The sequence below is a fragment of the Somniosus microcephalus genome, chromosome 15 (assembly GCF_052327205.1).
Source record: "Somniosus microcephalus isolate GS21.2 chromosome 15, FLI_Smic_1.0, whole genome shotgun sequence".
In the NCBI taxonomy this organism is placed as follows: domain Eukaryota; kingdom Metazoa; phylum Chordata; class Chondrichthyes; order Squaliformes; family Somniosidae; genus Somniosus; species Somniosus microcephalus.
In genome coordinates, this window is record NC_141001.1 from 116,187,011 (window position 1) to 117,257,392 (window position 1,070,382).

At 47.7% G+C, this 1,070,382-nt stretch overlaps 1 protein-coding gene across 1 annotated transcript; it reads left to right on the forward strand.

Annotated features, from left to right (window-relative positions):
• The first annotated feature begins 406,067 nt into the window (after nt 1–406,067).
• Nucleotides 406,068–973,759, forward strand: LOC147107169 (spondin-1-like). The gene is made up of 17 exons (XM_086008329.1): nt 406,068–406,085; nt 406,514–406,776; nt 407,017–407,123; nt 412,333–412,466; nt 417,711–417,784; nt 426,391–426,513; nt 446,458–446,606; nt 840,570–840,634; nt 882,590–882,791; nt 924,935–925,075; nt 928,149–928,224; nt 936,705–936,887; nt 959,356–959,526; nt 962,769–962,936; nt 967,677–967,841; nt 971,162–971,425; nt 972,812–973,759. The coding sequence occupies exons 2-17, from the start codon at nt 406,575–406,577 to the stop codon at nt 972,973–972,975; spliced, it is 2,388 nt and encodes a 795-aa protein (XP_085864455.1). The 5' UTR covers nt 406,068–406,085; nt 406,514–406,574; the 3' UTR covers nt 972,976–973,759.
• Nucleotides 973,760–1,070,382: the final 96,623 nt, after the last annotated feature.

The following is a 1,070,382-nucleotide window of genomic DNA, read 5'->3' on the forward strand; positions in this document are numbered from 1 at the left end:
AACCGCAATTGATTGACAGTCTTGAGTGCTTAGCAAACAAAGTTCCTTTGTTCATGCTGGCAGTTTCAAGCACTTGATCTTAGAGTCAACATTGTAGAACGTTCTGTAAACAGGCATCGATTGTCCTGCTGCAGGGCGGGGGAAACTCCCCTTTGATTGACAGATTTGACTGCCATTGAATCTTTCTTCACAGACACAGAAAGCTGTTTTCCAAGTCCTTTGTCTTCGGCCATGCAGTCTGATGGCCATTTTTGATCCCTGAAATTTTTAAAGGTGTATCACCCAGGGATTCTTTACTCAAAAAAATTAATCTTCGGAGTTGTAAATTATTGCGAATTCTTACACTCGGTAAAGATGAAAATCTACGCACTCCCCTATCAGTGTCTGAAACTTAAAAGCTTCATATTATTCTAAATACAGAAGCCTAGATTTCCCGTACAGCGGCATATTAACCGCCGATGGCAACCCAAGCAGGCTACAGCGGGTGTTAATTGAAAAATAAAGTGGTAAAAATGTATGGTAGCCTTTTGACAGCGCAACCAACCAATTTCCAGCGCGGGGGCGCTAATTTGTTAAGTTTTATTTAATGTTTTATTAATTTACAGTTGATTTGTTCAATCACCTCCACCAGAAAGAGTAGACTGGGCTTGTATTCCCTTGAATATAGAAGATTAAAGGGTAATCTAATCGAGGTGTTTAAGATAATTAAAGAAGTTGATAGGGTAGATAGAATGAAACTATTTCCTCTGGTGGGGGGAGTCCAGGACAAGGGGGCATAACCTTAAAATTGGAGCCAGGCCATTCAGGGGTGATGTCAGGAAGCATTTCTTCACACAAAGGGTGGTGGAAATCTGGAACTCTCTCCCCCAAAATCTACTGAGGCTGGGGGGCAATTGAAAAATTAGCTTGATAGATTTTTGTTAGGTAAGGATATTAAGGGGTGTGGAACCAAGGTGGGTAAATGGAGTTTACATACAGATCAGCTATAGTCTAATTGAATGCCGGAACAGGCTCGAGAGGCTGTATGACCTCATCCTGTTCCTAAGTTGATGAAGGGATATGGATCAAAGAAGGGTAAATGGAGTTGAGGTACAGATCAGCCATGATCTAATTAAATGGTGCAGAAGGCCTGAGGGGCTGAATGGCCACCTCCTGTTGCTGTAAAGGTATACAATTACTTCTCATAATTGGTGGAAGGGAAATAATCCCACCACTGCCCATGTGGTCCGTTAAAAGATCTGAACAGCTTTGCTTTGTGAAGAGAACACAAACAAGGAAAACATCATCAACCAGCAGATTAGACAGAATGTTGTGAACTTTGAAAGGTTTGTCTTAAGCTATTGATATTGTGTTATCATTAGTGAAAGTCATAAGGAGCAATATGAACAGTTTAACAGATACAGTAATATTGATGCACAGTCGGGGAGAATAGTTTATTTTGATGTCACGAGTAAGTCTTCCATGTCTTTGCTCATAGACAGTCTGGGGCCTGGAGCCTAGTTACTGATGGTCACTCTCAGGTCCCTCATTGTTGTCCCTGCTGCCAGCCCTTGAGTTTGGTGCTCACTCCCTGTTCTGTAAAAGTAGACAACTCATTATCATTGGTAGACCTCCCACGGCATTCACAGGCAGGCAAAGAGAGTCAGCGTGGATTTTTCAAGGGTCGGTCATGTCTGACTGATCTGATATGTTTGAGGAGGACACAAGCATGGTGGACAGGGAGTGTGTGCGGATGTTGTCTATATGGACTTCCAGAGGGGTTAAATTATGAGGACAGGTTGCACAGACCAGGCTTGTATTCCCTCGAGTATAGAAGATTAAGCAGTGACGCAATTCAGCTGTTTAGGTGATTAAAGGGGTTGATAGGGGGTAGCGAGAGAGAAATGATTTCTTCGGGAGGGGGAGTCCAGAACAAGGGGACAAAATGTTAAAATTAGAGCCAGGCCGTTCAGGGGTGATGTCAGGAAGCACTTCTTCACACAAAGGGGAGTGGAAATCTGGAACTCTCTCCCCCAAAAAGCTGTTGAGGCTGGGGGTCAATTTGAAAACTTCAAAACTGAGATTGGTAGATTTTTGTCAGGTTAGGATATGTAGGGATATCATAGAATCATAGCTTGTAAAGCACAGAAGGGGGCCTTTCACCCCATCGAATCTGCGCCGGCCCTTTCGAAGTTAGTCCCACTCCCCCGCTCTTTCCCCATATCCCTGCAATTTTTTCTCCTTCAAGTATTGATCCAATTCCCTTTTGAAGGCCTCTATTGAATCTGTATCCACCGCCCCATCAGGCAGCACATTCCAAATCCTAACCACTCGCTGCGGAAAACAGCCTCTGGTTCTTTTTCCAATCACCTTAAATCTGTGCCCTCAAGTATCGACCCCTCAGCCATCGGAAACAGTTTCTCTTTATTTACTCTATCTAAACCCTGTTCCTGGGACTAGGGACAGGGTCACTGGCTAAGGCTTGGAAACTAAGCAGAGCCAGACCTGGTTAGTACCTGGAGGGGTGACCATCAGGGATAAGACCTAGGTGCAGAAGGTCACGGAAGGAGCCCTGAGGAGGGGTGGTTGGTGAGAAGGTCACGGAAAGAGCCACGGGAGGAGTGGCTGGTGAGCAGGCCCGGGCGGTGGGCTGAAGATTGTCGGACAGGAGGAATGGTGGAAATGGAATGGCGGCGCGCACCGACGCAGCGGCTTTGCTTCTCCCAGTCATGGGAGCTTGCAAGATCACATTTTGTTGTTCATGTACTTGTGCAATGACAATAAAGTTGAATTATTATTATTATTCATGATTTTAAACACCACTATCAAATCTCTTCTTGTTCTTCTCTGCTCTAAGGGGAACAGAAAAGGCCCTGGATCAGAGATGGGGAAATGGAGTTAACATACAGGTCAGCCATGGTCTAATTGAATGCTGGAGCAGGCTCGAGGGCTGATTGGCCTACTCCTGTTGCTGTAAATGTATACAATTACTTAACATCATTGCCCATGTATCCTGTGCCCTGGGTTATAACCACATGGAAAGGGGTTATTGCATTCCTTACCTAAGGAAGGATATACTTGCCATAGAGGGAGTGCAGTGAAGGTTCACCAGACTGATTCCTGGGATGGGGGGATTGTCCTATGAGGAGAGATTGGGTCGACTAGGCCTGTATTCACTAGAGTTTAGAAGAATGAGAGGGGATCTCATGGAAATGTATAAAATTCTGACAGGGCTAGACAGACTGGATGAAGGGAGGATGTTTCCCCTGGCTGTGGGGGGTCTAGAACAAGGGGTCACAGTCTCGGGATACGGGGTAGGACGTTTGGGACTGAGATGAGGAGAAATTTCTTCACTCAGAGGGTGGTGAACCTGTGGAATTCTTTACCACAGAAAGCTGTGGAGGCCAAGTCACTGAATATATTTAAGAAGAAGATAGATAGATCTCTAGACACAAAAGGCATCAAGGGGTATGGGGAGAGAGCGGGAATATGGTATTGAGATAGAGAATCAGCCATGATCATATTGAATGGCGGTGCAGGTTCGAAGGGCCGAATGGCCGACTCCTGCTCCAATTTTTCTATGTTTCTATGCTTCTAACGCATCAAGTCATTTAAACCTAAAAGCGCAAGGTTTTACAAAACACTGTTTCAAGGTGAGGCCATTTTATCTGGATGAGTCACATCACAGGGAAACCTGACACTCACTGCCCATCACAATGAGATCAGGCATCACAATAGCTTTGTAAACTGGGTCAATTTGAGGCAGGGAGGCAGCACATCCAGTTTCAGTGCAGGAAAGGGAGCTGCACTGATCGTAACTAACTGGCTGATCTGCCTGGGAGTGAATGTAGTCGGTAACTTCAAAAATGAGATTGGTAGATTTTTGTCAGGTAAGGATATGTGGGGATATCATAGAATCATAGCTTGTAAAGCTCAGAAGGGGGCCTTTCATCCCATCAAATCTGCACCGGCCCTTTCGAAGAGCAATCCAGTTAGTGAATGTAGTCGGCTAGAACATCTCAACAGATGGGAGCGTGGAATGGAAATATCGCTGGCCAGCTGACACTCGGAAGGGTTGTTGCTGTAGAATGTTTGTTTAGATCTGTTATTCCAGCTTGTGTCATTCCCTGTGAGTAACAGCAAAATCCACCGGAGTGACCACGCAGATATAAAGGCTCAAATCCTGGAAACTGAAACCAGGTCAGTACACGCTGGTTGTTCTGATCAGCTTGTCCTGGAGCCGGGGATAGTCTGTGGGACAGCTCAGCCCGACCACTAAAACAGTACCTCCTGGGCTGCAATGCTCACTAGGCTGCATCCTTTGTTCCACCACGCAGATCGAGCGGATTCTACCGTGTGAACATTTGAACAGGTCCTGTAACACTGAGGCACAGCAGGGTCGAGTGCTTCACTTGTCACTGCCGGATCTCCTGTGACATTACCCACAGGTAGGCCGAGGCCTGGAATGCGGTTACTGTTATTTACTGGGGCCCCAATGGGCACTTAGGGCTTGGATGTTCCTCCTGGGCAGTAATGCCACTGGAGCTGCCTTGACCGAGCTTGGTACCCGCCCACACAGCTCGACGCTGGCCCAGGTGTTGACTTTTTAAAGGGAATTGGATAAACACCGTTACAGGTTATATGGTTTACTATACGAGGGGAGCGATAAAATGCATGTCGTTGTCCTTGTTGCAATCCAGTGATTTTTGTAATTTCTGATTTGGCCACAGGTACACGGTTGGTATCAGGACGAGTGAGAGGAAATGGACGGTTTCATCAAACTACCAACAGACTAAAGTTGTGAGTAACAAAACCACAAAGACAACTGGATCACACATCCTGACCAAACTCACATCAGCTGAAATACTCCTCACACCATCCCATCCATTTCTCAGTGCCCAACTCTACATCTTTTAATTTGTTTTTTATTTGACGGCCAATAACAGATCCATTTACACGCGCAGCCAGTGACTGGAGATGGTGTTAAACCAACTCACTCCCTTCTGGTGCATTTCTTTCCCATCCCACCAGGTCTGTCATCCCTACTAGCTCTGCCTGGACTTATTCTGACATCGATTAGTATTGTTAATTTAAAAAATTTCCCACGCCCCTCTCCCTCCTCCCTTGTTCTCCCCTGGGCTGGACCTTCACGTCCAGCCCTCAGGTCCCCACATGGGCATCAAGCACCAACCCTGCTCCAACTCCAGGCTCAGTTCGGCATTGCTCGGGGTTAACTGCACTGGCTCTGGATAGGGCCTAGTCCATACAGTCATCTCCGACCGATGTCGACCGGTGGTCCAAGTGTTGGGACTGAACAGGAAAGTCTCAAGGGTGGACGCTTCGGTTGTTGCCTCGATGATGTGGAATGGGACGAGCTGGTTAAAGCCAATCCATCCCAGTCCACAACATCGGGTGAAACCCCAGTACCACTTGTACCGAGGCCTCCCAGGATAGAGGAAGAGTCCTCCTCTGGCACCAGCTGGCTCGGAGGTGTCCGTGCCTACTGGGGCCAGAATCAGGCTGGTTCCCCCAAGCGCCACCAGCTACTGTTGGTGTGTCCTTCACCAGAGGCATCTGTCCCCTCTGGTGACACCAACGCAGCCCTGGGACATTGGTCTCCAGTTGGCACCAGCTCATTTGGGGGCACCACCCTCGGTGGACTCGACCCTACACAGCGTCATCTATGCTGCGGGTGATGTCCACTTTGGTGAGGGCAACCGCAGATCTCTATTTATAGATCTGTGGCTCCCACCCACCACTGTGGACCCACCTTCAGCCGCTCCCTACAACACTCAAGAGGCACTCCCAGGGAGGGTGCGTGCGCTCCAGAAACCAAACTGGGAGCCCAAGTCAACCACGGACTCCGTGTGTTGAGGCTTTTCCATGTATTCAACACAAGGGTGACTTGGGGCAGGATTTTCATTGGGCTGTGGAGGTGGGATTGGAGGCGTGTGGGGGGTTAAAATCTCGAAATCGAGGGGCACGAACCCATCCCGCCCCCAACCTGCCTCCATGCCAGTTTCAAAGGAGGCGGATACCCGACCTGCCTGTTAACAGGTAGTTAACAGACTGCTTTTAGCCTAATCCCTATTTTTATTGCTGAAGTGTAGGATTCCCAATGGCTCCAAACCACGCCAAGTTAGCGAGGCGGGCCGTCGGGCTGAAGGACTTGGAGGGTTCGAGATGTCCCGTGTTCAGGTGAGTGATGGGTGCATGAGTGCAGAGGTAAGTGTGTTTGGTGTGTGTAAAGTGTTTAAAGAAGTTTTACTTACATTTACTCACCTTTACAGCCTTCTTTCCTTCAGGTCACAGGAGTCCCTCATCTCACCGGCACAGAAAGCAGAATGGCCACGAGCTGTCAAAATCTGCAGCATTCAGCTTTCTGTTCTGGAGAGATCTCTAAATCAGCCTGAGAGGAAGGAATTAACTTGGATTAAAGATTGTCAGTGTTTGACAGCTTCAAAGAGCTGTCAAACGCTGATATTTCATCTGTCAAAAGCTCTTGACAGATGAAATGTCAATCTGTGACATCACCTGTTGCCGGGTGGCCCTTAATTGGCCTGCTGAGCCCACTGGGTGGGCTCAACAAGGTCAATCAGGGGAAAATCGCGTGGGTTGGCCACAACTCGATGGAGGCGGGACTACAAATCCGAAAGTTGTAGTCCCGCCTCCTACACGCCTCCTCAATCAAAATCCAGCCCATGGAGTCTGAAACTGTGAGTTCCGGAAGCCCCATCACTTGTGGGGGTTGAGTCTTTACCTGGGGTCTTACAAAGGCCTCAGGCACCGACCTTTGTTGGATTCCTCCGACCAATTTCCAGGGCAGTTTGGGCGGACTTGATACATGCCCCCCAGTTATGGCCAAGGTAGGTAATGTCCATACTGCCTCCGCCACCCTGCCTCACAACTTAAGGTTTACTGGTACAGCTGGCGAACTTCAGTCGTGAAAGCCTCAGAAGGAAGGGAACTGCCCAGGAAACTAGTTCTGTTCCACCCACCAGAATCCAAATGGTGGGATATGTGGGTCTGGCGGACCTTCCTGCAGGGTTTGGCGCATATCTCGAATTCCCCGCCAACAAATCCACTGGGGCTGGCTTCACTGACCTGTAGGTGAGTTGAGGGAGCAATCCCTGCCAGAGAGGACCACCTTCAGAGAGAATCTGCTGCAGCAGCAGCCTGTGTGGGTGCCCTCAATGTAGGAGCAGGATCTATCGTCCAGTGGATCTTGCATCGACACTTAGTTTGTCCTCACACCTTGGGGATCCTTCAGGTTCTGCAGATGCCCATTGGTGCCGAGGGCATCTTTGGTGAGCAAGTGGAGGAGCTGCTGTAGCAGAACCTTCAGGCATTCCCAAATTGTCACACAAGGGTGGGGGGGGGGGCACTGCTCACTTTGTAGCTTAGCCCACCCCATCTATAGGCCCCTTTCACTCACCACCACCTATCTACTAACCATCACCAATCCACTCACCACCACCAACTCATTCACCACCACCAACCCATTCACCACCACCAATCCTCTCACCACCACCAATCCTCTCACCACCACCAATCCTCTCACCACCACCAATCCTCTCACCACCACCAATCCTCTCACCACCACCAATCCTCTCACCACCACCAATCCGCTCACCACCACCAATCCGCTCACCATCACCAATCCATTCCAGTCCATTCACCACCTATCCACTCACCATCACTCATCCATTCACCACCACCAGCCTTTTCAAGGCTTTATCCGGAGCACGGTGTCCTTTGTATCTTGCTAGCCCGTCATTCCAGATTAGGACTTGGAATGCAGGGAGTTCACAACAAGTAACCTTCGAGACCCTGTCCAGCTCCACCTCCCCCAGTAGTGATCAAGCCTGGACAGCCCACCTCAGTGTTGTGTGGGTGGGCTATTTCCAGTACTTCCCTGTGGAAGTGGATCACTCTGGACGCTTAGGTCCGGGAGACCAGAAGTAGTGAGTATCCTCTACATTTGCATCTTGAGCCTCCATGTTTTTCACAACATGGTTTGGTTTGACCATCAAAGGAACCATCTACTAGTGGGCATACTGGTAGGTCTTCTACCATCCACACTGAGAGCGAGTGATCGTCATCCAGTTGAGCCTTCTGGATGACCACCACTTCGCCAGCAGTGTTTCCACAGGTCTCCTTTGTCGCAGCATCTGAACTAGAGCTGGCGGTCCTGGGAGCACAGTGTTCACCAGGGGTTGGTGCTACAGCCATCAGGCTCTTCAGCAATGCTTCGACATATGGGTGGAAGCCACATTCAGGATGAATGGGCTTCTAGGCCAGTGAGTTCACTTGGCATTTGAACAGGCTCGGGGTGTGAACGGTATAATAGGACATTTCCACTTTCAGACTCAGTGCGGGGTAAGTCAGTGTGTCTGCAGACAGACAATATGACAGTAGTCTGGTAAGTCAACAAAGAGGGTGGGTCTTGACAAAGGGTTTCGACCTGAAAAGTTGACTCTATTTCTCTCTCCACGGATGTTGCCTGGCCTGTTGAGTTTTTCCAGCATTTTCTGTTGTTATTTCGGATTTCCAGCATCTGCAGTATTTTGCTATCGAAAGAGGGTGGGACTCCTCCCTGAGTCCCTATGTCAAGGGGAAAAACATGTGGTTGTGCCCACCAATGGTAGGACATCTAACAAAAATGTCTTAAAAGCGAGGTCATGCCTTAAGAGATTTTCCCCAGGCAAATTGTGCCGATGCATCCTGGTAATTAGATCCACATTCCCCCCATTCAGCCCGTCAATATTTAGGAGCTGATGTTTCATCCAATCACTGCTGGCTCAGTAACTCAATTCCAATCCACTGAGCATGCCACAGCCTAAAGGAATGACATCATCTCCCAGCAAATTAAAGGGTGTCACAGTCAGCAATGTAAATAATGTTTGGGGGCAGTTTTCGTTCAAGCTGGAACGACACAGAAGTGGGAACTCTGGACAACCCGCCGACCGGTTTGATGTCATCGCTGAATGTGGGGGTTGTGGCTGCTGGTACAGAGCTGGAGTGGAGATCGTTGGAGACCAGGCTCCGAGGACTGTGTTCAGTTGATGTCAGCAGAGTAGAAGTGGAAATGCAATTGTCTTAGAAAGCATGGACTTATCAGGGCCAGAATGATCTCCTGGACGAGTTTCGATTGCCTAAGGGGGTTGGAGAGGAATTTCCCGGATTTTTTTTTCCCCAAATTGGCCTGGGTTTTTATGTCTGGTTTTTTGCCTCTCCCAGGAGATCACATGGTCTTGGGTGGGTGGGGAGATGATATATTGCGATGGAGAAGACAGCACAGCTGTGTGGGACAGGCGGGATGGACCAGCGAGTCTTTTCCTGTCCATCATGACTCCTTCCAGGGTCCCTCTGTCAAGAGGACGCATTGCTTCCCATTGGTGCTTGAACGACAGGGTGACACTCTTGGTGCCACATTTGGTCGCGGTGGACAACACAACAGTTGGCATAATCAGCTGCTCTGTAGTCCACCCTAACTAGTGGCTGATCCACACTGAGATAGACCAGAACATCTTCAGGACTTGGGGGGTTACCAGGTTAATGGACTTGCTCGCATCATCGGACAATCACCAATCTGCTGCAGAACCTCAGGCAGTCAGGGCGGAGGCCCGACAGTCTTGCGTTCTTTTGTTTCTGGATTCTGTTGCTCAGGGTTGCCTGATCTCAGACACCTCGGAGTTGAATACTGACAGTTTGACTTCAGGAGCCCACGGGAGAATGCCAAGACATTTGAAGAGTAAACACGACACTATTTTTTTTAGGGAATCTTTCATTCTGACATCCTCCACACACTGCTGAACACTGTCCAACTGGTACTCTGGGTGAGATGGGTGAACTCTGCAAACATCTTCAGTTCTTGGGGGCATTACCAGGTCGATCAACTTGCTCGCATCACCGGACAATTACCAATCTGCTCAAGGGCATCAGGCAATCAGGGCGGAGGCTGGATAGTCTTTCATTCTTTTGTTTCTGGATTCTGTTGCTCAGGGTTGCCTGATCTCCAGGATGCTACAGAAAATTGCAGCAGGTGGTGGTTCTGGTTAACCCTTTAGTTACCTCACAAACCGTGCTTCTCGGACACCCTAGAGTTGATTACTGACAGTTTGACTTCAGGAGCCCATGGGAGAATGCCAAGTCATTTGAAGAGTATAGACGACCCTACTTTTCTTTCAGGGAATCTTACATTCTGACATCCTCCACACATTGCTGGACACTGTCCAACTGGTACTCTTGATGAGAAGGGCTGACCCCGCAAGGGAACAGACTCTAGCTCCCATGGAGTGCAGCTTGGAACAGAGTGTAAACCTGCGAGTTTGGTGAGTAAGGGAGTTCGGCAAGGAGCGGAAGGAAGTGCTCCTTTCTTCTTTTTCTATCTCTGTCAGCCTCCAGAAGAGCAGGAGTTAAAAAGCGGCATGAGAGGAGACAGAGAACCAGTGGGAGTTCGGCTCTGTGAAACCCCCCAACCGCATTCGGAGAAAAATAAAAGCTGACATCACAGGGAAAAGGGTAAGTGATTGGTTGGTGAGTATTTTGCTCACTTATCTTATCTTTTAAAGCCCAGGAAATGTATTAGTAATTGTAAGGGTTTTATAGTATTAGTGAAGTTTACTAGCAGTAATAAATCTTATTGTGTGTAGCAGGGTTTATTAATTATTAATTAATAAAAATAAATTAATTAAGACACAATAAAGATGGCAGGGCAGGTGATGTGTTGCGACTGCAGGATGTGGGAGCTCATGGACACCAGTGTGATCTAGGACGAACATGTCTGCGGCTCAAGGAACTTCGGCTCAGAGTTGATGAGCTGGAGGCCGAGCTGCGGACTCTGTGATGCATCAGAGAGGAGGAAAGTTACCTGAACACTTTATTCCAGGAAGCAGTCACACCCCTTAGGATAGGGTCTTCTGATTTGGTCAGTGGTCAGGGACAAGAGGATGTGACTGCGAGTGAGGCAAGTATGGGGACCCAGGAGGTGGAGGAGCCTCAGCCTTTGCAATTGGTTTCAGCCTTTGCAATTGTCCAACAGGTTTGAGGTTCTTGCGGCCTGTATGAATGAAAGCGGTGGCTGCAGGGTGGATGAGCAAACTGACCATGGCACCATGGAACAGGAAGCCATTCAAGTGGGGGGAGTTAATAGGAATGTAGTGGTAATAGGGGGCAAGCATAGTCAGGGGGATAGTTGCAGTTCTCTGCGGCCAACAGCGAGAGTCCAGACGGCTGTGTTGCCTGCCCGGTGCCAGGGTTCGGGATATCTGCTCTTGGCTGGAGAGGAACTTGGAGTGGAAGTTGGAGGAGCCAGTGGTTATGGTCCACGTAGGTACCAACAACATAGGTAGAACTAGGAAAGAGGTTCTGCTGCGAGATTAGGAGCAGCTAGGGATTAAATTAAAAAGCAGAACCTCAAGGGCAATAATGTCTGCATTATTATGTGAGCCATGAGCAAATTAGCATAGGGTAAATGGAATTAGAGAAATGAACGAGTGGCTCAAAGACTGGTGTGGGAGAAATGGGTTTAGCTTCCTGGGGCACTGGCACCAGTACTGGGGAAAGTAGGATCTGTATTGTTGTGATGGTCTTCACCTGATCCATGCTGGGACCAGTGTTCTGGTGAGTCATATAACTAGGGAGGTAGAGAGGTCTTTAAACTAAATAGTGGGGGCAAGGGATCAAATTTCAGAAGATGTGGTAAATCAAAGAGTAGAGACAAGGCAATAGAGAAAGGTATTAATATGGGAAATGATAAACAGACTGTGACAGGAAGGGATAGAGAGCACAAATCTAAAAGTAAATCAACAGATAAGGCTGGAGGTTACATAAATAATAAAAGCACAAAACTAAAGACTCTGGGGGGGATTTTAACTCAGGTGCCGGATGGTGTCATGTTATCCGAATTTCGTGTTTCCCACACGAATCTAAATGGATGTGGGAGATTGATGCAATTTTAACTGAATTGGCCAATTGATTTCCAACGTGTGGGAAGCCTTTGCAAATGGTTTTTCATGACTGAAAGTCTCCTCCGATTATGTCATCATTGCTGCTGCATTTAAAGGGTTTTGACCCAAAACGTTGACTCTAATTTCTCTCCACAGATGTTGCCTGGCCTGCTGAGTTTTTCCAGCATTTTCTGTTGTTATTTCGGATTTCCAGCATCCGCAGTATTTTGCTATCGTACTAGTGTTTGCTTCTTCTGCAGACTGCCAAGCTTCTGGACTGTGCAGTGTGAGGGAGCTGCAGCAAATATGACAAGCGGGAGGGCCAGATCAGCTCCTCGCTTTGACGAGGTGGTACTGCAGGCATTGGTGGATGGGGCTAGGGCCAACAGGGAGGTGCTCTTCCCTTCATCAGGGAGGAAGAGGCTTCCCACTCAGACCAAGGCAGTGTGGATGCTGGTGGCTGAGGAGGTCAACTCCTTGGGAGTCACACACAGAACCTGGATACAGTGCAAGAAAAGATTTCATGACCTTCAGCACACTGGAAAAGTGAGTATGAATTTCCCATCACCCTCAATCTGATCCCCATTGCCTTTCCTCACCAGCACTCAGCTTTAGCAATCTCTTCCTCCACATCCCACTTGACACTGACATCCATGCACTCTTACCCATTCCCTCTCTCTCTATGCTCACATTCACATAACTATTCGACTATGCAGCCCTCACACTCCCTATCACCCTGATGCTTTGAACACAACTGACAATACACAGGGAGGGCCCTTGGTCTTGCAACCTCACTCCATCTTTGTCTCCTTCTAAGTATCTATGCTTTGCAACCTCTACACTCACTCCTTCATTCTCACTCAACCTCCACTTGTCTCCCTCATTGCAGGAAAAGAGAGCTCACAACAGGAGAGAGCAAGCCAGGACAGGAGGAGGGACAGCCTCAATAGCCCACCTTGACCCCCTGGGAGGAGGCCTTCCTGGAAATTATGGGAATAGAGGATGATTCGCGCGTGGGGGACGGACAGATGGGTGTAACACAGCAACCTCCGTGGAAAGGATTGCTACCTCCATGGTAAGGCTGGCTACCGTAGAGGAGAGGATGGCTATGGTAGAGGAGAGGAGGGTTACGGCCAAGGTGGAGCTTAGTCGCCAGGGTATGGAAAACATGGTCATTGTTCAGAATAGAATGACATCTCTTGAGGAGCGATAGGCATCAATTGAACAGAGAAACCAGACCTTCATGGAAGTCCTTCTGAGTAGGACTGCCATTGCAGATACGGGTCCCCATGGCCCCCCTGATGTGCAGCAAGGTGCTCTCCAGCCACTTGCAGGCACTGAGGGGGACCTGACCCATGAGAGGGAGGTTCGTGGCAGACCTCAAGGAAGTGGGGGCTCCTCTCCAAGCGCTTATACTTCCATGCCACTGCAGAGCCCTCAGTCAGGGTCCCACCGGAGTCCACACCCAAGTGAGATAGATGTCTCAACCCCTGCACAGCCGCAGGAGCAGCAGACTGTTGACGAGCCCTCATAGGCTCGCAACCCCAGAGGACGCCTGCCAACTTGCAACTGTCAGTATGGTGGTCAGAGTGCTAGGAATCCTCTGGTTCTTGGCCATTGTCAAAGCTCTGGTAAGAAGCAGCGAGGCAAAAGTGTTTCATTGACTAGGCTAAGCAAATCTGGCCAGGATGATTGCGTTCCTTGCACCCTGACAGCAATGTTCTCGCGTAATGCTGCCGCTGGTTGATGGGCCTCTGCAGGATGTTCGTTTTCGCACTCATCCTCCTCCTCCTCCTCCTCCTCATCTGAGGAAGATATGTGAGGAGCCACTTGGTCCTCAGGAACCTGCAAGCCACGACGCTGTGCCATGTTGTGAAGTGCACAGCAAACCACGACGATTCTGGAGACCCTGGCTGCTGAGTACTGCAGGGCTCCAACTGATCTATCCAGGCATCTGAAGCACATCTTCAGCAAACCGATGGTTTGCTCGATAATGGATCTGGTGGAAATGTGGCTGGAGTTGTAGCTCTCCTCAGCTTCGTTGGCTGGCCTCCTCAATGGCGTCATTAGCCACATCCTCAGGGGATAGCCCTTGTCTCTAAGTAGCCATCCATTAAGTTGGTCTGGCGGACTGAATAGCGGAGGCACACTAGACTGGCGCAGTATGAAGGAGTCATGGCAACTGTCAGGGTACATGGCACAAACATGCAAAATGTCCTTCTTGTGATCACACACCAGCTGAACGTTGAGGGAGTCGAAGCCCTTGCGGTTGACAAAAATACCTGGATTGTGATGGGGTGCCCTAAGGGCCACGTGTGCAGTCAACGACGCCCTGCACCCTTGGAAAGCCTGCCAGATTAGCTAATCCAACCGCTCGCACTGTGACACTTGCTCGATCCTTGGTGAAATGGATGTGATTGTGCGCGAGGGCAAAGAGGGCATCGGTTACCTGCGCGATGCAAGTGCGTGCGGCCGCCTGGGAGATGCCGCTGATGTTTGCTGCTGATCCCTGGAATGGGCCTGAGGCAAAAAATTTGAGTGCGGTGGTGACTTTGATGGCCACTGGTAATGCTTGTCCACCTGGTCCTCTGGGCTGCAGGTCTTGCTGTAGCATTGCGCAGATGTCAGTCACTACCTCTCGCAAAAGTCGGAGCCGCCTTTGGCACTGCTGCTCAGACATGTTGATGTAGCTGACCCTATGTCTGTAGACCCTGTTTGGGGGGTATCTCCTGCGCCGACGGGCTTCCAGGCGCTGACCCCTTCTGTCCTGTGTAGCTTCAGGTGGGTGAGCAGCAGCCTGGCACTCCTACTGCTGCTGCTGCTGTTGCTGATGCTGCTGCTGTTCCTGGTTCTGCTGGTGCCGCGTCTGGTGCTCGAGCTCCTCTAATGCCCAGATGGGAAGGAAATAGATGGCTCCCATGCTTCTGGTATATGCCTCTGTTGAGGACTGGTCGGGCCTCTGTTCAAGGAAGAAACGGAGCGCCCTCAGGCCATCCTGGTGGGGGATGGAGGTGTAGAGGGATTGTACGTCCATGGTGAAAAGGAGGCGGTTGGGGCCAGGAAACTGGAAACTGTTAAAGTGGCAGAGGGCGTCCGAAGAGTCGCCGATGTAGGTGGGAAGAGACTGGACAAGGGGAGAAAAGATAGAGTTGAGATAGGAAGAGATAAGTTCGGTGGGGCAAGAACAGGCTGAAACGATGGGTCTACCAGGGCAGTCCTGTTTGACTCGAAACATTGACTCTGTTTCTCTCTCCACGGATGTTGCCTGGCCTGCTGAGTTTTTCCAGCATTTTCTGTTGTTATTGAGGAGTTCATAGAATGTTTTCGGGATAGTTTCTTAGAACAGTACGTTCTGGAGCTAACCAAGGCATAAAAACTCAAAAGGAAAATTGATCCAACCATGACTAACAAATGAAATTAAAGCTAGTATTAAGTCAAAGGAGGAAGCTTATAAATTGCCAAAAAAAGCAGTCAGCCTGAGGATTGGGATCTTTTTAGAAATCAGCAAAGGGGGGCCAAGAAATTGATAAAGAAAGGGAAAATGGAATATGAGCACAAACTAGCGAAAAATATAAAAAAGGATTGTAAAAGCTTCTATAGGTATGTGAAAAGGAAAAGACTGGTGAAGGTAAATGTAGGTCCTTTATAGTCAGAGACGGGAGAATTTATAACGGGGAAAGCGGAAATGACAGAGAAATTAAATAAATCTGTTTTCACGGAAGAAGACACAGAAAATCTCCCAGAAATACGAGAAAACCAAGGGTGTGGCGAGAATGAGGAACTGAAATTATTATTAGTAAAAAAACAGTACTAGCAAAATTAATGGGACTAAAAGTCGATAAATCCCAAGGACCGGATGACCTACATCCTAGGGTTTTGAAAGAGGTGGCCATTGGGATAGTGAACGCATTGGTTGTCATCTTCCAAAATCCTATAGTTTCTGGAACGATTCCTGCAGATTCGAGGATAGCAAATGTAACTCCGCTATTTAAGAAAGGAGGGAGAGAGAAAACGGGGAACTACAGACCTGTTAGCCTGACATCAATAGTTGGGAAAATGCTGGAATCTATTATAAAGGATGTAATAACTGGGCACTTAGAAACTAATAGTAAGATTGGGCAGAGTCAACATGGATTTATGAGAGGGAAGTCCTGTTTGACAAACCTATTGATGTTCTTTGAGGATGTAACTAGTGGAGTAGACAAAGTGGAACCGGTAAATGTGGTGTATTTGGATTTTCAGCAGGCCTTCGATAAGGTCCCACACAAGAGGTTGGTGAACAAAATTAGGGCACATGGAATTGGGGGTAATATACTAGCATGGATTGAGAATTGGTTAACAGACAGAAAACAAAGAATAAGGATAAACGGGTCTTTTTAAGGATGGCAGGCTGTGACTAGTGGGGTGCCGCAAGGATCGGTGCTTGGGCCCCAGCTATTCACAATCTATATCAATGATTTGGATGAGGGGACTAAATGTAACATTTCCAAATTTGCTGATGACACAAAGCTAGGTGGCAGTGTCAGTTGTGAAGAGGATGTGAAGAGGCTTCAGAAAGGGGATCTCGACAGGCTCAGTGAGTGGGCAAGAACATGGCAGATGCAATATAATGTGGATAAATGTGAAGTTATCCACTTTGGTAGAAAAAACAGAAAGGCAGAGTATTTCCTAAATGATGAAAGATTTGGGAATGCAGATGCTCAAAGGGACCTGGGTGTCCTTGTACATGAGCCACTGAAAGTGAATGTGCAGGTGCAGCAAGCCATTAGGAAGGCAAGTGGTATGCTGGCCTTCTTTACAAGAGGATTTGAGTGCAGGAGTAAAAAAGTCTTACTCCAATTATATAGGGCCTTGGTGAGACCACACCTGGAGTACTGTGTACAATTTTGGTCTCCTTACCTAAGGAAGGATATACTTGCCATAGAGGGAGTGCAACGAAGGTTCACGAGATTGATTCCTGGGATGGCGGGACTGTCATATGAGAAGAGATTGAGTAAACTCGGCCTGTATTCTCTTGAATTCAGAAGAATGAGAGGGGATCTCATTGAAACATACAAAATTATTACAGGACTTGATAGGGTGGATGCTGGGAGAATGTATCCCTTGGCTGGGGAGTCTAAAACCAGGGGCCACAGCCTCAGGATAAAGGGTAGGCCATTCAGGACTGAGATGAGAAGAAATTTCTTCACACAGAGGGTGATGAATCTTTGGAATTCTCTACCCCAGAGGGCTGTGGAGGCTCAGTCATTGGGTTTACTCAAAACAGAAGTCGATAGATTTCTGACTAGTAAGGGCATCAAGTGATATGCCGATAAGGTCGGTGAATGGAATTGAGGCAGAAGATCAGCCATGAATGGCGGTGCTGGCTCGAAGGGCCGAATGGCCTACTCCTGCTCCTATTTGTTATGTTCTTATGTTCTTATGTTTAGAGCAGGCTATACTAGACCTGGTGTTATGCAATAAGATAGGATTAATTAATGACCTCATAGTGAAGTCACCCCTAGGTAGCAGCGATCATAATATGATGGAATTTTACATTCAGTTTGAGGGAGAGAAGAATGGGTGCAAAACTAGTATTTTAAACTTAAATAAGAGCAATTATGAGGTCATGAAAGCTGAGCTGGCTAAAGTGAGCTGGCAAATTAGGTTAAGGGATAGGTCAATAGAGTTGCAGTGGCAGACATTTAAGGGGATATTTAAGAATACACAGAATATATACATTCCAAAGAGAAAGAAAATTTCCAAGGGGTGGACCCATCATCCGTGCTTAACTAAAAAAGTTAAAGATAGTATTAAACTTAAAGAAAAAGCATATAAATGCGCAAAGATGGGTGGCAGGTCAGAAGATTGGACAGAATATAAAAAACAGCAAAGAATGACTAAACGATTAATAAGGAGAGAAAGATTAGAGTACGAGAGGAAAGCTAGCTAGAAATATAAAAACAGATAAGTAAGAGTTTTTATAGATATTTTAAAAAGAAAAGAGTTAACAAAGTGAGCGTTGGTCATATAGAAAGTGAGTCTGGGGAATTAATAATGGAAAATAAGGAGGTGGCAGTTGAATTGAACAGATGTTTTGCATCGGTCTTCACTATAGAGGATACAAGTAACATCCCAGAAATAGCTGTAGATCAGGAAATGGAAGGGAGGGAGGAACTCAAGAAAATTACAATCACCAGGGAAGTGGTACTGAGTAAATTGTTGGAGCTGCGGGCTGACAAGTCCCCAGGTCCTGAGGGACTTCATCCTAGGGTCTTAAAAGAAGTGGCTAGTGAGATAGTTGATGCGTTGGTTTTAATTTTCCAAAATTCCCTAGATTCGGGGAAGATGCCATTAGATTGGAAAATAGCAAATGTAACTCCTTTATTCAAAAAGGGAGGGAGACAAAAAGCAGGAAACTACAGGCCAGTTAGCTTAACATCTGTCATAGGGAAGATGTTAGAAGCTAGTATTAAAAACAGTAGAGCAGGGCACTTAGAAAAGTTCAAGGTAATCAGGCAGAGTCAACATGGTTTTGTGAAAGTGAAATCATGTTTAACCAATTTATTGGAGTTTTTTGAGGAAGTAATATGTGCTGTGGATAAAGGGGAACCGGTGGATGTACTGTACTTAGATTTCCAGAAGGTATTTGATAAGATGCCACATCAAAGGTTACTGCGGAAAATAAAAGCTCATGGCGTAGGGGGTGATATATTGGCATGGATAGAAGATTGGCTAGCGAACAGGAAACAGAATGTAGGCATTAATGGGACATTTTCTGGTTGACAAGATGTAACGAATGGTGTGCCACAGGGATCAGTGCTGGGGCCTCAACTTTTTACAATTTATATAAATGATTTGGATGAAGGGACCGAAGGTATGGTTGCTAAATTTACTGATGACACAAAGATAGGTAGGAAAGTAAATTGTGAAGGGGACATAAGGAGGCTACAAAGGAATATAGATAGGTTAAGTGAGTGGGCAAAAATCTGGCAAATGGAGTATAATGTGGGAAAATGTGAAATTGTCCATTTTGGCAGGAAGATAAAATAGAAGCATATTATCTAAATGGTGAGAGATTGCAGAGCTCTGAGATGCAGAGGGATCTGGGTGTCCTCGTGCATGAATCACAAAAGGTTAGTATGCAGGTACAGCAAGTAATTAGGAAAGCTAATACAATGTTATTGGCCCAGTAATTCTGGGCACAACGCGTGAGTAAGGACGGGGTACTCACGCGTGTGCCCGGAGGAATTGCCGGTTTTCAGCATGCACAGCGCATGCGCTGAAAACCGGCATTTCCTGTCCTCTGACCCAAGGGGTTAAGAGGCAGAACGCGCGTGACTGCACAGGCAGCGCGTGCGCAGTGAAATTCCTTTTTTTTTTCAGAGTTGCGCGCGTGTAAAGGCCCCCGGTCTTTACGCGTGGAAAAACAAGACGTAAGTATTTTGTTTTTCAGGTAAGTGGGCTTTTAGTACAATGTAGACATTTTTTTTCCACAGGTTTGTTATTTTTAAAGAATTTACAGGATGGTAAGTTTAGTTTTAGACCCTATTTTTTTTTAATTTTTTTTTTTCAAAAAATTGATTAATTGTTTAAAACATTTTTTTAAACTTATTTATAGTTAATATAATCAGTGGGATGTTTTTAAAATTTTATTTAAAGTTAAAGTAGTGTTTTGGCAGCCCATACTTTTCATGAGTTTGAGAGCTCTTGCTGTCAAACTCAAGAATGCGTTTCCCCTCCCCTGATTGGCTGCACAGTGCTCACCTGATCCCAGCCGGCACATCGCACTAACTACGCCGCTGGATCAGGTAAGCACAGCACGCTGATATCTGAACCAGGCCAGTAACAGGAAATGCGAGCAGGCCCGGGCTTCAGATGTCGGCGCGCAGGGTGAGTGCACATCGGGGGCTTACACGCGCGGCAAGCCCCCGATCCTAATTTCAGGGCCATTGTTTATTGCGAGGAGAACTGAATACAGAAGTAGGGAGGTTATGCTTCAGTTATACAGGGCATTGGTGAGACCACATCTGGAGTACTGTGTACAGTATTGGTCTCCTTATTTAAGGAAGGATGTAAATGCGTTGGAGGCAGTTCAGAGAAGGTTTACTAGACTAATACCTGGAATGGGCGGGTTGTCTTATGAGGAAAGGTTGGACAGGCTAGGCTTGTATCCGCTGGAGTTTAGAAGAGTAAGAGGTGACTTGATTGAAACATATAAGATCCTGAGGGGTCTGGACAGGGTGGATGTGGAGAGGATGTTTCCTCTTGTGGGAGAATCTAGAACTAGGGGTCACTGTTTAAAAAAAAGGGGTCGCCCATTTAAGACAGAGGTAAGGAGAAATCTTTTCTCACAGAGGGTCGTGAGTCATTGGAACTCTCTTCCTCAGAGGGCAGTGGAAGCAGAGTCTTTGAATATTTCTAAGGCAGAGGTCGATAGATTCTTGATAAGCAAGGGGGTGAAAGGTTATCGGGTGTAGGCGGGAATGTGGAGTCATCAGATCAGCCACGATCTTATTGAATGGCGGAGTAAGCTCGAGGGGCCAAGTGGCCTACTCCTGCTCCTTATTCGTATGTTCATATGTAAATTGATCAAAGTGGGTGTTATTCACGGGTGCCAGCACCAGATCCAAGCAGTAAGCTGAACCGTCAGGATCTGGATTTGGATCCTGCCAGCTTCTGATTGATGGCCTGGCTGTTGAGATGGAATGCCCATCAGATTAGGGTATACCAGCAGTGCGGCATTCGTGGGTAATGCTCACTTTATTGTGTCTGTCCTGGTCACTTCAGCCTCTGTTTCCATACAATTACCTCCACCCTCCTCATCCTCAGTACTACAGGTAGACTACCCTTTATCCGGACTCCCGAAAACCGAAACCCTCTAAAAACCGAAGGTTTTTTCGTTCAGCGTAAGTCGTGCGTACGAACGAAAAAACCATCGGTTTTTAGAGGGTTCCGGTTTCGGAAGTTCGGATAAAGGGTAAGTCGTGCACACGACCCCCCGCCGACCCCCCCGCGCCCCGATAACCGCCGACCCCCCCGCGGACCCCGCCGGCCCCGACAACCGCCGACCCCCCCCGCGGGCCCCGCCGGCCCCGACAACCGCCGACCCCGCCGACCCCCCCGCGGACCCCGCCGGCCCCGACAACCGCCGACCCCGCCAGCCCCGACAACCGCCGACCCCCCCGCGGACCCCGCCGGCCCCGACCCCCGCCGACCCCGACTGACTTACGCTGAGCGTCAGCGTAAGTCGTGCGCACGACCCCCCGCGGACCCCCGCCGACCCACCTTCCGAAATCCGAAATTCTCCTTTATCCGAAACTCGGCTGGTCCCGAGGTTTTCGGATAAAGGATAGTCTACCTGTACTTGGTTAGTCACCAACAGTGTGTGCAGAATGCCTGAATGAAGATCAGCTCCCTTGTCAGCTGCTCCCTTGTAAGCTCCTCTTCATTCATCAAGTGACGTTGCATTTTACACCCACTTGGTTGTCTCTTGAGTCTTGTGGGGAGTGTTTGATTTCTTTTCCTCATTCTGGGTTGTCTTTGGGTGTCAAAAAACTGAGTTCTGGGTTGCGCTAAAATTTAACACTGCACGGGAGTCGGGGAGGGAGGGGAAGAACAAGTGGGCGTGTCCTTCAAAGTTAGGGCATCTTAAAAGCGAGGTCTTGCGTTAAAAGATTTTCCCCAGGCAAATTGTGCTGATGCATCCCGATAATTAGATCCACATTCCCCCCCCCACCCCCCCATTCGTCCCTTCAATGTTTAGGAGCTGATGTTTCATCCAATCATTGCTGGCTCAGTAACTCAATTCTAATCCACTAAGCATGACACAGCCTAAAGGAATGACATCAGCTCCCAGCAAATTAAAGGGTGTCACAGTTAACAATTTAAATAAAGTTTGGGAACAGTTTTCGTTCAAGCTGGAACGACACAGAAGTGGGAACTCTGGACAACCCGCCGACCGGTTTCAAGTCAACGCTGAATGTTGGGGTTGCGGCTGCTGGTACAGAGCTGGAGTGGAGATCGGTGGAGACCAGGCTCTGGGAATTGTGTTCAGTTGATGTCAGCAGAGTAGAAGTAGAAAAGCAATTATTTTAAAATGCATGGACTTATTGAGGCCAGAATGATCTCCTGGACTAGTTTCGATCGCCTAAGGGGGTCGGAGAGGAATTTCCCAGATTTTTTTTCCCAAATTGGCCTGGGTTTTTATGTCTGGTTTTTCACCTCTCCCAGGAGATCACATGGTCTTGGATGGGGGGTTTATATATTGCGATGGACAAGGCATCACAGTTGTGTGGGCCAGGCTGAATGGACCAGAGAATCTTTTCCTCACCGTCATGTTTTGTATATTACAAGTCATGTTGTTTCAATGACTGAAATATGGAAAGTTTAATATCTGGAAATAAACGTGGATTGAAAATGAACAAACTTACTGTGTGTCTCCTGATTTGTGCATGGATCATTGAAGGGAACAGAAAGTGGAAGAGATAATTTCTCCCATGGGGGATTGCAGACTGGGGATTGTCCCTGGGCTCACTCACTGACTGGTGAACTCTCTGAGCCACTCACTAGGCTGGACCCAGATTGATTCCCCAGTCTGCACATACAAAAAGACATACAAAAGTAGATGAAGACTATCAGGCCCATCAAGCTCACCCCATCCAGTAGACAGTATGACCTCACACACTGCCCTTCGACCTACCAGTTACGCTATCTCTTGGAACAGCCAAGGAAATGTGGCCAATTCAGGAACAACCTCTGGCCAATTGCTCTCCAACTCCCTGAGACTCCGGGAGAGCACTGTTGATCCCAACACATGACAATCTAAACTAACCACTAACTGGCTGTAACTGGCAATGTCCTCTCAGGGACTGGTGTAAGAGGTTTTCTCCGATACTGGTCCCCCATTACACACAGTTCTTGGACATCAGAATTTATAAGAACAAAATGCACACGGCCCAGGGTTTTGGCTCAGCCTTTGATTTGTTCGTTTATTGAACGCACACACACAATTACTTCCCCAGTATAAATCCTTACGATTTATATCAGACTGACAACCCCAAAATACAAACCCCTATGCAAGGGTCATTTGCATCAACACAATATGACACAATTAAACCCGACCGCGATTTGACTGCTACATATAAAGTTACCCAGACTCAATCACAAAACTCTTTGTGATCTGACTGAATCTCACAAGCTTACTCAGACTCAATCACAAAAGCCCCCTCTATGATTTGACTGAAATATACAATCTCCACTCCCGACTGGCTGTCTCCTGTTGATTGTCGGCCCGAATCTTTCTGCTCGCTGTTCTTCCGATGGCTTCCCACACCGACTCTCTTCGAAGCGTGCCTTACTTTAAACCAAAACCAACTTGCAGTATCTTGAAACACATATCCTGGCCTTCAAAATGTGTGAATGTCTCGAGCAGAGAACTCTTGATGGCTAATTGTCCCTCGTATTGTCCATTGATTAGAGATACCTTTCTGACAATGCAACTCTCCCAAGGTGATTGCATATACTAGTTGTTGGTTTCTGTTAGCATTCACTTTCAAATGGTTCAAGGCCTGGCCCATTGTCTCGGCCTGTACTGGGGCCATGGTCTTCTTTAACAATGTAACCCCTTAAGGTAAATGATTATGCGAATGTTCTTGTTCAGAAGCATTCGTATTTTAGATTGTCTGTGATCATTTATATCCCGTCTCTTGATGGTTCGTCTGCAATGTCTGAATTAACCCTTTATTGCCCATCTCTTTTTGTGGGCTGTGCAGTTCCGGGTTTTTATATTTCATAGTCCAATTTTTACCGTTGGGGGGGAGGAATGGATCGTACACTGTTCAAGATACCTTTAAACATCTGTAGTGACCCCACCCTCACCATCTGTTGCACACGTTTGTTCCAGAGGGTGAGTTCTGTGTGACAAGTCATAGAATCATACAGCACAGAAGGAGGCCATTCGGCCCATCGTGCCTCTGCCAGCTCTTTGAATGCATTATCCAATTCAATTTCAATTTCAATTTTATTTGTCACATAAACAAATACAACAAGTGAAATCCAGTCAGTGAAATGCTTTTTTCTTAACGAACCGAGCGCACCAAGCAGCAAAGGACACTTAGCTGCCTGGTACGCACGGAGCCCGCAAGGACGGCAGCCATCTTCATCGGCGCCATCACAATAGGGTCCGCTCTCGCCTCGCTCCGCCTTTCCCGCACTCCTGCCCGACAATCTTCAGCCGCCGTGGTACCGACGTCCCGGGGCCTGCTTCTCCCTGGCTCTCCTTCCACCCGGTCTGACCTCCGAGCCTCCCGCGGTGTTCGACCTTCCAGGGCCTGCTTTTCCCGCCCTCGGTCCACTGGCCGCCTCCCCTCCTACCGGTTCGACCTCCGAGCCTCCCGCCGAGGAGCTGCCAGCCGCCGTGCTGCAGTGGGTCGTCGTGGCCTCCATCGCTGCTTCTGCTGCCTCCCCGCCGACTCGCTGACCTCATCAGCGCCGACACACAGCGTCTGTAGCGGGAGTGGGCCGACCGACTCAGGGAGAGCGCTTACCCTGCGACCGCCACGGACACCACAGATGCCATCTTGCTGCAATTTTAGATCTGGCGTGGTGTCCAGACATCAGGAAACCCCAATTAGCCCCACTCTCCTGCTCTTTCCCCGTAGCCCAGCAATTTTTTCCTTTTCAAGTATTTTCCCAATTCCCTTCTGAAAGTTACAGTGGATGGAATTATAAGTTGGTGGAATTCTGTCATGTGGTACCCAAAGTTCCAGTAACTAACTCGGCAAATCCTCCATCAGTAAAACCTGGACTGGGCTTATTCAGTCACTAAAGCACCAGTGGCACTTTCAAAGTCCCAGGCCATGTCAAGGAACTCCTCCAAACACAATTAAACAACAAAGTTGTGACTTGGTACAAAAACAAATACTAGTGAGGATCCCCCCCCCAACATGGCAGCTGTCTTTCATTCTGCCAGCACAATTCACACTTCATCTAGAGCCATCCTTTCTTTCTTAACCTGTCTCATTACCATCTCCTTTTGCCTTGAATATCTCTTAATGTCTCTTAACTTCTCCCGCCTTCTATCCTATCATAGACCTTCACTTTTGTTCTTTCATCCCCTCCCTCATTTCCCAGCCCCTACACTTGCTTAAAAATCTGTTCCACTTCCTGCTTTTTTCCAGTTCTGACGAAAGGTCATCGACCTGAAACGTTAACTCTGTTTCTCTCTTCACAGATGCTGCCTGACCTGCTGAGTAGCTCCAGCATTTTCTGTTTTTATACCAGTGAAGAAGGGCTGGGGGGTGAAGAATTGAGTGGGTGAAACAAGACAAGGCAAGACTGGCATCCTTATCCAACCATGTACTGAGAGGCAGTGCAGGATAGGATGTACCTGTAGGAGTTAGTAAACATTAAGGGCTGGATTTTGATGCTGGAGATGTGTAGGAGGCGGGACTGCAACTTTCAGGGTTGTAGTCCCGCCTCCATCGAGTTGTGGCCAACCCACGCGATTTTCACTTGATTGACCTTGTTGAGCCCGCCCAGTGGGCTCAGCAGGCCAATTAAGGGCCACTCGGCAACAGGTGATGTCACAGATTGACATTTCATCTGTCAAGAGCTTTTGACAGATGAAATATCAGCGTTTGACAGCTCTGTGAAGCTGTCAAACACTGACAATCTGTACTCCAAGTTAATTCCTTCCTCTCAGGTTGATTTAGAGATCTCTCCAGAACAGAAAGCTGAATGCTGCAACTTTTGACAGCTCGCGGCCATTCTGCTTTCTGTGCTGGTGAGATGAGGGACTCCCGAGACCTGAAGGAAGGAAGGCTGTAAAGGTAAGTAAAACTTCTTTAAACACTTTACACACACCAAACACACTTACCTCTGCACTCATGCACCCATCACTCACCTGAACACCGGACATCTCAAACCCTCCAAGTCCTTCAGCCTGACGGTCCGCCTCGCTAACTTGCCGTGGTTTGGAGCCGTCGGGAATCCCACAATTCAGGGATAAAAATAGGGATTAGGCCAAAAACTGCCTGTTAACTACCTGTTAACAGGCAATTAATTAGCACTAATCCCCTTCCCGCCTCGGGGAGGCGGCTCCCAGCACAGGTCGGGTACCCGCCTCCTTTGAAACTTGCATGGAGGCGGGTTGGGGGCGGGATGGGTTCGTGCCCCCAGATTTCGAGATTTTAACACCCCACACGCCTCCAATCCCACCTCCACGGCCCAATGAAAATCCTGTCCTAAGATTCTATTGTGGCGGAGCCACCAAAGGACTCAGGTCATTTGTATATAATTCCTTTAACAACATGTTAGCTACAGTCTGAGTCTGTGGCCTAGAAATTGAGTTGGCGCCGCGCCAGGGCTTTAGCGCCGGAAATTTAGCGCCGGCGCTAAGTCCCCCTGCGCGCGCCAAAAATTCAGTAGCGACGCGCCCAGACAGCTGCCGGCGCTACTGGAGGGTGTCAGCGCCTCGCAATGGGCGCTGACTGCCGCATTGCGGCGCTAATCCGCCGCTGCGGCACCCGATGCGGTGCGGCAGGCTGGGGAAGTGCAGGCCTCCTCCTTCCGTTAAGGAGGAGCTGCCTGCACCCGACCGCTGGCCGTTGATCTGTGGAGAAAAATGAGCCCGGCACCTCGGAGAAGTGCTGGGCTCGCGGCCCACACGCATCTGTGCCGCGGGGGGGTGTTGGAGGAGTCCGGGGAGGGAGGTGCGGGCAGGCGGCCGCCGGGAAAGCGGCCGGCCGCCGCGCGACCTTAATGCGCCGGCGCTAAGACCCGTAGTGAACTTTTGAAAAATCATTGGTTGCGGCTGCCACGGGCGAGGCGGCCGCAACTCAATTTCGGCGTTCGGGCGCGTTGCCACGGCAACCGGGACGCTGCGCACACCGATGACGTCATCGGTGCCGGCGCAGCGCAACCGGCTAACGCCGATGGCAGCGCCCAAGTGAATTTCTCAATCGGCTGTACTTGCGGCGCTAGGCCCTCTAGCGCCTCAAAATGGGCGCTAACCCCACTCAATTTCTAGGCCTGTATCTTTATTTATGCTGTTTAACTGTACAGAATGTGGTTACTTTAACAGCGCGGCTAAAACGTGATGACGTCACGCCATTCATCACGTGATTCCCCACTGGCGGGAAAACGTGATGACGTCATGACGTCAGCCACGGGACTGCAGGGGCAGTCCTCGTGGAGCCTCCAGAGAGAGCAGACCTACATTCGATGTTATCCTGCAGTTTCTTGTTAAAACCTGTTTGTTTCATTAAAGTTCGTTTTGTTTGATTGCCTGAGTAGAACTCAGTCTTTTAGTTAGGAACCCACGTTCCTACATTGGTGACCCCGACTTTCGTGAACGGTTTTCGCGGAAGATCTTCAGCATGGACACGAACGCCGTGACTCTGAAACTGCCACAGTTCTGGAAGCAACAACAAGCCGCGTGGTTTATCCAGGCTGAAGCCCAGTTCGCCATCAGGAACATCGTCACGGATCAGACCCGTTATTACTACGTGGTCTCCGCCCTCGATAGCGCCACTGCCTCGCGGATCATCAGCCTCCTCGGTAGTCCTCCTACTGACCGCAAGTATGATACGTTAAAGGCGCGGTTGCTACAAGTCTTCGGGCTCTCGAAGTCAGAACGCGCTCACCGGCTTCTCGCTATGCCCGGCCTCGGGGAATCCAAACCGTCCGAGCTCATGAGCCAAATGCTCACGCTCTTAGGTGCCGAACCGGAATGTTTCCTCTTCCGGGAGCTATTCCTCTGCCAACTGCCGGAGTAGGTGCAGGCTGCCCTAGCCAGGTCCGAGATCACAGACTGCGCCGAGCTTGCTGCCGAAGCAGATAAGATTTTCACAGTAACCCAGCAGTACTGCGCGGCCATGAGGCACCCATCCCCCACAGACGCGGCTCCAGCTCCTCCTGCAGCGGGCTGGTGATCCTACCACGCCTGTTTTGGCGTGAAAGCACAATGCTGCCGCTCTCCCTGCAGCTTTTTGCCCCCCAAAAAAACAAAGCTCCTGCAGCGTTCCTGGCGAAGGAGGACCGGGCCTAATGGGCGCTCCACGGCTGCGATGGCCATCGGATCCACGGGGAAACTTCTTTACATCACCGATTCCCTATCGGGTCGACATTTCCTTTTTGACACCGGGGCGCAGTGTAGCATCCTATCTGCGTCGAATCTCGAAATGCAAGCTGGGAAACATGGCTTTTCCCTCATGGCGGCTGATGACGCAGCCATTCTAACTTTCTGAAAGCGGCGGGTCCAAGTCTGTTTCGGCGGTCAGCGCTTCCATTGGGAATTCGTCACGGCCACAGTCTCGTAGGCCATCCTAGGGGCGGATTTTCTGTGTGCCAACGGCCTCCTCGTCGATGTCCGGCACCGCCGGTTGATCAACGCGGCCACCTTCCACTCGATTCCGTGCCACCACGGTACCACCGTGGCGTGCTCTATCGCCTGCGCGTTCCCTTCTCCGGATGACTTCACTCGGCTCTTCAGAGAGTTCCCGGAGCTGACAAGGCCCACTTTCTCCTCCTCGGCCATGAAGCATGGTGTTGAACATCATATCACCACTACTGGCTCCCCGGTTTGTGCACGGGCTAGAAGGCTTGAACCCGGCAAGCTCGCGGCTGTGAAAGCGGAGTTCGACACGATGGAGCGGCTTGGGATTATTCGCCAGTCGAATAGTCCCTGGTCTTCGCCTCTCCACATTGTTCCGAAACTGGGCGGCGGCTGGTGGCCATGCGGTGACTACCGACGCCTGAACGACGCCACTACTCCTGAACGGTACCCGATCCCGCATATTCAGGATTTCTCGGCCCATTTGGCGGGAAATTCTATCTTTTCTAAAGTCGACCTCGTCCGGGGGTATCACCAGGTTCCCGTGCACCCGCAAGACGTCCCGAAAACCGCAGTCATCACCCCTTTCGGCCTTTTTGAGTTCCTGCAGATGCCGTTTGGCTTGAAGAACGCGGCACAGGCTTTCCAGCGCTTAATGGACTCCGTGCTCCGAGACCTAAACTTCATCTTTGCCTACCTTGATGACATTCTCATCGCCAGCGCTAGCAAGGAAGAGCACATCTGCCATTTGCGTACCCTCTTTACACGCCTCAGCCAGCACGGTTTGATCATCAACCCGGCCAAGTGCCAGTTCGGCCTGCAGCGGATCGATTTCTTGGGACACCGCATAACATCAGACGGCGCCGTTCCCTTACTGACAAAGGTGGAAGCTGTTACCTCTTTCCCGCGCCTGCCAACCATCAAGGCCCTACAAGAGTTCCTGGGGATGGTCAATTTCTATCACCGATTCGTCCCTAAGGCGGCTCAGTTAATGCAGCCTTTGTACGGGGCCCTCAAGGGCAAGTCCGGTAAGGATCCAATCAGCTGGACGGCCGAGATGAACCAGGCATTCGTCAACACCAAGAGCGCTTTGGCCAACGCAACCATGCTGGCGCACCCACTTCCAGGTGCCACCATCGCCCTTACCACAGATGCATCAGACTACACCATCGGCACAGTGCAGGAGCAGTGGGTGAACGGCACGTGGCAACCGCTGGCATTTTTCAGCCGTCAACTACGGTAAAATGAAAGAAAATACAGCACCTTCGATCGAGAGTTGCTGGCCCTTTTTCTAGCCATTCGCCATTTCCGGTTCTTATTAGAAGGACGTCCCTTCATGGCTTTTGTCGACCACAAGCCTCTAACGTTCGCCATGGCCAAGACCGCCGAACCGTGGTCAGCTCGTCAACAACGTCACCTGACGTTTATTTCTGAATTTACCACGGACATTCAACATGTGTCTGGTAAAGACAACCTGGTGGCGGATTGCCTCTCCCGCGCGACGGTCCATGCGGTTCACCTTGGGATTGACCACGCCCTCATGGCTGCGGATCAGGCCTCGGACCCAGAGGTCCAATCATACAGAACCGTCCCCTCTAGTTTCCAAGCGACCGACGTCAGTTTCCAGGCGGCAGGCACCACGCTCCTTTGCGACGTCTCCATGGGCGTTCCCCGACCTATCGTGCCAGTCGCATGGTGTCGGAAGGTGTTTGACGCCATACACAGGTTGTCGCACCCTGGTATGAAGGCTTCACAATGGCTAATGTCAGCGAAGTTCGTCTGGAAGGGTATGCACCTCAACGTCCGTGACTGGGCCAACACCTGCGTGGTCTGCCAGAAGGCCAAGGTCCAGCGTCATGTAAAAGCTCCAGTGGCTACGTTCGCTGTTCCGGAGTGTCGTTTCCACCATATGCATGTGGACCTTGTGGGGCCACTTCCGCCTTCTCATGGTTATACGCATCTCCTCACCATGGTGGACTGCACCACTAGGTGGCCAGAGGCAATTCCTTTGGTTTCCACCACTTCGGCAGATGTCGCTAGAGCTTTCATCTCCTGTTGGGTTGCTCGTTTCTGGGTACCGGCGGACATCTCTTCCGATCGTGGACCACAATTTTCCACGGAGCTCTGGAACGCTGTAGCTCAGGGGCTCGGCACCAAACTTCATCGCACAACCGCCTATCATCCACAGGCGAATGGCCTTTGCGAGCGATTCCACAGGTCGCTTAAAGCTGCCCTATGGGCCAGTCTTCAAGGTGTGGGATGGGTGGACAGACTCCCATGGGTCCTTTTGGGTCTTCGTACGGCACCCAAAGAAGACCTGCAATCGTCCTCGGCCGAACTCGTTTATGGCCAGCTGCTCCGAGTACCAGGGAATTTCCTCCCTTCTCCCACAGAGCCATGGTCCGCCTCCCAGCAACTCGTCAGCCACCAGGAAGCGGCCAGATGCTTTGCTCCGGTGCCTACATCAAATCACGGCCTACAGAGCTCCCACGTGCCAGCGGAGCTGAAGAACGCCGAGTACATATTTATCTGCCACGACGCTCACCGGGATCCGCTCAAGCCCCCTTACACTGGTCCTTTCCGCGTCATCGAAATCAGGAGACAAATCCTTTTCGGTCGACATCGGAGGAAAGCCGGATCACATCTCAGTGGACCGGTTGAAGCTGGCTCACCTGGACCTGGACCGCCCAGTCGTCATCGCTCAACTGCCAAAACGTGGCCGACCGCCCGCAGCCGCCGTGCCAGATCAACCACAGCCGCCCGCCAGCTCGACCACACTCGCCGCGCCAGCACAACCACAACCGCCCGCCAGCTCGACCACCATCCATCAGCTTCCGCTGCAAGGATACCGAAGTCGCTCGGACAGACTTGTCAGGCCTCCTCGACGTCTCACTTTTGCTGTTAAAGACAATTCTGGGGGGGCGCATGTGGCGGAGCCACCAAAGGATTCAGATCGTTTGTATATAATTCCTTTAACAACATGTTAGCTACAGCCTGAGTCTGTATCTTTATTTATGCTGTTTAACTGTACAGAGCGTGGTTACTTTAACAGCGCGGTTAAAACGTGATGACATCACGCCGTTCATCACCTGATTCCCCACTGACGGGAAAATGTGATGACGTCATGACATCAGCCACAGGACTGCAGGGGCAGTCCTCGTGGAGCCTCCAGAGAGAGCAGACTTACATTCGATGTTATCCTGCAGTTTCTTGTTAAAGCCTGTTTGTTTCATTAAAGTTCGTTTTGTTTGATCGCCTGAGTAGAACTCAGTCTGTTAGTTAGGAACCCACGTTAACCATTTTTATATAACTATGATATGTGAAATTATATGTTAAAAGCCTAAAAGCCTGTATAAAATGGTGAATGGCTGAGAGCAAAGCAGGATGGGATATCATGCCAACCTGACTAAAAACCTCTGTTTTAAATTACTGAAGTAATGGAATGTAGTGCAAAGTTTATGGAGACGAGGAATTCAGCAATATTATGCTTAAAGAGATAAGAGCTAGAGAGAGAGCTAGGAGTTGGAGACATCCTTCATTGGTACAGCTATAGGATGGACAGACTATTTAGAAAACATTGTAGGAAATGTTCTGTGAAAAGTGAAGATCTGAGATAAGGGTACTTTGTTATGCATAGAGAAGAACCTAGTGGGATCAACAAGGTAATAAGATGACTAACAAGGGAAGCAAGACTTTTTACCAGGTGTCAGAGGGTTAATTACTGCCACGTAGGCAAAACGAGAGGAAAAAGGGTATAAAGATACAAGTTCTGAACATCGAAAGCGCGCACCGTGTAACCAGAGATTGATAGGAGCTTCGGTCAACAGAACACAGCGAGATCCCAAGGAAGAGAGCTTCGGTCAACAGAACACAGCAAGATCCCAAGGAAGTGAGCTTCGGTCAACGGAACACAGCAAATCCCAAGGAAGCGCGCTTCGGTCAACAGAACACAGCAAGATCCCAAGTAAGCGAGCTTCGGTCAACGGAACACAGCAACATACATCAGGAGACTGTGCCGCAGTCACTCGGAAGGAATGCCGGGGTTCGAGCGAACAGACTGTGACTATCTTCTTGTTAAGTATTACTTCTTTGTCCTGGATGTTTAATGTTTAATAAACCTGTTTTACTGATACACAATATACCTGAACCCGGAGTGGTTTGTGTAGTCACGGACACATTAATATAAAGAGCTTTTGAAAGCTACAGCAGAGTCGTGTGTTGGGTTTCCAACTCTACAGAATGTCCTGGAGTCTCCAGGAATTTAATTTCCTGGATGCTGTTATGAGCAAAATGGGAGAAAAATCAACAAGGCATTAAAGAAAATGGGGAATTCAACTATTAGTTATAAAAATATTGGAGAGGGGGGAAAAAGGCGGTTGGAGCCAGCAGGTCACATGATGAAAGCTTCAGGAATACGTCCAATCAGAGACGGCGACCCGCGTTGTGTGACTTACGCCACGACAAAATAAAATAAGAATAGCACGCGTTGATAATTGTGGGTGGCACCAAGCCACACACGTGCAGAATGTGAAACCTGTTGAATAATCACTGACTACTGAGGCACAAGTGGGTCTAAATAACACTTTAACAAACAGAAAGGCTGTACATTAATAGCACAGTAATTGGGATATAATATTTTGCGATAGCAGGGCATCTAGCTGCACCCGCCGTTAACTAGTCTTGCCCTTGCCCGTTTAATGGCACTGATATTTTTGGCGCGGAGTGTTGCTGGCAGCGCGAGCTGGTAACGTCGCAGTGAGGGGAAACCGGGGGTCTGGGACCTGAGTGTGAGCAGGTCAAGCAACAGGGTCTCTCCTTCCCCAATCAGACTGAAGGATTGAGAAATAAACAGCGCAAGGACTGAGAAGGAGGGTGAATTAGAGTGGGTGAATTCAATGTCACATCAGGTACAGAAAGAGAAATAAAGAGAAGGAAAGAAAGATTGGATTAGGGGAGCCTATCGGGAGAACCATGAGTGGCATATACCAAAGAGAGGGAAAATGTCACCTCATAGTTAGTGCAGAGTGGAACGGCGCGGCTGGTGGTTAGTGTAAGTATTTAGTTTATTGGATAGTGAAATGAGAGGGGATCTCATTGAAACTTATAAAATTCTAACAGGCTAGACAGACTAGATGCAGGAAGGATGTTCCCGATGGCCGGGGAGTCCAGAACGCGGGTCGCAATCTAAGGATAAGGGGTAAACCATTTAGGACAGAAATGAGGAGGAATTCCTTCACCCAGAGAGTGGTGAACCTGTGGAATTCTCTACCACAGAAGGCAGTAGAGACCAATTCATTAAATATATTCAAGAAGGAGTTAGATATATTTCTTAAGGCTAAAGGGATCAAGCGATATGGGGAGAAAGCAGGGACAGGGTACTGAATTTGGATGATCAGCCATGATCTCATTGAATGGTGGCGCAGGCTCGAGGGGCCGAATGGCCTACTCCTGATCCTATCTTCTATGTTCTATGGCCTAGAAATTGGGTTTTGGTCTTGCCAGGGCTGTAGCGCCAGAAAGTTTGCGCCAGCGGTAATGCGGCAGCGCGTGACGAAAATTCGGGTGCGCCGGGCCCAGACGGCGGTGGGCGCTAAAACCCTCCTTTAGCACCTCAAAACGGGCGTGAACTTGGGTTTCCCGGCGCTAATCCCCCGCTGCGGCACCCGATGCGGTGCGGCAGGCGGGGGAACTGCAGGCCTCCTCCTCCTGTTAAGGAGGAGCTGCCTGCAGCCGACAACTGTCCGGCGGATTGACCCGACATCTGAGCCCGGCACCTCGGGGAAGTGCCGGGCTCGCATCAGACACTGATCAGGGCCGCGGGGGGGGAATGCAGGAGTCCGGGAAGGGAGGTGCGGGCAGGCGGCCGCCAGGAACGCGGCCGGCTGCCGCTCCACCTTTATGCGCCGGCGCACACTGGGGGAAGACTCTGTTGCCAGAGTCTTAGTTGCGCCTGCCATGGGCAAGGCGGGCGCAACTGAATTTCGGCTTGGGGCCGGGTTACCACGGCAACCGGGATGCTGCGCACACCGATGACGTCATCGGTGCCGGCGCAGCGCTACCGGTGCAACGCCGATTTAGGGCCCCAGGGAATTTCTCAACTGGCCATAACTCCGGCGCTAGGCCCTCTAGCGCCTCAAATGCGGCGCGAAGCCTACCGAATTTCTAGGCCTATGTTTCTATGGTGTTTAGTTATTTTTTAGTGGTTAGTGCTTTCATGCTTTAGTGTTCGCTAAACAGTAAAATAGCTTTAAAGCTAATAAAAACGAATTTGGAATAACTTATCTAACACAGCAGAACAGCTAGGGCCCATTGCACGCACATCCTCTGCTAGGTGGGAACTCCAGAACAATTTTGTGTGTCAGCCGTGGCTCAGTGGGCGGAACCCTCTAGGTGGGAGGGGCTAGGAGTGAGCAGGTGCTGCTGGAGGCTTGATTACTGCAGAGAGTTGGAGTGAGTTTGGCAAAAGTTGTTGGTGGGTTTTTTTAATAGGTTTTGGAGCATATTTTTGGTCCATAAACAGCAGCCAGATGGCTGCTGAGGGGCCCGGATTGCCGGGAACCGCAGAGCACAATGTTCCCAGAGTGAATTTATTCAGGGGAAAAAATGTTGGGGGAAGGGAGAATAAAAGACCCAAAGATTGGGGCCGGGACCCCAAGAGGTTTGGAAAATAAAACACGGTGGTTGTTCCGTGTGAGGATAAGGAGATACGAGCTTGGGATATTATCCAGGCGGTACATGAGGATTGCGGCAAGGGAAGCTGCTTTGCCAGCCGACCAAAACCGAATGTTGGATTCGAGGTGACGGTCACTGGCCGAGAGGAGGTGGAAAAACTTTTACTGAGTTTGAAGGTTGGAGATAAGTTCCTAAAGGTATCTCTGCTATATTCGGAAGAGGTGGTGGTTGTTGTGTATGTACCTTTAAGGGAATAACTGGTCTCAGACTGCAGTACCGGCAGTGACCACCCCTATATAAAAGGCCCTAGCAGGCTTCTGTAGTTTCAGTTTCCAGGTTGTCTCCGTTCAGTAAAGACTTGTTATAATCAACTCCTGCAGTCCGTGTCTCAATTATACACGGACATAATACTGGCGACGAGTAAGAAACGAACTTACCTGCAACTCGGCAGCACCTCAGACGACGTTACTGAAGGTCGGAGCCAGAAGAAAGAAAAAAAAAAAATCCAAAGAAACTCGAGAAACGGGCGTCGACCGTGGGCAACCGCCCTCCAAATCATCGAATTGAAAAGTTGCAGGAGAGACTGTCGAGAGCCAGGCTTGGTTCGCCAGTCTGTGGTTTCCCAGCTAATCGGGCTGGTGGCAGGCAGTGCACTGATCCTTCCTGGGCTGCGGCGGGCTAGAGCTCGATTGGGTGGCTCTGCAACGGGGCCGGGCAGCGAGTCGGGAAGCAAAGAGAGAGAGAGAGGGTGGAGCACTCAGGGCGCGGCCGGTGCTTCGAAGCCGGGCAGCGTTCGGACCTAAGAAGAGGGAGGGAAGTGTCCCAGAGGGTCCGCTCCACGACGGGAATGGTTCTTCAATTAACGGAGCAAATATTGAAGCGCGATAGAAAAATAAAAATACCGCGGAGAGCGGCGTTGGCAGCAGCGATCGGGGAGGCGTGAAGACCATAGGGCGTCGCCATTACAGGATAGTAAAATAAATATAATCACCAGCAACAGCGTTGGCAGCAGCGGCAGTGGCGGGAAAGCGTGGGAGGCACCATCTTCACTCGGCGGGGAAGAAGGAAAAGCGCGGGAGGCGCCATCTTAGATTTTCAAGATGCCAAAGACTGGCGACATCACTGCCTTCAATAATGCAATAGAAGACTGGACCATGTATGTGGAAAGAGTCGAGGTATATTGCGAGGCAAACGAAATAGCCGATGAGAAAAAGGCATCGGTATTGCTAAATTTAATGGGCGCAAGAATGTACGGCCTATTGCGGGACCTGATTACTCCAGCCAAACCGAAGGCGAAGAGTTTTAACGAAATTGTTGCTATCCTACAGGAACACCTAAATCCTACACTGCTGATAGCAGAAAGATTTAAATTCCACAGGAGAAATCAGCATAAAAATGAGAGCAATGCTGATTACCTTACAGAACTACGCAAGCTTTCAAAGCACTGCCAGTTCGGAGCAGGACTGGCAGATACCTTACGGGACAAATTTGTCTGTGGACTCCTGAGTGAAGGAACACAGAAGAGGTTACTCTCAGAGAAAGAGCTGACGCTAGATAAGGCTTTCAGCGTGGCAGTATCGTACGAAGTAGCAGCAAGGGGAGCTGCGGAAATACAACAAAAGCCATAGGAATATGGCACCCACGAAATGACACGGGGATTTGCAAAATGTTATCGCTGCGGCAGAACAAACCATGACCAGAAGGACTGCTGGTCCAAGGACAAAATATGCAGGCAATGCGGAAAGATGGGACACATTGCACGAGTTTGCAGGTCTGGGAAGAAGACCAACGACAACAAAAAGGCTGCTAAGGAACCGTACAGTAAAGTACAAAAGATGACGGACAGTAGTTCCGAAGACCAGATGAGCGATAGTGAATCCGGGAACAAGAGACTAAGCTGTCTCAAACTTCACAACATAATCACAAAAGAGGATCACCGAACCATTTGGGTCACCCTCACGATAGCAGGGTCCCAAGTCAAAATGGAATTGGATACAGGATCAGCTCTAACCGTCATGAATCGACGAGACTACGAGCGGCTATTCTCACACATACCCTTGAGAGAGACATCCATTGTCTTGAGGACGTATACGGGGCAAAAAGTATACCCCAGAGGAAAAATAAGGGTGCCTGTCGAATACAACGGCAAGAAAATACGGAAATTGTATCTCTACATTCTGCAAGATGGTGGACCACCGTTATTGGGATGTGAATGGATCAGAAAGATAAGTTTCGACTGGCACTCCATTCAGGCACTGACGGTGGCTGGTAAAAAGGATGACGACGTCACTCCTGGACGATTGTCAACAATCTTAGCTGACGCCAAAGAGGTATTTCAACAAGAACTGGGCACTCTTAAAGGCGTAACCGCCTCGATAAAAATAGAGGAGAATGCAATTCCCAAGTTTTTCAAAGCAAGACCGGTACCATATGCAATTCGCCCAGCTGTCGAGGCAGAGCTGGAGAATCTGGAGAATGCAGACGTGTTATCTAAGGTAGACTGGAGCGAGTGGGTGACACCCATCGTTCCTGTCATGAAAAAAACGTTAAACAATACGTCTGAGGAGCCAAGGAAGGTTCGCATCTGTAGGGACTTCAAGGTGATGGTGAACCCAGTCCTTCACACAGTACAATATCCTCTTCCAAGGATAGAAGATATCTCCGCCTCACTATCTGGAGGGAAGCATTTTACAAAAATTGACCTAGCACAAGCATATTTGCAGATGGAGGTTGAAGAATCCTCTAGGAAGTATCTCACGATAAACACTCACAAAGGTCTTTACCAGTATAATCGACTGGTATTCGGAGTAGCATCAGCTCCGGCGATATGGCAAAGAGCGATGGAACAAGTCCTGCAAGGGGTTCCGGGGACTCAGTGTTACTTAGACGACATCCTAGTAACAGGTGAAGATGACAGTGAACACCTTGCCAACCTAGAGCAGGTGCTCACTAGACTACGTGAACATGGGCTACGAGCCAATCGCCCCAAGTGCGAGTTTTTTAAGAAACAGATATCGTATTGTGGCCACGTGATTGATAAAGAGAGGCTGCATAAGTCCCCTGACAAAATAGAAGCGGTAGTTAAGGCTCCAGCGCCTGAAAATGTGTCGCAACTGAGGTCATTCCTCGGATTGGTGAATTACTACCATAAGTTTTGCCGAATTTGTCCACAATTCTGCATCCACTGAACGCCCTACTATGAACGGGAGTAGCATGGAAATGGAGTGATGAATGCAAGCGGGCCTTTCAGAAGAGTAAGGACCTAATCACTTCAAGAGAAGTATTGGCTCACTACATCGCATCACTACCGATAAGGCTGGCGTGTGATGCGTCTCCCTACGGCATTGGGGCGGTACTGTCACATAAATTCCTTGATGGTTCAGAGAGGCCGATAGCTTTTGCGTCACGCTCGTTAACTTCAGCCAAGCATAACTACGCCCAGATTGACAGAGAGGCCCTCAGCCTGGTGTGGGGGGTGAAGAAGTTCAATCACTACCTGCACGGTCAGAAATTTACTCTACTAACTGATCATCAACCTCTCGTCTCCATTTTCAACCCTCAGAAGGGCGTACCGATAATGACGGCACAACGGCTACAGAGGTGGTCCCTTTTCCTAGGGGCTCACCAATATGACATCGAGTATAAAGGAACTGAACAGCATGGGAATGCTGATGGATTGTCGCGCCTACCATTGCCGACGGTGGAAGAAGAACTGGCAGTGGATCCTGTGGAGTTATTCCACTCGACTATAGTCGAATGTCTCCCTGTGACGAATGCAAACATAGAAAAGGGAACACAAAATGATCCGACACTCTCCTGGGTCTATGATTTAACGGTGAAGGGATGGCCAGCACATGGCGAACCACTGCTGCCAGCATTCTCGCCGAGAAGAGAACAGCTGTCAGTGTGCAGAGGAACCTTGATGTGTGGATCCAGAGTGGTAATTCCACCCAAATTGAAGGATAGAGTGCTCAATGAGCTTCATGAGGGTCATCTGGGAGGGGTAAAAATGAAGAACTTAGCCAGAGCGTTTGTGTGGTGGCCGGGAATCGATAGAGAAATCGAAGAGATGACCAAGAGCTGTACAGGATGCCAGAAGGTCCAAAACGCCCCACCACAAGCCCCTCTACATCCATGGGAGTGGCCCTCATCTCCATGGCAAAGGGTGCACATTGATTTTGCTGGTCCCTTTATGGACTCGATGTTTTTAATTGCGGTGGATGCACATTCAAAGTGGCCAGAGGTAATAAAAATGTCCTCAACCACCACAGAAAAAACTATCGCAGTCTTACGAACCATATTCGCCAGGAATGGGCTGCCTGAACAGATTTGCTCTGACAATGGACCACAGTTTGTGTCTGAAGAGTTCCGGAGGTTCTTAAAGAACAATGGTGTTAAGCATTACACATCCGCTCCATATCATCCAGCCACTAATGGATTGGCCGAGAGGTTTGTTCAAACATTCAAGAAGGCTATCAAGGCAATGTGTAATGAAGATATACCCCTACAACACAAGGTGGATAACTTCTTGTTTGTCTACCGGAATGCGACACATGCAGTTACCAACCAAACTCCAGCCATGATGTTCTTCAATCCAAGACTACGATGCCACTTGGATTTGGTTAAGCCAAACGTCAGAAGAGATGTGGAGAACAGGCAGTTTCAGAATATGAATGTAAGGCCGACCAGGAGTTTTAAGATAGGTCAACCAATTTTGGCCCGGGACTACCGCACAGAGGACTGGCAGCCAGGAACGATCTGTACACGGCAAGGACCTCTAATGTATACCGTGGACGTTGGGGAGAGCATTGTAAGACGCCATGCTGACCAGATTCTAGAGTCACTGGAAAACGTCAACTCCACACCACGACCTGATACACCCGACGATGAAACCGAAGTACCAATTGCATCTACCGCAGAATCGGTGATATTGGAAGCAGACGAACCAAACAACGACATTGATCCCGACTCAACCTTGCCAGAAGAACCTGATGTCCCAAAGAGGCGTTATCCAGACGGAATCAGGAAGCCTCCTCAAAGACTGAACTTATAATTGCTTAACTTCAACCAATGTATCTAGCAACCGTAATTGTAATTGTAATTAGTTATTATTTAGTTGTTAAATGAATGTTATGTACTGTTTATCTAAAAGGGGAGGAATTGTTGTGTATGTACCTTTAAGGGAATAACTGGTCTCAGACTGCAGTACCGGCAGTGACCACCCCTCTATAAAAGGCCCTAGCAGGCTTCTGTAGTTTCAGTTTCCAGGTTGTCTCCATTCAGTAAAGACTTGTTATAATCAACTCCTGTAGTCCGTGTCTCAATTATACACGGACATAATAGTGGTCTCATTCTTAAACCTGTTGGTTTATTTTGAGGACGAAGTGCTAATAAAAAGTTGGAGTCGTGGTACATTAAAATTTGCTCGGCAATAAAGAGGAGATACTATCCAGGAATGCGGGTAGCAGATGGAACCCGTTATGTAAAGGTGCAGTTCCCAGAGGGGGCGAGGTCATTGCTGTATAGCATGAAATTCGAGACAATGGAAGGGGTTGTTATTATTGTCTTGGACACGACCATCTTATAAGAAGCTATCCAGACTTGTACTGTTATAACTGCGGTGAGTCTGGACACATCGCTCGGAGCTGCAAGGCGGCGAGCTGTGGGGTGTGTCACAAAGGCCCCACCCGCTGTGAGTGTGAGGCAGAAGGAAGCTCTATGAGTGACGAGGAGATGGGAGAAGGAGCAGGAGGTGTGAGTGGAGTGTCTGGAGGAGCGAAGCAGGCAGAGGACACAGCTGGTGAATGGAAGGAGAAAAGAGCGCAGGAAGAGGCAGAAAATTGCGGAGCAGTGAACAGGATGGAGATGGTGGAAAACACACCAAGCACAGTGGAAAAGGACAAAGGCAGTGGACAGCAGCATGGGTCGAGGGCAGAGTGCAGCCAGAATACGGCTCGGCTCTCGCTGAAGAATCTGGCGTCCACAGGGGGAGCGGAGGCAGGAGCCGGGTGCAGGGTAAATGTAAGTACTCCAAAGAAAGATGGGGAGTTGGATATCTCGGGGCCAGGAGGGGGAAAGGCAAGGAGAGGGCGCAAGAGGCAGGAGTCTTAAACGGGCGGCAGGATGGGAGCGGGAAGACAAATATGCCAGAACAGAGCAAGTTAGGTGCAGACGCGCCATTGTCCCAGAGAGAGGAGAAACGGGGAGCAAGGGTCAGCGGTGAAGATGAGGCAGAAGGAATGGCATTGTTGGGGAAACCGTGATAGCAGGAAGACTCTCTAAGGGAGATTATGGACTCGATTTTGCCATTGGTGCGGGCTGGGGGCGTGTCAGCTGCTTTTCGTGTTAGCCACCTGACTCCAATTTGATGTGGGAAAAATATGGGATTTTCCCCTAATTGGGCAATTGGTTTCCAGCGTGTGGGAACCCCGGGCCCACTTAGTCTTTCCATCCTGAAAGTCGCCTCCGATGACATCATCAATGCTGTTGGATTTTAGGCCTGCAAGCAGCCTTGATTCTTCTGGAGACTGCAAAGGCTTTGCAATTTATATGAAGGCATTGAATTGTGGAAAATGTCAATGATCAAGCAAAAGTGTGCTCCTCGGTTTGATGAGCCCTCCCGCCAAGCTCTGGTGCACGGAGCCAGCTGTAATAAGGAGGTGCTGTTCCCTTCCTCAGGGAGAAAAAACCACCCCAGCAGACAAAAGCTGTGTGGCTAAAAGTGACCCAAGGAGGTCAACTCTATTCCGCTGAGCCGCAGAACCTGGCTGCAATGCAGGAAGAGGTTTCATGACCTTCTCCGCACCAGAAAAGTGAGTGTGACTTTCCCATCACCCTCAATCTGATCCCCATCACCTCTCCTCACCAGCACTCTGCTTTGCCAACCTCTTCCTCCACATCCCACTTGACACTTACATCCCTGCACCCTTACCCATTTGCGCTCTCTATGGTCACATTCACTTAACTATTCGACCATGCAGCCCTCACACTTCCTATCACTGTGATGACATGACAGCAACTACTTACAACGCACAGGGACGGTCCTTTGTATTCTTCTAAACATCTATGCTATGCATTCACTACACTCACTCCTTCCATGATCCATGGAGGAGCTTAGTCACAAGGGTATTGAAAACATGGTCATTGTTCAGAATAGAATGACATCTCTTGAGGAGTGATGGTCAGCTATTGGGCAAACAAAGTAGACCTTCATGCAAGTCCTCTGGAGTAGGACTTCCAGTGCAGAAATGGGTCCTCATGGCCCCCCTGCAGTGCAGCAAGGCGCTTCAAGCCACTTGCTACCTCTGAAGTGGGGCTGACCCATGAGAGGGATATTGGTGGCAGACAACAAGGAAGTGGGGCCTCCTCTCCAAGCGCTCACATGACCATGCCACAGCAAAGCCCTCGGTCAGAGCCCCACCAGAGTCCTCACCCAACTGAGATGGGCGCCTCAGCCCCTGCACAGCCGCAGGAGCAGCAGACTGTTGGCGAGCCCGCACAGGTTCACCACCCCAGAGGATGCCCGCCAAAGGCGTCGAGACAGGAGCAGCAAGAGAGCGAGCAAGGGGCCTCCACACCTGCTGAAGCCACAGGGGAAGCACCACATAGAAGCATGCGTAAGAGGAAGGTAATGCACAAGTAGTCACAAGGGTAGTCACTTGGGGGCTGTGTGGTTTTGTTTTTGGACCAGCAATCATTGTAATTGTATCATAAAGTGTTTTGATGGCAAACTGTTGAAGTTGTGGCCTGTGTTATTTCGCAAATGGGACTTTCACATTGAGGGCTTAGGGTGCCTTGCGATTATCAGAACGGTGGTCAGAGTGACATGATTTCGTAGGTTCTTCTCCATTGTCAATGATCTGTTAAGAAGGAGTGAGACTAAAGTGTGTGATTGTGCAGGCTAAGCAAATCTGGCCAGGATGAGTGCGTCTCTTGCATCCCGGGAAGCAATATGGTGGCGCTCTGGTGCCTTCTGGCCTGTGCATCTTCAGATGGGTGACTAGCAGCTTTGCGCTCCTGTTGATGCTCCTGCTGTTGGTGCTGCTGTTGCTCATGGTTCTGCTGCTGCCATGGCTGGTTTTCGTCCGAATCTGACATCCAGGAGGAAAGGAATTAAATGTTCGCTATGCTTCTGGTATATGCCTCAGTTGAGGAAGCGCTCAGTCAATGTGGTGAGAGGGGTTTCCCAGGAGGTCACACTGGAGATGGGTATTAGGCTTCAAACTTCCACAACACTGAGTGTGCCTGCAAAAAGCTCCCCCAGACCTGAAACAACAAAGTTCTGCCACCTGCAAATGATCATCAGTGAAAACTCCTTTGTAATGGTGGAGCTGCAGCTGTTCATAAGCAATCCACTAGTGAGGCCGCCAGGATTACCTGGCATGTTCCAGAGGAGGCGTGTAGGATGGGGGAAACGTGTTAAAATCGGAAAGGCCTTTCAAAATGGGATTATAAAGGCAATTAAGTGGTTGTTAAGGGCCTCTTGGAGGCGGGATAGAATGCGGGTCAGAAAACATGCACTTGGGAAAATTGCTAGGAGGCGGGATGGAAGCGGGAACGGGCCCGCCCACCAGTTTTGACGATTTTAACAACTCGCACGCCTCCAAACCCGCCTCCTCGGGGCTGGGAAAATTTAGCCCTATGTATCTGACGGGGAGCAGGGACAGAAGGTTACAGAAGAGCTCGAGAGTGAGGAATTAGAGGGGGACAGAGACATGGAAGTGGGGGGTGGGGTGGCATCGTGTGGAAAGGGAAAGGTTAGTGAGGGGCAGAAGGAGGGAGAAAGGGCAGCTCCTGGGCCCAAACCTAACGTAAGGAAGAGGCTGAAACAGCAGGGAAGGTTCAAACAGGAGGGGAAAAAGAGTCGGAGGCTGCAGGAAAAAGCAACAGCTGCCCGAAAAGTTAGGAAGGAGCATGAGAGGAGAGAAGAGTCAGAGATTAAATGATGGGGAGATTATCAGGCACACATCCCTTATTCGGAGCCATTGGTCTCGATTAATGTGAACGGACTGAGGGGTGAGAAGAAATTGCAGCAGTTGTTGCAGGGTTTTAAAGGTATGGACTTGTCGTGTCTGCAAAAAACCTTTTGGGATGAGGATATCCTAGAAAGAGTTCGGAAGGTTTGGGAGGGAGAGGTGTTTGCAAGTTGTGAAAACAATAACCGTAGAGGGGTGGCTGTTTTGGTGAGTCCACCCATAAAATAGAACATTGCCTTGGTAGACAGGGACACTGAGGGGAGATTTTTACAGCTAAAGGTAAAAACGGAGGAATTTAATTGCGATCTCTTTAATATCTATGCACCGAACGACCGTTGCAAGCGTCGCGAGTTTTTTCGGTGGTTATTCACTGAAGTGGCAGAGGTGGAAAACCCTTGTATAGTGGGGGATTTTAATGTATTTTTTCTCTCGGATGGACATTTCAGCCCAGATGACCTTTAAGGATGATGGCCTAGAAATTCAGTTGCGTTCGCCAGCCATTAGCGCCATAAGAGGGGTAGATTTCGAGCGCTAGGCACTTAGCGCCCGGGCGCAGACCGATCTACGCCTACGCCCAACTTCAGTTGACATTTAGCGCCGGCGCAAAGTGTTTGCGCGCGCTCAGCTGCGCGCGCAGCTTATGACGTCATTTCGTCGTGCAACGCCGTTTGTGCGCCCCCAAACCGGAACTTCAGTGGCGCCCGCCCAATGTGGGCATGGCGCTGTTAAGAACTGTGAAGTGGAACGCAGCAGAGGCCCTGCGGGCCTCGGGGAGCGCTAATTAAAGGGCACTTAGACTGAACTATAAAGGGCAGCCATTTTGCTGCAATGACTTTAGTGCTATGGATTTCTGGACAGAGACCAAGGAAGAGACCTTACTGAATTGGGCCAACATAGGAGAGGTATTTTTGGCTTCTGGCCAGAGCTTGCAAATTTGTCTCATTGTGATTTCACTGTTTGCAAGTATATTATGGGGGCTGCATGGGGTTCCAACCCTCAGTTCCAGCATTATGTGCGAAGGGCTCGCAGACGCTGTGTGAGAGGGGCAGCCATGCCTAGACGCAGAGGGGCCATCAGGCGTCGGCAACGTAGGCCTTACCCACTCAGGAAATACCGCCAGCAGGTGTCCTATCTCACCATGACTGCCGCGCATTGTGTTAAGAGGCTGCGCTTCAGAAGGGAGGTGGTTGCAGAGATCTGCCAGCTGCTTCACAGAGATCTGCGTCCACAGCTGATGTGCAGGACGTCTCTGTCGGTGGAAGTGAAGGTCACGGTGGCTCTGAACTTTTATGCAAGCGGCTCCTTCCAAGCCGCTGCTGGGGACATAGCGAACATCTCCCAGTTCGCCGTGCATCGCTGCATCCGGCAGGTCACCGATGCCCTTTTCGCAAGGAGACACCAATTCATCTCCTTCCCCATGACCCTAGAGAGGCAGGAGCAGCGTGCAGTCGGATTAGCGAGGATCGCCGACTTCCCCATGGTGCAGGGCGCCATTGACTGCACGCATGTGGCTATGCGGGCACCTATCGACAATGCCGAGGATTACCGCAACCGGAAGGGCTACCATTCCCTCAACGTACAGCTGGTGTGTGACCACAGGCAGCGCATCCTAGCTGTCAATGCCCGCTTTCCAGGAAGCAGCCACGATGCATTTATCCTGTGCCAGACTACTGTGGCTGACATGTTCCAGGCACAGCCTCCCCCAAGAGGATGGCTTATCGGGGACAAAGGCTATCCTTTGTGTACATGGCTCATGACCCCGCTCCGCGCGCCCAGGACCCCTGCTGAGGAGGCATACAACGAAAGCCATCAAGCCACAAGGAACATCATAGAGCAAACGATTGGCGTCCTCAAGCAACAGTTCCGCTGCCTGGATCGTTCTGGCGGATCTCTACAGTATTCGCTGGATAGAGTCTCCCAGTTCGTCGTCGTTTGCTGCATGCTGCACAACCTGGCTATCCGCAGGACTCGGGCACTGCCACCTCACGTTGGACCACCACCTCAGGAGGACGAGCAGGAGGACCATGAGGAGGAGGAGGAGGAGGAGGAGGAGTACCAGCCCAGGAGGGAGCCACAAGGTCCAAGGGCCGTCCGTCGGCGGCTTATTGAACGACACTTCTAGGCCCCCTGTCAGGGAATGGCTTGTGGCAATGAACGCACCTGAATGCAGCCGCTCCGCAAGCCCTCAGCCGGTTAACGCAACAACCACTTGAAACATCACACATGGACAAGCTGAATAAATAAAAAGCTTTATTTAACAAACTCAGGGCCCTTCCCACATGAAACCCAAAAACAGACAAGACCCCCAAAAAACAGTCAAAAACATATCTCACTCCCACAACCTGGGGAGGAATAACAAAACTTGTCCATCCAAATGGCCTTCATCCTCGGCCTTACCAAGACAAACCCCCCCATACAGAACACAAACACCCCCATATAAAAAAACATTTGCCTTCATCTTCGGCCTTACCAAAATAAACCTCCCCCATATAGAACACAAACACCCCCATATAAAAAAACATTTGGCAACACACTCTACTTTGTGTGCCGAGAGGGCGAGTCCTTGTCCAGGCTTTTCCGGCCCCTGGCCGACCTGCTGCTCCGCCTCAACCTGGGCCCTGTGGGTGTTGCAAGGCTGGGGGAAGGCTCCTGAGGGGCACAAAGCGTGACGGCAGATGCCCTTGGGGGTCGGCCTAGACGAGGTCCGGCCCTGGAGGGGCCGGCTGCTGACTGCTGCAGCTGTGGCTGGGCAGCATCAGTCTCTCCAGCAGCTCGTCGCAGCTTTGCTGGGGGAGTGGCAGTGGCGGCTGCAGCAATGGGGGCAAGCTGGCTGATGCCAGGCGCTCGCTGGTCGCCAGAGACACTGGCAGTCGGCCGGGCTGGCACTGCAGCAAGCGCAGCAATCTGGTGAAGGCCAGACCGCTGTGCTGCAGCAGCGCGGCGGGTGCCCTGGCGATGCGTGCGTGACACAGCGAGTGTGGCAGCAGTGAGTGCCCGTACTGCCCTGGTCTGTGCCCGCATCAGACCAGCCAGTGACTGCACGGCACCACTCATCAACTCTGCATTCGTTGCCTGTGCTGCCCTGAAATCGGCCCGACTCGCGTCCTGTGATGCCCTGAATTCTTCGTGACCCCTGGCCTGTGCTGCCCCGAATTGTTCGTGACCCCTGGCCTGTGCTGCCGCGAGTTCTTCTAAACCCCTGGCCTGTGAGGCCCCGAAATTGGCCACACTATGAGCCAGGGATTCAATGGCCTCAGGCAACCGTCCCACAACCCCCATGAACTCGGTGTGCCGACGATCCGAGTCCGCGGACATTTGATCAAGGAGGTGCACCTCCTGGGCGAGGACCGTCTCCGGACTGGAGGCCGGACTCTCCCTCTGGGGAGAAGGCTGCCGAGCTGCCCGACCCTTCCCGCGTGGCTGGACGCCACTGGGCCCAGCAACTGCACTCCCCTGCAACACTTCCCCCCTTTGGGGAGAAGGCCGCCGAGCTGGCCAACCCTTCCCGCGTGGCAGGATGCCACTGGGCACAGGAGCTACACTCCCCTGCAACACTTCCCCCCTCTGGGGAGAAGGCCGCCGAGCTGGCCGACCCTTCCCGCGTGGCTGGACGCCACTGGGCACAGGAGCTACACCCCCCTGCAACACTTCCCCCTGGCTCTCCTCCAGGCAAGACGTGTCCCCTCCATTGCCATCCCCTGGCGCGGATGAGGGTTCCCCCGATGTGCCGCCTTCCTCTTGCTCCTCGTCGTCCTCCTCTTCCGAGGGACTGACACTCGCAGCCTCAGGGACCTCCTCCTCACCAGCTGAAAGCAGGAAGGCACAAGAGTAGCTTTAGAGTGAGGACAGGGCGTCAGCGAGGGAGGCATGAGTGGTGGCATTATGCGCATTGGTCGGACAGTGGCAAAGGATGTAGATCTGAAGCGCAAGGGGAACGAGAGAGGTCCAAACGCTCATGTCCTTACCATTGGGGCCCAGCACAGGGTCGGCATCTCCAATTGCAACGGGGCCAATCACCCGGGCACCCATGAGTCGACCCATGCGCTCCTCCAGGTCACTGAGCTCCTGGAACTGGGCACGGCCTCCCCCGGTGACAGTCCGGCTCTTCAGATTCTGGGCCAGCTTGGCCTGCAAGAGAAAGGACGGCCTCTAAGTACAGTGTGGTGCCCTGTTGTTGTGTGCACTGCCTCCCATGGTGGAATAGCTTGGCCAGTGTGGTGCCCTGTTGTTGTGTGCACTGCCTCCCATGGTCGAATAGCTTGGCCAGTGTGTAAAGTGCAGAAAGTGCTATTGATGTTCATGCCAGTGCCATAGCTGCTGGAGGAGGGCTGGCCATTAGGCCTTTGAGGTCCCTTTGCCCATAATGTGAGGTGCACATGCAAGGATGAGGAGGACAATGGAAAGGGTACTCACCCTGACCAACCGAGTGAGGTCGTTAAACTTTTTCCGGCATTGGTCACCAGTCCTGGGGACATCGCTGTTGGCTGTGACCCTCTGGGCGATTTCCCTCCAGGCTCTCCTGTACAGCCTCTTGGGAGCCTTCTTGCCACTGTCCGGGCACAAGATATCTCTTCTCTTCTCCAAACCCCTAAGCAGCACCTTCAAATCATGGGCAGAGAAGCGCTGCGCTCGCTCACGGGCCCTCTGCATCCTTGCTGGCGCTATTTCTCTCCAGCAGCAGTGTTTAGGCCTAGCTGGAGGGCTGCAGTATCCAGGGCGTGGCAGCAGACCAAGTCGACCCTTCCCCCTTTAAGAGCTGGCCGGCGCCAGGGTGTCTGCTGTCAATCAAAACATGACCGCACCTGCGCTGCGCCCGGCCTCGGCGGTATCAGTCTGCACCGCCGGCTTAGCGCCTAAAGATAGGGGTGCAACGCCAGTTTTAGCGCTCGAGCACACTCCTTGGCCAAAGCTACTGAATATTGGCGAAGTGGCCTCCACTTTCCGACGGGCGCAAACTTTAGCGCCCGCCCGACTTTACCGCCCCAAAAGTGGCTATACTGAATTTCTATGCCGATAACTCTAGAGGGATGATTGTAAAAATGATGGCAAATTTATGGAGGGATCAGAACCGCATAAAAAGGGAATTCTCCAGAAGAGGTTGGGTGGGTGATGTAACATTTGCATATTGAATTATCATTGGCCCGCAGGCATCTGTAAGGAATACCTATTATATTCACATGTGATCACATGCTGAGTTGTCATTGGCCTGCAGGCACCTGTAAGGACTGCTATTGTTTTGGAAGACCCAGGGTCCTAACTCCATCTTGTCTCCACTGTGCTGTATGATTGAGATCACAGACCTGATGCTTCATAAAAGAGTTTAAACAGTAATACTCCGTTGTCCTGCAATTTATTATTTTTGTACAAAGTGTGCAAAACAAGACATGGTGTCAGAACAGGGATTTGAAATGGACATCGTTGGAGTTCCCTTACCCCGGATGAATTGGGAATCTTTGAACTTACCTAGAGAATGGAGCAAGTTCAAGCAACACGTGGAGTTAATGTTCTCGGGTCCGTTGAAAAGCAAAGGGGAGGAAGAAAGATGCAGCTACCTACTCCTGTGGATCAGAGAAAAAGGGAGAGACATTTTTAACACATGGGTCGAGAAATTCAATATATCCACGTTTGGGGCGCTACAGCTGGGCGTTCGCTAAATTTAACGCCTGGCGCAACTTAGCGCCACGTTTGCCGATATTCAGTTGCATCGCCCCAAGAGGTTGCTGCTGCGCTAATGCAGGCGATGCACGACTATCATAAGGCACTAAGCCAGCGAGCCGGGGCGCTATCACCGAGGGCGGGAGCAGCGCAGGTGCGGCGAGTTGCTGATTGAAGGCAGACACGCTGGCGCCGGTCAGCTCTTAAAGGGGGAGGGTGGATTTGTTTGGCTGCCACGCCCTGCACACTGCAGCCCTGAAGCAAGGCCTGACCATTGCTGCTTGAACAGTTCAACGCCCAGGACAATGGAGAAGGCCAGGGAGCGAGCGCAGCGCTTCAGCGAGGGTGACCTGAAGGTACTAGTTGGCGCAGTGGAGCGCAGGCGCCTTGTCCTCTTCCCTGAAGGTGGCAGGAGGCCGCTGCCCAACGAGTATCGAAAAGCCTGGAGGGAGGTGGCGAACAGGGTGACCTCCAACAGCGTGGTTGGCAGTACTCTTGTCCAATGCTAAAAAAAAGTTCAACAACCTCACTCGGGTTGTCAGGGTGAGTACCCTTTCCAGTATCCTCCTCATCCCTGCATGTGCACCTCGCTTTGTGGCCAAAGGGACCTGAAAGCCCTAATGCCCAGCCCTCATCCAGCAGCTATGGGACTGTCATGAAAATCACTTGCACATTCAGGACTTTACACACTGTCAGGGCTATTCCACCATGGGAGGCAGTGCAGACAAGATGAGGGTTTCACACTGTCAGGGCTATTCCACCATGGGAGGCAGTGCAGGCAAGATCAGGGCTTCACACTGTACTTAGAGGCCGTCCTTTCTCTTGCAGGGCAAGCTGGCCCACAACCGAAGGCAGCAGCGACAGACCGGGGGAGGCCGTCCTGACCTCAAACAGCTCAGCGACCTGGAGCAGCGTGTGGAGCGCATTATGTCAGGCTGGCTGATTGGCCCCATCGCCAGTGGAGATGCCAACCCTGTTCTGGGCCCCAATGGTAAGGGCATCACCTTTTTGACCTCTCTCTTTCCACTTGCGACTCACACCAGCATCTTTTGCCACTATCGAACCAATGCAGTGCATAGCAGCACACATGCCTCCCTCACTGCCGCCCTGTCCTCACTCTAAAGCAACTCTTGTGCCTCCCTACTTTCAGATGGTGAATTGCCAGGTGAGGAGGCGGGCCCTCAAGCTGGCACTGTGTCTGAATCGGAAATCGAGGAGGAGGAAGAGGAAGCCGGCCCATCAGTGACACCCTCAGCCGAGGCAGCCCATGGCCATGATGGGGACACGTCTTCCCTGGAGGGGAGCGTTGGGAAGGGTCTGAGGAGAGTGAAGCTCCGGGGCCCAGCGGGCTGCAGCAACGCGGGAGGGGTGGGGAAGCTCGGCGGCCTTCTCCCCGGAGGGTGAGTGCGGCCTCCAGTCCTGCTACGGTGAGCGCAGAGGAGGTGCGGCTCCTTGCTGAAATTGGCAAGGAGTGTACAGGAATTCGGGGCAGCACAGGCCAGGAGTCTGCAAGAATTCAGTGCAGCACAGGCCAGGAGTCTGCAGGACTTTGCGGCAGCACAGGCTAGGAGTCAGCAGGACTTCGCTGCATCACAGGCGGCTTCCAGTCAAGTGCTCAGTCGTGCCGTGCATTCACTGGCTGGTGTCATGCAGACACAGACCAGAGCCACATGGGCACTAACTTCTGCCACCCTTGCTGGATCGGCCTGGCATCGCCAGGGCACTCGCCGTGCCGCAGCAGCCCAGCATTCTGTGCTTCAGCAGATTGCTGCGCATGCTGCAGTGCTGGCCTGTGCGAGTGCCAGTGTATCAGCCGACCAGGGAGTGCCTGTGCTCTCTCAGGTTGGCAGCATTCCTGCAGCCAACACTGTCACTCCTCCACTGCAGCTGCCACCACCCGTAGGACAGACTGCTGCTGCCCAAGCAGAGTTGGAGCAGTCAGCAGCCGGCCACTCCAGGCCCAGAGCTGGTCCAGGCTGACCCCCAAGGGCACCTGCCGTCTCACCATTTGACCCTCAGCAGCCTTCCCCCAGCCTTGCTGCAGCCACTGGGGTCCCATTGAGGAGGAGCTGCAGGGCGGGAAGGGGCCACTCGCGGAAGCGAGACGGATCACCCTCGCAGGGAAAAAAGTAGAAGGTGTGGCCAAATGATTTTTTTATATATGAGGCTGAGAGGGTTTTTTTATATATGAAGGCCGAGACTGTTGTGTTCTTTTATATATGAAGGCCGAGACTGTTGTGTTCTTTTACATATGAAGGCCGAGACTGTTGTGTTCTTTTATGTATGAAGGCCGAGACTGTTGTGTTCTTTTATATATGAAGGCCGAAACTGTTGTGTTCTTTTATATATGAAGGCCGAGACTGTTGTGTTCTTTTATATATGAAGGCCGAGACGGTTGTGTTTGTTTTTTATAAAGGCCGAGGATCATGGTCATTTTTGTTTAACTGCTTTTTGCATTTTCTGAAGGTTGTGAGAGCCAGTTATGTCTCTGACTGTTTTTTGGGGGGTTTCTCTGAATTAGTTTGTCATGCGGGAAGGGCACAGAGTTTGCACAGTAAAAAATGTTCTTTAATCGCACTGTCCATGTTTGCTTTTGGAAGTATTTGTTGCCTTGACCGGCTGAGGGCTTACGGAGCGACTACATTCATCTTCTTTCATTGGCACAAGCCATTCCCTGAGAGGGGGCCTAGAACTGAGTTGCAATAAGCCGCTGACGGACGGCCCTTGCAATTTGTGCCTCCCTCCCGTGCTGGTGCTCCTCCTCCTCCTCCTCCTCCTCCTCCTCCTCTGGTGGTCCTCCAATGTCTACTGGCAGTGGCTGAGTCCTGCGGATAGCCAGGTTGTGCAGCATGCAGCACACTACAATGAAATGGGAGACTCGCTCAGGTGAGTACTGTAGGGCTCCCCCAGAATGGTCCAGACAGCGGAACCGTTGCTTGAGCATGCCGAATGTGTGCTCAATCATGTTCCTGGTTGCTTGATGGCTGTCATTGTGTCGCTCTTCAGTAGGGGTGCTGGGCGCACGGAGCGGGGTCATCAGCCAGGTGCACAAAGGATAGCCTTTGTCCCCGAGAAGCTATCCTCGTGGGTGAGGCTGGGCTTCGAAAATATCTGCCACAGAAGTCTGGCGCAGGATGAAGGCATCATGGCTGCTGCCTGGAAAGCGGGCATTGACAGCTAGTATGAGCTGCCTGTGGTCACACACCAACTGCACATTGAGCGAATGGTAGCCCTTCCGGTTGCGGTAATCCTCTGCATTCTGTAGAGGTGCCCGCAAAGCCACATGTGTGCAGTCAATGGCGCCCTGCACCATGGGGAAGCCCGCTAATGCTGCAAATCCCATTGCACGCTCTTGCTGCTTGTCCAGGGTCATGGGGAAGGAGATGAACTGACGTCTCCTTCTGAAAAGGGAATTGGTCACCTGGCGGATGCAGCAATGTACCGCAAACTGGGAGATGTTGGCAATGTCCCCAGTAGCGGATTGGAAGGAGCCGGTGGCATAGAAGTTGAGAGCCACCGTCACCTTCACTGCCACCGACAGAGACGTCCTGCTCCTCAGCTGTGGCTGCAGATCTCTGCGAAGCAGGTGGCAGATCTCATTGACCACCTCCATTCTGAATCGCAGCCTCCAAACACACTGCTCCTCAGACATGTTCAGATATGAGAACTGCTGGCGGTATACCGTGGGTGGGTAAGGCCTCCTGTGCCGATGCCTGTTGGCCTTTCTCCATCTGGCCACAACTGGCACTCTCTCATGGCGTCTCTGAGCCCTTTGAATGCAATGCAGTAAGCCAACGTTTCCACCCATTGCAGCCCCCATTATATGTGGCAACTCAAGGCACTGAAAGTTAAATCCAAGTGCAAAGCTCTGGCCTGAAGGCACAAGTACCTGTGCGAGCGTTGAGTCAAACCAGAAAGCTCACTCCCTTTGTCTCTCTCCAAATATCCATCTCTCACAAAGAAGGAGTGGAGCAAAATGGCTGCCACTTATAATGCAGGACGAGTCCCCTTTAATTAGCGCACCCCGTGCCCTGCAGCGACTGGGAACCATTCCCCTCTACGAGTTGCTGGGGGCGCCAGGTGCACAGAAGGGCGGTGCCACTGAAGTTCCGGTTCGGGGCGCACCAAGGGCGTTGCACCATGAAATGACGTCAGGATCTGCGCGCGCAGCTGAGCAGGCGCTGCAGTTTTGCGCTGCCGCTAAATCTTAAGTGAAGTTCACGAGAGGCGCAGATCGCGCCGCGCCCGGGCGCTATCCGCTTAGCGCCCCACTTCTCCTCCTCCTAAGGCGCTAGCAGCTGGCGCTAACAACTGAATTTCTAGGCCATGGTCTCTCACCGCGGATGAAGCAAAGGTGCTGAAAAGTTATTTTGACCGTTTTGAAGCATATGTGATGCCCAAGACAAATACGATATTCACTAGGTACAAGTTTCAGGAGAAAGTACAAGGAGCTAGTGAGTCGTTTGAACAGTTCGTGACTGAGTTAAAACTGCTGGTAAAAGACTGTGGCCTAGAAATTGAGTTTTGGCGCAGCCAGGGCTTTAGCGCCGGAAGTTAGTGCCGGAGCTAAGTCGCGCTGGTCGGGCCCAAAATTCACCAATTCTGCGCCCAAACGGCTGCCGGCGCTGCTGAGAGCTGTTTGCGCCTGAAAACTGGCGCTACACGCTGAATATCGGCGCTATTCCGGCGCTGCGGCGCCCGCTGCGGTGCGGCAGGTTCGGGAAGTGCAGGCCTCCTCCCCTTAAGGAGGAGCTGCCTGCACCCGGCCGCGGCCCGCGAAAATCTTTTTAAAAATGAGCCCGGCACCTCGGACAAGTGCCGGGCTTGCTTCTGTTCCGGGGGGGGGGGGGAAGTCCGGGGAGGGAGCTGCGGCCAGGCGGCCGGCGGGAAAGCGGCCGGCCGCCGCGGTGCCTTTAATGCGCCGGCGCAAAGTCATGTAAGACTCTGTTGCCAGAGTCTTAGTTGCGGCTGCCACGGGCGAGGCGGCCGCAACTGAATTTCGGCGCTGGGGCCCGTCGGCATGGCAACCGGGACGCTGCGCACACCGATGACGTCATCGGTGCCGGCGCAGCGCTACCGGTCTACCGCGGCGGAAGGGCCCCAGGCAATTTCGGCGCCGGCGCCAATTGCAGCGCTAGGCCCTCTAGCGCCGCAAAATCGGCGCTAAGGGCACTGAATTTCTAGCCCTGTGTATATGCAGATAAAGATGAGATGGTCAGAGACCGCATCGTGTTTGGAATACATTCAGCTAAAGTGAGAGAGAAACTTTTGAATGTTGGGTCCGGGCTAACGCTGGACAAAGCTATGGACATAGCTAGATCGCACGAGATAGCCCAAGCACAGTTGAAAACCATAACCGCCGCCACGAGCAGCTCGAGTGAACAGACAGTGCACGCAGTGAATAGACACACACCAAAGAACACCGCCCAGAGAGCGTGTTTCAGAGTTCTAAAAATGAGCGACACAGACATAAAATGCTTCAAAAACTGTGGATATTGTGGAAACAAGATGCATGGGGAAAAGGTGCATTGCCCTGCCAAAGGAAGGCAATGTGCTAAATGTGGTAAACGGAACCACTTTGCTAAAGTTTGCAGGACTGTTTTCAGAAAAACAGTACACACAGTGAGTGACAGCCAAATGCCAGATAGAGAGCCAAATGCAGAGGAACTGTTTATTGAGTCTGTGTCACAGAAAAAACAGATTACAGGGACTGAGCAAGCCTATGCCGATATTGAGATAGGAAAACAGGGTAAAGAGATTGGCCTAGAAATTGGATTGGTAGCACCGGCGCTGAGCGCCTAAAGAGACCTAGAATTGGGGCGAAGCCCTATGTTGGGGCAGACGCTATGAAGATAGCGCCAACTCAGATATTGACTATACATTTAGCGCCTGCGCTAAGTGTTTGCGCGCGCCCGCGAGCGCAAGCAGCTCATGATGTCATTTCAGTGTGCAACACCTTTTAGGAGCGCCTGAGTGCATATTGGGTGGCGCCCGGAGCCTTCGCGCCCAGCGCTATTAGTGACAGTTCGAGGGAGGGCTAACAGGCCCTTCTCGGAGTAGGGGGCGCTATTTAAAGGGGACAGCTCTAGTGCAGAACCTTCTGCCACTTGGCCTGCTCATTGCGATCGCTGCTAGAGAGAGTTGGCGAGCTAATGTGGAGCGGAGTTCTGGGCATTTAGCTTTACAGTACTTGGGACCTTCAACCCTGTCCGAAGCACTTGCAGCACTACACCTAAAAGCCTTTTGACCAACTGGCATCGGAATGGGAGCTTGTTTGGAGGGCGACGGCCTCATCGCCCAACACTGTGAAGGGGCAGAGAGACGGCGGGAGAGAGGGCCGGGATTGGCCAGAAGGAGGAGGGGCAATGGAGGTCGGCCAATCCGACGGGATGCTGCGAGGGTCTTTAGGCAGCAGGTGACAAGCCTTGACATGTCGGAGGAGCAGTGTTTGGCAAGGCTCCAAATCTGGAGGGACATTGTTACTGACCTGTGCCACCTGCTTGGTCAGGATCTGCAGCCGCGTGAACGCTGCAGAACCTCTCTGTCCGTGATGGCGAAACTGACTGATGGCCTCCATTTTTATGCCAACGGATCCTTTCAGTCAGCCATTGGGGACAATGCGACTGTCGCTCAGGCTGCAGTCCACTGTTGCATCCGGCAAGTGACAGATGCCCTTTATAGGCGAACGCGTCAATTCATTACCTTCCCTCGGACCCTGCACAAGCAGGCGGAGGAGGAGGAGTATGAGGAGGAGGAGGAGGAGGAGGAAGAGCAGGCGGAGGAGGAGGAGGAGGAGGAGGAAGATGGAAGGGCTGCTGAAAGTGGAACGTCCATACGTCAGAGGCTCCTCTGGACTCCTGTCGAGACCCCTGTGGCGGAATGATGAGAGTCTTAACTCATGCGCACTTTGGATGTTTGAGGGTCTCTGAATGCCAGCGTCACTGAAAGTAGTCACATGCACCATGCTACATTGAAACTTCTGTTTATTGGCACAAAAGTCTTTCATTACAGCTAAACAACTTAATGTCAGCAGAAACCATAACTTTCAAAATAACTGTGAACTGTTCGGCAAAGCCGCAAAACTCAACAAACCTTCTGCAACTATAACAGCAGCTGAGGGTGTCCTTGAATTTGGACAAACAAACGTCGCAGCACCTCCCTCTACAACTGGCCCCTTGAGGGAGAACGACTTCTCTTTCGCGCCCGGCCCCTCCCCTCCCTGCTGCTCCTACGTAATTGGACCCCAGTGGCGGGCTCAAGGCTGGGGGACGCCTCCTGACTGTCTGGAAGCGCAGAAGCCCCTGAGGGACGGCCTGGCCGACCTCTGGGCTTGGAGGGTGCGGACGCAGGATGCTTGCTGTGACCATGGCTGGAAGCAGTGTGGCCTGCAGGTGGTGGCAGCTGCAATGCAGGCGTCCCAGCACTGGCATGTGCAATGGTCTCCTGCCGAGAGAGGGCACCTGCACCATGGTCGGACGACACACTGGCTATCTGAGGGGAGCGGCTCGGCTCATCCGCCACAATCGCATGCTCCACTGATTCCTGGCCTTGTACGGGAGTGGAAGGGCCCAGGGTGATCCTAGCTGATGCAGAGAGGGTGGCTGCAGTGAGAGATCGCGTTGCATCAATCTGGCTGTGGAGGAGCCCAGCAAGTGACTGCGTGGCAACAGTGAGGACCTGTGTGCCAGGTGCCAGTGCTTCGGAGAAGGCCTGGACAGTTTTTCCCATTGCTTCGGACAACGCAGGTGCCGACCGCTCCACTGCCTCGGTCAAGCCCTGCACAGACCTTTCCAGGGATTGTCCGAAGCCCTGAACAGTCCTTTCCATAGCCGTCTCAAAGCCATGGACAGTCCTCTCTCCATTGTTGGGCTGAAGCCCTGGATAGTCCTGTCTATTGTTGCCCCGAACACCTGGAGAGTCCTCTCCATTGTTGCCCCTGTTAAGTCTGTGTGTTATAGTGATAATTACTACACAGACTACAAGAGTAAATTCAACAGGTCTTTACTGGTTGGAGGTAGGGACTATACTGAATACAATATTACTACACAGTGCTTATATACCGGTGTGGTCACCACCGGTATTACGTATACAGCAGCCAGAGAAAGTAGTACATCTCTTAAGGTGGAACAGGCTTAAGTTCTCTTAAGGTGGAACAGGTTACATACACCACAATCCTCCCTTTTTAGCTTAACAGTCATATCCCCATTTAACATAACATAATAACATATATACATATATAACTTCAGGTATAACAGTTCAAAGGTTCAGTCTCTCAGGAGGCTTTCTGATGCGGCTTGGATAATGCCTCTCAGTAGTCTCTGATTCTTGTTGTTGAGGTGCCTCCTCTATTTGGTTTCCAATGTATTGGGTGTCATCATCATCAAGTACATTCCCTGCCGAGGTAGATGCTTCAGGTTCATTAACATCTTCCACAGTTGTCTCTGTCACAACCATGGGTTCGACCCTTGCTCTCGACTCTACCAGTTGATCCGCATGACGCCTTATCACATTATGACCAATATCTACTGTATACATCAGAGGTCCTTGTCTGGCCCGAATTGTTCCGGACTGCCATTTTTCGTTTCCATAGCCCCTTGCCAACACTGGTTGTCCTACGTCGAAAGTTCGAGTGGTCTTGTTGTTAATATGCCGAAACTGTTTGTTTTCCACTTCCCTGGATCTCCTGGCTTGTTGCTCGCAGGACGTTTCATAACGGGAACAATGGGCGTAGCCCACTCACTCCAATCTACCTTAGACAGTACACCTGAACGTTCTAGTGCTTCCAGTTCCGCTTCAACAGTAGGTCGTATTGCATAGGGTACCGGTCTGGCTTTAAAAATTTTTGGTTGTGCATGTTCATCAATCTTGATGTTTGCCGTAATTCCTCTCAGTGTTCCCAGTCCCTGCTGGAACACCTCTTTAGCATCATCCAATATTCTGGACAATCGTTTAGGTTTGACATCTGTTTCCCCGGAATCTACCGTTAGTGCCTTCAAGGAGTGCCAGTCCATATTCATTTTCCTAATCCACTCCCGTCCTAGTAGTGGTGGACCTCCTTCAGGTAGCACATATAAGTCCATTACTTGGCTTTCTTCGCCCTTGTGGACCACTTCTACCTCTATTTTTCCGATGGGGTACACTCTTTGCCCCGTGTATGTTTTCAATATAATCTCCGTATCCTGTAGGGGAATATGTTGGAATAACCTTCTGTAATCTTTCTTATTCATGACCGTCAATGCCGGTCCAGTGTCCAATTCCATTTTTACTTGGACTCCTGCTATCTGAAGAGTGACCCAAATTGTCTGGAGATCTGCATCCTTACCAACGTTGTGTACTCTTAAGCTATCCAGTTCATTACTGCTAGCGTCTGAATCTGACTTCTGTTCGGTCAAACTGTTCTTTGTCACCTTGTGTACCTTTGCGTATTTTCCTTGCGGTGACTTTTTGTTGCTGGTCTTCTTTCCTGACCGGCATACTTTAGCTATGTGGCCAAGCCTGCCACACATTCTGCATTCTTGGTTTTTAAACCAACACTGGTTCTGATCGTGCGTTGTCTTTCCACAACGATAACATTTGACAGAACTCAAACCCAATTTGTTTGTACCGAGTTCCGGTGACCGTAGCTGCATTACTGCCGTGCCTCTCGCTGCGGCTTCGTGTGCTGCTGCCATAGTGACCGCCTTCTCAAGCGTCAGCTCATTCTCCTCGAGCAGTCGCTTTTGTGTATCCTGTTTAAATAAACCACACACAAATTTATCTCGTAGTGCCTCTGTCAGTCCCGTTCCAAACTGACAATATTTTGCTAGCTTACGCAATTCCATCAAATATTCAGCATTGCTTTCATTCTGCAGCTGCCTTCTGTCGTAAAATTTAAATCGTTCCGCTAGCATCAGCGGCGTGGGGTTTAGATGATTTTTCAGGACAGTAACAATCTCATCGAACGTCTTATCCGCCGGTTCATCTGGTGATAACAGGTGTTTCAATTGCCCGTATGTCTTCGCACCCATTAAATTTAATAATGTTAGTGCTTTATCTGCATCAGGAATTTTATTTGCCTTACAATAATTTTGTATGCCTTCTACATACATGGCCCAATCTTCGATGTCACTATCAAAGGTATTAATGTTCCCATGTTTAGGCATCGTTGCAATTTATTGTATTTTTATGTTATCCAAGATGGCGGCTTCCCGGTCTTGTCGTCGTCCTCCGCCCACAAAATGGCGGTTTTCCCGCGCTTGGCGGTCTTCAACCGTCCCCCGACGCTGTCTCCGCTTCACCGCGGCTCTCGCGCCTTCAGTTTCCCCAGACGCTGCGCCTTTTAGCCCGAATGCGGCCCTTATCTCCGGTCGCGATCGATGTCCCCGCGCTGCGCATCTCGCTCGAAAGCGGCCCGGCCCTTATCTCCGGTCGCGATCGATCTCACCGCCCTTATTCCTCCGTCTTCCCAGCCCCGTCTGTACAACCAACGCGGTTGACTTTCTGTCGCGTCGCTGCCCGGCTTACCCACCACCGAGGTAGAAGGAAGAAAGCTGACAGTCGCTGACGGAGGCTTCGAGGTCAGGATGTCTTCTGCACTCCGGTTTCTCGATGCCTGCCGCTCGACGTGTCTTCCAGTAGGGTGATGAGGGTGGAAACCTCTCTTCGACGTCCTGTCTGTGGACGAAGCCGCCGTGGAAATAACTGCCGCAGGGTAAGAATCGGACTCGTCGCCACTGTTAAGTCTGTGTGTTATAGTGATAATGACTACACAGACTACAAGAGTAAATTCAACAGGTCTTTACTGGTTGGAGGTCGGGACTATACTGAATACAATATTACTACACAGTGCTTATATACCGGTGTGGTCACCACCGGTATTACGTATACAGCAGCCAGAGAAAGTAGTACATCTCTTAAGGTGGAACAGGCTTAAGTTCTCTTAAGGTGGAACAGGTTACATACACCACAGCCCCAAAGCCCTGCAGAGTCCTCTCCATTGTTGCCCCGAAGTCCAACATACTCCTAGCCAATGAATCTATTGACTCAGGCATCTTCTCCACTGCGGCCATCAGCTCCGTGTGTCTGAGCCGGGCCTGTTTGCTCATCTCAGCCAGGCGACGGACCTCATCTACACTCTGTGCAGCAGTCATGATGACCTGCCTTGCCCTGCGGGGAGACGATGGCCACACTTGCCTATCCCCCGTGCGTGGCTGCATGCCACTTAGTCCGGCAACTGGTTCATCCTCAGAGCACCCTCCCCTCGCCTCCAGGGGACTACTATCCCCAGTCTGTAGATGTGTCAGCTCCCCGGATTCTGCAACGGCTGGTCCGGATTCCTCCTGGTCCTCGCCTCCAGTGGCACTGGCACTGGCAGCTTCAGCGCGTTGAGCCCGAGTTGTTGCTGCTTCATCTGAAAGTGGGAGGTGGAAGAGTGGCTTTAGCAAAAGGACAGCTTTGCTGAAAGGCATGCCAGCTTGCGGCAAGGCTCTGACATGGCTGCACACTGAGGATGCATGCTGGCGGGGGGACCAAGTGGAAGGCAACAGGTGAAAAAGGTGAGAGTCTTACCCTCGCTGTCGGTAATGGGGTTGGCAGATGCAGTGGTCACAGGACCAGACAGACGTCCTCCAAGTATCTGGTGCACTCTCTCCTCCAGATCCGTGAGAGTGACCACTTGTGGAGCTCCACCACCGGTTCAACGCTGCTCCTTTTGAATCATCGCCAGCTTGGACTGCAGGGGAAAGAAGGGGAAGTTCTGTAACATGATGCCTTGAGACCTCATCGCATGCCCCCCATGGTGCAAGAGCCCTTACATGATGCCTTGAGACCTCATCGCATGCCCCCCATGGTGCAAGAGCCCTTACATGATGCCTTGAGACCTCATCGCATGCCCCCCATGGTGCAAGAGCCCTTACATGAGGCCTTGAGACATCTGTCCATGTGTGTGGCCAGAAAGGGCCATGGGTGCTTGCTGACAGATGGCCATTGGGGCATCATGGCAACAGGGTGCCCGAAGTCAGCTGCAGATGGAGGGAAGCACAAGTTTGGTAAACCATCACTCACCCTAACGATCCGTGTGAGGTCGTTGAATTTCTTCCTGCACTGAACAGGGGTCCTGGTCGCCATGCTGCTGGAGTTGACCCTCACAGCAACCTCCCCCCAAGATCATCGGTAAGCCTTCTGATTCGGCCTCTTGCCATTATCCGGATACAGGACCTCTCGACGGTGTTCAACTGCAGCCACCAAGTGGTCCAGAGCCTCAGTGCTGAAGCGCTCTGCTCTCTGCCTAACCTTCTCCATGATGAACAAGTTTGTACCGCCAGACAAGGGCGAGCGCCGAATCTGAGGCCTACAGGGCGTTGGGTGTTGAAGCTCAGGCTGACTGACCCACCCCTTTAAGAGCCAGCCGGCGCCTGGAGGTCTCGTGCTTTCCCGTAATTGAGTTCACCTGCGCTGCGCCCGTCCGCGTCGATATTGAGTAGCGCCTGACCTTTTGCGCCTTAAAAGCATCGTGCAACGGCTGATTTAGTGCCTCAATCCCCTTTGGGGGCGATGCAACCCAATATCACGCCAGGCGGTGATATGTTTCGTCTGGCTATAAACTTTGCACATCGCCCGTTCTAACGCCTCAAGCGGGGCTATACCCAATTTCTAGGCCATTAAGTTTAAACTAGACACTGGAGCTCAGGTTAATGTAATTCCTCTGAGTGAGTATCACAGCTTGAAGGATGAGTGTGAGCTACAGCCGACCTCACGCAGACTGACCAGCTATGGGGGTGAGCAGCTCATTGTAAAAGACACATGCGTGATGAAATGCAAGTACAAAGAAAGCGACATGATGTTGGACTTTTAAATTATTGACACTCAAGCACCTCCAGTGCTAGGTCTAAAGGCATGTTTAGACATGGACCTCGTCAAGCTAGTACTATCATTGACAGCACCAGTTGAGAAGCAGACAGTCATGGAGGAGTTTGCTGATGTTTTCAAAGGAATCGGACTATTCCCAGGTGAATGCACTATTCACCTTGACCCAGCAGCAACCCCAGTGGTTTGCCCACCAAGAAGGACACCCCTTGCTCTATGTAGTCGCCTGAAGGAGGAGCTGCAGAGCATGGAGAATACAGAAATCATAGTCCGGAAAACAGAACCGACAGAGTGATTCAACGCGTTAGTAGTGGTTGAGAAACCACGTACAGGCAAGCTCAGAGTCTGTCTCGACCACAGAGATTTGAACAAGGCTATCAAATGCCCTCACTACCCTCTACCAACGCTAGATGACATCACACCCAAGCTAGTAGGAGCACGTTACTTCAGTATAATGGACGCACGATCAGGTTACTGGACTATCAAGCTCATGGAAGGGTCATCTAAGCTAACAACGTTCAACACACCATTTGGACGCTACCAATTTCTGCGTTTACCATTTGGTTTTATCTCAGCTCAGGATGAATTCCAGCGGAAGATCGACGAATTCTATGAAGGCCTCGACGGAGTAGTTGCAATCGTAGATGACATCCTCATCTATGGCAGGAATAGAGAGGAACATGACAGGAACCTCCGTGCGATGCTACAAAGATCACGGGAGAAAGGTATCCAGCTCAACCCCGAGAAAAGCATAATCGGATCTACCGAGATCAGTTATTTCGGGCATCGCCTCTCAACTGATGGCATTAAGCCGGATCCAGAGAATATCGCCGCCATCAAGAAGATGGAGCCGCCGAAGAACCGCGCAGAGCTGGAGACAGTACTAGGCATGGTTAACTATTAGTCAAGTTTGCCCCGAGTCTCTCCAAAATCAACGCACCCATGCGTCAATTGCTCAAACAATCCAATGAGTTCCTGTGGGACAAACATCATGACACAGCATTTCAGAAAATGAAAGACCTAATCACCAGAGAACCAGGACCAGTTCTTGCCTACTTTGACCCCAACAAAGAGCTCAGACTACAAGTGGACCCGTCAAAGTACGGACTAGGTGCAGTATTACTGCAAGAAGGAAAGCCCATCGGCTACGCTTCCAGATCTCTCACAGACAGTGAAATCAACTATGCCCAAATCGAGAAAGAGCTATATGCAATTCTGTTTGGATGTAAGCGTTTCCACCAGTACGTTTATGGCCGACAAGTCATTGTGGAATCCGACCACAAGCCCCTCGAGTCAATCATGAGGAAACCACTAGCCGCAGCCCCACCAAAGCTACAGAGAATGATCCTTCAGCTACAGAAGTACGACTTCACAATCATTCACCGTCCAGGCAAAGACATTCCTGTCATAGACACGCTCTCCAGAAAGTCTCTTAGCTACCAGGACAGCAGCCTCGGTGAAGGCATGGATGTGCAGGTGCACATGGTGTACAACAGCTTACCTGTGAGTGACTCAAAACTGAAGGAGATCTGAGCAGGAACAGAGAAAGATGCACAACTCACACTGCTGAGCAAAGTCATACATGAAGGATGGTCTGAGGAAAGGAGGAAATGGCCTCAGAGCATATCTGAATTCTGGAACCACAGAGACGAACTATCACAAATCAACGGAATCGTCTTCAAAGGGGAGAAAATCATCATTCCTACCAGTCTCAAAGAAGAGATGTTGACAAAAATTCATGCTGGACATATGGGCATGGAAAAATGCAAACAAAGAGCATGTGACATTATGTTTTGTCCCAGAATGTGCAAACACATTGAGGACATTGTCGAAAAATGTTCCATTTGTCTAGAACGCCACCCATCAAATGTCAAAGAGCCCATGATACCTCACCGTATCCCAGACAGGCCCTGGCAGGTCGCACATGCAAAACGTGTACAGAGACAGCAACACCAAAAGAGATACTATGACAGGTCAGCTAGACTACTGCCACCGCTGCACAATGGAGAATCCGTCAGAATCCAGGAGCATGACTACTGGAAGCCAGCAGTCGTCATCCAGCCAGCTGACACTGAGCGATCGTATCACGTCCGCACCCCAGAAGGACAGGTGTGCCGCCGCAATCGCAGGCACCTCCTGAACACCAAGGAACAACACCGTCATTCCGATGAGAGGATCAGTGCAACAGAGTGTGATGAACAGAGCAATACACAAAACACATCATACTTACCTGAACCTAAACCTGAACCTGAATTGTTGACCAATTCAGGAGCATGCTCAGTTCCATACCACACAAGGTCAGGACGAGAGGTCAAGCCTAGAGTTATCCTTGACTTGTGAACTGTCAAAGGGTGTAGGCGGATCGCTGCCCTAAAAAAAAACTGCACATCGTTATTGAAACGTTGAGATGTTTTCAGTGCTAGTTAAATGCTGAGTTTACTTATATGTTTATGCTACCGAGAATATTAGGTAGAAGAAAGGTTTGAAAGTAATGCATAACATTTTTCTTTTTAAAAAGGAAGGGGATGTAACATTTGCATATTGAATTATCATTGGCCCGCAGGCATCTGTAAGGAATACCTATTATATTCACATGTGATCACATGCTGAGTTGTCATTGGCCTGCAGGCATCTGTAAGGACTGCTATTGTTTTGGAAGACCCAGGGTCCTAACTCCATCTTGTCTCCACTGTGCTGTATGATTGAGATCACAGACCTGATGCTTCATAAAAGAGTTTAAACTGTAATACACCGTTGTCCTGCAATTTATTATTTTTGTACAAAGTGTGCAAAACAAGACAGGTGATGTTTTAATACAGAGCCGAATAGATTTTGTGTTAATGCGGGAAGGGTTAAGTTCTGAGGTGATGGAGATTTATTACAAAAATGTATTTTTGGTGACCACTCGGCTTTGGTTCTTAGAATTAGGGGTCTAGGGTTGTGGATTTTAAACAATCAATACCTGAAAGAAATTGCTTATAAAGGAGGGATTTTAAATATAATAAAGAATGCTTGGAAAGAACCTTTGTTCTTGAAAGAAAGAAGAGTTTGGTAGGACAATTTCAATTTGAGGTAAATGTTTTTTCGGAACGTTATGGGAAAAAGAGAGCGGCAGCTAACCGGCGTCAAGAAGAGAATATAAACAAAAGGTTTATGGATGTCTGGAAAGCAGTTGACGGAGGGGATAAGGGAGCAGAGACCAAGTGGGTGCTTTTAAAGGAAGAGTGGGAATTATTGCAAGCTGAAAAATGCAAGGGGGCCATTCTCTGTGCAAAGGCTAGAGATACATTGGAGGGCGATAGATGCACTAGATATTTTCTAGAGCAAGAGAAGCTGCGACAGAGATTATCATTAATTGGAGATTTGAAGGTTGGGGAGAAGATCATTAAATTTAACTGGGGAGATTTTAGAGGCGGCTAGCAGCTTTTATCAAGCGTTATATACAAAAGAAGACATTCCCAAATTGGTGATGGAGAAGGTTAGTGCTTTTATTGAAGAGGGTTTAAAGGAGGATGAGAGAAGCATGTGTGACAAAGAAGTAGGATTAGCGGAAGTAAAAGTAGCAATAAGTGGAATGAACAGGGGGAAAAGCCCAGGGACCAATGGGCTAAGTGCAGAATTTTACAAAGAATTTTTAGATATTTTAAGTCCATTGCTCTTAGAGGTTTTTAAGGAGATTAAAATTGAGGGAAGCCTGGCCCCATCTATGAGGAGAGGTATCATAAGCTTAGCTTATAAAAATAAAGGGGATAGACGGGATCTGAAGAATTGGAGGCCCATCACATTATTAAATGTGGATTATAAGATCTTGGCGAGTGTTATGGCAAATCGTATGAAGGAGGTGTTACCGCAGATAGTTTGGCCCTCTCAGTCCTATGGAGTCATAGGCCGGGACATCGCAGACTCTGTGGCCTCAATCCGAGATGCGATAGAGCTCATGGAATGAAGCGGGTGAAAGGCTTATGTGTTAAAGATAGATCAAGAGAAAGCCTTTGGTAGGGTCTCTCTTGAGTTTTTATTGATGATTTTGGAAGCATTTGGTTTTGGGAAAAATTTCTTTGAGTGGATACGGATTTTTTATTCAAACATATTTAGCTGTGTTAGATGTAATGGTTTTTTATACAAGTATTTTCCGATACAGAGGTCAGTAAGACAGGGTTGTCCCCTGTCCCCATTGTTGTACACATTGGTAGCAGACCATTAGTTTATATGATGCAAAAGCAATAAGGTGTAGTTGGGATTGTGGTTCCCAGTTCCGGGCGGGTGTCGGTGATACACCAATATGCAGTTGTCGCAACCTTAACATTGAGAAATGGAGAGTCGGTGAGGAAAGCTATGGATGTAGTGGAGGAATATTGTAGAGCTTCAGGAGCCAGAGTGAATTATAGCAAGTCCCAATGCCTGGTTTTGCAGCATCAATAAAATTATAAATGGCGGTCACTTTGCACAAATCAGTCGATGACATTTGAACCAGAATGAAAAAGTAACAGAAGAAAACTTAATTCCAACATCACAGTCTTTAATTGTATGAGAGAGCGAAGGATAGAGAGTTGGTTGGGCCTGTCTTGCAGTGATAAGGTTTAAAGGCAAGGAGGCCACAGTGAGGTGATCGTGACATTCATTTGTTCTTTCTTGGTAAGTTCGTGCCTTTTCTCTCCATTCCTTTCCGTGGAAAAAGGGTGGGCACCCCTAAAATCAGTATGGCCCCCTTTCACTTAGTGTGAAAAGAGAGTGGAACTTCCATTAGCCACGCTCCAATATCCCACCTTCCCGATTAACCGCCAGGGCATGTCCATGCACTAGACAGGAACATGGGAGTGGCTGGACAAAAACAGATTATCTGGTCTTCATTACATTGCTGTTTGTGGGACCTTGCTGTGCGCAAATTGGCTGCCGTATTTCCTACATTACAACAGTGACTAGAGGGGAGCTGAGGAGGACTTTTTTCACCTAAAGGGTGGTGGGGGTCTGGAACTCACTGCCTGAAAGGGTGGTAGAGGCAGAAACCCTCAACGCGTTTAAAAAGTACTTGGATATGCGCTTGAAGTGCCGTAACCTGCAGGGCTACGGACCAAGAGCTGGAAAGTGGGATTACCTGGAGAGCTCTTTTTCGGCCGGGAAGGGGATTAGTGCCAATTAACTGCCTGTTAACAGGTAGTTAACAGGCAGTTTTTAGCCTAATCCCTATTTTTATTGCTGAAGTGTGGGATTCCCGACGGCTCCAAACCACGCCAAGATAGCGAGGTGGACCGTCGGGCTGAAGGGCTTGGAGGGTTCGAGGTGTCCGGTGTTCAGGTGAGTGATGGGTGCATGAGTGCAGAGGTAAGTGTGTTTGGTGTGTGTAAAGTGTTTAAAGAAATTTAATTACCTTTACTTACCCTTACAGCTTTTCTTCCTTCAGGTCTCGGGGGCCCCTCACCTCACTGGCACAGAAAGCGGAATGGCCGCGAGCTATCAAAAGTAGCAGCATTCAGCTTTCTGTTCTGGAGAGATCTCTAAATCAGCCTGAGAGGAAGGAATTAACTTGGAGTACAGATTGTCAGTGTTTGACAGCTTCAAAGAGCTGTCAAACACTGATATTTCATCTGTCAAAAGCTCTTGACAGATGAAATGTCAACCTGAGATGTCATCTGTTGCTGGGTGGCCCTTAATTGGCCTGCTGAGCCCGCTGGGTGGGTTCAACAAGGTCAATCAAGGGAAAATCGCGTGGGTTGGCCACAACTCGATGGAGGCGGGACTACAACCCCGAAAGTTATAGTCCCGCTTCCTACACGCCTTCAGTATCAAAATCCAACCCAATGAGTCTACAACAGACCCAGGCATGAGGCGAGGAATACCCCCAGTGGTGGAGAGCTTTGTGAACCAGAGGTCCAAAGTCACCTGTTAATCCCGAGCTCACTGCACTCGCCACACGTCACGCCTCACATTACTCAGATACTGCGTCCCAAAATGTTATGGATGTTGCCTCACCGCACAGTAGCACCAATCTCCTGTCTGACATGCAGTGACCTTGCAGCCTAGTACAAGCAACCTGTGTAGTGCGGAGCTAATCTTCATTCCTGGAGCTAGGGCACTGCTGCACCAAAGCTGTTTGTCATCGGAACACAGGAACAGGCGGAGGCCATTTAGCCCCCTTGGGCCTGTTCCGCCATTCAATGAGATCATGGCTGATCTGCCACCTAACTCCATATTACCCGCCTTTGCCCCATATCCCTTAATACCTTTGGTTAACAAAAAGCTATCAATCTCCGATTTAAAATGAACAATCGACCCAGCATCAATTGCCGTTTGCAGAAGAGAGTTCCAAACTTCTACCGCCCTTTGTGTGTAGAAGTGTTTCCTAATTTCACCCCTGAAAGGTCTGGCTCTAATATTTAGACTATGCCCCCTAGTCCTAGACTCCCCAACCAGCGGAAATAGTTTCTCCCGATCTACCCTATCTGTTCCCTTTGTTGTCGCACACTTTTAGTGCACCTGATTGATTATAAATGAATACACGTTAATAGGACACTGAGATTTCCCACTAATTGTATTGACCATTCAGGCAATGTACTATCACTACTTCAACAGAGGGAAGCTGGAGCGAAATAATTGAAGCCGTAAATAAATGGGTAAAATGTTAAAGCGAACACTATCTCATTTAAAACGACATAAAGATGTATGCCACCGGGGAGGAAAATAAATTGGAAATAAAAAGGGAAGAAAGGACAAATGCTGGAAATCAGAAAGGTTAACTAAATCTACTGAAAATGCACAGCAGTCTTGCTGCAGTTGTACAGGGCCTTGGTGAGACCACACCTTGAGTATTGTGTGCAGTTTTGGTCGCCTTATCTGAGGAAGGATGTTTTTGCCATGGAAGGAGTGCAGCGAAGATTCACCAGGCTGATACCTGGGATGGCAGGAATGATGTATGAAGAGAGATTGGGTCGATTGAGCTTGTACTCGCTGGAGTTTAGAAGAATGAGAGGGGATCTCATTGAAACTTATAAAATTCTGACAGGACTGGACAGACTAGATGCAGGAAGGATGTTCCCGATGGTCGGGGAGTCCAGAACCAGGGGTCACAGTCTAAGGATAAGGGGTAAGCCATTTAGGACAGAGATGAGGAGGAATTTCTTCACCCAGAGAGTGGCGAACCTGTGGAATTCTCTACCACAGAAAGCAGTAGAGGCCAATTCATTAAATATATTCAAGAAGGAGTTAGATATATTTCGTAAGGCTAAAGGGATCAAGGGATATGGGGAGAAGGCAGGGACAGGGTACTGAATTTGGATGATCAGCCATGATCGCATTGAATGGCAGAGCAGGCTCGAGGAGCCGAATGGCCTACTCCTGCTCTGATCTTCTATGTTTCTATGTTTAGCAGGCCAATTTGCTAATAACAAACCGGTCGGTCTCAGTAAAAGTGACCATGCAGCCGTCAGATAGAAACCCGACTGGTTCACTGCCGTCCTTAGCCGGTCTGGGCCTATTTGTGACTCCAGTCCCCCACCAACCTGGTTGACTCATAGCTGCCCTCTGGGGTGGCCGAGCGAGACTCTGGGCTGTATCGAATGCTGCGAACACGGACCGCCGCGGTTCAAGAAGAAGGCCCACCGCCCCCGTCACCTTCTCAGGGTCAACAAGGGGTGGCCAATAACCGCCGGCCTTTTCCACTGACGCCCACATCCCGAGAATTAATTTTTTTTAAACTCTCCATCTGTAAAGAGTAATCTTAGGTTAGTTGTCTGGTGTGTCAAACCCTTCAGGACAACTGGGCACACCGCCTTAGAAAAAAAGCAAAGAAACACCCTCAGGTCTTTGAACAGGAACTGTGGGTCTGGAGAGCAGGACGTGCAAATGATGCCAAAACACACCATTGACTTTGGATTTCAAAGATAAGAGAATGATGGATAAAAGGGGCTGCTTTCACTGCAAGCAAGAATAAAAGAACTTGCATTTATACAGCGTCCTTCACGACCTCGGGACGTCCCAACGCACTTTACAACCAGTGAAGTACTATTTGAAGTGTAGCCACTTTTGTAATGCAGGAAATGCAGCAGCCAATTTGTGCACAGCAAGCTCCCACAAACAGCAATGTGATAACGACCAGATCATTTGTTTTATTGATGTTGACTGAGGGATAAATATTGACCAGAAATAGTGGCCGTGGGATCTTTTACATCCACCTGAGAGAGCAGACAGGGGCCTCGGTTTAACATCTCAGCCAAAAGACGGCACCTCCGACAGTGCTGCGCTCCCTCAGTACCACACTGGGAGTGTCAGCCGAGATTTTGTGCTCGAGCCTCTGGAGCGGGACTTGAACACACAACCTTCTGACTCAAAGGCGAGGGTGCTGCCCACGGAGCCATGTCTGACACCTTGGGCAGGATTTTCATTGGGCCATGGAGGTGGGATTGGAGGCGTGTGGGGGGGTTAAAATCCCAAAATCGGGGGGCACGAACCCATCCCGTCCCCAACCCGCCTCCATGCCAGTTTCAAAGGAGGCGGGTACCTGACCCGCACTGGGACCCGCCTCCCCGAGGCGGGAAGGGGATTAGTGCCAATTAACTGCCTGTTAACAGGTAGTTAACAGGCAGTTTTTAGCCTAATCCCTATTTTCATTGGTGAAATGTGGGATTCCCGATGGCTCCAAACCACGACAAGTTAGCGAGGCGGGCCGTCGGGATGAAGGGCTTGGAGGGGTCGAGATGTCCGGTGTTCAGGTGCGTGATGGGTGCATGAGTGCAGAGGTAAGTGTGTTTGGTGTGTCTAAAGTGTTTAAAGAAGTTTTACTTACATGTACTTACCTTTACAGCCTTCCTTCCTTCAGGTCTCGGGAGTCCCTCATCTCACCGGCATAGAAAGCAGAATGGCCGCGAGCTGTCAAAAGTTCCAGCATTCAGCTTTCTGTTCCGGAGAGATCTCTAAATCATCCTGAGAGGAAGGAATTAACTTAGAGTACAGATTGTCAGTGTTTGACAGCTTCAAACAGCTGTGAAACGCTGATATTTCATCTGTCAAAAGGTCTTGACAGATGAAATGTCAATCTGTGACGTCACCTGTTGCCGGGTGGCCCTTAATTGGCCTGCTGAGCCCGCTGGGCAGGCTCAACAGGGTCAATCAAGTCAAAATAACGTGGGTTGGCTAGAACTCGATGGAGGCAGGACTACTACCCCGAAAGTTGTAGTCCCGCCTCCTACCCGCCTCCTCAATGAAAATCCAGCCCCTTGAATGGGCAGCTACTAGCCTACAACCTATGTGGCAACTTCTGAAGGTCTCCGGACATCATCCCGCAGCTCTTCAAGGCTTGAAGGTCTGAACCTATGAGCATGGTGAACAACCGTGGAGCCATTCCGAAGTGTGGTGACTGACGTGTCCTTGCAAAAGGTCGCAATGCCTCTTCCAAGACCAAGTTCTACATGGAGTAGGAACTGGGAGTGACTGAAGAAAACCTAGATCTATTTGCGATTTTTAGCTTCTTTAGGTAGGTTTAAATTGGGGAAAATGGGTGAGTTGATAGAAATAAAATTGGAGAGACTTGTAAAATTGGCTGCCAACCAATGTTTCCTGTAAGCTGCTCAGCTGCGCAGTGCTCCAGGGGTCCCACGCAGCTGGCTTGCCGGCTTTTCAATAGTTAAACCGCGCCTGCGCGGTGTTCTGAATGATACGCGCAGCCCCTTAAAGGGGTTGCACGGCTCGCGAATAAAATGCAGGGAGCATTGCTGCCAACTCGCTATCACCATCAAACGACATCAAGATCTATCCCCAAAGGTTTGGCTTTAAAAGACAATTTGAGTTTTATCGGCCTCTAATGCTATTTTTAGCAAAACATTAATGCCTTCGCATAAATTCCGATCTGCACTCCATTATTGAATTCTCTAACCTGTGCGGGCAGGAATTTATGCGAATGCATTAGCTGGTACACTGACACTACCACACAAAGGGAATTAAACAGACGAGTGCCTTTTAATATTGAAGGGGTCTCCTAGCACTGCCCTTCACTTTATATATAGCTTTAATTGAAAGGCTGAAGATGATGAGCAGAAAAATTGCATGTCGAAATCTAACTTTAAATGGTAAACAATATTTATAGTGTGCCATATCAATGTTGGTTAAGAATATAAGAGCACAAGAATCAAGAGCAGGAGTAGGCCATATGGCCCCTCAAGCCTGCTCCATCAATCAATAAGATCATGGCTGATCTTCGGCCCCAACTCCACTTTCCCACCCGATCGATAAGAACATAACTTTCACAAACTTCTTAAAAATCCCAATGCTGATCTTGTTCACGTGACTGTCTCCCTCCATCTTTCAGATGAGACGGTAAACCCAGGCTCCATCTGCTCTCTCAAGTGGATGTAAAAGATCCCATGGCCACTATTTGAAGAAGAGCAGGGGGAGTTATCCCCGGTGTCCTGGCCAATATTTATCCCTCAATCAACATCGCTAAAAAAAACAGATGATCTGGTCATTATCACATTGCTGTTTGTGGGACCTTGCTGTGCGCAAATTGGCTGCCGCGTTTCCTACGGTACAGCAGTGACTACACTTCAAAAGGACTTCATTCACTGTGAAGCCCTTTGGCTTTCCCTGAGATTCGGAAAGGCTCGGTATAAATGCAAGTTCTTTCTTTCTTATACTTAATCACTGCGTGTCACAACATTCCATTACAACTTACATTGAAAATTCCTGTCAGGCTTAGTGAACATTTACTTGTAGCACTAGTTATGACTGTAGGTGTTGCTGTGATTGGTAGTTATAAGTCCTGTCATGTAACGTTACGCCTTTGAAATTAATATGTGTGTATGCATGCAGTTCCATTACTGATCCATTGAGTGGCAAAGTACAATAAAGATTTATATGAAAGCATCTCTCACCTGCAACATAAAGTTACTCCATAAACTTGAGGCCATCCAAAACTCTGTTGCCCATATCCTAACTTGCACGAAGTCCTGTTCACCCTTCACCCGCTGACCGACATTGGCTCCAAGTCCAACAATGCCTTAAAATAAAAATAATTATCCTTGTATTCAAATCCCTCCATGTCCTCGCCCCTTCCTATCTCTGTAACCATTTCCAGCCCCACAAACCTCCGAGATCTCTGCGCTCCTCGAATTCTGGCCTCTTGTGCATTCCCGACTTTAATCGCTCCACCATTGGCAGCCATGCCTTCAGTTGCCGAGGCCTCAAGCTCTGGAATTGCCTCCCTAAACCTCTCTGCCTCTCATAGATAGAGTCATAGAGTTATACAGCACAGAAAGAGACCCTTCAGCCCATCGTGTCTGTGCCGGCCATCAAGCCCTGTCTATTCTAATCCCATTTTCCAGCACTTGGTCCATAGCCTTGTATGCTGTGGCGCTTCAAGTGCTCATCTAAATGCATCTTGAATATAGTGAGGGTTCCTGCCTCTACCACCCTTTCAGGCAGTGAGTTCCAGATTCCAACCACCCTCTGGGTGAAAAGGTTTTTTCTCAAATCCCCTCTAAACCTCCTGCCCCTTACCGTGATACTATGCCCCCTGGTTATTGACCCCTCTACTAAGGGGAAAAGTTCCTTTCTATCTACCCTATCGATGCCCCTCATAATTTTGTACACCTCAATCAGGTTCCCCCTCAGTCTTCTCTGCTCTAAGGAAAACAACCCCAGCCAGTCTCTCTTCATAGCTGAAACACTCCAGTCCATGTAACATCCTGGTGAATCTCCAATGCAATCACATCCTTCCTATAGTGTGGTGACCAGAACTGCACACAGTATTCTAGCTGTGGCCTAACTAGCGTTTCGTACAGCTCCATCATAACCTCCCTGCTTTTATATTCTATGCCTCGGCTAATGAATGCAAGTATCCCAAATGCCTTTCTAACCACCTTATCTACCTGTCCTGCTGCCTTCAGGGATCTATGGACATGCACACCAAGGTCCCTCTGATCCTCTGTCCTTCCTATGGTCCTACCATTCATTGTGTATTCCCTTGCCTTGTTAGTCCTCCCAAAATGCATCACCTCACACTTTTCAGGGTTAAATTCCATTTGCCACTGTTCTGCCCATCTGACCAACCCGTCTATATCGTCCCTCCTCGCTATTTACCACTCCACCAATTTTCGTGTCATCTGCGAACTTACTGATCATACCTCCTACATTCATATCTAAATCATTAATGTACACTACAAACAGCAAAGGACCCAGCACCGATTCCTGCGGTACGCCACTGGACACAGGCTTCCAGTCACAAAAACAACTTCGACCATCTCCCTCTGCCTCCTGCCACTAAGCCAGTTTTGGATCCAATGTGCCAAATTGTCCTGGATTCCATGGGCTCTTACCTTCTTGACCAGTCTCCCATGCGGGACTTTGTCAAAAGCCTTACTGAAGTCCATGTGGACTACATCAACTGCAGTACCCTCATCCACACACCTAGTCATCCTCTCGAAAAATTCAATCAAATTGGTTAGACATGATTTCCCCCTGACAAAGCCATGCTGACCATCCTTGATTAATCCTTGCCTCTCCAAGTGGAGACTAATTCTGTCCCTCAGGATTTTTTCCAATAATTTCCCTACCACTGATGTTAGGCTCACTGGCCTGTAATTCCCTGGTTTATCCCTACTACCCTTCTTGAATAATGGTACTACGTTAGCTGTCCTCCTGTCCTCTGGCACCTCCCCTGTGGCCAGAGAGGTTCTGAAAATTTGTGTCAGAGCCCCTGCAATCTCCTCCCTTGCCTCACAGAGCAGCCTGGGATGCATCTCGTCTGGGCCTGGGGATTTATCCATGTTTAAACCCGCTAAAACCACTAGTACCTCCTCCCTCTCAATGCTAATTTGTTCAAGTATATCACAATCCCCCTGCCTGATTTCTATGCCTACATCGTCCTTCTCCATAGTGAACACAGATGCAAACTATTCATTTAAAACCTCACCTACATCTTCCGGCTCTACACACAGATTGCCACTTTGGTCCGTAATGGGCCCTACTCGTTCCCTGGTTATCCTCTTGCCCTTAATATACTTATAAAACACCTTGGAATTTTGCTGTATTTTGCCCGCCAGTGTTTTTTCATGCCCCCTCTTCGCTCTCCTTATTTCTTTTTTAAGTACCCCCCTGCACTTTCTATACTCCTCTAGGGCTTCCACTGTTTTTAGTCCTTTGCATCTGCCAAAAGCCTCCCTTTTTCTCCTAATCAATTCTAGTATATCCGTGGATATCCAGGGTTCCCTGGACTTGTTGGTCCCACCCTTGACCTATACAGGAATATGTTGGCACTGTACTCTCTCTATTTCCTTTCTGAATGACTCCCACTGCTCTGATGAGGACTGTCCTACAAGTAGCTGATCACAGTCCATTTTGGCCAGATCCTGCCTTATCATATTAAAATCAGCCTTCCCCCAATTTAGAACCTTTATTTCCGGTCCATCTTTGTCCTTTTCCATGACTACCTTAAATCTCACCGAATTATGGTCACTGTCACTAAAATGCTCTCCTACTGACACTTCTACCACTTGCCCAGCTACATTCCCTAGAATTAGGTCCAGTACCGCCCCCTCTCTTGTAGGACTTTCTACATGCTGGCTCAAAAGGCTCTCTTGGATGCACTTTAAGAATTCTGCACCCTCTAAGCCTTTCACACTCTGACGATCCCAGTTAATATTGGGGAAGTTGAAATCCCCTATTATTATTACCCTATTATTTCTACACTTCTCTCAGATTTGCCTACATATCTGTTCCTCTATCTCCCCCTGACTGTTTGGGGGCCTATAGTACACTCCCAGCAAAGTGCTTGCCCCCTTTTTGTTTTTAAGTTCTACCCATATGGCCTCATTAGAAGAATCTGCTAAGATATCATCCCTCCTTACTGCAGCAATTGACTCCTTGATTAATATTACGACACCCCCTCCTCTTTTACATCCCCTTTGTCTCGCCTACCAGTCCTGCCCCTCCCTCAACCATGTCTCTGTGATAGTAACAATATCATACTCCCATGTGTTCAACAACACCTTCAATTCATCTGCCTTACTCGCAAGACTCCTTGCATTAAAATAAATGCCATCCAGCCTTGCCATACTCCCCTGTGCCATTACATATTTGCTCTGCCTTCCAGACTGACTTGTTTTTTCCTCTATATTTGGCTGTGCATCACCCCCTACTATAGCTCCACTCCGTATTCCATCCCCCTGCCAAGTTAGTTTAAACCCCCCCGCAACAGCACTAGCAAACCTCCCCGCAAGGATGTTGGTCTCGTTCTGGCTCAGGTGCAACCTGTCCAACTTGTACAAGTCCCACTTTTCTGCCCTTGCAGCGTGTTCCTATGCAGAGCTGGACAGGTAGCTAACAACTTGATATCTTCCCATAAAAATCACAAGGCTTGACTTTTCTTGTAAACTTTACTGAAAGATTCTTATTGTGAAACTGAAATACAATACAGAAATGGAAGCACACATTAGTACACAAACACATAACTGATATGCATACACAAATTTAGGTAAGCCTGAGCAACACAGTACATTTGGCATGTAACTTACCAAAACACGTGGAAACACAACTTACTGTGAATATACGTTTAGCAAACTGAAAGGCATTCTCTTACATTCACTTTAAATTAGTCCTGTACATAGTGCATCAAATACAGCTACAAGTTAACCAGCTAGACAGAGAGCGAGCACTTCACGGCTAGCTGTGTAAGTTTGCTTACAGAGAAAAGTTACAAACTAAACATTTTCTGCAAAATATAGTGTACACTAATCATCTATAACATTCTCAAGTACTTACAGACAAATAGTGTCCAAGGCCGGAGCGTAACAAGAAAATAACTTCCCAGACCAGGTGTCGAGCTGCAGGTCTTGTGCTATACAGTAGTTTACTTTACTGCACTTTACTGCGCTTTACTGCACTTGCTAGGTACCAAATATCCACTAGGTGGCGGCACACAATGGAAATCGACCCAAATTACTCAAACCCCTGAATTAACTGGAAAACTAACATAAATTCCTAAAGGAAGGCAGCACACTCCTCGCTTGGTACAATGGAATTGTACCACTACAGATACAAAATAAAACCTGAAGAAAACGTCCTTTGGCTGCAAACATACTCAGAATCCTTTATCTAGGTTTCTTCAGTAAGGAGTACTATGATCTCTGAGACTGGCCTCAGAAACACTTTGACAGTACCCTCCTTGACAATCTTCACCTCCACCTTGCGGACCCTCTTGTCCCTGCTCGGCAGAGTTTTGACAACCAGTCCCACTGGCCATTCATTTCTGTGTGCTTGGCTGTCTTTCAGCAAGACAACATCTCCCACTTTGACATTTGGCTTGTCTTCTGTCCATTTCCTATGGCTCTGTAGGGTGGACAAATACTCTCCTCTCCATCTCTTCCAAAAAGTGTCTGCAAAACACTGGACTTGCTTCCACTGCTTCCCGTGCAGCTCAGCCATGTTGAAGTTTCCAGAGGGGGCTGAAATAGCTTTCATCTTTTGAGTCAGGAGCATCGCTGGGGTGAGGACTGCAGGCATGTCTGGGTCGGTGGACACCGGCACCAGGGGTCTTGCATTCATGATCGCCATGACTTCAGCCATGAGAGTGCTCAAGACATTGTGTGTGAGACAAGTGAATCCCGCCCACAGCAGCATAGCATCCAGAATACACCTGGCAACACCGATGAGCCTCTCCCATGAACCACCCATGTGGGATGAATGCGGGGGGTTAAACACCCACGTGCATCCTTTCTTTTGGAGGTAGCTTCTTACCACTGCATCGTCTGTGTGGATGTCCAACTCCTTACAGGCACCCACAAAGTTAGTCCCTCTGTCGGAGCGGAGAAGTTTTGCTGGACCACGGATTGAGAAAAACCTCCTCAGGGCATTGATGGTTAGGAAAGCTTTGCCGTCCATGGATAGTGCTGGCTTGACATCATCCTTGGACATTTCAAACACTGAGCATCCTAGGCTATCTGTGCTCACAGTGAGGCCTGCCTCTTCCTCACAGGCAGAGGAGGTTGACCTATGATGCTGCGTCATGCCATCGTAGTCTTCCTTTACCTGGATCCTGTTTGGGCATGGGCTGAGACAGGATGTGCGACCGTTGTGCAACACGTTTGCTTTATAGACGTTGACATCCGTTGGTTTGTGGACTGTTCCCAGGCAAACTCCACCCACGAGGACCCATCCCAGGTCAAGCCGCTGCGCATAAGGAGCATTGTGGGGCCCGTTGATTTGCTCACGCACCTTGTGCACCCTTAAGATGTCTCTTCCCAAGAGCAGGAGGATTGGAGTGTCCGGGTCCACAGCTGGAATCTTGTTGGCAACTGTGGGGCTGATGGCGTGCGACCTCTGGGGAGGGAATTTCCGTCCTATCATCTGGCATCATGTCACACTCAATTAAGGTGGGGAGGGGAAGCTGTAGTTTCCCATCCATGGACTCGATCATGAAGTTGCCAACTCTCCTACCCGTAGTCTCTGTTGTCCCTGAACAGGTTTTTAGCGTGTACGGAGCTGCGCTGGCCTTGACTTCAAAGAGATTGAAGAATTCTGTCTTCGCTAGAGACTTGTTACTTTGCTCATCAAGCACTGCATACATCTTGATTGCCTTCTCCTTTCTCCCTGCAGGATATGCTTTAACCAAGCAGATTTTGGAGCATGAGCGTGGGCTGCTTGCATTTCCACAAACCTCTGTACACTTGGAGGTGACTGAAGAAGATGCGCTTTCGCTTTACTCCCCGCTATCCTCTTTGTCAACCGCAGCACTCTCGGTGTTCAAAGGAGGAGGACCTGGATGCAGGGCTGCGATGTGTTTTTCACTGTTGCACTCGAAGCACTTGATTGTCGCCTTGCAGTCTTTTGCCATGTGCATAGTCGACCCACAACACCTGAAGCAGATGTGATTCTCTTTCAGGTATGATTTGCGCTCATCAATAGGCTTGCCTCTAAAGCTTCGACACTTTTTGAGTGGGTGGGGCTTCTTGTGTATTGGACACTGACGATCTGGGTCATCCACTTTATTCCCAGCAGAACTGGATTGGTTGACTGAGGGTTCGGCTGGAACATCTGTTTTGTGCATGCTCACAGAGGCTTTGTTGCTGTACTTTGTGGGTTTCTCTCTTCTCGAAGGCGCGTGACTGCTGGAGGTGGAGAAAGTGAAACTTGGATCATTCCTCACCTTTGCCTGTTGTTGGACGAACCTGGAGAAGAGAGAGAAGGGAGGAAATGCCACTCCGTAGTCCTCCTTGTATTTGGATCCCTTAGCTATCCATTTCTCTTGAAGGTTGTAGGGGAGCTTTTCCACTATTGGGTTTACCCCACGAGCTGTATCCAAATACGAGAGGCCTGTCAGGTAACCTTCTCCCTTAACACACTCCAGTTCGAGGAGAATGTCACCCAGTTCTCGAAGCTCGACATTATCTTTGTTGGTCAGCTTCGGAAAGTCCTCAATCTTCTTAAGCAGTGTGTGTTCAATGACTTCTGGTGTCCCATAACAGTCTTCGAGACGTTGCCAAACCGGTTGAGGCCTGCTGTGGGATTGTGGACGTGCGCTGAGCGAATTCTCCTCGCCTGTTCTGATGACTCAGCTCCGAGCCACTTTGTCATCAAATCTAGTTCTTCTCTGGCTGACAGATTCAAGTCCTTGGTGGTACTCAAGAAGGATGCTTTCCATGACCAATAATTTTCAGGACGGTCATCAAATTCTAGAAGACCTGAACTTAACAATTCTCGGCGGATGAGGTACCTAGCAAGGTCTTGTGCACCTTATGGCTCGGGTGAGGACTGCTTGGCTGGATTGGCCGAGTGCTGTGGAGGTCTCTGCAGGTAAGTCTTACTTGTTTCTTCTCTTCACATATCTATAAAAGCTTTTACAGTCAGTTTTTATGTTCCCTGCAAGTTTACTCTCAAATTCTATTTTCCCTTTCTTAATTAATCCCTTTGTCCTCCTTTGTTGAATTCTAAACTGCTCCCAATCCTCTGGTTTACTGCTTTTTCTAGCCAATTTATATGTCCTCTCCTTGGATCTTATGCTATACCTAATTTCCCTTGTTAGCCACGGTTGAGTCACCTTTTTTGTTTTATTTTTATGCCAAACTGGGATGAACAAATTCTGTAGTTCATCCATGCAGTCTTTGAATGTTTGCCATTGCCTATCCACCATCAACCCTTTGAGTGACATTCCCCAATCAATCCTACCCAACTCGCGCCTCAGACCATCATAGTTTCCTTTATTTAAATTCAGGTCCCTAGTCTCTGAGTCAACTATTTCATTCCCCATCTTAATGAAGAATTCGATCATATTATGATCGCTCCGACCCAAGGGGCCTCGTACAACAAGATTGCTAATTAATCCTTTCTCATTACATAATACCCAGCCTAAGATGGCCTGGTCTCTGGTTGGTTCCTCGACATATTGGTCCAGGAAACCATCCCGTAAACACTCCAGGAATTCCTCCTCCACAGTATTGTTACTAATTTGGTTAGCACAATCCATATGTAGATTAAAGTCACCCATGATGACTGCTTTGCCCTTATTGCACGCTTCTCTAATTTCCCTTTTAATGCCATCCCCAACCTCCGCATTACTGTCTGGAGGTCTATATACCACTCCCACTAACGTTTTCTGCCCCTTGGTATTTCTCAGTTCTACCCATACAGATTCCACATCATCAGAGTTAATATCCATCCTTACAATTGTGTTAATCCCTTCTTTAACCAGCAATGCTACCCCACCTCCCTTCCCTTTTTGCCTATCTTTCCTGAATATTGAATACCCTTGGATGTTGAGTTCCCAGCTTTGGCCACCCTGGAGCCATGTTTCCATAATCCCAATCAAATCATATTCGTTTACCTCTATTTGCGCTGCTAATTCATCCACCTTATTACGAATGCTCCTCGCATTAAGACATGTGTGTATGTGAGTGTGTGCTTGTGTGTGTGTCCGTGTGTATGTGTGTGTGTGTGTGAGTGTGTGTGTCCATGGGTGTGTGTGTGTGTGTGTGTGATAGAGTGTGTGTGTCTGTGTTCATGTGTGTGTGTGAGAGTGTGTGTGTTAGAGTGTGTGTGTGTGTGTGAGTGTGTGTGTGTGTGTGTGAGATTGTGTGTGTGAGTGTGTGTGTGTGTCCGTGTGTGTGAGATTGTGTGTGTGAGAGAGTGTGTGTGTGTGTGTGTGTGTGTGTGTGTGTGAGATTGTGTGTGTGAGAGTGTGTGTCTGTGTGTGTCCATATGTGTCCATAACATGGTTGAATTCCATATTCAGTTAGAGGGTGAGGAGGCTGTATCTCAAACAAGCGTGCTAAGCTTGAATAAAGGAGACTATGAAGGTATGAGAGCGGAATTGAGTAAAGTGGATTGGGAAAATAGGTTAAAGGATAAGACGATACATGATCAGTGGTGTACATTTAAGGAGTTATTTTACAAATTCCAAAAAAAGTATATTCCACTGAGAAAAAAAGGGTGTAAAAGAAAAGACAGCCATCCGTGGCTAAGTAAAGAAATTAAGGAGAGTATTCGACTAAAAACAAGGGCATATAAGGTAGCCAAATCTAGTGGGAGGATAGAGGATTGGGAAAACTTTAAAAGACAGCAAAAAATAACAAAAAGATTGATTAAGAAAGGGAAGATACATTATGAAAGTAAATTAGCAAAAAATATAAAGACAGATAGTAAGAGTTTTTATAGTTATATAAAAAGAAAAAGGGTGGCTAAAGTAAATGTTGGTCCCTTAGAGGATGAGACCGGGAAATTAATGGTGGGAAATATGGAGATGGCAAAAACACTGAATGAATATTTTACATCAGTCTTTACAGTAGAGGACACCAAGAATATCCCAACACTTGACAAGCAGGGGGCTATAGGGGGGGAGGAGCTAAATACGATTAAAATCACTAAGGAAGTAGTACTTGGTAAAATAATGGGACTCAAGGCGGATAAATCACCTGGACCTGATGGCTTACATCCCAGGGTTTTGAGGGAAGTGGCGGTAGGGATTGTGGATGCATTGGTAATAATCTTCCAAAACTCCCTGGACTCAGCAAAGGTCCCGGCAGACTGGAAAACTGCTAATGTAACACCCTTATTTAAAAAGGGCAGTAGACAGAAGGCTGGAAACTATAGATCGGTTAGCCTAACATCTGTGGTAGGTAAAATTTTGGAGTCCATTATTAAGGAGACAGTAACAGGACATTTGGACAATCATAATTTAATAAGACAAAGTCAGCATGGTTTTATGAAGGGGAAGTCATGTTTGACAAATTTGCTGGAGTTCTTTGAGGAAGTAACATATAGGGTGGATAAAGGTGAACCAGTGGACGTAGTGTATTTAGACTTCCAAAAGGCATTTGACAAGGTGCCACACAAAAGATTATTGCTTAAGATAAAAAATCACGGGATTGGGGGTAATATTCTGGCATGGATAGAGGATTGGCTATCTAACAGAAGGCAGAGAGTTGGGATAAATGGTTCATATTCAGACTGGCAATCAGTAACCAGTGGTGTTCCGCAGGGGTCAGTGCTGGGTCCCCAACTCTTTACAATCTATATTAACGATTTGGAGGAGGGGACCGAGTGTAACACGTCAAAGTTTGCAGATGATACTAAGATGGGAGGGAAAGTAGTGAGTGAGGAGGACATAAAAAACCTGCAAGGGGACATAGACAGGCTAAGTAATTGGGCAGAGATTTGGCAGATGGAATACAATACTGGAAAGTGTGAGGTTATGCACTTTGGCAGGAAAAATCGTAGAGCAAGTTATTATCTTAATGGCAAGAAACTGGAAAGTACTGAAGTACAAAGGGATCTGGGGGTCCTGGTGCACGAAACTCAAAAGGTTAGTATGCAGGTGCAGCAAGTGATTAAGAAGGCCAATGGAATGTTGGCTTTCATTGCTAGGGGGATAGAATATAAAAATAGGGAGGTATTGCTTCAGTTGTACAAGGTATTGGTGAGACCGCACCTGGAATACTGCATACAGTTTTGGTGTCCATACTTAAGAAAGGACATACTTGCTCTCGAGTCAGTACAAAGAAGGTTCACTTGATTAATCCCGGGGATGAGGGGATGGACATATGAGGAGAGGTTGAGTAGATTGGGACTCTACTCATTGGAGTTCAGAAGAATGAGAGGCGATCTTATTGAAACATATAAGATTATGAAGGGGTTGGATCGGGTGGATGCAGGGAGGATGTTCCAGATGATGGGTGAAACTAGAACTAGGGGGCATAGTCTTAGAATAAGGGGCTGCTCTTTCAAAACTGAGATGAGGAGGAACTACTTCACTCAGAGGGTGGTAGGTCCATGGAATATGCTGCCCCAAAAAGCTGTCGAAGCTACATCATTACATAAATTTAAAACAGAAATAGACAGTTTCCTAGTAGAAAAGGGAATTAAGGGTTACGGGGAGCGGGCAGGAATTTGGACATGAGTCTAGGTTCGGATAGGTCATGGCCCTGTGGGTAGCGGAGCGGGCCCAGGGGCCGTGTAGCCTGATCCTGCTCCTGTTTTCGTGTGTCTAATGCTGTTAGATTCAGGAGATAGTCCTGTCATAGTGGATTGGCGGTTAGGATCAGATCAGCCATGATCTTATTGAATGGCGGAGCAGGCTCGAGGGGCCAATTGGCCTACTCCTGCTCCTATTTCTTATGTTCTTATGTTCTTATGTGTGTGTGTGTGTGTGTGTCTGTGAACATGTGGTCGGAATTTTCCCATTGCCGAGCGTGCGGGTTTGCGGGCAGGCTGGCAGTAAAAATCCCGTAAACAGTGAGCGCATCGGGAATCTGCCATCATCCCGCTGCCTCGCACATTTAACTCAGCCGGCTTTCAAGGCGTGACACGGACCCAATCGGCAGAGGCAGGTGACCTCATTGAAGTCATTAAATGCTTGTTGAGAGACTCTTAAGAGGATTTTTAATGCCAGCTTTTGATTTTTAATGCATGGGGTTCACAGAGCTCGAGTACCTCGCCTAAGAAGGGGAGGCGGAAGCTCAGTGGCCATTGTCGAATTTATTCATTGAGAGCTGGGAAAAGCACATGAATACTGTAATATTACAATTCATTACTTGTTTCATGGAAAGGCTCTTGCTCGCTCCATATTGTCCATAGATTTGGGTGTCAGTAGTTTGCCAGTCATTGCCTGGATGAGTGCAACTCCAACAACACTCAAGAAGCTCAACACCATCCAGGACAAAGCAGCCCACTTGATTGGCACCCATCCACCACCTTAAACATTCACTCCCTCCACCACCAGCGTACCATGGCTGCAGTGTGTACCATCTACAAGATGCACTGCAGCAACTCGCCAATGCTTTTTCGGCAGCACCTCCCAAACCCGCGACCTTTTCCACCTAGAAGGACGAGGGCTGCAGACGCATGGGAACACCACCACCTCCAAGTTCCCCTCCAAGTTGCACACCATCCCGACTTGGAAGTCCTTCATCATCGCTGGATCAAAATCCTGGAACTCCCTCCCTAACAGCACTGTGGGAGCACCTTCACCACATGGACTGCAGCGGTTCAAGGCGGCGGCTCACCACCACCTTCGAGGGCAATTAGGGATGGGCAGTAAATGCTGGCCTTGCCAGCGACACCCACATCCCATAAACGAATAAAAAAAAAATTTAAATTCTGAAACCTCGGAAGCCACTCTCACCACATTGCTACTCACTATCAGATCATTGAGGGATTGGTCCTCTGATCTCAACTTTACCTGCCATCTACTACATCAGTATGGGTGCCGCTTATACTGTCTCACCTTGGTCCTCAGAATCAGACCAAGAGGAGCCCCAACACCAGCAGCAGCAGCAACCACAACAGCAGCCTTCTCCTCAACGGCCTGATGCTCCACAGCAGAGAGGGGGGCACCACAGGGCTGCAGCGTGCCAGAGGTGATACCCCCAACACAGGGTATACAGGCAGAGGATGAGCTTCCTCAACATGACTGAGCAGCAGTGCTACAGGAGGCATAGGCTATCGCGCCTTGTCGTCGCAGACATTTGTGGATTGTTGGAACAAGACCTGCTGCCCAGAGGACCTGGTGGACACTCCTTACCAGTGGCTGTGAAAGTCACCACCATCCTCAACTTCTTCGCCTCAGGCTCCTTCCAGGGATCTGCAGCAGACATTTGCAGCATCTCGCAGTCGGCCGCCCACAGATGCATCACGCAGGTCACCGATGCCATGTTTCACAAGTCAGCCAATTATATCAACTTTGCCACTGATGAGGCCAGTGTTACTGAGTGGGCGCTCGGCTTTGCGGCTCTAGCTGGCTTCCCACAGGTGCAGGGCGTCATCGACTGCACACACGTGGCCATCAGGGCACCCCTATCATCACCCTGGAGTGTTTGTGAACCGCTAGGACTTCTACTCCCTCAATGTGCAGCTCGTCTGCAACCATAGAAAGGTCATCATGCATGTGTGCGCCAGATTCCCTGGCAGCTGTCATGGCTCTTTCGTGCTGCGCCAGTCCACCCTCCTTCAGCTCCTCGCATCTCCAAACAGACTTACTGGCTGGCTGCTTGGAGACAAGGGCTATCCACTGAAGATGTGGCTCATGACATCCTTGAGGAGGCCAAGTACTGAGGCCCAGGAGAGATATAATGAAAGCCACATCTCCACCAGATGTGTCATAGAGCAAACAATAGGCATGCTGAAGATGCGCTTCAGATGCCGCAACAAATCTGGAGGAGACCTTCAGTACGCGCCAGCCAGGGTCTCCCGAATCATCGTCATCTGCTGCGTGCTACACAACATAGAGCAGCAGCGAGGATTGGAGCTGCAGGAGGAGCAAGGCACAGAGCGCACAGCCTCTTCAGAGAAGGAGGAGGAGGAGGATGAACTGGAGGTGGAGATGGCACCAGCAGCGGCGCACATTGCTGCCCAGGAGGCCCGGGATGGCCTCATCATGTCCAGGTTTACATAACCTGCTCCAATACAGCCACATGCCTGTCACATGCTATACTAAGATTCCCCCCCCCCACACCAACAACACCATAAAGCATCTCTACAATGACCAAGCCATTCCTCTCACCCAAAGCCCCAGTGCTTGTGGTTAAGTAATGTCTCACCATTCACTCCAAGCGACAAAGGCACTTCCCAGGTTTGAGGCAAAAATGGACAAGACCCGAGAGTGGTGCAAAGAAAAACATTTATGTGTGTCATCAAAATAACTGAAACTTAACAATAAAATGTTTTCATACACCCACGTACATACCCTTGTGCATCTACTTTGGTGTCATTTTTCTTTTCCGAGTGCTTCTACGAGGTGCAACCCCTGTGGCTTCAGCAGAGGTAGAGGCAGGCTGCTCACTTCCCTGCTGTGACTGGGTAGACACTTTTGACGGAGGTCCTCTGAGTTTTGGAGCCTGTGATGGCCCCGCCAAAGTCTACTCCTCCTGCAGCTGTGCAGGGGCAGACTCGGCCATCGGGATCCGAGGAAGCACGTGGGGTTCTGCCTGATGGGGGAGAAGTGGGAGCACTCTGAGAGGAGCCCCCACTTCCATGTCCCTCTCACTGTCATCCCTCTCATGGGCCACCCGCACCTCCCTGCTAGCAAGGATCTGGAGAGTACCTTGCTGCACAGCAGTGGGGCGATGACGGCCCAAGTCTACCTTTACATCCCTCCGAGAGATGAGGTGTGTGAGCGTCTGCCATCTGTTGTCCACAGCTAGCGTGTGCTCCTGTGAGTGGCACATTTGCTGCTCCATGCAGGTGGCCATCCTTTCCATGGAGCAGCACATTGTCGCCATCGCCTGCGACACGGTGGTTCTCGTGTTGGAGATGGACTCCTCCATTCCCTGCACATTTGCAGACATCGTGGCTGCAAAAGATGCCAGAGCCTCGTGCAATTGTTGCTGCCTCTCCAGGATCGCCCTCTTCCTGGATGGCCCCCCCGAGGCTCAGCGTCTGCATGCAGCTGAGCAGAGCTGGGAACGCTCTGCGCCCTCCGGCGAGGAGTCTCTACTGTTGTCCCTGTCAACACCATCTGCTCTTCCTCACTTGTGAATTGTGAGACGCCAGGTGACAACTCTGCTCTATGGCGCAAAGGACCTATCGAGGTGTGCGTATCTGTGCTGGTGCTGGATGCACTTGGGTCTGCCGATGGTGCACCCACAGAGGCTGGAAGCTCCTCTGAGGAGTTGTCTTCCTCCTCTGGCTGAACAGTGGAGGGGGTGGGGGGGCACTTGATGAACCTGTGGAAGAGTAAAGAGATGATTTAGAATGTTTATATTAAGAATGTGTTACATTACTATTATGCATGTGATGGCATTTCACTGGCTGCTGACATCAGTCACCATATGAGTGACTGCTGTGTGCCATGTGGCTTTATGAGATGCGATTCCGTCACCAGGTGGCTGGGATGTCCCCCTCTCTCCATTTCCCACCACCAGCATCTCTCCAACTCCCGAGATCTCCAGAGCCCCCTCCTCTGCTGCTGTTAGCTAGGTGAAGACTGGGGGGCCACCTCCGGTTCTCTGTCTTTCCTGCATGTTCTGGGCTCTTTTCTCCTGCAAGGAGGGAAAGAAGAGAAGTTTGAGTGAGAGTGATGGAATGAGTGTAAGGAATGGATGGGTTACATCTGTAGAGGGTGACAATGAGGGAGTGGGGTGCCAATGCCACATGGCCTCCTTGTGTGTTGTTACTTGCTATGATTGTATTAGGATGAGGGTGAGTGTGAGGGGTGGTTAGTCCGAAGGGGATGTGAGTGCGTAGATTGAGAAAGAGGAATGGGTGGATCTGCAAGGCATGTTGGTGTGAGGAATGATGTGCAGGAGCGGGCTTGGGACAACAGAGTGATGGGTTGTGGTGACAGGCAGGTCAGGGTGAGGGTGAGTGTGGCTTTGCACTCACCTTTCCTGACCTCATGAGATCATTTCCTGCATTGGATCCAGGTTCTCCTCACCACATCCCTGCTGCTGACCGCCTCAGCTATATCCAGCCAGGCTCGTTTGGTTTCTTGTGGAGGTCTCCTTCGCCTATCAGCAGGGAAGAGGACCTCCCTGCGTGCTCTGACTGCCTCCACCAGAGTACAGGTATGTAGGGATGCTTTTGAACACCGTTGTGCAGGCCTCTGCCTTTGACTGTCCATCATTGCTGCTTTAGAAGAGTGTTCAGCCCTTTGTATGTCTGGTTCCACCCTCCTCCAGCAACCTTCAAATGACTCGAGTGCAAGGCTGCTTTAAATATCGGCGCTGGAAATGAGTTGTTCATGGCGTCATCAGACCCGCTCCATTTAATTGGGCGGGGAAACGCGCATGACTGCTTTAAGTGGGGCCGTTAAGTTAAAGTCGCACTGATGGACGCGCTGAGCAGAACAGCGCATTCCTGACCCGCTGCACGGCCCACACGCACCCGACCCAACTCCACGATAAAAATTCTGGCCAGTGTGTGTGCTTCTGGGTGTGTGTGTGTGTGAGTGTGTGTGTGTGTGTGTTGCTGTCTGTGTGTGTGTGTTTCTGTCTGTGTGTGTGTGTCTGTGTCTGTGTGTGTGTGTGTTTCAGTGTGTGTCAGTGTCAGTGTGTCAGTGTCAGTGTGTGTGTGTCAGTGTGTGTGTGTCAGTGTGTGTGTGTGTCAGTGTCAGTGTGTGTGTATGTCAGTGTGTGTTGCTGTGTGTGTGTCAGTGTGTGTGTGTCAGTGTGTGTGTCAGTGTGTGTGTGTCAGTGTGTGTGTGTGTCAGTGTGTGTGTGTGTCAGTGTGTGTGTGTCAGTGTGTGTGTGTGTCAGTGTCAGTGTGTGTGTATGTCAGTGTGTGTTGCTGTGTGTGTGTCAGTGTGTGTGTGTCAGTGTGTGTGTCAGTGTGTGTGTGTCAGTGTGTGTGTCAGTGTGTGTGTGTCAGTGTGTGTGTGTCAGTGTGTGTGTCAGTGTGTGTGTCAGTGTGTGTGTGTCAGTGTGTGTGTGTCAGTGTGTGTGTCAGTGTGTGTGTGTCAGTGTGTGTGTGTCAGTGTGTGTGTCAGTGTATGTGTGTCAGTGTGTGTGTGTCAGTGTGTGTCAGTGTGTGTCAGTGTCAGTGTGTGTGTCAGTGTGTGTGTGTCAGTGTGTGTGTGTCAATGTGTGTGTCAGTGTGTGTGTGTCAGTGTGTGTGTGTCAGTGTCAGTGTGTGTGTGTGTTTGCAGCCTCCAAGACAGTACTTTATACTCCACAGTTTATGCCTCCCATGGACTGCCTCAAAAATGAAGACACTGCATTTGTCAAATGTGCCACGTCCATAAACGTCAATCATCTTGTGAAAAACTCACATTACAGCCAACTCAAACGAGATTATCATGTACAAACTCCACAGTCAATCAAATCCATAGTTTCCCTGTCACTTATTCTGCCACCAACTCCAGCCTCTGACCAACGGAGAGAACAAATGGAGCGCATCGCAACGACATTTCTCCACAGTCCAAGCGGAAAGTGAATTCAAAAATGACATTTATATTTACTTATGTCTATTTCTAATTTATTAAAAATTGTACATCTTGCCGCCGAACATCACACGCCACACATCACGCTCTGTCACAGATGCACGATGATGCTTCTGACCTGGACTTGGAATTAGAGGACATCTGCCCTCTCGGGTGGACGTAAAAGATCCCACGGCCACTATTTGGAAGAAGTGCACGGGAGAGCTTCCCGGTGTCCTGGACAATATTTATCCCTCAACCTACGTCACTAAAACAGATTATCCGGCCATTACCACGTTGCTACATTCCAAACACTGCAAAAGAAAGTCATTGGCTGTAAAGCGCTTTGGGACGTCCTGAGGTTGTGGAAGATGCTATGTAAATACAAGTCTTCCTTTCTTTCTTTTGCTGTTTGTGGGAGCTTGCTATGCGCAATTTGGCTGCCGCGTTTCCTACATTACAACAGTGACTGCACTTCAAAAAGTACTTCATTGGCTGTAAAGCATTTTGGGATGTCCTGAGGTCCTGAAAGGCGCTATAGAAATGCAAAGTGTTTCTTTTTCTTTCATTGGTGACTTTAGCAGAATTATACATTGTCCATTACAAATCAATTGAGGGATAACGGTGCTGAACTTTGTGTTTGATTATTTGATCTCTGGGACAATGGACACAAGCGGTCCATTTTTTTTGGACCCTTTAAGGGAGGTAGGAGGCACAGTAAGTTATGGGGATGGGAGCAGGCTCATTGCAAAGGAACATTGGACTGATCAAGTGAGGGGGCAAAACTGCAGCGTTCAATGTGGGGAAGTGTGAGGTCATCCACTTTGGAGCCAAGAAAAATCAAATCAAAATATTTTCTTAGTGGTGAGAGACTAGGGGGGAAAAATTTGGTATCACCCCATTTGGGGCTCCATTAGCGGCCGTGTGCAAAGTTTAGTGCCTGGCGCTAATTATCGCCTCTGACAGCAAACTTGGCCTCTATCGCCCCTGGAGGTGATTGGAGCGCTAAATCAGGCGCTACACACCTCTCTTAAGGCGCTAAGGCCGAGGAGCGAGGCACTACCTCAGAGGGCGGGCGAAGCTCATGTGATGTCAGTCAGCAATGGAACACAGACACACTGGCGCGGCCAGTTCTTAAAGGGGAGGGTTGATCTTGCTCTCCATCCACACCCTGCTCATTGCAGCCTTGAATCTCGGCCTGGAGAGACCTGTACATCAAACCTGCTGGAAAGAACAATGGAGAGGCCCAGGGAAAGAGCTCAGAGTGCAGCCCCCATAGTCTCTTCTAAATCGATACACGGAAGGGCAAATCAAAATGAACCTGCAAAGAGCTGCTCAGTACCCAAAACTCCTTCACACAGCGTTGAATCTCTCCAGAAGTCTCTCTCTCTCTCCCAGAATGCGTGGTGCAAAAATGTCACCAGCAAAAAAAGGCAGGAAGCGGTCACCTTTAAATAGCACTCCCCAAGTCTCTTTCTGACTGAAAAACGCTCCCCTCAACCTGTCGTTGCTAGCGGCAGGCGGTAAGGCAGGGGGAGCCACTCAATTTCCGGTCCGGGGCGCTACCGGGGCGTTGCGCACTCGACTGTCGTCACGATCTGCCGGCGCAGGGAGATCGTGGTGCTAGTGTTTAGCGCAAAATGTCTAGTTAATTTCGCAAGTGGCGCAAACATTGCCGCGCCCGAGCGCTAGTTGCTTTGCGCCCCACTTGGCACCCTCTTAAGGTGCTAACGGGAGGCGCAAACAACTGAATTTTTCCAGCTGTGGAGGTGCAAAGGGATTTGGGTGTCTATGTTACACAAATCACTAAAATCTGGCGCACAGGTACAAAAAGAAATCAAAAAAAGCGAATGGAATGTTGGCCTTTATCTCAAGGGAGCTGGAATACAAAAGGGAGGAAGCGATACTCCAGCTGAACAGAGCCTTAGTCAGACTCCATCTGGAGCAGCTCATTCAATTTTGGACACCGTACCTCAGGAAGGATATATTGGCCTTGGGAGAAGGTGCAGTTTAGATTCACCAGAACCATACCAGGGCCCACAAAAATAATTCGACCCTTACCATTGCCGAACCACTTCGGTTCCATCGCCCATGCGCCTGTTCATAGTGTGAGCACGGCACAGGTTCCAATCAGTTCCGAACTAAAATGGCAATCAGGGTCCTATTTACGTCACAGGACCCCGGTTTCCACATTAAGAACATAAGAACATAAGAAATAGGAGCAGGAGTCGGCCGTACGGCCCCTTGAGCCTGCTCCACCATTCAATAAGATCACGGCTGATCTTCGACCTCAACTCCACTTTCCCGCCCGATCTCCATATCCCTTGATTCCCCAAGTGCCCAAAAATCTATCGATCCCAGCCTTGAATATACTCAATGACTGAGCATCCACAGCCCTCTGGGGCAGAGAATTCCAAAGATTCACCACCCTCTGAGTGAAGAAATTCCTCCCTCATCTCAGTCTTCAATGGCCGACCCCTTATCCTGAAACTATGCCCCTAGCTCTAGACTCTCCAGCCAGGGGAAACAACCTCTCAGCATCTACCCTGTCAATCCCCTTCAGAATCTTATCTGTTTCAATGAGATCACCTCTCATTCTTCTAAACTCCAGAGAGTATCGGCCCAATCTACTCAATCTCTCATCATAGGACAGCCCTCTCATCCCAGGAATCAATCCAGTGAACCTAAAAGAGGCCCATCTAGTACCTGAAACAGGCGGGCACTTTGGCTGCTGGCGGGAGGCCCCTTTCAAAATGGAGTTGGCCGCGTCGCCGGTGTTAAGAGGGTGGGGAAGACTAATCCACCCCACTTTGAGGCCGTTACCCACCCACCTCCCCGCACCCCGTTAACACCAGGGGAAGGGAGTGAAAATCAACCCCAAGGCGTTAACTCCCTCATCAGAAGGGGACGTAGTCTATTGTTCCCACTCTCTGGGAAAATTGCTGAAGTTTGTCTTTATCGGATTGAGTGGCAGAAGGCTGCAGCGAGTTGGGAAATGAGCGTTCTTCCACCTGGAGCAGTAAAATAAGATTTAAATTGTATTCTACTCCACAGCAGGCCAGCTCTCTCGGAGAGGGGGGAAATTTGCCCGAAGCGTTTGCAAATTATAGTAAGAAATTCAGTTGCTCAGCTCCGGGCATGGTTGTTTCAATATCAATGTTTATTTGATTCTGCAAGTTCCAAGGTTAGTACACCCTCCTGTAAATTACCAGTTGGTGGTTGTTACCAAGATGTTATAATCTTTACAGACTCCCTGTCAAGAAATCGGAGATTTCCTCTGGTGGGGGGAGTCCAGAACAAGGGGGCATAATCTTAAAATTAGAGCCAGGCCGTTCAGAGGTGATGTCAGGAAGCACTTCTTCACACAAAGGGTAGAGGAAATCTGGAACTCCCTCCCCCCTCAAATGGTGGGGTCAATTAAAAATTTCAAAACCAAGATTGATAGATTTTTATTAGGCAAGTATTGCATTAAGGGAAAAAAAAGAAAGACTTGCATTTCTATAGCGCCTTTCACGACCACTGGACATCCCAAAGTGCTTTACAGCCAGTGAAGTACTTTTGAAATATAGTCACTGTTGTAATGTAGCAGCCAATTTGCACACAGCAAGCTCCCACAAACAGCAAAGTCCCACAAACAGCAAAGTCCCAAAAACAGCAATGTGATAATGACCAGATCATCTGTTTTTGTTATGTTGGTTGAGGGATAAATATTGGCCTTCCTTGCACCACCTCCAAGGCAAGTATGTCCTTCCTTAGATAAGGAGACCAAAACTGTGCACAGTACTCCAGGTGTGGTCTTACCAAGGCCCTGTACAATTGTAGCAAGACTTCCTTACTCTTATACTCCAACCCCCTTGCAATATTGGCCAGGACATTGGGAATAACTCCCCCGCTCTTCGAAATAGTGCCATGAGATCTTTTACATCCACCTGAGAGAGCAGGCAGGGCCTCGGTTTAACTTCTGATCCGAAAGACGCACCTCCGACAGTGCAGCACTCCCTCAGCACTGCACTGGAGCGTCAGCCTAGATTTTCGTGCTCAAGTCTCTGGAGTGGGACTCGAACCCACAACCGAGGCGAGAGTGCTACCCACTGAGCCACGGCTGACTCACGTGGAACCAACACAGGCAAAATGGAGTTAAGGTACGGATCAGCCATGATCTCATTGAATGGCGGTACAGGCTCGAGGGACTGAATGGCCTCCTCCGGTTCCTACATTTCTGAAGACTGAAGGGATTTTTTCGTGGGCTCTCTATACTTAAATAATTGATGCCTTTCAGGATCAGTTAGAAAAAGTCAATTTGCATAAATAATATACATCCGTGATATAGTATACAACCTGACAACTGTCCCACGAGGCTTCAAGCTATTTATATAGTGAAGGTCTCGCATCGACTATGAACATTAATGAGAAGACAGCGAGCATTTCCTGAATCAGGGCCTCGTAAAAGATGGATTTTATTAACAGATATATATTATCCCATGCCATCTGACACAAAAGTTTCACTTTGCTTATAAATTTCTGAATGCTGAGAAGTATTTAATTGCTGTTTTGACAGGTGCTTTTCCAACATTGAAAATCAAATATTGTGTTTAATACGGTAAAAAGAAATATATTTTTGATTTTGTCATTTTTTTTCCTTCTGTGCCAATTCTCAATGTTGACCCGCAATGTGTCTGAAATCCCCTGGATATATTTCCTGGATGCGGACAGCGCTTGAGTTCGGCCTGAGAAATACAATTTTTACGTCTCCTTTGTGAGGCCGGCTGACTGGAGAAAATTGGAAAGGGATAAAGAAGAGAGAACAATCATTAAATAAAGGCAGCTTTCTGTCTGTATCGAGCTGTGGATTTATTACGGAGCTGCCCGCTCGTCTGGCTGTGTCAGGGTGTAATAAGTGCAACTAGCTGGTCTATTAAATAAATTGGAGTGCAAGGTTGAGACGTGGAGGACTTAGACCGCAGAAGGATGATGCCCCTTCGGTGCAGTTTGTCCAGGAATCCACATCTCTCCTAGGTTCTAGAATCGTAGAATCAGCACAGAAGGATGCCATTCGGCCCGTCGAGCCCGTGCCAGCTCTCTGCAAGATCACTTCAGCTGGTCCCTCTCCCCCTCCCTTTCCCCGTAGCCCTGCAATTTTTTTTCCTTCAGGTACTTATCCAATTCCCTTTTGAAAGCCACGATTGAGTCTGCCTCTACCACCCTCTCAGGCAGTGCATTCCAGATCCTAACCACTCGCTGCATAAAAAAGATTTTCCTCATGTCGCCTTTGGTTCTGTTGCCAATCACCTTGAATCTGTGTCCTCAGGTTCTCGACCCTTCCGCCAATGGGAACAGTTTCTCTCGATCTACTCTGTCTGGCCCCCAAATTTCTGGGCCATTGTTTTTCAAATCTTTACCTTACCAATCTCCTGACTGTATCCTAACAACTATCATTTTCCAATTCCTGGCTCTATATGGATCTTAGAATTTGCAACAACAAACAACTTTTTTTAAATTCATTTATGGGATCTGGGCGTCACTGGCAAGGCCAGCATTTATTGCCCATCCCTAATTGCCCATGAGAAGGTGGTGGTGAGCCGCTCTTCTTGAACCGCTGCAGTCCGTGTGGTGAAGGTGCTCCCACAGTGCTGCTAGGGAGGGAGTTCCAGGATTTTGACCCAGCGACAATGAAGGAACAGCCGATGTATTTCCAAGTCAGGATGGTGTGTGACTTGGAGGGGAACTTGGAGGTGGTGGTGTTCCCATGCGCCTGCTACCCTTGTCCTTCGAGGTGGAAGAGGTTGCGGGTTTGGAAGGTGCTGCCGAAGAAGCCTTGGTGAGTTGCTGCAGTGCATCTTGTAGATGGTACACACTGCAGGCAAGTATTCCATCACACTCCTGGCTTGTGCCTTGTAGATGGTAGAAAGGCTTTGGGGAGTCAGGAGGTGAGACACTCGCCGCAGAATACCTTGCCTCTGACCTGCTCTTGTTGCCACAGTATTTATGTGGATGGTCCAGTTAAGTTTCTGGTCAATGGTGACCCCCAGGATGTTGATGGTGGGGGATTCGGTGATTGTAATGCCGTTGAATGTCAAGGGGCAGTGGTTAGACTCTCGCTTGTTGGAGATAGTCATTGCCTGGCACTTCTGTGGTGCGAATGCTACCTGCCACTTATCAGCCCAATCCTGAATGTCGTCCAGGTCTTGTTGCATGCAGGCATGGACTGCTTCATTATCTGAGGAGTTGTGAATGGCGCTGAACACTGTGCAATCATCAACGAACATCCCCATTTCTAACCTTATGTTGGAGGGAAGGTCATTGATGAAGCAACTGAAGATGGTTGGGGCTGGGACATTGCCCTGAGGAACTCCTGCAGCGATGTCCTGGGGCTGTGATGCTTGACCTTCAACCACCACAACCATCTTCCTTTGTGCTAGGTATGACTCCAGCCAGTGGAGAGTTTTCCCCCTGATTCTCATTGACTTCATTTTACGAGGGCTTCTTGATGCCACACTCAGTCAAATGCTACCTTGATGTCAAGGGCAGTCACTCTCACCTCACCTCTGGAATTCAGCTCCATTGTCCATGTTTGGACCAAGGCTGTAATGAGGTCAGGAGCTGAGTGGTCTTGGTGGAACCCAAACTGGGCATCAGTGAGCAGGATTTTGGTGAGTAAGTGCCGCTTGATAGCACTGTTGATGACACCTTCCATCACTTTGCTGATGATTGAGAGTAGACTGATAGGGTGGTAATTGGCCAGGTTGGATTTGTCCTGCTTTATATGGACAGGACATACCTGGGCAGTTTTCCACATTTTCGGGTAGATGCCAGTGTTGTAGCTGTACTGGAACAGCTTTGCTAGAGGCGTGGCTAGTTTTGGAGCACAAGTCTTCAGCACGATAGCCGGAATGTTGTCGGGGCCCATAGCCTTTGCTGTATCCAGTGCGCTCAGCCGTTTCTTGATATCACGTGGTGTGAATCGAATTAGCTGAAGACTGGCTTCTGTGGTGGTGGGGACCTCAGGAGGAGGCCGTTATGGATCATCCACTCGGCACTTCTGGCTGAAGATAGTTGCACTCACGTGCTGGGCTCCACCATCATTGAGGATGGGGATATTCATGGGGCCTCCTCCTCCCATTAGTTGTTTAATGACCCCCCAACATTCACTTGCATTATATACACTCCCAGCCACCAGCTCCTCAAAGTCGACCTCCAAGTGCCCCCACTGAGCATCAGCAGCCTTCCACCAGCCATGCTGCAGCCACTGGGGTAGCACTGCGTGACATCAGTAGGATAGGCAAAGACACACACAAGACGAATGAGATGTGCCGCATGAAATGGAACCTCTCTTTCCCACACCACTCTATCAGCCACATGTTTACTATGGAATGAGTTGATTTCTTGATGTCATATTGGATGGATAGATGTATAAAGTTGGATTGGAAACTTTGCTTTGTGGTGGCTTTTATATCAGCATTGTGGCCAAGAGGACGCTGTGATGGTGCTAAGCAACGGCAGCACCGAGGAGGTGGCAGAGAAAGCAGCGGGAGACCAAGGCGGTGTGGGTCTAAGCGGAGGCAGCGCCGAGGAGGCGGCAGAGAAAGCAGCAGGAGACCACGGCGGTGTGGATCTAAGTGGCGGCAACACCGAGGAGGCGGCACCTCCGACGATTTCAATAACAACCAAAAAAAAAGGAGTGACGTCACCGGACAGCAGGTCGGTGATTGGTGGGTGAGTATTAACATTTTTTCTCTCTAAGCTAGGAGAGTGGTTTAAACTAGGAGCAGGGAACTATAACGTACTTTATTAAATTTACAACTTAACTAGTTAAACTAATTAATATAACTATAAAGAGTTGTTGAATAAAGACTTTAGCTAATTAAATAAATTAAATAAGATTAGACCAAGACATGGTAGAGCAGGTTGAGTGTCTGGACTGCAGTCTGTAGGAGTTTGTGGATGGCGAAACTGTCCCGAGCGTAATAGATGTCTCCATCTCGAATCTCTCCGGCTCAGTCATTGAGCTGGAGTGCTGGTTGGAGACAAATTAGGGAGGGGGAGGAGTATCTGGAAAGTTTGCTCCAGCCTTCAGTCACACCTCGTAGAGAGGTGCAGGATCAGAATGGGGTTGGTGTGACCGATAGTGTGCAGAGAAAGGGAAACCCAGGTAAGAAAGGGAATGAGGATCCACAGAGACTGATATTATCCAACAGGAACAATGTACTTGCTACCTATGAGGATAAGGATAAAGGCTACTGGAAAGACAGCCAGAATGTGGACCATGGCACTTTATTGGAGCAGGAGGCTGTCCTAAGGGGGGAATAGGAGGAGGAGAGGAAGCGTAATGTGGTAGTTACCATAGAAACATAGAAGATAGGAGCAGGAGTAGGCCATTTGGCCCCTCGAGCCTGCTCCGCCATTCAATGCGATCATGGCTGATCATCCAAATTCAGTTCCCTGTCCCTGCTTTCTCCCAATAACCCTTGATCCCTTTAGCCTTAAGAACTATATCCAACTCCTTCTTGAATATATTTAATGAACTGGCCTCCACCGCCTTCTGTGGTAGAGAGTTCCACAGGTTCACCACTCTCTGGGTGAAGAAATTCCTCCTCATTTCTGTCCTAAATGGCCTACCCTTTATCCTTAGACTGTGTCCCCTGGTTCTGGACTCCCCGATCATCAGGAACATCCTTCCTGCATCTAGTCTGTCCAGTCCTGTCAGAATTTTATAAGTTTCAATGAGGTCACCTCTCATTCTTCTAAACTCCAGCGAGCACAAGTCCAATCGACCCAATCTCTCCTCATACGTCATTCCTGCCATTCCAGGTATCAGCCTGGTGAACCTTCGCTGAACTCCCTCCATGGCAAGAACATCCTTCCTCAGATAAGGCGACCAAAACTGCATACAATACTCAAGATGTGGTCTCACCAAGGCCCTGTACAACTGCAGCAAGACATCCTTGTTCCTGTATTGGGGGCAAGGTATTGACTTGGATAGAGAACTGGTTGGTGGACAGAAAGCAAAGAGTTCGAATAAACGGGTCATTTTCCAAGTGGCAGGCAGTGACTAGTGGGGTACCGCAAGGATCGGTCCTAGGACCCCAGCTGTTCACAATATATATTAATGATCTGGACGAGGGAATTGGGTGTAATATCTCCAAATTTGCAGACGACACAAAGCTGGGTGGGAGGGTAAGCTGTGAGGAGGATGTCGTGAAACTCCAGTACGATTTGGACAGGTTGGGTGATTGGGCAGAAACATGGCAAATGCACTATAATGTGGATAAATGTGAGGTTATCCACTTTGGTGACAAAAACAGGAAGGCAGATTATTATTTGAATGGCAATAGATTGGGAGAAGGGGAAGTGCAAAGAGACCTGGGTGTTATTGTGCACCAGTCGCTGAAGGTAAGCATGCAAGTGCAGCAGGCGGTTAAGAAGGCAAATGGTATGCTGGCCTTTGTAGCAAGAGGGTTCGAGTACAGGAACAAGGGTGTCTTGCTACAGTTGTACAGGGCCTTGGTGAGACCGCACCTTGAGTATTGTGTGCAGTTTTGGTCACCTTACCTGAGGAAGGACGTTCTTGCCATGGAGGGAGTGCAGCGAAGATTCACCAGGCTGATACCTGGGATGGCAGGAATGACGTATGAGGAGAGATTGTGTCAATTGGGCTTATACTCACTGAAGTTTAGAAGATTGAGAGGGGATCTCATCGAAACTTATAAAATTCTGTCAGGTCTGGACAGACTAGAAGCAGGAAGGATGTTTTGGATGGCCGGGGAGTCTAGAACCAGGGGTCATAGTCTAAGGATAAGGGGTAAGCCATTTAGGACTGAAATGAGGAGGAACTTCTTCACCCAGAGAGTGGTGAACCTGTGGAATTCTCTGCCACAGAGGGCTGTGGAGGCCAGTTCATTAAATATATTCAAGAAAGAGTTGGATATATTTCTTGAGGCTCAAGGGATCAAGGGATATGGGGAGTGATGTGCCTCAATGAATCCGAGACTTGACGTTAACGGAGCAAAGCAAGGCTTTTATTAACTCAGAAAGTAATACACATTGGAGAAGTGTCTCTCATCCAGAGATCTGCTGTACTCCTGTGAGACACGCTGGGGCTTCCTTAAGTCGGGGCCAGGTATCGGCGGAGCCCTACACACAGTACAATACAGGTAAGGAAATGAAACTGAAACTAAACTAAACACAGGGAATACAGTGCCTGATGAATGGCATATTTCATCACATTCACCCCTTCCACAGATTTAGTCTGTTCGGGGGTTTGATAGTCCTCTGTGACCGACGTAGCTGTTGTGGTGCCGTGGGTGTTGGCTGGGTGTCCCCGGTGGCCTCCTGGGTCTCTGCCGGGGACGCCGCCAGGGTTGTTGAAGGGGTAGTTGGTGGGGGCACCGTTGGTCGATGTTCTTCCGGGGGTGGTGAAAGGATAGTGGGTGGGTAAGAATTGCTGTGATCGTTGTTGCTGTTGTTGTCATGGTTGTTGTCGTTACCGGCTGGGGCGACGTCTTTTATGGACACGGTGTCCTCCCTTCCGTCGGCGTGCCGGACATACGCGTATTGGGGGTTGGCGTGGAGTAGGTGCACTGGCTCCATGAGGGGGTCCGTCTTGTGGCCCCTCACATGCCTTCGTACAAATACCGGACCTGGGGTGGAGAGCCATGACGGCATGGATACGCCTGAGGTGGATTTCCAGGGAAAGACAAACATTCGTTCATGAGGTGTGGCATTAGTGGCAGTACACAATAGCGACCGTATCGAATGGAGCACATCTGGGAGGACTTCCTGCCAGCGGGAGATAGGGAGGCCCTTGGTCCTTAGAGCTAGAGTGACTGCTTTCCATACTGTCCCGTTCTCTCGCTCCACCTGGCCGTTACCCTGGGGATTGTAGCTGGTGGTACGGCTCGTGGCGATCCCCCTGGACAGCATGTACTGGCGTAGCTCTTCACTCATGAAGGACGCCCCCCTATCCGTATGGATGTAGCTTGGCATACCGAACAGGCAGAACAGGCTGTTGAGGCATTTAATGACCGTGGCGCTGGTCATGTCTGGGCAGGGGAAGGCGAATGGGAAACGGGAGTATTCGTCCACAATGTTCAGGAAGTAAACATTGCGGTCGACTGACGGGAGGGGGCCCTTGAAATCTAAGCTGAGCCGCTCAAAGGGCCGTGTAGCTTTGATTAAGTGGGCTCTATCTGGGCGGTAGAACCGAGGCTTGCACTCAGCGCAGGTGCGGCAGTTCCTGGTCAGAGACCGAACTTCCTCAATCGAGTAGGGTAAGTTGCGGGACTTTATGAAGTGGAACAGCCGTGTGACCCCTGGGTGGCAGAGGTCGTTGTGGAGGGTCTGTAGCTGATCCCCGGTGGCGCTGGCACACATCCCTCGTGAGAGGGCGTCGGGGGATTCGTTAAGGGCCCCTGGCCGGTAAATGATGTCATACTTGAAGGTGGAGAGCTCGATCCGTCACCTAAGAATCTTATCATTTTTAATCTTCCCCCTCTGTTTATTATTGAACATAAACGCTACCGACCGCTGGTCGGTAAGTAGGGTGAAGCGTTTGCCGGCTAGATAGTGCCGCCAGTGGCGCACTGCCTCCACGATGGCTTGGGCCTCCTTTTCCACGGAGGAGTGTCTGATCTCGGGCCCTTGGAGGGTCCTCGAGAAGAAAGCTACGGGACGCCCCGCCTGGTTGAGGGTGGCCGCCAAGGCAAAGTCAGACGCATCACTTTCCACTTGAAAGGGAGTGTTCTCGTCCACTGCCTGTAGCGTGGCCCGCTCAATATCCCGCTTAATGCTTTTGAAGGTGGCGTGGGCCTCAGCAGAGAGCGGAAAAGAGGATGCTTTTAAGAGGGGGCGGGCTTTGTCGGAGTAGTTGGGGACCCATTGGGCATAATAAAAAAATAACCCTGTGATAAAAATGATAACTTCCGGGAAGTTATGTCATCACTTCCTGTGAACTATGAACTATGAACTGTGTACATACCTCACTTCCTGTCATATGTCACTTCCTGTTGGACTGGTATAAATACTGGTCTGTTCAGTATTGTAAGAGGCTTCTACCAGAGGCATGGTAAAGACCTCTCGTGTATATAGTGTGTTTATAAGTTACTTAAAGCTTACTTTAAAGTTACTTGATGGTAAGTCTCCTTTTTCTTACATCAATTTAAGTAACTTAGTATTTACACTGACAAATACTAGACCTTCAGACAAACTCGGAAGTTAAGGATCCAGGGAACCACCCATCATGGAGAAAATCCTTAGACCTATTCGTCTGGACTTGGACCCGAATACACCAGCAGCTGGCAGGGTATGGAAGCATTGGTATCGTACTTTTGAGAATTTTCTGGATGAATGTAAAGCGGATGCTCCTGCTAAATTGAAGATACTTGTCAATTATGTGACCCCAAAAGTGTTCGAATATGTTGATGACTGGGATAATTACGAAGAGGTGATTCGGGCACTTAAGAAACTGTATGCGAAGACCCCAAATGAGGTCTATGCTAGACATCTACTGGCCACAGCCCGACAAGGGCCAGGGGAATCAATTGACGAATTCCTGCAAGAACTTCGCAGGCTCAGCGTAGATTGTAACTTTCAGGCAGCCTCAGCTGAGCTGTACCGCCAAGAAATGATTCGTGATGCTTTCATCTGCGGGATTGCCTCTCCATTTATACGCCAGCGTCTACTAGAAAGTAAAACACTTGAGCTACAAAAAGCTTTTGACCAAGCTTGTTCACTGGATTTGGCAAAGAGAAATGCAGACCTCTATCAGCTGCCCAGATCTCGATCTGCTGCTGTAGCTGCAACCAGACAATTCAAGCGGTCTCAGGTGAACCCTATCATGGGGGAATCTAATTCTGATAATTCTGATGAAGAAGAGGAGGACGACCCCACTTTAGCAGCCTCTTGGCAATCTAGGAAGGAATGCTTCTTTTGTGGAGATGCTTTTCACCCTAGGAAAACCTGCCCTGCTCGCAATGCAATCTGCAGTTATTGCGGGAAAAAAGGACACTTTGCTAAAGTTTGCCTATCAAGGGCCTCTACGAGGGCCAATCCAGCTAAGGCCTACCGAACTGCCCCAATTAGGGCCTATCAAGATGCTCCAGCTAGGACCTATCAAGCTTCCTCTCGAGCTCTCTCCCGAAGAAGCACACCGAGAGTTTTAGCCACTCTCTGTGCAACGACACCAATTACAGCTGCTTGCCCACAGAACCTGTCTCATGCAGCCACAAAAATTTCAATTAAAGGGCATACCTTAGATGCCTTAATTGATTCAGGAAGTACTGATAGTTTCATTAAGGAACAGATTGTTGCGAAATTGAAACTACATGTCTTCCCATCGGACCAGGCAATTGCGATGGCCCAGTCATCACTTAATACCAGAATCTCCGGCTTTTGTGTTGTTGATATGACACTTCATGGTCGTATGTATCCCTCCACCCGACTTTCGGTGCTCAAGGACTTATGTAGTGATCTCCTCTTAGGGCTGGACTTCCAAAAACAGCATAAGAAACTCACCATTGAGTTTGGTGGATCCAAACCCGGACTTACTATTTCTAATATACCGTCTAAATTACCATTTTGTGCATTATCAGCAGCTTCACTTGATGAACCCTCATTATTCGCCAGTATTCCGCCTCAATGCCAACCGATAATAACGAAATCGCGGCGCTTTAATCAGGAAGACCAATCTTTTATTGCGGCTGAAATCTCTCGACTTCTAGCAGAGGATATCATTGAACCATGTTCGTCGCCCTGGCGGGCTCAAGTCGTCATTGTCAAGAACCCTCTAAAACCTCACAAACAGCGACTATGCATCGATTATTCGCAAACCATCAATCAATATACTGACTTGGACGCCTACCCATTGCCATGCATTGATGATATGGTTAATAAACTGGCCGAATACAAAGTGTTCTCAACTTATGATTTAAAAAGTGCCTATCATCAGTTACCCTTGAAGGTCTCAGATAAGCAGTACACAGCCTTTGAGGCTAATGGACGGCTGTACCGCCTCCCATTCGGGGTTACTAATGGAGTGGCTGTCTTTCAACGGGCAATGGATGGCCTGGTTAAGCAGGAAAACCTAAGGGACACTTTTCCCCATCTTGATAACATTACCATTGCAGGTCACGATCAACAGGAACACGACTCCAACCTCCAAAAATTTCGGGATGCCCTCCATCGCCGTAATTTGACCCTGAATGAATCCAAATCTGTTGAGTCGCAACCGACCATCAACATCCTTGGCTACTGCGTAGGCAATGGTATCATTAAGCCAGACCCAGAAAGACTTCGCCCGCTCCAAGAGCTCCCGTCACCTAAGAATCTGGCTTCTTTACGTCGGGCTCTCGGTCTGTTTGCATACTACGCTAAATGGATTCCTCATTTTTCGGACAAAATCCAACCCTTGCTGCATGCTAGATCATTTCCACTGGGAACAGCGGCTGTTGCAGCCTTTAACCTTCTCAAAAAACAGTTGGAGAAAGCGGCTCTTCACTCCATTGATGAGAATCTCCCTTTCGTGGTTGAATGTGATGCCTCGGAGGTGGCGATCTCGGCTACTCTGAATCAGGAAGGTCGTCCTGTAGCATTTATGTCCAGGACCTTACAAGGTGCCGAGCTACATTATCCTCTGGTTGAGAAAGAAGCCACAGCCATCATAGAGGCAGTACGGAAGTGGAACCATTTTCTAGCTCGCCAGCACTTTACATTGATCACGGACCAACGATCAGTCGCCTTCATGCTCGATAATCGAAAACGAACCAAAATTAAGAATAATAAAATACAACTTTGGAGGATGGAACTGGCCTCTTTTGGTTATACCATTCTCTATCGGCCTGGCAAGGAGAATGTGGCCCCGGACACCCTCACACGGGCATTCTGCTCCACTATGTCATCCTCCACTCTCATGGATGTCCACAATGGTTTGTGTCATCCTGGCGTTACGCGCATGCTACATTTCGTACGATCACGGAATCTCCCTTTTTCCACTGGAGATGTAAAGAAAATATGCTCAGAATGCCGGCTTTGTGCGGAATTAAAACCTCAGTTCTTCCGCCCCTCAGATGGTATACTCATACATGCAACCCAACCGATGCAACGACTTAGCATCGATTTTAAGGGCCCAGTGCCCTCTTCAACTCGGAACACATATTTGCTCACCATGATCGACGAATATTCACGTTTTCCGTTTGCCTTCCCCTGCTCCAATATGCTGGCGTCCACAGTAATCTGCTGCCTTGAGCAGGTATTTTCTCTCTGTGGCATGCCGGCTTATATTCACTCAGATCGGGGTCCATCCTTTATGTCAAGGGAACTCAAGGACTACCTCTCAGAACGGGGAATTGCTACAAGCAAAACAACACCATACCATCCCATCGGAAATGGGCAGGTAGAGAGGTATAACGGTATCATCTGGAATTCCGTACGTCTCGCTTTAAGATCTCGGGGCCTACCAGACCAGCAATGGGAAACAGTGCTTCCGGATGCATTGCACTCTATACGGTCCCTGCTTTCTACAGCCACAAATACTACACCTCATGAGCGGTTCTTTGGATTCCAGCGTCGCTCATCTCATGGGACATCACTCCCGTCATGGCTAACTACTCCTGGACCTGTATTACTCCAAAGATACGTTCGGACGTCTAAAAATGACCCTCTTGTAGACGAGGTCGAACTAACCGATGCCAACCCCACCTATGCAAACATACGATATTCCGACGGCCGAGAATCTACCGTATCATTACGGGATCTGGCTCCCTGCCCACCAGGACCTAGTGGGACATCGGGTGATGGCATTTCACCAGGAAACTCTTGGGACCTATCAGGTACCCCTCTCCAGGATCCTGATCGGACACCAACTAGCTTGGTGCTGGTAGAACCCCGTGCTCAAGTTTGCGACCCTCCCAGTACCGCGCATGAAAGTACTGACCCGCCACAGACCAGCTCTGCACCTCCCTCTGAACAGAGGCAGTCCGACTTTGAACCTATTGGGGCTCATACTCGAAGCCATGATCTCCCCGACCCTTCACAGGGCAATCCAGGCCACACAGACTCTGACCAATGGCCAACCGCATGTAAGCGGACCAGCGACCCTCTACGACGGGAATCCAAACGGGTGCGACTCTTCCTTGTTCAGCGGCTGTGGACCAAAAGGTAGACCACAGCCTCCTAATCCTGCAGGAGGGAAGAATGTGATAAAAATGATAACTTCCAGGAAGTTATGTCATCACTTCCTGTGAACTATGAACTATGAACTGTGTACATACCTCACTTCCTGTCATATGTCACTTCCTGTTGGACTGGTATAAATACTGGTCTGTTCAGTATTGTAAGAGGCTTCTACCAGAGGCATGGTAAAGACCTCTCGTGTATATAGTGTGTTTATAAGTTACTTAAAGCTTACTTTAAAGTTACTTGATGGTAAGTCTCCTTTTTCTTACATCAAACCCCAGGCACCTTTTCAGGGCTTTGGGAGTGTTGGGCAGGGGGAGCTCCCGTAGGGGGCGCAATCGGTCGGGGTCTGGTCCGATTTCCCCATTCTCCACCACGCTGCCTAGTATGCAGAGGCGCGTGGTGTTGAAAACACACTTGTCCTCGTTGTAAGTGAGGTTGAGTTTTTGTGCGGTTTTCAGGAACCTCTCGAGGTTCGAGTCATGATCCTGCTGGTTGTGACCGCAGATGGTGATGTTGTCGAGGTAGGGGAAGGTTGCCTGCAAGTGGTGGTCATCCATGCGGTCTATCTCCCTCTGGAAGACCGAGACCCCATTCGTCACCCCAAAGGGGACTCTGAGGAATTGGTAGAGGCGTCCGTTCGCCTCGAAGGCGGTGTACGGGCGGTCCTCTGGTCTGATAGGGAGCTGGTGGTACGCTGACTTGAGGTCGATGGTGGAGAACACCCGGTATTGGGCGATTTGGTTCACCATCTCGGATATGCGGGGTAGCGGGTAGGAGTCTAGCTGGGTGTATAGATTAACCGTCTGGCTATAATCTATCACCATCCGCTTCTTCTCGCTACCCCTCACCACCACCACTTGGGCGCGCCACGGGCTGTTGCTGCGTTCGATAATGCGCTCCTTCAGGAGACTGTCTACCTCGGTCGCGATAAACCGCCTGTCCTCCCAGCTGTACCTCCTGTTTTTGGTCGCTATTGGCCGACAGTTGGGAGTAAGGTTCGCGAATAGTGAAGGCGGCTTTACCTTCAGGGTAGCCAGACCACACACTGTGAGGGGCGGCTGGGACCCACCGTAATTGAGCCTGATGCTTTGGTGGTGGCACTGGAAATCCAGGCCCAAGATCACGCTCGCACATAGATTCTTCATGATTAGTAATTTAAAATTATCGTATACAGTTCCGTTAACGGACAATTGTACCGCGCAGTAAGCCATAATGGTCGATGTCTGGGTTTTATCAGCCATAGAGATGGTGCCCCGAGCAGGGACCACCATTAGAGAGAGTTGCTGTGCTAGTTCAGGGTGGATAAAACTCTCCGTGCTTCCACTGTCAATTAAACATTTAACCCCGCACCCGTTTACCTCGATGTCCACCATTGATTTGGATAGCGGGTGCGGTCTGGTCTGGTCCACTGTGACCGATGCCACTGTAGGGCCCTGATCGAGACAAGATGGCGTCCATGTTGTCTGCTCACAAGATGGCGGACCCCACGAGGTCGGGCAAGATGGCGTCCAAGATGGCCGCTCCCACGGCGCACACGCGGCGGTGGCGGGTTTTCCAGCAGGGTTCCCTCTGCACACCTTCCCGAAGTGCCCCTTCTTACCGCACTTAAAGCAGGTGGTGCCTTTCGCCGGGCACAGGTTTCTGATGTGCTTCGGCTGCCCGCAGAAGTAGCAGTTGGGGCCCCGACGCGTCGCGGCTGTCGTAGGGCTTCTGGGGGGAGAGCGGGGCCCCGACGATGTCGGGCTGCCGGGCGGGGAAGATGCCTTCCAAGATGGCAGTGCCCTTGGTGCACACGTGGCGGCGTGGGCGGCGCGGGCCGAAGAGTAGGCGTCCGAGTTTCTCTGGGCCACATCCAGGGATCGCGCTGTGTCCACAGCCTGTTTCAGGTCCAATCCCGTTTTTTCCAGTAGTCTCTGCCGGATGTAAGTGGAGCTGAGGCCTGCGATAAAGGCATCACGAACAAGCTCGTCAGTGTACACTGCGGCTTTTACATCTTGGCACTTGCAGTCTTTGCCAAGCATTTTCAGGGTGACTAGGAACTCATCCAGCGATTCCCCAGGTCGCTGTGTGCGAGTAGCGAGCAGATGCCTAGCGTACACCTCGTTCATAGGCTGCTGGTAATGCGCCTTTAGGATGTCGCAGGTGGCCGGGTATGTGTCGGCGTCTTGGATGAGGGGGTAAACCCGGTGGCTTACCCAATTCCGCAGGATTCCGAGTTTCATACTCTCAGCGTCCGTAGCGCCTGTGATGGCTGTGGAATTGTCCAGGAAGAATTCCATACACTTAAACCAGTGTCTGAATTGTGCCGATGCGTCCGAAGCATGCGGGTCCAAATCCAAACGTTCGGGTTTCAAGAGTTGGTCCATTGCGTTGAAAATTGAGTTAATAAAATTGATGTGCCTCAATGAATCCGAGACTCGACGTTAACGGAGCAAAGCAAGGCTTTTATTAACTCAGAAAGTAATACACATTGGAGAAGTGTCTCTCATCCAGAGATCTGCTGTACTCCTGTGAGACACGCTGGGGCTTGCTTAAGTAGGGGCCAGGTATGGGCGGAGCCCTACACACAATACAATACAGGTAAGGAAATGAAACTGAAACTAAACTAAACACAGGGAATACAGTGCCTGATGAATGGCATATTTCATCACAGGGAGAAAGCAGGGACAAGGTACTGAATTTGGATGATCAGCCATGATCTCATTGAATGGCGGAGCAGGCTCGAAGGGCCGAATGGCCTACTCCTGCTCCTATCTTCTATGTTTCTGTGTTTCTATGTACTCAAACCCTCTCGCTACGAAGGCCAACATACCATTTGCCTTCTTAACGGCCTGCTGCACCTGCATGCTTACCATCAGCGACTGGTGCACAAGGACACCCAGGTCTCGTTGCACTTCCCCTTCTCACAATCTATTGCCATTTAGATAATAATCTGCCTTCCTGTTTTTGCCACTAAAGTGGATAACATCACATTTATCCACGTTATATTGCATCTGCCATGTTTCTGCCCAATCACCCAACATGTCCAAACCATACTGGAATTTCACAACATCCTCCTCACAGCACACACGCCCACCCAGCTTTCTGTCGTCTGCAAATTTGGAGATATTACATCTAGTTCCCTTGAACAGATCATTTATATATATTGTGAATAGCTGGGGTCCAAGGACCGATCCCTGCAGTACCCCACTAGTCACTGCCTGCCATTTGGAAAAAGACCCGTTTATTCCAACTCTTTGCTTTCTGTGTGCCAACCAGTTCTCTATCCAAGTCAATACCTTGCCCCCAATCCCATGTGCCTTAAATTTACACGCTAATCACTTATGCAGGACCTTATCGGATGCCTTCTGAAAGTCCAGATACAACACATCCACTGGTTCTCCCTTATCTATTTTTCCAGTTACATCCTCCAAAAATTCCAGTAGATTCCAGTTCCAGGGAGCAGCGGCAGCAGAGAGGAGGTGAGCCCGGTATAAAAACCGGCGCGAAGACCGAGGCCCGACCAGTTCCAGGGAGCAGCGGCAGCAGAGAGGAGGTGAGCCTGGTATAAAAACCGGCGCGAAGACCGAGGCCCGACCAGTTCCAGGGAGCAGCGGCAGCAGAGAGGAGGTGAGCCCGGTATAAAAACCGGCGCGAAGACCGAGGCCCGACCAGTTCCAGGGAGCAGCGGCAACAGAGAGGAGGTGAGCCCGGTATAAAAACCGGCGCGAAGAACGAGGCCCGACCAGTTCCAGGGAGCAGCGGCAGCAGAGAGGAGGTGAGCCCGGTATAAAAACCGGCGAGAAGACCGAGGCCCGACCAGTTCCAGGGAGCAGTGGCAGCAGAGAGGAGGTGAGCCCGGTATAAAAACCGGCGCGAAGACCGAGGCCCGACCAAATCAACAGCAGAGGAGAGAGGTAAAAAGTAATCAGAGAGTGACATCACCAGGGAACAGGTAAGTGATTGGCTGGTGAGTATTTCTCTCTTTTCAATACAAGCTTGACTTCTGTAGTGTTAAATTTCTAGGGTCTCTGGTGTAGTGGGGACAGTTGGTAAATAAAGCGCCCTAGAGTATACCTGTAACTGGGGTATTGAATACATTTTTTAATTAATTAAAGGAGTAAGTCATGGCAGGAGAGCTCAGACCCGTGTTCTGCTCCTCTTGCTCCATGTGGGAAATCAGGGACGCTGCCAGTGTCCCTGACGACCATGTGTGCGGGAAATGCATCCAGCTGCAGCTACTTGTAGACCGCATTGCGGCGCTCGAGCTGCGGGTGGATGAATTTTGGAGCATGCGCGATGCTGAGAGGGTCGTGGAGAGCACGTTTAGTGAGTTGTTCACGCCTCAGGGTAGGGCTGCACAGGGGGTGACCATCAGGCGGAGCAACAGAGGCAGGCAGGAAGTGCAGGGAACCCCTGCGGACATCCCCCTTTCAAACAAGTATACCAAGTTGGATACTGTTGAGGGGGATGACTCACCAGGGGAAGGCAGCAGCAGCCAGCTTCCTGGCACCAGGGACGCTTCTGCTGCTCAGAAAGGGAGGAAAAAGAGTGGGAGAGCAATAGTGGTAGGGGATTCTATCGTAAGGGGAACAGATAGGCGTTTCTGTGGCCGCAAACGTGACTCCAGGATGGTTTGTTGCCTCCCTGGGGCCAGGGTCTGGGATGTCACTGAGCGGCTACAGGGCATTCTTAAGGGGGAGGGTGAGCAGGCAGAGGTCATGGTCCACATTGGGACCAACGACATAGGAAGGAAGGGGGATGAGGTCCTGCATCAAGAATTTAGGGAGCTAGGTAACAGATTAAAGAGCAGGACCTCAAAGGTTGTAATCTCTGGATTACTCCCAGTGCCACGTGCTAGTGAGTATAGGAATGGGAGGATAGAGCAGATGAATGCGTGGCTAAAGAGTTGGTGTAGGGGGGAGGGTTTTACTTTCCTGGATCACTGGGCCTGCTTCTGGGAAAGGAGGGACTTGTACAAGTCGGACGGGTTGCACCTGAACCAGAGCGGGACAAATATCCTTGCGGGGAGGTTTGCTAGCACTGTTGGGGGGGGTTTAAACTAACTTGGCAGGGGGATGGGATACAGAGGGGAGCTGAAATAGGAGGTGATGTGCTGCCAATTATAGAGAAAAAAGCAAGTCAGCTTGGTAGACAGGGCAAATATATAAGGGCAAGGCTGGATGGCATCTATTTTAATGCAAGGAGTCTTGCAAATAAGGTGGATGAACTGAAGGTGTTGATAAACACATGGGAGTATGATATTGTTGCTATCACGGAGACATGGCTGAGGGAGGGGCAAGACTGGCAGCTCAATATTGTGGGGTACAGAATCTTCAGGCGAGACAGAGGGGGAGGTATAAGAGGAGGGGGTGTCGCAATATTAATTAAGGAGTCAATTACTGCAGTAAGGAGGGATGATATATTAGCAGGTTCCTCTAATGAGGCCATATGGGTGGAGCTTAAAAACAAAAAGGGGGCAAGCACTTTGCTGGGAGTGTACTATAGGCCTCCAAACAGTCAGGGGGAGATAGAGGAACAGATATGTAGGCAAACCTCAGAGAAATGTGCAAATAATAGGGTAATAATAATGGGGGATTTCAACTTCCCCAATATTAACTGGGATAGTCAAAGTGTGAAAGGCTCAGAGGGTGTAGAATTCTTAAAGTGCATCCAGGAGAGCTTTTGGAGCTAGCATGTAGAAAGTCCTACAAGAGAGGGGGCGGTAGTGGACCTAATTCTAGGGAATGTGGCCGGCCAAGTGGAAAAAGTGCTAGTAGGTGAGCACTTTGGTGATAGTGACCATAATATGGTAAGATTTAAGGTGGTCATGGAAAAGGACAGGGATGGGCCGGAAATAAAGGTTCTAAATTGGGGGAAGGCCGATTTTAATAGGATAAGGCAGGATCTGGCCAAAATGGACTGGGATCAGCTACTTGTAGGAAAATCCGCATCGGAGCAATGGGAGGCTTTCAGAAGGGAGATTGAGATCATACAATGGCAACATGTTCCCGTAAAGGTCAAGAGTGGTTCCAAAAACCATAGGGAACCTTGGATGTCAGGGGATATACGAGAATGGATTAGGAAAAAAAGGAGGGCTTTTGGTAGATACAAAAGGCTAAAGACGGAGGAAGCCCTAGAGGAGTACAAAGAATGCAGGGGGATACTTAAAAAAGAAATTAGGAGATCAAGGAGGGGCCATGAAATAACACTGGCGAGCAAAATAAAGGAAAATCCTAAGATGTTTTATAAGTATATTAAGGGTAAGAGGATAACTAGGGAAAAAATAGGGCCCATTAGGGACAAAAGTGGCAATCTGTGTGTGGAGCCGGAAGATGTAGGAGGGGTTCTAAATGAATTTTTTGCATCTGTTTTCACTATGGAGAAGGACGATGTAGACATAGAAATAGGGCGGGGGGACTGTGATATGCTCGAACATATTAACATCGAGAGGGAGGAGGTATTGGCGGTTTTAGCTGGCCTAAAAATGGATAAATCCCCAGGCCCAGATGAAATGTATCCCAGGCTGCTGTGTGAGGCAAAGGAAGAGATTGCGGAGGCTCTAACACATATATTCAGGACCTCTCTGGCCACAGGGGATGTGCCAGAGGACTGGAGAACCGCTAATGTAGTACCATTATTCAAGAAGGGTAGTAGGGAAAAACCGGGGAACTACAGGCCAGTGAGCCTAACATCAGTGGTAGGAAAATTATTGGAAAAAATTCTGAGGGACAAAATTTGTCTCCACTTGGAGAGGCAAGGATTAATCAGGGATAGTCAACATGGCTTTGTCAAGGGAAGATCATGTCTGACTAATTTGATTGAATTTTTTGAGGGGTGACCAGGTGTGTGGATGAGGGTAACGCAGTGGATGTGGTATACATGGATTTCAGTAAGGCCTTCGATAAAGTCCCGCACAGGAGACTGGTCAAGAAGGTAAGAGCCCATGGAATCCAGGGTGCCTTGGCACATTGGATACAAAACTGGCTTAGTGGCAGAAGGCAGAGGGTGATGGTCGAAGGTTGTTTTTGTGACTGGAAGCCTGTGGCCAGTGGGGTACCACAGGGATCGGTGCTGGGTCCCTTGCTGTTTGTGGTCTACATTAATGACTTGGATATGAATGTAAAAGGTACGATCAGTAAGTTCGCGGATGATACAAAAATTGGTAGGGTGGTAAATAGCGAGGAGGGTAGCCTCAGTCTGCAGGACGATATAGATGGGTTGGTCAGATGGGCGGAACAGTGGCAAATGGAATTTAACCCGGAAAAGTGCGAGGTGATGCACTTTGGGGGGACTAACAAGGCAAGGGAATACACAATGAATGGAAAGACCCTAGGCAAGACGGAGGGTCAGAGGGATCTGGGTGTGCAAGTACACAGATCCCTGAAGGCGGCAGAACAGGTGGATAAGGTGGTAAAAAAGGCATATGGGATACTTGCCTTCATTAGCCGAGGCATTGAATATAAGAGCAAGGAGGTTATGATGGAGCTGTATAAAACACTGGTTAGGCCACAGCTGGAATACTGTGTGCAGTTCTGGTCGCCACACTACAGGAAGGATGTGATTGCGTTAGAGAGGGTGCAGAGGAGGTTCACCAGGATGTTACCAGGGCTGGAGCGCTTCAGCTATGAAGAGAGACTGGGCAGATTGGGTTTGTTTTCCTTGGAGCAGAGGAGGCTGAGGGGGGACATGATTGAGGTGTACAAAATTATGAGGGGCATAGATAGGATGGATGCTGAGGAGCTTTTTCCCTTAGTAGAGGGGTCAATAACTAGGGGGCATAGATTCAAGGTAAAGGGCAGGAGGTTTAGAGGGGATTTGAGAAAGAACTTTTTCACCCAGAGGGTGGTTGGAGTCTGGAACTCACTGCCTGAAAGGGTTGTGGAGGCAGAAATCCTCACAACATTTAAGAAGCATTTGGATGAGCACTTGAAATGCCATAGCTTACAAGGCTACGGACCAAATGCTGCAATATGGGATTAGATTAGACAGGGCTTGATGGCCGGCACGGACACGATGGGCCGAAGGGCCTCTATCCGTACTGTATTACTCTATGACTCTATGACTCTATTAGTCAAGCACGATTTACCTTTTGTGAATCCATGTTGAATTTGTCCGATCCTGTCACTGTTTTCCAAGTGCTCTGCTATTACATCTTTTAGAATGGACTCTAGAATTTTCCCCACTTCCGATGTAATTCCCCGTTTTCTCTCTACCACCTTTTTTGAATAGTGGGGTAATATTAGCTACCCTCCAATCCATGGGTACTGTTCCAGATTCCATCGAATGTTGGAAGATGATCAGCAATGCATCTACTATTTCTAGGGCCACTTCCTTAAGTTCCCTAGGATGTAGACTATCAGGCCCTGGGGATTTATCGGCCTTCAGTCCCATCAATTTCCCTAACACCATTTCCCTACAAATACTGATTTCTTTCAGTTCCACCCTTTCATCAGACCCTATGTTCCCCGGCATCTCTTGGAGGTTATTTGTGTCCTCCTTTGTGAAGACAGAACCAAAATATGTATTTAGTTGGGCTGCCATTTCTTTGTTCCCCATTATAAATTCCCCTGATTCTGACTGCAAGGGACCTACGCTTGATTTCACCAATCTTTTTCTCTTCACATATCTATAGCAGCTTTTACAGTCAGTTTTTATGTTCCCTGCAAGCTTACTCTCATATTCTATTCTCCCCTTCTTAATTAATCCCTTTGACCTCCTTTGTTGAATCCTAAACTGCTCCCAATCCTCAGGATTATTGCTTTTTCTGGCAAATTTATATGTCCTCTCCTTGGATCTTATGCTATCCCTAATTCCCCTTGATGACTGCTGTGCCCTTATTGCACGCTTCTCTAATTTCCCTTTTAATGCCATTCCCAACCTCCGCCTTACTGGTTGGAAGTCTCTATACCACTCCCACTAACGTTTTCTGCCCCTTGGTATTCCTCAATTCTACCCATACAGATTCCACATCATCAGAGCTAGTATCCTTCTTTACAATTGTGTTAATCCCTTCTTTAACCAGTAATGCTACCCCACCTCCCTTTCCTTTTTGCCTATCGTTCCTGAATATCGAATACCCCTGGATGTTGAGTTCCCAGTCTTGGCCATCCTTGAGCCACGTTTCCGTAATCCCAAACAAATCATATTCGTTTACCTCTATTTGTGGAGCCAATTCATCCTCCTTATTACGAATGATCCTCGCATTAAGACACAAAGCCTTCAGGCTTGTTTTTTTAACACTCTTTGACCTATTAGAATTATTATTTACTGTGGCCACATTTGATTTAAACCGTTGATTTCTCTGACTGCCACTTTTGTTTTTCTCCTTCCCATCTTTTGCTTTTATCCTTGTTTCCCTTCCCTCTGTCTCCCTGCTCAGGTTCCCATCCCCCTGCAATTTTAGTTTAAACCCTCCCCCAGAGCACTAGCAAACACTCCTCCTAGGACATCGGTTCCAGCCCTGCCCAGGTGCAAACCGTCTGGTTTGAACTGGTCCCACCTCCCCCAGAACCGGTTCCAATGTCCCAGGAACTTGAATCCCTCCCCGTTGCACCATTCCTCTAACCACGTATCCATCTGAAATATCCTTCTATTTCTACTTTGACTAGCACGTGGCACTGGTAGCAATCCTGAGATTACTACCTTTGAGGTCCTATTTTTTAATTTACCTCCTAACTCCCTATATTCAGCTTTTAGGACCTCATCCCGGTTTTTATCTATATCGTTGGTACCTATATGCACCACGACAACTGGCTGTTCACCCTCCCCTTCCAAAATGTTCTGCAGCCGCTCTGAGACATCCTTGACCCTTGCACCAGGGAGGCAACACACCATCCTGGAGTCTCGTTTGCAGCCTCAGAAATGCCTATCTATTCCCCTTACAATAGAATCCTCTATTACTATAGCTCTACCCCTCTTTTTCCTCCTGTTCTGTGCAGCAGAGCCACCCCTGGTGCCAGGAAGTTGGCTGCTGCTGCTTTCCTCTGATAAGCCATCCCCCCCAAAAGTACTCAAAGTGGTGTATCTGTTTGAGACGGGGATGTCCACAGGGGACCCCTGCACTACCTGCCTGCGCTTAGTACTCTGCCTGTTGGTCACCCCTTCCCTTTCTGCCTGTCCAACCTCTATCTGCGGTGTGTCCAGCTCCGTAAATGTGTTATTCACGACGTCCCGAGCATCGCAAATGCTCCAGTATGCATCCAATCGCAGCTCCAGCACCGCAATGCGGTCTGTCAGTAGCTGCAGCTGGATGCACTTCCTGCGCACGTAGTTGTCAGGGACACAGGAAGTGTCCCTGAGTTCCCACATATCGCAGGAGGAGCATACCACGTGGCCGGGCTGTCCTGACATGACTTACCCTTTAATTAATTGAAATTAAATTAAATCAATCAATGCCACTAATTACACTACAGTTAAATGGTTTACCAACAGTCCCCGTTACACCAGAGAGACCTTAGTAACTACAACCCACAGAGTTAAAGTTTAAAAAGAGAGAAATACTCACCAACCAATTTCTGCTTTCTGGTGACATCACACTTCAATTACTTTTTACTTCTCTCCCTCCCTCTGAGCTCGGAGACTGGAGACTGGTACGCTTCACCTGAACTCTGGTGCCCTTTTTAAACCGCCGCTCAGCCTCGTCCCTTGCAGGTCCGCACCGCCGCCGCCGCCTCCGCTGCTGCTAGTTGTAGGAGATTCTATAATTAGGGGGACAGATAGCATCCTTTATAAGCAGGATTAAGTGTCCCACACGATATGTTGCCTACCTGGTGCCAGGGTAAGGGACATCTCGAACTGGCTTGAAAGGATGTTGGAGAGGGAGGGGGAGGATCCAGTCATTGTGGTCCATGTTGGAACCAACAACATAGGGAAGAGTTGGCTAGAGGTCCTGTTTGGGGAGTACCAGGAACTGGAAACTAAATTAAAGAACAGGACCTCAAGGGTTACAATGTCTGAATTATTACCTGAACCTTGTGCAAATTGGTGTAGAGATAAGCTGATTATGGTAGTAAACACGGGGCTAAAGGAGTGGTGTGGGAAAGAGGGATTCCATTTCATGGGGCACTGGCATCAGTATTGGGACAGGAAGGAACTGTATCATTGGGACGGGCTCCACCTGAACCGGTCTGGCACCAGGGTCCTAGCGGAAAGGTTAAATAGGGCGGTCACAAGGTCAAAACTAGTAAATGGGGGGAGGGCTCAGGGGGAAATTGCAGTACAAATAGTAGTTTAATAACAAACGAAAGGGAAGAGAGTAGACTAGCAGTCAGAAGTTGTGCTTTAGGCACCTCAGGTAATGGGAAAACTAAAAGATGTAAAGCGATTAAACCAGGAGAGAGAAATAAGAAACATGTGAATAAAGCATCAGAGCTGAAGGACGGCTAGGATGTGTGGCTCGAATAAGCATTCTTTAGACAAACGCACGGAGTATAAGGAATAAATTGAATGAACCGCAGGCATGAATTCAAATTGGAGGGTATGATGTGGTAGCCATTACTGAGACATGGCTGCAAGGTGGTCAGGACTGGGAACTAAATATACCAGGTTATAAGGTGTACAGGACAGATAGGGAAAAAGGCAGAGGGGGAGGAGCAGCCTTAGTGATTAAGGATGAAACCACTTCAATGATAAGAGAGGATTTAAAGAGAGGTAAGCAGCCAGTGGAGACCTTATGGGCTGAATTAAGCAATAGGAAAGGATTTAAGACTAGTGGGAGTTATGTATAGGTCCCCTGGTAGTAGCTCTGAAGTGCTAGATTGTATAAATGCAGAGATTGGACAAGCATGTAGCAAAGGCAGGGTGGTTTTAATGGGGGATTTTAACTTTCATATAGATTGGGATAAGCAGACTCGCACCTGTCATAAAGCTAGAGAATTTCTTGAGTATGTCTGGGATAGTTTTCTACAACAACATGTCCTAGACGCAACAAGGGGGCAAGCCATATTAGATTTAGTAATGAGTAATGAGCCAGATTTAGTTAACAGCTTAACTGTGCATGAACATTTATACAATAGCGATCATAAAATGATCGAGTTCAACGTAACGTTTAAAAGGGAGAAACGCGAAACAGCTACTAAGATTCTAGGTTTGGGTAAGGCTGACTTCAACAGGATGAGGCAGAGACTGGCCACAGTAAACTGGGCAAATCTGTTAATGGGTAAAATGACAGAAGATCAGTGGGAGATGTTTAAAAAAGTATTTAATGTGATACAGAATCAGTTTATACCCCTGAGGGGCAAGAGCTGTACTTGCCAAAAAAAAACAGCCATGGGTGACTAAAGAGGTGAGGGACAGCATAAAACTAAAGGAAAGGGCACACAAAAATGCAAAAATTAGCACAAATCCTGGTGAATGGGAAAGATACAAAGAACAGCAAAGGGTCACAAAACAGATAGTAAGAGCTACAAAAAGGGAATATGAGAAGAAACTTGCAAGAGATATCAAAATCAATACAGAGAATTTTTACAATTACATTCGAAAAAGAGAGGGTGGTCAGGAGCAACGTTGGCCCCTTAAAAGCTGAAAGCGGTGATATTGTCAATGACAATGGGGAAATGGCGGACATGTTGAATAATTACTTGGCGTCAGTATTTACAGTATAAGAGGGCAGCATGCCGGAAATCCCAAAGAAACTAATATTGAATCAGGGACAGGGACTCAATAAAATTAACATAAGTAAATTAACAGTAATGAAGAGAATAATGGCACTAATCAGTGACAAAACCCCAGGACCAGATGTTTTCCATCCCAGGGTATTAAAGGAAGTCGGTGAGCACATTGCAGATGCCCTGACTATAATCTTCCAAAGTCCTCTAGGTTCAGGACGGTTCCTTTAGATTGGACAATTGCTCATGTCACTCCGCTTTTTAAGACTGGCGAGAGAGGGAAACCAGGGAATTATAGATCTGTTGTTGGGAAATTGCTAGAGTCTATAATTAAGGATAGGGTGACTGAAGACCTGATGACACAAAGATAGGCGGCACTGTAGTGTTGGAGGTTTTCTCTCTGCCCTAAAGCAGACAGAGACGAGCATGTGCTGGTTTCAAGCGATCTTTATTCAAGCACGTGCAGGGAGAGGCTCTCTCAGCTGCAGCTGAGAAGAGAGTCTAATTTTTACATTTGAGCAGTTGACTTATATATAATCTTACATCTTGTTTCCTTCACATGTTTGGGACTTGGCCAATTAATTGTCACTTGTACACTTAATCACATCTCCACAAAACACATCGGGCAGGATTTTCATTGGGCCGTGGAGGCGGGATTGGAGGTGTGTGGGGGCTTAAAATTGCAAAAAAACTGGAGGGTGGGCCCAACCCCGCCTCCATCCCGCCTCCAAGCAATTTTAATTAAATCATGTCTAATGGTCCCGTCTCCGTCCCACCTCCAAGAGGCGGGATAGGCCGTTAAGGCCCTTAACAAGCACTAAATTGCCTCTATAATGCTATTTTGAAAGGCCTTTGTGATTTTAACCCTTTTCCCGCGTGAAACATGCCTGTTCTGAAACACGATGGTGAAACCTGGCGGGAGCACTATTGGATTGCTGACTAACAGCTGCAGGTCAACCATTAAAGAGGAGATTTGATCAGCCATCATTTGCAGGTAGCAGGACTTTGTAGTCTCAGGTCTGGGGGAACTTTTAGAAGGCATAACCACAGCTGTGGAAGTTTGGAGCCTGACACCCATCTCCAGTGTGATCTCCTGGGAAACCCCTCTCGCCACCTTCACTGAGCGCTTCCTCAACTGAGGCATATACCAGAAGCATGGGAGCCATTTATTTCCTTCCCTTCTGGACATTAGATGAGGATGTAGACCAGCAGCTGCAACAGCAGAACCAGGAACAACAGCAGCACCAACAGCAGCAGCACCAACAGCAGCAGCAACAACAGGAGCGCCAAGCTGCTGCTCACCCACCTGAAGCTGCACAGGCCAGAAGGGGCCAACGCATGGAAGCCCGTCGGTGCAAGAGATACCCCGCAAACAGGGTCTACAGACAGAGGATCAGCTACCTCAACATATCTGAGCAGCAGGTAGTGGGTGACATTTGCACAATGCTGCAACAAGACTTGCAGGCCAGAGGACCAGGTGGACAAGCATTACCAGTGGCCATCAAAGTCACCACCGCACTCAACTTTTTTGCTTCAGGCTCATTCCAGGGGTCAGCAGCAGACATCAGCGGCATCTCCCAGGTAGCCGCACACACTTGCATTACGCGGGTAACCGATGCCCTCTTTGCCATCGCGCACAATCACATCCATTTCACCAAGGATGAAGCAAGTGTCACGGCGCGTGCAGTTGGATTAGCTAATCTGGCAGGCTTTCCAAGGGTGCAGGGCAGATTTGCTTAGCCTAGCCAATCAAGCACTTTTGCCTCGCAGCTTCTTACCTGAGCATCGACAATGGCCAAGGACCAGCGGATTCCCAATTTGACCACCATACTGAAAATTGCAAGTAATCCTAAGCACTCAATATGAAAGTCCCATTCGCGAAATGACACATGCCACAACTACAGCAGTAGCCATCAGATTTTTTACTTACATTATTCATCTGATGGCTTTTTCACAGAAAACATCAAATTTCACCCAAGTGACTACCCTTGTGACTATTTGTGTAGTATCTTTCTCTTACGCGTGCTCCTACATGGTGCTTCCCCTGTGGCTTCAGCAGATGTGGAGGCCCCTTGCTCGCTTTCCTGCTGCTCGTCTCGACACCTTTGGCGGGCGTCCTTTGGGGTTGCGAACCTGTGAGGGCTCGGCAACAGTCTGCTGCTCCTGCGGCTGTGTAGGGGTTGAGACGCTGATCTCAGTTGGGTGTGGACTCTGGTGGGCCTCTGACTGAGGGCTCTGCAGTGGCATGGAAGTGTGAGCGCTTGGAGAGGAGCCCCCACTTCCTTGATGTCTGCCACCAACTTCCCTCTCATGGGTCAGGTCCCTCTCAGCACTTGCAAGTGGCTTGAGAGCACCTTGCTGCATATCAGGGGGGCCATGGGGACCCGTATCTGCACTGGCAGTCCTACTCAGAAGGACTTCCATGAAGGTCTGGTTTCTCTGTTCAATAGATGACCATCGCTCCTCCAGAGATGTTATTCTATTCTGAACACTCACCATGTTTTCTGCACTCTGGCGGCTTATCACCTCCTTAGAGGTTTCCATCCTTTCCATGGTGATGCGTTCATGCACCAATGACTCCACAAAGGCTCTGCTCATGTTCGCTATGGACTCTTCCATTCGCTCCACACTCACAACGACCCTGGAGACAAAACCTGCCAGAGACTCCTGCATCTGTTCCTGGAGTTCCAGCACCGCTGATCTTATGGATGGACCCAGAGGCAGAAGGTTGACATGCAGCTGAGCTGAGCTGGCAGAGTCCTGCGCCCTCCGACTAGGACTCTCCACTGCTGTCCCTGTCTCCACAATCTGCTGCTGCTCACTTGTGAACTGTGATACACCAGGTGACAACTCTAATCTATGTCCCGAAGGTCCCCCTGAGGTGTGAGTGTCTGCGCTGGTGCTGGGTGCACTGAATTCTGCTGACGCTGCGCCCTCAGAGGTTGCAGCTTCCTCTGAGGAGTCTTGAGGTTCATGCTGTTCCTCCTGGCTAGTGGGGACGGGTGCTTGCGATGGTCCTGTGGGGGAGTAAAGGAAAGAGTCAGAGATATGATGCCAAGGTTACATGCACATTGCATATTGCAGATGATCATAAGTCCATCTGTTAGAGCTTCAGAATCATTATCAGCGACTCATGCAATGTCAATGAGAGAGAAGGAAAACTATTCTGTCACCAGCTTGCTGTGATGCACCCCTCTGTCCGTCCCCCACTTGCGCATCTTCCTCCACTCCTATGATCTCCAGGACCGCCTCCTCCCAGGGGGTGAGGTGGGCTACTGAGGGTGGCCCTCCTCCTGTCCTCGCTCTTTCCCTCTTATTGTGAGCTCTCTTTTCCTGCAATGAGGGAGACAAGTGGAGGTTGAGTGAGAATGAAGGAGTGAGTGTAGAGAATCCATAGCATAGATGCTTAGAAGGAGACAAAGATGGAGTGAGGTGGCAAGACCAAGGGCCCTCCCTGTGTGTTGTCAGTTGTTTTCATAGCATCACAGTGATAGGGAGTGTGAGGGCTGCATAGTCGACTAGTTAGGTGAATGTGAGCATAGAGAGAGAGGGAATGGGTAAGGGTGCATGGATGTCAGTGTCAAGTGGGATGTGGAGGAAGAGATTGCTAAAGCTGAGTGCTGGTGAGGAAAGGCAATGGGGATCAGATAGAGGGTGATGGGAAATTCATACTCACTTTTCCAGTGCGCAGAAGGTCATGAAATCTCTTCCCTCACTGAATCCAGGTTCTGCAGGTTACTGATAATGAGTTGACCTCCTCTGCCACCTGGACCCACACAGCCTTGGTCTGCTGGGGAGGCTTCTTCCTCCCTGAAGAAGGGAAGAGCACCTCTTTATGATCTCTTGATCCATCAACTGAAGCCTGCGAGGCAACGTCATCAAACCTGGGAGCAGCCCTAGCTCTCTCGCTGGCCATTCTTCCTCCAGGTCCCTGTAGCATGAAAGGCCAAAAGGTTGGCAGTCTGCAGAAGAAGCAAGGCTTGTTGCAGACCTTAAATGCAGCAGCAATGATGACGTCATCGGAGGCGACTTTCAGACTGGAAAAACTCATTGGCCATGGGTTCCCACACGTTGGAACTCAATTGGCCAATTAAGTTAAAATCGCATCAATCTCCTACATCGATTTAGATTCAGGTGGATAACACGAAATGCGGATTACACGACCCCAGCCCGTCCCTGAATTAAAATCCAGCCCATCTTGTTTATCTCATTTGCCCTGTTTCCACATCTGCCATTGTTCTACTCTTTAGCTCTTATCCAATTTCGCACACTTAACCACATCTTCGCAAATCACATCTTGTTTATCTCATTTATTCTCCTTCCATTCCAAGTATTGACCGCACGTCCTTGATTGGTGGCCCATTGTTCAATGCATGGCCCCCTCGCCTTCTTTCACTCCCCCAGTCATCGTGTAATTTGCTTTTACCAACTGTCAGTAACTGTCTTTGTTCTGCCAGATTTCTCCTTTATTACATCAGCCAGCTAGTCAGTTATGCCGCTAATCTAACTTTTTACCCCTTCAGTAGGCAGTGTAGATGAATGCATAAATTTACAAAGGGATATTGATAGATTAATTGAATGGGCAAAACTGTCGCAAATGGATTTCAATGTAAGCAAATATGAGGTCATCCACTTTGGACCTAAAAAGGATAGAACAGGGTACTTTCTAAATGGTGAAAGGCTAAAAACAGTGGAGGTCCATAGAGACTTGAAGGTTCAGGTACATAGATCATTAAAATGTCATGAACAGGTACAGAAAATAATCAAAAAGGCTAATGGAATGCTGGCCTTTATATCCAGAGGACTAGAATACAAGGGGGTAGAAGTTATGCTGCAGCTATACAAAACCCTGGTTAGACCACACCTGGAGTACTGTGAGCAGTTCTGGGCACCACACCTTAGGAAGGATATATTGGCCTTGGAGGAAATGCAGCGTAAGTTTACCAGAATGATACCCGGACTTCAAGGGTTAAGTTACGAGGAGGGTTGTATTCCCTAGAATTTAGAAGGTTAATGGGTGATCTGATCGAAGTTTTCAGGATATTAAAGGGTACCGGACAGGGTAGATGGAGAGAAACTATTTCCGCTGGTTGGGGAGTCTAGGACTAGGGGGCAGAGTCTAAAAATTAGAGCCAGACCTTTCAGGAGTGAAATTAAGAAATACTTCTACACACAAAGGGTGGTAGAAGTTTGGAACTCTCTTCCACAAACGGCAATGATGCTAGATCAATTGTTAATTTTAAATCAGAGAGTGATAGCTTTTTGCTAACCAAAGGTATTAAGGGATATGGGCCAAAGGCGGGTATATGGAGTTAGGTCGCAGATCAGCCATGCTCTCATTAGATGGCAGAACAGGCTCAAGGGGCTGAATGGCCTATGTTCATATGTTCCTATGGTCAGTAACAGAGGGAAGGTAAGGTGTGGGACTAATGTTGAAAGGGGAATTGGTTTGTGCTCACTGGTACCGCAGGTGGATGATTCGATCCCGGATATTCCGGCAAGAAAGGGGCTGTCTGGGTTACATCCTTCCTTCTGCTTCCTCCTCTTCTGCTTCTGCCTCATCTGCATCTTACACTTCTGCGTGTTTCTTTTCTACATCTTCCACGAGCAGATGCTGTAAATCTGAAATAAAAGCAGAAAATGCTGGAAATACTCAGCAGGTCAGGCGGCATCTTGACCAAAGACATGGACTCTATTTCTCTCTCCACGTATGCTGCCTGACCTGCTGAGTATTTGCAGCATTTTCTCTGTTCTCAGAGGCCTTCCTTCACCATCCGAGGCCTTGCAAGCATCCAGCAGCATTCCTTGCACTTCCTGCACACTTAAAAAAACTTTTAACATGTATTGCACCAAACCACTACTTCAACAATAATAAAAAATATTCAGTCCAAAAGCTTAAATGCAAACTTACCTGAAAGATGTGAGTGTCCCTTTCAGAAGTGCTGACAGCGCCTCTGTCGGTCTGCTGAACTCTCACTTTTCAGGGTGAGCTTAGGGCCCAGCACTGAACTCAGCGCTAAGGTTGAATTTTGGAGATCATGACGTTAAGTCGGCTTAGCATGCCGACTGATGTCACGCTCTCTTTATTTACATCTCCAGGGCCAGCGCTGCGCTAAGCCCCTCACCAAAATGGCGTCCGCCGAGTCCCCCGCCAGAGAACGGCGCTAGATTGGCGGCTGCCATTTTTCACCACGATTCCAGTGCTAACGGGTGGCGTTAAGGTAGGGAATTTCTAGGCCAATCTCTCCTCATAGGACAATCCCCTCAACCCAGGAATCAGTCTGGTGAACCTTTGTTGCACTCCCTCGGAGCCAAGTATATCCTTCCTTAGGTAAGGAGACCAAAACTGTACACAGTAAAGGGGCTTGATGTCTTGCTCTTGGCTGACGTGCCATGGGACAGCGAGTATTGTATCTTCCGAACACTGCGTCTTCCTTCCCCTGACCAGTTCACCCAAACTCTCCCCCTTTGTCTTTCATTATTCAAAGCATGCGTTCGGAGACTTAGAACAATGGGTTGGGTGAACCCAGCTTAATAATTCACAGGCCAGCGATTCAGTCATTTTTGTGGAAGAAAGCAATTACTGCACTTGAGTTAGCAACTGAGACATTCTTATTAAAACAGGTCAACAAGTCACTCGATAGAAGAACGAGTTCCGAGTTGACTCGCTGAAAGCTTTGTAACCTTTCATTATTGACGGGAGCTGAATGGCAAGACAAGCAACGTGACGGTTCCTCGCTGTAATGTTCGATTAAGAATATGTTTGTGTATCACATGCACAGCACGACAGAACTCTCTCAAGTTAATAAACTTTTTCTTTAGGGAAGGCATTTAACAGCTTTTCCTCCATTACAACAGTACCTATACTTAAAAAAAAATCAACTTGACTGGCTGTAAAGCGCTTTGTGATATCCTGAGGTCGTGAAAGGCGCTATATAAATGCAAGTCTTCTTCTTCTTTCGTCCTTCTTTCGTATCAAAAGTTTTTTTTTCTTCAGATTGACATCCTGAAGTAGATTAGAATTTCAAATCCCTCCACGACCTCACCCCTTCCTATCTCGGTAACCTCCTCAAGCCCCCCAACCCCCCAAGATATCTGCGCTCCTCTAATTCGGGGTTGTAGTCCCACCTCCATCGAGTTCTAGCCAACCCATGCTATTTTGACTTGGTTGACCGTGTTGAGCCCGCCCAGCGGGCTCAGCAGGCCAATTAAGGGCCACCCGGCAACAGGTGACGTCACAGATTGATATTTCATCTGTCAAGACCTTTTGACAGATGAAATATCAGTGTTTCACAGCTGTTTGAAGCTGTCAAAACACTGACAATCTGTACTCTAAGTTAATTCCTTCCTCTCAGGAAGATTTAGAGATCTCCCTGGAACAGAAAGCTGAATGCTGCGATTTTTGACAGCTCGCGGCCATTCTGCTTTCAGTGCCGGTGAGATGAGGGACTCCCGAGACCTGAAGGAAGGAAGGCTGTAAAGGTAAGTAAAGGTTAGTAGAACTTCTTTAAACACTTTACACACACCAAACACACTTACCTCTGCACTCATGCACCCATAACTCACCTGAACACCGGACATCTCGACCCCTCCAAGCCCTTCATCCCGACGGTCCGCCTCCTCTAACTTGGCGTGGTTTGGAGCCGTCGGGAATCCCACACTTCAACATTAAAAATAGGGATAAGGCTAAAAGCTGCCTGTTAACTATCTGTTAACAGGCAGTTAATTAGCACTAATTCCCTTCCCGCCTCGGGGAGGCGGGTCCCAGTGCAGGGCGGGTACCCGCCTCCTTTGAAACTGGCATGGAGACGGGTTGGGTGCGGGATGGGGTCGGGACCCCCGATTTCGGGATTTTAACCCCCCACACACCTCCAATCCCGCCTCCACGGCCCAATGAATGTCCTGCCCTATGAGTCTGTGACTTATTTCATTGCTGTTTGTGGGCGCTTGCTGTGCGCATATCGGCTGCCGCGTTTCCTACATTACAACAGTGACTGCACTCCAAAAAGCATTTCATTGGCTGGGAAGTGCTTTGGGATGTCTTGAGGTCGTGTAAGGCGCTACAGAAATGCAAGTTCTTTCTTTATTAAATAGAATAAATGAAACGACACAACATTTTACGCATATATTTGTCTCGGTCCATTGGGTTTCTATAACCATGGGACTATTCCAGCATAAGTTTCACCAACCGACAGCAGGTATCCCCGCTCCACCTAGGCAGTTGTCCTTCAGCGGGATTACCCTGGCTAAGATCTTGACAGGATCCTTACATTGGACCTCCACCTTACATAGAAACACAGGAAAATAGGAGCAGGAGTCGGCCATTCGGCCCTTCGAGCCTGCTCCGCCATTCAATATGATCATGGCGGATCCTCTATCTCAATACCATATTCCCGCTCTCTCCTCCTACCCCTTGATGACTTTTGTGTCTAGAAATCTATCGATCTCCTTCTTAAATATATTCAGTGACTTGGCTTCCACAGCCTTCTGTGGTAGAGAATTCCACAGGTTCACCGCCCTCTGAGTGAAGACATTTCTCCTCATCTCAGTCCTAAATGTCCTACCCCGTATCCTGAGACAGTGACCCCTCGTCCTAGACCCCCCAGCCAGTGTGGCACATGGTAAGCTAGCATCTGTGCGCTGCAGAACATGTTCTCCGTGAGGGGCAAATGCACTGAAGCACAAAATATCAATAATTCACAACTATCTGAGGAAGGATGTTCTTGCCATGGAAGGAGTTCAGCGAAGATTCACCAGGCTGATACCTGGGATGGCAGGAATGACATATGAGGAGAGATTGGGTCGATTGGGCTTGTACTCGCTGGAGTTTAGAAGAATGTGAGGGGATCTCATTGAAACTTATAAAATTCTGACAGGACTGGACAGACTAGATGCAGGAAGGATGTTCCCGATGGTCAGGGAGTCCAGAACCAGGGGTCACAGTCTAAGGATAAGGGGTAAGCCATTTAGGACAGAGATGAGGAGGAATTTCTTCACCCAGAGAGTGGTGAACCTGTGGAATTCTCTACCACAGAAGGCAGTAGAGGCCAATTCATTAAATATATTCAAGAAGGAGTTAGATATATTTCTTAAGGCTAAAGGGATCAAGGGATATGGGGAGAAAGCAGGGGCAGGGTACTGAATTTGGGTGATCAGCCATGATCGCATTAAATGGCGGAGCAGGCTCGAGGGGCCGAATGGCCTACTCCTGCTCCTATCTTCTATGTTTCTATGTTTCTATCCTACTCGTTGTTGAAGGAAAGTTTCAAGAATTGGGGAGAAAGCTCTGGAGTTGTTGCTTACTGGAGTGATTTACAAGTTTCAGTAGAAAAGGTCATCTCTTACACAGAATAACGTAATAGAGTCGACAGCTCAGAAACAGGCCATTCGGCCCCACTGGTCCGTGCCGGTGTTTATGCTCCACACTAGCCTCCTCCCACCCTTCCTCATCTCACCCTATCAGCATATCCTTCTATTCCTTTCTCCCTCATGTACTTATCTCGCTTCTGCTTGAATGCATCTCTGCTATTCTCCTGAATTCTTTACAGGATGAAGGGTTTTACATCAGATATAAATTGCAAAAAATAGGGTTTGAGGACCAATTCAACAAAAGCAATAACAACAACAACGACCTGCATTTATATAGCGTCTTTAATGTAGTACAACGTCCCAAGGAGCTTCACAGGAGTATTATAGGATAAAAATTTGACACCGAGCCACATAAGGAGAAATTAAGACAGGTGACCAAAGGCTTGATCAAAGAGGTAGGTTTTAAGGGGTGTCTTAAAGGAGGAGAGAGAGGTATGGAGAGGCGGAGAGGTTTAGGGAGGGAATTCCAGAGCGTAGGGCCTCTGCAGCTGAAGGCACGGCCACCAATGGTTGAGTGATTATAATCAGGCATGCTCAAGAGGGTAGAATTAGAGGAGTGCAGATATCTCAGGGGCGCTGTGGGGCTGAGAGGAGATTACAGAGATAGAGAGGGGATGCAGCCCTGGAGGCACTTTGAAACAAGGATGAGAATTTTAAAATTGAGGCGCTGCTTAACCAATGTAGTTCAGCGAGCACAAGGGGGTGATGGGTGAACGGGACTTGGTGTGAGTTAGGACACGGGCAGCCGAGTTTTGGATGACCTCAAGTTTATGGAGCGTGTGTTAGATCCGTGTATTTTTGATGTTGTGTGTCCTTCAATAACTGGACACGAGACTGCAGGAACAATCAACAGGTATTTACTGGATGAGGGTTACTTTAAAACTAAACGTACAGATCCCTACTCAGGGTTTATATACAGGTGTGGTCACTGCCGGTACTACAGTATACAGGAGCTGTAAAAAGTAGTTCTCCCCTTAAAGGTACATACACTACAGCGTGGAATATGGGAGGCCAGCCAGGAGTACGTTCGAATTGTCCAGTCTAGAGGTAACAAAGGCATGGACGAGGGTTTCAGCAGCGGATGAGCTGAGGCAGGGGCGGAGATGGGCGATGTTATGGAGGTGGAAATAGGCGGTTTTAGTGATGGCACGACTATGTCGCCGGAAGCTCATTTCGGGGTCACATACGACATCAAGATTTTAAGATCGAGGCGCTTCGTGATCAGTTCTTTGTCAGCGGCAACCTCAGTGCTTTGGATGTAGAACGATTTATTTTTCCAGCCCTCCTAAGCGCTGTTGTCACTGCTGAAACGCAGTATTTTTCCAGGTAGCTCGGGTAATTAACATATATATTAAAGCTGTAAACCAGCTTTACACGGGAGGCTCGTATCGAATGATGCTGGTGCAATGTCCTGGCAATCATCAGTGATGGGGAAAAATGTGTCCTTGCAATTCTTTCACCATCAGTTCAGGTGGAAAACTGACGACCATTATTGCCTCAGATAAATGAAACTTTAATCCACTTTATAAGGGGTTTAATATATCCGAATCTGGTCTGACATGTCTCAAGAAATAGTCATGACAACTCATGGAAGTTACACATTTGTGTTTCCTTTTTTTATTAATAAAATCACTACAGCTTTCTGTAAAAATGACAGAATATGTTGTAATTGTATTTGGAGATCAAATAAGGTATGAAAAAAAACCTGCATTTATATAGCGCCTTTCACGACCACGGGATGTCTCAAAGCGCTTTACAGCCAATGAGGTACTTTTTTGAAGTGTAGTCACTGTTGTAATGTGGGAAACGCGGCAGCCAATTTGAACACAGCAAGCTCCCACGAACAGCAATGTGATAATGACCAGATCATCAGATTTTAGTTGAGGGATAAATATTGACCAGGACACTGGGGAGAACTCGCCAGCTCTTCTTTGAAATAGCAACTGTGGGATCTTTTAGGTTCACTTGAGAGAGCCGATGGGGCCTCGGTTTAATGTCTTCACCTGAAAGACGGCACTCCCTCAATACCGGCACTGGAGTGTCGGCCTAGATTTTTGCGCTCAAAGTTTCATGGAGTGGGAGTTGAACCCACGACCTTCTGACTCAGAGCCACTGAGCCACTGTAGCTTTAATAACCTCGCCGGCTCTTGATTGAGGCAGACTGCGGGTTAATTGTATTTAATTTTACAGATATTTTCTTTCTCCTTGAATGACCCTGGGATTTTTGTCTGATTTTATGTTTTTTTTTGCCTCTCCTAGAAGATTACTTGACAAGGTTTGTGGGCCTGTGAGCTGCTTGGTACGGGTGCCTAATCGTGATGCCCCAGGTGCCCAGGTTGCCCAGAGCAGGCTCCGTGGACCATAGAAACATAGAAGATAGGAGCAGGAGTAGGCCATTCGGCCCCTCGAGCCTGCTCCACCATTCAATGAGATCATGGCTGATCATCCAAATTCAGTAACCTGTCCCTGCTTTCTCCCCATATCCCTTGATCCCTTTAGCCTCAAGAAATATATCTAACTCCTTCTTGAATATATTTAATGAATTGGCCTCAACTGCCTTCTGTGGTAGAGAATTCCACAGGTTCACCACTCTCTGGGTGAAGAAATTCCTCCTCATCTCTGTCCTAAATGGTTTACCCCTTATCCTTAGACCAGCTGGTCTTTCCCTGCCCCGTTGATTTTGCATGCCCGTAAAAATGCTTTTCTCACTTGCCCGTTGCTCATTACGCTGGCATATGTGGCAAGGTGCATGCAAGGCTGCCAACCCTCCAGGGTTGGCCTGGAGCCTCCAGGAATTAAAGATTAATCTCCAGGAAACTGCTGGCAGCAAAAACCCAGGGGGAGAAAATAAATCATGGGGGCGTTAGAAAATTGTATGTCGTTGTTTAATTTTTCTTTAAACAATTTTGTTCACTGGTTATTAAAATATTGGGCTGTTTGACTGACAGTCAAGAGTAATCCAATTGGGTAATGAAGAAAATAACAACTTTCCAATTGGCCGTGCACCACGCGTATGGACATGGTGAGCGACAAATGGCAGGAGTGTGGGGGGCAGGAAGTCATGTGATGACACCTCCAGCAACATGTCCACCCAGAGTTGGCGATGAGTGCGTGCGATGAGTTAAAGGTCGGTGGCAACGTTAAACTGTGCGTAGGATATCTGACCCTGAAATGAGCTTCCGACCACATATCCGCGCCATCACTAAGACCGCCTACTTCCACCTCCGTAACATCGCCCGACTCCGCCCCTGCCTCAGCTCACCTGCTGCTGAAACCCTCATCCATGCCTTTGTTACCTCTAGACTCGACTATTCCAACGCACTCCTGTCCGGCCTCCCACATTCCACCCTACGTAAACTTGAGGTCATCCAAAACTCTGCTGCCCGTGTCCTAACTCGCACCAAGTCCCGTTCACCCATCACCCCCTGTGCTCGCTGACCTACATTGGCCCCCGGTTAAGCAACGCCTCGATTTTAAAACTCTCGTGCTTGTTTTCAAATCCCTCCAGGGCCTCGCCCCTTCCTATCTCTGTAATCTCTTCTTGCCAAACAACCCTCCGAGATCTGTATGCTCATCTAATTCTGCCCTCTTGAGCATCCCTGATTTAAATCGCTCCGCCATTGGCGGCCGTGCCTTCAGCTGCCAAGGCCCTAAGCTCTGGAATTCCCTCCCTAAACCTCTCTGCCTCTCTTTCCTCCTTTAAGATGCTCCTTAAAACCATAAAACCTACCACTTTGACCATGCCCTAATTTCTCCTTATGTGGCTCGGTGTCAAATTTTGTTTGATAACGCTCCTGTGAAGCGCCTTGTGATGTTTTACTGCTTAAAGGGGATATATAAATACAAGTTGTTGTTGTTGAGCCTTCTGGACTCAACTTTGAGTTCAACAATTTCAGACCATAACCTCGGCCCCTATTTTTTCAGGCGACAGCTGTTGATGATTCTGCCATCCACATTTGCAACATTTAATCTCTCCTGCCTTCCACCGTGTCACAGACTGTCCCGTTAGTTCCTCCCTCCCCTCCCTCCCTTTCCCTGTCGCTGCACTTGCTTAAAAACCTGTCACATCTCTAACTTTTTCCAGTTCTGATGAAGGGTCACAGACCTGAAACGTTGACTCTGTTTCTCTCTCCACGGATGCTGCCCGGCCCGGCTGAGCATTTTCTGTTGTTATTTCAGGTTTCCAGCACCCCGCAGTATTTTGCTATTACATTGTTGTTGCTGTTATTCTCAGGAGTTATCAACATAAGTTCCATGGTCTTTACCTGGACCCAGGTCTGTTATTTGTGCATCTCCACTTTGCGCTGACCTTCGAATGTATTGGAGGGTATTGTATTTTTACTTCTAATTGTCCTTTATTCTCTAGGTTCCACCACTAAACATGAGGCATAATGCAGAATACCTGCGCACACTGCACCAGCCTCTGTACCCCCTCTGTGATGCCCAGACAGTTTTTGGGCACATCCCAAATCTCCCAGGTGTTTCTCCCAGATGATTCCAGTGAGGAATACATGAAACACATGCAGGTGCAGCAAGTAATGAGGAAGGCAAATGAAATGTTGGCCTTTATTGCAAGGGCTGGGGGTTGGAGTATTAAAGCAGGGATGTCCTGCTGCAACTGTACAGGGTGCTGGTGAGACCACACCTTGAGTAGGTCTCCTTCTTTAAGGAGGGATATACTTGCATTGGAGGCAGTTCAGAGAAGGTTCACGTGGTTGATTCCTGAGATGAGGGGGTTGACATATGAGGAAAGGTTGAGCAGGTTGGGCCTATACTCATTGGAATTTAGAAGAATGAGAGGTGATCTTATTGAAACATATAAGATACTGAGGGGGCTCGACAAGGTAGATGCAGAGAGGATGTTTCCCCTCATGGGGGAATCTAGAACTGGGGGCATAGTTTCAGAATAAGGGGGCACCCATTTAAAACTGAGATGAGGAGGAATTTCTTCTCTCAGAGGGTCGTGAATCTGTGGAATTCTCTTCCCCAGAGAGCTGTGGAGGCGGAGTCATCATTGAATACATTTAAGGTGGAGATAGACAGATATTTGAACAATAAGGGAGTGAAGGGTTATGGGGAATGGGCAGGGAAATGGAGCTGAGCCCAAGATAAGATCAGCCATGATCTCATTGAATGGTGCAGCAGGCTCGAAGGGCCAAATGGCCGACTCCTGCTCCTGTGTCTTATGTTCTTATGAAAGATGTATCGGTGAAAGGAAACCAGCGGGAAGCGTGTCACCACCCGACAGCGGAGCGGGGCGGACTTTATCTCCCAGGAACACTCAGTCACGGCACCCCGGGGCCACCACTCCTGAACCCCGAAAAGCGAAATTGCCTCCAGCTTCTTTCATCTCGGTCTTTCAGAAGAAAGGGTCCTGCATCCATTCCTGGATCTGCTCAAAGGAAAGCAACTGTAAAGGACCCTTTGACTGGTGGCTTTTCTATTGAAGAAACACCACAAGTGCAACAACATGACTGCGCACCCCCATGGACCAAGGAAAATGAAAAGTTCCACCACACTTCCTACCAGCTGGGAAAAAAAGTCGGAAGATTATGCTGCACAGACTTAAGTATCATAAGTATATACTTCATAAGTATCCACTGAAAAAAAGAAAGAACTTGCATTTATATAGCGCCTTTCACAACCTCAGGGTATCCCCAAACACATTCCAGCCACTGAAGTACTTTATTTGTACAGTAGAACTGTAATCATTGTAGTAATGTAGGAAACTCGGCAGCTAATTTGCACACAGCAAGGTCCCACAACCAGCAAAGTGATGATAACCAGATAACCAGATAATCTGTTTTCAGCTGTTGCCTTTCGCCTCTGAGCCGGAAGCTCGTGGGTTCAAGTCCCACTCCAGAGACTTGAGCACATGACCCAGGCTGACACTCCCAGTGCATTACTGCCCTCTTAATATACGTAAAAGATCCCGTGGCACTATTTTCGAAGAAGAGCGGGGGGGAGTTATCCCCAGCGTCCTGGCCAATATTTATTGCTTAACCAACATCTAGAAACAGATTATCCGGTCATTATCTCATTGCTGTTTGTGGGAGCTTGCTGTGCGCGATTTGGCTGCCCCGTTTCCTACATTGCAACAGTGACTACACTTCAAAAGTACTTAACTGGCTGTAAAGCACTTTGGGATGTCCTGAGCTCGTGATAGGTGCTGTATAAATGCAAGTTATTCCTTTTTCTATGCATTGATGTTCTAATTCTCAACATCATCTGAATGTTCTCTCTTTAATCGGAAATGGGTACGATAGGAATAACTTTTCTTAATTTTGGTGGTTTCCCCCTTCCTTCCAAACCTGCTTACCTGCCTTGCTATTTCCCACAGTCAGCAGAGAGAAGAATAGACTATTGATATTCCAGGAGTCCCTTGGTTTAATTGGTGGGATGCGACCTGCCATGAGGTGAGATGGGCACGGCTGACAGCTTTTCTCTTGGCAGGACAGATGTTTAACTGAGATTCACTTTGTCTCGTCCACTTGATTGAGTGGTGATGGGTCAAAGTTTTACTAGCTGCCAGAATCTGTACACAAAGGAGTGTGAACTAACATTCAGACTGATCGCGCATCAAATCTACTTGCTTATTAGTGTCTGAGAAACATGACTCTTCCCGTGAACTGTTAGATCCTTCCTCCATAGCTGTATGTTCGTCAGGGACACGTAGTGTGGGTCCTTGAGAATGTTTCTGACACAATGAATTTCTCTCTCTTTTCTTTGGTTGCCCTGTAAAGCAAAAAGTTTCTGAACTGTGAGTGAGGGGAGAAACCATCATTTACATAGAATTACATAGAATATACGGCACAAGAACAGGACAGTCGGCTCAACCAGTCCATGCCGGCGTTGATGCTCCGCTCGAGCCTCCTCCCGTCCTTCCTGATCTAACTCTATCAGCGTAACCCTCTATTCCCTTCTCCCTCATATGCTTATCTCTCTTCCCCTTAATTGCATCTATACTATTCGCTTCAACCACTCCCTGTGGTAGCGAGTTCCACATTCTCACCACTCTCTGGGTAAAGAGGTTTCTTCTGAATCCCTTATTTGATTTCTTGGTGACTACCTTTTATTGGTGGCCTCTAGTTTTGCTCTTCCCCACAAGTGGAAATACTCTTTCTGTATCCACTCTATCAAACCCTTTCATAATTTTAAAGACCTCTATTAGGTCACCCCTCAGCCTTCTCATTTCAAGAGAAAAGAGACCCAGCCTGTTCATCCTTTCCCGATAGGTATAAGCTCGCATTTCTGGTATCATCCTTGTAAATCTTTTTTGCACCCTCTCCATAGTAACTCTATTATTTAAGTATTTGAAAAATTAATCAATTGTCCTCCTCCGTTAGTTTTACTTTGTACTTAATCATTAATCTGTCCTCATTCTGTCATTAGACTCAAGTTCCAACCAAGCAAACACAGATGTTGCTCTTGTTCACATTTTAGGTGTACAATTTTGTTTCTATTCCACGGGGACTCAATGACCTTCATCAGGCTTAACGCTGAGGTTTATCACACCCTCTTCCTTTTCTTCTGGTGTGCTCCCTCCTTATGTTGACTGCAGTTTGTCATGAAACCGTGGCTCAGTGGGGAGCACTCTTACCTCTAAGTCAGAAGGTTATGGGTTCAAGTCCCACTCCAGAAACATGTAACACATAATCTAGGCTGACACTTCCAGCGCAGGGCAGAGGGAGTATCACATGAGACGTTAAACTGAGGCCTCTGTCTGCCCTGTTGGTAGGACATAAAAGATCCCATGGCACAATATCGAGTAAGAGCAGAGGAATTCTCCCGATGTCCTGGCCAATATCTTTCTCTCAACCAACATCACTAAAACAGATGATCTGGTCATTATCGCATTGCTTTTTGTGGGAGCTTGTTGTGTGCAAATTTTGGCTGTTGAGTTTCCTAAATTACAACAGTGACTACATTTCCAAATCTTCCAAAGCTTTCGCGATTTAGGAATTGTCCTTTAGATTGGAAAATTGCAAATGTAACTCCATTATTTAAGAAAACATGAGGTAGAAACCACAAAATTATAGACCTGTTAGTCTAACATCTGTTGTGTGGAAGTTATTGGAATCTATAATTAAGGACAGAGTGACTGAGCACTTAGAGACATTTGGGCTGATTAGAGAGAGCCAACATGGATTTGTAAAGGGTAGGTCATGTCTAACGAACCTAATTGATTTTTTTGAGGAAGTAACTAAAGTAATAGAGAGAGGAATGTCTATGGATGCAGTTTATATGGACTTCAAGAAGGCATTCGATGAGGTTCCACATAAAAGACTTTTAGCTAAAAGTAAAGCTCATGCAATTGAAGGCAAATTATAGACCTGGTTAGGTGATTGCTGAGGCAATAGTAAACGAAGAGTAGGGATAATGGGTATGTACTCGAATTGGAAGGAAATGACTAGTGGTGTCTCACAGGGGTCTGTGTTGGAGCCGCAACCATTCACTATATTTATTAATGACTTAGAAAACACAATAGAGAGCCATATATCCAAGTTTGCTGCTGGCACAAAGATTGGCGGCATAGTAAGTAGTGTAGACCAGAACATAAAATTACAGAAAGGCGTTGATAGATTAAGTGAGTGGGCAAAACTTGATTGAGTTTTTTGAGGAGGTAACAAGGAGGGTAGATGAGGGTAGTGCATTTGATGTAGTGTATATGGACTTTAGCAAGGCTTTTGATAAGGTTCCACATGGCTGACTGGTCACGAAGTTAAAAGCCCATGGGATCCAGGGCAAAGTGTCAAGTTGGATTCAAAACTGGCTCGGAGACAGGATGCAGAGGGTAATGGTTGATGGGTGTTTTTGTGACTGGAAGGCTGTTTCCAGTGGGGTTCTGCAGGGCTCAGTACTAGATCCCTTGCTTTTTGTGGTATATATCAATGATCTAGACTTGAATATAGGGGGTATGATTAAGGAGTTTGCAGATGATACTGAAATCGGCTGTGTGGTTGATACTGAAGAAGGAAGCTATAGACTGCAGGAAGATATCAATAAATTGGTCAGGTGGGCAGAGCAGTGGCAAATGGAAATCAATCCGGAAAAGTGTGAGGTAATGCATTTGGGGAGGGCTAACAAGGAAAGGGAATACAGATTAAATGCTAGGACACTGAGTAGTGTAGAGGAACAAAGGGACCTTGGAGTGCATGTCCACAGATCCCTGAAGGTAGCAGGCCAGGTAGATAAGGTGGTTAAGAAGGCATACGGAATGCTTGCCTTTATTAGCTGTGGCATAGAATACAAGAGCAGGGGGTTTATGCTTCAACTGTATAAAACACTAGTTAGGCCTCAGCTAGAGTACTGCGTGCAGTTCTGGTCACCACATTACAGGAAAGATGTGATTGCACTAGAGAGGGTACAGAGGAGATTTACAAGGATGTTGCCGGGTGTAGAGAATCTTAGCTATGAGGAAAGACTGGATAGGCTGGGTATGTTTTTCTTGGAACAGGGGAGGCTGAGGGGAGACATTACTGAGGTGTATAAAATTTTAGGGGGGCCTAGATAAAGTGGATAGAAAGGACCTATTTCCCTTAGCAGGGGGGTCAAAAACCAGGGGGCACAGATTTAAAGTAATTGGTGGAAGGTTTAGAAGGGATTTGAGGGGAAATGTCTTCACCCGGAGAGTTGTGGGGGTCTGGAACTCACTGCCTGAAAGGGTGGTAGAGGCAGGAACCCTAACCACATTTAAAAAGTACTTGGATGTGCACTTGGGACGCTCTAACCTGCAGGGCTACGGACCAAGAGCTGGGAAGTGGGATTAGGCTGGATAGCTCTTTATTGCCCAGCGTGGACATGATGGGCCAAATTGGCCTCCTTCCGAGCTGTAACTTTCTATGATTCTATGATTCTATGAGATGGATTTCAATGCAGGTAAGTGTGAGGTCATCCATTCTGGACCAAAAAAGCAAAGATCTGGGTATTTTTTAAATGGTGAAAAGCTAGGATCAGTGGAGGTCCAATGCGATTTAGGGCTCCATGTTAACAGATCACTAAACTGTAGTGGTCAGGTACAAAAGAATAATCAAAAATCCTAATGGAATGTTAGCCTTTATAACTAGAGGGCTAGAATATAAAGGGGAGGAAGTCTGTTACAGCTCTACCTAGCCCTGGTTAGACTACATCTGGATACTGTGTACAGTTCTGGGCACCACACCTTAGGAAGGATATACCGGCCTTGGAGGGAGTGCAGCGCAGTTTCACCAGAATGTTACCGGGGCTCCAAGGGTTAGATGAGGAGAGATTACATAAACTGAGCTGTATTCCCCAGAGTATAGAAGGTTAAGGGGTGATTTGATTGAAGTTTTGGGGATTTTGAAAGGAATTGGTCAGGTAGATAGAGAGGAACTTTTTCTGCTGGTGAGGGGAGTCTCGGACAAGGGGACAGGACCTTAAAATCAGAGCCAGGCCGTTCAGGAGAGAAGTTCGGAAACACTTCTTCACACAAAGGGCGGTAGAAGTGTGGAACTTTCTGCCACAAAAAACAGTAGATGCAAGCGCAATTAATCATTTTAAATCTGAGATCAATATATTTTTGCTAACCAAGGTTATTATGGTACAGGTAGACTATCCTTTATCCGAAAACCTCGGGACCAGCCGTGTTTCGGTTTTCGGAAAATTTCGGATTTCGGAAGGTATTTTATAAGACTGGGAAGTTTGTCGGGGGTGGGTCGGCGGGGGTCGGCGGGGGTCGGCGGGGGGGTCGGCGGGGGTCGGCGGGGGGGTCGGCGGGAGTCGGGGTTGGCGGGGGGGTCGGCGGGGGTCCGCAGGGGGGTCGGCGGGGGTCGGGGTCGGCGGGGGGGTCGGCGGGGGGGTCGGTGGGGGTCGGGGTCGGCGGGGGGGTCAGCGGGGGTCCGCGGGGGGGTCGGCGGGGGGGGTCGGCGGGGGTCGGGGTCGGCGGGGGGGTCGGCGGGGGGGTCCACGGGGGGGTCCGCGGGGGGTCGTCGGCGGGGGTCGGGGTCGTGCGCACGACTTACGCTGACCCTCTGCTCAGCGTAAGTCGTGCGCCACTCTGGTCATGTCGTGCGCACGACTTACGCTGAACGAAAAAACCTTCGGTTTTTAGAGGGTTTCGGTTTTCGGAAGTTCGGATAAAAGGTAGTCTACCTGTATATGGAACCAAGGCAGATGAATGGAGTTAAGATACAGATCAGCCCTGATCTCATTAAATAGTGGAACAGACTCAAGGGGCTGAATGGCCCACTCATGTTCCTATGTTCCTACTTCAATGGGATGCCCTGAGGTCGTGTCAGGTGCTATACAAATGTAAGTTCTTTCTTTCCTTCTTTATGTAGACGTCTCCACACACTGTCCCGATTTGAAGGGACAAAAGTCTATAATCCTGTAGGGTTTCCCCATAGTTCAAAGACGCTTAGAAGAAATCATTTACACACCCACTGTAACATTTTACTAAAGCTGAGGAACACAAGAGCATAAGAAACAGGAGCAGGAGTCAGCCATTTGGTCCTTCGAGCCTGCTCCGCCATTCAATAAGATCATGGTTGACCTTCTACCTCAACTCCACCTTCCCGCAGGAACAGAAACCCTTGCTCCCACCTCTGTGCTTTCAAGTACGGCAAACATTTTTGCTAATGAATGTCGTTTGGTTAAAAAGAAAATGGTGGTGCCTCGGCTGTAAAGCAACTCCCTTGTTCCTTCCCTGAAAGGTTTCAGGGGCTCTATGATAAAGATACTTTAATTCGTGGTTCCTAAGATGAATTTATGATTTATTTTGGCTCCGGCATTGTAAATACTAAAAAAAAAAATTCCCCGCAAAGTATTCCAATAGCTAATTCAGCAATAGTGTGCTCACAGGAAGTGGATCACAGGATGTTGTGCATTATGATGGACTTCCTGGGAGCGCAGGAAGTGCTGGTTTGCCGAATCGGCCCTTTGAATTTTCACAATGTGGAACATGACAAGCAACAACAACAACAATAACAACTTGCATTTATACGGTGACTTTAATGTTGAAAAACTTCCAAAGGTGTTTCACAGAGGTAAGAGGAAAAGCTGGATGCTGAGACAAAGGAAAGGTTAGAAGGGGTAATCTAAAGCTTGGTCAAAGAGTTGGGTTCTAAGGAGGGTCTTAAAGGAGGAGCGAATTCTAGAGTGTAGGGCCCAGACAGCTGAACGAACAGCCACCAATGGTGGAGCAAAGGGAGGGAGTTGGATGGGTTGCACAGGAAAGAAAGCAAGAAAGACTTGCATTTATATAGCATCTTTCATGACCACCGGACGTCTTAAAGTGCTTGACAGCCAATGAGGTACTTTTTGAAGCGGAGTCACTGTTGCAATGTAGCAAGAATCAAGAATGAGAGGCAAGAATCAGAGGAACAGAAAGTATGAGGGAAGGTTTTGGGGCTGGGCGGAGATTACAGTGATAGAAAGGGGCGAGGCCACAGAGCGTTTTACAGACAAGGATCAGAATTTTAAGTTTGGGGGTGTTGGGGGGAACCAGTGTAGGCCAGCGACGACAGGGGTGATCGGCGAGTGGGATTTTTGCGGCAGCAGCAGAATGTTGGATGAGCTTAGGTTTAGGGAGGGTGGAAGATAGGAGGTTTGCCAGGAGAGCATTAGGGTAAAACATTGCTACTCTCTAGGGTCTTGGCTTACTATCAATCAGACCAATTTGAGCTTGTTCTAATAACACCCTGCAGTTCCCACATTGGATTCTCGTAGGAATTAGAGGGAAGGAAGGGAGAACCTGCTGAGGTTGAATGGACCAAGCTTCTGCTGCCAATTATTTTTTTTATAAATAGTCATACTCATAAAAAAATGCATGTGCAAGCTCACAAGGGTTGCAGAGAAATGAAAAGGCAGCAGTTTTACCTGGTTCCTCACAATGGGATTCCTGGTTTAATCTGTTCTTGCAGGACCTATCCAACGCTGAGGTGCTTTATCTTCATAAGTAGCAGCAGTGAGTGTGGTCTTGCAAATTCTGTGCTCTATTCTGCTACCCCAGATGCCTTTGAACAACAACAACTTGTATTTGTGTAGCGCCTTTAACGTAGTAAAACGTCCCAAGGCGTTTCACAGGAGCGATTATGAAACAAAATTTGACATCGAGCCACATAAGGAGATATATGGACAGACGACCAAAAGCTTGGTCAAAGAGGTAGGTTTTAAGGGGCATCTTAAAGGAGGAGAGAGAGGTGGAGAGGTTCAGGGATGGAATTCCAGAGCTTAGGGCCTTGGCAGCTGAAGGCACGGCCACCAATGGTGGAGCGATTAAAATCGGGGATGCTCAAGAGGCCAGAATTGGAGGAGCACAGAGATCTCGGAGGCTTGTAGAGCTAGAGGAGGTTACAGAAATAGGGAGGGGCCAGGTCACGGAGGAATTTGAAAACGAGGGTGAGAATTTTAGCGGATGAATCGTTAACAAATTCGCCAAGAGTAGTCTGACACCCATTTTAACTGACGCATTAACCCACGAAAGGGAACGATCCTGCGTTTAATATATCAGGACATCAGAACATGTCCATTAAGTGTTGGTCCACTTATCTGGCAATCAGTCATTTCTGAGCTAATATTTTAAAATGATTATAAATTATATTTAGGCTAACATGGTTGCATACTTTGATAGTTAAGTTACCTGGATTTCTATATTTAAAAGCTGTTTTGTAGAGTACAATGATATTCAGTGTGTATATGATTAGTCATGTTCTTATATGATGTTCTGCGATACTCGTGTATCATTCTGTTTGTTCAAGGTGTAGCCATTTAAGAACATAAGAATATAAGAAATAGGAGCAGGAGTCGGCCATTTGGCCCGTCGAACCTGCTCCGCCATTCAATAAGATCATGGCTGATCTTCTACCTCATCTATTCACAGTCTAAGGATAAGGGGTAAGCCATTTAGGACAGAGATGAGGAGGAATTTCTTCACCCAGAGAGTGGTGAACCTGTGGAATTCTCTACCACAGAAGGCAGTGGAGGCCAATTCATTAAATATATTCAAGAAGGAGTTAGATATATTTCTTAAGGCTAAAGGGATCAAGGGATATGGGGAGAAAGCAGGAACTGGGTACTGAATTTGGATGATCAGCCATGATCTCATTGAATGGCGGAGCAGGCTCGAGGGGCCGAATGGCCTACTCCTGCTCCTATCTTCTATGTATCTCCACTTTCCTGAGCTATCCCCATATCCCTTGATTCCCTTAGTTCCCAAAAATCTATCGATCTCAGCCTTGAATATACTCAACGACTGAGCCTCCACAGCCCTCTGGGGTAGAGAATTCCAAAGATTCACCACCCTCTGAGTGAAGAAATTCCTCCTCATCTTAATCCTAAATGGCCGACCCCTTATTCTGAGACTGTCACCCCTAGTTCTAGACTCCCCAGCCAGGGGAAACATCCTCCCTGCATCTACCCTGTCACGCCCCTTAAGAATTTTACATGTTTCAATGAGATCACCTCTCATTCTTCTAAACTCTAGCGAATATAGGCCCAACCTACTCAATCTCTCCTCATAGGACAGCCCTCTCATCCCAGGAACCAGTCTGGTGAACATTCGTTGCACTCCTTCTAAGGCAAGTATATCTTCCCTTAGGTAAGGAGACCAAGGGGGAAAAATTGAGTCGCGCCCCCTTTGGGGCGCTACTTTTATAATTATAATAATTAGCACCCCCACTGCCGAAATTGAGTGGTAGCGCCCAAGAGGGAAGCAGGGCGCTTCCAGAGCACCCCACTTCTCTCTTGGGGTGCGGCGAGGGAATATCGCGACGCTACGTGCTAATATTCGCACTACACAGGTGTCAGGCCACGAGAGCAGGTCAGAGGCTGGGTGTTCTGTGGTGAATAGCTCACCTCCTGACTCCCCAAAACCTCTCCACCGCCTGCAAGGCACACGTCAGGAGTGCGATGCAATACACTCCACTTGCCTGGATGTGTGACGCTGCAACAGCACTGAAGAAGTTCGACACCATCCAGTAAAAAGCAGCCCGCTTTATCAGCAGCCCATCCACCAGCTTAGTCTACAGGATGCACTGCAGCAACTCGCCAAGGCTTCTTTGGCAGCACCTCCCAAACCCGCGACCTCCACCATCTATAAGAACAAGGCAGCAGATGCATGGGAACACCACCACCTCCACACGGACTGCAGCTGTTCAAGAAGAAGGCTCCAGCACCACCTTCTCAAAGCACAACTAGCGTTGGCCAATATTATTACAATTAGCCTCTATTACAAATGGAATGCAATATAAAATTAAAGAAGTCTTACTACAATTATACAGGGCCTTGGTGAGACCACACCTGGCGTACTGTGTAAAGTTTTGCTCTCCTTATCTAAGGGAGGATATACTTGCCTTAGAGGGAGTGCAATGAAGGTTCACCAGACTGGTTCCTGCGATGAGAGGGTTGTCCTATGAGGAAAGATTGAGTATGTTGTGTATGTACCTTTAAGGGAATAACTGGTCTCAGACTGCAGTACCGGCAGTGACCACCCCTGTATAAAAGGCCCTAGCAGGCTTCTGTAGTTTCAGTTTCCAGGTTGTCTCCATTCAGTAAAGACTTGTTATAATCAACTCCTGCAGTCCGTGTCTCAATTATACACGGACATAATACTGGCGACGAGTAAGAAACGAACTTACCTGCAACTCGGCAGCACCTCAGATGACATTATTGAAGGTCGAAGCCAGAAGAAAAAAAAAAATAATCCAAAGAAACTCGAGAAACGGGCGTCGACCATGGGCAACCGCCCTCCAAATCATCAAATTGAAAAGTGCAGGAGAGACTGTCGAGAGCCAGGCTTGCTTCTCCAGTCTGTGGTTTCCCAGCTAATCGGGCTGGTGGCAGGCAGTGCACTGATCCTTCCTGGGCTGCGGCGGGCTAGAGCTCGATCGGGTGGCTCTGCAATGGGGCCGGGCAGCGAGTCGGGAAGCAGAGAGAGAGAGAGGGTAGAGCACACAGGGCGCGGCCGGTGCTTCGAAGCCGGGCAGCGTCGGACCTAAGAAGAGGGAGGGAAGTGTCCCAGAGGGTCCGCTCCACGACGGGAACGGTTCTTCAATTAACGGAGCAAATATTGAAGCGCGATAGAAAAATTAAAATACCGCGGAGCGCGGCGTTGGCAGCGTTGGCAGCGGCGGGAAAGCGCGGGAGGCGCCATCTTAACTCGGCGGGGAAGAAGGAAAAGCGCGGGAGGCGCCATTTTGATCCATCGGGGAAGAAGGCAAAGCGTGGGAGGCGCCATCTTAGATTTTCAAGATGCCAAAGACTGGCGATATCACTGCCTTCGATAATGCAATAGAAGACTGGACCAAGTATGTGGAAAGAGTCGAGGTATATTGCGAGGCAAACGAAATAGCCGATGAGAAAAAGGCATCGGTATTGCTAAATTTAATGGGCGCAAGAACATACGGCCTATTGCGGGACCTGATTACTCCAGCCAAACTGAAGGCGAAGAGTTTTAACGAAATTGTTGCTATCCTACAGGAGTACCTAAATCCTACACGGCTGCTGATAGCAGAAAGATTTAAATTCCACAGGAGAAATCAGCATAAAAATGAGAGCAATGCTGATTACCTTAAGGAACTACGCAAGCTATCAAAGCACTGCCAGTTCGGAGCAGGACTGGCAGATACCTTACGGGACAAATTTGTCTGTGGACTCCTGAGTGAAGGAACACAGAAGAGGTTACTCTCAGAGAAAGAGCTGACGCTAGATAAGGCTTTCAGCGTGGCAGTATCGTACGAAGCAGCAGCAAGGGGAGCTGTGGAAATACAACAAAAGCCACAGGAATACGGCACCCACGAAATGACACGGGGATTTGCAAAATGTTATCGCTGCGGCAGAACAAACCATGACCAGAAGGACTGCTGGTCCAAGGACAAAATATGCAGGCAATGCGGAAAGATGGGACACATTGCACGAGTTTGCAGGTCTGGGAAGAAGACCAACGACAACAAAAAGGCTACTAAGGAACCATACAGTAAAGTACAAAAGATGACGGACAGTAGTTCCGAAGACCAGATGAGCGATAGTGAATCCGGGAACAAGAGACTAAGCTGTCTCAAACTTCACAACATAATCGCAAAAGAGGATCTCTGAACCATTTGGGTCACCCTCACGATAGCAGGGTCCCAAGTCAAAATGGAATTGGATACAGGATCAGCTCTAACCATCATGAATCGACGAGACTACGAGCGGCTATTCTCACACATACCCTTGAGAGAGACATCTATTGTCTTGAGGACGTATACGGGGCAAAAAGTATGCCCCAGAGGAAAAATAAGGGTGCCTGTTGAATACAACGGCAAGAAATACGGAAATTTTATCTCTACATTCTGCAAGATGGTGGACCACCGTTATTGGGACGTGAATGGATCAGAAAGATAAGTTTAGACTGGCACTCCATTCAAGCACTGGCTGGTAAAAAGGATGACGACGTCACTCCTGGTCGATTATCAACAACCTTAGCTGACGCCAAAGAGGTATTTCAACAAGAACTGGGCACTCTTAAAGGCGTAACCGCCTCAATAAAAATAGAAGAGAATGCAATTCCCAAGTTTTTCAAAGCAAGACCGGTACCACATGCAATTCGCCCAGCCGTCGAGGCAGAGCTGGAGAATCTGGAGAATGCAGGCGTGTTATCTAAGGTAGACTGGAGCGAGTGGGCGACACCCATCGTTCCTGTCATGAAGAAAACGTTAAACAATAAGTCTGAGGAGCCAAGGAAGGTTCGCATCTGTGGGGACTTCAAGGTGACGGTGAACCCAGTCCTTCACACATTACAATATCCTCTTCCAAGGATAGAAGATATCTTCACCTCACTATCTGGAGGGAAGCGTTTTACAAAAATTGACCTAGCACAAGCATATTTGCAGATGGAGGTTGAAGAATCCTCTAGGAAGTATCTCACGATAAACACTCACAAAGGTCTTTACCAGTATAATCGACTGGTATTCAGAGTAGCATCAGCTCCGGCGATATGGCAAAGAGCGATGGAACAAGTCCTGCAAGGGATTCCGGGCACTCAGTGTTACTTAGACGACATCCTAGTGACAGGTGAAGATGACAGTGAACACCTTGCCAACCTAGAGCAGGTGCTCACTAGACTACGTGAACATGGGCTACGAGCCAATCGCCCCAAGTGCGAGTTTTTTAAGAAACAGATATCGTATTGTGGCCACGTGATTGATAAAGAGGGGTTGCATAAGTCCCCTGACAAAATTGAAGTGGTAGTTAAGGCTCCAGCGCCTGAAAATGTGTCGCAACTGAGGTCATTCCTCGGATTGGTGAATTACTACCATAAGTTTTTGCCGAATTTGTCCACAATTCTGCATCCACTGAACGCCCTACTATGAACGGGAGTAGCATGGAAATGGAACGATGAATGTAAGCGGGCCTTTCAGAAGAGTAAGGACCTAATCACTTCAAGAGAAGCATTGGCTCACTACAACCCATCACTACCGATAAGACTGGCATGTGATGCGTCTCCCTACGGCATTGGGGCGGTACTGTCACATAAATTCCTTGATGGTTCAGAGAGGCCGATAGCATTTGCGTCACGCTCGTTAAATTCAGCCGAGCGTAACTACGCCCAGATTGACAGAGAGGCCCTCAGCCTGGTGTGGGGGGTGAAGAAGTTCAATCACTACCTGCACGGTCAGAAATTTACTCTACTAACTGATCATCAACCTCTCGTCTCCATTTTCAACCCTCAGAAGGGCGTACCGATAATGACGGCACAACGGCTACAGAGGTGGTCCCTTTTCCTAGGGGCACACCAATATGACATCGAGTACAAAGGAACTAAACAGCATGAGAATGCTGATGGATTGTCGTGCCTACCGTTGCCGACGGTGGAAGAAGAACTGGCAGTGGATCCAGTGGAGTTATTCCACTCGACTATAGTCGAATGTCTCCCTGTGACGAATGCAAACATAGAAAAGGAAACACGAAATGACCCGACACTCTCCTGGGTCTATGACTTAACGGTGAAGGGATGGCCAGCACATGGCGAACCACTGCTGCCAGCATTCTCGCCGAGAAGAGAACAGCTGTCAGTGTGCAGAGGAACCTTGATGTGTGGATCCAGAGTAGTAATTCCACCCAAATTGAAGGATAGAGTGCTCAATGAGCTTCATGAGGGTCATCTGGGAGGGGTAAAAATGAAGAACTTAGCCAGAGCGTTTGTGTGGTGGCCGGGAATCGATAGGGAAATCGAAGAGATGACCAAGAGCTGTACAGGATGCCAGAAGGTCCAAAACGCCCCACCACAAGCCCCTCTACATCCATGGGAGTGGCCCTCATCTCCATGGCAAAGGGTGCACATTGATTTTGCTGGTCCCTTTATGGACTCGATGTTTTTAATTGCGGTGGATGCACATTCAAAGTGTCCAGAGGTAATGAAAATGTCCTCAACCACCACAGAAAAAACTATCGCAGTCTTATGAACCATATTCGCCAGGAATGGGCTGCCTGAACAGATTTGCTCTGACAATGGACCACAGTTTGTGTCTGAAGAGTTCCGGAGGTTCTTAAAGAACAATGGTGTTAAGCATTACACATCCACCCCATATCATCCAGCCACTAATGGATTGGCCGAGAGGTTTGTTCAAACATTCAAGAAGGCTATCAAGGCAATGTGTAATGAAGATATACCCCTACAACACAAGGTGGATAACTTCTTGTTTGCCTACCAGAATGCGACACATGCGGTTACCAACCAAACTCCAGCCATGATGTTCTTCAATCGAAGACTACGATGCCGCTTGGATTTGGTTAAGCCAAACGTCAGCAGAGATGTGGAGAACAGGCAGTTTCAGAATATGAATGAAAGGCCGACCAGGAGTTTTAAGATAGGTCAACCAGTTTTGGCCCGGGACTACTGCACAGAGAAATGGCAGCCAGGAACGATCTGTACACGGCAAGGACCTCTAATGTATACCGTGGACATTGGAGAGAGCATTGTAAGACGCCATGCTGACCAGATTCTAGAGTCACTGGAAAACATCAACTCCACACCACGATCTGATACACCTGGCGATGAAACCGAAGTACCAATTGCATCTACCGCAGAATCGGTGATATTGGAAGCAGACGAACCAAACAACGACATTGATCCTGATGCAACCTTGCCAGAAGAACCTGATATCCCAAAGAGGCAGAATCAAGAAGCCTCCTCAAAGACTGAACTTATAATTGCTTAACTTCAACCAATGTATCTAGCAACCGTAATTGTAATTGTAATTAGTTATTATTTAGTTGTTAAATGAATGTTATGTACTGTTTATCTAAAAGGGGAGGAATTGTTGTGTATGTACCTTTAAGGGAATAATTGGTCTCAGACTGCAGTACCGGCAGTGACCACCTCTCTATAAAAGGCCCTAGCAGGCTTCTGTAGTTTCAGTTTCCAGGTTGTCTCCATTCAGTAAAGACTTGTTATAATCAACTCCTGCAGTCCTTGTCTCAATTATACACGGACATAATAGAGTAGACTAAGCCTATATTCTCTAGAGTTTAGAAGAATGAAAGGTGATTTCATTGAAACATACAAAATTCTTAAGGGGCTTGACAGGGTAGATGCAGGGAGGATGTTTCCCCTGGCTGGGGAGTCTAGAACCAGGGGTCACAGTCTCAGAATAAGGGGTCGGTCATTTAGGACTGAGATGAGGAGAAATTTATTTTCTCAGTAAGGGGTGAATCTTTGGAGTTCTCTGCCCCAGAGGGCTGTAGAGGCTCAGTCGTTGAGTATATTCAAGACAGAGATCAATAGATTTTTGAATATTATGGGAATCAAGGGATATGGAGATTGGGCGGGAAAGTGGAGTTGAAGTAGAAGATCAGCCATTGAATGGCGGAGCAGGCTCGAGGGGCCGAATGGCCGACTCCTGCTCCTATTTCTTATGTTCTTGTGTTCTTCAAATACAAATAAATCACATAGCCTTAGGGCAGACATAAAGGAGGATGCAGCCACAACAGTTTAACAAATATATAGTCAATCTGCGGTCGAGATTTGAAGCGTTGTTGACCTCGCATCATTTTCTCTGACACACTAACGCAGTTGCATCAGTTGGTGGGGAAATTGCTCCTAATGCACTCATAGAGGATTTAAGTTTGAGGAATGTTATAATCAACCAAAAAAAAATAACAAATGGAGCAACTTAGACGTGTCAGATAAAAGCTACAGCACTTGGAAATCAAAGGTTCTGTGAGCAATGCCTGCTTGAATTTGCTCCATTTGTGCCTTTTAATATCTACAACAGTTAAGTCCCCGACGAGAATAAGTCATTCTGCTTTTTGCACAACTTTTGATTCCTGCTGCAATGCACCAGCGGTGATGGACGGTGTTGTGTTTATCTCTGTCGCGTAGGCTGCCCAATTAATCGCCAGTTAAAGGCTTGTTTAACTTTCTCGTCCATGAAAAGGCCTCTTATCACCCGCTGGGTTCAGTCGAACGTGGAGTTTGTCTTCTCAGCTCAGTCATAAGGTTTGACTTTTTTTGGGGGGCGGGGAATTGTAGACATTCCAAGTATGTGGCGGTGGGTCAGCTCAGATATGAGTCCAAAGCTTTGCATCAGTTTGGAAATCATGTAGACTTGAATTCCTGATGGGAGCAATATGAGTAATTGTTTTGCTAGGATGATCAACTCGGCTTAATGAGGAATTGACTGAAAATTGACGGGAAAATTCAATCAGGAGAGGCCCACTCAAATGGAATGGGGGCCAGAGGTACAACAACAACTAGAACTTGCATTTATATAGCACCTTTAAAATAGTAAAACGTCCCAAGGCGCTTCACAGGAACGTAAATCAGACAAAATTTGACACCGAGCCACATAAGGAGATATTAGGAGAGGAAGAGGTAGGTTTTAAGGAGTGTCTTAAAGGAGGAGAGAGGTAGAGCGGCAGAGAGATTTAGGGAGGGAATTCCAGAGCTTAGGGCCCAGGCAGCTGAAGGCACGGCCGCCAGTGGTGGAGCGAAGGAAAAACGGGGATGTGCAAGAGGCCAGAATTGGAGGAGGGCAGAGATCTCGGAGGATTTTAGGGCTGGAGGAGGCTACAGAGATAGGGCAGGCCGAGGCCCTGGAGTTATTTGAAAACAAGGATGAGAATTTTTAAATCGAGGCGATACACAGGATTACATTGGATATACGGCACCGGAACAGGCCATTCGGCCCAACCAGTCCATGACGGCGTTTATGTTCCACTCGAGCCTCCTCCCGTCTTTCCTCATCTAAATATATCAGCCTAACACTCTATTCCCTTCTCCCTCATATGCTTATCTAACCGCCCCTTAAATGCATCGATACTATTCACCTCAACCACTCCCTGTGGTAGCGAGTTCCACATCCTCACCACTCTCTGGGTAAAGAAGTTTCTCCTGAATTAACTGTTGGATTTCTTGATGACTATCTTATATTGATGGCCTCTAGTTATGCTCTTTCCCATAAGTGGAAACATTGAGGGGTGTGGGGTATATCAGAGTGTTACAGTGAGGGGTGTGGGGTATATCAGAGTGTTACAGTGAGGGGTGTGGTGTATATCAGATTGTTACAGTGAGGGGTGTGGGGTATATCAGATTGCTACAGTGAGGGGTGTGGGGTATATCAGATTGTTACAGTGAGGGGTGTGGGGTATATCAGAGTGTTACAGTGAGGGGTGTGGTGTATATCAGATTGTTACAGTGAGGGGTGTGGGGTATATCAGAGTGTTACAGTGAGGGGTGTGGAGTATATCAGATTGTTACAGTGAGGGGTGTGGTGTATATCAGATTGTTACAGTGAGGGGTGTGGGGTATATCAGATTGTTACAGTGAGGGGTGTGGGGTATATCAGAGTGTTACAGTGAGGGGTGTGGGGTATATCAGATTGTTACAGTGAGGGGTGTGGGGTATATCACATTGTTACAGTGAGGGGTGTGGGGTATATCAGAGTGTTACAGTGAGGGGTGTGGTGTAGATCAGATTGTTACAGTGAGGGGTGTGGGGTATATCAGATTGTTACAGTGAGGGGTGTGGGGTATATCAGAGTGTTACAGTGAGGGGTGTGGTGTATATCACATTGTTACAGTGAGGGGTGTGGGGTGTATCAGATTGTTACAGTGAGGGGTGTGGGGTGTATCAGAGTGTTACAGTGAGGGGTGTGGGGTATATCAGAGTGTTACAGTGAGGGGTGTGGGGTATATCAGAGTGTTACAGTGAGGGTTGTGGGGTATATCAAAGTGTTACAGCGAGGAGTGTGGGGTATATCAGAGTGTTACAGTGAGGGGTGTGGGGTATATCAGAGTGTTACAGTGAGGGGTGTGGGGAATATCAGATTGTTACAGTGAGGGGTGTGGGGTATATCAGAGTGTTACAGTGAGGGGTGTGGAGTATATCAGATTGTTACAGTTAGGGGCGTGGTGTATATCAGATTGTTACAGTGAGGGGTGTGGGGTATATCAGATTGTTACAGTGAGGGGTGTGGGGTATATCAGAGTGTTACAGTGAGGGGTGTGGTGTATATCAGATTGTTACAGTGAGGGGTGTGGGGTATATCACATTGTTACAGTGAGGGGTGTGGGGTATATCAGAGTGTTACAGTGAGGGGTGTGGTGTATATCAGATTGTTACAGTGAGGGGTGTGGTGTATATCAGATTGTTACAGTGAGGGGTGTGGGGTATATCAGAGTGTTACAGTGAGGGGTGTGGTGTATATCAGATTGTTACAGTGAGGGGTGTGGGGTGTATCAGATTGTTACAGTGAGGGGTGTGGGGTATATCAGATTGTTACCGTGAGGGGTGTGGGGTATATCAGATTGTTACAGTGAGGGGTGTGGTGTATATCAGATTGTTACAGCAAGGGGTGTGGGATATATCAGATTGTTACAGTGAGGGGTGTGGGGTATATCAGATTGTTACAGTGAGGGGTGTGGGGTATATCAGATTGTTACAGTGAGGGGTGTGGGGTGTATCAGAGTGTTACAGTGAGGGGTGTGGTGTATATTAGATTGTTACAGTGAGGGGTGTGGGGTATATCAGATTGTTACAGTGAGGGGTGTGGGGTATATCAGATTGTTACAGTGAGGGGTGTGGGGTATATCAGAGTGTTACAGTGAGGGATGTGGTGTATATCAGATTGTTAAAGTGAGGGGTGTGGGGTATATCAGATTGTTACAGTGAGGGGTGTGGTGTATATCAGATTGTTAAAGTGAGGGGTGTGGGGTATATCAGATTGTTACAGTGAGGGGTGTGGTGTATATCAGATTGTTACAGTGAGGGGTGTGGGGGGTATCAGATTGTTACAGTGAGGGGTGTGGGGTGTATCAGAGTGTTACAGTGAGGGGTGTGGTGTATATCAGAGTGTTACAGTGAGGGGTGTGGGGTATATCAGAGTGTTACAGTGAGGGGTGTGGGGTATATCAAAGTGTTACAGTGAGGGGTGTGGGGTATATCAAAGTGTTACAGTGAGGGGTGTGGGGTATATCAGAGTGTTACAGTGAGGGGTGTGGGGTATATCAGAGTGTTACGGTGAGGGGTGTGGGGAATATCAGATTGTTACAGTGAGGGGTGTGGGGTATATCAGAGTGTTACAGTGAGGGGTGTGGAGTATATCAGATTGTTATTGTGAGGGGTGTGGTGTATATCAGATTGTTACAGTGAGGGGTGTGGGGTATATCAGATTGTTACAGTGAGGGGTGTGGGGTGTATCAGAGTGTTACAGTGAGAGGTGTGGTGTATATCAGAGTGTTACAGTGAGGTGTGTGGGGTATATCAGAGTGTTACAGTGAGGGGTGTGGGGTATATCAGAGTGTTACAGTGAGGGGTGTGCAGTATATCAGATTGTTACAGTGAGGGGTGTGGTTTATATCAGATTGTTACAGTGAGCGGTGTGGGGTATATCAGATTGTTACAGTGAGAGGTGTGGGGTATATCAGAGTGTTACAGTGAGGGGTGTGGTGTATATCAGATTGTTACAGTGAGGGGTGTGGGGTCTATCAGATTGTTACAGTGAGGGGTGTGGGGTATATCAGAGTGTTACAGTGAGGGGTGTGGTGTATATCAGATTGTTACAGTGAGGGGTGTGCTGTATATCAGATTGTTACAGTGAGGGGTGTGGGGTATATCAGATTGTTACAGTGAGAGGTGTGGGGTATATCAGAGTGTTACAGTGAGGGGTGTGGTGTATATCAGATTGTTACAGTGAGGGGTGTGGGGTATATCAGATTGTTACAGTGAGGGGTGTGGGGTATATCAGAGTGTTACAGTGAGGGGTGTGGTGTATATCAGATTGTTACACTGAGGGGTGTGGTGTATATCAGATTGTTACAGTGAGGGGTGTGGGGTATATCGGAGTGTTACAGTGAGGGGTGTGGTGTATATCAGATTGTTACAGTGAGGGGTGTGGGGTGTATCAGATTGTTACAGTGAGGGGTGTGGGGTATATCAGATTGTTACAGTGAGGGGTGTGGGGTATATCAGAGTGTTACAGTGAGTGATGTGGTGTATATCAGATTGTTACAGTGAGGGGTGTGGGGTGTATCAGAGTGTTACAGTGAGGGGTGTGGTGTATATCAGATTGTTAAAGTGAGGGGTGTGGGGTATATCAGATTGTTACAGTGAGGGGTGTGGTGTATATCAGATTGTTACAGTGAGGGGTGTGGGGGGTATCAGATTGTTACAGTGAGGGGTGTGGGGTGTATCAGAGTGTTACAGTGAGGGGTGTGGTGTATATCAGAGTGTTACAGTGAGGGGTGTGGGGTATATCAGAGTGTTACAGTGAGGGGTGTGGGGTATATCAAAGTGTTACAGTGAGGGGTGTGGGGTATATCAAAGTGTTACAGTGAGGGGTGTGGGGTATATCAGAGTGTTACAGTGAGGGGTGTGGGGTATATCAGAGTGTTACAGTGAGGGGTGTGGGGAATATCAGATTGTTACAGTGAGGGGTGTGGGGTATATCAGAGTGTTACAGTGAGGGGTGTGGAGTATATCAGATTGTTACAGTGAGGGGTGTGGTGTATATCAGATTGTTACAGTGAGGGGTGTGGGGTATATCAGATTGTTACAGTGAGGGGTGTGGGGTGTATCAGAGTGTTACAGTGAGAGGTGTGGTGTATATCAGAGTGTTACAGTGAGGTGTGTGGGGTATATCAGAGTGTTACAGTGAGGGGTGTGGGGTATATCAGAGTGTTACAGTGAGGGGTGTGCAGTATATCAGATTGTTACAGTGAGGGGTGTGGTTTATATCAGATTGTTACAGTGAGCGGTGTGGGGTATATCAGATTGTTACAGTGAGAGGTGTGGGGTATATCAGAGTGTTACAGTGAGGGGTGTGGCGTATATCAGATTGTTACAGTGAGGGGTGTGGGGTCTATCAGATTGTTACAGTGAGGGGTGTGGGGTATATCAGAGTGTTACAGTGAGGGGTGTGGTGTATATCAGATTGTTACAGTGAGGGGTGTGCTGTATATCAGATTGTTACAGTGAGGGGTGTGGGGTATATCAGATTGTTACAGTGAGAGGTGTGGGGTATATCAGAGTGTTACAGTGAGGGGTGTGGTGTATATCAGATTGTTACAGTGAGGGGTGTGGGGTATATCAGATTGTTACAGTGAGGGGTGTGGGGTATATCAGAGTGTTACAGTGAGGGGTGTGGTGTATATCAGATTGTTACACTGAGGGGTGTGGTGTATATCAGATTGTTACAGTGAGGGGTGTGGGGTATATCGGAGTGTTACAGTGAGAGGTGTGTATATCAGATTGTTACAGTGAGGGGTGTGGGGTGTATCAGATTGTTACAGTGAGGGGTGTGGGGTATATCAGATTGTTACAGTGAGGGGTGTGGGGTATATCAGAGTGTTACAGTGAGTGATGTGGTGTATATCAGATTGTTACAGTGAGGGGTGTGGGGTGTATCAGAGTGTTACAGTGAGGGGTGTGGTGTATATCAGAGTGTTACAGTGAGGGGTGTGGGGTATATCAGAGTGTTACAGTGAGGGGTGTGGGGTATATCAGAGTGTTACAGTGAGTGATGTGGTGTATATCAGATTGTTACAGTGAGGGGTGTGGGGTGTATCAGAGTGTTACAGTGAGGGGTGTGGGGTATATCAGAGTGTTACAGTGAGGGGTGTGCAGTGTATCAGATTGTTACAGTGAGGGGTGTGGTTTATATCAGATTGTTACAGTGAGGGGTGTGGGGTATATCAGAGTGTTACAGTGAGGGGTGTGGTGTATATCAGATTGTTACAGTGAGGGGTGTGGGGTCTATCAGATTGTTACAGTGAGGGGTGTGGGGTATATCAGAGTGTTACAGTGAGGGGTGTGGTGTATATCAGATTGTTACAGTGAGGGGTGTGCTGTATATCAGATTGTTACAGTGAGGGGTGTGGGGTATATCAGATTGTTACAGTGAGAGGTGTGGGGTATATCAGAGTGTTACAGTGAGGGGTGTGGTGTATATCAGATTGTTACAGTGAGGGGTGTGGGGTATATCAGATTGTTACAGTGAGAGGTGTGGGGTATATCAGAGTGTTACAGTGAGGGGTGTGGTGTATATCAGATTGTTACACTGAGGGGTGTGGTGTATATCAGATTGTTACAGTGAGGGGTGTGGGGTATATCGGAGTGTTACAGTGAGGGGTGTGGTGTATATCAGATTGTTACAGTGAGGGGTGTGGGGTGTATCAGATTGTTACAGTGAGGGGTGTGGGGTATATCAGATTGTTACAGTGAGGGGTGTGGGGTATATCAGAGTGTTACAGTGAGTGATGTGGTGTATATCAGATTGTTACAGTGAGGGGTGTGGGGTATATCAGATTGTTACAGTGAGGGGTGTGGGGTATATCAGAGTGTTACAGTGAGGGGTGTGGTATATATCAGATTGTTACAGTGAGGGGTGTGGGGTGTATCAGATTGTTACAGTGAAGGGTGTGGGGTGTATCAGAGTGTTACAGTCAGGGGTGTGGTGTATATCAGAGTGTTACAGTGAGGGGTGTGGGGTATATCAGAGTGTTACAGTGAGGGGTGTGGGGTATATCAAAGTGTTACAGTGAGGGGTGTGGGGTATATCAGAGTGTTACAGTGAGGGGTGTGGGGTATATCAGAGTGTTACAGTGAGGGGTGTGGTGTATATCAGATTGTTACAGTGAGGGGTGTGGGGTATATCAGATTGTTACAGTGAGGGGTGTGGGGTATATCAGAGTGTTACAGTGAGGGGTGTGGTGTATATCAGATTGTTACAGTGAGGGGTGTGTGGTATATCAGATTGTTACAGCGAGGGGTGTGGGGTATATCAGAGTGTTACAGTGAGGGGTGTGGTGTATGTCAGATTGTTACAGTGAGGGGTGTGGTGTATATCAGATTGTTACAGTGAGGGGTGTGGGGTATATCAGAGTGTTACAGTGAGGGGTGTGGTATATATCAGATTGTTACAGTGAGGGGTGTGGGGTGTATCAGATTGTTACAGTGAGGGGTGTGGGGTATATCAGATTGTTACAGTGAGGGGTGTGGGGTATATCAGATTGTTACAGTGAGGGGTGTGGTGTATATCAGATTGTTACAGTGAGGGGTGTGGGGTATATCAGAGTGTTACAGTGAGGGGTGTGGTGTCTATCAGATTGTTACAGTGAGAGGAGTGGGGTATATCAGAGTGTTACAGTGAGGGGTGTGGTGTATATCAGATTGTTACAGTGAGGGGTGTGGGGTATATCAGAGTGTTACAGTGAGGGGTGTGGGGTATATCAGATTGTTACCGTGAGGGGTGTGGGGTATATCAGATTGTTACAGTGAGGGGTTTGGGGTATATCAGAGTGTTACAGTGAGGGGTGTGGGGTATATCAGAGTGTTACAGTGAGGGGTGTGGGGTATATCAGGTTGTTACACTGAGGGGTGTGGGGTATATCAGATTGTTACAGTGAGGGGTGTGGGGTATATCAGAGTGTTACAGTGAGGGGTGTGGGGTATATCAGAGTGTTACAGTGAGGGGTGTGTGGTATATCAGATTATTACAGTGAGGGGTGTGGTGTGTTACAGTGATGGGTGTGGGGTATATTAGAGTGTTTTAGTGAGGGGTGTGGGGCATATGAGTGATTTACAGTGAGGGGTGTGGGGTATAAAGATTGTTACAGTGAGAGGTGTGGGGTATATTGGAGTGTTACTGTGAGGGGTGTGTGGTATATCGGAGTGTTACACTGAGGTGTGTGGAGTATATCAGAGTGTTACAGTGAGGGGTTTGGGGTATATCAGAGTGTTACAGTGAGGGGTGTAGGGTATATCAGAGTTTTACAGTGAGGGGTGTGGGGTATATCAGAGTTTTACAGTGAGGGGTGTGGGTTATATCAGATTGTTACATTGATGGGTGTGGGGTATATCGGAGCGTTACAGTGAGGGGTGTGGGGTATATAAGATTGTTACAGTGAGGGTTGTGGGGTATTTCTGAATGTTACAGTGAGAGGTGTGGGATATATCGAAGTGTTACTGTGAGAGGTGTGGGGTAGTTCTGAGTGTTACTGTGAGGGATGTGGGGTATATCAGAGTGTTACAGTGAGGGGTGTGGTGCACATCAGAGTGATACAGTGAGGGGTATATCAGAGTGTTACAGTGAGAGGTGTGGTGTATATCGGAGTGTTACATTGAGGGGCGTGGTGTATATCAGACAGTTAGAGTGAGGGGTGTGGGCTATATCGGAGTGTTGCATTGAGGGGTGTGGTGTATATCAGATTGTTGCAGTGACGGGTGTGCGGTATATAAGAGTGTTACATTGAGGAGTGTGGTATATGTCAGAGTGTTAGAGTCAGGGGTGTGGTGTATATCAGATTGTTACAGTGAAGGGTGTGAGGTATATCAGAGTGTTACATTGGGGGGTGGGGGGTATATCAGATTGTTACAGTGAGGGGTGTGGAGTAAATCAGAGTGTTACAGTGAGGGGCGTGGGGTATATCAGAGTGTTACAGTGAGGGGTGTGGTGTATACCAGGAGACAGTTCAACTACGACGGTCAACGCGTACAATACCGGGACAATATTAGTGCAAGGCAACCTCGACAAATTTGCAACGGCCTTCAGGACACTGAAAAAATTAACTAAGGGGGGAAGGAACAGCCCCAGAGTGGCCCGCACTCCCCCCAACATTGACAACTTACCAGGAGAAAATCTGCCTGGTCAGGAGGTGAACGAGCCACACAGTTCAAACCAGACACTAACCCCGGGGAACCACAGCCACACGATACAACTGACAAACCCCAGCATAACTACCAGGGAGGAAGCCACACATAGTCCCCCTACCATTCCCAGCTCACCAAGAGAAGAGCAGCATAACCAGGAAGTGAGTGAGCCCTCCAGGGCCGACCAGCCTAGCCAGGAAGTGAGTGAGCCTACCAGGGCCGACCAGACACATACCCCGGGATCACACAGCCAGATACAACCAAAAGATAAATTTAATCAATTAGAGATAGAGATGGTTAAACTTAGAGAGGACTTCCTCAAAATGAATGACAATCAAAATCAGGAGAGGGAGAGACACAAGAGAGAGCTGAAGCTACTTGAGAACCAGGTGAATCTACTTAGGAATCAGGTGAAAGAGCTGCAGGAAAAAGAAGAGAGCCATAGAGGAGAGAAAACACCATTAGACCAGCAACCAGAGGCTAGAGATAAGACAAGGCAGAGCCGGACGGAACGGCTGCACTCCCACACGGAACAAAAGCAACAGACACACAATACAAGGGGTGCCACACAGACCGACCAGCATACTGATTCGCAATCTTCCCCCACCACCGTGGAACCACAAGCGGGCCGCTCACAAGAGGTACGCACACACCAGACACCCCAGCCCAGCACACACACTATGAGTCCAAGCGAAAGCCACCAGACAGTAAACACAAACAAGGCTGACGTCATAATACTCATAGACTCAAATGGGAAATTTCTATGGGAGAAAAAGCTATTCCCTAGAAGTAAAGTAGAAAAGATCTGGTGCCCAACAACAAACAGAGCCATGGGATGGCTGACCAAAGCCAGATTAGGCTCCCCCCAACACATAATAATACACACGGGCACAAATGACCTAAAGACCCAACAGAAAGAAGTAGCAACATCGCTCAGAGCAATGATTAGGAAAGCAAGCAGTACATTTCCAAACACTAGAATCACTGTTTCCACAATATTGCCGAGAACAGACTTCAACAACAACACAATTCATGAGATAAATGCCAGCATAGCAAGAGACTGCGAATCAAACCACAACGTACACCTGGCCCAACACCCCACCCTCGATGAGGAATGTCTTTACGACCACGTCCACATCCAAAGGCAAAGAATATCGATCCTTGCTAAAGCCCTGAAGGACGTCGCTTTTAACCGGGTCCATACCCAGACTCCAAGAGGACCCCCCCCCGACCACCAGAGATCAGCGGGGTACATATCAGGAACACTACAAGGACCACCAACACACCAACCGAGACCAGAGAGGATCCCCATGCAAAACAACAATGTCAGACCTGCACCACTCCTGTCCCACAGGGGAATAGGACTGCTCCCAGCCAGACAGAGGGAGAGATGCACAGGACGTACGCAATACCTCAGACAGAAACAATCCATTAAGAGACAATAAGCAGATGTGCAGCAGCATCTACTTCCGCCTTATGGATCAAGGACTAATTAATAGAAAGAACTGTAACCAAATTGTATTAACTTTTGTAGACAACTGATGTGATCTTTTTTTTTCCCACACTTAGACACGACAAACACGTACCACTCTTTAACCTATCATAGTAAAAGATCAAACTTAACATGAAATCCTTATATATTTCGACCTGGAATATCCAAGGTCTACGCTCTTCACTGCGAGAAGTGAAAAGTAGGACCCCAGAGTTCATAGATGAAACTAAAGACCTAGATATTATCATTTTACAGGAAACTTGGTATAAAGGAAAAGGACACACTGGCTGTCCCCAAGGGTACACTGAGCTGGTGGTGCCCTCCAATAAATTACCAAGTGTAACCCAAGGCAGAGACTCCGGAGGCATACTGATCTGGTTTAAAACAGAACTTAAGAATTACATCAAATTTATAAAAAAGGGCGAAAACCATATGTGGCTCAAACTTGAGAGGGAGATTATCTCAAACACCCAAGATGTTTACATTTGCGCACTTTATATCCCTCCAATCGATTCCCCGTACTTTAAAGAGGACACCTTCTCCAACATGGAGGGGGAAATTATCCAATACCAGGCCCAGGGGAACGTGTTGATCTGTGGGGACCTCAATTCAAGAACGGGCGAAGAACCAGACTTCACCAATAATCAGGGAAACAATTATGTTTTCGGGAATAACCACTTTGACATCCCTTCCCTTCCATACAGGCATAACTGCGACAAGCAGTCAAATACCAACGGAAAACAGCTACTACAGCTCTGTCGAAACCTGGGTCTGTACATTGTCAACGGTAGGTTCATAGGAGACCTCCTAGGAAGATCGACCTATTGCTCACCTCTTGGCTGCAGCACAGTAGACTATATGATTACAGACTTAGACCCATCCTCTTTCAGAGCATTCACAGTCAAACCACAAACAACACTGTCAGATCACAGTCAAATTACTATGTTCCTCAAAAAGACAGAAACAAACAACATAGAAACACAACCCAGTAAACTGTACAACACCAAAAAATCGTACAGATGGGCCAAAAACGACACGGAAAAATACCAGAAAACAATTAGCAATGCATCAACTCAAGCTCTCTTAGACACCTTTCTGGATAACATATACACTCACAATAAAGAAGGCGTAAACCGGGCAGTTAGTAAACTAAACAATATTTTTGATAATTTGGCAACAAATGCAAACTTGAAAGCTCGCAAGAACAAACCCAAAACAAAAAACTATGAAAAATGGTTTGACCGAGATTGCCATAACATGAGGAAAAAACTTAGAAAAATATCAAACCAAAAACACAGACATCCAGAAAACGAGGAACTACGCCTTACTTATTGTCAGACACTAACACAATACAGAAACACACTCAGAACCAAAAAAGAGCAATATATTAAGAATACACTCAGCTCCATGGAGGAATCCATTGATTCCAATTGTTTCTGGGAAAACTTGAAAACACTACACAAAAAACAACACGACGATTTGGCCATTCAAAATGGGGACACATGGGTAAACCACTTTGAAAAATTATACCAGAAAAAAACACTAAGACCAGAGCAACACCAAATATGCAAAAAACTGGAAAAGCTAGAAATGGCCATAAAAGATAACCAAAACCCGCTGGACGCCATAATAGCAGAAAAAGAACTTCTTGAAAAACTCAAGGACCTGCGACCAGGAAAAGCCTGCGGGACAGATGGCATACTAAACGAGATGATTAAACACACAGACAACAAAATGAAACTGGCTATCCTAAAACTCTTCAACTTGGTTCTGAGTGTCGGTTATTTCCCTGATATCTGGAACAAAGGACTCATAACGCCCATATACAAAAGTGGGGACAAAATCGACCCAAACAACTATCGAGGCATCTGTGTAAACAGTAACCTGGGGAAGGTATTCTGTAGCATCATAAACAAAAGACTTATAAACTTTCTTGAGGAGCACAATGTCTTGAGTAAAAGCCAAATTGGATTCCTGCCAAACTATAGAACATCCGATCATATCTTCACCCTACAGACCCTAATTGACAAACACGTTCACAATAACAAAAGCAAAATCTACGCATGCTTTGTAGATTTCCAGAAGGCTTTCGACTCCATCTGGCATGACGGTTTATTCCTGAAACTTATCGAAAGTGGGGTAGGAGGGAAAACATATGATGTAATTAAATCAATGTATACAAACAACAAATGTGCAGTTAAAATTGGAGACAAACAAACAAAATACTTCCCACAGGGGCGGGGGGTGACGCAGGGCTCGCCAATCTCACCGACACTCTTTAATATTTACATAAATGGATTGGCAAAACTACTTGAACAATCTACAGCACCCGGCCTCACCCTATATGAATCCAAGGTTAAATTCCTCCTCTATGCAGACGACCTGGTTCTGCTGTCACCTACTAAAGAGGGGCTACAGCAAAACCTGGACCTGCTGGAGTCGTACTGCCAGACTTGGGCCCTGACAATAAATCCCCAAAAAACCAAAGTCCTTGTGTTCCAGCAAAGATCCAAACATCAGGGACCCAAAATAAATTTCACAGTAGGAACAACCAAAATTGAACAAACCACTAACTACACATACTTGGGCTTAAAAATCAGTTCTACGGGAAACTTCAAACTGGCTGTGAATGAACTGAAAGAGAAAGCAAGAAGGGCTTTCTATGCCATCAAAAAATCAATCCAAATAGAAATCCCAATTAGCATTTGGCTCAAAATTTTCAAATCAGTAATTGAACCAATTGCACTCTATGGCAGTGAGGTATGGGGACCGCTAACTCAACAAGAATTTGCAAAATGGGACAAACACCCAATTGAGATCCTACATGCAGAATTCTGTAAAAGTATCCTCCGGACTCAAAGGAAAACAGTAAACAATGCATGCAGGGCGGAACTAGGCCAATATCCATTAATAATCACTATCCAAAAAAGAGCCACCAAATTTTGGAATCACCGACAAATGAGCAATCCCCAATGCTATCACTACGACGCCCTGAAATGCCAAGAGCTGACCATAAAGAAGAATACCCTCAGTCAACTAGTCCTGGGACTCAGTGAAGTAACTACTAACAATACTAACAATAACCAGCCCCAGGACAGTGACAGGGTAACACAAAGAATTCGACCCAACACAATCGTCGCTAAGCAAAAGGAAAAATATCTGACATATTGGGCAGAAACAACAAAAACCCAAAGCAAACTCAATTGCTACTTGGCCCTAAACAGACAATACAACATAGCTGATTACCTGACCATGGTAAAGGATAACAAACTGAGAAGAACCTTGACAAGGTACAGACTTAGCGAACATAGCCTAGCGATCGAAAAAGGCAGACACAGGCAGACCAGGCTGCCAAGAGAGGACAGGATATGCTCTCACTGCAGTCAGGGAGTGGTGGAGACAGAGATGCACTTCCTCACAGCTTGTGGAAAATATCAGGGCATCAGGGAGAATTTCTACCAAAAATTCTCACAAATATGCCCTGATTTCAGAAATCTGAATGACAACCAAAAACTCCCATTCCTACTGGGAGAGGAGAGAAGCTGTATAACACTGGCGGCGCACTATGTTACAGCTTGCCATGAACAGAGGGACAACCAGTAAACTAAGAAAAAAATATATATAAACAATGCGAATGTATATTTATACACTCAGGGATATACCTGTTTATACACTGTATGAATAGAACTGCGTTTATGTGCTAAACCATAAATGTATTTTGATGCTTTGGCAACATAAGATGTAACTTATCATGCCAATAAAGCGATTTAAATTGTAAATTGTAAAATTGAGTGTTACAGTGAGGGGTGTGAGGTATATCAGAGTGTTAAAGTGAGAGGTGTGGGGTATATCGGAGTGTTACATTGAGGGGCGTGGTGTATATCAGACTGTTAGAGAGAGTGGTGTGGGATATATCGGCGTGTTACATTGAGGGGTGTGCTGTATATCAAATTGTTACAGTGAGGGGTGTGGGGTATATCAGAGTGTTACATTGAGGGGTGTGGTATATATCAGAGTGTTACAGTGAGGGCTGTGGTGTATATCAGATTGTTACAGTGAGGGGTGTAGGGTATATCAGATTGTTACAGTGAGGGGTGTGGGGTATATCAGAGTGTTACAGTGAGAGGTGTCGGGTGTATCAGTGTGTTACAGTGAGGGGTGTGGGGTATATTAGAGTGTTACAGTGAGCGCTGTGGGGTATATTAGAGTGATACAGTGAGGGGTGTTGTGTATATCAGTGTGTTACAGTGAGGGGTGTGTGGTATATTGGAGTGTTACAGTGAGGGGTGTGGGGTATATCAGAGTGTTATTGTGAGGTGTGTGGGGTATACCAGTGTGTTACAGTGAGGGGTGTGTGGTATATTGGAGTGTTACAGTGAAGTGTGTGGGGTATATCAGAGTGTTACAGTGAGGGGTATGGGGTATATCAGAGTGTTATTGTGAGGTGTGTGGGGTATATCAGAGTGTTACAGTGAGGGGTGTGGGGTATATCAGAGTGTTACTGTGAGGGGTGTGGGTTATATCAGAGTGTTACTGTGAGGGGTGTGGGGTATATCAGAGTGTTACTGTGAGGTGTGTGGGGTATATCAGAGTGTTAAAGTGAGGGGTGTGTGGTATATTGGAGTGTTACAGTGAAGTGTGTGGGGTATATTAGAGTGTTACAGTGAGGGGTATGGGGTATATCAGAGTGTTATTGTGAGGTGTGTGGGGTATATCAGAGTGTTACAGTGAGGGGTGTGGGGTATATCAAAGTGATACAGTGAGGGGTGTGGGGTATATCAGAGTATTACAGGGAGGGGTGTAGGGTATATCGGAAATTTACAGTGAGGGGTGTGGGGTATATCAGATTATTACAGTGAGGGGTGTGGGGTATATCAGATTGTTACAGTGAGAGGTGTGGGGTATATCAGAGTGTTACAGTGAGGGGTGTGGTGTATATCAGATTGTTACAGTGAGGGGTGTGGGGTATATCAGATTGTTACAGTGAGGGGTGTGGGGTATATCAGAGTGTTACAGTGAGGGGTGTGGTGTATATCAGATTGTTACACTGAGGGGTGTGGTGTATATCAGATTGTTACAGTGAGGGGTGTGGGGTATATCGGAGTGTTACAGTGAGGGGTGTGGTGTATATCAGATTGTTACAGTGAGGGGTGTGGGGTGTATCAGATTGTTACAGTGAGGGGTGTGGGGTATATCAGATTGTTACAGTGAGGGGTGTGGGGTATATCAGAGTGTTACAGTGAGTGATGTGGTGTATATCAGATTGTTACAGTGAGGGGTGTGGGGTGTATCAGAGTGTTACAGTGAGGGGTGTGGTGTATATCAGAGTGTTACAGTGAGGGGTGTGGGGTATATCAGAGTGTTACAGTGAGGGGTGTGGGGTATATCAGAGTGTTACAGTGAGTGATGTGGTGTATATCAGATTGTTACAGTGAGGGGTGTGGGGTGTATCAGAGTGTTACAGTGAGGGGTGTGGGGTATATCAGAGTGTTACAGTGAGGGGTGTGCAGTATATCAGATTGTTACAGTGAGGGGTGTGGTTTATATCAGATTGTTACAGTGAGGGGTGTGGGGTATATCAGAGTGTTACAGTGAGGGGTGTGGTGTATATCAGATTGTTACAGTGAGGGGTGTGGGGTCTATCAGATTGTTACAGTGAGGGGTGTGGGGTATATCAGAGTGTTACAGTGAGGGGTGTGGTGTATATCAGATTGTTACAGTGAGGGGTGTGCTGTATATCAGATTGTTACAGTGAGGGGTGTGGGGTATATCAGATTGTTACAGTGAGAGGTGTGGGGTATATCAGAGTGTTACAGTGAGGGGTGTGGTGTATATCAGATTGTTACAGTGAGGGGTGTGGGGTATATCAGATTGTTACAGTGAGAGGTGTGGGGTATATCAGAGTGTTACAGTGAGGGGTGTGGTGTATATCAGATTGTTACACTGAGGGGTGTGGTGTATATCAGATTGTTACAGTGAGGGGTGTGGGGTATATCGGAGTGTTACAGTGAGGGGTGTGGTGTATATCAGATTGTTACAGTGAGGGGTGTGGGGTGTATCAGATTGTTACAGTGAGGGGTGTGGGGTATATCAGATTGTTACAGTGAGGGGTGTGGGGTATATCAGAGTGTTACAGTGAGTGATGTGGTGTATATCAGATTGTTACAGTGAGGGGTGTGGGGTATATCAGATTGTTACAGTGAGGGGTGTGGGGTATATCAGAGTGTTACAGTGAGGGGTGTGGTATATATCAGATTGTTACAGTGAGGGGTGTGGGGTGTATCAGATTGTTACAGTGAAGGGTGTGGGGTGTATCAGAGTGTTACAGTCAGGGGTGTGGTGTATATCAGAGTGTTACAGTGAGGGGTGTGGGGTATATCAGAGTGTTACAGTGAGGGGTGTGGGGTATATCAAAGTGTTACAGTGAGGGGTGTGGGGTATATCAGAGTGTTACAGTGAGGGGTGTGGGGTATATCAGAGTGTTACAGTGAGGGGTGTGGGGAATATCAGATTGTTACAGTGAGGGGTGTGGAGTATATCAGAGTGTTACAGTGAGGGGTGTGGAGTATTTCAGATTGTTACAGTGAGGGGTGTGGTGTATATCAGATTGTTACAGTGAGGGGTGTGGGGTATATCAGATTGTTACAGTGAGGGGTGTGGGGTATATCAGAGTGTTACAGTGAGGGGTGTGGTGTATATCAGATTGTTACAGTGAGGGGTGTGTGGTATATCAGATTGTTACAGCGAGGGGTGTGGGGTATATCAGAGTGTTACAGTGAGGGGTGTGGTGTATGTCAGATTGTTACAGTGAGGGGTGTGGTGTATATCAGATTGTTACAGTGAGGGGTGTGGGGTATATCAGAGTGTTACAGTGAGGGGTGTGGTATATATCAGATTGTTACAGTGAGGGGTGTGGGGTGTATCAGATTGTTACAGTGAGGGGTGTGGGGTATATCAGATTGTTACAGTGAGGGGTGTGGGGTATATCAGATTGTTACAGTGAGGGGTGTGGTGTATATCAGATTGTTACAGTGAGGGGTGTGGGGTATATCAGAGTGTTACAGTGAGGGGTGTGGTGTCTATCAGATTGTTACAGTGAGAGGAGTGGGGTATATCAGAGTGTTACAGTGAGGGGTGTGGTGTATATCAGATTGTTACAGTGAGGGGTGTGGGGTATATCAGAGTGTTACAGTGAGGGGTGTGAGGTATATCAGATTGTTACCGTGAGGGGTGTGGGGTATATCAGATTGTTACAGTGAGGGGTGTGGGGTATATCAGAGTGTTACAGTGAGGGGTGTGGGGTATATCAGAGTGTTACAGTGAGGGGTGTGGGGTATATCAGGTTGTTACACTGAGGGGTGTGGGGTATATCAGATTGTTACAGTGAGGGGTGTGGGGTATATCAGAGTGTTACAGTGAGGGGTGTGGGGTATATCAGAGTGTTACAGTGAGGGGTGTGTGGTATATCAGATTATTACAGTGAGGGGTGTGGTGTGTTACAGTGATGGGTGTGGGGTATATTAGAGTGTTTTAGTGAGGGGTGTGGGGCATATGAGTGTGTTACAGTGAGGGGTGTGGGGTATAAAGATTGTTACAGTGAGAGGTGTGGGGTATATTGGAGTGTTACTGTGAGGGGTGTGTGGTATATCGGAGTGTTACACTGAGGTGTGTGGAGTATATCAGAGTGTTACAGTGAGGGGTTTGGGGTATATCAGAGTGTTACAGTGAGGGGTGTAGGGTATATCAGAGTTTTACAGTGAGGGGTGTGGGGTATATCAGAGTTTTACAGTGAGGGGTGTGGGTTATATCAGATTGTTACATTGATGGGTGTGGGGTATATCGGAGCGTTACAGTGAGGGGTGTGGGGTATATAAGATTGTTACAGTGAGGGTTGTGGGGTATTTCTGAATGTTACAGTGAGAGGTGTGGGATATATCGAAGTGTTACTGTGAGAGGTGTGGGGTAGTTCTGAGTGTTACTGTGAGGGATGTGGGGTATATCAGAGTGTTACAGTGAGGGGTGTGGTGCACATCAGAGTGATACAGTGAGGGGTATATCAGAGTGTTACAGTGAGAGGTGTGGTGTATATCGGAGTGTTACATTGAGGGGCGTGGTGTATATCAGACAGTTAGAGTGAGGGGTGTGGGCTATATCGGAGTGTTGCATTGAGGGGTGTGGTGTATATCAGATTGTTGCAGTGACGGGTGTGCGGTATATAAGAGTGTTACATTGAGGAGTGTGGTATATGTCAGAGTGTTAGAGTCAGGGGTGTGGTGTATATCAGATTGTTACAGTGAAGGGTGTGAGGTATATCAGAGTGTTACATTGGGGGGTGGGGGGTATATCAGATTGTTACAGTGAGGGGTGTGGAGTAAATCAGAGTGTTACAGTGAGGGGCGTGGGGTATATCAGAGTGTTACAGTGAGGGGTGTGGTGTATATCAGAGAGTGTTACAGTGAGGGGTGTGAGGTATATCAGAGTGTTAAAGTGAGAGGTGTGGGGTATATCGGAGTGTTACATTGAGGGGCGTGGTGTATATCAGACTGTTAGAGAGAGTGGTGTGGGATATATCGGCGTGTTACATTGAGGGGTGTGCTGTATATCAAATTGTTACAGTGAGGGGTGTGGGGTATATCAGAGTGTTACATTGAGGGGTGTGGTATATATCAGAGTGTTACAGTGAGGGCTGTGGTGTATATCAGATTGTTACAGTGAGGGGTGTAGGGTATATCAGATTGTTACAGTGAGGGGTGTGGGGTATATCAGAGTGTTACAGTGAGAGGTGTCGGGTGTATCAGTGTGTTACAGTGAGGGGTGTGGGGTATATTAGAGTGTTACAGTGAGCGCTGTGGGGTATATTAGAGTGATACAGTGAGGGGTGTTGTGTATATCAGTGTGTTACAGTGAGGGGTGTGTGGTATATTGGAGTGTTACAGTGAGGGGTGTGGGGTATATCAGAGTGTTATTGTGAGATGTGTGGGGTATACCAGTGTGTTACAGTGAGGGGTGTGTGGTATATTGGAGTGTTACAGTGAAGTGTGTGGGGTATATCAGAGTGTTACAGTGAGGGGTATGGGGTATATCAGAGTGTTATTGTGAGGTGTGTGGGGTATATCAGAGTGTTACAGTGAGGGGTGTGGGGTATATCAGAGTGTTACTGTGAGGGGTGTGGGTTATATCAGAGTGTTACTGTGAGGGGTGTGGGGTATATCAGAGTGTTACTGTGAGGTGTGTGGGGTATATCAGAGTGTTACAGTGAGGGGTGTGTGGTATATTGGAGTGTTACAGTGAAGTGTGTGGGGTATATTAGAGTGTTACAGTGAGGGGTATGGGGTATATCAGAGTGTTATTGTGAGGTGTGTGGGGTATATCAGAGTGTTACAGTGAGGGGTGTGGGGTATATCAAAGTGATACAGTGAGGGGTGTGGGGTATATCAGAGTGTTACAGGGAGGGGTGTAGGGTATATCGGAAATTTACAGTGAGGGGTGTGGGGTATATCAGATTATTACAGTGAGAGTTGTGGGGTATTTCTGAATGTTACAGTAAGGGGTGTGGTGTCTATCAGAGTGTTACAGTGAGGGGTGTGGGGTATATCAGATTGTTACAGTGAGGACTGTGGTGTATATCAGAGTGTTGCAGTGAGAGGTGTGGGGTATATCGGAGTGTTACAGTGAGGGGTGTGGGGTGTATCAGTGTGTTATAGTGAGGGGTGTGGGGTATATTATAGTGTTACTGTGAGGGATGTGGGGTATATCAGTGTGTTACAGTGAGGGGTGTGGGGTATAACAGGTTGTTACAGTGAGAGGTGTGGGGTGTTTCAGCGTGTTACTGTGAGGAATGTGGGGCATATCAGAGTGTTACAGTGAGGGGTGTGTGGTCTATCGGCGTGTTACAGTGAGGTGTGTGGGGTATATCAGAGTGTCACAGTGAGGGGTGTGGGGTATATCAGAGTGTTATTGTGAGGTGTGTGCGGTATATCAGAGTGTTACAGAGCGGGGTGTGGGGTATAACAGAGGGTTACTGTGAGGGGTGTGGGTTATATCGGAGTGTTACTGTGAGGGGTGTGGGGTGTATCAGAGTGTTACAGTGAGGCGTGTGTGGTATTTCAGGGTGTTACAGGAAGGGGTTTGAGGAATATTAGAGTGTTACAGTGAGGGGTGTGGGGAATATCATAATGCTACCGTAAGTGGTATGGGGTATATCGGAGTGTTACATTGAGGGATGTGGGGTATATCATTGTTACAGTGAGGGCTGTGCGGTATATCAGAGTGTTACAGTGAGGGGTGTGGGGTATATCAGAGTGTTACAGGGAGGGGTGTGAGGAATATCAGAGTGTTACAGTGAGGGGTGTAGGGTATATCGGAGTTTTACAGTGAGGGGTGTGGGGTATATCAGATTGTTACATTGATGAGTGTGGGGTATATCGGAGTGTTACAGTGAGGGGTGTGGGGTATTTCTGAATGTTACAGTGAGGGGTGTGGTGTACACTAGAGTGTTACAGTGAGGGGTGTGGGGTATACCTGAGTGTTACAGTGAGAGGTGTGGGGTATATCGGAGTGTTACTGTGAGAGGTGTGGGGTATATCGGAGTGTTACTGTGAGAGGTGTGGGGTATATCGTAGTGTTACATTGAGGGGTGTGCTGTATATCGCATTGTTACATTGAAGGGTGTGGGGTATATCAGAGCGTTACATTGAGGGGTGTGGTATATATTAGAGTGTTACAGTGAGGGGTGTGGTGTATATCAGACTGTTACAGTGAAGGGTGTGGGGTATATCAGAGTATTACAGTGGGGGGTGGGGGGTATATCAGATTGTTACAGTGAGGGGTGTGGTGTATATCAGAGAGTGTTACAGTGAGGGGTGTGAGGTATATCAGAGTGTTAAAGTGAGAGGTGTGGGGTATATCGGAGTGTTACATTGAGGGGCGTGGTGTATATCAGACTGTTAGAGAGAGTGGTGTGGGATATATCGGCGTGTTACTTTGAGGGGTGTGCTGTATATCAAATTGTTACAGTGAGGGGTGTGGGGTATATCAGAGTGTTACATTGAGGGGTGTGGTATATATCAGTGTGTTACAGTGAGGGCTGTGGTGTATATCAGATTGTTACAGTGAGGGGTGTAGGGTATAGCAGATTGTTACAGTGAGGGCTGTGGTGTATATCAGATTGTTACAGTGAGGGGTGTGAGGTATATCAGACTGTTACAGTGAGGTGTGTGGGGTATATCGGAGTGTTACATTGAGGGGTGTGGGGTATATCAGTGTTACAGTGAGGGCTGTGCGGTATACCAGAGTGTTACATTGAGGGATGTGGTGTATACCAGAGTGTTACATTGAGGGGTGTAGTGTATATCAGTGTGTTACTGTGAGGGGTGTGGTGTATATCAGCTTCTTACAGTGAGGTGTGTGAGGAGTAACAGAGTGTTACATTGAGGGGTGTGTGGTATATCAGATTGTTACAGTGAGGGGTGTGGAGTATATCGTAGTGCTATATTGAGGGGTGTGATGTATATCAGAGTGTTACAATGAAGTGTGTGGGGTATATCGGAGTGTTATATTGAGGGGTGTGATGTATATCAGAGTTTTACAGTGAGGGGTGTGGGGTATATTGGAGTTCTATATTGAGGGGTGTGATGTATATCAGAGTGTTACAATGAGTGGTGTGGGGTATATCGGAGTGTTACATTGAGGGGCGTGGTTTATATCAGACTGTTAGAGTGAGGGGTGTGTGCTATATCTGAGTGTTACATTGAGGGGTGTGGTTTATATCAGATTGTTACAGTGAGGGGTGTAGGGTATATCGGAGTTTTACAGTGAGGGGTGTGGGGTATATCAGATTGTTACATTGATGGGTGTGGAGTATATCGGAGCATTACAGTGAGGGGTGTGGGATATTTCTGAATGTTACAGTGAGAGGTGTGGGGTATTTCTTAGTGTTACTGTGAGGGATGTGGGGTATATCAGAGTGTTATAGTGAGGGGAGTGGTGTACACCAGAGTGATACAGTGAGGGGTGTGGGGTATATCAGCGTGTTAAAGTGAGAGGTGTGGGGTATATTGGAGTGTTACATTGAGGGGCGTGGTGAATATCAGACTGTTAGAGAGAGGGGTGTGGGCTATATCGGAGTGTTACAGTGAGGGGTGTTGTGTATATCAGATTGTTGCACTGAGGGGTGTGGGGTATATCAGAGTGTTACAGTGAGGGGTGTGGGGTATGTAATGATATCAGCAAATAGTGATGGCATTTGCCTGTTTGATTATGATGCCTTACCAGCATATTTGCCTGTTTGATTACTTATGCCTGACCAGCAGAGGGCATGTGAGAGACAAGCAGTTTAGTTTTAGTTTCGTTTTAGATGGATCACTAACATGGTGTCTCCTGTAATGCTGTTAACAGATTTGAACAAACTTTAGATTAAAAGACATTCTCTTTCATAAATGAGTCGTCATTGAACCCACAATACAAATCGATACATGGTGTCAGAAGTGATTGAAAGAGATGACGAGGAAAAATCTGAAGTTAAATCAGCTCTCCACATATTAGCAAGCCAAAAGAGAACATCGTTACTTACCATTGGAGAATAGCTAACGAAGTGAAAAAATGGAAGGTTTACACCCACCGGCGAAGCTTCAGTTGACACGTAATGTGGCTGAAAATTGGAGAAGGTTCAAACAACGTTTGGAGTTGTATTTATCAGCAATCGGAGCTGACGAGAAAAGTGATAAAATGAAAGCGTCAGTGTTCTTACATGTCGTGGGTGATGAAGCGCTGGAGGTGTATAATAACTTTACATTCGCTGCTGATGGAGACAAAATGAAGTTGGATAAAATAATGGAACAGTTTGAGGCCTACTGCATACCTAAACGTAACGTGACGTTTGAGAGGCGCAGATTTTTCACATGTGTACAGAAACCGGGTGAGACTATTGATCAGTATGTGACTGAACTGAGAAACCGAAGCAAAACATGTGAATTTGGGGGACTGACAGACTCGCTGATAAAAGACAGACTGGTGTGTGGTATTCCAGATAATAGTCTAAGGGAAAGACTGCTAAGAGAGCAAGATCTAGACCTGGGAAAAGCCATAGCACTGTGTAGGGCTACAGAGACTGTGAGGTCGCAGGCAAAGGAGCTGTTCAGTGACAGTAGCTGCAACGTGGATGCAGTGAGTAAGAACGGACACAAACCGTTTAACAAAAAGAGCGCCAATGTGAAAAAAGAGGCGTGGCCAGCGAACAAAAATGAAAGGGGCAATCGAATGTCATGTAGTCGATGCGGTACACAGCATACACCAAAAAAGTGTCCAGCATATGGTAAAACATGCAATAGTTGCAACAAAAACAACCATTATGCCCGTTGCTGTAAGAACCAAGCGCAACAAAGTAAAGTCCATACAGTAGATGAAAGCGAGATAGAGGAATTCTATGTAGATGTTGTGTCTGAAAACAAAAAAGAAAAAAGAGACTGGATGTTGACACTAAAAGTGAATGACATACATATTCCATTTAAATTGGATACTGGAGCACAAGTTCATGTGATATCAGAGACTGATTTTAAGAAAATTAGACCCAGACCAAAGATACATGGAATAAAAGTGAAAGTGACAGGATACTCAGGTACTGATATACCAGTGAAAGGAAAATGCATTGTCAAATTAACACACAAGGACAGAGGGCACACGTTAGCATTGATCGTGGTGCCAAAGGATGTGCAGGCCATACTAAGTTTAAAAGCCTGTGAGAGACTGAACCTGGTAAAGAGAGTCCTCGTTGTGGAAAGCGAAGGAGAGACAGTCTATGATGAACTCATGAAAGAGTACAAAGACCAATTTCAGGGTCTAGGCTGCATTCCAGGAGAACACACGATCAGAGTAGATAAAAGTATGCCAACGGTCATACATCCATGCAGAAAAGTTCCGTTTGCTCTTCAAAAGCAACTGAAGGCAGAGTTGGACAGGATGGAAAGCCTGAACGTGATTCAGAAGATAGATGAGCCAACTGAGTGGGTGAGTTCCCTCGTCGTAGTGGACAAAAAGAATGGAAAGCTCAGAATTTGCCTGGATCCAAGAGATCTAAACAGAGCAATAAAGAGAGAGCACTTCAAGCTTCCGACACGTGAGGAAATCATGTCACAGTTTGCAAATGCAAAGTATTTCAGCAAGTTAGATGCATCATCAGGATTTTGGCAGATAAAACTGGACAAAGCAAGTTCAAAACTGTGCACGTTCAACAGTCCATTTGGCAGATACAGATTCCTAAGGTTACCATTTGGCATTGCCTCAGCTCCTGAAGTGTATCACAAAACTATCCATATGATCTATGAGCACCTGGAGGGAGTTGATACATCAATGGATGACATCATAGTATGGGGAACCACGAGAACTGAGCATGACGAGAGACTGAAAAAAGTGCTGGAAGCAACAAGGAAAACAAACCTGAAGCTGAATAGAGAGAAATGCCAGCTCGGGGTGACAGAACTGACATTCGTGGGAGATATCCTTAGCAGTGAGGGCATCAGACCAGATCCCAGAAAGGTGTCCGCCATTGAGAATATGCCAAAGCCACAATGCAAAAAGGACGTGCAGAGGTTTAATGGAATGATCAACTACATGGGTACATTCATATCCAACCTCTCAGAAAAGATGGCGCCACTGAGAAGACTAACTGAAAAGAACATAGAATGGGAATGGAATCATGAGCATGAGAAGTCATGGAGCGATCTAAAGAAACTGCTCACAGAGGAACCAGTTCTGAGGTTTTATGACCCAGCGAGACCCATCAAGATATCATCAGATGCGTCACAGAGTGGGCTCGGTGCCGTTCTTCTGCAAAAATATGACTACTGGCAACCTATTGCATATGCATCGCGCTCAATGACAGACGCGGAGACGCGATATGCTCAAATAGAAAAGGAGCTGCTCAGCATCACATACGCCTGTGAAAGATTTCACCAGTTTGTGGCAGGACAAGCAATCAGTGTAGAGACTGACCATAAGCCCTTGATTGCATTGTTCCAGAAGCCACTAAATAGCTGTCCGCTTAGAATACAAAGAATGATGATCAGGCTGCAACGCTATACACTGAATGTTGCGTACACACCGGGTAAGCTGATGTATACAGCAGACACGTTGTCCAGAGCTGTTGACCCAAGTGAGCCCACAAACACCAAAATGGATGAAAAAGTGAACGCCTACATGGACATGATCACAAATGCACTGCCCATAGCAGATGCAAAAATGGAGCTCATAAAGACTGAGACAAACAAAGATGAAACAATGAGACGACTGAGGAAAAGCATCTTGGATGGATGGCCCAACATGAAGCAAGACTGTACACCTGACATGGCAGAGCACTGGAACTGCAGGGCGGAACTATCAGTGGTCGAAGACATCATCTACAAAGGAAGTAAAATAGTTGTCCCAAAGAGTCTGAGAAGAGAAATGCTAAAAAGGACCCATGGAGGACATCTGGGAATCGAAAAGTGTAAGAAAAGAGCACGAGAGGTGATGTACTGGCCACGAATCAACCAAGATGTGACAAATGAGGTGTCAAACTGCACAATATGCCTGAAATATCGAGCAAGCAATCCGGTAGAACCACTAAAGCCACACCCAGCGCCAGACAGACCTTACCAGAAGGTAGGCGCTGACCTATTCGTATGTCAAGGGAAGGACTATCTTGTAGTCACAGACTATTACTCCCTGTATCCAGAGGTTTGTAGACTGTACACCACCACTGCAGATGCTGTGATAACATGTATGAAAGCCATATTCTCCAGGCATGGCGTGGCAAGCGAGGTCTTCACAGACAACGGACCCCAGTTTTACAATGCAAGTTTCCGACACTTTGCCAAAGAGTGGGACTTTGTCCACACAACGTCAAGTCCTCACTTTCCACAATCCAATGGACTAGTGGAAAAATCGGTCCAGACAGTGAAAAGACTGATGTACAATGCAAAAGACAGTGGAACTGACTTCTACCAAAGCATGCTTGTATACTGCACAATGCCGCTCGAGTGTGGTATGTCACCAGCCCAACTCCTTATGGGACGTCGGCTAAGGTCAAACCTACCCATCCCGGAGAACCTCCTGAAAACAAAAGAGGGGGAGAAAGTGAGGAAGTTCAAAGAACAACAGAAAGAAAAGCAAAAGTACTACTATGACAGAGGAACACAAAACCTACCTGAACTCCACACTGGTGACCAAGTAAGGTTCAAAGACAAAACAAACATATGGACTCAGAAGGGAACTGTCCTGAGTGAAGTTCAACCAAGATCATACACCATTCAGACAGATGAGGGTGCTGTTCTGCGAAGAAATCGTCGAGATCTTCTCATGGGACCAGCCACAGCAAGTCAAAAGACTGATACTGTTGAACAACCTGATCACACAGCAGGTCAAAAGACTGATACTGTTGAACAACCTGGTCACACAGCTGAGAAATCATCATCTGAGGCAACAACTCAGATTCAAGGACAATCAATCAGAAAATCCTCAAGACACGTGAAGCCTCCTGAGAGACTCATTGAGCAAATTTAAGGACTCTTGTTATAGAAGGAAGTAATGTTATCTTATTCTTTCTTCAAGTTCTAGTGTATTTACATATTTCATGTGAACACACAAAGCAAGGTTAAAAAACCTTGATCATGATAATGATAATGTAAGTTCATTAAGTGTTACAGTTAAAATGCAGGTTAATACAAAGAAAACATGTTGTTAGTTAAAAGTAAAATACTTTTGTTTTAAGAAAGGGAGATGTAATGATATCAGCAAATAGTGATGGTGTTTGCCTGTTTGATTATGATGCCTTACCAGGATATTTGCCTGTTTGATTACTTATGACTGACCAACAGAGGGCATGTGAGAGACAAGCAGTTTAGTTTTAGTTTCATTTGAGATGGATCACTAACATGGTGTCTCCTGTAATGCTGGTAACAGAGTTGAACAAACTTTAGATTAAAAGACATTGGCCTAGAAATTGAGTGCCCTTAGCGCCGATTTTGCGGCGCTAGAGGGCCTAGCGCTGCATTTGGTGCCGGCGCCGAAATTGCCTGGGGCCCTTACGCCGCGGTAGACCGGTAGCGCTGCGCCGGCACCGATGACATCATCGGTGTGCGCAGCGTCCCGGTTGCCATGCCGACGGGCCCCAGCGCCAAAATTCAGTTGCGGCCGCCTCGCCCGTGACAGCCGCAACTAAGACTCTGGCAACAGAGTCTTACGAGTCTTTGCGCCGGCGCATTAAAGGCCCCGCGGCGGCCGGCCGCTTTTCCGCCGGCTGCCTGGCCGCAGCTCCCTCCCCGGACTTCCCCCCCCCCCCCGGAACAGAAGCAAGCCCGGCACTTGTCCAAGTTGCCGGGCTCATTTTTTAAAAGATTTTCGCGGGCCGCGATCGGGTGCAGGCAGCTCCTCCTTAAGGGAAAGAGGAGGCCTGCACTTCCCGAGCCTGCCGCACCGCATTGGGTGCCGCAGCGCCGGAATTGCGGCGCGAAACGGCAGTTAGTGCCGATTTACCGCCGCAAAGACCCTTCAGTAGCGCCGGCAGCCGTTTGGGCGCGGCCCTGCTGAATTTTTGGCGCGCGCAGGGGGACTTAGCGCCGGCACTAACTTCCGGCGCTAAAGCCCTGGCTAAGCCAAAACTCAATTTCTAGGCCAATCTCTTTCATAAATGAGTCGTCATTGAACCCACAATACAAATCGATACAGGGTATATCAGATTGTTACAGTGAGGGGTGTGGGGTATATCTGAGTGTTACAGTGAGGGGTGTGAGGTATATCAGAGTGTTAAAGTGAGAGGTGTGGGCTATATCGGAGTGTTGCATTGAGGGGTGTGCTGTATATCAAATTGTTACAGTGAGGGGTGTGGGGTATATCAGAGTGTTACATTCAGGGGTGTGGTATATATCAGAGTGTTACAGTGAGGGGTGTGGTGTATATCAGATTGTTACAGTGAGGGGTGTGGGGTATATCAGAGTGTTACAGTGAGGTGTGTGGGGTATATCAGATTGTTGCAGTGAGGGGTGTGATGTATATCAGAGAGTGTTACAGTGAGGGGTGTTGTGAGGTATATCAGAGTGTTACAGAGAGGGGTGTGGGGTATATCGGAGCGTTACATTGAGGGGTGTGGTGTATATCAGTGTGTTACAGTGAGGGGTGTGGGGTATATCAGAGTGTTACATTGAGGGGTGTGGTGTATATCAGAGTGTTACAGTGAGGGGTATGGGGTATATCAGATTGTTACATTGAGGTGTGTGGGGTATATCAGTGTTACAGTGAGGGCTGTGGTGTATATCAGAGTGTTACAGTGAGGGGTATGGGGTATATCGGAGTGTTACATTGAGGGGTGTGGGGTATATCAGTGTTACAGTGAGGGCTGTGCGGTATATCAGAGTGTTACAGTGAGGGATGTGGGGTATACCAGAGTGTTACATTGAGGGGTGCAGTGTATATCAGAGTGTTACTGTGAGGGGTGTGGTGTATATCAGCTTGTTACAGTGAGGTGTGTGGGATATATCAGAGTGTTACAGTGAGGGGTGTGGTGTATATCAGAGTGTTACAGGGAGGGGTGTGATGTATATCAGAGTGTTACAGTGAGGGTTGTGGGGTATTTCTGAATGTTACAGTGAGGGGTGTGGGGTATATCAGAGTGTTACAGTGAGGGGTGTGGTGTATGTCAGAGTGGTACAGTGAGGGGTTTGGGGTATATCAGAGTGTTACAGTGAGAGGTGTGTGGTATATCGGAGTGTTACATTGAGGGGCGTGGTGTATATCAGACTGTTAGAGTGAGGGGTGTGGGCTATATCGGTGTGTTACATTGAGGGGCGTGGTGTATATCAGATTGTTGCAATGAGGGGTGTGGGGTATATCAGTGTGTTACAGTGAGGGGTGTGGGGTATATCAGAGTGTTACATTGAGGGGTGTGGTATATATCAGAGAGTTACAGTGAGGGGTGTGGTCCATATCAGATTGTTACAGTGAGGGTTGTGCGGTATATCAGTCTGTTACAGTGAGGGGTGTGGGGTATATCAGAGTGTTACAGTGAGGGGTGTGGTGTATATCAGAGAGTGTTACAGTGAGGGGTGTGGGATATATCAGAGAGTTACAGTGAGAGGTGTGGAGTATTTCGGAATGTTACGGTGAGAGGTGTGGGGTATAACAGATTGTTACAGTGAGGGGTGTGGGGTATATCAGAGTGTTACAGTGAGGGGTGTGGGGTATATCAAGGTGTTACAGTGAGGGGTGTGGGGTATATCAAGGTGTTACAGTGAGGGGTGTGGGGTATATCGGAGTGTTACAGTGAGGGGTGTGGAGTATTACAGATTGTTACAGTGAGAGGTGTGGGGTATATCAGATTGTTGCAGTGAGGAGTGTGGGTTGTAACATAATGTTACAGTGAGAGGTGTGGGGTATAACGGAGTGTTACATTGAGGGGTGTGGGGTATTACCGATTGTTACAGTGAGAAGTGTGGTGTATATCAGATTGTTGCAGTGAGGGGTGTGGGGTAATCGAAGTGTTACCGTGAGGGATGTGAGGTATTACAGATTGTTACAGTGAGGGGTGTGGGGTTTATCGGAGTCTTACATTGAGGGGTGTGGGGTATATCAGATTGTTGCAGTGAGAGGTGTGCGGTATATCGGAGTGTTACATTGAGGGGCGTGGTGTATATCAGATTGTTGCAATGAGGGGTGTGGCATATATCTGAGAGTTACAGTGAGGGGTGTGGTCCATATCAGATTGTTACAGTGAGGGTTGTGCGGTATATCATTGTGTTACAGTGAGGGGTGTGGGGTATATCAGAGTGTTACAGTGAGGGGTGTGGTGTATATTACATTGTTACAGTGAGGGGTGTGGTGTATGTCATAGAGTGTTACATTGAGGAGTGTGGGGTTTATCGGAGTGTTACTGTGAGAGGTGTGGGGTATTTTGGAGTGTTACTCTGAGGGATGTGGGGTATATCAGCGTGTTACAGTGAGGGGTGTGGGATATATCAGAGTGTTACAGTGAGGGGTGTGGTGTATATCAGAGTGTTACAGGGAGGGGTGTGATGTATATCAGAGTGTTACAGTGAGGGTTGTGGGGTATTTCTGAATGTTACAGTGAGGGGTGTGGGGTATATCAGAGTGTTACAGTGAGGGGTGTGGTGTATGTCAGAGTGGTACAGTGAGGGGTTTGGGGTATATCAGAGTGTTACAGTGAGAGGTGTGCGGTATATCGGAGTGTTACATTGAGGGGGGTGGTGTATATCAGACTGTTAGAGTGAGGGGTGTGGGCTATATCGGTGTGTTACATTGAGGGGCGTGGTGTATATCAGATTGTTGCAATGAGGGGTGTGGGGTATATCAGTGTGTTACAGTGAGGGGTGTGGGGTATATCAGAGTGTTACATTGAGGGGTGTGGTATATATCAGAGAGTTACAGTGAGGGGTGTGGTCCATATCAGATTGTCACAGTGAGGGTTGTGCGGTATATCAGTCTGTTACAGTGAGGGGTGTGGGGTATATCAGAGTGTTACAGTGAGGGGTGTGGTGTATATCACATTGTTACAGTGAGGGGTGTGGTGTATATCAGAGAGTGTTACAGTGAGGGGTGTGGGATATATCAGAGAGTTACAGTGAGAGGTGTGGAGTATTTCGGAATGTTACGGTGAGAGGTGTGGGGTATAACAGATTGTTACAGTGAGGGGTGTGGGGTATATCGGAGTGTTACAGTGAGGGGTGTGGGGTATATCAAGGTGTTACAGTGAGGGGTGTGGGGTATATCAAGGTGTTACAGTGAGGGGTGTGGGGTATATCGGAGTGTTACAGTGAGGGGTGTGGGGTATTACAGATTGTTACAGTGAGAGGTGTGGGGTATATCAGATTGTTGCAGTGAGGAGTGTGGGTTATAACATAATGTTACAGTGAGAGGTGTGGGGTATAACGGAGTGTTACATTGAGAGGTGTGGGGTATTACCGATTGTTACAGTGAGAAGTGTGGTGTATATCAGATTGTTGCAGTGAGGGGTGTGGGGTAATCGGAGTGTTACCGTGAGGGATGTGAGGTATTACAGATTGTTACAGTGAGGGGTGTGGGGTTTATCGGAGTCTTACATTGAGGGGTGTGGGGTATATCAGATTGTTGCAGTGAGAGGTGTGCGGTATATCGGAGTGTTACATTGAGGGGCGTGGTGTATATCAGATTGTTGCAATGAGGGGTGTGGTATATATCTGAGAGTTACAGTGAGGGGTGTGGTCCATATCAGATTGTTACAGTGAGGGTTGTGCGGTATATCATTGTGTTACAGTGAGGGGTGTGGGGTATATCAGAGTGTTACAGTGAGGGGTGTGGTGTATATTACATTGTTACAGTGAGGGGTGTGGTGTATATCATAGAGTGTTACATTGAGGAGTGTGGGGTTTATCGGAGTGTTACTGTGAGAGGTGTGGGGTATTTTGGAGTGTTACTCTGAGGGATGTGGGGTATATCAGCGTGTTACAGTGAGGGGTGTGGTGTACATCAGAGTGTTAAAGTGAGGGGTATTGGGTATATCAGAGTGTTACAGTGAAAGGTGTGGGGTATATCAAAGTGTTACAGTGAGGTGTGTGGGGTATATCAGATTGTTACAGTGAGGGGTGTGGCTATATCGGAGTGTTACAGTGAGAGGTGTGGGGTATATTGGAGTGTTAATGTGAGTGGTGTGGGGTATAACAGATTGTTACAGTGAGGGGTGTGGGGTATATCAGATTGTTACAGCGAGATTTGTGCGGTGTTTCAGAATGTCACAGTGAGGGGTGTGGTGTATATCAGAGTGTTACAGTGAGAGGTGTGGTGTATATCGGTGTGTTACAGTGAGATGTGTGAGGTATAACAGATTGTTACAATGAGAGGTGTGGGGTATATCAGAGTGTTACAGTGAGGGGCATTGGGTATATCGGAATGTTACAGTGAGAGGTGTGGGGTATATCGGAGTGTTACAGTGAGGGGTGTGGGGTATAACAGATTGTTACAGTGAGGGGTGTGGGGTACATCAGAGTGTTACAGGGAGGGGTGTGAGAAATATCTGAGTGTTACTGTGAGGGGTGTGGGCTATTACAGATTGTTACAGTGAGAGGTGTGGGGTATATCAGATTGTTGCAGTGAGAGGTGTGGGGTATAACAGATTGTTACAGTGAGGGGTGTGGGGTATATCTGAGTGTTACAGTGAGGGGTGTGGGGTATATCAGGGTGTTACAGTGAGGGGTGTGGGGTATATCGGAGTGTTACAGTGAGGGGTGTGGGGTATTACAGATTGTTACAGTGAGAGGTGTGGGGTATATCAGATTGTTGCAGTGAGGGGTGTGGGTTATAACATAATGTTACAGTGAGAGGTGTGGGGTATATTGGAGTGTTACAGTGAGGGGTGTGTGGTATTACAGATTGTTACAGTGAGAGGTGTGGGGTATATCAGATTGTTGCAGTGAGGGGTGTGGGTTATAACATAATTTTACAGTGAGAGGTGTAGGGTATATCAAAGTGTTACACTGAGGGGTGTGGGGTATATCGGAGTGTTACAGTGAGGGGTGTGGGATATATCAGAGAGTTACAGTGAGAGGTGTGGAGTATTTCGGAATGTTACGGTGAGAGGTGTGGGGTATAACAGATTGTTACAGTGAGGGGTGTGGGGTATATCGGAGTGTTACAGTGAGGGGTGTGAGGTATATCAAGGTGTTACAGTGAGGGGTGTGGGGTATAGCGGAGTGTTACAGTGAGGGGTGTGGGGTATTACAGATTGTTACAGTGAGAGGTGTGGGGTATATCGGAGTGTTACAGTGAGGGGTGTGGGGTATTACAGATTGTTACAGTGAGAGGTGTGGGGTATATCAGATTGTTGCAATGAGGAGTGTGGGTTATAACATAATGTTACAGTGAGAGGTGTGGGGTATATCGGAGTGTTACATTGAGGGGTGTGGGGTATTACCGATTGTTACAGTGAGAAGTGTGGTGTATATCAGATTGTTGCAGTGAGGGGTGTGGGGTAATCGGAGTGTTACCGTGAGGGATGTGAGGTATTACAGATTGTTACAGTGAGGGGTGTGGGGTTTATCGGAATCTTACATTGAGGGGTGTGGGGTATATCAGATTGTTGCAGTGAGGGGTGTGCGGTATATCGGAGTGTTACCGTGAGGGATGTGAGGTATTACAGATTGTTACAGTGAGGGGTGTGGGGTTTATCGGAGTCTTACATTGAGGGGTGTGGGATATATCAGATTGTTGCAGTGAGGGGTGTGGGTTATAACATAGTGTTACAGTGAGAAGTGTGGGGTATATCGGAGTGTTACTGTGAGGGATGTGGGGTATATCAGAGTGTTACAGTGAGGGGCGCTGCCAGATGGGAACCAATGTCAGTCAGTGAGGACAACGATACTGTGGAAAAGATCTTTGATCCATGCTGGAGGTTCAAGATTGATCAATGTAATATATTATCACATGGTTTTGTCACATGGTTTAGTATGAGCATGCTCAGTTCGCTCTGGCCTAGTGAAGTGAGCACATGGACTAGCATCTCATCCTGTCTCTGTCCTTCATTTGTTCTACCCATATAGAATGGCCCAGTAATTCCTGTCACAACGCGTGAGTACGGACGGGGTACTCACGCGTGTGCCCAGAGGAATTGCCGGTTTTCAGCATGCACAGCGCATGCGCTGAAAACTGGCATTTCCTGTCCTCTGACCCAAGGGGTTAAGAGGCAGAACGCGTGCGACTTGTGATGCAGCACGTGCGCAGTGAAATTCCTTTTTTTCTCCAGAGTTGCCCGAGTGTAAAGGCCTCCGGTTTTTACGCGTGGAAAAACCAGACGTAAGTATTTAGTTTTTCAGGTAAGTGGGCTTTTAGTACAATGTAGAAATTTTTTTTCCACAGGTTTGTTATTTTTAAAGAATTTACAGGATGGTAAGTTTAGTTTTAGAGCCTATTTTTTAAAAATTTATTTTTTTCAAAAAATTGATCAATTGTTTAAAACATTTTTTAAAACTTATTTATAGTTAATATAATCAGTGGGATGTTTTTTTTAATTTTATTTAAAGTTAAAGTAGTGTTTTGGCAGCCCATACTTTTCATGAGTTTGAGAGCTCTTACTGTCAAACTCATGAATGAGTTTCCCCTCCCTTGATTGGCTGCACAGTGCTCACCTGATCCCAGCCAGCACATCGCACTAACTACGCCGTTGGATCAGGTTAGCACAGCGCGCCGACAGCTGAACCGGGCCAGTGACAGGAAATGCGAGCAGGCCCGGGCTTCAGATGTCGGCGCAGGGTGAGTGCACATCGGGGGCATGCACGCGCGGCAAGCCCCCGATCCTAATTTCAGGGCCATTACATTTTTGGCGACGAGGATGGGATCCCAAAGCCATTTTTAGGGATCATGGAAGGACACAGTGCTCAACCTTAGAGTGGACAAGTTTAAGGTGAATTTGTGACACCTAAACTGAATTTCTGTGATGTTTTACTGTTAATGCTGATGCAGAATTGCCTGTGCTTTGCCTTCGTGTGTATGTATACACAGCTACAGCGGCGCTGATTCTCACAGGTACACAGGTAGCGGCTGAGTCACTGTTTAACAGGATAGGGACAATCATGGCCGCACCTATGGGATTCATCGGAAGCCTCGGCCTGTATGACCGAGCTCGCGAACCATTCCGTTCTTACATTGAGCGGATGGAGATGTTTTTTAGGGCCAATAGCATTATTGAGACCGAAGGTGCCGGTGAGAATGTTCAAGCTCAAAATAAAATAATTTGTGAATGTAAAAAAGCAATTTTTCTAACGGAGATCAGGCCAGATGTCTACGGAATGTTGACAAGCCTACTCGCGCCAGGGAAAGCGAAGGACGCGTCATTTGAAGACATTGTCGAGAAACTCGAGGACTATTTCAACCCAAAGCCATTAGAAATATCAGAGAGCTAGAAGATTAGTACCAGAAACCAAAAACAAAGTGAAACCATCAGTGAGGACATTGTAGCTCTTAAGAACCTGTCTTTTCATTGTAACTTCGACACATTGTTGGATCGTGCGTTGAGATAGTTTGTGTGTGGACTGGTGGATGAGCGCACACAGTCCCAGTTACTGAACACTCCGAGCCTAACGTTTGACACAGCATGCAACATCGCCCTCTCTATGGAGATGGCATCTAAGAATGCTCGGGAGCTCCGTCCAACTCAAGTGACCAGTGCAGCTGATGTCTACAGTCACAAAGTCACCGCCAAACCTAAAGCTGTGAGACCGAGTCCAAAGCATATCGGTGAGAGCAGTTCAGTGAATTGTTATCGCTGCAATGGAAATCACTCACCACAGTCCTGCCATTACAGAAATGCGACGTGTTTTCACTGCCAGAAGCAAGGCCATATTCCAACAGCTTGCAGAGCTAGATCGAAAGGAGGAAGTAAGAACCATTCTAGTGGCAATGCAAAGCAGCAACAACAAAAGGAAGGAGTTCACAATATTGAAGTGAACACGCCTGATGTTAAAGAACTCGGCATCTACAGTATCTATGTCACTAGCGGCAATGCTAACAGTCGTAAGAAAGACTTCTGTACAAAACCTTTGATCAACCTTTGATATGTGTATCGACACGGTGGCGGACTGCTCTACCTTGAGTAAGGACACATATGAGAGTAAGTTTAATCAAATACCACTTACAAAGAGTACCATAAAGTTAAAAACCTACTCTGGAGAAATCCTAGAGGCATGTGGACAAATGGAATGTACAGTTCAACACAATGGCCGGTCAGTAAAGCTACCTATTATTGTAGCGAGCTACAACAAGCAGTTGACGATGAGCAGTACCCATTACCTACATCGCAAGAGTTGTATGCAGCACTCTCTGGGTCAAAGGTTTTCTCCAAGCTTGACCTGTCGCACGCTTACACTCAGCTGAATGTTGCCGAAGAGACTCAACAGTACCTCACCATCAACACACACAGGGACTGTACTCATACACCAAGCTGCCGTATGCTGTAAAGTCCTCCCCCAAAATCTTCCAGGCTATGATGGATAAGATTTTACAAGGAGTTCCAAATTGCTTATGCAAACAAGACAATGTGCTGATCGCAACAAGCAGCGAGGAAGAAAGTCTAGAAGTGTTAGATTTAGTGCTTCAAAGGTTGAATTCACACAATGTCAAATTGAAAAGGAGCAAATGTGCTTTTGTGCAGCCCGAGGTTGTGTACCTTGGTCTGAAAGTTGATAAAAATGGCTCGCAACCAGTGAAGGAAAAGGTTGATGCTGTCATCAATGCTCCAAAGTCACAGAACGTGTCTGAGTTAAGATCTTTTCTTGGGATGGTCCAGTACTGCGCACGTTTCTTCGGGGAGACCGGGCGTGAGAGATCGTGAGTCCAATTTCTCCCCCAGAGTCTCTTAATTCTTCCTTACATTTCCCTGGGGATCCCTGGCTGTAACGGATGCAGCCAGTGCCTGTTGGGAAATTACGGGCATGCGGTCTGTGCTTTAGTATTGGACTTTTCAAGGGATAGAAAATGCATTTTCCAATTTGTATTGGTGGTGTGGGGCCTGGCAAAGTTTATCCTTTATAACAGCAACTATGGCACCAAGTGAAATGGCTTTCCACCAATGCTACTGTTGTAGTATAAATCCCCCCGCCCCCCGACAAAGGACATATCGGCCTTGGAGGGGGTGCAGCACAGATTCAGCAGAATAATACTGGGGTTAAAAGCGTTAAATTATGTTGCATAAACTGGGCTTGTATTCCCTCGAGTCCAGAAGATTAAGGGGTGATCTAATTGAGGTGTTTAAGATGATTAAAGGAGTTGATAGGGTAGAGAGAGAGAAACTGTTTCCTCTGGTGGGGGGAGTCCAGAACAAGGGGGGCATAACCTTAAAATTAGAGCCAGGCCGTTCAGGGGTGATGTCAGGAAGCACTTCTTCACACAAAGGGTTGTGGAGATCTGGAACTCTCTCCCCCAAAAAGCTGTTGAAAATTTCAAAACTGAGATTGATAGATTTTTGTTCGACAATGGCATGTTCCCTCCCTGAACCTTTCCGCCTCTCCACCTCTCCCTCCTCCTTTAAGACGCTCCTTAAAACCTACCTCTTTGACCAAGCTTTTGGTCACCTGTCCTGATATCTCCTTTTGTGGCTCGGTGTCAAATTGTGATAGATAACCCTTCTGTGAAGCCCCTTGGGACATTTGGCTACATTAAAGGCGCTATATAAATGCAAGTTAGAATCATAGAATCGTAGAATGGTCACTGCACAGAAGGAGGCAATTCGGCCCGTCGAGCCCGCGCTCTCTGCAAGAGCACCTCAGCTAGTCCCACTAGTCCGCCCTTTCCCCGTAGCCCTGCAAATTTATTTTTTTCCTTCCGGTACTTATTCAACTTCCTTTTGAAAGCCGTGATTGAATCTACCTCCACCACCCTCTCAGGCAATGCATTCCAGATCATAACCACTCGCTGCGTAAAAAAGGTTTCCCTCATGTCGCCTTTGGTTCTTCTGCCAATCATATCTTGATTGTTGTGTTTGTAGTTTTCCTTTTAAGTCAAGCTTTACACGTCACTTCCTCACATCTTCCCAGCATATATTTTGCACTGCTTGCCTGACCTGGCTTGCCTTAAGGAGGAGGGAATCCTATTTGCTTTTGTACAGTCACTTGCTGAACGCAATTCAAATACCGCTGAGCAGCTTCCGAGAGTTGAGGAATATCGACTATTCATTTTGAAATTGGTTTGGTTTCCAGAATTCCCATGTATCCAACATGGCCGTTGGTGAATAAACATTCCGCGATTGCCTCCCTAAATCCAACCTGCTGGCGAGGCTGTAATTGTAAGTTTTAGAGAAAGCTGTGAAAGGCAAAACACCACAATTTAATTAAAGAAGTCAGCGACACAGAAATCTTTATAAAAAATTGAACATTTATTGTCACCGCGCAGCCCAGCACTTGAACTATAAAATCATGATATATTTTAATGTGCTCATCCTATCTCAGTCTCTAGTTTCTAGTGTGTCTGTCAAATTATTTCTTTCTGCTTTGTGGAGTTTACGCTAAGGCTGTCAAAATGGTCATGTCCCTCTGAGTCTGTAACCTATCCAGCAAATCCAATTATTATGTTCTATTCCATTTATTTTACAGCACTGGAACTGAGTGTTCACTTTACTGAGTGGCTTGATATCAGACGAGGGCGCATCCTGTCTCCGCCATTACTCTAGGTAGATGTCGACTGGCTGTTGCAGTTAGATTCTAATCGCACAGCACAGGAGGAGGCCATTCGGCCCATCGTGCCTGTGCCGGCTCTTTGAAAGAGCTCTCCAATTAGTCCCACTCTCACCCCGCTCATTTCCCAATATCCCTGCAAATTTGACACCTTCAAGAATTTATCCAATTCCCTTTTGAAAGTTACTATTGAATCTGCTTCCACCACCCTTTCAGGCGGTGAATTCCAGACCATAGCAACTCGCTGTGTAAAAAAAAAAATCTCCTCATCTCCTTCCTCTGGTTCTTTTGTCCAATCACCTTAAATCTGTGTCCTCTGATTATCGACCCTCCTGCCAGTGGAAACAGTTTCTCCTTATTTACTCCGTCATAACCCCTCATGATTTTGAACGCCTCTATTAAATCTCCCCTTAACCTTCTCTGCTCTAAAGGAGAACAACCCCAGCTTCTCCAGTCTCTCCATATCACTGAAGTTCCTGATCCCTGATACCATGCTGGTAGATCTCCTCTGCACCCTCTTCCCAAGGCCCTGACATCCTAGATGGGGAGAGTATAAGGTAAAGTCACACGGTGCGGTGTGCTTGAAGAGTTAAGCCTCAAATATAACCACCCTGACAAGAATGGGAAGGGATTTAAAACCGCGGCAGTCTACAACTCACCGGGTCTGTGCTAACCTCACACCATGCGTCAGTTTAGCGGGGGCATTTTGGCTAGCCAGCGAGAACCTCATTGAGATTCAAAAGTCAGGATCTGATTTAACGTCAGTCAGACCGCGATGCTATTCATTTAATTTATTCGTTCACGGAATGTGGGCGTCGCTGGCCAGGCCCAGCATTTATTGCCCATCCCCTAGTTGCCCTGGAGGACGTGGTGGTGAGCCGCCTTCTTGAACCGCAGCAGTCCGTGTGCTGAAGGTTCTTGAACCGCAGCAGTCCCTGTGCTGAAGGTTCTTGAACCGCAGCAGTCCGTGTGCTGAAGGTTCTTGAACCACAGAAATCTGTGTGCTGAAGGTTCTTGAACCGCAGCAGTCCCTGTGCTGAAGGTTCTTGAACCACAGCAGACCCTGTGCTGAAGGTTCTTGAACCGCAGCAGTCCCTGTGCTGAAGGTTCTTGAACCGCAGCAGTCCCTGTGCTGAAGGTTCTTGAACTGCAGCAGTCCCTGTGCTGAAGGTACTTGAACCACAGCAGACCCTGTGCTGAAGGTTCTTGAACCGCAGCAGTCCCTGTGCTGAAGGTTCTTGAACCGCAGCAGTCCCTGTGCTGAAGGTTCTTGAACTGCAGCAGTCCCTGTGCTGAAGGTACTTGAACCGCAGCAGTCCGTGTGCTGAAGGTTCTTGAACTGCAGCAGTCCCTGTGCTGAAGGTTCTTGAACTGCAGCAGTCCCTGTGCTGAAGGTACTTGAACCGCAGCAGTCCGTGTGCTGAAGGTACTCCCACAGCGCTGATTTTGTCGTAGCGGTTTGGTACAACTGAGTGTGTTGCCGGGCCATTTCAGAGGGCAGATTAAGACTGGAGGTCTGGAGTCACCTATAGGCCAGACCAGGTAAGGACGGCAGATTTCCTTCCCTAAACGACATTAGTGAATCAGATGGGTTTTTACAACAATCCGGTAGTTTCATGGTCACCATTACTGATACTAGCTTTTCATTCCAGATTTATTTAGTTAACGGGGGATGGTGGCGTAGTGGTAATGTCATTGGGCTAGTAATCCAGAGGCCAGCGATACCAGTTCAACTCCCACCACGGCAGCTGGGGAATTTAAATTCAGTTAATTAAATAAATCTGGAATAATTACTAGTATCAGTAATGGTAACCATGAAACTATTGGTTAAAAACCCATCTGGTTCACTGATGTCCTTTAGGGAAGGAAATCTGCCGTCCTTACCCAGTCTGGCCTATATGTGACTCCAGACCCACAGCAATGTGGTTGACTCTTAACTGCCCTCTGAAATGGCCCAGCAAGCCACTCAGTTGTAACAAACCACTACGAAACAAAATAATAAGAAAGAAACTGGATGAACCCCTCAGTACAGACATGGCAATGGCACACCCAGCCCAGTCAACCCTGCAAAGTCCTCCTCACCAATATCTGGGGAATTGTGCCAAAATTGGGAGAGCTGCCCCACAGACTAGTCAAGCAACAGCCTGACATAGTCATACGTTTCAGCCAATGTCTCAAACTCTTCCATCCCTGGGTATGTCCTGTCCCACCGGCAGGACAGACCAACCAGGGGTGGCGGCACAGTGGTATACAGTCGGGAAGAAGTGGCCTTGGGAGACCTCAACATTGACTCCGGATCCCATGAGGTCTCATGGCTTCAGGTTAAGCATGGCCAAGAAAACCACCTACCGCCCTCCCTCAGTTGATGAATCAATAGCCCAACAATTTGAAGAACACTTGGAAGAAGCACTGAGAGTAGCAAAGGCACAGAATGTACTCTGGTTGGGGGACTTCAATGTCCATCACCAAGAGCGGCTCGGTAGCACCACTACTGACCGAGCTGGCAGAGTTCTGAAGGACATAACTGCCAGTCTGGGCCTGCGACAGGTGGTGAGAGAACCAACACGAGGGAAAAACCTACTTGACCTCGTCCTCATCAATCTACCTGTCGCAGATGCATCTGCCCATGACAGCATTGGCAGCAGTGACTACCGCACAGTCCTTGTGGAGACGAAGTCCCGTCTTCACACTGAGGACACCCTCCATCGTGTTGTGTGGCATTACCACCATGCTAAATGGGATAGATTCAGAACAGATCTAGCAGCTCAAAAGTGGGCATCCATGAGGTGCTGTGCGGCAGCAGCAGAATTGTATTCTACCACAATCTATAACCTCATGTCCCGGCATCGCCCTCACTCTACCATTGCCAAGGAGCCGAACCCTGGTTCAAAAGGAGTGTAGAAGAGCATGCCAGGCGTACCTAAAAATGGGAAGCTGCAACACAGGACTACATGCATGCTAAAAAGTGGAAGCAGCATGGTATATGTGGTGTATGTAACCTGTTCCACCTTAAGAGAACTTAAGCCTGTTCCACCTTAAGAGATGTACTACTTTCTCTGGCTGCTGTATACGTAGTACCGGTGGTGACCACCGGTATATAAGCACTGTGTAGTAAGATTGTATTTCATATAGTCCTGACCTCCAACCAGTAAAGACCTGTTGAACTTTAATCTTGTAGTCTGTGTGTTATTAATTACAACTAGAACACACAGACTGTACAGTGGCGACGAGGATAGGATTCTTACCCTGCGGCAGTTATATCCACGGCGGCTTCGTCCACAGAACGGACGTTGAAGAGAGGTTTCCACCCTCATCACCCTGCTGGAAGACACGTCGCGCGGCAGACATCGAGAAACCAGAGTGCAGAAGACATCCTGAACTCGAAGCCTCCATCAGCGGCTGTCAGCTATCTTCTTTCTACCTCGGTAGTGGGTAAGCCGGGCAGCGACGCGACCAGAAAATCGGCCGCGTTGGCTGTACAGACGGGGAGGGAAGACGGAGGAATAAGGGCGGTGAGATCGATCGCGACCGGAGATAAGGGCCAGGCCGCATTCGGGCCGAAAGGCACAGCGCGGGGACATCGATCGCGGCTGGTGATAAGGGCCGGGCCGCATTCGGGCAAAAAAGGCACAGCGTCTGGGGACAACTGAAGGCGCGAGAGCCGCGGTGAAGCGGAGACAGCGTCGGGGGAAGGGTGAAGACCGCCAAGCACGGGAAAACCACCATTTTGTAGGCGGAGGACGAAGACAAGAGCGCGGAAGCCGCCATCTTGGATAAAAATAAAAATAAATTAAATTGCAACGATGCCTAAACATGGGAAAATTAATACCTTTGCTAGCGACATCGAAGATTGGGCTATGTATGTAGAACGCATACAAAATTATTGTAAAGCAAATAAAATCCCAGATGCAGAGAAAGCACGAACATTATTAAACTTAATGGGTGCGAAGACATACGGGCAATTAAAACACCTTTTATCACCAGATGAACCGGCGGATAAGACGTTTGGGGAGATTGTTACTGTCCTGAAAAATCACCAAAACCCCACGCCGCTGATGCTAGCGGAACGATTTAAATTTTACAGCAGAAGGCAGCTGAAGGATGAAAGCAATGCTGAATATTTAATGGAATTGCGTAAGCTAGCAAAGTACTGTCAATTCGGAACGAGATTGACAGAGGCGCTACGAGATAAATTTGTGTGTGGTTTATTAAAAGAAGATACACAAAAGCGATTACTCGAGGAGAATGAGCTGACGCTTGAGAAAGCGGTCACTATGGCAGCAGCACACGAAGCCGCAGCGAGAGGCACGGCAGTAATGCAGCTACGGTCACCGGAACTCAGTACAAATAAATTGGGTTTGAGTTCTGTCAAATGTTATCGTTGTGGAAAGACAACGCACGATCAGAACCAGTGTTGGTTTAAAAACCAAGAATGCAGAACGTGTGGCAGGCTTGGCCACATAGCTAAAATATGCCGGTCAGGAAAGAAGACCAGCAACAAAAAGTCACCACAAGGAAAATACATAAAGGTACACAAGGTGACAAAGAACAGTTCGACCGAACAGAAGTCAGATTCAGACGTTAGCAGTAATGAACTGGGTAGCTTAAGAGTACACAACGTTGGTAAGGATGCATATCTCCAGACAATTTGGGTCACCCTTCAGATAGCAGGAGTCCAAGTAAAGATGGAATTGGACACTGGATCGGCATTGACGGTCATGAATAAGAAAGATTACAAAAGGTTATTCCAACATATTCCCCTATGGGATACGGAGATTATATTGAAAACATACACGGGGCAAAGAGTGTACCCCGTCAGAAAGATAGAGGTAAAAGTGGTCCACAAGGGCGAAGAAAGCCAAGTAATGGACTTATATGTGCTACCTGAAGGAGGTCCACCACTACTGGGACGGCAGTGGATTAGGAGAATGAATATGGACTGGCACTCCTTGAAGGCACTAACGGTAGATTCCGGGGAAACAGATGTCAAACCTAAATGATTGTCCAGAATATTGGATGATGCTAAAGAGGTGTTCCAGCAGGGATTGGGAACACTGAGAGGAATTACGGCAAACATCAAGATTGATGAACATGCACAACCAAAATTTTTTTAAGCCAGACCGGTACCCTATGCAATACGACCTACTGTAGAAGCGGAACTGGAAGCGCTAGAACGTTCAGGTGTACTGTCTAAGGTAGATTGGAGTGAGTGGGCTACGCCCATTGTTCCAGTTATGAAACGTCCTTCGAGCAACAAGCCAGGAGAACAAGGGAAGGTTCGCATCTGTGGAGATTTCAAAATCACCGTTAATCCGATGCTTCACACGGTGCAGTATCCGCTTCCGCGGATTGAGGATATTTTTGCTTCGTTGTCTGGCGGGAAACACTTCACCAAGATAGACCTGGCGCAGGCGTACTTGCAGATGGAGGTTGAAGAAGAGTCACGCCAATACCTCACGATCAACATGCATCGAGGTTTGTACCGGTACAATAGGCTGGTTTTTGGAGTGGCATCGGCTCCAGCAATTTGGCAGAGGGCCATGGAGCAGGTATTACAGGGAATTCCAGGCACACAATGTTACCTGGACGATATTCTGATTACAGGTGATGGTGATGAAGAACACCTCGCAAACTTGGAACTGGTGCTCAACAGACTGAAAGAGTATGGACTTAGAGTTAATCGGCAGAAATGTGAGGTCTTCCAGAAGCGGATCTCGTACTGTGGTCATGTCATTGACCGGGAGGGGCTTCATAAGTCTCCTGACAAGATAGAGGCAGTTGTAAAGGCTCCCGCTCCGGATAATGTCTCTCAGTTGAGGTCGTTTCTAGGATTGATTAACTATTACCATAAATTTCTACCAAATCTATCCACGGTACTGCACCCGCTAAACGCTCTTTTACAGAAGGGGGTACCATGGGAATGGAGCGAAAACTGTAAGAAGGCATTTCGCAAAAGCAAAGAATTGATCACCTCAGAGGAAGTGTTGGCTCACTTCAACCCGACACTGCCTATTCGGTTGGCTTGTGATGCTTCTCCATATGGTATTGGGGCAGTACTCTCACACAAGTTGCCAAATGGCACGGAAAGGCCAGTCGCGTTTGCATCCAGATCATTGACCTCCGCTGAGTGCAACTATGCGCAGATCGATAGGGAGGCTCTCAGCCTTGTATGGGGAGTGAAGAAGTTTAATCATTACCTGCAGGGCCAAAAATTCACACTTCTGACAGACCATCAGCCGTTGGTATCCATTTTTAACCCTAAGAAAGGTGTTTCAGTGATGACAGCACAGCATCTCCAGAGATGGTCCCTTTTCCTAGGGGCACATCAATACCAAATAGAATTCAAAGGTACGAAGCAGCATGGCAATGCTGATGGGCTGTCGCGCCTGCCACTACCTGAAGAAGAAGAAACGATGAAAGTTGACCCTGTTGAGTTATTTCATTCGACCATCATCGAGTGTTTACCAGTCACCAACGCAAGTATTGAAAGAGAAACCAGGAATGACCCGACACTGTCCAGAATCTACGAGGTGACAGTGAAAGGATGGCCAACACGTGGTGATCCTCTGTTACCGGCATTCTCGGCAAGGCGAGACCAGCTGTCCGTCTGCCATGGTACTTTGATGTACGGGGCAAGAGTGATTATTCCTCCCAAGTTAAGGGAAAGAGTTCTAAAAGAACTGCATGAAGGTCATCTGGGGGGAGTTAAGATGAAAAGTCTTGCTAGGGCTTATGTATGGTGGCCGGGTATTGACCAACAGATAGAGTAGTTGACGAAAAGCTGCGCTGGGTGCCAAAAAGTGCAAAATGCACCTCCGATCGCAACACTACACCCATGGGAATGGCCTTCAGCCCCATGGCAACGCGTACATATTGACTTTGCTGGTCCATTCATGGACTCCATGTTCCTAATTGCAGTGGACGCACATTCCAAATGGCCAGAAGTGATCAAGATGAATATCACTACTTCAGAAAAGACAATTGCGGTGTTAAGAACAATATTCGCAAGGAACGGATTGCCAGAACAGATCTGTTCGGACAACGGACCACAGTTCGTGTCGGAAGAATTCCAAAAATTCTTAAAGAAGAATGGGGTGAAACATTATACCTCTGCCCCATATCATCCGGCGACAAACGGGTTGGCCGAGAGATTTGTCCAAACATTCAAAAAGGCAATAAAGGCCATGAACGATGACCAGATTCCGCTACAGCACAAGGTGGACAATTTCCTAATGGCGTATCGAAACGCCGCTCATGCAGTGACTAACCAAAGTCCTGCCATGATGTTTTATAACAGGAGGTTGCGGTCCAGGTTGGACTTGTTAAAACCAAATGTGCGGAGGGAAGTGGAAAACAAACAGTTCCGGCATATTAATAACAAGTCCACTCGAAGTTTCGAAGTAGGACAACCAGTGTTGGCAAGGGGCTATGGAAACGAAAAATGGCAGTCCGGAACAATTCGGGCCAGACAAGGACCTCTGATGTACACAGTAGATATTGGTAACAATGTGATAAGGCGTCATGCGGATCAACTGGTAGAATCAAGAGCAAGGGTCGAACCCGTGGTTGCGACAGAGACAACTGTGGAAGACGTTAATGAACCTGAAGCATCTACCTCGGCAGGGACTGTACCTGATGATGACGTCCAATACATAGGAAACCAACAAGAAGAGTCACCTCAGCAACAAGAATCAGAGACCACTGAAAGGCGTTATCCAAACCGAATCAGAAGGCCTCCTGAGAGACTGAACCTTTGAACTGTTTATACCTGAAGTTATAGATGTATATATGTTATGATGTTATGTTAAATGGGGATATGACTATTAAGCTAAAAAGGGAGGATTGTGGTGTATGTAACCTGTTCCACCTTAAGAGAACTTAAGCCTGTTCCACCTTAAGAGATGTACTACTTTCTCTGGCTGCTGTATACGTAGTACCGGTGGTGACCACCGGTATATAAGCACTGTGTAGTAAGATTGTATTTCATATGGTCCTGACCTCCAACCAGTAAAGACCTGTTGAACTTTAATCTTGTAGTCTGTGTATTATTAATTACAACTAGAACACACAGACTTTACAGTATAGACAGGGTTAAGCGATCCCACAATCAACGGATCAGATCAAAGTCCTGCCACATCCAATCGTGAATGGTGGTGGACAACTAACGGGAGGAGGAGGCGGATCCATGAATATCCCCATCCTCAATGATGGTGGAGCCCAGCACGTGAGTGCATAAGACAAGGCTGAAGCATTTGCAACCACCTTCAGCCAGAAGTGCCAAGTGGATGATCCATAACGGCCTACTCCAGAGATCCCCACCATCACAGAATCCAGTCTCCAGCCAATTCGATTCACTCCATGTGATATCAAGAAACGGCTGAGCGCACTGGATACAGCAAAGGCTATTGGCCCCGACAACATCCCGGCTATCGTGCTGAAGACTTGTGCTCCAGAACTAGCCACGCCTCTAGCCAAGCTGTTCCAGTATGGCTACAACACTGGCATCTATCCGACAGTGTGGAAAACTGCCCAGGTATGTCCTGTCCACAAAAAGCAGGACAAATCCAACCCGGCGAATTACTGCCCCAACAGTCTATTCTCAATCATCAGCAAAGTGATGGAAGGTGTCATCAACAGTGCTATCAAGTGGCACTTATTCACCAATAACCTGCTCACCGATGCTCAGTTTGGGTTCTGCCAAGACCACTCGGCTCCCGACCTCATTACAGCCTTGGTCCAAACATGGACAATGGAGCTGAATTCCAGAGGAGTGGTGAGAGTGACTGCCCTTGACATCAAGGCAGCATTTGACCGAGTGTGGCATCAAGGAGCCCTAGTAAAACTGAAGTCAATGGGAATCGGAGGAAAAAGTCTCCACTGGCTGGAGTCATACCTAGCACAAAGGAAGATGGTTGTGGCGATTGAAAGTCAATCATCACAGCCCCAGGACATCGCTGCAGGAGTTCCTCAGGGCAGTGACCTAGACCCAACCATCTTCAGCTGATTCATCAATGACCCTCCCTCCAACATAAGGTCAGAAATGGGGATGTTCACTGATGACTGCACAGTGTTCAGTGCCATTCACAACTCCTCAGTTAATGAAGCAGTCTATGCCTGTATGCAACAAGACCTGGACGACGTTCAGGCTTGGGCTGATAAGTGGCAGGTAACATTTGCACCACAGAAGTGCCAGGCAATGATTATCTTGAACAAGCGAGAGTCTAACCACCGCCCCTTGACATTCAATGGCATTACCATCGCCAAATCCCCCATCATCAACATCCTGGGGGTCACCATTGACCAGAAACTTAACTGGACCAGCCACATAAATACTGTGGCAACAAGAGCAGGTCAGAAGCTAGGTATTCTGCATTGAATGTCTCACCTCCTGACTCCCAAAGCCTTTCCACCATCTACAAGGCACAAGTAAGGAGTGTGATGGAATACTCTCCACTTACCTGGATGAGTGCAGCTCCAACAACTCTCAAGAAGCTCGACACCATCCAGGACAAAGCAGCCCACTTGATTGGCACCCCATCCACCACCTTAAACATTCACACCCTCCACCACCGGCGTACTGTGGCTGCAGTGAGTACCATCTACAAGATGCACTGCAGCAACTCACCAAGGCTTCTTCGGCAGCATCTCCAAGACCCGCGACCTCTACCACCTAGAAGGACAAGGGCAGCAGACGCATGGGAACAGCACCACCTCCAAGTTCCCCTCCAAATCACACACCATCCTGACTTAGAAGTATATCGCGGCTCCTTCATCGTCGCTGGGTCAAAATCCTGGAACTCCCTCCCTAACAGCACTGTGGGAGCACCTTCACCACATGGACTGCAGCGGTTCAAGGCAGCTCACCACCACTTTTAAAAAGGGCAATTAGGGATGGGCAATAAATGCTGGCCTTGCCAGCGACGCCCACATCCCGTGAACAAATTAAAAAAAACTGAATTTAAATTCCCCAGCTTCCATGGTGAGATTTTAACTCACGTCTCTGGGTCATTAGTCCAGGCCTCTGGATTACTAGTCCAGTAACATAACCTTTATGCTATTGTTCTCTAAGATGTAGTTACAGTGAATTTATTATTTTGCACAGTATTTTATGGGCCAGAAATGCAGGACCCCACGGGTGAGTACGCACTGGGTGCAAGGCCTGCTTTTAACAAGGTAAGTGGTGAATTAAGTAAAATTAAAACATTTTTTCCACAGGCTTATTATTTTTAAATACTTTAAAGAAAGGTAAGTTTATTTTTTGCCCTGTTAAAAACTGTAATTAATTTTTTCAAGAATTTAAATTATTGTTTAAAATAGTTATTTTATGTAATTTATAGTTATTTTATAAATGTGATTTAACAAAAAAATTATTTGAAGTTATAGTTAGGTTTTGGGGCTGATCTCTATTCATAGATTTGACAGCTCTTCCTGTCAAATCTATGAAGAGAGATTCCGTGCTACGATTGGCTCCCCATGGCCCACGTGATCCAAGGGGACGCTTCGAACTAACTGCACCCCTGGGATACGCAAGCACTGCGTGCCAGCAGTTGGAGGAGGCCCAGGATCGGAATTCCACGCGGGCCCACAGCTCAACGGCCGGAGCGCAAGGTAAGTGCAGGTCGGGGGCTTGCACCCGCGGGAAGCCTCCGACCCAAATTTCTGGCCCAATGTGTTTTTGCGGCTGCACTCTACCCCAACTATGTCTTGAACCTCTACCTGCTGCTTGTGGTGCTACAAGCTCCCTTAAGAAGCAACACCAATGGATCACTACCTAGTCCACTGTGGAGCTACAGGCCATGGAAAAGATCTCTTTCTGAGGATGTAACTGGTAAAATAGATAAGGGAGAACCAGTGGATGTGGTATATTTGGACTTTCAAAAGGCTTTCGATAAGGTCCCGCATAAGAGATTAGCGTGTAAAGTTAAGGCACATGGGATTGGGGGCAAGGTTTTGACTTGGATAGAGAACTGGTTGGCAGACAGGAAGCAATGAGTTGGAATAAATGGCTTTTTCCGAGAGGCAGGCAGTGACTAGTGGGGTACTGCAGGGATCGGTCCTAAGACCCCAGCTATTCACAATATATATTAATGATCTAGACGAGGGAACTAAATGTAATATCTCCAATTTTGCAGACGACACAAAGCTGGGTGGGCATGTGTGCTGTGAGGAGGATGCCAAGAAACTCCAGTATGATTTGGACAGTTTGGGCGATTGGGCAGATGCATGGCAGATGCAGTATAATGTGGATAAATGCGAGGTTATCCACTTTGGTGACAAAAACAGGAAGGCAGATTATTATCTGAACAGCAATAGATTGGGAGAAGGGGAAGTGCAACGAGACTTGGGTGTCGCTGTTGTAATGATATCTGCAAATAGTGATGGTATTTGCCTGTTTGATTATGATGCCTTACCAGCATGTTTGCATGTATTGATTACTTATGCCTGACCAGCAGAGGGCATGTGACAGAGACAAGCAGAGGAGTTTAGTTTCAGTTTCGTTCTAGATGGATCTCTAGCATGGTGTCTCCTGTAAATGCTGTTAAAAAGAGTTGAACATACTTTAGATTAAAAGACATTCTTATTCATAAATGTCTCGTCATTGAACCCACAAAGAAATCAATACATGGTGTCAGAAGTGATTGAAAGAGATGAAGAGGAAAAATCTGAAGTTAAATCAGCTCTCCACAGATTAGCAAGCCAAAAGAGAACATCGTTACTTACCATTAGAGAATAGCTAACGAAGTGAAAAATGGAAGGTTTACTCCCACTGGCGAAGCTTCAGTTGACAGGTAATGTGGCTGAAAATTGGAGACGGTTCAAACAATGTGTGGGGTTGTATTTATCAGCAATCGGAGCTGACGAGAAAAGTAATAAAAGGAAATCGTCACTGTTCTTACATGTCGTGGGTGATGAAGCGCTGGAGGTGTATAATAACTTCACATTCACTGCTGATGGAGACAAAATGAAGCTAGATAAAATAATGGAACAGTTTGAGGCCTACTGCATACCTAAATGTAAAGTGACATTTGAGAGGCACAGATTTTTCACATGTGTACAGAAAACGGGAGAGACTATTGATCAGTATGTGACTGAACTGAGAAACAGAAGCAAATCGTGTGAATTTGGGGGACTGACAGACTCGCTGATAAAAGACAGACTGGTGTGTGGTATTCCAGATAATGGTCTAAGGGAAAGACTGCTAAGAGAGCAAGATCTAGACCTGGGAAAAGCCATAGCACTGTGTAGGGCTACAGAGACTGTGAAGTCGCAAGCAAAAGAGCTGTTCAGTGACAGTAGCTGCAACGTGGATGCAGTGAGTAAGAACGGACACAAACCGTTTAACAAAAAGGGCGCCAATGTGAAAAAAGAGGTGTGGCCAGCGAACAAAAATGAAAGGGACAATTGAAAGTCATGTAGTCGATGCGGTACACAGCATCCACCAAGAAAGTGTCCAGCATATGGTAAAACATGCAATAGTTGCAACAAAAACAACCATTATGCCCGTTGCTGTAAGAACCAAGCGCAACAAAGCAAGGTCCATACAGTAGATGAAAGCGAGATAGAGGAGTTCTATGTAGATGTTGTGTCTGAAAACAAAAAAGAAGAAAGAGACTGGATGTTGACACTAAAAGTGAATGACATACACATTCCATTTAAATTGGATACTGGAGCACAAGTTAATGTGATATCAGAGACTGATTTTAAGAAAATTAGACCCAGACCAAAGATACATGGAATCAAAGTGAAAGTGACAGGATACTCAGGTACTGATATATCAGTGAAAGGAAGATGCATTGTCAAAGTCACACACAAGGACAGAGAGCACACGCTAGCATTAATCGTGGTGCCAAAGGATGTGCAAGCCATACTAGGTTTAAAAGCCTGTGAGAGACTGAACCTGGTAAAGAGAGTCCTCGTTGTGGAAAGCGAAGGAGAGACAGTCTATGATGAACTGAATGTTGCGTACACACCGGGTAAGCTGATGTATACAGCAGGCACGTTGTCCAGAGCTGTTGACCCAGGAGAGCCCGCAAACACGTGAAAAGACTGATGTACAAGGCAAAAGACAGTGGAACTGACTTCTACCAGAGCATGCTTGTATACCGCACAACGCCGCTTGAGTGTGGTATGTCACCAGCCCAACTCCTTATGGGACGTATGCTAAGGTCAAACCTACCCATCCCGGAGAACCTCCTGAAAACAAAAGAGGGGGAGAAAGTGAGGAAGTTCAAAGAGCAACAGAAAGAAAAGCAAAAGTACTACTATGACAGAGGAACACAAAACCTACCTGAACTCCACACTGGTGACCAAATAAGGTTCAAAGGCAAAACAAACACATGGACTCAGAAGGGAACTGTCCTGAGTGAAGTTCAACCAAGATCATACACCATTCAGACAGATGAGGGTGCTGTTCTGAGAAGAAATCATCGAGATCTTCTCATGGGACCAGCCACAGCAAGTCAAAAGGCTGATACTGTTGAACAACCTGATCACACAGCTGAGAACACATCATCTGAGGCAACAACTCAGATTCAAGGACAATCAATCAGAAAATCCTCATGACGCGTGAAGCCTCCTGAGAGACTCATTGAGCAAATTTAAGGACTATTGTTATAGAAGGAAGTAATGTTATCTTATTCTTTCTTCAAGTTCTAGTGTATTTACATATTTCATGTGAACACACAAAGCAAGGTTAAAAAACCTTGATCATGATAATGATAATGTAAGTTCATTAAGTGTTACAGTTAAAATGCAGATTAATACAAAGAAAACATGTTGTTAGTTAAAAGTAAAATACTTTTGTTTTAAGAAAGGGAGATGTAATGATATCAGCAAATAGTGATGGTATTTGCCTGTTTGATTATGATGCCTTACCAGCATGTTTGCATGTATTGATTACTTATGCCTGACCAGCAGAGGGCATGTGACAGAGACAAGCAGAGGAGTTTAGTTTCAGTTTCGTTCTAGATGGATCTCTAGCATGGTGTCTCCTGTAAATGCTGTTAAAAAGAGTTGAACATACTTTAGATTAAAAGACATTCTCTTTCATAAATGTCTCGTCATTGAACCCACAAAGAAATCAATACAGCTGTCGCACCAGTCGCTGAAGGTAAGCATGCAGGTGCAGCAGGCAGTTAAGAAGGCAAATGGTATGTTGGCCTTCGTAGCGAGAGGGTTTGAGTACAGGAGCAAGGATGTCTTGCTGCAGTTGTACAGGGCGTTGGTGAGACCATACCTTGAGTATTGTGTGCAGTTTTGGTCGCCTTATCTGAGGAAGGATGTTCTTGCCATGGAGGGAGTGCAGCAAAGATTCACCAGGCTGATACCTGGGATGCCAGGAATGATGTATGAGGAGAGATTGGGTCGATTAGGCTTATACTCGCTGGAGTTTAGAAGAATGAGAGGGGATCTCATTGAAACTTATAAAATTCTAACAGGACTAGACAGACTAGATGCAGGAAGGATGTTCCCGATGGCTGGGGAGTCCAGAACCAGGGGTCACAGTCTAAGGATAAGGGGTAAGCCATTTTGGACAGAGATGAGGAGGAATTTCTTCACCCAGAGAGTGGTGAACCTGTGGAATTCTCTACCACACAAGGCAGTTGAGGCCAATCCATTAAATATATTCAAGAAGGAGTTGGATATATTTCTTAAGGCTAAAGGGATCAAGGGATATGGGGAGAAGGCAGGGACAGGGTACTGAGTTTGAATGATCAGCTATGATCTCATTGAATGGCGGAGCAGGCTCGAGGGGCCGAATGGCCTACTCCTGCTCCTATCTTCTATGTTTCTATGCAACACCGTGGCTACCATTGCTGCTAACCTCCCGCTGAATTTCGCAGGAGGCGTTAGCGGCACCGCGCCCAGGCGCTAGGCACTTTGCACCCCGTTAGCGCCCACTCGGGAGCTAACAGGAGGCATAAAGCAACTGAATTTTTCCCTGTTACAGTTTCTTACAGGAGCGCGTCTCCCCCCAGCTATTTCATCAAAGTTCATTAAAGACCTGACAAATGGGCTTTACGTCTGGCTTTTGCTGGATCAAGGAATGAGAATTTCAGTCCGCTAGTGCATGACTGTCAATCAGCCATGACATAAAAAGTAATCATTGCAAATATCTCATCATTGTATCATACTCATCATTCAAACTTCCTCTGGTGGGGTAATCAAGAACAAGGGGGGCATAACCTTAAAATTAGAGCCAGGCCATTCAGGGGTGATGTCAGGAAGCACTTCTTCACACAAAGGGTAGTGGAAATCTGAAACTCTCCCCCCCAAAAAAGCTGTTGAGGCTGGGGGTCAATTGATCATTTCAAAACTGAGGTTGATAGGTTATTGTTAGGTAAGGGTATTAAAGTTTACGGAACCAAGACGGGTAGATGGAGTTAAGATGCAGATCAGCCACGATCTAACTGAATGGTGGAACAGGCTCGAGGGGGCTGAATGGCCTCCTCCTGTTCCTATATTTCTACGTTTAATAATTTAGGACATTATGAGGTGATTTTTTGACTGCACACTTCTGTCCGGGAGCTTCGCCTGTTGGGAACATATGTTGTAAATTGGCCTGTGATTCATCAACCCTCTCCTACCAGCCTTGCAAATCCAGAAAACTACCCCGAGCAGGCAATTTGCAGACAAAACAGCCTTTCCTTCAGGCACGAAGTTCATATTTAGATGACTTCAGGAGCATTGTCAAGTCTGCATTTACAAAAGCAAAGTGAGGCAACAATGAAGCAGCTGCGAGAACAGCAAGCCAGTCATGTCTAGTCCACCCCTGCAGAACAATTCACTTGGAAACTCGACGGTATTCCTCATGGATGCAAATAACGAGCTCAGCTCATTAAGCGATGCATCATAAATCACCGGTCAGACCCACAGAAAACATATTTTGTCTCAGACGACTGTTCCTTGTAGTTACCGCTGCTCCGTGGCCAGTGCTGTCGCTGTGCTCTGTTGTCCCATTTGGAAAGTCGCTGAGATTGGATGTGTTCGTCTCCAAGGGGTGGTGGGGGGGGGAATGGGGTGGAGTTGGGCGGAAGGGGCAGAGAGGGGGGAGGGGTTCTTGAAGTTGCTTCGAGAGCTGAATTTGACCATGGTCGAAGCTCCGTGTTCTTATGGTAAACAAAATCACTATTTCTTTTCATTTTCTATCAAGAAGCTTCATAAAGCTCGCTGCTGCTCGTCGCTGCCCCCTCCAGTTGTTGCTGAGGTGGTAAACATGCTGCAGGATGAGCACAGTATCGAGTTGGAGTATTACCAGGGTCGGGCTTGACTTATTTCACACAGATGGGCTTCGGGGCGACGGCTGTTTATGTTCAAAGGCCACCAGTAATGACTAATTTGAGAGGAATCAGAGCTTAATAGCTGATGCCGTTTGTTGAGTTTTCCAATACACAGTACTGGTAACCAAAGCAGACATTTATCCAGATTCTCCATTATAACAGTACTGGCACCAAGTGGTTATTATTATTTAAATTACAATGGATTTTCTGCTCAGTTAAGGAATCTATTTTGAAAGCTCTCTCACTCATTCTCTCTCACTCTCAATCTCTGCCATTTTCTCATTCAGTCACTTTCTCTCTCTTTGTCTCTCACTATCTCTCATTCTCTCTCATTCTGTCTCCTCTGTCACTAATGCCCTGCCTTTCTCTCTCTCATTGTGTCTCTCTTGTTCTTTCTCTCTCGCTCTGTAGCTCTTGCCTTGTCTCTCATTCTCTCACTGTCTCTCTCTCTCTCTCTCTGTCTGTTTTTCTCATCTGTCTCTCTCTCCGTCTCTCTTTCTTTGTGTCTCTGTCTCTGTCTGTCTCTCCCTCTGTCTGTCTGTCTTTCTCTCTGTTTTTCCTCACTCTGTGTGTCTCTGTCTCTCTCTCTGTCTCTCTCTCTCTGTTTCTCACTATCTCTCTCTCTCTGTCTCTCACTGTCTCTGTCTCTCTCTCTGTCTCTCACTGTCTTGCTCTCTGTCTCTCTCTGTCTCTGTCTGTCTCTTGCTTTGTCTCTTGCCTTGCTTCCTTCTGTCACTTGTGCTCATGCTCTGTCTCTCTGCCTCTCTATCTCACAATCTCTCTTGTGCTTGCTCTGTCTCTATTGCCCTATCTCTCTCCTTCTGCCTCTCACTCCATCTCTCGTCTCTGTCACTTGCTCTCATGCCCTGTCTCTCTGCCTCTCTCCCTTTATCTTGCCCTTGCTCTACCCCACTTTCTCCCTCGGTCTCTTTCTCTCTCGGTCTCTTTCTTTCTCGGTCTCTTTCTCTCTCGGTCTCTTTCTCTGTCTCTTTCTCTCTCTGTCTCTTTCTCTCTCTGTCTCTTTCTCTCTCTGTCTCTTTCTCTCTCTGTCTCTTTCTCTCTCGGTCTCTTTCTTTCTCGGTCTCTTTCTCTCTCGGTCTCTTCTCTCTCGGTCTCTTTCTCTCTCTGTCTCTTTCTCTCTCTGTCTCTTTCTCTCTCTGTCTCTTTCTCTCTCTGTCTCTTTCTCTCTCGGTCTCTTTCTCTCTCTCTATGTTTCTCTGGCCAGGACTTCATGCTGATGATTTCCACTGGCAAGTGATGACTGAGAATCATACTTAGCTTATGTTTAATGTCAAGTAATAGATATTATTAGTACTTATTTTTCATCTTTTACTCTGTCAGCATTAAAGAGGACACTGGGGATAGGCAAATGATAGAATTTTATCTGTTAATTGGAACTCCCAAAAATCAATACATTTGAGATTACGATGATGTGGGGAGATAGTAGAGATAAGCTATATAGGGACCTGGGGGTCTTGTATTCCCTCAATGATAGAAGATTAAGGGATTGATCTAATCGAGGTGTTTAAGTTGATTAAAGGATTTGTTAGGGTAGATAGAGTGAAACTCTTTCCTCTGGTGGGGGGAGTCCAGAACAAGGGGGGCATAACCTTAAAATTAGAGCCAGGCCGTTCAGGGGTGATGTCAGGAAGCACTTCTTCACACAAAGGGTAGTGGAAATCTGGAACTCTCTCCCCAAAAAGCTGTCAAGGCTGGAGGGTCAATTGAAAATTTCAGAACTGAGATCGATAGATTTTTATTAGGCAAGGGTATTAAGGGTTATGGAACCAAGGCAGGTAGATGGAGTTAAGATACAGATCAGCCATGATGTAAATGAATGGCGCAACAGGCTCGAGGGCTGAATGGCCTCCTCCTGTTCCTATGATTCTGCTTCTAAAGATTGTGTCTCTCATTAAAGCACTTCTAACATTTACTACAACAGGCACAGGATGACCATTTGGTTCATCTTCAATCTCCTGCTAATCATGATCTCCATCCATCGGACCATAGGAACAGGAGGAGGCCATTCAGCCCCTCCAGCCTGTTCTGCCATTCAATTAGATCATGGCTGATCTGCACCTCAACTACAGTTTCACGCCTTGGCCAATTGGAAGTCCCAAAAATCCCTTGATAGCCCTAGCTAACAAAAATCTATCGATCTTAGTCTTGAAATATCCAATTGATCCCCAGCATCTGCAGCCTTCTGGGGGAGACAGTTCCAGATTTCCACCACCCTTTGTGTGAAAAAGTGCTTCCTGATTTCGCCCCTGAACGGCCGGGCTCTAATTTTATGGTTACGCCCCTTTGTTCTGGACTCCCCCCACCAGAGGAAATAGTTTCTCTCTGTCTTCCCTATCAACTCCTTTTAACATTTTAAACACCTCAATCAGATCACCTCTCAATCTTCTATACTTGAGGGAATACAAGCCAAGATTACACACCCTCTCCTCATAATTTAACCCGCTAAGCCCCGATCCAGATCCTCCTCCTCCTTCTTCTAGATGACTAGTGTGTGGTTTTGCAGGTTGCAGCGGCTGAGGACGATTCTGGAAACTTGTGCTGCAACATATTGGCCCTGAATTTCCGATCGGAGGCTTCCTGCGGGCGGATGCCGCCGATCGGAAAAAATCTACGCACAGGGAGCAGCGGCAGCAGAGAGGAGGTGAGCCCGGTATAAAAACCGGCGCGAAGACCGAGGTCCGACCAGTTCCAGGGAGCAGCGGCAGCAGAGAGGAGGTGAGCCCGGTATAAAAACCGGCGCGAAGACCGAGGCCCGACCAGTTCCAGGGAGCAGCGGCAGCAGAGAGGAGGTGAGCCCGGTATAAAAACCGGAGAGCAGCGATGCCCGACCAGTTCCAGGGAGCAGCAGCAGCAGAGAGGAGGTGAGCCCGGTATAAAAACCGGCGCGAAGACCGAGGCCCGACCAAATCAACAGCAGAGGAGAGAGGTAAAAAGTAATCAGAGTGTGACGTCACCAGGGAGCAGGTAAGTGATTGGTTGGTGAGTATTTCTCTCTTTTCAATACAAGCTTGACTTCTGTGGTGTTAAATTTCTAGGGTCTCTGGTGTAGTGGGGACAGTTGGTAAATAAAGCGCCCTAGAGTATACCTGTAACTGGGGTATTGAATAAATTAATTAATTAATTAAAGGAGTAAGTCATGGCAGGAGAGTTCAGACCCGTGTTCTGCTCCTCTTGCTCCATGTGGGAAATCAGGGATGCTGCCAGTGTCCCTGACGACCATGTGTGCGGGAAATGCATCCAGCTGCAGCTACTTGTAGACCGCATTGCGGCGCTTGAGCTGCGGGTGGATGAATTTTGGAGCATGCGCGATGCTGAGAGGGTCGTGGATAGCACGTTTAGTGAGTTGTTCACGCCTCAGGGTAGGGCTGCACAGGGGGTGACCATCAGGTGGAGCAACAGAGGCAGGCAGGAAGTGCAGGGAACCCCTGCGGACATCCCCCTTTCAAACAAGTATACCAAGTTGGATACTGTTGAGGGGGATGACTCACCAGGGGAAGGCAGCAGCAGCCAGCTTCCTGGCACCAGGGACGCTTCTGCTGCTCAGAAAGGGAGGAAAAAGAGTGGGAGAGCAATAGTGGTAGGGGATTCTATCATAAGGGGAACAGATAGGCGTTTCTGTGGCCGCAAACGTGACTCCAGGATGGTTTGTTGCCTCCCTGGGGCCAGGGTCTGGGATGTCACTGAGCGGCTACAGGGCATTCTTAAGGGGGAGGGTGAGCAGGCAGAGGTCGTGGTCCACATTGGGACCAACGACATAGGAAGGAAGGGGGATGAGGTCCTGCATCAAGAATTTAGGGAGCTAGGTAACAGATTAAAGAGCAGGACCTCAAAGGTTGTAATCTCTGGATTACTCCCAGTGCCACGTGCTAGTAAGTATAGGAATGGGAGGATAGAGCAGATGAATGCATGGCTAAAGAGTTGGTGTAGGGGGGAGGGTTTTACTTTCCTGGATCACTGGGCCTGCTTCTGGGAAAGGTGGGACTTGTACAAGTCGGACGGGTTGCACCTGAACCAGAGCGGGACAAATATCCTTGCGGGGAGGTTTGCTAGCACTGTTGGGGGGGGGTTTAAACTAACTTGGCAGGGGGATGGGATACAGAGGGGAGCTGAAATAGGGGGTGATGTGCTGCCAATTATAGAGAAAAAAACAAGTCAGCTTGGTAGACAGGGCAAATATATAAGGGCAAGGCTGGATGGCATCTATTTTAATGCAAGGAGTCTTGCAAATAAGGTGGATGAGCTGAAGGTGTTGATAAACACATGGGAGTATGATATTGTTGCTATCACGGAGACATGGTTGAGGGAGGGGCAAGACTGGCAGCTCAATATTCCGGGGTACAGAATCTTCAGGCGAGACAGAGGGGGAGGTATAAGAGGAGGGGGTGTCGCAACATTAATTAAGGAGTCAATTACTGCAGTAAGGAGGGATGATATATTAGCAGGTTCCTCTAATGAGGCCATATGGGTGGAGCTTAAAAACAAAAAGGGGGCAAGCACTTTGCTGGGAGTGTACTATAGGCCTCCAAACAGTCAGGGGGAGATAGAGGAACAGATATGTAGGCAAATCTCAGAGAAATGTGCAAATAATAGGGTAATAATAATGGGGGATTTCAACTTCCCCAATATTAACTGGGATAGTCAGAGTGTAAAAGGCTCAGAGGGTGTAGAATTCTTAAAGTGCATCCAGGAGAGCTTTTTGAGCCAGCATGTAGAAAGTCCTACAAGAGAGGGGGCGGTACTGGACCTAATTCTAGGGAATGTGGCCGGCCAAGTGGAAAAAGTGCTAGTAGGTGAGCACTTTGGTGATAGTGACCATAATATAGTAAGATTTAAGGTGGTCATGGAAAAGGACAGGGATGGGCCGGAAATAAAGGTTCTAAATTGGGGGAAGGCCGATTTTAATAGGATAAGGCAGGATCTGGCCAAAATGGACTGGGATCAGCTACTTGTAGGAAAATCCGCATCGGAGCAATGGGAGGCTTTCAGAAGGGAGATTGAGATCATACAATGGCAACATGTTCCCGTAAAGGTCAAGAGTGGTTCCAAAAACCACAGGGAACCTTGGATGTCAGGGGATATACGAGAATGGATTAGGAAAAAAAGGAGGGCTTTTGGTAGATACAAAAGGCTAAAGACGGAGGAAGCCCTAGAGGAGTACAAAAAGTGCAGGGGGATACTTAAAAAAGAAATTAGGAGATCAAGGAGGGGCCATGAAATAACACTGGCGAGCAAAATAAAGGAAAATCCTAAGATGTTTTATAAGTATATTAAGGGTAAGAGGATAACTAGGGAAAAAATAGGGCCCATTTGGGACAAAAGTGGCAATCTGTGTGTGGAGCCGGAAGATGTAGGAGGGTTTCTAAATGAATTTTTTGCATCTGTTTTCAATATGGAGAAGGACGATGTAGACATAGAAATAGGGCGGGGGGACTGTGATATGCTCGAACATATTAACATCGAGAAGGAGGAGGTATTGGCGGTTTTAGCTGGCCTAAAAATGGATAAATCCCCAGGCCCGGGTGAAATGTATCCCAGGCTGCTGTGTGAGGCAAAGGAAGAGATTGCGGGGGCTCTAACACATATATTCAGGACCTCTCTGGCCACAGGGGATGTGCCAGAGGACTGGAGAACCGCTAATGTAGTACCATTATTCAAGAAGGGTAGTAGGGAAAAACCGGGGAACTACAGGCCAGTGAGCCTAACATCAGTGGTAGGAAAATTATTGGAAAAAATTCTGAGGGACAAAATTTGTCTCCACTTGGAGAGGCAAGGATTAATCAAGGATAGTCAACATGGCTTTGTCAAGGGAAGATCATATCTGACTAATTTGATTGAATTTTTTGAGGGGGTGACTAGGTGTGTGGATGAGGGAAACGCAGTGGATGTGGTATACATGGATTTCAGTAAGGCCTTCGATAAAGTCCTGCACAGGAGACTGGTCAAGAAGGTAAGAGCCCATGGAATCCAGGGTGCCTTGGCACATTGGATACAAAACTGGCTTAGTGGCAGAAGGCAGAGGGTGATGGTCGAAGGTTGTTTTTGTGACTGGAAGCCTGTGGCCAGTGGGGTACCACAGGGATCGGTGCTGGGTCCCTTGCTGTTTGTGGTCTACATTAATGACTTGGACATGAATGTAAAAGGTACGATCAGTAAGTTCGCGGATGATACAAAAATTGGTAGGGTGGTAAATAGCGAGGAGGGTAGCCTCAGTCTGCAGGACGATATAGATGGGTTGGTCAGATGGGCGGAACAGTGGCAAATGGAATTTAACCCGGAAAAGTGCGAGGTGATGCACTTTGGGGGGACTAACAAGGCAAGGGAATACACAATGAATGGAAATACCCTAGGCAAGACGGAGGGTCAGAGGGATCTGGGTGTGCAAGTACACAGATCCCTGAAGGCGGCGGAACAGGTGGATAAGGTGGTAAAAAAGGCATATGGGATACTTGCCTTCATTAGCCGAGGCATTGAATATAAGAGCAAGGAGGTTATGATGGAGCTGTATAAAACACTGGTTGGGCCACAGCTGGAATACTGTGTGCAGTTCTGGTCGCCACACTACAGGAAGGGTGTGATCGCGTTAGAGAGGGTGCAGAGGAGGTTCACCAGGATGTTACCAGGGCTGGAGCGCTTCAGCTATGAAGAGAGACTGGGCAGATTGGGTTTGTTTTCCTTGGAGCAGAGGAGGCTGAGGGGGGACATGATTGAGGTGTACAAAATTATGAGGGGCATAGATAGGATGGATGCTGAGGAGCTTTTTCCCTTAGTAATGGGGTCAATAACTAGGGGGCATAGATTCAAGGTAAAGGGCGGGAGGTTTAGAGGGGATTTGAGAAAGAACTTTTTCACCCAGAGGGTGGTTGGAGTCTGGAACTCTCTGCCTGAAAGGGTTGTGGAGGCAGAAACCCTCACAACATTTAAGAAGCATTTGGATGAGCACTTGAAATGCCATAGCATACAAGGCTACGGACCAAATGCTGGAACATGGGATTAGATTAGACAGGGCTTGATGGCCGCGCGGACACGATGGGCCCAATGGCCTCTATCCGTGCTGTATTACTGTATGACTCTATGACTTACCTGCTGGCTCCGTAGGTCCCGAGGCTTCTGATCCTGGGCCTCTGCTCTTCGAAATGTGTAGAGGCCCAGGTATCCCAGGGGGTGCAGGTGGTTCGCAAGTGCTCCTGGGCTCACATGGGCCAGGCGAACAAATGAAAGAAGGGAATCACCCTTCACACTTTTGACAGGTCCGTACGCACAGAACTGTCAAAAGTATGAAAGGGGATCACATTTTAAAACACACTAAAACATTAAATACATTTTTTTTTAATTACACATTTAAAATTAATTAAAAAGACATTTAATTTAATATTTTTTTTAAAAAATTATATTTTTTGAAAAAAACATTACGGGCTGGATTTTCATTGAGGAGGCGGGACTACAACTTTCGGGGTTGTCGTCCCGCCTCCATTGAGTTCTAGCCAACTCACGCGATTTTGACTTGATTGACCTTGTTGAGCCCGCCCAGCGGGCTCAGCAGGCCAATTAAGGGCCACCCGGCAACAGGTGACGTCACAGATTGATATTTCATCTGTCAAGACCTTTTGACAGATGAAATATCAGCGTTTCACAGCTCTTTGAAGCTGTCAAACACTGACAATCTGTACTCCAGGTTAATTCCTTCCTCTCAGAATGATTTAGAGATCTCCCCGGAACAGAAAGCTGAATGCTGGAACTTTTGACAGCTCGCGGCCATTCTGCTTTCTGTGCCGGTGAGATGAGGGACTCCCGAGACCTGAAGGAAGGAAGGCTGTAAAGGTAAGTAAAGGTAAGTAAAACTTCTTTAAACACTTTACACACACCAAACACACTTACCTCTGCACTTATGCACCCATCACTCACCTGAACACCGGACATCTCGACCCCTCCAAGTCCTTCATCCCGACGGCCCGCCTCGCTAACTTGGTGTGGTTTGGAGCCGTTGGGAATCCCACATTTCACCAATGAAAATAGGGATTAGGCTAAAAACTGCCTGTTAACTACCTGTTAACAGGCAATTAATTGGCACTAATCCCCTTCCCGCCTCGGGGAGGCGGGTCCCAATGTGGGTCACGTACCCGCCTCCTTTGAAACTGGCATGGAGGCGGGCTGGGGGCGGGATGGGGCCGGGACCCCTGATTTCGGGATTTTAACCCCCCACACCCCTCCAATCCCACCTCAACGGCCCGATGAAAATCCTGCCCTACATGTTTATACGAGGCTAAAAATGAACTTACCTTTTTGAAGAGTATTTTTAATTTATAAATGAGTTATCAAATTTCATTTTTCTATTTTTTTAAACTCTTAAACTGGTAAAAGCAGGCCTTACACGCGCTTCAACCAGGCGCAAGAATTTGACAGGCATTCAGCAGGTGGAAGTTGTGCAAAAAGCCCCAACTCTCCACCCGCGGAGGCCCTTCTCCCGGGCAGGCGGAGGATCTGTTAGATCATGACTGATCGCAAGTGCCGGGTTTTAGTGCATGCGCTTTGCACGCCTGAAACCGACACTTGCGCGGCCCCTATGGGCGCATAACACACCTCGTACGCACCCGCAGTGGTCGCAAAATATGGCCCATTGTAAGGAACCAGCCAGATCAATCAGGCTTTTAGGGGGAAAAATTCGGTATCGCCCATTTCAGGGCGCTAATATCGGCCAGATGCAAAGTTTAGCGCCCGGCGCTAATTATCGCTTCCGACTGCAAAATTCGCTTCTATCGCCCCTGGAGGTGATTGGAGCATTAAATCGGGCGCTACACACCTCTCTTAAGGCGCTAACGTCAGGGACCGAGGTGCTACCTCAGAACGCTACCGAAGCTCAGGCGATGCCACTTACCATGGAAACCAGACAGACTGGTGCCATCCAGTTCTGAAAGGGGAGGGGCCATCTTGCTGGCCAGCCACTCCCTGCTCATTGCAGCCTTGAATCTCGGCCTGGAGAGAACTCGAAAGCAATTGTGTTGGAGGCACTAATGGATAGGCCCAGGGAAAGAGCTCGGCGCTTAGGAACCTCAAAAGTGGTGCTGAGGGCCAAAACTCCTTAGGACAGCATTAAATCTCTCTGGACATCTCTCTCCCTCTCAACCTGCGTGTACCAAAAATTTTGCAGACAAGTAAAGGCAGGAAGCGCCCGCCTTTAAATAGCACTCCCCCCAGCCCCTTTCAGACTTGAAAACGTTCCCCACCAGCTGTCGTTCCTAGCAGCAGGCGCTAAGGCAGGGGGTGTGACTCAATATCGGGATCGGGGCGCTGCCGGGCCATTGCACACTCGACTGACGTCGCAATCTGCGGGCGCAGGAGATCGTGGCGGTCGTGTTTAGTGCCGCCGCAAAATGACTGGTCAATTTTGGGAGCGGCGCTAAAATTGCCGCGCTCGGGCGCTAAGTTCCTAGCGCTAACGGGAGGCGCTAACCAACCAAATCTTCCCCCCTTAGCATTCCAAAAGTGTGCTCTATGGTGACTCCGTTGGTCAAATGGGCCTCATTGTATCTCTCCTCAACATCGCGGTGAGGAATCCTGACTGGGGTCAGGAGTGATGACTTATTGGCCGGAATTTTCTTTACCTGGGCGGGTCCGGTGCGGGCGGTGACCATGGCGGGTCGCGAGCCCCTTGCTGGCTCCATCCCACTCCACAGAACGACTTTATGTTAATAGGCCCAATTAAATGGTGCGGGTCGGATGATGTCATTCATGACGTCTTTTCAGCCGAGATGTTTTAAAGGGGCCATGGCCACATTACATTTGAAGGTTAATGTAACATCCCCAGCATACCTTGCACGACACCAACATACCTTGCACATCAGTGCTACATTCACCTTCAAATGGGGAAGAAATCTCCCCAGGAGAACAAAACAGCCTGGTTGGAGATTGCAGAGGAGGTCACCAGCAGGGATATGGTCCGGAGAACCTGGGTGCAGTTCCGTGAACATTTCAATGATCCCATCAGATCAGGAAATGTGAGTACAAAGCCACACTCAACTTCATCCTGCTGTGCCACTCATCACATCCCCATCACTCTGCTTGTAATGATCAATAACATGTCATTCTATAGTGGACACTAGGTGGAGCCGTAGAGCTGTGTAGAGCTGTATATAGCTGTATGTATATAAGACTACACAACCCAGCTGTATAGATATTAAGACTACATTACCCATGAGGCACTAGGCTACCCACAAGGCAATAGTCAAGATGGCAGCCTGCACACAGGAACACACATGCTGCATCTCTACAGATACTGTACCTAGAGAACGTGTACTGAATAAATGACTAGCTAGAAGCTAGCTGTGTTCATAATAAGAATGTCTAGTTATTAATGAACATAAGATGGTACCAGGATGGTGAAGATCTGCTGAAAATTGTGAAAAGCGACATGGAGAATTTGAAGCCACCAGAGCGTTTGAAACTCACAGGAAACATCAACTACAATTGGCAGACTCTTAAACAACAATTCGAACTCTACATTGCAGCCATCGGATTCGGTACGAAGCCAGCCGCAAGGAAGATAGCGTTGCTGCTTACAGTTGCAGGCCCACAGGCGATAGAGGTATTTAATACATTTGTATTTAATCCAGCGGAGAACAGAGACAAATTAGACGATGTGCTAAAGAAATTTGATGCAAATTGTTCTCTCAAAAAGAATGAGACCTATGAAAGATACATGTTCTGTTCAAGGACACAGCAGCAAATTGAGACTTTTGATAGCTTTATAACTGATCTGAAACTGAAAGCACAAACATGTAATTTCTCTGAGCTCAAAGCATCCATGATTCGTGACCAGATTGTGTTTGGTATTCATGATAAAAAAAGTCAGGGAACGTCTGTTGAGAGAAACTGAAATAAATTTGGAAAATGCTGTGAAAATATGTCAAGCCAGCGAGCTAGCTCAAAAGCACGCGAAGACTTTCAGTGAAATCAATAATGATGCGATTGTAATGAGTGATAATGCTGCTGTCGGTGCTGTGTCCTACAAGGGGAAGAAACGTGGACAGAACAGAAATGAAAAGCAATCGGAGGATGAAATTTTTAATTGTAAACGCTGTGGTTACAAACACCAGTTAAGACAATGCCCAGCATTTGGAAAAATGTGCACAAAGTGTAATGGAAAGAATCACTTTGCCAAACAATGCTTTTCAAAAGTAAAAACTAAGAAAGGGCAACGAGTTAATGTAATTGAGGACACTGATTTAAGTGAGACATTTTTTGTAGGAATGGTGTCATGTGACAATATCAAAAAGGATACAGAAAATGTGCAGCCCTCAGAAATGCACAATGTTGAACATAAAGTTAATGCAGTAAAAGAGGACAACTGGATGATCCCACTGCAGGTAAATGGAGCATTAGTTACCTTGAAACTAGACACTGGGGCAAAAGCAAACTTAATCAGTATGAGTGACATTAACAATATGAAAGAAAAGCCCAAAATACAGAAAAAGTCAGTACTACTGAAGGACTATAATGGACAAAAAATAGATAGCTTAGGTGTATGCAGACTTAAAGTGACAGTCAAAGACAAAGTGCATCATCTCATGTTTTCTGTTGTGGCTGAAAGACTTGATTCACTGCTGGGTGACAAAGCTTGTGAGGACTTAGAACTGGTCAAGAGAGTCTACCGTATAAACTGTGCCATAAGCAGACCAGATGACTCGGTGGATTCTGTAGTGAGTAATTTCCAGGATGTGTTCAAAGGATTTGGAGTTCTACCATTCACTTACAAGATCCAGCTAAAGGAGGATGCTCAGCCAATGGTACATGCTCCACGAAGAGTTCCAGCACCCCTGCGTGACCGGCTCAAGAATGAACTGGACAGAATGACCACACTAGGAGTCATCAGGAAAGTCGAAGAGCCAACAGACTGGGTTAACTCGATGGTATGTGTAAAGAAAAAGAACAATGATCTAAGAATATGCATGGATCCAAAGGACTTAAATGCAAACATAAAACGTGAACACTACCAGATTCCCAAGCGAGAAGAAATCACCAGTGAAATTTCAGGTGCCAGATACTTTACAAAGCTCGATGCCTCACAAGGATTTTGGCAACTAAAACTGGATGAAGACAGCACCAAATACTGTACCTTCAACACACCATTTGGCAGGTATTGTTTCCTCAGAATGCCTTTCGGGATAATATCTGCATCTGAAATCTTTCATAGAGCGATGGAACACATAATTAAAGGTCTGGAAGGAGTTCGGGTCTATGTTGATGACATCATCATCTGGGGCTCCACACTGGGGATCCTAAACTGGCTGAGTGGCAGGAGGCAGAGGGTGATGTTCGAAGGTTGCTTTTGTGACTGGAAGCCTGTGTCCAGTGGGGTACCTCAGGGATCGGTGCTGGGTCCCTTGTTGTTTGTGATCTACATAAATGATTTGGATGAGAATGTAAAAGGTATGATCAGTAAGTTCGCAGATGACACGAAAATTGGTGGGGTGGTAAATTGCGAGGAGGAAAGCCTCAGGCTACAGGACGATATAAACGGGTTGGTCAGATGGGCGGAAAAGTGGCAAATGGAATTTAACCCTGAAAAGTGCGAGGTGATGCATTTTGGACAGACAAATAAGGCAAGGGAATACACAATGAGTGGTAGGACCCTAGGAAGTACAGAGGGTCAGAGGGACCTTGGTGTACATGTACATAGATCCCTGAAGGCAGCGGAACAGGTAGATAAGGTGGTTAAAAAGGCATATGGGATACTTGCCTTCATTAGCCGAGGCATAGAATATAAGAGCAGGGAGGTTATGATGGAGCTGTACAAAACGCTGGTGAGGCCACAGCTGGAGTACTGTGTGCAGTTCTGGTCACCTCATTATAGGAAGGATGTGATTGCTTTGGAGAGGGTGCAGAGAAGATTCACCAGGATGTTACCTGGGATGGAGCGCCTCAGCTATGAAGAAAGACTAAACAGGCTGGGGTTGTTTTCCTTGGAGCAAAGAAGGCTGAGGGGGGACCTGATTGAGGTGTACAAAATGATGAGGGGCATAGATAGGGTAGACAAAGAGGAACTTTTCCCCTTAGTAGGGGGGTCAATAACAAGGGGGCATAGATTCAGGGTAAGGGGCAGGAGATTTAGAGGGGATTTGAGGAGGAACCTTTTCACCCAGAGGGTGGTTGGAATGTGGAACTCAATGCCTAAAAGGATGGTAGAGGCAGGAACCCTCACAACATTCAAGAAGCATTTGGATGAGCACTTGAAATGCCATTGCATACAAGGCTATGGACCAAATGCTGGAGAATGGGATTAGACTGGACAGGGATGGATGGGCGGCGCAGACACGATGGGCTGAAGGGCCTCTTTCTGTGCTGTAGAACTCTATGACTCTATGACTCTATGACTGAAAGAACACAATGAGAGACTGACTAAAGTGCTACAGAGCATACGCCGGAATCGACTGAAGCTCAACAAAGCCAAGTGTCAGTTTGGCATCCAGGAAGTCACTTTCCTAGGAGATAATCTATCTGGTAAAGTAATAGAGCCAGATATGGAAAAAGTAAACACCATACTCAAAATGCCCCGACCCACTGACAAAAAAGGAGTGCTACGCATCATGAGGATGATAAACATCATTGGAAAGTTCATTCCTAACTTGTCAGCCAAGACAGCCTGTCTGCGAGACCTGCCACATAAAACAAATAAGTTTGCATGGACAGAAAGACAAGAACAAGAGTGGATAAACCTCAAAACAGTGCTGACAACCACACCTGTACTCACCTTCTTTGACCCAACGAAAAGAATCAAAGTGTCAACAGATGCATCAAAAATGGCCTAGGTGTGGTCTTGCTACAAGCAGAGGGTGAAGATTGGAAGCCTGTTGCCTATGCCTCCAGGTCTATGACTGATACTGAGTGTCGATACGCCCAGATTGAAAAGGAATGTCTAGGCTTGGTAGTTGGACTCGAAAAATTTCATGGCTACATATATGGACTTCCCACCTTCACAGTTGAGACTGACCACAGCCCTCTGGTTGCCATCATACAAAAGAACCTGAATGAGATGTCTCCAAGGATTCAACGACTCATGATGAAGCTGCAAAGATATGACTTTGAACTGATCTACACACCAGGCAAATACATAGTGTTAGCAGATGCACTATCCCGAGCACCCACAATGAGTCATGTGAGCTCTACTGAAGAAGACGTGGATGTTCATGTGAGTATGGTCACTGCTGCGCTGCCCGTGTCAGACACAAAATCAAAGCAAATAGCAGAAGAAACAGTAAAAGATACAGTATTACAAACAGTAATAGAGAACATTCATCATGGTTGGCCAAAAGGTTCCTGTCCAAAATATTTTCACATAAGGTCAGAATTGAGTGTCGCAAGTGGACTATTACTAAAACAGAACAGAATAGTCATTCCACAGGCTCTATGTCAAGACATGCTCAAAAGGATTCATGAGGGACACCTCGGAATTGAAAAATGCAAAAGGAGGGCAAGAGACACTGTTTATTGGCCTGGCATAAATAAGGACATTGAGAACATGATAGGTAAATGTGAGACATGTCAGAAACACCAAAACAAACAAGCAAAGGAACCAATGATAGTAGCTGACATACCAACAGCACCATGGCAAAAGGTTGGTATGGACCTTTTTCATTTAAATGGTAAAGACTACCTAATAGTGATTGACTACTATTCTAACTATCCTGAGATGGCGCTGCTCTCAAGCATGTGAAATCCATCTTCGCCAGACATGGAATTCCCAGGATTGCCGTTAGCGACAATGGTCCGTGCTTCAACTGTAAGGAGTGGCAACATGGGCAGCACGGTGGCATAGTGGTTAGCACTGTTGTCTCACAGCACCAGGGACCCGGGTTCGAATCCGGCCTCGGGCGACTGTCTGTGTGGAGTTTGCACATTCTCCCCGTGTTTGCGTGGGTTTTCTCCGGGTGCTCCGGTTTCCTCCCACAGTCCAAAGATGTGCAGGTTAGGTTGATTGGCTATGATAAATTGACCCTTAGTGTTAGGGGGATTAAATACGTGGGGTTACGGGGATAGGGTGGGATATGTGTTGGTGTAGGGGTTACGGGGATCGGGTGGGATATGTGTCGGTGCAGGCTCGATGGGCCGAAATGTCCTCTATCTGCACTGTGGGGTTTCTGTGAGTTCTGTGAGTTCTGTGAGTTTGCAGCACATTATGACTTTCAGTACATCACATCCAGTCCTTTGTATGCTCAGTCAAATGGTAAGGCAGAGAAAGGTGTTCAAGTTCTCAAGCAGCTACTGAAGAAAGCGACAGAAAGCAAGTCTGATCCTTATCTCGCCCTGCTGAGCTACCGAGCCTCACCTTTAGACTGTGGTTCTTCACCTGCTGAACTACTAATGGGTCGCAAGTTGCGCACCACGCTACCCTGCTGTGCAAAAGAACAGCAAAGTGAGGAACTGAGACAGAGACTTCAACTGTTAAAGCTGAAACAGAAATCATACTATGACAAGTCATCCAAAACTCTAAAACCATTGACAAGGGATGATGTTGTCAGGATTGAGGATCCAGATGCATGGAACAGGAAAGCTACAGTTCTTGAGGAAGTAGGACCAAGGTCATACACTGTTAGAACTGAGGAAGGACAGATTCTCAGGAGGAACCGCCGTTCCCTCCTAAAAACACAAGAGACTATGCAAGACCAGATTGATGATAATGCCGCAACTGCATCTTGTCATTCACCACCAGAACAATCTCATGAAGACACATCAGACTTACCCGTGTTGAGAAGATCCACACGTGAAGTAAAAAAGCCTGATAGACTTAATCTTTGAGTACAATGTAAAGCTTTGAAAATGTGTTGACTGTTTTGAAAATGTTTATGTTTATAGAGCACTAACAAAAGTGTTACTGATATTATCTTTATTGTTTTCTTGAAAGTTGATTGATATTGATTTTATTAAACCTCAAAGAAAGGGGGATGTAATGATCAATAACATGTCATTCTATAGTGGACACTAGGTGGAGCCGTAGAGCTGTGTAGAGCTGTATATAGCTGTATGTATATAAGACTACACTACCCAGCTGTATAGATTTTAAGACTACATTACCCATGAGACACTAGGCTACCCACAAGGCAACAGTCAAGATGGCAGCCCGCACACAGGAGCACACATGCTGCATCTCTACAGATACTGTACCTAGAGAACGTGTACTGAATAAATGACTAGCTAGAAGCTAGCTGTGTTCATAATAAGAATGTTTAGTTATTAATGAACATAAAACTGGCTTCCCTACCCTACTCCTGCACCTCCTTACTCACACCAACTTACCTTGCACCTCCACCCATCCCTCTCTATCTATCTACCTTATCACATCCCCATCTCAATAGCACCCATGACACTCACCTTCATCGTAGTGCAATCATACCAACTAGCAACACAGAAGGAGGCCACTTGGCTTTGGCACCCCACTCCCTCATAGTCTCCCTCTAAAGATCTAACCCATCCATTCCTTAGACTCATTCCATCACTCTCACTCAACCTTCTCTTCCTTCCCTCCTTGCAAGAAAAGACAGCCCAAAATAAGAGGGAGAGGGGGAGAACTGGAGGTGGCCCTCCATCATTTGCCACACTTGTAACAGCAGAGGAGGCTGCTTTAGAAATATTTGGAGTTGCCGAGCAGCTGGAGGTAGGAGACGGAGAGAGGGGGACATCTCGGCAACCTGGTGTCAGAATTACATATCATACAGCTACATGGCATAAGTCAGTCACTCATATGGGTGCTGATGTCAGCAACCACTGAATGTTCATCATGTGCATAATGGTATCTGTATCCATTCTTCATATGACATATCTAACTCATCCCTTTACTATCTCACAGGTCCATTAAGAGGCCCCTCCCCCACCCACTCTCCAGCAGGAAGAGGAAGATGACTCCTCAGAGGAGCCTCCAGCCTCTGAGGGTGCACCGTCACCAGAAATAAGCACACCCAGCACCAGCGCAGATACGCACACCTCGGTGGGTCCCATGCGAACTAGAGTAGTGTTGTCACCTGGTGTCTCAACTCACAAGTGAGCAAGAGGAGATGGTGGAGACAGGGACAGCAGTGGAGAGTCCTTGCCGGAGGGCGCAAGACACTCCTCACTCGGCTAAGCTGCATGCAGACGCTGAGCCTCAGGGGCCATCCAGAAAGAGGGCGATCCTGGAGGTGCAGGAAGAAGACAGGCAGAATGGAAAAGGAGGGGTGGGGTAGCCCTGATAATAAAGAAGGGGATAAAGACAGTAGAGAGAAAGGATCTTGGCTCGGAAAAACAAAATGTAAAATCAGTTTGGGTGGAGCTAAGAAACAACAAGGGACATAAAACACAAGTGGGAGTAGTTTATATGCCCCCTGACAGTAGTTGGCGTGTCAGGCAGAGTATAAATCGGGAAATTAGAGATGCATGTAACGGGTAATACGGTAATTATGGGGGGACTTTAACTTTCATATAGTCTGGGCAAACCAAATTTGCAGCAATAGTGCAGAGGAAGAGTTCATGGAATGCATTCAAGATAGTTTTCTAGATCAGTATGTCGAGCAACCTACTAGGGAATTGGTTACTTTAAATGTAGTATTGTGCAATGAGACAGGGTTAATTAATAGCCATGTAGTAAAGGGGCCTCTGGGGAGCAGTGATTATTATCTGATAGAATTTTATGTTGCATTTCAAAGTGATTTAGTTAAGTCCAAAACTAGAGTCCTAAATCTGAACAAAGGAAACTATGGGCTGGATTTTGATTCTGGAGGCGTGTAGGAGGCGGGACTACAACTTTCGGGGAACCCACGCGATTTTCACTTGATTGACCTTGTTGAGCCCACTCAGCAGGCTCAGCAGGCCAATTAAGGGCCACCCGGCAACAGGTGACATCACAGATTGACATTTCATCTGTCAAGAGCTTTTGACAGATGAAATATCAGCGTTTGACAGCTCTTTGAAGCTGTCAAACACTGACAACCTGTGCATTAAGTTAATTCCTTCCTCTCAGGCTGATTTAGAGATCTCTCCAGAACAGAAAGCTGAATGCTGCAACTTTTGACAGCTTGCGGCCATTCTGCGTTCTGTGCCGGTGAGATGAGGGACTCCCGAGACCTGAAGGAAGGAAGGCTGTAAAGGTAAGTAAAGGTAAGTAAAACTTCTTTAAACACTTTACACACACCAAACACACTTACCTCTTCACTCATGCACCCATCACTCATCTGAACACCGGACATCTCGAACCCTCCAAGTCCTTCAGCCCGACAGCCCGCCTCGCTAACTTGGCGTGGTTTGGAGCCGTCGGGAATCCCACACTTCAGGAATAAAAATAGGGATTAGGCTATAAACTGCCTGTTAACTACCTGTTAACAGGCAGTTAATTGGCACTAATCCCCTTCCCGCCTCGGGGAGGTGGGTCCCAGCACAGGTCGGGTATCTGCCTCCTTTGAAACTGTCATGGAGGCAGGTTGGGGGCGGGATGGGTTCATGCCCCTCAATTTCGAGATTTTAACACCCCACATGCCTCCAATCATGTCTCCACAGCCCAATGAAAATCCTGCCCTATAGGTACGTAGGTATGAGAGGCAAGTTGGCTAAAGTAGGTTGGGGAACTTGATTAATAAATATGACTGTAGAAAAGCAATGGCAAACATTTAAAGAAATAATTCATAATTCGCAACGAAAATACATTCCCTTAAGGAATACCAACAACTCAGGAAAAATGGTCCAACCGTGGCTAACAAGATCAATTAAAGATAGTATTAGATCAAAGGAAGAGGCCTATAATGTTGCCAAAAAGAGCAGTAAGCCTGAGGATTGGGAGGATTTTAGAAGTCAGCAAAGGAGGACCAAGAAATTGATAAAGAAACGGAAAAAAGATTATGGCCTAGAAATTGGGTTTTGGCTTAGCCAGGGCTTTAGCGCCGGAAGTTAGTGCCGGCGCTAAGTCCCCTGCGCGCGCCAAAAATTCAGTGGCGCCGCGCCCAAACGGCTGCCGGCGCTACTGAAGTGTCTTAGCGCCTGGAAAAGGGCGCTAACTGCCGTTTCGCGCCGCAATTCCGGCGCTGCGGCACCCGATGCGGTGCGGCAGGCTGGGGAAGTGCAGGCCTCCTCCTTCCATTAAGGAGGAGCTGCCTGCACCCGGCCGCGGCCCGCGCAAATCTGCTTAAAAATGAGCCCGGCACCTCGGACAAGTGCCGGGCTTGCATCTGTTCTGGGGGGGGGCGGGAGAGAAGTCCGGGGAGGGAGCTGCGGGCAGGCGGCCGGCGGGAAAGCGGCCGGCCGCCGCGGGGCCTTTAATGCGCCGGCGCTAACTGCAGTAAGGCACCTCTGACAAAACGCTGGTTGCGGCTGCCACGGGCGAGGCGGCCGCAACTCAATTTCAGAGTTCGGGCGGGTTACCACGGCAACCGGGACGCTGCGCACACCGATGACGTCATCGGTGCCGGCGCAGCGCTACCGGAGCAACGCCGATTTAGGGCCCCAGGGAATTTCACTACTGGCCATAACTCCGGCGCAAGGCCCTCTAGCGCCTCAAATGAGGCGCTAAGGCTACTGAATTTTCAGCCGTATGAGAGAAAACTACCAAGAGACATAAAAGCAGATTGTAAACGTTTCTATTGGTATGTAAAAAGAAAAAGATAAGTGAAAGTAAAAGTGGGTCCCTTACAGGCTGAGACAGGAGAAATTATAATGGGGAATAAAGAAACGGCAGAGAAATTAAACGAACACTTTGGGCTGGGTTTTACCAGCCCTGAGGAGGCAGGTTTGGAGGCGGGACTGCTGGGAAAGTCAAAAAGAATGGGAGCGGGCCCCAAACCCACTCCCAACCCGCCTCCAACCAATCTTCCCAGGAGTTCGGTCCCCAATTTGCACAGGGACCTGACTCATAGCGGTGGGAAGATGATTATAGCTACTTAACTGCCTGTTTACAGGTGGTGAACAGGCAGTTAAGAGGCTTTTTCCAATTTTTAGACTTCTGCTATGGGCTTCCCGACATCGGGGAACTCCGCCAGGGTAAGTGAGGCATGCTGTAGGTCTGTTGTTATGTTGGTGTATAGATGACAGCTACAGAAGTGGTGTGAATGATGCAATGGGACACTGGTGAGTATCAGAGGTAAGGAAATGTTGGGAAAGTCATTTTTAATGTGTTTAGATTTTTCTGTAGCTGACAAGCTTTGAAGTGTTTGTGGTTTGTGTGACCTCCCCTCAATGGGAGAACTGACAGATCGCTTCTGTGCCCTCACCTGCAGCTGCCATCTGTTTTATCCTAAGGTGAGAGTCACTGGAGAGCCTGGGTGAAAGGGCTCACCTGTGTACAGTGATGATTGTCAGTGTTTGACAGCACCTCAATAATGTAAAACACTTTCAAATCATCTGTCAAAAATTTATGGTTCATGTGCCTTCAAGAAAACCGGCAGATGAAGCGTCATCAACTGACGTCATCTGACACCAGCTTTCACTTAATTGGCCAGTAAGCCTGCAGGGCGGGGCTTAACAAGGCCAATCAGGGGAAAATAGTGTATGTGCATCGGACGTCGCGGGGGGCGGGACTAGAACCCGGAAGGCAGCAGTCCCGACCCAACACATCTTGTTGAGTAAAATCCAACCCTTTGTGTCTGTCTTCACGGAAGAAGACGGAAATAGTGGAGAACCAAGTGTCTAGTGAGAATGGGGAACTGAAAGAAATTAGTATTAGTGAGAAAATAGTACTGGAGAAATTAATGGGATGGAAAGCCAATAAATCCCCTGGATCTGATGTCCTACATCCTAGGGTTTAAAAAGAGGTGGCTATAGAGATAATGGATGCATTTGTTGTCATCTTCAAAAATTCCATAGATTCTGGAATGGATCCTGCGGATTGGAAGGCAGCAAATGTAATCCCACTACTTAAGAAAGGAGGGAGAGAGAAAACAGGGAACTACAGACCGGTTAGCCTGACATCATTAGTAGGGAACATGCTAGAATCTAATATAAAGGACGTGGTAACAGGGCACGTAGAAAGTAATAATAGGATTGGGCAGAGTCAATACGGATTTATAAAAGGGAAATTGTGTTTGACGAATCTATTAGAGTTTTTGATGTTGTAACTAGCAGGATAGATAAGGGGGCGCCAGTGGATGTGGTGTATTTGGATTTACAGAAGGCATTCGCTAAGGTGCCACACAAGAGGTTATTAAACAAAATTAGGGCTCATGGGACTGGGGGTAATATACTAGCATGGATTGAGGATTGGTTAACAGACAGAAATCAGAGAGTAGGAATAAACAGGTCATTTTCTCGTTGGCAGGCTGTAACTAGTTGGGTACCACAAGGATCAGTGCTTGGGCCTCAGCTATTCACAATCTATATCAATGATTTGGATGAGGGGACCAAATGTAATATATCCAAGTTTGCTGATGATACAAAGCTGGGTGGGAATGTAAGTTCTGACGAGGATGCAAGGAGGCTCCAAGGGGATATAGACAGGTTAAGTGAGTGGGCAAGAACATGGCAAATGGAATATAAAGTGGAGAAATGTGAAGTTATCCACTTTGGTAGGAAAAATAGAAAAGCAGAGTATTTTTAAATGGTGAGAGATTGGGAAATGTTGGTGTTCAGAGGGACCTGAGTGTCCTTGTACATGAATCGCTGAAAGTTAACATACAGGTAAAGCAGGCAATTAGGAAAGCAAATGGTATGTTGGCCTTTATTACAAGAGGATTTGAGTATAAGAGTAAAGACGTCTTACTGTAATTATGTAGGGCCCTGGTGAGACTGTGTAGGAATAAGCCATATTTCAGAAAAATACACCATCCTATGAAAATTCTGATATTATTAAAACATGAGAAACTGGGTTTAAAAATCTAAAAAACCTCAGAAACACAAGCTGTAAACAGAAATACAGGCTTCTGAGATAAAGATCAGTTGTTAACAAAGTTGTAAAAACCACAAGCTTTTGAAATGGGAATGGGTTATTGACCAATGGCCCTATTGAAATAGTAGTTTGGCACTTCCAAAAGGTCTGGAGTTTTGGAGAAACACAATGGAATGACCCAAGTAAAGTGTTAAAAACCAACATGTTGAACAGAAACACAGAAACATTAAAAGAGGCATGTGCCTTTGGAAAAAATGACATCAAGTAAAAGAAACACCTGCTGGTCAAATAGTTTTATGTTAAACTTGGAAGACAGGAAACATAAGATTAAATATGCAACCAATTGAGATAGCTAGAAATGCATGAAACACCCTGGTTAAAGTGGTTTTAATTTATATATAGTAAATATGATACATACAGAACACTTTGACGATCTGACTTCAATAGATGCACCAATTAATTATGTTGTTTTAGTACTGAACTTGGAATGCCACGGAGACACAACGTCTGTGGTTATAACAAGTTAAGCCAATATTAAGAATTGAATGAAAGTGCTTCGATAAGAATGGCATCAAATAAAGACGACTGTCATATTGTTTTTATTATAACTATTGACCATCTAAAGGTAGAGACAGAAGTCTGAGAGTTGGCAACTAAATTGACAGTAAGAATAGAAAGTCAACAGAAGGAATGACTTAGAGATAATTAGCTTACTTCAGCAGAAAACTTCAAGAATATACCATTCAAAAAAGGTATAAAAGTATGAGCTTTTCAAACAGAAAGTCGGAAGTCACTGGAAACGGGCAAGTGATTCTCGGCTTCAGGACCACTCTGTAAGCCTACAACTCTGAGTCTCGGGTAATCAAGGTATTTGATTTTGGTGGATATTCTGAATTAAGAATAAGTAGAAGTGTGGAAATGTAATGAAGTTAAGATTTCAGAATAAGGATCTCTGATAAGAAATGTAAGCTATTTGTATTTTGAATTGTTAATGTTGCGATTGACTGAACAACTGTTAACTGAATGTCGGCTCTTAAATAAAACGATATATTTTTAGAATTGCCTCACAGAGTATTTCTGTATCAATCTCGTGAACCCAATTTCTGTACACTCTTTTGTAAGGAGTTGCAGAATTCTGGGGGGTATTCTGGACCCACATAATATCCGGAAGGTTACAGTCTAGTTAAACTTATTAAAAGTGCTATCCGGAGGACGGTAACAACTTCAGTCATTCCTTTCCTTTAGGGAGAGATAGCCTGAACCTTTAGACCCATTTAAGCGTCTTATAGAATTCAGCTATCTCTAACTTTAGTTGAAGGTGAACGTCTGGGGAATACGCCTGATCTGGAGAAGCCCAAAAAGGGCTAGGACTAGTAATTATCCCTTCAGTTGGCGCCCAACGAGTGTGTTAATGAGTTGATACAGAACCTATACTTATATTTATATCTATATCCATCTTGTAGATTGTTAAGTATAGAAGGAGTGTTTTACTGACAGTGGTTCTAAGACCCAGATTTAAGTCTCCAGAGATGACAAGACCCTGATCAGGCCTTGTAGAACTTACATCAGGACTCCCTCAATATACCATTGAGGTCTAGAAATTTCTTGTAATGTTCATATTAAATCCTAACCGAGGTTAGGTCCTGGCGAAATATTAAACCCTAACCGAGGTTAGGTCCTGATGAAATGGCAAACCCTGTCAGAATTGGCCAAGTTTTTTTATTAGAAAGTTTAAACGATTGCTTTATTAGGGGAAACAATCCAATCCCTGTACCTCCACAAAACCAAGTGATAATTTTTGAAATAGAAGGCTTTGATGCCGAAGGAGCCGTTAGAACTAATGTTGATCTCCAGAACCAGGGGATACAGAATATCCTGTGGGATAATCAAACGAATACTCCAAATCCACTAAATTCCTTAATGATAAGTGTGATGAAATAACTCTGTGTTCTGGCATTTGTATTGTTGTTGTTGTTGTTGTTGTACATGTTAATGTCTGGAATGTTCCACCGGTGTAACCACTAATGCTCCTCCCTAGCCCCGCCCCTCTTCCCCTCTTCTCGAATGTTCTACCAAGGGCTGGGTCGGTGATGAATGATGGCTGCCCTGTGTTAACTTGATGCCATGTTCTTACTTAATAAAAGCCTTTAGTTTTAAGCTTTAACCTCATGGATTCAGGCAGTTATTTGGCACATCAATTTTATTAAGTAACAACTTTTGGAAGATGGATCGATTTTTGAAACGGAAGCATCTGGATATCGATCCCCATTCGGCAGACGTGTCGAAGAAATTTACGCATTGGCTTCGATGTTTTGAACACTTCATCGCATCGGTCGATTCGACGGTTAACAAGTTGGGTCTTCTAACCAACTTGGTAAGTCATCAAACTTACTCGATAATTGAAGCTATTACTACATATGAAGAGGCCCTCGCAGCCCTTAAGGCCCAGTACCTTAAGTCGGTTAATGAAGTATACGCCAGGTATCTTTTGTCTACTCGCAGGCAATTACCCGAGGAATCTCTGGACAATTTCCTGCAGGACCTTAAGGCTTTGGCTAAGGATTGCAACTACAAGGCTGTCTCTGCCATAGTGTATCAGGAAGACGCCATCTGCAATTCTTTCATATCTGGCCTCCGATCTAATTGTATTAGACAGAGACTTCTCGAGAACGACTCGTTAGTTTTAAAAACGGTCGTCGCTACTGCTCGATCATTAGATGTAGCCCAGAAGAATTTAGAAGTGTATGCATCAGCCCATGCGTCTCTCTCAGCCTCGTGTGTTCTGAGTATGGAGGCATCCATAACACCAATGGAGCCTCCACTTAATCCTATTGTTGTGGCTGTACCCCATGGGTCTAAGTGTTATTTTTGTGGCCAATCTAAACACCCCAGGCAAAGATGCCCAGCCAGAGAGGCTACCTGTTTTAAATGTAAGAAACGGGGACATTTTAGTAAAGTGTGTAAGGGTAATCCTGTACCCGATGTCTTCTCTGCTGCCGCCTATCGTTTTACTCTAGCCTCGGCTATGGTTGACCAGACCATACTGTGTTCCTTGTCGAAATCTATGATGGACATCAAGATTAATGGTCGTCCTACTAGGTGTTTGATAGACTATGGCAGTACTGAAAGTTTTATACACCCCAACCTTGTTAACTCCTGTTCATTGAAGGTGTATCCTACGCGAAGTGAAATTGTGATGGCGTCCAAGTCCCTTACTTCGGATGTAACTGGATATTGTTAAGTCACATTGACCATTAAGGATACGGAGTATAAAGACTTTAAACTCCTCATATTACTTCAGTTGTGTGTGAACTTAATTTTAGGCTTGGACTTCCAGTGTCAGCATGAGAGCGTTACCCTTAAGTATGGTGGATCTCAGCCTCCACTCAGTCTGCAGCCTTTCTACTTGTGATGAAATATTCCATTCATCACTCATCAGTATTTCTCTGCCTGTGACTGTGGTTGGTTTCAGTTTCATTTCCATTGTATTGTACTGTGTGTGTAGGGCTCCGCCCATACCTGGCTCCTATGTAAGCTGGCCCAGCCTGCAGCACATCCAGTACGGCAGACCTCTGGATGGAAGATACATTCTCCTCTGTGTGTTACCTTCTAAGTCAATAAAAGCCTTGTTTTGTTTCGCTAACATCGAGTCTCGGATTTATTGAGGCACATCACTACTTTAAAAGTAAGTCCGCCTTCTTTGTTCGCGAACCTTGCTCCTAATTGTAGACCTATAGCGACTAAGAGTCGACGGTATAGTTCAGAAGATAAAACATTTATAAAAGAGGAAGTGGAAAGGCTTCAACGGGAGGGAATCATCGAACACAGTAATAGCCCGTGGCGTGCCCAGGTGGCGGTGGTTAAAACTAATGAAAAGAAAAGACTTGTGGTCAATTATAGCCAGACTATAAACTTGTATACCCAATTAGACGCCTATCCTTTGCCTCGTATTTCTGAGATGGTGAACCAGATAGCTCAGTATCGCGTGATCTCCACCATTGATTTAAAGTCTGCCTACCATCAACTCCCCATTAATATAGAAGAGCGACCTTATACGGCCTTCGAAGCTAATGGGCGCCTGTACCAATTCCTTATCGTGCCCTTTGGAGTGACAAATGGGGTATCCGTCTTCCAACGGGAGATGGATCGTATGGTGGATGAATATGCGTTGGAAGCAATGTTACTATCTGTGGGCGCGACCAACGGGAGCATGATCAAAATCTCGCGAATTTCCTAGAGACTGCAAAGAGGTTAAACCTGACCTACAACGAAAACAAGTGTACCCTCAATACTACACGTTTGTGTATTCTTGGTTGCGTTGTGGAGAATGGGGTAATTGGGCCAGATCCTAAAAGATTATGCCCACTTAAGGAATTACCTTTACCTCACACTGTAAAAGCTTTAAGAAGGTGTCTGGGATTCTTCTCGTACTATGCCCAGTGGGTGGCTAACTACTCAGATAAAGTCCGACCTCTTATTAAGTCGACGTCTTTTCCGCCATTGGCGGAAGCTCAGGAGGCTTTCCTTAATATCAAACGGGACATTGAGAAGGCAGTGGTATGTGCCGTGGATGAGAAGATCCCTTTTCAAGTGGAAAGTGATGCATCTGATTTTGCGTTGGCAGCAACTCTTAACCAAGCTGGTAGACCAGTAGCTTTCTTCTCTCGTACATTGCAAGGACCAGAAGTTTGACATTCTTTCGTGGAAAAGGAGGCACAGGCAATTATCGAAGCAGTCAGGCATTGGAGACATTATCTCGCTGGCCAACGTTTTACGCTCATTACTGACCAGCGATCCGTGGCCTTTACGTTCAACACTAAGCAGAGAGGCAAGATCAAAAATGATAAGATTTTAAGATGGCGAATAGAACTGTCAACATATGACTATGATATTCAGTACAGGCCTGGAGTATTTAATGAGCCATCGGATGCTTTGTCACGAGGAGTATGTGCTAGTCTAGGTATAGATAAGCTTCAAAGTCTCCATGACGCACTCTGCCACCCTGGGGTTACCAGAATGAACCACTTCATTAAGTCCCACAATCTACCCTACTCTATTGAGGAGGTCCGGACTGAATGCAAACCCCGCTTCTATAAGCCGTCCGAGCCAGCTCATCTTATTAAAGCAACTCGACCATTTGAGCGTTTGAGTCTCGATTTTAAAGGTCCCCTTCCATCGAGCGACCTTAATGTCTATTTTATTAATATTATAGACGAGTACTCTCGGTTCCCTTTTGTTATCCCCTGTCCAGATGTGACTCGTGCTGTTGTAATTAAATGCCTCTGCCAACTGTTTTCCTTGTTTGGCATGCCTAACTATATACATAGTGATAGGGGTTCTTCCTTTATGAGCGAAGAATTGCGACAGTTTTTGCTATCGAAAGGGATTGCAACGAGTAGAACTACCAGCTATAACCCTCGTGGTAATGGGCAGGCCGAGAAAGAAAATACGACAGTGTGGAAGGCTATCGTACTGTCTCTGAAGTCGCGAGGCCTGCCGACCTCTCGCTGGCAGGATGTCCTGCCAGACATGCTGCATTCCATAAGGTCTCTTTTGTGTACAGCGACGAATGCCACCCCTCATGAAAGGATGTTTAGTTTTACAAGAAAAGCTACTAATGGAGTAATGTTACCCACATGGTTGACGACCACGGGCCCTGTGTTGTTGCACAGACATGTGAGAGGCCACAAGACTGATCCACTGGTGGAGGAAGTACAACTCCTCCATGCTAATCCCCAGTATGCATATATTCAATATCCGGATGGGCGAGAGGATACGGTCTCTATTAAAGATCTTGCACCTGCTGGAGCTTGAAAAGAGTTCGACTCTGAGAGTAGAGTTTTCAATCGTGGTATTGGACCTTCAGAGGCACAAACCCTCAGTGTGGAAAATACTGATGATTCTGGGAATTCGAATGAACCGGAGTTAGTACTCCGGGAGGAGCCTCAGCAAGAGTTACATCGTTCCCAGAGGATTATCAGACCTCCTGACAGACTGAATCTATAGCAGGGGGTGAATGTGATGAAATAATTCTGTGTTCTGGCATTTGTATTGCTGTTGTTGTTGTTGTACTTGTTAAATCTGGAATGTTCCACTGGTGCAACCACTAATGCTCCTCCCTAGCCCCACCCCTCTTCTGGAATGTTCTACCAAGGGTTGGGTCGGTGATGAATGATGGCTGCCCTGTGTTAACTTGATGCCATGTTCTTACTTAATAAAAGCCTTTAGTTTTAAGCTTCAACCTCTTGGATTCAGGCAGTTATTTGGCACATCAATAAGGTGCACACCTGCACAATTGGGACGCCTAATGAACGGTGCCCAACAAGGTGGTGGCAACCATGGCCAAATAGCAGGACCCGGAGCAGCCTATGCTACTGGGGGCCATGGATTCCAGTTAAGGTGGCAAGCTCATGATGAAATAAATGACAACAATCTTTGAGAAAACTATAGACAGCTTAGAATCCATTATAATCAATGCCGACAGGTATTAGCTCACTCTTATCTAAATGCTGAAGGCGCAATGATTAATGATCCAGTAAACCAACCCCAGCAACCACAAATTGCGCCCCTAGGCCAAGTAAACCTAAGCTCTATCTACACAATGTGTGGTAGACCAGGAAACACCAGCCAGGAAAAAACCTGCTGAATTCTAACTAACCTTGATAAATTGGAAACCTGTTACCAAGATTGGAATGTGCAACACCTGAGACAACTAATGACGATTAAAAAAGAGACATCCCAACAATCCTCAGCTAGGATGGGGATAGTAGTAGGGACTTTTGAGATTCCTATTCTTTTTATCCAGAAGAATTAATGTTTATACCCCTTGACCATAAGACAGCGTAATATGCTGAAGCCGTAGCATTATGGTATGTTTTAAAGAAAGCAGACCTTATTAAACCCACACAGTGGGAAGATATTCTCCGTTCGAGAATGGAGAAAAAGAATTGTCAGGTGATTCATGTAAACGGGCATACCACTGGAACAGTACACTCAAAAGGAAACAGCCTTGCAGACGAACAAGCGAAACATTTGGTCTGCATGACACCTCCTCGAGAGGTGTCTGCCAATGTTAGTGTAATCACTAGGGCAGAATGGGCAGCTAATCAGGATGAGGAACTGATTCAGCTATTAGATCCAACAAAAGAGAATCCACCAGGATATCCACCAAGGTACTCTTACTCAGAAACCTCTACGGGTATTGTACTAGCTAAGTTGCTCAAAGGAAACTGAGAAGTATTCCCGAGCCACAAACGAGAACAGCTTGTAAAAGAAGTTCACGAGGGCATAGGTCAATCATATTGTAGTGCCAGAATAACATTCTGCAAACTGACCCCCTTATATTGGTGGCCAGGCATGCTTAAAGCCAGTAAAACATACGTGGCAAATTGTGAGCCATGCTATTCGATCAATAAGTCATCACTAATTAAGCCACCACCATTGGCTCCTGTGAAAGCTGATGAGCCAATGGGAAAATACTTTATTTACTTTATTGGACTACTTCCCCCATCTTTGGGATATAGACATGTTCTCGTTTGAGTGGATGGATGCACTTCCTTCTGCTGGTTGGTCCCCACAAAAACTGTTTTGGAAAACACACTCGCCAGGGCTATTTCTGATATAATTACAGTCGCTAGTGCACCCAAAATCTTACACTCCGATCAAGGCGGAGCCTTTGTCTCTAAGGTCTTCAAAGATTATTGTAAACAAAGGGGGATTGGGTTAGAGCACAGCACACCACGTCATCCGCAATCAGCAGAGCTGGTGGAACGTAAAAACCAGGAAGTAAAAAAGCTATTGGTCAAACTGTTGAGAATCAGGGGAATAAGTGGACCACCATCATTCCGGAAGTACAGCTATCTCTCAATAATGTGCCCACATCTGCATCAGGGACAGTGTCCCCTAAAACTCCATATTATTTGATGTATAGGGTTGAGATGCATACACCGCTTACCCATAGTCCTTTTATTGCCTCTACACACTCTGAGTCCTTGACCTAACAGTGATAGTTAGATTTTTTCTTAAAAGAAGTAACAGAGGAGATTCATCGAATTGATCAGAGGATAAGGGAAGCAAATAGGCAGAAAAAATTGACAAATAAAGCATGGCAACCCATAGTAGGAGAATGGGTACAGGAAAAGCAGTTCGGGCAAAAACCTGGTTTAAGACCGAAGTGGAAAAAACCTGCTCAAGTACATTCTGTTATTAACGAAAGAACAGTTCAAAAACATATTAACCAGTCAAATGGCAAGTCTATTTTTAAAACTGTCTCCATAGATAATATCAAAAGATGTCCTGCAGGATACCAAAAACGAGGAACAATACAAGGTGCAGTCGTACACTGCCTTTCAAGACCCAGCTTGGAGCACGACACAGGAAATGTTTGCGATCAAATTACTGATGACGGGAAGTCAGAAGGTGTCACGGACACTTCCACATGCGCCCAAGGGAAAGGTGCATGAGGGCGGGATGACGGCGGGTGTAATGATCAGTAACCTGTCATTCTGGAATGGTACACTAGGTGGTGCTGTATGTATATAAGAGTGGGCTACCCACGATGCACCAGGCTACCCACAAGGCAGCAGTCAAGATGGAGGCCTCTACAGATACTGTACCTAGTCCACATGTGCTCAATAAAGTGTCTAGCAAAAGCTAGCTGTTCTTAATAAAAACAACTAGTTATTAATGAACATAACATGGTACCAGGATTGGTAAGATCTGCTGAATAGTGTGCAATGCGACATGGAGAATTTGAAGCCACCAGAGCGTTTGAAACTCACAGGAAATGTCGACTACAATTGGCAGACTTTTAAACAACAATTCGAACTCTACATTGCTGCCATCAGGTACGGTACGAAGCCAGACGCAAGGAAAATAGCGTTGCTGCTCACGGTTACAGGCCCACAGGCGATAGAGGTATTTAATACATTTGTATTTAGTCCAGAGGAGAACATAGAAAAATTAGACGATGTGCTAAAGAAGTTTGATACACATTGTTCTCCCAAAAAGAATGAAACCTATGAGAGGTACATCTTCCATTCTCGGACACAGCAGCAAAATGAGACTTTTGATAGCTTTTTGACTGATCTGAAACTGAAAGCACAGACATGTAATTTCTCTGAGCTCAAAGCATCCATGATTCGTGACCAGATTGTGTTTGGTATTCATGATAAAAAAAGTCAGGGAACGTCTGTTGAGAGAAACCGAAATAACATTGGAAAATGCTGTGAAAATATGCCAAGCTAGCGAGGTAGCTCAAAAGCATGCCAAGACTTTAAGTGAAATCAATGATGATGCAATTGTAGTAAGTGCTGCTGGTGGTGCTGTGTCCTACAAGGGGAAGAAACATGGGCAGAACAGAAGTGAAAAGCAATCGGAGGAAGGAATTTTTAATTGTAAACGCTGTGGTTACAAACACCAGTTAAAACAATGTCCAGCATTTGGAAAAATATGCACAAAATGTCATGGAAAGAATCACTTTGCCAAACAATGCTTTTCAAAAGTAGAAACTAAGAAAAGGCAACGAGTTAATGTAATTGAGGACACTGATTTAAGTGAGATATGTTTTGTAGGAATGGTGTCATGTGACAATATCAAAAAGGATACAGAAAATGTGCAGCCCTCAGGAATTAACAATGCTGAACATAAAGTTAATGCAGTAAAAGAGGACAAATGGATGATCCAACTGCAGGTAAATGGAGTATTAGTTACATTGAAACTAGACACTGGGGCAAAAGCAAACTTAATCAGTATGAGTGACATTAACAATATGAAAGAAAAGCCCAAAATACAGAAAAGGTCAGTACTACTGAAGGACTATAATGGACAGAAAATAGATAACTTAGGTGTATGCAGACTTAAAGTGACAGTCAAAGACAAAGTGCATTATCTCATGTTTTCTGTTGTGGCTGAAGGACTTGATTCACTACTGGGTGACAAAGCTTGTGAGGACTTAGAACTGGTCCAGAGAGTCTACCGTATAAACTGTGCCATAAGCAGACCAGATGACTCGGTGGATTCTGTAGTGAATAATTTCCAGGATGTGTTCAAAGGTTTTGGAGTTCTACCATTCACTTACAAGATCCAGCTAAAGGAGGATGCTCAGCCAGTGGTACATGCTCCACGAAGAGTTCCAGCACCCCTGTGTGGCCGGCTCAAGAATGAACTGGACAGAATGACCACACTAGGAGTCATCAGGAAAGTTGAAGAGCCAACAGACTGGGTTAACTCCATGGTATGTGTAAAGAAAAAGAATAATGATCTAAGAATATGCACGGATCCAAAGGACTTAAATGCAAACATAAAACGTGAACACTACCAGATTCCCAAGCGAGAAGAAATCACCAGTGAAATGTCAGGTGCCAGATACTTTACAAAGCTCGATGCCTCACAAGGATTTTGGCAACTAAAACTGGATGAAGAGAGCACCAAATACTATACCTTCAACACACCATTTGGCAGGTTGTGTTTCCTCAGAATGCCTTTCGGGATAATATCTGCATCTTAAATTTTTCATAGAGCGATGGAACACATAATTGAAGGTCTGGAAGGAGTTCGGGTCTATGTTGATGACATCATCATCTGGGGCTCCACATTGAAAGAACACAATGAGAGTCTGACTAAAGTGCTACAGAGCATACGCCGGAATGGACTGAAGCTCAACAAAGCCAAGTGTCAGTTTGGCGTCCAGGAAGCCACTTTCCTAGGAGATAATCTATCTGGTAAAGGAATAGAGCCAGATATGGAAAAAGTAAACGCCATACTCAAAATGCCCTGACCCACTGACAAAAAAGGAGTGCTACGTATCATGGGGATGATAAACTTCATTGGAAAGTTCATTCCTAACTTGTCAGCCAAGACAGCCTGTCTGCGAGACCTGCTACGTAAAACAAATGAGTTCGCATGGACAGAAAGACATGAACAAGAGTGGATCATCCTCAAAACAGTGCTGACAACCACACCTGTACTCACCTTCTTTGACCCAACAAAAAGAATCAAAGTGTCAACGGATGCATCAAAAATGGCCTACGTGCGGTCTTGCTACAAGCAGAGGGTGAAGATTGGAAGCCTGTTGCCTATGCCTCCAGGTCTATGACTGATACTGAGTGTCGATACGCCCAGATTGAAAAGGAATGTCTAGGCTTGGTAGCTGGACTAGAAAAGTTTCATGGCTACATATATGGACTTCCCACCTTCACAGTTGAGACAGACCACTGCCCATTGGTTGCCATCATAAAAAAGAACCTGAATGAGATGTCTCCAAGGATTCAACGACTCATGATGAAGCTGCAAAGATATGACTTTGAACTGATCTACACACCAGGCAAATACATAGTGTTAGCAGATGCACTATCCCGAGCACCCACAATGAGTCATGTGAGCTCTACTGAAGAAGACGTGGATGTTCATGTGAATATGCTCACTGCTGCGCTGCCCGTGTCAGACACAAAATCAAAGCAAATAGCAGAAGAAACAGTAAAAGATACAATATTACAAACAGTAATAGAGAACATTCATCATGGTTGGCCAAAATGTTCCTGTCCAAAATATTTTCACATAAGGTCAGAATTGAGTGTCGCAAGTGGACTATTACTAAAACAGAACAGAATAGTCATTCCACAGGCTCTACGTCAAGACATGCTCAAAAGGATTCATGAGGGACACCTCGGAATTGAAAAATGCAAAAGGAGAGCAAGAGACGCTGTTTATTGGCCTGGCATAAATAAGGACATTGAGAACATGATAGGCAAATGTGAGACATGTCAGAAACACCAAAACAAACAAGCAAAGGAACCAATGATAATAGCTGACATACCAACAGCACCATGGCAAAAGGTTGGTATGGACCTTTTTCATTTGAATGGTAAAGACTATCTAATAGTGATTGACTACTATTCTAACTATCCTGAGATGGCGCTGCTCTCAAGCACCACAGCAAGCAGTGTCATAATGCATGTGAAATCCATCTTCGCCAGACATGGAATTCCCAGGATTGCCATTAGCGACAATGGTCCGTGCTTCAACTGTAAGGAGTGGCAACAGTTTGCACCACATTATGACTTTCAACACATCACATCCAGTCCTTTGTATGCTCAGTCGAATGGTAAGGCAGAGAAAGGTGTTCAAGTTCTCAAGCAGCTACTGAAGAAAGCGACAGAAAGCAAGTCTGATCCTTATCTCGCCCTGCTGAGCTACCGAGCCTCACCTTTAGATTCTGGTTCTTCACCTGCTGAACTCCTAATGGGTCGCAAGTTGCGTACCATGCTACCCTGCTGTGCAAAAGAAAAGCAGAGTAAGGAACTGAGACAGAGACTTCAACTGTTAAAGCTGAAACAGAAATCATACTTTGACAAGTCATCCAAAACTCTGAAACAATTGACAAGGGATGATGTTGTCAGGATTGAGGATCCAGATGCATGGAACAGGAAAGCTACAGTTCTTGAGGAAGTAGGACCTAGGTCATACACTGTTAGAACTGAGGAAGGACAGATTCTCAGGAGGAACCGCCGTTCCTTCCTAAAAACACAAGAGACTATCGAAGAGCAAATCAATGACAATGCCACAACTGAATCTTGTCACTCACCACCAGAACAATCTAACACAAACACACATACAGGCTCTCATGAAAACACATCAGACTTACTTGTGCTGAGAAGATCCACACGTGAAGTAAAAAAGCCTGATAGACTTAATCTTTGAGTACAAAGAAAACGACATTGAAAATGTATTGACTGTTGAAGATATTTATGTTGTTATTGATTGATATTGATTGATACTGATTTTGTTTAACCTCAAAGAAAGGGGGATGTAATGATCAGTAACCTGTCATTCTGGAATGGTACACTAGGTGGTGCTGTATATATATAAAAGAGTGGGCTACCCACGATGCACCAGGCTACCCACAAGGCAGCAGTCAAGATGGAGGCCTCTACAGATACAGTACCTAGTCCACATGTGCTCAATAAAGTGTCTAGCAAAAGCTAGCTGTTCTTAATAAAAACGACTAGTTATTAATGAACATAACAGCGGGTTCCTGACCCGCTCCCACTTTTTTCAAATTTCCCATCCGCTCCGCCTCCATTCCCGCCCGCACGGACCCCAGAGAATTCCGTCTGTTATCTTTCCCCAGTAATGTATGCATAGCATCCTCAGTTGGCACTGTGGTGCCCACTTCCATGTAGTCTACAGCCCCTTAAAGAAAGAAGAAAGAAATACTTGCATTTATATAGCATCTTTCACAACCTCAGGATGTCGCAAACCACTTCACAGCTTCTGAAGTGCAGTCACTGTTGTACTGTGGGAAACGCAGCAGCCGATTTGCGAACAGCAAACTCCCACAAACAGCAATGTGATAATGACCAGATTATCTGTTTTAGTGATGTTGGTTGAGGGATAAATATTGGCCCCAGGACACCAGGGATAACACCCCTGCTCTTCTTTGAAAAATGCTACGGGATCTTTTACGTCCACCTGAGAGAGCAGACAGGGCCTCGGTTTAACGTCTCCTCCGAAAGATGGCACTTCTGACAGCGCGGCGCTCTCAATACTGCCCCTCCGACAGTGCGGCGCACCCTCCTCAGTACTGTCCCTCCGACAATGCGGCGCTCCCTCAGTACTGCCCCTCCGACAGTGCAGCACTCCCTCAGTACTGCCCCTCCGACAGTGCAGTGCTCCCTCAGTACTGCACTGGGAATGTCAGCCTGGATTTGAGCGAAAGACGAAGGAAAGGGTAGGATGATGGGGAATCTCCCAGAGGATGTTACTGCATCATTCTGCCCTCATTTAAATGCTGAGTTACTGGGAGTGCACCTCCGTCCAGCGGTGGCATGGTGTCCTGGCTGCCACATTGGGGCCTTAGGAGAGCCAGGAGGTTAAATTACGCCCATTTTTCAAGCGCTATGTTGCACTTCACAGGAGCGATTAGCCGTGGAACCAGCAAGTAGCAGGCGGCAAGATGACAGGAAGCCAGAAAGATTGCCTCAAGGTGCTTTGGGAATGAGTTGATTGCATTCATTTATACAGCGACAGTCCACGTAAGCGGGCAGATGGCATTACACGAGGGTACAGCACCATGCAGCACATTGGATGTAAACATAAATTTGTTGTCTGCAATATTGAGTTGTTTACTTTAGTAGATGTGATTTTCTAGAAATTACTCAAGTCTCCTAAGGCTCGTAGAAACATAGAAACATAGAAGATAGGAGCAGGAGTAGGCCATTCGGCCCTTCGAGCCTGCTCCGCCATTCAACGAGATCATGGCTGATCATCCAAACCCTAGCACCCGGTCCCTACACCGACAGCCATCCCACCCAAGCCCTATCCCCGTAACCCCGTAACCCCACGTATTTAATCCCCCCCTAACACTAAGGGCCAATTTTTTTATCATGGCCAATCAACCTAACCCGCACATCTTAGGACTCAATGCAGACTATCGACATCTACACTTCTTCGGTTTTCTTCTTTCCATCTCTCCACCATTGGCGGCCATGCTTTCAGCTGCCGAGGCCTAATATCTCCTTATGGGGCTCGGTGTCAAATTTTGTTTGATATCCGCTCCTGTGAAGCGCCTTGGGATGTTTTTACTAGATTAAAGGTGCTATATGTAATGTATGTACCTTTAAGGGGGGAACTACTTTCTACAGCTCATGTATACTGTAGTACCGGCAGTGACCACACCTGTATATAACGCTGAGTAGTAATCTGTTGTTTCAGTTGCAGTTTCAACCACGTTGAGTAAACATCTGTTGTACCGTTCTCTGCAGTCCTTTTCTTATTATTACATGGACGTAACATTGGCGACGACGCAGATTCGAACCTACCTGCAACTCTGCATCACCTCCCAGGGATTCGCTCCTGGAGAACAGTGGAAGAAGGTCGAGTCCAGAAGCACGGGCGTCGACCACGGGCAACTGCCCAGTCATCCAGCGGAGATTTGAGCATCGCAGGGGAGGCTGTCGAGAGCCAGGCTTGGCTTTCCAGACACGGTGGTCCAGCGAAACGGGCTGGCAACAGGTACTGCGCAGACCCTTCCTGGACAGCAATGGGCTAGAGCCCGACCGAGCGGCACAGAAAAAGGCCGAGCAGCATCGACGGGGGAGAGAGAGAGGGCAGAGTGCACAGGGCGCAGCCGGTGTTCAGGACCGAGCGGCGTCAACGGGGGAGAGAGGCGAGAGAGAGCAGACGCAGCCGGTGTTCAAGGGCCGAGCAGCGTCAACAGGGGAGAGAGGCGCGCAGGAAAATGCGAGGTGCTGCCATTGTCACGAGGACCGCAGAGAGCAGCGTTGGCAGCAGCACAGGAGCAGCACGCGAAACCCACAGGGGGTCGCCATTTGCCACGAGGACCGCCGAGAGCGGCGTTGGCAGCAGAGCGGGAGATGCCATTTTAAGCCGCAGCGGGGAAGAAAGGAAAGCACGGGAGATGCCATTTTAAGCCAGTCTAACCACACCCAAAAATGCCGAAGAGTGGCAGTATCACAGCGTTCGACAATGAAGTCGAAGATTGGACGACATATGTCGAACGCATAGAAGTATACTGCAAGGCGAATGAAGTGCCAGATGACAAGAAAGCGCTGGTATTGTTGAATTCAATGGGTGCAAAAACGTATGGCTTACTACGAAACCTAGTAACCCCAGAGAAGCCAGTAGAAAAGGATTTTGAAAACATAGTGTCAATCCTACAGGACCACTTAAACCCCACACCGCTGCTGATAGCAGAAAGATTTAAGTTTCACAAAAGGAACCAGCATAAAGATGAAAGTAATGCTGAGTATTTAACGGAACTGCGCAAGCTATCGAAACACTGCCAGTTTGGAACGGGACTAGCAGATACTTTAAGGGACAAGTTTGTGTGTGGGCTTCAAAGTGAAGGGACCCAGAAACGGCTTCTATCAGAAAAGGATCTTACGCTGGACAAGGCTTTCAGCATTGCAGTATCACACGAAGCAGCAGCACGGGGCGCTGCAGAGATACAACGGAGACCGCAAGAATATGGCACAAATGAAATGTCATATGGAACAGTGAAGTGCTATCGCTGCGGCAGAACAACACACGACCATAATGATTGCTGGTTCAAGGACAAAGTGTGCAGACAGTGTGGAAAAGTAGGACACATAGCACGAGTCTGCAGGTCGGGAAAGAAAACCAGCAATAAGAAACCGACCAAAGGGAAGTACAAGAAGGTACATAAGATAACGGAGAATAGTTCAGACGAACAAAAGAGTGATAACAACTCCGAAAGCAGGGAACTGAGTTGTCTGAAACTATATAATGTGATCACAACGGAGGATCACCGAACCATTTGGGTCACTCTCAAGATAGCAGGAGTCCAGGTAAAGATGGTATGGGACACAGGATCAGCTCTAACAGTCATAAACTGACAGGACTACGAGCGGCTATTCTCACACATACCCTTGAGAGACACAAAAATTATTTTGAAGACGTACACGGGGCAAAAAGTCTACCCCAAGGAAAAATAAGGGTGACCGTTGTATATAACGGTAAGGAAACACCAAAACTAGACCTGTATGTATTGCAAGATGGAGGACCACCATTACTGGGACGTGAATGGATCCGGAAAATACAACTGGATTGGCATTCCATACAGGCACTGATTGTGGCTGACAAAAATGATGACGACATCACACCTGGGCGACTGTCAAAGATCCTAACCGACGCGAAAGAAATGTTCCAACAAGGACTCGGAACACTAAAAGGCATGACAGCGACAATTAAAATTGAAGAAAACGCAAGCCCAAAATTTTTTAAGGCCAGACCGGTACCTTATGCGATCCGCCCAGCCGTCAAAGCAGAGCTGGAGAGTCTGGAACGTTCAGGTGTACTGTCCAAGGTAGACTGAAGCGAGTGGGCTACACCCATCGTCCCTGTGATGAAAAAGACGTTGAGCAGCACACCTGGGGAACCAAGGAAGGTTCGCATCCGTGGGGACTTTAAGGTAACAGTGAACCCAGTCCTTCACACCGTGCAATATCCACTTCCACGGATTGAAGATATTTTTGCCTCGCTATCTGGAGGGAAACGCTTCACTAAGATTGATCTGGCCCAGGCGTATCTGCAAATGGAGGTAGAAGAAGCATCAAAAAAATACCTCACAATCAACACCCATAAAGGTCTCTACCAATACAACCGGCTGGTATTCGGGGTAGCATCAGCTCCGGCTATTTGGCAGAGGGCAATGGAACAAGTCCTGCAAGGGATCCCAGGGACCCAATGCTATTTGGACGACATCCTGGTCACGGGCGAAAATGACAGTGATCACCTTGCCAACCTGGAGCAGGTGCTCACTAGATTGCAGGAATATGGGCTCCGAGCTAACCGCCCCAAATGCGAGTTTTTTAGAAAACAGATCTCGTATTGTGGCCACGCTATCGATAAAGAGGGGTTACATAAGTCCCCAGAGAAGATTGAGACAGTAGTCAAGGCTCCAGCACCGGAAAATGTGTCACAACTGAGGTCATTCCTCGGGCTGGTAAACTACTACCATAAGTTCTTGCCAAATTTGTCTACAATACTACACCCACTGAACACCCTACTGCAAACTGGGGTGCCATGGAAGTGGAATGACGAATGTAGACGAGCTTTCCAGAAGAGCAAAACACTAATCACATCGAAAGAGGTATTGGCCCATTACAACCCAGCGTTAACAATTCGGTTGGCTTGTGATGCGTCACCCTACGGCATTGGAGCGGTGCTGTCGCACAAATTCTCGGATGGCTCAGAGAGGCCAATAGCCTTTGCGTCATGATCACTAACCTCAGCCGAGCGTAACTACTCCCAGATTGACAGGGAGGCACTGAGCCTAGTGTGGGGAGTGAAAAAGTTCAATCACTACCTGCACGGGCAGAAATTCACCTTGCTGACTGATCACCAGCCTCTTGTCTCCATTTTTAATCCGAAGAAGGGTGTTCCGGTGATGACTGCGCAACGAAGACAAAGATGGTCACTTTTTCTAGGGGCGCACCACTATGAGATTGAATATAAGGGCACGAAACAGCATGGAAATGCTGATGGGCTATCACGCCTGCCACTGCCTACTGCGGAGGAAGAACCAGCAGTGGATCCTGTTGAAATATTCCATTCGACTATAGTTGAATACCTACCGGTAACTAACGCTTGTATCGAAAAGGAAACCCGAAATGACCCGACACTGTCTCGGGTATATGATTTGACGGTGAAGGGATGGCCAGCATATGGTGACTCACTGTTGCCAGCATTCTCAACAAGGAGAGAACAGCTGTCAGTGCGCCGGGGGACCTTGATGTGTGGATCCCGAGTGGTAATTCCACCCAAGTTAAGGGATCGAGTGCTCAATGAGCTTCATGAGGGTCATCTGGGAGGGGTAAAAATGAAAAGCCTAGCCAGGGCTTATGTGTGGTGGCCGGGAATCGATAAACAAATCGAGGACCTGACCAAGAGCTTCTCAGGATGCCAGAAAGTCCAAAATGCACCACCACAGGCCCCTCTACACCCATGGGAGTGGCCCTCATCTCCATGGCAATGGGTGCATATTGATTTTGCTGGTCCATTCATGGACTCAATGTTTTTAATAGCCGTGGATGTGCACTTGAAATGGCCTGAGGTCATCAAAATGTCCTCCACCACCACGGAGAAAACTATTGCAGTCCTACGGACCATTTTTGTCAGGAATGGCTTGCCAGAACAGATTTGCTCTGACAACGGACCACAGTTTGTGCCCGAAGAGTTCCGGAGGTTCTTGAAAAAGAATGGGGTAAGGCATTACACATCCGTCCCGTATCATCCAGCCACAAATGGATTGGCTGAGAGGTTTGTACAAACCTTTAAGAAGGCAATAAAGGCTATGTACAATGACAACATTCCGCTGCAGCACAAGGTGGGCAATTTCCTGTTCGCCTACCGGAATGCGACACATGCAGTCACCAACCAGGCCCCAGCCATGATGTTCTTTAACCGAAGGTTAAGATCTCGCCTGGATTTGCTCAGACCAAACGTACGAAAAGATGTTGAGAGTAAGCAATTCCAGCACATCCATGAGAAGCCAACAAGGAGCTTCAATGTAGGGCAGTCTTGGCCCGCGACTACCGAACAGAAAAATGGCAGCCAGGAATGATATGCACACGGCAGGGCCCACTAATGTACACAGTGGACGTTGGGGAGAGCATCGTGAGACGCCATGCTGACCAGATCCTAGAGTCACAGGAACAAGTCAACCCCATGCCTCGCCCATACGTACCTGGTGATGAACCCGACGTACAGGTAGCATCTACCCCAGAAACAGTAGCATCGGAAGCTGACGAACCAACCGACGACAGGGGGCCAGAATCGCCTCCGCACCAAGAGCAAGACACTCGGGAAAGGCGCTATCCAGAAAGGATCAGGAAGCCTCCCCAAAGACTGAATTTATAAATAGACTATTTTCAGCTAATGTTGCATGTTAAAAGTGTTAATTGTAATTAGTTTGATGTTTAATTGTTAAATGAGTGTTATGGTACTGTTAATCTAAAAGGGGAGGAATTGTAATGTATGTACCTTTAAGGGGGGAACTACTTTCTACAGCTCATGTATACTGTAGTACCGGCAGTGACCATACCTGTATATAACGCTGAGTAGTAATCTGTTGTTTCAGTTGCAGTTTGAACCACGTCGAGTAAATACCTGTTGTACCGTTCTCTGCAGTCCTTTTCTTATTATTACACGGACGTAACACTATATAAATGCAAGTTGTTGTTATCCTAACCCCAGTAAGTTCTGATCACCCATCGGCCTTGTGCTCACTGACATACATTGGTTCCCAGTCCACCAATGCCTCAATTTTTAAAATTCTCATAATATGTTCTATTCCCTCCATGGCCTTGCCCCTCATTATCTCTGTAACCTCTTCCAGCCCCACAACCCTCCAAAAAAAAAACTGCACTCCTCCATCTTTGGCCTCTTGTGCATCCTTTGCCCCATGATCGCCATTTGTGCCTTCAGCTGCCTGGGCCCTAAGCTCTGGAATTCCCTCCCTAAACCTTTCCGCCTCTCTACCTCTCTCTCCTCCTTTAAGATGCTCCTTAAAACCTACCTCTTGGACCCAGCTTTTAGTCACGTAACATCTCCTTCATTGGTTGGGTATCTGATTAAGCTCCCGTGAAGCTTCTTGAAATGTTTTCCGACACCGATCCCCGGCCCCTGATCCCGACCCCGACCCAGGACCCCATGCCCGACAACATTTAACTGAGGCCCACTGAATGCTAGCAGTGGCCCAAACTTCGGAACATAGGAACAGGAGTAGGTCATTCAGCCCCTCGACCCTTCAATTAGTTCATGGCTAATCTGCAGCTTTACTCCAGCTTCTTCTTCATCCGTACGGCAGTAGCTAAGCAAATCAAATGTCAATACCTAAGTCAGATATCCAGGCCAAAGCTTCCGGTGTAACAGCGTCGATATCTTGTAGGCTGCCTGTGAATTTCCTCTGAGGGCAGTGCTCAATGATGTGCTCCAGGGTCTGATTAGGAGCTTCACAGTCGTATGATGGGGATGCTTTTAATCTTCCATCTATGGAGAAGGTGGCAGCATCTACCATGACCGGTTCTGAGGCGGTTGATGGTTGTCCACTGATTGCGAGGAAGGTTTGATCCTTCAGGTTGTACTGTGGGGTCCTCTATAAGGAATCCATTCCGTATGTTGCAGTTCTTCCAAGCATTTCGCCATTGGCTATCAAGGCTATGGGGAGATCGCTGAAGGGCTTCGCGACGGTCCAAAATGGCCTTCTAGATTTGAGGCGGGTTGGTGGTAGGTTGTTCAAGTCGGCCTGGATCGGCGTGTCTTTGCTGGTGTAGCGGTTGTATTCTCTGGAGACTGCATATTCGCGGCATAGGTGAGGTGGTGCGATGTTTGCAAGCACGGGCAGCCAAGGTGTTGGTGTCGATAAAAGCGAACCGGTGATAATTCTCATAGCAGAGTTCAGCTGGAAATCAACGGATTTGACATAACTCGATAGCCATGCCGGAGAGCAGTACTCCGCTGCAGAGTACACCAGGGCGAGTGCTGCCATACGGAGGGTTTGAGCGTCTGCTCCCCATGTGGATCCGGCCAGTTTCTGGATCAGCTTGACCTTGCTCTTTCGTTTCAGCTACCTGTCTACTTGGACTCCTCGTCACTTGCGGGCTCTTCACACTGCACCGGCAATATTGAAATGAGGCTCAATGTCCAATATCGGGAGAGACTCGGGCCTCACCATTCATAGATTGCCCGCTCACTCTTGAGTCTGCCCTTTCTTGATAGCCCTGTGATTTGTTTTCGCAGGCATGGTGGCTTAAGGTCAATATCTCACTTACTTTGGTATTGTGGAGCAGTCGTGTTTCACTGGAATAGACCAATCAGGAATCTGTGCAAAGGAACTTTTAATTTTATTGATATATTGTTTCTAGTCCAAAGTCTCTTGCTTAGGTATTTTGTCCATGAGTGCCATTACAAATTAAATTTCCTTCATCTTTTACCTTATCTATTACGTTTTAATTCAGTAAATTCATGCACAATACAACAGCATAAACTTCATTTATATAGTGTTAATTATCACTCCATCTCTCTCTCTCTCTCGCTATCTCTCTCTCTCTATCTATATCTCTATCTGTCTCTCTGTCTCTGTCTGTCTCTCTGTCTGTCTGTCTGTCTCTCTCTCTCTCTGTCTGTCTCTCTGTCTGTCTCTCTCTTTCTCCATCTATCTATCTCTATCTCTCTGTCTGTCTGTCTCACTCTCTGTCTCACGCTCTCTCTCTGTCTCACTCTGTCTGTCTCTCTCTCTCTCTCTCTCTGTCTCTCTCTGTCTATCTTTCTGTCTCTCTCTCTATCTATCTCTCTCCACCTCTCCATCTCTCCATCCCTCTCTGTCTCTATCTATCTCCCTCTCTCTATCTATAAAAATCGCAAGTTGCTTCACAAATGTGTAAGAAAAAAATGGGTGCTGAGCTTAATTGAGATATTGGGAGGGGTGAGCAAAGCTTGATCAAAATGGAAGGTTTTAGGGAGGGTCTTAAAGCAGGGGAGAGGAAGCTGGAGAGACAGGGAGGTCTGAAGAATTCTTTGAAGCAAAATTACGAATGACCTAAATGAAGATTTACAACTTGGTCAAAGAGGTAGGTTTTAAGGAGCGTCTTAAAGGAGGAGAGAGAGGCGGAGAGGTTTAGGGAGGGAATCCAGAGCTTAGGGCCTCGGCAGCTGAAGGCACGGCCACCGATGGTGGAGCGATTAAAATCAGGGATGCGCAAGAGGCCAGAATTGGAGGAGTGCGGAGATCTCAAGGGGGTTGTAGGGCTGGAGAAGGTTACAGAGATAGGGAGGGGATGAGGTCATGGAGGGATTTGAAAACAAGGATGACAATTTTAAAACATAGGCATTGCTGGACCGGAACCCAATGTAGGTCAGCGAGCACAGGGGTGATGGGTGAACGGGACTTGGTACAGCCTTGCTAGAGACCTACCTGGCATTTATATCAGTAACTGAGTTTGGTGTCTGGATAGAATGAACCAGCTGTATTTTCTTGCAAACTCTTCGTTCGGCACAACCCCGATTTCCATCGCTCCACCATTGGCACCGGTGTCTTCAGCTGCCTGGGCCCTAAGCTCGGGAATTCCCTTCCTAAACCTCTTCGCCTCTTTACCCCTCCTTCCTCCATTGAGAAGCTCCTTAAAACCTACCTCGTTAAAGGCGCTTTATAAATGTATATGCGCGGTTGATACTGAAGAAGGAAGCTGTAGACTGCAGGAAGATATCAATAAATTGGTCAGGTGGGCAGAACAGTGGCAAATGGAATTCAATCCGGAGAAGTGTGAGGTAATGCATTTGGGGAGGGTTAACAAGGCAAGGGAATACACATTCAATGGTAGGACACTGAGTAGTGTAGAGGTACAAAGGGACCTTGGAGTGCATGTCCACAGATCCCTGAAGGTAGCAGGCCAGGTAGATAAGGTGGTTAAGAAGGCATACGGAATGCTTGCCTTTATTAGCCGTGGCATAGAATACAAGAGCAGGGGGGTTATGCTTCAACTGTATAAAACACTAGTTAGGCCTCAGCTAGAGTACTGCGTGCAGTTCTGGTCACCACATTACAGGAAAGATGTGATTGCACTAGAGAGGGTATGTAGTGTATGTACCCGTCTACCTTTAAGAGAACTATTGTATGTAACCGTCCACCTTTAAAAGAACTACTTTAGGTGTTGCACTACTTTGTTGGCTTCTGTATACTGTAATACCGACGGCGACCACACCGGTATATAAGTGCTGTGTCAGGATTTATTGGGCAGATTCGCCCTGACTTTCGAATAGTAAAGTCCTGTTTTAAGTTACTCTGGTAGTCTGTGTATTAATTAACTAAACAACCCACAGACTTTACAGTGGCGACGAGTCCGATCGTACCCTGCGGCAACAATACTTCTGAAGCAGTTAACGAGCGTCGAGAAGAGGCAACCGCCCTCGTCATTCTGCTGGGAGAAAACTCGAGTCTGCAGAGCTGGAAAGGAGGAAGAATTCAGAGACAAAGACTTCCATCAGCAACAGGCACTGACTATCCCTTCTGCCACGGTGAGGAGTGAGCCGATCAGCACGAGAAGCAAGCCGGCCACGGTGACTGTGAGTAAGGGAAAAGTAAAAAGAATAACCGGAGGATAAGGGCGGTGCACTCGACCACGGTCGAGGGGGAAAGGAGCCGGACAGAAGTCGGGCCCAGAGGCGCTGAGACTGGGGCAGCGTGGAGCAAGGAAGCCGCGGTACAGACAGGCTGGGGACGCAACGGCGTCGTGAGACAGCTAGACCGCGACCGGCGAAAAAGGCCGGGCAGCGACCGATGCCACGAAGCGCTGCGACCGGGAGCGTAGGCGCGGGAAGATATAAAAACTCAGCCGCAGCCGGGGAGGGAAGCACCGGACTGCGAGAGGGCTGGGAGGCGCGATTGGGAGCCGAGCGAGCGGGAGAGGCAGAGCCGACCAAGGGAGACTGAGCGAGAGCCAGTCCAGCGGCTGAAACTGTTCGCCGTCAACGGGGTGTACCCAGCGCCGGTAGAGCCGAGCGAGCGGGAGAGAGACAGAGCCCGAGCAAGGGGAACTGAGCGAGAGCCAGCCCAGCGGCTGAAACTGTTTGCCGTCAACGGGGTGTACCCAGCGCCGGTTGCCCTGCCGAGAAAAGGGAAAGCACTGAAGCCGACGAGCAGGCTGTGAACCTGAAAGCCAGCGGCCGTCGCCCGTGGGGAAAGTGTACCCCTCCCGCCAGGGGAAGAAACGCGGGAAGCCGCCATTAGGCGGAGAAGAAGACAGAAGCGGGGAACCGCCATTGAAGTGGGCGGGGAGAGAAGATAAGCGCGGGTAACCGCCATTTTCGCGGGAACCGCCATCTTGAAGAAAAAAAAAAGAAAATTTAAAGAAATAATCCGTGGTGTTATCAGGAAGAGAGGAAGATGCCTAAGCGTGGTAACATCAACGATTTTAATTCCGAGGTAGAAGACTGGGACACGTATGTGGAACGCATTGAGATCTATGGTGAGGCCAATAAAATAGATGAAGATGACAAAGCTATAACCTTGCTAAACTCGATGGGCGCGAAGACATACGGGCTCTTGAAGCATCTACTAGCACCAGCTAAACCGGCGGATCAGACTTTCGATGATATTGTTGCTGTCCTGAAGGATCATTTTAACCCCGCACCACTGATGTTAGTGGAACGATCCAAATTTTACGCGAGAACGCAACGGAAAGAGGAAAGCAACGCGGAGTACCTGATTGAACTGCATAGGCTAGCGAAACACTGTCAGTTTAGGGAAAATCTGGCAGAGGCACTCAGAGACAAATTCGTGTGCGGAATGTCGAAGGGAGAAACACAAAAACGACTGCTCAAAGAGAACGATCTTACACTTGATAAGGCTGTCCTTATTGCTGCATCGAACGAAGCCGCAGCGAAAGGAACGGTGGAAATGCAGCTAAAGGCAGCAGCACTCAGGGTGCAGCAAATTACTTCGGGTACAACGAAATGCTATCGTTGTGGGAAGACAACACATGACCAGTACCAATGCTGGTTTAAAAACCAGGAATGTAGGAAATGTGGCAAGCTCGGTCACATAGCTAAGGTATGCCGGTCAGGAAAGAAGACCAACAATAATGAGTCACCACAAAAGAGGTACAGAAAGGTACATGAGGTGACTAGGAAGAGTCCGGAAGAACAGAATTCGGACTCACACTCCAACTGCAAGGAACTGGATAGTCTGAGAATTCACAATGTGAGTAATGAAGCTGACCGACAAGCTATCTGGATCACACTACAGATTGCAAAAGTCCAAGTGAAAATGAAAGTGGACACCGGATCGGCGTTGACGGTTATGAATAAGCATGATTATAAAAAGTTATTCAAGCATATTCCCCTACGGGATACGGAACTAGTATTGCAGACATACACGGGGCACAAAGTATACCCCATCGGAAAGATAGAAGTCAAGGTGAGATACAAGGACAAAGATCACCAAAGGATGGACCTGTATGTGTTGCCTGAGGGAGGTCCACCACTTCTGGGACGGGAGTGGATCAGGAAAATAAAGATAGACTGGCATTCACTAAACACCATGACGGTAGATTCCGGAAAGGAAGATGTCAAACCTGAACGGTTGTCCAGAATATTGGACGAAGCTAAAGAGGTATTCCAGCAAGGACTGGGAACACTGCGAGGAATTAAAGCAAAGGTTAAGATTGCAGAACATGCAAGCCCAAAATTTTTCAAAGCCAGATCGGTACCTTACGCGATACGACCTGCTGTGGAGGCAGAACTGGAAGAACTTGAACGATCAGGGGTACTGTCAAAAGTGGACTGGAGTGAGTGGGCCACGCCCATTGTTCCCGTCATGAAGTCTTCACCAAGTAACAAGCCAGGGGGACCGGGGAAGCTCCGCATCTGCAGAGACTTCAAGATCACAGTGAATCCGGTGCTTCACACGGTACAATACCCGCTTCCGCGGATTGAAGATATCTTTGCTTCGTTGGCTGGAGGGAAACACTTCACCAAGATAGACCTGGCACAGGCATACTTACAAATGGAAGTCGAGGAAGAGTCGCGTCAGTACCTCACCGTCAACACACACAGAGGCTTGTATCGTTATAATAGACTGGTTTTTGGGGTAGCTTCGGCTCCAGCAATTTGGCAGAGGGCCATGGAGCAGGTATTACAAGGAATTCCAAGCACGCAGTGTTACTTAGACGATATCCTGATTACGGGAGAAGACGAGGAAGAACACCTCACAAATTTGAAACTGGTGCTCACTAGGTTGAAGGAATATGGCCTTCGAGTTAATCGCAAGAAATGTGAGTTCTTCCAAAAACGGATCTCGTACTGCGGTCATGTCATTGACCGAGAGGGGCTGCACAAGTCACCTGACAAGATAGAAGCTGTCGTGAAGGCCCCCGCTCCGGAAAACGTATCACAGTTAAGATCATTCTTGGGGTTGATTAATTATTATCACAAGTTTCTGCCGAATCTATCCACGGTGCTGCATCCGCTGAATGCTCTGTTGCGGAAAGAAGTACCATGGAAGTGGAGTGAGGAATGTAAAAAGGCCTTTCGCAGAAGCAAGGCGTTGATTACCTCTGAAGAAGTGTTGGCTCATTTCAACCCAACGTTACCTCTTCGTCGAGCTTGTGATGCTTCCCCCTATGGAATTAGAGCAATACTTTCACACAAGTTACCAAATGGCTCGGAAAGGCCAGTGGCATTCGCGTCCCGATCATTGACCTCCGTGGAGCGAAATTATGCTCAAATAGATAGGGAGGCCCTCAGCCTTGTGTGGGGCGTAAAGAAATTCAATCATTACCTGCAGGGCAAGAAGTTCACATTACTGACAGACCACCAGCCGTTGGTGTCCATATTCAACCCTAACAAGGCCGTTTCCACCATGACAGCGCAAAGGTTACAGAGGTGGTCCGTGTTACTTGGGGCACACCAATATGACATCGAATACAAAAGGTCCAAACAGCATGGAAATGCTGATGGGTTATCGCGCTTGCCAGTGCCGATAGTAGAAGAAGCGACTACAGTGGACCCGGTAGAGATGTTCCACTCATCCATAGTGGAATGTCTACCAGTAACAAATTCGATGATCGAAAACGAAACAAGAAATGACCCGACTCTCTCATGAGTCTATGATTTAACGGTGGAGGGATGGCCAGCACAGGGCGAACCAACGCTGCCAGCATTTTCGCAGAGAAAAGAACAGCTGTCAGTGTGTCGAGGAACCGTGATGTGTGGATCTAGAGTGGTGATTCCACCCAAACTTCAACAGAAGGTGTTAAAGGAGCTGCACGAGGGACATCTGGGTGGAGTGAAAATGAAGAACCTAGCAAGAGCGTTTGTGTGGTGGCCAGGCATTGATGGGGACATCGAAGAAATCACTAAGAGCTGTCTAGGATGCCAGAAGGTCCAAAACGCGCCACCACAGGCTCCTCTGCATCCATGGGAGTGGCCCTCATCTCCTTGGCAAAGGGTACACATCGACTTTGCTGGTCCATTTATGGACTCAATGTTTCTAATAGTGGTGGATGCACACTCCAAGTGGCCAGAGGTAATAAAGATGTCCACCACCACCACGGAAAAAACCATCACAGTGTTAAGGACCATGTTTGCTAGGAATGGGCTGCCGGAACAGATCTGTTCTGATAATGGACCGCAATTTGTGTCCGAAGAATTCAAGAAATTCTTAAAGAGCAATGGGGTTAAGCACTACACGTCAGCCCCATACCATCCCGCCTCCAATGGATTGGCTGAAAGGTTTGTCCAGACCTTCAAGAAGGCCATAAAGGCCATGGGTAATGAAGCCATTAACTTACAACATAAGGTGGATAGCTTCTTGTTGGCGTACAGGAATGCAACACATGCGGTCACAAATCAAACTCCCGCCATGATGTTTTTTAATAGACGACTAAGATGCCGGCTGGATTTGCTTAAGCCAAACGTCAGAAGGGACGTAGAGAACTGGCAATTCCAGGGCATGAATGAAAGGCCAACTGGATCTTTTCAGATAGGTCAACAAGTTTTGGCCCGGGACTACCGTACCGAGAAATGGCAGCCTGGAACTATTGGAAAAAGGCTAGGGCCATTGATGTATACGGTGGACATTGGGGACAGTATAATAAGGCGCCATGTTGACCAGATCATAAGGTCAGCCACAAATGGCCAACCTACTCCACCACCTTACACGGTTAATGTTGAGACAGAGATACCCAGAACACCTACCTCCGATCTGGTAATACTGGAATCAGATGAACCTGACACTGTCCTTCAAGCCGAATCGACCTTGCCAGAAGCACCTATTACCCCGCCGGGAGTTACGACACCACCGAGGCGTTATCCGGACAGAGTCCGGAAACCTCCAGAGAGACTGAATCTGTGAACTGTCTTGCATAAAGTTGTATATATGTTATAATGTATGTTTAATGGGGAATCAGTATGTTGTAAGCTAAAAAGGGAGGATTGTAGTGTATGTACCCGTCTACCTTTAAGAGAACTATTGTATGTAACCGTCCACCTTTAAGAGAACTACTTTAGGTGTTGCACTACTTTGTTGGCTTCTGTATACTGTAATACCGACGGTGACCACACCGCTATATAAGTGCTGTGTCAGGATTTATTGGGCAGATTCGCCCTGACCTTCGAATAGTAAAGTCCTGTTTTAAGTTACTCTGGTAGTCTGTGTATTAATTAACTAAACAACCCACAGACTTTACAGGGTACAGAGGAGATTTACAAGGATGTTGCCGGGAGTAGAGAATCTTAGCTATGAGGAAAGACTGGTCTGTTTTCCTTGGAACAGAGGAGGCTGAGGGGAGACCTTATTGAGGTGTATAAAATTATGAGGGGCCTAGATAAAGTGGATAGAAAGGTCCTATTTCCCTTAGCAGAGGGGTCAAAAACCAGGGGGCACAGATTTAAAGTAATTGGTGGAAGGTTTACAGGGAATTTGAGGGGAAATTTCTTCACCCAGAGTGTGGCGGGGGTCTGGAACTCACTGCCTGAAAGGGTGGGAGAGGCAGGAACCCTAACCACATTTAAAAAGTACTTGGATGTGCACTTGGGATGCTGTAACCTGCAGGGCTACGGACCAAGAGCTGGGAAGTGGGTAAAAAACAGAAAATGCTGGAGATACTCAGCAGGTCAGGCAGCATCTGTGAAGGGAGAAACAGAGTTAACGTTTCAGGTCGATGTCCTTTTGTCAGTGGGATTAGGCTGGATAGCTCTTTGTTGGCCGGCGCGGACACAATGGGCCGAAATGGCCTCCTTCCGTGCTGTAACTTTCTATGATTCTATGATTCTATATTGTCAGGTTGTTAGCATTGATCACAGGCATTGGCTGGTCTCACAGCAGGATGCTTCTGTAACAAAATGCAGCTGCCTCACACAATTGGTGCCTGTGGTTTGCTGGAAGCTCATAAATGGTACTGATCCAGTAGGAGAGTCAGCGAGTTCTCAGGTCCCAGTACATGCTCCAGCAAGCCTGAATCAGCAAGTGACACAATTTAGCTCAGCGCTTAAGATTCTGCATTCAGACGTCATGGTTCAAGCGATGGTCGGGAGCTGGTGGTGGGCGGATAATGGGAGATCTCCAAGGTAGGAGATCAATGTGTGAAACCTCACTGATGTTACAGTTCGGCTCGCCATATTGGCCCAGAACTTGGTGTCGGGGGCTTGCCGCGCGTGCAAGCCCCCGATGTGCACTTACCCGACGCGCCGACATCTGAAACCTGGCCCGCAGTGGATTTCCTGTCAGTGGCCCAGTTCTGATGTCAGCGCGCTGTGCTAACCTGACCCAGCGGCGTAGTTAGTGCGATGTGCCGGCTGGGATCAGGTGAGCACTGTTCAGCCAATCAGGGGAGGGGAAACTTCATTCATAAGTTTGAGAGTAAGAACTGTCAAACTCATGAGAAGTACTGCACCCCAAAACACTACTTAAACTTTAAATAAAATTTTAAAAAACATCCCAATCATTAAATTAAGTATAAATAAGTTTAAAAAAATAATTTAAACAATAATTTTTTTTTTTGAAAAAAATAAATTTTTAATAAAAAGGGTCTAAAACTAAACTTACCTTATTGTAGATTCTTTAAAATAATAAACCTGTGGAAAGAAAATTCTAAATTGCACTAAAACACCACTTACCTGTAAAAATAAATACTTACGTGTGCTTTTTACAAGCGTAAAGACCGGAGGCCTTTACACATGCGCAAATCCCCCAAAACAGAGGAAATCCAAGACGCACGCGCTGCCCCCTACAGCGCACGCGCTAGCCTCTTCACCTCTTGGGTTAGAGGAGAGGAAATGCCGGTTTTCAGCGCATGCGCTGTGCATGCTGAAAACCAGCATTTCCTCCGGCCAGACGCGTGAGTACCCCTTCCGTACTCACGCGTTTGGGGAGGAATTACTGCCCCATTATAAAATGGATATAGAGGCACTGGAGAGGGTGTAGAGTAGATTTACAAGGATGATACCAGAAATGCGAGGGTATACCAATCAGGAAAGGATGAACAGGCTGGGTCTCTTTTCTCTTGAAAAAAGAAGTGACCTAATAGAGGTTTTGATAGAGTGGATACAGAAAGAATGTTTCCAATTGTGGGGAAGAGCAAAACTAGAGGCCATCAATCTCTGTTCTGGGAGCTATGATGGGTGATGCTCGGTCGGAGCGTGGCATCTCTCTCCTCTTCACCTTCCTCTTTCTTTCTGCCTTCACTGTGGGTTTTTTTCCTTGTTTCTGAAATGTGGGTTAGTTAGAAAGGAGGATGTAAGGGATACAGTTGGGGTTCATTTGAATATAAAATAGTCACCAAGAAATCCAATAGGGAATTCAGAAGGAACTTCTTCACCCAAAGAGTGGTGAGAATGTGGAACTCGCTACCACAGGGAGTGGTTGAGGCAAATAGCATAGATGCATTTAAGGGGAGGCTGGACAAACATATGAGGGAGAAGGGAATAGAGGGTTATGCTGATAGAAACATAGAAACATGGAAGATAGGAGCAGGAGTAGGCCATTCGGCTCCTCGAGCCTGCTCCGCCATTCAATGAGATCATGGCTGATCATCCAAATTCAGTACCCTGTCCCTGCTTTCTCCCCATATCCCTTGATCCCTTTAGCCTTAAGAAATATATCCAACTCGGTAGCATAGTGGTTAGCACTGTTGCCTCACAGCGCCAGGGACACGGGTTCGAATCCGGCCTCGGGTGACTGTTTGTGTGGAGTTTGCACATTCTCCCCGTGTTTGCGTGGGTTTCCTCCGGGTGCTCCGGTTTCCTCCCACAGTCCAAAGATGTGCGGGTTAGGCTGATTGGCTATGATAAATTGACCCTTAGTGTTAGGGGGATTAAATACGTGTGGTTACGGGGATAGGGTGGGATATGTGTTGGTGTAGGGGTTACGGGGATCGGGTGGGATATGTGTCGGTGCAGGCTCGATGGGCCGAAATGGCCTCTATCTGCACTGTGGGGTTTCTGTGATTTCTGTGATTCTGTGATTCTGGAATATATTTAATGAATTGGCCTCTACTGCCTTCTGTGGTAGAGAATTCCACAGGTTCACCACACTCTGGGTGAAGAAATTCCTCCTCATCCCTTAATCCCTTATCCTTAGACTGTGACCCCTGGTTCTGGACTCCCCGACCATCAGGAACATCCTTCCTGTATCTAGTCTGTCCAGTCCTGTCAGAATTTTATAAGTTTCAATGAGATCCCCTCTCATTCTTCGAAGCTCCAGCGAGTATAAGCCCAATCGACACAAACTCTCCTCATACGTCATTCCTGCCATCCCAGGTATCAGCCTGGTGAATCTTCACTGCACTCCTTCCATGGCAAGAACATCCTTCCTCAGATAAGGCGACTAAAACTGCACACAATACTCAAGATGTGGTCTCACCAAGGCCCTGTACAACTGCAACAAGACATCCTTGTTCCTGTACTCGAACCCTCTCGCTACGAAGGCCAACATACGATTTGCCTTCTTAACCGCCTGCTGCACCTGCATGCTTACCTTCAGCGACTGGTGCACAAGGACACCCAGGTCTCGTTGCACTTCTCCTTCTCCCAATCTATTGCCATTCAGATAATAATCTGCCTTCCTGTTTTTGACACCAAAGTGGATAACCTCGCATTTATCCACATTATATTGCATCTGCCATGCTTCTGCCCAATCACCCAACCTGTCCAAATCATACTGGAGTTTCTCGGCATCCTCCTCACAGCACACACGCCCACCCAGCTTTGTGTCATCTGCAAACTTGGAGATATTACATCTAGTTCCCTTGTCTAGATCATTAATATATATTGTGAATAGCTGGGGTCCAAGGACTGATCCCTGCAGTACCCCACTAGTCACTGCCTACCACTCGGGAAAAGACCCGTTTATTCCAACTCTTTGCTTTCTGTCTGCCAACCAGTTCTCTATCCAAGTCAATACCTTGCCCCCAATCCCATGTGCCTTAACTTTACACGCTAATCTCTTATGCGGGACCTTATCGAAAGCCTTTTGAAAGTCCAAATATGCCACACCCACTGGTTCTCCCTTATCTATTTTACCAGTTACATCCTCAAAAAATTCCAGTAGATTAGACAAGCACGATTTACCTTTTGTAAATCCATGTTGACTTTGTCCGATCCTGTCACTGTTTTCCAAGTGCTCTGCTATTACATATTTTATAATGGACTCTAGCATTTTCCCCACTACCGATGTCAGGCTTAACAGTCTGTAATTCCCCGTTTTCTCTCTACCACCTTTTTTGAATAGTGGGTTAACATTAGCTACCCTCCAATCCATGGGTACTGTTCCAGATGCTATTGAATGTTGGAAGATGATCAGCAATGCATCTACTATTTCTAGGGCCACTTCCTTAAGTACCCTAGGATGTAGATTATCAGGCCCTGGGGATTTATCGGCCTACAATCCCGTCAATTTCCCTTACACCATTTCCCTACAAATACTGATTTCTTTCAGTTCCTCCCTTTCATCAGACCCTATGTTCCCCGACATCTCTGGGAGGTTATTTGTGTCCTCCTTTGTGAAGACAGATAGATTTAGATGAGGAAAGACGGGACGAGGCTCGAGTGGAGCATAAACGCTAGCATGGACTGGTTGGGCTGAATGGCCTGTTTCTGTGCTGTATATCCGATGTAACCCTATGACTGGAGAAGGAGATCCAGCCCGGTCAATCTCTTTGACTTCTTTGAGGAAGTAACATCCCAAGTGGACGTAGGAAAACCACATGATATAGTGCTCTTAGACTTCAAGAAAGCCTTCGATAAAGTTCAAAAAAAGCTGCTAAAGGCTTGTGGATATTCCAGATAAAACTTTGGAGATGGATAAGGAATTGGCAGAGACAGAGGAAACAGCAGGTGAAAACAAATCTAAATCCAATAGGGAATTCAGGAGAAACTTCTTTACCCAGAGAGTGGTGAGGATGTGGAACTCGCTACCATAGTGAGTGGTTCAGGTGAATAGTATAGATGCATTTAAGGGGAGGCTGGACAAACATATGATGGAGAAGGGACTAGAGGGTTACGCTGATAGATTTAGATGAGGAAAGACGGGAGGAGGCTTGAGTGGAGCATAAACGCCGGCATGGACTGGTTGGGCCGAACGGCCTGTTTCTGTGCCGTACATCCTGTGTAATCCTATGTAATTTGAGGAACTCCATCCCTCTCCCTGGCCATTGTCCAAGACCGTTCGCAACCTTAGTGTCCTATTTGAATCTGAGCTGAGCTCCGACCCCATATCCTCTCCAACACCAAGACAGCCTACTTCCACCACCATAATACCCACCCCAGCTGCTGCTGAAACCCTCATCCATGCCTTTCTTACCCCTGGATTCAACCATTCCAACACTCTCCTGGCCAGCCCCCCACCTTACACCCCCTGAAAACTTGAGCTCATCCAAAGCTCTGCTGCCCCGTGTCCTAACTCGCACCAAGTCCCCATGACTCACAATGTGTGCTCACTCACCTACATTGGCTGCCGGTCCAGCAATGCCTCAATTGTTCTGATATCTTCTTGTGTGCTAGTTTCACACTGCTCTCATAGTCCAACTTCGCCCCCAGAATGCTGATAGAGCTCTAGTGCCCCTGGCATAAGCATAAAGGTTTTTTCTGAAACACTAGCCACTCTTGTGTTGCCGTTACTTTCATCAGTTTGTGTAGAGGACTGGCGGATATCCATAATGGCCCAATATTGTCGAGCATGGGCTCTCCAAAGGGTGAGGTCATCCTCACCCAGTCCATTGTTCTGCAAGGGTCTGGATTACACTGAATAGAGGATCAAGAGGAGGGTTTTCACTGCATTCATCCTCCCCATTTGTTTGTTTCAAGAGCGTTTGGATGCGAGTGCCAAGCCATGGCGCTGAGTGTTCTTAACTGAACAGAGCTTGGACCATGCCTGTTTTTCAGATGAGAAGTTACCCATTGTGAGGAGGGTCATGTCATCGGCAGGGAGAACCACAACAACCAGGTTGCAAATGAGGATCAGAAAGAGAAGATTTCTTTTGTTACCAAAGAGCTTTTGTCAGTAGAGTCTGTAAGACGGTAAGCAATCCCTTCCTGTTCCTTTTTTATTACTCGTATTGATTCACCGATGAGGATCTTTACGACTGTGAACTTTATGTTCCACAGCGGTTGTCTAGGTTCCAGAGCTGGCACATTGCAGTTTCAGGAGAAGTGGGTTAGAAGATATAGGTCCGGGAGGAGGCTGGTGTGGGGCATAAACGCCGGCACGGATCAGTTGGGGTCGAATGGCCTGTTTCTGTGTTGTGCATTCTATATAATTCCATGCAAGTGCAATCCATACAAGGCAGGTTTTTTTTTGCACGACTTAACATTTTGAGGCAAGGAAATGTAATCTTAACAGAACACTCGTTTTCATGACAGCAAGTTTCCACTAAAAAAAACAAAAAAGTCAAAACAAAAATATTGCTCAGCTCCACACTGTGTTTATTTTCAGCTGCAGTACAAGATTGAAACCTGCTAGGTGGAGCCAATATGCAGATCATAGAATCATAGAGTCATAGAAAGTTACAGCACGTAAGGAGGCCATTTCGGCCCAGCGTGTCCACGCCGGCCAACAAAGAGCTATCCAGCCTAATCCCACTTCCCAGCTCTTGGTCCGTAGCCCTGCAGGTTAGAGCATCCCAAGTGCACATCCAAGTACTTTTTAAATGTGATTAGAGTTCCTGCCTCTACCATCCTCTGGGTGAAGAAATTGCCCCTTAAATCCCCTCTAAACCTTCCACCAACTACTTTAAACCTGTGCCCCCTGGTTGTTGACCCCTCTGCTAAGGTCCTTTCTATCCACTTTATCTAGGCCCCTCATAATTTTATACACCTCAATAAGGTCTCCCCTCAGCCTCCTCTGTTCCAAGGAAAACAGACCCAGCCTATCCAGTCTTTCCTCATAGCTAAGATTCTCTACTCCCGGCAACATCCTTGTAAATCTCCTCTGTACCCTCTCTAGTGCAATCACATCTTTCCTGTAATGTGGTGACCAGAACTGCAGGCAGTACTCTAGCTGAGGCCTAACTAGTGTTTTATACAGTTGAAGCATAACCTCCCTGCTCTTGTATTCTATGCCACGGCTAATAAAGGCAAGCATTCCGTATGCCCTCTTAACCATCTTATCTACCTGGCCTGCTACCTTCAGGGGTCTGTGGACATGCTCTCCAAGGTCCCTTTGTTCCTCTACGCTACTCAGTGTCCTACCATTTAATGTGTATTCCCTTTCCTTGTTAGCCCTCCCCAATTGCATTAACTCACACTTCTCTGGATTGAATTCCATTTGCCATTGTTCTGCCCACCTGACCAATTTATTGATATCTTCCTGCAGTCTACAGCTTCCTTCTTCAGTATCAACCACACAGCCGATTTTAGTATCAACTGCAAATTTCTTAATCATACCCCCTATATTCAAGTCTAGATCATTGATATATACCACAAAAAGCAAGGGACCTAGTACTGAGCCCTGCAGAACCCCACTGGAAACAGCCTTCCAGTCGTAAAAACACCCATCAACCATTACCGATAGCAAAATACTGCAGATGTTGGAAATCCGAAATAACAACAGAAAATGCTGGAAAAACTCAGCAGGTCAGGCAACATCCATGGAGAGAAATTTGAGTTGACGTTTCGGGTCGAACCCTTCCTCAAAACTGGAAAGAAAAGAAAATAAATCGAAGGCAGGGCTGCGATCGGACAAAAGAAGTGAAAGAAACAAAAGAGCTAGACGAGATGGTAATAGGCTGAGATTAGGTGTGAAGTGTACTGGCAGGGCAAGAGATAGCTGCCAGGTGTGAGAGAGAAACAAAAGGAAAGGGGGGAGCGGGGGAAAAGGAGTGGAAAAATTACAAGAAAAAATCTGTAATAGGGGCCGAGGTTATGATCTGAAATTGTTGAACTCGATATTGAGTCCGGAAGACTGCAGAGTGCCCAATCGGAAGATGAGGTGCTGTTCCTCGAGTTTACGTTGAGCTTCCGTGGAACAATACAAGAGGCAAAGGACGGTGAGGTCCGAGTGGGAATGGAGCGGTGAATTAAAGTGACAGGCGACCGGAGGCTCAGGGTCCACCTTACGGACTGAACGGAGGTGTTCCGCAAAGCGGTCACCCAATCTGCGTTTGGTCTCCCCAATGTAGAGGAGACCGCATCGTGAGCAGCGAATACAGTATACTAGATTGCGAGAAGTACAAGTAAATCGCTGTTTCACCTGGAAGGGGTGTTTGGGGCCCTGGACAGTGGGAAGCGGGGAGGTATAGGGGCAGGTGTTACGTCTCTTCCGCTTGCACGGGAAGGTGCCAGGCGAAGGGGAAGGGCTGTTTGGGGTGATTACCCTCTGCTTCCTGTCTCTGAGCCAGTTTTGAATCCAACTTGACACTTTGCCCTTGATCCCATGGGCTTTTAACTTCGTGACCAGTCTGCCATGTGGAACCTTATCAAAAGCCTTGCTAAAGTCCATATACACTACATCAAATGCACTACCCTCATCTACCCTCCTTGTTACCTCCTCAAAAAATTCAATCAAGTTTGTCAGCCATGACCTTCCCTTAACAAATCCGTGCTGACTATCCTTGATTATCTGTGTCTTTCTAAATGAAGATTTATCCTGTCCTTCAGAATTCTTTCCAATAATTTTTCCACCACTGAGGTTAGGCTGACTGGCCTGTAATTACTCGGTCTATCTTTTTCTCTCTTTTTAAACAAGGGTACCACATTAGCAGTCCTCCAGTCCTCCGGCACCACAGCTGAAGCCAGAGAGGAAAGAAGATCACCTGGGCCGGATGGCTTACATCCTAGGGTCTTGAGGGTCGTGGCGGTAGGGATTGTGGATGCATTGGTAATAATTTTCCAAAACTCCCTGGACTCGGCAAAGGTCCCGGCAGACTGGAAAACTGCTAATGTAACACCCTTATTTAAAAAGGGCAGTAGACAGAAGGCTGGAAACTATAGACCGGTTAGCCTAACATCTGTGGTAGGTAAAATTTTGGAGTCCATTATTAAGGAGACAGTAACAGGACATTTGGATAATCATAATTTAATAGGACAAAGTCAGCATGGTTTTATGAAGGGGAAGTCATGTTTGACAAATTTGCTGGAGTTCTTTGAGGAAGTAACATATAGGGTGGATAAAGGGGAACCAGTGGACGTAGTGTATTTAGACTTCCAAAAGGCATTTGACAAGGTGCCACACAAAAGATTATTGCTTAAGATAAAAAATCACGGGATTGGGGGTAATATTCTGGCATGGATAGAGGGTTGGCTATCTAACAGAAGGCAGAGAGTTGGGATAAATGGTTCATTCTCAGACTGGCAATCAGTAACTAGTGGTGTTCCGCAGGGGTCAGTGCTGGGTCCCCAACTCTTTACAATCTATATTAATGATTTGGAGGAGGGGACCAAGTGTAACATATCAAAGTTTGCAGATGATACTAAGATGGGGAGGAAAGTAGTGAGTGAGGAGGACATAAAAAACCTGCAAGGGGACATAGACAGGCTAAGTAAGTGGGCAGAGATTTGGCAGATGGAATACAATACTGGAAAGTGTGAGGTTATGCACTTTGGCAGGAAAAATCGTAGAACAAGTTATTATCTTAATGGCAAGAAACTGGAAAGTACTGAAGTACAAAGGGATCTGGGGGTCCTGGTGCACGAAACACAAAAGGTTAGTATACAGGTGCAGCAAGTGATTAAGAAGGCCAATGGAATGTTGGCTTTCATTGCTAGGGGGATAGAATATAAAAATAGGGAGGTATTGCTTCAGTTGTACAAGGTATTGGTGAGACCGCACCTGGAATACTGCATACAGTTTTGGTGTCCATACTTAAGAAAAGACATACTTGCTCTCGAGTCAGTACAAAGAAGGTTCACTCGGTTAATCCCGGGGATGAGGGGATGGACATATGAGGAGAGGTTGAGTAGATTGGGACTCTACTCATTGGAGTTCAGAAGAATGAGAGGCGATCTTATTGAAACATATAAGATTGTGAAGGGGTTGGATCGGGTGGATGCGGGGAGGATGTTCCCGATGATGGGTGAAACTAGAACTAGGGGGCATAGTCTTAGAATAAGCGGCTGCTCTTTCAAAACTGAGATGAGGAGGAACTACTTCACTCAGAGGGTGGTAGGTCCATGGAATATGCTGCCCCAAAAAGCTGTAGAAGCTACATCATTACATAAATTTAAAACAGAAATAGACAGTTTCCTAGAAGTAAAGGGAATTAAGGGTTACGGGGAGCAGGCAGGAATTTGGACATGAGTCTAGGTTCGGATCGGTCATGGCCCTGTGGGTAGCGGAGCGGGCCCAGGGGCCGTGTAGCCTGATCCTGCTCCTATTTCATGTGTCTAATTCTGTTAGATTCAGGAGATGGTTCTGTGATAGTAGATTGGCGGTTAGGATCAGATCAGCCATGATCTTATTGAATGGCGGAGCAGGCTTGAGGGGCCGATTGGCCTACTCCTGCTCCTATTTCTTATGTTCTTATGTTCTTATGTAAGATATCTCAGCCTGTTATGGGTAGCGCAGTCAATGTAACCCACTGATGGACTTTAGGTATAATTCTGCCTTCGATGGCCACGCAAAAAGGATTTCAAAACCAACTGTGTACTGCGGAGAATTTGCTTTGCCTGGGTTCTCCCATTTTGAGCCCATGCCTTTGCACTTGATCAAGAACACTGATCGAGAGCCTCTCTCGCCTCCTTTAAGCTGCCCCTTAAAACCTACCTCGTTGACCAAGCTTTTGGTCACCACTCCTTGTGTCTCAGTGTCAAATTTTGTTGTTGATCACTCCTGTGAAGCACCTTGGGACGTTTTACTGTGATTATACAGGGCCCTGGTGAGGCCACACCTGGAGTACTGTGCACAGTTTTGGTCTCCTTACCCAAGGAAGGATATACTTGCCTTAGAGGGAGTGCAATGAAGTTTCACTTGACTGATTCCTGGGAAGGGGGGGATTGTCCTCGGAGGAGAGATTCAGTAGACTAGCCTATATTCATTAAATATATTCAAGAAGGAGTTGGATATATTTCTTAAAGCTAAAGGGATCAAGGGATATGGAGAGAAAGCAGGGACAGGGTACTGAATTTGGATGATCAGCCATGATCTCATTGAATGGCGGAGCAGGCTCGAGGGGCCGAATGGCCTACTCCTGCTCCTATCTTCTATGTTTCTATGTTTTTATGTATATTCTCAAGAGTTTAGAAGAATGAGAGGTGATCTCATTGAAACATTTAAAATTCTTACAGGGCTTGACAGGGTAGATGCTGAGAGGCTGTTTCCCCCTGACTGGAGAGTCTAGAACTAGGGTGTCACAGTCTCAGAATAAGGGGTCGGCCATTTAGGACTGGGATGAGGAGAAATTTCTTCACTCAGAGGGTTGTGAATCTTTGGAATTCTCTGCCCCAGAGGGCTGTGGACGCTCAGTCGTTGAGTATATTCAAGGCAGAGATCAATAAATTTTTGGATACTACAGAAATCAAGGGATATGGGGATAGTGCAGGAAAGTGGAGATGAGGTAGAAGATCAGCCCTGATCTTATTGAATGGCGGAGCAGCCTCGAAGGGCCGTATGGCCGACTCCTGCTCCTAATTCTTATGTTCTTAAGTTCACTGCGTTAAAGACATTATGTAAATACAAGTTGTTGCTGTTGTGATCTAGAACCAAATCAAGAACATGATTCATTTCCTTCTGAAAAGAATGTGCAATGGAGAATGGGGACATCATCCTTAAGAAGTAGCTACCATGATTATTCAAAGTAGAACCCAAGATCTATCTTTACACTCAACGTGATGGGGTTTTGCCATGAAAGAATTTCCACCAAATGCCATGAATGCAAAATCAGGGGGTCCTCCAGTGGGTGCTGGATGTATCCCTGGTTCAAGGGACGGGAGGTGCATAGAATTAGAGCAGAGAGATGAAACCGGTTGATCCCTTTTTCTGGATAACCTTTCCCCATTGTTCTTTACTTCTAATATATTGTCAAATATAAATGAAAATGCAGACCTAGGTTTTCCTTTTTTAAAAATAAATGAGCTTGCGTGTGGAGTAATACAGTTTAAGCACCGATTTATCATGATAGTGTAGGAACGGAGGTTCCTATCAAAAAGACTGAGTTCGACTCAGGTAATTAAATCAATGAACTTTAATGAAAACAAACGAGTTTAAACTGGAAACTGCTAGGACACATCAATAACAGGTCTATTCTCCTTGAGGGCTCCACGAGGACTGATCCCCTGATCAGGAAAGTGACGTCATGACGTCATGACGTTCTTCCCGCCATTGGGGCATCACGTGACTAACGGCATGACGTCATCACGTGCTGTAAAGGTAACTGGCATTGTACAGTCAAACAGTGTAATTAAAGGTACAGGCACAGACAGTAACTACATTGCTGTTAAAGGAATTATGTACAACCGCTCTGAGCCCTTTGGTGGCTCCGCCACAATAGCTTCAGACTCTAACCCTGTAATCCTGAAATGATTAACTTTCAAAGTTAATTCAATAGTATTAAGGTTTTGCGGGCAGAATTTTTCAAAAATGTGACGTTAGGTCACATTTACCGCTATGATGTTTGGGGTCGGTGGCAATTGTGCAACGAGGTTTTCAGGTCAAGTGAATCTTGAGCCTACCTGCAGTTCACTTACAAGTTACATTCTGGAGTACTGTTTCATTCAGCACAACAGCTTCTGGGGAAATCCACTTAACCCTTTTGTGTACAGAATGGCAATCCTACATTTTTATCAGTTTGTTGAGATATTCCATAGACCAGCTGAGCTAATTCACGAAGCGTGCACCAAACTCTGCATTAAAACGTAGTCCAGCTCACTGGGGACTCCAGACTTACCTCTGAAGAGCCAGAAGGCAGTAAAAGCCATTTAGGTGCCAGCCCTGGCCCAGTGGGCCGCACTCTTGAACTCTGAGTCAGGAGATTGTGAGTTCAAAGTCCCACTCCCAGAAACCTGAGCACAACACTCTAGAGCTGACACTCCCACTGCGAGTGCTGAGGGAGTGCTGCACTGTCGGAGGTGCCGTCTTTCAGATGAGACATTAAACCCAGGCCCCGTCTGCTTTCTCAGGTGGACGTAAAAGATCCCACGGCCACTATTTTGAAGAAGAGCTCGGGGGAGTTCTTCTTTCGACCAACATCGCTAAATTGATTATCCGGTCGTTATCACATTGCTGTTTGTGGGAGCTTGCTGTGCACAAATTGGTTGCTGCGTTTCTGACATTACAACAGTGACTCCACTTCATTGGCTGTAAAGCGCTTTAGATCGTCCTGAGGTTGTGAAAGATGCTGCATGAATGCAAGCCTTTTCTTTCTTTTCATACGCCTGGAAGCAGAGGATTCCCTACAGAACATTATGAAGTCCTTCTTGTCAAGAGAAGAACTCTTCTCCTCTGAGCTGTCCCAGAGGAAAGAGAAAGGGATGAAAGTTAGGATGGCATTGCGAGGCTGGACAGTAGCAGTTGACAGCTATATAACCTGCCTCAGAACCCGCCTCAGAATGTCCTGTCCTGCCCAGCCAGAATGGAGATGATTGGGTAATTCCGCTGTCAATCACGCCTGGAGACCGCACTGTTGTAAGTGACTGAGATCGATTTTACGCACACATCATTTGTAATATGTAACTATCCTCCACATCTATAGAACCATAGACTAGCACAGCACAGAAGGAGGCCATTCGGCCCGTCGAGTCTATGCCGGCACTTTCGAAGAGCATTCAAGTTAGTCCCACTCCCCCCTGCTTTTTCCCCATATCCCCGCAATATTTTCTCCTTCAAGTATTTATTCAATTCCCTTTTGAAGGCTGCTATTGAATCTGTGTCCACCGCCCTATCAGGCAGTGAATTCCAAAGCCTAACCACTCGTTACGTAAAAAAGGTTTTTCCTCATGTCGTCCTTGCCAATCACCTTAAACCTTTTTTTTTCCCTGGGGAAATCATCCTGTTTTTATCGGGAGATGTCGCTGGAGTTCGTGGCAAATCTGTTTGATGAGTAAATAGACTCTGTTTGCCGCACTCTCACAAATGCCATTAATCTCGATTGCTTGCTGTTCCAGCTCCAATGTATATATTGTTTTTTATTCGTTCATGGTAAATGTGAGGTTATCCACTTTGGTGGCAAGAACAGGAAGGCAGATTATTATTTGAATGGCAATAGATTGGGAGAAGGGGGAAGTGCAAAGAGACCTGGGTGTTCTTGTGCACCAGTCGCTGAAGGTAAGCATGCAGGTGCAGCAGGCAGTTAAGAAGGCAAATGGTATGTTGGCCTTCGTAGCAAGAGGGTTCGAGTACAGGAACAAGGATGTCTTGCTACAGTTGTACAGGGCCTTGGTGAGACCACACCTTGAGTATTGTGTGCAGTTTTGGTCGCCTTACCTGAGGAAGGACGTTCTTGCCATGGAAGGAGTGCAGCGAAGATTCACCAAGCTGATACCTTGGATGGCAGGAATGATGTATGAGGAGAGATTGTGTCGATTGGGCTTATACTCACTGGAGGTTAGAAGATTGAGAGGGGATCTCATTGAAACTTATACAATTCTGTCAGGCCTGGACAGACTAGATCCAGGAAGGATGTTTATGATGGCCGGGGAGTCCAGAACCAGGGGTCACAGTCTAAGGATAAGGGGTAAGCCATTTAGAACTGAAATGAGGAGGAATTTCTTCACCCAGAGAGTGGTGAACCTGTGGAATTCTCTGCCACAGAGGGCAGTGGAGGCCAGTTCATTAAATATATTCAAGAAAGAGTTGGATATATTTCTTAAGGCTAAATGGATCAAGGGATATGGGGAGAAGGCAGGGACAGGGTACTGAATTTGGATGATCAGCCATGATCTCATTGAATGGCGGAGCAGGCTCGAAGGGCTGAATGGTCTACTCCTGCTCCTATCTTCTATGTTTCTATGTGGGTATTGCTGGCAAGGCTAATTGCCCTTGAGAAGGTGGTGGTGAGCCACTCCCTTGAATGGCAGAGGGCAGTTAAGAGTCAACCACATTGCTGGGTCTGAGTCACAACTGCAGATTTCCTTCCCTGAAGGACATTAGTGAACCAGATGGGTTTTTATAACAATCCAGTAGTTTGATCACCATTACTGATTCTAGCTTTTATTTAATTAATTGAATTTAAATTCCCCAGCTGCCATGTGGTGGGATTTAAACTCACGTTTCTTGGGCCATTAATTCAGGTTTACTAGTCCAGTAACATAAGCACTATACTACCGGACCTGCTAGGTAGAATTATTGAGTGGTCCTCCCACCAAGTGCCTGGTGGAAAATAACAACAGAGAATGCTGGAAAAACTCAGCAGGTCAGGCAACATCCGTGGAGAGAAATTTGAGTTGACGTTTCGGGTTGAAACCCTTCTTCAAAACTGGAAAGAAAATAAAAAGATCGAAGGCAAAGCTGCGATCGAAGAAAAGAAGAGAAGGAGACAATAAAAGGTATTAGAAGCCAGATGAGATGGTAATGGGCCCGTGGAGACAAAAGGCAGCTGAGATTAGATGTGAAGTGTACTGGCAGGATAAGGACAGCTGCCAGGTGAGAGAGAGAAACAAAAGGAAAGGGGGGGGGGGGTGGGGGGGAAAGGGGGACCCAAAACAAAGGGGTGGAAAAAATTAAAAGGAAAAAAGTAATAGAGGCCGAGGTTATGATCTGAAATTATTGAACTCGATATTGAGTCCGGAAGGCTGCAAAGTGCCTAATCGGAAGAGGAACAGCACCTCATCTCCCAATTGGGCACTTTGCAGCCTCCCGGACTCAATATCGAGTTCAATAATTTCAGATCATAACCTCGGCCTCTATTACTTTTTTCCTTTTAATTTTTTCCACCCCTTTGTTTTGGGTCCCCCTTTCCACTCCCCCCCCCTTTCCTTTTGTTTCTCTCTCTCACCTGGCAGCTGTCCTTATCCTGCCAGTACACTTCACATCTAATCTCAGCTGCCTTTTGTCTCCACGGGCCCATTACCATCTCATCTGGCTTCTAATACCTTTTATTGTCTCCTTTTCTTCTTTTGTTTGATCGCAGCTTTGCCTTCGATCTTTTTATTTTCTTTCCAGTTTTGAAGAAGGGTTTCAACCCGAAACGTCAACTCAAATTTCTCTCCACGGATGTTGCCTGACCTGCTGAGTTTTTCCAGCATTCTCTGTTGTTATTTTGGATTTCCAGCATCTGCAGTATTTTGCTATCGTACAAGTGCCTGGTGGACCTGTTTTTTTGGGTTCCTCCTGGCGCTTCTTTATTTGATCCCTCATGCCACATAGTTTTTATTTCCTCTTTTAATCTGGTGCTGTATAACTATTCATAATTATAAACTTCTATCCACAGGTAATAGGTTTCCACCCACATTCTAAGCCTTCATTCAGCAGAGGTTAACTTATCTCATTTGATTACTGTCAGATCCTCTCTTAAACTCAATACTGCCACTTCTGATAACAACACGTAAGAAGCAATTTACCAAAATCCTTCAATTGTTACCACTATTTAGGTCTTCTCACATGAGTAATATATTGTGTTAACTGTAATGAAATTACTGTATGTGAGGTGCATCTTTATTGAGACCTTTTCATATCTTTTTTCCTATATGTTCCATAGCCTCACCCCTCCCTTTCTCTTCAACCTCCTCCAGCCCTACAACACTCTGAGATCTCTGCCCTCCTCCACTTCTGGCCTCTTGCACATCCCCGATTTCCATCGCTCCACCATTGGCGGCCGTGCTTTCAGCTGCCTAGGCCCGAAGCTTTGGAATTCCCTCCCTAAACCTCTCCGCCTCTCTACCTCTCTCTCCTCCTTTAAGTCGCTCCTTAAAACCTACCTATTTGACTAAGCTTTTGGTCATTTGCCCTAATATCTCCTTATGAGGCTCGGTGTCAAATTTTGTCTGATAATCGCTCCCGTGAAGCACCTTGGGATGTTTTACCGTGTTAAAGGTGCTATATAAATGCAAAGACACTGAGGAGAACTCCCCTGCTCATCTTCGAATAGTGCATTGGGATCCTTTACATCCACCTGAAGGGCAGATGGAGCCTCAGTTTAACGTCTCATCCAAAAGACGGCACCTCCGACAGTGCAGCACTCCCTCAATACTGCACTGGGAGTGTCAGCCTGGATTATATGCCGAGGTCTGTAGGGCGTGGCGGGTGTGGCGCGTGCGCCCAGTCAGTTATGCCCCTGACTGTTTGTGAGCGGTTCGAATCGCTCCCACACCCCTGGGTTCTAGACACCGGACTTAGGTACAGGCGGTGGTACAGAAAGACTCGAGTAGACAGGTGGTTGGATGTAAACATAACCAAGATTTTATTGAAGAGGAAAAGTTGATACAATCTTATGGAAAATTACTAGTGTACACTTCTACAGGCAAAAATACAAAAGAATAACTATACTTATACAGGGAATGGGGAACACACGGCACATCGAGGGAAAACAACTATCTTAACAATCCCCTTATCCTTATCCCACCCCCTATACCTAACTAGATTAAGCTATGAGGGGTCAGAACTTCATGCTCACCAATCAAAGGATTTGTGGGACTCAAAACACCGGTGGGGTTCGGGGTTCGCTCTTGGTGCTCTCTGGAGCCTGCCGTCGTCACGTGGTCTCCGGGCGCTGCAAGGGCGTTGTCCAGGTTCAAGTACCCCAAAGTTAAAGTCTCTGTTTGGGTACTTTACCTTGCAGGGATGATTCTTCGTCGCCAGCTGACAGTTTGAGTTGGTGTGCAGATATTCAAAGGTCGGCTGAGGCTGAAGGCCCGATAATTCGAAGTCCATTGTAAAAGATGTAATAGCAGAGCACTTGGAAAACACTGACAGGATCGGACAAAGTCAACATGGATTTACAAAAGGTAAATCATGCTTGACTGATCTACTGGAATTTTTTGAGGATGTAACTGGTAAAATAGATAAGGGAGAACCAGTGGATGTGGTGAATTTGGACTTTCAGAAGGCTTTTGATAAGGTCCCGCATAAGAGATTAGTGATGTAATAAAGACTCACTACGCACTTGGTTGTACATAAAGCAAGGCTTTAATCGACTTGTAACAAAACATGGAGGTCTAGTTAGTAGTCACTAGCTTCCTGTTTCCAGATTGTCTCTGGTCAAGGTGGGCCCACGCCCGAGTATTTATACTCCTCGGACGGCACCCTCAGCTGGCCATTCAGTAGTACTTCCAGAGTTACTTCTTGTAGAAGTTGCAAATTATGACAATTAGCGTGTAAAGTTAAGGCACATGGGATTGGGGGCAGGGTATTGACTTGGATAGAGAACTGGTTGGCAGACAGAAAGCAAAGAGTTGTAATAAACGGGTCTTTTTCCGAGTGGCAAGCAGTGGCTAATGGGGTACCGCAGGGATCGGTCCTTGGGCCCCAGCTATTCACAATATATATTAATGATCTAGACAAGGGAACTAGATGTAATATCTCCAAATTTGCAGACGACACAAAGCTGGGTGGGCGTGTGTGCTGTGAGGAGGATGCCGAGAAACTCCAGGATGATTTGGACAGGTTGGGTGATTGGGAAAAAGCATGGCAGATGCAATATAACATGGATAAATGCAAGGTTATCCACTTTGGTGGCAAAAACAGGAAGGCAGATTGTTATCTGAATGGCAATAGATTGGGAGAAGGGGAAGTGCAACGAGACCTGGGTGTCCTTGTGCACCAGTCGCTGAAGGTAAGCATGCAGGTGCAGCAGGCAGTTACGAAGGCAAATGGCATGTTGGCCTTCGTAGCGAGAGGGTTTGAGTACAGGAACAAGGATGTCTTGCTGCAGTTGTACAGGGCCTTGGTGAGACCACATCTTGAGTATTGTGTGCAGTTTTGGTCGCCTTATTTGAGGAAGGATGTTCTCGCCATGGAAGGAGTTCAGCGAAGATTCACCAGGCTGATACCTGGGATGGCAGGAATGACGTATGAGGAGAGATTGGGTCGATTGGGCTTGTACTCGCTGGAGTTTAGAAGAATGAGAGGGGATCTCATTGAAACTTATAAAATTCTGACAGGACTGGACAGACTAGATGCAAGAAGGATGTTCCCGATGGTCGGGGAGTCCAGAACCAGGGGACACAGTTTAAGGATAAAGGGTAGGCCATTTAGGACAGAAATGAGGAGGAATTTCTTCACCCAAAGAGTGGTGAACCTGTGGAATTCTCTACCACAGAAGGCAGTAGAGGCCAATTCATTAAATATATTGAAGAAGGAGTTGGATATATTTCTTAAGGCTAAAGAGATCAAGGGGTATGGGGAGAAAGCAGTGACCGGGTGCTGAATTTGGATGATCAGCCATGATCGCATTGAATGGCGGAGCAGGCTCGAGGGGCCGAATAGCCTACTCCTGCTCCTATCTTCTATGTTTCTATGTTTCTATGACGCCTCCCCTCAGTTCGTCTCCTCAGTTGGTCTTCTTCAGTCGGTCTTCCTCAGGTGGTCTTCCCCCCTCCCCTCGTCACGTCCCGCCTCGCCTGGTCTGAATTGTCCGTGTCCGCCCGATGCAATGCCGGGGCTAGTTTTCAGATGGAGTGGCAAAAGGCACGGGCAAAGGCCAAGGGATAAGCGCGGGATGGGGAAAGAGCGGCAGCCACGAGGGCGGGCAGAGGGAGAAGAGAAGAGCAGAGAGCCCGCGATTGCTACCCGGGGGCCTTCAATTATACTGCTTTCGAAAACCCTTATTTGTGCGCCAAATCAGGTTAGTTCTTTGTCTTAATTTTGACAGACTATTTTAAATAATGGTAGCAATCCATACTCACTGTGTTTAGATGGCCGGTAATCGCATCTACCGGCCCGATAATTGACTTGTATTCTCATGAATGTTCCTTGATGGGCCTGTCCACCCTCGATGGTTCTCTTAATCTGTTTCCGATTATATATGTCGACTGCTTGATGGCCTTAACTATAGGCCTAAACTGAATTTAGATTTGTCTCCAATTCGGTCTAATACATAATTCAGAGTCCTGTCTGGTTTCAAAATACAAAGGGCTGGATTTTCCTAAGCCCCTGGAGTCGGGTTGGAGGCGTGCGGGCGATAAAAATCGGAGATCCGGGGGTCCCGACCCCATCCCGCCTCCAACCCGCCTCCATGTCAATTTCATAGGAGTCGGGTTGCCGACAAGTGCTGGAACCCGACTCCCAGAGGCGGGAAGGGATTAAAGGCAATTAAACTGCCTGTTAACAGCTAGTTAACAGGTAGTTTTTTGCCTATTCGCGATTTTTATTCCTGGTTTGTGGGCTTCCCGACAGCTCCAAACCACGAAAAGTTTTCGAGGCGGGACGTGGGTCTGAGGTCTTGGAGGGGTCGAGATGCCCAGTGTTCAGGTGAGTGAGGGGTGCAGGAGTGCAAAGGTAAGTGTTTTGCAAGTGTTTAAAGTGTTTAAATAAGTTTAACTTACTTTTACTTATCTTTACAGGAGTCCTGCATTCCGGTGTCGGGAGTCGGCTGCAAGAACCACAGAAGCTCCGATTTTTAAAAAAATATCAGCTTCTTGGTTTCTGCAGCAAAATGATTTTAAAGTTATCCTGAGAAAGGACTGAGGCTGAATTAGCAGTTTTTCAGTGCTTGACAGCTTCAAACAGCTGTTAAACACTGATATTTCATCTGCCAAAAGCTTTTGACAGATGAAATGTCAATCTCTGACGTCACCTGTTGCCGGGTGGCCCTTAATTGGCCTGCTGAGCCCACAGGGCGGGCTCAACAAGGTCAATCAGAGGAAAATCCAGTGGGTTGGCCACATCTCCATGGAGGCGGGACAACAAGCCCGAATGTGGGTTTCCCACCTCCAACCCGCCCCCGTAGCAAAATCCAGCCCAAAGTCTCTCTTCACAGAAAACTGCAGCTTGGGTTTCGATCCACAAGCTGTCTGCGTTGCAGAGTCCATTTTGAAATCCCACAGGCTTTCTGCCACGAGGCACGGACGCCATCTTGGGTACCCTTTTTGATTTAATAATGTTCACGCAAGGTCCCGTTTATTAATAACAGCCTTCAGGGAAATGCAGAAATTTTGCAAATCTTACAGGTCCCAGGACCTTCTGAGTCAGAGGTGAGAGTGCTACTCACTGAGCCACAGTTAAGAATAAAGACAATGGGGAAGATTGTCAACTGCTAACCACCCATTGCTTGGACAATCATAAGGGTATCGCAAACCTATTAACACTGCTTTCATTGTTTGTTCATGAGGCTTTCAACCTAGTGCCTAATGTGACCCTTATAAAGATGCTGGGAATTATTGGCGTACATGGCCCAGTCTTGGCATTTACTTGAGATGTGTATTCTAGATCCAGAGACTTGAGCACAAAATCTAGGCCGACACTCCCAGTGCCAGTGCTGAGGGAGTGCTGCACTGTCGGAGGTGCCGTCTTTTGGATGAAACGTTAAACCGAGGCCCTGTCTGCTCTCTCAGGTTGACGTAAAAGATCCCATGGCCACTATTTTGAAGAACAGCAGGGGAGATATCCACGGTGTCCTGGGCCAATATTTATCCCTCAATCAACATCACTTAAAAAAAACAGATTATCTGGTCATTTATCACACTGCTGTTTGTGGGAGCTTGCTGTGCGCAAATTGGCTGCCGTGTTTCCTACATTACAACACTTCAAAAAGCACTTCATTGGCTGTAAAGCGCTTTGGGACGTCCGGTGATTGTCTGGCTATATAAATGCAAATCGTTCTTTCTTTTGCAAGATCTGCATACAGGTAAAGGAGAGATTCAATGAACGCATCTACACCCAATTAGTGTGGTCCTCTGCATCTTAGAGACTCATCAGGTCAAAAAATCAATGTGGTGGAATTACCTATTGTCCATGAAATGACAAGTGAAGTAAAATCTCCTCCAGACCATGGCATTCTTGGAACCAAGACCTGTGTTGTTCTGGAACTCACTACTGCAAGGAGTAGTTGAGGCAAATAGCATGGATACATTTAAGGGGAAGGTGGATAAACACGAGGGAGAAAGGAACAGAAGGATATGTTGATAGGGTGAGATGAAGAGGGGCAGGATGAGGCTCGTGTGGAGCACAAACACCGGCACGGACCAGTTTGGCCGAATGGGCAGTTTCTGTGCTATAAATATTTTGTAACTTTGTGGGGTTTTTTTATTCATTCATGGGATGTGGGCATCGCTGGCAAATCCAGCATTTATTGCCCATCCCTAATTGCCCTTGAGAAGGTGGTGGTGACCCGCCTTCTTGAACCGCTGCAGTCCGTGTGGTGAAGGTGCTCCCACAGCGCTGTTTTATATAAAGGGATACATTTTATATTGAATATTGGCCGTATTTAAAATATATGTTCTATCTCAGTTGCTAGGCGTCGCTGGCAAGGCCTGCATCAATTAAGAAGGTGGTGGTGAGCCGCTTTCTTGAACCGCTGCAGTCTGTGAGGTGAAGGTACTCCCACAGTGCTGTTAGCAAGGGAGTTCCAGATTTTGACATAGAAACATAGAAGATAGGAGCAGGAGTAGGCCATTTGGCCCTTCGAGCCTGTTCCGCCATTTAATGAGATCATGGCTGATCATTCAAATTCAGTACCCTGTCCCTGCCTTCTCCCCATAACCCTTGATCCCTTTAGCCTTAAGAAATATATCCAACTCTTTCTTGAATATATTTAATGAACTGGCCTCCACCGCCCTCTGTGGCAGAGAATTCCACAGGTTCACCACTCTCTGGGTGAAGAAATTCTTCCTCATTTCAGTCCTAAATGGCTTACCCCTTATCCTTAGACTATAACCCCCTGGTTCTGGACTCCCCAGCCATCAGAAACATCCTTCCTGCATCTAGTCTGTCCAGGCATGACAGAATTTTATAGGTTTCGATGAGCTCCCCTCTCAATCTTCTAAACTCCAGTGAGTATAAGCCCAATCGACACAATCTCTCCTCATACGTCTTTCCTGCCATCCCAGGTATCAGCCTGGTGAATCTTCGCTGCACTCCTTCCATGGCAAAAACGTCCTTCCTCAGGTAAGGCGACCAAAACTGCACACAATACTCAAGGTGCGGTCTCACCAAGGTCCTGTACAACTGTAGCAAGACATCCTTGTTCCTGTACTCGAACCCTCTTGCTACGAAGGCCAACATATCATTTGCCTTCCTAACCGCCTGCTGCACCTGCATGCTTACCTTCAGCGACTGGTGCACAAGAACACCCAGGTCTCTTTGCACTTCCCCTTCTCCCAATCTATTGCCATTCAAATAATAATCTGCCTTCCTGTTTTTGCCACCAAAGTGGATAACCTCACATTTATCCACATTATAGTGCATTTGCCATGTTTCTGCCCAATCACCCAACCTGTCCAAATCGTACTGGAGTTTCACGACATCCTCCTCACAGCATACCCTCCCACCCAGCTTTGTGTCGTCTGCAAATTTGGAGATATTACATCCAATTCCCTCGTCCAGATCATTAATATATATTGTGAACAGCTTGGGTCCTCGGGCCGATCCTTGCGGTACCCCACTAGTCACTGCCTGCCAGCGACGATGAAGGAACGGCCGATATATTTCCAAGTCAGGATGTTGTGTGACTTGGAGGGGAACTTGGAGGTGGTGGTGTTCCCATGCGTCTGCTGCCCTTGTCCTTCGAGGTGGTAGAGATCGCGGGTTTGGGAGGTGCTGCCGAAGAAGCCTTGGCGAGCTGCTGCAGTGCATCTTGTAGACAGTACACACTGCAGCCACGGTGCGCCGGTGGTGGAGGGAGTGAATGTTTACTCTATAGATATGGATATTATGCAGTTAGATAGACCAGTGTAACTTTTTAAAATCTGTTTATCATGTCATATTTTTACACAGAATTTACAGCACAGAAACAGGCCATTTGGCCCCACTGGTCCGTGCCGGTGTTTCTGCTCCACACGAGCCTCCTCCTGTAGTGTATGTACCCGTCTACCTTTAAGGGAACTATTGAATGTAACCGTTCACCTTTAAGGGAACTACTTTAGGTGTGGCACTATTTGTTTGGCTTCTGTATACTGTAATACCGGTAGTGACCACACCAGTATATAAGTGTTGTAGCAGGATTTCTGGGGCAGATTCGCCCGGACCTTCGAATAGTAAAGACCTGTTTGTTTGTTACTTCTGAAGTCTGTGTATTTATTAACTGCACAACCCACAGACTTTACAGTGGTGACGAGTCCGATCGTACCCTGCGGCAAGATTACCATAAGCAACGAAGAGCGTCGAAGAGAGACAACCGCCCTCGTCGTGCTACCAAAAGAAAACACGAGGCTGCAACAACAGAAAGCTGGAAGACTAACAACAAGAGCTGTATCAGCAACAGGCACTGACTACCCTTCTGCCACGGTGCGGAGTGAGCCGACCAACAAGAAACAAGGTGGCCGAAGAGACTGTGAGTAGGGGAAGGTGTAGAAACATCCGGAGGATAAGGGCAGAGCACTCGACCTCGGTCGAGGGGGAGCTGTGCCGGCCAAAAGTCGGGTCCAACGGCGTCGGGTGACAGCCGGACCGCGATCGGCGGGACAATCGGGGCAGCTACGCAGCCACAAAGCGCTGAGCCTGCGAGCAGACGCGGGAAGAGAAACCCAGCTGCAGCCGGGGAGGGAAACACCGGTCTGCGAGAGGGCTGGGGAGGCGAACGGTAACCGTGTGGGTGAGAGCCAGGTGCGGAGAGAGAGACTACGAGGAGCCGGTCCAGCAGCTGAACTGTTCTCCACCAACGGGGTACTCAGAGCCGGCAAAACCGAACGTGTGGGAGTGGGTGAGAGACACAGCCGAAAACGGGGTGAGAGACTGCGCGAGAGCCAGTCCAGCGGTGAGCTGTTCTCCACCAATGGGGTACCCAGGGCTGGTAGCATCGAACGTGCGGGTGAGAGAGACAGAGCCGGGTACGGAGAGAGACACTGCGCGGGAGCCAGTCCAGCGGCTGAACTGTCCTCCGCTAACGGGGTGTACCCAGCGCCGGTAGAGCCGTGTGGGCGGGAGGAAAAGACATAGCCGAGTAAGGGGAGCTGTGCGGTAGCCAGCCAGCGGCTGAACCTGTCCGCTGAGGGGGAAGCGTACCCCTTCCACCGGGAAGAAACGCGGGAAGCCGCCATTAGACGGAGAAGACGCCAGAGGCGGGAAACCGCCATTGAAGTGGGCGGGGTGAGAAAGGAAGAGCGGGAAACCGCCATTTTCGCGGGAAAACCGCCGTCTTGATTGACATACCGCCATTGAAGTGGGCGGGGAGAGAAGGAAAGAGCGGGAAACCGCCGATTTCGCGGGAAAACCGCCATCTTGGAAACAAATAAATAAATAAGAAATACTGGTGCTGCTCCCAAGGGAAGAAAGATGCCTAAGCGAGGGAATATTAACGACTTTAATGCTGAAATAGAAGACTGGGCCACGTACGTGGAACGCATAGAGATCTATTGCGAAGCCAACAAAATAGAGGAAGACGACAAGGCGATAACATTGCTAAACTCGATGGGGGCAAAAACATACGGGCTCTTGAAGCATCTAATAGCACCAGCTAAACCAGCGGATCAGACCTTCGAAGAAATTGTGGCTGTGCTGAAGGACCACTTGAACCCCACACCGTTGATGCTGGCTGAACGATTCAAATTCTACGCAAGAACGCAGAGGAAAGACGAAAGCAATGCGGAATACTTGGTCGAGCTGCGTAGGCTGGCGAAATACTGCCAGTTCAGAGGGAATCTGACAGAGGCACTGCGGGACAAGTTCGTATGCGGATTGTCCAAAGAAGGAACGCAGAAGCGACTACTGGAAGAAAACGACCTCACACTGGACAGGGCTGTCCTCATAGCTGCATCACACGAAGCCGCAGCGAAAGGGACGGCGGAAATGCAGCTAAAGGCGGCGGCACTCGGGGTGGACCAAATTACTGCGAGCACAACAAAATGCTACCGTTGTGGGAAGACAACGCATGACCAGAATCAATGCTGGGTTAAGAACCAAGAGTGTAGGAAATGTGGCAAACTGGGTCACATCGCGAAGGTATGCCGGTCCGGGAAAAAGACCAACAAGCAAAGGAAGCCACCACCAGAAAAGTACAACAAGGTACACAAGGTGGCTGAGAAGAGTTCAGACGAACAGAATTCAGACTCAGACCCAAACAACCAGGAGCTGGGTAGTCTGAGAATCCACAATGTGGGTAAAGAAACGGATCTACAGGCCATCTGGGTCATACTAAAAATAGCTGGAGTCCAAATAAGAATGGAGCTGGACACTGGATCAGCTCTATCAGTCATCAACCGAAGGGACTACCACCGGCTATTCTCTCACATACCTTTAAGAAATACCAAGTTCATATTACAGACATACACGGGGCATAACGTATACCCCGTGGGGAAAATAAGAGTCAAGGTGAGAGATAGGGGTAAAGAACACCCAAGAATGAGCTTGTACGTATTACCTGAGGGAGGACCACCACTTCTAGGACGGGAGTGGATTAAGAAAATAGGCATGGAATGGCATTACCTAAAAGCCATAATGAGGGAGGACTCGGTGCAAGCTATTAGCTCAGATTCTGAAATGGATGATGGTAAGACCAAGTCGAAAACGAAGACAGGCAGAAGGACTTATGGTACCAAGAAGAATAAAGCTGCAGAGCAGAACTCCAGGTTGACAGAGAATTCTGAGCCTGTTCAAGCAAAGGATTCATCCATGACGGAAGAACACCGAGCTCGGACGCAAACTTATGTCAAAGTACGACAACAATTAGAACAGTTGAGTGATCGTCTCGTACAGGAGATGAAAAATATGGAAAAGTTCTGGGACACCGAATGGGGGAACCTGGAAAGACTACAGAGACAGCTAGCTCTAGCAGAGAGCGACCATAGAGCCATCATGGTCAAATTCCAATCACATTCCCCTGATGCTGTTCAGGAACTGGAATATTTACAGAATGAACCAAAGGAAGAGGAATCTTCAGGGAGCCAGGATTTTATTCCAGTTCTTCTTTACGACTCCTTACAAGCAGAGTGTGAGAAGTTGAAAGAACAGTATGAACAGGCCCAGGCTACAATTCAGAAGGGGGTTACCTCGGCAGCCTCCGAAAAGCTAGTTTCAGTAGAAGCCTATGAACAACTAAAGGTTGAACATGAGCAAGAAGTCCAAAGGCTGCAGGAAATTCTTGATGAGCTCAAGGCCAAGACAGACTCCTCGATAGAAGCTCCATCCATAGATGAGCAATTAGAGGTGAAAATCATGGCAGAGCATGAAAGACAGGATGTCCAAGAACTTATAAAAACATTGAAGGACACCCAAGACAAATATGAGGCGGCAATGTCGGAGGTTCAACAACTTAAAGAACAGATTCAACTGGGAATCCTTGCAGTGGAAGAACAGGACAATGTAAGAATGGTCCCGGAACATGAACTAGAGAGCATCAGGGCGCAACTTGTCCGAGCGCTGAAAGCCAAAGTTCAAGAGGAACGTAAGGTGGAAGTATTGGAGAAAGAGGTGGAGGAAATGGAGAAGACTCTGATCCACCGTGTTCCCAGGGAAGAGTTAACGGTCGGCCAACTCCTTCATATGCTGAAGGACAAGACTCTACAAGGGGAACAATCTGAACACGAGCTTCAATCTTCAGGGGGAACGAGTTCGGAGCTCTCAAAAGTCACGGAGATAGCTGAGGTGACAACACAAATTTTACAAGGGTGCCAAAAGTACGTTGAATCACATCAAGGTGAACAGAAGAAGGTGGAAACCGTTACTTTAGTAGAAGGGTTAAATAGCCTGATAACGCAATTACCAGTGGAAAGGAAGGTATGGAACTCACAAATGAGGTCCGTCGTGAAGGAATGGCAGATAACCCAGGAAGAGCGGGATGAATATGAATGCATGAAGAAGGCTTTTCAAGGAAGATGTTTAGGGAAGGAACCACCGTCAGCTAACGTCCAGACGGGTGAGGAGGAAGAAGAAGTCTCTCTCGCTGGCCTAACTCAGGACGAACCTGAATATTACCATGACCTGTTGAGTGACACTGAATATTATGAGGATGTGGTCTGCCCAGCTTGTGATGAAAACTCTCAAAGTGCTGAAATCCGGATGAAGCACTTAAGGTCTAAGGAACATAGAGAGTTGGTGGCGCTACAGCTGGCAGCCGAGAAAGGAGCTCCGAGAGTTTCAAAAAGGCAGAAAAGAAAAAGAAGAAGCAGAAGATAATAACTGTCTAAAATATTAGCACTTCTACCATTCCAGGCGGGACATTACGAAAGGAGCTAAATTAGTTGAAAAACGGGAAAATGTCAAGACAGCCAGTTGGTTGTCAAAGTCCGCACTGCTGGTTCAACAGGACGAAAGTTCAAGCTGCTACGTCCAGAAAAAGGCTATGGAGGAGTCACGCTAGCCAGGTGAACCGACTACCCCAAAGAAATGTTGTTCGGAACGAGTCAAGATCAGAGACTGAATCTATGAACTGTTTCCGCAGAGACGGAACCTGTGAACTGTTTCCACCAAGATTATATTTGTAAATTGTTTTATATGACATTGACTCCACCGAGATTATAGCTGTAATTTGTTTTATAGGAAGTTGAAGATATGTATGTTTAACGGGGACTCTGTAAGTAATAAGCTAAAAAGGGAGGATTGTAGTGTATGTACCCGTCTACCTTTAAGGGAACTATTGAATGTAACCGTTCACCTTTAAGGGAACTACTTTAGGTGTGGCACTATTTGTTTGGCTTCTGTATACTGTAATACCGATAGTGACCACACCAGTATATAAGTGTTGTAGCAGGATTTCTGGGGCAGATTCGCCCGGACCTTCGAATAGTAAAGACCTGTTTGTTTGTTACTTCTGAAGTCTGTGTATTTATTAACTGCACAACCCACAGATTTTACACCTCCCACCCCTCTTCATCAAACCCCAGCAACATATCCTTCTATTCCCTTCTCCCTCATGTGTTTATCCAGCTTCCTCTAAAATGCATCTGTGCTATTCACCTCAACCACTCCCTGTGGTAGCGAGTTCCACATTCTCACCATTCTCTGGGTAAAGAAGTTTCTCCTGAATTCCCTATTGGATTTATTAGTTACTGTCTTATATTTATGGCCTCTTGTTTTCATCTCCCCCACAAATAGAAACTTTTTCTCTATGATTACCCTATCAAACCCTTTCACAATTTTAAAGACCTCTATCAGGTCGCCTCTCAGCCTTCGCTTTCCTAGAGAAAAGAGCCCCAGCCTGTTCAGCCTTTCCTGATAGTTATAACTGTTCACTTCTGGTATCATCCTTGTCAATCTTTTTTGCACCTTCTCCAGTGCCTCCCTTTCTTTAATATGGAGACCAGAACTGTGCAAAGTATGCTTACGAGTGGTCGATCCAAGGTTCTATATAAGTTTAACATCACTTCTCTGCTTCTCTACTCTGTTTCTGTAGAAATGAACCCCAGTGCTCGGTTTGCTTTTTTTAAAGGCCTTCTTAACCTGCGTCGCTACTTTTACTGATTTGTGTATCTGTACCCCCAGATCCCTTTGTTCTTCGACCCCATTTAAACTCTTAGGGGGAAAAATTCAGTTCTTTGCGCCTCCCGTTTGCTCCTTAAGAGGGCGCTAATGGGGCGCAAAGCAACTAGTGCCCGGGCGCGGCGATGTTTGCGCCGCTCGCAAAATTAACTAGACATTTTGCGGCGGCGCTAAACACTACCGCCACGATCACCTGCGCCGGCAGATCGTGACGTCAGTCGAGTGCACAACGCCCCAGTAGCGCCCCGGACTGGATATTGAGTGGCGCCCCCTGCCTTACCGCCTGCCGCTAGCAACGACAGGTTGAGGGGAGTGTTATGCTGTCAGGAAGGGACTGGGGGAGCGCTATTTAAAGGCAACCGCTTCCTGCCTTTTTTTATCGGTGACATTTTTGCACCACGCATTCTGAGAGAGAGAGAGAGAGACTTCTGGAGAGATTCAACGCTGTGTGAAGGAGTTTTGAGTACTGAGCAGCACTTTGCAGGTTGATTTTGATTTGCCCTTCCTTGCGTCGCCAGCACTCTGAGGTAGCGCCTCGCTCCTCGGACTTTGCGCCTTAAGAGAGGTGTGTAGCACCTGATTTAACGCTCCAATCACCTCCAGGGGCGATAAAAGCCAAGTTTGCCGTCAGAGGCGATAATTCCTACCAAAATGCACCACCTCACACTTATCTATACTGAAACTCAATTGCCAATTACACGGCAATTCTGCAAGTTTATTAATGTCTTCTTGTATTTTGTCTCAGTCCTCCTCAGTATTAACTACACCCCCTGTTGGTTATGTCAAGATTTTACGTCATTAGTTAATCATTCCTGGGCCAGGTTACAAATAGACTTCCCTCTTAATCAATCGAGTTGTCAAGGCACTTTATCTTCTTCCATTTTTTTTAGACATCCAATTAACTGCAGCCAAAATTTCCTTGCACAAAGTTGGGACACTATTAACACTCAATTTTGAAAACAAATGGCCATAAAGGTACTTAGAGTTCAGTCTCATGATTGAAGAAATAGCCCTTTGCACAAGGAGCTGTTGTTGGGGGGAGGGGGGTGGGCGGTAGTGTTAGTTTAGAAGAATGAGAGGGGATCTCATTGAAACTTATAAAATTCTGACAGGACTGGACAGACTAGATGCGGGAAGGATGTTCCCGATGGTCGGGGAGTCCAGAACCAGGGGTCACAGTCTAAGGATAAGGGGTAGGCCACAGAAGGCAGTAGAGGCCAATTCATTAAATATATTCAAGAAGGAGTTGGATATATTTCTTAAGGCTAAAGGGATCAAGGGGTATGGGGAGAAGGCAGGGACAGGGTACTGAATTTGGATGATCAGCCATGATCGCATTGAATAGCGGTGCAGGCTCGAGGGGCCGAATGGCCGACTCCTGCTCCTTTCTTCTATGTTTCCATGTTTCTATGTTTGGCTGCATTGAACTTGACGACTGTTCACTTGCAGATGATGCTGGAAAAGCCTCGGAAGTTGCTCAGCCTTATTAAGAGTGGCATTGGCAGAATGTTCGGGACAGGATGCCAGTGACTATCCTGGCTGAGGTATGGCGTACAGCAGCAGAGGGTGACCTAACAGGCGAAAGAAAAGAAAATAATAATGAGAGAACATAAACCAATAATGAGATGAAAGAAAGGATGACCTTGCATTTCTGTAGCGCCTTTCACGACCTCAGGACATCTCAAAGCGCTTTACAGCCAATGAAGTACTTTTTGAAGTGTAGTCACTGTTGTAATGTGGGAAACGTGGCAGCCAATTTGCGCACAGCAAATAATAACCAGGTAATCTGTTTTTAGTGAAGTTAGTTGAGGGATAAATATTGGCCAGGACTCTGGGGATAACTCCCCTGCTCTCATTCAAAATATTGCCAATGGGAACTCTTGAATCTACCTGAATGGGCCTCGGTTTAACATCCAAATTTAGGCAGGACAGGAGTGACTCTCTCCTCAAATGTTACTGATGGATTACCATGACACGGCTACGGTTTAACGTCTCCTCCGAAAGACGGCGCCTCCGACAGTGCAGCACTCCCTCAGTACGGCACTGGGAGTGTCAGCCTGGATTTGTGTGCTCGGATCTCTGGAGTGGGGATTATGAACCTCACAACCATTACTGACTCAGAGGCGGGGGTGCTGCCCACTGAGCCACTGACTGGCATGCAAAGTTTTGATATGCAAGTGATTAGCACCCAAATCTTCACCACGACACTAAGCTCTCAGCTCAGCCAATATATTTCCCCCTCACATTTTCCCTGACAGGTCAAACTGTGGTAAGCTGAAAATGATAAAAGTTCGACTTTATCGGCAACGTATGTTCTGTTAAGATGAAGCGTTTTGCCAATCCAATTAACATAGTGTGTGGAGAAACACTTACAATCCTGAGTAACATTCTCTAATGTCTGTGTAAATGCAAATATTAATTCGATTACTGGGTACATATTTAGAACAAATATTAGTCATCAGTAGAGTTGCAGCCCTCCTTTCTTCGTTCTTTAATGGGAATACATTATTAACAGAAATTAAAATGTCAGTACAAGCTCTGTGTAATAAGTCATCTTTATAATTTAATATTTAACCAGCAATTCAAACATTCTTGGAATCTGTACTGGCAACAACTGTTGCTATAAAAGATTATGTTTACGCTGTTTGAAATGTTGTGCCCTGCACTGCGACAGCTGTCTTTGTTAAGCTTTGCAAGGTAGTTTCAAGGGATTGTCTATAATTCACATGGACCGTCAGAAAGTCTATAAAATTCTGCAATTTTCCTCTTGGCTTTTAGACAAAGAGAAGTGCTGGCTTGACTGCACTAAGAGAAAGTGTTGTTTCACAATATTGCAATGGACAGCGAACATACAGCTGAGGATCAGTAACCTGAGGTTGTGGAGGGAATTAAAAAGGCCTGTTGGAAGGGCAAATTTCAGCGACTGAATTCAGGTTCCCGACTCTGGCTGGCCATATTCCGGGAGGTGTCATCGCGTGACCTCTCGCCTCCAACCGCCCCGCCCCCACGCTCCCGCCATTGGTCACCCAACACGGCCATACTCCCACACCACTCGGAAAGCGAACAGACTCTTCATTACCTGATTGGATGGTTTTTGACCGTCAAACAGCCTTTCATAGACTCATAGATATTTACGGCACAGAAGGAGGCCATTTGGCCCATCGTGTCTGCACCGGCCGAAAGAGAGCTCTCCAGCCTAATCCCACTGTCCAGCTCCTGGTCCGTAGCCCTGCAGGTTACGACACTTCAAGTGCATATCCAAGTACTGTTTAAATGTGATGAGAGTTTCTGCCTCGACCACCCTTTCAGGCAGTGAGTTCCAGACCCCCACCACCCTCTGGGTGAAAGAAATTCTCTCAACTCCCCTCTAATCCTCCTACCAATTACTTTAAATCTATGCCCCCTGGTTATTGACCTCCCTGCCAAGGGAAATAGGTCCTTCCTATCCACTCTATCTCAGCCCCTCATAATATTATACACCTCAATTAAATCTCCCCTCAGCCTCCTCTGCTCCAAAGGAAACAACCCCAGCCTTTTTACAGCATCTCAGAGTTTTTTATATAACTAATATCCCTAATAAATATAACTTTTAATATCCCAATGATTATTCTCCCATGTGTTGCTTGCTGCATTGTCCTGGAGATTAGTTTTTAATTCCTGGAGACTCCTGCGCAATCCTGGCGGGTCGGCAGTCCCGGTCTGAATGGAAGTGCTAAGAGTGCTCAATACCCACTGAAACAAAACCTGCCACGATATTAACATGACAAAGTCAAATGTTCAGCATCCTCCAAGGCAACCAGACACCGCAACATTGAAAGCAAAGTCTACAAGGCTCCACTTCAGGACATGAGCACATAAGCAAGGCCGACACGCCAATGCAGTGCTGAGGGGACTGCTGCGTCATCTGAGATGGTTACCCTTGGATAAGGTGTGAAACCAAGGCCCCAGCCTGCCTGTTCAAGTGGATGCAGAAGATCCCCACTGCACTCTTTGAAGGAGAGCATGAAGTGCTCCCAATGACCTCCCTCAAGCAACACCACCAGAGGAGGTTAACTGGTCGTACATCTCATTTACTCTTTGCGGGGTCTTGTTGTGTGAAAAATGGCACGCTGCATGAGCCTACATAACAGCAGTGACTGGACTTCTAAGTGGTTGTACATGAAGCGCTTTGTCACGTTCCAGAGAAACATGATAATGCGCTACAAGTCTTTTTCTATACCGCCATCAGCGGTTTGAGTGGACTTGCCTCGTAGCTGTGTGCTGCCTTTATATTCAAGGTGGCTGGCAGATAGATGGAGAATATGGTCACTCTTCACTTCAAGGCATGCTGAGTATGGGATCTTGGGTCCAACCAGCACTGAGAATATTAACTCGTAAACATAGAAGGTGCAATTCTGGCCTCTTCCTCATCCTCGATTCTCATCCGTCCACCATTGGCGGCCGTGCCTTCAGCTGCCTGGGCCCCAAGCTCTGGAATTCCCTCCCTAAACCTCTCCGCCTCTCGCCCCTCCTTTAAGATGCTCCTTAAACTCTACCTCTTTGACCAAGCTTTTGGTCACCTGTCCTAATATCTCCTCATGTGGCTTGGTGTCAAATTTTGTTTGGTAATCGCCCCTGTGAAGCGCCTTGGGAAGTTTAACTACATTAAAGGCGCTATATAAATGCAAATAAAAACAGAAAATGCTGGAAATACTCAGCAGGTCAGGCAGCCTCCATGGAGAGAGAAACAGAGTTAACGTTTCAGGTCAATGGCCTTTTGTCAGAACTGGTAAAATATATATTTAAAATATATAAATGCAAATTGCTGTTGTTTGCAAAGGGACAGGCAGCATTCAGAAGCTCATCTTGGTTCAAGAAGTTATGCGGACAGCCTTAAAATTAGCCAATGGCTGCTGGGAAAATGCCAGCATCAGGGTTTGATCACCGACCAATTTAATAAAGCTTTCTTCTCTCTGGCTTTGTGATGAATTGGCTGCAGTGCTGGCTTGATAATGGAGGGCTTCCTGACCCAAACTTCACTTCATTGTTGCTGCTGTGTGGAAAATACGCACCCAGCCAGCTCAGTCGAGGGTTGAACAATCACAAGCTGGCCACAGGAAATCACCAGTTCATGGTTACTGGACCAGCGGCCCCAGTGGTTTGAGAGTTAAATTCCCACCACGGCAAGTTGGGAAATTGAACTCGGTAAATTTGGTACATTTATGGGCTGGCATCAGATATAAAAAAATGAGCATAAAATATTCTGAATTTTTGTAAAAACTGAAACTGGTTCACTAATATTCTTCAGGGAGGGGAGCAGTAATGGTGACCATGTAACTCCCGGATTGTCGTAAAAACCCATCTGGTTCACTAATGTCCTTTAGAGAAGGAAATCTACTGCCCTTACCCGGTCTGGCCTAGATGTGACTGCAGACCCACAGCAATGTGGTTGACTCTGTAAGGGGTGGTGTGTGGGTTCAGTCAGCTTCACCTCTGACTCCCTTGAGTGGTTCGAATCGCTCCCACTCCTTTTGGTTCTAGACTTTGGACTTATTTGGGGGTTGTAATGAATTGCAACGGGCACCTGGGTTGGTCAATAAGAATTGAGATTTTTATTTTGAGACAGGAAAATATACAATACAATAAAACTTATGCTCGAAAAGGGTGGGGAACACTCAGAATAAGCGAGGGAGAATTACAATAGACAAAAATCCCTTACCCTCCCAACCCCACTATCCTAGCTAGGTTGAAATCCAGAGGACCAGGAAATAGAAGCATCGAAACATAGAAGATAGGAGCAGGAGTAGGCCATTCTGCCCCTCGAGCCTGCTCCACCATTCAATGCGATCATGGCTGATCATCCAAATTCAGTACCCGGTCCCTGCTTTTGCCCCATACCCCTTGATCCCTTTAGCCTTAAGAAATATATCCAACTCCTTCTTGAATATATTTAATGTATTGGCCTCTACTGCCTTCTGTGGTAGAGAATTCCACAGGTTCACCACTCTCTGGGTGAAGAAATTCCTCCTCATTTCTGTCCTAAGTGGTCTACCCCTTATCCTTAGACTGTGACCCCTGGTTCTGGACTCCCCAAACATCGGGAACATCCTTCCTGCATCTAGTCTGTCCGTAACATCCTTCCTGCATCTAGTCTGTCCACCAAATGCTCACCAAATGACTTTCTTGACAGATTGTAGAGGTTCGCGATTTCGGGGTTCTCCTTAGTTGGGGCGGTTCGGGCCTGCCATACCCCAGATGTGGTAGAAGACTGCACCTGCGTTGGGTCTTCAGTTTGGGTTTGTCCGCTGATGCGGTTAGTCATGCTGTTGGATGTATCGGGTAAGTGTGGTAAACCACTGTTAACCTGTACATGCCTGTGTGGTAAACCACTGTTAACCCTGTACAAGTCCAGGCATGTCTCAGCCCCTGGCTCCACCCCTAAGCCCGGGTATAAAGGTGACTCACCACCCTTCCCCCGGGAGCTCTTAGGATGGATTCACTAGCAGAGGCATGCTCTAGTTCTTAGTCAATAAAAGCCTACTTCATATAAGTCCATTTCGTAGTCTTTGGTATTGTTGATAGCGCATCAATTTTATTGACTAATTTTCAACATGGAGCAAATCTTGAAGCCGGAACATTTAGACCTGGATCCTCAAGCAGCAGATGCAGCCAATAACTTTGAACACTGGCTGAGCTGTTTCGAAGCCTTCCTGGAGGCCTCCAGCACTACTGTCACTACAGATGACGCGAAACGGCTTGTCTTGAACTCACGGGTGAGCCACCGAGTCTACTCGATCATCCGAGACGCCACTACTTACGCGGCCGCCATCGCGACGCTAAAGGAACAATACGTGAGGCCTGTTAACGAGGTCTACGCCAGACACCTCCTGGCTACCCGAAATCAGCGCCCCGGGGAATCGGGCGCTGAATATTTACTGGCACTGAGAGTCCTTGGCCGGGACTGTAATTGCAAAGCGGTGACGGCCAAGGAATGCACGGAAGACCTGATCCGAGATGCCTACGTAGCCGGCATCAGGTCCAACTATACTCGGCAGAGGCTGCTGGAACAGAAGGGGCTCGACCTGCAGAAGACAGTGGCCCTCGCTAACTCATTAGACGTGACCCTCCAGAACATGGACGCCTACCCCCCTGACCGGATGGCCACGTGGATGCCACGGGAGCAGCCATCTTGGGACCCGGTAAGGCCACAAGCCGCCAGCAGCCCAACTACAGCTGCAATGACCAGAGGCCAGAAATGCTACTTCTGCGGCCAGGCCAAGCACCCCAGACAGCAATGCCCAGCAAAGGACGCGACCTGCTCCAAATGCGGCAAGAAAGGCCAAGAAAGGCCACTACGCGAGAGTGTGCAAGGCGAAATCGACCCCCAATTCCAGCAGCGCCGCGTGTGAACCGTACAGGCCGTCATTTTGGACCCCACCAACCACGTGTGAGCCGTGCGGGCCGCCATTTTGGACACCACCAGCCGAGGGGGAGCCGCCATTTTGGACACCATCTCGGGACCAGGCCCTCGGCGCGGGCGAATACTACAGCGACCCACCGACCTCGACGATGGCCTCCATCACCCTGGACCAATCTAGGCCCCATCAACTAGCCAGGCCCATGATGAACGTAAAGGTAAATGGCCATGCCACAAATTGCCTTTTCGACTGCGGAAGCACGGAGAGCTTCATCCACCCCGACACGGTGCGACGCTACTCCCTATCGGTTATGCGCACACGCCACCAGGTCTTTATGGCCTCAAAGTCCCATACAGTGGACGTCGGCGGCTACTGTGTAGCGACTCTGACAGTGAACGGCATGGAGTACAGAGAGTTTAAATTCCTCGTCCTGCCACAGCTCTGCGCTCCCGTACTGCTAGGATTAGACTTCCAGTGCCATCTGGAGAGCGTCACGATGGCATATGGCGGGCCCCTGCCCCCACTTACAGTCTGCAGCCAGCAGAATTTAAACACGGCGCCGCGCAAAGTATGCAGCCTGTCCACCCTGAAGGTCAAACCCCCCCCCGTTGTTCGCTAACCTCGCCAAAGACTGCAAGCCAATTGCTACTAAAAGCAGGCGGTACAGTGCTGGGGATAGGAGCTTTATTAAATCAGAAGTACAAAGACTCCTGAGGGAAGGGATTATCGAGGGCAGCACTAGCCCATGGCGAGCCCAAGTGGTGGTAGTAAAGACCGGCGAAAAACAGCGCCTGGTTATTGATTACAGCCAGACGATCAATCGATACACGCAATTAGACGCATACCCACTTCCCCGCATATCTTATATGGTCAACCAGATAGCACAATACCGGGTATTCTCGACGATTGATCTGAAGTCGGCATACCACCAGCTCCCCATCAGGCCTGAGGACCGCCAGTACACGGTCTTCGAGGCTGACGGTCGCCTCTACCACTTCCTCCGAGTCCCCTTTGGCGTCACCAACGGGGTCTCGGTCTTCCAAAGGGAGATGGACCAGATGGTTGACCAGAACGCGCTGCAGGCCACCTTCCCCTATCTAGACAACGTCACCATCTGCGGCCATGACCGGCAGGACCACGACGCCAACCTAGAAAAATTCCTCCGTACGGCCCAACGGCTGAATCTGACATACAACAGAGAAAAATGTATGTTCCGCACCGCGCGCCTCGCTATTCTTGGCTGCGTGGTGGAACTGCCTAAAAGCCCTGAAGAGGTGCCTAGGATTCTTCTCTTACTACGCCCAGTGGGTGCCCAACTATGCGGACAAAGCCCGGCCCCTCATCAAGTCAACCTCCTTCCCCCTGACGGCAGAGGCCCGTGCGGCCTTCACCCTCATAAAAGAGGACATTGCGAAGGCCAGAATGCACGCAGTGGATGAGTCCATCCCTTTCCAAGTGGAGAGCGATGCATCCGACTTCGCCCTAGCCGCAACCCTTAACCAGGCGGGGAGACCCGTGGCCTTCTTTTCACAGACCCTCCAGGGCCCCGAAATTCGACACTCCTCAGTCGAGAAGGAGGCCCAGGCGATAGTGGAGGCTGTACGGCACTGGAGGCATTACCTGGCCGGTAAACGTTTCACCCTGCTCACTGACCAACGGTCAGTAGCATTTATGTTTAACAACAGACAAAGGGGGAAAATCAAAAATGATAAGATATTGCGGTGGAGGATCGAGTTATCCACCTACAACTACGATATCTTATACCGGCCCGGGAAACTTAATGAGCCCCCAGACGCCCTATCCCGTGGGACATGTGCCAACGCACAAGTCGATAGGCTACGGACCCTCCACAATGATCTCTGCCACCCGGGGGTCACCAGGTTCTTCCACTTTATTAAAGCTCGCAACCTGCCTTACTCCATCGAGGAGGTCAGGACCATGACCAGGAACTGCCAGGTCTGCGCCGAATGCAAACCGCATTTTTATAGGCCAAACAGGGCACACCTGATTAAAGCCACCCGCCCCTTTGAACGTCTCAGTGTCGATTTCAAGGGGCCCCTTCCCTCCTCTGACCGCAACACGTACTTCCTCAATATTATTGACGAGTACTCCCGTTTCCCCTTCACCATCCCCTGCCCGGACATGACCAGCGCCACAGTCATCAGGTGCCTCCATGACCTGTTCGCCATATTTGGCTTCCCCAATTACATCCACAGCGGCAGGGGCTCGTCGTTCATGAGCGACGAGCTGCGCCAGTACCTGCTCGAGAAGGGCATAGCCACGAGCAGGACTACCAGCTACAACCCCCGGGGTAACGGACAGGCAGAGAGGGAGAACGCAACGGTGTGGAAGACCGCCATGCTCGCCCTAAAATCCAAGGGCCTCCCAATCTCCCGCTGGCAAGATGTCCTCCCCGATGCGCTCCACTCCATACGATCACTGCTCTGTACTGCCACAAACGCCACCCCTCACGAGAAGATGTTCGTCTTCCCCAGGAAATCCACCTCGGGGACATCACTACCGCCATGGCTGACGTCTCCGGGACCCGTCCTGCTCAGGAAACACGTGAGGAGCCATAAGACGAACCCCCTGGTCGAAAAGGTTCACCTCCTCCACGCCAACCCACAGTACGCCTACGTGGCGTATCCTGACGGGCGGGAGGACACAGTCTCAATTCGAGACCTCGCACCCTCAGGTACCACCCGAAACACCATCGATCACCATCCACTACCTCCACCCACCACCACTACCCACGACGCACCACCGGGGTGTCTACCACGAACTGACGACATGCCGGTGCCATCCCTACCCCGAGAGGACGACACGCCAGTGCTCCGTCCCACGTGAGAAGCGGCCGCGGGCAAAGAACCGCCGCAACCAGCACCACGAAGATCATTACGGCAGACAAGACCCCCGGAGAGACTTTCGTATACGAACTTTTGAAACACTTCACCCCGCTGGACTCTTTTTTAAACGAGGGGTGACTGTGGTAAACCATTGTTAACCTGTACATGCCTGTGTGGTAAACCACTGTTAACCCTGTACAAGTCCAGGCATGTCTCAGCCCCTGGCTCCACCCCTAAGCCCGGGTATAAAGGTGACTCACCACCCTTCCCCCGGGAGCTCTTAGGATGGATTCACTAGCAGAGGCATGCTCTAGTTCTTAGTCAATAAAAGCCTACTTCATATAAGTCCATTTCGTAGTCTTTGGTATTGTTGATAGCGCATCAGTAAGTACCCAATTTTCTTTGGTTGGGGCAAGTTTTAGAGTCTTTTGTGTCCAAATCTTACCCAGGGGTAAGTCAGACTAGCCTGTAGAGTGGAATCAAGTCTTTGGTTTGTGAATTTTCAGCGGTTGGTTTCTTGTTGGTCGCAGTGGCCCAATATTACCTGGTTGGTGGTAATATTAGTGGTGGTTGTTTTTTGTAGGCCTTTGGTTGCCGCGATCTCCATTTCTTCTTCCTTCCTTCAAGTGTCCGATCTGGTCTTGGTGATATGTTGAACTGTACTGTGCTGTTTCTCAAACTCTCGCTGTCTGAACTGGACCATTTCTTGAACTGTTTCTCGGAAAAAGCAGGCCTCAATTATACTAGTTTGAGGCCAGGCTTATCTGACCACCAAATCTCAGGTTTCCTTGTTAAATTTGGCAGGCTTGTTATTTTTAATGGGTTTTAAAACTTTAACGAGCTTCGGGGATGGCCCATCTGAACTTAACGAGTTTCAGGGATGGTCCATCTAACCCTTAATTGACTTTTAACTGGTTTCGGGATTGCCTTGAAACTAGTTTAAAAATGTAAATCGTTTGGAAATCGCTTTGATTGGTTTTGGACTGCGGTTTGATTGTTGTATCCTATGTTCTTTTCTTTTGTGTTGCTGCGAGCATGTACTGTTTTATTCATGTACCTTGGCTCTGTGTTTTTTGGCGGGAGACAGGTTTTATTGTCCTTATGTAAAAGCTGAGGTGGCCCAAGACATTCCCAGACTGTCCAATATCCAAACTCGGGGGCCCACCCCACCTTCCATGTGTCACAGCCTTTTGCAAGTCTGAACATGCCTTTTAAACCAGCCAAATCTTCCTGGGATTTTTATTTTTAAATGCCTTTGGCCCAATAATTCCTTAAAACAGTCCAAAATCTCTTCCTTCCTTACATTTAGGGAAAATGTGTAATTTAACTCTTTGAATTCTTCTGTTAGGCCCAATCATACATTTTATCCTTTTTACAGGTTTCTCCTGTAATGGTCCAAAATCGTTTTAAATAAGGTTATTCTTCTGTTTTGGGGTTTTGCAGAATTTTGCGAACCTTACAACTCTGAACTGCCCCTCTGAAATGGTCTAGCGGGCCAGTTGGTTGGATAGGGATGGGCAGTGAATGCTGGGCTTGCCAGCGACACCCACACCCCGCGAATGAATATGAAAAAAATATGATTCCAGCCCCATGTGATATTCATTGGCTGTAAAGCACTTTGAGATGTCCTGAGGTCATGAGAGGTGCAATATAAATCCAAGTTTTTCTTATATATGTCAACGGATGGGTCTGTTTTCAGTTTCCTAACTGATGGCTATGGTCACGTAGGACAAGGGTTATTGCTCAACAAGTGTTTGAAGGTGCAACGCAGCCCATTTGATGGAAGCAATTAACATAGATCAGTGGGTTGCCAAACGCCCACGTTCACAGCCTGTGGCATTCACCATGGTTCCAAGCCTCTGAGAAGTTAAATACAAACACTCCTGCGGCCTCACATTGATGGCTGCTGATTGAAAACAGCCCAAGCCATTATCTGCAACGGCTCCTTCAGCAGCGAGTCCAGCCGGAAAGACTCTTGCGATGCCACTGTCGCCCACATCCCGAGAAGAAATACAAAACAAAGCATCTTGCACTAAGTTCGAATGATGGGGAGGGAGGATTTCCACGCGTAACGGGCGTGAGGTCGGCCGAGTGGCCCCACTGCCCACCCAAAGCCGGTGTTGGGGGCACCGAACCTCAACGCACCTTGTGATCTGTGGGTGTCAAACTGTCGTGAAAGGAGCTATATAAATGCAATTTCTTTCTTTCTTTTCATTTAACCATTATTGGGGCACTGCTATTAATGTGCTGAATAGCTCCCCATGCAGGGCCACACTGTACTGCAAGATTTCTTTTCAATTTTTACATAACCGCCTGCTTCTTGTGTTTGTATCCAAACTGAAAGAAAGGTTTGTTTCCTAGAATTAAACGGGGCTCAAATAAAGGGGACGTTTCAATGGAAAAGGAGAGAATGGTCATCTATATATATAAATCGGTCGATCTGTCTGTCCTTCTGTCTGTCTGTCCTTCTGTCTGTCCTTCTGTCTGTCCTTCTGTCTGTCTGCAGGTGCGCGTCTGGGCGGCTATGCGCTCGAAAGTTACAGGGCGTACCTACGCGTGCGTTACGTCGAAAGAAAGCTTACCTTTCCAAAATGGTTTTAAGCGTATTTACGTTTCGGCCGGGCTAAAATCGCACCCGCGGTATCCGAAAAACCTTAACATTCCACTCATTAGCATCGCATTATCCGCTCATTAGCGACAGAGTGACCTCGAGCTCGACCAATCGTACGCCGGGTTGCTGGCGTGTGCCGCCGGGCCAATTGGTGCGTGTGTGGGCAGGCCTTATCGTTCTGAACCGAGGTGAGTCGCCGCCATCTTGATTCCAAACTTTTCCTTTCTTTTTCCCGCTTTCTGCGTCTTTAAAAAAAACGTTGCTTTTAAAACACATATTGTTTTTTAAAAAAATGATTTAGAAAGTCATTAACTTATCTAATCTCATTAATTTTCCTACCTTTCCCCGTTTTTCCAGGTAGGCCTCGAAGCCTCGGCCTCTCCTCCGCACCCACGCCCGAGCTAGGCACCTCCCGGCCCCACTCGAAGGCTGGAGGGGCGGGCCTCAGCCCAGCGCCGCTACCTTACTAAAGGGTGCACGCGCAGCAGGAGCAGCTGAGACGCGGCATCTCTCTCTCTCTGGCTCGGCCGGGGGGCGGGGCTTGGTGAGCGTCAAGGGTTACCCTGGCAACCGGGCCCCGCCAGCCGTCTCGCACAACCGCAATCTTGAAGCCAGCTCGGGAGGCCGGTGCTCGGAACATCGCGCCTCCGGAGTTCGGTGCTTGGTTGGTGGGGGGGGCGAGCCTCGGGGGGGGGCGAGTCTCGGGGGGGCCAACCTCGGGAGTTCGGGGGGTGGGGATCAGGGGGCTCGGGAGTTTGGGGGGACGGGGATCAGGGGGCTCGGGGACCTCTCCTCCTCCCTCCTCCCCCCCTCCTCCCCTCCCTCCCCCCCTCTCTCCTCCTCCCTCCTCCCCCCTCCTCCCCTCCCTCCCCTCCCCCCTCCCTCCCCTCCCCCACCCTTCCCTCCCCCCGCCCCGCCCTCCCCCCCTCCCCTCCCCCCCGCCCTCCCCTCCCCTCCTCCCCTCCCCTCCCCCCTCCCCTCCCCCCCTCCCCTCCCCTCCCCCTCCCCTCCCCTCCCCTCCCTCTCTTCCCCCAGTCGCTCTCTCTCTTCCCCCCAGTCGCTCTCTCTCTTCCCCCCCAGTCGCTCTCTCTCTTCCCCCCCAGTCTCTCTCTCTCTCTCTCTCTCTCCCCCCCCCCAGTCACTCTCTCTCTCTCTCTTCCAACAACAACATGCCCTCGAAAAAGCCTCGGCACCGCCGGGCACTTCAGCTAGTATGACATAAAGGAAAGGGTACAGAGGGAGAGATGAAGGGAAAGAGAGAGGAAGAGAGGAAGGGAGAGGGAGACTGGGGGAGGGAGGGAGAGCGAAAGAGGGAAAGAGAGAGGTGGAGGGAGAGCAAGAGAGAGAGAGGAGAGAGCGAGGGGGAGCAAGAGAGACTGAGATCAGGAGGGCGAGCAGGAGGGAGAGGGGGAGGGAGGGAGAGTGAGAGGGAGGGAGAATGAGAGAGAGAGAGAGGGGAGAGCAAGAGATTGCTCACCATCTTCAATTCTGCAGGTATGGAATTAGCAAAGTAAATTTGAAGAGATTTCAGAGGAGAATCAATTTTTACATAATTGTTCTCACTGAGTCATTGCTACTTTATGTATTTGAATAAATATTTATATTCTCTATGGTTTGGACAAAGCAAGTGTGGCTTTTGAATTTTTAATAAAACACCAAAATGTTGTGTGAATAAATAGAATGTGCAGCATATTTGTGTTCGCTTATGAGAAACCTCACTTGATGTTGCTGGGTTATTTTCTAATTTACTTTTCAGAAATCAGTGTTCCCCATGGTGCACCTTTTATTTGGTAAAGACAGTATACTAAACAAGCACATTTCTTAGAAAGAGCCTGTTCTCCCTGTATCTCAAAATAAATCTAATTTTATTCTAATTTGCAGGGAGTTTAATCTTATCTCCAACTCCCATCTGGAAGTGGCTTTGCCAAGGAAAGAGGTTATGTTCAATCTGTAGACTAGGAAAAAAGACTTGCATTTCTATAGCGTCTTTCACGAGCTAAGAACGTCCCAAAGTGCTCTACAGTCAATTAAGTGCTTTTGAAGACTCACATTTTCACCTTTGCACCCTCATCATTGGCAAGCTCAAGGGATGACACTGACGAGGTGGTGGGCCTTTACGTGCCCCCGTTACCCTTTTGGATCCTTGTCCTCGTCTCCAAATCCTGCTGCTCCCCACCCCTGCATTCTCCTCTACCGGTATGTTCCTTTGTGCGCCCTCTACTCCTCTAATGCTGGCCTATTTCTCGTTGCCGCTCCAACACTGGTGCCTGATCAGTCAGCCATTGTGTCCCTCAGCACCTCCACACTGTCACTTCCATCTTCACGTTCAAAAGCCTCTCAAAGCTACTTCCAATCCTCCTTAGTTACGGGGGTGGTGCCAGAGGACTGGAGAATTGTAAATGTTACACCCTTGTTCAAAAAAAGGGTGTAAAGATAAACCCAGCAACTACAGGCCAGTCAGTTTAACCTCAGTGTTGGGGAAGCTTTTGGAAACGATAATCAGGGACAAAGTTAACAGTCACTTGAACAAGTGTGGATTAATTAAGGAAAGCCAGCACGGATTTGTTAAAGGCAAATCGTGTTTAACCAACTTGATCGAGTTTTTTGATGAGGTAACAGAGAGGGTTGATGAGGGTAATGCGATTGACGTGGTGTACATGGACTTCCAAAAGGCGTTTGATAAAGTGCCACATAATAGGCTTACCAGCAAAGTTGAAACCCATGGAATAAAAGGGACAGTGGCAGCATGGATACGAAATTGGCTAAGTGACAGGAAAAAGAGTAGTGGTGAACGGTTGTTTTTCGGACTGGAGGAAGGTATACAGTGGTGTTCCCCAGGGGTCAGTACTAGGACCACTGCTTTTCTTGATATATATTAATGACTTGGACTTGGGAGTACAGGGCACAATTTCAAAATTTGCAGATGGCACTAAACTTGGAGGTATAGTGAACACTGAGGAGGATGGTGATAGACTTCAGGAAGACATAGACAGGCTGGTGAAATGGGCGGCCACGTGGCAGATGAAATTTATCATAGTAAAGTGTTACATTTTGGTAGGAAGAATGAGGAAAGGCAATATAATCTAAAAGGTACAATTCTAAAGGGGGTGCATGAACTGAGAGTTCTGGGGGTATATATGCACAAATCGTTGAAGGTGGCAGGGCAAGTAGAGAAAGTGGTTAAAAAAGCATACGGGACCCTGGGCTTCATAAATAGAGGCATTGGGCTCGATTTTGCCATTGGGGGCGGGCTGGGGGTGTGTCAGCCGCGTTTCGTGTTAGCCACCCGACTCCAATTTGATGTGGGAAAAATCTGCGATTTTCCCCTAATTGGGCAATTGATTTTCAGCGTGTGGGAACCCCTGGCCCACTTAATCTTTCCATCCTGAAAATCGCCTCCGATGATGTCATTTAAGGCCTGCAAGCAGCCTTGCTTCTACTGCAGGCTGCAAACCTTATGCCCTTTGCTGTGATAGATTCCTCCAGCCAATATGTCCAGCAGTAGGCCAACGTCTGCACCAAGGTTCGATGATGCCGCCCTACAAGCTCTGGTGGAGGGAGCAAGAGGAAATAAGGAGGTGCTCTTCCCTTCCTCAGGGAGGAAGAAGCCTCCCCAGCAGACGAAAGCAGTGTGGATGCAAGTGGCCCAGGAGGTCAACTCTTTGTCTATCGCAGAATCTGGCTGCAGTGCAGGAAGAGGTTTCATGACCTTCTGCACACTGGAAAAGTGAGTATGACTTTCCCATCACCCTCAATCTGATCCTCATCGCCTCTCCTCACCAGCGCTGAGCTTTGACAACCTCTTCCTCCACATCCCACTTGAAACTGACATCCCTGCACCCTTACCCATTCCCTCTCTCTCTATGGTCACATTCACCTAACTATTCGACTATGCAGCCCTCACACTCCCTATCGCTGTGATGCTATGAAAACAACTGACAACACACAGGGAGGGCCCTTGGTCTTGCCATCTCACTCCGTCTTTGTCTCCTTCTAAGCATCTATGCTATGGATTCTCTACACTATCATCTCTCTCATTGACATTGCATGAGTCACTGATAATGATTCTGATGCTCTAACAGATTGACTTTTGATCATCTGCAATATTCAATGTGCATGTAACCTTGACCTCACATCTCTGACTCTTTCCTTTACTCCCCCACAGGACCATCACAAGCACATGTCCCAGCACGGTGGCATAGTGGTTAGCACTGTTGCCTCACAGCGCCAGGGACCCGGGTTCGAATCCGGCCTCGGGTGACTGTCTGTGTGGAGTTTGCACATTCTCCCCGTGTTTGCGTGGGTTTCCTCCGGGTGCTCCGGTTTCCTCCCACAGTCCAAAGATGTGCGGGTTAGGTTGATTGGCTATGATAAATTGACACTCAGTGTTAGGGGGATTAAATACGTGGGGTTACGGGGATAGGGTGGGATATGTGTTGGTGTAGGGGTTACGGGGATTGGGTGGGATATGTGTTGATGCAGGCTCGATGGGCCGAAATGGCCTCTATCTGCACTGTGGGGTTTCTGTGATTCTGTGATTTCTGTGATATCCAGGAGGAACAGCCTGACCCTCCAGACTCCTCAGAGGAAGCTGCAACCTCTGAGGGTGCAGCGTCAGCAGAATTCAGCGCACACATCACCAGCACAGATACTCACACCTCGCTGGGACCATCGTGAGATAGTGCAGTGTTGTCACCTGGTGTATCACAGCTCACAAGTGAGCATCAGCAGATGGTGGAGACAGGGACAGCAGTGGAGTGTCCTAGTCGGAGGGTGCAGGACTCTGCCAGCTCGGCTCAGCTGCATGTCGACCCTCTGCCTCCGGGTCCATCCAGAAGAAGAGCGGTGCTGGAACTCCAGGAAGAGGTGCAGGAGTCTCTGGCAGGTTTTGTCTCCAGGGTCGCTGCTAGTGTGGAGCGAATGGAGCAGTCCATCGCTAACACGAGCAGAGCCTTTGTGGAGGCATTGGCGCATGAACGCATCACCACGGAAAGGATGGCAATCTCTGTGGAAAGGATGGCTAACATAGAGGAGAGGATGGCTATGGCCATGGAGGAGCTTAGTCGCCAGGGTCGTAAAAACATGGCCATTGTTCAGAATAGACTGACATCTCTTGAGGAGCGATGGTCAGCTATTGAGCAAACAAACCAGACCTTCAGGCAAGTCCTCGGGAGTAGGACTTCCAGTACAGAAACGGGTCCTCATGGCCCCCCTGAATTGCAGCAAGGTGCTGTCAAGCCACTTGCTAGCTCTGAAGTGGGGCTGACCCATGAGTGGGATGTTGGTGGCATACAACTAGGAAGTGGGGGCTCCCCTCCAAGTGCTCAAGATAAAAAATCACGGGATTGGGGGTAATATTCTGGCATGGGTGGAGGATTGGCTCTCTAACAGAAAGCAGAGAGTTGGGATAAATGGTTCATTCTCAGATTGGCAACCAGTAACTAGTGGTGTTCCGCAGGGGTCAGTGCTGGGTCCCCAACTCTTTACAATCTATATTAACGATTTGGAGGAGGGGACCGAGTGTAACATATCAAAGTTTGCAGATGATACAAAGATGGGACGGAAAGTAGTGAGTGAGGAGGACATAAAAAACCTGCAAAGGGACATAGACAGGCTAAGTAAGTGGGCAGAGATTTGGCAGATGGAATACAATACTGGAAAGTGTGAAGTTATGCACTTTGGCAGGAAAAATCATAGAGCAAGTTATTATCTTAATGGCAAGAAACTGGAAAGTACTGTAGTACAAAGGGATCTGGGGGTCCTGGTGCACGAAACTCAAAAAGTTAGTATGCAGGTGCAGCAAGTGATCAAGAAGGCCAATGGAATGTTGGCGTTTATTGCTAGGGGGTTGGAATATAAAAACAGGGAGGTATTGCTGCAGTTGTACAAGGTATTGGTGAGGCCGCACCTGGAATACTGCATACAGTTTTGGTGTCCATACTTAAGAAAAGACATACTTGCTCTCGAGTCAGTACAAAGAAGGTTCACTCGGTTAATCCCGGGGATGAGGGGGTGGTCATATGAGGAGAGGTTGAGTAGATTGGGACTCTACTCATTGGAGTTCAGAAGAATGAGAGGCGATCTTATTGAAACATATAAGATTGTGAAGGGGCTTGATCGGGTGGATGCGGTGAGGATGTTCCCAATGATGAGTGAAACTAGAACTAGGGGGCATAATCTTAAAATAAGGGGCTGCTCATTCAAAACTGAGATGAGGAGAAACTTCTTCACTCAGAGGGTGGTAGGTTTGTGGAATTTGCTGCCCCAAAAAGCTGTGGAAGCTACATCATTAAATAAATTTAAAACAGAAATAGATAGTTTCCTAGAAGTAAAGGGAATAAAGGGTTACGGGGAGCGGGCAGGAAATTGGACATGAGTCTGGGTTCGGAATGGTCATGGCCCTGTGGGTAGTGGAGCGGGCCCAGGGGCCGTGTAGCCTTGTTCTGCTCCTACTGTGTTCTAATTCTGTTAGATTTCAGGAGATGGTTTTATTCCTGTTCCTGGCTGGGGTGGAGATCGCCTTTACAGAAGGTAAGTACTGTAGAAAATATAGGGACAGAGTGATCTCCTGGAAGAATTTCGATCGCCTAGATGGGTCGGAGAGGAATTTCCCAGATTTTTTTCTCCCAAATTGGCCATTGGGTCTTTATCTGGTTTTTCGCCTCTCCCGGGAGATCACATGGGTTTGGGTGGATGCAGAGTGATAGAAGATTTGAGGTTAGGATCAGATCAGCCATGATCTTATTGAATGGTGGAGCAGGCTCGAGGGGCCGATTGGCCTACTCCTGCTCCTATTTCTTATGTTCTTATGTTCTTATGCTCACACGACCATGCCACAGCAGAGCCCTCGGTCAGAGCCCCACCAGAGTCCCCACCCAACTGAGATCGGCGTCTCAACCCCTGCACAGCCGCAGCAGCAGCAGACTGTTGCTGAGCCCTCATAGGTTCGCAAACCCAGAGGACGCCTGCCAAAGGTGTCGAGACAGGAGCAGCAAGAAAGTGAGCAAGGGGCCTCCACATCTGCTGAAGCCACAGGGGAAGCACCACGTAGGAGCATGCCTAAGAGGAAGATAATGCACAAGTAGTCACAAGGGTAGTCACTTGGGTGTAATGTTGCGTTTATTTTTTAAATGCCATCACTTGCTTATTGTCATAAAAAATTCTGATGGCAAACTGTTGCAGTTGTGGCGTGTGTCATTTCACAAATGGGACTTCCACATTGAGGGCTTAGGGCAACTTGCAATTGTCAGTATGGTGGTCAGCGTGATAGGAATCCGCAAGTTCTTGGCCATTGTCGATGGTCTGATAAGAATGTGTGAGGCAAAAGTGTTTGATTGTGCAGGCTAAGCAAATCTGGCCAAGATGAGTGCTTCCCTTGCATTCCGGGCAGCAATGTGGTCATGCGCTGGTGCCTTCTGGCCTGTGCAGCTTCAGGTGGGTGAGCAGCAGCTTGGCGCTCCTGCTGTTGCTCCTGTAGTTGGTGCTGCTGTTGTTTAGGGTTCTGCTGCTGCCACGGCTGGTCTTCGTCCGAATCTGATGTCCAGGAGGAAAGGAATTAAATGGTTCCCATGCTTCTGGTATATGCCTCAGTTGAGGAAGCGCTCATTCAAGGTGGGGAGAGGGGTTTCCCAGGAGGTCACAGTGGAGATGGGTGTCAGGCTCCAAACTTCCACAACAATGAGTAGGCCTTTTAAAAGTTCCCCCAGACCTGAGACAACAAAGTTCTGCCACCTGCAAATGATGATTGGTGAAAACTCCTTTTTAATAGTAGAGCTGCAGCTGTTTGTAAGCCATCCACTTGTGAGGCCGCCAGGATTCACTGGCGTGTTTCAGAGGAGACGTGCAGCATGTGGGAAAACTGTTGAAATCAGAAAGGCCTCTCAAAATGGGATTATAGTGGCACTTAACTGGTTGTTAAGGGCCTTAAGGGCCTATCCTGCCTCTTGGAGGCGGGATGGAGACGGGGTCAGGCTGGATGGAGGCGGGATTGGGCCCGCCCGCCAGTTTTTCCGATTTTAACACCTCACATGCCTCCAATCCCGCCTCTTCGGGCCTGGCAAAATGGAGCCCATAGAGTACAAAAGCAAGGAAGTTATGATGAACCTTTACAAAACACTGGTTGGGCCTTAACTGGAGTATTGTGTCCAATTCTGGGCACCGCACTTTAGAGAGGATGTGAAGGCATTAGAGAGGGTGCAGGTACGGATATGGTAGCATAGCGGTTATGTTACACTGGGCTAATAATCCAGAGGCCTGGACTAATGATCTGGAGACGTGAGTTCAAATCCCACCACGGCAGCTGGAGCATTTAAAATTCACTTAATTAAATAAATCTGGAATAAAAAGCTAGTATCAGTGACCATGAAACTACTGGATTGTCATAAAAATGTATCTGGTTCACTCATGTCCTTTAGGGAAGGAAATCTGTCCATCCTTACCTGATCTGGCCTATATGTGACTCCAGACCCACAGCAATGTAGTTGATTCTTAACTGCCCTCTGAAATGGCCCAGCAAGCCACTCAGTTGTAACAAACTGCTAGCAAAGAAGTACCCCCACTGTGGGAGTACCTTCACCTCATGGGCTGCAGCGGTTCAAGAAGGTGGTTCACCACCACCCTCTCTAAGGGCAATTAGGGATGGGCAATAAATGAATGAATTAAAAAAAAGAAAAGGTTTACAAGAATGGTTCCAGGGTTGAGGGACTTCAGCTATGTGGATAGACTGGAGAAGCTGGGGTTGTTCTCCTTAGAGCAGAGGAGATTTGATAGAGGTATTCCAAATCATGAGGGGTCTAGATAGAGAGAAACTGTTCCCATTGGTGGAAGGGTTGTGAACCAGAGGACACAGATTTAAGGTGATTGGCAAAAGAACCAAAGGCGACATGAGGAAAGACTTTTTCGTGCAACAAGTGGTTAGGACCTGGAATGCACTGCCTGAAAGGGTGGTCAAATGTAAGAAGTCACACAACACCAGGTTATAGTCCAACAGCTTTATTTGAAATCACAAGCTTTCGGAGCGCTGCTCCTTCATCAGGTGAAGTGGAGAAATGCATAAAGACACAGCTTATATAGTCAGAGAATAATGTCAGATGTTTACAGGTAATCTTTCCAACTGCCATTTATCACACCTCAGCAGAGAGATAATCACAGCAATCAAAGGTGTGAATGGTGTCCAAACAGGTCAGTCAGGAAAACATTACATCAAAGAACAATGAGGTGGGGTCACAAGGGTCTCAACCGAGATCTTGGGTTCATGTCACGCTACATGTAACCCCACCTGACGCTGGGTCATCCAGACTCGAGTCGACATTGGCTTGTTCTCCCTACACAGAGGCGGCCGGACCTGCTGTGATTTCCAGCAAAAACAATGATTTTTGTCTTTTTTTGTTTTTCATACAGACCCCAGCATCTGCAATATTTGACCCCTTGTGACCCCACCTCATTGTTCATTGATGTAATGTTTTCCTGACTGACCTGTTTGGACACCATTCACACCTTTGATTGCTGTGATTATCTCTCTGCCGAGGTGTGATAAATGGCAGTTGGAAAGATTACCTGTAAACATCTGACATTATTCTCTGACTATATAAGCTGTGTCTTTATGCATTTCTCCACTTCACCTGAAGAAGGAGCAGCGCTCCGAAAGCTTGTGATTTCAAATAAAGCTGTTGGACTATAACCTGGTGTTGTGTGACTTCTTACATTTGTCCACCCCAGTCCAACTCCGGCATCTCCACACCATGAAAGGGTGGTGGAAGCAGACTCAATCGGGGCTTTCAAAAGGGAGTTGGATAAGTACCTGAAGGAAAAAATTTGCAGGGCTACGGGGAAAGGGCGGCGGGAGTGGGAGTAGCTGAAGTGCTCTTGCAGAGAGCTGGCACGGGCTTGACGGGCTGAATGGCCTCCTTCTGTGCTGTAACCATTCTATGATTCTAAGACCTTTCTCTTGGCTTGTACTTTGGCCCTTTCTTAATCTCTCGCTTCCATTCCTCCCTCCTGCGTGATGTCCATTCATTGTCCACTGCCCTGTTAACAACATAAGAATTAGGAGCAAGAGTAGGCCACATGGCCCCTCGAGCTTGCTCTGCCATTCAATAAGGTCATAGCTGAACTTCTACCTCATCTCCACTTTCCCGCCCGATCCCCAGATCCCCAGATCCCTTGATTCTCTTAGTCTCCAAAAATCTATTGATTTCAGTCTTGAATATACTCAATGACTGTGCATGCACAAACTCACAATTCCAAAGCTTCACAACCCTTTGAGTGAAGAAATTCCTCCTCATCTCGGTCCTAAATGGCCGACCCCTTATCCTGAGACTGTAATAACCTGGGAGGTTATGAGTAACCTGATCCACCAGGTGGTGCTGTGGCAATTGCTCTCCTGAGTTAAGTCTGATCTGTACTGTTGTACTCTTTGTTTATGCTGCCTCATGGCAGAAGCTTTTATGTGCAAGGGTTGATTAAACCATGTTAAGGAGTTAACCTGTGTCTGTCTCCATCTATGGCCAGCTCAAGATACCACATATGGCGACGAGAATTAAGGACGGAAGAGTTTTGGAGTATTCGGAAGAGGTGCTCGGGTTGGTTAGCAAACTAGTCGGAAAAGCACGAGGCTAGGCCGCGGGAGTCGAAACGGAGTTTGATTTTTTGGCTGAAGTGACCGGACTCCAAGGATGGCAGGAACGGTAGGCTCCGTGGTACCTTTTGACAGCAAGTCGCAGTCTTGGGAGGAGTATATTGAAATACTGAGCCATTTTTTTATGGCAAACGAGGTGGACAGTGCTGAAAAGAAAAGGGCCATTTTACTGAGTTGTGTGGGAGCGCAAACCTATACACAGGTGAGGAATCTGCTGAGCCCGGAGCGGCCAGGAGAAAAATCTTTTGACGAGTTGGTGAGTCTACTAAAGAATCATTTCAATCCAAAACCTAGTGAAATAGTACAGAGATGGAAATTCAATTCGAGGATTAGGAGGCCGGAAGAAAGCGTTACTGAGTATGTGGAGGAGCTTCGGAAGCTCGCACAGGACTGTAATTTTGGAAATGCGCTCACAGTCATGTTAAGGGACAGACTAGTATGCGGAGTTAATGACAACAGTATACAGCAAAGGTTGCTGTCAGAAGAAGGATTAACGTTTGAGACGGCACTTAAAAAAGCACAAGCCATGGAGACGGCTAACAAGGACATTAAAGACTTAAACAGTATGAGCAAGGAGAAATGGAGTAAACCAGGGGGAGGAGTTGTTTTCAAGATGGAAGCTGGCACGAAAAGTCCACCAGTCGGGGTTGGGGATTGCTACCGATGTGGCGGGACGAGCCATTATGCAAAGGACTGCAGGTTTGCAAAGGCAAAGTGCCACAATTGTGGAAAAATAGGGCACTTAAAGAAAGTCTGTAAAAGGGCAGTGAGTGAGAGAAGCAGTGCTAAAGGGGCAAAGCATGCATAAGGGGGGAGGGAGAAGTACACAAAGCAGGCAAATTACGTACAAGAGGAGGAAGAGTCTAGTGAGTCTAGTGAGGAGGTTTTCACTATATACAGTATAGACACTACAAGGCCCAATGTACCCCCTCTCACTCAGTATTTGATAGTGAACGGAGGTCAAGTAAAGTTTGAGATTGACACCGGGTGTAGTGTAACCATAATGTCGCAGACTGAGTACGCCAAGCTATGGGGGGAAGTAAAAGTACCAGAGCTAGGTACATGCCCCATTCGTCTCAAAACCTACACAGGACAGAAGGTGGACATTTTGGGGGCGGCCGAAGTACAAGTGGAACACAAAGGAGTCACCAAAGAGCTTACGGTGGTAGTGGTAGCAGGGTCAGGGCCAAACCTGTTAGGGCGAGGGTGGATCAGTGAGTTGAGTGTGTACTGGCAGTCAATGAATAAAATGGAGGACAGTACAGAAGCACTGCAAGAAGTGCTGATGAAGCATGAGTTAGTGTTCAAGGACAAACTGGGCACTTTAAGGGGAGCCACAGCCAAGATTCATGTAGCCAGTGATGCCACGCCTCGTTTCTTTAAACCAAGGTCGGTACCTTTTGCAATGAAAACCAAGGTTGAGGCGGAACTAGATCAGCGGACGGGCTTTGTCTGCATAGTAGGGGACCCACTGAGCGTAGTAGGAAAAAAACCCTAGGCACCTCTTCAGAGCTTTTATGCAGTGGGGCAGTGGGAGTTCCATAAGGGGACGCATCCGGTCCGGGTCGGGACCGATGATCCCGTGTTCTACAACACAGCCAAGGATGGCGAGGCGGTCTGTGCGGAATATGCACTTCTCCTTGTTATATGTCAGGTTCAGGAGTTGGGCGGTGCGGAGGAATTTCTCGAGGTTTGCGTCATGGTCCTGCAAGTCATGGCCGCAGATGATCACATTATCTAGGTAAGGGAAAGTGGCCTGCAGCTCGTTTTGATCGACCATCCGGTCCATCTCCCTTTGGAAGACGGAGACCCCGTTGGTAACGCCGAAGGGAACCCTAAGGAAATGATAGAGGCGGCCGTTTGCCTCAAAAGCAGTATACTGGCGGTCTTCAGGGCTGATGGGGAGCTGGTGGTACGCTGATTTCAGGTCAATGGTCGAAAAGACGCGGTACTGCGCGATCTGGTTGACCATGTCAGCTATGCGGGGGAGTGGGTAGGCGTCCAGCAGGGTGTAGCGGTTTATTGTTTGGCTGTAGTCGATGACCAGGCGTTGTTTCTCGCCGGTCTTAACGACCACAACCTGGGCTCGCCAGGGGCTGGAGCTGCCCTCAATAATCCCCTCCTTCAGGAGCCGTTCCACTTCGGTTTTGATGAAAACCCTGTCCCCGGCACTGTATCGCCTGCTCTTTGTGGCGATGGGCTTACAGTCGGGGGTGAGGTTAGCAAACAGTGGGGGGGGGTGGGACTCTGAGTGTGGAGAGGTTGCATCTAGTGCGCGGCGGGCAATTTGGAGGCTGCTGGCTGCGGACTGTGAGTGGGGGGAGGGGGCCACCGTACGCCATCGTAACGCTTTTGAGGTGGCACTGGAAATCCAACCCCAGTAGAACGGCAGCGCAGAGGTCGGGCAGGACCAGGAGTTTAAAATTATTGAACACAGTCCCGTCTACTACTAGTGTCACCACGCAGTAGCCGCCAATGTCCGCTGACTGGGACTCGGAGGCCATAGAAATCCGCTGGTGCGCAGGCAGGACTGGGAGAGAGCAACGCCGCACCGTGTCGGGGTGGGTGAAGCTCTCTGTGCTCCCGGAGTCAAAAAGGCAGTTTATTGCATGGCCGTTTACCTTAACGTCCATTTTGGACCGAGCTAGCTGGTGCGGTCTCGTTTGGTCCAGCGTCACAGAGGCCAGCGTAGGGGTCGGTGTGTCGCTGCGAGTATCAGATGGGGGGGGGTTGGCGGTCTGCTGCGTCCCGGCTTGTGTCCAAGATGGCGGCGCCCATGATTCCCATGTGGCTGGAGTCGTCCAAGATGGCTGCTGCTGCGGTGGTTCGCACATGGCTGGGGAGGCCCAAGATGGCGGCTCGCACGGCCCACACGCGGCGCTGCTGGCGTTCGGGGTGGCTTTGGCCTTGCAGACGCTGGCGTAGTGTCCCTTTTTCCCGCAGCCCGAGCAGGTTGCATTCTTCGCCGGGCAGCGCGCTCTGGGGTGTTTGGCCTGGCCACAGAAGTAGCATTTCTGGCCTTGGGATACTGCTGTCTGGCTTTGGGACACTGCTACGGTAGTTGGGCCGTTGTTGGGCTGTGGCTGGGGTGGCACGGTGCTATGGGGCTGTCCTACCGTGTCCCAGGTTGTCGTTCCCCGCGGCGTCCACGGTGCAGAGGAGTAGGCATCCATGCCCTGGAAGGCTGCGTCCAGCGTTAGTGCGATGTCGGAGGCTTTGTCGAGGGTGAGGTCACTCTGCTCCAGTAGTCGCTGTCGGGTGTAGTTGGACCTGTGGCCCGCTACGAAGGCATCCCGGATCAGTTCCTCCGTGTACTTAGTGGGCGTTACCGCCTTACACCCACAGGCCCGGCCAAGCATGGACAGTGCTTGGAGGTATTCCTCAGTCGATTCCTCAGGTTGTTGCTTGCGACTCCCCAGAAGGTGCCTAGCGTATACTTCGTTCACAGGGCGCGTGTACTGGGTCTTGAGGAGCTGGAGGGCGGCTGTGTACGAGGTCGCGTCCCGGATGACTGAGTACACTCGGTGGTTCACCTTGGAGAACAGGACAGACAGTTTGTCCGCATCCGTTTCGACCGCAGTGGAGGCAGTCAGGAATGTCTCGAAGCACGTGAGCCAGTGAGCAAACTTGGTGGAAGCGTCCGCTTCCCGACTGTCCAGGTCCAGGCATGCTGGTGTGAGGATCTTCTCCATTATAAAAAATTTAGTTAATAAAATTGATGCGCCATCAATTACTCAAAAGACTGAAGTTGAGCGAGTAACAATCAGGCTTTTATTAACTAAAGAATGAAGGTCTTGTCTCGAGTGGTCGACCCGTCCAGAATACTAAGGGACTGGGAGGTAGTCACTTATATACCTGGAATAGTGGGAGGAGTCAGCCGAGGCATGTCCAGACCTGTACCTAGTGGAATACACATACAGACACAGACAGGTATGACAGTGGTTTACCACACCTACTAAGGGACAAAGTAATAGAACCAGTGAAATTTTCAGACTGGGCGGCACCAATAGTCCCGGCATTGAAGCCCGACGGTAACGTAAGGGTGTGTGGTGACTATAAGTTAACAGTGAACAGAGTATCATCACTGGAACAGTACCCGATTCCGAGAATGGAGGACATGTTAACATCGCTCGCTGGGGGAGAAAGATTCAGCAAACTGGACATGAGTCATGCATATCAGCAGATATTGCTAGATGAAGAATCAAAAAAGTTTGTCACAGTGAACACGCACAAGGGGCTGTTCACGTATGCCAGGTTACCATTTGGTGTCAGTTCTACCCCAGCAATATTCCAACGGACTATGGAGGGCATTCTGCAGGGCATTCCAAAGGTGGCCGTGTACTTAGATGATATTCTGCTAACAGGAAGTGATGATCAGGATCACTTAAAAACACTGGACAAAGTGCTACAACGGCTGGAAGAGGCGGGGCTACACCTGAAACGGAGTAAGTGTAGTTTCATGGAGAAGGAAGTTACATTCCTGGGACATCGGGTGGATGCCACAGGTCTCCATCCATTACCAGGGAAAGTGCGGGTAGTGCAGGATGCACCTGCACCCACCTCAGTGACTGAACTGAAAGCCTATCTAGGGCTCCTGAATTATTATAACCGGTTTCTTCCAAACTTATCGATGCTGCTGGCACCCCTGCACAAACTGCTGAGAAAGGAGGAGCCATGGCGTTGGGGGCCAGAGCAAGCGAAAGCGTTTCAGCAGTCAAAGGAGCTACTTCAGTCCAGCAGGGTGTTGGTGCATTATGATGAGAAGAAGGAGCTGATAATGTCCTGCGACGCAGCACCCTATGGAGTGGGGGCAGTGTTGGCCCACCGCATGCCAGATGGAGCAGAAAGGCCCATCGGGTTTGTTTCACGCACGCTCACAGCTGCAGAAAATAACTATTCACAGCTTGATAAAGAGGGGTTGGCCATTATATTTGGAGTAAAGAAATTCCATAAGTACATATATGGGAGGAAGTTTGTAATCAGTACTGACCACAAGCCTCTTATTAGCTTACTGAATGAGATGAAAGCGGTGCCTCAAATGGCATCACAGAGAATAATGAGATGGGCAGTAATACTAAGAGCCTATGAATATGTGATCACGTACAGAGCCGGCAAGGAAAACGGGAACGCGGATGCTCTCAGCCGCCTGCCCCTCTCAAAATCTCCTCGCAGTACTTCCCCTGAGGAACACGTCCTGATGCTGGATCAGGAGATCAGTCCCCTGATGACTTCAGCGCAAATCCAGGGCTGGACAGCCAAGGGGCAGCACGGTGGCATAGTGGTTAGCACTGTTGCATCACAGCGCCAAGGACCCGGGTTCGAATCCGGCCTCGGGTGACTGTCTGTGTGGAGTTTGCACATTCTCCCCGTGTTTGCGTGGGTTTCCTCCGGGTGCTCCGGTTTCCTCCCACAGTCCAAAAATGTGCGGGTTAGGTTGATTGGCTATAATAAATTGACCCTTAGTGTTAGGGGGATTAAATATGTGGGGTTACAGGGATCGGGTGGGATATGTGTCGGTGCAGGCTCGATGGGCCGAAATGGCCTCTATCTGCACTGTGGGGTTTCTGTGATTCTGTGATTCTGTGACCCCATTCTGTCAAGGGTCCGTGAGTATGTGTTGAAAGGCTGGCCAGATCACCATGAGGGACTGGAGTTTGCGCCGTACAGACAGAGACAGCACGAGCTCAGTGTCCAAGATGGATGTGTGCTATGGGGAGCACGCATCATAGTCCTAGAGCGGGGACGCTCTACTTTGATGGAACAGTTGCATCAATCGCACCCAGGAATGACTAGAATGAAAGGACTGGCTAGGAGCTACCTGTGATGGCCTAACTTGGATGCTGAAATTGAGTCAAAGGTAAAGTTATGCACTATATGTCAGGAACAGAGGAAAGCGCCTGCTGGGGCACCACTCCATCCCTGGGAGTGGCCCAGCAAACCCTGGAGGAGAATTCACATAGACTATGCGGGACCTTTTATGGGCAAAATGTTTTTGGTGCTGGTTGACGCTCACTCAAAGTGGATCGACGTTTATCCAGTGAGCTCTGCAACGACTGATGCCACAGTGAATTGTCTCAGGAACAGCTTCAGCACGCATGGTATTCCAGAAATGATTGTATCCGACAATGCACAGTGTTTTGTTAGTGAAGGCAGCAAAGAATTCATGGTAAGGAATGGAATCACACATGTCACCTCGGCTCCATATCACCCAGCCTCAAATGGGTTAGCCGAGCGAGCCGTGCAGACTTTTAAGGAGCTCATGAGGAAGAGCTCAGGTGACACCCTGGAGACCAAGCTCAATAGAGCCTTGTTTAGTTATCGTATAACACCCCAAGCTACCACGGGGCTTTCTCCGGCTGAGTTGATGATGGGGAGAAAGTTGCGGTGCACGTTAGACCTGACACACCCAGATCTCAAAAGCAAGGTGGAAACAAAACAAACAAACCAAAAAGCGTACCATGACAAACATACTAAAGCTCGCCATTTCGCCATAGGGGGCTCTGTGTACACCCGGAACTTCGGTTATGGACCTAAATGGATACCAGGACTAATCCAGGACATTACAGGACCTGTGTCGTACTCCGTGTTACTAGGGGATGGTCGAGGGGTTTGTCGGCATGTGGATCAGCTTTTCAGCCGGCAGCAGGGGGAACTGCCTCAGATGGAACAAAGGGCAGTAGAGGAGGCTGTTCCAGGACCCAGCACGGCTTATAAGGTGCCAGTGGACACTGGTACTGCCAGGCCACAGCGGGACAGAGTAAAACCAACATCAGAGACTACTCCAATCTCAAGTGTGAATGAATCTGAGAATCCACCACAAGTGGAATTAAGACGTTCACAAAGGATTCGCAAGCAACCAGAAAGACTTATACAAACCTGTTAAATTAGTCAGGGGTTAACCATGGTTAGGGCATACTGGTTAATTAAAACGTAGTACCTAGTAAGGGTTATTGTTTAAGAATTGCATACGGCAATCTTAAGGGGGGAGGAGTGTAGTAACCTGGGAGGTTATGAGTAACCTGATCCACCAAGGTGGTGCTGTGGCAATTGCTCTCCTGAGTTAAGTCTGATCTGTACTGTTGTACTCTTTGTTTATGCTACCTCATGGCAGAAGCTTTTATGTGCAAGGGTTGATTAAACCATGTTAAGGAGTTAACCTGTGTCTGTCTCCATCTATGGCCAGCTCAAGATACCACAGAGACTATGCCCCCTAGTTCCAGATTCTCCAGCCAGGGGATACAACCTCTCGGCATCTACCCTGTCAATCCCCCTCAGAATTTTATACGTTTCAGTGAGATCACCTCTCATTCTCCTAAACTCCAAAGAGTAAAAGCCCATTCTACTCAATCTTTCCTCGTAGGACAATCCTCTCATCCCAGGAATCAATGTAACTGATAGTCTTAAGGGTATGCTATAATTAAAGGACAGGCAATTCAAATATCTGAAAGTAAACTTTTACAGAACTACTTAGCTGGTAATTTCAGGAGCTTGGTTTATTTCTGGCCATTCATTTCCACTATTCCTTGGATTGCCTTTTAATTAACGAAACTGGGAATAGTTCATGCTGTCCCCCTCCCCCTGTCTGATGACTATCATTGTGCTCTTCTCTATTTACTAACTCATGCATTAAATTCTTTGTGTTTGCCAGCACTTTGCCCAAATATTTAATCTGAAAGCGAAACTGGAAATTGCAGCGGGCCATTTCATTCATCAAAGAGCTGGGACTCTTTGCATTGTCTTTGGGGGAGGGCTGCAATAACTTGGAGTTGTTTGCCCTTGTCTGTCATGCTTTGTGTTGAAGTTTGCAGAAGGAGAGCGGTGGCCTGTATTAAAAAATGATTTCAGACTCCTGCCCAAAGTCATTCAGGTCATGGGGCCCTGTCTCTCTGTGCCAAGTATTCAAGGGAAGAGGCAGAGCCAAGGGGAACGGTTTCAATAGAAGATGTGTAATAAATCTGCTGCTCAGGAAACCTGCTCTGCCTGTTGCCGGGTTCACACTTTTACTGGATCCTTGGGATTACAGCTCTAGAGAGAATGCTGGAAATTGGCGATCAGGATCCCGGTTTCTAGGACGTTCGAGCTGGAAAAAGTCAGAAGCCGATGACAATTCGCCCTTAATAGAAAATGGCAATCCTGCAAAAGTGACACCTCATAACAATACGTAGGGACAGGGGTATCCCATTCTGCATCTTCTGGCAGTGTCTTAAATAAATCTGACCCCATTCTGAACAGATGTCATGGAGAGGCCATCTGGAATGACTGGGGAAAACAGTGCTCTCATTCCAAAAGCCATACTCTTCCGTTCATCGTTGAATCCCGCACAATGGATCACTGCTTAGTAGAACCAAGAATAGCCAGGCTACTGCACTTCTTAACAGCATGAAGAATAAAAGTCTAGCTCATAGTTAAGGGAAGAAATGCTAGCTGTCATGAATAAATATGGAATGGGGAATAGGTTGAGGTATGTGATTAAAATTGCATCAACGTCTCAATGCTTTAAAATTAGGCTATTCTAATGTTAGTGTAAGAGAGACTTTAATTTACACAGCACTTTATCATGTCTCTCCACATCATTTCCCACATTACAACAGTGGCTACATTCCAATAAAGTTCTTCATTGGCTGTAAAGTGCTTTGAGATGTCTGGTGCTCGTGAAAGGTGCTATATAAATGTAAGTCTTTCTTTTCCCTCACAACCATCCCAATGAAATGCACTGGCATTTAGGAAGGACGTGAAGGCTTTGGAGAGGGTACAGAAGAAATTTACTGGAATGGTTCCAGGGATGAGGGATTACAGTTACACAGAGAGACCGGAGAAGCTGGGATTTTTTCTCCTTAGAGCAGAGAAGGCTAAGAGGAGATTTGATAGAGGCGTTTAAAATCATGAAGGATTTCGATAGAATAACTGAAGAGAAACTGTTCCCAATGGCGGAAGGGTCGATAACCAGAGGACCCAGATTTAAGTTGATTGGCAAAAGAACCAGAAGCGACATGAGGAAAAACTTTTTTACACAACGAGTGGTTAGGAATTGGAATGCACTGCCTGATAGGGTGGTGGACACAGATTCAATAGTAGCCTTCAAAAGGGAATTGGATAAATACTTGAAGGAGAAAAAATTGCAGGGATACGGGGAAAGACCGGGGGAGTGGGACTAACTGGTTTGCTCTTCGAAAGAGCCGGCGCAGACTCGATGGGCCGAATGGCCTCCTTCTGTGCTGTGCTGTTCCATGATTCTATGGCAGTTGCAGCTATTAAGTGGGTAAATACAGTAGGCATTTTCCGCACACAACAAACAACTATACGACGAATGACCAGTTAACCTCTTTTTGATAGTGATTGAAGAAAGAATGTTGACTCAGACGCCGGTAGAACCCCCTTTTATTTAGTAACATGGGGGTCTTCAGCCTCCACCTTGGACCCTCATGGAAGACAGACGGGACCTCGGATTCACATCTCATCTGAAGAGTTGCATCTTCAACAATGTGGCACTCCCTCAGTACGGCACTGACTTGTCAGCTCGATCCCTAGAGTTGAACCTGAGCCCCTTGCTCTGGAATGAGATCAGTCTTAGTTTTAATCATAAGAGATAAACATGATAGCTTAAATTTTCCAAGTTTGGGCCGGCGGTAAAGTATCTCACTGCGACCAACGTGCAGCCGATATTTTTCCGATATGTGTTGGCGATGGACACAGGAAATTTAACGCTCGATCTTTTTACAAACCGTTTTGGCTCGGTCAAAATGGGTGAAAGTAATTTGGTTTCTGTAAATTGCTAACTGAAAGTGTTTTCTCCAGCTTCTTGCTGTATCTACCTCTGCTGGATGCACTGCAGCAACTCGCCAAGACTTCTTCAGCAGCACCTGTCAAACCCTCGACCTACACCACCTAGAAGACAAGGGCAGCAGGTGCATGGGAACACCGCCACCTCCCATTTCCCCTCCAAGTCACAACAATGTAGTAAAATATCCCAAGGTGCTTCACAGGAGAGATAATCAAACAAAATTTGACACCGAGCCACAGAAGGAGCTAATAGGGCAGTATGAGTAGGGTTTAATGAGCGGCAAAAAGGAGGAGAGAGAGGTAGATTGGTGGAGCGGTTTAGGAAGAGAATTACGGAGCTTAGGTCCCAGGCAGCTGAAGGCACGGCTGCCAATGGTGGAGCGATTAAAATCGGGGATACACAAGAGTCCAGAATTGGAGGAGCGTCGAGATCACGGAGGGTTGTAGGGCTGGAGGAGGTTACAGAGATAGGGAGGAGCGAGGCCATGGAGAGATTGAAAACAAGAATGAGAATTTTATACTCACACACCATCCTGACTTGGAAATATATCGATCGTTCCGTCGTCGTCGCTGGGTCAAAATCCTGGAACTCCCGCCCTAACAGCACTGTGGGAGCACCTTCACCACAAGGACTGCAGTAGTTCAAGAAGGCGGCTCACCACCACCTTCTCAAAGGCAAGTAGGGGTGGGCAATAAATGCCAGCTTTGCCAGCAACGCCCACATTCCTTGAGTATAGAAGGGTTGATCTAATTGAGGTGTGTAAGATGCTTAAAGGGTAGATAGAGAGAAACAACTTCCTTTGTGGGGGGTGCGGTCAGTGGGGGGGAGTCCAGAACAAGGGGGCATAACCTTAAAATTAGAGCTAGGCCGTTCGGGGGTGATGTCAGGAAGCACTTCTTCACACAAAGGGTGGTGGAAATCTGCAACTCTCTCCCCCAAAAAGCTGTTGAGGCTGGTGGGGGGGGGGCTCAATTGAAAATATCAAAACTGAGATTGATAGAGATTTGTTAAGCAAGGGTATTAAGGGTTATGGAACCAAGGTGGGTAGATGGAGTTAACATACAGATCAGCCGTGATCAAATTGAATGGTGGAACAGGATCGAGGGGCTGAATGGCCTCCTCCTGTTCCTATCGTTCCGAAAGAGAAACTCGCCCTGCTCTATCAGAGTGCAACGCAATGTTAAGTTGCACTCAAAGTTTGTTCCTGGCTGCGAACACTTCGGATTGCCCCAGTAATTGTTGGGCCTTGCTGATTTAAGCAATGGATGCTCTATTACTGATGGCTATGGCCACTGATGACAAGAGATGTTGCTCCACAAGTGTGCGAAGGTGCAACGCAGCCCAGTTGATGGAAGCAATTAACATAGATCAGTGGGGTTGCCAAACGCCCACGTTCACAGCCTGTGGCATTCACCAACAGCTCCCGGCCTCTGAGAAGTTAAATACGAAGGCTCCTGCAGCCTCACATTCATGGCTGCTGATTGGAAACAGCCCAAGCCATTATCGGCAGTGACTCCTTAAGCAGCGAGCCCAGCCGGAAGGACTCCTGCAGTTCGGCTTTCTCCTGGAGACGTGAGAATTGCTTCATTCTGGCCTCAGAGGCGTTTCTCTAAACCCAACACCGCCAACAAAAATGGATTAACTCTGGTCTCATTGCTGTTTAGGGGACCTTGCTGTGCAATAATTGAGTGCTGCCTTTCCTACATAAACAACAGCGATGACACGTGAAAAGTAATTCATTCATTATGAAGCACTTTGGGGTGTATTAAAGAGACTATGAAAGCAAATTCTTTCTTTTGTCTTTTATTGATAGTTCTGCAACCAGAATCTGGACATAAATATAACTATTTCTCACTCTCTTTAGTTTAGTTTATGCAGTACCATTGCACATACAAGTTGTTGCATTGAGGACAAGGTACTTTTAAAAGCTTCTGTATAACTTTACCTGTTAGCAATAAATACCGTTAATGTTTTTTTAGCCTCAGCCATATGATTTGTCAGCATTATGTTTTCAGCCATGGAGAGAGCTGGAGGACAGGGTGGGTAAAGGGACGATCTTCCCAGTGTCCTGGGCCAGCGGTTATCCCTCAACCAACATCATTAAACAGGCTATCTGGTCATTATCACATTGCTGTTTATGGGGCCTTGCTGTGCACAAATTGGCTGTTGCATTTCCAAAATGACAACGGTGACTGCACTTCAAAAGTACTCCTTTGGCTGTAAATTGGCATTGGGGCATCCTGAGGTCATGAAAGAGCTATATAAATGCAAGTTCTTTCTTTCTAAAGCCACACTCTTTACAGTGTATACTCCAATGACATAACAGTTTATTGTTTGTCTTGTGGCAGCACTTTCCTGGATAACTCAACCACAAGGTTAAGTTTCAATTGATGGGAAGATTGCCTACGGACATGTAGTTTTAGCATTGAGCATGAGTGAAAGATAATGGGAAGTAGCTAGAGTTGTATTGGCCACAACCTTCTGATTCAGGCTAGCGTTCCATCAACTGAGTCAAGCTGACCTCAATAGAGTGGAGCTCATACGATTAGCATTATTAACAAGGTATAAATTGGGTAAATATGGTCTTTAAATTTAAGAAGGGGTTCGATAGGGTAGATGTAGAGAAGATGTTTCCACTTGTGGAGGGATTCCAAAACTAGAGGTCATTAATATAAGATAGTCACTGATAAATCCAATAGGGAATTCAGGAGAAACTTCTTTACCCAGAGAGTGGTGAGAATGTGGAACTCGCTACTGCAGGGAGTGGTTGAGGCGAATAGTATAGATGCATTTAAGGGGAAGCTAGATAAGTACATGAGGGAGAAAGGAATAGAAGGATATGCTGATGGGGTGAGATGATGTAGGGTGGGAGGAGGCTCGTATGGAGCATAAACACCGGCACAGACCAGTTGGGCCGAATGGCCTGTTTCTGGGCTGTAAATTCTATGCAATTTCATGAGTAGCTGAGGCTTGGAAATAGGAATTTTCTTGACGATAAAAAGACCAAGGTCCTCTAGTTCACCTTCTGCCATCCTGATAGTCACATGATACAACCATAATGGAGTTGTTGACCAATCATAGCACTCAATCGCTTATCAATTAATCTGCAGCAGATGCCGTCATGAGGCGAGGAAAACCTCCAGTGGTGGAGAGCTTAGGTCCAAAGTCACCTGTTCCTCCCGAGCTCGCCACACTCACCACACGTCACCTCTCACATTACTCAGAGACTGTGTCCCACAATGTTATTTTCTGGAAGAAATCTATCTAATTTTGCATTTGAATAAATCAATACTTAACTACTTCCACCGTTTCCCGAGGGGGCTTCTTCCATAGATTGACCACTCAAAATATTGTTTCTGCAGATTAGTTTTGAATTAAAGTGCAGGTCGTGCCCGTTGGTTCCAACGTTCTGCGTTGATTGAAATAAAAATGGACAAACAGTTGAAGTCGAGGATGTGGTTGGGTGATGGGAGAGAAAGCAGGGTAGTGGGGTTAATTCTGAATTGCTCCAGTAAAGAGCCAGGACAAACACAATGAGCTGAATGATCTCCTTCGGTGCTGTAAACCTCGACGGTTCCATTATAGCCCGATAAACAGTCTATTAAATTGGTGCCTGCTACTTCAATGCAGTGCTGCATTGCAATTCGTAACCACGGCCTTGGAGATGTGTTTAAGCTTCCATCACTTGTCTGCTATTCAAGTTACACTTATTCATTAAAGAAGGATTGCAGACAATAAATAGACTGAAAGCAGCTCCCATTCAAACCTCCAGATTCTAGCAAGATTCTCCGTGTGCAGGACCCCTCCTTGCAAAGATCGCCCACTCCAGCGGACACATGCACAGACATCGACGCGTTCCATCTGTCCTAAATTGTAAAGGACTCTATCAGCAACTGTTATGTATTGATTGCGAGTTTGACACCAGTAAATACAGTAATGTAATGTGCATTGCATTATGGGAATTACCCGGAAAAAACGGCAGTCGGCCATTTTACACAATAAAGAGAACATCGCAGTTAGAAGCCTGTCTGCCTGATTCTATGCTTTAATGCGTTCATATAACATTGGCGACGAGAATAACGAATGGAATCATTTTAGATAGGTAGTTGCCCAAGTTTTAGTTAGCTAGGATGGAGAAGACCGGCATTCAAAATTTTGCATGCTTCACCAAGCCAGCCACGTTGGGTCCAAGATGGACGAGGTGGTTAACGTCTTTTGAGCTTTATGCCAATGGCAAAGAACTCATTATCGACGATACCGCTACAGGTGCCACAAAGCAGAGGAGAAGAGCTCTACTTCTACACCTAGCAGGACCAGATGTCCAGGATATCTTTTCGACTCTACCGGACACAGGAGAACCAGCAGACTACACGGCGGCGGTTAGTGCTTTGAATCACTACTTCGTGCCCCAGGTCAATGCAGCATTTGCTAGACAGACTTTTCATAACTTGTCCCAGAAGACAGGTGAGACTGTGCAACAATTTGCTACTCGCTTGCGGCAGGCTGCTAAAGACTGTGCTTTTGGGGGGGATGCGGATAATCAAATAAGAGACGCTATCCTGAGTAGGTGCACATCAGCCTATGAGTGGAGGAAATTGCTAGAGGAAGGGCATGGTCTAACGCTCGCCCGCACGTTACAATTGGCCTCACAATGTGAAAACATCGAGGAGCAGATGTCAGCCATGCCATGTACAGAGAAGGCGGAGACAGATACTGTTCGTCGTGTTACACAGAAAAGAGGGTATTATGCGAAAAGATCGACAGAGAAACCAAAGGGAAATGGCAATAGGAACGAAAGGAAATGTTACAGATGTGGACACACAGACCACATGGGCAGTGATCCGAAATGCCCAGCACGCGGACAAACGTGTCATAAGTACAGGGGAAAGGATCATTTCTCCAAAGTATGCCGCACAAAGGGTACAAAGAAACACAGTGTGAACAATGTAGAGGAAAAAAATTACTTTGCATTTGCTGTTACTGGAAATAACGTGACAGAGAGACTTACCTTTTGTGTGGGGGGAGTAAACCTGAGAATGTTAATTGATTCGGGTGCACCTAATAATGTGATAGATGAGAATACATGGGAAGGATTAAAGTCAGAACACATTAAGTGTCAGTCACATGTCCCTAAGACAGGGAGAAAGTTATTCTCTTATGCTTCTAGCTGACCACTGTCAGTTAAAGGTGTATTCACATGTGGGATTACAATAGGTAAGAGAACTGAGCAGGCGGAGTTCATTGTGGTTAAAGGCCATGGAGAGCCGTTGCTAGGAAGGGAGACAGCCATGAAACTGGGAGTTTTAAAAATAGGCGCAGATGTCTCAGCTGTGGTAGATGTAAGACAGCTACTAGAACAGCAGTATCCAAAGATGTTCCAGTGAGTAGGAAGGCTGAACACAAAACAGATCAGTTTGTATATCGACCCACAAGTGAAGCCTGTGGCCCAGCCACTCAGGCGTATACCATTCAACTTATGGGGGGCAGTAGAGGCCAAAATAAAACAATTGAGGGACATGGACATTATCGAACCTGTAACTGGTCCCACCCCATGGGTAAATCCTGTGGTTATTGTACCAAAAGCGGATAAGGATGTAAGGTTATGCCTAGACATGAGACGAGCAAACCAGGCAATAGTGAGGGAACGATATCCAATCCCCATCGTTGATGAGATACTCCAAGGTATGAACGGCTCGACGGTGTTTAGTAAGCTAGACCTGAAATGGGGTTATCAACAGCTAGAACTGACCTGAGTCACGAGAAATCACAACGTTTGCAGTACATAACGGAGTATACAGGTACAAGAGGCTGATATTCGGTGTATCTTCAGCTAGTGAGCAATATCAGCACGAGATAACTAATGCCTTAGCTGGAATAGAGGGTGTTGAAAACATCTCAGACGACATTATCGTGCATGCACACGACCAGGAAACGCACAACAGACGCCTGCACGCTGTCATGACCAGACTAATGGAAAGTGGACTGACACTAAACTCAGAGAAGTGCAAATTCAACATGGACCGATTGATTTTCATGGGAATCCTGTTGTCTGAAAAGGGCATCAGACCAACAGCAGACAGAGTGCAAGCGGTGGCAGAAGCTCGGGAACCAGAGAATGCTACAGAGGTGAGGAGTTTCTTGGGACTCGTTGGGTACAGTAGCAGATTCATCCTGCAGTTTGCAATGCTATCAGAGCCACTGCGACGCCTGACGAGAAAGGACACACCATTTAAATTTGGATCACAACAGAGACAGTCATTCAGTGCACTCAAGGAAGAGTTGGCCAGAGCCGACACTTTAGCATATTTTGATAAGGACGCACCAACCAAGGTGATAGCAGGTGCCAGTCCTGTAGGTTTAGGCGCAGTACTAGTGCAGGACCAACACGGACAAGAGGTGCCAATATGCTATGTAAGTCGTAGTTTAACAGACTGTGAGAGGAAATACTCTCAAACAGAGAGAGAGGCCTTAGCTCTTGTATGGGCTTGTGAGATGCTGCATCCATATGTGTATGGCCAAAAATTTAACTTGGTAACTGACCATAAGCCATTACAAGTGATATACGGCCCACACTCTAAACCCTGTGCCCGTATAGAGAGATGGGTACTTAGATTACAGCTGTACGATTTTAAGGTGATACACATTCCAGGCAAGCAAAACATTGCAGACCCATTGTCACGATTGCTGGGGGAGACAGCAAAACAGGAGAGACATTCTCATGGCTCAGATGAATACGTGAGATTTGTAGCTGTGAGTGCGACACCAAAAGCACTCACTACTAGAGAGGTGGAGGAAGCCTCTGCTCAGAGCTGATTGAGGTACGGAAGGCAATCACAAACGGACATTTTGAGAACTGTAAAGCTTATGCAGCAATTGCAAACGAGCTGTGCGTAGTGGGGTACCTAGTTCTTTGGGGAACACGCATCGTGCTACCCACAGTGTTACACGCACAAGCCCTGGTGTTAGCACATGAAGGACACTTGGGAATAGTTGGAACAAAGCAACATCTCAGAACCAAGGTTTGGTGGCCTGGCATGGACAAGGCAGCTGAAAAACACTGTAAAGCGTGCCACGGCTGTCAGATAGTAGCCAGACCCGACCCACCTGAACCGTTGAGACCAACACCATTACCGGAGGGCCCCTGGCAGGATGTAGCTATAGACTTACTGGGACCCTTGCCATCCAACCACTCCATTCTTGTGGTAGTTGATTATTATAGTCGCTACTATGAATACGACATCATGACCTCCCATAACAACAGAGAAGGTTATTGATAGTTTAGAGTCAATCTTCAGCCGTCATGGTTTGCCAATCACCTGCAAATCTGATAATGGTCCCCAATTCAGATCTGAATTATTCAAAAAATACTGTGAAAACAACAGGATCAAACACCTGAAAACGACAGCAAAATGGGCTCAGGCTAACGGAGAAGTCGAACGCCAGAATGCATCGCTGATGAAGAGAATCAGAATTGCTCAGTCAGAAGGACTAGATTGGAAACGTGAACTTAGAAAATATGTGACTGTGTACAGGAGCATTGACCATGCCACGACAGGAAAGAGCCCGGCAGAGCTGCTCTTTAAACGGAAAATGAGAGGAAAGCTGCCAGACATCAGAGTCGCGCGCAGACATGGAAGTACGTGACCGGGACGCAGAACAAAAAGGCAAGTCCAAACTTTACGCAGATGAACAGCGGAGAACACAATACTCAGAGGTGGAAGTTAGCGACACGGTGCTGCTACGGCAGGACAAAGTGGACAAGTTCACCACTCCTTTTAATGCCACACCCCACAAAGTTTTGAGTAAAACAGGGAGTCAAGTAGTTGTAGCATCTCCAGACAGAGCATGCTACTCGAGAAACACTACGTTTGTGAAGAAATACAGAACCAATGGACCAAAGGAGACACTCCATGAGCAGGAGGAAACACAAGGGACTGAGGACAGTATAGTAGACCCTGACACACATACCACTGTGACACAGGCAATACCCACTGACACCAACATGTCAGACATACCCAATACAGCCAGACCTCAAAGGGTTAAAAGAAAACCCCAAAGACTGTCTGATTATTTCACAACATAAACTGTGCGAGAACTGTAATGGGTGATGTTAAATGTTTAAACCTGGGAATTATTTAGTTGTGTGGTAAGACACAAGTTTGTAAAAAGTTTATAAATCAAATAAGTTATGCAGTGCTATCGTAAGCAACTGTTTGTAAACTGCAAGTTTGTTTCCAAGGAAAAGGGGGATGTCGTGTATTGATTGCGAGTTTGACACCAGTCAATACGGTAATGTAATGTGCGAGTTTGACACCAGTAAATACGGTAATGTAATGTGCATTGCATTATGGGAATTACCCAGGAAAAACAGCAGTCAGCCATTTTACACAATAAAGAGAACATCGCAGTTAGAAGCCTGTCTGCCTGATTCTATGCTTTAATGCATTCATACAACAGTGACCAGAAAGAAAGCAGAGCTATCATTGCAGCAACTATCTGACTGAAAGTCACCAAACTTCAAAAGATGTTGAGCACCAGCCGTGGCTTAGTGGGTAGTGTAACATTTGCATATTGAATTATCATTGGCCCGCAGGCATCTGTAAGGAATACCTATTATATTCACATGTGATCACATGCTGAGTTGTCATTGGCCTGCAGGCATCTGTAAGGACTGCTATTGTTTAGAAGACCCACGGGGCCCTGACTCCATCTTGTCCACACGGTGCTGTACTGATATGAGTAAGCACAGACCTGATGCTTCATTAAAGAGTTTAAACTGTAATACTCTGTTGTCCTGCAATTTATTATTTTTGTACAAAGTGTGCAAAACAAGACATGGTGCCAGAACAGGGATTTGAAATGGACATTGTTGGAGCTCCCTTGCCTCGAATGAATTGGGAATCTTTGAACTTACCTAGAGAATGGAGCAAGTTCAAGCAACACGTGGAGTTGATGTTCTCGGGTCCGTTGAAAAGAAAAGGAGAGGAAGAAAAATGCAGATACCTACTCCTGTGGATCGAAGAAAAAGGGAGAGACATTTTTAACACATGGTCTCTCACCGCGGATGAAGCAAAGGCACTGAAAAGTTATTTTGACCGTTTTGAAGCATATGTGATGCCCAAGACAAATACGATATTCACTAGGTACAAGTTTCACGAGAAAGTACAAGGAGCTAGTGAGTCGTTTGAACAGTTCGTGACTGAGTTAAAACTGTTGGTAAAAGACTGTGTCTATGAAGATAAAGATGAGATGGTCAGAGACCGCATCGTGTTTGGAATATATTCAGCTAAAGTGAGAGAGAAACTTTTGAATGTTGGGTCCGGGCTAACGCTGGACAGAGCTATGGACATAGCTAGATCGCACGAGATAGCCCAAGCACAGTTGAAAACCATAACCGGCGCCACGAGCAGCTCGAGTGAACATATAGTGCATGCAGTTAATAGACACACACCAAAGAACACTGCCCAGAGAGCGTGTTTCAGAACAGAAAGAACAGAGAGAGTTCTAAAAATGGGTGACACAGACAAAAAACGCTTCAAAAACTGTGGATATTGTGGAAACCAGATGCATGGGAAAAAGGAGTACTGCCCTGCCAAAGGAAGACAATGTGCTAAATGTGGTAAACGGAACCACTTTGCTAAAGTCTGCAGGACTGTTTTCGGAACAGCAGTACACACAGTGAGTGACAGCCAAATGCCAGATAGAGAGCCAAATGCAGAGGAACTGTTTATTGATTCTGTGTCACAGAATAAACAGATTTCAGAGACTGAGCAAGCCTATGCCGATATTGAGATAGGAAAACAGGGCAAAGAGCTTAAGTGTAAACTAGACACTGGATCTCAGGTTAACGTAATTCCTCTGAGTGAGTATCACAGCTTGAAGGATGAGTGTGAGCTACAGCCCACCTCACGCAGACTGACTGGCTATGGGGGTGAGCAGCTCATTGTAAAAGGCACATGCGTGATGAAATGCAAGTACAAAGAAAGTGACATGATGCTGGACTTTTACATTATTGACACTCAAGCACCTCCAGTGCTACATCTAAAGACATGTTTAGACATGGACCTCGTCAAGCTAGTGCTATCATTGACAGCACCAGTTGAGAAGCAGACAGTCATGGAGGAGTTTACTGACGTTTTCAAAGGAATCGGACTATTCCCAGGTGAATGCACTATTCACCTTCCAGCAACAACCCCTGTGGTTTGCCCGCCGAGAAGGATACCCCTTGCTCTACATAGTCGCCTGAAGGAGGAGCTGCAGAGCATGGAGAATACAGAAATCATCGTCCGGGTAACAGAACCGACAGAGTAGGTCAACGCATTAGTAGTGATTGAGAAATCGCGTACAGGCAAGCTCAGAGTCTGTCTCGACCCCAGAGATTTGAACAAGGCTATCAAACGCCCTCACTACCCTCTACCAACACTAGATAACATCACACCCAAGCTAGTGGGAGCACGTTACTTCAGTGTAATGGACGTACGATCAGGACACTGGACTATCAAGCTCACGGAAGAGTCATCTAAGCTAACAACATTCAACACACCATTTGGACGCTACCGATTTCTGCGTTTATCATTTGGTCTTACCTCAGCTCAGGATGAATTCCAGCAGAAGATCGACGGAACCTATGAAGGCCTCGATGGAGTAGTCGCAATCGTAGACGACATCCTCATCTATGGCAGGAATAAAGAGGAACATGACAGGAACCTCCGTGCGATGCTACAAAGATCACGGGAGAAAGGTATCCGGCTCAACCCCGAGAAAAGCATAATCGGATCCACCGAGATCAGTTATTTCGGGCATCGCCTCTCAACTGATGGAATTAAGCCAGATCCAGAGAAAATCTCCACCATCAAGAAGATGGAGCCGCCAAAGAACCGCGCAGAGCTAGAGACAGTATTAGGCATGGTTAACTACTTAGCCAAGTTTGCCCTGAGCCTCTCCGAAATCAACGCACCCATGCGTCAGTTGCTCAAACAATCCAATGAGTTCCTGTGGGACAAACAACATGACACAGCATTTCAGAAAATGAAAGACCTAATCACCAGAGAACCAGGACCAGTTTTTGCTTACTTCTGTGAGGGTGCCGGTCAGTTCCTTCAGTAATCCCTAGATGGCACCTTCACTTGTTTGTTTCCCTTTGTTAATTGTTAATTGTTTCTCCTGTTTATTACTTAACTGCCTTTCATCTGGTTTATTGGTTTCACCTGTTTTTGCTTTTATTTAAGTTCTGTGGTTTCTTCCCTCTGGGCTCAGTCCTGACAAGGGAGTCAGTCTTGACAAGGTGCTCTGTCTTGACTAGGTGCTCAGTTTTGGACAAGCCGGTTGCCCTGTGGTAGCTTGTATTGAGCTCAGTTTGGACAAGCCGGTTGCCTCATGGTAGCTTGTCTTGCGTTCCTATCTTGACAAGCCAGTTGCCCTGGGGTAGCTTGTCTTGAGCTCAGTCTTGACAAGCCGGTTGCCTCACGGTAGCTTGTCTTGAGTTCCTATCTTGACTAGCCATTTGCCTATGTGGTAGCTTGTCTTGAGCTCCTATGTTTTGTAACTGTTTACTTGTGTGATTCTACTAAAGTACTGTTATTTAAGACTGCATATCTGCTTCTCGCCTCGTCTGTCTGCACTTGGGTCCAGAACCAGCCTCGCCTGGACAGCATGGCCCCGTGTCTACACGGCCCCGTGACAGCAACCCTGACAACTTCGACCACAGCAAAGAGCTCAGACTACAAGTGGATGCATCAAAGTACGGACTAGGCGCAGTATTACTGCAAGAAGGAAAGCCCATCGGCTACGCTTCCAGATCTCTCACAGACAGTGAAATCAACTATGCTCAAATCGAGAAAGAGCTATATGCAATTCTGTTCAGATGTAAGCGTTTCCACCAGTACGTCTATGGACGACAAGTCATTGTGGAATCCGACCACAAGCCCCTCGAGTCAATCATGAGGAAACCACTAGCCGCACCCCCACCAAGGCTACAGAGAATGATCCTTCAGCTACAGAAGTACGACTTCACAATCATTCACCGTCCAGGCAAAGACATTCCTGTCGCAGACACGCTCTCCAGAAAGTCTCTTAGCTACCAGGACAGCAGCCTCGGTGAAGGCATGGATGTGCAGGTGCACATGGTGTACAACAGCTTAACTGTGAGTGACTCAAAACTGAAGGAGATCCGAGCAGGAACAGAGAAAGATGCACAACTCACAATGCTGAGCAAAGTCATACATGAAGGATGGCCTGAGGAAAGGAGGAAATGCCCTCAGAGCATATCTGAATTCTGGAACCACAGAGACGAACTGTCACAAATCAACAGAATCGTCTTCAAAGGGGAGAAAATCATCATTCCTACCAGTCTCAGAGAAAAGATGTTGACAAAAATTCATGCTGGACATATGGGCATGGAAAAATGCAAACAAAGAGCACATGACATTATGTTTTGGCCCGGAATGTTCAAACACATTGAGGACATTGTCAGAAAATGTTCCATTTGTCTAGAACGCCGCCCATCAAATGTCAAAGAGCCCCTGATACTTCACCGTATCCCAGACAGGCCCTGGCAGGTCGTCAGCTGCAAGCAAGTGCATGCAAAATGTGTACAGAGACAGCAACACCAAAAGAGATACTATGACAGGTCAGCTAGACTACTGCCGCTGCTGCACAATGGAGAATCCGTCAGAATCCAGGAGCATGACTACTGGAAGCCAGCAGTCGTCATCCAACCAGCTGACACTGAGCGATCGTATCACGTCCGCACCACAGAAAGACAGGTGTACCGCCGCAATCACAGGCACCTCCTGAACACCAAGGAACAACACCGTCATTCCGACGAGAGGATCAGTGCAACAGAGTTTGATGAACAGAGCAATACACAAAACACATCATACTTACCTGAACCTAAACCTGAACCTGATTTGTTGACCGATTCAGGAGCATGCTCAGTTCCATACCACACAAGGTCGGGATGAGAGGTCAAGCCTAGAGTTATCCTTGACTTGTGAACTGTCAAAGAGTGTAGGCGGATTGCTGCCCTAAAAAAATCTGTACATCGTTATTGAAACGTTGAGATGTTTTCAGTGCTAGTTAAATGTTGAGTTTACTTATATGTTGATGTTACTGAGAACATTATGTAGAAGAAAGGTTCAAAAGTAATGCATAACATTTTTCTTTTAAAAGAAAGGGGATGTAACATTTGCATATTGATTTATCATTGGCCCGCAGGCATCTGTAAGGAATACCTATTATATTCACCTGTGATCACATGCTGAGTTGTCATTGGCCTGCAGGCATCTGTAAGGACTGCTATTGTTTAGAAGACCCAGGGGGTCCTGACTCCATCTTGTCCACACGGTGCTGTACTGATATGAGTAAGCACAGACCTGATGCTTCATTAAAAGAGTTTAAACTGTAATACTCTGTTGTCCTGCAATTTATTATTTTTGTACAAAGTGTGCAAAACAAGACAGGTAGCACCCTCGTCCCTGAGTCGGAAGGTTTGTGGGTTCACATCTCCCTCCAGAGACTTGAGCACAAAATCCATGCTGACACTCCCAGTGAGGGAGCGCAGCACTGTTGGAGGTGTGTCTTTCAGATGAGATGTTAAACCAAGGCCCCGTCTGCCCTCTCAGGTGGATGTAAACGATCCTTTGGCACTATTCGAAGAAGAGCAGGGGAGTTCTCCCCGGTGTCCTGGGCCAATAATTATCCCTCAGTCAACATCACTAAAAAAACAGATTATCTGGTCATTATCACATTGCTTTTTGTGGGAGCTTGCTGTGCACAGGTTGGCTGCCGTGTTTCCTCCATTGCAACAGTGACTACACTTCAAAAAGTACTTCATTGGCTGTAAAGCGCTTTGGGACGTCTGGTGGTCGTGAAAGGCGCTATAGAAATGCAAGTCTTTCTTTGTTTATAAACTGTTTATAAACCGTCCCCTGGGATATCATGAAAGAAATAGAAGGATATGTTGATAGGGTGAGATGAAGATAAAAAAGAAAGAAAGACTTGCATTTCTGTAGCGCATTTCATGATCACCGGATGTCGCAGAGCGCTTTACAGCCAATGAAGCACTTTTTGAGTGGAGTCACTGTTGTTGTAATGTAGGAAACGCGGCAGCCAATTTGTGCACAGCAAGGTCCCACAAACAGCAATGTGATAATGACCAGATAATCTTTTTTTTTGTTGTAATGTTGGTTGAGGGATAAATATTGGCCCAGGACACTGGGGAGAACTCCCCTGCTCTTCTTTGAATAGTGCCATAGGATCGTTTACATCCACCTGAGAGGGCAGACGGGGCCTTGGTTTAACATCTCATCTGAAAGATACACCTCCAACAGTGCAGCACTCCCTCAGCACCGCACTGGAGTGAAGAGGGGTGGGAGGAGGTTTGAGTGGAGCATAAATACCGGCATGGACCAGTTGGGCCGAATGGCCTGTCTGTGTGCTGTACATTCTATGTGATTCTATGTAATGTAATGAAACTAGTCCGCCTGATCAAATTACGTCTTCAAAATCTACAACAAAGATAAAAGGGGTTCTCAAGGTAAAGATCAAGGGAGAACGATTACTGAGATTGATTCTGTACGGACTGTTAATGAGACTATGAGCCAGTTAGTTGTGAAAGTTTCACTGATAATGTTGGGCATTAACTTTTTGGCAGGTTAGATTTCCATGTGAAAGAACAGGAAGCTTGCAATAGTCTCCCTCAGATAAAGAAGATGTGTACGGCATTAAGTCTGAAAAAAGGTTTTTACAAAGACAAGCATTAATGATTCAATTAATTATTACAAGGAACAAAATTAGTATTGAGTGCGTGTCCTTCGAGCCATAATCCCATTCTCCCCATGCATTCCTTTCATGTATTCTTTTCCTTATTTTTTTAATGGAAATACATGTTGTGAAACAGACTGAATCATCTGTGTAAGGGCTGTGCTTGGGAACCATACCAAAATCTGTTTGGCAAAGGTTGTGTTTTATGCTCCTCTATTAATGATTGAGTCAGAGCCATTGCACACCAGGTCTGGGGAGTGTTTGTGGTGCATCGGAGTACAGGGAAAGAAAGAACTTGCATTTATATAGCGTCTTTCACGACCCCAGGACGTCCCACAGCCAATTAAGTTGAAGCCACTGTTGTACTGTAGGAAACGTGGCAGCCAATTTGCGCACAGCAAGCTCCCACAAATAGCAACGAGATAATGCGCAGATAATCTGGTTTTTTTAGTGATGTTGCTGGAGGGATAAATATTGGCCCCAGGACACCGGGGAGAACTCCCCACTGTTCTTCTTCGAAATAGTGGCCACAGGATCTTTTACATCCATCTGAGAGGGGTGGACGGGGCCTCAATTTAACGTCAGATCCGAAAAACGGCACCTCTGACAGTGCAGCGCTCTCCCTCAGTACTGGCACTGGGAGTGTCGGCCTGGATTATGTGCTCGGGAGTGGGAGCTTGAACCCACGACCTTCTGATTTGGATGCGATGAGTGCCAACCCTGAGCCATGGCATGACCTCATTAAATGATCTCATTAAATGGCGGAGCAGGCTCGAATGGCCTACTCCTGCTCCTATCTTCTATGTTTCTATGTTTCTATGACACAGCTAAAAGTATTGGATAATGAAGATTTAAGCCTTTTCAGTTCAGTAACGTTGAATGATTATTAGCTATTTATAATTATTTTATTACAGGGTTTTGGCAAATGCAGATATTAACATTATGCGTGCGGTTCTTATTTTCTCACTAACTGTTCGTTGTTCTGTCTCTGGGATAACAGTGCAAACTTTATTAATGTCATTTCAGTATATCTTTCAGTTTTGCTTACTTGCTAGCAGTCTCAGCTCTAGACCAGAAGGTAGTAGGGGTTTGAAATTACAATACAGGCTGATGCTTCCGTGCAGCAGTGAGAGAATGCTCCGTTGTCAGAGGTACCACCCCTCAGATGAGAGACTAAACTGAGGCCCCTCCCCGCACCCCTGTCTTCACACTCAGTTGGACGCTTATGATACCAAGGCATCACTCAAAGATGAGCAAGCTCTCCTGGTGTCCTGGCCAGATTTTCTCCCCCAACCAACACCAAAAAACATTGCTGTTTGTGGGATCTTGCTGCACACAAAATGGCTGCCACTTTTGCTCAGTAATTCATTCTATGCGAAGTATTTCAAAGTCTGAGTGAGATGATGAGGTGTATATGGTTTTTGGTTTTGTAATGTTTGATAAACGTCAGAAAACCATTAATCTGCACTGTTTCCCCCAATGGTGCAGCCACTCCCTCAGCATCGCACTGGGCGAGTCAGCTTAGATTTTGTGCTCAAATCTCTGGAGTGGGACTTGAACCCACAACCTTCTGACTCAGAGATGGGGGTGCTGCCCACTGAGTCATGGCTGAGACTAACGCTCCGATTTCCTTTGGGTCCAATAGCTCACCATCTTGTTTGGTAATCTCGCAGTATTAAAACTGCTCCGATACCAGGAATAGCTTTGTTCTGATAATATCACCCCGATGCAACACACATACAATCGAAAAATCAATCGAGTTCAGCTACATTGACGTTGGGATTGCGTTGTGCAATTATTAGTGCACGAGTGCTTCGTAAGTTCCTTTTCAGTGTGAGCTGGGCTCTGTCAGTGGAACTTGCACCTGAGTCACTGTGGGTTCAAACTCGAGCATGTAATCTTGGCTGCTACTTCGATGCAGTACTGAGGGAGTGCTGCACTGTCGGAGGTAGAATCAGAGAATGGTTACAGCACAGCAGGAGGCCATTCGGCCCGTCGAGCCCGTGCCAGCTCTCTGAAAGAGCACTTCAGTTAGTCCCACTCCCCCGCCCTTTCCCCGTAGCCCTGCAAATTTTTCCCTTCAGGTTCTTCTCCAACTCCCTTTTGAAAGCCATGATTGAGTCTGCCTCCACCACCCTTTCAGTCAGTGCATTCCAGATCCTAACCACTCGCTGCGTAAAAAAGTTTTTCCTCATGTCGTCTTTGGTTCTTTTGCCAATCACCTTAAATCTGTGTCCTCTGGTTCTCGACCCTTCCACCAATGGGAACAGTTTCTCTCTATCTACTCTGTCTGGATCCCTCATGATTTTCAACACCTCTATCAAATCTCCACTCAACCTTCTCTGCTCCAAAGAGAACAACCCCAGCTTCTCCAGTCTATCCGCGTAACTGAAGCAACGCCTTTCGGATGAAAAGTTAAATCGAGACGCAGCCTACCTGCTCAGTTGGATGTGAAAGATCCTGTGATGTGATTTGAAGAGTTCTACTGGAGATCTGACCTCCCAGTCAGCACCACCACAACAGATTAACTCCTCCCTTATCTCATTGCTGTTTGCGGGACTTTGCTAAGTGCAAACTGGCTACAAAAACAACAGTGACTGCACTTCAAAAGGAATTCACCGGCCCAGACCTTGCTGGAGCGGGGCCTCTCGCGGCGTGTCCCGTTAGTTAGACATTTTCCGCACCCTTCAACTCAAATGTAATTTGCTCTGTAACTCGCCGGGAGCGCGAGCTGATAAGGGCACGGCGAGAGCAACGAGGCATCTGGGACCACGGTGAACAACGGGACCAACAGTCTGTCTCCTTAACCAATGAGATTTAAGGATTGAGAAAGAAACAGAGGAATGACGGAAAAGGAAATCAGGTGATTTGGAAAGAGAAATAAAGAGAGGGAAATAAAGAAAGGAAAAGTAAGAAAATGAATTACAAATTTTGAATTAAAATATTTCTAAAAGCAATTTACTACCTGCAGGAATGCGACTCCAGAATTTATATTGTGCCTTTACTGGGCTGGAGAGGTTGAGTGGCGTTGCAGGAACACAAATCTTCATCGATAAAAGGGTCCTTACGCTGTGAAGTAGCAGCCCTAACTTTCCGCGGCGAGTGTAATGGGTAATTGATGCGCAAGTGCAGCAATTTCTTGAAACACCCCCTCCCCCCATGAGGGAGGATGAGGGCGAGCTGCCGTTTTCGGGAGGCTAACGGCAGAGCGGCGCAAATGGTCCAGAAATTTGTGGTGATTCACCACTCACGGGACGAATCTCCCTCGCCACAATTTGTGGGGTGATTTACACACTAATAACGCCGTTAAACGCTCCCTTATTTTGCCAGTAAAATCTGGTCCACTGTCTGTGATGCATTCTGGGACATTCTGAAGACAAGACATGTGCGATATGAGGGCAAGATTCTTCTTCCATTGCCACCATTTCAACCAATCAGCGACCAATTTTTTGCAATGTGGGTCACACCCCACAGTGGACAGGGAGTGCAGCACAGATTCGTTTTTTTAATTCATTTTTATGGGATGCGGGCGTCGCTGGCAAGGCCAGCATTTATTGCCCATCCCTAGTTGCCCTTGAGAAGGTGGTGGTGAGCCGCCTTCTTGAACCGCTGCAGTCCGTGTGGTGAAGGTGCTCCCACAGTGCTGTTAGTGAGGGAGTTCCAGGATTTTGACCCAGCGACGATGAAGGAATGGTGATATACTTCTAAGTCAGGATGGTGTGTGTGACTTGGAGGGGAACTTGGAGGTGTTGGGTTTCCCATGCGGCTGCTGCCCTCGACCTTCTAGGTGGAAGAGGTCGCGGGTTTGGGAGGTGCTGCCAAAGAAGCCTTGGCGAGTTGCTGCAGTGCATCTTGTAGATGGTACACACTGCAGCCACAGTACGCCAGTGGTGGAGGGAGTGGATGTTTAAGGTGGTGGATGGGGTGCCAATCAAGCGGGCTGCTTTGTCCTGGATGGTGTTGAGCTTCTTGAGTGTTGTTGGAACTGCACCCATCCAGGCAAGTGGAGTGTATTCCATCACACTCCTTACTTGTGCCTTGTAGATGGTGGAAAGGCTTTGGGGAGTCAGGAGGTGAGACACTCGGCACAGAATACCTAGCCTCTGACCTGCTCTTGTTGCCACAGTATTTATGTGGCTGGTCCAGTTAAGTTTCTGGTCAATGGTGACCCCCAGGGTGTTGATGATGGGGGATTTGGCAATGGTAATGCCATTGAATGTCAAGGGGAGGTGGTTAGACTCTCGCTTGTTGGAGATAATAATTGTCTGGCACTTCTGTGGCGCGAATGTTACCTGCCACTTATCAGCCCAAGCCGGAACGTCATCCAGATTCACCAGAACTATACCAGGGCTTTAACGGGTTAAATTATGAGGGCAAGTTGCCTAAACTTGGTTTGTATTCCCTTGCGTTTAGAAGGTTGAGGTGTCATCTGATTGAGGACTTTAAAGTGTTAAAGGGATTCTCAAGGGTAGATACAGAGAAACTATTTCCTCTGGCGGAGGGATTCCAGAACAAGAGGGGCATAACCTTAAAATTAGAGCTGGGCTGTTCAGGAGTGAAGTCAAGGAGCATAAATTCACACAAAGGGCAGTGGAATTCTGGACCTCTCGTCCCCCAAAAGGCTGTGGATGCTGGGGGAGAATTGGAGCGATCTTTGTTTGTTAGGTATGGGTAACAAGCTAAATGGGGAAAGGCGGGTTAATGGAGTTGAGGTGCAGATCAGCCAGGATCTAATTGAATGGCGGAACAGGCTCGACGGGCTGAATGGCCTCCTCCTGTTCCTACATTCCTATTATTTGGAGTTTGTTCACGCTTCTGCTAAAATAACTGACAAAGGAAATTCACAAGAACCAAGCATTTGCATGCGGATACTTGCACAGTGCAAATTCAAGGTCCTTCTGCTTGCCTTGCTTCACTACCCTCGCATTTTCTTCTTCCCCATTCTCTCCTTTTTTCGACAACATCAACTTGCATTTACGGTGCCTTTAACGTAGTAAAACATCCCAGCGTGCTTCTCAGGAGCGATTATCAAACAAAACTCAACACCGAGCCACATAAGGAGAAATTAGGGCAGATGACCAAAAGCTTGGTCAAAGAGGTAGGTTTTAAGGAGCATCTTAAAGGAGGAGAGAGGTGGAGAGGCAGAGAGGTTTAGGGAGGGAATTCCAGAGCTTAGGGCCCAGGCAGCTGAAGGCACGGCCCGCCAATGGTGGAGCGATGAAAATCGGGGATGCTCAAGGGGCCAGAATTGGAGGAGCGTAGATATCTGAGGGTTGTGGGGCTGGAGGAGGTTACAGAGATAGGGAGGGGCGAGGCCATGGAGGGATTTGAAAACCAGCCTGAGAATTTTAAAAGCAAGGCATTGCTTAACCAGGAGCCAATGTAGGTCAGCGAGCACAGGGGTGAACGGGACTTTTGGATGACCTCGAGTTTATGTAAGGTAGAACGTGGGAAGCCAGCCAGAAGTGCATTTGAATAGTCAAGTCTAGAGGTACTAAAGGCATGGATGAGGGTTTCAACAGCAAATGAGCTGAGGCAGTGTGGAGTCGGGAGATTTCCGCAAGTGGAAATAGGCGGTCTTACTGATGGCCCGGGTAACTGCAATTTTACTTTATTTCCAGCTGACAAAACCCATTCTGACGAAGGGTCATCGACCTGAAACGTTAACTCTGTTTCTCTCTCCACAGATGCTGCCTGACCTGCTGAGTATTTCCAGCATTTTCTGTTTTTATTTCAGATTTCCAGCATCCGCAGTATTTTGCTTTTGTAAAACCCATTCTTACTGTGCTGTGAATATATTTTCTTAACTTTAAAGTTTTTCGTGTCTTTGTGGTCCCACTGTCCGTTTTGGGCAGTGGGACCCACGTTATAAAAACGATTGACTTAAAAAAAATGCTTATTTAAGATACAATTTTCACACAATCTAGGCTCAGAACACTAAAGGGTGACATATAGAAACATAGAAACATAGAAGATAAGAGCAGGAGTAGGCCATTCGGCCCCTCAAGCCTGTTCCGCCATTCAATGAGATCATGGCTGATCATCCAAACTCAGTACCCTGTCCCTGCCTTCTCCTCATATCCCTTGATCACTTTAGCCTTAAGAAATATATCCAACTCCTTCTTGAATATATTTAATGAATTGGCCTCTCCTGCCTTCTGTGGTAGAGAATTCCACAGGTTCACCACTCTCTGGGTGAAGAAATGCCTCCTCATCTCAGTCCTAAATGGCTTACCCCTTATCCTTAGACTGTGACCCCTGGTTCTGGACTCCCCGCCATCGGGAACATCCTTCCTACATCCAGTCTGTCTAGTCCTGTTAGAGTTTTATAAGTTTCAATGAGATCCCCTCTCATTCTTCTAAACTCCAGCGAGTATAAACCCAATCGACCCAATCTCTCCTCATACGTCATTCCTGCCATCCCAGGTATCAGTCTGGTGAATCTTCGCTGCACTCCCTCCATGGCAAGACCATCCTCCCTCAGATAAGGCGACCAAAACTGCACACAATACTCAAGGTATGGTCTCACCAAGGGCCTGTACAACTGCAGCAAGACATCCTTGTTCTTGTACTCAAACCCTCTCGCTACGAAGGCCAACACACCATTTGCCTTCTTAACCGCCTGCTGCACCTGCATGCTTACCTTCAGCGACTGGTGCACAAGGACACCCAGGTCTCGTTGCACTTCCCCTTTTCCCAATCTATTGCCATTCAGATAATAATCTGCCTTCCTGTTTTTGCCACCAAAGTGGATAACCTTGCATTTATCCACTTTATACTGCATCTGCCATGCATCTGCAAATCACCCAACCTGTCTAAATCGAGTTTATGGCGTATCCGAAAGGAAGCCCTCCCACTTGACTTCTTGACAATGGCTCCAATGGGACAACTTGGCCAAGAGGAAAATTATTGGAAATGTGTCAAGGCTTAAAGCATTTGCTGAGCTATTCCTTGTGAAACACAGGAACAGGAGGAGGCCAATTGGCCCCTCGAGTGTTAGTGGGGGGAGGGAGTTCCAAATTTCCACCATTCTTGGTGTGAAGAAACCCAAAGCCAGATTATTATCCATTAGTTGACATTACATAGGACTGAGAATGATTAATAAAAATTGTCTTCCGCTGCAGAACTTGGCTCCAGAGCATAAAGTCCCAACACACGTCACTGAAGCTCTGTGATGGTTGATCATTGTTTGGCGCTGAAAATCGTGTACAAAAATGCTTTCTTTCCTTATCCTGCAATAACTTTACTAACGAGGCATTGCATGCTGACCTTTGAATGGAATATTCCGGGAATGCCATGTGTACAGAGAACTTTTGACCTCAACAAAAGGGTTTGAGACTCTTAATCTGAAATAATGAACAATATTGGATGAGAAAAGACGGTGGTGGAAATCTCAACCCTCTTGTGACATAGAATAACATAGCCTTTACAGCACAGAAACAGGCCATTCGGCCCAACTGGTCCGTGTCGGTGTTTATGCTCCACAAGAACCTCCTCCCACCCTTCTTCATCTCACCCCATCAGCATATCATTCTATTCCTTTCTCCCTCATGTGTTTATCTAACTTCCCCTTAAATGTATCTATACTATTCGCCTCAACCACTCCCTGTGGTAGCGAGTTCCACATTCTCACCACTCTCTGGGTAAAGAAGTTTCTCCTGAATTCCCTATTGGATTTTTTAGTGACTAATTGGGTTTATTCCAGTTAGTGTGTGAAAAGTAATATTTAACTCAAATTAAATTCCACATTCTAACCACTCCCTGGGTAAAGAAGTTCCTCCTGAATTCTTTATTGGATTTTTTCGTGTCTATCTTATATTTGTGGCCATTAGTTTTGGTCTCCATCGCAAGTGGAAGCATCTTCTCTACATCTAGCCTCTCGAACCCCTTCATAATTTTAAAGACACTCTATCAGGTCACCCCTCAGCCTTCTCTTTTCTAGCAAATTGAGACCCGGCCTGTTCAGCTTTTCCTGACAGCTCTAACCTCTAATTCCTGGTAAATCAGCCTTGTAAATCTTCTTTCCACTTTTTCCAGTGCCTCTATATCCATTTTGTAATATGGTGACCAGAACTGTGCACAGTACTCCCAAGTGTGGCCTAACTAAGGTTCTTGATTAATAAGCCTGGTCAGCGCAGGTTTTAAATGCTCCTGCTGCCTAGCTGCGGCTAAGCTGACATTTCTTGTTGGCTTTTAAGAACAGCTGGGATCATTTTACTCTGCAAAAAACAATTGGCATCTATTGGTCCCTTGCTAAATTCAGCATTTCCTGTGTACTGCTCCCTGTGCAACCACTCTCTCTGTGTCCCAGTGTTTTCCTTATCTGAGCTGATGATTATTTTCCCTTTAAAATAGATCATCGTGGTTACCGCAATTATTTAAAGTAACCAAGGCAGATACTTTGACCGGAGATATTGGGCTGGATTTTCATTGGGCCATGGAGGCAGGATTGGAGGCGTGTGGAGGGTTAAAATCCCAAAATCTGGGGGCACAAACCATGCCAGATTCAAAGGAGGCGGGTACCCAACCCGCACTGGGACCCGCCTCCCCGAGACGGGAAGGGGATTAGTGCCAATTAACTACCTGTTAACAGGTAGTTAACAGGCAGTTTTTAGCCTAATCCCTATTTTCATTGGTGAAATGTGGGATTCCCGACGGCTCCAAACCACGCCAAGTTAGCGAGGCGAGCCGTCGGGCTGAAGGGCTTGGAAGGTTCGAGATGTCCGGTGTTCAGGTGAGTGATGGGTGCATGAGTGCAGAGGTAAGTGTGTGTTGTGTGTGTAAAGTGTTTAAAGAAGTTCTACTAACCTTTAGTTACCTTTACAGCCTTCCTTCCTTCAGGTCTCGGGAGTCACTCATCTCACCGGCACAGAAAGCAGAATGGCTGCCAGCTGTCAAAATCTGCAGCCTCTGCTTTCTGTTCCGGGGAGATCTTTAAATCATCCTGAGAGGAAGGAATTAACCTGGAGTACAGATTGTCAGTGTTTGACAGCTTCGAACAGCTGTGAAATGCTGATATTTCATCTGTCAAAAGGTCTTGACAGATGAAATATCAATCTGTGACGTCACCTGTTGCTGGGTGACCCTTAATTGGCCTGCTGAGCCCGCTGGGTGGGATCAACAAGGTCAATCAAGTCAAAATCGCGTGGGTTGGCTAGAACTCGATGGAGGCGGGACTACAACCCCAAAAGTTGTAGTCCCGCCTCCTACCCGCCTCCTCAATGAAAACCCAGCCCTTAGTGTCAGCTGTGGCTCTCTGGGTAGCACTCTCTCTCACCTCTGAGTCAGAAGGTTGTGGGTTCAAGTCCCACTCCAGAGTCTTGAGTGCAAAAATGTGGGCTGACGCTCCAGTGCAGAGCTGAGGGAGTGCTGCACTGTCGGAGGTGTAGTGTATGTACCTTTAAGGGGAGAACTACTTTTTACAGCTCCTGTATACTGTAGTACCGGCAGTGACCACACCTGTATATAAACCCTGAGTAGGGATCTGTATAGTTAGTTTTAGAGTAACCCTCATCCAGTAAACACCTGTTGATTGTCCCCTGCAGTCGCTTGTCTAATTATTGAAGGACACAACATCAAGATACACGGATCTAACAGGAGGTGCCGTCTTTCGGATGAGATGTTAAACCGAGGCCCCCGTCTGTGCTCTCAGGTGGATGTAAAAGATCCCATGGCCACTATTTTGAAGAAGAGCAGGTGAGCTCTCCCCGGTGTCCTGGGGCCAATATTTATCCCTCAATCAACATCACTAAAACAGATGATCGGGTCATTATCAAATTGCTGTTTATGGGAGCTTGCTGTGCGCAAATTGGCTGCTGCGTTTCCTACATTACAACAGTGACTACACTTCAGAAGTACTTCATTGGCTGTAAAGCGCTTTGGGACATCCGGTGGTAGTGAAAGGTGTTATATAAATGCAAGTCTTTCTTTTTTTTCTTTTATGTTACATCAATCTAAAGGAGCTGTCTTGCAATGGCTCAGTGTAGAAATGCACTGCCCACTGGGATGTCGATCCATAAAGATCAGGAAGATCCCAGGTTCATTCCCTGAAGTAATTTATCTAGATTTTCAAAAGGCCTTCGATAAAGTACCACATAATAGATGGATGAATAAGGTCAGAGAATGCAGAGTCAGGGGATAGGCAGCAGAATAGATAACTAGCTGACTTCAAGACAGGAAGCAGAGAGTGGGAGTAAAGGGTAGCTATTCACAGTGGCAGAAGGTGGGTAGTGGTGTTCCACCAAGATCGGCGCTGGGACCACTGTTGCTTTTTTAAAATTTGTTTATGGGATGTGGGCATCGCTGGCAAGGCCGGCATTTATTGCCCATCCCTAATTGCACTTGAGAAGGTGGTGGTGAGCTGCCTTCTTGAACCGCTGCAGTCCGTGTGGTGAAGGTACTCCCACAGTGCTGTTAGGGAGGGAGTTCCAAGATTTTGACCCAGCGACGATGAAGGATCGGCGATATACTTCTAAGTCTGGATGGGTGTGACTTGGAGGGGAACTTGGAGGTGTTCCCATGCATCTGCTGCCCTTGTCCTTCTAGGTGGAAGAGGTCGCGGGTTTGAGAGGTGCTGCCAAAGAAGCCTTGATGAGTTAACAGGCAGCTAAGAGGCTTTTTCCAATTTTTAGACTTCTGCTGCGGGCTTCCCGATGTCAGGGAACTCCACCAGGGTAAGTAAGGCATGCTGTGGGTCTGTTGTTATGTTGGTGTATAGATGACAGCTGCAGGAGCGATGTGAAGGATACAATGGGACACTGGTTAGTATCAGAAGTAAGGAAATGTTGGGAAAATCATTTTTAATGTGTTTAGATTTTTCTGTAGGTGACAAGCTTTGAAGTGTTTGTGTGGCCTCACCTCAATGGGAGGAGTGACAGATCGCTTCTGTACCTTCACCTGCAACTGCCATCTGTTTCATCCTAAGGAGAGAGTCACTGGAGAGCCTTGGTGCAAGGGCTCACCTGTGTACAGTGATTGTCAGTGTTTGACAGCACCTCAATGCTATCAAACACTGTCAAATCATCTGTCAAAAATTTATGGTTCATGGGCCTTCAAGAAAACCGGCAGATGAAGCATCATCAACTGACGTCATCTGACACCGGCTTTCCATTAATTGGCCAGCAAGCCCGCAGGGTGGGCTTAACAAGGCCAATCAGGGGAAAATAGCATCTATGCGTCGGACGTCACTGGGGGCGGGACTAGAACCTGGAAGGCAGCAGTCCCGCCCCCAACTCGTCTCGGTGAGTAAAATCCAGCCCAACATTTCAGGTCGATGACCCTTCATCACTCTTCCTAGTTGTGTAAGGGCAGAACTAAGTTGGACGTTAAGCAGTCCTTCTATTCTCAGAGAATAGTGGACCTGTGGAAGAGGCTGCCATCTTGATTCGCTGAATTCCTTCCAGCGAGAGCTGGATCTGTTTCTGGCTGGGATGAAGATCACCTCGCACAAGAGGTAGCCACCTTGTATCGCTAATGAAGGCCAGGGCAGACTCCTGGACTAATTTTGGCCGCTTAAGTGGATCAGAGAGGAATTTCCCAGATCTTTTCCCCCTAATTGGCCTGGGTATTTTCACCTCACCCAGGAATATGGGAATGGGAGGAGGCCATTCAGCCCCTCGAGCCTGTCCTGCCATTTGATGAGATCATGGCTGATCTGTATCTTAACTCCATTTACCCGCCTTGGTCCTATAACCCAATTACATGACCCTGGGTGGGGTGGGAAGTGTCTGTATCATGATGCACAGGGCATCACAACTGTTTTACTATTTTATCTGGAGTTAAGATACAGATCAGCCATGATCTCATCGAATGGCAGGACAGGCTCGAGGGGTTGAATGGCCTCCTCCTGTTCCTATGATCCTGGGTGAGGTCAAAATACCTAGGGCCACATCCACCTCTGTAACATTGCCTCAGCACATCCGCTGTTGAAACCCTCATCCATGCCTTTGTTACCTCTAGACTTGACTATTCCAATACACTCCTGGCTGGCCTCCCACATTCCACCTTACGGAAAGTTGAGGTCATCCAAAACTCTGCTGCCCGTGTCCTAACTCACACCAAGTCCTGTTCTCGCTGACCTACATTGGCTCCCGGTTAAGCAGCACCTTGATTTCAGAATTCTCATCCTTGTTTTCAAATCCCTCCATGGCCTCGCCCCTCCCTATCTCTGTAATCTCCTCCAGCCCCACAACCCCCCGAGATATCTGTATTCCTCTAATTCTGCCCTCTTGAGCATCCCTGATTATAATCGCTCAACCTTTGGTGGCCGCGCCTTCTGTTGCCTGGGCCCTAAGCTCTGGAATTCCCTGCCTAAACCTCTCCGCCTCTCTACCTCTCTTTCCTCCTTTAAGATGCTCCTTAAACCTACCTCTTTGACCAAGCTTTTGGTCACCTACCATAATTTCTCCTTATGTGGCTCGGTGTCAAATTTTTTGTCTTAAAATACTCCTGTGCAGCGCCTTGGGATGTTTTACTACATTAAAGGCGCTATATAAATACAAGTTGTTGTTGTTGTTGTATGTTGCATGCTAATCTACAGAACAAACGGGAAACTGTTCAACCTCCGTCACCTGCAGTCCAGATCCAAGGTCGTCCCATCCTCTGTCATCGAATTACAGTATGCAGACGACACTTGCGTCTGCGCACATTCTGAGGCCGAACTCCAAACCATCGTTAACACCTTCACTGAAGCATACGAGAACATGGGCCTTACACTAAACATCCGTAAGACAAAGGTCCTCTACCAACCTGCCCCCACCACACAGTACTGCCCCTCGATTATCAAAATCCATGACGAGGCCTTGGACAACATGGACCACTTTCCATACCTCGGGAGCCTACTGTCAACAAGGGCAGACGTCAATGAGGAAGTCCAACACCGCCTTCAGTGTGCCAGTGCAGCCTTCGGTCGCCTGAGGAAGAGAGTGTTTGAAGACCAGGACCTCAAACTCAGCAGCAAGCTCATGGTCTACAGAGCAGTAGTGATACCCGCCCTGCTGTATGCCTCAGAGACATGGACCATGTACAGCAGGCACCTCAAAGCCACCACCAACGCTGCTTCCGCAAGATCCTGCAAATTCATTGGCAGGATAGGCGCACCAACATCTGCAGCATCGAAGCTTTGACCACGCTTGATCAACTCCAATGGACGGGTCACATCGTCCACATGCCCAATACGAAACTCCCAAAACAAGCGCTCTATTCGGAGCTCTGACACGGCAAGAGAGCCCCAGGTGGGCAGAGGAAACGCTTCAAGGACACCCTCAAATCCTCCTTGAAAAAGTGCAACATCCCCACCGACACATGGGAATCCCTGGCCCAAGATAATAATAATAATAATAATAATAATCAACTTTATTGTCATTGTTAGTGCCCAAGTGCAGTACAATGAAACGTAGGCTTGCGGCTCCCGAGAGTGTACATTTAGATTAAGACATTTAAACATTCAACATTCATTTGGCTTGTAATACATTAACATAAACATAATAAAGTGCATTGGCAGATGTGCAGGCTTTAGAGTTTATTTGTGGAGTTCAGTAGGATGACAGCCCTGGGAAAGAAGCTGTTCCTAAATCTGGTCGTTCGGGTGCGAATGCATCTGTAGCGTCTCCCAGATGGCAGGGGGGCGAACAGACTGTGGCTGGGGTGGGTAGGGTCTTTGATGATGGTCAGTGACCTCCGTAAACAGCGTTTCTGGTAGATGTTCTCTGTGGTCGGTAGCCGGGTGCCGGTAATGCGTTGGGCAGTTTTGACTACCCGCTGCAGGGCTTTCCGGTCATAGGAGCTACAGCTGCCATACCATACTGTGATACAGTTCGTCAGGATGCTCTCTATTGTGCAGTGGTAAAAGTTAGAGAGGATCAGGGGTGACAGGTTACATCCCTTCAGCCTCCTTAGGAAATATAGGCGCTGCTGGGCCTTCTTCACCAAAGAGGAGGTATTGAGGGACCAGGAGAGGTCTTCCGTGATGTGGACCCCGAGGAACTTAAAGCTGTCCACCCTTTCCACCACAGCCCCATGGATGCACAAAGTGGAGGAGAAGCACCCGGGAAGGCGTCGAACACCTCGAGTCTCTTCGCTGGGAGCAAGCGGAAGCCAAGCGCAAACAGCGGAAGGAGCGCACGTCAACTCAAGCACCCCACCCACCCCTTCAACCACCGTCTGCCCCACCTGTGACAGAGACTGCAGGTCCCGCATTGGACTCATCAGTCACCTGAGAACTCATTTTTAGTGTGGAAGCAAGTCATCCTCGGTTCCGAGGGACTGCCTAAGAAGAAGAAGATGAAGTATGGGACAGGCTGGATGGACCATTTCCTGGGCATCATTTTTTTGTACGTGTAGTAAAATCGGGCGGCGGACAAAATGGTGTCTGTTTCTCACTGGGCGGGTTGGGGTAGAATGAACCCTCAGTCTTCATGGTCTGAGTGTTTGCCTATCGTGGAGTCTCGAGGGGGCCATACATAACATTTGAATCCAGGAGAGTGTCCGCCCCCGCCCCCCCACCCGACCTCTCTCGCCGCGCTGGCATGGCTTTGGCGGATGTTCAGCAGAAGTCCTCGTTTATACACGCTGAGGAGTTCTCCGCCATGGTTACGGAGGAGCAGCAGGAGACCCGAGTGCCCACTGATCTACAAATATGAGTATCTGGTCATTTATCACATTGCTATTTTGTAGGATCTTGCTGTGCCTAATTGGTTGCCACGTTTCCGAAATTACAACAGTGAGCACACTTCAAAAAGCACTTCATACGCTGTAAAGCGCTTTGGGACGTCCTGAGGTCATGAAAGGTGCTATATAAACGCAAGTCTACCTTTCTTTCATCTAGATATGACTGATGGTTCCTATTTGTTTGATGCATAGATTATAAAGTAGGTGAACGGCCTCAGGCACGTCATGTTCCAGCTCTAGTCACCTCCAGCATATAATTGAGGCATTACATAGACTGAGAGGCAAGACAGATACTGTTCACTGATGACACGACTGAACTGATAGAATCCAAAGTCATAGTAAATGGATTCTCGCCCACCTCAATAACCAGATAACAAATTAAAGGTGAACCTAGGCTGTGCTACGTGCAGTGCGTGGAGTACCGCGTACAGAACTGGTCACCACATTACAGGAAGGATGTGATCGCACTAGAGAGGGTACAGAGGAGATATACGAGGATATTGTTAAGTCTGTGTGTTCCAGTTGTATTAAGATTAATTACTGACACAGACTACAAGAATAAAGTTCAACAGGTCTTTACTAGTTGGAGGTCAGGACTATACTAAATACAATTTCACTACACAGTACTTATATACCGGTGGTCACCACCGGTATTACGTATACAGCAGCCAGAGAAAGTAGTACATCTCTTAAGGTGGAACAGGCTTAAGTTCTCTTAAGGTGGAACAGGTTACATACACCACAATCCTCCCTTTTTAGCTTAACAGTCATACCCCCATTTAACATAACATCATAACATATATAACTTCAGGTATAAACAGTTCAAAGGTTCAGTCTCTCAGGAGGCCTTCTGATTGGGTTTGGATAACGCCTTTCAGTGGTCTCTGATCCTTGTTGCTGAGGTGACTCTTCTTGTTGGTTTCCTATGTATTGGACGTCATCATCAGGTACAGTCCCTGCCGAGGTAGATGCTTCAGGTTCATTAACGTCTTCCACAGTTGTCTCTGTCGCAACCACGGGTTCGACCCTTGCTCTTGATTCTACCAGTTGATCCGCATGACGCCTTATCACATTGTTACCAATATCTACTGTGTACATCAGAGGTCCTTGTCTGGCCCGAATTGTTCCGGACTGCAATTTTTCGTTTCCATAGCCCCTTGCCAACACTGGTTGTCCTACGTCGAAACTTCGAGTGGACTTGTTATTAATATGCCGGAACTGTTTGTTTTCCACTTCCCTCCGCACATTTGGTTTTAACAAGTCCAACCTGGACCGCAACCTCCTGTTATAAAACATCATGGCAGGACTTTGGTTAGTCACTGCATGAGCGGCGTTTCGATATGCCATTAGGAAATTGTCCACCTTGTGTTGTAACGGAATCTGATCATCGTTCATGGCCTTTATTGCCTTTTTGAATGTTTGGACAAATCTCTCGGCCAACCCGTTTGTCGCCGGATGATATGGGGCAGAGGTATAATGTTTCACCCCATTCTTCTTTAAGAATTTTTGGAATTCTTCCGACACGAACTGTGGTCCGTTGTCCGAACATATCTGTTCTGGCAATCCGTTCCTTGTGAATATTGTCCTTAACACCGCAATTGTCTTTTCTGAAGTAGTGGTATTCATCTTGATCACTTCTGGCCATTTGGAATGTGCGTCCACCGCAATTAGGAACATGGAGTCCATGAATGGACCAGCAAAGTCAATATGTACGCGTTGCCATGGGGCTGAAGGCCATTCCCATGGGTGTAGCGGTGCGATCGCAGGTGCATTTTGCACTTTTTGGCACCCAGCGCAGCTTTCTGTCAACTCCTCTATCTGTTGGTCAATGCCCGGCCACCATACATAAGCCCTAGCAAGACTTTTCATCTTAACTCCCCCCAGATGACCTTCATGCAGTTCCTTTAGAACTCTTTCCCGTAACTTGGGAGGAATAATCACTCTTGTCCCGTACATCAAAGTACCATGGCAGACGGACAGCTGGTCTCGCCTTGCCGAGAATGCCGGTAACAGAGGATCACCATGTGTTGGCCATCCCTTCACTGTCACCTCGTAAACTCGGGACAGTGTCGGGTCGTTCCTGGTTTCTCTTTCAATACTTGCATTGGTGACTGGTAAACACTCGATGATGGTCGAATGAAATAACTCAACAGGGTCAACTTTCGTCGTCTCTTCTGCTTCAGGTAGTGGCAGGCGCGACAGCCCATCAGCATTGCCATGCTGCTTTGTACCTTTGAATTCTATTTGATATTGATGTGCCCCTAGGAAAAGGGACCATCTCTGGAGTCACTGTGCTGTCATCACCGAAACACACTTCTTAGGGTTAAAAATGGATGCCAACGGCTGATGGTCTGTCAGAAGTGTGAATTTTTGGCCCTGCAGGTAATGATTAAACTTCTTCACTCCCCATACAAGGCTGAGAGCCTCCCCATCGATCTGCGCATAGTTGCGCTCAGCGGAGGTCAATGATCTGGATGCAAACGCGACTGGCCTTTCCGTGCCATTTGGCAACTTGTGTGAGAGTACTGCCCCAATACCATATGGAGAAGCATCACAAGCCAACCGAATAGGCAGTGTCGGGTTGAAGTGAGCCAACACTTCCTCTGAGTGATCAATTCTTTGCTTTTGCGAAATGCCTTCTTACAGTTTTCGCTCCATTCCCATGGTACCCCCTTCTGTAAAAGAGCGTTCAGCGGGTACAGTACCGTGGATAGATTCGGTAGAAACTTATGGTAATAGTTAATCAATCCCAGAAACGACCTCAACTGAGAGACATTATCCGGAGCGGGAGCCTTTACAACTGCCTCTATCTTGTCAGGAGACTTATGAAGCCCCTCCCGGTCAATGACATGACCACAGTACGAGATCCGCTTCTGAAAGAACTCACATTTCTGCCGATTAACTCTAAGTCCATACTCTTTCAGTCTGTTGAGCACCAGTTCCAAGTTTGCGAGGTGTTCTTCATCACCATCACCTGTAATCAGAATATCGTCCAGGTAACATTGTGTGCCTGGAATTCCCTGTAATACCTGCTCCATGGCCCTCTGCCAAATTGCCAGAGCCGATGCCACTCCAAAAACCAACCTATTATACCGGTACTAACCTCTATGCGTGTTGATCGTGAGGTACTGCCGTGACTCCTCATCAACCTCCATCTGCAAGTACGCCTGCGCCAGGTCTATCTTGGTGAAGTGTTTCCCGCCAGACAACGAAGCAAAAATATCCTCATTCCGCGGAAGCGGATACTGCACCGTGTGAAGCACCGGATTAACGGTGATCTTGAAATCTCCACAGATGCGAACCTTCCCTGGTTCTCCTGGCTTGTTGCTCGACGGACGTTTCATAACGGGAACAATGGGCGTAGCCCACTCACTCCAATCTACCTTAGACAGTACACCTGAACGTTCTAGCGCTTCCAGTTCCGCTTCTACAGTAGGTCGTATTGCATAGGGTACCGGTCTGGCTTTGAAAAATTTTGGTTGTGCATGTTCATCAATCTTGATGTTTGCCGTAATTCCTTTCAGTGTTCCCAGTCCTTGCTGGAACACCTCTTTAGCATCATCCAATATTTTGGACAATCGTTTAGGTTTGACATCTGTTTCCCCGGAATCTACCGTTAGTGCTTTTAAGGAGTGCCAGTCCATATTCATTTTCCTAATCCACTCCCGTCCCAGTAGTGGTGGACCTCCTTCAGGTAGCACATATAAGTCCATTACTTGGCTTTCTTCGCCCTTGTGGACCACTTTTACCTCTATCTTTCCGATGGGGTACACTCTTTGCCCCGTGTATGTTTTCAATATAATCTCCGTATCCCGTAGGGGAATATGTTGGAATAACCTTTTGTAATCTTTCTAATTCATGACCGTCAATGCCGATCCAGTGTCCAATTCCATCTTTACTTGGACTCCTGCTATCTGAAGAGTGACCCAAATTGTCTGGAGATCTGCATCCTTACCAACGTTGTGTACTCTTAAGCTACCCAGTTCATTACTGCTAGCGTCTGAATCTGACTTCTGTTCGTTCGAACTGGTCTTTGTCACCTTGTGCACCTTTATGTATTTTCCTTGCGGTGACTTTTTGTTGCTGGTCTTCTTTCCTGACCGGCATACTTTAGCTATGTGGCCAAGCCTGCCACACGTTCTGCATTCTTGGTTTTTAAACCAACACTGGTTCTGATCGTGTGTTGTCTTTCCACAACAATAACATTTTACAGTACTCAAACCCAATTTATTTGTACTGTGTTCCGGTGACCGTAGCTGCATTACTGCCGTGCCTCTCGCTGCGGCTTCGTGTGCTGCTGCCATAGTGACCGCTTTCTCAAGCGTCAGCTCATTCTCCTCGAGCAGTCGCTTTTGTGTATCTTCTTTTAATAATCCACACACAAATTTATCTCTTAGCGCGTCTGTTAGTCCCGTTCCAAACTGACAGTACTTTGCTAGCTTACGCAATTCCATTAAATATTCAGCATTGCTTTCATCCTTCCGCTGCCTTCTGCTGTAAAATTTAAATCGTTCCGCTAGCATCAGCGGCGTGGGGTTTAGATGATTTTTCAGGACAGTAACAATCTCCTCGAACGTCTTATCCGCCGGTTCATCTGGTGATAAAAGGTGTTTCAATTGCCCGTATGTCTTCGCACCCATTAAGTTCAATAACGTTAGTGCTTTCTCTGCATCTGGGATTTTATTTGCTTTACAATAATTTTGTATGCGTTCTACATACATGGCCCAATCTTCGATGTCGCCATCAAAGGTATCAATGTTCCCATGTTTAGGCATCGTTGCAATTTATTTTATCCCAAGATGGCGGCTTCCCGCTCTTGTCTTCGTCCTCCGCCTACAAAATGGCGGTTTTCCCGCGCTTGGTGGTCTTCACCCACTGGCTGCAATGGCGTTTGGTGTGCCGCTGCTGCTCCCCTTTCCCAGCGGTTAGTAACTCCCCCGACACTGTCTTCGCTTCACCGCGGCTCCCTCGGGCATTCGCGCTTCCCCGATGTCGCGCCTCGCAGCCCTTCTTGCAGCCCGGTTATTAGCACCGGCTGCGTTCGCCTTCACTGCGGCTCTCGCGCCTTCAGTCGCCCCAGACGCTGCGCCTTTTTGGCCCGAAAGCGGCCCGGCCCTTATCACCAGCCGCGATCGATGTCCCCGTGCTGCGCCTTTCGGCCCGAATGCGGCCCGGCCCTTATCTCCGGTCGCGATCGATCTCACCGCCCTTATTCCTCTGTCTTCCTCCCCCCGTCTGTACAGCCAACGCGGCCGACTTTCTGCCCACATCGCTGACCGGCTTACCCACCACTGAGGTAGAAAGAAGATAGCTGACTGCCGCTGATGGAGGCTTCGAGTTCAGGATGTCTTCTGCACTCCGGGTTCTCGATGCCTGCCACGCGACGTGTCTTCCAGCAGGGTGATGAGGGTGGATGCCTCTCTTCGACGCCCGTTCTGTGGACGAAGCCGCCGTGGATATAAACTGCCGCAGGGTAAGAATCGGACTCGTCGCCACTGTTAAATCTGTGTGTTCCAGTTGCATTAAGATTAATTACTGACACAGACTACAAGAATAAAGTTCAACAGGTCTTTACTAGTTGGAGGTCAGGACTATACTAAATACAATATCACTACACAGTACTTATATACCGGTGGTCACCACCGGTATTACGTATACAGCAGCCAGAGAAAGTAGTACATCTCTTAAGGTGGAACAGGCTTAAGTTCTCTTAAGGTGGAACAGGTTACATACACCACAGATATAATAGCAAAATACTGCGGATGCCACTCCCATTTGCAACATTTTATCTTTCCTGCCTCTTACAAAAGTACAGGATGTTCTTTCAATTCCTTCCTCCCCTCCTAACCCCGCCCCCCCGCCCCCGTCTCTGCACCTGCTTAATATCTGTTACATCTCCAGCTTTTTCCAGTTCTGATGAAGGGTCCCAGACCAGAACCGTTAACTCTGTTTCTCTCTCCGCGGATGCTGCCTGGCCTGCTGAGTATTTCCAGCATTTTCTGTTGTTATTTTGGAGATTTACGAGGATGTTGCCAGGACTGGAGAATTTTAGCAATGAGGAAAGATTGGATAGGCTGGGGTTGTTTTCTTTGGAACAGAGGAGGCTGAGGGGAGACTTAATTGAGGTGTATAAAATTATGAGGGGCCCAGATAGAGTGGATAGGAAGGACCTGTTTCCCTCAGCAGAGGGGTCAATAACCAGGGGGCAGAGATTTAAAGTAATTGGTAGAAGGATTAGAGGGGAGTTGGGGAGAACTTTTTTTACCCAGAGGGTGGTGGGGGTCTGGAACTCACTGCCTGAAAGGGTGGTCGAGGCAGAAACCCTCATCACATTTAAAAAGTACTTGAATATGCACTTGAAGTGCCGTAACCTGCAGGGCTACGGACCAAGAGCTGGACAGTGGGATTAGGCTGGAGAGCTCTTTTTCGAACAGCGCAGACACGATGGGCCGAATGGCCTCCTTCTGTGCCGTAAATTTCTATGATTGTATGATCAAGCGATCGTCAATTTATGGTAACTGTTGAGTCTGTGTGTCCCAGTTATGTTTAGGATCAATCACTGAACACAGACAACAAGAATAACTTTTAACAGGTCTTTACTATTCGGAGGTCAGGGCTGAACTGCCCAGCAAATCCCTACACAACGTTTATATACCGGTGTGGTCACCACCGGTATTACAGTATACAGCAGCCAAGAGAAAGTAGTACATCTCTTAAAGTAGTTCTCTTAAGGTGGAACAGGTTACATACACCACAATCCTCCCTTTTTAGCTTAACAGTTATATCCCCATTTAACATAACATAGTAACATATATACAACTTCATGCAAAACAGTTCAAAGATTCAGTCTCTGAGGAGGCCTCCTGATTCGAGTTGGATAACGCCTTTCAGGGGTCTCTGATTCTCGTTGTTGGGGTGACTCATCTAGTTGGTCTCTTATGGATTGGGCATCATCATCAGGTACATTCACTTCTGAGGTAGATGCTTCAGGTTCACTAACTTCTTCCACGGTTGTCTCTGCCGTAACCATGGGTTCGACCCTTGTTCTCGATTCTACCAGTTGGTCAGCATGACGCCGTATTACATTTTCACCAACATCTACCGTGTACATCAGGGGTCCTTGTCTGGCCCGAATTGTTCCAGATTGCCATTTCTCGTTTTTATAATCCCGGGCTAACACTGGTTGTCCTATTTCAAAACTCCGAGTGGTCTTGTTATTTATATGCTGGAACTGTTTGTTTTCAACTTCCCTCCGCACATTTGGTTTTAACAAGTCCAACCTGGACCGCAACCTCCTGTTATAGAACATCATGGCAGGACTTTGGTTTGTCACTGCATGGGTGGCGTTTCGATATGCCAGTAGGAATTTGTCCACCTTGTGTTGTAGTGGAATCTGATCTTCGCTCATGGCCTTTATCGCTTTTTTGAAAGTTTGTACAAATCTCTCGGCCAACCCGTTTGTAGCCGGATGATATGGGGCAGAGGTATAATGTTTCACCCCATTCTTCTTCATGAATCTCTGGAATTCTTCTGACACGAGCTGCGGTCCGTTATCTGAACATATTTGTTCTGGCAATCCATTTCTTTCAAATATCGTTCTTAACACCGCGATCGTCTTTTCCGAGGTAGTGGTAGTCATCTTAATCACTTCTGGCCATTTAGAATGTGCGTCCACCGCAATTAAAAACATGGAGTCCATGAAATGACCAGCAAAGTCAATATGTACACGTTGCCATGGGGTTGAAGGCCATTCCCATGGATGCAGCGGTGCAATCAGAGGTGCATTTTGCACTTTTTGGCACCCTGAGCAGCTTTTCGTCAGCTCCTCTATCTGTTGGTCGATACCCGGCCACCACACATAAGCCCTAGCAAGGCTTTTCATCTTGACTCCCCCCAGATGACCTTCATGCAGTTCCTTTAGAACTCTCTCTCTTAACTTAGGAGGAATAATCACCCTTGTTCCATACATCAATGTTCCTTGACAGACGGACAGCTGTTCTCGTCTTGCTGAGAATGCCGGTAACAGTGGATCACCATGTGCTGGCCATCCCTTCACTGTCACTTCGTAGACCCTGGACAGTGTCGGGTCGTTCCTGGTTTCTCTTTCAATACTTGCATTGGTGACTGGTAAACATTCTGTAGTGTATGTAACCGTTCTACCTTTAAGAGAACTATTTTAGTAACCGTTCCACCTTTAAGAGAACTATTTTAAGAGTTGCACTACTTTATCTTGGCTGCTGTATACTGTAATACCGGCGGTGACCACACCGGTATACAAGTGCTGTGTAATGATTTATTGGGCAGTTCCGCCCTGACCTTCAACCAGTAAAGACCTGTTAAATTTTACTCTTGTGGTCTGTATAGTAATTCTCAATATAACACACAGACTTAACAGTGGCGACGAGTTCGATCTTACCCTGCGGCAGAGATACATCCAAGGCAGTCTAACGGGCGTTGAGAAGAGGCATCCGCCCTCATCATTCTGCTGAGAGAAGACTCGGGTCTGCAGAGCAAAGGAAGAAGGAAGAATTCTGACACGAAGCCTTCCATCAGCAACAGGCAGTGATCATCCCTCCTATCATGGTGGTGGGTAAGCCGATCAGCGACGAGAGCAAGTCGGCCACGTTGACTGTGAGTAGCGGAGAAAATAACAAAAAAAACGGAGGATATAAGGGCGGAGAACTCGACCACGGCCGGGGAAAAGAGCCGGACAGGAGTCGGGGCCAGAGGCGCTGAGACTGGGGCAGCGTAAGGCACGGAAGCCGCGGTGAATGCAAACGCAGCCGGTGTGAGAGACCGCAGCGAATGCAAACGCAGCCGGAGTGAGAGACCGGGCTGCAAGCGGGCTGGGAGACGCAACAGCGTCGAGAGCAAGCTCGACCGCGACCGGTGAAAAAGGCCAGGCAGCTACCGAGACCGCGAGGCGCAGCGACCGGGACAGCGAAAGGCGCGGGAGAAAAGAAATTTTAAAAAAAACGCGGAGAACTCAGCCGCAGCCTGGGGGGGAAAGGACCGGACTGCAAGAGGGGCTGGGAGCCACGAATTAAAAAAACCGCTGGGGAGGGCGAACGCAGCAATACGGCCAGCGGGAGAGACAGAGCCCGAGCGAGCGGGAGAGACAGAGCCCGAGCGAGAGAGTGAGACCGAGCGAGCGGGAGAGAGAAGAGACCGAGCGAGCGAGGGAGACCGAGCGAGGGAGAATGAGACCGAGCGAGCGAGCGAGACCGAGCGAGCGAGAGAGAGAAGAGACCGAGCGAACGAGGGAGACCGAGCGAGGGAGAACGAGACCGAGCGAGCGAGGGAGACCGTGCGAGCGAGGGAGACCGAGCGAGCGAGGGAGACCGAGACCGAGCGAGCGGGAGTGACAAGAGACAGCCAGCGGGGGTGAAAGGCAAGAGCGGGAAACCGCCATTTTAAAAAGGCGGGGAAGAAGACAAGCGCGGGAAACCGCCATTTTAAAAAAGGCGGGGAAGAAGACAAGCGCGGGAAACCGCCATTTTGTAAAAGGAAAAAAAAAAAAATAATTCTTTTGTTTCTCAAGAAGATCGCGAGGATGCCTAAGCGTGGTAACATCAATGATTTCGATCCCGATGTTGAAGATTGGGCCACGTATGTAGAACGCATAGAGATATATTGTAAGGCAAATAAAATATCAAATGAAGATAAAGCATTAACCTTACTAAACTCAATGGGTGCGAAGACATACGGGCTATTGAAGCATCTTCTATCATCAGCTAAACCGGCGGATCAGACTTTCGCTAATATTGTTGCTGTCCTGAAGGATCATTTGAACCCTACACCGCTGATGTTAGCGGAACGGTTTAAATTTTATGCGAGAACGCAACTGAAAGAGGAAAGCAACGTGGAGTACTTAATTGAACTGCGTAAGCTAGTGAAATACTGTCAGTTTGTGGAAAGTCTGACAGAGGCACTGAGAGACAAATTCGTGTGCGGATTGTCGAAAGAAGGAACACAAAAGCGGCTGCTTGAAGAGAATGATCTTACACTGGATAAGGCTGTCTCTATTGCAGCATCGCACGAAGCCGCAGCGAGAGGCACTACGGAAATGCAGCTGAAGGCAACGGTACTCAGCGTAGATCAAATGGCTTTGGGTACAACGAAATGTTATCGTTGTGGGAAGACAACACACGATCAGAACCAATGCTGGTTTAAAAACCAGGAATGTAGAAAATGTGGCAAGCTTGGTCACATAGCTAAAGTATGCCGGTCAGGAAAGAAGACCAGCAACAAAAAGTCACCGCAGGAAAAGTGCAGCAAGGTACACAAGGTGGCTGAGAAGAGTTCGGATGAACAGAATTTGGATTCAGACTCCAACAGCAAGGAACTGGGTAGTCTGAGAATTCACAATGTGAGTAAGGAAGCTGACCGACAAACTATCTGGGTCACACTTCAGATAGCAAGGGTCCAGGTGAAGATGGAAGTGGACACCGGATCGGCGTTGACGGTCATGAATAAGCAAGATTACAAAAGGTTATTCACACATATTCCCCTACGGAATACGAAGATAGTATTAAAGACATACACAGGGCAAAGAGTATACCCCATCGGAAAGATAAAAGTCAAGGTGAGACACAAGGGCAAAGAACACCAAGGAATGGACTTATATGTACTACCGGAGGGAGGTCCACCACTTCTGGGACGGGAGTGGATCAGGAAAATAAATATGGACTGGCACCCCCTAAAAGCAATGACGGTAGATTCCGGAAAAAGAAAAGATGTCAAACCTGAACGATTGTCCAGAATATTGGATGAGGGCATATGCAGCAGTGACAGTGACAAAGCAGAGAGTGAGAACTCGGTGAAGACAATCAGCTCAGACTCTGGAACTGATGATGGTAGGACCAGCCCATGTGCAAAAGACAAGTCTAAAATGGACTTGCAGACTAATGATGGAAAAACGAAGGAGTGCATAAATGACAAAGTATCAGAACAGAATTCCACTGAACAACAACAACATAATACCTTTAAAAGGTGCTCACAGCACACATGACATGTCCCTATTATCTGCTGAGAAGCAGCTTGAACTGCGATTGAAGGATCTGCTGCTGGACATTGAAGATCGAACCTGGCAAACAGCGCTGGAAACTGGACAGTATGAATTATTGAGTGAAGCACGTCCGACACAAAATGGTATTCAATTACTGGAAAATGATGTGAAGGAAAACGGAACTGTTAAAATTGAAGGGGAGGAGGCCAAGGAACTTGATGGCATGAACAATAGATATAACTCTAAAGACAGGCCTTTGGAACCCAAGACTGAAACGAGAAGTTCTGTGTCTACCAGTGCTAGTACTCCACAACATGTAAACTCTGTGGTGCGTTACCTGGCTGTTGCTTTGCTTCAGTTGGAACAGGGAATTGAACGCAAGTTCCCGAAGCCCCCTTTGGATAAAGCTCCAGTGGAGAGCAAGCCTACTCGAAGTTTGACAGAGAATTCTGCGTCTGTCCAGTCTACAGATATGCACATTTCTGAGGAACACCGGGCTCGAACTCAACTCAATTTCAAACTACAACAGCAATTAGAACAAATGATTTGCCGTTTTGAGCAAGAGATGAATGCAAAGAAAAAGTTCTTTGACACAGAGTGGGAGAATCTGGAAAGACAGCAGAAGCAGCTGATTGAGAAAATGGAGCAGGAACACACAAACCGTCTGCGCGATGAGGCCAAACGAATCAAAGCTGAGCAAGAAAGGGAATATGTCAAATTCATCGATCAGTTGAAAGCTAAGAAGAAAGAACACCCTTTTGTGAGCAGTGTCAGCAGTACTAAGCCACTCAGGGGATTGGTGGCAGAGGCAAAAGCTGAAGTGATGGAGGAAATAGAAGACAATAGAGAAGAAGCAGAAGATGATGACTCATCTGAACCATTATCACCCCTACCAGGTCACGCAGGTGGTCCCTCTGAACTGAGCCAAATCAGTCTGGAAGCAGAAAAACTTCCCAAGGTACTCGAGCCTTTAGAAGTCAACAATGCTGGTTCTGAAGTTACGAAAGTTCAAGCTGTCAAGTCCAGTGAAGGACCATTAGATGAGTCACCCCAGCAACGAGAACCAGAGATCCCTGAAAGGCGCCATGCTGACCAGATCATAGAGTCATCCGAAAAGGGACAACCTACACCACAACTTTATACGCCTAATGATGAAGCAGAGATACCCATAGTACCTACCTCCGATCCGGTGATACTGCAACCAGATGAACCCGACACTGGCATTCAAGCCGAATCGACCTTGCCAAAAGAACCTACTACACCACCGAAAACTACTACACCACCGAGAACTACTACACCACCGAGGCGTTATCCGGACCGAGTCAGGAAGCGCAGGAGGCGCCTCCGCAGAGACTGAATCTGTGAACTGTTTGACATGAAGTTGTATACATATGTTATGATGTTATGTTTAATGGGGAATATATATACTGTTAAGCTAAAAAGGGAGGATTGTAGTGTATGTAACCGTGCTACCTTTAAGAGAACTATTTTAGTAACCGTTCCACCTTTAAGAGAACTATTTTAAGAGTTGCACTACTTTATCTTGGCTGCTGTATACTGTAATACCGGCGGTGACCACACCGGTATACAAGTGCTGTGTAATGATTTATTGGGCAGTTCCGCCCTGACCTTCAACCAGTAAAGACCTGTTAAATTTTACTCTTGTGGTCTGTGTGGTAATTCTCAATATAACACACAGACTTAACACATTCGATGATGGTCGAGTGAAATAACTCAACAGGGTCGACCGTCGGTGCCTCCTCCTCTGTAGGTAGTGGCAGGCGCGACAGCCCATCAGCATTACCATGCTGCTTTGTACCTTTGAATTCTATCTGATATTGATGTGCCCCTAGGAAAAGTGACCATCTCTCGAGTCTCTGTGCTGTCATCACCGAAACACCCTTCTTAGGGTTAAAAATGGATACCAACGGCTGGTGGTCTGTCAGAAGCGTAAACTTTTGGCCCTGCAGGTAATGATTAAACTTCTTTACTCCCCATACAAGGCTGAGAGCCTCCCTATCTATCTGAGCATAGTTGCACTCAGCGGAGGTCAATGATCTAGATGCGAACGCAACTGGCCTCTCCTGGCCATTTGGCAACTTGTGTGAGAGTACTGCCCCAATACCATATGGAGAAGCATCACAAGCCAAATGAATAGGCAGCGTTGGGTTGAAGTGAGCCAACACTTCCTCTGAGGTGATCAATGCCTTGCTTTCGCGAAAGGCCCTCTTACAGTCCTCGCTCCACTTCCATGGTACTCCCTTTTGCAAAAGAGCGTTCAGCGGGTGCAGCACCGTGGATAAATTTGGCAGAAACTTATGGTGATAGTTAATCAACCCTAGAAACGACCTCAATTGGGATACATTATCCGGAGCGGGAGCCTTCACAACAGCTTTGATCTTGTCAGGAGACTTATGAAGCCCCTCCTGGTCAATGACATGACCACAGTATGAGATCCGCTTCTGAAAGAATTCACATTTCTGGCGATTAACTTGAAGACCATATTCTTTCAATCTGGTGAGCACCAGTTCCAAGTTTGCAAGGTGTTCCTCGTCATCATATCCTGTAATCAGAATATCATCCAGGTAACATTGTGTACCTGGAATTCCCTGTAATACCTGCTCCATGGCCCTCTGCCAAATTGCTGGAGCCGATGCCACTCCAAAAACCAGTCTATTATACCGGTACAAGCCTCTATGCGTGTTGATCGTGAGATACTGGCGTGACTCTTCCTCAACTTCCATCTGTAAGTACGCCTGCGCCAGGTCTATCTTGGTGAAGTGTTTCCCGCCAGACAACGAAGCGAAGATATCCTCAATCCGCGGAAGCGGATACTGCACCGTGTGAAGCACCGGATTAACAGTGATCTTGAAATCTCCACAGATGCGAACCTTCCCCGGTTCCCCCGGCTTGTTGCTCGATGAACGCTTCATGACGGGGACAATGGGCGTGGCCCACTCACTCCAGTCTACCTTAGACAGTACTCCTGAACATTCTAGCCCTTCCAGCTCAGCTTCCACAGCAGGTCGTATAGCCTAAGGTACCGGTCTGGCTTTGAAAAATTTCGGGTTTGCATGTTCTTCAACCTTGATGTTTGCCGTAATTCCTCTCAGTGTTCCCAGTCCCTGTTGGAACACCTCTTTAGCATCGTCCAATATTCTGGACAATCGTTTAGGTTTGACATCTTTTGTACCGGAATCTACCGTTAGTGCTTTTAAGGAATGCCAGTCCATATTTATTTTCCTAATCCACTCCCGTCCCAGTAGTGGTGGACCTCCCTCAGGTAGCACATATAAGTCCATTCCTCGGCTTTCTTTGCCCTTGTGGACTACCTTTACCTCTATCTTCCCGATGGGGTATACTCTTTGCCCCGTGTATGTTTTCAATACAATCTCCGTATCCCGTAGGGGAATATGTGGGAATAACCTTTTGTAATCTTTCTTATTCATGACCGCCAATGCCGATCCAGTGTCCAATTCCATCTTCACTTGGACTCCTGCTATCTGAAGTGTGACCCAAATTGTTTGGAGGTCTGCTTCCTTACCAACATTGTGTACTCTTAGACTACCCAGTTCATTACTGCTGGAGTCTGAATCTGACTTCTGTTCGTTCGAACTGTTCTCTGTCACCTTGTGTACCTTTCTGTACTTTTCCTGCGGTGACTTTTTGTTGCTGGTCTTCTTTCTTGACCGGCATACTTTAGCTATGTGACCAAGCCTGCCACATTTTCTGCATTCCTGATTTTTGAACCAGCACTGGTTCTGATCGTGCGTTGTCTTTCCACAACGATAACATTTTACTGTACTCAAGACCATTCGATTGGTGCAGAGTTCCGGTGACCGTAGCTGCATTTCCGCAGTGCCTCTCGCTGCGGCTTCTTGCGATGCTGCAATAGTGACAGCTTTATCAAGCGTAAGATCATTCTCCTCAAGCAGTCGCTTTTGTGTTCCTTCTTTTAACAATCCACACACAAATTTATCTCTCAGCGCATCTGCTAGTCCTGTTCCAAACTGACAGTACTTCGATAGCTTATGTAGTTCAATTAAAAATTCAGCGTTGCTTTCGTCTTTCAACTGCATTCTCCTGTAAAATTTAAATCGTTCTGCTATCATCAGCGGCGTGGGGTTTAAATGATTTTTCAGGACAGTAACAATATTCGCGAAAGTCTGATCCGCCGGTTTATTTGATGGTAGAAGGTGCTTCAATAGCCCGTATGTCTTCGCACCCATTGAGCTTAATAAGGTGAGTGCTTTCTCATCATCTGGTACCTTATTTGCTTTACAATAAACTTCCATGCGTTCTACATACGTGGTCCAATCTTCGATATCACTATCAAAGGTATTAATGCTCCCATGTTTAGGCATCCTTGCAAGTTTAAAATTTTTTTTTTCTTTTTCTCAATATGGCGGCTTCCCGCGCTTGCCTTCTTCCCCGCTTACTAAAATGGTGGCTTCCCGCGCTTGGCGGTCTTTCCCGCGCTCATCTTCTTCCCCCGCCGACTACAACGGTGGATTCCCGCGTTTGCCTTCTTCCCCCGCTGGCTGCAATGGCGATTGCCTTGCTGCTGCCATTCTCGCCTCCCCAGCGGTTCTCACTCCCCGACGCTGCTTTGCCTCGCAGCCCCGCTTGCAGCCCGGTCCTTTACACCGGCTGTGTTTGAATTCTCCGCGGCTCTCGTGCCTTAAGCTTCTCAACTCCACGACGCTGCTTTGCCTCGCAGCCCCGCTTGCAGCCCGGTCCTGTACACCGGCTGCGTTTGAGTTCTCCGCGGCTCTCGAGCCTTAAGCTGCCCCAGTCGCTGTGCCTCTCGGCCTTGATTGCAGACCGGCCCTTTCTACCGGCCGTGGTCGAGCTCTCTGCCCTTATTCCTCCATTTTCCCTCCCCTACTCCACAGTCAACGCGGCCGACTTTCTGCTCGTGTCGCTGATCGGCTTACCCACCACCGTGGTAGAAGGGATGATCACTGCCTGTCGCTGATGGAGGGCTTCGTGGTCAGAATTCTTTTTCTTTTTAACCCAGGTTCTCGATGCCTCCCGTGCAATGGTGCTCAGCAGGATGATGAGGGCGGATGCCTCTTCTCGACGCCCGTTTTGAGGACAAAGCTGCCTTGGATGTAAAATTGCCGCAGGGTAAGATCGGACTCGTCGCCACTGTTGAGTCTGTGTGTCCCAGTTATGTTTAGGATCAATCACTGAACACAGACAACAAGAATAACTTTTAACAGGTCTTTACTATTCGGAGGTCAGGGCTGAACTGCCCAGCAGATCCTTACACAACACTTATATACCGGTGTGGTCACCACCGGTATTACAGTATACAGCAGCCAAGAGAAAGTAGTACATCTCTTAAAGTAGTTCTCTTAAGGTGGAACAGGTTACATACACCACAGTAACAATGGACATTCTTCATATATTGGCAAATTACACTTCCTGTAGCCAGCCAGCCCAAGTATTGTCCTTGATTTAGAGGGCTCCAACCAGGTTGCACCTATTTATTGTTGCAGCTTCAATTATTGCAGTGGATGGCTTCTGATAAATGTTTTGTAATCCTTCCCTGTTGACGAGCTGTAACTTGGATGGATGCTGATGAGCTGTTGGAACATCTCCGATCTCAATATGACTGCAATTAGTTACGCCCGACTGCATTTCTGTTGTTGTTTTAAACACCTAATTTAGTAACACTTTAATTATAGTAAAAACACAAATTCAGTGATAATAATGTCAAGGACGTGAATATAACTGAATTAAGTGGAGACTCTCTAAAGAATTTGTGATACCGTGTAAGAGTTTGAAATTCTTGAGCCAAGATTTCTATTCATTTATTTATATGGAAAGAAAAATGAACTTGCATTTATACAGCGCCTTTCACAACCTCAGGACGTCCCAAAGCGCTTTACAGCCAATGAAGTACTTTTTTGAAGTGTAGGCATTGTTGTAATGTTGGAAACACGGCAGCCAATTTGCGCCCAGCAAGCTCCCACAAACAACAATGTGATAACGACCGGATAATCTGTTTTAGTGATGTTGGTTGAGGGATAAATATTGGCCAGGACACCGGGGAGAACTCCCCTGCTCTTCTTCAAAATAGTGGCCATGGGGTCTGTAACGTCCGTGTGTAATTGAGACACGGACTGCAGGAGTTGGTTATAACAGGCGTTTACTGAATGGAGACAAAACTGGAACTACTATACAAAGTTACTTCACAGGCTTATATACCGGGGTGGTCACTACTGGTACTGCAGTATACAGGGGCTGCAGAATATAGTTCCTTCTTCAAAGTACATACACTACAATTCCTCCCCTTTTAGCTAAACAGTACATAACATTCGATTAATAATTAAATAACATATTTACAATTACAGTTGCTATATACATTAGCTGAAGTTAAGCAATTATAAATTCAGTCTTTGAGGAGGCTTCCTGATTCTGTCCGGATAACGCCTCTTTGGGGTATCAGGTTCTTCTGGCAAAGTTGATTCGGGATCAAACATAGAAACATAGAGATAGGAACAGGAGTAGGCCATTCGGCCCTTCGAGCCTGCTCCGCCATTCAATGAGATCATGGCTGATCTTCATCTGAGATCTTAGCTGATCTTACCAGTTCAGTACCCCGTCCCCGCCTTTTCTCCGTAACCCTTAATCCCCTTAGCCTTCAGAAATATATCCAATTCTCTCTTGAAAATATTTATTGAATTAGCCTTCACAGCCCTCTGTGGCAGGGAATTCCACAGGCTCACCACTTTTTGAGTGAAGAAATTCTTCCTCATCTCTGTTTTAAATGATTTGCCCGCTATTTTTAGACTGTGGCCCCTGGTTCTGTGCTCCCCTGCCATTGGAAACATTCTCTCTGAATTCAGCCTGTCCAGGCCTGCCATAATTTTATATGTTTCGATGAGATCCCCTCTCAATCTTCTAAACTCCAGTGAGTACAAGCCCAAACTATTCAATCTCTCCTCGTAGGTCATTCCCGCCATTCCAGGTATCAGCCTGGTGAATCGCCGCTGCACTCTTTCCATGGCAAGAACATCCTTCCGCAGATGGGGCGACCAAAACTGTACACAATACTCCAGATGCGGTCTCACCAGCACCTTGTACAGCTGTAGTAAGGTATCCCTATTCCTATACTCGAACCCCCTTGATATGAAGGCCAACATACCATTTGCCTTCTTAATCGCCTGTTGCACCTGCATGCTCTCCTTCAGTGACTGGTGCACAAGAACACCCAGGTCCCTCTGCACTTCCCCATCTCCCAATCTATTGCCATTTAGATAATAATCTACCCTCCTGTTTTTACCCCCAAAGTGGATAACCTCGCATTTATCCAACGTCGTTGTTTGGTTCGTCTGCTTCCAATATCACCGATTCTGAGGTAGATGCAATTGGTACTTCGGTTTCATCACCAGGTGTATCGGATCGTGGTGTGGATTTGACGTTTTCCAGTGACTCTAGAATCTGGTCAGCATGGCGTCTTACAATGCTCTCTCCAACGTCCACGGTATACATTAGAGGTCCTTGCCGTGTGCAGATCGTTCCTGGCTGCCATTTCTCTGTGCAGTAGTCCCGGGCCAAAACTGGTTGACCTATCTTAAAACTCCTGGTTGGCCTTTCATTCATATTCTGAAACTGCCTGTTCTCCACATCTCTTCTGATGTTTGGCTTAACCAAATCCAAGCGGCATCTTAGTCTTCGATTGAAGAACATCATGGCTGGAGTTTGGTTGGTAACCGCATGTGTCGCATTCCGGTAGGCAAACAGAAGTTATCCACCTTGTGTTGTAGGGGTATGTCTTCATTACACATTGCCTTGATAGCCTTCTTGAATGTTTGAACGAACCTCTCAGCCAATCCATTGGTGGCTGGATGATATGGGGCGGATGTGTAATGCTTAACACCATTGTTCTTTAAGAACCTCCGGAACTCTTCAGACACAAACTGTGGTCCATTGTTGGAGCAAATCTGTTCAGGCAGCCCATTTCTAGCGAATATGGTTCGTAAGACTGTGATGGTTTTTTCTGTGGTGGTTGAGGACATTTTTATTACCTCTGGCCACTTTGAATGTGCATCCACCGCAATTAAAAACATCGAGTCCATAAATGGACCAGCAAAATCAATGTGTACCCTTTGCCATGGAGATGAGGGCCACTCCCATGGATCTAGAGGGGCTTGTGGTGGGGCGTTTTGGACCTTCTGGCATCCTGTACAGCTCTTGGTCATCTCTTCAATTTCTCTATCGATTCCCGGCCAGCACACAAACGCTCTGGCTAAGTTCTTCATTTTTACCCCTCCCAGATGACCCTCATGAAGCTCATTGAGCACTCTATCCTTCAATTTGGGTGGAATTACTACTCTGGATCCACACATCAAGGTTCCTCGGCACACTGACAGCTGTTCTCTTCTCGGCGAGAATGCTGGCAACAGTGGTTCGCCGTGTGCTGGCCATCCCTTCACCGTTAAATCATAGACCCAGGAGAGTGTCGGGTCATTTCGTGTTTCCTTTTCTATGTTTGCATTCGTCACAGGTAGACATTCGACTATGGTCGAGTGGAATATCTCCACAGGATCCACTGCAGGTGCTTCTTCCACCATCGGCAACGGTAGGCGCGACAATCCATTAGCATTCCCATGCTGTTTAGTTCCTTTGTACTCGATGTCATATTGGTGTGCCCCTAGGAAAAGGGACCACCTCTGTAGCCGTTGTGCTGTCATTACCGGGACGCCCTTCTTAGGGTTGAAAATGGAGACAAGAGGTTGATGATCAGTTAGTAGAGTAAATTTCTGTCCGTGCAGGTAGTGATTGAACTTTTTCACCCCCCACACCAGGCTGAGGGCCTCTCTGTCAATCTGGGCGTAGTTACGCTCGGCTGCAGTTAATGAGCGTGACGCAAAAGCTATCGGTCTCTCTGAACCATCAAGGGATTTATGTGACAGTACCGCTCTAACGCCGTAGGGAGACGCATCACACGCCAGTCTTATCGGTAGTGATGGGTTGTAGTGAGCCAATACTTCTCTTGAAGTGATCAGGCCTTTACACTTCTGAAAGGCCCGCTTACATTCATCGCTCCATTTCCATGCTACTCCAGTTTGTAGCAGGGCGTTCAGTGGGTGCAGAATTGTGGACAAATTCGGCAAAAACTTATGGTAGTAATTCACCAATCCGAGGAATTACCTCAGTTGCGACACATTTTCAGGCGCTGGAGCCTTAACTACAGCTTCAATTTTGTCAGGGGACTTATGTAACCCCTCTTCATCAATCACGTGGCCACAATATGATATTTGTTTCTTAAAAAACTCGCACTTGGGGCGATTGGCTCGTAGCCCATGTTCTCTTAGTCTAGTGAGCACCTGCTCTAGGTTGGCAAGGTGTTCACTGTCATTTTCACCTGTCACTAGGATGTCGTCCAAGTAACACTGAGTCCCCGGAATCCCTTGCAGGACTTGTTCCACCACTCTTTGCCATATAGCCGGAGTTGATGCAACTCCGAATACCAGTCAATTATACTGGTAAAGACCTTTGTGAGTGTTTATCGTGAGATATTTCCTAGAGGATTCTTCAACCTCCATCTGCAAATATGCTTGCGCTAGGTCAATTTTTGTAAAACGTTTCCCTCCAGATAGTGAGGCGAAAATATCTTCTATCCTCGGAAGAGGATACTGTACTGTGTGAAGGACTGGGTTCACAGTCACCTTGAAGTCCCCACAGATGTGAACCTTCCTTGGCTCCTCAGACTTATTGTTTAACGTTTTCTTCATGACAGGAACGATGGGTGTCGCCCACTCACTCCAGTCTACCTTAGTTAGCACGCCTGCATTCTCCAGATTCTCCAGCTCTGCCTCGACGGCTGGGCGAATTGCATACGGTACCGGTCTTGCTTTGAAAAACTTGGGAATTGCATTCTCTTCTATTTTTATTGAGGCGGTTACGCCTTTAAGAGTTTCCAGTTCTTGTTGAAATACCTCGTTAGCGTTAGCCAAGATTTTTGACAATTGTCCAGGTGTGACATCGTCATCCTTTTTACCAGCCACCGTCAGTGCCTGAATGGAGTGCCAGTCTAAACTTATCTTTCTGATCCATTCACGTCCCAATAACGGTGGTCCACCATCTTGCAGAATGTACAGATACAATTTCTGCATTTCCTTGCCGTTGTATTCGACAAGCACCCTTATTTTCCCTCTCGGGTATACTTTCTGCCCTGTATATGTCTTCAAGACAATGGATGTGTCTTTCAAGGGTATGTGTGAGAATAGCCGCTCGTAGTCTCATCGATTCATGATGGTCAGGGCTGATCCTGTATCCAATTCCATTTTGACTTGGGACCCTGCTATCGTGAGGGTGACCCAAATGGTTCGGTGATCCTCTTTTGCGATTACATTGTGTAGTTTGAGACAGCTTAGTCTCTTGTTCCCGGATTCACTATCGCTCTTCTGGTCTTCGGAACTACTGTCCGTCATCTTATGTACTTTCCTGTACTTTTCCTTAGTAGTCTTTTTGTTGTCGTTAGTCTTCTTCCCGGACCTGCAAACTCATGCAATGTGTCACATCTTTCTGCATTGCCTGCATGTTTTGTCCTTGGACCAGCAGTCCTTCTGGTCATGGGTTGTTCTGCTGCAGCGATAACATTTTTCAAATCCCCGTGTCATTTCATGGGTGCCGTATTCCTGTGGCTTTTGCTGTATTTCCGCAGCTCCCCTTGCTGCTGCTTCGTACGATACTGCCACGCTGAAAGCTTTATCTAGCGTCAGCTCTTTCTCTGAGAGTAACGTCTTCTGGGTTCCTTCACTCAGGAGTCCACAGACAAATTTGTCCCGTAGGGTATCTGCCAGTCCTGCTCCGAACTGGCAGTGCTTTGATAGCTTGCGTAGTTCCGTAAGATAATCAGCATTGCTCTCATCTTTATGCTGATTTTTCTTGTGGAATTTAAATCTTTCTGCTATCAGCAGCGGTGTAGGATTTAGGTGTTCCTGTAGGATATCAACAATTTCGTTAAAACTCTTCGCCATCGGTTTGGCTGGAGTGATCAGGTTCCGCAATAGGCCGTACGTTCTTTCGCCCATTAAGTTTAGTAGTACCGATGCCTTTTTCTCATCGGCTACTTCATTTGCCCTGCAATATACTTCGACTCTTTCCACATACGTGGTCCAGTCTTCTATTGCATTATCGAAGGCAGTGATATTGCCAGTCTTCGACATCTTGGAGATCTAAGATGGCGCCTCCCGCGCTTTCTGTCTTTTCCGCTGCTGCTAGCGCTGTTGCTGGCATTTTTATGCCTTGATGGCGACGCCCTATGATCTTCGCGCACTTCCCCCCCGCGCTGCTGCCAACGCCGCTCTCCGCGGTCCCTGTGGCAAACTGCAGCTCCTCGTGGCTTTCTGCGCTTCTAATTTCTTTTATTTTAATTACTGTTCCCTTCGTCAGAGCAGACCCTATGGGACACTTTCCTCCCTCTTCTCGGGTCTGTACGCTGCCCGGCTTCGTAGCACCGGCCGCGCCCTGTGTGCTCCACCCTCTCTCTCTCTCTCCTCTTCCCGACAACGCTGCTCGGCCCCGTTGAAAAGCCACCCGATTGAGCTCTAGCCCGCCGCAGCCCACGAAAGATCAGTGTACTACCTGCCACCAGCCCGATTAGCTGGAACACCATAGACTGGATAACCAAGCCCAGCTCTCGACAGCCTCTCCTGCAAATCTTCGAATTCGATGAATCAGAGGGCGGTTGCCCACGGTCGACGCCCGTTTCTTCTGTTTGTTTTTTTTTTCTTTTTGGATTTCTTCCTTCTGGCCTCGACCTCTAACAACTTCGCTTCAGGGATGGATCCCCGTGAGGTGGTGCAGAACTGTAGGTAAGTTCGGATCTGTTCGTCGCCAGTGTAACGTCCGTGTGTAATTGAGACACGGACTGCAGGAGTTGGTTATAACAGGCGTTTACTGAATGGAGACAAAACTGGAACTACTATACAAAGTTACTACACAGGCTTATATACCGGGGTGGCCACTACTGGTACTGCAGTATACAGGGCCTGCAGAATATAGTTCCTTCTTCAAAGTACATACACTACAGGGTCTTTTACATTCACCTGAGAGAGCAGACGGGGCCTCGGTTTAACGTCTCATCTGAAAGACGGCACCTCCGACAGTGCAGCACTCCCTCAGTACTGGCACTGAAGAAGGTCCCAACGTGCTTTACGACCAATGGATTACATTTGGAGGGCAGGCACTGTTGCAATGTTGCAAACCTGGCAGATAATTGGTGTACAGCAAGCTCCCACAGACAGCTAATGAACGAGTGACCGGTTAATCTGCTTTTCTGTGGTGTTGGCTGAGGGAGGAATGCTGGCCAGAACAGCGGGACAACTCCTCAGCTCTTCGTTGAACAGCTGGGGACTCCAGACTGAACGTTCAAAATTGAGGGCAGACTCCAGACTGAAAGTTCAAGTTTGGCAATGGTGTGAAGTGGAACTCACTTTGTGCCGATAATGTAAATCTGTCTTCAAGAACTCTGAGCTGCTGCTGCTGCTGAGAATTTCTATTCGCTGTGAAAGGTAACCTTATAATACAATCAGATTCCAACTGAGAAAACATGAGCACATATTGAGTACTGAACCAATCCTTCCATAGGCGAGGATTGCCATTGAAGAACGCTGCTGGGAACACCAACAACAACAACTTGGATTTCTATAGCGCCTTCAACATGGTAAAACATCCCAAGGCGTTTCACAGGAGCGTTATCAGTCAAGAGTTGACACCGAGCCACAGAAGGAGATATTAGGATAGGTGAACAAAAGCTTGCTCAAGGAGGTAGGTTTTAAGGAGCGTCTTAAAGGAGGAGAGAGAGAGGTGGAGAGGTTTAGGGAGGGAATCCCAGAGCTTAGGGCCTTGGCAGCTGAAGGCACGGCCGCCAATGCTGGAGCGATTAAAATCAGGGGATGCGCAAGAGACCAGAATTGGCGGAGCGCAGAGATCTCGGAGGGTTGTAGGGCTGGAGGAGGTTACAGAGATAGACCATAACTGATATTCACGGAACACTAATGTAAACATTTACAGTCGTTCTAAGGGTCATTATGTCACTGTGTAATCCTCTATAACTAAAAGCTAAATTGGTTAATATGTGTTAAAGACCACAACAATCCCACAGACAATGGGAAATGAGAGAACAGAAGTTAAATAATGCGGATGCTGGAAATCTGAAATAAAAACAGAAACTGCTGGAAAACACTCTGCAGGCCAGGCAGCATCGGTGGAAAGAGAAATAGAGTTAACGTTTCAGGCCAGTGGCCTTTCACCAGAACTGGAAGATATTAAGAAATGAAAAGCTTTTAAGCAAGTACAGAGCCAGGGAAAAGGGGGGGCAGGGAAAGCACAAAACAAAAAATAAAAGGTCTGTGATGGGTTGGAGCCTCGGAGGGCACGAGTGCTTATTAAATGACAAAAACGTGATAGTGCAGGGCAAAAGGAGACGATAATGAGACTAGCATTAAAGATGGGTCCAGAGGAGGTGTAAATGGTTGCAGCAGAAAAGAGGCCATCTAGCTCATTCCAGCTCAAACCTATGATCCTTCATTAACTACCTCTCGAATGGCTACTGTTTCTGCCTCCACTTCCCTACCATTTCAAGCATTAGAAACATAGAAACATAGAAGATAGGAGCAGGAGTAGGCCATTCGGCCCCTCGAGACTGTTCTGCCATTCAATGCGATCATGGCTGATCATCCAAACTCAGTACCCTGTCCCTGCTTTCTCCCCATATCCCTTGATCCCTTTAGCCTTAAGAAATATATCCAACTCTTTCTTGAATATATTTAATGAATTGGCCTCAACTGCCTTGTGTGGTAGAGAATTCCACAGGTTCAACACTCTCTGGGTGAAGAAATTCCTCCTCATCTCTGTCCTAAATGGCTTACGCCTTATCCTTAGACTGTGACCCCTGGTTCTGGACTCCCCGCCATTGGGAACATCCTTCCTGCATTTAGTCTGTCTAGTCCTGTTAGAATTTTATAAGTTTCAATGAGATCCCCTCTTATTCTTCTAAACTCCAGTGAGCATAAGCCTAATCGACCCAATCTCTCCTCATACGTCATTCCTGCCATCCCTTAATCACTCTCTACTTCACTCTCTACTTGAAGAAGTGCTTCCTGACGCCAGCCCTGAACCTGCTTCCCCTGGGTTTCTGCAGCTGGGTCTCCTCATCCTCCAGTCATAGCTCAACTTAAAATAATGCCCAGAATCCACCTTTCCTTTCTGGTATCGGAAGAAGGAAGGCCATGCTCAGCAACTTCATTAATTCCTTCCATTAATTTCAAGCCAAATTCAAAACTGTTGATAAAATGTGTCGCCTCAGTCTAATTGCAGTGAGTTTTGCAGGTAAGTTGACCAGTCAAAATGATTCTCATCAAACTTGTAAACGGGACATGATTTACACTAGCTCATCACCAGTTACTGGCCTCCATGACCTATGGAGTCAATATCTGGAAAGGTTCCTTGGGTTATATTTTGATAACTTTGAATGATGTCCCCGCCAATCCATATTAAAATACAGTGCTAATGTAATGGGTATGTGCAAAGTGCATTCAGCTTTCAATCTGTTTCCATTTAAATTTGGCTTTTTATTCCTTTGACCTCGGACTTTTGTGTGGCGTCTGTTTCTGTCCATCATTGGCTTGTCTTACTGAAATTCCAGTGAGTCACTTTGTTTTTTGGAAGGAAGCCTGAATATTCCACCTATTGATTGCAGCCTATCGCCGACAATCCAATACTCGGAGCCAGCAATCACAGACAGGTATCCGTGAGGTGCAAAAAAAAGATTTCCGAGGATGATACCAGAACTGAGAGGTTATAACTGTCAACATTACACTCCAAAAGTGCTTCATTGGCTGTAAAGCGCTTTGGGACGTCCGGTGGTCATGAAAGGCGCTGGAGAATTCCAAGTCTTTCTTTCTTCTTCTTTCTTTCTAACTATCAGGAAAGACTGAACAGGTTGGGGCTCTTTTCTCTAGAAAAGCGAAGGCTGAGGGATGACCGGATACAGGTCTTTAAAACGATGAAGGGGTTCCATAGGGTCGATGTGGAGAAAATGTTTCCATTTGTGGGGGTGGGGGGGATGATAAACTAAAGACCATGGCCCACAAATTCGGGTCGGGGGCTTCCCGCGGGTGCAAGACCCCGATCTGCACTTAACTTGCACGCCGGCCGTTGAGCTGTGGGCCCCCGTGGAATTCCGATCCGGGGCCTGCTCCAGCTGCCGGCGCGCAGTGCTTGCGTATCCCAGGGGCGCAGTTAGTTTGATGCGTCCCCTGGGATCACGTGGGCCATGGAGAGCCAATCGGAGCAGGGAATGCTCCATTCATAAGTCTGACAGGAAGTGCTGTCAAGACTTATAAATACTACGGCCCTAAAACAGCACTGAATCTTCAAATAATTTTTTTTTAAATCACATTTTTTAAATAAACTGTAAATTACATGAAATAACTATTTGAAACAATAATTTACATTTTTGAAAAAAATAATTTTATTTTCTAACGGGGCTAAAAATAAACTTACCTTGCTTTAAAGTATTTAAAAATAATAAACCTGTGGAAAAAATGTTTTAATTTTAATGAATTCACCACTTACCTTGTAAAAAGCAGGCCTTATGCCTGCTTTTTACATTTCTAAATTCTGGAGAACTCCCGGGAAAACCTGCAAAGAAAACTGAAGTTCGATGTGCACTCGCTGCCTCTCCTGCGCACGCGTTCGACCTCTGAACCCCTTAGTTCAGGGGAACAGAAGTGCCGGTTTCCCACGCATGCGCAGTGCATGCAGGAAACCGGCACTTCCATTGGGCCTACGGGTGAGTACCCCGTGTGTACTCACCCATGGGGACCCGAAGTTCTGGGCCATTAAATATAAGATAGCCACTAATAAATCCAATAGGGAATCCAGGAGATTTAACAGGATGGTTCCAGGGATGAGGGACTTCAGTTATGCGGAGAGACTGGAGAAGCTGGGGTTGTTCTTCTTGGAGCAGAGCAGATGAAGGGGAGTTTTAATAGAGGTGGTCAAAATCATGAAGGGTTTTGACAGAGTGAGTAGGGAGAAACCGTTTCCACTGGCAGAAGCATTGGTAGTCAGAGGACACAGATTTAAGATAATTGGCAAAAGAACCTGAGTGGGAGATGAGGAGAATTTTTTTTAATGAGCGAGTTGTTGTGATCTGGAATGTGCTGCCTGACAGGACGGTGGAGCAGATTCAATAGTAACTTTCAAAAGGATATCGGATATATACTTGGAAATGAAAAGTTTACAGGGCTATAGGGAAAGAGCAAGGGGGAGTGGGACTAATTGGAGAGCTCTTTCAAAGAGCCAGCACAGGCACGATGGGCCGAATGGCCTCCTTCTGTGCTGTATCAGGACAGGCTGGGGTTGTTTTCCTTAGAGCAGAGAAGGCTGAGGGGGGACCTGATTGATGTGTACAAAATTGAGGGGCATAGATAGGGTAGATAGAAAGGAACTTTTCCCCTTAGTAGAGGGGCCAATAGCCAGGGGGCATAGTTTCAAGGTAAGGGGCAGGAGGTTTAGAGGGGATTTGAGGAAAAACTTTTTCACCCAGAAGGTGGCTGGGATCTGGAACTCACTGCCTGAAAGGCTGGTAGAGGCAAGAACCCTCACACCATTCAAGAAGCATTTAGATGAGCACTTGAAACGCCATAGCTTACAAGGCTACGGACCAAGTGCTGGAAAATGGGATTAGAATAGACAGGGCTTGTTGGCCGGCACGGACACGATGGGCTGAAGGGCCTCTTTCTGTGCTGTATAACTCTATGGCCTAGAAATTCAGTTGTTAGCGCCAGCCGCTAGCGCCTTAGGAGGAGGAGAAGTGGGGCGCTAAGTGGCTAGCGCCCGGGCGCGGCGCAATCTGCGCCTCTCGCGAACTTCACTCAAGATTTAGCAGCGGCGTAAAACCGCAGTGCCCGCTCAGCTGCGTGCGCAGATCCTGATGTCATTTCATGGTGCAACGCCCTTGGTGCGCCCCGAACCGGAACTTCAGTGGCGCCGCCCTTCTGTGCGCCTGGCGCCCCCAGCGACTGGTGGAGGGGAACGGTTCCCAGTCGCTGCGGGGCGCGGGGGGCATTATTTAAAGGGGACTCATCCTGCATTATAAGTGGCAGCCATTTAATGGCAATCCTTCTGTGTGAGAGACGGATATTTGGAGAGAGACAAAGGGAGAAAGCTTTCTGGTTTGACTCAGCACTCGCACAGGTACTTCTGGCTTCAGGCCAGAGCTTTGCACTTGGATTTAACTTTCAGTGCCATAGCCTTGAGTCGCCACATATAATGGGGGCTGCAATGGGTGGAAACGTTGGCTTACTGCATTGCATTCAAAGGGCTCAGAGACACAGTGAGAGATTGCCAGTCATGGCCAGATGGAGAAGGGCCAACAGGCGTCGGCACAGGAGGCCTTACCCACCCAGCAGTTCTCATATCTGAACATGTCTGAGGAGCAGTGTGTTTGAAGGCTGCGATTCAGAAGGGAGGTGGTCACTGAGATCTGCCACCTGCTTCACAGAGATCTGCAGCCACAGCTGAGGAGCAGGATGTCTCTGTCGGTGGCAGTGAAGGTGACGGTGGCTCTCAACTTCTATGCCACTGGCTCCTTCCAATCCGCTACTGCGGACATTGCCAACATCTCCCAGTTCGCGGTACATTGCTGCATCTGCCAGGTGACCAATGCCCTTTTCAGAAGGAGACGTCAGTACATCTCCTTCCCCATGACCCGGGACAAGCAGCAAGAGCCTGCAATGGGATTTGGAGGAATAGCGGGCTTCCCCATGGTCCAGGGCGCCATTGACTGCATGCATGTGGCTTTGCGGGCACCTCTAGAGAATGCCGAGGATTACCGCAACCGGAAGGGCTACCATTCGCTCAACGTCCAGTTGGTGTGTGACCACAGGCAGCTCATACTAGCTGTCAATGCCCATTTTCCAGGCAGCAGCCACGATGCCTTCATCCTGCACCAGACTTCTGTGGCAGACATTTTCGAAGCCCAGCCTCACCCACGAGGATGGCTTCTCGGGGACAAAGGCTATCCTTTGTGCACCTGGCTGATGACCCCGCTCCGTGCGCCCAGCACCCCTGCTGAAGAGCGATACAATGACAGCCATCAAGCTACCAGGAACATCATTGAGGACACAATCGGCGTGCTCAAGCAACGGTTCCGCTGTCTGGATCGTTCCGGAGGAGCCCTACAGTACTTGCCTGAGCGAGTCTCCCATTTCGTTGTAGTGTGCTGCTTCCTGCACAACCTGGCTATCATCAGGACTCAGCCACTGCCAGCAGACATTGGAGGACCACCAGAGGAGGAGGAGGAGGAGGAGGAGGGGGAGGAGGAGCACCAAGACGGGAGGGAGGCACAAAGTGCAAGGGCCGTCCGTCGGCGGCTTATTGCAACTCGGTTCTAGGCCCCCTCTCAGGGAATGGCTTGTGCCAATGAAAGAAGATGAATGGAGCCGCTCCGCGAGCCCTCAGCCGGTCAAGGCAACAAATAGTTCAAAATGCAAACATGGGCAATGTGATTGAAGAAACATTTTTACTGTGCAAACTCTGTGCCCTTCCCGCATGACAAACTAATTCAGATAAATCCCCCAAAAAACAGTCAGAGGCATAACTGGCTCTCACAACCTTCAGAAAATGAAAAAAACAGTTAAACAAAATTACCATGTGTGGTAAACCACTGTTTGTATTCCACTGTGTACATGCCTGGACATGCCTCGGCTGACTCCTCCCACAAGTCCTAGTATAAAGGTGACTGCTCCCCAGCCCCCTTTGTATTCTGGACCGGTCGACCACTCGAGGATGACCTTCATTCTTTTGTTGATAAAAGCCTTTAGTTACTCTCTTAACTCTCAGGCCTAGAAATTGGGTTCTGGTCTTGCCAGGGCTGTAGCGCCAGAAAGTTTGCGCCAGCGGTAATGCGGCAGCGCCCGACGAAGATTCGGGTGCGCCGGGCCCAGACGGCGGCGGGCGCTAAAACCCTCCTTTAGCGCCTCAAAACGGGCGTGAACTTGGGTTTCCCGGCGCTAATCCCCCGCTGCGGCACCCGATGCGGTGCGGCAGGCGGGGGAACTGCAGGCCTCCTCCTCCTGTTAAGGAGGAGCTGCCTGCAGCCGACAACTGTCCGGCGGATTGACCCGACATCTGAGCCCGGCAGCTCGGGGAAGTGCCGGTCTCGCATGAGACACTGATCAGGGCCGCGGGGGGGGAATGCAGGAGTCCGGGAAGGGAGGTGCGGGCAGGCGGCCGCCGGGAACGCGGCCGGCCGCCGCTCCACCTTTATGCGCCGGCGCACACTGGGGGAAGACTCTGTTGCCAGAGTCTTAGTTGCGCCTGCCACGGGCGAGGCGGGCGCAACTGAATTTCGGCTTGGGGCCGGGTTACCACGGCAACCGGGACGCTGCGCACACCGATGACGTCATCGGTGCCGGCGCAGTGCTACCGGTCTACCGCCGCGGAAGGGCCCCAGGCAATTTAGGAACCGGCGCCAATTGCAGCGCTAGGCCCTCTAGCGCCGCAAAATCGGTGCTAAGGGCACTGAATTTCTAGGCCTCAGTCTTTTATGAGTAATTGATAGCGCATCAATTTTATTAACAAATTTTTATAATGGAGAAGATCCTCACACCAGCATGCCTGGACTTAGATCATCGGGAGGCGGACTCATCCACCAAGTTTACTCACTGGCTTAAGTGTTTCGAAAAATTCCTGACCGCCTCCGCAGCAATCAAATCGGACGAGGACAAACTGGATGTCCTGACCTCCAAAGTGAACCACCGAGTGTACTCGGTCATCCAAGACGCGACCTCGTACGCGGACGCTATCAAGCTCCTCAAGGACCAGTACACGCGCCCAGTGAACGAAGTGTACGCCAGGCACCTTCTGGGGAGTCGTAAACAACAACCTGGGGAATCGACCGTGGAATACCTTCAGGCACTGTCTGTGCTTGGCCGGGCCTGTGGTTGTAAGGATGTAAAGGCCGCCGTGTACACAGAGGAACTTATCCGGGACGCTTTTGTAGCGGGCCACAGATCCAATTACACCCGACAGCGACTGTTGGAGCAGAGTGACCTCGACCTCAACAAGGCCTCTGAACTCGCACTACCACTGGATGCAGCCTACCGGGGCATGGATGCCTACTCCTCTGCACCGTGGACGCCGCGGGGAATGACAGCCTGGGACACGGTAGGACCGCCTCATAGCGCCGTGCCACCCCAGCCACACCCCAGCAACGGCCCAACTACCGCAGCAGTGTCCCAAGGCCAGACAGCAGTGCCCCAAGGCCAGAAATGCTACTTCTGTGGCCAGGCAAAACACCCCAGAGCGCGCTGCCCGGCGAAAAACACGATCTGCTCAGGCTGCGGGAAGAAGGGACACTACGCTAACGTCTGCAGGGCCAAAGCCACCCCGAACACCAGCAGCGCCGCGTGTGGGCCATGCGGGCCGCCATCTTGGGCCTCCCCGGCCATGTGTGAACCACCGGTACAGCAGCCATTTTGGACGCCTCCAGCCACATGGGGATCATGCACGCCGCCATCTTGGACGACAGCCGGAACGCAGCAGGCCCCCAACACCGCATCATCTGATACCCGCAGCGACACACCGACCCCTACGCTGGCATCCATTACACTGGACCAAGCGAGACCGCACCAGCTGGCCAGCTCCACAATGGACATTAAGGTAAATGGCCACGATACAATCTGCCTTTTTGACTCTGGGAGCATGGAGAGCTTCATCCACCCCGACACGGTGCGGCGTTGCTCTCTCCCAGTCCTGCCTGCGCACCAGCGGATTTCTATGGCCTCCGAGTCCCAGTCGGCGGACATCGGCGGCTACTGCATAGTGACACTCGTAGTAGACGGGACCGTGTACGATCATTTTAAACTTCTGGTCCTGCCCGACCTCTGCGCTGCCGTCCTGCTGGGGTTAGGTTTCCAGTGCCACCTTAAAAGTGTTACGATGGCGTACGGTGGACCCCTACCCCCACTCACAGTCCGCAGCCAGCAGCTCCCAAATTGCCCGCCGCGCACCAGGTGCAACCTCTCCACACTCAGAGTCACCGCCCCCCCCCACTGTTTGCTAACCTCACCCCCGACTGTAAGCCCATCGCCACAAAGAGCAGGCGATACAGTGCCGGGGACAGGGTTTTCATTAAAACCGAAGTGGAGCGGTTCCTGAAGGAAGGGATTATTGAGGGCAGCACCAGCCCCTGGCGAGCCCAGGTTGTGGTCGTTAAGACCGGCGAGAAGCAGCGCCTGGTCATCGACTACAGCCAGACAATAAATCGCTACACCCTGCTGGACGCCTACCCACTCCCCCGCATAGCTGATATGGTCAACCAGATCGCGCAGTACCGCGTCTTCTCGACCATTCACCTGAAATCAGCATACCACCAGCTCCCTATCCGCCCTGAGGACCGCCAGTATACTGCCTTTGAGGCAAACGGCCGCCTCTATCACTTCCTTAGGGTTCCCTTTGGCGTCACCAATGGGGTCTCCGTCTTCCAAAGGGAGATGGACCGGATGGTAGATCAAAATGCGTTGCAGGCCACTTTCCCATATCTGGACAATGTGACCATCTGCGGCCGTGACTTGCAGGACCATGACGCAAACCTCGAAAAATTCCTCCGCACCACCCAACTCCTGAACCTGACATATAACAAGGAGAAGTGCATATTCCGCACAAACTGCCTCGCCATCCTTGGCTGTGTTGTGGAACACGGAGTCATCGGCCCCGACCCCGACCGGATGCGTCCCCTTATGGAACTCCCACTGCCCCACTGCCTCAAGGCCCTGAAGAGGTGCCTAGGGTTTTTCTCCTATTATGCCCAGTGGGTCCCCTACTATGCGGACAAGGCCCATCCGCTGATCAAGTCCACCTCTTTTCCCTTGACGGCAGAGGCCCGCTTAGCCTTCCACCGTATCAAGGAAGACATTGCCAAAGCCACCATGCACGCAGTGGACGAATCCATCCCCTTCCAGGTGGAAAGCGACGCGTCCGACTTTGCCCTGGCCGCTACCCTCAATCAGGCGGGGAGACCCGTGGCCTTCTTTTCACGAACCCTCCAAGGCCCGGAGACCAGACACTCCGCTGTTGAGAAGGAGGCCCAGGCGATTGTGGAGGCTGTGCGTCATTGGAGGCACTACCTGGCTGGAAAACGATTTACCCTGCTCACTGACCAACGTTCAGTTGCTTTCATGTTTAACAACAAGCAGAGGGGCAAAATCAAAAATGACAAGATCTTGAGGTGGAGAATCGAACTTTCCACCTACAATTACGAGATCTTGTACCGGCCCGGGAAGCTCAATGAACCCCCGGATGCGCTATCGCGTGGCACCTGCGCCTGCGCGCAGATCGATAGACTGCGGGCCCTCCACAATGACCTCTGCCACCCGGGGGTCACCAGGTTCTTCCACTTCATCAAGGCCCGCAACCTGCCTTACTCTATTGAGGAGGTCAGGACCATGACCAGGGACTGCCAAGTCTGCGCTGAGTGCAAACCGCATTTTTATAGACCAGACAGGGCCCACCTGATAAAAGCCACTCGCCCCTTCGAGCGCCTGAGCGTTGATTTTAAAGGGCCTCTCCCCTCCTCCGACCGCAATGTGTACTTCCTCAATATTATTGATGAGTACTCCCGTTTCCCGTTCGCCATCCCCTGCCCGGACATGACCAGTGCCACGGTCATTAAATGTCTGAACGACCTCTTCACCCTGTTCGGTTTCCCCAGCTATATCCATAGCGACCGGGGCTCATCGTTTATGAGCGACGAACTCCGTCAGTGCCTGCTAACTAGGGGTATTGCCACAAGCAGGACCACCAGTTACAACCCCCGGGGGAACGGACAGGTGGAAAGAGAAAATGTGACAGTTTGGAAGGCTGCCCTGCTAGCCTTAAAGTCTAGGGGCCTTCCAACCTCCCGCTGGCAGGATGTGCTCCCCGATGCGCTCCACTCTATTCGGTCACTGCTCTGCACTGCCACTAACGCCACCCCTCATGAGAAAATGTTTGTCTTCCCAAGGAAGTCCACATCGGGGACATCGCTACCACTATAGCTGATGTCCCCAGGGCCGGTCCTACTGAGAAGGCACGTGAGGACCCATAAAACGGACCCCCTGGTCGAGAGGGTCGACCTCCTCCACGTCAACCCCCAGTATGCTTACATTGCATACCCGGACGGGCGGGAGGACACAGTCTCCATAAGAGACCTTGCACCCTCGGGGGCCGCAGTAACCCACTACTCACTACCACCCCCCCCCACGATCCGATATCCAGCCCCAGCAGACGGCAGGCCTGGGCCCAGCGACCCGCTCGACACCTACGAGGACGACACGCCTGTGCCACAGCCTACGCGGGACTCGACGCCGGAAGCTCCACTACCCCTGCCGTCGCCATGCCGATCACAGCGGCAGACAAGATCTCCGGAGAGACTCCAATACACTAACTTTTAATACACTTCACCCCGCCTGACTCAATTTTAAACAAGGGGTGAATGTGGTAAACCACTGTTTGTATTCCACTGTGTACATGCCTGGACATGCCTCGGCTGACTCCTCCCACAAGTCCCAGTATAAAGGTGACTGCTCCCCAGCCCCCTTTGTATTCTGGACCGGTCGACCACTCGAGGCAGACCTTCATTCTTTTGTTAATAAAAGCCTTTAGTTACTCTCTTAACTCTCAGTCTTTTATGAGTAATTGATAGTGCATCACCATGATCCTCGGCCTTCATATAAAAAACAAACACAACAATTTTGGCCTTCATAAAAAACAAACACAACAATCTCGGCCTTCATAAAAAACAAACACAACAGTCTCGGCCTTCATATATAAAAAAAACATTTGGCCACACCTTTTACTTTTTCCTCTGCGAGGGTGATCCGCCTCGCTGCCGCGAGTGGCCCCTTCCCGCCCTGCAGCTCCTCCTCAATGGGACCCCAGTGGCTGCAGCAAGGCTGGGGGAAGGCTGCTGAGGGTCAGATGGTGAGACGGCAGATGCCCTTGGGGGAGGGCCTGGACCAGCTCTGGGCCTGGAGGGCCCGGCTGCTGACTGCTCCAACTCTGCTTGGGCGGCAGCAGTCTGTCCTACGGGTGGTGGCAGCTGCAGTGGAGGAGTGACAGTGTTGGCTGCAGGAATGCTGCCAACCTGACAGAGCACAGGCACTCCCTGGTTGGCTGATACACTGGCACTCGCACGGGCCAGCACTGCAGCATGCGCAGCAATCTGCTGAAGCAAGACTGCTGGGCTGCTGCGGCACGGCGAGGGCCCCGGCGATGCCTGGCCGATCCAGCGAGGGTGGCAGCAGTTAGTGCCCGTGTGGCCCTGGTCTGTGTCTGCATCAGACCAGCCAGTGAATGCACAGCACGACTGAGCACTTGGCTAGAAGACGCCTGTGCTGCCGCGAAGTCCTGCAGACTCCTTGCCTGTACTGCACTGAATTCTTGCAGACTCCTGGCCTGTGCTGCCCTGAATTCCTGAGCACTCCTTGCCAGTGACTCTATGGAGTCAGGCATCCTTGCCACTGCAGCCATGAGCTCAGTGTGCCTGCGCTCAGCCTGGGCACCCATTTCAGCAAGGAGCCGCACCTCCTCTGCACTCACCGTAGCAGGACTGGAGGCCGCACTCACCCTCCGGGGAGAAGGCTGCCGAGCTTCCCCACCCCTCCCACGTTGCTGCAGCCCGCTGGGCCCCGGAGCTTCACTCTCCTCAGACCCTTCCCCCCTGCTCCCCTCCAGGGAGGACGTGTCTCCATCATGGCCATGGGCTGCCTCGGCTGAGGGTGGCACTGATGGGCCAGCATCCTCTTCCTCCTCCTCGAATTCAGAATCAGACACAGTGCCAGCTTGAGGGCCCACCTCCTCACCTGGCGATTCAGCATTTGAAAGCAGGGGGGCACAAGAGTTGCTTTAGAGTGAGGACAGGGCGGCAGCGAGGGAGGCATGAGTTCTGCTATGCACTGCATTGGTTCGATAGTGGCAAAGGATGCTGGTGTGAGGCACAAGTGGAAAGAGAGAGGTTAAAAAGGTGATGACCTTACCATTGCTGCCCAGAACAGGGTCGGCATCTCCACTGGCAACGGGGCCAATCAGCCGGCCTGCCATAATGCGCTCCACGCGCTGCTCCAGGTCGCTGAGCTCTTTGAGGTCAGGACGGCCTCCCCCAGTCCGTCGCTGCTGCCTGCGATTGTGGGCCAGCTTGCCCTGCAAGAGAAAGGACGGCCTCTAAATACAGTGTCAAGCCCTGATCTTGCCTGCACTGCCTCCCATGGTGGAATAGCCCTGACAGTGTCAAGCCCTGATCTTGCCTGCACTGCCTCCCATGGTGGAATAGCCCTGACAGTGTCAAGCCCTCATCTTGTCTGCACTGCCTCCCATGGTGGAATAGCCCTGATAGTGTCAAGCCCTCATCTTGCCTGCACTGCCTCCCATGGTGGAATAGCCCTGACAGTGTCAAGCCCACATCTTGCCTACACTGCCTCCCATGGTGGAATAGCCCTGACAGTGTCAAGCCCTCATCTTGCCTGCACTGCCTCCCATGGTGGAATAGCCCTGACAGTGTCAAGCCCTCATCTTGCCTGCACTGCCTCCCATGGTGGACTAGCCCTGACAGTGTCAAGCCCTCATCTTGCCTGCACTGCCTCCCATGGTGGACCAGCCCTGACAGTGTCAAGCCCTCATCTTGCCTGCACTGCCTCCCATGGTGGAATGGCCCTGACAGTGTCAAGCCCTCATCTTGCTTGCACTGCCTCCCATGGTGGAATAGCCCTGACAGTGTCAAGCCCTCATCTTGCCTGCACTGCCTCCCATGGTGGAATAGCCCTGACAGTGTCAAGCCCTCATCTTGCTTGCACTGTCTCCCATGGTGGAATAGCCCTGACAGTGTGTAAAGTGCTGAATGTGCAAGTGATTTTCATGAGAGTCCCATAGCTGCTGGATGAGGGCTGGGCATTGGGGCTTTCAGGTCCCTTTGGCCATAAAGTGAGGTGCACATGCAGGGATGAGGAGGATACTGGAAAGGGTACTTACCCTGACAATCCGAGTGAGGTCGTTGAACTTTTTTCTGCATTGCACAGGAGTCCTGGCAACCATGCTGTTGGAGGTCACCCTGTTTGCCACCTCCCTCCAGGCTTTTCTATACTCGCTGGGCAGCGGCCTCCTGCCACTATCAGGGAAGAGGACAAGTTGCCTGCGCTCCACTGCGCCAACCAGTACCTTCAGGGCACCCTCGCTGAAGCGCTGCGCTCGCTCCCTAGCCTTCTCCATAGTCGTGGACGTTGAACTGTTGAAGCAGCTATGTTCAGGCCTTGATTCAGGGCTGCAGTGTGCAGGGCGTGGCAGCCAAACAAGTCCACCCTCCCCCTTTAAGAGCTGACCGGCGCCAGCGTGTCTGCCTTCAATCAGCAACTCGCCGCACCTGCGCTGCGCCCGCCCTCGGTGTTAGCGCCTCGGCACGCCGGCTTAGCGCCTTATGATAGTCGTGCATCGCCTGCTTTAGCGCAGCAGCAACCTCTTGGGGCGATGCAACTGAATATCGGTGAAGGTGGCGCTAAGTTGCGCTGGGCGCTAAATTTAGCGAACACCCGGCTGTAGCGCCCCAAACGTGGCTACACTGAATTTCTAGGCCAAGACTCTATGGACAAGAATTTAACTCAGGAGTTGGGTAGGAGGCGGGACTACAACTTTCGGGGCTGTAGTCCCGCCTTCATCGAGATGCGGCCAATCCACGCAATTTTAACTTGATTGACCTTGTTGAGCCCACCCAGCGGGCTCAGCAGGCCAATTAAGGGCCACCCGGCAACAGGTGATGTCACAGACTGAAATTTCATCTGTCAAGAGGTTTTGACAGATGAAATATCAGTGTTTCACAGCTGTTTGAAGCTGTCAAACACTGACAGTCTTACTTTTAACCTGAGTCCTTCTCCACAGACTCAGTTAGAAATCTCTCCTGCACAGAAAGCTGCAAGCTGTCACTTTTGACAGTTCGCAGCCATTCTGCTTTCTGTGCCGGTGAGATGAGGGACTCCCGGAACCTAAAGGAAGGAAGGCTGAAAAGGTAAGAAAAGGTATGTAAAACTTCTTTAATCACTTTAGACACACCAAACACACTTACCTTTGCACTCATGCACACATCACTCACCTGAACACCAACATCTCGACTCCTCCAAGTCCTTCAGCCCGACGGCCCGCCTCCTCTAACTTGGCATGGTTTGGAGCCATCGGGAATCCCACACTTCAACATCAAAAATAGGGATTAGGCTAAAAACTGCCTGTTAACAACAGTTAATTGGCACTAATCCCTTCCCGCCTCGGGTAGGCGGGTCCCAGTGCGGGGCAGGTACCAGCCTCCTTTGAAACTGGCATGGAGGCGGGTTTGGGTGTGGGAAGGGGTCGGGACCCCTGATTTCGGGATTTTAACCCCCCCACGCCTCCAATCCCGACTCCACGGCACAATGAAAATCCTGCCCTATGACTCTATAGGGGAAAAATTCAGTATCGCCCCGTTTGGGGGCGCCATTATCGGCCTTGCGCAAAGTTTAGCGCCTGGCACTCATTAACGCCTCCGACGGCAAACTTGGCTTTTATCGCACCTGGAGGTGATTGGAGCGCTAAATCAGGCGCGACACACCTCCCTTAAGGCGCAAAGTCCGAGGAGCGAGGCGCTACCTCAGAGCGCTGGTGAAGCAAGGAAGGGCAAATCAAAATCAACCTGCAAAGTGCTGCTCAGTACCCAAAACTCCTTCACACAGCGTTGAATCTCTCCAGAAGTCTCTCTCTCTCTCTCTCAGAATGCGTGGTGCAAAAATGTCACCAACAAAAAAAGGCAGGAAGCGGTCGCCTTTAAATAGCGCTCCCCCAGTCACTTTCTGACTGCAAAACGTTCCCCTCAACCTGTCGTTGCTAGCGGCAGGCGGTAAGGCAGGGGGCGCCACTCAATATCCAGTCCGGGGCGCTACCGGGATGTTGCGCACTCGACTGACGTCACAATCTGCCGGCACAAGAGATCGTGGCGGTAGTGTTTAGCGCAGCCGCAAAATGTCTAGTTAATTTTGCGAGCCGCGCCTGGGCGCTTGTTGTTTTGCACCCCATTAGCGCCCTCTTAAGGCGCTAACGGGAGGCGCAAACAACTGAATTTTTCCCCCTATGTATGTATCATTCTGTGATTTTAAGAGGTACTTCAAAATCCAAGGGGTAAACCTTCACCTTCACGACTTGACACGTTTTATAATGGAGCAGATTGTTGGCTCATTTTAGAGGCTGTCTGATTTTCATTCCATTTATTTCACACTGGTTCATCACTAACAGAGAGTCTCCAGTCAAAACGTTCACCAGTGTGGGGTTATTTTTTTCCACTTTGCCTGGATGCTGAGCATTTCCAGCATTTGATGATTGTTATCTTAATTGCAGCAATTCAAAACGAATCTCGGCCTCCTTTTATCCCCGAAAGAGTATCAGTTGTTCAGGATTATTATTTGGTATCTCTAACCGTCTGTCCTCCTCCTCTCACCGAGGCACTGGCTCATACTCAGATGTGAGAGTAAATGGCGCGAGGCGCCCGCAACTGGTAAAATCTTGCACATCGCTTAATCACGGCCTCACGACTTCCCATCCATTGGTTTCCACAGATGCCGGCTATCCTTGAGGAAAGAAAATAGCTGCATTTTAGCACTTAAAAAATCCTCAGTATGCCCCGAAGCATTTTACAAGTAATTAATTATTTTTGAAATGTTCTGCAGGCAAAGACGGCGGCTAATTACCACATGCTCAGCAAGGTTCCACTAACAGCAAATGACCAGTTAATGTATTATTGGGTGGCGATGAATGACCAAATGGGTCAGGCCACCAGGAGAACTCCCTGCCCTTCCTCAGTATCGAAACATTGGCCTAGATTACCAGCACAGTATCTGGAGTGGGTCTTGAACTCACGACCATCTGACTCCAAGGTGAGAGTGCTATCAACTGAGCAAAATTGACAGTTTCTTTCATCCAGCTGCCCAATCTTCATAGAAAGACTTGCATTTCTATAGCGCCTTTCACGACCTCAAGGTGTCCCAAAGCACTTTACAGCCAATGAACAACACGGACTCGACGGGACTTATGACTCTATAAGTACTTTTTTGAAGTGTAGTCACTGTTGTAATGTAGGAAACGTGGCAGCCAATTTGCGCACAGCAAGCTCCCACAAACAGCAATCAGATAATCTGTTTTAGTGATGTTGGTTGAGGGATAAATATTAGCCCAGGACACTGGGGACAAATCTTCTTCTAAATAGTGGCTGTGGCATCTTTTATGCCCGCTTGACAGGGCAGACGAGGCCTCGGTTTAACGTCTCATCCAAAAGGCGGCACTTCCGACAGTGCAGCACTCCCTCAGTACTGCACAGGAATACCAGCCTAATTTTGCGCTCAAGTCTCTGGAGTGTGACTGGAACCGACATCCTTCTGACTCAGTGAGCCACGGCTGACACCACATTTATCCCATTTACCTGCAGGTCTACACAAGATCAGTTAGTGTGTGCATGTATTTCATATATTGAAAGTCTTACACCCGCGTGTACTTCCTGTTGTGCAACACTTACTGTAAATCTCAGGGTTTTTTCCTGTGACAACCAATCTTCCCTCTAATTTTTTCGTGCGCGGTCCATTTAACAGGCCGCGCGGCCCATTCAAATTTTCGCGCATGCGCGGTTTCTTCCAGGTGAATGGCCTGCACGGGACCTCCAGACCGCTGCGCGGCCACACAGCTTGACGGGTACATGGGCCAATGTTCCCTTTGAGCTGTGCAGCCGCACAGCACTCTGGGGATCCCGCGCAGCTGGCTTGCAGGCCTTTCAATGCAAAAACCGCGCATGCACAGTATTTCGAATGGCCTGCGCAGCCCCTTGAATGGTAGCCACGCGACGCCAAAAGAAAATCAGCGACTATCATACTTTTTCCATCACACTTTTGCTGTCAAACTTTGTTAATTGGCACAAAGTGCAAAAGCAGCAAGTCAGAACTGAAGAGACGGGAAACGTACAAACAAAAAGTTAGGAGGGTGGCTAGGAAATAGCCAATAAGAAATTACAAAAGATTAATGGAAACAAATATTTCAGAATATCAATCAGGAGAACCTGCCAATAAATAAAGAAAATGGTGAACCAATCAAATCACCCAAAAAAGAAAAAAATAGAATCATCGGCCATTTTTTCCCAGTAACTGAAATTTCTAATTATCAAAAAAAAAATTAGAAACAAAATAAAAACATCAAAAAAATTACATATTTCACATAACATGATTACAGTTACCTACTGAATCATCTTTGAATATGTTTTCTTTATTTAAAGCCTCAACATTTCCCCAAAAGTCTGTATTTCAATTTGATATTTTGCCCAGAGCTACAACTCTAGTGGATGAAGCTATACCCGGGTGCTGGAAATCCCAGATAAAATCAGAAAATGCTGTATTAAATGGAGTTTTATGGGGTGCATCAGTAGCATTTAGTCAGCGTCACTGGCAAAAATGTTTCTTTTCAGCTTCCAACACTATCTGACAAAAAGCTAAGAGTGTAAATTTCAAAAGGTTTATTCAGGGAACGTTTATTCAGGTTTTTTGTTAAAACTGTGTGGGAAACAGATCTCAAATATGACAGACTTTAGTGATTATAAGAACATAGGAAATAGGAGCAGGAGTCAGCCGTTTGGACCCTCGAGCCTGCCCCACCATTCAATAAGATCATGGCTGATCTTTGACCTCAACTCCACTTTCCCGCCCGATCTCCATATCCCTTGATTCCCCTAGAGCCCAAAAATCTATCGATCACAGCCTTGAATATACTCAAAGACTCAGCATCCACAGCCCTCTGGGGCAGAGAATTCCAAAGATTCACAACCCTCTGAGTGAAGAAATTCCTCCTCATCTCAGCCCTAAATGGCCGACCCCTTATCCTGAGAATGTGACCCCTGGTTCTAGACACTCCAGCCACTGTCGCTTTTGTTTATTTTCGAAGTGTTTCTGCTTGTGTGGGGAATCCAAAACCAGGGGCCATAAATATGAGACAGTCACTATTAAATCCAATAGGGAATTCAGGAGAAACTTCTTTACCCGGAGAGTGGTTAGAATGTGGAACTCGCTACCACAGGGAGTATTTGAGGTGAATAGCGTAGATGCATTTAAGGAGAAGCTGGGAAAACACATGAGGGAGAAAGGAACAGAGGGTTTTGTTGATGGGGTGAGATGAAGAGGGGTGGGAGGAGGCTCGTGTGGAGCATAAACACCGGCACGGACCAGTTGGGCCGAATGGCCTGTTTCTTTGCTATTTCTATTTAATTCTATTTTTCTTAGTGGAAAAGATAAATTTTGACTCCGTGTACAACAACATTTCAATTTGTGTGTCTTTTTAAAGTTCTTTGAACGCAAACTGTTTGAGTCTGTTTTCAATTAAATACTTAAATAAAAGTTATTAACTTCATTTTATTGATTTAGGAATCATGTCAACTTGAAAGAGATAGATAGAGAGTGAGATAGACAGACGCTGCCTCGCTGTTTACATCTAAGCAGGATTTATATAAAAGCAGAATACTGCGGGTGCTGGAAATCCCAGATAAAATCAGAAAATGCTGGCAACACTCAGCAGGCCAGGCAGCATTTGTGCAGGGAAAGAAGAAGGAAAGGGAGACTTGCATTTCTATAGCGCCTTTCATGACCACCGGACATCTCGAAGCGCTTTACAGTCAATGAAGTATTTTTTTTGAAGTGTAATCACTGTTGTAATGTAGGAAAACAAGGCAGCCAATTACGCACAGCAAGCTCCCACAAACAGCAATGTGATAATGACCAGATAATCTGTTTTAGTGATGTTGGTTGCGAGATCAATATTGGCCCCAAAGACACCGGGGAGAACTCCCCTGTTCTTCTTTGAAATAGTGCCGTGGGATCTTTTACATCCACCTGAGAGGACAGACGGGGCCTCAGTTTAACGCCTCATCCGAAAGACGGCACCTCTGACAGTGCAGCACTCTCTCAGCACTGCACTGGGAGTGTCAGCCTAGATTCTGTGCTCAAGTCCCTGGAGTGGGGCTTGAACCCATGACCTTCTGACTCAGAAGAAGTGAAGGTGTTGCCCACTGAGCCACAGCTCAGAGAAAAACAAAAGTCAACGTTTCAGGTCAATGGCCTTTCATCAGAACTGGAAGAAGCTAGAGATATTTCAGATTTGCAGCATCCGCAGTACAGGAAACTCTTTTTTTATCCGGCACCGACGGGACCGGCGTGGTGCCGGTTGATCAAAAAGTCCGGATTACAGAGAGGTATACTTACCAAGGTACGAGAGCCCCGTACACGGCCACAGGTGCAGGAGGCCCAGTTACACTGCACTTGTGCAGGAGTTCCGGTTACATGGCCACAGATCCAGGAGTGCCTGTTGCACGGCCACAGGTCCAGGGATCCCAGTTACACGGCCACAGGTGCAGGAACCCCGGTTACACGGCCACTAATGTATAGTAAAACTTACCTGAACCTACGCCTGAATTTTGCCGTTTAAGAGAGATTTCTGGATATTTAGGTGCCGGTTAAAAGGGAGTTTCCTTTATTTTGCTTTTGTTGAAGCTGGTGATGTAACAAGTTTTAAGCAAGTACAGAGGCAGGGAAAGAGGGGCAAGGGGAGTAAGGAACAAAAATGCAAGGTCTGTGATAGGGTGAAAGGCAGGAGAGATTAAATGACAAAAGGGATGACGGTGCGAGGCGAAAGGAGTTGGCAATGGGACAAGTAAAGAAACAAAAGCTGGGTCTAGAGGAGGTGTAAACGGCAACAGCAGAACCACTACCAGCACCTGCTCTCTGAAAGAATGAGAGCAGCGGTTATGATCTTATGATTTACATAAGATTTGTTAATATTACTGGTGTAGACCAATTAAATTCTAATAACTTATTGAGTGGAAATTGAGTGTGAGGTGATTTAAAAAAAAAATTAACTCAATGACAACACAAACCATTTTGTTGTTCTCAGTTTTTATTAAGAATACAAGTGTTTTGGGACTCTCATCAACGATAAACAAATGCGTTTGAGATCATTCCTGAAAGTGTTGCTATTTGACAAGAAGACTGGACATTTACACAGGAGGTGGGTCACAAGTCCCGCCCCCACCCCGAGATTCGAGAGAGGCTGGGGGTGGAGGGGGAAGTTTCTGCTAGTTTTGCGCCCAGATTCCAGCGTGAGCCAGGCGCAATCGTCCGAACCAGCGCAAAAAACATTGGGGGATTTTAAAATACAAGTGAGCTGCGGCCAAAAAACCACTCACGTTCGTGTTTCCCGCGATCTTTTCTGCTGGATCAAGATTCGATTTGCCCGGATCAGGCCCTGCCCACAACACTGGCCCCGCGCCTTTGTCGACATTGTGAGATTCCGCCGATCGCGCTGGGTCGGGAAGGCTCTTCAAATCACGCTCGATGTCCTACAGGCTCTGGTCGGCGCGTTTTTTCATATCAAAAACTATTTAATTTATTAAGAAATTGACTCGGGTACACCAGTGAAACTACAAAATGGTTCAGTGCAGTTTTTTAGGTGATGTAGGTGATGGACTGGGCACCCTGATTAAAAATGTTTATTTTCGGTGATAAACCCTGTGATGAAATATATGCCTTCATCAGCCCATGTGTTTTACCTGCTTGTATTGTGTGAACCGCCCCCTTTTGTTCCTATTGTGTGTATTGGCTACGCCCCTGTCTTTTGCCATATAAAGGTCTCAAGAGCTGTATGAGTCATTCCTACCAGACGAACCCGATGTGGGAAGACCTGCAATGCTGCAATGTTCTTAGTGATTAAAAGCCTTCAGTTGAATCCTTGTCTTTGAGTTATTGATGGCACATCAATTTTAATCACTAAAATACCAAGATGGATCGACTCCTGAAACCAGAGAGCTTGGATCTGGACCCCCATGCCTCAGACGCAGCCACACAGTTCGGACACTGGTTCCAATGCTTCGAATTTTTCATTGCAAACTCATCCACCGCCATAGCAGCCGCAACCGCTACCGGAGACATGAAACTGGGAATCCTGCGAAACTGGGTGAGCCATCGGGTCTCCCCTCTCATCCAAGATGCCACCAGCTATGGGGATGCCTGCACCATTCTGAAGGCCCACTACGTGCGGCCAATAAACGAGGTGTACGCCAGGCATCTTCTGACTACTCGCACACAGCGGCATGGTGAGTCACTAGAGGACTTTATACTAAGCCTAAAAGTACTGGGCAGAGACTGTAACTGTAAGGCCGTGTCTGCCATCGTGTACACGGAGGAGCTGATTCGAGACTCCCTTATTGCGGGCCTCAGTTCAAATTACATTTGGCAGAAACTGTTTGAAAAGGAGGGACTGGACTTAAAACAAGCTATAGATATAGCGCGATCGCTGGATATGGCCCAGAAGAACTCTGAATCCTGTTCCCCAGGCCACGTGGCCTACTCCGCCTCGTGCGCGCTGTGGGGGCCACCATCTTGGAAGCCATCTTCACCTCCCAGGTCTCAGGCCAGCCCAGCACCATCGGAGCCCCAGCCTCCACCCAGGAGCCCCACTACTGCCGCGATGCATCGGGGCCCGAAATGCTACTTCTGCGGCCAGGACAAACACTCCAGGCATCTGTGCCCAGTGAAGGGCACCACCTGTTTTAAATGCGGGAAGAAAGGACATTTCAGCAAAGTCTGCAGAGGGAACCCCGCCTCCAACTCCACCACCGCCGCGTGCGCGCCGTGGGAGCGGCCATCTTGGAAGCCATCTTGTCCACCCTCATGGAGTCCACCATCTTGCCCCGACTACACGGACCTCCAGGACCCACTGGTGGCCTCGATCACAGTGGATCAATCCAGGCCGCATCCGTTGTCTAAATCGATGATGGACATAGAGGTAAACGGGAACAAGGTTAAATGCTTGATTGACCGCGGGAGCACCAAAAGCTTTATTCATCCTAGCCTGGTAAAACGACTTTCACTAATGATAGTCCCCACACAGGGCAAAATCGCCATGGCCGATAAGACTCATACCTCAAAAATTACAGGTTTCTGCGCGGTTATGTTGTCGGTAAAAGGCAATGACTACAGAGATTTTAAACTATTGATAATGCCAGATCTCTGTGTGAGCGTGATCTTGGGTCTGGACTTCCAGTGCCACCACCAAAGTATCACGCTTACCTACGGTGGGTCCCAGCCGCCCCTCACAGTGTGCGGTCTGGCTACCCTGAAGGTCAAGCCGCCCTCTCTGTTCGCCAACCTCGCACCCAACTGTCGACCCATAGCGACCAAGAGTAGGCGGTACAGCTGGGAGGATAGACGGTTCATTGCATCGGAAGTAGAAAGACTCAAGCGGGAGGGTATCATCGAATGCAGTACCAGCCCGTGGCGCGCCCAGGTAGTAGTAGTTAAGGGTAGCGAAAAGAAGCGGATGGTGATAGATTATAGCCAGACGGTTAATCTATACACCCAGCTAGACACCTACCCTCTGCCCTGCATAGCGGATATGGTTAACCAAATCGCGCAATACCGGGTGTTTTCCACCATCGACCTAAAATCGGCATACCACCAGCTCCCCATTAGGCCGGAGGACCGTCCATACACCGCCTTCGAGGCGAACGGACGTCTCTACCACTTCCTCAGAGTCCCCTTTGGGGTAACGAACGGGGTCTCGGTCTTCCAGCGGGAGATGGACCGCATGGTCGATGAGAACCAGTTAACAGCCACCTACCCATACCTAGACAACGTCACCATCTGCGGCCACGACCAGCAAGACCACGACTCGAACCTCGCGAGATTTCTGAAAACCGCCCTCAGACTCAATCTCACCTACAACGAGGATAAGTGTGTCTTTAGCACCACGCGCCTCTGTATCCTGGGCTGCGTGGTGGAAAACGGGGAAATCGGTCCGGACCCCAACCGATTGCGCCCCCTACGGGAGCTACCCCTACCAAACACTCCCAAGGCCCTGAAAAGGTGCCTGGGGTTCTTCTCTTATTACGCCCAATGGGTCCCCAATTATTCCGACAAGGCCCGTCCCCTCCTGAAATCAACGCCCTTCCCGCTCACGGCCGAGGCCCACGCCGCCTTCAACAGCATTAAACACGACATTGAGAAGGCCGCGCTGCGGGCAGTGGACGAAAACATCCCTTTCCAGGTCGAAAGCGATGCGTCCGACTTCGCTTTAGCAGCCACCCTCAACCAGGATGGGCGGCCCGTAGCCTTTTTCTCAAGAACCCTCCAAGGGCCCGAGATCAGGCACTCCTCGGTAGAGAAGGAGGCCCAGGCCATAGTGGAGGCAGTGCGGCACTGGAGGCACTGCCTAGCCGGCAAACGCTTCACCCTGCTTACCGACCAGCGGTCGGTAGCCTTCATGTTTAACAACAAACAGAGGGGGAAGATCAAGAACGACAAAATTCTCAGGTGGCGGATTGAACTCTCCACGTTTGAGTATGACATAATATATAGGCCGGGGGCCCTCAACGAATCCCCCGACGCCCTATCACGAGGGATGTGTGCCAGCATCCAGGGGGACAGGCTACAGGGCCTCCACAATGGCCTCTGCCACCCGGGGGTCACCCGGCTATTCCACTTTATAAAATCCCGTAACCTGCCCTATTCCATCGAGGAGGTCCGGTCTATGACCAGGGACTGCCGCGCCTGTGCGGAATGCAAGCCCCGTTTTTTCAGGCCCGACCGAGCCCACCTGATCAAGCTACACGGCCATTCGAGCGCCTGAGCTTAGATTTCAAGGGACCACTCCCCTCCACCGACCGCAATGTGTACTTTCTCAACATTGTGGACGAGTACTCCCGCTTCCCATTCGCCTACCACTGCCCAGATATGACCAGTGCCACGGTCATCAAGTGCCTCGGCAACCTGTTTTGCATGTTCGGCATGCCTAACTACATCCACGCTGACAGGGGGGCGTCGTTCATGAGCGATGAACTGCGCCAATACCTGCTGTCGAAGGGGATAGCCACGAGTCGGACCACTAGTTATAACCCCCGGGGTAATGGGCAAGTGGAGAGGGAGAACGCGACAGTGTGGAAGGCGGTCACCTTAGCACTAAGGTCTAAAGGCCTCCCCACCTCCCGCTGGCAGGAGGTCCTCCCAGACGTACTCCACTCGATAAGGTCGCTACTGTGTACTGCTACTAATGCCACTCCTCACGAGAAGATGTTTGTTTTTCCCCGCAAATCAACCTCAGGAGTATCCCTACCCTCGTGGCTCTCCACCCCAGGGACAGTCCTGTTACGGAAGCATGTGAGGGGCCACAAAACGGATCCCCTCGTGGAGGCAGTACACCTACTCCACGCAAACCCACAGTACGCGTACGTCAAGCACGCCGACGGGTGTGAAGACACCGTGTCCATAAAGGACCTCGCCTCGGCAGGAAGCGACGACGACGACCCATCACCACCACCCCCAGAAGAACCTCCACCATCCCCAGAGGTATCCTCACCACCCCCAGAAGTACCTGCAACACCCCCAGCACATGGGTATGCCCAGGAGGGCACCACGGACCCACGGTCGGAACCCGAGGTACTGTTGCGACGTTCAGGAAGGACTATCACACCCCCGGACAGACTAAATCTGTAGAAGGGGTGAATGTGATGAAATATATGCCTTCATCAGCCCATGTGTTTTACCTGCTTGTATTGTGTGAACCGCCCCCTTTTGTTCCTATTGTGTGTATTGGCTACGCCCCTGTCTTTTGCCATATAAAGGTCTTAAGAGCTGTATGAGTCATTCCTACCAGACGAACCCGATGTGGGAAGACCTGCAATGCTGCAATGTTCTTAGTGATTAAAAGCCTTCAGTTGAATCCTTGTCTTTGAGTTATTGATGGCATATCAAACCCATTTTCAGCCGGATTAATCAAACTACACCAGGTTACCGCTCTCGAACACATCAAGGAATGCTTTTTAATGGAAAGAGTAAAAGGTGAACGATTCCGTTCTATTACGCTGCCCGATGGCGCTGGTTCATGGAAGAGTTTACGTTTGTGCTTATGCAAATGAATTTTAACGGAAGCTTGAACTGTGACCTCGCCAGCGCAATTTCAAGCGCGTTTGGACGCAAATTTCCTGACTGCGCCCAAAGCAGAAACTCTAACCCCGAGAAGTGCTGACTGAATTTTAGCCGGTTAAAAATGAAATTGTATTAAAGCAGCCACGTGTTTGTTTATCTGTGGTTCCAAGTAGGCGGGGAGAGTGAAATCTGTATATATTTCTACGCAGCTTTGATAGTTATTTAGCTGCAGAAAACTGTGCTTCTCCAGAAACCAATCACAAAAAACAATTAACTCAATGTTTGCAGAAAACTATTATAAGCAGTGGTGTCGGGTCAGGTGTTGGAACCTGCAGTGTCAACAACAACAACTTGCATTTATATCGCGCCTTTAGCGTAGTAAAATGTTCCAAAGCGCTTCACAGGACATATTATTAAACAAAATTTGACACCGATCCATATAAGGAGATATTAGGGCAGATGAGATAAAGCTCGGTCAAAGAGGTAGGTTTTAAGGAGTGTCTTAAAGGAGAGGGAGGTAGAGAGGTTTAAGGAGGGAATTCCAGAGCTTAGGGCCCAGGCAGCTGAAGGCATGGCCGCCAATGGTGAACGATTCTGGTCTCTTGCGCATCCCCTGGATTGCCTGCTCCAGTCTCTGGAGTGGGATTTGAAGCCGCAACTTTCTGACTCAGAGAGCTCTCGGAGGCTTGTAAGGCTGGAGAAGGTTACAGAGATGGGGAGGGGGCGAGGCCATGTGCACACCAGTGCCCTCCCTCCCCTCTCCGACATCTGACAGACCCCACCAGAGCCAACCAGCGAGCCAAGTGCCACATTTATCCGTTCCCCGCCCGACGATTCTTCCTTCTTCCACAGAGCAGCCAAAGCAGGGACACCACTCCCCCGCCCCTCCACCCACGCTTCAGTTCCACCATGTAGCCCACAACTTGTCAGCCCTGGCTCAGTGGGTAGCGCCCTCGCCTCTGAGTCAGAAGGTTGTGGGTTCAAATCGCACTCCAGAGACTGGAGCAAGCAATCCAGCCTGACACTCCCAGCGCAGTGCTGAGGGAGCACTGCACTGTCGAAGGTGCTGTCTTTCGGATAGAAACATAAAAACATAGAAGATAGGTGCAGGAGTAGGCCATTCGGCCCCTCGAGCCTGCTCCGCCATTCAATGTGATCATGGCTGATCATCCAAGTTCAGTACCCTGTCCCTGCTTTCTCCCCATACCCCTTGATCCCTTTAGCCTTAAGAAATATATCCAATTCCTTCTTGAATATATTTAATGTATTGGCCTCTGCTGCCTTCTGTGGTAGAGAATTCCACAGGTTCACCACTCTCTGGGTGAAGAAATTCCAATTCATTTCTGTCCTAAATGGCCTACCCCTTATCCTTAGACTGTGACCCCTGGTTCTGGACTCCCCCGCCATCGGGAACATCCTTCCTGCATCTAGTCTGTCCAGTCCTGTCAGAATTTTATAAGTTTCAATGAAATCCCCTCTCATTCTTCTAAACTCCAGCGAGTATAAGCCCAATCGACCCAATCTCTCCTCATACGTCATTCCTGCCATCCCAGGTATCAGTCTGGTGAATCTTCGCTGAACTCTTTCCATGGCAAGAACATCCTTCCTCAGATAAGGCGACCAAAACTGCACACAATACTCAAGATGTGGTCTCACCAAGGCCCTGTACAACTGCAGCAAGACATCCTTGTTCCTGTACTCAAACCCTCTCGCTATGAAGGCCAACATACCATTTGCCTTCTTAACAACCTGCTGCACCTGCATGCTTACCTTCAGCGACTGGTGCACAAGGACACCCAGGTCTCATTGCACTTCCCCTTCTCCCAATCTATTGCCATTCATATAATAATCTGCTTTCCTGTTTTTGCCACCAAAGTGGATAACCTCACATTTATCCACGTTATATTGCATCTGCCATGCTTCTGCCCAATCACCCAACCTGTCCAAATTATCCTGGAGTTTCTCGGCATCCTCCTCACAGCACACACGCCCACCCAGCTTTGTGTCATCTGCAAATTGATGAGATGTTAATCTGAGGCCCCGCCTGCTCTCTCAGGTGGGCGTAAAAGATCCCATGGCGCTATTCCAAAGCAGAGCAGGGGAGTTCTCCCTGGTGTACTGGCCAATATTTATCCCTCAACCAATGTCATAAAAAATAGATCATCTGGTCATTTGTTACATTGCTGTTTGTGGGAGCTTGCTGTGTGCAAATTGGCTGCCATGTTTCCTACATTACAACAGTGACTCCACTTCAAAAGTACTTCATTGACACCCTAAGGTTGTGAAAGGTCTTATATAAATCCAAGTTCTTTCTTTCTTTGGGTTCAATGGCCTGTTTCTATGTTATAATTTCTGTGTAATTTTTTCTGACACCTAACACTGATAAAAGAGGGTCTCTCACACTGTAAGCATTGCCAGAGAGATATCTGTGCTTACGTGTGTATACACACAGCCTATAGATATATCAATACACACACTATAGATAGATAAATACCAACACACACAAAACAACAACAACTTGTATTTATATAGCGCCTATAACATAGTAAAATGTCCCAAGGCGCTTCACAGGAGTGATTATCAGACAAAATTTGACACCGAGCCACATAAGGAGAAATTAGGGCAGATGACCAAAAGCTTGGTCAAAGAGGTAGGTTTTAAGGAGATGCTTAAAGGAGGAAAGAGAGGTAGAGAGGCGGAGAGGTTTAGAGAGGGAAATCCAAAGCTTAGGGCCTTGGCAGCTGAAGGCACAGCCACCAATGGTGGAGCGATTAAAATCAGGAATGCTCAAGGGGCCAGAGTTGGAGGAGCGCAGATATCTCTGAGGTTTGCAGGGCTGGCGTAGACAATAGAGATAGGGAGGGGCGAGGCCATGGAGGGATTTGAAAACATGGATGAGAATTTTAAGATTGAGGGGTTGCCAGACCTATGGAGGGTAGAATGTGGGCAGCCAGCCAGGAGTGCGTTGGAATAGTCAAGTCCGGAGGTACAGGAAACTCTTTGGTATCCGGCACCGATGGGACCGCCGTGTTGCCGGTTGGTTAAAAATTCCGGATGACGGAGAGGGTTATCTACCGAGGCTATTTTTAACAAACAAAAATTTAAAAATCAAGAAATGTGCAGTATACAGTAATTGGGTGCTCACCTACAGAATGTTGCGTTAAATGGATGGTGGAAGATGCTTGATTAAGTACAGTACTGCCAGTTGAGGGTAATCCATAACTCTTTAATTACTTAACAGTAAAACAAAACTTATACAGTAAACGACTGTATACAGTACTGTAGTTGACTGTACACTTATTCCAAGTCCTTTTGCTTGAACCAACTTTTGGGAATTCCATAATGCAAGATGGGGAGATAATTCACGATAAAGATGGAGCGACACACAGAAAAATGACGGATCGGAAGAGACTACTGGCAGCACGGGAGAATCAGACTCCTGTTATTGAGGTGTTCGGACTTCCGACAGCGCCAAGAAGCCGAGTAGTGGCAGTTTGGAGAACTACCCCCACTGACTAACTCGGCCACTGCGGGAAACTCAGACTCGGCAACATTTCCGGTTATTGAGGTGTTGTTTTCGGAGTATGAATTTTGCCGGTTAATAGAGAATTCCGGATATTTAGGTGCCGCTTAAATGAGAGTTTCCTGTAATAAAGGCATGGCTGAGGGTTTCAACAGCGGACGAGCTGAGGCAGGGGCAGAGACGGGCGATGTTACGGAGGTGGGAATAGGCGGTCTTAGTTATGCCACGGATGTGTGGTTGAATGCTCATTTCAGAGTCAAATACGACACCAAGGTTGTGAACAGACTGGTATATATAGATACCAATACACACACACTATATAAAGTTGAAATTTGTTTCGTGCTCCAGCGCCACGTTCCTGCAATGTAAATTTGGAGTCAGAGGCAGAGCAGTGAGGTGGAATGAAGCTCACTGCAGTTACAGGGTCTGGGATAATTGGGAACCTTTACTGAACATTCAATACCTGTTTATTTGCACTGTAAACACAAAGCAATCTTTAAAAATAAATAATTGATGATATGATTTTAATTTATTATCTTTAATCTGGAGGCAAATTTTTGCAACAAGTGATTGTACACTGCAGACAAGTTGCTTGGAAATCTCAGTCTGAAACCAAATTAAATCTGTTCCCCCACCCCACCTAGCCTGTTCCCAAAGTCTGATTTAGCAACCTTTTTCCCTCCCCCAAAGTACTGCGTAAAACAAGTTCCCAATATCGCTGGATTAAATACGGCATCATCGCATCTTCGTCCTTTCTGTCATTTTATTTTAATATGTGTTGGCTACCCCAGGTTTGCAATGTAGAATCATAGGGGGAAAAATTTGTCTCCTTAGCGCCTCCCATTAGCGCCAGCAGATGGCACTAATGGGGCGCTGCAGCAGTATCGCTGAGCTGAGGCGAATCCAGCGCCCCACGCCAAATCCCGCACTCCCGTAGCACCGCCGGAAAAAGGTATCACTGGGAATGTCAATGCCAGGTGGATCGTGACGTCAGTGAGTGTGCAACGCTCACTGACCACCCAATCTGCTAAATTGATTGTCGCCACCTACATTAGCACCTGGAGTAAACACCGACAGGGAGAGCTGGTGTGAAGCAGCAGGTAGCCGGCTCCAGGGACATTATTTAAAGGGATCATCAGTAATGACTCGCAGCTGTCAGGTTCATGCAGTTTCAGTGGTCTCTTGTCAGTTTCACATACTCCAACAGTTTCATTCAGTAATTTCAAGGTTCTTTAGTAACAGGAGTGCTGTGGCAACTAAAAAGTAACTACATTTATTCCAAAAAAAATCAAAGTGCTGCACTTGGTAACATTAATGGGGGCTGTAGTGGCAGTCGACCTCACCCTCCAGGATCTACGGCGGAGGGAGCGCAGGCAGCAAGAAAGACTGGAACACATGACCAGAGGGAGGAGGAGGGCCATCAGGGCTCTCAACAGGAGGCCTTACCCTCCGAGGGTATTCCGACAGCAATTCTTCTACCTCCATTTTAAGCAAGGAGCAGTGTATTAGAAGGCTCTGTTTCACCAAGGAGGTGGTCACAGAACTCTGCCACCTCCTGAAACCAGACCTGGAGCCTCAGATCAGGGTGACCATGGCTCTCAATGGCAGTCCAGGTCACCGTTGTCCCTAATTTCTTCACCAGCAGATCCTAACAGTCTGCAACACGAGACATAGCTAACATCTTGCAATTTGCCATCCATCGCTGCATCTGTAGGTCACAGAGGCTCTCTACAGTAGGAGAATCGACTACATTTACTTCCCCATCACCAGAGAGAAGCAGGACGAGCGTGCATGTTGCTTTGCCAGGATAGCGGGATTCCCCATGGTGCAGGGCGCCATTGACTGCACCCACATGGCTTTGTGGGTGCCGCATAACAATCCTGAGGTCTTCCGTAACCGCAAAGGCTACCACTCACTTAATGTGCAGTTGGTGTGCGACCACAGACAGTGAATCCTCAATGTCAATGTCCGCTATCCTGATAGTAGCCATGATGCCTTCATCCTGCGCCAGACCGGTGTGCCAGCACTCTTCCAGCCAACACGTCAAGCTCCCGGCTGGCTGCTCAGAGACAAGCACTATCCACTCTCCACCTGGCTCATGACTCCCCTCCGCAGCCCCAACACTCCTGGCCAGCACTCATATAAAGAGAGCCATGCCGCCACCAAGAACATCTTCGAGCAGACCATCAGCCTGCTGAAGCAACGGTTCCACTGCCTTGACTGCTCGAGAGGAGCCCTCCAGTATTCGGCTGAGCAACTGTCCCATTTCATGGTTGTCGGCTGCATGCTCCACAACTTGGCCATCATGAGGTCTCGAGCCTTGCCAACAGGGACTGCGGGACCACCTCAGGAGGAGGAAGAGGGAGAGGAAGATGAGGAGGATGATGAGGAGAAACAGGAGTGATGGAGGAGGTAGCCACTCAATCGGCCTTCTGGAAGGGTGGTCTGTGACCGCCTCATCAGACTGTGGTTTGAATGAATTAAACCCCAGATCCTCGTTGCTCACCACATCCCCATCATTCCATCTCTGTCACAGGCCATATCACAGCGCAAAGCTGAAATGAGAGACACAACAAAAGAATCTAAACTGAATTAATAAATTTATCAAAAATCAGTGAACACATATTTACACCAAAAATATTAACTATTCACCCTTGTGCAGTCTCCTAGTGCCTCTCGTTACTGTGCCTTTCCCGACTCTAGTACTCCTACAAAGTGTTGGCCCTGTGGCTGCAGCACGGTGGGTGGAAGGCTGCAGAGTGTCCGTGCGGGAGACTTCAGAAACATAGAAACATAGAAGATAGGAGCAGGAGTAGGCCATTCGGCCCCTCGAGCCTGCTCCGCCATTCAATGCGATCATGGCTGATCATCCAAATTCAGTACCCTATCCCTGCTTTCTCCCCATACCCCTGGATCCATTTAGCCTTAAGAAATATATCCAACTCCTTCTTGAATATATTTAATGAATTGGCTTCTACTGCCTTCTGTGGTAGAGAATTCCACAGGTTCACCACTCTCTGGGTGAAGAAATTCCAACTAATTTCTGTCCTAAATGGCTTACCCCTTATCCTTAGACTGTGACCCCTGGTTCTGGAATCCCCGACCATCGGGAACATCCTTCCTGCATCTAGTCTGTCCAGTCCTGTCAGAATTTTATAAGTTTCAATGAGATCCCCTCTCATTCTTCTAAATTCCAGCGAGTATAAGCCCAATCGACCCAATCTCTCCTCATACATCATTCCTGCCATCCCAGGTATCAGCCTGGTGAATCTTCGCTGCACTCCTTCCATGGCAAGAACATCCTTCCTCAGATGAGGCGACCAAAACTGCACATAATACTGAAGATGTGGTCTCACCAAGGCCCTGTAAAACTGCAGCAAGACATCCTTGTTCCTGTACTCAAACCCTCTCGCTACGAAGGCCAACATACCATTTGCCTTCTTAACCGCCTGCTGCGCCTGCATGCTTACCTTCAGTGACTGGCGCACAAGGACACCCAGGTCTCATTGCACTTCTCCTTCTCCCAATCTATTGCCATTCAGATAATAATCTGCCTTCCTGTTTTTGCCACCAAAGTGGATAACCTCACATTTATCCACATTATATTGCATCTGCCATGCTTTTGCCCAATCACCCAACCTGTCCAAATCATCCTGGAGTTTCTCGGCATCCTCCTCACAGCACACACGCCCACCCAGCTTTGTATCGTCTACAAATTTGGAGATATTACATCTAGTTCCCTTGTCTAGATCATTAATATATGTTGTGAATAGCTGGGGTCCAAGGACTGATCCCTGCGGTACCCCACTAGTCACTGCCTGCCACTCGGAAAAAGACCCATTTATTCCAACTCTTTGCTTTCTGTCTGCCAACCAGTTCTCTATCCAAGTCAATACCTTGCCCCCAATCCCATGTGCCTTAACTTTACATGCTAATCTCTTATGCAGGACCTTATCGAAAGCCTTCTGAAAGTCCAAATACACCACATCCACTGGTTCTCCCTCATCTATTTTACCAGTTACATCCTCAAAAAATTCCAGTAGATTATTCAAGCACGATTTACCTTTTGTAAATCCATGTTGACTTTGTCTGATCCTGTCACTTTTTTCCAAGTGCTCTGCTATTACATCTTTTATAATGGACTTTAGCATTTTCCCCACTACCGATGTCAGGCTTACCGGTCTGTAATTCCCCATTTTCTCTCTACCACCTTGCAGGCCTTGCAGGACATCCTCAACCAGCTCTGGGCCTGGAAGGTCTGGCTGGAGGCTGCACCACATCAGAATGGACGGCAGCAGTCTGGGCTGGCTGGGTGACAGGCAGCAACAAGGGCAATGGCGGAATGGCAGTGGTGGGAGCAGGAATGCTGTCATCCTGAAAGAGGACAGCAGGTTCCTGCTCCACTGGCCCACTGCCACTCCCCCTCAGCATCCCTACCAATCTGTTGCAGCACAGGTTGCTGGCCTGCTGCGACACCGTGAAAGCCCTGGTCGATGGTGGTAGACCCAGCCACGATGGCAGCAGTCAGAGCTTGCGTGGCATCAAGCTGAGACTGCATGAGAGCAGTCTGAGATTGGATGCCACCAAGCATAGACTGCATTTCACTTCCGCCTGTGCTGTAATGGAAGCTGCCAGATTGCCCATCACATGCGGCATCAGGTCTGGGTCGCCACGGTCTCTCTGGGAGTCTACCATCTTTTTCAGGCTGCAAATGATGGGCTCCATGGTGTGTGCAGAGCTCTGTGCAATGTTGGATGCGGACTCCTCCACGCTCCTTACCATTGCTGAGAGGCTCTTGGGCACCCTTGCCATTGCACCTATGTTCTCCGTGTGCATGCCCATCACCCTTCTTCTAAAAGCCTCGCCATCGAGGTCCTCATCTGAGTCCTGTGCAGCAGAACTCGCCCTCCGGGGAGCTGGCCCCCGAGCAACCCTTTCCCCCTGGCCTTGCTGCAGCCCGCTCATTCCCGGTGCATCAACCTGTGCAGCTCCCACTACTATACTAGCCTCTAAGGAACACGTAGTGCCAGTATCTGAGCTGGTGCCTGCGGGTGAGATGTGCAGTGACGCGGTGTGTTCTTCCTCCTCTTCTTCTCCCACCTCGCTCACTACGGTGCCGTAAGGGACAGGCTGCTCAGGTGCTTGCTCATTATCTGAAAGCATAAAGGCACAAGAGTTGGGTTAAGGTGAGGGGAGCAGGAAGGGAGAAATGCATGCATACAGCATGATTAGCTGGAAAGTGTGAAAGGCTTGTGGGGTGAGGGGGAAGTGGGATGTGAGAAGAAGGAGTAGAGATGATCATACCATTGCTGTCCACAAGGTGGCCAATGTTGCCGGTGGTCACGGCACCCACCATCTGGCACCCTTTAATCTGCAGCTCTTGATTCTCCAGCGCAGAAAGTGGTTGGGTGTCGGCTTGCCCCCCACCTGTGTGCACCTGCTCCCTCCTGTTGTGAGCCATCTTGGCCTGCAAGAGAAAAGAAAGTGTGTGAATGAGTGTGGAGCAATGTGTTTGGGTGATGTGACTGCCATAGTTGAATAGCTGTCATTGTGTGCAAGGTGTGAGATGTGAGTGTGAGTATTGGTAGGTAGAGATTGTTGGTGGGTGAGTGCTGGGGGTGTGGTGCTCTGGGCAATGTGTGCAGACTGAGGCTCAGATGGTGGTATGTAGCATTTGTTGAAGCATTCACTCACCTTGACCACCCAAGTGAGGTCATTAAATTTCTTCCTGCACTGTGTGTGGGTCCTGGGGACCACAGTGCTGCACAAGACGTGCTGCGCTACCTCCATCCACATGATGCGGAAGACTTATGGTGAGGACCTCCTGCCTCTAGCCAGGTAGAGCACTGTCCTCCGTCTCTCCACAGCAAAAACCAACGCCTCCAATGCTTCATCACAGAATCTGCAGGCTCTCTCCCTGGGGTGTGGATCTGCCATGAGTACAGCTGCTTCAGTCCTCTGGCTCCTGCTCCTTGACCTGCTTCTACTTGCTGAGACAGCTGCACAGCCAGCAATGCTGAGAATGAGGTGCTGCAGCATCAATGAACCTCCCCTTGAAGAACTGGAAATAGCCTGTGGCAATGATGACTTGCAGTTACACTGTACCTGATATTGGTCCACCCTTTGTGTGTAACACCAGTGAGCTTGGGCTTTAAGACTTGAATTAGGACTTTTGAGCAGTGACCACGAATTTTGTGTGCAGTCGAAAGCATTAGCACCTGGCGCTAATTATCCAACTTTTCTACTGACACTGCCCATGCCTTGGCTAGAATCATAGAATCATAGAATGGTTAACAGCACAGAAGGAGGCCATTCGGCCCGTCGAGCCTGTGCCGGCTCTTTGCAAGAGCACTTCAGCTAGTCCCACTCCCCTGCCCTTTCCCCGTAGCCCTGCACATTTTCCCCCAGGTATTTATCCAACTCCCTTTTGAAGGCCACAAATTTCTAGCCCATAGAATGTTACAGCGCAGGAGGAGGCCATTGTGCCTGCGCGGCTCTTTGAAAGAACTCTCCAATTAGTCCCACTCCAAGGGTCATGGACCTGAAATGTTAACTCTGTTTCTCTCTCTCTACACCGAAGCTGCCTGACCTGCTGGAGTATTTCCAGCATTTTCTGTTTTTATTTCAGATTTCCAGCAGCTGCAGTATTTTGCTTTTGTATTAGTTCCACTCCCCCCCCCCCAAGCCCTCCAAATGTCCTGCCCTTCAAGTATTTAACCAATTCACTTTTGAAAGTTACTATTGAATCTGCTTCCACCGCCCTTTCAGACAGCGCGTTCCAGATCACAACAACTCGCTGTGTTAAAAAAAAATTCTCATCTCATCTCTGTCTTATAGTTTGTGCAATTCGCTGACATTCTGAGTTAAAATATGCCTCGACCCCGGAGCGTTTTGTGGACAATTCTTTTGCAAAAAAAAAAGCCGAAAATAGCGTCTCACAATTGGCAAGTAACTTTTAAAATAAAAAAAAACACAAAATTGTGCCTCTTTACCACTCTCCCTCCAGTCTGCACCTCAGCCCGACTTCCTTTTAATGTTAAATGTAATTACAGACATCTTTGTCTCTAAACTCCCCTCAGCTTGTGGAAAAGTTTCTGTGTTTGTGGAAGGAACGTGCGGTTCGAAATCTTTTAAACAGCGTTTTGGAAACGGGAAGCAGAACTGTGGACGAGCTGATCCTCCTCGCCTTGTGTGTGCGTTGGCTGTCTTGATTATATTCTTCTCAATCACCTCCCTTTCGTCTTTTGGAGAAAAAAAAGAGAAAAATCCCCTCCCATTCCCCTCCCTCTCTGTGTGAATCACCAGGGCTAATTGTCAACACGGGGCTGTCCAGGGCGACAGACCCTGCCCTGGGAGGTAAACCAGCGCTGGGCTCTGCCAGACAACTGGCTTTTTTCTCCGATGTGTTGCGCCACTGCTGAGAGAGGGATGGCAGTCTGAGCTTGTGGGGGGGGTGGGTGGGCTGGTGTCAGTCAGTTACAAGTGAAACCCGACTTGAAATTGACGGGGTCTGGTCAATTTCACCAGATTTGGAACATTCCAAAAAGCAGCACTTTCTAATATATATAGATATTTACATATATATATATATATATACTGTGCGCGTGTCTCTCTGTTTCAGTCTGTAGATAAGAAGCGAGGCACTGGAGTCAGAGTAACAGGGAACAACACACACACACAGGATGGACTTCACTCTGCGCTTCCTCGCTCTGTTCCTCGCCTTCCCAGCGACCGTCCCCTCCTTTTACGACGAGAGCCCGGTGACGGACGGATACTGCAGCCGCATCGTGAGGTCCCAGGGCAGCCGGAGGGACGGTAACACCGCCTTCAGTCTGCGGATCGAAGGCAGCCCCGAGTTCTACACTGCGGGCAGCACCTACCGGGGTAAGTGGGGCATGTTTCTGCCTTTTTCTCTCTCTCTGGGATTGTTTGAAGGGGTGTCCTGCCAAGAGATTCCTCTACAAACATACATCCCATCATGTTAAGTTTAAATGGGCTTTAGCTTTTGAGTGCACGCCCTCCAAACTCTATGTGAAATTTGAAATCTGTGTACTAACTTTACAGATGCATCTGGTGTGCTTTGCCTCCTCTTGCTGATTTATTTTGTCCCTCTCTCATCTCCAGTCACCCTCTCGGCCACAGTCCCCTCCTATTTCCGTGGATTCACCCTCATAGCTCTCAGGGACGGAGAGGACGGCGACAGGGAAGAGGAATACGCCGGGAACTTCCAGGTGGGCAGTCAACACCAGCCCTCCTCCTGCTCTAACTCCTTCTCCTCTTCTTCCTTCTCCCCCACCCCCCTCCCCCAGCACATCCCATAATGGAAAAGGTAAACTCATAAAGGGCTAAAGCTTTCAGTCACCTTTCAGGTGGAGGTGAAGATTTGTCTGCGAGGCAGGCGCGATGATAAGGGAGACTGTGTGACTCTGAGAACAACTATTATTTCCTAATGATGACACAGAGAGAACCGTCAGTCTGCAGCTCACAGTGCAGAGTGTGTGTGTGGGGCTCACTGACAATCTCTTGCGAATTCATTCTGATAGATGTTTTTTGATGAGTGTATGTGGATGAGCGTGTGTGAGAGAGAGTGTATGTGTGTGTGTGCTCCCTTAACCTCTCCGCCTCTCTACCTCTCTTTCTTCCTTCAAGACACTCCTTAAAACCTACCTCATCGACCAAGCTTTTGGTCACCTGCCCTAATTCCTTCTTATGTGGCTCGCTGTCAAATTTTTTGTCTTATAACACTCCTGTGAAGCACCTTGGGGCGTTTTACTATGTTAAAGGCGCTATATAAATACAAGTTGTTGCGTGTGTGTGTGAGTGTGAGTATTATATATATATGTGTGTGTTTGTGTGTGTTATATATGTCTGTGTTTGTGAGTATATGTGTATGTGTGTGTGTATATATATATATATGTGTGTGTATATAGTCTGTGTGTGTGTGTGTGTGTGTGTGTGTATATAGTCTGTGTGTGTCTGTGAAGAGGACCGAATGCAAAAAATCCTGTAATCAAAATTGTTTCTAAATCGAGCTTCCAAACTGGAGCCAACGTATAATCTGTGTCCACACTTAACCTGCAGATTCACTTCCTTGAATCACCATTCAGTAACATGTCTGGTTTGCGGAGTCGTTATTGGGAGAGATTAAATAATTTCAAAATTATCTTTGCGCAAACACAAAAAGAAAAAACCCAATCCTGTCTTTATGTAGATTGTTTTTCTTCCATTGTCGTTTCCCATATATTATACATCAAACAACACTGTAAGTCTGCGCTGTGCTCTTTTGTAGACTGTAATAGTCTAATCTTGCTTAGTTCAAATGATCTGGTAATTCATTTTTAAAGGATTACATTCCCTTTTTTCTGTGTTATTTATTTTGTTTAATTAAAATGACTGGATAATTCAAAAAACATTTTAGCGCAAGAACTGACTTTGAATTGTCAGGATTTCAAATGGATTCAGACCTTCTCAGACTTCTGTGTGTCTCATTTTATTTTTTTCCTTTCTATGCAGTGCTGCTACTTTCTAATTTACCTCAAATCAGAATAAGGGATTAAGACATCCATATAGCTCTGAAAGTTTTGTAAGACTGCGATGCATCTTAGAACATATCAGTGCTCAATGAGACAGCAGTGTTGCAATCAATGTTACAGTTATATAAAGCTTCGGTCAGATCCCATCTGGAGTAACTCTGTTCAGCTCCGGGCCCCGCACCTCAGGAAGGATATATTATCCTTGGAGGGGGAGCAGCGTAGATTCACCAGAATGATACCGGGGCTAAAAGGGTTAAATTATGAGGACAGGCTCCATAGACTAGCCTTGTACTCCCTCGAGTATAGAAGATTAAGGGGTGATCTAATTGAGGTGTTTATGATGATTAAAGGAGTTGGTAGGATAGAGAGAGAGAAACTATTTCCTCTGGTGGGGGGAGTCCAAAACAAGGGGGCGTGACCTTAAAATTAGAGCCAGGCCGTTCAGGGGTGATGTCAGGAAGCACTTCTTCACACAAAGGGTGGTGGAAATCTGGAACTCTCTCCCCCAAAAAGCTGTTGAGGCCGGGGGTCAATTCAAAATGTCAAAACTGAGATTAATAGATTTTTGTTGAGTAAGGGCATTAAGGGTTACGGAACCACAGCGGATAAATGGAGTAAAGATGCAGATCAGCCCAATCTAATTGAATGGCGGAACAGGCTTGAGGGGGCTGTATGGCCTCCTCCTGTTCCTATATGGTGACGGGCACATACTGATTTGTTCAAGTCTGTGTTGGGATTTGTTGAGGTGGCTGGAGAATTTAAGTTATAACTTCAATCGTGTGAATGCTGTTATCATATACATATTTGCATGGAATACATTTAGCCTGTGCTGTGGGATGTTAGTGTATGGATGATAAAAGCATTCTCTCTCTCTTCGCTCTACCAGAGCAGAGGCGCTACCTGATTTATTTTAAATGGGTTAACACCTCTGCTAAAATTGCAAATGATCTTGTTAAGTGTCCTTGTGCTAGTATGTCGTGTGCAATTTTTTCTTTAATCATTCTCGGGGTGTGGGCGTCGCTGGCAAGGCTCAGCATTTGTTGGCCCTTGTGAAGGTGGTGGTGAGCCGTCTTCTTGAACCGCTGCAGTCCGTGTGGGGTAGGTACTCCGACAGTGCTGTTAGGGAGCGAGTTCCAGGATTCCATCTCAGCGACGATGAAGAAACGGCCGATATACGCCCAAGTCAGGCTGGTGTGTGACTTGGAGGGGAACTTGCAGGTGGTGGTCTTCCCATGCGCCTGCTGCCCTTGTCCGTCTAGGTGGTGGAGGTTTGGAAGGTGCTGTCGAAGAAGCCCAAGATTTCAGGGCAATTGTATATACTATGCAAGTCTATATGAGAACAGCAGTCAACTGGTCAATGTTACATGATTTCTACCCTCCATTCACCCTAAGTGCACCTTTAAAGATATAATTAGGTTCACCAGCAAAGTTGAAGCCCATGGAATAAAAGGGACAGTGATAGCATGGATACGAAATTGGCTAAGCGACAGGAAACAGAGAGTAGTGGTGAACGGTTGTTTTTCGGACTGGAGGAAGGTATACAGTGGTGTTCCCCAGGGGTCGGTTCTAGGACCACTGCTTTTCTTGATATATATTAATGACTTGGATGTGGGTGTACAGGGCACAATTTCAAAATTTTCAGATGACACAAAACTTGGAAGTATAGTGAACAGTGCGGAGGAGAGTGACAGACTTCAAGAAGACATAGACAGGCTGGTGGAATGGGCGGTCATGTGGCAGATTAAATTTAACGCAGAAAAGTGCGAAGCGATACATTTCAGTAGGAAGAACGAGGGGAGGCAATATAAACTAAATGGTACAATTCTAAAAGGGGTGCATGAACAGAGAGACCTGGGGGTATATGTGCACAAATCGTTGAAGGTGTCAGGGCAGGTTGAGAAAGCGGTTAAAAAAGCATACGTGATCCTGGGCTTCATGAATAGAGGCATAGACTACAAAATCAAGGAAGTTATGATGAACCTTTATAAAACATTGGTTCGGCCTCAACTGGAGTATTGTGTCCAATTCTGGGCACCGCACTTTAGGAAGGATGTGAAGGCCTTAGAGAGGGTGCAGGAAAGATTTACGAGAATGGTTCCAGGGATGAGGGACTTCAGTTACGTGGATAGACTGGAGAAGCTGGGGTTGTTCTCCTTAGAGTAGAGAAGGTTGAGAGGAGATTTGATCGAGGTGTTCAAAATCATGAGGGGTCTGGACAGAGTAGATAGAGAGAAACTGTTCCCATTGGTGGAAGGGTCGAGAACCAGAGGACACAGATTTAAGGTGATTATCAAAAGAACCAAAGGCGACATGAGGAAAAACTTTTTTACGCAGCGAGTGGTTATGACCTGGAATGCACTGCCTGAGAGGGTGGCAGAGGCAGATTTAATCGCAGCTTTCAAAAGGGAATTGGATAAATACCTGAAGGGAAAAATATTCACAGGGCTACGGGGAAAGGGCGGGGGAGTGGGACTAGCTGAGGTGCTATTGCAGAGAGCCGGCACGGGCTCAATGGGCCGAATGGCCTCCTACTGTGCTGTAACCATTCTATGATTCTAATTATGTGTCTACAACAATATTTTGTTGGCTTTATTCCATTTTAATTGCTGATACACAACGACAACTCTAATTAGAGGATGGATGTTGAATCTATCAATCATTTAATCTTGCTAGAAATATGAATGATTACACTCCTTCAAAATCTATTCATTGATCCTGCACGAATACTGCACAACACCTGAGAATATATAATGCAGTTGCTGCAGTGTGTATTGTTGCAGTTTGTGCCTGTATGTTGATTTGTAATCTGGCGTGACTACAGTTTGTTCCTACAAGCTCATTACCTAAGCCTTCCAGAAATAAGTTATTACTTAACAAATGCTATTAACTGGTGTCAGCCGTGGCTCAGTGGGCAGCACCCTCGCCTGCTGAGTCAGAAGGTTGTGGGTTCAAGGTCCCACTCCAGAGACTTGAGCACAAAAATCTAGGCTGACACTCCCAGTGCAATACTCGAGGGAGCGCCGCACTGTCGGAGGTGCCATGAGATGTTAAGCCGAGGCCCCGTCTGTCCCCTTGGGTGGATGTAAAAGATCGCATGGCACTATTTCGAAGATCCCATTGTCCTTGGCCAATATTAATCCCTCAACCAGCAGTTTATCTGATAATTATCAACAAAGCTATTTGTGGGATCTTGCTGTGCTCAAATTGGCCGCCGTGTTTCCTACAATACAAAAGTACTTAATTGGCTGTAAAGCGCTTTGGGATGCCCCAAGGTCGTGAAAGGCACCTTATCTGAGGAAGGATGTTCTTGCCATGGAGGGAGTGCAGCGAAGATTCACCAGACTGATACCTGGGATGGCAGGAATGACGTATGAGGAGAGATTGGGTCGATTGGGCTTATACTCGCTGGAGTTTAGAAGAATGAGAGGGGATCTCATTGAAACTTATAAAATTCTAACAGGACTGGACAGACTAGATGCAGGAAGGATGTTCCCGATGGCAGGGGAATCCAAAACCAGGGGTCACAGTCTAAGGATAAGGGGTAAGTCATTTAGGACAGAGATGAGGAGGAATTTCTTCACCCAGAGAGTGGTGAACCTGTGGAATTCTCTACCACAGAAGGCAGTTGAGGCCAATTCATTAAATATATTCAAGAAGGAGTTAGATATATTTCTTAAGGCTAAAGGGATCAAGGGATATGGGGAGATAGCAGGGACAGGGTACTGAATTTGGATGATCAGCCATGATCGCATTAAATGGCGGAACAGGCTCGAGGGGCCGAATGGCCGACTCCTGCTCCTATCTTCTATGTTTCTATGTTTCTATGTTTCTATGTATAGATGCAAGTTTTCCTTTTTTTCCCGTACTATTAACAAATGTCTATCTTCTCCCCGCTCTCTTTTTCCAGATAATTGACCACGAGGACACACAGTTTATGACGAACTGCCCATACGCCGTCACGGAGAGCACCCCCAGGAGACGGACTCGCATCCAGGTCTTTTGGACGGCGCCCTCTGCTGGTTCAGGCTGCGTTACGTTGAAGTGAGTTAGGTCGCACGCCGGAGAAGGATTGGGGGGCTTCCAGAGGGGGCGGGAATCCAAGCTTGAGGTCACGCAACATAAACTGGCCAATGATACATTGACATAGGAATAACGAGACAAAAAAACAAAGGCCAAGGTCCATCAAGTTCGACTTCTACCAGCCTGGTAGTCGCAAAGCAAGCTGTACCGTACCTGAGGCACCTCTGGGTGTTATGTATTAGACCAGTTGGTGACAATCATGGCAATCGTTCTCTTATAAGTTAGCCACAACAGACCCAGATATGTTTAAAGGAAGAAAGAACTTGAATTTCTATAGCGCCTTTCACAACCTCAGGATGTCCCAAAGCGCTTTACAGCCAATGAAGTACTTTTTTTGAAGTGTAGTCACTGTTGTAATGTAGGAAACGCAGCAGCCAATCTGCACACAGCAAGATCCCACAAACAGCAATGTGATAATGACCAGATAATCTGTTTTCAGTGATGTTGATTGAGGGATAAATATTGGCCCCAGGACACCGGGGATAACTCCCCCTGCTCTTCTTCGAAATAGTGGCCATGGGATCTTTTAAATCCACTTGAGAGAGCAGGCGGGGGCCTCGGTTTGACGTCTCATCCAAAAGACGGTCCGACAGTGCGGCACTCCCTCAGTACCACACTGGAGCCTCAGCCTCGATTCTGTGCTCAAGTCTCCGATGTGGGACTTGAACCCACTGAGCCATGGCTGACACCCAGTCCTAATGTTTTCGCTCATTGACTAAGATGTTTGCGATTTTATTGCCCACTTTTCTCTCGCCGAGCAAGCTGTGCAGTTCTGTTATCTTGCACAGTGCCCCCCGCGCCCCCCCCCCCACCCCGCCACCTTGGCATTATGTGTGAGACGAGTACTTTGTTGTACTGTTTTGACTGGGTTAGAATGTGGTTGGATTGAACAAGATAAGTGAGATTAACTTTCTGCAGTGCACACAGGGAGGGTGTGAATTTAAAATGAAATGAAGGAGTGTGTTGCTCCATTGTAATAGATGCAGTGGAAAGCCACAGATTCACAGCCATTTGATGCATTTTTTTAATGGCTGGTGCACAGGAACATAAAACAACATAATTTGTGCAGAGCAAGATGCACAGTATGCGATGACTGACTTATAAATGGATATAGCTTACACTGTAATGAAAGGAGCACAAAAAGTAGGAGTAAAGAAGATTAGATTAGATTTAGAGCCTCTTGAGTTTCAATTTATTTTCTCTAAGGGAAAGATTATTTCATCCTTGTCCGTTACATATAGTTTGGTCTCTATTCACCCTGAATATTCTTAAAGTTGTAAAAGAAAGAGCGACTGCTATTTATACCCTGAGCTGAGCTTCAGATTCCACATCCTCTCCATCACCAAGGGCGCCTACTTCCACCTCCGTAATATCGCCCGTCTCCGCCCCTGCTTCAGCTCATCTGCTGCTGAAACCTTCATCCGTGCTTTTTGCTATCTCCAGACTCGACTATTCGAACACACTCCTGGCCGGCCTCCCACCTTCCACCCTCCGTAAACTTGAGCTCATCCAAAACTCCGCCTCCCGTGTCCTAACTCACACCGAGTCCCCTTCACCCATCACCCACTGTGCTCACTGCCCCGTGTCCTAACTCACACCCAGTCCCGTTCACCCATCACCCCCTGTGCTCACTGCCCCGTGTCCTAACTCACACCCAGTCCCGTTCACCCATCACCCCCTGTGCTCACTGCCCTGTGCCCTAACTCACACCCAGTCCCGTTCACCCATCACCCACTGTGCTCACTGCCCTGTGCCCTAACTCACACCCAGTCCCGTTCACCCATCACCCACTGTGCTCACTGCCCCGTGTCCTAACTCACACCCAGTCCCGTTCACCCATCACCCCCTGTGCTCACTGCCCTGTGCCCTAACTCGCACCGAGTCCCCTTCACCCATCACCCCCTGTGCTCACTGCCCCGTGTCCTAACTCACACCGAGTCCCGTTCACCCATCACCCCCTGTGCTCACTGCCCCGTGTCCTAACTCGCACCCAGTCCCGTTCACCCATCACCCCCTGTGCTCACTGCCCCGTGTCCTAACTCACACCCAGTCCTGTTCACCATCACCCCCTGTGCTCACTGCCCCGTGTCCTAACTCACACCGAGTCCCGTTCACCCATCACCCACTGTGCTCACTGCCCTGTGCCCGAACTCACACCCAGTCCCGTTCACCCATCACGCCCTGTGCTCACTGCCCCGTGTCCTAACTCGCACCGAGTCCCCTTCACCCATCACCCCCTGTGCTCACTGCCCCGTGTCCTAACTCGCACCCAGTCCCGTTCACCCATCATCCCCTGTGCTCACTGCCCCATGTCCTAACTCGCACCGAGTCCCGTTCACCCATCACCCCCTGTGCTCACTGCCCCGTGTCCTAACTCGCACCCAGTCCCGTTCACCGATCACCCCCTGTGCTCACTGCCCCGTGTCCTAACTCACACCCAGTCCCGTTCACCCATCGCCCCCTGTGCTCACTGCCCCATGTCCTAACTCACACCCAGTCCCGTTCACCCATCACCCCCTGTGCTCACTGCCCCGTGTCCTAACTCACACCCAGTCCCGTTCACCCATCACCCCCTGTGCTCACTGCCCCGTGTCCTAACTCACACCAAGTCCTGTTCACCCATCACCCCCTGTGCTCACTGCCCCGTGTCCTAACTCACACCCAGTCCCGTTCACCCATCACCCCCTGTGCTCACTGCCCCGTGTCCTAACTCGCACCCAGTCCCGTTCACCCATCACCCCCTGTGCTCACTGCCCCGTGTCCTAACTCACACCCAGTCCCGTTCACCCATCACCCCCTGTGCTCACTGCCCCGTGTCCTAACTCGCACCCAGTCCCGTTCACCCATCACCCCCTGTGCTCACTGCCCCGTGTCCTAACTCACACCCAGTCCCGTTCACCCATCACCCCCTGTGCTCACTGCCCCGTGTCCTAACTCACACCCAGTCCCGTTCACCCATCACCCCCTGTGCTCGCTGCCCCATGTCCTAACTCACACCCAGTCCCGTTCACCCATCAACCCCTGTGCTCACTGCCCCGTGTCCTGACTCGCACCAAGTCCCATTCACCCATCACCCCCTGTGCTCACTGCCCCGTGTCCTAACTCACACCCAGTCCCGTTCACCCATCACCCCCTGTGCTCACTGCCCCGTGTCCTAACTTGCACCAAGTCCTGTTCACCCATCACCCCCTGTGCTCACTGCCCCGTGTCCTAACTCACATCAAGTCCCGTTCACCCATCACCCCCTGTGCTCACTGCCCCGTGTCCTAACTCACACCCAGTCCCGTTCACCCATCACCCCCTGTGCTCACTGCCCCATGTCCTAACTCACACCCAGTCCCGTTCACCCATCACCCCCTGTGCTCACTGCCCCATGTCCTAACTCGCACCCAGTCCCGTTCACCCATCACCCCCTGTGCTCACTGCCCCATGTCCTAACTCACACCCAGTCCCGTTCACCCATCACCCCCTGTGCTCGCTGACCTACATTGGCTCCCGCTCCGGCAACGCCTCGATTTTAAAATTCTCACCCTTGTTTTCAAATCCCTCCATGGCTTCGCCCCCTCCTCCCTATCTCTGTAACCTCCTCCAGCCCCTACAACCCCCCCGAGATCTCTGCGCTCCTCCAATTCTGGCCTCTTGCACATCCCCGATTTTCTTCACTCCACCATTGGCGGCCATGTCTTCAGCTGCCTGGGCTCTAAGCTCTGGAATTCCCTCCCTAAACCTCTCCGCCTCTCTACCTCTTTCCTCCTTTGGCGACACTCCTTAAAACCTACCTCTCACTTGTCCTAATATCTCCTTATGTGGCTCAGTGTCAAATTTTGTTTGGTAATGCTCCCGTGAAGCACCTTGGGATGTTTTACTGTGTTAAAGGTGCTATATAAATGCAAGTAATTGTTGTTGACGTAGCTGATGGCATGTCTTTATATCAAGTGATTGTATTCAGTTATTTTGCCTGTCAATCACTCCTCACACCAGGTTGGCTGAACGCACTGCTCAGCCTTATTATCATGCTCCCTGCTTTGCCATTCTCATTGCTGTCTGCCAATTGTCAATCTTTTACTTTTCGCCTTCGTGTACACAGTCCCATCATCTCTGCTTAGGTATTTCATGTGATCTTTTCCCAGCTGGGATCCATGGAGATCAGGCGGGAAAGTGGAGTTGAGTTCGAAGATCAGCCATGACCTTATTGAATGGCGGAGCAGGCCCGAGGGGCCATATGGCCTACTCTTGCTCCTAATTCTTTTAAAATTATGAGGGGTCTAGATAGAGTGGATAGGAAGGACCTATTTCCCTTAGCAAAGAGGTCAATAACCAGGGGGCACAGATTTAAAGTAATTGGTCGAAGGATTAGAGGGGAGTTGAGGAGAACTTTTTTCACCCAGAGGGTGGTGGGGGTCTGGAACTCACTGCCTGAAAGGGTGGTAGAGGCAGAAACCCTCATCGCATTTAAAAAGTACTTGGATATGCGCTTGAAGTGCTGTCACCTACAGGGCTACGGACCAAGAGCTGGACAGGGATTAGGCTGGAGAGCTCTTTGTCGGCCGGCACAGACACGATGGGCCGAATGGCCTCCTTCTGTGCCGGAAATTTCTATGATTCCATTGCTCTCTGAGGGTACTGATCTTCAGCCGCGAGGCACATGTGGAATCTTCTTACCGTGAAACACTCTGGTACTGCACACGGAGCACTCCTTCCTCTCCCTATCACTCCGTCCTTCCAACATTGTCCTTCGACCGCACGTTCCAAAAGAATTCAGCTTCTGATTTTGTACCTTCCCAGTCCAGGAAGTGCTGGCCAACATTATCCCTCGACCAGCATCACTGAAACAGATTACACGCGGTCATTTACCTCATCGGTGCTTGTTGGGACCTGGCTGTGCACAAATTCGCGCCCAGTGTTTAGCTACATTACAAGGAGTGACCACATTTCCAAAGTACCTCATTGGCTGTGAGGTGCTTTTGGGACATCCCTGAGAACATGAAAGACATTATATAAATCCAATTTTGTTCTTTCTTGAACTCAGACGGTCTCCTTTTCACACCCCATGCTATATTACTCCTGCTCAAGAGGTTTCCATTGTGGATTCAAAACCACATCCAGGCAAAGCAACACATCACTTTGCCTCTTTCTTGCATTCCGCTGTGCTGCCCGTTACAACTCCCAAGCTATAGGAAACTCATCGACCATTTTATTTTGCAGAGCCAGCATTGTGCAGAAGCGGATAATCTGGTTCCAGGATGACGGGGCGCTTACTAAGAGACTGTGTGAAAAAGGTAAGTGCAAGATCTTGTGTGATTATCTGACATTCCCACAAAACATTTTCCTTGTGTAATTGTCTGTTGTTGTGGTCGTCTGATTTAGTTTTGGTACTTTTTTGTTTGCCTTATAATGAAGCATGTTTTGGTGTTGCCTCAGCTTAAATACAGCTTGTTGTAAGGAGCCGTTTTAACTCCAAATCGTGGGCAGGTGGGGGTCATTTTGAACTTGTGTGATAGTGAAAAGCAGGTGATAGCGAGTTGGCCTAGAATCATTGAATCATAGAACAGTACAGCACAGTAGGAGGCCATTCGGCCCATCGAGTCTGCGCCGGCTCTTTCGAAGAGCAATCCAGTCAGTCCCACTCCCACGCTCTTTCCCCAAATCCCTGCAATTTTCTCTCCTTCGAGCATTTATCCAATTCCCTTTTGAAGGCTCCTATTGAATCTGTATCCACCACCCTTTCAGGCAGCACATTCCAAATCCTAACCACTCGCTGCGTAAAGAAGCTTTTCCTCATGTCGCCTCTGGTTCATTTGCCAATTACCTTAAATCTGGGCCCTCTGGTTAGCGACCCTCCAGTCATTGGAAACAGTGTCTCTTTATTTACTCGATCTAAACCCTTCATGATTTTAAACACCTCTATCAAATCTCCCCTTAGCCTTCCCTCCTCTGAGGAGAACAACCCCAGCTTCTCCAGCCTATCCATGTAACTGAAGTCCCTCATCCCTGGAACCATAATCTCTCCTGATTTTTATTTGCTATTGACTTCAACGGAAATATAAAATCGGGGGAGAGATGTACAACGGGCTGCCGAATCGCTATCACCCATTTTACACTATCGCACAAAGTCAAAATCTAACCCACCCAATATTATTTATAACCTGGTGGATTAGGGCCTAAGCTGCAATTCAACCACTTGATCATATGCCATAGTTATTGATCAACGTGATCTGTTCACCGTGTTCTCGACCAAGGCTCAGCATGAGATCTTCTTTCATCTCTGAGAACTCGGGTTCAATCCAGTCCAGAGCGACCGATTAAAAAGTCTCCTTTTCTTTTCACCAGCCGTGAGGGTCCTAAGTGGCATGAAATTGGGAAGTCCTAACCCAGTTATCCGTGGTTACAAGTCCACAATTCAAAGCTGCCCTTAAATCGACACCAATTGACATTGAATTGTCAGTCTTGCTCAGAGAAACCGCAAGCACGGCTGTTATGGCAACAGGAATACGTGCAGCAGGAGGTTCTTGTCTGAAGCTGGGGTCAAAGTGCATCATTGGGCACAATGGAGAGAGCTGTACTCTTTATCTCGCCATTGCTAAACCTGACTAGGAGTGCTTGACGCTGACACTGGGTGTCGAAATTGCTACTGCATTCCTTTTCTGGGCATTTACCTTCCTGTATCTTTTAGCACCTTGAATTAAAAAATCTGCTAAAATGTGAGCATAAGTATGTTCGACTCCAGCAAACGCAACGCTGACTCAAATGTAGAATTACCCCAAATCAATAACCACTCGCTCCCATTATACAACATTCCTAATTCAAGCCTGCCGTTGAATGAAACATTATCTGGCATTTGCTTTTTAGCACATCAAATCTCGTCAAATATTTCATCCTTTGTCTAAACACTTGTGCAAGGAGGTTTCGGTTAGTGCTTTATGGTTGCACGGGGCTTCAGATTGCAGGGCTATGGGGCAAGAGCCGGGGAGCAGGAATAATTGGATCGCTCGTTCAAAGAGCCAGCACTGGCACGATGGGCCGAATGGCCTCCTTCTGTGCTGTAGGTTTCGGTTAGTGCTTTATCATTGCACAGGGCCTTATATTGCAAGGTTATGGGGAAAAGAGCTAGGGAGCGAGGCTAATTGGACAGCTCTTTCAAAGAGCCAGCACTAGCACAATGGGCCGAATGGCCTCCTTCTGTGCTGTATGTGTGAATCTGTGATATTTTTGCATGGATCCAATGAGTTGAATGAGGTTAAGATACAAAATTACCGTTGGTGACATTTGTGGATGAACACTTAACGCGTTCATGTGAAGTTCCTCTGTTATAGGTGAGCTGTTAGCATACCTAACTCAATAGAATTCTTTTGAGGTAATGGAAAGAGTAGACAAGGGTAATGTAGTAGATGTCATATACTTGGATTTTCAAAAGGCCTTTGGTAAGGTAGCACATGATAGGCTCATGACAGAGGTTGGGGCACATGGAGTCAGGAGACAAATAGCTGAATGGCAAGCAAAAAAAAATAGAAAGCAGAGAGTGGGGGTAAAGGGTAGTTATTCAGATTGGAGGAAGGTAGAAAGCAGTGTTCTACAAGAATCAGTGCTGGGACCATAACGTAAGAACATAAGAACATAAGAAGTAGGAGCAGGAGTAGGCCATACGGCCCCTCGGGCCTGCTCCGCCATTCAATAGGATCATGGCTGATCCGAACCTAGACTCACATCCACTTCCCTGCCCGCTCCTCGTAACCCCTAATTCCCTTATCAGCTAGGAAACTGTCTATCTCCGTTTTAAATTTATTTAATGTCGCAGCTTCCACAGCTCTCTGAGGTAGCAAATTCCATAGATTTACTACCCTCTGAGTGAAGAAGTTTCTCCTCATCTCAGTTTTGAAACAGCAGCCCCTTATTCTTAGATTATGCCCCCTAGTTCTAGTCTCACCCATCAGTGGAAACATCCTCCCCGCATCTACACGATCAAGCCCCCTCACAATCTTACATGTTTCGATAAGATCGCCTCTCATTCTTCTGAACTCCAACGAGTAGAGGCCCAACCTACTCAACCTTTCCTCATAAGTCAACCCCCTCATCTCCGGAATCAACTGAGTGAACCTTCTCTGAACTGCCTCGAGAGCAAGTATATCTTTTCTTAAATTTGGAAACCAAAACTGTACGCAATATTCAAGGTGTGGCCTCACCAGTACCCTGAATAACTGAAGCAAGACTTCCCTGCTTTTATACTCCATCCCCCTTGCAATAAAAGCCAAGATTCCATTGGCCTTCCTGATCACCTGCTGTACCTGCATACTAACCTGTGTTTCATGCACCAGGACCCCCAGATCCCTTTGTACTGTAGCACTTTGCAGTTTCTCTCCACTTAGATAATAACTTGCTCTTTGATTTTTTCTGCCAAAGTGCATAACCTCACACTTTCCAACATTATATTCCATCTGCCAAATTTCTGCCCACTCACCTAGCCTGTCTATGTCCTTTTGCAGGTTTTTTATGTCCTCCTCACTCACTGCTTTCCCTCCCATCTTTGTATCGTCGGCAAACTTGGATACGTTGCACTTGGTCCCCTCCTCCAAATCGTTAATATAGATTGTAAAGAGTTGGGGTCCCAGCACTGACCCCTGCGGAACACCACTAGTTACTGATTGCCAACCCGAGAATGAACCATTTATCCCAGCTCTCTGTTTTCTGTTAGATAGCCAATCTTCCACCCACGCCAGTATATTACCCCCAATCCCGTGATTTTTTATCTTGTGCAGTAATCTTTTGTGTGGCACCTTGTCAAATGCCTTTTGGAAGTCCAAATACACTACATCCACTGGTTCCCCTTTATCCACCCTGTTTGTTACATCCTCAAAGAATTCGAGCAAATTTGTCAAACATGACTTCCCCTTCATAAAACTATGCTGACTCTGCCCGATTAAATTATGCTTATCCAAATGTCCTGTTACTGCTTCCTTAATAATGGACTCCAACACTTTACCAACCACAGATGTTAGGCTAACTGGTCTATAGTTTCCAGCCTTTTGTCTACCTCCCTTTTTAAATAAGGGCATTACATTAGCAGTTTTCCAATCTGCTGGGACCTTTCCTGAATCCAGGGAGTTTTGGAAAATTACCACCAATGCATCTGCAATCCCTACCGCTACTTCTCTCAAGACCCTAGGATGTAAGCCATCAGGTCCAGGGTATTTATCCACCTTAAGTCCCATTATCTTACCGAGTACCATCTCCTTAGTGATTTTAATCGTGTTTAGCTCCTCCCCCCCTATAGCCCCCTGTTTGACCAGTGTTTGGATATTTTTAGTGTCCTCTACTGTAAAGACTGATACAAAATATTTGCTCAGCGTTTTTGCCATCTCCATGTTCCCCACTACAAATTTCCCGGTCTCGTCCTCTAAGGGACCAACATTCACTTTAGCCAAAATAACAACAGAAAATGCTGGAAAAACTCAGCAGGTCAGGCAACATCCGTGGAGAGAAATTTGAGTTGACGTTTCAGGTTTGACCCTTCTTCAAAACTGGAGAGAAAAGGAACTAGATCGAAGGCAGGGCTGCGATCGGACAAAAGAATAAAAGAACCAAAAGAAGTAAAAGAGATTAGAAGCTAGACGAGATGGTAATAGGCTGGGATTAGGTGTAAAGAGGCCCGACCAGTCCCCATCCACCACGACCCTCCTCCGCCTGGCTGAACTTGTTCTCACATTGAACAACTTCTCCTTTAACTCCACTCATTTCCTCCAAATCAAAGGCGTTGCCATGGGTACCCGCATGGGTCCTAGCTATGCCTGCCTTTTCGTGGGCTATGTGGAACAATCTTTGTTCCAGTCCTACTCGGGTCCCCTCCCTCACCTCTTTTTCCGATACATTGATGACTGTATCGGTGCCGTTTCCTGCTCTCGCCCCGAACTTGACAATTTCATTCACTTTGCCTCCAATTTCCACCCTTCCCTCACCTTCACATGGTCCATCTCTGACTCTTCCCTTCCCTTCCTCGACTTCTCCGTCTCCATCTCTGGGGATAGGTTATCGACCAATATTTACTACAAGCCCACTGACTCCCACAGCTACCTGGACTACACTTCCTCCCACCCCGCTTCCTGTAAGGACTCTATTCCATTCTCCCAGTTTCTCCGCCTCCGCCGTATCTGCTCCGACGATGCCACCTTCCACACCAGTGCTTCAGACATGTCTTCCTTTTTCCGCAACCGAGGATTCCCCTCTACCGTGGTGGACACTGCCCTCGACCGTGTCAGTTCTATCTCCCGCACCTCTGCCCTCACCCCTGCCCCTCCCTCCCGGAACCACGATAGGGTTCCCCTTGTCCTCACCTTTCACCCCACCAGCCTCCACATTCAACGGATCATCCTCCGGCATTTCCGCTACCTCCAAAGTGATCCCACCACCAAACGTATCTTCCCCTCCCCTCCCCTTTCAGCATTCCGCAGGGACCGCTCTCTCCGAGACACCCTAGTCCACTCCTCTATCACCCCAAACAGCCCTTCCCCTTCGCCTGGCACCTTCCCGTGCAAGCGGAGGAGGTGTAACACCTGCCCCTATACCTCCCCCCTCCCCACTGTCCAGGGCCCCAAACACCCCTTCCAGGTGAAACAGCGATTTACTTGTACTTCTCGCAATCTAGTATACTGTATTCGCTGCTCACGATGCGGTCTCCTCTACATTGGGGAGACCAAACGCAGATTGGGTGACCGCTTTGCGGAACACCTCCGTTCAGTCCGTAAGGGTGACCCCGAGCTTCCGGTCGCCTGTCATTTCAATTCACCGCTCCATTCCCACTCGGACCTCACCGTCCTTGGCCTCTTGTACTGTTCCACGGAAGCTCAACGTAAACTCGAGGAACAGCACCTCATCTTCCGATTAGGCACTCTGCAGCCTTCCGGTCTCAATATCGAGTTCAACAATTTCAGATCATAACCTCGGCCACTATTTCATTTTTACTTATATTTTTCCACTCCTTTCCTCCCCCCCCCTTTCCTTTTGTTTCTCTCTCACACCTGGCAGCTATCTTTTGCCCTGCCAGTACACTTTACACCTAATCCCAGCCTATTACCATCTCGTCTAGCTTCTAATCTCTTTTACTTCTTTTGGTTCTTTTATTCTTTTGTCCGATCGCAGCCCTGCCTTCGATCTAGTTCCTTTTCTCTTCAGTTTTGAAGAAGGGTCAAACCCGAAACGTCAACTCAAATTTCTCTCCACGGATGTTGCCTGACCTGCTGAGTTTTTCCAGCATTTTCTGTTGTTATTTCGGATTTCCAACATCTGCAGTATTTTGCTATCATTCACTTTAGCCACCCTTTTTCTTTTTATATAACTGTAGAAACTCTTGCAATCTGTTTTTACATTTTTTGCTAGTTTACTTTCATAATCTATCTTCCCTTTCTTAATTAATCTTTTAGTTATTCTTTGCTGGCTTTTAAATGCTTCCCAATCTTCTATCCTCCCACTAGATTTGGCTACTTTATATGCCCTTGTTTTCAGTCGGATACTATCCTTTATTACTTTACTTAGCCATGGATGGCTGCCTTTTCTTTTACGCCCCTTTTTCCTCAGTGGAATATATTTTTCTTGAAAGTTGTGAAATATCTCCTTGAATGTACACCACTGCTCATGTACTGTCTTACACCTTAATCTATTTTCCCAGTTCACTTTAGTCAACTCTGCTCTCATACCTTCATAGTCTTCTTTATTTAAGCTTAGTACACTGGTTTGAGATCCAACTCTCTCACCCTCCAACTGAATTTGGAATTCAACCATGTTATGGTCACTCATTCCAAGGGGATCCTTTACTAGGACATTTTTTATTAATCCTGTCTCATTACACAGGACCAGATCTAAGATTGCCTGCCCCCTGGTTGGTTCAGTTACATACTGCTCAAGGAACCCATCCCTACTGCACTCTATGAACTCTTCCTCAAGGCTGCCCTGCCCAATTTGATTTGTCCAGTCAATATGAAAGTTAAAATCTCCCATGATTATAGCTGTTCCCTTATTACAAGCTCCAACTATTTCCTGATTTATACTCCGACCCATAGAGTTGCAACTGTTAGGAGGCCTATAGACTACGCCCACTAGTGACTTTTTCCCCTTATTATTCCTGTTGTTCATAATTTACATGAATGATTTCGACTTAAAAGAAAGACTTGCATTTATATAGCGGTTTCATGACCACTAGACATCTCAAAGTGCTTTACAGCCAATGAAGGACTTTTGAAGTGTAGTCACTGTTGTAATGTGGGAAACGAGGCAGCCAATTTGCACACAGCAAGCTCCCACAAACAGCAATGTGATGATAACCAAATAATCTGTTTTAGTGATGTTGGTTGAGGAGCAAGTATTGGCCCCAGGACACCAGGGAGAACTCCCCTGCTCTTCTGTTGAAATAGTGCCGTGGGATCTTTTACGTCCACCTGAGAGAGAAGACGGGCCCTCGGTTTAACGTCTTTACCAAAAGACAGCACCTCCGACAGTGCAGCAGTCCCTCAGCACTGCACTGGGAGTCTCAGCCTAGATTTTGTGCTTGGGACCCTGGAGTGGAACTTGAACCTCACAACCTTCTGACTCAGAGGCAAGTTGTGCTACCCACTGAGCCACAGCTGACACTTAGGAACAAGTAACGCAAATCAACATTTTCAGATGATGCCAAGCTGTGGGGTGGGGGGCGGGCAATGTTCCCCCTAAGGTGCGTGGCCGTGCACCGATTGCAAGGTCCCGCCCAGGTCGCGCACCAGCGCTGCCGCTGGGAGAGATACTGCGCATGCGCGGCTGCGTAGCAAATTTAACGGGCCCGCACAAGGAGGTGGTGTATATCTAAATACTGAGGAAGAATGCAACATAATACAAGAAAACATGAGAAAACTTGCAGTCAAGTGACAAATGAATTTTAACATCGATAAATGTGAGTGATGCAGAAAAACCAGAAACTTCACCTACACCTTAGGAAATAAGAAACTCACTGGCATAGAAGAGCCAAGCGATCTAGCGATACAGGTGAACAAATCATCAAAAACAGCACCGCAGGTCCGCAAAGCAGTGCCGGGAATACTACCATGAAGCCAAAGGCTAATAAAATCAACAGTGATTTCTAGACTACAATGAATTACCTGTTCATTTTGTCTCGGGGGTGGGGGGGAGGGGAAGAAAGACTTGCATTTCTATAGCGCCTTTCATGACTAACGGACGTCCCAAAGCGCTTTACAGCCAATGAAATACTTTTGGAGTGTAGTCACTGTTGTAATGTGGGAAACACGGCAGCCAATTTGTGCACAGCAAGCCCCCACAAGCAGCACTGTGATAATGACCAAATAAACTGTTTTAGTGCTGTTGATTGACGGATAAATATTGGCCCAGGACACCGGGGATAACTCTCCCCTGCTCTTCTTCGAAATAGTGCCATGGGATCTTTTATATCCACCTGAGAGGGACAGGGGCCTCGGTTTAACGTCTCATCCGAAAGATGGCATCTCCGATAGTGCGGCGCTCCCTCAGCACTGCACTGGGAGTGTCAGCCTGGATTTTTGTGCTTAATGTCTCTGGAGTGGGACTTGAACCTTCTGACTCAGAGGCGAGGGTGCTGCCCACTGAGGCACATGTGAAATTCTGGGAGTCCTGAAATAGTCGCAACAATTCTTGATTAGGTTTCAGCTCCGGGATATAACGTCTTTTTTCAGCTGCCCGCATTAGGCTGCTGCTGTGAGTCAGACCTACAGGGAACAAGTAAACCCTGGTTATTATTGAGTCCGTGGGGGACTGTAAATGTGTAATATTCCATTTCTGACCCGAAGAGGACTCTACTTCTGATCCAAAATGTAGTCGGCTCTGAATAAGTGGACATTTCTCCGTTCATTCCCTCCCACCCCCCTTTCCTTTACAGAGCTGAACAAAGAATACACCACTGAAAGACCCATTCAGGACTGCTGTGCCTGCGGTACTGCAAAATACCGGATAACCTTTTACGGAAATTGGTCGGAGAAGACTCACCCGAAGGATTATCCAAGTAAGACGCGAGCCTTTTGTCGATAAGCTTTTTTTTTTTACCATATATTGAACATCATTCGGATCTCAAGCTTCAATAGACTGTGAATTAATCTTAAGGATTGCGCTTAAATCAATTTAAGGAATGTCCCCCACCCACATTCAAGTGAATCTGACAGTTTCTGAAAGTTAGTATGAAAGGGAGGGCGAAAGCAAACACCGGAAGAATTAAAATGAAACATGAGAGAAGAACAGTAACTTTGAACTAATATTTCGGTCAACTCCTGCATGTTAATTAAAAGGGGAAAGAAAGAGAATCTACTGAAATTAATGAGATTTTAAGAAAAGTATTGCATAGAATTACAAAGCATTTACAGCACTGAAACAGGCCATTCGGCCCAACTGGTCCGTGCCGGTGTTTATGCTCCACACGAGCCTCCTCCCACCCCTCTTCATCAAACCCTATCAGCATATCCTTCCTCCCTCATGTGTTTATCCAGCTTCCCCTTAAATGTATCTATGTTATTCGCCTCAAAAAGAAAGACTTGCACTGCACTAATATAGCGCCTTTCACGACCACCGGACGTCTCAAAGCGCTTTACAGCCAATGAAGTAATTTTGAAGTGTAGTCACTGTTGTAATGTAGGAAATGCGGCAGCCAATGTGCGCACAGCAAGCTCCCACAAACAGCAATGCGATAATGACCAGATAATCTGTTGTAGTGATGTTGATTGAGGGATAACTATTGGCCCCAGGACACCGGGGAATAACTCCCCTGCTCTTCTTTGAAATAATGCCTTGGGATCTTTTACATCCACCTGAGAGAGCAGACGGGGCCTCGGTTTAACATCTCATCTGAAAGACGGCACCTTCGACAGTGCAGCGCTCCCTCAGCACTGCACTGGAGCATCAGCCTAGATTTATGGTGCTCAAGCCTCATGGAGTGGGAGCTGAACCCACAACTTTCTGACTCCGAATCGAGAGCGTTACCCACTGAGCCACAGCTGACACCCTTGACACAACTACTCCTTGTCTCACATTCCACATTCTCACCACTCTCTGGGTAAAGAGGTTTCCTCTGAATTCCCTGTTGGATTTGTTAGTGACTATCTTATATTTATGACCCCTAGTTTTCGGTTTCTCCACAAGTGGGAACATCTTCTCTACGTCTACCCTATCAAACCCCTTCATAATCTTAAAGCCCTCTGTCAGGTCACCCCGCAGCCTTCTCTTTTCTAGAGAAAAGAGCCCCAGCCTGTTCAATCTTTCCTGGTTAAGTATAACCCCTCAAGTTCTGATATTATCCTTGTAAATCTTTTTTCCACCTTCTCCAGCGCCTCTATATCGTCTTCAGATGGATTAAAGGAATAGTCTCGCCACACACAGATTATTTAATCTACAGAACAACTACCGCCTTTAAAAAATGTTGTTTGTTTTCCAACTTTTTGATATATGCTTACATTTATATGCAAATCATTTAAAATCTGTTTAATTCTGGCTAATACCTTGATCACTGATTAGCAGATTCTTCACAGTGAAAGAACCATCTAATCACAATGGACGTGATGGTGTCACTTGGCTAGGAGCAGGATCTGGCCAAATATTATACGTGCCATTTCACGTGACACAATGTTTGGATGGAGGGAAGGCAGAAGTATGTAACATGCATTTAAGAGAATGAAAGGAATCTAGTATAAAGTGCAGATACTCGGTCTGTCTATCACTGTTGAAGCAAAGGGCTGTGGTGTTGATTATTTCCGATGACACAGTTTCAATATTCAGTTTTAATAGCCTGAGATAGTAACAGATGAACGTTTAGAAGCTTGGTGTGATGGTCCCCTTTCTGCTATTTTAACATAGGCCATATCCTGTTTGTTTCAAATGCCCCACTAGACATCACTTGTGGAAATACCCCAATCTTCAACAGCACCTCCCAAACCCGCGACCTCTACCACCTAGAAGGACAAGGGCGGCAGGCGTATGGGACAACCGCCACCTCCAAGTTCCCCTCCAAGTCACACACCATCCTGACTTGGAAATATATCGGCCGTTCCTTCATCGTCGCTGGGTCAAAACCCTGGAACTCCCTCCCTAGCAGCACTGTGGGAGCACCTTCACCACACGGACTGCAGCGGTTCAAGAAGGCGGCTCACCACCACCTTCTCGAGGGCAACTAGGGACGGGCAATAAATGCTGGCCTTGCCAACGACGCCCACATTCCGTGAATGAGTAATAAAAAAAAAGCCATCACTTGTGTAAATCGCCCTATAGATATGAATCCTTATTGACCACACACCACAGCGCAATATTGAAGCTCTAACGCCCTGCTCATTTCTTTCAAATATTTTCTCTACATACAGAATAACGATACTGATTTCGAACAGCGTCACACTGCATGGTCTCATCGAATCATCAACAGTTGCACTGGTCAATGCTGGTGCTCGCTCTGGCTGGAGTTGGCTGACAGAATCCCATTACCCCATTATACTTATACATTGCTCCTTCTTTCAACATTTGTCTGTATTCCAAGTGTACACACCGAGCAAGTTATTTTTTGCGAGCGACAAATGTTGGGAATATCAGAAGCCAGGAAGCTTTGCATTTCTATAGCGCCTTTCACGACCACCGGACGTCCCAAAGCGGTTTACAACCAATGAAGTACTTTTTGAAGTGTAGTCACTGTTGTAATGTGGGAAACGCGGCAGCCAATTTGCACACAGCAAGCTCCCACAAACAGCAATGTGATAATGACCAGATCATCTGTTTTTTTGTGATGTTGATTGAGGGAAAAATATTGGCCCCAGGACACAACTCCCCTGCTCCTCTTCGAAATAGTGGCTGTGGGATCTTTTACTTCCACCTGAGAGGGCAGACGGGCCTTGGTTTAGCGTCTCATCCAAAAGACGGCACCTCCGACAGTGCAGCGCTCCCTCAGTACTGCACTGGGAGTGTCAGCTCCAGATTTTTGTGCTCAAGTCTCTGGAGTGGGATTTAAACCCACAACCTTCTGACTCAGAGGTGAGAGAGTGCTACCCAGAGAGCCATAGCTGACACACTGAAGCGAAATGAGATAAATCACACAAATTTGAACAAGAAAAACTCGCGAGTAATTAGTTTCTGTTGCGTGGGTTGTTTAACATATTTCGTAAGATGGATTATCCTTTAAATTCGTGTGTATGCTTTCCATCATTTTTAGAAAATATAATTGATGGTGTTTTGTATATAATACATGCGCTGCTCTGCCCTAAAGCAGGCTTGTAAGCTATGCCTGTTTGTCTCGCAGGTGACAGTAATATGCCCAACAATTGCTGAGAAAACAATTTCTCACTGTTGCTAACCTTTAGTTGGTTTACTTCTTTCCTTTGCCTTCGATTTCCCTCTGATCCTACTCCACTCCCCTCCCACCAATCCTGCTGAAATTCCCAGATGTTGCACGGCCCTCCGATACCTTGTCCGAGTGATCCATCAGGACAGGACGGGTCCCCGTTTTTTTTTCCTCTTCCCCGAAATGCATCAGGCACTTGGCTCCTCCCCCCCACCCCCCCCGTCCAATTATTGCAGGTCAGGGGTGGCCAACTGCGGTTGGACATTTTCCTGGAGGTGTCATCACGTGACTTCCTGCCTCCCACCGCCATTGGTCCCCCCCCCCACATGTCCATCCTCGCTGTGCCCTCGCCTTCCCATGGCCAATCTGAAAGCGAACGCTCTTCATTGGCCGATTGGATGATTCTTGATTATCATTCGAAAAGGTTCGTCCAATATTTTTAGAACCAATAAAAAAAAACGTTAAAAGAAACTTAAAAAAACCCCCACATAATTTCTATTATTTTTAAACTTGGGTTTTTCTCAGAACAGTGTCCTGGAGTTAGTCTTTAATTCCTGGAGATTACAGGGCAATCTTGGCAGATTGGAAACCCTATTGGAGGAGGAGGCCAGAGGTCTACGCTGCATCCAATTTGCTTCGCATGTCCTGCTGTGATTGGCCAGAATCTAGGGCCGTGGGAGCCTGCACCCCCAACAGTGTGCTAGACCCCTATAGGCCCTAAGCTAATGAGGGTGGCTCCCTGCAGTGCTGGCTTGAGAGCCTGAGCAGGCACCGAAGGAAGTTTATTTCTCCCTAGGTGTGCCCTGACCTGCCTCCAGTGCCACAAAAGGCCATTCCATCTCTGCCCATCCATCTTTCTTGATGTTCCAACGACTCCTTACGTGCTGATGGTGTCTAAAATCCTGTCCCCACGAGCTGGGTGTACTCCCAGTACTCCCAGTACCACACATGCAAGGAGCAAGATGTTCCTTGTGCACCAGTCGCTGAAGGTAAGCATGCAGGTGCAGCAGGCGGTTAAGAAGGCAAATGGTATGTTGGCCTTCATAGCGAGAGGATTCGAGTACAGGAGCAAGGATGTCTTGCTGCAGTTGTACAGGGCCTTGGTGAGACCACACCTTGAGTATTGTGTGCAGTTTTGGTCGCCTTATCTGAGGAAGGATGTTCTTGCCATGGAAGGAGTGCAGCGAAGATTCACCAGACTGATACCTGGGATGGCAGGAATGACGTATGAGGAGAGATTGGGTCGATTAGGCTTGTACTCGCTGGAGTTTAGAAGAATAAGAGGGGATCTCATTGAAACTTATAAAATTCTAACAGGACTAGACAGACTAAATGCAGGAAGGATGTTCCCGATGGCCGGGGGAGTCCAGAGCCAGGGGTCACAGTCTAAAGATAAGGGGTAAGCCATTTAGGACAGAGATGAGGAGGAATTTCTTCACCCAGAGAGTGGCGAACCTGTGGAATTCTCTACCACAGAAGGCAGTTGAGGCCAATTCATTAAATATATTCAAGAAGGAGTTAGATATATTTCTTAAGGCTAAAGGGATCAAGGGATATGGGGAGAAAGCAGGGACAGGGTACTGAATTTGGATGATCAGCCATGATCGCATTGAATGGCGGAGCAGGCTCGAGGGGCCGAATGGCCTACTCCTTTGGAATTCTCTGCCCCAGAGGGCTGTGGATGCTGAGTCGTTGAGTATATTCCAGGCTGAGATAGATAGATTTTTGGACTCTCGGGGAATCAAGGGATATGGAGATCGGGCAGGAAAGTGGAATTGAGGTCAATGATCAGCCGTGATCTCATGAATGGCGGAGCAGGCTCGAGGGGCCGAGTGGCCTACTCCTGCTCCTATCTTCTATGTTTCTAATATTAAAGGAGCTGACTTTGGACTGTGGGGTTTACTCACCGCATGCAGGGCTAGTGCCTTGGGAGCAGCTATTCCAGCAACGTTCAAGAACAAGGCCCACCACCACCTTCTCGAGGGCAACTAGGGGTGGCCAATAAATGCCAGCCTTGCCAGCAATGCCCACACAAATGAGGTTGACTCTCAACTGCCCAATAATGAATAGAATAAAAAGGTGCAAATTCTGCTGGCTATTAGACTATGAAAGACCTCACCTTTTTTTAAATTATGTGCATCGCTGGCAACGTATCACTGATCGCCCATTCTTAGTTGCCCTGTGAAGGTAGTGATGGGCCTTCTTCTTGAACCGCTGATAGTGATTTGACGTAATTGAGTGGTTTGCTCGGCCAATTCGGAGGGTGGTTGAGAATCAACTGCGTTGGTGTGGGACTGGAGTCACGTGTAGGCCCAGGCCATGTTGGGATGGCAGGTCGCCTTCCCTAAAGGGCATCAGTGGCTTTTTACAACAATCTGGCAGCTTTCACGGTCACTTATTTCCAGATTATTTTAAATAACTGAACTCAAATTCTCACACCGATGCGGTGGGATTTGGTCTTCGGATTACTGGTCCGATAACTTCTTCTTCTTAGGCAGTCCCTCGGAACCGAGGATGACTTGCTTCCACATTAAAAACGAGTTCTCAGGTGACTGATGAGTCCAATGTGGGACCTACAGTCTCTGTCACAGGTGGGGCAGACGGTGGTTGAAGGGGCGGGTGGGTGGGGTGCTTCGGTTGACGTGCGCTCCTTGCGCTGCCTGCGCTTGGCTTCCGCTTGGTCCCGGCGAAGAAACTCGAGGTGTTCGGCGCCTTCCCGGATGCTTCTCCTCCACTTTGTGCGGTCTTGGGCCAGGGATTCCCAGGTGTCGGTGGGGATGTTGCACTTTTTCAAGGAGGCTTTGAGGGTGTCCTTGAAGTGTTTCCTCTGCCCACCTGGGGCTCTCTTGCCGTGTTGGAGCTCCGAGTAGAGCGCTTGTTTTGGGAGTCTCGTATCGGGCATGCAGACGATGTGGCCCGTCCATCGGAGCTATCGAACGTGGTCAAAGCTTTGATGCTGGGGATGTTGGCCTGAGCGAGAACACTGACGTTGGTGCGCCAATCCTGCCAATGGATTTGCAGGATCTTGCAGAGGCTGCGTTGGTGGTACCTCTCCAGTGCTTTGAGGTGCCTGTTGTACATGGTCCATGTCTCTGAGGCATACAAGAGGGCGGGTATCACTGCTGCTCTGTAGACCATGAGCTTAGTGCCGGGTTTGAGGTCCTGGTCTTCAAACACTCTCTTCCTCAGGTGACCGAAGGCTGCACTGGCACACTGAAGGCGGTGTTGGACTTCGTCGTCGACATCTGCCCTTGTTGACAGTAGGCTCCCGAGGTATGGAAAGTGGTCCACGTTTTCCAAGGCCTTGTCATGGATTTTGATAATCAGGGGGCAGTACTGTGTGACGGGGGCAGGTTGGTAGAGGACCTTTGTCTTACGGATGTTTAGTGTAAGGCCCATGCTCTCGTATGCTTCGGTGAAGGTGTTAACGATGGTTTGGAGTTCGGCCTCCGAGTGTGCGCAGATGCAAGCATCGTCTGCATACTGTAATTCGACGACAGAGGATGGGACGACCTTGGATGTGGACTGGAGATGATGGAGGTTGAACAGTTTCCCGTTTATTCTGTAAATTAGCTCCACTCCAGCGGGGAGCTTACTGAGGGTGAGATGGAGCATTGCCGCAAGGAAGGTCGAGAAGAGCGTTGGTGCGATGACACAGCCTTGCTTGACCCCGGTCCGTACATGAATTGGGTCTGTGGTGGAACCGTTGGTCAGGATCACGACTTGCATGTTGTCGTGAAGCAGGCAGAGGATGGTTACAAACTTTTGAGGGCAGCCAAATTTGAGGAGGACACTCCATAATCCCTCACGGTTGATAGTGTCAAAGGCCGTTGTGAGGTCAAAGAAGGCCGTGTACAGCGGTTGGCGCTGTTCCCTGCATTTCTCTTGTAATTGGCGCGTGGTGAAGATCATGTCCATTGTGCCCCTTAGTGGGCAGAATCTGCATTGCGACTCTTGGAGGAGCTCTTCAGCCACTGGGAGAAGGTGATTGAGGAGGATTCTTGCGATGACTTGCCCTGTGGCAGACAGCAGGGAAACTCCTCTGTAATTACCGCAATCGGACTTGTCACCTTTCTTGAAGATGGTCACAATTACGGCGTCTCTGGGATCCCCTGGCATGCACTCCTCCTTTCAGATAAGAGAAATTAGTTCATGAATTCGAGCCAGTAGTGCTTCTCCGCCATGATTTAGCGCCTCGGCAGGGATTCCATCTGCCCCTGAGGCCTTGTTGTTCTTCAGTTGTCGGATGGCCTTTTCAACCTCATGCTGGGCTGGGGTTGTGCTGAGGTGGTGGCGGGTAGCATGCTGCGGGATGGAGTTGAGGACACTTGCGTCGAAGACAAAGTCTCGGTTAAGGAGATCTTCGAAGTGCTCCTTCCAGCGGGCACTGACTGCCTCCCTGTCCTTGATGAGTACCTCTCCGTTCTTGGCCTGCAGTGGGGTAGGACCTTGGGTGCTTGGGCCATAGGCGGTCTTGACTGCGCTAAAGAATCCACGCACGTCGTGGTTGTTGGCTAGCTGCTGGATCTCCTGCGCTTTCTCCACCCACCACCTCTTCTTTAGGTCGCGAGTTTTTTGTTGGACCTCGGCCTACAGGCGTCTGCAGAGCTGCTTTCTTGCTCTCGAGTTATGTTGCTGTTTCCAGATCAGGAATGCCTTGCGCTTGCGACTTATTAGCTCCTGGATCTCCTGGTCGATCTCGTCGAACCAGTCTTGGTGTTTCCTGGTCGAGTGACTGAGCGTCTCTTCGCAGGTGTTGATTATGGAGGCATTGAGTGCAGACCAGGCGTTGTGGACACTCTGTGTCTCTGCATCACTGGAGTCGTCAGGTTGTTTGTGAGGTGCAGGCTGAATAGGGCTTTCTTAGCAGGGTCTTTGAGTGCTCCAGCGTTGATTTTACATAGAAACGTAGAAACATAGAAGATAGGAGCAGGAGTAGGCCATTCGGCCCTTCGAGCCTGCTCCGCCATTCAATGAGATCATGGCTGATCATCCAAATTCAGTACCCTGTCCCTGCCTTCTCCCCATATCCCTTGATCCCTTTAGCCTTAAGAAATATATCCAACTCTTTTTTGAATATATTTAATGAACTGGCCTCCACCGCCCTCTGTGGCAGAGAATTCCACAGGTTCACCACTCTCTGGGTGAAGAAATTCCTCCTCATTTCAGTCCTAAATGGCTTACCCCTTATCCTTAGACTATGACCCCTGGTTCTGGACTCCCCGGCCATCATAAACATCCTTCCTGCATCTAGTCTGTCCAAGCCTGACAGAATTTTATAGGTTTCGATGAGCTCCCCTCTTAATCTTCTAAACTCCAGCGAATATAAGCCCAATCGACACAATCTCTCCTCATACGTCATTCCTGCCATCCCAGGTATCAGCCTGGTGAATCTTCGCTGCACTCCTTCCATGGCAAGAACGTCCTTCCTCAGATAAGGCGACCAAAACTGCACACAATACTCAAGGTGCGGTCTCACCAAGGCCCTGTACAACTGCAGCAAGACATCCTTGTTCCTGTACCCGAACCCTCTTGCTACGAAGGCCAACATACCATTTGCCTTCTTAACCGCCTGCTGCACCTGCATGCTTACCTTCAGCGACTGGTGCACAAGAACACCCAGGTCTCTTTGCTCTTCCCCTTCTCCCAATCTATTGCCATTCAAATAATAATCTGCCTTCCTGTTTTTGCCACCAAAGTGGATAACCTCACATTTATCCACATTATAGTGCATTTGCCATGTTTCTGCCCAATCACCCAATCTGTCCAAATCGTACTGGAGTTTCACGACATCCTCCTCACAGCTTACCCTCCCACCCAGCTTTGTGTCATCTGCAAATTTGGAGATATTACATCCAATTCCCTCGTCCAGATCATTAATATATATTGTGAACAGCTGGGGTCCTAGGACCGATCCTTGCGGTACCCCACTAGTCACTGCCTGCCACTCGGAAAACGACCCATTTATTCCAACTCTTTGCTTTCTGTCCGCCAACCAGTTCTCTATCCAAGTCAATACCTTGCCCCAATCCCATGTGCCTTAATTTTGCACGCTAATCTCTTATGTGGGACCTTATCGAAAGCCTTCTGAAAGTCCAAATACACCACATCCACTGGTTCTCCCTTATCTATTTTACCAGTTACATCCTCAAAAAATTCCACTAATTAGTCAAGCATGATTTACCTTTTGTAAATCCATGTTGACTTTTTCCGATCCTGTCACTGCTTACCAAGTGCTCTGCTATTACATCTTTTATAATAGATTCTAGCATTTTCCCCGCTACCGATGTCAGGCTTACCGGTCTATAATTCCGCGCTTTTTCTCGACCACCTTTTTTGAATAGTGGGGTAACATTAGCTACCCTCCAATCCATGGGTACTGTTCCAGAGTCTATCGAGTTTTGGAAGATGACCAGCAATGCATCTATTATTTCTAGGGCCACTTCCTTAAGTACCCTGGGATGTAGATTATCAGGCCCTGGGGATTTATCGGCCTTTAGTCCCATCAATTTTCCTAACACCATTTCCCTACAAATACTGATTTCTTTCAGTTCCACCCTTTCATCAGGCCCTATGTTCCCCGGCATCTCTGGGAGGTTATTTGTGTCCTCCTTTGTTAAGACAGAACCAAAGTATGAATTTAGTTGGCCTGCCATTTCTTTGTTCCCCATTATAAATTCCCCTGATTCTGACTGTAAGGGACCTACGCTTGACTTCACCAATCTTTTTTTCTTCACATATCTATAAAAGCTTTTACAGTCAGTTTTTATGTTACCTGCTAGCTTACTCTCATATTCTATTTTCTCTTTCTTAATTAATCCCTTTGTCCTCCTTTGTTGAATCCTAAACTGCTCCCAATCCTCAGGATTATTGCTTTTTCTGGCCAATTTATATGTCGTCTCCTTGGATCTTATGCTATCCCTAATTTCCCTTGTTAGCCACGGTTGAGTCACCTTTTTTGTTTTATTTTTATGCCAAACTGGGATGAACAAATTCTGTAGCTCATCCATTCGGTCTTTGAATGTTTGCCATTGCCTATCCACCGTCAACCCTTTGAGTGCCATTCCCCAATCAATCCTACCCAACTCGCTCCTCAGACCATCGTAGTTTCCTTTATTTAAATTGAGGACCCTAGTCTCTGAGTCAACTTCTTCATTCTCCATCTTAATGAAGAATTCGATCATATTATGATCGCTCAGACCCAAGGGGCCTCATACAACAAGATTGCTAATTAATCCTTTGTCGTTACATAATACCCAGTCTAAGATGGCCTGATCTCTGGTTGGTTCCTCGACATATTGGTCCAGGAAACCATCCTGTAAACACTCCAGGAATTCCTCCTCCACAGTATTGTTACTAATTTGGTTGGCCCAATCTATATGTAGATTAAAGTCACCCATGATGACTGCTGTGCCCTTATTGCACGCTTCTTTAATTTCCCTTTTAATGCCATCCCCAACCTCCGCCTTACTGTTGGGAGGTCTATATACCACTCTCACTAATGTTTTTTTCCCCTTAGTATTTCTCAATTCTACCCATACAGATCCCACATCATCAGAGCTAATATCCTTCATTACAATTGTATTAATCCCTTCCTTAACCAGTAATGCTATCCCACCTCCCTTTCCTTTTTGCCTATCTTTCCTGAATATCGAATACCCCTGGATGTTGAGTTCCCAGTCTTGGCCATCCTTGAGCCACGTTTCCGTAATCCCAACCAAATCATATTCGTTTACCTCTATTTGCGCAGCCAGTTCATCCACCTTATTACAAATGCTCCTCGCATTAAGACACAAAGCCTTCAGGCTTGTTTTTTTAACGCTCTTAGACCTATTCGAATTATTATTTACTGTGGCCACGTTTGATTTAAACCGTTGATTTCTCTGACTGCCACTTTTGTTTTTCTCCTTCCTATCTTTTGCTTTTATCCCTGTTTCCCTTTCCTCTGTCTCCCTGCTCAGGTTCCCAACCCCCTGCCATTTTAGTTTAAACCCCCCCGAACAGTGCTAGCAAACCTCCCCGCAAGGATATTTGTCCCGCTCTGGTTCAGGTGCAACCCGTCCGACTTGTACAAGTCCCACCTTCCCCAGAAGCAGGCCCAGTGATCCAGGAAACTAAAGCCCTCCCTCCTGCACCAACTCTTTAGCCACGCATTCATCTGCTCTATCCTCCTATTCCTATACTCACTAGCACGTGGCACTGGGAGTAATCCAGAGATTACAACCTTTGAGGTCCTGCTCTTTAATCTGCTACCTAGCTCCCTAAATTCTTGCTGCAGGACCTCATCCCTCTTCCTACCCATGTCATTGGTCCCAATGTGAACCACGACCTCTGACTGTTCACCCTCCCCCTTCAGAATGCCCTGCAGCCGTTCAGTGACATCCTTGACCCTGGCACCAGGGAGGTAACAAACCATCCTGGAGTCACGTCTACAGCCACAGAAATGCCTATCTGTACCCCTTATGATAGAATCCCCTACCACTATTGCTCTCCCACTCTTTTTCCTCCCTTCCTGAGCAGCAGAAGCACCCCTGGTGCCGGGAATTTGGATGCTGCTGCCTTCCTCTGGTAAGTCATCCCCCTCAACAGCATCCAAATCGGTATACCTGTTTGAGAGGGGGATGACCACAGGGGTCCCCTGCACTACCTGCCTGCCTCTACTACTCTGCCTGATGGTCACCCATTTCCCTTCTGCCTGTGCAGCCCTTACCTGCGGTGTGACCAACTCACTAAACGTGTTATCCACGACCCTCTCAGCATTCCTGCGGCATTGTTTCTGTTGCCATCGCTGTTTTGAGGCGACATTGATGGAGATGACAGAGTGGATTAGGCGGTGGTTTGTCCAGCAGTCGTCAGCTCCTGTCATGACGCAGGTGATGCGGACGTCCTTGCGGTCCCTCGCTCAGACGATGACGTAGTCCAGCAGATGCCAGTGCTGGGAGCGAGGGTGCTGCCACGAAGCCTTGTACTTGTCTCTCTGACGGAGCAAGGTGTTGGTTATGACATGGCCATGTTCTAAGCATTCCGTCAGGAGGAGGATACCATTGGAGCTGACTTTCCCTACCCCCTCTCTGCCAATCACACCTTCCCAGAGGTCTGTGTCCTTTCCAACTCTGGCGTTGAAGTCGCCAAGGAGGATCAGCTTGTCGCCCGTTGGGACTCGGGACAGGGATTGTTCGAGGCTGGAGTAGAATTCCTCGGCCACTTCGGAGGGTGGTTGAGAATCAACTGCGTTGGTGTAGGACTGGAGTCACGTGTAGGCCCAGACCATGTTGGGATGGCAGGTCGCCTTCCCTAAAGGGCATCAGTGGCTTTTTATGACAATCTGGCAGCTTTCACGGTCACTTACTTCCAGATTATTTTAAATAACTGAACTCAAATTCTCAAACTGCTGTGGTGGGATTTGGCCTTCGGATTACTGGTCCGATAACACAACCACCACAACCACTGTAGTTTTTCTGGCACCTGTGGACCCACGCTTTCATGGCGGAGTACTTGCTACTTTAAGGTTAAACTTGATGTCAAACTGAGAAACTGCATAGCACCAAATAGTCAAAATCCATCAATGAGGGCAAAGTGCTTACAATGTGATTGGATCAATGCTGATCTAATTACCATTGAAAGCGTTCAGAGTGTGTATTACTGGATTGGAAGGGCTAAAATTAGTCTTTGCCTTTGAAACTGAGAAATAGATAAAGAAGAAAAAAAAAGAAAGACTTGCATTTATATAGCGCCTTTCCTGACCTCAGGACACCCCAAAGCGCTTTACAGCCAATGAAGAACTTTTGGAGTGTAGTCACTGTTGTACTGTAGGAAACATGGCAGCCAATTTGCGCACAGCAAGCTCCCACAAACAGCAATGAGATAAATCCCCAGGGTCTGATAATCTGCATCCCAGAGTACTAAAAGAGGTAGCCATGGAAATAGTGGATGCATTGGTTGTCATCTTCCAAAATTCTATCGATTATGGAACAGTTCCTGCCGATTGGAGGGTGGCAAATGTAAGCCCACTATTTAAAAAAGGAGGGAGAGAGAAAATGGGGAACTACAGATCGGTTAGCCTAACATCAGTAGTAGGGAAAATGCTGGAGTCTATTATAAAGGACGTGATAAGAGGACACTTAGAAAATTTCAATGGGTTGGACAAAATCAACATGGATTTATGAAAGGGAAATCGTGTTTGACAAACCTACTAGAGTTTTTTGAGGATGTAACTGCTGGAATAGATAATGGAGAACCAGTGGATGTGGTGTATTTGGATTTTCAGAAGGCCTTTGATAAAGTCCCACATAAGAGGTTAGTGTGCAAAATTAAAGCGCATGGGATTGGGGGTAATGTACTGTCATGGATTGAAAATTGGTTAACAGACAGGAAACAGAGAGTAGGAATAAATGGGTCTTTTTCGGGGTGGCAGGCGGTGACTAGTGGGTTACCGCAGGGATCAGTGCTTGGGCTCCAGCTATTCACAATATATATATCAATGATTTGGATGAGGGAACCAAATGTAATATTTTCAAGTTTGCTGATGACATGAAACTAGGTGGGATTGTGAGTTGTGAGGAGGATGCAAAGAGGCTACAAAGCGATTTAGACAAGTTGAGGGAGTGGGCAAATACATGGCAGATGCAGTATAATGTGGATAAATGTGAAGTTGTCCAGTTCAGTAGGAAAAATAGAAAGGTAGTGTATTATTTAAATGGTGCTAGATTGGGAAATGCTGATGTACAAAGGGACCTGGGTGTCCTTGTACACCAGTCACTGAAAGCAAACATGCAGGTGCAGCAAGCAGTTAGGAAGGCAAATGGTATGTTGGCCTTCATTGCAAGAGGATTTGAGTACAGGAGCAAGGATGTCTTACTACAATTATACAGGGCCTTGGTGAGACCACACCTGGAGTACTGTGTGCAGTACTGGAGTGCTCGAGGAACAGCACCTCATCTTCCAATTAGGCACTTTGCAGCCTTCCGGACTCAATATCGAGTTCAACAATTTCAGATCATAACCTCGGCCCCTATTACATTTTTACTTATTTTTTTTCCCACCCCTTTGTTTTGGGTTTCCCCCCCCCCCCCCCTTTCCTTTTTTTTTTCTCTCTCCCACATGGCAGCTGTCTCTCTGCCAGTACACTTCACACCTAATCTGAGCTGTCTTTTGTCTCCACTTGTCCTATTACCATCTCGTCTGGTTTTGAATACCTCTTCATGTCTCTTCACTTCTTTTGTTCTATCGCAGCCCTGCCTTCGATCTATTTCATTTCCTTTCCAGTTTTGAAAAAGGGTTAGACCCGAAACGTCGACTCTAATTTCTCTCCACGGATGTTGCCTGGCCTGCTGAGTTTTTCCAGCATTTTCTGCTGTTATTTCAGATTTCCAGCATCTGGAGTATTTTGCTATCGTACTGTGTGCAGTTTTGGTCTCCTTACCTAAGAAAGGATATACTTGCCACAGAGGGAGTGCAGCGAAGGTTCACCAGACTGATTCCTGGGATGGCAGGACTGTTGTATGAGGAGAGATTGGGTTGACTAGGCCTGTATTCACTAGAGTTTAGAAGAATGAGAGGGGATCTCATTGAAACTTATAACATTCTGACAGGGCTAGACAGACTGGAGGCAGGGAGGATGTTTCCGCTGGCTGGGAGGTCTAGAACGAGGGGTCACAGTCTCAGGATATGGGGTAAGACATTTAGGATTGAGATGAGGAGAAATTTCTTCACTCAGAGGGTAGTGAACCTGTGGGATTCTCTACCACAGAAGGCTGTGGAGGCCAAGTCACTGAATATATTTAAGAAGGAGATAGATAGATTTCTAGACACAAAAGGCATCAAGGGGTATGGGGAGAGAGCGGGAATATGGTATTGAGATAGAGGATCAGCCATGATCATATTGAATGGTGGAGCAGGCTCGAAGGGCAGAATGGCCTACTCCTGCTCCTATTTTTCTATGTTCTAAATGACCAGATAATCTATTTTCCTTAAATTTTGGAGAGAACTCGCCAGCTCCTTTTTTGAAACAGTGCCAAGGGATCTTTTACGCCTAGACTTTGTGAAGTGATCGATAAGGCTGTTGATATTTGAGAATGATACGGTTAACGTGCTTGTTTGACATTCCACTCTCCGCTACCTTAACACAGATAGTAATCAGCTACACGCCTGTGTTAAAATAACACAGGGAGGAATGTCATTCGAACGTGTTAAATGTTTGTCCGCTAATATTGCCAGGAGTGATTCCTAGACTATTTGAGCTTATTGCTTTTTTAGCTAACTAATCTCGTGCAAATAGAAAACAATGAATGAGCAAGCGATTGTCAGCTGTGGCTCAGTGGGTAGTACTCGTGCCGCTGAATGAGAAAGTTGTGGGTTCAAGTCCCACCCCAACAAGACTTGAGCACAAAAATCAGGCTGACACTCCAGTGCAGTACTGAGGGAGCGCTGCACTGTCGGAGGTGCCGTCTTTCGGATGAGACGTTAAACCGAGACCCCCGTCTGCCCTCTCAGGTGGACGTAAAAGATCCCACGGCCACTATTTTGATGAAGAGTAGGAGAGTTCTCCCCGGTGTCCTGGGCAAATAATTATCCGTCAATCAACATCACTAAAACAGATAATCTGGTCATTATCACATTGCTGTTTGTGGGAGCTTGCTGTGCGCAAATTGGCTGCCGCGTTTCCTACATTACAACAGTGACTGCACTTCAAAAATGTATTTCATTGGCTGTAAAGTGCTTTGGGGCATCCTGAGGTCGTGAATGGCGCTATAGAAATGCAAGTCTTTTATTTCAAAATCGGAGATAAAAACAGAAACCCCTGGAAACGCACAGCACCTGACATACAAAGCTCAACAATTTGGATAGGACCCTGCATCAGAACTCTCAACTTTTTCTTTCAGGTGCTGACTGACCTGACTGACGTTTCCAGCATCTATTCTGGAGTGTAGTGGTTATAGTATCAGCCCTGGCTCACTGGGTAGCACTCTCGCCTCTGGTTAGTAGGAAGTTTGTGGCTTCGAGTCCTACTCCAGAGATTTTGAGCACAAAACTCTAGAGCTGACACTCCCAGTGCAGTGCTGAGGGAGTGCCGCACTGTCAGAGGTGCCGTCTTTCGGATGAGACGTTAAACCGAGGCTCTGTCTGCCCTCTCAGGTGGATGTAAAAGATCCCACGGCCACTATTTCAAAAAAGAGCGGGGGAGTTCTCCCCAAAATTTAAGGAAAACAGACTATCTGGTCATTTATCTCATTGCTGTTTGTGGGAGCTTGCTGTGCGCAGATTGGCTGCCGAGTTTCCTACATTACAGCAGTGACTACACTTCAAAAAGTACTTAATTGGCTGTAAAGTGCTTTGGGACGTCCGGTGGTGGTGAAAGGCGCGATAGAAATGCAAGTCTTTCTTTCTTTATGTTACTGGACTTGGAATCCAGAGGCCTGGACTAATGATCCAAGGCATAGTTGAAATCCCACGATAGCAGTTTGAGAATTTGAATTCAGTTTCTTAAAAAAAAAATTTAAACTCAGTAAAAGTGTCCATGAAGAGCTGTCGGGTTGCCGTTAAATACCCAACTTGTTCACTGCCGTCCTTACCCGGTCCGGGCCTACACGTGACTCCAGTCCCGCACCAACGTGATCGACTCTTAACTGCCTTCTGAAGTGACCCAGCGAGCCACCCAGTCGTATCAAACTGCTGCAAAGTTCTGCAGGGCAACTGGGGATGGGCAGTAAGTGCCGGCCTTGCCATTAAAGCCCACATCCTGAGAATAAATCATTTAGAAAAAAAAACTGAACTTGACCTTCGAACTTTGCTAGCAGTGCCGGAGTATCCGAACTTCTCTTTATGTGGGCTGTGTTTCAAGGTTCATTTACTGTGGACAGTAGTTTGGGCATTCTTGGTGTCGCATGGAGCCTTTGCCTGGAATCTATAAGAGGTAGAATAAGTGATTTTTTTTTTCAAAGTAGTGATCACTAATTAAAACCAGCTTTTTTACACAGCAAAGGTCTGTGAACGGGTTTGATAAGGTAGACATAGAGAAGATCTTTCCACTTGTGGGGAGTCCAAAACTAGGGGCCATCAATATAAGATAGTCACTTATAAATCCATGGTGTGGAGATGCCGGTGTTGGACTGGGGTGGACAAATGTAAGAAGTCACACAATACCAGACTTCACCTGACAAAGGAGCAGCACTCCGAAAGCTTGTGATTTCAAATAAAACTGTTGGACTATAACCTGGTGTTGTGTGACTTCTTACACTTATAAATCCAACAGGGAATTCAGGAGAAACTTCTTTCCCCAGAGAATGTGGAACTCGCTGCCACAGGGAGTGGTTGAGGCGAATAGCAGAGATACATTTAAGGAGAAGCTGGATAAACACATGAAGGAGAAAGGAATAGAAGGATCTGCTGATGGGGTTTGATGAAGTGGGGTGGGAGGAGGCTCGTGTGGAGCATAAACACCAGCACGGATCAGTTGGGCCGAATGGCCTGGTACATTCAGTGTAATTCTATGTAATGAGTCACAACCCTAAGTAGCAAGGACAAAGTTCCTTTCCCTTTCTAATCGAGCTCACCCCTCAAGCAGCCCGGCTACGAAATCACCTCATGCTCCGAGGTTACATGTTTAATAAGGTATGCATTGACATTTCACAAAGTCAAGCTTCTCCGATTCGACCGATCTGTAAAGTCGATTCTGTGACTGGCGTAATTACTCTTCTTTCACCTCTGATCCAAAGCTTTGAATCCGGTCCGGACACATTAATTGGATGAACGGCGTCTTTCTATGTTGCCCTTAAGTCTGGAGCAAAAAAAATAAGACGGACTTGGATTACCTCAGCCACGTTGCTGCTGGGTGTTAATCCACTGCAGACAAATCTCACGCCAAGCAAGATGAACCTGCATTAAAATGCCCAACAGTCCCCTCTTCAAAAAAAATCCCCACTTTCTAAAGGATCAGAAGTGAGTCTCCCTGTAGCAGCACATCTGTTCCTCATTGTCCCACCCAGAGATTGGAGCACAGGCCGTCATTTAATCCCCGGGCGTTAATGATATGCATGGTGATTTCATAGCCGAGCTGCTTGAAGGGGTTGTTTGATTCGAAAGAAAAATGAAACTTTGTCCTTGCTACCTAGGGTTGTGACTCATTACATAGAATTACACTGAATGTACCAGGCCATTCGGCCCAACTGGTCTACGCCAGTGTTTCTGCTCCACATGAGCCTCCTCCCACCCCTCTTCATCTCACCCCATCAGCATATCCTTCTATTCCTTTCTCCCCCATATGTTTATCTAGCCTCCCCTTAAATGCATCTGTTATTCGCCTCAACCACTCCCTGTGGTAGCGAATTCCACATTCTCACCACTCTCTGGGTAAAGAAGTTTCTCCTGAATTCCCTATTGGATTTATTATTGACTATTTTATATTTTGAATATAATATAATATAGTTTTGAACTCCCCCCACAAGTGGAAGCATCTTATTTACGTCTATCTTATCAAACACTTTCATAATCTTAAAGACCTTTATCAGGTCATGCCTCAGTCTTCTCCTTTGTCATGCCCCAATCTTGTTCAACCTTTCCAGATTGTTACAACCTCTCAATTCTGGTACAAACATACAAAAAGTGACAGACTGGTAAAGACCATTTGGCTCATCCAGCCTGTCCCACAGAATTGGGATGCCTTGTGCATCGCAATATATACACTCCCTATCCCACCTGATCTTCTGGGAAAGATGAAAAAGCAGCACGGTGGCATAGTGGTTAGCACTGTTGCCTCACAGCGCCAGGGACCCGGGTTCAAATCCGGCCTCGGGTGACTGTCTGTGTGGAGTTTGCACATTCTCCCCGTGTTTGCGTGGGTTTTCTCCGGGTGCTCTGGTTTCCTCCCACAGTCCAAAGATGTGCGGGTTAGGTTGATTGGCCATGATAAAAATTGACCCTTAGTGTTAGGGGGGATTAAATACATGGGGTTACGGGGATAGGGCTTGGGTGGGATGGCTGTCGGTGTAGGGACCGGGTGCTAGGGTTTGGATGATCAGCCATGATCTCGTTGAATGGCGGAGCAGGCTCGAGGGGCCGAATGGCCTACTCCTGCTCCTAGTTTCTATGTTTAAAAACTCAGGCCAGTTATCATCCTTGTAAATTGTTATTGCGCTTTCTCCAGTGCCTTTATATGCTTTTTATAATATGGAGACCGTCGGTGGCTGAGCAACAGACAGCCGTTAATCCCACTCACTCTTTCGTCTTTCTCGTCCTCAACAGGTTGGCTTGGGTCGGCCATTGAAGACTGAGATGAGGAGGAATTCCTTCACTCAGAGGGTGGTGAACATTTGGAATTCTCTGCCCCAGAGGGCTGTGGATGTTCAGTCGTTGAGTATATTTCAGGCTGAGATAGATAGATTTTTGGACTCTCGGGGAATCAAGGGATATGGAGATCGGGCAGGAAAGTGGAGTTGAGGTCGATGATCAGCCATGATCTTACTGAATGGCAGAGCAGGCTCGAGGGGCTGTATGGCCGACTCCTGCTCCTAATTCTTAGGTTATTCTGCAGCATCCGTAAAAGTGCGGGAGCTTAAAGCTAGTGTGCGGAAATGTTCAATAACAACGCTGTTGAAAGGTTGAATATATTCTTTCCTCTCTTTTTTGTTTTTTTTGCACCAAAAGAATTTGCAACTCACTGGTCTGCCATCATCGGAGCATCTCACTCCAAGTCTTACAGGCTATGGGAGTACGGAGGATATGCCAGCGATGGAGTAAAACAGGTCGCCGAGTGGGGCTCCCCAGTGAAGATGGAAGAAGAAATCCGGCAGAAGGTAAGCCAGAAACGGGGCAGGGATTACGGCGTGGTGGGAGAGCCGAACCACATGTCCACCTGGATTGCTCAGCTGGCAGATGCAGCCGCGCCCAGCTGAGCAGCTGATTTTACTACGACGCCCACTCGGCAGTTTCCATCGTGAGCCGCATCGTACTTGCACGTTGCATAACGGAACACTAGAGGGCCTCCCTGCTGGGAGCAGGCAAGTCGTGGCGCTACTGCACCCCCCCAGGGTCTGCTCATGTGCTTTTGTTGTATCTAGAGAGATGTCGAGAGGTTCTGAAGTAAAAGCAGCCTTTACATGACCGCACCAAGAACTTGAGTGTTTATTGGACATAGCGAGTGGCAGAGCCTGAAGGCTTATTGTACTGTCCTCCCTACGTGTATGTGTCTGTACACAGTTAGACAGCCAGCCAAACTCCTTTCAATAACGACATGGGAGTCAGGATGTAGCGTCCAAGCTCCGGTGTTTAATAATGCCACACTTGCATGAGGTCAATGAAACAATACAAATCAGTTGCATTGGGTTGGAGTAAAACTGAGAAAGAAAAAAGAAAGAAATGCACCTTGTTACATACAGGAGATATAACTAACATCTAAACATGAATATGTAATGAAACCATTCAACTCACAGGCAATGCTTTCGAAGGCGTAACAATGTAAGATTACAGCAGATTAACTTGCAGCACGCTCCATGCTGGTGTGACCTCTTTGTTTGCTATCACTATACTACTTCCTGTTGAGTGACCCTACTGGCCATTTCCATTTACTGCCACCTACTGGCGGCAACAAAACGAAACTCCTGCAATTATAAGGCAGAACACTTATCATTCCAGCTGTGTGAGTTAGAAACATGAACTTAAAGATGAAAATGTAATTTTACCTCTGTTTGTATGGAGATAATAATCATATCATTCAACTCTCACCATTCAGTCCTGGTGGTGGTGGTGGTGGGAGGGCAGCAGTATATATTAATTCGAGTTATTTTGGAAAGAGAACACTGAAATGTTCAATCTCCGGAGTTTTAATGAAATGCAGGAATGGAGAGATGGTAGAGCCAGCAGCAAAACTGATTGAATTCTGAGCACAATTGGAAAGGTAACATTTCCTACCATCACTAGTTGTCTTACAGCAACACACCACTACATAGAACACTTAACACAGAGGGACCTTTTTATTTATTCATTCCTGGGATGTGGGCGTTGCTGGCAAGGCCAGCATTTATTGCCCATCCCTAGTTGCCCTCGAGAAGGTGGTGGTGAGCCTCCTTCTTGAACCGCTGCAGTCCGTGTGGTGAAGGTGCTCCCACAGTGCTGTTAGGGAGGGAGCTCCAGGATTTTGACCCAGCAACGATGAAGGAACGGCCGATATATTTCCAAGTCGGGATGGTGTGTGACTTGGAGGGGAACTTGGAGGTGGTGGTGTTCCCATGCGTCTGCTGCCCTTGTCGTTCTAGGTGGTAGAGGTCGTGGGTTTGGGAGGTGCTGCCGAAGAAGCCTTGGCGAGTTGCTGCAGTGCATCTTGTAGATGGTACACACTGCAGCCACGGTACGCCGGTGGTGGAGGGAGTGAATGTTTAAGGTGGTGGATGGGGTGCCAATCAAGCGGGCTGCTTTGTCCTGGATGGTGTTGAGCTTCTTGAGCGTTGTTGTAGCTGCACTCATCCAGGCAAGTGGAGAATATTCCATCACACTCCTTACTTGTGCCTTGTAGATGGTGGAAAGGCTTTGGGGGGTCGGGTAGTGAGACACCTGTTGCAAAATACCCAGCCTCTGACACGCTCTTGCTGCCACAGTAGTTATGTGGCTGGTCCAGTTAAGTTTCTGGTCAATGCTGACCCCCAGGATGTTGATGTTGGGAGATTCAGTGATGGTAATACCATTGAATGTTGGAGATGGTCATTGCCTGACACTTCTGTGGTGCGAATATTACTTGCCACTTATCAGCCCAAGCCTGAATGTCATCCAGGTCTTGCTGCATTCGGGCATGGACTGCTTCATTATCTGAGGAGTTGCGAATGGAACTGAACACTGTGCAGTCATCAACAACTATCTCCACTTCTGATGTTACGATGGGGAAAGGTCATTGATAAATCAGCTGAAGATGGTTGGGCCTAGGACACTGCCCTGTGGAACTCCTGGAGTGATATCCTGGGGCTCAGCTGATTGATCTTCAATCACCACAACCATCTTCCTTTGTGCTAGGTATGACTCCAGCCAGTGGAGAGCTTCCCCCCTGATTCCCATTGACATCAGTTTTACTAGGGCTCCTTGATGCCACACTCGGTCAAATGCTGCCTTGATGTCAAGGGCAGTCACTCTCACCTCACCTCTAGACTTCAGCTCTTTTGTCCATTTTTGGACCAAGGCTGCAATGAGGTCGGGGGCCGAGTGGTTCTGGCGGAACCCAAACTGAGCATCGGTGAGCAGGCTAATGGTGAATAAGTGCCGCTTGATAGCACCGTCGACGACACCTGGGATGTTGTCAGGGCCAATAGCCTTTGCTGTATCCAGTGCGCTGAGCCTTTTCTTGATATCACGTGGCGTGAATCGAATTGGCTGAAGACTGGCTTCTGTGGTGGTGGGAACCTCAGGAGGAGGCCAATATGGATCATCCACTCTGCACTTCTGGCTGAAGATGGTTGCAAACACTTCAGCCTTGTCATTTGCACTCGCATGCTGGGCTCCAACATCATTGAGGATGGGAATACAGGTAGACTACCTTTTATCCGAACTTCCGAAAACCGAAACCCTCTAAAAACCGAAGGTTTTTTCGTTCAGCGTAAGTCGTGCGCACGACCCCGACCCCCTGCGACAACCCCCCACGGACCCCCTCGCGGACCCCCCCCGCCGACCCCGACCCCCGCGGACCCCCGCCGCCCTCCCCGCCGACCCCGACTCCCGCCGACCCCCCCGCGGACCCCCGCCGACCCCGACTCCTGCCGACCCCCCCGCGGACCCCCGCCGACCCCGACCCCCGCTGACCCCCCTGCCGACCCCCACCGCCGACCCCGACGACCCCCCCCCCGTGGACCCCCGCTGACCCATCCCCGACAAATTTCCCAGTCTTATAAAATACCTTCCGAAATCCGAAATTTTCCGAAAACCGAAACACGGCTGGTCCCGAGGTTTTCGGATAAAGGACAGTCTACCTGTATTCATTGATCCTCCTCCATGGAGTGCATGTCCACAGATCCCTGAAGGTAGCAGGACAGGTAGATAAGGTGGTTAAGAAGGCATACGGGATACTTTCCTTTATTAGCCGAGGCGTAGAATACAACAGCAGGGAGGTTGTGCTTGAACTGTATAAAACACTAGTTAGGCCACAGCTAGAATACTGCGTACAGTTCTGGTCACCACATTACAGAAAAGATGTGATTGCACTTGAGAGGGTGCAGAGGAGATTTACGAAGAGGTTGCCAAAACTGGAGAATATTAGCTATGGCGAAAGATTAGATAGGCTAGTTCTTTGGAACAGAGGAGGCTGAGGGGAGATTTAATTGAGGTATATAAAATTATGAGGGGCCCAGATAGAGTGGATAGGAAGGATCTGTTTCCCTTAGCAGAGAGGTCAATAACCAGGGGGCATAGATTTAAAGTAATTGGTAGAAGGATTAGAGGGGAGTTGAGAACTTTTTTCCCCCAGAGGGTGGTGGGGGTCTGGAACTCACTGCCTGAAAGGGTGGTAGAGGCAGAAATCCTCATCACACTTGGATATGCACTTAAAGTGCCGTAATTTAAAAGGCTATGGACCAAGAGCTGGAAAGTGCGATTAGGCTGGTTAGCTCTTTGTCGGCTGACACAGACATGATGGGCTGAATGGCCTCCTTCTGTGCTGTAAACATCTATGATTCTATGGTTAAAAGACCAGAGCCTAGAAATCCGCCCTTGACAAATTTTAACAGATGCACGCTTGATGAGGCTCAGGCTCGAGGGGCCGTATGGCCTACGACTGTTCTCATTTCTTATGTTCTTATGACATTGTACCATGTTCCCTTGTCTTTTTTCTGAGTGTAGCGAGATTATTGGCCCTTAAATTGCGGTGTGTATGATGGCGTATTCTCGGAGTACGCCATCGTATTCCATTTGAAATCCACCACAAGTTCGGAGCCCGTGCGCGAACCTACGACCTGTCAACTTGCGTGTTGACAGTCCATCTGCAGGGGTCACGAAAAAGTAGAGTTTGGCTATTTGCCCATCGACTGACCAGCAATTGTGCAGGTAAACAGGTGCAGGGCCTGTTTACATCAGCGTAAGGGGATATCTAAACCATTAATTAAACATTTTTATATCGTACATTATGCACATACACTGTATGAAATGAGTTTATGCAAATATTGGCCCGGATTACAGTCTTAATGATGTCTAAAATTATTGTTTAGTGAGGTTGGTGGAATGAAGGTAATTATGAATAAAATTCCAATGCTGTAAATTGTAATTAGATGATAGTTCGGGATTCCGTTACATCTCATTACGGGATTCCCTTCGGAAATGATTAAAATGGAATTCTGCTTTTGATTGGAGGACCAGGCCCACCTGATCCCAGGTAGGCTTCCACACGGCCTGGGGTCCCTGGTCCGTTACACGGCCCTCCGCCTCGCAGCCTCGCCGCCAGCAGGTAGGTTCATGATTCTTTTGTGGGTCAGAGGCGTACTCCAGAGTTACGCCTCCGACCGCTATTTCAGGGCCATTGTTTCCATTACAGCAGCGAACAGACAAAGCAACAAAACAGACATCGCCAGTAGTCATTTCCAGGCCTTGGAATCTCTCTTGTACTCCCACAGCGGAATGGAAAATTCTGAATAACTTTTCTCAAGTTGCTTAAAAAACAACTTCATGTAAACCGAGTCACAGGTATACTGATGTTGATTCAAAAATCTACACAGATTTTCGATCTAAGTTGATACCTATTTTTTTTTTTATATCATTCGTTCATGGGATGTGGGTGTCGCTGGCAAGGCCAGCATTTATTTGCCTTCCCTGGTTGTCCTTGAGAAGGTGGTGGTGAGCCGCTGCCTTGTACCGCTGCAGTCCGTGTGGTGAAGGTGCTCCCACAGTGCTGTTAGGGAGGGAGTTCCAGGATTATGACCCAGCGACAATGAAGGATCGGTGATATATTTCCAAGTCAGGATGGTGTGTGACTTGGACGGGAACTTGGAGGTGGTGGTGTTCCCATGCGCCTTCGGCCCTTGCCCTTCTAGGTGGACGAGGTCGCGGGTTTGGGAGGTGCTGCTGAAGAAGCCTTGGCCAGTTGCTGCAGTGCATCTTGTAGATGGTACACACTGCAGCCACGGTACTCCGGTGGTGGGTGGAGTGGATGTTTAAGGTGGTGGATTTGGTACCAATCAAGCGGGCTGCTTTGTCCTGGATGGTGTCGAGCTTCTTGAGTGTTGTTGGAGCTGCACTCATCCAGGCAAGTGGAGAGTATTCCATCACACTCCTGACTTGTGCCTTGTAGATGGTGGAAAGGCTTTGAGGAGTCAGGAGGTGAGACACTCGCCACAGAATACCCAGCCTCTGACCTGCTCTTGTTGCTACAGTAGTTATGTGGCTGTTTCTGACAAAAATGGAATGGACTGCCTGAAAGGGTGGAATTAGATTCAGTAATAAGGGGAAACATTTGCAGGGATATGGCGAAAGAGCAAGGGGAGTGGGATTAATTGGAGAGCCCTCTCAAACAGCCAGCACAGGCATGATGGGCCGAATGGTCTCCTGTGCTGTATCATTCTATGAACCTGAGAGTCAATGATTCTCATTGACTGTGAAGCACTTTGGGATGTCCAGAGGATGTGAAAGGTGCGATATAAACGCAAGTTCCTTCTCAGTCAACCCAAAGAGATTCTGGGGTGCAATTACCGGCCGGGTTCAAAGTTTAGCAACTGGCGCTAAGTATCGCCTCTGACTGCAAACTTGGCTTCTATCGCCCCTGGAGGTGATTGGAGCGCTAAATCAGGCGCTACACACCTCTCTTAAGGCGTTAACGCTGAGGAGCGAGGCGCTACCTCAGAGCGCTGGCGAAGCTCATGTGATGCCAGTCAGCAATGGAACATAGACACACTGGCGCCAGCCAGTTCTTAAAGGGGAGGGTCGATCTTGCTCTCCATCCACACCCTGCTCATTGCAGCCTTGAATCTTGGCCTGGAGAGACCTGTACGTCAAATTTGCTGGAAAGAACAATGGAGAGGCCCAGGGAAAAAGCTCAGAGTGCAGCCCCCACAGTCTCTTCTAAATCGATGCAAGGAAGGTCAAATCAAAATGAACCTGCAAAGTGCTGCTCAGCACCCAAAACTCCTTCATACAGCGTTGAATCTCTCCAGAAGTTTCTCTCTCTCTCTCTCAGAATGCGTGGTGCAAAAATGTCACCGACAAAAAAAGGCAGGAAGCGGTCGCCTTTAAATAGCGCTCCCCGCCGTCCCTTCCCGACTGCAAAACGCTCCCCTCAACCTGTCATTGCTAGCGGCAGGTGGAAAGTCAGGGGGCGCCACTCAATACCTGGTCCGGGGCGCTACCGGGGCGTTGGAAGCTTGACTGACATCACGCTCTGCGGGCGCAGGAGACCGTGGTGGTAGTGCGTCACCGCAAAATGTCTGGTCAATTTTGTGAGTGGCGCAAACATCGCCGCGCCCGGGCGCCAGTTGCTTTGCATCCCATTAACGGGAGGCGCAAAGCAACCAAACTTTTCCCCCTCTGAGCTTTTAAGCATTCGAAGCATTCGAAGCTGTGTAAAGTAACAGGGAACACTGGTTGATTGTGTGGAGCACAGCATGGATTGGTTATTCCTAAAGCAAAATACTGCAGATGTTGGAAATCTGAAATAAAAACAGAAAATTCTGGAAACACTCAGCCGGTAAGGGAGCATCTGTGGAGAGAGAAACAGAGTCAGCGTTTCAGCTCGGTAACCTTGTGTCAGAACTGGAAGATAGTTAGAGATATAATGGGTTTTAAGCAAGGGAAAGGGGGAGAAGGGGAGGAAAGAACAAAGGGGAAGGTCTGTGATAGGGTGGAAGGCAGGAGAGATTAAATGACAGAAGGGATGATGGTGCGAGGCAACAGGAGATGGGTTGATTATTTATCTCTTTGTTTATTTCGTCCAGCTATTTAAAACCTGAAGGAACTCGAGTAACCCATTTATCCAGCGGCTTTGTAAGAAATTAAAAATAGATCTTCAGTACTAATGAAGACTTTCTGGCAGACTTTCTGGGATTTATTTACTGTGCAATGAATTGAAATCCTGGGGATATTGAAAGTCAACATCTACAATCTGAATAGTTTTGCAGTTGGAGTCTTTAGGACTAAGGATGACTCTACTCTGAAATCCCGGCTAATCCCCCTACACTTGATTAAATTGGGCCACAGCAACGCAAGGGTGTTCTTGCTTGGGAATCGAGTGAAGTCGGAACTTGTTGAACTAAAACAACAGACTTGCTGTTTTGTTTTAGTTTTTGCAAGGACCTCGCTCTTTGAACTTGCAAGCCCCACAAGAGTGATTGAATGGGCCTGGACTTCAGTCACATGTAAACAGAGTGCCGTGTGTAAAGGCCTGTGATTCTTTTATATCAGTGTCAGCTGTGGCTCAGTGGGTAGCACCCGCGCCTCTGAGTCAGAAGGTTGCGGGTTCATAGTCTCACTCCAGGGACTTGAGCACAAAAAGCTAGTCTGACACTCCCAGTGCAGTACTGAGGGAGTGCTGCACTGTCGGAGGTGCCGTCTTTCGGATGAGACGTTAAACCGAAGCCCCGTCTGCTCTCTCAGGTGGATGTGAAAGATCCCATGGCCACTATTTTGAAGAAGAGCAGGGGGAGTTCTCCCCGGTGTCCTGGGGCCAATATTTATCCCTCAACCAACATCACTAAAAACAGATGATCTGGTCATTATCACATTGCTGGTTTGTGGGAGCTTGCTTTGCGCAATTAGCTGCCGTGTTTCCTACATTACAACAGTGACTACACTTCCAAAAAGTACTTCATTGGCTGTAAAACGCTTTGGAACATCCTGGGGTCATGAAAGGCGCTATATAAATGAAAGTCTTTTCTATTCTTTACTATAGGGCCCCTGACCCATTCTGTGCTCTTGGACTCTCCAGCCGTTTTGCAGTCTCCCAGGCTACTTTACATACCTAAGCTGGGTTTATATCAGACCCAACTAACGGAACTATGGTTCAGCGCTGGTCTGCTACCCTTGTCTCTTCAACAACCACAAATTACATTTATATAGCACCTTTAACATAGTAAAACATCCCAGGGTGCTTCACAGGAGCGATTATCAAACAAAATTTGACCCTGAGCCACATAAAGAGATATTTGGACATGTGACCAAAAGCTTGGTCAAAGAGGTCGGTTTTAAGGAGCGTCTTAAAGGAGGAAAGAGAGGTAGAGAGGCGGAGAGGTTTAGGGAGGGAATTCCAGAGCTTAGGACCTAGGCAGCAGAAGGCGGAGAGAGAGGCGAAGAGGTTTAGGGAAGGAATTCCAGGCATTAGGGCCTAGGTGGCTAAAGGCACGGCCGCTATTGGTGGGGTAAAGGAAGTAAGGGATAGGCAAGAGGCCAGAATTGGAGGAACGCAGAGATCTTCAACTGCTAGCCAACCACAGCACGGGCAGCATGAGACCAGGAGTTGAAACAGTCGGCTCAATTCCTGTCAATGATGTCCTGTCTTTCTGTTTGAATTTGGAGAGCCCAGTATGCTAGGAAATGTCTGAACTCGGTGCGGCTCCCTCAGTGGGGAATTTATCAACTGGCATCACACCCGTGAGTGATGACATTCCCTCAACTTTAGACATGTAGGCCTAGAAATTAGTTTGGGCCTGTTTTCGGTGTGACCAGCGAGCGCCTGAACTGAGAGGACCGACAATTAATGGAAATTGGTTAATATGAGACTGAGCCAGTAGATATAATCCCGATTATTTCAAGAAGTCTGAATTTTACAGGCTAACTCAAAGTGGCAGTCATGGTAACTTTTGTTTTACAAAGAGCAGATGATTCAATATTTAAGATTAGAAAGAATCATTTTTTTTAGATAAAAGTTAATGTCATTGAAATGTATAAAATTCTTAGAGGGTTTGACAGGGGAGATGCTGAGAGGCTGTTTCCCCTGGCTGGAGAGACTAGGGGGTCGATTTTCCTGGAGCCGTCAGGTGGGGTTTCCGGCGTGTGGGGGGGAAAATTCCGAATTCGGGGGTCCCGACACCATCCCGCCCAAAACCCCGCTCCACGCAAGTTTCAGAGGTGGCGGGTACCCGCCCCGCACTGGGACCCGCCGACCCCAGGCGGGAAGGGATTAGTGCCAATTAACTGCCTGTTAACAGATAGTTAACAGGCAGTTTTTAGCCTAATCCCTATTTTGAGGGGTTTCGTGTGGGATTCCCGATGGCTCCAAACCACGCCAGGTTAGAGCAGGCGGGCCGTCGGGTTGAAGGACTTGGAGGGGTCGCGATGTCGGTGTTCAGGTGAGTGATGGGTGCATGAGTGCAAAGGTAAGTGTGTTTGGTGTGCCTAAAGTGTGTAAAGTACTTTTACTTACCTGTACTTATCTTAACAGCCTTTCTTCCTGTAGCCGTCGGGAGCCCATCACTCAGCCGGCACTTAAAGCTGAACGGCTGCGATCTGTGAAAAGTGACAGCCTTCAGCTTTGAGTGCTGCTGAGAGTTCTAACTAAGTCTGTGCAGAAGGACTCATGGTAGAACTCAGACTGTCAGTGTTTCACAGCTTCAAACAGCTGTGAAACACTGATATTTCATCTGTCAAAGAACTCTTGACAGATGAAATTGCAGTCTGTGACGTCACCTGTTGCCGGGTGGCCCTTAATTGGCCTGCTGAGCCCGCTGGGCTGGCTCAACAAGGTCAATCAAGGGAAAATCGCGCGGATTGGCCGGACGTCGATGTAGGCGGGTCTAAAACCCGAAAGTTGTAGTCCCGCCTTCTTCCCGACAGCTTCGGGAAAATCGACCCCCAGGGGTCATAGTTTCAGGATAAGGGGTCGGCAATTTCAGACTGAGATGAGGAGGAATTTCTTCATTCAGAGGGTGGTGAATCTTTGGAATTCTCTACCGCAAAGGGCTGTGGAGGCTCAGTCGTTGAGTATATTCAAGGCTGAGATCGATAGATTTTTGGACTTTAGGGGAATCAAGGGATATGGGGGTCGGGCGGGAAAGTAGAGTTGAGGTCGAAGATCAGCCATGATCTCATTGAATGGCGGAGCAGGCTTGAGGGGCCATATGGCCGACTCCTGCTCCTATTACTACCTGAGCCACATGCAAATTTGGCTAGGGTAAATAAAATTAGAGAGTTAAATGCGTGGCTCAAAGACTGGTGTGGGAGAAATGGGTTTTGCTTCTTGGGACCCTGGCATCAGTACTGGGACAGGAGAGAGTTGTTCCGTTGGGACGGACTTCACTCGGCCAGTGCTGGGACTAGAATCTTGGTGAATCGAGTAACTAGGGCTTTAAACTAATTAGTGGGGGGGAGGTTTTAAGAGAGCGAAAAATAAAAATGACAGCGGAGAAGGCAATAGAGCAAGGTAGCAGTGGGGGAATTAAAAACCAGAGCATGTCAGGAAGGGACAGAATGTATAATGATAAAGGTAAAGTAGTAAAAGGGGTAAAAGCAGGAATAAATTGTCAGAAAACATATTTGAAAGTGCTTTATCTGAATGCACGCAGCATTCGTAACAAAATAGACGAGTTGACGGTACAAATAACTACACATGGGTATGATCTGGTGGCCATTACGGAAACATGGCTGCAAGATGATCATGACTGGGAACTAAACATACAAGGGTATTTGACAATTAGGAAGGACAGACAGGAAGGAAAGGGAGGTGGGGTTGCTACGTTAGTCAAGGATGGAATCACTGCAATAGTCAGAAATGATATTGGGTCAAAGGATCAGGATTGTGAAACAGTTTGGGTGGAAATAAGGAATAATAAGGGGAAAAAGTCACTAGTGGGCGTAGTCTATAGGCCTCCTAACAGTTGCAACTCTGTTGGTCGGAGCATAAATCAGGAAATAGTTGGGGCTTCTAATAAGTGAACAGCTATAATCATGGGGGATTTTAACTTTCATATTGACTGGACTAATCAAATTGGGCATGGCAACCTTGAGGAAGAGTTCATAGAGTGTATTAGGGATGGGTTCCTTGAGCAGTATGTAACTGAACCAACCAGGGGGCAGGCAATCTTAGATCTGGTCCTGTGTAATGAGACAGGATTCATAAAAAATGTCCTAGTAAAGGATCTCCTTGGAATGAGTGACCATAATATAGTTGAATTCCAAATTCAGTTTGAGGGTGAGAGAGTTGGATCTCAAACCAGCGTACTGAGCTTAAATAAAGGAGACTATGGAGGTATGAGAGTAGAATTGACTAAAGTGGACTGGGAAAACAGATTAAAGTGTAAGATGGTACAAGAGCAGTGGTCTACATTCAAGGAGATATTTCACATCTTTCAAGATAAATATATTCCACTGAGGAAAAAGGTGAGTAAAAGAAAAGACAGCCATCCGTGGCTTAGTAAAGTAATAAAGGATAGTATCCGACTGAAAATAAGGGCATATAAAGTAGCCAAATCTAGTGGGAGGATAGAAGATTGGGAAGCATTTAAAAGCCAGCAAACAATAACTAAAAGATTAATTAAAAAAGGGAAGATAGATTATGAAAGTAAACTAGCAAAAAATATAAAAACAGATAGCAAGAGTTTCTACAGCTATATAAAAAGAAAAAGGGTGGCTAAAGTGAACGTTGGTCCCTTAGAAGATGAGACCGGGAAACTAATGGTGGGGAATATGGAGATGGCAAAAACGCTGAACAAATATTTTGTATCAGTCTTTACAGTAGAGAACACTAAAAATATCCCAACACTGGACAAACAAGGGGCAATGGGGGGGGGGGGGGAGGAGCTAAACATGATTAAAATCACTAAGGAGATGGTACTCGGTAAAATAATGGGACTTAAGGCAGATAAATCCCCCGGACCTGATGGCCTATATCCTAGGGTCTTGAGAGAAGTGGCGGTAGGGATTTTGGATGCATTAGTGATTATTTTCCAAAACTCCCTGGACTCAGGAAAGGTCCCGGCAGATTGGAAAACTGCTAATGTAACACCCTTATTTAAGAAGGGAAGTAGACAAAAAGCTGGAAACTATAGACCAGTTAGCCTAACATCTGTGGTTGGCAAAATGTTGGAGTCCATTATTAAGGAAACAGTAACAGAGCATTTGGATAAACATAATTTAATAGGACAGAGTCAGCATGGTTTTATGAAGGGGAAGTCATGTTTGACAAATTTGCTCGAATTCTTTGAGGACGTAACATACAGGGTGGATAAAAGGGAACCAGTGGATGTAGTGTATCTGGACTTCCAAAAGGCATTTGACAAGGTTCCACACAAAAGATTACTGATCAAGATAAAAAATCACTGGATTGGGGGTCATATACTGGCATGGGTGGAAGATTGGCTATCTAACAGAAAACAAAGAGTTGGGATAAATGGCTCATTCTCAGGATGGCAATCAGTAACTAGTGGTGTTCCGCAAGGGTCAGTGCTGGGACCCCAACTCTTTACAACCTGTATTAACGATTTGGAGGAAGGGACCGAGTGCAACGTATCCAAGTTTGCCGACGATACAAAGATGGGAGGGAAAGCAGTGAGTGAGGAGGACATAAAAAACCTGCAAAAGGACATAGACAGGCTAAGTGAGTGGGCAGAGATTTGGCAGATGGAATATAATATTGGAAAGTGTGAGGTTATGCACTTTGGCAGAAAAAATCAAAGAGCAAGTTATTATCTAATTGGAGAGAAACTGCAAAGTGCTACATTACAAAGGGATCTGGGGGTCCTGGTGCATGAAACACAAAAAGTTAGTATGCAGGTGCAGCAGGTGATCAGGAAGGCCAATGGAATCTTGGCTTTTATTGCAAGGGGGATGGAGTATAAAAACAGGGAGGTCTTGCTGCAGTTATACAGGGTATTGGTGAGGCCACACCTGGAATACTGCATGCAGTTTTGGTTTCCATATTTAAGAAAAGATATACTTGCTCTCGAGGCGGTTCAGAGAAGGTTCACTCGGTTGATTCCGGAGATGAGGGGGTTGATGTATGAGGAAAGGTTGAGTAGGTTGGGCCTCTACTCATTGGAGTTCAGAAGAATGAGAGGCGATCTTATCGAAACATATAAGATTGTGAGGGGGCTTGATCGGGTGGATGCGGTGAGGATGTTTCCACTGATGGGTGAGACTAGAACTAGGGTGCATAATCTTAGAATAAGGGGCTGCCCTTTCAAAACTGAGATGAGGAGAAACTTCTTCACTCCGAGGGTGGTAAATCTATGGAATTTGCTACCTCAGAGAGCTGTGGAAGCTGCGACATTAAATAAATTGAAAATGGAGATAGACAGTTTCCTAGCAGACAAGGGAATTAGGGGTTACGGGGAGAGGGCAGGGAAGTGGACGTGAGTCTAGAATCGGATCAGCCATGATCCTATTGAATGGCGGAGCAGGCCCGAGGGGCCGTATGGGCTACTTCTGCTCCTACTTCTTATGTTCTTATGTAATAGCCGTTGGATTTTGCCACTCTTCCATTTGCTAAATTCTGTAGAACATTCCTCCAGGGTATGATTCCTGATACGCAGACCATTTGTTTAAAATTGTTGATGGCTAAATAAAAGATTGCATAGGTTTGTAAAACTACTTCATGCATTAAACTCAAACCTTGATTGTTTTTTTAGCGGATATTGACCTGAGTGGAACATTTGCAAAAATATGCTAACTTCCTATAAAAATCTATATTAACTAAAAGTCTCGTGAATAACGTGTGTTCCTAACATCCCATCTATCATCAAATTCACACTTCTTGAGGTAATCGGGGTTATATCTACTGGCTCAATCTCATATATAATGTTCCGAACAGCCCATCTATCTTTGATGGTGGCAGGACAAGCTGAGCAGGCTGTTAAATAAGCTTAAGGGAACCTGGGCTTTATTAATAGAGGAATAGAGTGCAAGAGCAAGGAGGTTTCGCTAAACATTTATAAAACATTGGTTAGGCTTCAGTTGGAGTATTACATTCAATTCTGGGCACCACACTGTAGGAAGGATGCCAAAGCCTTGGAGAGGATGCAGAGGAGGAATGGAACCAGGGATGAGGAATTTTAGTTATGTGGAGAGGCTAGGGTTGTTCTCCTTAGAGCAGGGAAGGTTAAGACACTTGTCGATGGAATAAGGTTAAGACACCTGTCGATGGAATAAAAGTGGTCTTTATGAATAGAAATTAGTTGGCAGTAGAACGTAAAGCCGTTATATTCTGTAGAAAAATATGTTCCCACATAACCAGGGGGCATAGATTTGAAGTAATTGGCAGAAGGATTAGAGGGGACTTGAGGAGAATTTTTTTTCACCCAGAGGGTGGTGGGGGTCTGGGACTCACTGCCTGAAAGGGTGATAGAGGCAGAAACCCTCATCACATTTAAAAAGTACTTGGATATGCACTTGAAGCGCCGTAACCTGCAGGGCTACGGACCAAGAGCTGGACAGTGGGATTAGGCTGGAGAGCTCTTTTTCGACCGTCACCGACACAATGGGCCGAATAGCCTCCTTCTGTGCCGTTAATTTTTATGATTCTATAGTCAGTCAGCCTCTATTACCAAAATATTGCAAGAGATAAAATGTTCTTCTGTTTTACTTTGGTGTCCACCATTCACCAACGCACTTGTGATGTGTGGTGTTGTTTTCTTTAGAGCACAGAAGGTTAAAGGGAGATTTAATAGAGGTTTTCAAAATTATGAAGGGTTTCAATAGAGTAGATAAGGAGAAACTCTTTCCAGTGGCTTGAGGGTCAGTAACCAGAGGACACAGATTTATGATCATTAGCAAAAGAACCAGCGAGGGAGATGAGAATTTTTTTTATGCAGCAATTGTTATGGTCTGGAATGTGCTGCCTGAATGGGTGGTGGAAGCAGATACAATAGTAAATTTCAAAAAGGAATTGGATATGAATTTGCAGGGCTATGGTGAAAGTGCGGGGGAGTGCGGCTCTTTCAAAGAGCTAGTACAAGCACGATGGTCTGAATGGCCCCCTTCTATGCTATATGATTCTATGACTGGGAGTAAGAGAGATCGAAGGGATGGTGTGCGTGCCTCAGAACTTGCTTCCATGTCATAACGATAATGAAAAGGATACCAGTACTGTATTGATTTCTTTGTGGGTTCAATGATGAGACATTTATGAAAGAGAATGACTTTTAATCTAAAGTCTGTTCAACTCTTTATACAGCTTTACAGGAGACACGATGCTTGTGATGCATCTAGAACGAAACTGAAACTAAAACCACTGCCTTGCTTCTCTCGGTCACATGCCCTCTGCTGGTCAGGCACAAGCAATCAATACATGCAAACATGCTATTAAGGCATCATAATCGAACAGGCAAATACCATCTCTATTTGCTGATATCATTACATCTCCTTTTCTTAAAACAAAAGTATTTTACTTTTAACTAACAACATGTTTTCTTTGTATTAATCTGCATTTTAACTGTAACACTTAATGAACTTACATTATCATTATCATGATCAAGGTTTTTTAACCTTGCTTTGTGTGTTCACATGAAATATGTCAATACACTAGAACTTGAAGAAAGAATAAGATAACATTACTTCCTTCTATAACAATAGTCCTTAAATTTGCTCAATGAGTCTCTCAGGAGGCTTCACGTGTCTTGAGGATTTTCTGATTGATTGTCCTTGAATCTGAGTTGTTGCCTCAGATGATTGGTTCTCAGCTGTGTGATCAGGTTGTTCAACAGTATCAGTCTCTTGACCTGCTGTGGCTGGTCCCATGAGAAGATCTCGACGATTTCTTCTCAGAACAGCACCCTCATCTGTCTGAATGGTGTATGATCTTGGTTGAACTTTACTCAGGACAGTTCCCTTCTGAGTCCATGTGTTTGTTTTGTCTTTCAACCTTACTTGGTCACCAGTGTGGAGTTCAGGTAGGTTTTGTGTTCCTCTGTCATAGTAGTACTTTTGCTTTTCTTTCTGTTCTTTGAACTTCCTCACTTTCTCCCCCTCTTTTGTTTTCAGGAGGTTCTCCGGGATGGGTAGGTTTGACCTTAGCATACGTCCCATAAGGAGTTGGGCTGGTGACATACCACACTCGAGCGGCGTTGTGCAGTATACAAGCATGCTCTGGTAGAAGTCAGTTCCACTGTCTTTTGCCTTGTACATCAGTCTTTTCACTGTGTTTGCGAGCTCTCCTGGGTCAACAGCGCTGGACAACGTGTCTGCTGTATACCTCAGCTTACCCGGTGTGTACGCAACATTCAGTTCATCATAGACTGTCTCTCCTTCGCTTTCCACAATGAGGACTCTCTTTACCAGGTTCAGTCTCTCACAGGCTTTTAAACCTAGTATGGCTTGCACATCCTTTGGCACCACGATTAATGCTAGCGTGTGCTCTCTGTCCTTGTGTGTCACTTTGACAATGCATCTTCCTTTCACTGGTATTTCAGTACCTGAGTATCCTGTCACTTTCACTTTGATTCCATGGTATCTTTGGTCTGGGTCTAATTTTCTTAAAATCAGTCTCTGATATCACATTAACTTGTGCTCCAGTATCCAATTTAAATGGAATGTGTATGTCATTCACTTTTAGTGTCAACATCCAGTCTCTTTCTTCTTTTTTGTTTTCAGACACAACATCTACATAGAACTCCTCTATGTCGCTTTCATCTACTGCATGGACCTTGCTTTGTTGCGCTTGGTTCTTACAGCAACGGGCATAATGGTTGTTCTTGTTGCAACTATTGCATGTTTTACCATATGCTGGACACTTTCTTGGTGGATGCTGTGTACCGCATCGACTACATGACTTTCGATTGTCCCTTTCATTTTCGTTCGCTGGCCACGCCTCTTTTTTCACATTGGCGCTCTTTTTGTTAAACAGTTTGTGTCCGTTCTTTCTCACTGCATCCACGTTGCAGCTATTGTCACTGAACAGCTCCTTTGCCTGCAACTTCACAGTCTCTGTAGTCCTACACAGTGCTATGGCTTTTCCCAGGTCTAGATCTTGCTCTCTTAGCAGTCTTTCCCTTAGACCATTATCTGGAATACCACACACCAGTCTGTCTTTTATCAGCGAGTCTGTCAGTCCCCCAAATTCACACGATTTGCTTCTGTTTCTCAGTTCAGTCACATACTGATCAATAGTCTCACCCGTTTTCTGAACACGTGAAAAATCTGTGCCTCTCAAACGTCACGTTACGTTTAGGTATGCAGTAGGCCTCAAACTGTTCCATTATTTTATCTAGCTTCATTTTGTCTCCATTAGCAGCGAATGTGAAGTTATTATACACCTCCAGCGCTTCATCACCCACGACATGTAAGAACAGTGACGATTTCCTTTTATTACTTTTCTCGTCAGCTCCGATTGCTGATAAATACAACCCCACACGTTGTTTGAACCTTCTCCAATTTTCAGCCACATTACCTGTCAACTGAAGCGTCGCCGGTGGGAGTAAACCTTCCATTTTTCACTTCGTTAGCTATTCTCTAATGGTAAGTAACGATGTTCTCTTTTGGCTTGCTAATCTGTGGAGAGCTGATTTAACTTCAGATTTTTTCTCTTCTCTTTCAATCACTTCTGACACCATGTATTGATTTCTTTGTGGGTTCAATGATGAGACATTTATGAAAGAGAATGACTTTTAATCTAAAGTCTGTTCAACTCTTTATACAGCTTTACAGGAGACACGATGCTTGTGATGCATCTAGAACGAAACTGAAACTAAAACCAACTGCCTTGCTTCTCTCGGTCACATGCCCTCTGCTGGTCAGGCACAAGCAATCAATACATGCAAACATGCTATTAAGGCATCAAAATCGAACAGGCAAATACCATCTCTATTTGCTGATATCATTACAAGTACAACCTTGTTAGAGTCCAGAAAGCAGAAGATCTCGCAGACCGAGCTGGGATAAAGGTTAATAGGAGTCGATGGAAGTGGAACAGAATATAGAGCAATGAAGAGATGTTCTTCACCAACGCCATCAAGGTTAGAGTTGGAGTAGAAACTGGACCAAAGGTGTACTGGGTGGTGCAGAGTAATAGACATTGACCTTTCCCTGCTGGAACCTCAGTCTGCTTCTGTTTCTGCTGGCTGCAAGTGTCTTGTGTGAAGTTATTTTGGGCGTTCAATCCAATTCTTAATGGTCATAACTGTCCCTAGTTTGGCCCTAATTCAGAATCGCACTCAAAGTGGCTGACTGTGGGAAATGGAAACATGTTACACTTCTGCCAATGCTGAATCCTCCTCCTCATTGTGGAGACAAAGTAGAGGGAGCTTTACTCCGCCACTGGGTGTGCCATACCTTGACCGAGGAGCGCTTGATGCCGACACTGGGTGTCCTGAAATGGGAAGAGTTCCATTTGCCAGCAATGACATCTTTCACTTTGATGCTCGCTCACACGCTCACTCACTCGCACACACATGCACAGACACAGACAGATACAGACAGACAGACAGACACGAACAGGCACACACATAATTTACAAAGTCAGGCTTTTTGATTGGTTGGATTGGATGGTTACATAAAGCAGTCTATAAATTTTCTTTAATAACAACAGAAAATGCTGGAAATACTCAGCAGGCCAGGCAGCATCCGTGGAGAGAGAAACAGAGTTAACGTTTCAAGTCTGGGACCCCTCATCAGTTCTGATGAAGGGTCCCAGACCTGAAACGTAACTCTGTTTCTCTCTCCACGGATGCTGCCTGGCCTGCTGAGTATTTCCAGCATTTTCTGTTGTTATTTCAGATTTCCAGCATCCGCAGTATTTTGCTATTATATAAATTTTCTTTACTGCTGGAACTAGAATCATAGGCTTAGAAATTCAACTCGGGCGGTGTTGGATTGGCCGCCCGTTACACGTAGCGCCTGATAACATATACTGGGCGGCCAATCCGACACCGGCCGTTTGGTGCCAGCGCCGGTGTTGAATTTCTAGGCCATGGAATCTTACAGCACAGCAGGAGGCCACTCGGCCCATCGTGCCTGTGCCGGCTCTTGGAAAGAGCGATCCAATTAGTCCCACTCCCCCCGCCCCCCGCCCCGCTCTTTCCCCACAGATCTGCAAATTTCTCCTTATGAGAATTTTCTTTGCATAACTTTAAATTTCTCATTAATGTTTTCTTAAAATACTTTGCTTCGGGGTAATTTGTCATTTAAATCAAACTTATTAGATTGTTTTCCAGAAATGATATAAATATAATCTCAAATCAAAGTGAAGTAGTTAATGAACTACTCTGCATGAATTCTAATTGCTTCATTAAACTTTGCTTGCCCGGTGACTTATTTTCCACCAGTTTTTTTGCTTCTACAAGCAGGAAGGATGTTTGATGCAGTTCTGTATCATTTGCAAACATCATGAAAATAAACAAAATGATCTCTTATAGGTTGTTTGCTTTGGTGGTTCGAGTCACCCCTCCTACTTAGTTCTAGACGCCAGGAATTATGGTGAACAGGATTGGGACACAGACAAGCATTTCAGACTCAACCGTATGGTGTTTAATGAAGTTAACACACACACCCACCTCCAGTAGGTAAAATGCCTGGTGGCGTAAAACAAACAGTACAACAATACAACTTGGCCCGTCGAACAGGCCCCTGTCTCGTATTAAGATGCCTAAAATCACACTGCGTTGCATACACAGTATAAAATACACACAGAACCGCCCCACTAAACCCCTCTGGCTTGGCTGGGACACACAACACCCCCTCGCACAGTACCGGTGGTCTGAAGGATGCGTAGGCTTGGACAATGCTCACCTCGATTGTCCATTTTCTTGCTCGCTGCTCCCCTGTGTAGAATGTGTCTCCTGGTTCCGTATCGCTGATGCAGTATCCAAGCCCCAGTTTCGAGGTTGGTTCCTACAGTCGAAGAGCAAGGCGAGGCTCTTGTCGCTGGTGGTGGTTTCGAGCAAGCGAGAGAGAGAGAGAGAGAAAATGACCAAAGCTACCTACTTTATATTCTTCCAGCCCTGTGTCGTTGCAGTGATGTCTTTTTAATCACCCTTCCTTGTCTTCTTTGTCTGGTGTCCCGCCTTTTTGGGTTATCCCATCTAGGTGCTCGTCTTTGTGCATTGAGTGCTGCTGGAGTTTTGGTAAGTGGGAGAAAAATCATTTAAGTGTATTTTGTGAATTTTAGTGTGTTAAGAAGTCAATTATTTGAAGTAAGTTTAATTTTTTAAGGGTATATTAAACTATTGGGCAGTTTAAACCGGAAGTAGAATCCGGGTATAAAAGGGGAGGGGCTAGTGCTGTGCACGGAGTACTTTGTGCATTGAGTGCTGCTGGAGTTTTGGTAAGTGGGAGAGTTCGGGCAAGTGGGAGGTGAGGGTGTGTTTTTTGCTCTGTTTTTCCCCCACTCCCAGGCTTAGACAGCACTGCGGAGGCGGAGCAGCGAGATGAGTCAACCAAACAGGCCCCACAGACAGTATTCAAGGAGGAGGTTGGTGATCAGCTGGTTGGTTGGTTTTCTTCCTTCTCTTCTCTTTTATACCTTTAAGTTGGTAAGTCCTATTGAATAGTGGTGTGATATTATCATCTATATCCGGGCAGGGTCTTCATAACTAATAATAAGAAATTTAATTAATTATATAGAATGGAGCAGGTGATGTGTTACTGTTGCGAGATGTGGGAGCCGGTGGACCCCATTGAGGCTCACGGTGATTACATCTGCAACAAGTGTTTGCTGCTAGAGGAACTCAAGTTCCATGTTATGGAGCTTGAGACTGAGCTTCAGACACTGCGACACATCAGGGAGGGGGAGAAGTTCCTGGACTCTATGTTTCAGGAGATGGTCACACCTATGAAGTTAATGACTGCAGATGTAATCCGTGGTCAGGGACAGGACGGTGTGACTACGAGTGAGGAAGGTACAGGGATCCAGGATGTAGTGTTGAAGGAGACGCAGCCCTTGCTCTTGTCCAGCGGGATCGAGGTTTTTACTCCCTGTGAGGGCGGGAGCGGGGACTGCAGGGAGGATGAGCAACCTGGCCACAGCACCATGGTACAGGGGACCATTCAAGTGAAGGGAGTAAAAAGAAATGTTGTCGTCGTAGGGGATAGTATCATTAGGGGGATAGATAGAGTTCTCTGCAGTCAAGAGCGGGAGTCCCGAAGGCTGTGTTGCCTGCCCGGTGCCAGGGTTAAGGACATCTCTTCTGGGCTGGAAAGAAACTTGGAGTGGGAGGGGGAGGATCCAGTTGTCATGGTCCATGTTGGTACAAACGACGTAGATAGGACAAGGAAGACAGTTCTGTTAAAGGAGTATGAGCAGCTAGGGGTCAAATTAAAAAACAGAACCTCAAGGGTAATAATCTCTGGGTTATTACCTGAGCCATGAGCGAATTTGGCTCGGATAAATCAAATTAAATAGTTAAATGCGTGGCTCAAAGACTGGTGTGGGAGAAATGGGTTTTGCTTCTTGGGACACTGGCACCAGTACTGGGACAGGAGGGAGCTGTTCCGTTGGGACAGACTCCACTTGGCTAGTGCTGGGACTAGAGTCCTGGCGAATCATATAACTAGGGCTGTAGAGAGGGCTTTAAACTAATTAGTGGGGGGGAGGTTTCTAGAGAGCAAATAATAGAAATGACAACAGAGAAGGTCATAGACTTAGGTAGCAGTGGGGGAATTAAAAAACAGAACATGTCAGGAAAGGACAGAAGGTATGGAGTAAAAAGTAAAGTATTAAAAAGGGAAAAAACAGGAACTAAGTTTACAAAACATATTTGAAAGTTCTTTATCTGAATGCACGTAGCATTCGTAACAAAATGAATGAGTTCACGGCACAAATAACGACATATGGGTATGATCTTGTGACCATTACAGAAACATGGCTGCAGGGTGACCATGACTGGGAATTAAACATACCAGGTTATTTAACAATCAGGAAGGACAGGCAGGAAGGGAGAGGAGGTGGGTTGGCTATGTTAATAAAGGAAGGAATCACTATAATACAGAGAAATGATATTGGGTCAAAGGAGCAGGATAGTGAAACAGTTTGGGTGGAGATAAGGAATAATAAGGGGGAAAAAACCACGAGTGGGTGTAGTCTATAAGCCTCCGAACAGTTGCAACTCTGTTGGACGGAGTATTAATCAGGAAATAGTTGAGGCTTGTTATAAGGGAACAGCTATAATTATGGGGGATTTTAATTGTCATATTAACTGGACAAATCAAATTGGGCAGAACAGCCTTGAGGATGAGTTCATTGAGTGTATTAGGGATGGGTTTCTTGAGCAGTATGCCACATGCTAGTGAGTATAGGAATAGGAGGATAGTGCAGATGAATGCATGGCTAAAGAGTTGGTGTAGGAGGGAGGGTTTTAGTTTCCTGGATCACTGGGCCTGCTTCTGGGAAAGGTGGGACTTGTACAAGTCAGACGGGTTGCACCTGAACCAGAGCGGGACAAATATCCTTGCGGGGAGGTTTGCTAGCACTGTTGGGGGGGGTTTAAACTAACTTGGCAGGGGGATGGGATACAGAGGGGAGCTGAAATAGGGGGTGATGTGCTGCCAATTATAGAGAAAAAAACAAGTCAGCTTGGTAGACAGGGCAAATATATAAGGGCAAGGCTGGATGGCATCTATTTTAATGCAAGGAGTCTTGCAAATAAGGTGGATGAACTGAAGGTGTTGATAAACACATGGGAGTATGATATTGTTGCTATCACGGAGACATGGTTGAGGGAGGGGCAAGACTGGCAGCTCAATATTCCGGGGTACAGAATCTTCAGGCGAGACAGAGGGGGAGGTAAAAGAGGAGGGGGTGTCGCAATATTAATTAAGGAGTCAATTACTGCAGTAAGGAGGGATGATATATTAGCAGGTTCCTCTAATGAGGCCATATGGGTGGAGCATAAAAACAAAAAGGGGGCAAGCACTTAGCTGGGAGTGTACTATAGGCCTCCAAACAGTCAGGGGGAGATAGAGGAACACATATGTAGGCAAATCTCAGAGAAATGTGCAAATAATAGGGTAATAATAATGGGGGATTTCAACTTCCCCAATATTAACTGGGATAGTCAAAGTGTGAAAGGCTCAGAGGGTGTAGAATTCTTAAAGTGCATCCAGGAGAGCTTTTTGAGCCAGCATGTAGAAAGTCCTACAAGAGAGGGGGCAGTACTGGACCTAATTCTAGGGAAAGTGGCCGGCCAAGTGGAAAAAGTGCTAGTAGGTGAGCACTTTGGTGACAGTGACCATAATATGGTAAGATTTAAGGTGGTCATGGAAAAGGACAGGGATGGGCCGGAAATAAAGGTTCTAAATTGGGGGAAGGCCGATTTTAATAGGATAAGGCAGGATCTGGCCAAAAGGGACTGGGATCAGCTACTTGTAGGAAAATCCGCATCGGAGCAATGGGAGGCTTTCAGAAGGGAGATTGAGATCATACAATGGCAACATGTTCCCGTAAAGGTCAAGGGTGGTTCCAAAAACCACAGGGAACCTTGGATGTCAGGGGATATACGAGAATGGATTAGGAAAAAAAGGAGGGCTTTTGGTAGATACAAAAGGCTAAAGACGGAGGAAGCCCTAGAGGAGTACAAAAAGTGCAGGGGGATACTTAAAAAAGAAATTAGGAGATCAAGGAGGGGCCATGAAATAACACTGGCGAGCAAAATAAAGGAAAATCCTAAGATGTTTTATAAGTATATTAAGGGTAAAAGGATAACTAGGGAAAAAATAGGGCCCATTAGGGACAAAAATGGCAATCTGTGTGTGGAGCCGGAATATGTAGGAGGGGTTCTAAATGAATTTTTTGCATCTGTTTTCACTATGGAGGAGGACGATGTAGACATAGAAATAGGGCAGGGGGACTGTGATATGCTCGAACATATTAACATCGAGAGGGAGGAGGTATTGGTGGTTTTAGCAGGCCTAAAAATGGATAAATCCCCAGGCCCGGATGAAATGTATCCCAGGCTGCTGTGTGAGGCAAAGGAAGAGGTTGCGGGGGCTCTAACACATATATTCAGGACCTCTCTGGCCACAGGGGATGTGCCAGAGGACTGGAGAACCGCAAATGTAGTACCATTATTCAAGAAGGGAAGTAGGGAAAAACCGGGGAACTACAGGCCAGTGAGCCTAACATCAGTGGTAGGAAAATTATTGGAAAAAATTCTGAGGGACAAAATTAGTCTCCACTTTTGGGGGACTAACAAGGCAAGGGAATACACAATGAATGGTAAGACCCTAGGCAAGACGGAGGTGCAGAGGGATCTGGGTGTGCAAGGAAAACAAACCCAATCTGCCCAGTCTTTCTTCATAGCTGAAGCGCTCCAGCCCTGGTAACATCCTAGTGAATCTCCTCTGCACCCTCTCCAAAGCAATCACATCCTTCCTGTAGTGTGGCGACCAGAACTGCACACAGTATTCCAGCTGTGGCCTAACCAGTGTTTTATGCAGCTCCATCATAACCTCCTTGCTCTTATATTCCATGCCTCGGCTAATGAAGGCAAGTATCCCATATGCCTTTTTTACCACCTTATCCACCTGTTCCGCCGCCTTCAGGGATCTGTGTACTTGCACACCCAGATCCCTCTGCACCTCTGCCTTGCCTAGGGTCTTACCATTCATTGTGTATTCCCTTGCCTTGTTAGTCCCCCAAAAGTGCATCACCTCGCACTTTTCTGGGTTAAATTCCATTTGCCACTTTTCCGCCCATCTGACCAACCCATCTATATCGTCCTGCAGACTGAGGCTACCCTCCTCGCTATTTACCACCCTACCAATTTTTGTATCATCCGCGAACTTACTGATCATACCTTTTACATTCATATCCAAGTCATTAATGTAGACCACAAACAGCAAGGGACCCAGCACCGATCCCTGTGGCACCCCACTGGCCACAGGCTTCCAGCCACAAAAACAACCTTCGACCATCACCCTCTGCCTTCTGCCACTAAGCCAGTTTTGTATCCAATGTGCCAAGGCACCCTGGATTCCATGGGCTCTTACCTTCTTGACCAGTCTCCTGTGCGGGACTTTATCGAAGGCCTTACTGAAATCCATGTATACCACATCCACTGCGTTATCCTCACCCGCACACCTCGTCACTCCCTCAAAAAATTCAATCAAATTAGTCAGACATGATCTTCCCTTGACAAAGCCATGTTGACTATCCCTGATTAATCCTTGTCTCTCCAAGTGGAGACTAATTTTGTCCCTCAGAATTTTTTCCAATAATTTTCCTACCACTGATGTTAGGCTCACTGGCCTGTAGTTCCCCGGTTTTTCCCTACTTCCCTTCTTGAATAATGGTACTACATTAGCGGTTCTCCAGTCCTCTGGCACATCCCCTGTGGCCAGAGAGGTCCTAAATATATGTGTTAGAGCCCCCGCAATCTCTTCCTTTGCCTCACACAGCAGCCTGGGATACATTTCATCCGGGCCTGGGGATTTATCCATTTTTAGGCCTGCTAAAACCGCCAATACCTCCTCCCTCTCGATGTTAATATGTTCGAGCATATCACAGTCCCCCCCGCCCTATTTCTATGTCTACATCGTCCTCCTCCATAGTGAAAACAGATGCAAAAAATTCATTTAGAACCCCTCCTACATCTTCCGGCTCCACACACAGATTGCTACTTTTGTCCCTAATGGGCCCTATTTTTTCCCTAGTTATCCTCTTACCCTTAATATACTTATAAAACATCTTAGGATTTTCCTTTATTTAGCTCGCCAGTGTTATTTCATGGCCCTCCTTGATCTCCTAATTTCTTTTTTAAGTATCCCCCTGCACTTTTTGTACTCCTCTAGGGCTTCCTCCGTCTTTAGCCTTTTGTATCTGCCAAAAGCCCTCCTTTTTTTCCTAATCCATTCTCGTATATCCCCTGACATCCAAGGTTCCCTGTGGTTTTTGGAACCACCCTTGACCTTTACGGGAACATGTTGCCATTGTATGATCTCAATCTCCCTTCTGAAAGCCTCCCATTGCTCCGATGCAGATTTTCCTACAAGTAGCTGATCCCAGTCCATTTTGGCCAGATCCTGCCTTATCCTTTAAAATCGGCCTTCCCCCAATGAGTGACCATAACATGGTTGAATTCCATATTCATTTAGAGGGTGAGAAGGTTGGATCTCAAACAAGCGTGCTCAGCTTGAATAAAGGAGACTATGAAGGTATGAGAGTGGAATTGATTAGAGTGGACTGGGAAAATATATTAAAGGGTAAGACAGTACATGATCAGTGGTGTACATTTAAAGAGTTATTTTACAACTTCCAAAAAATATATATTCCACTGAGGAAAAAAGGGTGTAAAAGAACAGATAGCCATCCGTGGCTAAGTAAAGTAATTAAGGATAGTATCCGACTAAAAATAAGGGCATATAAGGTAGCCAAATCTAGTGGGAGGATGGAAGATTGGGAAGTCTTTAAAAGACAGCAAAAAATAACTAAAAGATTGATTAAGAAAGCGAAGATAGATTATGAAAGTAAATTAGCAAAAAATATAAAAACAGACAGCAAAAGTTTCTATAGTTATATAAAAAGAAAAAGGGTGGCTAAAGTAAATGTTGGTCCCTTAGAGGATGAGACCGGGAAATTAATGGTGGGAAACATGGAGATGGCAAAAACACTGAACAATTATTTTGTATCAGTCTTTACAGTAGAGGACACTAAGAATATCCCAACACTGGACAAACAGGGGGCTCTAGCGGGGGAGGAACTAAATACGATTAAAATCACTAAGGAAGTGGTACTTGGTAAAATAATGGGACTCAAGGCGGATAAATCCCCTGGACCTGATGGCTTGCATCCTAGGGTCTTGAGGGAAGTGGCGGTCGGGATTGTGGATGCATTGGTAATAATTTTCCAAAACTCACTGGACTCAGCAAAGGTCCCGGCAGATTGGAAAACTGCTAATGTAATACCCTTATTTAAAAAGGGTAGTAGGCAGAAGGCTGGAAACTATAGACCTGTTAGCCTAACATCTGTGGTTGGTAAAATGTTAGAGTCCATTATTAAGGAGACAGTAACGGGACATTTGGATAAACATAATTTAATAGGACAAACTCAGCATGGTTTCATGAAGGGGAAGCCATGTTTGACAAATTTGCTTGAGTTTTTTGAGGATGTAACATACAGGGTGGATAAAGGTGAACCAGTGGACGTAGTGTATTTAGACTTCCAAAAGGCATTTGACAAGGTGCCACACAAAAGATTATTGCTCAAGATAAAAAATCACGGGATTGGGGGTAATATTCTGGCGTGGGTGGAGGATTGGCTCTCTAACAGAAAGCAGAGAGTTGTGATAAATGGTTCGTTCTCAGATTGGCAACCAGTAACTAGTGGTGTTCCGCAGGGGTCTGTGCTGGGTCCCCAACTCTTTACAATCTATATTAACGATTTGGAGGAGGGGACCGAGTGTAACATATCAAAGTTTGCAGATGATACAAAGATGGGAGGGAAAGTAGTGAGTGAGGAGGACATAAAAAACCTACAAAGGGACATAGACATGCTAAGTAAGTGGGCAGAGATTTGGCAGATGGAATGCAATACTGGAAAGTGTGAGGTTATGCACTTTGGCAGGAAAAATCATAGAGCAAGTTATTATCTTAATGGCAAGAAACTGGAAAGTACTGTAGTACAAAGGGATCTGGGGGTCCTGGTGCACGAAACTCAAAAAGTTAGTATGCAGATGCAGCAAGTGATCAAGAAGGCCAATGGAATGTTGGCTTTTATTGCTAGAGGGATGGAATATAAAAACAGGGAGGTATTACTGCAGTTGTACAAGGTATTGGTGAGACCGCACCTGGAATACTGCATACAATTTTGGTGTCCATACTTAAGAAAAGACATACTTGCTCTCGAGTCAGTACAAAGAAGGTTCACTTGGTTAAGCCCGGGGATGAGGGGGTGGTCATATGAGGAGAGGTTGAGTAGATTGGGACTCTACTCATTGGAGTTCAGAAGAATGAGAGGCGATCTTATTGAAACATATAAGATTGTGAAGGGGCTTGATCGGGTGGATGCGGTGAGGATGTTCCCAATGAAGGGTGAAACTAGAACTAGGGGGCATAATCTTAGAATAAGGGGCTGCTCTTTCAAAACTGAGATGAAGAGAAACTTCTTCACTCAGAGGGTGGTAGGTTTGTGGAATTTGCTGCCCCAGCAAGCTGTGGAAGCTACATCATTAAATAAATTTAAAACAGAAATAGATAGTTTCCTAGAAGTAAAGGGAATTAAGGGTTACGGGGAGCGGGCAGGAAATTGGACATGAGTCTCGGTTCGGAATGGTCATGGCCCTGTGGGTAGTGGAGTGGGCTCAGGGGCCATGTAGCCTGGTTCTGCTCCTAGTGTGTTCTAATTCTGTGTTAGATTTCAGGAGATGGTTTTATTCCTGTTCCTGGCTGGGGTGGAGATCGCCTTTACAGAAGGTAAGTACTGTAGAAAATATAGGGACAGAGTGATCTCCTGGAAGAATTTCGATCGCCTAGATGGGTCGGAGAGGAATTTCCCAGATTTTTTTCTCCCAAATTGGCCATTGGGTCTTTATCTGGTTTTTCACCTCTCCCGGGAGATCACATGGGTTCGGGTGGATGCAGAGTGATAGAAGATTTGAGGTTAGGATCAGATCAGCCATGATCTTATTGAATGGTGGAGCAGGCTCGAGGGGCCGATTGGCCTACTCCTGCTCCTATTTCTTATGTTCTTATGTTCTTATGTCTTAATGGCAGATGAAGGGCCGCACTTCTCACCTGATCCTGGGTTAAGCGGCTTCTCATTAATTTACAATGGCCCTCTTTTGTCCGGTTCCTGCCTTCGGAGCTATCTCATCTAGGTGCTCGTCACTGTATGAGTCACCTAGCCCGGGCCCATTGTCTTCCCAGAGAATTCTGTCTGCCCAGAGATTCTCCCATAATTAGTTAGTAGGCCTGGCTGGAATCTCCTGTCCACGAACACCTGGGTCCCTCCCATCTTCTCCAAACAGGCAGTTGGTAACAATCATTCAAAAAGTCTGAAATGAACTTAGGGCCTGCGTACGATGCTTACACTAATGTCTGCTTTTAATAATTTTTAAAAAAAATGCGTGACACTGGCAAGGCGCAGTTACTGCAGCCTTAAGAAGGTGCCGTCTTTCAGATGAGACGTTAAACTGAGTCCCCGTCTGCTCTCTCAGGTTGACGTAAAAGATCCCATGACCACTATTTCGAAGAAGAGCAGGGGAGTTCTCCCCGGTGTCCTGGGCCAATATTTATCCCTCAATCAACATCACTTAGAAACAGATTATCTGGTCTTTATCACATTGCTGTTTTTGGGAGCTTGCTGTGCGCAAATTGGCTGCCGCGTTTCCTTCATTACGAACAGCGACTACACTTCAAAAGCACTTCATTGGCTGTAAAGCGCTTTGGGACGTCCTGAGGTCATGAAAGGCGCTATATAAATGCAAGTCTTTCTTTACTTTTTCTTCCCCCGACTCCTCTGCTACCTTCGCTTCGAGCACCTCATCTTTGTTGCACCCCTCTTGCCATTCCTTTTACTCCCTTGTACTCTGCTGTACCCTCCCAAGTGCCCACCCTGAGTTTCTCACTGGGCTCTCCTGCCTCCGCCTCTGCACTGAGTGATGACACACCATTGGTGTATCTCAGTCTTCATCTCCACTTGCCTTGCCCTCTGTCCTCTGATGCCACTGTCTTCCATATAAACTCACTGCCCCATATTCGCAGCCACCCCCTCGACCTTGCCATTTCCTGTGGCCTCTCTACTCCCATGGTCTCGACCATAGACAAGGCCACCTCTGACCACTTCCTTGTATCTGTCACTGCCCTATTGCAACCCCACTTCCTTCTGCAACCCTACCCTGGCAATAAAACTACCCCAAATCACTCATAAATGCATTTCAAGCTACCAACTGCCTAGCCTTTGCCTTTCATAGGAACATCGGAACAGGAGGAGGCCATTTAGCCCTTCGAGCTTGTTCAGCCAGTCAATGAGATCATGGCTGATCTGCGACCTAACTCCATATACCCACTGTTGTGTTTGTACCGCTATACACAACTACATAAAATAATAAAGCAGCAGAGACTGAGAGTAACTTCAAGTGATCTTTACTGGGTAACTGGAACTTCGGCACTGACTGTACAAATCGATACGCGTCTGTTATATACGCTCGCAACTAAGGATGTACATCCGCAATACAAAGTAGTCCCTTCAATGTTGTATACATTACACCCGCCTTTGCCCCATGTCCCTTAATACCTTTGGTTAACAAAAAGCTATCAATCTCAGATTTAAAATTAACAATTGATCTAGCATCAATTGCCGTTTGCAGAAGAGAGTTCCAAACTGCTACGACCCTTTGTGTGTAGAAGTGTTTCCTAATTTCACTCCTGAAAGGTCTGGCTCTAATTTTTAGACTCTGCCCCCTAGTCCTAGACTCCCCAACCAGCGGAAATAGTTTCTCTCTATCTACCCTATCTGTTCCCTTTAATATCTTGACAACTTTGATCAGATCAACCCTTAACCTTCTAAATTCCAGGGAATATAACTTTAGTTTCTGTAATCTCTTCTCGTAATTTAACCCTTGGAGTCCGGGTAAAATTCTGGTAAATCTACGCTGCACTTCCTCCAAGACCATTATATCCTTCCTAAGGTGTGGTGCCCAGAATTGCTCACAGTGCTCCAGGTGTGGTCTAACCAGGGTTTTGTACAGCTGCAGCATAACCTCTAGCTCCTTGTATCTATTTGTCATCATACCTCTGCAGCTGCCCATCTGCTCAACAATTCCCTCACCTCCACCTTTGATGCTTTTGTCCCTGGTACAACCTTTACTCTCTCTTGCATCCAACTCATTCCCATGGTATGGTCACCATCTTCACACTCTCAAATCCAAGGGATGGAGATTTGAGCATATCTGGTGCACAACTGCTTTAGTCATCCATTAGCAGATCTGGCTGGGCCACATCAAGCACCATTAGGCTTCACTCCCCGCGGCCAACATTGACCACTAATCCAGGATCATTTGCCTTCCTAATTGCTTGCTGTACCTGCATGCTAGCTTTCTGTGTTTCTTGTACTTGGACACTTAAGTCTCTCTGAACACCAACACTTAATAGTTTGTCACCATTTAAAAAATATTCTGTTTTTCCATTCTTCCTACCAAAGTGAATAACCTCACATTTCCCCACATTATATTCCATCTGCCATCTTATTGCCCACTCACTTAACCTGTCTATATCCCTTTGCAGGCTCATTGTGTCCTTCTCACAGCTTACTTTCCCACCTAGCTTTGTATCATCAGCAAACTTGGATACATTACACTCGGTCCCTTCATCGAAGTCATTAATATAGATTGTAAATAGCTGAGGCCCAAGCACTGATCCTTGTGGCACCCCACTAGTTACAGCCTGCCAACCCAAAATTGGTCCGTTTATCCCTACTCTCTGTTTTCTGTCCTCAATCCATGTTACTATATTACCCCCAACCCCACGAACCCTTATCTAGCATAACAACCTTTTATGTGGCACCTTAGCGAACGCCTTTTGGAAATCTAAATATACTGCATCCACTGGTTCCGCTTTATCTCCCCTGCTAGTTACATCCTCAAAAACCTCTAGTAAATTTGTCAAACATGATTCCCCTCTCATAAAACAGTGTTGACTCTGCCTAGTCATATTGTAAATTTCTAAGTGCCCTGTTACCACTTCCTTAATAATGGATTCCAGCATTTTCCCGACAACTGATGTCAGGCTAACTGGCCTGTAGTCCCCTGTTTTCCCTTTCCCTCCTTTCTTGAATAGCAGGGTTACATTTGCTACTGGGACCATTCCAGAATCTAGGGAATTTTGGAAGATTACAACCAATGCATCCACTATCTCTGCAGCCACCTCTTTTAGAACCCTAGGATGTAGGCCGTCAGGTCCAGGGGATTTGTCGGCTTTTAGTCCCATTTGTTTCTCAAGTACTTTTTCTCTACTGATATTAATTACTTTAAGTACCTCGCTCTCATTAGCCCCTTGGTTTCCCATTATTTTTGGTGTGATTTTTGTGTCTTCTATTGTGAAGACGGTTACAAAATATTTGTTCAGCCATTTCCTTGTTCCCCAATATAATTTCTCCTGTCTCAGCCTCTAAGGGACCAACACTTACTTTTGCTGCTCTCTCCCTTTTAGCATACCACCCTTTCAGGCAGTGAGTTCCAGACCCCCACCATGAGGAAATAAGTTCTCCTCAACTCCCCTCTAATCCTTCTACCAATTACTTTAAATCTCTGCCCCCTGGTTATTGACCTCTCTGCTAAGGGAAATAGGTCCTTCCTACCCACTCTATCTAGGTCCCTCATAATTTTATACGCCTCAATTAAATCTCCGCTCCGCCTCCTCTGTTCCAAAGAAAACAACCCCAGCCTATCCAATGAGGTACTTTTGAAGTGTAGTCACTGTTGTAATGTAGCAAACGGACTTGTTTCTGTCTTCCTCATTCCTTTGCAACTCAGCACATATTGATGGTAAATTATCTCGGTCTTCGACAGGAATCGGATATTATTAACATCATTTTGCTGATTCTGCAGCCCGTTGCCAAGATGCGAACTGTTGCACTTGTGCAAGAGAAATAATGTGATCAACTCATAAAACTCAACAAACTGCTGAAAAACCAACCGGATAAAACCTGTTTATATTGAATTCTAACCCACCGCCGCTCCATTTATAATTGAAAAATCCATTAACCCAATTCACTTATGATGGAATAACGTTCCTCTTATAATGAAATTACTAACCACTTGCAGTGAATGCCTAAGTAATACACATACTCAATGCCAGAGTTGATTCATACTTGCCGGAGCTGAATAGTACCACTTTGGTTCTACTTAGAAACCTTTTTTTTTCCTTTTAAAGCGTTCTTTTCATTTTTTAAATGACTTTCCCCTTACAGTTTGTCTTCTGTAATTACAACTGACGGGTGAGATATCAGATTCATTTTACTTTGAGTTTAGAAGGTTGAAGGGGTCGATCTAATTGACGGGCTTATAACATGATAAAGGGACTCGACAGAGTAGACAGAGAGAAGCTATTTCCTCTGATGGGGGGCGTCCAGAACAAAGGGGGCCACAATCTTAAAAGTAGAGAGCCAGGCCGTTCTGAAGTGAATTCGGGAAGCATTTCTTCACACAAAGGATAGCGGATATGTGGAATTCTCTTCCCCCCCACCCCCCCCTGCACCCTGCAAAAAGGCTGTGGATGCTAGATGAATTGAAATTATGTTGTTTTGTGGCGGAGCCACTAAGGAACTCCAATCAATCAATTGTACATAATTCCCTTTAATAATATGTTGGCTACAGCCTGAGTCTGTATCTTTGTTTTCACTGTTTACATGTACAGAGCGTGATCACTTTAATAGCGCGGGCAAACGCGATGACGTCATGCTGTTCATCACGTGATCCCCCACCGGCGGGAAAAACGTGATGAGGTCATGACATCAGCCATGGGACCGCCCTAGCAGTCCTCGTGGAGCCTCCGAACTGACTAGACCTATATTCGATGTTCTCCTGTAGTTATCTGTTAAATTCTGTTACTTTTCATTAAACCTCGTTGATTTGATCGCCTGAGTGGACCTCAGTCTTTTGGATAGGAACTAGACATTCCTACAGTTTGTTAAAAACCTAAATTCAGCCCACCAATGGTTACCCTCTGTAAGGGATGTGGATCCGATCCACCAGCTGAAGCCAGATGAAATAGATGATAGATTGGCAGCTCGTGTATTCCACATCAATGTGGGGTTTTCTTAGTAACAACACTTGCTTTTATACAATACCTTTAATGTAGTAAAACGTCCCAAGGCGCTTCACAGGAGCGATTATCAAACAAAATTGGACATCAAGCCACATAAGGAGATATTAGGACAGATGACCAATAGCTTGGTCAAAGTCCTAGATTTTAAGGAGCGTCTTAAAGAAAGGGAGAGAGAGGTAGAGAGGCGGAGATGTTTAGGGAGGGAATTCCAGAGCTTGGAGCCTAGGTAGCTGAAGACACGGCCACCAATGGTGGAGCGATTAAAATCGGGGGATGATTGAGACCAGAATTGGAGGAGCACAGAGAGCTCTGAGGATTTTAGAGACATTGGCCGTGAAAATCAGTGAGGGCTGCTTCCTGGTATAATTGTTGGGTTGGGCAATAGGGTAGAATTAGAGGAGCGCAGATATCTTGAGGGTGGGGGGTGGGGGGGGTGGTTGTTGGGCTGGAGGAGATTACAGAGATAGGGAGGGGTGAGGCCATAGAGGGATTTGAAAGCAAGAATGAGAATTTTGAAATCAAGACATTGCTTAACCAGGAGCCAATGTAGGTCAGCAAGCACAGGGGGTGATGGGTGAATGGGCCTTGGTGCGAGTTAGGACTCGTCAGCAGAGTTTTGGATGACCACAAGTTTACGTAGTGCAGAACGTGGGAGGCCAGCCAGGAGTGCGTAGGAATAGTTAAGTCCAGGGGTAACAAAGGCATGGATGAGGGTTTCAGCAGCAGATGAGCTGAGGCAGGGGCGGAGACGGGCGATGTTACAGAGGTGGAAGTAGGCGGTCTTAGTTATGCCATGGATATGTGGTCGGAAGCTCATTTCAGGGTCAACTATGACACCAAGGTTACGGGATGGAGTCAGTGGCTAGGGAACGGAATTTGTGACGGGGACCGAAAACAATGGCTTCGGTCTTCCCGATATTTAATTGGAGAAAATTTCTGCTCATCCAGAACTGGATGTTGGGCAAACAGTCTGACTATTTAGAAACCGTGAAGGGGTCGCGAGAAGTGGTGGTGAGGTAAAGCTGGGAGACGTCAGCGTACATGTGGAAACTGACGTCATGTTTTCGGATGATGTCGCCAAGGGGCAACATGTAGATGAGAAATAGGAGGGGCCCAAGGATAGATCCTTGGGGGACACCAGAGGTAATGATGCCGGAGCGGGAAGAGAAACCATTGCAGGTGATTCTCTGGCTACGATTAGATAGATAAGAGTGGAACCAGGCGGATCTCTGATTATAATCGCTCAACCATTGGTGGCCGTGCCTTCTGTTGCCTAGGCCCTAAGCTCTGGAATTCCCTGCCTAAACCTCTCCGCCTCGTTATCTCTCTTTCCTCCTTTAAGATGCTCCTTGAAACCTACCTCTTTAACCAAGCTTTTGGTCACCTGCCCTAATTTCTCCCTATTTGGCACGATGTTAAATTTTTTTGTTTTATGACACTCCTGTGAAGCGCCTTGGGACGTTTTACTACATTAAAGGCGCAATATAAATAAAAGTTGTTGTTGCTGTTGCCTGTCCATGGCCATTGCCAGCGATTCCACCAAGGTTTGTGAGCCAGGAAACTACAGCCATGAGGAGTCACTCGAGATAGTGGGACTTTTCCACTTAAGCAGAGAAGGCCAAGTGAAGATATAATGGAGGTTTTAAAAACTGTCGAAGGGTTTTTACAGTGAATCAGCTGTGGCTCAGTGGGCAGCACTCTCGCCTCTGGGTCTGAAGGTTGTGGGTTTAAGTCCCACTCCCGGGACTTGAGCACAAAAATCTAGGCTGACACTCCCAGTGCAGTACTGAGGGAGTGCTGCACTGTTGGAGGTGCCGCCTTTCAGATGAGACGTTAAACCGAGACCCCGTCTGCTCTCGCAGGTGGACGTAAAAGATTCTGTGGCACTATTTTGAAGAAGAGCAGGGGAGCTACCCCCGGTGGCCTGGCCAATATTTATCCCTCAATCAACATCACTAAAACAGATGATCTGGTCATTATCACATTGCTGTTTGTGGGAGCTTGCTGTGCGCAAATTGGCTGCCGCGTTTCTCACGTTACAACAGTGACTACACTTCAAGTAGTACTTCATTGGCTGTAAAGTGCTTTGGGACGTCCTGAGTTCATGAAAGGCGCTATAGAAATGCAAGTCTTTTTTTCTTTCTGTATAGGGAAAGACTATTTCCTCTGGTTGGGAAATCAATGATGGGGCATTGGATTGCCCTAACAAAGAGCTGGCACAGAAATGACGGGCCAAACGGTCTCTCTCGGTGCTGTAAACCTCTATGATCCTAAAGGTCTGTCGAGCTCAGCAAGATTCTCAGCTGCCCCTGTGATGTCATGAATGTCACACTGTTGCGTGGGGAGGGGGTGGTGGCGGCGGGGAGGGCGGTGGGGTGGTAGTAATAGTTTGATTGGACAGTGCAATGAGCCAAAGCTCAACATAGAGAGCTGAAGCAAGAGTCAGAGTTCAAGTTCTTGGCATCCTCTCGTAAGCTATTGCCAGTCAATTCAGCGAACACTGACCAGCGCGGTGAGATTAGCCTGTTAGCAGAGTTAGAGTGGTGCACATTATTTTTCAGGTTTAAAGGAGCGATATGAAATGAATTCAGTTTGATTGAAGACTATGTACTGAAACCCCTTCCTCCCGCACCACTCTTTGAGCCACACATTTAAACCTCTAATCTGTTTGTCCCTGTGCCAATTTGCACGTGGCTCCGGTAACAATCCAGTGGGACAGGACATACCCAGGGATGGTGATGGAGGAGTTTGGGACATTGGCTGAAAGGTATGATTCTGTGCGTATGACTAGGTCAGGCTGTTGCTTGACTAGTCTGTAGGACAGCTCTCCTAATTTTGGCACATGTCCCCAGATGTTGGTGAGGAGGACTTTGCAGTGTCGACTGGGCTGGGTGTGCCGTTGTCGCGTCCATAGCCGGTGCCGAGATCGATGCCGGGTGGTCCATCCGGTTTTATTCTTATTGTTTTTCGTAGCTTTTTTTTTTACAACTGAGTAGCTTGCTAGGCCATTTCAGAGAGCAGTTAAGAGTCAACCATATTGTGCCTGGAGTCACATATAGGCCAGACCAGGTAAGGATGGTAGATTTCCTTCCTTACAGGACATTAGGGAACCAGATGAGTTTTTACGACAATCCGATAGTTTCATGGCCACCATTACTGACACTAGCTTTTTATTCCAGATTTATTTAATTAACTGAATTTAAATTCCCCAGCTGCCGTGGTGGGATTTGAACTCACGTCTCCAGATCATTAGTCCAGGCCTCTGGATTACTAATCCAGTAACATAACCACTATGCTACCGTTTCCGTTAATTAAATGTAAATACATTTGTAATTCGGTAACTCAGTTTACAGTGTAGTTTCTTGACTACTTACTTGATCTAGATTAAGTTATGGGTACTGAAATTAAATATCTACTTGTAACACAAAGCACTACAAGTAGTGTCGGCAAAAAGTAGCAACTCCTTCCCCCTCTTCTCCGAGTTCCTACTCTTTCCAAATTCCCAAATGAAACACTCTGTTTAAGTACACTCCATTTTTAATCACGCTCTGTGCAGACCGCTGCGTGCTCTGCAGGCCTGTTTACTCTTATACTCTAGGAGCCTCACCCAATTTACATAAGAACATAAGAACATAAGAAATAGGAGCAGGAGTAGGCCAATCAGCCCCTCGAGCCTGCTCCGCCATTCAATAAGATCATGGCTGATCTGATCCTAACCGCCAATCCACTATTACAGAACCATCTCCTGAATCTAACAGAATTAGACACACGAAATAGGAGCAGGATTAGGCTACATGGCCCCTGGGCCCGCTCCGCTACCCACAGGGCCATGACCGATCCGAACCTAGACTCATGTCCAAATTCCTGCCCGTTCCCCGTAACCCTTAATTCCCTTTACTTCTAGGAAACTGTCTATTTCTGTGTTGACTTGCAAGTGACTTCAATTTGCAAGTGTTGACTTGGCTCTGCTTCTCCCGGTGATTCGAGCCTATTCAAGACAAGCACTCACAGCTGACTGACAATTAACTACCTCTGGCAGGCAGCTTCTGTTCGCTACAGTTTTTAAGGGTCTAAGTTAAAATCAAAATCGTAAACTAAATTTCACTTTTTACATGTACTAACTACCCAATATTTAGAATTCCCACTCTTTCCAAATTCCCAAATAAAACACTCTGTTTAAGTATACTTGAGTGCAAGTAAACAAGCATTATGGCCCTGAAAAACTAATTTTATATTTGTGGAGTGTCAAATTTCTCCCTGATGATTAAAAATTACAATTTTTAAAAAGGTAACTTTTTTTTTTACAAGTTTGATCATGATCTTTTAGCTTGTTGACATCCCAGCAGCATCGCACTAGGAATCCTCATTACAGAGCGCTGTAATTACAGAGCATGTTCCACCACAGACCCAATTCACGTACGAACCGGGGTCAAGCAAGGCTGTGTCATCGCACCAACGCTCTTCTCAATCTTTCTTGCTGCAATGCTCCATCTCACCCTCAGTAAGCTCCCCGCTGGAGTGGAGCTAATTTACAGAACAAACGGGAAACTGTTCAACCTCCGTCGCCTCCAGTCCAGATCCAAGGTCGTCCCATCCTCTGTCGTCGAATTACTGTATGCAGACGATGCTTGCGTCTGCGCTCACTCGGAGGTCGAACTCCAAACCATCATCAACACCTTCACCGAAGCGTACGAGAGCATGGGCCTTACACTAAACATCCGTAAGACAAAGGTCCTCTACCAACTTGACCCTGCCACACAGTGCTGTCCCCCGATTATCAAAATCCACGACAAGGCCTTGGACAATGTGGACCGCTTTCCATACCTCGGGAGCCTACTGTCAACAAGGGCAGACGTCGACAACGAAGTCCAACACTGCCTTCAGTGTGTCAGTGCAGCCTTCGGTCACCTGAGGAAGAGAATGTTTGAAGACCAGGACCTCAAACCCGGCACTAAGCTCATGGTCTACAGGGCAGCAGTGATACCCGCGCTGCTGTATGCCTGAGAGACATGGACCATGTACAGCAGGCACCTCAAAGTACTGGAGAGGTACCACCAACGCTGCCTCCGCAAGATCCTGCAGGATAGGCGCACCAACATCAGTGTTCTTGCTCAGGCCAACATCCCCAGCATCAAAGCTTTGACCACGCTCAATCAGCTCCGATGGACGGGTCACATTGTCCGCATGCCCTATACGAGACTCCCAAAACAAGCGCTCTACTTGGAGCTCCGGCACAGCAAGAGAGCCCCAGGTGGCCAGAGGAAATGCTTCAAGGACACCCTCAAAGCCTCCTTGAAAAAGTGTAACATCCCCACCGACACCTGGGAATCCCTGGCTCAAGACCGCACAAAGTGGAGGAGATGCATCCGGGAAGGCGCTGAACACCTCGAGCCTCTTCGCCGGGAGCAAGCGGAAGTCAAGCGCAGGCAGCGGAAGGAGCGCACGTCAACACAAGTACCTCACCCACCCGCACTTTCAACCACCGTCTGCCCCACCTGTGACAGAGACTGTAGGTCCCGCATTGGACTCATCAGTCACCTGCAAACTCATTTTTAATGTGGAAGCAAGTCATCTTCGGTTCCGAGGGACTGCCTAAGAAGAAATCGATTGAACGTCAATAAAGGCAAAATTGTCGGCAGCTTTCTTCAGGGCCAGCGGTGAGCGCCTTCGCTTCGCCACTGACTGTTAATTACGGGGCATATGTTTTGGGTGGAGTCCATGATTGAATGGATTGGACATGGTCTGTTGGAGGAATCAGCTTGGCTGCCTGATGCTCATTTTCAGTACATCCACACAACTAAAAGGAGTTATTAACCTGCTTCATTTACATATCAATGAAAGAAAGAAAGACTTGCATTTCTATTGCGCCTTTCACGACCTCAGGACATCCCAAAGCGCTTTACAGCCAATGAAGTACTTTTTGAAGTGTAGTCACTGTGCGCACAGCAAGCTCTGGCATCAGTTGTCAGGAAAATGCTGGAATCCATTATTAAGGAAGTGGTAACAAGGCACTTAGAAAATCATCATATGATTAGGCAGAGTCAACATGGTTTTATGAAAGGGAAATCATGTTTAACAAATTTACTAGACGTTTTTGAGGATGTAACTAGCAGGGTAGATAAAGGGAAACCAGTGGATGTAGTACATTTGGATTTCTAAATGGCATTCGATAAGGTGCCACATAAAAGGTTGCCACGCAAGATAAGAGCTCATGGGGTTGGGGGTGATATATTAGCATGGATAGAGGATTGATTAACAAACAGAAGAAAGAGAGTAGGGATAAATGGGCCATTTTCAGATTGGCAGGCTGTGACTAGTGGGGTGCTGCAAGGATCAGTGCTGGGGCCTCAGCTATTTACAATCTATTTTAATGACCTAGATGAAGGGACCGAGTGTAATGTATCCAAGTTTGCTGATGATGCAAAGCTCGGTGGGACAGTAAGCTGTGAGGAGAACACAGAGTCTGCAAAGGGATATAGATAGACTAAGTGAGTGGGCAGTAAGGTGGCAGATGGAGTATAATGTAGGGAAATGTGAGGTTATTCAATTTGGTAGGAAGAATAGAAAAAGAGAATATTTTTTAAATGGTGAGAAACTTTTAAATGTTGGTGTTCAGAAAGATTTGGGTGACTTAGTACAACAAACACAGAAAGCCAGCATGCAGGTACAGCAAGCAATTAGGAAGGCAAATGGCATGTTGGCCTTTATTGCAAGGGGGTTGGAGTATAAGAGTAAGGAAGTCTTGCTACAATTGTACAGGGCTTCGGTGAGACCACACCTGGAGTACTGTGCACAGTTTTGGTTTCCTTATCTAAGGAAGGATATACGTGCCTTAGAGGTGACGCAACAAAGGTTCACTAGGTTGGTTCCTGGGATGAGAGGGTTGTCCTATGAGGAGAGATTGAGTAGATTGGGCCGATACTCTCTGGGGATTAGAAGAATGAGAGGTGATCTCATTGAAATATATCAAATTCTGAGGGCGATTGACAGGGTAGATGCTGAGATGTAGTTTCCCCTGGCTGGAGAGTCTAGAACCAGAGGGCATAGTCTCTGGATAAGGGGTCATCCATTTAAGACCAAGATGAGGAGGAATTTTTTCACTCAGAGGGTTGTGAATCTTTGGATTTCTCTGCCCCAGAGGGCTGTGGATGCTGAGTCTTTCAGTATATTCAAGGCTGAGACTGAAAGATTTTTGGACTCGTGGGGAATCAAGGGATATGGGGATCGGGCGGGAAAGTGAAGTTGAGGTCAAAGATCAGCTATGATCTTATTGAATGGTGGAGCAGGCTCGAGGGGCCGTATGTTCGAATGGGCGAACATGAAGCAGATGAAATTTAACGCAGAGAAATGCAAAGTGATACATTTTGGTGGTAGAAAGAATGAAGAGAGGAAATATAAATTAAAGGGTACAATCCTAAAGGGGGTCCATGAACAGAGAGACCTAGGGGTATGTGTGCACAAATTGTTGAAGGTGGCAGGGCAGGTTGAAAAAGCAGTTAAAAAAGCTTACAGGATCCTGGGCTTCATAAATAGAGTTATTGAGTACAAAAGCGTGGAAATTATGATGAACGTGTATAAAACACTGGTTCGGCCTCAACTGGAGTATTGTGTCCAATTCTGGGCACCGCATTTTAAGAAGGATATGAAGACCTAAGAGAGGATGCAGAAAAGATTTATGAGAATGATTCCAGGGATGAGGGACTTCAGTTATGGGGATAGACTGGAGAAGCTGGGGTTGTTCTCCTTAGTGCAGAGAAGGTTGAGAGGAGATTTGATAGAGGTGTTCAAAATCATGAGGGGCCTGGACAGAGTAGATAGAGAGAAACTGTTCCCATTGGCAGAAGGGTCGAGAACCAGAGGTGACATGAGGAAAAACTTTTTTACGCAGCGAGTGGTTATAATCTGGAATGCACTGCCTGAAAGTGTGGTGGAGGCAGACTCAATCGTGGCTTTCAAAAGGGAGTTAGATAAGTACCTGAAAGAAAAAAAAATTGCAGGGCTACAGGGAAAGGGCAGGGGACTGGGACTAGCTGAAGTGCTCTTTCAGAGAGCTGGCATGGGCTCGAAGGGCCGAATGGCCTCCTTCCGTGCTGTAACCATTCTATGATTCTATGACCTATTCCTGCTCCTCATTCTTATGTTCTTGTGTTCTCCCACAAACAACAATGTGATTATGTCGCGATAATCTATTTTTGTTATGTTGATTGAGGGATAATTATTGGCCCAGTACACCGGGGATAACTCCCCTGCTCTTAACAACATAAGAACATAAGAAATAGGAGCAGCTGTAGGTAATTCGGCCCCTCGAGCACGCCCCGTCATTCAATTACATCATGGCTGATCTGATCTTGACCTCAACTCCACTTCCCTGCCCGCTCCCCATAACCCTTGACTCCCCTGTTTTTTAAAAATCTGTCTATCTCCATCTTGAATATATTCAATGACTCCGCCTCCACAGCTCTCTGGGGAAGAGAATTCCAAAGATTCTCGACCCTCAGAGAGAAGAAATTCCACCTTATCTCCGTCTTAAATGGGCGACCCCTTATTCTGAAACAATGCCCCCGAGTTCTAGATTCCCCCACGAGAGGAAACATCCTCCCCACATCTACCTTGTCGAGCCCCCTCAGAATATTATATGTTTCAATAAGATCACCTCTCATTCTCCTAAACTCCAATGAGTATAGGCCTAACCTGCTCAACCTTTCCTTATAAGACAACCCCTTCAACTCAGGAATCAACCTAGTGAACCTTCTCTGAACTGTCTCCAATGCAAGTATATCCCTCCCTAAATAAGGAGACCAAAATTGTACGCAGTCTTATGTTCATTAATAAATAGACATTCTTATTATGAACACAGCTAGCTTTTGCTAGACACTTTTATTGAGCACATGTGGACTAGGTACAGTATCTGTAGAGGCTTCCATCTTGACTGCTGCCTTGTGGGTAGCCTAGTGCCTCATGGGTAATGTAGTCTTAATATACATACAGCTGGGTAGTGTAGTCTTGTACATACAGCTATATACAGCTCTACGGCTCCACCTAGTGTCCACTATAGAATGACATGTTATTGATCGTTACACACAGTACTCCAGGTGTGGCCTCACCAACGCCCTCTACAGTTGTAGCAAGACCTTTATACTCCATCCCTTTGCAATAAAGGCCAACATTCCATTTGCCTTCCTAATTACTTGCTGTACCTGCATGCTAACTTTTTGCTTCATGGACGAGGACCCCCAGATCCCTCTGTACCACAGCATTCTATAGTGTCTCTCCATTTAAATAATATTTTGGTTTTTTATTCTTCCTACCAAAGTAGATAACCTCACATTTTCCCATATTAAACTCCATCTGCCAGATTTTTGCCCACTCACTTAGCCTATCTATATCCCTTTGCAGACTCTGTGTCCTCCTTACAACTTGCTTTCCCACCTATCCTTGTATCATCAGCAAATTTGGCTATAGTGCAATCGGTCCCTTCATCCAAGTCATTAATATAGATTGTAAATAGTTGAGGCCCCAGCACTGATCCCTGTGGCACCCTACTAGTTACAATTTGCCAACTTGAAAATGACCCATTTATCACAACTCTCTGTTTTCTGTTAGTTAGCCAGTCCCCTATCCATGCTAATATATCACCTCCAACACCGTGAGTTCTTATCTTGTGCAGTAACCTTTTATTGGGCACCTTATTGAATGCCGTCTGGAAATCTAAATACACTACATCTACTGATTCCCCTTTATGCACCCTGCATGTTACATTCTCAAAGAACTCTAGTAAATTTGTCAAACACGATTTCCCTTTCATAAAACTCTGCTTGATTGTATTATGATTTTCTAAATGTCCTGCTACTACATCCTTAATAATGGACTCCAGCATTTTCCCAATGACAGATGTTAGGCTAACTGGCCTATAGTTTCCTGCTTTCTGTCTCCCTCCTTTCTTGAATAGGGGCGTTACATTTGCAGTTTTCCAATCCGCTGGGACCATTCCAGAATCTTCATCAAAATAGCACCATGGGATCCTTTACTTCCACCCGAGAGAGCAGACGGGGCCTCGGTTTAACGTCTCATCCGAAAGACGGCACCTCCGACAGTGCGTACAGTTTTGGTGTCCATACTTAAGAAAGGACATACTTGCTCTCGAGTCAGTACAAAGAAGGTTCACTCGGTTAATCCCGGGGATGAGGGGATGGACACATGAGGAGAGGTTGAGTAGATTGGGACTCTACTCATTGGAGTTCAGAAGAATGAGAGGCGATCTTATTGATTGTGGGAGCTTGCTGTGCGCAAATTGGCTGCTGCATTTCCTACATTCCAAGTGACTACACTTCAAAAGTACTTCATTGGCTGTAAAGCGCTTTGGGATGTCCTGATGTCGCGAAAGGTGCTGTATACACAACAAATTACTTTGATGTGCAGCTACTGTTAAGTCCGTAATTATGGTAGCCATTTTGTGCACAGAAAGATCCCACAGATACAATTAGATTAATTTCTTGTATATCTTCCCTTCAGCAAGCACCGAGAGGGGGAATATCTAAGATGGAGAGCAGATGCTGACCTACTCTGGGGCCCTCTCAGAGCAGCCGTGAGTGGAGTCCTGGGAGTAGACGGTTTTCCCTTGTCTACAATTGGTGTTTGGTCCAGGAAGATAGGAAAGCTAGGGATTTGTCAGTGCCATTGTAATGTGGAGACTGTTTTATTCAGTGTCACTGAACAGTGACAACTATATCCACTTACTGCACTGTGGAAAGATAGACAAGTTTCATATAGATATATACAGGTAGACTATCCTTTATCCGCACTTCCGAAAACCGAAAACCTCTAAAAACCGAAAGTTTTTTCGTGGAGCGTAAGTCGTGCGCACGACATGACCCGAGTGGCGCCAAACATGACAGGAGTGGTCCGGGAGCTCTGCCTTTCCCTGTGAGCAGGGCAGAGGGTCACAGAGTTCCCTCCTGGGTAGGAGATTGCAGGCCGAGCCGGGCAGTGTGAAGGAGGTACCGGGAGAGTGAACCCAACAATACAGCGGCCCGTCCGATAGCTGCAGCGGCCCGTCCGATAGCCTTTTCTTCCCCCACCCCCCGACCTGATTTGCGGGCCAGCTTAGTGTAGGAGTCAGCCGAAATCCGGCTTTCCCACAACTGGCGGCGGCAGTCGAGCCCCAGACCCCCGCTAAGTCAAGGAATTCAGATACGGAGCAGGGGGAGCCGGAAACCTCGATCTAACGGCAGAAATCAGCAGCCGTTTTGTTAGGTTTTTTTTCTGCCCCTAGGTTTTATTTAAACAGTCAGGCTGTGGAAAGAGTCTCTGTAGCTTAGCAACAGCTTCAGAGACGCTTCCAAGGCAGGGCCCGAGTGTTTACAAGCTGTTGCTAAGCAACAGTGTTTGTTGTCAGATACGGAGATGAGAACCTTCTGAAATCCAAAAAATTCCGAAAACCGAAACACAGTTGGTCCCAAGGTTTTCGGATAAAGGATAGTCTACCTGTACTTTGAGCAAAATAAACGCACATAGCAAACCCATTTTAGAAACTGAAGTCTTATTATTGCATGCTACAGTCTTTTTGCTAATTTGTTGTCAACTGTGGCTCTGGTGTTATGCGTCAGGAGAGCATTCATGCCTCAATATCATAGTTAGGATATCCGTGGATGAACATATAAGGTGACATTCCATTGTCTGCTGTGGCTATGGAGGTTTAAACCCATTTAAGCACTAATAACTTGCATTTATATAGCACCTTTAACATAGTAAAACGTCCCAAGGCGCTGCACAGGAGTGATTATCAAACAAAATTTGATATCGAGACACATAAGGAGGTATTAGAGCAACTTGGTCAAAGAGGTATGTTTTGAGGAGAGGGAGGTTTAGGGAGGGAATTCTAGAGCTTAGGGCCCAGGCGGCTGAAGGCACGGCCACCATTGGTGGCGCGATGACAATCTGTGTTTAAAATACAGGTTCATACACGCATTAAAATACAGGACTGGGGAACATCACGAGGGCGGGCTAAGTGTGCGTCCGCTGGTATCACCGACATTATTTCTTTGCTTCACTGCTTGTAAACCTAGATTGTACTCGAGCCTTTGGATTGGTGCTTGAGCCCATGACCTTCTGACTTAAAGACGAGTGTGGAACCAGCTAAGTGAAACTGAGCCTCGCGTCCTCATATAATCGGAATCGGACCATTGGGTTGAAATCTCGCTGCACATTATCAGTAACAAATGCTTTAAGATGGTTGGATTAAATTCCTTTGTCTGTTACTTCAATTAGATGTTGGCCCGTTTGGGTTGATGACGTCATTAGAATAGCAGAAAGCTTTCACTTAAAGACTGTAACGTACTTGTTCCCAATTTTCTACAGTGTGATTTTTGAACCCATATCTCGTCCGTGCATTGTTAGATAAGATGATTGGAAATAGGCTGTACGAGACAGCACTATATCATTATAAAGTAGTTTCTGCCTTGTGTCAGAAGGGTGAGGTGCAGCAGAGAGGGCAAATGCCTAAGCATTCCTCCGACCCCCTCATAGAAAATCTCATCTTTGTTCATCCCTCAATGGCAGTCTCCTGGATATTCAGCACATTAGGTCCAAGAGACAGGGAATTACATTGCCATTTAGCCCAACTGTTTTGTGCTGGTGTTTATGCTCCACACGAGCCTCCTCCCACCCTTCACCTCACTCTATCAGCATATCCTTCTATTCCTTTCTCCCTCATGTACTTAACTAGCTTCCCCTTAAAGTCATCCATGCTATTCACCTCAACTATTCCCTGTGGTAGCGAGTTCCACATTCTAACCACTCTTTGGGTAAAGAAATTTCTCCTGAATTCCCTATTGGATTTATTAGTGACTATCTTATATTTACGGCCCCTAGTTTTGGACTTGCCCTGCCCCCCACAAGTGGAAACATCTTCTACGTCTACCCAATCAAAACTATTCTTAATTTTAAAGACCTCTATCAGGTCATCCCTCAGCTTTCTCTTCTCTAGAGAAAAGAGCCCCAGCCTGTTCAATTCAATTCAATTCAATTCAATTCAATTCAATTCAATTCAATTCAAATCGCTTTATTGGCATGACAAGTTACATCTTATGTTGCCAAAGCATCGGAAAACATTCATGTTTGTTCACAAAAATACAGATCTATCCATACAGTGTATAAACAGATATATCCCTGAGTGCATAAATATACTTTCATATAATTTATATATACTCTTTTCTTATATTTAGTGGTTGTCCCTCTGTTTATGGCAAGCTGTAACATAGTGTGCCACTAGTGTTACGCAATTTCTCTCTTCCCCTAGTGGGTATGGGAGTTTTTGGTCGTCATTCAAATTTCTGAATTCCGGGCATATTTTTTGTGAATTTTGGGTAGAAATTCTCCCTTATGCCCTGATATTTTCTACAAGCTGTGAGGAAGTGCAACTCTGTCTCCACCACTCCCTGACTGCAGTGAGAGCATATCCTGTCCTCTCTTGGTAGCCGGGTCTGCCTGTGTCTACCTTTTTCGATCGCCAGGTTATGTTCACTAAGTCTGTACATTGTCAAAGTTTTTCTCAGTTTGCTATCCTTTACCATGGTCAGGTAATCAGCCATGTTGTATTGTCTGTTTAGGGCCAAGTAGCAATTGAGTTTGCTTTGGGTTTTTGTTGTTTCTGCCCAATATGACAGATATTTTTCCTTTTGCTTAGCGACGATTGTGTTGGGTCGAATTCTTTGTGTTACGCTGTCACTGTCCTGGGGCTGGTTATTGTTAGTAGTGTTAGTAGTTACTTCACTGAGTCCCAGGACTAGTTGACTGAGGGTATTCTTCTTTATGGTCCTCTCTTGGCATTTCATGACTTCGTAATGGTAGCATTGGGGGTTGCTCATTTCTAGGTGTTTCCAAAATTTGGTGGCTCTTTTTTGGATAGTGATTATTAATGGATATTGGCCTAGTTCTGCCCTGCATGCATTGTTTACGGTTTTCCTTTGAGTCCGGAGGATACTTTTACAGAATTCTGCATGTAGGATCTCAATTGGGTGTTTGTCCCATTTTGCAAATTCTTGTTGTGTTAGCGGTCCCCACACCTCACTGCCATAGAGTGCAATTGGTTCAATTACTGATTTGAAAATTTTGAGCCAAATGCTAATTGGGATTTCTATTTGGATTGATTTTTTAATGGCATAGAAAACCCTTCTTGCTTTCTCTTTCAGTTCATTCACAGCCAGTTTGAAATTTCCCGTAGAACTGATTTTTAAGCCCAAGTATGTGTAGTTAGTTGTTTGTTCAATTTTGGTTGTTCCTAGTGTGAAATTTATTTTGGGTCCCTGATGTCTGGATCTTTGCTGGAACACAAGGACTTTGGTTTTTTGGGGATTTATTGTCAGGGCCCAAGTCTGGCAGTACGACTCCAGCAGATCCAGGTTCTGCTGTAGACCCTCCTTAGTTGGTGACAGCAGAACCAGGTCGTCTGCATAGAGGAGGAATTTAACCTTGGATTCATATAGGGTGAGGCCGGGTGCTGTAGATTGTTCAAGTAGTTTTGCCAATTCATTTATGTAAATATTAAAGAGTGTTGGTGAGATTGGCGAGCCCTGCGTCACCCCCCGCCCCTGTGGGAAGTATTTTGTTTGTTTGTCTCTAATTTTAACTGCACATTTGTTGTTTGTATACATTGATTTAATTACATCATATGTTTTTCCCCCTACCCCGCTTTCAATAAGTTGCAGGAATAAACCGTCATGCCAGATGGAGTCGAAAGCCTTCTGGAAATCTATAAAGCATGCGTAGATTTTGCTTTTGTTTTGATGAACGTGTTTGTCAATTAGGGTCTGTAGATATGATCTGATGTTCTATAGTTTGGCAGGAATCCAATTTGGCTTTTACTCAAGACATTGTGCTCCTCAAGGAAGTTTATAAGTCTTTTGTTTATGATGCTACAGAATACCTTCCCCAGGTTACTGTTTACACAGATGCCTCGATAGTTATTTGGGTCGACTTTGTCCCCACTTTTGTATATGGGCGTTATGAGTCCTTTGTTCCAGATATCAGGGAAGTAACCGACACTCAGAGCCACGTTGAAGAGTTTTAGGATAGCCAGTTTCATTTTATCGTCTGTGTGTTTAATCATCTCACTTAGTATGCCGTCTGCCCCGCAAGCTTTTCCTGGTCACAGGTCCTTGAGTTTTTCAAAAAGTTATTTTTCTGTTATTATGGAGTCTAGCGGGTTTTGGTTATCTTTTATGGCCATTTTGAGCTTTTCCAGTTTTTTGCATATTTGGTGTTGCTCTGGCCTTAGTGTGTTTTTCTGGTATAATTTTTCAAAGTGGTTTTCCCATGTGTCTCCATTTTGAATGGTCAATTCGTCGTGTTGTTTTTTGTGTAATGTATTCCAGTTGTCCCAGAAACAATTGGAATCAATGGATTCCTCAATGGAGCTGAGTGTATTCTTAATATATTGCTCTTTTTTGGTTCTGAGTGTGTTTCTGTATTGTGTTAGTGTCTGACAATAAGTAAGGCGTAATTCCTCGTTTTCTGGATGTCTGTGTTTTTGGTTTGATATTTTTCTAAGTTTTTTCCTCATGTTATGGCAATCTGGGTCAAACCATTTTTCATAGTTTTTTGTTTTGGGTTTGTTCTTGCGAGCTTTCAAGTTTGACCTTGTTGCCAAATTATCAAAAATATTGTTTAGGTTATTCACTGCCCGGTTTACGCCTTCTTTATTGTGAGTGTATATGTTATCCAGAAAGGTGTCCAAGAGAGCTTGAGTTGATTCATTGCTAATTGCTTTCTGGTATTTTTCCGTGTCGTTTTTGGCCCATCTGTATGATTTTTTGGTGTTGTACAGTTTACTGGGTTGTGTTTCTGTGTTGTTTGTTTCTGTCTTTTTAAGATACATAGTAATTTGACTGTGATCTGACAGTGTTGTTTGTGGTTTGACTGTGAATGCTCTGAAAGAGGATGGGTCCAAATCCGTAATCATATAGTCTACGGTGTCCTTGTAAATCGTTTTTGCACATTCTCCAGTGCCTCTATATCCTGTTCAGCCCAATTGCACAGATAATGGTGGGAAGTGGTGAAGAGTCAATATTTCCAGGTTAGCTGAAATGTTCAGCAAAAATTATGTTTTTTTTATTCCTCAAACTATATGTGTGACTACTTTCCATTGAAAGGCACCATCCCCAGAACATTTTTAAAATTCATTCTCAGGATGCCGTCGCTGGCAAGGTCTGGATTTATTGCCCATCCATAGTTGTCCCTTGAGAAGGTGGTGGTGAGCCGTCTTCTTAAACCGCTGCAGTCCGTGTGGTGAAGGTGCTCCCACAGTGCTGTTAGGGAGGGAGTTACATAAGAACATAAGAACATAAGAAATAGGAGCAGGAGTAGGCCAATCTGCCCCTCGAGCCTGCTCCACCATTCAATAAGATCATGGCTGATCTGATCCTAACCTCAAATCTTCTATCACTCTCCATCCCACCCGAACCCATGTGATCTCCCGGGAGAGGCGAAAAACCAGATAACCAGTTCCAGGATTTTGACCCAGCGACGATGAAGGAACAGCCGATATATTTCCAAGTCGGGATGATGTGTAACTCGGAGGGGAACTTGGAGGTGGCGGTGTTCCCGTACATCTGCTGACCTGATCCTTCTAGGTGGGGGAGGTCGCTGGTTTGGGAGGTGCTGGAATCAGTGCTTGCTTGGTTTCGCAACCCAGATTTCCATATACAGACTTGCAACGTTTCAAAGCAATGTTGAGGTTAAATGTCCTCAAGCGAGAACGTAGAGAAAGGGTGTTGGTAGGGGTGTGCAGATAGCTACATTCCTTATTATCTCAGCTTGTGTCAACAACATTCCAAACAGGGTGAATCATTAATTCCTCATTCACCTACTTTGGAGAAGGCAGGCTTCACCCAGTCACTCTTGCCTGGATGCATTGCAGGGGATTAAAGTCGAGTCATTCTAAACTGCGTTGCTGTCAACAATCCCGGCTGCGAATCCCGCCTTGGAAAACCAAAAAAAAAACTACAGGAAAAGACAGCTCTGTAAATTGAAAGACTCAGACAGTCCCAATCTGCCAACATAGATTCATCATCCTAATCTCTAACTATCCGTATGAATTATTGAGGCTTGCTGGAATGCGAGTGAGGTGAAGGCGGTCACAGCTGTTGAGTTTGAGGGGCGCTGAGGAAACTTGTAACAAGTGGAGGTTGATGGGTCACATCAGGCTGCATTAACTTCACAATTGCCGAGGAAGATGTGGGAAAAACACTTTCCCCCACCACCCCCCGCCTCCCCCCCCAATCCCTAAGCTTCGTTTTAGTAACATGGGCCATAAAAATTGGCTTTCATCTGTTTCTTCCCACTGATGTTTTCATTTGAAGTCCCTTTCTGGCCGGCCATATTAAAACTTAAGTGAGAAAATATAAGAAATCAAGTGGGGAGAAAACAATCACTTGCAACCTGACAGAGCCGAGAAAAATAATATTAAACCAACAAATGAATAGACAACATCACAGTTTTAGTGAGTTTAGAACCAGTACCATTTTACTGTGATTCACAGGCTGGTACTGTGTTAATATTCTTCATATTGGTCCCTAAGGGTGTTGAGCACTGATTATTTTTTTCATTCGTTTATGAGATGTGGACGTTGCTGGCAAGGCCAGCATTTATTGCCCATCCCTAGTTGCCCTTGAGAAGGTGGTGGTGAGCTGCCTTCTTGAATCGCCACAGTCCGTGTGGTGAAGGTACTCCCACAGTGCTGTTAGGGAGGGAGTTCCAGGATTTTGACTCAGCAACAATGAAGGATCGGCCGATATACTTCTAAGTCAGGATGGTGTGTGACTTGGAGGGGAACTTGGAGGTGGTGGTGTTCCCATGAACCTGCTGCCTTTGCCCTTTTAGGTGGAAGAGGTCGCGGGTTTGGGAGGTGCTGTCGAAGAGGCCTTGGCGAGTTGCTGCAGTGCATCTTGTAGATGGTGCACACTGCAGCCACGGTACGCCGGTGGTGGAGGGAGTGAATGCTTAAGGTGGCGGATGGGGTGCCAATCAAGCGGGCTGCTTTGTTCTGGATAGTGTCAAGCTTCTTGAGTGTTGTTGGAGTTGCACTCGTCCAGGCAAGTGGAGAGTATTCCATCACACTCCTTACTTGTGCCTTGTAGATGGTGGAAAGGCTTTGGGGACATAGGAACCATAATTTATTTAAAGGTTGAAGGTTCAGGTCCCACTCCAGAGACTTGAAAACACAATCTAGGCTAACACTCCCAGTGCAGTGCTGAGGGAGTGCTGCACTGTTGGAGATGCCGTTAAACCGAGGCCCCGTCTGTATTGATTTCTTTGTGGGTTCAATGATGAGACATTTATGAAAGAGAATGAGTTTTAATCTAAAGTCTGTTCAACTCTTTATACAGCATTCAGGAGACACCATTATGCTAGTGATGCATCTAGAACGAAACTGAAACTAAACCGAGCTGCCTTGCTTGTCTCGGTCACATGACCTCTGCTGGTCAGGCATAAGTAATCAATACCTGCAAACATGCTATTAAGGCATCATAATCGAACAGGCAAATACCATCTCTATTTGCTGATATCATTACACCGTCTGCCCTCTTGAGTGGACGTAAAAGATCCCTTGGCACTATTTTGAAGAAGAGCAGGGGATTTATCCCTGGTGTCTTGGCCAATATTTATCCCTCAACAGACACCTAAAAACAGATTATCTGATCATTATCATGTTGCTGCTTGTGGAAGCTTGCTGTGCGCAAATTGGCTGCCGCGTTTCCGACATTACAACAGTGACTACGCTTCAAAAAGTACTTCATTGGCTGTAAAGCTCCTTGAGAGGTCCTGAGGTCGTGCAAGGCGCTATAGAAGTGAAAATCTTTCTTTTATCTTCTTTGGTTTGGGATCCATTTTATGTCTGATCACCTCTGTGAAGCACCTTGGGGCATTTTGCCATCTTAAAGGCGCTATTTAAATTCAAGTAGTTGTTGTAAGCAACTCTCTTAATGCATTGAATCTGAAATCTTTGTCTTCACTTACAAATCTTCCTGTGGTCTTACCTCCCCTACCTTTTCAATTCCTGGAGTCTTGCATCACTTCCTCCTCCCTCTACTCCACCACTGACGGCGGTGACGTTAACCGTCGCCGCCCTACTTCCTAGAAATCCCTCCCTAACTCTCTCCCTCCGCCTCTCCACCTCTTTCTCTCTCCACCTTTACAAGCCATCTCTTCAACCCCAGCTTTCAGCCATCTCTCCTAACTCTCCCATTGATGCTCAGTGGCTGTTCTTTTGTCCCAAGGTGAAACATCTTGGGACATTTATTATGCAAAAACTGGAGAGAGAAAGAACTTGCTTTTCTACAGCGCCTTTCACAACCTCAGAACGTCCCAAAGTGCTTTACAACCAATGAAGTACTTTAGTGTGGTCATTGTAATGTGGGAAACGCGGCAGCCAATTTGCACACAGCAAGCTCTCACAAACACCAATGCGATAATGACCAGATAAACTGTTTTAGGGATGTTGATTGAGGGATAAATATTGGCCCAGGACACTGGGGAGAACTCCCCTGCTCTTCTTCGAAATAGTGGCCGTGGGATCTTTTACGTCCACCTGCGAGAGCAGACGAGACCTCGGTTTAACGTCTCCTCCGAAAGACGGCACCTCCGACAGTGCGGCACTCCTTCAGTACTGCACTGGGAGTGCTATCTAAATGTGAGGTGTTATTCTGAAGTAATTTTTGCAAGTAACACGACACTGACGTCAGTATTTTCGATTGTCAACTCAAGAACATAAGCATCTGTCCCTTTTTTAAAATAAAATGCAGCCTTAATCATACCGATGATAATTGTGTCCTATTGAACACGCACATTCTGATCAAAAGGACCTTTGAGCCATTTTGTATGGAGTCACCAGATTAAACGTCAATAGGTTTCATTGAGCTTCTTGAGCAGGTTTTTGAAATACATTTTGTGATCCCTGCAGTCCTCTTACAGAGAATGTACACACAGAAACAGGCCATTCGGCCCACTGCTCCGTGCTGTCTTTCTGCTCCACACCAGCCTCCTCCCACCCCTACTTCATCAAACCCTATCAGCATATGCTTCTATTCCTTTCTTAACTTCTCCTGCCCTGGCCTCATTTCTTGCGATACAGTTCACAAGATCATTACAAATGAAGGAAGGCCATTCGGCCCATCTTAATTCCCCTCATTGCTGCATCTAATTGTTTTTCTAATAATTCAAGGGTTTTTGCCTCTGGGATTCCATTCCACATGTTGATCAATCTTTGTCTGAATAAGAATTATATAGAATTACGTAGAATTTATAGGCCATTTGACCCAACTGGTTTATGCTCCACACGAGCCTCCTGCCACCCTACTTCATAACTCTATTAGCATATCCTTCTATTCCTTTCTCCCTCATGTGTTTATCTAGCCTCCCCTTAAATGCATCGATGTTATTCGCCTCAACCACTCCCTGTGGCAGCGAGTTCCACATTCTCACCACTCTCTGGGTAAAGAAGTTTCTCCTAAATTCTCCTATTGGATTTATTAGTAACTATCTTATATTGATGGCCCCTAGTTCTGGTTGCCCCCACAAGTGGAAACATCTTCTCTACGTCTACCCTATCAAACTCTTTCATAATATTAAAGACCTCGATCAGGTCGCCCCTCAGCCTTCCCGTTTCTAGAGAAAAGAGACCCGGCCGGTTACATAAGAACATAAGACGTAGGAGCAGGAGTCGGACATTCGGCCCCTCGAGCCTGCTCCGCCATTCAATAAGATCATGGCTGATCTGATCTTGGCCTCAACTCCACTTCCCTGCCTGCTCCCCATTACCCTTCACTCCTTTACCATTCAAAAATCTCTCTATCTCCACCTTAAATATATTCAATGACCCAGCCTCCACAGCTCTCTGCAGAAGAGAATTTCAAAGGTTCACAACCCTCTGAGAGAAGAAATTCCTCCTCATTTTTGTTTTAAATGGGTGCCCCCTTATTCTGAAACTATGCCCCCTAGTTCTAGATTCCCCCACGAGGGGAAACATCCTCTCTGCATCTACCCTGTCAAGCCCTTTCAGATTTATATATGTTTCAATAAGATCCCCTCTCATTCTTCTAAACTCCAATGAGTATAGGCCCAACCTGCTTAACCTTTCTTCATAAGACAACCCCTTCATCTCCGGAATCAACCTCGTGAACCTTCTCTGAACTGCCTCCAATGCAAGAATATCCTTCCTTAAATAAGGAGACCAAAACTGTACGCAGTACTCCAGGTATGGTCTCACCAACGCCCTGTACGGTTGTAACAGGACTTCCCTACTTTTATACTCCATTCCCCTTACAATAAATGCCAACACTCCATTTGCCTTCCTAATTACTTACTGTACCTGCATGCTAACTTTTTGTGATTCATGTACAAGGACCCCCTGATCCCTCTGTACCTCAACATTTTGTAATCTCTCCCCATTTAAATAATAATTTGCTTTTTTATTTTTCCTACCAAAGTGGATAACCTCGCATTTTCCCACATTATACTCCATCTGCCAGATTTTTGCCCACTCACTTAACCTATCTATATCCCTTTGGAGATTCTTTGTGTCTTCCCCACAGTTTGCTTTCCCACCTATCTTTGTATCATCAGCAAATTTGGCTACATTACACTCAGTCCCTTCATCCAAGTCATTAATATAGATTATAAATAGTTGCGGTCCCAGCACTGATCCCTGTGGCACCCCACTAGTTACAGTTTGCCAACCTGAAAATGACCCATTCAATCTTTCCTGAACGGTACATCCTCTTGGTTCTCTACTGTTTCAAGTTACTGAGTGATTGTGGTAAACCACTGTTATACCTGCCTGTGTGTGTGTTTGTATTCCACTGTGTACATGTCTGTACATGCCTCGGCTGACTCCTCCCACGAGTCCAGGTATAAAGGTGACTGCTCCACAGTCCCTCTGTATTCTGGACTGGTCGACCACTTGAGGCACACCTTCATTCTCTTGTTAATAAAAGCCTGTTAGTTACTCGCTTAACCTCAGTCTTTTGAGTAATTGACAGCGCATCAGTGATTTTAACCAAGAGTGTCATAATTGAAATTTTTCCATGGTGATGCACTCGTGTGCTTGCTGTTTGTTTGGATTGGGCAGCTGATCAGATCCATTGAAGGTTTTTTTTGCAGTTCTCTGCGCCTGTCACACTGTGTTTCCGCTTCACGCTTTTTAAATCAAAGTGGAGACAAGGCGGCATGAGCTTGTCAATGGAGCAGTGTAAACAAAGGGAGAGCCTGTCATAATTACCTGGGAGAGAGTATTTACTTCTGTTTTACATAACGTGTGCTGCAGAGCATAGATCTCTCTTCAGTCACTGGGGGGCTAACTTGTTTAATGTTAATCTGCCAGAACTTAACTGGGAGACAAATGATGCCATTCTTCAGTGAGTCCAGTTGACAATGTTTGGAAAGGATATTGGCTGCCTGATGGTGCCTGCGATTGAAGGACTGAATCTCAATAATAGGAAAAGGAAAAGGCCTGTTTATGGCTCAGTGCTTTAACTGAAAAAAAAAACAAATGAGGTAAGCCCTCGATTATGTCGGATACCAGTGGATAGCACTTGGAGAAAATTGGGTTCTGTAGTCTTGAGTCAACCAAGCAGCAAGTCAGCTCTTGTTCGAACTGCAGGTAGCCCATCACACTTGACAGCGGTGGTGTAGTTAGCTAGTGAGAAATCTCATTCTTCTGTGAGGCATTGGATTGTGTGCACAGACAGGGCATTGGGGTCTGAATATGTTCGCTTGTAAACCATTTTTAAGTGCTTGCCGCCGTTTGTGACGGAACCCTATTGTGCCTGCGCTGCGATGAAGCTTTCGTACATTGATTGCTTTCTCACATAGCCAAGATCACACGGCTTAAGTCCATGGCCCAGAAATTCGGGTCTCCACGGGTGAGTATGCACAGGGTACTCACCCGTAGGCCGAATGGAAGTGCCGGCGCATGCACTGCGCATGCGCGGGAAACCGGCACATCCGATCCTCTGAACGAAGAGGTTCAGAGGTCGAATGCATGCGCAGGAGAAGCTGCGCATGCACATCGAACGTAGGTTTTTTTTTCAGGTTTTCCCGGGATCGTAAGCCTGCAGGATTTAGAAATGTAAAAAGCATGCATAAGGCCTGCTTTTTACAAGGTAAGTGGTCAATTAATTAAAATTTAAACATTTTTTCCACAGGTTTATTATTTTTAAATACTTTAAAGCAAGGTAAGTTTATTTTTAGCCCCGTTAGAATATAAAATTATTTTTTTCAAAAATTTAAATTATTGTTTAAAATAGTTGTTTAATGTAATTTATAGTTTATTTAAAAAGTGTGATTTTTTAAAAATTTATTTGAAGGTTTACTGCTATTTTGGGGCCGTAGTATTTATAAGTCTTGACAGGTCTTCCTGTCAATACTTATGAATGGCCTTTTCCCTCCTCCGATTGGCTGCCCATGGCCCATGTGATCCCAGGGGACGCATCGAACTAACTGCGCCCCTGGGACACGCAAGCACTGCGCGCCGGCAGCTGGGCCAGGCCCCGGAGCGGAATTCCACTGGGCCCTACAGCTCAACTGCTGGTGCGCAAGGTAAGTGCAGGTCGGGGGCTTACACCCGCAGGAAGCCCCCGACCCGAATTTCTGGGCCCATATCTTAGACATGCGTTTTCCTAAGAAACATTAAAAAAAATTCTGTTTAATTATTTACAGCGACAATTCTTATCATTTTCCACAAAGTTTCAATCTCCTTTAAGGGGTCGGCCATTTAGGACTGAGATGAGGAAGAATTTCTTCACTCAGAGGGTTGTGAATCTTTGGAATTCTCTGCCCCAGAGGGCAGTGGATGCTGAGTCGTTGAGTATATTCAAGGCTGAGATCGGTAGATTTTTGGACTCTCGGGGAATCAAGGGATATGGGGATTGGGCAGGAAGGTGTAGTTGATGCCGAAGATCAGCTTTGATCTTACTGAATGGCGGAGCAGGCTCGAGGGGCCGAATGGATCAACTCCTGTTCTTACTTCTAATGTTCTTGAAGCTGTCAATTATATTAATGCATCAGCCCATCTCAAGACCATGGCTGAGTGGCTCATTGTTTGCCTGCACCCCCACCTCCCCGCCCCCCCACCCGCCCCATCATAGAGGGGCAGGAAAAGGTGAGGCAACGGGTTGAAATCTTGAAAATCACAATCCTGCCATAATATTAACATGCTGGAACCCTCCCCCCCACCACCCTCATTCACTGATCCCCAATCGCCTCCAGACCTGACTGCCGGGGGCTGTTCCCGCGGGTCCCTGGCTGCGGACTCCTGCCACCAAGCTCCCGCTTCTGCCCACCCACACCCACCTCGGGCAACTAGAGAAGCTGGCCGGGTGTAGGGTGGGGCTCCAGGAAGTTTTATTTAACTGAGGTCCTACCTCGCACCAAGTCCCAGTCACCCATTTCCACAATCTGTGCTCGCTGAACTACATTGGCTCCCGGTCCGGCAACACCTCAATTTTAAAATTCTCATCCTCGTTTTCAAAACCCTCCATGGCCTCACCCCCCTTTCCCTATCTCTCTGCCTTCCTCCAGCCCCACAACCCTCCGAGATCTCAGCGCTCCTCCAATTGTGGCCTCTTGAGCATCCCCGATTTTTATCGCTCCACCATTGGCGGCCGTGCCTTCAGCTGCTGAGGACCTACACTCTGGAATTCCCTCCCTAAACCTCTCCGCCTTTGTCGCCTCTTTAAAGATGCTCCTTAAAACCTACCTCTTTAACCGAGCTAATGGTCATCGGCCCTAATGTCTCCTTATGTGGCTCGGTGCCAAATTCTCATTGATATTCGCTCCTGTGAAGCACCTTGGGACGTTTTACTACGTTAAAGGCGCTATATAAATACAAGTTGTTGTTTTGTTGTTAACTGCCATCTGAAGTGGCCTCGCAAGCCACTCAGTCAGAGCAACTAGGGATGAGTAAAAGGATTGAAATGTTAGGAGAAATCTTTTTATGAGAGGGTTGTTTGGACCCAGAAACAATGGTGGCAACAGCATCCATAATAGCTTTAAGAAGGGAAATGGATAAATACTTGCACGAAAAAAATGTAAAGGGAATTGAGAAAGGACAGGGGAATGGGACAGAGTGGGCAGCACGGGTGCAATGGTCCAAATGGCTTCCTTTGGCGCTGTTAAATCCTGTATTGGTGTTTTTACTATATTCCTCTGCAGCCTGTTTTTAATGGGAGTGTTAACACATTTATTTTAAATGGTGAATGACCCCATTAAAACAGACAGACAGAGAGGAACGTCACTGGAACAAATTGTAGGTTGGATTTTCAGCTCCATGGATGTGGGCTGGTGGGAATCTGATTTTTTTCAATTCCCGGCGGCCATAGATGATGTTCACCCAGATTTGCCCAGGTGTATTCAATTAATTTTTAAAATTTCTTTTTGGACCATAAGGGAATCGAAGGATAGGGCGGGAAAGTGGAGATTTTTAAAAAATTCATTCACGGGATGTGGGCGTCGCTGGCAAGGCCCAGCATTTATCGCCCATCCCTAATCGCCCCTTGAGAAGGTGGTGGTGAGCCGCCTTCTTGAACCGCTGCAGTCCGTGTGGTGAAGGTGCTCCCACAGTGCTGTTAGGGAGGGAGTTCCAGGATTTTGACCCAGTGACGATGAAGGATCGGCCGATGTGTTTCCAAGTCAGGATGGTGTGTGAGTTGGAGGGGAACTTGGAGGTGGTGGTGTTCCCATGCGCCTGCTGCCCTTGTCCTTCTAGGCCACGGGTTTGGGAGGTGCTGTCAATGAAGTTGAGGTAGAAGATCAGCCATGATCTTATTGAATGGCAGAACAGGCTTGGGGGGGGGTGGGGGGATGACGTATGACTACCGAGTGTTGTAAAAGCCAAACTAGTTAAATAACGTCCTTCACTCTACCCATTTGATTCCAGCTACATGGTTGAACTTGAATGCCCTCTGAAGTGGTCCAGCTGGCTACTCAATTGTACAAACAAATCAGAAGACCATCGCAACCTTTTCAGGGCAACAAGGGATGGGCAACAAACGCGGCCTTGGCACATGCCGAGAACTAATGTTAAACATTGAAATTGCGAGGCATGGCGGAGGGATGGCAGGTGCCATTCTTCCAGCCTCATCCACATGGGGTGCCTTCACCTTGACCCCACTTGAGGGTCGGGGTCTGGAGGGTGCCGGGGTCGCAGCCAGCGGTGCTTTCACAAAATGGTGGCAAAATTCAGAAGGCGGGGATTTGGAGATGAGTACAAGGTGGTGACTGATTGCCAGATTAAGTGAATGGGCAAAGCTGTAGCAAATGGATTTCAATGTAAGCAAATGTGAGGTCATCCACTTTGGACATAAAAAGGATAGAACAGGCTACTTTCTAAATGATGTAAAGCTAAAAACAGTGGACGTCCAAAGAGACTTGGGGGTTCAGGTACATAGATCATTAAAGTATCATGAACAGGTACAGAAAATAACCAAAAAGGCTAATGGAATGCTGGCCTTTATATCTCGAGGACTAGAATACAAGCGGGTACAAGTTATGCTGCAGCTGTACAAAGCCCTGGTTAGACCACACCTGGAGCACTGTGAGCAGTTCTGGGCACCACACCTTAGGAAGGATATATTGGCCTTGGAGGGAGTGCAGGGCAGGTTTACCAGAATGATACCCAGACTTCAAGGGTTAAGTTACGAGGAGAGATTAAACAAATTAAGGTTATATTCCCTAGAATTTAGAAGGTTAAGGGATGATCTGATCAAAATTTTCAAGATATTAAGGGGATCTGATGGGGTAGATAGTGTGGTGTATGTGCCTTTAAGAGCAATTGTGGTGTATGTGCCTTTAAGAGCCCCAGGTGTGCGTAATGCCGGTAATTGCCACTTGGGCTATATAAGCCTGTGTATTGTGTATATCCTTTAGAACCCCCCCCAGACTTGCTTAGTAAATACCTATGAACCAACTCCTGTCTTCATCTACACACGGACACTACAGTGGCGACGAGGTGGAAACGGACTTACCTGCAATTTGGCAGCACCTCAAGGACATCGATTCCTCCAGCGTCCAGAAGACTCAAGGAAGTAATAGAAACTGTGGTTTCACCAGCTGGCCAAGCTGGTGGCAGGTACTGCGCTAATCCTTCCTGGGCGTCAGGCTGGGGCTCCAGCGGCGGGCTCTACAGCTGAGACAGGTAGCGAAATCGGAGGCAAGCAATAACGGACTGGGAGGGTGCACTCGGGAGACGGCCGGCGCGGCAAGCAGGTCAGCGTTTAGACCTCCGTCGGGAACGAGTCTCCAACAGTGAATAGACGGAAACCACAGTAAAACAGCGTTGTTATCGGTAGCAGTGGCGGGAAAGCGCAGGAAGCGCCATATCGTTGCTACAGAGAGAAAAAAAAAGCGCGGGAAGCGCCATATCTTTTTTGAAATGCCTAAGTCTGGCAATATTGATGCTTTTGATAACGAAACAGAGCCTAACTTTGGCAATATTGATGTTTTTGATAACAAGATAGAGGATTGGACCACATATGTAGAAAGAGTGGAGGTGTTTTGCACCGCAAATGGAATAGATGAAAAAAAAGCTTCAGTGCTTCTGGATCTAATGGGCGCAGAAACATACAAGCTGTTACGCAACTTAATCACTCCAGCCGAACCGATGGACAAGAATTTTGAGGAGATTGTTGATACCCTACACTGCCAATTCGAGGCAGGACTGGCAGATTCTCTGCAAGACAAATTCATCTGCGATCCCCTAAGTGTAGAAACACAAAAAAAGGTATCTTCTGGAAAAGATTTAACACTGGACAAGGCTTTCAGTGCAATAGGAGCGGCAAAGATACAGCAAAGGCCACAGGACTTCGGCACCCATGAAATGACACGGAGTTTCGAGAGATGTTATCGCTGCGGCAGATCCAACCATGACCAGAGGGATTGCTGGTTCAAAGAAAAAGCATGCAGGCGATGCGGAAAGATGGGACACATTCCACGTGTATGCCGATCTGAAAATAAAAAATCCACTAACGGGAAAAGAATCAATAAGGAAAAGCACAGAAAGGTACAAATGATGACGGACAGTAGCTCCAAAGACCAGAAGAGCGATAGCGACTCCGGGAACAAGAGACTAAGCGCTCTCAAATTACATAATGTAATTGCCAATGAAGATTACCAGACCATTTGGGTTACCCTCATAATAGCAGGGTCCCCAGTTAAAATGGAGCTAGATACAGGATCAGCTCTAACCGTAATAAATCGACGAGATTACGAGAGGCTATTTTCGCATATACCTCTAAAAGACACATCCATTATCTTAAAAACATATACGGGGCAGAAAGTATACCCCAAAGGAAAAATAAAGGTGCCTGTGGTATACAACGGCAAAGAAATACAAAAGTTGTATTTATACATTCTACAAGATGGTGGTCCACCGTTGTTGGGACGTGAATGGATAAGGAAGATACGTTTAGACTGGCACTCCATTCAGGCACTGACGGTGACCAGTAAGGAAAAAAACAATGATGACATCATACCTGAACGATTAAAAGACATCTTGGCCAACGCCAAAGAAGTGTTTCAAGAGAAACTAGGAACCTTGAAAGGCATCACCGCCTCAATAAAAGTGGAAGATGCAGCAATTCCAAAATTTTTTAAGGCAAGACCGGTGCCATACGCAATACGTCCGGCAGTCGAGGCAGAGCTGGAGAATTTGGAAGAGGCAGGCGTATTATCCAAAATAGATTGGAGCGAATGGGCAACACCCATCGTTCCAGTCATGAAAAAAGCATTGAAAAATAACTCTGAGGAACAGAGAAAAATTCGCATCTGTGGGGACTTTAAGGTGACTGTAAACCCGATCCTTCACACGGTACAGTATCCTCTTCCGAGGATAGAAGGTATTTTCGCCTCACTATCCGGAGGAAAACGTTTCACAAAAATTGACTTGGCACAGGCATATCTACAGATGGAGGTTGAGGAGACCTCTAAAAAGTATCTCACAATAAACACACACAAAGGCCTGTACCAGTACAATCGACTGGTTTTTGGAGTAGCATCAGCTCCAGCTATCTGGCAAAGAGCTATGGAGCAAGTCTTGCAAGGGATTCCGGGGACTCAGTGTTACCTAGACGACATCCTTATAACAGGAGAAAACGACAACGAGCACCTTGCCAATTTGGAGCAGGTGCTCACTAGGCTGAAAGAACGGGGCCTACGAGCAAATCTCCCCAAGTGCGAATTTTTCCAAAATCAGATATCATATTGTGGCCACATAATTAATAAGGAAGGGTTGCATAAGTCACCTGAAAAAATTGAAGCAGTTATAAAAGCCCCAGCACCTGAAAATGTTTCACAATTGAGGTCATTCCTGGGATTAATAAATTACTATCATAAATTTTTACCGAACTTATCAACTATTCTACACCCTCTTAATGATCTTCTACACACAGGAGTGATTTGGAAATGGAACGAAGACTGTAAACGTGCCTTCCATAAATGTAAAGACTTAATCACATCCGAGAAAGTTTTGGCTCATTACAACCCATCACTACCAATCAGACTGGCATGCGATGCATCCCCTTACGGCATAGGAGCGGTATTGTCCCATAGATTCCCTGATGGCTCGGAACGGCCGATAGCTTTTGCGTCACGCTCATTGAACTCAGCTGAGCGTAACTATTCCCAGATAGACAGGGAAGCACTCAGCCTGGTATGGGGAGTGAAGAAGTTCAACCATTACCTACACGGACAAAAATTTACCTTGCTGACTGACCATCAACCCCTCATCTCCATATTCAACCCTAAGAAAGGTGTCCCCATTATGACAGCACAAAGACTACAGAGGTGGTTCCTTTTTCTAGGGGCACACCAATACAACATTGAATACAAAGGGTCAAAACAGCATGGGAATGCTGACGGTTTATCGCGCCTGCCGTTGCCAACGATAGAAGTGGCACCTACAGTAGACCCAGTAGAGATATTCCACTCTACCATAGTGGAATGTCTACCAGTGACAAATTCTGCCATTGAAAGGGAGACCAGAAATGACCCTACTCTCTCACGGGTCTACGATTTGACAATGAAGGGATGGCCAGCACATGGCGAACCACTGTTGCCAGCATTCTCGCAAAGAAGAGAACAGCTGTCAGTGTGCCGAGGAACCTTGATGTGTGGATCCAGAGTGGTGATTCCACCCAAACTCCAGGATAAAGTGCTAAAGGAGCTTCACGAGGGGCAGCTGGGTGGAGTGAAAATGAAGAACCTAGCTAGGGCGTTTGTATGGTGGCCAGGTATCGATGGAGACATCGAAGACATGACCAAGAGCTGCCTAGGATGCCAGAAGGTCCAAAATGCTCCGCCACAGGCCCCTCTACATCCATGGGAGTGGCCCTCATCTCCCTGGCAAAGGGTGCACATCGACTTTGCTGGTCCATTTATGGACTCAATGTTCTTAATCGCAGTTGATGCACACTCCAAGTGGCCGGAGGTAATAAAGATGTCCTCCACCACCACGGAAAAAACCATCACAGTATTAAGGACCATATTTGCCAGGAATGGGCTGCCGGAACAGATATGTTCTGATAATGGACCGCAATTTGTGTCCGAAGAATTCAGAAAGTTCTTAAAGAACAATGGGGTAAAGCACTACACGTCCGCCCCATACCATCCCGCCACCAATGGATTGGCTGAAAGGTTTGTCCAGACCTTTAAGAAGGCCATAAAGGCCATGGGTAATGAAGACATAAAACTTCAGCACAAGGTGGATAATTTCTTATTTGCATATAGGAATGCAACACATATGGTTACAAACCAAACTCCCGCCATGATGTTCTACAATAGAAACCTAAGATGCCGGCTGGATTTGGTCAAGCCCAACATCCGAAGGGACGTGGAGAACCGGCAGTTTCAGGGCATGAATGAAAGGCCAACTAGGGCCTTCCAGATAGGCCAACCGGTTTTGGCCCGGGACTACCGTACTGAGAAATGGCAGCCTGGAACTATCTGCACACGACTAGGACCACTGATGTATACCGTGGACATCGGAGAAAGCATAATAAGGCGCCATGCTGACCAAATCATCAAGTCATCCGAAAAGGGACAACCTACACCACCACGCTATACATCTAACGATGAAGTAGAGATACACATATCTACCTCCGATCCGGTGATACTGGAACCCGATGAACCCGACACTGGCCTTCAAGCCGAATCAGCCTTGCCAGAAGAACCTACTACACCACCAGAAACTACTACACCCCCGAGGCGTTATCCGGACCGAGTCAGGAAGCCTCCTGAGAGACTAACTTATAATTAATTAATACAGCAATGTATATTATTTTGCATATAACATGTAATTAATAATTACTTAAAATATGATGTACTAGTTAGCTAGAAGGGGAGGAATTGTGGTGTATGTGCCTTTAAGAGCAATTGTGGTGTATGTGCCTTTAAGAGCCCCAGGTGTGCGTAATGCCGGTAATTGCCACTTGGGCTATATAAGCCTGTGTATTGTGTATATCCTTTAGAACCCACCCCCAGACTTGCTTAGTAAATACCTATGAACCAACTCCTGTCTTCAGTGTCTTTATCTACACACGGACACTACAGATAGAGAGAAGCTATTTCCGCTGGTTGGATAGTCTCGGGCTAGGGGGCAGAGTCTAAAAATTAGAGCCAGACCTTTCAGTAGTGAAATTAGGAAATACTTCTACACACAAAGGGTGGTAGAAGTTTGGAACTCTCTTCCACAAATCGCAATTGATGCTAAATCAATTGTTCATTTTAAATCGGAGATTGATAGCTTTTTGTCAACCAAAGGTATTAAGGGATATGGGGCAAAGGCGGATAATATGGAGTTAGACTGCAGATCAGCTATGATCTTATTGAATGGCGGAACAGGCCCGAGTGGTTGAATGGCCTAATCTATGTTCCGCTGAAGAGTTAGGAGTTGAGGAGCCTGTTGAACAAGCTCCTGGGAGCATGGGATCTTCGACGTCCACCTGAGAGTACAGACGGGGCCTCAGTTTAAGGTCTCGTCTGAAAGACGACACTTTCGACAGTGCAGCACTCTCTCAGTACTGCATTGGGAGTGTCAGCCTAGATTTTGTGCTCAAGTCTCTGGAGTGGGACTTAAACCCACAATCTTCTGACTCAAAGGTAAGGGTGCTGCCCACTGAGCCACAGCTGACACTCTGATGCACAGAGTCAGTCGAACTCACAAGAGTGGAAGGTGTGGGGTGATATCTAGGGTTGGAGGAAGTTGCATTATGGAGCGTGGAGCAAGGCCATGGTCAGATTTAAAGATGTGGATCATGAATTTGACACTTTGGGAGATGGAAAGCGGATGTAGGTAGGCTAAAACAGTGGTGATAGATAAGCGGGATGTAAGTGCCTGATAACCACGAAGCAGTTTACTATCTGACACTTCGAAAGGTTAAGAAAGTCTCGGATAATTTGAAGGAAGTTCCTGAGGCTATATTTATTTATTTAAAGATTATTCTGATTTCCAATTGAATTCTTCATTCTTTGTGACTGTGATGTGTCTTCGAGCTTATTAAAGAATGATAGAATGGTTACAGCACAGAAGGAGGCCATTCGGCCCGTCGAGCCCGTGCCGGCTCTCTGCAAGAGCACTTCAGCTAGTCCCGTAGCCCTGCAAATTATTTTCCTTCATGCCCTCTGCCTCCATGTGTAGGCCTCCTTTTTGGTCCCTAATCAGCCCACCCCTTCTTCTACTACCCGTTTATGATTTATAAGCCAATAGAAGACTTTTGGATTCCCTTTTATGGTAGCCGCTAGTCTATTCTCATACGCTCTTTGCCCCTCTTATTTCCTTTTTCACTTCCCTTCTGAACTTTCTACATTCAGCCTGGTTCTCACTTGTATTCTCAACCTGACATCTGTCACATGCCCCCTTTTTCTGCTTCATCTTACTCTCTATCTCTTTCGTCATCCAGGGAGCTCTGGCTTTGGTTGCCCGACCTTTCCCCCTCGTGGGAATGTACCTCGACTGTACCCAAACCATCTCTTTAAAGGCAGCCCATTGTTTGATTACAGTTTTACCTGCCGATCTTTGATTCCAATTTACCCGGGCCAGATCCGTTCTCAACCCACTAAAATTGGCCTTCCTCCAATTAAGTATTTTTACCCTAGATTGATCCCTGTCTTTTTCCATAGCTAATCTAAACCTTATAATTATTATGATCACTGTTCCCTAAATGTTCCCCTACTGACACTTGCTCCACTTGACCCACCTCATTCCCTAGAACCAGATCCAACAATGCCTCCTTTCTTGTTGGGCTGGAAACGTACTGCCCCTCTCTGCCCTTTACACTATTACTATCGCAGTCTATATTAGGATCATTGAAGTTCCCCCATTATTAGTACTCTATAGTTCCTGCACCTCTCTGTAATTTCCCTGCAAATTTGCTCCTCTATATCTTTCCCACTAGTTGGTGGCCTATAGAATATACCTAGTAGTGTAATGACACCTCTATTTTTTTTAACTCTAACCAAATAGGTTCCGTCCTTGACCCCTCCATGACATCCTCTCTCTCCAGCACTGTAATATTCTCCTTAACCAATATTGACACTCCACCTCCTTTCTTTCCTTCCCTATATTTCATGAACACCTTATATCCAGGAATATTTAAAACCCAATCCTGACCTTTTTTGAGCCAGGTCTCCGTTATCGCCATGACATCATATTCCCATGTGGTTATTTGCGCCTGCAGCTCACCAACATTATTTACCATGCTTCGTGCGTTTACACACATGCCCTGTAAAACTATCTTAGATCTTCTTGTATTCTCTCTTAGTCTGACCCTATCTAATATCTTACTATTTCTTACTCTAGCGCTATCTGTCTCACCCAATCCTTTGTGCACCTTGTTTCTCCTTTCTAATGTTACATCCTGGTGCCCATCCCCCTGCCAAATTAGTTTAAACCTTCCAAAACAGCACCAGCAAATCCGTCCCCACCCCCCTGTGAGGACATTGGTCCTGGTTCTGTTGAGGTGCAATTCGTCCGTCCTGTACAGGTCCCACCTCCCCCAGAACCGGTCCCAATATCCCAATATTATATTGCAGCCCTACAGGACAGCTTTTTAAAATGATTGTTCTCATTCCTCCTGAGCAGGAATTCACTATTAGAAAGAGAAAGAAAGACTTGCATTTATGTAGTGCCTTTCACCACCTCAGGACGTCCCAAAGCGCTTTACAGCCAATGAAGTCCTTTTTGAAGTGGAGTCACTGTTGTTGTAATGTGAGAAACGCGGCAGCCAATATGCGCTCAGCAAGCTCCCACAAACAGCAATGTGATAATGACCAGATAATCTGTTTTAGTAATGTTGGTTGAGGGATAGATATTGGGGTGAAGTCTCGATTGGCGCTGTATAAACTTTCTTTCTTTTTAATCACCTTTCATGTCCGCTGGATGCCCCAGAACACATCACAGCCAATGAATTACTTTTCAAGTTTAGTTCTGTTGTTGTGCAAAGCAAATGCGAGCAGCAATTTGTACACAACAAGGTCCTACAGGTCGCAATTGGGGTGAATGCCCAGTTAATCTTGTTTAGTGGTGATGATTAAGGAATGAATGTTGGCCTGGACGCTGGCAGAGCTCTCTCTGCTCGCCGTCGGATGGTACCCCGGGATGGTTTACGGCCTCCTGAACCTGGCAAACGGGGACCACGGCTTTAGCGTCCCATCCGAAAGATGGCGTTGCTGATAAATGCAGCACCTCCCCATTACTGCGACCAGATAAATGTCAGCCGAGATTAAGTGCTCAGATCTGCTCGAGCCCACAACCTCCTGACTGCGAGCCAAGAGTGCCATCGATCAGTCACACTCTGACACTTGGAAGCAAACTTGTGGCCCTCGGGTCTTAGAATCAGTCAACTCAGTGCTCCCTATATCTAGCTCGTTGGTTTAGCCTGCTTGGATTTAGTGGGCACTTGGGTTTTTGGATAAGAGGCTTTTTGTTTTGCACTTGTGGAAAATTCGTAGCAACAAGATCCGTTGGTATCGTCAGCTAAAGGGATCTGAATATTAATGGGAATGTGGAACAAACGTTAACACGTGGCCCTGGGGGATTATATTGCCAGAGCTTCGGGTCTCCACGGGTGAGTACGCGCTGGGTACTCACGTGTAGCCCCAACGAAAGTGCCGGTTTCGGGCATGCACTGCGCATGCACGGGAAACCGGAACTTCCATTCCCTTGAAGTAAGGGGTTCACAGGTCGAACGCGTGCGCCGGAGAGGCAGCGCGTATGCCTGGAACTTTCGTTTTTTTACAGCTTTCTCCGGGAGGGTAAGTCTCCAAGAGCTATTTTTTCCACAGGTTTATCATTTTTAAATACTTTAAAGAAATGTAGGTTTATTTTTAGCCCTGTTAGAAACTGTAATTAATTTTTTTCAAAAATTTAAATCATCATTTAAAATAGTTATTTTATGTAATTTATAGTTATTTTAAAAATGTGATGTTTTTAAAAAAATGTATTTGAAGTTTTGGTTAGGTTTTGGGGCTGAATTATATTCATAGATTTGACAGCTCTTCCTGTCAAATCTATGAATACAGATTCCCTGCTACCATTGGCTCTCCATGGCCCACGTGATCCCAGGGGACGCTTCGAACTAACTGCGCCCCTGGGATACGCAAGCACTGCGCGCCGGCAGTTGGAGCAGGCCCAGGATCAGAATCCCACGCGGGCCCACAGCTTAACGGCCGGCGCGCTAGGTAAGTGCAGGTCGGGGGCTTGCGCCCACAGGAAGCCTCCAACCCGAATTTCTGGCCCAATTAATTGTATCCACCTAAGCTGCTTGGACACTCACGATGTACATTATGTAGGAAAGGACAGACAGGACTAGGAAAGAAAGACTTGCATTTCTATAGCGCCTTTCGTGAACTTCGAACTTTCAAAAAACTTTACAGCCAATGAAATACTTTTGAAGCGTAGTCACTGTTGTAATGTGGGAAACGCGGCACTAATGTGTGCACAGCAAGCTCCCACAAACAGGAAAGGTCAGCTGTGGCTCAGTAGGTAGCACTCTTTTAAAGTAATTGGTAGAAGGATTAGAGGGGAGTTGAGGGAACTTTTTTCACCCAGAGAGTGGTGGGGGTCTGGAACTCACTGCCTGAAAATGTGGGAGAGGCAGAAACCCTCATCACATTTAAAAAGTATTTGGGTATGCACTTGAAGTGCCGTAACCTACAGGGCTATGGACCAAGAGCTGGAAAGTGGGATTAGGCTGGAGAGCTCTTTGTCGACCGGCACAGACACAGTGGGAGGAGTTTTTTGGGGGGGAATCAGTGGGTGCGTTTGGTGGCGGGACGGCTGGGAATTTCTTTTGAGAGTGGGTAGGGAATCCGCTGTCAAACCGCCTCCACACTAGTCTCCCAGGTGTCGGGTCTGTCATCGCTGAACGGACTTGACACCAAGTGGCGGGGGAGGCAATTTAGATTATTAAGAGCTTGTTGACAGGCACTTAAAACTATTTTAAGCTCACCTTTAGATTTTAAGAATTCGCCCACTGCTTCCCTGCTGCTTGGGGATCACATCAGGTAAGCAGGTCGGGTGTTGTGTCAGCATGGGATGATTTCTTAACAGCTGCAAATGTTCTATAAAAGCTCCCATTTCATGGCTGAGCACTTTCCAAGGTTAGAAGCTGTTGCTTACTGCATTTGAAAGACAGATTGAGCTTTATGCAGCTTGCAAGTGTTTGGAGCAAACTCTCTATCCACTGTCACCTCATTGGAACGACCTATCTCAACATTGACAGGTTGCTTCTGTCATCTCAACCTCACCTGCCATCTATTGCATCAGCATCGGTGCCCTTGAAAAAATCTCACCTTGATCCTCAGAATCCCAACACAATCAGCCCCAACACCAGCAGCACCAGGCACACCAGCAGCACCAACAACAACACCAAACTTCTCCGCAATCACCTGATGCTGCACAGGACAGAGGGCATCAGCACCTGACCACATTGCTGCCCGGGACGCCAGGGATGGCCTCACCATAGCCAGATTTACTTCACTTGATGCTGTACACCCTGGCTGCCACATGATGCACCAAGTTGGCACCACCCCACACCAACACCATAATGCATCCCTACAATGCCCAAGCCATTCCTTTCACACTCATCAACATTGCGGGGGATACCATTATGTCTCACCATTCACTGCAACTCACTAAGCCACTTACAAAGGTGCACACGAATCTGTCCAAGAATGCAAAGTGTTGAAAATAAAGAATTCAATGTTTGGCAGCACATTAACAGAAACTTTACATGGACATTGGCCAAAACACTCAGGTGCCTACCCTTGTGTATTGTTAGTTAGTATGATTGGACTAGGATGAGGATGAGTGTGAGGGGTGGCTAGTGAGATGGGGAAATGATAATGTAGATAGAGAGGAATGGGTGGAGGTGCAAGGTAAGTTGGTGTGAGTAAGGATGTGCAGGAGTAGGGTAGGGAAGGCAGAGTGATGGGGATGTGATGAGAGGCAAAGCAGGATGAGGTTGAGCGTGGCTTTGCAGTAACGTTTCGTGATCTACTGAGATCATTGAAAGGTTGCCGCCACTGCAGCCAGGTCCTCCTAACGACATCCCTGCTTGTGTCCTCCTGTGCTATGTGCAACCGGACTGTGTTGATCTCCTGGGAGGTCTCTTCCGCCCATGGGAAGTGAAGAGAATCTCCCTGCGTGCTGTGACTCCCTCAATGCTGCAGAACACTGACTCTCCTTCTTCGTAGGCAGTCCCTCGGAACCGAGGATGACTTGCTTCCACATGAAAAATGAATTCTCAGGTGACTGATGAGTCCAATGCGGGGCCTACAGTCTCTGTCACAGGTGGGGCAGACGATGGTTGAAGGGGCGGGTGGGTGGGGTGCTTGGGTTGACGTGCGCTCCTTGCGCTGCTTATGCTTGGCTTCCGCTTGCTCCCGGCGAAGAGACTTAAGGTGTTCGGCGCCATCTCGGATGCTTCTTCTCCACTTTATGCGATCTTGGGCCAGGGATTCCCAGGTGTCAGTGGGGATGTTGCACTTTTTCAAGGAGGCTTTGAGGGTGTCCTTGAAGCATTTCCTCTGCCCACCTGGGGCTCTCTTGATGTGCCGGAGCTCCGAGTAGAGCGCTTGTTTTGTGAGTCTCGTATCGGACATGCGGACGATGTGACCCATCCATCGGAGCTGATCGAGCGTGGTCAAAGCTTCAATGCTGGGGATGTTGGCCTGAGCAAGAACACTGACATTGGTGCGCCTATCCTGCCAATGAATTTGCAGGATCTTGCGGAGGCAGCATTGGTGGTACCTCTCCAGTGCTTTGAGGTGCCTGCTGTACATGGTCCATGTCTCTGAGGCATACAGGAGGGCGGGTATCACTGCTGCTCTGTAGACCATGAGCTTGGTGCCGGGTTTGAGGTCCTGGTCTTCAAGCACTCTTCCTCGGCGACCGAAGGCTGCACTGGCACACTGAAGGCGGTGTTGGACTTCGTCATCAACGTCTGCCCTTGTTGACAGTAGGCTCCTGAGGTATGGAAAGTGGTCCACACTGTCCAAGGCCTTGTTGTGGATTTTGATAATCGGGGGGCAGTACTGTGTGGTGGGGGCAGGTTGGTAGAGGACCTTTGTCTTACGGATGTTTAGTGTAAGGCCCATGCTCTCATACGCTTCGGTAAAGATATTGACGATGGTTTGGAGTTCGACCTCCGAGTGAGCACAGACGCAAGCGTCTTTCGGAAGAGACATTAAACCGAGGGCCCATCTGCTCTCTCAGGTGGACGTAAAAGATCCCAGGGCCACTATTTCGAAGAAGATCAGGGAAGTTCAACTGTCAAAGTCAATTTGCGCATGGTCCCTTTAAGGAAACCGGCTGATGGCGCATCATCAAGTGACATCATCAGACCTGCTTCCTTCAATTGGCAGGGAAACGCGCTGGGCGGGCTTAACAAGCCCAATCAACGTTAAATCATTTCACAGAGCGGGCTGGAGCCGGCAGCGGGGTCGCACCCCCGGCCGCACCGGACCCACGTCGGTAGGTGAAATCGCGGTCGATGGGCCAAATGGCCTCCTTCTGTGCCATAAATTTCTATGATTCTATGAATGTGATAATGACCAGTTAATCTGTTTTTTAACGATGTTGGCTGAGAGATAAATATTGGCCAAGGCACCGGGGAGAACTCCCCTGATCTTTTTCGAAATAGTGGCCCTGGGACCTTTTATGTCCAACTGAGAGGTCAGATGGGCCCTGGGTTTAACGTCTGTTCCGAGAGACGGCACCTCTGACAGCGCAGCACCTCCTCAGTAATTGGAAAGGGGCAGGACAATAGGACAGAATGGGCTGGATTTTGTCAATGGGGACATAATGGAGGCGGGTCTCCCACTTTTTGGGTTGTAGTCCCACCTCCATCGATTTGTGGCCAACCCACACGATTTTCCCTTTATTGACCTTGTTGAGCCCGCCCAGCAGGCTCAGCAGGCCAATTAAGGGACACCCGGTTACAGGTGACGTCAGGATTGTCATTTCATCTGTCAAGAGCTTTTGACAGATGAAATATCAGCGTTTGACAGCTCTGTGAAGCTGTCAAACACTGACAATCTGACTTCTAACTTGACTCCTTCTTCACAGACTCAGTTAGAAATCTCTCCAGACCAGAAAGCAGAGGCTGCAACTTTTGACAGATCGCGGCCATTCTGCTTTCTGTGCCAGTGAGATGAGCGACTCCCGAGACCTGAAGGAAGGAAGCCTGCTTTGATAAGTAAACTTATTTAAACACTTTACACACACCAAACACACTTACCTCTGCACTAATGCACCCATCACTCACCTGAACACCGGACATCTCGAACCCTCCAAGCCCTTCAGCCCGATGGTCCGCCTCACTAACTTGGCATGGTTTGGAGCCGTCGGGCAGCCCACACCTCAGGGCTAAAAATAGGGATTAGGCTATAAACTGCCTGTTAACTACCTGTTAACAGGCAGTTAATTGGCACTAATCCCCTTCCCGCCTCAGGGAGGCAGCTCCCAGCACAGGTCGGGTACCCGCCTCCTGGGAAACGGGCATGGAGGCGGGTTGGGGGCGGGAAGTGTTCGTGCCCCCTGATTCTGCAATTTTCCCCCCACTCCTGCCTCCAAACCTGCCTCGACGGGGCTTGGAAAATCCAACCCAATGAGTTCCCAATGTAAGAGCAGATTTTATTTTTTGTTGTGGTTAGAAGTCCTTGCCTCCCCCTCCCTGCACAGTTGGGGATCTTCAGAAAACCTCCCTGAGCATCATAAAATGTTAGAGTTCGTCGAGCAACGACTTAGCTTCCAAGTCGGGGGTTCCATTTACTTTGGCTAATCCAACAAACCACTGGCTTGTTTTTTTTTTGCGCAAACAGATGTTCAGAATGTAACGAGCCAGACATCTGCTCCTGCTTTGCTTCCCGCTGCCAGAACCAAATCCAACGCAGCCGTTAAAAAGTCCACAGTGATGTTCAATTGCAAATACTTGGGAAAAATCTACTGCCCTGTGCTAAACACACTCTTCTCCGTACACGCACAGAATCAACAGTTGACCGCGGCAGGAAGTCTACAGTATAATTTTTTTTTCATTGCGAAATCCATTTGTTTTTGTATCTGCACAAATGAGATTAAATCAGTGAGGAGCCAACTGGTCGAAGGACTGATCTTGCGCTTAATTTGGTTCCACTGTGAGCTTAAAGAAAGCTTGAACGCCTTTTACCATAAAAGAAAATTTGTCCATTGACGGACAGGAAAAGACCCTTCGCTCCATCCAGTCTGTCCCGGACAGCTACGGCGCCTTGGGCATGACATTACAGACATAGAAACATAAAAACATAGAAGATAGGAGTAGGAGTAGGCCATTCGGCCCCTCGAGCCTGTTCCGCCATTTAATGAGATCATGGTTGATCATCCAATTTCAGTACCCTGTCCCTGCCTTCTCCCCATATCCATTGATCCCTTTAGCCTTAAGAAATATATGTAACTCCTTCTTGAATATATTTAATATAAGTTGGCCTCAACTGCCCTCTGTGGTAGAGAATTCCACAGGTTCACCACTCTCTGGGTGAAGAAATTCCTCCTCATCTCAGTCCTAAATGGCTTACACCTTATCCTTAGACTGTGACCCCTGGTTCTGGACTCCCCCGCCATCGGGAACATCCTTCCTGCATCTAGTCTAGTCCTGTTAGAATTTTATAAGTTTCAATGAGATCCCCTCTCATTCTTCTAAACTCTAGCGAATATAAGCCTAATCAACTCAATCTCTCTTCATACGTCATTCCTGCCAGACACTCCCCTCGCCCCACCCAAAAGCCACGGGATGTCCTGGGAGAGGCGAAAAACCATATTCGAAAACCCAGGCCAATTAGGGGAAGAAAAAGATCTGGAAAATGCGCAACGATTAATATATAAAGTCTTGAAATTAAGAATTTGTGATTTTTTTTTTCTCTTCAAAACGATTCTTTACATTAAAGAGCTTGAATTGACTTGTGTACAGTTACACCCTAACACGAGCTCTAAACTCAATCCAGGCAAGGTTGGATTTCCAGTTCAGACTCGGACTCATTTTTACACGTAACCATTGCCATTACGACACGTTGCTGTAAGAGGTGTGGCATGACCACTCGCCCCGTCCAACAGGTTAGAGAGTTCGGACTTGAGACTTATGAGAAATTACACCAGACACGCGGGTTCTGTCTTTAACCTTTAATTGTTCCTAAGACAGATTGAAAACCCCAACCACTATTCGAGCAGTCCACCAATAACGTTAGAGGAAATCATACATACAATCACCCGCTGATGATCAGTCCGGCGTTGATTGTAGGTCCTCGTGAGCGAAAAGACCGACCAGGCCCCTCCTTCCCACTGCAGCCTGATCCTCGTAGGCGAGATGATGGGCCACACTACCTTCTTCTGACTGCGGCGCCGATATTCTTTAGCCGTTGTGTTTTATACAGCTTTCCTTGCCTTTTGCAGTAAATCAATCCTTCAGAGATAGTGAAATGTTCCTCTAATGTTCGGTCTGAACTGTTTGGGCAGTCAAACTTTCACACTCACACATCCTGTGAGGCTATCCATTCGTTGTCTTTATCACAGCCCAAAATTGTTCCTTCACTCCTAAAGTTTATAAAAGTGGCAGAAAACCACTTGGTTTGGTTCATGTGTTACCTGATATTCTGCATTTCAAAACTTCAAAGCTTTGACTTCTCCCCTTTAGCCACAAAGAAGTCATTAGAGACACAGGGCAGGATTTTCATTCAGGAGTCGGGTTGGAGGCGGGACTGCAACTTTTGGGGATGTAGTCCCGCCTCCATCGAGATGCGGCCAATCCACGCGATTTTAACTTGATTGACCTTGTTGAGCACGCCCAGCGGGCTCAGCAGGCCAACTAAGGGCCACCCGGCAACAGGTGACATCACAGACTGAAATTTCATCTGTCAAGAGGTTTTGACAGATGAAATATCAGTGTTTGAAAGCTGTTTGAAGCTGTCAAACACTGACAGTCTTACTCCTAACCTGAGTCCTTCTCCACAGACTCAGTTAGAAATCTCTCCTGCACAGAAAGCTGAAGGCTGTCACTTTTGACAGTTTGCAGCCATTCTGCTTTCTGTGCCGATGAGATGAGGGACTCCCGGGACCTAAAGGAAGGAAGGCTGAAAAGGTAAGAAAAGGTAATTTACACTTCTTTAATCACTTTAGACACACCAAACACACTTACCTTTGCGCTCATGCACACATCACTCACCTGAACACTGACATCTTGACCCCTCCAAGTCCTTCAACCCGACGGCCCGCCTCTTTTAACTTGGCGTGGTTTGGAGCCGTTGGGAATCCCACACTTCAACATCAAAAATAGGGATTAGGCTAAAAACTGCCTGTTAACTACCTGTTAACAGGCAGTTAATTGGCACTAATCCCTTTCCGCCTCGGGTAGGCGGGTCCCAGTGCGGGGTGGGTATCCGCTTCCTTTGAAACTGGCATGGAGGCGGGTGTGGGTGCGGGATGGGGTCGGGACCCCTGATTTCGGGATTTTAATCCCCCACACACCTCCAATCCCGACTCCACGGCCCAATGAAAATCCTGCCCACGATGTCTGCAAAACTAAGGGGGTTTGTTTATCTCTGTTGTCTATCAAAGCAAATTCTATGTCCCTTATCAGTGACAACTCTATATTTCACTTTGAAAAAAACCTTTTGGCCTGGCAAAGCATTTCAATATATATCAAAATAATAAATTAAGGGTCTGTATATACTTTCTACATTGCCCGCAATTTCGCCTACCGAGGTGGGTCCAGTGCGGTTGGGATCAGTGGAGGGGTACAATCCTGCTATTGGCTCCACACCGCTCTGTGAAAAACTTTTACGTTGTTTGGGCTTGTTAAGCCCGCCCAGCGCGTTTCCTGGCCCAATTGAAGGAAGCGGGTCTGATGCCGTCGCTTGATGATGTGGCATCAGCTGGTTTCCTTAAAGGGACCATGCGCAAATTGATTTTGACAGTTGTGCTGTCAGTGTTCTACAGCATTGAGGTGCTGAAAACACTGACAAGCACTGCACAGAGGTGCAGAGCTGCACCCAGGCTCTCCCATGACTCCCTGCATATGCTTCTGGAGGGAGTCACAGCACACAGGAAGGTCCTCTTCCCTTCCAATGGGTGGAAGAGACCACCCCAGGAGATCAAAGCAGCCTGGTTGCACATTGCACAGGAGGACACAAGCAGGGATGTCATTAGGAGGACCAGGCTGCAGTGGCGCGAACCTTTCAATGATCTCAGTAGATCACGAAATGTTACTGCAAAGCCACATTCAACCTCATCCTGCTGTGCCATTTATCACATCCCCATCTCTGCCTTCCCTACCCTACTCCTGCACATCCTTACTCACACCAACTTACCTTGCACCTCCACCCATCCCTCTCTATCTACATTATCATTTCCCCATCTCACTAGCCACCCCTCACACTCACCCTCATCCTAGTCCAATCACACCTACTGACAAAACACAAGGGTAGGCACTTGGGTGTTTTAGCCAATGTTCATGTCAAGTTTCTGTTAATGTGCTGTCAAACATTGAAATCTTTATTTGCAACACTTTGCGTTCTTGGACAGATTTGTGTGCACCTTTGGAAGTGATTTAGTGAGTTGCAGTGAATGGTGAGCCATCCCAGCAATGGCGGAGTGTGAAAGGAATGAGTTGGGCATTATAGGGATGCTTTATGGTGTTGGTGTGGGGTGGTGCCAACCTGACACATCATGTGGCAGCCAGGGTGTACAGCATCAAGTGAATTAAATCTGGCCATGGTGCGACCAGCCCTGGCGTCCCGGGCAGCAATGTGGTCAAGTACTGATGCCCTCTGTCCTGTGCAGCATCAGTTGATTGTGGAGAAGGTTGGTGGTGTTGTTGGTGCTGCTGGTGTGCCTGGTGCAGCTGGTATTGGGGTTGATCGTGGTCGGATTCTGAGGACCAAGGTGAGAGAGTTTCAAATGCACCGATGCTGATGTAATAGATGGCAGGTGAACTTGAGATGACAGGAGCGATCTGTCAGTGGTGGGAAAGGTTGTTCCAATGAGGTGACACTGGATGGAGAGTTGGCTCCAAACACTTGCAACCTGCATAAAGCTCAATCTGTCTTCCAAATGCAGTAAGCAATGGTTTCTGAGCTTGGAATGTGAACAGCTGTGAGACGGGAGCTTTTATAGCACATTTGCAGCTGTCAAGTAATGAGATGATTCAGTGTTGAATCCACTCACGACCTGCTCAGCTGACGTGATTCCCGAGCAGCGTGGCAACCCTGTGGGGGACGGTGTAAAATTGAAAGGTAAGCGTAACATTCTTTTTAAGTGCCTGTTAACAATCTCTCTAATGATCTAACTTGCCTCCCCCGCCGCTTGGTGTCGGGTCTGTTCAGCGCTGACAGACTCGACACCTGGGAGACTAGCGTGAAGGCGGCTTGACAGCGGGTTCCTCACCCGCAGACAAAAAAAGAATTCCCACCCGACCCGCCTCCAAACGTGCCCACTGACCGCCCCCCCAACCCACTCCGAAAAATTCCCCCCCCCGTTATCTTTTACAACGTTCACTTTGTCATTATTAATAAGGTTTGGAGGCAGAGTTCCCAACTGTGGGTGGACATATTCCTGGAGGTGTCATCACTTGACCTGCCTCCACCAGCCCCGCACCCACACTCCCGCCATTGGTCGCCCGACATGTCCACACTTGCCGTGCACGGAGAATTGGAATGTGAACGGACTCGCCGTTACCTCATTGGATGATTCTTGACTGTCAGTCGAACAACCTCCCCCCATGTCCAATACTTGTAACTAATAAACAAAAATGTTCAAAGGAAATTATTTTTTAAAAACACAATTTCCTATTGCCCCCTATGATTTTTCTCCTGGGTGTTTGTTCCCAGCAGTGTCTTGGGGATTAGTCTTTAATTCCTAGAGACTCCAGGGCAATCCTGCATGGTTGGCGACCCTTCATGAAGGACACTGGCCTTGCACTCGCTCGTTTTCACAGTTTGCAAAGAGCTGCAGTTGAATTGGGTCAAATTTTCTCTTTCGTACAAACAGATAAAACAGCAAAGGCCAGTCTGCAAAATTGAATCCACAAATAATCCCTTTGTAGATCTGACTTGTGTCAGCTGTGGCTCAGTGGGTTGCACGCATGCCTCTGAGTCAGAAGGTTGATAATTCATAGTCCCACTCCAGAGACTTGAACACAAAAATCTAAGCTGACACTCTAGTGTTGTACTGAGGGAGTGCTGCACTGTCGGAAGTGCTGTCTTTCAGATGAGATGTTAAAGTGAAGCCTCAGGTGGATGTAAAAGGTCCCATGGTACTATTTTGAAGTAGAGCAAGGGAGTTATCCCAGGTGTCCTGGCCAATATTTTTCCCTCAATCAACATCACTAAAAACAGATTAATGGCCCAGAAATTCGGGTCCCAATGTGTGAGTGCGCACGAGGTACTCACGCGTAGGCCCAACGAAAGTGCCGGTTTCGTGCATGCACTGTGCATGTGCGGGAAACCGGCACTTCCGTTCCCCTGAAAGAAGGGGTTGCCAGGTGGAACGCGTGCGGCGGAGAGGCAGCGCGTGCGCATCGAACTTAAGTTTTTTTTCCAGGTTTTTCCAGGAGGGTAAGTCTCCAGCAGTTACACTTTTAAAAAGCAGGCGCAAGGCCTGCTTTTAACAAGGTAAGTGGCGAATTAATTAAAATTAAAACATTTTTTCCACAGGTTTATTATTTTTAAATATTTTAAAGAAAGGTAAGTTTATTTTTAGCCCCGTTAGAAAATGTAATTAATTTTTTCAAAAATTTAAATTATTGTTTAAAATAGTTATTTCATGTAATTTATAATTATTTTAAAAATGTGATTTAAAAAAAATGTATTTGAAGATTTAGTGATGTTTTGGGGCTTATAGTATTTATAGGTTTGACAGCTCTTCCTGTCAAACTTATGAATGAAGCATTTCCTGCTACCATTGGCTCTCCATGGCCCACGTGATCCCAGGGGACGCTTCGAACTAACTGCGCCCCTGGGATACGCAAGCACTGCGCGCCGGCAGTTGGAGGAGGCCCAGGATCGGAATCCCACGCGGGCCCACAGCTCAACGGCCGGCGCGCTAGGTAAGTGCAGGTCGGGGGCTTGCACCCGCGGGAAGCCTCCGACCCGAATTTCTGGGCCAATATCTCTTCATTATCACGTTGTTGTTTATGGGAGCTTGCTGTGCACAAATTGGCTGCTGCGTTTCCCACGTTACAACACTGGCCATATTTTAAAAGTACTTCATTGGCTGTGAAGTGCTTTGGGACATTCTGAGGTCGCGAAAGGCGCGGTAGAAATTGCAAGTCTTGCTTTCCTTTCTTTTTATTCTCCTGGTTGCGACAGGCCTTCTTGGGAATGCACGGGAGCAGGTACCTGGATTACAACCAAGGCTAGTAAAAAAATGATGTTTCTGAACTGCAGCGCAAACTCAAATAAATATTCCATCACAGCAACAAACAGCTAGTGAGACACTTGGCTGGCAAACTAGGATGGAGTGAGTTTGTGTTTTAAAGATAGAAAGACTTGCACTTCTATAGCACCTTTCACGACCACCGGACGTCCCAAAGTGCTTCACAGCCAATGAAGTACTTTTGAAGTGTAGTCAGTGTTGTGATGTAGGAAGCGCAGCAGCCAATTTGCACACAGCAAGATCCCACAAACAGCGATGTGATAATGACCAGATAATCTGTTTTAGTGATGTTGATTGAGGGATAAATATTGGCCCAGGACACCGGGGAGAACGCCCCTGCTCTTCTTCAAAATAGTGCCATGGGATCTTTTACGTCCACCTGAGAGAGCAGACGGGGCCTTGGTATGATGTCTCATCCGAAAGACGGCACCTCCGACAGTGCATTACTGAGAGAGTGTCAGCCTAGATTTTTTAGCCATCAGGAGATGAGAAAGTGTTCCTCAGACTGCTATTTTAACTCGCACAACCGGTTTGTTTTAATGACTTTTGTGTAATATTACTGACTGTAATTTCTGGGGCTTATCACAAAGTATGCTTTCTTTTTCCATTCAAGGGATGTGGGCATCACTGACAAGGCCAACATTTATTGCCCATCCCTAATTGCCCTTGAGAAGGTGGTGGTGAGCTGCCTTCTTGAACCGCTGCAGTCCGTGTGGTGAAGGTACTCCCACAGCGCTGTTAGGGAGGGAGTTCTCAGATGCCCTCAGGTGAAGGATGGTCGCTCTTTGAGGGCAGTCAGTAGGACGGAACTGAGTCCAGGTGTTGGCTCTGGCTCAGTGGGTATCAGTCCCGCCTCTGAGGCAGAAGGTCGCGTGTTCACTCCCGAGACTTCAGCACAAAATCTAGGCTGACACTCCCAGTGCAGTACCAGAGGGAGTGCTGCACTGTCAGAGGTGCTGTCTTTCGGATGAGACGTTAAATTGAGGGCCCGTCTGCCCTCTCGGGTGGATGTAAAAGATCCCGTGAAGTCTGTAAAGCCTGTAGCTTTTAACTGCTTTCTCAGCGAGTGGGTCCGAGTGCAGTGAAACACTACAGTGCATTGGCCCCTGTCATGAATCTTATCATGACTCATGAAGTAACACTGGGCAGCCAGCTGGTGGTGCCGTCCAAGGAGTATAAATACTCGGGCGTGGGCCCAGCTTGCCCAGGATGTTTCTGTAACTAGGAACTAGTGATGTAACTAGAATCTCATGGTTTTGAAATGATTAAAGCCTTGTTTTATACTCAAACCAAGTGCGCAGTAGTCTTTTTACATCCGTCCCTGTGCGGTGCACCATTTGAATGAATGAATGAACTTGCATTTATGTTACATAGAAATACATAGAATATGCAGCACAGAAACAGGCCATTCGGCCCAACTAGGAAGGGGGACCCCGACCCCGAGCTTCCGGTCACCTGTCACTTTAATTCACCGCTCCACTCCCACTCCGACCTCACCGTCCTCGGCCTCTTGCATTGTTCCACGGAAGCTCAGCGTAAGCTCGAGGAACAGCACCTTATCTTTCGATTAGGTACTTTACAGCCTTCTGGACTCAACATAGAGTTCAACAATTTCAGATCATTACCTCGGCCTCTATCACATATATACTTTTTATCCACACTTTTTGTCTGTGTCTTTTGTTCTTCTCTCCCACATGGCAGCTGTCCTTCATTCTGCCAGCGTAATTTACACTTCATCCAGAGCCATCCTTTGTTTCTTAACCTGTCCCATTACCATCTCCGCTCGCCTTGAATATCTCTTAATGTCTCTCAATCTCTTCTGTCTTCCATCCTATCACCGACCTTCCCTTTTGTTCTTTCATCCCCTCCCCCATTTCCCAGCCCCTACACTTGCTTAAAAATCTGTTCCAATTCCTGCTTTTTTCCAGTTCTGACGAAAGGTCATCGACCTGAAACGTTAACTCTGTTTCTCTCTTCACAGATGCTGCCTGACCTGCTGAGTAGCTCCAGCATTTTCTGCTTTTATTTCAGATTTCCAGCATCTGCAGTATTTTCTTTTTGTATTAGTCTACACTGATATTTATGCTCCACACCAGCCTCCTCCCACCCCTCTTCACCTCACCCGATCAGCCTATCCTTCTATTCCTTCCTCCCTCATGTGTTTATCCAGCTTCCCCTTAAATGCATCTATTGCTATTCGCCTCAACTACTGTCTGTGGTAGCGAGTTCCACATTCTAACCACTCTCTGAGTGAAGAAATTTCCCCTTATTTCCCTGTTGGATTAATTGGTAACTATCTTGCGCTCATGGGCCCGTGTATCACACTTTTCATGACCTCGGGGTGTCCCAAAGTGCTTTAGAGCCAATGATGTATTTTATTTTTTGAAGTTTCGTCACTGCTGTAATGTAGGAAACATTTCATTTGCACAGTGAGAGCATTAACGCAGTTCAGCAATTCCTTTGCAATGCAAGACACTGGACATCACTCTGTGAATTGTAGGACTGTGTTCTAACCAAGGGTTTCAAATGGCACGGAGTGGAGCAACATTTCAACAATGTTATTTTTATGAATATTAAGTAACTTTTATAACTGAGGGCTTCCAGTATTAAAGTTATTTTTTGATAATGAATATTTCTATAATTAACTATGGTGTATATTATATGAATGTGTTAAGTATAATTTAAATTTGAAAGTAGGTCATCATTCTTGCGGAAGAAGAGAATTACCTCAAGATTATTCCACATTCATAGACATTAAAATTAGAGGCAAAATGTAATTACATTTTAGCCTTGGTGATTAATCTGAATTAATCCAAGCAGCATTTCTTTTTTTAAAATGTGTTTTTGATTCCTCATTTTGGTCTAGAAATTGGGTTGTGTAGCGCCGGTTTTTCAGGCGCTACGAGGCCTGCTAAGTCCCCAAAATGGCAGGTAGGCGGCGCGTGCACTTCTGACTGGAAGAGCACTGTCCGCCATATTGGGTAAGGACAACTGAGAGGTGTCCTTTACCCACGCCTGCTAATGAGGGGCCTAACCCTTGCTTCGGGACCCCACTGCAACATTGGCTTGCCCTGAGGCGGTCAGAATACCATTGCAGACAACACTCGGGGAAAGCAACCGTAAAGATCGCCTGCTGAGAAAAAGTAAGTTACTCATCTATAAACCACCCTCCCGATCGCTGTCGCTCCCATATCCCCCACCCCCACCCCCCGCCTGCCCCATGGCCTCGAGATTCCTGACGTCCGACCTCCCCATCCCCCTCCCAGCCATCGATCGCTCCCCAACAAGACCCGTCATGCACCCGCCCCCGCTCCCTCTCCAAGACCCGCCATACCCCCGCGGCCTCCGGCCACTTTCCTGGGGCTCCTCGGATCCCACCATTGGTGCGGAGGGCAAGTACCAATGTCCCCTCTCAGCCGTGTGGCCACACAGCTGTCTGCTGGTCCCGTGCAGCCCCGGCACGGGCTTTTCCAATGTGAAATTTGTGCACATATCAGTTAAAGGGGTCACGAACCACCCCCCCCTGCAAAGAAAATCCTGAATTTCTAGGCCACAGTGGCCACATGCAATGTTGACGTGTGAGATGGGTTTTCCCATCAGCTGAGCACCGCACCTCTCCCCAGAGCCACATGTTGGAGAAGCTCACTGTCTCCAAGAAGCAAAGAGCACGCTCGACGGGGAAAGCTGGAATTCAAAGCCCATGTGTTTTTATTTAGAGAGAGAATCCGAGAGCACTCGGCTGCACAGGGAAAGAGCAATTCTAAAGTCTTAAATGGGATGGAACCATCAGATGGGTTTGAGATAAAGCTGCATTGTCTGCATACCTGGAGGTCTAACATGCTGAAAAATGCTCATAAAATTGGAGACCTCCTCATGCAATATGTTTACCTCAGATAAACATAATCTCTCTCACAGACATGAAGGATTGAAGTTGAAATGCGCTGTTTGCACGCTGTGCTGATGTATGTCTTAGAGTTGCTCTCATCTCCCTTGGAGATTTCTCAAGCCGTTTCTGCCTCTCGTGTTTGCTCAAACCATGGGGGTGTCTGCATGGGTTTTCCTTTCAGATTCTTCTCTTTTTTTTTATTACGCGGTCTCATTGATTGGTCGTCCCTATTTTCCGGGCAGACAATGAGACCAGGGTAAATAAATTCTGGCCCTCCCCAGTGAATCCCGCTTGACGCACATTCCTGCTAAGTGGACTAACGCTCTGCTGCCCTGTTTAGAAGATAGGAGCAGGAGTAGGCCATTCGGCCCCTCAAGCCTGTTCCGCCATTTAATGAGATCATGGCTGATCATCCAAATTCAGTACCCTGTCCCTGCTTTCTCCCCATATCCCTTGATCCCTTTAGCCTTAAGAAATACTTCAAACTCTTTCTTGAATATATTTAATGAATTGGCCTCAACTGCCTTGTGTGGTAGAGAATTCCACAGGTTCACCACTCTCTGGGTGAAGAAATTCCTCCTCATCTCAGTCCTAAATGGCTTACCCCTTATCCTAAGACTGTGACCCCTGGTTCTGGAACCCCCCGCCATCAGGAACATTCTTCCTGCATCTAGTCTGTCTCGTCCTGTTAGAATTTTATAAGTTTCAATGAGATCCCCTTTCATTCTTCTAAACTCTAGCGAATATAAGCCTAATCGACCCATACGTCATTCCCGCCATCCCAGGTATCAGTCTGGTGAATCTTCGCTGCACTTTCTCCATGGCAAGAACATCCTTCCTCAGATAAGGCGGCCAAAACTGCACACAATACTCAAGGTGTGTTCTCACCAAGGCCCTGTACAACTACAGCAAGACATCCTTGCTCCTGTACTTGAATCCTCTTGCTATGAAGGCCAACATACCATTTGCCTTCTTAACCGCCTGCTGCACCTGCATGCTTACCTTCAGCGACTGGTGCACAAGGACACCCAGGTCTCGTTGCACTTCCCCTTTTCCCAATCTGTTGCCGTTCAGACAATAATCTATCTTCCTGTTTTTCCCACCGAAGTGGATAACCTCGCATTTATTCACATTATACTGCATTTGCCATGCATCTGCCCAATCACCCAACCTATCCAAATCATACTGGAGTTTCTCTGCATCCTCCACACAGCACACTCACATGTTTATTCCAACTCTCTGCTTCCTGTCTGCCAACCAGTTCTCTATCCAAGAAAGTACCTTACCCCCAATCCCATGTGCTTTAACTTGGCACGCCAATCTCTTATGCGGGACCTTATCGAAAGCCTTCTGAAAGTCCAAATACACCACATCCACTGGTTCTCCCTTATCTATTCTACCAGTTATATCCACAAAAAATTCCAGTAGATTAGTCAAGCATGATTTTCCTTTTGTAAATCCATGTTGACTTTGTCCGATCCTGTCACTGTTTTCCAAGTGCTCTGTTATTACATCTTTTATAATGGACTCTAGCATTTTCCCCACGACCAATGTCAGGCTTACCGGTCTATAATTCCCCATTTTCTCTCTACCACCTCTTTTAAATAGTGAGTTTACTTTAGCTATCCTCCAATCCATGGGTACTGTTCCAGAGTCTATAGAATTTTGGAAGATGACGAGCAATGCATCTACTATTTCTAGGGCCACTTCTTTAAGTACCCTAGGATGTAGATTATCAGGCCCTGGAGATTTATCTCATTTCATGCCAATAAAGCATTTGAATTGGAATTGGAATTGGAATTTATCGGCCTTCAATCCCGTCAGTTTCCCTAACACCATTTCCCTACAAATACTGATTTCATTCAATTCCTCCCTCTCATTAGACCCTATGTTCCCCGACATCTCTGGAAGATTATTTGGCCTAGAAAGTCAGTGTGCTGCGCCACCTGTTAAGCGCCTTAAGAGAGCGCTAAGTGGGTCGGAAGCCACTGGCCACGCCTCCCGCTAACTTTAGCGGGACGCTAATGGTGGTGCTAGCCGTTAGCGCTGCGCCGCTACCGATGACATCATCGGTGTGCACAGCACCCCGCTGACGCCCCGGCCACGATATTAGGAAGCGCCCCCTGATTTACCGCCGAACGCTATGTGTGACCGGTTCAGGGGGGCCTTCCTGCGCCGGTAGAGGCGCAAATTAAAGGAGAGGTGCGGGGCGGCCAGCTTTGTAACTGGCCGCCTGCCAGCACCTCTCCGCGCTGCCGTCCCCGGCCTCCTGATCCCCCCCCCACCGCGGAGTGCCAGCTGCGTTCCAAGAGCCCGGCACTTCTCCTCGGTGCTGGGCTCATTTGCCGGCACTCGCGATCCTCGGGGGCCCAGCTGGGCCCCAGATTGCGCAGAACAAGGCCCCTCCCCTTTAAGTAGGGGAGGAAGGCCTGCAGTACCGCAGCGCGATGTGCCGCAGCATGTGGCATTGCAGTACGTTGCGCTACGATATTCAGTTGCAGCGCCCCAAGAGGGATGCGGGGCACCTCTAGTAGCGCCGCGCTTCCCTCTGGGGCGCTCCAACTGAATTTCCGGCAGGCGGCCGCGAATGCTTTCGGGGTGCTACTTTTAGCGCCCTGGCGAGGCTGGCGCCCCAAACAGGGCTATAGTGAATTTCTAGGCCTTTGTGTCCTCCTGCAGGTGCAGCAGGCGGTTAAGAAGGCAAATGGTATGTTGGCCTTCGTAGCAAGAGGGTTCGAGTACAAGAACAAGGATGTCTTGCTGCAGTTGTACAGGGCCTTGGTGAGACCACACCTTGAGTATTGTGTGCAGTTTTGGTCGCCTTATCTGAGGAAGGATGTTCTTGCCATGGAAGGAGTGCAGCGAAGATTCACCAGGCTGATACCTGGGATGGCAGGAATGACGTATGAGGAGAGATTGTGTCTATTGGGCTTATACTCACTGGAGTTTAGAAGGTTGAGAGGGGATCTCATCGAAACCTATAAAATTCTGTCAGGCCTGGACAGACTAGATGCAGGAAGGATGTTTATGATGGCCGGGGAGTCCAGAACCAGGGGTCATAGTCTAAGGATAAGGGGTAAGCCATTTAGGACTGAAATGAGGAGGAATTTCTTCACCCAGAGAGTGGTGAACCTGTGGAATTCTCTGCCACAGAGGGCGGTGGAGGCCAGTTCATTAAGTATATTCAAGAAAGAGTTGGATATATTTCTTAAGGCTAAAGGGATCAAGGGATATGGGGAGAAGGCAGGGACCGGGTACTGAATTTGGATGATCAGCCATGATCTCATTGAATGGCGGAGCAGGCTCGAAGGGCCGACTGGCCTACTCCTGCTCCTATCTTCTATGTTTCTATGTTTCTATGTTTGTGAAGACAGAACCAAAGTATGTATTTAATTGGTCTGCCATTTCTTTGTTCCCCATTATAAATTCCCCTGATTCTGACTTCAAGGGACCTATGCTTGACTTCACCAATCTTTTTCTCTTCACATATCTATAGAAGTTTTTACAGTCAGTTTTTATGTTCCATGCAAGCTTACTCTCATAATCTATTATCCCCCTCTTAATTAATCCCTTTGTCCTCCTTTGCTGAATCCTAAACTGCTCCCAATCGTCAGGTTTGCTGCTTTTTCTGTCCAAATTATATGTCCTCTCCTTGGATCTTATGCTATCCCTAATTTTCCATGTTAGCCATGGTTGAGTCACCTTTTTTGTTTTATTTTTATGCCAAATAGGGATGAACAAATTGTGTAGTTCATCCATGCGATCTTTAAATGTTTGCCATTGCCTATCCACCATCAACCCTTTAAGTAACGTTCCCCAATCCATCCTAGCCAGCTCATGCCTCATACCATTGTAGTTTCCTTCATTTAAATTCAGGACCCTTGTCTCTGAGTCAAATACTTCACTCTCCATTTTAATGAAGAATTCTTTCATTTTATGATCACTCCTCCCCAAGGGGCCTCGCACAACAAGATTGCTAATTAATCCTTTCTCATTACATAATACCCAGTCTAAGATGGCCTGATCTCTAGTTGGTTCCTCGACATATTGGTCCAGGAAACCATCCCGTATATACTCTAGGAATCCCTCCTCCACAGTATTGTTACTAATTTGGTTAGCCTAATCTATATGTAGATTAAAGTCACCCATGATAGCTGCTGTGCCCTTATTGCACGCATCTCCATTTTCCCGTTTAATGCCATCTCCAACCTCAGCATTACTGTTTGGGGTCTGTATACAACTCCCACTAACGTTTTCTGCCCCTTGGTATTTCTCAGCTCTGCCCATACAGATTCCACATCATCAGAGCTAATATCCTTCCTTACTATTGTGTTAATAGCCTCTTTTACCAGCAATGCTACCCCACCTCCTTTTCTTTTTCTCTTGTCCTTCCTGAACATTGAATACCCCTGGATGTTGAATTCCCAGTCTTGGTCACCCTGGAGCCATGTCTCCGTAATCCCAATTATATCATATCCATTTATATCTATTTGTGCAGCTAATTCATCCACCTTATTACGAATGCTCCTTGCATTGAGACACAAAGGCCTAGAAATTGAGTTTGCGCTGCGCCAGGGCTTTAGCGCCGGAAGTTAGCGCCGGCGCTAAGTCCCTTTGCGCACACCAAAAATTCAGTAGCGCCGCGCCCAAACGGCTGCCGGCGCTACTGAAGGGTTTTAGCGCCTGAAAACTGGCGCAACGCACCGCATTGCGGCGCTATTCCGGCGCTGCGGCGCCCGCTGCGGTGCGGCAGGCTCGGGAAGTGCAGGCCTCCTCCTTCCGTTAAGGAGGAGCTGCCTGCACCCGGCCGCGGCCCGCGCAAATCTCTGCAAAAATGAGCCCGGCACCTCGGACAAGTGCCGGGCTTGCATCTGTTCCGGTGGGGGGGGGGGAGAAGTCCGGGGAGGGAGCTGCGGGCAGGCGGCCGGCGGGAAAGCGGCCGGCCGCCGCGCCTCCTTAAAGCGCCGGCGCAGACTCCGGCAACACTCGTTTGCCGGAGTCTTAGTTGCGGCTGCCACTGGCGAGGCGGCCGCAACTGAATTTCGGCTTGGGGCCGGGTTACCACGGCAACCGGGACACTGCGCACACCGATGACGTCATCGGTGCCGGCGCAGCGCTACCGGTCTACCGCCGCGGAAGGGCCCCAGGCAATTTAGGAACCGGCGCCAATTGCAGCGCTAGGCCCTCTAGCGCCGCAAAATCGGTGCTAAGGGCACTGAATTTCTAGGCCAAAGCCTTTAGGCTTGATTTTTTAACACTCTTAAGGCTAAAAATTGAGTAGCGCCCCAATTGAGGCGCTAACTTCACCGGGGTGCTTAAAGTAGCACCCCCGCATCAGAAATTGAGTGGTTGCACCCCAAGAGGGAAGCGAGGTGCTACTGGAAGTGCCCCGCCTCCCTCTTGGGGTGCTGCGAGTGAATATCGTGGTGCTACATACCATCGCGCCGCAGTATTGCAGGCCTTCCTCCCCTTCTTAAAGGAGAGGGGCCTTGTGCAGCGCAACCTGGGGCCCAGCTGGGCCCCCGGGGATCGGGAGTGCAGGCAAAAGAGCCCGGCACCCAAGAGAAGTGCCGGGCTCTTGGAGCACAGCCGGCACTCCGCGGGGAGGTGGGTGCTTAGGAGGCCGGGGACGGGAGCGCAGGCAGGTGCTGGCAGGCGGCCAGCAAAAAAAATGGCCGCCCCGCACCTCCTTTAAATTGCGCCTCCCCAGCCGCAGGTACGCCCCCTTACCCTGTTGGACATAGCATCTGGCGGTAAATCAGGGGGCGCTCTAGAAGATCGTGGCCGGGGTGCGAGCAGGGCGCTGCGCACACCAATGACGTCATCGCCAGTAGCACAGCGCCGCAGGGCGCTACCGGTTAGCACCACCACTAACCTCACGCTGAATTTTGCGGGAGGCGTGGGCAGTGCCGCGCCCGGGCGCTAGTTGGTTTGCGCCCCACTGAGCGCCCTCTTAAGGCACTAATGGGTGGCGCTACCAACTGAAATTTTCCCCCTTAGTCCTTTTAGAATTACTATTTACTGTGATCCTGTTTGAGTTACATCCTTGATTTCTTTACCTTCCACTTTTGCTTTTCTCCTTCCTGTCTTTTGTTTCTATCCTTGCTTCCCTTTCCTCTGTCTCCCTGCACAGGTTCCCAACCCCCGTTTGAACATTTCCATTCAAGGTCCCAGCTGGGAAATGAGCAACAACTTGGAAAAGGTTTTGCCCATACTTGAAACCATTTGGACAATTGGGAAACGCATGGCAGCTATTATAAATCACTTTCAAGATTGTAGTTTTTATTTCATTGTCATATCTATGGTGTCTGTAGTTCTGTTTGGAGCAACCTTTCATAGATTTGAGTGCTTCGTAGAATCGTAGAAATTTACGGCACAGAAGGAAGCCATTTGGCCCATCATGTCCGTGCCAACCAAATAAAAGCTATCCAGCTTAATCCCACTTCCCAGCTCTTGGTCCATAACCCTTGCAGGTTACAGCACTTCAGGTGCATATCCAAATACTTGTTAAATGTGATGAGGGTTTCTGCCTCTACCACCTGTTCAGTCAGTGAGTTCCAAACCCCCACCACCCTCTGGGCTTGCGTCTGCTTCCTAACCGCATGCAAATCTGTGTTTGCTTTTTTACTCCGTGGATTATGAGCTATTTCTACCCGCAGGCATCGCCTTTTCACTGGCTACTCCATCTCTGCCTCAATTTATATCTGCAGGAGCATGGAGCAGGGAAGCTCCTGGTTTTCCTTATTGTTCACGCTTGCTCTTGGAGCCCTTGACACTGAGATCTTGGCTGTCTTCGGGGAGTGCTGGTGCTGCGGGTTGTATGAAATCTCTCCCTGTGCAGCGAACATATTATCCTCGTATTATTTCCCTTTGAAGGTGAAATCCCATCTCGTGGGACTGCCTGTCTAGTTAACAAATTCATTCTGCCAAAAGGCATAATAATCTCAAGGAACGACTTTATTCCCAACTTTCCTTTCATCCCTTTTCCAATGGCCTAAAATAGCTGGAGGTTAGAAGTTGCTATTGGTGATAGTAGAAAGCAAACACTTAGCATTTTCGAATCACATACCTGGATCCACTTTTCTGTGTGTCAGCTGTGGCTCAGTGGGTAGCACTCTCTCACCTCCGAGTCAGAAGGTTTGTGTGTTCAAGTCCCCACCCCAGCGACTTGAGCACATAAATCTAGAACTGACACTCCCAGTGCAGTGCTGAGGGAGTGCTGCGCTGTCGGAGGTGCCGTCTTTCAGATGAGACGTCAAACCGAGGCCCTTGTCTGCTCCCTCAGGTGGACGTAAAAGATCCCATGACATCATATCGAAGAAGAGCAGGGGAATTATACCCTGCCGATATCCTGGGGCCAATATCTATCCCTCAATCAATATGAGTAAAACAGATTATCTGGTCATTAGCACACTGCTGTTTGTGGGAGCTTGCTTCTTCTTCTTAGGCAGTCCCTCGGAACCGAGGATGACTTGCTTCCACACTAAAAATGAGTTCTCGGGTGACTGATGAGTCCAATGCAGGACCTACAGTCTTTGTCACTGTTGGGGTTGTCCATGAGGGTCCTGACGTTCCAGGTGCCGAACTTCATTTTAAAGGGTGGAAGATGCCTGTGCGTGAAATCTTTTAACGTGGGGTGGCCGTTGCACACCAGCTACCACACGGGCTTGACAGAGCAAGGTCTTGGTCCAATGGCAAGAGGATCCAAGACGATTGGAGACCAGGCTCTGCTGCAGTGGCCTAGCACACACACACACAAACATACTCCTACTGTCCTCCTCCCTCCTTCCCACAGGTCCTCTCTGCCTGGGTTGAGCACTTCTTCACGCCAAGGGTAGCGGCAATCTGGAACTCTCCCCCGCAAAAAAATCTGTCAAGGCTGGGGTCAATTGAAAACAACTCCACTATTGTTGGATCGTGCAACTACCTGGATGGTAGAAGGTTGTCTAGCAATTCCTATTTGGGTGCAACTGGCAAGGCCAGCGTTTATTGCCCATCCCTAGGGGGCATTAGGAGTCACATGCAGGCCAGACCAGGCAGGGGCGGCTGGTGCCTTTCTCTGAAGCACACGAGACGGGTTTTTAGGACAATCCAGCTGCTTTCATGGCCACTTTGTCCAGTTCTACCCCACAAATAGTTCAATTCATGACTGGCCATTGTGGCATTTGAACTCATGACCTCTGGGCTACTAGCCCAGTACCTAAACCATTGGGAAATGTGGCAGCCAATTTGCGCACAGCAAACTCCCTCAAAACAGCAATGTCACAATGATCAGGTCATCTGCCCTTAGTGGCGTTAGTTGAGGGATAAATATTGACCAGGACACCGGGGTGAACTCCTCGGCTCCTCTTCGAAATAGTGGCCGTGGAATCTTTTACATCCACCTGAGAGAGTAGACGGGGCCTCGGTTTAACGTTCCCTCCGAAAGACAGCCCCTCCGACAGTGCGGCGCTCCCTCAGTACTGCCCCTCCGACATAGAAACATAGAAACATAGAGATAGGAACAGGAGTAGGCCATTCGGCCCTTCGAGCCTGCTCCGCCATTCAATGAGATCATGGCTGATCTTCCTCTGAGATCTTAGCTGATCTTACCAGTTCAGTACCCCGTCCCCGCCTTTTCTCCGTAACCCTTAATCCCCTTAGCCTTCAGAAATATATCCAATTCTCTCTTGAAAATATTTATTGAATTAGCCTTCACAGCCCTCTGTGGCAGGGAATTCCACAGGCTCACCACTCTTTGAGTGAAGAAATTCTTCCTCATCTCTGTTTTAAATGATTTGCCCGCTATTTTTAGACTGTGGCCCCTGGTTCTGTGCTCCCCTGCCATTGGAAACATTCTCTCTGAATTCAGCCTGTCCAGGCCTGCCATAATTTTATATGTTTCGATGAGATCCCCTCTCAATCTTCTAAACTCCAGTGAGTACAAGCCCAAACTATTCAATCTCTCCTCGTAGGTCATTCCCGCCATTCCAGGTATCAGCCTGGTGAATCGCCGCTGCACTCTTTCCATGGCAAGAACATCCTTCCGCAGATGGGGCGACCAAAACTGTACACAATACTCCAGATGCGGTCTCACCAGCACCTTGTACAGCTGTAGTAAGGTATCCCTATTCCTATACTCGAACCCCCTTGATATGAAGGCCAACATACCATTTGCCTTCTTAATCGCCTGTTGCACCTGCATGCTCTCCTTCAGTGACTGGTGCACAAGAACACCCAGGTCCCTCTGCACTTCCCCATCTCCCAATCTATTGCCATTTAGATAATAATCTACCCTCCTGTTTTTACCCCCAAAGTGGATAACCTCGCATTTATCCACATTATAGTGCATCTGCCACGTATCCGCCCATTCTCCCAACCTGTCCAAATCACACTGTAGCCTCCTGACATCCTCATCAGAGCCCACCCCTCCTCCTAGTTTAGTGTCGTCAGCGAATTTGGAAATATTGCATCCAATTCCCTGATCTAGATCATTTATATATATTGTGAACAGCTGGGGTCCCAGGACAGATCCTTGCGGCACCCCGCTGGTCACTGCCTGCCACTCCGAAAACGAGCCGTTTATTCCAACTCTCTGTTTTCTATCCGCCAGCCAGTTCTCTATCCACGTTAATACTTTGCCCCCAATCCCATGAGCCTTAATTTTGCATGATAATCTTTTGTGTGGAACCTTATCGAAGGCTTTCTGGAAGTCAAGGTACACCACATCCACTGGCTCTCCCCCATCTATTTTACCAGTTACTTCCTCAAAAAATTCCAGCAGATTAGTCAAACACGATTTACCCTTTGTAAATCCATGTTGACTCTGTCCGATCCTTTCCCCATTTGTCAAGTGCTCCGCTATTTTATCCTTAATAATGGACTCTAGCATTTTGCCCACAACCGATGTAAGGCTTACTGGTCTATAATTCCCTGCTTTCTCTCTACCCCCCTTTTTAAATATTGGGGTAACATTAGCTACCCTCCAATCCACGGGTACTGTTCCCGAGTCAATGGAGTTCCGGAAGATGATCCTTAGAGCATCTGCTATCTCCAGGGCCACCTCCTTAAGTACCCTAGGATGTAGTTTATCAGGCCCCGGGGATTTGTCGGCCTTCAGTCCCCTCAACTTACCCAACACCATATCCCTAGAGATACTAATTTCTGTCAGCTCCTCCCTCTCATTAGTCCCTATGTTTGCCGATATTCCTGGGAGGTTATTTGTGTCCTCCTTTGTGAATACAGAACCAAAGTATGAGTTTAATTGGTCTGCCATTTCCTTATTCTCCATTATATATTCTCCCGAATCGGACTGCAAGGGACCGACTTGGGATTTTACCAGTCTTTTCCTCCTGATATACCGATAAAAGCTTTTGCAGTCTGTCTTTATGTTTGCTGCAAGTTTACTTTCGTATTCTATTTTCCCCTTCCTGATTAATCCCTTTGTCCTCTTTTGCTGTATCCTGTACTGCCCCCAATCTTCCGGTCTGGTGCTTTTTTTTGCCAGTTGATATGCCCTTTTTTTTGATTTTATGCTGTCCCTAATTTCCCTCGTTATCCACGGTTGAGCCACCTTTTTAGGTTTATTTTTATGCCAAACCGGTATAAACATGTTCTGGAATTCTTCCATTCTATCTTTGAATGCTTGCCATTGTCTATCCACTGTCAATCCCCCCAGAAACACCACCCAATCAATCTTACCCAATTCCCGTCTCATACCCTCGTAATTCCCTTTATTTAAGTTCTGGACCTTAGTCTCTGATTCAATTTCCTCACTCTCCATCTCGACTGAGAGCTCGATCATATTATGATCGCTCTGACCCAAGGGGCCAGTGCGGCGCTCCCTCAGTACTGCCCCTCCGACAGTGCAGCACTCCCTCAGTACTGTCCCTCCGACAGTGCGGCGCTCCCTCAGTACTGCCCCTCCGACAGTGCGGCGCTCCCTCAGTACTGCCCCTCCGACAGTGCGGCGCTCCCTCAGTACTGCCCCTCCGACAGTGCGGCGCTCCCTCAGTACTGCCCCTCCGACAGTGCGGCGCTCCCTCAGTACTGCCCCTCCGACAGTGCGACGCTCCCTCAGTACTGCCCCTCCGACAGTGCTTGCTGTGCGCAAATTGGCTGCTGCGTTTCCTACATTACACCAGTGACTCCACTTCAAAAGCACTTCATTGGCTGTAAAGCGCTTTGGGACGTCCTGAGGTGGTGAAAGGCGCTATAGAAATGCAAGTCTTTTACTATTCTAATGGAAGTGTTTTCAGTTTTAATATAAATGAAATAACACCAGAGGAATATCGTACGGATCTGTTAAATGTCGATTCTTCTGTTTTTATCACCATCATTACTTCCTAGCCTCCCAGGTTATCTTGCTGTCACTGAGGCTAAATTTGCTTTCTCTACACAGGTGTTGAAGATTCTTTCTTAAAATAGAAAACTCAGATCTATATCGCAAGACTAAAAATAGAGTCAAAAATTACATTTTGCTTGCCGCATCCTTAACGGGTTATAAGCACCTGTTATCAACATAGGAGCAGGAGGAGGTCCATTCAGCCCCTCGAGCCTGTCCCACCATTCAATTCAATCATGGTGGATCTGCACCTCAACTCCATTTACCCGCCTTTGTTCCGTAACCGTTAATACCCTCGCCAAACAAAAATCTATCAATCGCAGTTTTAACATTTTCAATTGCCCCCCAGCCTCAACAGCTTTTTGGGGGGTGAGAGAGTTCCAGATTTCCACCACCCTTTGTGTGAAGAAGTGCTTCCTGACATCACCCCTGAACGACCTGGCCAGTTATCCCGCTTTGTTCTGAGCTCTGTATCTACTCTATCAAATCCTTTGATCATATTAAACATCAACAATTAGATCACCCCTTAATCTTCTATACTCAAGGGAATACAAGCCTAGTCTATGCAACAACAATAGCCCCAACTAATAAGCCTGGGGCTGGTAGACTTATTTTTCTTTTATTGTTTTACATCTCCTTTTCTCAACTGGGGGGGTCTCCGAAACCAGTACCACTGTTAGCTGTGAAAAACACAACAGGGTAAAAATTGGGTAGCGCCCTCCCTTGGGGGCCCCTGCTGCCGATTTTCCCAGGTAGTGCCCCGAGAGGGAGGAGGGGCATTATTGGAAGCACCCCGCGTCCCTCTTGGGGTGCTGCGAGGTGGCGCTGCGGCACGTCGCATCGCGGTACTGCGGGCCTTCCTCCCCTTATTAAAGGGGAGGGGCCTGGCACAGCACGTCCCAGCGCCCAGCTGGGCCACCCGGGATCGGGGTGCCGACTGCTCTCCGTGAGCCCGGCACTCCTCTGCGCCGGGCTCACGAAGAGCAGCCGACACCCCGGGGGGGAGGGGGACTTCACGGGGGCCGGGAACAGCAACGGGGGGCAGGTGCTGGCAGGCGGCCAGCAACAAAATTAGCCGCCCGCCACCTCCCCTTTAACTAGTGCCGCCCCGGCTGCAGGTAGGCCCCCCTGACCCCAGCGGACATAGTGTCCAGCGGTAAGTTGGGGGGCGCCACCCAATATTACAGCCGGGGCGCGAACGGGGCGCTGCGCACGGTGATGACATCATCGCCGGTGGCGCTAACAGTTAGCACCACCGCTAACTTCCTGCTGAATTTCGCTGGAGGCGTTAGCGGCGCCGCGCCCAGGCGGTAGTTGATTTGCGCCCCGTTCGCGCCCTAAGGGGGCACTAACGGGAGGCACAAATCAACCAAATTTAGCCCCCAACAGGTTTAACGCGAGAGATTGGATTGTTGTTCCCGGACAGACTGTGAGCTAGTTACCATTGGGCTACTTGATGGCAACACTTAAATGGTTTTGCTTTGAGTCCACTGTGGCTGAGTATTGTCCCTTCAGCACAAGCTTAGGAAATCAGGAAGTAGAAAAGAAAGCTTTGTTTCGAAGTGGTCAAGTACTTTTTGTACATCTGACTGTAATGGTTTCTCTTGAAGTGCCGTAGCCTACAGGGCTACGGACCAAGAGCTGGACAGTGGGATTAGGCTGGATAGCTCTCTTTGTCGGCCGACACAGACACGATGGGCCGAATGGCCTCCTTCTGAGCCGTGAATTTCTGATTCTATGATTCTTCTCCTCAAGACGCACTGAGACGAGAGGAAACATACAAGCCAATGAAATGATATCTTTCCAATCTTGATGAGCTTAATGAGTGACTCCTTGGTAGATACAGAGAAAGCAGCCGTGCCACCCTCAAACCTTTCCAATGAAGGCTCTTGTTTGAGAACAACCAAAAAAAGAGCAATTCCGTTTTGCAGTCATGCACACGTTTAATTGATGACCTGAAGCTTTTGTGTTTCTGCTGTATAGTTCTGGTGGGACACCTGGAGATATTCATGCCCGTGTGTACTTGGGTGTTTGCTGATGCACAAGCTTTGTTGCTTCCAATGCAGAATTGTTATTTACTATACCCGTGAGACCACACCTGGAGTACTGTGCACAGGTCTGGTCTCCTTATCTGAGGAAGGATATACTTGCCTTGGAGGCGGAGCAACCAAGGTTCACCAGACTGATTCCTGGGATGAGAGGGTTGTCGTTTGTGGAGAGATTGAGTAGGTTGGGCCTATATTCTCTGGGGTTTAGGAGAATTAGAGGTGATCTCATTGAAACATATAAGATTTTGAGTGGCTTGATAGGGTACATGCTGAGAGGCTGTTTCCCCTGGCTGGAGAGTCTAGAACTAGGGGGCATAGTCTCAGGGTAAGGGGTCGGCCATTTAAGACTGAGGTGAGGAGGAATTTTGTCGCTCAGAGGGCTGTGAATCTTTGGAATTCTCTACCCCAGAGGGCTGTGGATGCTGAATTGTTGAGCATATTCAAAGCTGCGTCAGATAGATTTTTGGACTCATGGGGAATCCAGGGATCTGGGGATCAGGGAGGGGGCAAGTTGAGGTTGAAGATCACCCATAATCTTACTGAGTTGCGGAGCAGGCTCAAGGGGCCGTATGGCTGACTCCTGCTCCTAATTCTTACGTCCTTATACCCAATGTCAGTCTCTAGGACTTTCACAAGGTGTTGATTATGGGACACATGGGAGGGCATTTGGTGCATAGGAAGATAATTGGGGTGGGAGGGGGATCATGTACACCCCATAATTTTGTTGGTATGGACTATGTTTCCCCCGTTTCTCCCCCATCCCTCCTCTAAATCCCAAATTGTCTCAATATCTCCGCCAACTGTGTATATTTGGTTGTACCTTCACCTTTGTTTGCCTTCCCTGCTTGTTTCTCAGCATTGCACAGCCAGTTTTTTTTTTTCAATTTCCTATGGATTTCATGCAAATGTCTTGACTTTCCGGGATCCTCAGAGGAACATAGGAACAGGAGGAGCAGGCTATTGAGCCCTTTGAGCCTATTCCGCCATTCAGTTAGATTATGGCTGAACTGTTCGTCAACTCCATTTACCCACCTTGGCTCCATATCCCTTGACATTTACGAAGGACGTAAAAGCCTTAGAGAGGGTGCGGAGGAGATTTACTGGAATAGTACCAGGATTTAAGACTTCAGTTAATGTGGAGAGACTGGAGCGGCTGGGGTTGTTCTCCTTCGAGCAGAGAAGGTTAAGGGGAGATATGGTGGAGGCGTTCAAAATCATGAAGTGTTTTGATAGAGTAAATAAACTGATTCCAGTGGCAGGAGGGTCGGGAACCAGAGGCCACAGATTGAAGGTAATTGGCAAAAGAACCAGAGATGACATTTTTTACGCAGCGAGTTGTTGTGATCTGGAACGCGCTGCCTGAAAGGGCGGTGGAAGCAGATTCAATAGTAACTTTCAAAAAGTAATTGGATAAATACTTGAAGGGGAAAAATTTGCAGGGCAATGGGACTAATTGGAGAGCTCTTTCAAAGAGCCGGCACAGGCATGATGGGCCAAATGGCCTCCTTCTGTGCTGTATGTCTATGATACCCTTACCCAAGAAAAACCTATCAACCTCAGTCTTGAAAGCTCTAATTGACCCCCAGCAGGTGAGAGTTCCAGATTTCCATGACCTTTTATGTGTAAAAAGTGCTTCCTGATTTCCCTCCTGAATGGGCCTGGCTCTAATTTTAAGATTACATCCCCTTGTTCTCGATTCCCCCACCTGAGGAAATAGTTTCTCCATATCTACCCTCTTGAATCCTTTTAACATTTTAAACACCTCGATCGGATCACCCCTCAATCTTCGAAACTCAAGAGGGAATACAAGCCAAGTTTCGACAAGTTCATGAGACTCCCAGGTAAACCCATGACTCGTAGCCATCACACATTTCTAACTTTGCAAGCCTCATGGATAATGGATCCATTGACATAGGAAAAGCTGATGGGAATTGAATGAATCCCTGTTGGCACAAGAAAGTGTTGAACATCACTTGCGCTGAAAGCATTTCGCACAGGAAGAAAAAATAGCAGACAATGATATTAGGTCAAAAGATCTGGATAATGAAACAGTTTGGGTGGAGGTAAGGAATAATAAGGGGAAAAAAACACTAGTGGGCGTAGTGTATAGGCCTCCGAACAGTGGCAACTCTGTTGGACGGAGTATCAATCAGGAAATAGTTGAGGCTTGTAATAAGGGAACATCTATAATTATGGGGGATTTTAACTATCATATTAATTGGACAAATCAAATTGGACAGGGCTGCCTTGAGGATGAGTCCATTGAGTGTATTAGGGATGGGTTTCTTGAGCAGTATGTAACTGAACCGACCAGGGGGCAAGCAGCCTTAGATCTGGTCCTGTGTAACGAGACGGGATTAATTAAAAATGTCCTACTAAAGGATCCCCTTGGAATGAGTGACCATAACATGGTTGAATTCCATATTCAATTAGAGGGTGAGAAGGTTGGATCTCAAACAAGCGCGCTAAGCTTGAATAAAGGAGACTATGAAGGTATGAGAGCGGAATTGAGTAGAGTGGATTGGGAAAATAGATTAAAGGGTAAGACGATACATGATCAGTGGTGTACATTTAAGGAGTTATTTTACAACTTCCAAAAAAAATATATTCCACTGAGAAGAAAAGGGTGTAAAAGAAAAGACAGCCATCCGTGGCTAAGTAAAGAAATTAAGGATAGTATTCGACTAAAAACAAGGGCATATAAGGTAGCCAAATCTAGTGGGAGGATAGAGGATTGGGAAAACTTTAAAAGACAGCAAAAAATAACAAAAAGATTGATTAAGAAAGGGAAGATAGATTATGAAAGTAAATTAGCAAAAAATATAAAAACAGATAGTAAGAGTTTTTATAGTTATATAAAAAGAAAAAGGGTGGCTAAAGTAAATGTTGGTCCCTTAGAGGATGAGACCGGGAAATTAATGGTGGGAAATATGAAGATGGCAAAAACACTGAATGAATATTTTACATCAGTCTTTACAGTAGAAGACACTAAGAATATCCCAACACTGGACAAACAGGGGGCTAAAGGGGGGAGGAGCTAAACACGATCAAAATCACTAAGGAAGTGGTACTCGGTAAAATAATGGGACTCAAGGCGGATAAATCACCTGGACCTGATGGCTTACATCCTAGGGTCTTGAGGGAAGTGGCGGTAGGGATTGTGGATGCATTGGTAATAATTTTCCAAAACTCCCTGGACTCGGCAAAGGTCCCGGCAGACTGGAAAACTGCAAATGTAACACCCTTATTTAAAAAGGGCAGTAGACAGAAGGCTGGAAACTATAGACCGGTTAGCCTAACATCTGTGGTAGGTAAAATTTCAGAGTCCATTATTAAGGAGACAGTAACAGGACATTTGGATAATCATAATTTAATAGGACAAAGTCAGCATGGTTTTATGAAGGGGAAGTCATGTTTGACAAATTTGCTGGAGTTCTTTGAGGAAGTAACGTATAGGGTGGATAAAGGGGAACCAGTGGACGTAGTGTATTTAGACTTCCAAAAGGCATTTGACAAGGTGCCACACAAAAGATTATTGCTTAAGATAAAAAATCACGGGATTGGGGGTAATATTCTGGCATGGATAGAGGATTGGCTATCTAACAGAAGGCAGAGAGTTGGGATAAATGGTTCATTCTCAGACTGGCAATCAGTAACTAGTGGTGTTCCGCAGGGGTCAGTGCTGGGTCCCCAACTCTTTACAATCTATATTAACGATTTGGAGGAGGGGACCGAGTGTAACATATCAAAGTTTGCAGATGATACTAAGATGGGAGGGAAAGTAGTGAGTGAGGAGGACATAAAAAACCTGCAAGGGGACATAGACAGGCTAAGTAAGTGGGCAGAGATTTGGCAGATGGAATACAATACTGGAAAGTGTGAGGTTATGCACTTTGGCAGGAAAAATCGTAGAGCAAGTTATTATCTTAATGGCAAGAAACTGGAAAGTACTGAAGTACAAAGGGATCTGGGGGTCCTGGTGCACGAAACTCAAAAGGTTAGTATGCAGGTGCAGCAAGTGATTAAGAAGGCCAATGGAATGTTGGCTTTCATTGCTAGGGGGATAGAATATAAAAATAGGGAGGTATTGCTTCAGTTGTACAAGGTATTGGTGAGACCGCACCTGGAATACTGCGTACAGTTTTGGTGTCCATACTTAAGAAAGGACATACTTGCTCTCGAGTCAGTACAAAGAAGGTTCACTCAGTTAATCCCGGGGATGAGGGGATGGACATATGAGGAGAGGTTGAGTAGATTGGGACTCTACTCATTGGAGTTCAGAAGAATGAGAGGCGATCTTATTGAAACATATAAGATTGTGAAGGGGTTGGATCGGGTGGATGCGGGGAAGATGTTCCTGATGATGGGTGAAACTAGAACTAGGGGGCATAGTCTTAGAATAAGGGGCTGCTCTTTCAAAACTGAGATGAGGAGGAACTACTTCACTCAGAGGGTGGTAGGTCCATGGAATATGCTGCCCCAAAAAGCTGTAGAAGCTGCATCATTACATAAATTTAAAACAGAAATAGACAGTTTCCTAGAAGTAAAGGGAATTAAAGGTTACGGGGAGCGGGCAGGAATTTGGACATGAGTCTAGGTTCGGATCGGTCATGGCCCTGTGGGTAGCGGAGCGGGCCCAGGGGCCGTGTAGCCTGATCCTGCTCCTATTTCGTGTGTCTAATTCTGTTAGATTCAGGAGATGGTTCTGTGATAGTGGATTGGCGGTTAGGATCAGATCAGCCATGATCTTATTGAATGGCGGAGCAGGCTCGAGGGGCCGATTGGCCTACTCCTGCTCCTATTTCTTATGTTCTTATGTTCTTATTGCAGAGGTGAAGATTAATGGGTTAGCATTGTGCCTACAGGAATTTCCTGGGTGGCTGCTTCACCCACCCGCCCCAAGCTGACTCCTTATTTGCAGATTGTTTTAAGATCCTCATCCTTGTTTTCAAATCCCTCCATGGCCCTCACCTCCTCCCTATCTCTCTAACCTCTTCCCAGCCCCACAAACCTCCGCAATCTTTGCGCTCCTCCAACTCTGGCCTCTTGCGCATCCCCCGATTTTAATCACTCCACCATTGGCGGCCGTGCCTTCAGCTGCCCGGGCCGTATGCTCTGGAACTCCCTCCCTAAACCTCTCCGCCTCTCCACCTCTCTCCTCCTTTATGACGCTCCTTAAAACCTACCTCTTTGACCAAGCTTTTGGTCATCTGCCCTAATTTCTCCTGATGTGGCTCGGTGTTGAGTTTTGTTTGATAATCGCTCCTGTGAAGCACGCTGGGATGTTTTACTGCGTTAAAGGCGCTATAGAAATAAAAGTTATTTTTGTTGTTGTATGCTCAACATCACTCCAGTTCTTGGGATCTCCTGTGGAATCAGACAATGGCTCATTGGGCAGCACTCTCTCTCGCCTCTGAGTCAGAAGGCTGTGGGTTCAAGGCTCCCACTCCAGGGCCTTGAGCATGAAATCTAGGTAGACTCGCCAGTGCAGTACGGAGGTGCCATCTTTCGGCTAAGACGTTAAACCGAGGGGCCCGCTGTCAGTTGGCGTAAAAGATCCCATGGCCACGATTTTGAAGAAGAGCAGGGGAGTTCTCCCCCGTTCTTGTGGCTGTGTTGTGGCAGTCGGGGTCTTGCTCCAGCTGCAACTCGGAGTCGGGGGGTCTGGCGGCACGGAGGGGGGCCATTCGGCCCGTCGTGGCTGTGCCGGCTTTTCTGGGGGTGCTGTCCGATTGGTCGTGCTCCCCTGCTCCTTCCCCATGGCCCTGCAGTTTTCTCCTCTTCGAGCATTTGTCCAGGTCCCATTTCAAGGTTGTTGTTGAGTCTGCTTCCACCACCCTTTCGGGCAGTGCCGTGGTGGCTTGCTGCGTAAGGAAATTCTCCTCATCTCACCTCTGTTGGGTGGCTTTGAGCCCAAGATCAGCCATGATCTTATTGAATGGCGCAGCAAGCTCGAGGGGCCAAGTGACCTATTCCTGCTCCTATTTCTTATGCTGAATGCGCAAGAGGACAGAATTGAAGGAGCGCAGAGGTCTGGGAAGGTTGTGGGGCTGGAGGTGGTTCCAGAAATACAAACCTCAGCACTGACACCACTCGCATGAGCCCAAAAATATGGAAGAAAAGATAATCCTAGCAATTTAAAGTACAGCAGCTTCTGATTTTCGTTCTGCTACTATACTGGAGTGTGGAACTTGGTGTCACTTGGCTGTGAACTGCACACCTCACTCAAGCTTCCATCATGATCCCAGTTAAACATTGAGGGGATTTGATCCGTATTTGGTTGGAAGTACATGAGGGGGTGTGTGTGCCAGATCCCACATGGAGCCTGCAGTTGTTGCATGTGAAGTGCATCTGGAACTGCACAAAAGATCGTTTATTGCTTTCGAGCAGTGAACCAGCTGGCATGGAATGGCTTGTGAGATTAGATAAAGGCATTTGTTGTTTATTCGAAACATAAGAAATAAAATCGGAACGAGATTTACTCTTGCTGAGAGGTAATGTCAACTGAATATTTAGAACGTCATGTTTAAGATATTCAATTGAGGAGATCCCCAGTGGCTTGGTGGTTCAGTCTGCTTCTTGATTACAAATCCCACCATGGCCTCTCCCCTCGCCCCTCGCCCTATCTCTGTCACCTTCTCCAGCCCCACCACCCCTCCGAGATCTCTGCATTCCTCCAATTCTGGCCTCTTGCGCAGCCCCGATTTTTATCGCTCCACCATTGGCGGCCGTGCCTTCAGCTGCCGAGGCCCTAAGCTCTGGAATTCCCTCCCTAAACCTCCCCCTCCTTTATAAAGCTCCTTGAAACCTACCTCTTTGGCCAAGCTTTTCGTCACCTGGCCTAATTTATCCTTACGTGGCTCGGTGTCAAATTGTTTTTCGATAATCGCTCTTGTGAAGTGCCTTGGGACGTTTCACTACGTTAAAGGTGCTACATAAATGCAAGTTGTTGTTGTTGGTGGGGTGGTTTTAGGTCGCGAACGTCCCAGGCTCAATCCACAGTCTGTGTCGAGTTGCTCTCATTAGTTAGAGCAGGAGGATGGATGCTACAGTTGGTCTTCCTGGCCCTGGTGCGAGGAATAGGGAAATCAGCCTGGCATGACCAGTGTTTTTTTAATTAATTCCTGGGATGTGGGCATCGCTGGCAAAGCCGGCATTTATTGCCCATCCCTAGTTGCCGTTGAGAAGGTGGTGGTGAGCCGCCTTCTTGAACCGCTGCAGTCCGTGTGGTGAAGGTGCTCCCACAGTGCTGTTAGGGAGGGAATTCCAGGATTTTGACCCAGCGACAATGAAGGAATGACGATATACTTCCAAGTCAAATTGGTGTGTAACTTGGAGGGGAATTTGCAGGTGATGGTGTTCCCATGCACCTGCTGCCCTTGTCCTTCTAGGTGTTAGAGTTCACGGGTTTGGGAGGTGCTGCCGAAGAAGCCTTGGCGAGTTGCTGCAGTGCATCTTGTAGATGGTACACACTGCAGCCACGGTACGCCGGTGGTGGAGGGAGTGAATGTTTAAGGTGGTGGATGGAGTGCCAATCAAGCAAGCTGCTTTATCCTGGATGATTTCAAGCTTCTTGAGTGTTGTTGGGGCTGCACTTATCCAGGCAAGTGGAGAGTATTCCATCACACTCCTGACTTGCGCCTTGTACATGGTGGGAAGGCTTTGGGGAGTCAGGAGGTGAGACACTCATCGCAGAATACCCAGCCTCTGACCCGCTCTTGTTGTCACAGTATTTGTGTGGCTGGTCCAGTTAAGTTTCTGGTCAATGGTGACCCCCCAGGATGTTGATGGTGGGGGATTCGGCGATGGTATTGCCGTTCAATGTCAAGGGGTGGTGGTTAGATTCTCTTTTGTTGGAGATAGTCGTTGCCTGGCACCTGTGTGGCGCGAATGTTACCTGCCACTTATCAGCCCAAGCCTGAATGTCATCCAGGTCTTGCTGCATTCAAGAGTGGACTGCTTCATTATCTGAGGAGTTGCGAATGGAACTGAACAGTCTGCAATCATCAGCGAACATCCCCACTTCTGACCTTATGATGGAGGGAAGATCATTGATGAAGCAGCTGAACATATTTTGGTTCTGTCTTCACAATGAAGGACACAAATAACCTCCCAGAGATGCCCGGAAACATAGGGTCTGATGAAAGGGTGGAACTGAAAGAAATCAGTATTTGTAGGGAAATGGTGTTAGGAAAATTGATGGGACTGAAGGCCGATAAATCCCCTGGGCCTGATAATCTACATCCTAGGGTACTTAAGGAAGTGGCCCTAGAAATAGTAGATGCATTGCTGATCATCTTCCAGAACTCGATAGACTCTGGTACAGTACCCATGGATTGGGGGGTAGTTAATGTTACCCCACTATTCAAAAAAGGTGGTAGAGAAAAAGCAGGGAATTATAGACCAGTAAGCCTGACATCGGTAGTGGGGAAAATGCTAGAGTCCATTATAAAAGATGTAATAGCAGAGCACTTGGAAAGCAGTGACAGGATCGGACAAAGTCAACATGGATTTACAAAAGGTAAATCGTGCTTAACTAATCTACTGGAGTTTTTTGAGGATGTAACTGGTAAAATAGATAAGGGAGAACCAGTGGATGTGGTGTATTTGGACTTTCAGAAGGCTTTCGATAAGGTCCCGCATAAGAGATTAGTGTGCAAAATTAAGGCACATGGGATAGGGGGATCAAGGGATATGGGGAGAAGGCAGGAACAGGGTACTGAATTTGGACGATCAGCCATGATCTCATTGAATGGTGGAGCAGGCTCGAGGGGCCGAATGGCCTACTCCTGCTCCTATCGTCTATGTTTCTATGTTTCTAGTGTATTGACTTGGATAGAGAACTGGTTGGCGGATAGAAAGCAAAGAGTTGGAATAAACGAGTCGTTTTCCGAGTGGCAGGCAGTGACTAGTGGGGTACCGCAAGGATCGGTCCTAGGACCCCAGCTGTTCACAATATATATTAATGATCTGGACGAGGGAGTTGAATGTAATAGCTCCAAATTTGCAGACAACACAAAGCTGGGTGGGCGGGTATGCTGTGAGGAGGATGTCGTGAAACTCCAGTATGATTTGGACAGGTTGGGTGATTGGGCAGAAACATGGCAAATGCACTATAATGTGGATAAATGTGAGGTTATCCACTTTGGTGGCAAAAACAGGAAGGCAGATTATTATTTGAATGGCAATAGATTGGGAGAAGGGGAAGTGCAAAGAGACCTGGGTGTTCTTGTGCACCAGTCGCTGAAGGTAAGCATGCAGGTGCAGCAGGCGGTTACAAAGGCAAATGGTATGTTGGCCTTCGTAGCAAGAGGGTTCGAGTACAGGAACAAGGATGTCTTGCTGCAATTGTACAGGGCCTTGGTGAGACCACACCTTGAGTATTGCGTGCAGTTTTGGTCGCCTTATCTGAGGAAGGACGTTCTTGCCATGGAAGGAGTGCAGCGAAGATTCACCAGGCTGATACCTGGGATGGCAGGAACGACGTATGAGGAGAGATTGTTTCGATTGGGCTTATACTCACTGGAGTTTAGAAGATTGAGAGGGGATCTCATCGAAACCTATAAAATTCTGTCAGGCCTGGACAGACTAGATGCAGGAAGGATGTTTCCGATGGCCGGGGAGTCCAGAACCAGGGGTCACAGTCTAAGGATAAGGGGTAAGCCATTTAAGACTGAGATGAGGAGGAATTTCTTCACCCAGAGAGTGGTGAACCTATGGAATTCTCTGCCACAGAGGGCGGTGGAGGCCAGTTCATTAAATATATTCAAGAAGGAGTTGGATATATTTCTTAAGGCTAAAGGGATCAAGGGATATGGGGAGAAGGCAGGGACAGGGTACTGAATTTGGATGATCAGCCATGATCTCATTGAATGGTAGAGCAGGCTCGAGGGGCTGAATGACCTACTCCTGCTCCTATCTTCTATGTTTCTATGTAAGATGGTTGGGCCTAAGACACTGCCCTGAGGAACTCCTGCAGCAATGTCCTGGGGCTGAGATGATTGACCTCCAACCACCACAACCATCTTCCTTTGTGCTAGGTATAACTCCAGCCAGTAGAGAGTCTTTCCCCTGATTCCCATTGACTTCAATTTTGCTAGGGCTTCTTAATGCCACACTCAGTCTGCCTTGATGGCAAGGTCAGTCACTCTCACTTCACCTCTGGAATTCAGCTCTTTTGTCCATGTTTAGACCAAGGCTGTAATGAGATCTGGAGCCAAGTGGTCCTGGCAGAACCCGAACTGAGCATCAGTGAGCAGGTTATTGGTGAGTAACTGCTGCTTGAGAGCACTGTCGACACCACCTTCCATCACTTTGCAGTTGATTGAGAGTAGACTGATGGGTGGTAATTGGCCGGATTGAATTTGTCCTTCTCTTTGTGGACAGGACGTACCTGGGCAGTTTTCCAGATTGTCGGTCAGATGCCAGTGTTGTAGCTGTACTGGAACAGCTTGGCTGGAGGCACGGCTAGTTCTGGAGTACAAGTCTTCAGCACAATAGCCAGCATGTTGTCAGGGCCTAGAGCCTTTGCTGTATCCAGTGCACTCAGACGTTTTTTGATATCACGTGGAGTGAATCGATTTGGCTGAAGACTGGCTTCTGTGATGGTGGGGACCTCAGGAGGAGGCCAATATGGATCATTCACTCGACACTTCTGGCTGAAGATGGTTGCAAATGCTTCAGTCTTGTCTTTTGCACTTGCGTGCTGGGCTCTGTCATCATTGAGGATGGGGATATTCATCGTGCCTCCTCCTCCCGTTAGTTGTTTAATTGTCCACCACCATTCACGACTGGATGTGGCAGGACTGCAGAGCTTTGATCTGATCCGTTGATCGTGGGATCGCTTAGCTCTGTCTATAGCATGCTGCTTCCGCTTTTTAGCATGCATGTAGTCCTGTGTTGCAGCTTCCCCAGGTTGGCACCGCATTTTTAGGTACGCCTGCTGCTGCTCCTGGCATGCTCTTCTACACTCCTTATTGAACCAGGATTGGTCCCCTGGTTTGATGGTAATGGTAGAGTGAGGGATATGCTGGGCCAGGGGGTTACAGATTGTGGTGAAATACAATGCTGCTGCTGCTGACAGCCCACAGTGCCTCATGGATGCCCAATTTTGAGCTGCTAAATCTGTTCTGACTCTATCGAATTTAGCATGGTGATAGTGCCACACAACAGGATGGACAGTGTCCTCAGTGTGAAGACGGTACTTCGTCTCCACAAGGACTGTGTGTTGGTCACTGCTAGCAATATGACAGGTAGATTGGTGTGGACGAGGTCAAGTAGTTTTGTCCCTTGTGTTGGTTCTCTCACCACCTATGACAGGCCCAGACTGGCAGTTATGTCCTTCAGGACCCGGCCAGCTCGGTGTGTAGTGGCACTACCGAGGCACTCTTGGTGACGGACATTGAAGTCCCTCACCCAGAGTACACTCTGTGCCCTTGCTAATCTCAGTGCTTCTTCCAAGTGGTGTTCAACATGGAGGAGTACTGATTCATCAGCAGGAGGTTTCCTTGTCCATGTTTGACCTGAAGCCATGAGACTTCATGGGGTCCAGAGTCAATGTTGAGGACTCCCAGGGCCACTCCAGCCCGACTGTATACCACTGTGCCACCACATCTGTGTTGGTCTGTCCTGCCGGTGGGACAGGACATACCCAGGGATGGTGATGGAGGAGTTTGGGACATTGGCTGAAAGGTATGATTCTGTGAGTATGACTATGTCAGGCTGTTGCTTGACCAGTCTGTGGGACAGCTCTCCCAATTTTGGCACAAGTCCCCAGATGTTGGTGAAGAGGACTTTGCAGGGTCGACTGGGCTGGGTGTGTCGAGGTCGATACCGGGTGGTCCGTCCGGTTTTATTATTATTGTTTGTCGTAGCGGTTTGTTACAACTGAGTGTCTTGCTAGGCCATTTCAGAGGGCAGTTAAGAGTCAACCACATTGCTCTGGGTTTGAAGTCACATATAGGCCAGACCAGGTAAGGACAGCAGATTTCCATTAGTGAACCAGATAGATTTTTATGAGTCACCTTTACTGAAACTGGTGTTTTTTTAAAAAATTCCAGATTTATTTCATTAACTGAACTTAAATTCCCCAGCTGCTGTGGCGGGATTTGAATTTGTGTCCTCTTGATCATTAGTCCAGGCCTCTGATTACTAGTCCAGTAACATATTACTATGCTAGCGTTCCCGTAATACCAGGTGCTAACTTAAAAATGTTCTCCATAATCATCGAATTCAAGCAAGATTGGTTACAAGTGAATACAGGCAAAACCTCTTTGTACAAACAAAAGATTGTGAGCATGTGCAATTCACTGCCACAGAAGGCTATAAGTGTAAAGTCAAGAAGGTCTTTAAAAACTAGATAGACACTTACGACTGGATTTTACCTACCGAGACAAGTTGGGGGCGGGACTGCTGCCTTCCGGGTTCTAGTCCCGCCCCCAGTGACGTCCAACACACAGATGCTATTTTCCCCTGATTGGCCTTATTAAGCCCGCCTTGTGGGCTTGCCGGCCAATTAAGGGAAAGCCGGTGTCAGATGACGCTTCATCAGCTGGTTTTCTTAAAGGGACATGAACTATTTATTTTTGACAGATGATTTGACGGTGTTTGACAGCATTGAGGTGCTGTCAAACATTGACAATCACTGTACAAAGGTGAGCCCTTGCACCTGGGCTCTCCAGTGACTCTCTCCTTAGGATAAAACAGGTGGCAGCTGCAGGTGAGGGTACAAAAGCAATCTGTCACTTCTCCCAATGAGGTGAAGCCACACAAACACTTCAAAGCTTGTCACCTACAGAAAAATCTAAACACATTAAAAATGACTTTCCCAACATTTCCCTACCTCTGATACTCACCAGTGTCCCATTGCATCCTTCACACCAATTCTGCAGCTGTCATCTATAAACAAACATTACAACAGACCCACAGCACACCTCATTTACCCTGGCGGGGTTCCCCGATGTTGGGAAGCCCGCAGCAGAAGTCTCAAAATGGGAAAAAGCCTCTTAACTGCCTGTTCACTACCTGTTAACAGGCAGTTAAGTGGCTATAATCCTCTTCCCGCCGCTAGGAGTCGGGTCCCTGTGCAAATCGGGTATCTGACTCCCGGGAAGATTGGTTGGAGGTGGGTTGGGAGCAGGTTCGGGATCCGCTCCCATTCTTTTTGATTTTCCCAGCAGTCCTGCCTCCAGATCCGCCTCCTCAGTGCTGGTAAAATCCAACCCATAGAACCATAAAGAAAAACTTGCATTTATATAGCACCTTGTACAACCTCAAGATGTCCCAAAGCGCTTTACAGCTAATGAAGTACTTTTGAAGTATAGTCACTGTTGTAATTTAGGAAATGTGGCAGCCAATTTGCACACAGCAAGCTCCCACAAACAGCACTGCGATAATGACCAGATAATATGTTTTAGTGATGTTGATTGAGGGATAAATATTGGCCATGACACCGGGGAGAACTCCCCTGCTCCTCTTTGAAATAGTGCCATAGGATCTTTTACATCCACCTGCAAGAGCAGACAGGGCCTCGGTTTAACGTCTCATCTGAAACACAGCACCTCCGACAGTGCAGCACTCCCTCAGTACTGCACTGGGAGTGTCAACCTAGATTTTTGTGCTCAAGTCTCTGGCATGGGACTGGAACTTACAACCATTCTGACTCAAAGTTGAGAGTGCTACCCACTGAGCCACAGCTGACACTACTAATGCAGCACAGAAAGAGGCCATTCAGTCCATCATTCCTGTGCCAGCTCTTTGGTAAAGCTTACAATCTATATATTAAGGGTTCTGGAACTGGGATTAAAACAATAGAGTTGACAAATGACCTACTCCTGTTCCCATATCCAGAACTCTGACCTTTCAGTTGTGTTAAGGCCAGATTTGAAGCATGGGTCGCCATTCTCTGGGAACTGCAACGGGCCAAGGAACTGGGCCAGGTTCAGTCCAGGCTCCTGTGGAAATTAATCCCATGCAAGGAATTGTTCTCCAACTCAGAACAATTAACAGCCGGTGAACATTTTCAGAGGCATAGAAGGATGGACAATGTTAGAACTATAAGTCATGATAGTTGGGCATTGGTGGTGATGACTCGGATCCTTCTCAGAAGTTAACCTTAGGTCTGTTGTTGATCTTTCTCAGTTGCGTGCGCTCGCCCACTTTACTCCATCTGTTCCCCATTATTTCTGATGTGGGAGTGCTTAATTTTGTAAAATAAGACCGATTTCCATCATTGGTGGCCGTGCCTTCAGCTGCCTTGGCCCTAAGCGTTGGAATTCCCTCCCGAAACCTCTCCGCCTCGGCACCTCCCTCTCCTCCTTTAAGACGCTCCTTAAAACCTGCCTCTTAGACCAAGCTTTTGGTCACCTGTCCTCATATCTCCTTATGTGCCAAACAATAGAGTTGACAAGTGACCTACTCGGTGCCAAATTTTGTTCGATTACGCTCCTGTGAAGCGCCTTGGGACGTCTTACCACATTAAAGGCGCTGTATAAATGAAAGTTGTTGTTGTTCCCCGGCACTTGATGATCGTGCCATTAAACACTGGAATTTACTGAGTAACCTAAGTGGAAATTTATGTTAGGACACACATGTTGTTTCACAGGGAACTTGCGTTCCAAAGAAGTGACTGCTTCATGGGAGAAAGCTCTCGATGGTTCATGGCATGTGAAGCCGGTGTGACTTACACACGAACATCTTAGGCTGTCAGTGGGGACCTTTCGTGAGGGCGTGAGGAGACAGCTTGAAGCTGACAACGCACTGGAACACAGCCACGCAATGGGGGTTATGTGGTCACTGTTCACTGGACCTTTTAGTTATACTGGGGCCAGTCCAAGATTCAGGGCTGCCTCAATCTTGCTGCTTGAAAGAGTTTGTCGAAGATTTATTGAGGCCGTTTCAGGAAAAATAAAAGCAGCCAGTGCTTCACAAGCTTCAAAGAGAGTTGGCTGAAAACAAAAATAAAATACAGATTTTTTTTTACCCTAGTTAAATTATCAGAATGAATGCGCGTGCTGAATATTTTCTAAGTGTTAGTCTGCGTAATGCCTTTCATCACGTGTGCCCCGATCTGCAGATACCCAGGCCACTGGCAAAGTCCCACGGTTTGTGCAATGCAACTCATAAATGATTCAGGGTGACAGTCTCTTCACTCACAGTTTGGGAACTTTTAACTCTTGCATTACACATTGAGCCATCCCATTATTTGCTGCAGGTTGTTTTTCTGATTTTCTTTCCTGACGTGTGCTGATTCCCGATCGGATGCGGTATCGCACATAGACACATAGAAGGTAGGAGCAGGAGTAGGCCATTCGGCCCCTCGAGCCTGCTCCGCCATTCAATGAGATCATGGCTAATCATCCAAATTCAGTACCCTGTCCCTGCCTTCTCCCCATATCCCTTGATCCCTTTAGCCTTAAGAAATGTATCCAACTCTTTCTTGAATATATTTAATGAACTGGCCTCCACCGCCCTCTGTGGCAGAGAATTCCACAGGTTCACCACTCTCTGGGTGAAGAAATTCCTCCTCATTTCAGTCCTAAATGGCTTACCCCTTATCCTTAGACTATGACCCCTGGTTCTGGACACCCCGGCCATCAGAAACATCCTTCCTGCATCTAGTCTGTCCAGGCCTGACAGAATTTTATAGGTTTCGATGAGATCCCCTCTCAATCTTCTAAACTCCAGTGAGTATAAGCCCAATCGACACAACCTCGCCTCATACGTCATTCCTGCCATCCCAGGTATCAGCCTGGTGAATCTTCGCTGCACTCCTTCCATGGCAAGAACGTCCTTCCTCAGGTAAGGCGACCAAAACTGCACACAATACTCAAGGTGCGGTCTCACCAAGGCCCTGTACAACTGTAGCAAGACATCCTTGTTCCTGTACTCGAACCCTCTTGCTACGAAGGCCAACATACCATTTGCCTTCTTAACCGCCTGCTGCACCTGCATGCTTACCTTCAGCGACTGGTGCACAATAACACCCAGGTCTCTTTGCACTTCCCCTTCTCCCAATCTATTGCCATTCAAATAATAATCTGCCTTCCTGTTTTTGCCACCAAAGTGGATAACCTCACATTTATCCACATTATAGTGCATTTGCCATGTTTCTGCCCAATCACCCAACCTGTCCAAATCATCTTGGAGTTTCATCACAGAATCACAGAAACCCCACAGTGCAGATAGAGGCCATTTCGGCCCATCGAGCCTGCACCGACACATATCCCACCCGATCCCCGTAACCCCTACACCAACACATATCCCACCCTATCCACGTAACCCCACGTATTTAATCCCCCTAACACTAAGGGTCAATTTATCATAGCCAATCAACCTAACCCGCACATCTTTTGGACTGTGGGAGGAAACCGGAGCACCCGGAGGAAACCCACGCAAACACGGGGAGAATGTGCAAACTCCACACAGACGGTCACCCGAGGCCGGATTCGAACCCGGGTCCCTGGCGCTGTGAGGCAACAGTGCTAACCACTATGCCACCGTGCTGCCCTCCTCCTCACAGCTTACCCTCCCACCCAGCTTTGTGTCGTCTGCAAATTTGGAGATATTACATCCAATTCCCTCGTCCAGATCATTAATATATATTGTGAACAGCTGGAGTCCTAGGACCGATCCTTGCGGTACCCCACTAGTCACTGCCTGCCACTCAGAAAACGACCCGTTTATTCCAACTCTTTGCTTTCTGTCCGCCAACCAGTTCTCTATCCAAGTCAATACCTTGCCCCAATCCCATGTGCCTTAATTTTGCACGCTAATCTCTTATGTGGGACCTTATCGAAAGCCTTCTGAAAGTCCAAATACACCACATCCACTGGTTCTCCCTTATCTATTTTACCAGTTACATCCTCAAAAAATTCCAGTAATTAGTCAAGCATGATTTACCTTTTGTAAATCCATGTTGACTTTGTCCGATCCTGTCACTGCTTACCAAGTGCTCTGCTATTACATCTTGTATAATAGATTCTAGCATTTTCCCCACTACCGATGTCAGGCTTATAATTCCCCGCTTTTTCTCTACCATCTTTTTTGAATAGTGGGGTAACATTAGCTACCCTCCAATCCATGGGTACTGTTCCAGCATCTATCGAGTTCTGGAAGATGACCAGCAATGCATCTACTATTTCTAGGGCCACTTCCTTAAGTACCCTGGGATGTAGATTATCAGGCCCTGGGGATTTATCGGCCTTCAGTCCCATCAATTTACGGAACACCATTTCCCTACAAATACTGATTTCTTTCAGTTCCACCCTTTCATCAGACCCTATGTTCCCCGGCATCTCTGGGAGATTATTTGTGTCCTCCTTTGTGAAGACAGAACCAAAGTATGAATTTAGTTGGTCTGCCATTTCTTTGTTTCCCATTATAAATTCCCCTGATTCTGACTTCAAGGGACCTACGCTTGACTTCACTAATCTTTTTCTCTTCACATATCTATAAAAGCTTTTACAGTCAGTTTTTATGTTCCCTGATAGCTTACTCTCATATTCTATTTTCCCTTTCTTAATTAATCCGTTTGTCCTCCTTTGTTGAGTCCTAAACTGCTCCCAATCCTCAGGATTATTGCTTTTTCTGGTCAATTTATATGTCGTCTCCTTGGATCTTATGCTATCCCTAATTTCCCTTGTTAGCCACGGTTGAGTCACCTTTTTTGTTTTATTTTTATGCCAAACTGGGATGAACAAATTCTGTAGCTCATCCATTCGGTCTTTGAATGTTTGCCATTGCCTATCCACCGTCAACCCTTTGAGTGCATTTCCCCAATCAATCCTACCCAACTCGCTCCTCAGACCATCGTAGTTTCCTTTATTTAAATTGAGGACCCTTGTCTCTGAGTCAACTACTTCATTCTCCATCTTAATGAAGAATTCGATCATATTATGATCGCTCCGACCCAAGGGGCCTCGTACAACAAGATTGCTAATTAATACTTTTTCGTTACATAATACCCAGTCTAAGATGGCCTGATCTCTGGTTGGTTCCTCGACATATTGGTCCAGGAAACCATCCCGTAAACACTCCAGGAATTCCTCCTCCACAGTATTGTTACTAATTTGGTTGGCCCAATCTATATGTAGATTAAAGTCACCCATGATGACTGCTGTGCCCTTATCAAATCAAATCAAATCAACTTTTATTGTCATTGTTAGTGCACAAGTGCAGTACAACGAAATGTAGGCTTGCGGCTCCCGAGAGTGTACTTTTAGATTAAGACATTTAAACATTCAACATACATTTGGCTTGTAGTATATTAACATAAACATAACCATAATAAAGTGCATTGGCAGATGTGCAGGCTTTAGAGTTTATTTGTGGAGTTCAGTAGGATGACAGCCCTGGGAAAGAAGCTGTTCCTAAATCTGGCCGTACGGGTGCGAATGCATCTGTAGCATCTCCCAGATGGCAGGAGCATGAACAGACTGTGGCTGGGGTGGGTAGGGTCTTTGATGATGGACCGTGACCTCCGTAGACAGCGTTTCTGGTATATGTGCTCTATGGTCGGTAGCCGGGTGCCGGTAATGCATTGGGCAGTTTTGACTACCCGCTGCAGGGCTTTCTGGTCATAGTAGCTACAGCTGCCATACCATACTGTGATACAGTTTGTCAGGATGCTCTTTATGGCACGCTTCTTTAATTTCCATTTTCATGCCATCCCCAACCTCCGCCTTACTGTTGGGAGGTCTATATACCACTCTCACTAATGTTTTTTTCCCCTTAGTATTTCTCAATTCTACCCATACAGATCCCACATCATCAGAGCTAATATCCTTCATTACAATTGTGTTAATCCCTTCTTTAACCAGTAATGCTACCCCACCTCCCTTTCTTTTTTGCCTATCTTTCCTGAATATCGAATATCCCTGGATGTTGAGTTCCCAGTCTTGGCCATCCTTGAGCCACGTTTCCGTAATCCCAACCAAATCATATTCGTTTACCTCTATTTGCGCAGCCAATTCATCCACCTTATTACAAATGCTCCTCGCATTAAGACACAAAGCCTTCAGGCTTGTTTTTTTAACGCTCTTAGACCTATTAGAATTATTATTTACTGTGGCCACGTTTGATTTAAACCGTTGATTTCTCTGACTGCCACTTTTGTTTTTCTCCTTCCAATCTTTTGCTTTTATCCCTGTTTCCCTTTCCTCTGTCTCCCTGCTCAGGTTCCCAACCCCCTGCCGTTTTAGTTTAAACCCCCCCGAACAATGCTAGCAAACCTCCCCGCAAGGATATTTGTCCCGCTCTGGTTCAGGTGCAACTCGTCCGACTTGTACAAGTCCCACCTTCCCCAGAAGCAGGCCCAGTGATCCAGGAAACTAAAGCCCTCCCTCCTGCACCAACTCTTTAGTCACGCATTCATCTGCTCTATCCTCCTATTCCTATACTCACTAGCACGTGGCACCGGGAGTAATCCAGAGATTACAACTTTTGAGGTCCTGCGCTTTAATCTGCTACCTAGCTCCCTAAATTCTTGCTGCAGGACGTCATCCCTCTTCCTACCCATGTCATTGGTCCCAATGTGAACCATGACCTCTGACTGTTCACCCTCCCCCTTCAGAATGCCCTGCAGCCGTTCAGTGACATCCTTGACCCTGGCACCAGGGAGGCAACAAACCATCCTGGAGTCAGATCTACAGCCACAGAAACTGTTAGATCCGTGGTTCAATGGATAAATAATCACACGGATGCTGTACATTAACAAATAACAGGTCTTTACTGGAGGAGGGTAATCTCTAGACTGGGGGTACAGAGGCATGCGCAAAGCTTATATACAGGTGTGGTCACTGCCGGTACTACAGTATACAGGAGCTGTAAAATTACTTCTGACTTAAAGGCACATACACTACAGAAACGCCTATCTGTTCCCCTTGCGATAGAATCCCCTGCCACTATTGCTCTCCCACTATTTTTCCTCCCTTCCTGAGCAGCAGAAGCACCCCTGGTGCCGAGAAGTTGGCTGCTGCTGCCTTCCTCTGGTAAGTCATCCCCCTCAACAGTATCCAAATTGGTATACCTGTTTGAGAGGGGGATGGCCACAGGGGTCCCCTGCACTACCTGCCTGCCTCTACTGCTCTGCCTGATGGTCACCCATTTCCCGTCTGCCTGTGCAGCCCTTACCTGTGGTTTGACCACCTCACTAAACGTGTTATCCACGACCCTCTCAGCATCGTGCATGCTCCAAAGCCCATCCATCTGCTGCTCCAGCACCGCAAAGCGGTCTGCTAGTAGCCGCAGCTGAATGCATTTCTGGCACACGTGGTCGTCAGGGACACCGGCAGTGTCCCTGAATTCCCACATAGAGCAAGAGGAGCATAACACGGGGCTGGGCTCTCCTGGCATGACTTCCCCTTTAATTAATTTTAATTAATTCACTATCACCAATTAAAGATAAACTCTAAGGCGCTTGCATGGTTCACCAACAGTCCCCGCTACACCAGAAAAGACCTTAGCAACTATAAACCGGAGAGTTAAAGTTTAAAAAAGAGAAATACTCACCAACCAATCACTTACCTGCTCCCTGGTGACGTCACACTCTGATTACTTTTTACCTCTCTCCCCGCTGCTGAGTTGGTGTGCCTCGCTACTCCCTGGTCCAAACTGGTCGGGCCTCGGTACTCGCGCCGGTTTTTATACCGGGCTCCTCCTCGCCTCGCTACTCCCTGGTCCAAACTGGTCGGGCCTCGGTACTCGCGCCGGTTTTTATACCGGGCTCCTCCTCACCTCGCTGCTCCCTGGTCTGAACTGGTTGGGCCTCAGTACTAGCGCCGGTTTTTATACCGGGCTCCTCCTCGCCTCGCTGCTCCCTGGTCTGAACTGGTCGGGTCTCGGTACTAGCGCCGGTTTTTATACTGGGCTCCTCCTCGCCTCGCTGCTCCCTGGTCCGAACTGGTCGGGCCTCGGTACTCGCGCCGGTTTTTATACCGGGCTCCTCCTCGCCTCGCTGCTCCCTGGTCCGAACTGGTCGGGCCTCGGTACTCGCGCCGGTTTTTATACCGGGCTCCTCCTCGCCTCGCTGCTCCCTGGTCTGAATCACACAGCACAGGAGGAGGGCCATTCGGCCCATCGTGCCTGTGCCGGCTCTTTGAAAGAGCTCTCCAATTAGTCCCACTCCCCCCCCCCCCCACCACCCCAGCTCTTGCCCCATCGTCCTGCAATGTTTCCTTTTGAAGTATTGATCCAATTCCCCTTTCCAAAGTTATTGTTGAATCTGCTTCCACCGCCCTTTCAGGCAGCGCATTCCAGGTTGCAATGAATCACTGCGTAAAGAGAGTTTTTTCCTCATCTCCCCCTCTGGTTCTTTTGTCAACTATCTTCAATCTGTGTCCTCTGGTTACCGACCCTCCTGCCACTGGAAACAGTTTCTCCCTCTTTACTCTATCAAGATTCTTCATATAGTTTCCACTTTGGGAGTGTGTGTGCCATTTAGAAAGAATTGGCCTTGGAGAGGGTGCAGAAGAGATTTACTGGGATGGTACCAGGGATGCAGGACTTCAGTTACATGGAAAGGCTAGATAAGCTGGGGTTGTTCTCCTTGGAGCAGAGAAGTTTAAGGGGAGATTTAATCGAGGTGTTCAAAATCATGAGGGGCTTTGATAGAGTAAATAAGGAGGAACTGTTTCCAGTGGCAGGAGGGTCGGTAACCAGAGGACACAGATTTAAGGCAATTGGCAAAAGAACCAAAGTTGAGATGAGGAGAGTTTTTTTACGCAGTGAGTTGTTGTGATCTGGAACGCGCTGCCTGAAAGGGCGGTGGAAGCAGATTCAATAGTAACTTTCAAAAGGGAATTGGATAAATACTTGAAACTGAAAAAATTGGCAGGGCTCTGGGGAAAGAGCAGGGGGGAGTGGGACTAATTGGAGAGCTCTTTCAAAGAGCCGGCACAGGCACGATGGGCCGAATAGCCTCCTTCTGAGCTGTATCACTGTAAGAGTGCTTGCGATAGACGTGATGGTGAAGCACTATTGCATTTGTTCGAATGCCGATGACCCGTAAAGACAACACTGCTGGTGGACGAAAGCTTTTGCTTCAGCAGAATTAATGTTCCACAGTCCTATTGATCTCATTAACATAAGGTGATTGGCTTCCGAAGTGATGTGGGCACTGATTAACGATCCATCGCTGTGTATTCTGTTGTCGTTAATAGCTTTAACCTGAGGATATATTAATTTTATATGACTGTATATTAGCACATCCATTCATTAATCAAGAGAAGACACGTTCTAGAGTGTTCTTTCCCTTTGTTTGAAATATTGTTACGCTGGAAGTGATTTTGTTTCAGCCAAGTCTTGGCAGTGGGTTTCTAAACAGAGTGAGGTTAGAAATGGATTAAAATGCCGACTGATCCATAATAACTAACGTCAAATAAGACATCGTCGTCTCTGTAGTTTTCAACCGTGGAGGCACTAAAACAATCTTTACACTGTCTTCATGATAAGATTAAGATATGGATCATCACAGTAATGCTTGGTGTGTGAGCTGTATTCAACATGATCAGGGCGCTGTGTGTGCAAGACAAGCCTCAATCAGTAAGGGGGGAAATAAAATAAAGCGGAGGTAAATATTTGATACTTATTATGTTGGAAGAACAGCTACATCTCGATAATCTGCTTATTAACAGCTTTATGTCAACAGGTGTTAGCGGCTACCCGTTGTTGGATGGTATACCAACAAAAGAAAGACAGACTTGTATTTCTACAGCGCCTTTCGTGACCGCCGGACGTCCCAAAACGCTTTGCAGCCAATGAAGTACTTTCTTTTTTAAGTGTTGTCACTGTTGTAATGTAGGAAATGGGGCAGCCAATTTGCGCACAGCAAGCTCCCACAAACAGCAATGTGATAATGAGCAGATCATCTGTTTTAGCGATGTTGATTGAGGGATAAATATTGGCCCCAGGACACTGGGGAGAACTCCCATTGCTCTTCTTCAAAATAGTGCCATGGGATCTTTTACATCCACCCGAGAGAGCAGGCAATGACTGGGTAAGGTTTGGCAATTATATCTGGCTCTTTGGATTCATTTAGAGATAGAAAGCAGAAACCTCAAGTTCGTGGGTTCACAATATCGGTATGGAATTGCTTCTGTATTAAGAGAGTTCCTAGACTCATTGAATCATAGAATCTTAGAGCACAGAAGGAGGCCATTCGGCCCGTCGTGCCTGTGCCGGCTCTTTGAAAGAGTTAAGTCCAATTGATCATTTTGTTATTGGTTTAAGGACAGGAATTTTCTGGTTGTGGAAATACTGTCCTGTGATGTCGACGCCAGTTCTCTACTGAGAGGAGAAAAAGGTTAAAATTGGTTCCGTTTCCTCTCACTTGCCCCAAGCAGAGAATCTCCTCTTGGTTTTTATGTCACAGCCAGTGGCACCAAACACCCAGACACCACCTGGTGACAGAAGGTTGGGAGGAGACATCGACTGCCCTGCAGGGGATTGTTCTGAGTGAAACTAGATGAAGCTCTGGAAATTATTATAGTCTTATTTTCCCCTCCCCTTTTGCAAGATATTTTGTATCTTAAATAAAAAATGAAAATGCTAGAATTACAGACTGGGTGTGGCAGAACATGAAAAGGGAAGAGACAGAGTAACACCTTAGCTGTAGTCCTTTCCTCAGAACCCCTTTCTCTTCCTTTTTGGGCATTACCCAGCCAAATACCGCCTCTCCCAAAAAAACCTGATGGACGAGCGTTTTGGAAAAATATATTCTGTTGCCTGTTCCCCGCCTAAACAAATCTTCTGACTTTACTCCATGGTGGATTTGTATGGGTGCTTCTTAAAACGAATTCCCTGCACTGGCGCAAGGGGCGATGCTTGTAGTAATTAACTTCAAGGTCACAAGAGTCAACTGCCGACACTTTATTCCGTAAACCAGTGCTTGCGCTCTGAGATTCCAATCTCCAAGTCCCGTTGATGAATGTTTCCACAATAAAATATTGCTGCTGGGAATGGCACTCCTGTTAGGTACTTAGGAACAGGAGGAGGCTATTCAGCCCCTCAAGCCTATTCCGCCATTCAATTAGATCATGGCTGATCTGTATCTTAAACTTTATTTTACCCACCTTGGTTCCGTAACCCTTAATATCCTTACCTAACAAAAATCTACCAACTTCAGTTTTTAAATTTTCAACTGACCCCCCAGCCTTAACCGCTTTTTGGGGGAGAGAGTTCCAGATTTCCACCACCCTTTGTGTGAAGAAGTGCTTCCTGACATCACCCCTGAACGGCCTGGCTCTAATTTTAAGGTTCTGCCCCCTTGTCCTGGACTCCCCCCACCAGAGGAAATAGTTTCTCTCTCCCTACCCTATCAAAGCCTTCAATATTCATAAACACCTCAATTCGATCACCCTGTAATCTTCTAGGCTCAAGATTGTTTGTTAGCAATACCTATTGTGGGCTTGGTTCCCTGTTGGTTTTAGTGGGGACATCAGCATCTTGTAAAGTAATTCAGGGGCCAGCTGTTCTACACAGATCAATGAACCTTCAACAATGAAAGGACAGTGAAGTCTCAGCTGGCAGAATTTGTTTTTCTATTATTCATTCACAGGATGTGGGCATCGCTGGCAAGGCCAGCATTTATTGCCCATCCCTAGTTGCCCTCGAGTAGGTGGTGGTGAGCCACCTTCTTGAACCATTGCAGTCCGTGTGGTGAAGGTGCTCCCACAGTGCTGTTAGGGAGGGAGTTCCAGGATTTTGACCCAGCGACGATGAAGGAACGACGATATATTTCCAAGTCAGCATGGTGTGTGACTTGGAGGGGAACTTGGAGGTGGTAGTGTTCCCATGCGCCTGCTGCCCTTGTCCTTCTGGGTGGTAGAGGTTACGGGCTTGGGAGGTACTGCCGAAGAAGCCTTGGCGAGTTGCTGCAGTGCATCTTGTAGATGGTAGACACTGCAGCCATGGTACGCCAGTGGTGGAGGGAGTGAATGTTTAAGGTGGTGGATGGGGTGCCAATCAAGTAGGCTGCTTTGTCCTGGATGGTATCAAGCTTCTTGAGTGTTGTTGGAACTGCACTCATCCAGGCAAGTGGAGAGTTTTCCATCACATTCCTGGCTTGTGCCTTATAGATGGTGGAAAGGCTTTGGGGAGTCAGGAGGTGAGACACTCGCCGCAGAGTACCCAGCCTCTGACCTGCTCTTGTAGCCACAGTATTTATGTGGCTGGTCCACTTAAGTTTGAAATATAGTTGTTGCGTATGTGGAGGACGTCTAGAGTTGGAAATCCAATACCATATTCTGTGCTAGACACAAGATTAAGCAATTCAATCACTCGGTTATCCTAGATTTCTATGAGCTAAGAGTCAGAGCTTTAATGACCATGATTGCTTTATTCAGCACTTATTGGCAGTTGTGCCTCAAGTTGAACAACGTGGGAGAGCAGTCACTTGGGGGAGGCTTGTATATTTCGAACATACGAAATTGATGGGCAGGACAAGACCAGCTGGTCCATCAAGCCTGCTGCACACCTCATGATGGCCGGACCAAACACTTCCCCTCCCTGTTGCCCCTCCTCCCCCCGCCACCTCTCGCAGACATGTAGGGCTGGATTTTGTCAATGGGGAGTTTTGGAGGCGGGACCCCCACTTGTCGGGTTTTAGTCCCGCCTCCATCGACTTGTGGCCAACCCACGCTATTTTCCCTTGATTGACCTTGTTAAGCCCACCCAGTGAGTTTAGCAGGCCAATTAAGGGAAAGCCAGTTACAGTTGACATTAGTGAGTGACGTTTCATCTGTCAAGAGCTTTTGACAGATGAAATGTCATCGTTTGACGGCTCTGTGAAGCTGTCAAACACTGACAATCTGTCTTCTAAGTTGTGTCTTTACTCAAGACTCAATTAGAAAGCCTTCCTGACCAGAAAGCAGAAGACTGCAGCTTTTCACAGTTCAGCGGCCATTCTGCTTTCTGTGCCGGTGAGCTGAGGGACTCCCGAGACCTGAAGGGAGGAAGCCTGCAGGAAGAAGTAAAGGTAAGTAAAACTTATTAAAACACTTTACACACACCTCACACACCTACCTCTGCACACATACACCCATCACTCACCTGCACACCGGACATCTCGGCCCCTCTGACCCCCCCGAAGACCGACGGCCCACCTCAGTGACCCTGGCGAGGTTCGGAGCCGTCGGGAAGCCCACACTTCAGGGCTCAAAATAGGGATTAGCCAAAAAACTGCAGTTAATTGGCACTAATCCCCTTCCCGCCTCGACCCGGCGCGGGTCGGGTACCCACCTCCTGGGAAGATGGCACAGAGGCAGGTTGGGGGCAGGATGGGTACCCGCTCCTAGATTCTGCCATTTTCCTGGCAGTCCCACCTGCAAACCCGCCTCCCCAGGGCTGGCAAGATCGCCCCTGTAATTTCCTGGGGTGGGGGGGGGAAAGGAAAACAAATAATGGAAGTAGAGGGTGTTCTCCTGGAGCAGAGAAGGCTAAGAGGAGATTTGATAGAGGTCATAGAGTCATAGAGTCATAGAGTTTTACAGCACAGAAAGAGGCCCTTCGGCCCATCGTGTCTGCGCCGCCCATCCATCCCTGTCCAGTCTAATCCCATTTTCCAGCATTTGGTCCATAGCCCTGTATGCAATGGCATTTCAAGTGCTCATCCAAATGCTTCTTGAATGTTGTGAGGGTTCCTGCCTCTACCACCCTTTTAGGCATTGAGTTCCACATTCCAACCACCCTCTGGGTGAAAAAGTTCCTCCTCAAATCCCCTCTAAATCTCCTGCCCCTTACCCTGAATCTATGCCCCCTTGTTATTGACCCCCCTACTAAGGGGAAAAGTTCCTCTTTGTCTACCCTATCTATGCCCCTCATCATTTTGTACACCTCAATCAGGTCCCCCCTCAGCCTTCTTTGCTCCAAGGAAAACAACCCCAGCCTGTTTAGTCTTTCTTCATAGCTGAGGCGCTCCATCCCAGGTAACATCCTGGTGAATCTTCTCTGCACCCTCTCCAAAGCAATCACATCCTTCCTATAGTGAGGCGACCAGAACTGCACACAGTACTCCAGCTGTGGCCTCACCAGCATTTTGTACAGCTCCATCATAACCTCCCTGCTCTTATATTCTATGCCTCGGCTAATGAAGGCAAGTATCCCATATGCCTTTTTAACCACCTTATCTACCTGTTCCGCTGCCTTCAGAGATCTATGTACATGTACACCAAGGTCCCTCTGACCCTCTGTACTTCCTAGGGTCCTACCACTCATTGTGTATTCCCTTGCCTTATTTGTCCGTCCAAAATGCATCACCTCACACTTTTCAGGGTTAAATTCCATTTGCCACTTTTGCGCCCAACTGACCAACCCGTCTATATCGTCCTGTAGCCTGAGGCTTTCCTCCTTGCAATTTACCACCCCACCAATTTTTGTGTCATCTGCAAACTTACTGATCATCCCTTTTACATTCTCATCCAAATCATTTATGTAGATCACAAACAACAAGGGACCCAGCACCGATCCCTGAGGTACCCCACTGGACACAGGCTTCCAGTCACAAAAGCAACCTTCGACCATCACCCTCTGCCTCCTGCCACTCAGCCAGTTTAGGATCCAACGCGCCAAGGCACCCTGGATCCCATGGGCTCTTACCTTCTTGACCAGTCTCCTATGCGGGACTTTGTCAAAAGCTTTACTGAAGTCCATGTAAACCACATCCACAGCATTTCCCTCATCCACCTCCCTAGTCACCCCCTCGAAAAATTCAATCAGATTTGTCAGACATGATTTACCCTTGACAAAGCCATGCTGACCATCCCCGATTAATCCTTGCCTCGCCAAGTGGAGAATAATTTTGTCCCTCAGAATTTTTTCCAATAATTTCCCCACCACAGATGTTAGACTCACTGGCCTGTAATTCCCTGGTTTATCCCTGCTACCCTTCTTGAATAATGGTACTACATTAGCTGTTCTCCAGTCCTCTGGTACATCCCCTGTGGCCAGAGAGGTTCTGAAAATTTGTGTCAGAGCCCCTGCAATCTCCTCCTTTGCCTCCCACAGCAGCCTGGGATACATCTCGTCCGGGCCTGGGGATTTATCCACTTTTTGGCCTGCTAAAACCACTAGCACCTCCTCCCTCTCGATGCTAATATGTTCAAGTATGTCACAGTCCCCTTGCCCGATTTCTATGTCTGCATCGTCTTTCTCCATAGTGAACACAGATGCAAAAAATTCATTTAAAACCCCGCCTACATCATCTGGCTCTACACACAGATTGCCACTTTGGTCCCTAATGGGCCCTACCCTTTCCCTGGTTATCCTCTTGCCCTTAATATACTTATAAAACATCTTAGGATTTTCCTTTATTTTGCTCGCCAGTGTTATTTCATGGCCCCTCCTCGCCCTCCTAATTTCTTTTTTAAGTATGCCCCTGCACTTTTTATACTCCTCTAGGGCTTCTTCCATCTTTAGTCTTTTGTAACTGCCAAAAGCCCCCCTTTTATTTCTAATGCATTTTTGTATCTCCCTTGTCATCCAAGGTTCCCTTTGCTTGTTGGTCCCACCCTTGACCTTTACAGGAACATGTTGGCGCTGTACTCTCTCTATTTCCCTTCTGAAAGTCTCCCACTGTTTTGATGTGGATTTTCCTATAAGTAGCTGCTCCCAGTCCACTTTGGCCAGATCCTGCCTTATCATATTAAAATCGGCCTTCCCCCAATTTAGAACCCTTATTTCCGGGCCGTCTTTGTCTTTTTCCATGACCACCTTAAATTTCACTGAATTATGGTCACTGTCGCCAAAATGCTCTCCTACTGATACTTCCACCACTTGCCCGGCTACATTCCCCAGAATTAGGTCCAGTACCGCCCCCTCTCTTGTAGGACTTTCTACATGTTGGCTCAAAAAGCTCTCCTGGATGCACTTTAAGAATTCTGCACCCTCTAAGCCTTTCACACTCTGACTATCCCAATTTATATTGGGGAAGTTGAAATCCCCCACTATTATTACCCTATTATTTTCACACTTCTCTGAGATTTGCCTACATATCTGTTCCTCTATCTCCCCCTGACTGTTTGGGGGCCTATAGTGCACTCCCAGCAAAGTGCTTGCCCCCTTTTTGTTTTTAAGTTCTACCCATATGGCCTCATTTGAGGAACCCGCTAATATATCATCCCTCCTTACAGCAGTAATTGACTCCTTAATTAATATTGCAACACCCCCTCCCCTTTTACACCCCCCTCTGTCTCGCCTGAAGATTCTATACCCCGGAATATTGAGCTGCCAGTCCTGACCCTCCCTCAACCATGTCTCCGTGATGGCAACAATATCGTACTCCCATGTGTTCAACAACAACTTCAGTTCATCCACCTTATTTGCAAGACTCCTTGCATTAAAATAAATGCCTTCCAGCCCTGCCATATTCCCTTTTGCCTTCACATATTTGCTCTGCCTTCCCAGCTGACTTGTTTTTTCCTCTGTATTTGGCTGTAAATCACCCCCTACTATAGCTCCACTCTGTACCCCATCCCCCTGCCAAGTTAGTTTAAACCCCCCCCAGCAGTGCTAGCAAACCTCCCCGCAAGGATATTGGTTCCCCTCTGGTTCAGGTGTAAACCGTCCGACTTGTATAAGTCCCACCTTTCCCAGAAGCAGACCCAATGATCCAGGAAACTAAAGCCCTCCCTCCTGCACCATCCCTTTAGCCACGCAATCATCTGTTCTATCTTCCTATTTCTATACTCACTAGCACGTGGCACCGGGAGTAATCCAGAGATTACAACCTTTGAGGTCCTGCTCTTTAATCCTTCACCTAGCTCCCTAAATTCTTGCTGCAGGACCTCATCCCTCTTTTTACCTATGTCGTTGGTACCAATGTGGACCACGACCTCTGGCTGTTCACCCTCCCCCTCCAGAATGCCCTGCAGCCGCTCAGTGATATCCTTGACCCTGGCACCAGGGAGGCAACAAACCATCCTGGATTCACGTCTACGGCCACAGAAACGCCTGTCTGTTCCCCTTACTATAGAATCCCCTACCACTATTGCTCTCCCACTCTTTTTCCCCCCTTCCTGGGCAGCAGGAGCACCCCCAGTGCCAGGAAGTTGGCTGCTGCTGCCTTCCCCTGGTGAGTCATCCCCCTCAACAGTATCCAAAGCGGTATACTTGTTTGAGAGGGGAATGGTCACAGGGGTCTCCTGCACTACCTGCCTGCTTCTATTGCTCCGCCTGGTGGTCACCCATTTCCTGTCTTCCTGTGCAGCCCTTCCCTGCGGTGTGTCCAACTCACTAAACGTGCTATCCATGACCCGCTCAGCATCGTGAATGCTCAACAACCCATCCACCCGCAGCTCCAGCGCCTCAATGCGGTCTGCTAGTAGCTGCAGATGGATGCATCTCTGGCACACGTGGTCATCAGGGGCACCGGGGTCCCTGAATTCCCACATAGAGCAAGAGGAGCATATCATGGGGCTGGGCTCACCTGGCATGACCTTCCCTTTACTTAATTTAAATTTATTTACTATCACCAATTAAAATTATCTCTAAGGCACTTGTAGTCTACCAACAGTCCCTGCTATACCAGAAAAGACCCTAGTAACTCTAAACTACAGAGTTAAAGTTTAAAAAAGAGAAATACTCACCAACCAATCACTTACCTGCTCCCTGGTGACGTCACACACTGATTACTTTTTACCTCTCTCCCCGCTGCTGAGTTGGTATGCCTTGTAGCTGCCGCCGGTTTTCAAGCCGGGCTCCTCCTCCGCTGCTGCTCTCCCCCGAACTGGTCGGGCCTTGTAGCTGCCGCCGGTTTTCAAGCCGGGCTCCTCCTCCGCTGCTGCTCTCCCCCGAACTGGTGTTCAAAATCATGAAGGGTTTTGATGGAGTAAATAAGGAGAAACTGTTTCCACTGGTAGAAGGGTCAGTAAGCAGAGGACACAGATTTAGGGAGCTTGGCAAAAGAACCAGAGGCGACATGAGGAACTTTTTTTTATATGCAGCGTGTTGTTATGATCTGGAATGCGCTGCCTGAAAGCGTGGGAACAAATTCACTTTCAATAGTAACTTTCAGAAAGGGAACTGGATAAATACTTGAAAAGGAAACATTTGCAGGGCTGTGGGGAAAGAGCAGGGGGGAGTGGGACTAATTGGAGAGCTTTTCAAAGAGCCGGCACAGACCCGATGGGCCGAATGGCCTCCTTCTGTGCTGTAAGATTCACAAACGGCCACAGCCATAGGATTGAAGTGTACAGGAGGGGCTATAAGGCCAGCGCTGGTTGCAGAAATAGGGGTGGGATCAGGCTGTGGAGTTACCGGTAAATAACGATTTTGAATTTTAACGTGTTGGGGACAGGGAACCAGTGAGGAGGAGGTGATGGGTGAGCTGGCCTCCGTGTGGGGCAAGACAGTCAATTTTTGGACAAGTTCGAGGTTGAGAGGCCAGCGAGGAGGGAATTGGAGAAAGGAAGTCTGGAGGTAACAAAGGCATGGATGAGGGTTTAAGTAGCTATGGTGGGGTGAGGCAGGCAGTGTGGCGGAGGTTGACATAAGTGGTCTTGACAACAGTTAGGATGTCAGGTTTGAAGCTCAGCTCTGGGTTGAACAGGATTCAGAGGTTTTGCTGATTCAGCCCGAGAAAATGGCCGGGGAGAGGGACAGCGTCAGTGGGAAGGGGGTGGAGTTGATGCAGGGGACCTGAAACAATGGCTTTGGTCCTTCTGACGTTCAGTTTGGAGAAAGTTGTCACTCATCCATCACTTGACTCCAACACCACGTAAAGTATCCGGAGAAATTCTCACTCCGTGCTACCTTATTCTTTTGTGCTCAATATATTTGAATGAACTTCCGTGAAAGGGACAGCTTGAATTTATATAGCGCCTTATACGTCAGAAATGGCCTAAAGCACTTCACATACAATGAATTGGTTTCAAGTGTTATTTAATTTAACAAGAAAGCCATTTTGCGCAAAGCAATATCCCATAATCAGCAATCAGGTGAATAATGACCAGTTAATCTCATTTTGGTTATAGTGGTTGAGGGATATTTAGAGCAACTGATGTACTTTATGATTTACAATTTGCTTCCAGTGAAACATTAAGGACTCACTACTGCAGCACAGTGAAATGTGTGTGTCCATAATGAGTGTTTTCGTTACTCAAATACCTATATTTTATCTTTTTACCTCATTCTATCCTTGAAGAAAGACTTGCATTTATAAAGCACCTTTCACAACCTGAGGATGTCATAAGAACATAAGAATTAGGAGCAGGAGTCGGCCATAAGACCCCTCGAGCCTGCTCCGCCATTCAATAAGATCATGGCTGATCTTCGACCTCCACTCCATTTTCCCGCCCGATCCCCATATCCCTTGATTCCCCGAGAGTCCAAAAATCTATCGATCTCAGCCTTGAATATACTCAACGACTGAGCCTCCACAGCCCTCTGGGGTAGAGAATTCCAAAGATTCACCACCCTCTGAGTGAAGAAATTCCTCTGCATCTCAGTCCTAAATGGCTGACCATTTATCCTGAGACTATGCCCCCTAGTTCTAGACTCTCCAGCCAGGGGAAGCAACCTCTCAGCGTCTACCCTGTCAATCCCCCTCAGAATCTTGTATGTTTCAATGAGATCACCACTCATTCTTCTAAACTCCAGAGACTATAGGCCCATTCTACACAATCTCTCATCATAGGACAACCCTCTCATCCCAGGAATCAATCCAGTGAACCTTCGTTGCACCGTCTCCAAGGCAAGTATATCCTTCCTCAGATAAGGAGACCAAAACTGTGCACAGTACTCCAGGTGTGGTCTCACCAAGGCCCTGTACAATTGTAGCAAGACTTCCTTACTCTTATACTCCAACCCCCCTTACAATAAAGGCCAACATACCATTTGCCTTCCTCATTGCTTGCTGTACCTGCATGCTAACTCTGTGTTTCTTGTACGAGGACAGCCACAGCTCTCTGAACACCAACATTTAATGGTTTCTCACCATTTTAAAAAATATTCCGTTTTTCCATTCTTCCTACCAAAGTGAGTAAGCTCACATTTCCCTACATTATACTCCATCTGCCACCTTATTGCCCACTCACTTAACCTGTCTACATCTGTTTGCCGGCTATTTGCGTCCTCCTCACAGCTTACTTTTCCAACTAGCTTTGTATCATCAGCAAACTTGGATGCATTGCACTCAGTCCCTTCATCTAAGCGTTTTACAGCCAATTAAGTACTTTTTGAAGTGTAGTCACTGTAGGAAATGCGGCAGCCAATTTGTGCACAGTAAACTCCCACAAAAAGCAACAACAGCAACTTGTATTTATATAGATCCTTTAACATAGTAAAACGTCCCAAGGTGCTTCACTGTAGTGTTAGCAGACTAAATTTGACACCGAGCCACATAAAGGGATATTAGGACAGGTGACCAAAAGCTTGGTCAAAGAGGTAGGTTTTAAGGAGGAGCAAGAGAGGTTTAGGGAGGGAATTCCAGAGCTTGTGGCCAGCGAGATAAAGACCAGGTGGGATAAAGACCAGGTAATTTGTTTTAGGTCTTGGCGGAGCGATAAATATTGGCCCCAGGAGACCAGGGAGAACTCTCCTGCTCTTCTTCGAAATAGTGCCGTGGGATCTTTTACATCCACCCGAGAGAGCAGACGTGGCCTCGGTTTAACGTCTCATCCGAAAGATGCCGCCTCCACACCGAGAGTGTCCGCCTAGGTTTTTGTGCTTAATTCCGTTGGAGTGGGACTTGAACCCACTATTTTCTGACTCAGGGGTGGAAGCGCTGTCTGTGGAGACACAGCTATGAGCAATGCTGTACATTTGTGAGTGTTAAATTCAACTTGCCCTATTAGGTCTTAAAATCCTTTTCAATAAGAACATAAGAAATAGGAGCAGGAGTAGGCCAATCGGCCCCTCGAGCCTGCTCCGCCATTCAATAAGATCATGGCTGATCTGATCCTAACCGCCAATCTACTATCACAGAACCATCTCCTGAATCTAACAGAATTAGACACATGAAATAGGAGCAGGATCAGGCTACTTGGCACCTGGGCCTGCTCCGCCACCCACAGGGCCATGTCCGATCCGAACCTAGACTCATGTCCAAATTCCTGCCCACTCCCCGTAACCCTTAATTCCCTTTACTTCTAGGAAACTGTCTATTTCTGTTTTAAATTTATGTAATGATGTAGCTTCTACAGCTTTTTGGGGCAGCATATTCCATGGACCTACCACCATCTGAGTGAAGTAGTTCTTCCTCATCTCAGTTTTGAAAGAGCAGCCCCTTATTCTAAGACTATGCCCCCTAGTTCTAGTTTCACCCATCATCGGGAACATCCTCACCACATCCACCCAATCCAACCCCTTCACAATCTTATATGTTTCAATAAGATCGCCTCTCATTCTTCTGAACTCCAATGAGCAGAGTCCCAATCTACTCAACCTCTCCTCATATGTCCATCCCCTCATCCCCGGGATTAACCGAGTGAACCTTCTTTGTACTGACTCGAGAGCAAGTATGTCTTTTCTTAAGTATGTCTTTTCTTAAATAATCATCCTCTGCTGTGACTGCATGCTCTGTTTCTGTGCTACCAGCACTCTGACCAGTTTACAGTTGGATTGGGTATCCTTGGCCCTTTTATGTAGGTTAGAAGCAACTGGAATGGATGCCCTGCTCTTTGTGACCTCTAACCCCTCTCCCACTCCCCATCTAACACTCTTCACGAGTTGCCTAATTTTTTCAAACCAGTTTCTTGTTCAGTCGCATGCTCTACCACGAGCTCCCATGGCTTTTAGTATATTTAGAAGTCTTTCATGTGGAACTTTTTCAAAAGTTTTCTGACAGTCTACATGAACCATTATCCACGGATTCTGTAACATTCTTTAAGCAGACAAGAAGATTTGTCACAGCAGTGTATTCCCCTTCTTGATGCATCCCTGCCTTTTCATCTTACGTTATTGGTATTACAATACATTCCTCCAGCCTTTCCCTTAGGATAGATTGCATTATTCATTTTTTATTGATCTTAGACTGTAGTTGCCTAGATCCGCTTTGCCACTGTTTTTAAATACACTTGGTTGCTTCCAGTCCTGAGAAATTTCACCAGCCTTATCAATGCCTCTGATAATAAGCAGAGGCTCATAAATGTCCCCTTGTCTAATCAAGGTATGTACAACCTACCAGCCTGAAACCCCCCCTTAGATTGTCAAACACCTCTGCTACACTGACTTCAAAATCCTCCAGGATACAGAGTGGAATACATGAAATGGATGGCCAGTTACTAATATCCCCTCTCGTGAATACTCCTAGAAAATATTCGTTTCATATTTCAACTCTCTTATCTTTAACTTCGCTGTCATTTTGATCTTCTAACTTGTTTTGTATCTGAAATAAAGTATGTGCCATTTTGATTTTTTTCCCCCCTGTTGAAAGGATTTTGGGATTGAGTTGTGTTTAAGTATTAAAGCAAAGTGAATTTGTACATTAAAAAAAAGCCATAAGCTGCTGGAATTGAAGCTGTGTTTTGAAGCCAGACCAGCCAGTTTGTGGAATGTCCCAACATGATGTGACACGGGTCAGCTGTAGCATCACATGCCCACTGGTCAGGATAGCCCCCTGCGTTTATTTAAACCACAGAAGCTGCACTCTTTAAGTACTCGAGAGGAGGACAAGTCAACGGTTTTTATTGGCAGATCTACTGAGGAATCACTGACCTGGGAGGAATTAAGCTGTCGCAATCCTCCGCTGTGACTGGGAACACACCAAGGAGAGAGACAAAGGGTCACACGGACAGTGAGGATTTAAACAAGAGACTGAAGCCTACAGTTGGAAGCAAAAATGCACGAGGTAGGGTTTTTTCAGATGGAAGAAATTTGAAAAGGAAGGTGATACCAAAAACAAGTCAGACTGCTTACGAAAGGGACAGGGTGCTTGGTTAATTAGGGTGCAATTTCAAAGATCCCGTGGAAATTTTTTGAAGAAGAGCACGGGAGTTCTGCCCGATAGTTATCCCTCGACCAACAGATTACCTGACCATTATCACATTGCTGGCTGTGGGAGCTTGCTGTGCACAAATTGGTTGCCGAGTTTCCTGCATTACAACAGTGACTACACTTCAAAATATTATTGAATTGGCTGTATAGCGCTTTGGAACCTCGGTTTAACGTCTCATCCAACAGTGCAGCACTCCCTCAGTACTGCACTGGGAGTGTCAGCCCAGATTTTTGTGCTCAGGTCTCCGGAGTGGGCCTTGAATCCGCAATCTTCTGACTGAGAAGCGAGACAGCTACCCGCTGAGCCACAGCGACGCTCCGGTGCAATCAGGAAGCACTTTTTCGTGCAATGGTAGTGGAAATCTGGAACTCTTTCCCCCCAGAAGACTGTGGATGCTGGAGGTCAATTGTAATTTTCAAGACTGAGATCGATAGATTTTTGTTGGGTAAGGGTCTTGAGGGATATGGAGCAAAGACGGCTAAATGGAGTTGAGGTACAGGTCAGCCATGATTATAATAGAATGGCGGAACAGGCTCGAGGGGCTGAGTGGTCTCCTCCTGTTCCCATGCAGCTTAGGTGCAGTGACTAAAATTTTCTCTCTTTTGTGCAGCTCTAAACAAACAGCAAGAATTGTAACGTGATTTGACAGCAACATTGTCTGCTTAGTTTTACCAGATTACCAACTGTGATAATCCAAGGCTTCAATTCAGGCAGAAAATGTGGAGTCAATTAGTATCCACAAGGCCAATGGGCCACCAATTAAATGTGATGACAGGGAGCAGAATGAGGAGAAACTGAACAGTGAAGCAGAGCAGCAAGTGTGATAACGTTGAGTGTTTAGGAGAGATGTTGCTTTAAATCACTGCACTGGCATAAGATGCAGCAAGACCTGGATGACATTCAGGCTTGGGCTGATAAGTGGCAGGTAACATTCGCGCCACACAAGTGCCAGGCAATGATTATCTCCAACAAGCGAGAGTCTAACCATCGCCCCATGACATACAACGGCATTGCCATTGCCAAATCCCCCACCATCAACACCCTGGAGGTCACCATTGACCAGAAACTTAACTGGACCAGCCACATAAATACTGTGGCAACAATAGCAGGTCAGAGGCTGGGTATTCTGCAGCGAGTGTCTCACCTCCTGACTCCCCAAAGCCTTTCCACCATCTACAAGGCACAAGTCAGGAGTGTGATGGAATACTCTCCACTTGCCTGGATGAGTGTAGCTCCAACAACACTCAAGAAGCTCGACACCACCCAGGACAAAGCAGCCCGCTTGATTGGCACCCCATCCACCACCTTAAATATCCAATCCCTCCACTACCAGCGTACCGTGGCTGCAGTGTGTACCATCTACAAGGTGCACTGCAGCAACTCGCCAAGACTCCTTCGGCAGCATCTCCCAAACCTGCGACCTCTTCCACCTAGAAGGACAAGGGCAGCAGGCGCATGGGAACACCACCACCTCCAAATTCCCCGCCAAGTCACACACCATCCTGACTTAGAAGTATATCGCCGTTCCTTCATCGTCGCTGGGTCAAAATCCTGGAACTCCCTCCCTAACAGCACTGTGGGAGTACCTTCACCACACGGACTGCAGCGGTTCAAGAAGGAGGCTCACCACCACCTTCTCAAGGGCAATTAGGGATGGGCAATAAATGCCGGCCTTGCCAGCAATGCCCACATCCCATGAATTAATAAACAAAATAAAACTGAGCCAGGCGATCATTTAGCTCCCGCGAGGGTGTTTATGCCTCCAGCAGAAAGAGAGGTTGAGAATAACTGGAAAGCTGATCCACAAATCCAGCTCTTTCACAAATGAAATAGAATCATAGAATAGTACAGCACAGAAAGAGGCCATTCGGCCCATCGCCGGCTTTTTCGAAGAGCAATCCAGTGAATCCCACTGCCCCGCTCTTTCCCCATGAATAAACAGCAAAACAACTTTTTTAATAATGTTAAGAGTGAAAAAAAAAATGAGACCTTATGAATTGAAGTAATTCTAATTTATCAGCTCTCTCGAACAAATTATTAAAGGTACTGAAGACGAAGGAATCTCTGAGGTAGCAAATCATAGAAAGTTATGTGGAGCAGATAAGAACAGAAGAATTAGGAGCAGGAGTTGGCCATACGACCCCTCGAGCCTGCTCTGCCATTCAAGAAGATCATGGCTGATCTTCGACCTCAACTCTCCTTTCCCGCCCGATCCCCAGATCCCTCGATTCCCCTAGAGTCCAAAAATCTATCGATCTCAGCCTTGAATATACTCAACGACTCAGCATCCACAGCCCTCTGGGGTAGAGAATACCAAAGATTCACCACCCTCTGAGTGAAGAAATTTCTCCTCATCTCAGTCCTAAATGGCTGACCCCTTATTCTGAGACTGACCCCCCCTGGTTCTAGACTCCCCAGCCAGGGGAAAGAGCCTCTCAACATCAAAATTGGAATGGAAGAAAGGAAAAGGGAATTTCAATGACAACAAAAAAATCTAAGATTAAGCTTGTAACTGATGTGCAGCCTTGGAAGGAGCAGGATAGAGATGAACGCCATGAATTTCAAGTGAATGCCTTAATCAATCGCCCACTAATATCCCAAAGTGTAATTTCAAGGCCTGAGTATAATTAGGAAGGAATTACACGACTGAAGGATTTTAACAGGAGACTGAAAGGAAATGAATAATTGAAAATCCAGTCACAAATATCAAAATGTATAAGGTAAACCCAACTCTTTATCCAAGCGTTTGGCCAGCCCTCCTAATCTCCCACCCTGGCTCGCCAACCATTCCTATGAGCCTCTGTGAAGGGCCTTGGAACGTTTCTTTATGTTACAATGTAAATGCAAAATGTTGTTGGACAAGCTGGCAATTGGAAAAAAAATTCTCAGGATGTGGGCATAGCTGGCTAACTGCCCTTGAGAAGGTGGTGGTGAACCGCCTTCTTGAACCGCTGCAGTCCGTGTGGTGAAGGTACTCCCACAGTGCTGTTAGGGAGAGAGTTCCAGGATTTTGACCCAGCGTCGGTGAAGGAATGGCCGATATATGTCGAAGTGGGGATGGTGTGTGTGTGACTCGGAGCAGAACTTGGAGGTGCTGGTGTTCCCATTCGCCTGCTGCCCTTGTCCTTCTAGGTGGTGGTGGTCGCGGGTTTGGGAGGTTGAAGAAGAGGGTAAAAGCTGTTGTGGGATGATGCAACAGATGATACCGAGTGTAATGATATCAGCAAATAGTGATGGTATTTGCCTGTTTGATTATTATGCCTTACCAGCATATTTGCCTGTTTGATTATTTATACCTTACCAGCAGAGGGCATGTGAGAGAGGCAAAGTAGTTTTAGTTTCATTTTAGATGGATCTCTAAGATGGTGTCTCCTGTAGAGCTGTTAACTTAGTTGAAAATACTTTAGATTAAAAGGCATTCTCTTTCATCAATGTGTCGTCATTGAACCCACATAGAAAACAATACATGGTGTCAGAAGTGATTGAAAGAGATGAAGAGGAAAAATCTGAAGTTAGCAACTCGACGAGACAGTGGACGGAGTCGTAGCAAGTAAGCTACCCAGCGAAATCAGCTCTTCACATATTAGCAAGCCAAAAGAGAACATCGTTACTTACCTTTGGAGAATAGCTAACGAAGTGAAAAATGGTAGGATTACACCCGCCGGCGAAGCTTCAGTTGACAGGTAATGTGGCTGAAAGTTGGAGGAGATTCAAACAACGTTCGGAGTTGTATTTAGCAGCAATCGGAGCTGACGAGAAAAGTGATAAAATGAAAGCGTCAGTGTTCTTACATGTCGTGGGTGATGAAGCGCTGGAGGTGTATAATAACTTCACATTCGCTGCTGATGGACACAAAATGAAGCTGGATAAAATAATGGAACAGTTTGAGGCCTACTGCATAACTAAACGTAACGTGACGTTTGAGAGGCACAGATTTTTCACATGTGTACAGAAAAAGGGAGAGACTATTGATCAGTATGTGACTGAACTGAGAAACCGAAGCAAAACGTGTGAATTTGGGGGACTGACAGACTCGCTGATAAAAGACAGACTAGTGTGTGGTATTCCAGATAATGGTCTAAGGGAAAGACTGCTAAGAGAGCAAAATCTAGACCTGGGAAAAGCCATAGCACTGTGTAGGGCTACAGAGACTGTGAAGCCGCAGGCAAAGGAGCTGTTCAGTGACAGTAGCTGCAACGTGGATGCAGTGAGAAAGAACGGACACAAACCGTTTAACAAAAAGAGCGCCAATGTGAAAAAAGAGGCGTGGCCAGCGAACAAAAATAAAAGGGGCTATCAAAAGTCATGTAATCGATGCGGTACACAGCATCCACCAAAAAAGTGTCCAGCATATGGTAAAACATGCAATAATTGCAACAAAAACAACCATTATGCCCGTTGCTGTAAGAACCAAGCGCAACAAAGCAAGGTCCATACAGTAGATGAAAGCGAGATAGAGGAGTTCTATGTGGATGTTGTGTCTGAAAACAAAAAAGATAAAAGAGACTGGATGTTGACACTAAAAGTGAATGACATACACATTCCATTTAAATTGGATACTGGAGCACAAGTTAATGTGATATCAGAGACTGATTTTAAGAAAATTAGACCCAGACCAAAGATACATGGAATAAAAGTGAAGGTGACAGGATACTCAGGTACTGATATACCAGTGAAAGGAAAATGCATTGTCAAAGTGACACACAAGGACAGAGAGCACACGCTAGCATTAATCGTGGTGCCAAAGGATGTGCAAGCCAAACGAGGTTTAATAGCCTGTGAGAGACTGAACCTGGTAAAGAGAGTCCTCGTTGTGGAAAGCGAAGGAGAGACAGTCTATGATGAACTCATGAAAGAGTACAATGACCTATTTCAGGGTCTAGGCTGCCTTCCAGGAGACCACACGATCAGAGTAGATAAAAGTATGACACCGGTCATACATCCATGCAGAAAAGTTCCGTTTGCTCTTCAAAAGCAACTGAAGGCAGAGTTGGACAGGAAGGAAAGCCTGAACGTGATTCAGAAGATAGATGAGCCAACTGAGTGGGTGAGTTCCCTTGTCGTTGTGGACAAAAAGAATGGAAAGCTCAGAATTTGCCTGGATCCAAGAGATCTAAACAGAGCAATAAAGAGAGAGCACTTCAAGCTTCCTACACGTGAGGAAATCATGTCACAGTTTGCAAATGCAAAGTATTTCAGCAAGTTAGATGCATCATCAGGATTTTGGCAGATGAAACTGGACGAGGCAAGTTCAAGACTGTGCATGTTCAACAGTCCATTTGGCAGATACAGATTCCTAAGGTTACCATTTGGCATTGCCTCAGCTCCTGAAGTGTATCACAAAACTATCCATATGATCTATGAGCACCTGGAGGGAGTTGATACATCAATGGATGACATCATAGTATGGGGAACCACGAGAACTGAGCATGACGAGAGACTGAAAAAAGTGCTGGAAGCAACAAGGAAAACAAACCTGAAGCTGAATAGAGAGAAATGCCAGCTCGGGGTGACAGAACTGACATTCGTGGGAGATATCCTTAGCAGTGAGGGTATCAGACCAGATCCCAGAAAGGTGTCCGCCATTGAGAATATGCCAAAGCCACAATGCAAAAAGGACGTGCAGAGGTTTAATGGAATGATCAACTACATGGGTAAATTCATATCCAACCTCTCAGAAAAGATGGCGCCACTGAGATGACTAACTGAAAAGAACATAGAATGGGAATGGAATCATGAGCATGAGAAGTCATGGAGCGATCTAAAGAAACTGCTCACAGAGGAACCAGTTCTGAGGTTTTATGACCCAGCGAGACCCATCAAGATATCATCAGATGCATCACAGAGTGGGCTCGGTGCCGTTCTTCTGCAAAAATATGACGACTGGCAAACTATTGCATATGCATCGCGCTCAATGATAGACGCGGAGACGCGATATGCTCAAATAGAAAAGGAACTGCTCAGCATCACATACGCCTGTGAAAGATTTCACCAGTTTGTGTCAGGACAAGCAATCAGTGTAGAGACTGACCATAAGCCCTTGATTGCATTGTTCCAAAAGCCACTAAATGTCTGTCTGCTTAGAATACAAAGAATGATGATCAGGCTGCAACGCTATACACTGAATGTTGCGTACACCCTGGGTAAGCTGATGTATACAGCAGACACGTTGTCCAGAGCTGTTGACCCAAGAGAGCCCGCAAACACCAAAATGGATGAAAAAGTGAACGCCTACGTGGACATGATCACAAGTGCACTGCCCATAGCAGATGCAAAAATGGAGCTCATAAAGACTGAGACAAACAAAGATGAAACACTGAGACGACTGAGGAAAAGCATCTTGGATGGATGGCCCAACATGAAGCACGGTGGCATAGTGGTTAGCACTGTTGCCTCACAGCGCCAGGGACCTGGGTTCGAATCCGGCCTCGGGTGACTGTCTGTGTGGAGTTTGCACATTCTCCCCGTGTTTGCGTGGGTTTTCTCCGGGTGCTCCGGTTTCCTCCCACAGTCCAAAGATGTGCAGGTTAGGTTGATTGGCTGTGATAAAAATTGACCCTTAGTGTTAGGGGGATTAAATATGTGGGGTTATGGGGATAGGGTGGGATATGTGTTGGTGTTGGTGTAGGGGTTCCGGGGATTGGCAGGGATATGTGTCGGTGCAGGCTCGATGGGCTGAAATGGCCTCTATCTGTACTGTGAGGTTTCTGTGATTTCTGTGATTTCTGTGACTGCTCACCTGACATGGCAGAGTACTGGAACTGCAGGGCGGAACTATCAGTGGTCAAAGACATCATCTACAAAGGAAGTAAAATAGTTATCCCAAAGAGTCTGAGAAAAGAGGTGCTAAAAAGGATCCATGGAGGACATCTGGGAATCGAAAAGTGTAAGAAAAGAGCACGAGAGGTGATGTACTGGCCACGAATCAACCAAGATGTGACAAATGAGGTGTCAAACTGCACAATATGCCTGAAATATCGAGCAAGCAATCCGGTAGAACCACTAAAGCCACACCCAGCGCCAGACAGACCTTACCAGAAGGTAGGCACTGACCTATTCGTATGTCAAGGGAAGGACTATCTTGTAGTCACAGACTATTACTCCCTGTATCCAGAGGTTTGTAGACTGTACACCATCACTGCAGAAGCTGTGATAACATGTATGAAAGCCATATTTTCCAGACATGGCGTGGCAAGCGAGGTCTTCACAGACAACGGACCCCAGTTTTACAATGCAAGTTTCTGACACTTTGCCAAAGAGTGGGACTTTGTCCACACAACGTCAAGTCCTCACTTTCCACAGTCCAATGGACTAGTGGAAAAATCGGTCCAGACAGTGAAAAGACTGATGTACAAGGCAAAAGACAGTGGAACTGACTTCTACCAGAGCATGCTTGTATACCGCACAACGCCGCTCGAGTGTGGTATGTCACCGGCCCAACTCCTTATGGGACGTCTGCTAAGGTCAAACCTACCCATCCCGGAGAACCTCCTAAAAACAAAAGTGGGGGAGAAAGTGAGGAAGTTCAAAGAACAACAGAAAGAAAAGCAAAAGTACTACTATGACAGAGGAACACAAAACCTACCTGAACTCCACACTGGTGACCAAGTAAGGTTCAAAGACAAAGCAAACATATGGACTCAGAAGGGAACTGTCCTGAGTGAAGTCCAACCAAGATCATACACCATTCAGACAGATGAGGGTGCTGTTCTGCGAAGAAATCGTCGGGATCTTCTCATGGGACCAGCCACAGCAGGTCAAAAGACTGATACTGTTGAACAACCTGATCACACAGCAGGCCAAAAGACTGATACTGTTGAACAACCTGATCACACAGCTGAGAAACCATCATCTGAGGCAACAACTCAGATTCAAGGACAATCAATCAGAAAATCCTCAAGACATGTGAAGCCTCCTGAGAGACTCATTGAGCAAGTTTAAGGACTCTTGTTATAGAAGGAAGTAATGTTATCTTATTCTCTCTTCAAGTTCTAGTGTATTTACATATTTCATGTGAACACACAAAACAAGGTTAAAAAACCTTGATAATGATAATGATAATGTAAGTTCATTAAGTGTTACAGTTAAAATGCAGAGTAATACAAAGAAAACATGTTGTTAGATAAAAGTAAAATACTTTTGTTTTAAGAAAGGGAGATGTAATGATATCAGCAAATAGTGATGGTATTTGCCTGTTTGATTATTATGCCTTACCAGCATATTTGCCTGTTTGATTATTTATGCCTTACCAGCAGAGGGCATGTGAGAGAGGCAAAGTAGTTTTAGTTTCGTTTTAGATGGATCTCTAAGATGGTGTCTCCTGTAGAGCTGTTAACTTCGTTGAACATACTTTAGATTAAAAGACATTGGGCTAGATTTTCAGTATAGACAGTTTTGGGGCGCTAACCTTAGCGCCCGCCCGAAGTTAGCGCCCGCCCCAAAGTAGCGCCCCGTTGCCGGAAATTCAGTGGCTTCGCCCTAAGAGGTTGGTGGAGCGCTAAAAGAGGCGTTCCACTACTATCTTTAGGCGCTAAGCCGGCGGTGCAGAGCGCAGCGCCCGAGCTCGGGCGTAGCGCACGGCAGACACTCTGGTGCCAGTGAGCTCTTAAAGGGGAAGGGTGCATGTGTTTTTTTAGGAGGAGGAGGAGGAGGAGGAGGAGGTGGTGGTGGTGGTAGTAAACATAAATACACCGTTCACAACAACACACTGGATCCTTCCACACAACACATGCAGACTGCCGTTTATAGTGCAGGAGGAGTGCCCTTTAATTTGCGCTCCCCAGGGTGTGTAGCGTTCCATTTTACAAATGCTCTGGACGCCAGCCGCAGAATGGGGCGGTCCGACTGAAGTTTGGATTCGGGGCGGCCAAAGGGCGTTGCACGAGGATGTGACGTCATTTTCTGCGCGCGCATCCGGGCGGCCGCTAAACTTTGCGCCGGCGCTAACGGGCAACTTAATTTGGGGCGGGGCGCAAACTGCGCTGCGCCCGGGCGCTACACGAATAGCGCCCGAAAATCACTTCTCTTAAGGCGCTAACTGCTGGCGCAAGCAACTGAAAATCTAGCCCATTCTCTTTCATCAATGTGTCGTCATTGAACCCACATAGAAAACAATACACCGAGGAGAGTCAGAATCCGAGTGTTAGCCGTGCCTCAGTGGCGTAGCCCTCTCGCCTCTCAGTCAGGAGATCATGGTTTCAAGTCTCACTCCAGAGACTTAAACACAAAAATCTAGGCTGACACTCCAGTGACACACTGTCGGAGGTGCTGTCTTTCGGATGAGACGTTAAACCACGGCCCGTCTGTCCTCCCAGGTGGCTGTAGAAGATCCCGAGACACTATTTCAAAGAAGAGCAGGGGAATTCTCCCTGGTGTCCTGGGGCCAATATTTATCCCTCAACCACCATAACAAAAACAGATGATCTGGTCATTATCACATTGCTGTTTGTGGGAGCTTGCTGTGTGAAAATTAGCTGCCACGTTTCCTACATTACAACAGTGACTACACTCCAAAAGTATTTCATTGGCTGTAAAGCACTTTGAGACATCCTAAGGTCTTGCAAGATGCTATAGAAATGCAAGTCTTTTTTTTTTACAGTGAGCACATAACTGACAAAAACATTTTCTCCAGGAAGGTAAAGGTTTTATGGACAGAAACTCCCTAATTACCAAATCTTTTATTCATGAATTTGAGAGTTGAAATATACATTGATCTATCTTTATATTATCAAAGAGCCACCAGGGGCAGTAGTTCCAGAGGAAAAGAATGAGGAGTTTGTTCACAACATCAACTCCTTGCCAGCTTCGACACTTGCACTCATCTCATGGGATGAGCGATGCCATTAATGGACACGGATAATCGCTCAGCCTGTACAATAGATGGCGCTGTCTGGGGAAATCTGTAAGCCAGCTGATAGGTCAGAATCGGGGGCGCGGGTCCAAGCTGGCTGGCCCTGAATCCCCGGTTGAAATGGTTTCCATTTGCTCTTCTATTTGTTGCTCAGAACTGTGGCAGATGGGGTTCAAGGTGGGGAAGGGTGAGGTCATCCACTTTGGCCCGAAGAAAGATACATCAGAGTACTTGCTAGATGGTGAGAAGCTGGGAACTGTGGCGGGGCCAAGAGATGTCGGGGTCCAAGTACAGAAATCAATTAAAAAAACAGGCTCATAGATTTTTGATAGGCGAGGGTATTAAGGGATACGGAACCAAATTGAGTAGATGGAGTTGAGGTGTAGATCAGCCATGGTCCAATTGAATGATGGAACAGGCGCAAGGGGTGAAAGGCCAATTCCTGTTCCTATGGTTCCTACATTTCTTAAATTTGCCACTTTGAATTTGAGGCAGTTTGGAAAAAGTCAGTTCTCACTCACACAACCTGGTCGGTGTAACATTCACTAATCCATCTGTAATTTAGCTTTGGTGGGGCGGGTGGGTGCTTTTGTGTGAATTCAATGACACCTTTATTTTTTAATGTGACAGTGATGGTTGGTGGGTGTTTGTATTGTCTATATGAGGCTGCTGACCTCTACGATTTTCAACTAAGCGGCCCGAAAGATAAAAAGCCGTTGATCGCTGGTGCCTCCGGTCAGTGTTGCCTTGCTACATACACTCTGGGCTTCTAAGCTGCTCAGTTCATAGAATCAAAGAAATTTACGGCACAGAGGGAGGCCATTCGGCCCATCGTGTCCGTGCCGGCTGACAAAGAGCTCTCCAGCCTAATCCCACTTTCCAGCTCTTGGTCCATAGCCCTGTAGGTTACGGCACTTCAAGTGTATATCCAAGTCCTTTTTAAATGTGATGAGGGTTTCTGCCTCGACCACCCTTTCAGGCAGTGAGTTCCAGACCCCCACCACCCTCTGGATGAAAGAAATTCTCTCAACTCCCCTCTAATCCTTCTACCAATTACTTTAAATCTATGCCCCCTGGTTAGTGACCCTTCTGCTGAGGGAAATGGGTCCTTTATATCCACTCTGTCTGGGCCCCTCATAATTTTATACACCTCAATTAAATCTTCCCTCAGCCTCCTCTGTTCCAAAGAAAACAACCCCAGCCGATCCAATCTTTCCTCATAGCTAAAATCCTCCAGTCCTGGCAACATCCTGGTAAATCTCCTCTGTACCCGCTCTAGTGTAATCACATCCTTCCTGTAATGTGGTGACCAGAACTGTACGCAATACTCTAGCTAACTAGTGTTTTATACAGTTCAAGCATAACCCCCCTGCTCTTATATTCTGTGCCTTGGCTAATAAAGGAAAGTATCCCGTGTGCCGCCTTAACCACCTTATCTACCTGTCCTGCTACCTTCAGGGATCTGTGGACATGCACCCCAAGGTCTCTCTGTTCCTCCAAACTTCTCAGTATCAGTTTTTTGTGTAAAACACGAGGAGGGTCCACCACACCAGTTTACTAGGTTTTCCAAAGAATGAACAATTTTATTTCAGCAGCAAAATACTGCAGATGCTGGAAATCTGAAATAACAACAGAAAATGCTGGAACCGCTCAGCAGGCCAGGCAGCATCTGTGGAGAGAGAAACAGAGTCAACGGGTTCAGGTCTGTGACCCTTCGTCTGACATTAACTCTGTTTCTCTCTCCATGGAGGCTGCCTGGCCTGCTGAGTGTTTCCAATTTTATTTCGGGGTTTGATTTAATTGATCCTCCTTCTTAAAAAAAAAGGATCCATTTGTGCCGGCAGCTGAAAGATCACATCTGTCATTTTTGTTCCGCGTTTTGGCATCGCTGGACTGGTGTAGACCTCCCCGCACCCCCCCACATCCCCCCTTCAGCATCAGGAGAAGGTCCTGGCCAGACTGGAAAAGTCACAAACATACTCTATCTAATACGTGTGAATCATGCATGTTCTTTCTTTATTGTCGGGATGTGGGCATCGCTGGCAAGGCTGGCATTTATTGCCCATCGTAGTTGCCCCTTGAGCAGGTGGTGGTGGCCTTTATTGCAAGGGGCATGGAGTATAAAAGTAGGGAAGTTTTGATGCAACTATTCAGGGCGCTGGTGAGACCGCGCCTGGAGTACTGCGTACAGTTTTGGTCTCCATATTTCAGGAAGGATATACTTGCATTGGAGGCAGTTCAGAGAAGGTTCACTAGGTTAATTCCTGGGATGGAAGGGTTGTCTTATGAGGAAAGGTTGAGCAGGTTGGGCCTATACTCATTGGAGTTTAGAAGAATGAGAGGTGATCTTATTGAAACATAAGATTCTGAGGGGGATTGACAGGGTGGATGCTGAGAGGATGTTTCCCCTCGTGGGGGAATCTAGAACTAGGGGGCATAGTTTCAGAATAAGGGGTCGCCCATTTAAGACAGAGATGAGGAGGAATTTCTTCTCTCAGAGGGTCGTGAATCTTTGGAATTCTCTACCCCAGAGAGCTGTGGAGGCGGAGTCATTGAATATATTCAAGGTGGAGATTGACACACATTGGAACTACAGGGGAGTCGAGGGGTATGGGGAGTGATGTGCCTCAATAATTCCGAGACTCGATGTTAGCGAAACAAAACAAGGCTTTTATTAACTTAGAAAGTAACACGTAAGAGAGAGAGGTATCTTCCTTCTGGAGACTGAGGCCAGACTGAGCTAGCTTACAAAAGGGGCCAGGTATGGGCGGAGCCCTACACACAGCACATTCCAGCACATTCCAATAAACAATACAATGAGGACTGGGGGAAGGGAAATGACACTGAAACCGACCACAGTCACAGGCAGTGATGAATGGAATATTTCATCACATTCACCCCTTCTATAGATTTAGTCTGTTCGGGGGTTTGATAGTCCTCTGCGACCGACGTGGCTGTTGTGGTGCCGCGGGTGTCGGCTGGGTGTTCCCGGTAGCCTCCTGGGCCTCTGCCGGGGGTGCCGCCAGGGTTGTTGAAGGGGTAGTTGGTGGGGGTGCCGTTGGTCGATGTTCTTCCGGGGGTGATGAAAGAGTAGTGGGTGGGTAAGAGTTGCTGTGATCGTTGTTGCTGCTATTGCCGTGGTTGTTGTCGATGCCGGCTGGGGCGACGTCTTTTATGGACACGGTGTCCTCCCTTCCGTCGGCGTGCCGGACATATGCGTATTGGGGGTTGGCGTGGAGTAGGTGTACTGGCTCCACGAGGGGGTCCGTCTTGTGGCCCCTCACATGCCTTCACACGAGTACCGGACCTGGGGTGGAGAGCCATGACGGCATGGATACGCCTGAGGTGGATTTCTGGGGAAAGACAAACATTCGTTCATGAGGCGTGGCATTAGTGGCCGTACACAATAGCGACCGTATCGAATGGAGCACATCCGAGAGGACTTCCTGCCAGCGGGAGATAGGGAGGCCCTTGGTCCTTAGAGCTAGAGTGACTGCTTTCCATACTGTCCCGTTCTCTCGCTCCACTTGGCCGTTACCCCGGGGGTTGTAGCTGGTGGTACGGCTCGTGGCGATCCCCTTGGACAGCATGTACTGGCGTAGCTCTTCACTCATGAAGGATGCCCCCCTATCCGTATGGATGTAGCTCGGCATACCGAACAGGCAGAACAGGCTGTTGAGGCATTTAATGACCGTGGTGCTGGTCATGTCTGGGCAGGGGAAGGCGAATGGGAACCGGGAGTATTCGTCCACAATGTTCAGGAAGTAAACATTGCGGTCGACAGACGGGAGGGGGCCCTTGAAATCTAAGCTGAGCCGCTCAAAGGGCCGTGTAGCTTTGATTAAGTGGGCTCTATCTGGGCGGTAGAACCGAGGCTTGCACTCAGCGCAAGTGCGGCAGTTCCTGGTCAGAGACCGAACTTCCTCAATCGAGTAGGGTAAGTTACGGGACTTTATGAAGTGGAACAGCCGCGTGACCCCTGAGTGGCAGAGGTCGTTGTGGAGGGTCTGTAGCCGATCCCCGGTGGCGCTGGCACACATCCCTCGTGAGAGGGCGTCAGCGGATTCGTTAAGGGCCCCTGGCCGGTAAATGATGTCGTACTCGAAGGTGGAGAGCTCGATCCGCCACCTAAGAATCTTATCATTTTTAATCTTCCCCCTCTGTTTATTATTGAACATAAACGCTACCGACCGCTGGTCGGTAAGTAGGGTGAAGCGTTTGCCGGCTAGGTAGTGGCGCCAGTGGCGCACTGCCTCCACGATGGCTTGGGCCTCCTTTTCCACGGAGGAGTGTCTGATCTCGGGCCCTTGGAGGGTCCTTGAGAAGAAAGCTACGGGCCGCCCCGCCTGGTTGAGGGTGGCCGCCAAGGCGAAGTCAGACGCATCACTTTCCACTTGAAATGGAGTGTTCTCGTCCACTGCCTGTAGCGTGGCCCGCTCAATATCCTGCTTAATGCTTTTGAAGGCGGCGTGGGCCTCAGCAGAGAGCAGAAAAGAGGATGCTTTCAAGAGGGGGCGGGCTTTGTCGGAGTAGTTGGGGACCCATTGGGAATAATAAGAAAATAACCCCAGGCACCTTTTCAGGGCTTTGGGAGTGTTGGGCAGGGGCAGCTCCCGTAGGGGGCGCAATCGGTCGGGGTCTGGTCCGATTTCCCCATTCTCCACCACACTGCCTAGTATGCAGAGGCGCGTGGTGTTGAAAACGCACTTGTCCTCGTTGTAGGTGAGGTTGAGTTTTTGTGCGGTTTCCAGGAACCTCTCGAGGTTCGAGTCGTGATCCTGCTGATTGTGGCCGCAGATGGTGACGTTGTTGAGGTAGGGGAAGGTTGCCTGCAAGTGGTGGTCCATCTCCCTCTGAAAGACCGAGACCCCATTCGTCACCCCAAAGGGGACTCTGAGGAATTGGTAGAGGCGTCCGTTCGCCTCAAAGGCGGTGTACGGGCGGTCCTCTGGTCTGATAGGGAGCTGGTGGTACGCTGACTTGAGGTCGATGGTGGAGAACACCCGGTATTGGGCAATTTGGTTCACCATTTCTGATATGCGGGGTAGCGGGTAGGCGTCTAGTTGGGTGTACCTGTTGATCGTTTGACTATAGTCGATCACCATCCGTTTCTTCTCGCTACCCCTTACCACTACCACTTGGGCGCGCCACGGGCTGTTGCTGCGTTCAATAATGCGCTCTTTCAGGAGCCTGTCTACCTCAGTCGCGATAAACCGCCTGTCCTCCCAGCTGTACCTCCTGCTTTTGGTCGCTATTGGCCGGCAGTTAGGGGTAAGGTTCGCGAATAGCGAAGGCGGCTTTACCTTCAGGGTAGCCAGACCGCACACTGTGAGGGGCGGCTGGGACCCACCGTACTTGAGCGTGATGCTTTGGTGGTTGCACTGGAAATCCAGGCCCAAGATCACGCTCGTACATAGGTTCTTCATGATTAATACTTTAAAATTATCGTATACAGTTCCGTTAACGCCCAATTGTACCGTGCAGTAACCCAGAATGGTCGATGTCTGGGTTTTATCAGCCATAGAGATGGTACCCTGAGCAGGGACCACCTTTAGGGAGAGTTGTTGTGCCAGTTCAGGGTGGATAAAACTCTCCGTGCTTCCACTGTCAATTAAACATTTAACCCGGCACCCGTTTACCTCGATGTCCACCATTGATTTGGATAGCGGGTGCGGCCTGGTCTGGTCCACTGTGACCGATGCCACTGTACGGCCCTGATCGATACAAGATGGCGTCCACGCTGTCTGCTCATAAGATGGCAGACCCCACGAGGTCGGGCAAGATGGCGTCCAAGATGGCCGCTCCCACGGCGCACACGCGGCGGTGGCGGGTTTTCCGGCGGTTGGTTTTCCGGCGGGGTTCCCTCTGCACACCTTCCCGAAGTGCCCCTTCTTACCGCACTTAAAGCAGGTGGTGCCTTTCGCCGGGCACAGGTTTCTGGTGTGTTTTGGCTGCCCGCAGAAGTAGCAGTTGGGTCCCTGACGCGTCGCGGTTGTCGTAGGGCTTCTGGGGGGAGAGCGGGGCCCCGCCGGTGTCGGGCTGCCGGGCGGGGAAGATGCCTTCCAAGATGGCGGCACCCTCGGTGCACACGTGGTGGCGTGGACGGCGCGGGCTGAAGAGTAGGCGTCCGAGTTTCTCTGGGCCACATCCAGGGATCGCGCGGTGTCCGCAGCCTGTTTCAGGTCCAACCCCGTTTTTTCCAGCAGTCTTTGCCGGATGTAAGTGGAGCTGAGGCCTGTGATAAAGGCATCGCGAACAAGCTCGTCAGTGTACACTGCGGCTTTTACATCTCGGCACTTGCAGTCTTTGCCAAGCATTTTCAGGGTGCTTAGGAACTCCTCCACCGATTCCCCAGGTCGCTGTGCGCGAGTAGCGAGCAGATGCCTAGCATACACCTCATTCGTAGGCTGCTGGTAATGCGCCTTTAAGATGTCGCAGGCGGCCAGGTACGTATTGGCGTCTTGGATGAGGGGGTAAACCCGGTGGCTTACCCAATTCCGCAGAATTCTGAGTCTCATCCTCACAGCGTCCGTAGCGTCTTTGACGGCTGCGGAATTGTCCAGGAAGAATTCCATACACTCAAACCAGTGTCCGAAGCGTGCTGATGCGTCCGGAGCATGTTGATCCAAATCCAAACGTTCGGGTTTCAGGAGTTGATCCATAGTGTTGAAAAATAAGTTAATAAAATTGATGTGCCTCAATAATTCCGAGACTCGATGTTAGCGAAACAAAACAAGGCTTTTATTAACTTAGAAAGTAACACGTAAGAGAGAGAGGTATCTTCCTTCTGGAGACTGAGGCCAGACTGAGCTAGCTTACAAAAGGGGCTAGGTATGGGCGGAGCCCTACACACAGCACATTCCAGCACATTCCAATAAACAATACAATGAGGACTGGGGGAAGGGAAATGACACTGAAACCGACCACAGTCACAGGCAGTGATGAATGGAATATTTCATCACAGGGAGAGAGCGGGAAAGTGGTGTTGAGGCCAAGATTGGATCAACCATGATCTTATTGAACGGCGGAGCAGGCTCGAGGGGCCGATTGGCCGACTCCTGCTCCTATTTCTTATGTTCTTATGGTGGCTTCCCTCTTGAACCGGTGCAGTCTGTGGGGTGAAGGTGTTCCCACAGTGCTGTTTTTCTTTGTAGCTGTTCTGCTGCCAGACCACGTCAGAGGGGCAGTTAAGAGTCAACCGTTGGTGTGGGACTGGAGTCACGTATAGGCCCAGGCTGGGTCAGGATGGCAGTTGTGAACCAGTTGGGTTTTTATGACCATCTGACAGCTTCATGGTCACTTTTTTTTTAATATCCAGATTTCTTTTTAAACTGAATTCAAATTCTCAAACTGCCCTGGTGGCATTTTGAACTCCTGTTGTCTGGATTATTAGACCAATAAACACTACATAGAATGTACAGCACAGAAACAGGCCATTCAGCCCAATTGGGCATGTTGGCGTGTCTGCTCCACACGAGCCTCCTCCCATCCCTCTTCTGGATATAGAAGTGACCATGAAGCTGTTGGATTGTCATATAAACCCAGCTGGTTCACTGATGTCCTTTAGGGAAGGAAACCTGCCGTCCTGACCCGGCCTGGGCCCTCTAAGTGGCTCCAGTCCCCACACCGACCTGGTTGACTCTACCAGCATAACCTTCCAATTCCTTTTTCCCTCATGTTGTTTTTTTAAAAATCTGGCTTCCCCTGAAATGCATCTCTGCCGTTCACCTCAACCGTTTCAGTGCGGTAGGGAGTTCCACACTCTCACCACTCTCTCTGGGTACAGAAGTTTCTCCGGAATCCCCCTCCTGGATTCGTTATGTGACTGGTTACACTAATAACACAACCGCAACACTTGGTTCTTAAGTAGCCTTTATGAAATAGCAGCAAATTTGCATGTTTGAGTCTCTCAGATATGCGGTTGTCCTTCATTGTCTGATCTGCCGCTCATTATAAATGAAGCAGCTAAGAAAATTAGATTAATATAAATAGGGTTTGAGACTGCCTTGTCTCCCTGGGCTGACTTGACTTTATTTGCTTTCATCTCATGCACTGTGACACAGAAATAAGTATTAATATTGCAGTAATAAAATGATTCCAGCTCTATTACTGTAATACTAACCTCATACTACGACACTAAACATGTAGAAGCTCATTTTATATAGAAGTAAACATTTAGCCTACGCTCACATGCTCGTTTGTTTTATCCTTGCCCCTTTTTGCTGACTTTTAATTTTAGTCTTTCTGAACTACGTCAACATTTAACCAAGTCCAATCCTTTTTTTTTACAAAGTTTTAAATTGCTTTCCTCACACTTCTTCATCGTCTCTCCTGGTGCCGTCACCCCTGTATCGCGCCTTTGACGCAGTAAAAGGTCCCGAGGCGCTTCATGGGAGCGATTATCAAACAAGATTTGATGCCGAGTCTCACAAGGAGACATTAGGGCAGGTGGCCAAAAATCTTGGGCCGCGAATTTAAAGGAGGAGGCGGGATGGGGGCGGGAGAGCTAGTTTCCTGGTTCCGGTCCCGCTCCCGGCTGCAGCAGCTCTGTAGACGTGATTGTGCCTTGATTGGCCTTGTTAACCCCCCCCCCCCCCGCAGGCTTCCCGGCCAATTAACAGGAAGCAGGTCTGATGATGTCATTTGTGGACGTGTCATCAGCCGGTTATCTTAAAGGGACCATGTCCATATGGAGTTTGCCAGTTGTTTTGCCAGTGTTCTATAGCATTGAGGTGCTGCAAACACTGACAAGCACTGCATAAAGGTGGGCGCTTGCACCCAGGCTCTCCAATGACTCCCTCCATATACTTATGGTGGGAATCACAGCACGCAGGGAGGTTCTCTTCCCTTCCAATGGTGGAAGAGACCTCCCCAGGACACCAATGCAGCCTGGTTGCACATTGCACAGGAGGACAAAAGCAGGGGTGTCATCAGGAGGACCTGGCTGCAGCGGCGCCAACCTTTCAATGATCTCAGTGGATCACGAAACGTTACTGCAAAGCCACACTCAACCTCATCCTGCTGTGCCACTCAACACATCCCCATCACTCTGCCTTCCCTACCCTACTCCTGCACATCCTTACTCACACCAACTTACATTGCACCTCCACCCAACCCTCTCTATCTACATTATCACTTCCCCATCTCACTAGCCACCCCTCACAGTCACCCTCATCCTACTGCAAGCATACCAACTAACAACACACAAGGGTAGGCACATGAGAGGTTTAGCCAATGTCCATGTGAAATTTCTGGTAATGTGTTGTCATACAGTGAAATCTATTTTTCCAAAAATGCCCCTTATTGGACAGAACTGAGCGCACCTTGAGAAGTGTCTTACTGAGTTCCAGTGAATGTTCAGACATAACTTCCCCCCTCTGACCACCCCCCTCCCCCGCCCAGCTATAGTGATGTGTGTGCATGGAATGGTTTGAACATTATAAGGATGTTTCATGGTGCTGGTGTGGGATGGTGTTAACCTGGTGCATCGTGTGGCAGCCAGGGTTAACAGCGTTAAGTGAAGTAAATCTGGCCATGGTGATGCCATCACTGGCCTCCCTGGCAGCAATGTTGTCAGGGGCTGATGCCCTGTGTCCAGTGCAGCATCAGGTGATGGCGGAGAAGTTTGGTGATGTTGTTGGTGCTGTTGGTGTGCCTGTTGATGTTGGTGTTGGGGCTGATCGTGGAAGGATTCAGAGGACCAAGTTCTGATTGTTTCATTGGCTCCGATGTTGCTGCAATAGATGGCAGCTGCAGGTGAGATGACAGAAGCGATCTGTCAACGGTGAGAGAGGTGCTCCCAATGAGGTGGCACTGGACATACAGTTAGATCTAAAAACTTGTAAGCTAAAGAAATCGCTATACAGGAAACTTTGTGCTATCCGGCACCGACGGGACCGAGCTGTTGCCGTTCCCTCAAAACTGCCGGACAAACCAGCGCTAATGTTGAAAGATACGGAAGCTTTTGAGCTCCGTATCTGCCAACAAACCCTGTTGCTTAGCAACAGCTTCTAAACAGTCCAAGCGTCTCTGTAGCGTCTCTGTAGCTTAGCAACAGCTTCAGCAGACCTTGCAGAGCTTGACTGTTGAGAAAAAAGCAACAAGAAGAAAAAAAAACTAACAAAAACGGCTCCTGATTTTTGCCAGTGACTCGAGCATTCCGGACAGTTAGCCTCCGGATAACACAAAGTTTCCTGTATATTAAAAATGCAGTAACCAACATTTTCTGCGCCCTGAAACTGACCATCTGCAACATGGCATCCTTTACACCACTTCTGCAGCTGTCAGCTTTTCACAAATATCAGAGCAGAGTCACAACATGCCAGGGTGAGCTGGTGTGTTCCCCGAACAGCGGGTAACCCGTGGGGGAGAACGTAAAATTGGAAGGAAGCCTCAAAATAGTCTTAAATTGGCTCTTAACAAGCCCTTTAACAAGTTGAATTGCCTCTCCCGCTGCTTGGTGTCGGGTCATTTCTCCGCTGACAGGCCCGACACCTGGGAGACTCGTGTGGAGGTGGGTTGAAAGCGGACCAACCTCCAAACCCGCCCCCCAAGCGCTATTTAATTCACGACCTTGGTCAAAGAGGTAGGCTTTGAGGAGTGCCTTAAAGGAGGAGAGAGAGATAGAGAGACGGAGAGGTTTAGGAAGGGAATTCCAGAGCCTCGGCAGCTGAAGGCACGGCCGCCAATGGTGGAGTGATTAAAATCAAGGATGTTCAAGAGGCCAGAGTTGGAGGAGCACAGAGATCTAGGAGGGCTGTAGGGCTGGAGGAGATTACAGAAATAGGGAGGGGCATGTCCATGGAGGGATTTGGACACAAGGATGAGAATTTTAAAATTGAAGCGTTGCTGGACCGGGAGCCAGTGTAGGTCAGCAAGCACAGGGGGTGATGGGTGAATGGGACTTGGTGCGAGTTAGGACACGGGGCAGTCTTGACTGGCTGAAAACCAATTTTAACAGCTTGTTTTCCTGCTAATGAAAAGGCTTGTTCCAAAAGGTTGGGATGCTTACATCACAGATGCGGCCATTTCAATCTTTGACTCGAAAATTGTGTCAAACACGGAAATGGTCATCGCCAATGAGTTACCCTGATGAGTCAACATTCGTAGCGCCTAAAAGTTTCCTCAATGTGATATTTGTAGAGAAATCTTCCATTCATTTAGAAAGGATTCATTTATATCTCGTCTTTCGCGACACCACAAAGCGTTTCATAGAATTATAGAATCATAGGATGGTTACAACAATGAAGGAGCCCGTCGAGCCCGTGCCAGCTCTCTGCAATAGCACTTCAGCTAGTCCCACTCCCCCACCCTTTCCCCGTAGCCCTGCTAACTTTTTCCCTTCAGGTACTTATCCAACTCCCTTTTGAAAGCCATGATTGAGTCTGCCTCCACCACCCTTTCAGGCTGTGAATTCCAAGATCATAACCACTCGCTGCATGAAAAAGTTTTCCCTCATGTTAACTTTGGTTCTTTTTTTAAATTTGTTTATGGGATGTGGGCATCGCTGGCAAGGCCAGCATTTATTGCCCATCCTTAATTGCCCTTGATAAGGTGGTGGTGAGCCGCCTTCTTGAACTGCTGCACTCCGTGTGGTGAAGGTGCTCCCACAGTGCTGTTAGGGAGGGAGTTCCAGGATTTTGACCCAGCGACGATGAAGGATCGGCCGATATACTTCTAAGTCAGGATGGTGTGTGACTTGGAGGGGAACTTGGAGGTGGTGGTGTTCTCAGGCGCCTGCTGCCCTTGTCCTTCTAGGTGGTAGAGGTTGCGGGTTTGGGAGGTGCTGCCGAAGAAGCCTTGGCGAGTTTCTGCAGTGCATCTTGTAGATGGTACACACTGCAGCCACAGTGCGCCGGTGGTGGAGGGGGTGAATGTTTTAGGTGGTGGATGGGGTGCCAATCAAGTGGCTGCTTTGTCCTGGATGGTGTCGAGCTTCTTGAGTGTTCTTCTGCCAATCACCTTAAATCTGTGTCCTCTGGTTCTCGACCCTTCCACCAATGGGAACAGTTTCTCTCTATCTACTCTGTCTAGACCCCTCAAGATTTTGAACACCTCGATCAAATCTCCTCTCAACCTTCTCTGCTCCAAGGAGAACAACCCCAGCTTCTCCAGTCTATCCACATAACTGAAGTCCCTCATCCCTGGAACCGTTCTTGTAAATCTTTTCTGCACCCTCTCTAAGGCCTTCACATCCTTCCTAAAGTGCGGTGCCTAGAATTGGACACAATACTCCAGTTAAGGCCGAACCAGTGTTTTATAAAGGTTCATCATATCTTCCTTGCTTTTGTTCTCTATTCCTCTATTTATGAAGCTCAGGATCCCGTAGGCTTTTTTAACCGCTTTCTCAACCTGCCACCTTCAACGATTTGTGCACATATACCCCCAGGTCTCTCTGTTCATGCACCCCCTTTAGAATTATACCCTTTAGTTTATATTGCCTCTTCTCATTCTTCCTACCAAAATGTATCACTTTGCACTTTTCTATGTTAAATTTCATCTGCCACGTGTTCACCCATTCCACCAGCCTGTCTATGTCCTCTTGAAGTCTATCACTATCCTCCTCACTGTTCACTATACTTTCAAGTTTTGTTTAAAAAGAAAATGAAGTCATTTTCGAAGCTGGTGTAATGTGGGAAACACGGCAGCCAATTTGCGCACAGCAAGCTCCCACAAACAGCAATGTGATAATGACCAGATAATCTGATATTGTTATGTTGATTGAGGAATAAGTATTGGCCAGGACACCGGGGAGAAATGTTTTAATCTAAATGTACACTCTCAGGAGCCGCAAGCCTACATTTCGTTGTACTGCACTTGTGCACTAACAATGACAATAAAAGTTGATTTGATTTGATTTGATTTGACCTCCCCTTCTTCAGAATTGTGCCATGGGATCTTTTATGTCCACCTGAAAGAGCAGACGGGGCCTCTGTTTAACGTCTCATCTGAAAGACGGCACCTCTGACAGTGCGGCGCTCCCTCAGCACTGGCACTGGGAGTGCCAGCCTGGATTTTTGTGCTCGAGTCTCTGGAGTGGGGACTGTGAACCCACAGCCCTTTGACTCAGAGGCGAGGGTGCTGCCGACTGAGCCATGGCTCCTCAGTTATTAAAAAAAAACTTAACGGCTTGGCCGCATACGAGGCGGAGAGGAAATCTCTGCAGTCCTGAATAATTAAGACCACTCACCATAATAATAATAGTGAATGTGTTAAAATAGCAAGGCTCTAGGAAAACATTAAATATTTGTTTGCTGATATTTCCAACAGTAATTTCTAGGCTACATGAGAAAAAAGCATCAGTATGTGTATATATATATTTATATAAGTTTAAGCATCTCTTGGTCCCCAGACAACACTGGCTAGATGCGAGTAGTTAGAGTTTGCTGAGTATAATAATTACCTGGTAAAATGCTCAAATAACATTGGCACTTTATTTATGGCAGAGGACTGTCGTTTATCCACTCCTTAAGTGGTTATAGATTGTTAAACCATACAACTCAAATGAGATTACTCTTCCTCTCGTAGTAAACAAAGTAATTTATTTAGAGGCGTGCTGCTTTATTCTTCAATATAATGGGGTGTTTAGGACAGCTTAAAGAATTTGGCCCATTAATCTGTTTGCTGACTGCATGTTGTGTGTATGGACTGAAAAATGAGATTGTTTCAATATTCTACGCTGTTGGGGCCAAAGAAACTGCTCGCACAAACTGTGTTGCTGTACATAGAAGTACGTGGACGTTACAACGTAGAGAGAGGCCATTCGGCCCAACCAGCCCCTGTTGGCGTTTAACCCCCATGTTTCAATTACATTTATGCATTCTGCTCCCATTATGTCTGCCATGGCCCAGTTGGTAGCTCGCACTCCTCTGAGTCACAAGGTTGTGGGTTCAAGTCCCACTCCAGAGACTTCAGCACAAAAATCTAGGCTGACACTCCCAGTGCAGTGCTGAGGGAGTGCTACTCTGTCGGAGGTGCCGTCTTACGGATGAGACGTTAAGCTGAGGCCCCATCTGCTCTCTCAGGTGGATGTAAAAGATCCCATGGCCACTATTACGAAGAAGACCAGGGGGTGTTCTCCCTGGTGTCCTGGTCAATATTTATCCTTCAATCAACATCACAAAAAAAACAGATGATCTGGTCATTATCACATTGCTGTTTGTGGGACCTTGCTGTGCGCAAATTGGCTGCCGCGTTTCCCACATTATAACAGTGACTACACTTCAAAAAGTACTTCATTGGCTGTAATGCACTTAGGGACATCCGGTGGTCGTGAAAGGCGCTGTATAAATGTGAGTCTTATTATTGTTATCCCTTCAACCACATTAATTTCATCCACCTGAAAAAAAACAAAGATCTCGGATTTATATGGTGTATTTCTTTAGCACCTTTCGTAAGTTCAGGATGTCCCAAAGTGCTTCTCAGCCAATGAAATACTTTTGAATTGTAGTCATTGTTGTAATTCAGGAAACACAGTAGCCAATTTGCGCACAGCAAGGTCCCACAAACAGCAATGTGATAATGACCAGATCATCTGTTTCAAATAACCAACCTTTGACCCCACCGTCCTTGCAAACTACCGCCCCACCTCCAACCTCCCTTTCCTCTCCAAAGTCCTTGAACGTGTTGTCACCTCCCAAATCCGTGCCCATCTTTCCCGCAACTCCGTGTTTGAATCCCTCCAATCTGGTTTCTGCCCCTGCCACAGTAACGAAACAGCTCTCCTCAAAGTCACAAATGACATCCTTTGTGACTGTGAAAAAGGCAAACTATCCCTCCTCATCCTTCTCGACCTGTCTGCAGCCTTTGACACGGTTGACCACTCCATCCTCCTCCAACGCCTCGCCACTGTCGTAGAAACATAGAAACATAGAAACATAGAAGATAGGAGCAGGAGTAGGCCATTCGGCCCCTCGAGCCTGCTCCGCCATTCAATGTGATCATGGCTGATCATCCAAATTCAGTACCCTATCCCTGCTTTCTCCCCATACCCCTTGATCCCTTTAGCCTTAAGAAATATATCCAACTCCTTCTTGAATATCTTTAATGAACTGGCCTCCACCGCCTTCTGTGGTAGAGAATTCCACAGATTCACAACTCTCTGGGTGAAGAAATTCCTCCTCATTTCTGTCCTAAATGGCCTACCCTTTATCCTTAAACTGTGTCCCCTGGTTCTGGACTCCCCGACCATCGGGAACATCCTTCCTGCATCTAGTCTGTCCAGTCCTGTTAGAATTTTATAAGTTTCAATGAGATCACCTCTCATTCTTCTAAACTCCAACAAGTACAAGCCCAATCAACCCAATCTCTCCTCATATGTCATTCCTGCCATCCCAGGTATCAGCCTGGTGAATCTTCGCTGAACTCCTTCCATGACAAGAACATCCTTCCTCAGATAAGGCGACCAAAACTGCACACAATACTCAAGATGTGGTCTCACCAAGGCCCTGTACAACTGCAGCAAGACATCCTTGTTCCTGTACTCAAACCCTCTCGCTACAAAGGCCAACATACCATTTGCCTTCTTAACCGCCTGCTGCACCTGCATGCTTACCTTCAACGACTGGTGCACAAGGACGCCCAGGTCTCGTTGCACTTCCCCTTTTCCCAATCTATTGCCATTTAGATAATAATCTGCCTTCCTGTTTTTGCCACCAAAGTGGACAACCTCACATTTATCCACGTTATATTGCATCTGCCATGTTTCTGCCCAATCACCCAACATGTCCAAATCATCCTGGAGTTTCTCGACATCCTCCTCACAGCACACACGCCCACCCAGTTTTGTGTCGTCTGCAAATTTGGAGATATTACATCTAGTTCCCTTGTCTAGATCATTAATAATATTGTGAATAGCTGGGGTCCAAGGACCGATCCCTGCGGTACCCCACTAGTCACTGCCTGCCACTCGGAAAAGGACCCGTTTATTCCAACTCTTTGCTTTCTGTCTGCAACCAGTTCTCTATCCAAGTCCATACTTTGCCCCCAATCCCATGTGCCTTAACTTTACAGGCTAATCTCTTATGCGGGACCTTATCGGAGGCCTTCTGAAAGTCCAGATACACCACGTCCACTGGTTCTCCCTTATCAATTTTACCAGTTACATCCTCAAAAAATTCCAGTAGATTAGTCAAGCACGATTTACCTTTTGTGAATCCTTGTTGACTTTGTCCAATCCTGTCACTGTTTTCCAAGTGCTCTGCTATTACATCTTTTATAATGGACTCTAGCATTTTCCCCACTACCGATGTCAGGCTTACCGGTCTGTAATTCCCCGTTTTCTCTCTACCACCTTTTTTGAATAGTGGGGTAACATTAGCTATCCTACAATCCATGGGTACTGTTCCAGATTCCATCGAATGTTGGAAGATGACCAGCAATGCATCTACTATTTCCAGGGCGTCGTCCAGCTGGGTGGGACTGCACTCACCTGGTTCCATTCTTATCTATCTAATTGTAGCCAGAAAATCAACTGCAATGGCTTCTCTTCCCTCTCCTGCATCGTTACCTCTGGTGTCCCCCAAGGATCTATCGTTGGCCCCCTCCTATTTCTCATCTACATGTTGCCCCTTGGTGAGATCATCTGAAAATACAGTGTCAGCTCTACCTCAGCACCACTTCTCTCGACCCCTCCACTGTCTCTGAATTGTCAGACTGCTTGTCCGACATCCAGTACTGGATGAGCAGAAAGTTTCTCCAATTAAATATTGGGAAGACCAAAGCCATGTCTTCGGGCCCAGCCACAAACTCTGTTCCCTAGCCACTTACGCCATCCCTTTCCCTAGCACCTGTCTGAGGCTGAACCACACAGTTCGCAACCTTGGTGTCATATTTGACCCTGAAGTGAGCTTCCGACCACATATCCACAGCATAACTAGACCGCCTATTTCCACCTCCGTAACATCGCCCATCTCCACCACTGCTTCAGCTCATCTGCTGCTGAAACCCTCATCCATGCCTTTGTTACCTCTAGACTTGACTATTCCAACGCACTCCTGGATGGCCTCCCACATTCCACCCTACGTAAACTTGAGGTCATCCAAAACTCGGCTGCCCGTGTCCTAACTCGCACCAAGTCCCGTTCACCCATCACCCCTGTGCTCGCTGACCTACATTGGCTCCCGGTTAAGCAACGCCTTGATTTCAAAGTTCTTATCCTTGTTTCCAATCCCTCCAAGGCCTCGCCCCTCCCTATCTCTGTGATCTCCTTCAGCCCCACAAACCCCCAAGATATCTGCGCTCCTCTAATTCTGCCCTCTTGAGCATCCTTGATTATAACCGCTCAACCTTTGGTGGCTTAGCCTTCAGCTTCCTAGGTCCTAAGCTCTGGAATTCCCTCCCTAAACCTCTCCGCCTCTCTACCTCATTTTCCTCCTTTCAGACGCTCCTTAAAACCTATCTCTTTGACCAAGCTTTTATGCATCTGCCTTAATTTCTTATGTGGCTCGGTGTCAATTTTTTGTCATATAATACTCCTGAGAAGCGCCTTGGGACGTTTTACTACATTGAAGGCATTATATGAATACAAGTTGTTGTTGTTTAATAGGGATTCCATTATTTTTCCTACCACCGATGTTAAGCTGACTGGTGTATAGTTTGCTGGATATGTTCTATCCCCCTTTATAAATATAGGTATTATGTTAGGTATCCACCAGTCCTCTGGTACTACACCTTCTTCTAACAAATTACTAAATATGTGTAGTAATGCCTCTGCTATGTCTTCCCTAGACTCCGTTAAAATGCGCGGATGTAATCTATCTGGACCAGGGGTTTTATCCTCTTTGAGTTTCATTGGTTTATTTAATATAAATCCGCGATTTATTTTAAATACAGTTATCTCATTACTAATCTCATCATCTGATCACATCTCCACCTGTTCTATCTCCCTGGTAAATACTGAAGGAAAGTAATTATTTAATATCTCTGCCATCTCTATCGCTGCCTGTGGGATTATCCTATCCAGCCCCTAGTGGCCCTATTCCCATCCCAGCCTTCCTTTTTTTATTTTCATGCCTGTAAAATGTTTTACTATTTTGTTTTATGTTCCTTGATAATTTAATTTCATAGTTCCTCTATGCCTCCCTAATTGTTTTTTTGATGTCTCTCCTAATCTCTTTGTAGTCTCCCTTATCACGCTCTCCTCTGCTGCCCATGTCCATGTATGCCTCTTTATTCATGGCTTTATTCATCCACGGTGTCTCATTAGTGTTTAGCTTGTTCTTGTTTTTTAGCAGATTATATTTTGCCTGGACTCTGCTGAACACCATTTTAAATGTTTCCCATTGCTGTTCTATGTCACTGTTTGCCAATACTGTTGTTGGATTTCTGTAGCACCTTTCCCGACCTCAGGGCTTCCCAAAGTGCTTTACAACCGATGAAGTACCTTGGAAGTGCAGTCACTGTGGTAATTATTGGAAAAGGCAGCAGCCAATTTGTGCACAGCAAGACCCCACAAACAGCGATGATATAAATGACACCGGGGAGAACTCCCCTGCTCTCCTTCAGAATAGTGGCCGTGGGATCTTTTACATCCACCCGAGAGGGGCAGACGGGGCCTCGGTTTAACGTCTCATCCGAAAGACGGATCTAGAAGTTGAATCAATATGAATGGAAAAGTTAGGTAACCAGGGATCCAATTTAAAAAGAAAGAAAGACTTGCATTTCTATAGCGCCTTTCACGACCTCAGGACACCCAAAGCGCTGTACGGCCAATGAAGCACTTTTTTTTAAGTGTAGTTGCTGTGGTAATGTAGGAAACAGATTTAACCAAACACACGCAAGTTAAGTGACCATAGTGCTCATGATTTTGTGCGATTAATATTTTTTAGTTGTTCACATACTTTGGGTTATCATTTAAACAACAGCAACTCATGCATTTCCGTAAATATTTTTGCTGAAATGTGAGTTTTCTGAAAAGAAGTACCAAAGGCCATGCAAATAAATGGAAATATCAAGGGAATTTGAAGTCCCATTGTGTCCTTTCTTTGATGAAATCAGCAAAAAGCGTTGCTGAATGTAGAAAACCAAAACATGAATATTTAAGCAGCGATGAAAGCTTTTGAGATCACTAGGTACAGCCCTTGCAGGTGGTGCTACCTCAGCTCATTCCAGGGAGCCACTGATAAAACTGTGATGGGTTTCCCCCAAAGACCAATGTTTTTGCTATGTAGCCAACCAAGTACAGGTGACCTGAAGTGGCAAACGGAGGAAATAATGACCCCGAAAATGCTGGAAATACTCAGCAGGGCAGGCAGCATCTATGGAGAGACAAACGGAGACTGGAGCCGAGTGGTCCTGGCGGAACACAAACAGGTTATTGGTGAGCAAGTGCTGCTTGATAGCACTGTTGATGACACCTTCCATCACTTTGCTGATGATTGAGAGTAGATTGATGGGGCGGTAATTGGCTGGATTGGATTTGTCCTGCTTTTTGTGGACAGGACATACCTGGGCAGTTTCCCACATTGTCGGATAGATGCCAGTGTTGTAGCTGTACTGGAACAGCTTGGCTAGAGGCGCAGCTAGTTCTGGAGCACAAGTCTTCAGCACGACAGCCAGCATGTTGTCAGGGCCCATAGCTTTTACTGTATCCAGTGTGGTCAGTCGTTTCTTGATATCACATGGAGTGAATCGAATTGGCTGAAGACTGGCCTCTGTGATGGTGGGGACCTCAGGAGTAGGCTGATATGGATCATCCACTCGGCACTTCTGGCTGAAGATGGCTGTAAACTCTTCAGTCTTGTCTTTTCCACTCACGTGCTGGGCTCCACCATCATTGAGGATGGGGATATTCTTGGAGCCTCCTCCTCCCATTAGTTAATTGTCCACCACCATTCAGGACTGGATGTGGCAGGACTGCAGAGCTTTGATCTGATCCGTTGATTGTGGGATCGCTTAGCCCTGTCTATAGCATGCTGCTTCCGCTGTTTAGCATGCATGTAGTCCTGTGTTGCAGCTTCCCCAGGTTGGCACCTCATTTTTAGGTACGCCTGGTGCTGCTCCTGGCATGCTCTTCTGCACTCCTCATTGAACCAGGGTTGGTCCCCTGGCTTGGTGGTCATGGTAGAGTGAGGGAGATGCCGGGCCATGAGGTTACAGATTGTGGTGGAGTACAATTCTGCTGCTGCTGATGGCCCACAGCCTCATGGATGCCAGTTTTGAGCTGCTAGATTTGTTCTGAATCTATCCCATTTAGCATGGTGTTAGTACCACACAACACGATGGAGGGTGTCCTTAGTGTGAAGACGGGCGTCCGTCTCCACAATGACTGTGCGGTGGTCACTGCTACCAATGCTGTCATGGACAGGTGCATCTGCAATAGGTAGATTGGTAAGGACGAGGTCAAGTAGGTTTTTCCCTCGTGTTGGTTCTCTCACCACCTGTCGCAGGCCCAGACTGGCAGCTATGTCCTTCAGAACTCAGCCGGCTCGGTGAGTAGTGGTGCTACCGAGCCACTCTTGGTGACGGACATTGAAGTCCCCCACCCAGAGTGCATTCTGTGCCCTTGCTACTCTCAGTCCTTCTTCCTTCTCAGTCCTTCTTCCAAGTGGTGTTCAACATGGAGGAGTACTGATTCATCAGCTGAGGGAGGGCAGTAGGTGGTAATCAGCAGGAGGTTTCCTTGTCCATGCTTGACCTGAAGCCATGAGACTTCATGGGGTCCAGAGACAAGGTTGAGGACTCCCAGGGCCACTCCCTCCTGACTGTATACCACTGTGCTGCCACCCCTGGTGGGTCTGTCCTGCCGGTGGGACAGGACATACCCGGGGTGGTGATGGAGGAGTCTGGGACATTGGCTGAAAGGTATGATTCTGTGAGTATGACTATGTCAGGCTGTTGCTTGACTAGTCTGTGGGACAGCTCTCCCAATTTTGGCACAAGTCCCCCGATGTTCATGAGGAGGACTTTGCAGGGTCGATTGGGCTGGGCGTGCCATTGTCGTGTCGGTAGCCGGTGCCAAGTTCGATGCCGGGTGGTCCGTCCGGTTTTATTATTATTACTGTGTTTCGTAGCGGTTTGTTACAATTGTGAATGTCTTGCTCGGCCATTTCAGAGGGCAGTTAAGAGTCAACCAGATTGCTGTGGGTCTAGAGTCAGATATAGGCCAGACCGGGTAAGGGCAGCAGATTTCCTTCCCTAAAGGACATTAGTGAACCAGATGTGTTTTTACGACAATCCGGTAGTTTCATGATCACAATTTCTGATACTAGCTTTTTAATTCCAGATTTATTTATTTAATTAACTGAATTTTAATTCCCAGCTGCCATGGTGGGATTATGAACTCATGTCTCTGGATCATTAGTCCAAACCTGTGGATTATTAGTTTAGTAACATGACAACTATGCTACCATTCCCAACAAAGACAGAAGGGATATAATGGTGCAAGGCGAAAGCGGGTGGTAATGGGAGAAGTAAAGATACAAAAGATGGGTCTACAGGAGTTGTAAATGGCAACAGCAGAACCACTACCAATACCTAAAACAAAATACTGCAGATGCTGAGTATTTCCAGCATTTTCTGTTTATAATGCAGATTTCCAGCATCCACCGTGTTTTGCTTTAGAAATAATGACGCAGCCTGTGATCAGGAAGGTGCAGAACGACTTGCAGACTTCAACCGTTGGAGTTCGCGAACCTCATTTCAGACTTGGCATCCCTTTCAAAGAGCTTAGCGACCTTTATTTCTGAAAGAATCCCTCCTAATGGGCAGGTGGGAACAGTTTGCTCTCTCTCGAGATTTGGAAATGTCTTGCTGCTGTTGGTTCAAGCTGTGTTCATTGTGCCTCACTCCAGAGACTGGAGCACAAGCTAGGCTGAGGCTTGACTGCGGTGCTGAGGGAGTGCGGCATTTTCAGAGGAGACTAAAATCAAGGCCATTTATGCCTGCTCAGGTGGGTGTTAAAGCTCCAAAAACAACAGGTCACTCGTCTCATCTGCTGCTTTTGTGCAAAAATTGGCTGCTGCGTTTATCAGAAACACTTTGTTTGAGAAGATTCAGGCATAACAAAAAGAAGATGAAACACTGGCTATAAATTATGAAAAAGATTCAAAAGGAATTCATTAGCTGTGAAGCCTTTTGGGAGATCCTGAGGACATGATTGGCCAAATGAATCCAGGTCATTGTTTTTTTCAATGGACTCATTAAGGTAATTGACAAAAGAACCAGAGTCGAGATTCGGAAAACATTTATTTTTCCACAGCGAGTTGTTGTGATCTGGAATGCGCTGCCTGAAAGGGTGATGGAAGCAGATTCAATAGTACTTTCAAACAGGAATTGGATAAATACCTGAAGGGGGAAAAATTTGCAGGGCTACAGGGAAAGAGCAGGGGGAGTGGGATTAATTGGATAGCTCTTTCAAAGAGCTGGCACAGGCACGATGGGCCGAATAGCCTCCTTCTGTGCTATATTATTCTATGATTCTATGATTAGAGAGATGCAACTCTACCAGATTTGTTAACCAGAACCTTAAGATCCATCCATGATTCTGGTATCCTATTAATGGCTCAAAATTGAAGAATGTTTGAACCTCCCTCAGCCTTTCCTTCTTCAGTCTTTCTTTCCTTCCTCCTGCAGGCTTGTTAAGACCTAAGCATAGCATCACCCAGCCACTATCTTAACTCTGAATTCTTTTCAACAATGCTGGTGTCAAAGTTTAGTAGTAGAATTGAGTAGATAAATAGCAAGTAGCAAATTGAGTAGATTAAGCCTCTACTCTGTGGAGTTTAGAAGAATGAGAGGTGATCTCATTGAAACATACAGGCCTAGAAATTCAGTATAGCCACGTTTGGGGCACTACAGCCGGGCGTTCGCTAAATTTAGCGCCCTGCGCAACTTAGCGCCACCCTCACCGATATTCAGTTGCATCGCCCCAAGAAATTGCTGCTGCGCTAAAGCAGGCGATGCATGACTATCATAAGGCGCTAAGCCGGCGTGCCGAGGCGCTAACACCGAGGGCGGGTGCAGCGCAGGTGTGGCGAGTTTCGGAATGAAGGCAGACACGCTGGCGCCGGTCAGCTCTTAAAGGGGGAGGGTCGACTTGTTTGGCTGCCATGCCCTGCACACTGCAGCCCTGAAGCAAGGCCTGACCATTGTTGGTTCATCAGTTCTATGCCCTGGACCATGGGGAAGCCCGCTATTCTTCCAAAGCCGTTGCACGCTCTTGCTGCTTGTCCAGGGCCATGGGGAAGGAGATGTACTGACGTCTCCTTCTGAAAAGGGCATTGTTCACCTGGCAGATGCAGCAATGTACCGCGAACTGGGAGATGTTGGCAATGTCCCCAGTAGTGGATTGGAAGGAGCCGGTGGCATAGAAGTTGAGAGCCACAGTCACCTTCACTGCCACCGACAGAAACGTCCTGCTCCTCAGCTGTGGCTGCAGATCTCTGCGAAGCAGGTGGCAGATCTCAGTGACCACCTCCCTTCTGAATTGCAGCCTCCGAACACACTGCTCCTCAGACATGTTCAGATATGAGAACTGCTGGCGGTATACCCTGGGTGGGTAAGGCCTCCTGTGCCGATGCCTGTTGGCCCTTCTCCATCTGGCCATGACTGGCACTCTCTCACGGTGTCTCTGATCCCTTTGAATGCAATGCAGAAAGCCAACGTTTCCACCCATTGCAGCCCCCTTTATATGTGGCGACTCAAGGCTATGGCACTGAAAGTGAAATCCAAGTGCAAAGCTCTGGCCTGAAGCCAGAAGTACCTGTGCAAGCACTGAGTCAAAGCAGAAAGCTCTGCCTTTGTCTCTCTCCAAATATCCATCTCTCACACAGAAGGATTGGCACAAAATGGCTGCCACTTATAATGCAGGAGGAGTCCCCTTTAAATAGCGCCCCCCGCACCCCACAGTGACTGGGAACCGTTCCCCTCTACCAGTCGCTGGGGGCGCCAGGTGCAAAGAAGGGCGGCGCCACTGAAGTTCCGGTTCAGGGCGCACCAAGGGCGTTGCACCATGAAATGACGTCACGATCTGCGCGCGCAGCTGAGCGGGCGCTACGGTTTAGCGCCGCCGCTAAATCTTGAGTGAAGTTCGCGAGAAGCGCAGATCGCGCCGTGCCCAGGCGCTAGCTGCTTAGCGCCCCACTTCTTCTCCTCCTAAAGTGCTAGTGGCTGGCGCTAAGAGCCACAAGACTCTGATGGGGATTGACAGAGTAGATGCTGAGAGGTTGTTTCCCATGGCTGGAGAGTCTGGAACCAGGGGGCATAGTCTCAGGATAAGGGGTCGGCCATTTAAGACTGAGATGAGGAGGAATTTCTTCACTGAGGGTTGTGAAGCTTTGGAATTCTCTACCCCAGAGGGCTGTGGATGCTGAGTCCTTGAGTATATTCAAGGCTGAGAGCGATAGATTTTTGGACTCTAGGGGAATCGAGGGATACGGAGATCTGGTGGGAAAGTGGAGTTGCGGTCGATGATCAGCCATGATCTCATTGAATGGCGGAGCGGGCTCGAGGGTCGTATGGCCGACTCCTGCTCCTATTTCTTAGGTCCTTATGTTAGGCTTTGGCCCTGTAACATTGTTGCTGAGCGAGAGAAATAGCCCCCTCTCGCAGGAAAAGCGTCCCAACTTTTGTAGACTTATCTGCAGCAGGTACATCATTGTAAATTTAATTAGCGTTACTGCTCTGCGGTTTCAACATGTTCACGGATAATTAGCAGGAGTTGGAGGCTCTTATAATTCGATTATGGACTAATTGCCATTTTACTGGTCTACAGAGCTGTTGTGATTCTACATGCATGCTAATCTGTGGGGGGAAACATTCTCGAGTGGATGGTAAAGACAAGATTCATCAAAGATTCCACAGCCCAGTAAGTTCTCTTCCTACGTGATTTGAGCAAATCCCAATTGCAAATTCACTTTTAACAGGAAGTTTGTTTGCTGTAAACTATGCAGAATCTGCAAAAAGTTTCGGATCAAAGTTGCAGTCAATAACAATGTGGATTGTAGAATCTTACAAGATTACAAGTGTGGACCATCTGGGTTTAAAGCACAGGAAGAAGACTCCCAACCCATCATCCCTGTCTCCGGCTCTCTGCAAACAGCTATCCATACATTGCCATTCCCCTTCCCCTTTTCTCGATCTAACGCTTGTGGCTCGGAGCGTTTGGTTGGATGTGGGTCCTCTGCGCTCGAATACCTGATGTGCATTCTTGTCGCATGTACCTTCATGGCCTGGAGTGCTAAATCAGTTGAGGGAATGGTAGCATAGTGGTTATGTCACTGGACTAGTAATCCAGTAGGCCTGGACTATTAATCTGGAGTTGTAGGGGGGAGTTTTCCCAGCCCTGGGGTGGCGGGTGTGGAGGTGGGAGTGCCGGAAAAATGGCCTCCGTGTCATCTTCCCAGGAGGTGGGTCCCCGACTTGCGCAGGGACCCGCCTCCTTGAGGCGGGAAGGGAATTAGAGCCATTTAACTGCCTGTTAACAGGCAGTTTTGAGGCTTATCCCCATTTTACCCCTGCAAGTGCGGGCTTCCCGACAGCTGCGAACCTCGCCAGGGTCGGCAAGAGCAGCAGTGGGTCTGCGGGGGTGAGAGGGATCGAAAAGTCCACTGTAGAGGTGAGTGATGGGTGCAAGTGTGGAGAGGTAAGTATGAGAGGTGAGTGTAAAGTGTTGGAAAAAGTTTCCTTACCTTTGCTTCTTCCTGCAGGCTTCAACCCTTGGGGATCCGGAGGTGTCTCATCTCAACGGCAGAGATAACAGAATAGCTGCTGCATTCTCAGATGCTGCAACCATCTGCTTTCTGCTGAGGAGAGAGGTTTTGATGAGCCTTCAGTGCAAGGGCTCACCTTAGAACAGAGATTGTCAGTGATTGACAGCTTCTCAAAGCTGTCAAACGCTGACAATTCATCTGTCAAAAATTTTTCGACGGATGAACGTCATACGCTGACATCCTCTGTCACCGGCTTTCCCTTAATTGGCCAGTAAGCCCGTTGGGCGAGCTTAACAAGGTCAATCAAGGGAAAATAGCGTGGGTTGGCTAGATGTCGCTGGGGGCGGGACTGAAGCCCGACAACCAGCAGTCGCGGCCCCATTGACAAAATCCAGCCCATGAGTTCAAATAAAAGCTGGGGAACTTAAATTTAGTTCATTAAATAAATCTGGAATAAGAAGCTAGTATCAGTAACGGTGACCATGTAACTACCGGATTGTCATAAAAACCCATCTGGTTCACTAATGTCCTTTAGGGAAGGAAATCTGCCGTCCTTACCCGATCTGGCCTATATGTGACTCCAGACCCACAGCAATGTGGTTGACCCTTAACTGCTCTTCTGAAATGGCCGAGCGAGACACTCAGTTGTACCAAACCACTGCGACAAAGTCACTGTGGGAGTACCTTCGCCACACGGACTGCAGCGGTTCAAAAAGGCGGCTCACCGCCACTTTCTCGAGACCAGTTTGGGATGGGCAATAAATGCCGGCCTTGCCAGTGACGCCCACGTCCCGTAAATAATTTTTTTTTTTAAATCGTAGAATTTACTCCATTAAGATTGAAGTGGATCAGGAGATTTGCTCCAAAATGAGGCTGATTCATTGGCGCGGATCTTGCTGGAGTGGGGCATCTTGCGCCGTGCCCCGTTAGTTAGACTTTTTCTCTCCTTCTTCAGCTCAAAAATGTTTTACACCGCAGCTTGCCGGGAGTGCCAGCTGATAACGGGGCATCGGGCCACCTGGGACCTCGGTGAATGATGGGACCAACAGTCTATCTCCTGAACCAATTTTAAGGAGATAAGACTATCGGGGATTTAAGGATTGAGAAGGAAGCAGAGGAACGATGGAGAAGCAAATTGGGTGAATTAGAGTCCAGTCAGGTCCAGAAAGAGAAATAAAATGAGGAGAAGAAAGCAGAATACTGCGGATGCCGGAAATCTGAAATAAAAACAGAAAATGCTGGAAACACTCAGTAGATCAGGCAGCATCTGTGGAAAAGAAAGAAAGACCTGCATTTATATAGCGCCTTTTGCGACCACCGGACATCTCAAAGCGCTTTACAGCCCATTAAGTACTTTTTGAAGTGCAGTCACTGTTGTAATGTGGGAAACGCGGCAGCCAATTCATGCATAGCAAGCTCCCATGAACAGCAATGTGATAATGACCAGATAATCTGTTTTAGTGATGTTGATTGAGGGATAAATATTGGCCCAGGTTACCGGGGAGAACTCCCCCTGCTCTTCTTTGAAATAGTGTCATGAGATCTTTTACGGTGGAGAGAGAAACAGAGTTATCGCTTCAGGTCGATGACCTTTCATCAGAACCTGATCAGTCCACCCATGAGTCCACCATCCCAACTCATCCAGATCCCTTTTGTATTTGGTTTGACTCTACCCAGTCCTTTCAGCCTCTACTGCCAATCGCATGTCAGCCACGAAGTTTGACATCTTTTTCAGCCCTGTTAGCGAATTTCCCGTGGTTACAGTCACAACAAATTGTTGTCAGTCCTACAACAATAACCTCCACGTAACTCAGGCCCGAGTGATTTTGAACAACAAGCTTTAATATTCAGTGACTAATAACAGTATGGTTCTTATACAACTGTGCTACAGTATTACATTAAATGGTGAGCAGTTAATACAACCCATTTCCTCCACAAAGTCCTGTTCAAGCTGATCAGACCTATTACCTTTTGCGCGTTACCATTATAGCGAAAGGACTTTCAACTGTCCTGAGAGCGCTCTAACTTTTGGAGGGGCCAGGGCCCACCCTTATAGTATTCGGCTACCTTGGGCTGTGACATGAATCAGTCATTCATGAAAGAAAGACTTATGAAATAATACTGAGCGGCCTACGGGTGGCACTGTCCAGGGAGAGAATAAATACTCGGGCACGGGCCCAGCTTGCGCAGGACATTCTTAACAGGAACTAGTGAAGACAGAACTAGACCTCCATGTTGTAAAACAGTTGATTAAAGCTTTGTTAACGCTTAGACCAAGTGCCAAGTAGTTTTCTTACGTCAGGCTGCACATACTCCTAACAGTATCCCACCACGCTTGAGGTGTTTACACCATGTTCTAATCTTTCCAGACTCCAACTCTGTCCCACAAGCTTTCTTTATTGTACTGTAATGCGTAGGCCAATCTTTATCTTTTACTGTGGTATGTGGTGTCTTATTCTCATGGCTCAGCTCGTTTTGTTCACACAGAAACAAAGAGCTTCCCCTTTTCTCCACATTCGACTTGACCATTTAAACCACTTTAAAATATTCTAACAGGTCTCCTAACTGCAAGTCTTTCGCACAGACTCCACACAGCAGTGGCTCAGCACTGACCCCTGTGGCGCCCACAAGTGTCCCCTTGCCTTGTCAACACAGCTCCATTCACAAAAACTCTTTGCCTCCGACCGCATACCTTTCTTCCTTTGTGGACTAGTTGCTTGTGCATTTTTTTTTTGTCCATTTGGATTGTACCTAAAACACTTCCTCCCGGGTTTCCACTAATGCTGCTTCTAAGAAAGCCGTAATCAAGTAGTGGTGACTTCCACTCTAATTTACGCCCCTTTCTGTGAAGATGCCACTGGGCTCTCCTGGGTTTGTGCAGGGCTGATATCAACTCTTGGGGATAGGCGATAGATCTCATATCTATTCACCCCAAGGAAGAAAGAACTACATTCATATAGCACCTAGCAACCAATGGATTTCTTTTTGAAGTGTTGTCACTGTAACAAAAGAAAGACTTGCATTTCTATAGTGCCTTTCAGGACCTCAGAACATCCAAAAACGCTTCACAGCCAATTAAGTACTTTTGAAGTGTAGTCACTGTTGTAATGTAGGAAGTGCCACTTATATAGGGAAATGTGGCATCCAATTTGTGCATATCAAGATCCCACAAGCACCAAACAAATAAACGACCAGTTAATCTGCTTTTGGTGGTGTTGGCTGAGGGAGGATCATTGGGCAGGACAACAAGAGAACGTCCCTGCTCTTCTTCAAATAAAATCATAGAATCATAGTATAGTACAGCACAGAAGGAGGCCATTCGGCCCATCGAAGAGCTCTTTCGAAGAGCAATCCAGTTAGTCCCACTCCCCTGCTCTTTCCCCATATCCCTGCAATTTTTTCTCCTTCAAGTATTTGTCCAATTCCCCTTTGAAAGCTGCTGTTGAATCAGCCTCCACTGCCCTTTCAGGCTGTACATTTTTGAAGTGTGGTCACTGTTGTAATGTAGGAAACATGGCGTCAATTTGCGCACAGCAAGCTCCCACAAACAGCACTGTGATAATGACCCGATCATCTGTTTTTCACTGATGTTGTTTGAGGGATAACTATTGGCCCAGGACACCGGGGAAAACTCCCCCTGCTCTTCTTCAAAATAGTGGCCGTGGGATCTTTTACATCCACCTGAGAGAGCAGACAGGGCCTCGGTTTAACGTCTCATCCGAAAGACGGCACCTCCGACAGTGCAGTACTCCCCCTCTGACAGTGCAGCACTCCCTCAGCACTACAGTGGGAGCATCAGCCTAGATGCTAGCAAGGCGACAGAAACATTGAACGTTTTAGCCGATCTGAGATGTTTAGAGTGAGGGACTGGGTGTGCGGGAATATGCATTTTATGATCAAGCTGAAAGTGGACCTATTTTAAAAAAAAAATAGAAACAGAGTTAACGTTTCAGGTCGATGATCTGAAATGTTAACTCTGTTTCTCTCTTCACAGAAGCTGCCCGACCTGCTGAGTTTCTCCAGCATTTCCTGTTTTTATTTCAGATTTCCAGCATCTGCAGTATTTTCTTTAAAAAAAAAAATAATAATTGCACGTTGCTGAGAAATCTGTCCCGGCTGAGTTAATGAATAGAAGGAAAATAGTCAGGCTTTGGCTCCCTCAAGCAAGAACATAATTTCATTGATGCACTATTATCCTAGCAATGAGGGGTACGGGGGAGGTGGAAGGAGACAACAGTCCTAATCAACATAGTTACTGCCTGCATAATAAACAGATAGGACAAAAGAACCAGAGGCTGTCACTTCAAACCCAGAAGATTTAGCGCACAGCTAAAAAACGTAATGCAAAATTTATCGGGAGGGCTTGTGCAATTATTGGTGTCAGCACACATTACATTAGACATACGTTTAAAGCTTCATTGTGTTCCCAAAGAATCGAAGAAGATTCTCGAGCCAAAGTGATCTGCTTGTCGGATTTGTGAATATAAATGGCTCCCTTTCCTTGTTTCTGACTAAATTCCAATCTAGCCTTCGTGATGTTTCATTGACTGCAGGCTTGGATCTGTTGGGGGCTGGGGGGGGTGGTATTTACAAAAAGAAAATCATTTCTGAGCACGAGACACATTGGGATGTACTTGAGAGGAAATGCAATATAATTGAGGGCAAATAAAAAAGCAGAAAGGTTCCAAACTCAACGTTGTTTAATTTAGCTCCTCTCTCTCTCTCTCTCTGCAGGAGGTAAATGCAAAGTAAACACTGCAAAGGAGTTCTTCAATATTTTTTACTGTAAGCCAAATAGCTCCTTGACATTGATACACAAACAGTGGTTAGAGCTGTGTAAGGAAGAGAGCAGAATATAGATGTGTGCTTAGAGAACTCTTTGAGTTAGCATGTCAAATCATTGAATCTTGTAGAACAGAAGGAGGACATTCGGCCCATGATTGCATAGAATGGCAGAGCAGGCTCGAGGGGCCGAATGGTCTACTCCTGCTCCTATCTTCTATGTTTCTATGTGCCTGCACCGGCTCTTTGAAAGAGCGATCCAATCAGTCCCACTCCCCCCTGCTCTTTCCCCATTGGCTCAGTGGGTAGCACTCTTGCCTCTGAGACAGAAGGTTGCGGGTTCAAGTCCCACTCCAGAGCCTTGAACACAAAAATCTAGGTTGACACTTCAGTGGAGTGCTGCACTGTTGGAGGTGCCGTCTTTTGGATGAGAAGGCTGTCATCTCAGGCGGAGGTAAGAGATCCCATGGCACTATTTTGGAGAAGAGCAGGGGATTTCTCCCCAGGGTCCTGGCCAATATTTATCCCTCAATCAACATAGATGATCTGGTCATTTATCACATTGCTGATTGTGGGAACTTGCTGTGCGCAAATTTGCAGCCGTGTTTCCTACATCTCCAACAAGCGAGAGTCTAACCACCGCCCCTTGATATTCAACGGCATTACCATCGCCGAATCCCCCACCATCAACATCCTGGGGGTCACCATTGACCAGAAACTTAACTGGACCAGCCACATAAATACTGTGGCAACAAGAGCAGGTCAGAGGCTGGGTATTCTGCAACGAGTGTCTCACCACCTGACTCCGCAAAGCCTTCCCACCATCTACAAGGCACAAGTCAGGAGTGTGATGGAATACTCTCCACTTGCCTGGATGAGTGCAGCTCCAACAACACTCAAGAAGCTCAACACCATCCAGGACAAAGCAGCCTGCTTGATTGGCACCCCATCCACCACCTAAAATATTCACTCCCTCCACCACCGGCGCACCGTGGCTGCAGTGTGTACCATCTACAAGATGCACTGCAGCAACTCGCCAAGGCTTCTTCGGCAGCACCTCCCAAACCTGCGACCTCTTCCACTTAGAAGGACAAGGGCAGCAGGTGCATGGGAACACCACCCCCAGCAAATTCCCCTCCAAGTCGAACACCATCCTGACATAGAAGTATATCGCCGTTCCTTCATTGTCGCTGGGTCAAAATCCTGGAACTCCCTCCCTAACAGCACTGTGGGAGCACCTTCACCACACGGACTGCAGCGGTTCAAGAAGACGGCTCACCACCACCTTCTCAAGGGCAATTAGGGATGGGCAATAAATGCTGGCCTTGCCAGCGACACCCACATCCCATAAACAAATTTAAAAAAAATTAAAATTACAACAGTGACTACACTTCAAAAGTACTTCATTGGCTGTAAAGTGCTTTGGGACAGCCTGAGTTTATGAAAGGTGCTGTAGAAATGCAAGCCTTTCTTTTCCTCCTTTTCATAGCCCTGCAATTTTCTCCCCTTCAAGTATTTATTCATAGAAACATAGAAACATAGAAGATAGGAGCAGGAGTAGGCCATTCGGCCCCTCGAGCCTGCTCCTCCATTCAATGCTATCATGGCTGATCATCCAAATTCAATACCCTGTCCCAGCTTTCTCCCCATATCCCTTGATCCCTTTAGCCTTAAGAAATATATCTAACTCCTTCTTGAATATATTTAATGAATTGGCCTCTACTGCCTTCTGTGGTAGAGAATTCCACAGGTTCAGCACTCTCTGGGTGAAGAAATTCCTCCTCATCTCTGTCCTAAATGGCTTACCCCTTATCCTTAGACTGTGACCCCTGATTCTGGACTCCCCCGCCATCGGGAACATCCTTCCTGCATCTAGTCTGTCCAGTCCTGTTAGAATTTTATAAGTTTCAATGAGCTCCCCTCTCATTCTTCTAAACTCCAGCGAGTACAAGCCCAATCGACACAATCTCTCCTCATACATCATTCCTGCCATCCCAGGTATCAGCCTGGTGAATCTTCGCTGCACTCCTTCCATGGCAAGAACATCCTTCCTCAGATAAGGCGACCAAAACTGCACACAATACTCAAGATGTGGTCTCACCAAGGCCCTGTACAACTGCAGCAAGACACCCTTGTTCCTGTACTCAAACCCTCTCGCTACGAAGGCCAACATACCATTTGCCTTCTTAACCGTCTGCTGCACCTGCATGCTTACCTTCAGCGACTGGTGCACAAGGACACCCAGGTCTCATTGCACTTCCCCTTCTCCCAATCTATTGCCATTCAGATAATAGTCTGCCTTCTTGTTTTTGACACCAAAGTGGATAACCTCGCATTTATCCACATTATATTGCATCTGCCATGCTTCTGCCCAATCACCCAACCTGTCCAAATCATACTGGAGTTTCTCGGCATCCTCCCACCCAGCACACACGCCCACCCAGCTTTGTGTCGTTTGCAAACTTGGAGATATTACATCTAATTCCCTCATCCAGATCATTAATATTCAATTCCCGTTTGAAAATTACTACTTTGAATCTGCTTCCAGCACACTGGTACAGATCAGTCATGCTCTCATTGGGTGGCGGAACAGGCTCGCGGGGTTGAATGGCCAACTCCTGTTCCTGTGATACTTCCACACATCCCCTTTAAGCCACTGCTGGAGGCCCATCGAGATCAGATGCCCCACCAGAATTCCCACCCTCCCAGTCGGCGAGCAGGGTTGCCAACTCTGGTCGAACCATGTTCCGGGCAGTTCATCACATGACCAACCCAACCGCCCCCACCCCCCTCTCTCCCGCCATTGGGCACATGATCGTTATAGTGGTTTCTGCAGCGCGGAGAACTGCGGGTATTACAGATGCCATTATTTACCGATTGGCGTGTCGTGCTAATGCTGGGAGCGTCAGGCACTGCTGCTGCCAATGACTTTTCTCGGTACTGTCAAGTGTATTCTCCTGTTCGTATACACTCGAAGGAAAAAGTTGTACGTTGGGACCGGGACAGGTAACTTATGTTTATCTGGGAGAAGACTCGCCTGGTGTATAAACACCAGCACAAACTAGTTGGGCCGAATGGTCTGTTTCTGCGCTGTTTATCCTATATACAGGAAACTCTCTTTTTATCGGCACCTAAATAACTGGAAATCTCTCTTAACCGGCAAAATTCAGGAGTAGGTTCAGGTAAGTTTTACTTCATATTAGTGGCCGTGTAACCGGGGTTCCTGGATCTGTAGCCCTGTAACCGGGGTTCCTGCACCTGTTGCCATGCAACAGGGACGCCTGGATCTGTGGCCGTGTACGGGGCTCTTGTACCTTAGTAAGTATACCTCTCTGTAATCCGGACTTTTTGATCGTCGGTGCCGGATAAAACAGAGTTTCCTGTATTTCTATGCTCTCTCGGATGTAGAGGGCAGGAAAGGGCTCATCACTGGGGAAAGTGTTTGTTGTTGAGAGTGTCGCACAGTGAGCAGGACTCATTTGAAGCCTCTTCATTTTCACATCACCACTCCAACTAAAGTGGAAGCGCTGACTGAATAAATGAAGCTCATTACAGAAAGACACCTGTGTCGAAGCCTTCGAGAGGCTGCAGAGGGAGATCTACCAGACTGGTACCAGGGATCAAAGACATGGAGAGGCTGGGGTTGTTCTCGTTGAAACAGAGAAGGTGAAGCGGAGATTTGACAGAGGTGTTCAAAATCATGAAGGGTTTTGACAGTAAATAAGGAGAAACCGTTTCCAGTGGCAGAAGGGTTGATAACCAGAGGACACAGATATAAGGCAATTGGCAAAAGAATCAGAGACGGCATGAGGAAAACAAATTTTAGGCAGTGAGTTGTTATGATCTTGAATGCGTTGCCTGAATGGTGGTGGAGGCAGATCCAATAATGGCCCAGAAATTTGGGTCGGAGGCTTCCCGCGGGTGCAAGCCTCCGACCTGCACTTACCTTGCGTGCCTGCCGTTGTCCTGTGGGCCCGCGTGGGATTCCGATCCTGGGCCTGCTCCAGTTGCCGGCGCGCAGTGCTTGCGTATCCCAGGGGCACAGTTAGTTCGAAGCGTGCCCTGGGATCACGTGGGCCATGGAGAGCCAATGGTAGCAGGGAATGCTTCATTCATAAGTTTGACAAAAAGAGCTGTCAAACCTATAAATACTATAAGCCCCAAAACATCACTAAAACTTCAAATAAATTTTTAAAAAACATCACATTTTTAAAATAACTATAAATTACATGAAATAACTATTTTAAACAATAATTTAAATTTTTGAAAAAATTAATTACATTTTCTAACAGGGCTAAAAATAAACTTACCTTTCTTTAAAGTATTTAAAAATAATAAACCTGTGGAAAAAATGATTTAATTTTAATTAATTCACCACTTACCTTGTTAAAAGCAGGCCTTGCGACTGCTTTTTAAAAGCGTAGCTCCTGGAGACTTACCACAATAATGGCCGCCCTTCACCTCGCCTTTAAATTGCGCCTCCCCGGCCGCAGGTAGGCCCTCCTGACCCCATTGGACATAACGTCCAGTGCTAAGTCAGGGGGCACTCCCGAAGATCGCGGCCGGGGCGCTGCACACGGCGAGGACATCATTGCTGGCGGCGCAGCACCGCAGGGCACTACTGGGTCGCGCCGCCACCAACCTCCCGCTGAATTTCGCAGGAGGTATGGGCGGTGCTGTGCCCGGGCTCTATTTCCTTTGCGCCCCGTTAACGCCCTCTTAGGGCGCTAATGAGAGGCGCCAAGCAACCCAATTTTTCACCCATAGATTTATAACGGCACAGAAGGAGACCATTCGGCCCATCGAGTCCATGCCGGCTCTCTGTGGAGCAATCCAGTCAGTCCCATTCCCCCGCTCTATCCCGGTATCCCTACAAGTTTATTTCCCTCAAGTGCCTATCCAATCTCCCCTTGAAAACATTGAGTGTCTCCGCTTCCGCCACTTCCGTCGACAGCGAGTTCCAGGTCCTCACCACTCGCTGTGTAAAAAAGTTTTTCCTCACATCCCCCCTGTATCTCTTGCCCAAAACCTTAAATCTGTGTCCCCTAGTCCTTGTGCCATCAACTAGTGGGAACAGCCTTTCCCCGTCTAGCCTAATCAAACCCGTCATAACCTTGTACACCTCTATCAAATCACCCCTCAACCTCCTTTGCAATAATGAAAACAAATCCAGCTTCTCCAACCTGTCCTTATAGCTAAGATTCCTCATCCCCAGAACCATTCTGGTAAATCTCCTCTGCACCCTCTCAAGGGCCTTCACATCCTTCCTAAAGTGTGGTGACCAGAACTGGATGCAATACTCCAGTTGTGGCCTAACCAGCGCTTTATAAAGGTTCAGCATAACGTCTCTACTTTAGTACTCAGTACCTCTATTTATGAAGCCCAAGATCCCATATGCTTTGCTAACCACTCTTTCAATATGTCCTGCCACCTACAGGGACCTATGCACATTAACTCCCAACTCCAGTGTAATCCTCCACTCTCAATCGGCTGCAGTGCACGGATCCCACTCACTGTGAATGGATTCTTCAGAAGATCCTCTTCAAACTAATTAAGAAATTCTAATATCCCAGCATTCTAGCTTTTTGGTTCCAAGACAGTGCCCATTAACAAGTCACATGCTCCCCTGGCTGGCCCCCCCACCGACCACATCGCCTGCCTCCGCCCTTGCTTCAGCTCATCTGTTTCTGAAACCCTCATCCATGCCTTTGTTACCTCTAGACTTGACTATTCCAACGCACTCCTGGCCGGCCTCCCACCTACCACATTCCGTAAACTTGAACTGATCTAAAACGTTGCAGCCCGTATCCTAACTCGCACCCAGTCCCATTCACCCATCAACCCCCCTGTACTCGCTGACCTACATTGGCTCCTCGTCCCACAATGCCTCAAATTTAAAATCCTCGTCCCTGTTTTCAAATCCTTCCATGGCCTTGCTTCTCTTCCAGCCCCTACAACCCTCCGAGATCTCTGCACTCCTCCAACTCTGGCCTCTTGTGGATCCCCGATTTTAATCGCTCCACCATTGGCGGCCGTGCCTTCAGCTGCCTGGGCCCTAAGCTCTGGAATTCCCTCCCTAAACCTCTCCGCCTCGCTACCTCTCTTTCTCCCTTTAAGACGCTCCTTAAAACCTACCTCGTTGACTAAGCTTCTGGTCAGTTGCATTAATGTCTCTTTATGTGGCTCGGTGTCAAATTTTGTCTGATAATCGCTCCTGTGAAGCCCCTTGGGACGTTTTACTACTTTAAAAGGCGCTGCAAAAATGCAAATTGTTGTTGACTTATTGAGAAGGTAAAACCAAAGAGAGTGGCAGAAAGACTATTGGGCTAGGTGTACTCAACCCATGGCCAAGAAACTGGGCATGGTTTGAACCTCGCTATATCCTACGTGGTCACAGTTGCCTAATAACAGCTGCAAACCCCTCAGGCTCAGTGTTAAAGGGAAACTAGACCATCTAGTACAATATCAATGAAATTACGTGAGTTATGCAGACAAGAGTCTCAATTCTTTGCCAACAAGGTGAGACCTTCTATTAAGACAACAGGGAGAGTTAGCACTCCAAATCAGTGATAATATTCCAAAGAAAGTCACACTTCAGCCAGAAATGAAGATACACAAAGTGTCTAGATTCCCAAGTAATTAATATCCTAATTTAATTGGACATATTTAACAGACGCTTAGCTAAGCATCCCCAGTGCAATGTGGACAAATGTTTGTCATATATCTAAATGACAAGTGTGCATTTGAAAGCCCAGAGATGACAAATTACTTTACATAGGTTTACATAGGATATACGGCACAGAAACAGGCCATTCGGCCCAACCAGTCCATGCCGGCCTTTATGCTCCACTCGAGCCGCCTCCCATCCTTCCACATCTAACTCTATCAGCGTAACCCTCTATTCCCTTCTCCCTTGTGTTTATCTAGCCTCCCCTTAAATTCATCTCTGCTATTCGCCTCAACCACTCCCTGTGGTAGTGAGTTCCACATTCTCACCACTCTCTGGGTAAAGGGAGTTCTCTATTGGATTTCTTGGTGACTATCTTACATTGATGGCCTTTAGTTTTGCTTTTCCTCACAGGTGGAAACACTCTGGGCAGGGTTTTGTCAATGGGGAGCTTTTGGAGGCGGGGCTCCCACTTGTTGGGTTTTAGTCCCACTTTCATCGACTTGTGGCCAACCCACGCTATTTTCCCTTGATTGACCAGCGGGCTTAGCAGGCCAATTAAGGGAAAGCCAGTTACAGGTGACGGTGATGTCAGCGAGTGCCGTTTCATCTGTCAAGAGCTTTTGACAGATGAAATGTCATCGTTTGACGGCTCTGTGAAGCTGTCAAACACTGACAGTCTGTCTTCTAAGTTGTGTCTTTACTCAAGACGCAATTAGAAAGTCTTCCTCACCAGAAAGCAGAAGGCTGCAGCTTTTGACAGTTCAGCGGCCATTCTGCTTTCTGTGCCAGTGAGCTGAGGGACTCCCGAGACCTAAAGGGAGGAAGCCTGCAGGAAGAAGTAAAGATAAGTAAAACTTATTAAAACACTTTACACACACCTCACACATGCACCCATCACTCACCTGCACAACGGATATCTCGGCCCCTCTGACCCCCGCAGACCGACGGCCCGCCTCGCTGACCCTGGCGAGGTTTGGAGCCATTGGGAAGCCCACACTTCAGGGCTCAAAATAGGGATTAGCCAAAAAACTGCCTGTTAACTACCTGTTCTGGTCGCCATATTATAAAAAGGATATAGAAGCACTGGAGAGGGTGCAGAGACGATTTAAAACAATGATACCAGAAATGTGAGAGTACACCTATCAGGAAAGGATGAGCAGGCTGGGTCTCTTTCTTCTTGAAAAGAGAAGGCTGAGGGGTGACCTGATGCAGGTCTTTAAAATTATGAAAGGTTTTGATAGAGTGGAGACAAAGGGCTGGATTTTGCCTGTTAACTACCTGTTAACAGGCAGTTAATTGGCATTGATCCCCTTCCCGCCTCAAGGAGGCGGGACCCAGCGCGGGTCGGCTACCCGCCTCCTGGCAAGATGGCATGGCAGTGGGTTGATGGGCGGGTTGGGCACTCGCCCCCAAATTCTGCCATTTTCCTGGCAGTCCCGCCTCCAAACACGCCTCCCCAGGGCTGGCAAAATCCAGCCCTCGGTCTCCACTCTATCAAAACCTTTCATAAGTTTAAAGACCTGCATCAGGTCACCCCTCAGCCTTCTCTTTTCAAGAGAAAAGAGAACCAGCATGTTCATCCTTTCCTGATAGGTATATCCTCACATTTCTGGTATCATCCTTGTAAATCTTCTCTGCACCCTCTCCAGTGCCTCTATATCCTTTTTATAATATGGTGACCAGAACTGTACGCAGTCTCCAAGTGTGGTCTAACCAAGGCTCGTTACAAGTTTAGCATAACTTCCCTACTTTTCAATTCTGTCCCGCTAGAAATAAACCCTAGTGCTTAGTTTGCTTTGTCCTGAGCTCTGAGCTATTGTAAGCACACTTGGTTTATGTTACAGAGTGATACTGGGAATAAATTTGCCGACTCCGATGTATTGGTTTATGAAAATTTCCAGGTAATAGATTAGTCTCGAGGTGTGCATGCTGCTCTTGGCCATTGCACCACATTCAGCGCAGATAGAATGGGGGAAAAATTCGGTATTGCCCCATTTGGGGTGCCATTATCGGCCGTGCGCAACGTTTAGCTAATTATCGCCTCCGACGGCAAACTTGGCTTTTACCGCCCCTGGAGGTGATTGGAGCGCTAAATCAGGCGCTTCACACCCGTCTTAAGGCGCAAAGGCTGAGGAGCGAGGCGTTACCTCAGAGTGCTGGTGAAGCAAGGAAGGGCAAATCAAAATAAACCTGCAAAGTGCTGCTCAGTACCCAGAACTCCTTCACACAGCGTTAAATCTCTCCAGAAGTCTCTCTCTCTCTCTCTCAGAATGTGTGGTGCAAAAATGTCACCGACAAAAAAAGGCAGGAAGCGGTCGCCTTTAAACAGCGCTCCCCCAGTCCCTCCCTGACTGCAAAACGCTCCCCTCAACCTGTCGTTGCTAGCGGCAGGCGGTAAGGCAGGGGGCACCACTCAATATCCGGTCCGGGGCGCTACCGGGGTGTTGTGCACTCGACTGACATCACGATCTGCTGGCGCAGGAGATCGTGGCGGTAGTGTTTAGCGCCGCCACAAAATGCCTAGTTAATTTCGCGAGCGGCGCAAACATCGCCGCGCCCGGGCGCTAGTGGCTTTGCGCCCCATTAGCAGCCTCTTAAGGCACTAACGGGAGGCGCAAGCAACTGACTTTTTCCCCCAATGTGTCCAACCTACAATTATTACAGCTACAGCGCATTCATTACATCACAGTGTTCAAAATCTTTCTTCAAGTTGATAAGGTTGTTAAGAAATACAAATGGGATCCTTGGCTTTGTAAAATAGAAGCACTGGGCTTGGGAGTCCCTGAGCTCACCGGCACAGAAAGCAGAATGGCCGCTGAACTGTCAAAAACTGCAGCCTTCTGCTTTCTGGTCAGGAAGGCTTTCCAATTGAGTCTTGAGTAAAGACACAACTTAGAAGACAGATTGTCAGTGTTTGGCAGCTTCACAGAGCTGTCAAACGATGACATTTCATCTGTCAAAAGCTCTTGACAGATGAAACGTCACTCGCTGACTACACCTGTAACTGGCTTTCCCTTAATTGGCCTGCTAAGCCCGCTGGGCAGGTCAATCAAGGGAAAATAGCATGGGTTGGCCACAAGTCGATGGAGCCGGGACTAAAGCCCAACAAGTAGGAGTCCCACCTCCAAAAGCTCCCCATTGCCAAAATCCAGCCCTAGAGTACAAAGGCAAGGAAGTTATGCTAAACCTTCATGAATCAATGGTTAGGTCTCAGCTGGAATATTGTGTTCAATTCTGGGCACTGCACTTTAGGAAGGATGTCAAGGCCTCGGAGAGGGTGCAGAGGAGATTTACTGGAATGGTACCAGGGAGGAGAGACTTCAGTTAATGTGGAGAGACTAGAAAAGCTGGGATTGTTCTTCTTAGAGCAGAAAAGGGTAAGGGGAGATTTAATATGAAGGGATAATTACTAGTCCTAGCCCCTTTAGGGCTACCCCAGATCAGGCGTATTCCCCAGACGTTCACTTTCAACTAAAGTTTGAGGTAGCCGAATCCTAAAGACGCTTAATTTGGTCTAAAGGTCCAGACTGTCTCTCCCTAAAGGAAAGGAACAGCCTGAAGATGTTACCATCCTCCAGATAGCACTTTTAATAAGCTTAGCTAGACTGTAACGTTCCGGGTATTATGAGGGTCCGGAAAACTCCCCCAGAATTCTGCAACTCCTCACCAAAGAGCGTACAGAGATTGAGTTCGCAAGTTTGATACAGAAGTATTATGTGAGACAATTTAAAAAATATATAGATTTATTAAAGAACTGACATGTAATACAGCTGGGGGGAGAAATTTGCTGAAGCCGCAAACGGGGCGCCAAGCTCGCCTGGGCGCTGGAATTAGCGCAGCGATCGGAGCAGTTGCGACCGCCGGAAATTCAGCTTGAACGCCCCAAGAGGGACACGGGGCGAGGCTCGAGGTGCTCCGCGTCCCTCTTAGGGTGCTGAAACTGAATATCACAGCGCAACGTGCCGCAGCGGCACACGCTGCGGCACGGCGCACTGCGGTACTGCAGGCCTTCCTCCCATTCTTAAGGGGGTGGGGCCTGCACCAGCGCGATCAGAGATCGCGAGTGCCGGCAAAAGAGCCCAGCACCGAGGAGAAGTGCCGGGCTCTCGGAAAACAGCCGGCAATGCCGCGGGGGGAGATCAGGAGGCCGGGGTCGGACGTGCTGGCAGGCGGCCGCCGAAAAAAACGGCCGCCCCGCACCTCCACCTTAATTTGCGCCACTGCCACCACAGGTAGACCCTGTGAACCGGGCACGATTTGTGAACGGCGCTACAGAGGCGGGCGCTACTGAATATCGAGATCGGGGCGGTAGCGGGGCGCTGCGCACACCGATGACGTCATCGGTGGCGGTGCAGCGCAACAGGCTAACGCCGCCATTAGCGCCCCAGCTAAATATCGTGGGAGGCGTGGCCAGTGGCGCTAAAGCCACTGAGTGCCCTCTTTAGGCGCTAACTGGTGGTGCAGCTCACCGAATTTCTAGGCCCTGGTGTTTCAATCGCAACATTAACAGTTCCAAAAAGAGAAAGCTTTTACAATCTTATTATCAGAGATCCTTATTCTCAAATCTTAACTTCACTACATTTTTACAGTTCTTAGTCTTATGCAGAATATCCACCAAAATCAAATACAGTACCGTTGATCACCGAGACATAAAGGGCTGGATTTTGTCAATGGAGGTTAGCTGGAGGTGGGACTGCTGCTTGTCATGTCAATGTCCCGCCTCCATCCTCGCCTGACCATTCAGAGGGATTTTCCCCTGATTGAGCTCGTTAAGCCCGCCCTGCAGGCTCAGCAGGCCAATTAGAGAAGAAGTCACTGACAGATCACGTCAACGTCAGACGTGCTATCTGTCAAGGCTTCTTGAAAGAAGAAATGACAGCATTTGACAGCTCTGTGAAGCTGTCAAACACTGACATTCTCTTTACTTTGATTAGTTTTTGTGGTGAGGACTGAAAAAACATTGTAAAAAAGTAAATTTCAGATGTCTGATGGATCAGAGGGGCCATCAGCCATTACCTGAAATTGACAAGGTGGATGTCCGCTCTCCCGGTCCAGCACGGCTAAAGGCTATAGAAGTAAAAAAAGGTAAGTGAACGCTTTTTTAAACTTATCACGCACCTTGCATACTTACCACTCCACACTTGCACCCATCACTCACCGCTACACCTTACTTCCAGGTGCCTCCGACCGCAGCAGACCTCCTCCACGTCTCCTCCAACCCGGCGGGGTTCTCCGAGGTCGGAAAGCCTTCACTTGTGAAGGTAAAATGGCACTAATTCCTTTTTCTGCCTGTTAACTACCTGTTAACAGGCAGTTAAAAGGATTAAAAGCCTTTCCCGCCTCCAGAAGACGGGACCCGAAGCTGCACATCTTCCCGCCTCCTGGCAAATGGGCACGGAGGCGGGATGGGGGCGGGTTTGCCATCCACCCCCACTTTTCCCAATTTTACCTGCTGTCCCGCCTCCATGCCCGCCTCCTCGGGGCTTGGAAAATCCAGCCCAAAGAGTTGTAGACTTACAGAGCCTGCCTCTGAAGCCTGAGAATCACTTTGCCCCTTTAGAGCGAATCTATTATCCCATTTGAGAGTTCAGTTTTTATACCCTTTCCCATTGGTATTGCATTTAAGGTTTTCTACTGATGTAAGCTAATTATCTCTAGTAATTTTTCTGCTGATCCTTGCAGTTCTTACAGTCACCTCAGCTGGTAGTGCTACAGAACTATGTCTCTTCTCTAGGTTTGCTAAGCTTATCATAAAAAACAATGTAACTGCAGGTGTGTTTTACTTGATATCATCTTTACGAAGCAGATGTTTGTTACTTTTATGTGCTCCTTTATGAGGTGTAAATTAGAACACCTTGTATCGGGTAATGATTGTCTTGTTCCCAAAGATTCAGACTTCCAGGAGCCTTTAACCTTCTGTTTCAATAAGGTTATTGATTCAGTGTCAACAACTTATCTTACCTTAATAGCCAGAATGCTATCACAGCTTTTTCATCATTAGGTTTCTAGATTTCCAGGCCCAGTTTGTCATGTTTTAATGAGGCCAGAATTCTTTCATAGAATGGTGTATTTTTCTGAATAGGTTATACAGGAAACTTTGGTTTATCCGGAGGTTGTATGTCAGGAAACCTCGATCCACCGGCAGAAATCAGGAGCCGTTTTGTTAGGTTTTTTTTCTTCTCGTGGCTTTTTTTTCAACAGTCAGGCTCTTGCTAAGCTACAGAGATGCTTCCAAGGTGCGGGCCGACTGTTTAGAAGCTGTTGCTAAGCAACAGTGTTTGTTGTCAGATACGGAGATGAAAACCTCCGTATCCTTCAGAATTAGCGCTGGTTTGTCCGGCAGTTTTGATAGATCGGCAACAGCTCGGTCCCGTCGGTGCCGGATATCACAAAGTTTCCTGTATTGCTTATTCCTTCACAAATAGAGGCGTTCACAATTATGAAAGATTTTGATAGAGTAAATGAGGAGAAAATGCTTCCACTGGCAGGAGGGTCAGGAACCAGAGGACACAGATTTACGAAAATTGGCGAAAGAACCAGAGGGGGAGATGAGGATAGATTTTTACGCAGCGAGTTGTTATGATCTGGAATGCACTGCCTGATAGGGTGGAAGCAGATTCCATAAGAACATAAGCCATAGGAGCAGGAGTCGGTCATTTGGCCTCTCGAGCCTGCTCCGCCATTCAATAAGATCATGGCTGATCTGATCTTGGCCTCAACCCCACTTTCCTGCCCGCTCCCCATAAACCTTGACTCCCTTACCTTTCAAAAATTGGTCTATCTCCACCTTAAATATATTCAATGACTCCGCCTCCACAGCTCTCTAGGGAAGAGAATTCCAAAGATTCACGACCCTCTGAGAGAAGAAATTCCTCCTCATTTCCGTTTTAAATAGGTGCCCCCTTATTCTGAAATTATGCCGCCGAGCTCTAGATTCCCCCACAAGGGGAAACATAGGGTTGATTTTGCCAATGGGGAGCTTTTGGAGGCGGGACTCGCACTTGTTGGGTTTCAGTCCCGCCTCCAACAAATTCTGGCCAACGAACGCCATTTTCCCTTGGTTGACCTTGTTAAGCCCACCCAGCGGGCTTAGCAGGCCAAATAAGGGAAAGCCGGTTGCAGAGAACGTCAACGTGTGATGTTTCACCTGTCACAAATTTTTGACAGATGAATTGTCATTGTTTGACAGCTCTGTGAAGCTGTCAAACACTGATATTCTCTGTAGATGGATGAGGTCTTGAATTCAAGACCTCATCAAACCTCTTTCTTTTGCAGAAATGAGATGGTTGTTGCATCTGAGAATGTAACGGCCATCTGTCATCTCCAATGCGGGGTTGCGAGACTCTTCACATACCCACCGACTGAAGACTGCAGGGAGAAACATAGGTAAGTACACTTTTACTAACCCTTTGCACTTACCTCAGATACTCACCTCTCCAATCTTGTACCCATCACTTACCTTCACACCACACTTATGCACCACCGCCCCCCCGACCCCCGCAGACCCACTACACACCTCGCTGACCCGGCGGGTTTCGGAGCCTTCGGGAAGCCCGCACTTGTGAGGGCAAAAAGGGGATAATCCTGTTAACTACCTGAACTTAATAGGCTTTAATCCCTTCCCGCCTCCAAGGAGATGGGACCCGATGCGGGACAGCTACCTGCCTCATGGGAAGATGGCATGGAGGCGGGTTGGGCACCCGTCCCCAAATTATGCCATTTTCCCGGCAGCCCCGCCTCCATGCCTGCCTCCCCAGGGCTGGCAAGATCGCGCCCATCCTCTCTGCATCTGCCCTGTCAAACCCCTTTAGAATCTTATATGTTTCAATAAGATCACCTCTTATTCTTCTAAACTCCAATGAGTATAGGCCCAACCTGCTCAACCTTTTTTCATAAGACATCCCCTTCATAGAAACATAGAAACATAGAAGATAGGAGCAGGAGTAGGCCATTCAGCCCCTCGAGCCTGCTCTGCCATTTAATGAGATCATGGCTGATCATTCAAATTCAGTACCCTGTCCCTGCCTTCTCCCCATATCCCTTGATCCCTTTAGCCTTAAGAAATATATCTAACTCCTTCTTGAATATATTTAATGAATTGGCCTCAACTGCCTTCTGTGGTAGAGAATTCCACAGGTTCACCACTCTCTGGGTGAAGAAATTCCTCCTCATCTCTGTCCTAAATGGCTTACCCCTTATCTTTAGACTGTGACCCTTGGTTCTGGACTCCCCTGCCATCGGAAACATCCTTCCTGCATCTAGTCTGTCTAGTCCTATTAGAATTTTATAAGTTTCATTGAGATCCCCTCTCATTCTTCCAAACTCCAGCGAATATAAGCCCAATCAACCCAATCTCTCCTCATACGTCATTCCTGCCATCCCAGGTATCAGTCTGGTGAATCTTCGCTGCACTCACTCCATGGCAAGAGCATCCTTCCTCAGATAAGGCGACCAAAATCGCACACAATACTCAAGGTGTGGCCTCACCAAGGCCCTGTACAACTGCAGCAAGACATCCTTGCTCCTGTACTCGAATCCTCTCGCTACGAAGGCCAACATACCATTTGCCTTCTTAACCGCCTGCTGCACCTGCATGCTTACCTTCAGCGACTGGTGCACAAGGACACCCAGGTCTCATTGCACTTCCCCTTCTCCCAATCTATTGCCATTCAGATAATAATCTGCCTTCTTGTTTTTGCCACCAAAGTGGATAACCTCGCATTTATCCACATTATACTGCATCTGCCATGCATCTGCCTCATCTCCGGAATCAACCTCGTGAACCTTCTCTGAACTGCCTCCAATGCAATTATAACCTTCCTTAAATAAGGAGACCAAAACTGTATGCAGTACTCCAGGTGTGGTCTGTAGTAACTTTCAAAGGCAATTGGATATATAGTTCTGCTTGGTTTATTGATGTGTTGCGCAACTGGATGTTGAATATAGCGGGGTACAGTCAAATGTGACTCCGTTCTCCCCGGACTCAACTGTCACTCTGTTAGTGCTTCGGCACCGAGCTGTGTTTAAGCTGGTTTGGCTTTCTGTCCCTGCCAGTGTCTGTGGTTTTGAAAAAAGCATGTTTTTATCTGAAAAATGTCTCACTTATCTCATACTTTCCGAAGCAAAAAGAAAAAAAAATCTTAATTTTTTCCAATGATTTCATTGCTTTTTGAGATTGCGTCACCCGTAGCCTCTGATGAATCTCAGTATCCAACATTTCTATATTCTGAAAGTGTCCTCGTTCTCCAAAACTGACCTTCTATTGCACGCAAATAGTTGAGGTGACAAACCAAGTGAACTAAGTTGTGGGGACAGTCGCATTGTGGTTATGTTACTGGACTAGAGATCCGGATACCATGCGTTCAAACCCCACCACGGCAGCTGGGGAAATTAAATTCAGTTAATTAAATGAAAGCTGGAATAAAAAGCTAGTATTAGTAATGGTGACCATGAAACTACTGGATTGTTGTTAAAAACCCATCTGGCTCACTAATGTTGTTCAGGGAAGGAAATCTACTGTCCTTACCCGGTCTGGCCTATATGTGACTCCAGACCCACCAGCAACGTGGTTGACTCTTAACGGCCCCTTGGAAATGGCCCAGCGAGACACTCAGTTGTACCAAAACAGCTACAAAAAAAAAATAGGATGCAAGATTGCCCTTTCTCTCAAATCTAAAATGTATGTTTTATATCTGACATGGGCTAGTTACTTGGATTCAGTGCATCAATGATTCAACATCTGATGTTGTTCTCCCTTGCAAATGTTTTTTCCTTCAGGGACTTATCCAATTCCCTTTTGAGAGCCGTGATTAAGTCTGCCTCCACCACCCTCTCAGGCAGTGCATTCCAGATCATAATCACTCGCTGCGTAATAAAGCTTTTCCTCATGTCGCCTTTGGTTCTTCTGCCAATCACCTTAAATCCGTGTCCTCTGGTTCTTGACCCTTCCACCAAAGGCAACAGTTTCTCTTTATCCACTCTATCAAAACCTTTCATGATTTTAAACATCTCCATTAAATTTCTCCTTAACCTTCTCTGCTCTAAGGAGAACAATCCCAGCTTCTCTAGTCTCTTGATATAATTGAGGTTCTTCATCCCTGGTACCATTCTTGTAAACCTCCTCTGTACCCTCGCTAAGACCTTGACTTCCATCCTAAAGTGTGGTGCCCAGAATTGGACACAATTTTCCAGTTGAGGCCTCACCAGTGATTTACAAAGGGTGTCTGTTAGCACGAGTATATTTGTTGGTAAACTCTTAGGGGGTGATTTTGCCAATGGGGGCGCATTGGAGCCAGGACTGCTGCTTGTCGTGTTTTAGTCCCGCCTCCATCGACTTGTGGCCAACCCACGCTATTTTTCCTTGATTGACTTTGTTGTGCCTGCCCAGTGGGCTTAGCAGGCCAATTAAGGGGAAGCCGGTTACAGAGAACATAAGCGTATGACATTTCATCTGTCAAAAATGTTTGACAGATGAATTGTTATCGTTTGACAGGTCTGTGAAGCTGTCAAACACCGACATTCTCTGTTGTTTGATGAGTTCTTGTATTCAAAACCCATCAAACCTCTTTTGTGAGCAGAAATTAGATGGTTGTTGCATTGGAGAATGCAGCAGCCATTCTGTCATCTCTGCCGGTGAGGTGCGAGACTCTCCGCATCCCCAACTGTTGAAGCCTGCAGGAAGAAACAAAGGTAAGTAAACATTTTCTATCAATTTCCACTCCCCTCACATACTTACCTCTCCACACTTGCACCCATCACTCACCTCCACAGCGCACTTTTCGATCCCTCCGACCCCCGCAGACCCACTGTTCGCCTCGGTGACCCTGGCGGGGTTTCCTGATGTCGGGAAGCCTGCGCCTCTGGTGGAAAAATGGGGATAATCCTCTTAACTGCCTGTTAACTACCTGTTAACAGGCACTTAAGTGGTTGTATTCCCCTTCCCCCTCCATGAGATGGGACCCGGTGTGGGTCGGCTACCCGCCTCCTGGTAAGATGGCACAGAGGTGGGTTGGGGGCGGGATGGGTACCCGCTCCCAGATTCTGCCATTTTCCCGGCAACCCCGCCCCCAAACCTGCCTCCCCAGGGCTGGTAAGATCGCCCCCTTAATGTTGGGGGAACCAGTCTGCCACGTCAGTTTTCATGCTGCCACCCATGTTCTGCCCTCCGTAAACTTGAGGTCATCCAAATCTCTGCTGCCCGTGTCCTAACTCGCACGAGATCGCGTTGACCCATCACCCCTGTGCTCGCTGACCTACGTTGGCTCCCGGTTAAGCAACGCCTCGATTTTAAAATTCTCATTCTTGTTTTCAAATCCCTCCATGGCCTCCTCACCCCTCCCTATCTCTGTAATCTCCTCCAGCCTTACACCCCTCCGAGATATCTAGGCCCCTGATTTTAATTGCTCCACCATTGGCGGCCGTGCCTTCAGCTGCCTGGGCCCTGAGCTCTGAAATTCCCTCCCTAAAACTCTCCGCCTCTCGCTTCTCCTTTAAGACGCTCCTTAAAACCTACCTCTTTGACTAAACTTTTTGGTCACCTTCCCTAATATCTCCTTATGTGGCTCGGTGTTAAATTCTGTTTGATAATCGCTCCTGTGAAGCGCCTTGTGGACGTTATACTAGTTTAAAGGTGCTATATAAATACAAGTTGTTGTTCTTGTTCCACCACAGTACAGTTTGTTCCCAGGAAAGACTCCGGCTGACGGGCATCTGTTCGAAACAACAGGAATGGGCATGTGTTGTTCGCCTTCAGCAGCCACTGAATGAGGATAGTAAGCCAGGGTGTGGCCATGCGTGCCCACTGAATGCCAACTTTTAGCAGAGTGTCTATTGACACCACAGTGTCAGCCAGTGATTTGGAGGCGGGGTGGGACTTACGGCAGGACTCGCAGCAAACAGTCTATTTTACAGCGAATAGAGACCATTTACTCAGCAAACAGAGTCTGCTTAAAGAGCGCACTACAGCAAACAGTCTACAGAGTCTATTTAAAATGAGCGAACTACAGCAAAACAGAGCTCATAACCCGAAAACTACAGCAATGTCTCCCGATTAAAAAGCAGGATTATTTCTCCAGCAAAACGCAGTGAGTGGAGGATAGTTACACAATACAAATGAGGTGCGTAAAATCAATCCCAGTCACTTACAGCAGCGCGGTCTCCAGGCGTGATTGACAGGGGAAGTTACCCAATCATCTCCATTCTGGCCGAGAATAGAGGTGTCACTATATAACAGCCAAATTTTAGTCACCCAGGTAGGCAAATCAGTGAGCCGATGATGGATTTGGCCGGGAGGTCCTTGCCGCTTGGCTCCTAGGCTGCCTTCTCATTATGGGACCCGGATGTGGCTTGTTCCAGATGGTGCTGCTTTGCTCCAGGACGGGGAGGGTCAGGAGGGGAAACACTTGGAAGAAATTGTAAAAAAAAAATGTTTTGCTTACGGCCCTGGGGGTTAGGAGTGGGAGGGGCCGGTGGAAAGGCAAGTTCCACTGGAAAGGATGGTGTCGCACTTGACACCATGTTGTACAGGAACCTGAGTGAGGCAAGTTCCACTGGAAAGGATGGTGTCGCACTTGACACCATGCTGTACAGGAACCTGAGTGAGGCAAGTTCCACTGCCTGAGCCAGAGGTTGAGTCCAGTTTTTGTACAGTGTCATTCTTTTACAGTATTGTGTACCGAGGAACACAGCAACATCGGAGGAGGCCATTCAGTCCCTCGAGTACTGTTCCGCCGCTCAGTTAGTTCATGGCTGATCTGTATTCACCCGCCTTGGTTCCGTAACCCTTAATACCCTTTGCCTAACAAAAATCTATCAATCTCAGTTTTGAAATTTTAAATTGACCCCCCAGCCTTGACAGATTGTTTTTGGGGGAGAGAGTTTCAGATTGCCACTACCCTTTGTGTGAAGAAGTGCTTCCTGACATCACCCCCTGAACGCCTGGCTCTAATTTTAAGGTTACGCCCCCTTGTTCTGGACTCCCCCCACCAGAGGAAAGAGTTTCTCTCTATCTACCCTATCAACTTCTTTAATCACCTTAAACACCTCAATTAGATCACCCCTTAATCTTCTATACTCAAGGGAATACAAGCCCAGTCTGTGTAACTGGTCCTTATGATTTAGCCCTTCATATTTGTTTATCTCTGGATGTTATCACGATGTAGAATTGAAGAAGGTATCACTTCCGCAATTAATATATACTGTGAGTATTTTTTCCCCTCCTGTTGTTGCTGAAAATCGGATCTTCAATGGGATTTAGTTCTTTCCAGCTTAATTTGGTTAGACTAAGTGAAGCCAGCTTTTTGGTGTTAATTATTCCCAAAGGGACTTCACGAAGTACCACTCAGATCTATGGGCCTTTGCAGTGGGTAATTGGATGGGATGTCAAAATCCCACTGTGAAAGCCATGGCTCAGTGAGCAGCACTCTCAGCTTCTGAATCAGATGGATCGTGGGTTCCACTCCAGAGATTTGAGCACATAATCTAGGCTGACACTCCCACTGCAGCGCTGAGGGAGTGCTGCACAGTCAGAGGCACTGTCTTTCGGATGAGATGCTAAACTGATGCCCAATGCAAATAAAGTGCATATACCGTAGGAATCCTAAAAATAACAAAGGTGTATATTTTTTTTTGTTTGCTAATGAGAGCGATAAGGTCAGCATGGGTGTAAAGCAAGTGACAAAATGTATAAGTCGAAAAATAGATTTCCCCTGAGGAACTCTCTTTAGCATATCTGTGGGCTGACGGTTCATTCTCTGTACCTCCCGGATAAAATTACAAAGATGAAAATGCTAGTGGGAGACTAGCTTTAAAAACATGCATTCTGTATCAGCTCAGCTGTGGCTCAGTGGGCCGCACTCTCGCCTCCGAAGGCTGTGGGTTCAAGTCCCGCTCCAGAGACTTGAGCACATAATCCAGGCTGACGTTCCCGGTGCAGCGCTGAGGGAGCGCCACGCTGGTGGAGGCGCCGTCTTTCGGATGAGGCGTTTAACCGAGGCCCCCGATTGCCCTCTCGGGTGGACGTAACAGATTCCGCGGCCACTATTTCAAGGATGAGCAGGGGGAGTTCTCCCTATCTACCTGGGATGGCAGGAATGACATATGAAGAGAGATTGGGTCAATTGGGCTTATATTCGCTGGAGTTTAGAAGAATGAGAGGGGATCTCATTGAAACTTATAAAATTCTAACAGGACTAGACAGACTAGATGCAGGAAGGATGTTCCCGCTGGCCGGGGAGTCCAGAACCAGGGGTCACAGTCTAAGGATAAGGGGTAAGTCATTTAGGACTGAGATGAGGAGGAATTTCTTCACCCAGAGAGTGGTGAACCTGTGGAATTCTCTACCACAGAAGGCAGTAGAGGCCAATTCATTAAATATATTCAAGAAGGAGTTAGATATATTTCTTAAGGCTAAAGGGATCAAGGGATATGGGGAGAAGGCAGAGACCGGGTGCTGAATTTGGATGATCAGCCATGATCTCATTAAATGGCGGAGCAGGCTCGAGGGGCCGAATGGTCTACTTCTGCTCCTATCTTCTATGTTTCTATGTTACCACACCTTGGTCCTGGCCAATATTTATCAACCAACATCAGTTTTTTTTTAAAAACTGATTATCTGGTCATTTATTGACCCAGAAATTCAGGTCGGGGGCTTCCCGCGGGTGTAAGCCCCCGACCTGCACTTACCTTGCGCGCCGGCAGTTGAGTTGTAGGGCCCCGTGGGATTCCGCTCCGGGGCCTGGCCCAGCTGCCGGCGCGCTGTGCTTGCGTGTCCCAGGGGCGCAGTTAGTGCGATGCGTCCCCTGGAATCACGTGAGCCATGGGCAGCCAATCGGAGGAGGGAAAAGCCCATTCATAAGATTGACTTATAAATACTACGGGCCCAAAATAGCAGTAAACCTTCAAATACATTTTTTTTAAATCACACTTTTTAAATAAACTATAAATTACATTAAATAACTATTTTTTTTTTAGTGATGTTGGTTGAGGGATAAATGTTGGCCCAGGACACTGGGGACAACTCCCCTGCTCTTCTTCAAATTAGGTGCCATGGGATCTTTTACGTCGACCTGAGAGGGCAGATGGGGCCTCGGTTTAATGTCTCATCCGAAAGACAGCACCTCTGACAGTGCAGCACTCCCTCAGTCCTGCACTGGAGTGTCATGCTTGGATGTGTAGCTGGAGGTCTATGGATCAGCTCATGGGACTTGGCCAGGACATTCCTATTCATTTCTTCATGGCTGGAATGCAGCCCTTGTCACTTTATTGTCAAAAGTAACAACACATGGCTTTTTTTATTCATTCATGGGATGTGGGCGTCGCTGGCAAGGCTGGCATTTATTGCCCATCCTAATTGTCCTTGAGAAGGTGGTGGTGAGCCACCTTCTTGAACCGCTGCAGTCTGTGAGGTGAAGGTACTCCCACAGTGCTTTTAGGGAGTGAGTTCCAGGATTTTGACCCAGCGACGATGAAGGATCGGCCGATATATGTCTAAGTCAGGATGGTGTGTGACTTGGAAGGGAACTTGGAGGTGGTGGTGTTCCCATGCGCCTGCTGCCCTTGTCCTTCTAGGTGGTAGAGGTTGTGGGTTTGGGAGGTGCTGTCGAAGAAGCCTTGGTGAGTTGCTGCAGTGTATCTTGTAGATGTTACATATATCCAAATTTGCTGATGACACAAAGATAGGCGGTATTGTGCACAGTATAGATGAAAGCATAACATTACAAAAGGATATTTATAGATTAAGTGAATGGGCAAAACTGTGGCAAATGGATTTCAATATAAGCAAATGTGAGGTCATCCACTTTGGACATAAAAAGGATAAAACAGGGTACTTTCTAAATGGTAAAAAGCTAAAAACAGCAGAGGTCCAAAGAGACTTGGGGGATCATTAAACTGTCATGAACAGGTACAGAAAATAATCAAAAAGGCTAATGGAATGCTAGCCTTTATATCTAGAGTTCTAGAGTACAAGGGGGTAGAAGTTATGCTGCAGCTGTACAAAACCCTGGTTAGACCACACCTGGAGCACTGTGAGCAGTTCTGGGCACCACACCTTACGAAGGATATATTGGCCTTGGAGCGAGTGCAGCGTAGGTTTACCAGAATGATACCCAGACTTCAAGGGTTACATTACAAGGAGAGATTACACAAATTAGGGTTGTATTCCCTAGAATTTAGAAGGTTAAGGGGTGATCTGATCAAAGTTTTCAGGATATTAAGGGGAACAGATAGGGTAGATAGAGAGAAACTATTTCCGCTGGTTGGGGAGTCTCGGACTAGGGGGCAGAGTCTAAAAATTAGAGCCAGACCTTTGAGGAGTGAAATTAGGAAACATTTCTACACACAAAGGGTGGTAGAAGTTTGGAACTCTCTTCTGCAAATGGCAATTGATGCTAGATCAATTGTTAATTTTAAATCGGAGATTGATAGCTTTTTGTTAACCAAAGGTATTAAGGGATATGGACCAAAGGCGGGTATATGGAGTTAGGTCGCAAAATGGCAGGACAGGCTCGAGTCGCTGAATGGCCTACTCCTGTTCCTATGTCTAATGTTCCTACATACACACCGCAGCCACAGTGCGTCAGCAGTGGAGGGAGTGAATGTTTCAGGTGGTGGACGGGGTGCCAATCAAGCGGGCTGCTTTGTCCTAGATGGTGTCGAGCTTCTTGAGTGTTGCTTCCTGCGGGTTCACTTCGTTCAGTTAGTGGGTTACATTTACCGACATAATTAAGTACAGTTTGCAGCCACGTGTTCTAACATTTGTGTACCTTTACCTACACAACAGTTCTGTTGCATGAGCAGACAGAAGATGGGAAAGAAAAAAAATGAAACATTTGCATTTATATAGCACCTTTTCATGTGGCTCAGCACTTCACATAATGAGTTGTTCTGTAAGTAAGCAGCTGTTTTTGTACAGTGTACGTTTCCATAAAGACAGCACTGAGGTAAATCATGGAATCCTGCAGCACAGAGGTGGCATTTTCGTCCCGTCGTGCCTGTGACGCCACTTTGAAAGAGTTCTCCAATTGTTCCACTCCCCCCTGCTCTTTCCCCATAGCCCTGCCTTTTCAAGCATATATTTAAGTCCTTTTTAAATGTTACTATTGAATCCACCCACCTTTCAGGCAGTGCATTCCAAATCATAACAACACGCTGCAGAAAAAAAATTCTCCTCATCTCCCCCTCTGGTTTTTTGTCAATTATCTGTTTCCTCTGGCTAGAGCTCGCCTGACAATGGAAACAGTTTCTCTTTATTTACTCTATCAAAACCCTCATAATTTTGAACACCTCTCTTAAATCTCCCCTTAACCTTCTCTCACGCTAAAGAGAACAATCTCAGCTTCTCTAGTCTCTCCACACAACTGAAGATATGTGCAGAACTAAATGGCCACCTTTTTTAAAGTTTGGTGGTGGTTGAAGGAGGAATATAGTCCGCCAGGACAATTCTCCTTTCTTTGAGTAGTGTTATGCGATCATTGCTGTTCACCTGAATGAGCACACTGTGCCCTAAGAACAGGAGGAGGCCATTCAGCCACTCGAACCTGATAGAACATAAGAACATAAGACGTAGGAGCAGGAGTCGGTCATCTGGCCCCTCGAGCCTGCTCCGCCATTCAATAAGATCATGGCTGATCTGATCTTGGCCTCACTCCACTTCCCTGCCCATAACCCTTGACTCCCTTATCGTTCAAAAATCTGTTTATCTCCGCCTTGAATATATTCAATGACCCAATCTCCACAGCTCTCTGGGGTAGAGAATTCCAAAGCTTCACCACCCTCTGAGAGAAGAAATTCCTTCTCATTTCCGATTTTAAAGGGTGCCCCCTTATTCTGAAATTATGCCCCCAACTTCTAGATTCCCCCACGAGGGGAAACATCCTCCCTGCACCTATCCTGTTCCACCATTCAATTAAGATCAAGGCTGATCTCTATCTTAACTCCATCTACCCTCCTTGGTTCCATAACCCTTAATATTGTTACTGAACAAAAATCTATCAATCTCAGTTTTAAAATTTTCAATTGTCCCCCAGCCTCAACAGCTTATTGGGGGAGAGAGTTCCAGATTTCCACCACCCTTTGTGTGAAGAAATGCTTCCTGACATCACCCCTGAACAACCTGGCTCTAATTTTAAGGTTATGCCCCCCTTGTTCTGGACTACCGCCCCCCCACCCCCCCCCCCCCCCCGCCCCAGAGGAAATAGTTTCTCTCCATCTACCCAGTCAAATCTGTCAATCATCTCAAGCACCTCAATTAAGATGTTAAGTCTTGGCTTAATATCCAAAGGCCATGTTACACCCACTGTACTGCACTGAGGCGTCAGCCTACTGAAATGGGCTTAAGTCCATCACTGGGGTTTGGTCCCGCACCTCGGAGTCAGAGGCCAGAATGCTCACACTGAGTCACCAACTCTCTATGTGGTGGGGGGAGGGGGCGGGCGGGTGGCGGGTGGGGGCGATTTCCCCGTGCATTACTTTAGCAGAACTATGAACCTGTTCCATGTCAACACATTTACCGGGCTCTCTTTTAATTCTACTTGAAGCAATAAAAGGAAAAAAAAAGACTCACATTTCTATAGCGCCTTTCACCACCACCGAACATCCAAAAGCCCTTTACAGCCAATGAAGTACTTTTTGAAGTGTAATCACTGTTGTAATGTAGGAAACGCAGCAGCCAATTTGCGCACAGCAAGGTCCCACAAACAGCAATGTGATAATAACCAGATCATCTGTTTTAGTGATAAATATTGGCCCCAGGACACCGGGGATAACCCCCCTGCTCTTCTTTGTAATAGTGCCATGGGATCTTTTACATCCACCTGAGAGAACAGATGGGGCCTCGGTTTAACGTCTCATCTGAAAGACGGCACCCCCGACAGTGCAGCACTCCCTCAGTACCGCACTAGGAGTGTCAGCTCTAGATTTTTGTGCTCAAGTCTCTGGAGTGGGACTTGAACCTACAACCTTCATGATTCCGAGGCAAGGGTGCTACCCACTGAGTCACGGCTGACATAACTGGCACAGCTGTTATAACTGTGGTTGGACCTATTGCAGGAGGTTTCATCACGGGACCTCCCGCCTCCAACTACTCCACCGCCTCCCTCGCTCCCACCATTATCTGAGGAAGGATGTTCTTGCCATGGAGGGAGTACAGCGAAGATTCACCAAGCTGATACCTGTGATGGCAGGAATGACGTATGAGGAGAGATTGGGTCGATTGGGCTTATACTCGCTGGAGTTTAGAAGAATGAGAGGGGATCTCATTGAAACTTATAAAATTCTAACAGGACTAGACAGACTAGATGTAGGAAGGCTGTTCCCGATGGCGGGGGAGTCCAGAACCAGGGGTCATAGTCTAAGGATAAGGGGTAAACCATTTAGGACAGAGATTAGGAGGAATTTCTTCACCCAGAGAGTGGTGAACCTGTGGAATTCTCTACCACAGAAGGCAGTTGAGGCCAATTCATTAAATATATTCAAGAAGGAGTTGGGTATATTTCTTAAGGTTAAAGGGATCAAGGGATATGGGGAGAAAGCAGGGACAGGGTACTGAATTTGGATGAACAGCCATGATCGCATTAAATGACGGAGCAGGCTCGAGGGGCCGAATGGCCTACTCCTGCTCCTATCTTCTATGTTTCTATTGGTCGCCCAGCCTCGCGGTGCCCCGCCTTCCCAGGATCCATTGGCAAGCGAATAAACTTATCGTCGCCCAATTGGATGAATCTTGACTGTCACTCAGACAGCCTTTATTCCCCATCTCCCATATTTTTACAACTAATAAACAGATGTTTTAAAAGAAAATTTATTTATTTAAAAAAAAACAAACACCATTTATTTTAACACCCTAATGTATTTTTCCTCCCCCCGGGTTTTTTGCTGGCGGCAGTGTGTCCTGGAGATTTATTTTTTGATTCCTGGAGACTCCAGGCCAATCCTGGGGGTTGGCGTCCCATTGAGGTTAAACCACGAGGTGAATGGAGTCTGGAGAAAATATCATTTTATTTTTAACTACAAAATAGAAGCCAACAGAACAATCGCCTAAAAAAAGATTAATTAACGGAAATTGTGTAGCCTGAGATATGAATGAGCGGGTCGCAATAATGAACATTATTCCATGATATTAGCTGTTGACGTAGTCATCCTTGGTTTGTCAATAGTCTTTTCAGTAAATCCCATCTCTTCTTTCCTACAGTGGGATCAAAGAGAATGTATCTCATTAAAGTTCGTCTCCTTATTAGCGAGAGTGGCTTTGCTTTGATTAGATTTTCAGCACTCGCTTTGCATTCTTCATTCGCCACAGTGGCTGGGTGTTGCCTAATTTAATTGACTTGATTAAAACATTGGCAAATCAAATTTAATTTCATGATCTTCTCAGAGGTAGGCACTTCTTGGAAAAATAAGATAAAAAAAAAAAAATGTAAATACTGCACTGCGGTTAACTTTCAAGTACAGGTAGACTACCCTTTATCCAAACTTTCGAAAACCGAAACCCTCTAAAAACCGAAGGTTTTTTCGTTCAGCGTAAGTCGTGCGCACGACATGGCCAGAGTGGCGCACGACTTACGCTGAGCAGGGCAGAGGGTCACTGAGTTCCCTCCTGGGTAGGAGATTGCAGGCCGAGCCAACCCAACAATACAGCGGCCCGTCCGATAGCTGCAGCGGCCTGTCCGATATTCTTTTCTCCCCCCCCGACCCCCCGCCGACCCCCACCCTTTCGGATAAGGGATAGTGTATCCTTTATCCGCACTTCCGAAAACCGAAATCCTCTGAAAACCGAAAGTGTTTTCGTTCAGCGTAAGTCGTGCGCACAACCCCGACCCCCGCCGACCCCCACCCCCGACCCCCCGCCGACCCCCACCCCCGACCCCCCGCCGACCCCCCCCGCCGACCCCCCCGCCGACCCCCCCGCCGACCCCGACCCCCCACCGACCCCCCCGCCGACCCCGACCCCCGCCGACCCCCCGCCGACCCCGACCCCCGACCCCCCTGCCGACCTCGATCCCCCCCCGCCGACCCGACCCCCCGCCAACCCCCACCCCCGACAAATTTCCCAGTCTTATAAAATACCTTCCAAAATCCAAAATTTTCCGAAAACTGAAACACGGCTGGTCCCGAGGTTTTCGGAAAAGGATAGCCTACCTGTATTACCCTTAATAGCGGGTAGGGTAGCATAGAAAAATAGGAGCAGGAGTTGGCCATTTGGCCCTTTGAGCCTGCTCCGCCATTCAATATGATCATGGCTGATCCTCTATCTCAATACCATATTCCCGCTCTCTCTGCATACATAGAAACATAGAAATATAGAAGATAGGAGCAGGAGTAGGCCATTCGGCCCCTCGAGCCTGTTCCGCCATTTAATGAGATCATGGCTGATCATCCAAATTCAGTACCCTGTCCCTGCTTTCTCCCCATATCCCTTGATCCCTTTAACCTTAAGAAATATATCTACCTCCTTCTTGAATATATTCTAACTCTATCTATCTTCTTCTTAAATATATTCAGTGACTTGGCCTCCACAGCCTTCTGTGGTAGAGAATTCCACAGGTTCACCACCCTCTGAGTGAAGAAATTTCTCCTCATCTCAGTCCTAAATGTCCTACCCCCGTTTCCTGAGACTGTGACCCCTCGTTCTAGACCCCCCACCCCCCCCAGCCAGGGGAAACATCCTCCCTGCATCCAGTCTGTCTGTCTAGCCCTGTCAGAATTTTATACGTTTAGCCTAGTGGTTATGGCACGCAATCCAAGGGTTCAGAGTTCACATCACAACCCTGGTTAGTTGGGAATTTGAATTCAGTAATTCGTGGGCTGGCACCGGATAAAATGCCCATGGAAGTTGCCGGATTGTCGGAAAAAAGCCACCTGGCTCACTAATGTGATTGACTCTTAATGGCCTCATGGCAACTGGGGCGGTGCAATGAATGCAGTCTGGCCGACAGCACCCATATCCATATCCTGAGAACAGATAATAAGAACAAAGCAATACCAAGGGTGGTCTTGGTGTTCAAGAGGTTAAGTCAAAGTTATTTCTGCATATAATTCAGAGCTCTAACATTAATTAGAAGGAATGCAAAGATTAAAGTTAATGGAAGAGATAAAGAAAGATATAGAGAGAGAGACAGGTGTGCAGCTACAGAGATATAAAGATAAGCAGATAGAGAGATGCGACTAGAAATGCAGAGATGAGATGGAGAGAGTGGAATACATAGGTTGCATTGGGTGATCTGAAGAACCCCAGTGCAAATTCAACCCTCCAATGTGTAAACAGGGGACAGGTGTCTCTGACTGTCTGGGCTGTACGTCAGCTGTGGCTCAGTGGGTAGCACCCTCGCCTCTGAATCCGAAGGCTGTGGGCTCAAGTCCCACTCCAGAGACTTAAGCACAAAAATCTAGGCTGACACTCCCAGTGCAGTACTGAGGGAGCGCTGCACTGTCGGAGGTGCCGTCTTTCGGATTAAACCGAGGCCCCGTCTGCCCTCTCAGGTGGATGTAAAAGATCCGATGGCACTATTTCAAAGAAGAGCAGGGGAGTTCTCCCCGGTGTCCTGGCCAATATTTATCCCTCAATCAACATCAGTAAAACAGATGATCTGGTCATTAACCCAGTGCTGTTTGTGGAGCTTGCTGTGCACAAATTGCTTCCTTCCTTCTTCCCTCCCTCCCTCTCATTTGCTGTTGAAACCCTCATCCATGGCTTTGTTACCTCCCAACTCGACTATTCCAATGATCTCCTGGCCAGCCTCCTATGTGACTGCGCCAAAGGAAAACTGTCCTTCTGGACCTATCTGCAGCCTTTGACACGGTTGACCACACCATCCTCCTCCAACGCCTCTCCACCGTCGTCCAGCTGGGTGGGACTGCACTCGCCTGGTTCCATTCTTATCTATCTAATCTTAGCCAGAGAATCACCTACAATGACTTCTCTTCCTGTTCCCGCACCGTTACCTCTGGAATCTACCCCTGGCCCTCCCCTATTTCTCATCTACATGCTGCCCCTTACCGACATAATCCAAACACACAGCGTCAGTTTCCACATGTACACTGGCGCCACCCAGCTCTACCTCACCAACACTTCTCTTGATCCCTCCACTGTCTCTAAATTGCCAGACTGCTTGTCCGCCATCCAGTACTGGATGAGCAGATATTTCTTCCAACTAAATATTGGGAAGACTGAAGCCATTGTCTTCGGTCCCCACCCCAAACTCCGTTCCCTAGACACCAACTCCATCCCTCTCCCTGGCAACTGTCTGAGGCTGAAACAGACTGTTCACAACCTTGGTGTTTTATTTGACCCCGGGATGAGCTTCCGACCACATATCCGCACCATCACTAAGACAAGCTATTTCCATCTTCGGAACACGCTCATCTCCGCCCCTGCCTCCGCTCATCTGCTGCAGAAACCCTCATCCATGCCTTTGTTATCTCTAAACTTGACTATTCCAATGCCCTCCCACGTTCTACCCTCCATAAACTTGAGATCATCATCCAAATCTCTGCTGCCCGTGTTCTAACTCGCACCAAGTCCTGTTCCCCCATCACCCCTGTGCTCGCTGACCTACATTGGCTCCCAGTTAAGCAATGCCTCGATTTTAAAATTCTCATCCTTGTTTTCATATCCCTCCATGGCCTCCTCGCCCCCTTCCTATCGTTGTAACCTCCTCCAGCCCCACATCCCTCCAGGATCTTTGCGCTCCTCCAATTCTGGCCTCTTGCACATCCCCGATTTTCATCGCTTCACCATTGGTGCCTTCAGCTGCCTAGACCCTAAGCTCTCCAACTCTCCACCTCTCTCTCCTCCTTTAAGAGGCTCCTTAAAACCTACCTCTTTGACCAAGCTTGTGGTCACCTGTCCTAATATCTCCTTATGTGGCTCGGTGTCAAATTTTGTTTTGAGAACGCTCCTGTGAAGCGCCTTGGGACGTTTTACTACATTAACGGCTCAATATAAATGCAAGTAGTTGTTGTTAGTGTCTGTTTGTCTATGCTAAAATTAAATCACAGTTATTCACCATACAAGGGATCACTGTCCAAGGACTTGGTGAGCATTGACCATCAATACATAGGTCCATTTCTTTCCAAGTGAATTTTCGCTTGAGTTTGATAATCATGTGACTACTGAAGGTGGGTGTGAACCTCAGTATGTTGAAGAACTCCCACGATTAAAAATGAGCCCACCATGGTCTTATGCAACCAGGCAATGAGGGAGGGGAATCTGCCATCCCTACCTGGTCTGGCCTACATGTGACTCCAGTCCCACATTGCATGGTTGACTCGTAATATCCTCGGGGCAACTTGGGATGGGCAATAAATGCAGCCTTGACAGTGTCGCCCACATTGCCAGAACTAAGATGTATCAATAAAAATGACATATCTGTAAGTGTTCTCGTTTCACCTGTAAATGGCACTTGCATCAAGCAAAGGGATGAGAGGGCTGTCCTATGAGGAGAGATTGAGTAGATTGGGCCGATACTGGAGTTTAGAAGAATGAGAGGTGGTTTCATTGAAACAAACAAGATTCTGAGGGGGTTTGACAGGGTAGATGCTGAGAGGTTGTTTCCCCCTGGCTGGAGAGTCTAGACCTAGGGGGCACAGTCTCAGGTTTGGGCAATAAGGTGACAGGTGGCGTATAATGTAGGGAAATGTGGGGTTACTCACTTTGGTAGGAACAATAGGAAAACAGAATATTTTTTAAATGGTGAGAGACTATTAAATGTTGGTGTTCAGAGAGATTTGGGTGTCCTAGTACAAGAAACACAGAAAGTCAGCATACAGGTACAGCAAGCAATTAGGAAGGCAAATGGCATGTTGGCCTTTATTGCAAAGGGGTTGGAGTATAAGAGTAAGGAAGTCTCACTACAGTTCTACAGGGCTTTGGTGAGACCACACCTGGAGTACTGCATGGTTTTGGTCTCCTTATTTAAGGAGGGATATACTTGCCTTAGAGACAGTGCAACAAAGGTTCACTAGATTGATTCCTGGGATGAGAGGGCTGTCCCATGAGGAGAAATTGAGTAGATTGGGCCGATACTCTAGAGTTTAGAAGAATGAGAGGTGATCTCTTTGAAACATACAAGATTCTGAGGGGGATTGACAGGGTAGATACTAAGAGGTTGTCTCCCCTGGCTGGAGAGTCTAGAACTAGGGGGCATAGTCTCAGGATAAGGGGTCGGCCTTTTAAGACGGAGCTGAGGAGGAATTTCTTCACTCAGAGCGTTGTGAATCTTTGGAATTCTCTGCCCCAGAGGGCTGTGGAGGCTGAGTCTTTGAGTATATTCAAGGCTGAGATAGAGAGAGTTTTGGACTCTGGGGAAATCAAGAGATATGGGGATCGGGCAGGAAAGTGGAGTTGAGGTCGAAGATCAGCCATGATCTTATTGAATGGCAGAGCAGGCTCAAGTCCACTGTTCCGCCGGTTGCAATCACTCAGCAAGCTGCTCGGAGGGCCAGAGAAGGGCAGTAATCTGGCAGTTCCAGCGCAGAGCTCAGCTGGTGCAAGGCGGGGGCAGGGATGCGACAATCACTGGGGAGGGCAGGCATTGCGGGAGCGGGGTGGGTGGTAGGGGGTGGAAGGGGAGGGAAGAAGTGTCTAGTCACGATGCTCCGGCCATCATGGTATGGGGAACAGGCTTGACAGACCAGCTGGTCTTTTTGCCCATCAATTTCGTATGTTCGTATGAGTGGGGAGATTTTTTTGTGGGGGTCAGGAGGAGCATTAATCTTCCCCTTAACCACAACAAATTTTTTTTTTCAAAGTCTAGCTCACCTGTTTTTGAACGGCCTAAAACGACCTTTTAAGGGCCCCTGGTGTTAGGTTACTCAACGCAAGTAGCAATGAGTAGGGTGCATGCACAGTAGATTGGTACCTGAAAACTGCATCAGGGTCCTCTCGACGTCAGAGGACCCTGATTTTCCTGGGCTAATGGGGTGCCTGCCTGTTTTTGGCGGGTGTCGGAGCCACCCATATCAAGGACCCAGATGTTGGCGGGAACAGGGCAGCAAGTCCTGTGCTCCAATTCACCCTGTTCCTGCCCGAAAACTGGGAAGAAAATCAGTCCCACGTTCAGTTACCCGATTGAAATCGAACATCTGTGGCATAGGTTTCATCAAAATCAATGGCTTTGAAATTCCATTCTTGAGATACAAACATACGAGTGGTTGATGCGTTCGTCTGAAAATCCTTAACCTATTTATTTGAAACGGGTTAGTGCTTACTCTGGAAATAATAGGAAGGAAAGAATCGAGGAATGAAGGAATTGAGGAAGGAATGGAGAGAAGGTTGAAGGAATGGAGAGAAGGTTGAAGGAATGGAGGAGGCAGGAAGGAATGGAGAGAAGGTTGAAGGAATGGAGGAGGCAGGAAGGAATCGAGGGAAGGAAGGATGAAGGAATGGAGGAAAGATGAAGGAATGAATCGAGGATGGAAGGAAGGATGAAGGACGAAGGAATTGATGAGGGTGTATAATGGACGGCTAATCCACTATCGCTGCTTTAAGCCCCCGGTAACATTGAGTTTTACTCCCAAAGAATGCAGAGGCACAAAAAAGATTATTGTCATTGTGGGCATGATGAACTCTAAAACTGAGAACGATATTCCAAATTTCCTTGATTTTATCGCCAACCCCAATCCTCGCACTTTATATTTTCCCCCCAGCTGGTTCCTCTCACTCATGGTTTAAACACCCAGCAGTCAGCTGGTGAGTTTATCTCCTGTCTGCATTATTCTTTCGATCCAGTGTCCTGTTTATCTGAGGTTGACGGTTCAGGCTTCTAAGCTGAAAGAAAGAAAGATGAAAATACAGCAGTTGAATGGAAGGACGACCTTGCTGGGGCATTAAAGAGAAAAGCCCCCACAAATCCAGTCAGTTTGTCCTCAGCAGGCAAATGGTATGTTGGCCTTCGTAGCGAGAGGGTTTGAGTACAGGAACAAGGATGTCTTGCTGCAGTTGTACAGGGTCTTGGTGAGGCCACATCTTGAGTATTGTGTGCAGTTTTGGTCGCCTTATCTGAAGAAGGATGTTCTTGCCATGGAGGGAGTGCAGCGAAGATTCACCAGGCTGATACCTGGGATGGCAGGAATGACATATGAGGAGAGATTGGGTCAATTGGGCTTATACTCACTGGAGTTTAGAAGAATGAGAGGGGATCTCATTGAAACTTATAACATTCTGACAGGACTGGACAGACTAGACACAGGAAGGATGTTCCCGATGGTCGGGGAGTCCAGAACCAGGGGTCACAGTCCATGGTTAAGGAGTAAGCCATTTAGGACAGAGATGAGGAGGAATTTCTTCACCCAGAGAGTGGTGAACCTGTGGAATTCTCTACCACAGAAGGCAGTAGAGGCCAATTCATTAAATATATTCAAGAAGGAGTTGGATATATTTCTTAAGGCTAAAGGGATCAAGGGATATGGGGAGAAAGCAGGGGCAGGGTACTGAATTTGGACAATCAGCCATGATCGCATTAAATGGCGGAGCAGGCTCGAGGGGCCGAATGGCCTACTCCTGCTCCTATCTTCTATGTTTCTATGTTCTGGGCTGACCCACCAGGGGAAATAGTTTCTCTCCATCATCCCCATCAAATTCATTAATCATTTTAAACACCTCAATTAGACAACCCCTTTAATCTTCTGTACTTAAGGGAATACAAGTCTAGTCTATGCACCCTGCCCTCATCTAGGCTGACACTCCCAGTGCCGTACTGAGGGAGTGCTGCACTGTCGGAGGTGCCATCTTTCGGATGAGATGTTACGACGAGGCCCCGTCTGCCCCTCTCAGGTAGAAATAAAAGATCCCATCGCACTATTTCGAAGAAAAGCAGCGAAGTTATCCCCAGAGTCCTGGGCCAATATCTATCCCTCAACCAACATCACTATAAACAGATTCTCAGGTCATTATCACATTGCTGTTTGTGGGAGCTTGCTGTGCGCAAATTGGCTGCCGGGTTTCCTACATTACAACAGTGACTACACTTCAAAAAAAGTACTTCATTGGCGGTGAAGCGTTTTGGGACGAAAGGCGCTATAGAAATGCAAGTCTTTCTTTATATTGTTAGATAAAGCACATGCTTCACATTACATCGTATAAATTTGTGAATCGGTTCTGATACAGGTGAAGCAATGTGAGTGTTTAATAGGCTATGATGTAGGTTTAGAATGTTAATGCTTTATATGCTCTATTGCAGCAAATTTTCAAAAGATGAAAATTTCTAACAATTAGAATTTGTAGCCATGTTCATGAAATATGAAAAATATTTAATGAAAGTGAAACAACAACAGGAAACGTTGGAAAAACTCAGCAGGCCAGGCAACATCTGTGGAGAGAGAAATAGAGTCAACGTTTTGGGTCAAAACCCTTCTTCAGAACTGAGAAATAAAGGCAGGAAATGAAACAGATTAAAAGGCAGTTTGGGGGCTGGGAAATGGGGGAGGGGATGAAAGAAGAGACATTAAGATATTCAAGGTGAGACGAGATGGTAATAGGACAGGTAAAGAAACAAACAATGGCTCGAGATGAAGTGTGAAATGCGCTGGCAGAGTGAGAGACAGCTGCCATGTGGGAGAGAGAAAAAGGAAAAGGCACAAACCAAAAGTGTGGATAAAAAATATAAAAATATAATAGGGGCCGAGGTTATGATCTGAAATTGTTGAACTCGATATTGAGTCCGGAAGGCTGTAAAGTGCCTAATCGGAAGATGAGGTGCTGTTCCTCGAGTTTACGGTGAGCTTCCGTGGAACAATGCAAGAGGCCGAGGATGGTGAGGTCCGAGTGGGAATGGGACGGTGAATTGAAATGACAGGCGACCGGAAGCTCGGGGTCACCCTTACAGACTGAATGGAGGTGTTCCGAAAGTGACTTTTATACAGGTGGTATAGTAAATATTTCAAACCCTCAGTATTACATTACATAAAATTACATAGAATTAACAGCCCAGAAACAGGCCATTCGGCCCAACTGGTCCATGCCGGTGTTTATGCTCCACACGAGTCTCCTCCTACCCCTCTTCATCTCACCCTATCAGCATATTCCTTTCTCCCTCATGTGTTTATCTAGCCTCCCCTTAAATGCATCCATGCTATTCGACTCAACCACTCCCTGTGGTAGCGAGTTCCACATTCTCACCACTGTCTGGGTGAAGAAGTTTCTCCTGAATTCCTTATTGGATTTATTAGTGACTAACTTATATTTATGGCCTCTAATTTTGGACTCCCCTACAACTGGAAACATCTCTACGTTTAGGGAACAGTGATCATAGTATCATAAGGTTTAGATTAGCTATGGAAAAGGACAGGAAGCAATCTAGAGTAAAAATACTTAATTAGAGGAAGGCCAATTTCAGTGAGTTGAGAACGGATCTGGCCCAGGTAAATTGGAATCAAAGATTGGGAGGCAAAACTGTAATCGAACAATGGGCTGCCTTTAGAGAGGAGATAGTTCGGGTACAGTCGAGGTACATTCCCACTAGAGGGAAAGGTAGGGCAAACAAAGTCAGAGCTCCCTGGATGACGAAAGAGATAGAGAGTAAGATGAAGCAGAAAAAGGGGGCGTATGACAAATGTCAGGCTGAGAATAAAAGTGAGAACCAGGCTAAATATAGAAAGTTCAGAGGGGAAGTGAAAAAGGAAATAAGAGAGAGTAGGAGGATAGATTGGCAGCGAACATAAAAGGGAATTCAAAAGTCTTCTCTAGGCATATAAATAATAAACGGATAGTAAGAGGAGGGGTTTGGTCGATTAGAGACCAATATGTAGACCTACGCAAGGAGGCCGAGGGCATGGCTGAGGTGCTAAATGAATACTTTGCATCTGTCTTTACCAAGGAGGAAGATGCTGCCAAAGTCATACTGAAAGAGGAGGTAGTTGAGACACTGGATGGGATAAAAATTGATAAAGGGGAGGTACTAGAAAGGCTGGCAGTACTTAAAGTAGATAAGTCACCAGGACCAGATGGAATACATCCTAGGATGCTGAGGGAAGTAAAAATGGAAATTGCCGAGGTACTGGCCATAATCTTCCAATCCTCCTTAGATACGGGGGATGGTGCCAGAGGACTGGAGAATTGCAAATGTTACACCCTTGTTCAAAAAAGGGTGTAAAGATAAACCCAGCAACTATAGGCCAGTCAGTTTAACCTTGGTTGTGGGGAAGCTTTTAGTAACGATAATCTGGGACAAAATTAACAGTCACTTGGACAAGTGTGGATTAATTAAGGAAAGCCAGCATTGATTTGTTAAAGGCAAATCATGTTTAACTAACTTCACAGAATCACAGAAACCCCACAGTGCAGATAGAGGCCATTTCGGCCCATCGAGCCTGCACCGACACATATCCCACCCGATCTCTGTAACCCCTACACCAACACATATCCCACCCTATCCCTGTAACCCCACGTATTTAATCCCCCTAACACTAAGGGTCAATTTATCATAGCCAATCAACCTAACCTGCACATCTTTGGACTGTGGGAGGAAACCAGAGCACCCGGAGAAAACCCACGCAAACACGGGGAGAATGTGCAAACTCCACACAGACAGTCACCCGAGGCCGGATTCGAACCCGGGTCCCTAGCGCTGTGAGGCAACAGTGCTAACCACTATGCCAACTTGATTGAGTTTTTTGATGAGGTAACAGAGAGTGTTGATGAGGACTATGCAGTTGATGTGGTGTACATGGACTTTCAAAAGGTGTTTGATAAAGTGCCACATAATAGGCTTGCCAGCAAAGTTGAAGCTCATGGGATAATAGGGACAGTGGCAGCATGGATACGGAATTGGCGAAGTGACAGGAAACAGAGAGTAGTGGTGAACGGTTGTTTTTCAGGCTGGAGGAAGGTATACAGTGGTGTTCCCCAGGGGTCGGTTCTAGGACCACTGCTTTTCCTGATATATATTAATGACTTGGACTTGGGTTGCCATTTCAAAATTTGCAGGTGACACAAAACTTGGAAGTATCGTGAACAGTGAGGAGGAGAGTGATAGACTTCAAGAGGACATAGACAGGCTGGTGGATTGGGTGGACACGTGGCGGATGAAATTTAATGCAGAAAAGTGCGAAGTGATACATTTTGGTAGGAAGAACGACGAGAGGCAGTATAAACTAAAGGGTATAATTCTAAAGGGGGTGCATGAACAGAGAGACCTGGGGGTATATGTGCACAAATCGTTGAAGGTGGCAGGGCAGATTGAGAAGAAGAATAAAGAAGACTTGCATTTATATAGCGCCTTTCACAACCACCGGACGTCTCAAAGCACTTTACAGCCAATGAGGTACTTTTGGAGTGTAGTCACTGTTGTAATGTAGGAAACGTGGCAGCCAATTTGCGCACAGCAAGCTCCCACAAACAGCAATGTGATAATGACCAGATAATCTGTTTTAGTGATGTTGGTTGAGGGATAAATATTGTTCCCAGGACACCGGGGAGAACTCCCCTGCTCTTCTTCAAAATAGTGCTGTGGGATCTTTTACATCGGGGTCTCGGTTTAACGTCTCAGCCAAAAGATGGCACCTCCGACAGTGCCACACTCCCTCAGCACTGCGCTGGGCTGTCAGCCTAGATTTATGTTCTCGAGGCTCTGGAGTGGGATTTGAACCCACAACCTCTGACTCAGAGAGCGAGAGAGGTACCAACTGAGCCACTGAGAAAGTGGTTAAAAAGGCATCCGGGATCCTGGGCTTCATAAATTGAGGCATAGAGTATAAAACAAGGACATTATGATGAACCTTTACTGGTTTGTCCTCAACTGGAGTATTGTGTCCGATCCTGGGCATCGCACTTTAGGAAGGATGTGAAGACCTTAGAGAGGGTGCAGAAAAGATTTACAAACATATTTCCAGCGATGGGGGACTTCAATTACGTGGATGGACTGGAAAAGATGGGGTTGTTCTCCTTAGAGCAGAGAAGGTTGAGAGGAGATTTGATAGAGGTGTTCAAAATCATGAGGGGTCTGGACAGAGTAGAGAGAGAGAAACTGTTCCCATTGGCAGAAGGGTCGAGAACCAGAGGACACAGATTTAAGGTGATTGGCAGAAGAACCAAAGGTGACATGAGGAAAAACTTTTTTACGCAGCGAGTGGTTAGGATCTGGAATGCACTGCCTGAGAGGGTGGTGGAGGCAGATTCAATTACGGCTTTCAAAAATGTGTTGGATAAGTCCCTGAAGGAAAAAGAATTGCAGGGCTACGGGGAAAGGGCGGGGGAGTGGGACTAGCTGAAGTGCTCTTGCAGAGAGCCGGCACGGGCTCGACGGGCCGAATGGCCTCCTTCTGTGCTGTAACCATTCTATGATTCTACCCTATCAAACCCTTTCATAATTTTAAAGACCTCAATCAGGTCACCCCTCATTCAACTCTTTTTCCAGAGAAAAGAGTCCCAGCCTCTTCAGCCTTTCCTGCTAGGTATAACCTCTCAGTTTTGGTATCATCCTAGTAAATATTTTTTGCACCTCCTCCAGTGCTTGTAGATTTTTGTTGTCATATGGAGACCAGAACTGTGCACAGCACTCCAAGTCTGGTCTAAGTATAATATGACCAAGGTTCTGTATAAGTTTAACATAACCGCTTGGCTGTACAATTCTATTCCTTTAGAAATGAACCAAAGTGCTTTGTTGGCATTTTTTATGACCTTGTAAACCTGCATTGTTGCTGTTAGTGATTTGTGAATCTGTACTCCTAGATCAGTTTGCTACTCTACACCATTTAGACTCTTGCAAACCATGTGAATTTTTATTCACGAAGAGTACAGATACTGTGCTATTTTTAGCTTGGGACAGGACTGTGGGATATATCACAGTGAAATATCCTACAGACCCTGTTACAATATTCAGCTGCACAGTGCATGCGATGGACTCATTAAGTGTAATCTGAGTTGCATTTAACAGCTTTGAAACGACCGGAGAGAAAAAAAAACTAAGTGGAAGAGATGACGAGCTTGCTTCAGTGTAAGTTGCTCCCTAGCGCTGATCCTTTCGGGGCCAACTTCGGCTTTTAAGTGGGGCACTTCCTTGACGGCTTAATCACTTTGTCAAATGTCGTTACTGCTGCCGAGATACAGCAACTCCCACCAGATTTAGGTCGAGGGAGATGAGAGTTATAGATGGGCGAGGAACTTACTCCATGCCTTGCGATGTGTCAGACAAAACTGCACACTAATTAGAAGTGTGTTGTGCTCAACGCTTCTTAGAATCATACAGCACAGAAGGAGGTCATTCAACCCATCATGCCTGTGCTGGCTGTTTGAAAGAGTGATCCAATTAGCAGATAAGAACATAAGAAATAGGAGCAGGAGTCGGCCATTCGGCCCTTCGAGCCTGCTCCGCCATTCATTGAGATCATGGCTGATCTTCTGCCTCAACTCCATTCACCAGCCCTAAATGTAACAGAGGCAAGGACTGCCCCCGCTCTTTCCCCATGGTCCTTCAAATTTTTCCCTTCAAGTATTTATCCAATTCCCTTTTGAAAGTTACTATTGAATCTGCTTCCACTGCCCTTTCAGGCAGCGCATTCCAGATCACAACAATACGCTGCGTTAAAAAAAAATGCTCCTCATCTCCCCACTGGTTCTTTTGCCAATGGTAACAACTTTTCCCCATCTACTCTTTCAAAACCCATGGTCATTTTGAACACCTCCATTAAATCTCCCCTTAACCTTCTCTGCTCTAAGGAAAACAACCCCAGCTTATCCAGTCTCTCCACATAACTGAACTCCCTCCTCCCTGGTACCATTCTAGTAAATCTCCTCTTCACCCTCTCCAAGGCCTTGACATCCTTCCTAAAGTGCGGTGCCCGGAACTGGACACAATACTCCAGCTGGGACCTAACCTGTGATTTGTAAAGGTTCACCATAACATCCTTGCTTTAGCAATTTGTTTTTTGTTCATCAACTTCTTTTTCCAATTGGCTTAATTCTCTGAAGGAAACCTGAAACCTGGAAGATTCGAGGGTAATGGGGAGCGGGCGGGGGAAGTGGAGTTGAGGCCAAGATCAGATCAGCCACGATCTTATTGAATGGCGGAGCAGGCTCGAGGGGCCAAATGGCCGACTCCTGCTCCTATTTCTTATGTAATTGCATTCAGAGGGCCAAATAAATTCAAGTCAAATCACCCCACCAGTGAAAATCATTTTGAGTGAAGCAGAAGCTATGCTTCGAACAGAGAATTAGTGTGTCGAACCACGGCTTTCAGAGATTCGAAGCTTCCTCAACGACAAAGAGTGCATAACCTTAAAATTAGAGCCAGGCCGTTCAGGGGTGATCCCATCTGGAACTCTCTCCCCCCAAAAAGCTGTTGTGGCTGGGTGGTCAATTGAATATTTCAAAACTGAGATTGATAGATCTTTGTTGGGTAAGGCTTTTAAGGGTTACTGAACCGAGGCAGGTAAATGGAGTTAACTTACAGATCAGTCATGATCCAAATGAACGGCAGAACAGGCTCGAGGGGCTGAAAGACCGACTCTATGTTCACCATGAGCAATGCCATGGAAGATCTGGCAGACCACAGAATATTTTTTGTAGACTGTTGGGACTTCAATTACATCCCATTCATTTTGCTGACCATAGCTCGGGCTATATTTCATCGCTCACCTGAGTTACCAGGGTCAGCAGACTTGAAGGATATAAGTCATGTCATACTGGCCATGAAAATCATGTCACACAGGCTTTCTTAATGTATTTGGGCTAAGCAAGCAAATTCTGACATATTCTGTTGGTCCTCATTATAATTGAGGTGACAAGATAGCCAGATGTGATTGTCATATTTGATCACGAATTGAGCTTCCTACCTCATATCTGTTCTGTCACTAAGACTGCCCATTTACACCTTCGTAATATTGCCCGTCTCTGCCCTTACCTCAACTTATCTGCTGCCGAAACCCTCATCCAGGCCTTTATCACCTCTAGACTTGACTATTCCAACACACTCCTGGCCGGCCTCCCTAGATCTACCCTCCAGAAACTTGAGGTCATCCAATACCCGGCTGCCCGTGTCCTAGCTCGCACCAAGTCCCGCTCACCCATCACCCCTGTGCTCGCTGACCTACATTGGCTCCCGGTCCGGCAACACCTTGATTTTAAAACTCTCATCCATGTTTTCAAATCCCTCCATGGCCTCGCCCCCTCCCTATCTCTGTAATCTCCTGCAGCCCCACAAACCCCCCGAGATATCTGCACTCCACCTATTCTGGCCTTTTGAACATCCCTGATTTTAAATGCTCCACTATTGGCGGCCGTGCCTTCAGCTGCCTGGGCCCTAAGCTCTGGAATTCCCTCCCTAAATCTCTCTGCCACTCTACCTCACTCTCCTCCTTTAAGATGCTCCTTAAAACCTCCCTCTTCAGTCAAGCTCTTGGTCACCTGCCCCAACATCTCCTTACATGGCTTGGTGTCAATTTTTTTTTTTGTTGATAACACTCCTGTGAAGCGCCCTGGGACATTTTATTACGCTAAAAGCGCTATATAATTATTTGTTGTTGTTGTCCTTGGTCTGACTTCACTTCTCTTACACATTTCCCTGAGAGCACCGACAGGCCTTGTTGTAGCATTGTTCTCGCCACCTTAGCGCAGCCTGGAGAGCGAACCTGGACCTTCTCTCCTCTGTCACAGCTCTTACAAATCAAGCCATTGGAGGGCTTGAGCTGTTTCTGATCTGTGAAGTTGGTTCAATCTTAACAAAGCTAAGCTTGCATTTGTGATTCAAATCACTGCTTTATCTTTTGTCCAGCACCAACAAGGGTCTTACAGGTGACTGCTATGAAATGGTGGCCAACAGTGTTCAATACATAGAAACATAGAAGATAGGAGCAGGAGTAGGCCATTCGTCCCCTCGAGCCTGCTCCGCCATTCAATGCGATCATGGCTGAGCATTGTACAGGGCTTTGGTGAGACCACTCCTGGAGTACTGTGCACAGTTTTGGTCTCCTTATCTGAGAAAGGATATACTTTCCTTAGAGGCGGTGCAACAAAGCTTCACTAGATTGACTCCTGGGATGAGAGGACTGTCCTATGATGAGAGATTGTGTAGAATGAGTCTTTCGATAAGGTCCCGCATAAAAGATTGGCGTGCAAAGTTAAAGCACATGGGATTGGGGGTAAGGTACTGACTTGGATAGAGAACTGGTTGGCAGACAGAAAGTAAAGAGTTGGAATAAACTGGTCTTTTTCCGAGTGGCAGGCAGTGACTAGTGGGGTACCGCAGGGATCGGTCCTTGGACCCCAGCTATTCACAAGATATATTAATGATCTAGACAAAGGAACTAGATGTAATATCTCCAGGTTTGCAGATGTCACAAAGCTGGGTGGGCGTGTGTGCTGTGAGGAGGATGCAGAGAAACTCCAGTATGATTTGGACAGGTTGGGTGATTGGGCAGATGCAGTATAATGTGGATAAATGCGAGGTTATCCACTTTGGTGGCAAAAACAGGAAGACAGATTATTATCTGAACGGCAATAGATTGGGAGAAGGGGAAGTACAACGAGACCTGGGTGTCCTTGTGCACCAGTCGCTGAAGGTAAGCATGCAGGTGCAGCAGGCGGTTAAGAAGGCAAATGGTATGTTGGCCTTCATAGCGAGAGGATTCGAGTACAGGAGCAAGGATGTCTTGCTGCAGTTGTACAGGGCCTTAGTGAGACCACATCTTGAGTACTGTGTGCAGTTTTGGTCGCCTTATCTGAGGAAGGATGTTCTTGCCATGGAGGGAGTGCAGTAAAGATTCACCAGACTGATACCTAGGATGGCAGGAATGACGTATGAGGAGAGATTGGGTCGATTGGGCTTATACTCGCTGGAGTTTAGAAGAATGAGAGGGGATTGATGCGCTATCAATTACTCATAAAGGACTGAGAGTTAAGAGAGTAACTAAAGGCTTTTGTTAACAAAAGAATGAAGGTCTGCCTCGAGTGGTTGACCGGTCCAGAATACAAAGGGGCTGGGGAGCAGTCACCTTTATACTAGGACTTGTGGGAGGAGTCAGCCGAGGCATGTCCAGGCATGTACACAGTGGAATACAAACAGTGGTTTACCACATTCACCCCTTGTTTAAAATTGAGTCCGGCGGGGTGAAGTGTATTAAAAGTTAGTGTATTGGAGTCTCTCCGGAGGTCTTGTCTGCCGCTGTGATCGGCGTGGCGATGGCAGGGGTAGTGGAGCTTCCGGCGTCGAGTCCCGCGGAGGCTGTGGCACAGGCGTGGCATCCTCGTAGATGTCGAGCGGGTCGCTGGGCCCAGGCCTGCCGTCTGCCGGGGCTGGATATCGGATCGTGGGGGGGGGTGGTAGTGGGTAGTGGGTTACTGCGGCCCCCGAGGGTGCAAGGTCTCTTATGGAGACTGTGTCCTCCCGCCCGTCTGGGTATGCAATGTAAGCATACTGGGGGTTGGCGTGGAGGAGGTCGACCCTCTCGACCAGGGGGTCCGTTTTATGGGTCCTCACGTGCCTTCTCAGTAGGACCGGCCCTGGGGACGTCAGCCATGGCGGTAGCGATGTCCCCGATGTGGACTTCCTTGGGAAGACAAACATTTTCTCATGAGGGGTGGCGTTAGTGGCAGTGCAGAGCAGTGACCGAATAGAGTGGAGCGCATCGGGGAGCACATCCTGCCAGCGGGAGGTTGGAAGGCCCCAAGACTTTAAGGCTAGCAGGGCGGCCTTCCAAACTGTCGCATTTTCTCTTTCCACCTGTCCGTTCCCCCGGGGGTTGTAACTGGTGGTCCTGCTTGTGGCAATACCCCTAGTTAGCAGGTACTGACGGAGTTCGTCACTCATAAACGATGAGCCCCGGTCGCTATGGATATAGCTGGGGAAACCGAACAGGGTGAAGAGGTCGTTCAGACATTTAATGACCGTGGCACTGGTCATGTCCGGGCAGGGGATGGCGAACGGGAAACGGGAGTACTCATCAATAATATTGAGGAAGTACACATTGCGGTCGGAGGAGGGGAGAGGCCCTTTAAAATCAACGCTCAGGCGCTCGAAGGGGCGAGTGGCTTTTATCAGGTGGGCCCTGTCTGGTCTATAAAAGTGCGGTTTGCACTCAGCGCAGACTTGGCAGTTCCTGGTCATGGTCCTGACCTCCTCAATAGAGTAAGGCAGGTTGCGGGCCTTGATGAAGTGGAAGAACCTGGTGACCCCCGGGTGGCAGAGGTCATTGTGGAGGGCCCGCAGTCTATCGATCTGCGCACTGGCGCAGGTGCCACGCGATAGCGCATCCGGGTGTTCATTGAGCTTCCCGGGCCGGTACAAGATCTCGTAATTGTAGGTGGAAAGTTCGATTCTCCACCTCAAGATCTTGTCATTTTTGATTTTGCCCCTCTGCTTGTTGTTAAACATGAAAGCAACTGAACGTTGGTCAGTGAGCAGGGTAAATCGTTTTCCGGCCAGGTAGTGCCTCCAATGATGCACAGCCTCCACAATCGCCTGGGCCTCCTTCTCAACAGCGGAGTGTCTGGTCTCCGGGCCTTGGAGGGTTCGTGAAAAGAAGGCCAATGGTCTCCCCGCCTGATTGAGGGTAGCGGCCAGGGCAAAGTCGGACGCGTCGCTTTCCACCTGGAAGGGGATGGATTCGTCCACTGCGTGCATGGTGGCTTTGGCAATGTCTTCCTTGATACGGTGGAAGGCTAAGCGGGCCTCTGCCATCAAGGGAAAAGAGGTGGACTTGATCAGCGGATGGGCCTTGTCCGCATAGTAGGGGACCCACTGGGCATAATAGGAGAAAAACCCTAGGCACCTCTTCAGGGCCTTGAGGCAGTGGGGCAGTGGGAGTTCCATAAGGGGACGCATCCGGTCGGGGTCGGGGCCGATGACTCCGTGTTCCACAACACAGCCAAGGATGGCGAGGCGGTTTGTGCGGAATATGCACTTCTCCTTGTTATATGTCAGGTTCAGGAGTTGGGCGGTGCGGAGGAATTTTTCGAGGTTTGCGTCATGGTCCTGCAAGTCACGGCCGCAGATGGTTACATTGTCCAGATATGGGAAAGTGGCCTGCAACGCATTTTGATCTACCATCCGGTCCATCTCCCTTTGGAAGACGGAGACCCCGTTGGTGACGCCAAAGGGAAGGAACCCTAAGGAAGTGATAGAGGCGGCCGTTTGCCTCAAAGGCAGTATACTGGCGGTCCTCAGGGCGGATAGGGAGCTGGTGGTATGCTGATTTCAGGTCAATGGTCGAGAAGACGCGGTACTGCGCGATCTGGTTGACCATATCAGCTATGCGGGGGAGTGGGTAGGCGTCCAGCAGGGTGTAGCGATTTATTGTCTGGCTGTAGTCGATGACCAGGCGCTACTTCTCGCTGGTCTTAACGACCACAACCTGGGCTCGCCAGGGGCTGGTGCTGCCCTCAATAATCCCTTCCTTCAGGAGCCGCTCCACTTCGGTTTTAATGAAAACCCTGTCCCCGGCACTGTATCGCCTGCTCTTTGTGGTGATGGGCTTACAGTCGGGGGTGAGGTTAGCAAACAGTGCGGGGGGGGTGACTCTGAGTGTGGAGAGGTTGCACCTGGTGCGCGGCGGGCAATTTGGGAGCTGCTGGCTGCGGACTGTGAGTGGGGGTAGGGGTCCACCGTACGACATCGTAACACTTTTAAGGTGGCACTGAAAATCTAACCCCAGCAGGACGGCAGCGCAGAGGTCGGGCAGGACCAGAAGTTTAAAATGATCGTACACGGTCCCGTCTACTACGAGTGTCACTACGCAGTAGCCGCCGATGTCCGCCGACTGGGACTCGGAGGCCATAGAAATCCGCTGGTGCGCAGGCAGGACTGGGAGAGAGCAACGCCGCACCGTGTCGGGGTGGATGAAGCTCTCCGTGCTCCCAGAGTCAAAAAGGCAGATTGTATCGTGGCCATTTACCTTAATGTCCATTGTGGAACTGGCCAGCTGGTGCGGTCTCGCTTGGTCCAGTGTAACGGATGCCAGCGTAGGGGTCGGTGTGTCGCTGCGGGTATCAGATGAGACGGTGTTGGGGGCCTGCTGCATTCCGGCTGTCATCCAAGATGGCAGCGTCCATGATCCCCATGTGGCTGGAGGCGTCCAAAATGGCTGCTGTACCGGTGGTTCGCACATGGCCGGGGAGGCCCAAGATGGCGGCCCGCATGGCCCACACGCGGCGCTGCTGGGGTTCGGGGTGGCTTTGGCCCTGCAGACGTTAGCGTAGTGTCCCTTCTTCCCGCAGCCCGAGCAGATCGCGTTTTTCGCCGGGCAGCGCGCTCTGGGGTGTTTTGCCTGGCCACAGAAGTAGCATTTTTGGCCTTGGGGCACTGCTGTCTGGCCTTGGGACACTGCTGCGGTAGTTGGGCCGTTGCTGGGGTGTGGCTGGGGTGGCACGGCGCTATGAGGCGGTCCTACCGTGTCCCAGGCTGTCATTCCCCGCGGCGTCCACGGTGCAGAGGAGTAGGCATCCATGCCCCGGTAGGCTGCATCCAATGATAGTGCGAGTTCAGAAGCCTTGTTGAGGTCGAGGTCACTCTGCTCCAACAGTCGCTGTCAGGTGTAATTGGATCTGTGGCCCGCTACAAAAGCGTCCCGGATAAGTTCCTCTGTGTACACGGCGGCCTTTACATCCTTACAACCACAGGCCCGGCCAAGCACAGACAGTGCCTGAAGGTATTCCACGGTCGATTCCCCAGGTTGTTGTTTACGACTCCCCAGAAGGTGCCTGGCGTACACTTCGTTCACTGGGCGCGTGTACTGGTCCTTGAGGAGCTTGATAGCGTCCGCGTACGAGGTCGCGTCTTGGATGACCGAGTACACTCGGTGGTTCACTTTGGAGGTCAGGACATCCAGTTTGTCCTCGTCCGATTTGATTGCTGCGGAGGCGGTCAGGAATTTTTCGAAACACTTAAGCCAGTGAGTAAACTTGGTGGATGAGTCCGCCTCCCGATGATCTAAGTCCAGGCATGCTGGTGTGAGGATCTTCTCCATTATAAAAATTTTGTTAATAAAATTGATGCGCTATCAATTACTCATAAAAGACTGAGAGTTAAGAGTAACTAAAGGCTTTTATTAACAAAAGAATGAAGGTCTGCCTCGAGTGGTCGACCGGTCCAGAATACAAAGCGGCTGGGGAGCAGTCACCTTTATACTAGGACTTGTGGGAGGAGTCAGCCGAGGCATGTCCAGGCATGTACACAGTGGAATACAAACAGTGGTTTACCACAGGGATCACATTGAAACTTATAAAATGCTAGACAGACTAGATGCAGGAAGGATGTTCCCGATGGCCGGGGAGTCCAGAACCAGGGCTCACAGTCTAAGGATAAGGGGTAAGCCATTTAGGACAGAGATGAGGAGGAATTTCTTCACCCAGAGAGTAGTGAACCTGTGGAATTCTCTACCACAGAAGGCAGTTGAGGACAATTCATTAAATATATTCAAGAAGGAGTTAGATATATTTCTTAAGGCTAAAGGGATCAAGTGATATGGGGAGAAAGCAGGGACAGGGTACTGAATTTGGATGATCAGCCATGATCTCATTAAGTGGCGGAGCAGACTCGAGGGGCCGAATGGCCTACTCCTGCTCCTATTTTCTATGTTTTTATGTATACTCTCTGGAGTTTAGAAGAATGAGAGATGATATCTTTGAAACATACAAGATTCTAAGAGGGATTGACAGGGTAGATGCTGAGAGGTTGTTTCCCCTGGCTGGAGAGTCTAGAACTAGGGGGCACAGTCTCAGGATAAGGGGTCGGCCATTTAAGACTGAGATGAGGAGAAATTTTTTCACTCCGAGGGTTGTGAATTTTAAGATATTCAAGGCGAGGTAGAGAGATTTTTGGACTCTTGGGGAAATCGAGGGATATGGGGATTGGGCGGGAAAGTGGAGTTGAGGTTGAAAATCAGCCATGATCTTACTGAATGGCGGGGCAGGCTCGAGGGGCCGAATGGCCGACTCCTGCTCCTAATTCTTATGTTCTTAGCATGATGACAAAAAAGCCTGGCTGTTAGTTAATTAATCAAATGGGCCATTGGTCCTCGATGGTGCCGTAAAGCTAAGGTGGGGTTTATATTTGAGTTTCCTGCCAGAAGCGTAAATGGTCTTTTAAAATCTTCTGCACTCCATGAGGCCATTTCCTACCTGACTGTCTATCATAATTTCAGACACAACAGTACCATGGAGATACCCGACAATGGTTAATGAGCATTTTTAATGGTTTAGATAACCTGAAGCTGCTGAATAAATCCAGTACTTGCAGTGCTGTATGTTGGTGATAGGCTTCATAGGAGCATACAAACTTGACAGGCAGGGAAATACCAGCTGGTCCATCAAGGCTGCCCCAATGATCCATCAATCCTGCCCCAATGATCCATCAATCCTGCCCCAATGATCCAGTAATCCTGCTCCAATGGTCCATCAATCCTGTCCCAATGATCCATCAATCCTTCTCCAATGGTCCATCAATCCTGCTCCAATGGTCCATCAATCCTGCTCCAATGACCCATCAATCCTGCCCCAATGGTCCATCAGTCCTGCTCCAGTGGTCCATCAATCCTGCTCCAATGGTCCATCAATCCTGCCCCAATATTCCCATCAATCCTGCTCCAATGGTCCATCAATCCTGCTCCAATGACCCATCAATCCTGCTCCAATGATCCATCTATCCTGCTCCAATGGTCCACCAATCCTGCTCCAATGGTCCATCAATCCTGCCCCAATATTCCCATCAATCCTGCTCCAATGACCCATCAATCCTGCTCCAATGGTCCATCAATCCTGCTCCAATGGTCCATCAGTCCTGCTCCAATGGTCCATCAATACTGCCCCAATATTCCCATCAATCCTGCTCCAATGACCCATCAATCCTGCTCCAATGACCCATCAATCCTGCTCCAATGGTCCATCAATCCTGCTCCAATGGTCCATCAATCCTGCCCCAATGGTCCATCAATCCTGCACCAATGGCTCATCAATCCTGCCCCAATGGTCCATCAATCCTGCACCAATGGTCCATCAATCCTGCTCCAATGGTCCATCAATCCTGCTCCAATGGTCCATCAATCCTGCTCCAATGGTCCATCAATCCTGCTCCAATGGTCCATCAATCCTGCTCCAATGGTCCATCAATCCTGCACCAATGGTCCATCAATCCTGCCTCAATGGTCCATCAATCCTGCACCAATGGTCCATCAATCCTACATCAATGACCCATCAATTCTGCTCCAATGGTCCATCAATGCTGCACCAATGGCTCATCAATCCTCCTCCAATGGTCCATCAATCCTGCTCCAATGGTCCATCAATCCTGCTCCAATGGTCCATCAATCCTGCTCCAATGGTCCATCAATCCTGCTCCAATGGTCCATCAATCCTGCTCCAATGATCCATCAATCCTGCTCCAAAGACCGATCAATCCTGCTCCAATGACCAATCAATCCTGCTCCAATGGTCCATCAATCCTGCCCCAATGGTCCATCAATCCTGCTCCAATGGTCCATCATTCCTGCTCCAATGGTCCATCAATCCTGCTCCAATGGTCCATCAATCCTGCCCCAATGGTCCATCAATCCTGCTGCAATGGTCCATCAATCCTGCTCCAATGGTCCATCAATCCTGCCCCAATGGTCCATCAATCCTGCTCCAATGGTCCATCAATCCTGCTCCAATATTCCCATCAATCCTGCTCCAATGGTCCATCAATCCTGCTCCAATGGTCCATCAATCCTGCTCGAATATTTCCATCAATCCTGCTCCAATGGTCCATCAGTCTTGCTCCAATGGTCCATCAATCCTGCTCCAATGGTCCATCAATTCTGCTCCAATGGTCCATCAAGCCTGCTCAAATGGTCCATCAATCCTGCTCTAATGGTCCATCAATCCTGCTCCAATGGTCCATCAATCCTGCTCCAATGGTCCATCAATCCTGCACCAATGGTCCATCAATCCTGCTCCAATGGTCCATCAATCCTGCACCAATGGCTCATCAATCCTCCTCCAATGGTCCATCAATCCTGCTCCAATGGTCCATCAATCCTGCTCCAATGGTACATCAATCCTGCTCCAATGATCCATCAATCCTCCTCCAATGGTCCATCAATCCTGCTCCAATGGTCCATCAATCCTGCTCCAATGATCCATCAATCCTGCTCCAATGATCCATCAATCCTGCTCCAATGACCCATCAATCCTGCTCCAATGGTCCATCAATCCTGCCCCGATGATCCATCAATCCTGCTCCAATAGTCCAAAGATCCTGCTCCAATGGTCCATCAATCCTGCTCCAATCGTCTATCAATGCTGCTCCAATGGCCCATCAATCCTGCTCCAATGGCCCATCAATCCTGCAACAATGGTCCATCAATCCTGCTCCAATGGTCCACCAATCCTGCCCCAATGACGCATCAATCCTGCCCCAATGACGCATCAATCCTGCACCAATGGACCATCAATCCTGCACCAATGGCTCATCAATCCTGCTCCAATGGCCCATCAATCCTGCTCCAATGGTCCATCAATCCTGCTCCAATGGCCCATCAATCCTGCTCCAATGGTCCATCAATCCTGCTCCAATGGTCCATCAATCCTGCACCAATGGTCCATCAATCCTGCTCCAATGGTCCATCAATCCTGCTCCAATGGTCCATCAATCCTGCTCCAATGGTCCATCAATCCTGCTCCAATGGTCCATCAATCCTGCTCCAATGATCCATCAATCCTGCACCAATGATCCATCAATCCTACTCCAATGGTCCATCAATCCTGTCCCAATGACCCATCAGTCCTGCTCCAATGGTCCATCAATCCTGCTCCAATCGACCATCAATCCTGTCCCAATGGTCCATCAATCCTGCTCCAATGGTCCATCAATCCTGCTCCAATGACCCATCAATCCTGCTCCAATGGTCCATCAATCCTGCTCCAATGGTCCATCAATCCTGCTCCAATGGTCCATCAATCCTGCTCCAATGGTCCATCAATCCTATCCCAATGGTCCATCAATCCTGCTCCAATGGTCCATCAATCCTGCTCCAATGGTCCATCAATCCTGCTGCAATGGTCCATCAATCCTGCTCCAATGGTCCATCAATCCTGCCCCAATAGTCCATCAATCCTGCTCCAATGGTCCATCAATCCTGCTCCAATGGTCCATCAATCCTGCCCCAATGGTCCATCAATCCTACTCCAATGGTCCATCAATCCTGCTGCAATGGTCCATCAATCCTGCTCCTATGGTCCATCAATCCTGCTCCAATGGTCCATCAATCCTGCTCTAATGGTCCATCAATCCTGCACCAATGGTCCATCAATCCTGCTCCAATTGTCCATCAATCCTGCTCCAATGGTCCATCAATCCTGCTCCAATGGTCCATCAATCCTGCTCCAATGGTCCATCAATCCTGCTCCAATGGTCCATCAATCCTGCTCCAATGGTCCATCAATCCTGCTCCAATGGTCCATCAATCCTGCTCCAATGGTCCATCAATCCTGCTCCAATGGTCCATCAATCCTGTCCCAATGGTCCAACAGTCCTGCTCCAATGGTCCATCAATCCTGCTCCAATGGTCCATCAATCCTGCTCCAATGGTCCATCAATCCTGCTCCAATGGTCCATCAAACCTGTCCCAATGGTCCACCAATCCTGCTCCAATGGTCCATCAATCCTGCTCCAATGACCCATCAATCCTGCTCCAATGGTCCATCAATCCTGCTCCAATGGTCCATCAATCCTGCTCCAATGGTCCATCAATCCTGCTCCAATCGTCCATCAATCCTGCTCGAATATTTCCATCAATCCTGCTCCAATGGTCCATCAGTCTTGCTCCAATGGTCCATCAATCCTGCTCCAATGGTCCATCAATTCTGCTCCAATGGTCCATCAATCCTGCTCCAATGGTCCATCAATCCTGCTCTAATGGTCCATCAATCCTGCTCCAATGGTCCATCAATCCTGCTCCAATGGTCCATCAATCCTGCACCAATGGTCCATCAATCCTGCTCCAATGGTCCATCAATCCTGCACCAATGGCTCATCAATCCTCCTCCAATGATCCATCAATCCTGCTCCAATGGTCCATCAATCCTGCTCCAATGGTACATCAATCCTGCTCCAATGATCCATCATTCCTCCTCCAATGGTCCATCAATCCTTCTCCAATGGTCCATCAATCCTGCTCCAATGATCCATCAATCCTGCTCCAATGATTCATCAATCCTGCTCCAATGACCCATCAATCCTGCTCCAATGGTCCATCAATCCTGCCCCTATGATCCATCAATCCTGCTCCAATAGTCCAAAGATCCTGCTCCAATGGTCCATCAATCCTGCTCCAATGGTCCATCAATCCTGCTCCAATGGCCCATCAATCCTGCTCCAATGGCCCATCAATCCTGTACGAATGGTCCATCAATCCTGCTCCAATTGTCCATCAATCCTGCCCCAATGGTCCATCAATCCTGCTCCAATGGTCCATCAGTCCTGCTCCAATGGTCCATCAATCATGCTCCAATGGTCCATCAATCCTCTTCCAATGACCCATCAATCCTGCTCCAATGACCCATCAATCCTACTCCAATCGTCTATCAATGCTGCTCCAATGGCCCATCAATCCTGCTCCAATGGTCCATCAATCCTGCTCCAATGGTCCATCAGTCCTGCTCCAATGTTCCATCAATCCTGCTCCAATGGTCCATCAATCCTGCTCCAATGGTCCATCAATCCTGCTCCAATGGTCCATCAGTCCTGCTCCAATGGTCCATCAATCCTGCTCCTATGGTCCACCAATCCTGCTCCAATGGTCCATCAATCCTGCCCCAATATTCCCATCAATCCTGCTCCAATGACCCATCAATCCTGCTCCAATGGTCCATCAATCCTGCTCCAATGGTCCATCAGTCCTGCTCCAATGGTCCATCAATACTGCCCCAATATTCCCATCAATCCTGCTCCAATGACCCATCAATCCTGCTCCAATGACCCATCAATCCTGCTCCAATGGTCCATCAATCCTGCTCCAATGGTCCATCAATCCTGCCCCAATGGTCCATCAATCCTGCACCAATGGCTCATCAATCCTGCCCCAATGGTCCATCAATCCTGCACCAATGGTCCATCAATCCTGCTCCAATGGTCCATCAATCCTGCTCCAATGGTCCATCAATCCTGCTCCAATGGTCCATCAATCCTGCTCCAATGGTCCATCAATCCTGCTCCAATGGTCCATCAATCCTGCACCAATGGTCCATCAATCCTGCCTCAATGGTCCATCAATCCTGCACCAATGGTCCATCAATCCTACACCAATGACCCATCAATTCTGCTCCAATGGTCCATCAATGCTGCACCAATGGCTCATCAATCCTCCTCCAATGGTCCATCAATCCTGCTCCAATGGTCCATCAATCCTGCTCCAATGGTCCATCAATCCTGCTCCAATGGTCCATCAATCCTGCTCCAATGGTCCATCAATCCTGCTCCAATGATCCATCAATCCTGCTCCAAAGACCGATCAATCCTGCTCCAATGACCAATCAATCCTGCTCCAATGGTCCATCAATCCTGCCCCAATGGTCCATCAATCCTGCTCCAATGGTCCATCATTCCTGCTCCAATGGTCCATCAATCCTGCTCCAATGGTCCATCAATCCTGCCCCAATGGTCCATCAATCCTGCTGCAATGGTCCATCAATCCTGCTCCAATGGTCCATCAATCCTGCCCCAATGGTCCATCAATCCTGCTCCAATGGTCCATCAATCCTGCTCCAATATTCCCATCAATCCTGCTCCAATGGTCCATCAATCCTGCTCCAATGGTCCATCAATCCTGCTCGAATATTTCCATCAATCCTGCTCCAATGGTCCATCAGTCTTGCTCCAATGGTCCATCAATCCTGCTCCAATGGTCCATCAATTCTGCTCCAATGGTCCATCAAGCCTGCTCAAATGGTCCATCAATCCTGCTCTAATGGTCCATCAATCCTGCTCCAATGGTCCATCAATCCTGCTCCAATGGTCCATCAATCCTGCACCAATGGTCCATCAATCCTGCTCCAATGGTCCATCAATCCTGCACCAATGGCTCATCAATCCTCCTCCAATGGTCCATCAATCCTGCTCCAATGGTCCATCAATCCTGCTCCAATGGTACATCAATCCTGCTCCAATGATCCATCAATCCTCCTCCAATGGTCCATCAATCCTGCTCCAATGGTCCATCAATCCTGCTCCAATGATCCATCAATCCTGCTCCAATGATCCATCAATCCTGCTCCAATGACCCATCAATCCTGCTCCAATGGTCCATCAATCCTGCCCCGATGATCCATCAATCCTGCTCCAATAGTCCAAAGATCCTGCTCCAATGGTCCATCAATCCTGCTCCAATCGTCTATCAATGCTGCTCCAATGGCCCATCAATCCTGCTCCAATGGCCCATCAATCCTGCAACAATGGTCCATCAATCCTGCTCCAATGGTCCACCAATCCTGCCCCAATGACGCATCAATCCTGCCCCAATGACGCATCAATCCTGCACCAATGGTCCATCAATCCTGCACCAATGGCTCATCAATCCTGCTCCAATGGCCCATCAATCCTGCTCCAATGGTCCATCAATCCTGCTCCAATGGCCCATCAATCCTGCTCCAATGGTCCATCAATCCTGCTCCAATGGTCCATCAATCCTGCACCAATGGTCCATCAATCCTGCTCCAATGGTCCATCAATCCTGCTCCAATGGTCCATCAATCCTGCTCCAATGGTCCATCAATCCTGCTCCAATGGTCCATCAATCCTGCTCCAATGATCCATCAATCCTGCACCAATGATCCATCAATCCTACTCCAATGGTCCATCAATCCTGTCCCAATGACCCATCAGTCCTGCTCCAATGGTCCATCAATCCTGCTCCAATCGACCATCAATCCTGTCCCAATGGTCCATCAATCCTGCTCCAATGGTCCATCAATCCTGCTCCAATGACCCATCAATCCTGCTCCAATGGTCCATCAATCCTGCTCCAATGGTCCATCAATCCTGCTCCAATGGTCCATCAATCCTGCTCCAATGGTCCATCAATCCTATCCCAATGGTCCATCAATCCTGCTCCAATGGTCCATCAATCCTGCTCCAATGGTCCATCAATCCTGCTGCAATGGTCCATCAATCCTGCTCCAATGGTCCATCAATCCTGCCCCAATAGTCCATCAATCCTGCTCCAATGGTCCATCAATCCTGCTCCAATGGTCCATCAATCCTGCCCCAATGGTCCATCAATCCTACTCCAATGGTCCATCAATCCTGCTGCAATGGTCCATCAATCCTGCTCCTATGGTCCATCAATCCTGCTCCAATGGTCCATCAATCCTGCTCTAATGGTCCATCAATCCTGCACCAATGGTCCATCAATCCTGCTCCAATTGTCCATCAATCCTGCTCCAATGGTCCATCAATCCTGCTCCAATGGTCCATCAATCCTGCTCCAATGGTCCATCAATCCTGCTCCAATGGTCCATCAATCCTGCTCCAATGGTCCATCAATCCTGCTCCAATGGTCCATCAATCCTGCTCCAATGGTCCATCAATCCTTCTCCAATGGTCCATCAATCCTGTCCCAATGGTCCAACAGTCCTGCTCCAATGGTCCATCAATCCTGCTCCAATGGTCCATCAATCCTGCTCCAATGGTCCATCAATCCTGCTCCAATGGTCCATCAAACCTGTCCCAATGGTCCACCAATCCTGCTCCAATGGTCCATCAATCCTGCTCCAATGACCCATCAATCCTGCTCCAATGGTCCATCAATCCTGCTCCAATGGTCCATCAATCCTGCTCCAATGGTCCATCAATCCTGCTCCAATCGTCCATCAATCCTGCTCGAATATTTCCATCAATCCTGCTCCAATGGTCCATCAGTCTTGCTCCAATGGTCCATCAATCCTGCTCCAATGGTCCATCAATTCTGCTCCAATGGTCCATCAATCCTGCTCCAATGGTCCATCAATCCTGCTCTAATGGTCCATCAATCCTGCTCCAATGGTCCATCAATCCTGCTCCAATGGTCCATCAATCCTGCACCAATGGTCCATCAATCCTGCTCCAATGGTCCATCAATCCTGCACCAATGGCTCATCAATCCTCCTCCAATGATCCATCAATCCTGCTCCAATGGTCCATCAATCCTGCTCCAATGGTACATCAATCCTGCTCCAATGATCCATCATTCCTCCTCCAATGGTCCATCAATCCTTCTCCAATGGTCCATCAATCCTGCTCCAATGATCCATCAATCCTGCTCCAATGATTCATCAATCCTGCTCCAATGACCCATCAATCCTGCTCCAATGGTCCATCAATCCTGCCCCTATGATCCATCAATCCTGCTCCAATAGTCCAAAGATCCTGCTCCAATGGTCCATCAATCCTGCTCCAATGGTCCATCAATCCTGCTCCAATGGCCCATCAATCCTGCTCCAATGGCCCATCAATCCTGTACGAATGGTCCATCAATCCTGCTCCAATTGTCCATCAATCCTGCCCCAATGGTCCATCAATCCTGCTCCAATGGTCCATCAGTCCTGCTCCAATGGTCCATCAATCATGCTCCAATGGTCCATCAATCCTCTTCCAATGACCCATCAATCCTGCTCCAATGACCCATCAATCCTACTCCAATCGTCTATCAATGCTGCTCCAATGGCCCATCAATCCTGCTCCAATGGTCCATCAATCCTGCTCCAATGGTCCATCAGTCCTGCTCCAATGTTCCATCAATCCTGCTCCAATGGTCCATCAATCCTGCTCCAATGGTCCATCAATCCTGCTCCAATGGTCCATCAGTCCTGCTCCAATGGTCCATCAATCCTGCTCCTATGGTCCATCAATCCTGCTCCAATGGTCCATCAATCCTGCTCCAATGGTCCATCAATCCTGCTGCAATGGTCCATCAATCCTGCCTCAATGGTCCATCAATCCTGCCTCAATGGTCCATCAGTCCTGCTCCAATGGTCCATCAATGCTGTCCCAATGGTCCATCAATCCTGCTCCAATGGTCCATCAATCCTGCTCCAATGGTCCATCAATCCTGCTCCAATGGTCCATCAATCCTGCTCCAATGGTCCATCAATCCTGCTCCAATGGTCCATCAATCCTGCCCCAATGGTCCATCAATCCTGCTCCAATGACCCATCAATCCTGCTCCAATGGTCCATCAATCCTGCTCCAATGGTCCATCAATCCTGCTCCAATGGTCCATCAATCCTGCTCCAATGGTCCATCAATCCTGCCCCAATGGTCCATCAATCCTGCCCCAATGGTCCATTAATCCTGCCCCAATGGTCCATCAATCCTGCTCCAATGACCGATCAATCCTGCTCCAATAGTCCATCAATCCTGCTCCAATGGTCCATCAATCCTGCTCCAATGGTCCATCAATCCTGCTCCAATGGTCCATCAATCCTGCTCCAATGACCCATCAATCCTGCTCCAATGGTCCATCAATCCTGTCCCAATGGTCCATCAATCCTGCTCCAATGGTCCATCAATCCTGCTCCAATGGTCCATCAATCCTGCTCCAATGGTCCATCAATCCTGCTCCAATGGTCCATCAATCCTGCTCCAATGGTCCATCAATCCTGCCCCAATGGTCCATCAATCCTGCTCCAATGACCCATCAATCCTGCTCCAATGGTCCATCAATCCTGCTCCAATGGTCCATCAATCCTGCTCCAATGGTCCATCAATCCTGCTCCAATGGTCCATCAATCCTGCCCCAATGGTCCATCAATCCTGCCCCAATGGTCCATTAATCCTGCCCCAATGGTCCATCAATCCTGCTCCAATGACCGATCAATCCTGCTCCAATAGTCCATCAATCCTGCTCCAATGGTCCATCAATCCTGCTCCAATGGTCCATCAATCCTGCTCCAATGGTCCATCAATCCTGCTCCAATGACCCATCAATCCTGCTCCAATGGTCCATCAATCCTGTCCCAATGGTCCATCAATCCTGCTCCAATGGTCCATCAATCCTGCTCCAATGACCCATCAATCCTGCCCCAATGGTCCATCAATCCTGCCTCGGAATGTGTCACTTTGTGAGAAACTAAATTGCCAGTAACCAAGTCTTGTTAAGTTAAGACCCCTCAGATCAAGTTTAGTTCAGAGTACGTGAAGTGAATCATCGTTTGTCTTTAACTTCTGTTGGCTGATCTGCATTTAGAGCTCATTTGCATAACAATTTGCATGTTTTTTTTGTCCCGTTGACGCGTTTCATTTTTTAATCGCTAAATGTGCAATGTTGCAATTTTCGTTCAATAAAAAACTGTCAGCTGGCGACTGCTAAGCTGATAAATCTTGATGCATCGAACCTACTTGAAATTCAGTTGCCTTCCAATCCCATTTACTGCTTTTTTGGGCTGTCATTCAACTTTGTATCGTCTTAATTTCAGCAAATGTGATTACCACATTGATCAAAGGCTGACTTTAAGGACAGGCCAGAGAAAAACGTTTATTTAACCATTTAGATTGGCCGTTAAACATATGCTAGCAAATCGCACGCCGCAGTTTAATGGGTAGAATAAATAATTAATTTGCTCATTTACATACTAATATTTGCTAATGAATGCATTAGCATAATAATTAACGCACAATTAGCATAATAGTTCTGTAATATGCCATTTAGCAAGAGGTGCAGCATCTGTGGCAGATGTTTTCATTTGGTGTAATCCTGCTTTTAATGTTGAATAACTTGCATTACTTGCATTTAGCTTTAATGCTTAAAAATAACTTCAAAGTTAAAACAATGACTATCAATATAAAGATGGTCGTTGCAATATATATTATATATGGGAGCACCTTCACCACACGGACTGCAGCGGTTCAAGAAGGCAGCTCACCACCATCCTTCTTAAGGGAAGTTAGGGATGGGCAATAAATGCTGGCCTTGCCAGCGACGCCCACATTCCACGAACGAATTAAAAATATATATATGTACTTGAGAAGAACACAGTACCATGAACTTTTCAAGAATTTTTTTTGATTACTTCCTGGGATGTGGGTGTCACTGGCAAGCCCAGCATTTATTGCCCATCCCTAACTGCCCTTGAGAAGGATGGTGGTGAGCCACCTTCTTGAACCGCTGCAGTCCACCTGGTGAAGGTGTTGTTTCTTGTAGCGGTTTGTTAACCAATGCTGGGCCATTTCAGAAGAGCAGTTAAGAGTCAAGCACATTACTGTGGGCCTGGAGTCACATATCGGCCAGATCGGGTAAGGACAACGGATTTCCTTCCCTAAAGGACATTAGTGAACCAGATGGGTTTTTACGACAATCCGACCGTTTCATGGTCACCATTGCTGATACTAGTTTTTTATTCCAGATTTATTTAATTAACTGAATTTAAATTCCACAGCTGGCGTGGTGGGATTTGAACTTTTGTTTCACAGAGCATTATGTTGAGACTGACTGGATTATTAGCCTAGTTACATAACCACTATGCTAACGCTCCTGAATAACTCTCTGTTTGAGTGTGCGTGCATACACATGTAGGTGCTTGAGCTGCCAACACTCCAGGGTTGCCCTGGAGTCTCCAGAATTTAAGCTTAATCTCCAGGTCACTGCTGTGAGCAACACCTGGGAGAAAAATCATAAGAGCATTAAAAAATTTGTCTTTTTTTTTCTTCGTTTCCTTTGAACAATGTTGCTTATTATTTATTAAAATATTGGAGTTGGGAATAAAGGCTGTTTGCCAGTGAAGAATCATCCAATTGAGTCAAGAAGAGTCTGTTCGCTATGCTGTAGGTGAGGGAAGGCGGGGCGGCAGGAGGATGGACGTGTCGAGCAGCCAATGGTGGGATTGTGAGGGCGGGCCAGCGGGAGGCAGGTGGTCATGTGATGAAACCTCCAGAAATATATCCAACCAGAGTTGGCAATCCTAGTGCGTGTGTGTGCATGTGTCTGTGCGCGCATGCGTGTGTTCGTGTGCATGTGCCTGTGTGCACATGTGTGTGTTCGTGTGCATGTGTCTGTGCGTGTGTTCATGTGCATGTGCCTGTGTGCACATGTGTGTGTTCATGTGCATGTGCCTGTGCGCGTGCGTGTGCATGTGTCTGTGCGTGTGTTCGTGTGCATGTGCCTGTGTGCACACGTGTGTGTTCATGTGCATGTGTCTGTGCGTGTGTTTGTGTGCATGTGCCTGTGTGCACATGTGTGTGTTCATGTGCATGTGTCTGTGCGCGTGCGTGTGTTCGTGTGCATGTGTCTGTGTGTGTGTTCGTGTGCATGTGCCTGTGTGCACACGTTTGTGTGCCTGTGTGCACACGTGTATGTTCGTGTGCATGTGTCCGTGCGTGTGTTCGTGTGCATGTGCCTGTGTGCACACGTGTGTGTGCCTGTGTGCACACGTGTATGTTCGTGTGCATGTGTCTGTGCGCGTGTTCGTGTGCATGTGCCTGTGCGCGCATGCGTATGTTCGTGTGCATGTGTCTGTGTGCGCATGTGTGTGTTCATGTGCATGTACCTGTGTGCACATGCGTTTGTTCGTGTGCATGTATCTGTGCATGTGTTCGTGTGCATGTGTCTGTGTGCACATGTGTGTGTTCGTGTGCATGCACCTGTGTGTGCATGCATGTGTGTGTGCATGTATCTGTGTGTGCACGTGTGTGTGTGCGTGTGTCTGTGCGCACATGCGTGTCTGTGCATGTGTCTGTGCGCGCACGTGTGTTTGTGTGCATGTGTCTGTGCGCACACGTGTGTTCGTGAGCATGTGTCTGTGCGTGCATGCGTGTGTCTGCATGTGTCTGTGTGTGCATGCATGTGTGTGCATGTGTCTGTGTGCGCGCGTGTGTTCGTGTTCATGCTTGCGCAGCACATTAGAACATGCTGCAATTGGCAGTGCTTTCCAAAACTGATGCTATAGGTGAAGTTAAATTAAAGGCATCTCCGGGAGAACTCAGATGGACACAGATTCAATAGGAGCCTTCAAAGGGGAATGGGATAAATACTTGAAGGAGAAAAAATTGCAGGGATATGGAGAAAGAGCGAGGGGAGTGGGACTAACTGGATTGCTCTTCGAAAGAGCCGGCACAGACTCGATGGGCCGAATGGCCTCCTTCTGTGCTGTACTATTCCATGATTCTATGATTCAAGGAGAACTCATTACTGTGTAGAAGTGCAGTGATTGTGCAAACATTTGACAGGGTTGTGCGAAAGTTCTTTCTCTGCTCTTTTAAGTGATTAGTGGAAGAGTGGACTTTGTTACGGGCACTTGAAGTGAATGTAGATTGTAGCCGATAGCAAATTCTGTGCTCAGTTGACCGAAAGCGAGAGTGAAATCATCGCTGAGATTATTATCATAGACATACAGGGGTAGATTTTCAACTACTCATTTTCAAGATTTTCAAGACTCCCAAAACAAGCGCTCTATTCGGAGCCCCGGCACGGCAAGAGAGCCCCAGGTGGGCAGAGGAAACGCTTCAAGGACACCCGCAAAGCCTCCTTGAAAATGTGCAACATCCCCACTGACAACTGGGAATCCATGGCCCAAGACTGCACAAAATGGAGGAGAAGCATCTGGGAAGGCGCCGAACACCTCGAGTCTCGCAAGCGGAAGCCAGGCGCAAGCAGCGGAAGGAGCGCACGTCCGCCCAAGCACGCCACCCACCCGCCCCTTCAACCACCGTCTGCCCCACCTGTGACGGAGACTGTAGGTCCCGCATTGGACTCATCAGTCACCTGAGAACTCATTTTTAACGTGGAAGCAACTCATCCTCGGTTCCGAGGGACTGCCTAAGAAGAGGAAGAAGATTTTCAACTAGCTGACTGGGTGCAAAACTGGCATTGGGGATTAGCTGCCTGTGATAGAAACCGCCCGATTATCATTGCCACGGACATAAAGAGCGGGCCGTTTTTGTAATGAGAGAGCGATTCGCAAGTTGAAAGTCTACCTTAATGTAGTTTACAGCACAGAAGGGGACCATGTGGTCCATCGTGTCTGTGCCAGCTCTTTGCTATTGTTCTATTATGTTGTGTAATGTTGCAAATTATATTAACACAGAGTATGCAACCTCATATTGAATGGGACTAAATGCTCTGACTGAGTGTGAATAAGATCATAGAATGATACAGCACAGAAAGAGGCCATTCGGCCCATCGTGCCTGTGCCGGCTCTTTGAAAGAGCTCTCCAATTAGTCCCACTCCCCCCTGCTCTTTCCCCAGAGCCTTGCAAACTTCTCCCCTTCAAGTATTTATCCAATTCCCTTTTGAAAGTCACTATTGAATCTGTTTCCACCGCCCTTTCAGGCAGCGCAGTCCTGATCATAACAACTCGCTGCATTGAAAAAAAAATTTCCCCATCTCCCCTGTGGCACTTTTAGCAATGACCTTGAATCTGTGTCCTCCGGTTACCGACCCTCCTGCCAGTGAAAACAGGTTCTCCTTATTTACTCTTAGAATACGGTGGGGGGATAGAAGTTATGCTGCAGCTATACAAAGCCATGGTTAGGCCACACCTGGAGTGCTGTGAGCAGGCCTGGGCACCACATCTTCAGAAGGCCTTGGAGGGAGTGATATCCGGACTCCAAGGGGTTAAATTATGAGTAGCGATAACACAAACTAGGGTTGTATTCCCTGGCATTTAGAAGGTTAAGGGGTGATTTGGTCGAAGTATTCAAGATATTGGCCCGGATATTCCGATGCCTATGGGTGGGTATGCACTGTGTACCCACCCATAGGGACATTGGAAATACCGGTTTCAGACATGCACAGCGCATGCGCTGGAAACTGGCATTTCCGATCTGTCAAGAAAGCTCTTGGCAGATCCTCCGCCTGCCCTGGAGAAGGGCCTCTGCGGGGGGGATAGTTTCGCTTTCTGGAAACCCTCCGCCCGCAGAAAACCCTTAGAAATCTTACGCCTGGTAAAAGCACGCGTAAGGCCTGCTTTTACCAGGATAAGAGTTGAAATTTTTTTTTTTTTTTAATGTTTTCAGTCATTTATAATTTTAAAATGCTTTTAAAAAAAGTAAGTTCATTTTTAGCCCCGTAAAAAACTTTAATTATTTTTTTCAAAAAATTAAATTTTTGTTTAAAATATTCAATTTATTGTAATTTCAACTCATTTTAAAAATGTGAAGTTTTGGTTTAAATTTATTTAATGTTTTAAAGTGTTTTTGGGGTGATCTCCATTCATATATTTGACCGGTCTATCTGTCAAGTGTATGAAGGGAGATTCCCTTCTTTGATTGGCTCCCCATGGCTCACGTGATCCCAGGGACGCTTGCGAACCGCCTGCACCCCGGGGATACGTGGGCCCTGCACATTTCATGTTGGAGAGGACCAGCATCGGAACGATACGCACCTCGGGAGCCCTCAGGTAAGTGCCTAGGTTATTTCCCAGATCGGAGACCTCCGCACGCGGGAAGCCTCCGATCGGAAAATACGGCCCATTAAGGGGAACTGATAGGGTTGATAGAGAGAAACTATTTCCGCTGGTTGGGGAGTCTAGGACGAGGGGGCATAGTCTAAAAATTAGCGTCAGGGCTTTCAGGATTGAAGCTAGAAACACGACTACGGGTGGGAGGAGTTTGGAACTCTCTTCCGCAAATGGCAAGTGATGCTGGGTCAATTGTTAATTTTAAATCTAAGATTGATAGATTTTTGTTAACCAAAGGTATTAAGGGATGTGGGGCAAAGGCAGGTATATGGAGTTAGGTTACAGATCAGCCATTGAATGGCGGAAGAGGCTCGAGGGGCTAAGTAGCCTCCTCCTGTTCCTACTCAAACAAAACCCTTCATGATTTTGAACACCTCCATTTAATCTCCCCTTAACCTTCTCTGCTCCAAGGAGAAGCGCAGTTTCTCTGGTTTCTCCATTCCAAGAGGGAGAATTTTTCATAAGTGCACATTATTCATCACCCAACATGCAATCTTTGTATATTTTCTCTCCGTATATAATGTTGCACTGAGGAAGTCTATAGACAGTAGTATTCTGTGAGTATGGATGAGTAGATTGGGCCGATACTCTCTGGAGTTTAGAAGAATGAGAGGTGATCTCATTGAAACATGTAAGATTCTGAGGGGCTTGACAGTATAGATGCTGAGAGGCTGTTTCCCCCTGGTTGTAGAGTCTGGAACTAGGGGGCACAGTCTCAGGATAAGGGATCAACCATGTAAGACTGAGATGAGGAGGAATTTCTTCACTCAGAGGGTTGTGAATCTTTGGAATTCTCTGCCCCAGAGGGCTGTGGATGCTGAGTCATTGAGTATTTTCAAGGCTGAGATTGATAGGGCTGGATTTTGCTGGAGGTCAGCAGGTGTGATCAGTGGCAGGTCAGATGGGATAGTGTTTTTTCTCCCCCAGTGGTTCGGGGCCCTGCTGTCAACCCACTGCCACAAACCTTTACCAAATGTCGGGTCTGTCAGCACTGAACAGACCCAACACGCAGTGGCGGGGGAGGGAATTAAAATCAATAGTGACTTGTTTACAGCCACTTATCAATGATTTTTTCCCCAGCTTTTTGGATTTGATAGGTCGCCCACTGGTTTCCCGCTGTGCTTAGACCTCGTCTGTGAGGCTGAGGCGAGAGGTCAGTGGCCATTGTTTCAGCTGATGAGTTGACAGCTTGAAATAGAAACATAGAAACATAGAAGATAGGAGCAGGAGTAGGCCATTCGGCCCCTCGAGCCAGCTCTGCCATTCAATGAGATCATGGCTGATCATCCAAATTCAGTACCCTGTCCCTGCTTTCTCCCCATACCCCTTGCTCCCTTTCGCCTTAAGAAATATATCCAACTCCTTCTTGAATATATTTAATGTATTGGCCTCTACTGCCTTCTGTGGTAGAGAATTCCACAGGTTCACCACTCTCTGGGTAAAGAAATTCCTCCTCATTTCTGCCCTAAATGGCCTACCCCTTATCCTTAGACTGTGACCCCTGGTTCTGGACTCCCCGACCATCGGGAACATCCTTCCTGCATCTAGTCTGTCCAGTCCTGTCAGAATTTTATAAGTTTCAATGAGATCCCCTCTCATTCTTCTAAACTCCAGCGAGTACAAGCCCAATCGTCCCAATCTCTCCTCATACGTCATTCCTGCCATCCCAGGTATCAGCCTGGTGAATCTTCGCTGAACTTCTTCCATGGCAAAACATCCTTCCTCAGATAAGGTGACCAAAACTGCACACAATACTCAAGATGTGGTCTCACCAAGGCCCTGTACAACTGCAGCAAGACATCCTTGTTCCTGTACTCAAACCCTCTCGCTACGAAGGCCAACATACCATTTGCCTTCTTAACCGCCTGCTGCACCTGCATGCTTACCTTCAGCGACTGGTGCACAAGGACACCCAGGCCTTGTTGCACTTCCCCTTCTCCCAATCTATTGCCATTCAGATAATAATCTGTCTTCCTGTTTTTGCCACCAAAGTGGATAACCTCACATTTATCCATGTTATATTGCATCTGCCATGCTTCTGCCCAATCACCCAACCTGTCCAAATCATCTTGTAGTTTCTCGGCATCCTCCTCGCAGCACACACGTCCACCCAGCTTTGTGTCGTCTGCAAATTTGGAGATATTACATCTAGTTTCCTTGTCTAGATCCTTAATATATATTGTGATAGCTGGGGTCCAAGGGCTGATCCCTGCAGTACCCCACTAGTCACTGCCTGCCACTCGGAAAAAGACCCGTTTATTCCAACTCTTTGCTTTCTGCCTGCCAACCAGTTCTCTATCCAAGTCAATACCTTGCCCTCAATCCCATGTGCCTTAACTTTACACGCTAATCTCTTATGCGGGACCTTATCGAAAGCCTTCTGAAAGTCCAAATACACCACATCCACTGGTTCTCCCTTATCTATTTTACTAGTTACATCCTCAAAGAATTCCAGTAGATTAGTCAAGCACGATTTACATTTTGTAAATCCATGTTGACTTTGTCCGATCCTGTCACTGTTTTCCAAGTGCTCTGCTATTACATCTTTTATAATGGACTCTAGCATTTTCCCCACTACCGATGTCAGGCTTACCAGTCTGTAATTCCCCGTTTTCTCTCCACCATCTTTTTTGAATAGTGGGGTAACATTAGCTACCCTCCAATCCATGGGTACTGTTCCAGATTCCATCGAATGTTGGAAGATGATCAGCAATGCATCTACTATTTCTAGGGCCACTTCCTTAAGTACCCTAGGATGTAGATTATCAGGCCCTGTGGATTTATCAGCCTTCAATCCCATCAATTTCCCTAAAACCATTTCCGTAATATCAAGTCAAAGCTCCCAGCTGATTGAGAAACGTTTCCTTAGCCACTAACTTCTCTAAACTGCATTTCCACTACAGATTCAGAATGCTGCAAGTCTTTACACAAGTCTCCATCCAGTGTGACCTCATTATCTCACCCACCATTGACAGATCACTTCTGTCATCTCTACTTCACCTGCCATCTATTCCATCAGCATGGGTGCCCTTGAAGCTCTCTCAGCTTGGTTCTCAGAATCCCACCACAATCAGTCCCAACACCAGCAGCACCAGGCACACCAGGCACACCAGCAGCACCAACAACAACACCAACCTTCTCTGCAATCAACTGATGCTGCACAGGATACAAGGCATCAGCACCTGACCACATTGCTGCCCAGGAGGCCAGGGATGGCCTCACCACCCCACACCAACACCATAAAGCATTCTTACAATGCTCAAGCCATTCCTTTCACGCTCCTCACCATTGCGGGGGGTACCGTTATGTCTCACCGTTCACTGCAACTCACTAAGCCACTTTGAAAGGTGCACACCAATCTGTCCAAGAACACAAAGTGTTGAACATAAAGGTTTCAATGTTTTACACCACATTAACAGAAACTTTACATGAACATTACATAAAACACCCAAGTGCCTACCCTTGTGTGTTGTTAGTTGTTATGACAGGACTAGGATGAGGGTGAGTGTGAGGGGTGGCTAGTGAGATGGGGAAGTGATAATGTAGATAGAGAGGGTTGGGTGAAGGTGCAAGGTAAGTTGGTGTGAGTAAGGATGTGCAGGAGTAGTGTAGGGAAGGCAGAGTGATGGGGATGTGATGAGAGGCACAGCAGGATGAGGTTAAGTGTGGCTTTGTACTAACGTTTCATGATCTACTGAGATCATTGAAACATTTGTGGCACTGCTCCCAGGTCCTCCTGACCACATCCCTGCTTGTGCCCTCCTCTGCAATGTGTAACCAGGCTGTGTTGATCTCATGGGGAGGTCTCTTCCGCATATGCGGAGGTAAGAGGACCTCACTGTGTGCTGTGACTCCCTCCATAAGCATATAGAGGGAGTCTTGGGAGAGCCTGGGTGCAGCCCGGCACCTCTGTGCAGTGTTTGTCAGTGTTTGCAGCACCTCAATGCTGTAGAACACTGACAGCACAACTGTCAAAATAAAGTTGGCCGTGGTCCCTTTAAGGAAACCGGCTGATGACGCATCATCAAATGACGTCGCCAGACCCGTTTCCGCTAATTGGCCAGGAAACGCACTGGGACGCACAAGCCCCATCAAGGCAAATTTATTTCAGAGGCCGGGATGGAGACAGCAGCGGGACCCGCCACCGGCGTCGCCTGCCATGGACCCGCCGAGTGTCATAAAATCCAGCCCATAGATTTTTGGACTCCAGGGGAATCAAGGGATATGGGGATTGGGCGGGAAAGAGGAGTTGAGGTAGAAGATCAGCCATGATCTCATTGAATAGCAGAGCAGGCTCGAGGGGCCGTATGGCCAACTCCTGCTCCTAATTCTTATGTTCTTAAGAGGATTGTAGCATTGCACGTGTTTCACTTGGGTTCAAAGATGTTAACAGAAAATAGTGCACATTGTTGTGCAAGAGTAACTTTGTACAATCTAACAAATGCAACAGCTGATCTGCTCCCCTTCCAGTCACATTAATTGACAGGTTGTTTGCTATTGTGCTCATTATGTTTGGCACGATTTTGCTCATCGTGCTCCCGAAGAAACTAATCATAATGAATACAAAGTATGCACTCTCGTAACTAATTAGAATCAATGTGATGTGGCCTGTTTTGGAGATTTTGTGCAGCTGTGCATTTTATTTTTCCACCCGTCTCCAACCTTCCACATTTATAATGAGCTTGAGTGCTTGTACTGGGACAGACTCACCTCCTGATTTCACCATCTACAAGGCACAAGTGTGATGGAATACCCTCCACTTGCCTGGATGAGTGCAGCTCCAACAACACTCAAGGAGCTCGACACCACCCAGGACAAAGCAGCCCACTTGATTGGCACCCCATCCACCACCTTAAACATTCACTCCCTCCACCACCGGCGTACCGTGGCTGCAGTGTGTACCACGTACAAGATGCACTGCAGCAACTCGCCAAGGCTTCTTCGGCAGCACCTCCCAAACCCGCGACCTCTTCCACCTAGAAGGACAAGGGCAGCAGGTGCATGGGAAAACCGCCACCTCCAAGTTCCCCTCCAAGTCACACACCATCCTGACTTGGAAATATTTCACCATTCCGTCATCGTCGCTGGGTCAAAATCCTGGAACTCCCTCCCTAACAGCACTGTGGGAGTACCTTCACCGCACAGACTGGAGCGGTTCAAGAAGGCGGCTCACCACCACCTCCTCGAGGGCAACTTGGGACGGGCAATAAATGCTGGCCTTGCCAACGACGTCCACATCCCGAGAATGAATTAAAAAAAGGCTGAATTAAGAACTGGTTAAGAAGACATACGGGATACTTGCCTTTATTAGCTGAGGCATAGAATATAAGAGCAGGGAGGTTATGCTAGAACTGTATAAAACACTAGTTAGGCCACAGCTAGAATACTGCGTACAGTTCTGGTCACCACATCACAGGAAAGATGTGATTGCACTAGAGAGGGTACAGAGGAGATTTACGAGGATGTTGCCAGGACTGGAGAATTTTAGCTGTGAGGAAAGATTGGATAGGCTGGGGTTGTTTTCTTTGGAACAGAGGAGGCTGAGGGGAGATTTATTTGAGGTGTATAAAATTATGAGGGGCCTGGATAGAGTGGATAGGAAGGACCTATTTCCCTTTGCAAAGCGGTCAAAACCAGGGGGCATAGATTTAAAGTAATTGGTAGAAGGATTAGAGGGGAGTTGAGAGAATTTCTTTCACCCAGAGGGTGGTGGGGGTCTGGAACTCACTGTCTGAAAGGGTGGTGGAGACAGAAGCCATCATCGCATTTAAAAAGTACTTGGATATACACTTGAAGTGCCGGAACCTACAGGGCTATGGACCAAGAGCTGGAAGGTGGGATTAAGCTGCATAGCTGTTTTTCAGCCGGCACAGACACGATGGGCCAAATGGCCTCCTTCTGTGCCGTAATAAATTTCTATGATTCTATGAATGCCACCCTGTGATTGGCTCAGCAGGTTATGATTGTAGGCGGGACAGGGCGGTCGTGTAACTGAGCATCCAGGACGAGCTGTGATTGGACGGTCGACAGGCCGATAGTGGCGCTCTCTGACTGGCTAAGCAGAGGTGAGAGAGATTGGCATCCTGTGATTGTGAACGTTGTCACGAATGTGTCAGAGGCAGAGATAATGTCACTGCAATCAAGGAGTGAGGCGAGACTGTAATTGGAACAGAGGTGATATTATGCTGACGGCAGGAAACGATGGGGCTCTGCCACTAAAGGAAAGGACTTGCATTTATACGCAGCACCTTATCACATCTTAGAAATGTTCCAAAGACCTTTCACGTTCAATGAATTGCTTTGAAGTTCAATCACTGTTAGGTAGTTGAACATAGCAATCTTTCATCACACAACAAAGCCCAACAAACAGCAACAATCAATTAATGAATTCAAGGGGAAGCGAGATAAGTCTGTGGTTCTACATAGTATTTACAGCACAGAAACAGGCCATTTGGCCAAACATAGAATCATAGAAATTTACGACACAGAAGGAGGCCATTCGGCCCATCGTGTCTGTGCCGGCCCACAAAGAGCTCTCCAGCCTAATCCCACTGTCCAGCTCTTGGTCCGTAGCCCTGTAGGTTCTGGCACTTCAAGTGCATATCCAAGTATTTTTTAAATGTGATGAGGGTTTCTGCCTCTACCACCCTTTCAGGCAGTGAGTTCCAGACCCCCACCACCCTCTGGGTGAAAAAACTTCTCCTCAACTCCCCTCTAATCCTTCTACCAATTACTTTAAATCTATGCCCCCTGGTTATTGACCTCTCTGCTGAGGGAAATAGGTCCTTCCTACCCACTCTATCTAGGCCCCTTATAATTTTATACACTTCAATTAAGTCTCCCCATCTCTTCCTCTGTTCCAAGGAAAACAACCCCAGCCTATCCAATCTTTCCTCATAGCTAAAATTCTCCAGTCCTGGCAACATCCTCGTAAATCTCCTCTGTACCCTCTCCAGTGCAATCACAGCTTTCCTGTAATGTGGTGGCCAGAACTGCATGCAGTACTCAAGCTGTGGCCTAACTAGTGTTTTCAACATGCCGGTTTATGCTCCACACGAGCCTCCTCCCATCCTTCTTCCTTTCTCCTTCATGTGTTTATCCAGCTTCCCCTTAAATGCATCTATGCTCATCACCTTAATTACACAAGTACAGGAGGGAGAAAGGAATAGAAGGATATGTTGATGGGGTGAGATGAAGAGGGGTGGGAGGAGGCTTGTGTGGAGCATAAACACCGGCATGGACCAGATGGGCCGAATGGCCTGTTTGTGTGCTGTACATTCTGTGTAATGAGCGGTCAGTGTATTTGTTTAGGTGTTGGTTGAGGGAAGATTGTTTGCCTTGACGGTGGGAGAACTCCCTGCTCTTTTTCAAATAATGTCGCGGCATCTTTAAGATCCACCGGAACATGGTTTCAACATCTCAAATAGAGGATGTGCTCTCAAATACTGCTGCACTCCTTCAGTACTGCACTGGTGTCAGCCGTGAATCAATGGGTCGCACTTTCATCTCGGAGCCTGAAATTCGTGGGTCCAAGCCCCACTCCAGAGACTTGAGCACGTAATCCTGGCCGAGACTCCAGTGCAGTGCTGAGGGAGTGCTGCACTGTCGGAGGTGCCGTCTTTCAGATGAGACATTAAACCGAGGCCTCGGCTGCACTCTCAGGTGGACGTAAAGGATCCCATTGAAACTATTTAAAAGCCGAGCAGGGAAGTCCTCCCTGATGACCTGGTCAATGTTTATCCCTCAACGAATGTAACTTAAAAAAACAGATTATCTGGTCACTGGGAGCTTGCTGTGCGCAAATAATGTGTCCCACATTGCAACAGCGACTACACTTCAAAAAAAGTACTTCATTGGCTGTAAAGGCAGAGGTAGATAGATTATTGGTGAGCAAGGGGGTGAAAAGTTATCGGGGGTAGGCGGGAATGTGGAGTAATTGGATCAGCCATGATCTTATTGAATGGCGGAGCCGGCTCGAGGGGCCGAATGGCTGACTCCTGCTCCTAATTTGTATGTTCGTATGTAAAGTGCTTTGGGACATCCAGTGCAGTGCTGAGGGAGTGCTGCACTGTTGGAGCTGACTGCCTCTTGTGGCCGGGGTTAGCTCGGTACAAACCAGCAGATGGGGAAGCACATCACTGGCGTGGAGTCGCACACCTGCTACCTGAGTCCATTTGCTCTGCATTGTTAAGGACTCGCACCTTCACAGAGATGACAACTTGTCCTTGGACCAATTGCTTTCCACGGTTAGACAGAGTCGAACTTTAATGAGACGTTTCGACAGGTGTCCTCCCAGAAAAGTAACAGCCGCTCCTGATTCAAGAGTAAAAGGAGATAAAAGTCCGTCTGTCCCTGCTGCCCACACAGACCACCCCCCCCCCACCCCGCCCCCCCTACCCCACGCACCCCCCCGCCCCGCCCAAGCCCAGGAGAGATTTGCCTTTATTCACCGCATCAATTTAGCAAATCGGCTTCTCCCCGCCGCCTGCCAGGACCAGTTACGCGGCCATCCATCACTCGCATCAGGTCTCCCCGTCAGTGAGGGCCAACCTGCTAGCCTGCTTTCATCCATCACGTCGAAGGCACATTACCATTTCTCAGCGCACTGCCCTGTGTTTACGAAACCCGGCAGGCACTGATCTGCCGTTGTTTCTCCCTGTCACAGGAATGGATGGTCGCAGCCAGGCTCTGTTGAGCATTGAGGGATAGGATTTCGGAAGGGTATCAGTGGGCAGCGAGGACAGATGATGCAGGAATTAATGATCCCTTGGAGCGCAGTCGACAAGGCAGCTCCAAGCAGCAGCTCCTCTTTTTCTCCTCCCCTTCGCCTGGCAGCAGTCTGTTCTTTGCTTTCCTCGCTGCTGAAGTTTATTTTGGCCCTAAGGGGATAGATTTCTTTCTTAACCCCCCGCCCTCCAACTCCTTGCCCTGTAATCCAGAACAGTCCACTGCGAGATGGGACTGCCTTATAATCTTTTAATAACTGCGAGTTTTTTTGGGCTAGTTACCACAGATGTGATCTTTCCCAAGCAGTTGGCTAATAGTCTGTCTTCAGTGTCTCGCTGCAAGAAAGGAAGGTCGGAACAGGAGGAGGCCATTCAGCCCCTCGAGCCTGTTCCGCCATTCAATTAGATCATGGCTGATCTGTATCTCAACTCCACGCAACGGCTTTGGTTCCATAACCCTTAATACTCTTTTCAAACAAAAATCTTATCAATTGCAGTTTTGAAAATTTCAATTGACCCCCCCAGCCTTGACAGCTTTTTGAGGGAGAGAGTTCTAGATTTCCACCACCCTTTCTGTGAAGAAGTGTTTCCTGACATCACCCCTGAACGGCCTGGCTCTAATTTTGAGGTTACGAAAGAAAAGAAAGACTTTGCATTTCTATAGCGCCTTTCATGCCCTCGGGCCGTTCCAAAGTGCTTCACAGCCAATGAAGTACTTTTTGAAGTGTGGGCACTGTTGTAATGTAGGAAATGCGGCAGCCAATTTGCACACAGCAAGCTCCCACAAACAGCAATGTGATAAGTGGCCAGATCATCTGTTTTTGTGATGTTGATTTAGGGATAAATATTGGCCCAGGATTATGCCCCCTTGTTCTGGACTCCCCCCACCAGAGGAAATAATTTCTCTCTCTATCTCTATCTCCCCTATCAAATCCTTTAATCAGCTTAAACACCTCAATTAGCTCACCCCTTAATCTTCTACACTCGAGGGAATACAAGCCTAGTCTGTGCAACCTGTCCTCAGAATTTAACCCTTTTGAGCCCATTTAAGGAAGAGAGCGATTGACTTTAATTATAGTGCAAGTGACTAGCAGTGAAGTTTAAGCAACCACAAATCGCTAAACACAGGGTGACGTAAGAAAACTACTAGGCACTTGGTGTGAGTATTAAACAAAGCTTTAATCAACTGTTCTTCAACATGGAGATCTAGTTGTGTCCTTCACTAGTTCCTGTTAAAGAATGTCCTGAGCAAGCAGGGCCTGTGCCCGAGTATTTATACTCTCCCTGGACAGCGCCACCAGCAGGCCGCCCAGTATTACTTCATAAGTCATTTCCACATGAATGACAAGATTCATGTCACAGGGTTTGAGGCTGGAGATGCTTAGGCAAAAATCACAAATTGTGGTTTCTACTGAGTCATTAGCCTCACAGAGATCATATTGCATTGTACTAGCCATTACATTATACCAACAACTCGCATTTATATACAGCTCCTTACTTACAATAGAAGGAAAGGGTGCAGTGGACGCCAAGCTTGAAGAAAGGGGAGCAAAATGGAGACATTAAGAAAGAACTTGCATTTATAAAGCACTTTCCACCTCCTCTGGACATCTCACTTCACAGCCAATTAAATACTTTTGAAGTGTAACTTCGGAAACGCGGCAGCCAATTTGTGAGTACCAAGCTCCCACAAACAGCAGTGTGATAATGACCCGATAATCTGTTCTGGTGAGTTGATTGAGGGGGTAAATGTTAGCCAAGAGGAGAACGCCCCTGCTTTTCTTTGAAATAGTTCGGCTGGATCTTTTACATTCACCCGAGAGGGCAGACGGGGCCTCGGTTTAACGTCGCACCTGAAGGACGGCACCTCCGGCAGTGCAGCACTCCCTCAGCGCCGCACTGGGAGTGCCAGCCTGGATTATGTGCTCAAGTCTCTGGAGTGGGGCTGGGGAACTGAAGCCACGGTCAAAAGAGAAGTGTTATAGGCATAAGAACATTAGAAATAGGAGCAGGAGTCGGCCATTTGGCCCCTTGAGCCTGCTCCGCCACTCACTAAGATCATGGCTGATCTTCGACCTCAACTCCACCTTCCTGCACTATCCACATATCCCTTGATTCCCTTAATATTCAAAAATCTATCGATCTCAGCCTTGAATATACTCAATGACTGAGCCTCCATAGCCCTCTGGGGTAGAGAATTCCAAAGATTCACCACCCGCTGAGTGAAGAAATTTCTCCTCATCACAGTCCTAAATGGCCGACCCCTTATCCTGAGAAGTGGCAAGGAGGACCAGCCCGCTTCAGGGCAGGAATGTAGAGGCGGAACAAACATCTAATGATGGTGGAACAGAGAGGAGTGAGGAGAATTCTGGTTCTAGAAGGGTTACAACCCTTACGTTAATATAGAAACCACATAAGGCAGCTGCTATACATTGCACCCCATGGCAACTGTGAGAGGTGGCGCAGTGTGGGCACTTTGTTTGCTTAGTATTTCTGCACTGAATTTTCAAATAAATTCTATTCCCCGCAGGAGAAGCTGGAAGCACCATCTCAGTACAAGTGGGTCAAAATCAATAGCGGAGGGAAGGAGTTTCTGACACACACGGGTGCCGCTAATATCCCACCGTATCATTTTAGTGGCCCGCAGTGCAGTTTGGGAATGTTTAAAATCCTGCGGCCACTTGGCATCGCAGACGGCTTCGATTGGAACTCATTCCCGGCGTTGCCTTGTCCCTGCCCTGCGTACACAGTGAATTGGATGAAAAATGAATGATGATATGTCACATTACTGTTACTTTAAATGTCCAACACAGATTGTGCCAGGTGAATGTACTACAGAATTCCGACTCTTGAACGGAACCCGAGAAATTGACACGTCCTTAAGTGGCTCCCATTCCATTCAATGGATTCTGGAACTATAGCCAATTTAGATTATGTCATGTTACAGCCCCCAGTGCCACTTACTGTTTATTGCCACTAGATTTACACCCATATGATTAAGCTGATGATAAAGCCAGTCATAGCGTTCGTCAGCCCAGCGTGTTGCAGTGGCACATGGGTTTTCTTGGATTCATTTGTTCACCAATATACCAACACTCCACCAATAAACTAACACTTCCCCATTATACCAGCACCTCCATCAGTAAGCCAACACCTAAAGAAAGACTTGCATTCCTATAGCGCCTTTCACGACCTCAGGATGTCTCAAAGCACTTTACAGCCAATGAAGTACTTTTGGAGTGTAGTCACTGTTGTAATGTGGGAAACATGGCAGCCAATTTGTGCAAAGCAAGCTCCCACAAACAGCAATGTGATAATGACCAGATAATCTGTTTTTGTTATGTTGGTTGAGGGATAAATATTGGCCCCAGGACACCGGGGATAACTCCCTTGCTCTTCTTTGAAATAGTACCTCGGGATCTTTTACGTCCACCTGAGAGAGCAGACTGGGCCTTGGTTTAATGTCTCATCCGAAAGACGGCACCTCTGACAGTGCAGCAACCCCTCAGTACTGCACTGGGGGTGTCAGCCTAGAATAGCATGCTCAAGTCTCTGGAGTGGGACTTGAACCCACAACCTTCTGACTCAGAGGCGAGAGTGCTGTCACAGCTGACACCTCCATCATGTATCAGCATATTACAAATTCATAGGAACAGTAGGCTATTCAGTCCCTCGAACCTCTCCCACCATTCAATTAGATCTGTACCGATTTTGTTTACCTGCCTTTGCTCCGTACCTAACAAAATCGATCGCTCTCAAACCTGAACATTGAAACTGAACCTAGTCATCATTCATAGTCTTCTGGGGGAGAGAATTCCAGGTTCCTTCTGGGTTCAGTGGTGTCAATTGCTCCTTTAAGTGGTCCGAGTGTCTTACTTCTGTGGGAATTGATTCATATCCCCCTATATCTACTGGTACAATGGTACAACCCAACGCTTAAGGAATGGTAGCAGAGTGGTTATGTTACTGGACTAGTAATCCAGAGGCCTGGAGACGTCAGTTCATAATCCCACCATGACAGCTGGAATTAAAAAGCGAGTGTCTGTAATGGTGACCATGAAACTACCAGATTGTCGTAAAAACCCATCTGATTCAATAATGTCCTTCAGGGAAGGAAATCTGCCGTCCTTACCCAGTCTGGACTTTATGTGACTCCAGACCCACAGCAATGCGGTTGACTCTTAGCCGCCCCTCTGAAATGAAAAGCCACTCAGTTAAGAGCAATTAGGGATGGGCTATAAATGCTGGCCTTGCCAGCAATGCCCACATCCTGTGAATGAATAATTTAAAAAATATATAACAATTGCTTCCCCTTGCGATCTGGGCTGGACTTTATAAGGTCATTCACACCTATTTTTCTTTAATCTCCCCACTAGTTGATCGAGCAAAGACTTGGTGGCTGAGACCGTATGTATGAATTGTTAAGCGGCTTTATTTCACAGTAAGGTGAATGTACATTCCAGATGTTTTGATCATTCTGTATAATTTACCTTCCCACAATAATACAAAATAAAGATCGCGCCACATTATCCTACATCAGTGGGTCAGCTTACCTGACATAAACAATATGGTTTCTCACTATCTGCCATCATTTCTAAGCACTAAGCCTGTTAAATCCGTGTATCTTGATGTTGTGTGTCCTTCAATAACTAGACCAGAGACTGCAGAGAACAATCAACAGGTGTTTACTGGATGAGGGTTACTCTAAAACTAACAATACAGATCCCTACTCAGGGTTTATATACAGGTGTGGTCACTGCCGGTACTTACAGTATACAGGAGCTGTAAAAAGTAGTCCTCCCCTTAAAGGTACATACACTACAAAGCCCATAGCCCTGCAATGGCTGGAGAGTCTCGAACTAGGGGCATGGTCTCAGGATAAGGGGTCGGCCATTTAAGACCGAGATGAGGAGGACTTTATTCACTCAGGTTGTGAACCTTTGGAGTTCTCTACCCCAGAGGGCTGTGGAGGCTCAGTCGTTGAGTATATTCAAGGCTGAGATCGATAGATTTTTGGCCTCTAGGGGAATTGAGGGATATGGGGTTGAGGTCGAATATCAGCCATGATCTTACTGACTGGCGGAGCAGGCTCGAGGGGCCGTATGGCCTACTCCGGCTCCTAATTCTCATGTTCTCAAGTATTTATCCAGTACCCCTTTGGAAGTTATTATTGAATCTGCTTCCCTCACCCTTCAAGGCCGTACATTCCAGATTATAACAACTTGCCATGTAAAGAAAAAAACTTCTCCTCATCTCCCCTCTGGTTCTTTTGCCAATGATCTTAAATCTGTGTCCTCTGGTTACTGACCAGAGTAATGCGAATACATGGGGTACTAGTGCGAGCTGAGAGCCAGTTGGACAGCTGTACTCCAGGGAGTAGTGGTGTCAAAGTCAGGTAGGCTGATGATTCGAGACACCCCACAAGGTGAAAAATGATACTTTAAAAAAAATATGATATCTGTCCTGTGGTTTTCCACAGTCTCTTCCAGTGGCTTGTGTTCAATAAAAAATTCAATCTGGAAACTGCATTAAAAAATGGTAAAATTTTGGCCTCATTACCATGTTCACACATGATGGGCTCAATTTTAACTCAGCCGTCAGGCGGGCTTTGAGGCGTGTGGGGGGTTAAAATCGCAAAACCTGGGGGTCGGGACCCCCCTGCCTGGTTCCTGAAACCTAGCCATTTTAACCCAGGCGTGTCTGATGGTCCCGAATCAGTCCCGCCTGCAACAGGCGAGACTGGTCTTTAGGGCCCTTAAACAGCACTAATTGGCCTTTATAATCCCATTTTAACAGGCCCTTGCCTGTTTAACCCTTTTCCCACGTAAAACACGCCTGGTGGGGATCACGCCTGTGAAACCTGGCGTGAGTATTATTGGCTTGCTGACTATCAGCTGCAGGTCAACCATTAAAGAGGAGATTTGATCAGACATCATTTGCAGGTGGCAGGATTTTGTTGTCTCAGGCCTGGGGCAACTTTTACCAGGCTTAACCACACCTGTGGAAGGTTGGAGCCTCGCACACTTCTCTAGTGTGACCTCCTGCGAAACCCCTCTCGCCACCCTCACTCAGCGCTTCCTCAAATGAGGCACCTACCAGAAGCATGGGAGGCCTTTTTTTCCTTCCCTTCTTGGCATTAGAGGACCTCCAGCACCAGGCGCGGCAGCAGCAGAACCAGGAACAACAGCAGCACCAGCAAAAGCAGCAGCAACAGGAGCGCCAGGCTGCTGCTCACTCACCTGAAGCTGCACAGGCCAGAAGGGGCCAGCGCTTAGAAGTGGCTTGAGAGCACCTTGCTGCACATCAGGGGGCCATGGGGACCCGTATCTGCACTGGCAGTCTTACTCAGAAGGACTTCCATGAAGGTCTGGTTTCTCTGTTCAATAGATGCCCATCGCTCCTCAAGAGACGTCATTCTATTATGAACACTCACCATGTTTTCCATACCCTGGTGACTTATCTCCTCCATGGAGGTTGCCATCCTTTCCATGGTGATGTGTTCATGCGCCAATGACTCCACAAAGGCTCTGCTCATGTTCGCTATGGACTCCTCCATTCGCTCCACACTCACATTGACCCTGGAGACAAAACCTGCCAGAGACTCCTGCATCTGTTCCTGGATTCCAGCCCCGCTGATCTTATGGATGGACCCAGAGGCAGAGGGTCGACATGCAGCTGAGCCGAGCTGGCAGAGTCCTGCGCCCTCTGACTAGCACTCTCCACTGCTGTCCCTGTCTCCACAATCTGCTGATGCTCACTTGTGAGCTGTGATACACCAGGTGACAACACTGGTCCTATGTCCCGAAGGTCCCACCAAGGTGTGAGTGTCTGCGCTGGTGCTGGGTGCGCTGAATTCTGCTGACGCTGCGCCCTCAGAGGTTGCAGATTCCTCTGAGGAGTCTGGAAGCTCAGGCTCTTCCTCCTGGACAGTGGGGACGGGGGCTCTCGATGGTCCTGTGGGGGAGTAAAGGAAAGAGTTAGAGATGTGAGGTCAAGGTTACATGCACATGGCATATTGCAGATGATCATAGGTCCATCTGTTATAGCTTCAGAATCATTATCAGTGACTCATGCAATGTCAATGAGAGCGATGGAAAACTATTCTGTCACCAGCTTGCTGTGATGCACCCGTCTGTCCGTCCCCCACTTGTGCCTCATCCTCCAGTCCTACGATCTCCAGGACCGCCTTCTCCCAGGGGGTGAGGTGGGCTACTGATGGTGGCCCTCCTCCTGTCCTCGCTCTTTCCCGCTTATTGTGAGCTCTCTTTTCCTGCAATGAGGGAGACAAGTGGAGTTTGAGTGAGATTGAAGGAGTGAGTGTAGAGAATCCATAGCATAGATGCTTAGAAGGAGACAAAGATGGAGTGAGGTGGCAAGACCAAGGGCCCTCCCTGTGTGTTGTCAGTTGTTTTCATAGCATCAGAGTAATAGGGAGTGTGAGGGCTGCATAGTCGAATAGTTAGGTGAATGTGAGCATAGAGAGAGAAGGAATGGGTAAGGGTGCATGGATGTCAGTGTCAAGTGGGGTGTGGAGGAAGAGATTGCTAAAGCTGAGTGCTGGTGAGGAGAGGCAATGGAGATCAGATTGAGAGTGATGGGAACTTCATACTCACTTTTCCAGTGCGCTGAAGGTCATGAAATCTCTTCCTGCACTGTACCCAGGTTCTGCAGGTAGCCGATAAGGAGTTGACCTCCTCTGCCACTTGCAGCCATGCAGCCTTTGTCTGCTGGGGAGGCACCTTCCTCCCTGATGAAGGGAAGAGCACCTCCTTGTGAGCTCTTGCTCCCTCCACTAAAGCCTGCAGGGCAATGTCGTCAAAACGGGGTGCTGACCTCGGTCTTTCTCTTGCCATTCTGCTTCCAGCTCAGTGCATCAGCAAATGCCAAAAGGTTGGCAGCCTGCAGAAGAAGCAACCTAAATGCAGCACAATAATGACATCATATTCTACGACTTTCTGACTGGAAATACTCAATTGCCAAGGGTTCCCACACCTTGGAAATCAATTGGCCAATTGAGTTAAAATTGCATCAATCTCACAGACCCATTTAGATTCGTGTGGGAAAACACTAAATTCGGGGAACCCGACAATTCCCTGCACCTGAGTTAAAATTGACCCCAATAAATCAACTAAGTACATTTGGATTCCAGAGATAAATCAGCTTGTTGGTTTTATTAATATTGACAGAATGTACAAGCGATTCTATATCCATACACAAGTCTAAGTCTATGGGGTAGATTTTGCCGAACCTGTCGGGAAGAAGGCGGGACTTCCCCTTTCAGGTTTTTGACCCGCCTACTTCGATGTCCGGCCAATCCGTGCGATTTTCCCTTGATTGACCTTGTTGAGCCCGCCCAGCGGGCTCAGCAGGCCAATTAAGGGCCACCCGGCAACAGGTGACGTCACAGACTGAAATTTCATCTGTCAAGAGTTCTTGACAGATGAAATATCAGTGTCTCACAGCTGTTTGAAGCTGTGAAACACTGACACTCTGAGTTCTAAGCTGAGTCATTCTGCACAGACTCAGTTAGAACTCTCACCAGCACTCAAAGCTGAAGGCTGTCACTTTTCACAGATCGCAGCCGTTCAGCTTTCAGTTCCGGCTGAGTGATGCGCTCCCGACGGCTACAGGAAGAAAGGCTGTTAAGGTAAGTACAGGTAAGTAAAAGTTCTTTACACACTTTAGACACACCAAACACACTTACCTTTACACTCATGCACCCATCACTCACCTGAGTGCTGACATCGCGACCCCTCCAACTCCTTCAACCCAACCGCCCACCTGCTCTACCTGGCATGGTTTGGAGCCGTTGGGAAACACACACGAAACCCCTCAAAATAGGGATTAGGCTAAAAACTGCCTGTTAACTACCTGTTAACAGGCAGTTAATTGGCACTAATCCCTTCCCGCCTGGTTTCGGCGGGTCCCAGTGCGGGGCGGGTACCCGCCGCCCCTGAAACTTACGTGGGGTGGGGTTTTGGGCGGGATGGTGTCGGGACCCCCAAATTCAGGATTTCCCCCCCCCACACGCCTGAAACCCCGCCTGACGGCTCCCCAAAAATCTAGCCCTATATGTTTCCTACATTACAACAGTGACTACACTTCAAAAAATACTTAATTGGCTGTAATGTGCTTTGGGAAATCCTGAGGCCATGAAAGGCTCTATATAAATGCAAGTCTTTCTTTCTTTCTATATACTTACAAGTAGGATTGCCATTGGGGTATGTGAACTATTTACCATTCCAGGCCAGTTCTCAGCACAGAATACTAAAGAATTACTTATTTATGCACCTTGATGGACATTGTCAGATGATTTGCTCTGAACCAATTAATGCTGAGATTCTTGTCATGTGCTCACATATGCCACTACACCAATAGATGGCGATGTCGCGCCAAATTCCCTCCACTCTCGCTGAAATGCGGCTGCCATTCATTTCTTATCCGGAGCAGTTAAGACAATTTTGCATTGTTATTAACATCACACCTTACCAGAATAACAACAACTGAAACCTGTACATGTTGTCTCCGAGTTAGATATCATTCTTTAGACAAACCCTTTGATGATTCTTAAATTGCATTGACCGGAAATCTGATGCTTATTTAGCATTTCCCCAGTGGAATACTAATAACCTAATCTCACCCATGCATCAGCCTCTATCACACACAATACATTCTAATAATACAAAGGTATTCATTCTGACTTCTGCATTGCTAAGCTATATTCCTTATTATCTTATACACTATCCTACAACTCACACCACTGTCACATACATCACTCGATCGCTTTGTAAGAGTCTTTTTTTTGGTAACTTGCCTCTGAGAATAGCAATTGAGAGGTACTTCATTATTTTCTTAGCAGTGGGAACATAAGAACATAAGAACACAAGAAATAGGAGCAGGAGTCGGCCATTTGGCCCCTCGAGCCTGCTCCACCATTCAATAAGATCATGGCTGATCTTCGACCTCAACTCCACTTTCCTGCACTATCCCCATATCCCTTGATTCCCCGAGAGTCCAAAAATCTATCGATCTCAGCCTTGAATATACTCAACGACTGAGCCTCCACAGCCCTCTGGGGTAGAGAATTCCAAAGATTCACCGCCCTCTGAGTGAAGAAATTTCTCCTCATCTCAGTCCTAAATGGCCGACCCCTTATTCTGAGACTGTGACCCCTGGTTCTGGACTCTCCAGCCAGGGGGAAAAAGCCTCTCGACATCTATCCTGTCAAGCCCTGTAAGAATTTTATACGCTTTAATGAGATCACCTCTCATTTTTCTAAACTCCAGAGAGTATCGGCCCAATCTACTCAATCTCTCCTCATAGGACAACCCTCTCATCCCAGGGATCAATCTAGTGAACCTTCGTTGCACCGTCTCTAAGGCAAGTATATCCTTCCTTAGGTAAGGAGACCAAAACTGTACACAGTCATTTTCCAACAAGCACTTTTGTGCTAGGTTTTTTTTCCAAAGCTGAATGTTTGAGCACTGCCATACAACTCTTCAGTGTGAAAGGTACAGAATAACAGCAATCTTGTGTTTCTTACATTAGAACAGTGACTACACTTCCAAAGTACTTCATTGGCTGTAAAGCGCTTTGGAACATCTTGAGGTCGTGAAAGGTGCTTTATAATTACGAGTGTTTCTTTTTATGTGATGCCTTTCATGGACTGAACATCCCAGAGACCGAGGAAGAGGAGACATTGAGCAGGAGATGGAGAAGAGTTGGGGGAGGGGAAGGTCAGAAAGCTAGGCTTTGAGAAATCTTTTGAAGGTGCTGTGAAAGGAAGCAAGCTGGAGGAGTTTAGGGAATCAGAATAGATTAGCACTCCATTGGAAATTTAAAAAGAAAGGCCTTTCAACACTTGGAAGTTGCGCACTGGGAACTATTTCAAAAGAGAAATTTTGAGAACTGATGACAGGACATAAGGGGCCACATTTTCTGGCCAATGACAATGAATGGGGGAGCGCTTTTTGTCCATATTTTCTTTCTGTAAACTCCTTGCCTGTTTAATGCCATGGACTGGCTAACCACTCAGGACAAAGTTGGAGTTAACCTTTCTGTTGGGGTGTTGCATTTATAAGTTCAAATTGAGGGCACCCTTTCTACCTGTTTCAGCTAAAATTCTCAGGTGGGTGTATAAAATCCCACAACACTATTTCAAAGAAGAGTAGGGGAGTTATCCTGGGTGTCCTGGCCAATATTTATCCCTCAATCAACATCACTAAAACTGATTATCTGGTCAGTATCTAATTGCTATTTGTGGGAGCTTGCTGTGCGCAAGCTGGCTGCCGCATTTCCCACATTACGACAGTGACTACACTTCAAAAAGTACTTAATTGGCTGTAAAGCGCTTTGGGACATCGTGAACACAGAAACATAGAAGATAGGAGCAGGAGTAGGCCATTCGGCCCCTCGAGCCTGCTCCGCCATTCAATGCGATCATGGCTGATCATCCAAACTCAGTACCCGGTCCCTGCTTTCTCCCCATATCCCTTGATCCCTTTAGCCTTAAGAAATATATCTAACTCCTTCTTGAATATATTTAATGAATTGGCCTCAACTGCCTTCTGCGGCAGAGAATTCCACAGCTTCACCACTCTCTGGGTGAAGAAATTCCTCCTCATCTCAGTCCTAAATGGCTTACCCCTTATCCTTAGACTGTGACCCTTGGTTCTGGACTCCCCGACCATCGGGAACACCCTTCCTGCATCTAGTCTGTCTAGTCCTGTTAGAATTTTATAAGTTTCAATGGGATCCCCTCTCATTCTTCTAAACTCTAGCGAATATAAGCCCAATCGACCCAATCTCTCCTCATACGTCATTCCTGCCAGCCCAGGTATCAGTCTGGTGAATCTTCGCTGCACTCCCTCCATGGCAAGAACATCCTTCCTCAGATAAGGTGACCAAAACTGCACACCATACTGAAGTCGTGAAAGGTGCTATATCAATGCGAGGTCTTTCTTTCTACAGACAATTTTACCAGGATGTTGCCAGGACTGGGGAATTTTAGCGATGAGGAAAGATTGGATCGGCTGGGGTTGTTTTCTTTGGAACAGAGGAGGCTGAGGGGAAATTTAATTGAGGTGTATAAAATTATGAGGGGCCCAGATAGAGTGGACAGGAAGGACCTATTTCCCTTAGCAGAGAGGTCAATAACCAGGGGGCGCAGATTTAAAGTAATTGGTAGAAGGATTAGAGGTGGAGTTGAGGAGAACTTTTTTCACCCAGAGGGTGGTGGGGGTCTGGAACTCACTGCCTGAAAGGGTGGTAGAGGCAGAAACCCTCATCACATTTAAAAAGTACTTGGATATGCACTTGAAGTGCCGTAACCTGCAGGGCTACGGACCAAGAGCTGGATTGTGGGATTAAGCTGGATAGCTCTTTGTCGGCCGGCACAGACACGATGGGCCGAATGGTCCTCTTCTGTGCCGTGAATTGATATTCTATTCTATATATGATATTAGTGTGAGCTGGCTTGAGTTGTGTAGGGACTTTTATTGTGTTCGGCTTCATTCAAGGCTTTTAATATAACTCATTGACAACTAGGAATGGAAAATATGTATGATTTAAAAAAACGATTTGCAACTAAGTTAACCTGTACTTACCATAAACTCTGGTGCATAAGCCATCCCTTTGCAGGGCTTCTGTACATCTGAGAGCGCTACCTTATCTCCAGCACACACAATCCTCTCCACCTCTCTACCTCTCTTTCCTCCTTTAAGTCGCTCCTTAAAACCTACCTCTATGACCAAGCTTTTGGTCACCTGTCCTAATATCTTCTTATGTGGCTCGGTGTCAAATTTTGTCTGATAATCACCCCTGTGAAGCGCCTTGGGATGTTTTACTACCATAAATAAAGGCGCTATATAAATACAAGTTGTTGTTGTACCGGCCAATTGGCATAAAATTTACAAGTCTGACTTTCTCACCAGTACAACCAATACACCAAAGCTTACGGTAATTAACACCATATCATGAACCTTTGAGATAGTCTTTGGGAAGCTGAAGAAGGTGTTCTGAAGTATTTAAAGCAAAATAAAAGCAACCCTGGATAAAATTAACCAAAGTGTTGACAGGAGGGTTTCTGGTTTGCAACCGAGGTACGTAGAAATTGCTAGACAAAAAAGATCAAGGTCCATCTCATTCGCCTTCTACCATCCTGGTAGTTACAATCAGTCTCTAGCAATTAGATAGATTCCTGGGATGAGAGAGTTGTCCTATGAGGAGAGATTGAGTAGATTGGGTCTATACTCTCTGGAGGTTTAGAAGAATGAGAGGTGATCTCATTGAAACATAAAAGATTCTGAGGGGTAGATGCTGAGGGGCTGTTTTCCCTGGCTGGTGAGTCTAGAACTAGGGGCCATAGTCTCAAGATAAGGGGTTAAGACTGAGATGAGGAGGAATTTCTTCACTCAGAGGGTTGTAAATCTTTGGAATTTTCTGCCCCAGAGGGCTGTGGAGGCTCAGTCATTGAATATATTCAAGGCGGAGATGGATAGATTTTTGGACTCCAGAGGAATCAAGGGATATGGCAATCGGGCGGGAAAGTGAAGTTGAGGTCGAAGATCAGCCGTGATCTTATTGAATGGCGGAGCAGGCTCGAGGGGCCGTATGGCCGACTCCTGCTCCTATTTCTTATGTTCTTATGGCCTAGAAATTCAGTGGGCTGCGCCACCAGTTAGCGCCCAAAGAGGGCACTCAGTGGCTTTAGCGCCACTGGCCACACCTCCCGTGATATTTAGCGGGGCGCTAATGGCGGCATTAGCCTGTAGCGCTGCGCCGCCACCGATGACGTCATCGGCGTGCGCAGCGCCCCGCTCCCGCCCCGATCACCATATTTGGTCGCGCCCGCCTCTTTAACGCCGGTCGCAAATCGAAACCGGTTCACAGGGCCTACCTGTGGCGGTAGTGGCGCAAGTTAAGGTGGAGGTGTGGGGCGGCCGCCTGCCAGCACCTCCGTCCCCGGCCTCCTAAACCACCCCCCCCCCGTGGCATTGCCGGCTGTTTCCCGAGAGCCCGGCACTTCTCCTTGGTGCCGGGCTCATTTGCCGGCACTCGCGAGCGGGGATCGCGCTGTTGCAGGCACCTCCCCCTTAACAGTGGGAGGAAGGCCTGCAGTACCGCAGCATGCCGTGCCGCAGCGTGTGGCGCTGTGGCCCTTAGCGCGCCGATATTCAGGGTGAGCGCCCCAAGCGGGGCGCGGGGAGCCTCGAGTAGCGGCCCGCTTCCGTTTGGGGCGCAGAAACTGAATATCGGGATGGCGCAAGTGGCTCCGCTCGCAGCGGTAATTCCGGCGCCCAGGCGAGCTTGGCGCCCCAAACGGCGCCCAACTGAATTTCTAGGCCATTGTCTATAACAGACCCAGACATGAGGCGAGGGAAACCCCCCAGTGGTGGAGAGCTTTGTCAAACCATAGGTCCAAAGTCACCTGTTCCCTCCCACTCCCCAAGTGGCAATGTGCCGAATTGCACATAAATCCTTGCATGCACAGATGTGCAGCCTGATGGTGCAGTGACACTGCGCTAGCCCTTTGCTGTGCCAACAAGCCGTGCCATGGAGTGGCGTGGCACCTTTTGTTTCTGCACACTGTGGAGTCCCGAGCCTGGCTGAGTCAGAGCCCAGTGACCCAGGTTGTTGGCGTGTGTGTGAGCAAGCTGCACCGGGGGTGGGGGGAAAAGCCAGGGCTGCCCTCATGCTCCTCGCAGGATTCAGGCACAGGCGGAGGGCAGTGTAAAAGTAATGAGGCCAGCTAACTGACGTAGAATGGAAAGGAAGGAAGGGGCGAGACACCAGAAGAACATCAAAGGAGTGAAAGATCCAAAGAAAAATTGAAAAGGTTTCAAATGTTATTTATTTTCTTGGTGAGTTTTCTGAAGTGCAAATTTACACGATGAATTATGCAAGAAGCTTGCAACGGGTTTGCATGGCGAAAGTGAAAAGGAAAGAAAGACGTACAATTAAAACCATGATCATTCTGTGGGAGTTTCTGAGTAGAAATTGATCCATACAGACCAGGCAGGCGTAGAGTTAGCTGATCTTAACAACACCAACCATTGACCAGAAACTTAACTGGACCAGCCACATAACTACTGTGGCAACAAGAGCAGGTCAGAGGCTGGGTATTCTGCAGTGAGTGTCTCACCTCCTGACTCCCCAAAGCCTTTCCACCATCTACAAGGCACAAGTCAGGAGTGTGATGGAATACTCTCCACTTGCCTGGATGAATGCAGCTCCAACAACACTCAAGAAGCTCGACACCATCCAGGACAAAGCAGCCCACTTGATTAGCACTCCATCTACCACCTTAAACATTCACTCCTTCCACCACTGGCGCACCGTGGCTGCAGAGTGTACCATCTACAAGATGCACTGCAGCAACTTGCCAAGGCTTCTTCGGCAGCACCTCCCAAACCCGCGACCTCTTCCACCTAGAAGGACAAGGGCAGCAGGCGCCTGGGAACACCACCACCTCCAAGTTCCCCTCCAAGCCACACACCATCCTGACTTAGAAGTATATCGGCCGATCCTTCATTGTTGCTGGGTCAAAATCCTGGAACTCCCTCCCTAACAGCACTGTGGGAGCACCTTCACCACACGGACTGCAGCGGTTCAAGAAGGCGGCTCACCACCACCTTCTCAAGGGCAATTAGGGATGGGCAATAAATGCTGGCCTTGCCAGCGACACCCACATCCTATAAATGAATTTTTAAAAAAACCTTGCATTTATATAACGCCTTTAACATAGCGAAACATCCTAAGGTGCTTGAAAGGAACATAACAGTCTCAGAATAAGGAGTCGGTCATTTAGGACCGAGATGAGGAGAAATTTCTTCACTCCGAGGGTTGTGAATCTTTGGAATTCTCTGCCCCAGAGGGCTGTGGATGCTCAGTCATTGAGTATATTCAAGACAGAGATTTTTGGATACTAAGGGAATCAAGGGATATTGGGATAGGGTGGGAAGGTGGAGTCGAGGTCGAAGATCAGCCATGATGTTTTGAATGGTGGAGCAGGCTCGAATGGCCGACTCCTGCTCCTAGTTCTTATGTTCTTATGTAATCAGACAAAGCTTGAGACTGAGACAAAGAAGGAGACATTAGGAAATTTGACCAAAAGCTTGTTCAAAGTGGTAGATCTTAATGAAGGTCTTCACGGAGGAGGTAGAGGCGGAGAGTAGGAATTCTATAGCAGGGACAGGGTACTGAATTTGGATGATCAGCCATGATCTCATTAAATGGCGGAACAGGCTTGAGGGGCCGAATGGCCTACTCCTGCTCCTATCTTCTATGTTTCTATGAATGATTTAGGGAAGGATTTACAGAGCTTGGGGCTTAGGTGGCTGAAGGCACGGCCACCAATGGTGGGGTGATGGGACTCGACAGCTTTCTGAACTTTTCCATATATGGTGACTGACTACGATGTTGTTCTGTTGCTATACACTAATAAACAGTGACAGCCTCCAAAAGCCAGGGGCGTCATTGTCAACGTTTGCAGGGGGTCCCTGACACATGACAATTTGTAAACCACTGATGTAGTAAACCCGCCCCCAACTGCAAAGTGAGCTTATATGAACATTGAGTGAGAGCTCGATCAGGCTCAGCTCTGATGCCCTTCATGGTAGAATCATCTTCTAAGCACCCATGGAGAAGAAAGGCCTCTTAGGTAAGTGCTAGAGTAAAGTACTATCTGTCAGCTGTGGCTCAGTTGGCAGCACTCTCTCGCCTCGGAGTCAGAAGATTGTGGGTTCAAATCCCACTCCAGAGACTTGAGCACAAAACCTAGGCTGGCACTCCCAGTGCAGTGCTGTTTGGGTGCTGCGTCTCACTTCGGATGAGACATTAAACCGAGGCCCCGTCTGCTCTCTCAGGGGGACGTTAAAGATCCTGTGGCTACTATTTCGAAGAAGAGCAGGGGCGTTCTCCTCATTGTCCTGGGTAATATTTATCCCTCAACCAACATCACAACAACAGATTATCTGGTCAGATAGCAAAATACGGCAGATGCTGGAAATCCAAAATAACAACAGAAAATGCTGGAAAAACTCAGCAGGTCAGGCAACATCCGTGGAGAGAAATTTTGAGAAAGGGTTTCGACCCGAAACGTCAACTCAAATTTCTCTCCATAGATTATCTGGTCATTATCACATTGCTGTTTGTGGGAGCTTGCTGTGCGCAAATTGGCCGCCGCGTCTCCGACATTACAACAGTGACTACACTTCAAAAAGTATTTCATTGTCTGTAAAGCGCTTTGGGACGTCCTGAGGTGGTGAAAGTCTTTCTTTAGAGGGCTGATACAAGGGCAGAAATGCACATTGAGGCACAGTCAGCACAGCCCGTTCAACAACAACGTGTATTTATATAGCGCCTTTAACGTAGTAAAACGTCCCAAGGCGCTGCACAGGAGTGTTATAAGACAAAAAAAATTGACACCGATCCACATAAGGATAAATTAGGGCAGGTGACCAAAAGCTTGGTCAAAGAGGTAGGTTTTAAGGCGCGTCTTAAAGGAGGAGAGAGACAGTGGCTGTGTTTTGGCTTTCTGGCTTGTATTTCATAAATTCTTGATGACAGTGCTCCTTTGACAATATCGTGGGCTGATCTCAGGTCAGAGAACTGAACCTGTGCAATAATGAAACAAGTTAATCAAAAAATCAATTCAGATCAAATGTAGCCCCTTGTAAATCCATCTAAGAGTTTAGGGCAGGAAATTCTCCTTTTGCCTTTTAGTTTGATGCGTTTGTATATCCAGGTTTGGTGGGTAATATGTTGATGGTTGATGGTGCGATGGAAAGTTATATTTTTTTAAAATCCCTGTACTTGGCATCCGGTGCTCCTTCTGACCGATCCAATGTCTGGCAAGCGGGTCACAGGACCTCTCGTTCTATGACCCGTGTCCTAACTCACACCAATTCCCATTCAACTGTCACCCCTGTCGTCGTTGACCTACATTGGCTCCCGGTCGCGATTTAAAAATTCTCATCCTTGTTTTCAAATCCCTCCACGGCCTCGCCCCCTCCCTATCTCTGTAATCTCCTCCAGCTCCACAACCCTCCGAGATCTCTGCGCTCCTCCAATTCTGGCATCTTGCGCATCCCTGATTTTCACCGCTCCACCGTTGCCTTCAGCTGCCTGGCCCCTGAGCTCTGGAATTCCCTCCCTAAACCTCTCCACCTCTCCCCCTCTCTTTCCTCCTTTAAGACGCTCCTTAAAACCTACCTCTTTGACCGAGCTTTTGGTCATCTATCTATCCTAATAACTCCTTATGTGGCTTGGTGTCAAATTTTGTTTGAGAACGCTCCTATGAAGCGCTTTGGGGCGTTTTATTATGTCAAAGGTGCTATTTAAATTCAAGATGTTGTTTTCCTGCCTCACCCCTTACATCACACTGACAAAACTACCTTTACCCAGTCACAGAAGTGCAATCGTACACTCCCTTTCCAGTTGGTCCCCTCCAGTTACTTACTTTTTTTAGAAAGCCGCGATTAAAATCATTGGCAGAGGGGAGCAGTTTTTTTTCCATGAACCCATCGCCTTGGGAAGTGGATTAAGATTTCCCAGGCTGATAACATAATGCGCTTCATGCCCAATTCAGAGACAGAGAGGGGACCTTGATCCTACTCTGACAGGACAGAATTCCAGCACAATGGGCCTGTCAATCCATTGCGTCTAGATATTGATATTCCTTCTATCAGGCACACTGTGGCTTCGCTCTAATGTTTCCGACGTAAAATTAAACATTGGATGTGCAGCAACAACCCTTCATTCCTATCTGCACACTCGGGATTCATTTGCACTGCAGTACAACATTTAAGGAAAAGAAAGAAAGAAAGACTTGCATTTCTATAGCGCCTTTCACCACCTCAGGACGTCGCAAAGCGCTTTACAGCCAATGAAGTAATTTTGAAGTGTAGTCACTGTTGTAATGTAGGAAATGCAGCAGCCAATTTGCGCACAGCAAGCTCCCACATTTAAGCTGAGTTTTTGCTGAAAATATGCAATATATTTTCCAAGCATATAAATAAGAGATGCCGAGAACATAAGATCTTTAAAAAAAATAATTTTCAACCAAATATATGCAAAAAATAAATAATATTTACAACTGGAGCAAGTCGAGATGATATAATTTCTGTCTGTCAGATATGGTCGTACCCTGGGGGAACCTAGGAAATAACTTAAGAAAGGAAGAAAGACTCCCATTTCTATCACACCTTTAGGACGTCCCAAATGACTTCACAACTAATTAAGTATTTTTGAATTGTAGACACTGTTGTAATGTAGGAAGCATGGCAGCCAATTTGTGCACAGCAAGCTCCCACAAACAGCAATGTGCTAATGACCAGATCATCTGTTTTAGTGATGTGGATTAAGGGATCAATATTGGCCCAGGACACCAGGGAGAACTCCCCTGCTCTGCTTCCAAATAGTGCCATGGGATCTATTCACAACCACCTGAGAGAACAGATGCAAACCCATTTTAACATCTCATCTGAAAGACGGCATCTCCGACAGTGCGGCACTCCCTCAGCACTGCACTGGACTGTCAGCCTAGACTTTTGTGCTCAAGTCTCTGGAGTGGGACTTGAACCCACAACCTTCTGACTCAAAGGCAAGAGAGTGCTGCCCACTGAGCCATGACTAACAGCCGAAATAATCATATAAAGGCCAATCTAATATATCTTTGGCTTCTCCTAGGAAAGAATTGTAGTCACGTATGAAGGGCAGCTGACATACGTCCTTGCAGTCTGGCTGCAACTGTGCTGGGCCCAGAATGAGTTATGAAGACTACCTTGTGTAGATTTCCAAATGGAACTAAAGTGATGATTCTTTGATCCAACACTCAGCCATGATTTTCCTTCTACCTATATCATATATTCAACATTTAAAGTGTGCGCACCTTCCTGTTAACCTTTTTGATTATAAGCTCCATGTTTATACTGGAAGCTGGCTATGAAAACTTGTCACATTGCAATTACACCTTCTGGCCAGTGGTGGCACTGCAGCACCGTCACAACAGGGAGGTTACAATTACAATTTGCCAACTCTGTGTCGGTAATTTCTATTATTAATATGGATGTAGAAATTTATAATGAAAACACCAAGATAAGGACAAAATGTGTGACTTTAAAATAGGGACTAAATGACAGCTGCACATTGTGGTTCAATTATCCACCTGCATCGAATCCTGTTTCACTCGAAGACACTTCATCTTGACACTCCTGTGTGCAATCCTATGGCTGTGTGGGGTGCATACTTCCTCTCCGTAAACTTTACTTCCTACTTCACGATTTCTGGTCGCTCTCTCCCATTGTGAGTTGCTTTGTCAACATTTCCTATTCAATTTTGTCACAGTGTAGTGGCAGCCTCTGGCCACTGGGTGGCTCTGCAGAGCAAGTTTCTGAAGCCTCTCTCCCAAACCCGTCGCCATTGTCTATTAAAAGAAACACCTTATATTTATTGGCTGACTGAGAGTCATGTGATGGGCAATTGGCTCATTGTTACCAATGGATGGAACATTATGGGCTGTGCGCCTGCGATTTTTGGAAATGCACTCTGTGAGCACCACCCCCCACTGGGAGCGTGGGCCCTGGAAATTGGCCCTAAATTCCGTAGGTGTCTCACTGTGCTTGGTATGGGTGTGGATGCTCGGATTTCGAAAGCTTGAATCGCCCGAACTATGGCGTAAGTAAAGGTCAGAGATCATGGGCGATGTGTGCAAGGCGGGTTAGAAAATGGATACGCTTAACGGACCGGATCAGCCCTCCCCTTCTCTCCAATCCTGTCAGGGAACTGCGCCTATCTTGACCACGTATCCACTGGTCCAGGCAGCAGGCAGATTGAATAAGCATTATAAGCTCACTCAAGCCTTTCTAGATGCTGAGAGGAGAAAGGCGCCTGGAACATGTTTGGGGGCATTGCTGTCATCGTGCCGCCATAAATGCACAGAATGGACCACAAAAATTGTGACCCAGAAATTCGGGTCGGAGGCTTCCCGCGGGTGCAAGCCTCCGACCTGCACTTACCTAGCGTGCGTGCTGTGGGCCCGCGTGGGATTCCGATCCTGGGCCTGCTCCAGCTGCCGGCGCGCAGTGCTTGCGTATCCCAGGGGCGCAGTTAGTTCGAAGTATCCACTGGGATCACGTGGGCCATGGAGAGCCAATCGGAGCAGGGAATCTGTATTCAGAGATTTGACAGGAAGACCTGTCAAATCTATGAATACAATTCAGCCCCAAAACATAACTAAAACTTCAAATACATTTTTTTTTTAAATCACATTTTTAAAATAACTATAAATTACATGAAATAACTATTTTAAACAATAATTTAAATTTTTGAAAAAATTAATTACAGTTTCTAACGGGGTTAAAAATAAACTTACCTTTCTTTAAAGTATTTAAAAATAATAAACCTGTGGAAAAAATGTTTTAATTTTACTTAATTCACCATTTACCTTGTTAAAAGCAGGCCTTGCGACTGCTTTTTAAAAGCGTAGCTCCTGGAGACTTACCCTCCCGGAGAAACCTGCAAAAAAAATCGGAAGTTCCAGGCGCACGCGCTGCCTCTCCAGCGCACACGTTCGACCTGTGAACCCCTTCCTTTAAGGGAACGGAAGTTCCGGTTTCCCGCGCATGCGCAGCGCATGCACGAAACCAGCACTTTCGTTGGGCCTACGCATGAGTACACAGCGCGTACTCGCCCGTGGGGACCCGAATTTCTGGCCCATTATAAATTCCCACTGCCTGTTTTCTCAGAGCAATGACCCCCCCCCCCAACCCCTCCCCATCCTGATCGGGACACAGTTCAAGCATTTAAAAATAATTTAGTATCAGCAGTATTCGGATTGAAATACGGATCGTGCTTATGACGAGGAGTGAACAGCAGCCATGTGTTACCCAAACATGTGAGGGAGAGAGGGATTGATTGGTATTGCGATGGGAGAGCCTGCCACTCTTCAGGCTCCACCAACAAGTCACAGCTGAAGAGCGCTAAAAATAGGGCACCAAAAAGAGAGAGAGAGAGCAAGAGAGGGAGAGAAACCCACGATTTCCTGCTGATCCCGAGATAACCTGGAGGAGCCGTTGAGATAATGAGGAGAGCAGCTGCCAAATGAAGAGAAACTTCCAAAGACAATAATTAACCTTTTGTGACCTCAGTGATGCAACTTAGACAACTTCCCCGCAGGGGAGTGTAGCTGAGCAGGTGGTGTGAAAAGGACAGGCCTGGTAAATAGCTGGAATGCAAATATATCTTGTCCTTGATGGATTATGATTCCTGAAAGGCGTTTTGCTTTCCTGCTGTTACTTTGCAAGTGTTCTTTCTCTTCAGCCGCCTAGGACCCAAGCTCTGAAATTCCCTCCCTAAACCCCTCCGCCACTCCATTTCCCTCTCCTCTAGATCCCTTCTTCTCAATGCACCGCTCAGAACATAAGAAAGAGGAGCAGGAGTAGGACATTCGGCCCCTTCGAGCCTTCAATAAGATCATGACTGATCTCTTGGACCAAGCTTTTGGTCTCCCCTCCTGATGTCTCCTTCTTTGGCTCAGCGTCCATTCTGTTCGGATTACGCCTCTGTGACGTGCCTTGGGATTTTTTGCGGGGGGGAATGTAAAAGGCACTCCTGCTGAGGACATTTATCAGAATGATGCCAGGGAGGAGGGACTTCAGTTAATGTGGAGAGACTGGAGAAGCTGGGATTGTTCTCCTTAGAGCAGCAAAGGTTAAGAGGAGATTAAATAGAAGTGTTCAAAATTATGAGGGGTTTTGATAGAGAGAAACTGTTTCCAGTGGCAGGAGGGTCGGTAACCAGAGGACACAGATTGAAGATAATTGGCAAAAGAACCAGAGGGGAGATGAGATGAGGAGAATTGTTTTTACACAGCGAGTTGTTGTGATCTGGAATGTGCGGCCTGAAAGGGCGGTGGAAGCAGATTCAATAATAACTTTCAAAAGGGGAATTGGATAAATACTTGAAGGGGAAACATTTGCAGGGCTGTGGGGAAAGAGCAGGGGGGAGTGGGACTAATTGGAGAGCTCTACCAGAGAGCCGGCACAGGCACGATGGGCCGAATGGACTCCTTCTGTGCTGTGAGACTCTGTGATAAATACAAGTTGTTGTTGAGTCCAGATCTTTTGACTCAGAGGTGGGAATGTAACTGAGCGAAGCGCACAGTAACGCTGGTCTGAATACCTAGAGAGTGGAGTGCATCTGCAGCACGATGCGCCTTCATTAGCTTCCCACTAATTACAATGAATAAAAATCACAGCCTACGAGGTTTGTGCATTTTATATTTAGATCAGATAAGATTGCAGTTGTAAAATTAATTCTCTGTTGAGTGGGAGCATCTGTCAGTCAAAATGTGATTGTGTAATAATTTAGAATCATATTATTGATATTAAAATGGAAGCAATTAAATATGTTGTTTACTGAGCAAAATATATTGATGGTCCTTTTATATTATGCATAATGGGCCATATAATTGAATAAATAAACCCACCCTATTTTGGTTGTTTGCAATTATGGTGCACTGAACAAATTAACAACAGGGATCAGCTCCAATCTAGTTCCTGTTGCTAAGTGGCTTTTGCTGTATTATTAATCTCAGCAATACTTGCTGTGAATGAGCAACTTGCAATGAGGATTAGTGTCATTGTAAAAGGAAAGACAGACTCGCTTTTCTACAGCATCTTTCACGACCTCAGGATGTCCCAAAGCACTTTACAGCCAATGAAGTACTTTGGAATTGTGGTCACCGCTGTAAAGTAGGAAACGCAGCAGCTAATATGCACCCAGCAAGCTTCCCACAATCGGAAATGAGCTAATGACCATCTGTGACTAGTGGGGTACCGCAGGGATCGGTGCTAGGACCCCAGCTATGCACAATATATATAAATGATCTAGACGAGGGAACTAGATGTAATATCTCCAAGTTTGCAGATGACACAAAGCTGGGTGGGCGTATGTGCTGTGAGGAGGATGCTGAGAAACTCCAGTATGATTTGGACAGGTTGGGTGATTGGGGAGATGCATGGCAGATGCAGTATAATGTGGATAAATGCAAGGTTATCCACTTTGGTGGCAAAAACAGGAAGGCAGATTATTATCTGACTGGCAATAGATTGGGAGAAGGGGAAGTGCAACGAGACCTGGGTGTCCTTGTGCACCAGTCGCTGAAGGTAAGCATGCAGGTGCAGCAGGCGGTTAAGAAGGCAAATGGTATGTTGGCCTTCGTAGCGAGAGGGTTCGAGTACAGGAGCAAGGATGTCTTGCTGCAGTTGTACAGGGCCTTGGTGAGACCACACCTTGAGTATTGTGTGCAGTTTTGATCGCCTTATCTGAGGAAGGGTGTTCTTGCCATGGAGGGAGTGCAGCGAAGATTCACCAGACTGATACCTGGGATGGCAGGAATGACATATGAGGAGAGATTGGGTCGATTGGGCTTATACTCGCTGGAGTTTAGAAGAATGAGAGGGGATCTCATTGAAACTTATAAAATTCTAACAGGACTAGACAGACTAGATGCAGGAAGGATGTTCCCGATGGCCGGGGAGTCCAGAACCAGGGGTCACAGTCTAAGGATAAGGGGTAAGCCATTTAGGACAGAGATGAGGAGGAATTTCTTCACCCAGTGAGTGGTGAACCTGTGGATTTCTCTACCACAGAAGGCAGTGGAGGCCAATTCATTAAATATATTCAAGAAGGAGTTAGATATATTTCTTAAGGCTAAAGGGATCAAGGGATATGGGGAGAAAGCAGGGACCGGGTACTGAATTTGGATGATCAGCCATGATCTCATTGAATGGCGGAGCAGGCTCGAGGGGCCGAATGGCCTACTCCTGCTCCTATCTTCTATGTTTCTATGTGTCAACCGTGGCTCAGTGGGTAGCTTGTCTCTGAGTCAGAAGGCTGTGGGTTCAAGGCCTGCTCCATGAGACTTGAACACAAAAATCCAGGCTGACACTACAGTCTAGTACTGAGGGAGTCCTGCACTGTCGGAGGTGCCATCTTTTGGATGAGACGTGAAACCGAGGCCCCGTCTGCTCTCTCGGATCCCATGGCACTATTTCAAAGAAAAACAGTTATCCCCAGTGTCCTGGGACCAATAGTTATCCCTAAATCAACATCACTGAAACAGATTATCTGGTCATTTATCACGTTGCTGTTTGTGGGAGGTTGCTGTGCGCAAATTGGCTGCCACGTTTCCTACATTACAACAGAGACTACACTTCAAAAAGTACTTCATTGGCTGTAAAGTGCTTTCGGACACCCTAAGACATGCAAGGTGCTGTATAAATGCAAGTCTTTTTTTTTGTTTTCAGTGTTGCTTGATTGATATAAATATTGGCCAGGACACCGGGGAGAGCTCTTTGAATTGTGCCATGTGATCTTTTACACCCACCTGAGAGGGCAGACGGGGCCTCAGTTTAATGTCTCACCCGAAAGGCAGCACCTCCGACAGTGCGGTGCTCCCTCAGCACTGCACTGGGATTGTCAGCCTGGAATTTGTGCTCAAGTCTCTGGAGTGGGACTATGAACCCACAACCTCCTGACTCAGAGGCGAGAGTGCCATTCACTGAGCCAAGACATGACATTCCATGCATGAAAATTTACCACAGTGTCTCCACTGGGTTCTTACCCAACATTGACAAAGGGCAGGATTGTCATTGGGCCGTGGAGGCGGGATTGGAGGCGTGTGGGGGGGTTAAAATCTCGAAATCGGGGGGCATGAACCCATCCCGCCCCCAACCCGCCTCCATGCCAGTTTCAAAGGAGGCGGGTACCCGACCTGCGCTGGGACCCGCCTCCCCGAGGCGGGAAGGGGATTACTGCCAATTAACTGCCTGTTAACAGGTAGTTAACAGACGGTTTTTAGCCTAATCCCTATTTTTATCCCTGAAGTGCGGGATTCCCGACGGCTCCAAACCACGCCAAGTTAGCGAGGCGAGCCGTCGGGCTGAAGGGCTTGGAGGGTTTGAGATGTCAGTGTTCAGGTGAGTGATGGGTGCATGAGTGCAGAGGTAAGTGTGTTTGGTGTGTTTAAAGTGTTTAAAGAAGTTTTACTTCCCTTTACAGCCTTCCTTCCTTCAGGTCTCGGGAGTCCCTCATCTCACCGGCACAGAAAGCAGAATGGCCGCGAGCTGTCAAAATCTGCAGCATTCAGCTTTCTGTTCCGGAGAGATCTCTAAATCATCCTGAGAGGAAGGAATTAAACTGGAGTACAGATTGTCAGTGTTTGACAGCTTCAAAGAGCTATCAAACGCTGATCTTTCATCTGTCAAAAGCTTCTGACAGATGAAATGTCGATCTGTGACATCACCTGTAACCAGGTGTCCCTTAATTGGCCTGCTGAGCCTGCTGGGCGGGCTCAACAAGGTCAATCAAGTGAAAATCGCGTGGGTTGGCCACAACTCGATGGAGGCGGGACTACAACCCCGAAAGTTGTAGTCCCGCCTCCTACACGCCTCCATTGATAAAATCCAGCCCAGAGTGCGTCACAGCCAGTGGATTTGTTTCTTTTGTGAAGTGTAGTCCCTGCTGTTATGTCGGCAGAGGAGGCAGCTGCAAACAGTGAATGAGATAAACGACCAGTCAATCTGCTTGGGTCACGTTCGTTGAGGGAGAACAGTTGGCCACAACACCGGGGAGAAACTCCCCATCTCTTTTTTCTGTACCCCCCTGCTGTTTTTTTTGTACCCCCCTTGTAGTGTATGTACCCGTCTACCTTTAAGAGAACTATTGTATGTAACCGTCCACCTTTAAGAGAACTACTTTAGGTGTTGCACTACTTTGTTGGCTTCTGTATACTGTAATACCGACGGTGACCACACCGGTATATAAGTGCTGTGTCAGGAAGTATTGAGCAGATTCGCCCTGACCTTCGAATAGTAAAGTCCTGTTTTAAGTTACTCTTGGAGTCTGTGTAGTAATTAACTAAACAACCCACAGACTTTACAGTGGCGACGAGTCCGATCGTACCCTGCGGCAACAATAATTCCGAAGCAGTTAACGAGCGTCGAGAAGAGGCAACCGCCCTCGTCATTCTGCTGGGAGAAAACTCGAGTCTGCAGAGCTGGAAAGGAGGAAGAATTCAGAGACAAAGAATTCAATCAGCAACAGGGACTGACTGTCCCTTCTGCCACGGTGAGGAGTGAGCCGATCAGCACGAGAAGCAAGGCGGCCACGGTGACTGTGAGTAAGGGAAAAGTAAAAAGAATAACCGGAGGATAAGGGCGGTGCACTCGACCACGGTCGAGGGGGAAAGGAGCCGGACAGAAGTCGGGCCCAGAGGCGCTGAGACTGGGGCAGCGTGGAGCAAGGAAGCCGCGGTACAGACAGGCTGGGGACGCAACGGCGTCGTGAGACAGCTAGACCGCGACCGGCGAAAAAGGCCGGGCAGCGACCGAAGCCACGAAGCGCTGCGACCGGGAGCGTAGGCGCGGGAAGATATAAAAAACTCAGCCGCAGCCGGGGAGGGAAGCACCGGACTGCGAGAGGGCTGGGAGGCGCGATTGGGAGCCGAGCGAGCGGGAGAGGCAGAGCCGACCAAGGGAGACTGAGCGAGAGCCAGTCCAGCGGCTGAAACTATTCGCCGTCAACGGGGTGTACCCAGCGCCGGTAGAGCCGAGCGAGCGGGAGAGAGACAGAGCCCGAGCAAGGGGAACGGAGCGAGACCCAGCCCAGCGGCTGAAACTGTTCGCCGTCAACGGGATGTACCCAGCGCCGGTTGCCCTGCCGAGAAAAGGGAAAGCACTGAAGCCGACGCGCAGGCTGTGAACCTGAAAGCCAGCGGCCGTCGCCCGTGGGGAAAGTGTACCCCTCCCGCCAGGGGAAGAAACGCGGGAAGCCGCCATTAGGCGGAGAAGAAGACAGAAGCGGGGAACCGCCATTGAAGTGGGCGGGGAGAGAAGATAAGCGCGGGAAACCGCCATTTTCGCGGGAACCGCCATCTTGGAATAAAAAAAAAAAAAATTTAAAGAAATAATTCGTGGTGTTATCAGGAAGAGAGGAAGATGCCTAAGCGGGGTAACATCAACAATTTTAATTCCGAGGTAGAAGACTGGGCCACATATGTGGAACGCATTGAGATCTATGGTGAGGCCAATAAAATAGAAGAAGATGACAAAGCTATAACCTTGTTAAACTCGATGGGCGCGAAGACATACGAGCTCTTGAAGCATCTACTAGCACCAGCTAAACCGGCGGATCAGACTTTCGATGAGATTGTGACTGTTCTGAAGGATCACTTGAACCCCACACCGTTGATGTTAGTGGAACGATTCAAATTCTATGCGAGAACGCAAAGGAAAGACGAAAGCAACGCAGAATACTTGGTCGAACTGCGTAGACTAGCGAAACACTGCCAGTTTGGAGGGAATCTGACAGAGGCGTTGCGAGACAAATTCGTGTGCGGAATGTCGAAGGAAGAAACACAAAAACGACTGCTCGAAGAGAACGATCTTACACTTGAGAAGGCTGTCCTTATTGCTGCATCGAACGAAGCCGCAGCGAAAGGAACGGCGGAAATGCAGCTAAAGGCAGCGGCACTCAGGGTGCAGCAAATTACTTTGGGTACAACAAAATGCTATCGTTGTGGGAAGACAACACACGACCAGAACCAATGCTGGTTTAAAAACCAGGAATGTAGGAAATGTGACAAGCTCGGTCACATAGCTAAGGTATGCCGGTCAGGGAAGAAGACCAACAATAATGAGTCACCACAAAAGAGGTACAGGAAGGTACATGAGGTGACTAGGAAGAGTCCGGAAGAACAGAATTTGGACTCACACTCCAACTGCAAGGAACTGGATAGTCTGAGAATTCACAATGTGAGTAATGAAGCTGACCGACAAGCTATCTGGATCACACTACAGATTGCAAAAGTCCAAGTGAAAATGGAAGTGGGCACCGGATCGGCGTTGACGGTCATGAATAAGCATGATTATAAAAAGTTATTCAAGCATATTCCCCTACGGGATACGGAACTAGTATTGAAGACATACACGGGGCACAAAGTATACCCCATCGGAAAGATAGAAGTCAAGGTGAGATACAAGGACAAAGAGCACCAAAGGATGGACCTGTATGTGTTGCCTGAGGGAGGTCCACCACTTCTGGGACGGGAGTGGATCAGGAAAATAAAGATAGACTGGCATTCACTAAACACCATGACGGTAGATTCCGGAAAGGAAGATGTCAAACCTTAACGGTTGTCCAGAATATTAGACGAAGCTAAAGAGGTATTCCATCAAGGACTGGGAACACTGCGAGGAATTAAAGCAAAGGTTAAGATTGCAGAACATGCAAGCCCAAAATTTTTCAAAGCCAGATCGGTACCTTACGCGATACGACCTGCTGTGGAGGCAGAACTGGAAGAACTTGAACGATCAGGGGTACTGTCAAAAGTGGACTGGAGTGAGTGGGCCACGCCCATTGTTCCCGTCATGAAGTCTTCACCAAGTAACAAGCCAGGGGGGCCGGGGAAGGTCCGCATCTGCGGAGACTTCAAGATCACAGTGAATCCGGTGCTTCACACGGTACAATACCCGCTTCCGCGGATTGAAGATATCTTTGCTTCGTTGGCTGGAGGGAAACACTTCACCAAGATAGACCTGGCACAGACATACTTACAAATGGAAGTCGAGGAAGAGTCGCGTCAGTACCTCACCATCAACACACACAGAGGCTTGTATCATTATAATAGACTGGTTTTTGGGGTAGCTTCGGCTCCAGCAATTTGGCAGAGGGCCATGGAGCAGGTATTACAAGGAACTCCAAGCACGCAGTGTTACTTAGACGATATCCTGATTACGGGAGAAGACGAGGAAGAACACCTCACAAATTTGAAACTGGTGCTCACTAGGTTGAAGGAATATGGCCTTCGAGTTAATCGCAAGAAATGTGAGTTCTTCCAAAAACGGATCTCGTACTGCGGTCATGTCATTGACCGAGAGGGGTTGCACAAGTCACCTGACAAGATAGAAGCTGTCGTGAAGGCCCCCGCTCCGGAAAACGTATCACAGTTAAGATCATTCTTGGGGTTGATTAATTATTATCACAAGTTTCTGCCGAATCTATCCACGGTGCTGCATCCGCTGAATGCTCTGTTGCGGAAAGATGTACCATGGAAGTGGAGTGAGGAATGTAAAAAGGCCTTTCGCAGAAGCAAGGCGTTGATTACCTCTGAAGAAGTGTTGGCTCATTTCAACCCAACGTTACCTCTTCGTCTAGCTTGTGATGCTTCCCCCTATGGAATTGGAGCAGTACTTTCACACAAGTTACCAAATGGCTCGGAAAGGCCAGTGGCATTCGCGTCCCGATCATTGACCTCCGCGGAGCGAAATTATGCTCAAATAGATAGGGAGGCCCTCAGCCTTGTGTGGGGCGTAAGGAAATTCAATCATTATCTGCAGGGCAAGAAGCTCACATTACTGACAGACCACCAGCCGTTGGTGTCCATATTCAACCCTAACAAGGCCGTTTCCACCATGACAGTGCAAAGGTTACAGAGGTGGTCCGTGTTACTTGGGGCACACCAATATGACATCGAATACAAAAGGTCCAAACAGCATGGAAATGCTGATGGGTTATCGCGCTTGCCAGTGCCGATAGTAGAAGAAGCGACTACGGTGGACCTGGTAGAGATGTTCCACTCATCCATAGTGGAATGTCTACCAGTGACAAATTCGATGATCGAAAACGAAACAAGAAATGACCCGACTCTCTCACGAGTCTATGATTTAACGGTGGAGGGATGGCCAGCACAGGGCGAACCAACGCTGCCAGCATTTTCGCAGAGAAAAGAACAGCTGTCAGTGTGTCGAGGAACCCTGATGTGTGGATCTAGAGTGGTGATTCCACCCAAACTTCAACAGAAGGTGTTAAAGGAGCTGCACGAGGGACATCTGGGTGGAGTGAAAATGAAGAACCTAGCAAGAGCGTTTGTGTGGTGGCCAGGCATTGATGGGGACATCGAAGAAATCACTAAGAGCTGTCTAGGATGCCAGAAGGTCCAAAACGCGCCACCACAGGCTCCTCTGCATCCATGGGAGTGGCCCTCATCTCCTTGGCAAAGGGTACATATCGACTTTGCTGGTCCATTTATGGACTCAATGTTTCTAATAGCGGTGGATGCACACTCCAAGTGGCCGGAGGTAATAAAGGTGTCCACCACCACCACGGAAAAAACCATCACAGTGTTAAGGACCATGTTTGCTAGGAATGGGCTGCCGGAACAGATCTGTTCTGATAATGGACCGCAATTTGTGTCCGAAGAATTCAAGAAATTCTTAAAGAGCAATGGGGTTAAGCACTACACGTCAGCCCCATACCATCCCGCCTCCAATGGATTGGCTGAAAGGTTTGTCCAGACCTTCAAGAAGGCCATAAAGGCCATGGGTAATGAAGCCATTAACTTACAACATAAGGTGGATAGCTTCTTGTTGGCGTACAGGAATGCAACACATGCGGTCACAAATCAAACTCCCGCCATGATGTTTTTTAATAGACGACTAAGATGCCGGCTGGATTTGCTTAAGCCAAACGTCAGAAGGGACGTAGAGAACCAGCAATTCCAGGGCATGAATGAAAGGCCAACTAGATCTTTTCAGATAGGTCAACAAGTTTTGGCCCGGGACTACCGTACCGAGAAATGGCAGCCTGGAACTATTGGAAAAAGGCTAGGGCCGTTGATGTATACGGTGGACATTGGGGACAGTATAATAAGGCGCCATGTTGACCAGATCATAGGGTCAGCCACAAATGGCCAACCTACTCCACCACCTTACACGGTTAATGTTGAGACAGAGATACCCAGAACACCTACCTCCGATCTGGTAATACTGGAATCAGATGAACCTGACACTGTCCTTCAAGCCGAATCGACCTTGCCAGAAGCACCTACTACTCCGCCGGAAGTTACGACACCACCGAGGCGTTATCCGGACAGAGTCCGGAAACCTCCAGAGAGACTGAATCTGTGAACTGTCTTGCATAAAGTTGTATATATGTTATAATGTATGTTTAATGGGGAATCAGTATGTTGTAAGCTAAAAAGGGAGGATTGTAGTGTATGTACCCGTCTACCTTTAAGAGAACTATTGTATGTAACCGTCCACCTTTAAGAGAACTACTTTAGGTGTTGCACTACTTTGTTGGCTTCTGTATACTGTAATACCGACGGTGACCACACCGGTATATAAGTGCTGTGTCAGGAAGTATTGAGCAGATTCGCCCTGACCTTCGAATAGTAAAGTCCTGTTTTAAGTTACTCTTGGAGTCTGTGTATTAATTAACTAAACAACCCACAGACTTTACACCCCTGCTCTTTTGTGAATAGTGCCAAAGGATCTTTTTATGTTCACCTGCACAGATGGTGGGGGGGGGGCGGGGGGCGGGTACGGGGGCGGGGTGGGCCTCAGTTTAACACCGTTATCTGGAAAATGGACAGCTTCAGCAATGCAACGGTCCCCTCGGTACAGCACTGAAGTGCCAGTACAGATTACGGGCTCAAGTTCTGGAGTGAGTCCTGGAGCCCGTAATGAGAGGGTCGCCCTTTTCTAACCTGTGATTGGCAATATCCTGTTTAACTTCTGGGTGTTCGACCCAGAGACAAGGAATCCAAAGACTCAGCAAACTCATTGCTGGGTAGCCACTCTTTACATTCAGAGATTAACCATGACTATTACTGTGTTCTTTCTGTAGTGATTAAAACCTGCGGGCTTTGTGTTACTGGTGCAAAATGTTTAGAGACGGAGTAACCCTATTTTACTTCAAAAGGCTCAACGATTATATCCATCCCAAGCCACATGGGTCAGATGTGCCTTTACGTGTTTTGATGAAGTCACGCAGACTATCCAGTGATTGCTAAAATGCAAGCCATCTCGCTTAACCCTTTGAGTGCTGAATACGTTTTCCACCAAAGTGCAGACAGTGCTGCATGCTACAAAGTAGAATGTTCTGCTAAGCTCATAGTTGCATCTCTTAAAGCGTAATTTCAGTGCTGCACTTGTCAGATTCTCCTGATATAACATCGATTGAGAAAGTAGTACAACGTGTACTATCCCAGCAGGCATAGCAGCGTAGTGGATATGATAGTGTGCTGGTTCTGATACCAGAGGTTGTGTGTTCAAATCCCCTGTATCTTGCTGAGCTCTGATGGTCAGGCTTACCATACTGGTGTCACTGGTTGGAACAGTGTGTCTTCTTCTGTTGTCAGTGTCAGCTGTGGCTCAGTGGGCCGCGCTCTCTCTCGCCTCTGAGTCAGAAGGTCGTGGGTTCAAGTCCCACTCCAGGAGACTTGAGCATAAAAACCTAGGCTGACACTCCAGTGCAGTACTGAGGGAGTGCTGCACTGTTGGAGGTGTCGTCTTTTGGATGAGACGTTAAACCGAGGCCCCGTCTGCTCTCTCGGGCGGACGTGAAAGATCCCACAGCACTATTTTGAAGAAGAGCAGGGGAGTTCTACCCGGTATCCTGGCCAATATTGATCCCTCAATCATCATCACTAAAAACAGATTACTGGGTCATTATCACATTGCTGTTTGTGGGAACTTGCTGTGTGTGAATTAGCTGCTGCATTTCATACATTACAACAGCGACCACACTCCAAAAGTACTTAATTGGCTGTAAAGTCCTTTGGGACACCCTGGGGTCGTGAAAGGTGCTTTATAAATGCAAGTCTTTCTTTCTGTGTCTGGGCTCCAAACCCATTGAGGCATGTTTTGAGGACCTTTGATTCTCGTTGGGGCCTCTAAGTCGTCTCTGGCTGCTTACTATGGTTTACCTTCACTCTCTCCCCATCCGACCCCCAGCCTGTAACTCAGTTCTTCATTCCCCCCTCCTGGCCTCTATCCCTGCTGTACTTTTCCTCTCCCCACCCCACTCCCCCCCTACCTACTATTCCTCTGCCTTCTGACCTCAGATGTCACAGTCCTCCCTTAGCCCTGGTCCAGTTATCGCCCCCCCAACCTCTTAATCCGCTTGACCCCCCAAGACTCCGTCGTACAACGCCAACTAGCTTTTATATAAAGAAAAGAAAAAGACACCCAGTCCTTGCAAAGAAGCCTGAAACTTGCAAGTGGTTATACTTGCCCTCTGACCTCAGAGGGTCAAAATTCTGGTCTTTCAGGGGAGGGGGTGAAGCGGGGGTAAGATTTTGCCTGGCGATGGAGCCTCGATTTGGGTGGAATCAAGGGATATGGGGCTATGGCCACCAGAGATTCACCAGGTCCATACGTTTACACTTTTAACTCAATGACTCAACCACTACTACCTGAATTTAAAATGCAAGTTGTGTAGGTACTAGAGCTTTATCTGTCAATACTGCAATTATATAGGGCCCTGGTGAGACCACACCTGGAGTACTGTGCTCAGTTTTGGTCTCCTTGCCTGAGGAAGGATATACTTGCCATAGAGGAAGTGCGACGAAGGTTCACCAGACTGATTCCTGGGATGGGGAATTGTCCTATGAGGAGAGGTTGAGGAGACAAGGCTTACATTCCTTAGAATTTAGAAGAATGAGAGGTGATCTCATTGAAACATATAAAATACTAAAGGGGCTTGAGAGGGTAACTGCTGGGAGGATGTTTCCCCTGGCTGGGGAGTCTAGAATCAGGGGACACAGTCTCAGAATAAGGGGTCGTCTATTTAGGACTGAGATGAGGAGAAATTTCTTCACGCAGATGCTGAAATGGATAGATTTTTGGACATTAAGGGAATCAAAGGATATGGGGATAGTGCGGGAAGGTGGAGTTGGGGTAAAAGATCAGCCATGATCTTATTGAATGGCGGAGCAGGCTCGAAGGGTCGAATGGCCTACTCCTGCTATCTCTTAGGTTCTTAAAATGTCCCAAGGTTCTTCACAGCAGCGACTATCAAACAAAATTTGACACTGAGCCACATAAGGAGATATTAGGACAGGCGACCAAAAGCTTGGTCAAAGAGGTAGGTTTTAAGGAGCTTCTTAAAGAAGGAGAGAGAGGCAGAGAGGTTTAGGGAGGGAATTCCAGAGCTTGGGTCCCAGGCAGCTGAAGGCACGGCCGCCAATGGTGGAGCGATTAAAATCAGGGATGCGCAAGAGGCCAGAATTGGAGGAGCGCAGAGATCGTGGAAGGTTGTTGGGCTGGATGTGATTAGAGAGAGAGAGAGCAAGGCCATGGAAGTGTCAGAATTTTAAAATTGAGGCGTTGCCAGACCAGGAACAATGTAAGTCAGCGAGCACAGGGGGTGATGGGTGAACGGGACTTGGTGCGAGTTAGGACACTGGGCAGTGAGCACAGGGGGTGATGGGTGAACGGGACTGGGTGTGAGTTAGGGCATGGGGCAGTGAGCACAGGGAGTGATGGGTGAACGGGACTGGGTGTGAGTTAGGACACGGGGCAGTGAGCACAGGGGGTGATGGGTGAACGGGACTTGGTGCAAGTTAGGACACTGGGCAGTGAGCACAGGGGGTGATGGGTGAATGGGACTGGGTGTGAGTTAGGACATGGGGCAGTGAGCACAGGGGGTGATGGGTGAACGGGACTGGGTGTGAGTTAGGACACGGAGCAGTGAGCACAGGGGGTGATGGGTGAACGGGACTGGGTGTGAGTTAGGACACGGGGCAGTGAGCACGGGGTGATGGGTGAACGGGACTGGGTGTGAGTTAGGACACGGGGCAGTGAGCACAGGGGGTGATGGGTGAACGGGACTGGGTGTGAATTAGGACATGGGGCAGTGAGCACAGGGGGTGATGGCTGAACGGGACTGGGTGAGAGTTAGGACACGGGGCAGTGAGCACAGGGGGCGATGGGTGAACGGGACTGGGTGTGATTTAGGACACGGGGCAGTGAGCACAGGGGGTGATGGGTGAACGGGACTCGGTGTGAGTTAGGACACGGGGCAGTGAGCACAGGGGGTGATGGCTGAACGGGACTGGGTGAGAGTTAGGACACGGGGCAGTGAGCATAGGGGGCGATGGGTGAACGGGACTGGGTGTGATTTAGGACACGGGGCAGTGAGCACAGGGGGTGATGGGTGAACGGGACTCGGTGTGAGTTAGGACACGGGGCAGTGAGCACAGGGGGTGATGGGTGAACGGGACTGGGTGTGAGTTAGGACACGGAGCAGTGAGCACAGGGGGTGATGGGTGAACGGGACTGGGTGTGAGTTAGGACACGGGGCAGTGAGCACAGGGGGTGATGGCTGAACGGGACTGGGTGAGAGTTAGGACACGGGGCAGTGAGCACAGGGAGTGATGGGTGAACGGGACTGGGTGTGATTTAGGACACGGGGCAGTGAGCACAGGGGGTGATGGGTGAACGGGACTCGGTGTGAGTTAGGACACGGGGCAGTGAGCACAGGGGGTGATGGGTGAACGGGACTGGGTGTGAGTTAGGACACGGGGCAGTGAGCACAGGGGGTGATGGGTGAACGGGACTGGGTGTGAGTTAGGACACGGAGCAGTGAGCACAGGGGGCGATGGGTGAACGGGACTGGGTGTGATTTAGGACACGGGGCAGTGAGCACAGGGGTGATGGGTGAACGGGACTGGGTGCGAGTTAGGACACGGGGCAATGAGCACAGGGGTGATGGGTGAACGGGACTGGGTGCGAGTTAGGACACGGGTAGCATTTTGAATAAATGTAGTGCAAAAAATAGATCCTGTGTTGATTTATTAAATTTTGTAATGGATAATATTTCTTTCTAGCAAAACTGATTTTGAATTTAAAAGGTGTAGACTGTATGTAATTTCATCCAATTCCCTTGTCCTTTCCCCTTATCCTTTCATATTCTTCCTTTTCAAAAGCTTATCCAATTCCCTTTAAATTATGTTACAGTCTCGGCCTCAGCAGGCCCTTGTGGTAAAGCACTCCCTGCTCTAATAACCCTCGGTGTGAAAAGATGTCTTTTAACTTTTCCCTTTTGCTTGTGATAATTCTCTGTCTGTGTCCCCTGGGAGTTGCTTGTTCTGTTTTCATCCTTTTAAGCAGATATATTTTTTTTATAAAATACCCGAGCATCGCAGGCTTTTGTGCATCGCAAATGTGGTTGGGAAATCAGGTCAACTGGAAAGAACTTAAGAATTAGGAGCAGGAGTCGGCCATTCGGCCCCTCGAGCCTGCTCCGCCATTCAATAAGGCCATGGCTGATCTTCGACCGCAACTCCAGTTTCCCCGCCCAATCTCCATAACCCTCGATTCCCCTAGAGTCCAAAAACCTATCGAGCCCTGCCTTGAATATGCTCAACGACTGAGCCTCCACAGCCCTCTGGGGTAGAGAATTCCAAAGATTCACCACCCTCTGAGTGAAGACATTTCTCCACATCTCAGTCCTAAATGGGTGACCCCTTATCCTGAGACTGTGACCCCTGGTTCCAGCCAGGAGAAACAGCCTCTCAGCATCAAAAAGGAGAAAAGGAGATCTTTGAGCAGAATTGAAGCAATGAAGTTGTATGCTGTCACCTTACTGAGTGTCTATTGATTTTGATAGAATGAAAGCGGTGCAGCTTCTATAAGTGGTGGCCGGTCCACATCGCCAGTTTAACAGCTGGTTGTGACGTTGAAAATCTACCCCCGTATTTATAGGGTAACGCACACTTGAAAATTGATAATTTCTCAAAAGATCTTTGCTTATTGAATTGCTTGAGAGAAAACATTGAACTTAGCGAAGTCAGCATCTTATGCAAAGTGAATCTGAAAACAGCCATTAGCAGCGATGACACAATTAACACTCTCCATCTGCTTGATATCCTTCCTGCGGTGCCGTGCCCAAAAATGAATGTGGGACTCCAGATATGGTCTGTATAACTGGAGCATCACTTAAGGCCCTTTTGTATCCCACCCTTGTGAACAACAACATCAACTTGCATTTATATAGCGCCTCTAATGTAGAGAAAACGTCCCAAGGACCTTCACAGGAGCGATTATCAAACAAAATGTGACACCGAGCCCCATGAGGAGATATTAGGACAGGCGACCAAAAAGCTTGGTCAAAGAGGTAGGTTTTAAGGAGCATCGTCAAGGAGGAGAGAGAGGTAGAGAGGCGGAGAGGTTTCGGGAGGGAATTCCAGAGCTTAGGGCCTTGGGCAGCTGAAGGCGCGGCCGCCAATGGTGGAGCGATTAAAATCGGGGATGCGCAAGAGGCCAGAATTGGAGGAGCGCAGAGATCTCGGGGGATTGTGGGGCTGGAGGAAGTTACAGAGAAAGGGAGGGGGCGAGGGCCATGGAGGGATTTGGCAACAAGGAGGAGAATTTTAAAATTGTGAATCACCTTGGATTGTTCTGATTTATTGTTGGGAAACAATCGGTAAAAAGGGGAGAGCAGAGCTCGTTAGTTGTGGGTGTGTCCTTGAGCCCTGTACTCCCAGAGTCCCGGCAGCAATGTCATTGCCACACTGCCCACGTTTAAATTGTAACTAAATGTGCTTGTGTATGCTGATCAGTTATATCATAGTTAATACCTGTTATACCTGAAACATATTGTAATTTTTGGTACAAGAAAGAAAGATGCATTTCTATCGTATCTTTCACGACTTCAGGACCTCCCAAAGCACTTTACAGCCAATGAAGTACTTTTTGAAGTGTAGTCACTGTTGTAATGTAGGAAACGCTAAGCCAATTTGTGCACAGCAAGATCCCACAAACAGCAATGTGATAATGATCGGATTGACTATGGGATAAATATTGGCACAGGACACCGGGGGAGAACTCCCCCTGCTCTTCTTCAAAATAGTGGCCGCGGAATCTGTTACGTCCACCCGAGAGGGCAGTCGGGGGCCTCGGTTAAACGCCTCATGCGAAAGACGGCGCCTCCGCCAGCGTGGCGCTCCCTCAGCGCTGCACCAGGAACGTCAGCCTGGATTATGTGCTCAAGTCTCTGGAGCGGGACTTGAACCCACAGCCTTCGGAGGTGAGAGTGCGGCCCACTGAGCCACAGCTGAGCAGATACAGAATGCATGTTATTAAAGCAAGTCTCCCACTAGCATTTTCATCTTTGTAATTTTATCCGGGAGGTACAGAGAATGAACTGTCAGCCCACAGATATGCGAAAGAGAGTTCCTCGGGGGGAAATCTATTTTTCGACTTATACATTGCTTCACTTGCTTTACACCAATGCTGACCTTATCGCTCTCATTAGCAAACAAAAGAAAATAACCCCTGACATGAATCAGTCATTCATGAAAGAAAGACTTATGAAATAATACTGAGCGGCCTACGGGTGGCGCTGTCCAGGGAGAGTATAAATACTTGGGCATGGGCCCAGCTTGCGCAGGACATTCTTAACAGGAACTAGTGAAGGACACAACTAGACCTCCATGTTGTAAAACAGTTGATTAAAGCTTTGTTTAACGCTTAGACCAAGTGCCTAGTAGTTTTCTTATGTCACAAACCGTTGTCTTTTTTTAGGATTCCTACGGTAGATACATTTTATTTCACCTCTTCCATTATTAAAAGTGGAATCTTGTTACAGTAAGTCGGTTGCTACCTTGCTTAATAAGTTAGGGATCATTACACCCTGTAACGCATAATTTATTATTCATAGAGTCATAGAAATTTACGGCACAGAAGGAGGCCATTTGGCCCATCGTGTCCGTGCCGGCCGACAAAGAGCTCTCCAGCCTAATCTCACTTTCCAGCTCTTGGTCCGTAGCCCTGCAGGTTACGGCACTTCAAGTGTATATCCAAGTACTTTTTAAATGTGATGAGGGTTTCTGCCTCTACCACCCTTTCAGGCAGTGAGTTCTAGACCCCCACCACCCTCTGGGTGTGAATTAGCTGCCGTGTTTCCTACATTACAACAGTGACTACACTTCAAAAAGTACTTCATTGATTGTAAAGCGCTTTGGGACGTCCTGAGGTTGTGAAAGGCGCTATAGAAATGCAAATTCTTTCTTCAAGGAAGGAATGAGGTAAAAAGATAAAATATAGGTATTTGAGTAACGAACGCACTCATTATGGACACACACATTTCACTGTGCTGCAGTAGTGAGTCCTTAATGTTTCACTAGAAGCAAATTGTAAATCATAAAGTACATCAGTTGCTCTAAATATCCCTCAACCACTATAACCAAAATGAGATTAACTGGTCATTATTCACCTGATTGCTGATTGTGGGATATTGCTTTGAGCAAAATGGCTTTCTTGTTAAATTAAATGACACTTGAAACCAATTCATTGTATGTGAAGTGCTTTAGGCCATTTCTGAGATATGATAAGGCGCTATATAAATTCAAGCCGTCCCTTTCACGTACATTCATTCAAATATATTGAGCACAAAAGAATAAGGTAGCACGGAGTGAGAATTTCTCCAGATACTTTACGTGGTGTTGGAGTTAAGTGATGGATGAGTGACAACTTTCTCCAAACTGAACATCAGAAGGACCAAAGCCATTGTTTCAGGCCCCCTGCATCAACTCCAACCCCCTTCTCACCAATGCTGTCCCTCTCCTTGGCCATTTTCTCGGGCTGAATCAGCGAAACCTCTGAATCCTGTTCAACCCAGAGCTGAGCTTCAAACCTGACATCCTAACTGTCGTCAAGACCACTTATGTCCAGCACCGCCACAAGACTCTTTCTCCATTTCTTTAGGACTGTATAGGACTTGTTACGGGGAGAGACGGTCTTTATCGATTGGGCTGCTCCTACCTCCCTACTTTCTGATGATCAAGCTTGTTAGAAATTGGATAGAGAACTGGTTGGCAGACAGGAAGCAAAGAGTTGGAATAAACGGCTCTTTTTCCGAGTGGCAGGCAGTGACTAGTAGGGTACCACAGGGATCGGTCCTTGGTCCCCAGCTATTCACAATATATATAAATCATCTAGACGAGGGAACTAGATGTAATATCTCCAAGTTTGCAGACGACACAAAGCTGGGTGGGCATGTGTGCTGTGAGGAGGATGCCAAGAAACTCCAGTATGATTTGGACAGGTTGGGTGATTGGGCAGAAGCATGGCAGATGCAGTATAATGTGGATAAATGCGAGGTTATCCACTTTGGTGGCAAAAACAGGAAGGCAGATTATTATCTGAATGGCAATAGATTGGGAGAAGGGGAAGTGCAACGAGACCTGGGTGTTCTTGTGCACCAGTTGCTGAAGGTAAGCATGCAGGTGCAGCAGGCGGTTAAGAAGGCAAATGGTATGTTGGCCTTCGTAGCGAGAGGGTTCAAGTACAGGAACAAGGATGACTTGCTGCAGTTGTACAGGGCCTTGGTGAGACCACACCTTGAGTATTGTGTGCAGTTTTGGTCGCCTTATCTGAGGAAGGATGTTCTTGCCATGGAGGGAGTGCAGCGAAGATTCACCAGACTGATGGGATGGCAGGAATGACGTTTGAGGAGAGATTGGGTCGATTGGGCTTATACTCGCTGGAGTTTAGAAGAATGAGAGGGGATCTCATTGAAACTGATAAAACTCTAACAGGACTAGACAGACTGGATGTAGGAAGGATGTTCCCGATGGCGGGGAGTCCAGAACCAGGGGTCACAGTCTAAGGATAAGGGGTAAGCCATTTAGGACAGAGATGAGGAGGAATTTCTTCACCCAGAGAGTGGTGAACCTGTGGAATTCTCTACCACAGAAGGCAGTTGAGGCCAATTCATTCATTAAATATATTCAAGAAGGAGTTGGATATATTTCTTAAGGCTAAAGGGATCAAGGGATATGGGGAGAAGGCAGGGACAGGGTACTGAGTTTGGATGATCAGCCATGATTTCATTGAATGGCGGAGCAGGCTCGAGGGGCCGAATGGCCTACTCCTGCTCCTATCTTCTATGTTTCTATGTTTCTATAATCTACATACGTTTCTGATTTAATATTTGACCCTTTGCCTGGAAAGAGATGGTGGTGGCGGTGGAGTTGGGGGCGGGGAGGTTAATCTGGTGTAGTGAATTGCCCACCTTGTTACAGGACTAGTAATCCAGAGGCCTGGTCCGTGAGACACGATTTCAAATCCCACCACAGCAGCTGTGGAATTGAAATTCAGTTAATGAAATAAATCTGGAATTTAAAAAAACTACTATCAGTAATGGTGACCGGGAAATTACTGGATTGTCGGAAAAACCCATCTGGTTCACTAATGTCTTTTAGGAAAGGAAATCTGCCGTCCTTACCCGGTCTGGCCGATATGTGACTCCAGACCCACAGCAATGTGGTTGACTCGTACCTGCCCTCTGAAATGGCCCAGCGAGACACTCAGTTGTTCAAGGGCATTTAGGGATGGGCAATAAATGCTGGCCTTGCCAGCGATGACAACATCCCGTGAACAAATAAAAAAGTAAGTACGACCTACCTGAAACCAATGAATTGAAAATTGGGAGTTTTCTGTAAAGATTGTGTGATCTGCTTTGCCAGTTTACCCTTTGTCTTTTTTTGAGTCATGTCCTAGATATGGTGGTGTACAGTCCCTTGTCATACAGTGCAGTCAAGTGAATAGCTGGTTTGACATTTATTTTCAATGATTTTTCTCTCCCCCTTCACTTTGATAAAAGGCTCAGATGCACAGGCTTGTTCAACTGTTTTGACAGATCCGAGCTGGAGATAGCAAGGCAGAGTCAGGATAAAACCGGATAATGGTGAGACTGGAGGCGGGAGATTAGAGCCAAGAGATAGTGAGACACAGCCGGGATAGTAAAGTTATGTCTGTAAAGATTAGAGCAGAGACAGCAAGAAAGGGTTAGCACAGACACACGTGCACACCCAGCTCGCACAGACACACGTGCACACCCAGCTCGCACAGACACACGCAAACACGCGCTCACACTCACCTAGCTCGTACATATACAGACACAGGCACACAGACACAGACACAGACACTCACCTAGCTCGCACATATACAGACACAGGCACACAGACACAGACACAGACACTCACCTAGCTCGCACATATACAGACACAGGCACACAGACACAGACACACATACACACCTCGCTTGCACAGACATAGAGAGACACACACACACAGACACACACACACAGACAAACACACACACAGAAACACACACAGGCACACCTAGCTCACACAGACACAGAGAGACACAGACACAGTCATACACACACACGGACACACACACACACACAAGGTATTGGTGAGACCGCACCTGGAATACTGCATACAGTTTTGGTGTCCATACTTAAGAAAAGACATACTTGCTCTCGAGTCAGTACAAAGAAGGTTCACTCGGTTAGTCCCGGGGATGAGGGGGTGGTCATATGAGGAGAGGTTGAGTAGATTGGGACTCTACTCATTGGAGTTCAGAAGAATGAGAGGCGATCGTATTGAAACATATAAGATTGTGAAGGGGCTTGATTGGGTGGATGCGGTGAGGATGTTCCCAATGATGGGTGAAACTAGAACTAGGGGGCATAATCTTAAAATAAGGGGCTGCTCTTTCAAAACTGAGATGAGGAGAAACTTCTTCACTCAGAGGGTGGTAGGTTTGTGGAATTTGCTGCCCCAGAAAGCTGTGGAAGCTACATCATTAAATAAATTTAAAACAGAAATAGATAGTTTCCTAGAAGTAAAGGGAATTAAGGGTTACGGGGAGCGGGCAGGAAATTGGACATGAGTCTAGGTTCGGAATGGTCATGGCCCTGTGGGTAGTGGAGTGGGCCCAGGGGCCATGTAGCCTGGTTCTGCTCCTACTGTGTTCTAATTCTGTGTTAGATTTCAGGAGATGGTTTTATTCCTGTTCCTGGCTGGGGTGGAGATCGCCTTTACAGAAGGTAAGTACTGCAGAAAATATAGGGACAGAGTGATCTCCTGGAAGAATTTCGATCGCCTAGATGGGTCGGAGAGGAATTTCCCAGATTTTTTTCTCCCAAATTGGCCATTGGGTCTTTATCTGGTTTTTCGCCTCTCCCAGGAGATCACATGGGTTCGGGTGGATGGAGAGTGATAGAAGATTTGAGGTTAGGATCAGATCAGCCATGATCTTATTGAATGGTGGAGCAGGCTCGAGGGGCCGATTGGCCTACTCCTGCTCCTATTTCTTATGTTCTTATGTTCTTATACACAGAAACACACACACACACAAAGACTTGCATTTCTATAGCACCTTTCATTACCTCAGGGCATCCCAAAGCGCTTTACAGCCAGTGAAGTACTTTCTGAAGTGTAGTCACTGTTGTAATGTAGGAAATGCAGCAACCAATTTGTGCACAGCAAGCTCCCACAAACAGCAATGCGATAATGACCAGGTAATCTCTTTTAGTGATGTTGAGGGATAAATATTGGCCAGGACACCAGGGATAGCTCCCCTACTCTTCTTCGAAATAGTGGCCATTTGATCTTTTACGTCCACCTGAGAGAGCAGACGGGGCTTCGGATTAACGTCTCTTCTGAAAGACGGCACCTCCGACAGTGCAGCGGAAGCTCCCTCAGTAACTGCACTGGGAGCGTCAGCTCTAGATATTTGAACCCACAACCTTCTGACTCAGAGGCGAGAGTGCTGCCCGCTGAGCCACGGCTGACATGCCAGTCCAGTGATTGAATAGGAAATGGAAAGAAAGCAAGGGATGGCGGAGAGATTTAAAACAACTCATTTGCCTGTAGATAAATACAAACACTAACTTGCTGTGAAACAATTATGGTGTGGAGATGCCGGAGTTGGACTGGGGTGGACAAATGTGAGAAGTCACACAACACCAGGTTATAGTCCAACAGCTTTATTTGAAATCACAAGCTTTCGGAGCGCTGCTCCTTCTTCAGGTGAAGAAGGAGCAGCGCTCCGAAAGCTTGTGATTTCAAATAAAGCTTGTGATTTCAAATAAAGCTGTTGGACTATAACCTGGTGTTGTGTGACTTCTTACATTTGTGAAACAATTAAACATTGAAAATTAGCTGCCTCACACCTCTTGCATTCCATGTTCAGGGAGAGGTTATAGTGGTCACGTGTGGCACTGGCTCCACTTTCAGGACAGGTCAAAGGGATGATTTGATGCTGCTTGACCCATGAAATCAATAAATAATTTGTTGTTTTTTCTTAATATAATTCATTTATTCCAACATGATGATTTATAAATCATTTGTAATGATTAAAACCAACACTCTGTCTCAGGGGTCTCCAATTACACTCAACCAAGATCTACTTATCTCAGACGTCAATCTAATTGAGGTCTGGGGCCAGATCTATGCAGTTAGCGTTCTCTACCTGTTTAGGTTCTTGTGGTAATATTGCAAAAAGTGCGTTCCTTTCATACCGTGAATTTATTTCCACCCACTAAAAGAGAAACTGGGATTTGATTCTTATGTCAAGAAATCCCTTGGCTGGGTAATATAAGCTTATTCAGTTTTCCCGACTGCCGTTACCTCAACTGTGTGAGAATTAGCTGTATATGGTATTTCAGTGACTGGAAGTTTTAGTCCTGGCTGAGGAACTCTCCTGTTTCCACCTGGTCAGTCATCGTTTGATTCTAACTGGTCAATCATCGCTCGCTTCTAACTGGTCAATCATTGCTCGCTTCTAACTGGTCAATCATCTCTCGCTTCTAACTGGTCAATCATCGCTCGCTTCTAACTGGTCAATCATCGCTCGCTTCTAACTGGTCAATCATCGCTCGCTTCTAACTGGTCAATCATTGCTCGCTTCTAACTGGTCAATCATTGCTCGCTCCTAACTGGTCAATCATCGCTCGCTTCTAACTGGTCAATCATCGCTCGCTTCTAACTGGTCAATCATCTCTCCCTTCTAACTGGTCAATCATCGCTCGCTTCTAACTGGTCAATCATCGCTCGCTTCTAACTGGTCAATCATTGCTCGCTTCTAACTGGTCAATCATCTCTCGCTTCTAACTGGTCAATCATCGCTCGCTTCTAACTGGTCAATCATTGCTCGCTTCTAACTGGTCAATTATCGCTCGCTTCTAACTGGTCAATCATTGCTCGCTTCTAACTGGTCAATCATTGCTCGCTTCTAACTGGTCAGTCATCACTCGCTTCTAACTGGTCAATCATCGCTCGCTTCTAACTGGTCAATCATCTCTCACTTCTAACTGGTCAATCATCGCTCGCTTCTAACTGGTCAATCATCGCTCGCTTCTAACTGGTCAATCATCGCTCGCTTCTAACTGGTCAATCATCGCTCGCTTCTAACTGGTCAATCATCGCTCGCTTCTAACTGGTCAATCATCGCTCGCTTCTAACTGCTCAATCATCGCTCGCTTCTAACTGGTCAATCATCGCTCGCTTCTAACTGGTCAATCATCGCTCAATTCTAACTGGTCAATCATCGCTCGCTTCTAACTGGTCAATCATTGCTCGCTTCTAACTGGCCAAATATCGCTCGCTTCTAACTGGTCAATCATTGCTCACTTCTAACTGGTCAATCATTGCTCGCTTCTAACTGGTCAATCATCGCTCGCTTCTAACTGGTCAATCATCGCTCGCTTCTAACTGGTCAATCATCACTCGCTTCTAACTGGCCAAATATCGCTCGCTTCTAACTGGTCAATCATCGCTCGCTTCTAACTGGTCAATCATCGCTCGCTTCTAACTGGTCAATCATCGCTCGCTTCTAACTGGCCAAATATCGCTCGCTTCTAACTGGTCAATCATTGCTCACTTCTAACTGGTCAATCATTGCTCGCTTCTAACTGGTCAATCATCGCTCGCTTCTAACTGGTCAATCATCGCTCGCTTCTAACTGGTCAATCATCGCTCGCTTCTAACTGGTCAATCATCGCTCGCTTCTAACTGGTCAATCATCGCTCGCTTCTAACTGGTCAATCATCGCTCACTTCTAACTGGTCAATCATCGCTCGCTTCTAACTGGTCAATCATTGCTCGCTTCTAACTGGTCAATCATCTCTCGCTTCTAACTGGTCAATCATCGCTCGCTTCTAACTGGTCAATCATTGCTCGCTTCTAACTGGTCAATTATCGCTCGCTTCTAACTGGTCAATCATCGCTCACTTCTAACTGGTCAATCATCGCTCGCTTCTAACTGGCCAATTATTGCTCGCTTCTAAATGGTGAATCATCGCTCGCTTCTAATTGGTCAATCATCGCTCGCTTCTAACTGGTCAATCATTGCTCGCTTCTAAATGGTCAGTCATGGCTCGCTTCTAACTGGTCAATCATCGCTCACTTCTAACTGGTCAATCATTGCTCACTTCTAATTGGTCAATCATCTCTCACTTCTAAATGGTGAATCATCGCTCGCTTCCTCTATTACTGGGCAGAAGCAAAGAGCTTCCCTACACAGGATTAAAGTTGTCTAACTGATGCCTGGATGCACTTTAAAGTCTATGTGAAATGGTTCCTAGTCTTGGAAACTAGACCATAGTCTGCCATTTGAGGAACCCTGCTCTACCCAATTTTTGAGTACCAGAAAGAAAGACTTGCATTTCTATAGCACCTCTCATGACCTCATGAGCTTTACATGCGCTTTACAACCAATGAAGAACTCGTGGTGCTTTTGTACTTGTAGCATTTCATTCAACCAATTACTAATGTAAATGTATTAATACGAGGATCTACTTTTCTTGCATCACACACCAATGTAAATTTCCCATCCTCGTGTTTAACTCCCTTCATGGCCTCACCTCTCATCTCAGTAACTTTCTCCAGAGTTAAAACGCTCTCGGATCTCTTTGCTCCTCCAATTCTGGCCTCTTGCTCATCCCCCAGTTGCCCCGCTCCACCATTGGCAGCCGTGCCTTCAGCCGCCTAGGCCCTGAACTCTGGAATTCCCTCCCCTAAACCTCTCGCCCTCTCCACCTCACTCTCCTCCTTTAAGACCCTTCTTAAAACCCAGCTCTTTGACCAAGCTTTTGTTACATAAGAACATAAGAAGTAGGAGCAGGAGTAGGCCATACGGCCCCTCGGGCCTGCTCCACCATTCAATAGGATCATGGCTGATCCGAATCTAGACTCGCGTCCACTTCCCTGCCCTCGCTCCGTAACCCCTAATTCCCTTATCTGCTAGGAAACTGTCTATCTCCATTTTAAATTTATTTAATGTTGCAGCTTCCACAGCTCTCTGGGGTAGCAAATTCCATAGATTTACTACCCTCTGAGTGAAGAAGTTTCTCCTCATCTCAGTTTTGAAAGGGCAGCCCCTTATTCTAAGATTATGCCCCCTAGTTCTAGTCTCACCCATCAGTGGAAACATCCTCCCCGCATCCACCCGATCAAGCCCCCTCACAATCTTATATGTTTCGATAAGATCGCCTCTCATTCTTCTGAACTCCAATGAGTAGAGGCCCAACCTACTTAACCTTTCCTCATACGTCAACCCCCTCATCTCCGGAATCAACCGAGTGAACCTTCTCTGAACCGCCTCGAGAGCAAGTATATCTTTTCTTAAATATGAAAACCAAAACTGCATGCAGTATTCTAGGTGTGGCCCCTCCTAATATCTCCTTCTATGGCTTGGACTGGATTTTTTGTCGGACTGCACTCCTGCGAAGTGCCTTGGAACATTTTTCGATGTTAAAGATGCTGTATCAATGCAAGTTGGCTTGCTTAAAATGTTGTAATTTATTTTGTTTGCTCAGCAAGGCAAAGAACATCATGGCTAAGCAGCAGGAGATGTTTGTATTCTGAACCCATTGTCAGCATTAAGAACCCTCCCTGCAGAACTGAGGAGCATCAGAGTTAAAAACAACTTCTGAGCTGAACTACCAACCTTCCTTAAACTTTAAGAATGAACTTGCATTTCTACAGCGCCTTTCACGTCCTCAGGACATCCCAAAGTGTTTTACAGCCAATGACGTTCTTATGAACTGTTGTAATGTGGGAAACGCAGCAGCCAATTTGTGCACAGCAAGCTCCCACAAACAGCAATGCGATAATGACCAGATCATCCGTTTTAAGTGATGATGATTGAGGGATAAATATTTGCCCAGAACACCGGGAAAATTCCACCTGCTCTTCTTCAAATAGTGCCGTGGGATCTTTTACGTCCATCTGTGAGAGCAGACGGGGCCAAATCTGAAAGACGGCACCGCCGACAGTGCAGAGCTCCCTCAGTACTGCCCCTCGGACAGTGCAGCGCTCCCTCAGTACTGCCCCTCCAATAGTGCAGCGCTCTCTCAGTACTGCCCCTCCGCCAATGCAGCGCTCCCTCAGTACTGACCCTCCGACAGTGCAGCGCTCCCTCAGTACTGCCCCCTGACAGTGCAGCGCTCCCTCAGTACTGACCCTCCAACAGTGCAGCACTCCCTCAGTACTGCCCCTCCGACAGTGCAGTGCTCCCTCAGTACTGACCCTCCGACAGTGCAGCGCTCCCTCCGTACTGACCCTCCGACAGTGCAGCGCTCCCTCAGTACTGCCCCTCCGACAGTGCAGCGCTCCCTCAGTACTGCCCCTCTGACAGTGCAGCGCTCCCTCAGTACTGACTCTCCGACAGTGCAGCACTCCCTCAGTACTGCCCCTCCGACAGTGCAGTGCTCCCTCAGTACTGACCCTCCGACAGTGCAGCGCTCCCTCCGTACTGACCCTACGACAGTGCAGCGCTCCCTCAGTACTGCCTTCCAACAGTGCAGCACTCCCTCAGTACAGCCCCTCCAACAGTGCAGCACTCCCTCAGTACTGTTCCTCTGACAGTGCAGCGCTCCCTCAGTACTGCCCCTCTGACAGTGCAGCACTCCCTCAGTACTGCCCCTCTGACAGTGCAGCACTCCCTCAGTACTGATCTCCGACAGTGCAGTGCTCCCTCAGTACGGCCCCTCGGACAGTGCGACGCTCCCTCAGTACTGCCCCTCTGACAGTGCAGCGCTCCCTCAGTACTGCCCCTCCGACATTGCAATGCTCCCTCAGTACTGCCCCTCTGACAGTGCAGCGCTCCCTCAGTACTGCCCCTCCGACAGTGCGGCACTCCCGCAGTACTGCCCATCCGACAGTGCGGCGCTCCCTCAGTACTGCCCCTCCGACATTGCAGTGCTCCCTCGGTACTGCCCTTCCGACAGTGCGGCGCTCCCTCAGGACTGCCCCGCCAACAGTGCGGCGCTCCCTCAGTACTGCCCCTCCGATAGTGCGGCGCTCCCTCAGTACCGCCCCTCTGACAGTGCAGCCAAGCGTAGGTCCCTTGCAGTCAGAATCAGGGGAATTTATAATGGGGAACAAAGAAATGGCAGACCAATTAAATACATATTTTGGTTCTGTCTTCACAAAGGAGTATACAAATAACCTCCCAGAGATGTCGGGGAACATAGGGTCTGATGAAAGGGAGGAACTGAAAGAAATCAGTATTTGTAGGGAAATGGTGTTAGGGAAATTGATGGGATTGAAGGCCAATAAATCCCCAGGGCCTGATAATCTACATCCTAGGGTACTTAAGGAAGTGGCCCTAGAAATAGTTGATGCTTTGCTGATCATCTTCCAGCATTCGATGGAACCTGGAACTGTACCCATGGATTGGAGGGTAGCTAATGTTGCCCCACTATTCAAAAAAGTTGGTAGAGAGAAAATGGGGAATTACAGACCAGTAAGCCTGACATTGGCAGTGGGGAAAATGTTAGAGTCCATTATAAAAGATGCAATAGCAGAGCACTTGGAAAACAGTGACAGGATCGGACAAAGTCAACATGGATTTACAAAAGGTAAATCATGCTTGACTAATCTACTGGAATTTTTTGAGGATGTAACTGGTAAAATAGATAAGGGAGAACCAGCGGATGTGGTGTATTTGGACTTTCAGAAGGCTTTTGATAAGGTCCCGCATAAGAGATTAGCGTGTAAAGTTAAGGCACATGGGATTGGGGGCAAGGTATTGACTTGGATAGAGAATTGGTTGGCGGACAGAAAGCAAAGAGTTGGAATAAACGGGTCTTTTTCCGAGTGGCAAGCAGTGACTAGTGGGGTACCGCAGGGATCGGTCCTTGGGCCCCAGCTATACACAATATATATTAATGATCTAGACGAGGGAACTAGATGTAATATCTCCAAATTTGCAGACGACACAAAGCTGGGTGGGCGTGTGTGCTGTGAGGAGGATGCCGAGAAACTCCAGGATGATTGGGACAGGTTGGGTGATTGGGCAGAAGCATGGCAGATGCAATATAACATGGACAAATGCGAGGTTATCCACTTTGGTGGCAAAAACAGTGTGGTAAACCACTTTTATCGTTCACTATCGTTACACTATGGTTATCACTGTTATATCGTTACACTATGGTTATCACTGTTTACACTGTTGTATCACTACACGAGGTCGCCTCTTGTCACGCTGTTATACCTGGGCTGACCACTGCTGACTCCGCCCATGGCTCCACCTACCTGCCCAGGTATAAAGGTGGTCGACTGGCTGGTATTCCTCCTTGTTGGATCTGATCACCCACGAGGGTGGGCTCTGTTATTTAGCCAATAAAAACCTGTAGTTACTTTCTTAACTCGTCGCTTTTCATTGGATGAATTGATAGGTATATCAATTTTATTGGCTAAATTTTAAAATGTCGTTACCTGAGCAGCCAAACGACCAGTCAACGGAGCAGCCAAATGACCAGTCAGACGCCCAGCTACAACAGCCACAGCAGCCGGCCTGGCTGCGAGCCCTCCGACCACCGTACCTGGATCTAAACCCACAGGCAGCAAACTCAGCCCTCGACTTCGAACACTGGCTGAGCTGTTTCGAATCCTACCTGGGAGAATCCGGCGTGCCTCAGAGATCCAAGCTAAGAGTTCTGACCGCCCAAGTGAGCCCTAAAGTATTCGCACTCATCCGGGACCTTACTACATACGAGGCCGCCATCAACCTGCTGAAACAACAGTACCGGAGCCCGGTAAATTCCATGTATGCCAGACATCTCCTAAGATCCTGCCCGCAACAGCCAGGAGAGTCTGTAGATGAATTTTTACGGGCGCTACAAACACTCGGCAGGGACTGTGACTTTAAAGCGGTAACGGCGGCAGAAAATACTGAAGATAATATCCGCGATGCCTTCGTGAAAGGCCTGCGGTCCGACTACTCACGGCAAAGACTGCTTGAAGCAAAGGACCTCGACCTGAACACAGCTGCAGCCCTCGCTCGCTCCCTAGAAGTGGCCCATCGGGACCTCGAGGCGTACTCCAGGTACTGTAATTCGCGACCCTGGGACTCGGGACCGACCCCGACCGCAATACCCCTCGCAGCGCCGCCCCTGGGACCTACCTCAGCGTCGGCGTCCCAAACCCGATCGGGACCACCACCCCCGGTACCGGCTGCGACATCGGACCCCCGCGATCGGGCCGCCGGCTGCTTCTTCTGCGGCCAGGCGAAACACCCGAGGTCGCGCTGCCCTGCGAGAAACGCGACTTGCTCCAGTTGCCAGAAGAAAGGCCACTTCGCTAAGGCCTGCAGAGGGAGAGCCACAGACACCAGCAGTGCCTCATGCGAGCTGTGGGGGCGGCCATCTTTCATCAAGGCCACAGATGCCAGTATCCCCTCGTGTGAATCGTGGGGGTGGCCATCTTTGATCAAGGCCACCGACACCAGCAGTGCCACATGTGAGTTGTGGGGGCAGCCATCTTCTCCGCCATCTTACTCCACCTCGTGGGCGCCGCCATTTTACCCACCACACTCGACCGCCACCTCGCCTCCAGACCCGACCACCGCCTCACCCGCAGACTACAGCAGCTCGCTCAGCCATACACTAGCCTCCGTCACACTGGACCAAGCTCGCCCGCATCACCTGTCCAAGTCCATGATGGACATCGAAGTAAACGGCCACGCCACGACCTGCCTGTTCGACAGCGGAAGCACGGAGAGCTTCATCCATCCAGACATGGTGAGCCACTACTCCCTCACTGTCCAGCCAACGTGCAACTGCAACCGGGTCTCGATGGCGTCTAGGTCCCACTCTACAGACATCAGCGGCTACTGTGTTGTGACCCTGTCGGTTAGGGGCACGGAGTATGAAAATTTTAAACTTCTCGTCCTGCCCCAACTCTGCGCTGCCGTCCTACTAGGGCTGGATTTCCAATCCCACCTTCAAAGTGTCACTCTAGCATACGGTGGACCCCTCCCCCCACTCACAGTCGACAACCAGCAGCCTTTAAACCGCCCACCGCGTACCACCTGCGGCCTATCCACCCTCAGGGTCCCGCCTCCCTCCCTGTTCGCCAACCTCACCCGCGACTGTAAACCCGTCGCCACCAAGAGCAGGCGGTACAGCGCCGGGGACAGAGCTTTTATTAGCTCTGAAGTGCAGCGCCTCCTGAAGGAGGGCATCATCGAGAGGAGCAACAGCCCCTGGCGCGCTCAGGTCGTAGTCGTCAAGACCGGCGATAAAAACCACCTAGTCATTGACTACAGCCAAACCATAAACCGGTACACCCAGCTGGACGCATACCCCCTTCCCCGCATATCTGATATGGTCAATCAGATTGCACAGTACCGCGTATTCTCTACCATCGACCTTAAGTCGGCCTATCACCAACTCCCTATCCGCCCTGAGGACCGCCAGTATACCGCCTTCGAGGCGAATGGCCGCCTCTACCACTTCCTGAGAGTTCCCTTCGGCGTCACCAACGGGGTTTCGGTCTTCCAAAGGGAGATGGACCGGATGGTTGACCAGAACGGGCTGCAAGCCACGTTCCCCTATCTAGATAACGTCACCATCTGCGGCCGCGACCGGCAGGACCACGATGCTAATCTGGAGAGATTCCTCCGTACGGCCCAGCGGCTGAACCTCACCTACAATAAGGAGAAATGTGTGTTTAACACCTCGCGCCTTGCCATCCTCGGCTGCGTAGTAGAGAACGGAGTCATCGGCCCCGACCCCGAAAGAATGCGCCCCCTCATGGAGCTTCCCCTCCCCCACTGTCCAAAGGCGCTGAGGAGAACCCTGGGGCTCTTCGCCTACTATGCCCAATGGGTGCCCAATTATGCGGACAAAGCCAGACCCCTCATGAAGTCCACCTCCTTCCCCCTGACGGCAGAAGCGTGCGCAGCCTTCTCCCTCATTAAGGGAGACATTGCTAAGGCCACAATGCACGCGGTGGATGAGTCTATCCCTTTCCAAGTGGAGAGCGATGCATCCGACTTCGCCCTGGCCGCAACCCTTAACCAGGAGGGGAGACCAGTGGCCTTCTTCTCAAGGACCCTCCAGGGCCCCGAGATCCGACACTCTTCGGTCGAGAAGGAGGCCCAGGCGATCGTGGAGGCTGTACGACGCTGGAGGCATTACCTGGCAGGCAAACGATTTACCCTCCTCACCGACCAACGTTCGGTCGCCTTTATGTTTAATAACAAGCTGAGGGGCAAAATCAAGAACGACAAGATCTTGAGGTGGAGAATCGAGCTTTCCACCTATGATTATGATATCTTGTACCGGCCTGGTAAACTGAACGAACCCCCAGATGCTCTATCACGAAGTACATGCACCAGCGTGCAAAGTGATAGACTGCAGACCCTCCACAACGACCTCTGCCACCCCGGGGTCACCAGACTTTACCACTTCATTAAGGCCCGCAACCTGCCCTACTCCATCGAGGAGGTCAGGACCATGACCAGGAACTGCCAAACCTGTGCCGAATGCAAACCGCATTTCTTTAGGCCGGACAGAGCAAGCCTGATCAAGGCCACCCGCCCCTTCGAGCGCTTGAGCATCGATTTTAAGGGGCCCCTCCCGTCCTCTGACCGTAATGTGTACTTCCTCAACATTATTGATGAGTACTCCCGTTTCCCCTTCGCCTTCCCCTGCCCAGACATGACCAGTACCACGGTCATCAGATGCCTGAACGACCTCTTCGCCTTGTTCGGGTTCCCGAACTATATACATAGCGATCGGGGCTCCTCCTTCATGAGCGAGGAACTTCGCCAGTTCCTACTAGCGAGAGGTATTGCTGCAAGCAGGACCACCAGCTACAACCCCCGGGGGAACGGCCAGGTGGAAAGAGAGAACGCGACTGTCTGGAAGGCCGTTCTCTTAGCCTTAAAGTCTAAGGGCCTCCCAACCTCTCGCTGGCAGGAAGTCCTCCCGGCAGCGCTGCACTCCATCCGGTCACTGCTTTGCACTGCCATTAACGCCACCCCCCATGAACGAATGTTTGTTTTCCCCAGGAAGTCGACTACGGGAACCACGCTACCAACTTGGCTGACCTCTCCGGGGCCCGCCTTGCTGCGAAAGCACGTGAGGGCCCATAAAACGGACCCCCTGGTCGAGAGGGTGGACCTCCTGCACGCCAACCCCCAGTACGCCTATGTGGCATACCCAGACGGGCGGGAGGACACAGTCTCCTTACGAGACCTTGCACCCTCGGGCACCCCTGAGACACCACCATTACCCCCCACCACTCCCCCAGATCCAGCCCAGGTAGACGGCATGCCGGAACCCCACGAGCCTTCGCCGACCACGCAGACACCAGCATTAACGTCGGATACTGCATCACCGCCGCCGCTGCTGCGACGATCAGAAAGGCTTACGAGGCCTCCGGACAGACTGACATACCCGAACTGGTAGTACACTTCACCCCACCGGACTCAAATCTAAACAAGGGGTGAATGTGGTAAACCACTTTTATCGTTCACTATCGTTACACTATGGTTATCACTGTTATATCGTTACACTATGGTTATCACTGTTTACACTGTTGTATCACTACACGAGGTCGCCTCTTGTCACGCTGTTATACCTGGGCTGACCACTGCTGACTCCGCCCATGGCTCCACCTACCTGCCCAGGTATAAAGGTGGTCGACTGGCTGGTATTCCTCCTTGTTGGATCCGATCACCCACGAGGGTGGGCTTTGTTATTTAGCCAATAAAAACCTATAGTTACTTTCTTAACTCGTCGCTTTTCATTGGATGAATTGATAGGTATATCAATCAGGAAGGCAGATTATTATCTGAATGGCAATAGATTGGGAGAAGGGGAAGTGCAACGAGACCTGGGTGTCCTTGTGCACCAGTCGCTGAAGGTAAGCATGCAGGTGCAGCAGGCGGTTAGGAAGGCAAATGGTATGTTGGCCTTCGTAGCGAGAGGGTTTGAGTACAGGAACAGGGATGTCTTGCTGCAGTTGTACAGGGCCTTGGTGAGACCACATCTTGAGTATTGTGTGCAGTTTTGGTCGCCTTATCTGAGGAAGGATGTTCTTGCCATGTAAGGAGTTCAGCGAAGATTCACCAGGCTGATACCTGGGATGGCAGGACTGATGTATGAGGAGAGATTGGGTCGATTGGGCTTGTACTCGCTGGAGTTTAGAAGAATGAGAGGGGATCTCATTGAAACTTATAAAATTCTGACAGGACTGGACAGACTAGATGCAGGAAGGATGTTCCCGATGGTCGGGGAGTCCAGAACCAGGGGTCACAGTCTAAGGATAAGGGGTAGGCCATTTAGGACAGAAATGAGGAGGAATTTCTTCACCCAGAGAGTGGTGAACCTGTGGAATTCTCTACCACAGAAGGCAGTAGAGGCCAATTCATTAAAGATATTCAAGAAGGAGTTGGATATACAGGAAACTCTCGATTTACCGGCACCTAAATAACCGGAAACCTCTGTTAACCGGCAAAATTCAGGAGTAGGTTCAGGTAAGTTTTACTTCATATTAGTGGCAGTTCCTGGATCTGTGGCCATGTAACTGGGGCTCCTGCACTTGTTGCTAAGCAACAGGGACGCTTGGTCTGTGGCCGGAGTTCCTGCACATGTTGCTAAGCAACAGGGAAGCCTGGATTTGTTGCTGTGTACGGAGCTCTCGTACCTTTTACTATACCTCTCTGTAATCCGGACTTTTTGATAAACCGGCACCACGCCGGTCCCGTCGGTGCCGGATAATAAAGAGTTTCCTGTATTTCTTAAGGCTAAAGGGATCAAGGGGTATGGGGAGAAAGCAGGGACCGGGTACTGAATTTGGATGATCAGCCATGATCGCATTGAATGGTGGAGCAGGTTCGAGGGGCCAAATGGCCTACTCCTGCTCCTATCTTCTATGTTTCTATGTTTCTGAGCACTCCCTCCTGCAGTGACAGCCTGGATTATGGGCTCAACGATGTTCCATGCAATTTCTAAGGGGCTGCGCTGGCCATTCAAAATACTGCACATGCGCGGTTTTTGCATCGAAAAGCCAGCTGCGCGGGATCCCTGGAGCGCTGCGCAGCCGCGCAAGTTAAATGGGAACATTGATGCTGCAAGTCTCTGGAGCAGGACTTGAACTCACGACCTACCTGATGTAAAGGTGAGAGTGCCACCCATTGAGCTACAGCTGACAATCAGCTCCTCAGGTGAGATCATCTTAAAACGCTGTGTGCTTCTGCCTCCCTTCTCCAACAACAAAGCAGTTTCACAAATTTTAATTGACCTGTCAGACAGGCAAAGCCCGAGTTCTTATCTGCAATCTGACCTGTAACCGACCCCACCATTCATTTCGGGAGCACAGATCTATTACATTCAGCATCCTTAAAGGGACACACTCTTGTAGAGCCGTGGGAGATTTCTTAGTACTGTATCCTGTTAAATAACAATTATCAGATTTATTGCTGCAATACTTATCTTCCTTTGATGTTATCTATTTCCTTCTGAATATGTATTGGATGTCAGCGGTGGCTCAGTGGGTAGCACTCTCTCTCACCTCTGAGTCAGAAGGTTCTCTGTTCAAGTCCCACTCCAGAGGCTTGAGCACAAATATCTAGGCTGACACTCCCAGTGCAGTGCTGAGGGAGTGCTGCACTGTCGGAGGTGCCGTCTTTCGAATGAGACGTTAAACCCAGGCCCCGTCTGCCCCTCTCGGGTGGATCTAAAAAGATCTCAATTCAATTCAAATCGCTTTATTGGCATGACAAGTTACATCTTATGTTGCCAAAGCATCGAAAAACATTCATGTTTGTTCACAAAAATACAGATCTATCCATACAGTGTATAAACAGATATATCCCTGAGTGTATCAATATACTTTCATATAATTTATATATACTCTTTTCTTATATTTAGTGGTTGTCCCTCTGTTTATGGCAGGCTGTAACATAGTGTGCCGCTAGTGTTATACAATTTCTCTCTTCCCCTAGTAGGTATGGAGTTTTTGGTCGTCATTCAAATTTCTGAAATCCGGGCATATTTTTGTGAATTTTGGGTAGAAATTCTCCCTTATGCCCTGATATTTTCTACAAGCTGTGAGGAAGTGCATCTCTGTCTCCACCACTCCCTGACTGCAGTGAGAGCATATCCTGTCCTCTCTTGGTAGCCGGGTCTGCCTGTGTCTACCTTTTTCGATTGCCAGGCTATGTTCACTAAGTCTGTACATTGTCAAGGTTTTTCTCAGTTTGCTATCCTTTACTCACGGCCACTACTCGGAGAGGAGCAGGGGAGTTCTCCCAGTGTCCCTCAACCAATATCACCAAAAAACAAATCATCAGGTCATTCTCACATCACTGTCTGTGGGAGCTTGCTGTGCACAAATTGGCTGCAGCGTTTCCCACATTGCAACAGTGACGACGCTTCAGAGGTACTTTGTTGGTTGTAAAGCACTTTGGGAAGTCCTGAGGTTGTGAAAGACGCCGGAGAAATTGGGTGGAGCCGCAAACGGGGTGCCAAGCTCGCCTGGGCGCCGGATTTTGCGCTGCGATCGGGGCAGCAGCGATCGCCGGAAATTCAGCTTGAGCGCCCCTAGAGGGAGACGGGGCGAGGCTCGAGGCGCTCCGTGTCCCTCTTAGGGCGCTGAAACTGAATATCGCAGCGCAACGTGCCGCAGCACCACACGCTGTGGCACGGCGCGCTGCGGTACTGCAGGCCTTCCTCCCATTCTTAAGGGGGAGGGGCCTGCACCAGCGCGATGAGCGATCGCGAGTGCCGGCAAAAGAGCCTGGCACTGAGGAGAAGTGCCGGGCTCTCGGAAAGCAGCCGGCAATGTCGCGGGGAGAGAACGAAAAAAACGGCCGCCCCGCACCTCCACCTTAATTTGCGCCACTGCCACCACAGGTAGGCCCCGTGAACCAGGCGCGATTAGCGAGTGGCGCTACAGAGGCGGTCGCTGCCAAATATCGCAATTGGGGCGGTAACGGGGTGCTGCGCACACCGATGACGTCATCGGTGACGGCGCAGCGCAACAGGCTAATGCCGCCATTAGCGCCCCAGCTAAATATCGCGGGAGGCGTGGCCAGTGGCGCTAAAGCCACTGAGTGCCCTCTTTAGGTGCTAACTTTTTTTTTATTCATTGATGGGATGTGGGTGTCGTTGGCTAGGCCTGCATTTAGTGCCCATCCCTAATTGCCCTTGAGAAGATGGTGGTGAGCCGCCTTCTTGAACTGCTGCAGTCCATATGGTGTAGGTACACCCACAATGCTGTTAGGAAGGGTGTTCCAGGATTTTGGCCCAGCGACAGTGAAGGAACGGCGATACAGGTCCAAGTCAGGATGGTGTGTGGCTTGGAGAGGAACTTGTAGGTGGTGATGTTCCCATGCATCTGCTGCCCTTGTCCTTCTAAGTGGTAGAGGTCGCGGGTTTGGAAGGTGCTGTTGAAGGAGCTTTGGTGAGTTGCTGCAGTGCATCTTGTAGATGGTACACACTGCAGCCACAGTGCGCCGGTGGTGGAGGGAGTGAATGTTGAAGGTGGTGAATGGAATGCCAATCAAGCGGGCTGCTTTATCCTGAATGGTGTCGAGCTTCTTGAGTGTTGTTGGAGCTGCACTCATCCAGGTAAGTGGAGAGTATTCCATCACACTCCTGACTTGTGCCTTGTAGATGGTGGAAAGGCTTTGGGGAGTCAGGAGGTGAGACACTCGCCGCAGAATTCCCAGCCTCTGGCCTGCTCTTGTAGCCACAGTATTTATATGGCTGGTCCAGTTCAGTTTCTGATCAATGGTAACCCCCAGGATGTTGATAGTGGGGGATTCAGTGATGGTAATGCCATTGAATGTCAAGGGGAGATGGTTAGAGTCTCGCTTGTTGGTGCGAATGTTACTTGCCACTTGTCAGCCCAAGTCTGAATGTTGTCCAGGTCTTGCTCCATATGGACACGGACTGCGTCAGTATCTGACGAGTCTCGAATGGTGCTGAACAGTGTGCAATCATCAGCGAACATCCCCAATTCTGACCTTATGATGGAGAGAAGGTCATTGATGAAACAGCTGAAGATGGTTGGGCCTAGGACACTGCCCTGAGGAACTCCTGCAGTGATGTCATGTGATTGAGATGAATGACCTCCAACAACCACAGCCAACTTCCTTTGTGCTGGATATGATTCCAACCAATGGAGAGTTTTCCCCTTGATTCCCATTGACTTCAGTTTTGCTATGGCTCCTTGATGCCACACTCGTTCAAATGCTGCCTTGATGTCAAGGGCAGTCACTCTCACCTCACCTCTTGAGTTCAGCTCTTTTGTCCATGTTTGGACCAAGGCTGTAATGAGGTCAGGAGCTGAGTGGCCCTGGCGGAACCCAAACTGGGCGTCAGTTAGCAGGTTATTGCTGAGTAAGTGCTGCTTGATAGCACTGTCAACGACACCTTCCATCACTTTGCTGATGATTGAGAGTAGACTGATGGGACGGTAATTGGCCAGGTCGGATTTGTCCTGCTTTTTGTAGACAGGACATACTTGGGCAATTTTCCACATTGCCGGGTAGATGCCAGTGTTGTAGCTGTACTGGAACAGCTTGGCTAGGGGCGCAGCTAGTTCTGGAGCACAAGTCTTCAGTACTATTGCCGGAATGTTGCCAGGGCCCATAGCCTTTGCAGTATCCAGTGTCTTGACATCACGTGGAGTGAATTGAATGGGCTGAAGACTGGCATCTGTGATGCTGGGGACCTCGGGAGGAGGCCGAGATGAATCATCCACTCGGCACTTCTGGCTGAAGATAGTTGCAAATGCTTCAGCCTTGTCTTTTGCACTCACGTGCTGGGCTCCACCATCATTGAGGATGGAGATATTTTTGGAGCCTCCTCCTCCTGTTAACTATTTAATTGTCCACCACCACTCACGACTGGGTGTGGCAGGACTGCAGAGCTTTGATTTGATCCGATGGTTGTGAGATCGCTTAGCTCTGTCTATCGCATGTTGCTTCCGTTGTTTGGCATGCAAGTAGTCCTGTGTTGTAGCCTCACCAGGTTGACAGCTCATTTTTCGGTATGCCTGGTGCTGTTCCCGGCATGCTCTCCTGCACTCTTCGTTAAACCGGGGTTGATCTCCCGGCTTGATGGTAATGGTAGAGTGAGGGATATGCCGGGCCATGAGGTTACAGATTGTGGTTGAATACAATTCGGCTGCTGCTGATGGCCCACAGCGCCTCATGGATGCCCAGTTTTGAGTTGCCAGATCTGTTCAAAATCTGTCCCATTTAGCACGGTGGTAGTGCCACACAACACGGTGGAGGGTATCCTCAACATGAAGATGGGACTTCGTCTCCACAAGGACTGTGTGGTGGTCACTTCCACCAATGCTGTCATGGACAGATGCATCTGCAACAGGTAAATTGGTGAGGTCGAGATCAAGTAGGTTTTTCCCTCTTGTTGGTTCCCTCACCACCTGTCGCAGACCCAGTCTGGCAGCTATGTCCTTTAGGACTCGGCCAGCTCGGTCAGTTGTGCTGCTACCGAGCCACTCTTGGTGATGGACATTGAAGTCCCCCACCCAGAGGACATTTTGTGCCCTTGCTACTCTCAGTGCTTCTTTCAATTGGTGTTCAACATGAAGGAGTACTGATTCATCAGCTGAGGGAGGGCGGTAGGTGGTAATTAGCAGGATGTTTCCTTGCCCATGTTTGACTTGATGCCATGAGACCTCATAGGGTCCTGAGTCAATGTTGAGGACTCCCAGGGCTACTCCCTCCCGACTGTATACCACGGTGCCACCACCTCTGGTGGGTCTGTCCTGCCGGTGGGACAGGATATACCCAGGGATGGTGATGGTGGTGTCTGGGACATTGGTTGTAAGGTATGATTCGGTAATTATGACTATGTCAGGCTGTTGCTTGACTAGTCTGTGGGACAGCTCTCCCAATTTTGGCACAAGCCCCCAGATGTTGGTAAGGAGGACTTTGCAGGGTCGACGGGGCTGGGTTTGCCGTTGTCGTTGTCGTTTCCGGTGCCGAGGTTGATGCCGGGTGGTCCATCCGGTTTTGTTCTTATTGTTTCTCGTAGCGGTTGTTTACAACTGAGTGGCTTGCTAGGCCATTTCAGAGGGCATTAAGAGTCAACCACATTGCTGTGGGTCTGGAGTCACATGTAGGCCAGACCAGGTAAGGACGGCAGATTTCCTTCCCTAAAGGATATTCGTGAACCAGATGGGTTTTTGCAACAATCGACAATGGTATCATGGTCGCCATTACTAAGACTAACATTTAATTCCAGAATTAAATTGAATTGAATTTAAATTCCACCAGCTGCCGTGGTGGGATTTGAACCCATATCCTCAGAGCATTTGACTGAGCCTCTGGCTTACTAGTCTAGTGACATAACCACTACGCCACTGCCTCCCTGGCGCAGCCCACCGAATTTCTCCCTCCCAAGTCTTTCATGTTCTTTCTTTTTGGTGCAAACTCTATATATTGGGTCACTAATATCCTAATATCTCCTCCCTTTGGCTCGGTGTCAAATTTTGTCTGATAACGCTCCTGTGAAGCACCTTGGGACATTTCTACTACATTGAAGGTGCTGTATAAATACAAGTTGTTGTGTTAATTTATATATCCCTCAGAGTGCAGCTGACTGGATGTCCACAGCACTGAATAGAAATAGCAAGGATATTACAGCAAATAGTCTAAATACTATGTTCTATAAATAAATCAGAATGTATATATTATTTTATATCTGGATCTGTTTTGTTGGCTTCTGACAATTCCACCAGCTCATAAATTATTGCCTTATTCAGACACGGTGACATCCAACTGCACTCAACGTTTCACCATCTAGTCTCAGGTCATTAATCAACAAGGGAACAAAAGTTGGTCTAACACAATTCCCCCGACTGCTTTCTCTCCTTATTTGTGAACCTTCCAGCTTTTAGCCTTCGACGTGACATCGTTGCTTTGCAGAAGTACAAAGATAAGGTCAGGGAGAAAAAACAAAGAATGAAGGGGAAGCGGGGGAGGGGGTTGCGGCGGGGGTGAGGCGGGGTGGGGTGGTGGAAGAACCGTAGGAGAGACAAATGAAAGAAAATCTTAGCCTACAAATTAAAAGCCCAAATTTCCGACTCCTCGCCATCTGAGCTGTGCCTCGCTGCAGCAGGAAAATCTGACGCACCCGACCTCAGTCAGTGAGTTGGCCGCGACGCCCATTTTGCCAACGTTGGTTTGGCGGCCAAAAAGGTGAGACCGACCACGCGGCCTTAACTCCAAAGTTAAAATTGGCATAATGAGGTTGACGTAAGGAAACTACTAAGAACTTGGTCTGAGTATTAAGCAAAGCTTTAATCAACTGTTTCACAACATGGAGGTCTAGTTGTCCTTCACTAGTTCCTGTTTACAAAATGTCCTGAGCAAGCTGGGGCCGTGCCCGAGTATACTGTCCTTGGACAGCGCCACCAGCAGGCCGCCCAGTATTATTTCATAAGTCATTTCTACATGAATGACTGATTCAGGTCAGAGGTCGTGCCAATGGCTTCGCCTTCAACTGAGCCGCGGAGCGCCCACCACCTGCTGTCTCAACTGGGCCACTCGGGAATCTCGGAACCTCACCCGCTTGAGCAGCCTTCTAGAAAGGAGATGGTAATTTCATTGAGCGGTCAAGTTCTTTAGGATAGGTTTTCAACTTGCTGCTCCAGGCATGCAACTGACGTTGAGGAATTGGTCACCAAATCCATCAGATTCGGCAAATTGGGTGGATTCTATAACGGGCAGCCGATCAGCAACGCCAGTTTTGTGCCCGGGCGCCAAGTTGAAAATTTAGCCCATTGTTTTAAGTTATCCTCATGTTCAAATCCCTCCATGGCCTCGCCCCTCCCTATCTCTGTAACCTCCTCCAGCCCCACAACCCCCCCCCCCCCGAGATCTCTGAGTTCCTCCAATTCTGGCCTTTTGCGCGACCCCCTACTCCCTTCGCTCCACCATTGGCGGCCGCGCCTTCAGCTGCCCAGGCCCTGAGCCCTGGAATTCCCTCCCTAAACCTCTCCGCCTCACTACCTCTCACTCTCCTCCTTTAAGATGCTGCTTAAACCTTACTTCTTTGACCAAGCATTTGGTCACCTGTCCTAATGTCTCCTCCTTTGGCTCAATGTCAATTTTTGTCTGATAATCGCTCCTGGGAAGCGCCTTGGGACGTTTTACTATAAAGGCTGATGCGCTATCGGGAGGAGGTCGACCCTCTCGACCAGGGGGTCCGTTTTATGGGTCCTCACGTGCCTTCTCAGTAGGACCGGCCCTGGGGACGTCAGCCATGGCGGTAGCGATGTCCCCGATGTGGACTTCCTTGGGAAGACAAACATTTTCTCATGAGGGGTGGCGTTAGTGGCAGTGCAGAGCAGTGACCGAATAGAGTGGAGCGCATCGGGGAGCACATCCTGCCAGCGGGAGGTTGGAAGGCCCCTAGACTTTAAGGCTAGCAGGGCGGCCTTCCAAACTGTCGCATTTTCTCTTTCCACCTGTCCGTTCCCCCGGGGGTTGTAACTGGTGGTCCTGCTTGTAGCAATACCCCTAGTTAGCAGGTACTGACGGAGTTCGTCGCTCATAAACGATGAGCCCCGGTCGCTATGGATATAGCTGGGGAAACCGAACAGGGTGAAGAGGTCGTTCAGACATTTAATGACCGTGGCACTGGTCATGTCCGGGCAGGGGATGGCGAACGGGAAACGGGAGTACTCATCAATAATATTGAGGAAGTACACATTGCGGTCGGAGGAGGGGAGAGGCCCTTTAAAATCAACGCTCAGGCGCTCGAAGGGGCGAGTGGCTTTTATCAGGTGGGCCCTGTCTGGTCTATAAAAGTGCGGTTTGCACTCAGCGCAGACTTGGCAGTTCCTGGTCATGGTCCTGACCTCCTCAATAGAGTAAGGCAGGTTGCGGGCCTTGATGAAGTGGAAGAACCTGGTGACCCCCGGGTGGCAGAGGTCATTGTGGAGGGCCCGCAGTCTATCGATCTGCGCGCTGGCGCAGGTGCCACGCGATAGCGCATCCGGGGGTTCATTGAGCTTCCCGGGCCTGTACAAGATCTCGTAATTGTAGGTGGAAAGTTCGATTCTCCACCTCAAGATCTTGTCATTTTTGATTTTGCCCCTCTGCTTGTTGTTAAACATGAAAGCAACTGAACGTTGGTCAGTGAGCAGGGTAAATCGTTTTCCAGCCAGGTAGTGCCTCCAATGACGCACAGCCTCCACAATCGCCTGGGCCTCCTTCTCAACAGCGGAGTGTCTGGTCTCCGGGCCTTGGAGGGTTCGTGAAAAGAAGGCCACGGGTCTCCCCGCCTGATTGAGGGTAGCGGCCAGGGCAAAGTCGGACGCGTCGCTTTCCACCTGGAAGGGGATGGATTCGTCCACTGCGTGCATGGTGGCTTTGGCAATGTCTTCCTTGATACGGTGGAAGGCTAAGCGGGCCTCTGCCGTCAAGGGAAAAGAGGTGGACTTGATCAGCGGATGGGCCTTGTCCGCATAGTAGGGGACCCACTGGGCATAATAGGAGAAAAACCCTAGGCACCTCTTCAGGGCCTTGAGGCAGTGGGGCAGTGGGAGTTCCATAAGGGGACGCATCCGGTCGGGGTCGGGGCCGATGACTCCGTGTTCCACAACACAGCCAAGGATGGCGAGGCGGTTTGTGCAGAATATGCACTTCTCCTTGTTATACGTCAGGTTCAGGAGTTGGGCGGTGCGGAGGAATTTTTCGAGGTTTGCGTCATGGTCCTGCAAGTCACGGCCGCAGATGGTCACATTGTCCAGATATGGGAAAGTGGCCTGCAACGCATTTTGATCTACCATCCGGTCCATCTCCCTTTGGAAGACGGAGACCCCGTTGGTGACGCCAAAGGGAACCCTAAGGAAGTGGTAGAGGCGGCCGTTTGCCTCAAAGGCAGTATACTGGCGGTCCTCAGGGCGGATAGGGAGCTGGTGGTACGCTGATTTCAGGTCAATGGTCGAGAAGACGCGGTACTGCGCGATCTGGTTGACCATATCAGCTATGCGGGGGAGTGGGTAGGCGCCCAGCAGGGTGTAGCAATTTATTGTCTGGCTGTAGTCGATGACCAGGCGCTGCTTCTCGCCGGTCTTAACGACCACAACCTGGGCTCGCCAGGGGCTGGTGCTGCCCTCAATAATCCCTTCCTTCAGGAGCCGCTCCACTTCGGTTTTAATGAAAACCCTGTCCCCGGCACTGTATCGCCTGTTCTTTGTGGCGATGGGCTTACAGTCGGGGGTGAGGTTAGCAAACAGTGGGGGGGTGGTGACTCTGAGTGTGGAGAGGTAGCACCTGGTGCGCGGCGGGCAATTTGGGAGCTGCTGGCTGCGGACTGTGAGTGGGGGTAGGGGTCCACCGTACGCCATCGTAACACTTTTAAGGTGGCACTGAAAATCTAACCCCAGCAGGACGGCAGCGCAGAGGTCGGGCAGGACCAGAAGTTTAAAATGATCGTACACGGTCCCGTCTACTACGAGTGTCACTACGCAGTAGCCGCCGATGTCCGCCGACTGGGACTCGGAGGCCATAGAAATCCGCTGGTGCGCAGGCAGGACTGGGAGAGAGCAACGCCGCACCGTGTCGGGGTGGATGAAGCTCTCCGTGCTCCCAGAGTCAAAAAGGCAGATTGTATCGTGGCCATTTACCTTAATGTCCATTGTGGAACTGGCCAGCTGGTGCGGTCTCGCTTGGTCCAGTGTAACGGATGCCAGCGTAGGGGTCGGTGTGTCGCTGCGGGTATCAGATGAGGCGGTGTTGGGGGCCTGCTGCGTTCCGGCTGTCGTCCAAGATGGCGGCGTCCATGATCCCCATGTGGCTGGAGGCGTCCAAAATGGCTGCTGTACCGGTGGTTCGCACATGGCCGGGGAGGCCCAAGATGGCGGCCCGCATGGCCCACATGCGGCGCTGCTGGGGTTCGGGGTGGCTTTGGCCCTGCAGACGGTAGCGTAGTGTCCCTTCTTCCCGCAGCCCGAGCAGATCGCGTTTTTCGCCGGGCAGCGCGCTCTGGGGTGTTTTGCCTGGCCACAGAAGTAGCATTTCTGGCCTTGGGGCACTGCTGTCTGGCCTTGGGACACTGCTGCGGTAGTTGGGCCGTTGCTGGGGTGTGGCTGGGGTGGCACGGCGTTATGAGGCGGTCCTACCGTGTCCCAGGCTGTCATTCCCCGCGGCGTCCACGGTGCAGAGGAGTAGGCATCCATGCCCGGTAGGCTGCATCCAATGATAGTGCGAGTTCAGAGGCCTTGTTGAGGTCGAGGTCACTCTGCTCCAACAGTCGCTGTCGGGTGTAATTGGATCTGTGGCCCGTTACAAAAGCGTCCCGGATAAGTTCCTCTGTGTACACGGCGGCCTTTACATCCTTACAACCACAGGCCCGGCCAAGCACAGACAGTGCCTGAAGGTATTCCACGGTCGATTCCCCAGGTTGTTGTTTACGACTCCCCAGAAGGTGCCTGGCGTACACTTCGTTCACTGGGCGCGTGTACTGGTCCTTGAGGAGCTTGATAGCGTCCGCGTACGAGGTCGCGTCTTGGATGACCGAGTACACTCGGTGGTTCACTTTGGAGGTCAGGACATCCAGTTTGTCCTCGTCCGATTTGATTGCTGCGGAGGCGGTCAGGAATTTTTCGAAACACTTAAGCCAGTGAGTAAACTTGGTGGATGAGTCCGCCTCCCGATGATCTAAGTCCAGGCATGCTGGTGTGAGGATCTTCTCCATTATAAAAATTTTGTTAATAAAATTGATGCGCTATCAATTACTCATAAAAGACTGAGAGTTAAGAGAGTAACTAAAGGCTTTTATTAACAAAAGAATGAAGGTCTGCCTCGAGTGGTCGACCGGTCCAGAAATGCAAAGGGCTGGGGAGCAGTCACCTTTATACTAGGACTTGTGGGAGGAGTCAGCCGAGGCATGTCCAGGCATGTACACAGTGGAATACAAACAGTGGTTTACCACAAAGGCGCAATGTAAATTCAAGTTGTTGTTGCATTCTGCTCCACGAATTCGGTATTTAACTGGTTAATCCGTGATTTTAGCGTTATTGTGTGCTCCTCCCCCGATAGTGTTTTCTTTCAGTATCCTTGGTTTCAGCTGGCATTTACCATGCACCATATAAAGTGGTACAGATGGTAATTCCCTTAGGGGTTCTGAACACGCTGCATGAATTAGATGAGGAAATTGAGTTCATGAGCCAACAAATGCAGACACAGCAACGCCTGGGGCACTTAGTCTGTGCTCGTTACCGACTTGGGCGTGTGTTTTACTGCAGTTGGTTCTAGAGACGTGTTGGCAAAGCCTCGTTTATTGTTGCCTCATCCTTAGTCACCCTGAGATGGTGGTGCTGGGCTTTCTCCTTGAACCACTGCAGTCCTGATGATGATGATACTGCCACATTGCTGTCACCTTGGGAATTCAATGATGTTGACCCAGCAGCGATGAAGGAATGGCAATCATCTACAAGATGCACTGTAGCAACTCGCCAAGGCTTCTTTGGCAGCACCGCCCAAAGCCGCGACCTCTGCCACCTAGAAGGACAAGGGCAGCAGGCGCATGGGAACACCACCACCTCCAGGTTGCCCTCCAAGTCACACACCATCCTGACTTAGAAGTATATCGGCAGTTCCTTCATCGTCACTGGGTCAAAATCCTGGAACTCCCTCCCTAACAGCACTGTGGGAGCACCTTCTCCACACGGACTGCAGCGGTTCAAGAAGGCAGCTCACCACCACCTTCTCAAGGGCAACTAGGGATGGGCAATAAATGCTGGCCTTGCCAGTGATGCCCCCATCCCATAAGCGAATTTTAAAAAAAATCACCAAGTCAGGATGGAGTGTGCAGAGGGAGTTTGTGGTGATGGTGTTCCCACAGCATTGCTGCTCTTGTCATTCTCAGTGGTGGAGGTGATGGGAGGGAGGTTCTCTCAACTTAACCTTGGTGCCTTCCTGCAGTAGTTCATACATAAAAATAGAAAAAAGAAAGAACTGCATTTCTATAGCGCCTTCATGACCTCAGGACGTCCCAACGTGCTTCACAGCCAATGAAGTACTTTTTGAAGCTGGGTGTCCTGGTGCATGAATCAGAAAAGGTTAATATGCAGGTACAGCAAGTAATTAGGAAACCTAATACTGTAGAACGTTATCGTTTATTGCAAGGGGAATTGAATACAAAGGTAGGGAGGTTATGCTTCAGTTATACAGGGCATTGGTGAGACCACATCTGGAGTACTGTGTACAGTATTGGTCTCCTTATTTAAGGAAGGATGTAAATGCGTTGGAAGCAGTTCAGAGATGGTTTACTAGACTAATACCTGGAATGGAATAAATCAAAAAAGGTACTCAACCATGGCTAACAAGGGAAATTAGGGATAGCATAAGACCCAAGGAGAAGACACATAAATTGGCCAGAAAAAGCAGTAAACCTGAGGATTAGGAGCAGTTTAGGATTCAGCAAAGGAAGACAAAGGGATTAATTAAAAGGGGGATAATAGAGAATGAGAGAGTAAGCTTGCAGGGAGCATAAAAACTGACTGTAAAAGCTTTTATAGATATGTGAAGAGAAAAAGATTGGTGAAGTCAAGCAGTCAGAATCAGGGGAATTTATAATGGGGAACAAAGAAACGGCAGACCAATTAAATACATACTTTGGTTCTGTCTTCACAAAGGAGGACACAAATAACCTCCCAGAGATGTCGGGGAACATAGGGTCTAATGAGAGGGAGGAACTGAAAGAAATCAGTATTCGTAGGGAAATGGTGTTAGGGAAATTGACGGGATTGAAGGCCGATAAATCCCCAGGGCCTGATAATCTACATCCCAGGGTACTTAAGGAAGTGGCCCTAGAAATAATAGATGCATTGCTGGTCATCTTCCAAAATTCGATAGACACTGGAACAGTACTCATGGATTGGAGGGTAGCTAATGTTACCCCGCGATTCAAAAAAGGTGGTGGAGAGAAAATGGGGAATTATAGACCGGTAAGCCTGACATCGGTAGTGAGGAAAATGCTAGAATCCATTATGAAAGATGTAATAGCAGAGCACTTGGAAAACAGTGACAGGATCGGACAAAGTCAACATGGATTTACAAAAGGTAAATCGTGCTTGACTAATCTACTGGAATATTTGAGGATGTAACTGGTAGAATAGATAAGGGAGAACCAGTGGATGTGGTGTATTTGGACTTTCAGAAGGCTTTCGATAAGGTCCCGCATAAGAGATTAGCGTGTAAAGTTAAGGCACATGGGATTGGGGGCAAGGTACTGACTTGGATAAAGAACTGGTTGGCAGACAGGAAGCAAAGAGTTGGAATAAACAGCTCTTTTTCCGAGTGGCAGGCAGTGACTAGTGGGGTACCGCAGGGATCGGTCCTAGGACCCCAGCTATTCACAATATATATAAATGATCTAGACGAGGGAACTAGATGTAATATCTCCAAGTTTGCAGACGTCACAAAGCTGGCTGGGTGTGTGTGCTGTGAGGAGGATGCCAATAAACTCCAGTATGATTTGGACAGGTTAGATGATTGGGCAGAAGCATAGCAGATGCAATATAATGTGGATAAATGCGAGGTTATCCACTTTGGTGGCAAATACAGGAAGGCAGATTATTATCTGAACGGCAATAGATTAGGAGAGGGGGAAGTGCAATGAGACCTGGGTGTCCTTGTGCACCAGTCGCTGAAGGTAAGCATGCAGGTGCAGCAGGCGGTTAAGAAGGCAAATGGTATGCTGGCCTTCGTAGCGAGAGGGTTTGAGTACAGGAACAAGGATGTCTTGCTGCAGTTGTACAGGGCCTTGGTGAGACCACACCTTGAGTATTGTGTGAAGTTTTGGTCACCTTATCTGAGGAAGGATGTTCTTGCCATGGAGGGAGTGCAGCGAAGATTCACCAGACTGATACTTGGGATGGCAGGAATGACGTATGAGGAGAGATTGGGTCGATTGGGCTTATACTCGCTGGAGTTTAGAAGAATGAGAGGGGATCTCATTGAAACTTATAAAATGCTAACAGGACTGGACAGACTGGATGCAGGAAGGATGTTCCCAATGACCGGGGAGTCCAGAACCAGGGGTTACAGTCTAAGGATAAGGGGTAAGCCATTTAGGACTGAGATGAGGAGGAATTTCTTCACCCAGAGAGTGGTGAACCTGTGGAATTCTCTACCACAGAAGGCAGTGGAGGCCAATTCATTAAATATATTCAAGAAGGAGTTAGATATATTTCTTAAGGCTAAAGGGATCAAGGGATATGAGGAGAAGGCAGGGACAGGGTACTGAATTTGGATGATCAGCCATGATCTCATTGAATGGTGGAGCAGGCTCGAGGGGCCGAATGGCCTACTCCTGCTCCTATCTTCTATGTTTCTATGTTTCTATGGGCGGGTTGTCTTATGAGGCAAGGTTGGACAGGCTAGGCTTGTATCTGCTAGAGTTTAGAAGAGTAAGAGGTGACTTGATTGAAACATATAAGATCCTGAGGGGTCTTGACAGGGTCGATGTGGAGAGGATGTTTCCTCTTGTAGGAGAATCTAAAACTAGGGGTCACAGTTTAAAAATAAGGGGTCACCCATTTAAGACAGAGATGAGGAGAATTTTTTTCTCACAGAGGGTCGTGAGTCTTTGGAACTCTCTTCCTCAGAGGGCGGAGGAAGCAGAGTCTTTGAATATTTTTAAGGCAGAGTTAGATAGATTCTTGATAAGCAATCTTAGATCTCTTTCCTGTGTATGAACCAATGACACACCATTTTTTTATTCACTCACGGGATGTGGGCATCGCTGACGAGGCCAGCATTTATTGCCCATCCCTAGTTGCCCTCGAGAAGGTGGTGGTGAGCCACCTTCTTGAACCGCTGCAGTCTGTGAGGTGAAGGCACTCCCACAGTGCTGTTAGGGAGGGAGTTCCAGGATTTTGATAAAGCATCTGTTCACACTGCCGTTGGCATGACAGTATTTACATGTCGAATTTCAAATGTTCTGCTTACCTGCATTTGAAAGCACCCAAACTGAAAATAGGTCATAGAGTCATAATGGCACAGAAGGAGGCCATTCAGCCCATCGAGTCCATTCCGGCTCTCTGTAGAGCAATCCAGTCAGTCCCATTCCCCCGCTCTATCCCCGTAGCCCTGCAAGTTTATTTCCCTCAAGTGCCTATCCAGTCTCCCCTTGAAAACATTGAGGCCTAGAAATTCAGTTGCTTGCGCCAGCCGGTAGCGCCTTAGGAGGAGGAGATGTTGGGCGCTAGCCGGCTAGCGGCCAGGCGCAGCGTGATCTGCGCCTCTCCCCAACTTCACTAGAGATTTAGCGTCGGCGCAAAGTCTTTGCGCGCGCTCAGCTGCGCGCGCAGATCCTGACGTTATTTCATCGTGCAACGCCCTTTGTGCGCCCCAAACCGGAACTTCAGTGGCGCCGCCCTTCTTTGCACCTGGCGCCACCAGCGACTGGTAGAGGGGAACGGTTCCCAGTCGCTGCGGGGGGCGCTATTTAAAGGGGACGCCTCCTGCATTATAAGTGACAGCCATTTTGTGCCAATCCTTCTGTGTGAGAGACAAAGGCAGAGAGCTTTCTGCTTTGACTCAGCGCTCGCACAGGTACTTCTGGCTTCAGGCCAGAGCTTTGCACTTGGATTTCACTTTCAGTGCCATAGCCTTGAGTCGCCACATATAATGGGGGCTACAATGGGTGGAAACTTTGGCTTTCTGCATTGCATTCAAAGGGATCAGAGACGCCGTGAGAGAGTGCCAGTCATGGCCAGACGGAGAAGGGCCAACAGGTGTCGGCACAGGAGGCCTTACCCACCCAGGGTATACCGCCAGCAGTTCTCATATCTGAACATGTCTGAGGAGCAGTGTGTTCGGAGGCTGTGATTCAGAAGGGAGGTGGTCACTGAGATCTGCCACCTGCTTCGCAGAGATCTGCAGCCACAGCTGAGGAGCAGGACGTCTCTGTCGGTGGCAGTGAAGGTGACGGTGGCTCTCAACTTCTATGCCACCGGCTCCTTCCAATCCGCTACTGGGGACATTGCCAACATCTCCCAGTTCGCGGTACATTGCTGCATCCGACAGGTGAACAATGCCCTTTTCAGAAGGAGACGTCCTTCCCCATGACCCTGGACAAGCAGCAAGAGCGTACAATGGGATTTGGAAGAATAGCGGGCTTCCCCATGGTCCAGGGTGTAGAACTGATGAACCAGCATTGGTCAGGCCTTGCTTCAGGGCTGCAGTGCGCAGGGCATGGCAGCCAAACAAGTCCACCCTCCCCCTTTAAAAGCTGACCAGCGCCAGAGTGTCTGCCGTCAATCAGCAACTCGCTGCACCTGCGCTGCGCCCGCCCTCGGGGGTATCGCCTCGGACCGCCGGCTTAGTGCCTAATGATAGTCGTGCATCGCCTGTTTTAGCGCAGCAGCAACCTCTTGGGGCGATGCGACTGAATATCGGTGAAGGTGGCGCGAACTTGCACCGGGCGCAAACTTTAGCGGCCGCCCGACTGTAGCGCCCCGAACGTGGCTATACTGAATTTCTAGGCCTGAGTGTCTCCGCTTCCACCACTTCCGTCGGCAGTGAGTTCCAGGTCCTCACCACTCGCTGTGTAAAAAAGTTTACCTCACATACCCCCTGTATCTCTTGCCCAAAACCTTAAATCTGTGTCGCCTAGTCCTTGTACCATCAACTCATGGGAACAGCCTTTCCCCGTCTAGCCTATCCAAACCCGTCATAATCTTGTACACCTCTATCAAATCACCCCTCAACCTCCTTTGCTCTAATGAAAACAAATCCAGCTTCTCCAACCTGTCCTTGTAGCTATGATCCCCCATCCCTGGAATCATTCTGGTAAATCTCCTCTGCACCCACTCAAGGGTCTTCACATCCTTCCTAAAGTGTGGCGACCAGAACTGGACGCAATACTCCAGTTGTGGCCTAACCAGCGCTTTATAAAGGTTCAGCATAACGTCTCTGCTTTTGTACTCAATACCTCTATTTATGAAGCCCAAGATCCCATTTGTTTTGCTAATCACTCTCTCAATCTGTCCTGCCACCTTCACTCCCAGGTCCCTCTGTCCCTGCACACTCTTTAAACTATGCCATTAAGTGTATATTGCCTCTCTCTGTTCCTTCTGCCAAAATGCATCACCTCACACTTCTCTGTATTAAATTCCATCTGCCACTTGTCTGCCCATTCTGCTAGCCTTTCTATGTCCTGTTGCAGTCAATTGGTATCATCATCACTGTTTGCCACATCCCCAAGTTTGGTGTCATCGGCAAATTTAGAAATTCTGTATTCCAATATCCAATTCATTTATATATATCAAAAAAGCAGTGGCCCCAGCACTGACCCTTGGGGAACACCACTGTCTACCATCCTCCAGTCTGAAAAACAGCCATTTACCACAACTTGCGGTTTTCTGTCCTTAAGCCAATTCCTTATCCAAGCTGCCACTGACCCACCTATTCCATGAGCCTCAATTTTGTTAACCAACTTTCTATGTGGTACTTTGTCAAATGCCTTCCTAAAATCCATGTAGACAACATCCATTGCATTCCCTTCATCAATCCTCCCTGTTACTTCATCAAAAAATTCAATTAGATTAGTCAAACACGATCTGCCTTTTACAAATCCATGCTGGCTCTCCTTAATTAGCTTAAACCTCTCCAAGTGCCCGTTAATTTTTTCCTTGATCATTGTTTCTAAAACTTTACCCACCACTGATGTTAAACTGACCGGCCTGTAGTTACTAGGATTGTCCTTACACCCTTTCTTGAACAATGGTGTCACATTTGCCACTTTCCAATCCTCAGGCACCTCCCCCGCATCTAGGGAAGATTGGAAAATTATGGCAAGCCCTTCCGATATCTCCTCCCCCACCTCCCTTAGCAACCTGGGATGCAAGCCATCTGGACCAGGCGACTTGTCCACTCTAAGCATACCCAGCCTTTCTAGTACATCCTGTCTATCAATTTTCACCCCTTCCATTGCTTCTACCTTTTCCACTTCTACCGATATTTTGTCAGCATCCACCTCCTTAGTAAACACCGATACAAAGTACTCATTGAGTATTCTAGCCTTGCCCTGCGCTTCTAAGCATATATCACCTTCTTTGTCTCTAATAGGCCCCACCCCGCCTCTTACTACCCGCTTACTGTTTACATGCCGATAGAAGATTTTTGTGTTCCCTTTTATGTTAACCGCCATTCTACTCTCAATTTTATTTTCATCTTCACTTCCACGCTCAACTTATTGTATTTGGTCTGGTTCTCCCTTGAAGAATTTACCTGACATGCATCATGTTTAATTTTTTTGTAGACAGTTCGAAGAGTAAGGTTTAGAAAAATGAAAAATCAGGGAAATGGCTGCTATTTATCTTAAAGAGATGCCAGGTTGACCTTATCTCCAAGTCAAGTCTTACAGGCAAGTTTAGTCTGACATTAGTCATTGTTTCTGTGAACTTTCGTCTCATTCCTCCGACATTCCAAACACACTGTGCAAAAGTCTCCCCCCTTGCCCCGCCCACCCACAAACGTCTGTGCTAAAATCAAGAGTCATTGCACCATCTCTGAATCTAATGTTCACCGCCCCCACGATGTGGAATTTCTTACCTTTCTCAGTCACCCTACCCCTCCTGCGGTCTTAAGGCATTTTGCAACCCAAGGTTACCGTCAGCCAACCATTTGGTTTTGGCCATTGGGTTGACAAGGGCTTCATTTGACTTTCTCAGTAACCAATGAAATATTCGCAATACGATCAGCATTACTTCACCAATCGCTTTATACTGCTTTAATTAACATTGAAAGAAAGAAAGGCTTGCATTTCTATAGCGCCTTTCACGACCTCAGGAGCGCTTTACAGCCAATCAATTACTTTTGACGTGCAGTCACTGTTGTAATGTAGGAAACGCGGCAGCCCATTTGCGCACAGCAAGCTCCCACAAACAGCAATTTGATAATGACCAGACTGAGGGGTAAATATTGGCCCCAGGACACCGGGGAGAACTCCCCTTGCTCTTCTTCAAAATAGTGGCCATGGGATCTTTTACATCCACCTGAGAGAGCAGACGGGGCCTCGGTTTAAGGTCTCATCTGAAAGACGGCACCTCCGACAGTGCAGCGCTCCCTCAGCACGGCACTGGAGTGTCAGCCTAGATTTTTGTGCTCAAGTCTCTGGAGTGGGGCTTGAACATAGATTTTAATAAATATAAATGTGATATTAATATCTACACGCAAATTTTTCTCAGTATTAATTAAGCGGCTGTGGAGTAGTCTTTTTAGTCATTACCTTGGATTTCTTCTGAATTTTCTGGAGCCTTTTTTCTGGGCTGTCCAATCCCAGGTACGCACGGGTCAGCTTGGCTCAGTCGACAATGTCTCATGACTCTTTATCAGAAGTTTGTGGTTTCAAGCCCTGCTCCGGAATTTGAGCACATAATCTAGGTTGGTCCTCCAATACAAGACTTACTGGAGTGCTGGGTGTGCTGCAGCTTTGCCTAAGATGTTAAGCTGAAGTTCTCTTCAAGTGACTGTTGAGGATGAAATAACAACAGAAAAAGCTGGAAAAACTCAGCAGGCCAGGCAACATCTGTGGAGAGAGAAACAGAGTTAACGTTTCAGGTCGATTAATAATGGTAATAGGACAGATTAAGAAACAAAAGAGGGCTCTAGATGAAGTGTGAAATGCGCTAGCAGAATGAAAGACAGCTGCCATGGGAGAGAAAAAAAAGGGAGAGATTTCTTAATCTGTCCTATTACCATCTCGTCTCGCCTTGAATATCTCTTAATGTCTCTTTACTTCTCACAGACCTTCCCTTTTGTTCTTTCATCCCCTCCCCCATTTCCCAGCCCCCAACTTGCTTTTTCATCTGTTTCATTTCCTGCTTTTTTTTTCTCAGTTCTGACGAAGGGTTTCGATCCGAAACGTTGACTCCGTTTCTCTCTCCACGGTTGTTGCCTGGCCTGCTGAGTTTTTCCAGCTTTTTTCTGTTGTTATTTCAGATTTTCAGCATCCGCAGTATTTTGCTATCAGGCTGTTGAGGATGCCCTGGCACAGTTGGAAGAAGAGGGTATTCTGTATCCTGGACAACGTCTCTCCCTTAGTCGACACCACTAGAAATAGCAGAAGCCACCTGACATGAATCAGTCATTCATGAAAGAAATACTTATGAAATAATACTGAGCAGCCTGCGGGTGGCGCTGTCCAGGGAGAGTATATATACTCGGGCACGGGCCCAGCTTGCGCAGGACATTCTTCAACAGGAACTAGTGAAGGACACAACTAGACCTCCATGTTGTAAAACAGTTGATTAAAGCTTTTGTTTAACGCTTAGACCAAGTGCCTAGTAGTTTTCTTACGTCACCTTCCAATCATCCAGTTGCTGTCTGTGGGATCTTGCTTTGCGCAAATTGGCTGCTGTGTTTTCCCACAGTGGCTGTACGTCAAATTAATTGATTGCAGGTGAAGTGCTTTGGAACAACTTTATTTAGTGAGAGACAGGATAAGTGTAGTGTATGTAACTGTTCTACCTTTAAGAGAACTATTGTATATAACCGTCCACCTTTAAGAGAACTATTTTAGGTGTGGCATTACTTTATCCTGGCTGCTGTATGCTGTAATACCGACGGTGACCACACCGGCATATAAGTGCTGTGGCAGAATTTATTGGGCAGATTCGCCCTGATCTTCGAATAGTAAAGTCCTGTTAAAGTTACTCTTGTAGTCTGTGTATTACTTCGCTATACAACCCACAGACTTTACAGTGGCGATGAGTTCGATCTTACCCTGCGTGCAGCAATACGTCCGAAGCAGTTAACGAAGCGTCGAGAAGAGGCAACCGCCCTCGTCGTTCTGCTGAGAGAAAACTCGAGTCTGCACAGCAAGAAAGAAGGAAGACTTCAGACACGAAGCCTTCCATCAGCAACAGGCACGGATTGTCCCTTCTGCCACGGTGGTGCTTGAGCCGAGCAGCACGAGAAGCAAGTCGGCCACGGTGACTGTGAGTAAAGGGAAAATAGAAAAAAAAAAAATAAACGGAGGATAAGGGCAGTGAACTCGACCACGGTCGAGGGGGAAAGGAGCCGGACAGAAGTCGGGCCCAGAGGCGCTGAGGCGGGGCAGCGTGGAGCACGGAAGCCGCGGTACAAGTGGGCTGGGGAGCGTTGTGAGACGGCTAGACCGTGACGGCGAAAAAGGCTGGACAACTACCGCGACCACGAGGCGTTGCGACCGGGATCGAAAGGCGCGGGAAGATATAAAAATAAATAAGCCACGGAGAACTCAGCCACAGCCGGGGAGGAAAGCACCGGACTGCGAGAAGCTGGGAGGCGCGATTGGGGTGAAAAAGGCCGGACAGTGATCGAGGCCACGAGGCGCTGCGACCGGGATCGTAAGGCGCGGGAAGATAAAAATAAATAAATCGCGGAGAACTCAGCCGCAGCCGGGGAGGGAAACACGGACTGTGAGAGGGCTGGGAGGCGCGATTGGGAGCCCGAGAGAGAGCGAGCGAGAGCCGCGCAAGCGGGAGAGACAGAGCCCGAGAAAGAGCGAGCGAGAGCCGCGCGAGCGGGAGAGACAGAGCCCGAGAGAGAGACCGAGCGAGGTTCCGGCCAGCGGCTTACAGCAGCTGCCGTGAAGGACCAGGAGCTGGATCTGTCCGACGCCAACTGGTTGTCCCCAGTGCCGGTTGCCCCTGCCGAAAAGAAGAAGGGGGGGGGAACAAGGAACGCGATCGGCTTTTCTAGCGCGCGCTTCAGAATAAACTGAAGCCGGCGCACAGACCACAAACCCCGTAAACCAGCGGTCGGCGCCCGAGGGCAAAGCTTACCCTCCCACCAGAAGAAGACAAGCGCGGGAAACCGCCATTTTCGGAGGCGGGGAAGAAGACAAGCGCGGGAAACCGCCATTTTTGGAAAAAAAAAAGAGAAAAAGTTAAAAAGTTAAAGAGAAATTCTGTTGTTCGCAGAAAGATAGTGAGAGATAGTGAAGATGCCTAAGCATGGTAACATCAACAACTTCGATGCCGAGGTGGAAGATTGGGCCACGTACGTAGAACGTATCGAGATATATTGTGAGGCCAATAAAATAGAAGATGATGATAAAGCTATAACCTTGCTAAACGCGATGGGGGCGAAGACATACGGCCTATTGAAGCATCTTCTATCACCAGCTAAACCGGCGGATCAGACTTTCGCTAATATTGTTGCTGTCCTGAAGGATCATTTGAACCCCACACTGTTGATGTTGGCGGAACGATTCAAATTTTATGCGAGAACGCAACGGAAAGAGGAAAGCAACGCGGAATACTTGGTCGAACTGCGTAGATTAGCGAAATACTGCCAGTTTGGAGGAAATCTGACAGAGGCATTGCGAGACAAGTTCGTGTGCGGGTTGTCGAAGGATGGAACGCAAAAGCGACTGCTTGAAGAGAACGACCTCACACTTGATAGGGCTGTCCTTATTGCAGCATCGCACGAAGCCACCGCGAAAGGAACTGCGGAAATGCAGCTAAAGGCAGTGGTACTCAGTGTGGATCAAATTACTTTGGGTACAACGAAATGTTATCGTTGTGGGAACACAACACACGACCAGAACCAATGCTGGTTTAAAAACCAGGAATGTAGAAAATGTGGCAAACTGGGTCACATCGCTAAAGTATGCCGGTCAGGGAAGAAGACCAACAACCAAAAAAAGCCATCACAGGAAAAGTACAACAAAGTACACAAGGTGGCTGAGAAGAGTTCAGATGAACATAATTCAGATTCAGACCCAAACGGCCAGGAACTGGGTAGTCTGAGAATTCACAATGTGAGTAAGGAAGCTGACCTACAAACTATCTGGGTCATGCTAAAAATAGCCGGAGTCCAAGTGAAAATGGAATTGGACACTGGATCAGCCCTATCAGTCATAAATCGAAGGGATTACAACCGGCTATTCTCACATATACCCTTGAGAGATACCAAGTTCGTATTGCAGACATACACGGGGCATAAAGTATACCCCATGGGAAAGATAAGAGTCAAGGTGAGAGACAGGGGCAAAGAACACCCAGGAATGGACTTATATGTACTACCTGAGGGAGGACCACCACTTCTAGGACGGGAGTGGATCAAGAAAATAGACATGGAATGGCACTACCTAAAAGCAATAATGAGTGAGGACTCGGGGCAGACAATCAGCTCAGACTCTGAAACGGATGACGATAAGACCAACCCAAGCATGAAAGACAAGTCTAAAATGGACTTGCTGACTAAGGTTGGTAGAACGAATGCGTACATAAAGGCTTATGCTCCAGAGGAGAACAAAGTTTCAGAACAGAATTCCTCTGAACAACAACAACATAGTTGGACAGAGAATTCTGAGTCTGTTCAAGTTACAGACATATACATTACTGAGGAACACCGAGCTCGAACTCAAACTTATTTCAGATTACGACAGCAATTAGAACAATTGAGTTGCCGTCTCGAGCAAGAGATGAAAGCAATGAAAAAGTTCTATGATACCGAATGGGAGAATCTGGGAAGACAACAGAAGCAGCTGAGGGAGAAAAGGGAGCAGGAGCACACAAACCGTCTGCACGAGGAGGCCAAACGAATCAAAGCTGATTCGGCTGCTGAAGGTGCGTGCTCTAATCTGGTGGAACAAGATGTGCCGCAACTGAAGGCGCTTGTTAGCAGGTTGCAGGCAGAAAAGGCGGAATTGGTCGACATGACTTCCGAGCTCCTACTGAAGTTGGGTGCAGCATCACCGGACGATTCAATTGTGGAAATTCGAATGGTGGGGGCTGCGGATGATGACGAAGTAGAAGCAGCAAAGGAGCCCCAGGACAAGGTTCTAAACAGCCCTGCAGCTAATGGAAAAGGGATGAGGACAGAAGAGTTAACAGTCAGCCAACTCCTCCAGGGCAAGGTTATAAACAGCCCTGTAGTTAATGGAAAAGGGATGATGGCAGAAGAGTTAACAGTCAGCCAACTCATTCATATGCTGAGGGATAAAACTCTAAAATGGGAAAAACTTAAATACGAGCCTAAATCTCCAAAGGGAAGGGAGCTCTCAAAAGTCATTGGAAGAGCTGAGGTGGCAACCCAGACTGAGAAGTCTGCAGCAGAACAGCCCTTGGATGCCTAAAGTACGCTGACGCACGGCAATGTAGAACAACAGAATACTGAAACAGTTACTTCAGTAGAGGGATTGAATAGTCCGATCAATCAATCTCCGAATGAAGTTGAAGTATTGAAATCACAAATGAGGTCATTAGTAAAAGACTTGCAGGAAGCCCAGAAAAAGCGGGATGAATCTGAACGCATGATGAAGTCTCTTCAGGACAGATGTCGGGATTTGGAACAAAAGTCGGCTAACGTCCAGCTGGGTAAGGAGGAAATAGAAGACCCTCTCGCGGGCCTAGCTCAGGACGACACCAAATATTACCATGATCTGTTGAGTGACACTGAATATTACGAGGACCTGGTCTGCCCAGCTCGTGCCGAGAACTCCCAAAGTGCCGAAATCAGGATGAATCACTTAAAGTCTAAGGAACATAGGGAGATGGTGGCGTTACAGCTGGCAGCTGACAATGGAGCCCCGAGAGTCTCCAAGAAGCAAAAAAGGAAAAGACGAAGCAGAAGATGATAACCATCTGAACCATTATTACCTCTACCCGATCACACACGTGGTCCCCCGAACGGAGCCAAATCAGTTGGAAAGTAGGAAAATTTCCCAAGGCAATCCAACTGTTTTTTGTTTGTTTTAAAAAGTCAGCAATGCTGGTTCAGAAGTGATGGAAGTAAAGCTGTTAAGTCTAGGGAAGGACTATGGGATGAGTCCCTCTAGCAAGGTGACCCGACTACACCACGGAGGCGTGGTCGGACCGAGTCAAGAAGATCAGAGACTGAATCTGTGAACTGTTTCCCGCAGAGACTGAATCTGTGAACTGTTTTCGCAGAGACTACCTCTGTGAACTGTTGTAACATGAAGTTGGGTATGTTATGATGTTATGTTAATGGGGAATAAGTATGTTGTAAGCTAAAAAGGGAGGATTGTAGTGTATGTAACTGTTCTACCTTTAAGAGAACTATTGTATGTAACCGTCCACCTTTAAGAGAACTATTTTAGGTGTGGCACTACTTTATCCTGGCTGCTGTATACTGTAATACCGACAGTGACCACACCGGTATATAAGTGCTGTGGCAGAATTTATTGGGCAGATTCGCCCTGATCTTCGAATAGTAAAGTCCTGTTAAAGTTACTCTTGTAGTCTGTGTATTACTTCGCCATACAACCCACAGACTTTACAATAAGGTTCCACGTAATTACAAGTTCTTACCTTTTTGAGTCGGTTGTGGGGTTTTACTTTTACTTTGGTACGTGTTTTTGTTCAACCATATAATTGCAGTGTTTGTCAGTCTCTCTGAACAGTTTCTTGAGTATGTCTCAGGCTGACTTTCCATCGGAACAAGGGACTTAATGCTATGCAATGTTCCAATTAACTGCAAATTGCTAAACTGGGAGGAAGTTACATCGTGTACACTATGTTAATCAGGTCACTGAATCTAAAGGTTCAGGGAAGCGGTTCTGCACAGCATGTTAAATCTGGTGATGAGATTATTGAATAATAGGCAGCTGAGTTTTCAACCACTTCCCTTCATATCTTCTGACTTCATAGATCAATAGATAAACAGTAAAACCCTATGGGGGAAAAAATCGGTTGATTTGCACCTCACATTAGCGCGGACGTTAATGGGGCGCAAAACAACTAGCGCCTGGGTGCCGCGACGCTAATGCCTCCCGTGAAATTCAGCAGGAGGTTAGCGGCGGCGGTAACCTTTAGCGCCCCGCGGTGCTGCGCCGCCGCCGATGACATCATCGCCATGCGCAGCGCTCCGGCTGCGATCTTCGGACGCTACATCCTGCGGGGTCAGGGGGGGCTTACCTGCAGCCGGGGCGGCGCTAATTAAAGGCGAGGTGCCAGGCGGCCGTTTTTGTTGCTGGCCGCCTGCCAGTGCCTGCCTGCTTTGCCGTCCCCGGCCTTCTGTGCAGCCCCCCCCGCGCCCCCCGTGGAGTGCCGGCTGTGTTCCGTAAGCACCGGCACCTTTCTTGAGTGCCGGGCTCTTTTGCCAGCACTCTGATCCCTGGTGGCCCAGCTGGGCCCCAGGTCGTGCTGCGCTAGGCCCCGCCCCTTTAATAAGGGGAGGAAGGCCTGCAGTACCGCGGCGCGATGTGCCGCAGAGCATGATGCTGCGGTACATAACGCCGCGATATTCACTCGCAGCGCCCCAAGGGGGAGCAGGGGTGATTCCAGTACCACCCCGCCTCCCTCTTGGGGCGCTTCCGGTGAATTTCGCTAATTTTTTTTAGCCCCAGCGAAGTTAGCGCCCCAAAAGGAGAGCGACTCAATTTTTCCCCCCATAGATTCCACCTCAGCCACAAGGACAATGTTTTGGGCAGCCTCAGATGATTGTTGTAGTCCACATTCTAGTCATTTGGCCAGTATTAAGTCATTAAGTGCTATTGTTAATGTTCTGACAGGTAAGGTCATGTCTTGACCTATATCTCTGAAAACAACTTGTCTGAAAATGTTGTGCTGTATTACCGAAGAGCTTACTGAGTCCTGACTAGTGCTTGTAGGAAAATTCTTGATGAACACTTATATTGTTATGATGAAGGTGTCGCCTCTGAGTCAGAAGGTCGTGGGTTCAAGTCCCCCTCCAGAGACTTGAGCACAAAAATCCAGGCTGACACTCCCAGTGCAGTACTGAGGGAGTGCTGCACTGTCGGAGGGGCAGTACTGAGGGAGCGCTGCACTGTTGGAGGGGCAGTACTGAGGGAGCGCTGCACTGTCGGAGGGGCAGTACTGAGGGCCTGCTGCACTGTCGGAGGGGCAGTACTGAGGGAGTGCTGCACTGTTGGAGGGGCAGTACTGAGGGAGTGCTGCACTGTTGGAGGGGCAGTACTGAGGGAGCGCCGCACTGTTGGAGGGGCAGTACTGAGGGAGCGCCGCACTGTTGGAGGGGCAGTACTGAGGGAGTGCCGCACTGTTGGAGGGGCAGTACTGAGGGAGCGCCGCACTGTCGGAGGGGCAGTACTGAGGGAGCGCTGCACTGTCGGAGGGGCAATATTGAGGGAGCGCCGCACTGTCGGAGGGGCAGTACTGAGGGAGCGCCGCACTGTCGGAGGGGCAGTACTGAGGGAGTGCTGCACTGTCGGGGGGGCAGTACTGAGGGAGTGCTGCACTGTCGGGGGGGCAGTACTGAGGGAGCGCCGCACTGTCGGACTGTCGGGGGGGCAGTACTGAGGGAGCGCCGCACTGTCGGAGGGGCAGTACTGAGGGAGCGCCGCACTGTCGGAAGGGCAGTACTGAGGGAGCGCTGCACTGTCGGAGGGGCAGTACTGAGGGAGTGCTGCGCTGTTGGAGGGGCAGTACTGAAGGAGCGCTGCGCTGTCAGGGGGGCGGTATTGACGGAGTGCTGCACTGTCGGAGGGGCAGTACTGAGGGAGCGCTGCACTGTTGGAGGGGCAGTACTGAGGTAGTGCTGCGCTGTCAGAGGGACAGTACCGAGGGAGCGCTGTGCTGTCGGAGTGGCAGTACTGAGGGAGAGCTGCACTGTCGGAGGAGCAATATTGAGGGAGCGCTGCGCTGTCAGAGGGGCAGTACTGAGGGAGCGCTGCGCTGTCGGAGCGGCAATATTGAGGGCGTGCTGCGCTGTCGGAGGGGCAGTACTGAGAGAATGCTGCGCTGTCGGAGGGGCAGTACTGAGAGAATGCTGCGCTGTCGGAGGGGCAGTACTGAGGCAGTGCTGCGCTGTCAGAGGGGCAGTACTGAGGGAGCGCTGTGCTGTCGGAGTGGCAGTACTGAGGGAGTGCTGCACTGTCAGAGGGGCAGTACTGAGGGAGCGCTGTGCTGTCGGACTGGCAGTACTGAGGGAGAGCTGCACTGTCGGAGGAGCAGTACTGAGGGAGCGCCGCACTGTCGGAGGGGCAGTACTGAGGGAGCACTGCACTGTCGGAGGGGCAATATTGAGGGAGCGCTGCGCTGTCGGAGGGGCAGTACTGAGAGAATGCTGCGCTGTCGGAGGGGCAGTACTGAGAGAATGCTGCGCTGTTGGAGGGGCAGTACTGAGGCAGTGCTGCGCTGTCAGAGGGGCAGTACTGAGGGAGCGCTGTGCTGTCGGAGTGGCAGTACTGAGGGAGTGCTGCACTGTCAGAGGGGCAGTACTGAGGGAGCGCTGCGCAGTCGGAGAGGCAGTACTGAGCGAGTGCTGCACTGTCGGAGGGGCAGTACTGAGGAATGCTGCACTGTCGGGGGGCAGTACTGAGGGAGTGCTGCACTGTCGGAGGGGCAATACTGAGGAAGCGCTGCGCTGTCGGAGGGGCAGTGCTGAGGGAGTGCTGCACTGTGGGAGGGGCAGTACTGAGGGAGTGCTGCACTGTCGGAGGGGCAGTACTGAGGGAGTGCTGCGCTGTCAGAGGGGCAGTACTGAGGGAGCGTCGCTCTGTCGGAGGGGCAGTACTGAGGGAGTGCTGCACTGTCGGAGGGTCAGTACTGAGGGAGCGCTGAACTGTCGGAGGGGCAATATTGAGGGAGCGCTGCACTGTCGGAGGGGCAGTACTGAGGGAATGCTGCGCTGTCGGAGGGGCAGTACTGAGGGAGTGCTGCACTGTCGGAGGTGCTGTCTTTCAGATGAGACGTTAAACCGAGGCCCTGTCTGCCCTCTCAGGTCGATGTAAAAGATCCCACGGCACTATTTCGAAGAGCCGAGGAGTTCTCCCCGGTGTCCTGGGGCCAATATTTATCCCTCAACTAACACCACTAAAAACAGATGGCCTGATCATTGTGACATTGCTGTTTTGAGGGAGTTTGCTGTGCGCAAATTGGCTGCCACATTTCCCAGTGGTTTAGGTACTGGGCTAGTAGCCCAGAGATCATAAGTTCAAATGCCACAATGGCCAGTCATGAATTGAACTATTTGTGGGGTAGAACTGGACAAAGTGGCCATGAAAGCAGTTGGATTGTCCTAAAAACCCGTCTCGTGTGCTTCAGAGAAAGGCACCGGCCGCCCCTGCCTGATCTGGCCTGCATGTGACTCTTAATGCCCCCTAGGGATGGGCAATAAACGCTGGCCTTGCCAGTGGCACCCACATAGGAATTGCCAGACAACCTTCTACCATCCAGGTAGTTGCACGATCCAACAATAGTGGAGTTGTTTTCAATTGACCCCAGCCTTGACAGATTTTTTGGGAGGAGAGTTCCAGATTGCCGCTACCCTTGGTGTGAAGAAGTGCTCAACCCAGGCAGAGAGGACCTGTGAGAAGGAGGGAGGAGGACAGTAGGAGTATGTGTGTGTGTGTGCTAGGCCACTGCAGCAGAGCCTGGTCTCCAATCGTCTTGGATCCCCTTGCCATTGGACCAAGACCTTGCTCTGCCAAGCCCGTGTGGTAGCTGGTGTGCAACGGCCACCCCACGTTAAAAGATTTCACACACAGGCATCTTCCACCCTTTTAAAATGAAGTTCGGGACCTGGAACGTCAGGACCCTCATGGACAAACCCAACAGTGACAGAGACTGTAGGTCCCGCATTGGACTCATCAGTCACCCGAGAACTCATTTTTAGTGTGGAAGCAAGTCATCCTCGGTTCCGAGGGACTGCCTAAGGAGAAGAAGATGTTGACCAGTCACAGCGATCAGTCTCTGTCAATGAGTCTACAACAGACCCAGACATGAGGCGAGGAAAGCCCCCAGTGGTGGAGAGCTTTGGGAACCAGAGGTCCAAAGTCACCTCTTCCTCCCGAGCACGCCACACTCACCACACGTCACGTCTCACATTACTCTTACAGTCTATCCCAAAATGTTATTTTCTGAAAGAAATCTATCTATTTTGCCTTTGACTGAATCAACACTAACCGCTTCCCCCCCCCTCCCCGTCTCCCTAGCGAGCCGGTTCCGTAGATCGACCACTCGCTCACTGAAATATAGCTCCCGCACATCCCAAGAACATATGAATAAAAATGATCTTGCGAGTGCCACAGTGCATTCTCTCTCTCTCTCTCTCTTTCTCATTAAAGAAAGGGAACCCTGTCTCTGTGGAGAACTATTCAGCGTTTTTTTCCTGTCTGTGAACTAAAATGACCTTGGCTCATGAGTGGTGGGGGGGGCTGGTGGTCGGGAAATCATGTTTGCTTGTTTGGACTGAATTCAACATTCCTCCGTTTGGCTCATCAAAACTGGCTTTTAAATTAAAAAAAGAAAAATCAGCATGAAGCGAACTGGGTCCCTGGCTCTACCCTCGCTCAGCCCCCTCTCTGAGCTGCTGCTTTCTCCACATCTGCCTGTGGCACAGACACACACACGTGACCAGAGTTTTGCAGAGAATCTCTCCCGCAGATGCCAGTAATTGGTTAATTCGCCTAATTAAGCCACTAAAACATCTCAGCTGCTGCACGCTAACTTGATTAGAGAAATGTTTCACAGTAGCCCAGATTGTGTAAGTTCTTGTTATTGTTTGTTCAGTCAGCGAACATATCTTCTACATAGTCGGTTTTATCGTTTTGGACAGAAGTATAATTTTTTTTTGGAGCTCTTGGCCATCTTGACAATTCAGTGCGTTCCTATCTTTCAAGTGATCTGTGCGCCGGCACTTTGCACCAAGTGTCCAAGCCACTAGCAGCTTTTAGCTAAACTTTCCCAATGGGATGAGAAGTAAATATTTCAATGCTTTGCCTCACTGTAACAATGAATTGGACGGTGGTGGATTTATCCGGCTCATTTCTAATGGTTTGAGCTATAAGCTGATGCACCAATAAGTTCCCTTTGCTTTCCCTGTGCAGTGAAGAGGATTTGATATTTTAAACCCTGGAATACACACGTTTTAGGAGAACACTCGAGGTTTTATGAGACCTATCATGATTTATGGCCCTTTGGGACATGTGTATAGCCACATATCTAAATAAGAGCTCGCTCACAAATCGTTTTGGCTGCAGAGATGAGATGGAATAAAAGTGAAATCATCTCGAAGGGGGTCTAAGATAAACTTTCCCCTCCTTCTCCCAGATGTATTCAGTTAGATAGCAGCAAACCAAACAGTACTGGAGGCCCTTTTAAAACATCTGTCACTTATGCTGGCTGTACTTCATTGAAACAGGATACGCTGGGGAAGGGATTCCCAGCAACAGGCCACTTTGAACTCTGATGTACGAAGTGTTAACCCATTGCACTGACTATGCGGGTTAGTCCATCCCTAGATCCTGTGAAACTCTGCTGCCCGTATCCTAACTCGCATCAAGTCCCGTTCACCCATCACCCCTGTGCTCGCTGACCTACTGGTCCCACGACACCTCGATTTTAAAATTCTCATCCTTGTGTTCAAATCCCTCCATGGCCCCCCCGCCCCTCCCCCATCTCTGCAATCTCCTCCAGCCCTACAACCCGCCGAGATCTCGGCGCTCCTCCAATTCTGGCCTCTTGCGCATCCCCAATTTCCATCGCTCCACCATTGGCGGCCGTGCCTCCAGCTCCCTAGCCCCTAAGCTCTGGAATTCCCTAACTAAACCTCTTCGCCTCTTTACCTCTCTTTCCTCCTTTGAACAATGTAACAATGAATTGGACGGTGGTGGATTTATCTGGCTCATTTCTAATAAGGTATAAGCTGATGCACCAAGCTTTTAGTCACCTGTCCTAATATCTCTTTATATGGCTCGGTGTCAAATTTTGTTTGATAATCGCTCCTGTGAAGCGCCTTGGGACGTTTTACTACTTTAAAGGTGCTATATAAATGCAAGTTGTTGTTGAGAAGGTGATGGTGGGCCTTCTTCTTGAACTGCTGGGCAATAGTATTGATGTAATGGCGTGACTTGGCCAATTAAGAGACAACCCCGTTGCCATGGGACTGGAGTCACATATAGGCCCAGACCAGGTCAGGACGCCAGGTGTCCTTCCCTAAAAGGACATTAGCGAACCAGGTGAGTTTCTTTACGACAATCCAACAGCTTCACGGTCACTGTTATTGATACAAGATTTATATTTGCAGATTTTTTAAACTGAACTCAAATTCTCAGGCTGCCGAGGTGGGATTTGAACTTGTGTGCTCACTAGATTATCAGTCCAGGTCTACAAGGATTATTTGTCGCAGAACATAACCACTACACCACTGTAGATACATTTATGTTGCTTCTTGTTGGGTTGATATTCAAGTTAAGTGTCAGCCGTGGCTCAGTGTGTAGCACCCTTGCCCCTGGGGCAGAAGGTTGTGGGTTCAAGTCCTACTCCAGAGACTTGAGCACAAAAATCTAGGCTGACACTCCCAGTGCAGTGCTGAGGGAGCGCCGCACTGTCGGAGACGCCGTCTTTCACAGAAATCACAGAAACCCCACAGTGCAGATAGAGGCCATTTTGGCCCATCGAGCCTGCACCGACACATATCCCACCCGATCCCCGTAACCCCTACACCAACACATATCCCACCCTATCCCCGTAACCCCACATATTTAATCCCCCTAACACTAAGGGTCAATTTATCATAGCCAATCATCCTAACCCGCACATCTTTGGACTGTGGGAGGAAGCCGGAGCACCCGGAGGAAACCCACGCAAGCACGGGGAGAATGTGCAAAACTCCACACAGACAGTCACCCGAGGCCGGATTCAAACCCGGGTCCCTGGCTCTGTGAGGCAACAGTGCTAACCACTATGCCACCATGCTTCAGATGAGACGTTAAACCGAGGGCCTCGTCCGCCCCTCTCAGGTCAATCAATGTAAAAGATCCCACAGCACCATATCGAAGAAGAGCAGGATGAGTTCTCCCTGGGGCCAATATTTATCCCTCAACCAACCTCACTAAAAGACAAAATGATCTGGTCATTATCCCATTGCTTTTTGTGGGAGCTTGCTGTGTGCAAATTGGCTGCCGCGTCTAATAGGGCTAAAGGGATCAAGGGATATGGGAAGAAGGCAGGGACAGGGTACTGAGTTTGGATGATCAGCCATGATCTCATTGAATGGCGGAGCAGGCTCGAGGGGCCGAATGGCCTACTCCTGCTCCTATCTTCTATATGTTTCTATACATTACCAGAGTGACTACACTTCATTAAAAATTACTCCAGTGGCTAGAAAGCGCTTTGGGGCATGCTGAGGTAGTGAACGGCATTGTATAAATGCAAGTTCTTTTTAGATGTCTAAGCTTCATTTGGCAGCTTGAAAACATTTCCATCAAATCTTAACATGTTGTCCAGCAGCCTATTACGAAGAATTATGAGCTTGCATGGAGGTGTCGGGATATAGCTACATGTTGTCAAAGATACCAAAATGCTCTGTCATGTCCATCTCCACCTTGCTGTGCCGCTGTGGGCAGTTACAAGTCTACAAGCAAGAGTTTCCGTCAGGACGGGATAGCATTCCCATTGACCGAGACGTATTTAGATGAAGAATTGCATGCTGAGCCTATTTGTATTCCTGGAGTGCCCAAGCTCTCAGGGTTATGTTCTCCAACTTTGTGTGGAGAGCTTGATCCACTGCCCATTCTGCAGTGGCCGTGTGTGTGTGTGTGTGTGTGTGTGTGTTTTTTCTTATATTTGTGTGGGAGGCTTTCCTGACCTGTTCCTAATGAAAGTTCTTACAAACTGCGCTGCAACATGGTGGGAAAGTCATCAGCAAATGAGCTGGTATAGAATGGAGAACATCCGTCTCTGGGTGACAGACATTAGCCGGTAAACTGTGCACACAGGAGCGACCACAGTGTTGGCCAAGTTGACGCGGGATGAATGGTGGAATCCAGGGCGTTGCCATGGACACAGCTGTGCCCTGCTAGATCTGAGTGTTCCTTTTAGAAAAACCTGCTCACAATAATGAGGAAAGGGGAACAATGCTGACCCACAATCCCCCGGGCTGGTTTGCTCGTTAGTGTGGAACCCAAACTAAGATGGGTCACTTTTTTTTTGTCTTTGGTGAAACTCTCCAAACTGAAAAGGAAATAATCTACTGGCATTTGATGTCGCAACTTACCAAGCTTGTGGGATTCTGCCTTTTGAAAGAATGCAGTGACTGTCAGCAAGTAGGGCAAACACAGTATCAACTCTTCACCAGCAACATCTCACAAGCAGCAAGGAGCTGAAAATAAAAACAGTTAAGCTAGTTTTGTCTCCACCCCCTGCCTCAGCTCCTCTGCTGCGAAACCCTCGTACACACCTTTGTTACCTCTAGACTTGACTATTCCAATGCTCTCCTGGCCGGCTGCCCATCTTTCGCCCTCCGTAAACTTGAACTTAGCCAAAACTCTGCTGCCCCTACCCTAAGTCTCGTTCACCCATCATGCCTGTGCTCGCTGACCTACATTGGCTCCCGGTCCGTCGGTGCCATCTTTGTTTTCAAATCCCTCAATGGCCTCGCCCCTCCCTATCGAAGGGACGAATGATCTGGAGAAATAACAACAGAAAATGCTGGAAAAACTCGGCAGACCAGGCAACATCCGTGGAGAGAAAATAGAGTCAACGTTTCGGGTGAAAACCCTTTGTCAAGACTGAAGAAGCACAGGAAATGAAATAGCCTTGACAAAGGGTTTTCACCCAAAACGTTGACTCTATTTCCTCTCCACAGATGTTGCCTGGCCTGCTGAGTTTTTCCAGCATTTTCTGTTGTTATTTCGGATTTCCAGCATCCGCAGTATTTTGCTATCATACTAATGATCCAGGGACGTGAGTTCAAACCCCACCACGGCAGCTGGGGAATTTAAATTCAATTAATTAAATAAATCTGGAATTAAAAGCTAGTGTCAGTAATGATGACCATGAAACTACCGGATTGTTGTAAAAACCCATCTGGTTCACTAATGTCCTTTAGGGAAGGAAATCTGCCGCCCTTACCCGGTCTGGCCTATATGTGACTGCAGACCCACAGCAATGTGGTTGACTCTTAACTGCCCTCTGAAATGGCCCAGCAAGTCACTCAGTTGTACCAACCACTACAAAGAACAACGGTTCAAGAAGATGGCTCACTACCACCTTCTCCAGGGCAATTAGGGTTGGGCAATAAATGCTGGCCTTGCCAGCAACGCCCACACCCCATGAACAAATAAAAAAAAATCTCTGTAACCTCCTCCAGCCCCACAGCCCTCCATGGCCTCTGCACTCCTCCAATTCTGGCCTCTTGTGCGTCCCCGATTTTAGGCACTCCACCATTGGCCGCTGTGCTATCAGCTGCCTAGACTGATATCTGGGATGGCAGGAATGACGTGTGAGGAGAGATTGGGCCGATTAGGCTTATATTCGCTGGAGTTTAGAAGAATGAGAGGGGATCTCATTGAAACTTATAAAATTCTAACAGGACTAGACAGACTAGATGCAGGAAGGATGTTCCCAATGGCGGGGGAGTCCAGAACCAGGGGTCACAGTCTAAGGATAAGGGGTAAGCCATTTAGGACTGAGATGAGGAGGAATTTCTTCACTCAGAGAGTGGTGAACCTGTGGAATTCTCTACCACAGAAGGCAGTTGAGGCCAACTTATTAAATATATTCAAGAAGGAGTTAAATATATTTCTTAAGGCTAAAGGGATCAAGGGATATGGAGAGAAGGCAGGGACAGGGTACTGAGTTTGGATGATCAGCCATGATCTCATTAAATGGCAGAACAGGCTCGAGGGGCCGAATGGCCTACTCCTGCTCCTGTCTTCTATGTTTCTATGTTCCTCCTTACGTAGCTCAGTGTTGGATAACGCTACTGTGAAGCGCCTTGGGACGTTTTACTACACCAAAGGCGCTGCATGAATGCAAGTTGTTGTTGTTATTGGTTGGGGGATGACTATTGATCCACCTGTTGCCCTTTGAATACTGCCATGGGGTCTTTGACGTCCACTTGAACTGGCAGTTGACAGCTCAACTTTTAGCATCTTGCCCGTTGCACGTGTGCAGGAACCCAGATCATGGGGTAGATTTTCCCGAACCTGTCGGGAAGAAGGCGGGACTTCCCCTTTCGGCTTTTTGACCCGCCTACTTCGACGTTCGGCCAATCTGCGCGATTTTCCCTTGATTGACCTTGTTGAGCCCGCCCAGCAGGCTCAGCAGGCCAATTAAGGGCCACCCGGTAACAGGTGACATCACAGACTGAAATTTAATCTGTCAAGAGTTTTTGACAGATGAAATATCATTGTTTCACAGCTGTTTGAAGCTGTCAAACACTGACAGTCTGAGTTCTACCATGAGTCATTCTGCACAGACTCAGTTAGAACTCTCACCGGCACTCAAAGCTGAAGGCTGTCACTTTTCACAGATCGCAGCCGTTCAGCTTTAAGTACCGGCTGAGTGATGCGCTCCCGACGGCTACAGGAAGAAAGGCTGTGAAGGTAAGTGTTGTATCCGTGTGTTAATGGAGACACGGAATGCAGGAGTTGGTTTAGCAGGTGTTTACTGGACAAAGTCTGGAGGTGAATTAACAGATACAAGACACTATACAGGCTTATATAGCCCGAGTGGCCACTACCGGCATTACAGTACACAGGGCTCTTAAAGGCACATACACCACAATTCCTCCCCTTTTAGACAACCAGTACATAACATTTTAAGTAATTGTTATTAACGTGTACTAGAACAATAATCTACACATTTGCTGCAGTTAATCAATTATAAGTCAGTCTCTCTGGAGGCTTCCTGACTCGGTCCGGATAATGCCTCGGTGGTGTAGTAGTTTTCGGTGGTGTAGTAGGTTCTTTTGGCAAGGTCGATTCGGCTGGAATGCTAGTGTCGGGTCCATCTGGTTCCAGTATCACCGGATCTGAGGTAGATACTATGGGTATCTCTGCTTCATCATTAGGCGTATAGAGTGGTGGTGCAGGTTGTCCCTTTTTGGATGACTCTATGATCTGGTCAGCATGGCGCCTTATTATGCTTTCTCCAATATCCACGGTATACATCAGCGGTCCTAGTCGTGTGCAAATAGTTCCAGGCTGCCATTTCTCGGTACGGTAGTCCCGGGCCAAAACTTGTTGACCTATCTGGAAGGTTCTAGTTGGCCTTTCATTCATGCCTTGAAATTGCCGGTTCTCTACGTCCCTTCTGATGTTTGGCTTGATCAAATCCAGCCGGCATCTTAGTCTTCTATTGAAAAACATCATGGCGGGAGTTTGGTTTGTAACCACATGTGTTGCATTCCTGTAGGCAAACAAGAAGTTATCTACCTTATGCTGTAGATTAATGTCTTCATTACCCATAGCCTTTATGGCCTTCTTGAAGGTCTGGACAAACCTTTCAGCCAATCCATTGGTGGCGGGATGGTATGGGGCGGACGTGTAGTGCTTAACCCCATTGTTTTTTAAGAACTTCCTGAATTCTTCGGACACAAATTGTGGTCCATTATCAGAACAGATCTGTTCAGGCAGCCCATTCCTGGCAAATATGGTCCTTAATACTGTGATGGTTTTTTCCGTGGTGGTGGAGGACATCTTTATTACCTCCGGCCACTTGGAGTGTGCATCAACCGCGATTAAGAACATTGAGTCCATAAATGGACCAGCAAAGTCAATGTGTACCCTTTGCCATGGAGATGAGGGCCACTCCCATGGATGTAGAGGGGCTTGTGGTGGGGCATTTTGGACCTTCTGGCATCCTAGACAGCCCTTGGTCATTTCTTCGATGTCTCCATCGATGCCTGGCGACCACACAAACGCTTTGGCTAGGTTCTTCATTTTCAGTCCACCCAGATGCCCCTCGTGAAGCTCCTTTAGCACTTTATCCTGGAGTTTGGGTGGAACCACCACTCTGGATCCACACATCAAGGTTCCTCGGCACACTGACAGCTGTTCTCTTCTTTGCGAGAATGCTGGCAACAGTGGTTCGCCATGTGCTGGCCATCCCTTCACCGTTAAATCGTAGACTCGTGAGAGAGTCGGGTCATTTCTCATTTCCTTTTCAATGATAGAATTTGTTACTGGTAGACATTCCACTACGGTTGAGTGGAACATTTCCACTGGGTCCACTGTAGGTGCCTCTTCTACCGTTGGCAACGGTAGATGCGATAAACCGTCAGCATTTTCATGCTGTTTTGATCCTTTGTATTCAATGTCATAGTGGTGTGCCCCTAGGAAAAGGGACCACCTCTGTAGCCATTGCGCTGTCATAATGGGAACGCCCTTTTTAGAGTTGAATATGGAGATGAGGGGTTGATGGTCAGTCAACAAGGTAAATTTTTGTCCGTGCAGGTAATGGTTGAATTTCTTCACTCCCCATACCAGGCTGAGTGCTTCCCTGTCGATCTGGGCATAGTTACGCTCAGCTGAGTTCAATGAGCGTGACGCAAAGGCTATCGGCCGCTCCGAGCCATCAGGGAATCTATGCGATAATACCGCTCCTACGCCGTAAGGGGATGCATCGCACGCCAGTCTGATTGGCAGTGATGGGTTGTAATGAGCCAAAACTTCCTTGGACATGATCAAGCCTTTACATTTATGGAAGGCACGTTTACACTCTTCGCTCCATTTCCAAATTACTCCTGTTTGTAGCAGTTCATTAAGAGGGTGCAGAACAGTTGACAAGTTCAGTAAAAATTTATGATAGTAAATTATCAATCCCAGGAACGACCTTAATTGTGAGACATTTTCAGGTGCTGGGGCTTTTATGACCGCTTCAATTTTTTCAGGTGACTTATGCAACCCTTCTTCGTTAATTATGTGGCTACAATATATCTGTTTCTGGAAAAATTCGCACTTGGGGCGATTTGCTCGCAGGCCCCGTTCTCTCAGCCTAGTGAGCACCTGCTTCAATTTGGCAAGGTGCTCGTTGTCGTTTTCTCCTGTTACACGAATGTCGTCCAGATAGCATTGAGTCCCCGGAATCCCTTGCAGGACTTGCTCCATAGCTCTTTGCCAGATAGCTGGAGCTGATGCTACTCCGAAAACCAGTCAATTGTACTGGTACAGGCCTTTATGTGTGTTTATCGTGAGATACTTTTTAGAGGCCTCCTCAACCTCCATCTGTAGATATGCCTGTGCCAAGTCAATTTTGGTGAAACGTTTCCCTCCGGATAGTGAGGCGAAAATATCTTCTATCCTCGGAAGAGGATACTGTACCATGTGAAGGATCAGGTTTACAGTCACCTTGAAGTCCCCACAGATGCGAATTTTTCTCTGTTCTTCAGATTTATCACTATTCAACGTTTTCTTCATGACCGGGACAATGGGTGTTGCCCACTCGCTCCAATCTATCTTGGATAACACGCCTGCCTTTTCCAAATTCTCCAGCTCTGCCTCGACTGCTGGACGAATTGCGTATGGCACCGGCCTTGCCTTAAAAAACTTGGGAATTGCCGCATCTTCCACTTTTATTGAGGCGGTGACGCCTTTCAAGGTTCCTAGTTCCTGTTGGAACACTTCTTTGGCGTTGGCCAAGATGTCTTTTAATCGTTCAGGTATGACGTCATCATCATTTTTTTTCTTACTGGTCACCGTCGGTGCCTGAATGGAGTGCCAGTCTAAACGTATCTTCCTGATCCATTCACGTCCCAACAGCGGTGGACCACCATCTTGCAGAACGTATAAATACAACTTCTGTATTTCCTTGCCGTTGTATACAACAGGCACCCTTATTTTCCCTCTGGGGTATACTTTCTGCCCCGTATATGTTTTCAAGATAATGGATGTGTCTTTCAAAGGTATATGCGGAAATAGCCGCTCGTAATCCCGTCGACTTATGACGGTCAGAGCTGATCCTGTATCTAGCTCCATTTTAACTGGGTACCCTGCTATCGTGAGGGTAACCCAAATGGTCTGGTAATCTTCTTTGGCAATTACATTATGTAATTTGAGACAGCTTAGTCTCTTGTTTCCAGAGTCGCTATCGCTCTTCTGGTCTTCGGAGCTACTGTCCGTCATCATTTGTACCTTTCTGTACTTTTCCTTATTGATTTTTTTTTTGTCAGTGGATTTTTTTTTTCCAGATCGGCATACACGTGCAATGTGTCCCATCTTTCCGCATTGCCTGCATGCTTTGTCCTTGAACCAGCAGTCCCTCTGGTCATGGGTGGATCTGCCACAGCGATAACATCTCTCGAAACCCTGTGTCATTTTATGGGTGCCGAAGTCCTGTGGCTTTTGCTGTATCTCTGCAGCTCCTCGTGCTGCTGCTTCGTATGATATAGCCACACTGAAAGCCTTGTCCAGTGTTAAATCTTTCTCAGAAAGTAGCCTTTTCTGTGTTCCTTCACTTAGGAGACCGCAGACGAATTTGTCTCGAAGAGAATCTGCCAGTCCTGCTCCGAATTGGCAGTGCTTTGACAGCTTCCTTAATTCGGTGAGGTAATCAGCGTTACTTTCATTCTTGTGCTGATTCCTCCTGAAGAATTTGAATCATTCCGCTATCAGCAGCGGTGTTGGGTTTAAGTGCTCCTGTAGGGTATCAACAATCTCCTTAGTATTCTTGTCCATCGGTTTGGCTGGAGTGATTAAGTTTCGTAACAGCCCGTATGTCTTTGCGCCCATTAGATTTAGAAGTATCGATGCCTTTTTATCATCCTCTATTTCATTCGCTGTGCAATATACCTCCACTCTTTCCACATATGTGGTCCAATCCTCTACATCACTATCGAAAGCAGTAATATTGCCAGTCTTAGGCATCCTGAAAAAAAAATTGCGCCTCCCGCGCTTTCCTTTCTTCCCAGCCGAGAAAAAAAATGGCGCCTCCTGTGCTTTCCCGCTGCTGTCGCTGCTGACAACGCTGTTCTCCGCGGTTTTTATTTATACAGATATTTTTAATAGTCGGAGACTCGTTCCCGCCGGACTCTCTGGGACTTTTCCCTCCCTCTGCTTGGTCCGAACGCCGACCTGCTTTGCAGAGCTGGCCGTCTCCCGAGTGCTCCACCCTTCGTCTCTGTTTGCCTCCGCCTTCGCTGCTCGGCCCCGCTGCAGAGCCAGCCGATCGAGCCCCAGCCCGCCGCCCAGGAAGGATTATTGCAGTACCTGCCACCAGCCCGGCTAGCTGGTGAAACCACAGTTTTTTTCTTTTCTTTTTTCTTCGACCTTCGTCTGAGGAATCGATCTCCTTGAGGTGTTGCCGAATTGCAGGTAAGTCCGTTTTCAATTCGTCGCCACTGTTGTATCCGTGTGTTAATGGAGACACGGAATGCAGGAGTTGGTTTAATAGGTGTTTACTGGACAAAGTCTGGAGGTGAACTAACAGATACAAGACACTATACAGGCTTATATAGCCCGAGTGACCACTACCGGCATTACAGTACACAGGGCTCTTAAAGGCACATACACCACAGTAAGTACAGGTAAGTAAAAGTTCTTTACACACTTTAGACACACCAAACACACTTACCTTTACACTCATGGACCCAGCACTCACCTGAGCGCCAACATCGCGACCCCTCCAACTCCTTCAACCCGACGGCCCGCCTGCTCTAACCTGGCGTGGTTTGGAGCTGTCGGGAAACCCACACGAAACCCCTCAAAATAGGGATTAGGCTAAAAACTGCCTGTTAACTATCTGTTAACAGGCAGTTAATTGGCACTAATCCCTTCCCGCCTGGTTTCGGCGGGTCCCAGTGCGGGGCGGGTACCCGCCACCCCTGAAACTGACGTGGGGCGGGGTTTTGGATGGGATGGTGTCGGGACCCCCAAATTCGGGATTTTCCCCCCCCTCACACGCCTGAAACCCCACCTGACGGCTCCATGAAAATCTAGCCCATCATATGTTTAAGCATCTTTCGGATGAGACTTTAAACCGAGGCCCCGTCTGCCCTCTCAGGTGGACGTAAAAGATCCCACGGCCACTATTTTGAAGAAGAGCAGTGGGGAGTTCTCCCCGGTGTCCTGGGGCCAATATTTATCCCTCAACCAACATCACCAAAAAAATAGATTATCTGGTTATTTATCTCATTGCTCTTTGTGGGAGCTTGCTGTGCACAATTTGACTGCCGCCTTTCCTACATTACAACAGTGACCACACTTTTAAAGTACTTCGTTAGCTGTAAAGCACTTTGGGAGGTTCTGAGGCCGGGAAAGGTGCTATAGAAATGCAAGTCTTTCTTTATTGGACTAGGGCTCCAACCCACAACTCTCTGTTGCATCAATGAGGGTGCTACTCATGGTTTCCAACTCTGGACATGTTCCTAGAGGTTTCATCACATGATCTCCCGCCTCCAACCACCCCGTCCCCACCCTCCCACCAATGGTCGCCCAGCACGGCCCACTGCCTTCCCACGGCCAATTGGAAAGCAAAAAGACTTTTCCTTACCCAGTTGGGTGATTCTCGACTGTCAGTCAAACAGCCTACTTTGGTCCCAGCTCCAATATTTTTATAACTCATAAAATGAAAGTGTTCAAACAATTTTTTTAACCGTGCAATTTTTTTTTAATGCCACCCCCCTGCCATTTTTCTCCTGGGTGGGCCTTCTACTTGAGCCGCTGCAGTCCGTGTGGTGAAGGTGCTCCCACAGTGCTGTTAGGGAGGGAGTTCCGGGATTTTGACCCAGCGACGATGAAGGAACGTCCGATATATTTCCAAGTTAGGATGGTGTGTGACTTGGACAGGAACCTGGAGGCGGTGGTGTTCCCATGCGCCTGCTGCTCTCGCCCTTCGAGATGGCAGAGGTCGGATAAAAAAAATATGGATCAAATCTGGCTTTTTTATATAGCCAATCTATACAGTGTCAGCTGGGGCTCAGTGGGCAGCACTCTCTCTCGCCTCTGAGTCAGAAGGTCGTGGGTTCAAGTCCCACTCCAGAGATTCGAGCATATAAGGCTAGGCTGACACTCCCAGTGCAGTGCTGAGGGAGTTTTTCGGATGAGATGTTAAACCGAGGCCCCGTTTGCCCTCTCAGGTGGATGTAAAAGATCCCACTGCACTATTTCGAAGAAGAGCAGGGGAGTTAGTCCTGGGGCCAATATTTATCCCCCAACCAACATAACAAAAAACAGATTACCTGGTCATTTGCACATAGCTGTTTGTGGGAGCTTGCTGTGCACAAATTGGCTGCTGCGTTTCCCACATTACAACAGTGACTACACTTCAAAAGTACTTAATTGGCTGTAAAGCGCTTTGGGACATCTTGTGGTTGTGAAAGGCGCTATTGAAATGCAAGTCTTTCTTTATCTAAGCATTTTAACTGATAGTGAATGGAAATTACTTTGCACACTGAAAACAGTTCCTCTCTAATAGGATCTCATTACACTTGAACTGACGAGGATTCCGTTGCTTCTGTAATAAGTACAATCGCATGTTTGGAAAGTGAGTCTTTTCTTTAATAAAGCATCAGATTATTGAGATTGCAACTTGGTGTTGGGCAGGGAGCATTAGCTCGCTTAAATACCTATTTAGGCTCCGTAGATTCTTTTAGCTTCGGTGAGCTGGGATTGTAATTAGCAGCAGTACATTGCAGAAACAGCACTTAAACCTCTGACTGCAAACACATGCGACTGGCACTTACGGATCAACGATAGAAAGAAGAAAAAAAAGAAAGACGTGCATTTCTCCAGCGCCTTTCACCACCTCAGGACGTCCCAAAGTGCTTTACAGCCAATGAAGTACTATTTGAAGTGTAGTCGCTGTTGTAATGTACGAAACGCGGCAGCCAATTTGTGCACAGCAAGCTCCCACTAACAGCAATGTGATAATGACCAGGTAATCTGTTGTTTAGTGATGATTGAGGGATACATAGTGGCCCAGGACACTGGGGAGAACTTCCCATCTCTTCTTTGTCGAAGTGCCATGGGATCTTTTACATCCACCTGAGGGGGCAGACGGGACCTCAGTTTAACGTCTCATCCAAAAGACGGCACCTCCGACAGTGCAGCACTCCCTCAGTACTGCACTGGGAGTGTCAGCCTAGATTTGTGTGCTCAAGTTTCTGGAGTGGGACCATGAACCCACAACCTTCTGACTCCGAGGAGGGAGTGCTCCCCCACTGAGCCACGGCTGGCATTCTGGAGAATACAGTGAGGGAGATATTGAAGTCAAAGCCACACTGACACATTAGATAGAGACCATCTGTAAGCGGAGAGCAAGACAAGAGGCGGCTTGAAATATAGGCCATCTCTTCACTTCATTTGAAGTAGCCTGGGCTGGAAGGTGAGCTGCATCTTCCTGTGTTATGGCCTTAGCAACCAACTAACTGCACAACTGGAATCGGCAGGATTCCACGGGGAATATTGCTAACGGGTAGTCTGGGTTGGGAAGCATGGTTGTAATGTTCTAATTGCCAACCTGGCCACTGCGCTCGAATACTTCCTGCGGGGAAGTGGTCTGAATAGGTCCTGAGGTTAACAGATGGGTATGGTCGCAGAGTGCTATTGGCTATTCTACTGGACTAATAATCCAGAGAACGTGAGTTCAACATGGCAGTTTGAGAATTTGTTAAATGTAGGAATTTAAGGCTGGTATCAGTAAAAGTGACCCCTGGCGCTTTTGGATTGGCACATCAGGGAAGGGAACCTTCTGTCCTTACCCGGTCTGGGCCTTATACGTGACTCCAGTCCCACACCAGCGTGGTTGACTCTTAACTGCCCTCTAAAGTGGCCAAGCAAGCCATCACTTTGTATCAAACCACTGCAAGAAGGTTGAAGAAGAAGTCCCACCACCTTCTCAGGGCAACAAGGGATGGGCGGGCCCACTCCCTCCGCGACACCCTGGTCCACTCCTCAATCACCCCTAACAGCCCTTCCCCTTCGCACGGCACCTTCCCGTGCAAGCGCAGGAGATGCAACACCTGCCCTTTTACGTCCTCCCTTCCCACTGTCCAGGGCCCCAAACACCCCTTCCAGGTGAAACAGCGATTTACTTGTACTTCTCGCAATCTAGTATACTGTATTCGCTGCTCACGATGCGGTCTCCTCTACATTGGGGAGACCAAACGCAGATTGAGCGACCGCTTTGCGGAACACCTCCATTCAGTCCGTAAGGGTGACCCTGAGCTTCCGGTTGCCTGTCACTTTAGTTCTCCGCTTCACTCCCACTCTGATCTCTCCGTCCTCGGCCTCTTACACTGTTCCAATGAAGCTCAACGTAAGCTCGAGGAACAGCACCTCATCTTTCGATTAGGCACTTTACAGCCTTCTGGACTCAACATTGAGTTCAACAATTTCAGATAATAACCCCTGTCCCCATTTTTCATGCTGTATGATTTTTGCCACTCCCATTTGCAACATTTTATCTTTCCTGCCTTTTACAAAAGTACAGGATGTTCTTTCAATTCCTTCCTCCCCTCCTAACCTCCCCCCCCCCCACCCTGTCTCTGCACCCGCTTAATATCTGTTACATCTCCAGCTTTTTCCAGTTCTGATGAAGGGTCCCAGACCCGAAGCATTAACTCTGTTTCTCTCTCCACGGATGCTGCCTGACCCGCTGAGTATTTCCAGCATTTTCTGTTATTATTTCAGATTTCCAGCCTCTGCAGTATTTTGCAATTATATTTTGCTATGGCAATAAATGTCATACTGGCCAGCAATGCCCATACCCTGAGAATTAACTTAAAAAAGAAAATGAGATTGCTCGCTGTAGTAAGTTTCTGCTTGGCTCCTTTCCCTGTTGTCTCAACAAACGCTCTAAATTAACTCACGGTCAGAACAACGAGTTGGAAACAAGCGGCTATCTTTCTATTTTCGGATAGTCTTGTCAGGTTAGTTCAATTGTGATTTGTAGGTGTTTTGTAGAGTGCGGGGTCAGCAGTGTGACGATATTTTATGCACTGCACAAAACAATCTAGGCTGACACTCCCAGTGCCGTACTGAGGGAGTGCTGCACTTTGGGATGAGGCGTTATCCCGAGGCCCCCGTCTGCCCTCTCAGGTGGACGTAAAAAGATCCCATGGCCAGTACATTGAAAAAGAGCAGGGGAGTTCTCCCCCGGTGTCCCGGCCAATAGATTGGCCCATATTTTCCGATCCCTAAAGGTGCGCACACAACTCGTACCCACCCATAGGGGCCTCGCAAGTGCCGGTTTCAGGCATGCCAAGCGCACGCTCTGTAAACCGGCACTTCCGATCTGTTAAGAATGCTCTTAACAGATTGGACACCTGCCCTGGAGAAGGGCCTCTGCGGGCAGATCGGTCCGCTTTCTGGAGACCCTCCGCCCGCTGAAATCCCTTAAAAATCTTACGCCTGGTAAGGCCTGCTTTTACCAGCAAAAGAGTTTAAAAAGTAAAAAAATAATTTTTTTTTCACTTTTACCTTATTTAAAAGTATTTAAAAATGATACATGTTTATTTTTAGCCCCGTAAATATTTTTATTATCTTTCGCAAAAAAATTAATTTTTGTTTAACATATTTAATTTAATGTAATTTTAACTAATTTTAAATACATGATTTATTTAATGTTTTAGTGTGTTTTTTGAGTGATTCCCCCATTCATACTTTTGACAGATCTACGTGGAGAGACCTGTCAAAAGCGTGAAGGGGGATTCCCTTCTTTGATTGGTTCCCCATGGCCCACATGATCTCAGGGACGCTTGCGAACCGCTTACGCTCCTGGGATACCTGGGCCTCTGTGCGCGCGCGGACTAGGAGAGGCCCAGGATCACCAGCCCCGGGACCTATGCAGCCAGCAGGTAAGTGCATAGATTTTTCCCGATCGGAGGCATCCGCCCGCAGGAAGCCTCTGATCAGAAAATCCGGCCCATTATCTGGTCATTTATCTCATTGATGTTTGTGGCAGCTTGCTGTGCTCAAATTGGCTGCTGTGTTTCCTACATTACAACAGTGACTACACTTTAAAAGTACTTCATTGGCTATAAAGCGCTTTGGGACGTCCTGAGGTCGTGAAAGGCGCTATAGAAATGCAAGTCTTTGTTTCTTTTCTACTTTCTTTATTTCTAGCTGAATTCCTGGTGTCGGACTAGGGTACACAGGTCCAAACTAGTAAAAGGGAAATTTAGGAGTAATATCAGGAAGTTCCTGGAAATAGAAGTTAGCCACTAATAAATCCAACAGGGAATTCAGGAGAAACTTCTTTACCCAGAGAGTGGTGAGAATGTGGAACTCGCTACCACAAGGAGTGGTTGAGGCAAATAGCGTAGATGCATTTAAGGGGAAGCTAGATAAACACATGAGGGAGAAAGGAATAGAAGGATATGCTGATAGAGTTATGAAGTAGGGTGGCAGGAGGCTCGTGTGGAGCATAAACCAGTTGGGTCAAATGGCCTGTTCCTGTTCTATAAATTCTACGTACAGGAAACTCTCGATTTACCGGCAAAATTCAGGAGTTGGTTCAGGTAAGTTTTACTTCATATCAGCGGCCGCTCCTCGATCTGTGGCTGTGCAATCGGGGTTCCTGCACATGTTGCTAAGCAACAGGGAAGCCTGGATTTGTTGCTGGGTACGGAGCTCTCGTACCTTTTAACTATACATCTCTGTAATCCGGACTTTTTGATAAACCGGCACCACGCTGGTCCCGTCGGTGCTGGATAAAAAAGAGTTTCCTGTAATTCTATATAATTCTTATTCAGACAAAGATTGATCAACATGTGGAATGGAATCCCAGAGGCAAAAACCCTTGAATTATTTGAAAAATAATTAGATGCAGCAATGAGGGGAATTAAGATGGGCCGAATGGCCTTCCTTCATTTGTAATGATCTTGTGAACTGTATCGCAAGAAATGGGCCGGGGCAGGAGAAGTTAAGAAGTGGGACGCCCAGCGTATCATGTTAAGCGACAGAAGTGGACTGACAAATGAGTTTGTTCCCACCTTCTGGGGAATGAGCTCTTAAATTTAACACGTCGTGATTCTTTCTGTTACATGACGCGGGTCATTAATTGGTGATTAATGGAGTGGCGTACAGGACAATAGAGCACAAGGTCACTCTTGGAGCGCTGCGGAATTGTACAGCTGAAAACACAGCGTGGTTTATGAGCAGAGCAGCCTGCTCAAAACAGAGAACTGGTGCCATAAAGAAACTGGAGAAGAAGAAAATCCATAAGTGGATTATACCTGCTCTCAAGCAGAACGTAGTCCTCAACCATGCAGCATTGACTGAGAGAGTCAGTATATTATGTCTTCTTCTTACGCAGTCCCTCGGAACCGAGAATGACTTGCTTCCACTTTAAAAATGAGCTCGCAGGTGACTGATGAGTCCAATGCGGGACCTACAGTCTCTGTCACAGGTGGGGCAGACGGTGGTTGAAGGGGCGGGTGGGTGGGGTGCTTGGGTTGACATGCGCTCCTTGCGCTGCTTGCGCTTGACTTCCGCTTGCTCCCGGCGAAGAGACTCGAGGTGTTCGGCGCCTTCCCGGATGCTTCTCCTCCACTTTGTGCGGTCTTGGGCCAGGGATTCCCAGGTGTCGATGGGGATATTGCACTTTTTCAAGGAGGCTTTGAGGGTGTCCTTGAAGCATTTCCCCTGCCCACCTGGGGCTCTCTTGCCGTGTCAGAGTTCCGAGTAGAGCGCTTGTTTTGGGAGTCTTGTATTGGGCATGCGGACAATGTGACCCGTCCATCGGAGCTGATTGAGCGTGGTCAAAGCTTCGATGCTGGGGATGTTGGCCTGAGCAAGAACACTGACGTTGGTGCACCTATCCTGCCAATTGATTTGCAGGATCTTGCAGAAGCAGCATTGGTGGTACCTCTCCAGTGCTTTGAGGTGCCTGCTGTACATGGTCCATGTCTCTGAGGCATACAGCAGGGCGGGTATCACTGCTGCTCTGTAGACCATGAGCTTAGTGCCGGGTTTGATGTCCTGGTCTTCAAACACTCTCTTCCTCAGACGACCGAAGGCTGCACTGGCACACTGAAGGCGGTGTTGGACTTCGTCGTCGACATCTGCCCTTGTTGACAGTAGGCTCCCGAGGTATGGAAAGTGGTTCACGTTGTCCAAGGCCTTGTCGTGGATTTTGATAATCGGGGGGAAGTACTGTGTGGCGGGGGCAGGTTGGTAGAGGACTTTTGTCTTACGGATGTTTAGTGTAAGACCCATGCTCTCATACGCTTCGGTGAAGGTGTTAACGATGGTTTGGAGTTTGACCTCCGAGTGAGCGCAGACGCAAGCGTCGTCTGCATACTGTAATTCGACGACAGAGGATGGGACGACCTTGGATCTGGACTGGAGGCGACAGAGGTTGAACAGTTTCCCGTTTGTTCTGTAAATTAGCTCCACTCCAGCGGGGAGCTTATTGAGGGTGAGATGGAGCATTGCAGCCAGGAAGGTCGAGAAGAGCGTTGGTGCGATGACACAGCCTTGCTTGACCCTGGTTCGTACGTGAATATTATGTACATCAATGTGAAATCCTCACACTGTTAATATATTTGTTACATCATTGTCGGTGGCGCAGCGCCGCGGTGCGCTAACGGTTACCGCCACCGCCAACCTCCCGCTGAATTTCGCGGGAGGCGTTAGCGGCGCCGCACCCAGGCGCTGGATGCTTTGCGCCCCCTTTAGCGCCCTCTTATGGCACTAATGGGAGGCGCAAATCAACCGAATTTCTCCCCCTAGGATTTTGTGCTGAAGTCTCCGGAGCGGGACTCGAACCTGCTGGTTACCCACTGAGCCATGGCTGACATTGCAGAACAGCAAATAGAGGAGACAGAGGAGTGAAAAAAACAGACAGAGGAGTGGTGTGAGAAAGCGACAAGCCTTTGCTTGCTAATATGATCGACATTAATGTTTCGGCTAGAGTTCCTTAACTAATCGCAGTCAAGGTAATTGGAGATTAATGTACATTGTTTGGCAGATAATGTAGGTAACTACGGAAACAAATCCCCCCATTTTTTCCCCAACGCACTTACAACAAAAATTGATAATGATTATAAGTCATTTGCAGTTTCCTTTCATGTCTGTGCAGAGATATGCCAGGATTAAGAACACCCCAGGCACTTAGTCTCACCTTCACGTTCAATCAATAAGGACGGTTTCAGACCAAAAACCAATATATGAATTTCCAACTACCTCATGCAACGCACATCAAAATGGATTCTATTTATAAACTGGAGAGTCTCTGCATGACAGTGTGAAATGTGACCTTACAGTGATCACAACCGCTGTGATGAAGGGTCTCTAACTTTAACTCACCCTTTGTCCTTTTAGATGCTGCCTCTCCTGCTAAGTGCTTCCAGCATTTCCTGTTATTCCTTCACTTGAACTGTTTTCGGTGAAGATCATTGATAAGAAGTGCACTCTCACCTCCTCATTATCACCTATGTCCATCTTTGCTGTGTGAAAATTGGCTGCCGCGTTTCCTACATTACATCCCTACAGGAGGAAAAATTGCAGGGATATGGGGAAAAAGCAGGGGGCGGGGTGGGGGAGGGGGGCAGTGGGACGAACTGGATTGCTCTTCGAAAGAGCCGGCGCAGAATCGACAGGCCAAATGGTCTCTTTCTGTGCTCTACTAGTCTATGATTACAACAGTGACTACACTTCAACATGACTTCATTGGCTGTAATGCGCTGTGGGAGGTCCTGAGGTTGTGAAAGGTGTTGTATAAATACTCTCTTTCTTTCTCACCCCTCTGATGGCAAAAGTCTTGTTCGTGACCTTCCGCAAAGCTTCACCCGACACTAACTCCAGATCCAAAAGTCTCCTGCCCACATACATAGAAACATAGAAGACAGGAGCAGGAGTCGGCCATTCGGCCCCTCGAGCCTGCTCCGCCATTCAATGCGATCATGGCTGATCATCCAAATTCAGTACCCTGTCCCTGCTTTCTCCCCATATCCCTTGATCCCTTTAGCCTTAAGAAATATATCTAACTCCTTCTTGAATATATTTAATAAGTTGGCCTCAACTGCTTTGTGTGGTAGAGAATTCCACAGGTTCACCACTCTCTGGGTGAAGAAATTCCTCCTCATCTCAGTCCTAAATGGCTTACCCCTTATCCTTAGACTGTGACCCCTGGTTCTGGACAGCCCCACCATCGGGAACATCCTTCCTGCATCTAATCTGTCTAGTCCTCTCATTCTTCTAAACTCTAGTGAATATAAGCCTAATCGACTCAATCTCTCTTCATATGTCATTCCTGCCATCCCAGGTGTCAGTCTGGTGAATCTTTGCTGCACTCCCTCCATGGCAAGAACATCCTTCCTCAGATAAGGCGACCAAAACTGCACACAATACTCAAGATGTGGTCTCACCAAGGCCTTGTACAACTGCAGCAAGACATCCTTGTTCTTGTACTCGAACACTCTCGCTATGAAGGCCAACACACCATTTGCCTTCTTAACCGCCTGCTGCACCTGTATGCTTGAGGGGATAACTGTTGGCCAGGGCACCAGGGATAACTCCCCCACCCCTTGCTCCTCTTCGAAATATAGTGGCCGTGGGACCTTCGACGTCCAGCCGAGAGGGCAGGCGGACTCCTCGGTTTGAAGCCTCAACCGAAAAACAGCAAGCTGGCTTTTAAAAGAACGAACCGGTGTCTCCTGATGCAAAAAATTGGGTGGGTGACCGAAAAAATGATGCAGGAAACAATTCAAGATAGCACGACTGCTGCCGTTGGTCCTTGAGCTGATTTTTGTTGCACTGAGTTCCGAAAGAACCAGCCGGCGTCACACGCAGCTATGGGAGCAGAATGCCAAAGGATATCTTCAATGGGAGATGAGTCACGCGACGCTTTCTAATTTGAAACGCTCACTTAAAAAACAAATTAGATCTCATGAACGTGGAGTGTCAGGCATAAACGCAACAGGCAGGATTTTCACTGGGCTGTGGAGGCAGGATTGGAGGCGTGTGGGGGTTAAAATCTCGAAATCGGGGGCACGAACCCATCCCGCCCCCAACCCACCTCCATGCCAGTTTCAAAGGAGGCGGATATCCGACCCGCACTGGGAGACACCTCCCCGAGACGGGAAGGGGATTAGTGCCAATTAACTACCTGTTAACAGGTAGTTAACAGGCAGTTTTTAGCCTAATCCCTATTTTTATTCCTGAAGTGTGGGATTCCCGACGGCTCCAAACCATGCCAAGTTAGCGAGGCGGACCGTCGGGCTGAAGGGCTTGGAGGGTTCGAGATGTCCGGTGTTCAGGTGAGTGATGGGTGCATGAGTGCAGAGGTAAGTGTGTTTGGTGTGTGTAAAGTGTTTAAAGAAGTTTAATTACCTTTACTTACCTTTATAGCCTTCCTTCCTTCAGGTCGCGGGAGTCCCTCATCTCACCGGCACAGAAAGCAGAATGGCCGCGAGCTGTCAAAAGTTGCAGCATTCTGCTTTCTGTTCCGGGGAGATCTCTAAATCAGCCTGAGAGGAAGGAATTAACTTGGAGTACAGATTGTCAGTGTTTGACAGCTTCAAAGAGCTGTCCAACGCTGATATTTGATCTGTCAAAAGCTCTTGACAGATGAAATGTCAATCTGTGACATCACCTGTTGCTGGGTGGCCCTTAATTGGCCTGCTGAGCCTGCTGGGCGGGCTCAACAATGTCAATCAAGTGAAAATCGCGTGGGTTGGCCACAACTCGATGGAGGCGGGACTACAACCCCGAAAGTTGTAGTCCCGCCTCCTACACGCCTCCAGTATCAAAATCCAGCCCATCATGTCTCGTGGCAATATATTACTAGCTCAGTTGCCCCTCCGCCCTTGCCACACAAGGTCCATAAGCTTCCGCTTTATTCAGGTCAATTTACACGGGGGATGGGTTTTTTTTCCCCGAAAGCGTATGAAACAACTTTACAGGCAATCGGGGATGATGCTGTACCCCACCCCAAAAAAAAATTCTCCAGGAAGCACGACATGCAAATTCACACCAGCTTACAACTGGTTAACAGCTGACAGCATTTATCCCCCCAGCTTGTAACTAATGTATCTTCGCCCTTTGCCTTCCACGCCAGTGCTGGGGGACAGGATAGCTGCAAAATACAAAAGGGTTTCTCTGATGGGGCCCCAGCAGTTCACCGGTGCCTGGACACCAGCAGATAAGATCCAACTAAAACCCCCGGTTGGGATAATAACTTCATGTTACATGGGGCTGGGAGCGAGTGTTCTATACCCCGCAGCGTGGAAACACTTGGAAAATTGCTAACAGCTGCCGGGGTGCAGTGCGGTGAAAAGCGATTTTCTGAGGAGCCTTTCTCTCTCTCTTTCTCTAAACCACCCATCGTCTGCACATTTGGTTAAAGCGCCTTCCTACGACCAGACTAATAATAGCCAGAAGCCCAAGAGTTCACCTAATCTCCGCTTTATCTCCTCAATCTCCTCTACTTTATTGTCATCCTGAGAGAAGGAAGTGTTGGGAAGTGTCCTTGGCGAAAAGATGTTCTCTCCGTCTTTCTTGCTTGTGTGTGTGCGGGGGGGGTGGTTTATGGCTCGATTTTTTTTTGTTGTCCTAATTTGAGGCATCTCCCTCACAGCTGTTGTCTTGACCCCGTGCGATGACCTTGCGAGAAATCCCAGAATTCCTTGTGTGTGGCCACCCCACGCGACGATCCTGTTGGTTTTTTTGATGTGGTATAGCTTGTTGATAATTGATAGATCTCACAATGTTCTTTAGAATTTGAAAGAGGCAGGCGCAGATTTTGTTTTTATCGCTGTAAAGTCCCAAGCAGTTTGAGGCTTTTTGTTATGCAGTGCACTGCTGTAGGATAAGGCAATGATTTTTTCCATCTCATTATTTAACCAGTACTCTGGCAGAATTAAGAACAATACTGAACGCTCTGATACTATATCAGCGTCAGTCGGGAATAGCAAGTAACAAAATTAATTAGATCGATTATTGTTACAGTTAATCCTTTATTGATCAAATTACAATTACATGGAATTACACGGAATCTACAGCCATTCGGCCCAACTGGTCCGTGCCGGTGTTTATGCTCCACACGAGCCTCCTCCCACCCCTCTTCATCTCACCCCATCAACAGATTCTTCTAGTCCTTTCTCCCTAATGTGTTTATCTAGTTTCCCCTTAAATGCATCAATACTATTCGCCTCAGCCACTCCCTGTGGTAGCGAGTTCCACATTCTCACCACTCTCTGGGTAAAGAAGTTTCTCCTGAATTCTTCAATAGATTTATTGGTGACCATCTTATATTGATGGCCCCTAGTTTTGGTCTCGGCCACAAGTGGAAACATCTTCTCTACCTCTACCCTATCGAACCCTTTCACAATCTATCAGGTCACCCCTCTATCAGGTCACCCCTCAGTCTTCACTTTCCTCGAGAAAATAGCCTCGGGGGAGGGGGGGGAAATGCAGTATCGCCCCGTTTGGGGCGCCATTATCGGCCGTGCGCAAAGTTTAGCGCCTGGCGCTAATTATCACCTCCGACGGCAAACTTGGCTTTTATCGCCTCTGGAGGTGATTGGAGCGCAAAATCAGGCGCTTCACACCTGTCTTAAGGCGCAAAGGCCGAGCAACGAGGCGCTACCTCAGAGCGCTGGCGAAGCAAGGAAGAGCAAATCAAAATAAACCTGTAAAGTGCTGCTCAGTACCCAAAGCTCCTTCACACAGCGTTGAATCTCTCCAGAAGTCTCTCTCTCGCTCTCTCTCTCAGAATGCGTGGTGCAAAAACGTCACCAACAAAAAAAGGCAGGAAGCGGTCACCTTTAAATAGCGCTCCCCCAGTCCCTTTCTGACTGCAAAACGCTCCCCTCAACCTGTCATTGCTAGCAGCAGGCGGTAAGGCAGGGGGCGCCACGCAATATCTGGTCCAGGGCGCTACCGGGGAGTTGCGCACTCGACTGACGTCACGATCTGCTGGCGCAGGAGACGTGGTGGTAGTGTTTAGCGCTGCCGCAAAATGTCTAGTTAATTTCATGAGCGGCGCAAATATCGCCGCGCCCGGGCGCTAGTTGCTTTGCGCGCCATTAGCGCCCTCTTAAGGTGCTAACGGGAGGCGCAAACAACTGAATTTTTCCCCCAGGGTGTTCAGCTTTTCCTGATGGTTATAACGGGGCGGAATTTTAATGGCCAAAAATGGGTGGGTTGGGGATTGGGTGAGCAGTTAAAAGTATATCAGGACCTCCAAGCTGCCTACTTCCGGGTGTAATGGAGGCAGGCTGAGGGACAGTCTCCCAGGAGGCGGGTTGGCACTTTAATTATGATAATCAGGCCCAGAATCCTGGGGTTTAAGCCGTCGCGCAGGTTTAACTGTTCCCGGACGGGGTTCCCGGGCCTCGGGAATCCCGGCAGTTTGCAGCGAGACGAGGGCAGCCTCGGGGCGCGATCCGCGTGGGCCGGAAGGAGCAGGAGAGCTTCCCCACCCCCACTCCCGCCTCGGGGTCGGGGCTCGGACCTACCTGGTCGTGCAGCCTCCGGTCCAGCGCTCCCCGCACCCCGCCTCCTACCCCCCCAACCCCCGACCGGATGCCAGCCTGCCAATCAAGGCTGCAATGAGCAGGGTGTGGATGGAGAGCAAGATCGACCCTCCCCTTTAGGCACCAGTGTGTCTGTGTTCCATTGCTGACTAACATCACATGAGCTCCACCAGCGCTCTGAGGTAGCGCCTCGCTCCTTGGCATTAACGCCTTTAGGCAGGTGTGAAGTGCCGGATTTAGTGCTCCAATCACCTCCAGGGGCGATAGAAGCCAAGTTTGCAGTCGGAGGTGATAATTAGCGTCAGGCGCTAAACTTTGCGCACGGCCGATAGTTGTGCCCCAAATGGGGCGATAACGAATTTCTCCCTCCAAGTCATAGTCATAGAGTTATACAGCACAGAAAGAGGATCTTCAGCCCATTGTATCCGCGCCGGCCATCAAGCCCTATCTATTCTAATCCCATTTTCCAGCACTTGGTCCGTAGCCTTGTATGCTGTGGTGTTTCAAGTGCTCATCTAAATGCTTCTTGAATGTTGTGAGGGTTCCTGCCTCTACCACCCTTTCAGGCAGTGAGTTCCAGATTCCAACCACCCTCTGGGTGAAAACGTTTTTCCTCAAATCCCCTCTAAACCTCCTGCCCCTACCTTGAAACTATGCCCCCTGGTTATTGACCCCTCTACTAAGGGGAAAAGTTCCTTTCTATCTACCCTATCTATGCCCCTCATAATTTTGTACACCTCAATCAGGTCCCCCCTCAGCCTTCTCTGCTCTAAGGAAAACAACCCCAGCCTGTCCAGTCTCTCTTCATAGCTGAAGCGCTCCAGCCCAGGTAACATCCTGGTGAATCTCCTCTGCACCCTCTCCAATGCAATCACATCCTTCCTATAGTGTGGCGACCAGAACTGCACACAGTATTCCAGCTGTGGCCTAACTAGCATTTTGTACAGCTCCATCATAACCTCCCTGCTCTTATATTCTATGCCTTGGCTAAGGAAGGCAAGTATGCCATATGCCTTCTTAACCACCTTATCTACCTGTCCTGCTGCCTTCAGGGATCTATGTACATGCACACCAAGGTCCCTCTGATCCTCTGTCCTTCCTAGGGTCCTACCATTTATTGTCTATTCCCTTGCCTTGTTAGTCCTCCCAAAATGCATCACCTCACACTTTTCAGGGTTAAATTCCATTTGCCACTGTTCTGCCCATCTGACCAACCCATCTATATCCTCCTATAGCCTGAGGCTTCCCTCCTCGCTATTTACCACTCCACCAATTTCCGTGTCATCTGCGAACTTACAGATCATACCTCCTACATTCATATCTAAATCATTAATGTACACTACAAACAGCAAAGGACCCAGCACTGATCCCTGCGGTACACCACTGGACACAGGCTTCCAGTCACAAAAACAACCTTCGACCATCTCCCTCTGCCTCCTGCCACTAAGCCAATTTTGGATCCAATGTGCCAAATTGCCCTGGATCCCATGGGCTCTTACCTTCTTGATCAGTCTCCCATGCGGGACTTTGTCAAAAGCCTTACTGAAGTCCAGGTAGACTACATCAACTGCACTACCCTCATCCACACACCTAGTCACCCCCTCGAAAAATTCAATCAAATTGGTTAGAAATTATCTCCCCCTGACAAAGCCATGCTGACTATCCCTGATTAATCCCTGCCTCTCCAAGTGGAGACTAATTCTGTCCCTCAGAATTTTTTCCAATAATTTCCCTACCACTGATGTTAGGCTCACTGGCCTGTAATTCCCTGGTTTATCCCTACTACCCTTCTTGAATAATGGTACTACGTTAGCTGTTCTCCAGTCCTCTGGCATCTCCCCTGTGGCCAGAGAGGTTCTGAAAATTTGTGTCAGAGCCCCTGCAATCTCCTCCCTTGCCTCACACAGCAGCCTGGGATACATCTCGTCTGGGCCTGGGGATTTTTCCACTTTTAAGCCCGCTAAAACCATTAGTACCTCCTCCCTCTCAATGCTAATTTGTTCAAATATATCACAATCCCCCTGTCTGATTTCTATGCCTACATCGTCCTTCTCCATAGTGAACACAGATGCAAAATATTCATTTAAAACCTCACCTACACCTCCCAGCTCTACACACAGATTGCCACTTTGGTCCCTAATGGGCCCTACTCTTTCCCTAGTTATCCTCTTGCCCTTAATATAAAAGACCTTGGGATTTTCCTTTATTTTGCCCACCAGTGTTTTTTCATGCCCTCTCTTCGCTCTACTAATTTCTTTTTTAAGTACCCCCCTGCACTTTCTATACTTCTCTAGGGCTTCCTCTGTTTTTAGTCCTTTGTATCTGCCAAAAGCCTCCCTTCTTTTCCTAATCCATTCTTGTATATCCCTTGACATCAGGGTTCCCTGGACTTGTTGGTCCCACCCTTGACCTTTACGGGAACATGTTGGCGTTGTACTCTCTCTATTCCCTTTCTCAATGACTCCCACTGCTCTGATGTGGATTTTCCTACAAGTAGCTGATCCCAGTCCACTTTGGCCAGATCCTGCCTTATCATCTTAAAATCGGCCTTCCCTCAATTTAGAACCTTTATTTCCGGTCCATCTTTGTCCTTTTCCATGACTACCTTAAATCTCACCGAATTATGGTCACTGTCACTTCTAACACTTCTACCACTTGCCCGGCTACATTCCCTAGAATTAGGTCCAGTACCGCCCCCTCTCTTGTAGGACTTTCTACATGCTGGCTCAAAAAGCTCTCCTGGATGCACTTTAAGAATTCTGCACCCTCTAAGCCTTTCACACTCTGACTATCCCAGTTAATATTGGGGAAGTTGAAATCCCCCACTATTATTACCCTATTATTTCCACACTGCTCTGAGATTTGCCTACATATCATTTGTTGAGTGCTTGAAGGAAGAAAGCGAATTGGATCTGACTGGTCACTGATGACCACTTCAGAATTACAACAACTTGCATTTATACAGCGCCTTTAACGTAGTAAAATGTTCCAAGGCGCGTCACGGGAGCGATTATCAGACAAAATTTGACACCGAGCCACATAAGGAGATGTTTGGACAGGTGACCAAAAGCTTGGTCAGAGAGCGTCTTAAAGGAGGAGAGAGGTGGGGAGGTGGAGAGGTTTAGGGAGGGAATTCCAGACTTTAGGGCCCAGGCAGCTGAAGGCATGGCCGCCAATGGTGGAGCGATTATAATCAGGGATGCGCAAGTGGCCAGATTTAGGAGAGTACAGAGATCTCGGAGGGTTTTAGGGCTGGAGGAGATTACAGAGATAGGGAGGGGAGAGACCATGGCATGGAAGGATTTGAACACAAGGATGAGAGTTTTAATTACACGGGTAAGCTAAATTCCTTCAGCATGTCCAGAAGCTAATGCTGTTGATTTGTTTTTCTCTCTCCGCCATATTATAAGCTTGCCGTACGAGATAAGCTCATGACCTGGTGACTGGACTGAAGTGCTGCCACACTGAAGTGAGCAGATGACCAGGGTAGAAATGATTTGTCAATGATGTTCTCACCCAAAAGCCTTTCCCTTCCAGATTTCCTTCTCTATTTTAAGGGAAGTATCAGCTTTAAAATAAAGGGCTCACCGGACTGTTAAAATAGCACAGAGCAGATTGGGGTATAAGTGCATGAATGGCTTGTGCACAGAGTCACCAATAGTAACTCATGCTAGCGTTGCCAACTCTGGCTGGACCGTAAACTGGGAGGTTTCATCACATGACCTCCAGTCTCCAACCACCCCACCTCCATGCTCCTACCGATGGTCCATCGACCAATAATGGCGGCTGCGTTACCCACAATCCCCTGCACCCCTGAAACTGCTCTGTCCTTTTTTTTATTCATTCCTGGGATGTGGGCGTCACTGGCAAGGCTCAGCATTTATTGCCCATCCCTAGTTGCCCCTCGAGAAGTTGGTGGTGAGCCGTCTTCTTGAACCGCTGCAGTCCGTGTGGTGAAGGCGCTCCCACAGTGCTGTTAGTGAGGGAGTTCCAGGATTTTGACCCAGCGACAATGAAAGAATGGCCGATATACGTCCAAGTCAGTATGGTGTGTGACTTAGAGGAGAACTTGGAGGTGGTGGTGTTCCCGTGCGCCTGCTGCCCTTGTCCTTCTAGGTGGAAGGGGTTGCAGGTTTGGGAGAGGCTGCCGGAGAATGGGAGGTGTTGTCCATCGCATGGTTTTACTGGAGCATATGAGACATTCATCTCTTAATTCCAGGGAGACTCCGTAACAATCCTGGAAGGTTGGTAACCCTAATTTACGCCCTGGTGTATATCACATCAAGTGGGAAGTACGGAACAAGGGAGCTGAAATGTACATATTTATGCCAAAACTGTTTGGGGTTGCTGGGGCGAAGGTTACAATCTTAAAATGAAAGTAAATGATGGGAGAGCGATTACAAGAAAATCGCATCAAGCATCCCAAGTCCTATGGACTCAGAAACGTGCTCTGAAGTTTGGGTTGCCAATTCTGCTTGGATCACACCTGGAGCACTGTGAGCAGTTCTGGGCACCACACCTTAGGAAGGATATGTTGTCCTTGGAGGGAGTGCAGCGTAGGTTTACCAGCTTGGGCTCCAAGGGCTAAATTACAAGGAAAGATTACACCAACTAGAGTTTAGAAAGTCAAGGGGTGATCTGATCGAAGTTTTCAGGATATTAAGGGGAACAGATAGGGTAGATAGAGAGAAACTATTTCCCCTGGTTGGGGATTCTAGGACTGGGGGCAGAGTCTAAAAATGAGAGCCAGACCTTTCAGGAGTGAAATTAGGAAACACTTCTACACACAAAGGGTGGTAGAAGTTTGGAACTCTCTTCTGCAAACGGTAATTGATGCTAGATCAATCGTTAATTTTAAATTGGAGATTGATAGCTTTTTGTTAACGAAAGGTATTATGGGATATGGGCCAAAGGCGGGTAGATGGAGTTAGGTCGCAGATCAGACGTGATCACATTGAATGGCGGAGCAGACCCGAGGGGCTGATTGGCCTGCTCCTGTTCCTGTGTTCCTACATATTCCTGGAGCCTTCATCACATGACCGCCAACTGCCCCGCCCCATGGTGCTGCCATTGGTTGCCCGGCACGTCAATCCCCGCAGCGAGTGCCTTCCCACAGCCAATCGGAAAGCGAACAGACCCTTCGTTACCCAATTGGATGATCAGTCATCCCCAGGCCCAATATTTTATTGTCAACTAATTAACAAAAGTGTTCAGAAGGAAATGGAAAAAAAAATAAACAGTCAATTGTTTTTAATGCCCGCATGCTTCTTTGTTGGCCCGGGGTTTTGCTCACAGTCTTTAATTCCTGGAGACTCCAAGACAATCCCAGATGGATTATTGATAAGTACCACAGCCGTGTGTCTGTCTAGAGTCTGTACGGCTCATGTAATAGAAACATAGAGAGATAGGAACAGGAGTAGGCCATTCGGCCCTTCGAGCCTGCTCCGCCATTCAATGAGATCATGGCTGATCTTCGTCTGAGATCTTAGCTGATCTTACCAGTTCAGTACCCCGTCCCCGCCTTTTCTCCGTAACCCTTAATCCCCTTAGCCTTCAGAAATATATCCAATTCTCTCTTGAAAATATTTATTGAATTAGCCTTCACAGCCCTCTGTGGCAGGGAATTCCACAGGCTCACCACTCTTTGAGTGAAGAAATTCTTCCTCATCTCTGTTTTAAATGATTTGCCCGCTATTTTTAGACTGTGGCCCCTGGTTCTGTGCTCCCCTGCCATTGGAAACATTCTCTCTGAATTCAGCCTGTCCAGGCCTGCCATAATTTTATATGTTTCGATGAGATCCCCTCTCAATCTTCTAAACTCCAGTGAGTACAAGCCCAAACTATTCAATCTCTCCTCGTAGGTCATTCCCGCCATTCCAGGTATCAGCCTGGTGAATCGCCGCTGCACTCTTTCCATGGCAAGAACATCCTTCCGCAGATGGGGCGACCAAAACTGTACACAATACTCCAGATGCGGTCTCACCAGCACCTTGTACAGCTGTAGTAAGGTATCCCTATTCCTATACTCGAACCCCCTTGATATGAAGGCCAACATACCATTTGCCTTCTTAATCGCCTGTTGCACCTGCATGCTCTCCTTCAGTGACTGGTGCACAAGAACACCCAGGTCCCTCTGCACTTCCCCATCTCCCAATCTATTGCCATTTAGATAATAATCTACCCTCCTGTTTTTACCCCCAAAGTGGATAACCTCGCATTTATCCACATTATAGTGCATCTGCCACGTATCCGCCCATTCCCCCAACCTGTCCAAATCGCACTGTAGCCTCCTGACATCCTCATCAGAGCCCACCCCTCCTCCTAGTTTAGTGTCGTCAGCGAATTTGGAAATATTGCATCCAATTCCCTGATCCAGATCATTTATATATATTGTGAACAGCTGGGGTCCCAGGACAGATCCTTGCGGCACCCCACTGGTCACTGCCTGCCACTCCGAAAACGAGCCGTTTATTCCAACTCTCTGTTTTCTATCCGCCAGCCAGTTCTCTATCCACGTTAATACTTTGCCCCCAATCCCATGAGCCTTAATTTTGCATGATAATCTTTTGTGTGGAACCTTATCGAAGGCTTTCTGGAAGTCAAGGTACACCACATCCACTGGCTCTCCCCCATCTATTTTACCAGTTACTTCCTCAAAAAATTCCAGCAGATTAGTCAAACACGATTTACCCTTTGTAAATCCATGTTGACTCTGTCCGATCCTTTCCCCATTTGTCAAGTGCTCCGCTATTTTATCCTTAATAATGGACTCTAGCATTTTGCCCACAACCGATGTAAGGCTTACTGGTCTATAATTCCCTGCTTTCTCTCTACCCCCCTTTTTAAATATTGGGGTAACATTAGCTACCCTCCAATCCACGGGTACTGTTCCCGAGTCAATGGAGTTCCGGAAGATGATCCTTAGAGCATCTGCTATCTCCAGGGCCACCTCCTTAAGTACCCTAGGATGTAGTTTATCAGGCCCCGGGGATTTGTCGGCCTTCAGTCCCCTCAACTTACCCAACACCATATCCCTAGAGATACTAATTTCTGTCAGCTCCTCCCTCTCATTAGTCCCTATGTTTGCCGATATTCCTGGGAGGTTATTTGTGTCCTCCTTTGTGAATACAGAACCAAAGTATGAGTTTAATTGGTCTGCCATTTCCTTATTCTCCATTATATATTCTCCCGAATCGGACTGCAAGGGACCGACTTGGGATTTTACCAGTCTTTTCCTCCTGATATACCGATAAAAGCTTTTGCAGTCTGTCTTTATGTTTGCTGCAAGTTTACTTTCGTATTCTATTTTCCCCTTCCTGATTAATCCCTTTGTCCTCTTTTGCTGTATCCTGTACTGCCCCCAATCTTCCGGTCTGGTGCTTTTTTTTGCCAGTTGATATGCCCTTTTTTTTGATTTTATGCTGTCCCTAATTTCCCTCGTTATCCACGGTTGAGCCACCTTTTTAGGTTTATTTTTATGCCAAACCGGTATAAACATGTTCTGGAATTCTTCCATTCTATCTTTGAATGCTTGCCATTGTCTATCCACTGTCAATCCCCCCAGAAACACCACCCAATCAATCTTACCCAATTCCCGTCTCATACCCTCGTAATTCCCTTTATTTAAGTTCTGGACCTTAGTCTCTGATTCAATTTCCTCACTCTCCATCTCGACTGAGAGCTCGATCATATTATGATCGCTCTGACCCAAGGGGCCTCGTACAAGAAGATTGTTGATAAGTCCCTTCTCATTGCACAATACCCAGTCTAAAATGGCCTGATCTCGAGTCGGCTCCTCGACATATTGGTCCAGATAACCGTCCCGAAAACATTCCAGGAATTCCTCCTCCTCAGAATTTTTACTAATTTGGGTAGTCCAATCAATATGTAAATTAAAGTCACCCATGATGACAGCTGTGCTCTTATCGCACGCTTCTCTAATTTCCCTTTTTATGCCTTCCCTCACCTCCATATTACTATTTGGAGGCCTATATATCACACCCACCAACGTTTTCCTCCCCTTGCTATTTCTCATTTCTACCCATACAGATTCCGTTTCATCCGAGTTAATATCCTTCCTTTCCATTGCATTAATCCCCTCCTTTACCAGCAATGCTACCCCACCTCCCCTACCTTTTTGCCGATCCTTCCTAAATATTGTATATCCCTGGATGTTAAGTTCCCAGCCTTGCCCACCCTGCAGCCACGTTTCTGTAATCCCAATCAAATCATACTTGTTTACCTCTATTTCCACAACTAATTCATCCACCTTGTTCCTAATGCTTCTAGCATTAAGATACAAAGCCTTCAGGCTTGCTTTTTTCACACTCTCATTATGAATTAGTTTGGCCCTTTGTGTTTCTCTCCTTTGCTTATTGCTTCTCACCTTTCTACCATTTATTTCTGACTTCATATGACTTCCCTCTTTTCCACTATCTAGGTTCCCATCCCCCTGCCAAATTAGTTTAAATCCTCCCGAACCGCCCTAGAAAATATTACCCCGAGGACATCGGCTCCCTCACAGTTCAGGTGTAGACCGTCCCCTTGGTACAGGTCACTCCTCCCCAAGAACTGGTTCCAATGCCTCAAGAATTTAAATCCCTCTCCCTTGCACCACTGCTCAAGCCACGTATTTAGCTTATCTATCTTACTCTCTCTAAACTTATTAGCTCGTGGCACTGGTAGCAATCCAGAGATTACTACCTTTGAGGTCCTACTTTTCAATTTAGCTCCTAACTCCCTAAATTCAGCTTGTAGGACCTCCTCCCTCTTTTTACCTACATCGTTGGTACCTACATGTACCACGACAACTGGCTGATCCCCCTCCCCCTTCAGAATGTATCACAAGTGACAAACTCATAGAATCAGAGAAATTTACGGCACAGAAGGAGGCCATTCGGCCCATCATGTCTGTGCCGGCCGAAAAAGAGCTCTCCAGCCTAATCCCACTTTCCAGCTCTTGGTCTGTAGCCTTGGTAGGAGTGCATATCCAAATGTGATGAGAGTTTCTGCCTCGACCACCCTTTCAGGCAGTGAGTTCCAGACCCCCACCACCCTCTGGGTGAAAAAAGTTCTCCTCAACTCCCCTCTAATCCTTCTACCGATTACTTTAAATCTATGCCCCCTGGTTATTGACCTCTCTGCTGAGGGAAATAGGTCCTTCCTATCCACTCTATCTGGGTCCCTCATCATTTTATACACCTCAATTAAATCTCCCCTCAACCTCCTCTGCTCCAAAGAAAAACAACCCCAGCCTGTCCAATCTCTCCTCATCACTAGCGAGTGATCGTGTTAACAATCCCCGTGTTAATCAATACACAATGCACAGGCTCACTGTCAGTAAAAAGAAGGCCTGAATCTGAATATCTCGCTTCTTCCCTGCCCCGCACCAAATCACAGCTCACAGCGTATTATCACTAAAGATATAACCTTGAGTGATCTTTTTGGATTAGAATCCCATCTCATGTTTCACATTACGGTTATAAATTGCTTAAGCTTCTTTCGCAGGGTTTATGTTGTCACCTAACCCCCCCCCCCACAACCTCAATCAGATCACCGGTGTGTAATCTCTCTCTCTCTAACTTCCGCTTCATGAACTTTTAACCCCTGGATCATCAGGGGCTGCTGGGAATTCTGTGCTTTCCCAACCTGGCTGGGTTGTTGCTGTTGTTGAAATAATTGGATTTGTTTTATTGTCCCCCCCCCCACCCCGCCACACACAGAGATTTCTCTCCTAACTTGCGTTCAGATTCAGCTCTGTGGTCTCCCAAGTTCTTTCTCTTCAGGGATGCACCTTCCCAAATCTGGTTCCAGTACATCTTGTTTATTTTTTTACTTCCTGATAGATCTGTATCTAAGCGGATCCCTGTACCTCCTGCGGTACTGGTTTCTTTTACCCTGTCCAAAGATTCATGAACTGACTGCTCAGCCTTTTGATCCTTAGTTTCGACGTGCTCCATTGATTCTGATGAATTCCAGTCACTATCAGGAATGCTTGTGTCAACTGCAGTACCTAGTTCAGAGGAGTGGCACTGGGTGTGATCTACATCTGCGCTTGTACCTTACCTGTTGGCACCAGGTACCTAGTCAGGTACCTAAGCTCGAGGAACAGCACCTCATCTTCCGATTAGGCACTTTACAGCCTTCCGGACTCGATATCAAGTTCAACAACTTCAGATCATAACCTCGGCCCCTATTATATTTTTATATTTTTTATCCACACTTTTGGTTTGTGCCTTTTCCTTTTCTCTCTCTCTCCTACATGGCAACTGTCTCTCACTCTGCCAGCGCATTTCACACTTCATCTAGAGCCATTGTTTGTTTCTTTACCTGTCCTATTACCATCTCGTCTCGCCTTGAATATCTCTTAATGTCTCTCCTTTCATCCCCTCCCCCATTTCCCAGCCCCCAAACTGCCTTTTAATCTGTTTCATTTCCTGCTTTTTTCTCAGTTCTGATGAAGGGTTTCGACCTGAAACGTTGACTCTGTTTCTCTCTCCACGGATGTTGCCTGGCCTGCTGAGTTTTTCCGGCATTTTCTGTTGTTATTTTGGATTTCCAGCATCTGCAGTATTTTGCTATCTTACCTAGTCAAGATGTGTGTCTAGGCAGCAAGTATCAGCAGGACCTTAGAGGGGGTGCAGTGCAGATTCCAGGGGTAAAAGGGTAAAATTATGAGGATAGGTTGCATAGCCTCGGCTTGTATTCCCTCGAGTATAGAAGGGGTGATCTAATTGAGGTGTTGAAGGTGATTAAAGGAGTTGATATGGTAGAGAGAGAGAAACTATTTCCTCTGGTGGCGGCGGTGGGGGGGGGGGCGGCTGGCGGGGAGTCCAGAACAAGGGGCCATAGCCTTAAAATTAGAGCTCGGCTGTTCAGGGTGATGTCGGGAAGCACTTCTTCACACAAAGGGTGGTGGAAATCTGGAACTCTCTCCCTCAAAAAGCTGTTGAGGCTGGGGGTCAATTGAAAATTTCGAAACTGAGATTGGTAGAATTTTGTTGGGCAAGGCTATTAAAGGATTCAGGACCAAGGCAGGAAGATGGAGATAAGAAACAGATGAGCCATGATCTCACTGAATGGTGGAACAGGCTCGAGGGGCTGAATGACCTCCTCCTGTTCCTAATGCTCCTATGTACTTGACCACAGGGAGCACATCTGGACTAATGTTAATCGTGTCCTCGTCCCCATGTCCAGTAGGGGTCGCTGGACGGCAGTTAAGAGCAGGGACCATGACTGACTTTGCTCCTCCCTCGCTCAAGGGCACTGAAGCTAATTGTCTGTTCTCCCTTCTGAGCGCTCTTTGGCTGAGACGCCCCGAGCTGCCCAGTTGTGATGTTGAGCTGCTAAGACAGAGCTGCGTTCCACCTGGCCTGTTACCCTCTCAGGCCGCTACTCAAGTATTTCTTGAAGAGAATATAGGATGTTAGGAATTGCCCGAGGATAAAAGTCCCAACTCCATCTGGTCCGCCTTCTCCCATCCTGGTAGTCGCACAATACGACGATAATGGAGTTGTTGGCCAATCACAGTGATCAATCTCTATCAATGAGTCTACAACAGACCCAGACATGAGGTGAGGAAAACCCCCAGTGCGGCCCACTGAGCCAAGGCTGATGCTAGTGAATGGAGCGAGATCCATTTAAACACTGAAATGGTTATTGGAAATAGATTTATTCAGTAATTGACGAGTTGATGCATTACGCTCTGAATGCTTAGCATAGATCTCTGGATTAAAGACTGCGCGTGGTATCGGAAGCATTTAATGGTGAACAGCAAACACAGTAACTGTCAGCCGAAAAAAGACAGCGTGTTGTGAACTGTCAGATTATCAACAATTTATGATGCCATTTTACAGGGAATAGATTGAAAAAAATCTAATATTTCTGATCACGGGCAATGCTAATTCACGTTGGATTTTGTACTCCTGCAAACAGTTGCATCTGTCAAACTGTCATCTGGGAGAAATTAGAGAACTAGAACAATGTAAAAATACTGTGGCATGTAGACGTGCAATTCCTATAACCAGCTGTGGGCTGACAATTTGCTGAGCCAGTGAATACCGTTCGAGCAAAACTGCTGCGCACAGCTCTGTGAATGTTCCACTCTGTGACTGTTCCCTGGCTCTGTGACTGTTCCCTGGCTCTGTGACTGTTCCCTGGCTCTGTGACTGTTCCACTCTGTGACTGTTCCCTGGCTCTGTGACTGTTCAACTCTGTGACTGTTCCCTGGCTCTGTGACTGTTCCACTCTGTGACTGTTCCCTCGCTCTGTGACTGTTCCACTCTGTGACTGTTCCACTCTGTGACTGTTCCCTGGCTCTGTGACTGTTCCACTCTGTGACTGTTCCACTCTGTGACTGTTCCCTGGCTCTGTGACTGTTCCACTCTGTGACTGTTCCCTGGCTCTGTGACTGTTCCACTCTGTGACTGTTCCACTCTGTGACTGTTCCCTCGCTCTGTGACTGTTCCACTCTGTGACTGTCCCCTGGCTCTGTGACTGTTCCACTCTGTGACTGTTCCACTCTGTGACTGTCCCCTGGCTCTGTGACTGTTCCACTCTGTGACTGTTCCACTCTGTGACTGTTCCCTCGCACTGTGACTTTTCCACTCTGTGACTGTTCCACTCTGTGACTGTCCCCGGCTCTGTGACTGTTCCACTCTGTGACTGTTCCCTCGCTCTGTGACTGTTCCACTCTGTGACTGTTCCACTCTGTGACTATTCCCTCGCTCTGTGACTGTTCCACTCTGTGACTGTTCCACTCTGTGACTGTCCCCTGGCTCTGTGACTGTTCCACTCTGTGACTGTTCCCTGGCTCTGTGACTGTTCCACTCTATGACTGTTCCCTGGCTCTGTGACTTTTCCACTCTGTGACTGTTCCCTCGCACTGTGACTTTTCCACTCTGTGACTGTTCCACTCTGTGACTGTCCCTGGCTCTGTGACTGTTCCACTCTGCGACTGTTCCACTTTGTGGCTGTCCCTGGCTCTGTGACTGTTCCACTCTGCGACTGTTCCACTTTGTGACTGTCCCCTGGCTCTGTGACTGTTCCACTCTGTGACTGTTCCACTCTGTGACTGTCCCCTCACTCTGTGACTGTTCCACCCTGTGACTGTTCCACTTTGTGACTGTCCCCTCGCTCTGTGACTGTTCCACTCTGTGACTGTTCCACTCTGTGAGTGTCCTCTCGCTCTGTGACTGTTCCACTCTGTGACTGTTTCACTCTGTGACTGTTCCCTCGCTCTGTGACTGTTCCACTCTGTGACTGTTCCACTCTGTGACTGTTCCACTCTCTGACTGTTCCCTGGCTCTGTGACTGTTCCACTCGGTGACTGTTCCACTCTGTGACTGTTCCCTGGTTCTGTCACTGTTCCACTCTGTGACTGTTCCACTTTGTGACTGTTCCACTCTGTGACAGTTCCCTCGCTCTGTGACTGTTCCACTCTGTGACTGTTCCCTGGCTCTGTGACTGTCCCCTGGCTCTGTGACTGTTCCACTCTGTGACTGTCCCCTGGCTCTGTGACTGTTCCACTCTGTGACTGTTCCACTCTGTGAGAGTTCCCTCACTCTGTGACTGTTCCACTCTGTGACTGTCCCCTGGCTCTGTGACTGTTCCACTCTGTGACTGTTCCACTCTGTGACTGTTCCACTCTGTGACTGTACCCTCACTCTGTGACTGTTCCACTCTGTGACTGTTCCAGTCTGTGACTGTCCCCTCGCTCTCTCACTGTTCCCTGGCTCTGTGACTGTTTCACTCTGTGACTGTTCCACTCTGTGACTGTTCCCTGGCTCTGTGACTGTTTCACTCTGTGACTGTTCCACTCTGTGACTGTTCCCTGGCTCTGTGACTGTTCCACTCTGTGACTGTCCCCTCGCTCTGTGACTGTTCCACTCTGTGACTGTTCCACTCTGTGACTGTCCCCTCGCTCTGTGACTGTTCCACTCTGTGACTGTTCCACTCTGTGACTGTTCCCTGGCTCTGTGACTGTTCCACTCTGTGACTGTTCCCTGGCTCTCTGACTGTTCCACTCTGTGACTGTTTCCTGGCTCTGTGACTGTTCCACTCTGTGACTGTTCCACTCTGTGACTGTTCCCTGGCTCTGTGACTGTTCCACTCTGTGACTGTTCCCTGGCTCTCTGACTGTTCCACTCTGTGACTGTTCCCTGGCTCTGTGACTGTTCCACTCTGTGACTGTCCCCTCGCTCTGTGACTGTTCCACTCTGTGACTGTTCCACTCTGTGACTGTTCCCTGGCTCTGTGACTGTTCCACTCTGTGACTGTTCCCTGGCTCTCTGACTGTTCCACTCTGTGACTGTTTCCTGGCTCTGTGACTGTTCCACTCTGTGACTGTTCCACTCTGTGACTGTCCCCTGGCTCTGTGACTGTCCCCTCGCTCTGTAACTGTCCCCTGGCTCTGTGACTCTTCCACTCTGTGACTGTTCCACTCTGTGACTGTCCCCTAGCTCTGTGACTGTCCCCTCGCTCTGTGACTGTCCCCTCGCTCTGTAACTGTTCCACTCTGTGACTGTCCCCTCGCTCTGTGACTGTCCCTTGGCTCTGTGACTGTTCCACTCTGTGACTGTTCCACTCTGTGACTGTCCCCTCGCTCTGTGACTGTCCCCTGGCTCTGTGACTGTCCCCTGGCTCTGTGACTGTTCCACGCTGTGACTGTTTCACTCTGTGACTGTCCCCTTGCTCTGTGACTGTTCCACTCTGTGACTGTTCCCTGTCTGCTTGCAGAGAACACCTTTGCAAGCAAAAAAACAATCCCGGGTCAGGCGGAGACGTGCAAACCATTACGGCTGAAACTGTTGCACGCCACTCTCCTTAATGTGTCCCATCTGTCTTTGGGAAATTAAAGCGTTTTAAATCTCGCGCCTGTTGCGAAGCTCGCTTGAGCGAGCGGATGAGAACAAAGGGAAGAAAGGAAAGATCTTGCCTTTATAAAGCACCTTCCATCACCTCAGGACCTCCCACGCAATGCTCACTTTAATTTTTTAAACACCAAGCCGGCACCTTTTCCAACCCCCCCTATTGAAAAGCCGGTGAACCGGCTGCGCGGGAGGTTCGGAGCGCTGCAGCTTAAAGGGAACATTGGTCCCAAGGTGCTTCACAGCCGAAGAAGGACATTTTTGAAGTGCAGTCACTGTTGCAACATAGTGAAAGGCGAGAGGCAACTTGCGCACATCAAGATCCCGCCAAACAGCAAAGTGACAATGATCAGATTTAGTGATGATGCTGGATGGATTAATGTCAGCCAGGACACTGAGGAGAATTCCCCTGCTCTTCGGTGAAATAGCACCGCGGGATCTTTTACGTCTGATGTAAGAAAACTACTAGGCACTTGGTCTAAGCGTTAAACAAAGCTTTAATCCACTGTTTTACAACATGGAGGTCTAGTTGTGTCCTTCACTAGTTCCTGTTAAAGAATATCCTGAGCAAGCTGGGCCCGTGCCCGAGTATTTATGCTCTCCCTGGACAGCGCCACCAGCAGGCCGCTCAGTATTATTTCATAAGTCATTTCCACATGAATGACAAGATTCATGTCAACGTCCACCCGAGAGGGGCAGGCAGGGACCTCGGTTTAACGTTTCATCTGAAAGTCGGCGCCTCCGGCAGTGCGGCACTCCCTCAGCACTACACTGGGAGTATCAGCCTGGATTATGTGCTCAGGTCTCTGGAGTGGGGCTCGAACCTGCGACCTTCTGACTCAGAAGAGCACTGCCCACTGGGCCAGGGCTGTCAGCCCATTACATTATATGTGGCACAGCTATCCTGGTTCATAGCCATAGTCTGTTCCAGTTTTGTCAGTCGCTTGATTAGTGAGGAAAGTTCTCTCCAGTCAGCACAAACACTGCTGAACATGGAGCTGTTTATTTTTTGGCAGGCTAATGATATTTTTTTTATTCGTGCATGATTGATTTACCTGCTGAAGAATGGCTCATGCTGGAAGTCAGTGGGCTGCAATGCAGGGAGTACAATCAAAGGGTCACTAGTAGATAGAGTCATATCCTAAGATAGTCTGCTGTGATGGAGACCAGTAGTTGTTACACCATTGTTGTTTTACGGGTGACTAGTGTCTTAAGCATGACGTCAGACTGCCTCCGATTTTAAAAGTGACACCAGCAGACTTTTCATAGAATCATATCAGAATCATACAGCACAGCAGGAGGCCATTCAGCCCATCGTGCCTGTGCCGGCTCTTTGAAAGAGCTCTCCAATTGGTCCCACTCCCCCCCTGCTCTTTCCTTGTAACCCTGGAGTTATTTTCCTTTTCAAGTATTTATCCAATTCCCTTTTGAAAGTTACTATGGAATCTGCCTCCACCGCCCTTTCAGGCAGCACGTTCCAGATCACAACAACGCGCTGCGTAAAAAAAATTCTCCTCATCTCCCCTCTGGTTCTTTTGCCAATTATTTTAAATCTGTGTTCTCTGGTCACCGGCCCTCCTGCCAGTGGAAACAGTTTCCCCTTATTTGCTCTATCAAAGCACCTTGAAATTTTGAACACCTCTATTAAATCTCCTCTTAGCCTTATTTTAAAAGGGGTTTTGTGATCTTCTGGAATGGAATAGAAGATCTAAATGTCATTTTTGTGATTTGTTCACTGGATGTGGGCCACATTTGTCACCCATCCCTTCTTAGCAATGGTACAAGTGAATAAGGCCACTTAAGAGGTGATTAGGAGTTCACCACATCATGTGACGCTGGATAGGCTCCCCTTCCGGAAGAACATAAGAACATAAGAAATAGGAGCAGGAATAGGCCACTTGGCCCCTCGAACCTGCTCCGCCATTCATTAAGATCATGGCTGATCTTGGACTCAAAGCCACTTCCCAGCCTGCTCCCCATAACATAGAAACATAGAAGATAGGAGCAGGAGTAGGCCATTCGGCCCCTCGAGCCTGCTCCGCCATTCAATGAGATCATGGCTGATCTTGGGCTAAAAGCCACTTCCCCGCCCGCTCCACATAACCCTTCACTCCCTTATCTTGCAAAAATCTGTCTATCTCCACCTTAAATGTATTTAATGATCCAGCCTCCACGGCTCTCTGGGGCAGAGAATTCCACAAATTTACGACCCTCTGAGAGAAGAAATTCCTCCTCATCTCAGTTCTAAAAGGGCGACCCTTTTATTCTGAGACTGTGCCCCTGAGTTCTAGATTTCCCCACGAGGGGAAACATCCTCTCTGCATCTACCTTGTCGAGCCCCCTCGGTATCTTATATGTTTCAATATGATCACCTCTCATTCTTCTAAATTCCGATGAGATGGACGTTCATGAGCCAGCGATGTTTTTGCTCAGGCCCACCTTTACTGAATGGGGTTTCGACAGCTCTCCCTGGTGGGATTCTGAACTCACAACCACTGGTTTTCTAGTCTAGTGCCACAACCACTACAGTGTCAACCTGTATAGGTGCCCCTGTGCTGTTCACAGTAGCACTATCGTAGACCCTGTGCCAATGTTGCGTCAACCTGAATGAGCCCTGCGAACTATTTTGTTTTGTTAGATTGATGAGCAGGACAACACAGCTCCTTTAAATCACAATGAAAAGACCTCAGAACATCCCAAAGCACTCAACAGCCAATTAAGTAATTTTTTTGAAGTGTGGCCACTGTTGTAATGTGGGTAACGCAGCAGCCAGTTTGCGCACAGCAAGCTCCCACTAACAGCAATGTGATTGACATGAATCAGTCATTCATGAAAGAAAGACTTATGAAATAATACTGAGCGGCCTGCGGGTGGCGCTGTCCAGGGAGAGTATAAATACTCGGGCATGGGCCCAGCTTGCTCAGGACATTCTTTAACAGGAACTAGTGAAGGACAACTAGTCCTCCATGTTGTAAAACAGTTGATTAAAGCTTTGTTTAACGCTTAGACCAGGTGCCTAGTAGTTTTCTTACATCAGTGATAATGACCAAATAATCTGTTTTTAGTGATGTTGATTGAGGGATAAATATTGGCCCAGGACACCGGGGAGAACTCCCCCTGCTCTTCTTCGAAACAGTGCCATGGGATCTTTCACCTCTGGCTGAGAGAGCAGATGGGGCCTCGGTTTAACGTCTCATCCAAAAGACGGCACCTCCGACAGTGCGGCACTCCCTCAGTACTGGCACTGGGGGTGTCGGCCTGGGTTATGCGCTCTAGTTTCTGGAGTGGGGACTTGAACCCACAACCTTCTGACTCAGAGGCGAGGGTGCTGCAAACCGAGCATCGATGAAATGGAAAAAAAAGAACTGCTTATCAAAAAGAATCTCGTCCCTGCTCCGAAGGCACAGGCTCCCACGGGCGGCATTTCACTGGATGTCAGCAGCTCCCTGAAACTTCCCCCAGTGGCTTTTCTTCGTGACTGAGTGTTGACAGGCTAGTTATCCTTGCAGAGTATCGCACCTGGGCCCCAGGCCACTGGCCACCTGATGCCCACACAGGCACTTTCTCCAGACGCATTCATTTGACAATGCTGGTATCCAGCAAGCCCTGGTGGAAGATTGCAGTCCTCGCGCTGCCTTACTTTCATCTAAGTTGTCTGCCCTTATCAACTTCACATCTGCACCGTTCCCCTGGAACAACTCGATCAACTTGGCATTTTGGTATTTGCAAGGTCAGTTTACCCACATAATCTTGGGATTGGAGCTGAAGTACTGCCTGGAAGGTTAAAAGCAGCTTAAAGGATAACATCTGAGAGAAATATTGCTTTCGATTTGTCCCAGCTCGGAATAATCTCACCCAAAGTAGGACATTAAGCAACAATGGGGATTGTTTGTTGCAAAAACTTTTAATTACCAATTAATGGTGTTTTGGATTCAGATTCTTCGCCTGTCTTTCCTGATGTGAGCTGCCATTTGCACTCTGTTTTAATCAAGCAAAAAAATAAAGTAAAAAGAAGGCCGCCGATCCCTGGGGACTTCCGGAGTTGTTATATTGCTGTCTGTTCTCAGTCAGCCGTGCCTCCGGGTTCACAGTCTCACTCCAGCGACTCGAGCACATAAACCAGGCTGACACCCCACCATGCAGCTTTGAGGGAGCGCTGCACTGTCGGATGTAGACGTTAAACCGAGATCCCGCCTGCCCTCTCGGGTGGACGTAAAAGATCCCGCGGCCACTATTTTGAAGAAGAGCAGGGGAGTTCTCCCTCTCCCCCTCCGCCCCCCCCTCCGCCCGCCAGTGTCCTGGCCGATATTTATCCCTCAATCAACATCGCTAAAAACAGATTATCTGGCCATTATCGCATTGCTGTTTGTGGGAGCTTGCTGTGCGCAAATTGGCTGCTGCGTTTCCCACATTACAGCAGTGCCTACACTTCAAATGTACTTCATTGGCTGTAAAGCGCTTTGGGACACCCTGAGGTTGTGAAAGGCGCTATAGAAATGCAAGTTATTTCTTTAAGTTCCTTCTTCTGTGATCTGTAGTCAAGGTGCTCAACTACGAGACAAGACAGCTCTGCTCTGTCTGCCAAGTTGATGAAATCTTCTTCCACTAAACCGTCATTATCACAGAATCATGGAATCTTACAGCACAGGAGGACGCCATTCGGCCCGTCGTGTCTGTGCCGGCTCTTTGAAAGAGCTCTCCAATTACTCCCACTCCCCCCTGCCCTTTCCCCATAGCCCTGTCTTATAAACCCCACTCGGTCATTAAAATAGTTTTACACATCCTGCAGGGTGCTCAGGGACATGGGGGAGGGGTCATTTTCAACATCACCTCTTGGCCGGTAACCTGACGGAGCGGATCGTCCGCCCGTTGTAGAACCCGCCCGTTTTTCACATCTGCGCACCCCCCCGATTTTAATCGCTCCGCCATTGGCGGCCGTGCCTTCAGCTGCCCGGGCCCCAAGCTCTGGAATTCACTCCCTGAACCTCTCCACCTCTCGCTCCTCCTTTAAGACGCTCCTTAAAACCGACCTCTTTGACCAAGCTTTTGGTCACCTGTCCCAACATCTCCTCATGTGGCTCGGTGCCAAGTTTATGTTTGATAATCGCTCCTGTGAAGCACCTTGGGATGTTTTTATTACGTTAAAGGCGCCATATAAATGCAAGTTGTTGTTCTATAAAAATCAATGGAAGAAAAATTCGGGTGGGTTCTATTAAGAGTGGGTGAACTGCTACTGGGCGTGCTCGGGAGGAACAGGTGACCTTGGACCTCTGGTTCCCAAAGCTCTCCACCCCTGGGGGTTTTCCTCGCCTCATGTCTGGGTCTGTTGTAGACTCACTGATAGAGATTGATCACTGTGATTGGTCAGCAACGCCACTGTTGTTGGATCGTGCGACTCCCAGAATGGGAGGGGAGTGAACTAGATGGACCTTGGTCTCTTTTCGTCCAGCAATTCCTCTGTTCCTGGATGTGACCTGTTGAATGGAGAATTGGGTCTTGTGCCCACTTTGTACCACAGGGAATGATTTCTGGACAATACTTTTGTGAAGTTGTTCTCCCGTGCAGAAGGTTGAATGGTGAACCATGTAGGTGATAGCAGGTAGAACTGTAGGACTGATCATAAGGAATCAATTGCAGCTGACGATGTTAAAACATGATCACTTAACGCAGTCATACAAATGTCCGCTCTCTCTTATTTTACACGAGATGTTAACCCACAGGAGGTGTTTGGCACGAATGTATTAAGCTTTTGTGCAATAACATTGCTGTAAGAGTTTGCTTGATCAGTACTCCTGCCGTTGGACTCGATATCCATCCCCACCATCACTGTCGCACTGTGGCTGCGGTGTCTACAATCTCTTCTCTTCTTAGGCAGTCCCTCGGAACCGAGGATGACTTGCTTCCACACTAAAAATGAGTTCTCGGGTGACTGATGAGTCCAATGCGGGACCTACAGTCTCTGTCGTTGTTGGGGTTGTCCATGGGGGTCCTGACGTTCCAGGTCCCGAACTTCATTTTAAAGGGTGGAAGATGCCGGTGCGTGAATTATTTTAATGTGGGGTGGCCGTTGCACATCAGCTACCCCACGGGCTTCACAGAGCAAGGTCTTGGCCCAATGGCAAGGGGATCCAAGACGATTGGAGACCATCTACAGGATTCATTACAGCAACTCACCAAGATTACTCCTACAGCGCCTTCCCTCACCGTGACCTCTACCACTGAGAAGAACGAGAGCAGCAATGCTGTGTGAACACCATCACTCCAAGTTAGCCTCCGAGTCACGCACCATCCTGACTTGGGCACGTATCGCTGTTCCTCCATCGTCACTGAGTGAATAAGCTGGAAGTCCCCACCGAACAGCACTGTGGGAGTACCTTCACCACACGGACTGCAGTGGTTCAAGAAGGGCCACCACTGCCTTCTCAAGGCGGCCAGGGATGGGCAATAGATGCCGCCTTGCCAGCGACGCCCACATCCCAGAAACAAACTTACGGGTGGCTGTGATTCCTTTGAACTATTAAGTGTCTTTCTCTCACATATTGAAGCACATTGACAACGCAATGTTCTACTCCCTGAAGGGCACAGCCAGTGATCCTGCACTCACAGTGGGGGAGCTGTACTTGAAGAGAGAGTGGGATGGAGATGGGCCCCAACACTGCAGTGACGACTCTCCGATCCGTGCTCCCTCCAAGCCTGGCTCCCAGCTAGGAGCCCAAGATCACTGAATTTACCCGTCAGTTCCGATGGTGAAATTGAAAAGTCAGTCTCCAATCTGGCACTTTAAGGCTCCACTGCAGCAAGTGATTGTTCCAATATCACTACGAAGGATGTTTAACTAAGCAGCAAAGAGCCATGGAATCAACACAGAGTTAATAGATGGTTGGAGTTAAAACAATGTAGCTATCACTAACGTTAATAAAACACCAAAGAATGTCATTTTTTCCTTACTTTTCCCTGCCTTATAAGTTGTTTACTCCCCTAGTGAGATTCCCCAGTAACACGCATTCTGACCACAACTCTGTGGGATACATTTCTTTCCCTGTGAGTAAAGTTGGAAGAAGAATTATTTTACTAAACTGGGAAGGTTTCTCATGACCATCGACTAGAAGAGTTTTTTCTTTAAGTTTGCACACCGAGCAAGAATTTCCATTATCCACAAATCCTGGTCCCATTCCAAGGCTCCAGCAATGCATGGGTGATCTGAGATGACTCTCCACTTGTTCCATTGGGGCAGCACCTCCCTGTGTTAGTTTCAGAATAAAACAGAGGTGAGTTGGAGTTTCTTCTCTCAGAGGGTCGTGAATCTTTGGAATCCTCTACCCCAGAGAGCTGTGGAGGCGGAGTCAGTGAATATATTCAAGGCGGAGATAGACAGATTTTTGAAAAACAGGGGAGTCGAGGGTTATGGGGAGTGGGCGGGAAAGTGGAGTTGAGGCCAAGATCAGATCAGCCATGATCTTATTGAATGGCGGAGCAGGCTCGAGGGGCTGAATGGTCTACTCCTTGCTCCTATTTCTTATGTTCTTATATAAGCCCATTAAAAGAATGAAAAATGGTGGGAGGGACCTTGTATATCTTATCGCTCTGTGGTAATGCTACTCATTGGGCCACCAAGATGACAAATAGATCAGCACTAGTGTTGTCAACAATGTGCTCCCCACCTAGAAGGACAAGGACAGCAGGCGCATGGGAACACCATCATCTCCAAGTTCCCCTTCAAGTCACACACCATCCTGACTTGGAAATATATCGGCCATTCCCTCATTGGCGCTGGGTCAAAATCCTGAAACTCCCTCCCTAACAGCACTGTGGGTGTACCTTCACCACACGGACTGCAGCGGTTCAAGAAGGACCACCACCGCCTTCTCAAGGCGGCCAGGGATGGGCAATAGATGCCGCCTTGCCAGCGACGCCCACATCCCAGAAACAAACTTACGGGTGGCTGTGATTCCTTTGAACTATTAAGTGTCTTTCTCTCACATATTGAAGCAAATTGACAACGCAATGTTCGACTCTCTGAAGGGCACAGCCAGTGATCCTGCACTCTCTTTACAATCTATATTAACGATTTGGAGGAGGGGACCGAGTGTAACATATCAAAGTTTGCAGATGATACAAAGATGGGAGGGAAAGTAGTGAGTGAGGAGGACACAAAAAGCCCACAAGGGGACATAGACAGGCTAAGTAAGTGGGCAGAGATTTGGCAGATGGAATACAATACTGGAAAGTGTGAGGTTATGCACTTTGGCAGGAAAAATCATAGAGCAAGTTATTATCTTAATGGCAAGAAACTGGAAAGTACTGCAGTACAAAGGGATCTGGGGGTCCTGGTGCACGAAACTCAAAAGGTTAGTATGCAGGTGCAGCAGGTGATCAAGAAGGCCAATGGAATGTTGGCTTTTATTGCTAGGGGGATGGAATATAAAAACAGGGAGGTATTGCTGCAGTTGTACAAGGTATTGGTGAGGCCACACCTGGAATACTGCATACAGTTTTGGTGTCCATACTTAAGAAAAGACATACTTGCTCTCGAGGCAGTACAAAGAAGGTTCACTCGGTTAATCCCGGGGATGAGGGGGTTGATATATGAGGAGAGGTTGAGTAGATTGGGACTCTACTCATTGGAGTTCAGAAGAATGAGAGGCGATCTTATTGAAACATATAAGATTGTGAAGGGGTTGGATCGGGTGGATGCGGGGAGGATGTTCCCAATGATGGGTGAAACTAGAACTAGGGGGCATAATCTTAGAATAAGGGGCTGCTCTTTCAAAACTGAGATGAGGAGAAACTTCTTCACTCAGTGGGTGGTAGGTTTGTGGAATTTGCTGCCCCAGAAAGCTGTGGAAGCTACATCATTAAATAAATTTAAAACAGAAATAGACAGTTTCCTAGAAGTAAGGGGAATTAGGGGTTACGGGGAGCGGGCAGGAAATCGGACATGAGGCTAGGTTCGGATCGGTCATGGCCCTGTGGGTGGCGGAGCGGGCCCAGGGGCCGTGTAGCCTGGTCCTGCTCCTACTTCTTGTGTTCTAATTCTGTGTTAGATTTCAGGAGATGGTTCTATTCACAGGGATAAGTGGAGACCTCGGGAACAGGCTGCCAGCTAGGAGTCCTTCAAGAGTAAATTGGGCCTGTTCCTGGCTGAGGTGGAGATCACCTCTTACAGAAGGTAAGTACTGCAGGAAATACAGGGACAGAGTGATCTCCTGGACGAGTTTCGATCACCTTGATGGGTCGGAGAGGAATTTCCCAGATTTTTTCTCCCAAATTGGCCATTGGGTTTTTTATCTGGTTTTTCGCCTCTCCCGGGAGATCACATGGGTTCAGGTGGGATGGAGAGTGAAAGTAGATTTGAGGTTAGGATCAGATCAGCCATGATCTTATTGAATGGCGGAGCAGGCTAGAGGGGCCGATTGGCCTACTCCTGCTCCTATTTCTTATGTTCTTATATAAGCCCATTAAAAGAATGAAAAATGGTGGGAGGGACCTTGTATATCCTGTCGCTCTGCAGTGGTGCTACTCACTGGGCCACCAAGATGACAAATAGATCAGCACTGGTGTTACATAAGAACAGAAGAACATAAGAAATAAGAGCAGGAGTAGGCCAATTGGCCCCTCGAGCCTGCTCCGCCATTCAATAAGATCATGGCTGATCTGATCCTAACTGCCAATCCACTATCACAGAACCATCTCCTGCATCTAACAGAATTAGACACACGAAATAGGAGCAGGATCAGGCTACACGGCCCCTGGGCCCGCTCCGCCACCCACAGGGCCATGACCGATCCGAACCTAGACTCATGTCCAAATTCCTGCCCGCTCCCCGTAACCCTTAATTCCCTTTACTTCTAGGAAACTGTCTATTTCTGTTTTAAATTTATGTAATGATGTAGCTTCTACAGTTTTTTGGGGCAGCATATTCCATGGACCTACCACCCTCTGAGTGAAGTAGTTCCTCCTCATCTCAGTTTTGAAAGAGCAGCCCCTTATTCTAAGACTATGCCCCCTAGTTCTAGTTTCACCCATCATCGGGAACATCTTCCCTGCATCCACCCGATCCAACCCCTTCACAATCTTATATGTTTCAATAAGATCGCCTCTCATTCTTCTGAACTCCAATGAGTAGAGTCCCAATCTACTCAACCTCTCCTCATATGTCCATCCCCTCATCCCCGGGATTAACCGAGTGAACCTTCTTTGTACTGACTCGAGAGCAAGTATGTCCTTTCTTAAGTATGGACACCAAAACTGTACACAGTATTCCAGGTGCGGTCTCACCAATACCTTGTACAACTGAAGCAATACCTCCCTATTTTTATATTCTATCCCCCTAGCAATGAAAGCCAACATTCCATTGGCCTTCTTAATCACTTGCTGCACCTGCATACTAACCTTTTGAGTTTCGTGCACCAGGACCCCCAGATCCCTTTGTACTTCAGTACTTTCCAGTTTCTTGCCATTAAGATAATAACTTGCTCTACGATTTTTCCTGCCAAAGTGCATAACCTCACACTTTCCAGTATTGTATTCCATCTGCCAAATCTCTGCCCACTTACTTAGCCTGTCTATGTCCCCTTGAAGGTTTTTTATGTCCTCCTCACTCACTACTTTCCCCCCATCTTAGTATCATCTGCAAACTTTGATATGTTACACTCGGTCCCCTCCTCCAAATCGTTAATATAGATTGTAAAGAGTTGGGGACCCAGCACTGACCCCTGCGGAACACCACTAGTTACTGATTGCCAGCCTGAGAATGAACCATTTATCCCAACTCTCTGCCTTCTGTTAGATAGCCAATCCTCTATCCATGCCAGAATATTACCCCCAATCCCGTGATTTTTTATCTTAAGCAATAATCTTTTGTGTGGCACCTTGTCAAATGCCTTTTGGAAGTCTAAATACACTACGTCCACTGGTTCCCCTTTATCCACCCTATATGTTACTTCCTCAAAGAACTCCAGCAAATTTGTCAAACATGACTTCCCCTTCATAAAACCATGCTGACTTTGTCCTATTAAATTATGATTATCCAAATGTCCTGTTACTGTCTCCTTAATAATGGACTCCAAAATTTTACCTACCACAGATGTTAGGCTAACCGGTCTATAGTTTCCAGCCTTCTGTCTACTGCCCTTTTTAAATAAGGGTGTTACATTAGCAGGTTTCCAGTCTGCCGGGACCATTGCCGAGTCCAGGGAGTTTTGGAAAATTATTACCAATGCATCCACAATCCCTACCGTCACTTCCCTCAAGACCCTAGGATGTAAGCCATCAGGTCCAGGTGATTTATCCGCCTTGAGTCCCATTATTTTACCAAGTACCACTTCCTTAGTGATTTTGATCGTGTTTAGCTCCTCCCCCCCTTTAGCCCCCTGTTTGTCCAGTGTTGGGATATTCTTAGTGTCCTCTACTGTAAAGACTGATGTAAAATATTCATTCAGTGTTTTTGCCATCTCCATATTTCCCACCATTAATTTCCCGGTCTCATCCTCTAAGGGACCAACATTTACTTTAGCCACCCTTTTTCTTTGTCAACAATGTGCTCCCCACCTAGAAGGACAAGGGCAGCAGGCGCATGGGAACACCACCACCTCTAAGTTCCCCTCCAAGTCACACACCATCCTGACTTGGAAATATATCGGCTGTTCCCTCATTGTCGCTGGGTCAAAATCCTGAAACTCCCTCCCTAACAGCACTGTGGGAGCACCTTCACCACACGGACTGCAGAGGTTCAAGAAGGTGGCTCACCACCCCCTTCTTAAGGGCAACTAGGGATGGGCAATAAATGGTGGCCTTGTCAGCGACGCCCACGTCCCCCCAAAGAATGAAAGAAACAACAAGCCAACTTGGGTAGCAGATCTGCAAACATTTCAAAGTTCAAAGAAAGAAAGAAAAGATTTTCATTACAAAACACCTTTCACCACCTCAGGATGACCCAAAAGCCCTTTGCAGCCAATGAAATACTTTTGAAGTGAAATCACGGTTGTAAGGTAGGGAAAAGTGGCTTGCAATTTTCGCATAGCAAGATCCCATCAACAGTAAATGAAGTGAATGACCGGTTGATCTGTCTTTGGTGGTGGTGGTTGAGGGAGGAACGTTATCCAGGATAGCTTCCTTATCTTCCGCAAATGGTACCATGGGAACTTTTACATCCACATCAACAGGTCTTGGTTTAATGCCCCATCTGAAAGATGGCTCCTCTTGTGAGAACAGAAGAACATAAGAATTAGGAGCAGGAGTCGGCCATATGGCCCCTCGAGCCTGCTCCGCCATTCAATAAGATCAAGGCTGATCTTCTACCTCAACTCCACTTTCCCGCCTGATCCCCATATCCCTCGATTCCCCTAGAGTCCAAAAATCTTTCAATCTCAGCCTTGAATATACTCAAAGACTCAGCATCCACAGCCCTCTGGGGCAGAGAATTCCAAAGATTCACAACCCTCTGAGTGAAGAAATTCCTCCTCATCTCAGTCTTAAATGGCTGACACCTTATCCTGAGACTGTGCCCCCCTAGTTCTAGACTCTCCAGCCAGGGGAAACAACCTCTCAGCATCTGCCTTGTCAATCCCCCTCAGAATCTTATATGTGTCAATGAGATCACCTCTCATTCTTCTAAACTCCTGCGAATATAGGCCCAATCTACTCGATCTCTCCTCACAGGACAACCCTGTCATCCCTGGAGATTGTGCGTTCAAATCTTGGAGTGGGACTCAAACCCTCAGCCTTCTGAGTCAAAAGCAAGAGCTCTACCCAACTGAGCCAGTGTAACATTTGAAGCCGAGTCTGCAAAAATAAGCACAGAACCATGAAGAGTAAGTGTAAGATAAAGGAGCATTCTCCAAAATGGAATTAAAAAAGGATATCTAACCCTACGAAGCCTGCAGGAATAAGGAAGGGGGCGAACACTGGGAGTAGGTTTGCTAATACAGGTAAAAGGGGATATTAGAATTGTGAAGAGGACTCCAGAGATGAGACTAGCCAAAGATGTGAAAGCACAAAATTAAAACGTTCCTCCCGTGTGATAACAGTAAAAAGGATGTTGGAGAAGAAGTTAGAAGATAAAAGTGGCAGTCAGGTTGAAGATAAGAGAGTTGAAATATTAAATTAATATTTTCCTGAAGTATTCACGAGGGAGGATAATAGTAACTTACCATCCATTTCCTGTATTAGACTCTGTATCCTGTAAGATTTTGAAGTCAATGTGGCAGAGGTGTGTGACAATCTAAGGGAACGTAAGGCCAACCCAATTATAGCTTATACATACCTTAATTAGATGAGGAGGACATTTTGGAGCCTCTGCTTATTATTGAGGGATTGACAAGCCTGGGGAAATTCCTCAGGACTGAAAGGATCACAGTACTGATCCAGGCAACTAGAAGCTTATTTGCCTCAGTTCAGTAACAGGGTCAGATAATCATAAGATCCTATTCTGGGGGATCAGCCTGGAAGAGCACATAATCTAAGCTGACACTTCAGTGCAGTAATGAGGGAGCGCTACACGGCTGAAGGTGAGTTCTTTCAGATGAGATAGTGAACCGAGGCCACGTCTAACGAATCGGCCTTAGTAGTCTCACTCGTGGAACCTTTACGTCCACCCCATCGAGAGTGAAGAAAGAAAGACTTGCATTTCTACAGCGTCTTTCACGACCACCGGGCATCTCAAAGCGCTTTACAGCCAATGAAGTACTTTTTGAAGCGTAGTCACTGTTGTAATGTAGGAAACGCGGCAGCCAAGTTGCACACAGCAAGCTCCCACAAACAGCATAGAAACATAGAAGATCGGAGCAGGAGTAGGCCATTCGGCCCCTCGAGCCTGCTCCGCCATTCAATGCGATCATGGCTGATCATCCAAATTCAGTACCCTGTCCCTGCTTTCTCCCCATATCCCTTGATCCCTTTAGCCTTAAGAAATATATCTAACTCCTTCTTGAATATATTTAATGAATTAGCCTCTACTGCCTTCTGTGGTAGAGAATTCCACAGGTTCACCACTCTCTAGGTGAAGAAATTCCTCCTCATCTCTGTCCTAAATGGCTTACCCCTTATCCTTAGACTGTGACCCCTGGTTCTGGACTCCCCCGCCATCAGGAACATCCTTCCTGCATCTAGTCTGTCTAGTCCTGTTAGAATTTTATAAGTTTCAATGAGATCCCCTCTCATTCTTCTAAACTCTGATAATGACAACGTGATAATGACCAGATAACCTTTTTTAGTGATGTTGATTGAGGGATAAATATTGGCCACGACACCGGGGAGAACTCCCCTGCTCTTCTTTCAAATAGTGGCCGCGGGATCTTTTACGTCCACCTGTGAGAGCAGACGGGACCTCGGTTTAACGTCTCATCCGAAAGACGGCACCTCCGACAGGGCAGCACTCCCTCAGCACGGCACTGAAGCGTCAGCCTAGATTTTGTGCTCAAGTCTCTGCAGTGGGACTTTGAGCCCACGACCTTCTAGTCTCGGAGCCGAAGGTGCTGCCCACTGAGCCAGGGCTGACACTGTGAAGAATGATATATAAATGCAAGTTCTTTCTTTCTCTTGTTTTATAATCAGGAAAGCTGTCGGATTGTTGTCAAAACCCAACTGGTTCAATCTTGTCCTTCAGGGAAAGGGAAGAACTGCCATTCGCTGGTCTGGCTTGCTTGCGAGTTTCATAGCACACTACGAGGTTGACTCTTAACGCCCTCGGGGCAATTAAGGGCGATTGGCAATAAATACAGGTACTGCCTCGCCAGTGTTTGGTCACCTCCCAAAACTCTTAGGGGGGAAAATTCAGTTGTCTGCACCTCCCATTAGCGCCTTAAGAGGGCGCAAAGCAACTAGCGCTCGGGCGCGGCGATGTTTGCACCACTCGCGAAATTAACCAGACATTTTGCGGTGGCACTAAACACTGCCGCCACGATCTCCTGCGCCGGCAGATCGTGACGTCAGTCGAGTGCGCAACGCCCCGGTAGCGCCCAGGACCAGATATTGAGTGGCGCCCCCTGCCTTACCGCCTGCCGCTAGCAACGACAGGTTGAGGGGAGAGTTTTGCAGTCAGAAAGAGACTGGGGGAGCGCTATTTAAAGGCGACCGCTTCCTGCCTTTTTTTGTCGGTGACATTTTTGCACCACGCATTCTGAGAGAGAGAGAGAGAGACTTCTGGAGAGATTCAACGCTGTGTTTTTAAAATTCATTGATGGGATGTGGGTGTCGCTGGCTAGGCCTGCATTTAGTGCCCATCCCTAATTGTCCTTGAGAAGATGGTGGTGAGCCGCCTTCTTGAACCGCTGCAGTCCATATGGTGTAGGTACACCCACAATGCTGTTAGGAAGGGAGTTCCAGGATTTTGGCCCAGCGACAGTGAAGGAACGGCGATACAGGTCCAAGTCAGGATGGTGTGTGGCTTGGAGAGGAACTTGTAGGTGGTGATGTTCCCATGCGCCTGCTGCCCTTGCCCTTCTAAGTGGTAGAGGTTGCGGGTTTGGAAGGTGCTGTTGAAGGAGCTTTGGCGAGTTGCTGCAGTGCATCTTGTAGATGGTACACACTGCAGCCACAGTGCGCCGGTGGTGGAGGGAGTGAATGTTGAAGGTGGTGAATGGAATGCCAATCAAGCGGGCTGCTTTATCCTGAATGGTGTCGAGCTTCTTGAGTGTTGTTGGAGCTGCACTCATCCAGGCAAGTGGAGAGTATTCCATCACACTCCTGACTTGTGCCTTGTAGATGGTGGAAAGGCTTTGGGGAGTCAGGAGGTGAGACACTCGCCGCAGAATTCCCAGCCTCTGGCCTGCTCTTGTTACCACAGTATTTATATGGCTGGTCCAGTTCAGTTTCTGATCAATGGTAACCCCCAGGATGTTGATAGTGGGGGACTCAGCGATGTTGTGTGAAGGGGTTTCGGGTACTGAGCAGCACTTTGCAGGTTCATTTTGATTTGCCCTTCCTTGCTTCGCCAGCGCTCTGAGGTAGCGCCTCGCTGCTCGGCCATTGCGCCTTAAGACAGGTGTGAAGCGCCTGATTTAGCGCTCCAATCACCTCCAGGGGCGATAAAAGCTAAGTTTGTCGTCGGAGGCGATAATTAGCGCCAGATGCTAAACTTTGCGCACGGCCGATAATGGCGCCCCAAACGGGGCGATACTGAATTTTTCCCCCTTCCTTGCTTGGATATCGGATTGACAATTCCCATCCTCAGGCACTTGGAGCTCTTAAAAAAATATTTCAACCAATGCATCGCGGATTTCCTCCTTTAACCCCTTGAGGTCTCCTGGGTTGTATACCATCTGGCCCGGAAATTTGGCAGATATTTTATCCTTTGGACATCTGAAGTTTGCACCATCCCTAGTTTGCCAATATCAAATCTCCGAATTGAATTTTTTCCTCGGAAGAACTAATTTCTGCGCTTCAGCAGAAAGCAGCACAACGCCGCAGTAATCTGCAAAAATACTCCCAAGCCCGAAGGTTAATTGCGACGATCTAATTGAGAGTTCCTGGATGGAACAAACGGTAACTTAGCCCCATTGCAGCCTACTCCTTCTAATCCAGGCTGATATTAGATTCCACCCGAGCATACTAATGGGGCTACATCGTCAGTGAGTAATTTATGAGACTCGTCACCGCAAATGGAAGGAAATGTCTCTCAGGATAAACTGATTACGTTTAAAGTCTACCAGATGCTTACAGGGGCTGTCAAACGGGAATGATGGCGTGCCTTGTAAATCCAAATTGCAGTGATCCTGTGGTGTGATACCACTTTTATTGTGTATCAGTCCCACTTACTCTGGTGAATACAGAATAGCTCGTGTTATTTTTTTAATTTCATCCACACAGCATGATACAAGACACAGGGGTTTTCATTTGGAAAACAAACTTCATTGCCAGTTATGTTTGTGTGGTTTTTTTTGTACACGGCATAAATTGGTCAGGGAATTGCTAGGAGTATCCTGTGTGTTGTAATGTCGCCGTGACTAGGAATGCAAAATGAAGGCAATTCTGCTGGTTTCTAGATACGCTTCGTTTCCACCAGAGTGGAGAGATGTGATATAAGCCCCATAGTTCCCTACCTGGCAATGTGTTATTCAGCTTTCACCTGGACAGGAATCCCCCAAATCAAACGTCCGGCACTCTCTTCCTCCTCCAAGCGTTGAAATCAAGACTGATCAGGGTCAGCCGTGGCTCAGTGTGGAGCACGCTATCCTCTCGGTCAAAAGGTCCTGGATTCAGGTCCCACTTGAACTTGGGCACAAAATCTAATGCAGTACTGAGGCAGTGCAGCCGTGTCGGAGGTGTCGTCTTTTGGATGAGACGTTAAACCGAGGTCCCGTCTGCTCTCTCAGGTGGACGTAAAAGATCCCGTGACACTATTTCGAAGAAAAGCAGGGGAGTACTTTTTTTTAAGAGTAGTCAACTGTTGTAATGTAGGAAACGCGGCAGCCAATTTTGCGCACAGCAAGTTCCCACAAACAGCGTTAATCTGTTTTAGTGATTTTTGTTGAGGGATAAGTATTGGCCCAAGACGCCGAGGAGAACTCCCCTGCGCTTCTTCGAATTGTCTGATTAATGTCTGATCCGGAAGACAGGGAAAAAATATCATTAAGGACCTGTGGGATGGAGGAAGGAGGACAGTAGGAGTATGTTTGTGTGTGTGTGCTAGGCCGTTGTAGCAGAGCCTGGTCTCCAATCGTCTTGGATCCCCTTGCCATTGGACCAAGACCTTGCTCTGTCAAGCCCGTGTGGTAGCTGGTGTGCAACGACCACCCCACGTTAAAAGAATTCGCACAGGCATCTTCCACCCTTTAAAATGAAGTTCGTGACCTGGAATGTCAGGACCCTCCTGGACAACCCCAACAGCGACAGTGACTGTAGGTCCCGCATTGGACTCACCAGTCACCCGAGAACTCATTTTTAGTGTGGAAGCGAGTCATCCTCGGTTCCGAGGGACTGCCTAAGGAGGAGGAGGAAGAAAGAAATCAGGAAGCAAAGGGTAATGGTTGACGGGTGTTTTTGTGACTGGAAGGCTGTTTCCAGTGGGGTTCCACAGGGCTCAGTACTAGGCCCCTTGCTTTTTGTGGTATATATCAATGATTTAGACTTCAATGTAGAGGTCATGTGTAAGAAGTTTGCAGATGATACAAAAATTGGCCATGGGTTATAGTGAGGAATATAGCTATATACTGCAGGAAGATATTAATGGATTGGTCAGGTGGGCAGAAAAGTGGCAAATGGAATTTAATTTGGAGAAGTATGAGGCAATACATTTGGGGAGAGCTAACAAGGCAAGGGAATACACAATAAATGGTAGGATACCGAGACATGTAGAGGAACAGAGGAACCTTGGAGTGCATGTCCACAGATCCATGAAGGTAGCAGGGCAGGTAGATAAGGAGGTTAAGAAGGCATACGGGATACTTTCCTTTATTAACCGAGGCACAGAATATAAGAGCGGGGGGGGGGTTATGCTTGAAATGTATAAAACACTAGTTAGGCCTCAGCTAGAGTACTGCGTGCAGTTCTGGTCACCACATTACAGGAAAGATGTGGTTGCACTAGAGGGGGTACAGAGGAGATTAACAAGGATGTTGCCGGGACTGGAGAATTTTAGCTATGAGGAAAGATCGGAGAGGCTGGGGTTGTTTTCTTTGGAGCAGAGGAGGCTGAGGGGAGATTTAATTGAAGTGTATAAAATTATGAGGGGCCCAGATAGAGTGGATAGGAAGGACCTATTTCCCTTAGCAGAGAGGTCAATAACCAGGGGACATAGATTTAAAATAATTTAAAGACATCGGAGCAGGGGTAAGCCATTTGGCCTTTCGGAGCAGGCTTGAAGGCCTGAATGGCCTACTCCTGCTCCTGCTCCTATTTCTTATGTTCTTATGATAGAAGGATTAGAGGGGAGTTGAGGAGAACTTTTTTCACCCAGAGGGTGGTGGGGGTCTGGAACTCACTGCCTGAAAGGGTGGTCGAGGCAGAAACCCTCATCACATTTAAAAAGTACTTGGATATGCACTTGAAGTGCCGTAACCTACAGGGCTACGGACCAAGAGCTGGACAGTGGGATTAGGCTGGAGAGCTCTTTATGGGCCGGCACAGACACGATGGGCCGAATGGCCTCCTTCTGTGATGTAAATTTCTATGATTCTGTGAAAAGGGAAACATTATTTTACTAAAGCTAGATAGAATGCTTGAGAGATAGATTTTAATTTTAACCAGCAATTATCATTGCTCTCTGTATTGCTCTCACTTTGACATTTAGACCTAGAAATTACTGTTGCCGATGTTTAGGTCACCTTATCTGAGGAAGGATGTTCTTGCCATGGAGGGAGTGCAGCAAAGATTCACCAGACTGATACCTGGGATGGCAGGAATGACGTATGAGGAGAGATTGGGTTGATTGGGCTTATACTCGCTGGAGTTTAGAAGAATGAGAGGGGATCTCATTGAAACTTATAAAATTCTAACAGGACTAGACAGACTAGATGCAGGAAGGCTGTTACCGATGGCGGGGGAGTCCAGAACCAGGGGTCACAGTCTAAGGATAAGGGGTAAACCATTTAGGACAGAGATGAGGAGGAATTTCTTCACCCAGAGAGTGGTGAACCTGTGGAATTCTCTACCACAGAAGGCAGTTGAGGCCAATTCATTAAATATATTCAAGAAGGAGTTAGATATATTTCTTAAGGCTAAAGGGATCAAGGGATATGGGGAGATAGCAGGGACAGGGTACTGAATTTGGATGATCAGCCATGATCGCATTGAATGGCAGAGCGGGCTCGAGGGGCCGAGTGGCCTACTCCTGCTCCTATCTTCTATGTTTCTATGTTTCTATGTTTCTCTATTAGTGAACAAACCCTTGATGCAGTTGTATCGCATTCCTCGCTCCGCTATATTATCCGAGGTGCTGCCCCAGTTAAAATAAAAATGGTTGTGGCTAAGGTGAAAAGGGTTTTTACGACAATCCAGTGGTTTCATGGTCACCATTACCGACACTAGCTTTTTAATTCCAGGTTTATTTAATTAACAGAATTTAAATTCCCCAGCTGCCAGAGCGGCCAGGTCTCGGGATCATTATTCCAGGCCTCTGGATTACTAGTCTGGCAACATCACCACTGTGCTACTGTACCATCTTATACGCTTGCTGCCACCTTGTTCATGTGTAAGCACATTAATTTTTTTTTTTCCTTGTTTGCTTTTTTCAGGGCGATAGTGTTTTGACCGTGATCAAGGCGAAAGCTCAGTGGCCTGCCTGGCAACCTCTGAATGTGTAAGTTGGAATTCAATCAGCTGCCATTTTGGGAAAAGAAAACATTTTTTGCAACACAATATTAGCTTGACCCCACGACACTCGCGATTTACACCAAAAAAAAACACAAATCTTTTCTTGCAGATTTTTCAATGCTGTACTTTTGGAGAAATTCAATAGGAGCCTTCAGAAGTGAATTGGATAAATACTTGAAGGAGCAAAAAATTGCAGGGATATGGGGAAAAAGCAGGACTAACTGGGTTGCTCTTCGAAAGAGCCGGCGCAGATTCGATGGGCCGAATGGCCTCCTCTGTGCTGTAGCATTCTATGATTCTATGAAATGTTGGGTTCTTTTGTGTGTGAATAATGCACAGTTAGTTGTCTCCCGACAGACATTCTGTTCGATCATTTGAGGGTCGTGGTGAACATAGTTGAAGAATAATACAAGGTTTTTATTTATTCTTTTTATTCATTCACGGGATGTGGGCGTCGCTGGCAAGGCCAGCATTTATTGCCCAGCCCTGAATTGCCCTCGAGAAGGCGGAGCTTTCTTTAGCAAGGAAGAAAATAAAGAAATATTTCCGTGTGTTTGCCTCGTTTCTATTATTGTACTTTGTAATGCTCCCTGTAACAAACTTCATCAGAGAATAATTATCGCAAATTGTTAACCCTTACAGCAGTGACAGGTTAGTGGACGGGAAGCTTTAGTTATGAGGAGAGACCCGAGATACTGGGACTGTTTCCACAAGAGCAGCGAAGGCCACAAAGAGATTTAATGGAGTTTCTTTTAAAATGACAAAGCGTTGTGACAGGTTGAATAGGGAAACAGCTATTTCCTCTGGTTGAGGAAATCTGTGACGAGGGATCCTCAATCTAATATTCTCACCATGAGAGCGAGGACAGAGGTTGAGAAAACTTTCTTTACACAGAGAGTTGCTGGCTCGTGGAATGCTTTGCCAAGGGAAGTGGTCGAGGCAGAGACCTTTGCATCTTTTAAGGACAAAAATGGATAATTGTCTGCATCAGAGCAAGATGCAGAAACTATGGGAAGAGAGCGAGGGAGTGGGATTAATTCAGGATTGCTCCAGCAACGGGCCAGCACAGATATGAAGGGCCGAATGGCCTCCTCCTGTGGTTCTATAGATATTCCTCCATCCTATAGTTGACGGCTGTACATAACAGTAATATTACAGGGAATATGTTATCAGGAAAAATGTTTAGGGCATTGATGTTTGACACCAGAAAATCCTTTCCACTGCCATATTTAAAAAATACTTTCACATTTTCCTTTTGGAAGGCACAATAACTTTTATTTGTGATGAAGTTACCTGTTGGATACTGGTGCACAAACACTTTGACACATTTGAAAGAAGGAAGGAAGGAAGAAAGACTTGCATTTCTATAGCGCCTTTCACAACTCCAAAGACCTTTACAGCCAATGAAGTACTTTTGAAATGTTGATTAAGGGATAAATATTGGCCCAGGACACCAGGGATACCTTCCCTGCCCTTCTTCGAAATAGTGCTGCGGGATCTTTTACATCTACCTGAGAGAGCAGACGGTGTCTTGGTTTAATGTTTCATCCAAAAGATGGCACCTCCGACAGTGCAGCTCTCCATCAGTACTGACCCTCCGACAGTGCAGCTCTCCCTCAGTACTGACCCTCCGACAGTGCAGCTCTCCATCAGTACTGACTCTCCGACAGTGCAGCTCTCCCTCAGTACTGACCCTCCGACAGTGCAGTGCTTCCTCAGTACTGACCCTCCAACAGTGCAGCTCTCCCTCAGTACTGACCCTCCGACAGCGCAGCACTCCCTCAGTACTGATCCTCCGACAGTGCAACGCTCCCTCAGTACTCACACTGGGAGTTTCAGCCTGGATTTTTGTGCTCAAGTCTCTGGAGTGGGTCTTGAACCCACAACCTTCTGACTCAAAGGCAAGGGTGCTACCCATTTTTTTTTAATATACATTATTGAACATTAAGAACATTTACAACATCGTGATCATTTCATTGTATGATACAAATCAATTCCGCCGCTCTGCACAGCCATTCCACCACCACATTTTAACATCAAAACCTGAAGTTTAATTTGCCTCCTGTAACATATATTAATCGATTGTACTTTAAAAATTGATTGTAAAATACAATCTTAAAATTCCTTTCTGAATAAAACATCCACAGAGCCTTATAATGATCTAAAAGCTTATATTTATAATACTCTATTAGATTGATTCTCCTCCCCTTAAAAAAACAGAATATTCCTTCACTGCACAACAATCACAAATCTAGCCAAGCTGAACAGTAAATTAATTGCCGCTCCGCTAGACTCGGGCAGACTCTCCTGCAATCCCCATCTCAAAATTGAGTCCCACGGAATTCCCATTCTTGCTCTTTGGTCCCCATCCAGCAAAAAAGCTTCACACAACTGTCGAACGTAGTACTTAAAATCATTTAACTGTGGACATTATTATGTCCGTGTATAATTGAGACACGGACAGCAGGAGTTGATTTAAACAAGTCTTTACTGAATGGAGTCAATCGGGAAACTGAAACTACAGAGGCTTGCTAGCGCCTTTTATACAGGGGTGGTCACTGCCGGTACTGCAGTCTGAGACCAGTTATTCTCTTAAAGGTACATACACAACAATTCCTCCCCTTTTAGATAAACAGTACATAACATTCATTTAACAACTAAATGATAACTAATTACAATCACAATTACGGTTGCTAGATACATTGGTTGAGTTTAAGCAATTATAAGTTCAGTCTTTGAGGAGGCTTCCTGATTCTGTCTGGATAACGCCTCTTTGGGGTATCAGGTTCTTCTGGCTAGGTTGAGTCGGGATCAATGTCGTTGTTTGGTTCATCTGCTTCCAATATCACCGATTCTGCGGTAGCTGCAATTGGTACGTCGATTTCATTGCCAGGTGTATCAGATCGTGGTGTGGAGTTGAGGTTTTCCAGTGACTCTAGAATCTGGTCAGCATGGCGTCTTACAATGCTCTCTCCAACGTCCACGGTATACATGAGAGGTCCTTGCCGTGTACAAATCGTTCCTGGCTGCCATTTCTCAGTGCGGTAGTCCCGGGCCAAAACTGGTTGACCTATCTTAAAACTCCTGGTCGGCCTTTCATTCATATTCTGAAACTGCCTGTTCTCCACATCTCTTTGGACGTTTGGCTTAACCAAATCCAAGCGGCATCGTAGTCTTCGATTGAAGAACATCATGGCTGGAGTTTGGTTGGTAACCGCATGTGTCGCATTCCGGTAGGCAAACAAGAAGTTGTCCACCTTGTGTTGTAGGGGTATATCTTCATTACACATTGCCTTGATAGCCTTCTTGAATGTTTGAACAAACCTCTCGGCCAATCCATTAGTGGATGGATGATATGGGGCAGATGTGTAATGCTTAACACCATTGTTCTTTAAGAACCTCCGGAACTCTTCAGACACAAACTGTGGTCCATTGTCAGAGCAAATCTGTTCAGGCAGCCCATTCCTGGTGAATATGGTTCGTAAAACTGTGAGAGTTTTTTCTGTGGTGGTTGAGGACATTTTTATTACCTCTGGCCACTTTGAATGTGCATCCACCGCAATTAAAAACATCGAGTCCATGAAGGGACCAGCAAAATCAATGTGCACCCTTTGCCATGGAGATGAAGGCCACTCCCATGGATGTAGAGGAGCTTGTGGTGGGGCGTTTTGGACCTTCTGGCATCCTGCACAGCTCTTGGTCATCTCTTCGATTTCTCTATCGATTCCCGGCCACCACACAAACGCTCTGGCTAAGTTCTTCATTTTTACCCCACCCAGATGACCCTCATGAAGCTCATTGAGCACTCTATCCATCAACTTAGGTGGAATTACTACTCTGGATCCACACATCAAGGTTCCTCTGCACACTGACAGCTGTTCTCTTCTCGGCGAGAATGCTGGCAGCAGTGGTTCGCCATGTGCTGGCCATCCCTTCACCGTTAAATCATAGACCCGGGATAGTGTCGGGCCATTTCGTGTTTCCTTTTCTATGTTTGCATTCGTCACAGGGAGACATTCGACTATGGTCGAGTGGAATAACTCCATTGGAGCCACTGCAAGGTCTTCTTCCACCATCGGCAACGGTAGGCGCGACAATCCACCAGCATTCCCATGCTGTTTAGTTCCTTTGTACTCGATGTCATATTGGTGTGCCCCTAGGAAAAGGGACCACCTCTGCAGCCGTTGTGCTGTCATTATCGGTACGCCCTTCTGAGGGTTGAAAATGGAGACAAGAGGTTGATGATCGGTTAGTAGAGTAAATTTTTGATCGTGCAGGTAGTGATTGAACTTCTTCACCCCCCACACTAGGCTGAGGGCCTCTCTGTCAATCTGGGCGTAGTTACGCTCGGCAGAAGTTAACGAGCGTGACGCAAAAGCTATCGGCCTCTCTAAACCATCAAGGAATTTATGTGACAGTACCGCCCCAATGCCGTAGGGAGACGCATCACACGCCAGTCTGATCGGCAGTGCTGGGTTGTAGTGAGCCAATACTTCTCTTGAAGTGATTCAGTCCTTACTCTTCTGAAAGGCCCGCTTACAGTCATTGCTCCATTTCCATGCTACTCCCGTTCGTAGTAGGGCGTTCAGTGGGTGCAGAATTGTGGACAAATTCGGCAAAAACTTATGGTAGTAATTCACCAACCCGAGGAATGACCTCAGTTGCGACACATTTTCAGGCGCTGGAGCCTTAACTACCGCTTCAATTTTGTCAGGGGACTTATGTAACCCCTCCTCATCAATCACGTGACCACAATACGATATCTGTTTCTTAAAAAACTCGCACTTGGGGCGGTTGGCTCGTAGCCCATGTTCCCGTAGTCTAGTGAGCACCTGTTCTAGGTTGTTAAGGTGTTCACTGTCATCTTCACCTGTCACAAGGATGTCGTCCAAGTAACACTGAGTCCCCGGAATCCCTTGCAGGACTTGTTCCATCGCTCTTTGCCATATCGCTGGAGCCGATGCTACTCCGAATACCAATCGATGATGCTGGTAAAGACCTTTGTGAGTGTTTATCGTGAGATACTTCCTAGAGGATTCGTCAACCTCCATCTGCAATTATGCTTGTGCCAGGTCAATTTTTGTAAAACGCTTCCCTCCAGATAGTAAGGCGAAGATGTCTTCTATCCTTGGAAGAGGATATTGTACTGTGTGAAGGACTGGGTTCACCGTCACCTTGAAGTCCCCACAGATGCGAACCTTCCTTGGCTCCTCAGACTTATTGCTTAACGTTTTCTTCATGACAGGAACGATGGATGTCGCCCACTCGCTCCAGTCGACCTTAGACAACACGCCTGCCTTCTCCAGATTCTCCAGCTCTGCCTCGACGGCTGGGCGAATTGCGTATGGTACTGGTCTTGCTTTGAAAAACTTGGGAATTGCTTTCTCTTCTATTTTTATCGAGGCGGTTATGCCTTTAAGAGTGCCCAGTTCTTGTTGAAATACCTCTTTGGCGTTAGCTAAGATTGTTGACAATCGTCCAGGAGTGACGTCTTCATCTTTTTTACCATCCACCGTCATTGCATGAATGGAGTGCCAATCTAAGCTTATCTTCCTGATCCATTCACGTCCCAATAACGGTGGTCCACCATTTTGCAGCATGTAGAGATACAATTTCCGTATTTTCTTGCCGTTGTATTCGACAGGCACCCTTATTTTTCCTCTGGGGTATACTTTTTGCCCCGTATACGTCGTCAAGACGATGGATGTCTCTCTCAAGGGTATGTGTGAGAATAGCCGCTCGTAGTCTCGTCGATTCATGACGGTTAGCGCTGATCCTGTATCCAATTCCATTTTAACTTGGGACCCTGCTATCGTGAGGGTGACCCAAATGGTTCGGTGATCCTCTTTTGCGATTACATTGTGAAGTTTGAGACAGCTTAGTCTCTTGTTCCCGGATTCACTATCGCTCATCTGGCCTTCGGAACTACTGTCCGTCATCTTTTGTACTTTCTTGTACGGTTCCTTAGTAGCCTTTTTGTTGTCGCTGGTCTTCTTCCCAGACCTGCAAACTCGTGCAATGTGTCCCATCTTTCCGCATTGCCTGCATATTTTGTCCTTGGACCAGCAGTCCTTCTGGTCATGGTTAGTTCTGCCGCAGCGATAACATTTTGCAAATCCCCGTGTCATTTCGTGGGTGCCGTATTCCTGTGGCTTTTGTTGTATTTCCGCAGCTCCCCTGGCTGCTGCTTTGTACGATACTGCCACGCTGAAAGCCTTATCTAGCGTCAGCTCTTTCTCTGAGAGCAACTTCTTCTGTGTTCCTTCACTCAGGAGTCCGCAGACAAATTTGTCCCGTAGGGTATCTCCCACTCCTGCTCCGAACTGGCAGTGCTTTGATAGCTTGCGTAGTTCCGTAAGGTACTCAGCATTGCTCTCATCTTTATGCTGAGTTCTCCTGTGGCATTTAAATCTTTCTGCTATCAGCAGCGGTGCAGGGTTTAGGTGTTCCTGTAGGACAGCAACAATTTCGTTAAAACTCTTCGCCTTCGGTTTGGCTGGAGTAACCAGGTCCCGCAATAGGCCGTACGTTCTAGCGCCCATTAAGTTTAGCAATACCGATGCCTTTTTTTCATCGGCTATTTCGTTTGCCTCGCAATATACCTCTACTCTTTCCACATACGTGGTCCAGTCCTCTATTGTATTATCAAAGGCAGTGATACAGCCAGTCTTCGGCATCTTGAAAATCTAAAATGGCACCTCCCACGCTTTGCCTTCTTCCCCGATTTAACAAAATGGCGCCTCCCGCGCTTTGCCTTCTTCCCCGCTGATTAAGATGGCGCCTCCCGCGCTTTGCCTTCTTCCCCGCTGTTGCTAGCGCTGCTTTCCGCGGTTTCCGTTGCAACCTGCAGCTCCTCGCGGTTTACTGCGCGTTTAATATTTCTTTTTTTATTATTTTCCCGTCGTGGAACAACCCTGTGGGACTTTTGCCTCCCTCTTCTCGGGTCTGTACGCAGCCCGGCTTCGTAGCACCGGCCGCGCCCTGTGTGCTCCACCCTCTCTCCTCTTCCCAACAACGCTGCTCGGCCCCGTTGCAAGCCACCCACTCGAGTTCGCGGCAGCCGCAGCCCAGGAAGGATCAGTGTACTACCTGCCACCAGCCCGATTAGCTGAAGCACCGTCGACAGGAACCAGGCCCCGCTTTCGACAGCTTCTCCAGCAATCTTCAACTCCGCTAACACAGGGGCGGATGCCCATGGTCGACGCCCGTTTCTACTGCTTCTTTCTTCCTTCTGGCCTCGACCTCTGCTCACTTCGCTTCAGGAATGGATCCCAGGAGGTGGTGCAGACTGTAGGTAAGTTCGTATCTGCTCGTCGCCAGTATTATGTCCGTGTATAATTGAGACACGGACAGCAGGAGTTGAACAAAACAAGTCTTTACTGAATGGAGTCAATCGGGAAACTGAAACTACAGAGGCTTGCTAGCGCCTTTTATACAGGGGTGGTCACTGCCGGTACTGCAGTCTGAGACCAGTTATCCTCTTAAAGGTACATACACAACAGACATAACACCAGTAAATGGGACAGAGTCTCCTCCTGTGTCCCACACACTGGGCAAGTTGTCGCCTCCACTCGCCTAATCTTGCACAAGACCGTCATGGTAAAAATCCGGTTATGAGCCAATTTGAAATCCAGTTCAATCCACTCTGGACATTTAAAATTCGCCCACACTCCCTTCCAAATCCTGTTGAAGTCCAGCTGTGGGTATATATTCTGCCGAAACTCCTGACCAGCAGGTGTCTTGAATCTCCATTCTCTAAATACCTGATAGAAATCTCGAGTATTACAGTTGTCAAATCGGACCAACTCTCCCCCTTTCTCCAGTACAAAGCTTGGAAAAGCGGGACGCATTTTACTTCCTTTGGAGATTTCCGCATTTATTTCTTCCATCCAATCCTGTGGCATTGCCCTCACAATCTTCTCATACATAATTCCTATTGCTTTTTCCTCTACCTACTGATCCTCCTCCCACACGATGTCCCTCACTATCGCTTCCGGCAACCAACCTGGAATCACCTCGTATAATACATCTTTCACAGATACAATCCCAGCTTTTATAAAAGCTTGATTTAATAAAACCTCTCCTTCGATGTTGACCCACCTGTTCAAAAATAAGGGCTGTTCTAAAAATTCCTCAGCCCCCTTGGGCATAAACTGCACACTTTTTAAAAATTGGGCCCAAGTCTCTACAACCCCCTTATAAAACCTAGGGAGAAGTTTAATCGATTTCAAAAACATATTATTGTATTCCATATACAATATCCCCTGCCCTCCTATCCCACTTCGTTTTAAAAAATGCTCAAAACAACTCTTCCAAAAACTTGTATTTGACTTCTGAAGAAATCTCTTCACCCATTTGATTCTAAAGGATTTTTTCTTCAAATCAATATCTGGGAAATTGAGTCCTCCCTGATTTCTCCGTCCAATGATGGTATTGTAAGCCACCAAGGCTGGTTTCCCTTCCCATAAAAACCTCACACAAGCCTCTCGGATGGACTTTTCCGCCCACTCAGGAATATCCTCCACCGTCAATAAGTACCATAGCTTAGATAGCAGGAGAGCAGACACCACTGTCACTCTTCCTTGCACTTTCAACCACCTTCTTTCCCATCTTCCTAAAATCTTTTTAATTTTCATAACCTTCGGTTCCCAATTTAATCGATCCACTTCATCCCTGTCTTTCTTGCACCCCATATGCACCCCCAGAACTTCCAAAACCTCCACCACCTTAAAGGGACATTCGCCCAACCATTCCCCCCTACCCCTCCCTGCAACCAGGCATTGGGACTTACTATAATTCACTCTGGCTTCTGAAGCTCTACAATATTCCTCCACTACATCCATAGCTTTCCTCACTGACTCCCCATTTCTCAATGTTAAGGTTGTGTCATCTGCATATTGGTGTATCACCGACACCAGCCCAGAACTGGGAACCGCAATCCCAACTACACCTTGTTTCTTTCGCATCATGTAACCTAATGGTTCTGCTACCAATGTGTACAACAATGGGGACAGGGGACAACCCTGTCTCACTGATCTCTATATCGGAAAATACTTGGATAAAAAACCATTACATTTAACACAGCTAAATATGTTTAACCTCCCTCCCACTCTCTTCCATGAGCTCTATCGCATCTCGGATTGAGACCACAGAGTCTGCGATGTCCCGGCCTGTGACTCCATAGGACTGAGAAAACTATCTGCGGCAACACCTCCTTCAAACGATTTGCCATAACCCTCGCCAAGATCTTATCATCCACATTTAATAATGTGATGGGCCTCCAATTCTTTAGATCCCGTCTATCCCCTTTATTTTTATATAAGCTAAGCTTATGATACCTCTCCTCATAGATGGGGCCAAGCTTCCCTCAATTTTAATTTCCTTAAAAACTTCTAAGAGCAATGGACTTAAATCTCGAAAAATTCTTTATAAAATTCTGCACTTAGTCTATCGGACCCTGGGCTTTTCCCCCCCTTCATTCCACTTATTGCTACTTTTATTCCTGCTAATCCTACTTCTTTGTCACACATGCTTCTCTCATCCTCCTTTAAACCCTCTTCAATAAAAGCAGTAACCTTCTCCATCGCCAAATTGGAAATGTCTCCTTTTGTATATAACTCTTGATAAAAGCTGCTAGCCGCCTCTAAAATCTCTCCACTTTCATGAATGATCTTTCCCCAACCTTCAACTCTTCAATTAATGATAATCTCTGTCGCAGCTTCTCTTGCTCTAGAAAATATCTAGTGCATCTTTCACCCTCCAATGCATCTCTAGCCTTTGCACGGAGAATGGCCCCCTTTCAGCTTGCAATAATTCCCACTCTTCCTTTAGCACCTGGAACTGAGTCTCTGCTCCCTTATCCCCTCCGTCAACTGCTTTACAGACATCCGTAAACCTTTTGTTTATATTCTCTTCTCGACGCCGGTTTGCTGCCGCTCTCTTTTTCCCATAACGTACCGAAAAAACATTTACCTCATATTTGAAATTGTCCCACCAAACTCTTCTTTCTTTCAAGAACAAAGGTTCCTTCCGAGCATTCTTTATTATATTTAAAATCCCTTCTTTATAAGCAATTTCTTTCAGGTATTGATTGTTTAAAATCCACACCCCTGAACCGATCTTAACTCTGCTGTTCCTAATTCTAAGAACCAAAGCCGAGTGATCACTAAAAAATACTTTTTTATAATAAATCTCCATCACCTCAGAACTTAACCCTTCCCACATTAACACAAAATCTATTCGGCTCCGTTTTAAAACATCACCCACCCAACCTGATCTGGAGAACTCCCTTTTTATGGGGTTCCGATCCCTCCATAAGTCTCTCAAATTTAAATTTGCCATCATTTTTATAATCATCCCTCTGGAGTTATCATCCTTAAAGGTCACCTGGGCTGAAATGTCCATCCGAGATAAAAATACATTAAAATCCCCCACTATACAAGGATTTTCCACCTCTGCCACTTCAGTGAATAACCCCCGAAAAAACTCGCGACGCCTGCAATGGTCGTTCGGTGCATAGATATTTAAAAAATCGCAATTAAATCCCTCCATTTTTACCCTTAGCCATAAAAATCGCCCCTCAGCATTCTTGTCCATCAAGGCAACGTTCTCTTTTATGGACGGACTCACCAAAACAGCCACCCCTCTACGGTTATTGTTTGCACAACTTGCAAGTCCGTGCCTTTAAAACCCTGCAACAACTGCTGCAATTTCTTCTCACCCCTCAGTCCGTTCACATTAACCGAGGCCAATGTAATCATGGCTCCGAAGAAGGGAAGTATGCCTGATAATCTCCCCATCATTTAATCTCTGGCCCTTCCCTCCTCTCATGCTCCTTCCCAACTTTTCAATCAGCTGTTGCTTTTTCCTGCAGCCTCTGACTCTTTTTCACCTCCTGTTTGAACCTTCCCTGCTGTTCCAGCCTCTTCCTTGCATTAAGTTTGGGCCAAGGAGCTGCCCTTTCTCCCTCCTTCTGCCCCCCCACTAACCTTTCCCTTTCCACATGATGCCACCCCACCCTCCACTTCCATGTCTCTGTCCCCCTCTAATTCCTCACTCTCAAGCTCTTCTGTCACCCTCTGTGCCTGCTCCCCGTCAGATACATAATCCTGCTCCCCGTCAGATACATCATGGGCTAGAAATTCAGTAGGCGTTGCGCCCAGTTTTCGTCCAAAGAGGGCTTTTGCGCCACTTGATGAGGTTGCGCCGATATTCAGCGCTGCGGTAATGGCGGCGTTAGCCAGTAGCGCTGCGCCGCCGCCGATGACGTCATCGGCGTGCGCAGTGCCCCGCTATCGCCCCGATACCAGCCCGACCACCATATTGAGTAGCGGCCGCCTCTTCCGTAGCGGCCGCAAACAACGTTCAGAGACCGGGGCCGTACTGCAGCCTTAGTGGGGCGAGTTAAGGTGGAGGTGCGGCCGGCCGCTTTTTCGGCGGCCGCCTGCCCGCACCTCCTTCCCCGGCCTCCTCCACCCCCCCCCCCCGCGGCATTGCCGGCTGTTTTCCGGGAGCCCGGCACTTCTCCGTGGTGCCGGGCTCATTTGCCAGCACTAGCGAGCGGCGATCTCGCTGTTGCAGGCACCTCCCCCTTAAGAGAGGGAGGAAGGCCTGCAGTACCGCAGCCTGCCGCTCCGCAGCGGGTGGCGCTGCGGCAACTAGCGCGCCGAAATTCAGTTTCAGCGCCCCAAGCGGGGGCGGACACACCCTTGAACAGCGGCCGTCTTCGACTTGGGGCGCTGAAACTGAATATCCGACGGGCGCGAGTGGCTCCGCGCCCAGCGGTAACCTCTGGGCGCAAGCGAGCTGGCGGGGCCTAACTGAATTTCTGGCCCCATCTCCCATAGAGAGTCTTCCTGCTATCGCGGTTTCTCCCAACAGTGCTGCTCCCTTCGACCTCATCTCCACCTCTGACCCTTGCTCCCTGATCCTTCTCTCTCCGGGACAATGGCGCACCTATATTGCTCCCTTCTGGTGTCTTTGTCTCGCCGCTCCCGTCCTGCTGCCCCTTTAAGGCTCCTGCCTCTTGCACCCTCTCCTTGTCTTGCCCCCTCCTGCCCACCGAGATGTCCGACTCCCAGTCTTTCTTTGGAGTACAGGAAACCCTTTGGTATCCGGCACCGACGAGACCGGGATGGTGCCGGTTGATTAAAAATTCCGGATGACAGAGAGGGTTATCTACCGAGGCTATTTTTAACAAACAAAAATTTAAAAAATCAATAAATGTGCAGTGTACAGTAATTGGGTACTCACCTTCAGAATGATGTGTTAAATAGATGGTGGAAGATGCTTGATTAAGTACAGTACTGCCAGTTGAGGGTAATCCAGAACTCTTTAATTACTTAACAGTAAAACAAAACTTATACAATAAATGACTGTATACAGCGCGGGAGAGTCAGGCTCCTGTTGTTGAGGTGTTCGGACTTCCGACAGCGCCAAAAAGCCGAGTAGTGGCAGTTTGGAGAACTACCCCCACTGACTAACTCGGCCACTGCGGGAGACTCGGACACGGCAACATTTCCGGTTATTGAGGTGTTGTTTTCGGAGTATGAATTTTGCCAGTTAATAGAGAATTCTGGATATTTAGGTGCCGTTTAAACGAGAGTTTCCTGTACTTACATTTACCACGCACCCCGCTCCCGCCTCCTCTTCCCCCGCAGACATCAGATTCTTTAGGGAGAGCTGAACCATATTAAGGCTCGAGTCTGCACTCGACCCTTGCTGCCCGCTGCTGTCTTTGTTCTTTTCCACTGTACTTGGTGTGTTTTCCACCATCCTGTTCTCTGCTCCGCAATTTTCCGCCTCTTCCTGTGCTCTTTTCTCCTTCAATTTACCAGCGGTGTCCTCCGACTGCTCCGCTCCTCCGGCCATTCCACTCACACCTCCTGCTCCTTCTCCCATCTCCTCGTCACTCATAGAGCTTCCTTCTGCCTCACACTCACAGCGGGTGGGGCCTTTGTGACACACCCCACAGCTCTCCGTCTTGCAGCTCCGAGCGATGTGTCCAGACTCGCCGCAATTATACAGTACAAGCCTGGACAGTTTCTTATTAGATGTTCGTGTCCAAGACAATAATAACAAACCTTCACTTGGTTATCATGCAGTACTCAGAAGTACTGCACTCCTTCCATTTCTCGAATTTCATGCTGTACGGTAATTACCTCACCCCCTCTGGGAACCGCACCTTTATGTAACGGGTTCCATCTGCTACCCGTGTTCCTGGACAGTACCTCCTCTTTATTGCCGAGCAAATTTTAATGTCCCACGACTCCAACTTTTTGATTAGCACATCGTCCTCAATATAAACCGGCAGGTTTAAGAATGAGACCACCACCTCTTCCGAATATAACAGAGATACCTCCAAGAACTTATCGCCAACTTTCAAACTGAGTAAAAGTCTTTCCACCTCCTCTCGGCCACTGACTGTCACCTCGAACCCAACATTCAGCTTTGGTCGGCAGGCAAAGCAGCTTCCCTCACCACAGTCCTCATGTACCACTTGGATAATATCCCAAGCTCGTATCTCCTTATCTTCGCACTGAACCACCACCGTGTTTTCTTTTCCAAACTTCCTGGGGTCCCGGCCCAAATCTTTGGGCCTTTTCCTTTCCCTTCCAACCACAGTTTCTCTCCTAATTAAATTCATCTTCTGAACACTGTCCTCTGAGGGGCCCTAAGACCTGAAAACAAAAACCCAAAAACCCACCACCAACTTTTTACAAACTCACTCCAACTCCCTGCTGCAATCAGGCAACCAGTAACACCTGCTCACTCCTAGCCCCTCCCACCTAGAGAGTGTTACCCACTGAGCCACAGCAACACTGGCAATGTGCTTTCCTGCTAAAAAAACAGGGGAAAGGAGGTCCATGTTCTCTTAAATTGCGATGCGTACCTAAAATTGCCACTTTGCCTACTTCACTGGTGACCACGGCTTTTCTATTATCTTTATTAATTGCTTTCAGATGCTTGTTGAGGCCAGAAACGTATTGGCCCAGAAATTCAGGTCGGGGGCTTCCCGCGGGTACCTTGTGCGCCGGCCGTTGAGCTGTGGGCCCCCGTGGAATTGCGATCCTGGGCCTCCTCCAACTGCCGGCGCGCAGTGCTTGCGTATCCCAGGGGCGCAGTTAGTTCGATGCATCCCCTGGGATCACGTGGGCCATGGAGAGCCAATCGGAGCAGGGAAATGCCCATTCATAAGTTTGACAGGGAGAGCTGTCAAAACTTAGAAATACTACGGGCCCCAAAACATCACTAAATCTTCAAATAAATTTTTTAAAAATCACATTTTTTAAATAAACTATAAATTACATGAAATAACTATTTTAAACAATAATTTAAATTTTTGAAAAAAATAATTTTATTTTCTAATGGGGCTAAAAATAAACTTACCTTTCTTTAAAGTATTTAAAAATAATAAACCTGTGGAAAAAATGTTTTAATTTTAATTAATTCACCACTTACCTTGTAAAAAGCAGGCCTCATACGACAGTCCTGCCATCCCAGGAATCAGTCTGGTGAACTTTCGCTGCACTCCCTCTATGGCAAGTATATCCTTTCTTAGGTAAGCAGACCAAAATTAGACAGGCAAATGGGTGCGCAAGGGCCTCAACAGATTTTCCTCCGCTGGTCGCCCATTTTACAGACGGGCAACAGTCAGTTGAAAAGTTCCCCTCTCCCCCGAGGATCCTCTAAAGCACCGTGAGCAATGCACGGGAGATTCTGTAGCAAAATTAAACACCCCTCCAGTGCTGGACCAAACAACCCTTTCATCCATTGCTTTCCTTCTTCCAAGTTTCTAGCTGAGGTGTTGGTCGTGGCTCAGTGGCTAGCACTCTTGCCTTTGAGTCAGAAGGTCGTGGATTCACAGTCCCACTCCCCTGACTGGAGCACAAAAATCCAGGCTATCTGTCCCCATGCAGTGCCGAGGGAGTGCTGCACTGTCAGAGGTGCCATTTTTCGGATGAGACGTTAAACTGAGGCCCCGTCTACTCTGGGTGTAAAAGATCCCATTGCACTATTTCTAAGAAAAGCAGAGGAGCTCTCACTGGTGTCCTGGCCAACTTTATCCCTCAACCAACATCACTAAAAACAGATTATCTGGTCAATGGGCCGTAATTTGCAGCCCCTACGGGTGCGTGCGACGTGCGCATGTGCTCGTAAGGGGCGTGGAAGTTGCAGGTTTAGGCAACCGCCGTGCATGCGCTAAAACCCGGAACTTGCGATCTGTCAAGAATTCTTCTGACAGATCGCACGCATCCCCAGGAAAAGGGCATCCACAGGCTAATTGCCCCACTTCTGCCCAGCGAATGCCCGTGAAATTCTTACACCTGGTAAAAGCAGGCATAGGGCTTGTTTATACCAGCGTAAGAGTTTTAAATAAACAGAAAAATAACTTTTTTTCAATAATTTATACATTTAAAAACCTGTTAAATAAGGTAAGTTTATTTTTAGCCCCTTTAAAACATAACATTTTGTTTAGAATATTTAATTAAATGCTATTTTAATTAATTTTAAATATGTGATTTTTAAAAAATGTATCTGAAGTGTAGAGCTTTTTTTTTGGGTATTCCAATTCATAAATATGGGGGTTTCTGAACCTCCATAAGCATGCATGGGGATTCCCTTCTGTCAGTCGTTGGGCCGGAGGGGTGGGCGGTGGGAGGGATTATTATCTCGCACGCTTCTCTTCCTCCCTCGTAGCCTTACGCAGGCAGAATAAACCAATTCTCCGCCAGCACACAAAGAGTTAACTCCGAAATTAAATACAGTAAAGAGACTTTGGTGGAGTATTAATTCTACCAGCTAAAGTCAATCCCATGAATATCTAAACAGCGGCATTATTAAAACTATTTTTACACGTCCCCCCCCCCCCACCGCATAGACCTTGTACATTATAGGCTGGTAATGAGTTAGAGACAGCCGAATTAATTCTAACCTTTTAGCTTTTCAGATTATCGCTGTTCGCTGCTTAAAGAATTAAATCCAGGTTTCCCATTGGCAAAGTAGGGGGGGATGTAGAATGATTTTCGAAAAGGAGATCAGCAAGGAAGGAGCAGGCTGTCTGTAAGTGACAATTCCCGTTAATGGAACGGCTTTTAAAAACGCCGATCTGATTTCCTCTGATGGTCTCCTGAGTATGGACCTTATTAACTCGGCAGAAATTTACATTCAAAGGGTTTCGGAATACAATAGGGGCAGCCTAGGGAATTGGATTTTGTGCGCTCAAAGGCACGCCATGAATGGAAATTTCCGTCATTAATACTTCCTTCACAGCCTCCTCTTTTTCCTTTATTTAAATATCTATTTTGACCTGGTTTTACTTTCACGCTAATCCCGCGGACACGGTTCAGTTAAGTAAACTCCCTCAGAATTTACACCTTTTAACTGTGAAGGCTTGGATGGGGAAAAGGCTGTAATAAAAAACATACGAACATAAGAAATAGGAGCAGGAGTCGGCCAGGATCAGCCATGATCCTATTGAATGGTGGAGCAGGCCCGAGGTGCCGTATGGCCTACTCCTGCTCCTACTTCTTATGTTCTTATGTTCTTATACGGCCCCTCGAGCCAGCTCCGCCATTCAATAAGATCATGGCTGATCATCGACCTCAACTCCACTTTCCCGCCTGATCTCCATATCCCTTGATTCCCCATGAGTCCAAAAATCTATCGATCTCTGTCTTGAATATACTCAAAGACTCAGCCTCCACAGCCCTCTGGGGCAGAGAATTCCAAAGATTCACAACCCTCTGAGTGAAGAAATTCCTCCTCATCTCAGTCCTAAATTGCCGACCCCTTATCCTGAGACTATGCCCCCTAGTTGTATCAATATCTCAGGCGAGTGATTGTAGAAAGGCTCATTCTGAGTAAAAGCTTGCACAAGAGAAGATATTTTATTGAAGCAGAAGAAGGTTACAATCGCCTCTCATAAATAGGGACAGTGCAGGAGAGCACCGCTGAAATCTAATCAGGGCCATCTATTGACCTGCCGTTGCTAATTAAACCTTGTTTTTACTTCTAATCCACGGCGCTCACTGCTATTCTTCAGAGAGTGGAAAGAAAAATCAGGATCAACGTTGACATTTACACATAAAGAGCATTTTATTACTTGGTTTAGTTTCCGATTTTTAATTGCCTCCCCCCCCCCACCTCTGCTTTCCTACTTCCACGCTTGAACTTTAAGCTTGGTCAAAAAGGGAGGCTTACAGTTTGGCATTTCCCTGCCTGCCTTTTAAACAGAGCAGTTAAATAAATGAGTTAATGTGTCTGCTGGAATAGTGGCCAGAATGTCTTATCAATGAGTTTTTGATTCATTCCTGGGTGATGTGGGCATCCCAGGCAAGGCCAGCATTTATCGCCCATCCCTCATTGCCCCTTGAGAAGCCTTCCTGAACTGCTGCAGTCCGTGTGGTGAAGGTGCTCCCACAGTGCTGTTAGGAAGGGAGTTCCAGGATTTTGACCCAGCGACGATGAAGGCACGGCCGATATACTTCCAAGTCAGGATGGTGTGTGGCTTGGAGGGGAACTTGGAGGTGGTGGTGTTCCAATGGGCCAGCTGCCCTTGTCATAGAGTCAGAGGGGGAAAAATTCGGTATCGCCCATTTTGGGGCGCTAATATTGGCCGGGCGCAAAGTTTAACGCCTGGCGCTAATTATCGCCTCCGACTGCAAAATTCGCCTCTATCGTCCCTGGAGGTGATTTGAGCGCTAAATAAGGCGCTGCACACCTCTCTTACGGCGCTAACATCAGGGAACGAGTCGCTACCTCAGAATGCTACTGAAGCTCAGGCGATGTCCGTTGCCATGGAAGCCAGACAGACTGGCGCCATCCAGTTCTTAAAGGGGCAGGGCCATCTTGCTGGCCAGCCACACCCTGTTCATCGCAGCCTTGACTCTCGGCCTGGAGAGACCTCTAAAGCAATTGTGTTGGAAGCACTAATGGATAGGCCCAGGGAAAGAGCTTGGCGCTTAGGAACCTCAAAAGTGGTGCCGAGGGCCAAAACTCCTTAGGACACCATTAAAAGCAAAGATTTTGCCGACAAGAAAAGGCAGGAAGCGCCCACCTTTAAATAGTGCTCCCCCAACCCCTTCCCAACTTGAAAACTTTCCCCTCTACCTGTCGTTCCTAGCGGCAGGTGCTAAGGCAGCGGGCGCTACCGGGCATTGCATGCTTGACTGATGTCACGATCAGTGGGCGCAGGAGATCGTGGCGATAGTGTTTAGCGCTGCCACAAAACACCTGGTCAATTTCGCGAGCAGGGCTAAAATCGCCGCGCTCGGGCGCTAAGTTCCTAGCGCCCTGTTAGCGCCCCCCGGAGGCGTTAATGGGAGGCGCTAACAACCGAATGTTTCCCCCATAGAGTCATAGGGGGGAAAATTGAGTTGCGCCCCCTTTGGGGTGCTAACTTCACCGGAGCGCTACTTTTAGCGCCTCAAAAAAATTTGCGCCCCCGCGACCGAAATTCATCGGTAGTGCCCCAAGAGGGGCGGGGCCTTGCACAGCACGACCCGGGGCCCAGCTGGGCCACCGGAGATCAGAGTGCTGGCAAAAGAGCCCGGCACTCGAGAGAAGTGCCAGGCTCACGGAGCACAGCCGGCACACCGCGGGGGGACTGAAGAGAAGGCCGGGGACGGCAACGGGGGGCAGGTGCTGGCAGGCGGCCAGCAACAAAAATGGCCGCCCGGCACCTCGCCTTTAATTAGCACCGCCCTGGCCGCAGGTAGGCCCCCCCTGACCCCGTCGGACATAGCGTCCAGTGGTATGTCAGGGGCCACTACTGAAGATCGCGAACGGGGCGCTGCGCACGGCGATGATGTCATCGCCGGTAGCGCAGCGCCATGGGGCGCTAACGGTTACCGCTGCCGCTAACCTCCCGCTGAATTTCGCAGGAAGTGTTGGTGGCGCCCGGGCGCTAGTTGCTTTGTGCCCCATTAGTGCCCTTTTGCTCCCTTAGGGCGTTAACGGGAGGCCCATAGAGTCATAATGGCACAGAAGGAGGCCATGTGGCCCATCGAGTCTGTGCTGGCTCACTGCAGAGCAATCCAGTCAGTCCCATTCTCCCGCTCTATCCCCGTAGCCCTGCAAAGTTTATTTCCCTCAAGTGCCTATCCAGTCTCCCCTTGAAAACATTGAGTTTCTCCGTTTCCACCACTTCCGTCATGTCGTTCTAGGTGGTAGAGGTCGCAGGTTTGGGAGGTGCTGTCAAATTAAATGTCTGTGTATCCAACTCGGGACGGAGGGGATCCATGGAGGTGGCAGTGTGCTTACGCACCTGCTGCCCTTGTCGTTCATTGTAATGGGAGTCGCGGGTTCAGGAGGTGCTGTCGAGGGAAGCCTTGGCGAGTTGCTGCGGTGCTTCCTGTAGAAAGCACACACTGCAGACACGGTGCGTCGGTGGTGGAGGGAGTGGATGTGATTTCACTTTTATTAATAGGGATCTGGGACTTTTCCTGATGCTTTGGGGAATGTGGTTCTAGCTGTCTGTCACTGGAGATGGCTGGGCATGAATCTGGAATTGCGGATCGACTGCCCATTATAGAAATTGCCCAGTGATCAGTTCCATCGATTGTAAATGAAGATCCGTTGCTTTGTAGAACAGATGACGGGTTCGCAGCAGCAGTTTCACGCTCCCGCTGCAAGTTGAAAGTTCACCCCATTGGTATGTGGCAAGTCAATAAGTTCAATAGTGTCTTCGTCATCACCATCTATAGAAAAAGAAGAACTTGCAGCTTTCACGACCTCAGGACATCCCAAAGCGCTTCACAACCAATGAAGTACTTTTGAAGTGTAGTCACAGTTGTGGTGTAGGAAACGTGGCAGCCAATTTGCACACAGCAAGCTCCCAGAAACAGCAATGTGATAATGACCAGATAATCTGTTTTTAGGTGCTGGTTGAGGGATAGATATTGGCCACAGGACACCAGGGGGTCTCCCCTGCTCTTCTTCGAAACAGTGCCACGGGATCTTTTTACGTCCAACTGAGAGGGCCGACGGGGCCTCAGCTTATCGACTCATCTGAAAGACGGCACCTCCGACAGTGCAGCACTCCCTCAGTATTGGCACTGGGAGTGTCAGCCTAGCTTTTGTGCTCAAGTCCCTGGAGTGGGCCTTGAACCAATGCAAGATTGTTACTCACTGAGCCATGGCTAACACTATGCAGTTACGTTCAATTTTTTCCATGAGAAACCCAAGGTCCATGGATTGGCCTCAGGGGCCCATCCCTGATTGGATGGGTCGGTCTTGCGGATGATCTCTCAGCCCACCCACTCTGGGCAGCAATGCAATTTGGCCGTGGTTGGGTTGATGCTGAGTCTCCACACTGACAGTGGGTGGGAGAGGGTGTGCAACCGGAAAGGCAAGTAGTAAATGTAGCTGGTGACCAAATTATCATGCACGTGTAGTTACTGCACACTTACATTCTCGGATGCTACAAGCCTTCAAGATCTCTGCGCCCCTCCAATTCTGGCCTCTTGCGCATCCCTGATTTTCATTTTTCCACCATTGGCGGCCGTGCCTTCAACTCCCTGGGCCCTAAGCCCTGGAATTCCCTCCTTAAACCTCTTCACTTCTCCACCTCTCTCCCCTCCTTTAAGATGCTCCTTGAAACCTAGCTCTTTGACCAAGCTTTTGGTCACCTCTCCGAATATCACCTCGTGTGGCTCAGTGTCAAACATGTTTTTATTGATATCGCTTTTGTTAAGCGCCTTGGGATCTTTTGCTGTGTTAAATGAGCTATATAAATTTAAATTATTGCTCTTGATCCTTGCATTGTATTACACAGTATTACAAAATATTTACAGCACAGAAAAAGGTATTTCGGCCCAACTGGCCCATGTTGGTGTTTATGCTCCACACAACCCTCCACCCACTCTTCTTCATCTAACCCCATAAATATGTCCTTCTATTCCTTTCTCCCTCATGTATTTATCTAGCTTCTCCTTAAATGCATCGATACTATTCGCTTCAACCACTCCCTGTGGTAGCGAGTTCCACATTCTCACCACTCTCTGGGTGAAGAGGTTTCTCCTGAACTCCCTATTGGATTTCTTGGTGACTATCTTATATTGATGGCCTCTAGTTTTGCTCTTCCCCACAAGTGGAAACATTCTCTCTGTATCCACTCTATCAAAACCTTTCACAAATTTTAAAGACCTCTATTAGATCACCCCCTCAGCCTTCTCTTTTCAAGAGAAAAGAGACCCAGCCTGTTCATCCTTTCCTGATCGGTGCACCCTCGCAGTTCTGGTATAATTCTTGTAAATCATTTGCACCCTCTCCAATGCCTCTATATCCTTTTTATAATATGGAGGCCAAAACTGTTCACAGTACTCCATGTGTGGTCTAACCAAGGCTCGATACAAGTTTAATATAACTTTTCTGCTTTTCAATTCTATCCCTCTAGAAATGAACCCCGCTGCTTCTTTTCATGGCCTTGTTAACGTGTCACTACTTTTAGTGATTTGTGTATCTATACCCCCAGATTTCTTTGTTCCTCTACCCTATTTAATCTCTTATTTTCCTAGGAGTCTGTGGCCTCCTTATTCTTCCTACCAAAATGTACTACCTCACACTTATCGATATTGAAGTTCATTTGCCAATTACACACTAATATTGCATGTTTATTAATGTCTTCCTGTATTTTGCCACAGTCCTCCTCTGTATTAACTACATCCCCAATTTGGTGTCACCTGCAAATTTTGAAATTGTACTTCCAATTACCGAGTCCAAATCGTTTAGGTAAGTGGTGAACAGCAGCGGTCCCAGCACCGATCCCTGTGGAACACCACTTCCCACCATTTGCCAATCTGAGTACCATCTAAAAGAAACACTGCAGCAACTCGCCAAGGCTTCTTTGCCCAAACCCACGACCTCTATTGCGTAAAAGAACAAGGACAGCAGGCGCATGGGAACACCACCACCTCCAAGTTCCCCTCCAAGTTACACACCATCCTGACTTGGAATTATATCGGCCGTTCCGTCATCGTCACCGGATCAAAATCCTGGAACTCCCTCCCTAAGTGCACTGTGGGAGCACCTTCACCACACGGGCTGCAGCGGTTCAAGGAGGCGGCTCACCACCACCTTCTCGAGGGCAATTAGGGATGGGCAATAAATGCTGGCCTTGCCAGCGATGCCCACATCATGTGAATGATTAAGAAAGAACTACCTTTTCTGTTTTGTAGCCAGCTTGCTCTCCATTCTGCTACTTTTCCCATAACCTTAGTCATGAGTCTACTATGCATTACCTTATCTCAAAGGCTTTTTGGAAATCCAAATATATTATGTCTATTACATTACACTTATCTACCCTTTCTGTTACCTCTTCAAAGAATTCAGTAAGTTTTGTCAAGCATGACCTTCCCTTTTGGAATCCATACTAACTACTCTTTATTATATTTTTAGTTTCTAGATTTTTAAAAATTACATCTGTGAGGATTCCATTATCTTTCCTACGACCGCCATTAAGCTAATTGGTCTATAGCTCCCTGTGCTTGTCCTATCTCCCTTTTTACATATAGGAATCACATTAACTGTCCACCAGTGCTTTGGCATTATTCCCTTTTCTAATTAATTTTTATATATATGTAATAGTGCCTCTGCTATCTTTTCCCTAACTTCTTTTCAATATGCGCGGATGCAATCCATTCGGACAAGGGGCTTTATCCTCTCTCTAACTTTGATTATGTTGTCAATTATCTCCCCCTTTCTATCTTAAATGTCTTTATATAATTTTTAACCTCTTCTCCTAATGTCATTTCCACCTTGTTAGTTTCCCTGGTAAATACCAACAACTACAACAACTTGTATTTATATAGCACCTTTAATGTAGTAAAATGTCCCAAGGTGCTTCACAGGAGTATTTTAAGACAAAAAATTTGACACCGAGCCACATAAGGATAAATTAGGGCAGGTGACCAAAAGCTTGGTCAAAGAGGTAGGGATTAAGGAGCGTCTTAAAGGAGGAAAGAGAGGTAGTGAGCTGGACAGGTTTAGGCAGGGAATTCCAGAGCTTAGGGCACGGCCACCCAAGGTTGAGCGATTATAATCAGGGATGCTCAAGAGGGCAGAATTAGAGGGGCGCAGATATCTTGGGGTGTTTTGGGGCTGAAGGAGATTAGAGAGATAGGGAGGGGCGAGGAGGCCATGGAGCGATTTGAAAATAAGGATGAGAATTTTGAAATCAAGGCGTTGCTTAACTGGGAGCCAATGTAGGTCAGCGAGCACAGGGGGTGATGGGTGAACAGGACTTGGTGCGAGTTAGGACACAGACAGCAGAGTCTTGGATGACCTCAGGTTTACGTAGGGTAGAATGTGGGAGGCCAGCCAGGAGTGTGTTGGAATAGTCAAGTCTAGAGATAACAAAGGCATGGATAAGGTGTTCAGCAGCAGATGAGCTGAGGCAAGGATGGAGACGGGCAATGTTACGGAGGTGGAAATAGGCGGTTTTTGTTATGCTGCGGATATGTGGTTGGAATCTCATTTCAGGGTCAAATATGACACCAAGGTTGCGAACAGTGTGGTTCAGCCTCAGACAAATGTTCGGGAGAGGGATGGAGTCAATGGCTAGGGAACGGAGTTTGTGGCGGGGACCGAAAACAATACCGAAGCAAAGCATTTATTTAATATTTCTGCCATTTCGCTGTCATTGCCTGTGACCTAGACCTCTCCTGATTTTTCTTTTGTTATTTATGTGTCTGTAAAATACTTTACTTTTTCTTTTTGGATTTCTTGATCATTTACTTTCATAGTTTCTGTTTGCCTTCCTAATTGTTTTTTTTTACTTCTTTCTTAACCTTTTCGAATTCCTTTTTGTCATCCTCTGTTCTGTTATATTTAGTGTGTGCCTTTTTTTTGTTTCAATTTTGCCCATATTTCTTTATTCATCCATGATAGGTCATTACTTGCTTTTTAGTTGGATACATTTCTCCTGGACTCTATTGATCCCCATTTTAAAGGTTTCCCACTGCTGTTCTATTTCTTTGTTCGTCAGTAAAAAAAAATTCAGTATATTTTCCCCCAGTTCCATTCTCATCCCCATAAAATCAGTTTTTTTTCCCCAATTTACTACTTTGGTCTTTGTCTTACTGATGTCCTGCTCGATCTTTTCCTTAAACCTTATTATGCTGTGATCGCTATTGCCTAGATGTTCCCAGATACTTTCTTCTCTGATCTGTTCTGGTACATTTCTCATTACTGGATCCAGCAGTGCTCCCTCTCTTGTTGGGCTTTTTACATACTGTGTAAGAAAGGGGTCCTGCACACATTGTAAGAAGTCTATTCCCTGAGCCCCTTTTGCTGCCTCTTTTTGCCAGTTTATTTGGGGCTGGTTAACATCTCCCATGATTATTATTCTATGTCCTTCAGTCATTTCACATATTTGCTTATATATTTCTTCCTCCACCTCCTTCCCACTGTTAGATGGTCTGCAGTGTACTCCTATTAATGTGACTGATCCCTTATCTTTTATTTCAATCCATATGGATTATTATCCTAACCTTCTGTTAGTTATGTCCCTTTATTCTATGGCCGTTATGTTATCTCTAATTAGTACAGTTAACCCCACCCCCACTTCTTCCTTCCCTATCCTTTCTGATTATGTTATAACCTGCAGTATTTAGCCAAGGTTCCTTTGACAGCACCTCCCAAACCCACTACCTCTTCCACCTAGAAGTACAAGGGCAGCAGGCTCATGGGCACACCATCGCCTCCAAGTTCCCCTCCAAGTCACACACACCATCCTGACTTGGAAATATATTGACCGTTCCTTCATCGTCGCTGGGTCAAAATCCTAGAACTCCCTCCCTAACAGCACTGTGGGAGCACCTTCACCACAGGGACTACAGCGGTTCAAGAAGGCGGCTCACCACCACCTTCTCAAGGGGCAATTGGGGATGGGCAATAAATGCCAGCTATACCCACATCCCGTGAATGAATAAACAAAAAACTTCCGCCATCAGTGGGCACCGCAGTGCCTGGAGTGTGTAGTGGACACAGGGAATAGCATTAGGTTTTAATTTGCTAAGTTTCCTTGTGAAAGAATAAGCCATATAACCTATTCAGAAAAATACACCATTCTATGAAAGAATTCTGGCCGTTTTAAAACATGACAAACTATGAAAAAGCTGTGATAGCATTCTGGCTATTGAGATAAGATAAGTTGTTGACACTGAATCAATAACCTTATTGAAACAGAAGGTTAAAGGCTCCTGAAGTCTGAACCTTTGGGAACAAGACAATAGTTCACCCTATATAAGGTGTTCTAATTTACACCTCGTAAAGGAGCACATAAAAGTAACAAACATCTGCCTTCATAAAAATGATACCAAGTAAAGCGCACCTGCTGTTACACCGTTTTTTATGATAAATTTAGAACACCGAGAGGAGAGACATGGTTCTGTAATGCTACCAGCTGAGGTGACTAAGAATTGCAGGGGTCAGCAGAAAAATGACTGGAGATAATTAGTTTACATCAGCAGAAAACCTTAAAGGAAATACCACTGGAAAAGGGTATAAATATTGAACTCTCAAATGGGATAGTAGACTCGCTTAAAGGGGCAAAGCGATTCTCAGCTTCAGAGCTAGCTCTGTAAGTCTCCAACTCTTTATACCTCGGGGATCAAAGGTACTGTATTTGATTTTGGTGGATATCCTGAATAAAACTAAGAACTGTAAAACTGTAGCGAAGTTAAGATTTGAGAGTAGGTTCTCTGATAATAGAATTATAAGCTTTCTTTTTTTGGAACTGTTAATGTTGTGATTGACTCACCAACTGTAAATTATATGTCGGTTCTTTAATGAATCTATATTTTTAGAATTGTCTCACATAATACTTCTGTATCAAACTCGCAAACTCAATCTCTGTACGCTCTTGGGTGAGGAGTTGCAGAATTCTGGAGGAGTTTCCCGGACCCTCATAATATCCGGAACGTTACAGTCTAGCTAAACTGATTATAAGTGCTATCTGGAGGATGGTAACATTTTCAGGTTGTTCCTTTCCTTTAGGGAGAGATAGTCCGGAAGTTTAGACCCAAATAAGCGTCTTTAGGATTCGGCTACCTTGAACTTTAGTTGAAAGTGAACATCTGAGGAATGCACCTGATCCGGGGTAGCCCTAAAGGGGCAAGATCTAGTAATTATCCCTTCATCCTTTGGTTGTGCTTGTAATTTGGAGTTTATGGTTTGTGCCCCTCTAGAAAGGGGGCACTTTTGTTAAATTGTTTTTTGATGCATGATTCACTCATCGTAATTGTCTGTTAAAAGAGTGGAAATCTGTTTATGTGGTTAAACATTGGGGACAATGTACTTCTGCTGAAAAAGATTAGAGATTGCACACCATCAGGAGAATCAAGCACCAAAACTGTAGAGTGAGTGGATGCGGTTGCCGCGGAAACCAAAGCAAAAATTAAGGATGTAAAATTTCAAGACGTACTTGAAATGATTAAAGGCTGCTGAATGTCACTTCATTTGATTAAGTTGGCATCTTAACAGGCACTCAAAGACAAGATTTCAATTATGATAATAAAGTATTATTAGTAGTTTCAGGTGCAGACTCTGTTCCGAGGATAGGTACAGATAAGAGCAATTGTGGAATTATGACTTGCGCCATATCAGAGAGATGGACCTCTCCGATTTCAAGTCTGCACAACTTTGAGCAGAGGAACAGTCAGTGGTGTGTTAATAGCCTATAAGTTATTGCTGGCAATGAACGTTTAATGCATTTGTGAGACACCCCGTTGTCATTTTAATACAGCTATTAACCCATCAGTGTCTCTTTTAAAATGCTTTAAATGGGTCTTTGGCAACGTTTGTTCCTTGACTTCCCTGCACCTTTCTCCTTCCGGGTATTTGGGAAGACCAAAGCCATTGTCTTCGGCCCCCGCCACCAACTCCGCTCTCTAGCCACCCTAGCCATTCCCCCACCCGGCCACTGTTCCAGGCTGAACCAGGCTGTTTGCAACCTCGACGTCCAATTTGACCCTGAGCTAAGCATTCGACCCCATATCCTTCCCATTGCAAAGACCACCTACTTCTACCTCCATAAGGTCGCCCGTCTCTGCCCCTGCCCAGCCCCAGCCAATCTTCTGCTGAAACCCTCATTCATAGAATGGCATGGCACAGAAGGAGGCCATTCGGCCCATCGTGCCTGTGCCGGCTCTTTGAAAGAGCTCTCCAATTAGTCCCACTCCCCCCCTGCTCTTTCCCCACAGCCCTGCAATTTATCCAATTTTCTTTTGAAAATTACTATTGAATCTGCTTCCACTGCCCTTTCAGGCAACGCATTCCAGATCACAACAAATCACTGAGTAAAATTTTTTTCCTCATGTCACCTCTGGTTCTTATAACAATTACCTTAAATCTGTGCTATCTGGTTACTGACCCTTCATGGTTTTGAACATCTCTATCAAATCTCCCCTTAACCTTCTCTTCTCTAAAGGAGAACAATCCCAGTTTCTCCAGTCTCTCCACATAACTGAACTTCCTCATCCCTGGTACCATTCTAGTTGTAAAGTCTGTGGTTTGTGCAGTTAATAAATACACAGACTTCAGAAGTAACAAACAAACAGGTCTTTACTATTGGAAGGTCAGGGCGAATCTGCCCCAGCAATCCGGCCACAACACTTATATACTGGTGTGGTCACTATCGGTATCACAGTATACAGAAGCCAAACAAATAGTGCCACACCTAAAGTAGTTCTCTTAAAGGTGAACGGTTACATTCAATAGTTCCCTTAAAGGTAGACGGGTACATACACTACAATCCTCCCTTTTTAGCTTATTACTTACAGAGTCCCCGTTAAACATACATATCTTCAACTTCCTATAAAACAAATTGCAGATATAATCTCGTGGAGTCAATGTCATATAAAACAATTTACAGATATAATCTCGGTGGGAACAGTTCACAGGTTCCGCCTCTGCGGAAACAGTTCATGGATTCAGTCTCTGATCTTGACTCGTTCCGAACAACATTTCTTTGGTGTAGCCGGTTCACCTGGCTAGCGTGACTCCTCCATAGCCTTTTTCTTGACGTAACAGCTTGAACTTTCGTCCTGTTGAACCAGCAGTGCGGACTTTTACAACCAACTGGCTGTCTTGACATTTTCCAGTTTTTCAACTAATTTAGCTCCTTTCGTAGTGTCCCGCCTGAGATGGTAGAAGTGCTAATATTTTAGACAGTTATTATCTTCTGCTTCTTCTTTTTCTTTTCTGCCTTTTTGAAACTCTCGGAGCTCCTTTCTCGGCTGCCAGCTGTAGCGCCACCAACTCTCTATGTTCCTTAGACCTTAAGTGCTTCATCCGGATTTCAGCACTTTGGGAGTTTTCATCACAAGCTGGGCAGACCACATCCTCGTAATATTCAGTGTCACTCAACAGGTCATGGTAATATTCGGGTTCGTCCTGAGTTAGGCCAGCGAGAGAGCCTTCTTCTTCCTCCTCACCCGTCTGGACGTTAGCTGACGGTGGTTCCTTCCCTAGACATCTTTCTTGAAAAGACTTCTTCATGCATTCATATTCATCCCGCTCTTCCTGGGTTATCTGCCATTCCTTCACGACGGACCTCATTTGTGAGTTCAATACCTTCCCTTCCATCGGGAATTGCGTTATCAGGCTATTTAATCCTTCTACTGAAGTAACGGTCTCCACATTCTTCTGTTCACCTTGACGTGATTCAACGTACTTTTGGCATCCTTGTAAAATTTGTGTTGCCACCTCAGCTATCTCCGTGACTTTTGAGAGCTCCGAACTCGTTCCCCCTGAAGATTGAAGCTCGTGTTCAGATTGTTCCCCTTGCAGAGTCTTGTCCTTCAGCATATGAAGGAGTTGGCTGACCGTTAACTCTTCCCTGGGAACACGGTGGATCAGAGTCTTCTCCATTTCATCCACCTTTTTCTCCAATACTTCCACCTTCTGTTCCTCTTGAACTTTGGCTTTCAGCGCTCGGAAAAGTTGCGCCCTGATGCTCTCTAGTTCATGTTCAGGGACCATTCTTACAGTCTCTGAGTTTCTTACAGTTTCCTTTTCTTCCACTGAAAGGATTCCCAGTTGAATCTGTTCTTCAAGTTGTTGAACCTCGGTCATTGCCGCCTCATATTTGTCTTGGGTGTCCTTCAATGTTTTTATGAGTTCTTGGACATCCTGTCTTTCATGCTCTGCCATGTTTTTCACCTCTAATTTCTCATCTATGGATGGAACTTCTACCGATGAGTCTGTCTTGGCCTTGAGCTTATCGAGAATTTCCTGCAGCCTTTGGACTTCTTGCTCATGTTCAACCTTTAGTTGTTCATATGCTTCTACTGAAACTAGCTTTTCGGAGGTTGCCGAGTTAACCCCCTCCAGAATTGTAGCCTGGGCCTGTTCATACTGTTCTTTCAACTTCTCACACTCTGCTTGTAAGGAGTCGTAGAGAAGAACTGGAATAAAATCCTGGCTTCCTGAAGATTCCTCTTCCTTTGGTTCGTTCTGTAAATATTCTAGTTCCTGAACAGCATCAGGGGAATGTGATTGGTATTTGGCCGCGATGGCTCTATGGTCGCTCTCTGCTTGAGCTAGCTGTCTCTGTTGTCTTTCCAGGTTCTCCCATTCGGTGTCCCAGAACTTTTCCATATTTTTCATCTCTTGTACGAGACGGTCACTCAACTGTTCTAATTGTTGTCGTACTTTGACATAAGTTTGCGTCCGAGCTCGGTGTTCTTCCGTCGTGGGTGAATCCTTTGCTTGAACAGGCTCAGAATTCTCTGTCAACCTGGAGTTCTGCTCTGCAGCTTTATTCTTCTTGGTACCATAAGTCCTTCTGCATGTCTTCATTTTCTTCCCCATCGTCGGCAAGTCCCTTTTAGCCTTGTCTTCCATATTCGACTTGGTCTTATCATCATCCATTTCAGAATCTGAGCTAATAGCTTGCACCGAGTCCTCCCTCATTATGGCTTTTAGGTAATGCCATTCCATGTCTATTTTCTTAATCCACTCCCGTCCTAGAAGTGGTGGTCCTCCCTCAGGTAATACGTACAAGTTCATTCTTGGGTGTTCTTTACCCCTATCTCTCACCTTGACTCTTATTTTCCCCACGGGGTATACGTCATGCCCCGTGTATGTCTGTAATACGAACTTGGTATTTCTTAAAGGTATGTGAGAGAATAGCCGGTGGTAGTCCCTTCGGTTGATGACTGATAGAGCTGATCCAGTGTCCAGCTCCATTCTTACTTGGACTCCAGCTATTTTTAGTATGACCCAGATGGTCTGTAGATCCGTTTCTTTACCCACATTGTGGATTCTCAGACTACCCAGCTCCTGGTTGTTTGGGTCTGAGTCTGAATTCTGTTCGTCTGAACTCTTCTCAGCCACCTTGTGTACCTTGTTGTACTTTTCTTGTGGTGGCTTCCTTTGATTGTTGGTCTTTTTCCCAGACCGGCATACCTTCGCGATGTGACCCAGTTTGCCACATTTCCTACACTCTTGGTTCTTAAACCAGCATTGATTCTGGTCATGCGTTGTCTTCCCACAACGGTAGCATTTTGTTGTGCTTGAAGTAATTTGGTCCACCCCGAGTGCCGCCGCCTTTAGTTGCATTTCCGCCGTTCCTTTCGCTGCGGCTTCGTGCGATGCAGCTATAAGGACAGCCCTGTCCAGTGTGAGGTCGTTCTCTTCCAGTAGTCGCTTCTGCGTCCCTTCTTTGGACAATCCGCATACGAACTTGTCCCGCAGCGCTTCTGTCAGATTCCCTCCGAACTGGCAGTATTTCGCTAGCCTACGCAGTTCGACCAAGTATTCCGCATTGCTTTCGTCTTTCCTCTGCGTTCTTGCGTAGAATTTGAATCGTTCAGCCAGCATCAACGGTGTGGGGTTCAAGTGGTCCTTCAGCACAGCCACAATCTCTTCGAAGGTCTGATCCGCTGGTTTATTTGGTGCTATTAGATGCTTCAAGAGCCCGTATGTTTTTGCCCCCATCGAGTTTAGCAATGTTATCGCCTTGTCGTCTTCCTCTATTTTGTTGGCTTCGCAATAGATCTCTATGCGTTCCACGTACGTGGCCCAGTCTTCTATTTCAGAATTAAAGTCGTTAATATTTCCTCGCTTAGGCATCTTTCTTCCCTTGGGAGCAGCACCAGTATTTCTTTAAGTATTCTTATTTATTTGTTTATTTCTAAGATGGCAGTTTTCCCGCGAAATCGGCGGTTTCCCGCTCTTTCCTTCTCTCCCCGCCCACTTCAATGGCGGTATGTCAGTTAAGATGGCGGTTTTCCCGCGAAAATGGCGGTTTCCCGCTCTTCCTTTCCCCGCCCACTTCAATGGCGGTTTCCCGCTTCTGTCGTCTCCTCCGCCTAATGGCAGCTTCCCGCGTTTCTTCCTGGTGGAAGGGGTACGCTTTCCCCACAGCGGACAGGTTCAGCCGCTGGGCTGGCTCTCGCACAGCTCCCCTTACTCGGCTCTGTCTTTTCCTCCCGCCCGCACGGCTCTACCGGCGCTGGGTACACCCCGTTAACGGAGGACAGTTCAGCTGCTGGACTGGCTCTCGCGCAGTCTCTCTCTCCGTACCCGGCTCTGTCGCTCTCTCTCCCGCACGTTCAGTTCTACCGGCCCCGGGTACCCCGTTGGTGGAGAACAGTTCAGCCGTTGGACTGGCTCTCGCGCAGTCTCTCTCCCCTTGCTCGGCTCTGTCTCTCTCTCCCACCCGCACGGTACCTGTTCGCCTCCCAGCCCTCTCGCAGACCGGTGTTTCCCTCCCCGGCTGCGGCTGGGTTTCTCTTCCCACGCCTACTCCCAGTCTCAGCGCTTCGTGGCTGCGGTCGCTTCCCGGCTTTTCCCACCGATCGAGGTCCGACTGTCTCACGACGCCGTTGGACCCGACTTTCTGACCGGCTCCGTTCCCCCCTCGACTGTGGTCGAGTGCACAGCCCTTATCCTCCGGATATTCTCTACACCTTCCCCTACTCACAGTCTCCGCGGCCGCCTTGTTTCCTGCTGATCGGCTCACTCCGCACCGTGGTAGAAGGGTAGTCAGTGCCTGTTGCAGATGGAAGCTTTTGTTGCTAAAGTCTTCCTCCTTCCTCCTGCTGCAGCCTCGTGTTTTCTTTCAGCAGCACGCCGAGGGCGGTCGCCTCTCTTCGACGCTCTTCGTTGCTTTGGTAGTCTTGCCACAGGGTACGATCGGACTCGTCGCCACTGTAAAGTCTGTGGTTTGTGCAGTTAATAAATACACAGACTTCAGAAGTAACAAACAAACAGGTCTTTACTATTGGAAGGTCCGGGCGAATCTGCCCCAGCAATCCGGCCACAACACTTATATACTGGTGTGGTCACTATCGGTATTACAGTATACAGAAGCCAAACAAATAGTGCCACACCTAAAGTAGTTCTCTTAAAGGTGAACGGTTACATTCAATAGTTCCCTTAAAGGTAGACGGGTACATACACTACACTAGTCAATCTCCTCTGCACCCTCTCCACGGCCTTGACATCCTTCCTAAAGTGCGTTGTTCAGAATTGAACACAATACTCCAGCTGGGGCCTAACCAGTGTTTTATAAAGGTTTAGCATAACTTCCTTGCTCTTGTACTCTGTGCCTCTGTTTATAAAGCCGAGGATCCCGTATATTGTTTAAACAACCTTTTTGACTTGCCCTGCCACCTTCAAGACTTGGGTACGTACACCCCCAGGTCTCTCTGTTCCTGCACCCTCTTTAAAATTTTACCATTTAGTTTATATTGCCTCTCCTCATTCTTTCTGTCAAAATGAATCACTTCACACTTCACTGCATTAAGTTTCCTCTGCCCTGTGTCTGCCCATTTCACCAGTCTGTCTGTGCCCTCCTGAAGTCTATTACTATCCTCCTCATTGTTTACTACATTTCCAAGTTTTGTGTCATCTGCAAACTTTGAGATTATGCCCTGTATACCCAAGTCCAAGTCATTAACGATTCACTAGGTTAATTCCAGAGATGAGGGGGTTGACTTATGAGGAAAGGTTGAGCAGGCTGGGCCTATACTCATTGGAATTTAGAAGAATGAGAGGAGATCTTATCGAAACATATAAGATACTGAGGGGGCTCGACAAGGTAGATGCAGACAGGATGTTTCCCCTCGTGGGGAAATCTAGAACTCGGGGGCACAGTCTCAGAATAAAGGGTCGCCCTTTTAGAACTGAGATGAGGAGGAACTTCTTCTCTCAGAGGGTCTTAAATTTGTGGAATTCTCTGCCCCAGAGAGCCGTGGAGGCTGGGTCATTAAATAGATTTAAGGTGAAGCTAGACACATTTTTGCAAGATGAGGGAGTGAAGGGTTATGGGGAGCGGTCTGGGAAGTGGCTTTGAGCCCTGGATCAGCCATGATCTTATTGAATGGCAGAACAGGCTGGAGGGGCCAAGTGGCCTCTTCCTGCTCCTATTTCTTATGTTCTTATTAATATTCATCAAAAAGAGCACTGGTCCTAATACCGATTGTTACGTCCGTGTATAATCAGACACATCTGCGGAGAACGGTACAAACGGTGTTTACTCAACGTGGCTCAGACTGCAACTGATTAGTACAGATTACTACTCAACGTTATATACAGGTGTGGTCACTGCCAGTACTACAGTATACATGAGCTGTAAAAAGTAGTTCCCCCCCTTAAAGGTACATACATTACACCGACCCCTGGGGAACAGCACTGTATACTTCCCTCCAGTCTTAAAAATAACCGTTCACCACAACTCTTTGCTTTCTGTCCCTTAGCCAATCTTGGCTCCATGCAGCCACTGCCCCTTTAATCCCACGGGCTTCAATTTTGCTAACAAGTCTATTCAGCTGCTTCATCAATGACCTTCCCTCCATCATAAGGTCGGAAATGGGGATGTTCGTTGATGACTGCACAGTGTTCAATTCCATTCGCAACTCCTCAGATAATGAAGCAGTCCATGCCCGCTGCAGCAAGACCTGGACAACATTCAGGCTTGGTGTGATAAGTGGCAAGTAACATTCATACCACACAAGCGCCAGGCAATGACTATCTCCAACAAGAGACTGTCTAACCACCGCCCCTTGACATTCAGCGGCATTACCATTGCCGAATCCCCCACCATCAACATCCTGGGGGTCACCATTGACCAGAAACTTAACTGGACCAGCCACATAAATACTGTGGGTACAAGAGCAGGTCAGAGGCTGGGTATTCTGCAGCGAATGTCTCACCTCCTGACTCCCCAAAGCCTTTCCACCATCTACAAGTCAAAAGTCAAGAATATGATGGAATACTTTCCATTTGCCTGGATGAGTGCAGCTACAACAACACTCAACAAGCGCGACACCATCCAGGACAAAGCAGCCCGCTTGATCGGCCCCCCATCCACCACCTTAAACATTCACTCCCTCCACCACCGGCGTACCGTGGCTGCAGTGTGTACCATCTACAAGATGCACTGCAGCAACTCGCCAAGGCTTCTTCGACAGCACCTCCCAAACCCACGACCTCTTCCACCTAGAAGGACAAGGGCAGCAGGTGCATGGGAATACCACCACCTCCAAGTTCCTCTCCAAGTCACACATCATCCTGACTTAGAAATATATCGCCGATCCTTCTTCATCATTGGGTCAAAATCCTGGAACTCCCTCCCTAACAGCACTGTGGGAGCACCTTCACCACACGGACTGCAGCGGTTCAAGAAGGCGGCTCACCACAACCTTCTCGAGGGCAACTAGGGATGGGCAATAAATGCTGGCTTTGCCAGCGACGCCCACATCCCAGGATCGAATTTTTAAAAAGCGTTTTGAAAGTCCATATACACAACATCTAACGCACTACCCTCATCAAACTTCTCCGTTACTTTATCAAAGAACTTCAGCAAATTCATGCTTTTGTTACCTCCAGACTTGCGTACTCCAATGGTCTCCTGGCCGTCCTCCTACCTTCCACCCACCATAAACTACAGCTCATTCAAAACTGCTGCTGTATCCTAGCTCACATCAAGTCCTGTTCGCCCATTACCCCAGTGCTCGATGACCTACATTGGCTCCCAGTTCGACAACGCCTCTAAAAGCTGCCTAGGCCCTAAGCTCCGTAATTCCCTCCCCAAACCTCTTTACCTCTCCATCTCTCTCACCTCCTTTAAGACTCTGCTTAACACCTACCTCATGGACCAAGCGTTTGGTCACCTGCCTCCTGCAGTGGCTCAGTGTCAATTTTTATCTGGTTACTCTCCTGTGTTAAAGACCCTGTATCAATGTAAGTTGTTGTGAGGCAACCCATTTCTTCCACTGCTTTTACAAAGCAGATTGTGCTTTGTGTTATTTCTGGAACAGACACCACGGCCTAGAAATTGGGTTTTGGCGCAGCGACGGCTTTAGCGCCGGAAGTTAGTGCCGGAGCTAAGTCGCGCTGGGCGGGCCAAAAATTCAATAGTTCTGCGCCCAAACGGCTGCCGGCACTGCTGAGAGCTGTTTGCGCCTGAAAACTGGCGCTACGCGCTGAATATCGGCGCTATTCCGGCGCTGCGGCGCCCGCTGCGGTGCGGCAGGTTCGGGAAGTGCAGGCCTCCTCCTTCCCTTAAGGAGGAGCTGCCTGCACCCGGCCGCGGCCCGCGAAAATCATTGTAAAAATGAGCCCGGCACCTCGGACAAGTGCCGGGCTTGCTTCTGTTCCGGGGGGGGGGGGGGGGGAAGGTCCGGGGAGGGAGCTGCGGCCAGGCGGCCGGCGGGAAAGCGGCCGGCCGCCGCGGGGCCTTTAATGCGCTGGCGCAATGTCATGTAAGACTCTGTTGCCAGAGTCTTAGTTGCGGCTGCCACGGGCGAGGCGGCCGCAACTGAATTTCGGCGCTGGGGCCCGTCGGCATGGCAACCGGGACGCTGCGCACACCGATGACGTCATCGGTGCCGGCGCAGCGCTACCGGTCTACCGCGGCGGAAGGGCCCCAGGCAATTTCGGCGCCGGCGCCAATTGCAGCGCTAGGCCCTCTAGCGCCGCAAAATCGGCGCTAAGGGCACTGAATTTCTAGGCCCACTTGTTTTTTATGAGGTCCGGTCAGTAGCTTCTTACAAGGGGAACCGGACAAATGTGATGGGGGTTGTGGGAGTCATCACTCCACTCCCATCAGACGCGAGTATCCCACGGGAGGTCCACCCAGTATTCAGAGAGCAGGAACTTTTGTCTCTGCTCTGGAATGGGGCTCGAACCCATAACCTTCTGACTCACCTATCTCTGTAAACACCTCCAGCCCTACAACCCTCCGGGATCACTGCACCGCTCCATTTCTGGCCTCTTGCGCATCTCCCGATTTTCATCGCTCCACCATTGGCGGCCGTGCCTTCAGCTGCCTGAGACCCTAAACTCTGGAATTCCCTCCCTAAACCTCTCTGCCTCTCCACCTCTCTCTCTCCTCCTTTAAGACGCTCCTTAAAACCTACCTCTTTGACCAAGCTTTTGGTCGCCTGTCCTAATATCTCCTTATGTGGCCCGGTGTCAGATTTTGTTTGATAATCGCGCCCGTGAAGCATCTTGGGACATTGTACTACGTTAAAGGCACCATATAAATACAGGTTGTTGTTGACTCAGAGGTAGGCATGCTACCACTGAGCCAAGACTCACTGCGGCCCCGGCACTCTTTGTCTACGTGGAACTTTCAAATGTAATTTTATTGTTTTCCTTCTGTTAAAATAACAGATAGTGGCGTGTCGTATGGGCGTGTTTGCTGTTTGCCTGCTCTTATAGCGGATGGCAATTGCGGAACTTGCATATCTACCTGTGAACTGCGGGTGTGTAGCCGTGTACGTAGTGCTCTTGCGGATACTTGTTAGTGTGTCTAAATAAAATGTGTGTTCACGCATGCAGATGTGTGAATCTTTTAGTTACTGGGAGTAATACAATTCACAAAAGCTCTTCTTAAATGTGCTCAGGTTTGAAGTGGTTGCATTTGGAAAGAGCAGTTGTGGCCTTGCTACAGTTTCCGTGGTACGATCATTATTTTGAAGTTTTGACTGTCTCAGTATCTCTGTGGTGGTGGTGCTGTAGAATACCAAGTGATATGACACTTGCCTGCCCCTTGAAATTCATGGGAATAGGATTCGATCGTTCACATCTTTGAAGGTGGCAGGACAAGTTGATAAGACTGTTAAAAAGAAAATCCTTGTGGCTTCCTTGGCATTAAAAATAGAATCATCGAGCACCAAAGCAAGGACATTACGTTAAATCTTTATAAACCATTGCTGAGCCCCCAACTGGAGTATTGTGTCCAATTCTGGGCACCGCACTTTAGGATGGATGTCAAGGCCTTGGAGAGGGTGCGGAGGAGATTGACCAGAATGGTACCAGGGAGGAGGGGCTTCAGTGATGTGGAGAGACTGGAGAAGCTGGGATTGTTCTCCTTTACAGCAGAGAAGGTTAAGGGGAGATTTAATAGAGGTGTTCAAAACCACGAAGGGTTTTGATAGAGTAGATCGGGAGAAACCGTTTCCAGTGGCAGGAGGGCCGGGAACCAGAGGACACAGATTTAAGATAATTGGCAAAAGGCCAGATGGGAGATGAGGAGAATTTTTTGTTACGCAGCTAGTTGTCGTGATCTGGAACGCGCTGCCTGAAAGGGCGGTGGAAGCAGATTCAATGGTAACTTTCGAAAGGGGATTGGATCAAAAAATTTGCAGGACTATGGGGAAAGGGCAGGGGGGAGTGGGATTAATTCGTAGCTCTTTTAGAGAGCCGGCACGGGCACGATGGGCTGAACGGCCTCCTCCTGTGCTGTATGTTTCTATGACTCTATCCTTCAGCCCATCGAACCTGTTCCGCCATTTTTGTTAGCCATGGCCGCTTTGAATGCTAATTCCCTCTCCTTTCTCCATCTCCCTTACTTCCCAAGGGCAAGGGAGTGTAGAGCTTATGTAACTCGACTAGCAATCCAGAGACCCGGACTAATAATCCAGAGAACGTGAGTTCAAATGCCACCCTGATAGTTTGAGAATTTGAATACAGTGTAAAATGTCTGGCAATAAAAAAGCTGGGACCAGTAAAAGTGCCCATGGAGCTGTCGGATTGTCATAAAAACCCAACTGGTTCACTAATGTCATTTAGGGAAGGAAACCTGCCGTCCTTACCCGGGCTGGGCTTATATGTGACTCCAGTCGCACATTAAGGAATGGGAAGGAAGGAGGGGAGGTGGAGTCGCTGTACTAGTTAAAGATACCATAATGGTGGTAGAAAAATAGTCTGCAGTAAGATAGATACAGAATCCATATGGATTGAGTTGAAAGACAAGAAGCGACCCATCACCCTAATAGGTGTCTAGACCACCAAATAGCGGAAGGGAATTGGACGAAGAAATATGTAGGCAAATCTAGGAGGTGATTAGCAGGCATGGAATAATAATCGGGGAGAACATAAGAACACAAAAATAGGAGCGGGAGTAGACCATTCGGCCCCTCGAGCCTGCTCCGCCATTCAATGAGATCACGGAGGATCTTCTACCTCATCTCCACTTTCCCGCCTGATCCCCATATCCCTTGATTCCCTTAATATTCAAAAATCTATCAATCTCTGTCTTGAGTATACTCAACGACTGAGCCTCCACAGCCCTCTGGGGCAGAGAATTCCAAAGATTCACCACTTTCTGAGTGAAGTAATTCCTCCTCATCTCAGTCCTAAATGGCCGACCCCTTATTCTGAGACCGTGGCCCCTGGTTCTAGACTCCCTGGCCAGGGGGAAACATCCTCCCTGCATCTACCCTGTCAAGCCCTGTAAGAATTTTGTATGTTTCAATGAGATTTCAAATACACCCCAAATAAACTGGCAGGAGGAAGTTAGCGAAAGGAGAAAAGGGAATCGAGTTTTTACAGTGTGTACAGGACTCCTTTCTCACTCAGTACATAAGAAGCCTGACGTGAATCTTGTCATTCATGTGAAAATGACTTATGAAATAATACTGGGCGGCCTGCTGGTGGCGCTGTCCAGGGAGAGTATAAATACTCGGGCACGGGCCCAGCTTGCTCAGGACGTTCTTTAACAGGAACTAGTGAAGGACAGAACTAGATCTCCATGTTGTAAAACAGTTGATTCAAGCCCTGTTTAATACTCAGACCAAATGCCCAGTAGTTTTCTTACGTCAAAGCCCAACAACAAAAGAATCATTGCTGGATCTTGTGATGGGTAATGAACCAGAACAGATAGGAGAAGCAAGAGTAGGACAGCATCTTAGTAGTAGTGATCACATCATAGTGAGATTCAAGATTAGGATCGAGAGTGAATTACGTAGGACAAAGACTAGGGTAATAGATTGTAAAAGAGCAAATTATGAGGAAAGGAGGGTGGAGCTAAAGAAGGTATACTGGGCGACATCAAATTTTGTTTTGATAATCACTCCTGTGAAGCGCCTTGGGATGGTTTACTGTGTGAAAGGCGCTATATAATAACAAGTTGTTGTATTTAGAGCAGAGGAGATTAAGGGGAGATTTAATAGAGGTATTTAAAATTATGAGGGGTTTTGATAGAGTAAATAAGGAGAAACTGTTTCCAGTGGCAGGAGGGTCAGTGACCAGAGGACACAGATTGAAGATAATTGGTAACTGAACCGGAGGGGAGGAGAGGAGACATCTTTTAATGCAGAGAGCTGTTGTGATCTGGAACGCGTTGCCTGAAAGGGCGGTGGAAGCAGATTCAATGGTGACTTTCAAAAGGGAATTGGATAAATACTTGAAAAGGAAAATGTTGCAGGTCTGTGGGGAAAGAGCAGGGGGAGTGGGACTAATTGGAGAGCTCGTTCAAAGAGCCGGCACAGGCACGATGGGCCGAATGGCCTCCTGTGCTGTATGATGCTATGATTATATGGAAAAGGCTCCTTTATGCTGTTGCTAGCCTTCTGTCTTGTTGATTTCTGCAATCATAATGATATTATCGTTAGTCGATCTTGCAAGGGGTTGCACAAGGGAGTTAAGACCAAATGCAGTCTTTAGATCAAGTGGAGATGGAAGGTGGATGTTAAATTGGGCCATTGCACACAGAGACAGTCCAGTCCTTGTTTTAATGTCATACCTTCTGGCCTTCTTATTTCTAGGATAAATTGTGATGTCCACACTTATAATGGACTCCCCTGGCTGGTGAGTCTAGAACCAGGGGTCACAGTCTCAGAATAAGCGGTCAGCCATTTAGGACTGAGATGCAGAGAAATTTCTTCACTCAGAGGGTGGTGAATCTTTGGAATTCTCTAACCCAGAGGGCTGTGGCTGCTCAGTCATTGAGTATATTCAAGACAGAGATCGATAGATTTATGGATACTAAGGGAATCAAGGGATATGGGGATAGGGCGGCAAGGTGGAGTTGAGATAGAAAATCAGCCATGATCTTATTGAATGGCGGAGCAGACTCGAAGGTCCGAATGGCCGACTCCTGCCCCTATTTCTGATGTTCTTATGTAATGGAAAATGCCTATGTAAACATGTCACGCTGTAATGACACCCTTGTGCCACTCGTGGCGCTGCAACCTGACAAGTCTGACATAGGCAGTTCCCATTATAAATGTGGGCACAGGAATTTATAATGGGAAATGTTGACAGGAAGTAATAGATTAAATAGATTTCCGTGAAGTACATTTTGTAGAATAGTGTATTCTCAGTGGAGAGCTTCAGACGATGGGAGTGTAGACCATGTTTGGAGGACGCTGACCTCCTTGCTCAAATTCCCATCACTCAAATCTCTACGCAGGAAGAGCTAAATCATTAAATTCCCCCTCTACGTCAAAGCACATTCTTTTTTTTCTTTCTTTCTACTTTTTTTTAAGTGGACAGTATTGAAAGCAAAGTGAAAAAAAAAAGATTATTGCATTGCGTGAAATATCAAAAGTAAGTGCGAGACACCTTTAGGGATATGCAAATTATAGATATGGATCTTAAATGTCATGTCTTTAAAAGAACCAATTAAAAAAGACCTAAAGGAAAGAAAAACACATCACAGAGTAACGAATAAGAGGTACTTTATTGATCTGTACGCTCAGATTCTCTCACACTCATGAAGATCACCTGCACGTTTGCTACACAGTTAAATCTTATTTGACTAACCCATCTGTACAAATGTCAGTAGCGTCGCCTCTCTCAATATATCTCAATATCAACTGGTGAGGAGATTGTAAAAACTAATTGGCATTGCATTCGGCTGCAGGTCAAAATGCTTGTGCTGTGCCTAATTATTAATCATCCAGACAGCAAGAAGCATTTGGAGCTAAGTGACACTTGAAAATATAACTCAACTCATGAACCTTTGTTAGATATTTGTCAGCTCATCCGCTGCTGAAGCCCTCATGCATGCCTTTGTTACCTCTGGACTTGACTTGTTCCAACGCACTCCTGGCTGGCCTCCCACGTTCTACCCTTCGTAAACTTGAGGTCATCCCAAACTCTGCTGCCCGTGTCCTAACTCGCACCAAGTCCCGTTCACCCTGTGCTCGTTGACCTACATTGGCTCCCAGTCCAGCAACGCTTCGATTTTAAAATTCTCATCCTTGTTTTCAAATCCCTCCATGGCCTCCTCGCCCCCTCCCTATCTCTGTAACCTCCTCCAGCCCCACAACCCTCCGAGATCTCTGTGCTCCTTCAATTCAGGCCTCTTGCGCATCCCTGATTATAATCGCTCCACCATTGGCGGCCGTGCCTTCAGCTGCCCGGGCCCTAAGCTCTGGAATTCCCTCCCTAATGCTCTCCGCCTCTCTACCTCTCTCTCCTCCTTTAAGACGCTCCTTAAAACCTACCTCTTTGACCAAGCCATCTGCCCTATTATCTCTTTATGGGGCTCGGTGTCAAATTATGTCTGATTTACACTCCTGTGAAGCGCCTTGGGATGTTTTACTATGTTAACGGTGCTATATAAATGCAAGTTGTTATTGTTGTTGATTGCACTTCAATGAAAGATTGAGTGGACCTCATGGTTGCACCCTTCCAATATACAGTGTTTCAGACATATTCTTTTTTTTCCTTTTCTCCACTTTTTTTTGTTGTGCAGCCGGGCGGCTCCATCTGCAGAGTTCTCCGTTGACCATACGCGGCACCTGATGTCCTTCCTGACGATGTTGGGCCCCAGCCCGGATTGGAACGTGGGGCTGTCGGCGGAGGACCTCTGCACCAAGGATTGCGGTTGGGTGCAAAAGGTTATTCAGGACCTGATTCCCTGGGACGCTGGGACTGACAGCGGAGTGACGTACCTGGTAAGCAATTGATTGATTTCTCAACGCGTTCGACGGTTACTCATTAAGTGGAATCTCAGAAGCCTCTCTCTCTCGCTCTCTCTCTCTCTCTCGTCTCTGCATTTTGGCAGAAAAATGGAAATGGGCTTTTTTTTTTAAGCAACATGTCTCTAATACATTTGTCCTGCGTTTGTTGTGCAAAACGGAACTTGGATTCACCCCAAAGTTATTCAATGAAAGGTTTATGGCCAGGTTTCCCCTTCTATCAGAATTTTCAGCCTTTTCCCCCTTTACAGCCCATTGCATTCTGAATATATTGCCACCGGGGCCTTCTGATGTTGATAAGATGGTATAGGCTCTTCCCGTTTAAACTTGTTCATTAAATCATCGCCGAGACAACAATAACTTGCATTTATATACTGCCTTTAATGTAGCAAACATTCCAAGGTGCTTCACAGGAGGGATTATCAAACAAAAATTTGGCAGCGAACCACGTAAGGAGATATTAGGACAGGTGACTAAAAGCTTGGTCGAAGTGGTAGGTTTTAAGGAATGTCTTAAAGAAGGGGAGAGAGGCGGAGAGGTTTAGGGATGGAATTCCAGAGCTTAGGGCCCAGGCAGCTGAAGGCATGGCCGCCAATGGTGGAGCAATTAAAATTGGGGATGCGCAAGAGGCCAGAATTAGAAGAGCGCAGAGATCTCAGAAGGTTGTAGGGCTGGAGTTTCTTTAGAACAATCACCCATTCCCTCACAATACTGACAAGAAAAGCAAAAAATATATAATTCTCTTTCTTCATTTGTGGGTTCAAACCCCACTCCAGGACTTGAGCACATAATCTTGGCTGACACTCCACTGAGGGAGCGCTGAACTGTCAGAAATGCCGTCTAGAAGGTTAGATGTTAACGAAGGTCCCATCTGCCTGCTCAAGTGGATGTGAAAAATCCACTATTTGAGGAACAGAGAGATCTCCTGGTGTCTGGGCCACCATTGCTCCCTCGATCAACATCACCAAAACACAGAGAGAATCATAGAATAGTACAACACAGGAGGAGGCCATTTGGCAGCGCATTCCAAATCCTAACCACTCGCTGTGTAAAAATGTTTTTCCTCGTGTCGCCTCTGGTTCTTTGCTAATCACCTTAAATCTGTGCCCTCCGGTTATCCAACCCTTCAAACATTGAAAACAATTTCTCTTTATTTACTCTGTCTAAACCCTTCATGATTTTAAACACCTCTATCAAATCTCCTCTTAGCCTTCTCTGCTCCAAGGAGAACAACCCCAGCTTCTCTAGTCTATCCATGTAACTGTATTCCCTCGTCCCTGGAACCATTCTAGTAAATCTCCTCTGCACCCTCTCCAAAGCCTTCACGTCCTTCCTAAGTGCGGTGCCCAGAATTGGACATAATACTCCAGCTGGGGCCGAACTAGTGTTTTATAAAGGCTTAGCATAACTTCCTGGCTTTTGTACTCTATGGCCACGAATTTGCCAGCACTCAGATGGCGGGTTTGGAGGCAGGTCAGAGGTTAAAGTCTTTAAGATTGACAGCGGGTAGCAAACCCGCTGTCAACCCGCCTCCACGCGAGTCTCCCAGGTGTCGGGTCTGTCAGCAGAGAACTGACCCGACACCAAGCAGCGGGGGAGGCAATTCAATTTGTTAAAGGGCTTGTTAAGAGCCAATATATAACTATTTTGAGGCTTCCTTCCAATTTTACGTTCTCCCCCACGAGTTACCCGCTGTTCGGGGAACACGCCAGCTCACCCTGGCGTGAGTTGAGTCTACGCTGATGTTTCTGAGAAGCTGACAGCTACAGAAATGATGTCAAGGATGCCATGTTGCAGATGGTCAGTTTCAGAGCTCAGAAACTGTTGGTTACTGCATTTGTAATACATATAGAGATTTCTTTAGCTTGCAAGTGTTCAGAGGCAACTGTATGTCCAGTGCCACCTCATTGGAACAATCTCTCTCACCATTGACAGATCGTTTCTGTCATCTCACCTGCAGCTGCCATCTATTGCAACAACATAGGAGCCAATGAAACAATCAGACCTTGGTCCTCTGAACCCTTCCATGATCAGCCCCAACACCACATCACCTACAACATCACCAACCTTCTCCGGCATCACCTGATGCTGCACAGGACACAGGGCATCAGCCCCTGACAAAATTGCAGCCCGGGAGGCCAGCGATGGCATCACCATGTCCAGATTTACTTCACTTGATGCTGTTAACCCTGGCTGCCACATGATGCGCCAGGTTGACACCATCCCACACCAACACTGTGAAGCATCCCTATAACCCGTGGCTGCAGTGTATACCATCTACAAGGTGCACTGCAGCAACTCACCAAGGCTTCTTCGACAGCACCTCCCAAGCCCATTGTTAAGTCTGTGTGTTATTTTGAGAATTACTACACAGACCACAAGAGTAAACTTTAACAGGTCTTTACTAGTTGAAGGTCAGGGCGGAACTGCCCAATAAATCATTACACAGCACTTATATACCGGTGTGGTCACCACCGGTATTACAGTATACAGCAGCCAAGATAAAGTAGTGCAACCCTTAAAATAGTTCTCTTAAAGGTGGAACGGTTACATACACTACAATCCTCCCTTTTTAGGTTAACAGTATATATTCCCATTAAACATAACATCATAACATATATACACAACTTCATGTAAAAACAGTTCACAGATTCAGTCTCTCTGGAGGCTTCCTGACTCGGTCCGGATAACGCCTCGGTGGTGTAGTAGTTTTCGGTGGTGTAGTAGGTTCTTTTGGCAAGGTCGATTCGGCTTGAATGTCAGTGTCGGGTTCATCTGGTTCCAGTATCACCGGATCGGAGGTTGATACTATGGGTATCTCGACTTCATCATTAGGCGTATAGAGTTGTGGTGTATGTTGTCCCTTTTCGGATGACGCTATGATCTGGTCAGCATGGCGCCTTATTATGCTTTCACCAATGTCCACGGGCCAAAACTTGTTGACCTATCTGGGAGGTTCTAGTTGGCCTTTCATTCATGCCTTGAAATTGCCGGTTCTCTACGTCCCATCTGATGTTTGACTTGATCAAATCCAGCCGGCATCTTAGTCTTCTATTGAAAAACATCATGACGGGAGTTTGGTTTGTGACCGCATGTGTTGCATTCCTGTACGCCAACAAGAAGTTATCTACCTTATGTTGTAGATTTATGTCTTCATTACCCATGGCCTTTATGGCCTTCTTGAAGGTCTGGACAAACCTTTCAGCTAATCCATTGGTGGCGGGATGGTATGGGGCGGACGTGTAGTGCTTAACCCCATTGTTTTTTAAGAACTTCCTGAATTCTTCGGACACAAATTGCGGTCCATTATCAGAACAGATCTGTTCCGGCAGCCCATTCCTGGCAAATATGGTCCTTAATACTGTGATGGTTTTTTCCGTGGTGGTGGAGGACGTCTTTATTACCTCCGGCCACTTGGAGTGTGCATCCACCGCGATTAAGAACATTGAGTCCATAAATGGACCAGCAAAGTCGATATGTACCCTTTGCCATGGAGATGAGGGCCTCTCCCATGGATGCAGAGGAGCTTGTGGTGGGGCGTTTTGGACCTTCTGGCATCCTAGACAGCTCTTGGTCATTTCTTCGATGTCACCATCGATACCTGGCCACCACACGAACGCTCTGGCTAGGTTCTTCATTTTCACTCCACCCAGATGCCCCTCGTGAAGCTCCTTTAGCACTTTATGCTGGAGTTTGGGTGGAATCACCACTCTGGATCCACACATCAAAGTTCCTCGGCACACTGACAGCTGTTCTCTTCTTTGCGAAAATGCTGGCAACAGTGGTTCGCCATGTGCTGGCCATCCCTTCACCGTTAAATCGTAGACTCGTGAGAGAGTCGGGTCATTTCTTGTTTCCTTTTCGATCGTAGAATTTGTTACTGGTAGACATTCCACTATGGTTGAGTGGAACATCTCCACTGGGTCCACTGTAGGCGCCTCTTCTACCGTTGGCAACGGTAGGCGTGATAAACCGTCAGCATTCCCATGCTGTTTTGATCCTTTGTATTCTATGTCATATTGGTGTGCCCCTAGGAAAAGGGACCACCTCTGTAGCCTTTGCGCTGTCATAATGGAAACGCCCTTTTTAGGGTTGAATATGGATACCAACGGCTGGTGGTCTGTCAGCAGTGTAAACTTCTGGCCCTGCAGGTAATGATTAAACTTCTTTACTCCCCACACCAGGCTGAGAGCCTCCCTATCTATCTGAGCATAGTTGCGCTCAGCGGAGGTCAATGATCTGGATGCAAATGCGACTGGCCTTTCCGAGCCATTTGGCAACTTGTGTGAGAGTACTGCTCCAATACCATAAGGAGAAGCATCACAAGCTAAACGAATAGGTAGCGTTGGGTTGAAGTGAGCCAACACTTCCTCTGAGGTGATCAATGTCTTGCTTTTGCGAAAGGCCTTCTTACAGTCCTCGCTGCACTTCCATGGTACTTCTTTCTGCAAAAGAGCATTCAGCGGGTGCAGCACCGTGGATAGATTTGGCAGAAACTTATGGTAATAGTTAATCAACCCTAGGAACGATCTCAACTGGGATACATTTTCCGGAGCGGGAGCCTTCACAACCGCTTCGATCTTGTCAGGTGACTTGTGCAGCCCCTCCTGGTCAATGACATGACCACAGTACGAGATCCGTTTCTGAAAGAACTCACATTTCTGGCGATTAACTTGAAGGCCATATTCCTTCAACCTGGTGAGCACCAGTTTCAAATTTGCAAGGTGTTTCTCATCGTCATCTCCTGTAATCAGGATATCGTCCAAGTAACATTGAGTGCTTGGAATTCCCTGTAATACCTGCTCCATGGCCCTCTGCCAAACTGCCGGAGCCGAAGCCACTCCAAAAACCAGTCTATTATATCGATACAAGCCTCTGTGCATGCTGATTGTGAGATACTGGCGCGACTCTTCCTCAACTTCCATCTGTAAGTACGCTTGCGCCAGGTCTATCTTGGTGAAGTGTTTCCCGCCAGACAATGAAGCAAAGATATCCTCAATCTGCGGAAGCGGATATTGCACCGTGTGAAGCATCGGATTAACTGTGATCTTGAAGTCTCCACAGATGCGGACCTTCCCCGGTTCCCCTGGCTTGTTACTCGATGAACGCTTCATGACGGGAACAATGGGCGTGGCCCACTCACTCCAGTCCACCTTAGACAGTACTCCTGAACGTTCCAGCCCTTCCAGCTCAGCTTCCACAGCAGGTCGTATCGCATACGGTACCGGTCTGGCTTTGAAAAATTTTGGGTTTGCATGTTCTGCAATCTTGATTTTTGCCTTAATTCCTCTCAGTGTTCCCAGTCCCGGTTGGAACACCTCTTTAGCCTCATCCAATATTCTGGACAATCGTTCAGGTTTGACATCTTTTTTTCCGGAATCTACCGTTATTGCTTTTAGGGAGTGCCAGTCCATATTTATTTTTCTGATCCACTCCCGTCCCAGAAGTGGTGGACCTCCCTCAGGTAGTACATATAAGTCCATTCCTTGGTGTTCTTTGCCCTTGTGTATCACCTTGACTTTTATCTTTCCGATGGGGTATACTTTTTGCCCCGTGTATGTCTGCAATACTATCTCCGTATCCCGTAGGGGAATATGTTTGAATAACTTTTTGTAATCTTGCTTATTCATGACCGTCAACGCCGATCCGGTGTCCAATTCCATCTTCACTTGGACTCCTGCTATCTGCAGTGTGACCCAGATAGTTTGTCGGTCAGCTTCCTTACTCACGTTGTGAATTCTCAGACTACCCAGTTCCTTGCTGTTGGAGTCTGAATCCGAATTCTGTTCATCCGAACTCTTCTCAGCCACCTTATGTACCTTTCTGCACTTTTCCTGTGGTGACTTTTTGTTGCTGGTCTTCTTTCCTGACCGGCATACTTTAGCTATGTGACCAAGCTTGCCACATTTTCTACATTCCTGGTTTTTAAACCAGCATTGGTTCTGATCGTGTGTTGTCTTTCCACAATGATAACATTTCATTGTACCCAAAGCCATTTGATCTACGCTGAGTACCGCTGCCTTCAGCTGCATTTCCGCAGTGCCTCTCGCTGCGGCTTCGTGCGATGCTGCAATAGTGACAGCCTTATCAAGTGTAAGATCATTCTCTTCAAGTAGCCGCTTTTGTGTTCCTTCTTTCGACAACCCACACACGAATTTGTCTCTCAGTGCCTCTGTCAGGCTTTCCCCAAACTGGCAGTATTTCGCTAGCTTACGCAGTTCAATTAAATACTCCGCGTTGCTTTCCTCTTTCAGTTGCGTTCTCACATAAAATTTAAATCGTTCCGCTAACATCAGCGGTGTGGGGTTCAAATGATTCTTCAGGACAGCAACAATTTTAGAGAAAGTCTGATCCGCCGGTTTAGCTGGTGATAGAAGATGCTTCAATAGCCCGTATGTCTTCGCACCCATTGAGTTTAGTAAGGTTAATGCTTTATCTTCATCTGATATTTTATTTGCCTTACAATATATCTCTATGCGTTCTACATACGTGGCCCAACCTTCAACATCGGAATCGAAATCGTTGATGTTACCACGCTTAGGCATCCTCGCGATCTTCTTGAGAAACAAAAGAATTACTTTTTTTTCCTTTTTTTCCTTTTACAAAATGGCGGTTTCCCGCGCTTGTCTTCTTCCCCCGCCTCCGAAAATGGCGGCTTCCCGCGTTTGCCTTTCTCCCCCGCTGGCTGTAATGGCGATTGCCGTATTGCTGCGTTCGCCCTCCCCCAGCGGTTTTCAAATCGTGCCTCCCAGCCCCTCTTGCAGTCCGGTCCTTTCCCCCCGGCTGCGGCTGAGTTCTCCGCGGTTTTTTTTTAAATTTTCACCCGCGCCTTACGCTGACCCGGTCGCTGCGCCTCGCGGCCTCGGTAGCTGCCCGGCCTTTTTCACCGGTCGCGGTCGAGCTCTCTCTCGACGCTGTTGCGTCTCCCAGCCCGCTTGCAGCCCGGTCTTTCGCACCGGCTGCGTTTGCATTCACCGCGGCTTCCGTGCCTTACGCTGCCCCAGTCTCAGCGCCTCTGGCCCCGACTTCTGTCCGGCTCTTTTCCCCGGCCATGGTCGAGTTCTCCGCCCTTATATCCTCCATTTTTTTTTTGTTATTTTCTCCCCTACTCACAGTCAACGTGGCCGACTTGCTGCTCGTCGCTAATCGGCTTACCCACCACCGTGATAGAAGGGATGATCACTGCCTGTTGCTGATGGAAGGCTTCGTGTCAGAATTCTTCCTTTGCTCTGCAGACCCGAGTCTTTTCTCAGCAGAATGATGAGGGCGGATGCCTCCTCTCGACGCCCGTTAAACTGCCTTGGATGTATCTCTGCCGCAGGGTAAGATCGTACTCGTCGCCACTGTTAAGTCTGTGTGTTATTTTGAGAATTACTACACAGACCACAAGAGTAAACTTTAACAGGCCTTTACTAGTTGAAGGTCAGGGCGGAACTGCCCAATAAATCATTACACAGCACTTATATACCGGTGTGGTCACCACCGGTATTACAGTATACAGCAGCCAAGATAAAGTAGTGCAACCCTTAAAATAGTTCTCTTAAAGGTGGAACGGTTACATACACTACACCCATGGCCTCTTCCACCTCGAAGGACAAGGGCAGCAGGCGCATGGGAACACCACCACCTCCAAGTTCCCCTCCAAGTCACACACCATCCTGACTTAGAAGTATATCGCCGATCCTTCATTGTCGCTGGGTCAAAATTCTGGAACTCCCTACCTAACAGCACTGTGGGAGTACCATCACCACACGGACTGTAGCGGTTCAAGAAGGCGGCTCACCACCACCTTCTCAAGGGCAACTAGGGATGGGCAATAAATGCTGGCCTTGCCAGCGACGCCCACATCCCAGGAACGAATATAAAAAAAATGTCCAAGCCATTCCATGTACACTCATCATTATAGCGGGGTTGGGAGTGGGGGAAGTTACATCTCAACATTTCCCAAGGTGCGCTCAGATCTGTCCAATAAGGGGCAGTGTTGGGAAAATAGATTTCACTGTATGACAACACATTGCCAGAAATTTCACATGGACATTGGTGAAACCTCTCAAGTGCCTACCCTGTGTGTTGTAAGTTGGTATGCTTGCAGTAGGATGAGGGTGAGTGTGAGGGGTAGCTAGTGAGATGGGGAAGTGATAAAGTAGATAGAGAGGGATGGGTGGAGGAGCAAGGTAAGTTGGTGTGAGTAAGGATGTGCAGGAGTAGGGTAGGGAAGGCAGAGTGATGGGGATGTGTTGAGTGGCACAGCAGGGTGAGTTTGAGTGTGGCTTTGCAGTAACGTTTCGTGATCCACTGCGATCATTGAAAGGTTGGCGCCACTGCAGCCAGGGACCCCGTGATGACATCCCTGCTTCGGCCCTCCTGTGCAATGTGCAACCAGGCTGTGTTGGTGTCCTGGGGATGTCTCTTCCGCCCATGGGAAGGGAAGAGAACCTCCCTGTGTGCTGTGACTCCCTCCATAAGCATATGGAGGGAGTCATTGGAGAGCCTGGGAGCAAGCGTTCACCTCTGTGCAGTGCTTGTCAGTGTTTGCAGCAGCTCAATGCTGTAGAACACTGATAGCACAACTGTCAAAATCAATGTGGCCGTGCTCCCTTTAAGGAAACCGGCTGATGATGCGTCATGAAATGACGTCATCAGACCCGCTTCCTGTTAATTGTCCGGGAAGCCCGCAGGGCGGGCTTAACAGGGCCAATCAAGGGAAAATCCCTTTGACAGATCGGCTGCAGCAAGGATCGTGACTGAAACCCGGAAACCAGCTCTCCCGACACCGCTGATAAAATCACGGCCATCGCCTCTCTTTATAAAGTCCAGGATCCCATATGCTTTATTTCTTTACGGCACTAGGTACAATAGTTGTATCGAGAATGATTTCCTGCTCCACCTGGTGCTGGTTAATAGGTGGTTGAATTAATTAAATCTTTAGCTCATAAATTCCTCAACCATTTCACATTTTTAGGCCATGAGAGTAGTGATAATCTTCTTAAAGACCAAACAGGCCCGGAGTATTATTGATGGAGACCCTGACTAAGTTCTGACCAAGGCTCTGTATAACTGAAGCATCGTTTCCTCCCCTTCGTATTCTGGAACTCTTCAGATAAAGGCCAACATTCCAGTAGCCTTTTTGATTGTTTTTTTGTATCAGTCCACTAGCTTTTAGTGATTTGCGTACATGGGCACCCTAAATCTCTCCGCTCCTCCACAGTTCCTAGTTTCTCACGGTTAAGAAAATACTCCAACTTGTTTTTCTTAGATCCAAAGTGGATGACCTCACATGTCCCCCCCGCCCCCCCACACACTGAACTCCATCTGCCTCAGTTTTGCTCGCTCACTTGCAATCCGTCCAGCTCCCATTGAAACTGCCTCCTCCCATCTGCATGGCCGCACGGACCACAGCGGTTCAAAGAGCAGGCCCCCCCACCCCTCCACCCCCAGCCATCTTCTTGGGGCAACTCGGGACGGGCAAGCAACACGACCGGCCCAGTGCCGGCCCACCATCCCGAGCATGAATAAAAGAAAACTCCTTTCGCTTGGCTCACACTGAGGCTCCGTGAAGAAAGCCAATCCATTTATTCACCAGGCTGTGCTTGGCAAAGTGAAATCTTATTCTCGTAAGTTGGACTGATTTAAAAGCCTTACAGCAACCCCCAGTGATGACATTGGAAGCAGTGGGCGCTGACGTAAGAAAACTACTAGGCACTTGGTGTGAGTATTAAACAAAGCTTTAATCAACTGTTTTTCAACATGGAGATCTAGTTGTGTCCTTCACTAGTTCCTGTTAAAGAATGTCCTGAGCAAGCTGGGCCCATGCCCGAGTATTTATACTCTCCCTGGACAGCACCACCAGCCCAGTATCATTTCATAAGTCATTTCCACATGAATGACAAGATTCATGTCAGGCGCCAGCCTTTTGAAACACAGGAACGCGCAGGTTTTGTTTAGTCAGGCATTGCTGCTCTTTGTGGCTGAAAAAGAAACCTGACAACACTTTTTCCCTCTCCCAGATGCTGCCAATCCACAGGCAATGAAACTGCACAGGAAAACAGCGAGAAGTGCTCTGAGCAAAGGGGGGAAAGGAAAATGAGTTTAATTAGTTTTGTTGATAAAAGTGCTGGTTGTTGGCAGCAGTGAATAGAAAAGTGTGCCTTTCAGGAAAAATTAAAGATGACTTCAAGTTACCCAACAGCTGGGTACGGTAGCACCGTGGTTATGTTACTGGACGAGTAATCCAGAGGCATGGACTAATGATCCCGAGACATGAGTTCATAATCCCTCCATAAGATTTAGATTCGCTATGGAAAAGGACAGGGAGCGATCTAGAATAAGAATGTTTTGGGGCAAGGCCAATTTCAGTGGGATGAGAACGGATCTGACCCGGGTAAACTGGAATCAAAGATTGGCAGGCAAAACTGTAATGGAACAATGGGCTGCCTTTAAAGAGGAAATAGTTCAGGTACAGTCGAGGTACATTCCCACTAGGGGGAAAGCCAGGGCAACTAAAGTCAGGGCTCTCTGGATGACAAAAGAGATAGAGAATATGATGAAGCAGAAAAAGAATGTGTATGACAGATGTCAGGTTGTAAATACAGCTGAGAATCAGGTTATATATAGAAAGGTCAGAGGAGAAGTGAAAAAGAAAATAAGAGGGGCAAAGAGAGGTTATGAGAATAGATTGGCAGCCAACATAAAAGGTAATCCAATGACTCTACTCATTGGAGTTCAGAAGAATGAGAGGCGATCTTATTGAAACATATAAGATTGTGAAGGGGTTGGATCGGGTGGATGTGGGGAGGATGTTCCCGATGATGGGTGAAACTAGAACTAGGGGGCATAGTCTTAGAATAAGGGGCTGCTCTTTCAAAACTGAGATGAGGAGGAACTACTTCACTCAGAGGGTGGTAGGTCCATGGAATATGCTGCCCCAAAAAGCTGTAGAAGCTACATCATTACATAAATTTAAAACAGAAATAGACAGTTTCCTAGAAGTAAAGGGAATTAAGGGTTACGGGGAGCGGGCAGGAATTTGGACATGAGTCTAGGTTCGGATCGGCCATGGCCCTGTGGGTAGCGGAGCGGGCCCAGGGGCCGTGTAGCCTGATCCTGCTCCTATTTTGTGTGTCTAATTCTGTTAGATTCAGGAGAAGGTTCTGTGATAGTAGATTGGCGGTTAGGATCAGATCAGCCATGATCTTATTCAATGGCAGAGCAGGCTCGAGGGGCCGATTGGCCTACTCCTGCTCCTATTTCTTATGTTCTTATGTTCTTATGTAAGTCTTCTATAGGCATATAAATAGTAAACAGGTAGTAAGAGGAGGGGTGGGTCCGGTTAGGGACCAAAAAGGAGACCTATGCTTGGAGGCAGTGGGTATGGCTGAGGTACTAAATGAGTACTTTGCATCTGTCTTCACCAAGGAAGAGGATGCTGCCATAGACATAGTGAAGGAGGAGGTAGTGGAGACACTTGATAGGATAAAAATTGATAAAGAAGAGGTATTAGAAAGGCTGGCTGTACTTAAAGTAGGTAAATCATCAGGAGTGGATGGGATGCATCCTAGGATGTTGGGGTAATTGAGGGTGGAAATCGCGGAGGTACTGGCCATAATATTCCAATCCTCCTTAGACACGGGGGTGGTGCCAGAGGACTGGAGAATTGTAAATGTTGCGCCATTGTTCAAAAAAGGGTGTAAAGATAAACTCAACAACTATAGGCAAGTCAATTTAACCTCGGTAGCGGGGAAGCTTTTAGAAACAGTAATCAGGGACAAAATTAACAGTCACTTGGATAGGTGTGGATTAATTAAGGAAAGCCAGCACGGATTTGTTAAAGGCAAATCGTGTTTAACCAACTTAATCGAGTTTTTTGATGAGGTGACAGAGAGGGTTGATGAGGGTAATACGGTGGACACAGAGTACATGGATTTCCAAAAAGGCGTTCGACAAAGTGCCACATAATAGGCTGGCCAGCAAAGTTGAAACTCATGGAATAAAAGGGACAGTGGCAGCATGGATACGAAATTGGCTAAGTGACAGGAAACAGAGAGTAGTGGTGAACGCTTAGTCTGTAAGGGTGACCCCGAGCTTCCGGTCACCTGTCAGTTTAATTCTCCGCTCCACTCCCACTCAGACCTCCCTGTCCTCGGCATCTTACACTGTTCCAATGAAGCTCAACGTAAGCTCGAGGAACAGCACCTCATCTTTCGATTAGGCACTTTACAGCCTTCTGGACTCAACATAGAGTTCAACAATTTCAGACAATAACCTCGGCCCCTACCGTTTTTTTCCATTTTTCTCTCTCTCTCACATGGCAGCTGTCGATCATTCTGCCATCGCCATTCACACTTCATCTAGAGCCATCTTTTGTTTCTTAACTTGTCCCATTACCATCTCCTTTTGCCTCGCACCATCATCCCTTTTGTCTCTTATTCTCTCCTGCCTTCCATCCTATCACAGACCTTCCCTTTTGTTCTTTCCTCCCCTCCCCCCTCTCCCGGCCCCTGCACTTGCTTAAAAACCTGTTCCATCTCCAACTTTTTCCAGTTCTGACGAAGGGTCATTGACCAGAAACGTTAACTTTGTTTCTCTCTCCACAGATGCTGCCTGACCTGCTGGAGTATTTCCAGCATCTTCTGTTTTTATTTCAGATTTCCAGCATCTGCAGTATTTTGCTTTTGTAGTAGTGGTGAACGGTTGTTTTTCGGACTGGAGGAAGGTATACAGTGGTGTTCCCCAGGGGTCGGTTCCAGGACCACTGCTTTTCTTGATATACATTAATGACTTGGACTTGGCTGTACAGGGCACAATTTCAAAATTTGCAGATGACACAAAACTTGGAAGTATAGTGAACAGTGAGGAGGATAGTGATGGACTTCAGGAAGACATAAACAGGCTGGTGAAATGGGCAGACACGTGGCAGATGAAATTTAATGCAGAAAAGTGTGAAGTGATACATTTTGGTAGAAAGAATGAGGAGAGGAAATATATGGTACAATCCTAAAGGGGGTGTACGAACATAGAGACCTCGGGTATATGTGCACAAATCGTTGAAGGTGGCAGGGCAGGTTTAGAAAGCAGTTAAAAAGGCTTACGGAATCCTGGGCTTCGTAAATAGAGGTATAGACCTAGAAATTCGGTGGGCTGCGTCACCAGTTAGCACCTAAAGAGGGCACTCAGTGGCTTTAGCGCCACTGGCCACGCCTCCCGCGAAATTTAGTGGGGCGCTAATGGCGGCGTTAGCCTGTAGCGCTGCGCCGCCACCGATGACGTCATCAGTGTGCGCAGCGCCCCGCTACCGCCCCGAACGTGATATTGGGTCGCGCCCCCCCCCTGTAGCGCCGGTCGCAATTCGCGACCGGTTCAGGGGGGCCTACCTGTGGCGATAGTGGCGCAAATTAAAGGGGAGGTGCGGGGCGGCCATTTTTTTCACTGGCCACCTACCAGCACCTCCTCGCGCCACCCTCCCCAGCCTCCTGATCCCCCCCCCCCCGGGCAGTGCCGGCTGTGTCCCAAGAGCCCAGCACTTCTCCTCGGTGCCGGGCTCTTTTGCCGGCACTCGCGATCGGATATTGCGCTGGTGCAGACCCCTCCCCTTTAAGAAGGGGAGGAAGGCCTGCAGTACCGCAGCGCGCCATGCTGCAGTGTGTGGCGCTGCAGCACGGCGCGCTGCGATATTCAGTTTCAGCGCCCCAAGAGGGATGCGGGGCGCCTCGAGTAGTGCCCTGCTTCCGTTTGGGGCGCTCAAACTGAATATCCCGCTGGCACTCCCGGCTCCTTCCAGGGCGGGAGTCCGTCGCCCAGGCGAGCTTGGCGCCCCAAACGGGGCACCACCGAATTTTTAGGCCATAGAGTTTAAAAGTGTGGAAGTTATGATGAACTTGTACAAAACACTGGTTCGGCCACAACTGGAGTACTGTGTCCAATTCTGGGCACCACACTTGAGGAAGGATGTGAAGACCTTAGAGAAGGTGCAGTGTGTTGGATTCCAGCCAGTTGGGGGTCTCCAGACTCATTTCACCCTGTTGGACAGGTTTCATCCAGTCCGTGCCTAACGACAAGGTGTCATTCCATTTGCCGGGCATTGCGGCGCTGGAGCTGCAATTGGATACATACTGGAGCGTTCACGATGCTCAGGACATCGTGAATAGCACATTTACGGAGTTGAACACACCGCAGGTAGAGGTTGGACAGGAAGAAAGGGAACGGGTGACCAACAGGCAGAGTACTAGGCGCAAGCAGGTAGTGCAGGGGTCCCCTGTGGCCATCCCCCTCTCCAACAGATATACCACTTTGAGTACTGTTGGGGGGATGGCTTATCAGAGGAAGGCAGCAGCAGCCAACTTCCTGGCACCAGGGGTGGCTCTGCTGCACAGAATGGGAGGAAAAAGAGTGGAAGAGCTATAGTAATAGGGGATTAAATTGTAAGGGGAATAGATAGGCGTTTCTGCGGCCGCAAACGAGACTCCAGGATGGTGTGTTGCCTCCCTGGTGCAAGGGTCAAGGATGTCTCAGAGCGGCTGCAGAACATCTTGGAAGGGGAGGGTGAACAGCCAGTTGTCGTGGTGCATATAGACACCAACGATATAGGTAAAAAGCGGGATGAGGTCCTAAAAGCGGAATATAGGGAGTTAGGAGATAAATTAAAAAACAGGACCTCAAAGGTTGTAATCTCAGGATTGCTACCAGTGCCACGTGCTAGTCAGAGTAGAAATAGAAGAATACTTCAGATGAATACATGGCTAGAGGAATGGTGCCAGGGGGAGGGATTCAAGTTCCTGGGACATTGGAACCGGTTCTGGGGGAGGTGGGACCAGTTCAAACCGAACGGTGTGCACCTGGGCAGGGCTGGAACCGATGTCCTAGGGGGAGTGTTTCCTAGTGCTGTGGGGTGGGTTTAAACTAAAATGGCAGGGGGTTGGGAACCTGAGCAGGGAGACAGAGGAAAGGGAAACAAGGATAAAAGCAAAAGATAGGAAGGAGAAAAACAAAAGTGGCAGTCAGAGAAATCAACGGTTTCAATCAAACATGGCCACAGTAAATAATAATTCTAATAGGTCTAAGAGCGTTAAAAAAACAAGCTTGAAGGCTTTGTGTCTTAATGCGAGGAGCATTTGTAATAAGGTGGATGAATTGGCTGCGCAAATAGAAGTAAACAAATACGATTTGGTTGGGATTACGGAAACGTGGCTCAAGGAAGGCCAGGACTGGGAACTCAACATCCAGGGGTATTCGATATTCAGGAAAGATAGGCAAAAAGGAAAAGGAGGTGGGGTAGCATTACTGGTTAAAGAAGGGATTAACACAATTGTAATGAAGGATATTAGCTCTGATGAGGTGGAATCTGTATGGGTAGAATTGAGAAATACTAAGGGGAAAAAAACGTTAGTGGGAATGGTTTATAGACCTCCAAACAGTAAGGCGGAGGTTGGGGATGGCATTAAAAGGGAAATTAAAGAAGCGTGCAATAAGGGCACAGAGTCATCATGATTGACTTTAATCTACATAAAATTGGGCCAACCAAATTAGTAACAATACTGTGGAGGAAGAATTCCTGGAGTGTTTACGGGATGGTTTCCTGGACCAATGTGTCGAGGAACCAACCAGAGATCAGGCCATCTTAGACTGGGTATTATATAACGAGAAAGGATTAATTAGCAATCTTGTTGTACGAGGCCCCTTGGGTCGGAGCGATCATAATATGATCGAATTCTTCATTAAGATGGAGAATGAAATAGTTGACTCGGAGACTAGGGTCCTCAATTTAAATAAAGGAAACTACGATGGTCTGAGGAGCGAGTTGGGTAGGATTGATTGGGGAATGGCACTCAAAGGGTTGACGGTGGATAGGCAATGGCAAATATTCAAAGACCGAATGGATGAACTACAGAATTTGTTCATCCCACTTTGGCATAAAAATAAAACAAAAAAGGTGACCCAACCGTGGCTAGCAAGGGAAATTAGGGATAGCATCAGGTCCAAGGAGAGGGCATATAAATTGGCCAGAAAAAGCAATAATCCTGAGGATTGGGAGCAGTTTAGGATTCAACAAAGGAGGACAAAGGGATTAACTAAGAAAGGGAAAATAGAACATGAGAGTAAGCTTGCAGGGAACATAAAAACTGACTGTAAAAGCTTTTATAGATATGTGAAGAGAAAAAGATTGGTGAAGTCAAGCGTAGGTCCCTTGCAGTCAGAATCGGGGGAATTTATAATGGGGAACAAAGAAATGGCTGACCAACTAAATACATATTTTGGTTCTGTCTTCACAAAGGAGGACACAAATAACCTCCCAGAGATGCCGGGGATCATAGGGTCTGATGAAAGGGTGGAACTGAAAGAAATCAGTATTTGTAGGGAAATGGTGTTAGGAAAATTGATGGGACTGAAGGCCGATAAATCCCCAGGGCCTGATAATCTACATCTCAGGGTACTTAAGGAAGTGGCCCTAGAAATAGTATATACATTGCTGGTCATCTTCCAGAACTCGATAGACTCTGGAACGATACCCATGGATTGGCGGGTAGCTAATGTTACCCCACTATTCAAAAAAGGTGGTAGAGAAAAGGCGGGGAATTTTAGACTGGTAAGCTTGACATCGGTAGTGGGGAAAATGCTAGAGTCCATTATAAAAGATGTAATAGCAGATCACTTGGAAAGCAGTGACTGGATCGGACAAAGTCAACATGGATTTACAAAAGGTAAATCATGCTTGACTAATCTACTGGAATTTTTTGAGGATGTAACTGGTAAAATAGATAAGGGAGAACCAGTGGATGTGGCGTATTTGGACTTTCAGAAGGCTTTCGATAAGGTCCCGCATAAGAGATTAGCATGCAAAATTAAGGCACATGGGATTGGGGGCAAGGTATTGACTTGGATAGAGAACTGGTTGGCGGACAGAAAGCAAAGAGTTGGAATAAACGGGTTGTTTTCCGAGTGGCAGGCAGTGACTAGTGGGGTACCGCAAGGATCGGTCCTAGGACCCCAGCTGTTCACAATATATATTAATGATCTGGACGAGGGAATTGGATGTAATATCTCCAAATTTGCAGACAACACAAAGCTGGGTGGGAGGGTATGCTGTGAGGAGGATGTCGTGAAACTCCAGTACGATTTGGACAGGTTGGGTGATTGGGCAGAAACATGGCAAATGCACTATAATGTGGATAAATGTGAGGCTATCCACTTTGGTGGCAAAAACAGGAAGGCAGATTATTATTTGAATGGCAATAGATTGGGAGAAGGGGAAGTGCAAAAAGACCTGGGTGTTATTGTGCACCAGTCGCTGAAGGTAAGCATGCAGGTGCAGCAGGCGGTTAAGAAGGCAAATGGTATGTTGGCCTTCGTAGCAAGAGGGTTCGAGTACAGGAACAAGGATGTCTTGCTGCAGTTGTACAGGGCCTTGGTGAGACCGCACCTTGAGTATTGTGTGCAGTTTTGGTCGCCTTACCTGAGGAAGGACGTTCTTGCCATGGAAGGAGTGCAGCGAAGATTCACCAGGCTGATACCTGGGATGGCAGGAATGACGTATGAGGAGAGATTGTGTCGATTGGGCTTATACTCACTGGAGTTTAGAAGATTGAGAGGGGATCTCATCGAAACCTATAAAATTCTGTCAGGCCTGGACAGACTAGATGCAGGAAGGATGTTTCTGATGGCCGGGGAGTGCAGAACCAGGGGTCATAGTCTAAGGATAAGGGGTAAGCCATTTAGGACTGAAATGAGGAGGAATTTCTTCACCCAGACAGTGGTGAACCTGTGGAATTCTCTGCCACAGAGGGCGGTGGAGGCCAGTTCATTAAGCATGTTCAAGAAAGAGTTGGATATATTTCTTAAGGCTAAAGGGATCAAGGGATATGGGGAGAATGCAGGGACAGGGTACTGAATTTGGATGATCAGCCATGATCGCATTGAATGGCGGAGCAGGCTCGAAGGGCCGAATGGCCTACTCCTGCTCCTATCTTCTATGGCTATGTTTTTATGAAAAGAAGCCAGGGCAGTAATGGCAGACACTGGGGGTTAACTCGGGCAGCGTAGCGTCCATTTTTTCAAGTGCCAAGCAGCCTCCTAAGGCCCCAAACCGGCAGTCAGGAAGCGCGCGCGCACAGACGGACGTCCGGCTGGAAGTGCCCCACCCACCATATTGGGTAAGGACACATAAGAGGCGGCCTTTGCCCAAGTCTGGAGCAGGCGTTAGGGGATTTGCATAGGCAAATAAGGGGCCTAACGCTTCCTTCGTTGGTTTGCCTCTGAGACGGTCTTTGTGGCGATCCGGTCCGAGGCCCAATATCTGGGGCTTCTCGGACCTCACCATATGTACACGGGGTACTGGCACTGGGACAGGTAAGAGAGGCGGGGCCTAAAAGTGGGTCCTCCTGAAGTTAACCCCATTGTGTGCTCGTCCCAATGCAGTTGCTAATTGATCACGAAATAACAAACGGCATGTAGAAGCCTACGAATGGGAATTGGATAAATCATAGAATCTTACGGCACAGGAGGAGGCCATTCGACCCATTGTGCCTGTGCCAGGTCTTTGAAAGAGCTCTCCCATTATTCCCACACCCCCCCTGCCCTTTCCCCACAGCCCTGCAAATGTTTTCCTTTTCAAGTATTTATCCAATTCCCTTTTGAAAGTTATTATTGAATCTGCTTCCACCGCCCTTTCAGGCTGCGCGTTCCAGATCACAACAACTCACTGCGTAAAAACATTTCTCCTCATCTCCCCTCTGGTTCAGTTGCCAATTACTTTAAATCTGTGTCCTCTGATTATCCTGGCCACTATTGATTTATCCCTCAATCAACATCACTAAAAACAGATTATCTTGTCATTTAATTCATTGCTGTTTGTGGGAGCTTGCTGTGTGTAATTTGGCTGCCGCTTTTCCTACATTACAACAGTGACCACACTTCAAAAGTACTTCATTGGCTGTAAAGCACTTTCGAACGTCCGGTGGTCGTGAAAGGCGCTATCGAAATGCAAGTCTTTCTTTTACTTCTGCCAGTGGAAACAGTTTCTCCTTACTCCTTCATAATTTTGAACGTCTCAATTAAATCTCCTCTTAACCTTCTCTGCTTTAAGGAGAACAATCCCAGCTTCTCCAGTCTCTCCACGCAAATGAAGTCCCTCATCCCTGGTACCATTCTGGTCAATCTCCTCAATTCGCTCTCCATTCAAGGCCTTGACATCCTTCCCAAAGTGCGGTGCCCAGAACTGGGCACAATGCTCCAGCTGAGGCCTCAGCAGTGATTTGTAAATTTTTAGCAAGGATGTGGGGAATGGGATTTATAATGAAAAGGGAATGGGGACTAAGTGCCGAGTTCCTTCAGAGAGCTATCGCATGTACGATGGCCTCCTTCTGTGTATATAAAACCCTATGAATTAAGTACTGACCCCCCCCCACCCCGCAATTCCTGTTGGCTGAGAGAAGTTGCCCGGGGATTGGCAGCATCTGGGAGAGGGAAAAATTGAGGAGCAAAACCATTCACAAAAGGGAAAAAAAAAAATTAAACAAATTGGAATATGTGTCAACAAACTGTCCGCGGTGAAAGATGAGACTCATTTCCTCAGGATGTGGTTTAAAGTACCCATGTCAGCTCCTGCTGGCACTATCACGATGCACATATGGTACAGTGCAACAGTAATGACTTTCCTGGGATAATAATGAGCCTGGCCCAGCTCTGCCTCATTTTCCGAACTACTTTTCAACCATGCGCTGCATAATATCCCAATAAAACCTTAATATAAGCAAAGATTGAAGCACCACAATGATCGTGCCTCAGTGTGCTGCAGTGTGTCATGACTGTTCGGATTTAATCTTTTCAGTTACAGTTACACAAAACTCTGGTCAGATCCCATCTGGAGCGACTGTGCTCAGTTCTGGGCCCCGCCCCTCAGGAAGGATATACTGGCCTTGGAGGGGGAGCAGCCCAGATTCACCAGAATGATACCGGGGCTAAAAGGGTTAAATTATGAGGACAGGACTGGGCTTGTAGTCCCTCGAGTGTAGAAGATTAAGGGTTGATCTAATCGAGGTGTTTAAGATGATTAAAGGAGTTGATCGGGTAGATAGAGAGAAACTATTTCCTCTGGTGGGGGGAGTCCAGAACAAGGGGGCATAACCTTAAAATTAGAGCCAGGCCGTTCAGGGGTGATGTCAGGAAGCACTTCTTCGCACAAAGGGTAGTGGAAATCTGGAACTCTCTCCCCAAAAAGCTGTTGAGGCTGGGGGTCAATTGATAACTTCAAAACTGAGATTGATAGATTTTTGTTAGGCAAGGGTATTAAGGGTTACGGAAACAAGGCAGGTAAATGGAGTTGAGATACAGATCAGCCGCAATCTAACTGAATGGCAGAACAGGCTCGAGGGGCTGAATGGCCTCCTCCTGTTCCTACATTCGTAGAATTGCGTCCTTGTTGTTTAACACATTCACAGCAGATCCTCCCCTTTCCAAAAATGAATGCCCAGGACCTGACTGCCAATGACATAAACATAGGAAACAGGAGCAGTAGTCGGCCATTTGGCCCCTCAAGCCTGCTCCGCCACTCGATAAGATTGTGGCTGATCTTCTACCTCAACTCCACTTTCCTGCACTATCCCCATAGCCCTTGATTTCCAAAAATCTAGCGATCTCAGTCTTGAATATACTCAACGACTGAGCCTCCACAGCTCTCTGGGATAGAAAATTCCAAAGATTCCCCACCCTCTGAGTGAAGAAATTTCTCCTCACCTCAGTCCTAAATGGCCGAACCTTATCCTAAGACTGTGACTAAGGGGTAAGCCATTTAGGACAGAAATGAGGAGGAATTTCTTCACCCAGAGAGTGATGAACCTGTGGAATTCTCTAACACAGAAGGCAGTTAAGGGCAATTCATTAAATGTATTCAAGAAGGAGTTAGATATATTTCCTAAGGCTAAAGGGATCAAGGGATATGAGGAGAAGGCAGGGACAGGGTACTGAATTTGGATGATCAGCCATGATCTCATTGAATGGCAGAGCAGGCTCGAGGGGCCGAATGGTCTACTCCTGCTCCTATCTTCTATGTTTCTATGACCCCTGGTTGAAGACTCCCCAGCCAGTGACAATGGCGGTTAAATGTTTCACGCTTTCCTACGACGTACCTTTCTCCGTTGCTTTGGCGGAGGTGTTAACCCATTAATAGTGAACACGTTAATGTCTCGGTTAAAATGGCAGAGAGAGGAATGTCGCATAAATAAATTGGCCTCGGACTTAGTTCGCGCCGCACCCGTTTTTGGGTGCGATCCGATAAATAAGCCATTAAGCTAATATCGCCAAGTGTACTTTGTAGGCGAGTATGTTTCTGTGTGACCTTTACGGGCCCCGAGCTCCATTTAATTGGGCAAAACATTCCCATTTTTAATTCTTTTCTAAAGACAAAGGTATAACAGAGTGGTTCATAGATTAGTACAAGATCTGGGAAACCTCCCTGATTAAGAAAGAAAGAACTTGCATTTATATAGGGGAGAGGCAAGAGAGAAAGGTAGTACAGTGGTAATGTCACTGGACTAGTAAACCAGAGGCCTGAACTAAATGATCCAGTGAATTCAAATTCCACCACAGCAGCTGGGGAATTCAAATTCAGTTAATTAAATAACTCTAGTGGCAGTCATGGTAACCATGCATAAAACGATTGGTAAAAATCCATCTGTTTCCTTTGGAGAAGGAACTCTGCCGTCCTTACCTGGTCTGGCCTATATGTAACTCGTGGTTGACTCTTTATTGCTCTCTGAAATCACCGAGCAAGTCACTCAATTGTAACTAACCATCACATATCATAATAAGATGGACACAGCAACAGCCTCATACAACATCTGGGGACTTGTGCCAAAATTGGGAGAGCTGTCCCACAGACTAGTCAAGTCTAGACACAAAAGGTATCAAGGGGTAGATAGGGGGAATAAGGTATTGAGATAGAGGATCAGCCATGATCATATTGAATGGCGGAGCAGGCTTGAATTGCCTACTCCTGTTTCTATGTTATCACATCCTTTTTAAAGTGCCGTCACGGTTATTCTGTAGACACACTGCATAGGATATACGGCACAGAAACAGGCCATTCGGCCCAACCAGTCCATGCCGCAGCCAATTTCCACACAGCACGATCCCACATATAGTAAGTGAGTTGAAGGACCAGAGGTAGTTGAAGGATTTGGAGAGGGTGCAGAAGAGATTTACTTGAATAGATCCAGAGATAAGGGAATCGCAGTTACGTGGATAGACCAGAGAAGCTGGGGTTCTTCTCCTTAGAGCAGAGAAGGCTAAGAGGAGATTTGATAGAGATGTTTAAAATCATGAGGGGTTCAAATAGAGTAAATAAAGAGAAGCAGTTTCCAGTGGCGGAAGGGTCGATAACCAGAGGGCACAGATTTAAGGTGATTGGCAAAAGAACCAGAGGCGACACGAGGAAAAACTTTTTATGCAAGGAGTGGTTAGGATTTGGAATGCGCTGCCTGATATTGTGGTGGATACAGATTCAATAGTAGCCTTCAAAAGAGAATTGAATAAATACTTGAATGAGAAAAAATTGCAGGGATCTGGGGAAAGAGCCGTGGAGTGGGACTAACTGGATTGTTCTTCGAAAGAGCCGGCGCAGACTCGATGGGCCAAATGGCCTCCTTCTGTGTTGTATCATTCTATGTTGTGGTTGTTGGAGGTCATTCATCTCAATCACATGACATCACTGCAGGAGTTCCTCAGGGCAGTGTCCTAGGCCCAACCATCTTCAGCTGTTTCATCAATGACCTTCCCGCCATCATAAGGTCAGAAGTGGGGATGTTCGCTGATGATTGCACACTGTTCAGCACCATTCGAGACTCGTCAGATACTGACGCAGTCCGTGTCCATATGCAGCAAGACCTGGACAACATTCAGACTTGGGCTGACAAGTGGCAAGTAACATTCGCACCACACAAGTGCCAAGCAATGACCATCTCCAACAAGCGAGACTCTAACCATCTCCCCTTGACATTCAATGGCATTACCATCACTGAATCCCCCACTATCAACATCCTGGGGGCTACCATTGATCAGAAACTGAACTGGACCAGCCATATAAATACTGTGGCTACAAGAGCAGGCCAGAGGCTGGGAATTCTGCGGCGAGTGTCTCACCTCCTGACTCCCCAAAGCCTTTCCACCATCTATAAGGCACAAGTCAGGAGTGTGATGGAATACTCTCCACTTGCCTGGATGAGTGCAGCTCCAACAACACTCAAGAAGCTCGACACCATTCAGGATAAAGCAGCCCGCTTGATTGGCACTCCATCCATCACCTTCAACATTTATTCCCTCCGCCACCGGCGCACTGTGGCTGCAGTGTGTACCATCTACAAGATGCACTGCAGCAACTCGCCAAAGCTCCTTCAACAGCACCTTCCAAACCCGCGACCTCTACCACTTAGAAGGACGTGGGCAGCAGACGTATGGGAACTTCACCACCTACAAGTTCCCCTCCAAGCCACACACCATCCTGACTTGGACCTGTATCGCCGTTCCTTCACTGTCGCTGGGCCAAAATCCTGGAACTCCCTTCCTAACAGCATTGTGGGTGTACCTACACCATATGGACTGCAGCGGTTCAAGAAGGCGGCTCACCACCATCTTCTCAAGGGCAATTAGGGATGGGCACTAAATGTAGGCCAGCGATGCCCACATCCCATCAATGACTTAAAAAAAATGATAAGTATTTAACCAACTCGTGCTTCTATTTTACTGAAGGTGTTTAAATAGACGGATTTAATCCTCCGTTACATCAATGGAGAGAGGAACCTGCTACAAGTGTGTTAAGCATTTGTTCAGTAGCATTGCTGACAGTCATTTCTAACTGCTTATCAAAGATTTCGAGCTACTCTTGTGAGGTTTACGCACTGAGGTGAATGACTGTTTCTGTGGTGTTGGCTAAGGGAGGAATGTTGACCAAGACAGGAGGCGGAATTCTGCTCTTCTTCAACTAGTGCCATGGGATTTTAATGTCCATTTGAACCAGCAGACGGGGCCTCGGTTTAACGTCTCATCCGAAAGGCGGCACCTCCGACAGTGCAGCACTCCCTCCATACTGCCCCTCCGACAGTGCAGCGCTCCCTCAGTACTGCCCCTCCGACAGTGCAGCACTCCCTCGGTACTGCCCCTCCGACAGTGCAGCGCTCCCTCAGTACTGCCCCTCCGACAGTGCAGCGCTCCCTCAGTACTGCCCCTCCGACAGTGCAGCACTCCCTCCATACTGCCCCTCCGACAGTGCAGCGCTCCCTCAGTACTGCCCCTCCGACAGTGCAGCGCTCCCTCAGCACTGCCCCTCCGACAGTGCAGCGCTCCCTCAGTACTGCCCCTCCGACAGTGCAGCGCTCCCTCAGCACTGCCCCTCCGACAGTGCAGCGCTCCCTCAGTACTGCCCCTCCGACAGTGCAGCGCTCCCTCAGTACTGCCCCTCCGACAGTGCAGCGCTCCCTCAGCACTGCCCCTCCGACAGTGCAGCACTCCCTCAGTACTGCCCCTCCGACAGTGCAGCGCTCCCTCAGTACTGCCCCTCCGACAGTGCAGCACTCCCTCAGCACTGCCCCTCTGACAGTGCAGCACTCCCTCAGCACTACCCCTCTGACAGTGCAGCACTCCCTCAGTACTGCCCCTCCGACAGTGCAGTGCTCCCTCAGCACTGCCCCTCCGACAGTGCAGCACTCCCTCAGTACTGCCCCTCTGACAGTGCAGCGCTCCCTCAGTACTGCCCCTCTGACAGTGCAGCACTCCCTCAGTACTGCCCCTCCGACAGTGCAGTGCTCCCTCAGCACTGCCCCTCCGACAGTGCAGCACTCCCTCAGTACTGCCCCTCTGACAGTGCAGCGCTCCCTCAGCACTGCCCCTCTGACAGTGCAGCACTCCCTCAGTACTGCCCCTCTGACAGTGCAGCGCTCCCTCAGCACTGCCCCTCTGACAGTGCAGCGCTCCCTCAGCACTGCCCCTCTGACAGTGCAGCACTCCCTCAGCACTGCCCCTCTGACAGTGCAGCGCTCCCTCAGCACTACCCCTCTGACAGTGCAGCACTCCCTCAGTACTGCCCCTCCGACAGTGCAGTGCTCCCTCAGCACTGCCCCTCCGACAGTGCAGCACTCCCTCGGCACTACCCCTCTGACAGTGCAGCACTCCCTCAGTACTGCCCCTCTGACAGTGCAGCACTCCCTCAGCACTGCCCCTCTGACAGTGCAGCACTCCCTCAGCACTGCCCCTCTGACAGTGCAGCGCTCCCTCAGCACTGCCCCTCTGACAGTGCAGCACTCCCTCGGCACTACCCCTCTGACAGTGCAGCACTCCCTCAGCACTGCACTGGGAGCGTCAGCCTGGATTTTTTGCTCAAGTCTCTGGAGCGGGACTCAGACCCATGACCCTCTCACTCAGAGGCGAGAGCGCAGCGGAGACAGGCTGATCGGTCAAAGTGAGTAAGTTGAAGAGTTGAGGTCGCAGCCACGATCTCATTGAATGGCGGAGCAGGCTGGAGGGGCCGAATGGCATTAGGGTGGGATTCTTCCTGCCGGGAATTAAACATAAAGGCCTAAAAATTCGATGGGGCACCAAGGTCGCCTGGGCGCCGGAAGTCCCACCCCGGAAGGAGCCGGGAGCGCCAGCGGGATATTCAGTTTGAGCGCCCCAAACGGAAGCGACCCAATATCGCGTTCGGGGCGGTAGCGGGGCGCTGCGCACACCGATGACGTCATCGGTGGCGGCGCAGCGCTACAGGCTAACACCGTCACTAGTGCCCCGCTAAATTTCGCGGGAGGCGTGGCCAGTGGCGCTAAAGCCACTGAGTGCCCTCTTTAGGCGTTAACTGGTGGCGCAGCCCACCGAATTTCTAGGCCAAATCCTCGGCATGAGTACGAAAATTAAGCCCAACTTTTCCTCTTTGCAAAAATTGTTGCTAGGAGGAATTTCACTGCGAATTTCTTTCAAAGAGCACAGTCGGAGCACAGAGCTTCAATCTGTTTCATTAATTAGTATTCATCTACACGATACTAACCTGTCAGCGAGGGGAAAGCAAGTAAAGGCAGTAGAACTAAGCTGTAAAAACACTTTCATTGCAGTATTTGCACACAACCCTCATGCCGTTAAAATGTTAGTGCCTGATAAAATCTGAAGTAGTACACACCTATGTTCCCCTGAATTTTTTTTGGCTGCGCGGTCCCTTTAACGGGCTGCGCGACCCATTCAAAATGTAGGAACATAGGAACAGGAGGAGGCCGTTCAGCCCCTCGAGCCTGTTCCGCCATTCAGTGGGATCATGGCTGATCTGCGATCTAACTCCATATTACCCGCCTTTGGCCCATATCCCTCAATACCTTTTGTTAACAAAAATATATCAATTTCTGATTTAAAATTAACAATTGATCCAGCATCAATTGCCGTTTGCGGACGAGAGTTCCAAACTCCTACCACCCTTTCCTGATTTCACTCCTGAAAGGTCTGGCATTAAATTTTAGACTATGCCCCCTAGTCCTAGGCTCCTCAAACAGTGGAAATAGTTTGGGGGAAAAATTTGGTAGCTTTGCGCCTCCCGTTAGTGCCCTAAGAGGGCGCTAATGGGGTGCAAAGCAACTAGCGCCCGGGCACGCCGCCACCAACACCTCCCGCGAAATTCAGCGGCAGGTTAGCATCGGCGGTAACCGGTAGCGCCCCGTGGCGCTGCGCTGCCGGCGATGATGTCATCGCCGTGCACAGCACCCCGCTCGCGCCCCGGCCGCGACCTTCGGGAGCAGCCCTGACTTATCGCCGGACGCTATGTCCGACGGGGTCAGGGGGGTCCTACCTGCGGCTGGGGAGGCATATTTAAAGGCGAGGTGCGGAGCAGCCATTTTTGTTGCTGGCCGGATGCCAGCATCTGCCTCCGCTCCCATCCCCGGCCTCGTTATCCACCCCCCCCCGTGGCGTGCCAGCTGCGCTCCATGAGCCCGGCACTTCTCTCGAGTGCCGGGCTCTTTTGCCGGCACTCCCGATCCCCGGTGGCCCAGCTGGGCCATGGGTCACGCTGCGCAAGGCCCCTCCCCTTTAAGAAGTGGAGGAAGGCCTGCAATACCGTGGCGCTTCCAGTAGCGCCCCGCTTCCCTCTTGGGGCGCTACCACTCAATTTCTGTTGCGGGGGCGCTAATTTTTCCGCGAAGTTAGCCTTTGGGGCGCTACTCAATTTTTAGCCCTTTCTCTCGATCTACCCTATCTGTTCCCCTTAATATCTTGAAAACTTCGATCAGATCACCCCTTAACCTTCTAAATTCTAGGGAATACAACCCTAGTTTGTGTAATCTCTCCTCGCAACTTAACCCTTGAAGTCCGCATGATGCACGAAATCTCCAATTTGAAAAGCCGGTTGCTGGCTGCGCGGGACCTTCAGGCAGCTGCACAGCCGCGCAGCGAAGGGAACATTGCTTCACACCAAAGCAGGAACATTTTACGCAGAATTAGGTAGAACGTGCAGTGCAGAAACAGGGCATTCGGCCCAACTGGTCCGTGCCGGTGTTTTAGCTCCACAAGGGCCTCCTCCCACCCCTCTTCATCTCACCCCATCAGCGTAACCCTCGATTCCCTTTCTCCCTCTCATGTGTTTATCTAGCTTCCCCTTCAATGAATCTCTGCTATTCGCCTCAACCACTCCCTGTGGTAGCGAGTTCCACATTCTCACCGCTCTCTGGCTAAAGACATTTCTCCTGAATTCTTTATTGGATTGGATTTGTTCCCGGATATGTTGGGAAAGAAACAAACCCCAAAGCATCTGGAGTATGAAGTGCTCGTGATATCAGTGTGTTTTTGTGGTAAGGAGGAAGCGGTGGGGGGTGCGTGGGGGGAGCGGGGGAGGGGGCGGGGAGGAGGTGAAGGTGTGTGGTTATCGCTGATCATTCCTGCGACCAACGCCAGGCACTGCTGCCTGCCTCTGATTTGCCTTTGTTGAAAGACGTGCTGCAATCCGGTGATAAGTAGCAGGAGCCAGCATTGAGAGATTAAAAGTGTGTGCAAAGCAAATTACTGTGAGAAGGTTTCCAGAGTGTTTGGATCAAACTCAAGAGACTCGGAAAATTATCGTGGAAATTTAAACATCTGCAATTTAATGGTCATCAGCTATAAAGTTTTATGTGCTCTTTCCGGACTTTATTGTAATTCAGATGTGATTTAATATTCTGCACAGCGTACTGTATTCAGGTAATAACTGGGGTAATAAATTCTGAATAATTTGACCGATTTATTGCCAGAAAATATACAAGAACTAACCTAAGATTAAAGGACCGAAATATGTTCATAGAATCATAGAAGTTTACGGCACAGAAGGAGGCCATTCGGCCCACCGTGTCCGTGCCGGCCCAATAAGAGCTCTCCAGCCTAATCCCACTGTCCAGCTCTTGGTCCGTAGCCCTGCAGGTTACGGCACTTCAAGTGCATACCCAAATACTTTTTAAATGTGATGAGGGTTTCTGCCTCTACCACCCTTTCAGGCAGTGAGTTCCAGACCCCCACCACCCTCTGGGTGAAAAAGATTCTCCTCAACTACCCCCTAATCCTTCGACCAATTACTTTAAATCTATGCCCCCTGGTTATTGACCTCTCTGCTGAGGGAAATCGGTCCTTCCTATCCACTCTATCTCGGTCCCTCATAATCTTATACACCTCAATCAAGTCTCTCCTCAACCTCCTCTGTTCCAAAGAAAACAGCCCCAGCCCATCCGATCTTTCCTCATAGCTAAAATTCCCCAGTCCTGGCAACATCCTTGTAAATCTCCTCTGGACCCCCTCTAGTGCGATCACATCTTTCCCGTACGTTGTGCATTGGTACAAGTTAATGATGGGCTGGATGTTTAAGGGATGAGGCAAATGGTCCTGTCAGATTTTTGAACACTCTCAGTTTGGCAAGATGGCTTACATGAGCACAATTACCATGTAGTCAGGTCTTTAAGACCTTTTGGTTTAATTCTTTAATGTAAGCTCTGTTATTCTATTTTTCTCAACTCGCAGACTGCACACTGGCCAGTTCTTTTACTTCCCCCACACTCAGCTGCCCGTGGGTGCATCCTTGATCAGGTCCCGTTGTGTCAGTGTGACATTGGCAAGCCTAGCCTGCATGGTTGAGGTTGTCCGCACTGCGTGTTACATTGCCCGTTGCAGAATGCTCATCACTGTTGTTCAGGTGCCAGCCGTGGCTCAGTGGAAAGCACTCTCGCTTACTGAGTTAGAAAGTCGTGGGTTCAAGCCCCACTCCAGACTCTTACAGCATGTAATCTTAAACATTGCACTCCCTCCACCACCGACGCACCGTGGCTGCAGTGTGGACCATCTACAAGATGCACTGCAGCAACTCGCCAAGGCTTCTTTGGCAGCACCTCCCAAACCTGCGTTCTCCACCACCTAGAAGGACAAGGACAGCAGGCACATGGGAACACCACCACCTCCAAGTGCCCCTCCAAGTCACACATCATCCTGATTTAGAAGTAGATCGGCCATTCCTTCATCGTCACTGGGTCAAAATCCTGGAACTCCCTCCCTAACAGCACTGTGGGAGCACCTTCACCACACGGACTGCAGCGGTTCAAGAAGGCGGCTCACCACCACCTGCTCAAGGGCATTTAGGGATGGGCAATAAATGCTGGCCTTGCCAGTGACACCTACATCCTGTAAATGAATTTAAAAAAATCTAGGCTGACACTCCAATGCAGCACAGAGGGAGTGCTGCACTGTCGGAGGTGCTGTCTTTCCGATGAGATGTTTAACCATTGCCTCTCAAGTGAATGCAACCCCTTCTGGTTGAACTGCTCTGCCAGATGAGCACCCAAGCAGTAAAGATGAAAATTCCCCCCATGGAACACATGTCTTGATTATTTGTTCTTCCAATATGAGGTACTTTATAATTTGTCACATTTAATTTTAACCTGTCATTGTTCTGCCCATAAATAAATATATAAATAATGGTTGGCCAGGCAGGATCTTCCCCTCAACTGACTCTGCCTTCAGCACCTTCATAGTTGGTTTCTTCAGCCAGTTCCGAGCCAGCCCCCCCCCCCCGGCACCCCCCCACCCCCCCCACTCCCCAGCCTCAACCCTGAGATGAGGAGAAATTGCTTCACTCAGAGGGTGGTGATTCTTTGGAATTCTCTGCCCCAGAGGGCTGTGGAGGCTCAGTCGTTGGGTATATTCAAGACAGAGATCGATAGATTTTTGAGCACTAAGGGAACCAAGGGATATGGAGACCGGGAGAGAAGGTGGAGTTGAGGTAGAAGATCAGCCATGATCTTATTGAATGGAGGAGCAGGCTTGAAACCCTGAATGTCCTACTTATGCTCTTAATTCTTATGTTCTTATATATACAAGTTGTTGTTGTTGTTGTCCCATCAGCAATCCCTGGGGCACGCTGTGGTAAACCACTGTCATACCTGTCTGTGTCTGTATGTGTATTCCACTAGGTACAGGTCTGGACATGCCTCGGCTGACTCCTCCCACTATTCCAGGTATATAAGTGACTACCTCCCAGTCCCTTAGTATTCTGGACGGGTCGACCACTCGAGACAAGACCTTCATTCTTTAGTTAATAAAAGCCTGATTGTTACTCGCTCAACCTCAGTCTTTTGAGTAATTGATGGCGCATCACACGCCACTTAGTATTTCTCCTTATCCCGAAAAATTCATACAAAAAATAACCATTGCTTTTACCCTTCAGTCAATTTCTTACGCATTCCCAAGATTTGCCCTCAATTCCCATAGCTTTGAGCTAAACCAATAGTCTTTTGTGTGGAACTCGGTCATATGTCATATGGAGTGTAGGGACAGCATGTAGCAGGGACTTCCACAGCCCATTCGGGATGTCACTTCCTCAAAGAAGTCGAAGAGGCTGGTCAGGCAGAATCTGACTATGTCTTCAGCACCTTCAGGCTTGATTTCTTTAGCCCGTTCCTAGCAAGTCTCCCTGCCTTGAAGGGATAATTACTAGTCCTAGCCCCTTTCAGGCTACCCCGGATCAGGTGTATTCCCCAGACGTTCACCTTCAACTAAAGTTAGAGGTAGCCGAATCCTAAAGACACTTAATTGGGTCTAAAGGTCCGGACTATCTCTCCATAAAGGAAAGGAACGACCTGAAGATGTTACCATCATCCAGATAGCACTTTTAATAAATTTAACTAGACTGTAACCTTCTGGATATTATGAGGGTCCGGAAAACTCCCCCAGAATTCTGCAACTCCTCACCAAGGAGTGTACAGAGATTGAGTTCGCGAGTTTGATACAGAAGTACTATGTGAGACAATTCTAAAAATATATAGATTTATTAAAGAACCGACGTGTAGTTTACAGCTGGTGATTCAGTCACAACATTAACAGTTCCAACTACAAAAGCTTACAATTCTTATCAGAGATCCTTATTCTCAAATCTTAACTTCGTTACATTTTTACAGTTCTTAGTCTATTCCAGGATATCCACCAAAATCAAATACCTTTGGTCCCCGAGACTCAAAGTGTTGAAAACTTACAGAGCCTGCCTCTGAAGCCTGAGAATCACTTTGCCCCTTTCAGCGAATCTATCTTCCTATTTGAAAGTTCTATATTTATACCCTTTCTGAGTGGTATATTCTTTGATGTTTTCTGCTAATGTAAGCTAATTATCTCTAGTCATTTTTCTGTTGACTTCTTCTATTCTTACAGTCAGTTCAGCTGTAGCAAGCAGACTTGTGTCTCTACCTTTAGGTGTTCAAAACTTATCATAAAAACAATGTGGAGCAGATATATCTGTTTGATGTTATTTTTATCAAAGTCTCCTGTTTGTATCTTTTGCATTTAGAACACCTCAACTGGTTGCAACACAGACTTCATGTCTCCTAGGTGTTCCAAGTTCAACACAAAAACAATGTGATGGCTGGTGCCTCCCATGTTTCATTTGATGTTATTTTTACAAAGGCACATGTTTCTTTAATTTTATGTGATTCTTTCCTGAAGTGTTGGTTTAAAACAATTTAACTGGGTGTATCATTGTCTTTTTTCCAATGTTGCAGACTTAGAGGAACCTCCAACCTGCTGCTTCAATAGGGCTATTGTTTCAGTGTCAACAACTTATCTTATCTCAAAAGCCTGTATGCCGTTTACAGCTTTAGATTGTTGAGGCTTCCAGATTTTTAAGCCCAGTTTGTCATGTTTAATAAAGTCAGAATATTTCATAGAATGGTGTATTTTTCTGAATAGGTATGGCTCATTCCTTCACAGCCTCAACCCTTCATAAGACATAAGAACATAAGACATAGGAGGAGGAGTCGGTCATTTGGCCCCTCAAGCCTGCTCCACATTCAATAAGATCATGGCTGATCTGATCTTGGCCTCAACTTCACTTCCCTGCCCGCTCCCCATAACCCTCGACTCCCTTACCTTTCAAAAGTCTGTCTACCTCCACCTGAAATATATTCAATGACTCCGCCTGCACAGCTCCCTGGGGAAGAGAATTCCAAGGATTCACGACCCTTTGGGAGAAGAAATTCCTCCTCATTTCCGATTTAAAAGGTTGCCCCCTTATTCTGAAATTATGCCCCCTAGTTCTAGATTCCCCCACGAGGGAAAACATCCTCTCTGCATTTACCCTGTCAAGCCCCTTCAGAATCTTATATGATTCAATAAGATCCCCTCTCATTCTTCTAAACTCCAGTGAGTATAGGCCCAACCTGCTCAACCTTTCTTCATAAGACAACCCCTTCATCTCCAGAATCAACCTTGTGAAATTTCTCTGAATTGTCTCCAATGTAAGTATATCCTTCCTTAAATATGGAGACCAAAACTGTACACACTACTCCAGGTGTGGTCTCACCAACACCCTGTACGGCTGTAACAGGACTTCCCTACTTTTATACTCCATTCCCTTTGCAATAAAGGCCAACACTCCATTTGCCTTCCTAATTACTTGCTGTACCTACATGCTAACTTTTTGTGATTCATGTACAAGGACCCTCAGATCCCTCTGTACCTCAGCATTTTGTAATCTTTCACCATTTAAATAATAATTTTTTTTTAAATTTATTCTACCTAAGTGGATAACCTCGCATTTTCCCTAATTATAATCCATCTGCCAGATTTTTGCCCACTCACTTAACCTATCTATATCCCTTTGGAGATTCTTTGCGTCCTCCACACAATTTGCTTTCCCACCTATCTTTGTATCATCAGCAAATTTGGCTACATTACATTCAGTCCCTTCATCCAAGTCATTAATATAGATTGTAAATAACTGAGGCCCCAGCACTGATCCCTACGGCACCCCACTAGTTAGTTTGCCAACCTGAAAATGACCCATTTTTCCCGACTCTCTGTTTTCTGTTAGTTAGCCAATCCTCTATCCATGCTAATATATTACCCCCAATCCCATGAGCTCTTATCTTGTGCAGTATCCTTTTATGTGGCACCTTATTGAATGCCTTCTGGAAATCCAAATACATATAGAAACATAGAAGATAGGAGCAGGAGTAGGCCATTCGGCCCCTCGAGCCTGCTCCGCCATTCAATGCGATCATGGCTGATCATCCAAATTCAGTACCCTGTCCCTGCCTTCTCCCCATATCCCTTGATCCCTTTAGCCTTAAGAAACATATCTAACTCCTTCTTGAATATATTTAATGAATTGGCCTCTACTGCCTTAAGAGAATTCCACAGGTTCACCACTCTCTGGGTGAAAAATTTCCTCCTCATCTCTGTCCTAAATGGTTTACCCCTTATCCTTAGACTGTGGCCCCTGGTTCTGGACTCCCCGGCCATCGGAAACATCCTTCCTGCATCGAGTCTGTCTAGTCCTGTTAGAATTTTATAAGTTTCAATGAGATCCCCTCTCATTCTTCTAAACTCCAGTGAGTATAAGCCCAATCGACCCAATCTCTCCTCATCCGTCATTCCTGCCATCCCAGGTATCAGTCTGGTGAATCTTCGCTGCATTCCCTCCATGGCAAGAACATCCTTCCTCAGATAAGGCGACCAAAGCTGCACACAATGCTCAAGGTGTGGTCTCACCAAGGCCCTGTACAACTGCAGCAAGACATCCATGTTCCATGACATCTACTGGTTCCCCTTTATCCACCCTGCTTGTTACATCCTCAAAGAACTCCAGCAAATTTGTCAAACATGATTTCCCTTTCATAAAACCATGCTGACTCTGCTTGACTATATTATGATTTTCTAAATATCCTGCTACCACTTCCTTAATGATGGGCTCCAGCATTTTCCCAATGACAGATATTAGGCTAACTGGTCGATAGTTGCCTGCTTTCTGTCTCCCTCCTTTCTTAAATAGGGGTGTTACATTTGCAGTTTTCCAGTCCGCTGGGATCTCTCCAGAATCCAGGGAATTTTGGAAGATCACAACCAATGCAACCATTATCTCTGCAGCCACTTCTTTTAAGACCCTAGGATGCAGGCCGTCAGGCCCAGGGGACTTGTCCGCCTTTAGTCTCGTTAGTTTGCCTAGTACTTTCCCTCTAGTGATAGTGATTGTTTCAGGTTCCCCCCCACCACAATAGCCCCTTAATTATCCATTATTGGGATGTTTTTAGTGTCTTCTACCGTGAAGACCGATATAAAATAATTGTTCAAAGTCTCCGCCATTTCCCCGTTTCCCATTATTAATTCCCCAGACTCATCTTCTGGGGGACCAATGTTTACTTTAGCTACTCTCTTCCTTTTTATATACCTGTAGAAGCTCTTACTGTCTGTTTTTATATTTTTAGCTAGCTTACTCTCATAAGCTATCTTCTCTCTCTTTATCATTTTTTTAGTCGTCCTTTGCTGGTTTTTAAAAATCTCCCAATCCTCTGGCCTTCCACTATTCTTTGTGTTACGTCCGTGTATAATCAGGCACAGACTGCAGAGAATGGTACAAACGATGTTTACTCAACGTGGCTCAGACTGCAACTGAACTGTACAGATTACTACTCAACGTTATATACAGGTGTGGTCACTGCCAGTACTACAGTATACATGAGCTGTACAAAGTAGTTCTCCCCCTTAAAGGTACATACATTACAATTCCTCCCCTTTTAGATTAACAGTACCATAACACTCATTTAACAATTAAATATCAAACTAATTACAATTAACACTTTTAACATGCAACATTAGCTGAAAATAGTCTATTTATAAATTCAGTCTTTGGGGAGGCTTCCTGATCCTTTCTGGATAGCGCCTTTGCCGAGTGTCTTGCTCTTGGTGCGGAGGCGATTCTGGCCCCCTGTCGTCGGTTGGTTCATCAGCTTCCGATGCTACTGTTTCTGGGGTAGATGCTACCTGTACGTCGGGTTCATCACCAGGTACGTATGGGCGAGGCATGGGGTTGACTTGTTCCTGTGACTCTAGGACCTGGTCAGCATGGCGTCTCACGATGCTCTCCCCAACGTCCACTGTGCACATTAGTGGGCCCTGCCATGTGCATATCGTTCCTGGCTGCCATTTTTCTGTTCAGTAGTCGCGGGCCAAGACTGGTTGCCCTACATTGAAGCTCCTTGTTGGCTTCTCATGGATGTGCTGGAATTGCTTACTCTCAACATCTCTTCGTACGTTTGGTCTGAGCAAATCCAGGTGAGATCTTAACCTTCGGTTAAAGAACATCATGGCTGGGGCCTGGTTGGTGACTGCATGTGTCGCATTCCGGTAGGCGAACAGGAAATTGTCCACCTTGTGCTGCAGCGGAATGTTGTCATTGTACATAGCCTTTATTGCCTTCTTAAAGGTTTGTACGAACCTCTCAGCCAATCCATTTGTGGCTGGATGATACGGGGCGGATGTGTAATGCCTTACCCCATTCTTTTTCAAGAACCTCCGGAACTCTTCGGACACAAACTGTGGTCCGTTGTCGGAGCAAATCTGTTCTGGCAAGCCATTCCTGGCAAAAATGGTCCGTAGAACTGCAATAGTTTTCTCCGTGGTGGTGAAGGACATTTTGATGACCTCAGGCCATTTCGAGTGCGCATCCACGGCTATTAAAAACATTGAGTCCATGAATGGACCAGCCAAATCAATATGCACCCGTTGCCATGGAGATGAGGGCCACTCCCATGGGTGTAGAGGGGCCTGTGGTGGTGCATTTTGGACTTTCTGGCATCCTGAGCAGCTCTTGGTCAGGTCCTCGATTTGTTTATCGATTCCCGGCCACCACACATAAGCCCTGGCTAGGCTTTTCATTTTTACCCCTCCCAGATGACCCTCATGAAGCTCATTGAGCACTCGATCCCTTAACTTGGGTGGAATTACCACTTGGGACCCACACATCCAGGTCCCCCGGCACACTGACAGCTGTTCTCTCCTTGTTGAGAATGCTGGCAACAGTGAGTTGCCATGTGCTGACCATCCCTTCACCGTCAAATCATATACCCGAGACAGTGTCGGGTCATTTCGGGTTTCCTTTTCGATACAAGCGTTAGTTACTGGTAGGTATTCAACTATAGTCGAATGGAATATTTCGACAGGGTCCACTGCTGGTGCTTACTCCGCAGTAGGCAGTGGCAGGCATGATAGCCCATCAGCATTTCCATGCTGTTTTGTGCCCTTATATTCAATCTCATAGTGGTGCGCCCCTAGAAAAAGTGACCATCTTTGTAGTCGTTGTGCAGTCATCACCGGAACGCCCTTCTCTGGATTAAAAATGGAGACAAGAGGCTGGTGATCAGTCAGCAAGGTGAATTTCTGCCCGTGCAGATAGTGATTGAAGTTTTTCACTCCCCACACTAGGCTGAGGGCCTCCCTGTCAATCTGGGTGTAGTTACGCTCGGCTGAGGTTAGTGATCGTGACGCAAAGGCTATTGGCCTCTCTGAGCCTTCCGAGAATTTGTGCGACAGCACCGCTCCAATGCCGTAGGGTGACGCATCACATGCCAACCGAATTGGTAATGCTGGGTTGTAATGGGCCAATACCTCTTTCGATGTGATTAGTGTTTTGCTCTTCTGGAAAGCTCGTCTACATTCGTCATTCCACTTCCATGGCACCCCAGTTTGCAGCAGGGTGTTCAGTGGGTGTAGTATTGTAGACAAATTTGGCAAGAACTTATGGTAGTAGTTTACCAGCCCGAGGAACGACCTCAGTTGTGACACATTTTCCGGTGCTGGAGCCTTGACTACTGCCTCAAACTTCTCTGGGGGCTTATGTAACCCCTCTTTAACGATAACGTGGCCACAATACGAGGTCTGTTTTCTAAAAAACTCGCATTTGGGGCGGTTAGCTCGGAGCCCATATTCCGGCAATCTAGTGAGCACCTGCTCCAGGTTGGCAAGGTGATCACTGTCATTTTCGCCCATGACCAGGATGTCATCCAAATAACACTGGGTCCCTGGGATCCCTTGCAGGACTTGTTCCATTGCCCTCTGCCAAATAGCCGGAGCTGATGCTACCCCGAATACCAGCCGGTAGCATTGGTAGAGACCTTTATGGGTGTTGATTGTGAGGTATTTTTTTGATGCTTCTTCTACCTCCATTTGCAGATATGCCTGGGCCAGATCAATCTTAGTGAAGCGTTTCCCTCCAGATAGCGAGGCCAAAATATCTTCAATCCGCAGAAGTGGATATTGTACGGTGTGAAGGACCGGGTTCACTGTTACCTTAAAGTCCCCACAGATGCGAACCTTCCTTGGTTCCCCAGGCGTGCTGCTCAACGACTTTTTCATCACAGAGACGATGGGTGTAGCCCACTCGCTCCAGTCTACCTTGGACAGTACACCTGAACGTTCCAGACTCTCCAGCTCTGCTTCGATGGCTGGGCGGATCGCATAAGGTACCGGTCTGGCCTTAAAAAATTTTGGACTTGCGTTTTCTTCAATTTTAATCATCGCTGTTATGCCTTTTAGTGTTCCGAGTCCTTGCTGGAACACTGCTTTCGCGTCAGTTAGGATCTTTGACAGTCGCCCAGGTGTGACGTCGTCATCCTTTTTGTCAGCCACAGTCAGTGCCTGTATGGAATGCCAATCCAGTTGTATTTTCCGGATCCATTCACATCCCAGTAATGGTGGTCCTCCATCTTGCAATACATACAGGTCTAGTTTTGGTGTTTCCTTACCGTTATATATAACGGTCACCCTTATTTTTCCTTTGGGGTAGGCTTTTTGCCCCGTGTATATCTTCAAAATAATTTTTGTGTCTCTCAAGGGTATGTGTGAGAATAGCCACTTGTAGTCCCATCGGTTTATGACTGTTTGGGCTGATCCTGTGTCCAATTCCACCTTTACCTGGACTCCTGCTATCTTGAGCGTGACCCAAATGGTTGGGTGATCCTCTGTTGTGATCACATTATGTTGTTTCAGACAACTCAGTTCCCTGCTTTCGGAGTCATTATCACTCTTTTGTTCGTCTGAACTATTCTCCGTTATCTTATGTACCTTCTTGTACTTTCCTTTGGTAGGTTCCTTATTGCTGGTTTTCTTTCCCGACCTGCAGACTCGTGCTATGTGTCCTACTTTTCCACACTGTCTGCACACTTTGTCTTTGAACCAGCAATCATTCTGGTCGTGTGTTGTTCTGCCGCAGCGATAGCACTTCTCTGTTCCATATGACATTTCGTTTGTGCCATATCCTTGCGGTCTCTGTTGTATCGCTGCAGCGCCCCGTGCTGCTGCTTCATATGATACCGCAATGCTGAAAGCCTTTTCCAGCGTAAGGTCCTTTTCAGATAAAAGCCGTTTCTGGGTTCCTTCACTTTGAAGCCCACACACAAACTTGTCTCTGCTAGTCCCGTTCCAAACTGGCAGTGTTTCGATAGCTTGCACAGTTCCGTTAAATACTCAGCATTACTTTCATCTTTATGCTGGTTCATTTCGTGAAACTTAAACCTTTCTGCTATCAGCAGCGGTGTGGGGTTTAAGTGGTCCTGTAGGATTGACACTATGTTTTCAAAATCCTTTTCTACTGGCTTCTCTGGGGTTACTAGGTTTCGTAGTAAGCCATACGTTTTTGCACCCATTGAATTCAACAATACCAGCGCTTTCTTGTCATCTGGCACTTCATTCGCCTTGTAGCATACTTCTATGCGTTCGACATATGTCGTCCAATCTTCGACTTCATTGTCAAACGCTGTGATACTGCCACTCTTCGGCATTTTTGGGTGTGGTTAGACTGGCTTAAAATGGCATCTCCCGCGCTTTCCATTCTTCCCCGCTGTGGCTTAAAATGGCATCTCCCGCGCTGCTGCCAACGCCGCTCTCGGCGGTCCTTGTGGCAAATGGTGACGCCCTGTGGGTTTCGTGCGCTGCTGCCAACGCTGCTCTCTGCGGTCCTCGTGGCAATGGCAGCGCCTCGTGTTTTCCTGCACACCTCTCTCCCCCGTTGACGCTGCTCAGCCCTTGAACACCGGCTGCCCCCTGTGCGCTCTGCCCTCTCTCTCTCCCCCGTGGATGCTGCTCGGCCTTTTTCTGTGCCGCTCGGTCGGGCTCTAGCCCGCCGTTGTCCGGGAAGTGTCTGCGCAGTACCTTTTGCCAGCCCGTTTCGCTGGACCACTGTGACTGGAAAGCCAAGCCTGGCTCTCGACAGCCTCCCCTGCGATGGTTAAATCTCCGCTGGATGACTGGGCGGTTGCCCGTGGTCGACGCCCGTGCTTCTGGATTCGCCCTTCTTCCACTGTTCTCCAGGAGCGAATCCCTGGGAGGTGATGCAAAGTTGCAGGTAGGTTCGAATCTGCGTCGTCGCCAATGTTACGTCCGTGTATAATCAGACACAGACTGCGGAGAATGGTACAAACGATGTTTACTCAACGTGGCTCAGACTGCAACTGAACTGTACAGATTACTACTCAATGTTATATACAGGTGTGGTCACTGCCGGTACTACAGTATACATGAGCTGTACAAAGTAGTTCCCCCCCTTAAAGATACATACATTACACTTTGCAACATTGTATGCTTTTGTTTTCAATTTGATACCATCCTTTACTTCCTTAGTTAGCCACGGATGGTTCATCCTTCTCTTAGAGTCTTTCTTTCTCACTAGAATATATCTTTGCTGAGAGTTATGAAGTATCTCCTTAAATGTTTGCCACTGCTTTTCTATGGTCTTACCCTGTAATATATTTTCCCAGTCCACTTTAACCAAGTCTGCCTTCATACCTTTGTAATTACCTTTATTTAAGTTCAAGACACTAGTTTGAGACCTAGCTTTCTCACCCTCAAACTGAATTTGAAATTCCACCATGCTATGATCACTCTTCCCAAGAGGATCCTTCACTTCGAGATCATTAATTAATCCAGCCTTGTTGCACATTACCAGATCTAAAATAGTCTGCTCCCTGGTTGGTTCCCAACGTATTGTTCCATGAAACCATCCCGTATACTCTCTAAGAACTCTTCCTCAAGTCTACCTTTGCCAATTTGCTTTGTCCAATCAATATGAAAATTAAAATCGCCCATGATTTTAGCCGTACCTTTCTTATAAGCCTCTATTATTTCTTGATTTATTCTCTGTCCTACAGTGTGGCTACTGTTTGGGGGCCTGTAGGCCATTCCCACCAGTGACTTCTTACCCTTACCATTTCTTATTTCCACCCAAACTGATTCAACGTCTTGATCTTCTAGGCTAATATAATTTCTCATTATGGCACTGATCTCATCCCTTATTACCAGAGCTACACCACCTCCTTTTCCTTTCTGCCTATCCTTACGAAATGGCAAATACTCCTGAATATTCAGTTCACAGCCTTGGTCACCTTGCAACCGTGTTTCTGTAATGGCTATCAGATCATACCCATTTATTTCTATTTGTACTGTCAACTCATTTATCTTGTTACGAATGCTGCGTGCATTCCGACATAGAGCTTTTAATTTTGTCTTTTTACCATTTTTCCCTACTCTGACCCCTCTTTCTGATGCACTCTTATGTGTATACAATCAGTCCCTTCCTGTCACACTCTGGTTATCATTACCCCTATCGCTGCCCTACACTTTCGCCTTCTCATTTTTCTTTGACTTTTTAAATTTCCGTTCAGCATATCCCTCCCCCCACTATTTAGTTTAAAGCCCTATCTACAGCCCTAGTTATTCGATTCGCCAGGACACTGGTCCCAGCCTGGCTCAAATGAAGCCCATCCCGACGGAACAGCTCCCTCTTACCCCAGTACTGGTGCCAGTGCCCCAAGAATCGAAACCCATTTCTCCCACACCAATCTTTGAGCCACTCGTTCATCTCCCTGCATCTACCCTGTCAAGCCCTGTAAGAATTTTGTGTTTCAATGAGATCACCTCTCATTCTTCTAAACTCTAGAGCATATAGGCCCAGTCTACTCAATCTCTCCTCAACTGCTCCTCCAATGGGAGCTGCTCATTCATTTACTGCAGTCTTGTCCCTATGAAACTTCCTCCCTGGATCCATCTGCCACTTGCGTAGCATAGGATCTTTTGCATCCACCTGAGAGGGCAGACGGGACCTCGGTTTAACGTCTCATCTGAAAGACAGCACCTCCGACAGTGCAGCACTCCCTCAGCACTGCACTGGGAGTCTCAGCCTAGATTTGTCTCTGGAGTGGGACTTGAACCCACAACCTTCTGACTCAGAGACAAGAGCGCTACCAACTCAGCCACGGCTGAATGAAGATGAGAGAGCTGTCCTACGAGGAGAGATTGAGTAGATTGGGCCGATACTCTCTGGTGTTTAGAAGATTGAAAGATGATCTCATTGAAACACATAAAATTCTGAGGGGGATTGACAGGGTAGATGCTGAGAACTTGTTTCCCCTGGCTGGAGAGTCTAGAACTAGCAGGTCACAATCTCAGGATAAGGGTTCGGCCATTTAAGACCGAGATGAGGAGAAATTTCTTCACTCAGAGGGTTGTGAATCTTTGGAATTCTCTGCCCCAGAGGGCTGTGGATGCTGAGTGCTTGAGTATATTCAAGGCTGAGATCGATAGATTTTTGGACTCTAGGGGAATCAAGGGATATGGGGATCGGGCGGGAAAGTGGAGTTGAGGTCGATGATCAGCCAGGATCTTATTGAATGGCGGAGCAGGCTCGAGGGGCAGCATGGCCGACTCCTGCTCCTATTTGTTATGTTCTTACGTGCTTATGCAAGTAGTCGTTGAGGGTTTTTCTTCATTTTGGCTTGACTGGAAGTGGTTACCACATGTATTTGTTTACCAACATTTTCTAATATTTCATCTTTCCTCAGGCCCCTAACCAACAGGCGGAACCTCAGGAAAGAATTAGGCCGCTAACTAGCCTGGATCATCCAAAAAGCCCCTTCTACGACCCTGAGGGGGGTCCTATCATACCCGTGGCCAGAGTCGTGATCGAAAGAATTGCGAGAAAGGTAACGTGGGTTTGTCAGGTTTATTCAGAAACAAGCCGCTGCCGACGTTCAGCTGACACAAGTACAGGTTCAGAACGTCCCGAACCCGGCAACCTCGGGACCGAGGCCAAGCCGGTTTTCGTGTTTTTCCGGACTTCGGAATGTGTTTCTGATGTTCCGAAGTCCGGAAATATCGCAAACTGGGCTCGGGCATTTCTGGACTTCGGACAACAGAAACACGTTCCGAAGTCCTGGACTGCCTGGGACACTCCCGCATAGCGCTGACGCGTTCCTCCGTCCCATCCCTTCTGTTAAAGGGGAGGGACGCTGCGAGCTCTGCAGAGCGTCCGATGGCCCACACTAGGCCACCAGGGTGGCGTGGTGCTGTGGCCGCAGCCTGGCGGAAACACTTCGTGGAGCTGTGCAGATTAAGGAGGATAAAACACAACACTAAAGTTTTATTGCATCGCTCACATTCTCCATAGTATTTTTCAAAAAAAAGACAACAAAAGTTAATGGCTTTTTGAAGTACAGGTTGAGTGTCCAAAATCCGGAGTTCTGGATTCCAGAACATTGTACGGATTCCGGACGAACCTACCACCAATCGTCCCGGAGTCCGGATTCCAGAACGCCGGATTTTGGATGCTCAACCTGTACTTGTGCTCGGCAGATTGGAGCGTAACTTCCTCGGGGATACAAGCTACAGAACTTGGGCTTTTGCGCGCGACCCGAATGTGTCCCCCGCCCAAAGTTTGTTACAAAGCCCAAATGCTGTTACATTTTTTTGGAAACGTTTTCCATTGAGGCAAAAGAAAATATGTTCCCTGAAATTCTAATTGGCCCCCTCTGCCGAGGGACGTGTGTGGAGCAACCCGTACATCCGGCAATGGCTGAAAACGGGCGACCCCAAATTGTAGGGGGGTTAGGGTCGTTAAGCATAGTTGGACCTCCGTTGCTCTCGAGGGTCTTCCAGCAGCACCGGTCCCGATCGTCCTCCCCCCCCACCCCCCCACCGCACTTTCTAAGGTGGAATGGTCCATAGCTGTTCTGCCGGAGGGGTGCCCCCCATGAACCGTCCCCCACCCCAAGACACAAGGAGGGAAAAAAGTCTTTTTGTCTTAGCCTTGGGACTGGGAGAAGTGCCAGGACTGTTCGCGTTCCTCCGTGGGGCCTATCAAGAGGCCTCAAATGGGCTCAAGCTAGCGATCAGCTGGCGAGAATGCCGTTGGCATCTTCCGGTACCTCAGACACACCACCCCTTAACATGGGGGAGCTGGGGAAGGAACGGACAGAACGTCTGCCAACACCCTGGAATTTCCCATTTTGGTGGGAGTTGAGCGGCATCCTGGCAGAACCCATTTGCGCCCCATAGTGTGGCCCCCCCTTGCCCCCAGTCCAGAGATCTGCTGGGATTTCCCCTTGGCCCATGACCGTAATTCAGCAGAGCAATGCTTTTGCAGCTTTATTCTCTCCATAGCTGGCTTTGAGCATCAAGCTGCGTGAGGGGTAATTGCACCAAGATAATACGGTTAAAAAACAAATTCAGAGCTCACTTAGTCATTTCTTCTGAATGTTAGAAATCATTATGGGATACCTGGCCAAACGGGACTGCCACTGTTTAAAACAACAGAAAGTGCTGGAAACACTCAGCAGGTCAGGCAGCATCGAGGAGAGAGAAACAGAGTCAATGTTTCGGGTCGAACCCTGCGTCAGAACTGGGAAAAGGTTAGGGAGGAGAGATTTTTAAACAGGGGCAGGGAGGACGGGAGAAAAGAACAAAGGGAAGGTCTGTGATAGGCTGGATGGCAGGAGAGATTGACTGACAAAAGGGATGATGGTACAAGGCGAAAGGTAATGGGCCTTATTACCTTTTGCCTTGCTCTATCATCCCTTTTGTCATTCAATCTCTCCTGCCTTCCATCCTATCAGAGACCTTCCCTTTGTTCTTTCCTCCCCTCCTCCCTGCCCCTGTTTAAAAATCTCTCCTCCCTAACCTTTTCCCGTCCTGACGCAGGGTTCGACCCGAAACATTGACTCTGTTTCTCTCTCCTCGATGCTGCCTGACCTGCTGAGTGTTTCCAGCACTTTCTGTTGTTATTTCAGATTTCCAGCATCCACAGTATTTTGCTGCTGCCGTTGGTTAATGTGGCACAGTGGTTATGTTACTGTATTAGTAACCCAGCTAGACCTGGACTAATGATCCGGAGATATGAGTTCATAATCCCACCAGGGCAGCTGGGGAATTTAAATTCAGTTAATTAAATAAATCTGGAATGAAAAGCTAGTATCAGTAATGGCGACCATGAAAGTACTGGATTGTCGGAAAAACCCAGCTGGTTCACTAATGCCCTTTAAGGAAGGAAATCTGCTGCCCTTACCCGGTCTGGCCTTTATGTGACTCCAGACCCACAGCAATGTGGTTGACTCTTAACTGCCCCTTGGAAATGGCCCAGCGAGACACTCAGTTGTCAAGAAGGCGGCTCACCACCACCTTCTCGAGGGCAAGTAGGAATGGGCAGTAAATGCCGGCCTTACCAGCGACGCCTTCATCCTGTGAATGAATAAAAATAAATGTGAGATGGAGTCAGCCACACTCCCCTTGTCTTGGCAGCTCACGGGTGCCACTTAGTGGCAACAGGTTGCAGGTGATTTTATATTTTTATCGACAGAGCCCAGAACGGGAGAGTTAGACCTCAACGTTGATAACTGCAAACTCAGTTAGGAAGGCAATCCCAGGGTTACGCGAGTGCAGGAAAATCTCCCGACCGCGGTCTCCAGTCGGAAGGAACTCCCTCCTGAAGCCCAACACAACCACAGCGGGGGGTTCATTGAAATAGCAAAGCGTTTTGTGCGATTTCACATCAAGTTCACTCAGAGAATTGGACAGGGTTGGTCGGAATGGTTTATTTTTGCACCGCGATCACAGTTGTAACATCTTTTTAAAGATGCCCTTGAATTGCATTTGCCGGTGTCTAACGGCAAGCAGGTTTTAAACATTAGTGCCAAATAGATCTTCTTTTTGTCTTGCTGTGTTTTCATGCCTGTCTAAATTAGGCCTTATTTTTATTCATGGCTCTTAATAATCTCTCCACAGGGGGAGCAGTGTAATATTCAACCTGATAATGTAGATGATATTGTGGCAGATCTAAACCAAGAGGAGAAGGATGAAGGTAATTGTGTTACAATTAATTAATTCAGTGTTCAGACTAGTGGTGAATGGTGGTTTTTCGGACTGGAGGAAGGTATACAGTGGTGTTCCCCAGGGGTTGGTTCTAGGACCACTGCTTTTCTTGATATATATTAATGACTTAGACGTGGCTGTACAGGGCACAATTTCAAAATTTGCAGATGGCACAAAACTTGGAAGTATAGTGAACAGTGAGGAGGATAGTGATAGACTTCAAGAGGCCACAGACAGTTTGGTGGCATGGGTGGACACGTGGCAGATGAAATTTAACGCAGAAAAGTGCGAAGTGATTCATTTTGGTAGGAAGAACGAGGAGAGGCAATATAAACTAAAGAGTACAATCCTAAAGGGAGTAAATGAACAGAGAGACCTGGGGGTATATGTGCACAAATCATTGAAGGTGGCAGGGCAGGTTGATGCCTGGGCCCTGAGCTCCGGAATTCCCTCCCTAAACCTCTCCACCTCTCCACCTCTCTCTCTTCCTTTAAGACGCTCCTTAAAACCCACCTCTTTGACCAAGCTTTTGATCACCTGCCCCAATATCTCATTATGTGGCTCGGTGTCAAATTTTGTTTGGGGCATTTTACTACGTTAAAGGTAAATTATTGTTGTTGTACAATGACTGACCTGATTAAAGAAGTGGTCCAACATACAATACATGTATCAAACATGAACCTAAACAGTCCTGGGCCAAACCCCAGTTCATTTTAAAATGTTAAATGTATCTAATCTATTTTGGTAACGTGTGGCGTAGATTTTTGTCCTCACTGGCTGGGTGTTAAGCTGGCAGAGCGGACCGCCCGCCCCTTATCGAACCCGCCCAATGTTTCATCTCTTGATTTCAATGGAACGGAAAACTGGCTGAGTTCTATAGTGGGCGATCCGCTCCGTCAGATTACCGCCCGTCCGACGAGGACGCAAATGGAGAGAGTGCAGCGAAGATTCACCAGACTGATACCTGGGATGGCAGGAATGATGTATGAGGAGAGATTGGGTCGATTAGTCTTATATTCACTAGAGTTTAGAAGAATGAGAGGGGATCTCATGGAAACTTATAAAATTCTAACAGGACTAGACAGACTAGATGCAGGAAGGATGTTCCTGATGGCGAGGGAGTCCAGAACCAGGGGTCACAGTCTAAGGATAAGGGGTAAGCCATTTAGGACAGAGATGAGGAGGAATTTCTTCACCCAGAGAGTGGTGAACCTGTGGAATTCTCTACCTCACAGGGCAGTTGAGGCCAATTCATTAAATATATTCAAGAAGGAGTTGGATATATTTCTTGAGGCTAAAGGGATCAAGGGATATGGGGAGAAGGCAGGGACAGGGTACTGAATTTGGATGATCAGCCATGATCTCATTGAATGTTAAATCCGCCCTGGCTTCGTCATCTACTTCTTTTCTCGAGAGGCCTGCCTTGCTTTCCTAGATTGACAGCTGTGCCTCATTCTGGGAAACATTTTGATGGAGACCAGCTGCCCCTCTAGCACCTCGCTCAACAGGCTGCTCTAAATGGGCCGAGACAGCGCGTGCCGCCAGACGCTTATAAAATGGCGGCGTCGTAGCTCTTTACCCAACATACACACGCCTAATTTCCAACAGGGGGGTCGTTGGATAGCGATCAGAGTTTGGAACCCTGGCTGATTTAATCTTGCCCCTTGCCCAGTGATCCTATGGCCAATTAGAATGATACAGCACAGAAGGAGGCCATTCAGCCCATCATGCCTGCGCCGTCTCTTTGCAGGAGCTACCCAATTAGTCCCACTCCCCCCCTGCTCTTTCCCCGTAGCCTAGTAATTTTTTTTCCTTCCAGTATTTATCCAATTCTCTTTTGAAAGTTAGTATTTAATCTGCTTCCACCATCCAGCTGCCCCTCTAAGTGTTAGAGGGGCAGCGGAATTGAGGAAGCATTTTTTCACCCAGAGGGTGGTGGGGGTCTGGAACTCACTGCCTGAAAGGGTGGTAGAGGCAGAAATCCTCATCACATTTAAAAAGTACTTGGATATGCGCTTGAAGTGTCGTAACCTAAAGAACTACAGACCAAGAACTGGAAAGTGGGATTAGGCTGGAGAGCTCTTTTACATCTGGCACAGATAACGATGGGCCGAATGGCCTCCTTCTGTGCCGTAAATTTCTATGATTCTATGATTCATCCTTTCAGGCAGTGCATCCCAAATCATAAGAACTCGTTGCGTAAATTTTTTTTTCCCTCGTGTTGCCTCTGGTTCTTTGGCCAATCACCTTAAATCTGTGTCCTCTGGTTACCAACCCTTCTGCCACTGGAAACAGTTTCTCCTTATTTACTCCAGCAAAACCCTTCATGATTTTGAACACCCCTATCAAATCTCCTCTTAACCTTCTCTGCTCGAAGGAGAACAATCCCAGTTTCTCCAGTCTCTCCACTGAAGTCCCTCATCCCTGGTACCATTCTGGTCAATCTCCTCTGCACCCTCTCCAAGGCCTTGACATCCTTCCTAAAGGGTGGTGCCCAGAATTGGACACAATTCTCCAGCTGATGCCTAACCAATGCTTTATAAAGGTTCAGCATAACTTCCTTGCTTTTGTACTCAATTGTAGTGCCAATCCTGGTGCCCTGTGCTGAGGCTTTCTACCTATGTGGTCTAAGTTTCTTAGTTCCATGAGCCATTGAGCCATTGAGGGGAACTATTGCCCTCCTAATCTATTGCTTTGTTTTGAGATCATTCACTTTTTCTATTACAAGTGGCAAGAGGTCAGCACAAAGTATTTACAGCATAGAAACAGGACACTCGGCCCAACTGGTCGGTGCTGGTGTTTATGCTCCACACGAGCCTCCTCCCACCCCTCTTCATCTCACCCCATCAGCATATCCTTCTATTCCTTTCTCCCTCATGTACTTATCCAGCTTCCCCTTAAATGCATCTGTGCTCTTCGCCTCAACCACTCCCTGTGGTAGCGAGTTCCACATTCTCACCACTCTCTGGGTAAAGAAGTTTCTCCTGAATTCCCTATTGGATTTATTAGTGACCATCTTATATTGATGGCCCCTAGTTCTGGTGTCGCCCCACAAGCGGAAACATCTGCTCCACGTCTCCCCGATCAAACCCTTTCACAATCTTGAAGATCTCCATCAGGTCACCCCTCAGTCTTCTTTATTCTAGAGAAAAGAGCCCCAGCCTGTTCAATCTTGCAACGCTTCAGCACTGAGCAAAGCTCTATCCCTCTCATCGCCATTCCATTGGAGAGAGGTGCAGAGAAGAGCAACCAGACTGATCCCAAGTCCAAAGGGACTGAGCTGTGAGAAACTCAAATTCTGTAGTCTAGAGGGAGAGGGTTAAGAGGACATCACGGAGGGGCCTAAAATATTAAATGGTGAACTCAGAATATTGTTTCAAAAGTAAATCAGGAAAATAGGACCAGAGGATGTATATTGAAAAAGAATCAGGAAAAATATCCTCATTAAATGTTTGGAGTTAAAGGGAAGTGGATCAATATTTGAAAAATGCACATTTAGAAGTAAAAGCCCCCTGGCGCTCCCTCAGCCTTACCAGAATCTCTGGAGTGGGCCTTTGGCATAGTGGTAGCATCCCCGCCGCTGGGCCAGAAGGCGTAGGGTTTTGAACCCCGCTCCAGACAGTCCCGGCAAGTGGAGTCGGAGCTCCGGCTCTAAATTCTGGGTTGACATCCAGCGGGATACTTGCGTCCGTGGGTGTGGGTGGCCCCCCCCCTCATATGGGTTGTGGGAGCCCATAAAACCCTCCCGCCATAAGACTAACCACCCTAATGGCTGGTACGAAGATGGTTACGGTCACGGAAGGAGCGTTAATCGTGGCCAGAAATCCTTCCACCACTTCATACAGTTCCCCAAAGGGAACAGTATGAAGACACGTACGACGACGACCAGAATCTCTTGAGTTTAGAAGCTTGAGGAGTGATCTAGTCGAGGTCTTTTTATAATGATAAAAGGATTCGATAGGGTAGATACCGAGAAACTATTTCCTCGGACGGGGGATTCCAGAACAAGGGGAGACAATCTTAAAATTAGAGCCAGGCCGTTCAGGAGTTAAGCCAGGAAGCACTTTTTCACATAAAGGGTAGTGGAAGTCTGGCACTTGCTCCCCCAAAAGGCTGTTGAGGCTGGGGGGGTCAATTGAGAATTTCAAGACTGAGATCGATAGGTTATTGTTAGGTAAGGGTGTCAAGGGTTATGGAGCAAAGGCGGGTAAATGGAGTTGAGGTGCAGATAAGCCATGATCTGATTGAATGGCGGAACAGGCTTGAGGGGCCGAATGGCCTCCTCCTGTGCTCCTAAAATGCCAGGCAAGGTTTTAAAAGGAGAAAGATTGAAATAATCAAAATAGAACTCGACGCCAAGGTGGGCGAGCTGGGTTACGAGCTTTGATGAATGACCTTTCTCAACCTTATATTCTTATAACTTGTCTTCAACTGGTGAAAGTATATAAGAATAAATTGTAACAAGACCATTTTTGAGCATGTGATACTCAACTTATTTTTAGTATTATGTATTATAGGAACATAGGAACAGGAGGAGGCCATTGAGCCCCTCGAGCCTGCTCTGCCATTCAATGAGATCATGGCTGATCTGTGATCTAATTCCATATACCCGCCTTTGGCCCAGATCCCTTAATACCTGTAGTTAACAAAAAACTATCAATCTCAGATTTAAAATTAACAATTGATCTAGCATCAATTGCCATTTGTGGAAGAGAGTTCCAAACTTCTACCACCCTTTGTGTGTAGAAGTGTTTCCTAATTTCACTCCTGAAAGGTCTGGCTCTAATTTTTAGACTATGCCCCCAGTCCTAGAATCCCCAACCAGCGGAAATAGTTTCTTTCTATCAACCCTCTCTGTTCCCCTTAATATCTTGAAAACTTCACTCAGATCACCCCTTAACCTTCTAAATTCTAGGGAATACAACCCTAATTTGTGTAATCTCTCCACGTAACTTAACCCTTGAAGTCTGGGTATCATTCTGGTATCATCCCTCCAAAGCCAGTATATTCGCCCTGAGGTGTGGTGCCCAGAACTGCTCCCAGTACTCCAGGTGTGGTCTAACCAGGGTTTTGTACAGCTGCAGCATAACTTCTACCCCGCTTGTATTCTCGCCCTCTAGATATAAAGGCCAGCACTCCATTAGCATTTTTTAATTCATAGTGTGGAGATGCTGGAGTTGGACTGGGGTGGACAAATGTAAGAAGTCACACAACACCAGGTTATAGTCCAACAGCTTTATTTGAAATCACAAGCTTTCGGAGCGCTGCTCCTTCTTCAGGTGAAGTGGAGAAATGCATAAAGACACAGCTGGTAGGAGATGCATCAACGCCAGATTCATCAGCCGCACTCACAAGACAGTCCAGAATGTCACCCGAGCACAATGCAACGCCATCCACGCTCTCAAGACCAACCGCAACATCGTCATCAAACCAGTAGACAAAGGAGGTGCCATCGTCATACAGAACAGAACGGACTATTGCAAAGAAGTATACCGACAACTGGACAACCAGGAACACTACAGACAGTTACCCACAGATCCGACCAAAGAACACACCCGCCAACTCAACAGACTGATCAAAACCTTCGATCCAGACCTTCAAAGCATCCTACATGCTCTCATCCCACGTACTCCCGCGTGGGAGACTTCTACTGCCTCCCAAAGATACACAAAGCCAACACACTTGGACGTCCTATCGCATCAGGCAACGGAACCCTGTGTGAGAACCTCTCTGGATATGTCGAGGGCATCCTGAAACCCATCGTACAGGGAACCCCCAGCTTCTGTCGCGACACTACAGACTTCTTACAGAAGCTCAGCACCCACGGACCAGTTGAACCAGGAACACTCCTCGCCACGATGGACTTCTCGGCACTCTACACCAGTATCCCCCACGATGACGGCATCGCTGCGACAGCCTCAGTACTCAACACCAACAACAGCCAATCTCCAGACGCCATCCTACAACTCATCCGCTTCATCCTTGACCACAATGTCTTCACCTTCGACAACCAGTTCTTTACCCAAACACACGGAACAGCCATGGGGACCAAATTCGCACCCCAATACGCAAACATCTTCATGCACAAGTTCGAGCAAGACTTCTTCGCTGCACAGGATCTCCAACCAACGCTATACACCAGATACATCGACGACATTTTCTTCCTATGGACCCACGGCAAAGAATCACTGAAAAGACTACACGATAACATCAACAAGTTCCATCCCACCATCAAACTCACCATGGACTACTCCTCAGAATCAGTCTCATTCCTGGACACACGAATCTCCATCAAAGACGGACACCTCAGCACTTCACTCTACCGCAAGCCCACGGACAACCTCACGATGCTTCACTTCTCCAGCTTCCACCCTAACCACGTTAAAGAAGCCATCCCCTATGGACAAGCCCTGCGAATACACAGGATCTGCTCAGACGAGGAGGAACGCGATGGACACCTATAGACACTGAAAGACGCCCTTGTAAGAACGGGATATGACGCTCGACTCGTCGATCGACAGTTCTGACGGGCCACAGCGAAAAATCGCATAGACCTCCTCAGAAGACAAACACGGGACACAACCAACAGAGTACCCTTCGTCGTCCAGTACTTCCCCGGAGCGGAGAAACTACGCCATGTTCTTCGCAGCCTTCAACATGTCATCGATGACGACGAACACCTCGCTAAGGCCATCCCCACGCCTCCACTACTCGCTTTCAAACAGCCGCCTAACCTCAAACAGACCATCGTTCGCAGCAAATTACCCAGCTTTCAGGAGAACAGCGACCACGACACCACACAACCCTGCCACAGCAACCTCTGCAAGACATGCCAGATCATCAACACAGATACCATCATCACACGTGAGGACACCACCCACCAGGTACATGGTACATACTCATGTGACTCGGCCAACGTTGTCTACCTCATACGTTGCAGGAAAGGATGCCCCGGAGCATGGTACATCGGCGAGACCATGCAGACACTGCGACAACGGATGAACGGACACCGCGCAACAATCACCAGGCAGGAGTGTTCCCTCCCAGTCGGGGAACACTTCAGCAGTCAAGGACATTCAGCCTCCGATCTTCGGGGAAGCATTCTCCAAGGTGGCCTTCGAGACACACGACAACGCAAAATCGTCGAGCAGAAACTGATAGCCAAGTTCCGCACCCATGAGGACGGCCTCAACCGAGATCTTGGGTTCATGTCACGCTACATGTAACCCCACCTGATGCAGGGTCATCCAGACTCGAGTCGACATTGGCTTGTTCTCTCTACACAGATGCGGCCGAACCTGCTATGATTTCCAGCCAAAAAAAATGTTTTTTGTCTTTTTTTGTTTTTCATACAGACCCCAGCATCCGCAATATTTGACCCCTTGTGACCCCACCTCATTGTTCTTTGATGTAATGTTTCCCTGACTGACCTGTTTGGACACCATTCACACCTTTGACTGCTGTGATTATCTCTCTGCCGAGGTGTGATAAATGGCAGTTGGAAAGGTTACGTGTAAACATCTGACATGATTCTCTGACTATATAAGCTGTGTCTTTATGCATTTCTCCACTTCACCTGAAGAAGGAGCAGCGCTCCGAAAGCTTGTGATTTCAAATAAAGCTGTTGGACTATAACCTGGTGTTGTGTGACTTCTTACATTTTAATTCATAGATCAACTACCTAACTTAAATAACAAACAAATACTATCAACAATGTCTTCAAAGTTATCTTTTAATGGTAGAAGGCAGTTCACCAGTTTCATATGTTCTCCCCCACAATTTCAATGGTCGAACACACTCAAAAAGGGAAGAATTTCTCAGCGCTCACGTCGCTTATCTTGATAAGCATAAAGTTAAATGTCGAAAAGATTTTTTGAAGTATTTTAACGATATTCATCTTGCTGCGAAACATTTCTACGTTTAAAGGGACGGCGAAAGTAAATATCTGTTCATTCACTGTTACATAAGAATTAGGAGCAGGAGTCGGCCATTCGGCCCCTCAAGCCTGCTAAAATTCTTAGAGGGCTTGATAGTGTATATGCTGGGAGGATGTTTCCCCTGGCTGGGAGTCTAGAACTAGGGGGTCACAGTCTCAGGATAAGAGGTCGGCCATTTAGGACTGAGATGAGGGAGGAATTTCTTCACTCAGAGGGTTGTGAATCTTTGGAATTCTCTGCCCCAGAGGGCTGTGGATGCTCAGTCGTTGAGTATATTCAAGACTGAGATCGATAGATTTTTGAATATTAAGGGAATCAAGGGATATGGGGATCGGGCGGGAAGGTGGAGATGAGGTCGAAGATCAGCCATGATCTTATTGAATGGCGGAGCAAGCTCAAAGGGCCGAATGGCCGACTCCTGCTCCTAATTCTTCTGTTCTTATATTCTTTTAAGTTAAACTAGTATATTGGGAGTGCAAGGTATTAGCCAAGATAATTGAGTAATTGTCTATATTTAACCCTTTGTCTGCAGATGATACTCCAGAAACCTGTATCTACTCCAATTGGTCTCAATGGTCAGCCTGCAGCTCCTCCACCTGTGAGAAAGGGAAACGGATGAGGCAAAGGATGCTCAAAGCACAACTGGATCTAAGCGTGCCTTGCCCGCATACTCAAGACTTTGAGCCTTGTATGGGGCCGGGTTGCCGTGACGATGGTAAGCAAGCACTGTGAACATTGCGATGGACAGATAGAGTGTGGGTGGTGAATGACAGGGACTACTTAAGCTGGCGGTGTGACGAGGAACTGAAGCTTGTCCATGTACATTGAGGGTAAACTCAAGTCAGGACTGGGAGGGACTTCACTTTCCTTTCATCTCTGGGGGCACAGTTTAATTCGAGCTCAAACTAATGGTGGGAACGTCTGCTCTTTGGCTTTTGTTAGGACTGGATTTGGAATGAGCCTGTGCAGTCTCATCCCTGTTCCTGGTGAAGGGAAGTCCTGCTACAACTGTACAGGGTATTGGTGAGACTGCACCTTGATTACTGCGTACAGTTTTGGTCTCCTTATTTAAGGAAGGATATACTTGCATTGGAGGCAGTTCAGAGACAATTCACTCGGTTGATTCCTGAAATGAGGGGGCTGTCGTATGAAGAAAGGTTGAGCAGGCTGGGCCTATACTCATTGGAGTTTAGAAGAATGAGAGATGATCTTATTGAAACAAATAAGACACTGAGGGGGCTCGACAAGTTAGATGCAGAGAGGATGTTTCCCCTCGTGGGGAAATCTAGAACTCGGGGGCATAGTTTCATAATAAAGGGTCGCCCTTTTAGAACTGAGATGAGGAGGAATTTCTTCTCTCAGAGGGTCGTAAATCTGTGGAATTCTCTGCCCCAGAGAGCCGTGGAGGCTGGGTCATTAAATACATTTAAGGTGGAGATAGACAGATGTTTGTAAGATAAGGGAGTGAGGGGTTATGGGGAGCGGGCGGGGAAGTGGCTTTGAGCCCAAGATCAGCCATGATCTTATTGAATGGCGGAGCAGGCTCGAGAGGCCAAGTGGCCTATTCCTGCTCCTATTTCTTATGTTCTTATTAACATGAATCTGCAATAGAAGACTGCATTTCATTGGGTACTGTGCTGGCAAACCTCAGGCAGAAAGGGCACAGCCATGGCAAATGGAAACTACACCCACTGAAAAAAGACTCGCATTTCTGTAGCTCCTTTCATGACGTCAGCTTGTCCCAAGGCACTTTACAGCCAATGAAGTACTTGTGGAGTGTAGTCACTGTTGTGATACGAGAAAACGCGGCGGCCAATCTGCACGCAGCAAGCTTCCCACAAACACCAATGAGATAATGACCAGAAAATCTGTTTTTAGTGATGTTGGGTTGAGGGATAAATATTGGCCCCAGGACACTGGGGAGAACTCCCCCTGCTCTTCTTCGAAATAGCGGCCGTGGGATCTTTTACCGTCCACCTGAGAGGGCAGACGGGGGCCGCAGTTTAACGTCTCATCCGAAGGATGGGCAAACTGAGGCACTAGGTGGCTCTCGTCTGAGGCTGGAGAAGGCACATAACTTCCGCTGTCCCCGGGAGTGGTCAGTGCTAATAATGGGAGCCAAAAGTAGAGAAGACTTCTATTCCCAACCATCTACGCCTCTCACCTTGACCAGTGTGAAATTTAAATGCACAAAAATGATTTAAGTCATGGAAAAGAACAGATTTTTTCCGATTGTATTCCCTTAACCGCTTTTACAGTCGCTGGCTCAGTTTGCCTCTCGGGAGCATTATTCATCCATTTTCTCTGCCCTCTAAATTCGTACTCTTGTAGAAGCTGCCACACGGCGCATCCCATCTAGAAAGAAAGACTTGCATTTATATAGCGTCTTTCACGACCACGGGACGTCTCAAAGCGCTTCACAGCCAATGAAGTCACTTGTAATGTGGGAAACGCGGCAACCAATTTGCACAGAGCAAGGTCCCACAAACAGCAATGTGATAATAACCAGATCTGTTTTAGTGATGTTGGTTGAGGGATAAACATTGGCCCCAGGACACCGGGGAGAACTCCCCTGCTTTTCTTCCAAATAGTGCCATGGGATCTTTTACTTCCACCTGAGAGAGCAGACGGGGCCTCGGTTTAACGTCTCATCCGAAAGACGGCACCTCCGACAGTGCAACACTCCCTCAGTACTGCACTGGAGTGTCAGCCTGGATTTTTGTGCTCAAGTCTCTGGAGTGGGACTATGAACCCACAACCTTGTGACTCAGAGGCGAGTGTGCTACCCACTGAGCCAAGGCTGACACTACCCAATCCATTGGGAGGGCGATGACATCACACAGGTCCCCACCTCCATGTTACTCTGCTCAAAGGGTGGACCTCCCAATTAGCTGGCACAGTAAGTGAGGCTGCGGAGATCTGCTTGAGATTTATTTTCCAAATCGCTCAACAACAGGCAATTTATGAATCCATGCCCCTTTACATATGGGAACAGTTATTTCCTTGACATCTGGTCCTTTGATAGTGGAAGTGCCACTGTGGAACATTTCCCACCAGTAGCTCAGCTCCTAAAGAAGATCAAGAAAGCTGTGAGGGGTAATTCTGTCAGGCTCCGCGGGCCTTTGCTAACAGTGAGTGCTCGTAACCCGAGAAAGAATAAACAATTTTTTTTTCAAAAAGGCTGTTTAGGTGCTGTTGGTTGAAGGATAAATTTTGCAAGAGCGCTGGGAGCACTTCCTGGGTTGAGTGATAACTTTTGACCAGGACACCAGGAAAGCTCCCTGCACATCTTCTAAACAAAAACCCCGCCACGTTTCTTGATCTCCAAGTTGTGTCAATCTACTGCAAAAACTTTGGTTAATAATAAAAAGTACATGTACTATAGGGTCATCATTCGTGTAGAAAAGGTTTTCTCTCTGTAGGATACAGCTAAAACTCTTTTAGTCAAATTTGCGACTGATTAGAATGTACCTGCAGTGTCAGCCGTGGCTCAGTGGGTAGCACTCTCTCTTTCTCACCTCTTACGTCATGGAGGTCGTCGGTTCAAGTCGCACTCACAAAGACTTAAGCACATAATCTAGGCGGACATTCCCAGTGCAGTACCGAGGGAGTGCTGCACTGTCAGAGGTGCCGTCTTTCGGATGAAACGTTAAACCGAGGCCCCGTCTGCTCTCAGGTGGCACGGTGGCATAGTGGTTAGCACTGTTGCCTCACAGCGCCAGGGACCTGGGTTCGAATCCGGCCTCGGGTGACTGTCTGTGTGGAGTTTGCACATTCTCCCTGTGTTTGCGTGGGTTTCCTCCGGGTGCTCCGGTTTCCTCCCACAGTCCAAAGATGTGCGGGTTAGGTTGATTGGCTATGATAAATTGACCCTTAGTGTTAGGGGGATTAAATACGTGGGGTTACAGGGATCGGGTGGGATATGTGTTGGTGTAGGGGTTACGGGGATCGGGTGGGATATGTGTCGGTGCAGGCTCGATGGGCCGAAATGGCCTCTATCTGCACTGTGGGGTTTCTGTGATTCTGTGATTCTGTGAAAAGATCCCACGGCACTTGACATGAATCTTGTCATTCATGTGGAAATGACTTATGAAATAATACTGAGCGGCCTGCGGGTGGCGCTGCCCAGGGAGAGTATAAATACTCGGGCACGGGCCCAGCTTGCGCAGGACATTCTTAACAGGAACTAGTGAAGGACACAACTAGATCTCCATGTTGTAAAACAGTTGATTAAAGCTTTGTTTAATGCTTAGACCAAGTGCCTAGTAGTTTTCTTACGTCAGCACTATTTCGAAGAAGAGCAGGGGAGCTATCCCCAGTGTCCTGGGGCCAATATTTATCCCTTAATCAACATAATAAAAACAGATTATCTGGTCATCATCTCATTGCTGTTTGTGGGAGCTTGCTGTGCACAAATTGGCTGCCGCTTTTCCTACATTACAACAGTACTTAATTAGTTGTAAAGCGCTTTGAGATGTCCTGAGATCATTACAGGCACTATAGAAATGCAAGATCTTTCTTTTATTTGAAGATTTCCCTGAAGGTCATGTTTTGCCAAACACAGTTTCAGCAACCATTTAGGAGGCCTGTCAGTCCTGGTGTGTCCAATTACCTTACTTCAAAGAGCAGATGGTGATATGAACTCAGTGGTACCAGACAGAGTCACTACATTAAAAGGAAGCTTAACTAGAGTTGTTAGAAAATGGTCTGCAGTGTGCACCATCTACAAGATGCACTGCAGCAACTCGCCAAGGCTTCTTCGGCAGCACCTCCCAGACCCGGGACCTCTACCACCAAGAAGGACAAGGGCAGCAGGCATATGGGAACACCACCACCTCCAAGTTCCCCTCCAAGTCACACACCATCCTGACTTGGAAATATATCGGCCGTTCCTTCATTGTCGCTGGGTCAAAATCCTGGAACTCCCTCCCTAACAGCACTGTGGGAGCACCTTCACCACACGGACTGCAGCGGTTCAAGAAGGAGGCTCACCACCACCTTCTCAAGGGCAATTAGGGATGGGCAATAAATGCTGGCCTTGCCAGTGACGCCCACATCCCATAAACGAATAAAAAAAAGGGGAATTTTATTTTCCTTGAATGGAGATCTGAATAAATTAAAGAAAGAACTTGCATTTCTATAGTCCTTTTCACAACCTCAGGACGTCCCAAAGCGCTTTACAGCCAATGAAGTACTTTTTGAAGTGTAGTCACTGTTGTAATGGAGGAAACGCAGCAGCCAAATTGCACACAGCAAGCTCCCACAAACAGCAATGTGATAAATGACCAGATCATCTGTTTTAGTGCTGTTGGTTGAGGGATAAATATTGGCCCCAGGACACCGGGGATAACTCCCCTGCTCTTCTTCAAAATAGTGATCTTTTACGTCCACCTGAGAGGGCAGACGGGGCCTCGGTTTAACGTCTGATCCGAAAGGCGGCACCTCCGACAGTGCAGCACTCCCTCAGCACCGCACTGGAGTGTCAGCCTGGGTTTTGGTGCTCAAGTCTCTGGAGTGGGGCTTGACCCCACGATCTTCTGACTCAGAGGCGAGAGAGAGAGTGCTGTCCACTGAGCACAGATAGTGTATTACTTTTAAAATTAACATTTTGAATGTGTTGTAGCAGCAGCTGTTGATTGTGCAAGGGGAAACTTTGGCAGTCCTGAAAATGACTTGCCTATTTCCAAGTTTAATTGACCTGAATGGTTCGCTCAACCTGCCAGCCAAGTGACGGCAAGTAATGAATTGTATGGTATCAGCCTCCCGGCTGTAGTGCTGAAAACCTGTGCTCCAGAACTAGCCGCGCCTCTTGCCAAGCTGTTCCAGTACAGCTACAACACTGGCATCTATCCGACAATGTGGAAAACTGCCCAGGTATGTCCTGCCCACAAAAAGCAGGACAAATCCAAACCAGCCAATTACCTCCCCATCAGTCTACTCTCAATCATCAGCAAAGTGATGGAAGGTGTCATCAACAGTGCTATCAAGTGGCACTTACTCACCAATAACCTGCTCACTGATGCTCAATTTGGGTTCCACCAGGGCCACTTGGCTCCAGACCTCATTACAGCTTTGGTCCAAACATGGATGAAAGAGCTGAATTCCAGAGGTGAGGTGAGAATGCCTGCCCTTGACATCAAGGCAGCATTTGACCTGGAGTGTGGTATCAAGGAGCCCTAGTAAAACTGAAGTCAATGGGGATCAGGGAAAAAAACTCTCCACTGGCTGGAGTCATACCTAGCATAAAGGAAGATGGTTGTGGTGGTTGAAGGCCAATCATCTCAGCCCCAGGACATCACTGCAGGAGTTCCTCAGGGCAGTGTCCTAGGCCCAACCATCTTCACCTGCTTCATCAATGACCTTCCCTCCATCATAAGGTCAGAAATAGGGATATTCGCTGATGACTGCACAGTGTTCAGCTCCATTCGCAACTCCTCAGATAATGAAGAAGTCCGTGCTTGCGTGCAGCAAGACTTGGACAATATCCGGGCTTGGACTGATAAGTGACAAGTAACATTCACGCCACACAAGTGCCAGGCAATGACTATCTCCAACAAGCGAGAGTCTAACCACCGCCCCTTGACATTCAACGGAATTGCCATCGTTGAATCCCCCACCATCAACTTCCTGGGGGGGTCACCATTGACCATAAACTTGACTGGACCAGCCACATAAATACTGTGGCTACAAGACAGATCAAAGACTGGCTATTCCACGGCAAATGGCTCACCTCCTGACTCCCAAAGCCTCTCTGGTAGACACAAGTCGCTGCTCTCCAGAAAAGGGAGTTGATTGCTGACATTTTATTTGGTGCATTTTTTGGGGCAATTTGGAGTCTACTGGACGTTGGGAATTTATGTTAACCCGTGTATTTCGCGGACATATGCAATATGTCATATGGTCGGCATAGAAACAACAACCAGTTGGACACAAACTATTACTCAGTCCAGAAGCCAGAAGAGGTGCGCAATTAAATAGGTTGTATGGCAGACAAACAACCTTTCCTCTGAATTTGTGCCTATGAAATGATAATTAAATGCAATTCAATCCCGGTTTCTGCCAGTCACCTCACTCCCATCCTCAAGCATTGATGGCAATTTAGAGGCTGGATATCCACAATCGTAAACAAATTAACATTCGCACCAGGCAAGTGCCAGGCAATGACTATCTCCAACAAGCAAGAGTTTAACCACCACTTGACATTCAACAGCATTACCATCACCGAAAACCCCACCATCAACATCCTGGGGGTCACCATTGACCAGAAACTTAACTGAACCAGCCACATAAATACTGTGGCAAAAAGAGCAGGTGAGAGGCTGGGTATTCTGCGGCGAGTGTCTCACCTCCTGACTCCCTAAAGCCTCTCCACCATCCACAAGGCACAAGTAAGGAGTGTGATGGAATACTGTCCACTTGCCTGGATGAGTGCAACTCCAACAACACTCAATCAGCTCGACACCATCCAATACAAAGATGCCCGTTTGATTGGCACCCCATCCACCACCTTAAACATCCACTCCCTCCACCATCGGCGTACCGTGGCTGCAGTGTGTACCATCTACAAGATGCACTGCTGCAACTCGCCAAGGCTTCTTCGGCAGCACCTCCCAAACCCGCGACCTCTTCCACCTAGAAGGACAAGGGCAGCAGGCGCATGGGAACACCACCACCTCCAAGTTCCCCTCCAAGTCACACACCATCCTGACTTAGAAATATATCACCGATCCTTCATCGTCACTGGGTCAAACTCCTGGAACTCCCTCCCGGACAGCACTGTGGGAGCACCTTCACCACATGGACTGCAGCGATTCAAGAAGGAGGCTCACCACCACCTTCTCGAGGGCAATTAGGGATGGGCAATAAATGTCGGCCTTGCCAGCGACACCCACATCCCAGGAACGGATAAAAAAAAACTTATTTGTGCAAAGTGTAAATCGTATTGTCCCTAAATGCATATCAGCTTGACGAATCTGAATATTTAATGATGTTATGTTAAACCTATAGCTCATGGCAGCTTTAAGAAGAGCTCAGGCTGCTTATGGGGTGATGGTCTTCAAGATTACCAAGGGTTATGATGAGGCAAATTGTGATAGACTGTGTCGCCTGGTCAATAAAATGGGAATGTGGAGGATGCAAATATCCGGTAATCACAAAAGGCGCATAAAACAAAAATTCTTCACGCGGAAGCTAGTTAGTGTGAGATTACCTGCCGCAAAACCATTCCCCAAGCAGAGACCATTAATTCCTCTAATTAGATATTTGCTTGAAGAAAGATGAATATTAAAAGTTATGGTCAGCAAGCAGGGGAGTGGGATTAGACGAGGTGGCTCATGTAGAGAAGTACACCAGCACGGAATTGATGGGCCGAATGATCGGATTCTGTGCTGGAACATTCTATGATCCCACCAGGGCTGACATATTTTTGCACATTCTCGTCAAGAAATGAGAAGAATTCTAACATCATTTTTACAAATATTTTTATTACCAAATATGTTCAGCCAACAGTGCAGCAAAGTTCCTTTTAAACGATAAACATCAAGGATTAGACTATCTAATTCTGATTCAGCAATTTGATCCAACCTCCTCCAGCCCTCTGAGATCTCTGCGCTCCTCCAATTCTGGCATCTTGCGCATCCCCCTATTTTAATCGCTGCCCCATTGGTGGCCGTACCTTCAGCTGCCTGGGCCCTAAGCTCTGGAATTCTCTCCCTAAACCTCTCCGCCTCTCTACCTCTCTCTCCTCCCTTAAGACACTCCTTAAAACCTAGGGGAGAAAAATTCAGTACCTTAGTGCCTCCCGTTAGAGCCACTGACCGCTCGATCTGCGAAATTGATTGCCGCCACCTACCTTAGCACCTGGAGGAAACAGCGACAGGGAGAGCTGGCGTGAAGCACCAGGAAGCCGGCTCCAGGGACGTTATATAAAGGGATTATTAGTAATGAGTCGCAGCTGTAGGTTAGTGGAGTTTCAGTGCTTTCTTGTCAGTTTCACATAGTGCAGCAGTCTCATTCTGTGATTTCAAGGTTATTTAGTATCAGGAGTGTTGTGGCAACTAAAAAGTAGCTACATTTATTTTTTTTAAATCAAAGTACTACACTTGGTTACATTAATGGACACTGTACTGGCATTCAATGACTCTCTCCAAGATCTACGGCGGAGGGAGCGGAGGCAGCAAGAAAGACTGGAACACATGACCAGAGGGAGGAGGTGGGCCATCAGGTCTCTCAATAGGAGGCCTTACCCTCCATGGGTATTCCACGAGCACGTCTCCTACCTCAAATTAAGCGAGAAGCAGTGTATTCGAAGGCTCCGCTTCAGCAAGGAGATAGTCAAAGAACTCTGCCACCTCCTGCAACCAGACCTCGAGCCTCAGGTCAGGGCGACCACGGCTCTCTCAGTAGCAGTCAAGGTCACCGTCGCCCTCAATTTCTTCACCAGCGGATCCTTCCAGTCTGCCACAGGAGACATAGCTAACATCTCGCAGTTCGCCATCCATCGCTGCATCCGGGAGGTTACAGAGGCTCTCTACAGTGGGAGAAGGGATTACATTTCCTTCCTCATCACCAAAGAGAAGCAGGATGAGCGTGCCTGTGGCTTTGCCAGGATAGCAGGATTCCCCATGGTGCAAGGCGTCATTGACTGCACCCACGTGTCTTTGCGGGCACTGCATAACAATTCTGAAATCTTCCATAACCGCAAAGGCTACCACTCACTTAATGTGCAGTTGTTGTGCGACCACAGACAACTAATCCTCAATGTGAATGCCCGCTATCCTGGCAGCAGCCACAATGCCTTCATCCTGCGCCAGACCAGTATGCCAGCACTCTTCCAGCCACCACATCAAGCTCACAGCTGGCTGGTCGGAGACAAGGGCTATCCACTCTCCAGCTGGCTCATCACTCCCCTCCGCAGCCCCAAAGCTCCTGCCCAGCACTCATATAATGAGAGCCACGCTGACACCAGGATCGCGCAGACCATTGGCCTGCTGAAGCAATGGTTCCGCTGCCTTGACTGTTTGGAAGGAGCCCTCCAGTACTCGGCTGAGTGGGTGTCCCTTTTCATCATGGTCTGCTGCCTGCTCCACAACTTGGCCATCATGAAGGCCCAGCCCTTGCCAGCAGGGATTGTGGGACCACCTCAGGAGGAGGAAGAGGGAGAGGAGGATGAGGAAGATGAGAAGGACAATGAGCAGGACGAGGAGGAACCAGGAGCGAGGGAGGAGGTAGCCACTCAATCGGCCTTCCGGAAGGGCGGTCCGTGACCGCCTCATCAGACTGTGGTTTGAATAAATTAATCCCCAGATTCCCGTTGCTCACCACATCCCCATCATTCCTTCCCTGTCGCAGGCCATATCGCAATGTAAAGCTGAAATAACAGACACCACAAAAGAATCCAAACTGAATTAATACATTTATTAATAATCAGTGAACACATCTTTACAACAATAATATTAGCTATTCACCCTTGTGCAATCCCTTAGTGCCTCTCGTTACTGTGCCTGTGCCTGCTCTAGTGCTTCTACAAAGTGTTGGCCCAGTGGCTGCAGCAGGGCGGGTGGAAAGCTGTTGAGATTCCATGTGGGAGACTTCAGATGGCCTTGCAGGACGCCCTTGACCAACTCTGGGCCTGAAAGGCCCGGCTCTAGACTGCACCACCTCAGCATGGGCGGCAGCAGCCTGGGCTGGCTGGATGACAGGCAGCAACAAGGGCAATGGTGGAGTGGCAGTGGTGGGATCAGGAATGCTGTCATCCTGAGAGAGGACAGCAGCTTCCTGCTCCACTGACCTACTGCCCTCCCTGGGGCAGCACCTCAGCATCCTTAACAATGTGTTGCAGCACAGATTGCTGGCCTGCTGCAACACCGTGAAAGTCCCGATCGACGGTGGTATCCGGACCATGATGGCAGCAGTCAGAGCTTGCATGGCATCAAGCTGAGACAGCATGAGAGCAGTCTGAGATTCAATGGCACCAAGCATAGACTGCATTACAGCACTAACACATTGCGTCACTTCCGCCTATGCTGCAATGGAAGCTGCCAGATCTCCCATCACACGTGGCATCAGGTCTGGGTCACCACGGTCTCTCTGGGAGTCTACCATCCTTTGCAGACTAGAAATGATGGGCTCCATGGTGTGCGCAGAGCTCTGTGCAATGTTGGAAGTAGACTCCGCCACGCTCCTTATCATTGCTGAGAGGCTCTTGGGCACCCTTGCCATTGTACCTATCATCTCCATGTGCATGCCCATCACCCTTCTTCTAAAGGCCTCCACATTGAGGTCCTTATCTGAGTCCTGTGCAGCAGAGCTCATGCGTGAACTCACCCTCCGGGGAGCTGGCCCCCGAGCTACCCTTTCCCCCTGGCCTTGCTGCAGCCCGCTCTTTCCCGGTGCCTCACCCTGTGCAGATCCAGCTATTATACAAGCCTCTAAAGAACGCATAGTGCCAGTATCTGAGCTGGTGCCTGTGGGTGAGACACGCAGTGACGCGGTGTGTTCTTCCTCCTCCACTTCTTCTGCCTCATTTTCTACGGTGCCCTCAGGGACAGGCTGCCCAGGTGCTTGCTCATTATCTGAAAGCATAAAGACACAAGAGTCGGGTTAAAGTGAGGGGGAGAGGGCAGGAAGGGAGAAATGCATGCATACAGCATGATTAGCTGGAAAGTGCGAAACGCTTGTGGGGTGAGGGGGAAGTGGGAAGTGAGAAGGAGTAGGGATGACCATACCGTTGTTGTCCCCAAGGTGGTCAACGTCGCTGGTGGTAGGTAGAGATTGTTGGTGGGTGAGTGCTGGGGGTGTGGTGCTTTGGCCCGTGTGTGAAGACTGAAGTTCAGATGGTGGTATGTAGCATTTGTAGAAGCATTGACTCACCCTGACCACCCAAGTGAGGTCATTAAATTTCTTCCTGCACTGTGTGTGGGTCCTGGGGATGAGAGTGCTGCCCGAGACTGGAATTTTTTGAGTATGTAACTGGTAAAACAGAGAAGGGAGAACCAGTGGATGTGGTATATTTGGACTTTCAGAAGGCTTTCGATAAGGTCCCGCATAAGAGATTAGCGTGTAAAGTTAAGGCACATGGGATTGGGGGCAAGGTATTGACTTGGATAGAAAACTCGTTGGCAGACAGAAAGCAAAGAGTTGGAATAAACGGGTCTTTTTCCGAGTGGCAGGCAGTGACTAGTGGGTTACCGCAGGGATCAGTCCTTGGACCCCAGCTATTCACAATATATATTAATGATCTAGACAAGGGAACTAGATGTAATATCTCCAAATTTGCAGACGACACAAAGCTGGGTGGGCGTGTGTGCTGTGAGGAGGATGCTGAGAAACTCCAGGACGATTTGGACAGTTTGGGTGATTGGGCAGAAGCATGGCAGATGCAATATAATGTGGATTAATGTGAGGTTATCCACTTTGGTGGCAAAAACAGGAAGGCAGATTATTATCTGAATGGCAATAGATTGGGAGAAGGGGAAGTGCAACGAGACCTGGGTGTCTTTGTGCACCAGTCGCTGAAGGTAAGCATGCAGGTGCAGCAGGCGGTTAAGAAGGCAAATGGTATGTTGGCCTTCGTAGTGAGAGGGTTTGAGTACAGGGACAAGGATGTCTTGCTGCAGTTGTACAGGGCCTTGGTGAGACCACATCTTGAGTATTGTGTGCAGTTTTGGTCGCCTTATCTGAGGAAGGATGTTCTTGCCATGGAAGGAGTTCAGCAAAGATTCACCAGACTGATACCTGGGATGGCAGGAATGACGTATGAGGAGAGATTGGGTCGATTGGGCTTGTACTCGCTGGAGTTTAGAAGAATGAGAGGGGATCTTATTGAAACTTATAAAATTCTGACAGGACTGGACAGACTAGATGCAGGAAGGATGTTCCCGATAGTCGGGGAGTCCAGAACCAGGGGTCACAGCCTAAGGATAAAGGGTATGCCATTTAGGACAGAAATGAGGAGGAATTTCTTCACCCAGAGAGTGGTGAACCTGTGGAATTCTCTACCACAGAAGGCAGTAGAGGCCAATTCATTAAATATATTCAAGAAGGAGTTGGATATATTTCTTAAGGCTAAAGGGATCAAGGGGTATGGGGAGAAAGCAGGGACAGGGTACTGAATTTGGATGATCAGCCATGATCTCATTGAATGGCGGAGCAGGCTCGAGGGGCCGAATGGCCTACTCCTGCTCCTATCTTCTATGTTTCTATGTTTCTATGAGACCTGCTGGGCTACCTCCCTCCACATGGTGCGGAAGACTTGCAGCGAGGGCCTCCTGCCACTTGCCGGGTAGAGCACCGCCCTCCGTCTCTCCACAGTGAACACCAACGCCTCCAATGTTTGATCGCAGAATCTGCAGGTTCTCTCCCTGGGGCATGGATCTGCCATGAGTACAGCTGCTTAAGTCCTCTGGCTCCTTCTCCTTGACCTGCTGCTGCTCGCTGAGGCAGCTACACAGCCAGTAACGCTGAGTATAAGTTCCTGCAGCATCAATGAACCTCCCCTTTAAGACCTGGAAATCGCCTGTGGCACTGATGACTTGCGGTTAGACTGCACCTGATATTGGTCCACCCTTTGAGTGTAATGCCAATGAGCTTGGGCTTAAAGACTTGAATTAGCGTGCCAATCATTTCTTTGAGCAGTGAGCACGAATTTTGCGTGTAGTCTAAAGCATTAGAGCCTGGCGATAATTTTCCAACTTTTCTAACTATACCGCCCATTCCTGGGCTATAATGAATTTCTAGCCCTATCTCTTTGACCAAGCTTTTGGTCACCTGACCTAATATCTCCTTATGTGGCACGGTGTCAAATTTTGTTTGATAATCGCTGCTGTTAATGGTGCTATATAAATGCAAGTTACTGTTATTGATTTCAACATAACGTATTGGCCCAGAAATTCGGGTCGGGGGCTTCCCGCGGGTGCAAGCCCCCGACCTGCACTTACCTTGCACGCCGGCAGTTGAGCTGTAGGGCCCCGTGGAATTCTGCTCCGGGGTCTGGCCCAGCTGCTGGCGCGCTGTGCTTGCGTATCCCAGGGGCGTAGTTAGTGCGATGCGTCCCCTGGGATCACGTGAGCCATGGGCAGCCAATCGGAGGAGGGAAAAGCCCATTCATACGATTGACAGGAAGACCTGCCAAGACTTATAAATACTACAGCCCCAAAATAGCAGTAAACATTCAAATAATTTTTTTTTTAAATCACACTTTTTAAATAAACTATAAATTACATTAAATAACTATTTTAAACAATAATTTAAATTTTTGAAAAAAATAATTTTATATTCTAACACGGCTAAAAATAAACTTACCTTGCTTTAAAGTATTTAAAAACAATAAACCTGTGGAAAAAATGTTTTAATTTTAATTAATTGACCACTTACCTTGTAAAAAGCAAGCCTTACGCCTGCTTTTTACATTTCTAAATACTGCAGGCTTACGATCCCGGGAAAACCTGCAAAAAAAAACGAAGTTCGATGCGCACGCGCAGCCTCTCCTGCACGCGCGTTCGACCTCTGAACCCCTTCGTTCAGAGGATCAGAAGTGCCGGTTTCCCGCGCATGTGCAGTGCATGCAGAAAACCGGCACTTCCGTTTGGCCTACGGGTCAGTACCCCTGTGTACTCACCTGTGGAGACCCGAATTTCTGGGCCATTATTTACCTCATACTGCTTCCTTATTGCAATCAGATATCATTATCTGGCTTTGTTTAGTATATTACTTTCTTCTTTAAGTTTATCAATACATGGATAAACTTGATTTCTGGATTCACTTGCTTGTCATTGTATTTCCTTGAAGTTAAAACTCCCAGTTATATCACTTGAGTCTTGTTTTAAAATTGAGCAGTTCCTTCTGCTTTGCGAAAAGCAAATCACATCTGATAAATTTAATAGAAATGTTGTTGTTGTTGAAGGAAATGCAGTGGATGCAGTGTAGATGGATATTCCAGAAGGCATATGATAAGGTATCTTACAAGAGGCTTGTTAATAAAATTCAGGGCCTTACGGAGGTCTCTGATGGCAGGGAGTTGGCAAAGAGTTCCAGATGAGGGGAAATGGGAGGGGGCGGGGGTGCAAGGTAACCTAAGGTGGTCATCGATGGTAGAGCGTAGAAGGAGAAGTAGGCCCGTGTTAGAGGATGGAGGGTGCGTACAGGCACCCGGGGCTGGAAATCACAGGGTTCGGGAGAGGCGAGGATGAGGAGGGATCGGAAAGATAAGAATCTTACCGTCTACTCCCTGGGGCAGAGAAACTAGTGAAGTTTGGTGCGGACAGAGGTGATGGGATGAGGGCCTTAGAGATGAGGACATAAGGTGTGGCATTCTGGATGTTGAGCTCTTCAGTTAAAGATTATCAGCAATGTTGCCAAAAATATAATTAAATTAGCCATTTCCGTGTTGTGTGTTAGCCTTAAGTGTCAGCTGTGGCTTAGTGGGCAGCACCCTCGCCTCTGAGTCAAAAAGTTGTGGGTTCAAGTCCCACTCCAGGGACTTGAGCACAAAAATCTAGGCGGACACTCTGGTGCCAGTACTGTGGGAGTGCTGCACTGTCAGAGGTGCCGTCTTTCGGATGAGACGTTAAACCGAGGCCCTGTCTGCTCTCTCGGGTGGATGTAAAAAATCCCATGGCACTATGTCGAAGAAGAACAGGGGAGTTCCCTCTGGTGTCCTGGGGCCAATATTTATCGCTCAATCAACGTCACGAAAACAGATTATCTGGTCATTATCACACTGCTGTTTGTGGGAGCTTGCTGTGTGCAAATTGGCTGCTGCGTTTCCTACATTACAACATTCGACTGCACTTCAAAAAGTACTTCTTTGGCTGTGAAGCGCTTTGGGATGTCCTGAGGTCGTGAAAGGAGCTATAGAAATGCAAGTCTTTATTTCTTTTGTAACAGTATGAAAGCTGTACATGCTCTCCGGCTCAGAGAAGAAGCGCATGAATAAAAAAAATAAGTACTTTATTGCCGAGATCTAAACCGAGGTCAGAGAGGTCAGAGTGGGAGTGGAGCGGAGAATTATAGTGACAGGCGACCAGACGCTCGGGGTCACGCTTGCGGACTGAACGAAGGTGTTCCGCAAAGCGATCATTCAGTCTGTGTGTGGTCTCCCCAATGTCGAGGAGATCACATCATGAGCAGTTTTACGTCACAAGAGCGTACTTCACTGAGTGGGAAGTGGTTTAGGTTGTTTCTCTGAGACGTGATAAGCTGCTAAATGAATGCATGTTCTTCCATTCATTAGAGGTTGAAGCTTTTGTCTCTGGTCCATTCATTGATGGTCCTTCCATTTTATGCTGTGATTCAGCCCACTCAGCTCTTATTCCACACATTGCTGGAGTTTTTCTACCTCATTAGTTCATCGGTTGGACGGATTTAGCATGGGGAGTGAATTGAGGCTGACTCAGGTTCGCCCTCTCGAACCACCACCCCACAAGGGGTCAAATGTAGCGTGACGAGGAGGAACGCGATGGACACCTACAGACGCTGAAAGACGCCCTCGTAAGAACGAGATATGACGTTCGATCGACAGTTCCGACGGGCCACAGCGAAAAATCGCATAGACCTCCTCAGAAGACAAACACGGGGCACAACCAACAGAGTACCCTTCGTCGTCCAGTACTTCCCCGGAGCAGAGAAACTACGCCATGTTCTTCGCAGCCTTCAACATGTCTTCGATGACGACGAACACCTCGCTAAGGCCATCCCCAAGCCTTCACTACTCGCCTTCAAACAGCCGCCTAACCTCAAACAGACCATCGTTCAAAGCAAATTACCCAGCTTTCAGGAGAACAGCGACCACGACACCACACAACCCTGCCACAGCAACCTCTGCAAGACATGCCAGATCATCAACACAGATACCATCATCACACATGAGGACACCACCCACCAGGTACATGGTACATACTCATGTGACTCAGCCAACGTTGTCTACCTCATACGTTGCAGGAAAGGATGCCCCGGAGCATGGTACATCGGCAAGACCATGCAGACACTGCGACAATGGATGAATGGACACCGCGCAACAATCGCCAGGCAGGAGTGTTCCCTCCCAGTTGGGGAACACTTCAGCAGTCAAGGACATTCAGCCTCCGATCTTTGGGTAAGCATTCTCCAAGGCGGCCTTCGAGACACACGACAACGCAAAATCGTCTAGCAGAAACTGATAGCCAAGTTCCGCACCCATGAGGACGGCCTGAACCGGGATCATGGGTTCATGTCACGCTACATGTAACCTCACCTGACGTAGAGTCATCCAGACTCGAGTCGTTGTTCTCTCTACACAGATGCGGCCGGACCTACTGTGATTTCCAGCAAAAAAAATGTTTTTTGTCTGTTTTTTTGTTCTTCACACAGACCCCAGCATCTGCAACATTTGACCCCTTGTGACCCCACCTCATTGTTCTTTGATGTAATGTTTTCCTGACTGACCTGTTTGGACACTGTGGTAAACCACTGTTATCGTTCACAACCGTTCACTATTGTTACACTGTTGTTATCACTGTTTACACTGTTGTTATCACTACACAAGGTTACCTCTTGCCACGCATGCTGTTATACCTGGGCTGACCTCAGCTGACTCCGCCCATGGCTCCGCCTGCTTGCCCAGGTATAAAGGTGATTGCTTGGCCAGTATTCTTCCTTGCTGGAACCGATCACCCACGAGAGTGGGCTTTGTTATTTAGCCAATAAAAACCTATAGTTACTATCTTAACTCGTCGCTTTTCATGGAATGAATTGATAGGTATATCAATTTTATTGGCTAAATTTTGAAATGGATGGACAGCCCCAGCCAAACGACCAGCCAGACGGCCAGCTACAACAGCCACAGCCAAACAGCCAGCTACAACAGCCTCAGCAACCGACCTGGCTGCGAGCCCTCCGACCGCCGTACCTGGATCTAAACCCACAGGCAGCGAATTCAGCCCTCGACTTCGATCACTGGCTGAGCTGTTTTGAATCCTACCTGGGAGCCTCCGGCGTGCCTTCGGAATCTAAACTACGAGTTCTGACCGCCCAGGTGAGCCCTAAAGTATTTGCACTCATCCGGGACCTTGCTACATACGAGGAGGCCCTTGACCTGCTAAAAGAGCAGTACCGGAGCCCAGTAAATACAATGTATGCCAGACACCTCCTAAGATCCCGCTCGCAACAGCCAGGAGAGTCTGTAGATGAATTTTTACGGGCGCGACAAACACTCGGCAGGGACTGTGACTTTAAAGCTGTAACGGCTGCACAACATGCTGAAGGAAATATCCGCGATGCCTTCATGAAAGGCCTTCAGTCCGACTACTCACGGCAAAGACTGCTAGAATCAAAGGACCTCGACTTGAAAACAGCTGCAGCCCTCGCTCGCTCCCTGGATGTGGCCCATCGGGACCTCGAGGCGTACTCCAGGTACAGTGCTGCGCGACCCTGGGACTCGGGCCCGACCCCGGCCGCAATACCCCTCGCACCGCCGCCTCTGGGGCCTACTACGGCGTCGGTGTCCCGGAATCGATCGGGACCGCCACCCCCGGGACCTGCTGCAGCAGCGGAGCCCCGCGATCGGGCCGCCAGCTGTTTTTTCTGTGGCCAGGCGAGACATCAAAGGGCGCGCTGCCCTGCAAGGAACGCGACCTGCTCCGGCTGCAAAAAGAAAGGCCACTTCGCAAACGCCTGCAGGGGGAAAGCCACAGACGCCAGCCGTGCCTCATGTGAGTTGTGGGGGGGGGCCATCTTTGATCAAGGCCACAGGCGCCAGCATTGCCTCATGTGAGTCATGGGGGCGGCCATCTTTGATCAAGGCCACAGACGCCAGCAGTGCCTCATGTGAGTTGTGGGGGCGGCCATCTTCTCCGCCATTTTGTCCAACTTCGTGGGGATCCGCGTCATGGGTGCCGCCATTTTGTTCGCCGCACTCGGCTGCCATTTTGTCTCCAGACCCAACCACTGCCTCACCTGCAGACTATAGCAGCTCACTCAACCATACACTGGCCTCCGTCACGCTTGACCAAGCCCTCCCGCATCATCTGTCCAAGTCCATGATGGACATCGGAGTAAACGGCCACGCCACGACCTGCTTGTTCGACAGCGGAAGCACAGAGAGTTTTATTCACCCAGACACGGTGAGCTACTACTCCCTCACTGTCCGGCCAACGCGCCATCGGATCTCGATGGCGTCGAAGTCACATTCAACTGACGTCAGCGGCTACTGTGTGGTGACCCTGTCGGTTAGGGGCACGGAATATAAAAACTTTAAACTTCTCGTCCTGCCCCAGCTCTGCGCTGCCGTCCTACTAGGGCTGGATTTCCAATGCCACCTCCAAAGTGTCACTCTGGCATACGGTGGACCCCTCCCCCACTCACAGTCTACAACCAGCAGGTTTTAAACCGCCCGCCGCATACCACCTGCGGCCTCTCCGCTCTCAAAGTCCCGCCCCCCTCCTTGTTCGCTAACCTCACCCGCGACTGTAAACCCGTCGCTACCAAGAGCAGGCGGTACAGCGCCGGGGACAGAGCTTTTATTAGCTCTGAGGTGCAGCGACTCCTGAAAGAGGGTGTCATCGAGGGGAGCAACAGCCCCTGGCGTGCCCAGGTCGTAGTCGTTAAGACCGGCAATAAACACCACCTGGTCATCGACTACAGTCAAACCATAAACCGGTACACCCAGCTGGACGCATACCCCCTTCCCCGCATATCTGATATGGTAAACCAGATTGCACATTACCGGGTATTCTCCACCATCGACCTTAAGTCGGCCTATCACCAACTCCCTATCCGCCCTGAGGACCGCCAGTATACCACCTTCGAGGCGAATGGCCGCCTCTACCACTTCCTTAGGGTTCCCTTCGGCGTCACCAACGGGGTTTCGGTCTTCCAAAGGGAGATGGACCGGATGGTTGACCAGAACGCGCTGCAGGCCACGTTTCCTTATCTAGATAACGTCACCATCTGCGGCCACGACCAGCAGGACCATGATGTTAATCTGGAGAAATTCCTCCGTACGGCCCAACGGCTGAATCTCACTTACAATAAGGAGAAATGTATATTTAACACCTCGCGCCTTGCCATCCTCGGCTGCGTAGTAGAGAACGGAGTCATCGGCCCCGACCCCGAAAGAATGCGCCCCCTCATGGAGCTCCCCCTTCCCCACTGTCAAAAGGCACTGAAGAGAACCCTGGGGCTCTTCGCTTACTATGCCCAATGGGTGCCCAATTATGCGGACAAAGCCAGACCCCTCATGAAGTCAACCTCCTTCCCCCTGACACCAGAAGCATGAGCAGCCTTCTCCCTCATAAAAGGAGACATTGCGAAGGCCACAATGCACGCAGTGGATGAGTCCATCCCTTTCCAAGTGGAGAGCGATGCATCCGACTTCGCCCTAGCTGCAACCCTAAACCAGGCGGGGAGACCTGTAGCCTTCTTCTCAAGGACCCTCCAGGGCCCTGAGATCCGACACTCTTCTGTCGAGAAGGAGGCCCAGGCAATTGTGGAAGCGGTACGACGCTGGAGGCATTACCTGGCAGGCAAACGATTTACCCTCCTCACCGACCAGCGTTCGGTTGCGTTTATGTTTAATAACAAGCTGAGGGGCAAAATCAAGAACGACAAGATCTTGAGGTGGAGAATCGAGCTCTCCACCTACGAGTACGATATCTTGTACCGGCCTGGTAAACTCAACGAGCCCCCTGATGCTCTATCACGAGGTACACGCGCCAACGCGCAAGTTGATAGACTGCGGACCCTCCACAACGACCTCTGCCACCCCGGGGTCACTAGACTTTACCACTTCATTAAGGCCCGCAACCTGCCCTACTCCATCGAGGAGGTCAGGACCATGACCAGGAACTGCCAAGTCTGTGCCGAATGCAAACCGCATTTCTATAGGCCGGACAGAGCAAGCCTGATCAAGGCCACCTGCCCCTTCGAGCGCTTGAGCATCGATTTTAAGGGGCCCCCCCCGTCCTCTAACCGTAATGTGTACTTCCTCAACATTATTGACAAGTACTCCCGTTTCCCCTTTGCCATCCCCTGCCCAGACATGACCAGCACCATGGTCATCAAATGCCTGAACGACCTCTTCGCCTTGTTTGGGTTCCTGAACTATATACATAGCGACCGGGGTTCATCCTTCATGAGCGAGGAACTTCGCCAGTTCCTGCTGGCGAGAGGTATTGCGGCGAGCAGGACCACCAGCTACAACCCCCGGGGGAACGGCCAGGTGGAAAGAGAGAACGCGACAGTTTGGAAGGCCGTCCTCTTAGCCCTAAAGTCTAAGGGCCTCCCAACCTCTTGCTGGCAGGAAGTCCTCCCGGCAGCACTCCATTCCATCCGGTCACTGCTTTGTACTGCCATTAACGCCACCCCTCATGAGCAAATGTTCGTTTTCCCCAGGAAGTCGACTACGGGAACCTCGCTACCAACATGGCTGACTTCTCCGGGGCCCGTCCTGCTGCGGAAGCACGTAAGGACCCATAAAACAGACCCCCTGGTCGAGAGGGTGAACCTCCTGCATGCCAACCCCCAGTACACCTACGTGGCATACCAAGACGGGCGGGAGGACACAGTCTCCTTGCGAGACCTCGCACCCTCGGGCACCCCGGAGATACCACCATTACCCCCCACCACTCCCCCAAATCCAGCTCCTGTAGGCGGCATGCCGGAACCCCAGGAGCCTCCGTCGGCCATGCAGACACCAGCATTAACATCGGATACTGCACCACCGCCGCCGCTGCTGCGCCGATCAGAAAGGCTTACGAGGCCTCCTGATAGACTGACATACACGAACTAGTAGTACACTTCACCCCGCCGGACTCAATTTTAAACAAGGGGTGAATGTGGTAAACCACTGTTATCGTTCACAACCGTTCACTATTGCTACACTGTTGTTATCACTGTTTACACTGTTGTTATCACTACACAAGGTTACCTCTTGCCACGCACGCTGTTATACCTGGGCTGACCTCAGCTGACTCCGCCCATGGCTCCGCCTGCTTGCCCAGGTATAAAGGTGATTGCTTGGCCAGTATTCTTCCTTGCTGGAACCGATCACCCACGAGGGTGGGCTTTGTTATTTAGCCAATAAAAACCTATAGTTACTATCTTAACTCGTCGCTTTTCATGGAATGAATTGATAGGTATAGCAGACACCATTCACACCTTTGATTGCTGTGATTATCTCTTTGCCGAGATGTGATAAATGGCAGTTAGAAAGATTACCTGTAAACATCTGACATTATTCTCTGACTATATAAGCTGTGTCTTTATGCATCTCTCCACTTCACCTGACGAAGGAGCAGCGCTCCAAAAGCTTGTGACTTCAAATAAAGCTGTTGGACTATAACCTGGTGTTGTGTGACTTCTTACATTTGTCCACCCGAGTCCAACGCCGGCATCTCCACACCTAAGAAAGGGAAGGTTTCAAAGGGCACCATTTTGACACCGCACGGGTCACTGATCAGACCGCACCTGGAGTACGGCATCCAGATTTGGTCCACCACATGGTGGGTGATATTGCGGCCTTGGAAAAGGTTCAGAGGCGAGCTACATGAATGATTCCCAGCTTAAAGAACCTCAGCTACTCCGATAGGCTCAAGGACATTGGCCTATTTATTGTAGAGCAGCGTAGACTGAGAGGCGACCTGATAGAAGTCCATAAAATAATGAAAGCGCTGGATGGCATCCCTATCGATGGCTTATTCCAGTCTAAACAGATTGGGGCAGACCAGGGGGCAGGAGATTAAACTGTGTAAGAGTGGGAATAGACTGGATTGTTGGGAGGTTCTTCTTTCCCCAGAGAGGAGTGAGCTACGGCTGGTGCGGCGAGGGCTGACTCTCGGCCTTCAAGAGGGAGCTGGACCGGTTCCTGACTGAGGCCGTGATCACATCATAGAGAAGGTCAGTGGCTTTATAGACAACACTCGGTCCGTGTGATGTCCTGATCTGGGTTTCGATCACCTGAGAGGAGTTTTCCAGAGTATTTTTTCCCCTTACTGGACCTGGGTTTCTCTTCCAGGTTTTGTTGCTTCTCCCAGGAGCGTACATGGCTGTGCGGGGTGGGGTGGGGTGGGAAGTGTCAAGTCACCATGCTCCAGACAGCATGAGCGTGTGGGGCAGGCATGCTGGACCAGCTGGCCTTATCCTGCCCGGCAGTTTGACATGTCAGTAAGAATTTTTGCTCGGTTCAGTAATTTATCAATTGTGCTCCCCAGATACGTCCATTTGCATGATGTCGGAATGGATCAGCTGGTCCCCTTGCAGCCTCTCCTGCGGAATGGGCATGAGATCGCGGGAAAGATACATTAAGCAGTACCCCGAGGACGGCTCCGTCTGCACACTGCCCACCGAGGAGACAGAGAAATGCATCGTCAACGAAGAATGCAGTAGGTGCTTTAGGAGGGATAAGAGAAAAAGTGCTGGGATGACACTGCAGGTCCATCAACCTCCGAAGGGACAATAGAAAACGATGGGTTCATGTTTTGAGTGCAGACGCTTTGGGCAGGATTTTCATTGGGCCGTGGAGGTGGGATTGGAGGCGTGTGGGGTGTTAAAATTTTGAAATCGGGGGGCACAAACCCATCCCGCCCCCAACCCGCCTCCATATCAGTTTCAAAGGAGGCGGATACCCGACCCGCACTGGGATCCGCCTCCCCGAGGCGGGAAGGTAATTAATGCCAATTAACTGCCTGTTAACAGGTAGTTAACAGGCAGATTTTAGCCTAATCCCTATTTTCTTTGTTGAAGTGTGGGATTCCCGACGGCTCCAAACCACGCCAATTAGCGAGGCGGGCCGTCGGGATGAAGGGCTTGGAGGGTTCGAGATGTCCGGTGTTCAGATGAGTGATGGGTGCATGAGTGCAGAGGTAAATGTGTTTGGTGTGTGTAAAGTGATTAAATAAGTTTTACTTACCTTTACTTACCTTTCCAGCCTTCCTTCCTACAGGTCTCGGGAGTCCCTCATCTCTCCGGCACAGAAAGCAGAATGGCCGCGAGCTGTCAAAAGTTGCAGCTTCAGCTTTCTGTTCTGGAGAGATCTCTAAATCAGTCTGAGAGGAAGGAATTAACTTAGTGTACAGATTGTCCGTGTTTGACAGCTTCAAAGAGCTGTCAAACGCTGATATTTCATCTGTCAAAAGCTCTTGACAGATGAAATGTCAATCTGTGACGTCACCTGTTGCCAGGTGGCCCTTAATTGGCCTGCTGAGACCGCTGGACGAGCCCAACAAGGTCAATCAAGGAAAAATCGAGTGGGTTGGCCACAGCTCGATGGAGGCGGGACTGCAACCCTGAAAGTTGTAGTCCCGCCTCCTACACGCCTCCAGAATCAAAATCCAGCCCATAGAGTTATACAGCACAGAAAGAGGCCCTTCGGCCCATCGTGTCCGCGCCGGCCATCCAGCCCTGTCTATTCTAATCCCATTTTCCAGCACTTGGTCCGTAGCCTTGTATGCTATGGTGTTTCAAGTGCTCATCTAAATGCTTCTTGAATGTTGTGAGGGTTCCTGCCTCTACCACCCTTTCAGGCAGTGAGTTCCAGATTCCGACCACCCTCTGGGTGAAAATGTTTTTCCTCAAATCCCCTCTAAACCTCCTGCCCCTTACCTTGAAACTATGCCCCCTGGTTATTGACCCCTCTACTAAGGGGAAAAGTTCCTTTCTATCTACCCTATCTATGCCCCTCATAATTTTGTACACCTCAATCAGGTCCCCCCTCAGCCTTCTCTGCTCTAAGGAAAACAACCCCAGCCTGTCCCGTCTCTCTTCATAGCTGAAGCGCTCCATCCCAGGTAACATCCTGGTGAATCTCCACTGCACCCTCTCCAAAGCAATCACATCCTTCCTATAGTGTGGCGACCAGAACTGCACACAGTATTCCAGCTATGGCCTAACTAGCGTTTTGTACAGCTCCATCATAACCTCCCTGCCCTTATATTCTATGCCTCGGCTAATGAAGGCAAGTATCCCATATGCCTTTTTAACCACCTTATCTACCTGTCCTGCTGCCTTCAGGGATTTTCTGTTTTTATTTTAAAAATCTATCAATCTCAGTTTTGAAATTTTCAATTGACCTCCCCAGCCTCTTTAGCTTTTTGGGGGGGTGAGAGTTCCAGATTTCCACCACCCTTTGTGTGAAGAAGTGCTTCCTGACATCACTCCTGAACGGCCTGGCTCTAATTTTAAGGTTATGCCCCCTTGTTCTGGACTCCCCCCACCAGAACAGTTTCTCTCTCTCTACCCTATCAACTCCTTTAATCATCTTAAACACCTCAATTAGATCACCCCTTAATCTTCTATAATCTAGGGACTGCAAGCCTAGACTATGCAACCCATTCATCATTCTGATGAATCTGCGCTGCACCCACTCCAAGGCCAATATATCATCTCCTAGATGCCCATTTATCTCTCTTGCTCTGCCAGTTCTTCCCCTGTGGTCCAAATTCCCGTGCCACCCTTGAACTCGCAACGGGTGGGATCTCAGCATTGAGTTTGCTGCTGGGCCTCTGAGGTGCTCCCTCTCCAAAGTCCAGGTGTACGGCCCTCGGCTGAGAACGCTGGGAGCTGCCCACACTCTCGACACAACCTCTAGACTCACGCAACACTCGGTGTAGCGTTTCCCTTAAAACCGTCCAACGCATAGAGCGGGCAAACAGCGCAAGCATCAACGCGCTCGCCATAAGCGGTGGGGGCTGTAATTGGGGCAGGGCAGGTAGAGCTCGGGGCAGCACTGTCTAACGGGCAGGTGAGAATCGATGGGCCTGATGGGGATTTTTTTCTCTCTTGCCGTTCTTTTCGTGACCTGTGGCAATAGGTGAGCCGTACCATAGCGGGACAGTCCAAGTTAGCAACGACAACATCTTACGTTTATACAGCCCCTTTAATGTAGTAAAACATCCCGAGGCGCTTCACAGGAGAATTTGACATAAGGAGACATTAGGACAGGTGACCAAAAGCTTTCTCAAAAAGCTAGGTTTTAAGGAACGTCTTAAAGGAGGGGAGAGAGGTAGAGAGGTGGAGAGGTTTAGGGAGGGAATTCCGGAGCTTAGGGCCTTGGCAGCTGAATCTATCGCCGTCAATGGTGGGGCGATGGAAATCGGGGATTCGCAAGAGGCAAGAATTGTAGGAGCACAGAGTTCTCGGATTGTTATGCGGCTGGAGGAGGTTACTGAGAAAGGGAGGGGCGAGGCCATGGAAGGATTTGAAAACAAGGAGGAGAATTTTAAAATCGAGGCGTTGCTGGACCGGGAGCCAATGTAGGTCAACGAGCACAGGGGTGATGGGCGAACAGGACTTGGTGCGAGTTAGGACACGGGGCAGCAGAGTTTTGGATGAGCTCAAGTTTACGCAGGGTGGAATGTGGGAGGACGGCCAGGAGAACATTGGAATAGTCAAGTCTAGAGGTAACAAAGACATGGATGAGGGTTTCAAAAACAGATGCGCTGAGGCAGGGGTGGACACGGGCGATGTTACAGAGGTGGTAGTAGGCGGCCTTGGTGTTGGAAGGGGTGTGGGGGTCGGGAACACAACTCAGGATCAAATAAGACGTCAAGGTTGCGAACGAATAAGTGAACGTCAGTGAATTTTTCTGGATTGCTCATGAATCTCCTCTTCCTCCCCCCGACGCTAGCATCAAACACTTGCTTCGTGACGGAGTGGGGAGAATGGGAGGAGTGCAGTGCGAGCTGCGGGATGGGCACCCAGAGGCGGCAGAGAATGGTCAAGATGCACCCGTCAGATGGATCCATGTGCAAAGTGGAAACTGTACAAATGGAGAAATGTGGGATGCTAGACTGCCGTAAGTATAAGGCCCGCCCAAGAGCCGAGACTGGGTCTCCTGCGCCAACTCTCGGAGAATCTGTACAAGTTTCGACTGTCACAGAAAATCCTACTTTAAAAAAATCGACTAGCACTTCTTCAATTATAGAGCAAAATAATTCATTAATTGGGATCTTAACAAATTGATATCGTTTAGAACTGAAAATCAATGTTTTATTCGCTGCTTTCTCAATCAATATTATTATCACTCTATCGCCACAGTCAAGTACAGGAAGTTCTTCCAGACTGTGCCCTCTGACCAGGAAGTAGTCTCTCTGATGGACCTGTGGAGTTAACATGGATGAACAGTCTTTGGGGTCGCTTGTTGCTCTCTTCCACTGGGGTTAACAGGGAGGTAACAGTCTCGAAATGGGATCATTAGCCTTACCGCAACCCCTTCACACCGGCGGAGCGGCCTAGGCCATTTTGAATGTGGCTTTTTTTTAAAATTCATTCACGGGATGTGGATGTCGCTGGCAAGGCCAGCATTTATTGCCCATCCCTAATTGTCTCTTGAGAAGGTGGTGGTGAGCCGCCTTCTTGAACCGCTGCAGTCCGTGTAGTGAAGGTACTCCCACTGTGCTGTTAGGCAGGGAATTCCAGGATTTTGACCCAGTGATGATGAAGGAACAGCTGATATATTCCCAAGTCAGAATGGTGTGTGACCTGGAGAGGAACCTGGAGGTGGTGGTGTTAAGTTAAGTCTTAAGACTTAAGAAATAGGAGCAGGAATAGGCTACTTGGCCCCTTGAGCCTGCTCCGCCATTCAATAAGATCATGGCTGATCTTGGGATCAAAGCCACTTCCCTGCCCGCTCCCCATAACCCTTCACTCCCTTATCTTGCAAAAATCTGTCTATCTCCACCTTAAATGTATTTAATGACCCAGCCTCCACGGCTCTCTGTGGCAGAGAATTCCACAGATTTAAGACCCTCTGAGAGAAGAAATTCCTCCTCATCTCAGTTCTAAAAGGGCGACCCTTTATTCTGAAGCTATGCCCCCGAATTCTAGATTTCCCCACGAGGATCTTCTCAGCATCTACCTTGTCGAGCCCCCTCAGTATCTTATATGTTTCAATAAGATCACCTCTCATTCTTCTAAATTCCAATGAGTATAGGCCCAACCTGCTCAACCTTTCCTCATAAGTCAACCCCCTCATCTCTGGAATTAACCTAGTGAATCGTCTCTGAACTGCCTCCAATGCAAGTATATCCTTCCTTAAATAAGGAGACCAAAACTGTACGCAGTACTCAAGGTGTGGTCTCACCAATACCCTGTACAGTTGTAGCAGGCCTTCCCTGCTTTTATACTCCAACCCCCTTGAAATAAAGGCCAACATTCCATTTGCCTTTTTGATTACTTGCTGTACCTGCATGCTAACTTTTTGTGTTTCATGCACAAGGGCCCCCAGGTCCCTCTGAACTGTAGCATTTTGTAATCTCTCTCCATTTAAATAAGAATTTGCTTTTTTATTTTCCCTGCCAAAATGGATAACCTCACACTTTCCCACATTATACTCCATCTGCCAAATATTTGCCCACTCACCTAGCCTGGCTATATCCCTTTGCAGATTCTTTGAGTCCTCTGCACAACTTGCTTTCCCCCCCATCTTTGTATCATCCGCAAACTTGGCTACAGTACACTCGGTCCCTTCATCCAAGTCATTAATGTAGATTGTAAATAGTTGAGGCCCCAGCACCGATCCCTGTGGCACCCCACTAGTTACCGTTTGCCAACTGGAAAATGATCCATTTATCCCGACTCAGCTTTCTGTTAGTTAACCAATTCTCTATCCATGCTAATATATTACCCCCAACTCAGTGAGCTCTTATCTTATGCAGTAACCTTTTACGTGGCACCTTATCGAATGCCTTCTGGAAATCCAAATACTCCACATCCACTGGTTAACCTTTGTCCACCCTGCTCGTTACATCCTCAAAGAACTCCAGCAAATTTGTTAAACGTGATTTCCCTTTCATAAAACCATGCTGACTCTGCTTGACTACATTATGATTTTCCAAATGCCCTGCTACTGCTTCCTTAATGAAGGACTCCAGCATTTTCCCAACGACAGATGTTAGGCTAACTGGCCTATAGTTTCCTGCTTGTGTTCCCATGCGCCTGCTGCCATTGCCCTTCTAGGTGGTAGAGATCACCGGTTTGGGAGGTGCTGTTGAAGAAAAAAGAAGGCTGAGGGGTGACCGAATAGAGGTCTTTAAAATGATGAAAGGTTTTGATAAAGTGGATACAGAGAGAATGTTTCCACTTGTGGGGAAGAGCATAACTAGAGGCCATCAATATAAGATAGTCACCAAGAAATCTAATAGGGAATTCAGAAGAAACTTCTTTACCCCGAGAGTGGTGAGAATGTGGAACTCGCTACCACAGGGAGTGGTTGAAGTGACGACTAGTATAGATGTATTTAAGGGGAGGCGGGACAGGCATATGAGGGAAAAGGGAATAGAGGGTTATGCTGATAGATTTAGATGAGGAAAGACAGGAGGAGGCTCGAGTGGAACATAAAGACCGGCATGAGCTGGTTGGGCCGAATGGCCTGTTCCTGTGACGTATATCCTGTGTAATGTAATCCTGTGTAAACCCTCGGCAAGTTGCCGCTGGGTGACCAAAGCACCTACCCGTTTCATAACTAGGCTCCTTTTTAACATGGGAATCAGGTCCTGTACCGTAAATGGGACATTTTAGGTTGGAGCCTGCGGTGTGCTCACCCTGACCAGTCCCCCGGGCGATGTAACTGAAGAGGCCCGGCAAAGGTAAGTGTTGAATCATCATTGTGGGCCCCACAGGAGCAGGAGTTGGCACCTCCACGACCCACCAAACTAATCATCTGGGGCCCGGCCACCCCAGGACCCCCACCCTTTGCAATAGGAACCCCCCCTACACCCCGTAACTTACCTCACTGGTGGCCATCCAGGCCCGATCTTGGGGCCACAATGAGCTACACCAGAATGCCAGTTTGGCTCCCCGCGGCTCACCTGCCAGATTTAAATGAGACCCTGGGCCTCAAAATGGCGGTGGGTCGGGGGGTGGCGGGGGGGCCTCTTCATTGCCGGGTCGGTCGGCCGATCAGCGCGCTGCCCCCCCTCCCCCCCCTCCGTCGATCCCCCAAAACTCAACGGCGTTGTTTGTTATTGACCAGCCTGTAAGTTACAAAAGCTACCGGGGGTGGGGTGAAATCGGTCTACCCCAGTAGAGCGAGAGGGGCTCCTAGCCAATCGGCAGCCCGGTTTTAACCCGTTAACTTGTCGATGGAAACGGAAATTGGGCGCGGTGTCAAAGGGGCTGCTGATTGGCTTGGAGGCCCGACTCGCGCTATCGCCGCTGACCAGTTTAACCCGCACGGGTTCTAAAGTAGGAGCGTCAAAACTACAGGCCTCTGGAGCCTGGCAATCCGGCCCACAAAACCCAGGCAGCTCCATCCAATTAATGCTTCTTTTGCCTGATTCATTGGTGCGCCCTCTCTTAATTCTGCAGGCCCGGGAGGTTTCAGAAAGGGGCTGTCCTTAGCGCTGATGTCTCATTGGTTGATCTATCCTGAATCAGAAGGCCGAGATCACTTAGTTTCTACAAATTAACGGGAACATGGGTTTAATCTTTAAGGGGCGAGTTTTCATTTTACGCCCAGGCACTCGCAGATCAGGAGCTCGTTCTACACCCCGTCCGGTTGTCGTTGACTTCACTGGAAGCTTTCCTGTAATGTAATACACAACAGGGCAATGGCAGATTACTAAACGAGTACTTTGTATCTGTTTTCACAGTAGAAGAAGAGGATAAAATACCAGTATTGAAAGGGAAACTAGCAAATAAATCAAGGGGAGGAACACATTGGATTCGATATCAGTAACAAAATAGTAATGGAGAAAATAATGGGACTTAAGAATTTGCAGGACCTAATGGTTTCCAACATTAGGGTATTAAAAGAAGTAGGTGAGGGAATTACAGAAACTTTAGCCATAATCTGATCTTACTGCTCCCGGAGCTAGGAATGAAAATATCAGCCATGGTTCCTGCTCCTCCAGCGCTGTGAAGCAATTGCTCCTGCCTATAGCCTGTCCTGTTTATATATTAACTCAAAAATATATAGTTAATCATCTCTTTAGGAACAACAACTAATTTCAAGTCACTTCAATTGTTAGCTTCACCCCCTCTCTTGGCATCCCACCACCCATTTTGGAAATGGGAGCCATGTTGAAGAGGACGGGGAGAACATAAGAACATAAGAATTAGGGGCAGGAGTCGGCCATTCGGCCCCTCAAGCCTGCTCCGCCATTGAATAAGATCATGGCTGATCTTCTACCTCAACTCCACTTTCCTGCACTATCCTCATATCCCTTGATTCCCTTAAATTCTGAAATTCTGTGGGTGTGCAAGTGGGGGAAACGCTCGCGAAATTCCAGCCCCTGGATTTTCATTGGCTTCGTACAATCTCCAAAGTCTAACACCATCAGCCAATCAAAAGATTGAGATGGTTGGGTCATCTGAACTTACTAAGGGTTAATAACGGATGTTTATGCTGATGTGTTGACCTGCAAGCATTGATCTGCATTAGCGTTGCGATTCAGCGGAGTAGACTTTGGATTTCCAACGGCTGTTCTGTATTCATAGAAACATAGAAGATAGGAGCAGGAGTAGGCCATTCGGCCCCTCGAGCCTGCTCCGCCATTTAATGAGATCATGGCTGATCATCCAAATTCGGTTTCAGAGACCATTCCCTGTATGCTGACCCTCTGGTCGGACTGGAGCGACTGCAGCGTCACGTGCGGGATCGGCATGCGCTCGCGGTGGAGGATGCTGAAATCCCCGGCCGAGGTGGGGGAGTGCAACGAGGAGCTGGAACAGGTGGAGAAGTGCATGCTGCCAGAATGTCGTAAGTAGCGGTTTCACAACGGTGAACTTTACACCCACGGATTTACATCGAATATACGCAGGAACAGGCCATTCGGCCCAACTGGTCCGTGCCGGTGTTTATGCGCCACACGAGCCTCCTCCCACCCCTCTTCATCTCACCCCATCACCATATCCTTCTATTCCCTTCTCCATCATGTATTAATCCAGCTTCCCCTTAAATGTATCTATACTATTCACTTCAACCACTCCCTGTGGTAGCGAGTTCCACATTCTCACCACTCTCTGGGTAAAGAGGTTTCTCCTGAATTCCCCATTGGATATAAGAACATAAGAACATAAGAAATAGGAGCAGGAGTAGGCCAATCGGCCCCTGGGCCCGCTCCGCCATTCAATAAGATCATGGCTGATCTGATCCTAACCGCCAATCTACCATCACAGAACCATCTCCTGAATCTAACAGAATTAGACACACGAAATAGGAGCAGGATCAGGCTACACGGCCCCTGGGCCCGCTCCGCTACCCACAGGGCCATGACCGATCCGAACCTAGACTCATGTCCAAATTCCTGCCCGCTCCCCATAACCCTTTATTCCCTTTACTATAAGAACATAAGAAATAGGAGCAGGAGATATTGGTGACTGTCTTATATTGATGGCCCCTAGTTCTGGTCTCCCCCACAAGTGGAAACATCTTCATAACGTTTTCAGCCATTGAGCTTGAAGACGTCCCAGAGCATTTTCAACCTGCATTTGTTGTGACTATGCCTGCTACTCGCTGATGAGTATGGGTAGTTTGGACTGTGCTACTCACTCAAAGAGGCAACAATGTATATTTACCATTGATCTTCACCCTTTCCTCATCCAATCATATCAGACAATAATGTGCACGAACATAAAAACAATGAGGGGCAGGAAAAGACCCAACTGGTCCACCCAGCCTGTCCCACATAACTGCAATGTCTTGTGCCTCACAATATAGAGACTCCCTACCCGCACACAAAAGCCATGTGATCTCCTTGGGAGAGGCGAAAAAACAGATTTAAAAAAAAGCCAATTTGGGAAATAAAATAATCTGGAATATTCTTCTGCGACCCCCCTTTCAGGAGAAACTGGATAAGCACATGAGGGAGAAAGGAATAGAAGTTTATGCCGATAGGGTGAGATGAAGAAGGGTGGGAGGAGGCTCATGTGGAGCAGAAACACCGGCATGGACTAGTTGGGACGAATGGCCTGTTTCTGTGCTGTAAATTCTATGAAATTAGAGCTGGAGGCGAGATAGCTCTTAATTTTCATTATCTGTAACATGTTATGTTACAACGAGCTATGTTGAAAGCTGTTACATAGCTTACATTTTGGCAGTGACTCTTTTTTTTAACAGAACCCCACTGTGTTTAACAGTGTCCAGACCAAGATACCAAGAATTCCTCGAGGTGCGGTTTCTGCTTGCCCACTACTCTCTCCCCAGAGACCTAAGGTGGAGGCTGGCAGAGCCATGGATTTGGGACCCTCGAGAGTGCACAGAGCTACTACTGGAGTTTAGCCAGCTAAAGCCAGCAGCTTATTCGCACAGAGCACCGGATAATCTGCCAACCTAGAGCTACCATTGCGGAATTGGCTTGTAGGATTACCTGGAGCCAAGTGGAAAGATTGCGTCACTGAGGGCTGAGAGTTGTCAGCAGCCTTGTCCCTGAGTCAGGAGGTCGCGGGTTTGAGGCCCACTCCAGAGACTTGAGCACAAAATCTAGACTGACACTCCACTTGCAGAGGTGCCGTCTTTCAGATGAGACGTTAAACCGAGGCCCCGTCTGCCCTCACAGGTGGACGTAAACGATCCCATGGCCACTATTTCGAAGAAGAGCGGGGGAGTTCTCCCCGGTGTCCTGGGCCAATATTTATCCCTCAATGAACATCACTAAAACAGATGATCCGGCCATTATCACATTGCTGTTTGTGGGACCTTGCTGTGCGCAAATTGGCTGCCGCGTTTCCTACATTACAACAGTGACTACACTTCAAAATTACTTCATTGGCTGTAAAGCACTTTGGGACGTCCTGAGGTTGTGAAAGACACTATAGAAATGCAAGTTCCTTCTTTTACTCTTGGGCTTTGACCCTGCTTACCTGAGTTTCTTAGTCTAGCTCTTTCAAAGAGCCGGCACAGGCACGATGGGCCAAATGGTTCTATGAAAGGATTTGTATTTATGCTGTTGCAAGGTCCTAACAATGAATGATTTCGAGTAAAAACTCGTGCAATGAGTCCTTGCTTCATAGATTCATAGAATGATACAGCACGGAAGGAAGCCATTCAGCCCATCGTGCCTGTGCCGTCTGTTTCACCATAAAGAACAATCTAGAGGGCAGGGAGAGTATGTAGGATAGAAAAATAGAAGCTTGGCGAAAACTAAAGAGGAAAATTCAGAGTTGCAAAACCCCCTAGTAGCATTGGCAAAGTGGAGAGAGATGAGGAATGTTGTGACGGAGAGGAAGAGAGGCTGAAGACTAGAAAGGGAAAAAAAGAAAGACTTGCATTTCTACAGTGCCTTTCACGACCACCGGATGTCCCAAAGCACTTCACAGCCAATGAAGTACTTTTTTGAATTATAGTCACTGTTATAATACAAACATACAATGTAAGAGCAGGAGTAGGCCATTCGGCCCCTCGAGCCTGCTCCACCATTCAATAAGATCACGGCTGATCATCGACCTCAACGCCACCTTCCCACCCAATCTCCATATCCCTTGATTCCCCTAGAGTCCAAAAATCTATCGCTCTCAGCCTTGAATATACTCAAAGGCTCAGCATTCACAGGGCTCTGAGGCAGAGAATTCCAAAGATTGACAACCCTCTGAGTGAAGAAATTCCTCCTCATCTCAGTCTTAAATAATCGACCCCTTATCCTCAGACTGTGACCCCTGGTTCTAGACTCTCCAGCCAGGGGGAAACATCCTCCCTGCATCTACCCTGTCAATCCCCTTCAGAATCTTGTATGTTTCAATGTATGATAGAGCTAGAGATACGAAAATAATATTCTAGATCAACAGGTTTATCTGTTTACTCAGTTCAGGAATGTAAGAGAGGTGTGCGGACCAACGTTAAGCCATGGACAGACTTGAGATCTATGTGGAGTTAAGAGTTATTGAGGCGGATAACTGTTTCAAGTGACAGAGGAACGTTACTCCCTGTACATGTCTGTGCTTTTCAGATCTATCGATTCAACCAACAAAAACTAGCACATTATTCATTCTGTATGAACAATACTCATTATTCTTTGAAGATTGTGCTATTTTATGATGTCAGAAACATTTAAGCCCATCCTTTTCATTTTTTTCCTATTGCAGCCACTGATTGCATGGTCTCAGATTGGTCAGAATGGTCAGAGTGCAATAAGTCTTGCGGGAAGGGGCACGTGATCAGGACCAGGATGATCAAACTGGAGCCACAGTTTGGGGGGGCCTTGTGCCCCGAGACCGTCCAACGCAAGAAGTGCAAAGTGCGGAAGTGTTCGAGGAGGCTGAGCGATGAAAAGCGACGTCGCAAAGAAGCTCCGGAAAGGCAAAGGAATAAACAGATGAGAGGGGACCCTGAAATTCCAGAACATACAGGTATTGATGCTGCTTCCTTATCATCCAATGGCTGTCAGCCATGGCTCAGTGGTAGAACACTCTGCGCTGAGTCAGAAGGTCATGGGCTCCAGACCCAATTCAGAGAATTGGGCATATAATCTAACCTGGCACTTCAACCACTTGCATTTATATAGCGCCTTTAATGTAGTAAAACGTCCCAAGGCACTTCACAGGAGCGATTATCAAACAAAATTGACATTGAGCCACATAAGGAGACATTATGACAGGTGACCAAAAGCTTGGTCAAAGAGGTAGGTTTTAAGGAGCGTCTTAAAGGAGGAGAGAGAGGTATGGAGAGGCGGAGAAGTTTAAGGAGGGAATTCCAGAGCTTAGGGCCCAGGCAGCTGAAGCCACGGCCCCCAATGGTGGCACGATTAAAATCGGGGAAGCGCAAGAGGCCGGAATTGGAGGAATGCAGAGATCTCGGACGGTTGTAGGACTGGAGGAGGTGACAGAGATAGGGAGGGGGGCGAGGCCACGGAGGGATTTGAAAACAAGGATGAGAATGAATTGGAATGAATTTTAGTTATCACCTCCTGAGTGGTAATCTGGTGGAGCAGATTGCCCATCCATTGTAGAACCCGTCCGACTTTCATCCTGCTGACTCCAATGGAATGATTCTGCAACTGGCGGGCAATCATCCCAAGGAAAAGCAATATGTGGGAACATAGGAATTGCTAGACGAAAAAAGACCAAGGCCCATCTCGTTCACCTTCTACCATGGTAGTCGCACAATACCACAATAATGGAGTTGTTGACTAATCACAGCGATCAATCTCTTATCGACTAGTCTACAACAGACCCAGAAATGAGGTGAGGAAACCAATCCTCCCCCATCCACCAATTTACAAGGATGATACCAGAACTGAGAACTGAGAGGTTAGAACTATCAGGAAAGACTAAGCAGACTGGGGATCTTTTCTCTGGAAAAGGGAAGACTGAGGGGTGACCTGATAGAGGTCTTTAAGATTATGAAAGGGTTTGATAGGGTAGACGTAGAGAAGATGTTTCCACTTGTGGATACTCGGGGCCATAAATATAAGATAGTCACTAATAAATCCAATGGGAATTCAGGAGAAATGTCTTTACCCAGAGAGTGGTGAGAATGTGGAACTCGCTGCCACAGGGAGTGGTTGAGGTGAATAGTACAGATGCATTTAAGGGGAAGCTAGATAAACACGAGGGAGAAAGGAATAGAAGGATAGGCTGATGGGGTGAGATGGAGTAAAGTGGGAGGAGGCTCGTGTGGAGCATAAACCTGTTGGACCTGTTGGGCCGGCATGTCCTGTTTCTGCGCGGTGAATTCGACGCGAGTACGACCTCCCTTCAGTGACACTAACCGTCAAATCATCCTGTCGGTTTTAGGCTGCAAGATGAGACCGTGGACAGGGTGGACTGATTGCAGCAAGTTCTGCGGCGGAGGCATCCAGGAGCGTTTCATGGTCGTGAAGAGAAAATATCGTACCTACCAGATCACCAGCTGCAAGGACATGAGAGAAATCCGGGCTTGCAGTGTCCACCCATGTTAGGAAGTGCGCCAGGCTGCCCTCGCTCACGAATAGGTGCACTGCTCTTTTTTTAAAGTGATGGAGAAATTTTTTTTTTTCCTTTCTGACACAAAATCTTTCTGTATCCCTAACATTTATAAATGTTACAATATCACTGTACACACACACACAGCTGTACCTACGCACTAGCACGCAAACCGATTAAAAAGCAATTTGAACTGTTTAACCTGTGGTTACATTTTATTTTTTAATTTTTATGCACTGGTGTGCAGTGTTTTTCTTTTTCCATGAATTTTAAAACCTTTTGCCGTCGTAGCTTTTGGTTGTGAGAAATGTGTTCTTTTTTTAAATGTAAAAAAAAAATCCCGTTTATTACATGAGATTTAGATGCCTTATCAAAGGAATGTTTACTGTTTGCTCTGTAGCGGTAAGAGAAGAAAAACCTTAATGAACTTAACAATTAAAAGAAAAAAAGTTTTTATTTTGCCTATTGTCACATTCCGTGGTATCTTTCCTGCTGTCCCAGGTGACGGGTGTCACAAACGTGTATCCGACCAAAGTCTTTGTGCAGATTCTCGGAGGAGTCCTTGGTGGTATTTCTTTTCTCTTCGCTGAATATTCATCGTTACACTGAGAGTGAGAGAGAGAGTGCGAGTGTGAGCGTGGTCAAATAGTATAAGGCACGCTCAGCCTATTTTACCATTTGTAAAAAAAAAATAAGAAAAAAAAGAAAAATATATAATTTTGATTATATATTAACTTGTCCGGTTACCATGTTTGACAATAAAACAAAATGGCAATAATATATTTGGTGTTTTTTTTTATTTCAATTTCATCGTGGGAAACTACGTGCTGACTCTTGCGGATAAAATAGCGGCGTGTTAACGACGGGCGCCGTTATTAATGCGCGAATCGGCCAGCGGGTTCAGGAGTTGAAGAGATTCGCTGTGAGTTGCGAACCTCTGGAACTTGCTAGTGGATTTAACCCGCTCCCCCATTTGATTCGCACAAACGGAATCTCGCCCTCAGCCACCCCGTTATTTTTAAGGAACTAGCTGGATTTGCCCATTAAACTCGCCACAGAAAGTTAGGGCTCATAATTAACAGAGTAAGTACCCTTTTAACGATGTGATCATTGTTAATGCAATGCCAATCAACCTCTCTGGCCCAGAAAGAGAACAATTTAAATTGTTCGGTCTCATTCCTACAGGTAGTAAATTATTGTCAGAGATTTTTAAAATGTTGAATTTTGAACTTTAAAATTTTTTTCTTACTTTTCCTTTCTGTCGCTTTTTTTCTCTCTCTTAATCCAATCTTTCTTTCCCTCTCTTTATTTCTCTTTCTGTACCTGTTTTGACTCTAATTCACCCAATTTCCTTCTCCGTCATTCCTCTGTTTCTTTCTTAATCTTTAAATCTGATTGGTTAAGGAGATAGACTGTTGGTCCCGTCGTTCATCGACGTCCCAGATTCCCTGTTCTTCATCAACACCCCTGAAAAAGGTTAGCTGGCCATTATCACGTTGCTGTTGGTGGGAGCTTGCTGTGCGCAAATTAGCTGCCATATTTCCTACATTACAACAATGATGAAACTTTAGAGGTACTTCATCGGCTGTAAAGCTCTTTGGGACTTCCTGGGGTCATGAAAGGTGCTGTAGAAATGCAAGTCTATTTTAACTTTTGCCACACCAGTACAAAGGTTGGTGTGTATGAATTCCTCCCTTCTCTTGTTTACCAAGTGTTGATCTCATGGCACCACTTATTCCTCAAACATCGAAACATAGAAACATAGAAGATAGGTGCAGGAGTAGGCCATTCAGCCCCTCGAGCCTGCTCCACCATTTAATGAGATCATGGCTGGTCATCCAAATTCAGTACCCTGTCCCTGCTTTCTCCCCATATCCCTTGATTCCTTTAGCCTTAAGAAATATATCTAACTCCTTCTTGAATATATTTAATGAATTGGCCTCAACTGCCTTCTGTGGTAGAGAATTCCACAGGTTCACCACTCTGGGTGAGGAAATTTCTCCTCATCTCAGTCCTAAATGGCCTACCCCTTATCCTTAGACTATGACCCCTGGTTCTGGACTCCCCGACCATCGGGAACATCCTTCCTGTATCTAGTCTGTCTAGTCCTGTTAGAATTTTATAAGTTTCAATGAGATCCCCTCTCATTCTTCTAAACTCCAGCAAGTATAAGCCCAATCGACCCAATCTCTCCTCATACGTCATTGCTGCCGTCCCAGATATCGAAGCCTGGTTAAATATTTGTAACTTTTGATGAGAGGTGTAGAAGCAATATATTGTCAGCAATCTCCCTCCCCGCGTCCCCCCTCCCCCCCACCCACCAGCACTGCTCAGCCACTCTGGCCACCTATGGAGGCAGCTGCTGACTTTGCCCAATAATAGCGCAAGGTCATTCCATATTATGCCGCACCAAATGCATTGCTGATGAGTAGCCGGAGGTTTGGGCACCAACAGTTAGCCAAGAACATAAGAATTAGGAGCAGGAGTTGGCCATACGGCCCCTCGAGCCTGCTCCACCATTCAATACGATCATGGCTGATCTTCTACCTCAACTCCGCTTTCCCGCCCGATCCCCCTAGCCCATTCATTCCCTTTGTGCCCAGAAAGCTATCGATCTCTATCTTGAATATACTCAACGACTGAGCATCCACAGCCCTCTGGGGTAGAGAATTCCATAGATTCACCACCCTCTGAGTGAAGAAATTTCTCCTCATCTCAGTCCTAAATGGCCGATCCTTTATCTTGAGACTATACCCCCTAGTTGTAGACTCTCCAGCCAGGAGAAACAGCCTGTCAAGCCCTCGAAGAATGTTATACATTTCAATGAGATCACCTTTCATTCTTCTAAACTCCAGCGAATATAAGTCCATTCTACTCAATCTCTCCTCATAGGACAACCCTCTCATCCCAGGAACCAGTCTAGTGAACCTTCGTTGCAACCCCCTCTAAGGCAAGTATATCCTTCCTTATGTAAGGAGACCAAAACTTTACACAGTACTCCAGGTGTGGTCTCACCAAAGCCCTATATAATCGCCACAAGACTTCCTTACTCTTATACTCTATCTTCCTTGCAATAAAGGCTAATACAGGAAACTCTCTTTTAACCAGTACCTAAATATCCTTAAATCTCTCTTAACCGGCAAAATTCAGGAGTAGGTTCAGGTAAGTTTTACTATATATTAGTGGCCGTGTAACCGGGGTTCCTGGATCTGTGGCCGTGAAACCGGGCTTCCTGCACATGTGGCCGTGCAACAGGGACTCCTGCATCTGTGGCCGTGTAACCGGCACTCCTGCACAAGTGCCGTGTAACCGGGGCTCCTGCACCTGTGGCCGTGTACGGGGCTCTCATACCTTGGTAAGTATACCTCTCTGTAATCCGGACTTTTTGATCAACCGGCACAACGCTGGTCCCGCCGGTGTCGGATAAAAAAGAGTTTCCTGTATACCAATTGCCTTCCTGGTTGCTTGCTGTACCTGGATTATAGAGGCAGGATGGGCAGGGTTTGGGTTGTCAGGGCATGGGCCGGTGGGGCAAAGGTCACATGAGAGCAAAGGTGCTGAGGGCGGGGCACCAGGTGCATTCCGAATGGGCACTGTGCTGCTTGACCAATGGTTATGGGACCCCCTCATGTAACTTTGTTTCCAGTCTGCGTGCACCCTCCCAGCAATCCTTCACACTCGTTGGCCATATTGAGGCCGCTCGCATTTCAAGCCTCACCGGGCTATGGGCTCCAGCATGGGCTAAGCCCAACAACAACAACTTGTGTTTATCCAGCGCCTTTAACGCTGAAAAACGTCGCAAGGCGCTTCACAGGAACGTAAATCAGACAATAATTTGACACCGAGCCAAAGAAGGAGACATTAGAACAGGCGACCAAAAGCTTGATCAAAGTGACAGGCATTCAGCTGTGTCTTAAAGGAGGAGAGAGAGGCGGAGAGGTTTAGGGAGGGAATTCCAGAGCTTAGGACCCAGGCAGCTGAAGGCACGGCCGCCAATGGTGGAGCGATTAAAATCGGGGATACACAAGAGGCCAGAATAGGAGGAGCGCCGAGATCACGGAGGGTTGTAGGGCTGGAGGAGGTTACAGAGTTAAGGAGGGGAAGAAGCTCATAATAATGTTCTAAGTAAAACATCTACAATGCACAGACAGCATCTGCTGTGGAGACCAAGATCACGAAGGAAATGGAGTATTTCACCAAACACATACAGGAGAAGCATCTTAAAGTTAAGATTACAAGAGTATATACAGATGGGGGTGGCCATTTGCCCATCATCTCATCTCTACAGAGCAAGCCACAGACCTCTCCTCCATGTACGATAGCAAAATACTGCAGATGTTGGAAATCCGAAATAACAACAGAAAATGCTGGAAAAACTCAGCAGGTCAGGCAACATCCGTGGAGAGAAATTTGAGTTGACGTTTCGGGTTGGACCCTTCTTCAAAACTGGAAAGAAAAGAAACTAGATCGGAGGCAGGGCTGCGATCGGACAAAAGAATAAAAGAAACAAAAGTAAAAGAGATTGGAAGCTAGACGAGATGGTAATAGGCTGGGATTAGGTGTAAAGTGTACTGGCAGGGCAAAAGATAGCTGCCAGGTGTGAGAGAGAAACAAAAGGAAAGGGGGGGGGGCGGAAAAGGAGTGGAACAATTACAAGAGAAAATGAAATGGGGGCCGAGCTTATGATCTGAAATTGTTGAACTCGATATTGAGTCCGGAAGGCTGCAGACTGCCTAATCGGAAGATAAGGTGCTGTTCCTCGAGTTTACGTTGAGCTTCCTCTCCTCCATCATGGGAACAGTAGCATAGTGGTTATAGAAACATAGAAGATAGGAGCAGGAGTTGGCCATTTGGCCCTTCGAGCCTGCTCCGCCATTCAACGAGATCATGGCTGATCATCCAAACCCTAGCATCCGGCCCCTACACCGACAGCCATCCCACCCAAGCCCTATCCCCGTAACCCCACGTATTTAATCCCCCCTAACACTAAGGGCCAATTTTTATCATGGCCAATCAACCTAACCCGCACATCTTTGGACTGTGGGAGGAAACTGGAGCACCCGGAGAAAACCCACGCAAACACGGGGAGAATGTGCAAACTCCACACAGACAGTCACCCGAGGCCGGATTTGAACCCGGGTCCCTGGCGCTGTGAGGCAACAGTGCTAACCACTATGCCACCGTGCTGCCCTGTTATATTACTGGATGAGTAATCCAGAGGCCTAGGACTAATGATCTCAGTGATGTGAGCTCATAATCCCACCACAGCAGCTGGGGAATTGAAATTCAGTTAATTAAATAAATCTGGGAAAAAAAGCTGGTATCAGTAATGAAACTATCGGATTGTCGTAAAAACCCATCTGGTTCACTAATGTCCTTTAGGGAAGGAAATCTGCCGCCCTTACCCGGTCTGGCCGATACGTGACTCTTCACTGCCCTCTGAAATGACCTAACAAAGCACTCAGTTGCCCACAACCGCTACGAAAAACAATAATAAGAATAAAACCAGACGGACCCCTCGGCACCGGCTTCGGACATGGCAACGGCACACCCAGCCCAGTCAACCCTGCAAAGTCCTCCTCATTAACATCTGGGGACCTGTGCCAAAATTGGGAGAGCTGTCCCACAGACTCGTCAAGCAACAGCCTGACATAGTCATACGCTCAGAATCACACCTTTCAGCCAATGTCCCAAACTCCTCCATCACCATTCCTGGGTATGTCCTGTCCCACCGGCAGCACAGACCCACCAGGGGTGGCGGCATAGTGGTATACAGTCGGGAGGAAGTGGCCCTGGGAGTCCTCATCATTGATTCCGGACCCCATGAAGTCTCATGGCATAAGGGCAAGGAAACCTCCTGCTGATTACCACCTACTTCCCTCCCTCAGCTGATGAATCAGTACTCCAAAATGTTGAACACCACTTGGAAGAAGCACTGAGGGTAGCAAGGGCACAGAATGTACTCCGGGTGGGGGACTTCAATGTCCATCACCAAGAGTGGCTCGGTAGCACCTCTGCTGGCCGAGTCCTGAAGGACACAGCTGCCAGACTGGGCCTGCGACAGGTGGTGAGAGAACCATCATGAGGGAAAAACCTACTTGACCTCGTCCTCACCAATCTACCTGCCACGGATGCATCTGTCCATGACCGTATTGGTAGCAGTAACCACCGCACAGTCCTTGTGAAGACAAAGTCCCGTCTTCAGGGTAAGGACATCCTCCATCGTATTGTGTGCACCATGCTAAAAGGGATAGATTCAGAACAGGTCTAGCAGCTCAAAACTGGGCATCCATGAGGTGCTGTGGGCCAGCAGCAGCAGCAGAATTGTATTCCATCACGGTCTGTAAACTCATGGTCTGGCATATCCCTCACTCTACCATTACCATAAAGACAGAGGACCAACCCTGGTTCAATGAGGAGTGCAGAAGACCATGCCAAGAACAGCACCAGGTGTACCTCAAAATGAGGTGCCAACCTGGGGAAACTGCAACACAGGACTACATGCATGCTAAAAAGTGGAAGCATCATGCTATGGAAATAGCTAAGCGATCCCACAATCAACGGATGTTCCCGATGGCAGAAGAGTCCAGAACCAGGGGCCACAGTCTAAGGATAAGGGGTAAGCCATGTAGGACTGAGATGAGGAGAAATTTCTTCACACAGAGAGTGGTGAACCTGTGGAATTCTCCACCACAGAAGGCAGTTGAGGCCAATTCATTAAATATATTCAAGAAGGAGTTAGATATATTTCTTAAGTCTAAAGGGATCAAGGGATATGGGGAGAAAGCAGGGACAGGGTACTGGATTTGGATGATCAGCCATGATCTCATTAAATGGCGGAACAGGCTCGAGGGGCCGAATGGTCTACTCCTGCTCCTATCTTCTATGTTTCTATGTTTCAATGATCAGATAAAAGCTCTGCAGCCCTGCCACATCCAGTCATGAATGGTGGTGGACAATTAAACAACTCCTTCTTGAATATATTTAATGAATTGGCCTCAACTGTCTTCTGTGGTAGAGAATTCCACAGGTTCCCCACTCTCTGGCCGAAGAAATTTCTCCTCATCTCAGTCCTAAATGGCTTACCCCTTATCTTTAGACAGTGACCCCTGGTTCTGGACTCCCCCGCCATCAGGAACATCCTTCCTGCATCTAGTCTATCTGGTCCTGTTAGAATTTTATAAGTTTCAATGAGATCCCCTCTCATTCTTCTAAATTCTAGCGAATATAAGCCTAATCGACCCAATCTCTCTTCATACGTTATTCCTGCCATCCCAGGTATCAGACTGGTGAATCTTCACTGCACTCCTCCATGACAAGAACATCCGTCCTCAGATAAGGCGACCAAAACTGCACACAATACTCAAGGTGTGGTCTCACCAAGGCCCTGTACAACTGCAGCAAGACATCCTTGCTCCTGTACTCGAAACTTCTCGCTATGAAGGCCAGCATACCATTTGCCTTCTTAACCGCCTGCTGCACCTGCATGCTTACCTTCAGCGACTGGTGCACAAGGACACCCAGGTCTCATTGCACTTCCCCTTTTCCCAATCTATTGTCATTCAGATAATAATCTGCCTTCCTGTTTTTGCCACCAAAGTGGATAACCTTGCATTTATCCACATTATACTGCATCTGCCATGCATCTGCCCAATCGCCCAACCTGTCCAAATCATACTGGAGTTTCTCTGCATCCTCCTCACAGCACACACGCCCACCCAGCTTTGTGTCATCTGCAAACTTGGAGATAGTACATCTAGTTCCCTCGTCTAGATCATTAATATATATTGTGAATAACTGGGGTCCAAGCACCGATCCCTGTGGTACCCCACTAGTCACTGCCTTCCACTCGGAAAAAGACCCCTTTATTCCAACTCTTTGCTTCCTGTCTGCCAACCAGTTTCTATCCAAGTCAGTACCTTACCCCCAATCCCATGTGCTTTAACTTTGCACGCTAGTCTCTTATGCGGGACCTCATCGAAAGCCTCTGAAAGTCCAAATACACTACATCCACTGGTTCTCCCTTATCTATTCTACCAGTTACATCCTCAAAAAATTCCAGTAGATTAGTCAAGCATGATTTACCTTTTGTAAATCCATGTTGACTTTGTCCGATCCTGTCACTGTTTTCCAAGTGCTCTGCTATTACATCTTTTATAATGGACTTTAGCATTTTCCCCACTACCGATGTCAGGCTTACTGGTCTATAATTCCCTGGTTTTTTCTCTACCACCTTTTTTAAATAGTGGGGTTACATTAGCTACCCTCCAATCCATGGGAACTGTTCCAGAGTCTATACTATTTTGGAGGATGACCAGCAATGCATCAATATTGCTAGGGCCACTTCCTTAAGTACCCTAGGATTTAGATTATCAGGCCCTGGGGATTTATCAGCCTTTAATCCCATCAATTTCCCTAACATCATTTCCCTACAAATACTGATTTCATTCAATTCCTCCCTCTCATTAGACCCTATGTTCACAACATCTCTGGGAGGTTATTGGTGTCCTCCTTTGTGAAGGCAGAACCAAAGTATGTATTTAATTGGATTGCCATGTCTTTGTTCCCCATTATAAATTCCCCTGATTCTGACTGCAAGGGAACTATGCTTGGCTTTACCAATCTTTTTCTCTTCACATATCTATAGAAGCTTTTACACTCAGTTTTTATGTGCCCTGCAAGCTTTCACTCATACTCTATTTTCCCCCTCTTAATTAATCACTTTGTCATCCTTTGCTGAATACTAAACTGCTCCCAACCCTCAGATTTGCTGCTTTTTCTGGCCAATTTATATGCCCTCTCCTTGGACATAAGAACATAAGAACATAAGAAGTAGGAACAGGAGTAGGCCATACAGCCCCTCGGGCCTGCTCCGCCATTCAATAGGATCATGGCTGATCCGAACCTAGACTCATGTCCACTTCCCTGCCCACTCCCCGTAACCCCTAATTCCCTTATCTGCTAGGAAACTGTCTATCTCCGTTTTAAATTTATTTAATGTCGCAGCTTCCACAGCTCTCTGAGGTAGCAAATTCCATAGATTTATTACCCTCTGAGTGAAGAAGTTTCTCCTCATCTCAGTTTTGAAACAGCAGCCCGTTATTCTAAGATTATGCCCCCTAGTTCTAGTCTCACCCATCAGTGGAAACATCCTCCCCGCATCCACCCGATCAAGCCCCCTCACAATCTTATATGTTTCGATAAGATCGCCTCTCATTCTTCTGAATTCCAATGAGTAGAGGCCCAAACTACTCAATCTTTCCTCATAAGTCAACCCCCTCATCTCTGGAATCAACCGAGTGAACCTTCTCTGAACTGCCTCGAGAGCAAGTATATCTTTTCTTAAATATGGAAACCAAAACTGTACGCAGTATTCCAGGTGTGGCCTCACCAGTACCCTGTATAACTGCAGCAAGACTTCCCTGCTTTTATACTCCATTCCCCTTGCAATAAAAGCCAAGATTCCATTGGCCTTCCTGATCACCTGCTGTACTTGCATACTAACCTTCTGTGTTTCATGCACCAGGACCCCCAGATCCCTTTGTACTGTAGCACTTTGCAGTTTCTCTCCATTTAGATAATAACTTTCTCTTTGATTTTTTCTGCAAAAGTGCATAACCTCACACGTTCCAACATTATATTCTATCTGCCAAACTTTTGCCCACTCACCTAGCCTGTCTATGTCCTTTTGCAGGTTTTTTATGTCCTCCTCACTCACTGCTTTCCCTCCCATCTTTGTATCATCTGCAAACTTGGATACGTTGCACTCGGTCCCTTCCTCCAAATCGTTAATATAGATTGTAAAGAGTTGGGGTCCCAGCACTGACACCTGCCGAACACCACTAGTCACTGATTGCCAACCCGAGAATGAACCATTTATCCCAACTCTCTGTTTTCTGTTAGATAGCCAATCTTCCACCCATGCCAGTATATTACCCCCAATCCCGTGATTTTTTATCTTGTGCAGTAATCTTTTGTGTGGCACCTTGTCAAATGCCTTTTGGAAGTCCAAATACACCACATCCACTGGTTCCCCTTTATCCACCCTATTTGTTACATCCTCAAAGAATTTGAGCAAATTTGTGAAACATGACTTCCCCTTCATAAAACCATGCTGAGTCTGTCCGATTAAATTATGCTTCCTTAATAATGGACTCCAACATTTTACCAACCACAGATGTTAGGCTAACTGGTCTATAGTTTCCAGCCTTTTGTCTACCTCCCTTTTTAAATAAGGGTGTTTCATTAGCAATTTTCCAATCTGCTGGGACCTTTTCTGAATCCAGGGAGTTTTGGAAAATTACCACCAATGCACCCGCAATCCTACCGCTACTTCTCTCAAGACCCTAGGATGTAAGCCATCAGGTCCAGGGGATTTATCCACCTTAAGTCCCATTATCTTACTGAGTACCATCTCCTTAGTGATCTTAATTGTGTTTAGCTCCTCCCCCCCTATAGCCCCCTGTTTGTCCAGTGTTGGGATATTTTTAGTGTCCTCTACTGTAAAGACTGATACAAAATATTTGTTCAGTGTTTCTGCCATCTCCATGTTCCCCACCACTAATTTCCCGGTCTCGTCCTCTAAGGGACCAACATTCACTTTAGCCACCCTTTTTTCTTTTTATATAACTGTAGAAACTTTTGCTATCTGTTTTTATATTTTTTGCTAGTTTACTTTCATAATCTACCTTCCCTTTCTTAATTAATCTTTTAGTTATTCTTTGCTGGCTTTTAAATGCTTCCCAATCTTAGATTTGGCTACTTTATATGCCCTTGTTTTCAGTCGGATACTATCCTTTATTACTTTACTTAGCCACGGATGGCTGTCTTTTCTTTTACATCCCTTGTTCCTCAGTGGAATATATTTTTCTTGAAAGTTGTGAAATATTTCCCTGAATGTACACCACTGCTTATATACCGTCTTACACCTTAATCTATTTTCCCAGTCCACTTTAGTCAACTCTGCTCTCATACCTTCATAGTCTCCTTTATTTAAGCTTGGTATGCTGGTTTGAGATCCAACTCTCTCACCCTCCAACTGAATTTGGAATTCAACCATGTTATGGTCACTCATTCCAAGGGGATCCTTTACTAGGACATCTTTTATTAATCCTGTCTCATTACACAGGACCAGATCTAAGATTCCCTGTCCCCTGGTTGGTTCAGTAACATACTGCTCAAGGAACCCATCCCTAATGCACTCTATGAACTCTTCCTCAAGGCTGCCCTGCCCAATTTGATTTGTCCAGTCAATATGAAAGTTAAAATCTCCCATGATTATAGCTGTTCCCTTATTACAAGCCCCAACTATTTCCTGATTTATACTCCGACCAATAGAGTTGCAACTGTTAGGAGACCTATAGACTACGCCCACTAGTGACTTTTTCCCCTTATTATTCTTTATCTCCACCCAAACCGTTTCACTATCCTGATCCTTTGACCCAATATGTTTCTCACTATTGCAGTGATTCCATCCGTTATTAACACAGCCACCCCACCTCCCTTACCTTCCTGTCCGTCCTTCCTAATAGTCAAATACCCCTGGATGTTTAGTTCCCAGTCATGGTCACCCTGCAGCCATGTCTCCGTAATGGCCACCAGATCATACCCATGTGTAGTTATTTATACCGTCAACTCGTCTATTTTGTTACGAATGCTGCGTGCATTCAGATAAAGAACTTTTAAATGTGTTTTGTGATAATTTATTCCTGCTTTTACCCCCTTTACTACTTTACCTTTATCTTTATATATTCTGTCCCTTCCTGACACGCTCTGGTTTTTAATTCCCCCACTGCTACCTTGCTCTATTGCCTTCTCTGCTGACATTTTTATTTTTCGCTCTCTTGAAATCTCCTCCCCACTAATTAGTTTAAAGCCCTCTCTACAGCACTAGTTACTCGATTCGCCAGGATTCTAGTCCCAGCACTGGCCAAGTGAAGTCCGTCCCAACGGAACAGCTCTCTCCTGTTGAGTCTGTGTGTCCCAGTTATGCTTATTATAAATCACTGGACACAGACAACAAGAATAACTTTAACAGGTCTTTACTATTCGGAGGTCAGGGCTGAACTGCCCAGCAAATCACTACACAACGTTTATATACCGGTGTGGTCACCACCGGTATTACAGTATACAGCAGCCAAGAGAAAGTAGTACATCTCTTAAGGTAGTTCTCTTAAGGTGGAACAGGTTACATACACCACAATCCTCCCTTTTTAGCTTAACAGTGCATATCCCCATTTAAAATAACATAATAACATATATATATATATATACAACTTCATGCAAAACAGTTCAAAGATTCAGTCTCTGAGGAGGCCTCCTGATCCGAGTTGGATAATGCCTTTCAGGGGTCTCTGATTCTCGTTGCTGGGGTGACTCATCTAGTTGATCTCCTATGGATTGGACATCATCATCAGGTACATTCACTTCCGAGGTAGATGCTTCAGGTTCACTAACTTCTTCCACGGTTGTCTCTGCCGTAACCATGGGTTCGACCCTTGTTCTTGATTCTACCAGTTGGTCAGCATGACGTCGTATTACATTTTCACCAATATCTACCGTGTACATCAGGGGTCCTTGTCTGGCCCGAATTGTTCCAGATTGCCATTTCTCATTTTTATAGTCCCGGGCTAACACTGGTTGTCCTATTTCGAAACTCCGAGTGGTCTTATTATTTATATGCTGGAACTGTTTGTTTTCGACTTCCCTCCGCACATTTGGTTTTAACAAGTCCAACCTGGACCACAACCTCCTGTTATAGAACATCATGGCAGGACTTTGGTTTGTCACTGCATGAGTGGCGTTTCGATATGTCAGTAGTGTAGTGTATGTACCCGTCTACCTTTAAGGGAACTATTGAATGTAACCGTTCACCTTTAAGAGGACTACTTTCGGGTGGCACTATTTGTTTGGCTTCTGTATACTGTAATACCGATAGTAACCACACCAGTATATAAGTGTTGTGGCATGATTGCTGGGGCAGATTCGCCCGGACCTTCGAATAGTAAAGACCTGTTTGTTTGTTACTTCTGAAGTCTGTGTATTTATTAACTGCACAACCCCCAGACTTTACAGTGGCGACGAGTCCGATCGTACCCTGCGGCAAGACTACCAAAAGCAACGAAGAGCGTCGAAGAGAGACAACCGCCCTCGTCGTGCTACCAAAAGAAAACACGAGGCTGCAACAACAGAAAGCAGGAAGACTAACAACAAAAGCTGTATCAGCAACAGGCACTGACTACCCTTCTGCCACGGTGCGGAGTGAGCCGACCAGCAAGAAACAAGGCGGCCGACGAAACTGTGAGTAGGGGAAGGTGTAGAAGTATCCGGAGGATAAGGGCAGAGCACTCGACCTCGGTCGAGGGGGAGCTGTGCCGGCCAAAAGTCAGGTCCAACGGCGTCGGGTGACAGCCGGACCGCGATCGGCGGGAAAACTCCGGGCAGCGACCGCAGCCACGAAGCGCTGAGCCTGCGAGTAGGCGCGGGAAGAGAAACCCAGCCGCAGCCGGGGAGGGAAACACCGGTCTGCGAGAGGGCTGGGGAGGCGAACGGGAACCGTGTGGGTGGGGCGAGAAGGAAAGAGCGGGAAACCACCATTTTCGCGGGAAAACCGCCATCTTAGAAATAAACAAATAAATAAGAATACTTGAAGAAATACTTGTGTTGTACCCAAGGAAAGAAAGATGCCTAAGCGGGCGGACATCAACGAGTTCAATTCGGAGATAGAAGACTGGGCCACGTACGTAGAACGTATTGAGATACATTGTAAGGCTAACAAAATAGCTAAGGAGGAAAAAGCTTTAACCTTACTTAACATGATGGGTGCGAAAACATTCGGGGTGTTGAAGAATCTTCTCTCACCAGCTAAACCGGCAGATCAGACTAAGGAGGTATTCCAGCAAGGACTGGGAACGCTGCGAGGTATTAAAGCAAAGGTTAAGATTGCAGAAAATGCAAGCCCAAAGTTTTTTAAGGCCAGATCAGTTCCTTACGCAATACGACCAGCTGTGGAGGCAGAACTGGAAGAACTTGAACGATCAGGGGTTCTGTCAAAAGTGGACTGGAGTGAGTGGGCCACGCCCATTGTTCCCGTCATGAAGTCCTCACCGAGTAATAAGCTTGGGGGACCGGGGAAGGTCCGTATCTGCGGAGATTTCAAGATTACTGTGAATCCGGTGCTTCACACGGTACAATACCCGCTTCCGCGGATTGAAGATATCTTTGCTTCGTTGGCTGGAGGGAAACATTTCACGAAAATAGATCTGGCTCAAGCATATCTACAGATGGAGGTCGAGGAAGAGTCACGCCAGTACCTCACCATCAACACTCACAGAGGCTTGTATCGCTACAATAGATTGGTCTTTGGGGTAGCTTCGGTGCCAGCAATTTGGCAGAGGGCCATGGAACAGGTGTTACAAGGAATTCCAAGCACGCAGTGCTACTTAGATGACATTTTAATCACGGGAAAAGATGAGGAAAACACCTCACGAATTTGAAACTGGTACTCACCAGGTTGAAGGAGTATGGCCTTCAGGTTAATCGCAAGAAGTGTGAGTTCTTCCAAAAACGGATCTCATACTGCGGTCATGTCATTGACCGAGAGGGACTGCATAAGTCACCCGAAAAGATAGAAGCGGTTGTGAAGGCCCCCGCCCCAGGAAACGTATCACAGTTAAGATCATTCTTGGGGTTGATTAATTACTATCACAAGTTTCTGCCAAATTTATCCACGGTACTGCATCCGCTGAATGACCTGTTGCGGAAAGAAACACCATGGAAGTGGAGTGAGGAATGCAAAAAGGCTTTTCGCAGAAGCAAGGAGTTGATTACCTCTGAAGAAGTGTTGGCTCATTTCAACCCAGCATTACCCCTTCGTCTAGCTTGCGATGCTTCCCCGTACGGAATTGGGGCAGTACTCTCGCACAGGCTACCAAATGGCTCGGAAAGGCCAATGGCTTTCGCGTCCCGATCATTGACACCCGCTGAGCGAAATTACGCCCAAATAGATAGGGAGGCCCTCAGTCTTGTGTGGGGCGTGAAGAAATTCAACCATTACCTACAATGTAAAAAGTTCACATTGCTGACAGACCACCAGCCGTTGGTGTCCATATTCAACCCAAATAAGGCCGTTTCCACCATGACAGCACAAAGGTTACAAAGGTGGTCCGTGTTACTTGGGGCACACCAATACGAAATTGAGTACAAAAGGTCTAAACAGCATGGAAATGCTGATGGGTTGTCACGCTTGCCATTGCCGATGGTAGAAGAAGTGAGTATAGTGGACCCAGTAGAGTTGTTCCACTCATCCATAGTGGAGTGTCTACCGATAACAAACTCAATGATTGAGAATGAGACAAGGAATGACCCGACTCTTTCACGAGTCTATGATGTAACGGTGGAGGGATGGCCAGCACAGAGCGAACCAACACTGCAAGCATTTGCACAGAGGAAAGAACAACTGTCAGTGTGTCGAGGAACCCTGATGTGTGGATCTAGAGTGGTGATTCCACCCAAACTCCAAAAGAAGGTGCTAAAGGAGCTGCACGAAGGACATCTGGGGGGAGTAAAGATGAAAAATCTAGCAAGAGCGTTTGTGTGGTGGCCAGGCATTGATAGAGACATAGAGGAGATCACGAAGAACTGCCTAGGATGTCAGAGGGTTCAGAACGCGCCACCCCAGGCTCCTCTGCATCCATGGGAGTGGCCCTCATCGCCTTGGCAAAGAGTACACATCGACTTTGCTGGTCCATTTATGGACTCGATGTTTCTAATAGCGGTGGATGCCCACTCCAAGTGGCCGGAAGTAATTAAGATGACCACCACCACGACGGAAAAAACCATCGCAGTGTTAAGGACTATGTTTGCTCGGAATGGCCTGCCGGAACAGATCTGTTCTGATAATGGACCACAATTTGTGTCCGAAGAATTCAAGAAATTCTTAAAGAGTAATGGGGTTAAACATTACACGTCAGCCCCATACCATCCCGCCTCAAATGGATTGGCTGAAAGGTTTGTCCAGACCTTCAAGAAGGCCGTAAAGGCCATGAGTAATGAAAATATAAGTCTGCAACATAAGGTGGATAGCTTTTTGTTGGCATACCGAAATGCGACACATGCGGTCACAAATCAAACTCCCGCAATGATGTTCTGTAATAGACGCCTAAGATGCCGGCTGGATTTACTAAAACCAAACGTCAGAAGAGACGTAGAGAACCGGCAATTCCAGGGCATGAACGACAGGGTCACTAGATCTTTCCAGATCGGTCAACGAGTTTTGGCCCGGGACTACCGTACTGAGAAATGGCAGCCTGGAACTATTGGGAAAAGACTGGGGCCATTGATGTACACTGTGGACATTGGAGACAATATAATAAGGCGCCATGTTGACCAAATCATAGGGTCCACCACAAATGGGCAACCGACTTCACCACCTTATCCGGGTAATGTTGAAACTGAGATACCCAGAACACCTACTTCCGATCTAGTGATACTGGAGTCAGCTGAACCTGACACGGCTTTTCAAGCTGAATCGACCTTGCCAGAAGCACCTCCTAGCCCGCCTGAAATGACGACACCACTGCAGCGTTATCCTGACAGAATCCGGAAACCCCCGGAAAGACTGAATCTATGAACTGTCTTACATAAACCTGTATATATGTTAGAATGTATGTTCACTATGGACTTAGTAAGTAATAAGCTAAAAAGGGAGGATTGTAGTGTATGTACCCGTCTACCTTTAAGGGAACTATTGAATGTAACCGTTCACCTTTAAGAGGACTACTTTCGGGTGGCACTATTTGTTTGGCTTCTGTATACTGTAATACCGATAGTGACCACACCAGTATATAAGTGTTGTGGCATGATTGCTGGGGCAGATTCGCCCGGACCTTCGAATAGTAAAGACCTGTTTGTTTGTTACTTCTGAAGTCTGTGTATTTATTAACTGCACAACCCCCAGACTTTACAAGTCGGAAATTGTCCACCTTGTGTTGTAGTGGAATCTGATCTTCGCTCATGGCCTTTATTGCCTTTTTGAACGTTTGTACAAATCTCTCGGCCAACCCGTTTGTAGCCGGATGATATGGGGCAGAGGTATAATGTTTCACCCCATCCTTCTTCATGAATTTCTGGAATTCTTCTGACACAAACTGCGGTCCGTTGTCTGAACATATTTGTTCTGGCAATCCATTTCTTGCAAATATCGTTCTTAGCACCGCGATCGTCTTTTCCGAGGTAGTGGTAGTCATCTTAATCACTTCTGGCCATTTAGAATGTGCGTCCACCGCAATTAAAAACATGGAGTCCATGAATGGACCAGCAAAGTCAATATGTACATGTTGCCATGGGGTTGAAGGCCATTCCCATGGATGCAGCGGTGCAATCGGAGGTGCATTTTGAACTTTTTGGCACCCTGAGCAGCTTTTTGTCAGATCCTCCATCTGTTGGTCGATACCCGGCCACCACACATAAGCCCTAGCAAGGCGTTTCATCTTGACTCCCCCCAGATGACCTTCATGCAGTTCCTTTAGAACTCTCTCTCTTCACGTAGGAGGAATAATCACCCTTGTTCCATACATCAATGTTCCTTGACAGACGGACAGCTGTTCTCGTCTTGCTGAGAATGCCGGTAACAGTGGATCACCATGTGCTGGCCATCCCTTCACTGTCACTTCGTAGACCCGGGACAGTGTCGGGTCGTTCCTGGTTTCTCTTTCAATACTTGCATTGGTGACTGGTAAACATTCGATGATGGTCGAGTGAAATAACTCAACAGGGTCAACCGTCGGTGCCTCCTCCGCTGTAGTTAGTGGCAGGCGCAACAGCCCATCAGCATTACCATGCTGCTTTGTACCTTTGAATTCAATCTGATATTGATGTGCCCCTAGGAAAAGGGACCATCTCTGGAGCCTCTGTGCTGTCATCACCGAAACACCCTTCTTAGGGTTAAAAATGGATACCAACGGCTGGTGGTCTGTCAGTAGCGTAAACTTTTGGCCCTGCAGGTAATGATTAAACTTCTTTACTCCCCACACAAGGCTGAGAGCCTCCCTATCTATCTGAGCATAGTTGCACTCAGCGGAGGTCAATGATCTGGATGTGAACGCGACTGGCCTCTCCAAGCCATTTGGCAACTTGTGTGAGAGTACTGCCCCAATACTATATGGAGAAGCATCACAAGCCAAACGAATAGGCAGCGTTGGGTTGAAGTGAGCCAACACTTCCTCTGAGGTGATCAATGCTTTGCTTTTGCGAAAGGCCCTCTTACAGTCCTCGCTCCACTTCCATGGTACTCCCTTCTGCAAAAGAGCGTTCAGCGGGTGCAGCACCGTGGATAAATTTGGCAGAAACTTATGGTAATAGTTAATCAACCCTAGGAACGATCTCAACTGGGATACATTATCCGGAGCGGGAGCCTTCACAACAGCTTCGATCTTGTCAGGAGACTTATGAAGCCCCTCCTGGTCAATGACATGACCACAGTACAAGATCCGCTTCTGAAAGAACTCACATTTCTGGTGATTAACTCGAAGTCCATATTCTTTCAATCTGGTGAGCACCAGTTCCAAATTTGCAAGGTGTTCCTCATCATCATCTCCTGTAATCAGAATATCGTCCAGGTAACATTGTGTGCCTGGAATTCCCTGTAATACCTGCTCCATGGCCCTCTGCCAAACTGCTGGAGCCGATGCCACTCCAAAAACCAGTCTATTATACAGATACAAACCTCTATGCGTGTTGATCGTGAGATACTGGCGTGACTCTTCCTCAACTTCCATCTGTAAGTACGCCTGCGCCAGGTCTATCTTGGTGAAGTGTTTCCCACCAGACAACGAAGCGAAGATATCCTCAATCCGCGGAAGCGGATATTGCACCGTGTGAAGCACCGGATTAACAGTGATCTTGGAATCTCCACAGATGCGAACCTTCCCCAGTTCCCCCGGCTTGTTGCTCGATGAATGCTTCATGACGGGAACAATGGGCGTGGCCCACTCACTCCAGTCCACCTTAGACAGTACTCCTGAACGTTCTAGCCCTTCCAGCTCAGCTTCCACAGCAGGTCGTATCGCATAAGGTACTGGTCTGGCTTTGAAAAATTTCGGGTTTGCATGTTCTTCAACCTTGATGTTTGCCATAATTCCTCTCAGTGTTCCCAGTCCCTGTTGGAACACCTCTTTAGCATCGTCCAATATTCTGAACAATCGTTTAGGTTTGACATCTTTTTTACCGGAATCTACCGTTAGTGCTTTTAAGGAATGCCTGTCCATATTTATTCTCCTGATCCACTCCCGTCCCAGTAGTGGTGGACCTCCCTCAGGTAGCACATATAAGTCCATTCCTCGGCTTTCTTTGCCCTTGTGGACCACCTTTACCTTTATCTTTCCGATGGGGTATACTCTTTGCCCCGTGTATGTTTTCAATACAATCTCCGTATCCCGTAGGGGAATATGTGGGAATAACCTTTTGTAATCTTGCTTATTCATGACCGTCGATGCCGATCCAGTGTCCAATTCCATCTTCACTTGGACTCCTGCTATCTGAAGTGTGACCCAGATAGTTTGGAGGTCTGCTTCATTACCCACATTGTGTACTCTTAGACAACCCAGTTCCTTACTGCTGGAGTCTGAATCTGACTTCTGTTCATCCGAACTGTTCTCTGTCACCTTGTGTACCTTTCTGCACTTTTCCTGCGGTGACTTTTTGTTGCTGGTCTTCTTTCCTGACTGGCATACTTTAGCTATGTGACCAAGCCTGCCACATTTTCTGCATTCCTGATTTTTGAACCAGCACTGGTTCTGATCGTGCGTTGTCTTTCCACAACGATAACACTTTACTGCACCCAAGGCCATTTGATTGGTGCTGAGTTCCGATGACCATAGCTGCATTTCGGCAGTGCCTCTCACTGCGGCTTCGTGCGATGCTGCAATAGTGATAGCTTTATCAAGTGTAAGATCATTCTCCTCTAGCAGTCGCTTTTGTGTTCCTTCTTTTAACAATCCACACACAAATTTATCTCTCAGCGCATCTGCTAGTCCTGTTCCAAACTGACAGTACTTTGATAGCTTACACAGTTCAATTAAGAATTCAGCTTTGCTTTCTTCTTTCAGCTGCGTTCTTCTGTAAAATTTAAATCGTTCCGCTATCAGCAGCGGCGTGGGGTTTAAATGATTTTTCAGGACAGTAACAATATTCGCGAAAGTCTGATCTGCCGGTTTATCTGGTGATACAAGGTGCTTTAATAGCCCGTACGTCTTCGCACCCATTGAGTTTAATAAGGTTAGTGCTTTCTTATCATCTGGTACCTCATTTGTTTTACAATAAACTTCCATGCGTTCTACATACATGGCCCAATCTTCGACATCGCTATCAAAAGCATTGATGTTACCATGTTTAGGCATCCTTGCAAGTTTCTTTAAATTTTCTTTTTCCCAAAATGACGGCTTCCCGCGCTTGTCTTCTTCCCCCGCCTACTAAAATGGCGGCTTCCCGCACTTGGTGGTTTTTCCCGCGCTCGTCTTCTCCCCCGCTGACTACAATGGCGGCTTCCCGCGTTTGCCTTCTTCCCCCGCTGGCTGCAATGGCGATTGCCGTGCTGCTGCCGTTCTCGCCTCCCCAGCGGTTCTCAATTTCCCGACGCTGCTTTTTGCTCCCCCACGGTTCCCGTGGGCATTCACGCTTCCCCTGCTGTTGCGCCTCTCAGCCCCGCTTGCAGGCCGGTCCTTTACACCGGCTGCGGTTGAGTTCTCCGTGGTTCTCGTGGCCTTAACGCTGCCCCAGTCGCTGCGCCTCTCGGCCCCGATTGCAGCCCGGCCCTTTTCACCGGCCGCGGTCGAGTTCTCCGCCCTTTTTCCTCCGTTTCCCCTCCCCTACTCCACAGCCAACGCGGCCGACTTTCTGCTCGTGTTGCTGATCGGCTTACCCACCACCGTGGTAGAAGGGATGATCACTGCCTGTCGCTGATGGAGGGCTTCGTGGTCAGAATTTTTCTTTTTAACCCGGGTTCTCGATGCCTCCCGTGCGATGTGGTGCTCAGCAGGATGATGAGGGCGGATGCCTCTTCTCGACGCCCGTTCTGAGGACGAAGCTGCCTTGGATGTAAAACTGCCGCAGGGTAAGATCGGACTCGTCGCCACTGTTGAGTCTGTGTGTCCCAGTTATGCTTATTATAAATCACTGGACACAGACAACAAGAATAACTTTAACAGGTCTTTACTATTCGGAGGTCAGGGCTGAACTGCCCAGCAAATCACTACACAATGTTTATATACCGGTGTGGTCACCACCGGTATTACAGTATACAGCAGCCAAGAGAAAGTAGTACATCTCTTAAGGTAGTTCTCTTAAGGTGGAACAGGTTACATACACCACATCTCCTGTCCCAGTACTGGTGCCAGTGTCCCAAGAAGCAAAACCCATTTCTCCCACACCAGTCTTTGAGCCACGCATTTAACTCTCTGATTTTATTTACCCTAGCCAAATTTGCTCGTGGCTCAGGTAGTAATCCAGAGATTATTACCCTTGTGGTTCTGCTTTTTAATTTGGCCCCTAGCTGCTCATACTCCCTCTGCAGAACCTCTTTCCTTGTCCTATCTATGTCATTGGTACCAACATGGACCACGACAACTGGATCCTCCCCCTCCCACTCCAAGTTTCTCTCCAACCCAGAGGAGATGTCCTTATCCCTGGCACTGCGCAGGCAACACAACCTTTGGGACTCTCGCTCTCGGCTGCAAAGAACCCTATCTATCCCCCTAAAGATACTATCCCCTACCACTACAACATTTCTTTTTACTCCCCCCACTTGAATGGCCCCTTGTTCCACGGTGCTGTGGCTAGGTTGCTCATCCTCCCTGCAGTCCCCGTTCTCGTCCTCACAGGGAGTAAGAGCCTCGAACCTGTTGCACAAGAGCAAGGGCTGCGGCTCCTCCAACACTCTCTCCTGGATCCCCGTACCTGCCTCACTCATAGTCACACCCTCCTGTCCCTGACCACGGACTACATCTGAATTAGCTAATCTAATTGGTGTGACTACTTCCTGGACCTTATGCTATCCCTAATTTCCCTTGTTAGCCAATGTTGAGCCACCTTTTTTGTTTTATTTTTATACCAAACAGGGATGAACAAATTCTGCAGTTCATCCATGCGATCTTTAAATGTTTGCCATTGCCTATTCACCGTCAACCCTTTAAGTAACATTCCCCAATCCATCCTAGCCAACTCTCGCCTCTAACTAATGGGAGGAGAAGGCTTCATGAATATCCCCATCCTCAATGATGGCAGAGCGCAGCACGCGAGTGCAAAAGACAAGGCTGAAGCATTTGCAACCATCTTCAGCCAGAAGTGCCGAGGGGATGATGCATCTCGGCCTCCTCCTGAGGTCCCCACCATCACAGAAGCCAGTCTTCAGCCAATTTGATTCACTCCACGTGATATCGAGGAATGGCTGAGCACACTGGATATAGCAAAGGCTGTGGGCCCCGACGACATCCTGGCTGTTGTGCGGAAGACTTGGGGGGAAAAATTCAGTTGCTTTGCACCTCCCGTTAGCACCCTAAGAGGGTGCTAATGGGGTGCAAAGCAACTAGCACCCGGGTGTGGCGATGTTTTCGCCGCTCGCGAAATTAACTAGACATTTTGCGGTGACGCTAAACACTACCGCCACGATCTCCTGCGCCAGCAGATTGTGACGTCAGTCGAGTGTACAACGCCCCGGTAGCGCACCGGACCAGATATTGAGTGGCGCCCCCTGCCTTACCACCTGCCACTAACAACAAAAGGTTGAGGGGAGCGTTTTGCAGTCAGGAAGGGACTAGGGGAGCACTATTTAAAGGCGACCACTTCCTTTTCTTTATTTGTCAGCGACATTATTGCACCTGAGTGAGATAGAGGGACTTTTGGAGAGATTCAACGCTGTATGAAAGAGTTTTGAGTACTGAGCAGCACTTTGCAGGTTCATTTTGATTTGACTTTCCTTGCATCGATTTAGAAGAGACTATGGGGGCTTCACTCTGAGCTCTTTCCCTGGGCCTCTCCATAGTTCTTTCCAGCAGATTTGATATACAGGACTCTCCAGGCCGAGATTCAAAGCTGCAATGAGCAGGATGTGGATGGAGAGCAAGATCGACCCTCCCTTTAAGAACTGGCTGGTGCCATTGTGTCTGTGTTCCATTGCTGACTGACATCACATGAACTTCGCCAGCACTCTGAGTAGCGCCTCGCTCCTCGGCGTTTGCACCTTAAGAAAGGTGTGTAACGCCTGATTTAGCTCTCCAATCACCTCCAGGGGCGATAGAAGCCAAGTTTGCAGTTGGAGGCGATAATTAGCACCAGGCGCTAAACTTTGCGCCCGGCCGATAATTGCGCCCCAAATAGGGTGATGCCGAATTCCTCCCCCTTGCTCTCCAGAAATAGCCGCGCCTCTAGCCAAGCTGTTCCAGTACAGCTACAACACTGGCATCTATCCGACAATGTGGAAAACTGCCCAGATATGTCCTGTCCACAAAAAGCAGGACAAATCCAATCCGGTCAATCACCGCCCCATCAGTCTACTCTCAATCATCAGCAAAGTGATGGAAGGTGTCATCGACAGTGCTATCAAGCAGCACTTACTCACCAATAACCTGCTCACCGATGCTCAGTTTGGGTTCTGCCAGCACCACTTGGCTCTAGACCTCATTACAGCCTTGGTCCAAACATGGACAAAGGAGCTGAATTCCAGAGGTGAGGTGGGAGTGACTGCCCTTGACTTCAATGCAGTATTTGACCGAGTGTGGCATCAAGGAGCCCTAGTAAAACTGAAGTCAATGGGAATTGGTGGGGGGGAAACACTCCACTGGCTGGAGTCATACCTAGCACAAAGGAAGGTGGTTGTGATGGTTGGAGGTCAATCATCTCAGCCCCGGGACATCGCTGCAGGAGTTCCTCAGGGCAGTGTCTAGGGCCAACCATCTTCAGCTGCTTCATCAATGACCTTCATCATAAGGTCTGAAGTGGGGATGTTTGCTGGTGACTGCACAGTGTTCAGTGCCATTCACAACTCCTCAGATAATGCAGCAAGACCTGGACGACATGCAGGCTTGGGCTGATAAGTGGCAGGTAACATTCACACCACACAAGTTCCAGGCAATGACTGTCTCCAACAAGCGAGTCTAACCGCCGCCCCTTGACATTCAACGGCATTACCATCGCCGAATTCCCCAACATCACCATTCTGGGGGTCACCATTGACCAGAAACTTAATTGGACCAGCCACATAAATAATGTGGCTGCAAGAGCAGGTCAGAGGCTGGGTATTCTGTGGTGAGTGTCTCACCTCCTGACTCCCTAAAGCCTTTCCATCATCTACAAGATGCAAGTCAGGAGTGTGATGGAGTACTCTCCACTTGCCTGGATGAGTTCAGCTCCAACAACACTCAAGAAGCTCAACACCATTCAGGACAAAGCAGCCCGCTTGATTGGCAACCCATCCACCGCCTTAAACATTCACTCACTCCACCACTGGCGTACCGTGGCTGCAGTGTGTACCATCTACAGGATGCACTGCAGCAACTCGCCAAGGCTTCTTCAGCTGCTTCATCACTGACCTTCCCTTTATTCAGTTCCCAAACCCATGACCTCTTCTACCTAGAAGGACAAGGGCAGCAGGTGCATGGGAACACCACCACCTCCAAGTTCCCCTCCAAGTGACACATCACCCTGACTTGTAAATATATCAGCCGTTCCTTCATCGTCGCTGGGTCAAAATCCTGGAGCTCCCTCCCTAACAGCACTGTGGGAGCACCTTCACCACACGGACTGCAGCGGTTCAAGAAGGCGTCTCACCACCACCTTCTCGAGGGCAATTAGGGATGGGCAATAAATGCTGGCCTTGCCAGTGACACCCACATCTAGGAACGAATATAAAAAAATCTGCCTCCAGTATGACTCCAGAGTATTTGCCTCATTTTGGACACTGATCAATCTTTGTCAGAAGAATTGCTTCCTGAAATCAGTCCTTAGTGAGAATATGTTGGAGTAAGAGTAAGGGGGTGATTTTCATTCAGAAGTCGGGAAGGAGGCAGGACTACAACTTTCGGGGTTGTAGTCCCGCCTCCATCGAGATGCGGCCAATCCACGCGATTTTAACTTGCTTGACCTTGTTGAGCCCGCCCAGCGGGCTCAGCAGGCCAATTAATGGCCACCCAGCAACAGGTGATGTCACAGACTGAAATTTCATCTGTCAAGACCTTTTGACAGATGAAATATCAGTGTTTCACAGCTGTTTGAAGCTGTCAAACACTGACAGTCTCACTTCTAACCTGAGTCCTTCTCCACAGACTCAGCTAGAAATCTCTCCTGCACAGAAAGCACTTTTGACAGATCGCAGCCATTCTGCTTTCTGTGCCGGTTAGATGATGGACTCCCGAAACGAGAGGAAGGAAGGCGGTAAAGGTAAGAACAGGTAATTTAAACTTCTTTGCACACTTTAGACACACCAAACACACTTACCTTTGCACTCATGCGCCCATCACTCACCTGACCACCAACATCTCGACCCCTCCAAGTCCTTCAACCCGACGGCCCGCCTCCTCTAACTTGGCGTGGTTTGGAGCCATCGGGAATCCCACACTTCAAGCTTAAAAATAGGGATTAGGCTAAAAACTGCCTGTTAACTACCTGTTAAAGAGGCAGTTAATTGGCACTAATCCCTTCCCGCCTCGGGTAGGCGGGTCCCAGTGCGGGGCGGGTACCCGCCTCCTTGGAAACTGGCATGGAAGCGGGTTGGGGGCGGGATGGGGTCGGGACCCCCGAATTCGGGACTTTAATCCCCGCGCGCCTCCAATCCCGACTTCACAGGTCAATGAAAATCGACCCCTAAAGGTCTAATATACTTCATGGTGCAACACTGTCAGCTATGGCTTAATTGGTAGCACCCTTCATCTTTGAGTACAGATGGTTGTGAGTTCACAATCCCACTCCCAAGTCTATAGCACAAAATCTAGGCTGACACTCCAGCTGCACTGTCGGAGGTGCTGTTTTTTGGATGAGACACTGGCCTAGATTTTCGGCGGGATTGGAGCCATGTGGGGGGTTAAAATCTCAAAAGAGGTGGGGCATGAACCCATCCCGCCCCCAACCTGCCTCCATGCCAGTTTCAAAGGGGGCGGGTACCCAACCCGCACTGGGACCCACCTCACCGAGGCGGGAAGGGATTAGTGCCAATTAACTGCCTGTTAACAGATAGTTAGCAGGCAGTTTTTCGCCTAATCCCTATTTTCATTGCTGAAGTGTGGGCTTCCTGACGGCTCCAAACCACGGCAAGTTAGCGAGGCAGACCGTCGGGCTGAAGGGCTTGGAGGGTTCGAGATGTCTGATGTTCAGGTGAGTGATGGGTGCGTGAGTGCAGAGGTAAGTGCGTGTAAAGTGTTTAAAGAAGTTTTGCTTATCTTTACAGCCTTCCTTCCTTCAGGTCTTGGGAGTCCCTCATCTCACCGGCACAGAAAGCAGAATGGCCGCGAGCTGACAAAAGTTGCAGCATTCAGCTTTCTGTTCTGGAGAGATCTCTAAATCAGCCTGAGAGGAAGGAATTAACTTGGAGTACAGATTGTCAGTGTTTGACAGCTTCAAAGAGCTGTCAAACGCTGATATTTCATCTGTCAAAAGCTTTTGACAGATGAAATGTCAATCTGTGACATCATCTGTTGCCGTGTGGCCCTTAATTGGCCTGCTGAGCCCGCTGAGCGGGCTCAACAAGGTCAATCAAGTGAAAATCACGTGGGTTGGACACAACTCGATGGAGGCGGGACTACAACCCCGAAAGTTGTAGCCCCGCCCCCTACACGCCTCCAGTATCAAAATCCAGCCCATTAAATCAAGCCCCCGTCTGCTCTCTCAGGTGGATGTTAAAGATCACATGGCACTATTTCGAATAAGAGCAGTAGAGCGTCACCCCTGGGCCAATATTTATCCGTCAATCAACATCACAAAAATCAGATGATCTGGTCGTTATCACATTGCTGTTTGTGGGAACTTGCTGTGCACTAATTGGCTGCCGCGTTTCCGACATTACTGAAGTGACTACACTTCAAAAAATACTGTGAAGCGCTTTGGGACGTCCTGGGGTCGTAAAAGGCGCTATAGAAATGCAAGTTCCATCTTTTACGACGACACATACATTCCAATTTCAGCCCCAATATTCGTACATGAAAAGTTTGTTACTCCACAGTCTGTGTGGTACAGAAGAGAGCTCGTTAATGTTATAGCTCGGGGTATGTATTTCTTGGTGGTACCAGTGCGGGGGGTGAACTTTAAGCAGGTGCACTTAGGGTGTGTGTTACCAATATGAGAGTAGCCATTGTCGAGTGCAACTCTGTTTCCTCTGCCTTCATTTCAGAAAATAAAAGACAGGACTCAGTGTTGCTAAGAAAGAACATGCATTTATATTGTGTCTTCAACACACTCAGGGCATGGTCGCAGCCAAAAGATTCCTTTTATGGTGCGGTTTATCTTGTTACTGTTGCGAAAGGGGCAGTCAGATTGTGCACAGCAAGGTCCCACAACCAGGTCATGAGATAAATAACCTGTTCATCTGTTTTTTGGTGGTGTTGGTTGAGGGAGGAGTTTTGGCCGGGACACCAGGAGAAATCCCTTGCTCTTCAACGGACAGTGCCCTGGGATCCCTTGTGTTCACTTTGATGGGCTGCTGAGGGCTCGGTTTAACCTCCCACCTGATTGCCAACTGCTGAAAAGCATTGAGCAGTGTTGAATTTTCAAATGGACACTGGGCCTGGGTTTGACTTCTCAAGAAGCTACAGATCGACATTAGTAAAGATGGTGGATGGACCTTGTCTTCAGCTCAAATCCTCTTGAGTTCCAAACATAAGAACATGAGAAATAGGAGCAGGAGTCGGCCATACGGCCCCTCGAGCCTGCTCCGCCATTCAATAAGATCATGGCTGATCTTCTACCTCATCTCCACTTTCCTGCACTATCCCCATTTCTCTTTATTCACTTAATATCCAAAGATCTATTGATTTCTGTTTTGAATATACTCAACGACTGAGCCTCCACAGCCCTTTCTGGGGCAGAGAATTCCAAAGATTCACCACCCTCGGAGTGAAGAAATTTCTCCTCATCTCAGCCCTAAATGGCCGACCCTTTATTCTGAGACTGCAACCCCTGGTTCTAGGCTCTCCAGCCAGGGGAAACATCCTCCCTGCATCTACCCTGTCAAGCCCTGTAAGAAATTTATACGTTTCAGTGAGATCACCTCTCATTCCTCTAAACTCTAGAGTATATAGGCCTAAGTGTGCTTTAAAATATCTATCAATATTCATGAAACTCTTTGGTATCCGGCACCGACGGGACCGAGATGGTGCCAGTTGATTAAAAATTCCGGATGACGGAGAGGGTTATCTACCGAGGCTATTTTTAACAAACAAAAATTAAAAAATCAAGAAATGTGCAGTATACAGTAATTGGGTACTCCCGGCAGCGCGGGAGAGTCAGACTCCTGTTATTGAGGTGTTCCGACTTTCGACAGCGCCAAGAAGCTGAGTAGTGGCAGTTTGGAGAACTACCCCCACTGACTAACTCGGCCACCGCGGGAGACTCGGACTCGGACTCGGCAACATTGCCGGTTATTGAGGTGTTGTTTTCGGAGTATGGATTTTGCCGGTTAATAGAGAATTCCGGATATTTAGGTGCCATTTAAACGAGAGTTTCCTGTACTATTAAAAAAAATTTCTGTCCGTGCCTTTTGTGAAGTCTGATTGGTCTGTGGAGGTATGTGATATGATGGGTCATGTGCTTAGCAAGCACCAATCAGATCGCGAGTCATAACAAACAAAGCAGCCATGTTTAATCTCTACGCTTTTGGCTAAACTCTACAGACAAGCTAGTCTCTTCCCCCCTCCTCTTCCTCCCTGACCAATGAAGTCCACCCAAGTTTGCAGCCACCTTTCCTTCCCCCACCCCAACTCTCCCCGGGGCCCACTAATAGTGCAAGTGCTGCCTCCACACCCCAAGGCTTAGTCAGAGTGATTGAGGGGATCGGGCGATCGGATTATGAGGAGAGATTATGTAAATTGGGCATGTTCTCACTGGAAAAGAGAAGGTCGAGAGGTGATCTGATTGCTGTCTCTAGGATTCTGAAGGGATGTTGACCATGATGAGGGGTTTCACCTTGTCCAGAACCTTAGAACCAGAGGGCACGGCCTGCACCTGAAGGGGGTAAATTCAAAACGAATCTGCGGGAACAATATTTCAGTGAGCGAGTGGTCAATCTCTGGAACAGGCTCCCTAGGGAGTCGGGGGAAGCAGTTAGTGTTAATTGGTCAACGAGCACAGAGGGCGATGGGCGAACAGGACTTGGTGCGAGTTAGGACACGGGGCAGCGGAGTTTTGTATAACCTCGAGTTTATGGAGGGTACAAGGTGGGAGGTCGGCCAGCAGAGCGTTGGATTGGTCGAGTCGAGGTAACAAATGAGGGTTTCAGCAGCAGATTAACTGAGGCAGGGGCGGAGACGGGCGATGTTATTGCGGTGGAAGTAGGCGGTCTTGGTGATGGAGAGGATACGGGGCTGAGAGCTCAGCTTGGGGTCAAATCAACTCATAATACTGGAAGCATTCTCCTTACCTTCATTTTATTCTTAGTTTTATCTTTACGTATTATGAACATATGCACGTATTTATAATTTGACATTTTTTATATGAAATCCTATACGTTAGCATCCAAAATAATGCAGCTTCGAAATGGAAACGATAGTTGCGTACTCATGACTTTCGTGCCTGAAGTGTGCTGTGGTACAGTTGTGCCACATCGTGGTGCTGTTTGATAAGATTAAACTTCCAGTGTGTTCCTATTGAGCTGGGGGTTGAAGGAACAAACCCTCTGGAGAGGTGCGACTGCTGGGATTGTCCTGCCTACGGCTGTTAAAAAATACTTGGACAATAAGTGTCGGAAATTCCGCTGGGGTCAGGAAGGGTAGAAATAAACATTTTTGCGATATTGTTTAGTTGGAAGCAGACGAGAGGAAGCAAAGAAAGAAGGACTTGCATTTCTACAGCGCCTTTCACGACCTCAGGACATCCCAAAGCGCTTCACAGCCAATGAAATAATTTTTGAAGTGTGGTCACTGTTGTAATGTGGGAAACGCGGCAGCCAATTTGCGCACAGCAAGCTCCCACAAACAGCAATGTGATAATGACCACTATCATCTGTTTTTTCAGTGATGTTGATTGAGGGATAAATATTGGCCCCAGGACACCGGGGATAACTCCACCTGCTCTTCTTCGAAATAGTGCCGTGGGATCTTTCATGTGTAAGGGGTTTTCGATCGCCGAGGTCTCCCTCTCTCGCTCTAGAGGCCTCGCTCTCTTGCACAGTAATTCACCGAGTGGTTCGACCCATTCACCCCTTAGGTTCTATACACTGGACTTTGAGGCAGGAACTGTAATGCAGAGAATACTCTATAGACCAAGTTTAATGAGACGAAATGACATTTTATTGCATGGAGGAAAAATTAAATATAAGCCAATAAGGTACATGGGGGGGAAAAACAAATCATAACACAGTACTAACCAACATATCTACAGGCATATTAAGTTTTACAAGGTTCATCCTGATATAGGGAAACACACGGAACATCGAGGGACAACAATTCACTGTTAAATTATACCCAAAATACCCACACCCTAAGCCTAGCTAGATTAGATTATGAGGGGCCAGAAATATGCTCACCAATCCCAATTAGAAACATAGAGGTTTTGAAGTCTGCGTTTTGGTCCTCTCAGGCGTCCTGTCTCCATGTGGTCGTTGGGCTGTAGGAGCAGCGGGCTGCTCAGGCTGATGGCTCCTTCTCTTCAGCAAGACGCGCTGACCATCATTCCGCCCGCAGTTCGTTTTTCTCCGTGCTCCTACACACGACGCTGTAGGGCGTTTCGTCCTCTCTTCTTCTCGTCAACGGCCCGGGGTTTTAGTCGATGATCTCCCGTTGACTACCCTGGGTCTCGTCTTCTTCTTCTTCGAACCACCTTCTCCGATGTCAAGCCTTCCCAAGGCTAAGAAGCGTACCAATAGCTATTCCGGGTTCCCAATTATACTTTTCAAAGAGGCCCTTATCTCCCGCCAAATCAAGGTTAGTCTTTGTTTAACTTTTGGCGGGCTTGTAGCACAGTGGGGTAGTCTTTGTTTTTAAAGTATCTTCGGGATGGCCGGTAACTGCCATCTCTGGTCTGGAACGACCCTGTATTGTCTTTAATGTCCCTCTTCGAACTTGAATCTGTTCCCCTTTGTCTGGGTAAACATTTAGATGGCCTTTATCTACAGGCCAATCTGATCAGATCTGCATCCAATCTATATATATGGGGCTCTGTCTGGTTTCATTTTCCCTGTAACTGCCTTCCAGAACCTACTGTGGGCTGAATCCACAAAAGCTGTCTGAGGACTGCAGGAACCATTTTAAAGTGTCCCAAAAGCTGGTCAGGGGTCCGGTGGCCATTTTGTGTGTCTCTTTTTCTGGGCTTCTTTTAAAACAGTCTTTAAAATTAAGGCCTTTTCTGCCAATAGACCCTTATAGGACAATGTTCAATTTTGCGAATTCTACACATGTCCACCTGAGATGCCTTGGTTTAAAGTCAGATCTGAACGACGACACACTCTGACAGTGCAGCACTCCCTCAGTACTGCACTGGAGTGTCAACTTAGATTTTGTGCACAAGTCTCTGGAGTGGGACTTGAACCCACGACCTTCTGACTCAGAGGCGAGGGTGCTGCCCACTGAGCCACGGCTGACATAAACCAACTGGCCGGGTGAGGGGTGGTACCCGGTTCTGTTGGGTCTCTTTCACACTCATCCTGCATACGAAATCCAGTTCCAGGCTTGTCTTCTGCCCCCCTTCCAACCTTGAAACCCTCATCCATGTCTTTATTACCTCTAGACACGACTATTCCAACGCGCTCCTGGCTGGCCTCCCTCTTTCTACGCTCCGTAAACTTGAGGTCATCTAAAACTCTGCTGCCCGTACCCTAACTCGCACCAAGTCCCATTCACTCATCACCCCCGTGCTCGCTGAACTACATGGCACCCGGTCCGGCAACGCCTCTGTAGGGGGTTTTGGTTTGGGGGTTTGTGTCTGGCCAGTCAGTCGTATCTGAGCTGCCCCAGCCCCATGCAGTTCGAATCGCTTCCCCTTTTTAGTTCTGAGGACCGGACTTATTTACAAGTAGCGATATAGACAAACGAGACCAGTGGTTCGGTGCAAAGAAAACCAATGTTTATTAAAATAGAGAACGATTACTATACAGAGAAAATCACTATGGATGCAGCACAATTACACTTAACGGGGGAGGAGAAATGGACACATCGAGGGAAAATGACTAAAATGACACTTTAGCAATTCCCCTTAACTCCCACCCTTTACACCTATCTAGGTTATCTTGTGATGGGCCAGAAAATTTATGCTCACCAGTCTAGGATATTGAAACGCCTGCTCTGTGCCCTGTTTTCTGCCGATGTCTTAGGTTTTCATCGCCCCAAAGCAGAGATACCCCAGTAATTTAAACGTAACTGCGGCTATTCTACTTCCCTGGACGGGCTCTTCGTCGACAGTCCTTTTTGCTGGGTTGATGGTAAGGCAGGGCACCGGAGGTGAGGCAGGAGAGAGAGAGAGAGAGGTACAGCTTCCCGAGGGATTAGTTATACCCTTCCCAGTAGCCCTTATCTCCCGCCAGATCAGCTCATTTCTTTTGTCTAATCTGAATGTATTGAAACTTATACAAAAGGTACCGATCTGGGCCCATCGACCTGGATGGCTGGTAATCGGTTTTACTGATCTCATCAGTGTTCCCCTTTGTCCAACTGGTTTCGCGATGGGGCCATTCCAGTCTGAATGCCCCGTTGATCGTTTGTAAACAGTGTTGATGTTCTCTAAACGAAGGCCTGAATGCTGCTGAGCTTGTCCCACTACATATTCAATAGGCTCTGACTGCTGTTGATTGTTTGTGCAAACAACCTTGATGGCTTTTAATCAGAGGCCCGAATGCCACTGGGTTTGCTTCTAATGCATAAATGCAGAAGGGTCTGTCTGCATTCGAGTTCTGGAAAGTTCCTTCTCACAGTCATCAGAATACAAGCTGTCAGTCCAAACTGAAACTTATAGGCTTTTGCCATGAGGCTGACTGAAGCCATCTTGTTGTGCCCTGGATTTTAAACTCAGTCCAACCAGGGTTTCTTTAATAAACCAAAAGTAGATCTTCAGGGGAGACATGAAATTTGTGAATCCTTTCACTCGATTTTAAAAATCTCATCCTCGTGTTCAAATCCCTCTATGGCCTCGTCCCCTCCCTATCTTTGTAATCTCTTCCAGCCCTACAACCCTTCGAGATATCTGCACACTTCAAATTCTGGCCTCTTGAGCATCCCCAATTTTCATCGCTCCGCCACTGGTGGCCGTGCCTTCAGCTGCCTGGGCCCTAAATTCTGAAATTCCCTCCTTAAACCTCTCCGCCTCTCCACCCCTCTCATCTCCTGTAAGACGCTCCTTAAAGCCTACCTACCTATCCTAATATCTCCTTATGTGTCTCAGTGTCAAATTGTGTCCGATAATCAATCCTGTAAATTGCCGTAGGACATATTTACTACGTTAAGGGCGTTAAATAAATGCAAGTTGTTGTTGGAAACGGCAGCTGAGTACTCTTGAATTTTTTTACCTGAATTGTTATGATACGGCTGAGCCACATTGTGGTGCTGTTTGACAAGATTAAACTTCCAGTGTGTTCCAATTGAGCCAGTGATCCAACAGCGACTGCCTGTACAGGTGAAACTGGTGGGATTTTCCTGTTAAAAATATTTGGACAGTATGGGGCTGAAATTTCAGGGGGTCAAGAAGGGCAGGAATAAACCCGCCTGGTAGGTGGATTGGGGGGTGGGGGGTCGGGGGGCTAAGGGACGATGGTTGCTACCTGTTTCTGTTGGGATTCTGCCAAGCTCGTCCTGTGCAGAAAAATCCGATCCTGGCTTGCCTACAGCTGCCTAGGCCCCAAGCTCTGGACCATTAAACAACTAACGGGAGGAGGAGGCTCCATGAATATCCCCATCCTCAATGATGGTGGAGCCCAGCACGTGAGTGCAAAAGACAAGACTGAAGTGTTTGCAACCATCTTCAGTCAGAAGTGCCGAGTGGATGATCCATATCGGCCTACTCCCGAGGTCTCCATCATCACAGAAGCCAGTCTTCAGCCAATTCGATTCACTCCATGTGATATCAAGAAACAGCTGAGCACACTGGATACAGCAAAGGCTATGGGCCCCGACAACATCCCAGCTATCATGCTGAAGACTTGTGCTCCAGAACTAGCTGCGCCTCTAGCCAAGCTGTTCCAGTGCAGCTACAACACTGGCATCTATCCGACAATGTGCAAAACTGCCCAGGTATGTCCTGTCTACAAAAAGCAGGACAAATCCAACCTGGCCAATTACCGGTCCATTAGTCTATTCTCAATCATCAGCAAAGTGATGGAAGGTGTCATCAACAGTGCTAACAAGCGGCACTTACCAATAACCTGCTCACTGATGCTCAGTTTGGGTTCTGCCAGGACCACTCGGCTCCCGACCGCATTACAGCCTTGGTCCAAACATGGACAAAGGAGCTGAATTCCAGAGGTGAGGTGAGAGTGACTGCCCTTCATATCAAGGCAGCATTTGACGAAGTTTGGCATCAAGGAGCCCTAGTAAAACTGAAGTCAATGGGAATCGGGGGGAAAACTCTCCACTGGCTGGAGTCATACCTAGCACAAAGGAAGATGGTTGTGGTGGTTGAAGGTCAATCATCACAGCCCCAGGACAGCACTGCAGGAGTTCCGCAGGGCAGTGTCCTAGGCCCAACCATCTTCAGCTGCTTTTTCAATATCCTTCCCTCCAACATAAGGTCAGAAGTGGGGATGTTCGCTGGTGACTGCACAGTGTTCAGCGCCATTCACAACTCCATAGATAATGAAGCAGTCCATGCCCGCAAGCAACAAGACCTGAATGACGTTCAGGCTTGGGCTGATAAGTGGCAGGTAACATTCGCACCGCAGAAGTGCCAGGCAATGAAAATGTCCAACAAGCGAGAGTCTAACCACCTCCCCTTGACATTCAACGGTATTACCATCGCCGAATCCCCCAACATCGCCATTCTGGGGGTCACCATTGACCAGAAACTTAACTGGACCAGTCACATAAATACTGTAGGAACAAGAGCAGGTCAGAGGCTAGGCATTGTGCGGCGAGTGTCCCACCTCTTGACTCCCCAAAGCCTTTCCGCCATCTACAAGGCACAAGTCAGGAGTGTGATGGAATACTCTCCACTTGCCTGGATGAGTGCAGCTCCAACAACACTCAAGCAGCTCGACACCATCCAGGACAAAGCAGCCCGCTTGATTGGCACCCCATCCACCACCTTAAACATTCACTCCTGTAGTGATCAATAGCATGTCATTCTATAGTGGACACTAGGTGGAGCTGTGTAGAGCTGTATATAGCTGTATGTTTAAGACTACATTACCAATGAGGCACTAGGCTACCCAGAAGGCAACAGTCAAGATGGCAGCCTGCACACAGGAGCACACATGGAAGCCTCTACAGATACTGTACCTAGAGAATGTGTACTGAACAAATAACTAGCTAGAAGCTAGCTGTGTTCATAATAAGAATGTCTAGTTATTAATAAACATAACATGGTACCAGGGTGGTGAAGATCTGCTGAAAATTGTGAAAAGCGACATGGAGAATTTGAAGCCACCAGGAGGTTTGAATCTCGAGGGAAATGTCGACTACAATTGGCGGATTTTTAAACAACAATTCGAACTCTACATTGCAGCCATCGGATTCGGTACGAAGCCAGATGCAAGGAAGATAGCGTTGCTGCTTACGGTTGCAGGCCCACAGGCAATAGAGGTATTTAATACATTTGTATTTAATCCAGCAGAGAACAGAGAAAAATTAGAAGATGTGCTAAAAAAATTTGATGCACATTGCTCTCCCAAAAAGAATGAGACGTATCTCGTTCTCGGGCACAGCAACAAAATGAGACTTTTGTTAGCTTTATAACTGATCTGAAACTGAAAGCACAGACATGTAATTTCTCTGAGCTCAAAGCATCCATGATTCGTGACCAGATTGTGTTTGGTATTCATGATAAAAAAGTCAGGGAACGTCTGTTGAGAGAAACCGAACTAAATTTGGAAAATGCAGTGAAAATATGCAAAGCCAGCGAGCTAGCTCGAAAGCACGCGAAGACTTTCAGTGAAATCAATAATGATGCGAATGTAATGAGTGATAATGCTGCTGTCAGTGCTGTGTCCTACAAGGGGAAGAAATGTGGGCAGAACAGAAATGAAAAGCAATCGGAGGATGAAATTTTTAATTGTAAACGCTGTGGTTACAAACACCAGTTAAGACAATGCCCAGCGTTTGGAAAAATGTGCACAAAGTGTAATGGAAAGAATCACTTTGCCAAACAATGCTTTTCAAAAGTAAAAACGACGAAAGGGCAACGAGTTAATGTGATTGAGGACACTGATGTAAGTGAGACATTTTTTGTAGGAATGGTGTCATGTGACGATATCAAAAAAGATACAGAAAATGTGCAGCCCTCAGAAATAGACACTGCTGAACATAAAGTTAATGCAGTAAAAGAGGACAAATGGATGATCCCACTGCAGATAAATGGAGCATTAGTTACATTGAAACTGGACACTGGGGCAAAAGCAAACTTAATCAGTATGAGTGACATTAACAATATGAAAGAAAAGCCCAAAATACAGAAAAAGTCAGTACTACTGAAGGACTATAATGGACAGAAAATAGATAGCTTAGGTGTATGCAGACTTAAAGTGACAGTCAAAGACAAAGTGCATCATCTCATGTTTTCTGTTGTGGCTGAAAGGCTTGATTCACTACTGGGTGACAAAGCTTGTGAGGACTTAGAACTGGTCAAAAGAGTCTACCGTATAAACTGTGCCATAAGCAGACCAGATGACTCAGTGGATTCTGTAGTGAATTATTTCCAGGATGTGTTCAAAGGATTTGGAGTTCTACCATTCACTTACAAGATCCAGCTAAAGCAGGATGCTCAGCCAGTGGTACATGCTCCACGAAGAGTTCCAGCACTCCTGCGTGACCGGCTCAAGAATGAACTGGACAGAATGACCACACTAGGAGTCATCAGGAAAGTCGAAGAGCCAACAGACTGGGTTAACTCCATGGTATGTGTAAAGAAAAAGAACAATGATCTAAGAATATGCATGGATCCAAAGGATTTAAATGCAAACATAAAACGTGAACACTACCAGATTCCCAAGCGAGAAGAAATCGCCAGTGAAATGCCAGGTGCCAGATACTTTACAAAGCTCGATGCCTCACAAGGATTTTGGCAACTAAAACTGGATGAAGAGAGCACCAAATACTGTACCTTCAACACACCATTTGGCAGGTATTGTTTCCTCAGAATGCCTTTCGGGATAATATCTGCATCTGAAATCTTTGATAGAGCGATGGAACACATAATTGAAGGTCTGGAAGGAGTTCGGGTCTATGTTGATGACATCATCATCTGGGGCTCCACACTGAAAGAACACAATGGGAGACTGACTAAAGTGCTACAGAGCATACGCCGGAATGGACTGAAGCTCAACAAAACCAAGTGTCAGTTTGGCGTCCAGGAAGTCACTTTCCTAGGAGATAATCTATCTGGTAAAGGAATAGAGCCAGATATGGAAAAAGTAAACGCCATACTCAAAATGCCCCGACCCACTGACAAAAAAGGAGTGCTACGCATCATGGGGATGATAAACTTCATTGGAAAGTTCATTCCTAACTTGTCAGCCAAGACAGCCTGTCTGCGAGACCTGCTACATAAAACAAATGAGTTCGCATGGACAGAAAGACATGAACAAGAGTGGATAAACCTCAAAACAGTGCTGACAACCACACCTGTACTCATCTTCTTTGACCTAACCAAAAGAATCAAAGTGTCAACGGATGCATCAAAAGATGGCCTAGGTGCGGTCTTGCTACAAGCAGATGGTGAAGATTGGAAGCCTGTTGCCTATGCCTCCAGGTCTATGACTGATACTGAGTGTCGATACGCCCAGATTGAAAAGGAATGTCTAGGCTTGGTAGTTGGACTAGAAAAGTTTCATGGCTACATATATGGACTTCCCACCTTCACAGTTGAGACAGACCACAGCCCTTTGGTTGCCATCATTAAAAAAAACCTGAATGAGATGTCTCCAAGGATTCAACGACTCATGATGAAGCTGCAAAGGTATGACTTTGAACTGATCTACACACCAGGCAAATACATAGTGTTAGCAGATGCACTATCCCGAGCACCCACAATGAGTCATGTGAGTTCTACTGAAGAAGACGTGGATGGTCATGTGAGTATGGTCACTGCTGCGCTGCCCGTGTCAGACACAAAATCAAAGCAAATAGCAGAAGGAACAGTAAAAGATACAGTATTACAAACAGTAATAGAGAACATTCATCATGGTTGGCCAAAAGGTTCCTGTCCAAAATATTTTCACATAAGGTCAGAATTGAGTGTCGCAAGTGGACTATTACTAAAACAGAACAGAATAGTCATTCCACAGGCTCTACGTCAAGACATGCTCAAAAGGATTCATGAGGGACACCTCGGAATTGAAAAATGCAAAAGGAGAGCAAGAGATACTGTTTATTGGCCTGGCATAAATAAGGACAGTGAGAACATGATAGGCAAATGTGAGACATGTCAGAAACACCAAAGCAAACAAGCAAAGGAACCAATGATAGTAGCTGACATACCAACAGCAGCATGGCAAAAGGTTGGTATGGACCTTTTTCATTTAAATGGTAAAGACTATCTAATAGTGATTGACTACTATTCTAACTATCCTGAGATGGTGCTGCTCTCAAGCACCACAGCAAGCAGTGTCATAATGCATGTGAAATCCATCTTCGCCAGACATGGAATTCCCAGGATTGCCGTTAGCGACAATGGTCCGTGCTTCAACTGTAAGGAGTGGCAACAGTTTGCAGCACATTATGACTTTCAGCACATCACATCCAGTCCTTTGTATGCTCAGTCAAATGGTAAGGCAGAGAAAGGTGTTCAAGTTCTCAAGCAGCTACTGAAGAAAGCAACAGAAAGCAAGTCTGATCCTTATCTCGCCCTGCTGAGCTACCGAGCCTCACCTTTAGACTGTGGTTCTTCACCTGCTGAACTACTAATGGGTCGCAAGTTGCGCACCACGCTACCCTGCTGTGCAAAAGAACAGCAAAGTGAGGAACTGAGACAGAGACTTCAACTGTTAAAGCTGAAACAGAAATCATACTATGACAAGTCATCCAAAACTCTAAAACCATTGACAAAGGATGATGTTGTCAGGATTGAGGATCCAGATGCATGGAACAGGAAAGCTACAGTTCTTGAGGAAGCAGGACCAAGGTCATACACTGTTAGAACTGAGGAAGGACAGATTCTCAGGAGGAACCGCCGTTCCCTCCTAAAAACACAAGAGACTATTCAAGACCAGATTGATGACAATGCCGCAACTGCATCTTGTCATTCACCGCCAGAACAATCTCATGAAGACACATCAGACTTACCCGTGTTGAGAAGATCCACACGTGAAGTAAAAGAGCCTGATAGACTTAATCTTTGAGTACAATGCAAAGCTTTGAAAATGTGTTGACTGTTTTGAAAATGTTTATGTTTATAGAGCACTAACAAAAGTGTTACTGATATTATCTTTATTGTTTTCTTGAAAGTTGATTGATATTGATTTTGTTAAACCTCAAAGAAAGGGGGATGTAGTGATCAATAGCATGTCATTCTATAGTGGACACTAGGTGGAGCTGTGTAGAGCTGTATATAGCTGTATGTTTAAGACTACATTACCCATGAGGCACTAGGCTACCCAGAAGGCAACAGTCAAGATGGCAGCCTGCACACAGGAGCACACATGGAAGCCTCTACAGATACTGTACCTAGAGAACGTGTACTGAATAAATAACTAGCTAGAAGCTAGCTGTGTTCATAATAAGAATGTCTAGTTATTAATGAACATAACAACTCCCTCCACCACCGGCGTACCATAGCTGCAGTGTGTACCATGTACAAGATGCACTGCAGCAACTCGCCAAGGCTTCTTCGGCAGCACCTCCCAAGCCTGCGACCTCTTCCACCTAGAAGGACAAGGGCAGCAGGTGCATGGGAACACCACCACCTCCAAGTTCCCCTCCAAGTCACACACCATCCTGACTTAGAAATATATCACCGATCCTTCATCGTCGCTGGGTCAATATCCTGGAATTCCCTCCCCATCACCACACGGACTGCAGCGGTTCAAGAAGGCGGCTCACCACCACCTTCTAAAGGGCAACTAGGGATGGGCAATAAATGCTGGTCTTGCCAACGACGCCCACTCCCATAAACGAATATTTAAAAAAATTCCCTTTCTAAACCTCTCTATCTCTCTCTCCTTCTTTAAGACGCTCCTTAAAACCTACCTCTTTGACCAAGCTTTTAGTCACCTGTCCTGATATCTCCTTATGTGGCTCGGTGTCAAATTTTGTCTGACAATCGCTCCTGTGCAGCGCCTTGGGGCGTTTTACTGTGTTAAAGGTGCTATGTAAATGCAAGTTGTTGTTGTTGTTGCCTCCCATTTGATATCTCGGCAGGAGTTTGGCAGGAGTCTTGCTAGTCTGGGATTTCCGCCCCTCTTCGGCCCACTGAATCTGGGTTGGGTAGCCTAGCGGTTATGGCACTGGACTAGCAATCTAGAGGTTGCGAGTTCAACTCTCACCACGGTTATTTGGGAAATTGAATTCAGTAATTTGTGGGTTGGCACCGGATAAAATGGCCATGGAAGCTGCCGGATTGCCCTAAAAACCCAACTGGCTCACTAATGTCCTTCAGGGAAGGAAACCTGCTGCCCGGACTCTGGTCTGGGCCTACACGTGACTCCAGTCCCACACTGCATGGTTGATTGTTAATGCCCTCACGCTAACTAGAGATGGGGAGTAAATCTGAGAGCTGAATTCAGACGTGGAATCCATTCTGTGTCCCCAGAAGATCCTAGAAAACATTAAAGCCCAATTGTAATTGATCCAGTAGGAACCCAATCATTGCCTGCACGGAATTAGATCTTTTATTTACCTCCCCTTATGGAATGACAGGACATGATGCGGTAGCGGGTCTTGCGCACAGGCACCTCTGCCGTGCCTCAAAGTCAATTCCTAGCCTGCCCGGGGTATGTAAATGACCACGAACTCGCGATTGGGGTCAACGGCAGGGCAAAGCAGCGGCGGATGTCCTTATTTTTAATATCTCCTTTTTAAATTCCTCTGTCCATATTTGTAATGGGAACTGACTATGTAAACAGACTGTCACACTGTAATTACACCTCCCTGCCAGTGGGGGTGTTGCAGTAGATCCACTGGGGGATAAGGGTGTAATTACAAGCTTTATTTAGGCAGTTTTCCGTTATAAATTGGGCCGAGGAATTTATCATGGAAAAACTTGACAGAAAATGTGAGCAGGTGTGAGATTTTTACTCTACATATAGTGGGGTAGTTTAACCCTTCCCAGTCCAGTGGAAATGATGTGTGGGGGGGGTGGGGTCGTTAAGATGGCGGGCAGCATTCCCGGCGCATTCCCGCTCTACCCCATCATCCTTTAACGCGACTGAAAACAGGCACGGAAAGGCTGCCCGCCCCAGAGGAGCAGGGGGTGGGGGAGGGGGGACTCATTTAAATGGCAGACTCACATCCCGGTGACATCACCGGTTCGTGCGTGCCATTTTAACCACGGCCCCGCCCACGTCTCACATGGTCCTTTGACGGCAGGAAGGGCTCAGGCCCAGAGGAGCAGGAATGTTGACCCCTCACAGGGACACCTTGGTCCTCCCCTGGCCCTTGGGACATCCTGAGGTTGTGAAAGGGGCTAAATCAATTCTTTCTTTTTTTCTTTTTTCCTTCCCTCCTTCCTTCGCTTTCTATTAGCTGCCATCTCATTGCATTTAAGGGGAAGCTAGATAAACACATGAGGGAGAAAGGAATAGAAGGATATGCTGATAGGGTGAGATGAAGAGGGGCGGGAGGAGGTTCGTGTGGAGCATAAACACCGGCACGGACCGGTTGGGCCGAATGGCCTGTTTCTGTGCTGTACATTCTATGTAACTATGATGGATGCAATAGTCTAAAGTCCTGGAGTCTGAGCACAACTGAAGTGCATTTAGTCCAGAGGTTCACTCACCACCAGTTGCTTTTGTGTAATGACCTTCGGGGTACAGTAGCACAGTGGCTTTATTACTGGACTAATAATTCAGAGGCCTGAACTAGTAATCCAGTCAACGCGAGTTCAAATCCCAGCGAGAGAAGATCGAGAATTTGTAATTCAGTTGAAAAAAAATCTGGAAATAAAAAGCTCATCTCAGTAACAGTAACCGTGACTGTAAAGCTGTTGGATCATCATAAAAACCCAACTGGTTCACTGATGTCACTTCAGGGAAGGAAACCCTGCCGGCCTGACCCGGTCTGGGCCTATATATGACCCCCAATCCCACACCAACGTGGTTGACTCTTAACTGCCCCTCTAGAGTGACCGAGAAAGCCACTCAGTTTGTATCAAAACCGCTACAACAGTGGTTCAAGTAGAAGTTCCACCACCACCTCAACGCCTCCAGGGGCGGGCAATAAATGCCGGCCTTACCAGCGATGCCCACATCCTCATAATTAAAAAAAAAAATAGCCCGTATGTGCTGTACTCCTGTCATATGAACATAAGAACATCAGAAATAAGAGCAGGAGTCGGCCATTTGGCCTCTCGAGCCTGCTCCGCCATTCAATAAAATCATGGCTGATCTTCTACCTCATCTCCACTTTCCTGCACTATCCCCATATCCCTCGATTCCTTTAATGTTCAAAAATCTATCGATCTCAGCCTTGAATATACTCAACGACTGAGCCTCCACAGCCCTCTGGGGTAGAGAATTCCAAAGATTCACCACCCTCTGAGTGAAGAAATTTCTCCTCATCTTGGTCCTAAAATGGCCGAGATGTCTCCAGTGACATAGTTGACCTCGTGGCGGAGAGGTCGCAGGGCGAGGAGCTGACGTCGATGCCTGCTTTGTGAAACGGAGAATGCTGCTGCAAAAACAAAACTGTTTGTAAATCAGTGATATATTTCTGGTGAGATGCTGAAAACCCCTGGAAAATCCAGTCGGGGCGGGGGGGTGGGCGTGGGTGAGTAGCATTAGACAGTGAAGATCAAAGTGTTGATCGTTGGCCTATAAAAAGTTTGGAATGAGGATGTCGGCAGCTTGGGACCTGGGGGAGAGAGCTGTCAGCAGGATGTCATCCGTGACTATTTAATTTTATGTGTTCCTCAGTGTTTCGCCTTGGCTTGTAGTTGATTAAAATTCTTGGTTCACATTTTCAGCAAACATTACTGGTGTGCTCCAGGTACCCCAAGGCTTGCTGGTCTGATATTTGCGACCAGTGAGCTTTCAACTCTTTTACAAAGAATGAACTCCTGAAGTGCTGACGAGAGCAGTTACGGAGTCAGTTTTTCTGTCGTGCTCATCCGGAAGCATTGGGCGGCTGTGCAGACCAACCTCTGTAGCGACAAATAACTAGACAGTGAATTTTACAGGTCTGCAGATCATGGCTGAAGGATTATGAAGTATTGCCACCTAATGAAGGTAATAAGGATTCGTATTTGTCATGTCCTCGACATCCCAAAACTCTATACATCCAATCAGATCTTTTTTTGAAGGGCAGTCACTTTTCTTTTTATTCGTTCCTGGGATGTGGGCGTCGCTGGCAAGGCCAGCATTTATTCCCTATCCCTAGTTGCCCTTGAGAAGGTGGTGATGAGCTGCCTTCTTGAACCTCTGCAGTCCGTGAGGTGAAGGTACTCCCACAGTGCTGTTAGGGAGGGAGTTCCAGGATTTTGATCCAGCAACGATCTGGAACAGCGATATGCTTCCAAATCAGGATGGTGTGTGTGACTTGGAGGTGGTGGCGTTCCCATGAGCCTGCTGCCCTTGTCCTTCCAGGTGGAAGAGGTCGCGGGTTTGGGAGGTGCTGCCGAAAAAGCATTGGTGAGTCGCTGCAGTGCATCTTGTAGATGGTACACACTGCAGCCACGGCACGCTGGTGGTGGAGGGAGTGAATGTTTAAGGTGGTGGATGGGGTGCCAATCAAGCGGGCTGCATTGTCTTGGATGGTGTCAAGCTTCTTGAGTGTTGTTGGAGCTGCACTCATCCAGGCAAGTGGAGAGTATTCCATCACACTCCTGACTTGTGCCTTGTAGATGGTGGAAAGGCTTTGGTGAGTCAGGAGGTGAGACAGAAGCTAATTTGCAGCCCACATGATACACAAGGGTGTAGAGGCAGCTTTACTCTGAGCTAACCCAAGCTGTACATAAGCTGGACACAGAGGGAAGCCTCACAGTTTCTGGTCTGGGAGTGCTTGATGGGGCACTGTAGAGAGCAATGCACAGAGGAGCGTCATATGAATGCAACAGCAACAACTTGCATTAATATAGCTCCTTTAACATAGTAAAATGTCCCAAGGCGCTTCACAGGAGGGATTATCAGGCAAAATTTGACACCGAGCCACATAAAGAGATATCAGGACAGGTGACCGAAAGCTTGGTCAAAGAGGTAGGCTTTAAGAACATAAGAACATAAGAAGTAGGAGCAGGAGTAGGCCATACGGCCCCTCGGGCCTGCTCCGCCATTCAATAGGATCATGGCTGATCCGAACCTAGACTCATGTCCACTTCCCTGCTCGCTCCCCGTAACCCCTAATTCCCTTATCAGCTAGGAAACTGTCTATCTCCATTTTAAATTTATTTAATGTCGCAGCTTCCGCAGCTCTCTGGGGTAGCAAATTCCATAGATTTACTACCCTCTGAGTGAAGAAGTTTCTCCTCATCTCAGTTTTGAAAGGGCAGCCCCTTATTCTAAGATTATGCCCCCTAGTTCTAGTCTCACCCATCAGTGGAAACATCCTCACCGCATCCACCTGATCAAGCCCCCTCACAATCTTATATGTTTCGATAAGATCGCCTCTCATTCTTCTGAATTCCAATGAGTAGAGGCCCAACCTACTCAACCTTTCCTCATAAGTCAACCCCCTCATCTCCGGAATCAACCAAGTGCACCTTCTCTGAACTGCCTCGAGAGCAAGTATATCTTTTCTTAAATATGGAAACCAAAACTGCATGCAGTATTCCAGGTGTGGCCTCACCAGTACCCTGTATAACTGAAGCAAGACTTCCCTGCTTTTATACTCCATCCCCCTTGCAATAAAAGCCAGGATTCCATTGGCTTTCCTGATCACCTGCTGTACCTGCATACTAACCTTCTGTGTTTCATGCACCAGGACCCCCAGATCCCTTTGTACTGTAGCACTTTGCAGTTTCTCTCCATTTAGATAATAACTTGCTCTTTGATTTTTTTCTGCCAAAGTGCATAACCTCACACTTTCCAACATTATATTCCATCTACCAAATTTCTGCCCACTCACTTAGCCTGTCTATGTCCTTTTGCAGGTTTTTTATGTCCTCCTCACTCACTGCTTTCCCTCTGTAAGGGGTCGTTTTAACGAGCTTGTGGTGTGCGAGATCGGTTTTTGATTTCACACTGCTCGTGAGCGGTTCCGAAGCGCTCCCCCCTCACCGGTTCTAGACACTGGGCTTATTGCCAGACCACCTTGATGTGTTGGCCCAACTTGTGACTCGGAAGACAAATGGATCAGGTGAGACAAGGTAAGTTTTAAATCAAAGGTATCTTTATTTTTAAGGAGAATAAAACATAGAGAATGAAGAAACAATGCAGACAAAAATCATGAACACGCCTCTCAATGGGAACTAAAATTTAACACACAAGAGTTACTTTGACTATCATAATACATCAATTCTAGATCAGCGATATAATAAAACGGGGGTGGAGAAAGCGCACGGCACAACGAAGGATGAATAACACTCCCGAATTACAAAGCCCTTAATATTAAAAACCCTCCCGTCTAAAGTATACCTCAACTAGATCAGCTAGGTGGAGTTGGGCCTCTATGCTCACCAGGGTTTTTAAAACTGTCCTTGACCTTGGTGCTCCTGTATCGTCCGGGATCTCCAATCTTCCTTATGAGACCGGCTCCTGAACCTGCTCTCCTGCTCGAACTTGTAGGCCCTCCGTGCTCCTCGAACCGTAATCGAACCTCTCCACTCGCTCTGCCTTTTTACCTCGTGTCTGTGTGAAACTGTCTTTTTGTCTCTTTTCCCCCAACAGTTATACTGTTTTCTTGCTCTTATCTTGGCACCAAATCAGGGGTTTTCTTTTGTTAAAGTAATGGGCAGGCTGCTTTGACAAAAGCGGGTACTTTATTTTAATGTCTTGTAAATGAAACTAATGGGATCTGTCCTGTGTCCCTCTGAGTTTGGTATAGATAATAGGTTTTGTCTGTGCTCTGCAATTTCAGAGATGGGTTTGCGTTTTGCTAGCAATTAACACACCTGGAGGTGTAAATACTTTTGTTTTGACTTCGTTACTACTGTAACCATTTTACCATATCAATTGCAGTCAGTTGGAATCTTCTAATCGGTGGCGACTCAGGTTTCTTTAAGATACTGCAGTGGTATGTCCTTCTGAAATGAGTCATGTGATCTGCCAACACCATCTTGTGTTCATAAAATGTGGCCATTTCAGGGGTTTTACAATGTAGACTGTATTTTCCTGGATTTTTGTGAATCCTACACCTCCCATCTTTGTATCGTCGGCAAACTTGGATATGTTGCACTTGGTCCCTTCCTCCAAATCGTTAATATAGATTGTAAAGAGTTGGGGTCCCAGCACTGACCCCTGCGGAACACCACTAGTTACTGATTGCCAACCCGAGAACGAACCATTTATCCCAACTCTCTGTTTTCTGTTTGATAGCCAATCTTCCACCCATGCCAGTATATTACCCCCAATCCCGTGATTTTTTATCTTGTGCAATAATCTTTTGTGTGGCACCTTGTCAAATGCCTTTTGGAAGTCCAAATACACCACATCCACTGGTTCCCCTTTATCCACCCTGGAGTGACTTGAAGGAGGAGAGAGAGTTAGAGATATATTGGGAGGGAATTCCAGAGCTTAGGACCCAGGCACGGCCACCAATGGTGGAGCAAAAGAAATCGGGGATTCACAAAAGGCCAGAATTGGAGGAGCGCAGAGTTCTTGGAGGGTTGTAGGGCTGGAGGAGGTTACAGAGATTGGGAGGAGCGAGGTCATTTGAACACAAGGATGAGAATTTTAAAATCGAGGTGTTGCTGGACCGGGAGTCAATGTAGGTCAGCGAGCAAAGGGGTGATGGGTGAACGGGACTTGGTGCGAGTTAGGACACGAGGCAGCGGAGTTTTGGATGAGCTCAAGTTGACGGAGGGTGGGAGGTGGGAGGCCGGCCAGGACAGTGTTGGAGCAGTCGAATGTATTAAGTATTCATCCAGTAATATCCCCAATAGTAACTTCTAGCCTGATGGGAAGATGTAGAGGGAGCTGTACTCTAAATCTAACAAGCGCTGGACCTGATTTGGATGCTGGAATTGGATGGAAAACATGGGAGTGTGTTCCAGTCACCACGTCACGTACCTTAAACAGAAACATGAACAGCTTGATCCACAGGGGGCAGTGTTGATACAGCATGAAGAGGGCAAAGCCTCGTCCTGGACTGAAGACAGTCATTACTGCTCATACTGGGGTTGGAATACATTTACACCACTTCAGAGGTTAATAAAGTAATTTAATTTCCAGCACTTCCCCTAATCATTTCAGTACTAGGAGAACAAAAGAACATTAAAAGCAACAAAACACTAAAGTAGGTAATTACTGCAGAACATTCTCAATCTTATTTTTGGCTCAGTTTAGATCAAATGTAACCGTTTGATATGGAGAGGCTTCAAGTTATCTGTATTTTTCTGATGCGTATGAATCCATTGAATATGAAAATCTGCACAAGAACCACTTGTTCACCCATCGCCCCCTGTATACAGTGCCTTTAACACCATAAAGCGTCCCAAGGGTCTTCACGGAAGCGATTATCAAACAAAGTTTGACACCAAGCCACATAAAGAGACATTAGGACAGGTGACCACAAGCTTGGTCAAAGGGGTAGGTTTTAAGGAGCGTCAAAACAAGGATGAGAATTTTAAAACCGAGGTGTTATCGGACCGGGAGCACAGTGTAGGTCAGCAAGTACAGGGGGAGATGGGTGAATGGAACTTGGTGCTAGTTGGGACACGGGCAGCAGAGTTTAGGATGACCTCAAGTTTACGCAGGGTAGAGCGTGGGAGGCCGGCCAGGAGAGCGTTGGAATAGTCAAGTCTAGAGATAACAAAGGCATGGATGAGGGTTTCAGCAGCAGATGAGCTGAGGTAGGGGCGGAGTCGGGTGATGTTACAGAGGTGGACACAGGCTGTCTTGGTGATGGTGTGGATATGTGGTCGGAAGGTCATCTAAGGGTCAAATAGGAGGGCAAGGTTGTGAACAGTGTGTTTCAGCCTCAGACGGTTGCCAGGGAGAGGGATGGAGTCGGTGGCTAGGGACTGAAGACAATACCTTCGATCTTCCCAATGTTTAATTAGATGAATTTTCTGCTCATCCAGAACTGGATGTCGGACAAGCAGTCTGACAATTTAGAGACCATGGAGGGGTCAACAGAGGTGGTGGTAAGGTAGAGCTGGGTGTTGTCAGCGTACATGTGGAAACTGATGTCGTGTTTCGTATGATGTTGCCAAGGAGCAACATGTAGATGAGAAATAGGAGGGGGCCAAGGATAGATCCTTGGTGGACACCAGAGGTAACGATGTGGGAGCAGGAAGAGAAGCCGTTGCAGGTGATTCTCTGGTTATGATTAGACAGACAAGAATAGAACCAGGCAAGTGCAGTCCCACCCAGCTGAACGACGGTGGAGAGGCGTTGGAGGAGGATGGAGTGGTCAACCGTGTCAAAGGCTGCAGACAGGTCGAGAAGAACGAGAAGGGATAGTTTACCTTTGTCACAGTCACATAGGATGTCATTTGTGACTTTGATGAGAGCCGTTTCTGCACTGTGGCAGGGGCAGAAACCTGATTGGAGGGATTCAAACATGGAGTTGCGGGAAAGATGGGCACAGATCTGGGAGGCGACAACATGTTCCAGGACTTTGGAGAGGAAAGGGAGGTTGGAGATGGGGCGGTAGTTTAAGGGCAGAGGAGGTCAAGGGTGGGTTTTTTGAGGAGAGGGGCGATGACGGCAGATTTGAAGGGGAGGGGGACAGTACTTGAATTGAGGGAACAGAACAGAAACAACAAGCAGCCTAGTATTTATTTTCTAATCTAAGAATGACAAGTCTTTTTTTTACTTTAGGAGCAGTGGAAAAACCCATCCATTCTGTTAAACAGGCACAGAACAAACGAAAGCCTCATCATACCCTGACTGAATAATTATGTGACTGTCACTGCTCTCAGTAATCAGTGATCAATCTTCATGCCCAGCCGTTCACGTCTATATTTACTTAGGTTTATGCTAGGCATACAAGAAAGAAAGAACTTGCATCATGGAGCACCGGATGGGGTCTCTGTAAAACATCTCAAAGTGCTTCACACACAAGTGAGGCGTTGCTTTGATAGGTTTCTCATGGCCGAGACTCCACCATCAGTAATGGGAGGAATGAGCAGCTCATTTGGTTTGGTTCAGGGATGGATGCTGGCCAGGGCCCCAGCCTACTCTTCTGCCCTCGTGGAACGGAAACTCCAAAAGGGCAGATCTTCCTCCTCTTGCGTTTAAGCCTTGTGCTTTAGATGTGGAGAGCTGTAATCCCCTAATGGAGCGGCACGCCTGATCTTCCCGAAGTGTGGCTGTTCGTCCCCACGCAGTTAGCTTGAGCTTTCAGCAGGGAACTACCTGAGCAGCAGAGGTGAATCACTGGGCACACTGAGGGCAGTTCTCAACTTCACCGCCCGAGTGGCAATGTGACAGGGCCGATTGTCTGCCCGTTATATAACCCGGCCGACATTCACATCATCTCTCCAGTCCAAAAAAATCTCCATTAACCACTGCTCTCTTTTCTATCCATGCTGATGATGGTGTGGTGGTTGGGTTGCTCGATCGGCAATCCAGAGAACTTGAGTTCAGATCCCAGTTTAAGATATTAGTTTTAATAATCTGGAAATAAAATGCCGATATGGGTGACCGTGAACCTGTCGTAAAAAAATGAACTGGTTCACTAATGTCCTTTTTAGGGAAGGAAACCTGCCGTCCTTATCCGTCTGGGCCTATATGTGACTCCAGTCCCACACCAATCTGATTGAAACTGATCTAACTGCCGAAGTGACCTAGTAAGGCACTCAGATATAACTTTTTTTATTAGCACATCGTCCTCAATATAAACCAGCAGGTTTAAGAATGAGACCACCACCTCTTCCGAATATAGCAGAAGTACCTCCAAGAACTTATCTCCAACCTTCAAACTCAGTAAAAGTCTTTCCACCTCCTCTCGGCCACTGATCGTCACCTCGAACCCAATATTTGGCTTTGGCTGGCAGGCAAAGCAGCTTCCCTCGCCACAGTCCTCAAGTATCACCTGGATAATATCCCAAGCTCGTATCTCCTTACCCTCACACTGAACCACCACCGTGTTTTCTTTTCCAAACTTCCTGGGGTCCCGGCTCAAATCTTTGGGCCTTTTTTTCCCCCCCTTCCCCCAACATTTTCTGCCCTGATTAAATTTGTCCTCTGAGGGGCGCGGCACTCCATCTGGCGGCTGTTTAAGGACCAAAAAAGGCCCTAAAACCTGAAAAAAAAAACACCAACAACTTTTTACAAACTCGCTCCAACTCCCTGCAGTAATCAAGCACCCAGCAACACCTGCTCACTCCTAGCCCCTCCCACCTAGAGAGTGCCGCCCACTGAGCCACTGGCTGACACCAATCTGTGAATCACATTCTCTATCAGGTAGGGCTTTAATGCAATTAATGAGAGACATAGTTTGTTAATTGTTCAGAGATTCTTCTAAAATCTTTCAATGTTTGAAAATGAAATGCTGATTTAGTGTAACTGTGAATAGGGGCAGTATGTTATTTCCTGATATTTAAGTTCCCTTCCCTCTACATTGTGCCATTGTAGTAATTTCCCCAATGTGTTTACTCAGCTCCATTTGTGAAATTAAGCATGCTAATGATCGTTTCCATTATCTACTCAGCGTAAATACAAACGTTGTTCAGTACTTTACCCTGGGGATACATTTCGAGCACTTCACAACCTCTTTCGAGCGCGAGCTTGGATCGATGGTAGACCTCTCGGTCAGCAGGTTATGAGTTTAAGTCCCAAGCCAGGAATTTAGCACGCGAGCAAGGCTGATGTTTCAGTGCTGCGCTGTCGGAGGTCCTGCCTTTCAGATGTGAAGTTAAATGGAGGCCCCGTCTGCCTGTTCAGGTGGATGATGAAGATCTTATTGCAAAGGAGCAAGGGCGTTCTCCCGGTGTCCTGGCCGAAGCTTATCCCTCAACCAGCACCGCCAGAATTTGATTACCTGCATTTTTTCCTATCCTCGGGATGTGGGAGTCGCTGACAACGCCGGCATTTATTGGTCATCCCTAGGAATTTGATACAACTGAGCGTCTCGCTCGGCCAGTCCAGAGGGGCAGTTAAGAGTCAACCATGTTGGTGTGGGACTGGAGTCACATATAGACTCAGACCGAGTAAGGGCGGCAGGTTTAGTTCCTTAAAGGAAATGAGTGAACCAGTTGGGTTTTTTACAACAATCCAACAGCTTCACGGTCACTTTTACTGAGACCAGTTTTTAAAATCGAATTCAAATTCTCAAACTGTCATGGTGGGTTTCTTTGGATTACCAGTCCTGTAACATAACCACTATTGTATCCCATCCATGGGTTCAAGACTCCCTTCAGAGACTTGAACACATAATCTAGGCTGACACTCCGGTACCATACTGAGGGAGTGCTGCACTGTCAGAGGTGCCGTCTTTCGGATGAGACGGTTAACCGAAGCCCCATCTGCTCTCTTGGGTGGATGTAAAAGATCCCATGGACACCATTTTGAAGAAGAGCAGGGAAATTCTCCCCAGTATTTATCCCTCAATCAACATCACTAAAGCAGATTATCTGGTCATTATCACATTGCTGTGTGAAAATTGGCTGCCATGTTTCCTACTTCTTCTTCTTAGGCAGTCCCTCGGAACCGAGGGTGACTTGATTCCACACTAAAAATGAGTTCTCAGGTGACTGATGAGTCCAATGCGGGACCTACAGTCTCTGTCACAGGTGGGGCAGACGGTGGTTGAAGGGGAGGGTGGGTGTGGGGTGCTTGGGTTGACGTGCGCTCCTTGTGCTGCTTGCGCTTGGCTTCCGCTTGCTCCCGGCAAAGAGACTCGAGGTGTTCGGCGCCTTCCCGGATGCTTCTCCTCCACTTTGTGCGGTCTTGGGCCAGGGATTCCCAGGTGTCGGTGGGGATGTTGCACTTTTTCAAGGAGGCTTTGAGGGTGTCCTTGAAGAGTTTCCTCTGCCCACCTGGGGCTACCTTGCCGTGTCGGAGCTCCGAGTAGAGTGCTTGTTTTGGGAGTCTAATATCGGGCATGCAGATGATGTGACCCGTCCATCGGAGCTGATCGAGCGTGGTCAAAGCTTCGATGCTGGGGATGTTGGCCTGAGCAAGAACACTGACATTGGTGTGCCTATCCTGCCAATGGATTTGCAGGATCTTGCGGAGGCAGCGTTGGTGGTACCTCTCCAGTGCTTTGAGGTGCCTGCTGTACATGGTCCATGTCTCTTAGGCATTTAGGAGGGCAGGTATCACTGCTGCTCTGTAGACCATGAACTTAATGCCAGGTTTGAGGTCCTGGTCTTCAAACACTCTCTTCCTAAGGCGACCGAAGGCTGCACTGGCACACTGAAGGTGGTGTTGGACTTCGTCATCGACATCTGCCCTTGTTGGCAGAAGGCTCCCGAGGTATGGAAAGTGGTCCACATTGTCCAAGGCCTCGTCATGGATTTTGATAATTGGGGCGCAGTACTGTGTGGCGGGGGCAGGTTGGTAGAGGATCTTGGTCTCACAGATGTTTAGTGTAAGGCCCATGCTCTCGTACGCTTCGGTGAAGGTGTTGACAATGGTTTGGAGTTCGACCTCAGAGTGTGCGCAGACGCAAGCGTCATTTGCATACTGTAATTCGACAACAGAGGATGGGACGACCTTGGATCTGGACTGGAAGCGACGGAGGTTGAACAGTTTCCCGTTTGTTCTGTAGATTAGCTCCACTCCAGTGGGGAGCTCATGCCGGGCTGGGGTTGTGCTAAGGCGGTGGCGGGTAGCATGCTGCGGGATGGAGTTGAGGACACTCGCGTCGAAGACAGAGTCTCGGTTAAGGAGATCTTCGAAGTGCTCCTTCCAGCGCGCACTGACTGCCTCTCTGTCCTTGAAGAGTACCTCTCCGTTCTTGGCCCGCAGTGGGGTAGGACCTTGGGTGCTTGGACCATGGGTGGTCTACATCACAACAGTGACTACACCTCCCGTCTATGCAGGTGATGCCTTGTGTGGAGAAATTTGAGAATGACAACAAGGATTTTAAATTCGATGTGTTGGGCTACAGGGAACCAATACAGGACGATGAGGATGGGTCTGGTGGGTGAGTGGGCGTTGTGTGGGATTGAGAGAAGGTGAAAGATGGAAAGTCAGCAGAGAGATCATTGAAGAAATTAAGCCTGGAGGTTACAGGTTCAAGCCTTACTCCATTCGCGACCTGTGGGATCTTACTTTCCACAAGCTGGCTATTGCATTTCCCTACAAAAACACAATGGCTATGCATCAAAAATACTTCATTGTCTGTAAAGTGCTTTGGGACACCCTGAGGTTGTGAAAGGCGCTCTAGAAATGCAAGTTCTTTCTTTCCCATTATCTTCCCACCCAGAAATTCGGGTCCCCGCGCGTGAGTACGCACGGGGTACTCACGCGTAGGCCCAACGAAAGTGCCGGTTTCGTGCATGCACTGCGCATGCGCTGGAAACCGGAACTTCCATTCCCCTGAAAGAAGGGGTTGACAGGTGGAATGCGTGCGCCGGAGAGGCAGCGCGTGCGCATCAAACTTACGTTTTTTTGGCAGGGTTCTTCGAGAGGGTAAGTCTCCAGCAGTTACACTTTTAAAAAGCAGGCGCAAGGCGTTTTTTTAAAATGTATTTAAAGTTTTAGTGATGTTTTGGGGCTTATAGTATTTATAGGTTTGACAGCTCTTCCTGTCAAATTTATGAATGGAGCATTTCGTGCTACCATTGGCTCTCCATGGCCCATGCGATCCCAGGGGACGCTTCGAACTAACTGCGCCCCTGGGATACGCAAGCACTGCGCGCCGGCAGTTGGAGGAGGCCCAGGATCGGAATCCCACGCGGGCCCACAGCTCAACGGCCGGCGCGCAAGGTAAGTGCAGGTCGGGGGCTTGCACCCCCGGGAAGCCCCCGACCCGAATTTCTGGGCCATTGTCTCCTCAAAAGTACTTTGGATTTCACTCTCAATGCAACCAGAGATTGGCCGGTAAAATAAAACAAATTGCTAACTGACATTTCAGTTCTACACTGTCGGAGGTGCCGTCTTTCAGATGTGACGTTAAACCGAAGCCCCGTCTGCCTGTTCAGGTGGCTGAAGAAAATCTTGTTGCCAAGGAACAAGAGAGTCCTCCTGGTGTCCCGGCCAAAGCTTATCCCTCAACCAACACCACCAGAATTTGATTGACTGCATTAATTTTCATTACCTCCTAAATGATTTGCTATTTGCAGAATTCATTTCAATATAGATAAGTGTGAGGTGGTGCATTTTGGTGGGAGGAATAAGGAGGCCACAAAATCCTTGGAAAATAAGAGTCTAAATGGGGTAGAGGAGGAAAGGGATCTAGGGGTACAGATTCACAAGTCATTAAAAGTAGCAATCCAGGTTAACAAGGCCATAACAAATGCAAACTAAGAACTGGGGTTCATTTCTAGAGGGATAGAGTTGAAAAGCAGGGAAGTTATGTTAAACTTGTATGGAACCTTGGTTAGACCACGCTTGGAGTACTGTGACACAGTTCTGGTCTCCATGTTACAAAAAGGATATAGAGGTACTGGAGAAGGTGCTAAAAAAGATGATTCCAGAACTGAGAAGTTATATCAATCAGGAAAGATTGAATAGGCTGGGATTCCTTTCTCTAGAAAAGAGAAGGCTGAGGGGTGAACGGGTGGTGGTCTTTAAAAAATATGAAGGGGGTTGATCGGGTAGAGGTACAGAAGATGTTTCCGCTTAGAGTCATGGTCATAGAGTCACAACGGCACAGAAGGAGGCCATTCGGCCCATCCAGTCCGTGCCGGCTCTCTGTAGAGCAATCCAGTCAGTCCCATTCCCCCGCTCTATCCCCGTAGCCCTGCAAGTTTATTTCCCTCAAGTGCCTATCCAGTCTCCCCTTGAAAACATTGAGTGTCTCCGCTTCCACCACTTCTGTCGGCAGTGGGGGAGTCCAAAACTAGGGGACCGCAAATATAAGATAGTCACTAATAAATCTATTAAAGAATTCAGTAGAAACTTCTTTACCCAGAGAGTGGAGACACTGTGGAACTCGCTAACATAAGCAATTGAGGCGAATAGCACCGATGCATTTAAGAGGAAGTTGGATAAGCATGTGTGAGGAGGAATTTCTTCACCCAGCGAGTGGCGAACCTGTGGAATTCTCTACCACACAAGGCAGTTGAGGCCAATTCATTAAATATATTCAAGAAGGAGTTAGATATATTTCTTAAGGCTAAAGGGATATGGGGAGAAAGCAGGGACAGGGTACTGAATTTGGATGATCAGCCATGATCTCATTGAATGGCGGAACAGGCTCGAGGGGGCCGAATGGCCGACTCCTGCTCCTATCTTCTATGTATGTTTCTATGTATGTTTCTATGTGTGGGAGAAAGGAATAGAAGGATCTGCTGATGGGGTGAGATGAAGAGGGGTGGGAGGAGGCTGGTGTGTAGCAGAAACACCGGCACGGACCAGTTGGGCCGAATGGCCTGTTTCTCTGCGGTAAATACTGTGTAATTCTTTGACATTTTAATTAGAGCACCTGTTTCAATTTGAAAAGGAATATGTGTTTGTTTTCATTATTGTCCACTGAATGGAAAAACAAATTGGTAGGTGGAGACTGAGTAACGGCATTGTTTGCAGCATCTGTCATATGGTTCGGTTTTCTTTGGAACTTGTCAGCTCGATCAACCAGTTTAGGTTGCATCAACCGTTATTTAAAGCCACAGTTGCACCACAGTTATCGTGTTAGTGCACGACGGGCGCTGTTTCTGCATCGATACCAAAGGTGTAAAGGGAAGAATTCTCCGATGGATGGGTCACATTGTCCGCATGCCTGATACAAGACTCCCAAAACAAGCGCTCTACTCGGAGCTCTGACGTGGCAAGAGAGCCCCAGGTGAGCAGAGGAAACGCTTCAAGGACACCCTCAAAGCCTCCTTGAAAAAGTGTAACGTCCCCAACGACACCTGGGAATCCCTGGCCCAAGACCGCACAAAGTGGAAGAGAAGCATCCGGGAAGGCGCCAAACACCAAGGGGGAGAAATTCGGTGTCGCCCCGTTTGGGGCGCCATTATCGGCCGTGCGCAGAGTTTAGCGCCTGGAGCTAATTATCGCCTCCGACCGCAAACTTGGCTTTTCCCTCCCCTGGAGGTGATTGGAGCGCTAAATCAGGCGCTTCACACCTGTCTTAAGGCGCAAAGGCCGAGGAGCGAGGCGCTACCTCAGAGCGCTGGTGAAGCTCATGTGATGTCAGTCAGCAATGGAACACAGACACACTGGTGCCGGCCAGTTCTTAAAGGGGAGTTCTGACGAAAGGTCATCGACCTGAAACATTAACTCTGTTTCTCTCTTCACAGAGGCTGCTTGACCTGCCGAGTTTCTCCAGCATTTTCTGTTTTTATCTTAAAGGGGAGGGTCGATCTTGCTCTCCATCCACATCCTGCTCATTGCAGCCTTGAATCTCGGCCTGGAGAGACCTGTACATCAAATCTGCTGGAAAGAACAATGGAGAGGCCCAGGGAAAGAGCTCAGAGTGCAGCCCCCATAGTCTCTTCTAAATCGATACAAGGAAGGGCAAATCAAAATGAACCTGCAAAGTGTTGCTCAGTACTCAAAACTCCTTCACACAGCGTTGAATCTCTCCAGAAGTCTCTCTCTCTCTCTCAGAATGCGTGGTGCAAAAATGTCACCAACAAAAAAAGGCAGGAAGTGGTCGCCTTTAAATAGCGCTCCCCCAGTCCCTTCCCGACTGCAAAACGCTCCCCTCAACCTGTCGTTGCTAGCGGTAGGCGTTAAGGCAGGGGGCACCACTCAATATCCGGTCCGGGGCGCTACCGTGGCGTTGCGCACTCGACTGATGTCACGATCTGCTGGTGCAGGAGATCGTGGCGGTAGTGTTTAGTGCCGCCGCAAAATGTCCGGTCAATTTCGCGAGAGGCGCAGATATCGCCGCGCCCAGGCGCTAGCTGTTTTGCGCCCCACTTAGAGCCCTCTTAAGGCGCTAACGGGTGGCGCTACCAACTGAATTTTTCCCCCCGAGTCTTTTAGCCGGGAGCAAGCGGAAGTCAAGCGCAGGCAGCACAAGGAGCGCACGTCAACCCAAGCACCCCACCCACCCGCCCCTTCAACCACCGTCTGCCCCACCTGTGACAGAGACTGTAGGTCCCGCATTGGACTCATCAGTCACCTGAGAACTCATTTTTAGTGTGGAAGCAAGTCATCCTCGGTTCCGAGGGACTGCCTAAGAGGAGGAGGGAAGGGGAGAATTCTCCCATTTAGTCCCCCTGGCAGGGAATCTCGGCCACTGGAGGGAATTTCAGAAATTTCAACGGCCTTTATGATTGGAAAGTCATGCATCGAAGAACAATACCAGGGAGAAAAGCTTCTGGCTTGAAGAACTGGGAACAGGAGGAGGCCACTCAGCCCCTCGAGCCCGTTCCGCATTCAGTTAGGTCACGGCTGATTTGTATCTCAACTCCCATTTTCTCCGTATCCCTCGAGACTCTTACCCAGTAAAAATTGATTAATCGCAAACACCACCTTCTCCAGGGCAGTTAGGGATGGGCAATAAATGCCGGCCTTGCCAGCGACGCCCACATCCCAGGGACGAATATTACAAAAAAAATTGGAAATTTCAATTGACCCCCAATTTTCACAGCCTTTTGGGGGAGTGTGTTCCAGATTTCTACCACCATTGCATATAACGGTGCTTCCTGGTTTCACTCCTGAGTGGGCAAGCTCTCATTTTAAGCCCATGAAAGGCTGAACAATTGGTGCTTTTTTCACTGGAACAGGGACGGTTAATGGGGTGAAAGCAAAATACTGCGGAAGCTGGAAATCTGAAATAAAAGCAGAAAAGGCTGGAAAACACATAAGCACATCAGAAATAGGAGCAGGAGTCGGCCATACGGCCCCTCGAGCCTGGTCCGCCATTCAATAAAATCATGCCTGCTCTTCAACCTCATCTCCACTTTCCCGCCCGATCCCCATATCCCTCGATTCCCTTAATACCCAAAAATCTATCAATCTCTGTCTTGAATATACTCAACGACTGAGCCTCCACAGCCCTCTGGGGTAGAGAATTCCAAAGATTCACCACCATCTGAGTGAAGAAATTTCTCCTCATCTCAGTCCTAAATGGCCGACCCCTTATTCTGAGACTGTGACCCCTGGTTCTAGACTCCCCAGCCAGGGGAAACATCTTCCCTGCATCTACCCTGTCAAGCCCTGTAAGAATTTTGTATGTTTCAATGAGATCACCTCTCATTCTTCTGAACTCTAGAGAATATAGGCCTAGTCTACTCAATCTCTCCTCATAGGACAATCCCCCCATCCCAGGAATCAGTCTGGTGAACCTCTGTTGCACTCCCTCTATGGCAAGTATATCCTTCCTGAGGTAAGGAGACCAAAACTGTACACAATATTCCAGGTATGGTCTCACCAGGGCCCTATATAATTGGAGTAAGACGTCTTTACTCTTATACTCAAATCCTCTTGTAATAAAGGTCAACATACCATTTGCTTTCCTAATTGCTTGCGGTACCTGCATGTTAACTTTCAGTGATTCGTGTACAAGCAGGTCAGGCAGCATCTGTGGAGAGAGAAACAAGAATTAATGTTTCAGGTCGATGGGAAAAACCCCAATTTTCAAATGTTTCGTCAAAACCAGAAGCTCTCATTTCGAATATCATTCCCAGTGAACTGTTTCCATGGTTCGACTCTCCTTCCTATAATTGGGCACCTCCGACAGTGCAGCGCTCCCTCAGTACTGGGAGTGTCAGCCTGGATTTTTGTGCTCAAGTCTCTGGAGTGGGACTTGAACTCACAACCTTCTGACTCGGAGGTGACGGTACTACCAACTGAGGCATGGCTAACCGGAAATATAGAGCGGGTCCATCGGGATCTGGAATGAGAAAAGGTAGGTGAACAATTCGATCAGAGAAATTTTGTAGGGTTCAGACTAACAGACAATAACCTCTTTTTATATCTGTAAGCTGGGGCCAGAGGTTTAGAGGGGTGTAAGCAAATCGAATCTGATTCCAGATGTTGTTGCAACTAAACCTTTTATTCTGTTCAAAGAAGTTTCGACACAGAGGCCGGAATTTTCCCTAACTGGGCAGGTCCGGTGCGGGCGCTGGCCATGGCGGGTCGCGACCTCGTTGCTGTGTAAGGCTCGCAAAATTACACAGATTCCCCCAAAGTAAGAAAAGAAGAGATATGGGACTGTTTGAAATGATATTGGGTCAAAGGGGCTTAAAATCAAAATCCCAGGAAGATTTGGCTAGTTTATAAGGCATGTTCAGGCCTGTGGAAAAAACTGTGACAAAAGGAGGTGGGATGGGCCCCCGAAATACAGACAGTTTGCGTATTGGAAAGGCCAGATCGTCTGGGAATGTTCTGGGCCATCCCAGTCATTCTACATAAAGACAATAAGCCCACAGAAAGACTTCCCGCCGAAAACCCACAGGGCCATTAAGAACATGAATAATACAATACATGCCAACAGTCAACAAAAGAGAACCTGGCCCCAGCAGGAAAAGGATAATCAAACAACAGTTTAAAACCAATCAGAAAGATTTCCAAAACACTTTGCACCTTTTTAAACTGATTTCAAGGCAATCCCGAAACCAGTCAAAAGCCAATTAAAAATAGTTGGGACCATCCCCGAAACTCGATGAGAATTGAAACATGTTAAAAATAATGAGCCCGCCAAAATTAACAAAGGACCAGAGATTTGGCGGCCAGATAAGCCAGGCCTCAAAACAGTATAATTGAGGCCTGCTTGTTCAGTGAAACATCATCAGACAGCACAGTAACATCCAGGAGAGATCAAGATCATCGCTGCGTTCGAAAGACAGTACGGTTCAATCGGAGACTTGAAGAAAGAAGAATGAAACAGAAGGAAAAGGAAAATCACGGCAACCAAAGGCCTCAAGAAACCAACAACTACCAATATTACCACCAACCAGGTAATATTGGGCCACCGCGACCAACAAGAAACCAACCACCGAGAAATCAAAAAATCACAAACTTGTTTCCACTCTACAGGCTAGTCTGACTTACCCCTGGGTAAGATTTGACACAAAAGACTCTAAAAATTATACCTAACCAAAGAAAATTGGGTACTCACCCAATAAATCCAACTACGCATCTAACCGCATCAGCGGACAGGCGAAGACTGAAAACCCAACGCATGTGCAGTCTTCCACCACGTCCGGGGTACGGCAAGCCCCAACCGCCACAACTAAACAACCCCGAAATCGCGAACCTCTACAATCTGTCAAGAAAGTCGTTTGGTGAGCATTTCCTGGTCCTCTGGAATTCAGCCTAGTTAGTATAGTGGGATTGGGAGGGTAAGGTATTTTTTGTCTATTGTAATTCTCCCTCGCTTATTCCAAAGTGTTCCCCCTTTTAGAGTATAAGATTTATTGCATTGTATATTTTCCTGTCTCAAAATAAAATCTTAATTCTTTTGACCAACTCAGGTGTCTGCTGCAATTTCATTACAACCCCCAAATAAGTCCAAAGTCTAGAACCAAGGGAGTGGGAGCGATTTGAACCACTCAGGGAATCAGAGGTAAAGCTGACCACACACACCACCCCTTACAGCTGGCTCCATCCTGCTCCACAGAACAACTTTACATTAATAGGGCCTATTAAGCCCACCCTGCGTGTCACCTGGTCCAATTAAATGGTGCGGGTATGGTGACGTCATTTATGATGCGTTTTCAATTGGGATCTTTAAAGGGGCCATGGCCAAATTAAATTGGAAGGGTTAATTTAACATAGTGCTGTCAGTGCACTACAGCATTGGAGTGCTGCAAGCATGGTCTCTATGGAGAATAGATGACTATCTATGGAGGATAGAAGGCTATGTATAGAGGATGGATGGCAGCAGCTCTCTAGGAGGGATGTCAGCATAGACGTGGGTCCTCATGGCCCCATTGATGTGCAGCAAGGTGCTCGCCAGCTCCTTGGCAGCAGGGAAGTGAGCAGGCTGCCTTGACCACTGCTGAACCCACAGGGCTAGCAACTCGCAGAAGCACGCGGAAGAGAAAGGTGACACACAAGTAGATTCACAAGGTTCCCACTTAGGTGTTTTATCCAATGTTTTTGTGAAGTTTCCATTAATGTGCTGCCAAACACAAATATCTTTATTTTCACCACTTTCCCATCTTGGACAGATTTGTGTTGCTCCTTTGGAAGTGACTTAGTGAGTTGCAGTGACTGGTGAAACATAACGGTACCCCCAGCAGTGGTTGTGAGTGTGAAAGGAATGGCTTGGTCATTGCAGGGATGCTTTGTGGTGTTGGTGTGGGAGCCAGGGTGTAGAGCATCAAGTGAAGTAAATCTGGCCATGGTGAGGCCATCCCATGCCTCCTGGGCAGCAATGTGGTCAGATGCTGATGCCCTGTGTCCTGTGCAGCATCAGGTGATTCCAGAGAAGGTTGGTGGTGTGGTTGTTGGTGCTGCTGGTGTGCCTGGCGATGCTGGTGTTGGGGCTCATCGTGGTCCGATTCTGAGGACCAAGGTGAGACAGTATAAACGGCACCCATGCTGATGGAATAGATGGCAGGTGAAGTAAAGACAATGGTGAGAGAGGTTCTTCCAATGAGGTGACACTGGATGAAAACTTTGCTGCCTGCAGAATCTGTGCTGGAAATGCAATAAGAAACAGCTTCAGCCTCAGGAAAGTGATCAGCTGTGAGGTGGGAGCTTTTATATTACATTTCATGCGGTCAACTAATCAGATGGAGCAATGGCCACTGAACTCCCACCTCAAGTTGACAGACGTGGTTCCCGAGCAGTGTGGTTCCCATGGCTATGCAGGGAAATTTGAAATGTATGGTGGAAAAGGTGCTTAACTGTCTGAAAACAAGGTTATAATGATTTCAATTAGGTCGCCCGCCTCTGCCGGTCGGGCCGCTGCTGCACTGGCAAACGTGCCTGAGGGAAAGGTGCGTTCCCGACCTGCTCCCAAAAATATCAACTTTCCCACCTGACCCTCCTCTGATCGCGTCCGCAACCACCCCGGAAAAATTCAGCCTCAGTGTAGCTGTAGACATACGGAGCAATAAACAATATCACCCCATTTTCCCTCTGGGTAGAGGTTTTAAGGAATGTCTTAAAGAAGGAGGGAGAGGCAGAGAGGTTTAGGGAGGGAATTCCAGAGCTTGGGGCCCAGGCAGCTGAAGGCACGGCCGCCAATGGTGGAGCGATTAAAATCAGGGATGGGCAGATGTGAAAAACTGGCGGGTTCTACAGCGGGAGGACGATCCACTCCATCAGGTTACCGGCTAAGAGGTGATGTTGAAAATGATCCCTCCCCCATGTCCCTGAGCACCTCGCGGGATGTGTAAAACTATTTTAATGACCTAGAGGGGGTTATAAGACAGGGCTATGGGGAAAGAGCGGGGGGGGAGTCGGACTAATTGGAGAGCTCTTTCAAAGAGCCGGCAGAGGGACGATGGGTTGAATGGCCTCCTTCTGTGCTGTAAGATTCTATGATGCTTTGATAATGACGGTTTAGTGGAAGAAGATTTCATCAACTTTGCAGACAGAGCAAAGCTGTCTTGTTTCGTAGTCGAGCACCTTGACTACAGATCACAGAAGAAGGAACTTAAAGAAAGCACTTGCATTTCTATAGCGCCTTTCACAACCTCAGGGTGTCCCAAAGAGCTTTACAGCCAGTGAAGTACATTTTGAAGTGTAGTCATTGTTGTAATGTACGGAACGCGGCAACCAATTTGCACACAGCACGATCCCACAAACAGCAATGTGATAATGACCAGATAATCTGTTTTTAACTGATGTTGATTGAGTATCTTAAAGGAGAAGAGAGAGGTAGAGAGGCGGAGCTTATTAGGGAGGGAATTCCAGAGCTTAGGGCCCAGGCAGCTGAAGACACGGTCGCCAATGGTGGAGTGATGGAAATCAGGGTTGCGCAAAAGGCCAAAATCGGAGGAGCGCAGGGATCACGGAGGGTTATAGGGCTGGAGGAGGTTACAGAGATATGGTTATAGAGATAGAATACACGCTGACAACACCAAGATCTACGTCTCTCAACCAACAGTGCCATGCATCTCAAGGCTATTTGTGGGGTCTTGCTGCACGCTTAAATGGCTGCCACATTTAGCTGGGTAACAACCAGTCATTTCACTTCCAATATGAAGTGCTTTGAAATGTTTCTCAGATAAGTCATAAGGTGTGACATGAATGCAAATCTTTCATTCTTTACTTGCAAAGTTTGATTCTTTTTATTGCAATCGATTTGGCATCCACCTTAATCTGTCAACCTGCCTCGTAGCCATAGTTAGCATGCTGTCATCCATTTCTCCTAAGGCCCTGCTCCCACTGCCCCCCCCACCACCTCATTGATTGAGTCTGTACCCTTTGGAGGTTCAATCAAATTTCAAAATTGCACATCACCGTGAAGAATCCTGGAGCGTTATTCTTCCTCAACAGTCTTTGTCCTGTCTACCGCTCCATCACAAGAAAAGTATTAGGGAGATTGGCAACCTACCCGTGTGAGTTCCCCTTCCTCCCCCGGCCTCCCCCGCCTCCCCCAACTATTCTCCGCACTCTGCCACCAACATTAAGCCAGGAGGATAAACTAATGCGGTGGTTGTGGTGCAGGGCTGAAGTGGGGCTTTTGAACTCTACTATAATTAAAGGGTTAAGAATGGGAATCGAATGAGCTAATAGGCCTTTGCAGTAGTAAGCTTTTTCTAAGTTGCTGAACTGGCAGTTGAGATAACCTAAGAATGACATGTTGATTTTGCAGTAGTGTTAGAATGATTAACGACTGCAAGCTGTGTAACCTGGAGACAATTAGCCGGACAGTTGAACCACAAGAGGCCTGGAGGATGTAAGTTCTGTTCTGGCAGGAAAGTAGATCAATGAGTTGGAAGTAAAAAGCCCTAGAGGGGCAGGAAAGCCGGACAATGAGTCAGAAGTACAATGTTGGTGAGACCCCACCTGGCATAAACAAAGGTCATAGTTGCAACAACAGCTTGCGGTGATAACGGACATATACTTTTCCGGTAATAAAGGCGGTACCTTAATGTAATGCGGCATAGGCAACCAATCAGTGAATGTGCACACGGGGTGAAACCCAATCAAATTGTTCAGATGGATCATGCACGAGGCTAATTATGTACCTATATCTTGTATAAAAGACTGCTTCAAACGGCTGACCTGGGAGTGCAGTGAGCAGCGACGCCCGACCAGAGCGGACCTGCGTGAGGTAGAGGCAGCGTGGCAACTTTAAAAGGAGGAGCGAGGCGAGGCCTGACCACAGCGGCTGACCTGGGAGTGCAGTGAGCAGCGACGCCCGACCAGAGCGGACCTGCATGAGGTAGAGGCAGCGCGGCAACTTTAAAAGGAGGGGCGAGGCGAGGCCCGACCACAGCGGCTGACCTGGGAGTGCAGTGAGCAGCGACGCCCGACCAGAGCGGACCTGCGTGAGGTAGAGGCAGCGCGGCAACTTTAAAAGGAGGGGCGAGGTGAGGCCCGACCACAGCGGCTGACCTGGGAGTGCAGTGAGCAGCGACGCCCGACCAGAGCGGACCTGCGTGAGGTAGAGGCAGCGCGGCAACTTTAAAAGGAGGGGCGAGGCGAGGCCCGACCACAGCGGCTGACCTGGGAGTGCAGTGAGCAGCGACGCCCGACCAGAGCGGACCTGCGTGAGGTACAAGCAGCGCGGCAACTTTAAAAGGAGGGGCGAGGCGAGGCCCGACCACAGCGGCTGACCTGGGAGTGCAGTGCGCAGCGATGCCCGACCAGAGCGGACCTGCGTGAGGTAGAGGCAGCGCGGCAACTTTAAAAGGAGGGGCGAGACGAGGCCCGACCACAGCGGCTGACCTGGGAGTGCAGTGAGCAGCGACGCCCGACCAGAGCGGACCTGCGTGAGGTAGAGGCAGCGCGGCAACTTTAAAAGGAGGGGCGAGGCGAGGCCCGACCACAGCGGCTGACCTGGGAGTGCAGTGCGCAGCGATGCCCGACCAGAGCGGACCTGCGTGAGGTAGAGGCAGCGCGGCAACTTTAAAAGGAGGGGCGAGACGAGGCCCGACCACAGCGGCTGACCTGGGAGTGCAGTGAGCAGCGACGCCCGACCAGAGCGGACCTGCGTGAGGTAGAGGCAGCGCGGCAACTTTAAAAGGAGGGGCGAGGCGAGGCCCGACCAATTCAACAGCAGGGGAGAGAGGTAAAAAGTAATCGAAGTGTGACGTCACCAGGAAGGAGGTAAGTGATTGGTTGGATTGGTTGGTGAGTATTTCTTCTTTTTATTACAATCTTAAATTCTGCAGTTTTTTTCTAGGGTCTCTGTGCTGTAGTGGAGACAGTTGGTAAACCATTTAACTGGTGTAATTAGAGGGATTGATTTAATTTAAATCCAATTAATTAAAGGGGATACTAGCATCTATAATCGGGAAGAGGGTGTCCATAACTAACAATAAAATTTTTTAAAATTAATTACATAGAATGGAGCAGGTGATGTGTTACTGTTCAAATTAAAAAACAGAACCGCAAGGGTAATAATCTCTGGATTATTACCTGAGCCACGAGCGAATTTGGGTAGGACAAATAAAATCAGAGAGTTAAATGCGTGGCTCAAAGACTGGTGTGGGAGAAATGGGTTTTGCTTCCTGGGACACTGGCACCAGTACTGGGGCAGGAGGGAGCTGTTCCGTTGGGACGGGCTTCACTTGGCCAGTGCTGGGACTAGGGTCCTGGCAGATCATATAACTAGGGCTGTAGAGAGGGCTTTAAACTAACTAGTGGGGGGGAGGTTCCTAGAGAACAAATAATAAAAATGACAACAGAGAAGGTCATAGACTTAGGTAGCAGTGGGGAAATGAAAAACCAGAGCGTGTCAGGAAGGGGCAGAAGGTATGGAGTAAAAGGTAAAGTAATAAAAAGGGCAAAAGCAGGAACTAAGTGTCAAAAAACACATTTGAAAGTTCTCTATCTGAATGCACGTAGCATTCGTAACAAAATAGATGAGTTAATGGCACAAATAGCTACATATGGGTATGATCTTGTGGCCATTACAGAAACATGGCTGCAGGGTGACAATGCCTGGGAATTAAACATACCAGGTTATTTAACGATCAGGAAGGACAGGCAGGAAGGAAGGGGAGGTGGGATGGCTATGTTAATAAAGGAAGGAATCACTGTAATACAGAGAAATGATATTGGGTCAAAAGATCAGGATAATGAAACAGTTTGGGTGGAGATAAGGAATAATAAGGGGAAAAAAACACTAGTGGGCGTAGTCTATAGGCCTCCGAACAGTTGCAACTCTGTTGGACGGAGTATCACTCAGGAAATAGTTGACCATAACATGGTTGAATTCCATGTTCAATTAGAGGGTGAGGAGGTTGTATCTCAAACAAGCGTGCTAAGCTTGAATAAAGGAGACTATGAAGGTATGAGAGCAGAATTGAGCAAAGTGGATTGGGAAAATAGATTAAAGGGTAAGACGATACATGATCAGTGGTGTACATTTAAGGAGTTATTTTACAACTTCCAAAAAAAGTATATTCCACTGAGAAGAAAAGGGTGTAAAAGAAAAGGCAGCCATCCGTGGCTAAGTAAAGAAATTAAGGATAGTATTCGACTAAAAACAAGGGCATATAAGGTAGCCAAATCTAGTGGGAGGATAGAGGATTGGGAAAACTTTAAAAGACAGCAAAAAATAACAAAAAGATTGATTAGGAAAGGGAACATAGATTATGAAAGTAAATTAGCAAAAAATATAAAAACAGATAGTAAGAGTTTTTATAGTTATATAAAAAGAAAAAGGGTGGCTAAAGTAAATGTTGGTCCCTTAGAGGATGAGACCGGGAAATTAATGGTGGGAAATATGGAGATGGCAAAAACACTGAATGAATATTTTGTATCAGTCTTTACAGTAGAGGACACCAAGAATATCCCAACACTGGACAAGCAGGGGGCTATAGGGGGGGAGGAGATAAACACGATCAAAATCACTAAGGAAGTGGTACTCGGTAAAATAATGGGACTCAAGGCGGATAAATCGCCTGGACCTGATGGCTTACATCCAAGGGTCTTGAGGGAAGTGGCGGTAGGGATTGTGGATGCATTGGTAATAATCTTCCAAAACTCCCTGGACTCAGCAAAGGTCCCAGCAGACTGGAAAACTGCTAATGTAACACTCTTATTTAAAAAGGGCAGAAGACAGAAGGCTGGAAACTATAGACCGGTTAGCCTAACATCTGTGGTAGGTAAAATTTTGGAGTCCATTATTAAGGAGACAGTAACAGGACATTTGGATAATCATAGTTTAATAAGACAAAGTCAGCATGGTTTTATGAAGGGGAAGTCATGTTTGACAAATTTGCTGGAGTTCTTTGAGGAAGTAACATACAGGGTGGATAAAGGTGAACCAGTGGACGTAGTGTATTTAGACTTCCAAAAGGCATTTGACAAGGTGCCACACAAAAGATTATTGCTTAAGATAAAAAATCACGGGATTGGGGGTAATATTCTGGCATGGATAGAGGATTGGCTATCTAACTTCACCTGAAGAAGGAGCAGCGCTCCGAAAGCTTGTGATTTCAAATAAAGCTGTTGGACTATAACCTGGTGTTGTGTGACTTCTTACATTTATCTAACAGAAGGCAGAGAGTTGGGATAAATGGTTCATTCTCAGACTGGCAATCAGTAACCAGTGGTGTTCCGCAGGGGTCAGTGCTGGGTCCCCAACTCTTTACAATCTATATTAACGATTTGGAGGAGGGGACCGAGTGTAACATATCAAAGTTTGCAGATGATACTAAGATGGGAGGGAAAGTAGTGAGAGAGGAGGACATAAAAAACCGGCAAGGGGACATAGACAGGCTATGTAAGTGGGCAGAGACTTGGCAGATGGAATACAATACTGGAAAGTGTGAGGTTATGCACTTTGGCAGGAAAAATCGTAGAGCAAGTTATTATCTTAATGGCAAGAAACTGGAAAGTACTGAAGTACAAAGGGATCTGGGGGTCCTGGTGCACGAAACTCAAAAGGTTAGTATGCAGGTGCAGCAAGTGATTAAGAAGGCCAATGGAATGTTGGCTTTCATTGCTAGGGGGATAGAATATAAAAATAGGGAGGTATTGCTTCAGTTGTACAAGGTATTGGTGAGACCGCACCTGGAATACTGCATACAGTTTTGGTGTCCATACTTAAGAAAAGACATACTTGCTCTCGAGTCAGTACAAAGAAGGTTCACTCGGTTAATCCCGGGGATGAGGGGATGGACATATGAGGAGAGGTTGAGTAGATTGGGACTCTACTCATTGGAGTTCAGAAGAATGAGAGGCGATCTTATTGAAACATATAAGATTGTGAAGGGGTTGGATCGGGTGGATGCGGGGAGGATGTTCCCGATGATGGGTGAAACTAGAACTAGGGGGCATAGTCTTAGAATAAGGGGCTGCTCTTTCAAAACTGAGATGAGGAGGAACTACTTCACTCAGAGGGTGGTAGGTCCATGGAATATGCTGCCCCAAAAAGCTGTAGAAGCTACATCATTACATAAATTTAAAACAGAAATAGACAGTTTCCTGGAAGAAAAGGGAATTAAGGGTTACGGGGAGCGGGCAGGAATTTGGACATGAGTTTAGGTGCGGATCGGTCATGGCCCTGTGGGTAGCGGAGCGGGCCCAGGGGCCGTGTAGCCTGATCCTGCTCCTGTTTCGTGTGTCTAATTCTATTAGATTCAGGAGATAGTCCTGTCATAGTGGATTGGCGGTTAGGATCAGATCAGCCATGATCTTATTGAATGGCGGAGCAGGCAAGAGGGGCCAATTGGCCTACTCCTGCTCCTATTTCTTATGGTCTTATGTTCTTATGTTCGTAAACTTTGTATCATCGGAGAGAAGCCTGGCTCGATTGATAGCGGGTTGTCCCCCTACCGGTGCGAATAAAGACTGCTTGAATCTTCGAACACAGAACTGGTGTTGAGTATTTATTTCAAATACTCCACTTCAGGGCGGTCATGCATTCGGAATCGTGTTCAATAAATCCTGTGATTTGTGAGGCGGCAAGAGCAGATTGTTATAAAAACCCAACTGGTTCACTAATGCCCTTCAGCAACCTACGCTTGCTACCCAGTCTGGCCTATGTGACTCCAGTCCCACACTACGCGGTTGACTCTTAAGGCCCTCTGGGCAATGTTCCCTTTAATTATTTTTCGGATGCGCGGCCCCTTTAAGGGGATGAATCAACCCCAACCTCAACCTACAACAGAGGCTTTCAGATGTTGGTGAGTGTGTGTGTGTGGAGAAGTGTTGACCCAACACCCTTACGCATGAAAGGAGCACAGCTCAGAGACAGGCTTACAGTGCTGTAGCCCCAATTCTCTGACCCACACTCCCTTTTGTGTACAAAAGCTGACATGAATCAGTCATTCATGAAAGAAAGACTTATGAAATAATACTGAGCGGCCTACGGGTGGCGCTATCCAGGGAGAGTATAAATACTCGGGCACGGGCCCAGCTTGCGCAGGACATTCTTAACAGGAACTAGTGAAGGACACAACTAGACCGCCATGTCATAAAACAGTTGATTAAAGCTTTGTTTAATGTTTAGACCAAGTGCCTAGTAGTTTTCTTATATCAAAAGCCATGTCAGCCGTGGCTCAGTGGGCAGCACCCTTGCCTCAGCGTCAGAAGGTTGTGAGTTCAAGTCCCACTCCAGAGACTTGAGCACAAAAATCTAGACTGACACTCCAGTGCAGTGCTGAAGGAGTGCTGCACTGTCAGAGGTGCCGTCTTTCGGATGAGATGTTAAACCGAGGCCCCATCTGCCCTCTCAGGTGGATGTGAAAGATCCCATGGCCACTATTTCGAAGAAGAGCAGGGGAGTTCTCCCCAGTGTCCTGGGGCCAATATTTATCCCTCCATCAGCATAACAAAAACAGATTATCTGGTCATTATCACATTGCTGTTTGTGGGAGCTTGCTGTGCGCAAATTGGCTGCTGCATTTCCTACATTACAACAGTGACTACACTTCAAAAAGTACTTCATTGGCTGTAAAGCGCTTTGGGACATCCTGAGGTTTTGAAAGGCGCTATAGAAATGCAAATCTTTCTTTCTTTCTTTACAGCTCATTGCTGGGAGTGCGGGAACACCGGTTTTACCCCTATGTGCCACAATAAAGCTTGGCCCATTGCCAAGACAACTTTCTTCCCGCTCCAAAGTACTCCCTCAGTGGTGCCGAAAGCTTGATCTACACTTTCTTCACCTGAAGGATTGACCAGTGCTCTCTGCTCTGGGCTCTCTGCCTCCATTCTGCATAAACCACCATCATTCCGAATTGCAGAGTTCAGGATCTCCCACACAAAGTGCCACACACCCATCACTGCTGTCCTTGCCAAGATTCAATGCCTCGCTGTTCACTAACAGGTGGACTTTAAAACCCTCTTCCTTATTTCTAAGACAAAGGGTGGTAAAAGTTTGGAACTCTCTTCCGCAAATAGCAATTGATGCTAGATCAATTGTTAATTTTAAATCTGGGATTGATAGATTTCTGTTAACCAAAGATGTTAAGGGATATGGGCCAAAGGCGGGTATATGGAGTTAGGTCGCAGATCAGCCATAATCTAATTAAATGGCGGAGCAGGCTCGAGGGGCTGAATGGCCTCCTCCTGTTCCTATGTTCCTATGTAATTCCCTTTCAGAGCCACACTTATCCTTCTGAGCGATGTTCTCCAGCCGTACTATTCGGTTGTTCCTCTGACACTGAATTATTGCCCACTTCCTACACTTTAGAGGTCGGTCTTTTATTGACCCACTTTTCTACCCTGTGCAAAATTCTCTCTTGAAATCCCCATCTCCCTCCAGCCCTTATCATAGAACCATAGAATGATGCAGCACAGAAGAAGGCCGTTCGGCCCATCGTGCCAGTGCTGGCTCTCTGAAAGAGCCCTCCAATTAGTCTCACTCCCCCCGCCCCGCTCTTTTTACATAGCTCTGGAAATTTTCCACTTCAAGTGGAAATCCTATTTTAAAACGCTTCTCGTTGACCATTCTTTCTGGCTCCCAACTAGACTTTTCTTTCTGATATCTAACTCCGTGTTCTCCTTCTCGAGCGTGTGAAGCCTTCGGAGACATTTTCCCTTGCGTAGCTACCGATCTGCTCAACCTCACCCTCGCCACCACCACCACCTTTGATGCCCTAGTCCCTATTAAAACCATTACTTTCTCTCTCACCCTGGCTGTTCCTCCTGGTACGGCTCACATCTTCGCTCCCTCAAGTTTAAGGGACGCAGACTTGAATGGATATGGCGGACATCTGGTTTAGATCTGGCTGCACCATATAAAGTATTATCGGGTCCTACTCTTGTCTGCCAAAACTGCTCATTATTCCAGGATCATTCTGGCATGCAAAGATAACCCCTGGCTACTAGCCTCCACTGCTAACCGTCTTCTTAAACCCCTCTCCCCCATCTCCTCTACACTCACTTCCAACAACAAGTGCGAGGAGCTCATGGACTTCTTTGTCTCTAAGATTGTGACCATCCGATTAGCCAATCCCGTTCACACATCACCCCCTGTGCTTGCTGACCTACATTGGCTCCCGGTTAAGCAATGCCTTGATTTCAAAATTTTCATCCTCGTGTTCAAATCCCTCCATGGCCTTGCCCCTCTCTATCTCTGTAATCTCCTTCAGCCCCACAACCCCCCCCCCCCGAGATATCTGCGCTCCTCTAATTCTGCCCTCTTCAGCATCCCTGATTATAATCGCTCAACCATTGGTGGCCGTGCCTTCTGTTGCCTAGGCCCTGAGCTCTGGAATTCCCTCCCTAAACCTCTCCGCCTCGCTACCTCTCTTTCCTGCTATAAGACGCTCCTTAAAATCTACCTCTTTGACCAAGCTTTTGGTTATCGGCCCTAATTTCTTATGTAGCTCGGTGTCAATTTTTTTGTCTTATAACACGCCTGTGAAGCGCCTTGGGATGTTTTACTACGTTAAAGGCGCTATATAAATACAAGTTCTTGTTGTGTAGGAGATATCGTTATTGCCGTTATTATCATTCAAGCTTTTAGGCCACAGCCCAAGTCCCTCAACGGCCAACCTTCGAAGAGACTATCATCTGTATGTGCCATAGGCAGAGACGATAGACTGAGGCTGACAGGGTCAGCTATTGACTCTGGGTATTGTGCATTCACATGCAAGCACCTCCATTGCACACAATTGTAGAACCAGAGCACGAGCCCCAAGCTGAGAACAGGCAATGCGCACAGAGAGATGAAATTTAATTACTTTATACAGAGGCTGGTGAACGCATGGAACAGGCTGCCCTGAGAGGATGAGATGGTAAACCGAGACCTCGTCTGCCCTCTCAGGTGGACGTAAAAGGTCCCATGGCCACTATTTTGAAGAAGAGCAGGGGAGTTATCGCCGGAGTCCTGGGCCAATAGTTATACCTCATCCAACATCGCTAAAAACAGACTATCTGATCATTATCACATCGCTGTTTGTGGGACCTTGCTGTGCGCAAATTAGAGGTCGTGGTTCCTACATTACAACAGTGACTACACCTCAAAAGTAATTCATTGGCTGTGAAGTGCTTTGGACGTCATGAAAGGCGCTATATAAATGTAAGTTCTTTCTTTTGTATACTTTCAGTGGAGTCACATATCGGCCCAGACCGGGTAAGGATGATAGCTTTCATAGAAACATAGAAACATAGAAGATAGGAGCAGGAGTAGGCCATTTGGCCCCTCGAGCCTGCTCCGCCATTCAATGCGATCATGGCTGATCATTCAAATTCAGTACCCGGTCCCTGCTTTCTCCCCATACCCCTTGATCCCTTTAGCCTTAAGAAATATATCCAACTCCTTCTTGAATATATTTAATGTATTGGCCTCTACTGCCTTCTGTGGTAGAGAATTCCACAGGTTCACCACTCTCTGGGTGAAGAAATTCCTCCTCATTTCTGTCCTAAATGGCCTACCCCTTATCCTTAGACTGTGACCCCTGGTTCTGGACTCCCCGACCATCGGGAGCATCTTTCCTGCATCTAGTCTGTCCAGTCCTGTCAGAATTTTATAAGTTTCAATGAGATCCCCTCTCATTCTTCTAAACTCCAGCGAGTACAAGCCCAATCGACCCAATGTCTCCTCATACGTCATTCCTGCTATCCCAGGTATCAGCCTGGTGAATCTTTGCTGAACTCCTTCCATGGCAAGAACATCCTTCCTCAGATAAGGCGACCAAAACTGCACACAATACTCAAGGTGCGGTCTCACCAAGGCCCTGTACAACTGCAGCAAGACATCCTTGTTCCTGTATTCGAACCCTCTCGCTACGAAGGCCAACGTACCATTTGCCTTCTTAACCGCCTGCTGCACCTGCATGCTTACCTTCAGTGACTGGTGCACAAGGACACCCAGGTCTCGTTGCACTTCCCGACTCTCCCAATCTATTGCCATTCAGATAATAATCTGCCTTCCTGTTTTTGACACCAAAGTGGATAACCTTGCATTTATCCATGTTATATTGCATCTGCCATGCTTCTGCCCAATCACCCAACCTGTCCAAATCATCCTGAAGTTTCTCGGCATCCTCCTCACAGCACACACGCCCACCCAGCTTTGTGTTCCCTTCACTAAAGGACATTAGCGAACCAGTTGGGTTTTTAGCGACAGCTTTTTATTTCCAGATTTTTTGAGAAAAGGTGAAGTGAGGCTCTCGAACTGCCGCGGCGGGATATGAGCTCACCTTCTGGTAATCGTCCAGTAAGGTAACCACTGAGCTGCCGCCCCTTTTACAGGGAGATGCCCAGGAGCGTGCCAGTACTGGCAGGGGAAGCTCTGGGAGGGCGCTAATATTTGCAGCGGAGTCCCGCGCTAAGAAGGTTGGAAACCTGTGGCTTTTAAGGGAATGCAACTGCCCAGCTCCCTGTCCCAACTTACGCTCACAAGGTCCAGCGCTGTTTCTGCAGCTCCTTGACAAAGCTGTTCCGGACCTCATAAATTTACTCTGCAAACTGATAACATACATGTATTTTATTTATCGGTGCAATATTCTTAAACAGATTGGTTCTGTAAAATATGCAATACACTTATTAATTAAAACAGCAGAAAACTTGGCTAAGAAGTCGGTGCAAACGTTCAGGGTTCTCGTGTATTATTGATAGATTATATTTTGCGATTCTGACTGAATTTTAACCAGCTGGTGTGATACAAAGGTCTATCTACAGGACAAACACAGCTTTTGATCTGTTGGTATTGAAGTGAAGCAAAAAAAAAAAGAGCAGACAATAAACTTGAAAGAATGACGCTTGACATCTGTCAACGCTAGGACATTTCTCAGTGAGCAGGAAGCCTAACAAGCTGACCCAGGCGATGGTGCATTGATACCAGTCTTTGTTGTAACTCACAGTGTAGCCACCAACCTTCTAATACAAAGCATAAAAAGAGGTAGCCACGGGGCTCCCAGCTGTGAACAAACTCCACAATTCCACACAGATGCAGCTACAATGCTTCAATTTATTGATTTATCACCCAACCCCTGAATTCTATTCTCATTCTTGAAATATACCTGTCCCCTCATGTAATCTCGGTACAACTTATCATACATTCCCAGCCCATTCTCCTTCAGAGGGTGGGGTAAGCAGGTCCCCTTTGGGGTTGAGGTGGCTCCAAGATGACCTAACAGGCAATGGAAGAGGGCAGAATTAAAGGAGCACAGATATCTCGGGGGGTGTTGTGGGGCTGAAGGAGATTACAGACAGAGGGAGGGGCGAGGCTATGGAGGGATTTGAAAACAAGGATGAGAATTTTGAAATCGAGGCGCTGCTTAACCGGGAGCCAATGATGGAAGATTAAAGCATCCCCATCATGCAACTGTGGAGCTCCTGATCAGACCCTGGAGCACATCACTGAGCACTGCCCTCAGAGGAAATTTGCAGGCAGCCTACAAGATAACCATGATTTGGCCTGGATATCTGACTTAGATATTGACATTTGATTTGCTTTGCGTATGCCTGCGTAAAGGCCCACTGATCCCAGGGACGCAGGCGGTTCGGAAGCGTCTCTGAGATCACGCGGGCCCGGTCACCAATTAGAAAGGGGGATTCCTCATATGCTTATGGGGATTCCATTTAAGAACGGAATCCGCCTAAGCTTATGAGAAATCCACAAATAAGTAAAGGATGGCACAGTGGTATACAGTCAGGAGGGAGTGGCCTTGGGAGTCCTCAACATTGACTCTGGACCCCATGAAGTCTCATGGCATCAGGTCAAGCATGGGCAAGGAAACCTCCTGCTGATCACCACCTACCGCCCTCCCTCAGCTGCTGAATCAGTACTCCTCCGTGTTGGACACCACTTGGAAGAAGCACTGAGAGTAGCAAGGGCACAGAATGTACTCTGGGTGGGGGACTTCAATGTCCATCACCAAGAGTGGCTCGGTAGCACCACAGCTGGCCGAGTCCTGAACGACATAACTGCCAGTCTGGGCCTCGTGAGTGAACCAACACGAGGGAAAAACCTACTTGACCTCATACTCACCAGTCTACCTGTCGCAGATGCATCTGTCCATGACAGCATTGGCAGCAGTGACCACCACACAGTCATTGTGGAGACGAAGTCCTGTCTTCACACTGAGGACACCCTCCATTGTGTTGTGTGGTACTAACACCATGCTAAATGAGAGATTCAGAACAGATCTAGCAGTTCAAAACTGAGCATCCATAAGGCGCTGTGGGCCATCAGCAGCAGCAGAATTGTATTCCGCCACAATCTGTAACCTCATGGCCCGGCATATCCCTCACTCTAACATTACCATCAAGCCAGGGGACCAACCCTGGTTCAACAACGAGTGTATAAGAGCATGCCAGGAGCAGCACCAGGCGTACCTAAAAATGATGTGCCAACCTGGGGAAGCTGCAACACAGGACTACATGCATGCTAAAATGCGGAAGCAGTATGCTATAGACAGGGCTAAGCGATTCCACAATCAACGGATCAGATCAAGGCTCTGCAGTCCTGCCACATCCAGTCGTGAATGGTGGTGGACCATAAACAACTAACAGGAGGAGGAGGCTCCATGAATATTCCCATCCTCAATGATGGTGGAGCCCAGCACGTGAGGTCAAAAGAGAAGGCTGAAGCGTTTGCAACCAACTTCAGCCAGGAGTGCCGAGTCGATGATCCATACCGGCCTCCTCCTGAGGTCCCCACCATCACAGAAGCCAGTCTTCAGCCAATTCGATTCACTCCATATCAAGAAATGGCTGAGCGCACTGGATACAGCAAAGGCTGTGGGCCCTGAAACATCACGGCTATCGTGCTGAAGACTTGTGCTCCAGAACTAGCAGCGCCTCTAGCTAAGCTGTTCCAGTACAGCTACAACACTGGCAACTATCCGACAATGTGGAAAAATACCCAGGCATGCCCTGATCACAAAAAGCAGGACAAATCCAACCCGGCCAATTACCGCCCCATCAGTCTACTCTCAATCATCAGCAAAGTGATGGAAGGTGTCATCAACAGTGCTATTAATTGGCACTAACTCATCAATAAGCTGCTCACTGATGCCCAGTTTGGGTTCCGCCAAGACCACTCGGCTCCCGACCTCATTACAGCCTTGGTCCAAACATGGACAATGGAGCTGAATTCCAGAGGTGAGCTGAGAGTGACTGCCCTTGACATCAGGCAGCATTTCACCGAGTATGGCATCAAGGAGCCCTAGTAAAACTGAAGTCAATGGGAATCGGGGGGAAAACTCTCCACTGGCTGGAGTCATACCTAGCACAAAGGAAGATGGTTGTGCTGGTTGAAGGTCAATCATCACAGCCCCAGGACATCGCTGCAGGAGTTCCTCAGGGCAGTGTCCTAGGCCCAACCATCTTCAGCTGCTTCATCAATGACCTTCCCTCCAACATAAGGTCAGAAATGGGGATGTTTGCTGATGACTGCACAGTGTTCAGCGCCATTCACAACTCCTCAGATAATGAAGCAGTCCATGCCCACATGCAACAAGACCTGGACGACGTTCAGGCTTGAGCTGATAAGTGGCAGGTAGCATTCGCGCCACAGAAGTGCCAGGCAATGACTATCTCCAACAAGCGAGAGTCTAACCACCTCCCCTTGACATTCAATGGCATCACCATCACCGAATCCCCCACCATCAACATCCTGTGGGTCACCATTAACCAGAAACTTAACTGGACCAGCCACATAAATACTGTGGCAACAAGAGCAGGTCAGAGGCTAGGCATTCTGCGGCGAGTGTCTCACCTCCTGACTCCCCAAAGACTTTCCACCATCTACAAGGCACAAGTAAGGAATGTGATGGAATACTCTCCACTTGCCTGGATGAGTGCAGCTCCAACAATACTCAAGAAGCTCGACACCATTCAGGATAAAGCAGCCCGCTTGATTGGCACCCCATCCACCACCTTAAACATTCACTCCCTCCACCACCGGCGTACCGTGGCTGCAGTGTGTACCATCTACAAGATGCACTGCAGCAACTCGCCAAGGCTTCTTCAGCAGCACCTCCCAAACCCGTGAACTCTTCCACCTAGAAGGACAAGGGCAGCAGGTGCATGGGAACACCACCACCTCCAAATTCCCCTCCAAGTCACACACCATCCCGACTTGGAAATATATCGCCGATCCTTCATCGTCACTGGGTCAAAATCCTGGAACTCCCTCGCTAACAGCACTGTGGGAATACCATCACCACACGAACTGCAGCGGTTCAAGAAGGCGGCTCACCACCACCTTCTCAAGGGCAATTAGGGATGGGCAATAAATGCTGGCCTTGCCAGCGACGCCCAGATCCCATAAACAAATAAAAAAAAATCTTTGGCTCTTGCCAACCTTTGCCTAAGTTCTGAACCTAACTGGAGCGTGCCCTCTGGGGAAAGAGAGTGCAAGGAGAAGCTCGACCTGTGTGAATTTCTCAGTAGCCTGCTTTGGAAACCCTTTAATATGGCGACGGGTTTGTGCACAAAGATAAGGCTACAACATTGTGGCTCCAATTCTTCATCCCTTCATCACATCTAGCGAGGTTTGGCGTGGGCAGTGGAATCAAAGAAATTGCATTTATGTAGCGGCTGTCACATCCTCGGGATGTTCCAAATATTTCACAGCCAAAGAAGGACATTTTAAAAGTCTCGTCACTGTTGATTTGTCGGCAGATGTAGCCACCAGTTTGTGCACAGCAAGGTCCCGCAAACAGCAGTGCGATAAATGGGTATGTACTGGTTATGTTGCTGGACTAGTTAATTCAGGGAAGACGAGTTCAAATTCCACCATGGCAGTTTGAGAATTTGAATTCAATTTTTTTAAATTCTGGGCAATAAAAAGCCAGGATCAGTAAAAGTAACCATGGACATCAGAGCAAGCACATAAGAATGAGGAGCAGGAGTTGGCCATTCGGCCCCTCGAGCCTGCTCTGCCATTCAATAAGATTGTGGTTGATCTTCGACCTCAACTCCACTTTCCCACCTGATCCCCATATCCCTTGATTCCCCGAGAGTCCAAAAATCTATCGATCTCAGTCTTGAATATACTCAACGACTCAGCATCCACAGTCCTCTGGGGCAGAGAATTCCAAAGATTCACAACCCTCTGAGTGAAGAAATTCCTCCTCATCTTAGTCTTAAATGGCCGACCCCTTATCCTGAGACTGTGCCCCCTAGTTCTAGACACTCCACCAGGGGAAACTGTGGTGTATGTAACCTGTTCCACCTTAAGAGAACTTAAGCCTGTTCCACCTTAAGAGATGTACTACTTTCTCTGGCTGCTGTATACGTAATACCGGTGGTGACCACCGGTATATAAGCACTGTGTAGTAATATTGTATTTAGTATAGTCCTGACCTCCAACCAGTAAAGACCTGTTGAACTTTAATCTTGTAGTCTGTGTTAGTAATTACAACTAGAACACACAGACTTAACAGAAACATCCTCTCAGTATCTACCCTGTCAATCCCCCTCAGAATCTTGTATGTTTCAATGAGATCACCTCTCATTCTTCTAAACTCCAGAGAGTATCGGCCCATTCTACACAATCTCTCCTCATAGGACAGCCCTCTCATCCCAGGAATCAATCAAATGAAACTGTCGGATTGTTGTAAAAACCCAACTGGTTCACTAATGTGCACTGAGGTGATGAAAGTGCAGCTAAGGGTTTTAGTGGTGATATGGTTGAGTTAGCATATGGGTAGGCAATGTTGCCAAGGTGGAAGAAAGCAGTCCTGGTGGATTTGATAGAGGCGTTCAAAATCATGAGGGGTCGGGACAGAGTAGATAGAGAGAAACTGTTCCCATTGGTGGAAGGGTCGAGAACCAGAGGACACAGATTTAAAGTGATTGACAAAAGAACCAAAGTCAACATGAGGAAAAACTATTTTACGCAGTGAATGGTTAGGATCTGGAATGCACTGCCTGAGAGAGTGGTAGAGGCAGACTCAATCGTGGCTTTCAAAAGGGAATTGGATAAATACCTGAAGGAAAAAAAATTGCAGGGCCACGGGGAAAGGACAGGGGAGCTGAAAGTGCTGTTGCAGGGAGCCGGCACGGGCTGGACGGGCTGAATGGCCTCCTTCTATGCTGTAACCATTCTACGATTCTATGGTATTAGAAATATTGGGAGGACTGAATCCATTATCTTCAGTCCACGTCACAAACTCCGTTCCCTGACCACCGACTCCATCCTTCTCCCTGGCAAATGTCTGAGTCTGAACCAAACTGTGGGGCCACACTTGACCCCGAGTTGAGCTTCCGACCACATCTCCGCTCCATCACCATGACCGCCTACTTTCAACTCAGTAACATCGCTCGTCTCCGCCACTGCCTCAGCTCATCTGCTGCTGAAACCCTCATCCATGCCTTTGTTACCTCTCAACATGACTATTCCAACGCACTCCTGGCCGGCCTCCCATCTTCCATCCTATATAAACTTGAGCTCATCCAAAACTCTGCTGTCCCGTGTCCTAACTCACACCCAGTCCCGTTCACCCATCACCCCCTGTGCTCACTGCCCCGTGTCCTAACTCACACCCAGTCCCGTTCACCCATCACCCCCTGTGCTCACTGCCCCGTGTCCTAACTCACACCCAGTCCCGTTCACCCATCACCCGCTGTGCTCACTGCCCCGTGTCCTAACTCACACCCAGTCCCGTTCACCCATCACCCCCTGTGCTCACTGCCCCGTGTCCTAACTCACACCAAGTCCCGTTCACCCATCACCCCCTGTGCTCACTGCCCCGTGTCCTAACTCGCACCCAGTCCCATTCACCCATCACCCCCTGTGATCACTGACCCGTGTCCTAACTCACACCCAGTCCCGTTCACCCATCACCCCCTGTGCTCACTGCCCCGTGTCCTAACTCACACCCAGTCCCGTTCACCCATCACCCCCTGTGCTCACTGCCCCGTGTCCTAACTCGCACTTAGTCCCGTTCACACATCACCCCTGTGCTCACTGCCCCGTGTCCTAACTCACACCCAGTCCCATTCACCCATCACCCCCTGTGCTCACTGCCCCGTGTCCTAACTCACACCCAGTCCCGTTCACCCATCACCCCCTGTGCTCACTGCCCCGTGTCCTAACTCGCACCCAGTCCCGTTCACCCATCACCCCCTGTGCTCACTGCCCCGTGTCCTAACTCACACCCAGTCCCGTTCACCCATCACCCCCTGTGCTCACTGCCCCGTGTCCTAACTCACACCCAGTCCCGTTCACCCATCACCCCCTGTGCTCACTGCCCCGTGTCCTAACTCGCACCCAGTCCCGTTCACCCATCACCCCCTGTGCTCACTGCCCCGTGTCCTAACTCGCACCCAGTCCCGTTCACCCATCACCCCCTGTGCTCACTGCCCCGTGTCCTAACTCACACCCAGTCCCGTTCACCCACCATCCCCTGTGCTCACTGCCCCGTGTCCTAACTCACACCCAGTCCCGTTCACCCATCACCCCCTGTGCTCACTGCCCCGTGTCCTAACTCGCACTTAGTCCCGTTCACACATCACCCCTGTGCTCACTGCCCCGTGTCCTAACTCGCACTTAGTCCCGTTCACACATCACCCCTGTGCTCACTGCCCCGTGTCCTAACTCGCACTTTGTCCCGTTCACACATCACCCCTGTGCTCTCTGACCTACATTGGTACCCAGTCTGGTAATGTCGCCATTTAAAAATTCACATCCTTGTTTTCAAATTCCCTCCATGGCCTCACCCCGCCCCCCATCTCTGTAACCAGCCCTACAACCTTCCGAGATTTCTGCACTCCTCCAATTCTGGCTTTTTGAACACCCCGATTTTCTTCGCTCCACCATTGGCGGCCGTGCCTTCAGCTGCCTAGGCCCTAAGCTTTAGAATTGCCTCCCTTAACCTCTCTACCTCTCTCTCCTTCTTGAAGATGCTCCTTAAACCTACTTCTTTGGCCATGTGTCCTAATATCTCCTTATGTGTCTTGGTATCAAATTTTACATAGGATTACATAGGATATATGGCACAGAAACAGGCCATTTGGCCCAACCAGTCCGTGCCGGTGTTTATGCTGCTCTCGAGCCGCCTCCCGTCTTTCCTCATCTAAATCTGTAGTGTATGTACCTTTAAGAGGAGAACTACTTTTACAGCTCCTATATACTGTAGTACCGGCAGTGACCACACCTGTATATAAACCCTGAGTAGGGATCTGTACTGTTAATTTTTAGACTACCCTCATTCAGTAAACACCTGTTGATTGTTAATCTGCAGTCTCCATCTATTTATTGAAGAACACCATACCTTAAGATTCACAGCTTTAACAGTGGCGACGAGGCCGATTCGAACCTACCTGCAACTCTGCATTTCCTCCCAGGGATTCGCTCCTGGAGGACAGTGGAAGAAAGTTGAGGCCAGAAGCAAGGGCGTCAACCACGAGCAACCGCCCAGTCATCCAGCAGAGAGTGAGCATCGCAGGGGAGGCTGTTGAGAGCTGGGCTTGGTTCTCCAGCCACAACGATCCAGCGCAACAGGCTGGCAACAGGTACGGCGCAGACCCTTCCCGGACAGCGGTGGCTGGAGCCGACCGACGGCACAGAAAAGGCCGAGCAGCGTCAACAGGGTAAGAGAGAGGGTAAAGCGCACAGGGCGCAGCCGGGGGTTGAAGACCGAACGGCATCGACGGAAAACAAAAAGAGAGAGAGGGTAAAGCACAGCCGGGGTTCAGGACCGAGTGGCGGCAACGAGAGAGGCGCGCAGGAAAACGCGCAGAGCACAGCCAGTGCTCAAGGGCTGAGCAGCGTCCGTGGGGGAAGAAAGGAAGCACGGGAGATGCCATTTGAGCTGCAGCGGAGAAGAAGGGAGAGCGCGGGAGAAGCCATTTTAGCCAATCTAACCACAGCCAGGGATGCCGAAGAGTGGCAGTGTCACAGCGTTCGACAATGAAGTCGAAGATTGGGCGACATATGTGGAATGCATTGAAGTGTACTGCAAGGCGAATGAAGTGCCAGATGCCAGGGAAGCACTGGTATTGTTGAATTCCACGGGTGCAAAAACGTATGGCTTACTGCGAAACCTAGTAAACCCAGAGAAGCCAGTGGATAAGGATATTGAAAGCATAGTGGCAATCCTACAGGACCACTTAAACCCCACACCGCTGCTGATAGCAGAAAGATTTAAGTTTCACAAAAGGAACCAGCATAAAGACGAAAGTAATGCTGAGTATTTAACGGAACTGCGCAAGCTATCGAAACACTGCCAGTTTGGAATGGGACTAGCAGATACATTAAGGGACAAGTTTGTGTGTGGGCTTCAAAATGAAGGAACCCAGAAACGGCTTCTATCAGAAAAGGATCTTACGCTGGACAAGGCTTTCAGCATGGCAGTATCATACGAAGCAGCCGCACGGGGCGCTGCAGAGATACAACGGAGACCGCAAGAATATGGCACCAATGAAATGTCATATGGAGCAGTGAAGTGTTATCGCTGTGGCAGAACAACACATGACCAGAAGGATTGTTGGTTCAAGGGCCAAGTGTGCAGACAGTGTGGAAAAGCAGGACACATAGCAAGAGTCTGCAGGTCGGGAAAGAAAACCAGCAGCAAGAAATCTCCACAGGAGAAGTACAAAAAGGTACATAAGGTGACGGAGAGTAGTTCAGACGAACAGAAAAGTGATACAGACTCCGGAAGCAAGGAGCTGGGTTGTCTGAAACTACATAATGTAATCAAAATGGAGGATCACCAAACTATCTGGGTCACGCTCAAGATAGATGGAGTCCAAGTGAAAATGGAATTGGACACAGGATCAGCCCTAACAGTCATAAACCGAAGGGACTACAAGCGGCTATTCTCAAATATACCCTTGAGAGATACAGAGATTGTCTTGAAGACATACACGGGGCAAAAAGTCTACCCCAAAGGAAAAATAAGGGTGAACGTGATATACAACGGCAAGGAAACACCAAAAATGGACCTATATGTATTGCCAGATGGAGGACCACCACTACTAGGACGTGAATAGATCCGGAAGATACAGTTAGATTGGCATTCCATGCAGGCACTGACGGTAGAGGCCAAAAAGGATGACGACGTCACACCTGGACGACTGTCAAAAATGCTAACTGACGCACAAGAAGTGTTCCAGGAGGGACTCGGAACACTAAAAGGCATAACAGCGATGATCAAAATAGCGGAAAATTCAAGCCCAAAGTTTTTTAAGGCCAGACCGGTGCCTTATGCGATCCGCCCAGCCGTCGAAGCAGAGCTGGAAGGTTTGGAACATTCAGGAGTACTGTCCAAAGTGGACTGGAGCGAGTGGGCTACACCCATCGTTCCTGTAATGAAGAGGTCATTGAGTAATACGCCTGGGGAACCAAAGAAGGTTCGCATCTGTGGGGACTTTAAGGTGACAGTGAACCCAGTCCTTCACAAGGTACAATATCCGCTTCCGCGGATTGAAGATATTTTCGCCTCGCTGTCTGGAGGAAAACGCTTCACTAAGATTGATCTGGCCCAGGCGTACCTGCAAATGGAGGTAGAAGAAGCCTCGAAACAATACCTCACGATCAACACTCACAAAGGTCTCTACCAATACAACCGGCTGGTGTTCGGGGTAGCATCAGCTCCGGCTATTTGGCAAAGGGCAATGGATCAAGTCCTGCAAGGGATTCCAGGGACCCAGTGTTATTTGGACGACATCCTGGTCACGGGCGAAAATGACAGTGATCACCTCGCCAACCTGGAGCAGGTGCTCACTAGATTGAAGGAATATGGGCTACGAGCTAATCGCCACAAATGCGAGTTTTTCCAGGAGCAGCTCTCGTATTGTGGCCACGTTATTGATGATGAGGGGTTACATAAGTCCCCTGAAAAGATTGAGGCAGTAGTCAAGGCTCCAGCACCGGAAAATGTTTCACAACTGAGGTCGTTCCTCGGACTGGTGAACTACTACCATAAGTTCTTACCAAATTTGTCTACAGTATTACACCCACTGAACACCCTACTGCAAACGGGGGTACCATGGAAGTGGAATGATGAATGTAAACAAACTTCCCAGAAGTGCAAAGAATTGATCACATCAAAAGAGGTGTTGGCTCATTTCAATCCAGCACTACCAATTCGGTTGGCGTGTGATGCATCACCCTATGGTATTAGAGCGGTGCTGTCGCACAAATTCCCAGATGGGTTGGAGAGGCCAGTAGCCTTTGCGTCTCGGTCACTAACCTCAGCCGAGCGCAACTACGCCCAGATTGACAGGGAGGCCCTCAGCCTAGTATGGGGAGTGAAAAAGTTCAACCACTATCTGCACGGGCAGAAGTTCACCTTGCTGACTGACCACCAACCACTTGTCTCCATCTTTAATCCAAAGAAGGGCGTTCCGGTGATGACTGTGCAACGGCTACAAAGAAGGTCCCTTTTTCTAGGGGCGAACCAATATGAAATCGGGTATAAGGGCACGAAACAGCATGGAAACGCTGATGGGCTATCACGCCTGCCACTGCCTACTGCGGAGGAAGTACCAGCAGTGGACCCTGTAGAAATATTTCAGTCAACTATAATTGAACGCTTGCCAGTAACTAATGCAGATATAGAGAAGGAGACCCAAAATGACCCGACACTCTCTCGGGTATATGATTTGACGGTGACGGGATGGCCAACACATGGCGACTCACTGTTGCCAGCATTCTCATCCAGAAGAGAACAGCTGTTAGTATGCCAGGGGACATTGATGTGTGGATCCCGAGTGGTAATTCCACCCAAATTAAGGGAGAGAGTGCTCAATGAGCTTCACGAAGGCCATCTGGGAGGGGTGAAAATGAAAAGCCTTGCTAGGGCTTATGTGTGGTGGCCGGGGATCGATCAACAAATCGAGGACCTAACAAAGAGCTGCTCAGGATGCCAGAAGGTCCAAAATGCGCCACCACATGCCCCTCTACACCCATGGGAGTGGCCCTCCTCTCCATGGCAACGGGTGCATATTGACTTTGCTTGTCCATTCATGGACTCAATGTTCTTAATAGCAGTGGATGCACACTCGAAATGGCCTGAGGTGATAAAAATGGCCTCCACCACTACGGAGAAAACGATTGCAGTCCTACGGACCATATTTGCCAGGAACAGCTTGCCAGAACAGATTTGCTCTGATAACGGACCACAGTTTGTGTCCGAAGAGTTTCGGAAATTTATGAGAAGGAATGGGGTAAGGCATTACACATCCGCCCCGTATCATCCAGCCACAAATGGATTGGCTGAGAGGTTCGTACAAACCTTTAAAAAGGCAGTAAGGGCCATGTGCGATGATAACATTCCACTGCAGCATAAGGTGGACAATTTCCTGTTAGCCTACTGAAATGCGACACATGCAGTTACCAACCAGACCCCGGCCATGATGTTCTTTAACCGAAGGTTGAGATCTCGTCTGGATTTGCTCAGACCAAATGTACGAAGAAATGTTGAGAATAAGCAATTCCAGCACACCAATGAGAAGCCGACAAGGAGCTTCAATGTAGGACAACCAGTCTTGGCCCGCGACTGCCGAACAGAGAGATGGCAACCAGGAACGATATGCACACGGCAGGGGCCACTAATGTACACAGTGGATGTTGGGGAGAACATTGTGAGACGCCATGTCGACCAGATCCTAGCGTCACAGGAACGAGTCAACCCCATGTCTCGGCCATACGTACCTGGTGATGAACCTAACATACCGGTAGCATCCACCCCAGAAACAGTAGCATCGGAAGCTGATGAACTAACCGACGACAGGGGGCCAGAATCGCCTCCGCACCAAGAACAAGACACTCAGGAAAGGCGCTATCCAGAAAGGATCAGGAAGCCGCCCCAAAGACTGTATCTGTAAATGGACTACTTCAGTTAATGTGCATGTTAAAAGTGTTAACTGTTAATTGAATGTTATGGTACTGTTAATCTAAAAGGGGAGGAATTGTAGTGTATGTACCTTTAAGAGGAGAACTACTTTTACAGCTCCTGTATACTGTAGTACTGGCAGTGACCACACCTGTATATAAACCCTGAGTAGGGATCTGTACTGTTAGTTTTTAGACTACCCTCATTCAGTAAACACCTGTTGATTGTTAATCTGCAGTCTCCGTCTATTTATTGAAGAACACCATACCTTAAGATTCACGGATTTAACAAAATCTATCAGCATAACCCTCTATTCCCTTCTCCCTCATTTGCTTATCTTACCTTCCCTTAAAGGCATCTATACTATTCGCTTCAACCACTCCCTGTGGTAGCGAGTTCCACATTCTCACCACTCTTTGGGTGAAGAAGTTTCTGCTGAATTCCCTATTAGATTTCTTGGTGACTATCTTATATTCAAATGAACCCCAACTTACATCCTCCTTTCTAACTAACCCACATTTCAGAAACAAGAAAAAAAAGCACACTGAAGGCAGAAAGAAAGAGGAAGATGAAGAGGAGAGAGATGCCACGCTCCGACCGAGCATCACCCATCATAGCTCCCAGAACAGAGATTGATGGCCTCTAGTTTTGCTCTTCCCCACATTCTCTCTGTATCCACTCTATCAAAACCTTTCATAATTTTTTTGGACCTCTATTCGGTCACCCCTCAACCTTCTGTTTTCAAGCGAAAAGAGATCCAGCCTGTTCATCCTTTCCTGATAGGTATACCCTCGCATTTCTGGTATCATCCTTGTAAATCTTCTCTGTTCCCTCTCCAGTGCCTCTATATCCTTTCTATAAAAGTGTCAGCTGTGTCTCAGTGGGTAGCACACTCGCCTCTGAGTCAGCATGTTATAGGTATGTAAAGCTAGGCTGACACTCCAGTGCAGTGCCGAGGGAGCGCTGCATTGTCGGAGGTGTCATCTTTTGGATGAGACGTTAAACCGAGGCCCCATCTGCCCTCTCAGGTGGACGTAAAAGATCCCATGGCACTATTTCGAAGAAGAGTAGGGGAGTTATCCCCGATGCCCTGGATCAATATTTATCCCTCAAAAAACAGATTATCTGGTCATTATCACATTGCTGTTTGTGGGAGCTTGCTGTGCACAAATTGCCTGCCGTGTTTCCCACATTACAACAGTGACTACACTTCAAAAGTAATTCATTGGCTGTAAAGCGCTTTGGGACGTCCGGTGGTCGTGAAAGGCACCATAGAAATGCAAGTCTATCTATAATATGATTTTGTTTGATAACGCTCCTGTGAAGTGCCTTGGGACCGCGTTAAAGGCACCGTCTAAATGCACATTGTTGTTTTTGTTGTTGAGCTGGAAGGTCTGGTAGATCCTGATCAGGAAGTCCCACGTTGGAACGTCACTTCTATTGTTTTATTACAATGTTTTCAGCAATCGCATGACATCGCGCCATGACTGGTGACTCAGGACTGACTAATGGCGTCACACTGAGCTGCAGCATTATGAGTTGTCACGCGGTTTAACGGCAGGATAAAAAAAAACGCATGAATGTCAGGGCAGTTGTGTTGTTAGCTATTTCTAATCACGCAGGAAACTTTGCCTTGGGTGCGTAATCTGCAGCTCTGTGGTGAGTTATTGTTTAGTCAACTGGATAACTGTAGGACCTTGTTTAAATATTTAATCAAAACACAAACAGAATTTTCATTAAATACTTTGCTGTCACTTTTATTGATGTGCACCAAGGGAGAATTTAATATTAATGAAAGCAAAATCCAAATAATGTTCTTGTCAACCAAGTCCAGGCCTCATCTACGATAGCAAAATACTGTGGATGCTGGAAATCCGAAATAACAACAGAAGACGCTGGAAAAACTCAGCAGGCCAGGCAACATCCATGGAGAGAGAAATAGAGTCAACGTTTCAGGTCGAAACCCTTCGTCAGGACTGAGGAAAAAGGCAGGAAATGAAAGAGATTAAAAGGCAGTTTTGGAGTTGGGAAATGGGGGAGGGGATGAAAGAAGAGACATTAAGAGATATTCAAGGTGAGACGAGATGGTAATAGGACAGGTAAAGAAACAAACAATGGCTCTAGATGAAGTGTGAAATGCGCTGGCAGAGTGAGAGACAGCTGCCGTGTGGGAGAGAGAGAGAAAAGGAAAAGGCACAAACCAAAAGTGTGGATAAAAAATATAAAAATATAATAGGGGCCGAGGTTATGATCTGAAGTTGTTGAACTCGATATTGAGTCCGGAAGGCTGTAAAGTGCCTAATCGGAAGATGAGGTGCTGTTCCTTGAGTTTACGCTGAGCTTCCGTGGAACAATACAAGAAGCCGCAGACGGTGAGGTCTGAGTGGGAATGGAGCGGTGAATTGAAATGACAGGTGACCGGAAGCTCGGGGTCACCCTTACGGACTGAACGGAGGTGTTCCGCAAAGCGGTCACCCAATCTGCGTTTGGTCTCCCCAATGTAGAGGAGACCACATCATGAGCAGCGAATACAGTATACTAGATTGCGAGAAGTACAAGTAAATCGCTGTTTCACCTGGAAGGGGTGTTTGGGGCCCTGGACAGTGGGAAGGGGGGAGGTATATGGGCAGGTGTTGCATCTCCTGCGCTTGCACGGGAAGGTGCCGGGCGAAGGGGAAGGGGTGCTGGGGGTGATAAAGGAGTGGACTAGGGTATCTCGGAGGGAGCGGTCCCTACGGAATGCTGAAAGGGGAGGGGAAGGGAAGATGCATTTGGTGGTGGGATCACGTTGGAGGTGGCGGAAATGGCGGAGGATGATCCGTTGAATGTGTAGGCTGGTGGGGTGAAAGGTGAGGACAAGGCGAACCCTATCGTGGTTCCAGGAGGGAGGGGCAGGGGTGAGGACAGAAGTGCAGGAGATAGAACGGACCCGGTCGAGGGCCGTGTCAACCACGGTAGAGGGGAATCCTCGGTTGAGGAAAAAGGAAGACATGTCGGAAGCAGTGGTGTGGAAGGTGGCATCGTCGGAGCAGATGCGGCGGAGACGGAGAAACTGGGAGAATGGAATAGAGTCCTTACAGGAGGCAGGGTGGGAGCAAGTGTAGTCCAGGTAGCTGTGGGAGTCAGTGGGCTTGTACTGAATGTTGGTCAATGACCTATCCCCAGAGATGGAGACGGAGAAGTCGAGGAATGGAAGGGAAGAGTCGGAGATGGATCATGTGAAGGTGAGGGAAGGGTGGAAATTGGAGGCATAGTGAATGAAATTGTCTAGTTCAGGGCGAGAGCAGGAAACGGCACTGATACAGTCATCAATGTATCGGAAAAAGAAGTGAGGGAGGGGACCCAAGTCGGACTGGAACAAAGAGTGTTCCACATATCCCACAAAAAGGCAGGCATAGCTAGGACCCATGCGGGTACCCATAGCAACACCTTTAATTTGGAGGAAATGAGTGAAGTCAAAGGAGAAGTTGTTCAATGTGAGAACAAGTTCAGCCAGGCGGAGGAGGGTAGTGGTGGATGGGGACTGGTTGGGCCTCTGTTCAAGGAAGAAGCGGAGCGCCCTCAGGCCATCCTGGTGGGGGATGGAGGTGTAGAGGGATTGTACGTCCATGGTGAAAAGAAGGTGGTTGGGGCCAGGAAACTGGAAACTATTAAAGTGGCGGAGGGCATCAGAAGAATTGCGGATGTAGTGTGCAGAGACTGGACAAGGGGAGAAAAGATAGAGTCGAGATAGGAAGAGATAAGTTCCATGGGGCAAGAACTGGCTGGGTCTACCAGGGCAGTCCTGTTTGTGGATCTTGGGAAGGAGGTAGAAGCGGCTTTTGCGGGGTTGGGGAACTATGAGGTTGGTGGCCATGTGGGGAAGATCTCCAGAGGAGATGAGGTCAGTGACAGTCTTGGAAACGGTGGTTTGATGTTCGGTAGTGGGGTCATTGTCCAGGTGGAGGTAGGAGGTGGTGTCGGAGAGTTGGCGTTCAGCTTCCGCTAGGTAGAGGTCGGATCACCAAACAACAACAGCACCACCCTTGTCAGCAGGTTTAATGACAATGTCAGGGTTGGATCTAAGAGAATGGAGTGCTGCAAGTTCAGAGGGAGGTAGGTTGGAGTGAGTGAGGGGAGCAGAGAAATGGAGTCGGCCGATGTCGCGGTGGCATTTAGCAATGAAAAGATCTAGAGAGGGTAAGAGGGCAGGGGGAGGGGTCCAGGTAGAACGAGAATTCTGAAAGCAGGAGAAAAGGTCAGCCGTGCGGGGGGAAGACTCCTGGCCAAAGAAGTGGGCACGGAGACGAAGGCGGCGGAAAAAGAGCTCAGCATCGTGCCGAGCTCGAAATTCATTGAGGTGGGGATGTAAGGGGATGAAGCTCAGGCCTTTGCTGAGGACTGATCGTTCAGGGTCAGAGAGGGGAAGGTCAGAGGGGATAGTGAAAATGCGGCAGGGGGTGAGATTGGGAGAAGGGGGGTTAGAGGAAAGTGAAGGGGAAGAAGGTCTCTTCTATATGTGCTTAGCCAGACCTTTGCACCATCTCAGCCCCGGACCCTGGAACACTCACCCCTCTGTATTGCTGCCTCCCACCCCTCTGTCCAAAGCCTCCTCCGTTGAAAATATCTCTTTAATCATCAACATTTTCAAGGTTCTTTTTGAATGGGTTGGACAGGGTAGATGTGGAGAAAATGTTTCCACTTGTGGGAGAATCCAAAACTGGGGGCCATGAATACAAGATAGTCACTAATAAATCCAATAGGGATATATACTCATTGGCCTAGAAATTCAGTTGGGCGCGCCAGCCGTTAGCGCCTTAGGAGGAGTAGATCTCGAGCGCTAGGCGCTTAGCGCCCGGGCGCAGCGCGATCTGCGCCTCGCCCCAACTTCAGTACACATTTAGCACCGGCGCAAAGTCTTAGCGCGCACCCTGCTGTGCGCGCAGATCATGACGTCACTTCGTCGTGCAACGCCCTTTGTGCGCCCCGAACCGGAACTTCACTCGTGCCGGGCCATTGTGCGCCGGGCGGCCCTAACGACTGTGAAGTGGAACGGTACACAGCCGATGCGGGCCGCGGGGAGCGCAAGTTAAAGGGCCCTCCTGTACTAGAAATGGTATGGCTGGCTGGGGAGAAGGAGGAGGAGGAGGAGGAGGAGGAGGACTGGGACGCCGGGAACACATAACAAACAGATGGAGAGAAACCCTCCCCAAAACCCCAAATACACCAGTGTCGGCCTTTCAAAAAAACAAATCCACCCTCCCCCTTTAAGAGCTCACCGGAGCCAGAGTGTCTGCCGTCAATCAGCAGCTCGCCGCACCTGCCCTGCGCCCAACTTCCGCTTTAGCGCCCCGGCCCGCCGGCTTAGCGCCTAAAGAGAGGCGTGCAGCGCCAGTTTTAGCGCTCGAGCAAACTCTTAGGGCGAAGCTAATGAATATCGGAGAAGTGGCCTCGATTTTGCGCCGGGCGCAAACTTTAGTGGCCGCCCGACTTTATCGCCCCAAAAGTGGCTACAATGAATTTCTAGGCCATTGGAGTTTAGAAGAGTGAGAGGTGATCTTACTGAAACATATAAGATTCTGAGGGGACTTGACAGAGTAGATGCAGGGAGGATGTTTCCCCTCGTGGGGGAATCTAGAACTAGGGGGCATAGTTTCAGAATAAGGGGTCGCCCATTTAAAACGGAGATGAGGAGGAATTTCTAATCTCAGAGGGTCGGGAATCTTTGGAATTCTCTACCCCAGAGAGCTGTGGAGATTGGGTCATTGAATATATTTAAGGTGGAGATAGACAGATTTTTGAACGATAAGGGAGTGAAGGGTTATGGGGAGCGGGCAAGAAGGTGGAGTTGAGGCCAAGATCAGATCAGCCATGATTTTATTGAATGGCGGAGCAGGCTCGAGGGGCCAAATGACCTACTCCTGCTCCTACGTCTTATGTTCTTATTAAATGAGGAGAAATTTCTTTGAACAGGGAATAGTTTGAATGTGCAGGAAGTGGTTTAGGCTAATAGCATAAGATGCTTTTAAAAAGGGAACAAACTAGACGAGTACATGAGAGAAAATAGAACAGAAAGATATGCTGAAAGGCTGAGATGAGGCAGATGGAATGGGAGGAGTCTTGTGTGGAGTATGACCACCAGCACAGACTAGTCAGGCCGAATGGCCTGTTTCTGTGCTCGATATTCTATGTAACCTTTACCCTTCCACACACTGCTGTCAGGAGGAAAAACTTTTTTACACAGCGAGTTGTTTGGATCTGGAATGCGCTGCCTGAAAGGGTGGTGGAGGCAGATTCAATCACGGCTTTCAAAAGGGAGTTGGATAAGTACCTGAAGGAAAAAAAATTTCAGGGTTACGGGGAAAGGGCGAGGAAGTGGGACTAGCTGAAGTGCTCTTGCAGAGAGCCGGCACAGGCTCGATGGGCCGAATGGCCTCCTTCTGTGCTGTAACCATTCTATGATTCTATGGGAGAGAAATGCGGTTGTTTAGTGCCTCCAGTTAGCGCGTGGGGTGGGGGCGCTAACGGTGCACTAAGGGGTTAGCGACTGGGTGCGGCGAATGCAGCGACACCCGCGAACTTCAGTGTCAGTTTAGTGCTGGCGCTAACTCTTAGCGCCTGAGCCTCTAGCGCCTCAGAGATCGTGATGTCATAAAGTGCGCAGCGCCCCGTTATTGCCCCGAATGGAAAAGTGCCTCCCGCGCCCCCCCTGCTGTATCGCCGGGCATCAGCGACAGCGGGAAGAGGAGGTGTCGTCAACTCGGCTGGCTGCTTGGGGAGCGCTAATTAATTAAAGGGAATGGTTTTCAGGTAGACCAACTTTTATTATTTGCACCAGTCTGGAGCCTGCTCCAAGTTTTTGATGTTTCATTGGTGCGAGATGTCCGAGCCCTCCACACTTTGAGAGTGTTTGGGGCTGTAATGGCAGTCGCCCAGGTCACCTTGTAAAACAGAACTGACGACAACTTGTGCAACATCAATGGCCCCTCCCTTTAAGCAAGTGAAGCAGCCTCTGATGCCATTTACAATGCACTCAAAATCGTTTAGCGCCCTGCCGCTACAGCCCCGCACTCGGACTTTAATGCCCTAAGAGAAGTGGCTACCACTTGATTTAGCGCTCCACTTCCCTCTTAGAGCACTAGAGCTGAATTTCCCAGCAGGAGAGAATCATTAAACATAGAAACATAGAAGATAGGAGCAGGAGTCGGCCACTCGGCCCCTCGAGCTTGCTCCGCCATTCAATGAGATCATGGCTGATCATCCAAATTCAGTACCCTGTCCCTGCCTTCTCCCCATATCCCTTGATCCCTTCAGCCTTAAGAAATATATCTAACTCCTTCTTGAATATATTTAATGAATTGGCCTCTACTGCCTTCTGTGGTAGAGAATTCCACAGCTTCACCACTCTCTGGGTGAAGAAATTCCTCCTCATCTCTGTCCTAAATGGCTTACCCCTTATCCTTAGACTGTGACCCCTGGTTCTGGACTCCCCGACCATCGGGAACATCCTTCCTGCATCCAGTCTGTCTGGTCCTGTTAGAATTTTATGAAATCCCCTCTCATTCTTCTAAACTCCAGCGAGTATAAGCGCAATCGACCCAATCTCTCCTCATACGTCATTCCTGCCATCCCAGCTATCAGCCTGGTGAATCTTCGCTGCACTCCCTCCATGGCAAGAACATCCTTCCTCAGATAAGGCGACCAAAACTGCACACAATACTCAAGATGTGGTCTCACCAAGGCCCTGTACAACTGCAGCAAGACATAGGGTCTGATGAAAGGGAGGAACTGAATGAAATCAGTATTTGTAGGCAAATGGTGTTAGGGAAATTGATGGGATTGAAGGCCGATAAATCCCCAGGGCCTGATAATCTACATCCTAGGGTACTTAAGGAAGTGGCCCTAGAAATAGTAGATGCATTGCTGATCATCTTCCAACATTCAATGGAATCTGGAACAGTACCCATGGATTGGAGGGTAGCTAATGTTACCCCACTATTCAAAAAAGGTGGTAGAGAGAAAACGGGGAATTACAGACTGGTAAGCCTGACATCGGTAGTGGGGAAAATGCTAGAGTCCATTATAAAAGATGTAATAGCAGATCACTTGGAAAACAGTGAAAGGATCGGACAAAGTCAACATGGATTTACAAAAGGTAAATCGTGCTTGACTAATCTACTGGAATTTTTTGAGGATGTAACTAGTAAAATAGATAAGGGAGAACCAGTGGATGTGGTTTATTTGGACTTTCAGAAGGCTTTCGATAAGGTCCCACATAAGAGATTAGCGTGTAAAGTTAAGGCACATGGGATTGGGGGCAAGGTATTGACTTGGATAGAGAACTGGTTGGCAGATAGAATGCAAAGAGTTGGAATAAACTGGTCTTTTTCCGAGTGGCAGGCAGTGACTAGTGGGGTACCGCAGGGATCGGTCCTTGGACCCCAGCTATTCACAATATATAATAATGATCTAGACAAGGGAACTAGATGTAATATCTCCAAATTTGCAGATGAGACAAAGCTGGGTGGACGTGTGTGCTGTGAGGAGGATGCCAAAAAACTTCAGGATGATTTGGACAGGTTGGGTGATTGGGCAGAAGCATGGCAGATGCAATATAACGTGGATAAATGTGAGGTTATCCACTTCAAACCCGTCAGTTTCCCTAACACCATTTCCCTACAAATACTGATTTCTTTCAGTTCCCCCCTTTCATCAGACCTTATGTACCCCGACATCTCTGGGAGGTTATTTGTGTCCTCTTTTGTGAAGACAGAACCAAAATATGTATTTAATTGGACTGCCATTTCTTTGTTCCCCATTTTAAATTTCCCTGATTCTGACTGCAAGGGACCTACACTTGACTTCACCAATCTTTTTCTCTTCACATATCTATAAAAGCTTTTGCAGTCAGTTTTTATGTTCCCTGCAAGCTTAATCTCATACTCTATTTTCCCCCTCTTAATTAATCCCTTTGTCCTCCTTTGTTGAATCCTAAACTGCTCCCAATCCTCAGGTTTACTGCTTTTTCTGGCCAATTTATATGTCCTCTCCTTGGATCTTATGCTATCCCTAATTTCCCTTGTTAACCACGGTTGAGTCACCTTTTTTGTTTTATTTTTATGCCCAACTGGGATGAACAAATTCTGTAGTTCATCCATGCGGTCTTTGAATGTTTGCCATTGCCTATCCACCATCAATCCTTTGAGTGACATTCCCCAATCAATCCTACCCAACTCGCGCCTCATACCATCATAGTTTCCTTTATTTAAATTCAGGACCCTAGTCTCTGAGTCAACTACTTCACTCTCCATCTTAATGAAGAATTCTATCATATTATGATCACTCCTCCCCAAGCGGCCTCACACAACAAGATTGCTGATTAATCCTTTCTCATTACATCATACCCAGTCTAAGATGGCCTGATCTCTAGTTGGTTCCTCGACATTTTGGTCCAGGAAACCATCCCGTATACACTCCAGGAATTCCTCCTCCACAGTATTGTTACTAATTTGGTTAGCCCAATCTATATGTAGATTAAAGTCCCCCATGATAACTGCTGCACCCTTATTGCACGTGTCTCTAATTTCCCGTTTAATGCCATCCCCAACCTCTGCATTACTGGCGCTACTTTTTCCACTTTTCAAAAGCTAGTGCCCCGTACGGGGCGATACCAAATTTCAAGCTCTGATTCTATGATTCTATAGTTTGATTACTTTTCCCCTCTGTGAAGTATTTTGCTTGGGTTAAATATGTTACTGGCATTATATAGGTGCAATCTGTTATCCTGTGTCTTTTGTTTCGGTCAGGAATGCCCAGGGCTGAAAAATCCTGTCGTAGTCCATCTGATGGTGCCAGTGTCTTTCATTCTCGGGATGTGGGCGTCGCTGGCAAGGCCGGAATTTATTGCCCATCCCTAATCGCCCCTTGAGAAGGTGGTGGTGAGCCGCCTTCTTGAACCGCTGCAGTCCGTGTGGTGAAGGTGCTCCCACAGTGCTGTTAGGGAGGGAGTTCCAGGATTTTGACCCAGCGACGATGAAGGATCGGCCGATATATTTCCAAGTCGGGATGCTGTGTGACTTGGAGGGGAACTTGGAGGTGGTGGTGTTCCTCACACTTGCCTCACGGAACCTCTCCTTTCTGCAGTCCAGGTTGCACCGAGTGGAGCAGCCAGCGGTTACAACGCCATGGGGAGGCCCTGTAATGCCACAGGCCCCTGATTTGCATAAACGTACGAGGCTGATACCTGATTCAGGAAGGCGACTGAAAAGCCAGCAGTGTTGAAAGCACCCCGGGGCAGGAATGGAGCAGGAACTTGATCATTTTTAACTCCTGCTCCGCTCGGTTTCCGCTGACCAGGGTGAAAATAAAATGCCTTCTTCATTGCTCCTTTCTCACTTACAACAACAACAACTTGTATTTATATAGCGCTTTTAATGTAGTAAAACATCCCAAGGCACAGGAGCGATTATCGAACAGAATTTGACACCGAGTCACTTGAGGAAAAATTAGGGCAG

Excerpts from the sequence above, each read along its gene's own strand:
- LOC147107169 (XM_086008329.1), top strand. The coding sequence starts at position 406,575 with ATGGACTTCACTCTGCGCTTCCTCGCTCTGTTCCTCGCCTTCCCAGCG. Across the intron at positions 882,792-924,934 it reads ACAGCGGAGTGACGTACCTG|GCCCCTAACCAACAGGCGGA; the intron begins GTAAGCAATTGA and ends ATCTTTCCTCAG. Across the intron at positions 936,888-959,355 it reads GCCGGGTTGCCGTGACGATG|ATACGTCCATTTGCATGATG; the intron begins GTAAGCAAGCAC and ends TGTGCTCCCCAG.